This window comes from Hesperophylax consimilis, chromosome 10 (assembly GCF_061612785.1).
Source record: "Hesperophylax consimilis isolate HC1 chromosome 10, BYU_Hcon_1.0, whole genome shotgun sequence".
NCBI classification, from domain to species: domain Eukaryota; kingdom Metazoa; phylum Arthropoda; class Insecta; order Trichoptera; family Limnephilidae; genus Hesperophylax; species Hesperophylax consimilis.
Genome location: NC_142845.1, coordinates 37,391,255 through 38,544,687, shown reverse-complemented (window position 1 = coordinate 38,544,687; position 1,153,433 = coordinate 37,391,255). Strand labels below are relative to the sequence as shown.

General features: G+C 34.5%; 6 protein-coding genes and 3 non-coding genes across 15 annotated transcripts; 5 read left to right on the top strand and 4 right to left on the bottom strand.

The window, feature by feature from the left end:
* Nucleotides 1-2,847: 2,847 nt before the first annotated feature.
* On the top strand, nucleotides 2,848-7,479 carry Chchd2 (Coiled-coil-helix-coiled-coil-helix domain containing 2). Of its 2 annotated transcripts, XM_089636284.1 has the most exons (4): nucleotides 2,850-3,147; nucleotides 3,223-3,367; nucleotides 5,730-5,970; nucleotides 7,218-7,479. In XM_089636284.1, exons 1-4 carry the CDS (start codon nucleotides 3,101-3,103, stop codon nucleotides 7,223-7,225), a joined length of 441 nt encoding a protein of 146 aa, XP_089492410.1. In that variant the 5' UTR covers nucleotides 2,850-3,100; the 3' UTR covers nucleotides 7,226-7,479. The 2 variants fall into 2 exon arrangements, with proteins under 2 accessions (XP_089492409.1, XP_089492410.1); XM_089636283.1 differs by lacking the exon at nucleotides 7,218-7,479 and having other exon boundaries at nucleotides 2,848-3,147; nucleotides 5,730-7,176.
* Nucleotides 7,480-27,049: 19,570 nt separating this feature from the next.
* Nucleotides 27,050-40,922, bottom strand: xmas (RRM_XMAS2 and SAC3_GANP domain-containing protein xmas). Its single transcript, XM_089636282.1, has 9 exons — nucleotides 40,551-40,922; nucleotides 40,263-40,472; nucleotides 39,737-39,852; nucleotides 39,554-39,653; nucleotides 37,300-37,534; nucleotides 34,759-34,944; nucleotides 31,209-31,296; nucleotides 30,879-31,126; nucleotides 27,050-30,789 (listed from the first exon to the last, which is right to left on the bottom strand). The coding sequence occupies exons 1-9, from the start codon at nucleotides 40,625-40,627 to the stop codon at nucleotides 27,232-27,234; spliced, it is 4,818 nt and encodes a 1,605-aa protein (XP_089492408.1). The 5' UTR covers nucleotides 40,628-40,922; the 3' UTR covers nucleotides 27,050-27,231.
* A 1,256-nt stretch (nucleotides 40,923-42,178) lies between these two features.
* Nucleotides 42,179-61,811, top strand: LOC149420731 (uncharacterized). The gene is made up of 12 exons (XM_089636281.1): nucleotides 42,179-42,227; nucleotides 42,585-42,842; nucleotides 43,379-43,494; nucleotides 44,127-44,245; nucleotides 44,321-44,508; nucleotides 44,588-44,668; nucleotides 48,662-48,745; nucleotides 51,667-51,703; nucleotides 52,536-52,623; nucleotides 58,012-58,162; nucleotides 60,798-60,964; nucleotides 61,311-61,811. Exons 1-12 carry the CDS (start codon nucleotides 42,204-42,206, stop codon nucleotides 61,657-61,659), a joined length of 1,662 nt encoding a protein of 553 aa, XP_089492407.1. The 5' UTR covers nucleotides 42,179-42,203; the 3' UTR covers nucleotides 61,660-61,811.
* A 2,116-nt stretch (nucleotides 61,812-63,927) lies between these two features.
* On the bottom strand, nucleotides 63,928-493,940 carry LOC149420727 (rho guanine nucleotide exchange factor 10-like protein). Of its 5 annotated transcripts, none has more exons than XM_089636920.1 (12): nucleotides 493,715-493,940; nucleotides 489,710-490,334; nucleotides 135,388-135,568; nucleotides 76,301-76,560; nucleotides 75,625-75,827; nucleotides 75,379-75,538; nucleotides 72,910-73,367; nucleotides 72,601-72,811; nucleotides 72,275-72,510; nucleotides 68,852-69,118; nucleotides 68,534-68,758; nucleotides 63,928-68,423 (listed from the first exon to the last, which is right to left on the bottom strand). In XM_089636920.1, the coding sequence occupies exons 2-12, from the start codon at nucleotides 489,759-489,761 to the stop codon at nucleotides 66,561-66,563; spliced, it is 4,116 nt and encodes a 1,371-aa protein (XP_089493046.1). In that variant the 5' UTR covers nucleotides 489,762-490,334; nucleotides 493,715-493,940; the 3' UTR covers nucleotides 63,928-66,560. The 5 variants fall into 5 exon arrangements, with proteins under 5 accessions (XP_089493046.1, XP_089493047.1, XP_089493048.1 ...); XM_089636921.1 differs by lacking the exons at nucleotides 489,710-490,334; nucleotides 493,715-493,940 and adding exons at nucleotides 243,815-244,032; nucleotides 264,910-265,196; XM_089636922.1 differs by lacking the exons at nucleotides 489,710-490,334; nucleotides 493,715-493,940 and adding an exon at nucleotides 264,910-265,196.
* On the top strand, nucleotides 259,538-259,656 carry LOC149420730 (5S ribosomal RNA). The gene has a single exon (XR_016302744.1). It is a non-coding gene; the product is annotated as a 5S ribosomal RNA (ribosomal RNA).
* On the top strand, nucleotides 259,979-260,097 carry LOC149420729 (5S ribosomal RNA). Its single transcript, XR_016302752.1, has one exon. It is a non-coding gene; the product is annotated as a 5S ribosomal RNA (ribosomal RNA).
* On the top strand, nucleotides 408,999-409,126 carry LOC149420728 (U11 spliceosomal RNA). The gene has a single exon (XR_016302757.1). It is a non-coding gene; the product is annotated as a U11 spliceosomal RNA (small nuclear RNA).
* Nucleotides 493,941-503,907: 9,967 nt separating the features above from the next.
* Nucleotides 503,908-504,201, bottom strand: LOC149420726 (endocuticle structural glycoprotein SgAbd-2-like). The gene has a single exon (XM_089636926.1). The coding sequence runs from the start codon at nucleotides 504,196-504,198 to the stop codon at nucleotides 503,908-503,910; it is 291 nt and encodes a 96-aa protein (XP_089493052.1). The 5' UTR covers nucleotides 504,199-504,201.
* A 30,398-nt stretch (nucleotides 504,202-534,599) lies between these two features.
* LOC149420725 (uncharacterized) lies at nucleotides 534,600-1,033,837 on the bottom strand. Of its 2 annotated transcripts, XM_089636924.1 has the most exons (4): nucleotides 1,033,163-1,033,837; nucleotides 656,321-657,991; nucleotides 586,915-587,102; nucleotides 534,600-534,734 (listed from the first exon to the last, which is right to left on the bottom strand). In XM_089636924.1, exons 2-3 carry the CDS (start codon nucleotides 657,969-657,971, stop codon nucleotides 586,990-586,992), a joined length of 1,764 nt encoding a protein of 587 aa, XP_089493050.1. In that variant the 5' UTR covers nucleotides 657,972-657,991; nucleotides 1,033,163-1,033,837; the 3' UTR covers nucleotides 534,600-534,734; nucleotides 586,915-586,989. The 2 variants fall into 2 exon arrangements, with proteins under 2 accessions (XP_089493050.1, XP_089493051.1); XM_089636925.1 differs by lacking the exon at nucleotides 586,915-587,102 and having other exon boundaries at nucleotides 534,603-534,734.
* Between the last annotated feature and the right edge of the window lie 119,596 nt (nucleotides 1,033,838-1,153,433).

The following is a 1,153,433-nucleotide window of genomic DNA, read 5'->3' as shown; positions in this document are numbered from 1 at the left end:
GTATCGCGCGTTTACAATTTTGGGACTTAGATAATGTAAAGGTAAATACTATAATAATAAGGTAGGCGACACATTACGCTAAACGCATCATGCCTTGGTCTATTTTAGCACATCGCTCGCCACACGCCACCAATGGGAGTGAATGGCGAGGATAGATAGAATTATACGCTTAAATAGACCAAGCCACGAAAATATACCGCGCTTATACCGTGGTCTGTCACAGGGTTAATCATATTGTGTAATAATATGTGTGAACAATGTCGTCCGGGGTCGCACCATCCTTTGTCACATTGCCCACTGCCATAAATAACTTTTGTTGTTGTTTTTTTTAAATCAACTCCACGCAGGAGGCCCGGAAGAAAATAATAATAATTTCCCTCGGGGCCTATCTCATCTTTGGGGACGCTAAGTGATGGGTCTTTTAAGGAAATAGAGTAGAGTAGAGGAGGGAGGAGGTTCTGGGAGGGAAAACGTATGAGAGATGGGTAGGAATCTGGGGGTCAGTGTGTCCCTCTGCGGCTCTAGGCGATCGGTAAAGAGATTTATTTATTTCATTTAAACGCCCATAGGGAAAGGCCCATATGAAAGGGTCTCGCGCAAAGAGTATGGATACTATAGTTCCATGGTCTCGCGTCTCGCCCGACCGTCCTTACCATAGACTAATACATCAATGGTCCTTACCAATCCGGTTCACCGAGCAGCATGAACCCGGTATTGACAACACCTCATCAACAGTTATTGTCATAAAAACTAGGAATAGAGTACTATATCATTATTTTAAAGTTTATTATAGTAATGCACACTTGAAGTGAAATAACACAAACTGCTTGTTATTATGAAATTTATTTTGTTATTATTTTTATTTTTTATTTTTTTTTATTTTTTATTTATTAAAAGTATACAATACAGAATATAGTATATTATATAAAGCATTGTACTCCCAGGAGTTAATAAACTCATTGCGGGAATGATACGCATTACATGAAACATATAGTTGTATGTATTAAATGGACATATTATGGGACATACACAACATTATTATTTCAGATAGTCATTAATAAGTTGAAGTTTGAGCATTTTAGTTTGGGTCTTTTTACATTGACTTGCACATTTGATCTCGTTGGGTAGTTGATTATATTTTGTGTGAGCTATGTATTCTAGGGATCTTAGTCCATATTTTGTTGATTTGATTTTTGGTATATGAAGTTTGTTGTGATTTCTTGTGTTGTGTTGGTGTACGTCGCAATTGTAATAGAGTGTAGTGTTGGAATGTGCCGAGTGTTGAATTACTTGTAATATAGTTTTCGTTATTTCAAAAGTGGGAATGGTATTAAAAGGAAGTATTTGGGTGTTTCTGTAGATGTCTTTTATTAATTATTGCATTTCTTGGCGCACTGGCATTGGGCAGTGTGGGCACGTGTCACGTCGCTTTCGTATAACTTGGGGGCAGAGAAATACGTCGCGCGACTCGGGAGAAAGTAGTGCGGGCGTGACGCGTGGCGCGTGGTGCCAATATGATCTACAGTACAGTATCAATATGTTAACAACTCTCGGTGGAAATGAGGTAGTCTCCTATAATAACTCTTTAAATATAATGCATTTTCTACAAAATTTAAAAAAACCCAACACCCTTTTAAATATGATTTAAGATTTTCACGGCCAAAAGTATTTTTGTTATTTGTTTTTGGGGTGTTATGCCGTGTTGCGCTAACTCCTTCTTTAGCCTAGCCTAGGCTTTAGCCTTCTTTAGGCTAAAGAAGGAGTTAGCGCAACACGGCATAACACCCCAAAAACAAATAATTAACACCCTTTTATCTATTTCATACGACATACTTGACTTACCTAACCAGTGATTCCTGACGTTAGTAAAAAAATGATTTTGGTCTCGGGTGACTTTTTTTTCAAAAACAGTTTTTAAAAAAAATTCTTACACATGTCGTCAGTGGTAGTCATCTACACACAGCAGCAACATGCTTTCAGATTACTCATTTTCGCGCCCAATCCCACCTTTTTCAATTATTGCATACAATTATCCATGTATAGATTGAATAACCACGGTGACATTCTCTGGTCCATGCACCCCTTCCACTTATAAAAGCACCTTGCACATTCTATATTTTATCCTTTGTTTCCATTCTTACCCTGTCAATCAATATTCTACCATAAATTTTGCCGACTGAACTTAGCCGGCTAATAGCCCGATGATTCCCACATTCCATGCGTGACCCTTAACCTTTATATAACGGAATGATCGGCAATGTCGTATAACCCTCCTCGGTTAAAAAGTTTGCACAACCATGTGAGATTTGTACGTAATTATAGATATTAATTATTTTATCTCTTTTAATGTAATGTAAGAAACGACAATAATACCTGAAGGACTGGCTACTTACGGCCCATAAATAAACCAATTACAGTCGGCCATTGAAACTATTGCAATATTTACATAGAAAAGAATTTTCTAACAGCCACAAGATTTGCCATCTATTGAAATAAAGTCGCCCCAAAACAAAAGGAGTTTTATTTGGCTTCAGTGCAACGGTTTGAGTCTTCACTTTTAATCAATCTGATGAAATCTCTCTGTCATAATGTAACAAATAAAACACCACGTGCCTTCTAGTCATGTTATATTTTTGTGCTTTTTCGAAATAAAATTCTTAGGAAAATATTATATTATTATCACCATTTTTTGGTATAGTGCCATCTAGCGGTACGACTAGAATGTTATTTCAGTAATTAGGCGAATTTTCTCGATACCCTCGTTGTCGCTGGCGACGTGTCAAAAATTATTACGTCTAAAAGACGTTACGTCTTACGTCACTGAAAAACGTACGGAGACGCGTTTCACTGACGTTCTATCTATAAATTCTGATAAATGTATTAGATAAAAAGAGATAACTGATTTATCCAATAGGATTTTTGAATTGTGACTTTTCTAGAACGTCCGAATCGTACCACCTGAAGTCAGCGTATATTGCGCACCGATCTGTGAACGTCGTTAGATAACAAATTTCAGTGATCCGCTATTATTCCGCTCCGCCGTAAGCTGTCATAGAGCTTGTCTCATAACATTTTCTTCTCAGATCAAATATAATTCAAAATGGGTCGTCGTGGAAGGTCAGCAAGCCCGCCTCCGGCGCCTAGGAGGTAATTATTGCGGAAATAGTGAAGCTAAAATGAGGTGCTGGATTTATTTAGTTCTAAACGTGGTTGTGATTTCAGGATGGCCCCCTCGTCCAATGTGCCCGCCAGAGCAGCGCCACCCCCGGCAGCCCCCATGGTGGCTCCGCCCGCGGCCCCCCAACAGCCCAGCATGTTTGCGCAAATGGCAGCCACCGCTGGAGGAGTCGCCGTAGGATCAGCTGTCGTAAGTCTACCTTATTGATCTTGCCCTTCCTTTCTGTCTTCTGACGCCATTCTTCTTCCTGTTGTGCAATCCCAACATTCCCAACTACGATGCAACACGCGCTACGTCCGAGACGGTGGGATACTCATGATCTTTACTTTTTGAGGTTATGAAAGTGACAGCCGTTGCTTACTAATTATTATGTTTAAAACTTGCATACAGCAATGATGATTTATAAGTTGCTCCTGTTTGTTTTAAATTATGTAAACAGACTTATAGTTTTAACTAAGAGTTTATCCAATATTGCAGGTACATTTACTTAATGTCATCTAGGTTCAAAGTCCATCAATTTTGTAGAAATCGTACAATAAACAAAGCCGAGATAAACATTAAGAAATTTCAGATCCGCTGAGCAATACCTATGATTGTGTTTATAATTATTATAAGTACAGTAGAATCTTACTGGCACTACCTTGGTATAAGCATGGTTTGGCTGTGATAAAACGATCTAATTATTTTGATAAAAGAGAGAAAAGACTATTTTAAAAATCGTATGTAGGGAATACATATTACATCCAGTCTTCCATAATTTCAGTAATCCGACAGATTTATTAACCTTTTGAACGCGTTAATTTGCTCCGTTTTATCTATACCCGTACGCGGTACATATTTTCAAATACCTATGCACGCAATTAAATGTCAAATTATAGCATTCTGGCATGATTTATTGGACTATATAGACAGAACAAATTATTCTCCACAATATGATAACAAATCCTCGTGTGTCAACACTCTTGGATGTTTATAAAAACAAAATCATAAAATTTCATACAAAGACGTACCGTATCTTTTGAATGTGGTCCCGCCATTCGCTCGGCGTGTGTGTAATTAGGCCACTGCGTTGATAGACACAAGTGGAACACCATGAGCACTTATCATTTTTTGTTATGAAAACTTTTTCTAAAACTGGAGACGTAAATTTTATGTCACAAAATAATAACAAAATTGAACTAACGCCATCCGTTGACAAAATTGTAAACTATGGCACTCGAAGGCGCAAAGAGACTCACTTGATTATCGATGTTTTTAAATGAAACACAATTTTATTTTCGAGAAATTCTTGTAGATGTCAGCATCGTGATAGTTCTACAAATGTTCAAGCGAGCGGGAAATAAATTTATGTCAAAAGACCGCTGGAATATCGGCATTCAAAGTTTCCGTATCAACTGTTGATACGGCCGCGTGTGAGTATGGACTTTTTGCCGTAACAACAGTTGATACGGCCGCGTGCATAGAGTTAATCTTAAGTTAGCTCACATCGTCGTGTGTGCTAATAGTTTTAGAAACATAAAAAAAAATTACAGTTATTGGCAAACAATGGATCTATAAATTTTTAAATGTAAGTACCTACATATTATGTCACAAAAAAAAACATCAATATTTAGGAAAATACGTTTTATTTCATATAGTGCCTGGTCACTGAGATTCTACCGTATTTGAATTGTGTGTTTTATCCAGAGATGTGCTTTATTTCAAATAAATCCATTTCAAATGGAAATGCAAAATGGGTATTTTGCATTTTAAATGCTTTTCTAAAAACCATTTTGCATTTTATATGCTTTTCTCAATGCATTTTCCATTTTAAATGCTTTTTTGCAACATTCTTCCTACTATCTCCACTCATCTTTTTTTCATAAGCCCCAAATATCAGTCGATCCTCAACCTTGCTATGAGAGATAATTTACATTTGTCAAGTTACTCCCTGGTAGAAGCCCTGGCAATTGAGTGATACCATTACAAAAAATACTGATTCAAATACTGAACATGGGGCCATGACGCTGTAATATTAAATGTTAGATAGCAGTTTCTATGTTTTTACGTTGGCAACATTTGTCCCGCGCAAATTTTTTGTGGTTCATAATCCGTAGTCGTGGCATTTTTTGATTTACCATCATGTAATATGTTTGTTCTACATTGATGTACATTATTAAATGACAAAACTATTTAAAAATTCTATAATTATTTTAATTGTCTGACCTGAGAAACCATTTTGCATTTTCAATGCATTTTGAAAATAGGTATTTTGCATTTTGCATTTGAAATGCTTTTCTAAAAACCATTTTGCATTTTGCATTTTCAAATGGAAAAGTTTTGACCCATTTCCATTTTGCATTTCAAATGGTTTTGGGTACCCATTTTGCACATCTCTGGTTTTATCCTAAGTATTTTCAACTTGTACCAACTAAAGAATCTTTGGTAATTTTTTACCTACAACTACCGCAAAAGCTAATCAACGCAAGCAAATTCGGAAATGGTAGTTGGAGGTAAAAGTTTACTGAATCTTTCATAGTAATAAATTAATGATGTGTTCCTTCATTTCCAGGGTCACGTCGCTGGCCACGCTTTGACCGGCATGTTCAGTGGAGGCTCCAAGGAGGAGGGGCAGGTTCAGCAGCAGGGCGGGGCCCCGCAGCAGCAGTACCAGGCGCCCCCCGGCTCCACCGAGCCCTCGGGCCCCTGCGCTTGGGAGATCAAGCAGTTCCTGCAGTGCGCGCAGGGCCAGGCCGACCTCACCCTCTGCGAGGGATTCAACGAGGCGCTACGACAGTGCAAAACATCTAATCGTACGTTCTGAATGGATACCTAGTAAATATACTGGTCATCATTTCATTTACACATGTTCCTATCATACTTGTGTCAGTTTACATCGCAGACGCGGCGTGGCTTGCAACAGTGCGGGCTTCTACTGTTGGTTGTTTGCTATTATATATATGATAATATTCTAACCTGAAACTGGATGCATGATGTGTTTTAAATAAGGACTTCATTTACATTACATTACATTACATCAGTGCTAGGTTACTGAATTCATAGAACTAACCAGTGTTGCAAAAAATTCCTGTATTTGGTTAAAATGCTGATTCATCTGCACCCATTTTTGCAGTTAAACTCTGTTAATAAATATTTAGCAATTACTGTAATTAGCATTAAAATGCCATTTTATCAAGTATATTCAGTGTATTGTGATATTACCTACCAACTGACAAGTGTATGCATTATAAAAAGATAACTAAGGATGGATCAGACTTATTATGAATCTGCCCACTCGGTTGCATCAAAACAGCCTGCGATGTATTAATATTTCATTCTTTCAAGCTGGTACTTGTGATGTGACAGCACAGAACAAATCAAATAAGTAGTAAAAAATGCTTTTTTAAATTCTTCAAATATGTGAATTTCTAAGGACGGGTTGTTTCGGAGAATTTGAACAATTCATCAAATTTCAACGATCATTTTCAAGTTCTGTGAAAGTTTTTTTTAAGTTCTGTTTTTATTTCAGTTCTGTCAAGCAACCAGCCTATAAAGATATAATAACAGAACTTGAATAGGACTTTCACAGAACCTGAAAATGAGCGTTGAAATTTGATGAATTGTTCAAATTTTCCGAAACAACCCGTCCTAAAAGTATTCCTCATGAGATTATTTGAAATTGTTTTTCAATGATTTCACAACTACATACTTTAATCAATGTGCAAGCCAAACAGCCAAGAGTCATGTTTATTTTGAGATAAATAATAATAGTGGCATTATTTTGGGATAATAGATTATTTTGCATTGTTAATTTAATACCTTTACAATTTGTACATTATATTACATTATAATATAAATAATACCTTTTCATATCAATATTTATCTTCTGCAAGAAAATAAATATATTTTGTTTCTAAACTTATTTATTCGTAATATTGGTAACTATTTAGTTAAAATATAAAATGCCAATCTGAACAGTGGTCATTTTGTTTTCATCAATATCATCATTTCTTATTATTTTAATTTGTTTCATAAATATTATTTTCTCTTTTTGTTTCAGATATTTAAATCGGAATTATTAATTCCATTAGTTATTAAAAAAAATTAAAACATTGTAGTGCTGTGATTTAGTAACTATAATAATTTATATAGCGCAATTTAGTGATATTTCACCTCAAGTTAAATTGTATTTTTTATTTCGGAAGCTTAGCGTAGATTCTAAACAAAAAATATATTTGCAATTTCAAATTTACCATTGTCAAAATGATGAAAATTCAATCAGTGTATTGATCGTATTAGACTTAATAAAATGATTCATTGTTCGTTGTTGGTTTTATTGACTTGTTTTCTGCTCCTATTTCTGTTTCTTCCCGACATGATGAACATATTAACAGGCCCTCCCCACGATCTGACTTGCAGAACCTGACATGTCCAATGAAATGAAATTATCATTATTCCAACAACCCCAAAAAGGGAATAATACCCAACACGTCGGTTTATGCAAGTCGGCTTGTGTGGGCCGATTTTTTTCTTCAGAAATCCATTTAGTGCTGGTAATGAAAAGGTGTGTTTGTGTCCAAAACATCAAAATAATGTTTTTAAAAACCAAAACTTATGTTTAGGTTCCGGAAGAAAAGAAAGCTTGAAGTTTGTGGAAATATTCAATATTTCCAGTCTCTTTTAGTTTTAATTAGAAATAATAGAAAAGTATTATGTATAGATAAAACTATTCACAAACTTCAAGCTTTCTTCAATTTCGACCTAGTTGTGCCATCTCTTGAGTTGGCTAGTAGCCAATTTCTTTTTGTTTCGACTGAGGATTGAACCTTTCTCTCCAGGGACTAGAGTCAACCGCGTTATCGTTACCACGTTGTAGGTAAAAAATTACCAAAGATTATTTAGTTGGTACAAATTAAAAAAAAACTTAGTAGGATAAAACACGCAATTCAAATACAGTAGAATCTCAGTGACCAGGCTCTATATGAAATAAAACGTATTTTCTTCAAATATTGTTTTTTTTTTTGTGACATAATATGTACTTATATTTAAATATTTAAAGATCCACTGTTTGCCAATTAATGTAATTTTTTTTAGATGTTTCTATAAATTTAAAGCACACACGACGATGTGAACTAACTTAACACATTGTTTGCGGGAGACGCTTAAACGCGTCTTTTGCGTACTGTTGGTAGAGAGAGGGAGACGCTTAAAAGCGTTTTTCGTATTTTTACTCTATTGGTAAAGAGCGGGAGATGCGAAAATGCGTTGTACACTTAGAGTAACAATATATTACGAGACGTATGATGTTGGTTACTCTGTGAAGTAAAGATTATGCGTCAGCTATAGTGAGACGTGTACCAGGTACCTGGCAATTCGTGGAATTAGGGTCGGGTTGTAGCAGTCATTTCCTGCCCACTACAGAGCATTAGCATTATTCAGTGCCCATCTCTGATTTACAACTCCGCAACTATGGCAACTCTGGCAACTCTGGACAACGAGGAACGGGGCTCGCGATCTAGACGCGCACCTCGACAATTTAGTATTTATCTGGCCGCGGTTCCGGGACGTCGTGAACTCGGGGAAGACAAGAACCACTCCATGAGCAAACACGATTACGAACAAGGATGACGACACCGTTTTGTGGTTTTACCTTTGGTCATCCTGGTCTCTTCATTTAAATAACAGCTATGCATAACCCCATCGCTTGGCGCCCGTTATTACATTCATCAGGTTAGTTTAATTATAAATGCCACCCACTTGTCGCTTTCAATGCAATATTTAAAATTAGCAATCGTGCTTTCATCCTTCGGATGTAGCACACGCCTGAGATAAATGTCACTAAATAAAGAGTTCTCATGTTATTTAAAGGTTAATGAAGTGTTGTAGAAATAAATGTTGTGTCATGGAATTCATTTCCCTTATCTTTTATTTAATACACTGTTGTTACATACATTCCTGAGGCACTCATGCCCTACACCTATTATAATTTTGTTTCAACACCGCCCAATGTGGCAATAACCTCCGTTATAATGGCGCACCACGTGGTTTAACCCGATTGGCATTTAATTTTACTTTTTTCGGTCTCGTTGGCATTGAGAGTTGACAATAATTTTTGCAGGTGGCATTTTTTTTAACTAGCTTGATGAAGGTTATTCTTATGTCGGCTCATGGGGGTCTCTCTGTTTCGCGACGTTCCGGCCGCATTTCTTATAATATTTGCTATGCATTTCTTATAATATTTTGATATAACCATAATTATACGATAATTATTTTAAAATTAATTTTTGGCCGTGAATACTCTGCGGGACTGGTGGGTGTCCCGTATATTTTATTTTATTATTGTTGTAATGTTGTTCCAGATTCCCACATCTGAAATTATAGTATTGGTGTATGTCCATTTCTGAACTTTTGTCCTTTAGATGTGTAGGTACAAATAATTTTACACCCATTCTTCCTCTTTTGGGAATTTTACTTTTTATTATTGCCGTCTTCGGACGTGATTAATGTTGCCTTATTGTTCTTTTTTTTTCCAATTAATCTTTAGGTACATCTAGTCACAATGCCTGATACAAGGAGTCAAGTAAAAGAATCCGCCATGTCTTCCGTCAAGGACTCAGACATTATTGTTCCCACATCTCCGTTGGTTCCACTGCATTTATGGAATATCAAGTACGATGGCACTACTTGCATTAGGAAGTTTCTTGAACGTGTTGAAGAACTCGCCCTGTCTCGCTCTGTAAGTAAGCACAATCTTTTTTTAGGCGCGTTTGAACTTTTTGATGGGATTGCCCTTGATTGGCTGAGGGTCAATCGCTCCCTTTTCGAATCCTGGGATGACCTTGTGGTAGGCCTCAAGGAGGAATATGAAATTCTCGATTATGACCGTAGACTCCTTGCACAGTTGAGGTCAACTATGCAAGCACCTAATGATTCACTTGGTACCTTTATCACTAATGTTCTCATCCTAAAAATAAAAGATTAAACAAGAAATTGCCTGATGTAGAAATTTTGGAAATTCTCCAGTGCAATATGCTTCCCAGATATATTCAGAAACTTGCATTAAACTCCATTCCGGACATAACTACCCTAAAAAGATTGGGCAAACTAATTGAATTGGCAGACAGTCGTTCTGACCAGAGGAAAGGTTCAAAGTCCCCTCAAACCCCTTCAACTGCTAGCGTAAAGGCGCCACCAAATACAAATGCTCCTTCTAAACCTAATTCTTTCAGGCATTTATTTATTTATTATTGGATAATTTGTATAGCGCCGCTTTTGTGAGATATCACCTCAGGGGCGCTTTACAGTTGATGCAGGTATTACAGAAAATATAAATATTACAAAAATAGAGTGAAGTTAAGTTAAGTAAAATGAAGTAAAGGAACAGGTGACACGAAGATAGAAGATGGAGACTCTGCAGCAAGAATCCCAGGTGGTGAAGAAACTGGTCCAGCTGCTGCAGCGAAAGAGTCCACCGCGTCCACCAACAGTGCCAGCACGAGGTTCGTCATCCGTCCAGGTATGTGTCTGCTGCTAATAAAGCGCTGACACACTATCCTCTCACAGATACCAGACCTTGGCAGCACCGCTGTGACGTTCTACGAAGATAGAAGATGGAGACTCTGCAGCAAGAATCCTAAGTGGTGAAAGAACTGGACCAGCTGCTGCAGTAAGAGAGTCCACCGCGTCCAACAACAGCGTCCAGGTATGTATCTGCAGCTAATAAAGCGCTGACACCTCACATAGATAAGAGACCCTGGCAGCACCGCTGTGACGTTTGTCAAGTCCATCATTTATCTCCATGTAATCCTGTTCCTGGTAATTGTTGAAGTGGTGCATTCTGTCCGCAATAAAAAGACGGTTGGGTAATAAATTGCCCTGGGCTTAGTAAAAAACTTACCAGTGTCCAAGTTTGCCCAGTTTCCGAGAATTTTGTTGAAAACATCTGGAGTGCATTTACCGGTCGCCGTTCGTTTCGAAAGTCCGATATTTTTGAGCAAATTTCAGAATATTCACTTTAAAACACTGCACTCAAATCACATATTATAAAGTTCTAATAATTATTATTAAGTTTATTTTTATTTAAGTTCAATGCGAATTCTTCTCATAAAAACATGTCTTTCAAACGTTATAACGTGAATTCCAGGGAGGAGATTCATTGCTTCCGCTGTGGATGTCCAGGCGTTAAGACTCCTGACTGCACTTGCGTTAGGTCAAAAAACGCGAGAGCCGGACGTTAGCTGTGCCGCTGGCGGAAGACGTCTCCACCAGTATCACTGCTCTCGATCCGGCGTGGCAAGAATGGCTTTTGGTAGTCAGGAATTTTTACAGAAATTTAGGAGCATCAGGTTACGGAGGGAAGGCTGACAGGGACGGCCGTCCTTTCGTATCCTTTTCTACACTCGGAACTGTTTTTTCTGGCCTGTTGGACTCAGGCTCACATGTTTCTATTCTCGGTAACAATTTTCTTTTAAAACTTGGTGCCAGGTTGGCTAAGCTCAATAATTCATTTTCTTTAACCTCTGCGACGGGTCATTCCGTTTGCTGTAACTTGAAAATCTCGCTTCCTATAACATGTAATAATGTTGTAAAAGAGTTTATTTTTGTTGTCATGCCAGATATAAAGACGGATGTTATTCTCGGTATTGATTTTTGGAAATCTTTTAACATTTGTCCGGATATTTCTAAGTTTATGAATACGAAGGTTGTAAAATCTGCTCCTCGGGTTACTTCTGAAGTCAGAGGTATTGTGGACAAACATCTCTTATCCAAATATCAACAAAATTTACTTGATAATGTAGTTAAAGATTATATTTCAATTTCTGGGGACAAACTTGGTCGTACGCATTTAGAGGAACATGTCATAGACACTGGTAATAGTATACCTGTAAAACAGCGTTACTATCCGATTTCACCTCACCTGCTCCCGGTTGTACACAAGGAACTTGATAGAATGTTGGAGATGGGCGTCGTTGAACCAAGCAGTAGTGCTTGGAACAGTCCCATCTTACTTGTACCAAAGAAAAATGGCACTTACCGCCTTTGCTTGGATTCCAGAAGAATTAATTCGATCTCTAAGAGGGACGCTTTTCCGTTACCATACATTTCAAATATTTTAGACAGCTTGGGGGGAGCTCGCTTTCTGTCCACTATTGATCTAAAAGATGCATTTTATCAAATTCCACTAGAACGTAGTTCAAGGGAAAAAACGGCTTTTACTATTCCTAAAAGGGGTCTTTTTCAATTTACTTCTATGCCTTTCGGTCTTCATGGAGCCAGTTTGAGAATGATGCGGCTCATGAGTAAAATCTTTGGCCCAGAATTTGATGGTAAAGTTTTCTTTTATTTAGACGATATTATTGTAATTTCCAGTACTTTTGAAGAGCATTTAGCATTACTTAAACTTGTAAAACGTAAACTGTTCGAGGCGGGTCTCACGATTAACATTGAAAAGTCAGTATTCTGTAGAGAATCGCTTAAATATCTCGGTTATGTCATAGATAGTAATGGTCTGAGAACTGACCCAGACAAAGTTAAGGCTGTGGTTGATTTTCCGGTACCTACCTCACAAAAGAGTCTGAGACGTTTCATTGGTATTATATCATGGTACAAGCGTTTTATTTTGAATTTTTCTATTATTGCTGCTCCGTTACACAACTTAACTAAAAAAGAGTTCATTGGTAAAAAATTTTCTTGGAATAATCAAGCGCAGGCGGCGTTCTCTAAATTAAAGGAAACTCTAGTCGCGGCTCCGGTCTTAGCATGCCCAGATTTTAATAAACCGTTTACAATTTCTTGTGATGCATCAAACGAAGGTTTAGGCGCAGTACTCTCTCAATTAGATGAACAAAACAGGGAACACCCTATTTCCTTCATTAGTAGATCGTTATCGGCTCAGGAAAGGAACCACTCTACTACTGAGAAAGAACTTAATGCGTTAATTTTTGCTTTGGAGAAATTCAGGGGTTACATTGAAGGGTCACCCATCCCTGTAAAAGTAATTACGGATCATTATAGTCTGAAGTGGCTAGTAAACTTAAAATCACCTTCTGGAAGATTAGCTCGGTGGGCTGTCAGATTGCAGCAATTTAACTTTATTATTGAACACAGGAAAGGGAAGGAAAATGTTGTGCCAGATGCTTTATCTCGCGATCCTTTAGTTATTTCATCAATTGTTCAATCTCCCATTATTAGTACTGATCGGTGGTACAATAAAATGTGTCGTGACGTTTTAGCTAAACCTGAGTTATTTTCGAAGTGGAAACTTGTAGAGGGAGTTTTATATAAGCATGTGCAGAGTATGGAAGCCCTGCATAAGCCTAATGATTGGAAGGAAGTTGTTCCTAAGGATCAAAGACAAGAGTTGATTGCGTTACATCACGTACCTCCTACATCTGCCCATTTTGGGATTATGAAAACTCTGAATAGGATTTGTTTGAAATTTTACTGGCCTAGAATGTCCTCAGACGTAAGGAAATTTGTATCTAAATGTCACACTTGTTTAGGACAGAAAAGTTCAAATCAGGCTGCACCCGGTCTTATGGGAGATCCTAAGTTGGTCCAGCGTCCTTGGCAGGTTATCTCGACAGATTTATTGGGACCTCTTCCCAGCTCCTACAAGAAAGGTTATAAATATCTATTAGTTGTCGCTGATTTCTTCACTAAATTTACAAAAAAATTTCCGCTGAGAAGTGCGAATGGGAAAAATGTCTCTGCTATTATAGAGGATGAAATTTTCCTAAAATTTGGCGTTCCGGATTGCATCATCGCAGACAATGGTCCCCAATACATTTCGAAAGAATTGAAACATTTAGTTGACAGATATCATGTACGTCACATGTTTTTTAACTGTAGATATCATCCACAGAATAATCCTGTAGAGAGAATTAACAGAGTTTTAGTTACAGCCTTAAGTTCGTACGTGGGAACGGATCATCGAACTTGGGCAAATCATTTGCCTGAAATAGAGCTTGCTATCAACACTGCTGTACATGAGGTAACGGGTTACACCCCTTTCTTTTTAAATTTTGGCAGGGAAGCCATTATTTCAGGCAAAGATTACAAATCACCTGATTTTGCTTCGGAAGATTTAACATTCTCGAAACGTGACACATGGGCTCAAGATGTTTCTGAGCTTAATGACATTTTCTGCCAAGTTAGGACGTGTTTACGTCAATCTTACGAACGGAATAAAGTTCACTATGACCTTCGTAGAAGGAATGTGGAATTCAAAGTTGGTGACATTGTTTGGAGACGCTCTTTCGTGTTGTCCGATGCTTCTAAGCATTTCTCCGCCAAACTTGCTCCAAAATTTTTAAGAAGCAAAATTATTGATAAGGTCTCGGCCGTCGTTTACAAACTGGCAGATATGAAGGGAAAGCCTATTGGAACATTCCATATTAAAGATTTAATTAGGGCAGAAAATTAATTGTTTTTATTATTATTTACAAAAAAAAAAAAAAAGTGAACGGGTTTCTGGTACCTACACTGATCACGTGGGTATAGGAAACTTATTTCCTTTTTGTTACCTTGTTGATTGGGAGTAATGGTTCTCTTTTCCCTGAAGAATTCCATTCCTCTTTTTCAACCTGCTTTGTATGTTTCTATGTCGTCATTTCTAATGATTATTATCTATTGTTAATTGTGTTTTGTCTGGAAATTGTCATACACATCTATTTCTCTTAAGAGGATCCGCTCTCTTCGTTATGATTATTGTTTACCGCTGTTTTCTCAGTATCATTGATTAAGATGTGCTTATTTTGCGCTCTACCTTACTTATTAAGTTGTCATGTCTTGTTGAATGACCTTATCATAAGCTTATGAGCTTCGTGCTTTTGTTTTCACACATTAGCATACTAGCTCCTCTGTTGTGTTTCAGTATGTTGAAGGAAATATACCTTCTATCTAGATGCTGTCATTTCAGCACTTATTTGGGAGAGTTGTTGTGGGGTTATAATGGCTTAGGCTCTTTAGCACATGATAGCCCTCATCAGGCTTACAATTAAGATATTTTTGTTGATTTTTTTATGAAAATTTCAATATCAATAGTCGGTAAGCCATTATCACATTCACAGGTTTATGGTGGTTGGTTCTGTAATGGGTTTTATGTTTTACATATTTAATCATAGTGCATGTCCTTACATTTTTCTTCGTAATTTGATTCCTTCCCTGCTTTTCTAGAGCTCGGAAAAGTATGGAATGAATCAGGTGTTCTGTCAATTGTTCATCGGTATTCTTCAGCCACCCACTGGTTCACTTGGTGACGGAAGAATATGTGTATGAAAATGGAATTATTTAAATTAATTTTCGAAATAATTTCTACAAACTATCGGTAGACTGTTCAATAATAATTTCAAAAAGATTTATTATTTTTCATCAAATACATTACTGCCATCTGTGTCGAGATGAGCTAACTATTACCTACTGATCTTCAGTTTGGTTTAATTTCTGGATGCTTTTATCAATTTTTCACTGGAATGTTGTTCTGTCATTTTTCGTGGAGATTTAATTACAAATAAAATTACTTCATAGGGAATTTTAAAATAATTTCTAGCTGTCACGTAGACACTTTGGGTGGTTTTGACTTGTCATATAGTTAGGCATTGTTCATTTAAGCTATTCACAACTCTGTTGCAAATTTTGCTCAACCTTTTTTAAGATTGTTTTAAGCTATTACTATCAAATCTTTGTGTTTAGAACAATGATTCTTTTATATACATTATTTCTTCGATAAGGGCCTGCCATTTTACTCAATATTTCTTTTTATTTATTTCAACGGTGACCAAGGGTTGGTTAGGTGTAGACTTCTTCAATCTTTTATTTATTTATTTATTTATTAATTTACGGATAATATGTCCATTAAAACCATAATATTGACACGAATAAGAAAACATAGATGACAGTGAATGGAGAGTACATGAATGTGAAGGGCAAAGACAATGTAAAATAGAAAATGTTCATATAGAAAATAACTACAAGTCATAGCATCAATAACGATTAAGTTGTGAAAAATTACACATTACGTATCGCTTTTTGGAAGTCATTTAGACTTACACCAAAAAATTCAATGCTCTGACTTGAGTTTACAAGTCTCGACATTCTAGACAAAGAAGAATGGTACCCATAGTTAGTTGAATGGTGATTGAGGAACAACAATTCATTATTTCGGAGTCTACGGGATGGGGTGTTGAATTGAATGAGTTGTAGCAGTTCAGGTGAGTCGGTTATACTGTTGATTATTTTAAATATGCAAATTAGATCGGAGTCTTTTCTACGTTTTTCTAATGAAGATAGGTTTAAAGTCTGTTCAATTTCCTCATATGAGTAATCGCCTCTTTCAAGTCCTAACCTCCAAGCAATTCGCCGTAGGAAGCGATGTTGGACAGATTCGATGTGACTAATGTGGACAGCATAGAAAGGAGACCAAATGACACTGGCATATTCAAGGTGAGGACGAACCAACGAACAATATAGAGTTTTAAGTGTTCTTATATGTTTAAAGTCTGAGGTAATTCTATGAATGAACCCGAGTAGCTTAAGTGATTTATTTACGATGTTATTTATATGATTTCGAAAAGAGAGATTGCAATCAAGAGTGACCCCAAGGTCCTTGATGGATGTGACAGTTGATAGACAAGCACCATTTAGTTTATACTCAAACTGAATAGGTTTATTGGCTCTGTAAAAGGACAAAACTTTACATTTATCAACATTGAGTTCCAAGCAGTTTAGTTTGCACCAATCGTTAAATGAATCAATATCAAGTTGAAATAGTAAACAGTCATGAAAGGATTTAATTATCTTAAGGATCTTATTATCATCAGCAAAAAGCCAGAAGCGTGTGTGCGAAAAAACTTTAGTTAAGTCGTTAATAAAAAGGTTAAAAAGAAGCGGTGCCAAATGGGCTCCTTGGGGAACACCGGACGTTACATCAATGTTAAAGGATTCAAAGTTATTTATTTTAACTCTTTGTTTTCTGTCACTCAAGTAAGATTGAAAAAATGATAACATAGGGTTTCTAATACCTAAAGCATAAAGTTTGGCCATGAGTATTGAGTGATTTACTTTGTCAAAGGCTTTAGAGAAGTCGGTGTAAAGGACATCAGCCTGAGAGTTGTCTTCTAAAGCTTTAACAATGATGTTTGTAAAAGACAGTAAATTAGTTGTTGTAGATTTCGCTGATCTAAATCCATGCTGTTCCTCAATAAGAACATTTTTGAAAATAGGAGTGATTTTCTTTGTAATTATTGATTCAAATATTTTCGGAATATTAGATATAATTGATATTGGTCTGTAATTTCCAATATTTGATTTGTTCCCAGACTTGAAAATGGGTCGAATATACGAAATTTTCCATGAGTCTGCAAAAGTTCCAGATGATAGTGATAAGTTGTACAACATACAAATTGGGTTAGCTAAAGTATATTTACATTCTTTTAGTAAGATTTCTGGAATGCCATCAGGTCCGGAAGTTTTTTTATGAGAAAGATTATTTAAGGCTTGGTATACCTCTACAAGTGATATTTGGCAATCATTCAAGTCAATATTTTGGTCATAGTTAAGTGGAGGGATGGTGCATGACGCATCAGAATATACAGAGGAGAAATGTTTAGCAAAAAGGTTGGCGATGTCATTTCCATTAGTAGCATGAGTTTCATTAAAATACATACTTGAGGGGAGATCATTATCAGCACGCTTTTGCGCAACAAATTGCCAAAATTGTTTAGGATTTTTGAGTAGTTTTGACTCTGTATCTTCAACAAAGGATTTATAGCACTTGGCTGATTCAATTTTGGACAATTCCCTTAGCTGAGAGAATTTTTGATAAAAGTTTAAGTTTCCAGTCACTTTAAATAACTTATGGGTTTTCTTTTTTTCAATTATTAATTGTTTAAGTGTCGAGCTAAACCAATTTGGAAACTTGGGTTGACAGTATAATCCCTTAGGAATAAACAGATCAATAGCACGTGATAAACATTCATTAAATTTATATACAGCGTCATTAATATCAGAATTTAAAAATAGTGTTGACCAGTTAATCTGAGAAAGATAATTGTTAAAATTTGAATAGTCACCATCGAGAAATTTGTAGTGATATGAGACATTTGGTTTCAATGAAGCGAGTTTGAAAAAATTTGAGATGTTAATCGAGAGAGGTGGATGATATCTATCAATTGGTAATAAGGAGATATCAGCTTCACTTACTATGACATTTTGTATACTAGTGAAAATTAAATCCAGGCAAGAACCCAAACAGTTAGTGACAGCATTTACTTGAAACATATTCAAATAGGCAAAACAATTAACAATTTCAATAGCTTGTGAGGAAAGATTACTAGTTAGAGTGTTGACACCTTTATTGTCATTTAGCCACAATATTTTAGGCAAATTATAATCACCACAAATAAACAATGAACCAGCGTTTCTAGATACATGCTCAACTAAAGCAGTATGTGACTTGTAGACTTCTAACGAGGAAGACGGGGGAATGTAAACACAACCAAGTACAAGCTTTTTGGTGCCAAATAGAACACATAAGAATAATTGATCACAAACATTGTTGGATGATTCTAGAATATGGCAAGGGTATTTTTTGTTTACACATATCATCACTCCACCTCCTTTTGACTTCCCAGAAGTAGTTGAACGGTCACTGCGAAAAATATTATAATCAAACAGTCCAAGTTCAGCAGATGCGACATTATCAGAGAGCCATGTTTCGGTAAAGAATAAGAAGTCATAATGACATACATTGACGTTACAGCGAATAGTGTTTAGTTTTGTATTTAGGCCACGGACATTTTGGTAGTACGTCGAGAAAGAATTTTTCACGGAATGATTGTTTAGGTTCAACCTAAAAAATTTGTCCTAGAAAGTTCACGTCTCTCTGCAGCTTGGCGGGCGGGGCAGTCTTGAGCTCCAGTGTTGTGGGAAGCCGGTTTTCTAAAGAAAGTACAGGTGGCACATACAGGAGATTTCTCCTTTTTGGGGCAGGCATCTCGATTGTGGCCAACTTTGGCACAGTGAGGACAGGTGGGTAAGTCTGCTTGGCACTTCGACGCAATGTGACCATACAGTTGACAGTGGCCACACTTCAAACTATCTACCCAGTCTCTTACCCGGTGTAGCTGCCAGTCAATGGCAAGTTTAGTGCGAGATATCAACGAGTGGCGCACAGATGGAGGAACTCTGAAAATGTGGATGCAATTTCCTGTGCGGGGGCCAGATTTATGAGAAAAGGTCATATTCTCCTTTAAACGTTCTAAAGATAGACCTGTATCGTTGGTGGATTGATGATGGACGGCACTTATAATTTCATCAGGCGAAATATTTTGAGGAAGGTCGTGGATAGCAATGCGAGGGAGGCGGTTTGGGGCGATGGTTGCTTTTAGGCCCGCTTCAGATAGCGCTGGAGCATTTGCCAATTTTTTCGCTTCGGCTGAAGTGCTAGGGTGGATTAACACCCCACCACTTTTTAACTCACGCAACCCCGTCACTTGAATGCCCAGGGTGGCAGGATTTATGGCAGTTTTCAGTGTTTTTAGGGTAGCTTCAGAGGTGGACTGTGAATTTTCAGCTGGAAAAACTAAAACTGAAGGTCTAGCAGGGCCAGGAGGAGCATTGTTCCTTGTTATAGGTGGCAAGCGGGGAAATTGGCTACTTGACTGAGAGTGGGTAGCAGCAACCGTATTCCAGGCACCTTGTGGTCTTTGATCTACTTCCGACAATTTGTTTTCCAGGCACTTTATTTATCTTCAAGGAACTTCGCCATACTACGTCAACTGAAGACATCTGGACTACACTCTTCTCTCATCATCTCCAGAATACGTCAACCAAAGACATCCGGACCGCTCTCTTCTCTCGTCATCTCCATGCGGGGTTTCAACCGCTCCAGACCTTACCGAACTTCAGGGAATATTTGGATTCGGAACTCTTCAATGCCGAAGCTACTACAACCCGCCTAATCCGCACCATACATTTCTGCTGCTGGAGGGTGCATCAAACTTGTCAGGAGGTGTCAGGCGAACCTCAGACTTATAGCCATAAGTCCTTTGGCTGAGGGGGCATTGTAGCAGTCATTTCCTGCCCACTACAGAGCATTAGCATTATTCAGTGCCCATCTCTGATTTACAACTCCGCAACTATGGCAACTCTGGCAACTCTGGACAACGAGGAACGGGGCTCGCGATCTAGACGCGCACCTCGACAATTTAGTATTTATCTGGCCGCGGTTCCGGGACGTCGTGAACTCGGGGAAGACAAGAACCACTCCATGAGCAAACACGATTACGAACAAGGATGACGACACCGTTTTGTGGTTTTACCTTTGGTCATCCTGGTCTCTTCATTTAAATAACAGCTATGCATAACCGCATCGCTTGGCGCCCGTTATTACATTCATCAGGTTAGTTTAATTATAAATGCCACCCACTTGTCGCTTTCAATGCAATATTTAAAATTAGCAATCGTGCTTTCATCCTTCGGATGTAGCACACGCCTGAGATAAATGTCACTAAATAAAGAGTTCTCATGTTATTTAATCTTTTGCACGCGGCCGTATCAACTGTTGTTACGGCAAAAAGTCTATACTCACACGCGGCCGTATCAACAGTTGATACGGAAACTTTGACGGCCGATATTCCAGCGCTCTTTCGTCATAAATGTATTTCTTGCTCGCTTGGACATTCGTAGAACTATCACGATGCTGACATCTACAAGTATTTCTCAAAAATAAAATTGTATTTCATAAAAAAAGATCCATAATCAAGTGCGCCTCTTCGCGCCTTTGAGTGCTTTAGTTCACAATTTTGTCAACGGATGGCGTTAGTACTAGTATGTTATCTGCGCTTGCGCGCGCCGAGTTGATTTGTGGAATCTGCGCCGATAACATTCTGTGTTCTGCTGTAATATTGAATTATTACGAAAAATTCAAATTAATTTGTTCACTTCAGAAATCATTTTTTTTTTTGATTTCTTGTGTTTCGTCTAGCAAATTCAATTTTACTGTATCCACGAGTGACCATATTGTGCCGATTGCGCGTATTTTTTAACATTTTACTGTGTTACAAAACTGAGTTATTGACTTTACTATATACTTTATTAATTTAAATATGTTTTGTTTTATACATGTATTAGTTATATATTACTAAAGTGCGTGTTATTTTCGTGTTTTATATACTATTTCAAAATTTATTAGGAAACGTTCACAAGTTTTTAGTTTTTTTAATTCATTTGATTTTTCGGATAAAAAATGGCCCATAGTTTGGAAGATGATGAAATTGAAAATATATTGAACGTTTTGGATTCTGATTATGAAATGTCCGAAGATGAATTTGAACCTTCGGAACTTTCAGATACAGAAACTCAAGCGAATGAGTCTGTAAGTGAAGAAGTGCTACACTCCTGGGTGTCTGGACCTCATATTCCAATAGTACACGAATTTGATGATTTTCAATCCGGCGTTTCTGTACAATTTAACGAAAATTCAACAGAAAGTGATTTTTTTGAACATTTTTTAAATCGCTCGATTATGAATGAAATTGTTCGAGAAACAAACGACTACCATACTTTTCTTCTCATTTCAAAGGAATTTGGTGCGAAGTCACGAATTCATAGATCGTCTTTATAAAATAAGGTTAATTTTAAATCACACCCGAACACTATTTAAGGAGTCTGTGATACCTTATGAAGACCTATGTATAGATGAAAGTATCATTGTTTTCAAGGGTAGGCTAATTTTTAAGCAATATATTCCATCAAAACGACATCGCTTTGGAATCAAAATGTTTGTTTTGTGTGATGTGAAAACTGGATACATTCTAGATTTCATAATTTACTGCGGAGAAGGCACGGAAATTACAGATGAACAAAACTTGGGAATAACCGGCGCTGTTGTTACTACACTCCTAACTGATTATTTTGGCAAAGGGCACAATTTATGGTGTGACAATTGGTACTCAAGTCCAAATTTATTCAATTTTTTGCATTTGAAAAAAACAAATGCCTGTGGGACGGTAAAAAAGAACCGGAAGGAAATGCCAAAATTTATTAAACTGAAAAAAGGCGAATTTGAGTCAAAAAGCCGCGGTCCCCTTTTAGCATTAAAATGGTGTGATAAAAGGGATGTACACATGCTAACTACCTTGCACGATAACTCATTTAAGGAAACCAGTAAAATAAATCATCAAACTAAACAACCCATTCGCAAGCCCGCCTGTGTCATTGATTACAATAAATCTATGGGAGCTGTTGACAAAAGCGACATGATGCTGAGCAGTTTATCCTGTATGAGGAAGACCATAAAATGGTATAAAAAAGTATTTTTTCACATACTTGACCTATATTTATTGAATTCATTTATTTTGTACACCCAAGTGACAGGTATAAAAAAATCTCTAGCAGATTTTCAATTGGCGGTTATTATGCAACTAGTTGAGAAATATAAACCAGAGATTTCTCAAATACCAGAGCCTAATACATCAGCCCACCTCAACCCGTTTCGGGTTTTGCCTAAATATGCCGCTAAGCATATGGCCGAATTGATTCCATCAACTGGCAAAATAAAAAAACCGCGTAGACGATGTCGTGTATGCCGATTGAAAAATAAAAAAATGCAGTTAACGAGATACGTATGTAAAGAATGTGGTGTGTCTTTATGTATCGAACCCTGTTTTAAAGTTTACCATAGTTCCAAAAAAATGTGACAGACAGAGATTCCTCTAAAGTGCTTAAAAAACAATATTTATTAAGTGATATAAAATTTATGTGTTATTTTTAAGTGTTGAGTTTAGAAAAGAGTTTGAGAAAAAGTTTTCAGAACTAAAAATGATAAGTGATCATGGTGTCCCACTTATGTCTATCAACGCAGTGGCCTAAGTACACACACGGCGAGTGAATGGCGGGACCACATTCAAAAGATACGGTACGTCTTTGTATGAAATTTTATGTTTTTGTTTTTATAAACATCTAAGAGTGTTGACACACGAGGATTTGTTTTCATATTGTGGAGAATAATCTGTTCTGTCTATATAGTCCAATAAATAATGCCAGAATGCTATAATTTGACATTTAATTGCGTGCATAGGTACTTGAAAATGTGTACCGCGTACGGGTATAGATAAAACGGAGCAAATTAACGCGTTCAAAAGGTTAAAGGTTAATGAAGTGTTGTAGAAATAAATGTTGTGTCATGGAATTCATTTCCCTTATCTTTTATTTAATACACTGTTGTTACATACATTCCTGAGGCACTCATGCCCTACACCTATTATAATTTTGTTTCAACACCGCCCAATGTGGCAATAACCTCCGTTATAGGGTGGCCGGCCGACTGTGGTCATAAAACATGCACTTGAAATAAGATAAACGTTTCGTTTTTTTTTTAAATCTTTACATTTCTTCAGTGTTAAAGCGATATTGTTTCGTTCAAGACGTTCTCTATTTTATTTTCTGCCTACATTCCGTTTTAAAAATTTCGTACAAAGTATTTGTGTGCTGTGCTCGAAAAGTTATTTGTTAGATAATAAAGGGATATTTTTTCATAAAAAATACCCTATTAAAATGGACCACGGTAATGATGAGAGTGACGGAGAATCGTGTGCTGATAATTTGTTAAATTATTCTTGTGATAGTGATGTGACAGAGAAACATACAGACGATGAATTATTCTTGTGATAGTGATGTGACAGAGAAACATACAGACGATGAATTATTCTTGTGATAGTGATGTGACAGAGAAACATACAGACGATGAATTTGATTTTAGTCATGACGAAGTTACAGCGCGTTCCCGGACTTTTTTCCAAAGAACAATTTCAAGCGATTCAGATTCAGACTCAGACGAAGATGAAGAAAAATGGTCATCAGCAGATAATCCACCAGTCCTGGAAGAGTTTTTAGGTCGCCCAGGTATAAATACCGATAATGTCCCGAATAGTGTAGTGGAAGCAACAAATTTATTCATAGGAGAGGATTATTTTGGATTTCTTGTACAAGAATCTAACAGATATTATTATCAAAATATACACAAATTTAAAGTGTACAAGAAATCTCTCAAATGCAAAGACATTACAATACAAGACATGAAGAAATTTTTGGGAATTATTCTTCTTATGGGCGAAAGCACTACAGGCTACATTATGCAATTTCGAAATTTATTGTACTCAAGGACGAAAATTATTGGAAACCATAAAAACTGTTGTATCACCTTATACCGGTTTATGGCATCATCTGTACATGGATAACTACTACAACAGTGTGGAAAATAGTTGAATACTTTTACAACATAAAATTCGAATTTGTGGCAAGATTCGAAAAAATAGGGGATTACCTGATTGCCTAAAAGTAACTAAATTGAATAAGGGCCAAGCAATTTTTCGAAGGAAAAAAGACGTTCTCTTACAAGTTTGGCAATCGAAAAGAAAAGTGACTTTAATTTCTACCATACATTCGGCAGAAATGCGAGAAAGTCACAACATAGACTGGAAAACTCGACAGAACATAGTGAAACCTAATGCCATAATCGATTACAATAAATATATGAAAGGCGTTGACCGAGCAGACCAATAACTATCGTATTATTCTACTTTACGAAAAACCACTAAATGGACAAAAAGGCTAGCGATGTACATAATAAATTGTGCATTATTCAACTCTGTGTTCAACTCAACTGTGTACAACTCCGTAAAAGAAAGGAAAAACAATTTTTTAAGAAAATCGCAGAGCACTGGGTGGCTCATCAGATTTCGTCAGATAATAGTCAAGATCCGGAACCAACACCATCAACATCTGGTATCTGAAAAAAATCTTCAAAATCTGATCCTCCAGGAAGACTATCGATGGATATGCGAAAACATATATTGGAAAAGATTGAAGGCCCTGGTAAAAATAAGAATCTACGAAGGCGATGTCGTGTGTGCGCGGTACACATAAATACGTAGCGAAACCCGGTGCATGTGTAAATTCTGTGATGTACCTTTACACAAAAGGAATTGTTTCCAACGATTTCATACTTTCAAACAATATTAGTGTTTAGTGGTGTGTATTTTACAAAATATATATACTATGTTGAATGTGCATAAAATGACTAAATCGACAATAGTACAGTTTTTTCAAAATTTTTAAACTTAAATATCATAATTGTTTATCCAAAAATATAAAAATTTGTGACCAGATCATAATGAAAGATTTCAAATAAGGTAAAACACTGAAAATTTTATTTAAATTTGATCAATAGTTCAGAAGTTCTAGCTATTTTACATGAAACGTAATTTTACGCGCGAACATGATAAAAATTGCCCGCTTTACGGCGTAGATTGATTAAAAAACCCCCCGCAAACATTGTGTTAAGATTAATAAATACGCTAAATCCTGATTGGATGGTACTGAGATTTATTTCATTATAATGCTATAAATGTTTATTATGTCATCCAACTTCAGAGAAATGCGCGAGTGCCACCAAAAGCTGATAGAATGCATTGTCATCGATGAGTCTGTAAGCCGAGTTTCAGCTCGTTCGGATGTTGGGAAGTGGGTTAATTTCCACCTTAATTCATGAAAACAAAAGTGAAATCCAAATAGATGTATTTGAAAATAGAGTGCGTAGCGCACGTCTTCGTCTTTGTACCAGATCTAAAGTCATGAAAGCAAAGACTTGGGATAAAGTGGAAAAAAGGACACAAATACTATCAGAGCACGGTGGTTGAAAAACATATTATTCTCATTCTTGAGGCACGTTACGTCAGCCACTGCCGCTAACATAACCAAGGCAATTATATTATATTTTGCTTGTCAAAACATTTCACTTGAACATTTACGCAATTGGTTGTGACGGTACAAATGTTAACACAGAAACAACTAACTGGTGGTGTGATTCGAACGATGTCTAGTACAGTGGCTGATCTTTTGCATTTGATTATTAATTTGTATGAGAGTTGTACCTCTCAATGGTAGTTTGCTCTCATAACTCATAATTTTCCAGTAGAATCTTCTTCAAAAACAGATGTACTCAACCAACATCCTGTATTCTGATTTAAGCACCAATCAAAAGTGCTTACTTGATATTTTCAAAACAGCCAACTTTGTTATCCTGATGTTGCCAAAAGAAACCCAGGAGTGACGTCACACGCACGATGGTACACTACACTACACAGCGAGTGGTATCCTTTGTTATCCTGATGTTGCCAAAAGAAACCCAGGAGTGACGTCACACGCACGATGGTACACTACACTACACTACACAGCGAGTGGTATCCTTTGACTTGTGTAACGCCATATTAAGCACATTTACCATGAGGGCACATGTTACTATGAGTCGTGCAAAGATGGTGCGAGTCACATTTTGAATATGATAAACTATTTGCATTATCTTCTGCACTAATTTATATAAATAAAAATGTAAATGTTCGTTTTTTCAAAAGGTTCAAAATCTTAAATCTCCCAAAGTGTTTCACCGATTACTTTGAAATTTTGACACAACGTTGCATTAGAATACGCATGTGTTTTTATGTACCTATATTATATAAATGTCACATGTGACAGGTAAACACTGCACCATCTGGTGGACAAACAAGCTGTTTTTGTAAAACGGCGCCATCTGTTAGACGTAAAATCAACACTATTGTTTCTCTATATGCAAAGACGGACTTAGCCGCAGCACTGCGTGGCGGGGTACAGCTAGTTAAAAATAATAATTGATCCTGTGATACAGGGAATTACTATGCTCATCCTGAAAATGTACTCTTGTCAATGATTAGTTATCATTGTCGATTAGACGATTCATCGGTTATCGTTGTCGTTTGTGAACTTGTGAAATCTTCAGTCATTTAGCTCTACGGTAAACGGTAACTATCTGTTTTTCAATAAAAATAATATTCTTTAAAAATATTTATTGTTATGAAAAAGTGTAAATGCTCAGAAATTTAACAATCTTGGAAAATGATTAAGTATAATAATAATAAAATAACATTGTAAACATATTGGGCACACAATAAAAGTTAAAAACAGCAATAAATAGGTGGGTGGATGCAATGGCTCAATGGAAATTTAAATCATAAAACGCAAAGTGGTCCAATGTGGTTTCAGCCATTGTTCAAGGCCGATTGTAATAATTTTTCAAATTCAATATTTTTTTGCTTTTCAATTTCAAGCGTTTTTTCTAAGTCTGTGAACATTTTATGGCACTGACTCGTTTTTTTCATGGTTTCTTCCATATCTTGGAGAACACTGTTGATCCACGCTTCATCTGGCATGTCGCTCTCATCCGACAAGTCCAGCTTCCTTCTCTTAGGGGAGGTGCAACTAGCGTCCAACTCACTCATGTCATCAGGAAAATCTTCCACCACAGGACAGACATGTCGCGTACACTGGGATGTATACCACCACGGAGTCGTACGGTAATGGGTCAAGTCTCTCGGTCGGTAAACCACCGTCAAGTCTTTAGAATATGCATCAGGTTGGTACCACGAGCTCGGCAAATCCTCTCTTAGAGAATTCATAGTTTCCGTGATCTTTTCCGATACTAGAATATTCATGATTTCTATCCAAGAATATCTGTTTTCATCATCATTGTTAAAACTATATTCTTCATCCGAAGGATCATCTTTGATAATGCTAATTATTCTTAAAACTACTCTCTCCGGATTAGAAAACCAATTCAGTTGGCAAATAAACTTTCTGATTGAATCTTGAAAGTCACCAAAACTGGGAGGAGGCCACTCTCCTGAATATTGCGGCATTTGAAAGGAGCTGATGATCTTTTTCAAAGCTGGAATATTGGATTTCCAATTGCTAGCGATGTATTCATACTCCTTGGGGTAAACATGGGTGAACGTTAAAAACTCCTGAAACTCGTTGGGAGACACCGGGTACTTGAGTAATTCCGGGTCAGTAGCGATCTCCGCGCTTTTGCCCACAGCTTCATTGTAAAGTTCCGTTAAGGTTTTAATATTGTGGAAGACTTTTCGATAAGAGGAATTTAAGGATAATTTGAATCTATACCATAACTCACTGCCGATGCAATGATCCAAATAGTTAGATAAAAGTTGGGACTCGATGGAAGGGCTTTTAGAAAACCTTTTTGCCAACCATTTCAACGCTTCCTTGGTGGAAAGTGAAATGTGTTCACTGTCAAACTTGGAGCAAGTCAATATTATATATTCCGATATTAACTTGCTACCTTTATGTCCATTCAAGTGACAGCCAATCTCAGCCACTAGGTTCTCGGCATTGGGAATCAACACAACAGCCAAGGGTATGCATTCCAAATCACATTTGGAAAGCAATGTAGCATTGATTCTCTTCATAAAACTCTCTACAGTTTCAAGATTAGAATTATAGTAAAAAAGCAAACCATTCAAACCACTCATGGCATTTAGAACTTTAGGATCAGTCTTGTTGAGGTTTCCACCTTGAACACTACAAACCGAGATAGCAAATTTCTTGTACCAGTAATTTTCACTGAGATAGATTTGATGATTGTGAGGATCCATTTGACTGTCTGTGAAAAGATCCTTGAACCAATTGGTAAAGAATGAGGAACACTTTTTAGATTCACTATCGTGAGGTACTGAAACTACAACCTTCCAATAAACATTCAGAGATATAGACTTGAGCTGCAATTCCTGAGATCTTTTGAGGAGGGATTTCTTGACAGATTCAAAGAGGTTGATGGTGTGATGTTTGAAGGCAGTGGGCATTCTGAAAAGCGGCAGTTTCTGGCGGTGGAAGGCCTTCATGCGCTGTATGTCGGAGGCCTGTGAGGCTGCCGGGGATGGTGGGGGGCGTGTGGGAAGCCAGGTGGGGGTGCTGTGCAGCAAACAGCGGCGCCGGTGGGACCTCCTCACCTGCTTCCTCCACTGCCGCGCTATGGACCTGCAAATCATCCTCACTCGTATTTCATCTAACCGAACCGCCACTTGTATTCCATTGGTACATTCTTCCTCACAAACTTCCGTCATCAGCTCCTCCGACACTTTGTTTGCGTAATTGATTAGCCCTCGTAATCTGTCCACTTCTTCCTGCATAATCTCCACACATAGCTCCTGTACCACTTCATTACTTACTTCTGGTATTATTTCTTGCAATTGTTTTTCAATACGAATTTCCAACTCTTTGCTTTTCTTTTCTTTTTCTTTTCTTTCGTATTCTGCCTTTTGCTTCATTAATTCGATTTTTTGTTTTTCTAGTTCAGCTTTTCGTTGCATTAATTCCATTGTTTTCCTTTCTTCCTCCTTTTTTTGTTTCAGTTCCTCCTGTTTACGAATTTCTTCTCTAATTCTCTCCTGTAATCTCCTATCTTCTTCTTCTTTTTTCTTTCTAGCTGTTTCCAGGACATTTATTCTCCTTTTTTCTTCTTCAATAGCCTTACTATTATCCATCTGGCCAGTGATATTTGCAACCGCGTTGCCAAATAAGGAAGATGCTGCAGTATTAAAAATATTTGTCTGGGCAGGAACAGGAATAACATTGGGTGCTAATTTGAAAATATTAGTGGGATCATTATGGGCTTCACCTGTGATAGGTTTATTTCCAAAGATAGATCCAGCCAACTGGCTAGATGTAAAGATATCAGATCCCACTGGTGGGTGCAGTTTGCTGCTGTTTGCTACTGCGGTCTGCCCTCCAAACAGAAGCGGCTTCTCCAATGAATTGACTTCTGTAAATGCTTTACCAAACAAGTTAGCCGCTATTTGATTCTGCCACACATTCTTGGGAGGTTCTGTTTCAACAGGTTTCGAAAAAACAAACTTACTATCTCCGCTGGCAAACAAATTGTTGGTGGGTTGTTTTTTATGTAGATTATTCTCTGCATCATCAGTCGCTTTTTTGAATAAATTGCCATCCTGCACATTGGATTTCTTTGATGGATCTGAAGAATTTGTATGGAAAATGTTTTGCGAGAAAACTCCTTTAGGAATTTCAGGTTTCGCAAAGGTGAAATCTGTATTTTTGGTTCGGATTGGGTATGGTGGTGGAAGTTGACTAGAATTGTTAGCCTCCTGAGGTCTGGCCTCGGAAACGCTTCTGACGGGTGCTGTTGTATTCTTTAGTAAATTAGCTATTTGGAGAGCTCTATCTTTAGGTGGTTTATAGCCTTGGTCTTCGGCTAAGATAGCACTTTTCTTCAGGAAACCCGAAGGCTCAAAGCTAGAATGGGGTGTATAACTTTCAAAGGTGCTTGGAGGAAGAACCTCTCCGTAAACAACTTCACCTAGAGAAGTTGTAAGTTTAGATTCCACAAGACGGATAGCTCTTTCTTGGGCATACGCCGCACTGTTGTCTTGGAAAGCATTCTTGTCCAATAGGACATAGGTGTTATCCTGATCAGAGGTGGTTTGGAGGCCATAATGTTCCAGAAACAGCTCCATGCTGGCCGAGCTCTCGAAGGCCAATATGTCCATCAGCTCGCTGGCGGGGAACTGAGAGATGCCTCGTGTGGAATAAGACTTGATCATCCGGGTGAGCGCTCGGGCTCTGACATCGTTGAAGTAGCGGACTAGAATGCAGGCATTTAAATATGTTGTCTCTTTGACCAGTTTGAAAAACTTCACATAATTGCTATTATCTAAAGCAGTGAACACCTTGATAGCAAAACGTATCTCAGAAGAGGTTTGGACCGCCGGGTCAAGTTGTTGAACCTGCAAACAAGTAGGGCATCAGTATACATATAATGCAAGTCCAAAGTAACCTTCAAAGGACGGAGGTGAAATAGCATGTATAGATGTACCTCCCACATGAAGTTGGAGTCGTGCATGTTGAGCAGTACGACGTAGGCGCGGAACTCTGGCTCGCGCCGGCAGCCGTGCGGCTGGCCCCGAGCGCGCAGGTCCCCATACATGTACTTGAGGCTCTGCAGACACTTGGATAGGTTCTCCGTGTTGAGGCGCTGGTCGAAGGCGGACGGGGGCTCCTCCACAAGGCGCGCGGCGCAGTGGGCGTGGAAGCGGGCACATGCCTCCACCAGGGAAACGGAACCTACATATCATTATACATTTGAAATAATACTACATACTTTATTATTATCAACTAAAACATTATTTAAAATAAACTTCTTTACCTTCGCAACAGAGAGCTTGTTGTGTGATATCCTTTCTTATGGCTCGGAGTCTATCCCATAGAAAATGGAACCAGTCTTCTAATGAAGTCTGTAAAAATAAAATAAAAACATAGTGTACTTGAACAGTAACTATTGGCAATTGGTAGATAAACCTACAAGATACAGAGACAACAATACCCCATCTCTATTGGACTTAGTCCTGTGCAATGATGAACATCTCATTACTGATACAAAATATCTAGCACCTATAGGCAAAAGTGACCATATATGTTTGTTGTCAACTCTACAAGTAAGTACCAGCCATAACAACGGATCCTCCGGCCCGAGAGGCAAGAAGCCGACACCCAACTATCACATAGCAGATTATGTTAAAATAAATTAAACCTTAAGCACTCGTGATATAATGTGGTCTCTCGTGGAAACCACTACAACTGAAGAAAAGTGGAACTTTTTTACAAACATGTTTGAAGGGAAGATTGTATCAAAAATACCACTATTCAAAGGCATAAAAACCACAATAAGAACAAACCTTGGATCAACAAACACATACTAGCATTGATTAAAGAGAAAAAGAAAGCCTGGGATGGTTATAGATTATCCAGAAAACACATGGGGAATGTAAATGAGATTGAAAATGAGTATTACAGAGAATATAAACTGAAAAATAACTACCTTTTGTCGCAACTAAGAAATACCAGAAAAAACTTTGAGCAAAAATTGATAGACAGCGGACAGAAACCATTTTACAGTTATATAAGGAAACAGATTGCCTCGAAAGTGTCTACTCCAACCATACTATATAACTTCTCTAACGAAACAGTTACCAGCGAGATAGACATAGCGAACGAAAAAACCTATGTCAATGAACCAGACACCAGTATACCAACTATTAGTCAAGATGTGTATGTAGATAGTTCACTATGCGAAATAAAATTCACTCCATCAGCAGTTGAGAATATTTTGAAGGGGTTGCGAGAAGATAGCGCTACTGGCCCTGATAATATTCCTGCTATTGTTCTCAAAAAGTGTGCAGCAACTCTCAGTCATCCCATAGCTCTGGTTATGCAACAATCCTTTTTAGATGGGAAACTCCCTAAAGATTGGAAGAGATTATTTGATTAATTTGTGTTATTTCACAATTAATTAATTTAAAAATAATATATAGTATATTTGCGGCACGTTCCAGAGTGGAAGATACTCTCAGTATCGCCCTGGTGTAAGACCACCATTCAGAATTGAAACGTTGCTTGAAATGGCTTTAGCCGTGTTTGGTGACCAGATCTGAATAGCCAGGTACTTCCCCACCTTCCTCTTCCCCATCTCCCTCCCCTCCCCAATACCCTCAGCCTCACAACTCACAACATACCCCAATTGGGGATGCCATAGTCTCACTGGCTCCAGACGGGAGCAGTTGGGACTCTTGTGCGGTAATACTGTAAAAAAAAAAAAAAAAAAAAAAGAGAGCTATAATTACACACATCTACAAAAAAGGTGATAAACTCAAACCAGCAAATTACAGACCTATAAGGTTGACTAGTATTATCTGCAAAACCATGGAAAGAATAATAGTGGACGAGATACGCTCATTCCTGATCAAACTTGACATAATCTCAAACAAACAACATGGATTTGTGCCAAAAAGATCCACGATTACCAATCTCATTCTTAACATAGATTACTGGACAAACGAGTGGGACAAACGGATTCCCACTGACGTAATTTATCTCGACTTCGAGAAAGCCTTCGATACTGTTCCAACCAATAGACTGTTGGCTAAACTTAAATTCCTAGGCATAAGAGGAAGACTTCTCGAATGGATCAAATCCTTCCTCACTGAGAGAAAATTACATGTTCGAATTGGCAACCAACTGTCATCTGAGCCAAATGTGACCAGTGGTGTCCCTCAAGGATCAGTTCTCGGTCCAGTTCTGTTTATTTTGTACATCACGGACCTGCATACTATAATAAAATCAGACTCCAGCTGCCTTGCAGATGATACAAAATTCTTTGCCAACCCACACACTCATCATAACCAACTGATTTAAACGAAATAAAATGATTGGCTTCTAAAACTCAATGTCGAAAAATGCACTGTCCTACATGTTGGAAAAACTAACCCTACACTCGCCTACAAACTTAATGGAACACCTCTAAAAGCAGTGACATTACAACAAGACTTAGGAGTTACCATATCACAGGACTTGAAATGGGAACCACACATCGCTGGAATTGTGAAAAGAGCAAATTCACTAACATATCTAATCAGGAAAACCTTCCTTGACCTAACACCGGACATGATGTTAAAAATACATAAAACATATGTGCGACCTCTCCTGGAATATGCTTTCCAAATATGGAGTCCTTACTTTGCAAAGGATATAAATCTGTTAGAGAGAGTACAGAGACGTTTCACTAAAATACCAAGAGCTCTGAAAGATCTACGATACGAAGATAGACTCAAGGAACTAAGATTACCAACCTTACAAGAAAGAAGAGAAAGGGGTGACTTGATCGAGACTTTCAAAATTTTATCTGGACATTACAGTTGCCCTAGCATCCAAGAAATCTTCACTACTAATAAAAATATAAATCTCCGTGGACACTCAAAAAAAATTACCAAAACGCCTTTTGCATCTAATCCTAGAAAACACTTCCTTGCAAATAGAGTAGTGGATACTTGGAACAAACTCCCACAACATGTCATCGATGCAACAAATATAAATCAATTCAAAGCTCTATTGGATTCACATTTGAAGAGAAGAAAGTACTTAGTTCAAACTTAAAACAACTCAATTACTGTCAAACTTGCTGTGAAATCAGATATGAGCGCATCAGCAGAATGCTGCCTGCTCATTACATAATAATAATAATAATAGTGTAGAATCCCAGCACTGCAAAGAATGGGAGAGGGTACCTGGAATGAGACAATCCAAAGTACTCATAAAAGGACCAGACCCTAGACGAACCAAGAAACTACTCAATATGGACAGAAACTCGCTGAGGGAACTGGTAGAACTACTAACGGGACACTGCCATCTCAGGAGACACATGCAATTATTGGGAGTAGAAAACACCAATAGATGCAGGAAATGTGAAGAGGATGAAGAGACTCCAATTCACCTATGGTGCCAATGTCCTGCCCTGGTGGGAACTAGGCTCAGATACCTGGGGAGACATACAGTAGAACCAGAATACATAGCCACATACCCAATGACAACCCTGGTGAACTTTATTAAAGGGACTGGGTTGTTGTTAAAGGGTTGAGGTATATAAATGGGAGATAGCACAATGGGCCTATGGCCTAAGTGCTCACGGGAACTACGTGTAAACCGTCTCCGCTTTAAAAATAAAATAAAAATAGTGTAGAATCTCATTAAATACAGCACTTTCTGAGTTGGGGGAGAACTGTTGAACAAGGATGGACTGTACACTGCAGCAGGGGCAGGGGATAGCACAAACTAGATTATAACTGTGGTTGCGAGTCAGTTCTCAGAATTTGTAACAAGTCAGAAACAACTTTACCCTAATTAGGGTACAACAAGATACATACCTGAGGATTTTGGCACAAATCCACGATGTGGTGCAGCAGGTAGAGTAGGGTGCCCTGCAACACTGGCACGGGCCTCAGGTCATGCGCCAGCGGCTCCTCCTGGTCGGCTGAACTGCGGCTGTACTGCTTTACGGTGCGCCGCGGGTCCGGTGTGCGTCCGTCCTCTCCCATCTCGTAAACTGCCACCTGCAACACACACTCACACATATAAACAGGCAAATCATTTTTAACATGACACTTTGAATGTACACATTTGTGCACATCGATAGTATCAAATGTTTCAAACTAGTTTGGAACACGCCCGAAGTCCCTTCTTATCCCGCAAATGTCCAAAGATACTAGGTGCGTAGAGACAGTTATCAATAACATATTATATTTATTATCTCCTCCGGCCTCTGCCATATTTTGACATAAGGTGGGAGATTTTCGCTTTGCAATAAAATCCAAATCAATGGAATAGTCTGAACGTACCTTAAAACCGAAAATTGCTTTTGAAAGCTGATGATAATTTTTTGACATTTCATATAAAAATAATTAATAAAAAATCACTGTTTCATAATATTTTTTTCAGATTGCTGTCGGAACCTTTGGTTTCATAAAGGTGCACATTTTAATTCTTCTGTGATTAATTTCTAGATTTGAATGTAAAGCATGGTGTTTTTTCATTCTAACACCATTTAGATCATATTTCTTACCATGACAGTAAGGGAGATACAGCGAGCAAATTAGCCTGAAGGGTTAAATACATAATAATTAAATTAAATTTTAAATAATTATTTTCACCTGTCATCAATACTCAAGTACACAATTTATTCAATTCTTTACCAACCGACCTCCAGCAATCTAAGCTAGCTCCGTTCACCGTTAAACCCTTCACAATTCAGTCCACCGTTCCCTATATTCTAAACCAGTCTTGTTTAAGTCTTTACCAACCGGCATCGTATTTTCTAAACCAACCATGTTCACCGTGGAACCCTTTATTGAGTCGGTGTCGCCCACAGCAGGTAGTCTGTAAAACATTGAGGGGGACACGTCAAGTTTCGGCAATGTGCATATTTTCTGGGGGAGGGCCCCGAAAACAGGGGGAGTCAACAACTCGGGGATTAAAGAATAACAGGGTAAGTTTCACATTGGAATTTAGTCAGTACATTACAAAAACTCGGGGATTAAAGAACTAACAGGGTAAGTTTCAAATTGGACTTTAGTCAGTACATTACAAAAACTCGGGGATTAAAGAACTAACAGGGTAAGTTTCACATTGGAATTTAGTCAGTACATCACAAAAACTCGGGGATTAAAGAACTAACAGGGTAAGTTTCACATTGGAATTTAGTGGTACATTGTGAAGCTGCGGATTAAATGTACATCACACGAAGCTGTGTAGACAGCGGACAAGGTTGTGTAAATGAAGTGTGATTCTTTCAAATGATTTATATATATATACATCACACAAAGCTGTGCAGACAGCGGACAAGGTTGTGTAAATGAAGTGAGATTCTTTCAAATGATTTATATATACATCACACAAAGCTGTGCAGACAGCGGACAAGGTTGTGTAAATGAGGTGAGATTCTTTCAAATGATTTATATATACATCACACAAAGCTGTGCAGACAGCGGACAAGGTTGTGTAAATGAAGTGAAATTCTTTCAAATGATTTATATATACATCACACAAAGCTGTGCAGACAGCGGACAAGGTTGTGTAAATGAGGTGAGATTCTTTCAAATGATTTATATATACATCATACAAAGCTGTGCAGACAGCGGACAATGTTGTGTAAATGAGGTGAGATTCTTTCAAATGATTTATATATACATCACACAAAGCTGTGCAGACAGCGGACAAGGTTGTGTAAATAATTTGTGTAGTGAGATTCTTTTTGAGACCAAAACGAAAATCTCACCTCATCGACATCACATTTAGCAAAAACATATCCCTCGCCACTAGCACAACTATTGACACGGTTCATCTTACAGGCAGCAAGATAAATCAGACACTCTCTTTGGTAGTCACTAATGCTCTAGAAAACTAGCTACAACCACTAGCACAACTATTGACAATGTTCATCTTACAGGCAGCAAGATAAATCAGACACTCTCTTTGGTAGTCACTAATTTATTTAATATCAACGGTATAAATATACCATAAACAATGATAACATGTCACAGTTAAAATATTTAAAAAAAAGAATTACAAATATATGTGGCATTTGATTGTGAAATGACATTAGAGAGTAAGTAGGTAGGTAATGCTCTAAGAAACTAGCTACAATACAACCACTAGCACAACTATTGACATGGTTCATCTTACAGGCAGCAAGATAAATCAGACACTCTCTTTGGTAGTCACTTACGCTCTAGAAAATTGCAGAATTATCTAAATTGGATCTCAAAACTTTCCTTGGGGATAAACAGACAGAGTACCGAAAAATGGGACGATTGCAATCAAAACAGGACTTATGGTAAAGATAATACATATTAAGTAGGCGTACCAATCCCTTCTGAGCTACAAGAAAGTAGTAGTGTGTTGTTTTTTACCTGTCTCTGAAAGTCCCTGGCCAAGCGCTCCCTCTCAGGGCACATATCAGGGCAGCAGCCCTGGATGGCATGCAGGCGCTGGGGCAGGCCGGCACGTAGCAGGCGGTCGCGTAGCTCCAAGGCGCGCAGCCGCTCCTCCGTCCCACCCCACGACCGCCCCACTAGCTGCCGCAGCTCTTCGCCGCTCCTCTCTCCTCCTCCACTGGAGCGCGCCACTCCAGGCAACGGGGCACTGCTATATGGCATACAGGCATATAAAACTACTAGCAATTTGATAGAAAGTCTATGAGAGTGACCTCTAGGAGTGCTATAAGCTACTACTGTCCCTATTTCACATGACAGAAAGGATGTGTTGGCTCGGCATAGCACCACACAAGTTACGGTGGTACTCAATAGCATCTCTGGAGTTATTGATATTTTCAACATAAACTTTATCTTGCAACAGATATGTTTCTGAGGTATATTTAAACTTTGTCATGTCAATACGTTTACAATATGTTTCATACATAACAGTGGAGCGAAAAGTCACATTTTTTGTAAAAATGAGTTAGATTTGTTAAAATTCAAAATTTCGAACTGGCAACCTATGGGTAAAGTCGACAACTGCATGAAAAATCCCTTAGTCAGTGGTATTCCAAAAGTCATAACACCGCTTAGATATTTATCACACAACTATCCGCTTCGTATTCAAATTTATTATATTCCTTATTGACGGCCCTGCATTATTGCAATTGTTTTCATTTCATGTTCCTAATAGTGTCAGAGTCCCCGCAGACAGAGATTTTAGTTGCGGAGAGAGTTGCGTGGCAACGCTGCAGGCACAATTATATATAAAGTCTTTCGAGACTGTTTTGAATTAAAATTTTACACTTACTAACTACTAACCATCACGCCGTTTCTCCGCAGGAGTAGGCAGAGAGGACGTATCGCCAAACAACTCGGTCTTGGCACACACTCCATGCCTCATTCACATTCATACATCGTCAAAAGAAACACTGAATTTTCCAATGTATCTTCTCTGGGGATGCTGTGTGAAGGGCCATTATAGGGGAAGGAAGAACTGCACCTGGATTTTGAAGAGCTGTTGAGTCCAAAAACAGCCTGTTCTTACTAACTAACTAACTTTAACTAATAATAATATTTGCTAATTTATATTTAGCCGTTTTCGTGAAAAATCACCTCAAGGGCGCTAACTAATTAAAACTAACCAACCATTATGCCGTTTCTCCGCAGGGGCAGGCAGAGAGGATGGACCGCCAAACAACTCGGTGCTTCATTCTCATTCATACATCGTCTCATACATACTCTTCTATTATTCTTACTCTTGACATGGCCCTACTCGAGTATCTAATTCACTTGATCGTGCCATGTCTTCCTCGGGCGTCCCCGACTTCTGCTGCCATTTGCATTCACATCATATAGTCTCCTTACACTCCTTTCTTCGCTCATTCGCTCTACATGCCCAAACCATCTGAGCGTCCCTTTCTTAATCTTACTCATTATATCCGCCTTGCACTCACAATTCCTCTATTGCAATTTTAATGTTTGCATAATTGGGCATTTTTAAAGATTGTTTATTTTTATTATATTAATATTTGAATTAAATTATGCACTCAAGATTCATTTATAATTGTTTCATTTATTCTTTCATCTAATTTGCTCCGCTTCATTGTATGGAAAGTAAGTTTCTGGTTATGAAATGCAAAATACGTCATTCTCGGTAAGCACTAAACGCCAAGAATTAAATGCACAATTCGTTATATACGGTCGGCACTAAAGGCTAGGAATGAAATGCAGAATACGGTTGACAGTGACAGACTCAAGAACTATACATACATATTCAGATACATCCACTGTCACTGTCATCCAGGCCAATTTGGCCAAGATGCTTGTAGCGATATCTACTATTGAACTGTGTAAAACATAAAGTGGCCACAAATATCGGTCGCCAAATGTCGGGTGGTTGCCACTTTAGATGCATATTTGCCCAAATGGTCGTCAAATAGGTGGTGTGATATATATATACAAAATATATATAGCAAAAATTATTAGTTAAATATATTTAGAAACTTCACACCAATAGAGGGTGTTACTTTAAATTTTGTTAAATAAAACACTTTTTGCTTTTTAATATTGAGGTGAAAACTAAGAAATGTACAAAATGCATTTGCCAAAACTCACTCAAAATGCGTTCGTAGTCCTGGGTAGATCGTGATTGACCCGCTCATTTGATTAAAATCAATAGGAAGCTTACCTTTGAACAACTTCCACTGGTGTGACTTTTTTCTTCATGGGAAGCTTCTTGACAGGAAGTCGTTTGGACACCAGAATAGGCGACTTCTCAACTTCCATTTCTGAAAGATAATTGTATCAGCAGTTAGCAGCTTTATTAGCATGTATTTGTGGCAAAAGCAATTGAAGCCATAAGCATACATACTCTGTTGCCGCTGCAAGCGTGGTTCCAGGCGCTGCGCCCCCGACATGGCAGCCAGCTCCGCCGCCACGTCTGCGTCCGGGATCCATTCCGGGTCATCGCTCACCGCAGCTCGCTTCCTGGGATAAGCCATGTTACATTATCAAAACCCACTCACTAAGTGGATAAACTCAAATGTCCAACTGCTTACTAGTGCCTTTGCAAAGATAAATATAGATAATGTAAATGGAAAGGTTGTCTAAAATTAGGAGTTCTAAATTAATAGCACTCATATATTTGTAAAGTCCCCTTGAGGTGATTTTTCACGAAAACGGCGCTATATAATTTAGCCAAATATTAATATTATTATAATTAAGGGTGGCGGCACATTAGGCGATACGCATCAGGGCTTGGCGTATTTCAATGGGAATGTATGAACTTATGGCGGGGTCTGTTACAGGCATAAAATCAACTCTTTAATAACGGCAAAAGATGTATTTTACCCACAAGACAATATTTATTTATGTCTTTAGAATGGAAAGTTGGGTACCTTTGCTTACTCCATGTAACGTGAAACATAAAACCGTCATAGGCTCCAGCATTTAGAATGGCTCTCTCGGCACTATCCCGCCTTTCATATTCAACAATGCAAGACTTCTTCAGTGGTCGAAGCAGTATTTTACTGATAGGCCCAAACTTTCCAAAATGTTTGGCAGCTGAGCCGTTATCATCGAAAAGGGATTCTGGTACATTATTACAGCTGTAAAAAAAAATTATGTGACAACAGGTAAATGTCTGAATAAAGTTAGGTTATGTAAACGCATCTTTTGGATTTTACCTTATTGGATACCTAATTACTGGTTCTTCCTGCGAAGCATCACCATCCAATAAGCCTTCGTCTCTCGGGTCGTTCATTATTATATTTCTCAAATACACCTGTATTATTTCGATAGCAAATAGGAAATGTCACATCGGTAAACATATAATCAGTGATACGATGATTTAAATAAATATCGGTATTACAATCGACAAATTTAGCATTATTTGCGCATAAATAAACCACTCACTTGCCGCTTCGGCACTTTGCATAAATAAACCACTTATGCACTTATCATGAAATAAAAATAAGTCAAATCATAATCAAATTATGACAAATTACTGCCTAAATCAAACGAAAACAACAGTAGTTTGTCTATCGCATGTTTATTCTCTACCATAAATAAACCACTCTCTTGTCTACCGAGCATAAATAATGCCCCGTTCTGACAGAGCGATTTTAGTTGAACGACTTTTATTAACGACAAAAATTGAACAAGTTGTCGTTCAGACGTTTTAATTTAACTCAAACCGATTTTGTTAATCAAGATGGCGTAAAGTGAAGTTATCGCTGCGTGCGTCGCTATGATTTCGGACCTTTTACGGAACGAACTTTAGAATTTGAAAAAGCACAAAAAACTTCGTATGTGGGCTAAAATATGGATTATAAGAATATACTTATAAGGCGTTAGAAGATACCGAAGGCGATCACAATCACTTGCAAATTTTGGAAGAACAATTTGATATACTGTCTAAGATTCAAGAAAAAATCCAAAAACAGGACACAGTTTGGTTCGCGGCTGTCCCGGCAATAACTAAGTTACAAATCACGCTAAGATACCTGGCAAAGGGGGACTCGTTTTCAAGTCTGGCTTGTATGCACAGAGTTCCTAAAAAAATACGATATCATTGTTTATAAAATAAGTGTTTGTTGCAATAGATGATGCCTTAAAATTTGTTATGAAGATAAAAAAATATTATTTTTGAAACATTCAGAGACGTGTTATTTAATAATAATAACTACTAAGTTACAATAAACATTTCAAAGATAATATTATTAACTGCAGTATCACGGGCATTCTTATTTTTGTAAACTTCTTGCTTCTGATCCCAAAGATAAGGATGGATTTGGTATAGATCCATAAATTTAAACATCATATCCGACCACTTAATACATTTTTTCATTGAAGTAGATCTCATGATGGTAGGAACTAGGTACGCCTAAATAAATCACTCAGGAGAGATATCTAACGTCTACTTTCGACCGCAGGGAACTAAAAATCGCAAGTGACGTGAAACACGTTTATACTTTTCGATTCGGCGGGAAAATCGAACGATGACTCATACTTGAACAACAAAAGTAGACGGGCTTTCAACTTTCGTCGTTCAACTAAAAACTTGGTCAACTCTCTTGAAAGGCTGTTCACACTTATCGATTAGCTTTCAAGTGTGATTCAACTCCGACTTGATCAACTAAAATTGCTCTGTGTGAACGGGGTTTAAGAGTCTGAATGGAACATTATGTCCATAACTCACGGAGACCATAGATATAGAGAAATCATCCATACCTAGTGATCTGATGGTGGTTTATGTATGGCCACTTCTATCAATGTTGAGAAGCCACAAAAAAACGCTGTCGACAAAAGCGGCAAAACAGATTTTCTTTTAGTGAAAAATGGCGCTTTGTATGCAGACTGAGGTGAGATTATATTAATTTCATTTATATTTACAGACACATTGATGTAAATTTTCAATTGTAATACAATTGTGCGTTTAATCTAAACCCCCAGAGAAAAAAAACTATTGAAAATACATGTTATATAAATACTTAGTGTAAAAAATTGTTACTTTTAAAAAATAGTTTCCCAAGATGTGTTGATATGAAACGACAATAATGGTAAAATAAATTAATATTTTTGACTTTTCGCAATTAAAACAACTAAAATGTATTTCTTACCATTTCTGGGAACTGAAATACTTCTGTTAAAAAGTGTTTTAAAAATAAAATGTAAGTATTAAGCGTGCCTCTATTTTCTAATATTTACCTTTTTTCCAGTTGAGAAAATGGTTGGATGAGTTTCACTTAACAGCTAATAAAAGTTATACTGGATCTTTGGAGTATTTGAAAACTCTTACCAATGTTACGCTGAGTTCAGTTATATACAATAGAGGGATATTCCCGAAAAATGCATACTGTTTAGAAAAAGTGAATGGACAAATTATTCCGATGCTGAAACAAAAATCTGGTTGCCACGAAGCTAATATATTCCATTCTTGGATAACGGGTTTCCAAGATGCTATTGATAAGAAATATGTAAGTTTTGGTAAACTTGTCGAATTCTGCTGCATGCAAAGGCTCTTTAAAAAAACAACACTCGATTTGAACATAAATATCGAATCGAAGTAGGGGGTTTAAGTAAATATGCGCAATATAGGTTTTTAGGGTTTAGTTTGAGTTATTTTAATAATTTGTTCGTATTTCCTAACCTTCAAACTTAACTTTGAGAAAAAATGGAACTATGCATCTTCTACCATCTCCCATCACACAAATAGTTACTTCTTGTAGTTGTTTATTTTATTTTTTGCGTATTAACCTTGCAGCGGAATTGGACAAGATTAATTAAATATTTTGCGTTTTGCGAACTTGAAAATTAACTTTGAAATTTTAAGAATTGCTCAAATCCTCCGAAACAACCCGTCCTAAGTGTCAGTAGTTTCAGGAAACTTGAATAGAACTTTCACAGGACTTGAATATTAACTTTGAAATTTGATAAATTGTTCAAGTTCTGTGAGAATTTTCCCTATTATATTTATAAATAACATCTAGGTATATTTTTTTTTAAATTTCAGCTCAAAACTGTCGTGCTTAGCCTTTTTGATTCGAAACGGCCAGAGGTACCAATAGAAGAAACCAAATTAAGTATTAAATACAACCGTGAAAATATCACTTTTGAAATGCCAGACGAGTAAGTCAAACAAATCTTTAACCCTCCGAGAGGAGTATGAGTACTTTTACCCCTTTCGATGGGCAATGTGGCCTGGCAAGACTATATAAGAAGTGTGGGCTATCAAACTAGTTTTATATAAAGGCAGGTGTGAAAATAGTGTGTATGAACGTGTTAATATGTTTTAATACCACCAGTGCATCTTCATGATCAGCATCTGGAAGTTTTCTGGTGTGAATTTAACCTCTGCTCGGGTAGTTGGTTTCCGAATCGTAGACCTACCTTGACCTTGATACATATTCGATGGCCTGTCCAGGCAATGTGGTAAAGCCCTTGAAGTTTTTGTTTTAATTTTTTTTTCTTCTACTAACTAAACGCACACACATCGGCAATTCGACGCCGAGTTGTACAGTATATTGAAACCGCTTGCCCAAAAGTCAATGGAAATCGCTTTATAAATCAAAATGGCCTGGCCACATTGCCTATCGGAGTTGTATAGTATATTGATACCGCTTGCCAAAAAGTCAACGGAAATCGCTTTTGAAAAATCAAAATGGCCTGATTAGGCCACATTGCCTATCAGAGGGTTTAAATTTTGTTGGTACTTTGTACTCTGTTCTTCATTGAGGATGTTTTTATATAAATACTTGCAGAGCTTCCAGTATTATGGATGATACCCTGAACTTCCTTAAGGCCAGCACCGCCGTGGCCAAAGGCTTAGGCAAATTTCCTAAAAATTACCAAATGTCAATGAAATTATACTACTATGACGGTAAGTTGTGATTTAGATAAAGTTGCAATACATGTGTAGCAATATGACAGAGTTATAACCAAGTACTGTATGCAGTGACTCCGCCTGACTACGAGCCCCCTGGGTATACTGTGGTGGGTCGAGCCAATGAGCCGAATGAGCCCAGCGACTGGCAGCGCATCCTCATCGGGGACTTGACCACCCCGTGCCACGCAATACGCTTGGTCACCTCCAAGCTCGTGCCTCCGCCCTCGCCCTGTCAGAACCCTTCCCCGGCCCCAAAGGTAAGAGTGCTTGCTTCCTAACCGTTCTTTTGTTGTTCCGGACTCTTATCTCGCTAAAAGATTTTTTGATTATTTTCAGAATTCAGATGAAGAAAATGGTGAATCAACGCCCATTGAAAATGAACCAATTTTAAATCAAGAGGCCATCATTTCTCCAACAGTGAGTCGTATGAAAATATATTTATTTTATTTTATACTTATTCCCAGTCCAATCAATCTGTGTTACATTTATCTAATTCAGTTGGGGACAAGGCATCCACAATTGGGGCGTGTTGTGAAGCTGAAGGCAAAAGGGAGGGGAAGGAGATGGGGGTGAGGAAGGTTGGGAAGTTCCTGGCTCCTCAGATCTGGTCACTAAATATGGTTAAAGCCATTTCTAACAGTGTTTCGATTCTGAATGTGACCTTTCAGCAGGGCGATACTTGTGTGAACTCAATGTATTCAGTAAAAGTAACATTTTGGTGATTTTCTCAACTATGTACCACACTAGGCTCATGACAATATAATTTATGAAGAATAACAAAATAATATTTTGCAGAACAAACAATAAAACATAAGGGAAAAGGACATGTTATGGTAAAACAATAAATTAAAAAAATACATATTATAGAAACCATTTTAGAAATAAAAATGTTAAAAGTAAGATTAAAATACATCCAAAATTATTATTTTGTCTTTAACACAGGTTAATCATGGTACATACTTATCTAGAAATGTACCTGTTTACAGTCACATTGTCACTTTAACACAGATTAATCATGGTAAGTACTTATCTAGAAATGTACCTGTTTACGGTCACATTGTCACTTTAACACAGGTTAATCATGGTACGTACTTATCTAGAAATGTACTTGTTTACGGTCACATTGGCACTTTAACACAGGTTAATCATGGTACGTACTTATCTAGAAATATACCTGTTTACGGTCACATTGTCACTTTTGTATTTAGTGATATAAAAAATTTATAAAATTAATGAGATAGTGAAAACTTTTTTTTATGGTGGTATTTATTTTCCGGTACTTCAATGACATCAAAAATGTCTTCAGTCATTCTGGTTTTATTATTTATGCAGACGATATAAAAATATACAAATACATAAGCTCAGTAGTTGATTGTAAAAAATTACAAGAAGATATTAATAAAATTAATGAATATTGCATACAAAATCAATTATTTCTAAACATAAACAAATGTAATGTGATAACATTTTCACTTAAAAATCACCCAATCATCCGTACTTACAACCTGAACCACATTTCTCTTCAACGAGTTGAAAAAATCAGAGACCTTAGAGCAGTGGTTCTCAACCCGGGTTCGATCGAACCCCAGGGGTTCGGTGAGTCAGTCTCGCGGGTTCGGCGGAGCTCAAGACATACCACTGACTCATATGATTCGTGATGACACGACACGCTTGTTCATCATTGGCTGCAGGTGATGACGCTACATCGCTTGGCCTGTGGATGGATCTGTGCGGCATGGAATTTGGTGCGCCCAGTAGTCATATTGTAACTATCGTGATTGTTAGTCGTGTGATACCTTTCTTAATATTTTAATCACATCATGCTAACTATGTCGAAAAAAAAAAGAAAGTGGTCGGACGAATATGTACAGGGTGGAGCAAAAGTAATCACCCTATTGGAATACGCTATAACTTTTGCAAATGGCGCCAAATGTCAATTCGGTTTTGACATTTGTGAAGTAAACAAACGCAGAATACAAATCAACAAGACATGAATCGATTATGGATTAAATAAACAAATTTCACAAGCAGTACCAAAGTTTATCATAAAAAAAAAATTACAGCAAAAGAACATCGGGTGATTACTTTTGCCCCATCTTATATATCACCGTAATACTCACCTTCCTAACTAGTTCACTCACTCTACTCGAAATGTCAAAATTACTACCCTAACTAACCCTGGATTCACATGTAAAACATATATAATTTTTGTGGTTTTGTTCTTTGTTCTTAATGGTTTTGTTCTTTATTGGTTTTATTCATTGTGTACACATATCTCTAAATATAAACATATGTTTTGAATTAAAAAGAATTATATTCATTTTTCCAAATTCTTGATTTCTTAGGGTTCGGTGAATGCGCATATGAAACTGGTGGGGGTCAGTACCTCCAACAAGGTTAAGAACCACTGCCTTAGAGTGTTACTTAACTCTAAATTGTTATTTAAAGATCATGTTGAACACATGTTAGAAAAGCCTACAAACAAATGGGTTTCATTCTACGGATCATAAAACCATTCAATAAACCTTAAACTACTATATATGGCATAAGTAAGATCTCATCTCGAATTTGCATCTGTCATTTGAAATACTCAATACCAAACTTATATTAACCGAATTGAAAATGTCGTATCGCTTTGAAAATCATCAATGTAAGCCTATCACTCTATACCAGCGGTCGGGGAACCGGGGTAAATTACCCCAAATGGGGTAAAAATGTTTTTTTTGGGGTAATAAGGAAATTTTTCTAGGTTGCTAATTCATAAACGTGTTAGTATTTTTACAAACTTAATCAATTCAGGTGTGTGCGAGAAAAGTAAGAGACGCGGCTTTTTGGTGAATTATGTCAGGACGGTGAAACTAAATATACGAGCCTACTTTATTATACAGAAGTAAGGTGGCTCTCTCGCGAAAATGTTCTCAATCGAATATGGGCTCTCAAAAGCAAACTCGAAATTTTTATGTTTAATCAAAAGAATATTCTCGCAGATAAGTTTAAAAACCCCTTGTGGGTTGCACATCTTGCATATTTAACTCACATATTTGAGAATATAAATATATAGAACAAATAAATGCAAGGAAAAAAATATTAATATCATTTCAGCCAGCGAAATACTGTCAGCGTTTAGATTAAATCTTCAATATTGGAGACAGAAAGCAGAACAGAACAAGATAGCTTCTTTTTCAAAGTTAGCTTTGTTTTTGGAAGACTGTGAAAATATTACTTTTGATGACATCAGGGATACAGTTATAAAACATCTTACCAAACTCAGAGAGCGGTTCTCTGACTACTTTCCAGATCTTGATACACAGACTTTCAATTGGGTTGTAGATCCCTAAATGTGAAATTGCTAACACACCAGAAGAACCTCCGGGTTTGGCAGAAACAATACTTGAACTTCGATCTAATACTGAAGCACGTATTCAATTTGAGAGCAAAGCCAATCTATCGTCTTTTTTGATGTCAAAAGCTACGAAGGCTTTCAAAATTGCACATGAGGAGGCGGTAATAAAGTTGCTGCCATTTGCAACAACCTATCTTTGTGAACAAAAGTTCCAATTTTGAAGTAATTGTATCAAACATGAAGCAAAATCATTTCTCCAAAAACTGAAAAGGAAACCTGAAAATCTGAATTTTTGTTTAATCCAATTTGAGAATTTTATTTTGTTTGTCTGTTACATACTTCTATTTTCATGTAACTTTTTATTCCGTGTAAATAAATTCAATAAATAATGTTTATTTAAATAAACATTGATTGTCTTCTTTTCAAAATGGGGGGAAGGGATAATATCGACTTACGCAAAAATATTTTGGGGTAGTGGTTAAAAAAAACGAAGAAAAAGTTTTGACATACTGTTTTCTATAAAAGATTGTGAACTTGCCTTATTGACTCACCAGCTCTATTAGAAAAGATTGTATTTTGTTGACCTGAACGAAATACCAGATTTTACACACAACAATTCAAATCAAAATACGCCCAAAACTCTTTACTAATTACTTTAAATATCTATGTACTTTCTTCCTAACCTGTAACCATAAAAAAGATTGTAAATTGAAATTAACTGGTTTATTTTATACTCAACATCTTAAATGCAAAATTAATTCACATGTCTAACTGTATGTTTCCTAAATATACTCAAATAAAATAATAATTAATTCTTCTAATGATATGTAAATTAATTGTGGTATATTTGTGTCTTTTACAAACATACAAAAGTGGCGAGAGGATTGTTGTTATAATAGGGAGATAGATGTGGGCGGAGAGCTGGCCCTAACCAAACAGCGCCTGGCGCTAGTATAAACCTAAAGGGCGCACTATTAGGTATTATTAGTGCCTTGCCAAGTCGGCCAGTCGACCCTGTGTGGCCCACAACCCGAACCTACCTATAATGTTTTCTTTATTAATTTCAGTATGATATTCTTGAACCCCCAATGACATTATTCGACAAGGGCATGGAAAATCTTTTTGCTGGTGATAATCTATTCAATTTCCAAGTAAGTTTTGCTTCATACATTTATATATATATATTTTTTTTTAATTGCCGGCAACCCGGGCGTTTATTGCAATAACATCATCATAATCACAAACATGAAAGTAACCCGCCTCACTAGAAGATTTCTGTTCTGAGGCGGGTACATATATATGCATACACATACACATACATATATACAAATATATATTGTCATGTCTGATGAGCATGGACCCTTGTCAATCACCAGGGCTATGATGGGGTTAGCCTTAGGGCAAGGAGGGCAGAATGTGTGAAAGCATTGAAGAACCTTGATCATGTTGTCCTGTCTGAGGGTGTCTGGAGAGTCCGCCAGCGGTGAGCAAGGCGACAGGTCCCCGCGAAATCCGAATGAGTTAGCTCCAGGTAGAGATTCGTGGGAAGGAACCAGCATCCATTGAACGTTTGGCAGGCTGCGCGGGGACAACGAGGATTCATCTTTGTGTCACCCCGACAGCATGCTTGGTAATCCAGTGTAGTCTCCAAGGAATTATGCTTCATAAACACTCACAAATAAAACTATTTTATAATCCAAATAACTGATTGTATATTTTAATCTCACCGAACAACAACACTCGAACAAAGAACAGGTTGATCTCGCCCAGGAGTCAAAACATTTGTTTTATGTTTGGTTAGTTTACACGGAAAGTCTGTATCCTTCATTCTCCGAAGGATCGGTTGATGGTATCCGCGTGCTCTTTTACATTTTTTGATATAAATTTGTCTGGCAAAACGCAACGTACATACTCAATCGCCCCAATGGCGCGTTTGGAACTCGTCTCAACTAGTCTACTTTTTAATTAATAAAATAGTCAAGCCAATCTCAGCGCCGCGGAATCGTCCTCCAAATAAACAGCGTGTCCGTTCGTTTTTCCCCCGTATTGTCACCGGTCCTTTCTGCACGCGATATCTCGCCCGCTCCGTACAACCGATCGCAGGGCAGCCACCCGAAAAACTTTCAACAAAACAATAGTCGGGCACTACTTTGACAATTTAAATTTGCATAATTTTTTAACGTTACAATATCAATATATACATGGAACATTCCATATATAGTTACATAAAAACAGGAATTTCGTAGGAACTTTAAATTTTCAAAAATGCTAGCGTCTAAATCTCGTAATAATAATACATCAAAAAATAGTTTAAACATTAGGTATTGATAAACTAGGCATGCGTAAAACATAAGCAGTTTTAACACACTTTGATCGGGTTATTTTTTCGCCGGCTGACCGCTGAAAACGGGCGAAAATAAAGGTCCCGCGCGAATTTGTTTAATTTGTTTTAAATCGCTATATCTTCGTAAATAATGGAAATATTTCAATAAAATTTTCTACATACTAACTCAGCATACCCAAGCTATATAATTTGTAGCTGAAAACCAAGTATTATTTCTAATGCAACATAATAAATCGAAAACAAAGTCATTGTTGAGTAATTAGTATTCAATTTTTTAAGTATAAACTAGGTTTCAATTTTATAAAATTACAAATTATTATATTTTCACCAAGCCCAAATCATTATAAAAACAAAAACAATTGCCACTTCTCAAGTATCGTCAGAGTAACACATTATTACTCATTGAAATACCACGTGTGCAATTGCCTCTCGCACGATACAGCGGACCAAAACCATCGGAACGTGCTAATAATATTGGTTATTTTTTCAAATGAAATTTAAAATAATCACTTAGCGTAGAATGCTTCTCGTATTGCTCACATAATATTGTTTATTTTTTTCACCATACACTATTAGGTTTAAGTTTTTAATCACCTTTATATAATCAGTTACAGTTTACGTCTAAAAATTGTTCATCTAATATTTCCTTGTTCTTCCTCCATATCACTTTCTTCAGAATCACTGAACTGTAATGGCATCACTGACATTCTTCTCCTACAAGGAATTTCTTCACTTCCACTAGATTCTTCTCTTTCACTATGGAATTCAGGCAAATAATTACTAGAACAGGCAGATAAATTATCTGCGACGATTTCGTTATCACTTTCGTAATTTTCAGAATCCATTTTGAAAGGTTTGAAAAAGCAAATATAAATATTATCTCCTCGGAACACAACCGTAGGACAATTTGCTTTTTAAAAACTGGCACGCACTTGTAAATATTTATTATGGTCCGCCTAACTGTGTTTGCCGATACCTGCTGTTTTTAAATGCTCGACACTCTCCTCTCGCTCGCACCTAGAAGTTGAGTGGGTGCGGAACAGAGATAGAAAGATTTTTTTCGGGTTTCATGGTCATAAAAACCCTGGTTCCAGGAATTGAATTATTAGAATAACAGAATATGTTATCTAAATTACTTATTTTGTTGATCTTCAAACGCAATACCTATCAAGTGTCAGGTGTTCATTAATAATGGCCATTTTAGTTGAAATATCGATGTACACAAAAGACTCCAAGATAAATACAAAAAAAAGACTTGCATTGCAATTTGATAATTATGTACATATAGTTGGGACCTTTATAAAGAGATTGGTATATAATATTCATAAAAAAACATCAGATAATTTCTTCTTTTCTGCCATTGAAATGAGGCGGGCGCAGAAGGTAGAACTACCCTTCCCGACGTTAAGCATCAATCGACCGAACGGGTAGAACTACTCTTCCCGATTAAAGTGTGTTAATAAGAAAGAGTAAATCTCTATAAATGTAAATAACACATGTGTGTAAATAAAGAATGAGAATTAGACTAAGAAGGGATTGCTGGTAAATTGCTGATGCATGCCCTTTTTTGTGTAGTAAACATGTGTTGAAATGTTTAAATATATTTTTATTTTTTTTATATTATGATAAATCTTCATGTAATTCCCTATTCCTATTCTCGTTTGCTTTCAAATGATTTAATTTTGAGATTATTATAGTGTAGGTATTTATTATATATTATGGTTCCAGGGTGACATTGGAGAAAACACAACCAAAAGCAGCAAAGGTGAGTTCAGGGATATTCAATAACAATTTAAGGAAATATTTGAGAAACAAATTACAATATGTAATGTATCCGTTATATCAGATCTGTATGTCTATCTGTGATGCTGAATGTCAAAATCTAACAGTTATACCTACTAACTTAAAAAAACATTGTCTTAGCAATAATTCACATTTATGATATTTATGTTGCCCTAGGTAAAAAGGGCCATTAAACAAGATACCAGAAAGTTTTGGTAACTAAGTAACTAACCATCACGCCACTCTCCAGGGGTAAGCAGAGAGGGTGGACTGCCAAAAAACTCAGTCTTGGCACACACTCCTTGCCTCATTCACATTCGTCTCATACATACTCTTCTATTATTCTTACTCTTGAGATGGCCCTACTCGAGTATCTGATTCACTTGATCGTGCCATGTGTTCCTCGGGCGTCCCCGACTTGCTTGCTGCCATTTGCATTCACATCATATATTCTCCTTACACTCCTTTCTTCGCTCATTCGCTCTACATGCCCAAGCCATCTAAGCATCCCTTTCTTAATCTTACTTATCACGCTTATGTCAGCCTTGCACTCTTTGTGGATCTCCACATTTCTCACACAATCATACATGGTTTTACCACACGTACACCTCAGGGATCTCATTCCTACAGCATTCAGTCTACTTTCATCCTTTCTCTGCCAGTTCCATGCCTCACTTCCATACATCGGGGTATGTAAGAGAAACTTTTGTTAATATTTTCAATAATATCATACTAAATAATCATCTAAAGTTAATAAATGTTTAATGGTAAGATTAACAAATAGTAATTGATGTGATGTGATGCAATCATTTCAGTACCCGGGCAGACGATGCACGAGGCGGGAGACGTGGAACGGCAGTGTCCCTGCGGAAAGGGCTTCTTGGAAGATACCATTCAATGCCAGTTCGTATACATACTCATTATTACATCTAGCACTCACTCGGCAATCATTTAAGTAAGCGGGCAGACAATGCACGAGGCGGGAGACGTGAAACGGCAGTGTCCCTGGGGAAAGGGCTTCTTCGAAGATAACATTCAATGCCAGTTCGTATACCAATGCCACAAAAAACTTATTGACAAAACACTGTTATGCACTCATTTTAGCATGTTGTTATTTTATATTTATTTTGCCACATTGGAGTTGTTCAAGGAGAGGATAATTAACATCGGACATGAAAATATTGAAATGATAAAAAATCTGTTTCAATTTATGCCTTTCGCTATGTGCATTTGAATCTCTAGACTTCTTTATATTTTTAATTTTACATACCCACTCTCAAAATTCAAAAAAATGACGAAACATTTAACAAATTCATATTACAGTGGAACCTCTCAAAATGAGCATAATTCGTTCCAGAATCTTACTTGTTATGTGAAATACTCGTTAAGCGAAACAATTTTTCCCATTTAAATCAATGTAAAATACGATAATGCGTTCCATTCCAAAAAAATAAGAGATTTTTTTTTTTTTATTATTTTCAAATAAAATTACATACATAATGTAACAACCTGAAACGCGATTACAATTTGCAAAAAACAATTAAAAAATCGAAATAACTAGTTAGACAGCCATTATCATTGAATAAATTTGTAGAACGCTTAGCCACCTCCTTATTACGGTGATGTTTCTCAATGTATGATTTAACAGTTTCCCATATAATAATAATAAGTGTATTTTTTGTAACATCACATTTTTATAAATCCCAACCAGGAATTATTAGATTCCTGGTCAAATAAAATTTTACATGCAAAACACTTCAATTATGTCAACCAAACGTATGTTGACAAATTTTCGTCAAACAAATGTTGGCATTCTCACCGTATAAATTAAAAGGTGTAATATTTCTATCTGCCTTGCAAATTATTTTGTGCATTTCTGAGCTATGAGCTTTCCTATGGAAAAAAGTTCTTAGCATTTCTACCTGATTATGTTTCAAAGAAGTTATTTTGACTATACCTCTACCTCCTAAATTTCTAGGTAAATTAATTCGTTCTATAGCTGAATTTGGATGATGGCAATTAAACTTGTGTGAATGATGTAATGAGACTGAAAAATATTAATGAAAGGATTATAATGGCAGGCGATTTGAATGGGTGGGTAGGAATTAGACGTGACGGATTTGGATCGGCCTTAGGTATGTTTGGGGATAAAAGAACGAATAACAACGGTAACAGAATACTTGAAGTATGTTTAGAGTGGAACCTGTTTGTGTCCAATACTTTTTTCGATCATAAAGGTATCCACCAATATACGTGGGAAAGAGGAAATGAGAGGTCAATTATCGATTTTGTAGTAATTGACTCTAGGTTGAGAGCCGTTACCGAGGACACGAGAGTTTTCAGAGGGGCAGAGGTTGAAACTGACCACTTTCTGGTGGTGTCGAGAGTAAACCTCTTTCGCGGTTGGCGCTCTAAAGTGAAAACGGTACTAACTCCAACAAGAATCAAAATAGAAAAACTACAAAACGATAATGAGAGAAGTAAGTAAGTGAATTGTGCAGAGATGAGATTGAATGAGAAAAAAATGGACAGTCTAAGCATAGACGAAACATGGAACCACATAAAAGTGAGTCTTTGTGAATCTGCTAGAGAGGTTTGTGGAATAAGTACGCAAGGTAGGAAGAAAGGTGATGCATGGTGGGATGATGAGATTAAAGCACTGGTCTCAGAGAAGAAGAAAGCATGGTTATGTCTGATTGCGGCTGGCAGTGCTTCCAGCGAAGAGAAGGATCGAGCGAAAGAAGTATATAAGGAATGTAAGGAAAAAGTAAGAGTTGGAGTGAAAGAACGAAAGAAACGCCTGGAAGAGGAAGAAGGAATGAAAATGACAAACCATTTCCAAGAAAACATTAAGTTGTTTTGGAAGGAAGTCAAAAGGTCCCGGTGTGGCCCTGAAACCGGAAGCATGAAAGTAATAAAATAGAAAAATGGAAAAATGTTGACGAATGAGGAAAAAATAAAAGAGAGATGGATAAAGTATTTCGAGGAAGTCTTTGAAAGTGAAGTGAGTGACAGTGATTCTAGCGGCGAATCAGATATGAATGATGATGGACTGAATGTTACCAAAATTAGCATGGATGAGATAGAAAGATCAATTAAGTGTATGAAGAATGGTAAGGCTGTCGGTTTCGACAATATTGCTGCTGAATATTTTAAAGGAGGTAGCCGTATAATTCTCACATGGTTGTGCAATCTTTTTAACCAATGTTTAAAGGAAGGTTACACGCCTTTAGATTGGAGAAGGGCAGTGATCATGCCATTATACAAAGGTAAAGGGTCACGTATGGAATGTGGGAATCATAGGGCTATTAGCCTGCTAAGTTCAGTTGGCAAGCTGTATGGTAGAATTTTGATTGAAAGGGTAAGAAAGGAAACAAAGGATAAAATATGGGATGTGCAAGATGCTTTTATGAGTAGAAGGGGGTGCATGGACCAGATCTTCTCATTGCGCATGCTCACCGAGAAGTTTCTGGCAAAAAACCAGAAACTTTTCTGTGCCTTTGTAGATCTACAAAAAGCATATGACCGAGTCGACAGGAAAAAGCTATGGAAGGTGTTGTCCAAGTATGGAGTGAATGCGAATCTGACTCAGGCAATTGCATCTCTATATGAGGGAAGCGTTGCATGTGTTAGGGTAAACAGTGGTTTTACGGGGTGGTTTGATATCACAAAAGGTGTTAAACAAGGCTGCGTAATGTCACCATGGTTATTCAATCTATACATGGATAATTGTATGCAAGAATTGAAAGAGGTGGGATTGGGCGCGAATTTGAGTAATCTGAAAGTATGTTGCCTGTTGTATGCTGATGATGCGGTGCTGATTGCTAATAATATGGATGATCTGCAGTCTCTCATGTCTAGGATGAACGAATTATGCGTGAAGAATGAGTTAATGATGAATGTAAGTAAGTCTAAAGTAATGGTGTTTGAAAGAGAAAGTACGAAAACAGTGTGCAATATAGCTGTGAATGAGGAATACTTGGAGCAGGTGGATGAATTTGTGTATTTAGGAAGCATGTTTACAAGAGATGGGAAGGCTGACAGAGATATTGAAAGAAGAGTAAATGCAGGTAACTCCATTAATGGAGGACTGAACGCAGTTGGCACTAACAAAAAATTGTCCAAAGAAGCGAAGTTAGCAGTCCACAATGGAGTGCTGGTACCTACCCTGATGTATGGAAGTGAGGCATGGAACTGGCAAAGAAAGGATGAAAGTAGATTGAATGCTGTTGAAATGAGATCCCTGAGGCGTATGTGTGGTAAAACCATGAAGAGTGCAAGGCTGATGTAAGCGTAATGAGTAAGATCAAGAAAGGGACGCTTAGATGGTTTGGGCATGTAGAGCGAATGAGCGAAGAAAGGAGTGTAAGGAGAATATACGATGCAAATGTGAATGGTAGCAGAAGTCGGGGACGCCCGAGGAAGACATGGCACGACCAAGTGAATCAGTTACTTGAGTCGGGCCATGTCAAGAGTCAGAACAATAGAAGAGTATGTATGAGACGATGTATGAATGTGAATGAGGCAAGAGTGTGTGCCAAGACCGAGTTGTTTGGCGGTCCGTCCTCTCTGCCTACCCCTGCGGGGAAACGGCGTGATGGTTAGTTAGTTAGAGTAGTTCTAATTAATCTTTCTGAGTTATCTTAATCTGTATTAGACCATTTAATTATGCCAAATGAGTACGTTAACTCTTTGCACGCGGCCGTATCAACTGTTGTTACGGCAAAAAGTCTATACTCACACGCGGCTGTATCAACAGTTGATACGGCAACTTTGACGGCCGATATTCCCGCTCTCTTTCGTCATAAATGTATTTCTTGCTCACTTGGACATTTGTAGAACTATCACGATGCTGACATCTACAAGAATTTCTCAAAAATAAAATTGTATTTCATAAAAAAAGATCGATAACCAAGTGCGCCTCTTCGCGCCTTTTAGTCCTTTAGTTTACATTTTTGCCAACGGATGGCGTTAGTACTAGTTTGTCATTCACAACTTTTCATAACTAAGGATGATAAGTGATCATGGTGTCCCACTTGTGTCTATAAACACAGTGGCCTAAGTACACACACACCGAGAGTGGTTTATTTATGACGCCGAGTGAATGGCGGGACCACATTCAAAAGATACGGTACGTCTTTGTATGAAATTTTATGTTTTTGTTTTTATAAACATCTAAGAGTGTTGACACACGAGGATTTGTTTTCATATTGTGGAGAATAATCTGTTCTGTCTATATAGTCCAATAAATCATGCCAGAATGCTATAATTTGACATTTAATTGCATGGATAGGTATTTGAAAATATGTACCGCGTACGGGTATAGATAAAACGGAGCAAATTAACGCGTTTAAAAGGTTAATAGAGGTATTGCCCAAGTATTTATTGCTTTTACTAAATTTTTAGCAGATAGATTGCATTTTAAAATTTTCCTGATCCTAGTTTGAAATTTAATCCTAATATCATTTTTAATACTAGTATGGTTTAATCTATTTGATTGTGGGTATCCTAAATACTTATAAACCTCATCCCTTATTATTATTATTATTATGTTTTTGACCCTGAGATCTAGTGTTTCTAATATTTGTGTTAGTTGTTTTTGCTTGTGTTTTGTAATTATGAATCTAAAGGAGTATTGTTTTAGAATAGAGTTCTTTAAGAGATATTATGATATTAAGTTTGTTGAAGATTTCGTCAATGCTAGGTTCTTACAGGGACTTTCAGAATAATTTTCATTGTGGCTATTGCTTTCAGCATTTCTCTTTTTGCGCCAGAAGATTGTTGCTCTGCTACTTCCTCCTACTCCACCAACAAACTCTTCCATAACTTCTTGCTGTGAAACACAATGCAACTCCATAAGCTCTTCAATGGTCAGCCCTTGACTGTGCTCTTCAATAGCCTTGTTATCCATCTCCAGTCCCATGATATACAAATACAAGTACAAATAATGTCTTGACACAAATTTGGAAATATATGTGATCACATGCGACACTAACGTGCTAGCGGAACGAGTGGCTCACAATTGTGATCACATGCGACACTAACGTGCTAGCGGAACGAGTGGCTCACAATTGTGATCACATGCGACACTAACGTGCTAGCGGAACGAGTGGCTCACAATTGTGATCACATGCGACACTAACGTGCTAGCGGAACGAGTGGCTCACAATTGAGTGACGCGATGAGACTCATTATGAGAGGTTCCACTGTATATGTTTTTCTATACTGTACGTACCTACAATGTTTGAATTTATTCTTATGATTTTCATTTGTGGCATTAATGTACTTTAGATCCTGTAAAAAATTTCAACATTCCACATGCTTTGGACTCCTGGCGCCGGTGGATCCCCCGGAGCACTACTGCGACAAGTGCGCCACAGAGGACCCCCGCCTGACTTGCACTGACCCCAAGTTCATCAATGAGCTCACAGTAAATAAGAAGGTAAATTCAACATTCCACATTCTTTGGACTCCTGGCGCCGGTGGATCTTCCGGAGCACTACTGCGACAAGTGCGCCACCTGAGTTGCACTGACCCCAAGTTCATCACTGAGTTCACGAAGACTTGTACTGACCCAGAGTTTATCACTTGCTACCCTGAATATAAGTGGTTTAATTTAATTTAATATGAATGTGCAGCAGCTGTGAGACATAGTGGTCCTAACCAGGGCCTTCCCTGAGCCAAACAGTGCCAGGCAGTAGTAAAATCCACAGGGGCGCTGTGTTTGGTTATTTTTTGGTTTGGCTCCTTGGCCAATGCACTTTGACAAGTCGGCAACTTGAGCGGACTGCTCCAATTGCAGCTGCACAGGACCGGCCCTGGCCCCTACCTAAGTAACCATTTACACAACCAGTCATAATAAGAACGTGTTATGAGTGTTACGTGATACAATTAAATGTTTATTTATTAAACGCCTTCTCGATCCCGTCCGCGATTGGCGCCCTGTAAACCGTTGCTGAAACGCTTCCACGCGCCCATGATTGGCTACCTGTAAACTGATGCAAAGAAACGCTGGTTTAAACGCCTTCTTGTCAAACGCTTTGATGTTCGCTTTCGTAGATACATTTTATATAAATTTTCACGGGAATCAAGTTATAATAAGAATTAAGAAAAAAACGACCGGTCAGTGGTTGAGTGGGCATAGCGCTTGGGTCTCACCCGAGCGTCGCGTGTTCGATTCCTCGGCTGGCTAAGTCCTCCATCACAACACAAGCAACATTTTCGGCTTTCTGTGGTGGTAGTAGGAGATTTTCCAACATTGTTGGGTTATTCGTAACCCGGGAATGTTTGTCTTTCTTTTAAAAATTTAAATTTAAATTTAAAATTTAATTTTACAAGAATGTTTACTATTGTTTTTTTCAGTTCTTCAGATTTTGACCACTGAACAGATTCATTTAGATAAGCACGAATCTAGCAAAACCGATTTGTCCTACAACCAGGATTTTATGTGTATCACCCTTGTAAGGAAATTTAAAATTTGGAAATAATTATTATTCTCAAAATTTATATTCGTAATTTATTAAGATTGACGATTGAGTACCTAATCTTGAAGTTTTAACACAATTCCTCAAAAACGCAAAAATGTTGAACTAATATCATAAAACAGAAGTGAGTTGAAATAATGTTGTTTAAAGTCATTTTTACTCCTCTTTGTTTTTTATCTGGTTCATTCAATATTGTGAAATATCACCTAATTTGACTGATGATCTGCGTAGAGTTTTATTCAGAGACGCGCGAAATACACGGCATTTTTTTACTGCAAGCATAATAATATCTGCTCGAAAATGTTATAGGAAAATAAAATTTAAAATGTTGACTAGAAAAATCTAGAGCCTTTTTTTAAAAATACATTTAGGTTACGAATAACCTGACAATATTTGAAAATCTCCTACTACCACCACAGTAAGCAGAAAATGTTGCTTGTGTTGTGATAGAAGATTAGCCAGCCGAGGAATTGAACACACTACGCCTGGATGGGACCCAAACGCAATGTCAACTCAGCCACCGACCGGTCATTAGAAGAAACAAAATGAGTTTAATGGTAGGCTCACCAGCGATTACAAAAACATACTAAAGCAAACACAAGTCGAGTGCAATCCATCTCTGAAATACAACATAATGTACCTAATTTTTGGAATGCAGAGAAAAGGTTGATACAGTAAGATAATAATAATAAAATGTCACCAATAATCAATATCTCTCTGAAAAGGGTGCCATCAATTAGGTTATAAAGATTTACCACGATGCAAACAAAAAAGCTTTTTAGTTTTTTCAGCAATAATGGATACACAAGATCAATAATTCCTTTTAGAATTATTTTTAGTAAGTGGGATCATTCGGGAAGATTCATTTTTAGTATGAACCTACCTACTTGCAGTCATAATGAATATTATTGTTTGAGAGGATATAATACTTCAGTGTTTTGCGAAGATTTTTTCTTAACGCGAACATTAGCCAGTGTCCTCGTTCTTCGTTCCATATTATAATGTTGTTATCATTCTTATTAGTAAAAACCTTAAGGGCGCTGTGGTACGTATTATCAGCGCCTTACATGTCGGCGCCGGAGTAAACTGCTCCAATTGCGCTCGCACAGGAACGGCACTAAATCTACTGTATCCCATTTGAAAATGCACAAAGAAAAATACCTCGTTGCATCTTTGACTTTGTTCATTTCTAAAACTTTTTGGTCAGAAAAAGTGATTTTTTCTGCTGGCAAGTCAAACCATGCAAACTGTTGATAATAAGTTGTTTTTTTATAAATATGAAAACCGCACAAAAGTCCCTGGGGCCAATGGGGGTATGCCATCACTATTTTTAAAACATTTTCTCCACACAGAAAACCTCAGGGCTAAAGTCATTTTTGGGGATGTTGTATGGGGGGATATTTTTATCGAAAGGAAGTAGAGGAAGTTCTGGAAAGGCAAAAGGTATGAGGGGTGGGTAGGAATCTGGGGGTAATCTAATTTGTACATACTGTTGGAATCATTTCTTCATTCAATGGTTAGAATAGATCAAGTCTTTGTTCAGATTGCTTGAATGGTAGATTTCAATGCAAAATATTTTTTTTCAATTTCTAGAATATGTGCCTATTTCGAAATGCTTTGGCAGTTTGTAATAAGCACCGTTACATATCTCTGGACGTACTCCGGCAAAATCTACGGGTGTCAAGAACAACTGCTGTGCACATTATCAATGAACTGGAAGAGTACAAGGTGTTTTATTCCACAAGTATTAACCCACAAGAGTAAGTCACATTATCAATCTACTGTAGTTTTATCAATGAACTGAAAGGGTGCAATGTGTTCTATTGCACGAGTATTAACCCAGAAAAGTAGTCACATTATCAATCTACTGTAGTTTTATCAATGAACTGGAAGGGTACAAGGTGTTCTATTCCACGAGTATTAACCCAGAAGAGTAAGTCACATTATCAATCTACTGTAGTTTTATCAATGAACTGGAAGGGTACAATGTGTTCTATTCCACGAGTATTAACCCAGAAGAGTAAGTCACATTATCAATCTACTATAGTTTTATTAAAATGTATACATTTATCTATAAATAATTGACTATGTATCTATTTTTTTCAGTATAACTCACCCCCGACTAGTAAACCACACCGTTTTGCAAACAAATATCCTGCCAATGTATTTCAGCAACCTCCGCCAATCCCAAGGTAAACGTGCATATCTGGATTCCAAGTCATTGGAAGACCATAACAACATCCTGCAGGAACCGAATGACACCCCCAACATTTTGTCACAGAAAGACATTGAGGACTATAATCCAGACCTGGACGCTTCATTCTGCGAGGATGTATCGGCTCTTCAGATAAATAAGAGTGACATAACTTCTCGGCAGAGCACTCGTAAGAAGAGAGAATTGAAAAGATACACACCGGAGGGTTTATCTCGTAAACGAAAAAAGGTGGACTCTTAAAAGAAAACAGAATTTTAGAAGGTGCAATAAAAAATAAGCTTGTCCATCACTTTTTGTAGATAATATTCATTGGAGGTGTAAAAATACGTTGATGTCATTCTTTTCATTTAATTTAATTTTTAATACTAGAATTCTTTTCAACTCAATTCTTTCGCAACTTTATTAAATAATTAATTAAATTTTAATTTTATGTAAACGATATCCTCATTGGGATCTCCCGTGCTGAGGATGTCATTATTTGAAAATTATTATTTATTATTATTGTAACTAGTATAATAATTGATCCCATTACATGTTTTTTTTTCATATTTTATTTGTACCTACGTAAAAAAAATGTATGTGTTTACTTACCTGTGTAAATATAATAGAAAAAAATAGAGTTAAAAAAAAAGTTCCCGCTGTGTTGTCAAACTATGAACATGTTTTTGCCTAGCTTACTCTCTACTTATAGGTAGATTATGGGCGGCCGCTGCAAGAGACTTTAGTCACGGTAACAATTGGAAAATATTCCAAAATTCATACAAATTCAAATTATTGCCAAGTAGCTCACGTGCGCACCTCCATATACCATGGATTTTATGTCCGCAACTGTTGCAATGCGACAGTCGTCACGAATAAAGTCTCTGTCTGCGGGCGTTCTAAAACCCATATTCTTTTAACTCAATTCTTTCACAACTTTATTCAAATAATTAATTAGATATTAAATTTTATGAAAATGAAATCCTCAACATGAGAATTTGGCAGTGAGGATATCATTATTTCAAAATGTTTAAAGAAAGAAAGATAATAAAACATTTCTTATCAGTATGGCTATTATTAAAATAATAATAAATTATTTATCCTATTACATACTATTTTCTATCAACAACCCGCAGGCAGCATTTGTGGGTAATATAACCAAGATTTACCTTTAATGAATTTTTAAAATAATCTACCCATGCAAAAAAAATGTACCAACTTAAGTAAAAAAAAATATTATTACTCGCTGTGTTGCCAAGACATATAATATATTTTTTAAATGCTGAACGGTCACTGTGGTTATAGTTATTTACTCCATGGTTAGGTTCTGCCCTATCAAAAATGTATTATTTAACTAAGTATGGTAGGTACCAAGTAGGTACTTTCAACACTTCTTTGAATGATATTAAATTATAGACAAAACAAAAGAACATTTTTTTCTTTAACTTAACTCAACTTTAACTGCTATTAAACTTGCATAAACTTTTCCCCAAATTGAGCAAAAATAATATTATAACAATAATTTACAGTTTATTGAAATTTAAAATATTTATCAGGTATCAGGAGGAATATAATTTGCATGAAAGAGTGTGTCGTTAGTGTTAAAAGATCCATCCTGAACCATGATGACCACTGTGGTAGCAAAACGTGATAAGAATGGAAGTGTTTTAACTAATATTAAAGAACATTTTTCTTCTGATGCCCTTAGCTTGGTACACAAACAAACAAATCAACAAAGCGGTCTTAGTGCGTATTATAATAATGTACTCCTGAAACATTTGCCCATGAATATAATCGTTTCGAACACAGTGTATAGGGAAAAAACACCAGCATTTAAATTTACTCCCAACATAAACCTAGAAGATATTGATTTATCTGGGTGTGATCATATTTTTGACAAAGATTGTCGCCCAAAGGCGGAAATTGTAGCAGGAATACGCAATTCATTAAAAACAAATAAGAGAAAAGCAAATACCAAATCAGTTGATTCATCCCAAGAGATAAGAATCAACACGGATTTGTCCCGTGTCTCAAGAGTTAAGAGTTATAAAGCTGAAACCCTCATTCGACATTTAGGATTCAAAGAAAATGACTGTCTGGCTGAATTTGATGCAAACGTAAATGAAAATGAACCAATACCATCTTCCGCATACGAATACACTTCTTTGGAGTTAAAAGGCCAACATGGAGAGATAAGTTACAACAAGGATTATGTAGAAGAAGAAACAATGGTAGAATCAAATGGATTGGAAGTCATCAACATTTGTAGGTACAATGAAACTCTAGAATATAGCACTAAATCCATTAAATGGAAGAAGCAAAAGATAACAGCCAACTTAAATAGAAAATAAATAGTATTGGAAATATATATATGAACCTATCAGACAAGTCTTGCTTGAATCTTGATGGAATCAAAAAGCTTCCATTGTAATAAGGAATGTACACATAATATTACAATCAGTCTCAAGCAAATTACAACATGGAAAACTTGAGTAATAAGAAGGCACTTTCAAAAATAAAACAAAGTAATCGATTTATAAACAATGTTTATTTAATATAACTTAAGAATACAACTTAAAATGTACGAAATAAAATATTATACTTACAGTTAAATGCTTTGACTACAATACACTGGTTTCTATGAATAAAGTTACTATGGCCAAAGAACAGCTTCCAACAACATCCATACAAGGTAGAAGTGATAATGACAAGAGATTTCAGGTAAATTTACACTTAGCAGTAAGAATCTACATTACATAAAGCTAATCTATGAATACGAGTAGATATTATTAGTCCCTACGCAATAATCACTTAACTGGCACAACTTGCTTGTTCACACACAGATTGCTTCTAAAGGTGGAGACGATTCTTTTCAGTCAGAAACTTGGCAAGCATATTAATTTCATGAATCAGAGATTAAAATGTTAGAAATACGTACATGGTATTTGTGGCTAGGGATTTAGGTAAACAAAGATGTTCACTAATATTCATTCCGTACTTAATAAGAATGTATATTCATATACAGTACAATGCTTTGTGGGTGTATTGTGTTCAAACTAAATGCGAATTTTAAATAATAAATTAGCATTAAAATTTATTATATATAAGGAAAGGGTGAAGAAGCAAAACTGCCACTATCCACCAATTATATGACTTGCATTAAAAAATATAAATACCATTTGCATATTACCCTTAAAAAAATTTTGTGGTTTTATTTTTTTATTGCGTGCATGTATTTTTAAATTGGTGGCCATATTGGATTTGCGAAGTACTTTTTTGTTTTCTGGCCTGATTGGTGTATTACCTCACCAAATTGGAAGAGGCAATTTTGCATTTGACCACCATTTTAAAAGTCGTTTTTGAATGGCTTAGAGGCGTTTTTGCATTGGTTTGAAGATTGTATAGTGTAGGGAGAGATATAGATTACCAATCATAGAGCTACAATTAGAGGCGCTACTGCAACTTGTTATACCATTAGAATGCGATAAGCAGTGCATATAGACCGGAATTGGTAGTTTCAGTTAGAGCGTTGAGAGAATTGGTGGTCAAAAAACGGAACCTATTTTTTCGCTTCATGTCTCGTCTAATTAAATACATCAATGTTACCAATCAATCAATCATTAGGTCAAAATGAACAAAGTGTGTATAGTGGCAGTTTTGTTTTTATACCCCCTCATGTGTCAAACATAAAAGAATTGTACTGTCACAATAAGTTGTGAGGAAAGGGGTACAGTTTCAAAGTGGAATTACATAACTTGTTGACAAGTAGAAATGGTTGATAGATATTACAGAGGAAACTAAGTGTGAGTGTCTATGGAACACAACTATAAATTAATTCAATTAATTTAATAAAATATTTTGTCAATGACTTATATGATAAATCTTGCAAATAGGTACACAATTTACACTTCTAATATACATAATATTACAGACAGATATCCATTGTCTAAAGGTGCCTTTAATAGAATGGCATTACATTTTCACTGAATACCTGAACCTAGCTCTATTTTATTCATTACATAAGCACCATTAAATACAAACATTGCAAATATGTTCAGTTCATCTACTTTACATATTTTAGACACTAAATTTCTGGATTTGCTACATCTTGGACGGGTTGTTTCACAGAATTTGAACAATTCATCAAATTTCAAAGTCGATTTTCAAGTTCTTTGAAGGTTCTATTCATGTTCTGTTATAATACCATTATTGGCCAGTTGTTTCACAAAACTTAAATACAGAACTTGAATAGAACCTTCACAGAACTTGAAAATCATCCTTGAAATTTTTCAAATTCTGTGAAACAACCCTTCCTAAATAAATGTAGTAAATCACTGCAGACAAACATTGGAGGGATATCTTTGGAAAACCAAAAACTAATATGAACATATGGGAAATATGTAAAAAGCATTGTTAACTTCTTTGTTGGAAATGCCAAGAAACAAAGAAAGAAGACAGGATTTTTGAAAGTATGTAATAAATACTCTTCAAGAATATTGTCGCCTAAGGGGTACCTAAAAGTCGTCTAAGGGTACCTAAAAGTCGTCTAAGGGTACCGAAAAAACTAATATTTAAATAAAACAAGTTTTTTTATGTTTTCATATTAGCTAAGTACCATTATCATGCATATTTATTACGAAATACATAATAAATAAATGTGTATCTTCCTTCACATAAGTAAAAGTTAAACTTATACATTTGAATGTTTAGTATTTGAAAACATTGCATTGTTGATATTATTATTTACAAATGTTTGTTATTTACAACAGTAAATTTAAATATGTATGTATAAAAATACATGTGCAGGTTATGCACAATCTCTTCAACAATAAATTAAATAAAACACTAAGAGCTATGACGCAGTTGTTACAACGTGCAAAACATTGGGTTATCTGTAAAGATAGTATAATTCATAATTAGGACCAATCAATTAGCAAGGCAATCAATCTACATGTTAACATCCTAAATTCTCAGTTCAAGCAAACGGGTTGCGGTTTATACAAAGATTCTACACTCTTACTTAAGCAAGTCAACGCAAATACAGGTATTTCAAAGAAAACTGCTGCATTTCTAGGCCACTACTAAATATTTAACCGAGTAATATTCTATGAATATACAAAATTTACAAAAAATATGAATTATTCACATAAAAAATTTAGTCCTTATAACTTGGTTTCCCAGACAACGACATGGGCATCCATCTTGTTGGGATCCTTGGAAGGCTGCGGCACGGAGCCCCTCTGCTTGTCCAGAGAGCAGCTAGACTGCCTCCAGTTGACATAGCCCCTTCCTCCCATCAACGTGATCACCGTCTTCTTAGTGCTGTCGTTGTTGTTGGCGTTGTTCCCTTTGCCGTTAATGCTCTTCTTGTTCTTGTTGGCGTTGCCTTTGTCAGCCACCTCCTGGGCCACCGAGTTACTCCTCGACACCGACCTGCTGCTGGGGGTGACGTTCAATGCGTTTCCATTGTGAAGGGAGGACGTTATATTAGCAACATTCACACTAATATTCACCACATCCGCATTCCCATTACTGAGCTGGATGGTTCGACTAGCGTTGCTGTTGTTGCGGGAAACACTACGGCCAATTCCTCCTCTCAGAGCCATGCTCTCCTCGCTTCCCGAAGAAGTGTACAGGCTCGAAGAGCGCGAGTCCACAGACCAGTTGGACAGATCCAGAGAGCGAGGTCTGGACACTTTCATCCTCAACTTGCGATCGAGCGTGCTGACCTTGGCGGGAATAGCGGCGAGTTCAGGGTCGCTGCGACGCAACGTCTCGTAGTTTGGTTCGCCCAGTGTACCAGCCTCTCCCTCGCAGTCCTTGACGTACATCAGCTCCTCGTAGAGGCCGTACACATCGCAGGTGTCTCCCGAACCTTGGGAGGAGGTGGTGGAACAGAACAGGGCACCTCCGGCCCCCACGCCCAGGCCCCTCGGGAGAGTTTTAGACAAACGAGACATTTCATTATCTTTGGAACGACGCCGCCTGAGAACAACAGGGCTGCTCGTCAGCTGATGTTTCAGTTTTGCAGAAATTGTTTGCATGGTATTGTCAGAATGTTGCTTCTCCAGTTTTTGTTTCTCCGTTTCTTTTTTATCGGTCGAATCTGCAACCTTTTCTTCGATAGTAGTAGTCTTTTCCGCTGTACTTGTGGGTTCTTTAGGTTCAGAGTCTTTGGACACGAGAGCGGGAACATCTTTGTTCGGTTGAATATTATAATACGGATTGACATTGTAGGTCTTGGGTTGTAGAGCCAGGAGGAAAGTGATGGGGCCAAAGTGAGAATGGTAAGAAATGTTAACGCGGCCGCTGATGATGGGCACTCCCTCCAACCGGGGCAGCGGAATAGTTAGACTGATACCAGCGCTGGTGCCCACCCACAGAAGGCCACGGCAAGCCAGAAGTGCTGACACAGTCACGGCGCTGCGTCCTCCGCTGGTGGAACAGTCTCGCCCACTGGAGTTACCGTTGCCCATCACGCGCAAAACATTGGAGGCCAGGTTGATATCTTGCAAGTGTTTGAATGTCTCCGTATGGTACAAGCAGATGGTGCTAGAGTTCTTCAGGGAGATCCACAGTCCAACACCGGAGTGTGCCATCAGGTTAACATTGCCTACATGTTCGTGTTGCACGCTGAAACTCTTCTGGATGTCTCCCGTGAGGCCGCTAACAACCCACACCTTCTTCCCGCAAGCCGCGTACACACTCATGTTGATGGGGAGAAGACAAGACACAGGCTCCGTGCCAAGGTTGATGATGACGGGCTCCTTGAGAGACCACGCTCCGCTCATATCTCGGTGGAAGATGAGGATGTTGCCATTTCCCAGGGCGACAAAGACACAGTCGCAGTGGTATTTGATCTGCGTGATTACTCCCGGTACGGTAGTTTGTGAGATTTGATCCTGTTTCTCTGGTTCAGCAGCTGCATAAAGAAAAATCTTTCTCGTGTCGGTTCCGAGCCATACGGAATCGCAAGTTGATAAATTTTCCTCAGAAACACCTTTCACAAATTCCATGGCAGTCACCTGCAACAAATTTAAGAAATGCTCCTTATGATGGTATTTAATACATATCAATAATAAACATCAGTTACAATCCGGAGACTGTTTTAGTCAGAATGTCAGAATGTAATTACCTGAGTCTCCACCAGATCGAAGGCCCCCACATCCCTGAGCTGGGCAGCGTGCTGGTTGTGCTGGGCCAGCACGGCGATGTGACTGCTGGCTCCGTCGGTGGTGCATACCCAGAGGTATCCTCGCGGGCCCTTTCGCCTGCGTGCACGAACCGCTGCCCCAACTGCCCCCGCCCCCCCTCCCACGCACGCCGGAGGGCTCACACTGTAGTAGCAGCCACAGCGCACCTGCAAACCATACAACACACATACATTAGTCACACGATCATTATTACATCACTTAATTCATCATTAGCGAGTTGTAAAAGTAGGAAAACATACTTCAGTTTGATGCTGTGATTTGTAAACAGGTTGAGCCTTGACAAACAGCGGCATCTTGGTGGATGGCCTCTGCTCCGTCTCCAGCACCTCCCAGGCTGGGGAATTATTGGGGTCGAGAGCCAGCTGGGCCAGGCGCAGCTCCGTCACCCAGTCCTTCTTTACGCTGGGGTTCTCCGTCTGGAATGTGTACGTGTCCTCCTTGCCCGCCTTGCGCGCCACGATCTGCAGGCAGCACGAGTCCACCCACGCCATCTCCTCGTCTTTCCTCTGCAACAGAACAACACCAGTCAATAATCATTCTTTGAATTGGCTCTAACCATTAATCAACTCTCTCTAATCGTTCTCTACATATATGCTATTCTTGAGAGTAATCCATTAAAAAGATAACTACTACATTTCCAACCAATATAAACATGAAAACAATAACATTATTTCAACAAAATGTTTAACAATGCTGCCTTAATGGCAGTTATATAACGCCGTCTCCTGTGGGCGACATAAAAAATGGAGTGATTCCAAGATTATAATTAAGAGCAAACTAGATTTGAGTTCGAACTGTGGATCATAGATGTCAATTATATGTTTGAAATTATTTGTTTTTCAAATAAATGCTGACATAATGGTTTATGGTAGTTTCAAAATGGAAGGTTTAAATTGGAAAGGACTTTTCGCTGGTTCAGAAATTGGTAAGTTTGTTATATTTTTAGCTTAACTGTTAATATGTGTACTTTTTAGTATTCTAATATGTTTATTAAAATAAACTATAAATTTTATATAAATATAATAGTTTTTTTATATTCTAAAACTATAATTTTAAAACAAAGGCGTAATTGCGTTTCTCTGTAAAAACAAAAGATTTATTAACAATACGTATTTACAACTCTTAAAGATCACATTATCTGTTGACAAAAGATTCATTCACCTGTAAAAACAAAAGAAACAACATTTAAAGCCCTTATTTCAGGTTTCTTAATAATGTGAGATATTATATTCAGGTGTATTCGGTGTATTTAATGAAATAATGATGACCCTTTTACTTTTATATCTCGCTTTAATTCGCTAATGCCAAAGCTGTCAGCAGTGACATCTAGTGGGCCACCAACTAACTTGTCGGTAAGGCGGCAAATTCAAACTTAAGGAAAGCACTCCTAAGTGGTTTTCTTTACGTAAATATCACCAAATGATATATTTTTGATATTTTGTCATTCATGTATTCGAAAAATCTTGAAAAAAAGTTGTATGTTTCCCTCCAGGAGACATCGGGTTTTAGTGTCAAAAATTTCCCCACTTTAACCATGTTAATATTCAGTTTGTTCATGATTTTCTTTCATAAATATTTAATAACTTTTACAAATTAACAAATGTATGCAACTTTATTTGATAGGTTTTCTATTTCCAAATTCTGATGCATTTTTTAATTTTGTCAATATGGAGGTGAATGGAAATCTGAATGTGACCGACATCAGTCTCAGTGCTGATGAGAATCAGGCTTTTGGATATACTTCACACTAAAGCACAATGTCAAGGTAAACAGAATCCCCAAAGACAAGGTCCATTGACCAGCCTGTGAGAAATGATGGCCAATAAGCTATTACAAAATGGTTTGACAATCGCCTAGTTATATTGATTTCTAGTAGCGGTGGTCGATATATAATGGTTGATAGACCAGCACCCCGTGGGCAGTGTTGATATGTAAGATTGGATAATAAGCACCTACAGAATAATAAGTGCACGGATCAAAAAATTGACAGAATGCAGACGAGATCAGGTGACATTTCGATGGCTGCATCTCGGATAGAATACAGAAGAGATCAGGTGACATTTCGATGGCTGCATCTCGGATAGAATACAGAAGAGATCAGGTGACATTTCAATGGCTGCATCTTGGATAGAATACAGAAGAGATCAGGTGACATTTCGATGGCTGCATCTTGGATAGAATACAGAAGAGATCAAGTGACATTTCGATGGCTGCATCTTGGATAGAATACAGAAGAGATCAGGTGACATTTCGATAGCTGCATCTTGGATAGAATACGGAAGAGATCAGGTGACATTTCGATGGCTGCATCTTGGATAGAATACAGAAGAGATCAGGTGACATTTCGATGGCTGCATCTTGGATAGAATACAGAAGAGATCAGGTGACATTTCGATGGCTGCATCTTGGATAGAATACAGAAGAGATCAAGTGACATTTCGATGGCTGCATCTTGGATAGAATACAGAAGAGATCAGGTGACATTTCGATAGCTGCATCTTGGATAGAATACGGAAGAGATCAGGTGACATTTTGATGGCTGCATCTTGGATAGAATACGGAAGAGATCAGGTGACATTTCGATGGCTGCATCTCGGATAGAATACAGACAAGATCAGATAGCATTGAAAACTGCCAAGAAGGATATTTTGGATAACTTAGATTTCAAAGTTCAAATCGAAGAACTTCTAATACACAATCGTTCCCAAGTACCTGATCCAAACTCTGATTCCGAATGTGAGCCTGTACCTGCACCAAAGTTACTTCCCACACCCAGATTTTCTTTTTCTTTCGCCAGGAAGAAAAAAGGTATTTCACATGCCGATTATCTCGCATTCACAAACCAAAAATCGTTGTCGCTTCCCTGGTGTAGCTCTAACGCAGCCCGTGTGCTGTGCTCAACATGTAAAGTTTTCTTATGTTTGCGGGATAAAAGAGATCATTACCAACTATATCATGAACTTAATGTTATACTGTTTGTACCAATCAAATTTATCAAACTTTCGCATAGGTAGGTAGGTATTCATTAGAATAAATAATTATGTACAAGCTTTGTTTCATTGGATTTCATATTTGGTTTGCCTTTACGGATCCGTAATAAAACATGTAACAAACTAATACATATGTATAACAGAAATGAATAACTTTAGTCCGCCTCAGCACGGGTCACCCTAGTGAGGAGGACTAACAGTTACAATTTACTAGATATACATATATTCACTATCATATTTTGTATGTACAATGTTTAAATAGTCTCTATAGTAAAAAAATAAAAAATGTAATATGTCTCAAAACTTTAATGAAACGTTTTGCAAAAAGTCATTATCATATTATTTTAATACATTTATATCCAGTATAAATGTATTTTTGTTTTTTATATGCTAGAGACACAGTGTCTCTCTCCTAGAAGAGAAATACGATTTTCAAAAAACTATGCATACAATAACTTTTAATTTTTATTAAAATCATGTGTGATATTTTTAAAATACAAATTTACAATAAAATGTTAAATTTGAAACACTTTTTTCCCTTGGTCCCTGGGGTTAGGAGGATAATGCCCAACTTTTATAATAAATAATAACAAAAGCAAGTATAAATACATACATACATAATGAAGACGCATCAACAACTATTAGATAGAATAAAACAGGCATTGGGCTCACTTGGATACTCTTCTGGATCTGCTGCAGTATCCTGCGGGTGACGTCCTGGCCAAGTTCGCTGTACTGTCCCCGCAGGCTGCCCGCCAGGTCGGCGATGCGCGACACCACCTCGTAGTCGTGCATCAGCACCGACATTTCCCCGCACAGCGAGTCTGCTCCCACCACACCGCCCCCCCCACCCCCACCCACACCTTCTCCCGACCCAGTGGACTTGAGGCTGCCGCCGCGGTGAAGCCCTGCAAACAAACAATTAGATGTGTGAGTAAGTATCTCAACCCGACTCGAGTATTGTATATCATATAGGTGGTCAGTTGAATTGAACTCACCAGCCGTGAGTATCCTACTGAGGGTGGGTGAAGCACTGCTGTCCACTATCTCCAGGTCGGCCACGGGGTGCATCCACTTGAGGCTGAGGCGCTCGCTGGCTCCAAACTCCTCGGACTGGCGAGGCGCCACTGACACACACACTACCAGATCGTTCAGTAGTAGCAGCCGCCGAGACTTGCTCTTTGTTATCATACCGGCTTGATTGAATTCCTGAAATTCAATATAAATATTATATTATAAACACTGAATCAGTGGGAATCAGTGCTGCAATTACTAAGATAGATATCTGTATAATATGTATGGCTCACAAGCTGGGTAACGTTGTCTTCGCGCAGCAGATGGCGGTTGCCGTCAGTGAGAGGACGTGCCGAGGAGAACTTAGCACTGACATGGCGCAGCATCTCGCGGAAGGCCTGCGTCTGCTCCGCCTCGCGCTTCCTCTCGTTCAGCATCTCCGCCAGGCTCTCCAGCTGTGTCAGGGCTAGCTGCAGAGACATGCGGTCGTGGTGGCCCTGCGGAGTGTGCTTCAGGAGGTCCTGAAGGAACAGAATGAACTGGGGAAACCTCTGCACGGGCTTGACCATGAGCCCGAAGAAAGAGAGGCGGTCATGGGCGCTGATCTGCTTCACCTTGAGGAAGTCCGCCAGCGCCGACTTGCGCTTGGCCTCCATCTTGGCCAGGTCCATGGCCACTGAGAAGTTGTTGATGAAGCCCGAGTAAATGTCTAACACAATGGCTTTGGAAAACGAAGCCACGAAGACATCACCTACAAAATATTATTAAATATTAGTAAAAGCAGATACTCCATTAGTGTCAGTTTTTTTGTATTTCTTTGCCAAACAAACTTTGGAAAAATTAGTAGAATTTTTGATATTGACGAATTTGTTAGATACTTCATTTTAATAATTTGCAGAAAAGCGAATGAGCAAATTATTATAAAAACTCTTAAAACAAACTAGTTATGTAATTCTGTTAATACTCAGTAATAAAAGCGATTAAACATGGAACAATAGGAAAATCCATAAAAAAAAGTTTAAAAAAAAAATTCTAAAATAACATATCTAAAGATGAATTGGCCAGGCTGAACATTTTTAAATCCTTTTTTCAAAAAAAGTTATCTCGCCACAATTTATATTAAAGTTTAGTAAGCAGGAAACATTGATAAAAAATGTATAATTATTTATTTAAAATAAAGTTTTAAAAACATGGTATAAAATTTAATTAAAAGATATTTGTTTTTTTATAAAAACATGTTCATAAAATTATTCAATATTAAAGGAATATAAAGGTAATTTTTTAGTCAATTCAGTTTCTAAAGAGACGGTTACCGTCCATGGCGGTAGGTATGAATAATAATATTACTGAAACTGTAATTAAATTATAACATGCTGCATTATTATTTGCCTCAACGATTGCAAGTTGCGAAGATAATTGAATCAAAATGCAATTTGGTCGGGGAATACCATTATTAGTTACTATCCATCTCATCAAATTATATACAATATAATTTAGCCTGGGTACTCCTAGTCCTAGTCCTAGTAATGAGGCGATGGAGTAGTTAGAAGTACAAGTTTCATAACAATGTTAACTGTGACGTTTGGCGTATCGATAAAGTATCACAGGGCGCGAGGGAGGCGTACGAGGCAGCGTAGAGTAATTTCACCATTCTAAGATCCTTTACTAATACTTTTACGGGGGCCGTGTCTTCAACGCATGCATAAGTGTTCGAGTATTCGTTGGAGGCACATCATTGGCTGGACGATGCGTTTAGGCAGTGCACATGTCCAAACCAAACGGCAACATTTCAATCTACACTACAGGAAGTTCATAAACTTGTAGTTTTTGGCTAATTGTTTTCATTGCAAAACATGGACATGGTATTCGTTTGCAACGACAAGCCAAATAAGTTATTACTAATGTGGTGGAACATATCCCGATTAAAAAATATATTTATAAGAAGGTATCGGAGGAGACCGGCCTATCGGCGATATCAATAAAAACATTAGAAGCGGGGAAAGCACAAAAATTTTGAATTCCTCCATAAAGAAGTGGAAATGTTTATGTATGAAAACTAATGTTGACAAATTTGTAATTCGACCAGAAATTTACAATGTGATTCAAAATGTTTCTGCATAAACCTCGCCTGAAGATTAATAAAATTGTAACGTATATTACAGATTTATATGATCCTATTACAATACACATGGCATAAATTTGATGACTTTAAATATTTAACAATAATATATTTTAGAGTCTGAAATGAGAGCCTGAAATGACTCTTGAAACCTTCAAGGCCAATGATGAAAATGTCAAGAGACCTGGAGATTTCATTTAGCAGCACCATACCTCTTTTCATGCTATGCTGGACCAGAGAGTCCGTTCTGTAATGTGGATGTCGACCCTAGTGGTAGTTATTTTCGGTACAAACAACTTATAGCATTTCTATATTTCTGAGCAGTGCTTACTGCTTAGGTTGCCACCATATCTTCGGCGTAAATAAAAGGTTTTGTAGCATCACGAAACGTACATAAAGATGGATGTCTAAACATCCAAACGCCCTAAGGCGGCTATTATGCCATCCTGCATATGGACGGCTATGACTTAACTCATTGTTCGAAATTGGTACCCTTAAATATATTAATGTACTTTTGAGCAAGGTTAATACGAACCATCCTATACTCGAGGATCTTGTAATGGCGAAAGTACTCTACAACGCCTCGCGGAGAGTTGAAGGATGAAGAATGGATGAAGTTAATTGGAGGAGGGGAGGGACTGACCTAGCTTCTCGTCGCGGTCCCAGGCGCGCACGCAGTCGGCCAGCGCGATGCGAAACAGAGTATGGCACTGCAGGATGTCGGGCAGGCGGTGGAACAGAGTGCCAATCTTGGCCCCACTCAGGATGGCCGGGCTGCTCTCTTCCAGGGGCTTCTTGTAGTCCTGGTGACAAGCGAGCAAATAGTAATAAACACAGTACTAACAGATAATGTTGGCCTAAGTGTGGGTAGGTATGTATATGTACTCACATTGACCAGGCGTTGCAGCGTGGCTACGTAGGAGTTCTCGCTGTGCACAATGGCGGCCACAATGTGCCGGCGCTTCAGGTCCTGCGGGCTGAGGCCGGGCGGGGGCGCAGGCAGCGCAGGGGGCGCCTGGCGCCGCTCCCAGCGCCCCAGGGCTGTCAGCCCCGCCAGCCCGCTCAGCCCGGGCCCGCACACCGTATCCTCGTCTACCTGTAAATCAATATAACCCAATAAAGTACAGGTAAAATACTACCAAAATGCAGAGTCTGCTACAAAATCTATCAGAGGCTGCATTTTGGTAGTATTAGGCTCAAAGTGGTGGAAACCTCCTCTGTGGGGGAGGAAGGGGGGAATTTTCGAAATTTAGATTACAAATTAAGTTGAGTGAGAGCAGATTTGATCAGACTGACAAATTTACATTTACCAGACGTTTTGTCACGATTTTACCATCGGGTCGAATATTGCCGGCCACCTCACAACTGGCATTGTGACAGCCGGCCAACAATAAAAGTATCAATATGTTTTCATATAACGCTGATGAAGGTTCAGGGTGATCCGGAACCGGTTGGTTTTATATTTTAAAAATATATACAATAAAGTGGTATAAAAAAGAATGAATAATAATAGGTAGTGTGAACAGTTAGAGCCGACAACCGACCAACGGCAAAAGTGTAGGGACTTGCCTCGGGCAGCTGCGGCATCTTGGCCGGGCAGGGCTCCGCAGCCACGTCGTACTGGTGTCCGGAGCCCCGGCGCACGCTGAACCAGCGACTCAGGCGGCCCCCGGGGCTCAGGTCCCCTGGCAGCGAGGCGCAATCCGGCGCGGGCGGCGCGGCGGGCCCCAGGCCTCCGCCCCCACCCCCGCCCCCGCCCCCGGAGCGCCACCGGTCGCACAGCGTGCGTGCCTTGTTCAGCGTGTTGCGCAGGTTGCCATTGCTTCTGTAACAAGACAAGACAACACACATTATGAGCAATGAATCTCCAACATAATACTGCTTTCTATTACGAGACAAGAAGAGTCAGAGTGACCTCGACCACAATGACCTTAACTTTATATTTATTACACACGCCGATCATTTATTTTCATCAATAGTACAAGTCAAATGAGACGATAATATAAAATGCGCTTCAATTACTTAACCGGTAAACGGATCTAAGAACACTCGATGAAAAATGTAAATCGATTAAGACAGATTTACTAAAGAGAGCCTCATTATGCAACGGGGAATTAATCGATCGCGCGATGGGACCACAGGCGTATCAAGTGGTAACTTGGCATTCAACACTTTCTCAACTCTCTTTGAAATCAAATACCACCCAGGAAAGCGACGCGACCATTGTAAAGGGCCTCAGCATTGGATGTTTGTTTGGCATTGTGGCATTGTGGCATTATGGCGGCCGACAGACCAACCTTTCAAAGAGTGGATAATAATTCTCCACAATGCAGCGCTGATTAAAGATGCACCCGCTCAATCAATGCCCATTACAAAACGGGGCGGCTGTTCCAAAACAATAATGGACCCTCTCGCAAAAGCACAAAAATCACTTCTAAGGGTCATCCTTAAGAAACCCTTCAGGTATCCCAGTGATTTATTATTTGGAGAGATGCGAGTTCTTGATGTACGGCAACTATACATAAGAAAAATTATTTTACACACACAAAAACACCGACACCAATATCTATCCATTGATCATCTCCACAACACCCGCCATGCAGGGAGGAATCCAGTGGTTCCACCTACTATAAACACATCACATGCCCAAAGACAATACTCCTACTTAGGGCCTAAATTGTTCAACATCATACCCGATACATGGAAACTGAAAAGTGCAAGCACTTTACGGAAATGGGTTAGCAATTGGCTTCTAGACATGGGGAGAGTCAAGAGCGAACATATGCTAACGCAATCTCACATACCTAATATGTACTAAAAAGTCTAAGTTATGCAAAAAAAAAAAATATATATATATATGTATGTAAGTATATATATGTATGTATATGTGTGTGTGTGTGTATATGTATGTGTGTGTGTGTTACATGTGCACACACATATATGTGTGTGTGTATGTACACACACACATGTGTGTGTGTGTATATGTATATATATGTATATGTATATATATGTATATATATATATATTGACCTCTTCCCGTAGTATGTTGATCCAGTAAGAAGTTGTTAGACTATGTTGATCCACCTTTAACACCATATAACTTGGCTATTGTGGAATACATCTGAATGAATTGACAACAGTGGTACAATAATTATCAATGTTGCCAGTTTGCCAGAAAAACCATTTGATATACTGTTCATAAAATTTTCTAAATTTGTATGGAAATCGGATGCATAATTTATGTTGATCTACCTAAATTGGCATACTTATGTTGATCTCATATATATTGATCTATTCCCGTAGTATGTTGATCCAGGTAAGAAGTTATTGGACAAAGTTGATCTGTGTCCCTATATATGGTTTTACTAAATGAACCAATCAAGAGCAATCGGTGGACTGTTCATCACAAGGTTTTATCTGATTCCGTAATCTTTTGTGATATTGAACTCAAAGTATTAGTCTCTAGAGTCGGATATCGCATGAAATGACTGTGAGATGGTACCGTTTCAAATCAAAATGACGTGTTCATTCGACTGTTTGTTGCTTGAATTGTTTATAAGAAATGTATGCGTATTTAGATTGAAACGAAACTTTCGCAAAAATCAAATCCATTAAAAAAATACCTACTGCGTGGCGGGCCGGATCGAAAGAGACTGGTTGAGGGATACCTTTCGACCATCAAAATCCAAAATGGCGGCAAAAGGCATAATGTTATATGGGAAATATTGAACTTGCATCTATTACCATCTCTCCTGATTACGCTTCGTGACTTAGTAGGGGTGGCCGGGTTCTTGGTTATAATGGGTAATTAATGGATGATTGGACGAGGTTGGAGCTAAGAAAAAACTGTCCAAAGAAGCGAAGCTAGCAGTCCACAATGGAGTGCTGGTACCTACCCTAATATATGGAAGTGAGGCATGGAACTGGCAGAAGAAGGCTGAAAGTAGACTGAATACTGTAGAAATGAGATCCCTGAGGCATATGTACGGTAAAATCATGTATGACGAAATGTGCGTATGCTGTGTCTATTCTACAGATATTTTATTAGAGCCTGTTAAAAGGAGCTAGCAGCATTGATCCCCAGTGCACCGTGCACGTGCTTGATACTCGACAACTGCTTGATACTCGACAACTCGACGGACACGAGCGGATTGATGTTATCGATACATATATGAACGGGTCGTTTCTCCGACTCGTTTTATCGTAAGTCGGCTCGTATGTGGAACGAGCTATCGGCATCTGTTTTTCCTCCTCCATATAATCCGGGCCTCTTTAAGACCCGCATTAATAAATTCATTCCTACAGACCCTATCTTAATCCGCCCCATAACGCTGCCCAACTGGGTGGAGACATAGTTTCTATGTATTTAACGTATAAAGACAAGGGCACTCTTGTGAGAGGTGTCACATAAAAAAGTCATACCTCCGAATTTGAATATAGAGACATACAAAATGATCTATATTATAAGCAATGAATCCACCCATCTTTTATCGATTATCACATTATTTTAGAATTTAAAAAAACTCGTAAGCTTAATAATCGCAGAACTCAACTCAACTTCAAATATTAATATTCTGTATAAACGATTGTTACATCTTACCGGAGATGACCAGATAAATCATCAAAATGATAATTCATCACATCTTTAAAAAGTTATGTAAAGTCATGGAAAGTGATGAAACAAAAACATTATTAACTGGGTTAAGTAGGTTAGGTTCGGTTAGGTTTAAATTTTTTATTCATCGTTTCTAATGACTTTACATCACTTTTTAAAGGTGTGTTGAATTGTCACTGTGTTGAGTTATCATGGAACCCTTACCGGAAATGTTTATATTTTAAAGTTCTCTAAATAAAATGAAATGCTCTTAAAAGAAACATCTCATATTTAATATTATACAACAATATGACCGGAAGTCGGCATCTTTCTTTGAAATAAATAAATCATAAACTAAAAAACAGCTACAAGGTGGTTACAAATGCAATTATATTTAATCAATTTGTTCGATTATATTTTATATGAAGTTTTTTTTACAGTGGGCCAAATGAATTCTATATGTGGCCAATTGAACCAATTCAACCAAAGTTGTCCAATTTTAATAACTTCGACGAGGAAAAGAAGTTTTTTAATTAGTTGAATAATAATTTTTCAAAATTTCAATTATGTTTAACGTAATACACTATCTGGCATCAAAAAAATCAGTCTAGTCACGAACCGTAACTATTTAGTGTAATAAAATAAAAAAATAAAATTATGTTTATATCATAGTTTGCTTTAATCTCAATAAAAAAGAAGGAAAAAAGTTTTTTTTTTATGAATGAGATAAAACTTTCCCCCAAACAACGTGTATATTTAACAAACTAACTAATTAACGATCACGCCGTTTCCCCGCAGGGGTAGACAGAGAGGACGGACCGCCAAACAACTCGGTCTTGGCACACACTTCTTGCCTCATTCACATTCATACATCGTCTCATACATACTCTTCTATTATTCTGACTCTTGACATGACCCGACTCGAGTATCTGATTCACTTGATCGTGCCATGTCTTCCTCGGGCTTCCCCGACTTCTGCTACCATTCACATTTGCATCATATATCCTCTTTACACACTCCTATCTTCGCTCTTTCGCTCTACATGCCCAAACCATCTAAGCGTCCCTTTCTTAATCTTAACCACACATACGCCTCAGGGATCTCATCTCATCTCATTTCATAAATATGAATTAAAATTAAAATAGCAACTTCACATTAGGAACGAACAAATAAGTACATTGACTAAGTGTTACGGACGGACATGCACTTGAGCAAGACTTGGGAGCTGTATTCACAGAAACTTTAAAAAAATAACTGACGTTTAGTTGTAGTACTGGGTCAATTGTTCTGGTATCCCCCGAAAACATAAAAACATAAACAATATAAACTAATTTTTGAAAAGAAAGACAAACATTCCCGGGTTAAGAATAACCTGGCAATATTTGAAAATCTCCTACTACCACCACAGTCAGCTGAAAATGTTGCTTGTGTTGTGATGGGGGACTTAGCCAGCCCAGGAATTGAACACACTATGCCTGGGTGGGACCCAAACGCGATGTCAACTCGGCCACCGACCGGTCTAAAATATGGCAGAAATCCTCCAGTGGATAAATAATAAAATGTAGTTTATAGGCACTTTATAAAAAAAAATCGTCTAAAGAAACAGAAAATTTTTTAAAACAGTAATAAATAAAATACATTCTGGAATCGTTAATAAGTCGTTATGAAATATTTAGCCGTGTTAAGTAATCAATAGTATCGCGGTGGCAAAACGTGGAATTCCATAGCCGTTTTTAATTTATTAAAAATATTTATGATATCAAAGACAAAACAATTAAATGTATTCTAATCAGGGTGTCGTTATATCCCGGCCGGCGGCTAGAGACGGACGCTTCGAGTCCTTTGACTCGGGCGCATTTACCGACAACAATCGGAAGTCGGGCGACGCGAAGCGAAGATGCCCGAAGCGAAGCGAAGTTCGTGCCCACACTATCGTATTAGGTCAACTTCGATCAATTGTTTATAAGAAATGTATGCGTATTTCGATTGAAACGAAAATTTCGCAAAAACAAAATCCATAAAAAAATCATAACTTAGCAGGGGTACACGGGTTCATAGGGTGAGGTTTGTCTAGGTCCTGGCGGCGGATGCGTTTGCCCATCTACTGCGTGGCGGGCCGGATCGAAAGAAACTGGTTGAGGGATACCTTTCGACCATAAAAATCCGAAATGGCGGCAAAAGGAATAATGTTATGTAGGAAATTTTGAACCTGTATCTTTTACCATCTCCCCTGATTACGCTTCGTGACTTAGTAGGGGAGGCCGGGTTCTTGATTATAATGGGTAATTAATGGATGATTGGACGCGGATGGAGCTAACTAAAAACTGTCCAAAGAAGCGAAGCTAGCAGTCCACAATGTAGTGCTGGTACATACCCTAATATATGGAAATGAGGCATGGAATTGGCAGAAGAAGGCTGAAAGTAGACAGAATACTGTAGAAATGAAATCCCTGAGGCATATGTGCAGTAAAATCATGTATGACGAAATGTGCGTATGCTGTGTCTATTCTACAGATATTTTATTAGAGCCTGTTAAAAGGAGCTAGCAGCATTGATCCCCGTTGCACTGTGCACGTGCTTGATACTCGACGGTCCGAGCGGAATACACGTTCACAGTTAAGTTGATGTTATCTATACATATATGAACGGGTCGTTTCTCCGACTCGTTTTACCGTAAGTCGGCTCGCATGTGGAACGAGCTATCAGCATCTGTTTTTCCTCCTCCATATAATTCGCGCCTATTTAAGACCAGCATTAATAAATTCATTCCTACAGCCCCTACCTTAACCCGCCTCATAACGCTGCCCAACCGGTTGGCGACATAGTTTCTCTGTATTTAACGTGTAAAGATAGGGGCGCTCTATCGAGAGGTGTCACATAAAAAAATCATACCGCCGAATTTGAATATGGAATAATTTCCTTTTGCCGCCATTTTAGATTTTTATGGCCAAAAGGTATCCCTCAACCAGTCTCTTTCGATCCGGCCCGCCACGTAGTAGCTGAGCAAACGCAACAGTGTACCCCTGCTAAGTTATGATTTTTTTATGGATTTGATTTTTGCGAATGTTTCGAATAGCTCTAAAGATGATTCTTTTAAAATCATCCCATATTTAATATTATAAAACAATATGACCGGAAATCAGCTGAACTAAAAAAACAGCTACAAGGTGGTTACAAATACTATTATATTAAATCAATTTTGTCATTTAATTCCCAAACAATGTGTATATATATATTCCTTTAAATTAAAATAGCAACTTCACATTAGAAAAGAGAGGACAACGAACAAATAAGTACATTGACTAAGTGTTACGGACGGACATGCACTTGAGTTTATAAAACTTGGGAGCTGTACTCACAGAAACTGGAGTTTAGTTGTAATACGGGGTCAATTGTACCGGTATAATCATCCCCCAAAAACATTAACACAGAAACCATATAAACTACTAAATGCGGTTTAAAGCTAACGAATCCACCTAGATTTAATCAATAATCCCATATTTCTAGATTCCATAAGTACCCACTCTATTGTGTACCTAGAGGTAAAACTAAGATATTGCACAATATTGGCAAAATATGGCAGAAATCGCTCCAGTGGATAAGTAATAAAACGAAGTTTATAGGCACTTTATAAAAAAAAATGTCTAAAGAAACAGATAAATTTTGAAAACAATTATGAATAAAGTACATTCTGGAATCGTTAATAAGTCATTTTGAAATATTTCGCCGTGTTTAGTAATCAATAGTATCGGGAAACGCGGTGGCAAGACGTAGAATTCCATAGCCGTTGATTATCAAAGACAAAACAATTAAATATATGAAATTCTCTGTATGAAATTAGTTTTCATACAGAGAATATCCAAATAACCCTTTTTTGTGTATAAAAACATATCGGCTTTTTGGTTAAGATGTGGTGTGATATGATTTGTATTTTTTTATGAAACACTAATATGAGGCATGAAGGAATTACAAAATTTAAATAAAATATATTGAAGTGCTTTTAGTTGGTATTACTATAAACTGCACGTGTTAGTTCATCTTCTGCCATGTTTGTGCTAAAAATACTTTATTCAACTTCTCGAAGCAAGCTGTAGCTTTTTGTAGGAAATATGATATCTGATTATAATATTGTCAATATTTCTTTTTTCATTTTTTACAAATAAAAACTTGTGTGAATACCGCACCAGAGTCATACAGTCCTAACCGCTCCCGTCTGGAGCCAGTGAGACTATGGCATCCTCAAAGGAGACCTCAAAGGAGATGACGAGGAGGAAGGTGGGAGAGTACCTAGCTATTCAGATATAACCAAAAACTAATTGTAAAATAGTGCAAATTAATTTTAGTAAAATTTATTTGAACCCGCGACCTTCGGATTGCTAGTCGAGAGCCACCTCAAGTAGTTTGATATGTTTGGTGACTTAGCAGGAGTGCCCGGGTTTATGGGGTGAGGTTTGTTCGGTTCTTGGCGGCGGATGCGCTTGCCTACCAAATGCGTGGTGGGCCGGATCGATTAATCCTCTTTCAACGCATCGCCTTGCAACGCAGTAGGAGACTTGGATTCTTATGTTTATCACTCGAACACACTGACCCCCAGATTACTACCCACCCATCATACCTATTTCCTTCCCAGAACTCACTCTCATTCCTTTCTTTCAAAATACCCCCAACACAGCATTCACAAAGATGACATAGGCCTTGAGGGTTACGATTTTCCTTAGGGCCTCCTGTGTGGAGACGATGTAAAAAAATACAAAAAATAAACAACTTTCTCGCTAAATCGTTGGCGGTGACTAATGGTAGGGGTATTGGTTATCTAATAAATGGTTCCCGGGGCGGCGGTACACATAATTGTAATAGTTCTCGAGGGCTCTGATGTACAGACATTATGGCTCCTGTTGATTGACGAACATATACTAAAACATCGTTGGTTGGAATCGGTGCTTGAAATGACTTTAGCCATGTTTAGTAAAAAACAAATTGGAATTAATTTTTCAGCAATTTCAATTTAAAATTTGAAAGATTAAATTCTCACCAATCTAATCGCCGCAATTTTAATAGGCACATATTATGGATATTACGCTTTGTTTCAACTTAATCATTACAAGAAACTTACGTCGGGAGAGATGGTAAAAGATACATTATGATAAAATTTGATTCAATCAATGTTCAAAACTTCTCTTATAAAATGACTTACACAAATCTCACCCCATGAACCCGGGCACCCCTGCTAAGTCACGAAACGCAGTAAATGATGCATTAAAGTTACATTTTTGTTTAATCAAGTTCAAAAGGTTTTTTAAGCATGGATTTGACGTTTGCGAAAGTTCCATTTCAATATAAATACGCGTGAGGCAGTCTATCCTCTTTAAGTACAGAGTCATTTTCATAGAATATGGATGTTCTAACGGAATCTAAAAAGTACCACAACGCGCGCGAAATTGGCGGTTACAAGTTACAACACATACAAGCGGTCAAGTTTGTCTGAAATATATAGATCAACAAAATAAATCGTGTAAAATGTATATGCGACCGAAAAATGGGCGTGGCTTACAGCTAAATCTCGATGACACAAGTTGATCTGTAAGGATTTACATATGTATGCCAGCTTGGGTAATGGATCAACATATCCGGGGTGGATCAACAAATGCAAACGGATCAACATATACCTGGCGTACCGTCGCGCGAGATCAACATAGTACGAGAGGGGATAAATATATATATATATATATATATATATATATATATATATATATATATATATATATATATATATATATATATATATATATTGCTCTGTTTTTTATTATCCTTGTGATATAACGAGTGTTCTTTGATTCTTGTAAACTAACGACTAGCCATTTCAAATATAAATTTTGAAATTCCCTTTAAATGCTCTATACAAATACATTGGATATTCATATGTCATAATTTTATACTGGTTTATAAATGGGTTTTTCTCTATAACTTACTTATGGTACTTACTAAAAATTAAATAGTCATAAATACAATGTGAACTAATATGTCATATATTGATTTAAAAATGTGGAAACTCTATTATGCAATTGTTAATAATAATTGTGTAATTTCTAAAATGCAATTGTTATGTTCTACAAAAAGACCTGAAAAGAATTTCAAAATTGTGATCGTCTTCTGAATGCAATTATCGATGTAATTAAATGTAGTAATTCTTTGAAAAAAAAAAAAGGACTTAACTCCTTATCTAAAATATTAAAATCCACAGTTCCGAACCCCTGCAACTACAGGAAGGTAGCGAGAGGTACCTAATGTACATAGGTACTCGACTCGTACCACAGCGCTTCGGCAGTTTGGCACTGTATGAGTGGTTTGGTATATTTATGGGCACTGTGATTAAACGTACTCGTGTTATTGAGGTTATTATTGCAATTTTGGAAACATATGATCACCTTACTTATTTTTTATTTTCTCTTTGTTGTATATATTTTTAAATTATGTATGTATTCTTTCTCATCTTAAATATTTGATAGAACATATCTCACTGTACCTTTTTACTATTTCCTTGTTAAAAATATTATGAACTGAATATACAATTTGGCTGTCCTGAAACGGGTATCATTCCCAGTTGGACAGACAAAGGATCATTTTGAAATGTATTGTAATATATATGTACATCTATGAATAAATAAATAAAAATAAATAAATAAAAACAGTGTACGTAATAATAATAGTAATCGGCAGGTACACCCATAATGTATAAGTACATAACTACACAGCAGTGGCTTGCTAGGGTAGGCTGTGTGTAATCGGTAGGTACACCCATAATGTACAAGTACATACCTACACAGCAGTGGCTTGCTAGGGTAGGCTGTGTGTAATCGGTAGGTACACCCATAATGTACAAGTACATAACTACACAGCAGTGGCTTGCTAGAGTAGGCTGTCTGTAATCGGTAGGTACACCCATAACAAGTACATAACTACACAGCAGTGGCTTGCTAGAGTAGGCTGTGTGTAATCGGTAGGTACACCCATAACAAGTACATACCTACACAGCAGTGGCGTGCTAAGGTAGGCTGTGTGTAATCTCTAGGTACACCCATAACAAGTACATACCTACACAGCAGTGGCGTGCTAAGGTAGGCTGTGTGTAATCTCTAGGTACACCCATAATGTACAAGTACATACCTACACAGCAGTGGCTTGCTAAGGTAGGCTGTGTGTAATCGGTAGGTACACCCATAATGTACAAGTACATACCTACACAACAGTGGCTTGCTAAGGTAGGCTGTGTGTAATCGGTAGGTACGCCCCTAACAAGTACATAACTACACAGCAGTGGCTTGCTAGAGTAGGCTGTGTGTAATCGGTAGGTACACCCATAATGTACAAGTACATACGTACACAGCAGTGGCTTGCAAGGGTAATGCGCTAATTTCGTTCGACCAATCATGGAGCGTATACACATTAGAGATTTTATATCATTTTTCAAGAACGATTTATTAATTCTGACAGTAAAAATATATAAGCATATTCAGAATCGGTGTTTTTTGATCTACATGATCATATTTTTTAAAAGTCTAAATATTTTTTTACTAAAATTCCTTATTGAGGTATGTCGTGAATCAGAAGGTAGGTAGTGGGAAGGGGGAGGAGATAGGGACAAGAAAGGTGGGGGTGTACCTGGCTACACAAATTAATAAAATAAAAGACTATGCGTTATGTATTCCGTTATGAGGAAGTCAAATGATGTTATGCCAAAAGTCAGATTGTAACTAAATACAGTATTAGTGAGTAAGGGGATAGGGGATAGGGGATGTGTGACTTTACACTTTCAGTTCAGTTATTTTGTTGTTAATTTCTTTCTTCGATTCGTTTTTCTTATGACAGCCTTTATGGACTGTAACTGGGTACCGCCAACTGTTTGCGAAAAGGTGCCATCCTCAGTTAGAAACATAAATAGTATCATACGAAATGAAACTTCACTGTGAATTTGATTCAAATCCAAACTGAAAATTCTTTAAATTTTATTGCGGCCCTTCATTCTTTTCAGAATAAAAATCAAGTCATATACAATTGGCGCCTACTCAAAACAAGATCCTACTATCTACACTACTTCAAAGCTAAGCGGCTTTTAAAGTTCCAACCCATATTGACACCAAAAGTATATTACTTACTTTAACTGAGCTCCCTTGAGAGGCTGTCGACAACTCCACCCACAAAGAATGGAAGGAGAGGAAGATCTGTATAGCTTTATCACATAATATGTATAAATATACCTGTAGATTAGAACGTCTTTTGTAAAATATATCTGAAATAATGAATAAGTTACAAAGTTTGCCGAATCATGTGGCGGAGGGGAAGAGAAACGAGTTCCAGAGCCCGCCTCTTGGTTCTTGCGCCCGTGTGCGTAGCATACATTGCACTTAGAAGGATGCAGGGACCCTGACTGAACTCGACTTGTATCATCTGCATCTGTACTAGCTGTCCTGTGATGTGATATGCCGTGCCGTGCAATACTGGAACCGGAGTCATGCTGTCAATGGGCGTAATCAAGTAGAAAGTTTCAATGTCAAGGTGGAAGAATTGTCCAATGGGAGGAAATATCGTGATTCCTTAATTAGGAATATCAGATATATTATGTCAGTTTTATAAATGCCTTCATTTAAATAACTAAAGAATGTACGGATCCGTACAAGAATGCGGACGCTAATGCATCGGACGTTTACATAATCCAGCGTTGGATAGGAGCAGGAGGTACTAATACCCAATATGCATCAATATTCTTAACAAGCTTTATAACGGGACCGACCGCGGCTGGGGAGAGAGTATTTTTTTATAAATTAAAGGTATCTTAAGTAGTGTTAGCGAGAAAAGTTCCCAATTATATTATGGTTCCCAATTAGAATATAAACACGGCTAATTTAATATTATTGTAATTTAATTCTGAACTCTGAATGCAGGGACAATAATGTAGGCCTGGATTGGATAGGTATTTTATAAAAGTGCATGGTAGGTCCATCTAGGGAATGCAATCCCGCAAGAAAATGTCAATACTGGTATTTGCGGGACTGAACAATCTTAGTCCCGCTGGATCCAGGTATTTGCGGGATCCAGCAGAGTGGACTTAGATATCTAATCAATAGTATAATAAAGACCTAATACCTCGATCTACCAACCTTGTTTTTAGGCTTTTAAATTTATACCTATAATAAAACAAGTTCTTTGGGACATTTTAAATGATTTATTAATAGGTATACCTTTAGTTAGACATAGGTAAAGTTTAAGTCATAAATTGGCAAAGAATAAGATAATACATAAATTTACATAACATACCCGCCTCGGAACAGACTTTGTCTAGTGAGGTGGGTAAAAGAAATCTATGTACACAAATGAAAATAAAATAAACGCCCGGATTGCCGGCACTGAAACTGAAACTGAACTGAAACTTAAATTTAAATAATAACGTTCACACGATAAACAATATTCTTGTACAGTGAGCATCATAAGTTTAATTAAACATTATTTTGGAAATAGCTTCGTAAAAAAGTTAAAGTATTAATTGTGTCATCTGATAAACGGCTTCTGATATTGGACACAAGGTAGCCAGTGGCTGAAAAAGCTCGTTCAGCTTCCACGCTGGTTGGCATTATAGTCATTAGCGCATTGTAAGTGAATTGAAGGTAATTCTCTGTAATCCCGCCAGTCCAGCGGGATCCCGCAAAATTTTCGACCCAGATAAGTCCCGCTAAATGTCTGCGGGATCTCGGTATTTCGGGATCCCGGTATACCGGGATTGCATTCCCTAGGTCCATCCATACTCATAATATCATTACTTTCATGTTTAAATATTTCAACAAAGAGCAATCACATCTATCACAAACACGTGCCAACAATGGCAGTCGACCACAGAGCACAGAGAACTGTTATAAACATACGAGTAGAATTAAGTTATAAACAATGACGTGACATTGTTCTAAACCACGCGGGTAGTGTTTCTCGTCATTTGATAAAGATTCGACTAACTGTGATAATGATAAGCACGCTTTTTCCACTTAGGTTCTGAAAAATCGGGAACTATTCCGATATTATGCTACGTATACTTCCGCGAGCCGAACTGCCGAACTGAACCTCAACTTATGGGAAAGAAAGGAAGCAATCGCAAACACCGCGAAACGCAGCTTGCAGTTGCTTCGTTCCATTCACGCAATTCGTGGTCCATCTACAGCGCGGTGGGTGATATAATTTAACAATGGGAAGCGTCATATTAAACTACAAGGCACTCCCGGACAAAGAGCCGACATTGGCGCCCCGTTCGTAGCACATAGGCATAGTGCATACACCGCAATATGTCGTAACGGTTGCATACGCTGCATAGACTGCGAGAGTGCATATAGCGCACAACGTGCCCATGTCCAATGACGTCCATAGACGACGCGTGGATGCGGGTTATTAATCAATAATAATAATAGCGAATTAGATTAGATTTGATGATTGCCGAAGGGCGAAGACAACGCGTCACTGTCTAGCGTTATAATATCGGGAATTTGGCGAATGCTAATTACTCATTACTGTTATAAGAGTCCGATTAATGGAATGCAATCTTTTTTTTTATTGGAAGGAAGTAAACAAGTTGTCAAGCAATTCACTTCTCAGATGTTCATGTCCAGAGATATAAGAAACACCGTTAGCATACGCGTATACGTACTGTTCGTCGCACTGTTACGTAAGCGTCGTCATAATAATATATCACTAGAACTGATGACGGGATAAATACGAAATCAAAATTTAAAATATAATGCTCCAGTTCGTGGAGTTGCTTCTCGCACACACTTTATGTACAAGTCTTGTTGAAAACGGCGCACGGCGCTATATAAATCAGTCAAATATTATAAAACAAAACCTTCTCACAAAAGGCGAGAGCATTATTTGTAAGAAGGTACTCCGCTCTTCTTGTCTCCTCTGCTCTCTGCTCTCTGCTCTCCTCTCTTAACACTGAAGAACTTACACCAAATGAATTCACAAGTGGAGGAAGTAACCAACTCTTAGACCTAGACCCTCCAGCTAGACACGCATTTCAAACAAAACCATGGCCACCTGTTTGATTTCCCCATACAAAACAGATACGAAGGCTGCGGATTTAAGATCTAAAGGCACCTAGAGCCTTCATTATAAAACTATCTATCCACTCTTGGAACAATAATCGTAATTATATCAATATTTTATGCTTTTTTAACTGATTACAAAACATTTAATTTCTAACAAGTGCTAATTCACAAGCAAGGTGACAAGGTACAAATGAACAACAAGTAGCACTGAAATTCTATACACCCCAGCCAGGAGCACTTCTGTCCCGGTGTGACCGGCATGATTGGGGCACTGATTTGTTAGGACTTGGAACACGTGTTTTGAGGATGGGAAGGAGGTTGGAGTTTAAGCAAACTAATAAGCCAATATTGGAATAAAGGAATTGATTGAGCGTTATTTTTTCTTCTTTTTTTATATCTTCCTTCTTTTTGCCTCCTCTCGGCTCTTCTTGGATCTTATTGTTTCTTCTTGGCTCTTCTGGCTTCTTCTTGTCTCTTTTTGGATCTTATTGCCTCTTCTTGTCTTCTCTTGTACTTCTTACCTCTTCTCGCCCCATATTGGTTTGGCTTTTCCTTGATTATTTCAGCCTCTCCTAGTCTCTGCTTGCATCTTCTTGCTTCACTAGCCTGTTTTGCTTCTTCCTGGCTCGTCTTAGCTCTCCTAGCCGCTTTTTAAATCTTCTGGGCTCTTCTTGGTTCTTCTTGGAACTCCTAGTCGCTGCAGGCATCTTCTTCTTGACTTTTCTTGCCTTTTCGTGATTTGTCTTCTATCTTTCTTGCACCTTCTTGCTTCTTCTTACCTCTTCTAGCTTTTTCTTGGTTCTTATTACTTCTGTTTGTCAATTCTAGCTCCGTCTTGGTTTTTCTTGTTTCTTCTTGCCTCTTCTTGAATATTATAAATCAAATAACCAAATAGAGAAGACTGAAGTAACACTGAAATTCAGAAAACTCTAAGATGAATGCCAACTAGTGCTTATTTTGCAAATACGCCCATTAGAAGACTGCTTAGTGTAAGACTTGTTCAAGAGAATTAGTATTGCTCCGTAGAAGTTTAGGGAAAACAGTGTCTCACACAAAGCCATTATATTGAATGCATTCTATCAATGTCGTAAATAAACAAATACATATAATGGTTAAGTCACATTCTGGAATCGATAACAGCGAAGTTCAAAGGTCTGATGCGTAACAACACAATTCACTTCGATTCGGAAAACATTCTGGGTACATGTTCTTAGTCATAACTCTTGGCAAGCAAATGTCATTTAATATCTGTTTCAGGATTGATTACTTTGCGGCTGGACATTTTTTCAGTAAAAAATAAAACTTTTCTTTCCTACAAAAACGCAACGAGTGTTGTTAAATTGCCAGTAATACTACTCACTTACCAGAATATTATATTATAATTAGGTATTAGAATATTGATATCTTGAACTTTATTGTATTCCTATAAAGAAAGTTACGAGAACTGTTATATCGTTTCAGTTTATCACAGTAGAATTTAAGTTCATTGGTTCACGATGATAAAATAACCTCCTGGATAATATTTTAAAATTTATTGTATATTTGTTTTTCTTTTACGTAATAAAATGCAGCTGCAGATGACTAATAAATATATATTTATCTCGAGTATCTTCGCATTACTTTTTTTGAGGAATCACTTGGAATAAATGACGTTAAATTAGCTGAATTCAAACGGTTATTAAACTCAGAAACCAAAATATTTACAATAAAAATTTATTTTATTTCAACGTAAATCGGTAGTTTGTAATTTGAATTTATGCCCATCAAAATGCTTTTAAAAAATAAATGATTTTATTTTGTCGTAATTTGCAATGTACATAAAATAAATTTATTATTTTCAAATAATTACCATTAACTAACAAATAATTTCCAAAGTAGCCTCTAAAACATGAAAAATATAATTCTTTAAGGCTCTATATTTTATAATTCAAAACATAAATAAATAAAGTAGCACATATCAGTACTCGATATTTGCTACACATTTTAATTAAAAAATAATGATATACCTAGTTTGGTTAGGTTAGGTATTTGCCTCAAATCCATGTAAAAGTTTTGTATGAAAAAGGCCGCGCAGCCACAGCATTGTCACAAACCGACGCGGCCTCTAAACGATAATAAAATAAACAATACGATAACACTTGATTGACTTATGTCAATGCTTATTATACAAAGAAAGAGTGGGCACTTTCAGTCCAAGTAAAACCTTAGTATTGCAACTTCCGGTTTCGGCTATGTATTAGTACGTACAATGAGTTTAATTGACGTATCGAATTTATATTAATCGTCAGGCATTCCACCATTCAAATTGGCCGATCAACTTTTCATTTTATAACTAATAAATAATGACTTGAATATAATATACACGTTACATTAAGCCTAGTGACTAATAACTTAATAAGTTAACTAATAAGACGGATGAGAACACCGTTTTAATGATCGAATTACCATGTGTGCATTTCGAAAGCATCTGCTTGTATGTTATATTATGACCATTAGTTGAAAGTTGTACTTGTTTCTAAGTTGCTTAGGTAAGTTGATTTTTGTAGAAGACATTTTTGTATTTGGCTGAAGTGTGATGTATCAATTAAATCTCTGCGTAGTGAAGTAACAGTGTAAAGGTAATATGAATATTCTATCGCTTTACTGCCTTGCAAGTGGAGGGTGCCTCTTATGAGAGATCAGCTCAATCCAAAAGCATAATGCTTCCACTGTGGAGGAAAGTGTGAGGATAGTTGCCAACCAATCATATATTATATATGTAAGGAAATGTTAAGGCTATAATAGGAAAACAGAACCGAATACACCCGTTTTGCACTCGCTCTAGTTTGCTCGTCATAAGGTCACCGGTTATATCAGATCGCATAATCGTGAATCGGAAATAGTAAGGTTTGTACAACAATGTTTGTCAATCATTCTTTACTTCAGAATGTTTGAAAAACGGATTTCAGAATTGAAGAATGAGTGTCAAAGTGACGTTTTGTTTGTTTGGCGAATCGAAAATAAGTATTTTACCAGCCGTCAAATGTAAATTATCCGCTGGCGGATCGTCCACAGATAGTCGACTAAATGCCGGTGTCGGTAACTATGTGGGCTACCTATCGTGTTATACGTTCCCATAGTATCAGACACAGACAGTCAGTATCAGTGTATACTGATTCAGTATACACCTACTGAGGTGTGGAGTGTAGCTGTAGAGTGGTTAGTGCGATGGACTAATTGCCCGCCGACGAGTTAAAATGCCTAATTTACACATCCGTTTTACGGTTCCCGCGAAATAATATTAGACTAGAGTAGAGTTCTACCACTTTTTGGCATGTTGTAGAATATAGGTTATGGGGTATAGTTTTTAATTATAGCTCATAGGGGAGCTTCTTTCATACTTTTTCGTACTAAAACCAATCCTTTTAAAATATACACATTTATAATAAAATATACATATAATATATTTCTTTAATAAAGATAAACATTCCCGGGTTTTGAATAACCTGACAATAGTTGAAAAAATCCTACTACCCTCATTGTAAGCAGAAGATGTAACTTGGGTAATGATGTGGGACTTGGACAGCAGAGGAACAGAACACACGACGGCTGGGTGGTAACCCGACACATTTGTCATCTCAGCCACTGAATGGTCACGGTTTCATTTGGTTGTAATCAATATTGAACTGAAAAGAATGAAAAATCTATGTTTCTCTGGAGACAGGAAATTTGTTTCAAACATATTCTAGTATGTCATTTCTTGGTCGACACAACACATCCCATTTAGCTCGCAACGCCATTTTCATAAAAAATAATAATACAAGCCGCCGTAATATTGTTTGTGTGATATTTTTCAGTTGTTCAGTTAGAAAAAAGAGTGAATCGGGCGAAACCGGGTAGTAATTACTAGTAATTTACTGTAACAGGAGCAGTAGAGTGATCAAGGTGGTAGCCCTATTAAAACAATATCCGGCACAAGTACCAAGTGACAACTTCTTGGCGATTATGCATCTTTATTAAACACTGTCATTAAATTAAATCGGATTAGTATAACTGTTTATTTTTCAAGTACTTATTTACTGAGGTAATTAGTTTTTATTTTCTGGCAACACTGACAGTCGGTGAAGTAGATTCCTTGTTACCCAAATTCGCTGAGAGGATGGTCAGGAGGGGGTCATTTTTGTTGCTTGTGTCTGTGTCAGTTGGCCCTTTATATAAATGCATGTTTTTGTAATTGCGCCAAATTTAATAAAACAGCAAGGTCTGTGATAATCTGGGGGAATCTATTTAAACCGGGTAGTAAATACATTACAAATGCGCAAAGAGAATGTATTGTAACATTTATAAAATAAACCAGTGTCTTCCAACAACAAATATTCTTACTGAAGGATACCTACAAATTTAACAATAACCTCGTGTGTATTCACATGGTAATGCTCTCGATCATGATTAGTTTAGTCGCTTTTTTAAATGTTCAGCTGTTTACGGTATAAATAAAATTAATTCATAATGATAATAGAGAAAAATAAACAAAAATAATTTCTCAGTTGTAATTTCCATTTTAAATATATTTCCCTTCCCCATTTTAAATGTATTTCCCTTCCCCATTTCAAATATATTTCCCTACCCCATTTTAAATATATTTACCTTCCCTACACCTATGTTTACCCCCTCTCTATTACCTAAGTCTTCCACCCCCACCAAAGTTGATGTTCTCTCTCCCTCTTCCAGCTTAACTATAAGTACCCATACACCTCTGTAATTAATTTAATATGTTTTTAGTAACCCTGATGAAGGTTCGGGTTGAACTGAAACCGGTTGGTTAAATATATACGATAAAGTGGTATTCTAACAAAGTTATTTTATTTTAATTATTATAAAAATAATTTCACCCAAACTTGTAAGGTACAAAAAATAATAATGTTGTGCTTATTCGTTGATTAGTCGTAAATTCTAAGCCAATAGTTCAATTTGTGGATAAAACCTGTTAATCAACCAAACTAAGTTAATTAATATGGTTAGTAGTTACAATTTAAGTAATTAGTTGTAAGAGGTTGTAAAGTAGGTTTGGATCTAAGCACTTTCGTGGTTTTTAAAGTTTCTGTCGTTCTTTGGGTAATAAAGCGTTCTTGAGGTCATTATTTCACGATATACCTACATTTATCTGTATGGTTAGTATTTACAATTTAACCCGCAACGTGTTGGAGTACGCAAGTTCTGTATGGAGTCCAATCTACAAAATTCAGCGAATAGAGCGGGTTCAAAAACATTTTATTTACCACCTAGCGTATTGTGATAAGCGAGCTCGATCACATCCTCATTACACCGATAGACTAATTGTCTGCAATGTACGCACCCTTTAACAGAGAAGACTAAATATTGATCTAAATTTTCTTTTCAAAATTGTTAATGCTTTAATTAACTGCCCTTTTCTACTCCATCAAATCAGGTTCAACGTTCCTAGAATTGGTTCCCGATTTATAAATTATATTCCGTTGAATATTAAAAAAATATCGAACTAAGCTGGGGTATGACTCAGCTTTACCGATAATGTGCCGTAATTTTAACGAGATGTATAAAAGTCATTCCATTGATTTGACACCTTCAAATCATCTGACTCAAAGCTCTCTATCAAGACTTAAAGCTCTCTATCGTGTTTTTTCTAAAAACTTATTACCGTTATGTAATGTATATGTAAGTGTACGTATGAATGTAATGCATATGTGAGTGTATGTATGTACGTATGTGTGCATGTATGTGTGTATACATGTAAGTATGTAGGTGCATATATGTACATTATTCTTTACTTACAGTGTTCTTGTTGTAATATTCTGTGAAGCATATTATCAATTATGTCATCAATGTTGTGTTCGTCTGTAATTAGTGATAGTATCCACCATGTTAAATGTAATTGTATTTGCGAGAGCTTTGGTATGAATCACTGTTGACAAACCAAACAAGAGATTTAACTGTTGTAAGTAGGTTAAGCACTTGCGTGTTTTTTAAAGTTTCTGTCGCTCTTTGGGTAATAAAGCGTTCTTGAGGATACCTACATTTATATTGACCACACGCACATTATCTACACCTATTATCACATTCGTAGTACAGGGACACATTTCATAATACCAGATCACGGAGACCACACACGAGGACCATCTGGGAGATGCTGGGCAATCTACCAGCTTCAAGAGAAAATACCAGATCACAGAGACCACACACGGAGACCACATACGAGGACCATCTACGAGATGCTGGGCAATCTACCAGCTTCAAGAGAAAATACCAGATCACAGAGACCACACACGGAGACCACATACGAGGACCATCTGGGAGATGCTGGGCAATCTACCAGCTTCAAGAGAAAATACCAGATCACAGAGACCACACACGGAGACCACATACGAGGACCATCTGCGAGATGCTGGGCAATCTACCAGCTTCAGAATATCAGATCACGGAGACCACACACGAGGACCATCTGCAAGACCCTGGGCAATCTACCAGCTTCAGGAGATAATACCAGATCACGGAGACCACACAATGACCATTTGGAGATGCTGGGCAATCTACCAGCTCCAAGAGAAAATACCAGATCACAGAGACCACACACGGAGACCACATACGAGGACCATCTGGGAGATGCTGGGCAATCTACCAGCTTCAAGAGAAAATACCAGATCACAGAGACCACACACGGATACCACATACGAGGACCATCTGCGAGATGCTGGGCAATCTACCAGCTTCAGAATATCAGATCACGGAGACCACACACGAGGACCATCTGCAAGACCCTGGGCAATCTACCAGCTTCAGGAGATAATACCAGATCACGGAGACCACACAATGACCATTTGGAGATGCTGGGCAATCTACCAGCTCCAAGAGAAAATACCAGATCACAGAGACCACACACGAGGACCATCTACGAGATGCTGGGCAATCTACCAGCTCCAGGAGATAATACCAGATCACGGAGACCACATACGAGGACGATTTGCGAGATGATTGGCAATCTACCAGCTTCAGAATACCAGATTACGGAGACCACACACGAGGACCATCTGCAAGACCCTGGGCAATCTACCAGCTCCAGGAGATAATACCAGATCACGGAGACCACACACGATGATCATCTGGGAGATGCTGGGCAATCTACCAGCTTTAGAATACCAGATCACGGAGACCACACACCAGGACCATCTGCAAGACGCTGGGCAATCTACCAGCTCCAAGAGAAAATACCAGATCACAGAGACCACACACGAGGACCATCTACGAGATGCTGGGCAATCTACCAGCTCCAGGAGATAATACCAGATCACGGAGACCACATACGAGGACTATTTGCGAGATGATTGGCAATCTACCAGCTTCAGAATACCAGATTACGGAGACCACACACGAGGACCATCTGCAAGACCCTGGGCAATCTACCAGCTCCAGGAGATAATACCAGATCACGGAGACCACACACGATGATCATCTGGGAGATGCTGGGCAATCTACCAGCTTTAGAATACCAGATCACGGAGACCACACACCAGGACCATCTGCAAGACGCTGGGCAATCTACCAGCTCCAGGAGAAAATACCAGATCACGGAGACCACACACGAGGACCATCTACGAGATGCTGGGCAATCTACCAGCTCCAGGAGATAATACCAGATCACGGAGACCACACACGAGGACCATCTGCAAGACGCTGGGCAATCTAACAGCTCCAGGAGATAATACCAGATCACGGAGACCACATACGAGGACCATCTGCGAGATGCTGGGCAATCTACCAGCTTCAGAATATCAGATCACGGAGACCACACACGAGGACCATCTGCAAGACCCTGGGCAATCTACCAGCTTCAGGAGATAATACCAGATCACGGAGACCACACAATGACCATCTGGAGATGCTGGGCAATCTACCAGCTCCAAGAGAAAATACCAGATCACAGAGACCACACACGAGGACCATCTACGAGATGCTGGGCAATCTACCAGCTCCAGGAGATAATACCAGATCACGGAAACCACATACGAGGACGATCTGCGAGATGATTGGCAATCTACCAGCTTCAGAATACCAGATTACGGAGACCACACACGAGAACCATCTGCAAGACCCTGGCAATCTACCAGCTCCAGGAGATAATACCAGATCACGGAGACCACACACGAGGACCATCTGGGAGATGCTGGGCAATCTACCAGCTTCAGGAGAAAATATCAGATCACAGAGACCATACACGAGGACCATCTGCGAGATGCTGGGCAATATACTAGCTCCAGAAGATATTTGGAACTTTAAAGCTACAAACAAAACGTTTGATTACATTGGCCTGAGCAAATTGGAAGCACATGATATGCTCGAATACGACACCGCTCTAGTATTCTCGTAAAGTACATTAACCACAAATCTAATAACCAGGCAGCCAGATTGTGATAAAGCACAGATTAAGCCTGTCAGCAATTTGTGTTCCGTTGACGTTTAATAACCATATCCATAATCCATACAAATTACCTGGCACAGTATAGAGAGCTCCGGTAACACCTGTTCCGATGTAACTAACTACGAGTATGCATCGAGCGGCGAGAAACTAACGAATAAACAAGTTCGCACGGCGAGCTGAGCAAAGAGTGTGATCGGCCCTGGCTCTGGTTCTGGGCCCACAGGGATATCACCAACCTGGTTTAAGTCGATGGCACACATTTTTACCGGTTAAGCCGCCCTTTGGGGTCGAAAGTGGTATTTTTAAAACCACACATTAAAATTCATAAATAATGTAAGTGTTATGCCAAAAATGCAAATAAGTAAATGGGATTACTCAGAAATTCGTACTGAGATTTCAAGAGGTCATATTTTTGTATTAGTTTCTATTTAAGCAAAGTTTGTACTTGATTATGACTTATGTGGTAATAACACTGAGCTATATATTGCATAAAGCAGATTACTAAGGAATATGTATAAGAATAATGTCACAGTTTTCACTTTTCACAGTACTTCTCGCTAGGGTTTCCTGTTCTGAGGCGACATGTACTGGTTTTTGTATTGATTATCTAGATGTCATTACATTGTCTTCATAATGTTTGCAAGTTGATTATGTTGGACAGTGGAGTATTCAGATATGTTTTGCTTTTATTATTATTATATTATGCCTTTAAAACAATTTGAAAGGAGAAAAAACAAGGTTTAAAAAATGATTTGGATCTATAACCTACTATCGATAGCGTGTTCCATTTCACCACCGAATTATCCAAAGCCAACCTGTCAATGTTTTGTAAATCAATGTTAACGTTATTTCTACCGGCGTGTGGATGTATGAACTTATTATGATTGTACAGAAAGAGTGGTAGCTAGTAGTTAGCAGCTAGAGTAATAGGTCATTGGATACAATTCGATGGTTGTAGTAATTCGACGTGCAGGCGCAAAACCATTCATGAAGCTAATGTGACATTTTTCTCTTGTGGCTGTTTATTTTATGATCATGTTGGATACAGTAAGGTCAAATCGCAAACCGATTAAGTCGATTATATCATCAAAGTCACATTGGCTTAATATGGAAGTTTCAATAAAAAGTTGAAAGAGGCGTGGATTAAAGTTCAACCGTTAGTTATAACGAGAAGATTAAAGTTTAGGGTCGCGGTTCACAGAAATCGTTTTAAACCTTACAACTACATACACGTAAAGTGCGTTAAAAGGAATTTAAATATTCACACAAACTGGCTTGAGTTTAAACGTTTTCCTAGAAAGATAAAATAATGCCTAATGTTAAAAACTAACGAAAAGTGCCTCGTTAACTTCAAATACATTGATGGAAGTTGAAATTTTAGTATGCTAGTTATTGTCCCGTTAAGTTCCCACAAGATGTTCACGTAGAAGATTACAGTTTTAATATACATTTTAATTGCTTTCATTCGACATTCTTCCAAACCCAAGCACCGTTACTTTACCAGAGATGAACGCGAGTCGTGTGACATTACAGATAACACGGCTGCATCTTTACTGTCGCTCCTGTAGCTCAATAGCTCCATATCTCCATGGCTCCATAGCTCCATTGATGGTCCATCCCACTCACATTCAAGTGACATTGAACAGGATTCTGTGTGACAGACTATCCATAAGCTCGCCCGACGAACGGAAATGTCAAACTAGAATCAGGCGCCGGCATTTATTACACCTTACAGTCCTCACACCTAACATGTCTTCATGGGGAAGTATAAAAAAAGAACCGTTATTAATGTTTAAAACACTGACCCCTTTACTAATAAGCGTGTTTTAACTTTTACACAGTTGATAAACAACAAAAATCGTTTATTAGTAAGACCCTGAATATATAATCAATTATCCCTCAAATATCGATGCCTTCCTATGTATATTTGAATGGAAACTTCGCCATTGACAGTACATTTTTACTTTAGATAATTAGAACGGGACACTGGGAACTCAACATTGCGTATTCTTATTGTGATTAATTTTTGGGGTATTATGCCGTGTTGCACTTCCTCTTCCTTTAGCCAACATTTCTGACAGTGTTACAATGTCCATCATCTTACATCTGCCCTGTGATGAAACGTTGGCTAAAGAGCGAGGAAGCGCAAAACGGTGTAATAACCTAAAAAGTAATCACGATAATACTTTTGGACGTGAAAATCTAAAATCACAAATCTTACGTTTTTTTCATGTGACACCTCTCGCAAGAGCGCCCCCCCCCCACACTCTAGTGTTAAGGCAGCGTTGTGAAGAGGGTTAAGGCGAAGCATAATGCCAAATCACTATTTTGATTAATCTTTATAACGAATTGGGGTACATTATTATTACAAAAAAAATATGCTTTACATAAATTGAAAGTTTTTCTATCGCTTCGCTTGAGTAGAATACAAATAAAAAAATAAATTACACAAAAAATAAATGCAAACTACTAAAAACTATATTGTTTCAATAGAAATGTGTGAACGCGTAAAGGAAACAACTTTTAAAAAATACAGTATTATAGCTAAGATTATCTGTGACAGTTTCACTTGATTAACTTTTTTGCTTCCTTATAAAATTATTTACAAAATAAATAAAACCAGTTTTTTCCTTGAAATCGAACGTTTCTAAACTCCGTTTGTCAAGCGATATTAATGCCTACTCGGTTAATGCTCCGCGGGTTTTTTGTTGCTAGGCCCTGCGGGCGGAACTTGGTTGGGCTTCGCCCGGTGTAAGTGATACTAACAACAGTTACATTTAATATTTAGATGTTAGGTCATTCACAGAGAGAGGGTGAGTATATATTGTAAAAACAAGGAACAGGAAGGAGTTTATGAATAATAAAATGTTCAATTTAGGCATAATAAGAATGAAAGTTGTTCGGGTAAAACTTTACCTTTCCCGAATGCCTAAATGGGTAAAGGTAAATTAATATAGGTAAATATTCGGAATCGCTGGACACGGATAATACGAAATATTTTTAAATGAAACCTTCTGATTTACCTTAATTACTATAAAAGGAATCTAACAACATTTGGGAAATTTTTAATTTTAGCATTATAATTTTTAATTACGTGAAATGAAAATTAGTTTTTGCTGTATGGGATGACTGCCGGAATAATTTTTGTTGATGGCATTTTCTTTTGTCGGTATTCCTATTATTTTGATGGTATAAATTTGATTTTGAATTCGAATTTCGAATGTTAAATTTAAGGCTCGATCGGTCAGACTTTTGGATCACGACAGTTAAAATGATGCAATATCGGGCTTAATCAGTACTGGACTTTGTACTCATTTTCCCGGTGGTGAAATTAACAAAAAAAAATTTTCAAGGAATAAAAGCAAACTACTGTCAGATTCTAGAAAAGGATTAAGAATTTTGTGAGTTGGGCGGTTCAATAGTGGGTATGGGAACATTACATTGACACAATTCTTTCAACCAAACCCGTATATCAGAAATCGTTAATTAACATGGGCTATCTTAAACAGACTAACTAACTAACTAACCATCACGCCGTTTCCCCGCAGGGGTAGGCAGAGAGGACGGACCGCCAAACAACTCGGTCTTGGCACACACTCCTTGCCTCATTCACATTCATACATCGTCTCATACATACTCTTCTATTCTTCTGACTCTTGACATGGCCCGACTCAAGTATCTGATTCACTTGATCGTGCCATGTCTTCCTCGGGCGTCCCCGACTTCTGCTACCATTCACATTTGCATCGTATATTCTCCTTACACTCCTTTCTTCGCTCATTCGCTCTACATGCCCAAACCATCTAAGCGTCCCTTTCTTGATCTTACTCATTACGCTTACATCAGCCTTGCACTCTTTGCGGATATCCACATTCCTCACACGATCATACATGGTTTTACCACACATACGCCTCAGGGATCTCATTTCAACAGCATTCAATCTACTTTCATCCTTTCTTTGCCAGTTCCATGCCTCACTTCCATACATCAGGGTAGGTACCAGCACTCCATTGTGGACTGCTAACTTCGCTTCTTTGGACAATTTTTTGTTAGCGCCAACTGCGTTCAGTCCTCCATTAATGGAGTTACCTGCATTTACTCTTCTTTCAATATCTCTGTCAGCCTTCCCATCTCTCGTAAACATGCTTCCTAAATACACAAATTCATCCACCTGCTCCAAGTATTCCTCATTCACAACTATATTGCACACTGTTTTCGTACTTTCTCTTTCAAACACCATTACTTTAGACTTACTTACATTCATCATTAACTCATTCTTCACGCATACTTCGTTCATCCTAGACACGAGAGACTGCAGATCATCCATACTATTAGCAATCAGCACCGCATCATCAGCATACAACAGGCAACATACTTTCAGATTACTCAAATTCGCGCCCAATCCCACATCTTTCAATTTTTGCATACAATTATCCATGTATAGATTTAATAACCGCGGTGACATTACGCAGCCTTGTTTAACACCTTTTGTGATATCAAACCACCCCGTAAAACCACCGTTCACCCTAACACATGCAACGCTTCCCTCATATAGAGACGCAATTGCCTGAGTCTGATCTTAAACAGAACTGGTGCAAATTGCAATGAAGGCACCCACGCTTGTCCCATAATCACAAAACAAACAAAAAAGTAACTTGTTTTCTACTTACTGGGCACCTATTATGTAAACGGAAAATAAGCAGAAAATGAAACAATGGAATATCACTGAGCGGCCAGTAGAAGTCAGAGCTTGAGGCGGTTTCAGAAGAGAACGGAAACGATGGTAACCTACGCATTATGGACTAACTAAATATAGGTAGTTAATTGCTGGATAAACTTCTGGTTGCGCCGAGAGACAAGCTGTTTACAGTACGCCCCATATTCTCATATTCGTTTCTTTCGTATCGTCTGCCATTTCGAGGATTCTGGGAACAGACGTTAGTTTCGTCAGTTTCCGTGATTTTGGCGGGAGATAAACGGAGGTAATAGGCATTCAAATCAATTCGCAGTCTAGAAACGTTGGATTTCAAGCACACAAGTGGATTTTATTTATTTTGTAAATTTTAACAGAAAGCAAAAATGTTAATAAAGGGAAACTGTCACAGATAATCTTAGCTATAATATTGTATTTTTTAAAAGTTGTTTTTTTACGGGTTCATACATTTATATTATGGTGATTGACAAGGGTCCATGCTCACCAGACGTGACATGTCTTGAACACTTTTTGTTGTCGACTAAGTTTTGAACCTTCCTATCCAGGAACTGGAGTCCACAACTCTACCAACCAAGTTAATGTCGGATTGGATAAGACCGACATTTATTCCGTATATTAATTGCTGTAATGTCATCGAATTACATATATCTCTGCGTGTGTGCATGATTGTCACCATTGATAGAATCTATTGTCACCGACAACGAGTCTATATGCCGAGTTTCAGCTCGATCTGATATCGGAAAGTGGGTTAATTCTTGTGTCTTGTGTTAATTCTTGTGTCTTGTGTTAATTCTTGTCTTGTCTCGGGTGGGCTTCCAAGATTTGCATTCATTCATTAATTTCTTCATAAATTCAATTTATTTTTATTTTTTATAAAGTAGTCCAAGAGAGAGATCATCGTAGTAGGTAACTTCCGACTTTTCGTTTTCATACAAGACGTGTGAGAAGGAAGAAAGGAAGGCCGCCTTTATTTCTGTGTACTCCTTAAAATATTAAATACGATTTGTAGGAACTCAGAACGGTGTGACCTAATATGATTGAACCCTCTGAATTCAGTTCCCGTCCAATTATAAAATAACCTTGTGTAAGTAGCGACCAAACTGTCACGAGATGAGGCGAGGCGATACGAGTACAAATTAAATTAAATTGTAGTGAACAATCAAACTTCATTAGTCGGGACAGTATCTCTCTCTCTCCAGTGCCAGAGCGCAATGGCGCGCGATCCCCATCGCCCGGCTCAAAGGCTCTTAAAGCCCAAATGTCAACCAGATAGGAATCAATGTTAATTGAATAATTTATAAATAGACAATTAAAAATGATCGAGGTCTGTCTAGTCGGGGATGTGTCAACTTCGTGAGAAAGTGTATAATTAATTACTTTTGTGTAAATTCAAATGATTTAATTTTATTGGAATAACTTGACCGGTCGGTGGCTGGGTTGACGTCGTGTTTGGGTCCCACCTAGGCGTAGTGTGTTCAATTCCTCGGCTGGCTAAGCCCTCCATCACAACACAATCAACATTTCCCGCTTAGTGTGATGGTAGTAAGAGATTTTCAAATATTTTCTGGTTATCTATAACAAGGGAATGTTGATATTTGGTTAAAAAAAAAAAAGTAATAGAATAGCCATCAATGTAAATGATTGAGTATTTATTAAATAAATCTATAAATGTATTTTATATTATTAAAATTTATAAGAGTTCAATGCCCCAATAATACGAAAAACCAGATACATTAGAATTTATCTGTTATTATTAAGTATGTATTGACCAAGTAATAGCCTTTGCCAATTGCATTCTACTGGGTACTGCAGGGTTCGTATTAAAAGTCTACAGCTAACATCGTTTTCTTTGTAAACTTCTTTCTAGCCAGTAATAAATAGCGTGTCTACAGACAAACTATCAAAAATAAATGAAAGAGGATAAGGTCACAAAGAATGCTGCTTTCAAATAGTTCAGTAAGAAGATTAAAAATGATAAAGAATAATCATTCCATCGAAAGCACCAGTAGAAAGCATTATGCAGATGCATAACAATCCTGCGTTGGAAGGTCTTCCTCATTCTCATAAACAAGGCATGTAACAGAAAGAGAGGTTACGATTGATGTATCAGCGGCAGGATTTGAACCGTTACTAATCTGAGCTGATAAGCGGTGCGGGGTCAGTGTCAGTAATATAACAAGATAAAGTGTTATCAGTGTCGGTGGCAGCGGGATATAGCCTGGTGATAAATCAGTCAGATGAGCCTCGGAGGAGCCTGGAGCTAGGTCCTGGTGCCCACTGTGCTTACTGAAGAATACAGCCTGCAGCATCCCACACAAGTGTTTGCAGAAGGACGGAGAGGACAACTGTGGCACGCGGGCCGAAACACTGAATTGAATACCACTTTGAGGGAAGCTTACCCGATTTCTATTAGATCTTATATTATTATACCTTCCATCCATATATACCCTATGTATAATCTGTAGCGGCGTGCCTTTGCTTTTACACAGATCTACAGTTTTATTGGCAGATTGATGAAATTTTGCACACTTGACCTTCAACACAGGAGGAAGGTAACTCCTATGTGAGATTTACAAAAATCACTCCCACCCCCTTTTCCCACCCCTTAAAGCAGAATTTTGATACTTCTTGAAAACTCTACTTAAAGCTTTGGTAATAATACATATACAAGAGTTCGAACTGTCTCAGTGTGACATACCCATTTGAGGTTGTCCAAATATAGAATCTAATTGATTAAAATAACTACAACGTATAGCCCTGGTGATAAAACACAAGTCTAAATGGAAGTGCTCTCGTGCGGGATGATTCAGAAATGAATTGTACAGGTCAATCATTGCTAGAAGGCGCATTAACACTTCATCCTGTCTCTTTCGTCCATTATTTAGATGTCAGCTATTTTTAGAGCAGATATTACAGAGTTGCCATGGTTTCACTGCTACTTGGCAAGAGACTTATGCGACACCACAAAAAAGGTCGGCGATTCCTGATGCAAGAGGCGAGATATAGTGTAATAATGTCATGATCATCTCATAATGTCACATGGTAATATATTACACTACACCCAACCAAAACAGCCTCACTGTGTACTGCGTACAGTGAGAGTGAGCAATAGAGGTGGAGTTTCAGTTTATTTTTCAAATTAACTTAAATCGTTTCGGTTTCTCAAAATAAACGGTTACTCGAAGTTGTTTAAGTATAACGTAAAAAACGAAAGAGTTTTGTAGCAACGGTTAGCGACTGGTATAACAGTTTAGTAAAGTGTTGCGGGAGCTCTTTTAAAACGTTGCTGGTGTAATTCTAAAACGAATTGTATTATATTGGAAAAAAATCGCGCGGGTTAATTGTAGAAGTAGTTACACGTTTCTGTAAACGGTTTCAGTACGTAACGGTTACGAAAAAACGGTTTTACGTTATTTCTCTTACCTCTAGTGAGCCCCACTCACTACACTAGTCAGTGCAAGTCCCCGGCTTCAGTGGGCGGGCGTGAGAACACCTCCCCCATACATAACACAACACACAATGTGTTCCTGAATTACTGTTTCTGTTACCCCTACCTACATTACTCACTGTTTTCCATTATTGACATGACATCTCGGCGCAGGAACTCGTGCGCTTATAAATTATCGTCATTAAATGAAATATTCATCGTCATCGACTACAAACTTCGACGTACAACCCTTGACCTGAAAACTTTTTGGGTCATAATATTTTATTTACAAAGAAGTTGGCTAGAGTTTATTTTAAGATTGACCTAATGAACTATAGTCCTACCGCCGAGTCCGTTGTAATCTATACTACTATATGTATACATAGAGAATCCAACAAAATTCTTTATTTCGTTCTGGAATATTTTTTTAAATCCGTTTTTTTAAAGTTTGTTTTTTTTAAGTTTTTTTTCTTTAGTGTAAATCTTACCAAAAAAAATTCAACTTCGAACACAATTTACTGGAACAATAAACTGGATGATGTTAAATTGCGTTCCTACGCAGACGCTTTTAATCGCTAGGCATCTACACTTACATTAAAACTAGTGGGTAATGGAAATAATAAAGCTGATTGTAAAAACGAATCATATATCTAACGTCAGACTGTCTGATGCAACCAAACTAACAGGTAAGTTGAATTATAATTTCGTTGGAGCCGTATTTCGCTGCCTAAAAAGGAACATTCAAGCAATCTATTTAGATTAGATTTTATTAACCAAATTGAAATCTATCAAAAACATGAGAAGCTAATATATACATATTTATTTAAATCGACGGTCTCATAAAATATTATATATTTTACATAGAAATAATGATAGTTGGATAATTTATAAAGCGCCGTTTTTCTAAAAATTGAAAATTAATTATTATTCTATAAATAATTATGATTACAAATAAAATAGAATCGGCATAAAAGTTGAATCGAATCCGAAAAATACTTGAAATAACTTTTCGATTGTGATTGGTTTCCATTAAAATTTCTCAAACAAACGAAATTAACTTCAAGCCTTGACAGGGATTTTGCCTTTGCCAGGTAGATTTACGGGAAAATTATAAAGTTCCCCGAAGATGGAAATATTCGACTTTACGAAAATTTGTTTACCTCCAAATATTCAATATAAAAATTAGATAGGGATAAAATTTTGCCGGAAAATCAAAATTCCATCGGGAAATTGAAGCCGAAATATAAAATTTATTTTACAACTAGTACCTATATCATTATATAAAGGTCATTCGATAAGCAAGCCACGCGCCGGTTTCTTACAATGTTTCATGAAGATTTAAGCGCATTTGAAGTAAAATGACACTAAACTGCGCTATATATTATTATTAAGATTAAGCTAGGGTTCTTTTCCCTTGTAAATGTATGAAGGAAATTAAAGGTATTATTCAACGCCTTTTAAAACCTTCGCGTCGTTACGGGCGGAGTTGAAGATCCGGAAATTCGTATTAAATGAAAATGTGTATTTACCTAAACATTTGACAGAACTCCGCGGCTGACCGGTATGTTATTTGTCACCAGAGGTTACGGATTCTAAATGCAGCGTGGGCCAAATATGCGTTTTTCACATTGATGGTCTTATTTAGTCTATGGTTTTTCACTATAAAAAAGTTGAAATTAGTCGAAATTCACGCACGGGATATAATTATATATATTTGTTACAAAAAATATTATAAAACACTTATTATTATTATTATAAAGTTGGCTTTAGCGACCAGATCTAAGTGTACGAACACAAAGAACGCGTGTTTCGGCTTTCAGATTAGCCGGCGAGTAAGCGGCCGACTGGCGCAGGCGCGCCGACAAGAATGTTTGTATCTAAACGTGTGAGAACGCACATAGTGAAGGCAGGTTCAGATTTGTGTCCGCGCGCTGGCGCGCCGAGAAGCTTTACCGGAATGAATTCTTAATTCCTACTCGCCGGTGCGGCGGGTTAGTGAAGCTTGTTTTGGAAGCTAGTGTCAAAACATAAATAAACAAGTCCTGTCAAAATGAGCGTCTTACTAATTGCTGCTGTTTTTAACAAATCGCCGATCTGGGATAAGAGAAACAGCTTACACAGCAACAAAAATGTTGTCCACAAGTGCTGGAAAGAAATCGGTACGAACAAAAGTACGAACTAAGAAATTTTTATAATAACCTCAACTATCACGAGTGAAATAAGGTATATTTAAAAAAATCTGTCATTAAAAAATAAAATTCATAAATTCACCATGACTTTTTCTACTACTATTAATTGGATGAATACCAATTGTTTTATTTCTTAATTTCAAGAAAGAATTTTACAAAAGTAAAAAATCTTCTTCCGACGAGCTTGACATTTTGTTTAAACTGACAGCTGCAATCAGGCTACCGCGCAAATGGCGCGGATTTTACCGGCGTTCTATGTGTTCACAACTCGGCGCCTATCTTCTCCGGCGGACTCAGGCATTGAGTGCTGGTAATCTGAAAGCCGAAACATGCGTTCTTTGTGTTCGTACACTAAAGAGCCAGTTACTTCCAAATCTTCTCTTTTCACTCCCCTAATTTATTCCAAATGTATGTTGTGTACCTACCTACAATATACTGTTACAGTATCTGCGGGTTCCATAATATGCTTCTGATAAAAGAATGAAACTCGGCTAAATGGAACCCATATTCCTGAATCTCCTAGATGAGGTAATCTAAGGGTTGAGAATATCACACCAGTCAAAGACTTTGTTTGCTCCTTTGTGCCAATTCGCACTAGCATTTGAGTTGAAAATGGCAGCGAAGTAAATAATGGACCGACCCGCGATCGTCTCACTGCAGCTACCTGCACAGAAGTTCTGGCAGCGACCGGCGCAATGTTGGCTGTATAAATAGAAATGTGTGTATCGTCTTGTCTAACATTTGCATAATGCAAGTTATGGATATTATGGTTTTATTGTGCCGGTTGAAGAATGCGTGCAGAGCATTGCAGTGCCAGTAGCGAACAGCAGCCGAATTGGGAGCACGGATATACGAGTAGTAAGGAATATTGTCATTATTTCATGAGTATTAAATTGAAAGACATTAGGTATGTACTTAGTTATTTTCAACGTGGTGGAGACAAGCACTTGGCAGGTTGGATAAAAAGGCGCTTGGTTTATTAAAAAGTAGTTAAAAGAATATTTGAGTATAACTTTTGAAAAGGGAAGATTAAATCCTAAAGTAAAACAAAAAAATAAAACATCCATTAAAAGGGGGGTTTCGAAGAAGCCACCGGAGAATCCGTCTAAGCCAGGCAGTCCGCAGTGCAGCTGAATACGCCCTTACGAAGACGTTACGTGATCAGGTATAATTGGTTTTGATAGTTCATCAGAATTATTCATGTCATCAGAGGCGTGCATAAAAATATTAATAATTCTAAAATACATAAATGATAGGAAGAAATCAATCTATAGGTACTTTTACAAAAATAAGCGCGAAGTTCCAGTTACGAATCGCAGCCGAACCTCGCCGCGTGTCCCACCTAGGTGTTTCACCTTACGTACGCGTTTCGTCTTACTATAACGTATGCAAAATGACCCAATACGCATTCAAGGGAAGACTCGCATGGTACAAATCACAAATGTATCAACAGTGCCACATGTTATCTCTATTACCTCTATAGTACAAATGTATCAAACAGTGCCACCTGTTATCTCTATTACCTCTATATTACAACTTTTTGACAAAATATGTAAATGAACTATGGAATTTTAGTGAAACTTAGTCTATAGGCTGTCATAAGGAAGCATGTGGTTAATGAAAGTATTGCATAAGATGGGCACGGAGACGCATAAGTAAGTTCTTCATTAAATGCGTACCGCTGATAGCTCCGTTGTAACCCCTCCCTCTTTCCATCAACGACGCGTGTATCACTGACAGGACTTTAACTGGGTTAATTTTCATCAGTAGCAGATCGGAAAATTCTTTGCATATTGAGTCAGAGACTGCTTGCCCAAAACAAACTAAACAAAAAAGTTTAAAATAAAAAATAAAAGTTTTTTAAAATATTAAAAAGTTTGTTAAAAACGTCGGTTGATATGGCTTTAGTTCTGTTACGTGACTAGACATGAACAGCCAGGCACCTTCTTTCAAATCTCTTCTTCCCCACCTCATTTCATCTCACAACACGAGGATGCCATAATGCCATTATGCAGTTGGGACTCTTGTGCGGAGTAAAAAATAAATAAAAACACTTACATTGACTCATTTGACAAAGCATGAAGTTGGCACGGTCAGTCACGGACAGTCGATAACCCTTTGATTACGGTTACATCAATGCGGGCGGGTCTATGTAGAAATACTCACGAAGCGATTCAACTTTTAGAAGAGTTTACTGTAATATTCATTAAATTTAACCGCTCCAGCGTTTTAGGGTCATATATGACCGGGCGTCCATATTTTATAAAAAGTATTTTTATCCTTTTTTTATCATGGGGAAATGCATAATTTTTTGAAGTTAGAAAAATTAATAATATCATAATAATAAATAAATAATAATATCCAGTTTGCCTCAGATATTTTATACTGGATGTCGTTAATAAAATCCTAAAAATAAAAATAAGAGTTAAACTGATTGCGATTTAACTCTTATTTTTTTATTATATGAACGAGATAAAAGTGAAGTTACAGTTTTTTACAAATTCCCCAAGCAAAACGATTGTGTTTTCGAAATTTCGAGTTCACTCATTTTTTCTACGATTGGAGTAAAAAATTGAAAAAATGTGGTTAGCGTTTTTGACAACATTTTTCACGTGTGATATTGAAATTTTATTAGAAATAGTAATGTAATAAAATAAATACGTAAAAATAATTTTATCTAGTTTCTAAACATTATGTATTTTTACAGAAAATTAAAAATAAGAGATATATATCGCATTTGAAATACACAGAAAACATTGCAAACTGAACAAATGTGTTGAAAGTAATGAAGGGTTAAACTGTTTAAGTAACATTAAAATGTTATGTTGAATAACTAGTATCTAGGCATAATAATATTTAGTCGTTTAAACTTCCGCAGGCCTTGATTTGTAAGTTTATTAGTTTAGTTTGGCGGTTACAAATACTTGTACGAGTATTCTTAAAATAGCCTGGACATATCGAATGAAGAAGAATACAGAAAATGCGATGTGGACGAGTTTCGTGATCGAAAAGTCTGGCCAATCGGGCCTTAAATTTCCAATACAAGTGTTTATAATCATTATGAAATGGATGGCGATATACGATGTCAGGCAAGTGTAAGAGAGACAGAGCGCGTGCAAAATGGGTTAGAACCAAAATGTATTAAAGTGTATTAAGTATGTATTAAATATTTCGACATTGGTTCCCATTCAAATCTACATGGAAGAAGACGAGACGATACCGTCAGAAGAAATAGTTCATGATTTCAAAGCCCGCGAAATTTGGTCAAATGTATAGGCGCAGGTACCTACATAAATTATATTCAGTAAATACTGTGGTCATATTGGCTTAGTAGATAGTCTACTTACAACGTACGGTACGGCGGGGTTAAGACACATAATAACCTACTAGAAAATCTGAATACAAAGTAGTCATTTTAAACTAACATTGCGAGAAGATCTTTACATCGCGTCGATAAAAACATAGACTCAAAACAAATGGCATCATGAGAGTAAGTTTTAGCATTGCAAAATAGATCAACGTAACTGTTTTCTTATTTTTCTAATAATATAATGCCATATGGCGTGCACGGTTATATTGGACTTTTAGAACAAAGGGCGACGTTGTGATTTTCAACCAAAACAGGTAATAAAGGACGGCCAAATCAGGTCCATTTGTGATAACTAATAACACCGCGTAGATACTGAACATCATTCACCTCCGCGTCGCGTAACAAATGTCGTAACGTGTTAGGTTTGATAGCGAAGCCTCCTTTCGTTATTTTAGTCCCATTTAGGACAACATTATACGTTACATGTTACGGGGAGATCTGGACCCGATTCGCCGCTATTTTCCGTGTCGACAATAAAGAACAAAGCGACACTGTTTGCCAATCACGATCGGTGCAATAATGCTAATAAAGCACGGTGTGATTAATCTACGCGAGAAACCTGTGCAAACAACAAGCACCAACAACCGGCGGCGCTGGGCAGCGGTTATCGCCTTCCCTGCGTTACTATTACACCGTACCTCGTAGCGGCTTAAACGTAATTTGTATAGGTAAAGCTTTTTAAATATACCCTTGCTTGTGTAGTGTTGTAAAGGATGGATCAAAAAAATTATGAAGATTTTGTTTTTGTGAGGAAGCTCAAGAAAGAAACAAAAAAATAAAAGGAACATTGTCGAATTGAATCGCGAGTCTTAATTTGCATTTATTTTATTTCTTTATTTTTAGTACAGGATGATTAAAAAATGTTTTGACTACCCAACTAGGAGTATTAGGTATAATAGGTACGTAAATATAATTAATAATATGGGATTAAAGGTTGTTAACTGGTTTTTGTTTTGCATATTAATTAATAAATTAGTTTTTATCTTTGTTTGGTTTTGTTTTTATTTTTGTTTTTTACTTGATTTTATTTTTTGAAGAGTAAAAGTTTACTCTCCTTTCTCCCTAATTGACGAAGCCAAGTAGCAGTCAATTTACGAAGGAAACCTGTGCTATTCTTTTATAAACCTTTCCTTAAGTAACAACTTTCTTTTACCCCATAGTAAGCGTTCAAAGATGGTCGGAAAGGGCGATATATAAAAACGAATGTTAGAGGGAGAGCGCTACTATAAAAAAGGATAATTAAACGAAAATGGTGAAAATATTTTTAATAAAACACGATTCAAAGTTACAACGCCGTACAAAATATGTAGTGTTCAACTCTATGTATAGAGATACACGGTAAAATGTTTAAAATAAAGAAGTTGAAGATTTCAAGAAACTAATTAACGAATTATGAATATAAATCTGATTCACTTAATTACACTCATTACAAAATAATGTCACCCCAAACGTAGAATAGTAAGTAAAAAAGATCTCGCTGCATGTTTAAACAATGTCGAAATTACCAATTTCGACATTGCTTATTAGTAACTAATTCATTGAATCTATAAATACTGCTAATAATATATTTTTAGATTATGAAACCATACACGGATTAAACGGTGGCGTCGAAGTAAAAGTTTGCAACGTAAGCAACCAAGATGAATGAAAATCTACAATAATGCATATTAGAGCTAAACCAATTAGGAAGGAGCTGCATTCTAATTCACCGAGGAAAATGCTATTCATGATGTTAATATTCTCGACCTTTCTGTATTACAGGTATTAGATTTAAAACCCCACACATTATCAACCCATTACTGTCACAAGGATATGATTGATGATCGGAATTGTTTGTTCTGTAGTTTAGGTTATTTAATACTTCTTACGTCCTTTAGTAATTAATAGGTGTAATAAGCATTCATTGATTTAAAAACATATGTATACTGCAAAGTCCTTCCAAGTTCTTCCTCGGTGCTCGGAGTCAACGGGAAAGTGAACAAATGTACATTTTCGATAATAAAAAGCTCTATTTGGAATCCTTGGACCTAATTTCTTATAAAAATAAGAATGGAAAGTTGATCTCGAGCGAAATGAAGCAAATGTCACTTACTATTATAACTTAACTTGAGTACTTTGTACGTCTCCGTGAAATCGTTCTGAAATAGAACTCGTATGTTATGTACGGACGTGTACAGATTATTGGACTCCTAATGATTTTGTTTTAGTTTTCCAACTTTAATCACATGAATGGCTTATATCTAGTATTTAGTGAACATTCCTTTGTTCTTGAAGAAATTTAATCCTAGTCAGCATGCTGTGAACCAATTTTTACAGATTTTTCTTATTCCTTGGTTGTAATGCCATACTTGCATGACTCTCTTTTAGGACGGGTTGTTTCAGAAAATTTGAACAATTCTTCAAATTTCAAAGTTAATTTTCAAGTTCTGTGAATGTTCTTTTCAGGTTCTGTTATTATTTCAGTTCTGTCAAGTAACTGGCCTATAATGATATAATAACAGAACTTGAATAGGACTTCTACGGAACCCAAAAATAAACGTTGTAATTTGATGGATTGTTCAAATTCTCCGAAACAACCCGTCCTTAGTCTTCAATTCTTTCTTCACAATCGACCATACATTTTCGATAGAGATCATATCGGAGCTATTTCCAGGCCATGGGAGCGTTTGAATTTTGCATATTTTGAAGATATTTGTGGACAACTTTGGCATTTTATGTAAGGAAGTAAGGAGAGCATGAATGTTTTATCACCATTATAAAAAAAGAGACTCGACATGTGAATTTGTATTTGAGTCTAATAATGTCCACAATATAATACTGAGTGTTGCACACTTCACCACGCTAATGGGTCCGCTATTAGGTTAAGGAACAAGAATGCTCAGTGAATAGTTGGTTCAGTACGCGCGGTGCTCGGACAAATGTCCTACTGAAGTGTGGTCCATCACTCCGGAGTGCCAGACACTTCCCACTCGCATTACCCATTATATTACGCCGTTCACTAATAGGAATTGATCTGCGATAAGACAGGTAGCTACGTCTTGTTCACCCTTTCTCTGATTTCATTTATTTATTGTTGCTTTAATAATAATAATAATACTTGGATGACTTGTATAGCGCCGTTTTTGTGCAAAAACACCTTAAGGGCGCTGTACAAACTTATAATACATTTCTACAGTGATCTATGTTATTCTTAACTATTTGTGGAGAAAATATACAGTACAATACTTACCTGGTAGGTCACTTGAGATTAACACTTAATTAACATTATCTAATTGTTTATTGGCGAAATTTAGATACAGGATTTAGGACTTAATTGAAAAATTGAATATAACTGGACTTTCTCTTGGGATTGGTATATTTAATTTAAGGGTACGACAGCTTAAAAAGGTAAGTTTTTAGTTTAGACCTGAATTCTGTTGGACGTGTTATGGATCTTAGTTCCGGAGGGAGTTTATTCCAAGCCTTCGGCCCAGATACTCCGAAAGCGCGATCACCAAACTTAGTACGAGGCGTATCCAGAAAGTAAGTGTACTGAGGCTCTCACGACCGAATGAATTTTATTTTCGATATGTTGGCTACACTTACGTGTAGCCTGACTTATCCCCTCCGAAACGAGACCTGTTCAAGGTCAGTACATTGAGAAGTGTCGACGCGACAACACGTTTCGTGAAAAATGTCAATCCAATCTCCCGCCAAGTGCGAAATACGCGGCGTCATCCGTTATCTCGTTTGGAAGGAAAAACCTCCGTTTAAGGTTTATAATGAGGTTAAAACTGCATATGGTGATAAAGCTATGAATTGTACGAGTGTGCACAAGTGGTATCGCGAGTTTAAAAACGGTTCTCACCTCTTCACCCTCCACCTAAAAGTTCAAAACCACAATTTCAGCCAAGAAAATCGTGGCATCCGTGTTTTGGGACTGTCAAGGCATAATTTTGATTGAATATCTGCCTCAAGGGGAGACCATCAACTCTGCAAGATACTGTGAGACCCTAAAAAAATTGCGGATGGCGATTCATAACAAGAGGAGAGGCATGCTAACAAAGGGAGTCAGCCTGCTGCACGACAATGCCAGACCACACACGGCCAACGCCACGAAGGAACTGCTTGCTTCGTTTAAATGGGATATCCTGAACCACCCCGCGCATTCTCCTAACCTAGCACCTTCAGATTATTATCTCTTTACCTTCCTGAAGCTGTACATGGGTGGAAAAAGGTTTTCAACCGACGAGGAGGTAAAGGAGGAGGTGGAAAAGTGGACGAAGGGGTTGGCGGGAAACTACTTTGAGGAAGGCATCAAAAAGTTGATACCCCGCTTCACCACCTACATTGAGAGGAATGGCGACTATGTCGAAAAATAGCTTACATATGTACTACGGTAACCATGTAATTTTTTTGTTTCAATAAAAAAATTTGTAACCTACAAAAATTCAGTACACTTACTTTCTGGATACGCCTCGTATTTGGCTTGCGCATAGGTTTTAGCAGTCTGCCTACAGCTGCTGATGTTGTATACATTGTATCTTTTTTACGTTAGGATTTTTAACCTCACTAGGAAAAGCTTGTGTTGAGGATTGTATGATTTGTTTATACAGGGTGTACGGGGGTAAAGTGCGCTAACTTCGGGGGGGGGGGGGGTGATTTTACATGATGGTACAAGTAAAAAAGATCAATAACTTTTTTCGAAATTCCAACCTTCTTCCAACTATCAACATTCTTTGTATCTATTCACCATTCTTTCATATATTCACTTCTATCTTTATGTATGATCGCAAGATTCATCTCGAACTAAATGCAATCTAGACAGTGTCTTGGATAAATAAATCTTATTTTTATTTTATTGTGCGACATCTATTTACTTTTCTGCAAGTCTAGATCTTGGGCTAATTCCTAGATGTGATCTATCTTTTTCTTATTATTTTTGTTTCAAATTTTCTTTTAAGAATCGCTAATATTGTCTTCAATAATTATTAAAATTAAAGAAGTTGCTATAACATGAAGAATGTACCTACACTGAGAAAACAATAATTATTGATCTTCTTTCGTTGAAACCATAACAAGTAGTAACAACTAAGACATTACAGTTATTTCAGTTTGACAGGCTGCTGAAGCGGCCGCGACTCGGGGGGTTATTAAATGTCCACCAGAATGAAATCGCATCTTGTTTCCAGGGATGTGGATACTGTATGGTGTATGGTGTATGGTGCATGCTGCATGCAGCCCAGACCCGCCAGTCGTGAGAGGAAAAGTGGAACGTGGGACGTGCCGAGTAGGTACCTACCACACTGCCGAGTAGTGGTAGTAAGTAAGCTCACTTAACCTCTTCCAAACGAGGCGGTTGACTTCTTGCTCTTTGCAAACCCTACCCAGATGAGCGAGGACCGACATCGGAAAAGAGAAATGTTTAAAATTTTAACAAGTTTTTAACCCTACCAAGGTTCAACCGCGTGACAAACAAGAGTCAACACGAGGAATGCAAAAAAGGCTAAAAGTTCCGGCCCTTATCTTGCACTTTTCCCACTTCTTCTAATCTGGCAATGACACATCGAACTAACGAAGATAGTAGATAGTTTACCGAAGAAATGAGATCCCTGAGATATTTATGTGAATGTGGAGATCCAAAAAGTATGAAAAGTTAAGAAAATAAACAATTAGAGAATAGAAGGAGAAAGGTGTCTGGAGTGGGTGACGGGCAAGCGAACGAAAAAGAAGTCGGGATGTCACAGGATGACACGACACAATCAAATACTTGACTCGGGCCATGTTAAGATTAAGAATCCGTAAAATAAATGAGTATTTTTGAGTTGTTATATTATGTAATCATTATGGCCAGATTTGTGTGAAAATGTATACCCCTGTGGAGAAATTTAAGTGATGGTTAGCAAGATATAAATAACACGGAATGATGTCAAATCGGTGGTAAGGCTTTGAAGGGTTTATGGTTCGTCGGCCTAATGCTAACGACGTCCCATTATAGTCTAGCGAATTCATGTTTACCGAACCAACAAAACGGCCGAGGAATAAAAAGGCCGGGCTAGCGACTATTTGACTATCGGAATATTTGCTGACTTCCCGCTCTCCGCGCTGTGAACTGAGCTGCACAGGTCAAACACTGACTGGAACGACACGGCTCAGTCCATTTTATAGGTTTTGGTAATGTGCAGCATACACTTACACTGTACGACTAGAAACAAATCATTGTGATTGACGTCTCTAACAACATTATATGCAGTTTATGTTTTGAAAGGAATGGTTGAAGTAATTTGAAAATAATGATTTAGGTTCTTCGCATCTAACTGTTCAGATATGCACAGTAACAATAATAAATGCTTGTAGTTAATTTGTTAACGTGATCTTTGTGGATGCTCTGGGGGGGAGAGTCTTGATTGGAAAAATAATGGTGTCATAGGAGGGGGGGAATAGAAAAGCCGACCAATAATTCCAAAGCAGATCCGTTGAACACAGGAACGAATAAGAAAATATTAAGAGGAACATCTACGCGGCCTTCTCCATACAAAACTCTTTGATTTGAGAAATTGAAAATTTGGACTTAACCAAAGGGAATAATTATTTTTGTAATTAAAAGGTATGGCAGCTTCTGGTACGGATATGTGCCACTTTATATTTGTGTTTTAAATTATAAAATATATGCCATTGAAGAATAGAATTTTTAACGATTTTAAAGGAAAGTTTGACAATTTTTTGTGCGTTAATAGTAATTAATAAAAAAATATTCTTTAACAATATACTATGTAAATACAATGAAATAACAAATAATAAAAAAAAAATCGTAAAGAAGACGATTCTTGTGTCTGAGTTTAAAAGTTATGTACCTACAACAATTTTGTGTTCCAAAGTAAATCGGTTGTTTGAACATGAAGCCCATCAAAATCGGTTTTTAAACAATTTATATAATCACTATATTTGCATAATAGAAAAGAAAAGAAAGTTTATTTTTTAGTTATTACACTAAAAAAATTGGTCACAAATAATTGCAAAACTTGACTCTAAAATTGTGAAGAATTGATTTCTTTAATGGACCATATTTTATAATTTAAAACAAAAATAAAAAAGAAGCACATATCAGAACTGGATATTTACCTTTCAAATAAAAAACATGATTTTTCAGTTTGGTTGGGTATTTTGGCCTCAATTCCAAATTTAAGTTTTGTATGAAAAAGGCCGCGCATCCGTTCCCCTTAACCATAGGTTGTGCCCCGGTGTCCTTTGGATCAATGAATCTTTGGATCAATCCCCTTGGATCGATGACGCTTGAAGATGAATAGTTCTTCGGAGCCCATTCTATTGAAAAAATAGCAGAACAAAAACCGACATAATCATCGGAAAAGCCCAATAGCACAGTCAGAACAACCGGTTCGATTAAAACTCATCATGTTCAATTGATAATATTATGGACTCCTGCAGAGTTTCACTGTCCAATAATTAGTATTTCATTGTCGAACGAACCCAGAGGATCAACACTGATTCATCAATGAATGAATTCCCCGTAGAAATAAAGGTGGGAGTGCAAATTATGATTAAAAGTATATTAGCACTTACCACATTAGCATTTTACACATATTAAATCGCCAGATGGGAGAATTATTCACCTGTGTGAGATAATTACGGAGTGGAGCATTTTAGAGGTGAGAGCACAAACAAAAAGTTCCACGACAAGTCACACGATAAAAAGTTTTCGAAAGAGAACTAACCTATGTTTATGCAATGTACTCAAATAAGGGAAATGAATAAGAAATTAATACGATATGGATACGATGCCGTGGGGTAGTAACTAGTTACCAAAGGTAGATAAGTTCATAAGGTGTAATGGTAATGTATGCAGTAATCGAAATTATCGTTAAATTGATATTATTTCTAAATTCCGAGGCACTATTTGACTACTCGTAAGGATGCTGGTAGGAGGAACTACTAACATTTTTTAGACGTAGTCCTACCACAGTACACTATTTTATTTAACTCCACGATATCTCAAATGTAAGTTAAAAAAATGAGGGTGGCTTTCGGTTTGATAAAATTCAAAATGCCTGAAAATCAAATACTCGTATCATACCAACTAAGTTCAGCGTGAAATATTCAAATTGTTTTCGGTGTCCACATTTTTGCAGAATGAATGAAGTCTTGTTTTTAAGGCCTGCATTCCAGTGCAATAATACTCGTAAGTGTAAACCAAACTGTGAATAATAAAACAAATAGCTAGAGGTTTACATTCTTTCTTATCTCACAGCTGCAGGTAAACCAATAGTTGCCTTCTTATAAATAGATCGAATTCACAAACAAACAAAGTCTTGCTTGCTCCAAATAACGAAAATGAAGTAGTTATTGCTTTATTGCTTCACTACACAACTTGTGAAGAAGTGTGCTTTATTTGTCTATTTGGAGACTTGATTTATTGAATACCAGCAAAGAAGAAATTCACTTGCGTAAGAGAAAATACAATTAAACTCGATTATGATACAGGGACGTCTTACAGAGATTTCATCTGTTTTTCTACCACAATTCACTACTTGAAATTAGTACAAATAGGTACTCGTACATTGTAGATCATTAGACAAATTTAAGATTTTCAGCCATGAAAATGGGAAAGTTACCATATAAAAAGTAAAATGAGAATATCGTCAAAGAAAAATAGCTGTAGAGTTTATAGAGAACTGAAGTTCTCTCACATTCATGATCAAGAGTTTCAGACTTTCAGCAACATACGTACTTGGTCGCTTGCAATAATTACGACCATAAATAACGTACATTTCTATGACAATAAATTGACTTCACCATAAGCTACGAAGTATGCATACCTTCGACCCAGGAATGGTCACGGAAATACTCGTCCAGTTAGCTTTTGACAAACTGGTAAGTACCTACTAGCAAGTCGCCGTGCTGAATTATGCGCTGGACATCACTAGGTAATTTATCGCGTGAAAGCATTATATTATATGGCTGAAATGCAATACGGACTTTATATTACAACTGCCGAAATGACAGCTAATTTGTCAGGTGGTTAAATGATAAATGTACATATAAGGGAATAGGGCAGGAATTAAATGAGTGCTTTAATTCAAACCCTGGAAGGCTCGCCGAGGACAGGACGAGGACGGATAGGACGTTAAACCATCAAGAACACATCAGCCACGGGTAAGCTGTAAGTTTTGAGATGATAAATCATAATTGAATATATGAATAATCCAAAGGTCAGAGGAATAATTGAATTTGCTTCAATCGGGTTAAAGTAACAGAGGCAGGCATCTCAGGTAAGTGCCACAGATAAGGTTGAAGACACTGGAGACTCGTGTCAGCCTTGAACCCAGTGGTGGTAGCGCTATCTGGAAGCATCGGACTTTCGCGAGATTAATGTCAGCCTTCGAGGGGCGAAGGTCCCATTCCTTTGATAAGTTGGACTGGACAACAGACGCTGCTGACAGAATATACAATTGATCAGAACAGCGTCCCTTGAAATAAATCATTTTATTATTGAGTACCCGGCATTGCTAGACTTTTCACATTTATTACATTACACTTAGTTATGAAACATAATATGGTGTTTTATTTTATTTTATAATTATTGCCCTGAACAGGCTCATTTTTCACACAAATTGCGTTGAATTTAAAATTAAACATACAAAATAATGCTGATAAAAAGAGTTGTAACATGATATTGTTAATTCTGAATTTGAAAAATGAGATTGACACATATGACGTTTAATAAATAGGTCCCAATGGTCAAGTTGATTAAGGCGAAGCTTAATGCTAAATCACTATTTTGATTAATCTTTATAACTAATTGGTGTACATTATGAATAACAAAAAATATATTTTTTCGATACAAATGTATGAACGCGTAAAGGAAACAACTTAAAAAATAAATAAATTTAATAACTTGTATTTTTGGCTTGTAGCTTCCTCTTAAGACGCCTGTCCCGATAAGACGAGAGATCCTGGTGTAGGGTAAATTATAGGAGTTTACATATCCCGAAAATAATGACAACATTACTTTTACCCACATTTTTGTGAGGCTGGTGTAAACCTCTTGTAAACCTGCGCGCGATACCTCGCGCGGCAAATAATTTCATTCTGTCTCCAGCGGTCTAGCCTTCGGTTTAGCCCTAAATCTCCTCTAGCGTACGCGATCTGCTTTTGTTCATAAAATTATTGTAACGTGAGTTTTGTTAAAATAAAAACTAAATTGGAAATATCCGAATTCTCATTATTGCACACCGAGAGTAATCACGCAACCTTGGATTCTGCGGATTGGAGAACCACAGAATCACTCAGCCATCAACACATTAAAAGGTATACATGACCAATTATGATTTATAAAAAAAAATTGGCGATAATCACAATCCTCCAAACTGGGTTCGATTCCTAGTTGTGACCGTTATCTTTTTATTTTTCTGCATCTTGTTCTGTTTCATGTTTCGTTTATATTTATTAGTATTATATTCTTTTTCGATGATATATTACGTTGATGGGTATAACCTTAAAAATTATTAAAAAGAAAAGTTGTTCCTGAATAAATGATTACTTACTTACAATTCGGATTTCGAAGCCAAAGCGTGTTGAAGTCGGTTATACAGAATGTATTTTGAAAATCGCTGAAAAACGTTTTATTTCATCAAAATACTGAAGGATACTAAAATAGTTTATCTTAATGTGATAATCTTCGGGACTGAATTTAGCATATAAACTTGTTGTCCCTTTTCCGCCAGTCACGTACATAAGTAGGCGTAAACGAGACAAAGGACATCGCGTAACTATACAGAGAAATAATATATACTTTCATATCATTAGGTTAATGGATTATTGATAGGTATGTGCATTCATTATCAGCATCAGCCAATGTCTGTAACCTATATTATTTGTAGTATAGGTAGTCCAATGAAAAAATGAGATGAAAAGTAAAATAAAATAAAAATGTCGCAAAAAACCGACACAAATAAATCTATTAATAACGATGCGAACTTAAAATAATGAAAACTGAGATTATTTCATAGGCGATATCCTGCAACCGATCGAATTGGAACCGTTGTGAATAGGACACGCGGTAAGCTTCCTAATAATATTATTTTACAAGCATCGTATACACTTGCTGTCCCTCTTCCGCTAGTGACAATAAGTAGGCGTATTAAAGAAAGGGCTGTCCCTAAAGTGAAGGGCTGTGAATGCAGCCAACTCTCGCTACGACACCTATAATGTGTACCTACAATGTATTTCTTACAAAAATAACACCTACCGTGTTGGCGCTACTAACGGGAAGGAGTTTAGATTACTCTAACATGAAGATTGTTCCTGACTACGGATTAGTGATTACAGTGACAATAATTGCAAGAATATTGAAAACTTCGTGTGACAATTTATTATAATTACATAAGAATGTGTAATAATTACTGTCGTTAAGTGCACAAACTTGTCACGTAACGCGGGTAACGAAGAATAATTTTCAGATTAATCTACAGGTCCATCTATGGAAGTTGTAAAGTGTCGATAATAATAAAGTTTTTACAATTCAAATAACCGGCTTAAAGGGCAGAAACACGTCAAGGCAGCATTTTAAAATCGCGAGTAAAATGTGATGCCAAGAGCTTATCACAACTCTGGACTCTGAACGCGATACTGAACGAGGACTTTATGCAGATTATGCCGGGGTAATGTTAGTGAGTGATGATGACGTGAAGATGGGTAATGGTTTGGTTAGTTGTTTAGTACTGCATTATGTGCAAAATGCAAACTGCCGGCAGAGATATGCAGATTAGGAAACGATCTGTTTTTCTTCCAGAGGAGCATTCATTTGGACAAGATCTTGTGATGGGTCCATAAAACAACAAAGCAACTTACGAGCCAGAACGTTGTTACAAAAGATATTATCACTTTTCATTTATTAGGATAAAGGTCAAAATATTAACCTCTCATGGACATATAAGTGACAACTACTCAAAATAAGGGGTTGTAACAATTTGATAAATGCTTGAAAATCTGCCCGAGGGCAAATAATTAGTGTTTTATCATAATAATATTTTCAAAGGAAAATAAACAAGCGAAAGTCTTTAGCTTTAAGATGAAAAAATAATGAGAAGTTTTTTTTTGGAAACGTCTTTACTTTTTATAGATAAAAAAACTTTCTGCAACTGCAAGGGGAAGAAAAAGCGCTAAGAAGATAATACGTTAACATCGTTGCTGTAGGAAAAATACCTCATTGACAGAGTTTTGACACAGTATATTAGGTATTTAAGTAAATAACACATTCTTTAATCAACTGTCTTTTGGCTGAAAAGCGTCGTATCAAATTGTCGCCCATTAAACATTAAATGAAGAAAAATCCAGTTATTTTTTATTGGATAAACAAGCTCACCCACGCAGTTTTCAATTGAACACTTCGAACCGGAGACGAGTAGAAAGTGGAGAGTGCTTTGCCTATAAACTAGAGCTAGACCCACTGTAGTCAGTGATCTGATGTTTCCACAACAAACCTCCCCGAATATTAGTTTGTGAAGGATGAGATTGTTGTTAGCTTTAAAGGAATTTCACCGATTATTATATTTTTAATTAAGAAAATCATTAATTCCTAAAAACTTTTAACTTTACTCATTTTAAGTTTGTCTTAAAATAACAAAATAATTTCAATTATGAACACGATTCATTTAAACGAAACGAACTATGATTTAAATAAAGAAGAGGGAAAAGCGTTTTGAGTGCAAATTAACGCAGCGATAAAATTTTTCTAGCGGAATTAAAATATGCCAAATGCAAGTAATGTAAGAGCAGGGCTTTTGCAGGAAATTACATCAAGATGTGAATATGCTAATTCCATTGTTCATTTATTTATTTATTTATTTATTTATTTATTTATTTAATACATGTTACATTATTATGAAATTTACATAGAGTAGATATAATGAATCACCATACTAGGCGGCTGCCTGTTTCATGGTGACCAATTGAGTGTAATTAATTTGTATGAAATATGAAATAATTATAAATAAATAATCATTTATTTATTTATTTATTATTTATTAACGCCCTATTGGGCTTTTACACAATAAGTTGACAGTATATGTATATAAGTGTAACATGTACATGGATAAAATAGCTAAATATAATTTATTCATAAGGTAATTAGAAAATAATATGGTAAAGTAAATGTATGAAGGTATAAAAAAGTATGAAGGCTAGATCTTTTTTTTTAAAGCTAATAAATACTACAAGTTAATACTTAGCAAAAAGGTCTAAAATTAGTTGCCTTTTGAAACTCTCAAAGTTATTAACACCAAATATGTCGATAAGTTTACAATATTTGTTTGCAAGGTGATGAATTCTTGGAATTGGTGAGTACAAAGAGTAGTTAGTATTGAGGTTATTGTTACATTTAAAAGTGTCTATGCTTCGAGTTTGTCTGGCAGGTACATTCATATAAATTAATTCCAATAATTCAGGGCTGTCAATGAGAGATTTGATAATTTTGAATAAAAATAATATATCAGTTAGAACTCTTCTATCCGATAGTTTGAGAAGTCTGGTTTCGGTACGTAAGTTATTATAATTTATAAATTCGATGGGAATATTCATTTTAAAATTGATGTACCGAAGAAATTTATTTTGTACCTTTTCTAAGGCTTGAGAATGGACTTTGTAGAACGGTGACCATACTGTTGAATTAGAATTTAGAAGATTTCACAATACAGCGGCATATTATTATTACGTAGGAAGAAAACACTTTGTACTGTGACAATTAGTAGGTAAAATAAAATACAATAACTTCGTTAAACCGGTACAATAATTTCGATGACGGATTTCGCTTCGACCCAAAAGTCATCACGGCTGATGAAGCGAAATAGTGTTGCAAAACAAAGTAATCGTGTTTTATTTCATCTATTAATTATCGCGATATTTTAATATAACGTTGGGCTTTATTTTATCTAGAGACTTTAATAATATCAAAACACTGTACATGTCAAATTGTAAGGAGTCAACTAACACTTTCTCTCCCCACTAGATTCAGACATACCCTAATTGGGGATGCCATAGTCTCACTTGCTCCAGACGGTTAGGAGCAGTACCTACCATATATTATCGTGACAAATCAACTTAACCTTTGCAATATCATAAGCATATGAGACGGTTTCAACATTTAGAAAATCAATATTACAATGTATAAATAAGTATACCTTAATACGGTTTTTTTCGTCAAGTTGAGCTTTTTTTTATTATTATTTATTTCATATATATCCCGTTAAACTACAGTTAAGTAGTTTGTCAAACAGGATTTTTATTACAACTTTTTACAGATTACAACTTAGACCAAAGATATTAGAAGAACGAGATGTGCTATGCGCAGTTCGCACTGAGTGGAATTGTTTTGCCGAGTGTCGCCGGTTTTGTTCACCAATACTACTGCACACCTTCGCTTGCGCTAAGGTATCCGCACTAATACATAGAACAGATTTCTGTGCGTACACGTCCCGATACCGTTCAAAGTACCCTAATTAGGTAGTACTCCGGCTACGGTCCGGCGGCCAACATAGCATATCTCGTTCTTCTAATATCTTTGACTTAGACCTTAATTTATACAATAACAATAAACTTACACATTAAATCGCCTAATACAAATTATTTCTACCTAGTAGCCATGTTTTCAGCAAATATCTGACTCTATTTGGAAATTCGCATTTCTTAATATTACCAGGTAGCATATTATATATTTTAGGCACATTATACTCAAGGGTTCGCTGTCCGTATTTATTATTATGTTTAGGTACAAGCATGCCTTCATTCTTTGTGAACCTAGTATTGTGCCCATGTTCAACTTTCCTCTTATACTCAGAGTCAGATATGTGCTGAATCAATATTTTATACCACAATAAGGCTTCACCGGCAAAACTGTTAAATTTTGATACAAAAGTGAAATGTTTCGTCTCTGCGAAAAAATATTTTTTTTAACTAGTAATTTAACGATAGAATTTTGTATTGATTGTGCGTAATTTAAATTTGTTTTGCAAGAATGTCCCCAAGTGGTTATTCCATATCTAGTTAATTAATTAATTAATTTAATTTAATTTAATTAATTTAATCTAGCTAATTTATGTAATGAAACTATTCTCTTGTTTTTTTAAATGAACGTTATTTAGTTAGCTAGAAGTGTAAAAGTGTATTGATACTTTCATATTACTTATGTATCTTACCAATTCAATTTTATTTTTTTAAATACGTATATATCATACACACTGATATAAACGCATTCAAAATGCACTGTTCATTAGTTTATTCACTCGAGCGATGTATTGCCAAGTTGACAATGAAATCTAGGAAATCTGACAAACTGCAAAAGCAGTTTAGCAGGTTTAAATTGTAAAATAAATAAAAAATAAATATTCATTGGCTTTAAGCCGCAGTTAGCAATTTCAATGATTCCAAATTAATATTTTGAGGAATGGTATTAATTAAATAATTTGGTAAATGTGTATACTTATGACACAAATCGCTCGACTGGATATTATATAAATAATGTGAAAGAATATGTATTCGTAAAATAAATAATATATTAGCTATTATTATTTTAACTACTCACATAAAAAGGTTCAGGTCGTTCGGGTAGATAGCAAGAAAATTCCAGAAGAAAGGAGCTTTATAGTTTTTTGTTGTTTTCCAAATGTTTCTGGCTTTCACGCTTCAAACAGTTTTCTAGCCCATCATGTCCAATTATGGAGAGAGGGAAGGTGAATTTATTTAATAATTTTGTTTAAATTGTCAATTTTTAAAAGTATACGGAAGATTGGAGTCGAATTCAAACTTAGTAACGCTTTACAAACCACACAAATAATAAGTAAATGAAATAAAAATAATCTGCTATCTTTTTATAATGACCCCCGCCATTGTACACTTTAATGATGGGTGGCTGATGAAAGCACAGTGCTCCCACCGCTCGCTCCCACAATATAATAATAAATGTTGCAGAAAGTTGCCATAAAGTCGAGAAGAACACGAGCTTCTCAGGTCTTGTTGACTTCAAGGTTACTCTTGCAGCTTTAATGGAGGGTTATTCAAAATTATTACACCGATAAGAAAAGTAGCAGGACGTTTACCGGCCACGGTGAAAAGTTGCCTTTAATTGACCGAGATCGTTTAATGAAGGCTTTATCCAGCATTATCTAGGTATAGTTCGCAGACGCTTTAAACATATCATATCTAGGAAGTGCCTCCATCTGGCGCGGGGTCTCACCCCATCTACTTCCCTTTCCTTATTCGAATCGAAATAAATTAATACCCAATCTGTTTTTGATTGAAAGTTTGTAATGAAAACACGATGTACATTGAAATGAGCGAATTTAATTGATTTCAGGCCAACAAAGACCATGACAACAAAAGATATTAATTCGGAATCGTTATCTCGGGATTACAAAGCTCTTAAATTCATTCATTTCAAAACGTTTTCGAGTAAATCTAAATAAGCTCTCTGCCATAAAACTTGACTGTCCTGATTCCCGAAAATGGCCTTGTTATGCAGAGCATTTTAATTAAGAATCCATAACAGATGCTTTCTTTGTACGGTATGTTTATGCACGGCAGTGAGGTACAAACTGACCGAGAAAGGACAAAACTGGACTAAATGCAATAAAAATGAAACCCCGGAGGCCGTATTACGAATAGGACCAAGCGAGGACGATCTAAGCCCAATGAACATGGATAAACAGGAAGCTTTTAAAGGAGCGGAAAGGGGAATGGAAGAATAATATAGGACAGTGCAATGAAGAAGTCCCCCTGACCTATGACAAGAGTCGGTACAGTAGAAGAGCATGTATGAAGCAAGAAGATTATGCAAACACAGTGCGTTAACGCGTTCAATCCCATCCGCCTACTTCTGTGGAGAAATTTCGTATCGCCATAGATAAGCATGCCACGATGAATAATATATTTAAAATCATTGCGGTGTACACTTTAATTGAGGAATCCAGTTAGGTGTGAACAAAATGTTAAAATATATAGTAAATCACATTTCCGCTGAGGCGGGTGAATGTTTGATTCACGTCAGTTCCCAATTATTCACGTCAATCCCGCATCAATGTTAAAGCTAGCATTCATAATATTTGAAATAACGTCCGTCATTTGGCATATCGAATAAAATAAAATAGACGAGCGCCAAAACAACGTAATATGGAGTGATATCTTTAGAAAATCATTTAAAATGAAAAAAGTTCGGGAAAACTATAAATGCGTTTTGTGCTAAGGAAGTAATTGATTTCTAAACCCAAACATCACGTAACTAGATACTAGTAAACATTAAAATAATTAGACCGGCCACTTCATCCAATTGTCTTTATTTATTTATTAAATTTTGCACAACTGATAAACCACCATTTATGTATGCTAAATGGCTGCTAACAGTTGAGGAAAATTTAAAACACGTTATTAGCGAGGGGGTAAGTGTACATACTGTATGCGAGACAATAATCACATTTACACTTTATATAAAACTCGCAAATATTCAAAGCACACAACACTTATCGGTAATAGCGATTAGTTTATGTAATGGTTTCTTATTAGGTGTGTATTACACAGGTTAAAGAAGCAAACATTTCAAGTTAATGTAATGGTTTCTTATTAGGTGTGTATTACACAGGTTAAAGAAGCAAACATTTCAAGTCAATGTAATGGTTTCTTATTAGGTGTGTATTACACAGGTTAAAGAAGCAAACATTTCGAGTTAATGTAATGGTTTCTTATTAGGTGTGTATTACACAGGTTAAAGAACCAAACATTTCAAGTTAATGTAATGGTTTCTTATTAGGTGTGTATTACACAGGTTAAAGAAGCAAACATTTCGAGTTAATGTAATGGTTTCTTATTAGGTGTGTATTACACAGGTTAAAGAACCAAACATTTCAAGTTAATGTAATGGTTTCTTTTAGGTGTGTATTACACAGGTTAAAGAAGCAAACGTTTCGAGTTAATCTAATGGTTTCTTATTAGGTGTGCATTACACAGGTTAAAAAAGCAAACATTTCAAGTTAATGTAATGGTTTCTTAGTAGGTGTGTATTACACAGGTTAAAGAAGCAAACATCTCAAGTGCAAATTTAATGTACCTATAAAACATTTTTATTTATAAAAACGAATGGTGATCGGATACGTTTCTGATTAATATTACCGATAAATAAGATAATTTACAAGAAAAAAGAGTCACCAAAGAGCCGAAGCCAAAGGGTTCGTAATATGTACAAACATAAAACTGAAAAGCCATCGATCAAAAACTGATTATCATACAAAACCTCGATACAAGCAAAACGGTATGATTAAATAATAAGAATTATGTTTTAGGTTATGTTCACCAGCTCACGATTCTAGAGTTATTTAGGATCGAAACGGAAAACCATAAGTCAAGCCAGAGCCACGTAGCCCAAACACAGTTTACAATCCGCAAACGCGAGTCTGAAAACATCGCATGGAGTCTTGTATTTATGAAAAACGCCATATAAACATGTGAATTTATTTAACACGTGTGGGAAGTGACAGGAACATAAAATATCCGTATAGACCTCAGAGCTTGAGCAATGTGTTAAACGTACGTAAACCATTTCCAAGTCTTTAGAGGGAGTTCTTCGCGAGGTTCGGAGTACGGAATGCTTAAATGAGCAGCGTGGGCAAAAAGGGTCAGCGATTGAGAAGAAGCGAACCATAAATCAATTTCATCATAACTTTCAGAGTTATTCAAGAGAAATAAGACCTAAGAAGAACCGCAATTCGCTAAAATATAAGTTCACATTTCAAGTGTGTCTTGTTGTTTACGTATTGTTTTGTTCTCAACTTGTAGAATCCTTTCTTTCACTAATTACTTCTATGAGATACAATGTAAATACCACTGAACAGATTTTATAATTAAATTCACTAGTAGGGATCACTACTGATTTAACATTTCTTGGAAAACCTATGTGGTCATGTATTTAGTTAAATGTCGCTCAGTACATAGTTATCTCAGTATGTCATCGGTGTAAGCTCTTTACTCTCAGCTTAACAATAGGTCATCAATAGGTACTGTGTATCGATTGAGAAGTGGCCACATTAGTACACTAGTATCATAGTACCTGTACTCGTACAGGGGCAATGAACGCATTCGCAGTCTGACAATATCACGCGTGTTTCACTACTCCAACTGTCGTATTGTAATCCAGGGAGATGGAGATAACTATCTCTGTACGGTGATATTGGAAATCTTTAAGATATATCGGATGAGATTTAAAAAAGCGAACGCTTATCGATCAACGATTAAAGATAAACCGGTTACGGCTCGAAACAATGGAAAGTAGACATGATTCTTTAGTAGTTATTGTTGGAGACCAAAAAAAGTATTTCGATCTGTTTCCAACACAGGACGACAATCATTTTAAGACTTTACTTTTAAAATCTTTAATTATATATGGGCACCAATGATTAGAAATATATCTGATTAAAGTCAGCCTTGGTAAACAATAAGATTTATATTATTATGTACCGTCAAATAAATAACAAAATTAGAAACTAAATTTGCAAAACAAATCGTGTACTATTTTATAAAATATTTGACGAGACTGAGTTATAGAACTCACATTATAAAATATTTGATGACAATGAGTTATAGAACTCATATTTTAAAACTCTTTCTTATACATAATTAAATTACAAAAATTATTCACAATATTAATTGAAACTGCTGAGCTATTAAAGTTATACAATCAAAAATACTAACAATTAGGGATCTCGTAAAATGGAAGCTTTAAAATCGATCTAGATGTTTCTTAATACTCTATGTAAGCAATTTAGCGTTTTAAAAAACAAAGTTCATTCAATATCACAAATGATTAGTTAAGAGCTGACATTGGGGGTTGAAATTCAACATATTCTAGGTAGAAGACCACGTAGGCAATACTGTGTGAAATAGATTGATTAGTTAAATTTAAATTATGACTAAATCATATGGCCTAGTTTTCTCCCAGATTAAAACTCAATAACTAAATAAAACAAACGTCAAATATAGATCCAGGACTTGTAACAAATGAATACATTGCATATAATCTCCTTCACAACGAGTGATTTCAGCGTTTAGTGCTATGGGGAGAATAAAGCCAGTAGTCCACCTAGATATGTGCTGTTGCACCTATCCCATTAAATGTCTCTGAGTTCTGTTCCATAATTAATCCCCTGAGTTATGATTGAGTCCGGTGCACATTACGACGTGGACAACTGGCTAACTGGTCCACTAGTCATGAACCATGCTTAGGCAGGCCATCGCTTTATCTCTGTGTGCCATCGGGATCCTTACACTAAGTGGCATAGGGTTTGTCAACTAGTGGGGGGCTCAAATCTAGGCCCTGCGGTAATCCGCATTTCAAAAGATACATAAAGTTTTCGTCTGGATTTATTGATCATAAGAGGACTTGAAAAAACCGTATCCATATGGTTGATTAATGCTTCAGTTGATGCGCGAGGAGGCCAACTTGGACGCAAAATATTAACGGTTCTGCGAATATAACCAAGAACCAAAAAGGCGTCAAATATTAAAGCAGTTTATTTCATTACGAATTGTGGCTTTTCAATAATACTATTTGTTTGTTAAAAGCTCGTGAGCAGAAATTTCCTTCACGTAAGCACTTAGCAATTTGAGGTAAATGCTTTGATCCCACGTTTTTGGGTCAGTTTAAACGAATTTTGTAAAAATGTTTGTTTAGCTCTTACGCAATGCATAAATAGTGCACATAACAATGGTATGGCTCCGTGCGATGAACATAAACAAGTCTAACGGGAGTCAAATGTGGAAATGTCGCCGGGCAGGCGCAGGTGCATTTTCACCCACTGAATGAAAAACACAGATTGTTATTGGGAACTTAACGAGCCTCCGTGCGTGATGTTTCGAGAAATTACGTCGCTGCGCAATGAGGTCCACTTCTATATATAGTTCATTCAGTACAAAATGTGTGACAATTCCCCTTTCTGCTCACGGAGCTTTATTGCGTACAAAGCACTGCGTAACCGAGGTAATAATTTAGCTTTTAATTCAAAGATTGCCAAAGTGGGAGATATCTGGAGAGATGCACGGCGACAATGGTGACATGACGGGTAACGGTAGGGCAATAATGAGGCCCTAAAAATGGATGGATGTTTTATTTTACTTGACTACTGATCGGTCATGCATAGTTACTATGATCCTGAGTTGTTGTGGGAAGAAGTCTTGTTTTCCAAGGAAACCAGCAAACTAAAACTTCTTAGATTTTTTAAAACACGCTTTCAGCTTGATTTTAAAAACAATGTAATCAATCGATGATATACGAGTAGTTTTCCTGGAGGGTGGCACTCAAGAATGAATTTTATGAAAACGGGACGTTGGTAAAGTTTGGGAAACTCGAACTTACGAGTAGTTGGTCGACACAATTCTATATAGGGATACGGTGAAGTATCGCTGAAGCAGAACAAAGCCGCTTTAATGTGAAACAATTCCTGGAATACAAACATCAATCAGGTGGGTTATTGTTTTAATAAAGTTTCATTTTCAGTGATAAATCAAATTAGTATTAATACGCAAAAATACGTAGTAATTATTTTAAAAAAATAATAAAATGTGCTATGCTAAACTGTTTTGAAGTTAAGTGTAAAGTTAGGTAAAAATGGTCGTACAATTATGGCAAGAAAAATTCACAAATATGAAATGTTTAAAAAAACATAGGATACAGGATATATTCAAATTAAGCATGTATGGTGATTTTCTTATTAAAGATGGATTTCACATTATTTCACACGTGAGATTTGTTTAAAGTTTAACAATACCGCCAAACGAGTGAGCATTTAAATAAAAAAGCGAGAAAAATATTTTTTTTGTAATATAAACATCATTTTGTAGTACAACAATTCACAAACAATAAAATATTTTCTTTTAAACGTAATTCAACATTTACTTCCGTCTGTTTTCTTTACAATACAAGTAATAAAACTTGTGCGGGGACACGATATTTTTCAAAGTAATGTTTTCTTTTATGGCTGGCAAATACAAATCCAGTGCTTTTTCTATACAAAAGCTCATCAATTCCCACCTTCCCACCTTTATTTGCGCAAAATTCAGGTCAAGGAAGTTCGTTAAAAGCCAAACTTACTTGAAAATATTCGCCGTTTAGACTTTTAAGATAAACAAACTAATAATACTCATATTCTCCAACAGCTGCTGCGAGAAACTATACCGTTTGTGTATTGTGTGCGAGTGGACACGTGGACAGGTCAGCCAAGGCGAATGTATGCAGGTCATAACAAGATAACTCCCCCACCTCACGTTTGCAAAATACTTGTTGTTTATGCCAGGCAATAGATAAATACGGATGCTTGCTCTGGCACACACGAGTGATAAGCTACGTATACATACGCGTACCGAACTGCCGAGCTGAACCTCAACTTACGTAATTCGTGAATTACCATTACATTTATTAGTTGATTTTAACCTCGGCTTGTTTGGAATGTCGAGCTTAACGCGGCTTGGAACATAATCCGTACATAGTTCGTAAGACTAAATATCACCAATATTACACTATTGTCTATGATTTTAACAGAGGAATGTGTATTTTTTATTATTAAACCAAACTACTATTTATCTTGTACGCTCTTTACGATCTCTATGATCTTTCAAAATGTCAACGACGGCAGTTTATTTTTAGGCGGGTTCAATTTACGATTCGATTTTTGATAAAGTTACTCACTTCAATCACCATGGTGCTATTTGCGAAGATACTCATTTTAAATAATTGTTTTGCTGGAGGTAATACACTATTTATGAAATGAATCTGATGAACTGGTCGCATTTAAACAAATGAATGTTTTTATATTACCTGAATCCTGCAGACTTGTCGTTCTCGTCATCGCTAGAGGCATCTCGGTCGCTGGCGGAGCCCCAGGACTCCTCGCGCGCGGGGGGCTCGCGGCGGGGGGCGCGCAGGGAGCGCCGGCCCTCCGCCCCGCGCTCCGCCCCCCAGCCGCCCCCGCCGCCGCCGCTCTGCAAGCGGGGTTCATCTGCGACAACAAACGGCTTATTAGAACACACATTACAGGAACATATATACAACCACGAACTGTAGCTATTGTTTGTAGAGTAGTCTACAAGAAGATTAATAAAACTGAAACGGCAGCACTAGGCAGGACATGTAGCGAGGGTGAAAGATAATCTAACACCAAATTGTCTTTGGAATAAGTTTGCAGGACGAAGGGGTGTTGCGAGGACTAAGATTAAGTGGCAGGATGGTGTGGAAACTACCACCGCAGCAGAAGACAGGTAAAATGGAGGAGTTTTCTAGAGGCATTCAATACCGCCCAGGTTTTTCGATGATGATGCTACTACATGCACTGGATGATGATAACTTGGAAGTCGATAGAGAAATAACCCACTGGTTAAGAACATTACCCTAATTATTGATAGTTTAAACGGTCGCAGATATGTTCAAATATAAATAAGATAAGAATCCACAGAAAATTTTCTCAAAGAAACTGTCAAAATACGCCTTCGAGAGTCCTACCCTCCAATTTGTAACAGGAATTACTTAAACCTTACATATCATTATTTGTGCTTATTTAAATCATCTAAAACTCGCTTATGTTCGTGAATATTTAAATCATCTAAAACTGTCTTATATTCGTGGATATTTAAATCATCTAAAACTCTCTTATATTCGTGGATATTTAAATCATCTAAAACTCTCTTATATTCGTGGATATTTAAATCATCTAAAACTTTCTTCTATTCGTGTATATTTAAATCATCTAAAACTCTCTTATATTCGTGGATAGTTAAATAATCTAAAACTCTCTTATATAGCATAGCCGACAATCACTATCATTTTATTGTTGAATTCCTACAGGACGATTCTAGCATAAAGATGTTAAAAATCAAATGAATTAAGATGGATATTCGCCTTTCCAATAGATAAATAAATAAATCAGAATCTTGTACATTATTTGACGAGTATCATTCCGATATTTATGCAATACAAATATTGATGAATCAATTACAGAGAAAATAAGGCAATGGATAAAATTCGTACTTCACAGAGCTTACTACTAGATATTATATTAATATTTTTTTACTAAAAACTTTTACATATTTTTTCACTTGTTTAATAAACAAGGAATTCCACAATGAATTATATTTTTTTTGCAATAATAAATAACTAGCTATATTTATCGCAAGCAAAGATGTTTTTCAGACGAAATCACTGCTAGATGGTATCGGGGAATATCACTAAAAGTCCTCAAAACATTTCAATTGAAGCACAAGTTTAAAACAATCGTCAGAGTCGGTACGTTTGCTTTGCACTCTATAAGATGAGATAAATCTTTAGACATTGGTGATGCACACCTTAACATTATAAATCGTTGCGCAAACTTTAATTATTCAATTGACGAGCACGAACACAGACTATCTTTAATGGTCTAATAAATAGTGTATCCATCTAATTGTGTCAGATATCTCACGGCGGTAGATCGATAAATTTCCCACTAACAATAAATTAAATGCATTTATTTAAGAACGGGGAGCGTAAATCAGTTACTCGGAGATAATAAACATCGTTATGCAATAATAGAATAACACCATTAGGCGAACATTCCTGCGGTGTTACTACTTGTATTGGACCAAAGCCGACATTGAATGCATATTGGATATCTATGACCTATAAACTATAGCTGTACAGCGAGTGCCAATGATAAATTAAACTGAAGAAAATTCTAAGTTGCGACAAAATGGGTATTTTCCCGATACTTTTGGCTTCCACGATTCCGGCGCGAAAGGTCGTGAACTTTTTTGTGGTAATGTAGGCAAATGGCTTGTGACCTTTCACAATAATGATGTTCCATATCGACAATTTAAAAAAGGTCGAGCAGAAATGAAATGACATCTCCTCTCCCCCTGCACACAAGCAGAGCTTTTTAAATTAAAATATAGATACAAAACGTAAAGATATAATATATATAAGAACGAAACGTTACAACGGGCGCAAGTTCTTTAACCGGGTCGTTATGTAAGGTAAGAATGTGAATAAAGCAAGAAGTGTTAGCAATCCATTGCCTTTGCATATTAAACTCTTAAACTTAAATGGCGTCATTCAGATGGTTTTCCGAATTAATACTTTACGGAGATTTAAATATTTAACTGAATATGAAACTTTCCTATTTTTGTATTATTATTATTTCCATTTTCGAAACAATGTAGCATTTGTTCTATCAATATTTAGATAAAAATATCTACTATTAATATAAAAAAAGTGTCTGAGGCCGGCGGGCGTGTGGCGCATACCGGGTGGGAGGCGTGGATTTGATTTTGATCAAATCTACAGTTTTATTCCGAGATTGATGAAATTTCGCACACTTGACCTTCAAAACAATGGAAATATCACTGTCTAGGTGAGATTTCGAAACTCTGCGTAAAGCCCGAGAAACGTCGTGGACACAGCTAGTTCTCCAATAAAGTAATAAAACCCAATTTAAACACAAAAACCATAAAACAACCACTTTTTCTTAAGAAGATACTGATAAAATTGGTAACCGTAATAAGGTTTAACATTTCATTATGAAATAATGAATATATTTAAAGTTTTACGACAAAATTTAGGTACCTAATAACATTGAGAAAGTAAAATAAAACGATAAGTTAGTACCAAAATATTCCGCTCATTAGGTTTACAGCCGCACTAGTAGATACCTAGTGCCATTGAAAAAGTCTGTAAAACAAATGACAGCTTTCTGAGGTACCCAATGAACAAGGAACAATTATATTATTTATTCGATAATAGCTATCAACCCGCGGCCAAGTTTCCCCGATCAATAAAGGCGGTCAGCCGCGGCGAGCTTTTGGTTTAACGGGCGGCAACGAAGCGGTTCGATTACGATTACGAAACGAACGATGTGCTAGTAAATCTGGCTTCTAATCTGTGAATACTGCAGCGGCCTGATGAATACAGGAACAACGCCCCCTGGCCCGTGGCACTCTCCGATTGTGCGTCCGTGGAACTATAGCACGCTGCATTCATACAGACTTCCCCAAACTTATGCGATTCACCGCTCCCTCTTTTAAAGATAAAGCATTCGTTCGATTCCCAGTTTCGACCGATACTTTTATATTTTCTGTGTCTTGTTCTATTTCACGCTTAGTTTAGATTTATTAATATTATATTTTTCTTCAATGATTGAATATTACTTTGATCTGTATAACCTTCAAAGGTTATTCTAAATGCTATTTATAAGTATAATATTTGTTCAAAAAGATTTGTACCACAAGCAAAATAAGCCGCTCATCTTGGGCATTTCTGTGTCGCGATTCGAGATGCGCAGCTTTATTTAATTATAGTAAACAAAACAGCATAAACTTAATACGTTTAAAATATAACTACAAAATTATTACAAAAATAATGTGAAGCGATTCCCATAACGAAATCTGGGTAATGAAGTTATTTCTTTATTATATGCAGTTAACGATTCGCTTTTTTCGAAATGCAATCCATTAATTAATCTTTGGCTTTATTATTTCTCAATACATTAAAAACGATTGCAAAAATAAACAACACTGAAGTTATTCAAACTAAAAAAAACAGCTGGGTAGTATGTACATTTATAGTTGACAACAATAACATTGTACTGTAAACCAAATAAATACTACATCAGTATTACAAACTACCTGTGGTAGTTTGTCAGCCATAATCATAGGTTGGTCACAATGGCAAGAGGAATGCTAATAAATAATTAATTAATAATACCAATAAGTAAATATTGATGAATATCACGTTGAATTACGTATAAATGGTTCATAGGTATGATTCTTGCGACGAAACATGATAATAACATTTGGGTGATTTGTATGGCGCCGTTTTTATGAAAGATCACCTCAATGGCGCTGAACAAATTTACAATATATTTCTACAATGATCTATCCTATTACTAACCATATACACATCTACATACATGACTAAAGTGGAAAAGCTTTCTTTGGAAATCACTGAATTGCATAAATAAAGTGAAAGACATCAATATATTAAATTAATTTGCAATGGTAATAGTAGCATATAAGCTGCTCAATGGACAAATCGCAATCCTGATTTTCTGTTACCAATGCTCTTGCTTCTGGGGACATTGATCACCCTTTTAACTCTTAAACCCTACCTGGGGTACTGGAGTACCCCACTGGTGTTTAAAATATCAACAATTTTGACAATATTGCACTGTTGCAAAAATCGCTCTAGCTAATCTACTCTCGATAGTTGGCGCGTAAGTACGTCAGTAAGCCGTGACCGCCCCGCATGTGCATTCGCGTCCACAGGTGTTCCGGGGTACCTCAGTACCCCGTGGTAGGAATAGTGTTAGTTCTTCCTTCCAGTTATGCTTGAATTACTGAAGTTGTTTTTCGACATCTCTCTGGTAAGTTTACACATTATTTATGATTTACTTTACTTTGTGATAATGGTTAGAGTACAGTGTTGATAGGCAGGGCCTGCGCCCAATAACGAGATATTCATGGACTAATAATGTGTTATGAATGTAATGAGAGTGTATGCAGTGTAATGAGGTGTTGTGTTGTTTTCAGATATGGCATCCCAGACTCAAAGTCTTAGGGGGGGGGGGGTGGTGAAATCGCAGCTGCTTTGTTGGTTTTTAAACCCAGGAGAAGATTCAGAAGATGAGCCCGACGGTTTTATCGAGGATTTCCAGGACCATTTTGAAGTCGCATCTCACGAAGACGGTGATCAAGATGGTATGGAAGGAGATGAAGAGTATTTAGTGCCTGACAATGACGGGGCTGGTGTGCTAGATTCTCCAATAGTTCTGTATGGAAAAGGTCATAATAATCGACATAAGTGGACTGGTGTTAAGCCTTCTCGCTCAAGAATGCCTCGCCGCAATATTTTGTTACACCCACCTGGTAACGTCTTAACAGAAACCTGACATGTGACAAATGGTTCACGTTTATACCCACAGCCAAGAAGTTACTGTAAAAAGGTATAACATTAGTTGGAACTGTAAAGAAGAATAAACGAGAAATTCCTCCTGTTTTATTGGACACTAAAAATCGAGAGAGATGCACATCAATGTTTGCCTACGACGGACCTCTCACATTTTTGTCGTATTGTCCTCTGCAGTCAGCTAAGAAGAAAGTTTTAATCATGCTGTCCACCATGCATAACAGTCCTGACAAGGATAATGAAGTGTACTTTCCAGAAATAATACATTTCTATAATAAAACCAAATGCGGGGAGGATGTGTTCGACCAACTTTGTAAGAAGTACTCGACGTCCAGGAAGATCAAAAGGTGGCCCATGTGACTCTTACACGGGTTGCTAAATGCCGTTGGTGTCAACTCTTGGGTCTTATTTAAGCTGTCAACTAACATTGATAAAGAGAAAATAACCAAGCGGCGTAAATTTCTTAAGAGTTTGTCAATGGCACTCATAAAGCCTCATATGAGAGCAAAATTACAATAGCAAAGTTTAACCCGGGATATCAGAGAAACTATGCGTGCAGTCTTGAATATTCATAGTGAAGATCATAGGCCGGTCTCTGATAATCCCAAACCTGGTCGCTGCTGCTTTTATCCGTGCACAAAGGACAGAAAATCTCCATCTGACTGTAACACTTGTCGCCGCCATGTTTGTGATGACCATCAATACAAAATCTGTCTTTCATGTAACTACGAAAATGTCTATTAGTTTTTATTAATAAATTTTATTGTCTTTTCTTATTAATTTGCCATAATAAAAATAATTTTCAAAAAAATATCAAAGACTTTTATTTTATTCATTTTTTTTGCGCGGGGTACTTCAGTACCCTGTGGTAGGAATAATTACATTCCTAGAGTGGTAGGGTTTAAGAGTTAAACAAACTTCCTTCAGAGCTAGACACGTTTCAGTCAAACAAACCACAATGAATTCAAGATTAGAATAAGTATTTTTTAACACGATGATGCAACGCAACTGATTTAATAAATGTATATAATAGATTAATGTACTCGTAGGTATATCATTAATTGTGTATGTTGTGAAATGTTACTGGAATCGCTGTTTTTCACAAATAAATAAATAAATATTATGTATTATCACGTAATATAAATAATATAGGTGTTTTTACCTTACGTAGGTAATGTTAAACAAATGAATAAACGTTCAGAAAACTAGAGCTACGATCTACGAAGTCGTTCGAGTAATGAGATTCAGCTCTCAGGGGAGTTTCAGTAAATCGTTAAACGAATTTCGTGCGGCCAAAATATGTGTACTTTCACAGGGAGTAGATATACGAGTATAGACACATTTAGTTGGCCAAACGTAATCCGGGCACGTCTTTACTTTACGACTGAAGCAGGAAACTAGGCATTACTGGAGGCTTTTGTACACCAGTTATCGCAATAACCATCGCCACCAAGGTGAAGTACATATTTCGATATGAGATCCGAAAGGAAGAAAGTGAGAATTCCACCCAATAGGGTAATAAAAGAAACCAGTGCGGAGATAAAAGAACCTGCAAGAGAAAACGTCCGCTAAAATGGACCCATCCGGGAAAACTACATAGAATGAAACGAGGCCCGAAAATAAATCGAAAAAATCAGACAGTAATTCGGCTTACCAAGTTTATGTTCACATTATTTCACAGTGTGGTAACATAACATTGTAAAGATTTGACGAGGCCGAGTATTTCGAGTGATTAATGCTTCCACGGAGATTTAGCTGCGAATCAATCCGAGTGATTGAACAGTCAAGGAGAAACGGATTACTTGAATGCCTGAATAACACATTTCATCAATGAACCTCGTGAAAAATGATCAAAGATTGATTGTTTAAATATGACCACGTTACATCACTACCCCCGCGCAGTTTTTTTTTATAATTTACTATTTATAGAACTCGATTTTTTATTATGGTTTAAAAGAAAAATTAACTATTATAGGTATCTAGGTACCTACATATTATTATCAACGCAATTAGTTTTAAGATTGTCTGGGAAATGAAAAATTTCATTAACTTATTGTAATGTTAAGCCAGTAGTGACCTCTTCTACACGGCTTCGTCTGAGTAAACGAAGAATATTGAAAAATATATATATATCTTATTTATTGGAAGATTGGATATTTCAAAGCTCCATACCTCATGCCACTTGCATGGCGGTAATTTAACCCGGCGAGCCCCAAGCGTTGGACCCGCCTACCGGGATATTTATTGGCAGGTGAATGAATCGGTGTCGGCGTGACCGCGCCACCTCAAAGGAGGCTGGCTAAGAATTATTTGGACCCGTGAAACGAGATACACAGGTCCAAATATAATTGAATAATCAGCTCATCAGAAGGATTTTTTCACTAAAACTTAAGTCATAAATATCTAAAATAATATTTAAAAAACATGAAATATTACTTTTAAGGATGATCCACGAAGGACGGTGGAAAGTAATGTTGGAATGAAATAATGTTTATTGTAATGTTCAACAAATAAAGTCATATTTGATTAATCCCAAAAATATGACAAGATGACATTTTCTTTGTTACATTTTTTTTAAAGAGCAGTTACTAACTAAGTCTAACACTAACGCCATTTCTCCGCAGAGGTAGTCGGAGAGGACGGACCGCTAAACAAATCGGTCTTGGCACACGCCTCTAGCCTCATTCATATTCATACATCGTCTTATGCGTACTAATTATATTCTTCTGACTCTTGACATGGCACGACTCAAGTTACTTTTATTACATTAGTTCCACACGGGAGGCCTTAAGGAAAAAAATCCTTCAGGACCTATGTCGTCTTTGGGGATGCTATGTGGAGGGTACTTTTAGGGAAAGGAAAGGAAGGAAAAGGGTCGGAGGGGTGGGTCGTAATCTGTGAGTCAATGTGTCCAGGAGTGACGGACGTATGAATCTATTCCTCCCACTGTGGTGCAAGGCGATTGGTCGAGAGAGTCCGACTGGAGAAGTCTAAATGTCTCTCTCAACCTCTCTTTCGATCCGGCCTGCCACACAGTAAGTAGGTGTGGCAAATGCATCCGCCGCATGGAAAAAACATACTGTACCAAATTATTAGTTTTCCTGGGACTGCAGGCCTGTGACGAATGAATTAAGAGTTCCTAACGAAGAATCAGTCAAAAGCAAATGTTTTATTAGGACGGCGAAACACGTGTTCATACAAATACTGATATGGATATTCACATACTTATATTGTAGCATTTCGTCAAAATATCTATTACGAAAAGAAGACGTCTCAAGACACGTCGAACAAATCTCACTGCATGAACCCCGGCACCCCTGCTAGCAAACCACTTGGGGTGACCTATGGCAGGTGTGTTGATTATCAAATTGATTATTAAATTAGGTATTGAATCTGGTTCACTTGTTCGTGACATGTCGTCCTCGGTCATCCCCTACTTCTTCTACCATTCACCGTCCTCCTTACACTCCTTTCTTCGTTCATTCGCTCCACACGCCCAAACCATCTGAGCTTCCCTTTCTTAATGTTACTTAAGATAGTCGTATACAATATTTCTGAAATATTGTGTCATAGAACGTTGTTGCAATCTTCTCACACAACTAGCTGCTATGCTATGCTATAGCGACATAGTAAATACTTCCATTAATAAGGGAGGTGTGAGTTCCCGGTCCCCGCAGAGCGCAGAGCACGGAGAAGGCCGAAAGCTGACTTGCAACGGTGTATGTAATTTGTTGCAATCTTCTCACACAACTAGCTGCTATGCTATGCCATAGCGATGTAGTAAATAATTCCATTAATAAGGGAGGTGTGAGTTCCCGGTCTCCGCAGAGCGCAGAGCACGGAGAAGGCCGAAAGCTGTATGTAATTAGTGCGGGCTAATTAAAGTCTTACCGCAGCGTTTTACAAGCGATTAATGGAGATCAGATGGCGGGTGATGGAGCACACCTGAACTGGACTGAACTGAACTGGACAGGACAGGCCGCGGCGATACTTGGATACTGACAGCGACTCCAAATGGCAACAAACAACCGACCGAACAGGAGAATCCGCGTCACTCCTCAGTGCCAAGTGCAGAACAAGGAGAATACAATAAATTCTACAAATTCTAGTCAAAAATACAGTTGGCCACGGTTCACATCGTGGGACTTTTCTCTCGATTCCTTTCCCTTACCAACTCAATGGGACGACGGCGTAAAAGTTCTTAGAACTGCAAAATATGGACACCTGTGTACCCATTACATATGTTTTAAATAATCTCGTTGTGATACAGTTATCGATAGCAATTAAGTGACTAAATAGTTTTTAAATAAAACTATTTAGTTACACTATTTAGTTATTAAGGTACACACCCAATTTCTCGTTAACTCCTTAAGTTTTTAAGTTCCAAAAAAAAACTTTATTTTTGAAGATAATATCTTTACATTTGTTATGCAGAAACGTTAATTATATGAAATTTCCTCGATAGAAAAACAAATATAGAACTTGAAAATAACCTTTACAGAACTCGAAAATCGACTTTGAAATTTGATGATTTCTTCAAATTCTCCCATCATTAGGTATCATTATATTATTCACAATTCTAGGTTGAAATAACTATTTTAATGTAATTAAGCTTGCAAAAATTATGCAAAAACCAGTAAAGTCCCGTAACCACTTTCCTCTGTGGTAAAACGTAGAACTTTCATTGGCATAACACATAATCAGATTAGAGCACAGTTAGTAACAAGAGGAATTATTCAAGGCATATTATGCAAGGTCTCTAAAATAATACATTTAAGTAGCCATATTTAATGTAACTTGCATACCTTAGATTTATAAAAAATAAAATAAAATTGGTGTATTTTAATTATAAAAGGAATTGATCTCATGCACAATTAAAAAAAAACCCCTGCCTTGTATGGATATAAAAAGTACTTAGCCCATAATGTTCACTAGAATTATTTAAAAAAACAAAAGCTCCCTGCAAAAATGATACAAAACAAATGTTATAATAAATACTTGATCGTTGTAAATAAGCGGTATAATAATTCGGTATCGCCAATAAGTAATGCAGAGATATCTATTCCACTCTTCAATAAATAAGATTCCAGATTTTAATAAGACGGGATGGGGAGTATAATAATTAGCATCGCTATACAATGAATGAATTCAGGTTAACTCTTTTGAGTGTTGCGGGGCCGCTAGCCCTTTACTTAAAACCACCGTATAAATATTCATACGGTTTTTTGAGGCCTTTACAGATTTGTTCAGCGACAAGTAATTCCTATTTTTTTATTGTTTATAATAAAATTATACAAATAAAATTTAATAATGTTATTTTATAGTTCGGCAAGTATTTTTTTTTATTTATTATTATTGTGACAGCTGTTTAGGCTTTCAATGCAATTTTCAAACTGTGGGTAGGCCAATTAGGCCATTCTATTTCAGTTTTTCCTTTTATGTCTAAAATGAAATAGAATCATATAAATAAGTCGTCTTAGTGTGACCTAACCACAGATTGAAAATGGCATTGAACGCTGAAATAGCTGTCGCAATAATAAAAAAAAAACTAAAATACTTGCAAGAACTTAATAATAGCATTATTACATTTCATTCACATTATTTTTTTATAAAAATAAAATGGAGTTCTACGAATTAAACACAAAACAATCAATAAGTAATTCCTACAATTTTTTCTCGCCGCTTGACTTTTTTAAAGCCATTAAGATTACAGAACAAATTTCAACATGATGAGAGAACAGGTCTTTGAGCTAAAATAATATATTACAAGAATTTAATTATTACTTGTGATAATTTAAAAACTATTATAACTGAAGAATTGAAAATCGTATATGTGGAGGGAACCATTGACGTTAAATAGCGAACAATATCTAAATATAAAGGGTTATGTCAATTTTTGATAGTTAAATGGTATTAAAAGCTCTTTCGAGTGAAGAAAATGTTAGGTTGACCTATAATTTCTATATTTATAGACTTCACGATGACAGAGCTCACGGTTCTAGATTTTTTAGCGGGAGGACAGATATTCCGTTTTGCAATTATGAGTAAAATTAAAGATATTCGTATCAATTAATTAAATGATTTCTAGACACTAGAAATACGACTCGTAATGTAATAAATGTGAGTATTATTATAGAACCTTCTGCAGTTCTTTAATGTGTAATGAACAACGTGAAGTTGTCTCCAATAAGATGTTCAAATCAATCTCTATCTCATTCCGCTTCGTCCTCGAAATGTCACGCGATAAAATCTAAAGTGAATCAGATCTCGTTGATTTGTCGCTGTACTCAATTGCTTACTCGTGTCTCTGTCTTTATGTCCAATGTACGAGTACATGGAAACCTACTTAGGGGAGATATTGATTTCATGATTGTGTTACAAAGTAAACATATTTCCTTAAACCAGTATTCATGACTTTCATTTGATGAGTTTATTCAATTTACTCAGGCGTAAGATGTTTAGTCAAACAGTAAATAATGTTAAGACAATCGATACAATGATAACTGGAAGACGAACAGAATAAATCTAAATAGTATTAAGTATAATCAAACCTCCTATTGAAGCACAACAACCTTTCTTCTCGTTGTAGGTATATCAGTATCCACATGGAAATAAACTAATAAGGCCAAAGAGTAATTGTTGGATTGCATTTCGAAAAAACCGAATCGCTAACTGCAAATAATAATAAAATAACTTCATTTACCAGATTTACTTAAGGGCATTGCTTCGCAAATGAGGCGAAAAGCTAAAACAACTCGGATATCCAGTGGTAAATATCAAGACACGCTCCTAGTATCAAATCCATGATAGAAAAACAGGAGTTAACTTTTAAATAAGACATTTATAATGTAAACAATGATAAAATACACGACTTTCTGTAATATCCTTTCGCGAAGATAAACATACATAAATTAATTACATTATACTCTGGAGAACCACTAATTGGTGATACAAAAAACAAGTAGCTGTCTTTTAATGGTATTATGGGTGGCAAAGTGGTAGGGAATTCTAGGTACACTTGACACTGCTGTCATTACTCCGTCTTGTTTGGCATTCAATATGTCAACAGGAAAATTAATTAATCAATTCATAATCAGAACATTTCTCACAACAATCTGGGGATAAACATTCCATACAAATAAAATAAGAACCTACGAATCGAACAATACCGCAATACTGTTTACCCTCATGTACACTCATGTAATATCCACATCGTATAAATATTCACCGGGGACATAATATGGAAAATCAACAAAATTGAATTTTTTAAACAATATTCTGATGAAGACAAATAAATTCGTAAGCAACAATGGGCAAAATAAAATCCCTCGATTTTAAAATAACAAATATCAATAGTGAAACAAAACAGAATTTTGTTATTATTAATTATTTTATCTAAAATGATCAAAAATAACAGGATAACAATTTAAAAAAACATTTTTTTAAAGAGAGAACATAATTAAAACTAATAGATTCTAAATATGAGTATATAAATAATATAATCATAATGATTTAAATAGCCAAAAGACAATATCTATTTATTTCCTAAAGTGGAATTAAATTTATTCTAATTTTTTTCGTGGGAATACTTATCTGGTGGGATATCTTTTGCCATGAGAACATCTTTGATAGCAAATAAAAGTGGTGTAAATTCTTGCTTGTAATTCTTACTTATTTATGAGTATGCAAACTTGGCGAATTTCGTTGTCAATGTCAACAAAGTTGCAGTCGCTTCCGACTATTGAGGGTCGCGGAGTGCTGCGAGGGAAAAAGCTCCGACTGAAATGTCAATGGCAAAACGGAAGTCATGGAAATGAACGGACCTTTTACTGTATTCAACTAGATTTATGTAGATTGTCGTGGTTTCGTATACAGAGTAGAAAGGTTATTTTTGTGTAATGTTATAGGAATGGGTCGGGTCGCAGGAAGCGTCGCGTCGCCCGAGGAAGCTATGATGTATTTTTAATTGTTGCTAAAGTTTAATTTGCAGAACTCTATTGTAATTTAAAGTTGCTCTCTTATGTATTCAATAATATTATTATTCACTTTATAAATAAAACAGTTTATTTATAAACATACACAGCAGAACTTGTTTACATATAAACTGTTTTTATAAATAGAATAATAATATCTATACTTTATAAAAATAAATGTTTCCTTGTTTCTCCCCTAGATACTCAAAAACTGGACCGATTTCGCTGCAAATTTCAAGGTTTGTTCTTATTAGTGTCAGGAGTGTTTAGAGAGTGGTTTGAATGGGAAAAGTCGGGGACGACCGAGGAAGAATTAATTAATTATCTGTGCACTAGAATGAGATACGGAGTCGAATAAAAATCGATATAAGGTTTTTTTTAATAATAACAATAAGTGAATGGTGGAAGTCGGGGACGCAAGAAGAAGACATGACACGATCAAATGAAAGAAGTTATAAAAAATAAACTTTAGAATATTATTTCCAATTTAAAAATAGACCCAGTTTTTAACCTCAGAATTTTCATACCATACATAACCCCGAGTGACGCCGGATACACATCAGCTAATGTCAGCTAGTATATTATAAAAGAAAAACTTAAAATAACTTTGTTTTTAATTGACATAAAAATATATTACACGATAATTCTATCAACCCCAAATATTGTACAAAACTGACGTGAAAACTACAATAATAGTATAATGCTCGTTGATAGTATATATATATATAATCCCTGGTCTTATATCAAAATATTATGGTGCATTTTCAAAACTAATTTTTTTTTAATTTGAATCTTTCAATTTTCTTAGAAAATGGTTCCGACATTTTTTGTCTAATATTGTGACTAAACTAACAAAGTAGATAGGTACCTACTCAAATAGTATAGAACGTAATTACGTACAACCAAAATTCAAGAATATAAGGACGATATAAAATGTAAAAAGTAAAACGGAACCTCGCTTTAACCAGTTTAACAATGAATCATCGAAAGATCATTGACTCTGTCAGAACCTTCGGCAAAAACGGCGCCAGGAAAACATCACGTGGACGCAGATGTTTTGCAAAACACAACACTCTTTAGTTTCAATGAAAATCCTGTTCAAATATTGAAGTTGAGGTCGCGAGATTCAACTTCGTAACATGTCTCTGACATCGAGAGAGCCATCGATTAACTCGCTTATTCAAACAAACCAAACAGATAATATGTTATTATTTTTCGGAATAACTTATTGAGTAAAACCTCAAATTATAATATTTAAATATTGAAGACAATATTAGTGATTCTTAAACGCAAATCTGAAACAGAAAAATCAGAAAAGGAAACGGTCACATCTGGGACTCGAACCCAGGACCCTTGTCTTTCCGGGACAATGCTCTACCAACTGCGCTAATGGGACCCTATCCTCATCGGTAGTTCTTATTCGAAGTATGATACAGTTAAAAGTGACCGATGAGGATAGGGTCCCATTAGCGCAGTTGGTAGAGCATTGTCCCGGAAAGACAAGGGTCCTGGGTTCGAGTCCCAGATGTGACCGTTTCCTTTTCTGATTTTTCTGTTTCAGATTTGCGTTTAAGAATCACTAATATTGTCTTCAATATTTAGATAATATGTAATATCACGGAGGTACGATTGCCATCAACTTGCCAGGGCGAAGTCAATGGACTACGGATGAAATAATCCTTGGCTGGATGAAAGAGACTCGGCCGTGATATGAAACAGAGATAAGCTACTTTATTTAGGATAACAATGTTATTAATGGTGTTCCGTTTTAGGCGCTCTCCCCTTGACCAATAAATGCATATTGTTCACATGGCGCCAACTTGTATTTAGTAAAGATGCTCCTGCACCCACGATTCAATATTTTCAATGGCACGGTTTCAACAACTGTGTAAAAAAATATACATTATTTTATCAAATGTCAGCATTGAGATCGGATGTAAAGGGGAAACGTGGTGTTCGTAATATATTATCACGATGTCAATGAAATCGTCGGGTTGCGAAATAGAACTTCACTCGTTTAGTTTACAATTCATTATAATGTTCATTAAATTTGTCCATCAGAAATATGTTCATTTGTTCCAACATCCATATAAATATAATATAATATTGCCATTAAAACCATACTTTGATCAATGATAACACTGTTTATGATTAAAGAAATGTTAACCAGCACCAGCAGGAGGTGTGCAACATGTTTCCCGCCTATAGCTCCTAAGCAATTGCTTACCGTTCTTGTTGTGTATGAATAGTGCAAGAACTTTTCATACATTCTCGTTCTCAAATAATTACGAAAGTCTTCCTTCTCTTCCCGTAAATTCACATATGATAAACGCCCTCTATTCGTAAGCCAGTGCTTCATCCACACTCGCCGATTTAGTTTTCTTTTGTTGGTTTTAAAATGTAATATGGTATAATAATAATAATAATTGGATGACTTGTATAGCGCCGTTTTCGTGCAAAATCACCTCAAAGGCGCTGTACAAACTTATAATACATTTCTGCAGTGATCTAAGTTATTACTTAACTATTTATGGAGATAATATACAGTACAATACTTACCTGGTAGGTCACTTGAGATTAACACTTAATTAACATTATCTAATTGTTTATTAGCGAAATTTAGATACAGGATTTAGGACATAATTGGAAAATTGAATATAACTGGACTTTCTCTCAGGAATGGTATATTTAATTTAAGGGTACAACAGCTTAAAAAGGTAAGTTTTTAGTTTGGTCCTGAATTCTGTTGGACTTGTTATGGATCTTAGTTCCGGAGGGAGTTTATTCAAAGACTTCGGCCCAGATACTCCGAAAGCGCGATCACCAAACTTAGTATTTGGCTTGCGCATAAGTCATCAGTCTGCCTACAGCTGATGATGTTGCTGATCTAAGAGTTGACTGCCTCAGACCAGTGTTTTCCGGGACGCATAGTTCAGAGATGTAGGATGGGGCCATTTCATTGATGAATTTAAAAACCATCCAGCATAGTTTGTACTGGATTCTTTCAGGGCACTAATAACACAAAGCGCGACGTCGAGACGAGTAAGCTCGCGAACTTTAAACCCGCTTAAGATGTGTTAAAAATACTTTTATTTGTTAAATATTGCATTTCCAGCTACGAGCTAGATTGTTGCGATACCCTGCATCTTGTCATTTTTAAATTACTGTTTTGTAGCAACAACATCGATAACAACCCAAAGATTAAAATTAATTTTATGCGTATTTAAAAGTAATATAATAAGGCAATGTTAGCGTTTTTGCAAAAATAAATCTTTGAAGTCATGTTTCATAAAATTGCTGTCAAATTACCTATTTCCCAAAAAGTAGGATTTTCGCAGAACTTTTCAATCTATCGGGACAGAATTTTTTTAAATATAATAAAATAGATAGGTACCTACCTCTATATTGCATTGAAAACCACGGATCAAAAAATATTAAGTTTTGCATTATTTGGACAGTGACGGTAAGAGTAAGAGTTTTCAGCTTAAAAGCTTTTGGGAAACAGATCCATTAAACGCTTTCAGTGCAAATAGCGGAAAAGCGGAGAGCTTGCAATGGGCAGAAATAGTTGTGGAATTAAACCGGAATGCTATTCCACCAAACCAATATAATTCAATACAATACACAGTACAATATAATTGAGACAGGTTTAAAAAGATGTTAAATCAACAGTCTTAATTAAACAAGCTTGAACTTGTGTGGGGAGGTATTAGTGACTCGTGTTCAGTACTGCTAAACTGGCCGTGGCCACATTAACATGAAACAGCTTGGAATCTGTGTTGATCGGAGATAAATTATTTCATAATCAATAGGAAATTTCCGCGGAAGTATTGAACAAGCAATCTTTATTTATTTATTTTATTTATTTATTTTATTTATTTATTTATTTATCAAAAGAAAGTACATATTACATATTGGATGCTTTGCCTGTCCAACTAGGAAAGTTTCCCGTTCTAGGACAGACAAATTGACATGTTTAGTTCATATTATTACTGAAATGTACATAATTACATAACAAAAACCAAAAAAAAAAAAAAAAGTTTCATTTTTCTCTGAAACTAAGTTGTGTAATAAAGAAAATGTATATAATAAATATAAGTACACATACATTGTTTTGTGAGAAGTAGAAAAAATTAATCTTATATTATAATCGGATTTACCGAATTAACCTGGTAACATAAAATATTAAAATTTACAGAGTATGAGGTAAGCGTTGTAACTAGAATTAAAACATGAATTCAGAACAAATTATATTATACGGCAATACGAATATATACCGCGCTCATTTCTTGAACTACTGCTAAAATGTAAAAACAATAACTATATATATAGATAGAAATATAAACTATGAAACATAAACTATGAATATAAATACATAGTACCTGATTTAGTGCTACTTTGGTGAAATTGGTGCATTACTTCGTACGCCATATTGTGTTATGTATTTATTATAAATCATTACCGTAGTAGGTACCAAGTTTCACACAGAGTTAGTGTGCGACGTACAAATGTGATACGCTTTACAGTAGTGATGTACATAATGAGCAGACAGGCTTCAGGGGCGCATAACCATAAATCTTAGGTTGAAAAACATCAGAAGTTTGGTGATTTTGTTTAACAGTACTAAGCCAGTATTCCGATAAAATAATAACGTCGAATTGGTAATTGAATTGATCCAGAAAAATTAAAAAATCGTCAATATTAGAAATGCTTCTTATATTTTGGTGTATAATTTTAACGCCGTAAGCACACCATTTATAGTTATTTAGATTGTTCATATCATCAATGACATTCATGTTAAGATCTATGCCGGAATCATTTCCGGTATCATAATTTAATTGAATCATAAGTATGTGTTGGTTGTGTGTTGTATAGAAGTTGGTTCCCGAGTAATATATAATTAAATGCGATTCCAAATGTAGTTAAAATGGTAAATGTGCTCAATATAAATAATATAGTATAAATGTTGTAGTTAGATGTAGTACTATTAATGAGATAGCAAGAAGTAAAAACAAAATGGTAGCAAGAATTGCTTGATATCAAATGAATTAGAAAACGGTAGTAAATTATACAAATATGAGTAATATATAATAATATAGTATAAATAATGTAATTAGATATAGTACTATGAAAGAGATAGCAAGAAGACAAAAAAATAATAATAATAAAAATAAGGTAGCAGGAACTGCATAACATACATAACAAATGAATTCCAGAAGGGTAGGAAATGAAACAAATATGGAGAAATATAGAGCGAGACATAAATGCACGGGTCAAGACATACCTCGAAAGAATAGCCATTAATTCAAAATTATCAAAGCGCAGCCAATTTGCTTTCGTCTGAGATAACAATGGCATTAGTTCCCTCGTTTTTACGAAGATAAATTTGCCCCCGTTTAATCCAAAAAAAGCGATATTGTTTCTCCTTCGCCGCTATTCGTGTCTTGTACCACAGCTGTTTACCGCGAAATGTTAGTTGTTCTGAAATGAAGATCGGCGAGCAGGAACCAGCTATACCGATGTTTGAGGTGTTCAATTTGTCTTCTGGATTCTGTTTGTTTTTGTTGAAAGTTTTTACGTCTGTTAACAGGTTTTCTCTTGCTATGTTCGTTTTGAATTTAACAATGATTTCTCTCGGATGACTCTTGTTGTTTTTTTTTGCTGCTGCGCGATGAATGGCATCAATGTCCTTTGTATCAGTGGAGGACTTTGTTGTTTTGCAGATATTGAAAAAAACGTCTTGCAGATTTTCTCCTTTGATTTCTGGGATGCCTCTTATTTCTATGTTGTTCGCTTTGAGTTCCCTTTCCTGCATGTCCACACATTTTTCCAAGACATAAATCCTAGCTTCCAGGGTTGAGTTCTTTTTAGTGAGTTCATCATTTTTTAGTTCGATGTCACGGATTCTAGCCATGAAATCCTCATATTGAGAACTCATAAATTGAATACTTTCAAGTATTTTGTTATTCTGATCTAGAATATCATTTTGTGTTTTTTCCAGATTGGACGTCTTGTTCATGACTAGATCTTGAATATCTTTAAGATTTGTCGGTGTCTGAGCGGCGATCGCTGAACTAATATCCGTAACTTTTTTAATCTGCTCCAAAGGTTCAGTATCACTGATTGTCTGCAACGGGCTAGCAGCGCCGGGCTTGGCTGAATTGCAATGCTTGCAAACTTGTTGAGATCGCCGTTCTTGATTAAGTCGACGATATTTGTTCTCAATAATACCTCCGCAAGCCAAATGAAATGCCCCTTTGCATGCGGCACACGTGAATTTTAACTCGTCAGTACGTAGAGTTTCTGAGCACACTCGGCAATGCATCTTGAATTAATGTTTTTTTCGTACTACCCGCGTAAAAGCAAATTGTATTGTTTATAGTTTTGCTGATTTAATTCGGAAGGAACTTTAAATAACTCGGATATTATAAAAAAAATATTTAAGAACTTTGTAGTACGAACACGTAACACTCCGAGTAACTTTTAATTTGAGCGTTATAGATTTTAAAATACACTTTACTACGGAGCAAGTTAATATGAACTATTCACAGGTATAGAGTATTGTTGAATCTACGGAGTGCATTCGCTTTGGCAGATGTGATGGTGGTATATTGTTAGTTAGGGTCCGTTTTCTAGTTGGTATTTTATTGATGGAGCCAGGAGCGGCCACATCACCCGGAGACCGGCTTTGGCGTTATTATTATAATTAACAGTGAATTCGGGTTTATTCGTGATGTGCAAGCTTACAAATGTGATAGCACAAATATCCTTTAAAGAAGGTGCCTTTAGAAGATTTTTTTAAGCAAAGCGTTTCAAAAAAGCATCGTAACGTTTCAGTTCAAAGAAGTCACATTAAGAACACGTGAATCTACGCAAATGTAGGTACCTACTTACGTTAAGCCATTTTATCGTTGTAAATGGTTAATTTAATTAACAAAAAACACTTTGTTTTACGAAGTGAAGATTCTCAGAACAATTTCACGAATAAGGCATCAAATCGGCGAGAATTGCATCGCGCGTGAGGACTAATTTAAACAGTTTACAAAATGCGACAACGTCTTTAAATAGACATTTGGAAGAAATAAAGCATCAAACAAAACAATAATTAAAGGCAAGACCTAGATAATAACAAAGAAATACTTTAGAAATCCGAACAAAAAGTTTTTTGTTTAAGGAATAGTCTTTTGCATTCATGCACGTCAGGAGCCGATATAACCATGGTAACTATTCTCTAATCCAGGCTGTTCGCAATCGCCGTCGAAAGTATATACATTGGTCGACATTCTTATTCTTGAGTCTCATCGAAGGTACATACGCCAAACGTCAAAAGTCATTCCATTCGAACAACGAGTGGTTCGAACCGGTTCGAGTGGAATGACTTCGTCGAGAATCGAGGCCCAGACACGGTGCGATACAATGCCAGGAATCTGTTGGCGGCTTATTCCTTCATGCTCTACCCGATATCAGCACCCACATACCTACAATGTAAGGTAAGTACGGACACTGTCCGGCAATACCTGAGGCCGCCGATTTAATGATTGAGGAGCATTTAAAAAGATGCTATCACAGGCGTGTTTGGCTGGCGTATGTGCGTCTGTACGTGTGCACTGGGCGTTACGGATAATACTGAAGCAAGTCGTGCAATGTTTGAAGAACGCAAAGTTGATCGTGATAAAATGCCGAAGGGATAAATTACTAGCTTCAGAAAAAATTTTTTTTCAGAGACGTAACATTTCAATGTTATATCGAAACTTAAATGTCTTGCCTGTTTAGGCCTTACTATGGGACAAAATATTGATTCAGCATATATCTGACTCTGAATATAAAAATAAATTGGAACATGAACACAACACTCGGTTCACAAAGAAAGAAGGCATGCTTGTTACGAGTATAAAATATAACAATAAATACGGACAGCGAATCCTAGAATATAACGTGCCCAAAATGTTCAACATATTGCCAAGTTACAAGTAATTGTAAATTCCCAAATAGATTCAGATATGTGGTGAAAACATGGCTCATAAGCAACTATGGAACCATCACTGGTAATAATATTATGTGTAAATATTATATTGTAATTGAACATGTATATCCTGTTGAAAAACTGCTTAATCGTAGTTTCACGGGATAATTAATACTCTGAGGAACAATAAAAAAGGAACATGATTGATTTACATATGGAAACGAAACGTTGTTTTACTTTCCCCTCACCCTTTTTGGTTTCCACAAAATACAGCGGCCCTGAACCTGACACTGAAAGCCCCATTGTAAGTGATGTATAAGCGGTTTACGAGATAGAGGGACAGGTGACAACTGAGCTATCCGTGGTATACCTTTAAGCCCTAAAACCACTCTTACGTCTGAAGAGTTTCATTGCTTGGAACTAGTGAAATGTTGACACCCTTAATGGAGGAATGTTGCGAGGCTATTACTAAAGCAAATTTAGATTAAATAAAGTATTGATTTTGAACGATTATATCTCACCAGGGCAATACCAACTGACATAATTTTATATTAATATCGGAGTTTTGAATTTGAGACATCCGGGCCAATAGCCAAAGCTCTTACTGTTCTGCCACGGAGCTCGCGAAGCAATAGCCGAATTTCAGAAACAAGTAGCCCGGTTAGAGCGCAAACGCGTCCTCGGCCAAGGTCACTTATGGTATAGCGGTGCCTTATAGGGCGACCTGCGCGCTGTGAGTCGCGCACTGCTCACTCATTCATCAAAAATCAACTACTTTTGATGGGAAATAATAAGAACCCGCCTGATGGCGTTAGAAGAATAGACCGAGCTGGTGCCACGAGTAAAGACATACCGCCGATAGGCTCCATGTAACAACGGAGCTATCTGAGGCAGGACCATAATATTATATGTAGGTACAGGTGATTAATGACGATGGCGGTTATTATAAATCGGTACAGCTATGTGAAGGAACGAGTTCTATGTGTTTATGGGGACGACAACTAACAACAGCGCGATCAGGTTTTTTTCAATTTTTGATTGTGGAACTACGACACCCCCATTTAGCAATGTTTTGTTTGTGGAACTACGACACCCCCATTTAGCAATGTTTTGTTTGTGGAACTACGACACCCCCATTTAGCAATGTTTTGTTTGTGGAACTACGACACCCCCATTTAGCAATGTTTTGTTTGTGGAACTACGACACCCCCATATAGCAATGTTTTGTTTGTGGAACTACGACACCCCCATTTAGCAATATTTTGTTTGTGGAACTACGACACCCCCATTTAGCAATGTTTTGGGACTGAATAAAGTGGGGAAGGAGAAGAGTACGTTTGGGAGGTACCTGACTATTCAGATTTGGTCACTTAACATAGACAACGTCAATTAAAGTACGTTTAGATTGTAAACGGTGGTCGTTCAGCACTTCTCTCTAATAAGTACCATTAAAAAAAAACCGTTTTAGAAGCCCATAGTATATCCATAGAACAAGTGACCCAACGATCTTCCAGATCTTCAACGGAGTTCGACAAGCATTCTACTATATAAGGTTCTTCTTACTTTTCAATGTTTTGTGAAAAACATAGATTTTATCAGAAACTTGGCTAAAGGAAAGTGCAGATTAAAGATTTATCTTAAATGCATTCATGAAAGTACTTCAAAGTTATTTTGATAATATTTTCAATAATCGTTTCATAGTCTGCGATTTGCTGCAATCTTGATGCTATAAAGAAACTATTGTACTCGGTTAACTAATCCAGTCAGATCACACAGCACTAAAACTGTCAGCTGTCAGATGACAAGCACCCGATGATAATGCATTATTTACCCAGGAGAGAAGAACGCTTCGATCGCAGAAACGGCAGACCTTACCGAAAAGGAAAGGAGAAAGAAGCCGGTGGAAGTGAAACGAATTAACAGAAGCACGACGTGAAATAATGTCATGTTCTACACATGGTAAACAGGCGAACACAAACAGGGAAATTGCAGCTCCACGGATAAAACAACATCATTTCCTTACGTAATGTAATGAACCACTAATGCCATATTGAAACAAATGAAGATAGCCAAGTACATCAGAGGTTTAGTTAGGTAGAGATTCTAATTAGAAACTAATCGTAGCTCCGTTGCTGCATCTTCCTCCGGGTTATAATTATAATTAAAGTTTGCACACTCGCCGATTTCTAGTAAACATTAAAATGTCTTCCAAACACAGAAAACATTTTCACATTAACCGTGGGAGAGTGGAAATGTTTAATTATCGTTTTGATTTATCGAGATAAGACTACTTTGGGTGAAACCAATCGGTTTCGAGAGGTATCTGCGAAATTTAAAGTTGTTCAAATTTCAGATCCACCGATCGTTGGGAATGTAGAAGCAATGAAACTTTATTAGGTCCTACAGTTTCAAATTTAATTGTTAACATAAACATGGGAATGCGTTTGTTCTAGGCAAATCAGGCGCAGCATTAAACTGTATTTTATGACATAGCCTAACTAATGAACCGGGCTGGTGAAGTATTACAAGAATTTGAGATTAATGACAGAACGAGTTAAACAACTGCGAAGTCAGGAATTCGACTTAAATTTACACAATAACCTCCGCGACGTAATCGTCAATGTACACGCATTTGCAGTGCGCTCTGTTCTCTGTCCAGGGGAATTTTTGTGTTTTCTCTTTAATATATTAATAACACGAACACGACAATAACACGCGGCTTCCGAATGCCAAATCGTTAATAATGCGCCTTGCTGCACACCGGCGTTCATTTTTTATCGTTTTTGGCAAACTGAGACCAGTTAAAAGAGCAACTTGTCGATGCGCAGAGGTCATTCATTATATTCGTGTTAGACTCTTAGCCGCACCTCCACAACTTGTATCAGATATTTGGAAGGAAGAAATTTATTGAAGTAACTATCAATCAGTGTTTCAGAAAGTGCGAAAAAATAAGTTCACACTGCACATCCAATGAATAGAAGAAAATGTATTACATATTAAACAATAATTATAAAGAAGAGTATCTGTGGCGGGCGGGTGACGTCGATTTGATTTTTATTCAAATCTACAGTTTTATTCCAAGACAGATGAACTTTTGCACACTTGACCTTCAAAACAAGAGGAAGGTCATTGTATACAGAAAAAAGCCCGGGCAACGCCGGGGACTTCAGCTAGTTAAACAAAATAAAAAAAATTATGATCGTGAATTTTATCAAAAATATTTCATGTACCGATAACATATTAATTAAGACAGTTAATTTATTAGCACAGCCATGAGTAATAAAGAAAATAGTTGAACCCTTATCTGAATGTAGTAATGAACTAGATTCTGTCCAAAGGAGGGCAGTCCGTCTGATTGTCAATCCATTGTTGACAGACCGATTGATACGTTACCAACCGATTGTCTGTTCTACAGGTATTTTAATGGAGCCTGTTCTAAGGAGCTAGCAGCATTGATCCCCGGTGCACGTGCGTAAAACTCGACGTACACGAGCGGAGCACCCGTTCATAGTTGATGATGGCTTCGTGAGAACGGGCCGCTTCTTCGACTTGTTTTTGTGTATGACGGCTCGTATGTGGAACGAGTTACCGGCCTTTGTTTTTCCTCCCTACAGCCCCTACGTCAACCCGCCTCACAAGGCTGCCCAACCGGGTGGCGACATAGCTCCCCTGCCTTTACATTGTAAAGTCTAGGGCGCTCTTGTGAGGTGCTACATAAAAAAATGAGTTAATAACAAAAAGAAGATCGGAAAAGATTTCCATGAAAAATTGAAAGTGTTCAAACACAGAGAATGTTCGGATTGTTTGCGGAACAAAGCGCATACAACGTGTAGTGCTGTGGATTGCTGGTCTAGCTGTGGCTTTAGTGGTAGTGGTACAGTTTTATATGAGGCCGATTTAAATCGTGAATAGGAAAATAATTTGTATTTGTTCATTCATCAGAACAAAGAAGCACATTGTAAATAGCGAAAAAACATATCAATGCCCATTGTGAAGCGAAACGATTCAAATAACAATGCATTGTAATTAGCCGAAACTAAGGAGCTCAATATTGTGACCGTATTCCTAATCAGATCTTTGTTAATGAGATACTAAATAACATACAGCATTTATGTAGTTTGTATGTATCTACATTATATTGTACTTTATAATCGTTCTTCATAGGTAGGTGTGGATACATTATAAGACTATTCATTTTATTTTATGTGATCCATCATGAAGTACGAGGGTCATCCAGAAAGAAAGGTTACAAGGGCTCCGAGGGAAAGTGGCATGTAGGGGGGATCCTAACGGTCAGTTCGTTTGGTCCGGCATGTTTGTCGGAGACAAGACCAAAGGACTTTTTGGCTGGGAAACGTTTTTCCAACGATCAGGAGGAGGTCGAGGAAGCTGTAAGAAGTGGCTGAAAGAGCTGGCGGCGGAAGTCTATTACACTGGTCTATTACATCCCGTATATTACATACAAAAGCTAGTGCCCAGACTACAGAAATTTCTCGATCTGAACGGCGATTACGTTGAAAAATAGTTTAATATATCTGTCAAGTATCCTGTATTTCAATGAAATACAAGCATTTTAAATGTTAACCTTACTTTATAGATGACCCTCGTACAATTGTCTGAAGGCAGTGAAATTTGCAAGCCTTTGTACTTCCTCCCTCCTACAAGTTCACTTCATCATAAGACTTTATTCAATAAGATGACACCGTCTCAGGACCTCCTGTGTGGAGATATTATAAACATGCTCGAATAGGGTAAACAGAAAAATAAAATTGTATCACACATTCTTAAGGCATCCATAGTTTGTGAAAATACCCCACTAAAGTGATTAATCAACAATTGTGTATTTGAGTATCTTCGTTATTTGTTTTGATGGACCCGTTAACTGTTGGACTACAGACATAATGCTAGGCAACACGAAAACAATCAAATGCAAAACGAAATGTTCATATCTGGCCAACGCGTAGAAAATTTCATTACGACAATTATTTTGGTTGTTATGTCTATACATAATAAACTTCACAAGTTAATCAAAACAATGACCAGTAGTATAATTATTGATTCAAAAACACCAAAACGCAGCAGTTAGGCTTTGGGGGTTATTGTTTTAGAAATTTTAATAAGATACTTAACAGAAGGCGCGAATGCACCCGTGTATAAATATACATAAAAATAAACTTGTCGAATTGTGCTGCACGCTTCTTAATACACAATAAAATTATAAATAGCCTTTGCTTTCAACTTAATTACTTCGAGAAATAACTATTTACGCGGTGGGAGATGGTAAAAGACGAATTGCATTTTTTTCAAAGTTCCTTTTTTTCTCAATCAAAGTTAAGTTTGAAAGTTAGGAAATAAGCACAAATTATTAAAATAACCCAAACGAAACCGTAACAACCTATTTTGTGCATGAACATAATAAACCACATAAACCACCATAGAACACATAAACCACCAACTTAAATAGTTGTCTCCATTCGATATTTAAGTTCAAATCAAGTGTTGTTTTTATAAAGAGCCTTTGCATGCAGCGGAATTCGACAAGCTTACCTTTTCAAATTTGAAAATTTTCCAAAATATGGAAAACAATCGATAGCAATAATCGAAAAAGTGTCGAGAGCATGGAGGTTTAATGGGACACCACTAACATGGAAGTCAATACTGTATGAATATCGTTATAAATTATATTTAATTAAATGGAAGGGGGTAACAATCACAATTTGATATGATATGATATCATTTCAATCACACTCACCGATTTGTTGTCCAAGAACAGATTACAGTGATGATAATAATGTGAGTACCTGCATTGTATGTCCGCTGATGTAATACTAGTTGTTACTGAATGGTTTATTTGACAAATCGTGATAACATGCCTAATATATTTGAAAGCGTTTGGTGTCGAAGCCAGATGAATATCGTACCAGTTTCATTTGGTGGGAATTTCAGTAGTGCCTGAATTTTTAAAACGGCTTTCCTCATATTTTGCTGGGAACCACCATGTTTCTGACGTCCACTGATGTCTTTACTAGATCCGCCATTCTGTGGCAAGGCGACATCTAAATGGCGATCTGGAGAAGTGTTCCTTATGAAACTCTGAGAAATCCTAGACAAAAAGAAAAACAAACATAAACAAGTGACTAAACATGGTATTGTCACATAAATTCCGGTGGCGTTATAATAAGTCAACATTATAAACATTGTTTCTATTTCCTCCTCCCCCTAAATTAAAAATTGGACACACGTTTGTCGGATGATACAAACAATTCCTAATAATGGCTGCGGTTGTCAATATTGGGCACGGTTCAATGAATCGACTAAGGCCCAGTTACTTCCTGCACGGCCTGACATTTCTCACTTGTGTTTCAGCTTTTGGTGGTGGTAATTCCAATTCGATTTGGTAACTTAACTAAATTACCAATTTGAACCACCACTTTCACCATATCACGGATGAAACAATCGGCTCTAAGCCACTTTAAAACCTTTATATGAGTAATTATCGAATAATCTTGGACAGCACACGATAATTATTAAAGCCCCTCGGTGGTCAAGTCGTAGGCGGAGGAACCGTGTGGTTACTTTATTTGCTTTCATAATGATGTCTATTTGTGTGTATTTTAAGTGCGACACGCTTAGAACAAAGACAGAGACACGGACAATGGACATCGACATGGAGAATACTATAATTGTACATTAGCCGTTTCGTAAGGCTCGGCGCGGAAATAATCCGCCTCCGAATGGTTATGATTACTCCTTTCAATAGACAACTTCCGAGAGTCGTGTAAAGTGCATTGAATTTAGTAAGTGCATTAGCATTGTGGATTTATGTCTGTCTCCGGGAGTCCCTTAATTTGGCGGCGCACACCGCCATCGCCATGTAAATCACACGGAGAAAGGAAAAACTTTCATTATATTCTGGCTACTTTCTCGGACGGGAACTAACTGACGGCTGATGGCGGTGGCCGGTGGCTGACTACTAACTACTGACTACCTGACTACACACTTTTGGAACTGTTTTTCGTCTGTGACATAACTGTTTGTTTTATACTTCTGCCTCTTGTCCAATGGTTATATTAGTGGGAAAGGGTGAACTATTGCCGAACAGATTCGCTTGATACATCGATACATTTAAAGTAAATGAGAACAGTAACAAAATGGAAATACTTTTGCTTCTTGAAAGAATCTCTCTTCACTGAAAGAACTTCATAGTTTAACAGACAGTAATATTTTAATTTTAAACAGCTATTCAAAAATATAATGCTGTTTACATGATGTCAGGTTCTGTTTCCCTGCAATACAATTTGTATAAACTCAATATCAGGAAAATATAAAAAGAAACCGCCCAAGAAGGCAAACTACTTGAGCAACCGTGAAATACTAAAGTCAAGTTATTTTCAGAAGGTATAAAGTATTGGGCAAGTGGAACGATACAAGGAGAATGAAATTGAACAATAATCGTAACCGTTAACTTGAAGTGTAATTAATTTTAGAGATTACGTTTCTAAAGATCTCATATTATAATGACATCATTGAACGCAGATCTGCGCGTTACAGAACTGTAAACCCATAGGTTAAGTGCCAAGGCAACTACTATAGACGATATTATTTACGATCGTATCTGATAGTTTCAGCGTTTTATGATTTTGCACAAATAACTTATACCTGTATAGTTTCAACTAAATTCCTCAGCATAAAAGGAATGGACAACTGTCAACTGGATTTTTTTTTCTCTACATTTTCCAAATTTAACGCGCTTTTTTCTTTTGGACGATATTTTGTCTGTACATTGAATTAGTAAAGCATTTTCTATTAATAACAACAATTACGTTTCAACAATGTCCGACACTTCAATAAAACAAAGAAATCCTAGGAGTACCTGTTCACATAGATAATAAATAGTTTATTAGTAACTAACATATTTTATTATCACAAGCAAGTACAAACAAACCATCTGGACAACTGGTGAAGATGACGGATGATGTTTTAACTAAATTATTTGAACACACAAAACAAATAGGAAGGTACTTAGTGCCTACATTACATAGGTTGTTTGTCAGCAGTGTTTAAATCAATATTCCTGAAATAATATTGTTAATCGATGACAAAGGAAATGGTAAATTGAGTTTACATTAGTCACAAAAATGAATAAATCATTCAAATCAACAATAATATTTGGTTCAGCATCAACTATAATCGGAATTCTACAAAATAATTTCACAAATTGAATTGAATAAATAAATAAATAAAAACTTATTTTAAGTTGAAAAATATGACATTTTTTGTCAATCAATTGCAATTATTTCTAAATATAGTGGCTTAAAATTTTAATTACATTGCGAGCAGAATATAAATTATTGGTAGAAAAGGCTATACAAATTTCATGACGCTAAAGCTCACAATTTTAGTGTTCTTACTGCTTCATGCAACCAGATTTCTAGATGGATTTATTTCCCCAGACAGCAATCATCATAACTAGACTTCAACTTTATAGTTATATAGATTATTATAATAAAAATGTTCGAAGACACTATTATTTTTAGATAAGTAATGTATTTTGAAGTGCTGAAATTTAAAATACGCCTAAACGTGGGATGACACCATGTCGCAATATTAATAGAATATTATTTCGACACCTCCATCATCAGGTTATTCAGTGAAATAAATAAGAGGTGTGAAAAAGTAAAGACACGTGACTGTCTAACTGTAAGATACACTCGTATGAACATTATAAAGGTAGGGACAAGACGGGATTGGTTGTAAAGAAAGTCGACAGGTGTAATCCGATATCGGAGCACAGATGCGACCTGCGAGCGGGACTCGAATGGGACTGAAATGTGGGAAACGCGTTTAATGTTCTTCTAAGATTCTAAAGTTTAATGGAATTTGTAACTGCCTTTGCAGCGCCTTGAAAATGTTAGGTTAGAGGAAACCGGTGACAGGCGATATTTTATACTCTCAGGAAATCTAATCAGCCAGTAGAATTCAAAGAGGCGTTGTTTATCCAATAAATGGTTGCCAGGACGGCGGTATCCAACGCCGCCTCCCAAATTGAAAATAATAATGATCCCAATAATGCGTAAAACGCGTATTTTACCTTATTTGACATGTTCAAGACCAAATTTTTTAATGTTTCAGATCAGTAATCGAAATACATTTATTAGATGAGAAAGTAGTTGCAGCTCTGTATCCTGCATACAACGTAAAATGCCTATTCGTGTAGTTGAGATTTGTAGCTGCTGATCTGCTACATCTCAGGAAGGTACTAAAGAACTTATGTTTGGCACTAACATACTAACATAAGGAGTTTGCCGCTTTGCAAAATCAATCTAAAAGTATAACCAAATGTACACAATAAACACGAAACCTCAGCGTATTTACAAAAACAAAATAAAACTCTTTTTAGCTCATTCGGTACTTCGTGTTATTTAAAAATGTCGTTTGTGACTTCTGATAAGCTTCACTTTTCGGAAGAAATTTTGGACAGAAAGATAATTCCCACAAAATGAAAATTGAAGTAAGTCGCTTTGGTGAAAAAATAAATGGTAATTCAAGGCCTGCGATGAAAAATTCCGGTAACATGAATACGTAATTTGGACTTCTTGTTACACACGTGTTTCTTTTCATTTTAACTTGTAATCATATCTTTCAAAGAAATTTTTTTGCGTCTTATTATCTCATCTAGAAAATATAAGTTTTTCGACTTAAGATGTAATAAAAAGCCTTCGTATTGACTTTTAAAACAACAATTTAATAAGGACAGAGTTAACAATATCAGTGGTAAGTAGTTAACAACATTTAATTAGGAGGCATACGCAAAAAATCAATTAAAATAATGAAAGCAATTGCTCCCAAAAGCGAGTAATACTAGATTATCATAGTGTTTATATTTGGAGCTCGCAAGACTAATCGGAGAATCAAATTACTTAGAAAACTTAATACGAAATGTACATTACTTTAAAAATGCTTTAACATTGTTAAAACAAATTGTAGAAGTTTTTGTAAAACAGCTAACCGATGACTATGACTGTGACTATCATTACTGTTTTATTGATTTGATACAAAAGCTCAAGGATGGAAGAAAAAACTATGAATGAACCTTAATGAGAATTGATCAAAAGAAACGGCAATACCGGGAAAGCATGACTAGCGAGAGTTGTAAAAGAAACTTCTGAATGTAATCCGCGTAGTCAGCAGTCAAGTCAGAAGTCAGTAAACCAACAACTTAATGAAATGCGGTCGGCTGCAATGGATACTGACCACAGAAGCGCACCGTGACGTCACGAAACTAAATCCATTAATCTCTTTCATCTCATTGATCCACCCGAAGCCTTGAGATGTTAACCAACCAACCAAGGGTAAACACATTTACAGTCAAATCTTATTTCTTGTTTAACACGGCTTCCGAAATAGCTTTTCCAAATGATCCTGCCAGGAATGTTAACACGGCAGTTAACTTTACACGTTTTGTTCACAGTTCTGCTGTTGGCGGGATGGTTAACGTATGCCAATGGGCTTATTCACGTGCTAATTATAATTATACTAACATCTCAGCACAAAACCAAAGCAGCTTTGTGATACAAACCATAAACATTGCTTGTACGCGTTCGAAGTTTGATGCGGTAGTACTTATAACGTATCTAATACATTCATGATTCAGTGCGAACTGTCAGCTGTGTCACGTATTCTCAATAACTCGAGGTGTTGCTTGGATTATTATGATTGGTTGTGCAGTGGCTGCCCTCGTTCATATTATGATACTGTTCTCCTCAACGTTGACGGTTCGTCTTGTATCCTTTAAAGCGGACACAAAATACCGACACGGGACATACACTCTCGCTCTCGGGTACACTTTGGTAGAGTGAGGAGCAGGCATACTTCCAAATTATCAAAGCAATTTAATTGCGTATAAACGAACGTATGTAATTATTTTATGAGAAATTCGAAACTGGTTGAGAGCCACCTCAGAATTTTATTGATTCAAACAATTACAAAATTTTAAGCGCTTTTATTGCTATTTCTAGAAAAAATCTTCGAGATAAGTGAATACTCAAATATAAAAGTAGGTAGTGTATATGAACAGGTGCCATAACATCCTAAGAGATCATTCAGATTTGACCGCGAGATTTCATCAGAAATGTTGATGCACTAAAAGTTTTGTTGATCTGTTCCTATTTCTACTGGATTTAATTATGCAGTTTGCCTTTTATTGCGTAAGGAAATATCAAATACGAATGCAGTTTCTCGAGGTGTTTAAAATATTTGAAATCACACACAATAATGCAGCACTTCCAACCTAACCTTAGACCTAACTCTGTACTGTGTAATATTTTTTTTATTAAATTGTTTATAGTGATTCCGTCTTACGCATAATAGATAACACGAGAATACGAACGGGTTAGTAGAAAAGGTTACTCATAATCACGCGAATGCGTACTGCGTATACCGGCCGTAATACGCAGTATTAGTGGCTTTTTTAAACTGATTTTAAAACCGCCCAACCCCCAGGATTAGGGACGTATTACTTTCGTATTAAGACGGAGATCGCGGACTTTGTTAACAATCTGGTTGATTTGACAAATATCGATCGGTCGCGCAATGAAAATGTGAAAAAGTAGTAATACCCATTTGCAGCACTATCAGAGGAATATAATAAATCGAGTTATCGATTCACCAAAGCAAATACCAAAGTTAGCAACTAAACGTCAAATGAGAAAATGACCGTGTTTTTGAGGACTGGAACAAAGTGGTGCCAGACTAAAAAAATCTTGCGTGAATATTATTATGAGTAAAGATTTGATGATGATTATGAGCATTCATCAAAAATCATCAAAGTTGATCAAGCTTTTAATTAGAAATCCAGTCGTTCAATAAAAGTTGATTTACTAAAATTGAAACGTCTGAACCGCTACTACATAATTGATTTTCTAAGTAAATCATTTTTTATATGCATAAATTACTTTACACAAATAAAAACAGGTAGAGGTAAATAAAATCATATAAATAAGTCAACTCGTGAAACGTGCAATAACCAAAGTTCGATAATAATCTTGAACGCCGAAACAACTGCCAGAAAAATAAAATACTCGCAGAACTTAATAATACTCAACATCATTAAATTTGATTTATATTATGAACTATGTGCAGGTAGGTAGAAAAATTGTATCACAAACAATCTACAATATTAATCAATTGCACAATAACTGAGATCAAGCGAATTTTGGGTATGTCACCCTCCTCCCCCCATACTTTATTTAGAAAGATAACACGTGACAGATACTAAAGACAAAGTCATGAGATACGTACAAAATGGAAACACCAGTTTTTAAAACTCCTGAAACAATGGAAACTAAATCACCTTTGACTTACCTTTCTGGGTAAATGATATTTAAATAAGAATCTAAGAAGGTAAGATTTGTCATTAAACCGGTGTATTATTTAACTGACTTTGATACACAGATCGTAGTCAGTAAACTAAATACAACTACAGAGCTGCCTTTGTCCCTGTATTGCCGTATAAGTATGTTGTTCGTATTTCTTGAAAACGTGTTTTTTGTACAAGGATCATAATTTTATTTGAGTGAAAATGTATAGAAACGTGGGAAATATAAAACAATGTAAGTGATGAGGTAATACACGCACCTGCGACCCGATGAATGGTTTTCCCGCAGAATATCTTTAAGTCTCGCATACAATTACTAACTACTACGTTCCTCTCAGCGAATGGTTATGTCCAAAGTAGAGAATATTGTAATATATTATGGAAAACGTATCGCTGATTGAAAGGATTGAAGTAATCGCTTGGAATTACGAACAGAATTGAGTACCAAACGTTTACCACTTCACTTAATTAATATAATGATCGATCTGCAGGTTTTTTTGTCAATTTATTGGATTATAACGGTAATGGGGTCAAGAAATTATTTAATGAGAAAGATACAGATAATTCCGCGTAAGAAAAAATATTATTAATCAACTTTAGTTTCTCTGCAACTTTGAGGTTTTAAGTGTGCAAGAAAAAACGTGATGGAAAAAGAAGTCTAGGAGGTCCCAGAAAAACATGGATCGGTCGGTTGCGTTAGGTTAGCTTAGCCACACTCCTTAAACCATTGTGTTGCACGGTCACAAATAAGCTTTATTTCTGGAGATATTTAGGTTAAAAGCTGATAATTTAATTATTTTTAAACCAGATGACACAATTAAAAGGTTAAACACTAACATTAACTCAAAATTTTGAAAAGGGTATTTAGGCAACAGTCATCATCAGGTCTTGCTAAAACCCTGGGAATGATTCAAACAGAGAATTCATATAGCATGTATTATGTTTCTAGTTCTACTGAATAGATTATTGTTGTATTATTATTTGGTAGTTTTTTAAATAGCCTGCATTTTAATAGTTATTTATTTTTTCACTGTCATCTACTTCTGTTTTGTTTTATACTATTTCGTCGTAACTGTATCTTTAAGTATAATTCATGTAGTTGCCCTTTCTTTTCACGAAACTATGTCTATGTAATATGTAACATTAACAACTATTCACATATTATGTATACACTAGCTGACGTGTACCTGGCGTTGTTAGGGTTATCCTAGAATATCCTTACGGTTATCCATAGAAGATAGACATACACCACCTCGGACTTTTTTGTAGGCCTTTTTAAGATATACAATTCCGTAGTACATTATGTTGATGTATCTCATAAGGTTTAATGTAGTGCTCGAAAAAAATATTTTTACGACTTGATTATAAAACATAGACTTTTCTCTACTTTCTATAAATACAATATGTATGCATTATATTTGTAAACCTTACGGAAGAAATTCCTATAACTGATAGTGAAAACCGTATCAAATCCGTTGCGTAGTTTAGAAGAACTAAGCGCAGACAGACGCGGATAGCGACTTTATTTTATACTATTACTGCCGCCATGGATGAAACCACATTATCCTCCTTGATTACCTCAAGGACGATGATGTATTTTACTTATGACGGCATAATAACACTTTCCCAATAAATGCGAATACATTAGCACAAGTTCTCCTAGTGAGATGTTTACAAAACTTATGTAAACTGTATATAAAAAAGAAGATAAATAAATATATTGTTTTCCAAGAACGAGTGCGACGATGAACGCGGATAAATAATTATGTTTTGTGTTAGATACGTACACAACAAAAGTGGTATAAATACGTGTGTTTTGTTTATTATTCTTACAAAAATACAATTACAAATGGAAATTAAAATCAAGGAAGCCCGGGAAAGATAGTATAGATAAGAATCAGATACTCGAGTCTGACCGTATCAATAGTCACTATTATAGAATTTTACCTATGTACACAGATATAGTGGTGTGGCGTTCGATCCTCTTGCAGCATATACTATTAAGCATAATATGATAGATAGTCCATTCCTCCTGTAACCAACCACTACTGCCAGTGGCGGCACCACGATCGGCTACGCATACCACATATTGGCAGAACAGACATATATTGGCTCGGCACAGCGTGGCACGGGGTATAATGCTGTTAAACAAGACGACTCTTAATATCTTCAACATAAACCTTGAATGTTTCGAGAGAAATAAAAAAAACTTCTTACTTTTTTATGTATTAGGCTTAAGAACTTACCACTTATGTTAACTTCTACATCAAAATAACGGATTATTGTATTTTTGTTACTAGTCATTTTATTTTGTAAATGGACGCAGTTCGTAGTACATCAAAAAATACAGTGTTGAAATGTATCAATCCGAAATATAGCGTATGAGAGGACGTAAACACATGGAATAGATTGTTTACGCATTGGAATAATTACGTAAATATAAGATGTGTCTGCATGTAAGTTGCAAACACTTCCCTGGCCGGATATTGACTGAATAGGAAGGAATGCACAGCGAGGGGTGCTTATACTACTTATGACGCATTTCTCTCGATTCTCTACTCTGTGATTACAATCCTCTCAACTCTCAAGGCTAAAATACTGGCTGCCAAATTCGCACCAGCTACAGCTCCTACAAAGTCATCAAATCCACATCAAAGCTTTAGCAGAGCAGTAAGAGTTCGTAAACGCTTCAAACCATTATAATTATTGACGTGAAACGTTATTTTTGTTTTGTTAGTCCATAGATGCACCACGTACTCGTGTTTATGAAAATACTATGTGAGGTTAATTAGAACATAATTTTATCGTCCATTAAACTATCAAACTCTGAGAAAAATTGTGTACCATCTTAAGCATTTTTATAATTTACCCAGGTGAGTCATAAAATTGTCAACTGGTGCCCATCATAAAGCGAAACCGGTCCGGTCATCCAACTGAAGAATCCACATTACATTTCGGAGTTTTAGGATCACAGGGGCCTATCTACAAAACATAGTTTTGAGATAAACGCAAATAAAGATTGGAATGCTCATATGCCCAACTGTATCTCTGAAACGGCTTTACCGAAACCAAGCTTAACTCAAAAGACCAGTTTTTGTAGTTAGGCCCCTGTGTTCCTAAGCCGCCGATTTGTAATCGATTTTGTGCTTTTTTATAAATATGCGATTTCGTTTTCTAGTAAATTGCGTCCAAAGTTGAATTTTTTATGTAAATTGTAGCTACGGGGTTATTATCAGCCATTCGCTGTTTGTTTAATACTTCGCAGCGTATATCCGGCTCCAATAGTTTAATTAACCTTTTAATCAAATTTTTGGTTTTTGGATTCATGTGATGAGATAGGATTACATCATTGCTTATTTTTTATATTATAAAATATGCCCTTGTGATCGTGCTCTTACGAAAGGTATTCACTTTTTACAATTGAGGCGAGGCGAAATTCTTTACCTAGATATAGGTAGGTATCAGTGTAATATGCATGTGTATTTTTTTTCATTTGTGCTTTGCTGCAGTCTAAAATGTAATACCGGAAATTAATGAAATTAATTTACGTTTATAGGTACTCGCAGTGTTTGTATGTAGTTTTAAGCCGTGCGGGGTGTTCTCTGACGTGATGCGATATCCACATTTAATTGTGTCAAAGCTTGGCAGTTTTTGAGGTCAACGGTTGTTTTTCCCATTAAATCACATTATTTCCTCATGCGAGACATTTTCACAGGGCATCAGAAAGGTCAGAAGGTTAAAGGTGCTCTTCACGTTTGACGTTTCGCTAGACATCGCTTATATTCAAGCCCCATATATACTGTACACTAAACCCATCACACGGTATTACTGAAAAAGTAGGCAGATGTGTGGTCAGATTGCATTAAATTAAAATAATAGTTATTTAGTATAATACGCATTTCATCTTTCCGTGCACATTTTGATAGGCGACATCGCATTTCGGGGGATAAGACTGAATCGGTGTGGGGTACCTCAGTAAATACATTGCGGTTAGGTGAATCACAAATATAGACGAGTGACGTCAATCTGAAACTGAATGTTTACAATGTATGAATGTAGACGTGTTTGTCGTTTATGTACTGGGAAAGTACTATCTTTCAGTGTTGGTTTTATGCACAGAGAAAAATAAGTATTGCTAATTTATTACGAATCTCTTCAAATTATCGGTAATCCGATTAGAAACGGAATTGCAGGGCATAATCTGATAAACTAGTAAATTCCTAATATATCGGAACACGTGCGAACACAATGCGAAAATATTTGGGTTTTTATGAACACGTGTTGCGACATCGTGATAATATATTCGAATTTTACTAAAAGTTTATCAGGAAACCCATTAATTAATTCGTTGAGGGCCGGCAATCCCGTTTTTAACCATATTACCAATAATATGAAGAAATTTATAATAAATTAGCACACACGTAATTTCACATAGGAAAATGGATTGAATTTAAAATGCATTCACACTCTGGGAGTAAAGGGCAAAGTATTGCATTGTAAAGTCTCTGGAATTGAATGTTCTCGTTTCCTTCAAAGAGCATGTCTAAAGTCCAGTCATAACTGAAACAACGCTAGGCCATCCCCGTATTTCTGGATAGCCTAGTGAAGAGTTGAATATTCTCGTTTCCTTCAAAAAGCATGTCTAAAGTCCAGTCATAACTGAAACAACGCTAGGCCATCCCCGTATTTCTGGATAGCCTAGTAAAGAGTTGAATATTCTCGCTTCCTTCAAAGTCCAGTCATTACTGAAACAACGTTATATGACAACATTATTTGTAGAAACTCGGGGAATCAAGCGTAACGAAGCGCGGATCTTTAATGCGTGCATAATAAGTAAATGTCATCTCGTCTATCCTCAGTTTCAAGATCTTTGGTTTCGATTAAACAACAAAGCGAGGAAACGCATGAGCATTGTCGCTTTCTGTTTGTAACGTAAAAGAACGACACGGCGTCTCTTGTTAGATGTCATTTGGCGGGAAAACGTAAGGAGAGTTGACATTAATGAGAAACAACGGACGCTTTAGGAAAATCAGGGTCAGTGGAAAATGTGTGAGAACATTACTCATTACATTCCATTCCGCCAGAGGTCAGCGCTGAGCATTGTTGTCTATGGTAAGTAAGCCTACTTCTAGTGCTGTAGGATGGACTCTGGCGCTATTTGGCATCAATAGGTAAATCAGGGTAAAGGAACATGCAGGCGATTCGTACGAACTTGGGAATATTTGAAGCAAGCTCACGTGTGATGCCCATTGCACAGACAAGGATGAAGTTAATGGTTCTCATAAAGAGGTACCAAGTCTATTAAATGATAAATCATGTATAACTTACACGTCTACAGAGAAACGTCGATTAGTTAACTTATTTTACTTTAAATATTGTTACCAAAAATATATTTTCTTCATGTAGAAAACTCTTCTCGCAATCTTAAACATAACCATTTTATTCTTGGAAATGTGTAATAATATTACTTACCCATAATAGAGGGAACAACGATATTTATTTCTTAGAAAAATATGTGATCATATATTTATCCGTTTCATTTTTTACGTGAACAGAAGCAAACGGATAGATTAATGGTTAGAGAACAAGGTTTAGGCAGGAAAATTAGTTCGAAAAAATATAGTTAGAGGAAGGGTTGAGGATATCATATATTGAAAAAAATAACGGATCAAACATAATTTGAAAACAATACAGGCAAAGAGAGAAAACCTTGGTAACTAATACTGTTTTATTAAAACCTTTGTATTTAAAGGAAACACAAACATTCGCGGGTTACGAATAACGTGACGATAATATTTAAAAATCTCATACCACCAACACAGTAAGCAGAAAAATCTTATACCACCAACACAGTAAGCAGAAAATGTCGCTTGTCGTGATGGAGGACTTCCGCCGAGGAATTAAACACACGACGCCTGTATGGGACCTACACGCGATTCCAACTCAGCCACGGAGCGATCGTATTCAGGCAACACGAAATCTCAAGGAGAAATAAATAAAATATTTTAAAATAAGAAAATTATGATGTGATAGGAAATGGTTTGCAGTGAAAACCTTGTCTTATAAACATTAGTTTATCTAAATATTTCACCAACAAATGTAGTTCGGGTTCAGTGCTAAGATCTGAAATTTCCGCGTCCCTTATAAACTAGCCGAAAAATTAATAGGAGTTGTTTAAAGCCACAATAAATAGATTTAAATTAAAGTTTAAACCTTCTACGTTTTGTGGGATCAAAAGTTTTAGTTAAGATTTCAAAGTGTGAGTGATTTTTGCGCAAAAACTAATTAAAGTAAAAAAATATTAAATGTCAAGTTGAGTGACTTTGTCTATGCAATAAAACAAATATTAAATAGTGATTGCCACCATCAATTTTTCATCAAGCATAATTAAAGAGGGGCATTTGTGAACTTACTAAAATAGTGATGTCTAGCACACGTAGCAAAACCCCAATAATTTCGGAAGATAAATTGAACATGGATAAGATTATTGAATACATTGATAAAAAATTTGAAACCCTGAAAAAAGATATATTTACAAAAATTGATTTACAAACTACAGAAACTACAAAAAGTATTGATTTTATCAGTGCTCAATACGATGAGATGTTAAAAAAAATTGAGGTCTCAAATAATTTAAATCGAGCGATTCAAACAGATTTTGAAAATATAAAAAAAGACCAAATGGAAAAAAATATGATTATTAAAAAACTTGAAATCCGACTTTCTGATTTGGAAACGTTATCAAAATCTAATAGTTTGGAAATAGCAGGAATTCCACAACAAAACCGCGAACAACCTGTGGAAATTGTTAAAAAAGTTGCTGCCGCAGCAGGAATCCACCTCTTACACACTGATATAACTGACGTCACGAGAGTCTCAGACAGACGAAATGAAGCCCCTCCTAAACTTCTTGTGACCTTTTCCGATAAAAGAAAAAGAGATTCCCTCCTTGATAAGAAAAAGGAAATAAATTATAATGAAATCAAGGATCTGGCGACATCTCGAATCTTCATCGGGGAAGAATTAAGCCCGTATCATAAAGAAATCCTATGGAAAACAAAACAATTATCAAAAGAAAAAAATTACCAATATGTATGGTACAAACAGGGTAAAGTTATGATACGCAAAAAACAAGATGATAAAATTATCTACATTAAGCACCTTGATGATATGGTGAAAATAATTTAGTGAATAATATGAACAACATTACTTAATCCACTTAATAATTTAAATTGAGAAAATGAATAACGCACTAACAACAAACATACCAAACATATCATCCATAAACAATAATTTTAACATAATGCACCAGAATATTAGAAGTATCAATAAAAACTTTGATGAACTACAAATATTGATGAAAAGCTTAAATTTAAAATGGGATATTATTATTCTTACTGAATGTTGGCTAACTGATAAATACTACCCCCTACAAATTGGGAATTATGTCCCTTACTCTACAATAATGAACAACACAAAAAATGATGGTGTCATCGTATATATTAAAGAAGATATAGAAGCTGATGTCAGAGAGATCTGTATCAATAATGCAAACTGTCTAAGTATATCAATCGGTAATAACACAACAATACTCGCAATTTATAGATCTCCTTCTACACAAAATCTAGAACCATTCCTCAACTCCTTATCTAATCAACTAAGTCTACTAAAAAGAACTAAAGATGTATTTATCATCGGTGATATAAATATTGATATTCTTGAAAATGGCCATCCAAAAAAATTTGATTATATGCAAACACTAGCATACCATGGATATAAAAGCCTAATTGATGAACCAACACGTGTATATAATGAAAGCAAAACTTGCATTGATCATATCTTTTGTAAAACTAATAGAAAAACTCAAGCCATTATTTGTACTACCACACTGACAGACCATTATACAATAATTCTATCTATTACAAAAAAAATACATATGTAAACCAAAAAAAGAAATCACTCCTAACGAAATCTGAAACAAATTGGGAAAACGTCAAATGCGAGTTAACAGTGAATGACTGGACAAGCCTTCTGGAAAAAGATGATACTGATACTGCTTGGAGTTATTTTATAGAAGTTTTACAGAACATTATCCTATCAAACACCAAAACCATAGAAAAAAAGTTATCTCATAAAAATTTACACATTAAACCTTGGATTAGTCAGAATATTATAAACTCAATCAGAAAAAGAGATGAACTGCACAAAAAAGTCAAAAACAACCCTTATGATATCCTAACACTTCGATTCTACAAAAGATATCGTAATACATGTAAAAATGTAATACGTTATGCTAAAGAAACATTCTATAAAAACAAGATTGATGAATGTAATAATGATTCACGTAAACTCTGGCAGATCATAAATGAAATAACTAATGCTAAAGCCTCACATAATGACAATAGCATTAAGGAATTAAACATTGATGAGATTCCCACATCTTTTACAGAACACCCGGACAAACTTCTTGACTTTATAAACAACTATTTTTGCAATATAGGCTCAAACTTAGCAAATAAAATTAAACAAAATTCAATTAGTACTATCGAAAATACAGTGAGGATTGACGATGTAAATCAAGAAAACAGCCTCAATATTGTCAAGATAACAAGTGATGAAATAAGAAATATTATAGCCTCCCTAAATATAAATACTTCATCGGGAAATGAACTGATATCAAGCAAATCAATTAAATATCTACAAAATGAGTTAATCCACCCACTGACGTATCTTATAAATCTGTCAATATCAAATGGTATTTTTCCTGCTTGTCTTAAAATTGCTACGATCATTCCAATATATAAAAACGGTCCCAAAAATGATGTATCAAACTATCGACCAATTAGTATTTTAACTACACTATCAAAAATATTAGAAAAAGTTATAAAAAAACAAATGCTTACATTTTTGGATTCTAATAAAATATTATCATCTACGCAGTATGGTTTTAGGGAAAACCTGGGTACTGGTGACGCTATAGCTAATGTAACAAATACAATTATTAGAAAATTGGATGAAGGCAAAAAATGCCTAGCAGTTTTCATTGATCTTCAAAAAGCTTTCGATACCATTGACCACGAAATACTGTATTTAAAACTAAAAAAAAATGGAATAACCGAAACAACCCTAAACCTACTTAGAAGTTACTTAACGGGAAGAGAACAATTTGTACAAATTGGTAGAAGAAGGAGCAAAACTCTACCAATTAAGTACGGTGTCCCCCAGGGAAGCGTATTAGGACCTATACTATTTCTAATTTACATAAATGACCTTATGAATCTTCCCATCAAAGGAAACATAATGAGCTTTGCAGATGACACTGTAATTTTATTCCATGAACAAGATTGGACAAGCACATATAAGGAGGCTGAACATGGCCTAACTGTTCTTCAAAACTGGCTTAAAGCAAACTCCCTTACATTAAATGTGAATAAAACCAAATATTTAATTTTCTCCAAAAACAAAAGAGGACAACCAATGAATGAGCATATACTCAAACTACATGAATGTCAAAAAAAATTTCCTCAATGTTCCTGCTCGATTATAACTCAAACCAAAAGCATAAAATATCTTGGTATTGAAATTGACGATAAACTACACTGGGATTCACACATTGATCGAACTTCAAAAAAGTTAACTAAACTCATCTACTTCTTCAAAAAATTACGGAACATTTTGTCAGCTAGGGATTTAAAGAGAGTTTACTATGCTTTATGCCACTCCAAATTGGAATATGGAATAATAGGATGGGGCTCAGCAGTATCAAAACATATAAAACAGCTGAAGGTAACTCAGAATTGCATCATAAAGACCATACTAAAGGTTCCCATAAGGACATCAACAACAGAAATTTTTAAACAATTTGACGTTCCAAGCATACAGAAAATCTATGCCAAAAACATTTTGGTACAACACCTCAAAAATAATTCTCAGGAAAACACCTCACATACTCATAATACCAGAGCCAAACAAACAGAGATACTAACTATACCAAAGTGTAACTCTACCTTTGGACAAAGAAGCTCTGAATTTTTAGCAGTAAAGGTATATAACAAACTCCCACTTAGTATCAAACAAATCAAAACAAAAAACAACTGCATTAAGAACATTAAATCTTGGCTTAAGGAATTACCGGAAAAAGAACTTACTAGCATATTTAAAACATCGTCGTAGAAGTTTCTGGAAACCCTTACCCAAAACATGAAGTCGAACCATAGAAGTCGCTGAAAAATTATTCAAAACCTAGTCCCCCTCAGCACAGGATCTCCTAGTGAGGAGGACTATAAAAATCTATATCAATTAATCATATAAATATATATAATTCTTATAAAAATGTTTAAAAAAATGTAATATAGTAACTAAATAAAAAAAAAAAAAAAAAAAAAAAAAAAAGTTATAATATGTCTCGACGACATCTAGTGGGAAATTTAGCACTAACAAAGCCTTCCTACAAAAATAAAGTTGGGTGTTGATGTAAATAAAACAAACACTTTGTACTTAACCTAATATAGTTTTTATATATAACAATATAATTTCAGGATATCCTGAAGGAGCTTGGTTTAAGCTTGGTTGTTTAAGCTCGGTCGATATGTAAAATAATAAAAGTTCGTGGTTAAATACCAAGTGATATGTAACAATATGATGCCCAAATACGAAGTAATTGCTTCGTACGAAAAAAAAACTTGCGTACACGAAGCTTTTTACTAAATACAAAATTATTTACCGAAAAAGTTTCTCCAACGAATACACAATTAGCTATAGAAATTTGATGCTTTGAGTTCTTCATATATTTATGACGCGTTGGAGATTCTCACCCTTGTGGATTTGAATTTTACATTTCCAACGCAAGCGGTTTAAAATGCTGATATATCAAATGACGAACGTGTGTCAAATCTTGGAAAACATTATATTCTATCAATTCCATTATTTTCATTATAATTATGTCACTATCCAAACAGGAATGTACTACGTTGGTGTTCAATCCTATGTATCGATTAAAAGACGACAAGAAATTTTGTTAGTTGTCAAAAACGTAACTAGAGAACATAAACTTTTTTTTAATACATTTTTTGCATCTCAAGTTGCGTCAGTAGTGACGCCCCGACAACACAGATAAGTGTGTAGATCTGCATAAATGTTATGTTTTTATGTATAATATAATGACTTGTTGATAAAGGGGTCACAAGTCTCAACTGCGAAGGTATAGACTGTATAGAGATAATGAGAAGGTGACGGAAGCTTTATTTATATCGGCATTACCAGCATTAGGTCAATGACAAGAAAAAAGCATCATTTCATGTCAGCTTTGTGCAATAAAAGTCGCAACCATTGTTGATTCGATACACCTTCGATGCAATGCCACCTAATAATAATAGAAAAAATTACACAGTTTAGTAACTTTAAAAAAACTTGCTACCTTCTTGGGTCATTCCTTTAGAGCACTTATAAATAAATTTAAAACAAAATAATACTTTACAAACACAAAACTTAAATTGACTCACATTTTTCACTAAACATAAAAGATCTCAAAAAGCATTTTGTTGGTCACTTTTGATATTACTGAGTTTGAGCGAACTTTAAAAATGAAACCACAAACTTGTTTAAACTTTCTGATATTTTAAAACAAAAAACTGTGCTTTTATAAAAACACAATCAGATTTTCCAATAAATGATAATCAGTGAACACTTTTCACGTCACAAACATGAGATGTCTACGAATGACAGTGTCTCTCAACACATCTTTAATCCGCGAAAATCACGGAACAAATGATCGAATAAAACGCAAACACGGACTACTATTAACACTTGCATCACTATATTCATTCGTCGCACTCGCATTCTAATCTAGTAGGCAAGTACGAGAGAGACAGAACAATGTAAAATGCAACTATCAACTGTACAATTATTTACAATAATTAAATGAAACGACTTCAATTTAATAACATAAAAAATACAATTTATTTCACAGAGCAAAAAAAATTCTCATTCTCATAAAAATATTTTTTTACGTAGTTGTTTGGTTTTGTCGGCATTTCAACCTAAAGTGTCTGTCCAATACAGCGAATGATTTAATAAGGATTGAATGCATTTGTCTCCATTTGGAGTGCCTTAATGCGGCAAGCAGGAGCGAGATGATGAGTGTGTCCAGAATGTGCAGTTGATTAGAGATAATGCTAATGTTTTGTGTGCAATATTCCACGCTTGCCAACCATCAAGGAAGTCTTGTTTTGAGCTCAATTAACTAGTCGGTGTCCTATTAACATCAACCCTTTCGATCATAAAAAAATATCACCTTTTTAAGGTACACTTATAGATATTAATTTATTTTATATTTATTTATTCATTAGTTTACAGCTTACAAAAAGGAAAGAAAAGAAACTAAGGTCACTTTGTACATGGTGTTGTTACAATGTAAGCATCAATTTAGTTAGTACAATTTATTAATATTTAAACATGTTTTATAGTATAAGGTAAGTAGATGTATTGATTTATGTAGATAATAATATTAATTTCGTAAGAATCACGTACACTTATAAGTGATACAAAAACGATTGAAAATAACATTAAATATACTAACTAAATATACTAAGAGATACAGTAATAATAATAATAATAATTGGATGATTTGTATAGCGCCGTTTTTGTGCAAAATCACCTCAAGGGCGCTGTACAAATTTATAATATATTTCTACAATGATCAATGTTATTACTAACTATATAGATGTTGAATAGAAAGGAATATCATTAATTGTTTTTAGCATCGCTTCCATGTTACTTCTTCCTGTCTCAATTATCCATAACTTCGCTAAATTGGCAAGAGTTTTTAGTTTGAGAGGGGAGAACGTTATTTATTTATTTTAGCCCTTTTTAGGCCTTTTAACTGTGATTAGTAAGAACTATTCATAACTAAACAGCCTCAGTAACAATGTTTTGTATCTGTAAAGTGAATGAATATGTCAACTGACGCACTGACTCAGTATAATTATTTTGGGCAATGAGGAATAAATACAATAATTAGTCACACAATTTGTCCACTGAGATAAATCCCGACTTGGTGGGATCCGAAAGCTTATCAATGCAAGCAATTCTGGAATATCAAATGTATCATTCAGAATATTATATAGAAATACCAATTCACTTAAAATCCTTCTGTCTAACAATTCATTTAATTGAAAGCTGTAGTTCAACAAAATTGCTGGCATACCAATTTTAAAACTTAGAAAACGAAAATGTAAAAGTTGTGTATAATTTGATGGAAAAATTAATAAAATTTTTATTACATATTTGTAATAAGCATTTACTTTGGGGCTCATCATAATTTACAATAAAAGATATCAATTTGTTTTAGACCACTTTAATTTTAATTGCACTCTACCAGTTTCGGAAGCACCCTTCCTTCGTCAGGAGAATATTAAAACTAACATATGATAATAAGGACACAGTGGTTAAAATTCTTCAGTATATTTCAAGGAAACCGCTCTAATATTGCCGAAATTCCCGCAATTATCCGTCCCCCTTTGTTAACCTCCCACTCAAACACCTAAATTATATTTTCTGTGTATATATATATCTGTCAATATTTTGTATCATAGGTTAGTTTTAATATTTTCCTGGCGAAGGAAGGGTGCTTTCTTTTATTGTAAAAAAAATTATTTGTGCTGAGGTCCTTTTAGGTGTGGGTTGATTATTTTTAGTTGAAATGGGGACCTTTTATGTAAGTGCCCTTGAGGTGATTTTTCGCGAAAATTGTGCTATATAAATCAGCAAAATATTATTATTACATTATAATATTCATGTTTAACTTATTTATAAATGCGTGAATTAAAATCTTCTTTGAGTACGTAAAAGTAGAGGAAGAAAGGAAGGGCGTGAGAGGTCTTTTGAGGAAAGAAAGAGCCAATCAGGGTCTTTAAAATGCCGATGTTGTAAGAAGGAGTACACATACAAGATGGCATATCATTCCACAACCGAGTAGTCAAACGCAAGAATGACTCATAGAAACCACCCGTTCTCGAGCGGTAAATGTCAACGAGTCCCGACTGCTCCCAACCGCCTGGAGCTAGAGAGACTATGGCATCCCCAATTGGGGTAAGTTGTGAGGCTGAAGGTAGTGGGGAGGGGATGGAGTTGGGGCAGAGAAAGATGGGTAGAGTATCAGGCTATTCAGATCTGGCCACCAAATACGGCTAAAGCCATTTCAAACAGCGTTTCAATTCTGAATGGTGGACTTACACACCAGGGCGATACTGAGAGTCTCTACCACTCTGGAACGTGCCGCAAGTATAAATGAATAAACTGAGAAATAACATAAGTTCATGAAATAAAATTTGCTTGCGCACCCCGGGATTTGAACCCGCGACCTTCGGATTGCTAGTCGAGAGCCGTACCCCTCGACCACGGAGACCATCAAAATATTGGACACGTGTTTGTTGTGTCTCCCGACTGTAGACAGTGTAGACTATTGCCGAGGGAATAAATCAATAATTTTCTTTGGAGTGTCTTTTATAAAAATATCGGTAGAACAAAGAATTATAATTTTCACTCGTTTATATTTATAGTAAAGATAGTATAACCTATTTTTAACCCTTAAATGCATGATTTATTAATTTTTCTGGAAAAAAATATATTTTGTAGATATTTACATGCATATGCAAGGAAATATAAAGAATTTATTTTTTTGTAATTTTTTAATGATTTTTGATTAAAAAAAATTGTTGCAGATTTACAACACCATGTTTTTTATAAAAAATAATATGAACAATTTACGGATGAAAAAAAAAATAAAAAACCTAAAAAAATTTCTCAAAACTAATAAGTGTACCGGAAAAATACGAGTTATTACATATACGTATTGTATTATTGTATCTACTTACCTAAGAAAATCAAAATAATAACAGCAAAACCAAACTGTAATTCTAACCTCCAACCAATTTTCGAGAATCTTCACTTTGTTAAAGAAAAAGTGACATTTGACATTCGCGAAAGAAAAAAAAGGTGATGCCACTCGATAAAATATATTACCGTGAACTTAATAATTCTAAAACGGCATGCATTAAGTATACACCAAAGAGTTAAAGGTGGTTTGAACGGTATGTTGCAGTTTTGCAACAGTATGCATTTAAGGGTTAACAGATTTTCCTTCATAAACCTTTCACATACGTTAATAAAAACAGAAATGTATAAATTCATCAATCACCAATTATAGACTGAGAGGTCACAGTCTTTTTCATAACGATCACAGGAATGGGTAGTTTTAGTACATATTCAAAGTATGGCGTCTCCGCATATGAAACAAGTTGGTCTGCCTGCTCTAAGTGGTTGCAACTATGAGTTATAGAGCTCACAAGAGGCTTCATTGTTTCGAAAAAAAAACGATCAGAGGAATGGGTAGTTTTAGTGCATATTCAAAAAATGGCGTCTCCGCATATGAAAAAAGTTGGTCTGCCTGCTCTAAGTGGTTGCAACTATGAGTTATAGAGCTTACAAGAGGCTTCATTGTTTCGAAAAAAAAACGATCAGAGGAATGGGTAGTTTTAGTACATATTCAAAGTATGGCGTCTCCGCATATGAAAAAAGTTGGTCTGCCTGCTCTAAGTGGTTGCAACTATGAGTTATAGAGCTTACAAGATTAGGCTACATTGTTGCGGAAAAAAAAAACGATCACAGAAATGGGTAGTATTAGTGCATATTCAAAGTATGGCGTCTCCGCATATGAAAAAAGTTGGTCTGCCTGCTCTAAGTGGTTGCAACTATGAGTTATAGAGCTTACAAGAGGCTTAATTGTTTCGAAAAAAACGATCAGAGGAATGGGTAGTTTTAGTACATATTCAAAGTATGGCGTCTCCGCATATGAAAAAAGTTGGTCTGTCTGCTCTAAGTGGTTGCAACTATGAGTTATAGAGCTTACAAGAGGCTTCATTGTTTCGAAAAAAAAACGATCGCAGGAATGGGTAGTTTTAGTACATATTCAAAGTATGGCGTCTCCGCATATGAAACAAGTTGGTCTGCCTGCTCTAAGTGGTTGCAACTATGAGTTATAGAGCTTACAAGATTAGGCTACATTGTTGCGAAAAAAAAAACGATCACAGAAATGGGTAGTTTTAGTACATATTCAAAGTATGGCGTCTCCGCATATGAAAAAAGTTGGTCTGCCTGCTCTAAGTGGTTGCAACTTCGAGTTATAAAGCTTACAAAATTAGGCTACATTGTTGCGAAAAAAAAACGATCAGAGAAATGGTCAGTTTTAAGTAAATCTGAAAAATTCCCCGCAGTTTGGGGAATTCCCGCAAATCGGGAACCCTGCTTGACACACACATTGCCCCCTCCTCCGCCCGCGTCCGGCCCGGCAAATCCCGACCGTTTCGAGAAACCAATAAAACGCAATGAAATCAGGAATTTCTGTTCAGATAAATCAAAAAAGCCATGTAAAGCAGCACAAAAACTGCAAGTTATAAAAGCAGAACGAAACGTCTTCGGTCGTCTTTTAGGAATTTCCCTTAATCAGAAACTAGATTTGCCAAAAGTTTTGAAATATCCATTATCTTCATCGTCACCTTCAATGAGTCATTTAGATGGTTCCTTGATGAAGACTAACAAGGCTGCACTCATGAAAATATTGGAAAAAACAGCCAATGCCAATACGCCACAAAAAATTGATGTTGTGATTGTAGATGGATTCTATATTCTCCATTTAATACCAGTGCATGTGAAAACATTTGGTGAAATGTCGCTATACATTTTGAAAAAATGTATGAGCTACAAAGCAAACCGTATCGATGTTTGGGAATTGGTAGTGAGACAATGTAAGATATGGATGTTGTTGTTGCAGTGTTTATTAAGAGTCAGGATAATACATTTATTGAGTCAGTTGCCGTGACGAGGAGATGATGTAGGACAGATGTTGAATACTCCGGTTGCTGCGATGATGTGGTGGTCAAGCGCGGGTCAGTGAGTCGACGCCGGGCGCTGGTGACCGGGACTCGATGAAGGTCAGGTACTGGCGAAGAACGTAGGTCTTCAGGCACTCCAGTGCTGACGAGACTGCCAAAGGTGCGGTGGACCTTGTAGGCAGTTGAACGGGCGCGGTGTGACCAGTGAGGATGCTGCGTGTCCTCGTGGTGGTCATGATGCGTGGAAGAAGCGCTGGTCAGAGACGCTGGGACCAGAGCGCTTGTAATCCGAGTAACGCTTGCCAGGGACGACGATCCGGACAAGGCGCTAGGTTGATGTCCCGGTAGAGTCCATGATGGTAAGGGCGAAGCCGGGTATGTATCCTTTGCGGAGGGGCGCAGGGCCCCCCAGTTGTCACTGGAACGATGTGGAATGAATGACTGACTGACTTGAGGTGAAGAAGGATCGAAGCGTGACGTGGGGGGAACCGGCCATCGTGGCCGATTCCTCCATTACGCTGAGTCGGAGAGCTCGAGTAGGATGATGTCGCGTGGAACTTGTTGACTGGAACGATGTGGAAGAATGACTGACTGACTTGAGGTGAAGAAGGATCGAAGCGTGACGTGGGGGGAACCGGCCATGGTGGCCGATTCCTCCATTACGCCGAGTTGAAGATCTCGAGTAGGATGATGTCGCGTGGAACTTGTTGACTGGAGTGATGTGGTATGAAGACCGATGATGACTGACTGTTGACTGACTGATGTACTCAAGTCCTCCACCGCTTATATAGCTGCTGATTCCTTTGTTCTCGTCTGCCACGGGTTGGAGTAGCGTCTGGACTTCGAACTCGCAGGACCGCTGACTCGGTTTATTGTCTGGGCGTTTGCATCACCCTATATGCAAGTCAGCAGTCTACGTATGATGGTATGGATATTATTATTGAAGTCTCGAAAGAATAATTGCTGTCTCGGCTGTTTTAACACATGCCGTCTGGTTATGATTTTGATGACTCTAGGAGCGGTGACATAACCGCTACAGATGTAATATTTGATTCTTATTTATCACCCTCAATCAAAGATTTTGAACGTGAAATGAGAGCTGGGCACAAAGCTACCCCCAAAACACAGTATAAAATAACATCGCCAAAACAAATCAGACCAAGAAATTTCGTCAAAGAATTAAGAATTACACAATTCAAAGAAGAACTCGTGCATTTTTTCATAAAACATTGGAGTTCCGAGGAGGCTAGTCTAGTCATTTCTGGAAGCACGGTTAATCTCAATTTTGAAAATAATTGTTATTCGTATGAATATCAAAGCGACGGCAAAAAGGTTGTGCAAAACGATAACCCTAATTTGATGTGTGGGCACCACGAAGAAACCGATACAAAAATAATATACCACATATACAGTATTCAAGAACCATCTAATATTTTGATTAAAACTTCTGACACTGATGTAATCGTCATTTTACTGGGAAATTTGGACAAATTCGAAAAGCATGAAATATTTATTGAATCCGGCACTCTTGCCAAACGACGTATTGTAAATGTTAACAAAATTTATCTCAGTATTGGTGCTACATTGGCAAAGAGTTTGCCAGCGTTTCATGCTTTGACAGGGTGTGATTATACCCCTGCATTTTATAGAAAGGGCAAACAAAAACCTTACAATATCCTGAGTAAAAACACAGTTTATCAAGAGGCTCTAATAGAGCTAAGTTCTAATGCTCCATTGACAAATGAAATCAAATGCAAAATTGAACAATTCATATGTGAGTTATATGGTGTGAAGAGTAAATCTGTAAACGAGGCCCGCCATAAGATTTTCCTCAAAAAATTTAAGCCCAATAAAGAGAATGAAAAATTTAACAAAACTCTTATGAATTTTGATGCTGCTTTTTTGCCACCGTCTGAAATCGAACTAGTTCAACAGATACTTAGAGCTAAATACGTATCAAATATCTGGATAAATTCAACCAAAAATCCTCCAAGCTATCTATTGCCAATTGAACATGGGTGGAAAGAAGAACACGGCAAATATGTCCCTATCTGGTATGCAGGGAACCGACTACCAGATAAAGTATCTGATGTTACTGTAACGGAGTCAGAAAATGACAATATTTCTGGTGATGTCAGTGGTAAGTTTTATACGATTGCGGATGTATAGGTAAAAATCGTTAGGAAACGAAAAGTTTGCATGTATTTGTTTCTTATTAATGGCATATTACATATCTAAACCATAAATCTCATTAAGCTATACATACAAGAGTTCGTTTCCTTCTGTTTTTTATATATACATATGTATAATAATTTTCATATCATCAAAATCGTCATTTTTTCTATCAAACTTTACAGTTATTTTATCACATTACAGACTCCTCGTCTACGTGCCTAAGCAGCGAAGAAGAAGATTCCGAAGATGACGAAATCTAAGTTAAATCTATCCAAGTTAAAAAAGAAATCTTGAATATTGAAATTGAATATTTTAAGTTTTTTATGAATGTTTCTACCTTAATATCAAAATCTAATTCCATTATTCCATTCCAATTTTGTGCTCTGAGTTGTAATCTTAGTTCTTCTTCGTCATATTTTGCATAGTTCCGATAAGCTTTGGTGTTTATAAAATGTTTTTTCGTATTTCGATTTTGCTCTATAATTTGAATTATGGAGTGATCTGTGATTCTGGGTGCATCTAATAGATTTACCTGTAGTTCAAATACATTTGTTATCACCAGATCAATTAATGTACTTGATGTTAGAGTTACTCTAGTGGGATCTTTTACCAGTTGTTTCATCCCATTGAATTCAATGATTAAGTTTTTAAGTTTTTTGTATAGATGTCTGCATTTTTATTCATGTTTATATTGAAATCTCCTACTATAATATTAGGTTGTCTTTTTTTATGTTTTCTGAACACCATTTTTCGAAGTACGTTAAGAAATCCCTCAAACTCGAATTAGGTAAACGGTATACGATACCGTAGACCCCTTTTTTAAGCTATTTTTTACTTTTATCGCCAAAATCCATGATGTTTTGATGTGACTAATGAAAAAGCTCATAAAAATATTAAAAGAATATTAGAAGTAAGTAAATATTTAACTCTTTAAGCCTTAGTAATATTCTACAAAATGATTAATCTGTGATTTTACCCAAATATGTTTAGATTATGGAAGTTGAATTAATAAAAATTGGATTTGTTCGATTTAATTTTTTTATTTTATTGATTACTGTTATTTTTTTTCTTTGAAATACAACCACTGAGAGCAGGCAGACCAACTCGTTTCACCTGTGGAGACACCATACTTCGAATAGGTACTAAAACTGACCATTTCTGTTATCGTTTTTTTCGCAACAATGCAATGACTTGCGCGCATCATAACTCTGAAATGCAACCACTGAGAGCCGCCAGACCAACTTGTTTCATCTGCGGAGAGGCCATACTTTGAATATATACTAAAACTGACAATTTCTCTGATCGTTTTTTTTTTCGAAACAATGTAGCCTAATCTTGTAAGCTTTATAACTCGAAGTTGCAACCACTTAGAGCAGGCAGACCAACTTGTTTCATATGCGGAGACGCCATACTTTGAATATGTACTAAAATTACCCATTCCTCTAATCGTTTTTTTTTCGAAACAATGAAGCCTCTTGTAAGCTCTATAACTCATAGTTGCAACCACTTAGAGCAGGCAGACCAACTTTTTTCATATGCGGAGACACCGTACTTTGAATATGTACTAAAACTACCCATTTCTGTGATCTTTTTTTTTTTTAGCAACAATGTAGCCTAATCTTGTAAGCTCTATAACTCATAGTTGCAACCACTTAGAGCAGGCAGACCAACTTTTTTCATATGCGGAGACGCCATACTTTGAATATGTACTAAAACTACCCATTCCTCTGATCGTTTTTTTTTCGAAACAATGAAGCCTTTTGTAAGCTCTATAACTCATAGTTGCAACCACTTAGAGCAGGCAGACCAACTTTTTTCATATGCGGAGACGCCATACTTTGAATATGTACTAAAACTACCCATTTCTGTGATCGTTTTTTTTTTCGCAACAATGTAGCCTAATCTTGTAAGCTCTATAACTCATAGTTGCAACCACTTAGAGCAGGCAGACCAACTTTTTTCATATGCGGAGACGCCATACTTTGAATATGTACTAAAACTACCCATTCCTCTGATCGTTTTTTTTTCGAAACAATGAAGCCTCTTGTAAGCTCTATAACTCATAGTTGCAACCACTTAGAGCATGCAGACCAACTTTTTTCATATGCGGAGACGCCATACTTTGAATATGTACTAAAACTACCCATTCCTCTGATCGTTTTTTTTTCGAAACAATAAAGCCTCTTGTAAGCTCTATAACTCATAGTTGCAACCACTTAGAGCAGGCAGACCAACGTTTTTCATATGCGGAGATGCCATACTTTGAATATGTACTAAAACTACCCATTCCTCTGATCGTTTTTTTTTCGAAACAATAAAGCCTCTTGTAAGCTCTATAACTCATAGTTGCAACCACTTAGAGCAGGCAGACCAACGTTTTTCATATGCGGAGATGCCATACTTTGAATATGTACTAAAACTACCCATTCCTCTGATCGTTTTTTTTTCGAAACAATAAAGCCTCTTGTAAGCTCTATAACTCATAGTTGCAACCACTTAGAGCAGGCAGACCAACGTTTTTCATATGCGGAGATGCCATACTTTGAATATGTACTAAAACTACCCATTCCTCTGATCGTTATGAAAAAGACCGTGACCTCTTAGACTATTAGATATAATCACATTATTCCTACGTGTATACACGACAACAGGAAAAAAGATATTCAAACAGTTCATAAAGTCATCATAAAGACGACTAAATTGACGTAGACACTTCAATATAAAAAGCTCTTCCAACCAGAAAGTAGCAAGTTGTTACCGAGAAATTGATCGCACCCGTAAGATTTCATCGCGGTAAAGTAACACGCAAAAGATGAATTAGGCCATCGCTTTGATCAAAAACTCCGTGTTCTAATCTGGGTGAAAATTGAATTTCACTCCAGGCGTAGCTTTCGAAGTTCGAGCGCAACTGACTACATTAATTTTGATGAGCAGGAGGAAACACGACAGATTCAAATTCGCCGTAGACTAAAAGCGAACATTCGAAGCGTAAAGTACAAGCAAATTGTCAACAACCAAGTGCGAATGTTTTCACAACGGCTGATTTATTAATCCAATAAGGATAGTTAAATTGTGCAACTCTGAAGGATAAATTATTTGTATGTCAATAGGAGAATTTACTTAGATATTTCAGAATACCCAGGCTCGTGATTTCAAGCTCAATCTTTAATAAGTATAGTTTCTCAATAAAACAATTTGAGGGTTATTTGATGAGAGGAACGGTTGCAAGGTAGGTAGGTACTAAAATAATTATAGGGTAAATCCTTTTAAAAAAGTCAGATGTGTCCAATCACCTCGAAAACACGCCACTTACGTATCAAAAATTGCAAAAATAAAAACATAATTCATCAGCACCTGGTCACCACTCTTTACGCAGATTTGTTTCTCAAAACATTATTTTATTTCTCATTCTGTTATCATTTCCGTGATATCGCATTAAAAGCTTATTACTCGAAGCTTATGGAATAAAGCATCCCCATTTGTGAGGCTGAAGGAAATGAGAAAGAGGAAGGATAAATGGAAGTTTCTGACTACTCAGATATAGTCACAAAACATAGCTAAAGCAATTTCTAACAACGGTTCGACTCCGAATGGTGGTTTCTCAACAGAGTAATTAGTTTAACGCTCTGCCACAGAGGTCGTCAGAAGTTACTTTGGGTTTTGTAACTAGGTACGAATTGTAAATAGTCATTTAAATGCATGTTAATTATCGGTTGGCTAATACTTCGGTACTAACTACAAAGGGACTTCACGTCAGTAGTGATTCACGGTTGGCATTGAAGCTGGAGAATAGATACAATAATTCCGCGTAGGATGCGATGAAAAATAATGAACGTATTTCACTCTAAATAATGAATTGTGGGAGTTCGTGGTAACTCTCAATGTAATAATTGTAATTTTGTACATGAATCAGTAAAAAAACACTTTTGTAAAAAAATAGACTTGACAAATGATCCGAATTACTCAACCAAGAAAGTTGTTTGAAATACCCATTTTTTGCTTACCGTAATGTTGGGACTTCTATATGTTGATCATTGCTCGAATCGCGCGATAATCTCTATTCTGGGAAAGCAACATTATTTAAAATATAAGAAATGTTCCCGAAAACGTTCAATCATTAAAAAACGTTTCATTATGGTTATTCAGTTATAGGATAGCGTAGCAGCTTTTTCGCCTTCCGAAAGCATTGTCACATTTATTTAAGACAGTTAGAAAAAGCTAAAAATTGGGAAAATATCAATCCTCTAATGAAAATATGTACAGTCTACAAGCCTATTGTATGTCTGGGGAACAGCTATCTATATTTGTTGTTGTAGTACCTATTCACACATCATTTGGCCCGAAAGAGCTCATTTAGATTCACGTTTCGATAAACAATTTTAAATTCTAAGAAATGCTTTTACTTTGGACCATAAAAATTTTCTCCACATCCGTTTACCTCAAATCTGCGGGGAGTTTTTAAAGCTCGGTCGTCGGCCGCGAGATTTAAAGCGTTTGATTGCAGCTCAATAACATTTCTAGGAAAAAGTAAATCTGGGAACTGGCCATCGGTAAACGGTTTCCATTTGGTAATAGCTTACCTAATAGTCTTTTCAGCTCGACTCATTTTATAGTAAAGCTTGAAAAGATTTCAAGAATAATTAAAAAAGGCTATATAAAATAATTTGTACTGTTTCGTAATCAGACATTTAAAGTCTATTTTTTAATTGGATAAATAAAATTGGTCCGCGAACTACACGAGAGAATCCGAATTCGTGTCGGTTTTTATGCACAGTAAAGAGGGCTCCGTCGCCTCGGTTCAGTTTCTCAATCTCTAGTTCAGTCATACAAACAAACATTGTGTGGGACAAAAAACTACAAACATTTTACACAGCATGTTGCGATTACCTTTGTTAGCATACATAAACGTATGGAAAACGATTGTTTTAATACAATGTTGTACAATATTCGCATTCTTATTAAAAAACGGGACTGCAGGCTTTTAACGAATGAATTACCAGAGTTAGTAATAAACCATCAGTAAAACACGAATGTGTTATGGCGATGTGGGAATACGCGTTCACTAAATTCTAATATTTTCGCATTTCGTCATCATATAATAACATGATAAACGCAGCTGCATGAACACGTGTTCCGATATATTATGAAAGTACTAACAGTATGTTAGGAAATGGAATGCTATCACGTTTTTAAGAGGATTTTAATAATTCAGCAAAACACATATTTCTCCGTGCAGACGGAGATATTTGGAAAAGCCATCAACGAGAACCACTCTCTCCGCATAAAATAATGTTAATTAAATAATAGAGCCATCGGGAAACTATTTGTGAGGCCAGAGAGTATACAAATAAATCTCCCGGGGCGTCTCGATGGTTTATCTATACTCGGGTATCGTTTTAATGGGAATATTCAATTAGAAATATGCCAAGAGTTGCCACTTGAGTAGTGGCTGAGTTGCGCCGTGCGCCACTTCCACCTGGGCACACATCTTCACAGCTGGTCAGTCAGTTCATACGCACTTCAACAACTCCCAAAGACGTACTGCTGATAGCTCCGTTGTAACCAACCTCTCGCTCCTTGTTATAAATGACAAAATGACCGTTTCAGCTAAAGGCCCGCAGTGAAAGAACCTGGGAGAACTTTTTGCAAACTTCAAAGTTCTTATTCAATATTGTGACTATATTTTCACCGACTATTTTCAACAAGGTGAACTAATGCAAATCTACGCATTATTTATTTACATCAGAAAAGGCGGTCGTTAATAAATTCGTAGTGTGTAGCGTAAATCATTGAAATTATGACGGGCAACAAACACTACGTGATGATGACAAATTTATGACGAATGTAAAATTTAATAGAATATAAAACTGGTATGTTAATTATTTCATTAAAATCGCTGATTGAGTTATGCACACATTACAAACTGCCAAACACTCGGCAACTGAGATTTTTATTCCTGATATGTAATTCTACTCGATTGCAAGAAACAAACATAACTGCCTCACTTTTGAATAAATTAATATCTATCAAATACGAAAAAAATGTGGTCGATTTCGCCCACTCCAAAATCTAAATATATTGATTTATGTTTTGGTCTAACTTGTTGTAGCGCAGAAAAGTTAGTGCCACGCGGGACGAGATTTAACGCGTGTGTACTTTCCGCTTTAGATAAATTATTATTTAAAACAAATGTGTGCGAAATTTAGGCATCATTTGTGCATAAATTCTACAAACGAGATTTTGATTTTTTTTAAAGCGACAAAAAAATGCAGCATGTATTTTGCATGTCGTGATGCGTAGCGCTCTGAATATTTTAAATTCGCTGATAAGTAAGCTAGTTAATTTACATCCTCTTCTTGAAACCCAAACTACCTATACATCATTTTTCTTATTTCTCTATTTTATATTATAGTAATGTATAGATTCTATGTCCGCAAACTGTAAAATTCACCCGCCATAACACAGGGACATCCCTATCATGGAGGGTGAAATATCACAAAAAACCACATGTACTGTACACATGTATTTAAATCCACTAAATAACGTTCATTATTTACGACTTGTAAAGCTTTCACTACATTAAGTTAGTTAACGGTCCAAAAACGCCGTAATTTATTTGCTAAAATATCACGTTAAAGCAAATTTTACTAAATCAGAAATTTTTTCTGATTCCATCCAAAATCGTACCTTTTTTCAGTCCCATCGTTAGTCATAAAAAATAAAACATAAAAAATGTTTTTTTTTAAAGAAAGACAAACATTCCCGGGTTACGAATAACCTGACAATATTTGAAATATCTCCTACTACCACCACAGTAAGCGGAAAATTTTGCTTGTGTTGTGATGGAGAACTTAGCCAGCCGAGGAATTGAACACAAGACGCTTGGGTGAGACCCAAACGCGGTGTCAATTCAGCCACCGACCGGTCAAAAACCGGTCACCGCGTTGTTATTAGTAACCAACTTACGACTCCACCCCGTATCTTTGATGTTTTATCTCCTTATCCTTTGAACTTTGAACGAAACGACATGCTATTCAAAATTCTTAGAATCGCGATACTCTCTCATGCGTAGCTTTGAACCAAACGCCCGCATAGAAAGGGCTTCAGATTCTAATTTAGAATAATAAAACAAAGAAACTCCGAAAGCTTCTGAGTAAGTAGGTACGTACCGGAGCCGCGTAAACATTGTGGCGCCCCTGTCGCCGGATGGGAAAAAAATCAGCGAACCGTCGAAACATAAAAACCAGCAGATGGCGCCTGCTCACACACTACTTGCGGGTGGTTACATTTTATTCCTTTTCTAAACTCTCGGGTACACTACTCTAAAGAGCCCATCAATCCCAGCACAAGTGTAGATTACGCACATTTCATGTCATGTAAAAAGTCGGATAACAGAAGAGTACGCGTATGCCAAGACAGAGTTGTGTATCGGCCCGTCCATCCTTTCTGCCTACACGTCTGAGGAAACAGTATAACAGTATACGGATGTAACGGTTAATTATTTGTTTTTGATGTTAAAATTTTAAAGTAGAGATTAGTATCCAAATAAATCTTCTCAGTTCAGTTAGTTTTCCATACAAAACATATAAAGAATAAAATACCAACTTTTTGACTTGGCACGCCCCTTTTTGCAATTCTAAGGGCTCTTTTTTACCTCCACATTGAACAGACATTTGTGTAGTAATAATGTTTACTTAATGATATTGTACAGTGTCGTGCTGAACTGTGCGAGCGAAGTGCTCGGGAGACGTCCTATAAATAGGCGGCGTGACTCCCGTGTAATGTGGTGCACGCCACGCAACAATCAGCCTCCTGCCTCCTCCGCGGTGATAGCCTATTTCAGGAGGACCAGCGCAGTACATGGTACATGTCTCTCAGAGACCACACTCACAACACTGGCGACACATCTGCTCTGAGATCACACGAAAGAAACCTACTAATAACAGCATACTAAGAGTGTAGCAATCAGGAAGATACGGAACAGACAGCCGATTAGTAACTGCGCACATAGCCAACTAAAGCAGTAGCCGACAATACTGTCACAACCTAACGACTTACGTGACATGTTCATTGGCTCTGGGACCCATTCAAAATACAAGAGAGAGTCTCGCATCGAGGAACCTTTAAAATATGATCACGCCTTTAAGCCTAAATCTATGAGAAAACAACAATTAATTGCAACAGCATAATTAAAGCGGTTTCATATACAAAACTTTAAAATAAACCAAGGCTACGTGCGATATTATTAATCAGCAATATAGATCTTTTCCTAATCCTATACAAATTAAACTGCTGCTAGTCAAATATCTATCGGGTTATAATTGCTGTAATTACGTACTCACTATAATATTATTATTTATCCTAAAGCGTCAGCTACACTACTCGCTTCGACGCTTCGACGAAGTCCTCGACGAAGTTAGCCGAAGTTCGAAGTGCGTGCCCACACTCGTGCAACTTCGCGAGTAACTCAGTCCAGTCCTTTGACTCGGGCGCATTTACCGACAACAATCGGAAGTCGGGCGAAGCGAAGCGAAGTTGCCCGAAGCGAAGTGAAGTTCGTGCCCACACTATCGTATTCGGTCAACTTCATAGACATATGAATATTAGTAGACCTGCCCTAAGTGATTAAAAGCGTATTATCCCCACTCCCCATACCGGTTCCATTGGAGCCGGCTGTGCTCGCGTATGGCCTCAAGTGAAATTTGAAAACGTGACGTCATCATTCTTGTGCGAACTATGGTCGAGGCATCATCGGTTCATTTTACGAAATAACACGGCAAAATGTTGACTTGTACTATGAAAACTTGTAAAAATAGATGTGAAAAAGAGAATAAACCCAATTGTCGTATTACATTCTATATATAAGCATTATTTTACTTTATTTTAAGCATATTCACATCGTATAATATGAATCAGTTGTTACTATCACATCGAGAAACGTCTGGACGCGAAACACAAAGCTGGTTGGTTGCTGGGAAGTAAATTATGAACATTTATAAAAGTGTCTTAACTAAATACTTAAACGAAATATTCGACTCTGAAAATAGAACCGAATTTTTTTGCCGAATTTGGACTTCGCAAATTTGTTCATAACGTGGCGAGTAATTTGCGCTCCCATGTAAAAATGTCTATTCATTCAAAAGCAGATTTTACTTTTAAGAAGTAAATGGTGATATTATAATGCGAGATGCCTATTTACTGCCAGATTGATTTATTGACGAATCACAGTCAGCTTCACTCCCTTCGTTCTTCAACAGTTGATTTTACCCCTCGCCATTATCTTCTCGTCTATTAATTCCTATGTCTGTGGTCAACTTCGATCAACTTCGCGAGTAGTGTAGCTGGGCTTTGAGAATCGTGATGGGTGGTTCCACCCTTTTTATAGATACTCCCAATTCCGTTTCTCGAACAATGGATCGGTATTATTTTTTATAATTAAAATAATAATATTATTGTATGTTGCATTTTAACCCTCACGTCACGATTCTAAACCGTAGTAATGACCGTATCTAGTCTACCGTGGATGGAAACCAAAATGTAAACAATAGCCACACGGTTAACACGGCTTTTGGTCCTGCCGGCCGCTGAGATCTCCGCCGCGACCTCTATTTCTGATGCACGCACCGAATAAAGAAGAAAACTAGAAGTGCCTTCAATACAACATTTAAATGCAAACAAAAGTGCCACTGACTTTTACCTTTTGGTTCTAAACCATTTAGCATGTGGTCTGTGTCTCTTAAAGCCCAGCTACACTACTCGCAAAGTTGATCGAAGTTGACCGAATACGATAGTGTGGGCACGAACTTCACTTCGCTTCGGGCAACTTCGCTTCGCTTCGCCCGACTTCCGATTGTTGTCGGTAAATGCGTCCTAGTCAAAGGACTCGAAGCTGAGAGACTGAGTTGGACTGAGTTACTCGCGAAGTTGCACGAGTGTGTGGGCACGCACTTCGAACTTCGGCTAACTTCGTCGAGGACTTCGTCGAAGCTAGTAGCGTAGCTGACACTTCACACTTGCCTGAGTTTGAATATCGCCATCCCATTTTAATTTCGTAATCATGATGAAACACGGTTTTGTATGGAAATATAGGTCCAAATTGAACTTATATTTGGATCACGAAACACGCCCATAAGACATTCCTTTTGTTATTCTTTATTCTATGGATAGAAGCGTCGTGAATGCCTTTATACGCTATTTTCATCGCTTGCTTTGTTAGCCTGAAGAGGCAACAAATCACGTCATCTTGTGATGAGAAGCCTTGAATAAGATTTACAGGCAAAGGGCTGCTTCTCGGAGTACACTGAGATACGAAATACTCGTGGCACATAATTTAATCATATTTTTCCACCAAAATTATAACCTAACCCGAAAGATGGGCAAACTTACTGTTTACCGATCGCCCAAAAACGAAATCGGTATTTTGAATATAGCTTGGTCTTAAATCTTATAGTATATATTATCAAACAAGGAATAAAATCAATCTAACCCAATCGATTAACATACGTAGGTAATGCTAACGATCGTATTTTGGAATAAAACGAATAGTTTCCGGCCTACAAGATTGATGACCATTAAATATATTTCAAATAATAACTCTAGGGTGCCATTTTAATATTTTTGTAAACCATCAAATATTATTTAGGTGATTTATTATTATTAAATTATCGTAAAAAATTCGTTGCCCAAGCATACTTGGTGCTGTCTTTTTAACAGAATTAGTTCCTACCTACCGAATTATAGTAATTAATAATTTGAATACACGGCTAAATCTGTGAATAAAATAATAGTGGAAATTCGGAACTTGGAAATAACGAAAGTATAGTCGCAGTAATAGATTTGATAATAATATAATACTTATATACGTATGTAGATACTTTCAACTTAGGCGTAAATTATCACTTTATTTATTACGACAAGATGAATGTGTTTCAACATGATACATTAATATTAATAAAGACAGATCGAATAGAAAGAGGTAAGTCCGGAAATGAATAACATTTCGCCTTCAAATAAAACATAGCTTGCAGTCTTGAAGAATACGTTAGGAGTAATTCGCCAGACTAAATTCACAGTTACAAAGTAACTACACATAAATATTTAGCTAACATCTTATTGGATGATCAGAATGGTTAATACTCTCAGTGTCGCCTTGGTGAAATATCACCATTCACAATTGGCACGTCGTTTGAAATGGCATGAGCCGCGGTTAGTGACTAAATCTGAATAGCCAGGTGTTCCCTATCTGCTTCTTTCCCATATCTATCTACTCTCCACTTTCTTCAGCATTACAACACACATATACCCAACAACATACCCACACCGAGAAAACTTTCTGATATAAAATATTGCTAATTTATTAAAAATCTGGTCTAACTATTCGTATTCCTATTAAAAACGGGACAGAAGGCCTTTAACGAATAAATTGCCAGATTTTCTAACAAACTATCAGTAAAATACGAGTGTGTTATAATGTAAGGATGTCGGGCCACAAATTGCAATATTTTTGCATTTCGTCATTATATTAATCATTTAGTATGATTGCAAAGTTCTACCCGAATATATTTGCAACCTAGATAATATCTCGGATTAGATTTTTTATTTCTTCAATGAGGTTTATGAGCTTCAATAAGTTATTCCAATAAATTGAATACTATTAATTTATTGGTCTCACAAATCAAAACCAATTATTATTATAGCTGAAGTGTCTAAACCTAAATAGCTTTTAAACCTAAATATATATATAGGTACATAATCTCCCGCAGCCAACAATAAGCGTGTTTTGAAACATTCTGTACACAAGCCAGCTTTAGGAATATGCATGTGGGTGGTTTTACTATAATTAACTAAAAAGTGAAGTGTTGCCGACCTCAGTTTCCAAATAATTAATATTTTAAACGAAATGTCAAGACGAAAAAAATACGGAACACATTATAAATCACGAAATTAAAAAATGAAGTCAAAAATGAAGGGCATGGAAAGGATAAACCCCAATTAATAATAAATACCTACAATCTTCAAAATATAAAAGCTGTAAAACTGTATTCTTATGCGAATACCGCAAGAATGTACTATATGTCCGGAGATAGTGGAAATTTGGCATTACCAATCAGGGTATGTCGTGAAACAAGGAGATGGGGAGTAGGAACATATTATTCAGATATTGTCACCGAACATGGCTAAAGCTATTTCAAGCAACGTTTCAGTCCAGAGTGGGGTCTTCCAGGGCGAGACTGAGATTGTAGAAATCTACCACTGAATGAATTTCTAATTCAACGCAATAAGCAATGGAGTTTCTAAGTATAGATTTAACTATTAAACATAATATTGAGATACTATATCGCAAAATCTCGGGCGAAGTCGGGTAGCAAACTAGTTAACTATAAAACAAGGCAATTAGTTATTACACATCCAATTAACTCGATCATTGCATTCGCGCTTCTTCGTAGCTTTTCTCATTGCACACATATTGCCATCTCAGGTGATTGCGTGCGGTGAGAAACGCAATTGCGTCATCTAGTGTGACGTCACCAATAATTAGATTACTGACTTACGTGAGACTTGATCGTACCTACCTCAACGCAGGACGTACGAAGCGTTTATATTATGTTTCCATAAAGAAACATAACAGGCTTAGTTTGAGAAATGAATAAAAGCACAGCTGGTAATATAACCATGAGCTGTGAACGTTATATTACATCATTTGAACGTAGATGCAATGCTAATCCTGTTTCTTGTAATCTACAAGTACGTAAAGCTATACTTAAGAGAGGTACTTTCTTTATTTATCGCCTTGGTGAAAGACCACCATTCAGAATCGACATGTGGCTTGAAATGCCTTTAGGCGTGTTGGGTGACCTGATCTGAATTGCCAGGAACTTCCCAACCTTCACCTCCCCTGTCTCCTGTCTCCTCTCCCTCTCTCTCTCTCTCTCTCTCTCTCTCTCTCTCTCTCTTCACTCCCTTCAGCCTTGATTAAACAGGTTGCAGGATACGGGATTCAAATATTGGTATACTATTATTTAGAAACAAACAAAAACCATTTACATGAAAAACATGAGGACCAAAAGTTTATTATTTGAACTCAAACAAGACAGAGTCCTCATTGACCCTTGTCTTTGGAAAGACATCTCAATATAGCTGCAAGGGGCGAGGTCGGGAATGGAGGGCGGGGGGGGCGGGGAGGGCGGGTCCCACTGGCAGCTGCATCCGCCCGCAATTGAAGCTAATTCCCCGCCGTTCGCAGTTCAACAATCGGCACAACACAGTTCTATACCATACTCAGTCCTAGTCCAATAACCTAGCGCCAACTTGCTAATGCTCATCAACCATCGTTCATAATTCATACTGGCCATTCATTTTCCCAATGATTTACTAAATGAATCGTTACAAAAATATATATTTGGACGGTGGGCAAATTGCTTAACTTGCGGTCATTTATCTTCACTTTTATCTGCCCTTAGGCCTTGGACTCCAGCACAACGAGATATTGAAAAGGAGGCGAAAAGATTATTTTAACCATAATAGTCATTAAGAAATAATGTCAGCAGTAAATAAAGCTCTTCTTTAGACAAAAGAAAACAATAAACAAACATGTCAAGGGCTTGGCTTGGGCATATTATTGAAATATTACGTATTTATGAAATATTACATCAAGTGCTGTTGAAAGTTGATATTACCTCTTTATGGTATTTTTCATAGAAACATGAGCGCGTAACAGTTATTAACAATGGTAAACAGAAGTCGAATGTAAACGAAAGAAGTAATCGTCCATTAGGCCATGATTTTCGCATTGAGAGCGATCATGTTTGAAGTCCGTAAACACTAAATCCATAATACATTACTTTTAATAAGTAGTGAACCTCTACCTACATCTATATTGTTATGGATGCTGGCTCATATGACAACACACAGTACACAGTATAAAATGAAATAAATATATTTGTACAGCGCCCTTTAGGTGACTTTTCACGAAAACGGCGCTATATAAATTAGCCTAATATTATTATAGAACACGCTAATCGCTAGGAAAACAAAGCCATCACTCGGAATTAACCAACCCTTTGGAAACCAATCACGTAATAATCACGAAATATTATGTTTAAATCTAGTTACTTAGTATATAACGCTTTCTCGAAGTGGAAAAAGCGCAGACCGGTGAAAAATCACGAAATCTGACCTTACATGGTCAAGAAAACCCTAAGAAATAAACATTTCAAATTTAGGATTAAAATATTTTTCATATAAAAAATTACACTACAGGTATGTACTTTATCGCGTGTGTGAATTCTTAATTTTGATTATGTATTTAATAAAAATAAAAATTATTAAATAAGTTAATTTTTTATTTATAATGTTATAGGTAGGCACTTTATCGCTTGTCTGAATTATTGACACAACCAGTTACAATTTTGAAAATGATACATAAATTCAGAAAGTACAAATGAGAAGAGTATTCAGTAAGAAGAAATGGGAGGATTTTAGTGTGGACTCCTTTTCGATGTTTCCTAAAATAACATAAAAGTAAACAGACTCAAATAAGGTTTTCTTTATCAGAAATAACGAATACCCAACAATAGTACTTATTAATTTTTGTAATTTGATTTTTGGGAGCCGCAGGTATAGGTATCAGAAAACAAATAAATCATTTTCGTCCTACATCTGTCAACTACTAAATAATAATAGTTATAGTAGTTATTACATAATCTTTATTTCTTATTCCTAGAATGAAGAAAACCTTGAATAAGCATGGAGTGCATTATTTCATCGTTATCTAAAACATTATTTGTAGCTTAACAGTCTTACACTAATGTAGCACACTTCCTTCCTGGTATTAAACGATTTAACAGAACATAACATTGCATGACGAGAGCATTGTAATATTGAGTTGCGCATTTGAAAATGCTTACATAACTTACCCATTCATCATTTAACCATTTTTAAATGCTGAATGGGAGAAACCGTGAACTATTGAACCAAGAGAAGAACATTGTATCGGGAGCAGCTAATGATTTCTAAACCATAATAATAATTAATAACTCAGTTATTTGGCCTTCGATGAACCAGTAGTCGTTGAACTACTATTCGTATATATTGACTATTGACTACGGCTCGATAGCGCCAGTCGACTAATTTAAAAACGATAAATGACTTTGAATGACAGCTCCGGCAATTCATTATACTGAATCATCACCGGATATTGAGTGAACCGTATCGATCTTGGGTGAATTATTGATATATCGGTGGCGTTGTACGCAATTCGTAGAGAAACCAATAAACGGAGATAGTTCATGATCAGAAATTGTGTTTCACGTCATTAAGGATTCTTACGACAAACCGCTAATAGGTGGTCTTGAAGCGTAGGGAACTTTATTACAAAACATTTAACAGTAAAGCATAAAATCTGTTTTTACGAAGAAGCAAAAACGGTATCCACCGATGAGAGTCATGATGACAATTGCAAAAGTTTCTGCATGCAAATGTTGGTTTCGGTTTTCTCAATTACCGTATTTTTTATATTATATTGTCCTTCAAAGGGTTGCTATTAAAATAATATGATATTGATAATTATATTTATAACTCCCTATTGTTTTCTTGTTGTTTGTATCCTTGCCTTTGCTTTTTTTTAATTCAATAAGAATAACAAATAAATAGGATCATAATTACTTCAATGGTGAATTAAGCTGTTTTCAATGATTTAACAAGAAGATTCACCGATAGTCATTTAGCAAGTCATCAAATTACTCTAAATCTACATCAGCAACTTGTTTGTTAGTTCTTAGCAGTAATCGGGAGTTGGTTTGTGTGACAGAACGGGGCGGACCAATTATTCACGCTTATAATTAAAACAAGCTTCCTGCTGCTAGACTTTACTCTGCTACTGGGGAATTTTTCAACACAACAAAATATGGCATATTTAGAAGATGAGCCATATCGTGGCAAGTTGTAATAACATCCGAAATGAAAGGACCATAAACTATACCTAAACCTTTAGGTAATTAGAATCTTCCGGTAACAACGCTGATCTGAGTCAATGGTTTCACCCCGTAACGGGCATCTTCAGGCTGGTTGACTAAGGCCATCTTCAATCCCAAAAAATCAGGGTGAAACCAGTCTACTCAAAAACAAATGAGCGGAAAAAATTATGTTTTTATTCTTTTAACTGTACGTTTTTTTACTATGGTATTCCAACACGAATTAATTACAATTATTACAATTCCAATATTCATTATATTGACATAAAATAAATAAAATAATTCATTTCGTAAGCATTACTTCTCGCATATGCAAGAAAGTAATAAGCCTTAAAAGTGTTTTGAGCGAATGTAAAACAGTTTAATAAATCGTGTTTGAGCAATAAAAGCAGATAATCGTTTGAAGAAATTTAATATTTATTTGGAGTATACCATTGATTACCGTCGTATTTAGTCTATGGAGTATACATAAAAGAGTTAAATCGTTTGATATGCAAATTTCTTATTCAACAATGAAAAGCTTAACTTCATTTTTTTGAAGTGAGAGTTTTGGAAGAACGGAGAAGGGTTTTAGAATCCATTTAATTATATTTGTATATTCTCTCCTAAACTCTGCGTTAGTTAACATCCCGACTCCCGAGTATTGCGGGAATACGAAATATAACAAATGTCACACATTTAAATAAATCCAAGAGAGCGTAGTGACTAACTACAACTAAGTCTTTCACATGATCCCCATAGATTCCGCATCAGAGTTCAGAAAAGAAAACTCCGTGGGCTGATCCTTATTAAGTTGGGAAACATGTGGGAAATGGAAGAAAATGTCTATGAAGGTGGCACTATATAATTTATCCAATCAATAAATTATCCGAAAAACGACAAGTTTGTACACATATATTTTTAAACATTCAAGTAGTTAAGTAAAACATAAAAAATAGAATTAACTACGTACAATTTGCACCAGCTGTGGAATGTGGATGATATTGAAATCACAAAGGCTTCAACTTACCTGAAAGGAAAAACAAATATCTGTTAGTATTCAATCAATCAACACAAAACAATAAAACGTAATTTGGTGATTTTGCACAAAAACAGCGCTATAGCAATCATTCAAATATTATTTTTATTTATTATTATTAATCATAAAACATAACAACGATTTTTATCTTTTTATTTAGTTACTGTTTTCAAGGTATCTCAAAATACTCTCGAAATATATCAATACACCAAATGAATAAATTATGTTCATAAAATATCGCTCAGGTACAAGTTCTGCTAAGTAAATATGTTTACGTGTTAGTGACGTTACGCCCTTCGACCTAAAAATGCTTTGTGTATATTTTTCAATGTCCGATTAACGAAATGGGAATGTCAGTTCGTAGAATTAATTTATCCAGTTAATCCATAAACAAAGAAATGAAGTGTAGGTAATCGAAATCAATTAAGAGTTGAAATGTTTATAATTAAATAATATTCTAAACACGAGGAACGCTACAGCTTAATTAAAGTTCGTAAAATAGGATCTGGAATGAGTCCGATAGACTCCACCGAGTTAGGTAAAACTTCTCAATTCACTATGATATTGGCAAACAGATTTCATTCCAAAACTGTATAAATGTTCTTAAAAGGAAAATAATTATTTTCTATACAAGGTGGTTGTGATCCTGAGAAATGTGTAATTACACAACGGTCACACTATTGGAAAGCCATTTTTACTAGACATATCTTTCTAATTGAAAAATATAATGGATTTTACTGAAGGCTAAAGCGTTTTTATAAATGACGACTTTTTCATACGTAAACAAAATTTTGACAACTTATTATATTGCCATTTTCCAATCCATAGCAACATATTGTATTGTGAATCTATTATCAATCCAGTTATTACAGTACAAAAACTAATTTTGTGAATTATATTTAAATGCCAACCTACCCACCCTTCAAACGAACTATTTGCTAAAATTAGGGTCTTGTATATTCGCCAGTTATTTATTAAGACAAGCTTGTGCTACATATGGAAAAATAACCTGCTGGAGTCTCCACAACATCGAGCACACACACCCGCTTTTCATCAAACCTGGGATGCGTGCTCCACAACCACATTCGCTCAACGATAATTCTGGTTCATCGCTCCTAAAATATACAAAGTCAATTAATCCTATATCCCTTTTGACTATCCGCGTTCAACATTAGATATTTGAAAGTGGACGAGCCTTCTTTAAAGAATACATGAGTTACTAACACTGTTTTAAAAAAAAAAGTTTTGTCTCTAAATCACTAAATTCAAATGTGACAATGTGACCATAAATAGGTATATTTCTAGATATGTACGTACCATGATTAACGTGTGTTAAAGAAGATAAAAATTATATAAAATAATTGGTATAATTTTGCATGTATTTTAATCTTGCTTTTAATATTTTTATTTTTATTTAAAATATATTTTCATCAATCAGTTTAACGTGGTTTCTATAATAATACATATTTTTTAATTATTTGTTTTACTATTTAACATGTCCCTTTCTCTTATGTTTTATTATTTGTTCTACAAAACATTATTTTGTTATTCTTGTATAAATCATGTACGATTACCATAATACGGGGATGAGCCTAGTATGGTAGTTGAGAAAATCACCAAAGGTGTAATTTTTTCAAATTTGTAAAATAAAAAAATGCACTTTTGAGTATTAAACTGTAGTTAGTAAAACATGTCTGCAATATATCAATCTAGTCATTGATTTATGACGGAAGTCGGCGCTATCTAGTCACAAATATTATAAAATAAATAACAAGATAAAATGTTGTAAAATAATTGTTAATAATACTTTCAGAATGATAGCATCGATAACTCGATAAAAATACGAATGATTCGTCGATTTCGATTCATCGTGCGTATTAATATTATGTACGAAATAGTAAAAATATCTTATCAATAATTTGGGTTTGAATGCAATTAGTTTGGTAGCTTCTCGTTCCATACGCCTTCAACGATATTATTGCATTTCACTTAATAAATTATAGATAAATAATCTGTTTATTATTTTCATAAAAAAATGATAAAAAGGGAAAGAATAAAACGGTTATTGATAAATTTTATTTTGTAGTTGAAACACAAATAACGTGGATTATTATTGTTTTCTGTTTATTTAATTTCGATTGTGGGTCTGTCTGTGAGTGTTAACCCTGGTACTGATTGGGTCATTAATTCAGACAAACGATAAAGTACCTTCCTTCGGTGTAATATTTTTTCAACAGAAAATGATTTGAATTCTATAGTTGAAATTTGTATTTTTTTCGTTTGAATTTCTTAGTGTTAATGACGACAAGTAAAGTCAGATTTCACGATCTTTCAAGGGTCTGCGCATTATTCATTTTCAAGAGTTTTATTTACTAACTAAGGTTTATTTACATAATATCCCGTGATTTTTCACGGGATAGTGGTTAGCGTCAACGTTACCAAAATAACAAAATAATTTGATTCAAAGTTAGGAATTAGGTAGTAATATAATAATGATTGGCTAGTTTATCATTATCCTTGTTAATGTATAGGAAATCGATAGAATGTGTTGAAAATGTAACAGGAACAAGCGCTAGATAATCTAATTCCGGTGCCATTTAGGCGTAAAGCAAAACAGTATAACAATATTAGGGGACGGAAGTTTGCATAGGCGAGGGTGAGATATAGTTTACGAGCTACTCTGTAGTCGGTTGTACACAAAACCGACACAAATAGATGTAAATAATTTGATTAAATTACAACTAGCTACTAAAAGTACTCTAAGTTAATACATTTTTTTCCTACATTTCACAATATCCCTTTTATAATTTTATTTACCCATTCTCATCCACCGGTTGGATTTCTACGCTCTAACGACGTGCTTAACTTAAGGATAGCTGTAACTTTGAGAATAAACTAGAACGGTTGTTAAGTGTTGAGATTAAGTAAATTTGGATAAGCGCTATAAAATGCGAGATAAACTGGGAAAATACAAGTAGGAGTAATAGGAGTAAAAGTCTAAACACAACACAACGTAGAATATAGCCCAACTACAGGGAACACAATTCCAATGTTTAGACGATTACGCAAAAGCAGTTGTGAAAATTATTTATTTACGCCCTAGTAGGGTGAGCTTTACGACTTGAATGTAAAATACAGTTGTGTTGTATTTGTTGTACAGAGTAACAATGGTATACAATGTACACGTTATTGTATATAATAATAATAAGTTAAGTTGCAAAGTATAACACATAATATACAAAATACACTTCATTGAAAGATTGGCAAACTAATTTAAATAAGCAATCTGCGTAAAATACGAAATAAATTATAAAATAAAAATGAGAAACACAGAAAAAATGTATTTTTACTACGGAATGGTGAACTCGTACATTTCAGAGAAGTATTTATGAAGAATGCGTTTAACCTCTAATACGGAATCTCAAAATGTCGACAACATTCCCAAATATATTGCCAACATTATGTAGTCGATTTAGAAGTGTGCGAGTCTGATAGTTTGCTTTGAAATTGTCACAGAAAAGGGTAGCATTTTGTGTAGTATTTCTGGTAGGTACATATAATTTTATTTTGGCGAAAATAAAATTGTATGCACCGACCAGAAATAAAACAAAATACTACCCTTTTCTGTGACAATTTCAAGCCAAACTATCAGAGTCGTTCTAGTTATTTTGGCGAAAATAAATATGTATACATATGTTACATATAATAAATATGTTACAGCGTCCTTGAGGTGATTTTGCACAAAAACGGCGCTATACAAGTCATCCAATTATTATAATTTATTATTATATTATATTTGGCGAAAATACCATCATTAATACTTTTAACAAGGTCAGAGACAGAATAATAATTCAAATAAATAAATGAAAACAACGGGATTCAAAGGGAGTTGATAAAAATGACTATAAAAATATTTTTTGGTCACAAAATTGCTAACGATGATGAAAAAATGTCATCTAAATAATAGATTTTTGCATACCTATCAAAAAATCATAGTTACTTACTAATTTGGTTACCGGTGGGTGATGCATAAAAATAACGAATTTTGTTTAAAATTAAAATGATTTCTGGCCAACTTTCGGTGTACAAATTTTATTTTATCAGTACAGAATGGTTATTGATAAAGTTAGCGCAAAATGAGAACTTTTGAAATACATCAATCGATGCGGAAACAGGACTTTCGCTCGCTGCACGCTTTTCCTAGGCGATAATAAGGTCAGACTAATTGGAAGCTGCGGTGCGAGTTGTTCCGACGCCCATACGCTGAGCGCCGCGACGCCACACGACGCTATTACTACCGACACCGGTTTATCATACTCCCTGGAGTCACTGCCAGTAGCCACACACAACCAGCTAAACTAGCGAAATGACTGCATTACTCAGCTTGGGAACTATTCAAGAAGATAGAGATAATATGTAACGTGCGTCATCATGACACATGTATCATCATACACGGTACATGAGTAAAGAACCTTTTTAGAGAGTGGGGATGGGAAGGAGATGTGGAAGATGAAGATAAATTATCTGGCTATTCTGATCTTATGACCAAACACGACTAAAGCCATTTCAAGCAACGTTTCGGTTTTGAATGGTGGTCTTTCAGCAGGGGGATATATTATTTCATATGATAAAATTTAAACAAAATTAATCAAATAAAATTTCCTTGCGCACGCCGGGTACACTTGTGTACACAAGAATTCACTAAGTAAAGTGCAAACTTGGATTAAAACAGGATTTTAAAAATAAACATTTAATTTTCAAAAAATTTTGTGAAAACAGAGTAGAAATTGAAAAATGTGCTCCGGAAATCAGGAGTAGGAATTACACTACTTTAAATTATAGGGACTGATTATATTAAGTTTTTCTTTGGGACATTTGTAGTGCATCTTGTATGAGGTACCCAACGCTACTAAAATATTATAGTAAATGACATTTGAGCACGGATTGAGAAATAGCGCAATTGAGCATTGTCTTCAGATCCCACTGGCGATAAGTAGCTTTATTCTCTAATTTATTGCAAATAAAGAAAGCCTTGCCAAACAAACGCCTGAAGCCCATATACATTGTAAATTAATAAAATAATATTGGTTGACATTTAAACCGATCAAGAGATAAAATACGAATAGTTGCGACACTTTAGTTAGAGCTGTATGACTGTATGACCCAGTTGTAGGCCGGTGCGAGCAAATCACATGTGACATAAAACACAGACATCGGCGCTGAGAATGTAGGACACGATTTGGTTCCGATTTGTTACATGAATATTTGTAACTGATTATTTGGTAAGTTCACCTGATTATAATGGATGGATTAGGAACGAAAAAGAAGAAAAGCACCGCCTTTCTATTATTTACCCTCTGTTAACCTACAGGTTTACAAGTTTAATTACAAATAGCGAGATTAAGGGTTATTATTCTAAGAAAATAATTATTACAAAAATGCATCATGATTCTTGAAATATAAGGGAGTTTAATTAGAACAGTTCACATTAATTGTAAACTAATGGTCATTGCAGATACCTTTTTTAGATCTCCACAATTTTACAAAAACATTGCGTAGCTGGTCATAATATTGCATGGATTTCAATTTCACAAAATGTGTTTTCCATCAAATAATCTAATCACTGAACACTGAACATCTGAACCGATGAACCAAAAGAATATTAAATCCTTTAAATTACAGAAAATTCGCCGGTAAACGAAATGCCGAACCTTTTCGCGCTGTCAACGCATAGCCACTGAGGCAAAAAGTAAACAAAAAATAGATTCATTGTAAACAAGCACAAGCATCTCCCACGTATTCTAGAGTCCGTGGGCGCGGATATAAAGAAGGAGATTGGCGCAGATCCTGGCTATTTTGGGTGCGCAGCATCCGACGGACCGACGGCTCAGGCGGGAGGTGACTCTTGATCCAAACTCTACTATTTATTGCGCTGACACATCGACACGTCTCAGCACTCGGCACTATGCGGCACTCGGTACTATCTTTAGTTGTGACTGGGAGCACGTGTTCTTCGTGTGTCTTCTGGAAGAAAGAGTAAAGAAAGCACGAGTACAAGTAAGGTAGGTACGGTGTTTCACGCGGGGGGATTATTATTAATGAAGTCAAAAGATTACTTGCCATTTTTGTAGGTCAAAAGACAACATAAATTAGGGAGGTATTCGACAGTGTATGTTTACGATTGCGTGGAAATTGTTCACTTTCGCTAAAGCATCTGATAAAAAAATCTATGTTACCTGTTTGTACCTATACCTAAAGAGTATTGTTTTATATTTATTATTTTTGTTACTATCACTAACAACACGGGCAAAACCTAAAACATATATTTTAAATGTAAATGTGTTAGTTGTAAGTCTCTAACTTTAAGCCACAGAAAGCTGTAGCAAAATAGAAAAAAATGTATTTCCTGAATGTTTTTAGCGCATATTTTTAGTATTTTTGGTAAAATATATGTTTAACCTTCATTTGCAAGTATTTCCATGTGAAAGATTATAAATAATTAATTTTAATATTAAATTAATAAAGAAGGAAACTCTAAGTACGGGTCGAACACAAACACAACAAATGCAGATTGCGATTAACATCAATAGGCGTAATTTATTTCGCACAAATTGTGTAATGTCAAAAAGCAATTTTAGCCTACAGTACAAAAATATTAAATATTTACACATAAAATAGTATCAAAATTATAAAAAATCGTAATGTAAATATCGATTTTTAGAAATTCTCACATATTATTTTAATACCCGGTATTTTCGGGAAATTCGCGCCTATTTCGCTAAATAGAATAATTTAGCTGAAATACGGCCAAAATCACGTTTTTCGCGTTAATTCGCGAAATAGAAATCACTGGAAACACTTTCAAATGCCTTGAAACGCAAAGAAAATTTATAAATGCCCTATTTTCGAAACATAAATATTTTTTCGCGTTTTTAGTTAAAAACGAAATTTTGCCATCTCTAGTTATAAGCCTTAGAGGTAATTCACTAGAAATAAGTCTTAGATGTAAGTCTTAGGTTAAGCAGTAGTTATAAGCCTTAGGATGGGTTGTTCCAGAGAAATTGAACAATTGATCAAATTTCAAAGTTGATATTCTTTTTTTTGTGAAGGTTCTATTCAGGTTCTGTTATTATTTCAGTTTTGTGAAACAATTGGCCAATAATGATATAATAACAGAACTTGAATAGAACCTTCGCAGAACTTCAAAATTTGATGAATTGTTCACATTCTACGGAACAAACCATCCTAACTCGTAAGTCACTATTTATAAGTGTTAGATGTAAGTCACTAGTTATTATGAATCCTAGTTGTAAGCCAGTTGTATTACTATTATTACACAAAACCCTTAAGATGGACACTGCAAAGTTGTCCAAAATGAAGGATAAGAAGGGTAGGGTTGAAAAACAAACCTTGAACAACCCAGAAGAAAATATCCGAGGGATTCAGGCGGATCACCAATACCAACAACCAGCAAGTCGCCCTTCCAGACCAGTTAATAATGGATAAGTATCCCGTATTCTACTTCTCCGTAATTTTGAGACTTGGCTAGGAGGAATTATTCAAAGGCAAAGTGAACGTTCATAGTTTATTATACAGGAGCGAAGGAATTACCGTGGAGTGATTAAACAATGCGACGCACTTTCGTGTGCCATATTTGATTTGTAATTAAGATATCGTTGAGAATCTATTAAAACGCTACAAAATAAAAAAAAATATATTATTGTTATTGTTCATATTATTGTTTTCCACCACATCATTTCTTCGCTCCTGCATATCACATAAGGTTATTTTCGTTGAGTAAATCGGGTTATTTTTCAAGCGGTTATACTTGACTTGTAGGGCATCCCTCAATGAGATGGATTCAATAACCCAGAAATAAGATGAATATCAGACCCTAAATCTTGGAATAAAGAAAGTTACCCACCAAAATGAAGATTTTGAGTACCTAATTATATGAAGAACGGTTGAAATGCTTTTAATCAATACATGAATAGAATCGAACGCATAAGTTCCATTTCCTTTCAACACAGTAAGTGGATTATTATTATGATATTAATTATTTGTTAATATATTCCTAGTAAAAATCTTAATTAAAAACTCAACATCGGTAACACCCAGCACCTGTACATTTAATTAAAGATGAATTAATATATTTTTGTGCGCGCTCAAATCGAAAAGCAAACTTCCGACCCACTGTCCCTGTCACACAAATGTCACCACATCGTTGGCAGCACAACTACTGCGGGTAGGGAATTATATAGTAAAGACGTTTTCACACGCAATCAAATTTGCACGATCGAAAAGGAAAGTCACAGAAATGTATTGGTCAATATGGCGGCTGTTCTAAAGAACAAAAAACAGGTTTTACACAAAAAAATCGGTAATTCGGCCCGCGTGGCGAACGGGTTTCGGGAAAAATTAAGCACCCGAGTAGAAATGATAGATGTAAATCGATACGCGGTCATAAGTGTCGGGTCTTTTAGGTGTGATTTTTTAAATTATTTAAAAACATGTTTGACTTAATTAAACGCCCGTTGGGATAATTTTAATGACGTAAGAAATGGAATGAAATGTTGATGAAACGAATACATTTTGTAATTCTGATACATCGAGCATAAATCATGGCTTCCGTGTCATTTTAATTCATCGAAAACTAACCTAACCGAAACAAGTTTTCTTAACTTTGGTTGGAATGTTCAAATGTTTAAGTGTCATTTCTGAGGAGAATCTTGCGAAAACTTATCTACCCAGCACCGTTATCGAAAGAAAAAAAACATTTGCAAATCCGGTAGGAGATGATTTGCCGTGAAAAGCGACTTACGAGAAAATGTCTAATTTCATTCTAAATTACTTAACTTTACAGCATTTCAATAAAATTCCGGTACAAAAACTTAAAAAAAAATGTAATCATATTCAAATAAATTCAACCTCTCAATTTCTTCGCCTTTGATCTTTGATCAGAACATCTGCAGTCTTTATTTATGGTAGCTGCGCAATCTACGTAGTGTTTTGTACGTGTGAACATTCGCTTTATTTTTAACGATCCGACGTGCATATTTGTACGTCAGTTGAGTTATAAGATTATTCACCTAGTATTTGCAAAAGAATGGTTTGGTAGGTATATTTTAAATTGCATAATTTATACCTAACATCTACTGGTAACAATTTATGGCGGGGTTATCTGTTATTATTGTGACCGGTTTTAAAAAGTATTTAAAGTAGATGAAATCGATATTCGGTATTATATCACAACTCACAGTTAAAGTGAAAGCTATAAAGTAGTTCATTGTTGAATTTATATCATAAATTATAGTAAAGAAACTAGTTTATTTTACAGATCTTTCCCATAACTACGACTTAAACCACACAAAGTTGTAACTAGAATAAACGTAAATTACTTTGCTAGCTTTAAATTAATTCGTGCGAAACGCTCATTAGGGTGGTTTACCTGCTTAATAAGGTAACATACACATTTACTAGGGAATGAGAATAAAGAGTTGAATAATAAAACAAAGTGTACACAGTGAACACGAATGCTTAAAAATAATAAAAAATACATAGCTTACAAGACCTGGAATTTGCGAAACACGTAATGGTAATATCAGAGCGATTACGTAAATGTTATAATGGATGAGTATGTAATATTATGACTTATGTGACATAATATATCGATCGCTATAAGTAGAACGGTATCCTAGACGATTCTAATAAAAAGAGCCACTTACCCTTAAGGATGTTTTAAACGAAAATGAGTAGCTTATAAAGTATTGAATACGTTCGTCATAGCAAAAGTGCGTAGTAAAAAATAAGATAAATATCTTACCTACATCTAAAGTAAATCAAATTTCAGAAATTATGACCTAATTATTTTTATATTTTCAGTCGAAAAGATATTTGCACTAAAATAAAGTTACATTAGTCGTTTCGCACCTCACGTTCGCTCCAAGTAGCGGTGTCTATTGAAGAATGGTCTAATTTGTATAGCGCTAATTTAAAGGAACCACACTTCAGGGACACTTGGCAAATTAGAAGAAAACATTAATTTAACAAACTTATTAGGTATTGCAGCGGAACAAAGTTTAATGTTTAAAACAAATCCGAGTATAAATATGATGAATTTCCGAATAAATAGAAGTCAAAGGAAAAAGTAACCGTTACTCCGCAGTGGGAGGAAACAAACTACTTAGCTTGCAAACGCTAGCAAAAATTCTTTCAAGATCTTAATTCGGAATAAACATTTATTGGCATAGAATCCATTAGCTAACTTAACTTTTAAGGAAAACATTCATAATAAACAAGGAATCGTCCATTCAAACTTTCAAACTACGCTTCACCTTGAAAATAAATAACATCGTACTCATGTATGTTCGGCAGGTATTTACGAAATAAACATCGATCGTCGGTTTCCACTTGGTATTTATTATGCTTTTCATTAGTTCAAACAAACAGACTAAAGGTTTTCAAGGAAAATCACTCGGCCAAGGCCGAATAATTGCATGAAATATACTAAAGACTAAATAAAAGATATAGGTATCAAGCGGGAAGCGCGCCGTAGTTCCGTAAGGCACAATAACACGGGACAGGAATAGAGCGAGGTAGGTCTGCTAATATCTGTAGACATCAAGAGTAGGATAATGTTTTATATACAAGTCAGGATTTGTGTAAGGGAAATGGAAAACAGTCGAGTGAGTTAGGGCAGCGTGGGTTGCTGGAATTTAAATCGGCAATGTCTGGAAAAAACAATAACAAGATCAAACAAACAACCGCTAGAATCTCCATCCACACGGAATCCCCGGTGATAACACAGGCCTAGAAGCTTCCCTCTGGGCCTCTTGTGGGGAGTTAACATTTCAAATAATGTACTGCCCTGAAGAAGGCACAATATTGTGTCCTTTGTGCATATTTCAAATTTCTCAACAAACTGATCTCTTTCGCATACTGTTTAATAACGTTAATATAATCACAGTCAAAAATAGACAAATTCAATTTAATTGCGTCGAATTAATTTATTTACGTACTAAATACTGTTCCATGAGTCATGCGATTGATATTTAACCTTAAAATCTAAATCTATTTTTAACAGTCAGAAACAATTCTACACTAAAATAAGTAAGGATAACACACTCAAACTACAATACATATTCATATCGATCGGAACAACTTCACAAGAAGGTAAAAACATTACAACTAACTGAGTTTAAGAGCTAAGCGAAGGTGGATATTTTTATAAGAAATGTTACAGGTTTGTCGGGGTCACTCCAATGACTGAGTGAGAGATTGCGGCAGTTGAAGTTATGGCAATGTCAATGAAATAATGTTCGATTAAAACATAAGATGAGTCACGGACAGTTCCAGTGTCGGTGGACAGTGCCTCTTCCGGAAGGATGTCCTTATAGGAAGCAAGAGCCGATTTTAGGAAGTGCGAATAGCTGTGTAATCGTTTGTAGGGATTTTTATATTTTTGTTATGTTTCCGTATTAAGAATTCATTGGAAATTTGAGATGAAATAACAATCTTCAGCCGGTAAACCAATTAATATATAGAAAAAACATAAACAACTAAACTAGCTGAAAGGGCACTGAGATTTTTATGAGCGGAATGGCTTTGAAGCCAAACTTTGTGCCTTGAGAAATAAGACACAGATCTCAAAGCAACGTGTATATCTAACTAGGTAAGGAAAGAAACTGACATCCCAAACAAGAAACAAATAGTTTTTTGTGTTAGATACTCACAAGATCTTTCAATTCATTGTTAAGCTAAGGCAAAACATGATTTTTTCCGACCATTTTCATCGATTATGTCCTTCGCCATTTGGCCTCATGAAACAGAGAAACTGATCGAACTCCTGGACCATATTTATTCACTTCACAGCAAAATTAGTTCGAATGGATCTGGAAAATCAAGATAGAACCCTGCCTTTTCTAGACGTGTAAGTGATGCGAAAAGAAAATGTAGACTAAGGCACACCGTGTATAGATAACTAACTCATACGAATCGGTAGATATACGCTGAATCGTATCACCCACCCAGAGCAGAATAGAGGTTGGCGACTCGAGCAACCTGAATATGTGAGGAACCAAAAATCGTGTCGGAACTTATAAAGCTAACCGATGCAGTAGAGCGGAACGGGTACCCCTCAAAACATATAAGGCAAATTATAAGAGCTAAATCTACCCCAAACGAAGACAGAATTGAACAAGAGCTAAAAGGCTGCGCTTCCTTGCCTTATGATCAAAATATGACGGCCAGAATTGCTAAGATACTGAGAAAATAAAGCATCAAGACTGTTTTCGGTACCACCACAAAAATACAAGACTTACTGAGACCTGCAGAAGCCCAGTTTCCTCTTGAAACAGATGGAGTTTATAAACTCCAAAATAATATCAGAACACTTCCGAGCATGTAAGCTCGGCCACCCTGATAAATCTGCAATTGCAGAGCATTTAATTTTTATCCGGCCATTACTTTGAATTTGTACCTGAAATTCTGGGAAGACCCAAAACACATAGAGCACGCCTTATTACAGTGGCAATTGAAATTCATAAAAATCCCACAAATATCAATTAAGACGACGAAGCTAAGCTCAATAGTTCTTGTTATACGATAATTGACGGCTACACCAAGACTAAACGCAAAAAAACCATCTTAAATTATAATGTATTACAACTGTTTTGGAATTGGCGACACGGTATCACAACCATAAACATAATATCACTCTTAACCGTTTTTAATTCTGTTAAGAATTTTTCCAAACATGTATCGTAATGTAGCGTAAAAATAAATACAACCATCAGATGCTAATAGTAATAAGGCCAAATGAGCCGCAGTACTAATTAGTCAGACACGTGAAAGGGTATTGTTATAAGCCCTAGCTAGTTAGAGGATTACGAAAGAATCCATAAAATAAAATAAAAACAATCTTTACCATAGACATATGAATCATATGTCTGTGATCTTTACACATTAAGTAAGGTTTTTAGGTAATCATTTTTTCCCTACCGAGAAAATACGAGTACAAGGCCTCTAAGTCTATAATAGCCAGGTAAAATTTTAAACACTCATAAGTGGTAAAATTTTTGAGGCGCATTGACCACACAGTTCTATTTGTATAAAGAACATACATTTTTAATAAACTTTAAATTCAATAAATTTAAATGATTCATGACGATGAACACTATAATGCTGTCCAAAATGTTAGCTAAAGAAGGAGGTAGTGCAACACGGCATAATACCCCAAAAATAAATCACTATGATGAATTTTGTTGTTTATTTCAACTCACGAATGTCTCACTCTTAGTTCAGATGAGCATTTCCGCCATTAGGATAGGTCGCTGCGGCCAACGGTGTTTATCTCAGCTAATGCTAAAGGAAGACACTGTTCACCGGTAATTACTAACTACAATTACTTATTCATTACTTGCGGAGGAGCTAATCAATTATGTCGAATGAATATTCAGAGGTCTTAGCGACACATCAGAGCGCTACTAACGCGGAATGTTTACCGACAGTTGACACCTTTATCCAGTGTTGGTAAACGCAAAGGTAACATTTTATAAATACTCATAATGAGTTTTACAAAATTATCTTAATCTTTATGTTACCTACACCATAGATATAACATAGCTATGAAACTTTGCAAGCATTGCTTGCATATATCGATCTTTCCCATCATGGGACTTCTTTCACATAAGTGATGAGAGAACCCTTGAAACTCCAATCCAACTCTCAAAATCATTCACATTTTCTTTCATAATGCAAAAATAACATCAATGTAACTGAGCATTGTTTTAACCATTATTAAAAAAAAAAAAAAAAATAGAGTAGTCGCCATGCCGTTTGATGAATTTTTTTCGATGTCTGTAAAGAAGAGTGTCCCGGTGTGGTATGTGGGTTTGTTTTATTTAAATATAAATTGTACCTCTATAGTTTTATTCCAAGTTATTAAAAAACTACCATCATCCCTTTATCCCACCATTTAAAACAAGATTTTTGATACGTCGTAAAATTTTGTACACTTGACGTTCAAAATAAGAGGAAAATTACTGTCAACACGTTAAGTTAGTTATTATATTTAATTATTCTCTTATTTAATCATATTCAAATGTCGTGCGAAGCCTGGTAGAAAAACTAGTAGTTGTCAAGTAATAAATAAATACACGTTTAAAACATGTTATTAAAGATAATTATATATATTTAAGTTATACAGTTTCCTATCGCTGTGCACGCATCATTAACCGATGAATCAGCCTCTGTAAAAGGAAATTGCAAAAAAACGAGCCATTTACTATCCATATAGCTTAGTTCATCTCGCTAATATCGCCATTTAATCGTGATCATAGATTATTAAAGGTCATGGCAGGAGGAGGTTGGGAGGGGGTGTTAATTAGAGTATTTATAGCTTCTGACTCCCAGTAAGGCTAGGAGTCCAGCCACCTACAAGTGTAAATCGAGGAAATGAACTGAGGAATTTACAATACCCATTTGTAAGTCAATGGCGTTAATAATTCCACCACTTTGCTTAATGCTGTTATTAATTAAAAAAAACAATAATTCACTTCGGCTCCGCGCAAGACGGTTTCTCGATAAAACTAGTTACAAAGCTGGTAACAAGGGATGGGGACAAGAGGTAGGAGGTTTTTGGTTACGTTTTGTGACTCAGCAGGGGTTCAGGTTTTTACATATTAAGAGATTTTGATACTATTCTCAAAAAAATACGTGTGATAATAATCGTCATGAACGGGGCACAAACCTATGATTATCCCCTTTTGACGAATGTATCAAAAATAAAATGGAAATGTTTTGGTCATAAAACACGTTAAACTGCACAAGTCGAGGGGAAAAAGACGAGTTCATTTTATTTCATAACTTTTTACAAACAGATTTTAGTTTCGGATACAGTGTACTTAATGTAATGAACAGTTATTGTTTATCTAAAATTACCCAAGAAAATTTTTCTTTACTAATGCAGACCTCAACCCAGTGGGGAAAAGGAGTAGGAGGTTTTTAATTTTCGATGTTTTATAATTATTAAAATGTAATCAAAGAAATAGAAAGTTTTAAAAGTCAAGCAGAAAGAGACACTTCAGGTAAATGACTAGTCTGAAGATGCCCGTATCAGGATGACACCGGTCAAATAAAAAATTAAAAGTTATAATATACGCAGTTTTGTTAACTAACCATCAAGGCATGTTTTTTCGCAGGGATAAGTAGACTATCAAACCCATCAAACCCATACCTCTGACATTGGACCCACGTCTTCCTTAATTCATGTTCACAAATAATATTATGTTACTCCGATTATTACAGGACAGGGTTCAAATATTTTATTCACGTTTCCGGAAATGTACAGAGTTCTTTCTCCATTCACTTGCTGGTCGTACATTCTATTAACTCTCCCATTTCTGTATAAATAATAATGAATTAAAATCAAATACTGAAAGTAAATAAATAATTAGATGCAAAATATTTATTGAGTGGAAATGTTGATTCATAATTTATTCATAAATTTATCAGAATAATAAATGGTTCAGTTCTGATTTCTTAGGTGTTTTCTAAGTGATGGGAACTCGTGTACCAGAGTGATATTTTCATTTCTTACGTGTTTCTTTAAGTTTTAGGAACTCGTGTACTAGAGTGATATTCTCATTTCTTGCGTGTTTCTTTAAGTTTTAGGAACTCGTGTACTAGAGTGATATTCTCATTTCTTGCGTGTTTCTTTAAGTTTTACACTAACATTATTCCTGCAAAATGCTGCTTAAAATGATGCAACGTCGTAATAATTAGCTCTCAACTAGTTAATCATATGTGTAAAAACTTCATGTGTAAAAACCCCATGTCAAGAGTCAGAATAATAGAAGAGTATGTATGAATGTGAATGAGGCAAGGAGTGTGTGCCAAGACCGAGTTGTTTGGCGGTCCGTCCTCTCTGCCTACCCCTGCGGGGAAACGGCGTGATGGTTAGTTAGTTAGTTAGTAAAAACCTCAACTAAGGATTTATTGTAATATGAAAAATAATTGTTTCTAATTATAATGTCCTATTTTAATTGTACATAAAAAAACCTCTGGCGTTTATTTCAAGCCAAAAGCCTAATGCTACATATACATATGTGAGCCGAACTGCCGAGCTGAACATCAACTTATGGGAAAGGAAGGAAGCAACCGCAAATAGCGCGAAACGTAGCTTGCAGTTGCTTCGTTCTTTTCCCTTAATTCGTGGATCGGCTCGTGTTTTAGTTCGCTAATTTAAACGTACAACACATAACTACTTAACCATTTTCTTTTGACAGTTAAATGGTTATTTCGAGCTCCATAGCTCATAATAGAAATCAAGATATGCGCTGAAAATAGTTGTGTTGACCAATAAATTCCGGATTGAAAAATTAATGCTAATTAATTATACGACGCCCGAACAGAAAGCACACCGTTTGAGAGTTTTGTGTGGGAATTACAAACCAATAAAATTGTGTGATTTTAGTACTGCAACATCGGGAACAACGGGACATTAGTATGATTCATTAGTGGATGACCAAGAAGAAAGTGGTGCTTTATGGACAATGCTCCAAAGAAACTAAGCGCGACTATTAGAATAATGCATACATAATAATAACACGAAGGTACAGACAGTAACGTAGCATCAGGAGCCGATTTCACATCCCAACTCTAAATTGGATAAAGCTGATACTTTCCACTATCCACATTAGGACTGCCGATTCGCATTCAAATCTTTCATCAGCATAAAACATTAAACATTGTGCAACGATTGACAAAAACTAAAACCGGCGTTGTGCAACTGAATGAATTTACATACAAAGTTAACGTAAAACACGATAAGTGATCCTATTACGACTGAATCTCGCAATAATTGGGAGATTGCTCCACGAGATTTTGAGATCATACCGGGTCCATGTCATAACATTATGTGCCGAAGGTTCAACCCGCCTGATGTCTGATGTCTGATGCGGTTACTAGAGAAGTTCATTTCGCGAATGATGTCATCAAATCCAGTGACACAATCGACATTTATTTTATTACGCTAATCTTTTATTCAAAGCACGCTTGAATTTTTTGCCCGATTATATCCAGCTAGTAAATGTGCAATGAAATAATGATTTGACTGAAGACACTCTGAGAATGACACTAAAACCTATTTACGTATAAATAATACAGTGTGATTCAGGAAAATTAAAACAGGGACATATTGGTTGTGTGGTGAATCACAGGACTATTGTGATAATCCTGAATTGAAATTACATTTTTTTTTTTTTTGGTTTTCAAGCTACAATCCCGTTAAACTGCAATAAAGCAGTTTGTCAACAGGATGTTAATGATCAATTACATACATACACACATAATATTATTACTATAACTATACAATTAACACACCTACATTAATATAAACTATCTCTATTTAGTAACCATTGTTTCAGCATATATCTCAATCTATTTGTAGAATCGCAATTTTTTATATTAATGGGTAACATGTTAAGCATTTTTGGCACGTTAAATTCTAGGGTTCGCCGTCCGTATTTATTATTATATTTTGGAACAAGCATTCCTTGATTCTTTGTAAACCTTGTATTATATTCATGTTCCACTTTCCTTTTATAATCAGACTCAGATAAATGTTGAATCAATATTTTGTACCATAATAAGGCCTGCACCGGTAATATTGTTAAATTCCGATACAACAAATGTTTCGTCTCTGTGAAAAAATATGTTTTTGAGCTAATAACTTAACCATAGAATTTTGTACTGATTGCAGGTGGTTTAAATTAGTTTTACAAGAGTGACCCCAAGTAGTTAAACCATACCGTAAAGTTGATTCTGCGAGTGATAGGTAAATAATTTTTAAAATATTCACCGGAACGAAACATTTCAGTTTGTATATCCTACCCACTATCGCTCTCAGCCGCTTGCAAGTTTTGTTTATTTGTGTATCCCATTTGAAATGACAATCAACAGTCACCCCCAAATAAACGTATTCATTTCACTGTAAAGATTAAAACAAAGGAGTTGACAGTTCAACTATCTGACCTTAAACCAACGTTTAATTAAATTAATCGTTGTGTGACAATGTCACGAATTCTACAAAACCAAATAGCGGCGGACATTGAATTCTAGAGATAAAAATAATAACAACTGATTTTATTCAGCGCTATTTTTTGAGGAAACGGCTTCAAAGGCGCTCTAAAATATAAGTTACATAATTTTAACATCTTGGAAAAAAATTAAATATTATCGTATGTATGTTTGTAAAATTATTAGCACAAACTGTATTGAAATACAGAAATAAATAAAAACATGTTAAAGGCCTGTGATAAAAATGCGAAAATACGTGATATTTCTTACTGACGAAAATATTATTTTAAATTTGAAAGCGACACGAGAGGAAGGGAATGGCTTTAAAATGAAAGAAATTAAATTAAATTAAAAAAAGTTAAGTGAGCTACCAAAAGTATTAACTGCGATATTAATATGAAAATCAGAGGCACTTACTGAGAGCCCCTTCCAACTACCAACGTGACGGAAGTGGAGAGGAATGTAAGTGGTCGGCCACTCCAGAAGCCAGTGGATAATAGAACCCGTCATGTATGCGGTATGGAGCCTGTGTGTATGGTCCCAGATAGGTCTGACCTTTGGGGATAAGGAGATGCCATCCCTACCCTCGTGTACTCCACGGAGCCAGCCCAGGGTTAGGTACATACCTAGTGCTCAGTACGCAGCGCACTGCACTGGATATGTTTATTTACATTACACAGATTAGGCCGGTTGATAAATTAAACATGCATAGAAGATAATACACTTGATACATTGCAGCCACAATATTCCATACAATAATCTGTTGAATCACATCTTAGAATAAACAATAATCCGCTTCAAACGGTAGCTAACGATTCTATAAGTTATCCTATGACCGGTCGATGGTTGAGATGAAAAACGCGTCGGTTGCGTACATCATTGCACAAGTAATTTCTTCCGTTCATACTGATGGTAGTAGGAGATTGTAAAATATTGGCAGGTTATTCGTAACCTGGGAATATTTGTCAATCTTTAATATACATAAATAAAATAAAATATATTGTCCTCAATACAGGCGAGTCCTAATAAGGTTAAAATTTGTAATTTAAATAGTGATAAGTACCACGTGAAGACAAAAATTATAAAAAATATATAAATTAAAAAATAAAATATGTGTTTCCATATTGACTAAAAAAATTTGGTGCAGAACGAGTTTCGCTTTTAGCGGGTTCAGACGTTACAATTTTAGTTGATCAGCTTGTATTGAACGACAAGTTTCTAACTAAAAACCTGATCAACTTTGATGAAAGAAGGTTCGCAATTGTCAATTTGTTTTCAAGTGAAAAGTCTGAACTCGCCATAAGTGTAATAAAATAACAAGGCGAATAAAGGTTCACACTCTTCGATACTGTGATGCGTTAACATTTGATTAAATTAAACATAAAATATATATTTTTAATTTGCGTTCTAGGATAGCAGAAAAAATAATAAAACAAGTTATGTGACATTAAATTTAACTCCACAAATCCTAAGTAGGCAGAACATCATAATACACCCAGTCGACGATAAAGACTTATTGAGTGATAAAAACTTCAAGGACTCGGAAGCCGAAAAAATATAACGACAAAAATAATCGTGTTACTGTCCCACAGGAAGGATCCAAAGTTATCTCGATATAAAATAATATGCTTTTATATTCGGACCTTTTAATTGACCTTTCATCCGCCTTGAGTGCTCACTGCTCACCCCACTTAACTGTATTAAAGATGAGATATTTTGTTGGTTTTAATATTTCAGTACTTCGTATTAGATCTAAATAAGTCAAGTCCAAAGAAGGAAACCAACGTAACCGAATAAAACGAGAAAAACTTACTTTTATTTTTAACAAGTTAATCTTAGGGATATCTCAAGGTTTTTGTGACATTGCAATTTTAGCGTAGTGTGAAAATGTTTGAATGGGAGTTTTCACGACCAAAAGTATTACAGTGATTTATTTTTGGGGTATTATACCGTGTTGCACTACCTCCTTCTTTTGCCTACGTTTTGGACAGCATTAAGTGTCCATCGTCAGGGCAGATGTGCAATCGAAGGTTTTCCTGGACTTCGGGAACAAATCCAATTGCTCGGCAATTGCCGATTCGTCCGGTTGGCCAAGTTTACATGCTCGAAAGTGTTCTGATATTCTTTTGGAGATCCGACAGTTACTTAAGAAGGAATCGCAAAACGGCTTAATACCCCAAAAGTAAATCACTGTAAAAAGATTGTTTGCTATTTACTACTTTAAATAAGTAATAATTAATAATAGGTGTGTGGTTTATAACAAAGCCCGCTATTTAAGGCGTGTAATGTTGCATACAATGTATATTTCAGCATCTAATCCTGCTTATGAATCAGCAACGCGTGTGACACCGCTGCAATTGAACTGTTGCAGCAAATGTCAGGAAAAATCTCAGTGAATCATCCGAGTCTGTTAATGTGCACATTTCTTAGTCCGGCGCGGGCATGTAGAGAATAATCAATGGAAACAAATATCTGTGTTACTGTCAATGTTATTAGTGTTATTACCATTTTGTGGTATTTATTGTGTCCAATAAAATCAACCCATACGTACTTAAAACATTATCGAGATAAACCCGTAAACACCAAAGAGAATTACACAAGTCAGAGCATCAAAACTAAAAACATATAGACGAAAGAGAATAGAAGTTCTTAGTTTAATCTGCGGATTTCAAAAACATAAAGAACAATCGCACAAACAAATTGAGGAACGAATTGTACCTCTGAGATTGTAGAGTGGGTTGGTTCGTTGGTTGACGTTATCGGGTTCAGCTAAACATTGTCTTTGTACACAAACTGTTCTTATCCCAAGCTTTCTGTGAACATATTTAATTCTACGAATATCATTTCAAACATGTTTGTAGACTTTCGTTGACCTAGAAACACGTGATTTTTTTTCTAACATCCTCTTTTTCATGAAAACCGAAGCTTGCGAAACTTCGGCCACAGGTAATATTCGAAAATACGAGTCTCACGCGCCACTTTAACATAATGGAACATAAAGCTTTTATGTAGCAGGTACAATGAGCTTCAAAAACTGAAATGAGAAAATATATCGTAAAGTACATGCTAACTTAACATGCTCTTCTTAGCGGATAAATTGTGTGCTTTCAGGACCGTAAATAGTGTCGTAGTTATCTGTAACTTCATCAGAGATAATAAATAATCACGCAATTGGTATTTAATACTTATTTTAGTAAGGCAAAAACGCAATTAAATCCATTTACGAAATCAAAGAGAAAAAATGAAGGCGGAAAGCTTCAATGTAATTCGTTTTATAGAGTTATTTACAACCATACAGCGCCAGCTACCAGTAGGTACCGTTTAATATTTGTGATGTTACAAAATCATAAAACTGACTAAACGATAACGCTTTAATATCGACAATAAGGATGAGAATCGTAAACAGAGCTCGGGGTCGATAAAGATGTGTTACTTTTCTTGATTTCTTATTACAGTCATTAAGTAATATTTCACCACAATCCCAAAAATATTCTACAACGACATGGTTGATCAATTTTTGAATTTGATAAAAGTTTGTGTTCGAAATAACATAAATTACTCGCATTGAATGAATTTTGTAAAACACGTAACGTATTATAGTAATATGCTCGTGGCAAATGGCAATTATGAGTCTGAAGATTGATGATAAATTAATAAAATAAACCTTGAAAACAGTTCGGGACGAAAGTTTGAGAATTTAGGCCCAGAAGCAGCTGCCGAGGAAGTGGAAGAAAAAAAGACGGGACAAAAAATGCGGCAGAAAAAGGGCACCCGCCATTACCACAAGTCACTCCTTCCCTTCACCTTAATTTGTTGTTGCAACTATTTATAATTTTGTCATAAACTTTTGTCGGTCTGGTTTAATTTGAAAACATTGGGAGAAATTATTATTTAAGACTGCGTTTATTAAGTAGCGGAAGTTCTTATGAAAATAAGTTTGCAATGAAAGGTTTCTCTTTATGTCGCGATAAGGGCGCTTTTGGGTTTTATTTGCGCAAATGATCATTGCTCTGTTAATCTGTGATAAATGAGAGGGATTTTTATTAGATATTAAAAGTACCCACTGAATAGATACTACACACTAGAAATGCCTTCTATGTAGATTTTAATGTACCTTTGGATTCTAGCCCATTTAGCACCCGCTCTACACTTCTAAACTTGCCGGACATTGTATATCGTCATACGATTCGACCAACATGAAAAAGTCATAATGATGATGAAACACAGTTAGTTCTCTATTCGATATTTAAGTAAAGAATGGTCAGACTTTTGGATCACAAAACACGCCCACAATTAATGTACCTTTTTGCGTAATTATAAATATATCACTACAAATGCTCTGAATTTACAAAGATAGAAAGCAAATAATGAATTATCTTCGAACACCACTTTAACCGTGGTCAATATCTCAATAATCAGCTTTAAGACATGTGTTTCAGTTGACACTTTTTCAATCGATAGCTGAAAAAGGACGGGCCAGGTTTAGTGAGACGCAATATGGGATTACTTAAGCTACGGGGATGTCGCATTGACGTAATCTGAAGTTTAACCAACTGTTTGTTCCAATAGTTATTTCACTAAGCTAGTTTATAAATAAACATCCTCACCCTAGAACAGTTGTTCGATTCTGTCGGAGAAAAGTAAAAAGCTTTAAAGCTTTGCAAAGTTGTTGGGATATGTTCAAACAATGGAGGGAAACTTGTCGAGGAATTGGTGCAACTGGGCAGGATTTTGTCTATAAGAGTATGAGAATGAGAACATTGTGGGTGTTGGTGAGTGATAGTTATGGCTTCAACCACGAGCTTCGTCTCTATTTATGTGGCAGATGTTAGAGCAAGACCAGGAATAGAGAAGAAGAAACATTAAGATTAGTATAAGCAGTTCATTAATGTACAACATGGGTGCGTTGAGAGACTGATGGCGGGAAAGGAAGGGGAAATCTGAATACGCGTAGGTACAATTAATTACTATTGTACAATAAGGAAACACTCTCGAGATGGAGTACCTCAAGGATTTACGCTGATCTCCCTTGCACGCCCGAAGCCGGGCAATAAAGTAGCGGGAGTTACTTTACTTTAAGGCTTAATTTGATCAAATTCTGCAAACTCGGAAATAGCAATAGAGCCGAGTCTGGACTCGTAAATGAACTCTCTTTATATGTATGAAATTGGCTATATCTGAATGTGTACATCCCACAGCACTCCACGGAGACTAGTCAATTTGTTAATATGGAGGCATTGATGTTATCTGTTATTTTGAAAAGGTTGTCGTTCGAGGAGCTCCGCAGTACGATAAATAGTCCCCGTGTTAATGATCTGGTCACGCCGCGCTTTCCTCCGAAGTCTGCCTGTTTAATAGCATAGGTAAATAAGTAGGTTGGTTTTCTACGAACCTCCTGCTTATTTAGGCGGAGAGCTTCGTGTTTATGAAAGGGAGACGTGCAGGCAATTAAACGGGTGAATGAATGAATGAACATTAAATAAAAAGTGGGAGAATGGGTGTTCGGAGTGTAGGAGATAAAATTTGTTCAGCGAAACATGACTAATGCGGTTCTGGTCGCGTATGCGGGCAGAGCAGAGACAGAGTGTACTGAACAGTGAACACTGTAACTACAGTGTATAGAGGAAAGGTCAATGCGCAGATGTCTACCGGAAATATTTGAAAAAAATCTCCTGCACGACTCGAGGTAAGGATAGAACCGGAAACAACCTATATGGACAATTTCATTGTTTTGTATATTTACTAGGCGAAACATTTCTTATGATACTTTCAGATTAACTACTTTAGTTCAAAGTAAATCAAGATCAATAACTCGCCCGGATGACATGTTTTTCAAATGATATGCAATTTAAGGAAGAAGAGCACCTGTGAATTAGTTTTCTAAATACATATTATGCATTATTGTTCCATATAGGTATAAACGTCACTTTAATGTGTAATGAATATAAACAGTATTATTATTATAACTATGAACAAATCGCAAAAATAATACATCATAACCTTCTAATAATTATTTTTTTTCCAGCACGTAATATTTTTCGGGTGTACTTCTTACCTACACCAACAGTATGAGGTTCTACCTTGAAATTGAATCTTTATGGATTATACTCTGTATATTACCGTAGGTAAAACATTATGGGAATCGCTACAAAATGATTTGACTTAGGGGGTAGATTTTCAGTATAAAGAAAAGCGAACTATCAATTTTCATAACATTTTAAAACCGTAATACCTTCTGTCGTGTTAGCTTGACATGTTTACACTGGGTGAAGCATTTTCCAAAGAAAGCGGAGGGGAAAGCAGGCCTGTTAATAGAGCTTTGAGAGGTGGAAAAATTCAATATTCAATGAAAACGACCAACAAGAGTTTGAATATTTTTTGAAACGGGCCATAGAGCACAATTTAAAAACCACACGATTAACATGTATGTCTTCACAGCGTATCATTATACGGAGAAAAACGAGTATTGCTGATTTATTAAAATCCTGTTCAAAACGGGATAGCATGCCGTTTCCTAATAAACTTTTAGTACATTCATAATTCATCGGAACACGTATTCATGCACATGCGTTTGTCATGATAACACACAATCACGAAATGCGAAAATATTTAATAATAGAAAAACGTGTTCCGAGATCGCCATAACTCATTTGTGTTTTACTGATAGTTTGTTAGGAAATTGGCCAATTCATTGGTTATATTTTTTAAACTTTTACGGAATATGAATAATTTTATAAAATTCTTAATAAATAAGCAATATTTTATATCAAAGTTTCTCCGTGTATTTTTGTATCCGTTTTGAGTGTTAACTGAGTTAACACAACGAACGACTGTAATGAGAATGTGGAAATTATTTTACGTTAGGTAGAAATGCAACCTTCCGACTTAACGTCATAACTCACATTATAAGTAGCATGTTTAAAAACAGTCAACACAATACATGACACGGAAGCAAATGGAAGAAGAAGCCGGGGACGTCTTTACGTCTTTTACGACACAGGTATGAATTTGTATGAAGCAATGTGTGTTTGCCAATCCAGAGATGTATATTCTCTTCTTATCTCTGCGGCGAAATTCCGCAATTTTTAGTTAGTTATGTAATTAGAACCGGTCAAATGATATGTTCAGAATAAACAGTGTTGGTAAAAAATAACTCAACAAACCATCATTAACAGAGCGTTGTTTGATGCTAATAATCATAATAATGTTAGAGCACGTAGCCTGTGACCACACAGCATTAACAATAGTAATCATTGATTAAGTTTATTCAATTATGTCTATTAAACAATGTAACGCCATCTTGCGCCTGTAAACGAAACACAATATCACACAACGAGCAGTCTCTTCTGCCTAATCATTTCTTAAAAAATGTTCACATATTGAACCTGTCAGATTCATATTGCCTGAGGTGAAGGGTGATTGGTTGAACAAACCGACCAGAACGCAACGGGAACACGTGCCGGCTGCATCATACAACGCAGTGTGACGTCACAGAGTAGTTCCTGTACAAGACGCAACGTGACCAGCTCCATTCTATCATTTTAAAATGTCCATTCTGACAGCAGCAGACATTTCATATCATATTGAATGCACATAATAATGCTCGCTGCAGATCCTGTCACGCGGCACACCTTTACTTCTGGATCCAATAAAACAGAACACAATGCACTTGGGAATATTATAAACCGTTATTTACTAGATTAGATATCACACTACTCTGGGACTCTCGAATGGGATGGGAATTTCGTCAATCCATTTCCACAGAAACAATATGTTGTAAACGTTTTTGATTATATTGACAGCTGACCTTTGAAGAAGGGTGGGTGCCGTGGGTGGGTTATTGTTTTTCTCGGGTGAATAGTTGCATACCTTTTACAGCGTACGTGGGAGGAAAGGGTAGCTGGTACCAAACTAAAAATATTATTATGGAAAGAATAAAGAAGCATAACATTTTACGTGAAATGTTGTGCGAAACTTAATGAATTTAAGAAACATATTTCATAAATAGATGATAGAATTGGAAACCGTATTATTTCATATTTACATTCACATATATCTATATCTACATTCACATATATCTATATTAAAATTATTTATATATATATATTTTTTTTTTTATATGTTTGTTATTTTTCTTATTATACTTCTCTCCTATTAATTGATTTTAATTCGATTAAATTAATGTTATTATTTGTATACATATTAAGAATTTACACTCTATGGGATGTGTGGGATAGAACTATCCTCCCCATATTTATAAATAGAGAAATTATTATTATTTAAGATGACTTCTAGCTAGTTACATGCCCGTCAGGTGAAATTAAAAAGGAAGTAATCAAAATCATAATCGTTATTGTATTTCGTTGATATTTCATTGCATACGGGTGTCTTACTTTTGTATCGCACCATCAAATGTTTAAACCCTCAATCTTGTTTTCACGTGAAAAGCTGACTTTAATCCGACGACATGTCACTGGTGCGTGACATGTGGTGTGCAGTGTGTGCACGGATAGGATAGGTAGACGGATTTGGATAAGGGCAGTCAACGGGGCGTACTTTATGTGGATCTATTCGCCCGTTCAGGTAGATACGAATACTCGCTCGTGTGGGGTCACGTTAACACTCCCTTCGATACGGTAAATAATAAATCCACGTTTATTTATTTCATAATTAATGTCATTTTGGACCTTTTATTCAGTGAAAAGAATATTTATTTATTTAATTTTAAATACATAAACGGCTATACTGCCTTTTATAAATAAACATATTATAGAGTACAAAAGTAATAAAAATAATATCATTACATAATAGTGGTTTTAAACTTAAAAATAACATACAATTATTTTGTGTATCACAACCAAAAATAACAAAAAAAGAACAATGAGAAATATCATCATTTCATTTATGAATGTACGTAATACATTTATTTTATTTTGTTGTTTCTTTTTTTCGAGTTAGAATTGTGTAAATAGGGTTTCAATTTTATTGCACTACGAAACGACCTCCAGTTGATTTTTCAATAGAAAAGAAGGCAAGAAAGCAAAAATAATCCAATAACGATTTAATTTTGTATTCTCGCGACCAAATGTATTAAGCTGTTTGAGTTTGGGGTACATACTAAATACTAAGTCGGGTCGCGCTTCCGTTTTCTTCCTCCGCCAACCGAGGCTGTCCGTAGTATTGGCACAATGCACAATGAGGAGGCAATATACACATGTCGTAATTAATTATTATTCATCGTTTATAAAATTACAACGTGGTCCTATTTGCTCCAATTCCAAATTCACAATATCAAGTTCAGTAAAGGTTGACCGACCTTTGGTACTAGCGTGTAGCGTGTAGCATGTAGCGAGTATCGAGAAGCCGTATTGCTTCACATGGAGGTTGGCTGCAGTACTTTTAGCTTAGCAGATATATCTGGATACAGTGGATATAGTAGCAGTCGATGACGGGGACGATAATAGTGGTGTTAATATCAATGACCGCTTTCGACCAACACAACACTACAGGTGATTTGCTTAGCAGGCATTGTTATACACGGATATATATACACGGATATATATATAGTCGCCTTCTGCCTCCTGCCCTTGCGTTACAGCAGTTATGCTAATGTCAATTGAGTACAACAGGTTGAGGAAATTCTTGTATCGAGCATCATAATATATACATTTGACGTACACAAGTGTTCAGAGTGAGAAGATGATGGGACAGTGGTAATTCAACAAACCCTATTTAACTTTTCATGACTTTATATTACTTTTCAAGAGTTCGTTGAATTGTGTTGAATCGCCACTGTCTTGAGTTGCCCGGTTACGAGTATCAATTTCATTTTTAAATTATTTTGTTACTATTACTGTTCTGAATTTCTATATAATCAATAGCAAACTTTTATTTCTTCATTACTGTTGCACTAAACTATTTTGTATTTCAAATGTTTGTAAAAGCCCATATGGCCGTAGAATATATAAATAAATATATATATTTTTGGCTGTATTGTACTGCCATGAAGCTATGGTTTTGGCGATACCCGGTTGGCATGAAGTATAAAAATAAACGTGGTTTTTACTGTTATTATTTTATTATAAATTATAATGTCACATCACCAAGTATCTGCTTCATATGAAAACAAAATTCAACAGTACTCAGTTGAGAAATCTATTCTCGTATTTGAGATAGGTAGCTGTATAAGAAGTGCCATACAGTTATAATTACATTAATATAACTCTTTTTCAGTCCCGACAGATTTCTCGCTTTAATAAAATTCGTGTAGTTAGGTACAATACCAAACATCTAGCACAGAATATCGTTGTGACAGTGACAAAGTAACTTTTTTCGCTCTCTTCTCTATCTTTAAGAGCCCAAATATACATTCGCATTACATGATTACAAATTATAATTATAAATTACGCAACTCATACAATTCGTCCATCTGAATGAACATTCAGTGATATTCTTGAGATAAAATCTAAGAGATGCATTCATGGTGCTAAAAGGCTCGATTGCAAAATCAGGATATGCTAATTTGCTACTGATGTGAAATTGACCAATAGCGTGTCACATGATCAATCAAAATCTTAATCATTGATGGAATAAATATTAGCACAGGCAACAGGCGAGATCAAACCATTCAATTGGTCTGAAGGTTAAGCAAAGTGCGCGCTGGTCGTCCGATATTTAGTCCCGGGAAACGTTAAACGTAACGCGATATTCTAAAAAAGATTCTTGCGATGTTGACCGTGTTTATCCATACCAAACAATTTATTTCTATATACGAGTAGGTACCTCCATGGCATCAACAGCAAATATAAACTAAATATAGATGTATTTAACAGTGCTTACATACTACAACAGCTAGAATTATAATTGGTAAAGAGCAATAATTTAGAAAACAATACCAGAATTTGGTCGCCATACTTATAAGCGAGTTCAACACAAATTTTAAAGGTTCATAATTTTCAAACTATCCAAACCCATTGAACAAATGAATTATGTTAATTTAAGTACTTTATTTGTTTTAACTGACTTTTCTTGCAGAAGAACCATGAGCGACTTAGCACTTTTACACAAATTGGCATCGAAGATAATAACGTTCCGTGTACCAACTTGTAACGCGGGTCTTCCAGAGTTGTTCTTTGTTAATTAACCGAAAACAAACAATTCCGTTCATTCCCCAGTCCAAAAGATGCTTAGAAATAAATTCAATTTCTTTGATGTTTTCATTAATTCCGTATTCAAATATAAATTTGTAAAATACAAGTTTCACTAATAATAATCTGTGCCTCATCTTTTATATTGATGTGAATGAGGCATGTAGTGTGTGCCAGGATCGACTTGGTTGGCGGTCCGTCCTCTCTGCCTATCCCTTCAGTGATACGGCGTGATGGTTAGTTAGTTAGCGCTACAAATCTTACAAATATTATTATTATTACAATTTGAGGTTTTACTCATTGAGTTATTCCAAAAATAAAATATTTAGCCGAGACTTGCAAAAAAGTAAATAGATGTCGCATATAAAAAAATTGATAAATTTATCCAAGACACTATCTATATTGCATTTAATTTGGGAAGAATATTGCGATCATACACAAAGGTAGCAGCCAATGCGTTAATAAAATGAAGATAATGTTGGTAGTTCTTAGTCGAATGATACAGTTAAATATGACCGAAGGAAACAGCGTCGAATTAGCTCATTCGTCGGATTAGGTAGAGCAGAGCCCCGGCAAGGCTAAGGTCCTGGGTTCATTTCCTAGGTGCGACCGTATATTTTTCTGTTTCAAATATTGTCTTCAATGATTAAATAAATAAATAATCGTGTGCATTTTTGTGGAGAGTGGGGGGAACGTGTAAATTACTGCAAATGTTTATTCATTTTGTTATCTGTTGAACAAATGAACAGGGGAAGGGGAACCTGTACCGAAGTGTTCATGTGTTTATGTTAAAACTATGCTAGTGTTTTTGTTATACACAACTACACAAGAAAAGGCTTATGTGATATCAGGCGTGTTTTCTGTCTATTCAACGACAAACATCTCTCGATCTTCTCCATTTTAGACAGGACTAGAAGGTTATAGATTATGCATTCGGATACATGGATCAGGACAAATAGTTATTTCCAATGTTGCATTACCACCGGATTGTGGATTTATATTTATGCCGTAGCTTAGAACACACCGTGTCCTTCGCAGCGATATTTTCATAGTTCAATAATACATAAAACACGATTCTGCTATCTACATAAATAATGTGGACCGCTCTGCAAATAATACGCCAGATCAATATTATTTTATGTGTTTTAAACAAATGTTGTTTATATTGGCAGCTGACATTTAAAAACGAGTGGACAATGTAGACATTAAATTAATTTACGGGCACAGGTAAATAATTTAGATAAAATCTATTTATGTCTTCCTATAACAAGAATACATAAAACACGCAAAAATTCCGTGAATTATACTTTTAATCAAATGGGAAAATGTGTTTTAAAACAAAAGAGGGAAAAATGAATTAAATTATATCGATTTTGGTTTTAATGAATGTTAGATTATTGTCTGTGGCGGCGTAGTTAGTTTTTTGGACAAATCTACAGTTTTATTCAGAGATTGAAGAAATTTTACATACTTGACCTTCAAAACAGGAGGAAGGTGACTGTCTACAAAAGATTTCAACCCCCCCCCCCCTTTTCCCACCCCTTAAAGAAGACTTTTATATTTCGTGATTAAAATCTGCGCACTTGAAGTTTAAGATACGAGGAAAATTTTGTCTGATCTTTAAAAACTTCCTGGGCAACGCCGGGGAATTCCTCCAGTTAATTATAAAACAGGGTTGGCAAAAATATTACACGGTGTTTAAATAAATGGTTGCTGGATTTTTGGTATCAATTTTGAATAGTAATGCTATTTTGTTCTGCTGAAATTGAATGGCACCATTTATTTTCAGCAGAAGCAGTATGATTGTGGTGGGTAAACGTTTGCCAGCAAATGGCTTGATATTGATCGTGCCGGAGCACAGTTACACAATGAGCGAACACACTGCAAACATATTATTCAGCGGATTTCGGATATCGACACAAGTGTGTATTGTGTGTTATTTCATTCGGCAGTCGCGAGGTGAGACGCCGCTTGTCAAACTCAACATACTGCTAACCATACCATGCTGGTCTCTCAGTTACAACAGTGTCGCTAGGCAGAACCGACTATTATTACGTAACGACCACTCTACTCGTAATGCTTTCAGATAAATACAAATTACATGTGATAAGTTAGATAGCTCTGAATCAGAATTTATCAAACTTACTGGGATCACCGCCCCCTTTTCAAAGATAGTATCCTCCACAAACCCCCACCGGGAAAACTCTCTCGCTTTTTTGACAATCTATTTGTAAAAAATAATTGTAAAATGCAGTTTTTGCCGTCTTGAAAATCGATAAAAAATTGCAATTTTGACGTTTTTACTGTAACAATTAAAACATGTCAAAACGTAAATGAATGGATTAAATGTTTGGTTCTTGCCACAGCAACATCATAATGTATATGACTGTTTCACAGTATGTACGCTTGTAAACTTTAGATTTAGCGGAGGGGAATTTTTTTAGCCGATCAGTCTTTTCAGCGCCTTCTTATTTCCCTTGCCACCCCTTTAGTTTCCTTCCATGTCTCCTGTTGCCCAGAAGGCCCTTATATCTCACTACTTTTTGCTACCAAAATCGGCCATTTTCAAAATCACTTCTCTACGTGATGCAATATTAGGAATGGAAGGAAGTACACAGTGTCTGGGGCAAAATAAGGCCGATAAAAAGTTCGAAGTAACAAAATCAAATATAAATCTGCGTTACAGGAAGTTACACAAAAGGGCCAACAAGAATCATAGTTCAGGCAACACTGAAGAAAACACCAAATTCATTCAAATCGGAATTTAAATCTATTGGCGTCTTGCTCAATCTGAAGAACGAACGGTATTTACTCGAGGGATATTTGATTACCGACTAGCAAATATGGGTCAAAGCGCCCAGCTTAATCATGAACGGCCATTAAATTCTAATTCTGTTTGCATTATTTCTTAAAGGTTTCTAATGGAATTCAGAAAATGGCCCCAATCGAGTATATTTAGAGGTCAAGAGGTTAACACACATTCGGGCGTGCTGCATGGATCCATCTAAAGGCCTGCATCAAGTATCAAATACCACTGGCTTACTTCCATCTGCCATCTAATACCATCTACAAGCATACCCTGCACCTCCGATGGTGGCATTTAGTTCTTAATTGAAAACATCTCCCATTACAAGGTAAGTGACGCTAATACCCACTGCGGCCGAGTTTCTAGTGTGCCCATCTTGCAATTAGCGGGGTTCATGCAGTATGCACTTGCACTCCTCCATTTCCTGCGCTGTTTACTTTCTGCTGTAGAAACATTAAATTATATTCGAGTAATGAGATATGCGAAATGCCCAATGGTAAATACATTTTAACTTAAAACAAAACCAATTTACATATTGACGAACCATATTTTATGAAGTTGAAACAATGAGTGTATTGTGCAACATAAATCACAAAATACAAACAAACAACATGTAGCATCTACTACTGTTTGAAAAATCAGAAAAAGATAATTTTACGTTCACCAAAAGATAATTTATTACTCATAAAAAAACATTTCGTGGAAACATTTCCATAAGATACTGAAAAAATAAACACGGCCAATAAGGTGGGGAAAGGGATTGGTGGATTAAAATAACTTTGATTTGGGCGTATGATAAGACACATGACCTAGCGTTAGGACATTACTTGCTTGTGTAGAGCACTAACATTACAGCTTGAAGACGGCCTAGTCGTAGCGTAATGGTCTACGCGCTGTACCCGGGGTCATGATTAAACTTATTAAACGGTTTTATACAAGAAATTAGCAACATTTTTATACAAGAAATTGACCATTCAAGTACCATTGCGTTGAAGGTAATGAATATAATTGACATTTAGCTTTTCCAGTGGATGAAAGAATAGAATTGGGATCACCTTTAGATATTACAAAGAAATGAGCAATTCTGCAAGTTGCTAATTGTGGCGGGTGGAGATATAGAAATAGATGACCTGGCAGTCACTCATCTTTACAACATTATGAACTGAGTAAACAGCAGCAAGATGTGCTACGGTCTAATAACCGCTAAACTAGGACGTGCATAATGCTTATTGAGGAAGTGAGCGCTAAATACAAGAAAACTAAATCTGTTCTCTAATCCTTGGTCCACCCGGATTGGCTTCATGGCAAAGGAGGAATTCAGGAAACAGAGGTCACGAGTTCGAAACCCGGCGAAGCAAACTAAATTTGATTCAATTTATGTAGGTTTAAAAATATATAGGAGGTATATCAGGGAGATATTACCGGAACTGCATAATATTTCAAAAAAGAGAATCTATATATAGATGATTGGTGTCCGTAATTAAGAGTCTTTGTAAATTACCGTTTTATGGTACTTCAATGGTGTTTGCAAATGACACTGTTTTGGTGTTTGCTGGAGATACATGGGATGAAACTTGCGCTAAATGCGAGACAGGGTTAAAGGCAGTCAATAATATTACTGTATTAACAAAAAAAAATAATCTTCAAGACTCTAAGAAATATATTGGACAAAGTTACACTAAAATTACAAAGTATGTATTACTATTTAGTTTTAATTATTTCATTTACTTATGTTTATTTATTTATTATAATTTACTTATTTATTTCTCAACTCTTAGAACTTACAATCCCTCTTTACATTATCAGCATGAACACCTATGGTTGTGGCTGATCAGCGATCACAGGTACTTTGTAATACTTATTTAGTTTACAGCAGAATGTTATTGTTACCAACTATAAACGTACTGCCCAGCTGTAATTTTAGTTTGAATAACTGTATTTAGAGTATATTTTTTAAATTATTTTGTTTTGTAATAGGTATATTATATTAAGATTACTTTGTTTCTATGATGCTGCAGTCTACAAAAGTATTTGCTCTGGGCAGTCAGGATAAAAAGTCAGGATTCTTCTCGGATGAGGAAGCAAGAAAGTGGAAGTTGTTAAGTGTCGGTGACATTACACGATACTGCAGATAGTGAGTGCAGAGGGAAGTGGCGGATAGGTCAGCCGCCCGGGGCGACGATTTCCGATGTCTTGCGCGAACGCCTCCTACCATAGAAATTACCGATTCCAGGCTTTTGCAATTACAATCCATTCCGTCCGTAGTCGCAAGCACTTTACAGGTAGATACACTACATTCTCGTGATCTTGACAAAACCCGGCCTTGAATTAAGTGTTTGCACCGAGCCGTTATTCTGTTGGTTCAGTGAATTCATCACATGGCCATACATGGTAGTAGGTATATTTGATTATATTGAGAAAAAATCACATAAATAATATTATGAGCACAATAGATAATAATAAATTATCATCGTGATGACACAAAGATGCAGGAAGTAGAGTTTATAAAAGTTGACATTATGTCTATAGAATTGAAATTATTTGATAAATCTGCTTCGATCAATATATTTTTTCTATTTTTATGTGATAGTCGTGTGACTAAATATATTAATTAATACATTCACGGATCCTCTCACTACGATAAGATGACATTTCTGTATTGACTCCACACCAGATGCCCTGAGATGCCGCGAGGAGGGTCTTTCCAAAGACATGAAGTTTCTCACAGAAAGCTGCGGAGGAAACGCAAAAGCCGGCTAATCATTCCACAGCCGGGCGGTTCAAAGTAACAAACAGCCACAAAACGAACACAACATTCCCACCTCAGGTATTTATTCTTAATAATCAGCATGTTAAAACAAGTTAATCTAAAAATGCACCTCACATTATCAACGTATTTCAGGTATCTAGGTGCTCCAGACCAGAGACGATTGCCAACACAACATTCATTTGAACTTTTCTGCGAATTTAATCCATTTTGCAAACTAGCCATTGTTGTGTTGTTTCGCGTTGTGTTGTTGGGATCCCGCCACGTCCGCGGTAGATGAGGGCACGGATAATCGAGAGCCTCCAGAGTTGGAGTTCGGAACGAGGAAGGACCGCATCGCTCGGGGCGGAAATTCCACTCAATGCCAGAGATCGTGTGCCAGCAATTATGTCGGATAATAAATCCTAAGATTCGCTTACATACAGATGGAACTGAAAGATTTCTAATGACGTTTATTTAATCAGACGAGTTATTTTACCTACAAACCGATCCTAAAAAGGCAAGAACAAAAGACTACCGATTTGTCAATATGTTTAACCCAAATGGAACAAGAAAGTGGTCAGGCAGACCGAGTTTCCTCCATTCAGGCATTTAAAAGGTAACGATTCGATTTTCATCGCTATCTAATATTTTGCAGGTGTTTAGATTAGGATTAATGACTAAAAATTCGTCACATGAAAACACAAAGTCACGCAGTATCTCTATTTAATAAAATTTCCATTCTGAATAAAACGAATTCAACCATCGCATGTTTTACGCAAGCGTCGCATGTTTGCGCGAAAGTAAAATAATAAATAAACAGAAAGTGCATCAAAAGCAAAAAATACTGAATGTGTAAACAAAAAACATTTAGAGGCGCAAGTTGCGCAACAAATAAGGTCATTTTACACATGCTGACCTCTTTCTAAGGCGAAACAGAGAAATTACGATTGCGTGCACACGGCCATTTTGCAACTTAACGATTTAACACCAACTAAGGAAATAATACGTACGAAGCGTTTGCAATAAACCTACATCTAAATATGTCAACAAAGTTGGATTTAATACATTTTTTAGACATAAAATTCAGGAGCAACACTAACAAGAACTTTTTTTCAATTTTTACGGGACCTTTACGAATTTATGAAATACCTATATTACTATAGGTAATATATACACATTTATGCAAGGATACAAACACAAAACAAATGACTAACAATGGCGTAAGTTTTAAATTAAGAACACTGAATCAACCGAACCAATCGAACCAACCAAGCCCCCTACCTGCCTACCTGCCTACCTGGCCAAAACATAAACAAAAAACAACAACAAACAAAACATAGTAATAATTGTCTGTGTGAATCTAAGCTTCAACACAACAAGTAAAGATGCACAGAGCTGATTGACAATTGTTTTGTTTTATTGTGTTGTGGTTTCTGTTCTCCGTAACGATCTTTTGTTAGGGTTTTTTGTTGGTTTAGTTAGAGGCAAGGTACAGATAGTTGCAGCACGAGAAGTACAACCAGGTTAATTGAAGATTACTTTATGATCAAGCTAAAGTAATGTTATAAAACAAGATTTTCAAAATGAAGGTTGCAGACAATATGTTAATGTGAGCTTCGACGTAATTTTCAGTTACTAATGGGTAGTTCACAAACAGCCAGTAACCAAGGACAGTAATAAGTAGTAACTAAATACTGTCGTGAGAAAAGGGATTCGGGCCCTCCACATGTCGTGCAATTAAGTAACGGATTTTTTTTATTTATAGTAAAACTTAATTGCCTGCGTGTCCAAACAAACACCTAAGGATGCGGTGGTAAAATAAAAATAGAAAAGATTATATTTAACGGTAACCTACTACTTGCCACATACTTTTTTAAAATTTTTTTATTGTACGACTAGTAAAGACATTGTACGTACAAACATTGTACATACAAAATATGATAGTGAATGAATATACGTATAGTAAAATGTATTTTATAGTCCTCCTCACTAGGGTGAACTGTGCTGAGGCGGAGTGAAGTTCATCTCAGTTTTATTCGTTTTTAATGTTTTTTTTCATAGTTTAAAAAAAAAAAAATAATAATAAATATTTACACGATGATGCAGTACATTTTCTTTTGACTACCACACTAGGCTAATGCCCGTGTTATGGTAGTCATTAATCTCTTTCATCCTATAATTCCATATTCAATACGAGAATGAATGACATAAAGGGTAATAAGTTTTCAAGTCCTTTTTATTTACCACATTTCTTAGATTTAGTTTTTCCGTGATACCTTTGATATGTAGGGCCTATCTAAGATTTTCATCAATTACTACCCCGAGATATTTTATACTTTGTGATTTTTCCATAATTGGGCATTGACATTGAATATTTTTTTTGTGGCATTCGTGTAATTTTAGTTCAAGTGATTTGACTGGTTGGCCCCTTGAGTTCATTATTATTTAGTTTTGCTTATATTAAGGGTAAGCGAGTTAATTTTCAGCTAATTTTGTAAAGAGCTAAGCCCATGTTCAGCTACATAAAATGTTTCCGTCCGGTTTTATTCTTGAAATAATATAACGTTATCATCAGCAAAACTGATTGTTTCCTATAATTTTAAGGTTAATGATATAATTTATTTGAATAATAAATAGAATCGGTCTCAGTACGCTTCCTTGGGGGGCACCATAGTTAAATATACTGTCCACACACGGATAGTGACTTCAAATTAAGTATTAAGGACATAATATCCGTAAGGTTACGCGCATCAAACGTATTAGAAAAATATCTGGAATGCAAGATACCTTTATACGAACGTTGCCAAACGGTGGATTTTATCATATTATTTAATTTTTTGCTTTGGGCCTTTTTTTGTTACATATTTTTAATAAACCTCCCCTGAAGGTGTGGGCGTGAAACACGGTGAATACTATTAATTAAAGACACTTGATATTTTGTGTACAAGTCAGAATCTGAAGTAGAAGTCAAACAAATAGACTTTAGAGAATAATCTAATTTGCGAGACACACATAGAAACAACAGCATTCAATATTACAGCAAAGAGAGCGATCCGCCAGCTTACAGCTTACTTATAACAACTAATACATAACTTATAATATTCCACATTCGATTAAGTGTCAGTACTAAAAACAATTGTGAAAGAACATGATCATTGATGTGGGCGGCGGCGGTCATTTGCAGTCTGCGAAGGCTTGTTTCGTATTATCATTTGATGTCGCATAATATAATAATTGGATAGTGTGTAGTGTCTGTGTAGCCAATGTACCACGGATCGTGATATAATGAACACATTCACGTGTTGATGGAATCAATCAATTATCAAAGGGAAGTGGGCGAGGAGTTAAGAGATATGAATAGATGTCGAGGGTGGCCGAACATGGCTACTAACTTATTTAAATTAGAGATAACTAAGTAATTGTCCCATAACAGTCAACATTAGCTAAATATATATGTATACACGGTGTCCGGAAACTTAAGGTACAAGCGGGAAACTGGCGAATCTACAATCTACATCACAAAAAGCACCAAAAAACCTGATAATTAAACCTAGATCTGAGCATTTTGTTTTGTTTAAAAGCTTTTCCCCTTTTCTACAACAAAAGGTTAAAAATAACTTTTGCAACTGGCTTTACGCTTCGACGCATTTTAAAAAACAATGAGAGAATATATGATGCGAATGGTAGCAGAAGTCGGGGACGCCCGAGGAAGACATGGCACGATCAAGTGAATCGGATACTCGAGTCGGGCCATGTCAAGAGTAAGAATAATAGAAGAGTATGATGTATGCGACGATGTATGAATGTGAATGAGGCAAGAAATGTGTGCCAAGGCCGAGTTGTTTGGTGGTCCTTCCTTTCTCCGTACCCCTGCGAGGAAACGGCGTGATGGTTAGTTAGTTAGTTATGAAAAGCTGACAGTAATCGTAGCGAAGATTTGTTTTCAATTTCTACTTCGGACTCGACTAACGTGAAAACGAAAGCTCTTGTCAAAATAAGTTACACAACAAAATTCCGCTGCTTTTAACACTAGTTTCCGGACACTATGTATTGGTGAAATTTGGAGGAGTTTGATAGAAATTATCAAATGAAAAACACAGAAACAAGGAAAAAAACGTCGAATAAGGAAAGGAAAAAGGAAGATAAAATAAATAAATAAATATAACTTACCAAAGCGAAGGTTGCTGGCTATTTTGTCAACGAGATACATTTTGACAAAATACGAATTTTCGTCCAACTTATTAATCACGATAAACAGTACGGTATTTTGTACAAAGCGTCATCATTTTAATCCAATAAATAATACGTATTCAACAATAACCAAAGTAAACTAAACTTTCACAATAGTCTAATGATAATGTTAATGTTTGTGGGAATATTCTTGAAACCTGAAAAGGAAAAGAAAAAAATCAATCCAAGGACGGTAAATATAATTTTATTGTATTTTTTCACCATGATTGAGAGATTTGAGAGTTAATTTATTCTAAAATATTTATACTTGCAAATTATTATTGTTAAGGTAATACGATACCCGGGGCAGAATATTGTGTATACTGTGGGTGTGAATCCGACTTTTGGTATCTATCTTCTGTCTATCGATGATCGATACAAACTTAATTTATTCATGATACTAGTATAAATATTACTAAAAATACTGCGTCATCCTCGCTGTCCACCAACTTGCTGCTTGTATACCAATATGGAACCAAATCCATCTTTTTCTATTTTGGTATCAGGATACGAACAAGCACTTGCGATAAGGATTAAATTATTTTTAGAATATTTCCTATAAAAAACACAGATAATATGGCACAATCACGACGACACACGAGCTTTATAATAAAGACGATTTGAAAATTCAGAAATAGTACTGCAGACAGTCAGGGATAACTGGGTCAAAGCATTTTGTATTTAATGACAATTAATATATACTACATAGTAATAATCAATTAATGACACGGAGATCGGAGAAAAAAAAACATCATAACTAAAGTAAATAGGAATTAACAACGAAGATCCCGTCACGTTTTTGTCTACTTAAAGCGGTAATTTATGTAATGACTCGACCCCACAAAATATGACACTGCCGCTGAAGGCCAAACGAAAATGGTATCAGCGTGTATGCAAATGTTGTAACAGAATGCAATCATAATTAAAACTGGTTATCTAAACTAAGCAGACAACATGACGCTTTTGAACTATTAATTATCTGGTAACATTAGCTGAGTGATGGGAGGCATCAGAATCAAACTAAAAAAGTTGATTTAATCAAGGAATGACAAATAATAATTAAAAACTGTTTAATTAAAACCATGAAGCTATGAATGATTCATCGTTCAGACGTAAACTAATGATAATTGGCAGAACTGATGACTTCTTGGATGACAGAGCGCCTTCTGAGAGACAATATTCTTTTAAAAAAAATTTAATGGTTTTTTGGTTGAAACCTCGGACGAAAATGCATCTCTATAGCAGATGGTAGAAATAAAAAGACAGAAATATAACTTGTACATAGCAGCTAATTTTCAATCGGATCGAGAAGAATCAAAAACTTTCAAATTCAATTCTAATTCTTATTCTAAACACTGGTAAGACTAGCCTTGGGAAAAGTCTTTCTAAGCGGCTGGCGTTTTTACTGAATTCTATTTCATGGTGGTACTGAAATACCAGAAGTATCTCCCAGGGTGTAGGGCAGGCATAAAACAATTTGAATATACAATAAGAAAGAAGCGTATATATAATACTTAATTAAATGGGAGATTACGTAGATTCTTTCAGTAATTATGAATGTTTTGAAGTGCAAAGTGGTGGTAAGCATTGATGCATTGGTTCCAATTAATTGGGAGGTAAGTACCCCTCTCCCTCTAACGGCAAAGGCCCGGCAAACAACGGAAACTGCCGAACCCGGTCCCCCTCTCCGCTCCTAGCGCGCTCATAGTTGAACCCGATTCGAGGAGATAATTATATTATACGCAATAGCGCCTTTAATTGTATAACTCTTTAGCGATTCCCTGCTTACATCAGACGGGGTGCTTGGAATAATGATTGATTGGGAGTGTTTAGTTGGTAATTTGTAACTGGCTGCAACGGAAGCGCGTGAGTGAAGTGAAGCCAAGCTCTGCTGGCTGCTGGTGGTGTGGTGTGGTGCGGTGGGGCCATTGGCCAAAATGTCGCCAGTCAATCGGGTTCTGACTTCTCGGTTGTATTATTCTTATGCTGTCGAATCAATGTGGATTACGGAGGCAATTTAATGATCTATGTAGTGTGGAAATACTGTGCCTCTTGACCTCATTTCTAAATATGTTTTATAATAACTGGGCTGGAAAATATAATGGCCAGATTTGCAGGGAATAGCGCAACAGAATGCGTAGGACATGGTTAAGCACTCAATTATATTGAGATAACGAAATCAATTATTTGTATGAAATAAATGTATACAGGGCGTATTATCGTATACCCGAAAGATTTCAACAAGCTCAAGAATTTCTGGTTAAACTATTTCGGGTACGCGCCGATACAACCTGCATACAGTTGATTGGGGTCGCGAGGAGGAGATAGATATGTCTCATCGATGATGACATTGTCGAGGATGGCAAGGTTTATAGAAATACGAGAATTATACTTCAAAAAAATATTGTTTATAACGGTGGAAATTTTTTAAAGGCTGAAGGAAGTATGCATCTGGCAACTGCATATAGCTGAAGCCATTTTAAGCATGTTTTAATTGCAAATGATAGTCTCTAATTAGGGCGAGAGTTGGTTATAGTACGATTTATCTTCCACTTTGCAAATTAAAAACTAACAATTAAGGTACTGATAAACCACAAGTTTATTAGTACGTCCATTGTTAGTTTAAGCACGAACTAATAAACCACGCCAGCCAAATAATATCAGGAAGTATTATCTATCCGATATCTATCGGTATCATCCGATCAATGAACCAAATTGCTACTGCGTTACTTTTGGAAAAGCAAACATAAATACTAATTACAAAAATAAACAAACATTAAACGAGTACGTACAATCTACGAATAATCGCAAATTATTATTAATTTGAAATACCGGTTGTAATGAGAACATCATCATCTCGCAGCGCAAAGGCAGATAACAATATATGTGTTATCAGATGTTGTTGCACTCAACTAAATAAAATATGTAACGTCTTATTTGCATTTCACACAAATGTTTACACCTGTTGTTTTCTCTTACATACATGAACTCAAATACACGGAGATACTGAGAACAAGCGTAAAGTTCAGACAACTAAAGATGTTTCTTTTGGGATATCTGTTCCAGCAAGTGACAAGAGAAGACCAAAAATAATATCATTCATTAATGTTTTATTAATTCTGACTTCAGAGTACCAGATAGAATAAATATGATATATTAACAGTTACTAGACCAAAACCATATAGATATGGAAGGGGCCCAGAGCGGCCATCTTGGACGCTTCCCCAACTTTCATTTATGAATACCGATGGCTCTCTGGAGAGTTGGCAAAAAAATAATAATTGTGCATTAAAAACAACAAAAGTCCCTTTGAAGTCATGCCGCGTTTTGTGTTATTGCGATTCGGAAGCGTTATCAGAAACATTCACAAAGAACCATTAGCGACTGGAACATGGCCAGAACATCCCACTACGTAAAAAGATATTAGATAAACCATAAATACTGCGTAATATGAAATACAATGACCCATATAACATAATAATAAAATAATACATGATAATTACATCAGGCTGTTTAGTAGAACCATGATGCTCACACCGCCATATTAATATTATAATATTTCACCGTACATTTTAAAATATTATAACTGTTGGTTTTCCAAATAAAAGAAAAAAAATAATTAGAGGATTTGTACATCAACAGTACCTACATAAAGCAAGAACGTAAATCTCTGATAAGGAATTACTTTTTATCTATCTACTACCCACAGTACCAACAGTACCCACAGTGGCCAGTCCAATCTCCATATCTACAAACCAGACACCGATAAGAGCGATACTACGCCGCGTCACTACTTCCATCTTCCATCTCATCTAGTCGAGTAACGAAGCACGCAGTAATGTGGAATTAGTAGTGTTTATCAGTGTTGGCCGATGGGTATTCCAATGCGTTGTCATCGATAACATCAATGCGTCAACGCCAATAGATTATTGACGATATTCATTGGGCTGATAATAACGGCGTAAATTTCATAGTAGATACGCCCAAATAAACGATAACTGCTAATAATTTCGTAATCTTTGTCAAATTTATGTAATACGGGCCGTACTCGGAATAAAACGATTAAATTTGAAATGTCGACTTTTGGATATGATGACCAACCGAGTAGAAAACTAAACTACTCCAATAATAACTAATCAGTTATAAAAACGAAAACATCCACCTTTGTAGGTACTAAACCAAAGGTCATATTATGAAGAGAGCAAAAATATTATCTATAGTATGCTATAATAGCATAGACTAGTATAATAGTATAGAATACAGTTTGAAGTTAACGATTATCTACGGTTGTTTTGTTCCCACTCTTACATAAAACAGTTCGGCAATTGAATAGCGGGATCTTTTGTTAATTACCAAAGTCTGTAATAAGCTTGATTAACGACATGTGATGGTCGCTGGTCGCTATAAATGCAATTATGCAATGGACTGAACTATGCACTCACAGAAACGAGAATTATTTCATTGCAAGCAATTAAAACATCGTCAACATTCTTCTACGAAAGCATTATTAGAGTGACTGGCCTTGATCACAGTAAATTACATTTTGTTACCGATTCTGGAAATAAAGTTCACTGATCGGAATTTAAAAACTTAACCATAATACATTTTATAGGTTTTTGACATTAGATCCTACAAGAATGCTGGCAGCAGATATCCGCAGGCAGCAGGAAACAAGTCAACATAACGAATAAGCCAGGCAAAATAAGAGTTTCCGGAAAAATTTAATATTTTTATGTTGATTTGAAACATTTCCGGATTGCCCAACGGGATATTCTGCCCTACATCCATCCGTTTGTCACTCGGGGAACATAATAATATTAATTGGGACAAACCGGCGAGGGTCCATTACAAAAGGAACCAAATCAATATCAATAAATAGAGATTATAAAAACAGGCTAACGCGGACACTAAACGAGTTCAAACGAAATATTTAATTAATTACAAGGTACAAAATAGTAAATGTTATTTCGATCGAAAAGCTGGCATGACAAGATGGACCGAGCCATATAAAGGAACAGCGCTAGGCCTCCCAGCTCGATTTAATTATTAATGACGTTATTGACGATTACTTCTGAAGATTGCTCGATTCAAAATGAGGCCTGAACATTTAAACTAACAAAATCGAATAGCGTTCGGCTTTATATAATATAAGATTTTCACGGTCAATAAAGATTAACTTTTGAGCCATCTGCAAGATGACCACAGTAAAGCTGTTCGAAACGTTGATTCAAGAGGAGAAAAGTTAATACAGCTCAATTTTCCAAAAGTTGTGTTAGTACGTGTTTTGTTAATAAAAAAAATTAGTTACACCTTATAAAATATAATGAAACTACCTTCTAATGAATGTAGCTCGTCAACCCGGCTAAACATAACCAGTTTTTTTTTAAATTTAAATTAACCCACCCGGTTACGTCGACATAGTTAAATGCCTCGTTTTTTCGTTATATAAGGAATACGTTTCGTTGAAAGCCGGTCAATACGATTAGTTCGTACTTTTAACCAAGGAAACGGTCACAAGCAAGCATAGTAACCAATTGACTAAATGAATGTAAATATATATTATAAACGGGAACAACTTCACAAATATAACAAAAACATGACTTCACTATTTACATTTCGCGTTATGGACCCATTTCGGTTATCGGTGATGAAATGATATACTCGTTGAATTAATTTAACAATGAAAACTGACGACATGGTTTAAAATCACTTGTAATTAACTCGGTCAGTGATATTATTATTGATATGACCAATTAAGGAAAAGCACGAGAGAAATATTTGATGTGCCCTTCACGACCAAATGATTCCAAAAAATCTTTAAATTAGTGGTTGGAAAATCTCAAATAAACACTAGCAGAAGGGTTCGACAAGATACACAATCCGACATGGAATGCTGGAAGCATAATAATTAACAGAAATAATTCACGGTCAAACAAAACTTTTTCTAAGACCCCAGGGCGACACGCCTGAGCAACATAAATTGTAATTATTGCAATTAATTATCGTAATAGATTTTCTTTAAGAATAAAAGATTAAAAAAAACACTTTGTTGTTAGGTTGTTAATTTCAAATCACATTCATAATTGTTATCCTGCTTTGGATTTACAAATAACTTGTTGGTATTACCTTAACAATCTTAAAACTACCATTAGATTACCATGCACTTAGGATGGGTATGAACGAAGCTTTTCTTACTATTTGGAATCCAATCCAATCCCAGCCAAGCCAAGCTACATTTGAATGAATCAATCCCACAATAGTGTTGTGGGAATTTAATTGTAAAATAATGTGTGTCATATTTCATATTGTATGATGAAATCAGGGGATCGATAGTTGGATGTTTCCAAGAACTGATTTTAGATTCGGCTTTGGATACAATGCGCATTCATAATTTGTGTGGCGGATGTCGGTGAATATTCAGTTGTCATTCATTCACTACGCCGAACGAAATGCATTAGATTCGTCTTGAACAATAAAATACTGATCGGCATTTATTGATGTAATTATTTAGCTGAGGCAAGAATCTAATTGAAGAATAATGCAATAATGAGACGGGGAAACGTTGGGGGTCAGTCGTCAGTAACAAAACGCGTCCTCAATAACTTTATCGTTGAGATAAGTGAGAACTCCAATCACTAACTGCTGGTGCTAATTTAAACTCCGTATAAAGTATGTTTAGCCCGAGTTAAGTATGGCAAGGTTTAATAATTGGCGCCACATGATTGCAGCCTTTCAAATCACAGTCAGCTATTACCGCGAAACCTATTTCGTTGTCATTATTCGTCAAGTCTCCCACGCACCATATTCTAGATATCATTTAGGGGGGCTCTACGTAAAGAAGTTCTGATTGATATTATTTAAAACGGAAACAATATGGTCTTAAACCTCACGAGGAGCGACAAATACAAGATTAAACTAATGATACATGTTGCCGTAGGTACCTCATGGCGTCGAGGTCTGTTTTACCAGGCTGCAGCCTGTAGGTGATGTTGCCGATTAGACTCGACATCCTATTTACACCCATATTTTCAGAAAGATTAATGAAATAACTACGAAAAAACAGATTTGTAAATATACCAACGTTATTTTTGAGGTAGGGACTGTCGATTAAACAATTCGAAGATCATATCAGATGTTGATAACATTATGAACTGCCTGCCAGATTTTTTATTACAAAAGCATGTCAAACATAACTACACAATGCATTAACAAAGGGATGCCTGACATAACAAAAAAACAACACGTCACAATTATAAAATATGGAAAAAAATATGATGAGAACGAAAAAAGCATCTAACATGTAATGAAAATGGAACATGTGACATTTATAATAAGAGTTACAAAAAATCAAACAATATGTTACTGTGGTACCCATAAGATATTAAAGCCTTACCAATTCAGCCCCGTCTTGTTAACTATAATTTATGAATGACCATGAAAATATACATAAAATTATTGATATTTCCATGTGGGGGGTCCGCCTATTACGGGTACGGTTCTATTATTTCACACTCCAACATCTGGGCAGACCGCACAGACTTAAGGGTCAATTAAAGTCAGACTTTGTGTCCTGTGGAACTTATGGTTTATGAGCCTCGAAATGTGCACATATTTTATAAATATACCTACAGAGTAATTCAATATATAGAAAATAATAATGATAATTAGTTATAATTGTTATAAGAGATGTGGTAGGTAGACAAATAAATTACAAAAAGTAGTGCTATGTTAAGGGCCAGTGAGTTTTAGAAAAATCTCTATTATAAAGTAGAAAACTTACTAAAACCACCATTATTAATTTTATTTAAAAAATAACTTTTGGGTCTGTCTGTGAATAAAGGTAACTCTGGTTCAATGAAATGGAATTTAAATGTCATTTTCAAAATTGGAATTGATTGAAATTCAAGTATTCAGACAAGCGATAAATTACCTACACATAATATGATATTTTCACAGAAAATTATTATAATTGTCTAGTCTATAGTTGAAACTACTAGTAATACCGTTAACATCGTGCAATTTTCTAATATAAATATTATGATCAATTTCGTGTGATTGAAAATAAAATAAAAATATTATTTTTCTTGACCTCTCATCACTGGATCAATATTGAATCATCGCTACTTACGCCTTTCATGGCGGTGATTCAAAACAAATAAATAAAATACGAAAACAAGATAAATCTGACAGAATGATGTCGGCATTCGAGATGTAAACATTGATCTGAACTCAAACAAAAAACACACCATCAAAAATAAGCAGGACCTCCGCAACGCATGATGGAATTATGATGACCACTCCTCATTTTCCTGACAAAAATAAACTTCACTTCGTGTTTAGTGGTCTCCGAATCGCTGCCATCATAATTTATGAAATCGTTTTACTTTAAAAATAAACACCAAGGACCACGATGGAAGAAATTATTACGAGAGCGGTCCTCGGATAGATAAAAAAGGTAAAAATGTCTGAAAGGCATTAGGTTCGTACGGGTGGTCCGCAGTCATCAGTACTACACTACCAGGTCTGTAGGAGGTTGTACTTTGTACCCCAAAAGAGATCCTGCCAGAGATTAGGGCATACTAGCTCGGGAGGGTTAAACACGTTATAGTTACTTAACAAATAATGGAAGATTTATCGACAGAATTGGATCGAATGGGTAATAGAGCAATTTAAACATGTTCTCCAAACTTTTGAATGCAACATTTAGAAACACGTTTATCAATTTTTTTCAAAACATGTTTGACGACCCCCGTGATAGAACAGGTAGAGCAGTAAGCTCCTTGTCTCTTAACCTAAGGATTGGTTATATTATTATGGGATTGTCAAAGAGCAAATTCAATGACATATTTAATCAGGAAAGCTTTCCTTGACCTAACACCGGACTTGATGTTAAACATACACAAAACATATGTGCGACCTCTCCTGGAATATGCTTTTTAAATATGTAGACCTAATAGAGAGAGTACAAAGAATATTTACAAAAATACCAAGAGCTTTGAAAGACCGGCAATATGAAGATAGACTCAAGGAACTAAGGGGTGACTTGATTGATTGAATTTTATCTGGACATCATAGTTGCTCTGGCATCCAAGAAATCTTCACCATCAATAAAAATATAAATATATCAGTGAAGAAGAACATTATACTAATGAATCTAAACGAAACATGAAATAGAACAAGACTATTTCACGTTTCGTTTACATTTATTCCTATTATCTTCTTATTCAATGATATATTACATTGATGGGTATAACCTAAGAAAATAAGTTTAGAGAAAAAGTTTTTCCTGAAAAATATAAATCTCCGCGGACACAAAATTAATAAAACACCATTTGCATCCAATCCTAGGAAACATTTCATTGCAAGTAGGAAAGTGGAGGCATGGGAAAATCTTACACAACATGTTATCGATTCTACTAATATAAACTAATTTAGAACAGTGGCTCAGTGGTCCAGAGCACCTGACCAGACATCAGAAGGTGCGGGTTCAATTCCCGTCGGCGGCATTTATTTTTACTCAGGAGATATTTTCAATGTGTATGGATATTTCAGGGGACTAATTATTGCTTATAATAACTCAATTACTGTTAAAGGCCTGCCTGCTCATTTAATATATAATTTTGTTTTATTTTATTTAAAAAAAAAATTAATGAAACAATTATCATTTATAAATGGTTATGAAAAGCTTCTTTAGACCTACCCATGCAATCTAAATGGCTTCATATGTTTTCCAAACACATAACAAAAATCGTATCGTTAAAAGAGAAATTTAAAAATCCCACTTCCAAAATAAATTTTTATGTAGGTCACCTTTTCGGATCCCATTTGAGGGGTAGTTAAAAATACGTGATTTAAAAAACTGACGAGACAGGAATAAGTGCCTCGGTGCGTTCCATTTTCCCGTCAAACTGGATTTAGTATAAACACGTGTCAGAGCAGGGAGTTAGAGTAGTAACTGGACTATTAAGTTTTTACCACATAGAAATTTAAATGTTTAGTAAAAATGCTAAAGTAGTTACTTACTATACAGCAAGAGCAACAACAAGGCGTAACCTACATAATCGATTAAATAATGATTAGTCAAAACTAATTAACACATCATTTTTGAAAGCCGGAAACAATAGGCATATAAATAAACTTGAATTTCAACCTATGGCAAAGAACGATATTGATACAAGATAAATAAGTCAAGGCTAATGTTGCAATGTACCGATTTAGTTTCGAAGTATTCGTATCTCGAGGAAGTACACGAAAATACAAAAAATAACAAGTCAATAGTTCAACAGGAAAATAAAGCAATCTAATAAAGTGACTAAGGTCGAAATAGGATAAATATTTATATCGAATATCTACGGCAATGAGTGAACGAGTTCAGATTATAATAGATTTAAAAATTAAATATTTATTTACGACTGCTTACAGTAGTATCTGGGTCTAAAGGCTAAAGTTATATTATATTACTATGGCCCGGTATCAATCCGCATGCTCGGTATGTTGGTATGTACGACATTCCTCGCTCAAATTTAAGCGGGCTAAATCTGCCGCTCAAAGCTGCGATAAGCCACAGAAGAGTTCCTTTTTTAATCGCCAAGGCATTTGACATGTCAAATCTGACATTTTCATTCATAAATAGCCTAGTTTTATATGTATGAACTGTAGCGATATGGGATGACGATGTTATTAATTGATAATCAATCTAAAATGATCGGGTAAGAGATTTCAAAAGTTACAGCGTGAGAACAGATTGCGGTTAATTTCATTAAGGCGATGCAATACATCGCGTAATATTTTAAATTGACCCGCTATCAATAACAACCCTTACGTAGATGGCGATAAGGTTTAAATTCCCGCTTAACACCATCCGCCTGTTTTGATTTATGTTAACAAAAAAACATGGCCAAAAAGTGCCTATTATTTTATTTTGTGGATGTTCAGGCACAAATATTTAAATGTTTTCCGATCATTTTATAAATAACTTAATTTGCCACATTAAAAATAAAACTATAACCGAAAATGGGTTCGTAAGTAGAAAAATTTTGAACATTAAAGCAGTTTTCATAGGCCTTATAAATTATTTTTTGCTGGGCTTATAAAAAGACTTATGTAAAAAATACTCGATTATTTCAAAGGCCAAGATGTATTCTACTCGCAGTATTTAATTAAAACATCTGAAACATTTCTAGGCGAACAAATTTTCAAACCAAAAATACACGCCAAACGCGCGCCCAACATTTGTACACGGTTGACATTTGTCACATGAGAACGGGTCGCTTCTACGATTCGTTCTTAAGTTCAACAGCTCGGCTGTGGAACGAACTGCCGGCCTCTGTGTTTCCTCCCTCCTACAACATGGGACTCTTCACGACCTATGTTCACTACTTCCTCTCCACAAAAAGACCCTCCACACAGCATCCCCAAAGATGACATAGGCCCTGAGGGAAATTATTTTCTTCAGGGCCTCCTCTGTGGAGTTAATATAAAAAAAAAACATGATTTTGCATTACTACGTATAGTGTACGACTCCAGCAAAACAAATACTATACTAAAATTAGTATCCTCTCATACAGCACCACGCTGGTTGAAGTGGGGAACTAATAGTGGTATATGTAATGTAGGTAGCTTCTTTATATTACTTTTTATTTTTAAATATAATAATATTTGCATGACTTGTATAGCGCCGTTTTTGTGCAAAATCACCTCAAGGGCGCTGTACAAACATAAAATACATTTCTACAATGATCTATGTTATTACTAACTATATATGGAGATAATATACAGTACATTACTTACATGGTAGGTCACTTGAGATTAACACTTAATTAACATTCACTAATTGTTTATTAGCGAAATATATCGATATTTTTGTCGAAACATACCGTGAGATTACTGCAAAAAGTTAGTAAATGCATAAAAAATACGGTTAAACTTTTGCATGTCTGTTGATTGTAAATACGATTGTGACGGCCTCCTTGGTCGAAGGGTAAGGCTCGACGGTAAGACGGGATGCCGTAGTCTCATTGGCTTCAGACGGTTGGGACAATAGTTTCATCACAAACTCCATTTATCCTAAATGTTAACTATTTGCATTTGTCACATTAGGCGATTCAATGCCATTGTACGAGTATATCAATATAAATACCTGTCGGCCAGAATTGTCTGTGAGTGTGTATTGTTTTCACTTTCGTACTTCAACAACCTAAAAAGCCGGCGAAGGCAATAACCGTTTACGATTTAAGTTCGTGCAAACATTTTAATAATGTTTAAATATTTTATTGAGATTGTTTTAATTGTTTACCTGCAGAGGTTTGTTCACACGTCATTTCATCAAGGCGAGTGTGTTTCTTATTTCTTTAATCGCCGTCGGATGCAGCCGTGAACTTCAAACAAAACACGAACAAAACAATGGCCGCAAATAAAATAAACAACTCATTTCCTCGGGGCATGGAATTCAATTTAAACAGTTCATGCTGAGTTTAAAGTGGCATTATTGCTGCGAATTTTATTTGCGTTTATCTTGAAACATACTGATTTGTATTAACCCTCACTAACACAATAATATCTGCATAACCGAGAGTGGTAGATAGATATATAGCCCTGGTGAAACATACTGATTTGTATTAACCCTCACTAACACAATAATATCTGCATAACCGAGAGTGGTAGATAGATATATAGCCCTGGTGAAACATACTGATTTGTATTAACCCTCACTAACACAATAATATCTGCATAACCGAGAGTGGTAGATAGATATATAGCCCTGGTGAAACATACTGATTAGTATTAACCCTCACTAACACAATAATATCTACATAACCGAGAGTGGTAGATAGATATATAGCCCTGGTGAAACATACTGATTTGTATTAACCCTCACTAACACAATAATATCTGCATAACCGAGAGTGGTAGATAGATATATAGCCCTGGTGAAACATACTGATTTGTATTAACCCTCACTAACACAATAATATCTGCATAACCGAGAGTGGTAGATAGATATATAGCCCTGGTGAAACATACTGATTTGTATTAACCCTCACTAACACAATAATATCTACATAACCGAGAGTGGTAATATATTTTTAGTAAATATATTTTTTTATGTACTCATATTATATCCTATACCCACTTTATATATATTAAATAATAAAAAAAAAATTAAAAATTATATATAGCCATGGCGAAAGACTACCATTCAGAATTAGTGTTTGGTAATTAGATGTGAATATTCAAGTACTTCCACCTTTCTCTGTTGTGGTTGCCATAGTTTCACTGGCTCTGGTTAACAGGGAGCAGTTGAGACTCCAGATTACGTACATCATTTTTTTTAGCAAAAAGCAGTAACATGCTAGTTTCAATACCTACAAGAAAATGTATACACGACACGTGTCGAGGCAACGGCCTGAAGATAGAAGCTGCTCACATCTCAAATTTAACGGATCGCATGAAATATGGCAGAGATGTGTTGATTTAAATGGTTTAAAAGGTTTGCGAGGGAATCCGCTCCAGAACGGAGACGTGAATGTAAATATAAACATACATGTCTTCGGCAGCGAAACTTGAGGCTTTTTAAAGGACTTTTGACATAAGGATGAACCTTCTAAGATGGAAGCCTTATTGAATGTTACTTTGAAATGAATATAAACGAATGCAATAAGAAATCTGTCTCATCCATTATTGAATTAAACATATCTATAATGCGAAACTACAATATAATATATGTATGTATGAAATTTATGTATAATCAAGGAAAATATTTTCAGTTCGTAATGTCGATCGCTCGAATGCTCGAATGTTCCATATCTTTCAATTTATTTTCAATAAGGAAAATAGTATTGAAACTCAAGTCGGTTGAACAAACTGGAAAATATTTATTGTAAAAAATACAAATACCTATTAAATATCAAACATTAAAAAAATAAATTATAAGAATAAAAAAGTGAAGATGGCTTTAACGAGCTGAAACCGGTTACGGTCAATAAAATTAAAGTGGAAAAAAGTTTCATTTTTGTTTTATACAAAAAGTGTTTGTAAATATCGCTAAAATCAGGCTTTTTCCACGAGTTCATGTCAAACGCGTTATTCCTTCAGAAGTTTGACAGGCAGCCGCGTCCTAAGTCCGCCCACAGCCCTCGCCGCTGGACTGGCTGGCCTGGCTGGCCTGGCTGGACGAGGGACTGATGGATTGATTATGGACGTATCGTGGCGGGGGATTGTTTCGGATCAAAAATCCCATAAAATACCCCAACAAAGACAAAGGAACTCTGAAAGACGGACAGAATATGATAGGAGGTCTGCATGATTAACTGAACAATAGTATTTTTGTTTTGGCAAGTTTTAGAACTTTCTAATAAGATAACCCAACTTATATGAAAAGAGAAGATTGATGAGAATAGAAGAATATGAAAAGAGAAGATAGAGAAAAACGTCTCATTTAGAAACCGTGAAAATCGTTTTATTAGCTAACAGCACTTTATTAAAATTAAAATAGTGGTATTACTTACAAGTCATTCCCACACACAAGCAAATATTTAAATAGTGTGATGAAGCTATTCGTTTCAAAGGGGAAAATGTTAATTATAATTTAGTTTATCCGTGGTGCATAGCGTAACCGTTCCAGGAATCTACCACCAAATCTTTTTTTAAAACAATAATTCCAAGAATTATTATTTCTGCTCAAATGTGGAAGAAGCATTACTCAAAATAAAAGTGGCGGAAAAAAACCGGAAATATCATGGAGACGTGACACTCCCCAGCTGTCTACTTTGTCAACAACTTCATGTCTACATTTCAGATATTCGGCGGACCTACAACCTGTGCACAAAGACAAATTACTATTGCTTTGAACTTTCTTCAAGTTCGCTAGGCATTTTCAAAGTAAAAAAATTATGATAATGTTCAGTTAATATTGTAAGAATTATAAATATACACGGCTTTGATTGACACAATGAGAAGGCGTGGAGAAGACATATCACGATCGAGTGAATCAATAACAAGTTTAATAGAAGAGTAATGCGACTGTGTTGAATGAGAATGAAGCGCGGGTGCCAAAGTAGGGCTAGTTCTATCACCTTTGGTTAGAAAATGTGTAATGGTTGACTGAGCGTAGGGAAGTCCTGTTTTAACTTGACCGTTTTGCATTTTGTCTGTCTATAAATTTGTTTGTATTTTCCGTTTCCGGTTCAAGATAGTGACAAATATTTTTTCAAATGTGTAATTGTCGTGTTTATTTGGACTTTCTTGTTGGCATTTTTTCAATATGGTAACAGCTGCCTGAAGAAAGTTTGAAAAAAAATGGGTGTGTCAAGCCTACGCAAGACAGAAGTGAAACTTCTAGTATTCTTCTCTCTCTCTCTTTTCATTTCATTCTCTCTTTTTTTCTGTCTATTGACATATTTATAAGTAGCATGTGATAAAAAAAATTAAAAGTTATAAAAAAAGAAAAAAAAAATTAGTTAAAGCGGGGATCGAACCTCGGTTCTTCACGACCACAGTCGTGCGCTCTGCCTGTAGACAGCGAAGATGAGTTAGGAGAGTGAGTTAAACTAGGTATATAATATTTACACCTTGCTAATGTTTTCAGTATTATTAGGGCTTTTTTATACTAATTTTCATATATTTATTGGCAGGTAGAGTAGAAATTAATATTGTTTAGCGTTTGCCAACGACCATACCATGTTGAACACACCGGTTCTCGTCCGATCACCGAAGTTAAGCAACATTGGGCGCGGTCAGTACTTGGATGGGTGACCGCTTGGGAACACCGCGTGCCGTTGGCCTATTTTTTATTTTAATTTCATGTTTTTTTTATTTTTTTATCATTACTATAATTAATAATATCATAAAATTCTTTAACTTTTCAAGTATGCTACAGGCCTAAAATATTACTTAGTGGATTGATATTATGGTCAACCATTGAAAAAAAAAATTCCTACAAACTTATTAATATAATTACGATCTTTTTCAAGCGCGTATGTAATGATTATTTTTATCAACCTCGCACACACCTTGCTAATTTTTTCAATATTATTAGGGCTTTTTTATACTAATTTTCATATATTTATTGGCAGGTAGAATAGAAATTAATATTGTTTAACTTTTGCCAACGACCATACCATTTTGAACACACCGGTTCTCGTCCGATCACCGAAGTTAAGCAACATTGGGCGCGGTCAGTACTTGGATGGGTGACCGCTTGGGAACACCGCGTGCCGTTGGCCCATTTTTTATTTTAATTTTATGTTTTTTTTCATTTTTTTATCGTTAACATCATAAAAAATTTTATATCATTCTTTAACTTTTCAATTATGCTACAGGCCTAAAATATTACTTAGTGGATTGATATTATGGTCAACCATTAAAAAAAAAAAATTCCTTAAAAACAAAAAAATAATATTCCATGGCCGAGAATCGAACTCGGATCAACTGCTTCGAATGCAACTATGCTGACCATTACACCACCAACGCCAGTTGTCGAGATGAGCTAAGAAGCATTTATATTTTACTTCAAAACTTTTACTACATCAAATGAACTTTAATCGGTCCCGCATTTTCGTTTCGGTCATGAGTTGGTTTTACTCCTCGAAATTGCATGACGCGCGTAAAGAAGTTTCACTTCAAAAAGAATTGTCATCGAGATAGTGACGTTTGTTTGGACAAATAGTATACTTCCTTATTTGAAATAAAATATATGGATTATTATTAAGTAGGTAGGTATTTAAATATCTACTTACAAAGGACTCGGGGAGGAATTTTGGTTTTGTTTTATTAAATGCGAGAAAATAAGAAACATACTCTCTTGAACGAGAGTTTTACCGTTCACAGAACTACCAGGATGCAAATCTCTATTCGATTGCATGTTTAACACTGTCTCCAGTTACGTAGGAGAGGCTCTTCCTCCGAATCTCTCAATTTATACGTAATTAATGGAACAAATCTCGTAGGGCCCTTGTCCATAGTCCCTTGCTTCTCCGCATTCTTTTCTCGGAGGACTGAGAAATTTGGATGAAGGTTTAATATGAAATGTCGGAGCTTCGGCCCCGAGCGACGGGGAATTTAACAGCGAGCGTGGGCAGCGGGTAGCGCGTTTAATTACAAATAAATGGATTCTGATAACAAATTCTGAACGAGAATAATCTGGAGCAAGTTTATAAAGTATTAAAGTAGTAGGTTAATAGCAAACAATTGAAACTTAGCGTAATTGCAGCGAGATTAACGCTGTACTTGTTTATTTTATGTGAAGACGTAAAGACGCGGCATTTTTCAACACGTTTACACAACAAGGTTTAGTAATTACTCAGAAGGTGGGATTCTCAATGCGTTTAGAATAAATAAAGCGCATACAAGTTATTGACGTGGTGTGCGGCGTGCATTGTCACATGCGATACTAACGTATGGATTTGATGCGGGTTTCTTGACAAACAGTTATTAGTTATTACATCGGCGTGACCGATCCAATATGGAAATGCCAATGCAATGTCTATTAGTTATACTGAAGTTAATTAGTTTTATGTCCATTCACGTCTCAAACCACTGAAAATGAAAACCACTTATTACGGTGCAGGCGAACGTGCTACAAACATGGTAATAATACCAAACTGGAATACCGAATAATTTATTTGTATTAAAATATCTAATTAATCTCTTTTATCTCCGCGATCGCAACTCTCTTTTGAGGGGTACCGCGTGGCGCAAGAGATATACACCGAACAAAGCTATGTGATTCATATCTAACAACTGATAGATTCTTATTCATTTGTAAACAGAACTATGATAATATCTCCGGAATGTTATCTTTTGTGTATATACAATTATCTACATTCAATAATCTGACTTGAAGCTATAATAATATGTACAATGAAACCATCTAATTAATTCCTTTCAGTGGACGAATTTGGGTCAATTTCACCAGGAACATAATATAATGATAATTAGATAGTACACAATAAGGACACGAAAGCGCAAATCATGCGCCCATAATGAAGATGCTTTTTGCAGTAGCTTATATAATTATCTGAGAAAGGAAGTTGTACAATGTACAGATCCACAGAAGTACTTAAATTCATATATATATACTTATTTAATTAACAAACCAATCATATTTAATAGGTCGCATTTCGAGTTGTGTTTGGGTTTTACTGAGCTTCGTTTGGTCATATCATTTTGTCCCCACTGTACCGGGATCTTTTGAAAGTGAACTCGATACAGATTGGCACCGCACTCGCAGTATGGGAATTGAGGTCTAAACGAAACCAAGAGTTAAAGAGTTTGGTCGCAAACCGCAAGCGATCAAACTCACTGGGTATAATAGTGATAATTGGAAAAGTGGATAAGTTCTACAGAAAACAGCCATCACCAGACTTAGTAAAGCTGATTTATTAGTGAAAAGTGAATAAGCTATCCCTGATGATAGACAAACTAAAAATAAGATATGTCGGGTACGCAACAGGAAGACGTGGCTCGTTTTTTTTTTTTTTTTTTATCCTCAAATGAAATGTACACATTAATTTTATGTTTTAATCTTATACCATAGAAATTTTATAATACCCACGCACAGACTTTGCCTTTGTGGGATTTTTTGCTAAATACTAAACTGTATTTTTATTTGTATAACTGTCACAATGTATAAAAACATATAAAAACTTTCAATAAATTAAAAAAAAAAGTAATTGAATAAGTCATTGAATTTGTATGAAGCTAGGAGTTGTGGGCTAGTACGCAATATTATGAATGGTGTAGTACTAAAGAAATACTAAAAGCATCTTTGATTCTAATACTTTTTGGTAGTACTGTGCTCATACTGTCTTTGTTAGAGTTTGGTATGGCATGGCGGCTTTGTGCAGAACCGTTTGGGCCCGGCCAGTGCCTATGTTGTGTGGTCTGGTCGCCTCTGGCCAAACGGAGAAACTCTGTTGGAGAATTTCATTTGGCTTGGTGATTTTTCCCACACTCTAAAGATCATCAAAGACATTGTAAAATTTTAAAAAAGTATTGTGCGCACACCAAAGTGAAAACACGAGCTGGTAGCTAACTCCCGCCTAACTAGTTACCTGGTACCTGCCTACAAGCCTACCAGCCTACCGGCTGATGTTCATAGGCTCTTTGGAAGGCTGATCTATTCGGTTGAGGATAAACAGAAAGCTTCGGAGTTAACTCCATAAAATACGAAAATTGTATAACTCTTTTCTAAGATTCCTTCGAATTGGAAGGGAACAACACAAAGTACAATGACTGGAAGATTGATTCAGTGTAGCACAATAAGTCAAACTCTCGAAATGGCAATGTTGACAGCGCTTAGGGTAGGTACAGCTAAGTTCGCCCTAGGGAGCGAAATCTGCTATAAAAATATGCATCGCAATTTCGCCAGAGATAACGAACAGAGATTTTCAAAAACAAATAGATATCTACTATTAAATGTTTATAATACAGATGTCAAAACACCATCGCACGGGGCCTGGAGTTTTTTGTGTGCAGGGTGGACCGATACGCTTCCCGAAGTTTATTATTCATAATAAAAATTATACAAAATAAAATATTGCGATCTGCACCAGAACCACGATCAGAAGTGAAATCGTGAAGATGACCGTCATGCCAAACACTAAACCCAACTCCTCATGGATAATACTCGTGAAAAGGAGGGGAATCACATTTTATCATCATAATCTAACGCAATATGTAATAATTGAGATGCCATTTTCACGAACATTTTGCTGTTATTACATGTTGTCCTTGTAGTCAAGTTACGTCTTAAAATGCAATAATTTTTACTCGTGAGGGCAACAGATATAAATGATAATAATTTTACGACTTTTCAAGAGTGTGTAGTTATGCACTAGCGGTTCGTGCAATACGGCAGGGGGGGCACTGCTTCCTTAAAAAAATATAGTAGAAAATGTGAGAAAGATACACGTATCTATCAGTGGCGGTCGGTGACTTTTTGTAGAAGGGATGCTGGACATCAAATGTTTATACTCGTACTTAATACGTACTTGATATCAAATATGCACATCTAGACGCTAGCCCACGAACAAGATACAATTAGGTAGATACAAAAATGTTCTTGCCTCCCCAGTTATTAACCCCGGAAACCGCCACTGGTAATTAGTAATTTTGAACTATTTCCACTCAGAAAATTCAATTTGTTGCTAAAACATCTGGTAGGTAGTTAACAGTTAAAAGCTACATATTATAATTTATATTTATATGTGTTATTATTGTTCGGGAAATTATACATGTAGCTACATAAAATGCATTCGCAGTAAATAATTAGTAGAAATAAATATATCTGTAATACAACTTTTATACTGACAGATTAATATTATTGTTGTTTGTTTTTGGGGTGTTATGCCGTGTTGCGCTAACTCCTTCTTTAGCCGACGTTTCGGACAGCGTAGCAGTGTCCATCATCAGGGCAGATCCAGATCTGCCCTGATGATAGCGCAACACGGCATAACACCCCAAAAACAAACAAAAAAAATTCTTTTGGCCGTGAAAATCTAAAAACTTACCAGATTAATATTAACTTAAAATTGCATTGTCTGTCAAATGTCGATCGTGATAGACAGCTAGTTCCATTTTAATAACAGAAATAAATGTATGGAATGCATTTATATTTATGCTACTTCATTTTTTCTGTACAATTTTAATTATTTATAATAAATTGAAATGAATTTTAGATATAAAGGGAAAGTTGTATGGTTACGCCCACCTATAAATTTAATTGAGTTTGCATAAATTTGCAATAAGTGCGTATCTGCCAAATATAATTAATACCAGATTTTTTTTACTTTTTGCCATTACATGAGTTGTTCATTTTTTTACAGAATCACTCACAACATTATTTACTACCAACATGTTATTATATGGCAATTTATTTTTTACGTCTACGTTCCTACTACTAACTGTCTACTCTAACTAAAAACATGCATCGATCATGGTGAAAAAATACAATTTAATAGTTTAAGTTAACATAAACGTGCTCTTCAACTACACAAATAATATTCAGAATATCTCCAAGTGTAGGTTTTACATACATATAGCTGTTTCCATTGAAATATGAATCCTTTATGCACCGAGAATTCCCCAAATTCTTAGCACAGTCATTCACGAACACATGTCACTTGCAATATTTGTCAGGGCCTTTTTCTGCCACTTTTTCCCAAACTCTAACACCAATTATTACGGTAAAATTAAATAAACAACATAAAGTATTTGACAATACGATGACACATGCGGTGGCAATTACACTGCAACCTTTTATTGCACACAGATAAAAACAAAACAAGCGGGCGCCGAACGCACAAAACGACCGTACCGCACAACTGGCGGCGAAAGACTAAACTAAATGAATTTGTTCGCCACGGTTGGGACCGGAAATTCCACAGAGAAGTCGTGTACAAGGCACGTAACCGAGAGATCATTTTAAAAATAGGTATGCAATATGGCGGGGTGTATAAATGGTTAATTCCCTTCGTTCGTCTTGGACCCGACTGATGCGATGGTAGAAGAGGTGTGGACCGGACGCATGGAGTGTCTGTCTATGAAATGTCTGGGCCAGGTGGGTCCAAATGAAATACGCGACAATCGCGTAATGCCGTAATTAATTTTTAAGGCAATTCTTTTTCGCTCACCTACTGAAGAGCGTTGTGTATTTTAATCAACAAATTAAAATACGCAAACGTGTTCGAATTGAAGTAGGGGTAATGGAGGAAATGTGCCTAAATGGTAAGCGAATGAACTTTTAATTATTAGCACCACATGTGGGCTTCAAAAACGTAGGATTTTGTGTGATAACACTGATAACATTAATGTGCCGGATAAACTTTATTATTGTCATTATGGTATCGGTATTTTTTCGTTAACGTTTCGAGGCTGGCGGAAGAATGTTAGGAACTTCCTTGCAATACTTATTAAATATATTAATTAATAAAGATTGCGCTTATTTAAAAAAAAAAATATTGTGAAATACCTACATAGTATTCATATAAAGTGAAAAAATATTTTTATTTGAAGACATCATTTCGAAAAAGGGACATAAAGAAACAGAAAATTTAATCACCATCCATTAATTTTATTTATATAGATACGTATAAGACACAACAAATTAATTATAAACATTAGATCAGAAGATTAGCTAGCACTGGGTGGGCGGGAGATAGCTTGCAAGGAATAAGATATCTGTGGAAATGACAAGGCCGTTTACAAAACAGATCCTAAAAATACAACATCGTGTGTATTTACATAAACTGAGACGATGATTCATATTTTTATTGCGATCTTATGCAAATTTTTACGAGTTTTTCAGCAAAATATACAAGATCTCATTTAAGGCGATGCACTACGTAGTAATGCAAAATCACGTGTTTTTGGTTTGAAAATTTGGTCGCCTTGAAATGTTTCAGATGCTTTAATTAAATACTGCGAGTAGAATACATCTTGGCCTTTGAAATAATCGAGGATTTTTTAGAAAAGTCTTTTTATTAGCCCAGAAAAAATAATGTATAAGGCCTATGAAAACTGCTTTAAAGTTCAAAATCTCCTACTTATGATTTTATTGTATAATGTGGAAAATTAAGTTATTTATAAAATGATCGGAAAAGAATTAAATATTTATGCCTGAACATCCACAAAATAAAATAAAGGCACTTTTTGGCCATGTTTTTTTCTTGCATAAATCAAAACAGGCGGATGGTGTTAAGCGGGAATTTAAACCTTATCGCCATTTAAAATATTACACGACGTAGTGCATCGCCTTAATATCTTCTAATATACAGGGTGTCCGAGGGTAAAATTCACAAACTTCGAAAGGTGATTCTAAAAGATGGTAGATGTAAAAAAAAGTAAATAACTGTTTCGAAATTTTGTTGTTTTTTCCCATAATTTTTTTTTCTATAAAAGAATATTATTTTTCCATACAAACAATTCAACTTGTGTACCTGAAAACTACCTTAAAAAGTCTTTTACTTGTACTATCAATATACGTTTGTTTTTTTAGTATGACAGATCAGCATCGGAGATAATATAAGTTTGACTTTATTGTGCAATGGTGTTAGATTATATTGTTCGTTTCATGTAACGTTTTTCAGTAAAAATGTAATGTGAATGTGAAAAAGAAAGCAGAAACAGATAAGTTAAGAGCTTAAATTTGAATAAAATGTTTACATTTTTATTCAGAAACTTCATATTGTATATTTATTACTGTTTCTTTACATGCATTATCACTGTTTACATCTGAATTATGAACCTCACTAGGACTAGCCTGTGTCGAGGTTTATAATTTTACAAAATAACACAAAGTAATATTTATATTGGAAGAAAAATATTCTTGCAAGAATAATGGGTATCTACGAAGCTGAAGGAAATTATTTTAATAAAGTAGTAAACATGTAGGGTTACCATGTGAAATAACATATTTTGCTAATAATTTAAAAGAACAAACAAATGTAGAAGAAAAAAATGCTGTAAATTATGCGATTAATTTAGGACAAGGGTAGGGAAAAAACATATACAATATATTTTAACGTAACATCTTTCCACACTCATTTTTAAAACATTTTTTAAGCAATTAAAATTTTGTGACTTCCATGATTCCTCCTTTAATTTGACCTTAATTGTTACGGTGACGGTTTTTAATTTTTCACTATCCTTGGCTTTTTTCTTTAATCTATAGCTCATAAATCTCAGCAATGTTTTACCATGATCTGTTATATTAGTAGTGAGGAACACTGTGGTTCAAATTTAGATTTTCATAATATGATCGATACAGCTTGAAATGGTAGTAGAAACTCTTGTAGGTAAAATTATATATACCAAAAGTGAGATGTATTATTAATTTTTCATATCACTTAAATCGAAAAATTATCATTTTAGAGTGCTGTTCTAGTGGTAGAACGCAATTTAAGTGATAGGAATAAATTAAATGCCTAAAATTAAGTTGTTAAGCGCCCATAAGGTGATTTTCCCACTAAAACGGTGTTATACAAATAATCCATTCATTATTATTATTACAACAAATCCACCCAAATAAACTTAATCATATATCCAGAGTTATATTACTTTACTTGGTGGTGTTTGTTTAGTTACATTTATAATAGTGCATCAAGGAAGCCAGCTATCGGGCCAGACAATAGGATCGATACAAGACGCAACAATGGAACATTTCCGTCCGCGGCCCTCGGATCACTCCCCCTGCCGCGGCGGGCCGGAATGAGATAGCGGGATGGTCCACACAAATAGCCGTGTTGGTGTTAGTGTTCCCATATCCTATATTATTCTCCCGAGTTCCTTCGGGAGACAGAAGGTACCTGGATAATATAGTACAACACTACACACAAGAAGGGACAACCCAGAGGCGGGTATCTAAATTTTAAGCTCCCCCAAAAAATAGCCCCCACTTTAAAAAAACGAGATATGGTTGGTTTTATCGTTTTATTACTTAAACAAAGTTAAGTAACTATCACAAGCACTAGAAAACCTCTACAATTTAATACACAAACCAAATTGATTAAGGGCACTGTAGTCATGGTACCTACATAAAAAATTATACAGTCGAAAGACTTAATAAAGATTCCTGAGCGTATTTGGAGTCGATGACATCTTTTTCAATTAACACAAAAATATATATTCTTCCATCACACGTCGCCACTGGGTGTAACCTAGCGCGTCACGTGATACGCACTCAGTCACGTTCCAGTAGGCCGTACAAACCGTACAGACGAGACAGAGCACATATTACAAAATTATAAAACAGCGCCATCTGTTGGACAAACACGTATTTTTTTAAAACAGCGCAGTCTGTTGGACGTAAAAGTAAGACGCGCTTTTGTTTCTCTACCTGCCCAAACAGACTGAGCCACAGCAACATAAAAATAAAACATAACTACATTGAAATCACAATGATTTCAACAAACAGATACTCCAAGTTAACTTAAGTTAAGTTAAGAATTAACCTATAATTTATAAGTCTGAAAATGTACCCGTGCCCCGGGTCTTGTTACGCCACTGGGATAGCCCCACCTTGGTCCTTAGCCCTACAGAACCCCAAACGCTGACCAAACACTTGCCCATATCCGACCGGATAGGGCCAAACACAACACCGCATCTCTTCTTCGTTAAACCATCCCACACCCTTCAGAAAGGGCAAAATTCAACAAGAACACCAAGTTTGGGCACGATAATATGATTTTGAAATTATTCTTGTGTCAGATAAAGAATCTCTAAAATAAAGGCAATAGAATTGGGGGAAATTGATTACTCTGCATAAGGCTTTGCATTCGATGGCTTCTGCTGCGTTCATACTCGGCATGAGTTTCGCTTTTATTCGGAGGTTTACGGGTTTTTATATTGAAGCGCCTTATGGGCCGTTTTACACGATTGTTTTTTTTTCATACCGATCCCCACGTGGAAAAAACAACGGGGACCATGTAAAAATCTTTTGCTTTACACGATAATTTTATTGTTACATTAGCAGTATTTTTTTAAAATTATATGGCACAGCGCCCTTGAGGTGATTTTTCACAAAAACGGCGCTATACAAATTATCCAATTATTATTAACGTGTGCCTCACCGGGTGCTTACCCGTGCTGAGCCCCATTTTACAATTTTATAAGATGCAATATAATATATTTTATTTACATTTTATTATGTATGTAAATAATATAAAAATATATTTTAGTGTGCATTTACTATAAAAATTAAATGAAGTTAAATGAAATTAAAAATATTATATGACTTCTATATTTAGACTTCATATAGAGAGTTGCCATTAGAGAAGATATAATATATCTAAATCTTCGAAAAATGCCAAAACCTTGAACCAAAACTTAAAGCAAACTGAAAAAATCTTCCGAGAAAAATACATGACCGAAACCTTTTGGTAAAGAAGATTGCGGGTTCAATTCCCGTCAGCGGCGTGTATTTTTTCTCGTAAGGTTTTTTTCAATTTATTTAATTTATGTATTTATTTATTAACGCCCTTTTTAGGGGCTTTTACACATGAATAGTAAAAAATATACATTAACACAATACATATTTACTATACATAACTAAACTATCTCAGTAACAATCTTTTGTATTTGTTAAGTGATAAATTAAAGATGTCCACTGACTCGGTATAATATTTCCCTCAATAGTATTCTGGGTAATGGGGAATAAATATGGTAGTTAGTACCAAAATTTCTGCACTTTAATAAATCCCGACTTTTAGTAATTACGTAGTGAAATCCGAAAGCTTATCAACGCAAGCAATTCTTGACTATCATTTAGAATTTTATACCCGTTTTAAAAGTTAGAAAAAGTAAGAATTTATTTTGTATTCTTTCAATAGCCTATACGTCAATATTGTAATGTGGGTTCCAGACGGGAGGATTGTACTTAAATTGACTTCTAACAAAGGCAAAATATAACAGTTTAATACACTTAATATTGTTGAATTTCTAGTTAACCTAGATATAAATCATAATATTTGTAAGCCCTTGTTATAGATTTCCGTTGTGGTTAACAAAAGAAAGATTTGATTGAAAAGTGCTGCTCAAGACTTTAATCTGTGTAATGTCTCAAGAGTATTGTTATCAATGTTGTAACTAAATATCACTGGATTTTTTATTCGAAAAAATCTGACACTTTAAGATATTTAAGTAAGTGTTTTCATGGCATCAAATTAACAATTTGTTGATATTATCTTGAAGAGTTTTACAATGATCAATATTTTGAACAATTCTAAAAATTAAGAGATCATCACATAAAGTAAGATGAATACATCATGAAATATATAGGTGTTTAAGGCTAATAATTATTGCTTAAAATAATAAGTTATCCTTTGTGCTATACACACATAACCTTGTCTCTTATACATTAGGTTATCATTAAAAAAATAACATATTATTTCATTTTAAATAATAAAAAAACGAGAAATCCTGAAACATTTCCATATAATTATACCCATCAAACTGTACGAAAATCGGTACTTAAAAGAACAAGTTAAAATCGCCTATTAAATAAAACAACGTTTTTAAAATCTCTTCAGTCATCGCATTGCCTACAAAAAGACGCCGGGAGCTTTTGAGCGTATTGATGCAAGATGAGGGTATTAGTATAGAGTACTGACGACGAAATTCAGGAAATCGAGCCCGTATAATAACGTGGTGATTATTTCCAATTGGGTTGACTTACAGTGGCCTAATGCCCTTAATTAAATGACAATAGCTGAACCAGATTTCAACCTATTGCGTGTCTTTGAAATAACTTATTATTACAATTCTGGGGAAGACTTAAATAAGTAATCATTGGAGAAGAACATATTAATAAATCTAAACATGAAACAGAACAAGACATAGAAAATAAAAAGGTACATAACGGTCGCAACTGGGGTTCGAACTCGGGACCCCAGTCTTACCCGGCCAACAATTAATTAATAGAGACCTGATTATTTTTGTCGATTTCACTTTCAATTTGAAAATTATGAATATTATCCTCAATTAATCCTCTTTTTTGTTACTTTACTTGAATAACTATAGAAATTGAAAAGCAGCCAAAAAAAAGACTAATTAATTGTGGATGATATTGCTAATTATTATATTGAAATATGAGGTCGATAAAATGACGGAAAATAAATAGGTCTCAATTAATGGCGCATTGGTTAGAGCAGGGCTTCCCTAACTGTGAGTCGCGACGCCCCGGGGCGCCGCGGGATCATCCCAGGGGCGTCGTGAGGCAATCTTTATAGCGAGAATATCGTTCCATCAGCACTGCAGCGTTAAGGGTTATTACCGTTTGCGACATCATACTTGTGTGAGACAGGTTTCTCTGCAGTTGCAGTAATTAAGAATAAGTACAGATCAAAAATAAATTTAGAGGCAGAGACGAGAGTGGCGATTTCGAAACTTCAACCTCGTTTTGAGAAACTATGCTCAGAAAAGCAAGCACATCCTTCTCATGAATACCAAAGAAAAAAATTGCTTTTTTATCTTTTTTGTTTGCTTTCATTTTTGTTTTTATGTTGTGTTCTTTATTTTCTAATAAAAAATTTAGATACTATTTGGAGTTTTTCTGACAAATTGTTATTAGGTAACGTACCCATACTACGTGACCCGTTCAGGGGGGGGGGTTCAATACTACGCTTGGTACAAATGAGCGGCGGGGGGCTTAGATTTTTAGTCACTGGGGGGGGGGGGGGGGCGTCGCAAAAATATGGCAACTTCCCAAGGGCGTCACAGTTGAAAAAAGTTTGGGAAGCCCTGGGTTAGAGTATTATTCAGGTAAGACAGAGGTCCTGGTTTCTATCTCCAGTTGAGACCGTTATCTTTTTTTTATTTTCTGTGTCAAGTCTGTGAAAAGTTCTGTTTTTTTGTTTATGTTTTACATTGATGCGTATAACCTTAAAAAGTTATCTAAATGAATTGAATAAAATAGGAAATATCAACTTGTCTAAAAAAGCACTGCACTCTCCATTTCTTGGAAAAAAAGAATTGCTATTTTATGTTTTCTTTCTACTTACCTGCACTATATCATAACTGCATTATTCAATCGACTCACTCATGCTGTTTATTGAAAATTTACAAAGGGAAGTGTGATTTGTTTCGATAGTTAATGCTCATAATGTCATCGTATATGGCTATAGGAACATCATTATGAAAACGGAGGTGTTATACAATCCAATGCGTTAACATCGTCTAATTAACCCCCCGAATATCCAATTTCTACCGCAACTTTCTCTCTAACTCTTTAAGTTTTTATGTTCCAAAAAAAAAGTTATTTATGAAGATAATATCTATACATTTGTTATTAGATAAATTCCACCGATAGAAAGAAAATCGCAAAGCTCCGAAAATTATTAAAAACACGTTTTGTTAATAATAATAATAATATTTGGATGATTTGTATAGCGCCGTTTTTGTGCAAAATCACCTCAAGCGCGCTGTACAAATATAAAATACATTTCTACAATTTTTATTTTTTTTTTTATTTTTTATTGTTTAACTTATAACATTGTTACATTGTACATAAAATTAGGTAATAATAGGTAATAGTGAAAACATTTTTTTTTTAATTTCTACTCCAATGAAGAGTGCTAGCTCTAGCGTAGGAGTTATTTTACAATTATTTCATGTTTATATCGGTAATTAACATAAATACAGTACAATAAATATAAACTTAAAAGAGGATTGTGACGTTAATTTTGGTTGTAACATGAATTGAAGTTATAACATTTGAAAGGTGATATTAATTTTTTTTAAATATAAATTTGACTTTTTTTTTGAATAAAATAAAATCTGGTATTTTTTTCACACAATGATCTATGTTATTACTTATTACTAATATACAGTACACTAGGAGATAATATAAAGTACAATACTTATCTGGTAGGTCACTTGAGATTAACACTAAATTAACATTAACTAATTGTTTATTAGTGAAATGTAGATACAGGATTTAGGACATAATTGGAAAATTAGATATAATTGGGCTTTCTCTCAGGAATGGTATATTTAATTTAAGGTAAGTTTTAAGTTTTTAGACATGAAATCTGTTGGAATTGTTCTTAGTTCCTGAGGAAGTTTATTCCAAGCCTTAGGCCCAGATGCTCCGAAAGCGCGATCACCAAACAAACTTAGTATTTGGCTTGCGCTTAGGTTCCATCAGTCTGCCTACAGCTGATGATGTTGCTGATCTATGGATTTAAACACCATCCAGCACAATTAGTTCTGGATTCTTTCAGTGCACTTGAGCCAGTGAAGGTTACGAAGGTGTTCCGAAATGTGCGAATATTTAGAAACCCCGGTTATGAGCCGTGCTGCTGCATTAAACACTGATTGAAGTTTGTCAATTTGATATTTTGGAAGGCTGGCAAAAATGCCGTTGCAGTAATCGAGACGTGAGACTGTAAGAGTTGATAAGCAGTTTTGTTGCTTCTGTAGAAGAGCTTTTTGCTCTATTTCAAACGAGTCGTGTTTTATTAAATATTTTCACCATTTTCGGTTAATTATTAACGTTTTTTTAATATTAGCGCGCTCCCTCTAACATTCGTATTTACATATCTCCCTTTCAAAGCATCTTTGATCTTTCACTACGGGGCCTTAAGTTTTTTATGACTTACCACTGCAAAATGTCAACTGTCGATAGCCGATGTGATGCCCCTAAGTAGGCAGACTGGTGACTGGTGACTTGTGAATTGTGACGAGGGAGGTACTCACCTGAAAAGAAAAATAATGTTATTGAGTATTAATTACGTAAGATTGCAATCACCGATCACGAATTGCATTGGATGTATATAATTACATGGACGTAAGAACGCAATAATGACATGGTCTTTTTAACCCTTTTCATTACGGCATTGTTTTGGTCAAAATTATTAAATAAATAAATTTAAAAAATCTAATTATGCATTATGAACCTACTAATATATGAATCAATTGAAGTAACTGTTCATTTATACTTGTTTGTTATATAATACTTAAATCGTTATTTATATTTATACTACACTGTTAAATTAACAAATTGATCGTAATTGTTGAATATATTACTGATCGAAATATTAATTTACCATGGTCATCATAATACACACAAAACAGTGTGTTTTATAAAGGACAAAACTTTATAATAAACTACCGAAAACCGTAAAGCAAGTCAGAAGTCTTGACACTTTTCGTAGGATATGTGCTACATATTTTTATCAGTTTAATGTTATATCATGCTTTAAAAAAATTGTGTATAATTTTCGATAGCTCACTATGTATATTCCGTTTTTAAAATCCATGTAAAAGTCCGACCAGGCATAATATCAATTTTTTTTTTTTAAATAAATAAATAAAAAAAGATTTGTAGAACCTTTAACCGATGTAGCTGTATTTTTAAACCAATATAACTGGGTATTTTTAATTTAATATTTTTTTTTTGTATTTTATACATTTTTCCTGTTAGATATATGAAAAAAATTGCATACGTCTAAACATATATTCAAAAACAAATACATACATGTACACTTGAACACCATTTGAAATTATTTTAAATGTACCATGCTATATATAAAATGTTGTTAATATGTATCTGCTAACAAACTTCAAAAGTTGCCAGAATCGGACCCGGAGCATTCCGACTCAAAATCAAATCCACAGACCACTAAGTTACGAAGGAGATTAAATCACAGAGCTAGTCATAAAATACGCACATAAACCAAGTATACATTAAATTCGCAATTTGCTTAGCTGTCAGCTAAAATAATTCATTCGGTACCAAAAGAAAAGAACAATCAAACTAATTTGCCTCCGGGAGGGTTATTAAGAGGGTCAATCAATATTGATGTTAATATCAACAATATGATTGTGTGTTTGATTGACTTTCACGTAGTCCTATAAACTACATACCTACCCACCGGCAGATACTGTTGATTACTTATAATTATTTAGTAACCACCTGACCAAGGCATATAATTACATTCCTGTGATTTTTCAAGTGAGGTCGTTTTATCATACGTATGCAATTATTAATAAAAGCCTTCTTATCAAGCGTGATAACGGAATAAAAAATAATAAAGCTCGAAAGCAATACTTATTATTTCAAGAGAAAGCCTTCCTCGTGCTTAACCATCCGAGTGTGATGAGTTCGAGCTTCGTGATAGAGCTTTGGATGTTGGTCCAGAGTCAGAAAACCCGGCGAAATGTAAATAAAAAATCATAAACGTGTTTCTGCATATCTGTACCTTCCTTCTACGAGTAGTTACTAACATCTGCTTAACAACCAATGGTGTCATAATTATACATGCTTCGGCAGAGGGCTCTTGTGCGGTGTTATATTAAAAATATACATATTGTCCAGAAACTAGTGGCACAAGCGAAAACTAGGAATATTTGGAGTCGATTTTGTGGTAAGCTTTTTTTGATTTGAGCGAGTAAATCAAGTCCGAAGTTGAAACTGCATTAGCTACGGGGTTGGTTAGCTACTATTAGCTGTTTATTGCCTTTTAAAATGCTTCGAAGAGAAGACAACGAAAAAAATTCTTTGTTGGGAGATGAAGATTCACCGGTTTCCCGATTAAACCACTGGTTTCTGGACATCTTGTAAATTAACGTATCTGCTTATATGCCCTTGTCTCAACTTGAGTTATTTATTAATAAACAGAGAAGTACATTTTATTGCATAGAAAACTTAACCCAAATTTTTGAAGATAAAAGTATCCGTGTGTAAGTTTTCTGTAAAATAAAATAAAATACCTCGAGTAGAGACAAGGCCATCGAATGAATAAAAGATAAATAAAATGAACATGTCACGAAGAGTGAAGAATTCTTAGCAGGAAATACAAAAATAAAATACATTAAACATGAAAATGTGATCACAATCCAAGGGGTTTTCACGAGAGGTTGTATTTTGAAGAGTTATTTTATGAGTCATATTAGATACCTATACGTTTTACTAGCAAGCTTCGCCCCATGTTCCCATCTATTTTTTTCTAATTTGAAGAATACAGAAAAAATGTATTATTGTGTCTTGAATATTTTTTCTACAGTCAATTTATTTGTTTTAATACTAACATCACACAAGAGGCCCTAAGGAAAATAATTTCCCTCAAGGCTTGTCATCTTTGGGGATGCTGTGTGGAGGATCTTTTTAAGGAAATGTAGGCGAGGAAGTTCTGGGAAGGAAAAAAGGAATGAGAGATAGGTAGGAATCTACGGATCAGTGTGTCCAGGAGAAACGGATGAATGATCTATTCCTCGCAGAAGGTGATGGGTCGAGAGACCAGTTGGAGAATTCAAAGGGTCGCCCCAAACCAGCCTCTCCCGATCTGGCATGCTACGCAGCTATTGGGCAGGCGCACGCTGAACACACCTCACTCGATGAACCCGGGCACCCCTGCTAAATCACCAAACGTAGCGAACCACTTGGGGTGACCTAAGGCAGAGGTGTTGGTTATCCAATAAATGACTCCCCGGGCGGCGGTACCGCCTCCCAAATTGTTAAACTATAAATTTCACAAAAAAACTGTATAAATTATATGAGACAGATTTTCGGCTTACGATAAGAATATTTTTATATTAATAAAAAATGAAGGTCTCGAAAGAAAATCGTTTTATATTAAATAACTCATGTATCGATAATATTGTTTTACCGGCTGGAAGCTAGTTCTGTGTTGTGTTCTGGCTTGTGTGACATCTATATTTGACATCCCAATCGAGTCTAACTAGTCGAATAACAACAGTCTATCTATTAGCGATCGAGGTAAAAACTAGATAAATACTTCTAAGGCAAGACCGTTACACACTGAAACCTGGAACGTGTGCGTTTTCTTACAGCGCCTTCACTCCATCACTACACGCAACTACACTGTACAGTGTACACGTACACCCACGCACTGCATACCGCATACCGCACAACCTATCACTATTACTAGTACTTACTGATTATAGTTAGGTATTCTGCCCTTACAAGGGCCTGTCCCGTTAATACTCTTGTGTTGTTTCTCAAAGAGAAGCGAAGACGCCATCACGTGTCCCTTTTTCAGAGGATTTGCCTTTGCAAAGTGAACGGTCATTAAAAAACACTCCATTTATTTGATTCTACTCCTTGATAACGTTATTTTTTTTTGGCTCCGATAAATCTGTTCCAGCTTCTTTGAGTCGAGAAGCACGTTCCCATAAAGCGCTATATACATAAGAACAAACACAGCATTACAATAATAAAAAATTATTAGAATACAAAAAAAAAATTCTACGTTTTATAAATTTTAAATTAAATATCCCTGTCGAAGTCTTAAAATACAATTTCTTATTAAATACTCTAAAAGTACATACATTAGAAGATAAAATAAACGATTTAACGTTCTTATTCAAAATACTTAACTCTAAATTCGACTGTTGTGAACTCCTGCAACTTATAAACATACATACACCCACAGTAACAACACGACAAAATACAATATTCTACAGCAGCACACATAAGCGTAACTACATTGCCCACTCTCCGATACAACGACTTCACACCATGGGAAATCATTACTTGGGTGATGTTAACATAATATTCAATACCAACTTGGCAAGTTTTGTGGATCACTTAAAACATTTATTTCAACAATACTCTTAAACACATCATGTAAACCTACAAATAGCTGTAATTTTCTGTTTTTGTTTCTTGTGTTTGTATGACTTGTTGCATAGCTTTTATCAAATGTAATTTTATTCTTATTTTTTATCTTTCAAAGTATCTGTCAAATTAAAATTATACTACCAACCATGTAAAAGCCTCTGGGCGTTAAATAAATAAATAAAATATGTAGGTACTGGAAACTAATAAGTCTGACACGGCAAATCACCCTCTTGACTCTTGAGATGTCTGTAATCAGTATACACGGGTAAGATTTAGAAAGATAACACGATAGTTCATAAACATACCTCTGTGTACTACAGGTTATGTGAACGTTAATATCGCTCGGACAAAATGTCTGTCAAGTTACGAACGTGTCTCTTCCAACCTTGGGTCATTTCAGTACCAGTATAGAGTAATAATTGAAAATTTAAAATGATCATCTAGATTCAAGATCGGGTGCGCCAACTTTTTTTCTTAAATATCTATCGTTAGGTTTGATCAATTTTCAACGCCTGCTTTAAAAAAATCTCCATGGGCAATTAGAAATAATTGGCGATTCGTTTAGTTTAGGGGCCACGGGCTGATACAATACATGTCCATATTCCATATAAGAAATGACATCAAACACATCCCGATGATTTATTATGATTAGCATCATCAGCATCTCTCTAGCTTTGTTTTTAAGGACCCAACATTTAAAGTTCCAATTGAATTTCCGGCAGAAAATGTTCGCGACGCTTGTAATTACATATATTTAGTGTTTTGGTAGCTCTGGCTGTTTTCTGCAGAAGGCATATTTCACATAGCAAGGCCAGACAGTTTATTGCAGAGCTTGCATTCACTAATATGTATTCTAGAGAAAACAGCCAGACATCTAGGTCGTGTGTAGATTTGATTATTCAATCCTTAGACAAAAATGCATTCATCTCAGTTTGAGTTTTTGTGGCTGGCTGCTTTCTGCATAACTACGTTCAATTACGACAAGAGAATAAAAAACAAATAACATGTTTTATTTGATTAAATAAGCCATAAAAGCATTTTTTGGTAGTTTTGATTGCTTTCTTTTGCAAAATTGGTAATGAAAACATAGAGATTACATCAAAGGTTGAAATAAGAGTAACTCAGGTACACGATATGATGTTTGTAGGCGATCTGTTCGAATACCGAAAGAGTAACGCACTCATTAGAGGGAAATTATTCAGCATTTCACAGGTAAATTAGGTAAGTTGCTTTTACAAGAAGAGGTTTTATTTAATCCATTTTGGTTTGTGCTTTTCAGTACGGTTTTAATTGAAATATATTTTTTACATTTATAAAAAAAGAGAACAGTATTAGTAGTTCCCATAATCAATTTACCATATATTTTAATTGTATCCTTTATATTACTAAAAATATTTATATTATTAGTAAAAATATTTATAATATTGAATATTAATATTTAACATTTCCTAAATCTGTCAATAAGATGGCGATTAAATATTTAATAGTAAAAATATTCAATCGCCATGTTATTGACAGATTTAGGAAATGTTAAATTTAGATAAGTATTGATGGAGAATAATTAATAAAGTATGTATTGTGTAAAAGAAGAATAAAATCAGTTAATTTTAAGACATTAGGTTAGTAAGAAGATGACTGGGTAATATAAAAGGAAATTAAATAATCGAGAGCTAAAATGCTAGACAGTACCATATTCTATATTATTGATTCTACACATAGACTAATATTATACATCAATGGTTCAACATGATGTAAACACAGCCACTCTTGTATAAATAAATTAAATTAAGACAGTAATAAATACTATATTATTGGCTCTACATGATGAAAACACAGCCACTCTTGTATAGATAAATTAAATGCAAGACAATACCATATTCTATATTATTGGTTCTACACGATGTAAACACAGCCACTCTTGGATAGATAAAGTAAATGCAAGACAGTACTATATTTTATATTATTATAAACACAGCCATTCTTGCATAGTATTGGTTCTACATGATGTAAACACAGCCACTCTTGGATAGATTAATTAAATGCAAGACAGTACTATATTTTATAACAGCCACTCTTGTATAGTACTGGTTCTACATGATGTAAACACAGACACTCTTGTATAGATAAATTAAATTAATCGTTATTTTTACATCAAAGTTTTCTGGAGTATTTAAACAAATATTTTATGTCGAAAGCAATTAAAACAAAAGAAAAATAATTATTTATTTACCACTTAGGTACATTAATTAACAGTCTTGTCGTTTAAGAATGGCCTATTCATCAAAATAATTGACTTGTTTATAGGAAGAATGAGGGGAATTAAAACGGGACGTAAAAAAGAGTCGTCCAGTTTTTTTGCCATTTTCATAAATTAGTGAACAGACAGTCAGACAGACGACAGCCGGGATCAAAGCTGAACACGAAGACAACTTCTAAATCAAAGTATTCTATGCTATTATTTATTGTTCCGAAATTAATTTTAGTGACTGAAAACAGAGAAAGATAAATGATAATAATTATTCACGTAATTCCAAATCACAACAAATTGGAACAATTTGTGTTTTCCATTTTTGCAATACAATATGGGCGAAAGAATTCAGCAAAAGTTTTAACAATTTAACTTGAATATTCCCTAGGAACGAATAAAGTCAAATACCTTAAAAATACATACACTTAAGAATCGACGAAGGGTGCCTATGCTTTTTTATTGTAAAGTAGGAGGTCGACTGTTGTAAACTTCTAAGTCTAGTTACTTTAAGAGTACCTACTCGACACGTTGTCGTTATTCATAAACAAATGTAGCAAATTCACCAATTAAAATTCCAAATTCAAACACACCAATGATAACGACATAGTTAGAAAAATTATTTTGTAAAGATTATTATTTTTTAGAATTTATCCAATTGTAAACCATGAGAAACCATTTTTATTTATTTTATTACTAACTCTTGTGTAAAAATGTAACCATATATGTACCCAACAAAGATATTAGAAGAACGAGATATGCTATGTTGTCCGCCGGACCGTAGGCGGAGTACTACCTAATTAGGGTACTTTGAACGGTATCGGGACGTGTACGCACAGAAATCTGTTCTATGTATTAGTGCGGCTACCTTAGCGTAAGCGAAGGTGTGCAGTAGTATTGGTGAACAAAACCGGCGACACTCGGCAAAACAATTCCACACAGTACGAACTGCTCATAGCACATCTCGTTCTTCTAATATCTTTGGTACCCAATGTAAAAGCCCCAAGGGCTATATTATTGGCCACGTCAAGTCCTAGCCTCACCCCTCCTCTCCTTTAAAATACACACGGGAGTTGCGCGGGAGGTGATTCTACATGATGGTAGAAGTAAAAAAGATTAACTTTTTTCGAAATTCCAATGTTTATTTTCCCATACAAAAATATTTTCCATAGAAGAATATTTATTTTCCAATAAAAATAATTCAACTTTTATTGCCTACTACTTTAAAACTACTTTAAAACGTTAGATTTGACGGCCGGCATAGTCCAGTGGTAACGCATTGGACTGCCATTCCGAAGGTCGCGGGTTCGAACCCGGCGTGCGCAAATAAATTTTATTTGATTAATTTGTGTTATTTCACAATTAATTAATTAAAATAATATATAGTATATTTGCGGCACGTTCCAGAGTGGAAGATACTACCAGTATCGCCCTGGTGTAAGACCACCATTCAGAATTGAAACGTTGCTCCAAATGGCTTTAGCCGTGTTTAGTGACTAGATCTGAATAGCCAGGTACTTCCCCACCTTCCTCTTTCCCTTCCCCACTTACCTTCAGCCTCACAACATCCCCCAATTGGGGATGCCATAGTCTCACTGGCTCCAGACGGGAGCAGTTGGGACTCTTGTGAGGTATTCACTATAAAAAAAAAAAATTTAATATAAGTTATTTATCTTTTTCATTTGAACTATCATGTATAATCACCCCCCCCCCCCCCCGAAGTTAGCGCATTTTACTCCGGGACACCCTGTATAGTCCACAGAGAATTCCGAAAGAAAACATAGGCCTTGAGACATTTACGCCGAGTTCACACGAGGAAAATTCAGAAGCAAATACAATATTGTCGTGTTCCAGCTCCGTGAAAAGCCTCGATCGCGTAGGACAGGACAATGGGACATTACAACAATTCGACCGTAGCTGTAGTTCAAACGCGGAACGCTGCGAAAATGGAAACACAATAACACGCGTTATGAGCGAGTTTAAGAAAAATACAATTTTCAGTCGTGTTCACTATAAATGGTTATCAATTTAGTAATCTCTTTCGGGTACCATTTATGCGACATTCTCGGCAGGAAAATGCGCTGGAGCGACCGACTATTGTCCTTATGTCCTGCCCGTGCGTGCCCACACGCGGACAATGCGGCTGCTTGCAATGGTAGGGGTAAGACACTGTCCATCTATCTCTTTTATAATGTCTCTGCACGTTGTCCTGTCTTCCAAACTTCTGTAAACATAAGGACAATAGGTCCGGAGCTAAGACAATGGGCCTTGCTGGAAACCTCAGGGTCTCCCATGTAAAATTAATAATCATATAAAAAATATTAACAGAGATAGTAAAAGTGTCGTTATAATATTGTTATACCTACACTTATGACGGATTTTACTTATAAACTTAATTAAAACTGAGGGGGCGGTCGAATAAGAAGAAGAGGCAGTAATATGTAAAGGATTTCATGAACATTTCATTTTCTGGCTCAAAATGAAAAGTATGTCAAAATAAAACTTATATCAGCGAGGGAAAATACTGCTATATTTATTGTGAATATTGTAGATTCTAGCTCTGTTTGGTGGCTTGGGACTTGGGATTGAAGATTCAATCTGGTTCGAGGAAGGACGAACTTACATAATGTTCGGTTCCTTGAGACTTGAAGGCTGCGGTCGTAAATCACATCCTTGTTGATTTGACTTCTCAAGGATCTCGCGGACATGGGATAAGAAATCAGGACGACGGGGTTATGTATATAAAACTCAACAAACACCCAAACATGAAATTGAGTATTGATTATATTATTATTATTATATTCGATTTAAAAAATGTAAACGCCAAACTAAACCGTTTATATCTTCAAATCTATAAGAAGTTCAATTTTGTTGATGAAATGGGTGTTAACATCAATTCATGATGTTATGTTCCGCGAACACCTAATCAATAGAACGTGTACAGATGTTTTTAGTATTCAAGTTGCTTAGTGCATGAGTATGTTATTGTTTTTTTACATTAAAACATGAGGCCATTAGGAAAATAATTTCCCTAATTCATCTTTGGGGATGCTGTGCGGAGGGTCTTTTAAAGGAAAGGAGAGAAAAGAGGAAGTTCTGGGAAGGTAAAAGTTTGAGGGTTGGGTAGGAATCTGGTTCCCGGGGCGGCGGTACACAAACCCGCTTCCCAAATATAATTGTATTTGTGTTATAATGTAAAATGTTTATGATAGGAAAATTGTAAATTTTGAGCCCAGTTTTCGTTACGATAATTTAACTGTTTTCCAGAAATTTCCACGGTGTATGTATTACGCATTTTGGCATTAGTATGAACAAATGACGTTGGTGTGAATCGCTTCAGATTCTTGGTGCGCTCGGCAACTAGGTTGCCAATGAAAAATGCATCCACGAGCGGCAAAATGCATTAGCGGGCACTTACCGCGAGTCTGGGTCTGGAGTTATTCCTGGTCGGGCCTGAGAGTGGGAGGGAGGGTGTTTGGCATCAAGCAGGTATTGAACAGAAAACGGACATTTTTATTAAGAAGGCTGATTCTTTTTTAAAAGAACATGTAGAAGCCTTCATGACAATTGCAGTAGGTGACATTGCAGTATATTGTTTGTACGCACCTTATATTTTCCAGAGTGAAAGATTCTATGTATCGCTGAGAGTTCAGCATTCACAATCGAAAGGCAAAATAAATAAATATTTTTTTAAAATTAAATAAAACTAATAAAGAGTTTCGGCAGGGATTTCGATTTATTATTTTGAAAGAAGCTGTTATATAAAGCTGTTATTTTAGTTTAGACTGATTTGTTCACCATAGTTAGTAGTTCTAAGAAGATTCGTATATTTGTAATTCATAAAGTTAAAGTACCTACCCATAGCGTTCACTGAAGAACTGTTACACGACAACGAACCAAAAAGCGTTCAAGAAAACCAATTTCCTCGTTAAATTGATGTCTTTTCGTCGAGTATTTTATTTAACACTAACATTAATGAACAATAGATTTCCCAAATTATAAATAAAGAATGTTTTTAAAAACTTAATAAAATAAAAATTTTGGCCGAAATTCAGTTTCGGCTGAAAATCTAGTTTAGGTCGGTCACTGATAATTTTTTTTATGTGTTAACACTTTTTTCACATAAATTTTATTGCACAATTGCTAAAAGGTGGGCTTGTTGCCAGGCAGCAATTCCAACAAGTCATATAGAGAGATTTAATAATATATTATCTATTTGATTTGGTATTGGTACTGATAACTGATATAATGAACACAGAAGTGGATTGCTTTGAGCCCTTTTCCTGGAAGGCAACATGGAGTGAAATCCAAATCCAAATGATTTTACGCCTCTCGGATGTTTGCTTTGTCGGAGAAATCCATGAAATCTTCGTCATACATGTGAGCTTCTAAAACGATTCCCCTCAAATACCGAAGCTTCAAATCGTTACCGTTCAATTTTAACAGCTTTTAACGGGTAACATGTAAAAGTTAACAGTAAGTAAAGAAAAGTACCGGATGTCCGGTGGAAGGTAATTGCATCAGCTAATAAAATTGCTTTAAAAAGAAGTTGAAAATGTGCGCATCACCAACACATTGAAGCAACACCGCCTGTACACATATACAGACCTAGACACTAAGGGAGGCTTTTAACTCTAGTTCGGAGTGAAATTACGAATTTCACTATAAGTGAAGGTTTTCACTTTTTTTTACAAATTTGGCTTTCACCCAGAAAAGAATAATTTAGGGTATTTATATAGGAGCTAGAGTAAAACAACACATTTAATCATGATGATATTTGAACATCTGAATAGCCAAAATCTTCCCTATCTCCTTCACCTTCCACTATCTTCAGCCTCACATTCCACATAGTCCCACGGAATTCGGGCAGTTAGAACTCTTGTGCAGTAGTAACATCATACAAATACTAAATAAGGCGCTGAAATTATTATAAAATATCTTAAATTGATATAACTTCATCACATACACACGTTTAGGTGCCGTCCTGATACGAGTCGTTCTCGACAATATTCGAATTAGTTGAGACGATTCGAAGAAGCCGTATTTTTCCAAACTCGGAATAAACAAAAATTAATGAATGTCCCCAAAACCCGATCGTTTGTTATTTAAGGACACAAAGCATCTGAATGAGTTTATTTTTGTCCCGATAGTCGGGAACAATGGACCGTTTAACATTTAAGTCGCAGACCGGTAGACGTATTTATAGAATCGGGTCTGGACCGATCTGGCCATCGAAACAAACAGGCCATTGGAAAAGTCCCGCTATAAAACCAGTAATTAAATCACAGATATAAATACTCCAACGGTCAGATTTAATCTTTTTTTTATTAAATGAAATATCGTATATAATTTGAAAAAAAACCCAGGGTAATAATGGTGATTGGATAGAAATTCTCTGTTAGAAATAGGGGATATCAAATAAATGTCATGAATCTAATTCTCCTTACTACTCGGAGAAAAATACACAGTCTTAATACAATACACAGCAGAACTTGTTTATAAATGAATTGTGTTTTTGTTAATTTATTAATAATATCGTCAATATATAAAAGAAAAACATATATTTAAACATCTCTTCTAATTATTGGTAATCCGGTTAAAACGGGATTGCAGGCCGTTTCATGATAAACTTTTAGTAAATTCATAACATATCGGAACACGTGTTCATACACCTGTATTTATCTTGATAATATAAAATGACGAAATGCGGAAATATTAGGATTTTTATGAACACGCGTTCCGACATCGTGATAATACGTTCATAAGTTTATCAGGAAACCTATCAATTCATTCGTTAGGGCCTGCAATCCCGTTTCTAACGAGTAAGTTTTCGCCGTGCATCATCATAATTACATAATCAAAAATACTAGTTTCGGTTGCAGGTCTGTCTGTTGTCTGTATGGGTAACTATAGTTCAATGAATTCGTATTAGGTTTGAATTTAAGTGTCAATTAAAAATTGAAACTGATTGTGAAATAATTCAGGCAAGCGATAAAGTTCCTACCTATTATATAATATTTTTTACCTCAAAATTATTTTAAATTTGTATTTATTTTGTTTAAAGTTATTTCAAGTATCAGCGCTTTTTAGCTAACATGCAATAATTATTATCAATCGTACAATTATAATAACCCGCGATTTTCCACGTGTTTTCGCTAATAATATTATATTCCTTAATTATCTTCTTGTTTCCTAGTTGCAGTCCTTCAAATAAAATTTGCTTTCACGTATCATTTATTGCTTCTTTGATCGCATCAATCCAATACAGATATTATTGAGCTCATTTCCTGAGCTGGGCATTATGTCAAAGATAACAAATCTATGATTTTTCCTGTGAGGTGTAATAGAACATTTTCGTATAAAATGTATTTTTCTACAACAACTGTCTCCAAATTCAATATTCGTCACACCCATTGAACTGCGACGATTTTAAAAACAAAGGGGTTCCATCCTATCCATCCTAGTATTGTTCGTAATAGGTACATTTATACGAATCGCAAAGAAGGGTCAAAAGTAGTCCATAATAATAATGTATAATGTGAAGTGATCTATATAAACATCCGAGAATCGAACCTACATTTCCCCACCCTAAATAACAACTCATCTGGCAACAACAGCTAACATCTGTCATATAACTCTGTCGGTTCGTGGGATTACTAGTATTGAAGTATATAATAGTATAAATATTTGTATATATATATACAAATAATATTGTATATTAAATTTAATATAAATCAACTTTAAAAACATTATTATTAAATTCTGCAAGTATTTTGGTTTTTATCAAAAACATCAGAAATATATTGTGTTTGAGTGAAATTAAAAATATATACTAAGGAATATTAAAATGGGGAGGTACCATAGACATATGAATATTAGGGAGGTACTGTAAGGTATGCTATAAAAAATTTGAAATTACTCTAAAAGTAATAATCAAAACCATTAAAAAAAACTACAATCTGGTACCAACTACACAATTGCGAAATTTGACGTACTAGGCGTGAAACAACTATATGCATATGCACTAATAAATCACACACATAACAACTCAACATAAACAATTAGAACAACCAGAACAATGTACACTCACCCGCAATGAATATTACATCTGGACAAAGGACACAGTACTACTACTGACTGCAAATATAAAATATTATTCGGGTCGAAATTAAAACACAAAATAAGCAATCTAGCTTTAAAAAACAAATAAAAACTGGACAGAGTCAAAAGGAAAAGACAGGAAATACCACCTGGAAAAGAAATAATTTATAGAAAATTTTATATTAGAGGTTTAAATCACCATAGAAGAATTATGTAAAACAAAAATTGTAATATGTAGACCACAGAACAGGTATAATAAATACCTATTGAGGTCTTTAAAATATAAATAATTTGAAATTATTATTAATGCAACACACATTTAAATATATTAACCAATGAAGCTTATTTGGTCACGTCACATTTTGGCCAATTTGAAAAAACAAACGAGTTTAAGATGGCCAAAATGTAGCCAAGTTGAAGAGATATTTCAAAAGTTCCCGCGTCTTAGCAACTGCGGTTATTCACCCAGATAACCGTTTTTCACAGAAAATGGTTCCCCACTTTTCAAAGATGTCTTTTATCTCTACTTAGTGCTCTAATAAAAATAAGATTGTTGGTGAATGTTTAATTTACACAAATTCTGTTATTTATTGCGTATCAATGCATTCATTATTGAATTCTTTGCTAATTTAAAGTTATTTCAAAGTCCTAAAATGAAAAATAAGATCTTAAAGTGAAGTTTAATTTTCACCTGACATTTTTTTTTCTTTTTCGTTGCCGTACCTAAATTATCTTTAAATGAGGTTGTAATATCGTGACATGTGTATGATTTATTATTAGTTCTATTGAACTTTAAATACATGTTCGCTAAATTTCCTGTAATAAATACCATTCTAAACCCGTTTGTTAACAATCAAACGAATTTAACGTGTTTGTGAATTTAATTGAATGAGGCAAGAAGTGTGTGCCAAGACCGAGTTGTTTGGCGGTCCGTGTTCTCTTCCTACCCCTGCGGAGAAACGCCGTGATGGTTAGTTAGTTAGTTAATATTAGCGCGCTCCCTCTAACCTTCGTATTTACATATCTCCCTTTCAAACCATCTTTGAACGCTTACTTTTTTTTTTGTTATATTAACTCCACACAGGAGGCCCTGAAGAAAATAATTTCCCTCAGGGCCTATGACATCTTTGGGGATGCTGTGTGGAGGGTCTTTTTGTGGAGAGGAAGGAGTGAACATGGGTCTTGAAGAGTCCCATGTTGTAGGAGGGAGGAAACACAGAGGCCGGCAGTTCGTTCCACAGCCGAGCTGTTGAACTTAAGAACGAATCGTAGAAGCGACCCTTACGGGGTCTTAATAATTATTATGTATCTAATAATTAATTCTAAGTAAAAATTTGCAATGTTAATTGTAAGTCAATATTTGCAAAAGTAGGACATTTTATTTTTTTAATTATTAGAATATAATGTTCTTGACTGCTGAACTGCAAAACTGTACATATAAACAAACCTAACCTAACCTAACCTAACCTAACCACCCACCTTCTAAGAACATCATAAAATTAATCTCAACTTCTTATACTTACGAGTATAGTTTTAATTTTCACACGTTGGTACCTAAGTTTATTAAAATAACCCAACCTAACCTAACCTAATCTACCTCCATCATATAAAAGTAATCTCGCTTATGCTAAAGTTTATATAACGTATACAGTAGCCCATATCACCATATATGTTTATACTTATAATATTAATCATCTTTGGATTTCCACGGCGTATTTCAGTACAGTCATAAATTGATAGCAAAACATGTTTTAAGTTATTTTTATCTCTCCTTAAAAGACACGTGTATCTTAATCCCCTAGCTGGATAAAACCTAAAAACTTAAGATAAATTACGATGTTTTTAAACGACAGTTAACAGTTTCTATGTTTTCGTATCAATATTAAGAGGTAAGATTTTTTTAATGAGTGCGGGCGAATTCAAAATTAAACGTACGAAAATCTCAAGCGCTCAACGCATTTTAAAAGCAAACAAAACTATGTTTTAAAAAGGACCACACTACATGGCCATTAAAATATATAACAACCTTCCACGTAGCATCAAACAAATAACCGACAAACTTAAATTCAAATCAACACTAAAAACATTTCTTAACAAATGTCACTACACCTTGAATGAATACCTTACATGAATTAAATACCTACCTCTGTTTTTTTTATTTTTTATTTACTGTTATTTATTGTTATTTATTTGTTAACATTTAATTGTTGGGTTATGTGATATAATGTGTATTTGTTGGGTTAGCTGGAAGAAATAGGATGTAACCTATAAGTTATACCCTTTGTACTATTTTTGTGCATTAAATATTTTTTTGAATTTGAATTTTAATTTATCACAAATATCATGGCGCTCTAGTGCGAGTTTTGTGCAAATTGATTAAAACATTGAAAAATAATTAAACATTCGAAGGGGATATAGCGAACATGACAAAATAACAATACGTTAAAAGTAATAATACTTTGATGCATTATGAATAATGAATGATGTGGAACTAGTCCAAAGCTAACAGGGCTAGTGTGGTGTGACGCCTGCCACGCTGTGACATGCAACACGGACGGTAGAGCTGGCGTGCAGTTAGTGGAACTCCGGGGGCAGCCGATACACCGTGAAACATCAAAAAGGTGGACGTATTTTTACTTTTCACTCTAAGCTTTTTTTATGTATTAAACTTACAGATGGCTGGTTCCATAAGCAGTTCAATAAACATATTTACAAATTATTCAGTGAATGTCTGGATATAGAACAAATTAATGTCACATTAAAAAAACAGTTTTCTGGAAAAATCATAAAAACCAACTTTTCCGTGCTCTTTAGAGATTTTTTTTGCACTTTTCATGCAAAAAAAATGGAATCTGAAAAAAATACCCACAGTGAAAATTTGTTCTAGATAATTTCGCAAAAAAACTTCATTTATTTCTAATAAGTTGATATAATCTAAAGATATCGTGGTCAGGAGTAAAGTGAACCTGTGGACGAAATATAAACAGGACAAAATTTCCGCGAGACGAGCGGAGAATTATGGGGAAGAACCGGCCAATGAAAACAATGCGAAACGCCGCTTGCGGTTGCTTTGTTCCTTTCCCGCAATTCGTGGCTCGGCTCGCGGTAATTTTATCCTGTATGTAGGAACCATGACGGTTCATTATGGTACTTCTTTGATTTTATATCGTGTTAATGAGTTCTGAATGAATTGTGCACATTGTCATATAAATTAGTTTCGAGAGTTGGATAAAAATGGTAAATATCACAATTGAAGTAATCAAATTTAAAAATTCAAGGGAATTCATTCGTGGGGTGGGGTGATTCCTATACATCCTAACATCTTTAACCAATCAGAGACAAGAGACTGGCATGAAACGGCTATAGAATAAAGGGAAATAACAATCGTCGGAACAACACCCTTTTCCAAGTATTGCGAAGCAGACGGAATATTAAATTAAATATAATATATGCAGACAGCGAGATTGGGTCTTAATTAATTCCTCGCATTAAATTATTTAAATCACACGATAATTATATGGTTTTTCAACAATTTTGATTATAATTAAAGCCCTTTCTGTCCCCTTTGTGATCTATAGATGATTAAAGACTTACAAGTAGATAACTACCAACTATTATACCATATTGTACGGGTTACTATTATACACGTAAAAGTCGATAGTTCTCCGGAATTGAGAAATTCACAAAGAATATTCACTTATACAGGATCAGCCGTCATACTGCAAGCTTTATTTCGATAAGTTTCATGAAAAAATTAGATTAATTAGATGATAATAAAATAATTAATTATACGAAAACAATTCTTAAGTCCTTTTCCCACCGTTTATTGTTATATATTCGTCTATGCTTTTAATATAATATATGTTATTCTAATTTCAGTATAATTTGTACCCTGATGAAGGTACTATCGGTTTCGAAACATGTTGATATTTATTATTAAATAGTTGTTCAAACAGAATTATTTAGCGTTTTCCTTTATTGTTAAAATGTAGAATATTTTTTATTAAGAAAACTTAAATCTTCTTTGATTCTAATTTCGAAATCGCGACTTACTTTGTTGACTTGTTTTAGGGTTTTATTAAAATTGTAATAAAATGGTGCCAAAAATGGTAATGTTTAAATCTTTGAAGAAGCAATTTGTTTAATTTCAAAATAAAGCTGCTTGATCCGGTGAGAAAATATCAATCAACATCGAAATATTACTTGAAATGGCTTTAACTATGTTTATTAGATTTGAAACTGTTACTTTCAAACCTTTCTCTTTTCCGTTCGTACCCCCTTTACTCATTTCCTCCAGTGCCTACAGTGTCCTGGTCAGAATGGTTTTGGAGAGTGAGTCTATTGCGTGACACGTTACAAAAAAATCATTTGCAAAACAATGCAGAGGTGTGCAAATAATAACTTTTTTCTAATAATTCTAGTGTATTGTCACGATTTAACCATTAAAAATGGAAAGTAACCCTGTTTCTTAACTAACAAATCGCAAATGAAAGTAATATTATCCATATTTCATTTGCAACCATTCATTCGTGTGACAACGCAAAGATCATTTCAATAGAAAGTAAAGATGTGATGGCTTCTCGTCACTCGTCACTCCTCCCTCCTCACTCCTCACTCCACACTGCCAATATTCAAAATGACCAGCCTCCAGAAATCCGTTAAGTACCATCAGCTGTGAGTTATTGGCTGTGAATATTGCAATTCAATACGCATTTTTATTTGCAATCAAAGATTTATTGAACTCCTCGCATTGGGAAGAATGGGAGATAGCATCACGTGTGAAAAAAAACTTCAGAGCGGCTCTTGATCAATGGATTCTTTCTATTTGTATAAATATTTATTTTTTAAAAGCAGAGTTCATCATCTCTATTAATACTTATTTAGCGAGAGAAGATATTAAGATTGAAACAAGTTTTTGTAAAGCTGTTTAACTAAATGAAAGTTAAATAGCCACCACTTACCTATATAGGAAACAACGTGCACTCTATTGTTCTCGAAGTCCTTTTACTGAAGAAATGTATTCTTAGCTTTTAGTGACGAATATATAAGCTCATTCGTAGGGAATGCGTAAACTTCTTGCTTTAAAAAATCAACGCGAAATGGGTGAAAATTTCATTTGCCAATCCTACCTCAAATAATGTGTAGAACACTTCGAACTGTGAACTTTTGTTCTTCTGAATATAAGAAGAACAAAAAATGGCAAAAGGGTGTTAATAATACGTTTAATAATTTGGCGTCATACCTGTTGCCAACACCAAGATACCGGCTTAAACCGGTTCCATATTCATCAAGGTATTACAAATACATAATCCCTTTTTAACGCAAATCACAGAGAAGAACCAAACATATTTCCTTGAAAGCCAAAAAGGAAAAATGTTGATGAGTTCTCCAGAAATGGTTATTCGATAAATTTGGCTAGAAAGAACAACGTATCTACATATAATCTATTTATTTGTTTGTTCGATGGTTAGTGTTCGGTTGATCCGATGATTGATCAGGTGATTAGTCAGTTCGGTAATTAAGCGGATTGATTGATTGTCCGTTCATTGTGATGCTAATGCAGGGGATCAATAGAGCTACACGAGTGGAACAGTAATGAGATGAAATACAACTAGTGCCTTTAGCAAGCATACTTTCTGCTAGGATTAAAAAATACTACTTAAAAATATTGCCAATTTATTAAGAATGTCTTCAAATTATTCGTAATCCGGTTAAAAGCGTGATTGCTGGCCGTTAACGAATGAATTGATATTTTTTAGTAAAATACCGATGTTTTATCACGATGTTGGAATACGTATTCATAAAAATCCTAAAATCCTCGCATTTCATAATTATATTTACAAAGACAAACGCAAGTGCATGAACATGTGTTTCGATATTATTACGAATTTACTAAAAGTTTATCAGGAAGTGGCCTGCAGTTTTTCACCGGATTACCAATAATTTGAAGAGATTAATAAATCAGCCATACTAATTTTTCTTCGTGTAGAGAGTTAATAGAAATATTTTATTAAAACAACAACTAATTTAATCAAGTTTTCCGAAGGTAAGTTCTTCTAACCGGTTTTATTATTACCACAACTAATTTAATAAAGTTTTCCGAAGATAAGTTTTTCTAACCGGTTTTCAGATTGTGATGGCTTTTTTTAAAAGACATTATTTTGTTTACGTCATTTTATTTTCATAAATCTTCATTTTACACGATGTCCACTTCTTCAGGAATAAACGTATATTCAAGTACACCCTCTTTTAAATATTTTCCCACTCGAATTGGCCTTTCCCTTCTAATGACAATGTAATTTCTACTTTTAATAAACTTCACTCATTCTTACAGTCACTCTACCACCCCTCTCCTAAGTTGGTCTATATTTTAATTTTTAACTTTAGTGCATATTTATTCCTGAAGAAGTAGAGATCGTTCATGAAACATATATTTTGTGTATATATATGTAAGTAATGTAACGTCAAGCAACGTCATTTTCACCGTGAGTTAAGGGAACTTTGAAAGATGACATCATGTTTATTTAATATTTTTCAATTTTATTAAAAAAGTGTTCATAATCTGACGAGACGCCATATTTATTGTTTGTTCCATTTTTTTCAAATATGAATAAGTTTCGAATAAGGGGAGTTGAAATGTCGTGAGAAGTCGAGTCGTAAAGCTGGTAAAATAATATAAATTCGTAATCAGCAAAACATTTACAACACAGTCTAAAATAAATTACGTCATAGTGATTCACCGAAATCACCGGCAGTAATAATAATGTTTAAATCGAAAGTAAAGAGATTTGTGCGGCCATTGAGGCGATGTTGGCGAGGCGCACACATCACTCTACTGCTCCCTCACCGGACTCACCTTGACTGGAAGCGACAATGAAATAATCGTGTCTGGAATCGAAAGTGGCGATGAACATTTCGGAACTACTGCCGGCTACTGACCACTGCTATCTATGTACTATTTGCTGGTGAGGCGCACACATCACTATACTACTCGCCACCGGACTAACTCACCGGGCTCATCTGGATTGGAAGTGACAGTGAAATAATCGTGTCTGGAATCGAAAGTGGCGATGAATATTTCGGAACTACTGCCGGCTACTGACCACTGCTATCTACGTACTATTTGCTGGTGAGGCGCACACATCACTATACTACTCGCCACCGGACTAACTCACTGGGCTCATCTGGATTGGAAGTGACAGTGAAATAATCGTTTCTGGAATCGAAAGTGGCGATGAATATTTCGGAACTACTGCCAACTACTAACTACTGCTATCTACGTACTATCTGCTGTCGAGTCGCACAGATCGCAATACTGCAGGTAAACTCTGATCCTGGGTGAAGACCATATCGTCGGACGGCTTTCCTTGTGATATTTACTATTTATTTTCTTGAATTAAATATGAATCCCTTTTAAGGCGAAGCTTAGTGCCAAATCACCATTTTGATTAAAATTTATAACGAATTGATGTACATTATAAAAACCAAGAAATATGCTTTAGTTAAATTGAAGGTTTTCCTATCGCTGCGCTTGAGTAGAATACAAAAAAAAAAAATTCTCAATAAAAAATATAAATGCAAACTACTACATTTTTTTTAATAGAAATGTATGAACGCATAAAGGAAACAACTTTTAAAAAATACAGTTTTATAGCTAAGATTATCTGCTTTCTTATAAAATTATTTACAAAATAAGTAAAAACCAATTTTTTGCTTGAAATCGAACGTTTCTAGACGCCGTTTATCAAGCGATTTTAATGCCTATTACCTACGATATAAGGTATACCAAGAATATACACATTTTTGGCTTGTAGCTTCCTCTTAAAAACGATTTGAAAATATCCATTTCGAGACTGAGTTTAGTTTTTTTGGGAGGAATGCAGATCACGCCAAACTCTGGGAATTGAATAAAAATGCACTTTCTAGATGAAAAAAGTGTGTAGAAATTCATTAAAAAAAGAATTAAGGCGCGGAAGAATAAATTGAGGGAGATACAGCCGATCAAAGTTTAATAAATTGCACTTCGCGATCTGAGGGTAATATTCGGTTTATGGGAGTATAACCGAAATTGAACTTGATTTAGACTAATTTAGGGCTGGGGAATCCGAATCTGAAAGAATTAGGTGGGGGTCGGCACTATTAACTGAGTTATTATTCTCATTGCTTTATTTTGGAAAATTTGCAAAATTTTTTTTCTGTCACCATACAAAAAAAATAATCGTTTTTTTAATTTTATTTAGAAGAAATTTGGAGAAAACACAGATGCAGACAGTAATTAAAAGATAATTTTGTAAAACAATAACCTGAGAATTCGCCTGCATCCCAACTATTTCTCACAGATTGACTGGTAGATAACAATTTTAAATAATTTTTTACATGTAAATAAGGAAAAAGTATAAAAGATAATTATTTTGCAAATAGATAACGCTCAGTTTAAAATATTTTTTATATAAGTTTAGAGATAAATCATAAAAAGTACTTAAAGAGTATAGTGAAAGAAGTAAGTACAATTTTTTAATATTTTTTATAGGAAAACTGACTTCAATTTCCTACCAAGAGTACCATATGTATCAATAAATGTGTCGGAATCCTTCAGGTTTCGGTTTTTATTATACAATTCGCACATTCCTCTGATTGGATCCCTGACATCAGCATTTGTGCGTGTCCGGCTAATATGGAATAAGTCGTTAAACCTCGTCGTTCTGGGTGGTATTTTAAAGTTTATTAGATCGAGTAAGCCAGGACAGTCGATGAAGTTGTTACATATTTTGTACAAGGTCAAGATAAGTTCGCCGGTTAGTAAGAGTGGAGATGTTATATTTCGAGAGCATATTTGTGTATCCCCGTTTAGGTGCGCTCATTCTTTGGTTGAGGTAACGCAGAAATTTCTTCTGGATACTTTCAATATTTTCTTTATAGATATCGTAAAGTGGAGTCCATATGGAGGTGCAGTATTCAAGTTGAGAACGGAAGTAGCAGTAGTTAAATATTGGAGCAGTAATGGAGTCGTACATTGTTATAGTAGTTTTTATATTATTTTTCTTAACCATCATCATTTTCTTCCTAATTTTCTTTTGCATAAGGACTCATTCGTCTCTCTTTTCAATGAATGTTATTTGTTCTGATCACACTGGGAATAAAAAATCTCAAGTGGCTAATTTTACACGATAATGCAGACCATTCACAGTACTTTTGCCGATACCGTTGGCTAGAAAATGATACCGAGCGCATTTTGACTATGTACATGAGTTGGACAAAAGCAACAAAAAGACGCGGGAATCTTTTAGACTTCCTTGAGTACATATATATGTAAAGGTTTATCCCAATACGCCTCTGTCGTTGTACCGCTTCTGGCATTCCGTCAGCCCGCAGTCAAGTTAACGTGGCTCCGTGACCCGCGCATTAAAGCTTCGGGCGAAACTGTGATTGAATTTCGAATGCGATTCACTTACTACTTATCAGTTTGATTGATATCGGGATCTTGCCAGCCGCTGGTCGGGTCTAGCGGCTCTAGTGAGGCAAGGGGGCTAGCGGGTCACGTTGAAGAAAGCAGAAGTGCGATGAAAATCAAAAATTAAATAAAACCCCGGACCGAAACACGGAAGATATTAGTATTTTCTTTAATCAATATCAGAATCTCACTGTGCATTATTAAATAGTACCGAGATTGAGTACTATTTTTGTCAATTTTAAAGAACATTAAATAAAACAAATAATAATTAGATACCTAGAAATCACTAATTGCATCCAGACGCGGCCCGTGACTGTAATTACCAGCAGTGCATTTCACTTTTAAAATGTACCTAGTCTGTAATTTAGGTGGAGCAAATTAATGAATGGGAACACCTACTGCAATTCATTCTATTTTCTAAGTTATATTTGTAAAATAACTGATTAAATAATACAAAATTATCTTGAAAATAAAGGACACTCAATTCATCGTTGAAAATATAGCGAAACCGTTTGATTTCACCGCGAACGAGTTCCAATGTGTTAATGTTGTTGCGTTAACATTGAACATTAGTATTTCTAAGCGAATCCATTCCAAGCGCATTGGATTACGCATGATCAAAGTGATGCAAAATTCACTCGCCGTCAAAGCACTTCGATAATGCACGGATGGGTTATGTATCTGCACTGCTCTAACACGTAATTTGACGTTAAGAGTGTAATCTGTCTCGCTCATGTCACCGTTTCGGCTACTTCGGGCTGTCTCGATACCGCCCGACGCTGTTTTAGTAGTATGGTAAAAGTTGGTTCTGTGCATATCGGAGTATGCACGACCGCTTGCTCTAGCGCGGGATTTTTTTACTAGAAGATAGCTCAAATAATGACCTGACGGGAATTGCGAATTTCTTACATCGATCACTGGGGCACAGTCGTTGTAATTTGTTATGTGGAGATTGAAGACAAGCAGTGCAATGCACAAATGCACGTACCAAGGAACCGCCTCTGATTGCATCTGAAGGTCACGCGATAAATTATCAAAACGAATAGACTATATACTGAGATTCTCTTTTCAATATTCAATGTACCCACAATAGACAATATATATAAAAAATATTCAATTCTACAAATTTATAAAGAAATACAGTTAAATAACTTACAATTCAATTCATCAGTAAGATATCAAAAAACTATCAAAATCCCAAAATTTAATACAAAGCACACACAAAATACCTATCTCTATCTAGGTATAACATATTTTAACATCCTTCCATTATATCTAAAAAATATTGAAGATATTCAGGAATTTAAAATAAAATTAAAAAATTACCTAAAACTACTATAAAAGTCCATATCTTACTCTTATTATTATTTCCTTCAAATCTTGAAACTGTATTATTGATAAATCTTTCCTATTTCTTACTTATCCCTTTGGTTTTGCAAATATATTATTTACTTACTTACATGATTCCATATAATTGAGCTAGGATTCACTCACCAAACACAAGAGCCTCGTCTCTTTATGGTGAGGAAAAGCTATTATTATTTACCTTGATAACACTGTATAATATGTATAATTGTATATTTATTGTAAAAAACATACGAATATTAAATAAATTAAAAAAAAATATATAGGTATATAATCTGGTGCTAAAAATTGTACCCAAAATCAAAAATTTAATTAAACTAGTAAGAATTTTAAAGAAATCTAACGAAATACTAGACACTACAACCTTACTAATAAAATTTTTGCACAACAGTTTACCAAATGTTTATGGTAAATATTTATGGCAAACATGGTAATCACACCATGTTGTCCTATCAGTTGTGTCAAATGTTTTTCAATTCTACCTGTATTTGTTTGGGTTTAAAATTTTGTTCCGACGACTAAACGGTTCTTCAGAAATCATTCGAAAGCTTAAATAGCTGTTGTGGTTAAAAGTGTATCTACGTGTTTTGCATCTATGCAAATATACATATATTTTATTTAGACATTACAATGTCAAATTTTGACTAGGTACCTATTACATTTGCATTGCATTTGCTTTGGTATCACCGGGAGCATCGTGTCCGGAAACTTGTTATTGAATACATTAGGGACTGAAATACATACAGCCAGGTGAATAAATTATATATAATCTGCAACATTTTGAAGGCTTGCTTGACACTCTCAAGTAATATACCAACACAATGTCGATTTTTTATCAATATCGAATTTGCAGAAAGAACACAGACAGACGATTGTCTTAATTTTTATATCCGTGTCCTTTCTTAAATAATAAGATTTTATACAAGTCCCATTTGCTAAAAACTGAATGTCACCCTAGCTGTCTTTATCATCTTTTTTCTTCTTCTTGAGGATAATTATTAATGATTAGTTATGGTTCAAATATTGTTACAATATACTTTAAATTACCCATTTAGTAAATCATCAATTTTTTTTCATTTTGAAATAATGTATGTCTGTATGTAGTATTACTTTATGTTTGTGATTACTCTTATGTTTGCTTCACTCAAATGTAAATTGTTAACCTTGATACAGACTTAGTCCTAGTGAGGTTGATTTTTATGTGAAAAAACATGATTTATGTAAAGTGAGTGGCAATAAATAAAAGCTAAAAATGCACACAATTCCCTTTTACCATACAAGCAGTCATAATATGCTACTTTCATCAACAGAACAAGGATCTAAGGTTGAAATTTACCATAAATTCAACTGATCTGTCGGTGAGCAAAGAGATGATAGTACACAGAGCTTTAATGTTTGCACTGGAAGCGAAACAAACAATAAAATACATAATAACAAAGGTTTTCATACAAATAATTTCGAATGTGTTTTATGATCAAAATTAATTTATCTATTAAAGTTAAATATTTCACCAAGAGTCAGGATTCTTTTTCCATAAAATTTCCATCAAATATCCTGAGAGTAGAAAGATTTATTGCAGTATGGCGAAACGGATCTAAATGATCATACCGATTGATTTAACATTGAAATATTATAGCATATGTATAATTCTTAGTTTCTGTAGATGTGAAAAAGTTTTTCGTTAAAGCCTTATCTTCTATTAAAGTGTCAGTAATTTAATTTTTTTCATTTATCAATATAAAGTTTTTTTACATGTGTTTTTCGACATCTGTCTCACTAGGGTACACCTGTGTCGAGACAGGCGTATTCTGATACTTAAAGAATATTTACATGCATAACTAAACCAAAACACAAATTACAAAGTTGTATACACTTTAAACCATGGAAACGAAAGAAAGATAAAAGAAAGTGTAGGTACAGGGACGATAATATTATAAATGTATATGGAAAATAAATGCATCTAGTTAGAGGACATACTTACAAAGAGGCTTTTATAAAATTATTGATTCTATTATTTTATTTTCAATGTGAATTGTTGTTATTGTTTACGTGTTATTTGGTTTACAGATTAATTAATAATGATTGATCGTGAACACTGCAAAGAAACAAGTTACATACATATATGTAAAGTATATTATTATTCAGGCCCTTTAGTTACGTTGTTAGTTAATGTTAAAAAAAACCCGACAAAATCGCACAGCTTTTTCATTATGTAACGTTTAGGTATAGGTTAACTTTAACTATTTTCAGGTCGCATAATGAGCTAGGAAAAAAAGCAAAAATAAGACAAGAAGCCGTATTTTCATTTATCGATAAGAAATAGGTGCTTTGAAACTCAGCCGAATCAGGGTAGAATTACTAACTACTAGTATTAGTATAAAACTCCAAGTGGTCCAAAATCACGTGTATTAAGAATTAAATTACAAACATAACTTAATGACTAGAAGCACTTCAGCCTCACCAATTATTAGTTATGTATTCAACGATGGACACGTTTGAAAATTTTCAGGCAGTCTAAAATACCATTGAATATCCACGTTTGTAGGTCAATGTTGAAGCCACAGACATAGGAATTAATAGACGAGAAGATAATGGCGAGGGGTAAAATCAACTGTTGAAGAACGAAGGGGGTGAAGCTGACTGTGATTCGTCAATAAATCAATCTGACAGTAAATAGGCATCTCGCATTATAATATCACCATTTACTTCTTAAAAGTAAAATCTGCTTTTGAATGAATAGACATTTTTACATGGGAGCGCAAATTACTCGCCACGTTATGAACAAATTTGCGAAGTCCAAATTCGGCAAAAAAATTCGGTTCTATTTTCAGAGTCGAATATTACGTTTAAGTATTTAGTTAAGACACTTTTATAAATGTTCATAATTTACTTCCCAGCAACCAACCAGCTTTGTGTTTCGCGTCCAGACGTTTCTCGATGTGATAGTATATTATGTTTCTACAACTGATCCATATTATACGATGTGAATATGCTTAAAATAAAGTAAAATAATGCTTATATATGGAATGTAATACGACAATTGGGTTTATTCTCTTTTTCACATCTATTTTTACAAGTTTTCATAGCACAAGTCAACATTTTGCCGTGTTATTTCGTAAAATGAACCGATGATGCCTCGACCATAGTTCGCACAAGAATGATGACGTCACGTTTTCAAATTTCACTTGAGGCCATACGCGAGCACAGCCGGCTCCAATGGAACCGGTATAGGGAGTGGGGATAATACGCTTTTAATCACTTAGGACAGGTCTACTAATATTCATATGTCTATGGTTGAAGCCTTCGATTGACTCATTGAATACCCATCCAGTTCCAGTCTTCACGTGTTTAGGTGCCGAAGGGACGCGACTACGCATCAAAGCCTACAAAAGAATTTCCGAGAGGACGGTATAATAAATAACTTTATAAACATTTCAATCACGTCTCCCGTCTCCCGTCTCGCGTTTCGCGTCGTGCCAAACGCCGTCCATCAGAACTCTACCGTAAAATTCACTAAGAAATTTGCATACAAAAGCCGGAATATTTTCGCGTGGGCGTGTTTATTTCTAACATATTGGCATCCACACAATATCTAGGCGGATTCTGAAAATCACTAAGCTCGTATGGACACTAAATTAATTAAATTTAATGGAATTTTACGGTGAAAAAATTACGGGTGATTTTGGAATTTTTTTAATAACAATAAAAGCGTGCCCTACAAATATGTATACATTTTATAATAACAATAACAGCGTGACCAAAAAATACATACATACATTTTCTAATAACAATAACAGCGTGACCTACAAATATGTATACATTTTATAATACCAATAACAGCGTGACCAACAAATATATATAAGAAAATGTGTATATATATATATATATATATATATATATATATATATACATTTTCTAATAACAATAACAGCGTGACCTACAAATATGTATACATTTTATAATAACAATAACAGCGTGACCAACAAATATATATATATACATTTTCTAATAACAATAGCAGCGTGACCTACAAATATGTATACATTTTCTAATAACAATAGCAGCGTGCCCTACAAATATGTATACATTTTTTAATAACAATAACAGCCTAACCTACAAAAATGTATACATTTTCTTAGTTTTACGCAGGGTGTCTAAATCAAATTTTCTCCAATGCTGTAATTTCAAAGGATTGAATGCCCAATCCTCGGGTCTCTTGAATAGCAAAAAAATGGCTTCGTATGAGCAACCTAACTAACTACACAATGTAATGATATTGACATCATTGGTATCATTGAAGAGGTATTCCTGAATGAATTGTTTCTAGTTAGTTAGATATTACAAACGTTAAGAGTCCAGATAAAATAAAGATTTTACAAATACAAAATAAATTACAAATCCAAAAGAATGTAAAAAATAAGTTGAAGTTCTGCAAGTAATATATTATAAAAATGGTATATACATAAAACAGTTCAGGGAGTTGGTTGACTTTTGTAAAGCTTCTTTTTTATTTGTCGTCAGTTGTCGTCAACTAATCTACCATCCCTACCAATACGAAGTCATAAAAAACGAAAGCTTTAATAGCATGATGTTATTTGATAATACATAATATTATATGAAATCTGTTTGGAATTTAGAAATAAGAAAGCACTGTGAATACAATGAAAAATAACTTCAGTTTATGAATAAATGTTCTAATCTAAATCAATTTTATTTTTTATACGTGTAACTAGCAAACATAAATATATGAAACTAAATACACATAAATTAAAATTAATAAAACAATCATTTGTTTTGTGTTACTTTTTTCATCGCAGGGCAGTGGTTTCTTATTCGGTGCCCCGCCAAGCGAAGGACCTGGGTTCAAGACCCAGATGTAAAGGTATATTTTTGTTTAAAATCGCTAATATTATCCTCGATATATAAATAAAATAAATCAACAAAACTAAATTTATTTTGAGTCAGCTGCTGTAAGTGCAAGATTATTTTATGAAAAAAAATATAAATGAATATAGTATATTGTACTAAAAAGCACGAATGTGAAGTGGATATACAAGAAGGTACCGTAAATGTTTGCGCAATGTGTGAAAGTTAATTAGTATTCCCTTCGTCATTTGATATCCATTGATTGCAATTGCTTGTAGGGCTCGGGTTGCTTTTACTTTGGTGATTACAACGCCTATTATTTAAGTTGGACCACGTGTGATTCAATTAATACCCGCAGAATGACTCCGGATCGTGATGATTACTATCTGGTAATCATGAATGGATTAATGGGCTGGCACGTGTGTGTGGACCTGATGTGATTAACCAGCGAAAGTTACTAATTTAGCGGATTGATTTAAGAGTAACATTTCTCTAATTTACAGAATTAAATGGCAGATTAAGTAGTTATTTAAACGAACATATTACCGCGGCATTCTATTGGCATCAAAATAGTTCACCGGTTGTGGGAAAATACTAAATGGAAAAAAATTATCTTGATATGCACGTCATGTGTCAATTGCTCAACTTATAAGTAAAATAATATAATAATTCGTTAATAAAAATGTAGGTAAAAAAAAAACTGCTTTCATATAAAATCTCCCCGACGCGATGCTCATTCCTTGTTAATTTTGTGCCAATCTTTGCATCTTATGACGTAATCCATTGTTACATAGCGGTTTAAATCGAAGTAAATAATAAAAAAGTGGGTGTGTCAAGCCTACGCAAGACAGAAGTGAAACTTCTAGTATTCCTCTCTCTCTATTTTCATTTCATCAAAAATTAAATTAATTAATTAAATGAACTACAACTATAAATGTAAATGTAAACGCAACACAAAACGCGAACACAACTTATCACAGCGGGAGCACGCTGCTAACTGATTCACTGGCCGTGGTGGGCGTGGCCGCGCAAGTGCGCTACCGGCCGACCTGCTAAACCGAACTCGTATCTCGCTCGTAACTCAAAGCAAAACGTTCGTGAGCGGCTCCCCCACCTCAACAAGCGCATATGGTGAGAGAGGGACAGTGAACGGTGAGCGGTGGTGGGGGTACCCGCATTTTCGTGTCGATCCTGACTCGGTTTTACTCCGTCCCCGAATTACGCGCCTAAAGAAGTTTCACTTCAATAATAGTCGAATTCGCCACACGCTAGTTTTTGCGATCGCCGCAAGTGGCAGCACCTTCGGTCACTAAATTCTCGCCATCAGCGTCCGCGCGGAAAAAAAGGAACTAATGACTTACGCCGTTCCCGACGCGCCCGCCTCGCCGGCCTCCTCAGCGCGTATTCTCCTGACCGCAGGGCGTCAACACGTCACTCCTGGGTCGCGTTCCGCGCTCCGGAAACCGAATCCGGATACAAAAGAATATTCAGACTAACATCTGGATAATCACACTAAAATCCTTGCCTAATGACAAGGCGACACAGTGTATAATAGTACGCACATGTTTCAACTCGCGCGCACGTGGACAATGGCCGCCTACCCTTTCGCTTACCGATTGAAGAACCATGTAAGCTTGACCATTCTATCCCCTTTCCATATGCTTTCATAAACTCAGTGCCTTAAAATCTACTCCTCTCTCCTGGCTCCCCGTACTTGCGAACATAACCCCGCCAAACATCAAGCGAGAAATTGCAACACTGAGGGAATACAAGGCGCTGCAAAAAAGCGCAATACTTTTGCACGAAGATGTCGTCTCCCACCCGGCATGACGCTTGAAGTCCCGAAAGCCCTTCTGGGCGGAAGGATAGAGGCTCCTCCGATTACCTCTCACCCCAGAAGATAGGCGGAAACTTGAGTGGCAAACGGCCAACGTGGGAAATGCCCACCTCATACAGGACCCCACCAAGAGACAGCCTGGGTTCTCATTGCCTCGCAAAACCTGGTCCGTCATCAATAGGTTAAGGTGCTCCCATAGCCGCGGTGCCCACATGATGCACAGATAGGGCCTTAAAGAGTAGGCGATGTGTAAATTTGGTGCGGTGCAGATCACCGAACATGTGGTCAACGAATGCCCGCTCCATTCATTCCCCAGCGGGATTGATGAGGTTCACATAGCGACGCCTGAGGCCCTAGAATGGCTTGCAGACCTAGATGTCCCCCTCTGACCCCCCCATCATACGAAAGAAGAAGAACTCAGTGCCGATTTTGTACCTTAAATTAAGGGAAGCAGAGAGAGAGAACTCTTAGTTAGGATTATATTTTGTACCCTTAATGTTATCCATGCCCCATGGGTATAAAATGTGTTCTAGGTGATAATCTTTTGTATGTTGTAACGTTGCCCTTTGTTATAATATAACGTTGAAACCTGACTCCCCTGTCTTTACTGAACACCTTGTCCCGTTCTGAATTATGGTAGCAGGAACTGATGGCTGACTCCACAACCCGAGAGAGAATCGACACCATGCCAGTCTGAGGTACTGCTCAGGGATAGAACCCCTGATGTAATCTATGTCGATCGACTTATATTCAAAGCATGGTAATCCTTACACCGGGGCCCAAACGTTGGATAGTTTACACTGGCTCCCAACTTATATTACACTGTCGCCCTACCACTTATATTACACTGACGCCGCAACGTGATTGAATGTTGGGATTTAACTTGGTCACCGGCCGCATATTCTAAATTCTACCGAACATGTGGTATATTACAACATACTGGTTCCGGCTTCCAAAAATCTAACGTCAGCATTTTTTATTAATTGAAACCAGCTATATATTGTGTATATAATATGTAAAAAAAACAGCAAATAAGTTATAGATACTTTAAATATTTAACATACATTGCGACACGAGGCATTCGCAAATAAAGGTATGGGAGTAAAACAACAGATAACATAAAATTACTCAAATAACAAAAAAGATGTATGAAACGATGTGACCGGGACCTCTTGCTCACACACCAACATTTAAGCGAAAGTATTTGAATTAAATTGTAAACACAGAAAATTAAAAAAACCTACATAATAATGTATGCACGTTTTAATAGAATGTTTTTTCGGCAATAAACAAGTAGAGAAATTTCCGGAACTTCAGAAAAAAAAAATGTAACCTTAGTGGCAGGAAACTTCACAGTTCACTTCGATTTTCCGTTCCGATAGCAATAAAACTGGATATAAATTTACAAGTATGCTTAGTCGTTACTATTAAATTGCCATTTACTTCACTAAATTATTAAAAACAATTAATTGAACCAATGTAGGTTGTATAGTAAATTAATGATGGTTGTAGTAAGGATTTAAAAATAAGGAAATGGAAGCTTTTTCGACGTTCAAAGCCATTGTCAAATTGTGGTTAGGCCACATTGAGATTTTATTTACGTCTACAACAAAGTGGTGGTTTTTTCAAGAAACCTACACAATACAATTCCTTGCCTTAAAATTAAATTGAGTGCTACGAATTAATAAACAATAACAATAAATAAATTAATTATAGAGGTACTTTCGGCGATTTAAATTATGGAACATTATTACACGACTCATGCCAATGATCACTAACTACACGATTGACATTTACATTGAAAACGGGACATTTTAACGACTCGGTGTGTATGTTTCTTAAATGAATATGTCCCGTCAGTATCAGGTTCACTCCTTTATCTTCTCCACACAGCACCCTCAAAGATGTATTTTCTCAATACGGAAGTTGTAATTTCAAAGGATGGAATGCTCAGTCCTCGGGTACCTTGAATAGGTAAGATTATCTTTGTAGGTATAATAGTGTAATACTATGTACTTTTAAGATATGTAGAAGGTGTCGTTACGTAAGTCCACAGTAATAAATATAAGATCGGAAGATAAAATTAAATTAAGGCTTTGACGTTTGGTTGATTTATCGGCCGCTATCCAAAAGTCGTGCAAATATTTATCTTATGTAGGATATCCTTTCCATTGGGCTGTCCTTGCAGCTCTATGTGAATGTGGGTGGTGGGATTTGGCACATGACACATTTGGCACGAGCACTTAGCTTCGGTGTTGTTAATAATTAAATATACACTAACACTGACAGGACAATAGACTTTTCAGAACCATTCAAAACGAATCAATAGTAATATCGCACAAATAAAGGGAACTTGTCAATATTTGATTGGAGTATCCTATCTCTTTCACCCAAAAACATATCACAATCTTCTTAACAAAAACATGTAATTTCTTAATAAATAAATAAATTTCATGTTATTGTTCTGAAGATTATGAAATCTGAAAATACAATTCATTAGCTTTTTTTATTATTAATTAGTAATTTTCAATATTAATAATTTTTCACCACAGAATTAATTTATATTAAGATTTTTAAAAACTATGTAAAATCGTCTTGCCAGCAATCAGACTATATTTTGTAGACTCGATACAAAAAAGAGGGAAACAGAAAAAAAATTCTTATACACAATTAAGATTTGGGTTAAAGAACAAAAAGGCGATATTACACAAATTTCATTTCTTAAAGGACTTTTACTCCATTTCATAACTAACTTAAAAACATATGCATTAAACACAATGTGTATTTTTTCCATCTAATTTTTATGTTATTTTATTAATTTCATGGAAAAAAATTGTACAGTAGATACATTTATTATAATTATTTCACCCGCTATGCTAGGAATGTCCCTGTAACGCCAAGTGTGCAGAATTTCATTAAGAAATATCAAAATTCTGTGTTGATGGGTTGGATGTATAAATATCAAAACCACGCCACCCGCCACAAATACAATCTTCTTTTTATAAATAAATAGATTTATGTATTGTATTTTATAAAATTGTAAAATCGAGGCACTAGCACGGGTAAAGCCACCAGTGGGGCTCACGTTATTAAATAAAGTTATTGTATATGTTGAGAATAGTTTGGGGCTTTTTTGTTGTTTGTTTTTGGGGTGATATGCCGTGTTGCGCTAACTCCTTCTTTAGCCGACGTTTCGGACAGCGTTGCAGTGTCCATCATCAGGGCAGATCCGGTGGATCCGAAGATGTGTAAATTTTGGTTGTCGAGTTTGTGCTTATTTATTTGTGGCCTGGGCCCGTCCAAGTGCGAAATGCCAACGGAAGTGGCGACATCTTGTGGCGAATTCTGAAAGCACAGTATTTATGATAGCCTGGGGCCCATCCAAGTGCGAAATGCCAACGGAAGTGGCGCCATCTTGTGGTGAATTCTAGAATTAGAAAACCGATTGACAGCGGTTAGAGTAGATGTACCCAGTATCAAGGTATAAATGCAATGGTTTTATATTGTATTATTATATGGTATTGGAGTATACTTAGACATGTTATTTGCGTTTAGCTTTGGTGTAGCCGTCAATTACCGGATACCAAGAGCTGTTGAGCTTAGCTCCGTCGTCTCTATTGATATTAAATGGATTTTTGTAGATTTCAATTGCCTCCATAATCAGGCGTGATCTATAAGTTTTGGGTCTTCCCAGGACCTCGGGAGCAAATCCAAAGTAATGGCCGGTTTCAATTAAGTGTTCGGCGATTGCCGATTTATCAGGGTGGCCAAGTTTACAAGCACGAAAATGTTCTGCTATCCTTTTGGAAATCGTCCGCTCTGTCTGGCCTATATAAACTTTGTCACAACCAGAGCAGCTGAGTTTGTACACTCCATCTGCTTCCAGAGGAAACTTAGTCTTTGCAGACCTCAGTAGGTCTTGGATTTTGGTGGTGGTTCCGAAGACAGTTTTGATGTTTTCTTTTCTCAACAGCCTGGCAATTCTGTCTGTCACATTGTGAACGAAAGGCAGGAAAGCACAGCCTTTTGAGTCTTGTTCAACTCTGTCTTCGTTTGTTGTAGATTTGGCTCTTAAAATTTGCCTAGTCTGACTTGCCGGGTAACCGTTGCGCTCCAGTGCATCGGTCAGTTTTATAAGTTCTGCTCCAAGTTTTGTTTCTTCACATATTCTGGTCGCTCGGGTCACCAACGTACGGATAAGTCCTCTCTTCTGCGCTGGGTGGTGGTGCGAATCAGCGTGTAAGTATCGATTCGTATGAGTTGGTTTCCTATATACGGTATGTCCTAGGCTACCATCGTGTTTTCGCATCACCTCCACATCTAGAAAAGGCAGGATTTTATCTTGGTTTTCCAGCTCCATTGTGAACTTAATTTTGCTGTGGAGAGAATTAAGATGGTCCAGGAATTCGTTAAGTTTCTCCGTTCCATGAGGCCAAATGGCGAAGACATCGTCGACGTAGCGCCACCATACTTTAGGGACAGCTGAAGCTGATCTTCGGATCTACCGGATCTGCCCTGATGATGGACACTGCAACGCTGTCCGAAACGTCGGCTAAAGAAGGAGTTAGCGCAACACGGCATAACACCCCAAAAACAAACAACAAAAATGCTTTTGGCCGTGAGAATCTAAAAACTTACCAGTTTGGGGCTTGATGAAGTCTTCAAAATAACAGACGCATGGTTTTCGTTTTTACTGCACAAACTGCATTTTTTTATTTATTTAATGTTACGAGTTTAAAAATTATTCCCGACCCGGACAAAACACTTTTACTAACGGTCAGTTGACCGTAATGACTGACTGTTACTATTTTTTGGAGAGAAGAAGTGAAAAATCCACTCGGCGAGGCTTTTTATAACCTAATCAAATAACACACACTGACAAGCTAATTATCAAAAACAAAACACTGTCAAAGAAAAACCAATTGGTAATTAAAACACCTGTTTTATCTATAGGCCCTAGTTTTACTACTGACCGCTAGGTGCTAGGCAGGAGCCTGTAAAATAAATGGTTGTGCACTTAGCTAATAGCTCGTACATTTTAAACAGTATAAAATAAATAAATAAAATACCATCCGAATCCTTCCGTCGATTACCAAACTATGAATACCAAATATTATACATATTATAAATATTATACATACACAGATGTAAATCAATTTCATTACGAATAGGAAACGAACTTTTTGATGAGAATAATAATGAACAGGTACGCCGAGTTGGTAAACTGTAGTCGACACGACGCGATTATAGCTGAGAATTCCATATACCTTCATAATACTAAATAACAAGTGGTATGCCTACATACGTGAGCCTAAAAGCCTATTGTCTGTTGAGTTTTTCGTGAATATTTTCCATTACAATTTTTTCACGTAACTCAATTTGCATACATTATTATTATTCTGTAGGTTTCTATTTTTACGAGGCCTTCAACATCGAGTAAAACTGACTATTATAGTCACCGATAGCTTATCTGACTAAATACTTATTACAAATTACGTCCATACGACCTTGACTTTCAAGACAAATTTTAATTTAACAAAGGAACAAAGTGATCAGAAAAGATCTCAGTAATATTATACATAAAAAAATTGACAAATCAAACCAGTTTTATGTTTATTTCGTAATATCCGGTGTAAGAATAATGAATCGCAGTCTGCACCCAGAATGTGAGATCCAATGAAACAGTATCAAGGTTGTCGGACGTGGACACGGGGAGCGTGGGATGGTTTGCTAAAACATGTTCAAGTAATTAATGTTTTTCTGAAGTTAATCGGCGCGAGTCCAAGAGGAGGAACGATTCTACTTGAAACTTTGTAGAAATGAGATTCTAGGGGCGAATGAGTGCTAAAATCATGAACGAACGTCACAATGTGAAAATTCCAAAACTAAATAATTTTACCCATGAAATATATTTAAAAGGAAACTGGCCTGTAAATTTTATGCATCTCGTCTTTAAGCTCATTAATTTAAGTGCTTTAAATTTATAAAACTGCTATTGATTAGAAAGTTGGCACGTATAAGGGATGTTCAATGGTGACCGGATAAATCATCAAAATGATAATTCATCACATATTTAAAAAGTTATATAAAGTCATGGAAAGTGATGAAACAAAAAAATTATTAACTGGGTTATGTAGGTTAGGTTTTAAATTTTTTTTTCATCGTTTCTAATGACTTTATATCACTTTTTAAAGGTGCGTTGAATTGTCACTGTGTTGAGTTATCATGGAACCATGTTCAATATACATATGTAGGTATGTGGTAGCGATGGCAATCGTCATTAAATTGAATTCAGTTAATGCTGAAGTTTGAAGTAATTCAATGAGAAGGAATACGCTAAGGGTTTGCGGATGAAGGAGATCGAATATCATAAACAATGCTACTAAACTAAACGTTGGATTTTATCGGTTATTGATTATTATTATTGATGAATTTCCTGATTTCTTTCAATTAAAAAAATCTTCAGAACTAAATAAATATCTACTGACAGACAGATGCAAATAATATGTTCTATGTTCATTTATTATGTTCTGATAATCTTAGGGGTAATAAAACCACAGCCTCCGAGGTATTAACTAACTTATGATGTAAGTCATAAAATTAATGTAACGATTCTAAGAAAGAGTCCGATGATAACGTTTCGCAAGCATTCCAAATGACCCACGGATCAAACCTTAGCGGATTATTGACCCTATGAGCTAACGAATAATAACATCCGAGGCGCATTATTAATCCATATGAACCGAAGACCGCGCTGAACCTCTTCCCAGATAACTGATCCGATTCTTGATAAGAATCCGTCCTATCGAAACAATAGTTCGCGAAAGGAACGCGGCTTTCGGCTTCGGAGCGTGGAGTGCCGCGGAGCTTGAAACTTGAAGCCGACGAGTTACTTCGGGTTCAAGTGATAATAATAATGTGTCAATTGAAGTGAAAAGTAACGATTATGAGATCGAATCGTTCACACGGTCATTCTTGGTACTTGGACCGAGTAGTACTTTCGCCGGGCAATGGAGGCAGGAAGCGATCATACAAAGAAACGGTCAAAGTAATGGGATTCAACGTGATTATGTGATAAATATACAAAAGGAATAGCGCTTTCTAATCTTACTAGACTTTTGCAAAATGATAAATTATTGCTATTGTTGTAGTTTGCCATTTAAAAAAACTTGAGAACGCGTTCATAAAATTAAGAAAAATTATAAACTATTCACAAGAGAAAGACAAAACATATTATTGGTGAGCACCGAAAGTCATAAAAAGAGATTGCAATTACATATTCCAATTTGTCACCTATTAAACTAAAGTTTATGGTCTATCCTGAAATCAGAGTGTGTTAATAAATTAACAGTTTAAATCTGCATAACACAGTTCTGCATTTATCTAGCGAAGTTTTCATAACAAAATTGTTACATGGATTTTTAGTTCTAATTAAAAATAATTTATTAAAAGTGATATTTTTCATGCACTCCTAGAGAATTTTCGAAACGAATAAATTCAAATATATATGATACTATAAAAATGCAGTTGCAGATACGACCATATTCTGAATTATATTAAAATACTTTTAATGCAAGTTGAATCAAATACATCATGTCTAGGTGCAGACAAGATATTTGAACTGATGTTTGATTTAAAATGACAATAGATCAACTGTCTAAGGATTCGTTTGATTCCGTAGAATTAGTTGTCCCGGGGCTAAGCGGAAAGTTGAACGATTCACGATTAACCGCTCCGTTCCGGAATACATTTCATTGCTGATTCATGATGAACGTTGTTCGTACTTCTCTCTAAGGAAATGTGTGTTTAGCGTTTGCCATTCTCGGAGGAGAATTGCCATCTGATAAATGGATCTGCCGAGATTGTACAATAATTATTGTACCTGCGATGTTGTAGGTGTAAGGAATCCACGCTATTGTTAGGTGCAGGTTCATTTTTTAACATACTTTTCAACTCAAACATTTTAATAAGACTCAATAATAATAATATTTGGTCAACTTCGTGTAACGTCGTTGAGTGATCCAAACCCGTAAAGGGGGCTTTGATATTGCATAAAGTGTCTTGAATTTCTGGCCACCGAATAAAAGGTGGACCCAGCGCCTTGACTGCTCTGTCACCAAATATCGCCAAATTCAAATGAGATTGTTTTATTTATTGGACAATTTGTATAGCGCCGCTTTTGTGAGATATCACCTCGGGGGCGCTTTACAGTTGATGCAGGTATTACAAAAATATAAATATTACAAAAATAAAGTGAAGTTAAGTTAAGTACAATGAAGTACAGGAACAGGTGACACGAAGATAGAAGATGGAGACTATGCAGTAAAAATCCTAGGTGGTGTGGAAACTGGTCCAGCTGCTGCAGCGAAAGAGTCCACCGCGTCCACTAAATGTGCCAGCACGAGGTTCGTCATCCGTCCAGGTTGTGTCTGCTACTAATAAAGCGCTGACACCTCACATAGATAAGAGACCCTGGCAGCACTGCTGTGACTTTCGGCAAGTCCATCATTCATCTCCATGTAATCCTGTTCCTGGTGATTGTTGAAGTGGTGCATTCTGCCCGCAATACAAATCGACGGTCGGGATAAGAAATTACCCTGGGCTAAGCAAAACACTTGCCTTCAGAGTTTCCGAGAATTCCGTTGAAAACATCTGGGGTGCATTTACCGATTGACGTTCGTTTCGAATATCGAATATTTTTGAGCAAAATTTCCGAATATTCGCTTTTAAAACACTGCACTCAAATCACATATTTTAAATTCTAATAACTGGTTGTTAAGTTTATTTTTATTTAAGTTAAAATGTTGTTTGATTTATTTTACAAATAATTTCAAAAGGGATTTTGCCTCATTTCCCTTGAAATTACTAAAAAAACACAAAGCGGTTGGAGGACGCGTTAGGACGCGTCCAGCTGCCACGAAGGGCGCTATACGATTGTTCAACAAGTCTTTTTGACATTTCAAATACTAAAAGAACGGTAATATCCCACGAATGGCCAAAGTATACGAATGAGGAGATTAGAAAGTAATGCATGGATGATGTGTGGCTTTAACTGTATAAAAGGGATCTTTGACAGCCTCCGCTACGAATTAAAATATCGCGGGTTCAAACCTGGCGTGCGCGAGTAGGTATTAGTTTGTGTTATTTCAGAATGTATATACTATATTTGCGGCACGTTCCAGAGTACTGGATACTTTCAGTATCGCCCTGGTGAAAGCCACTATTCAGAATCGAAACGTTGCTTGAAAGGGCTTTAACAATGTTTGGTGACCAGATTTGAATAGCCTGGTAATTCCCCACCTTCCTCTTCCCCATCTCCTTCCCCTTCTCACAACCTTCAGCCTCACAACATACCCCGATAATTGAGGATGCCAACTCAGTCTTACTAGCTTCAGACGGTTCGGAACAGTTGCAAAAAAATAATGATAGATGGTTTTAATAGACCTAGAGAGGAATGTCAAGGCACGATTAAGTGAGTTATTGAGCTAGGAAAGCAGATTTGTTTGTATTAAAGTATATATTAACGTACACGAAGCGAGGAGTACATTGTGTAGTTTTCCATCGTCTCTGCCTACCCATTTGACAAAATATACTTATACAATGAAAATCAGATCTGTTAGTCAACATACAGAAGTTTTTCGACGACAAAGCCGACAACAATAAACCATCCGGCTGTAACGTAAACCAACCGATCGTAACAATTTTAATCACTACTAAGTGGACACTCAAATTTACGAACTAATAAAACTGACATAATTAAAGTCTGAATCTCACTCGAAGAGCATTATTGGGACTGCGATGCATTTCAAGTTCCGATTCCTTCGCTTGATGATTATTAGCCAGAATAAAATAAACATCGTGAATGGTATTGAAAATAGCAAAGTGTCAGCAGCCAAGTCAATAGCGTTAGGATAATTTATAATAAAAAACATGTGAAGTTGAATGAATCGTGCCGGAACTGGTAATGAGTTTATTAACTTTAGATTAACCACCGGTATGACCGATCTCAGTTGCCTAGAGTCGTGAGTCGTGAGTCCGCTCTTAATTTAATTTTTTTTCACATAATTTATTTATTTTATTTTGCCATTTGCGAATTTATCTTGCGCATTACGAGTATGTAGTTATGTCTCGCTGTGCATAAATCACTAAAGATATGAACATATAGAACTGTGCTGTGGGCGAGTCTGATGTGCAATAAGTACATTTAAACAAAATTGATCAAACTTTGAAATTCTGTCTAGAACGGATAGTCAATACTCCTTGATTGTGTTGTATTCATTGATCAAAGTATTTGATGTATAAATAAATGTGTCAGTTAATAAAAGTTTATGTTATTTACATACATGCAATAATTAACAATTTTGTGAAATTTTTATTTATTACGCATAATTGTTTTTGTAAAAATTAATTAATCACCGCTCATTGTAATTGTGTTGTTTATAGGTACTCATTTGTCTGTACTTGTTTGTTCATTCTTAAATTTGTTAATTTTCACCATACATTTGTCCTGACGAAGAAACCATTGTTTTTGAAGCATGTAGTTTCTTTTGATTAAATAGTGGTGGTACAAAGTGATTTTTTTGAATTAAATTAAAATGACGCCACAAATTGAATTCGCAATCATTGAAGAAAATATAATCAATAATTTCACTGGTCAGACTACTAGAGACTAGAGACTAGAAACTGGGCGACGAAAAGTTTATGTAAATCACTTTTCTTTCCAATCGGTATCGATCACACAGTCACACGTCTAGATATTGTTTTTTCAGTGGTAGGTATCTACAAAATACAAACCAGAGGAAGCAAAATATACATTGACAAAAACGTGATCACGTGGAAAGTACCGTTATCTCCACCCATTTACAAAAAAATAATCGATTGAAATAGATTTTTTTACCGACTGACCAATTTTAACATTCAACCATCATTCTACCACCGAGAGTTCCGTTGGAAAGAAGACGTCGTTTAAGGGGTAGAGGGAGATGTTACAACGTATCTATCAGTGGTACAGGTACCCTAATGAAAGTGACTCATCGTATTAATGAGGCCCAATTAGCATTCCTTGACCCTGACCATAAATTACTTTCTAATCGAATGGCAAAAAATGATCCCTAAATATTAATTCTATTAGCTTAACTAATCAATTAATGAAATCGTGGTTAAAAAAACGACACAAAAAATATAATTACTATTTACGTAGCTTTGGGAATAATAATTTATTGATATGAATTAAACCACTCTCACTGAAAGACCGAGACTCAGGTCAAGCTTTTGATCTCCTTTGAAGATTTCAATTATGTTTTATTCTTTCTAAAAATTCACAATTAGGACGGGTTGTTTCGGAGAATTTAAACAATTCTTCAAAATTCAATGTTAATTTTCAAGTTCTGTGAAAGATTTTTCAAGTTCTTTTATTATTTCCTTTCTGTCAAACAACTAGCCTTTAATATATAATGATAGAACTTGAATAGGACTTTTACAGAACCCGAAAATGAGTGTTTAAATTTGAGTAACTTTTCAAATTCTGTGAAGCAACCCACAAAATATCAAAAATAGGATATGAAGTTCAAAAATCACTACTATACAACAGCAACTAAAAAGTATATTTATATATATAGAAAATATAGATAAATTGACTAGCAAAACGTTTTACAAGAGGTATTCACCATGCTCTTGAAAGCCTATCCGTAGGATAATGTATATTAATAAACAAACAAATAAATGCTCGCAATATAGGGTGCACTGTACAGGGACGCAGATACTTTAAGGCCAAATTTAATGCTAAATCACTATTTTGATTAATATTTATAACGAATTGGTGAACATTATGAATACCAAAAAATATGCTTTAGATAAATTGTAGGTTTTCCTATCGCTTCGCTTGAGTAGAATACAAATAAAATAATAAATTACTTAATAAAAAATATAAATGTAAACTACAAAAAAAAATATATTATTTCAATAGAAATGTATGAACGCGTAAAGAAAATAACTTTAAAAAAATACAGTATTATAGCTAAGATTTTATCTGTGACAGATTTCGCTTGATTAACTTTTTTGCTTTCTTATAAAATTATTTACAAAATAAATAAAAACAAGTTTTGTGCTTGATATTGACGATTCTAGACTCCGTTTGTCAAGCGATTTTAATGCCTATTACCTACAATATAAGGTATACCAAGAATAAACACATTTTTGGCTTTTAGCTTCCTCTTAATAGTACACAACTACAACTGTTGACCCTGTACAAATCGCAAAGTGCGCCCCACTGTTTTTTAATTAAACTTTTTTTTGGCGGCCACCTCTGGTCTGAAGCCCCACATTACCAGAAAAAAACTTTTATTGCACCGGAAGTTGGCCCCGTCATGCCTCTAAATAGTATAAAACAAAGTCACTTTCCGCATCTGTATGTTTGTGTGCTCAGTTCTTCTAAACTACGTAACTGATTTTGATAGGGTTTTAACCATAAATTAGAGACTTTCTGCAAAACCACGGTAACCGTTTTTGTATTGAACTCTTATGACATTCCATTGTGCTTGGGTATATACAACGTTTAGTAAATGTTTATTTCTTTGATATTATAGAAACAGAGTTACAGTGATACAATTTACAGGAATTAAATATTTCATGTTGGGTACCTATGATATGTTTCCTTGTAATGTCTTGTAAGTGGTTTGTATTAATAGTTTGTATTATAGTATTAATTACCAGATGACCAGTGTAGTGTATAGGTGTGAGTATGTGTGTGTATATATGTATGCGCATATATGTACTATGTTTAGTAAAAACATGTAATTAATAATCTCTGAGTAAAAAATATAGTAATTACTACCGGGCATCGCCCACAACATAGAAAATGGCATTTTTACAAGGTTTGCCTTTGCCTGCCTCAGCGGAATGTCTAAACACACAGCGCCTTTTACAATATTTTTTGTCTTCGGATCGAACCTGCAACCTCTACTGATTTGAACGATTAAATATGTAAAAAACAATTCTGAAGGAAAATAAGAAAATTCTAAAAGATTACAATAAAATAGGAGCTTTTTAAAAACTTAAATAGGCCAAAATGTAAGTTACACCAAGCATCATTATGGTTGACTGAAGTACCGAGAATGTTATTAGTAATAAGGTCTTTCGATTTCATTGTTCATGAATATTAAACCCTTCAATTGAAACTTCTCGACGGAGTAAAGTAACCATTCCGATTGAAGTAAGGTAAGGTAGAGCAGTGTTCCGCAAAGTGTGCTCCGCGGCACACTGGTGTGCCGTGGCCATTTGTAAGTGTGCCGCGAGTCCCGCGTCACTTCTCACAAGTGCTCTGTAAATCGGTCTAAACTTTTCTGTGCGGCGCGACGGCCGGAGTTGGCGTGGGTGGGACTCGATCGCTGCGAAGTGGCCGTGTGCTACGCCGCTACGCTACATTATCACGTGTGCTACACTACATAAGTGGGGTGCTATTGCTACATTATCACGTGATGTGCATATTATCTTCGCACGAGCTATTGGGGTGCATGCGCGTGACAATATAACATTACGAATTCATGGAGCTTAAAACTGATCGGACACTAAAATTAAAATTTTCTGAAACAGAGTTAGCACATTTTTGGCTCCACGTAAAAAATGAGTATCCACTGCTGTCAAAGCGAGCTATTGCAATTCTATTACCATTTGCCACGACCTATTTATGCGAATTGGGGTTTTCAACTCTCACAATGATAAAGTCAAAAAAAGAGAACGCCTGAGGACGATCGACGAAGAGATGCAAGCAGCGTTATCAACGATTGTTCCAAATTTTGATCGTCTGTGTTCAGTTAAACAGGCTCACATTTCGCATTAAACATATTTTCATGTTATATTGATTTTAACAATAAATATTAATAAAATATTGTTTTTGGTAAATTTTGGTTCGGAGTGGCCACGCTTATTACGAATAATTTTTAGAAAAAAACTTTAGATATGCCGTAATTACTATAAAAGGAAACTTTTTGGCTTGATGGCGGCGGAAAAAGATGCATTTTAATAATCAATTGCGTAAAATTAAAATTCACTTCTCGAACCGATTCGGTGACAGTTCGCGGTCATTCCGTCACTGTTATGTGATAAATATCAATCATAATTACACAAACCCGGCTAGACAAACCCTGCTTTGCCAAACAAACCATTCAAAACCTGGGATGTTTTTTTAAATTATGATGACATGCAGCTTTCGTAGTTTAACCTCAAAGTTCGCCGTTATTCGTAATAAGCCTAGCCAATCCTATCCAAAATTTACCTTGTTTTTTTTTTCTTTGGTGTACCGTTAAAATTTCTTGATTAGTTAGGTGTACCGTGAACATAAAAAGTTTGCGGAACACTGAGGTAGAGGTCTCGCTGAGAGTGGTAGGTACTGCACTCCGTACCGTACCAAGAGTGAGACTAGGAGTTGAGACTAAGGTGTTCCACATAACTTCCAGCGAGCGTGACTAATAGTGCGTCCACTTCCACTATGCATTGTTTACTGGCTCCACTGAAAATTACAAACAGTGCCGGGAAAGTTAACCATCGAACTCAGTCCCGACTAATTCGATTTTTTTAAATACAGCTGTTTGAATTTCACTTTTGTTTTCGATAATGATTCTTGATAAAATTCTTGGAAGCCGATATTAACCAACTTCCCGACATGCGATCGAGCTGAAACTCGGCAGATAGAATCGTTGTCAATGACAATGCATTCTATCAATGGTGTCTATCACGTAGTGACCAGGTATATCATCAAAATGACAATTCAACACACCTACAAAAAATGGTGTAAAGTCATAAAAAGTGATGAAACAAAAACTAGGTTAAATAGGGTTACATAGGTATTGCAGAGGTGTGCTGCGGAAATAGTTCCAGTTTTGACAAAGCTCTTCAAAATGTCCCTGAAGTGTGGCACTGTGCCCTCTGGTTGGAAAAAAGCGGTCATTAACCCTATTCCCAAGAAAGGTGACCGCTCCAACCCGGCCAACTACCGCCCCATAGCGATCACATCAGTTCTGTCCAAAGTGATGGAACGTGTGATCAACGACAAACTGTTCACATACCTCGAGAGAAACAAAATTATCAACGACCGTCAATACGGATTCTGGCGGAACCGCTCGTGCGGTGATCTTCTCGCGTATGTGCCGCATGTTTGGGGTGGTGCCTGGAATGTCACGGTGAGACCCAAACGGTCGCACTAGACATATTAAAGGCCTTTGACCGGGTCTGACACCGAGGACTTGTCAACAAATTGCCTTCTTACGGACTTCCCGCATCCCTGTGTACGTGGATTGCTGACTTTTTAAGGGATAGGTCGATTCAGGCGGCTGCTGACGGTTTCACCTCTTCCTCACACTCTATAAATGCTGGCGTCCCACAGGGATCGGTTCTGTCTCCGACTTTGTTTTTGTTGCACATCAATGACCTTTTGACATGTGCACCGATTCATTGCTACGCGGATGACAGTACAGTTCATGATAGCTTTTTGTTTGACAAGCCCCCAAAGGCCACACAAACTCCAACGGCTCGGAGGGCTTTGAAGCAGAAAATGGACGGTTATCTCGAGAGTATTTCCTCCTAGGGTAAAAATAATCGTGTCGAATTTAATGTTTCAAAGACCCAATCCTGTCTGATTACGTCTAAAAGGGATCCAAATGATAATCTAGTCTCCTTCAAAGGAAGCAATCTTCCGAACAGGCCTTCCATTGATATGCTTGGTGTGACATCCACACACACACATACACACGTGAAATCGGGAGATATTACAGCAGTTAATATTAGAAATAAATGTCGGTCCTACACGATCGGCAACTGGAAAGGTTGGTAGCGCGGGTGACTCCGGTCGGTTTGTTTAGTTGTAAAATAATTTTGAAAAAAGAAGAATTGTAATAAAATAAATTTGTTTTTTACGGGTTGTTTTTAAAATCTGAATACCGCACAGGAGCCCCACGGCTCCCAGTCGACTTGAGCCAATGAGACATCCCCGATCGAGGTATGTTGTAAGACTGAAGATAGTGGGGAGGGGAAGGAGATGGGTAAGAGGAAAATGGGGAAGTACCTGGCTATTTAAACCTGGTCACATGGGTATGAATGGGTACATATTTTTAGAAGATAGAGGTATTATGCAAAGGCAACGTTTTATAACATTTACAATAAGCAATCCTTTAAGAAAAGTTCCATATAATGTAGCTCCAGCCTAGTGTCGCTATTTTATCTACTAATACGAAAAACAGCTTACAAAAGATTATTATTCATAGAGAGAAACTACAACAATGTAGAATAAATCACCAAACATAAGAGGCTTGTCTATTTATGGTGAGGAAAGGTTATTTTTTATCTTTATAACATGTAAAATTTCGTATATCTATTGTAAAAAATACAAATAATAAAAAAGGTTCACGACCCCTAGCCCAATGCACAGAACCAACAATAAGTAAAACGCCATAAAACGGTGAACAATAAATACGAGGTTATCGACCCGATACGGATCAAAGCTCCTGATTACTATTGGCGATATAAACTTTTATTATCTTCCAACTGTTTTTCTTAGGAAACTATTATTATTGTTAGAGCTTATTTTCTGAATCAATAGTCCCCGCTCAGGACCTAACAATGACTTATTTAATTCAAGTCATTTCAAGTCTTAAACAATCGTGAAATACGAAACCGCACCAACTAATAGGTATTGGAATAATCAACATTACATATTGCAGAACCTGAGAATAATTATTATGCTCAACAATATTATTTCACTATATGTGAATAGAACTGATTACTTTCAATCGGTTCTATTAACTCCCACTATTTCCCGCAATGATGACAATGGTATTTATTAAGAAAAACGGTTATTTGATTTTTTTGTAACCATTCCAATAAAATGGTCAACTTTTATACTTATACTTGCCATTTACTGAAGCAATCACCCCCCAAGGGCGCTTAGAATATACATTATACATTTTGTATTCCCTTATACATATTACCTCTTTTTATCACCTTTATAGATTACCTATGTACATCTTTTTTTTAAATATCTTATTATGCAAAAACAATATGGTTTGCTGTAGTATGTATAACATTTCAAAGCTCTATGGTAGAAATGATATGACGGATGAGTAAAAAGCCAAATCAAAAACTGAAAGCATTTTATGACACCAGAACTCACAGTTCCAGAGTTTTGCTGTTTGAGCAATTTTTATTTATATAAATATTGTTATTGTGTTTAATTAGAAAAAGTATAAATTTAAAAAAAATCTGTTTAAGCACTGCTAAACCAAAATTGGTTTGCTAAGGACGGGTTGTTTCACAGAATTAGAAGAATTCATCAAATTTCATAGTTTTATTTTCAAGTTCTGTGAAAGTTCTATTCAAGTTCTGTTATTATTTAAGTTTTGTGAAGCAACTGGACCATCATTATATAATAACAGAACTTGAATAGGACTTAAACAGAACTTGAAAATTGTCGTTAAAATTTGATGATTGTTCAAATTCTGTGAAACAACTCGTCCCAAGTAAACATAGTTTTAACATCATACAAATTAAAATAGGGTAGCGGTAAATAAAACGATATAAATACGTCGCCTCGATGTGGCGTGATCACAGTTTGATAACGGCCTTAAACTTCGAAATAGTTATCACAATAATAAATACTAAAATACTTGCAGAACTTAACAATTAAATTAACAACATTTTTAATTACATTTAATTAAAATGTTTAACATATAGATTTTCTAGGTAGTAGGTGTGCTATTGTGTATGTAAAGTGGGTGGTGGGTGGTTAGTGATGACTGATGACTATTTGCCTGTCAAAACATATCATATACAAGCATATATAAAAAAGTTGTTTTGCAGCCCAGTCAAATCCACTTTCTACGTAAGAAAAAGGTGTACTGTTACACCACTGCCGAAATAATGATGAATAATCGGTTAGTTAGTTTCAATTAGTTACGCATATATAAATTTTAGTCAATTAGTTGCAAGTCAGTTTAGCTGTAGGATGCAAAATTGGTTTTAAGTTTCTTTGGGTCAATTGACTAATTCTTGTAGCACCCCTGAGGTGATTATTTACAAAAAATGCAAAAAGTGAAATCCACGGTCTGCCTCGGTTATTTCCCCGAGAATTTACAGGCAGGTAGTATCGCGAAAAATGTGCAATCAGGCACCAAATTAATTAAATAATAACGTTAATATATTATGTCGGTGTTTGCGAAACCAATTAGTTATTATATCGGTGGTTATTTATTTATTTATTTTATTTATAAACATCTTAACTCCATTTTATGGTGGAAGAAGATATATTTTGTCTTCTAGTACATAATTGAAGTTATCATCATTTGTCAAAAAATCACCGCCTTGACACATCATGAGAATTAATAATTGCTTGTTATTGACATGTAATTGCGGTTATGGAAACCCATTCCAGTTGCTAGGGCGGGTTGATTTGTCAATTGGCGATGGACTCAAAAAATCATCAATATCACTTAATCCGTTGACAGGCGGTTATATAATTCACGGATCCCCACATTGTCATTGAGTGCATTAATATGTTAATCATACGACAATCATTAATTTGTTTTTGGGCTCCTGCTGGTTGCCTTCAACAGTTCAAAAGGATATTTAAAATGTTATTATTAGTAAGGAACGACTGCTCCTACTACTGTTATATATTGTCCTGCATCTCCTGTGCCCCTAGTCACAAAGCACGATCAATCTTTTGACAAACATTACCGTGACCATTATCCACATATTTTGGCAGTTCTAACATTTATTTTCTTTATTTGTGTATTCATGTAAATTTAAAATGTTAATAATCAGTAACTGAAAGGGTTAGTAGTAGTGTTTTGTGAACACCTTAAACTACTAGGAGAACATGTGCTGATGTGTTCGCATGTTTTAGGTAAAGTGTTATTATGCCGTCATAAGTAAAACACATGATGGTCCTTGAGATTCTCAAGGAGTACTGTGGTTCTACATATAGCGGCAGTATTGTATACATATTAGGTTAGGCTAGTATCACGCCAAGGTCTTCAATCTCATTTTTGCGTGCTAATATATATTTATTAATGTGGTAGGGGAACGAGAATGTATCTTTGTATGTTGTTAATGTGACAACACTGATTTCAGAATGTTGAAGGGTAAGTTGTTCAGTTCCGACCATTAGCAGTAGCAAGAACATCATATTACATTAGAAATGTAGTTATGTTTAACTGTCAATACGTCTTTGGTTCCTGTCAATTTTATGATACAAGAATATTTTTACATAAGTTGTCTTGTTATGAAATTCTATTTCAGTCCTTTTCTTAGGCAGCGCAAGTCATTTTAATAAGATAAGATAAGGAACGAAATGCTTAACGAGCTTACCATAACATGGTAAATAAATTAATAAGGCACTAAATAAGGTATTAAATTCATATTATTTATTGACTGCGTGGCATTTAAAATTTTAGTTATTTGATTAAATCAGTGTTGATTCAGAAGTCACTTTGAATACTATAGAAGCAATACTACAATAATTATTTCCTAGTATGCACTGATGTACTTGTATTGATTGGCCACTCTTGCAAAAAGCAGGATTCCTGCTCCTAATGTCGTGAGGCGTTTTGTTGATCAGCTTTCGTGTTTTAGACCAAACTAATTTGAATTTACGTAACACGCGGGATTATCCAAGAATTGAAAACTGCTGAAGCTGATACACAGAACACAGTTGCAAAGTGAAAGGAGGTACGAAGAAGGCAGCTAGTATAGGGAAGATAATGTGAATGAATTGTTTAAATTATTGAATGGGTCATGTTGCTCTCTATAGAAGCAGCCTCAATCTATGTCCATAACGAGAGTGAAATACTAGTTAAGTTATTATAATAAGTAGAAGGAGGTTCTCACAGATTAATTTTAAACGTTATTTAATTTAATACTGTTAAAATGTAGAAATGCGGAAGGCTTCATTTTACATACACTTCTCGTCAAGCTTTTTGCACGATGCATCTCACGGAATTGGCAGTTTGTGGTCAGGCTCTATAATTTTCTCATCAACTATTTGTTTAGGAGAAGAACTATAATACTTCTTGATTACTTATTATTCTGTTTTTGTTATTATACCTGTGCCGCAGTTTCTATCTACACAGAGAAAACTGATAAAAATGTTCCTAATTTATTAGGAATCTCTTCAAATTATTTGTATTTCAGATAAAACAGGTATTTTAGGCCATTAACGAATGAATTGATAGGTTTCCTAAAAAAAATTAATAAAATTCCAATGTTTTGTCGAAGAAGTCCGTTTTCGTATTATTAATACCTACGCAGGTGGATGAACACGAGTTCCGATATTGAATTTCATTCATACTTCACTGCGAGGAAGCAGCTTACAGTCCCGTTTTTAACAGGATGACTAATAATTTGAAGAGATTCCTAATAAATCAGCATTACTCATTTTTTCTTAGTGATAGCTTGCTTCTTCTGTCTTAAATCTATAAACTTCTAATAATTTTACTTTAACATACAATTGGACAAATTTATTATATTTACAGTCAAACATATTTACCAGAATTTTTATCATGATATCACAAAAATATTTTATCACGTAGAAATAATGAAATACTAAAACTACGTTTGTTTGTAATTTTTTTGACTTATACCCCTAACTCGATAAATTATTTATAACTTTTATAAAGGTACCTATTTTATGGTATTTCTAAGTCTTAACTAAATTGGGAACGTCAGAAAATTTACATAACTTTTATAAATATTTTTAACATTTTCCGGAACAAAGGCTGCCCACGCCGCGCCGAAAGTAAAAGCCTGCAAACTTTTAAATCGTGGTTTCATAAGTTCCCTTGAAAAAGGTTTAGAATACATTTCTCGGAAAAAAGACTTTTAAATTTCCTTTCTCCACTAAAAGGATTATTATTCAAAAATGAAAAGAACACTGTGCTATTAAATAATGCTTTTGTTTGCGAACTCAAGGAAAGTACTTAACTAAATCACCTGCTAATGTTTGACGTCACAATTTTTAAGGTTTTGTTGTGTTCCCATAAATAGTTCTCCAACTTGTCGTGGAAGGAGATTTTAAATAATAGGTTCTTGTGTTTAAATCAGGGATTTATTAATACTTCGCGTATTGCAATGGTGGCTCGATAGTCTACCTAAATAGAAGTTGGCTAAATGAGATCTGAAAATACCAAGTTTGTCTGGGAGCATTCTAACTGGTCCTGGCGACTACTGGTTACTAGCTGCCATCTTGCGGACTTCCACGCAAGCTCTATGCACTGCCCTCTATGAGTGTATCTGTGAAGCTTTTAATTCCTAACAGGTTTGTTTGTATTTACGGAGTAAAATATTTCAGAATTTAATCAACATCTTAATCTAATCACATTCATATTGATCTGATTAATTCTACGCGGAGAAAAATGAGTATTGCGGGTAGCAAAACGGGACAGCTGGCCATTTCCTAATAAAATGTTAGTACTTTCCAAACATTTCGGAATATGTGTTCATGCACCTGCGTTTGCCCTGGCCTGGTAATATATAATGACGATATGCGAAAATATAACGATTTTTATGAACACGTATTCCGACGTCGCGTTAATAAAATTCTTTTTTACAAAAAAATTTGCATGAAACCTATCAATTCATTCGTTAAGGGCCTGCAGTCCCGTTTTTAACAAGATTACGAATAATCTGGAGAGATTTTTAATAAATAGGCAATATTTTATATTAGTAAGTTTTCTCCGTGTAAATGAGTTATTTTGCAGATAATGTGATGAAAATAGGCATCAGTAAGAAAATAATTATCACTTTTATTTAAGTTATCGTTTCACTGCAAATGTGTATTTTCTTCTGCCTTTATTGGTGGAATTATTATAAACAAGGTTGCGTGTTACAGGCAAATACATAATAGCAAACAATAAGCACCAGCCACTAAGTATGGGGCAGGATTATATACAATACAGATTAACTTCTTAACATCACGCAATCTGATTGCGATACCAAACGGTCCTTTCTAACCAACTTACTTTTAATAGGAAAATTACCTGTAAAATCTACAAACATTGAATACCAATATGCAGGTAGGAGGTATTACTTGCATAACAACTGCACCAAACTTCATGTTCCGAATTAAAACATCGTGATGCATTCAATCGGATACATAAATGTTGATTATACAAGATTTCATAACGAGTGCTTATGTAATGTATATTATTATTATTTATGAAGAGAGCAGTATAATTTTAGAGATATTTCGTGTCGTGATGTTTTCCCTAATTATTGAAGGCGACTTTACATCGGATGGGATTACACAGAATTGGTCATAAGATCGAAGTAAGTTTATTTATTGTTCGTTAATTTAGTTGTAAAGTCGTCAAACAGCTGTTCGAACAATAACTATTTGACAGACCACTGGGATTTATTATTCGTTAATGTAGTTGTAAAGCCGTAAAACAGCTGTTGGAAGAATAACTATTTGACAGACCACTGGGATTTATTGTTCGTTAATGTAGTTGTAAAGCCGTCAAATAGCTGTTGGAACAATAACTATTTGACAGACCACTGGGATTTATTGTTCGTTAATGTAGTTGTAAAGCCGTCAAATAGCTGTTGAAACAATAACTATTTGACAGACCACTGGGATTTATTGTTCGTTAATGAAGTTTTAAAGCCGTCAAACAGCTGTTGGAAGAATAACTATTTGACAGACCACTGGGATTTATTGTTCGTAATGAAGTTGTAAAGCCGTCAAACAGCTGTTGGAAGAATAACTACTTGACAGACCAGTGGGATTTGAATTTTCGCAATGCGTGTCGGTCACTAGCAATAATTATAATATGATAAATACCATGTAACTACACCAAGGATTCATGGGGTGCGCAGAAAACCCGCCATATAAAGTAAATAAAATAGTAGGTATCTACACAAATTAGGTATCCACTCGAGTGATTGGTGTCATATATATACCAATATACAGTTACCATATTATTTCATTGATACCATTCATCAATATGGAAACATATGAAACAGCTTATTGCCGTTTAAAGCAAATTAATCCACCTCGACTCCACCGTAACACGATGTATAATAAATTCAGTGCTATTCCGGTTGAAGATTGCAGAATCGATCAAGATTCCGCGGCCCCCAGGTAGAAGTTTGCCAACCTCAAATAGGAGAAGGTACAAGAAGATTGAACAAATAAAAGTGGTAGGTATATGAAATAAAAGTTTAGGCCGAACGACTCACGATATTTTGTCGCCCTGCAGGGTTATTCTTATTATATAAAACAAGCATTTTCCATCCCTGCTACGCCGTTCCTTCGTCGGAACAACAAGGTTCCAATTGATATTTTGGCCAACATTGACTTTTTGGATCAAAATTTTTACTCTTTAGAACAACAAGGTTTGATTTGTAAATTACGGGCAACTTTGTTCTATCTGCTCTGCCATAGATAAAATATTGTTGGAAGAACATGGTGTCATTTGCGTTGTACTTTTTTATGAATGTCAAGTTGTAGTATTTTAACCGGGATCAAATTTTGAATTTCAATCTTCAAATTAATATCTCAGTTTAATACAAATGGCCGATGGAACCTTGTTGCTCCAAGGGAATAACGTGTCATTTTTAAATATTTTGTGTAAATCTAGTTATTGACTGCACTTCAAAGAATTTTTATAATCATTTGTCAACTTTCCAACTTTGTGAATCGCCTCAGGATTAAAATGGTAAAAATAACACTAAAAACATCACCCGAGAAAAAAAAACAAATTAGACGAGTAAATGTTTGTTTCGGGCCCAACAGCTGTTTGATTTTGAAATTTGAGAAGTTTTTACTTCAGGTAGGTATGCACCACCCCTCGGTAGGTGAAATGAAAAGGATGGTATAACCATATACCGACTATTAGCTACCCGCCTAAGTAGGCAGTGAATGGTGGCAGGAACCCGCGGATAGTTGGATGTGTCAGCCATCTGTCGCTCAATTTGGTACAGTTTCAACCTAAACTGAGAGAAGCAATCACAAACATTTTATAACGAAGTATTCCAGATTATTTTTAGTTTAAATGTTATCTATATTTATAAAAAAAAATAATTTATCGTGTTTTGCGGCGGAAGGCTTTATTTTTTTTAATACAAATCAACAGTTTTACTCAGAGATTGATGAAATTTTGAACACTTGACTTTCAAAACGACAGGAACCAACACGATATTTCAAAAAAATCACCCATCCCCTTTTCCCACTCCTTAAAGCAGAATTAGACTTGATGAAATTTTGCACACTTGACGTTCAAAATAGGAGGAAAATTACTGTCTATATCTGAGAATTTGAAAAACTCTGCATAAAGTCGGGACGACACCGGGACTTCTACAAATTTGAAAAATTAAAAAAAACTGTTTTTTTATCGTTATTCATCACCACTAACGTGGAAGGGTCAACAAATGAAAATTAGAATCTTTCATTTAGTTTTTTTTTTATATTTTGTAGATTTATCGGAACAACCATTTCTTCAAATGAATGTGCATGCAAACAACAATAATTATGAATTGTTTTCTGGATGCACAGTGTGAAAAAAGGTTTTAAAAATATAAAATATTGTGCATTATTATCTTAAATCTTTAATATGTATATGTAAGTTGCTCTGATATATTTTACTATTCATAAACATAGCCTTGGGTTAGATTTGATGAATTTATGCAAACACTACTGTGGTAGTAGGTAATTTTGTGTCGGAGCACATTAAATTATTGGTAAGGTAAAGGATATCTATTATGGAGTCGTGAACCACCGGTACCCAACGCCTACATCTAATTTGGACCACATGGCGGATCCCAATTTTGGTTGTATTATTATCTGTTGTCTATTTGTCTGAAAACGGAATATTCCGCCATGTGACAACACTAACTGCCGTATCGATTGCAATGGCGGTGGTTCGATGACGGCAATCTTTACTAAATGTCAATTTGTCTAACATAACCAATAAATTCACACGTTCCATATAATTTCATGGTCTTAGTTGATGACCCACAACAATAATTTCACCATTCCAGGGCTGGTAAGTTTTTTATAAGTTAATCACAGGAGTGTTAACATATGCATCCAACTTATGGTAATGAATGCTCACGGAAGTTGTTCGGAAGTTTAACTCGCGTAAGTGCTCACAGCAGCCGTAATGATGGATGTCCTGTAAAGTGCTCACAGCAGCCGTAATGATGGATTCCTGTAAACAACGATTTGCTGATGTCAAATTTACGCGATTTTCTCCATAAATACGAAAAGGTCCAAATAAAGTATTGAAATAGAAGTTGGAATGGGAGAAACAATTTTCCATGCGCTTTTAATTTTTTTTTAAAGAAAGACAAACATTCCCGGGCTACGAATAACCTGACAATATTTGAAAATCTCCTACTACCACCACAGTAAGCTAAAAATGTTGCTTGAGTTGTGATGGAGGACATAGCCAGCCGAGGAATTGAACACACTACGCCTGAGTGGGACCCAAGCGCGATGTTAACTCGGCCACCGACCGGTCTTTTGTTCCTTTAACGGCGGAATTGAATGGACTTCTTTATTTTATCCGAATCTGCCAGATTACAACCGACCCTACACCGACTTCGAATTCAAATAAGTCATGTTATCAACAGAAACATTAAGATTAGAAAGGATTGTACCGATAACCGATTGTAATTATACCGCGGTCGGCGCGTTTAGGCACCATTTATTAGGGTAAGCGTCTCAACTTATCAAACTGATTCCACAAGCTGTGAGAAAGCTGTAGGTTCACGCGGACGCGATTAAACTTGTCAAAAACTTACGCCTCTTACGATTCTGTAACTTGCTATAAATTACGTTAAGAGACTTACAGTATCGTTTACATTGGTGATTTTGCCAAAAGTCACTAAGTAAGCGATTTACGAGAAAAACACTTACATGTATAGAGGCAGCCTAGTAACGAAGTAGGAGAAAATAAAAACGCACGCACGATAATATTAATATCATAGAGTTATAAAAGTGATTAGAGGAGCCATGTGCCATTAGTATATAAAATAGAATAGTCTTACAGGTTCCACTATGACCATTCGAGGAGTGGTGTGCGGGACCGGGTTCGGCAGTTTCCGTTTTTTTTCATTTCGTGTATCATCTATGTTTAATAATACATATTACGTGTATTACTGATTGAAATGTCAACATGTTGGAAGAATTACTCAAAGTAAAAGGACAAATTAGTAATTTAAATGAGAAGATTACCCTATTTATTAGATTCAATAACGTACCTGCTAAAAAAAATATCTCACACAAAGGTAGAATAAATATATATTTATAGCCTGTTCTAACATATTGTATTTTTAATGTAATTGTTTACCTTTACTTGCCCTGGTTAAATCGGGAGTTACGTGAGACATTTTTTCTTTATTTCATAAGGTTTTAATTGTAAGGCTCTTGAATAGCAATCTGCAGGTGGCGGGTCAAACCCCAGAGTGCGCAAATTAATTGCAAAATTGCTTGAAATAGCTTAAAGGAGGAAACACATTATTAAAACGCGACGCGACGCCACGTCTCGACACCCGATATGCACCGTGCACATTACCAACACGCGACGCCACGACATACTAGCAATTTTTGAAAACAGTTAGCTAACAGCAGTGGAAGTGAATGGTTTTGTACTATGGATTTAATAAATAACGAGTCAGATGAAGACTTTGAAGAAGATTTGATGCAAATTATGGTTACATATATGATACTTAAACGACTCAAGAAAAAGAGAATAACTAGGCGTTACTGGGTTCATGAAATTAATCAAAAGAGAAGTATGTGTGGTGAATATCATACTCTATATTCAGACTTACTTCAAGATAGTGAAAGATTTCATATGTACTTCCCGTGCATTATTTCTCACAGTATGATCCCTGTATATAGCTAAACTCATGTCATATAGAACAGGATATCGTTTTACCAACTCAATTAATTGTTCGTCGGTCATTTCGCTAAATAAATGCAAAAATAATATTAAATTGGCATAAATTCCGTATACGCTCTGTGACAGTTCTCGAACGACTGACGCGTGGCGTCGGGTGTTGTCTAGAAACATACTGCGCAGGCCGCGTCGGGTGGCGTGTTTACCCACACCATGGGCAACACACCGACCTGGCACGTCTGGATCGGGTGGCGTGTGCGCGCATGGCGTCGCGTCGGATGTTCATAGTGTGATTCTGGTCTATAGAAAACAATACATTTGATTCGACTCAACACGCATCGCGTTTCATCGGGTCGCGTCGGGTTTTAATAATGTGTTCCCACCTTTAGCCGTGGTTGGTCCAAAACTGTTTCAATACTAAACATTCCGCCGTCTCCATCATTTCTATCCAAGTGAATATTAATGCTTCTTCCACAAAATATTCACAAGAGATCCTGGAGAAGACACCAACAGGTGACCAGAATAGCAACTTCTTCCTCCACATCTCCTCCCCCTCTACACTACCTTCAATTTCAGAACATACCCCAATTGGGGATGCATAGTCCGGGATCCAACGGTTGGGAGCAGTTGGAACTCTTGTGCGGTATCACATTAAAGGGCGACATAACATGCGACCTTTAAAAAGTGTTGCAAATCGGAACACCTTTGAATGTGACATGAAGTCATTAAAAGTGATGAAAAAAAGAATAGTCTAAAAGCCTCACATAACTTTTTTTACATTTGTTTATTTATTTTTGTATCACTTCATGACTTTATACAACTTTTGAAATGTGTTTTTGTATTTGTCCTTATAAAAGATACAGGGTAGGTGCATACAACAAATCGGCAAAAGAATGCAAGAGAATCATTAATAGGTCAAAATTCGAACACGACCTGCAGATCAGCAAAAAGCTGGCTGCCTGCCCGCATGGCAGCAGAGCATTCTGGTCCCTTGCGGGCTCAATAGGTCGGAATTTTTGCAAACCCAGTTTGCCACCTCTTACCAGACCTGACGGCTCACTAGCAAACACCGCCACCGAAAAGGCTAACTTATTAGGGAAAATGTTTGCGGAAAACTCGACCCTCGATGACGGAGGTGCTGTTCCGCCGTCGGTTCCTCACTGCGGCTTCTATATGAAAAAGCTGAGAATCCGGCATCGGGATGTACTCCACGTTATACGGGGGCTCGATGTTAACAAAGCTAGTGGACCTGATGGAATACCTGCCCTGGTATTGCAGAGGTCTGCTGCGGAAATAGTTCCAGTTTTGACAAAGCTCTTCAAAATGTCCCTGAAGTGTGGCACTGTGCCCTCTGGTTGGAAAAAAGCGGTCATTCACCCTATTCCCAAGAAAGGTGACCGCTCCAACCCGGCCAACTACCGCCCCATAGCGATCACATCAGATCTGTCCAAAGTGATGGAACGTGTGATCAACGACAAACTGCTCACATACCTCGAGAAGAACAAAATTATCAACGACCGTCAATACGGATTCCGGCGAAACCGCTCGTGCGGTGATCTTCTCGCGTATGTGACGCATGTTTGGGGGCGGTGCCTGGAACGTCACGGTGAGACCCAAACGGTCGCACTAGACATATCCAAGGCCTTTGACCGGGTCTGGCACCGAGGACTTGTCAACAAATTGCCTTCTTACGGACTTCCCGCATCCCTGTGTACGTGGATTGCTGACTTTTTAAGGGATAGGTCGATTCAGGCAGTTGCTGACGGTTTCACCTCATCCTCACACTCTATAAATGCTGGCGTCCTACAGGGATCGGTTCTGTCTCCGACTTTGTTTTTGTTGCACATCAATGATCTTTTGACATGTGCACCGATTCATTGTTACGCGGATGACAGTACAGTTCATGATAGCTTTTTGTTTGACAAGCCCCCAAAGGGCACACAAACTCCAACGGCTCGGAGGGCTTTGAAGCAGAGAATGGACGGTTATCTCGAGAGTATTTCCTCCTGGGGTAAAAATAATCTCGTCGAATTTAATGTTTCAAAGACCCAATCCTGTCTGATTACGTCTAAAAGGGATCTAAATGATAATCTAATCTCCTTCAACGGAAGCAATCTTCCGAACAGGCCTTCCATTGATATGCTTGGTGTGACTATAAGTGACCAGCTCAGGTATGGGGGTTCCATCGAAGCCAGAGTAAAGCTGGCCTCTCAGAAGCTGGGCGTACTGTACAGGGCCCGCAGATACTTTAATAGTACACAACTGCTGACCCTGTACAAATCGCAAGTGCGCCCTACTGTCGAATTTGGCAGCCATCTCTGGTCCGGAGCCCCTAAATACCTGAAAAAAACCCTTGAATCTGTGCAAAAACGGGCGGTCCGTTTGATAGATTCCCCAATCTTAACAAACGAACTGCAATTTTTAGAGCACAGGCGTCAGGTAGGTATGCTGTCCTTGTTCTATCGGTATTACAATGGAAGATGCTCTGAGGAACTAGCGTCATTGATCCCTTCCGCACCGGTGCGTAGTCGGGATACACGCCAAACGCGCGCCCAACATTTGTACACGGTTGAAATTTGTCACATGAGAACGGGTCGCTTCTACGATTCGTTCTTGAGTTCGACAGCTCGGCTGTGGAACGAACTGCCGGCCTCTGTGTTTCCTCCCTCCTACAACATGGGACTCTTCAAGACCCATGTTCACTCCTTCCTCTCCACAAAAAGACCCTCCACACAGCATCCCCAAAGATGACATAGGCCCTGAGGGAAATTATTTTCTTCAGGGCCTCCTGTGTGGAGTTAATATAAAAAAAAAAATTTAAAAAAATAGCCAACCCGATGTGAGTTATTGTAGATGTTACGTATAAACAGGAAAACATTTCCGCGAGCCTAAGACACAAGTCATAACTTATATTTTACAACTCACGTACGATTATTTACGGATAAGTTATAAGGCAGTAACTAGTATGGCTTTGATTATTCTTAGATTAAATTATGTGTAATCGCGTGGGCCCCTGCTACCAAATAGAACGCATAATTCTTAATAGCTGCATATTTGAAACACTCCATGGGCAATGACTCAGATTTACTACTTTAAACGGTCTAATCAATCTAATAACAGCAGCATACAATTACCATCTATTACTTTATAAATAATATACTGCAAATCTCAAAGCAACAATGCATTCATGCTTACGTCAATCAACTGCCGGAGTCAGCAGACCTGCCTTCTGCTTCTGGTATGCGAGGGTTTGATTGATATAAACGGTATTGTTTCTCGGGAACTGCGCTAATCTGCCAGAATGCATCATATAGGTACAGGCAGACTACAGACAGATTCCTGTAGTGAATTGGAAATCATCGCAAATATTTTTAATTCTTCGGTTATTTGGTCGGTACTATTCACACTCATAAATACTCTTCTATTATTCTGACTCTTGACATGGCCCGACTCGATTATAGAATTCATTTGATCGTGCCATGACTTCTGCTACCATTATAGCCCAGTCAATGAAGGTTTTGTGTCGGAACTAATTCCCCGGAAGCTGAATTTTTCACAGATGCTAGAAGACCTTTAGATATGTATTTTTACAAAAGTCCCCGACTTTCCCCCTTGTGCTTCCTTCCCCACCCCCTCTTAAATATATATTTCAAAGCCTTTCGGAATACGCTAATATCTCCTTAATGGTTAGATAAAATCAGATTATTTATTTTTTGTTTAGTTTTTAATTAGTTATTCTAAAAAATTGTATTCTTTCATTTTTGCGAGAAAAGCTATACAATCTCTACAATTTATTAGTAAAGGAAAAATAACAGTTTGTAAAATAGTATTTCAAAATATATTTGCACATAACTTTTTTCTGAGCCTGTTAACGAAAAAAAATAAATCAACAAAACTTGTAGACAATATTTTTAGCTATAAAATAATGTATATAATGATGGGTTTTAATTTATAATAAGGCAGATAGGCTGTTAATAAGGAGCACGGCGCGCGGCGGCTCGAACGGGCAGCGGTTCGCGGCGAAGCGAGAAATTACAAAAACCTAAGGAAAGTAATGATTAATTCATTTTTTTTTTTTTTATATAACAAATTCGTCTAACGTTGAAGATTTTTATTGTTATTTACCAGTTTTAGTTCGGAGGGGAGGGGGGTAATATAAATATTTTCCCCTGCCCAATGAAGCGCTTTCATTATCCACCAACCGCCGTGCCCCGGTCTGGCTAAACAGTCATATTATGTTGTATGATTGTTTGTAACATATTATTTAAATAAAGTTATGTGAAATAAGCCAAAAATACCTACAACAGCGTGGGACTACCTTTTCAAAACATTAAAATATTGCAGACCTTATGTTATGGCGAAGTTCTGTAAAATCTTTTATGGAAATTCTCACTTGTTTTATCATGTGTACCTATCAACAATAAAATACCGAAACAACAAATAATCACTTAAAATAGTGCATAGATCTAAAATGGTTTACTTTCAAATAAGCTTATTAAAATATACGTCAAAAAATATTATAATGACAAAACGGTTTGTAAATTATATTATATACTTATCAATATTATCTATGACAAAATTAGGCAAAAATTCAAATAATTTTCTAGTCAACAGAGTCTTCCATTTATTTGTAATACTGGGGTGTGTTCAGACATGATAATCCGTTACGGTTGTAGCACATGGCAGATCAGGTAAATCCAGATTTTCTGCAGCCACAGTAATTTTCACATCCAGACTTGCAGGAACAGGACACCAGAGAAAGAAGGTCATCAGGAGCAAATGGTTTCAAAAATTTCTTCTTTCCACCATTTTCATTTACATTTTCATACCTCCATCCCCAGTTTATAGGGTTTAGTTTGTTTCCTAACCAAAACTGTACTGGCAAATAAACTCTCAACAAATGTTGATGAGACGATTCTGAAGTCGGTGGTAGTTTTGCCAAGTCAAATTTAGATTTAAAAGCTGATTTTGTCGTTAGTCTGGTAAACTTATAGTATCGAGCTTCGTTTCAATTAGAGTAGCTACCAAGACCATACATGGCGAGAGCGAATTTTTCTCCATTTTGCAACAAGTTCTCTTCAGTTGCATCTTTTTCCAGAAATGCCTCATGTTTTTCATCATGTCAACAGCTTTTATCTTTCCTAACCCATATAAAGATGGGGTCGTATCACAGCCCGTAATGGCATGGGTAAATAGCATGTGTTTTTGAATATCTTTATGTAACATTATAGGTTTCTCTATGATGTAGAAAGTTCTTGAAGTTATTTCCACCAACATCTTTACAGAAAAAATAGATTTTCCTTCAGGAGCAAGACTTACAAGTAATACCAAAAGATCACTATCCGTGCCAACAACAATCACTTTTGAGAAGATGTTGAGTTGTTCGATGCCGATTAGTATAATGTCAATATCGGCATCACCTGCGGCCGTGACTGTTTTCAAACCAGATTCACTAAATTCATGACACAGTGCTTCAATCATTAATTTTAATTTTTTTAATTTTATTTTAAAAAGAAAGACAAACATTCCCGGGTTACGAATAACCTGACAATATTTGAAAATCTCCTACTACCACCACAGAAAGCTGAAAATGTTGTTTGTGTTGTGATGGAGGACTTAGCCGGCCGAGGAATTGAACACACTACGCCTGAGTGGGACCCAAGCGCGATGTCAACTCGGCCACCGAGCGGTCTTTATTTTTGTTGTTTTTCTTATTAGATAAGAAAGCTACCTTCTTAGTCAAACAACGTGTAGTGAAGTTTAATTCAATATCGCACGATGAGTTGTTAGCCGACCTTCGTCTTTGCTCTTCATATTTTACAGTTGGTTCTTCAGGGTATCCATCGAAAACGACAAGAGAATGTTTGCCAAATTTAGTATGGACGAAACGTGAGTATGATTTAATGATGTCTCCGTAAGTAGTTTAAGTTTGCCAAACAACAGAGTGTAGGAGGTATCCCCCATCGATGACTATTGCAGCATTTTCCAAATCAACTTCGTCATGAATACTTTCGCTAAATACTTTCGCCATACATGATTTTGTTCCTTTACGAAGGGAGACTTCATCTAAAATAGAAGTGGTCTTGAAGCCAATTCATATCCTAAGTAGGTCTAAAGCTTGCTAGGACTATCACTAATGCACAGTTATCTGTTAAATAGCTGCTGGGGGTTTACTGCAACTTGTCTCGTCTTAACAGTTGCGGATTTGAATCTTGCTGGGTAGTCACCATGTCTTTCCTTTTTAGTCGTATATCTCCAAAATTAAATCCTTTCATTTTTTTACATAGCTCCCAGGCCCACCTCATAAGCGTTATCACAATTGACACTATTATCTGAAATAAACCCTGAAGATAAAGACACCAGCTCCCCCGAGAGCTTGGTGAACGGGCTGTGCTGTCTTAGCCATGATGTATATTTTCCTATATATAGCTCATCCCCTTTCTTCCGTGATTCGCGCAGCTCAACATGCTGTTCAGTAAAATTAAATTCTATACCGATGAATTCTTCAATGCTCTCTTGCACTTTCACGTAGTAAGTGGTTCCAAGTTTCCACTTTGACAAAGCGCTGTCAGTGATTCCGCGCCCAAGAGTCAAACCTGCTACTGACTTCATTGGTCGCATGAGACACTGCTTTATGATCATGTCCGTCCACGTACCGGACCAATATCTGTCACTTCTTCTTATTGTAAAGTACCCATTTTCACTGAATAGTTTTTATTCTTCTTTAGTTATTTTTGATTCGAGTTGCAGCATACTTTGAACGTACATATGTGCTGATTTTGCGTATGGTAAATGTCCTGTCGGGTGGAAAAATGGAAGCATATCAACAATAGTATTTAGGTGCATTTTTCGATTCCCGGACTTCTCTGCAATTATAAATCTAAGCATGAGGTCGATGCAATGTAGAAGGTAAAGCCACAACTTGGCAGTCCTACTCGATGATTCCTTAATCCTGTCTTCACTACTTTAGTATATGGAATCGTCTCTTTTAGATTGTCATCATTATTAACCTCCTCCATATCTTTTTTCCACGTAACTAAATCTTGATACATATTTTCTATTCGTCTTAATTTTCCATCAATATCTCGGTATTCTTCTCTCATTACGTGGACAAGAGACGCTGCTGTTAAAGTGTAGGCTCTGTTTGCCCGAGAATATTCATGTCCATGGAGCACGTGGGTTACTGTTGAGGACGCGTAAACTGGTTCCCATAAATTTCCCACATACCTTTATTTAAATAATAAGTAACAAACAATCATACAACATAATATGACTGTTTAGCCAGACCGAGGCACGGCGGTTGGTGGATAATGAAAGCGCTTCATTGGGCAGGGGAAAATATTTATATTACCCTCCTCCCCTCCGAACTAAAACTGGTAAATAACAATAAAAATCTTCAACGTTAGACGAATTTGTTATATAAAAAAAAAACATGAATTAATCATTACTTTCCTTAGGTTTTTGTAATTTCTCGCTGCGCCGCGAACCGCTGCGCGTTCGAGCCGCCGCGCGCCGTGCTCCTTATTAACAGCCTACGTGCCTTATTGTAAATTAAAACCCATTATTATATAGTTAAAAATATTGTCTACAAGTTTTGTTGATTTATTTTTTTTCGTTAACAGGCTCAGAAAAAAGTTATGTGCAAATATATTCGGAAATACTGTTTTACAAACTGATATTTTTCCTTTACTAATAAATTGTAGAGATTGTATAGCCTTTCTCGCAAAAATGAAAGAATACAATTTTTTAGAATAACTAATTAGAAACTAAACAAAAAAAAAAATAATCTGATTTTATAAAACCATTAAGGAGATATTAGCGTATTCCAAAAGGCTTTGAAAAATATATTCAAGAGGGGGTGGGGAAGGAAGCACAAGGGGGAAAGTCGGGGACTTTTGTAAAAATACATGTCAAAAAGTCTTCTAACATCTGTGAAAAATTCAGCTTCCGGGGAATTAGTTCCGACATTGGGTCTTTTTTTCCCTTCATTGACTGGGCTATTAGCATTCGCATCATATTCTCTTACACTCCTTTCTTCTCTCATTCGCTCTACATGCCCAAACTATCTAAGTGTGCATTTCTTAATCTTACTCATTGGAGGATAGACATTGGTGGTCAGGATAGACATCTCTGGTAAGTTTTGTATAGACTTTGCTCTGCAGGTGAGTGATAATGAAATACAGTCATCTATGCATCAAGCAGCTGGATTCATCCGAATTATATTGTTTGACAAGAGAGGGCACCACTTTTCCTGATTGTCATCTTCTGATTTTTAAATATTTTTGTCGCAAGTAAGTGACAGTACTTTTTAAATTACAATGGATTAATTCAATTTTATTCTAAATTCTACTCTCTTGAGAGCTAGTCGTGACATATCACTATTTCATGGTGCGAATGCTAGTGTTATTGTGCTGACTGCCGTCCGCTGTCGAATTTGAAGATTAAGGAATCGCTGCAATCTCAATGCAAGTGATATATTCGGTGAGTTCTCTGTTTTTTTTTGTATTTGGTGGCTGGATGATTTGTTACGTCTCCTGCAGAGTGAATTTTGTAATCAACCCATTTTTTCATAGGGAATTAATTATTCCCTGATGGTCTGTGTGGCTTACAAGCCAGATCATCACCACTCATTTTAAAGAACTCGGAAAACAATTTTCAATTTAGGAGGCGATTTTGGGTACCGCCGCCCCGGGAACAATTTATTGGATAATCAACACGTCCACCATAGATCACACCAAGTGGTTCGCTACGTTTTGTGATTTAGCAGGGGTTCCCGGTTTCATCGGGTGAGGTGTGTTCTGGATGCGCCTGCCCACCAGCTGCGTGGCGTACTAGATCGAGAGAGGATGGTTTGGGGAGACCCTTTGACCTCTCCAACTGGTATCTCTACCCATCGTCTTGCGCCGCAGTGGGAGGGAAATATTCATATTTCCGTCACTCCACTTCCCCCACACCTTTTACCTTCCCAGAACTTTCTCCTTCCTTTCCTTAAAAAAGACCCTCCACACAGCATACCAAAAGATGACACAGCCCCTGAGGGAAATTATTTTTCTCACGGGCTCTTGTGTGGGGTTAATGTAAAAAAAAAGCAGAAGTAGAGTCACATAAAAAAGATTGCAAACCTAACGCTAAACATACATAGATAGGTAGATAACGTCCAAGATTAAAAAAAGAATCAACAGAATCAGTGTTAAGTCACTAGTTAAAAGTTTTAGTTGTAAGTCACTAGCTATTATAAGTCTTAGATGTAAGTTTTATAATATCATTGGATGAGAGCCACTAGTTAATTGCAAATATTCTAAACTATGAGTTATAAGTTATAAGTCGAAGTGATTAGTTATAGGTTAAATAAATAAACTTGTAAAGCGGCCTTGCGGTGATTTTCACACGAAAGCGGCGCCATAGAAATAATCCAATCATTATTATAAAATTATGAATGTCAACATCGGCATTGTCATCGTTCATGCACCGGTTTAAATAATTTGGGGAGTCAGATGAATCAACGTAAAAACGAGCTATATCCTCAATCGCAAACAAGGGGCGCACTGTAGATTGATTGAACACAACATTGTTGCAATGCAATCCGGTGACAGAACAATGCTCCTGTTTACCAATAAGGAATACAGGAACTACATCCATCTAGTCCTCCCTGTTTGTCATCTTCCTGCTAGTTCATTACTCGGTCTGCAGCTCGGGATAAACGCCGATGGGGACAAAGGGCTGATCAGAGAATGCCGACATATTAGAATCAATCAATATACACCCAAGTACCTTTCTTTGTATTGCGATGTTGGTGTATTTCACGATTTACAGCAACGTCGATTCGAGTTGGTAAGCAAACAAAACATACTATGCATACTGTCGTAATCTTTATTTAATGTTATTTTCTGTAAGAACTACGTTACTGCTTCAAACTGTTAATATCGACTTCTCCTAACAGTACGTCTATTCCCTACCATACGAAATGTTTTATAATTTTTTGACCCATTATGAATACTTTACATGTAGTTAGTTAGACGTGGTGAAATCAGCGGCCTTTAGATGATAAAGAAACTTTTTTTTAATTTGGGTGGCGCGGCGACCTGATTTTAAAAGTCAATTTTCCAAGCCATTGATTCTATTTGAAATTAATTTTTTGTACCGGAAAACGTGGAAAATATATAGTGTACCTGGCTACTATTTTCACTACCCGGCTTCGCCTTTGCTTTTAATGTCATACCGTCAGCATATTAAATTGATGCATTCAAGAAATAAATTGAATAGTAAAATGCATCCCACATTCGATTTAATCTGATAGAGACATCACACAATTTCATCGCGGGGTATGAAGATGAAGAGGACGTTACGCAACGCAACCAGTGTTGCCAAGTTAGCATATTATATGCTAAATTTGGCATAATTACTCCATGTTTAGCATAACTATTATGCTTTCAGCATATAGCATATTTATTTGGCTTAGTTTTACAGAAACATGAAAATAATAAAAACCAATTTTTTAACTAACAAAAATGATATCGATAACTTTGTCGGTCTCCCCACCTCACTTGCACCATGGACAACACTTTTTCGGGCGATAAAGATAAAGATTCTTTAAAAGTAGTAAAAACCATCCATTGTAAAAATAGCCCAAGAGTTCCGACTAAATGAACCTATGATTGAAAAATTGGTGTCTCAATGGAGAAACATAGTTCACATTAAATGGGAATCCTTGACTTCCACTGTAGAGTTTTGGAATGAAGTCATGCAATATAAAGATGCAGCTAATAATAACCCCTTCGGTGATTTATGTCAGTTTGCAATGTCTATTTTAACATTGCCGCATTCAAATGAGGACATTGAACGTGTATTTAGCCAAATGAGTCTGGTCAAAACAAAACTCCGAAATCGTTTGGCGGTGAGAACCTTGAATGCGTACGTGACCATTTTGTACGTGAGATTTATCCTAAAGAGAGCAGGAAAGTGCTGTTATTCTTACACTGTTCCTGACGAAGTACTACGCTGCATTGGGACCAAAGAAAGTTACGACTCCGTCTCTCAGCCTTCCACATCAGCTGCTGTTAATGAAGAAGAAGAAGATGAAGATGAAGAAATTGATATTTTATTTCACTGATTTTATTTCTAAGTTAAATTTATGTTAGCTTTTCTTTTGGCATTTTTTTAAGTAAATTTAGCATTTTTCTGGCATATTTTTCCATCACTCTAGCATATTTTAAAGTTGTTGAGTTGGCAACACTGAACGCAACTCTAATTTGACACAATTCATCCTTCATTCATATATCGTCTCTACAAACTCTGCTATTATAACGACTGTTTTGGTACTTGTTTGACTTATATGCGTACAAGTCTCATCAAACTCTTATGCTATTCCGAGTCTTTATTTGGTAATAAACACAACACAAATAGTACGCTGGATAACACCACGTCTTCCTGGGGCTTATTCGACTTCTTCTGCCATTCACTTACGCGTCATATACTCTCCGAAGGATAAATATCACCTGGAAGAAAATTACGATATTTCGTACTACAACTAATATATTTTTTTAAAACAAGGGTAAAAACCATTTTTTTTATTTATTCTTTTCTAATCTCTTACATACAGTTATACCAAAATTTTGAATAATCATTACTGTGTGGGCTAGTAGTAGTGTTTTTTGAACACCTCACAAAGAAAACCTGTGCTAAGTTGATCGCATGATTTAGGTAAAGTGTTATCATGCAGTCATAAGTAAAAACACAGCATCGTTCTTGAGATTATTAAGAAGGATACTTTGGTTCCACCCATAATAAGCATTATATATTAGGTTAGTAGTAGTTAAAGTACTTACATCATAATATAACACAATACATAGAAATGTAGTAACAATACCTAGTATATCTATTATTGTACTGGTAGCTGCAATAGCTCCAGTAGCAGTATCTGAGCATTTGGCACCCCAAATGCTCATATGCCTCGCATCACAGAAAGTGTGACGTGTCGGTTCGTATATTTTAAATTAGAGAAACACTTCCAATCAGTCTGTAATACTGGTATAATGGAAATACAGCCGACAATCAGTGAATCATTGCCCTCAATAAACAGCCAATTCAAATCCATTGGACCGAGGATTCGCAAAAAGTGTGTAATCAATTAGGTGCCTACTGGACTTTATTAGCCTCAAGGACTCTCCATAGACGCTATGTGTAATTGCTGTTACATCGCATTGATAGAAGTCGGTTTAATTTAATTGTACTATTTATTTACATCATTTGATTAAGTTTGATTGCTTTTTCAATCAGGTATCTTCATTACCTATACAAGTTTCACAGGCGTGCCTCTGTAGAGAGAGAGGAGGTTAAAATTGCAGAAATTTGTAATGGAATTTTAAAAAAGAAGTTGGCTTCATGTGCTGTATGCTCAGTTACAATAATTCTCAATCGGTGAGCTCTAGCGTCATTAAATTGATGATGAAGGTCTATGTGACCATTTCATTCTCGTTGTTGTTTCCATCATAAGCTTAAAGAGATTTAAAAATTAAATTAACGTAAAAAAAACCCAAGTGTTTAATCTTGGTTATAGCGTTCAAAATTGAGATATTAAACATGTTTAATGTACGTCTGGTGAAATAATATATTGTGTTCGTATTCCGAATCTTCTTACAATGGCAACCTCTTATCAAACAGCTGTGGAGGTCAGCGTGGATCCCCTTTGTTCCATTATAAAAGTAAATAAAATGTAATTTGAAACAAATCCGTGTATCCTCGCCGAATGCTAACTGTAGATTGACCCGAGCAATGCCGGGCAGTGGCGGGCGAGTTCGGGCCCAAAAGGTCAATCGAGTTACACACCATCCGCACAATGCATCACCGCCCTTCACTGGAGCCGATAACACTAACACTGGCACACTGTGCCATGTGGGAACCCAAAGCTCGTGGTTATAGCACGAAAGTGAAATAAGTCTCTTTAACACCAAAATAAATGACAAAATAACGTTTTTTAAATTTTTTATGTGAATACTGCCCAAGAGTTCCAACTACCAGGAGCCAGTTGGACTACAGCGTCCCCAGAGTCGGAAGGGAAAGGAGTTGGGAAATAATGTGTATCATGTATGTGTAAGGTCACTTTAAAAAAAGGTTATTAATAGTAATTAGATTTCAAGATTTTATGGGAGAATTAGGAGAAAATGGTATATGGAATATGGGAAACGAGAAAAAATATTAGGGATATTATTAGGTTTACCCGCCCATTCAATTAATGTTTCAACCGTTTTGATGTAAACAGGTAAGCAGATCTTAGGGCCAGTTGTTTCACATAATTTGAACAATTCATCAAATTTCAATGATAATTTTCAAGTTCTGTACGGCTTATTTTCAAATTCTTTTATCGTGTCATTATTGTCCCGTCATTTCACATAACTGAAATAACAATAGAGCTCGAATAGAACTTTTACAGAGTTGAAAATTAACTTTGAAATTTGATGAATTCTTCACATTCTTTGGAAAAACTATTGGCCCTTAGAGAGAAACTTGAATACTTAATAGGATAATGTTAGAGTGAATGATAACATATTTCATTTAACTTTTTCCTCTACATTCATGAGCCCCCAGTGCGAGTACTCCAGTGCTTCATTAGTCTCCACAGTCCGCTGGCTGCCGACAAAGGCGGCGTTGAACCCAGCAAATCAAATTATAAACTTTCAACCGACACAGTTCACCCTCAGCACGAGCACCGGCACGCCACTGGCCTCGGAGGTAGAGTTAGCGATACCCAAACCTTTGTAGGGTAAATAGGGTTAAACTATTCATAATTGCTATTTGCTCTTTATTTTATTATTATTAATACATTTGATATGGAAATATTATAAGTTACAGTATTAGGCCAAATAATGTTTACATTTATATTGGATATACCTATGCACAATATATATGTAATAATAATATGACAATGACAAGTACAATGTACGTAGAGGATGAGCTGCTATACAGGCATGAATACATCACGTTACCGCCCAGTCAACATTAGTATCTAACTGGGCAGTGGCAGTGCCTGTTACGAGAAAAGGATTGTAAAACCAAAACAATAAATCTGCACAACGCGGTTGGTTCCATTGTAATATCTACTTCCTTTCTCATACACAAAGAATGCACCTATCACAGAAAGAGAGGTTACGAGGGAACTCTTAGCGGCAGGACAATATTATTGTTGGCAGGAGGAACTGGAGGAAGACTTGAGTCGGTGCATGCGTCAGGACTATTCAATAGTTGTATCCAAGGTTGTAGCGCGCGATACGGATGATGATAGTGTATTTTTTTTGGGAGTAGCAAGAAGTTTTGAAAACGTGAAAAAGACTCCCTTATTATTATTGTGAGAAATTTGAGATCTTAGTTTTATCATTATGCATAGCTCTGGTGACGGAGTAAGTAATTAGTCGGTAATTAGATTGCTAGTTCTTCAGTTGAAATGGGCATGTGAGGTTTTCTCAAGGTCAGAGAGATTTTAACATCACTAGAGAGCAGTAGAGGACATTTATCTTCCCGGCTGCGTCAGTTTGTTGTGATGTTTCTGATTTAAACGGATCTCATTCTTTTGTAACATGTCTTTTAAATCAGATATTTTAATATCAAACGAGAAAATAAAATTATGGTTATTTTCATTTGAAAGGTCCCCATTAAACGCCAATTCTAGCGTTTCAGCTTTCTATCAAATTGTAAAAGGCTGACAATATTAACAACATAATAGTGAGGCATGGAACTGGCAAAGAAAGGATGAAAGTCGATTGAATGCTGTTGAAATGAGATCCCTGAGGCGTATGTGTGGTAAAACCATGTATGATCGTGTGAGGAATGTGGATATCCGCAAAGAGTGCAAGGCTGATGTAAGCGTAATGAGTAAGATCAAGAAAGGGACGCTTAGATGGTTTGGGCATGTAGAGCGAATGAGCGAAGAAAGGAGTGTAAGGAGAATATACGATGCAAATGTGAATGGTAGCAGAAGTCGGGGACGCCCGAGGAAGACATGGCACGACCAAGTTAATCAGATACTTGAGTCGGGCCATGTCAAGAGTCAGAACAATAGAAGAGTATGTATGAATGTGAATGAGGCAAGGAGTGTGTGCCAAGACCGAGTTGTTTGGCGGTCCGTCCTCTCTGCCTACCCCTGCGGGGAAACGGCGTGATGGTTAGTTAGTTAGTTGTCCTCTTCTGCTGAACATAATTTGTTCAAAGGCTGAAACCAACTTAGAATCGGCATTTAACAGTAACCTTATTACATTAAAGAAAACAATGGTGCTGAATGGCCATTTTAAGATTTTGTTTCACATGAATTTCTGGGAAACAACTGGGCTTTAAACTCAGAATATATGAATACCTAAAGCTAAAAAAATAATCTCTAAATAGTATAAAGTAAAATCGCTATACGCGTCTGTCTGTTTGTGCGCTTAGTTCTTCTAAACTGCGCACCGAATTCTGATGGGGTTTTCATTACCATTTAGAAAATTTCTTCCGGAAGGTTTACATATATAATACATGCATATTCTATTAATAAAAAAATATTTCCGTGCGTTTACACTGCTAACGCTGGAACCTCATGAGATACATCAAAATAATGTAGTACGGAATTGTATGTATTAAAAAGGCCTACAGAAGTCCGCGATGGTATATGTCTTTCTTATAACAATAACCCCTAACAACGCCGGGTACACGTCAGCTAGTGTAAAATAAAAACTATAAGCGGATGCAATGAAAGGCTAAGTAGGAAGAACTTCAACAAGCTTCAACATCCAAATAACAACCAAAATCAGACTATTGGCGTTTTAAACCTGTTCTAATTATCAACGCTGGCAATAATTGGGTGTAGAATAAAATGCAATAATAATAATTAATAAGAGTTATCTTTAAAAATGAAAGTAAAGTTTAGATTTTAAATTGGCTTCCAGCTCTGTATGACGGGCGCATTTAATTTTCACTCCCGAAGTGATGCACGAGTAGCAAATAAGATGAACTACCACCGATAGTCCCGCTGCAACCTCTCTTTCCGATACATGCCAAGTTTATGAAAAAGAGAGAGAGAGAGGCAATAAAGGAGATAATATCCTCGTCTACTTCAGTTTGCCCGAGGCAGCGGTATAAATTGTAGAGATTCATTTCATTGATGAGTGATGGATTCAAAACGAATGCGAAAAAAGGTTACTATATGAAAGAAATTGATATACGTTTAAGAAATTGAACACCTGTTTATAAAATGAATGAATCGATGTACTGAGCAAATAATAATTATTTTCATGGTATGATGTTAGCACGATTTAATGCACCAGTTCTTCAAAAAAAATCTCTGCAAACATGTAGTTGATAGTGAACGGGAATATGTATGTTGGGAAAAACCTAACAATTCGAATATAATAAAAAGAAACTAAACATCGTTCAACCGATCAAAACAATGACCGTCTCTCATGTGGTTACATAGTCCGTACTCATAATAGGTACATTATTTCTTCTTCTCATGCCCATGAGGCATAGACTAAATTTGATTTTTCGCAAAAACGGCGCTTACGAAATTTGCAATTATTATTATGATATATATATTATATGTACATTAACGCCCTTACTAATAAATGTGTTTTAAATTTTACACACGACATGTATGACATTTTATATATAACACGTTTATTAGTAATGCCCTAGGTATAATGAACAAGACATATAATGAAAAAGACCCAAATAAGTAACTATTTTATTATGAACAAGTTGCCGGTAATGGAATAGAAGCTAATAGAAAATTTAGGAATAATATCAAAGGAAGAGTTGTCCAAAGTCACAGAATTTAAAGAATCACAAGTGCCTTGTGGGCGAGCCTTAGTGAGTAAAATATTTGCCTAATCGAGGCTTAAATTTCTAATACAAATTGTGTTTACGAAATTCAAGTGGGTCGAAGATCTACAAAGGCTAGTGTAAGTGAGTCGGAGCGCTGACCTATTGGGCTATCCGGAACATTTTTTTACCATTGAAATTTGTATGGAAAGCACCAAACTTGTAGTTTAATTCTTTATTTTATGTCCACAGTAGAGCTTTGATATGATTTAATGTTGAAGAAATGAGATTGGAAAGGAATTAATTCATAATAGTGTTTATGATACAATGTAGGAATGTAAATGTAGCAAATGTACTCTCTGCTTACCTACGGTTTGGTTAAACGGATTAAAGGTCGAAGATATTAGCTCTACAACGTTCATCATCAAATTTTCCCTCAAAATAAATCAATAAATATGTAGTATCACCTATTTGATGGAATATAGTGAAATTGAAGTAAATAAATATTGTAAATTTTTAGCAATAATTTCTCCCCTTGTTCGTTTTTTATATTTTGGCAAAGTACTGGGAGAAACGAGTCCAATCATTTAAAGTTCGATGAACTTACTACTTACTTCTGTACACACGGTAAATACCTACCTACGAAATTATTGTTTTGTTGAAAGATTTATACATAACTCATTTAACAGACTTCGATGATTCTCTTTTTTGTGTTCTCCAATATTTCTAGGGTGCACGACCTTCATTTATTTTATACGCCATATCATTCAATCAAATAAAAAAGGAAGAGAAAAATAGACCATAAAGATGATTGAGAGTTTTGAAAGCGGAGAGAGCAAGGATAAGAGCATTATTCAATCAGATAGATTATTAATTATAAAACATAAAATGAAACCATAGCCTTGCTGTGGTTTCATGGTTGAACTAAATTCATTTGTAATAATTAGTGCAGTGTTATAACTGCACATTAAAAATAAAACCATGATAACTCAACATACCTTTAAAAAGTAATATTACCCTACGTAACCCATTTAACTTAGTTTTTGTTTCATCACTTCCATGGCTTTATATCACTTTTCAAAATTGTTTTGATTTGTCACTGTATTGAGTTGTCCAGTTACCAACCATTTACAATTCGTCTCGCGGGTTTGGCTAATTTTTGCTCTTAATTTGATAATAAATATAGATTAAGTATTTTTTATAATGCCTTGAATTTATTAAAACATAAAGTATCAATTATTTCAAATAGGTCACTATATGTTCCACTGACTGTTTCGATTCACTCGTGTTATTTACGTACGAGAAAATCACTAAGTGTTTCAACCACAGATTGTTAACTGGTCAGATTTGACAGGAAGTAACTTGATTTGCGAAAGCGTCTAATTTAGTGGTAGTCTTCTAGTACCATCTTCTAGTACTTCTACTTCCATTAGTTAAAACCGGACAGAACTTCCGGTTAGGATCGATGAACCAATTGGGTTAACCCAGTTTCCGTTTCCGTTGAACAGACTTACTTCTGCTGCGAAATTCTTTTAATTAACTCTATCAACGTGGGGTCATGTGACATAGGTAAAATTGATTCTAATAACATCATAAGTGCAGATGAATGAATCATATTTCTTTTGATGTGTTCTACAAGCACCTAAGCAAGCATAGTATTGTCATTCACGAACGCTTTCACCCATCAAACTGAGCGGCTGCTCAGCTAAAATTTGATGTAAAGGCACAAATTCGATGTCATCAAATTGGCAAGGCGTAATTTTATCCCTGCGATTTTCAATGGACTAGTTGCCTTTTATTAGATTCAATGACTAATTGAACTTAAGTTCGTGTTATTTGTGTTATAAGTTATAATAAAAGAATCGAAATGTTCTTGGCATCGAACGATAGAACATATATACTACATATACTCAAAATACCAGAAGAGCGACTTCACCACAAAATAACTTAATAAATTATAGTAAATAATTCCAGAGAAAAGAAATTCAGTCGGCCGCCGTACTAGGATCCTTTACTGGGCTGAGGTCCGTTTCCAATCCCATTTTTAGCCGGATTACTAATAATTTGAAGAGATTCTTAATAAGTTAGCAATACTCAATTTTCTCCGTGCGGAGACGCCTTGTCGAAGCGATAGATTTCCGACCCGACTAAGACAAGGGGAAGATGATTAATAAAAGAACAATAAGATAATAAGATTCCAGAAAAATGGCCTGTAATTATAAAATTTTGGTTCGAACCCTCCGCCTTGTAGACAGAGCCAAGTTAGCATACCAACACGCGACCAAGTTGATTTTAGTCAAATCACCTATACATGTATAAATCCACAGGTACAAACAACAAACATAATGCATACATCGAGTAAACATTGACACACTATCAAATAGTAGTTATTGAATTAACTCCCAGGAGCAATAGGCACCGGCCAAGGTGATTCAGAGTGATTAAGAGAGTGGCGGGTATTGCAGTTTGGGCCAGTGAGTGTTCCCGGTCAATTGCATTAGGATCATCGAGGGTCGAGGGTAGCGACTCGAGATACAAGTACTTAAATAGACATTGCGGGTTCATAAGGGTGGCCACAAGCCGTAGGGTGGATTCATCACATTAATGGGACATGACACATGACCCAGTTCTTGAATTGGGAATTGAATTGCTTTGATTGATATACAAATATATATTCTTTAAATCTGATATGAATAGGAATTACGCATTACGCGTTTTACTTGATTGTCACTTTATTTTCATTTGTTAATAATGATTGGATTTTTTGTATAGCGCCGTTTTTGTGAGAAAATCACCTCAAGGGCGCTTAACATTTAAAATGTCATGTCACAATGTGTTTGCTTCTTTTGAAAAATTAATTACGCATTTGATAATATTGTTTACCATTTACGACGTTTTAACTATTAAAGGGTTTTTCAAGAGAATTACATTTTTTTATTTATTTAAAAATTTTATTTTTTTTAAAAGAAAGACAAACATTCCCGGGTTACGAATAACCTAACAATATTTGAAAATCTCCTACTACCATCACAGTAGGCGGAAAATTTTGCTTGTGTTGTGATGGAGGACTTAGCCAGCCGAGGAATTGAACACACTACGCCTGGTTGGAATCCAAACGCTATGTCAACTCGGCCACCAACCGGTCAAGTCACAATGTGTTTGCTTCTTTTGAAAAATTAATTACGCATTTTTTAATATTGTTTTCATTTACGACGTTAAAATTACATTTTTTTTATTTATTTATAAAAGAATGGTATTTAATGGATATTTACAAGACATATTATAATTATGTGTCATGGAATTAAATTTTGTCATCGTGACTAAAGTAGGGGCCAAAATTATTTTATTTGTATAATAAATCCATTTGTGAAATATGTATTTCTTTTGTTTAAATTTTTGATACATCGCACATAAATCTGAAACACTAATGAGTTTACTAACGGTGTTCATCCAAGAGGTTAATTTCTGATCGTCTCTTTTTTTGTTAGTAATGATCCTGAGGCAAATATTTAATAAACACTTTCGACTCCACATATTCTGCAACTATAATATCTCACGATTTTTGACGGGTCTGCTTTAGTATTATATGGTTTTGAACAATAACGATACATTTATAAAACGCAGTGTAGGTAAACTATGTTACTCTTTCCTAATTCATGGTCAATAGGCGAAGTAAGCCTGTTGTGGATTGATTAATCTAGGGCTTCATCAACTATGTTCATTCTAATACTAATAACAATACGAAGATAACTGCTTTGCTTTGTGATTTTGCACAAAAACGGCGCTATACAAATCATCAGTTTTGCACAATTTGGTGACATTTACACCTGCTATATCTATCTCTACTTGGTGTTTCAAATTTTCATAACAATCACATTAATCCACTGTTTGACATCAACTAAGAGAAATTAGACTTATAGTTAGCTGAAATATAATGAAACATAATGCGGTTTACAATAATTATTATTACAATAAGAATAATATAAAATCGATCTCTAAAATAAAGTGAACAAATCAACAGTCGGAATCCATCCAACAGACAATGGTCGAAAATCGACAATAAAGCCAGAGTAGTCGAAATGCAAGGAGATTGAATTAGTTCTTCCTTTATAACACGAACGTAGACAGAATCCCAGGACACGTGGCAAATAATACGATTAAATAAATCCACCTCCAAATGTATTTTCTGGCCGGTTGTTTTGGAATAAAGTTAAGACAGGAAGACACGCCATTCAGGACATTAAGTTTAATGAGTCGGGACATGCGAAGAGTAGATTTGTCCAAATATATTTATTCTTATTAGTAAAACCAGAACACCCAAGATGTCCACGATGCCCAAGATTCAGGAAATCATTAATATTAATTTGTAAAACTTCAGTTAATTGTGAATTAATAAATACTACCTAGACATCAAAGTATAAGTTAATCATAGTATTTAACCATTTTTTTTTTAAATGTATACTATACAACAGTAGTATAGTGTGAATTGAAAAACAAAAAAACTGCGTTATTTCTTCAAAACCAGCAGGAATATCTTCGTAAAAAATACTTAGTAAATATCCACATGGATCTTTGCCAATCACTCTTAGAATACGGTATTATCGGATGGGGCAGTGCAAATGACAATATCCTAAAATCACGCATTAAAACCCAAAAAGCCACAATGAAAATAATTCTCAAAGTCCCTGTAATTAGCACTGGCGAAATCTTCAACAAACTTAACATCATTATTATTTATTGGATAATTTGTATAGCGCCGTTTTGTATATAGGGGCGTTTTGTTATTGTTATGTTTATTAGTTATGTTTTGTTATAGGGGCGCTTGTCACCTAAACAACTCTATTCTAAAACAATACTCCTTGAAATTCATAAATACAAAACACAAGAAATTACAACTAACACACATATTAGAAACACTAGATCTCAGGGTCAAAAACGTATCCAATAACCAACTACAAATACAACATTTGGACTTAAAAGTATCCTATATTATGGTACTAAACTCTATAGTAAAATCAAACTGTCATTTAAAACTTACAGCAATATTTTAACATTTAAATCACAAATGAAAAGCTGAATACAAAACACAGGGAACTAATAAATAGTTAATATACTGACACCATATACAAACTGAAACTACAACCACCCAACTGAACAAAAACCACCCAATAATATATGTGTTTATAATTATTTCAGAAAAACACTATTTAATATATGTATTTATGATTACTTTATATTATCCATACTACAAAATTTTAGTCATATGTAAATGAAATCCTCAGCACAGGAGACCCCAAAGAGGATATCATTCATTAACTAATTATATCAATGATATCATTATATCCATTTGGTACAAAAAAAGAAAATTGTATTGTTTTGTATTTATTATAAAAATTAATAAATAATATTAAGTATTTATTTTTTACTATACTATTATAATTATTAATGGAGTTCGAATGGCAATTTAAAATGATAACATTATATTGTTATTTCAATAATAATTATATTATATTGTTGTCACATAATCTCTAAACAACAAGTACACCGAAGAAATCTTAATTTATAAAAATATATTGTTATCATAATGTAAAATTGAGCACACAAAGGTTGCCCTCTAAATTAAAAGCTATTGACTCCGCTAGCCAACTCGGCTTTAGCCAACAGCTTTTTAGAGTCTCAAACGAGTTTTAAAACTAGTATCTACCTCCCCCCACCCCCACCCCCACCAGCCCCAGCGACAGATAGACTAGTAACGACCCCCTCCCCTCTCCCAGGCGAAAGAGAGACTAGTCATTAAGCTTCATCTCTTGAAACAATAATCGAGAACTGGCCCCGACATTCCAATTAACTTTTTAATAAAGGGTTGTTCCAACCCCACTCAACAATAAGGACTCGCTCCAAGCATTGTGTGTACTGATCACTTTTTCTGACACCCCTGATAACAACGACAATAGATAGGCGTTGTAATTTCTCCCCGGAAGCGACGGAGCGGAGAAACAACGAAGCCTTTCACAATTAAATGTATTTTCGAACACCTTCGACATTGTTCACATATCATCAGTAGAACACCCCTCATTTGCCTTGCTTTCTGAATTTCTGTAACTTCACACAAACATGTTATATTCACTGGCTTTCAACATCTGGTCTGCAGAAATATTCATTTCATAATAGCTGACAATCTATCGTTTGCCGACAGTGGCTTTCAACTTCTGGTCTGCAGAAATATTCACTTCATAATAGCTGACGATCTATCGTTTTCCGAGAGTGGCTTTCAACTTATGGTCTGCAGAAATATTAATTTCATAATAGCTGACGATCTATCGTTTGCTGACAGTGGCTTTCAACTTCTGGTATGCAGAAATTTTCTACGCGAAAAGTTTTCACTTCCCCAACAAATAACACACATGATCATTCTTAATATTGTCGAGGTGAATCGAAACAATGCTTTGAAATGCATTAACTGTGTTACATGAACAGATCTAAATAGCATTTTAATAAGTATTTTCCAACCGTTCTAATTTCACTTCCCCCGCATTTTCATCATTTGTCACCCCAAAGAAATCACAAAAGGAAATGAAACAATTTCTTAGGATTCTTGATCGGCATCACATATAAAATAGATGATAATATCACGACATGTATAAAAATGATGTGTTATCCAACGTAAGGCTACAAAGACACCCCATAAAATTCAAGACATCCTCAATAGATTAGTCGCCTGGGCTATTCCAATTAATTCATAATTTTTACTAGGAACTCGCATCAAGTCATAAAGACATTCATCATCGGATGCAGTCATCAACTTATTCCCTGTAATTTGAATGTTTTATGACCGACAATTATACATGCACTCGTGACGTCACACCCTAAAGACGATGACGTCTAAGTGGGTCGAAACGGAGAAGATGGCTTGCTGCAACACGCACACTGGGTTATTAAGTCTACCAGAAACTACTGGTAAACGGTGCAACGGGGATGCACCTACATAGGTACTAGCTATGCATTCGATGTGATTTATGTATATCATGTCAATTAATAATAATTAGTGCTTGTTAATACCTAGATTAGATCCCTGATTATATTGTATTACCTTAAAAGTAGTGGGGTTGCATAATTTATACAAGACTCCTCTGCTCTTGTCACTTACCTGCAAAGAAGAAAAATCATTAATTACTATTGTGGTTAATGCAATATATTATTCGGTTATGAACATATTTCGGTTACGCCATCTCACATATTATTTACAGAGATAATAATATACAGGGTGTATCGGCACGTACCCGACAAACTTTAACCAGCTATTCCTTAGCACATTTGGAGTAAAAAATGTTATGGGCACTTTGCTGTCCGGTAACATTTTTTTTAATAAAAAAATTATTATTCATATTTTCACCACATGTCACCAATGTTTTATCCTTTGTCAAAGTTTGAAAACCCATCTGGCAATATTTTGTTCGAGTTTCGTTGAATAATGTACGTACGTACCTACGTTGGCGCGCTTTTACAATCACAACGAAATGGCACGGCACCATTCGTCTCATTTTTAACTATTATTATTTAGTGTGTACGAAAGAACGAGGACACTTTTTGACACACTTGCTAATAACAGCTGTTGAACACGAGACACAATGCAAATGACAGTGACGGAGTGTGGATTTTTTATTTATTTTTTGTTTTTAATGGAAAAAAAATGTTACCGGACAGCAAAGCGCCCATAACATTTTTTACTCCAAATGTGCTGAGGAATAGCTGGTTAAAGTTTGTCGGGTACTTGCCGATACACCCCGTATATGTGATATTATGAACAAATCTAAAAATAAATAAAAGCCTATTTAATAGGTTTAGTTATTATCAATAATTGAGAAAGAAAGGGTGAAGTTTTGGTGTGATAGGGAGAGGAAGTGGGAAGGTAATGGATCGACATTGTATTCGAATAAGTGTACTCGTATTTATTTACAGGTAATAAATAACGTCTTGAATAATATAGGCTGAAGTGCTTGCCCAATTATTGCAGATATCTATAAAAAAACCTAAGAATGGCAAGATATAAAAAAAAACTTTTGGAACTTTATTTTTGCGTTGAGGTTCGTGACAAGAATTCGTCCAGCGATCTCTTTATGAGTTTCCAGAGTTAAAGTATGAAATTAATGATCCCAAAATGTTTCTGAAAAGTTTTCGTGCAATGCTGAAAACTTTCCGCCCGGCCGAGACTAAAATTATTTAACAGGCCAAGCGGGAAGAGAGGCTCCTAGGCTCCTCAATTTCTCACAATTATTCAGGAGCCTAAAATATTATGATAAAAAATTATACCATTCCTTCTACCCTACCTTTCACTCTGGCTTATACCAGATATATATACATAGATCAGTGTTCCGCAAAGTGTGTGCCATGACACAGTGGTGTACCGTGGTCATTAGTTGGTGTGGAATCTATGGCGTAGACAATGGTCCCTTATTAAATATATAAAATGATAGGAGAAACCTTCAAACTCAGAAATTAAGATTAGCGTCATTTATTTCATACCTCATTTAATTAAATTAATGATTTAACGTAGATAATTTTTATTCTTATTGATGATTTCCGTGAGAGAGGTGACTTAGAAGTCAAGGGTTCAAATTCAGGTCTCTATTTTTTTTTTCGAAATAGGATTTTAAAAAGGACAGGTTATAAAAAGAAAATTGAGTAATATATCTCTATGTAATGAGGTGCTCTTAGTACCGCTCTAGTGAGAGACCACCTTAAAGAGGGAGCCATGACCCAAAAATGTGCATATTATTAGTGTGCCTTACATCGCCACAAATGTAGGTAATAGGTATAAAAATCGCATGGCAAACGGAGTCTAGAAACGGTCGATTTCATGCGAAAAAGCAGTTAAAAAAAATATTTTTAAATAATTTCATAAGAAGGAAAACAGTTAACCGAGGAAAACTTTCACAGATAATCTTAGCCTTAATATTGTATTGTTTTTAAGTTGTTTGTTTACTTGCGTTGATACGTTTCTGATCTTTACACGAAGCTAATTTTTTACATAAAGTAAGTAGTGGATCCCCGTAATGCTTCGCTATTGCTAATGTCTTTCTAAGGCGCCTCCGACTTCTTCCACCATTGACTACTGCATACCACAATGTTACTGTTCACAAATTACATTACTTTGTCTTTAATTCGACTCCGTATCTCATTACGGTGCAGATATATTGCGTTAAGTATTCCTCGAGCGTCCCTGGCTTCTTTTACCATTTAAACATCTCTAAGCACTCCTGGCAATAATAACAGCAAACTTTCAAATTTTAAGCGATATCGGTTGACTACTTTTCGAGTTTTGCGAGCGCAAACATACGCAGGCTGAATTTTTATATATTAAGATTAGAAATCAGTTAGACTCAACCATTTGGATTGCATTTTATAATATCAGATGTTGTCCTGCCACAGACCGCCTTCTATGTAGGGAAGATAAAATTTATGGTTGTATATTTTTTTCTATTTTTTTAAACTTTCTACAACAGAGCCACCTATCGTTTCATTGAAATCAGTTGGGCGGTTTCGGAGATTAGCGTGTACGAACACAGTGACACATGAATTTTATATTTTAAGATTAACAGTTTTAATTTTATTCTACTAAATTTATCCAATGCATATTTTTAGGTGACCATAATGTAAAGCGACGGTAAAGATTTATTGAAAATATGTAGTGATTTAGCATTAGGCTTCGCCTTAATAATTGATCAAATCTATTTACCATAACTGACAAGAATTAGGAGCTACCCAATTATTTTCTTCTTCTTACTATTTTAACTTTCATTCCTCTTCTTCCCCTCATCCCCCCAAAACTCAACAATACTTCTGCCATATTACGCTTGCAGTACGCTCCTAACCGTTGGCACTTTAGCGTGGCATCACATAATCTAAAAAACAATATTTTGTGACATGTTCGAGTCGATACATATAATTACAGATATATTGAAAGCTTGACTTGATATTTTACATAAATGGATGGTATTTTACCTTATCCACACGAAATGAATAATAGTCCCTAATATGAATGAGGACACTGTTCCACTGTCGCCCTGCCCTGACCGCCCACGCGAGTAACTTACTTTTATCACTGAAAACACGTGACCCTGGAGAACCATGAATGGACTTTACGATCACCACTTGGAAGCTGTTTGTGTAAGTTACGTCGCGGTCGCTGGGCTATTCTGCGCTGACTAAACTGGAGCCAATGTGAATAAAAATACACAAGTTATTGAAACATGGATAAATCTGTCAGAATCTATGAATACCTTTACATACTTTGTAAGCACAGAAGCAACTTGGTAAACCTCACTAACTGACTAGCTCTACTACTGAGGAGGAGGTTTGACGTTTATGTTGTTATACAAATATGTTAGTAATGCCGTGTTAACAAACATTTTATTAAATCCACTTTGAAAACCAACAAATGAAATGCTAAAATAATTTAATCGTTATTTTGAAGAACATTATTTAACCAGTACGAATCCGACGATTTTCCCAGTGCCGTGTATTCGATAAACACAAAATTGATAGTTTAAAGTAAAACTTAATTCCACAAGTTTTAATATTGTGTGGAATTAGAATACACCAGATTAAAATAGTGCTGACCCGCATCTTCCACAAGTTCACCTATGTCCCTTGGAGACAATATACAGCCCCATAAATTAGGCTCTGATGTGAATAGATTCTAATGGAAATTGATATGTTTAAAAGGGAGGGATGAACAATGGGTCGTATTTGACAAGACACTCTTTAGAAACAGCCAGTGTCTAAGAGGGTCTGCTAGTTCTAAATAATTTACAATAAAAAAATAACGAATATTTTTACACGCATGGTATACGAAAATGCCGTTTCTCTTAAACTTAAGCACTCTCGTGTGAAACAAAATATATTGCGCTACATTAACTTTATATGAATTTATGTGAAATACGTTCTGGGATCCCACAATCTTTATCTAAGAAAGGATTCGCACATTCTACGGTACGCGACCTACTTTCGAGAATAACCAACATTTGGAAACCATTTGGTTAAAATCATTACATTTTGAGAATAACCAACATTTGGAAACCATTTGGTTAAAATCATTACTTATGAAACAAATAATAACGTTTATTATTATTTTCGACACTTAAATTGCTCCGCACTTAACGATAGAAAATACAGAAAAAGGCGTGTAAATTTTACGTCGCCAAAGCTGGGGATTACTAAGATTTTCGTAGACATTTTCAAGATGTTCTTACAGGCGTAACCTAAAAATAATACATCGTCTTTGGACATACTATTATATAACATCCGTTACGATAGTATTAATTGGCTCTGCATTACGAATGCATCATCCAGGACGTCTTGCATATAAATATTGACCAACAGGCGCAGGCGTGTCGACTCGAGACTATGCTCCCGTCGTCACCAGTACCTACAAGTACATAAACATTGGCAGTTCATTAGACAAAACAAATTAAAGACTACGATGCAATAAAGAATAACTAAAGATAGGTAAAAAAACAACTCAAAATGTTCTGGATAAAGATTTTTTTATCCGAAATCGTCTTGTTTATTTGGAAATTATTATTCGCATATTGTCATATCATGATACCTACTTACCCGCCTAAATAAAGTTTTAAAATGTTTTTGATGTATCTTTGAAAAATTGTATAATTCCTTATTTGAAATTTTAAAAAACGTTACGTAAATTGGTAAAATATATGGTTAGTAAATAAGTAGGTAGGTATTTAAGAACCTACAGTTTCAGAGGAAACTTTGGTTTTGATTTATTAAATAAACTACTAGTAAAGTTACTCGAACCAATAAAAGGAAGAAAATCTAATATGGTTTATCGCATTGTGAAACTGACTAATTTACATCAATACATTCTTATGACCGATAAATGCACGAAAACCCAATCGATTATGCAGGGAACGATTTGTGGAAGACGCAGTAGAAGAAGCGGAACTCAATGGCTTCGAAACAGGTGACCGTACGATTTCTGTGATGGTCATGATGATAGCCAACCTCCGAAGAGATTGATAGGTTTCAGGATAAAAACGTAGTTGCAGCAATGAAGTAGCGAGTCGAGAAGTTGCATTCATAAATTAAAGCTGATCATCACGCCACGATAATTGAATTAGTTCATAAATGATGGTTAAATGGACAGCAGATGTTGGAGTCAGTTGATGTAAAGCAGTTGGTAGTTAGTAGTGGAATATTAATTGAATTGGCCGGTTGAAGGAACAAGGTTAATATCAGCCGACTTGTGGTTGTGCAATGAGTGGGGGTCCTAGGCACCTACTCTCTCTGCCCAGTTCGCAGTACGTCAGTAGGGCACGGGGCCTAGCAATAAGCCAAGTGTATCGGAAGCTCTGATATAGGGTGTCAACAATCGATTTTGAATATATAACTTGGAGTAACGAATTAACTTGAATAACTTTGTGATTATATAAATAATAAATTACTTTATTTACACCATTTTAATAGAAACAAAATCTAAGTTTTGTTTCGAGAACAATGTTCTCTCCATCATAATGAGTTGTATACTAAAGTAAAATATAGATTAACATTAGGAGCGGGAAGGGGCAAACCCGAATTGAAAAATTGATGAAGGAATGGGAAGGGTAGGTAGGTGTATATGTAGATTTTGTAACGAATAAAGTTATGCAAGGTAATTTTACTTTAATTCTAACCAAATTATGTTTACTAACCCTTTCGCGGAGTGATAAGCTCAAGACTAGAAGTCGAGGGTTCGAAGTAAGGCTTGAGTAATAAAAATGAGCATAATTTATATCTGCTTCTTTTTCCCATACTTTAAAGATATAACATGCACATAATTATGTATTTTAATTGATATCTCGTTTCTGAGGGTTCGATCCTATCCCCGACGAGAGACCATCGTACAGAAATGTTTCAGAGGGTTCGATCCTATCCCAGACGAGAGACCATCGTACAAAAACGTTTCAGAGGGTTCGTTCCTATCCCCGTCGAGAGACCATCATACAGAAATATTGCAGAGAATTCGATCCTATCCCCGACGAGAAACCATCTTACAGAAATGAAACGTCGAGACGTGACCGGAAATTAATAGCAAAGAAAAATCCAACATTACTCTTAACCGTATCCTTCCTTTTCTCCTACCCCAGTTCATTTTGCATTATAACGCAGGTACCTTAAAATCAGAACGTGATAATTGTGTAAAAACGTATCATGTTTATTATTTTTAATAATAACCAGAAATTAAAAATCCTACGTGAAATGCATTTCGCACCAACCAATTTTCTGGCACATCTACATCACACACTATAAACAAGTACACCAGTTATAACTCGATTTACATTTTCGTTGATTTATAACCGAGCGTAAAAATTCTTATTTTCTTAAAATTCGTTGCATTATGCAGACCATATTTCAATACAAAGCTCGCTCGTGTGATGTAGGTGATACTGTGATACTATGCACCGGACGGAATTGCATAATTCCCCAAGCAATTTACACATTATAATGTTATAACCGGAATGCACGCAATAACCGAGGAGTAGTGGGCAGCTTTAACCCGCTATATCTGTGCAGGAATTTAGTACACTACCTCCCACTTCTACCTGTAACCTGCTGTAACCTGCAACCTGCGGAGGCTGGGAAATGCTATTCATTGCTTTTTGATTGCTACGAATTGATCGGACCAATCATGATTGTATGCATAATTTGTCTCAGTTATTGATGCGTGAGGTCTCGTGCGAGTTTCTCATATTGTAACAGAGGCTGTAACTGTATTAGGTTCCGAAACGTTATCACAATTTTGTTTTTGATTGCTATTGTTTTTCTCCATATTAGCTTCACACAGGAGGCCCTGTGGGCAACCTTAGTGCCTTCATTTAGGCGTGCTGTAATGAGAGTCGTTTTTAGGAAAATAAAGGGTGAACTAGGGTATTGAAGAGACCCATGTTAAATGCAGGAGGGAGGAAACACACAAGTTGACAAATTTGTGTTTGATCTTTTGGAAAACTAGAATATCTATATTGCGTAATAGTGAAAGAACAGCGATAGATCGGCTTTTCTACATTTTATGATATTTGAATACTACTCTTCCCTGGAAGCCTTAGCTTTAACCTTGTGTTATATTTTTTATGATAAACTAATGTCTATAATACAAGGTTTTTATGCATAGCACAAAGGATTATAAATTATTATAAGCAATAATTAGTCGCTTTTAATATCAATACAAATTGAAAATATCTCCCCGAGATATATAATGAAATACAATACATATATATAATAACACAAATATATATATATATATATAAAAATAAATATATAATTAAATAAACTAATATACAATATATTAGTTTAAATAGTTAAATAACACAAATTAATCAAATAAAATTTAGCACGCCGGGATTTGAACCCGCTACCTCCAGCTTATTAGTCGAGAGCCTTACCCCTCGACCACGGTGTAGTTAGTAATAAAACATCTATATACTCGTATTTGGAGAAAAGAAAAAAGTTTTATTTTTAATATCAAAATGTTTTTTCGCAGTGTTCAATGTTGGATGCTTTTAATTTCAATAGATTAGGGGCAGATTTACAATATTTTACCGTTACTCGCTATATTTTATATACGGTACTTAAACCATCCATTTGGACAATATTGTGTTAATATGGATAAAAATGATCACAATATTTCTATTTGCAAATTTTTGTCGATTAATTTTTCCATTTTTATTTCAACCACATTATACCGCATTCGTCGATGAAAATGTATAAATCGTAAATGTCGTTTTCCTAAAATTCAAGCACAACTTACATGCAAATGAACTCCCGATAAAAGCAAACTAGTTTCGGAAGATTTATCTTCCAGTTTTTTTTTTAATTTCCGACTTTATGTCCGGGTTAAATCTTCCCCATAGGAAAAACTAAACCCTTCCACACACTTTTCCACAAATGATCATCTAGTCAATCAATATTATGCAAGTGCATTATATAAGCAAAATAAATACAAAACAATACAAGAACAACACGTTAACTCACCAAAGATCAAATGGGAAAAAAATTCACCGACTCCAGATATTTTCATATTAGAGGGTTCGGCTCGGTAGAACTCCTAACAGGGCCTATAAATCCTACTGATCCCTCAACATAAAAATTTAAAAAATCTTTCGTTATCCTACATGTATTTAAAATTATTGATTTTTGCATTTTTTTATCTAAATTTTTTGATAGATCTAATATACGCCTAAATTTTTAATGAGAGAGCTAGGTATATAATGCCAGTAGCCGAAATAACAAATGGTAATATTTTTATAGTCTGAGAATGCCAAATTCTTTGTATTTTCTTATTTTTGCATTAACAGATTTTTGAATATTACAGGAATTTGGAATAGCGACATCAATGATATAAGTTATTATTTTAATTTTGTCATGTAGAACTATATCGGGTCTATTATGACTAATCGTTCGGTCTGTTAGTATAGTTTTATCATAATATAATTTATAAAATTCGTTTTCTAAAAATGAATTTGGTTCGTATTCATAATATGGTATTATATCTCGACACAGGTTTATCCTAGTGAGACAGACATCGAAAAAAAAAACCTGTAAAAAAACTTTATATTGATAATAAAAAAAATATATATTACGGCAGTCAATCAAGTTATGTTTAATTACCAAACTTCGGTGAATTATTTTTAAAACTTGATTGTGCCTAAATGTATACTCGGACGGTGCTAATATAGAACATCCCGATATAATATGTTCTATAGTTTCCGGAAAAGCCAAACATTTTCAACATAAATCATCAATTTGTTTTGTATCTTTGATTATATGCTTCCTATAATTTTTAGTATTAATGACTCTATCCTTCTATTTCTGCGCTCAACTCTCCAATACTCAACCATTTGTTTGACGAAAATTTGTCAACATACGTTTGGTTGAGATAATTGAAGTGTTTTGCGTGTAAAATTTAAAATTAAATTTAAAATTTATCATTATTAATAACTGCCAGTTTGAAAATAAAATAGTCCATCTATCTATTTACGTGTTCAGATGACATGGTAAATAAAATGCAACCTTGCAAGGCAGGACTACTTGATTTACTTTTGTATTTCATTCTTGATTTGTTATTTTAATGTACTGTATATATAATCAACCACCACAACACGGACATGTGCATAGTTTAGTGTTCTTAACATCCCCAAAAATTGTAATAATTTAAAAACACTGAATAAAGAAAAAAATCTACGCTTCTTATTTGTAAAAACGTCTCTAGGAACGACATGCGGATAAGTTCATCCGTCTTCTTGGTTGGGGACTGTCACCTACTTATTAACAAGCTAGTGATTTAGAGCAGCACTATCTATTGCTATGTACGTTGCACGAGATGTACATTAGATGTAGATTGTACGGTCCATGAGTTATATCGCAGGACGCATAAACCACTGTATGTGATGTGATTACTTTCTAAATTCATTGGATTATAAATGTCATCAATGATGAAGTTGTTTTCTATTGGTTCAACGAGTTAAATGTATATTAAATTTAAATTATGACGCGTGGGATTTAAAAGCTCTATAAAAGTGAGAATTTAATTGAAAGTTTTAAACTTTAATATGACGATGTTTTAAACACTGCATCTTTCATGCGGGTCATTTAACTTCACAAAGAAATTAACTTGAAGGTAGAAAATATAAGAGAGTACGAGAGGGAAAAAATTACAACGAATAACCTCACAATGTTTGAGAATCTTATACCACAGATAAGTAAATAACTACTTCAGACGGGACGTTTCAAGAAATAACAGCACAGTGTGTACGAATATGGGTGAAGGAAGGAGCAATACAAGCAGTAATTAAATTGTTAATACACATAATACCTACCACATTCCGAATATCCAATATCGCTTACAATAGGAATCAAAATCCCAATACAGGATCAGTCATTGCATGTGTCGTGTTCGCTTTGAAGTGGGAATTATTGGCATGGATCACAGACGTTTGTTTGAAACTATCCGAGGTCCAACTTATCTCCAGGGATTAGTGTTAACAGGAATCCCGGAAAGATATTATAGACTCCACAGTTTATAGGACTCGAGGGGGCGGTACGTGAAATGAGATTACAAAGCAATTTGACGACAGATTATATTATAGCTTGGAGCTACGTTTCACAATAATAAGTACGTACCGGAGGCAATCTATTTTCTTTTCAAAGAGACGGTGTAAAGGTAAACAATCATTATTTAAAATATAACTTTCTTGGAAAAACCGAAGTGTTTCACAAAGATCATACGTAAGTATAAGTAATCTCGGGAATAATAACAATAATTAGGTGCCCACGTAGAAGTATATGTTGTACCTAATTTACCATATTGGGTCAAGAAAAATCTCTTTTTAACTCGATACGAGTATAATAAAACAATAATCATTATCTGACCTAGAAAAAAAGCGTCTGCAATAACTTCCTTGGTTTAAATTAGCAACTCCAGCGAACCGGAATATATGTGATAAACGTAAACAGTGCAGTAAATAACAACAATGTTGACAAGTTGTCAGGGAAAATATCTTTGAATGCACTTCTACCATGTACATTGTACAAGGTGCGACGATAACAATTTCTATTTTAATATGTGTGTGGTTATAAAAACGATCTTGGACTCGTGTTCATTTATATATACTCTTATTTATGGGACACAAAACATGCATTCGTCCAGGTTGAAGAATTTTGTGAGGCCTGACTCACATATTATAGGGGAGGGGAAGGATAATTAAACCTAGTTGAAACAAGTTTTACTCAATAAAATCCTTCTTATCAATTTAAAAATTTACAATACTGACTTCCTAACATACATAAAGGATGTCGATTTTAAATGTAATACTGGCTGCCTAATATACATAAAGGATATCGATCTTAAATACAAAACTGACTTCCTAACATACATAACGGATGTCGATCTTAAATATAATACTTACTTCCTAACATACATAAGGATATCGATCGGGTAATAAAAAATCAACATATAAGTGCATTTTGCATCGGCGAAAAAATTAGCAAAATTCCCCAAACAATATTCTTTCCCATCGAGAAAACAATAAATACTAGTTTATGGTTACGTCGACATCATGAATTAAACAAACATTAGTATCATACTGAGCCCACTGAACATCTCGCGATGGACAGTAATTGTAACTTGCTCACACTTATAATAGCGTATAGATTATAGATGACCAACTAGTTTTCTTGAATAACCAGTAGATACTGACCACTACCACTGACTGAATCCACAATGAAAACACGTGTGATCGACGAGAGGAAGTCATGAAAACAATTTAATGGGTTTATCGATTGTAATAGATCTGGTTTTTGTGGTTGCTGGAATTCTTCGCGACATCATGTTTTATGACTTGAGACATTTGATGGACAATCTCTCTGAACTTGTATCGTTCTCACTATAAATTATAAATACCTCCCATCTAGCCGTCTCCACGTGAACAGTGAAAACAGAAAGCTAAGCTAATTTCAATGATAAAGCGCAGTTAAACACATTCATTATTATGTATAGCCTTCAGACTAGCATTCTAGATATTATTATGTACAGCCTTTAGACTAGCATTCGAGATATTATTATGTATAGCCTTTAGACTAGCATTCGAGATATTATTATGTATAGCCTTTAGACTAGCATTCGAGATATTTTTATGTATAGCCTTCAGACTAGAATTCTAGATATTTTTATGTATAGCCTTTAGACTAGCATTCGAGATATTATTATGTATAGCCTTTAGACTAGCATTCGAGATATTATTATGTATAGCCTTTAGACTAGCATTCGAGATATTATTATGTATAGCCTTTAGACTAGCATTTGAGATATTATTATGTATAGCCTTTAGACTAGCATTCGAGATATTTTTATTTATAGCCTTCAGACTAGAACTCTAGATAATATTATGTATAGCCTTCAGACGAGCATTCTCGATATTATTATGTATATATATAGCCTTCAGACTGGAATTCTAGATATTATTATTTATATATAGCGTTCAGACAAGCATTCTAGATATTATTATGTATATATAGCTTTTAGACAAGCATTCTAGATATTATTATGTATATATAGCTTTTAGACTAGCATTCTAGATATTATTATGTATATATAGCTTTTAGACAAGCATTCTAGATATTATTATGTATATATAGCTTTTAGACTAGCATTCTAGATATTATTATGTATATATAGCTTTTAGACAAGCATTCTAGATATTATTATGTATATATAGCTTTTAGACTAGCATTCTAGATATTATTATGTATATATAGCTTTTAGACAAGCATTCTAGATATTATTATGTATATATAGCTTTTAGAATAGCATTCTAGATAGTATTTTAAAATGTCTTCCGGTTCAGTCTCGTAGAGCAAGAGAAAATAAAAAAACCTATCCCAGCCTCATTACAAAAATATAATTATACAAAAAGGCCTCGATCATTTATTTATTTACGCCTATTAAGGCTTTTACATATAAATAACATTATTTACGAAATTATACTCGTAAATAGTGCAGGAAACGACTGTTTACAACACTTGCATAAAATAAACACAAAGTAAAAATATTATAGAATTTGATCCACACAGTATGTAGGTACAAAATATAAAAAATCCAAAATAATTTTTTCCTTTCTCAAATCTTCAGACCTTCCACAAAGAGATAAATGGGAAATTAAGTTTGCACTCAATTGAATAAAGTGTGTCAAGTTTAAGGAACAAGCTTTCTTTTTTAATAATATGTGATAAGGAAACATAGTATAGTTAATGAAGATTCCGTAGCGGCCGCGGAATCTAGATTACTCTCCTCACAGCACAGATGGCGGAGTAAAGAGATAACACATCCGAGGAGCGTAATTACTTTGGAGATTAAAAAAATCAAGAGGAGAATCCCCCATGAGACGGAAGGCTTTTATTTTTACGCATTTAAGTTCAGGTGACCAGGCTTCGAGGGTGGTTCTGTCTTGTGCTATAAATTTAATTGAGAAACATATTTAAAAAAAAATAATAATGTGGAGAGGTTCAAAATATAGTACCTAGTCGATTAAACCAAGAAAAACTATATCAGTCATCAGATATATTTATTTATTTTACTTTGTTTAGTAAACAAATAGTTTCATATATTTATTTTAATTAATAATACACACCCAGTGAAAATTCCACATAAACACATTTGTACAAAAAAAAAATTATGTATAAAAGAAAAATGCAAGTTCCATAGTGGAGAAACGGATCTTTAAAAAACAGATTTAAATATATACATACTTAATAAACAGATAAGGTAAAATTAAATTATATAAAATAATACATACATCATAAAATGTAATGATAAAAGATAAGCAAAATTAAAAACAAAATAGGAAAACAACTTACGAGAAGAAGCTCGATTGACAAGAAAATTCGGTCCATGAAATCATCGCAGTTGGGACGAATGACTTTTAAGATTAATAACATGGAATTGACCGGAATTAACAGAAAGGTACAAGCCAAAATGTGTATATTCTTGGAATACCTTATATCGTAGGTAATAGGCATTAAAATCGCTTGACAAACGGAGTCTAGAAACGTTCGATTTCAAGCACAAAACTGGTTTTTATTTATTTTGTAAAGAATTTTATAAGAAAGCAAAAAAGTTAATCGAGTGAAACTGTCACTGATAAACTTAGCAATAATACTGTATTTTTTTAAAGTTGTTTCCTTTATGCGTCCATACATTTCTATTGAAAAAATATTTTTTTTAGTACTTAACATTTATATTTTTTATTGAGTAATTAATTTTTTTATTTGTATTCTACTCAAGTGAAACGTTAGGAAAACCTTCAATTTATCTAAAGCATATATTTTGGTATTCATAATGTACACCAATTCGTTACAAAGATTAATCAAAATAGTGATTTGGCATTAAGCTTCGCCTTAATATGGAATCGACTGGTCAGTGGCTAAGTTGACATCGTGTTTGGGTCCCATCCAGGCGCAGTGTGTTCAATTCCTCGGCTGGCTAAGTCCTCCATCACAACACAAGCAACAATTTTTGCTTACTGTGGTGGTAGTAGGATATTTTCAAATATTGTCAGGTTATCCGTAACCCGGGAATGTTTGTCTTTCTTTTTTTAAAATATATAAAATTATCCGAAAAATAGCTACCAACAATTATTACAATGTTTTAATTAAATATTTTTACTGGTGAAATCTGTTGTATTGTCGATTTATGAACAGTTTTTCTATATTAATATGTTTTATGGAATAATAAACTATATCTTGGTCACCCTGAGTTATACTTACTTTGTTTGTTACATCCTCTGGGCGAGAGATCCGCCTCTCATTTTCTCGGCTTTTTCTCAAAGGATCGCGCTAACTACCTCCAGAGATAAAGGCACTTGTATATCAAACTGGACATCGAGTACCGAAACCGGGCACCGAACACCAGGTCCACCGGTCCAGGTACTGGCAGGTACCGGGCACCCACCCCACCTGTAGGCAGGGTACTCGCGGAATTCATTTCGGGGCCGGGCGGAACGCCCCACGTCTTATTCATTCGGAGATATGGAAATAAAAAGGTTAACCTCTGAAATTACGTCTGTGTCATTTATCCTCTTACTTAACACGTCATATGGGCGATAATAATATAAGAGGTTAATTTGATTATACGCGAAGCATTCGGATTAACCGTGGCATTTTTTAATCGGTACAGAGATAACAATATTTATAGCAATCGAATTTTTTACTAAATTATTATCTCTGGATATTAAACTGATTAAACAATGGCCTTTGGATAGCTTGCTAAAAATGTTTTTTTAAGCTAAATCGTTAGAACTAAGCATTTTTATTGTAATTAATTAGCTTGAGATTTAAGCTTACGTTTGTAAAGAACACCCAGTTTGTCTTTCTTTTTTAAAAATATATAAAATTATCCGAAAAATAGCTACCAACAATTATTACAATTTTTTAATTAAATATTTTTATACTGGTGAAATCTGTTGGATTGTCGATTTATGAACAGTGTTTCTATATTAATATGTTTTATGGAGTAATAAACTATGTCTTGGTCACCCTGAGTTATACTTACTTTGTTTGTTACATCCTCTGGGCGAGAGATCCGCCTCTCATTTTTTTGATATTTCACACAATCAGCGATAGCATTATCAAAATTCTTATTAATTCCCTATAAGGCGTTTGATAAGTATGTACGTATAATTAAGTACTCCGATATAAGTTTCTACAGCACAAACGGCTTACTCCTCCCATTCCTCAAAAATACCCTACTCTCAGCATCCCCAAAACATTACGGGGTTAAAATTAAAACAAAATAAACAGTTAAACACTGGTTCAATCACAAACTCAAGAAATTTTCATCAAACTGAAATCAACATTATATAAGGTGGTAATTGCCAAATCAACTTTTATATTACACATCATTAAAAATATATGGCCAGCTGTTGTCGGTAAACCCACGGTGAATCCTGAAAAGTATGAATATAATCTTGACATCGCTTGCAACAAACTTATGTGCATAAGCAATGGACATGTAAGACGTTGAATGATTTATAAGAAGTACTTAAAAATTAAATTCTTTTATTCTCACATCAGAGTTGTCAACGACCACGTAATAACGCAATAAACGTTATGAAATTATTTATTGTACTTAAGGAAATTTATGTTAACCAAGCCCAATCAGTATTTAGGTTAAGATATTGCAGAAACGAATTGCATAATAACGAAATATATTTTCCTGAAAAGCTGTAGCCTGTCTGTAGCCTGACAAGAATCCCTCATAACATAATAATTTATTTTTCAATCATAATTATATTTGGATTTCAAGGTTCTAAAGCAGGTTATTCAACTAACTAACTTACTTAGTAGATAGTAGGTAGTATTGTGCAAATGTAATTATTTTATGATATTTAAAATATCTTGTGGGGAAGTCCCTAACATCTATTTGCATCCACTTTCGTACTAAGTATTCTTCTGATACATTTTTCTCCACCCTCCGATAATCGACTGACTTTTGATTTAAAACATGAAAGAAATGGAAATGTACTTTAAGGACAACTTTAAGGAGGTCAACTGTTCACAGAACTACTAGGATGTTGTGTTATTTTTGCAATACAAAGTTGTCTTCGTTTCGTTGTCATCAATCGAATGATTTTTTTAAGTTCTATTTTTTTAAGGGAATAATCTGCCTATTGCAGATAGAATCGAATATTAAATTAATAAAGTATCTAGCATAGACTATTCAGTAGATTAAAAATACATGTTGGAATTTGTGTAAAATTCCCAGTCCGTGCGAGGCCTGATTCGTGATGTTTTTGTCTATTAAAATAAATCGTTTAGCTAAGCGCGTAATCCTTCCATTGGCAGATGCGAGACATTCTGGGAACTATTAACGTAAAGGCTGACGAGAGGAGCGCTATTCGACACTCTAGCTGTAGTGATATTCTGTAAAAATGTGCTTTAATTGATCATTTATCTACATGTACGGAATGTAGTTATTCAAATGCATTAAACTTTGGGGCTTGACGTTTTCAACTTTTTAAAATGCTGAGAGAAGATGTTATTTTTAGGTGTTTATTTTCCATCTTAACGGGACATTCGATGAAATCAAGCAAAGTAGGGTCTCTTTCTATATTAAACAGAAGTTAACTTTTAGTTAAAGTTAGAGAACTATCGCAAAGTACGGTATCTTTCTATATTAGACTTCTCTATCGCAAAGTACGGTATCTTTCTATATTAAACTTCTGTATCGCAAAGTACGGTATCTTTCTATATTAAACTTCTCTATCGCAAAGTAGTCATCCTAATTTGACTGTCCTAAAACGGGAATCCTCCTAGTTGGGCAGTCAAAACATTTCTTAAATAATGTTTATAAATGTATAATCTTTTACTAAATAAAAAAGAAAAATAAAAATTTAAAAAAATTATAGAAAGTTTTTCGGGATCAATAAATCTAATACTATGGATTTCAATAATCGATATTCTCAAAAGCTCGATTCTCTCCACGCTCATAATATGAGCAGTTGGTATATTATCCCAACTCCCCACAGGGCCTACAGCGCGCCGGGTGTAGAATTAACATGCGCACCGGGCAACACCAGGTAAGTAAGGACCTACCTCTAGACACGTACACAGCACATACCCCAACCAAGTCCATACCTTTACACCGCACATTGAGCATCGCGTACAGCATACCCACTCAATACCGAAACCATTGTCAGTAGTTATACTGTGGGGATCAGCTGTGCGTTACCATAACAACGGCCCAGTACTTACCTGTACCTAGAAGTACAGGGGGTTCACTGTGCAGTCAGCCCGGTAGCGGTGGTCAACGAACGGATATACCCAACTGTAACTAAATTAAACGGCACGTGGGAGGATTGGGAGATGCATTGTGCAACAGTACTGCGTGTACCTGCGTAGGTACCAATAGTACACGATATATATATTAAGTAGTTTGCTAATAATAAAACGATTTTCCGTGTTTTATTCCATTTCCATAACACACCTTCAATTTTAATAGGTAGATAACGAATAAATATTTATAATTTCTATGATTTGCGTGGTAATGTAAAATATCACCTACTCCCTTCATCGACCTCATTGTAATTGAAAATGAAAATCTTATAAGAAACCCACTGCCTTGAGGAAGTATAGAATATAATTAGCTGTAAGGAAATGGGGAAGGGAGGGAAAATGATAAGCTGGGGAGTAAATAGATATCTGACTCATAACATAAGATCACAAAACTTGGTCCGCCATCAATAGGTTAAGGTGCTCCCATAGCCGATGTGCTCACATGATGCACAGATGGGGCCTTAAAGAATCGGCGATGTGTGAATGTGGCGCGGTGCAGACCATCGAACATGAGGCCCTAGACTGGCTCGCAGACCTAGATGTCCCCCTCTGACCCCCCCACCATACGAAAGAAGAAGACAAAACAAAGCAAAAGCCATTTCAAGCAAATACATTGTATGTGAATTTCTTTCACCAGGGCAATTCTGATCTGCTCTTTCTCTTTCTACTCTGGAAAGAAGCTCAGAAACATAGGTATTTAAAAATATATATAATGAAAAAACCCGTAACAATTTAAATTACTCGACTTTATCATAGTAAGGTTTTGAACTCGTGTCCTCTATCCCTAGAGCCAAGGTAGATACCACTCTAACGCGTCTATTGACGAAACTAGAATAAAATGATATTAGTACCTACCCAAAAACTGGCAAAGTTATTTGGTTTATGTTTCCAGCGTTAAATAAATAAACAACCTGATAATTTCAGAAAATGTCAAAAATATTTGGCAACAAAATAACGTATTTTGCTACTTTAAAACTTTGCTGGCAAATTGCCATATGAGTTCTAAAGGCAAAACTAGTCAAGTTCTACAAGTTAAGTACGATAGTATAAGTACGAACTATGAGCGCAGTTTTTGCTTGGTCAATATCCTCATGGAGAAAATTGCTGCATTGCTTATTTAAAGAAGTGTTCTAGATTAAATTTAATGCTCATTTAATTAAACTAGGCGATAAATGTATCATGTATTGTTTATGAGTCAGCACAAGATAAATTCATCGTTAAAGCGAATATGCAACTAAGCAGAATAGGATCGAGTCAGATATAATTAATATTTATTAATGTTTCAGATCTTTTATGTACCAATATTTAGTGCGTGGGCGCTATGACTGAATCAAACTTGCTTCCTGCTGTTACTTGTCACATTGTATATTAGTCGTAGGAATGTCAATGTTTTCAAATAGTATTCAGAATTAATGCTGATTAATGGACACAAATATTCCATAATTAAAATAACCGTTGTCTTCATTGGAACCTCTCTGTCTTCAGTTACGAAGCTCTTTTAATTGATTTTTGCATTTGTATATCTAAAAGTGAGTACTGCTGATTTTTTACGAATCTCTTCAAATTATTCGTAATCCGGTTAAAAACCGGATTGCATGCCCTTAACGAATGAATTGATAGGTTTCCTGTTAATTTAGTAAAAGAGGAATGTATTATCACGATGTTGGAACAGGTATTTATAAAAATCATAATAATTAGAATTTCGTCATTATATATTATTATTAAGGCAAAAGCAGGTAAATGAACTTTACTAAAAGATTATCCGGAAACGGTATGCAATCCCGCTTTTAACCGGATTTCGAATAATTTGAAGAGATTTTTAATAAATCAGCAGTAATCATTTTTCTCCGTGTAGAGGCTTTTACATTTTAAGATTAGCCATCGATTCAAAGGGTGTTAAAAGGGATGCGAATCTATATTTTAACTGAATACAACTTAAATTTATTATTTAAAAAAATAATATGAAACGATTAGCAACATTGAAAAGTTTGGTAGAGATTATCCATTTTACATCGAAATGTCTCATTTACATGGGAATAAGGGCGAAAAAAAAATTCTCGTGTGAGTTGACCGAACGTGATATCATTATTTGGATCTATTATTTCGCATTCTTAGTCTAAGCAGAAACTTTGATGATCGGAAAAATATTGTTTGTGGGGAATTTTTATGACAGTATCTAATAATCGCATTGGACGCGTCTATTTTGCCAGGGAGTTTGCCGCATAAAAATGAATATTTATTTTTAAAATATTGATATCATAAAACCCATCATTCAGACTGAAATCATTTCTGTTATAAATGCGCGATGGCCAAAGCATCTAAACTAGCGGATGACTCAAATTTCCGTTAAGTCGATGAAGGTGTTAGTTTCATTCAGAGAATATAAATGTCACGACTACCTACTTATCACACATATTTGCATATAGCGCAGCGGCTACGGCTGCATGCGGAAATGTGAAGGCGTCAATTGACATAATATTGAATTGGTTTTTGAATATTTGATGAGGTTAATATTAACGAGTTTGCGAGTCTGGCTTACGATCATCTAGGATTCATTCAATGAAATTACAAAGACACGTAATACGACGGAGGCCGTCGAACTTATATACATGTACCTCAACTGCTTATAATATATGAAACCCCCCACTAACGTGTTCCAAATCTTATTTAACCGATAAACAACCATTTACCACAAATTAAGAGGAAGCTAAAATCCAAAAATGTGCATATTCTTGGTATACCTTATATTGTAGGTAATAGGCATTAAAATCGCTTGACAAACGGAGTCTAGAAACGTTCGATTTCAAGCAAAAAACTGTTTTTTATTTATTTTCTAAATAATTTTATAAGAAAGCAAAAAAGTTAATCAAAACTAGTGAAACTGTCACAGATAATCTTAGCTATAATAATGAATTTCTTAAAAGTTGTTTCCTTTATGCCTTCATACATTTCTATTGGAAAAATATTTTTTTAGTAGTTCACATTTATATTTTTTATTTAGTATTATTTTTTTTATTTGTATTCTACTCAAGCGAAGCGATAGGAAAACCTTCAATTTATCTAAAGCATATTTTTTGGCATTCATAATGTTCACCAATTCGTTATAAAGATTAATCAAAATAGTGATTTGGCATTAAGCTTCGCCTTAATGGTTGTTTAAGAGTTGTGCAAAATTTAAAGCACATTTATTAGTAATGCCCATCATGTCTTATATAGGTACCTTTTCACATGCCAAATTTTTCCCCCTTAGGAAAAAACAATTTTTAATAAATTAACCCTATGCAGTCATTGTGTAATAATGTGGAAAAAAGTTACATTTATGGACGAAATAAAATGGAGTGAGATTTCGAAGTACGCGTTTTTGAATCAATACGAAAAACCCACCGAAAAATGAAATATTATTAAAAGAGTAGTGAATATAAGTCATCTTGAGTAGACTTCATTCAGAAAAGAGGCTTTTGCAATTTATCTCAAAGTAATTACCAGAGTCATGAGATATGTAATGCTCTCCTTTTTGGGAAAATGTTTATCTCTCCTCAAGAAACAAATACTTAAACATTCATTCTTGAAATGGACAAGGTTAACACGACCAATTTGTCATCATTCATCTTACTGCTTACTTGCAATGAAATAGTTCTGCACTGAACGTCTTAGTTGTTGTGGGAACTCCTTTGGCATTTCCGTAGCCCCGAGCCTGAGTGCACTCAACTTTAAATGATATTCACCGCAGTTCTGGATCGCACTTGAACGGTAATCAAAGAAACAAATCAAATACCCCGGAGCCAAAGGTGCCATAGAAAGTCTGATTGATAAATACAGGTCATGAAAACTGCCAGCTTTAGTTCAAGATAGCGCAGATTCGTTTAGCATTAAATTGTATCTAGTGTGACCAAAAGCAATTTGTATAATTTTAAAGTAGATTATTTAAAGTAATTATTTAAAATTCCGTATAATTTATGCGTTTTATTTTAACTGCACTTTATGTGAACAATCAACTTTATAATCGGAATGGGTGACCAGAATCTGTAAAACGTCTGATTAGATGTTAGTTGAAAACTTGTTATCTTGTAAGAAAAATATGGAAGAGACTATATAAACTCAACGTCGAAAGGGGATAATTTTTGTTGTCAATTCTGATTGGTTGGCTACAATATAATCACCGAACAGATATCAACTACTTGACATCTTTTGGCTAGAAAAACCATAAATTCCATTAAACGAAATTATATAATGCACTCTCAAATGAACTATAAATACCACGGAGATAACAAGTGTAAAAAAACCTCATCAAAATATGGCTAAGTAAACACCAAACATGAAAATGAGGAAATCAACAAACATCAAAGTGGGGAAATCAACAAAACAATAAATAAACATGAAGTTGTAATGATTAAACACTAACACAACCTACAGTCCGCTTCGGAACAGGAATCCCTGGTGAGGAGAACTGTGACTATTACTATGAATCAATTATTTTACAAGCAATAATTATTCCCCTGAAACACTCATCCACATTGAAAAATCTCCCGATGAAAGATACATGACGCCAACGGGACTTTTATCAGGAGATTTTTCAATGTGGATGGTTTCAGGCGAATAATTATTGCTTGTAGAATAATTGTTACCCTTTGTCCTATGCATAAAAAATCTTGTCTTAAACATTAGTTTACCAAAAAAATAATAATTACTATGAATATTTAATAATTATAGTATTCTTATTATTAAAAAATATATCAATAAAGAAATGTAATCTCTCAAAGTGTGATCTATGCATATTTGAAATAAAAAGAATTATCGAACTTAATTCTCCATAAACTACTATCAAGATGAACGCATTTTCAATCCTGGCTGGCTACAGCTGTGAGAGTGTACCTCCCGACCGAGGAGAGATGCGAGTGTAGCAGAGAGAGGGGCGCGATGTGTAACGTCAGCGTTCAGAGGCCGGTCTGCCCGGTGTTGATGACCAGCGCCAGCGCTCCGGAGGTGTGGCCCTGCTCGCCCCGCGGTCTGCGGCCGCTGGGAGGCTTCAGAGAATACTGGTTACTGGGTGGCTAAACACTATTTAGATTTTATATTTTTTTATTGTTATTTTGTTTAATTATTACAACTTATTTTTAAATTCATAATCGGATAACAGCGAATGGCTATTTCCTTAAATAGTATTTACATAGTATAAAACATTGAAGAGAAACCTGCTACCATTGAGGGGGATAAACCAAAACTTTAACGGTAAGTTCCTCACACAATTGATTTCCTAATAATCTTATATTCCCTAATTATCAAAAATGTTAATAAAACGCTTTTAAACCTCATATAAATATAAATGGGGTAAAGGTAAATAAAATGGTATAAAAATTCTTCTCTGTGTGGAATAACCACAGTTGCTAATGGCATTGAACGCCGAAAAAGCTGTCACAATATTAAAGCTGTCACAAATTATAGAACTTAATAATACTTATTTTCTTTTATAAAGTAATGTAAGAATTTTGATTTAAAAAATTATGATTCAAAAGTAAGAGATCTTAAAATCGACAACTGGCACCAATTTTCCCCAGTCAATTCAGTTAATAAGAAGATATCAAACTAAAAAAGTTAACAAAAATCTATTTAAATAAGCGTGCATACGAGTACACTGCAATCGGCCAATGTTTCTAATGGCCTGCATACACAAGGCGAGTGTTTAGTTGAGTGATTGGGTAAAACAGTAACTTACTACTTAAAACTAAAACTTCCACACGCGGACAATGCTTTAAAATTAAATGAGCTGACAGATTACGCTATACGCAACATGTCTTGGAATTTTTCGGCATATCGCTCGCCAATTACAATTCAATTGTGAAATGTACTGGGAGCGACATGCTGAAACAGGCCAAGCCACGAGAATATCGCGCTTATAGCGTGGTCTGTCACAGGCTTAACGGTTTACTTGCCACCAATGGGGGTGACAGATTACGCTATAAGCGTTTTATATCCCATAAACAATCTTATAACACATCATCTGTCACACCCGACAGATAATGTGTTATAAGTGTGGGCATGGCGACGATGATACGCCGTGATCTGCTAGCCAGGCGATATTTGAAAATGATGCAACCCCCTCTCCTACCTGTGATAGAAGTCAGATCAATTTGCGGAACGCCGTGATCATGCGACCGTCATCTGTCAAGGAGACAGATCCCACCAAAGAAATGATATTCCACAGCAGTTCCCCAATTGATCTGATTGCTTCTCAATAGTGAGAATTATAACATAGTGTGACACCTCAATACATAATTTGCATAGGTCACTCCCAAATAAGGGTAGATGCGTATAGCGTAATCTGTTTTAGGCTGAAGGTAGGAGAAACATTACGCTTTACGCGTCATGGCTTAGCCTATTTTAGCATATCGCTCGCCATACACTACCAACGGGAATGTATGCCGAGCGATATGCTAAAAAGAAGCCAAGTTCCGAAAATATAGCGTGGTCTGTCACAGGCTTAAACCAAACCAAAAAAATAAGAAATTTTTTAAAAATTCAGCAATAAAATGTTGATTCGGAGTTTTGTGGGAATAAATCATTGGATAAAATAGCATAAACCCAGCATATTACAGTGATCCAGAATGGGTGTGAGCAGTGGCCGCGGGGTCTACAGGGGGTCATTTAATAGGCGGTAAGAGGGCGGCGAGGGCAATAAGGACGCGTCGAAAATATTTGTTCATATTTTTCCAGTAAACTATAAAAATATACCAAGAGCTACAACTATATAAACAACGTGAGAAATAAAATGTTTTGTTTCCTTCCTTCATATTGATTCATAGGGTATTCGATCCATGATTTCAGAATTAGGGCCCTTATGCACAGATATTTAAAATTAAAAAAAATAAAGAATTCGTTCATAGCACACCCGCTACCGCAAGGATTCCCCGTAATGAGTGTTCCAGCAGATGAATCACTTCGCTCCGCTGCGGCTAAATCAGACCATCAGAGTATAAATATAACACAGTATCAAAAGATAGGTACACATAATACCTACATTATGTTGAAACTTTAAAAAAAGTAAATTAACAAATAACATCACGGTTTAACCGGCTATGTGCCGAGAAAGGCGGCTAAACTCGGGACGTTCAGATAAAACTCGACGATTATAAATAAAATTACATTGTTCTGTAAAACTAATCAATTTTTCGATATGATTTTAATTAAATTCTAGTTCTAATCTGAAATAAGGAGTTTTGGCGAACAGAGCAACAGTTATTATTGTAGGAATCGAGAAAAAACTTGTATCGTTTGTCGAAAACGTATCGCTAAATTGATTTAATTTTGTGAACACATATTATGACAATTAAATTAAAAACCTTGGTACTCTTGTAAAAATACTCGTTTTAATTTAATTTTGTAACGAAATGGTTACGAAGCAACCATTATTGCTTTATCTCGACAAGCAAAGAAAAAACATCATGCGCACATTACATACGAAGTAGTTGGACGAAATATTTTTTATTTTATAAAAAAAGTTGTTAAGGTAATAAATAATGTTCAAATAACTACTTTCGTTTGCTCGTTCACTGTGTATACGCCCATAGAGCGTTTGCGTAGAGATAAATATATATTTTGATTGTAGACCTTTTGGGTTTTTGTGAAAAACCGTGATAAGATTATATACAATACATATTTTAATTAATTGAGTCAGTTTTTAATTTATTGTTATAAAGTTTAACTCCAAATTAGTTTTAAGCTTTTTTATGTGTTTAGTAATATTGTTATTCAATAAAAAAGTTTATGAATAAATTCTGCTGTGTAATTATTACTACGCATGACAGATATTTCGCCTTCTGAAGGCATGATCGAACATCAATGAAGCCACATAAAGACGTTATATTTATATTATTTCCACATAGGTACATATAATGAAAAACGTGCCAATGATTGGTCTTAAGAACTTACACAGCTACCTCACGGGTCGGCCGGCCACTTGCATTGAGAATGCGGACGATTTTGTGCAAAGTTGTGCTGCGCATGGTTCACCATCGCGGTATACAAATTATTTAAAAACAATTGACGTATTTAGAAATCTTGCTAAATATTCAATGTGGGATTTGTTGATTTCATACCGATCCAAATGGAATTGATCTTACTGTTACATGACGTCACGCGTACCCACCCGCCAGATTCCGATAGTTTTGGCGGTCTTTGAAAAATGCATACTTTAAAAATTATGAAATTAATTATTTGTTAAAAAACAAACCCTGGTATGTAAGTTAGTAGGTGAACATTCATATTTCTTCAAATATGACAGATATTCGTTATCATATTGATTGATATTAGAAATTTGAGCGTTGAAGAAACGTTTATTTTGATACTAGTTCTTTTGACTGAGTAAAAAATCCTGTCATCGAGCGTGGTATATGAGTCATGTGATAAACGTCACAACGTTTACGATGAATTTTAAATAATGAATTAATAATCCTAATAATTGATTTACGAGTATATAATACCGCGTGGAAGACCCTTAACTCATCCAGGCCTGGTTATAAAAACCAGTTTGGTGGCGGTGAAACAGGACTCCTCCGGCTGGAAGGCTGCGGACCGCATGATTATTAACAGAGAATCTAACCATTAGTCTATACAGGGTGTCCGGGGGTAAAGTGGGATAGTATAAGTAAAAAAGATCTTCGAAATACAAACGTTTTATGATAGTTTTTAGGTTAGGTTAGGTTGTAGTTTTTAGGTAAAAAGTTGAATTTTTTGCATGGGAAAATAAATATTCTTTTATGGAAAAATATTTTTATACAAAATCGAAATTGGAATTTAGAAAAAGTTATTTATCTTTTTTTATTTCTACCATCGTGTAAAGTTACCTCCCGAAGTTAGCGCAATTTACCCCCGGACACCCTGTAAAGTCTGTTTTCCGTATTAAATCCAAAATAAATCAGAGTGAGACATAAATCATTGAGATATCCGCCTTGATTGATACGCCGTTAACATCAAAGATGAATGCTCGGGTAATGGATAATAGACCGTATAAAAAGTACGGAGCTAAACTTTAATCCAAGGTTAAGTTTTTTTAACGAAACAGCGGTAAATGCTGTTGAAAATGATTGATTAAAAGTGCTGGCGGGTAATTGAAAAAAAAACACTAGGTAGATCTCTTATTGAAGTTTTGGGCTTTTTTAAGTACTCACCTAAGTAAACGAACAGCTTTTTAAAAATAGATTCATATTAGGTAAGCGGACAAACGGCCTAAACTGAGCCACTCCGTAAAATTATACTAAAATGTTCAATGTTTGCACAATTTTAATAAACATTAAGATCTAAAACATCTAGATATAGTTTGTTATTGATCAGCCCAATGACAGTGGAGACAAAAACCCAACAGTCAAATATTGTTTTTTTTGTTATTTGTTTTTGGGGTGTTATGCCGTGTTGCGCTAACTCCTTCTTTAGCCAACGTTTCGGACAGCATTGCAGTGTCCATCATCAGGGCAGATGTGTTATTGATGCATAACACCCCAAAAACAAATAACAAAAATACTTTTGGCCGTGAAAATCTCAAATCATATTAGTCAAATATTGGATTATTTATTTAATTTTTATATTGTTTATCGTTCTTCCATATGTCTCCCGAATCACATCCAACCGGAAGAGTTCCTCCGCACCTTGAACACCTGTCCACTGACGAATATTCATTCAAATTCAACCATGAAAATATTCTTCGGCCGCCCACTTGAAGTGGTTGTAATTTGGTAATAATTTTTTTTTTTATTTACACGTATGTGCAGTGAGGTGATTTTTCACACAAACGGCGCTATACCAATTATCCAATTTCTTTGTAAATTTTCTCATTCACTATTGAACATTTGCATACCTTTGGAGCATTATGTTACAAAATTTAAATATAATAACAACTAAGCAACATAAATCTTATTTATTATTTAGACCAGTCAGTGGCTGAGTTGGCATCACGTCTGGGTCTCGCCCAGGCGTCGTGATTTCAATTCCTCGGCTGGTCAGTCCTTCATCAAGACAAAAACAATATTTTCCGCTTATTCCGGTTATTCGTAACCCGGGAATGTTTGTATTTTTTAAGAAACGGTAACGGTATTTTTAAAACACTGTATTAACTGTATTATGTATTAAATATTTTTATTTTATGTATTTTTCCTACCATGAAAAAATTACATATATCTAAATATAAATTCAAAAAGATAAAAACCCTCTACTGATTCAAACAAAATATAGAATTACAAGTACGTGCGCTAGTATGCTTCTTCGCACGTATTGAAGGTGCTGAAAATAGAAATGCATACATACTAAATAATGTATAATCATAATTGAATAACTTGTAAAATATATTGCGAGTTCCCAGGCTCTATCTAATTGTACTATTTATATGTCCTCGGCGTGCAAAACTTAGAATATTCTCAAATAAATACTAAAGTGACCTGCTAGGTAAGTACGAGTGTGTCCTGTATAATAATATTATCTACCTGCCTACTTCTTACTGCCTACATAACATAAATAATACGAGCCTAAATTTTTACGACACACTACGCTTATTGGTGATACGTTCTTATATAATATATGTTATTGACCGATGAGCTGGTGGTTAAGGCCCCGTAGTAAGCGTTCAAAGATGGTTTGAAAGGGAGATATATAAATAAATATGTATGTTAGAGGGGTAACGCTAATATTAAAAAAAAAAACAAAAAATGAAAAAGTGAAAATATTTCATAAACCACGACTAGTTTGAAATAGAGCAAAAGTCTCTTGAGAAATAAATGTTTTAGTTGGATTTAAAGATACATTGTAATTTTTTTAATTCCTATTACATATTAAATAACGGTTCCATGATAACTCAACACAATGACAATTGAACACACCTTTAAAAAGTGATATAAAGTCATTAGAAACGATGAAAAAAAAAATTTAAACCTATCCTAACCTAACATACTTAACCCAGTTAATAAAGTTTTTGTTTCATCACTTTCCATGACTTTATATAACTTTTTAAAGATGTGATGAATTATCATTTTGATGATTAATCTGGTCACCTTAAATAACAGAACAAATGAAGCTTACTTTGCGATATTTTTCTACCGAGCGAATTTCATATAATTAATGTTTCGGCCTAACTTAACTAGATATTATCTTCAAAAATAACATATATTTTTTTGGAACTTAAAAACTTAAAGAGCTAACGAGAAACTTGTTATAAATCGGTAGAAATTGGGTTTGCGGGGGCTTAATAGATTGTCTGTATGAAGTGGGTTGAAGCCTTGGGAAAAAAATATTTGTAGAGCGCCTTTGAGGTGATTTTTCACCCAAACGGCGATATACAAATCATTCAAGTATACTTAACACAAAAAATAAAAATAAGGATAAAACAGGCATATTTATAGAACAGTTTCAAAGCGAGCTTAATGTAATTTTAAGCATTCGCCCAACACTTTGGCAAAAGCTGTGAAAGATTCAAGTTCACGGTCTTTGATACCTTTTAGTGAATCCTGCCACGAACATCTTCAGCTTGTGTGTGTAGGGAATTTCAATGAACTGATAGTTTACCGGTTGAAGAGTGAATGACACACCTGTCCTCTTCGGACCCAAAGGACACTTCACTGCGCGAGTTTGTGAGCAGTACATGATCGTGCAGGTGCTTGTCTGAGTCCTGCCTGAAGTGGTATTTCAAAGCAAGAAAAGGGGTCCATTGACATTTTTTTCGCTGGTATGAATCAGCGAAATCCATATGGACGGCAAAAACACTAGAGATGGGCATCACCGAGAAATTCAATTCGAAGTGATGTACAATTTTAATACGAATGAATTAGTTAGCGAAAATTATTCATTTCCTAGAACATAGAACAAAAAATGGTACGCAAAATAATAAAACAGAAAAGTAAACCGACTAAATTAAGCAGCAACTGTTTCATCCTTGATTTATTACATCAAATATTAGGATGTCATGAAAGCTTCTAATTACTTCTGAATACTTCTGAATGCTTCTGATTACTTCTGAATGCTCTCTGATTACTTCTGAATGCTTCTGAATACTTTTGAATATTTCTGATTACTTTTGAATGCTTCTCTATTACCGAAATTTAAATTTAAATGTCTCCTTCCATTTTCCTTTCAGTAATATAGCGAATACAGAATCTTAACTTATTCTAGAATCTCGATAATGTTTGAGGGATTAATTTGTTTATTTGATATTTGTACGCCCAGCTGGACTTTTACATGTTAATTTGAAACCATTCGAGGTTTAATATGTTTCGATTGTGAACATCACTACTAAATATACATATACATGCGCAAACTGTTCGGCAGATGTTCAACTAATCGGTTCTCTGTGGTTTTATTCAGGGTCATTTTTAAAAGCTCTGGAACATTATGACGTGTTTGTAATTCCAAATAAAAACGCTTCTCTAAGAATACACATTACATTGCGAATTCATAGGCTAAATGTATTCCTAGTATTTCTCACGCCGCGCCCGCGCCGCCAGTGGGTAGAATATGTATTTTAGTATGTTTTATTCTCGTTAACCGTTATAAACTGAGATTAAAATCTGAAATTTTGGTTATATCGACTTTTTTCGCAATTTTATTACCTCTCAAAATAGTTTTCTCGTAAAGAGATGAATAGAAACACGCAGAGTGTAATTAGAAGCATGACGAAAATAGTCAGCTTTACATAACAAACTGTGAAGTTTGTTGTGTAAAATGGGACTAGTGGGACTATGCTGGGCATATAATGCCATACAGTTTAGTGTTTAGATGTCCATGCCATACAGTTTAATGTTTAGATGTTCATGCCATACAGTTCAGGGTTTAGATGTTCATGCCATACAGTTTGAAGAGAAATAATAAACAACACTGGATACTTTTGGGGAGGCCTGCATCCAAAGCCCAATCGCCGGAAGGCTGGTGAAGTAAAGGTTGTTGTCTATCAATATAACGCACCCACAGGAACTTTGAAGGCACATACTCTGCCATCATTACAGGAGGTTGAAGGTATGCGGCGTGTACCAAGTTAGTAAAGGGTGGATGAAATCTGATACCACAAAAAGAAGATGGAAGGTGTCCGTTGTGTTATGCGGTTATTAAGGTACCATCCTTGAAACGAACATGAACCAGTCGCCTGGGAAGTTCATTCACACCAGTCTGCTTGTAATACAAATACTAAAGGTCGGTTTTGATAGAGAACGGGTAGATAAAATTGAAGAGGAGCACTATGATAAAGACTCTCCTCGACTTCTTGATGAAATCGAAACCTAGGAATTTTGTAACAAGAAATTCATTTTGGAAAAAAGTAACTTTCGATGAAACAATAAAATTTTACGCCAATAATACACACTTTATTACAATGACGTTGTAGCCAGTTGGAACCGTTTCGTAATATGCGGTTTTTCAATTCGATAATTATGAATGAAAATATTAAAATTACACATTTTTATATTAATGATCAGAATAAGAAAAAAAAATTTAAGTCTTCCAACAAACACTTTTAACGGTATTCATAGTTAAATACTCTATTAGAACGCCAACACTGGTTGGTGAGTTATGATTTAGTGATTTCGGTACACTAGGCACGTAGTTACAGGGATCTAGTATCACATAGAGATGATTGCATTTTTATAAAGAATTTAAAAAAATAAACAAATAAATCTCTCATATATCAAAATATTTCTCAGCATCACCCTGGTGAAATACCACCATTCAGAATCTAAAACACGCTAAAATGTTCGGTGACCAGATTTGAATAGCTAGGTGCTTCCAAACCTTCCTCCTCTCATCTCCGCCTCTTCCCCGCGCGCTTCTGCCTCATCACATAATACCTCAATGGTGATGCCATAGATAGTCCCACTAGGTGCAGATAGTTGGGAGAAGTAGACTAGTAGCAGTAGACTAGAGGAAGACTAACTAACAATTATTCGACACAATTTGTCGCGTGTTTCCAGCGGCATCAGCGACGTTAACACAGGTTTACAAAAAAATGTTTGAGCGTCACCGGGAACCTGTTTTTATGTCTTCAATCATCTCTCTCGTCAGAGCTAGAACTGGTCGGAGCACAACCATCTATTTACTTTGTGGACATGAATGGGAGAGGAAACATGAATGGGCTTCTCGGAACATGCGTGGGACCAAGTCAAATGTTTGGGACACTATGTAAGATGTCACACGTCGTGAGTTGACAGTTGACATCCCCTTTGTACAGCGCCCTTGAAGTGATTTTGTAGAAAAATGGCGCTATACAAATCATCCAAATATTATTTATTATGATCCAGGTTGTACGTTAAGTAGTGGGTAACCTTTAAACTGTGGATGGGGGACCTTAATTAACGTGTTTCGTAAAAGTCCCAAGGTTTTCAAGTTAAGTGTTTTTTTTTTTAATTTCTAAAATTGACTTCCTTGACGAGATTACTCTCAGTGTAAAATCAATGGACAGGAACTTTTGTGAAGTAAGCGGATATATGTAATACAGGGATTAAAACACAAAAAGTTAGTAAATTTATCGAACCACATATAGTACTTAATAGAAAATAATAACTTACTGATAAATCAGCTGTAGGTTGTATTGTTTTAAAAGCTTCAACTTACCTGAAAAGAAAAATGAACGTTAGTACCTATTCAAAATAAATGAATATAATATTTTCATATAAAGCAGACATGTTGTGATGTGACAATTTTTGGAGACCTGAAATCTTCGCGTTTGCGATGATGCAAATTTTTACGTAAAATTCACAATTTTTAAGCGAAATTGCAATTTTCGGTCAAATAACGCGAATTAAAATAAGAAATAAAAAATAAATAAAAAGCTGGCTAAGTCCTCCATCACAACACAAGCAACATTTTCGGCTTTCTGTGATGGTAGTAGGAGATTTTCAAACATTGTTGGGTTATTCGTAACCCGGGAATGTTTGTCTTTCTTTTTTAAAAAAAAAAAAATAAATTATCTACTAAACATTTCTTTGTCTATGGTTTTGGAAAAGTTGAATAGCCATAAAATGGAACGAAATTACATTCACGTCCATAACACCGCGATCTGTCACTCATTTTTCTGTTTGTAAAAAAAAAACAAAACAATGGGTTTTTTAGTGTAAAATGACAAAAAATTAACTTAACAACATATTTCTTCCAAAATACTAACGCTTTTCCCAAAAATTAAAAAACTAACAAGAATGCCGTCAAAAATAACGGGAGATTCTCAGGTCCCTCTAGAACTGTAGTTGCCTTATATAATGTAAAATAATTTTCATCGTCATCTGCAAAGAATTGTATAGTACGCATTTCACTGTCAAAAATATCTTATTGTATTTATGTACATAGTTACCTCCGGTATAAGCATGATATATGTAACTAGTAGTTCCATAAACAAACTAGGTATCTAATTATTGTCACAAATGAACTACTAGCCATTATAGTTGCTCACCGCAGAAACCTATTTATATTGCAAGTAGCTACTTTATTTGCTTGCGTTCCCGTTTCGCTTTTCGAGGCGGTGCATTCACCATTCAACAGGCATAATGAATACGGCATGGTTATCGCTTTACATAATGCGATATGATTTTGACCAAGTAAGTGGTTGATAAATGTGACACCGCAAACTATAGAGCCGACAGTTTAAATGTCAACATTCCAAGAATCATTACATCGTGGCCCAGCACGCCTTGAACACGGCTCCATTCGCACCAACCACCAACCACCAACTAGCCTCACAAAATGGAGCAATTAAGGACAGTCCAACTTACAAACCATAAACACAAACTGTAGACAAATAATATATAAGGTAACGCGGGAAACATCACAGATGTTTGTAGAGTCAAGGGCCAAGTGACCATATAAATATATATTCTCACCACCTTTGTCTAATGAGGCAATCGAGCCGCGCGGAGTACTAAATACCCATTGCACTGATCGTTACTTAACTATACAACAAGTTAACAATATTGATTCACACGCAGTGAACTTGAGAGCTAGATGTTTTATGAGCATCTTGGGGTTGGTAACCGCATTAAAAAGATTTGGAAACCAACCGTCAAATAATAAATAAATAAAACACCGAAATATCGCTGCTTTGTAATATTATTTTTACTGAATGAGATTAACGTTCATGAGAAAAAACTAAACTTTAAAACTAAAAATTGTATTAAAGTGTACATGTTTATGTGATTGAGATCTTCAGTGGGAAGTGAGTTCATCACATTATAATGAGCGTAGATATAATGTTTAAGATGATATTTAACAGAAGGTTAAAACATTTATTGAATATGGATCAAAAATATTTGGTTGTAAATAACTGTAAAGGTTCAACTATTATTGTCTGTCTTTGATTGGGTTACCCGGAATATGCATGTCTAAAATTGGGTAAATTAACATTTACCCATAGTAATTGCACTTATTTGCTATTAGCTATCTATAGATCACCTTCCTTAAATGAATCTCTATTCAACAATGAACTTAATTCACTTATAAAAATGACAAACAGAAATAACTTTAACTTTTCAATATTAACTGGTGATATTAATATAAACATTAATGAAAACAACAAAAGAACAAAATGTACAAATGAATACTTAGATTGTTTGTCTTATGCAGGATATCAATCATACATAAACTCACCAACAAGAGAAAATCTAAATAATTCCACGACTCTGGATCACATATTTATCAAAACACACAAACACATTATAACTAAATCTTCAACTCTAAAAACAAACATTACTGACCACTACCCAACATTCTACGGACACAACATCTTAACCACAAATTCAAAAGAATACTCTAACACTGTTGAAATAAATGAAATTAATTACAACACATTAAACAATTTACTTCATTCAGAAAAATGGGACAACATACTATCAATAGCTAACCCAAATTCAGCATTAGAATTATTTTATAAAACTCTAGAAGCTTATATTTCCAAGAGTACAAATAAAATTGTCATCGCTAAGAGAAATTATAAAAAAATAAAGCCTTGGATCACTGTAGGACTAATAGTCTCTATCAAACAAAGAGATAAATTATACAAAGAGATGTTAAATTATCAAAAAGCCTGTCAAAAAAATAACACAAGTATTATGCCTTTCATGAAAACGAAATATTTAATGTACAGAAATTTACTAAATAGGTTAATAAGAAATTGCAAAAAGAAGTATTATTGTGAAAAAATTGATAGTGCAAAAAATGATACCAAAAAAACATGGAATATTATTAATGAAATCACGAACAAAAAAAAAAAGTATCAACCGATGTCAATGAGATTATAATAAATGAAAATATTATAACTGACAAATCGACTATTGCAGAAAACTTTAACAACTTTTTTACAAATGTAGTAGATCAAATACTTGAATCTTCTAGCAAAATTGATAATACAATACCCGTAGACTCATCTTTACACTTAGACTCAACTAACGATTCAATTAACTCCTTAGAATATTTTTCACCCATCACAACAGATGAAATTGATAAACACATTGATGGTCTAAAATCAACAAATTCTACAGGAATTGATGGTTTATCAGGCAACACACTAAAAAAAATAAAAAATTACATTTTAACTCCATTGCTACATATTTTTAATATATCCTTAAAAGAGGGACATTTTCCCGAACAATTAAAAACCTCTATCATAATACCAATTCACAAATCAGGAGAAACGCACATATTAGACAACTACAGACCTATTTCCTTGGTCTCAAACCTCTCAAAAATATTTGAAAAATGTATCAAAAATAGAATAATGAATTACCTAGAACAAAACAAAATTCTGTCCCAAAATCAATATGGCTTCAGAACAAAACTAAGCACTGAAGATGCAATATTCGATCTGACTAAAAAATTATACACATCTGTTGATCAAAATAAAAAGAGTTTAGCTATATTCCTAGACTTAAGAAAAGCTTTTGATACGGTAAATCACAATCTACTTATTAAAAAAATGAATCAAATAGGTTTAAAAAATGATACACTAAAAATTCTTACTAGCTATCTCAAAGACAGAAAACAAAAAACAAAAATAGGGGATTTTTATAGTACTGAAACAGGAATAAAAAATGGAGTACCACAGGGAACTGTGCTTGGCCCAATTCTCTTTCTAATATACATAAATGATTTATGTGATGTTATAATCCCTGGTAAAATTGTATCTTACGCAGATGATACAGTAATAATAGTGAACGGAAAATCCTGGCCTGAAACTTTTTTGAAGGCAACAAAATGTATTACATATGTCTCATCATGGCTAGAAAGTAATAGACTCTTCTTAAACTATAATAAAACATTTTACCTAACCTTTTCTAAAAATAGTAAAAATAAACCCCCTAATAACCTTAAAATTCGAATACATAACGTTAACTGTAATCAAGAAATATGCTCATCTTGCTTTGAACTCGGAAAAGTTGAAAAGATTAAATATTTAGGTATTGTTATTGATACAAAATTAAATTGGCAGTCACAAATTAATAATACCGTCTGTAAATTAAGATATCTTACATACACATTTTACAGACTAAAAGAAGTGCTCAATGTTGAAAAACTGAAAATGATTTATTTTTCTTTGGTGCAATCTTCACTCATATACGGAATAATAGGATGGGGCGGTGCGCTTAATGCACATATCAAACCTTTACAAATAATTCAAAATTATATCATCAAAGTTATGTATAGTCGGAAAAGAACATTTTCAACGGATGAGTTATACAAAGAATCTAAACTATTCTGTCTCCGTAAACTATTTATTTTGCAAACTATGAAATACATCTTTAAAAACAAAAATAAATTCGAAATAAATGAAAACAGAACCAACATTAGAAATAATAATGTATTTTATACTCCCCAAACGAACACAAAACAAATGCAAACACATTGCAGTTTCATTGGACCTCGTACTTTCAATCTTTTACCGAAAAATATTCAAGTGATAACTAAACTTCCTCAATATTTAAAAGAATTAAAATTATGGCTTTTCGACACAGCAGTTGAAACTTTTTTTATTTAATTTGTATCAATTTATGTTTCTCATAAAATATTCACCATATATTACATATATTACAATAAACACTTATAACTTCACTATACACTATTATAAACACTTTTTATACAAAACGCTTTTACAAAATGTATTCTTGTTTTTATTTTATATGCCCACAATTTGTTTATTTCTAGGTACAATAAAATAATAACTTAAATATATTACCCACGCACAGGCTGCGCCTTAGTGGGTTCCCATTATCCTTATTGATTAATATAATATTGTATGTAATTAATGTAAAAATTGGGAAAAATAAAGGAATTAAAAAAAAAAAAAAAAAAAAAAAAAGTAACTGCCCATTCAAAAGCTGTACACCTAGACTTGGTATGTAATGATTAATGATATCATTATATATCTGACTTGATACTGTGGTCGTGGTGTAATACTGTGTCCAAACTTTAATACAATTCATTTTCCATTTAGAACATTATTGTTCACATTACTGAATTTGTTTCCTTGGTACATTTTATGTCATATTTTGCACCTTTAAAATATTTTTTTCTCATTTTTATCTTCTTATAATATTAATAAGTACTTTGTGTATTATTTGTTGATACTATTTAAAGTTCAAAATAGAATTTTGAAAAAAGTTACAGGTGTGGGATATAAGGCATTTTATTAGAAACTCTTAATACTGGCAGCTCTAGTTTTAGAGAGGTCCAAGCTACGCATTATGGTGATTTGGGCTCCTTCTCTCCATGCTTATCTTTCCCTATTTGGTTGTCATGTTTATGTATTCATTCAGCCTACATTCAGTTTAGGGTATATTGTTTATGATTATTGAAAGTGAGCACATGACTTTCGCTTTATCTAGGTTTCCCTCCAGATAGAGTTCGTATACCATAGAGCAGTCATACTCCATCTATTTCCATTATCAGCCGAGATAACTATCTATGGGTATTTATGACAGAAACGTTTCACTGCGTCAGCGCGTGTCCTCATCCCCAGCCAACGAGACAGCAAAACAAACCCCCAGCTTAATACGGCATCGGAGGCTGTATTCAAAACAGCGCGGTAAAATAAAATCTTGCAATCAACACGCATTTATTAACTGCATTGTTTGGATAAATTGATACACGGTTACATGGTTTCTTACCGTATCCTCTAATATTATAATCGCGTGGTTAGAATAAATCCCCCTTTTGCTTCTGTTGGGCATGCGATAATAACTCCTTCTGCAGACTTGAGCCAAGAGCTTATTGAAATATTGCCCTGTGGTCCGCTGTTCATTGTACATTGTGTGCGGATGCTTACACGCCTCGGCATATACTTGAAAATGTAAACAAATATTCGAGAAAGCTTCTAGGAAACGTATTTTGGTATGTATAAATCGGCCAATAGAGTCATAAATATATGGTTTTCAGATGATTTCAAAAAACGTTTATTACGACATTAGTATTGCCAAAATTGAACAGGACAAGGCCGCCAAAACTCGCGACACTTTAAGTTGGCCGCATTCAAAGATAGAAGCCAGAAGGCCTTCGAAAACAAAGACATGTCAAGATGTTATTACTTTAAAATTTTAAGGAAGTAAGAAAAAAATAAATATAGAACACCCTATATAAAGATTTAAAAGCAAAGGATTATCTTATAGGTACATATTATAAGGCATAGTTATTCATAAAATATGTAAAATCTAAAGTTTATTTTTCCAAAATGGACTTCTCCTTATATTGTATCTCTATCGTATATTGATCATCATCTACACGGCGAGTACGAAAATATCTCCCATGTAAATCGTGCAACAAGGGCCTATCTTCACAATGCTTTTAGTTTCGCATAAAATTACAACGGCTTATCCTATTTCCGCCCAATAAGGCTTTATAATTCTCCACGCTTCGGCCGTAGCTAGTTCCGGTAGGCTCTCGCGCATGCGCGGCGGCTCCATTTAGGTTTCGCGAACAGGGTCGTTAAATTTTCCATAAAGATAAATCCCAACTCAGAATTTGTACGGAGAGTAAATAATTGCGCGTGTTAAATACAAAGGTGTACTCAAGACACGCCGTGTTATCAGTACCACGAATGCCCGTACATGACTCTGTCCGTGATCTACGCGTTTATCTAGTAATTTGCATGCATTTTCCTTTACTTAGCGCTTGTCCTAGAAAGAACAGCAAGTAGCGTGGAAAATGACACTTTATCTTCGGTGACGACTATTATTTAATGTTTTGTAGGTGCTGAATTATACTGACAATTATGCATCCAGAATAGCACAAGGATTTCGAAAACACTGCAACAATAACATGTACAACTAAGGACGGTTTTTTTCACAGAACTTGATTACAACTTTCACAAAACTTGACATTTAACTATTAAAATTTGAGAAAAAATCCTACCTAAGAGTTTTGAAGCTGCAAATTTTGTCAAAGGGCCTAAGCAATTGCCGTTCTACCATTGAACTCATCACTCTCGTGGTTAAAGGTTAGTTAGCAAGGAAGAAAATAACACTGGCAGATATAACAACGACAGGAAAAAACTAAATATATCTTCGTTAAAATAATATATTAATGCTAAATAATAAGAAGAATACACAGAGGCTAGAAATATCATCGGAAAAAGAAGGATTAAAACGTGCATTGGTCCTTTAATGCTTACAGAAGGTATTGATCAGATAAGGGACACGAAGACCGTTAAAACCTGAAAGACAGAACTCTTTTATGGGCTGTGTTAGTTAATGTTGAAAGTTTCGTGATCTATCACTACTGTCTCGCAGAAAGACAAACACTGTGCAGAATATAATAAATAATAAGGATAATAAATTATAAGTATAATAAATGATCATTATAATAAATGATACATATAATAACTGATAAGTATAATAAAGGATAAGTATAATAAATATTAAGTATAATAGACCTTAGGTATAATAAAATCAGTGTAGGTAATACATAATAAGTATCAAGTAGATACTACTTTTCATATTATATTAGTACAATAATGTAATGCCCCCGTGGTGATGTTACATTTTATTAAATGGCACTAAACTAAAAAAAAATACTGGTAAGTTTTATGCATCGCCGTTTAGTAATAAAAGATTCTCAAGAGCTTTTATATAGATTGAGTGATTGTTAGTAATATAACTAATAGCAACAATAGTTTACAAACTGAAAACAAGGGAAATATCAAGGAAAATCTATAATGTTTAAAGGCGTTGTCGTATTACGTTGTCGTAAACTTAATTTTCGATTATTTCAGGATAAAAAACTTTTTTTTTAAATCGAAAGGTATAGCAAATACATAAGTGAGCTATTTAATTTATTTGTATTTTAAATTATAAAATACAGACCATTAGAGAAAATTATTTTTCGTCATTTTAGAAGCAACTTTGGCAATTTTTAATTTAATAATTTAAAAAATAAATATTTTGCCCAACCTCCTGTTAATTAATAACCAAATATAAAATAAAACATAGTAAAAAGGCATTTGTTCGGTCGTCTATAATTTAAGCCCATCAAAGTGTCTTTTTTAATCTTCGTTATTTTTCATTTAATATTAGTAGGAAAATATCTATATTTTTTTTAATAATCATCATACTAACGCACAATAATTACAAACTTACCTCTAAAATTATGAAAAATTTCTATAGAAATCTTTATAGCCCCATATCTTATAATTTAAAACAGCTAAAAAATAGCTCACACCACTAGATATTTGCTATACCTCTTTATTAAAAAAAAATATACAGCTTGGTTGGGAATTCTGACCACAAATCTAAAATTAAATTTTGCATGAAAAGAGCCGCGTAGGCTATCCTATTAAGACTTGTGCATGTCGTTATTACTATACGTTTGTGACCACGGATACCCGCCAATCCCACACAACTACACATATTTCACTAGCGATATAATATATTACAAATCAATTTAGGTCATAAATAAGAGGAATGATTTCCCCGAGCTTTTACCTGCTCCTCCATTAACTAATTGGACATAATATATTGACCGAGAAGTAATCCTACATCGCTTTAGTTTCATATAACGTAAATATAAATAGTAATGAATGCAAGGGAATGCAATACGTGTAATAATATTGTCAGACCATTATAGTGACTTATTGAGTATTTTCAATCTGAGAAAAGTTTCAATACTGAGAACTGAGAACCAATACAGACCACGTGCCCTGGGAGAAAAGTATTCGTGTTTATGCTCAGATCGCGTGTTGGATAGAAGTAAAGCAGACTGACAAAAGATAAAATGTTCACAACTCTGTCTTTGTAATTGCGAACAAATAAAATATGTTTATAGAACTTTATTATTTTATTTTATTTTAAGGACGGTCTTGGAGGTACGGAGTGCACGAGGCTTTACACAATATTTGACTCCTCAGATTTTATTTATTTAACGCCCAGAGGGCTTTTACGTGTAGGTGGTACAATTTTGATGACAGACAATTTTGAAACAAGAGAAAGAAATAATAAAAATAATATTACTTACTTTAAAAATAATATATGCAAGAAACAAAATTAAAAAGAACAAAAACATAAATTAAAAAATACAGCGATTTAACCGGTTTACAAAAATACAACTTCCATTTAGAAATAGTGTTGAAATAAGTCTTTTACTTAATCCACAAAATTCGCAAAGTTAATATTAAATATATCGACATCACATAAGTATTGGTTTTCCATGGTGTGAAACCGTTGTATTGGGGAGTTCGCAATGTAATTGCGTTTATGTGTGTTGCAGTGGAATAGTGTATTTTGTCGTGTTGTTATTGTAGGTATTCGTAAGTTTATGAGCTAGAAAAGTGAAATTCAAATAAATGTATTTAATAAATAAAACAAGATACTACCTCTTAATGTGGACAAAATAGTAATTAGAACTATTTTTGCTACAAACTTATAACATTTAAATGTCACCCAGCCCAAAATATTTATTCCTAGCAAAAATACTAACAGAGAAAATGTTACTAAACGTGAATCCAACCAAAAATCATCTCAGATTTGAATTTTCTTTGGAATATAACAGTTTTTCGGGCAAGGGGGCAAGGATTCGAGCATGTTATACGCTTCGTAGTGAATATGTTTCTTGTAAGTTACCGTGGTAAAAGTAAATTATCCAAGCTAAGATAAACACATCCGAAATGCAATTATTCATAAACAGTAAACTAAGCGGTTAATTGAAGCTATCGATTATAAATGCATAAACAATAGGTACTTTAGTATGATATTATTGCAAGACGAGAGCAAAACGCGATAAAGAAACCACTTGTTTGAGCATTTTCCTCGAACAAAACAACTCGCAACGTAACAACATATTTCCTGGGTGTAGCATCACGAATCTACAGAAATTTCTAAAGTTCTCGGGTGAAAACACAATCATTCAACACAGTGTTAACTGTTTACATTTACTCTCAAACGGGCGGTAGGTATGTAAACACAGTATCTAAGTACTGCACAGTGTACAGAGAACCATTGCGGCAAAGGAAGATTAAAGTACAAGACTTAGCAGATATATACAGCTACACGCGTAGTCATGTCATGTCCGCTGTGGAACCCGCAAGCTTCTGCAGGCCTTCCGTTATTTATGCCTGAGATAGGAATGAATTAACGTCTTGTTCTAATGTCAAACCTCTCGCAAGAGACAACAACGCCTGGCGCGCACAACACACGTTCGCAACCCGCCGCGACTAACTTCTAATGGATTTACTATCAACTCATTGACGTGACCGTTTTAATTGACTTTTAATGAGTATCATAAATTATTGCAAACGTGTGCTCGCAACACGGTGGTTTCAATATAATGACATAAGTACAATAAAATTTTGCACTCATTCATCAGATATTTAAAAAGAAATTAGTAAAGCGACAATGACGAGTCATCAAGGATAATTGTTTGCATATTAAATAGAGAAAATCTCTAAAATTATTTCCTTCAGGGCTTCCTGTGTGCAGTTAATATACAACAAAAAATGATCCAGAGCGTTTGTATGGGAAAACCATGTAAGATCGTGGGAGAAATTCTGAGAGTCGCAAATAATGAAAGGCTGTTGTGGGCGCAACGAGTTTGATTATATTAGCGTGCTAGTATTAAAAAACGATAGAAATTAACCGAAAATGGTGAAAATATTTAATAAAACACGACTCGTTTGAATAAGAGCAAAAATCTCTGTGTATGAGACGATGTATGAATGTGAATAAGGCAAGGAGTGTGTGTCAAGACCGAGTAGTTTGGCAGTCAGTCCTCTCTGCCTAACAAACGTGAAACGTCGAAACGGCGTGATGGTTAGTTAGTTAATAGATAATTTCGCACGGCTATTCATTGTACAATGTAAAATTAACCACTGGAGTTACGTATGCTTAATAATATGTATGAAATATTTACTTATGATGTACTTATTCAGAATTAGTTCCCCTCATCCTCTCACATTCCCTACCCCCATTCATTTGATGCCCAAAATTTCTCCAATGTTTTGGTCCCATTAGCTCCGGTAAGTTGAGATTTAGCGTAATGGTGGGTATCATGTATCACAAAAAATACACATAAAATCACATTCATAAAATAGTTAATTCAACAGAAAATCTGTTTATACTCGTTAAGTTAATTTATTACCGACGTGGATTTTCTACGCGCGTTCAATAAATACCAGACGTATCGATACTTAGGTATATAAAATAAACAATCTTAGACTCAATGGAGAGTGATTTAAATTCCACTTGTCATCCGGGGAAGTTATTGATCCGTCAGAGAAAATCTCCGGTTTTGTACCTGGCTATAACTTCTCAATAAATCACACAAGATGGATATTCAACAAGCAGAAGATAGTAAAAATATGTTTCATATTTTTTATTAGTTTTATGTGCGTAGGTGTTCGACGATTCCAACGTTATTTCATAAAATAATCAAAAGTAGTAAATAAAATTATTGTAAATTACTATTGAGAATCTTTCCCAAAATGTCCAAAATCACCGAAGCTATGTCACTATGCCACACTGTCACACCCACAGCCTACACGGAGAAACATGAGTATTACTAATTTGGTTAAGAATCATTCAATTCAAATTATTCTTAATCCGGTTAAAAACTAGATTGCGGGCTCTTAATGAATGAATTGATAGGTTTCCCGATAAACTTTTGCTACAATACGAATGTATGAAAATCGTAATATTTTCGCACTTCGTCATTACATATAATTAAAGCAAATGCAGGTTCATGAACACGTGTCTCGATATATTAGGAATTTACTAAAAGATTATCAGGAAACAGCCTGCAATCCAGTTAGCCGGATTACCAACGATTTGAAGAGATTCTTAATAAATTAGCAATACTCATTTTTCTCCCCGCATTTGATATTATTGATTGTAAATATTGTGACGCTGAAGGATAAGGTAAAGGGGAAGACAGAGGTTGTTAGATATTCAAATCTGGTCACCAAACATAACTAAAGTAATTTCAAGCAGCTTTTAGAATTCTGAACGATATCATACAAAATAAAATAAACTCATTCAAATATTGAAGGTAAAGAAACGATCCTTCGTATGTGCCAGTTAAGTTTGTATCATTTTTTTCTTCTAAAAATGGCGGCATATAAAAGAGATATGATAAACCAAATCATAATTGGGAGAGACTATTTTCTCGGAAAAACTATTCAATTATTGATGACTGTTGAAAAAAATATCCCAAACTGTGACCAGTCGTAAATAAGATTTTTCATTGAGTAGGTTTTACCTATTATTTTTTACGTCTTTCGTTTATTTTTCTCGGGGTCAATAATTATTGATCAACGTATAAAGTGACATAAATTTTCTTCTTGAAATATGTTTCTCACTTTAAAAATAGACTTTTGTTAAAAGTGTACTTTGTAAGGCCAGACGCACACGGGCGGTTTTTGATATAAATGGTTTCATTTTGTCACTATTTCAAAATGCAATACAGTATAAATACAGGGTGTTAGCGTCTTTAGGTCTCCGGTGACTTAGTGTTTTTGTTTTTTCAACTAAAATCAACAGGTATTTGACAGCTAGGGTCGATGTGCGGTATTGGGCGGTTACTCGGCTAAGTGACCAGTGACGACATGTGGATGAAGATTTTTTAAAATAAACATAAAAAACATATAAAAAGTCACCGGAGATCAAAAATTCATTAAATTTGTTTGCTGCAAATAATGTCAGGAACTACTGGTTAAAGTAAGCCAAGTACATCCCCAACATCCTGTATAGAGGTAAGCGAATTTAGGTGACTAGGAAGACTAGAGCCAATTTTGGAACTAGAGTGACTTTATGAATTTACCTACGTGGATTTTGAAACAGTGACAAAGTCACACGTGCGCCCGGCATAAATTTTAAGATTCCAATAGGGTGGCAAAAAACTTTTCCAATAATCGTTCTATATTTGAATCGATACCGTGAGTTGATTCAGATCAGAATGCGTGCGCCTCTCCTCGCGCTTATAAACCAACACAAGTGAAGATGTTATCTGCAAATTGCAGTTTGCAGCCCGTCGCTGCCCGGGGCGGTACAGCGTGCCACCCACTGAGTGCATTATCCCCATCCTGCGCGGGAAAGGATGATCGTGAAATACCTCCAGTGAACGCTTTCTTACATAATGGAATGCATGGGGATGATTCAACGGGATTCCCGCAGCAGTGTAAATACATTCAAATATATAACATTAATATCGGCTGTTACTTATAGCACTACTCGATGTTTTATAGTCGTTTCGGTGTTGAAAGCATTATCAAACTGTGTTTTCAACTTGATTTAATTACAGTGTATAAGTGTTAAATCAAGTTTATATTATAAATTATGGTAAAAAAACTATCCTAAAACTTCCAGCAACGAACAAAAAAACATTGGCAAGAGCTCTTAAAAACTATTTCCTCAGCAGTTTTATTAATTAGTGGCACATTTTTTATTTGGAACTCCAAAGAATTTTGTGTTTATTTCTTTTAATGCATTTATGAAATTTTTTCCAGTTAACTGTGTTAAGTCTGTCTAGCCTGTTAAATCTATGTACACTGTTCATTGAACTCCCCTTTAAATTCGTTTTCTTATGTAAAATAAGTTTCTTTTATTTTATTAATGTTGTCTTTCCCGAAATAAGTTTTTTTCAAACTATCTGGGAATAATATATTATAAATATTATTTTGTAATATAGTATGACTAAATAAAAAAATAATCTCTAATTAACATTTATGAACGTATTATTAAACTATTCTTTTTTATTGTTTTATCAATTGATTACGTTTTCTACGTATTTTTTTACTGCTACTTCCTGCTATCTACGCGGTTTATTAATGTTGTCTTTCCCGAAATGAGTTTTTTTTTAAACTATCTGGGAATAATATATTATAAATATTATTTTGTAACGTATTATCACTAAATAAATAAATAATCTCTAATTAACATTTATGAACGAATTAATAAACTATTATTTTTCTATCAACTGATTACGTTTTCTACGTATTTTTACAGCTACTTCCTACTATCTACGCCGAGAAAACTTACTGATATAAAATATTGCAATTTTTTTGTAATCTAGTCAAATTATTTGTGTTCCTGTTATTAAAGGGACTGCAGGCCTTTAACGAATGAATTGTATTCCTGTTGATAAAGGGACTGCAGGCCTTTAACGAATGAATTGTGTTCCTGTTGTTAAAGGGACTGCAGGCCTTTAACGAATGAATTGTGTTCCTGTTGTTAAAGGGACTGCAGGCCTTTAACGAATGAATTGTATTCCTGTTGATAAAGGGACTGCAGGCCTTTAACGAATGAATTGAATTCCTGTTGATAAAGGGACTGCAGGCCTTTAACGAATGAATTGTGTTCCTGTTGTTAAAGGGACTGCAGGCCTTTAACGAATGAATTGTGTTCTTGTTGTTAAAGGGACTGCAGGCCTTTAACGAATGAATTGTATTCCTGTTGATAAAGGGACTGCAGGCCTTTAACGAATAAATTGTGTTCCTGTTGTTAAAGGGACTGCAGGCCTTTAACGAATGAATTGTATTCCTGTTGATAAAGGGACTGCAGGCCTTTAACGAATGAATTGTGTTCCTGTTGTTAAAGGGACTGCAGGCCTTTAACGAATGAATTGTGTTCCTGTTGTTAAAGGGACTGCAGGCCTTTAACGAATGAATTGACAGATTTCCTAAGGGCCGGTTTTATAACCATCCGTTCGTTACGCTTAATACCATTTTTAACTAATATTTGGTCTACCACCTGATTTTGCCGTTTTATAAACGTTCGCCAGGTCAACGATTGGTTAAATTTCGATTTATGCATAACCCACTGATTCTGGTGAGTTAAATGGGCAACGACCCGTTTTATTGGCGCTCAAATGCTTTTTGACAGCTGTCAGTAGGTAGTTGTTGTATTGTTGGTTGTCTTTTGCCCGGCGTTCGCTCATTTGAAACCGTGCACTATTTTAATTAAAAGATAGTAGGTATAACGTAATTTGAATTTGTGAAATGGATTCCTCATCAAGCAGTGGAAGTGATGACGGGCGTTTGGCATTTCTTGGAGACACGTCATCTATTAGCCGTGAAGAAGAAGCTGCAGGAAGACGCAGGCGTCCGCGTGTTTTCATGGATAGACTGGACTATTTCTATTATTTTGCCGACATCGATTTCAAAGTGAGATTTCGTTTGTCAAAAAGTACCGTAGGTCAAATTTTGAATCGAAATAACGACCGCTTTTGACAGCTAAAGTAATAACCATAGATGAAAACAATATCAGAGACATTTATTTACCAAAAACATTGCCAGTAAAAAAACTTTCGGACCAAATGTAACCGTTGACCGCTGATAATGCAAATTTGTTTATAGTACCCAAAAGAAGATAACGAACGGATAGCGGTCCGCTAACGAAAAACGGTTCGTTACGTAACAGAAATTTGGTACTTCGTTTATAAAACCGGCCCTAAAAGAACTATGAGTGAAACACGAATGTTATATGAGGATGTCGGAACACGTGTTGATAAAAATTATAATATTTTCGCTTTTCGTCATTATATTTATAAGGATAAGCGCAACTGTAAGAACACGTGTTAATAATAATAATAAATAATAATAATACTTGGATGACTTGTATAGCGCCGTTTTTATTCAAAAACACCTCAAGGGCGCTGTACAAACTTATAATACATTTCTACAGTGATCTATGTTATTACTTAACTATTTATGGAGAAAATATACAGTACAATACTTACCTGGTAGGTCACTTGAGATTAACACTTAATTAACATTATCTAATTGTTTATTGGCGAAATTTAGATACAGGATTTAGGACTTAATTGAAAAATCGAATATAACTGGACTTTTTCTTAGGATTGGTATATTTAATTTAAGGGTACGACAGCTTAAAAAGGTAAGTTTTTAGTGTTCCGATATATTCTGAATTTACTGATATTTGGTTGGGGAATAGCGTGCCATTACGTTTTAAACAGAATTTTAATAAATCAGCAATACTCATATTTATCGGTAAAATACGCCGTGTGATGTCAATTAACTGCTTATAATATATTGTCATTTAATAGAAACATTTAAAAAAAGTCTAAAAACTACACAAGCACTTTGGTCATAGAACAATGCACGCCACTTGTATGTATTTTTGGTATAATTTTGAATTTCAGATTGCAAGCCCCGAACTCGACTGTAACCTGTATACTGTTACGTACATCGTTTATAAGAAAAGGGATAAACATACAACGGAACTGTTCATAAATCAGCGGTTTGTCTTTAGGATAAATTGTTTTCCGAGCGTCTCTATTTCATATACCCAACTAAAACTTATGAGTTAGTTCTAAACAAATTTAGAAATTTCAAGCTTTTAATACTGTAATAAACATATTATGTATTATACTCTCAAGATGTTATCAACAGAAGAGTTTTGTTCAATTAAATCACAACATTTATATCCGGCTGTCGCTATGATTTTACATCTGTAGGTATACTTCTACCAAGTACCCGTGTCAAATTTATCCGAGATGTAAATAATCTCTAATGACTCCACACTATAGAAGTAAGAGAATATTCCAACAATCTGTAATGACGCGATACCTGATAGTGTCAGCATTAGCTACTTATAAACTGACGTTTACTTATAATCCCGCATTGAGGGAAATGTGTATAATCATCGATCATAATCGGTTAATTTGACATTTCCTGAGCGAGAATTAAATTAATAGGCAAGTTCTGGAACATATTTCTATGCATTCTTAGAATAATTGATAACTTTCTTGTATTATCTGGTAGGTAATTAATACCCGTGTACAAATTTTGACATTTATTTCCTCCATACAATGTTTGTTAGTAATATCTAACCAACAAAGCTATTCTACATAGCTTAGTAGGTAGAAATTTGAATGAAAGTATAGATAAATAAAACAATTTAATCAGTTATTAGTCTAATTCCTCATAGTTTAGAAAGTAAATACAGGGTTTAAGTTATCATTTGCGTACGTACCGTGATTTTAAAAGTGAATCCCGTTTACCTAGTAAAACTTTGTGAATAACGAACGAAGAATAGGTAATCAAAATTTAATATTAGGTAACTCCCAATGACGTTTTTTCTGGTTCAAATTGTTCGGTTTGAACCAGAAGGATGTGTCTTAATATCTTAGGTTACTAACTAACTAACTAACCATCACGCCGTTTCCTCGCAGGGGTAGGCAGAGAGGACGGACCGCCAAACAACAACTCCTTGCCTCATTGACATTCATGCATCGACTCATTCATACTATTCTTTTATTCTGACTCTTAACATGGCCCAAGAAAAATCTGAGTGGTCCTAAGTTCTACAAGATATAATGCAAAACACTTCCACATACTTCGTATGGAAAGACAGAGAAGATCAAAGTTCGGACGAGTATCTGTATAGTCTTCTGTGTGTCATGTCTGTCAGCATTATGGTCATTGCATATTTTGTCATGCAAATTCTTATTTTCTCTTTTGTGCTGCGGTAAACTTATACACGAGTCTGACTATACTAACTTTGCTGACTATTTCTTGGTGGGTTAAAGCGTTCGGTTTCACGAAGATGTTTGCCCTGCCGATAACCATCAGATTCGTTTTTTCTTTATCGTTCAATGAGCCTAGATTGCGGCTTACTTCATCTATTTTGATTAAAACGTATCATTTTTTCTTCATATGTGAGTAATGCATCGTTATTTTTCGACATCAATATTAAGATCACCTTCATTACCCTTGCATTAATTTATAATACATTCAAATACCTAAATCCTCTATTCTAGAATGTGGGTAGGGCAATACGATCTCTTGTACAAAATAACAATGGCGTGATAATGCATCCTTGGCGAACCCCTTATGATTAACTTGGGGTTTCATGTAGATACTTTAACCAGATAAATTGAACTCTCGATTTGCTAATAACTTGCCGAATATAGAAACTACTTGCTTTCGAATCCCCTCGCCCTCGACAAACCCAGCTTGTTTGTGTGGCATTTGTTAGTTTAGGTGCTAAAAGAAATGTGCGTTTTTATTCATTTTGATTCATAAAACAATTGCAACGTGGGATAAATACATGTTCTTATTATGCATATTATAATGTGTATGTTGAAGGTTGAAAATATGTAGTACGTATAAGGGAGAAGCATTATATTACAACGTTGAAAAAAAGTAAGAAGAAAACTGCACTTCATTCGTAAATTAGACATGGTATCCTGTGAGAGATGGGAATGTATGTAATGTAAATGTCACTCTCATAAGAAATAACCATTACCCAAAAAGCGGCAAGAAAGAAGTATTTCAGCGTTTAATGTATCAGTGAATCTGTAATCGAGTCGGACCGGTCAGTTATTCCGGCCAAAATGATTACCCGAATGGTGCCAAGTTCACACCGCTAATGAATTATCCAATGCACTGCAAATTTACAATATAATACACTACAACACTGTTGCACTTTGTTTATTATTAATTAGCAATTAAGAGTTAGTTGGCATTAATTTAGCAAAAATACATGACGCTTGTGTTATGAACTGCGAATGAGGGATTAATAACAAATATCTATTATATATATACGTTCAGCTTCCATGTATAGTGGAAAGGGAGTCCATTGCAGATACAGTGAAACAACTGAAATTTAAACGGGGATCTTCATAATTCATTGAGTTAGTTATGGTATAGTAAAGGATCCCAAGTTTGTCTCGAAACATAACTTGTTACACCAGAAACAAAATGGTTTCAACGGATGTTTTGAATGAAAGGACCAACTTAAAATCACAGATTATTCAACCTTGCTGTTTTCTATATTTCGCACAGTACGAATACTGGCCTGAGAGTACCGAACAGTTAGGTAGGTACAGAGCAATCTGAGCTGGACCATAATGAAAGGGTGGTCCCGGCGCCGCGGGCCTACACTTCGAGTGGCATTGCGGCTTACAGCGAAATCCGATGATGTGGCGAGACCACCTGATGAAGTAAGATCCACTGATGAAGCGAGACCACCTGATGAAACGGGACCACCTGATGAAGCGTGAACACCTGATGATAGACACGACACCATGTGGAATGAAGCCATTCTAGGTGATCTGGTTTCCTTTGTGCGCTACATCATTTCAGGGTTATCAGTTCATATAAGTATGTTTGTGTATTTATTGCATATTTGCATACATCATATTTGTTATGTCGTTCAACTACTTCAATGAATAAATAGCAAGTAAATTAGGAGAAATATTTTGAAAGACGGGGGAATTTCTCAATACAAGGCGATTGATTTTTTAATGGTGATGTTGATGAAAATTACACCTGAAAAATAGCTGTTGCAGATTGAAATCGAACTGAAACATAATAAAATAAGTGACCAATTTTACTTCAAATATAGTTTATTTATAAAAAATAAAATAAATATATATTTAAATATAATAAACTAATATAGTTTATTTATAACTTATAAAATAAATTTAAGCTTTTATATATGGTCTAATTTTGGGTTGGCATATCGAACACATTATGAGGAGAAATGCCATACTGAACAAATATTGTTTGTATTGTCCTAAACGAGTATTTTTGTTATTATTTTAGGCTGCCGAGGAAATACATCAGAGGAGTTAACGTTATCCACGAAACGTGCACCGCTTACCTTCAGCACTGCAGGAACTCTGAGTAGGAAAAAAATGTTAAGGCGATGCCATACGTAGTAATGCAAAATCATGTGTTTTTGGTTTGAAAATTTGGTCGCCTAGAAATGTTTCAGATGCTTTAATTAAATACTGCGAGTAGAATACATCTTGGCCTTTGAAATAATCGAGTATTTTTTAAATAAGTCTTTTTATAAGCCCAGAAAAAAATAATGTATAGGCCTATGAAAACTGCTTTAAAGTTCAAAATCTCCTACTTACGAACTCATTTTTGATTATAATTTTATTGTATAATGTGGCAAATTAAGTTATTTATAAAATGAACGGAAAAATATTAAATATTTATGCCTGAACATCCACAAAATAAAATAAAAGGCACTTTTTGGCCACGTCTTTTTCCTGCATAAATCAAAACAGGCGGATGGTGTTAAGTGGGAATTTAAACCTTATCGCTATCTACGTAAGGGTTGTCATTGGTAGCGGCTCAATTTAAAATATTACACAACGTAGTGCATCGCCTTAATAGGGGAAAGGCCTCTGACATTTCACATCCAAGGCGTGGCGTCTCACTCACACGTTGAGAAGAAGAAGAGACGCTAATTTACCATATTTTTTAATATTTTTGTTTGTTTACATTACACATTTTTTTACAGATAGACAGACAAGTATAAATAGCTGTTACGTGTTTAACCAAAACCTTTTACATCACAGTCTAACATAGTATACAGTATACACACAGGAAACATATGTAACTGTTCTTCACCGAAAAGAAACAAGGTTCTTGTATTTCGTGAGAAATAATAGAAACAATGTAATAAATTATTTTTTACAATAAAACATAGAAAAATACGAAGCAGTTATAGTACTAAATGTAAGTAAACATTTACTAAATGTTAGTACATTTTAATATTTGTTATTAGTAATACCCTAGGAAAGAGAATTTTTTTATTTTTGTTGAATCCTGAAAATCTTCATAACTAACTAACTAACTACCTAACCATCACGCCGTTTCCCCGCAGGTAGGCAGAGAGGACGGACCGCCAAACAACTCGGTCCTGGCACACACTCCTTGCCTCATTCACATTCATACATCGTCTCATACATACTCTTCTATTGTTCTGACTCTTGACATGGCCCGACTCAAGTATCTGATTCACTTGGTCGTGCCATGTCTTCCTCGGGCGTCCCCGACTTCTGCTACCATTCACATTTGCATCGTATATTCTCCTTACACTCCTTTCTTCGCTCATTCGCTCTACATGCCCAAACCATCTAAGCGTCCCTTTCTAAAATCTTCATAGGTTAACAGAAATCATTTTCTGCAGCAGTACCTTCAACCTTTGACTTTTGGGTGTACTAGAGTGCTAATATTACAAACAATGGCATTAATGATGTTGTTGTATCCGAAGTAGATTTTTGTTTTTTGAAAATTCGGTTTTTGTATGAAGATTTTCAAGAAATTTCAGTTTTACCGTGCGCCGCACGGATTTCCTAAAAATCTTCATACAGAAAACTGAATTTTCAAAAACAAAAAATCATTTTCGGATACAACAACACCAATAAGGACAAACCTAGAACCCTATCACACTCAAAAGTCACGAGCCGCCACTGCCATGAACCGCCACTGGATTAGTGTATTTTTAAAATAAAATAAAAATTATCGAAAAAAATAATTATTGTCATTTTACAAAAATGGGTGCTGTATCTCCCGATTTGCCCTACTATTCACGACCCAAAATGGGTGCTGTTTCTCGATTTGCCGTACTTTTTATGACCCAAAATGGGTGTTGTTTCTCGATTTGCCCTACTTTGTATGACCCTAGAAAATGCTTTGGGCGGTTGTTTCTATTTTTCGAATTCTAGATATTCCTGGCTGCAGATAAATAATGCCCTGATGATGAGCGAGGGCACCGGGGGCAGAAGAATAGACATTCAAATGTCTATAGGCAGAAGTTATTTTTAAATTGTTCACGTAGAACTATTCTGCGTTGTTTAGTGTCGAATAGAGATGGCGCCACTTCTGTCCGCGGGTCACATATGGTACTCTCTAGTTACCACGTATAGCCGTAGATTTACTTAAATATGACAAAAGGGTGCTCGTCGCTTTGATGACGCGTTAACTGAAAGGTTAGCGGGGTATGAATATCAAGACATATCCAGCACACAATTTTTTTGCAAAAGGGCTGTTGGCTACCCAAAAGTACCGGCGCCCTTACTCAATTTCTAAATTCTTCTTTCTATCAGTCTTTTGAGTTTTTATGTTTTGTTTCCGGGCTAAAGAAAAGTCATTCTAGCTGGAGGTGGGTCCTGTGAGTACTCTTCGTTACTGGGTACAAAAAAATACTAGTATTTAATACCGACTTGATTGATTAAGAATAAATAATTTCTAAAAACTGGACTCTCATAAATTCTACCTTTTCTGTGAAACGTAATTCCCCACGAATTTCAAATGTGTAAGTCCCCCCCAAAATAAATCCATGGGGGAGGGGTTGTTAGAGAACTTCTGTAGGGCGGGGGTGTGGCTACGAAATTCCATGTCGAAAGATTCCCTACATTTTTCCTATCAATAATAAATGCCTATCAAAATGCCTGCTAAAAGTACCTATCTGTAGTAGTGCAAAGATTTTCTGAAAACCTCCATACATAACTCAGTGCTGAATTCCCCACAATGTTTTCGAATCCATGGGAGGGAGGGGTTTGCTAGAGAATTTCTGAGGAGAATAATTCCCCATATGATTAGATTTACGAAGTATATTTCCATGAAGAGAGATATACCGCAACACTTAATAACAAATACTAAGTACGAAAGTATCTTTAAGACTCCGCATAGCAAATTTCCACCGATTTATAGTAAGTTTCTCGTTAACTTAAAAACAAAAGAATATCCGTGCATTTGATATGCCTGAACGTTAATTATATCAAATTCCCTCAAAAGAAAAAAAATCGCAAAGTAAGCTCCGAAAATTATTAAAAACACATTTTTTCCGTTCTTTAAATGTTATAGGCGGTTCCATGATAACTCAACACAGTGACAATTCAACACACTTTTAAAAAGTCATATACAGGGTGTATCGGCACGTACCCGACAAACTTTAACCAGCTTTTCCTTAGCACATTTGGAGTAAAAAATGTTAGGGGCACTTTGCTGTCCGGTAACATTTTTTTTCAATTAAAAACAAAAAATTATAAAAAAATCCACACTCCGTCACTGTCATTGGCATTGTTTCTCGTGTTCAACAGCTGTTATTAGCAATTGTGTCAAAAGCATCTTCGCTCTTTCATACACACTAAATAATAATAGTTAAAAACGAGACGAATGGTGCCATACCATTTCGTTGTTATTGTAAAAGCGCGCCAATGTAGGTACGTACGTACATTATTCAACGAAACTCGAATAAAATATTGCCGGATGGGTTTTCAAACTTTGACGAAGGATAAAACAGTGGTGACATGTGGTGAAAATGCAGCAAATACAGCAAAGTGCCGAAAACATTTTTTACTCCAAATGTGCTAAGGAATAGAAGTGAGTCGTTCGCGAACGAGTCGGCTCAGTGAACCGGATCTTTACACCGATCCGTAAGATCCGGTTCCCAAATCAGCCGCTCACTCGTTCGCGGATCGGTAGTGACTCACCCGTTCGGGAACGGTGAGCCGGTGACCCGGTGACCCGGTGACCCGCTTCACTCGTTCGCGAACGAAGAGCCGGTGAGCCGGTGAGCCGGTGATCCGGTGACCCGCTTCACTCGTTCGCGAACGGTGAGCCGGTGAGCAGGTGACCCGCCAGACCCGAAGAGCCGACTCACCCGTTCGCGAACGAAGATCCGCATACATCGTTCAACGGATCTCACGGCTCGCGGGTCACTACTGACGTACTGACCGGATTGATCATATATACGACATAATAATACTGGTATTCCCGCTTGCATAACATTTTTGTTGTTGTGTCGGCACTTATTTAGTTTATTATAACAGGAACAAGGAAGAGTTATATTATGTTCATGGTTTATTTTCAGTTAATCATTGATATAGAAATAATCGTAAAAAAGTAATGTTGGCATTGAGTACTTACATGAACGACGTTTAGCTATTATTCTCACACCGAAGTATTTTGTTTCACAACACAATTTTTATATTATTATTATTACACTTATTTGGGACAGAATTAATTTAAAATAGATTTAAGTTTATTTTCATTGTTCTATATTTTGATTCCATTCACCAATTGATTTTTTAAAACTTAATTTAAAGAAATTTTTTCAATAGTATTGATATAGATTATAGATTTTAATTTAAAAATAACACATCTGACAATTTTTGTGGCCGCGGAAAAATGATTCCAAATTTCACTCTTTTTTCTTGTGGAAATCATGGTAAATTTAAATTAAAGCTATTATAAAGTTCGTAATTATGTTTTCCGGGTAAAAAAAAACTAAAAAGCGATAAGAAACGTGATTCAACGATTACCGTACGATTGAAGTTTGACGTTTTGTACCAAAAACCTAACAAAACAAAAGATTTCTCGATTTCATTTTTTCATTCTAATAAAAGGGTATTCCAATAAAATTGGGAATCCCCTTTGAATATAATCATAAATATACGATATATTGATCGATTTTTCTGGGCAAAAATTTTGTCTTCGAAATATATAATATTCCCAAAGAAGCAAAAATGTCGGAATGTTTCCTCACGATAGCAAGGTCCCATCTGACGAAGCGCAGTCCTGAGAAATGACCTTTAAAGCATTTATCTTTTCAGCTCATTCTTCCGGAGGGAGCTTTGTCAGACGCAACCTGTTATGAAACATCATAAAACCCTAAAAATATTTTAAATGCAACTTTTATAAAAGAAAAATGAAATCTCATGGTTTCATGTTTAAATACTTTTATTTTATAAGCAATAATTATTAGCCTAAAACACTCATCCACATTGAAAAATCTCCTGATAAAAGATACATGACGCCAACGGGACTTGAACCCGTGTCCTTTCGATTTCCGGTCGACAGCTCTGACCACTGAGCTATGGCGGCTTATCTCTTATCCGCGAAATAATTCAATATATACTAGTGTTTCAGGCTAATAATTATTGCTTATAAAATAATTGTTACCCTTTGTGCTATGCATAAAAAATCTTGTCTTAAACATTAGTTTACCAAAAAAAAAATAATAAATACTTTTAATTTCACCAAAACATAAAAATAGCAAATTGTATAATAAACGATCCAATTTGATTTCGGTCACAATGTACAATTAAAATAAATTTCACTAGCGAATCTTAAACATCTTAGGACACTGTAGAGTGTAGAACACATGTCGATTTCAATATCTGTAACATTGTATAAGATCGACGACTACACGTATGTATTCTTTTATCGCGAAGAACTTTGTTTTTATTTTATTTATGGAGGGGGGGAGGGGGGGGGGGGGTTCAATCGAGCCGGTTCACTGAAGCGGATCTTTCAGGTGAACGGGACCCAGTGAACCGGCTCCCTCAACTGAGCCGCTTCGCCCATCTCTACTAAGGAATAGCTAGTTAAAGTTTGTCGGGTACGTGCCGATACACCCTGTATAGTAATTAAACTTTATTAACTGGGTTATGTAGGTAAGGTTAGGTTAGGTAAAAAAAAGATGACTAATTATTGCTTATAATTATTTGTTATCCTTTGTACCAGGCATAAAAAACCTTGTCTTATAACATTAGTTTATCATCAAAAAAATAAATATTCAATATTTTCGAAGGAAGCAAATACTTTGGGGTGTGACATATTGAATGAAAAAAACATACACTTAGTAAGACACCACTTTATTTTTGAATTAATAACAATAGCCAACCGGGTTTCGCTTGTCCCAAGCTTCATCAGGACTAAATATCAACTAAAGCAAATTAGATACAGGCCCCCACCCTCCTCATCATCCTTAATAATTTGTCACCACATTTTCTATTTGCATCTCTTTCTATCTGTTTTGTATCTCTTTCACTCATTGTTTTCATTTACCTATATTTATATGTGCCTGTATCTAATTTGCTTTAGTTGATATTTAGTCCTGATGAAGCTTGGGACAAGCGAAACCCGGTTGGCTATTGTTATTAATTCAAAAATAAAGTGGTGTCTTACTAAGTGTATGTTTTTTTCATAAATATTCAACTTTGTCCAGAAAATGATTCCAAGCGATGCAACAATACGAAATGGAGCAATTTTTTAAAACTAATATTTAAATGAAATCTTAACAAACTATATTATTAAGCACTAAAAACACAAATTTACGATAAACTTAGTCGGTGCGATATTTGAACACTGAGAATCACATTAAAGAATCCCGGTACTTGTGTCGGGTATCGTCCGACTTCTGAATATGCGTAATTAAAAAGTATAATGCTTCTTATTCTTCTTTATTAGTTAGTATTAAAGTACTTTGAACGTCGAAAACATTACGGGTGTTCCAAGTATTTTGATTAGGGAAACACTCTTCTAATGTGGGCGAGTAAGCGAGAAAGAGTACCAAGACTTTTGGTTCTAAATTCAGTATCATATCCTTTCTCTCTTACTCACCTACATAAGAAGTGTTTCCCTAGTATTCAAATACTAGGAAAACACTCCTCTTATATAGGCGAGTACGCGAGATGCCTGTAGATATTCCCCGCCCACGGTATGTGTACGCAAGACGCGCAATACTAACAAATACTATGTACGAAAGTGTTTGACTTTGACATCTGTTCCAAAAATTTGTAGTATATACGCTTCACCTTTATTTCAGACCCAGACCTGGAAACTGCTATTGTTTAGTTTAGTAGTATTTAGATTAGACTTTATGGTTATAGTGATCAACTACCGTATCGATGTACGAAATGTCTGTAATGCCAAATCACTATTTTGATTAATCTTTATAACGAATTGGTGTACATTATGAATACCAAAAATATGCTTTAGATAAATTGAAGGTTTTCCTATCGCTTCGCTTCAGTAGAATACAAATAAAAAAAATAATTACTCCATAAATAATAATGCAAACTACAAAATTTTTTTTTTCAGTAGAAATGTATGAACGCATGAAGGAAACAACTTAAAAAAATACAGTATTATAGCTAAGATTATTTGTGACAGTTTCACTTGATTAACTTTTTTGCTTTCTTATAAAATTATTTAAACCAGTGTGTTTTATGTTTTAACTTACTTTAAAAAGTGGAAAATGGGAAATTTCACAATCACGAAGTCACTATTCAAATGAACACTTGAAAAGGAATAATAAATACCGACATGCAAAGCGGAAAAAGCATAAAGATTAAAGGTAGCTAATTTAAAAGGTGGAAAAGGTCGCAATCATTGTGTCACTATTCGCCGGAAACACTTGAAAAGGAACAATAAAATCGAAATGGAAAACAAAGAAATGTCGTTATAGATAGGTAAGATAACTCACAAAGCTTTTCACAGATCCGGCATTTCGTGAAAATAGTCTTAGAATGAGCTGAAACACTGAATAAAATATTGCCTTTACCGGGAAACTTTACAGATATTTCAATCCCCATTCGCATACACTGTCTAGAATTATATTACGTATTGCAACGACACTCCAACACAGGTAAGAAGCGAAAGGCTGTTTTACAAAATTTCAGAGCGGCTCTTCCTGAAAAAACGTTAACAGTACTACGACTACTACGACTTCGGGCTGACGACTGAAAAACAACTACTTCGGATGAGTGAAAATCCCGAATCTTATTTGTTATCTAACTCTGACACAAAATTTATAAATATGTCCTACAGTATAACTTTAAAGAAAAAAATTACCGTTTTGGAAGATGAACGTGATTATTTGAAACGGTCTGATAAAATAAATGAGTGGAATAAAGTTTTAAATTAGTTTCACTTTAATAATTACTATGGAATTCCGCCAAGTAAATGTATTTATATTTTTATTTTATTTTATTTTATAGAAACAAACATATATGCTTGATTTACAGCGATGAAGCAATATACAGGAATTAAATACTTCATATTGAGTACCTATGATTTGTTTCCTTGTAATGTAATGTAAAGTGGTATGTTGATTCCTTAATTACAAGGTGACGTGTGTAGTATAAAGGTGTGTGTGTGTATGAATGTGTGTGTATGTGTGTGAGGGTGTGTGTGTGTGTGTGAGAGAGGGTGAGTTTGTATGCACCTTTATTCGAGGACCTTCACAGGCCTTTAGACCCAGAATCCGAGGACTCACACGAATCCGAGGACGTCCTCGGATTCAAAATGCGAAAAACTGAATATGTACCTATAATCTATGCGTTCTGATTGGTCAACTGTCGAAATTTTGGGCCGATCGGAGAGAGTCCTCATTTTCGTGGCGAAAAATATCGTGTTTAATTTGGCTAGTGTTTCATTAGTACGGATGTGTGACCACCAGGGCGGCGCAGCTAATGCTGGAAATCACACACAGACCCTAAACCGAGGACTCTCTCAAAGTCCTCGGTTTCGTGTTAAAAGGTGCCGATTGCCGGAATGTGAACACCAGGAGGCGCTGCAAGCTCGAGTGTCAAGAAATCTCACCTACGCCCTAAACCGAGGACCCGTCGTTCGAAATTCCTACGTGCATGTGTATATAATAAGTATTGCACTATTAAGATTGTGCCGACAAGGAATTCAGTTTTTGACTGTTGAAACAAAATTCAATATTGCGTTTAGTTCGTATTGTGAACTATGTTCTGTAATACTGTTTAATTCGATGTACGGTATTGTAATATTTAATAAGTAATTAGGACACCTGATCAAGTATTTGATTAATCCGCGTCATATATTCTTCTTTCACTCCATTCTTCGTTAATCCGCTCTATGACCCTATTACCTACACCTCTCGAGTTCTCGAGGGCTCGAGTCCTAGAGGTGCCAATATCTTTTTCTGATTTTTCTGTTTCCAGATTTTCGATTGAGTTTCGCTTACATTGCCTTCATTTAATTAAATATTACAATTTGAGGTTTTACTCATAAAGTTAAAATAAAAATTTAAAAAAATTATAATTCTTTCCTTCCAGGCATGATTCTTTATATTTTATTTCTTGGCGTTCTTTTGTATGATGTTGTGCACATAAAATTTAATGTTTTTCCATGTTCTCTGTCTTAAATCTGGTTCATTGGTCAAACATTCTTCGCACTCTTTTTTGTTTTCAATTTTTTTTCTTATCCAGAAGACAGCCATTTGCCTTGATACGGCATCCTTCTCAGCAGAAGTCCACATTTTCCTTGCTGTTATTTTCTTTTTCCTTGTGACATGTGCATTTATTGTTGCATCTCATCCGTACCTACTCCGTGGTCATCTGAATCCCAATCTTCATTTTCCACGTTTGTACCAATAGGAATCGGAGGAATGGATACCGAAGACGGTAATATTGTCGCGGACACGGATTTTTCTTGAAGGTCAATAGTATCTAGATTTCTGCCTTTATTTTCGGCCAACTTTCCGCCATCCATGGCCAGCAAGAGTTTACTCACCTTGCTCAATTGTATGGTACTTTCAGGAAGACGGTAAAACTCTCTATGAACCCGAATGTCATGGCCCATGTATGTTGCCAGTTGGTACATTTTGTTATTTTTGAGGTTCAATAGCTGAGATGCAGTTGCCACTTGCTTCCGTAATTTTGTGGATGTCAGAGCTTTGGGATCTTTAGCACCACATTCCAAAGCGAATTGTCGTAATGATGTGTCTGATCTCAAGAAAATAAGCGAATTTATTTTAGCAAAGAGGTATACGTTTCTGTCTAAAATTCCCACAGACGACCTCTTTTCGCAAAGCAAATCAATTTGTAGTTTAAGATCGTTGGTGAGTAAAATAGGAACCTTTCTTCCTCTTTTCCCTCTTGTTTCAAATCGAGTCAAGTTGCTAGCGATTTTTTTTTCAAGTTCACTAAGAGTGTTGAGTACTTCTTCATTCATCGCGGTTTGATCACGTAACTCATATGTTTTTAAATATATCCTGTTGACCTCTCCTGGCCGGCGGCGATTAAAAAGCAATGTTTGAGTCAACGTGATATCACTCAACTTGATCCATAGAGAAGGGTCACAAGCGACCTTTATTCCGCTGACAACTTGTAGTGCTTTTAGTTTTAAATACTCCGTTAACGTCTTAATGTCTTCAGCCAAGGGGCAATATGACCGGCTTATTCCATTTCTGGGTATAGGACGTGTTCAGGGCATGAGTAGACACTTCGTTCGTGAGATTCATGCCTATCAATTCGACAAAATCGTCAACTGTCTTACGACGAGCTATTTCTCCTGTCATTATGTACTGGGATTTGAGTATGTCCGCACAGAATTTAACGGACGTCCGAAGTTTTAAGGCAAGACTTTGTATGCCATACTTGTTAGTGTCCTTGTTAAATAAGGCTACAGTCTTTACGGCTAGTATGAAGGTGTTATAAAATTTGGGCTGGATCATGTCTTCTAAGTAGATAATTTCCTTATTAATATCCCGGAGATTTAAAACCAGACGTCCAAGTTGGCGCATTCTTTGCGTAATGTAAGATATTAAATGGGGGTGTGCACTGTGGCGACTGTACAGACTAGAACCAAATTTCAATATTAACTGATCATTTCGAATCACATGGTATATTTTGTCTTGGTTCATGGTCAGCAGGACGTTGTCTTGCAATCCTTGGGAAGCCGCGTCCCCTGCCGGGAATGGTGCTGCACACTTGCGCGAAGGCCCGCTGTGCACACCAGTATTACATTTCCTGTAATGCAAGTACAGATCTTTCTTCAGGTACAACCCCATGCAAGACCCGCATGGAGAAAACAATTCTAATTTCCTCTGCTTCAATGATCGTTTTTTTGGAATTATTGAACCAGTGCCAGTTTTTATTACCTTGGAATTATGCGAATAATTGCCTAGTTGTCTTAGAGTTTCTATGAGTCTTTTTCTCTCCACGGAATTTTTAGGTGTATTAAGAAACTCTATTACTTCTCTCTCTTCTTGATGTTTTGCTTCCAAATGTCGTGGTAATTTGGAAACCAATGTATTGCAAAATATACAGCAATGTTTCTTGTCCCATTTCCGTTGACCCAAAACATTTCTTGCCATCAAAATGTCACACGAGTCTGTTTTTTTTTCCGTGCCATTAGTATAATGAATTAATTTCTGAGGCAAGTCTTCTGGTATTGTGGCAGGAGACATTTCAATGTGTTCGTCACCTTTTTCATTCAATGCAGTATTGCCTACTTTTCTAATTTTTTGGATCGGTTCTTCACCAGAGTTGCTCGGTTCATAGTCAGAGCCACTATCTGAAAATGGTGGTGAAGTATAGCTTTCATAATTCATATCCAAACATGTTTTCTCATCTACTGTAATCGGCTTCATTATTTTGATTACTTCAGATCCATTAGAACTGCTCTCAGTATCGGGAATAATGTCGTCTTCCATTCCGATTAGTTTTAAATCGTAAAAGTCTGTAAAATGGCTTGAATATTTCAGGCTAATAGCAGTATTATATATCAAATCATCATATTAATATTTTAATAATTTACACAAAATTTATTGCATTCATTTGTCTTGTTTTCTTACAATTACAAAAGCCCACTAGGGCGTTAATAAATAATAAATACCTAATAAAAAAGGTTCCTAGATTATGCGTTTTATTGCCCATCCTTAATACATAACAATTTACACATACAAAAAATGTCTCGAAACAAACATGGATCCGTAGTGCTCAATTAATGCGCATGGTAATTATAAACGATTGGACAACGCATGCCTCGTATTGAACACGGATTTGGAAAAAGAAATGGCGTTACAAACCCGTATTCAGTAGGAGGACGCGTGCCTCGTATTGAACACGGGTTTGGAAGGAGAATGGCGTTACAAACCCGTGCGGGTTTCAAGGCAGTACTGCCTCCTATTGAACACGGAAAAGGAAAACGCCACCGGCGCGCGGGTGGAGGGGTGAAATTGCCTGTCGGGTGTCAGCCATAATGATCCCCTACCAAATTCATATATTTAGATAGGCAATTCAATTTTATTTTGAACCTTTTTTTAAGTTTTGTGCAAATTTATATTTTAAATAAAATATTTAGCAATACGATGAGGCGTATACTTTTGTTGCCTGTTCACCGAACGAGCGAACGTTAGGACGAGCCGCGACGCTTCCAAGATACGTGTAAGAAATTCGTTCCACACTATTTCGAGGACCCAAGACCTCCAAAAACTATAGACCACTAAATCGAGGACCTTCCGAGATCCGTGTATTTTACGTATGTGTAATCCTGAATACGTGGACAGGCCTCGGATATGGGAAGTCCTCAGTTACCGGCTGTGTATTCCGGTTTTTTGAGGACCGTTTTCTAGGTGCTTACCGGGAGTATGATGAAACCGAATAGACAGCAACGATCACGATTAACTTGAGTATACGTATAAGTGTAGAATACATGTCTACTTTATATAATATAACAGGACCTCGAATTCGGGTAGCCAGTTGAAGTCCTCGAAATCGGGATTGGACAAACAAGGGTGTGTGTGGGTGTGTGAGGGTGTGTGTGTCAGGGTGTGTTAGGGTGAGTGTGTGTGTCTGTATGTATACGCATTGAACAGTTATATTATTGACACGATGCCACGTTTGAATTTGGGCAGTGAATCCGAAAAAATTTCAATGTTTGAGTTAATCTCAAGTGACCTACCAGGTAAGTATTGTACTGTATATTATCTGCATAAATAGTTACTACTAACATAGATCACTGTAAAAATGTATTATAAATTTGTACAGCGCCCTTGAGGTGATTTTGCACATAAACGGCGCTATACAAGTCATCCAAATATTATTATTATTTAGACAAATATTATTCCGAGAATGAAGAGCTTGGTTAATTGGCGAATTAAATGCTGAATTTGTTTTGGAATTAAGCGTCTGTAATAGCACTGTATGTCGTGTACGTCTCAAAGGTATGTTAACTGAAATTTAAAATACAATTAACCAAATTTTAAAATACAAATTTTAAGATTCGGATAAACTGAAGACAGTCGAGTCAACGCTGGATAACAGGAGACTGATAGTAATAATGATATTTAGCTGATTTGTATAGCGCCGTTTTTGCGAAGAATCACCTCAAGGCCGCTATACAAATAAATATATAATAAGATGTCGGTTCACTTCCACAACTAATCACGTTTTTCCCGTTTTTCCCATTACTAGAACTTTTGTAAAACATTCGAGTCAAGACGAGTTAGAATTTTAAGACCTAAAAAAATAAATTATTCAAGGTAGGTAGGTAGGCACGCGGAGAAAATTTATTCGTGTCAAACTTTTAGTACATTCACAATAACACGTGTTCGGACGCCGCGATAATACATTCCTCTTTTACTAAAAGTTTAACAGAAAACCTATCAATTCATTCGTTAAGGGCATGCAGTCTCGTTTTTAACCGGATTACGGATAATTTGAAGAGATTCTTAGTAAATTAGTAATATTTTATATCAGTAAGTTTTATCCGTGTACTGTTTTATATAAGGGTTGATCCAATGACAGCATCAGCAGAAGCAAAAATACTCAAATCTTTTATTTACCGACTTCACACTTAATCGGTGTAGCAATAAATTCATCATACTAAAAGACCCCCGCTATGAACAGAGTTAAATAATTACAATCTTTTAAAAACCGACCAAAAATGATTTTCGAAGAAGATAAGACGCGGGCGCTGTGCGTCTCATCTTCTGCAGATATCCTCACTCCAATAATAGTTGATAGCAGAATGAACGCAAGCAAAGGTCGATGTCCAACAGCCAGTCAGACCGTCAGACCGTCAGACCGTCAGACTGTGTTCTGCAACCGCTCGCTGATCCGCCGTTGTGTAATGTCGTCACGCTCCGTGAAGGCCTAACTTCCTCTAGCTTTGCTCGCTGTGAAATATGATGTCATTAACACCAAACTCTTTTCAAATGGAAATGGAGCTGTGACCTTCACTTTTTGCAGACACAAATAAGCGTATAAAACTTTAAGCAGTTTAAACAAGATGTTTAACTATTATTACACAAATACCCGCATACTAAATACTACAGAAATAAAATAATAAAACGAGATTTACCTCATATAAAGTTTTTGGTGGCTGGATAGGCATTGCATTGGGAGAATTATTTATGTCATAAAGTTATTAAAAATAATAATTAAATAAGCATCCTTTAATACACAATTTCACTTCAGTTACGCATCTATCATTTCTTTTCAGAACACAAATATCATGTTCAAAATATTATTGGAATTAATTTGGTTTCGTTGTAAAATTATTTTTTACCGTTCTTTAAAGTATTATCCCGTTAAACTACAATTTTTCGACAGGATGCACATGTTTATTTAGTTCATGTTAGTTCGTTAACAGGACGTACATGTTCAATTACAATATAAATATGTATACATAATTATAAATAAACATAATATTTTTATTTCTTATAAGATATTCAGATTATTAATATTGGCATACATAATTTAAAATAACACTAAATCTACGTGCTAATAAATAAGAACTATTGATTGATACTCCGGAACTAAGATCCATAACAAGTCTAACAGAATTCAGGTCTAAACTAAAAACTTACATTTTGAGCTGTCATACCCTTAAATTAAATATACCATTCCTGAGAGAAAGTCCAGTTATATCCAATTTTCCAATTATGTCCTAAATCCTGTATCTAAATTTCGCTAATAAAAAAATAGTTAATGTTAATTAAGTTTTAATCTTAAGTGACTTACCAGGTAATTATGGTACTCTATATTATCTCCATATATATACTAAGTAATAACATAGATCATTGAACAAATGTATTATATATTTGTACAGCGCCCTTGAGGGGATTTTGCACAAAAACGGCGCTATATAAATCATTTGATTATTATTATGACTAGTATAAAGTATTTCTACGTATGAGCCATGTTTTCAGCATATATCTGAATTTATTTGGAAATTTACAATTCTTTATGTTAATTGTCAATATAATAAATAATTAATTCTATCATCTTAGTTTATTTTATTGTTTTTAGTATAATCATGCGAAAACTGTATTACTACTAACTGTCTTTACATGTTTTATAACATTTACATTAACATTCCTTATAATCGTAATGTTTTTTAAAATATTTCTTTGTCATTTATAAATGTATTGTGTAGGTGTAAATATTGAATTAACGACTAGACTTGATGGAAAATTATTGGTCTAGAACATGTAAATAATTGCTGTTTATATAATTGCCGAATATATAAATGACTGTTTGTTTCCTAAATAAAAAATAAAAAATATCACAATTTAATCACACACGCTTTATCTTCATAAAGTGAATATCGACGATGTAAATGTGATAAAGAAGATGAAAGTAAAGTCTAGGGATATGGCTGCAACGCTAGTAGTAAGTAGTGCATAGAAAACAAATGTTTTCCTTGAGACAGTTCACCAAATAATAAAAGGATATTAATGAATCACCTGTCCGTGATTTCTCCGTGACAAACGTGAAATTGGTGTCAAAGTCTTCGGTGTGATATTTTTCAAATGAATATATTAACATTATGTGGGCTTGTTTTATATTAAAAGTGAATCATAATGCGTCACCTCCAGACATCCTAACGGCACAAAGAAGCAATCCTTCTCAAAACGAATTAAGAGATTTTCAGATTAACTCACATTCACACAGTATTAAAAACTCATTGGATAACTGTGGAACATTAGCGATCCTAAACTGTTCTTTTTACCGATCAAGGATAAATCATGAAACAGTTATAGGTAGTCGCACTACGGCAAAATGTTAAGGACAAGTAATAAAGTTCCTGTTCCTACTAGGCATCTTATTTGTCCTTTCAAAGATAAATCGTTACAATTTAACACTTTGATACAATTACTTATTAAATGAGTTTGACAGCATCTTTTGTACAGATATGTTCTGGAACGATTTTTAACCTCGCGCATTATTCAAACCGGGCATAAACATTAATGGACTCTTGACGAGATGTCACAATGGCGCTTAGATTGTCTTTATTGCATCGGAGGGCCAAATTTCAAGAACGGGCCCAATTTTACGGTCATGGGTCTAATAAACTACTTCGAACACTTCTCAGTAAATACAGAGGCCTTTGAAACAAACAAGTGTTCGATGAATCGGAAAAATCGTAAGTCCGCATTTATGAATATTTAATGTATTTGGAATAGTAATTAGATTGATTAGTGTTGCAAGTCGCTGCAGGCATTCGACTGCAACGCAACGGTGAAAATCTGGTGTAATTGCAAGCTGTATAGTAGGTTCTTGAAACTAGCAATGGCATATCAGCTTACCTAGCTTATTAAAAATTTATTCGAATGGTGAATTTTAATAGATTCGACAAAATTTATGTCGTCAGAGTATACAACATCTACCTATAAACAGCTTAGAAATGCAAAATATAATAGCACCAGAATTTTAGAGTTAAGTTATTTCAAAAGCTGTGAGAAATAACTTTGTGAGCGTATCTAACATTCTGACTTCGTTAGGAAGAAACGATGAATTATAATGTTAAAGTTAAGTTAATTCAAAAGTTGTGAGAAATAACCAGTAGCATATTTACCATTATGACTTCGTTAGGAAGAAACGATAAAATATAATTTTAAAATGCTAAAAAACCGAATACCGAACTAAACAGTGATTGCAAGTAAATGAATGCTAGTGTGCACTATAAAACAGGAAGCAGTGCGCCCAATATTATTCAGTGTTAAAGATAAACAAGTTGTTTTCCCATATAGTAAAATCACATTTTATGACGTATGCATGTCACATAAGTTACAATACACAATAGATATATGACGTTATTTGGAATTGTTCAACAAAAAAATCTGTTATAGATATTTTATATTATTTATGCATATTGGAAAAAGCGTTAAAGGCGTACAATATTTTGGATATAATTAGCTACTGCAAAAAAATGTTTTCGCTCATTGAAGACTACATAAACGGTATCTACCCATTTTTGCTAAAATAAGCTTCTCCACATAGGTTCAAGATATCACAAAACTTACGTCAGAAGCCGCTTATGATAAACGTAAAAAAAGAAAATTATTTATTTAAGCTCCTATCTCTCCATTTCACCTGGCCTTTCCCAGGACCTACTCAATCTACTGATGGACTTAAATAAACAATCGTAGAATTTGTACAAAGGAGTTCAACAAGTTTATAATTTAATTTATTTATCTTTTTATTCCCGTTAAATATTACTTTTAAATTTGTATATTTTGTTATATTTATACAGTATATTCACAAACATAAAAGAGATAAAAAGCTTTAAAAAAATTGAATTGAATTACTAATGTGTATTAGTTGTTTGTCTATGTTTCCCCTGTCCTTCGAATCTATTACTTTTGAGGCGTGTCTCCTCCGACAAAAACACGTTAACATTTTGTGGATGCTAGGTCGAGGCCACGACGTTTTTTTTTGTTTTCCCTGGCCTATGGAAAACAAAAATATGTTTCGGTCGGATGTAATGTATAACTTTTGTTATTTAAGGGTATTGCATTTCACTACCCATGAAAAACAGCATGAATGTGTTATTAAGTATTAAAAAGCATAAGATACAAAAAAGAGTAGTGCGGATTTATCAAGCCAGCTCCCCGCCTTGAAAACTTTCAGAAATGCTGGCGATACAAAGCAATCCGAAATGTATTTTGCCGGCTCCTAAATTATTAGCCTTGTACTAAATATATTTATATAAATACATGCGTTTTCCTGCAGCGCCAGAATATTGACTAGCCAATCCCTTAAATGACGCATAACCATAACCAATACACCTGGAAATACTATGAAATCACCAGATAAGGAAATATTTACTCAAGTAGTATTTATATTACTTACAATTTTACGATATATTGCTCCCAGCTCACACGGGTCATTGGTGGCAATTAATACATGTGTAAGTATATTCTATCTTATGCAACTGATTTATAATTTTATTCTCATTTCAAGAACAAAATTAGCATAAATGACTCACAAATGAATGGTATCTTGAATTAAATGTTTTTTTTTCTGGAACTGGTTTTACTGTTTTATTGCAAATGAATGGAATATGTAGTTAGTAACTTTGTGGTGGAACATTATTTTTAAACAAAAAAACCTTTTACAATTATTAATTTACGTAGTGTGTTTAAAAGTTTATATTCGAGCTGGTACTAATAAAAAAAACATCTTTAACTGGGCTCTGAAAGAACTGGCAGCGTTGGATTTTCCGCAGTCGGAAAAATTAAGTTTCGGTCTTGAAAAAGTTGGGTTATTTCGGACACATTATTCTTTAATTGACTGTTACCGCCTGAATTCAATAAGAATTCTATAAAAATGATGTTTTAAGTATGTGTAGGTAAATATAAATTACAGAAATCAACCTTTATATTGTGTTAACAATGAATTCAAAATCTCAATTTTGTTGTTCTCTGAGATTTATTATAATTTTTTATTGTATTAACGCGATTAAAAGTGAGATGACAGTTGTCTTGTAGATTCCCTCAATAAAATGATCGTGTTTCAAAATTTCACATTCTCTCAATTTTTCGACATTTGGATTAAAAATATGTTTGTTTTGTTTTCAACTTTTTCCATGTTATAAATTAAAATATTCCTATTTATAAATCAAAGTCTATTTCAAATACAAAAATCTAAAAGGTTATTTTATGTAGTTTCTCAAAATGGTATCTCTTTTTACCCCACGTTTAAAAAGGAGAAATATATAAAAAAAATCAAATACCTAGGAAATAATTCGAAATTCGAGGAGAAAATTCAAGTATATACAACCCCCTTTGGCTGTGTAAATAATGAATATATCTTTCCATGAACTCTTTCTATATTAGTAATGTTTTCACATACACGGTCGTTTATCAATTAAATAAACTTTTGACCACGTTTTTTAGTAAGACCGTAAGCATATTGAGTTGACGTTCCATTGTTTTTATCAAAGAATATCTTATCTAGCCCAATATAGTCCTCATGCCCCTGTTCTGAATTATTTCCTTTCTTTCAACTTGTGTTTAACTTACAAACAATCACGCCGTTTCCACGCAGGGGTACACAGAGAGGACGGACCGCCAAATAACTGGTCTTGACACACACTCCTCGCCTCATTCACATTCATACACACTCTTCTATTATTCTGACTCTTGACATGACCCGGCTCAAGATCTGATTCATTTTACCGTGCCACGTCTTCCTAGGGCGTCCCCGACTTCTGCTATCATTCACATTTGCGTCATATATTCTCCTTACACTCCTTTCTTCGATCATTCGCTGTACATGCCCAAATCATCTAAGCGTCCATTTGTTAATCTTACTCATTTGTGTTTAAAGTTTCTGGTTTGTTTTGAAGTCTAATTTTCCCTTTATCCTACTTAAGTAGTTCACCTTTTTGCATATTTTTAAAGTGAAGAATTCAAAAGTAAGTTTTGTTATCGATTAAAATTCTTCAATATTTTTATTGTCTATATTAAGGGTAATTATTTCGTTTAGTTTATTTCTAAAACCGTGAATTTACTATCTTTTAGATAAATTTAATTTTCGTTTATTTATATTTAATCATTTAGATATTTCATGAAGTTCACTTGATGTGTCATTGCATCTTCAATATGATTTGCTATAATGAATAAAAGTGTGTCAAATGCAAAAAGGTTGATGGAACAGCACTTCCTGAGAATCATTTCTTTTCTTCTGAAATGAAGCTAAGATTATGGTCTTCCCCCCATGGGTCGGTAAGGAAACGACTTAAACCGAGTACTGTTAAGTAAGTCCTAAAGACACTGTGACGTTGTCCAAAACGAAAAGAAGGAGGAAGGGCAACACGGCATAAATTCCCCAAAAATAATACACGATAATACTTTTGGCCTTGAAAATATGAAATCATACCTTCTCATCAGAAATTTGATTTACCTCGCCTACCGACGAGTTCCAACAAAATCACTATGATCCTTCAAGCCGGGATATCGGAAATAATCAACTACGAGTATCAAAAGCACTTCGCGTCTGAAAAAGGTTTGTTTTAAATGATTTACAATGCATTCTTACAGTAAGTGCCATGTTTTACGACTGCAGTTTATTTCTCCATTGGAATTTGATGGATCTGGAATCTTAAAGTCGTACGTTACGTAATTGCCTTCAAAATGAATTGGATATTTTATTGCCTCTCAAAACAATCTGAAAGCAAAACGTGGTTTCGTTGCGTGTTTTGCTGACTTGAATCTTTTTGCACATAACTTTTAAATGGTATAACTGCTCGATTGAAATTCAGGCGGCAAACTTTGGTACCCTACTGCCACTGAGAGCTCCGTTGTATCCTCTCTGTATGTTACATGCGTGGTTTGTGAGAAAGAGGGAAGTTTTTTTGTCCTTTTGAAGATGCTATTTTTAGAAATCCTGTTATTATTTGCTCTGGACCGCGATGAATCTCATGTAATTGAATGTAAGGCACATGTCGAAGACCGTTTCCGTCAATAAATAAGACTGGTCAAAAACTGCCGAGAGGTCTTTGAACGAGAATAATATATAATATTCTAGTTCAAAGACATTTCGGTCTAATAATATATAATATTCTCGTTAGTAATATTATTATATAAAATTCTTAGAGACGCCACTTACAATTTGGACAACAAATTCATTTGGGAAATTGAAATATTCTTTGCACACGAGTTTGGATTTCTTCTTTCTTTGTGATATTTGTCTTTAAGTGGGAAATGTAATCTTGCGAGCGGATGAGAATGCTGAGCTTCTTTTACCGGTAATCCAATATAAGTTGCTCGGAAGAACTAGAGTTATTGACCTTTTGGTACCAAAGCGTAGCCGAGAGACGCGTGCCCAATATTCATGAACGATTGATATTTTATTTACCCCTAGAATAAATAAGGTTTCTTCCTTATTTTATGTATTTAACGGATGTGAACAGAAAATAATATTTTTTTTACGACTTATTTTTATGAAATTCACTTCACCTGCGTCTGTATCGGTAGTTGGCAATATGTAGGTATTGATGGAAAAAATGAGTATTGCCGATTTATTTAAATTTCCCAAATTATTGGTAATCCTGTTAACAACGGGACTGAAAGTCGCTTCACCTGTCTCTGTCTTAATAACATATGATGACGAAATGCATCAATTGCAAGGATTTTTATGAACATGTATTCCGACATCATGAATAAAACATTGGTAAAATGAGTATTAAAAGTTTATCAGGATACCTGTTAATTGATTTGTTTATGACCTGAAATCCTGTTTATAACCGTATTACGAATAATTACAAGTTTTTCAGGATACCTATCAATTCATTCGTTAATGACCTGCAATCCCTTTTATAACCGTATTACGAATAATTTGAAGAAATTCTTAATAAATTGTCAATATTTTATATTATCAGTAAGTTTTCTCCGTGTGACATCGACTGTAAAGTAGGTAACTTATTAGTAAGTGTTGTATGCAGTGGCGGCCAGCTAATATGTGCTCCCGAGCGCCGAACAACCAACAAGATTTCCGACATGACTAATCACAATACGAAACTCGGTTCGGTTATAATATCGCATTCAAAAGGTACCTACTTATTAAGCGCGCTTAACTTGCAGACCGACTTTAACTTGTGCCTATGTTCGTAGCAGTTCGTTTTCGATTGCGATCCAAAATTTAACTGCTTTGTCGCATATTCTGTGGAACAGTCGAAAGCGTGGGTACATACCAGTTCATACTATTCTTTGCAAATAATACCCTATCATGGACGGCGTTCGGGGTTTTACCACCACATCAGAAGGAACGGTTTATTCAGTAGAAAGTTAAACTAAAACGCGTATGTTTGATATTATTGTCGATATCGTGGTTTCAATTTACCATCTGCTATTTTTCAGCGAATGTTCCGCTTCTTCGATACAAGCATACAGGATAAAACATGTCATTAAGAGATGAGTGATGGTCAGATTACTTATTATCAGTTTAGTCAGTACTCGCCGTTGCTGGGCATGGTATTGTCTGTTGAATTTAAAACTTTTCTTACTCTGCGAAAGTTTTGAAGTTTAATTGCAGGTTATATCGATCTTGTATATCAATTATTAATAAGGCATATCAATTGCTGGTTATACTAATTTATGATTACTTTTGTGTTTGTTCAAAGTATAAATTAAGAATGAGTTTGAATGTGGAATACATTAAGAACAATAGGTCGAGTTTTGAAAACAAAGTGATAATAAAAAATGCCGGTCCACCTAAAACCTGAACTGATAATAAAACAAGCGTGAAAATCTGGATCGAAGAAGTTTAGTTTACTCGATCATTTAACAAAACAATGTATAACAAAGCTTCGTAGCTCTGTGCATGTGATAGTTTATTTTGTTTTACGTGTTTAATTTACGATGTTGATTCAGTTTGGACAATCAGCGGTGTTACTGATGTAACTCACCTTTCTGAAAAAATCAAAAAACATAATTCTTGTCATTTACATTTACAAAAAGTTTTGAGCTTAAAGGTTTTAGGAAAAGTTGACATCAGAATGCAATTGGATTCAGGCTACCGTGCCTAAGTTAAACACCATAATGAGCTATTTGATAAAAATCGATACAGTTCAAATTTCCCAGAACATGATTTCAATGTGACGCTTAAAACGTATGACTTCCTAAATAAAGTTCAGTAAAAGGTGAACTCTGTGCAATTTACGCCCGCAACGATTTTTCAAAAGCTAACAAATTAATTTAATTTTACAACTTTTTTATAGTACTTTATTATTAGAAGACTTTCCCGAGACTGTGAAATTACTAAAACTTTTGTGCACCATTCATGACCTTTGGAATGACCTCAGTTGAAAGCTAAAGATGTTTCTCAACGTTAAAATGAATAAAATCTTATTAAACACGTTGAGCCAGGACAGACTGAACGCACTATCAGTGTTAAGCATTGATAGAGGTCTTCGTTAAACAAAAGGAGCAGAGAATAGAACTTCTTTATAAATAGGTATGTACCTTTATTTAATTTATTTTATGACTTAATGTTGTAATCCGGTGAACCCCCACATATTTTGACCACCGGCCGCCACTGGTTGTATGTATCATGATCAAAAATACCCATTTTAGTTGTGGTCTGTCTGTGATTGCAACTACGGTTCAATTAACTCTGATTTGTTTTGAAGTGTCATCAAGTATCTAACAATGATTTAATATTTTAACAGAAAATGATTATTTCATTGTGATATACAAAAATGGAACTGATAATATGACAAGAAGTACTTACTTATATGTAAAAAAAATTCCAGATATTTATTTTAATTCTATACTTGAAATGTTAATTCTTTTGTTTAAATGTATTGACAAGTGAAGTCAGATTTAACGGTTTTTAAGGGTCTGCTCTTTTAGCTAATACGAAAATTATCGATCCTACAGTATATTATATTATTATCCCGTGATTTTCATGAGTTTACGGTATTTCTGTTTTAATAATGTTATAATGTTATGTTATCCCATCCGTAAAATGTATTTAGACACTCTATTTGATAACAATTCTTCTCTCCATAATTCCGTAGTGGTTTATTTAATTGTTTACTGTTGCTAAGCAAATGATACACAATGAGTGTAAAAATGAGGCTGGGAACAATCAGTATTATCTGTTAGTTTCAATGTCGTGGGAAAGATCTCAGCAGCACACAAAAATAACACACAATAAAGCAAATAACACCAACAGAACAGCCAGTCAGTTTATCCATGGCATTGTCCAGTTTCATTACCGAGCACGCTCCTACTGCGGAAATAATTCTGATGGACCTCGGATAAAAGCAGTAGATTGAAAGATCACGGAAAAAACTCTACAATAATTTAAACACCGATTATGGACACAGTAGTACAGGCTACACGATCAGTCAAATTGAAATCTTTATTATCCGCAGTGAAGAAAAACTGTACTTAACTGTGGCCTGCATTTCTCTATGGCCAAGGCCAAGCCGTAGCTTTTCATGTACTTACTTGATATGAGTTAGGAATTACACTACAACATAACATTTTGGTGGCCATGATAGAGGAAACTTTTACTCGTTTCTTTTGTTTAGAGGGAACATTATATACTGACCAATTAATAAACATAAAAAAAATAATAAGGCGATTCAAGAATGCATGGAAGTTCAAATGCGCATTCATTGTGCCAACAGGTGTTTTATTTGGTCATTGGTGCTTACACTACAAGCCATAAAAAGTAAAAAACTAAATTTGGCGGGACGAGTGCATGTACGCATATTTATAAATAAACATTAAATATTGCCTTACTGACAGTTTAGCAAAGCCTTCGAAGGAAGGAATGACTGTTCAAAAAATGATAAAAGTAAATTTAACATTTTGTTCCATACTTCCATGACATTTTCCATGCTTTATTTAGACTTGGCGATGATAACAAATACGTGGCACAGTAGGTAGGTACTAGGTACACAATTAATTGTGAAAAGAAGAGTTATCAAACTGATGATAAAATCGGCGCCAACGATTTCTTTGGAAAGCGCAAAGTAATGCGCAAGGCAATGCGTAGCGCGGTGTGCGGCGGGCATTAGTGCAGCAGCAGTTAGCAGGTCAGAACACCCGGAGAGATGATCCACGATTGCCATCGGCTTTGCAATCGTCATTCAGATCGGCATTCCCGGCTTTTATAAGGAATTTTCCATATCGCCGCAGTAAAAACCCGATTGCTATGGAGTATGGAGTTGAAAGCCGATTTCGCTAAGCCGTAGGCGATAGCTTGTCCATTAGAGAGAATGTTCTGTTCGTGTTCAATGTTGATTTGCAAACTTCACCGATATTGGATATACAGTGTACAGAATACAGAACAGACTATACAGCATACAGAGACCCTCTGACTAATAGAAAATTTGACGACTGCCAATATCTGCCAATCTATTAAAGATCGCCGTTTCTATACACAGCGGGAAATGCGTCATAGAATCACGGATGGAATATCATATTAAAAACACTGACAGCTTCACATTTACAAAACTTTTCTATGGAGGTGGTCAAAAGAGGCACAAACGTACAAGCTTTTTTCTACAGTATTCACAATATCTTTAGAAGCAAAGCTTCCGATAACACAGTTATGTTTGGACATCTCCATTATAATTTTCACATCACAAAGCATATTTGACATTCTAGCTAAATCTCTTTTGCTTTGTGAGATCACTGTTGTTCTACTACCCGGCTTCAGCCGAATTTCAATACTCTTTCGACAAAATCTTTTCTCGTTGAACAATTGAAAAATGATGAAACAAACAGATCATTTTCACAAATCAATTCATGATTCAAAGGTCCATAACTCGTGATAGAAATGACATTGAAACTATTATACTATTTGCGTTGACTTTTAAATTACACAGAAACCGTTCGAGACTTTTTAGTGAGACAGTGATTGTCTATTTAAGAATTGGACGATTATAATATAAAATGAATACGAGGAGTCTCAACACCCTGTACCTATAATAAAACACGCGATTAATTTCACCATTAATAATACTTACCTATCCCATCGGTTCTGATTATGTCAGCAGGTATTGACCATAAGTGTCGGGTGTGTCACAATAATGTCACCACTCATTTTATATTGAGACAATAATCACATATTATGTCTTATTGTAGTTAAAGAGACAACGACATAAGACATAACTGCTCTTGTACTAGTAGGTGCAACCTGCTCGATATAGATAAATGTACTAATAAAATACAATTAAACACGATATTCCGCTTGTGAAGATGCATCGATAGAAGTATCGTTAAAAAATTGTACCATAATAACCATTTTAATGATTCAATAAATACGAAGATTATTTTTACTATGTTTGGATAAAATAATTGACGACAACTAGAAAATAATCTGTGCTCATGTATTATAACAACATTTACGACAGTAATTGAAGACAGATTATTAGAAAAACTTAACTTAAACTTAAGACGAGAAAATGGGTGATTGTCGCGACCGGGATTTGAGCATAGGGCCTCCTGATATCCGGGTGTTTTATTTTAAATGTAACACCTGTAGTATTTGGTTATTAAAAGGTTCGGGTAAGTTCGGGTTTTACCGAACTTAACCGAACGCGACCTACCGTCACCTGTTATATTGTCGTGTTCGCCAAGAGAGTTCGATTCAACATCTTACTTGCATTGTTATAGTATTATATTCCAAATAAACCAGCTTCCGTGTACTAAGTACTTACGTGTATTCAGTGTTTATACCAGATCCTTTCCTCATAGAATACTGGAGATAAAGGGCCCAGTATTCTACTCGTAAGAAGATATCGTACAATAACGCTACGTTACAGTACCGCACAAGAGTTCCAACTACTCCCAAATGTCTGGAGCCAGTGAGATTATGGTATCCCCAATAGGGGTATGTTATGAGGCTAAGGATAGTAGGAAGCGGAAGGAAATGGCGAAGAGGAAGGTGGGTAAGAATCTGGCTATGCTTATCTGATCCATTTTAAACAACGTTTCGATTTTGAATGGTGGTTCATCAGGGCAATACCGAAAGTATCTACCACACTATAACGCAAATATACATTAGTACTACATATTATTTTAACTGAATAAATTGTGATTTAACACAAATTGATCAAACAAAATTTAAACCCGAACACAGCGCAACCCGAGATTTGAACCCGCGACCTTCGAATTCATAGCAAAAGATGATGCCCACTCAATCACGAGCTGTCACTACAATCTTTAGACCTTTCCTGTTTTCTTCGTTGCATGTTTCACAGCAGAATATTCAATTATTAATATATTTATGTATTATAATTATTTCATTTCATCATGGAGTACAAAGCATTTTATTTATTTCCCTTAATTTAAAAAACAAAAGTTCTACGTATCAGTTTGATACTAAATACGTCATAAACAGCTCTAAGACCTCTTGGTCTTAAAACGTACGCAACTCACTTAATTTCGTATGTAAAACGTTTAACTTTTGTACTTGGATACAATAACATCTGAATAAAGCTTTTATGCATATGACCTTTGAACACCTGGTGGACATGACAAAGGGAACGAGCAAAAAGCATCAAATGACAACCGCGACATAATTCCCCGTCATACGTTTGGGCGGAACATTTCACTGAATTGCCGAAAGCTTTAGTTTTTTTATTTTTATTTATTTATTAAGTTAAAAGAAATTTACATTTCACTTTCTTAACTTAAATATATAACATTAAATAAATAGTATTCTAATATTGTTCTAATAACTTAAGATTAAAAAGTTTTTTTTTAAATACATTTATACTCTCCGTTTTAAGTTTATCTGGAAGGAGATTGTATATTTGTACACCCTCGTGGCCAATGCCTCTTTTGCCACTTTCAGTCCTTACAGCATGTGTGCACAATTTGTTATGTTGCCTAGTATAATGTTCGTGTACTTGTGACGTTTGTTTAAATGTTGTGTTTGTGTGTATAAGTCCATTTTGGATTTTGTAGATTAGGAGGCATATGTTGTATTCGTACAATTTTCTTATTTTCAAAAGTTTCATTTCCTGATACAGTTTTTTTGTGGGAGTGTCCGGGTTATAATTGACTAAGTATATAGTATAACAATTATAAGTAGGTTATAATTGTTATACTATGTGTATTTTGCACCCGATAAGACACCCAGGGCCGGCACTGAGCGAAACGACGCTTGGCGCGAGTAAAATTTTGACGCCCCTTATCAAAACCAGTAGACGCCTAGGTAGATAGATGATCACTGAAATCAATAATATTCGGATGATTTGTATATTTATGTAGCGCCGTTTCTGTGAAAAATAATCTCAAGGACGATGTGTTAGGTATTATCAGCGACCTGGCGCCGTTAAAAGCGGACTGCTCCAATTGCGCCCGCCTAAAGCCGGCCCTGAACATGTAGATAATTTCAATGAACATAAAATATTCAGAGGGGTTCCCAAAACGGAAATGCACGGGGCGCAGTGGTAGCATACACGGCACTACTTCCTGTAGGACCTACTCAAAAATATAAAAGGCCGCCATACATTCACAATATGCTCTATAGTCCTGCCGTTGAGAGCTAGGTAGCCTCCTCTCTTTCTGATATGTGCGTAGTTTATGAGAAAGATGGAGAGGTTACAACGGAGCCTTCAGCGGAATGTCTATATAAGTGTATACATAATTATAAAATGACATTATAATTATGTACATACATATGAAGAGAAAGATTCGGGGTTGCTAGTGATAGACAAATTTAAATGAACCATAACATTTTGAAGACAATTTCATTACAAATAATGTTGAATAGAATGAAATAGAGTTAACATATGTAACGTATGTTAACTCTACATACTCAATAATAACAATGCTTGTATTATAATATTTATTTGTAAGAAGACTATCACGGTTCTGGACTGAGAGGCTCATTCCCGCTCATACGATCTCTTATATACGTCTCGTACTCGCTGTCTCGCTCTCATGCTGTCCCCCTTACACACATACACCACACCCCCACACTTAAATCATAATTACATCTTTTTATTTTTACAAATTTATATAAGCCAAATATATTTAATTATTTCCATTATGTATTTAATTTCCAATTTATATGTAATTATGTATGTTCTTGACTCTTCATTCGGTGTAGCATGGGCGTTGTCCTCGAGGGCGTAACCTCCCCTCCCATGGTGTAGGTGACCTGCAAAAATCAGAGGAATTAGGAAACTTGGTCATGTCCACGTCCGAGAGTGGACCCAGGTCCAGCAAATCATCAGACCCGTCACTCTCCCCCCACCTAACCTTCCTCTCTGAAATTTGATCATGGTGGCGTTTCCACACTTGTCCTGTAGACATAATTTTTACTAAATAAACCCTATTCCCCAATCTTTTATAAATTTCTCCTAATATCCATTTGTTTTTATCACTTCTCAAATCCCTGGTTAAAACTTTAGATCCAACATCAAAGTACTTTTTAATTTTTTTTCCTCTATAATACTTTTTTTGTTTTTGCTGACTCAATAACATCTTATCTTTAATCGTGTTATCAATCCCTTTAAAACCTTGACCTTCAACATTATCTAATATTGGAATGATTGTATTAAAAATTGATCTAATTTTCCTTCCCAAAATTAATTTACTAGGTTCAATCCCCGTAGACATAGAAGGCGTATTCCTAATATCAACCAAAAATGTTAAAAGTTTATCCTCAAAATCAGCAGGCAATTTATTATTTATCATAATTTTTTTTTAAAAATTCTTTACCGTTCTAACCCCATTTTCGGCAAGTCCGTTAGAAGCTGGATGGTTGACAGGAGATGTCAACGATTTAATATTAAAATTATGACAAAATTCCTTAAAAACTGTTGAAGTGAACGCTGTACCATTGTCACTTACTATCTGCTCCGGAATTCCGAAATTAGAAAATAATCTTTTCAAAACTTTTATTGTACAAAACGAATCTACTTTATTTACGATGTGACAGTCTATCCATTTTGTAGTTGCATCAACGATTATCAAAAAATTGTAACCACCAAAAGGTCCCATGAAATCAATATGCAATCTATTCCATATTAATCCACTGATTGGCCACGGCTGTAACTCAACTTTACATGGAGTGGGTAAACACTCCAAGCATCGAACGCACTGCTTCACAGTTGCTTCTACCTCTGAGTTCATCCCTAACCAAAAAAAATAATTTCGAGCAAGATTTTTAGATTTAACAATACCTAAATGCGATTGATGTATGAAATTCAATATGATTTCCCTTAATTCCCTCGGAACCACAAATTTATTATTATAAAATAAACACGAGTCATAAGTCGATAATTTATTTCTAAAATACCAGAATTTTAACAAGTCATCCTTTAAAAACTTTTTATCCGGCCAACCATTGATTACGAACCCAATAATGGTTGCTATGTTTACATCTTTAATCGAAAACTGCTTCATCGTTTCTTTTGAAATTGTCGTTTCCGCCTCAATTATATTTAAAAAATCCGATTCAATCTTATCAACGTTCAGACTACCAATATAATTTAAGAAATATTCGCTACCGTCGACCTCGTCGATACAATCACTTAAATTATTATTACTATTGACCGGCAACCTAGATAAGAAATCCGCTTTGTTCTCACCCGACTTGACATATTCTATATTATAGTCAAATGTTTGTAAAATCAGCGCATAGCGCTGTAGCCTATTTGCCGCTAGTATTGGCACTTGTTTTTCAGTGTTCAAAATATGTACCAAAGCTTTATTATCACAAGTTAGAACGAATTTATTACCATATAAATATTGAAAGAATTTTTTTAATCCAAATATTATTGCACACGCTTCCTTATCTAGAATGGAATACCTCAATTCCGTTTTTGACAATAAACGGCTAGCGAATGCAATCGGTCTTTCCATGCCATTCTCATATACGTGACATATAATAGCAGATATACCTATATCACTCGCGTCTGTAATTAGCTTGATAGGTAATTGTGGGTCAAAATGCACCAAAATATTGTCTGACGTCAGCAGTTTCTTAACTTGCTCAAACGCAATATTGCATTCCTGAGACCATACAAATTTTATCCCTTTTTTCAACAATTGGTATAAAGGAGACAAAATACCTGACACATTCTGTATAAAAGACCTATAGTAGGAAATAACTCCCAGCAAACTTCTAAGTTCCGAAACATTTTTCGGTACACTCATTTGGGTAATAGCATATATTTTATTTTCTAAAGGCATAACTCCTTTCTGCGAAATTCTATAACCTAAATATTCTATCTCTGTTTCTAGAAAAGAACACTTATTTTCATTAATAGTTAATCCGCAATCACTTAGCTTGCTAAGTACTGCTTCACAAATAGAAAATAATTCCTCTTTAGAATTCCCAAATAAAAGTAGATCATCTAAAAATACACGAACGTTCCTAAGTCCACCAACTATCGCCGTAATGACTTGCATAAAGATGGCCGGACTCGTGCTTAAGCCAAAAGGCAATACTTTATAAGCAAATAAACCTATATGCGTACTAATCACACATAATTTTCTAGACTTTTCGTTCAATGAAATTTGTCCAAATGCATTTCGTAAGTCTATCTTAGCAAAATATTTTGCACCATTCAGAGATGAAATTAAATCGTCAATACGAGGTAGTGGGTATTTCAACTTCGCTAACATAGGATTCAATGTTGTTTTGAAATCAGTACAAATCCTAATTGAAGCGTCTTTCTTTTTTACAACAACAATCGGGCTTGCAATATCGCTTATTTCTACCTTTTCAATAATGTCTTCATGCAACATTCTCTGTAACTCTATCTCTACTTTCTCACGTAAACTAAAAGGTAATGGCCTCGGATTTACAAACTTTGGCCTAAAGTCCGAATTAACTTCAATGTTTGCCTCATAATTTTTAAGCCTACCCGATTTTTCTGAAAAAACATGAGCATATTTCTTCTTTAAACTTTCACGAAAAACAAGATGATTATCACAATTAATCTCACTGAATTTTACAGAATTTATTCCACTTAATCCGATACCGAAAACTTGTAAAAAATCTCTACCAACTATTGTAGAATTACCATTTTTAATTATTACGAACTGTATTTTCGCACTTTTACCTAAAAATGACACCTCTAAATTCACTTTACCTAAAACATTTAACTGCGTTCCGTCATACCCTGACAAATGAACATTATACTTTTCTAAATCGTAAGAAACAAAATATCTTAAATACACTTCATATGGTATCGCGTTAATCGCAGCCCCCGTATCTACCAACGCCGGCAATATTATGTTACCAATTAACAAATCTATATATGTGGGTTCCGGCCCCACATTATTATTAACCACGAACACCGAATTCAACCGTTTATTTTTAGTACCTACATAATTTTTATTGTATTTACACAAATTACTAGGATGACCCGATTTGTTACAATGATTACACAAAATTTTTTTCCAGCAATCTCTTTGCAAATGATTTTTTTTTCCACACAAAAAACAAGTTTTTAACGTACCATTAACCGGTGATTTACTCCGCATTGAATTTTTATTCCTGGAAGGACTATCTTTCCTGGATTTATGGAAATACTCGCTTTCCTTATGAACAACATTTAAATTCGGATTTACTTTTTTAAAAGCCACAACATGTTCCCACGTCGCCGCTAGATTAATGCAATCCGTAAAAGAAGTATCGATTGCCTCTACGAATAGCTTGTGTTTCAATTTTTCATTAAAAATCCCAATAACGAATATGTCCTTTAAACATGGTTCCAATCTCAGCTCAAAATTACAAGATAAACTTAACCCTCTCAATCTAGCCGCGTAATCTTTAACGGATTCGCTAGGAAACTGTTTACATTTATAAAATAATTCACGAGACTCAAAAATATTTTTAACTGGTTTGCAATGTGAATCAAATAATTTACATAAATCTTCAAAAGAACAAACAGAAACCTTTTTTGGAAAACATAAATCACATAATAGAGAGAAAGTTTCTTCCGTGAGGCAACTCAGCAAAAATGCTCTTTTGCGTTCTGGTGACAACAACTTATCATCATTTAATATGAGGGCCTGATCCAATCGTTCCCTGAACAATGACCAGTCTCCCGTTCTGTAACAGAACGTCCCCAAATTCTTACAAATCGCCTCCATTGGGAGAAGAACTGAAACAAGTTGAATAAAATATACGTATCTCAGCCCTTCCAGAGGTTATGCTCCGAGCCCCTGCCCTGAGCCTGTGAATCACCAACGTCTCAGCACCCTTTTCTGGCTCCGTCTCCCTTCAGCTGCGGACACGATCACCTTCCAAGGTCTTCCTTCCCGCTGTAGCGACAGAACCCCGGTCCCGGATTCCGGCCAATTCACCCTTGATGCCGATCTTGATCCTGGATCTTCTGCGTACCCCGTGTAACGGTGTACTCTCGACAAAATGTTGCAATGTCGGCTCCCACACACGTGTAAAATTGCGTTTTTACCGCGCAATTTGCCCGGCCCGATCTGCGTGCTCGCCTCGGCTGCGTGTGAATTCTCCAATTTGATAGCCTTTTATTATTCTTCTTCTTCCTTCAAAATTTAGCGATCCAACGCCCAAAAGCGCCAGACTATACTGTGATCACCAAAAATTCGAATAATCTTCTTGAATCATCTGATTCTCCGTAAACTTTTAATAATTTACGAACTACCGTGCTGCGCCACTGTAACGTATGTTAACTCTACATACTCAATAATAACAATGCTTGTATTATAATATTTATTTGTAAGAAGACTATCACGGTTCTGGACTGAGAGGCTCATTCCCGCTCATACGATCTCTTATATACGTCTCGTACTCGCTGTCTCGCTCTCATGCTGTCCCCCTTACACACATACACCACAATTTTAGAACGATATAAAGCTTTCAATATGTTCCTACCTCTGAACCTTTCATTTTAGTGCTTACCACACATTTACAGAACATCGAGTATTTCTTAAAAATAAAAGAATTTTTGGTGAAATTATAGCGCCCAGCTTATATTCATGATTTGTGATCGCTTTCAACAAAGATAAATTGATCGAAAGCTACGTTAAGTTAAATTTACCCTCGGCGAAGGAATACGCACTTAAATTTCTATACATTTAAAAAATAAAACAAACAAATATTTATCATTAAAAAAAAATCACGTACCTAATCTTTGTACCTATGTTATATTTTACGGTAACCGGATAAATCGTCACAATGATAATTCATCACATCTTTAAAAAGTTATATAAAGTCATGGAAAGTGATGAAACAAAAACTTTATTAACTGGGTTATGTAGGCTAGGTTAGGTTAGGTTAAAAAAAATTTCATCGTTTCTAATGACTTTATATCACTTTTTAAAAGTGTGTTGAGTTATCATGGAACCTATTTTTTTCATCCTGGAAGCGCAAAGCAATATTGTATTTTAATTAAATCTCACAAAGTATCTATATAAATAAAACATTTTGACCACAAAAAAACATCCGAACGTCACTCTGTTATTACAATGCTTTGTAGGGATGTTGATTGCGTTGCAGTCAAAAAGTTCACTCAATTTGATTCGTGAAAACACTTTTATGTTAATATTTGAGGAGTTCACTTAGCAATAATAATTATTAGTATTCACCGTGAAAAACCCTATAAAATAATGATTGAGTATTTCTTGTCAAATTGCCGCATTTTTTTTTTTAAATATTGACGCTTAAAAATCAATGAAATACAATCACCCGATTTCCACTGACAAATTGAACCATTACGATTCACGGCAATATGGTCCCTGTTGCTCGGGGATTATGTCGAGCCACACCCTTATACAACTATTTACCATAAAACGCAAATTGGAGTGAACACCATCACAAATTAATGCAGGCAATTTTCTGGAACACGGTTATAATAATACATAATACTAATAATTGAACCATGAATATGGGGAACTGACGGTACGACGTATATTGCTTTTAATTTAAACATTAAAAAGGTAAGTGCTAGGGGGAACGGCTGCGGAACTTTCACCACTCCATTTGATGATGGTTTTGATATTGTATCGATTTAACGATTCTGCTAGTATTTTAGGTACTCCTCAAAATTAAAATGCAAATTTTTGTGGGTAATATAAACACGTTTTGATGATATTTTTGGGCTTCTGCACTCCCGTAGCGGAAGTTATCAGTTTTTTTTTAATACGTAGGTAATTGAATGGTTAGCAATTTATGTACGAGATTTTTTTTGCTTTCTTTTATTTAGCGTGCTTTTGTTTAACATATGAAAAAAAAATGATGTCGTTAACCCCAATTACACTAATCAAACTGACGTCAAAATATTTTCGGAAATAAAACATTTACTTTGTTTATAACAACGAAATTTTATTTATTTAATTTGCTATGACCGACCGCTTTCGCTTAGCGATAGCACCAAGGTAAAAAATTAAACTTTAATTTTGTACCCTGAAGATTCTTGTGCTGATCTTAACCGATCGGTCATAACAAATTAAATGAATAAAATTTCGTGGTTATAAACAAATTAATTGTTTTATTTTCATGGATATGTCAAACCACATAGCGACTGTTTTCTACCAAAATACAACTATTTTCACCACTAAAAGTTATTTCCATCATATGCTATGGAGCTTAGAAATCTTAATCAAAGTGTCAATATTAAGTCAAAATTCAACCACGAATGTATGAATTATAATAGTACGGTGTGTTTCAGAAATATAATAAACATATGTAGGTTATTCAACTGTATATTATTATTTGTACAAAGCGTATTACTATATAGCCATAATGCACCTTTACGAAAACTGCATATAAATGCACTGCATTCAAGTGCATTTATATGCAGCACGCGATGCTATGCACCTTGCACGCTAATCAAACGATGCACGTGACCAAACTATCTATCAAATCGGATGGATAAAACAAAACCAATTAGCAAAAAGGTACAGTAATATTATCATGAAAGTATCGAGAGAAAGGTACAGTTTTTACTCGGTGGCCGATTTCGCTAGCATTAATATCTCAAAGCTAAAGATTACGTTCCTAGAAAATAAATGATTTCCTGGAGTATTTGCCTCCGCATTTAAATATAGGTCAGGATTTAAATTGTTCATGGATTTATTACTGATAAAGGTAACATGTAATGCGCAAACCGTGCTTACTGATAAAACAAAAGGTTATATAATAAAGTATTAATGTATGAATAATTTACCTATATAATAATAATAATGTTTATTTATTTCAGTTGAACAGAGCGGTGAGTAAATAGATTACATGATATTAAGTTGAAAATAAAACGTATTTAGAATATGTACTACAGTGGCTTGAGCGAAATTCTCCGGCTATGCTAAGGTCTAGCATTTTTTCTAAAGATCAAACTTCTCAATAGACATCAAAACATTGAGAATGTTACCAAACATTTTTTATGTGAAGTACAAAATCGTCACCGTTTGTCTAATTCGATTATTAAAATAATCGAATCAGACAAATGATTATTAAAATAATAGAATACTTCGACAAAATCAAAATGTTTCTGTTATGCTACAAATCTAATCCGTAATCTCTCGACAAAAAGTCAAATAAACGTAGACCACTTCACTGAGGATGCAGTTATTTTCAAGGCAGCAAATATGAATTTATAATTGAATGTATACCTTTGAAGGAATAAATCATATTATTTAGGAAGTATGTTTACGAGAGATGGGAAGGCTGACAGAGATATTGAAAGAAGTGTAAATGCAGGTAACTCCATTAATGGAGTACTGAACGCAGTTGGCGCTAACCAAAAATTGTCCAAAGAAGCGAAGCTAGCAGTCCACAAAGCAGTACCTACCCTGATGTATGGAGGCGAGGCATGGAACTGGCAAAGAAAGGATGAAAATAGACCGAATGCCGTAGAAATGAGATCCCTGAGGCGCATGTGTGGTAAAACCATGTGAGAAATGTGGAGATCTGCAAAGAGTGCAAGGCTGATTTAAGCGTAACGAGTAAGATCAAGAAAGGGACCCCTAGATGGTTTGGGCATGTAGAGCGAATGAGCGAAGAAAGGCGTGTAAGGAGAATATATGATGCACACGTGAATGGTAGCAGAAGTAGGGGACGCCCGAGGAAGACATGGCACGACCAAGTGAATCAGATACTTGAGTCCGGCCATGTCAAAAGTTTAGTTGAGTAGGAGACGATGTATGAATGTGAATGAAGCAAGAAGTGTGTGCCAAGACCGAGTTGTTTGGCAGCCCGTCGTCTCTACCTACACCTGTGGGGAAACGGCGTGATGGTTATTTAGTTAGTTAGTTTACATTAAATAAACAGAGGGTGATTGGAATCGAGTAGGTACTTTAAACGCTGGGCTGAATTAAACTTCCATCAATTATCGACATCTTTTTTCTCTTGAGGTGCATTCATTTATTATATTTACGAGCTGACTTCTGATGTTTTAAAACTGAGACAAGAGATTTGTGATCCGGTACTGTATAATTTAGTCTATGATATACACTGATCAGATAAGCTCTAGTAGTATAGTCTGTAGCGATTTAGAGAAGACTAATGTATTTTTATTTCACCCGATTTCGAATGTTACAAGCCGAGGTGCATCGCATAGCCTTGGAAAAAATTTTGGAAATTCAAAATGTCAAAATCAATTTCACAGAAAGTAAGGAACGATTATTGAATTATTATAAACAATAATTATTATCGTGAAACTCCTATATAAATTGAAAAAAACTTCCAGGAATCGAACCCGCAGCCGTCCGATTGCCGGTCGGGTGCACTAAGCCACTATGACACGTCGGCTTATCTTAAACCGCCAAATAATTCAACCACAAATACTAGTATTTTATTCAACAATCATTGCTTAATAGATGTTTTTACCTAGAAACAACCAACTTTATTTTAGTAGGAAAAGCTTTGTTGAAAACTAAATTTCCAAATGGTGACTGAGATATATATATCTTAATTCAATAGTGAAATATTTTGAATTGTTAAATATTATTTTTTTTTTAGATAAGTAAAAAAAAAATAGAATAAAACACAGAATCTGCGGGTTCGATTCCCGTCGTGGGCATTTATTTTAGTCTCGGAAGATTTTTCAATTTATGTTTGTGTTTCAAGCTAATAATTGTTGTTTATAAAAATTTGTTAACTTGTGCGCTTTCCATAAAAACCTTGTCTCGTAAACATAAGTTTATCTTTAAAAAATAACCATAATTGAGTTTACTTCGGATGCACGGACAGTCGGACAAGCCCACAAGACATTTATATTATTATTTTTTAATGATATACTAATGTTTTCTTTCCTACAAAAACAAGGTTTTTTTTATGTGAAACCGCGCAAGATTCCCAACTGCTCCCAAACGCCTATAGACGCCAAAACCATAACAAGCAACGTTTCAAGTTTGAATAGTGGTCTTAAACCAGTGCGATACTGAGAGTTTTTTCCACTCTGGAACGTGCCTCAAATATACTATATATTATTTTCAAATTAATCAAATACATTTTACTTGCGCACGCCGGGATTTGAACCCGAGACCTCCAGCTTGCTAGTCGAGTTGGATGTTTTCAGGTAAATAAATGAATGAAAAATACTAGTACATTTTGAATTATTTGGCGGGTTTGGAACAATACGACGTAGCTTAATGGTTAGAGCAACTGACCGGCAGTCAGAAGGCTGCGGGTTCAATTCCCGTCAGCGGCATTTATTCTTTCTTTTACTTAGAAATTTTTATAATTTGTATGGGTATTTCAGGGGAATAATTATTGTTGATAATAATTTGTTACATTTATATTCCTTTACTTTTCAGTGATTGATTATCAAAACAAAGCACACAAAGGTGCTTTGTGATGAAATTGTACAGTATACATCATTACAGGAGAAAGTTCTCTACAAAGCAGAAAGCACAAAGCTTGAAGCAGTCCGCACATCCCCATCAGCGATTCCCTGAACTGATCAAGCGATCAGTTGGTCCCTGTGAAAAATGCCGCGTTCTCATTCGCCGCTGGTAAGCTATAATCAAGCAATCAGCGTGTCCTAAAGCTCCGGGGTGACTTGTGCTAACTGGTACACACCACACACTACATACATTATTATTATATTATACACACCGCACAAACTACACACGTCTCAACGTGAATTACAATCGCTAAGCAATCTGCAATGAAACAAGGAACCTACTTATCAGCGGCGCGCCATGACTTTTAATTATCGACGATCCACTTTTTTAATATACGAATAGAAACTGCGTTGGGGCACAGTTCTCCTGGCGCAAAGTGAATAGTTGTAACCCTTCTTTCTGTTACAAGCTTTGTTCGTTATAAATATAGAGGTACGTCTGGTCTTAAGCTTTAGGCCATGTGCTGCGCAATCTAACCTGTTTCACATTATCCTTTCGTAGTAAGGAGCCCAAAGTACGTCGGGGTTATAATTAGGGTTTTCAGGCACCATTGTATCTGATCCTTCTTCCCATCGAGGTGGGAAATTGGTTGGACAGACACATTGGTGAATCATCAACCTCTTACCGTTTCCAACAATTAGTGCATTCCACTCCCAGCAACTTCAAACTTCAAGCGTTTCCTGAGTTGAACTTGGTAGAGTCTTTCATAGTTCTACTGGAACACAATTAATTTCTTTAAAAATCTGAATATTCTTGACGACACGCCACTGTTGATCATTCTCACTACGCACCCTGCATTGCCGATAGCTTTGTTTTTAGGTTAAAAACGGCACCACTTTTCAACCATTCGGGTCAGTGCCGTCAGTGGGTAAGTTTTGCGGATATGTTTGTAACACTATGTGCCAACAATAATATAATGTAAAACAATGCATAACATCAAATATTTATTAGATTATCGTACTTTCAAAGGCGCGGCCAAAATAGTAGATAGGTAAGTACTTTGTTTTTGCAAAACCAAGCCAAGTTTATAAAAAAACCATTATTATCATTGTTTATTATTATATACTCGTATCAATGATCTAGGCCTAGGCAGCAGGCACGTCTCCAATGTGTTATTTCGATTTCACCGACAACGCAAAAATAGATCACACGTCATCGACGTTTAAGTCTAGCACAGTGATTCCCAAACTAGGTGATATCGCAGATCCAGGGGGCGATAAAGGCCTATATGGGGGCATTTTAAGGCAGTGTAAAAAGTCACCGAATAAATGTGATCGGATAAATCATTTTCTCACTATGCCACACGACTATATAGATAAAGTTGAGAATTATCTAAAGAATTATTGGTAACGAGCGTACCGCTAGTTAGTAACCCAGTTAACCTCTTTGTCATAAACGAAGAATGTAACAGAAATATAGTTTACAACGGAGCATTCAGTAGAAGGACCCTAATATGGTCAAACGTGCGTAAAGCACATGTATTATCATTAATCAATATAGGGATTCAATTTTCTAAACGGGCGCTGCGCCGCGGCAAGTCTTGCTTAGCAAAAATACCTTTCGAATCTTTTATTATTTTCGTTTTATTTTTATCGTCTGTTAATTCGAAAAAGTGAGTATTCCCGAAGGGGGGAAAGCTGAACCAAAATAAATTTGCAAGGGGGCGGTTAGCTGAGTTTGGGAAACTCTGATCCAGCATTAATCTTCCATCAAGCAAGCCGTCTCCTGATCCTGGTTTTATTGAACTGTGAAATGGCAGCTTCTGGGACGGTGAACTTCTAGTATCTAAGCTCTGAACTCTGGCTCCGGTGCATTTCGCGTCATTTCACGCTGAGCAGATTCGCACAAAAATGCTCTGTGTGATCGGCATTCAACTTTGACTCGGAGCGAAGACGTGGCGCCGATAAATTAGTATGACGAAGCGTAAAGATACGTCTCGTGAAGCCGACCATTTAGTCTGTGTCAATCCGCCAATCCGCCAGTCAAGCGGAGATGAACTCAATGATCGCGGTGTCCTGGCAGCTGTAAGGACAGCTCCAATGGACCGAAACCACCTCGGACTAGTATTCATTCTAAACCGATTGTTTGCGTAAAATTCGAAATGATTTTCTAACTCGATTACTTAATAAAATGAGTCGTAACAGCTGCTCCGTGTAAAAAAATAAATAAACATAAATCACATGGACACTTTCAATTCGTTATTACTTCAAAATATCATATCATATTGGAAATTTCGCTTTCTGCGTAAATGTGGGTAGCATTGTAGACTTCGGTTAAAAATAAGTATGATTTATTGATTTCGTAATTATTCTTTAGGGTCAGTAACACAGTGTTCAAAAAGTGTTTCTTTTTGGGTCACCTACAAAACCCTAAGGACAAGAATTGATTGTGTTGGTCTAACAGTAAACCATAATTATATGCAGATGGATCTGAAGTTTTGAAGCCTCGTTTTCGACGATTAATTTTACTCACAATGAACTGTCAGACATTGTAATTCTTATTTTGAAATCTTGCACAAGTACCAGGGACACATGGGGGCCCTGGAGATTCATACGTCAAGCCTTCGGTATTGCATCTGATAACCTTTAGGATTGTTGAAATTGTAGGGTCACGCGAGTCGTCGTTCGCCGCGATGTGAAAGCTCTGACGTTGGGTCAGCTGAGAGGGTTTCAGAACCTATCTTTGCAAAATGTTATATGTGACTATTTACATTTTTTGTACTTTCAATTGATTTACCATCAACATCGTGCACTCCTGATACATTTCACTTACCACGTTGATTTCGGAAAATATATATCGTCTGCTTAAACAATATAACTTGGACCGTCAACAACTGAGTAAATGCAACCAATGTGACTGAAAGAGTATGAAGAACTAAGTCGAGACTTTTTAGTAAATCGGTAATGTCTAAAAATACTGTTACCGGAATTCGCTAACTTGGAATTCGGAAACTTTATGCATTCAATAAGGGAAATCGTTCTAAAAGGTTCTCAGAATGAAAATGGCATTAGAACGAGTAGACCGGTGGCGTAGATTCACAATTTGCAGGAGCGCGTAGTCCAGAGATAATGTAAAGCTGGGCATGTCCCAAGAAGAAAGAGAGGAAAATAAATAAAATTATCCCATAAAAGTGATTTGAGATTTTCATGTATATTATCGTGATTAAATTTTGGGTTATTATACCGTGTTGCGCTTCTCCCTTCTTTAGCCATCGTTACAGTGTGCATGGGAAAATGTGGAGGATGTGGTGAAGTGATGATATCTCGTAGAAGTGTTACCATGTTGGGCGCTTTAATCGTGTTAGAGTGGGTACTTCAGTATAATAATTAGTTAAAGGTTAAATTTATTCGGTTTTCGGCGTTAATCATACACATACAAAGAGAAATTACATAATGTATATGTATATCTGTGACATTCGGTCATCACTACCATGTACGTCCCAGCGAGCACTGCGTAGTTAATGTAACATTTTATTACACCATTCCAGAAAACCTGGATTAAACGTAGGGTTTATAAAACAGTAACAAAATCAAACACTTTTCCAGAAGTGAACAGGACTTTTTTCCCCATAAAATGTGACCCTCCATTTAATGGCCCTCGCAGTCTCAAGTCTCAAGCCTCTCAGCTCCACATGTCATCGATTGCAGCCTCCTGACCTCAGGAGCGGATAGAGGGCGGGAGATGGCAGGACGGGGGGTGGGAGGGGGGTGCCGGGGGTTGCTTCGTGAATATCTGATGCAATTTACAGCAAAACTTCAGACGAATCTTCAATGAGGCTAGGCCACGTTTCTTTGAGAAGACAAAATAAAAGAAAACGCATTTTATGTTGAGAGAGTTTATAATATGTGAAACCTAACAAAGGAATCATACTGAAAAAGATCAACTAAGTTGTGCGTTATTTATTTACCTTAACAGCCAAATAAACTATTTATTTTGAATCTAGAAAACTTGCCTCTATACCTGACAATATTGATTTTGAAGAAGTTATTGGTTCCGAGAGATTTAAGAATGGTGATTATTATTTACACGCAAGGCTTAAAATATTTTTTTAATTTGAAGGTCTTTCCGTTATCGCAAGGAAACAACACCGAAGTGTTGCGTTTTGAGTTACATTTTGAGTGCACAAACAATTAACACGCTCGTGTTCACAGTCACAGTGTTTTTATGAATAAAAAATGACCAGATTGTCAAGGCATCACTATCGCAAGGTCCCGTCGAAGTAGTTAGATAGTGGGCGCTAGATTTCGCACTTTAGCAATAGAAAAATAGACAGCCTTGTTTTATTTTTAACCAAGGATAAAATAATAAAACAGCGAAATCTAAAATTATCTCAATAAGGGAACTGTATGTATTTTCTTCCGGGAATAATGAAATGACTAATATTTACCAGTTTTTTTTTAAAAATAATTATATAAATGAAACACGTTTGATATGCGCTTTGCACTATATACGCAGCTTCACCCGAGATTTAAATTTTAATCAAGCTTGAAATGACTTTATGAGCTGAAAATAGTTGCATTGTCCTAGAATTACAAAACAAAAAAGCGTACTTTTCACAATTCAAGAAGGAATCCCTTTCAACTGAACAAGAAAAAAGTTTTTTTATGTGAATACCGCACAAGATTCCTAACCACAGTCCGGTGCCAGTGAGACTAGGAGGCTGATGGTGGTGGGGTGGGGAAGGAGATGGCGAAGAGGAAGGTGGTGAGAATACTTTTATTTTGCCTGCTAGATATTTTTAAAGCGCCCTTCAGGTGATTTATATAACACACAACCCTAAAGCAAGATGACCATTTTATATAAATAAGGTTCTTCTTGTTAAGTCATTACAAGTATTGTTAAAAATGGCCTATTAACCTAATCTCACGTAGTCTGCGTAGCCTAGTTTTTGTCATCACTTTTCGTGATTTTCTCTATATACATTTATGGGACTGTCAATAGTTAGGAGGTACTATTATAGCGTTTTAAAACAAATATTCACAAATAAAAAAAGGGAAATCCGGTTGCAATTCTAGAAAATTCAATGAATAAACCAAATACGCACATTTAAAAAATACGAAGCAACACATCAACCACAGTTTACAGGCAGGATATTTTTAATTGTTTACACACGCACCAAATGTTTTGATAAGGAAAACAGTTTTTAAAACAAGTTTATGGAAATAAAAAAGGAAAATAAATGCGTTATTTCACATTAGAATGAATTTGTTTGTGAATATAAAGTGTCAGTTGCCGGACATTTGGCGAAGTGGTGATGTGATTACTGCGAGGTGGCTATTATATATGTCGTTAAAAATATAATAGCTTTGTGGTTTCCGTTCACGAGTATTTTATTACAGGATTAAGGAAAATATTCTACGTGAGTCAGGATTAATATATAAAACAGTAATATAATATATAATGTTTAAACATTATTTACAAAACATTTTCGATAATTATGAATAGTAAAGTTATAGATTTCTAGAATGGTAGATACTCCCAGTATCGCCTTGGTGAAAGACAACCATTCAGAATCAAAATGGTTTTTTTAATGAGAAACCGAAGAGTATCATAAGAGTTATAGCTGCTCCAAACGGGCTGGAGCCAGTGAGACTCTGACATCCCCGATTAGGGTAGGTTGTGAGGCTAAAGGTAATGGGGAGAGGAAGGATATGGGAAAAAGCAAGATGGAGAAGTACCTGGCTATTCAGATCTGGTCGCCAAACACGGCCAAAGCCATTTCAAGCAACGTTTCAATTCTGAATGGTGGTCTTACACCAGGGCGATACTGAGAGTATCTTCCACTCTGGAACGTGCCGCAAATATCCTTATATTATTTGAAATGGGTAAATTATGAAGTGCTCAATGTTGAAAAACTGAAAATTATTTATTTTTCTTTGGTGCAATCTTCACTCATATAAGGAATAATAGGATGCCTTTTATTAGAAAAACCTTTAGAAATAACTCCAAATTATATCATCAAAGTTATGTTTAATCGGAAAAGAACGTTTTCAACAGATGAGTTATACAAAGAATCTAAACTATTCTGTCTCCGTAAACTATTTATTTTGCAAACTATGAAATACATCTTTAAAAACAAAAATATATTCGAAATAAATGAAAACAGAATCAACATAACAAATAATAATCTATTTTTTACTCCCCAAACTAACACAAAACAAATGCAAACACACTGTAGCTTCATTGGACCTCGTACTTTTAATCTTTTACCGAAAAATATTAAAGTGATTACTAAACTTCCTCAATATTTAAAAGAGTTAAAATTATGGCTTTTCGATACAGCAGTTGAAACTTTTTTTATTTAATTTGTATCGATTTATGTTTCTCATAAAATATTCACCATATATTACACTAAATACTTATAAATTCACTATAAACTATTGTAAACACTTTTTATACAAACCGCTTAGACAAAATGTAATCTTGTTTTTGTTTTGTATGCCCGTAGTTTGTTTATTTCTGGGTACAATAATATAATAACTAGAGATGTTCCGAATAGTCGGCGACTAGTCGGTAAAGCCGACTATCCGGCCACTATTGTAGTCGTCGATTAGTCGGCGACTAATCGGCAAAGAGCGCCGACTATCCGGCTTCTTACGTTGTATGTATTTCTCAATAATATGAATGCGGGGGAACTACATGAAATAAAAACCTTGATTATATATATAAATATTTTTTTATAATCAGTCTTATACATTAAAAAATGTAAAGCAATCATTCCTTTGGTAATCAGTTTTTAAAATTACTTGCTTGTAAAGAAAACATAATTATGACATTTATTTAACAAAATTAGTACCTATCCTAATTAACATAAAAAACAACATAATATCTTCTTATCTTCAATGAACATTTATAAGTATTTCTTATTATTAAAATAAAAAGTAGATTTTTTAAATTAACAAACTCAGTTATATGTATTAAAGCAAGATTGTATGTTCAAGATGCACAGTAATATAAGTATAAATTATATATATATATATATATATATCCAAAAATTCTAAACATGAACTGTTTGATAAAAACAAAAAAAATGAAAAAAATATATTTCTTATAACCATACCTACATAATCTAATCAAATCAAAGTCACAATTGTGACAACCAAAAATATCATAATCTCCTTATATTTTTTATAACTTACTTATATTTTTAAATTAAGGGTAAATTATGATGTAAGAAGACTAAAGCTTCTGCTCTTTCTGGTAGCAATCGATTTATTTTTGTTTCATATATGTTTCCGGCCTCTGAGAACAGCTTCTCACTGTAAACAGAACTTGCGGGACAGCAGAGGTACACTTTGGCCATGCGCGACATTTCAGGGTACCTAGAACTATCCCCGAAACCGTAATCGGCTTAGCCGACTAGTCGGCCGACTAGTCGGTCTTATTACAACCGACTAATCGGCTAGTCGGCTAGTCGGCGAAAGTCATAATCGGCACATCTCTAATAATAACTTATATATATTACCCACGCACAGGCTGCGCCTTAGTGGGTTCCCATTATTCGTATTGATTTATATAATATTGTATGTGATGAATGTAAAAATTGGAAAAAAATATAGAAAAAAAAAACCAAATTAAATATAGTTTACTTGCGCGAGATTTGAACCCGCGACCTTATAGTCCAAGCGATGACCGTAAAAATCCCACCCCATAGGCCACATGAACCAAATTAGTACTGGGCTTTAACCCCAAATAAGATTAGTTAAAAAAACGCATTCATCCAGAAGCGACGACTTCCGGTGTCATTTTTGGGATGAAAATATCCGACGTGCCACATTACCAAAACTAACGGCAAAAGTTGATTGCAAATTTATTATGAAAAAAAAATCGTTCGGCCAACTTTTGTGTGGGGAGAAGTACCTAACAAATGACATTGTAGGTATCCTCCAGATGCGGCAAAATATCTCATCGACGACACGAATGAAATCGATGTCAGAATTTAGATAAAAATTCCCTGTTTACGAATATGTCGTTCGGCCGAAATTCGGCCGAGGAGAACCTTATGGTCTACGCGATTATTCGAGCGAAAAATACCTTTAAAAATGTCGCTAGAAGAAAGGTATTTTTCGCTCGAATAATCGCGTAGACCATAAGGTTCTCCTCGGCCGAATTTCGGCCGAACGACATATTCGTAAACAGGGAATTTTTATCTAAATTCTGACATCGATTTCATTCGTGTCGTCGATGAGATATTTTGCCGCATCTGGAGGATACCTACAATGTCATTTGTTAGGTACTTCTCCCCACACAAAAGTTAGCCGAACGATTTTTTTTTCATAATAAATTTGCAATCAACTTTTGCCGTTAGTTTTGGTAATGTGGCACGTCGGATATTTTCATCCCAAAAATGACACCGGAAGTCGTCGCTTCTGGATGAATGCGTTTTTTAATCTTATATCTTATTTGGGGTTAAAGTCCAGTACTAATTTGGTTCATGTGGACTAGGGTGTATCGATTTTTAACTTTTTTTTTGTTTTCAAATTCCAAGTTGAAATAAAGTTGCTACTAGGTACCACAACTTACCACAATTTTTTTTGGATTTTTAAAAAAATGTGTAGGTCTCCCGCACAAGGCCTAAAGTTTTAATTTTTTTCAAAAAATATCAATTTTTTTTAAAATTTAAAAAAATAAATTCATAACTTTTGTGTTTATTCCAAGTTAAAAAACAGTAATATTAGGGCATAAAAATAAGTAAGAAACGGTTTTTTTTTATAAAATATGGTATTTTGGTCTCCCGCACAAGCCCTAAAGTTTGTTAATTTTGATGAAATTTTGTAATTTTGTGTACATATATGAACCATGTTTTTTTAAAGTTTAAGCCACCGGACTTAATTGTACTTTTCTTACAGAAGGCATAAAATGAGACAATATATATATACATAATTCTTATATACATACACTAAAAATATATAGCACATATATACTATATATATATAATATGTTTTATACCTGAAAAAAGATAGTTGGACGGTGTAAATTGTATGAGAAAGGTGTTGAAAGAAACTGATGTTATTTGCTATTACTGTTGTTTATTACAAAAGTATAAAAGGTTATAACATGTCATAAAATGTAGTATAAAAACTAAGTACAAAATGTTGCTGATTACTTTCCATACGACATAAGTGGCAGTTTTCTTGTTCTACTGCAAATTTACTGACTTGTTTAAGTATTCGTCCTTTCATCTTGGCTTCAAAACCTTAAATCAAAATTATGTATAGTATTTACATAGGCCTAGTGAAAATTTTATAAATGTTATTACAGTTCCCAAATAAAATTTCAATTTAATATGGAAGACAGTATGATAAAGACGTTATTTAGAAACATTATAACTACAAAATAGTCGAAAAAAACTTACTTAAATTCTAATCCTTTGCAGAGGTTTTGTACTGGCTCTTGGTCTCGAACGTAGGTAACTCTTTACGGTCTTCCAGTCTGGCACGGATAAAACTATCTCTTTCGATTAGCCCACATACTCGCTTCAAAGCTTCTGTGACTTCCTTGACAATTCGTTCCACCGCTTGAGTGTGAGAAGGAATTCTAAATTCAACCCTTCCACTTCTGCCAGTTTCCGCAATTGACTCCAACTTTTCAAGGCTCATATCAGTAACAAGAGGGGGTTCGGTTACTGAAGTGGATTTCCAATCAATCATATCTATATAGTCTTCGGCATCAAAATTGATCTGAGGGGGTTTAAATACCCTTACCCCTTTCCTTACGGTTGAGCGAGCTTTCTGGATTCTCTTATAAGCCAAGGCTCTGATATGTTTTCGTTCATCGAACAGCATAGCTATCAAAACATGCTCTGGGTGAGCCATGAAAGCATTTATCTGTAACGTTGCATGGACGACTTTTCTTAGCTCATCTACCAAGTAATTGCTGAAAAGAATCATTTTAAAAAAATGAATGGAAGGTTGCGGGATTTGGGGATTGCACTTCATTGAGAACCATGATGGTATGTAGACCTTCATCATGAACTCTGCAAGCTTTCTTAGCTGAGGGGTCGGATCATCGGTGGCTACATACAAACGAAGGACTCGATTTGCCAGAGTAAGCCACCTGGCGTGCGAGATGTTGCCGGGGTTTCGTTTGGCCAACTCTTCTGCAATAGAATTGTCTTCCATATTAAATTGAAATTTCATTTGGGAACTGTAATAAAATTTATAAAATTTTCACTAGGCCTATGTAAATACTATACATAACTTTGATTTAAGGTTTTGAAGCCAAGATGAAAGGACGAATACTTTAACAAGTCAGTAAATTTGCAGTAGAACAAGAAAACTGCCACTTATGTCGTATGGAAAGTAATCAGCAACATTTTGTACTTAGTTTTTATACTACATTTTATGACATGTTATAACCTTTTATACTTTTGTAATAAACAACAGTAATAGCAAATAACATCAGTTTCTTTCAACACCTTTCTCATACAATTTACACCGTCCAACTATCTTTTTTCAGGTATAAAACATATTATATATATATAGTATATATGTGCTATATATTTTTAGTGTATGTATATAAGAATTATATATATATATTGTCTCATTTTATGCCTTCTGTAAGAAAAGTACAATTAATTCCGGTGGCTTAAACTTTAAAAAAACATGGTTCATATATGTACACAAAATTACAAAATTTCATCAAAATTAACAAACTTTAGGGCTTGTGCGGGAGACCAAAATACCATATTTTATAAAAAAAACCGTTTCTTACTTATTTTTATGCCCTAATATTACTGTTTTTTAACTTGGAATAAACACAAATGTTATGAATTTATTTTTTTAAATTTAAAAAAAAATTGATATTTTTTGAAAAAAATTAAAACTTTAGGCCTTGTGCGGGAGACCTACACATTTTTTTAAAAATCCAAAAAAAATTGTGGTAAGTTGTGGTACCTAGTAGCAACTTTATTTCAACATGGAATTTGAAAACAAAAAAAAAGTTAAAAATCGATACACCCTAATGTGGACTATGGGATGGGATTTTTACGGTCGTCGCTTGGACTATTAGACTTGCTGGTCGAGAGCTCATCCCTCGACCACAGGGGACGCCGCTTGAGATGACTTTTGGCGTGTTTAGTGCCCAGGTCTGCCAATAGCCAGATACTTCCCAACCCTCACATTCCCACCTCCTTTTCCTCCCACTTTCTTTAGCCTTGCAACAAATCCCAAATGCAAATCCGACACGATGCGGATCTCCAAATAGTCTGGTGATGTTTAAATCTGGCAGTGTTTAAATATTATTGTATTAAATGTAATTACCTATATACAAATGTATAAAATGTTAAAATTTGGTTCTATTTTTACTTTTTATACAATCCAATCACATAAATAGTCCTTATTTTTAAATAATCATATTTGTGGATATTGACTTTCGGTTCGCACATAAGGCTGCGCCACAATATGCTACTTGGTTATAAACGCAAACCCCCTTGACTAACAGACCTAACCAAGGGTATTTACATCGACCAGGCGCACTCGAGTACGTAGCGAGTAGGTATGTAGACCTGTCAGGGCAGGTGCCTACCTAGCCAGAGCACGTCAGCAGTACCTACTTACTACTTATACCTAGTACTTACTTCACCAAAGCACCCCCTTAGCCAATTGGGTCAGATTTACACAGGGCAGCTGTTTACTCGCTGAAATAAAAGAAACTAACGATTCGAAGGGGTAAAATAAATAATAGTCAGCGTTCCTAGCGTTTCAATAGCTCACCGTTTCAAAGTTTTTAGCGGGACACACAAACAAATGTGCTGATTAACTACTGTTGATATGTTGATATTGTATAAAAAATAATATTTCTATTTAAATTATATGAATGCAGGTAACAAAGTAATGTGAGCAATCATTGTTATGAGTCACGGCCTTTTTTACCTTGTGTATTAAATCAGCTAATACGTATTAATGATGATTCATTCTTTGTTATTTATCATAAAATTATATTAAATTATGAACTATTGCGACGTTCCTCATTATTTTTATATTTTATTTCTTCTATGTAGATTTGAATGGAAACCAATGGAGCCATTGATTTAATATCTTTCAGTTCTAGCCTATTTAGCGTGCGCTCTGTCTCTCCAAAACTTGCTTGATATCGTATATACAGCCACCCCATTTGATAGAAAAATAATTTTAAAAAATGGTGAGACACAGATCTAATATAAATTTAGGCAAAGAATGGTCAGACTTTTGGACTACGAAACTCACCACATTGCATTCAGTGTGCCCAATTCAATGATTGACAATACCTAATAATAACGAAATATTTTGTTGTTAAACTTTTAGTGATAATTTAAAATTATTCATTAAATTTATTTTTTTAACCTTGTACTTTAATTTAAAAAAAATTATGTACCATTTAAAAATCCGCATTACCTATTATGTAGGTCAAAACAGTAGATACCCGCTGACTTGTGAGATTTACATTTCAGTGTTGAAATGTCGGGTAAGAAAACCACCACCACTAACGTTACCTATGAATTAAATATTCAGGTAGGTACCCGTTTTTAAGTAGTTAAACGACATGCAACATTTTCAATTTCCACGTGTCAGGCGATCACGAGGGTTAAGGCAGCATTCTAAGAAATGAGTACCTTGCATGTGTGATCGGAAATTAACTAAGCCGTTAATTTTCGCTGCGTAAAACGATTTAACACAACGAAGAAATATGAATATTGCTAATTTATTAAGAATCTCTTCAAATTATTAAAACGGGATAGCAGGCCTTTAACGAATGAATTAACAGGTTTTCTGATAACCTTTTAGTAAATTTCGAATATACTATCCCGACATGTTCCACATGAACACGTGTTCCAACATCATGATAATATATTCGAAATTTTTAACCCGATTACGAATAATTTTTAACCGGATTAAGAGATTTTTTAATAAATCAGCAATACTCATTTTTCTCCGTGAAATCAAAATCTAATCAGGATCTCTAACCTTAAAATTTCCTCTTTTTATTTCGTACCTCCAAAACTTTGCACCTCATTTACGATATTATTGATTCAAACAAGTGGATAGTTCTCGTAACCCAGGTACCGAGACCAGCGGTACGCAAGCCCAGGGCCACGAATCCAAATAATGGGGTCGACAAAAAAATCAACAAGATTTTGTCCTAATCAAAAGTTATTTGCACTGGCAAGTAGTTAAAAGACTATTCGGAAACCAAAAAAAATAAGCAGCCAATAGACTTAAAGTCAGAAAGCCTTCGAGGTATTTACAAAAGCACAGTTCTTTCCAAAATCTGGATCGAATCCCAGCTGTTACTTTGACATCTTCCTGAACCAATCTTTGTTTACCGGAACTAAGATCAATAACAAGTCCAACAGAATTCAGGTCTAAACTAAAAACTTACCTTTTTAAGCTGTCAACACTTAAATTTAATATTCCATTCTTGAGAGAAATCCAATTATATCCAATTTTCCAATTATGTCCTGAATCCTGTATCTAAATTTCGCTAATTAACAATTAGTTAATGTTAATTAAGTGTTAATCTCAAGTGACCTACCAGGTAAGTATGGTACTGCATATTATCTTCATATTTAGTTGGTAAATCATTGTAAAAGTGTATTAATATTTGTACAGCGCCCTTGAGGTGATTTTGCAGAAAAACGGCGCAATATAAATCATCCAAATATTATTATTATTATTACACAGTTTTTTTTTTCTGGGGTGCTTTTTTTTCATTTTTCAACATTCAACCCTTCTTTCGTTGTATATAAATAAGCTCACTCATATATGGCACTAGAATAGTATATTAGATTAACGGTAGATGGCGTTAGCTGTCGGGAAAAATAGGAGAATAAAAATGGTGGTAACCTCAAGGTCGAGGTCCAGATTATTTATTAATTAACGCCCTTTTTCGGGGCTTTTTATTCCAACCGACTGCTAGTTACGATATCAGAACCCATTGTTAATCAATTACAGTAAAAGTCCAAAGTGTTTCGTTGAAGCCAGTGTTTCATTGACTATAATAATTCATCAACTTTCAAAGTTGATTTTCAAGTTCTGTGAAGGTTCTATTGAGGTTCTGTTATTATTTCAGTTTTTTAAATAACTGGCCAATAACAGTGGCGGTTTTCTCTAAAGTGCGTTTGTGCGGCGAACCCCCATTAAAAAGATGAGAAAATAAAACAAACTTGTTTTATAATAATATAAGCACATTATAGATAGCACGCTATTAAAATTTCGCCTTCAAAACCCGCGCCACCGAAAAATACGATACATATTCCAAATTTTGTGCGAGTTGAAATCCGCGCCAAACTCTTCATACAAAAGAATTTTAGCCGGTACAGATCCCTATGACGGTGACATATACAAAATTTGGTCTTTCTTTGCAAAAGTAAGACAAATTGTGTGCGCCGAACACGCGTTATGTTATCACGTGACCTCCGAACATTGACGAATGTAACCGAAGAAACCCGAGAACTTCGCGGTCGACGTTTGACCTTTAGGGAAGCAAGTGTTATTTTTTATGTTATATTATGGTATTTAACTTTGTAGTCATTTTTGTACATATTTTTGTTTTCTTGTTTCTGCATTTCTCCAACCGTTTGCTTATGGCATTTGCAAATCTACTACCTATTGAAGTAGACTTAGTAAATTTATTTCGTGCCACCTTTATTTGTTTTTTTTTAATGTTTTAAATATCTATTATATGTATATTCTACGAAATTATTCTTCTCGAAAAAACAATAATAATTAGCAACATACATTGAGTGCTATAAAAACATTAAACAATTTAATTCCTATAAAACTTTTCTCATTATCTAATATTTGTGTCTAGTGAAGAGATTTAAAAACAATAATATGTAGGTACCCCTCCCACTAACTTTATTTAAGTTGTGTGACTGCTGCCGTATTCGACTATTTGACGAAGGACAACAGTAAGTAAATTTTAATTAGATATGTTTTTCTTCTCTTGAATTTCTGAACCCCCTGTTAAAAAGACCACGAACCGCCACTGGCCAATAATGATATAATAACAGAACTTAAATAGAACCTTCACAGAACTTGAAAATCAGCTTTGAAATTTGATGAATTATTCAAATTCTGCAAACAATCCATCCTAAGAGAGTTTGTGAGAAAACCCTGAAATACAACATTTATGAATAATTATTATATGCATAATTCATACAATTGACACGTTTCTGTAAAAAATTAAACAGTCGACAGCAAAACTTTTACCAAAATTGCCATAGCCAAATAGTATTATGTCGCTTGATTTTCAGGGTGTTTTCATTTCTGTAGTGACTATTATAAGAATATATATATGTGTTTATTTTAAGGTTGGAAATTGCGGGTACTTCTAATGTAAAGAAGCAAGACTTCAGAATTCGGGAGCGGAAAATTCCACTTTTCAAGATAATACAAAACCGTTAAGAAGTCTAGATTAATTGTTCGTTGTGAGAAACCCGACTTCAAAAAATGCTCGATCAGAATTTCACGAATTAGCGACGAGCAATCGCAGTATTTTATAAAGAAATGAAGAATAATTCCAGCCGTGTTTAGGATAATTAAAAATAATTACATTCGTGATTTATAAGTTAAAATGATTTATTATGATGCGATAAAAGTAATCGTTCACAACTTTCATTGGTCGCAATAACAATTACAAAACGACCGGTAATTAATACACCAATAAAGCGATCCGGAGCTTTTCCCTTTATTGCAACATGTCTTTATTATCACATTAATAAAGCTGGCATTTCCGCCGCGGCGCATTAACTCTCAATTGATGTTTCTAACGTTGTATTAAGAATGAAGTTAGTATTAACGAGCAACGAAACGCCGCGGATAAGTTAATAACAAGTCGTTGGTTCGAATTCCGCCAGAGGGATGAATTCAGCGACTAGTAATTATTATGAAGCTGGCGAGCAAATAATACCATCGGCCGCCATCTTTGTGGCTGTAATTCCGCACAGGAAAATGGTTGTCAACCGTCAAGTCATATTAATTAGTTACTCTTGCATTGCTCCTTATCTAAACTAATCTCTTACCTAACCTAACTTACCAATATGGCGGCGAGTCACGTGGAATTATAATAGGAGGCTGTTACAGATTAGTTACCTACCACCTAAACTACCAATATGGCGGCGAGTCACGTGGACTTATAACAGGAGGCTGTTGCAGATTAGTTATGATTCCAAATTAAAAAATCCGTTCAGTACTTCTAAATAATTAGGTCAATGTCTCTTTTACAAAAAACGAAATGTATTAAAAGTGTACAAAGGGTTCCAATGGTGCGTAATTTGCAAAATATTCTACACACCTAGAAGTGAATAAAATACCTAATCTTTACTATAAAGTAGACAATTCCCAAAACAACGACTTCTACAATAATTAATTTTCTTCAATAATTGAATGTTTTTTTCTGATATTTCAGTTTCACATTTTTCGTTTGAGAGTAGTAGTTAGTGATTCAATGATTAAAAATGATTCTGCAAAGCTTAAAACATTGAAGCTTTGCTCTCATAAGATTAACCAATCGTTGGATCAATATTATTATTTATGGGCTATGTATTCAAGCTTCTTTAGGGTTCCGATTAACAATTTTACTCTTTTTTTTAACTAACTAACTAACTAACCATCACGCCGTTTCCCCGCAGGGGTAGGAAGAGAGAACGGACCGCCAAACAAATCGGTCTTGGCACACACTCTTTTTTTATATTAACCTATATTATATTACCTATATTATTTTTTTATATTACCTATAATTGCATTTCTTTAGCTTTTATTAGCGCTTTCCGGCAAATGTAAAAGTAAATGGTCACTTTATACCGGTCAAATTAGTTGGCTCCATGAATTATACTAAAATTTCAAAATTATGCTTATTTTAATGACAAAAAACTTCATCCTTAAAATTAAAAATCTAATTTCATCCGACTCTGTAGCTGAAGAATATCCCAGCAAATTGTTGGGAAATTAATCTGACAAAAGTGACGATAATATCGAGGGACATTAAGTAGCAGGAACAATCTTCTGGCGATTCTATTGAAAATGCGACATTCTAGATTCTGTTAGAAGTCGATTTCACCAATCAACTGGAACAGGTAGGTACATTTTACGGGTAGCACACAGCGACTTACATGCGAATGGGCACTGGTATTTGAATTCCACGTTTACAGGATGGGTTACATTGATACACTTGGGTAATTAAGAACACGACAGGTGTGGTAAACAGTGTCCACTGAACATATTAAAATAGGTAAACATAGATTGTAAATAGACCTACTGCAACCTGCTTTCATGTTTGATAAGTGGGTACTAAAATTATAGACAGTACGGAGAGCTCATCACCGAACAACTTCTTTCTTGTGGAAAATGACCCAATGCTATAAAGAGATAGTGCCCATTTTTATGTAAATAATTACGTTTGAAAGACTTGGACACTGAAATCAAATTGAGTGAGCGAGATCTGAGCTATTGTGATAACTAATAAGTATGTAATTAGGTTGAACAGGAGATTGCTGAAGACACCACGGAGAATAAGGATCATAAACGAGGAGGTGCTAATGGAACGCAGCAATGAGAGTGAGCAGTTGAAAAATGTAAATAAAAATGGAGAAAAAAGTGTTAGCACATTGGGCATAAACTGAGTCTATTTTTTGAAAAAGAAAAAAAACGTGGCAGAAATGGTTTCATCGCTGGACAGGTGTTTAGTGTGTGGATAAGATCTCCCGGTTGGCGAATGATTGGAGGAGATTGGGAGGAGTTTGGCAGTAGGATGGTCCTAATTATTACTATCCGCGTTGAACACATTGAACATTAATAAACTTTATTTGTTAACTTCAATATAATATTTATCAAATGTAATTTATATTTGTCGCGAGTTCGCCGTTTGAAATATAGACCTACGAAATTTAGTCTGTCATTTTGGATAACCCTGTAGCGTAAGAATAGTAATGTATTAGCTGATGTCGACGTATTTATCAATTTTACCTAGAAGTATGTTAATCCACCAGTAACTGGGCGAGGAAGTGTGAAGGATTGATACTTGCTCGAAAGCGCTCGCTAGGAATATGCGAGACTTCCGCGTTGTCCCGCGCACTGAGCGCTGCGCAGGTAACAATGCAACATAATAGTCAATCTATCAACGATCACAATATTTTACTAACCATTAAATCTAACGTCGCATGACGAAGATTAGGCATAGATAACTAACTGGTGGATTTTCATAGAAAGTTCTCCGCAGGAAACAAGTCGCACAATGGGCTACCTTGTATTATAATCGTATAAGTTTATGTAAAACTTACACAAGACTAACTATAACTTATTATCATAACCATAGTACCCTAATTATGGTCTTTAGTGAGCTGAATAGTAATGGATAGGTAACGGAGAAGGGAAAGAGGTTGTGGTGTTCCCCGATATTTATCGAATCCCCTTGGTCGGGAGACCTATCGGTCTTCGGCCCCTTAAATAGCGGCATAGTTTGTAGTTGGAGGCCCTTGGTGATTTGGTATCCGCTTCACTCACTGCACTACCTACACTATACACAATAACGTGCCGGTGACACAACCGTTACAAGTGGCACACTACTTTGATTAGTAAGATCTGTTACTAAACATAGCTTAATTTATTTCAAGCAACTTACATTCTGTATGGTACCTTAAAAAAATTAACCATCCTCCATCCTGCAAAATAATCTGTCTTTTGGATAAGGCACAAGCCATTTTGTTTCATTACAAAAAATGAAAACAAAAAACAAATAAATAAATCATATTATAAGTACCTTTTATCTAAGTTATTGAATGCGAGGAAACAAACATACCATTCGCTTGAGACGATGTGCTTGTAACTCTTTATATAATAATTTTCTACATAGTTAGTGTTGTTGTGAACGATAAAATACATACGTAGAGAACCTTATTAGGTAACTTCTCGATACTCCATTCTTCAAATGCGGGTAAAAAGCTCGTACTCCTACTGAAGGGTTTTAAAATAAACATTGCGATGAATGCTTGTTTTGTGTCGCCATCTTTACTACGACGACCTCCGTGGCAGAGTGGGGAGCGCTTCGGCTATGGACACAGAGGTCGTGTTATGAGATATCTACACTCCGGTGAGAGACCACCATCAGATGTGAAATATGGCTTTGCAAATGTCTTCCATTTCCTCTACCCAAATTAAAACAAACAACAATTGTTGAGAATGTCAAAATAAGAAATCTTGTACTGTAACTAAATAAATAATATGTAGTACAGTAAGTAATAAAATTAAAAATAAACTTACTTTAACTTCGCGGTTTTACTACTCTGGGCAGTTGCCACACTTATGCGGATTTATTTGTTTTTAAATTGAAACAATTATTTCAAAAAACTGAACTTATTTTAGTCCGGATTTCACTGCATTATAGAGATATATATGTAGGTAGTAGGTGGGTATATTTGAACACATTAATTCTACGACGTGCAACACATTGGGTAACATTTAATTTAGAAAAAAGTGTGGGCGTGCGATGAGCTTTTTCAAGGATTTCTCAATTGCTTCTGTCATAACAAGAAAACTTTTATCTATACGTGTGATGATGTTCATACAACTTCCAAAAGTCTTGGAAACATACTGTACAGAAAATTAAGAGGAATCAATTTCAATAAGCCGTAATAATTTGATGCTTTATTTGTATAATTTTGAATATAGAAGTTATATTCGAGTACATTAAATGATATGGTAGAAGCTCTTATTTAATGGCTGGTTCATGTTCAAGTTTAGGAAAGCCCTATTATTAGAAGCACTTGAACTAAACACACTTTCTTCAAAATTGTTGACTGGCTTATTTCAGAGATTAGAAACGTTTTAGTTACGTGTTCATATTTATCTATTTAGTTTCTCATAATCATCTCATAGTCATCGGATTATAATTTTTATTTGGCTATAAATGGAGAATATACTTACCAAATAACTGTGTTATTTGTATATTGTTCCCATGTCAAAGCTAAGTTCTATGCTATGCACTGGATGAAAGAATACCTCGAAGGAACAAAAATGGCTATTTTACCATGAACTAAGAAAACTAAGTTCTATGCTACACACTGGGTTATAGATGACCTCGAAGTAACAAAAGGGTAGTAATCATTTTTATTTCTTATTTAACTAACTAACCATCATGCCGTTTCCCGGCAGGGGTAGGCAGAGAAGACGGACCGCCAAACAACTAGGTCTTGGCACACACTTCTTGCCTCCTTCGCATTCATACATCGTCACATACTTACTCTTCTGTTATTCCGACTCTTGACATGGCCCGACTCAAGTATCCAGTTCACTCGATAGTTCCATGCTTCCTCAGGCGTCCCCGACTTACACCACTTTCTTCATTCATTCGTTCTACACGCCCAAAGCATCCAAGCGTCCCTATCTTAATCTTACTGATTATGCTTACATCAGCCTTGATTTATTTGCGAATCTCCACATTTCTCACACGAATCATACATGGTTTTACCACTCATCCGCCCCAGGGATTTCATTTCTATAGCATTCATTCTTCTATTTCTTACTAAGGCTTTTCAAATTAAATTAGCATATTGTTTAACTGCAATTTTTTTACTGCATATTTTTATTGCATTAAATAGTATGCATATTTTGTGCATTTTTATTGCATTTAATCTGACATTTGCTCATCAACAACGTTGAACTAATTTTAATTTAAAGACGCAATTGATGGATCACATATGTTAAATTGATGCCTATCGCAGAGAAATTACGGATACTTGGTACTTGGTACCAATGCTACCAATGGACGCTGGATGGAGCAAGTCACATCGCAGATTGGCGCTTCCGGTCTGAATAATTGCAAATTAATGGCAAGTCCGTTGCGTCTCCGGACCGTTCTGAATCTGGCCTCTGACGTGCAATGTGCTGTGTGTTCTCTCACGCTGATGGAAACAATCAATTCTCCTCCTTTGTTGGATGGATGCGGCCTACAGTATTTACTCATTCTCATTACTTACTCGCAATTTGCTGAATCAGTATTCAGCGGACAGAGTGACGACGATCGAATAAGTCAACATATACGATTCGAATAAATTGTCCGACAGTAACAATTATAAATTAAGAAGATTAGCTATAAAGATTAGGAGAATCCATTATAACCTCTGTTACTGAAAATTGAACAATAAAAGTATAAATATTTAGAGTAAATATCAACTAAACTGTACAATGTGCAGAGTTTTCGATATTTTGTTCTCTGCATGCAAAATCATGCCTTCTCCTTCTCCCTTCTTCAACATTCTAACAAAACGGCGGTATACAAATTATCCCATTATTATGTATATCGATAAAGAGGTAGAGATTACAACGATTAGAACCTTTAGCGGTATGACTTTAACAGTTTAAAAGTCTTACTTTTTACACAAGATAAGATTAAATAAGTCATTAAAATGTATGTAAGAAAGACAGAAAAAACTAGTGATGCAAGTTATTTTATGATACTGACCACAGCCAGTTAGCATGAAGGCAATTTAATGGAACATGGCAAAACCTTCGCCATTAATGATTTCTAAGAAACGTTTGGTCCATCATGGTGATGGTGCTGTTCGATTAAACCGTGAAGAGCACTTTAACATCTTAATTCCAATAGAATTATTAGCCACAAAACAAAAGATACACGAAGCCAGGAGCAACGTTCCATCTAACTTTTTCCTTGTCTGTGCAGTACATTCACTTATCTGTGCCAAGTACTAACAAGTAAGGATAACAAATTGTTAAAAGCAATACTTATTCTTTTTCATTGTCTGTGCAGTACATTTACTTATCTGTGCCAAGTACTGCAAAGGATAACAAATTGTTATAAGCAATAATTATTCGCCTGAAATGGCTCTACAAATTGAAAAAAATCTTCTAAGAAAGAATAAATGCCGCGGACGGGGATTGAACCAGCTGCCAGTCAGCTGCTCTAACCATTAAGCTATGTCGGTTTATTCCAAACCCGCCAAATAATTGAATATGTAGGTACTACTTATAAATATTATAAAAATTTGGTGACACTTTATTTTCTCGTGCGGAAGTTTGTTAATTAGAGGGAAAATTGGCTTGGTAGTACTTTAGGTAGCAATTTAGGAGGAGGGTATGGGTAACCAACACCTCTACCATAGGTCGCACCAAGTGGTTCGCTACGTTTGGTGACTCAGCAGGGGTACTCGGTTTCATAGGGTGAGGTTTGTCCAGGTCTTGACGGCAGATGCATCTGACCACCAACTGCCCGACAGGTGGGATCGGGTGAGACCGGTTGACATCTTTAGTCGGACTGTCTCGACCCATCGCCTTGCATCGCAATATGAGGGATGGATTCATACGTCACCCCTGGACATACTGACCCCCATTACTTCTTTTCCTTAAAAATACCCTCCACACAGCATCCCCAAAGATGACATAAGCCCTGAGGGAAATTATTTTCACCAGGTCTTCCTGTGTGGGGTCAATATAAAAAAACGAAAGTAATCCAATAATTGTATGTACATACATACTTCGAGAACTTATTATGTAAGGTAGTGCGAGGAGGTGTCTTTAAGCTAATGACTTCCTTACTTGTTCCATCGGGCACAATAATCTAAAGGTATGTTTAAATAAAAAGTACGGTTAAGGACCGAGGCTCCAAACCAAACACAATACAACTGTGTGTATTATAATATTCTTTAGACGAAGGACGGGGTATGATAAAACGTAATGCGTAACACGTGCGACGGTGAAAGCTGTTATTATTTTGAAGGGAGAGTTAGAACACGCGTAAAATAAACGCTATAATGATGAACACAATAAATTAGTCGCTGGTCGATTGAATGCATAACCCTTCATTAATTCATCCACCGGTTGCGTCTGCTAATGACAGTTTGTTATTGAGGCAATTAACCACGGTACTTTTCATTCTGTATTCCGTTGAAGAATGGAGAAACAACAACTGCGCATGTTGAATGCTAAGGTAATTCTATTGAATAAACAAGTTATGATTATGTATTAAAGTTATTATTTGTTATCACTGTTAATATTTGCGCAGACTGTTTTGTTAGTACCGCACAAGACTCCTTCCAAGACAGCTTCCGTCTGGAGCAAGTGAGACACTCTATGTCTTCCCCAATTGAGGTATGTTGTGAAGCTGAAGGTAGTGAACAGAGAAAGGATTTGAGGAAGAGGAAGGAAGGGAAGTACCAGGATATTCGGATCTGGTCACCAAACAGGGGCTTAAGTCATTTCATGCCACGTTTCGAATTAATAAATTGTAAAATAACACAAATAAATAAAAAAACATATATTTTTTATTTCAATAATATGTAAATGCAATTCTCTGCACGGGAGATCCCAGTGAAGATATCATTATATCTATTCGTTACAAAAAATGAAGATAATAACATTTATTATTATATTATTATATCATATAGTTTTCTTGCGCACGTCCGATTTTGAACTCGGGACCCCCGGAAACCACTTATTTTTTAGTTAATAATAGGTATTAATTTGTTATTTTCCATCTATAAGCACCATCCTTTCCAAAACAATATTGTATACCAAAAAACATATGCAAAAAATAAATCTCTTCAAATTATTGGTAATCCGGTTAAAAACGGGATTGTAGGCCTTTAACAAATGAATTAACGGGTTTCCTGATAAACTTTCAGTAAAGTTCGAATATATTATCACGATATCGGAACACGTGTCTGAACACGATTTGAATAGATTCTTAATAAATTAACAATACTCATTTTAGTCCATGTACCATCCCCACTTTGGGGAATGTAGTGAGGCTGGAGGGAATTATGGTAGGTTGGGAGAAGAGGAAGGATTTCTGGCTATTCACATCCGGCCACTGAAAATCTTCTGTAGGAGAACAAGGGGCAAATATTCTTCAAAATAAAAAAAAACCTAAATTAATAATTAGATTAAAAAAATATTTATCTTGGCCTAGATTTGAACCTGCGATCTCCGGTTCCACAAATCAAGGAGCTGTAAGTTGTACATATTTACGAGAATCGTCGAAAAGTGCCATTGAAATAAATAATACAAAGACGCGTTATATTTACACTAATCGAATAAAAAATATGACACGTTCCTGTTTCAAGATTGAAATCGAATAACGAAACGCACGAGAAAAAAATAGCCACTATGAATTTGTGTGAATGAATGAAATGGCTACAAATAACATCACACATAGCTAAATGAACGGAACGCATTAGAAAGACATAGCCATTCAAAGAACATGTGTACGGGTGAAACAACTATATTATTATTAACGCCCCTCATTTCTATTGCCTCCTCGCGACACCAGTTGCGAGCATTTTTGTATCGACGTCATGCTCAGACAGCTCACCTCCCCCGTCAATGAGTCGCTTTTACCCTCAATCTTGATGAACAAACGAGCGAGCAGAGCAGTAGAATACGACGTACTGTCACTAGAATGTCCTTCATACTCTTATGTGCTTCTGAGTTCGCTGTCTCACTTTATTTTATTCGAAAAGCATTGTGAATAATTGTATTTATTGAAATAAAAAGTGCTTTTTGAGTGCATGCGAATGGAAAGACGTGATTTGTCCACATCTCAAAAGCACAGGAAGGCATTCTTACATTGGTGGCTTATGCCCAATACTAAGCTTAGTAATCCTGTTTGTCCACTGGAGCCAGTTCTGTGCAACCAAGCGCGTTGCCTCACAGTAACCTATCTTCCCTTTTAATTCATCTCAGAAAAGGGAATGTGTTTTCTAACGGCATCATACAAATTTTCCACAATCCAGAAATGAGTCAATCTATAAAACCTGCATATTATGAAATCATTGCTACAAAATGATTTAAGCAAAAGGTCCCTTGTTTTGATTTCATTATGAGAGAAGAATGTGAAACACAAAACAAAGAGAATAATAATTACAAGCAATAGTATCTATCTCCATTCAATTCGTGTGTGGGCTGTGTGATTAAATAATTCATCAGTAGTTGTTTTCTACGCATTTACTTGTAACAAAGGGAAGGAGCAAGTGGAATTAATACAGGAATGTCGCATTTGTTTAGATTATAGAGAACAATAGGTGATAATTAAAGAAAAAAGGCAGATCAGTGATAGTAATTAGTTTCGTTTCCAATTTGACGTGTTAATATTATAGGGGTAAGACTGGATAAATTATTGAACTACCGTTGTAAAATGTAATAACTAAAACAACCATCGTCTCTAGCTTCTTCAGAAAGCATTTTGTGAACATTGTAAAATATGTCCATTGAGTTCGTTTTAAAAAAGTAATCCAGTTTTTTTTAACTCTGCTGGTCTATTTATTTAATACGACCATGTTTTCTTTTCGACCATTTCGTCTTCAAAATTTAAATAAGATAAAATATAGAGAAGTAATAATAATTGAAAAGTGGGTGTGTCAAGCCTACGCAAGACAGAAGTGAAACTTCTAGTATTCCTCTCTCTCTATTTTCATTTCATCAAAAATTAAATGAATTAATTAAATGAACTACAACTATAAATGTAAATGTAAACGCAACACAAAACGCGAACACAACTTATCACAGCGGGAGCACGCTGCTAACTGATTCACTGGCAGTGGTGGGCGTGGCCGCGCAAGTGCGCTACCGGCCGACCTGCTAAACCGAACTCGTATCTCGCTCGTAACTCAAAGCAAAACGTTCGTGAGCGGCTCCCCCACCTCAACAAGCGCATATGGTGAGAGAGGGACAGTGAACGGTGAGCGGTGGTGGGGGTACCCGCATTTTCGTGTCGATCCTGACTCGGTTTTACTCCGTCCCCGAAAATCCATTACGCGCCTAAAGAAGTTTCACTTCAAAAATTGTACAAACAAAATACTACATGATTTATTTTTCTGAATGTTTTTCCATATTATCTGTAAATACATCTGCTGTCCACTCTTTCTGATTAAAAGTGTCAATACCCATGGTCTAGAAATAATATTATGATATAATATCAGTTCATTATGAAATCTTACTATTGGTCTCGGATGAAAGGCTATTTCATAATCATAAGCAATAATTATTACGAAAATGAGAGTATTATCTTATAATGTATTTGAACAATGATTGCAATGAGAAGGAGTTATGTTACTACGCTTATAGATTCTATGTAGGTTGTGGAAGTATGGATGCGGGGAAATGTATCGAAAGGTTACTTCCTTCAGTTTGCCGGGACGTCATCTCGAACTGGTAAATGTCATGTTGTGATCAGAAATCAGAATGTTTATGTCAAAACTTAAATGGGAACCTATCGATCCTCCGCTCGACGGTTGAGCTTTCTAGTGCAATGTAGAATAATGAATTGAACGAGTAAAAGTCGTAGAAATTATAGAGGCGCTCAATGGGTTCAACACATTCCTGGTAAGACTAGTAAGGGGTCCCACATTGTCTTTCTGTCAATTCCATTAAAACCATTAAATTATAGAGGCGCTCAAGGGGTTCAACACATTCCTGGTAAGACTAGTAAGGGGTCCCACATTGTCTTTCTGTCAATTCCATTAAAACCATTAAATTATAGAGGCGCTCAAGGGGTTCAACACATTCCTGGTAAGACTAGTAAGGGGTCCCACAATGTCTTTCTGTCAATTCCATTAAAACCATTAAAAAATAAATCTTAACAGAATATCCCGTGTGGAACAGCAGAGCAGATAAACACTCGGTTTCTTTCTAATATCAAACTCACGAGAAATTCGTCATCTTGGATTCGCGCAAGCTTTAGCTTGGCAGCACAGACATATGAATATTAATTCATGTCTATGTTTGGCAGTCTTGTCACTTGTCACCGGTCTCCGTTCTCGTTGCTCACAACACAAAATGTCACTGATATCTTGAATCGTTTACGAGTAAAGTTCAGCGGTATGCTTATTGTTATTAGCACTAAGATCTGCAACTCCGTGAAACTATTTTTTGACAATTATGGAAGAAAAAACATAACAAGAATTGTATAAAAAAAAGGTTAAATACACCCCTCTACACCGATACCACCAAGCGCCTTACTAATAAACGTGTTTTAAATTTAACGTATCTGATAAACAACCATTAATTTCCTTACATTTTAAATGTTTTTTTATAAGTTGATTAAAATTTAAAACAAGTTTATTATAAGGGGATTAGCGTTAAATAATCGCGTAAAGTTCTGCCACCCCTGCTCCAGAATGAGTTGTATAACAAAGATGAGAAAAACCTTATGGTATGTATATGTTTGCGAACCGAAACGCGAGCCGAGCCGCGAATTACGGGAAAGGAACGAATCAACTGCAAGCGGCGTTTCGCGCCATTTGCGGTTGATTCGTTCCTTTCCCATAAGTTGAAGTTCAGCTCGACAGTTCGACATATGTATACGTACCATAAGACTACTCGCGTAGATTATCTGAGCAGTGGATATGATATTTGCATACAAAGAACAAGAAGGAATCCTTTGGACTTAGATGGAACGTTGATAGACGCCGAGTACGTGAACTCCGAAAGGGCTCATCGATCACTACGAAGGAATATCTTTTCAGAATAAGCCGAGGGTATTAATATGGCTCTGGTTTACATGGAAGAGATTGTTATAGTACATATTGTTTCTCACTTTTATTCTTTGGAAATAATATACGATGGTATCTTCTTAGAGGCGCTGAGGTCAGAGGTTAAAAGAATGGAGTGAGGTTTTAGCGCAAGATAAATAGTATGTAAATTATGCAGTGAAATGTGTGGGTTTTTATTTCTGCACTGTTTAGGCTATGTTACGAATCTTTTTCAAAAGTAACCAGACATAAAATGGCAAAACAACTCATACATTTTTCTTTAACCATTGGGTGTGTGTGTTAGTAATTACTTTCAAAGAAAGGAAGATTCATGGTAATCCTGCGATTCAGCCGGCATATAATACGTTTGTTTAACATAAATATTTGTAAATTATTACATGGCGACAATAAATAGTTAAAGAAAAGCACATTAAACCAATTAATCTTATTAAACTTGTAAAAGTACAATTCGATATAAATAAAGAATAACGGTACGTCAATGGAACAATTTCTCACCGGTCACATGAAATTGGAATGTGTTGAAACTTAAAGGGCTTTGTGAGAATTCCTTTAATAATCCAGCCGAACACTCCACAACTTGTACCTTCAGTTTATACCGCAGTCCGTAAAGTAAGATCAGCTACAACAATAATTATTATTACTCATTGTTTAGACTAAATGTATAATAGTGTATACGTTGCATGGCGAAAGAATAACAAAATTAAATAAACACACCTAAAGGACAAACCATAAAACGAGTAAATATTTAAAGTTGCTAAAGGAATTACAATTTAATGAGTGCGTTGGATGCAGAGAAATGCCTGACTAAACAAGAGAATTCCTCGATGAGTGTTCTTGTACATGTGAAGAAAATCGAAATGGATAAAATTCAATTCAGTTATCAAGAAATACAATCCGAAGCATCCATAGACTTAGAAAAATATGAGCAAAGGTTCGTGATGTTTATAATTGCAATTGAGTCTGACATTTGTTCAGTACTACGTGCCGACTGCCGACACCATAGGCCTATGAACGTTTCTTAAATATTTACTCTTTCATTGAATCTATAATACTAAGAAATACATATTGCTATATTGATTATTTACGTAGATTCTATTATCTTTGGTTTACACATTCTTAAATGGACTTATTCTGACAGGTATTCTAAAAAGAAACATCTCTTTCTACATTTTAAAGTTTTTGTTTAATTAACGGCGTACAAGGTTTGATGCCATTATTTTATACTTACTTATAATATAAGTTATTGGAATAGTTATGTAATAGATAACAATTAGGTTTTCTATAAAACTGTCAACAAATTACACGAATATCGGTTTCTTTTATAAATTCTACGCTCGTTTTTTTTAAATTTTATTTGGGTGTTTATCGAACGGCAAACATCAATCAATAAGCAGCAGTCTCAAATGAATTAAATTCGTTACAATACCAAACGGCCAATCAAAAGTACGAATTAAAAAACATTGGACAAGTTGACCCTGAACTTGAACTGTAAAAGCTGAATGATCATGCTATTCGAATTCATTATCTTAGAATATTTTAGAACTAGACATTAAACGAGTAACTAACTGTTTGCCAAGGTTCGTGTAAGATGATAATTCCGCTCGGGCTTTATAAGGAAACCATTCGACTTGATCCAAACTGACTGATAGATACATTCCTTATTATTCTTTTTGAACGGACCAGCTTAGCAGACATCATAAAATAAAAATAAGAAAGGAATTTTTGGAACGGATTCAGACAAAATCTAACATAAAGTTTATGCAGATTCACATGTAAAAGTCTGTTTAGCGTTTTAATTATGTGAAAATGAACTGTAGTTTACTAAAATGCAATAAAATAGATATAAATTGCACGAAGATTGCCCAACATTTGAACACGGTTGGCTATTCAAAGTATAAGAACGGGTGGTTGTCACAACTGGTTCTAGTGCTCAACAATCTCAACCAGCTTGAAGAAGTAGAAGAAAGTAAATACTTGGAAAATATAATCGAAAATAACTTAACACTAACATTGAAATGCTAATAAAGGGAAAATTAAACCCTAAAACAAGGAAGGTGGTCTACAACACCGCTACAGTGGTGTTGTAGACACCACTTATCCCACCAGAATTACTGTACAAAGGTATTTTTTTAGCAATAAAACACAAGTTAAAAGAATGGAAATAATTCAGAATAGAGGAATGAGGTCTATGTTGTACTGTAGAAGATATAATAGGATAAAAACGCTAACTTATTATTCTAAGTGAATGGCAACATTTAGTCTATAATACCCTAGTATTTATACATAAGTTATATTTTACCCTATTACTATTAACAGTATTAATAGTACAGTCCATGGCTACCCTACAAGAAGCTTCAACAATTTTAGGCTTCCTAAGACAAATTTATCGCCAGCACAAAACAATACTTCAAAGGTTTCAAAATGTTCAATGAACTCCCTTAAATGTTGAGGAAGCCAAAAATCTTGCAGTTTTTCGTGTGAAATGTCTCATGTTGTGAAGTCCAAATAATAGTACTTAGGTCATAAAATATTATTTTAGTTTTTCAATAGGCATTCGCTAGATATAAAATGTTAAATTTTATAACTAAGTAAAATAATCTTAATAAAAATCTACTTAATAAAAAAACTTCCTCTTGTCGTTCCTCTTACAACACGAGTCTTTTCAACAAAATCTCCATCCAAGGTATCCACAATGACCACAATACGACAACATAATATCCCAAAAAGCCCCAAAGGAAACCTTTGGGCCAACTGTGTGGAGTATAACATAAAAAATACAACATTGTGCTCATTCACTTAAATCAACACTCCATTTGAATGATGATTATTATTTGTAGTACAACAAACTATACGTGTACTTCATGGAGTTTACCTAACGTCAAATTGTAGCGTCTTAGTTGAAGTAGTTGAGTACTAGAGTGAAAAGTGACATCAGCTCGACTTCGGACTTCACGATCATAACTCATAACTCATAACTCACACGCAAGAAACAACACACTACAAAGCTGAAGATAACAGAGTACAGACGTATCTTTTAATGCGACCACCCTGAATAAGACACATACATATAAAATGAATTTTTTAAGGTTTATTTTCAAAGTGTTACGATTTTTTTATAAATTTAAAATTTTGTTTAATTTTGTATGTGAATACGGCAGTCCCAACTAATTCCAATCTAATCTCGTGAAAAGCATCAGCTGTCTTCTTTGATGAAAAAATACTTTTTTTCACCATTCTAATTTTTTTATATAATAATAAACCGTTTAGTACTGTTATCTTCATGCGTCGTATTTTATAGTCGCGTATTTATCGTGAGAGATCACCGTTCATTCTCGGGCCATTGTCCAAGAAAAAAGCGCCACCGACCAGCGATGGGCACGGGTAATGGCTGCGCAACGTCACCGGGGCAGGGCTGGCAAAGTAAGATAATATTTCAAAAATATATATTAAAAAATTAAACCTATAATCAGGCCCTGATTCGATAGGAAAAACAGCGTTCATTGGAGTTTATTAACTTATTGGGAGAATTCTTCTTCATTTCAGGTTTTTTAATAATTTTTCCTAATATTTTTTTACACATTTTTAGAATAAAAAAATACCGGAACCCACAAAGGTACCGTACGTGGGTAAAATAAAATAATTACTAGTAAAATAATAACAAAATAAAATACCATACAAAATCAAGCAAGTTGTAATGCAAATTTAAATGTTACGAAGTAAATATACGAAGTGAAACATAAAGTTTTATATGAGTATTTTTCGTCCTATTGCTGTGCTTTTTTATAAAACGATTGATAAAGTAAAACGTGTATGATTTATCACAATTAATTCCAACAGAATGTATAACTCCTGTAATACAGAATCAATAATTTAAACATTTCTCAAATAATTTAGTCATTTCTTTATTGATTTCGTCATTTCATCTATCTATATTGCACCAGAGATAAATTACAAGTCTTTCAGAAATCCATTGTTGTAAAGAAAATTGATTGTTTGATGGTTTGATTTATTTTCCCGACTAGAATTTCTCGAGGTGGGAAAACATCTAACACTATATATATGTTTTTATATTTATATATAACCGATGTCAAGTGAGCAAATTAAGTGCGTTGCGAAAATTTATTTTTTGCTTTTAGCATGATGTAAGGAGCTAGTTTGTGGTCAGAATTTAAAGGGTCTCTCTCACCAATAGCACCATTCCTTTGAAAGCCGATAGCACTGGATAACATAGAAGATCATCCGCCAACAAACTACGAGTGTTCCGAGACCCATACGTAATGTACATAGTGGATAGTAAAGATGGATATCCCTGGCAGTGGAGGGAGACTGTCCGGACAGTCCTGTGTCTGGCACAGGAAACGTGTTTCCCGGTGATTTCATTAATAAATTAAACGGCCATAACCACGTAACAATGCGTACAAATGTCATGATTCACTAGACACGGCCGCCATTCTGAGCTCTGGGGCCGGATTGCGCAACAAACAATGCCGAATTAGGCTTTTAGCTTTTTACATAGCTCACGTTTTCACTAAAACACCCATCGGTTTAAATTACAATAGTCTCATTATATACTCTGCGGTGTAATCCCTCGGTCGGCTTTCTGTGACTGTTATACAATCTCTCGTAGTTTCTTTGGGATTCTTGCTTTGCTGGGATTCTATCCCGTGTTGATTTAAAGTATTCGATTTGAAGGACAAGAGGATCATCGTGAAGGTAGATTTTGTGTGGAGTGGGGGTACTGACAATGGACAAATTCAACCACTGCGCTACCAATAAAAATAAAAGCATCAACTTCGGGATACGAAAGTGAAGAGGTATCACCCGGGTTCCCTCGCCTCCAATTGTCTCCCTATAAGAAATATATATATATATATATATTTTTGATGGATTTCGAAAATAGATTAGAATATTGATAATAAATTCCATAAATAAAGAGAGGGCGCTCTCCGGAATGCTTTTACTCGAGCGAGCAGATATACGTTAGCCTAGCTGCTCTGCCCCTTCTTAAGACTTTCGACTTTATACACACAAATAGCCAGAACGAGCCGAAGGGTTTTTAGGAACTTTTAAAATCAAAATATCACTCAAAATATCCTCACTTTTGGAGATTTAAGCAGCCGCCATTTTGTTATTTTTACCATGAAAATTATAGTTTGAACAATAGCCACAACCATACTGCACTAAAATCTTTTTGGTTTTTGTGTTTCAGATAAATCTACCCAGAAATAACAACAACGAAGCTGACATAATTTTTTTCGATAAGCTATGCGGATGGTGCAACCAGGGATAAATAAATTATGTAAAATAAAAATAACAAAATTTCAAGAAATATTTTGTGAGGCCCAAAAAGATTTACTATACAAAAAATTCCCAAAAAAGCAATATTTTTTCACCGTCTAAGGTGGGATGAAAGTCTAGAGACAAGATGCCGAGTGAAAACTATAAAAGAAGCTGATAAACTGATCAAAGCTCTTGACAGTTTTTTGTTCCACAGACCAAATAAAGTAATACCCAGTAAACAGCTAATTTGTGATATACAAAGAAATTTGCAAGTAGTTAGAGTTTAATTAAGCAATCGCCCTGAATTCTGTCATTAATTGAGTAGACAATTTGACTATGCAGACTTTGGCTGTAAACACCTACTTTGTTTTCTCCGTCTTCTTCTCAAGTCTTCTCCGCCAACAGTATGAACTGCGAACATAATGACAACACATGTTAAAGCGACAATATGCAAAAAGATGATGGTTCATAGTCATAGCCCGCATGAACCCGATACGAAGGGAATTGCTTTGGTGGAATCCGAGAAACTGATATTAACAGACTATACGAGAGGGCGATGACAATGATGTAAGTTGAAAAATCTTCAAGAGGACGTTGGCAAATAAAACTATCTACCATAAAGGGCGTCATCATATTACCGTCGTTGTTAGTAATTGACCCTGAAAAATAAGGAATGAAAATAATGAACAGTGAATACAAATATACATATAATAATAAAATATTCATTTACAAAAAAAAATTGATTATAATTTGAAGGAATGCTTTATGATTGTGATGAACAAGGTTTTTTGTTCTAGGATTAAATATTTACATTAGTCACCATTGTCGATTATTGTTGGTTAGCAGTAAGGCATTGTTATACAATGTGCTATTTCATCGTTGAGTACCTACATGTATTTGTTTGTAAAACAAACATGTAATCAATGTAAAAAATCGGACGTAAAAAAGTCAGACATAAATAACAATCGAAATTGCAGTCTATCGGCTTAGTATATCTACCTTAAAATAAACATTTATCAATTTAGGAAGCGGATACCGCCGCCGCGGAAACCATTAATTGGAAACTTCATTCAAACAGCTGGTTCAACCCAAGTGGTTTGGTGACTTAGTAGAGGTGCCTGGGTTCATGGGGTGAGGTTTTTCCGGGTCTTGTAAATTAATATCAAAAACAAAATACCTGTAAATAGTTAGATACATAATTGTTATTATTTTTTTTAATTTAGTGAAAACCCACTGCTAGTCCCCACTGCTACCGAGCCAGTGGTCTTATAACATCGTGTTATTCGAATTTACATTTAATCATCTCTTACAATTATTGTTCACATGTGTTAACACTTTCATTTGCCAATTTAACTAACAATAATAACATTATTAAATTATTATACTCTGCAACTGCAAAGTTTCACCGCTTCATCCTTTAAAAAGTGCGCAATAATAAGAACCTAATTGAAAGCTGGAGAAATCAAATGTTGAAATGCACTAATCAGATTTCTATTCCTGATACTACAAATTATAATTAACGGAGTTACGACCAAACTGTTCTAACTATGGAGGTAAAAAACACCCATCGTTCAAATAAATCAGTACAAACATTGCGTACAATGCCTGATCGATGAGTATAAATAATTCCATGATGGAATTCCGACGTTAAAGCTAAATTAAGAATAGCAAAAACGTCGGATCTTATTGGAAAAATATATACTTCGACAACATCCCGACGTAAATTCAATTCAACTTTCAACAACACGTGTTTATTATGTATATTTATGTTTATATAAATTTACTATTCATCGACATATTTATATGCAAATAGAATCCAATTGATTCATTAAACACAACGATGAAATATTTATAGATGCCTACCTGTCTTATACGTAAGGAAAGAAAAAAAGAAACAGGAATGTGTCTTGGCTTGTTTTTAATTTGTATGAAGTCCGCTGATTTGTGGGAACTGAAAGGTTTTGCCGCTGAGAGCACCGTTGTAGCTTACATGCGTCGTTTATGAGAAAGAGTGAGAAGTTTCAACGGAGTTATAAGCGGTTTGCCTGACATCCATGACTAATTTGAATGAAACGGAATGATTGGACTTCACTATTTCAATTTAAATGTTAATCCCACATGTCGTGTCCGATGAGTAATTTAAACACAATTTATCTGGTTATAAAACCGCAAGTGAATAAAACGAGGAGATCTGCAACATTTATCTATGTATGTAATTTTAATTATTATGACGTCTTTCTCGGGAACCGTGTTTTGGAAATAAATCAAAGTTGACATATACAGGAATGTATTCTTAATGATTATTTATTGGACGCAGTAAAACGAGGCGTTAAAAAGTAAATTTAAAATAAAGTTTAGATTTGTTAGTATTACCTTCTTCTTCAATTAAAAGTGTTTCTTCCTACCCTAAAATACCCGTGGTGTATTACATCACAGCTAAATGCTTTCCCAACTTTTGATTAAGATATAACTAACTGGGTAAACACCTACGCATGATTCACTCGATCTTTCAATATGGTCCAACTCATCAAAATGACAATTCAACACATCTACAGAAAGTGTTATAAAGTTATGAAAAGTGATGAAACAAAAACTAGGTTAAATAGGTTACATATGCAACTATTTAACCTAGTTTTTGTTTCATCACTTTTAATTACTTTATATCACCTTTTAAAGATGTGTTGAATTGTCATTTTGAGGAGTTATCACGGAACCGGTCCAGGGATGTCTCCGACATTGCATAGGTATAGTGTAATATAAAAAAGTGAATTGATCATCGTTGGTTGGCTCATATGTTGGAGGGTACAGTACAACAAAACGCCGTATTGATGGATATTCAAATTTGAAGGATTGTATTCATATCGCCAGACACAGCAGAACCTACGCAGCATTCCTTAGTCTTATAACCGCGAGTAGTCGGTCATATTATATTAATAACTGTGTCGATAAGACCACCTGTGTTTAATATAATATTCATATCACTATTGTAAAGCAGTGCCAGTAATACTTCTCATTATTCATTCATTCAAGGTCCTCTCTACGTGTCCTTGCGTAGCCAGTCAAGGTCCAAGGCTCGCAGACGAGTCCATTACTAAAGGATTACTGCTGATAGCTCCATGAAAACCTCTCCCTCTTTCTCATAAATCACGCATGTAACAGAAAGAGAAGCTACATCTGAGTTCTCAGGACCATAGCATACTATCACGACTATTTCGTATATTACTCATATGAGAATGTACTTGAAGCTCGGAGCATTGAACCTCCGGCCTTATTAGCAAACCATTTTAAAAAGCCATTACAGGGATCAAAGACGTATTGGATCTTGCAAATGATTGTATCAATTTTTTCATCCGGGTGATGGGGTAATCAATAAAAATGGGCCAGATTGTTGTGCGTGTAATAATCTAACATCAATTCAATATACAAAGTGATTCGGCAAATTTAATGTTAGCTTTGACGGAAATTAAAATATTGAATCATGTAAGTAATCACACTATATACCGATCTCCGCCACAAACGTACGTACAACATATAAATAAATACATAATAAAATATCACAGAATTTCAATAAACGTTTGAAAGCTTCCTGTTATTACTCCATACTATATAGTAATATCTTCTTCATATAAGAAGTCAATGCAAGCAGAAATAGTGTCTACCAGTAGGAGAGTGGACAATATAGTCAGTTGTCATCACAATATAATACGATTGTACCACCCGAGCTGACCCCAGCCCAGAGTACTCCTGTCCCGGTGCGACCGGTAAAACAGCGGATATTGTATATTCGGGAGGGTGGGAAGAGCTTGGAGTTAATTCAGCCAGCAAACAGAGCAATCTAAGGCCAATATAGATATAATATTACTGTTTGTAGTAAACATTGGCAAGACGCCAATAGTTTTATCACTCCCAACATGAAACAGAACAAAATTTATGTAGGCATTTCCGCCAAAGTTTTTACATTGCGTTTTTGTCATGTCCCACGTTTTTTTTTTCATAGTTACATATTGAAAATTTATATAGTTTTAACATGCAAATTTACTTTAATTCACTTGTGTATCATATTTTAATTAATTATTTAGATCAAACGGGAGTGTGTTTTGACATGTCCCTTATCTGCATGGAATTAAACAAAGTCGGATTTTGTATTTAATTTTAGGTATGTAAGATTCATTTTGTGGCGTCTTAAATAGCTTGTACAACATATTTTTAGAAAATATATAGTTTTTATTATATATTTATATTTAGATTTTTCCAACATTGGACCAATGTTGGAAAAATCTACTTAAACATTTCTGGTAAAGAATCTGTTGCTTACATTATGTAACCATGCGCAGGATCTTACAGCACTTGGTTTATGTCGAATGATTACCGACCCGTGGGACGACGGGATAAATCTCACGAGTTTCCGAAACCTTTGTGATAAAATCGCCTTGTTAATTTGAGGGTGCTGAACAAAGTTAATCTTCTGAATAAAATTAAAACGAATACTAATATCATCTCCGCATCCTTAGTAATAAGCTTTTAACATTCCCCCCTGCGAAAGTTCCCATAATAATCTATCACGAGGCACAACACCAGCGGTATTTCTTGTGAGAAGAACATCAGCAAATAAGATCAAGTGATAAGTAAACAAGGTTTAGTAAGCTATCAGCCATCAGCCACGTGACACGAGATATAACGGAATAAACGCGAGAATTTTACATAATATCAAAATTGAGTCAGTTCACAGTATACTACTGCAGTAGGTAATGACAATGACTAGAAATGTAATATGTTGCTGCATGTCACTATGCGACAATGATGTCATTATATATTTTCATCGTGGCCTATATTGATTCAATTCATTTAAGAACTTATAGTTTCTTTTTGAAATTGCACGAGTGAAATGAATGAGGCCATTTGGTAAGTAGTATTTATTATTGGTCTATTTTTGTTGGAACTATGTGATTGTTTTTGTACGACACGGCCGCGGCGTATTGTTTCTCGAAAAAACATTTAAAAAATAATAGAATAAACGTTGAGAGTAAAAGTATGATCCAGAAGTGAAAAATCGGTACAACCATATGAACCAAAATATATTTTCAGTAGCTAAGTGTACCCGGCGTTGCTGAGGATTATCCTTAGGTGATAGACTTATACACTCGTGGACTTTTATGTAGGCCTTTTTAAGATATACAATTCTGTAATACATTATGTTGATGTATCTCATAAGGTTTAGCCAGCGTTACTTTAGCACTGTAAGCGCCCGAAAATGTTTTTTTTACTACTTGATTACAAAACATCGACTTTTCTCTATTTTCTATTAATATAATATGCATGTATTATATTTATAAGCCTTCCGGGAATTAAAAACAAGCCACAACTAATAGGTTGTATTTCAAACGATACCATGTGTGATGACTGATGATGAATTATACCAAATGGAATATACTCTTAGTATCGCGCTAGTAAGATCACTGCTCAGAATCGCATCGTTGCTTGAAATGCGTTTTGTTAAACAGATCTGAATAGCAATACAATTCCCTACTACCTTCAGCCTCACAACACACCTCAATTGGGGATACAGTAACTTAGATTTATTCCGGGATTGACGAAATTTTGCACACTTGACAATCAAAACAAGAGGAAAGTCTATGCCTACATGAGATTTTGAAAAACCACCCCATCCACCCCTGCAGAATTTGATATTTGATGATCAAAATAAGAGGAAAATTTCAGTCTTTATGTGATTTCGAAAAACTCCGCGTAAAGCCCGGGCAGCGCCGGTGACTGCTGTGTGTGATTGTGAATCCATGCAGCATTCCGGCAAATCCATAAAACCACTTTGTGTTTGACCATGGCCTATAATTTAATGATAGGATTGTTTCCACGAAACCGCAGTTTACGAATGCGGCATACAAATTAGTCCGAGTCTATATTTATTGATACCAGGAGTACAAGAGAACAGAAGAGCAGTAGCAGAGCATGGAGGTGTGGAACATAGAACAGAGAACAGAGGAACGCCACGGCCATACAACATACAGCTGTACCGGTACAAACCCCATCTGTCTTCAGCCTCCCACGCGAATAACGAACTTTACGACTTTGCATCTCCATTCCCTGCCAAGAACTATACCGGCATACGTTTTCAGGAATTTTCCAATTAATATCTTGTGGCGCCCGTATGCATTTCCACACTAAATTGTTAGAATATCCACACACATTGGTCTACTGAGAAACGTGCAATAATAGTCCGATTCAGTTTAACATAATCTCATATTGTTTACATACAACCTGCTAATTGAAAGGGACCAGAAAAATTCGCGTTATTTTTGTCGAAAAGCGGTTTTGTTTTTCAGATAAAACGGTAAAATTTAGTAACCAAAAGGGTGGGATGTTAATTTTCGCCGGTTTCCATGATGTTATTTTTTAACATCATGGAAACATCACATCTGAGCTCTATTTAATGACTAAAAGAAATAGTATAAATCTTAAGGCGATGCCCTACCTAATAATGAAATATCATGTGTTTTTGGCATTGATGTATTATACTAGATTGGCCCTGTCTATATTAAATCCATTTTAAAAATGACCCCACATAGCGCGTACGTCACAAATATGGAGATGAACTTAACAACCCAACTCTGTTTAAACTCTTTGTACAACCGTTCAAACTCGTAAGCGAAAGCACGGAGTATTTGTTGTCAGAGGTGTTGTAATATTGACATAAAACCAAAAAGAAACTAACACTTACAGCAAATTTTATGTGCTGAATAAGGGCTGAATCAGGAAAAGAATTGATAAAAAACACAAAATGATTTTAATTTATTTTATTTGTGTTTTTGAATTTTATACAGGTCATATAGAACCAAAAACGTTTATATTTTTATTACTGTGCATAGGTTTTTTTTTAATTTACCATAGTATTTATATAGAATGTATAAATATTGAAGAAAGCAATCACTTTGTGACTTGACATCATTTTATTTTCTTTGGTTTTATTCCCAGTCAGGCTTTTGCATGCATTTTAATACAGAATATATCTAGTAAGCTATCGAAAATTATACAAAATAATTAAAGCTGATGAATATAAAATAATATTAGTAAAACGTTTAACAGTAACATAAAAATTATAGATACTAGAACAACACTATGTAGCATTAAATAATCATACTACTATCATTCAATTAAAAGTTATTTTGTCTTCAACCACTTTGTTAGAATTGAGACATTGTGTCAACTAGTTTATCAACCTTCTTCAAGATAGCATTATTGAAAACTAACCTAAGTACTAAACGACTTTTCATTAAACATAATGTAAGATTAACATAAAGAGAGAGTAATGTTGCGTGTTCACAAGCGAGCTGAACCACGACTTATTAAGAAATATAAGATTGCTTCGTTCCTTTCCCATAATTCGTAGTTCGGCTCGCGTTCCGGTTCGCAAATGAATAAGCAGCAATGATGAGGACAGAGCTTTAGGGATCGTATGGGAGAGTGGTAAGGGGGGAGGGGGTGGAGGTTACATGATTACAATACATACTTATTTATTTATTTACGCCCGTTAAATAGAATTTTACGTGTTATTTACGGCATTCACGCACATCGGTTGTTGCAATTCTGGTAGAGGAACAACCGGCTTGTCGATTACAGAAGAAGTTTCAGCAGGATCCAGAACCAGTCCTGTTCGAGAAGAAACAATGACGGTATCTCTTTTCGCAGGACCTGTGGCCATGGTGGACAGCAACTGTCCAATAAACAACGACATTATCAATTAAAACCTGTTTTAAAAAAAAACTTAAAAATTAAAACCAATCAATACATAATAAACTTGCTTAAGTTTTCACACGAAAATCAAACCAAATAATTACCGGAATAACAGGCAAAGCTTTTCAGTCTACACGTCGGAAGCCGCTTGCAGTTGAATAAATATGTTTGGCGTGAAAATTATTAGAGCAAACGCGGTTTCCTGCTGATGGTACCCAGTTATTGTCACATAATTGAATGCGGATTGCTTCTAACCATTTCTCCATTTTTTTCCGGTTTATGTGGAAACCTAAGCGAAAATACACAAAAAATAAATGAAGTTATTAAATGACGCAATTTTATTTCTATCAATTCTTCTGCAAAAAATCGAAAAGGCGAAGCCCGAAAGGCAATGACGACTTAATACAACCCTGATTAGCAAAATGCACGGACCAAATAAATCACACATACACATGAGTTGTCGCGCCTCTCAATGCGTGTCAACGCTAGACGACTAATACATCCATAAGTATCACGCGTTGGTTGCGTGATTTTCGTATGCTCACCACTTGGAGGTGTGTTATGCATGTGACGTCACAAATTTGCCGGAAATAAATCTAATCTCGTTGAATTTTTCACATTTGTTAATACGCTGCCCTCAATCGATCTGTAAGGTACTGATATATTTTTGTATTCAGATAGCTGATTACATTTTCTAAAATAAAGTCCGTGATAGGTACAATCTAAAATATTTGGAACTGGGTTATTTTTGTGATTGAAAAAATGAACTTGCCCAGCATAGCTGACAAGCAAAATAGCTTGACTCTAGACCAACAAAAGGTAAAACGCAATGCACAGTGCCCATTTCGCATTGCGACACAATGCGTGCGCCTTTTCATAAATGTGCACGTGAACCAAAAAAAAATTGAGTTGGTGTTATTTTTCACTGGTTACACCTAGTCTAGTTGTATTTAGTCTATGGTTTTTGGTTTTAAATTTGATCGCTAGAACTGTTTTAGATGCTTTAATTAAATACTGCGAGTAGAGCACATCTTGGTCTTTGAAATAATCGAGTGTTTTTTTAAGCCCAGAAAAGAAAAATGTATCAGCCCTATAAAAACTGCTTTAAATGTTAATAATGATATTTGGATGATTTTTATAGCGCCTTTTTTGTGCAAAATCACCTCAAGGGCGATGAACAAATATATAATACAATTTTACAATGTTCTACTAATTAAATATGGAGATAATATATAGTACCATACTAACCTGGTAGGTAAATTGATATTAACACGCGAAATTTAGATACAGGATTTAGGACATAATTGGAAAATTGGATATGTATAGCGCCCTTTGTGGCAGCCGGACGCCTCCTAACGCGTCCTCCAACCGCTTTGTGTTTTTTTTTTAGTATTTTCAAGAGAAATGAGGCAACATCCCTTTGAAATTATTTTTAAAATCAATCAATCAACATTTTAACTTAAATAAAAATAAACTTAATAACCAGTTATTAGAACTTTATAATATGTGATTTGAGTGCAGTGTTTTAAATGTGAATATTCGGAAATTTTGCTTAAAAATATTGGACATTCGAAACGAAAGTCGATCGGTAAATGCACCCCAGATGTTTTCAACGGAATTCTCGGAAACTCTGAAGGCCCCAGCTAGTGTTTTGCTAAGCCCAGGGTAATTTGTTATCCCGACCGTCAATTTTTATAGCGGGCAGAATGCACCATTTCAACAATCACCAGGAACAGGATTACATGGAGATGAATGATGGACTTGTCGTACGTCACAGCAGTGCTGCCAGGGTCTCTTATCTATGTGAGGTGTCAGCGCTTTATTAGCAGCAGACACATACCTGGACGCTGTTGGTGGACTCTCTCGCTGCAGCAGCTGGTCCAGTTTCTTCACCACCTAGGATTCTTGCTGCAGAGTCTCCATCTTCTATCTTCGTGTCACCTGTTCCTATACTTAATTTTACTTAACATAACTTCACTTTATTTTTGTAATATTTATATTTTTTGTAGTATATGAGCGCTAAACCAAACACCTGTTATTAAGAGTCTTATTCGCCTTAAAATGTGGCTTATTAACCGCTATTTCTGAATCCAATAACTGCCAAAATCGATATTTTATCAAAGAATAATTATTGTTTTTGTCACATAACCATAACATACAACGAATAAGAGAGTTATCATAGTGAAAAGTGTCATTTTGGGTAGTCTTGACGAAGAACCTGCATTCAGAAATGAAAAACGGTGTTAATAATAGTAATAATAATTTTTTTCGAAGAAAGACAGACATTCCCGGGTTACGAATAACCTGACAATATTTGAAAATCTTCTACTACCACCACAGTAAGCACAAAATATTGCTTGTGTTGTGATGGAGGACTTAGCCAGTCCAGGAATTGTACACTACGCCTGGGTGGGATCCAAACGCGATGTCAACTCGGCCACCGACCGGTCGAATATATGGAAATATATATAAATTGCCAGGAACTTTGCAACTTCTTGTCCCAGCTACTTTCACCCCCGAGTGTCATAGTTCCTCTGGCCACTCTGACCACTGCGCACTGGTGCGGTGACATCTAAGAAAGGAAATTAATATGAAAGTGTTCAAGGAACTTTTACGCTGGGTCCAGGCAAATCATTTTAAAAAGGACACGTTTGAAAGTTTTTGTGCACACTGCACACCAATACACGGAGAAAAATGACTGTCTATTACTAATTTATTAAGAATCTCTTAAAATTATTGATAATTATTGATTCCGGTTAAAAATGGGATTCCAGGCCTTACGAATTAATCAATAGGTTTCCTGATAAACTTTTAGTAAATTACGAATATATTATCGTGACGTCGCAGCATGCATTTTTTGCATTTCAATTAAAATTCTTTGTATTGTCATGATAAACTATCAAGGCGAAACGATAAAACATTCTTAAATTGATGTTTTATTTATTAATAACGCCTGTGAATTTATCGAGAAGGCAAAAATCGATTTTTCTTCGTGTAGCATCAAAAGTTTTTGTAACTAGTTTGAATTACCCGTCCGCAGTCCCCTCTTATCCCGAAAATGCTCAAAGAGACTGGGTGCGTAGCGACGTTTATCAATTGTAGCCTATTATCTATCTTATTTATAAATCATACTTTAAAATGTTCGTTTGTCCAAAATCTCAAGTATCTGTTGGTTGTAAAAGCAACACGCGATATTGTTTCTCTATCTGCACAGAGCGACCGAGCCACAGCAACGCGTGGCGGGGTACAGCTAGTTATTAAATAAAATATTTTTGATCCATCCAGTACAACAATACACATGTTTAATATTTACTTATGCATATTATTCTCGGTGGCATTTTTAAAAATAGGAACGTGTTTTATTTACTCTGTTAAAAAAATCCTTTTTGCGCGTTTCACATACTGCTAGGCAAAACTTCGTCAGTAGATACAAATGTAACCTAGTACCAGTACGTTGGGCGGCATCCTTTGTCATAGTTTTTTTGCCAACCGCTGCTAAAACCCCAAAAACATTATTTATTATTATTAGTTTTTACACATAAAAACTTTTATTATAATCGCTATCTGTTAATCCCTGCAATTTGCATTCAATATAAAACATTTTTATTCATGAATCAGATAATTTTTTTTACTAAACTGTTTTTTTCTCTCAATGTATTTTAAATAGACCATTAACCTGGGGCAACAGGTCCAGATTATCAAAACCGTTTATCTACACAACTAAACGTTTCAATATCATCTTCCAACACCTCTCAACTCTCGAGTAGTAATTACTTACAGAAGATTCAAATCGCACTTTCATAAAACTTCACCACGGGCCAGTTGATGATTAGTTTGAATTATTATTGAATATCATCACAGTTTAATTTATTTCAGAAGAAAAAATGTGGTGTTGCCCGTTGACCTTATTTCGTGTTGTGGCAAGATCAGCAGATCACATTAAGATCTTCAATCCCTTGATATATTTATCATAATAAAGAGAAAGTCTTAGTTTTTTTTATAACTTACATTTAATTAAGACGACTCCGTTTTGAACGTCCTGCATTGTGTTCATTTTCATGACTGCGGTGTGGGAGAAATCGGCGTGTGCATCATATCCTTGGCAGGGGACCCAATCCTTCGGTCGAGAAACTTACACTTTTTTAGTTCAAGAACTCACAAGATCCTATGGTGAGGAATTCACAACTTAAATCCTTTATTTGAGGGATTCACAATAACCCAAATCCTTCATTCGAGGAACTCACAATAATCCAAATCGTTTGGTTGGAACCCAATTCCTTTTTTTGAGAAACTCGTAAGAACTTAAATCATTTAGTAGAGGAACTTACAAACACAGTAATTAACACAAGTTTATTAAATGTGTCAACTTTGCACTTGTGTGTTTTGATGCGGGTGGGACAGTCGACACACGTCACGTCACGTCACGCTTGCACGGCGAGGTGACCGCGGACAAAAAGCTGTCACACGACCACAGCGCGCTGTTAGTCCGCCGTTGTCTTCCACAAAACAATGTAAACACACGTCAATGGAATCTATTGAATTTGCTCTGAAAATTATGTGTCCTGTCTATTGTGGCTATTTTTATCTCAGATGTTATGTCATAATATAACACGTTTACACCACGAATTTGTCACTGGAATGGAAATTTGGTCAGGTTAATATTATTTACATCTTGAATTAAACAATCGCCATTTTAAAATTGAAAAGTTCATTCATTCAAATGTTTTTGAAATGTGGATCTAACTGAGGAGCATTTTTTATACTACACCTTCTTATATTCATACTATAACATACGAAGCCCTCACTTGCTTAATGAAAAGGTTTACCAATAAACTGTTGGCACCTAAATTAGTAGGTCCCAGGCAGTTCCAGACGGAGGCAACACACTCCTCATCACTGGCGGCTCGGGACTTTTGTGTGTACTAGAGTGCTAATATTTCACAAAATGGCATTCAAAAATTTTCAGGAAATCAGTGCAACAAACATCAATACAATTTTTATCACACTTAAGTCACGAGCCGCCACTGCTCCTTATGCAGGCCAAGGCATATCACTTGAATTAAAGGTAATTTAATGTGAACTTTGTCCTTCATTGATTCGATAATTATTTATTAATGTCTGAAATCAATTATATTTTTGAAATAGAGTATAATTTACCAATAAAAAACAAGAAAGCCATCGTCAAGGTTCGATAAATGGTTTAAAAAGAACATTATTTTTAAAACGGAAAATCTGTCAAACAGGCATCGTGAAATTTGCAGTTATTTCTGTATGGAGTTTATAAGTCAGCGCATATATTTTTGGCTGGCAACGCCATTTCCATCGTAAGCTATAAAGCTTTAAACATCCATTTAGCTGTTAAAGATATCACAAGGCGCAATATTACTGTCCATGTATTCAAATTGCTAAGATATTCGAAATTCCAGAGGTTTCAAGAATATTTCAACACTAAAAATTTTGTATAAATCCCTGGTTCGTAGTCAAGTCGAATATAACTCCTCGATCTGGTCCCCCCACTACAAATTACATTCAGATTCAATCGAAAAAATTCAACATAAATTCCTAAGACACATTAATTTTAAACTCGGTATTCCCATTGAAAATATAAATTATAATTACTTGATGAAAAATCTAAATTTATTAAAACTCTCAGATCGAAGAATTATATCCGACTTAATATTTATGTTCAAAATTGTAAATGGTAGTATAGACAGTCCTGATTTAATTAACCTCATTGAATTTCATATACCCACGAGAGCTACTCGTTCTAAAATTTTGTTTAAATGCAACAATATCAGGACTGAGTATTCCAAACACTCGCTTGTACCTAGGTTGCATCAAGTTAGTAATAGATACGCAGATGTGGCAGATCTATTTAACTGCACGCAAGGTAGGTACAAGAGGGCTATGCTATCAAATCTTTTCAATCAATATTAATTTAATCTAATTCTACCTTATTTGCACTATAGAAACTTATGTACTTGTATCTCTTGTTTACTTACTTACTTACTCTCTAATGTCATTTCACAATCAAATGCCACATATATTTGTAATTCTTTTTGAAAATATTTCTACGATTTTAACTGTGACATGTTATCATTGTTTATGGTATATTTATACCGTTGATATTAAATAAATAAATAAATAAAATATTCAACATTCGGGCGAACCCGGTCAGTAACTATTAGCACATTATAAAAGAGTCAGCTTTTACGTTGTTCAATAAAAAACGATATTTTTCGACAAAAAAACATTAAAAAACGGTCGAGCCATCAATAAAAAGAAACGATTAAAATTCAGAAAAAACTGTAAATATGCCTCATCCAATACGCCCAAATTATTTTAAAAATATAAATACATTATTTAAATTTTAAAAATCCCACATTATTTAGAGATAGGATGAGGTGCACCTCTGCATATTTACAAAAAAAACTTATTCAAAAACATCCGAGATGTGTATTCAAAAAGAAACAAATGAATGACACAAACATTCCAATTAAGATTTTAAAACATAAACCCAAAAGCACCAAATGTACCTAACTCACGTAATCATGAGTGAAGTCACTGAACAAAAGCTCAGGTGCACGGCGCACGTTTTACAGTCACGTAGCTACTTATACATATATATCCTATACATCCTCATCCTACATATTATTATAATAAATATTATATATGTGCACCTACAGAAAAGGCCCCTTTATCTTTTATTGTTATGAGCCTCGAAGGATTTGAATGTGGAAGCTTTGGAAGGCGCGTTCGAATTTTAAACTCAGTCTCGTATTTCCGCCAACCCAAGTGGCGTAAGGTAAGCATTAGAAACCCTGAGGGGTGTGCTGATAGTTTGTGACAATTATTTATATAAAAAGACTTTACATGAGAGATTTTTTTTAATTACAAGAAAATACTATTTTCGGCTGTCTGTGCGTTAGTCCCGCGTGAAATCTGGTTCAATGAATTCAAATTTGCTTGGAATGTAAGTGTCACATCATTGGGAAAAATTTAGACAAGCGATGAGTACCTAGAAGTTTCACAGATTTTTGTTAATTTTTTTTGTTTTCGTCAAGTTGTCATTTTGAAAATTGGAACTGATTTTGGAAGAATTTAGACAGTGATTTTTCATGGCTTTGCGCTAGTTACATTATAACTGCAATATAACCTAAGAAATATGTTTAAGTACTGGTGTTCAAACGAAAGATCGGAGCAATTTTCTAAAACAACCGGAACGTCGTTCCGGTTGGCGAAAAACAATCTCCAACACAGACATTTCGAAAAATCAGATGGCTTAATTTAAATCGATAATATTGCAAATACATAGTCCGCGGCGCATTCCTTGTTATGCAATGCAAGTAGGTATTATCAGAAACACGATATTTTATGACGGAGGAAAACAGAATTTAGCCGATTTCATATATACATAAAAAAAATGTTCCGGTTGTTCAGAATTCGACATTACTTTATACGTACCTACATAATGACGTGAATTACAATAAATTACAAATACAGAAAGTGTCGTGTTTTTCCCTCAAAGAAAGTAAACAGGAAGCTGATTGGCACTAAATGAATTAAATTACCCGTTCCATTATATGTAGCGTAATAAATTATTGTTTGTACTCCGTTTGAGAGTTTTTCTGCGTGTACTTGGGAAAAGGTTATCTGTATTTCTTCTACTGCGGTCACTGCTCGATGTATAATAGTCATGTCGTATAACCGATAACCGACTAACTATGTGTAAACTTCTCATGAACCATGTTTAAATTGTAATTTACTTTCATTTATTGTTTTGGAATAAGACCAAAAGGAAATAATTTACGAGTAAACATAGTGCCCACCAAATGAGAATCAGACATATTCATTCACATAACACAATATCAGGCGATTGTTTATAAACTAAGGTGTAAATAATATATGGATGGCTATTATCATTTATCATTATTTCTAGAAAAGTAACCCTTTCACATGTTTAAGTACCTTTTGTCAATATTATGAAATTCATAAAGTTATAGAAGTATTTACCTCGACACTTGATTAGTGAATATAATCCCTTTAGAAAGAAGCAATAAAGTTGAACATCACTAAAATAATCGCATTTCGATTACCAATGTGCCTACTTCACGTAATATTTAGTTTAATAAATCATCCATTTAACAAGAACTATTTAAAGCGAACTGTTTTTTTAATTATTCATTCACTATTCACTACTATAATACAAGTTATTATCCAATAAACAGTCATTACAACAGATTATTACTGTTAGTGATTCATACTTTTTATTTACATTTAGTTCTCAAAACAAACGCGGGTTGGAATAAGAACAAGAACAATAATAAAAGCAACACAATCTTGAGAAATGTTGAACAGACGCGGAGTATTCCAAAAACCGATTCAAGTGATGACGGAGATGGAAAACTAAGGATTTTTACAACTTTTTAGTTTGCCCGAATGCAAAATGACCGGAACGTCAAAAGTTCGCGGTAAACGGCACCACGAGACATGTCATACTCACTCGAACGCGACTCGATATGAACTGGCCGGCTGATGTTGTGCGGCGGCCATCTTGGTTTGTCCCGAACATTCTAATCTTTCGTTCAGTTATGCAACATTTAGCAAAAAAGTCATTGTGAAGTAATTTCATATTCAAAATTCTGTCTGTCTTTTTGCGAAGTGTTTTTGTTTTAGATTAGCGTGTTATTTGTTGTATCCATATATACCATACCCCACAGAGATCGTAGAAAAAATAGCTTCTACTCATAGTGATATAATACTTGGTACAGAACACGAAGTCGGTTTGTTAAAATAATTACATTATTATGTATACATTTCTTATTATTTGATCCAGTTCACAGAATAGAAGGAACATAGTTGTTTTATTCACTAAATATATATATTTACACATTTGACACAATAACTTTATATACCTATTTTAAAACATTATTTGATATTATGATCCTCACTGGGTGCTTCACCAGTGCTGAGGCCCCATTTTACAATTTAATTATATTCAATAAAAAGATAATATGAAGTAATAAGTTGAAATAAAATAAAATACAATAATAAAGGCGGTATTGGAAAAAAAGGCAAACATCATCAGGTACGGTTGTAAATAATGATGTGTATGTTGTGTATTACTTATATAATTTTTATTCTTTTACGTTATAAAATTTTAGTAATTTTGCCTTTTTGTTCTATAGTGCATCTTTTAATTTTGGATCTCAAATGTTCTTGTTGAAAGATTGTTGAATTCTTTTCTAGTCTGGTATTTTTTGGGTCTTTGTTCAAAGCTTGTTTTTATCGTCGGAGTTTTTATGTTTGGTTTTAAAAAGCCTCAATACAAAAATGGCGTGTAAGTTAATACATTGAACAAATGAAAATTTACGTTTTTATTTATATATAATATTTTTATCGATATAGTAAATTACATATTTAAGTACAGAATATATAAATACAGAAGATTATAATTATATTATCATTACCTTCGTTTGTAAATGCTTTAGTATAGTGACGTATATTATAATTAGAGTCGTGCTAGACGTTTTAAAGGAGATGCACTACGTAGTAATGCAAAATCATGAGTTTTTAGTTTGAAAATTTGGTCGCCTAGAAATGTTTCAGATGCTTTAATTAAATAGTGCGAGTAGAATACATCCTGGCCTTTGAAATAATCGAGTAATTTTTAGATAAGTATTTTATAAGCCCAGAAAAAATAATGTATAAGGCCTATGAAAAGTGCTTTAAAGTTCAAAATCTCATACTTACGAACCCATTTTCGGTTATATTTTTATTGTATAATGTGGCAAATTAAGTTATTTATAAAATGATCGAAAAACATTTAAATATTTGTGCCTGAACATCCACAAAATAAAATAAAAGGCACTTTTTGGCCATGCTTTTTTCTTGCATAAATCAAAACAGGTGGATGGTGTTAAGCGGGAATTTAAGCCTTATCGACATCTACCTAATATGTGTTATTGATAGCAGCTCGATTCAAAATATTACACGACGTAGTGCATCGCCTTAAGGATCAATGATGTATTGCATCTCTATGATAAGGATAGGGTGGTGATTTGTGGACTCCATTTACATCTGTTAGTTGGCCCCATCGACAATTAGTTCAACGGAACTTATTTTTAAATTACGTTTTTTCTTAATTTAAACTCAGATTTTTAATTGAAAACAAAACAAGCAAAGTACGTTTTGATTATTACTTAACACCGAGCCCATTGCTTGATAGGGTACTAATAGCGTCTCCCCCATGAATTTTACATCTTACAAACAAGTCAAAACTCAAAAAACTATACATAGGTACACAGAAGAGGCCAATATGGACCTTCTGGAAGCTTCCATATGTGAACTGCGAACGGAAGTAGCGCTCCCCTAACGAATGAATTTTTAGAAAATTACGAACGTCTCAACACTCTATCAACTGTCGTGCAATGCTACAATATAATCTGATAATAAGGTATTCTTATTGACATTTCTATCAACATTAATTTATATATTTCATGCTCTAAGCTTCATGATGTGTAAATATTAATTAAACAATCTTGAAATCAAACCTTCAATAATATAATATTTGCTCGCCTCAGAATTGTAATTAATTTAGTTCATATGACACGGCAAGAATTAATTTGACTCAAAATATGTATTAACGCATTATAATATTGTAAAATAAATCGAGGTTATTAACTCTATTCTGCGTAGGTTCAGCTGGAAATGCAAAATGTAATAAAATCGAGGTCTTATCCCTACAAATCTATGAGTATGGATATTATAGTCATCATATTTCCATGGTTCAAACCATTTGGTAGGATATAACTATAACCTACGTAAAGTTACATTTTAATTATATGGAAAACTGACTACAAATAAATACTTATTTATTGTTATTAAGTTTAATTTGTAGAACTCCATTTTATTTTTTTATTTTTTATATATACAATAATATTATTATTGGGTTTATAAAAACAGTTTATTTTTAAACAAGTTCTGCTGTGTAATTATTATTACGCGTGACAGCTGTTTCGCCCTCTGAAGGCATTATCAAACTGTCTTTCGCCCTCTGAAGGCATTATCAAACAGTTTGATAATGCCTTCAGAGGGCGAAACAGCTGTCACGCGTAATAATAATTACACAGCAGAACTTGTTTAAAAATAAACTGTTTTTATAAACCCAATAATAATATTATTGTATATATAAAAAATAAAAAAATAAATACTTCTTATGATGGAAGACATTCAGAATCGAACAGAACTGTGTGGGAAACTATTAGTTATTTGTTTGATTTTGTTTTGTATTATAGACTGTGCGTCCATTTACAATACACATGTAACATAAACTACTTACTTTTAGATATGTACATTCTTCATGAAAGAAGAAAAAAAATAAAGAAACATAACGTAATATTATAGGGGGTAATGTGTGACATGCCCCTTGGATCCTTCAAGGCTACTGCTAAAAATAGTATTGGAAACGTTATTTCAACGTCGTATCATGTTATGCCGATCCAGTACGTCCGTTCTTACATAGCAGATCATGGTGCCGTCCCTGGCTGTAGTTGTTCGGTAAGAACAACTTATAGCATTCCAGGGGGATGGACTATATATTAAATTATTATTAATGATTTTATGCGAACTAATCTTCGTGATGGATGAATCGCGGGAACTCATGCGTTCTCGTATATTTGTAACTAAGGAACTTTCTTGAATCTGTTTTAATTTCCCAATGTAATTTTGCTGGTTTGAGGCCCAAGCGTATTCAATTTTAGACCTTATAATGCAATTATACATAAATCTTGTCTTTTCGGTTACAGTTCTATCAATGTACAGTGAGAAAATAGAAAGTCTATTCAAGCAGAAAGCCAACAATGCAATTATTTATTATCGGACAAGTACTTAAATTTAATTTAAAAATATGAATAAAAATACGGTTAGAATTTTTCGAATTTATTATGTTCTTACTCTTTCTTACTTAACAAATAGACCCCGAAACGGTGGTACACAAAATATTAGTTTGTTATTTAAATATTCCTAAGAAAATAAGCCATATCGATGAACTGCTTTATTGGATTCAAAATGTGTTGTAATAACTTGGCTCACGCTTTTTGCTGCACGAAAATTTAACAGGAATCAGAATATATTGGGGGGTTTGAATTAATGTACTAAAATATTCTTTGTTCACTTTTTGGCTAAAATTTCTGTTGAATAATATTTCAAGCGATCATTGAAAATATATTACCTTGTCAATGACTTACGATAACCGTGATGAAAATGGACACAAATAATATAGGTTAAAAATCTCAAAGTGTGATCGAGTCACTGAACCACTTTTGAATGGTAATAATCTGACATTTATTATGGCGAAACAAGTGAAACTCTGAAAAAAAAAATACAAGAAAAGGTCAAACCGGGAAAATTAGGTGTTCGTATCAACGCTATAAAACAGATTTCATCAAACAGACTCGTCATAAAGTGTCCCGAAAAAAAAGATGTAGACAAACTATCAAGTATGATAAATAACGAAGTCAGGGAAGCAAATGCAGAAGAAATAAAGAAAAAACAACCTACAATGATCTTCAAGGGAATTTCCAATGACTACAATAAAGAGGACTTCGTTGAGGACATAATCAACCAGAATGAAGGCATAAAAATAATAACTCAAGGTCTAAACAAAAGTACCCTATTTGAAATTAAAAAAATAATAAAAAATAAATTTAATGACAATGTTAGCTACATTGTCGAAACCAACAACAAAGTCAGAAAAGAAATAATAAAAGAAGGAAAAATCAACCTGGGGTATCAGCGAATATACGTGGAAGACACAAATCCTGTCGTACAATGCTATTTTTGCCTTAAATTTGGGCACACATCAAGCAGATGCCTACAAAAGGTAACAAATAAAATGTCGTGTATGCACTGTGCAGGAGACCACTCCTACAAGGACTGTGAAAATAAGGAAACTTCTCCAAAATGTAAAAATTGTGCCACAACAAATGAAAGATTCAATCTAAAAATACCAACAAATCACCTAGCAAATAATAAAGCTTGCCCATATTATCAAAGAATGCTTAAAATAGCTTTGGAAAAAATAGAATTCTGACTATATCATAAAACTAATTTACTAGTTAGATTGTATTATAAAAACTATAATATACCTTCAGTACTTTATATGAAATTCTATATATTAATTCCCAATAATTTACATATCAATTTATTTCCATTTACGAAAAACTCTCATTGTATACTACAAATTATAATATCGTTTAAATTCTTCAAAACTTTAAATGTGTTTAAAGAAAACATTTCACAACCGTTTAAAAACTATATACAATACGATTACCAATATCATAATATTTTTAAAATATATTCCTTCGCTTCACTGAACAAAAATGCATCAAACGCTTATATATTATTTAATCCTTTTGCTAAAACTAGAAATGGATGACTACATTATTCAACATCTGGAAAAAAAAATTTACGTAAAAAATGTAATTTGTGACAACTCTAATGACTATAACACAATACTTCAAACGACTCCAGATTCATTTACCGTAATGCATCTAAACATACGATCTATAAAGAAAAATTTTGATCATTTTCTAGTAAACCTAAATTTATTAAACAAATATCCTGACATAATCATACTGACTGAAGCACATTTAAACACCAACTCAATCATCCCAACTCTCCCCAATTACAACTACTTTCAGAGCTCACATTATATTAACAAAAATAGTGGTATTGTTATACACGAAGACGATATTTAAAGACGTACTCTTTACTGAAACGAATATGACTAATGCAAACTGTATTATTATAAGACTGAGCATTAATAATAAACTACCTATACAAATAATATCAATATACAGGACACACTCTGCTGTTATATCCACTTTTATTGGAGAATTGAATAATATTATTTTAAATAATAAATGTACAAATAATTTTCTAATAGGCGATATTAATATTAACATTGCTGAAAATAATCACACTATTGAAAAGGACAATTATATTAACATGATGACCGCTTTAAATTTTAAACCCTGTATTAATAAATATACTAGAGAATTTAATAATCAAATACCATCATGTATTGATCACATATGGTGTAATTCCAACTACATTGATAATCTTCAAACAATAATATGGAGAAACAACATAACGGACCATCATACATGTATTCTTAACCTTAACATAGAAAAACAAAACATTAATAATAGTAATAAATCTAACATGCCTAAAATATCGATAAATCAACAAATACTTCATGAAAAACTGTCTCACGAAACATGGGAATCTATACTCTGCACAGAAGATGTAAATAATAGTGCTTTAAAATTTCATGACACCTTACAAAAGCATATAAAAGATTCAAGCTGTGAAATACACAAAAAAATATATAAAAAAAATTCAAAAAAATTAAACCATGGATTACCCATGGTCTAGTGGTTTCCATTAGAGAAAAAGAAAAATTATTTAAACTTACAAAAAAAATCCCACTAAATAATTCGATTATTTTACACTTTAAAAAATACAGAAATAAACTAACGGCACTAATTAAAATGACCAAAGAAGAATTCTACAAACAAAAGATGTTAAATTCAGGTAACAGTGGTAAAAAAATTTGGAAAACAATAAATGAAATAATTGATAAAAAAAGAAAGACAAGTGACATTTTAAAGCTGCACATTAACAATAATATGATGCAAGTTTCTGATAACCCAAAACTATGTGCGAATGCTTTCAATAATTTTTTTTCAAATGTCGGAAAAAATCTCGCAAACGAAATAACTAACAACATAGATAATACCACCACATCAGGAATTCCAGTAGCTTCATTAAATAAAACAGTAAAAACATTCGAAACGATAACCGAACAAGAAACTGTTGTTATAATACAAAACCTAAAAACTGAGTCCGCACCAGGTTTTGATGGGATAACCGTTGAAATTCTGAAAAAAAATCTTAACTTTTTGAAAAAACCTATTACACATATCATAAATAATAGTCTTAAAAAAGGAATCTTTCCATCTATTTACAAAAAAACTATTATTTCACCGATTTTTAAATCAGGTGATACTAAAGAAATTAATAACTACCGACCTATATCAGTATTATCAAATATCTCAAAAATTTTTGAAAAGGTAGCAAAAAAACAACTGCTAAAATTTATTGAAACTAATAATATATTGAGTGACCAACAATTTGGATTTCGCGAAAAAATAAGCACACAGGACGCAATCATAGATTTAACAACAAAAATACATCAAGCACTAGACAAAGGCAAAAAATCTCTTGCAATATTCATAGACCTAAAGAAAGCCTTCGACAGCATAAGTCACAAAAAATTACTCTACAAGCTTAACAAAATAGGAATTATAGATAATGCCAAAATGTGGATAGAAAGTTTCCTGAACTCTAGAAGTCAATATGTAAAAATAAATAACACTCTCAGTGAACCGAACACAAGTGACTTTGGAATACCACAAGGCACCATATTGGGCCCTCTTCTATTCATATTATATGTTAATAATATCTTTAAATTACCATTAACAGGAAAACTCATTTCATATGCAGATGATACTGCAATTATATTTCAAGCGAATTCATTGAATGAACTTGAAATAATTGCTAACAATGATATCAATATGTTAAAAGAATGGTTTGATAAAAACTTATTAACATTAAATATTGAAAAAACATATTATATAATTTTTAGTATAAACAAAATAAACCCTTTTATTATATTAAATATTAAAATACATTAAAAAAAATGCATATCAAAAAAATCTACTTGCCAAAATAATGACTGTTTATCCATAGGAAATAAAAATGAAATTAAATATTTAGGTGTAATAATAGATAGTCAACTTAAGTGGAAAACTCACATAAACAATATCATAAATAGATTAAGAAAACTCATTTACATATTTATTAGTCTAAGAAATATACTTAACTTAAAAATTCTTAAAAATATTTACTACGCTCTAGCGCATTCAATAATACAGTATGGTATCGTTGCGTGGGGGGGAGCTTACAAATCATCACTTTTACCGCTGGAAATCACTCAAAGGCTGTTAATAAAAATTTTAATAAAAAAACCATCAGACTACCCATCCTTACAACTTTTCCAAGATTTTCAAGTCCCATCACTAAAAAATACATATACGAAAAATACGCTACTTCAAATCCATAAAGATCTGTATAAGAAGTCACACCATGCCATGGTTCGTGTCGTGAGCAATAGGCAAAATACAATGGGTCGCTTATGGACTCCATTAATGCATACCAGTTTTGCACAACACTATTACACGTACACTGGAGTGGTATGGTTTAATAAATTAACGACTGAGATGAGATTAGAACCGGATTTTAATAAATTTAAAAATAAAATTAACTTCACTACAATAAATAATTTAACGAATTAGAATGACGATGATATCTCACTATATTATTTTATAAATTATTGTATAAAAAAACTAAAATCTCTTCACTTTATATGTTTTTATGATTCTTTTTTTCTTCTATTTACATATGTATGTTAAGTTTTTATTATTTTCCCTTTACACACGAGTTTTAGACTCTTGTAAAGGTAAACATGTTAATTTTTATTGAAATATGCTCTTACTATGTAAATTTAAACATTATACTGTATTTTATAAAATAAATAAAAATATTAAAAAAAAAAAATAAAAAAAAAAATGATGCTTCGAGTGCTCAACGCAAACTATGTTGACTGGTAATAATGTACGACGTTAGCAGTAGCACATGACATGGCACACGCACGCACATACAGCTGAAGACATCAAGCTGCTTTGTCAGGTTCGCGTGTCGTAGGACGACTAAGGGCCAGTTGTTAACATAATTCGATCAATTCATCAAATTTAAAAATTAATTTTCAAGTTATATGAAAGTTCTATTCGAGTTCTGTTATCATTTCAGTTCTGTGAAGCTACTGGCGAATAATGATATAATAACATAACTTGAATTTAATCTGTACAAAACTTGAACATTAACTTAGAAATTTGATAACTATTCAAATTCTGTAAAACAACTGGCCCTAACTAAATTACTGTAACAATTTACAGCATTTCTCCGCAGGGAGGATGGATTGCCACCTAATCCTACCCTGGCACACATCCTTTGTTCATCAAAACTTGCATGTAATAATCTGTTTTCCTACACTACTCAATTTTTATTCAAACCACTTGGGGTGTGAACCTCGGAACCATTTATTTTCCAATAAATGGTTTCGAGGGCGACGGTACCCAAATCCGTATCCTAGTCACATGACATTCGTTGATCCCTCCGCCCGCTCTATGTGTACAAACCATCTGAAAGTTTTTGGATCACATGTGTAATATGGTGCATGATTTTACTCCATTCGTTCTTTGAGAGAGGAATTTATCGAATTCATTCGCCATTGTCATGTTTTTGTTTGGCATTAGATCTGAGAACTCCATCGTGGACTGCTTCCCTCGATTCCATTGTATTATTTTTACTGCCGACTATATACCGGAATCATTTGCTTCTTAATCGCGCCAGACGGATATGTGGCAGTTTGTATGCAAAGCCGACTAGCCAGTTGCTCACCGCCCTTAATATTTGCACTTGTATGAAGGTCATCTTCGTCAACATGCCGACAGAAATTTAAAAACAAAATTAAAATTCAGACGTTAGGTCAAAGTTTTCTATTTGAAAATCAAGCCAAAGTATAATACAATACAGAGTTGCTCCTTGCAAGCTTCTTATGAAAATGATTATGTATTTTTATCATGACGTTCGATTTGAATTCGAGAGAGCATTGAGAGAGCATAACGTAACGAACCTACCATAACAATGGAAATGTTCTTTTATTACAATAAAATATTAATGTATTATGTACTCTACGGTATGTTAAGGAATAACAAGCAAATCTTAATGTAACCACAGAATTGATAAGAATTGTACACGACCCCAGGATTTCTTATGAATGTTTTCATAAAACACAAGAAGAGAATATATCTAGCACGTTACCATATTGTACCAAATTTATTGAAGAAATATTTAGGTTTTCCACAAATTGGGAATGCCATAGTCCCACTGGCTCGGGATAATCAGGGCTCAGAACTCTTCAAGAAAATTAAAAAGAGGTCGGTTGTTTGTATCGTGTTATGTTGTATTATGTTGATTCTATAATGTATTATATTACAGGCAGGTCAGGGTTGGTTGAATTAGGCGACGACAGAGACGGGCAGATGCTCCCCCTCGGCCCTGTATCCCTTCTCATCAGCCACGTACTTGGTCCTGTAGACCTTGCCGTCGTCAGCGATGAAGGAGTACTCGCCCTCCTTGACCAGCACGTAGTCCTTGCCGTCGGCGGTGGGCTTGAGGGCGCCGCTCTCGGAGACCACGGTCCCGTCGGCGCTGCGGTATCGGAGCGCGAACTGGCCGCGCTCGTCGGTCACCTCGGTGCGCTCCAGCACGGGGATGAACTTGCGAAGGGGGGCCTCGGGAGCGGCCATGGCTGCCACGATCATCAGGCTTACGATCACGAGCTGCAAAACAAATGTAACACAATAAGTTACGTCATTTTCTTGTACAACATATGAATATTTATTGTGCGCCATACCGATGTCCTTGATGTAATGGAGAAGCACCACAGTTTTGAAGGAACAGATAGATTGCTCAAATTGCAAATAACCCTATTTCTCATGTGTTTTCCTTCAATGCGTAATATGATTTCACGATGATTAACATTTTTTTATAAGCATTTATGTACAACACATTGCTCTATTAGTTTCAGAAGTGCCCTTCCTTCACCAGGAGAATATAAAGGAAAGGTTGTTTCGCAGAATTTTTACGAATTGTTCAAATTATGTGAAACAACCTGTCCCAAGACATTAAAACTTTCTTCATCAGAAGAACATTAAAATATTAAAGAAGTTCAAACATAAATATTAAAAATTATCCCGATGAAGGATGGGCAACTGAAGCTGGCGGAGCAATATGTTATAACAGAGTGGCCTTAAAACAAATCTTTTATACGTATGCAAGCCACAAAATAAATGTTTTTTGGAAAACAAAAAAATCAGTTTATAAAATGGGTACAAAAAATAAAGGATATACTTACAAATTTCATTTTGATTTGTTTGGTTGGTCGATTCACACACAAGTGACTGATGCCAAAATATCGATGACACTTGTTATTTATAGTTTGTAGAAAGAAAAGCAATTAGCAAATTGTTCCGACTTGATTTATTTAGTCACCTGTGAGTACCTGCTAATGGCCGCCCCGAGCGGGACGAGAATTACCTGCGTATGGGAGGAAAGTAATTGCAGTAATGCAATCAACTTGTTATTACATTTACACAATACATTATCATCCAAGGTCACTGTTTAGCTACAGATAATAAAAACTAGAATGCCATCCACGTAGATTTAAATGGAAACCAATGTCGCCACTAACTTGGATACCTTTTGATTTTAGCCATAGAGAAAAGAAGAACGTACACAAGAACAATTTGTTGACGTGTTTCGTGATCCAAATATTTGCCTAATCGAGACGTAAATTTCCGATACTAAACTATGTGTACGAAATTCTTAGTTAGTGACCAGAAAACCATCGTATTTTTCATCTCTTTCCCTTAACTTCCTTAAGCCTAAGATTGACTGCCTTCATTGTCGAGGAGTACGGATCTCGACTACTAATCCGGAGGTACCGGGTTCAAATCCCAGCATGTGCTAGTTAATTATATTACTTTAATTTTTGTAGTTTCACAATTAATTCATTAAAAATAATATATTTAAATATTTATTCACGCCTCGAAGGCTTTTACATTGTAATAAGTAAGTTGTTAAAAAATACAATAATAATTGTATGGTAAATAACATAATAAAGTGTACGAACGATGTAAGCAGGTACAATACAATTGTAATAAAGAGTTCTGCTGTAAAAAGGAGACAAGATCCATAATTGTATATAATAACAAGAGTACAAAACAAGTACGGTTCATTGAAAGCATTTACAGAGCGATGTGTAGTAACGTTGTTGATTATTATAAAAATAAACAAAAATAGTTTGTTTTAAAGTATGTTATAGTATATTTGCTGCACGTTCCAGAGTGGAAGATATTCTCAGTATCGCCCTGTTGAAAGACCATCATTCACAATTGAAACGTTGCTTGAAATGGTTTTAGCCTTGTTTGGTGATCAGATCTGAATAGCCAGTTGTTTCCTCACTTTTCTCTTTCCCATCTCCTTCCCCTCCCTACTACCTGCAATCTCACAACACGCACTAAATTGGGGATGCCTTATTCTCACTGTGTTTAGACCATTGGGAGAAGTTAGGACTCTTGTGCGGTATTCATATAAAACCATTCTAAAATTCTTCATTATTATATCTGTATTCTGTATAATTCAACTTGCATTAGGTCTGTAAAAGCCCTACGGGCATTCAATAATTATAAATAAATGGGTATGCCACAGTTCCATTGATTTTAAATAGTTGGAACCTTGCATCACATTAACAAAATTCTCTTTAGCGATGCTGAGTCTCACTTCAACTGAAAACATAGTGAACTGGAAAGTTCCGTGAAGCGGAACAAAATGTTCAAATGCAGTATAATATGTTCATATTCATCACGTATTTCTATCCTGTTCAACGCTGTTCAACTTACACTACTACGAATTTTGTAGTGTGTGTACTGTGAACTAGAGATATGAATTTTAATTACATCTCATCCTCGCGGGTCTCAAGACAGTAATACCCACGGTAAGGTAGAATCATTCATTCATTCCATTACGACACTTGAACAAGATGAATGTACAAAGCAAACACCACTTTTCCTTGCATTTAGCAAATGCCACACCTTACCGCACCCTTTGTACCTATTAACAACCGCAAGGGTAGGCAGATAGGTTGCACAGCCGAACTCGGTCTTGGAGCATATTCCTTTGCTTCATTAGTCATCTTCATCTTTGCTAGTCCAAATAAGCAGGACCATTTTAAAATCGACAAAAATAATCTTATACAATAACCGAAAGGGAACGTACAAACAAATTTACAGACAAAACGAAGGACTGTGGGTTATTCATATAAATAAGGACTTCGCTCCTTGACTTCTCAGTCATTCAGGGTAGGTTACATTTTTACAGGGTACAATTTAATACAACGTAGGTAATATTATGCCGGGGAAAGTTGATGGAAGACAATGTGTAGAGTAATTCAGAAGAAGACTATTTATGAATGCTTGTATTTAAAAAAAATATGTATTAAAATATATTTTTGGTTCAACTGAGGATAAAACCTTTCTCCACAGGGACTGGTTCTTGTGAACTTTTAAAAATTTTTGTTTTGTTAGACTGAGGATTGAACCATTCTCCCCAGGGACAGAAGTCAACCGCGCTAACAACTGAGCCAAATACGTAAGTGGTACTTATAATTTATATCATAGTTTAGATTTAATCCGGACGTCAAGTTGAATATTATGCGGAATGCCGTTGTTATGATTCTTTGTTATAGTCGCATCTAATAATTTGAATTGGGTATTCAAAAGATTTTTAAACTGGTTGAATGTCAAAGAAAGAAGAGAGATAAGTAATATTCTTAATATCTAAAATTATATATTTTCTTTTTTCTACTCTGTTTTTAAATTCTGATTTTCCTCTTATTTTATTATTATTATTTTTACTATAATATATATATTTCCTTTTTTTTTACCACTTATTTGTTTTTATGTAATTAGAAATTGTTAGTTACCAGCCTCAGAACAGACTTTGTCTAGTGAGGAGGGTAAGGAGAAAAATCATGTATGTACATAACTAATAATAAATAAACGCCCGGGTTGCCGGCACTGAAATTGAGTATATTATGTTAGAGTATATTTGAACAATGCAACAACCGACATCGTTATAACTTTATCTAAATTTCTTTGAAATTTATCTCCGTGAGTATTAAAACAAAACGCACGTTGGCTGTCAAATAACTCTGCCGAGGAATAAAGTTACAAAGGTTGTAGTTGTCTCTTTACTCTTTTTAATCTCTATTCATAAAAATAAATCGTCCCCTTTGACGGGACGTGACTAAATTAGTAAATGAACGGTTGAGTTTAACCTACACCGAGACAGATACTATCTGAGAATCTAAATAGTTCCTATTGGAGTTTACCCACATCACTGGACCTGTTGGTACCTGTATTGTGTTGTGTTGTGTGTGTTGTATTCACGGCGCATGAAGACATAACCCAGAGGAGAGGATTACACGGATAGTTTTATAAGCTAGATTTTGTTTGATGCTCGAAACTTTGGGCTTCTGTCGAAAACGGTCCGATTTTCTCTGAATAAGATGTAATAATGCTCAATGCTGACAAACATAATCAGAACTTTTAAACGAGCTTGTATCGTAGCTCAATTTTGTAATTTTTCACACCTAGGTGAGCAGCGGTCGTAAGGTCTTAAAAATAAATGTATCAAATAAAGGAAAAAGTATGTCAGACAAAAAATCTAGGAACATAATGTCGACCTACATAGTGTAATTATAAATCTACAAACATAATGTCGACCTACATAGTGTAATTATAAATCTAAAAACATAATGTCGATCTACATAGTGTAATTATAAATCTACAAACATAATGTCGACCTACATAGTGTAATTATAAATCTAAAAACAAAATGTCGACCTACATAGTGTAATTATAAATCTACAAACATAATGTCGACCACCATAACGTACTTATAAAGCTACGAACACAATATATATAATATCAAACACTATAAAATCCGATTAAATCCAATCATTTTATCCATTTTTATTTATAGTCATAAACCTAAGAACGCAATGTCGACCACCATAAAATAGTTATAAACCTACGAACATAATGTCGACCACATAGTTATAAACCATAAATATGAAATTGGACTAGTTGTCAAATGTAAATATCATCCAATCAAATTATTAAAATGAAGTTTCAAAAAATTGTTTACTTCAGATTTTCGAAAGAAAATTCAATTTATGGTATATTAAGTAACATTATGAAATCTTATCAAATAAAACTGGCCTAGTGATACTGCCTTACTTCGTGACATCGGCCATACGAACTTCGAAATGAATATCATTAGTAATCGTTCCCAGTTCCCAGACGGATTCTTTCCTCTGTAATCCTGGAGAGGAGGCCCTGCCCGGCCAGATTATACCTAGTGGCTGGTCTCAGCTCGCAGGACTTCACGACAGTCTCCTGGCGACCAACGAACCAATAACCAATGGCAGGATACTGCGCTCGTGTACCCCGGAGGCAGCGATCCGAGATCTTTGGCAAATTGCAAAGTCAAACCTCGGACGCGGATCCGTGTAATTTAATTCCAGCCTCGCAATGTGCCCGTCTGAACGTCTAATTCAGCGAAGACTACGGCAGGAAGCTACACCGCTGTACAAACAAAAGTTTGCATGTTAAATTCTATATTATCTTGGTTTAGTCTCATGGAATGGAGTTTAAGCTTCTTAAAGTGAAATTGTCTTGTTGGTACTGAAAATCGAATCAACTTACGTAGGTCAGTTAGACATATTTAGGTTAGAATAATAAGATATAATGCGAATAAAAAGAAGCGTACACAGTCTATACCTACATCATTTTGGTTTTTATTTTATTAAATTAGAAATATATTTTTCGGGACGTGAGGTCTACTGTTCACAAAACTACTATTTATTAATAGTAACCTAGCGGTAGATGTAACAATATCCGCAATGATTAGGATCGGAATTTTAAACAATACTTTAAATTCTTTCAAAATACTGAATTCTCTACAGTACAGCGCATTCGTCACACTAGATCAAATTACAATGACTTAAAAAATATTCCTTGTCATAAAACCACTTTCGGACAAAGAAACTACATTTATTTTGTGACAAACTCCACAACATCCTTCCCCCAGATATAAGCGAATAGAAAAGTTTAATGATTACAAATCAAGAATAAAAATCTGGCTGAAAGAGGTCAATGAAAAAACACAACAATTTAAAAACCACATAGAAAACAAATAAAATAGAACTGAATAACTTTAGTGCACCTCAGCATAGGTCACCCTCATAGACATATGAATATTTCATGTCTATGGTCACCCTAGTGAGGAGGACTAAGAGATACAATTTATTGTACATATATTTACTATCGTATTTTGCTAGTGGCTATAATAAAAATAATACACAAACGCATTACGTGGAAAACTAAACAACAAAATAATCAGTTCGTAAAAACTTTTGCTCCGTTCAAATTGATAAGTTGGTTTTTATAATCAAACAGAAAAGTTCACAGAAAAAGCGTTTATATAAGTAAACTTTAGCTATGGATGGCCTACGCATGTTCAAAGCCAGATTACAATATTGTATTGCTTGGATTGTTGACAGATCATTTCACACTAAATAATTTCCGGCAGTCCTGTGCTGATGGTGACAGAATTCAACGGAGTCACTTCTTGGGAATCCAAGTAAGGATGGAATTATAGGAATTGATTTACACTTATTAATGAAAATAAAAATTTATAAAAGCTTGGTGATCAGAAAATAATACAAATAAAAGTACCGTAAACGAAAAAGGTAAAAACGATAATGTGCCTCAACTTCCGCATAAAAATGATTGATTGACCGGTAGCTACCGTCATTAAACTCACCAAAAAGTAGAAATTGGATAAGCCGCCCCGAACACGTTGAGTTTATTTAAACAGTACAAATAATGTCTAGTCTGAATTGAAATTAACTAGATTAATGAAATTAAAATTGATAAACGTCGAAATGTGCAAACAATTGAAAATGCACAGCACGCAATAATTAATTCATTTAATTATTGCATAAATAAATTATTTTTCTGCCGCAAACGACTGCACAAATCGGATACGACTGGACAGAAAATAAACATGGACACATGTTTGTGTTGGCAAACAGTATTTGGTACACATGTTCCTGTGATAAAAAAGTTCGAAGCATTAAGATTTCTCTTTACTATTTCGTCAGCAGTTCGGAATTTTGCAATAGAATATGAAAAAAGAGACAGTAGGAATGAAATATTAATTTATGGAATATAAAATCCATGGAGCTAGGATTCCATATCCATACTTTTTGATAAAAATCACACGACATAGACATAGACTCTAATAACGGGGGTTTGGTCGGCGCTCAAATTTTTATTATTTCAGATGAACGTATTACATACTAGATTCTCAAATGTTTATAGAGGGATTCCCAAGGATCTAAGTGATATATTTAAAATTAATAAAAACACGACCGTACTATTAAAATATTTTATGTAAAACGGTTTGATAATTTAATAAAACTATCCAATTAGCGGTAAGCAACAGATTCTATTTTTCTAGAAGATGAATTAGTAAATTCCAAAGAAAAACTTTTGAGGTTTTAGTAATATGTTATCCCTAAAATATCAAAAAATAATTAAAATAGACCGCACAGAAAAATCAATTTTCTAGGCCTACTAGGGCAATGTCGACCGTAGGTCCGTCCATCACACCGGGCTTCGCGCCAAATATTGTTTTTATATGACTTCATCACTTATGTAGTTACGAAGATTCCCAATTTATTTTAGAGATTTGATTTCTGAGCCACGCGTCGCATATTTTTGTGCTTCACTTACGTCGTTAAGATTCAGGCTTTATTTTAGGGCATTTTCTCCTCTTAATAAATAAGCCTAATAAACCATGAAGGAGAGAATTCAACAATTAATAATAAATCACGCAATGAAGCCCATTCCTTGGATCCATATCATCGGCATGTTAAACTAATCTACCAACCTATCTTCCGTAATTTCCTTACTTTAAGAGTTCCTATATATTTCCGTAATCCAGGATGTCCACCGTTCTCTGTTCATCGTTCTTAAGCGGTTCAGTTGAGAGTCGCAGTTCTATGAAAGGTTGATAGTACTCGTGTATTAATTGATTTTTTTATTATTTTTGCCGGTAACCCGGTCGTTTATTGACATCAATGGTTATTTACAAATTATGTGCGCTACCCGACTCACTAGACAATATCTGTTCTGAGCCGGATAGCAGTATCATTACATATATTTTGTAAACAAATCAGGGCTTAATAAAAATACAAAAGAATACATAAAATGATCTAGACATAAAATATTACATGCATATATAAAAATATGGTCAATACGCTCAATTGCTTAACAAAAATGATGTACCAATAATAAATACAATGCAAGAAGGAAAGAAAAAAAATGCATCAAAGAAAAAAGAGAGAGAGAAAAAGAGTATTCAATATATATGGGAGACACATTAGAAACCATTTTCGGTGTAAAAATTACATTTAATCAAAAATTATGTTTATTTACACGGACGGTTTGCAAGTAACTTGTTAATGCAATTTCTATTTTTGTTCATTAACCATGTATTAAAGTTTTTACATGTATATTTTCTGTTGGTTTGAGTTATATGTTGTTTCTTTTAAGGAAATGTTGAATACGGAAGGAGCGAGGTAAAATTCATGTTTTTTTAGCAAGAGTGGATTTAATTTTTGGCACTTGTGGATGATTGTTAGATTTAGCTGTAGTGTTATGGGAGTGAGATATGTGGGAAGGTGACTATTTTTTGCAATTTATATGGATAATTTTTTTAATGAATAGCTTCCTGATGTCAAGTATTTTATTTTTAATTAAAAGTTTTTCAGTGGGATGAAGATATGGTTTTTGAACATAGTTCTAGTAAGTGATTTATGAGCTGTGTTGTGATTTATGTACTCCACCCCGTGCTGACATACCATAAATTAAAATGCTTTGACAAAGGGAAAAGTATACATTTTTCAGTAGTTTAAGTGACTTAATGTTTCTAATCGTTTTAAAAATGTATATTTGTTTCCGGATTCTCATTACAAGCGAATTTATGTGAAGTTCCCATTTTAGTTTGCAATCCACTATTAAACCACGATACTTTATACTATCCGAATGCTCAACTTTTTCACAGTCGCAGTTATTGGTTTGTGATGTAGTACATGGATACAGATGTAAGAGCGGAACGGTTTTTGGTTGCCCAGTATTGGTTTTACTGAATGTTAAAAATTTGGTTTTCGAGGTGTTTAGGGTAAGAAGATTTTTGTCGAGCCATTTTTCTAAGCCTTTTCCTAAGATTGCTCCCTTAGAAAGAAGTACAGTATCATCTGCTAATTAAATTAGAATGAGGTCTCTGTTGGAACCGGAGATCTATCGGAGAAAATTTAGATTTCCTATAATCTCGCCTAGATTTTCTTTTTCGACTGCTTTTGAAAGCAACATTATGTACATAATTATAAAAAAATAAAAGCACGATTCTATAACAGGTATAATTGTTTGTTATGCACACATTTATCTTCCGTTCGAAAAGCAAAAGTAATGAACTAGTGTAGACTCTGAAAGTGCGAGTACCCATTAGAAACGTTATTGTTGAATAACTAGCTAACGATGTAGGTTTTTTCTAACTTATACATATTATAATTGTAAGCGCAATACAACATCTGGTTGAGTGGAGCGATGTGAGGATTTACGGATATAATGGCTCAACGCTGACTAAACGGTATTGGACGGAGGCAAGTTGGACAAGTCACAAGTCTCGAGAAGTCACAATGTAATTGAATGGATTACACTGACGGCGACAGGCAATTGGGAGATAACCACTACTTACTTTGTCGCCCTAAGACACAAGACCTACTACTGCAGAATATATGAAAAAATCGTATTGATATACGAGTATGGAATTACTAAGTTTCTTCGTTTTCACATGAAGCCTTCTTATCATTACGACGATTTTCACACTACAGGTTCCAGCCAGGAAGCTCCGATAGGAATTGCACTCATGCCCGAAGGAACTCTTACGTTACAAGTACGTTTTTCATCAGTCTTCTTATTTGTAGTATATGCGAGTTTGAAAGAATGAGATAGGAGATGTAAGAATGAGAACGCGAATGTGGGTGCGCAAGTTTTTAATAAAAGGCGCCATTGCTAATTTGGGGTTACGAATGACCAGTCGGGTGTGTCCAAAGTGTTCAGTTACAAATACAAGTGATGAATCGGAGATGGAATTTCTAATTACTTCCCCTGATATATCATGGATTCCATATTGGCCAAGTTTGGTATAATGGTTTAATTAATATGTTAAGGCCTAAAATAACGGGCTAACTAAATTTTGCAATTTTCGGTGATGATAAAGGACATCCATTTGGGCGGTCCGTTTGATAGATTCCCCAATCTTAACAAACGGACTCCAATCTTTAGAGCACAGGCGTCAGGTAGGTATGCTGTCCTTGTTCTATCGGTATTACAATGGAAGATGCTCTGAGGAAATAGCGTCATTGATCCCTTCGGCACCGGTGCGTAGTCGGGATACACGCCAAACGCGCGCCTAACATTTGTACACGGTTGACATTTGTCACATGAGAACGGGTCGCTTCTACGATTCGTTCTTAGGTTCAACAGCTCTGCTGTGGAACGAACTGCCGGCCTCTGTGTTTCCTCCCTCCTACAACTTGGGACTCTTCAAGACCCATGTTCACTCCTTCCTCTCCACAAAAAGACCCTCCACACAGCATCCCCAAAGATGACATAGGCCCTGAGGGAAATTATTTTCTTCAGGGCCTCCTGTTTGGAGTTAATATAAAAAAAAATCCAAATTAGTTGAATGCTAAATTATTGGTCACCAAAATTTTGAGAATGTTCCTCTTCTTGAGGGTGTACCCTTATTTGTGTACCTTTATTATCGAGAGTGGATCTCAGGTATGGGGGCCAGAGGACACTGTCTATGTACTAATGGTCGAGAAAATTCAAAAGAAATTTTTACGATACCTCTATATGAGAGAGTTTGGTTTTTACCCATGGCTGTTTCCAACAGCATTTATCTCGGGAATGCTGAATATCTGCAGCCTTAGTTCCAGACGGGACGTCGCATTATTGATGATGGCTTACAAGCTTCTGAATGGTTTAGTATCAATTCCAGACATTCTGTCAAAAATAGGACTTTATGTCCCGGATAATTTCACGAGAGGCCGCCAACACAGGCTTTTAATTCTTCCCAGGTCCAGAACTAACTTACCAATGGTGATGCCCCTGGGAAGACTCACTAGGTTAATTAACTCCCTTCCAGCTAACTTGGATATTTTCCATATGTCCTACAACGACTTTAAGCGCGAAATATTGTATTTGTTTTAACTGTATACTTATGTATAATTTTTTTTCCATATTTTGTTTACCGCTTTTGCATATGTTTTAACTGTATACTTATGTATAAAATTTTCTTCAATAATTTGTTTACCGCTTTTGCAATGTATTGGTTTTTGTACTGTTTTTGCAAATAAATAAAATAAATAAATAAATAAATAAATAAATAAATAAATAAATTTCTAAAACTAGTGCACGTGTCGATGCTTGGATTAGTATCAAGGCTTTAAAGACTATAGTAAAGGAAAAGGAATAGTATGAATAAGCCCAGAGTACCTAAAAATTACACATAGGAGTAATGACAAAAGACACCATCTCTGTATTTCAACTCTTGATACCCATTAGCGACCTGAATTCCCGCATTATTACTGGGTTATTCTAGTAATATCGCGTGATTCGTTAATAAAATACATGCATATTGAACATTTTTAAACGTTTAGCCATCCATGTTTTTGCTGGCAGCCTTCACTATTACAAAACTATGCGCCAGATGTTTATATTTAATATTAATATTTAGACTTCCGTGTGGAAGATGGCATTTAATATTATGCAACGTATTTATAAACAATGGGCAATTCTCTTCATAATTATAAATAATTGACGTTAGGCATATTATTATTTTAACTGCCGAACTATAAAAACGTTTTATCTTACATGACTTCTTTATGACCCTCCTGATATAGAACTGTTAGATTATATAGATCTCCCTCAAAAAGTGTTCAACGTTTGTCTGCCCATCTCATCGGATGGTGATTCCTAATTCCCTTTACTGTGATTCCTAAATGCCATTTGTTCAAAAATTGCAATCGGAACAAGATCATGGTTTCTCTATAGAGTGCGTAAGCATGCGGCCCTTTAAAGATACTTTTGAGAAAACAAAACATGTGTCAGATTGGACAGTATTTAATCGTGCTCATTTGTATCCATTTGTACCGTGAAATCCCATAAAGGTCCTCATCAAAGTACATATACTTATATTACTTTGTTAAGTTGTCAATTAAGTTATTCTCTCAAGAGACAATAAATCTATAAGAATAATAAAATGAAGGTAATTGACAGGTACGTGCCCCCCGACCCGCGAGTCATATTTATTGAATTATCACTTGTGCACATCTTTCCACTGTTTTCCAACAAACAAACGAACAAATCTCCTCTAAGGTAGTTAGGGATCCGCTTACAGCCAAGGAAGTCTTCTAAAATAGTGGGCCGCTTTTGGTGATTAGATAAAAAAATATTTTATAAAGAAAAGTGCATCATTGAAAGAAATAGTTAAAAAATGTTGCTGTTCCGGAAGTAAGGCGATGTTTCAAATGCTTAGGAAGATTATATACAGGTACACAGACTCCACAGCGTAACGCTTTAAGTCTACGCCATCGACCAAATATTATTCAGCATTGCATTTAATATTAATTCATGAGCTGAAATCGAAGGTTCGATTTCTGAAAAGTGCGAAAATCTAGTTAAATTGAAGTTTCAATTAAAGATTGCGTATAGGATAACTTGAATATTGCGCAGAGACAAGAAACATTTTGAAAGCATTGTGAGCGCCCCAGGGGCCCCAGGCCTACGGCCGATCACCCGAGATCGCCCCCCAAAAAGTTTGCGTCCTAGTGAGCCAAAGGGTACGAGTCCTACCAATTGCGAATGCCAGTCTCACTCACTAGCTTCAGACTAAAAATTCAAATTATTTTAGAAAAAAACTATCATAAAATTTCCTTTCCTTCTTTCCTCTTTATATCTCTTTAATCTTATATAAAACATATAAAACCAATCTTAAAACGATATTTAGCCTTTCCTTCAACCCTTGTGCAACGAGAACACTTTCTAAGAATGTCCCAGAAGAGTGACAGCCACACACAAAAGAAAATTGAATAAGTAGTGGAATGCAAACAATCATCTAATAATTCGTCATACAGTTTGAGGAGTCCTATGTCGTGTTTAGAATAATAATGATTTCACTTTCTTCTACATCTTTCTCTCGAGCGCTGTCATGTTCAAAAGCTTTTATAATTCGCCGCTCGCGGTCACCATTAAAGTATTATTGTTGTTATTACATTTATTATAATGATTAGATATAGCAAGCAGCGTCGTCTTCACCACACGCTACACTAGGACAGCACAGCACAGCACAGCACAGCACAGCACAGCACAGCACAGCACAGCACAGCACAGCACAGCACAGCACAGCACAGCACAGCAACAGTCAAGTCCAATAGTCATATAGTTGGAGATAGAGACGAAGACAGACACAGACAGGAAGTCCATCTGATTAGGCCGGGGCAAGGTTCATCTGCTCGGGTCTGGATCTGGATGGATAGAGTGGATAGTGCCGCCCCTCGCCACAATGGATAAAGAAAACTAGGAGAAAGACGGGAATTGAACCCGCGCCTTCTGATATCCGGTCAGACGCTCTGGACCACTGAGCCACGTCGGCTCATTTCCAACACGCCAAATAATTCAATATGTACTAGTACTTCAATCAACAATTACTGCTTATTATATTGTAAACATCCAACTTATTTTTTTTAGGAAAGGCTTTGTTAGTGCTAAATTTCCCACTAGATGGCGTCGATATTATATCTGCGTTTGTTGGTGAAATATTTTGACTTATCAAATATTATTAGTTTTTAATGATAAACTAATGTTTATAAGACAAGGTTTTTATGCATAGCACAAAGGATTATAAATTATTATAAGCAATAATTAGTCGCCTGTAATATTAATATAAATTGAGAATATCTCCTGAGTAAAAATAAAACATTCAAATATTATTATTTTTTAATGATTAAGTAATGTTTATAAGACGAGGTTTTATTTTTACTCGGGAGATATTTTCAATTTGTATTAATATTAAAGGCGACTAATTATTGCTTATAATAATTTAGTATCCTTTGTGCTATGCATAAAAACCTTGTTTTATAAACATTAGTTTATCATTAAAAAATAATGACTAAATCTTCCAACTTTCATCAATAAAGATTCATAGATTAACACCAAAAGTGAAAACCTTATCGACAAATCAAAATAACGTCTTTATGAGAATACCGACTAAAGATACAAGAGTACTAATCGCTAGAAAAGATCTGTAGGCTAACTGCAAGACAAAAATCAAATAAAAGCCGTCACTACGTGGTTTACCGTTTCGTTGGATTAGATCAAACCGTCTTCACACCAGACACCGGGTACTTGTAACCAACTTATAGGTGCACCAGCACCAAACGTGAATATAATATCAGGTCCGTGGATCTGTGCCTGCGCAGTGTTGCCTGTTTTAAGTTAATGCTACTTACCCGTTAGTTAAGTGAACAATATTAAAAGTTAGATTAGACCAGTATGCTTTCTGCATAGTAAAACATGAGCAGAAGCCCGAAGGCAGCACTACTTCATTTGTTGTTTTAAGCTCAGTATTCTAGGAAAGTTACAAGTTAATTGTAAAGTTATCAAGACGCCGATTCTTTCAAGAAAATACTTTTTAAAATATGTTAGAAACGTAGCTTCTGAAAGGCAAAAGAATAACGAGATATCGCATTTCCATTGAGATGTGTGTAATATGGTGACCCGATTCTTAATCCCGACTGATGATCCTCCGACAGTTGACCCCCCTACACTTACCCGGGCAGTGGATCCCTCGGACATTTCTTTCCCCCAAATAATTATTTCTGTTGTACATCCACCTTCATAACGCAAGTGCGTAGAACGTAAGGTTAAGGAACGTATGATGAGGTAATATAGAGGTGGATAAGTACGTCTTATTTTTTTATTCGACGGTATGTCAGCTCTGCATACTACTTCGGAGACACGGCATTATTGCAAGCAAAAATATTTTTAAAACGGATTTTTACCCAAGACGACTGTATATATTAATATGTCGAATTTTGTTTACTTCTCTGCATATTTACTTTACGAGGGAGGAAGTATAATAGAAATATTCCTTTGGGGATCCGGTGTCCGAGAGATTAACTGGCAAAGGGATTAACTGTCCAGTGGATCAACTATCGGGGTATCAACTGTCGGGGTCAACTGTCGGGGGATCTGCTTTCGGGGGATCAACTGCCGAGGGATCCACTGTCAGGGGTTCAACTGTCGGGGGGTCAACTGTCGGGGATTAAGCCTCACGCAATTGTGTAGTATTATGCAAAGAACCACAGAGAAGATAATGAACATCAGTAACTGAGTATTATGTACGTCACATAATGGAATGATAGTTTACGTGCGAAGAATGCGAGTTAAACCTATTCACGAGTTGCATATATAACATATTGATAATGGAAGTGCATTGTTATATTCGCATTACTGTTTTCCCGTCTTATTGAATACAAGGAATGGAAACAATTTTCCTGTAATAATAATACTTATTAACTGATTGATGTACTGAATAGAGGAATTTGCACGCACTATCATCTAAAAACAATTTATTAAAAGTATTCAAAGATTGCAAATTATTGCACTTAGCACACAGTTTACATTATTAGTTGCCATGGGACGAACACTGTACCGATGCTGCTGTATTATTCACACCCATTATAAGCTCTAGATACCGTTAACCGTCTTTTATCTATTCCTTAACACGAAAATTACCGATACAATGTTTTGAGAAAGTTGTATACTTAATAAATTGTTGCGCAGTACAAAAGAATCTCCGATCAACTAACTGAACCTCAATTATGTTTGAACTCGGTTTACACAAAGTTCAAAGAAAACGCAAGTGAGATAGATGAACAACTATAACTTTCCCCGGTAATTTAGTTTCCATCGCTAGTTTAAATTAGTTCGAAAGAAATTATTAATATCTGCACAGAAGGTGGGCTGAAATAGAATATAATTCCCGAAAATTGTTTAAATCATGTTCTTTGAGAAGTTACTACCGAAATATTCAAAATATCTGTCTGAGATCTATCCGTATACTTTATTACCCTTTCCCTTGAGGTTAAACGCAACGCTCGTTGTATTCTACGTGTTCACAGATGGCGTTAATTAATTAATTTTGTTTAAATACGCTTTTGAAAGGTATTGCTTTACAATATTAAGACAAATCATTTGTTTACGCCCGTATATACGCAATATGAATATGAATCAATAGTTTTGTTCGTTTAAAGACTTAATTCTTTCGAGAAAGGCACACAAATACAATATTTTACCGATGATTCAATCCAATATTGTATTTGTATTCCTTTCTCGATAGAATTGAGTTTTTATATGGACAAAACTATTTATTCATATTCATATTGCGTATATGAGGGCGCAAACAAATAATTTGTCTTAATACTGTAAAGCAATACCTTGCAAAAGCGTATTTAAACAAAATTAATTAATTAACGCCATCTGTGAACACGTAGAATACAACGAGCGTTGCGTTTAACCTTAAGTACCCACTGACTTTGCATCATCACATAACTTACGTCAAATGTTTTGATCGCAATTAATGTAATTTTTACATGTCAGCAGAAGCTAACCAGCAACATATCAAAATAATTATAATCAGTAAAGAAAGTTTGATAGATGATCCAAAGAAGTGATTCGGAAGAACCGAATGTCAAGTTATTATTTAGTTCCATACAATGTAGGCAGGAGAGTATTATTGAGTACCTACATAAACACTCTCCAGAACTTTTTTCGGAGAGAAACGAATGATGGGCTCGAGATTTAGCGGTAGAACCTTTTTGAATGTGGCGCCGAACCAAATTGGTGTTAATTGAATTTACCCTTGTGTAAAAAAACTTCTCCGTGAACCAAAAATAGAACCACTTTCAAAAGTTTTTTTGTGAAATCCGTGTTTTGGTTTTTTTGCTCGAAGTTTGAGTTGTAAGCCAACTTTGGAGATAAAAAGAGGGTTGTGATTTTTTACGTTTTGAATAAAAAGCTTTTGAGCTTTCGACTTGTTGGAAAGTGGTTGTTTGTCAATCTCGTTTATTGCAAAACAGGGTTTTAGTGAAGTATTAACAATTTTAACAAGTATTGCTTTTTTAAAAACGTAATAATTCTGATCTAATAATCTAGTTTCTTACTGAAATTAAAAAAAAATGTGGTGACAAACAAATCGACAACAAATTATTAACAAGTTATACGTAGGTTTACCTATAAGATATTTTTTTAAATATTAAACCTTGATTGCCTCAGTTATGCCCCGGTTCAGCTGTACCTATTTGATATTTTGAGATTCACATCTAAGGAAAAGAGACATAATCAGTATTGAAAGGGCATTTAATATTACATAATCTCACATTCAGAAGTTCACAGGTAGATTTTACGATTTCAGTTACGAATTGAATGGAATATTAAACTATAACGTGCATCGGTGAACAATCAGAAATACTCTTTGATCTCTCATCAATCAGATTAATACCAACCGATCTTCTAACTAGATCTGCTCAGATCACTTGACCTCCGTGACTCCGAGACGTAAAAGGAAATGTCGAAGTGAAATTATCATGCTTACCGACGTTATGCAAAAACGAAATTTGCAATACAGGCAAATAATATGAATTTAGCTTTGTTATCCGTGAGAAAATATTTTATTCAAAGTAATAATCTCCATTTATCATTAAAAATATTGTAACTTCGTTTTAAATTATATATATATATATATATAATATGCAATGTGGGCGTTTTTCGTGATCCAAAAGTGTGACCATTCTATGCTTAAATATAAAATAGAAAACTATGTTACATCGTTACAAAATTTTCATTTCGATCAAACGGGATGGTGGTATCCGATGTCAGGCAAGTGGATGGACTAGAACCAAAAGGTGCTAAGTCAGTGGCGACATTCGTTTGCATTCAACTCTACACGGAAGACATTTCTAGAGTGTGTGATCTATTCAGTGCTTTAAACTCTTGTTCAGTATTGTATATTGGACCTTTATAATCACTATAAAATTGGAGTTGCGGAATATTAGTCAATATGTATTAATTAACAAGGTGATAATTAAGAGAGACCGGATAACCATTCTTCAATACCTTTGTGAACCTAAAGTTGTCTCGATGCCATGCGGTCTTTCTCGAATAGTACTTCAGTGGCGTATTGGATCAATTGACAATTTTAGTAGTCTTTATTGGTTGACTGATTTATAAATATTTTTACAGTTTATGACATTAAAAGTTCGTCTATTAAAATTGATTTATCCCCGGAATTGAACACTATTTAACCCGTTCAACGAGTTTATGTACTTAAAAAAACATAAAGACGCTTCGGTGAGGCGGGTAACGCCTTCCTGCGTAAAGTAGAAGTAGATTATAAAAAATGCATTTCGTAGGAAGAATAGTATTTGTTGCAGATTAGTCCACTACCTGAACACAACAAAGGGTGTTTCAAGCCCCGAGTGTGCCCACTGGTCTCTTCCCCGCCGGAATAATTTGTTAGAGGTATTCCTAGAAAAAACTCTCGCTTGGCACAGAGCTTTCAAAACTTAAATAAAACATGACTACATTAATGTTATGCGTCGTAATAAATGATTGAGGTAAGGTGTCAATTAATTTATTGAATATCATGGAATGAGTAGCACATTTTACATTTGCAAATTGGCTACTTTGAGTAGCCAATTTGCATTAAATACAAATATTAATCCGCTTATAAATATCTAAAAATCATACATTTGATCTAGGATAGAAGTTGATTAGATAGAAACACAATATTGCACAAATTAATTAATTAACTAACCATTAAACAATTTCGCTGCAGAGGTAGGCAGTGAATTGTGAGTATTGAGGCACTTACTCCTCTTTCAGATGTTACTGAAGCGTTCACTCCTTCCAAATGTTTAATTCGGGTGGCAGGACCAGCGCCACTGCCATCGGTCACCCTAAGTGGTTCTCTCAAACTTTTATTGATTTAGCAGGGATGTCCGGGAACATGGGGTGAGGTTTGTCTAGGTCTTGTCTAGACACCAAGCTGCAAGGCGGGCCGGATCGTGAGAGGCCGGCTTAGGGAGAACCTTTTATCTCTCCAGCTGGACACTCTAGACCCTACGTCTTGCACCACAGTGGGAGGGATGGGTTCATGCGTCACTCCTGGATACACTGAGCTCCAGATCCAATCATAAAAAATGAACAATAATGATATCAAACGCGAGATTCACAGGGCAATTAAATAATCGACTTTATTTCTTACGATTCACAAAAAAGGCGTTACACAAATTAAAGAATTATTATTTTTATCAACTCTCAGGCATTAATTAGTTGGGCGTAATGCGCAGGGCTCGTGCTGACCCTGTACAAATCGCAAGTGCACCACACTGTTGAATTTGGCAGCCACTTTTGGTCTGGATTCCTAAAATACTTTCATAAAACCCTTAACTTTGTGCAGAAGCCGGAAGTCCGTTTGATCGATTACCAACAGACTGATTGCAATCTTTAGATCACACAAGATCGTTACGTGGAAATACTGTCCTTGTTTTACCGGTATTTCAGTGGAAGATACTAGGATGAACTTACTTCATTGATTCTTTAGGCACCGGTTCGGCTTAGCATTTATCAAAAGATAATGGATCGTTTCTACTACGACTGGTTCTTGAGGCTCGGCTGTGGAACGGTTTGCCGTCTTCTGTGTTTCCTTTATCCTATATTATATGTTATAGGACCTATAACATAGGTCTCTTAAAGACCCTTGTTCACTCCTTTCCCTTATCAAAAAATCTCCACACAGTATTCCCAAAGGTGAAAAGGGAGGGAATGTATTTTCCTCAGGCCCTCTTGTTTATGTAAAAAATTGAAGACGAATCATTTCACCGTAGGTACACATAAAACTTTGACCTGCTTCACGACAGGTGAGATAAATCGCAAGTTCGTACACTTCCATACGTATTTCTGTAATCAGGTAAAGAAAGAGTTTAAAAGTAAAATGGAAGTAAAAATGTTGGGGAACAGGGTTACATAACATGCTGGGAGTTAACCAACCGTTTACCATGGAAATCACTGTAACCTGCCAAACACCTGCAGGACTGCATATAATCGAGAGATCAACGGTCTAGACTAGATATATACGCTACAACAGTGTGGAACCCTCATTGTTCTACTCGTACATATAAATCAAGAAAGTTTTGAAATACCTACGTTTCTTATCGCATGCGAAATGATGGAAACTATGTCTATGTCCAGAAATTTACTAGGTCTCTAATATCTCGGCGTTGATCAATCTTTTTCTAAATACAATTTTGTTGACATTTTTTTTCTTCACATTTCATTATTTTTTTTCTGTTTTGCTTTGATTTGAATTGATTGAATAAAATATGTTTGAAGAATTGAATAACAGAGGAAAATCATTTCCCTAAAGGCCAAGGTCATCTTTTGTATTGCTTGCGGGGTATGGCGGGTCTTTTGAAGGAGTGATGAAGTTTTGGAAAGGTAAAAGGTGTAAGGGTGGGTATGAATCTAGGGATCAGTGTCTCCAGGAGTGACGGGGGTATGAATCAATCCCATGAGACCAATAAGAGACGTCAAAGGGTCTCCCCAAACCAGCATTTCTGTTCTTTTTAACGAACAAAATAAGGCAATATCGTTAAAATATTTGGGTTTTGGTGACGTGTTACTCTTCCTCCCTTTAGCCAACGTTTCGAACAACGTATCCATCATCAGGGCAGATTCAGAAGATGATGATGGACACTGTAACGCTGTCCGAAACGTTCACTATAACCCAAAAATTAACCTTGAAAATACTTTGGACCGTGAAATCTCAAATAATATCAAAATTAAATAGACTTGTTTATTTGTAGGCAGATAACTGCTGGCTACATATGGATGATAGCGTTTAAATAGTTTTTCTCGATGGAACCAATATAAGATGATTTTATATTAATATGTATTATTAATTGAATTCCGTAAGTCTAAACATAAACTATAGGGCGCATAGTTTCTGAGTTCATGATTTTAATGCCAATAATTATTATAGTTAAATTATTCATAAAACTCAAGCAGTCTTCCTTATAAAGATTCCCTAATACGCTGCCTCAGTGCTGGTATAGCTATACGGTGAGGAGGGCCGTATACTGCTCAGATTAAAGTATTTCTAATAATATTTTTTTTTAGAATGGCACCACTTTGTTCCAATTCTCAAAAACACGGTCGTTTTTTGCATTTCGCGTTTAGTTGCTAACTTCACGTTTCTTCACATGACCTTGCGATATTATTGACACTGTCTGTTTTGAGTTTCTACGAAATTTGGCCAATTTGATTATGCGTTCCGTATTTGCTTTGGTAAATCGACATTTCGATTTAAAATATATCTCTATGATAGTGCTGCCAATGGGTATTACTACTTGTTATATTTTCATTGCGCGACCGATCGATATTTGTGAAATCAAACAGATTTTTAACAATACCGCAATCTCCGTCTTAATACCATAGTAATACATCCCTAATCTTAGGGGTCGGACGGTTTAAAAATCTGTCAGCCACTAATACCGTAGACCCCATATGTGGTTGAAGGTGCAAAAAGTTTATTTTATTACGTTTTTATTAACAACCCTACTTTGTTATAGAAGCCTTTAATCGAGTCGCTAAGGGGTGTCAGAACAGCCTTTCTCAAAACATACAGTTTTTCATAGACAATATTAGATTTTTCTATTTTAAAATGTTGTTGAATCGCTAATATTGTCTTTAATAATTATATATTACAATTTGAGGTTTTAATCATTATTCCAAAAATAAATATTTGTCCTAGACTTGCAGAAAAGGGCAATAGATGTCGCACATTAAAATAAAAATCGGATAAATTTATCCACGACACTGTTTAGATTGCATTTAGTTCGATCATACATAAAGACAGCAGGTAATAAAAATGTGTGGTGAGAAAATGATGATAATGTTGGTAGTTCTTACTAGTACGATACATTTAAATATGACCGAAAGAGATAGGGTCCCATTAGCTCAGTTGGTAGAGCGGCGCACCGGAAAGGCGAGGTTCCTGGGTTCAAGTCCTAGATGCAGCAGTATCTTTTTCTGATTTTTCTGTTTCAGATTATCGAAAGATTACAGATTAACGAATCGCTAATATTGTCTTCATAATTAATAACTATTTTATTGTCAAATTAATATGTTTGTAATGTGTGTGTACACATATTCGGAAGAACTAAAAACTGCTCAACATATTATAAAGAGCCTTCTATTGGGCAGCCTGGCAGCTTTTCCACAAGAGATGCAAGGAGGAATCGATCGTAGCAGCACACAAAAGAATCAAAAGACACACCACATCCTGGAAAGCCGACAGGGTATTTCAAAGAGCAGAAGCAGCGCTACTAACTACTAAGGGAAAGAATTCGCAACTTGATGGAATATCTGGACACCTCTCGGTCTACACTCTGCACCTGTACCTGTGTGCAACCCTATTCGAAGAAGATTGGAAGAAAGTTGGCAACATCCAACGGATGCAAAGAATCGAAAGAAAGATTGAGCAGATTCAGTCGTACGTGTTTTATTCGTTTAAAGAAGATTTATAAATTCTACAATAATATTGATTAAACCTTAATATTATGAATCTGCGTTTAATGCGAATATATTTTTTTAAGCCATAATATTTTTCACTGGAATTCCTTATTATGTAATTCAACTCAGATTACTATTTTTAAAACGTTACAAAATTGTTCAGTCTAACGTATTTTTAAATTAAATAAATTTGTTAAAGGAGAATTACGTAAATATAAACAGTGGGTATCAATTATATTAGTAGTAACAGAGCCTGCCTTTTAAATGCAGCTTCATTGATGGTAAAAATGTCAGACTGAGAGATAGGTGACGGAGATGGTTCAATCCGAGCATACCTAAAAGAACGTCGATAGAACAGAGCCACGGGAGTTGCAATACTGCCTCACGTGGAGAAATCTTCCACTCTCCGGCGAATATCAAGAAGAATACTTACGTCTGTTAAACATATTTTTGAAGTAATTGCGTGTTTACTTTTATTAAAAAAAGTTAAGCATAGTGATTTTATCAGTTCCATCGACAATGGTTGGTTGAGATTTGAGAATCTTTGTATACGCCCACCTATTTATTAGGAACACGAGAATTATATATTAGAATCGTAATATCAAATGACGTTGAATATTGTCATATTAACTCGAAAAGTTATCCTTTATTTCCTTCTATAAAAAAATATTTATCCAACCTCCCCCGATTATTCGACTTTTCGAGTCCCGGAAACGAATTAATTTTTTTATCTTTTACCTTTATTCAATGACCAAACAAACAACATGAACCTTTTCTATTCACCTTAATAAAATGGAGAATGAATGATACAAGTATAATAACATAACCCTCTTTATATTTTGAAAGTCAAATAATTAATATCTCCTTTTATTTCCAAAGAATGTATTTTTGTTTTGTGAGTTCTGTGTTTGTGAGAATCAATTCCTCGTAAAAAAACGCGTCTTCGATATTTCGATCTTCGAATATTTGATCACAGTTGACAGCCAACGACACGGCGCTTGTGAATATGCTATGCCTCACTGCAAAACCAGGTTGGCCCAAAGGCATATTAGTTTTATTGCTCCAAAAATGTATAATTCTTTATGTACAACCTTTAAAAGGGACACGTGTGTAAACCTTCAATCTTTTAAAAAGTACCTACATCAAATCTTGGCTAAAAAACATTGAACTAGATATTTTTTTCTTATAAGTTTTAGCAAAGCTATCTGTAACATTTATATCCATGTATACATTATTTTTTATTATTTCACATTCATACAAAACAGCGGATATATTTTATTGTTTGTAATGCTTTGTCTGCTAATTCACTTTTTAAGATGTCTTCAAAAACTAGTATTTACCTTATTTTTTGTGTTATTTTAAAACTTTTACATATTACATGATTTAGTTTCTTGTATTGTATATCTTTACAGTAACTCTTTTAAAATAACTTAAATTTATATTTAATATTGTATCTCCACTTAAACCATAGAAATAATATAAAAATACTTATAATACCCACACTCAGGCTTCGCCTTCGTGGGATTTTTTTTTAATTATGTACATTTATTTCAATATTTTTATACATTTTTCAATATTTTATGTAACCATGTATATAAAAAAAAAAAATTCAATAAAAAAAAATAAAAATAAAAAAGTTGGCTCCTCATCAAAACAATATATAGGATATATACTTTTAGCTTGATGCTGTTTATTTGATATATGTTTATACTCATCCGAAGATAATTTATTTCTCTCTCTTTACGAATACCGGCTATACTAGCCACACATATATGGAAAGAGCCACCCTATGATGCACCGGGTACTTCCAAACGGTTCCATGATAAATCAACACAGTGACAATTCAACACACCTTGAAAAAGTGATATAAAGTCATTAGAAACGATAAAAAAAATAATCCTAACCTAACCTAACCTAACCTAACCTAACCCACTTAACCCAGTTAATAAAGTTTTTGTTTCATCACTTTCCATGACTTTATATAACTTTTTAAAGATGTGATGAATTTTCATTGTGATGATTTATCCGGTCACCCTTCCAAACACCACATTCTGTCAAAACCTAAATTCAATAGTTAATATCTAGTTCCACCAAGCATTCCTTTCCGTTTCCCGTGCAAATCATTTAAGTGTTTTTTTATTATTTTGTAATAATTTAGCTTTTAAAATAGTTTTTCTTTCATACATTCAAGAAAACTATTATTAATTTTTTAGTTTTTCTTTCATACATTCAAGAAAACTATTGTAATTTTTTTAGTTTTTCTTTCATGTATTCAAGAATACTATTATTAAATTTATAAAAAGCGGTTTATTTAAAAACAAGTTCTGTGTAATTATTATTACGCGTGGTAATAATTGAATAGTAATTTGATTGAATATACATATAAAAGAAAAACTTTATATTAAAATGGAGTTCTACAAATTAAACTTGAAAACAATAAATCACGTGGGTAGGTACGTAATTTTACTCTCGCTCATAATCTGGGTTGGTTGGAAGAAATTTCTCTTTGGCCTACCTTAACCTTTACGAAATTACCTACATATATAATCAAATATATAATTTACGTAGCAAAAATGAATTGAAAATCCTTTTACGAGCCTTACGCAGCGAATGAATTCTTTAAATGCTGAACCAAAAATAGATTTAACATTACATTTGACAATTCAGGTCTCCTAGTTCAGGGGGCGCCACAACAGTTTAGTATAATATAATATGTAGTACATTTGCCACCCTTCAATCAAGTAGCATCCCTAACGAAATCCACCCCAGCGCTATTAGACAAGGAAGCCAGCGGACACAATGCTTTATGCATTATTTGTGATAATTTTATTGCGTTAGTGTAAACACGACGACCCATCATGTCTTTCCCCGGTACTTAATTCCACCCATTAATCTTCATAGCGAAATAAATGGTTTCAACTAAAGTCCTTTGCTAAATAAATTATATTTTTACAGCTATGAATAAATAAGCAGGGTTCAATTATTTAAAACTGTCTATGGGAATTAAAATAAGTTCCAAGAGCTTCTGGCACAAACGACAAATACATTTATACATTTAAAAAATATACAATAGAATATGTTTGTATTTTATGCATCCGAGGCTGAAAAAATAACATTGTTGATCCAAATCGATAAACACAGGTCTTTCATGAGTTTACTAAAATCGTTGTCATAAATATATGTATTTGGAAAGAAAGCATTTTTTATAAAAACATCGAAAGTATCACTTTTACTAGCTTCTCTTCGTCTACTCGTATCATTTAGAAATATTCTGTTAAGCGAGTAAGATTCTGATCTCTAAAGACCTATCCGTGGCCGGGATATGTGGTGGCATTTATTTATTCTCAAAAGTATACAATAGAAGCAAAACATAGGCCACTCATATCACTAGGACAGTCCTATGTCGAGATGAGCAGCTTATTGTTACTTGTGCACTTGCCACCATAGGTAGTAGGTACATACTTACAGTGACGAACACTAAAATGATTCGTATTTTGAAAGAACTATTTAGGCTTTTTTAAAGTATATTTTATTCAGCTGTAAAATTATACATTTTGTGTTTAGTGTATACTCCAATTTTAAATAATGCACTGGTTTCAACATAAAATACATACGACAACACAAAATCGTTAAAATGAAAAAAATACACATATTTAGCGATAATAATAATAATATTTTGATGATTTGTATAGCGCCGTTTTGCAAATATGTAATAAATTTCTACAATTATCTAAAGGCGAGTTCTGTTCTCGCGGCTAGATAGCCGAGAGAACTTTTCTAAATTTGTTGAATCTCTTGTTTTCACTTTAGCCAAACTTTATTTTCTCTTTTTTTGTTGTTAGTTTTAAACACTTACTGTCGTATTTTATATAATTCTGTATACCGTTTTTGGTCGGTTGACACAACACTTTTTGTATTTTTTTTAATGCTGTTTAAATAATATATAGAAATTCTAAAAACCCTCACGGTCAGTGTTTATTGTTACCATCACTGTGACGAGAAAATCTAATTGGGTAGTTTATTTTATTTTTGAAATCGACCATTACACCTTGGCGGAGACGACAAAACGCGTCATACCCACCCCTAGTATGTGTTAATTTCTATTAGAATCATTCTTCCATCTATTTTGTAGTAATACATATTCTTGGTATTCGTTTCTTCGTCCCCACCCACTCTTATCAAAGCATACACATTTTATCAAAGCCTCCATTTCTTATTAATTTAATTCATGACAGTCCTACATTCCCTTTTGATTTGAAATTCTGTCAAACATGGTTTTACCAAACATACGCCTCTGGGTCCAGGACGTTTATAATGTTGGGGCTTCTAATATTTTATTGAGGGAAAAATAGACGCATTTTATGACACCCGCTATTCATCATAATAAAGAAGGCGCTTGTGTTTGCTTTACTCCTAACTCTTACTAACCCTTACTCCGGGTCAAAAGAGTGGGATTGGTTATCATTTTTTAACATTAACTTTATACGAGGGGCACCGAGGGTTCTAAGGGTCATCTGTGGGAAGGCGTAGAGGGTTTACAAAAGACTAATCCTAAATTGTGGAATTCATCAAATAGAGTCAAGTGATTTTGCAGGGTTTAAGGGCCTCGGATCACACAATAAGAGATTTAGATTGTTTTTTAATGTGTAGTTCCTACCTTTAGAATCACGAGGCCGATGGAATTAAGATTTGAAGTAGGTAGGTATTTTAAGAGGCTAAAGGGATTGCTATGTAAATCTAGTAAATAAACGTTTAGATTCTGATAGTTCATGAGGGCGATATTAACAGCAGGTTTCTACACCCTGGTTACATACGAATACACCCCTGCTACTTGTACGAGTAGAACACTAATAGTTGTGGGAAACGTTCATCCATCGCGCACAATTAAACATCATAGAAAACTAACCAACAATAGATAGGCAATAAATAAGAATCACAATAATAGCACCCAAAATAAGGAGGGTCGGAGGCAAGGGTAGTAGCAAACAAATAATGCAGACATTTGATACAGATTTAATGCATTAAGTGGCAAAATCGCTTGAACTTTATGGCTTGAATTCTTTATTTTATTTAGAGGGGCTAAATATCTTAAAATAATATAAACAAATAAATTATACACGTTTCCATTAATTCACCGCAGGCTTCCTCGTGTAGATTAGTTTTAAAATGAATGATTTATTTATTTTGAACTCGGTGGTCAGTTCACAAGGAACGAGTTATTTTTTTCAGTGGGATACTTAAGATTGATTTATGTCGTATATTGCAGATTTCACCAAAACTTGCCATAAAATACCATGTTTTCCAATTGACACTTGAATGCGACCAGTTTTCACAAACCTTGGTATCATATACATTAAAAACCTTTATAAACACAATTTTATTATCAGTCAATCAAAATGAATAAATGATACTGAATGCTGGCCTTTAATTAGGTCGGTAAGGAGTGTAGTTATCAATCACTCCAATAACAAATTATCAATATTAAAAGTGCATTTAATAATGAAAATATGTAATTTTCTTGTCGTGTTTAGTTTTGTCTTGTTCCTTTTTTCTCTCCTTTTCTATTCCCTATATTTGTTATCTTCCATAATATATTTTAACTTATTTTTTTTGTTTTTGGATATTCGGATAAGCAATTTTCTGCAAATACCTTCTTTTGGTTTACGTAGGCGACACATCACGCTATAAGCATAATGGCTTAGCCTATTTCAGTATTTAAGATATGCTGAAATAAGCCAAGCTACGAAAATATACGCTTATAGCGTGGTCTGTCACAGATATGATGCTTATACGTATATCCTTGTTTTTTTTTTTGTGTTCTCTTGATGTTTGTTCTGCTTAACGTCTCTTTTTATTTTAGTTTTGAAAATTATAATTTTTAATTAAAAAAACCTAAGTACAGCTGTACCTATTACCTACCGCTGATGTATTGTAAGTTCCTCACATCCTAAAATGAATTTCGTAACTCATCAGGATGGCTGTAGCAAAAAATGAAAAATAATATAAAAAACTTTGAATATAGAGGAAATGCGGTAAAGGAATAAATTTAGAGTTATATATTTTATTTCAACAGTTTTTATTCAATCAAAACAATCTATCATCTACATTACACGTTTTGACCATTCTCTTCTCTATACTTCTACGTACATATGTTACAATCCTCTTAACTTCATTCGTCTCCATCAATTCACAGATCGTCAGTTAACGTAGTTACATTGAGAGTACAAAAGGCAAATGATAACAAAATTATAAAGCAATATGAATAAATAAATAATTATTATTTTGATACGAGCTTATAGCCAGGAAACAATAATAATCGCGAAAACTCAAATTTTTAGAAATGACTATTATCGAAAGAAAATATTTTAACATCTTTCAAAGCACATAAAATAATTGTTGGACAGAAAATAAAATTATAAAAAAAAAAAATTGCGAAAAATTTCAAAAATGTAGAATCGTCTTGTCAAGTTTTCTTTTATGGTTATGACAATAGTAAAAGTAATCTATTTTTGTGCTTGGCTTGAAGACAGTTAAATTGTGTTAAAGAATATATCAGAAATAAATCCATTTATTTATTCGTAGTCACTGTTCAATATTTGCATAATCAGTGATGTAAAAATAATACATATTATATCAAATGGAATAAGTATAGGACTACAAAAATTGTATTATCAAAGTCATAATATGCTTACATCATTATTGCTATAAAAATATAAACAGAAATGTGGTTCATACAATGTGCAGCTTAAACTAAATATTTTATGACTGATTCACTTATTCTAAAATAATATTTATAAACTTGAATCCAAAAAGGTAAAAAAAAGAGAATACTTGCTAGGTAGATACTAGAAAATAAATACCTGTATAACACGACAAATGTATTTAGAGTCAAACACTTACTTTAATATTATCTGAATAATAAAAGTGAGAAAGTAATTGTTCAAAAACTTAATAGTTTAGTTGACGACACTGATTTTCAAATGCTTGTTAAATATAATTGAATAATATTAAATAATGCAATACGTGGTAACATTTACCTAAAAAAATAATTATATGTACACAAAGATGCGGTTTAATGATTTCTACTATTGTGAAGTACGAATAATGGTACACCAATTACTTTTTAATAAGTTTTTCATAAATCACAATCAGCGATGTTTAAAACAATTGTTATGGGTTAATTGGAATCACTTTTCAATTTGTGCAGAGACTTACGATGTATTTTTACAGATTTCATGTGAGGACATTATATTAAAAGGAAGGGTTAATTTTAAAATGTACAGTGAACAATGGATAACAATAATTAGTGCTTTTATTTATAATGTAAGTTTTTTGTAATGGTCGGTGAATAATCGGTTAGATTATTTACATTATATAAAGATGGTATATATTAAGCTATTACCTATTTGAGAAATGCACAATAATTTAAAAAACGAAAAAACCGATAAGCTAGCTCCAAAGAATACAATTAAGTAGCAAAATTTTTTTTCATAACTTTGAAAAACACGCATTTTAATTATTTTTGAGAGCAATAATTTTAAGAGGCTGCATAATTTATAATTTATTACAATTAAAAACATTCAGACACAAGGCAAAAATATTTTTGTTGTTCATCTTCGTCCATAATGTGTTATTCTAATGGAACAAACGATTTATGTAACATTTTAGATATAATATTATACGTATTAATAAGTATAGTTTATGTACCAAGTACATAATAAAACATAAGAACTAGTTTATCACACATTTGCATAACATGTTTATACACACGTCTATTCATATTTTACACTATTGAATGTACAATTTAAAAAGTAACCGAATTAAAGATTTTAAACACCACCTACTCAAATTGCTCTGAGTTTTCTCCTAAAGATAGCACAAACATTTTTTCAACACTATTTTAAAAAGCTCCTTCGGTTCAGTGGCTAAAAAATAAAAATACCAATGAATGCTTAATTTTTCTCACGACATCTGAAGGGCAATTTTAAACACGAAGCTTTTGAATCTTCATTAAGTTGTGCGTCACGTGTATCAGTTTGATTGCAATTACTTGACGTACATAGAAGTGACAGGATCGCTCGTGGTGCTGGACTCAGTGGTCCCGAGGCCATCAGAAGAGCTGGAGGCTGTGAGAGCAACGGACGCCGTACTGGAAAGAGACACTTGGTTCAAAGACTGGGCATCTAACGTCTCCTGTGGAAATGGTGTAGATTTCAGCTGGTTGTGGAATCCGAGGGAGTTTTTTGGCAGCTGAGTGCCGTTGTCCAGATAGGATGGGGAGTTTTTTGAAGACTGGTTGTTCAGCAGGATCATCTCTTGGAACCCCGAGGCCTTGTGCGGATGCGGGGGCGGCAGCAGGTTGTTGAGGGGGCGGGCGGGGGCGGGATCGGGGCCGCCCTCGGCCCGGTGCTATGGCATCCAGCGCCACCACCAATTCTCCGTGGGTGTCACTGGAAACAAGCACAAGCAAATTAGACTGGTACAAATTTTTCAGCAACGTTAGCAAAAGCAAATCGCAAGGGCGGAGGGGGTGGTGGGTGGGGGTGAAATTCAAAGATTTAAGGTTAGGGATCTTTTTTGAATAAAATTAGATAGAACCTAATAAATGAAGAATGAGACGAATTATTGTGATTTTAACCAGTAAATAAAATTCTTTTAATTTAAATCATAAAGGAACTATTCTCTTAGCGTCCAATTACAAAATACACGAGCAGTTTTTTACAAGATTAAAGGAAGTTTCATTCAATTCGTTGAAAAATAAATTACAGGTTCCAGGAACAATAATTGGGTAGTAAATACGACTTTCAATGTTCATTGAATTCGTAATCTAATCATAAAAAAGAATTCAATTCAATATTATGTGCAAAACGGTACAAGTGGTTAGAATAGGTTGTACAAAATAATCTATCATTAAAAAATATGTCGATAATGACTTTGTGCTAAAAGCAAGCAGAAATTACCAAAAAGCCTTTAAATTAAATATGTAACAATACAAAAGCAAAAAGCAAATAATAATTAATTTGAACCTACTATGAAAATAAAGTTTATCAGCATGCAAGTGTCGTTCGTAAGCAACCGAAGGTTTAAAGTTGATTGTTAAAGCACATACTCGTAATTCGAAGACACTTTCAGAAATTTGGTCTGATGGCTGGTTTCTTGAATGAATTTTTAGGCAAACTTTAAAAGATATACGAAGGTACATGGGTATATATTATTATGTACACCTTCACTCATCGTTACAATAGATAATGGACAAAGCATAGCGGATTGTTCCTGAATATAATGACACGAATGTCGTCGGTGTTTTTAAAGGCATAAAACCCATTCACGTATCTCGGAAAACAAAAGTCCATCCTCGCTGCAAAGCCCATGGAGGGTGTTCGGGTTCACGTTCGAATAGTCGTCAAGTCCCCATTACAGATTGTGGGACGTGGAAGCTTTCAGAAGAATGCAGGACTTTTATTATTATTTATTATTGGGTCGAAGTTGGAGATAGCTTGAAAGGAGAAAAAATAGTCTCATCGACTATTTTGTAATATGTTGAACATTCTTGTGCTTTATTTTGAAGACCCACCATTAGGTTATGTAAATCTTACCAATATTTCTTTTAAATCTCATCTCTACAAGTTAAGTCGAAGTTCATAGATAGCACAATTCCCAAGTTAAAAGAAAAGGTCCGTCGATGGTTCTGTTGTTATCTCCCTCTTTTTCACGAGAGAAGAATTTCACAAAAGTGATGTTACAAAGTAGCCCCTAGCCGCAACTTGTACTGTAGGTAATTTGGACTGTAGATAAGTACCAAGAACCGGTGCCAGAGCTCAAAATCAAAGCATAGATAATCACAAGTATCAGGTTAGGAAACCATGGTTTAGATTAGGTTAGGGTATAAGTTTTGGTGAGGCGCAACTATTTAGATATTGAACTTGGTTGGGTTAGCGCGGATATGACCCCTTTGTATAAGATTTATCATCAATTCACTGTCCACTAACGTTAATTCCTCTATTGATTTTTAGGTACTTAAGTCAAAAAGACCATTGTCGTTTTCATTGAGTTTTTTGTACAACTTATTTATTTTACCACTTAAATATATGAGAGGGGTAATCGGTTCATGTAAGAATTTGATCATATTATGACTGGAGTATTGTTACACCAGGATGTTGCCGTCACAATACCACTTGCCCACACAAAGAGACCGATATTACGCAGGGCTTGTACCTAACACAAGGAGTTGTAACGAATAACATTCTACTGCTAGTTATTATTTATTGTAAGCGTGGTAATTGGCAGATGGTTGACATGGCGGCGTCGATTCAAATTATTTCAAAAGTGTGTAACGAATTTTAATACAGAGCCGCGGAGAATTAAACTACCTAGCATTTACATTTTTACGAATTAGGAACTATAAAATTATTTAAATAAATACTATTTAACAGCCTTACTAAAGAAAAATCACTTCATGAACGCTAAACGGTGTTTTCGTTAAAAATCTTGTAATTATCGTACAGTTTCTTTTTCGAATTATTACCAGTAAAAACGACTCGCTACGTTCCAATTTTCTGACTAACGCGTTTGAAATGTGATTAAAATCATGTTTTTAATAACAATTTCTATTCTAATGACCAATGCATTATATAAGTATAATTGAACGTATTATATACAAAGTTAAAAAATATTATTGATGAAAAAATGGAACCAAAATGTTTTTTTAAAAATGATTTTTTGGTTATTCTTTGGGAATTGTTATTATAATTTATAATAATTTTTCATTGCATGAACGAGGTAAAAAATGAAATAACAGTTACCTTGCTAAATCTTTAAAAAAAGGACTGTGTTCATTAAAATTTTTCGATATTTAGATAAAAAATGTATGTGTTAAGGTTTTTTCATCTTTTTTCATGTTTAAAATTAAAATTTTGCAATTTTTAAAGATTATCCTACATTGCAAATAGAAAAAGGTAAAATGAAATTTTCACTACGTTCCAAAATAGCATTTGTTTTTACAACATCTTTAGAAGATTGAGTTTTTTTTGACCTTAGATGACATTGGCCCTGAGGGAAATTATTTTCTTCAGGGCCTCCTGTGTGGGGTTAATATAAAAAATAAAAAAAATTGAAAAATATACCTTCATCATTAAATTTAATGTACCTTTAAAAATATTATTATTTGAAGTTTACTCAACAGATAAACTACCCTCTTTGACTGAATGAGCAATGTGTATGTCTTATGTATCTTTCCATGAACTATTTTATGTCAGTTTCTATTTTGCGTTTCAATAAGAAAAGTTTTCACATACACGGTCGTTTATCAATTGAATAAAATTTTCACCACGTTTTAGACCGTAGTGTCTAGCCATTCTACTCGAATATGGATTTTGGCAGAGGTCCAAATATAAATGGACGACCTTGCAAATAGGCAAATACATTCTGATAAGATATTTAATTTTCTTTATGGGATTTATGCTTAACCTCTAAAATACGGGCGGCGGAGGAGTTGTACTGAAATCCGGCGATGTAGAAGTTTCCTCTACATTATTTTTTTAACCCGTAAATTTTTATCTAACGACACCTCTGACAGCACTAATAAGTTTTAGATCTTTGCCGAGGTGATTTTTCACGGCATTTTAGAAATAATCTAAATATTAGTAGAGTATAAGTAGGTACTATCCAATGTCAAGCAGACAATTTAAATATTAGTAGATTATAAGTAGGTACTATCCAATGTCAAGCAGACAATCTAAATATTAGTAGAATATAAGTAGGTACTATCCAATGTCAAGCAGACAATCTACAGATTCGTACTGAAGCTCGCCACATCATTTCCTTCAAGGGCTGCGATTTAAAAAAATTAATTAAGGCATGACGTCATGCGAGTAGGATGTTTATCACAATTTAAAATGTTAATTCCCAGTTGGCAGTTGATCCCTCGGACGCTTGACACTTGATAACTCGATTTTAATATAATTAAAATTAATTGAAATTAATAATATCATAATTTTAAATTAAATCTATAACTGAACCTATACCGATAGCGTATTTTCCCTAAACAGATTAGCACGTCGTCTTTTGTTATTCGGAGGTGTATCCTCGCTGCACAATCCTTTGGGGATACAGCATTATTGTTAGCAAAAATATTTGTCTGGCGGATGTTTTTCGTAGAAATCCATCATACAAAAATAAGCCAGCAGATATAAGTATGTCGATTTATATTATACGGCCGTTAACTATCGGGGGATCAAGTGTATCCGTGGCATCGAGTTTCATTAAAATAGGTAAGGTGTAAGAATTTCCAAGAATTAATTTAATTTGATTATATAAAAATTTTGTTCATATTTACCAGTTGGAATCATAATTTTTTTTATTTAATTTGATTTTATAAAACTTTAGTTCATAAAACTACCAGTTGGAATCATAATTTTTTTTATTTATTTTATCCTCTAAAAATTATAAAAAATAATATCAGTGATATGATGGGCAATGAAAGAGTTTCGATGCATTTCCTGATGAGTCCTGATTTCCGTAAAAAGGACAGCATCCCACCGGAAGCGATCGACGTGGTTCCGGCTTTATGTCAAACGCTTCCGTTTCCTCCTAGTTGCCGTGGGAATCAGAGCTTATTGACTCCATCGATAGATGTAGCGCGATACGCTCATCGGAGGTCGAGACCTAATTCGGTTGAGTCGGGGGGGCACAGCACTCGAGGGTCGTACGGGGTATAGAATAAGGCAAAATTTATATACTCGTTCGATTGATTGATCCGTTACCCAATTTGCTTTTGCCTTGATAATATGTCATGACGAAATGCGAAAATATTCTATTTTCATGAACACGTGTTCCTACATCGTGATAATGTATTCGTAATTTACTTAAGTTTATCAGGAAACCTGTTAACTCATTCGTTAAGACCTGCAATCCCGTTACTAACCGGATTTTGATTTTTCTCCGTGTATATCCAATTCATCAAAAATGGATATAATAAGAAATTCATCACATGCAGTAACATACGGACCAAAGGTTCATGGCGATCGGGCCATAAGCAGAGTAATGACAATAGATACCTACGAGTACTATATCATTATGTGTTTGCTCGCAATTCACCTAACGTATTCAAGGATCAGAGATTCGTCATAGTGCGTACAAACGGTGTCCAAAAACTAGCGGGAAACTGCGGAATGTCTACGTCACATCACACAGAGAAGCCAAATAACATATTATTTAACTTTTGTACCTGTGTCTACGCTTTGTCAGATTTTAAAATGTATTGAACAGCTGATATTAATCTCCTTGCGACCGATGTTTTTCAAATTTGACCTGAAAAATTACCATTTCGGACTCGATTTACTCGAAAACGAAATGACAACTCAACAAAGTTATACCACAATATCGACTCCAAATGTGGTGCAGATTCGTCAGTTTTATCATCATCAGTTTTAGGACACCTTGTAGGTATGTATAAATATTAGAAGATGGCTAACGACGAAATTTGAATTCTACTACATCGCCGCGTTATATGGTATAAAGCGCTTATCTGCTTAAACCGCAGTAACCTGTAAACATCTTGATCTCTCGTAAATATATGCAAAACAAACACCACAAATCATTAAATCGAGACAATAAATTTTAAAAGAAAGATGATTGAAGCATGAATTTACGAGCGGCTTTGTTGACGTTTCGCCTTCGGTCAACTAAAGTAAAAACAACGTTAGTGCATAATTGAAAACAAAAAATATATGAAAGTAGAACGCCGTAGAAAGTGAATCGTCCGTTTATTGCGGGGAACAATATTTAACGTTTATTATAATAATAGTGAACCTTCATTTTGTGCAATGTGACGTTAACCTCGATAGCGGTTCCCATAAATCCAACATGTGTGGAAAAGTGGCACGCGCCGCGGGCGAAACACATTCGGTTACTTGAGAACTTGGCCCTTTCGTTACATATCGATACCCGATAATATGTATCATGCATGCTGGGAAGATGTGAAAATTTACCGTATGATGTCGGCAGTATTAAGTTCCGGAACGAATCGAGCGATAGAAAGTGAATATCGTAGGAGTGACGTACGGAAAGGTTCGATGCATAATAACCTAAAAGTGAATGAAGGGTTTTATGAAAGTGCCGATTAGAAATCCGAAGTCTGAACTTCGGGTATTTGAAGGTTGACATTTCAGATGTAAATAAACGAAGAAATATTTTATGTTTTTTTAATAGAGAACAATAATTATCATTACCTGCACACAAAAAAAATACTTCGACCTGAGCATTGAATTATGATGTTTCACTTGAAAAATAATTATATTTGAGTGTGGATTTTATGCTAGAAATAATGTTTTAATATTTACCTAACTACAGTGTCAGGAGGATGCAGTTCCTAAAGGCTGTAAAGATTTTGCGTTTCTAAAAAAAACGATAGAAAATTATTTTCAATAAATTTAAGTTATTTAGAAATAGGTATGTACCTACATTTTGTTTAGTAATTGCATGGTTAATATTATTTTTATGGTTATGTACTTCTAGAAAAAATATTTTTTTAGAACGGGACCAATAAATGATAACATTTTAATTAATTACGTAAAACAGTTGGTTTTAGCTACGTTATAATTAATTTTACATTTAAAATGTATTATGGTTGATGACCATGTATCGAACAATGTATTTTATTATTCAATATTTTATTATAAATTAGTTTGTACACCATGTACCAAAGCTCAACCTTTTATGGAGAATAAATGATGACTTTGCGTGCAGCATTATTTTCAAGATAGCTCTAGACGCGATATCTATCGGATCTTTTTCAAAACTTTCTAAAACGCTGAAGCTAAATTTATATTCGAAGTACGGACGCAAACCCCGCCATCTATGTATATTCAAACGAACTAAATAAATGTGCTATTTTAGCGAAGAAATACACCCCTTTAGTCACAGCATTTTTTGTTGTAGAAGCTTTGGACGACTGCCGAAAGATGGCTGTCAATAATTTTTGCATAATTTGGTAATTTCGTAAAAGTAAAGTGGGTTAAATTTTTTTACATAAAATGAAATGTTAAATGCAAAAGCCAAATTCAGCATTAAATTGATTTCTTCTTATTTGATGTAAATTTGTGCCCGATGAACATAATTATTTATTGGGCTTGAAATACATGGATAAAATTATTTTCTTTCGGTGATGAATATTATCCGTATTACATCCATGAGATTAACAATGTCTTCGAGGAGGTAGTTCAGGCTTATAAATCAGTTCAGTTTATTAATTTCAACAAACTGCAAAACCTTGAGCTTGTTTTCCAACCACTTTCCCAAACACCTTTCGTACATTCTACCGCCTCTCCTCGAGTCTCGGATTATTCCTCGTAACGGGCCGCAGGACGGGAAATTAAGTACCTACTTTATATTAATATTTTATTACTATTTATTATACGCAATATGTAGGCAAAATATTGCTTTTACGTGTCCACCCATTATGTTAGGGGTATGTTCGACAACACTGAACACAACATTCTAAAAAGTGTTATACAATATAAGAGAAAAACTATTAAAAGAAAACGGCTGTCGCCAATTTACAAAAGACGTTTCGACTCCTAGTTCTCAGACAGGCCAATAAAATTGACGAATTTTTTTCAAAGTTCATCTATTTCCATAACCAAATTAATTATATTAATTTAATAAAATTACTTGATTTAACAGACTTATCTTAAGAAGACCCATGAGCGATTTGATATCTTTATTCAAATTAGTTTATGGCTTAATGCACGGGTGGGGAACCTGCAGCCCATGGGCCACCGTGCGGTGCGCGAGGCTTTTTAAGAAAGAATATTTATTAATATAAAAAAGGGTACAAAAAAAATTTTAGAATTCGAGAAAGGTTTTCTTTCAAGGTGTTTCAGATACATTTTTAAGACATTATTACAAAACCCAGAGAAAGGTATAATATAGCTGAAGGGTACTTATGTATGCATCTACGTTACTAGAAAGCAGTTTAGACATAAATAGGGGATACAATATACACTCTGAATTTAATTTTAATTTATCCTTATTTTACTGATAATAAATTAAATGTGTAATAAAACATTCTGAGTGTATTGCTGATTCAACTGGTGATTCGCTTACAGATAAAATTAAAGTAATTGATTCATCTGCAAACGCATTTAGGAAGGAAATCATTTACGGGCGTCGGCAGGGGGGGGGGGGGCAGGAGCGCCTCCCTAGGCAAATTAAAAGGGGCCCCATTAGATAAATTGTCAAAAAAAAGTTAAAGAAAAAAATGCGTTTTTAACTGGCACCAAAACTAGAAATCTGTTATTTTTTATAAAAAATGTTTAGTGCCAGATACAGACGTAACGCGACGTCTCGGCCGCGGCCGGACTTGCAGTTAGGCCCGAGAGGTCCCGGCCTAGAGCCCCAGTCTTGGGGTGGGGGTGGCCACAGCAAGGAACCGATTTTTATTTGGTGTTTTCAAGTCAAATCCTCACAGGAGGCTTAGTGTGTCGTGTAGAACACAGGACTCTGAAAATAATGTATCAAAATTTCCATACGGCCCCAACGTCAGAGGCTTCCAAAAGTTCCAAAATGATACACGTTGAAAATTTCACATTTTTGTGTAATTAGAAAATGTTGCAATGATGGAGGGTGGTTTGAAGTCATGACGCCTAGATGGGAATCAGACGAATTTGTTCACTAGGCTAAAGGTTTTTGTTTTAAACAATACTTAAATATTTCCGTTTAAGAAAATACAATTTTTTTTTCGTGTAAATATTGTTGGGATACCGACCGAAAAATAAAAAGCGAGAGCATTTATTAGTTTTAGCTTCGACCTAGAAATTTTTTCCCGTGGGTTTGTGAATATAACAATTCATTTTCCGTTCCCTTTACCCACCACACCCCAAGGAGAAACCATGAAAACTCATTTTTAAGGAAAACATCGTATTCGAAGTAAAGTTATAAAATCCAAGATGCATACTGTGTGCTCCAAAAACCGGAGGAAACCATTTTCATGTGCTGGGTTTAGTTTTAATCAAAGCTCGGACTCGCACAAAGTTTCAATATTTAGTTGACAAGCAGTTTTGTATTCAGAATGATGTGTTAAAATTCCAGTTGCGGATTAACGTCTATATACTATAAAGAGAAGTCCGACACTCCACCCCTGCCCCGCCAGCAAAATCTTGGTGCGGCCCGCGTGTGATACTACAAACATCCAAATGGCCCCCTACGGCAAAACGGTTACCTACCCCTGGCTTGATGGATACAATGGAGCCTCAAATCGTAACACGAGACTTCCCGAGTTGTTCTTTGTTCATTCATATAAATCCAACTATTTTATTAATTCCCCTGTTCAAAGGCTACATAGGTTTGGAAATAAATTCAGTTCGTTGATATTTTCAATTATTCCAAACTAAAATTCAAATCAGAAATTTGTAACATTTTGTTACGCTAAAATTATTATATTATATAATCTGTAACTTAAATAAATCTGAGTTTGTTTTATGTAAGCACGACGGGCGTAAATAAATAAATAAATAAAACCAATTAAATACGTACACCTAAAACATCGACGACAAAGAGCAAAAAATATATGAAGTGAAAATTGAACAACGGGGATACTATGGTGAATGTAAGGATTAACGTTGTATACATTAAGTCGATATGATGAAATATTCTTATTTCATATTAAATAAACATCTTTACATATATGTCCATTTATTTACATACAATTTAAATAAGCAGATTTGCGCACTATGCCATCGATACAATACATACACCATATAAAATATAGAATTTAGATACCTCCCCAACATATTTTTAAAGTCATATCAATAAAAATGCAATAACTAGATTGTGATAACAGAGGAGGCTGTAATTCAAGGGTCTTTGAAAGGAGGAACCGCTCAGCCACCAGTTATATGGAGAATTAATTCACGAGGTTGTCCGTTCAGGGTTGTGTGCCTCTTTAAGGATGTGCGCCCCATGCTGAATGCGATAACCATCGCATTTTTTAGAATTACCACGCCATGTGCCGAGAGAATGACAGCCTGGTTATTTATTCAACCTTCAAAATTTGAATAATTTTCATACGGTTCAAAGGTTTTGCTTCTCACGCGAAAATGCCAAAGTGCGCCGACGAAAAATAAGAAATAGGCGTATGGTTTTTGAGCGTTTACGAGATAAAATTTGATCGACTTGACGGCATCCAATCGAGAAGTTTATAACACGCCGTGTTCGCAGTTTGCTCCCAAGATAGACATTGAATTTTCCTCAATGTTCGGAATAAAACATCTCAAACTCTCGGAGGATCCTACGAGAGTCCTTAAATAAATAAGGCGATAGAGACAAGTTCCTAGAAACTGGGAACAACAGAGACGTGATCAAATTCTGGCGAATATAAAAATAGCGTTTAAGAGGTATCAAAGGAAAAACATATGAATAAAGGTTTTGTGAAAACGTAAGACCGGCGGAAATATCACAATTAGTTAATAGTTAGTAGTGCATATCTCTACAAGTTACTTATTTAGGTAAGTACAAAATATATTAACGTACTTACCTAACTAATCGATATTATTGGAAGTGTGTTTTATGATGGAAATAAACTCATCAACGTGGTGAAGTAGTCGACTTTGTTAAACAATCAGTATGAACACTAGTCAATTTAATTTGTATATACTCGTACACTGCTTTTCAAAAGATATTAGTTAGTTTGATGTTAGCGTTGACGCTCGAGTTCTATTTAATTTCATCGAAACTTCAATTTGAATGAGTTTTTAACACTTCCATAGAAGGAGTATCATTGAGAACCATGATTATGTGCGATTTTGGAATCATTGCAAAATGAAAATTTCGCATTCGAAAGCGAATGAAATAATAAATAACATATATTATTTTCAATTCTTAAAGTGTGCTAATCTACTATTTACGTAACAAGGAGTATCAACAACGATTACCGTTATTTGCAAACTGTCGCACCATGACACTGACTTGATCCATCGCGCGCTCAGGCCTACTTAAATATTAATACGAAGCTTAATGCCAAATCACTATTTTGATTAATATTTATAACGAATTGGTGTACATTATAAATACCAAAAATATTGTTTAGAGAAATTGAAGGTTTTCCAATGGTTTCGCTTGAGTAAAATACATAAAAAAATGAATTATTCAATAGAAAATATAAATGTAAACTAGTATTTTTTTTCAATAGTAATGTAAGGACGCGTAAAGGTAACAACTTTAAAAAAATACAGTATTATAGCTAAGATTATCTGTGACAATTTTACTTGATTAACTTTTTTGGTTTCTTATAAAATTATTTACAAAATTAATAAAAACCAGTTTTGTGCTTGAAATCGAATGTTTCTAGCACACTTTGGTATACCTTAGTATACCAAAAATATACACATTTTTGGCTTGTAGCTTCCTCTTAAGCTTTGGAAAATTCAAATTCATTCTCGAAATAAGAGAAAATCCACTCCATAAATTAGAATTGTTAAATAAGAAAAAAGATTTATGAAGAGTGAGTAACTGCTAGTAATATTGTATCGTTTCATTTTGGCAAAGTAAGCAAAGAAAGGAGGGAACGGAGTTCAAACTTCAAAGGTATGTAATATCTAACCCAGTGGTTCTTAACCTGGGTTCGATCGAACCCCAGGGGTTCGGTGAGTCAGTCTCGGGGGTTCGGTGGAGGCCAAGACCCCCGACTTATATGATTCGTGGTGACATGCCCCGCTTGTCCATCATTGGCTAAAGGTGATCACGCAGCGGTAGAGCTTGCGATTACCGGTCAAGATGGCCGCCCGAAAATGACCATAGTCATTATATACGGACCATAGACATTTACTCCTAATTTTTAAAATTAGGAGGGGTTCGGTGAATGTGCATATGTAACTGGTGGGGTTCGGTACCCCCAAAAAGGTTAAGAACCACTGATCTAACCGGAGCACAGAGGTGCCAGGAGTAAGTGCGTACAGTTCCTGGAGAGTATTGAGTGCACAGTACAGTGCAGAGTATAGGCAACACCGTACGAGCGGCGCGGCGCCCTGCTTTGATGTGCGACATTCTTCCCGCGACTACCTCCTACCACTACTTCTTCACCCTCGGCTGCCTTGAGGAAAAACGGCTGAAAGTGATTCCGTCAAAAGAAAATGACGAAAGTCTTGAAGAAGGTTCATATATCCCCTTTTGAAAGCTGTGAAAATTGTTACACTTTTGAGAGAACGTGAACTGTTTTTCTTTCGCCGAAGTTGGAAACGTTGGCCTAATTTTAAAGAGAAAAATCTTTGTATTATTTCATACAATATTTTTTCTCAGAAACAGAAAATAAACAATGAATGCAACATTGCAAAATTTATAAAGATAATATTCTAAATATAACTGCACAATTTTTACATAGAGGAGACAGTTTATGTATAGCTTCTGTAAGTACCAGGCCATTGCGCTATTAAATTGCACCATTTAAAACAAACATCAATTCTTCCGACTCCAAAATGTAAAAGATTTTAAATTTCACGTTAAAAACCACACTGAAAACGTAAACTGAATACCTAATCTTAGTATATAAATACACAAATAACGATAGTATAATAACGCACTTCCTATACTGTAATTAAATAACACTCACCTTAATTATGGGGGTAAATCTAATATTTTATATTTTATTTTTGGAATAACTTGATGAGTAAAACCTCAAATTGTAATATTTAATTATTGAAGACAATATTAGCGATATTTATTAAGTTTTTTCAAAAAGAAAATATTCAACCTAGACTTGCAGAAAAAGTCAATAGATGTCGCACATTAAAATAAAAATAAGATATATTTATCTAAGACACTGTGTACACTGCATTTAGTTCGGGTTGAATATTGCGACCATACATAAAGATATAATAATGTGCGGTGAGAAAACTAAGACAATGCTGGTATTTCTAATTCGAAGTATGATACAGTTAAAATATGACCAATGGAGATAGGGTTCCATTGGCTCAGTTGGAAAAGCGGTGCCCCGGCAAGGCAAGGATCTTGGGTTTAAGTCCTGGATGTGACCGTATATTTTTATGATTTTTCTGTTTCAGATTTTTGTTTAGGAATCGCTAATAGTGTCTTCAATAATTAAATAATAAATTATATTATATAAAATTATAATTACATTGTAACATTTTTCAAATACGTAACAACATTATTGAAATAAATATACTAAAAAAAATAAGAAGAAAGAATTTGTACAAAATGGTATAATTCAACAGAGCTGTAACGTATATATTTTATTTGCATTCATGTTCATTATTCACGTGTGATGGATACTGTCTGTATCAGCCCGGAAAAAGACAATCGTTTAGTCATGTTTGGTGACCAGATCTCAATAGCCAGGTAATTCTAAACCCTTTTCTTCCCCAACTACTCCCCCTCCAACTGTTTTTTGGCATATCCAATTGCATACCGCAATTGAATATGCCATAATGCCACTAGCTCCGGGCAGTTGGGAGTCTCGTGTGTTCTTGTAAAAATATTTATTTTAATATCATTCATGGTTTTGCCACACACGCCTAAAGGATCTGATTTCTACTGTTTGCACTCAACTTTTAACTTAAAATTTGATACACTGTGATTCTTTAAGGTCACCAGCACGAACTACACAAATTAAATTACCAAGGAAACCAAACAAATAATTTTAATAAAAAAATACGAAGGGAAGACGTAAATTCCCAAATAATTTTAATATATTTCTGTAAAGCATTTAATTTTCAGGGCTTTATTCTGAAGACGATATTAAAATTAGGTTCCAAATGACGCCTGAATGGCTCCGAATTAATACACAAAACACTCCAAATTTATCGCGGCGCACAATAATTTTATTTTCGTAAAAAAATCTAATTTATTCAACTGAAAAATTGGGACTGTTTTATGAATACTGATGAAGAGAAGAGCGGAATTCATACAGTTTATTACCGTTACATTCTTTTAAGCTAATTGCCATTTTCGATCTTGTATTTTCTCTCTCTCTCTCTCTTTCTCTCTATCTCTCTCTATCTCTCTCTCTCTATCTCTCCTACTTCCCCTATACACCTTTATCAACCTCACACACGACGTGCTTCATATTGGAGATGCCGTAGTTCCATTGTCATTATCACAAAATACAGTAATACTAATACGCCATACTTGAAGTGAAGGCAGAGAGCACGGAACGCCATTCACGTCAGTCTTGGTATCTTTGCTTGTAAATTCCTAATATTATCTTTTCTTGGATTATTCTAACTAAAATATTGTATTAATCGTGTTTTGGCAACTACCATTTCTTCTCATCCACTACAAATCTTTATATTATCTAAACGTCCCGTTTATCATTATACTTTTACATTGTCGTCCTTGCATTATCTCCTCATCAGTGTGTACCTAATTCGTTCGTACATGCTGTTACACGTATACCTATGCTACAGGGATCTTATTTCTACTGCATTCTTCTTTTGTCTTTTCTTGTTCTTCCTCTTTTCCATGCCTCACTGCTATTTGTTATATAAAAGCCCAGCTACACTACTCGCGAAGTTGATCAAAGTTGACCGAATACGATAGTGTGGGCACGAACTTCACTTCGCTTCGGGCAACTTCGCTTCGCTTCGCCCGACTTCCGATTGTTGTCGGTAAATGCGCCCGAGTCAAAGGACTCGAAGCGTTACTCGCGAAGTTGCACGAGTGTGTGGGCACGCACTTCGAACTTCGGCTAACTTCGTCGAGGACTTCGTCGAAGCGAGTAGTGTAGCTGACACTTTACAATTTTAACAAAATATTTGAACTTAGGTTGGCGAATAAAAATAGAAGTCTTATTCTGAAATAACAAAGTACGTGACATAAAGCACATTTCCTGAAACGTATCGCATGATTGTAATTTTATTTTTGGTCTAAGCTGAAAGACAAAGCTTTCGTTGCGGAAAAAGTTTTCCATATTAAATGGTTCTCGCACGAAAACAATGCGATCATTTTTTAGCTTTCTGTTGTGCTTATGTATAAAAAGATATTTACAAACCAAGCCCATAAATGTATAGAGAACATAAAAACCCAAATAATTTTTTATTCATAATTGTAACCAGGTCTAGAAGAATGTTTCATAAAATTATTTTATTTTAGACATTGTATTATTCCATATTTTGATTACACATCATCTCACTATCAAATATTATTCTCGCGAAAAGTTCAAAGTTATATTCGCAATACAACTTTACCTCAACTATAAAACTGAAAATCTGACTAATGGTTCGGCAAACCCAACGGTGAATCCAACTATTTTTAGGTCGGCAATTGAAATTAAAAAGAGACAAGACTGTTCTATGAAAAAAGATTGATGAAAAGAAAGAAAGTGCCTTGAAATATATCTACGTCCACTCTTTAGTCGTAAAAAAATTAATAACACTTATTTTATTGGATTTGGATTTATATTTTATTCAAAAAGCTGTTCGGATTGTCGCTAACGTTACAAAAAATCATAAAGATACATCAGTTGAAATACTGATACATTGGACTGAAAATAATAATGATTGAATTATTTGTATAGCGCCGTTTTGGTGAGAAAATCACCTCTTGGGCGCTTAACAATTTAATTTATGCAATTTATGATATCATTAGCTGTGTCAACTGGAACTCTGCAGTCAGCAGAATGTGATTGTTTGTATTTCAGATTCTATTTCGGGCTGGGTGGTTTTACGTAGTTACAAGAAAGCCAGCAGCAGGTAAGTACGGCGCGGCGAGATGAATAAGTAAAACCCCGCGCTAAAAGGGTCAACACACATACAATCCATCGCGTATGTATCAGAATTAGGTATTGTATGCAGAATAGGATATAATTATATAATATGTACGTGGAGCTTTATGCTTAAACGAGCGCCAGAGGTAAACGCTCAGCAATCATAAATGAGCTAGACCATGATAAACGCTTACAAAGCTTTGATAAAGCTTTGAATTTTCCATGAAATAAGTGTTGAATTTCTTGAGAATTGTTCAGCGAATCAACGCAAGTGCGTGAGTTTAAAGGTAATTTATATTTATTTTTGTAACAAACAAGTTAGAAAGTGTTTGGTTTTCATTTTTAGGGAACGTAAAATAAAGACCTTTTATTTTTATCATGTTGAGCCAGAGGACTATCATGTTGAACAAGAGGACGATCATGTTGAGCAAGAGGACGACCATGTTGAACAAGAGGACGATCATGTTGAGCAAGAGGACGATCGAACAAAAATGCAATAAAAAATAGTTTAAGCAAAAATAATCAAAAAAAATATCAGAAAAAAGATTTGGTCGCGTCTAGGAATTGAACCCAGGGTTTCAGCCTTGGCGGGGCTTAGCTCTACCACTGAGCTAATTCGACCACATTTTTTGTTTGAGCGATGTTAATTTTATCTTCATTTATTAAATATTACAATTTGAAGTTTTATTCAATAAGTTATACTATAAAAACTACTATAAAAAATCATTTTTGTATTGACAGAATAGTAAAATAATAAAATTAAAGAATTCTCCTCACTTACTAAACAGTTTTGATACGTTGACTTGTACCTTATACTACTAGGATTTATCAAATTATATTTATTACCAAAACAAGTTTTATTGTGTTGTATAAAACGAAATAAATAATTCACTCACAAGCGATGAAAAAACAGTAATACGAGTGCGTATTTTATCTTTATTTGTGTCTTGCTTAAAAAATCGTACAGCCCACGTACAAGACACTATTCATCTTCGTTCAGACAAATAAAACACCAATTCTTTTGCAAAACACCTCAACCTAACAGCAACAGAAAAACTAAAAGCTAGTGGCCGGTAGGAATGAATATGTATTCTGTTTTACAAAAATATCAGCATTTCATTCTATGAGCTTAATACGTTTCAAGGACATGGGAGGTTGTAAAGTGAGCTTTTATACAGCAAAACCTACCTACGAGATTTTTATTATTTACTAAAAATATGCCAGTACGTAAATTCAAAAGAAAATAATATAATAAATATTCTATGTTTAACGATTGGAAGGAAATATAATTCTGATTTATTGTATTTTATTATATACACGAGTACTAAAACGAATTGTCTTAACTTGTTATTTACTTGGAAGGAATATTATTTGCCAGATTTTTTTACGAATAAATTCTTCCAGACGAAAAACATCTTATTACGCAGGTACCGTTTCTCAACATTTTTGGAAGTTTATTTAAATATTTCGAATATCAGATATAAAAACAGTCGAGAGCTTGCAGCGAAATAGCAACCCGGGAGATTGTTTGTACTGGTAACATTGAAACTTCAATTTGTAAGCCAGGCCGGATTTACCTTTTATCTTATAATATTATTCGTGGAATCGTTGAGAATTTCCACAGTTTGCGAACTTTTGCTATCAAGGCAAATAACGCCCAGTTGAATGCTGAAATAATTCTTATCACCGCCTTGCTCGCGCGCCTGCCCTACCGACTGCCGCCCTACCGACGGCCGCCCTATCGACTGCCGCCCTGCCGCACACCGACCTACTGCGTGCCAACCGTCACGAATACACAGCCAAAAGATGATATCCATAATATATTTATTATTATGTTTTCAGTTTCCTCCACAAAGTCACGCGGATGTCAAAATTAGGGAACACTTTGTTAGGGGATATCATGTATTCAATTTGGGTTAACGTCGAGCGTGGCGTCCGTTTGAAACGAACGAGAGAAGATTACGAAGGGGCACGTCACGTTTAGTTTAAAAGTTAAGACGAGCGTCGCGTCCGTTTGAAACGAACGAGAGAAGATTACGAAGGGGCACGTCACGTTTAGCTTAAAAGTTAAGACGAGCGTCCCGTCCGTCCGTTTGAAACGAACGAGAGAAGATTACGAAGGGGTATGTTACGTAAAGTTTAAAAATCACGTCGAGCGTCGCGTCCGTTTGAAACGAATGAGAGAATATTACAAAAGTAAGTTTAGTTTTGTTACGTAAAGTTTAAAAAAACTATGATGAATAATACTTCGTTAAAAAGGTATTTAAAAAACGTCTCAGGAAAGCGAATTCACGGAAACGAACGAAAAAGATTTATTTTCGCATTTTTTTAATCGCCTGTTATCATTTTTTTAAATATAGAACGAATTCAAAATTTCCAACCCAAAAGAGTAAAAGTTATCAAACGCATAAATGATTTATCGTTTTTCACATTAAATCATTTCTAACACGGAAAGAAATAAATGTTGAAATGATTATGAACATTACGCGGAATATATTTCAGTTTGAATAGAAGTAGGTAGGGAAATGCTTTCTGAATGTTTCTTATTAGAACCATTTAAGGAGGCGATTAAGATTAAAAAGGCTAAGAAATTTTCCCCACTTCCGGTTTTATTGAATTTATAAATCTTGATTGAATCAATGACTGAGTTTTCGGAGAATCACGAATGTTGGAGAAATATACTGCGGTTTCATTCAACTTTTATGGAGAGATCTCAATATTTTCCTGTTGGGAAATCACACGTTGTGCGCGAAATTTTATGACGGGGAATATTTTGGTGAGTGATCGAAAATTCGATAAATAATACCAAAATCCAGAGAAATTTTCAATGTTACTACAATATTCACCCATTGACTTACGTAACATGTGCGGGATTTGTCAATAACATAACGTAGTCAGAATACGTAATAATTTATGAATTTCTAGTTGATTCTCGGAATTATGGCATGTGATTTGTTAAATTATAAATCAGATCATTGTCATTTTGTCTATTCTTCCGAATCTCTTGGAAACCTGTATACCAAGAATCTACACGGAAGATAGAAGCTCTGAAATGATCAGCTAACAGGGAGGTGGCTAATATTCTTCGTAAACAATTCACAGATCATCGCCCACAATAGATAAAATAAAATGGTTTTAAGAACTGTTTGTCTTACATTCATAATAACTAGATAATTTTTAAAATAAATAAATCTAACCTAACCTAACCGTTATTTAATTAATTTCCGTTTTTGCTTATTATTTGTACAAAATTATTACAATATAGTACACACACTTCCAAATAATAGCAAATAATTTTATTCTACAGTGTATTGTGGACGGTGGACTTTGCCGCGGAGAATAGTGGTTGGTGAATCCACCGGACTCTCTCGACCCATCGTCTTGAACGGCAGCGGGAGGCAAAGATTAATACGTTCGTCACTCTAGTACACACAGACCCCAGATGCTTATCCACCCCTTATACCCTTTTCCTTCCCAAAACTTCCTCTTCTTCTTTTCATTAAAAATACCCCCCTCACTGCATCTACTACGAAGGCATAGGCCCTGGGGGATATTATTTTCCTTAGGGCCTCCTGTGTGGAGTTAATGTAGAAAAACAAAAAAACCGCTAGTAAAGTGGAGAATCAGATTTTTGTGAGTTTGAAACGGACAAAAAAATAATAAAATTTCAATATCTTGCCTAAATTATGAGAGGAAAAACGAAAGCAATTATTGAACCGATAAGCGAGGGAAGACGTGCTACAGGAAGAGGCCACATATGACATGTGACAGGTACGAGTGTAGTTAGAACATTCGAGATTGTCCCGATAATAGGCAACCTCCGATAGATGTCAGAAATAATAAATGTGTCAAATTTTGGGAAAGATACCTAACTTACGTAAAGCAAATATTTATTATTGTTTTAAATTTCTAAGATATTCCCGTACCTACACTAGCTATACTTAATTTGATACTGTTAATACTTTGAAGCAGTTCAGAAGGCTGTAAGTATCTTAACCCTTACTGCTAAGTGCAATAAACAACAAATAAACCTCCTATTTAATACCTCATTGGCAGTATCCAGTTGGCTGTTTATCTAAATATGCTTATTGAATATTAAGTGCTCCAATTTTACTCAATTGTTGAGAACCGATTGAACTCGAGGTTGATTATGGACGTTGTATTCAATTATTCTCGTTTAGCTTTCAATACAACATTAATTATAAAGTTATAATGGGATGGTTTGTGGGTAAAACGCGAGCGTGATAAGATATTGGATATAATTGAGATGAAACCTTCAAACCTTATTCAATTAGGTACGTATTTAATACAATGCAAATTAGAAATTTGGAATAGCTCGGTATTGTACATGTGGTTTGACAGTTATTTACGTAACAGGTAACGGGCAGCTATTTAAGGCAGGCTGTTAAAATTTATGGTTTTAATTCATATAAATTCATCGCTATCGGCGGTGTTCCCCAAGGGTCACATTTGGGACCAATTTTATTTTTGCTATTTGTGAATGATGTTCTTACTATTTTCAACGATACAGAAGATTTAATCTTTGCGGACGATTTGAAAAGATACAAAGCTATAAGAAAAAATAATGTGAAACATTATCAAATCACAGAATAACAGACAGCTCTGATTGATTTCTTTCCAAATACCTCGCAAACCAACATTGAGACATTATCTACCGTATTGAGACAACTTCAACACGGAATCACAATTGCATACTATGGATATTATTAACGTTTTAATCACAAAATATAAACAGATTGTTTCGTAACGACATCGGTTCACGCTAGCTTCGTGCTGTTTCCCGCCAATTAGAGAGCCAGGACTCAAACCTTTAGCTTAGATGTGCGCATTGTTGTACGCATAGTCACCTGCGGCAATAAGTCTCCAAACGGCTTCAGCCTTATACGTGATAATTCGATGGGTATAGATCACTGTTTAAATGTTCAATATTATTATTATTGAATGTTCTATTTCACTGATATAATTCGCTGTAGAAAACACAATCATTGCAAGTGCTGATACCGCCGATAGCGATGAATTTATATGAATTAAAACCATAAATTTTAACAGCCTGCCTTAAATAGCTGCCCGTTACCTGTTACGTAAATAACTGTCAAACCACATGTACAATACCGAGCTATTCCAAATTTCTAATTTGCATTGTATTAAATACGTACCTAATTGAATAAGGTTTGAAGGTTTCATCTCAATTATATCCAATATCTTATCACGCTCGCGTTTTACCCACAAACCATCCCATTATAACTTTATAATTAATGTTGTATTGAAAGCTAAACGAGAATAATTGAATACAACGTCCATAATCAACCTCGAGTTCAATCGGTTCTCAACAATTGAGTAAAATTGGAGCACTTAATATTCAATAAGCATATTTAGATAAACAGCCAACTGGATACTGCCAATGAGGTATTAAATAGGAGGTTTATTTGTTGTTTATTGCACTTAGCAGTAAGGGTTAAGATACTTACAGCCTGCTGAACTGCTTCAAAGTATTAACAGTATCAAATTAAGTATAGCTAGTGTAGGTACGGGAATATCTTAGAAATTTAAAACAATAATAAATATTTGCTTTACGTAAGTTAGGTATCTTTCCCAAAATTTGACACATTTATTATTTCTGACATCTATCGGAGGTTGCCTATTATCGGGACAATCTCAAATGTTCTAACTACACTCGTGCTTACAAACCGGTGATAAGCATGACGTGCAAAACAACCGTCCAATTTCCCAACTTCCTATTTTAAGTAAAGTTCTAGAAAAAATTGTCTTTGATCAATTATACTCGGCTATTTCCACAATAATTACACCGAATCAGCACGGATTCATGAGAGGTCGGTCTACGACATCCAACCTGGTCCTTTTCATTAACTTCTTGCATAGCAAGATGGATGACAAAGAGCAGGTTGATACTATGTACACAGATTTCTCTAAGGCTTTCGATCGCGTAATACACTCAATTCTTTTGAAAAAGCTTGTCTTATTTGGTATACACGGTGACCTACTTAGATGGATCAAATCTTACATTAGTAACCGTAATCAAGTAATCTTAATCAACGGTGTCTTCTCAAAATCTATCGAGGTAAAATCTGGTGTCCCTCAAGGGTCCCACCTAGGTCCGCTAATGTTCAACATTTATATAAATGACATTGGATCATGTTTTCAAAATTCCAAATATGAACTTTATGCCGACGACATGAAAATATTCAAAGTTATTCGTTCTCTTTCTGACTGCGAAGCGTTACAGAGTGACCTAGATAGGCTTTGCAAGTATTGTAAAGTTAACTGTCTAGATATAAACGTTTCTAAATGTCACACTATGACATTCACCAGAAACAAACTCGTAATTAAGTACTCATATTCACTCAACAATGAACCTGTCATCTCTAAAACGGAATGTAAAGACCTCGGCGTTTACCTTGATAGCAAACTTATATTTAATAAGCACATTGACTCTATCGTTAATAGGTCATATAAAATGCTTGGTTTCGTGCTACGTGTAAGTAAAATATTCAATAATCCGCGTACAATTGTAATGTTATATTTCGCATTAGTCAGAAGTACACTGGAATATGCATCGCCTATTTGGAATCCGCAATATAAACTTTACATAGATAGTATAGAACGAATCCAAAACAAATTTATAAAATATATTACCCACAGATTCAACAATAATTTTGAGTGTACATTTGAAACTTTGCAGCGAAGACGAGCAGTAGCTGACTCAATATTTATACACAGAATTTTAAACAATGAGATTGACTGTACTGAACTTCTGTCCCTTATTAATTTTAACATACCTTTGAGACGTACACGACATACAGTGCTATTCCACACGCTAAATTATAAAACAAATGCAGCATCTAATTCGACAATTAACCGAGCTCTTCATACTCTAAATAATATTTGTCTTAACTCTAACATTGACATTTTTTCGGATTCACTGCCCAAATTCAAACGTGGCATCATGTCATTAATTTAAAGAATTCAATGCGCATACATTCAGACACACACACACACAAACACTCACACATACATTACACACGTCACACACACACACCTATAAACTACACAAGTCACCTGGTAATTAAGGAATAAACATACCACTTAGCAGACATTCCAAGGAAACATATCATAGGTACACAACATGAAGTATCTTATTCCTGTATATTGTTTCATCTCTGTAAATCATGTACTGTTTGTTTCTATAATATAAAATAAATAAATAAAAAAGTGCTGATTGCCGTGTGCTTGTGCAGTGATTAGTGTTTTAACTGTGATTAGTGACTTGTGATCCAATTTATCTTAACATCATCAGAGTGCGGGCCCGACTTCTATCCCCATAATTAAGATTACCAAAGCTAGTGAGTACAACAGTGCGATCCAGCAGGGATCACAGGCTTTCATTTCTGCAGAGAGACGATCTAATCCTTCCTCTGACCGGTGTTTGGCGCGAGCTAGTAGAATTCATTTCGGCAAGCAATACAAAAGAATCTAGTTGAAAAAACTGCCTAGCTCTTCTTCGATTTATTTATTTAAGCATCGACACACTCCAAACAGAAAAAAACAACTGTGAATTTCATCATGCCACTATTAGTGAGTTTTTGAGAGGCTGTTAGATATTAAGATGTTAAAAATGTTAGGAACATATGTTTAATTATTAAATAATAATATACCTATTATGTAGAAATATAAGCTCCACGAAAGTGACGAAATCATACAAAACTATCTCTCCCGAATTCTAGCACAACGCAGCAAGTGTTTTTAAATGGTTCACTTAAAAAGCGTGTTTTGAAGCGCCTTGCATCTCGCGAGACAAATGAATGTCTGTTTATAATTCCGTGGTGCTTCATGCTTCATGCTCCATGCCTCATGCCTCATGCCTGCCTTCCTCGCATTCCTTAAAATATGCAGTCGGTTAGTAACTGTTGTGAATGCAATAACGCCGCTGTCTGCAGCGCAAACACTTGCCGATGCATCTCCATTCACGCCGGGATGCATAATTTCATTCTAACGACCTAACACCAGCTAAATCAACCAACCAACATACCCACTGCTTTATTATTTTATGTGGCATATAAAGTTTGCTTATTCATGTGTGATATGAGGTATTAATCCTAAAGGCATCGAATATAATGTAACTTATATTTCAATTAAATTTGTTTTTTTTTTTAGATTGCGACGGGATACTTTTCTAGTCAACTTCACCATAGTGAACAGAGTGCAGTTTTTTGGAAGGTTGAATTAATTTCAATACATTTAATTTCAATACGTATTTAAATATAATTTAAACTAACATATTCATATACCTCTTCTTTATCACGGTCAGCGTCTATGCAGCCATACACCTCAATAATATAAGAAAAAGTCATTGTTTGTACCCAGTTGTCCTAGGTCTAAAACTTGCTTTACCAATTCACAATCAGACCTGAATAGCAAGAGACTTACCGGGCTTCCATTCTCCCATTTCCTCCTGCGACAGTACTGACTATTATAATTTCCCGAAGAATCTTCCAAAATCTTCACAATACCCCATTAGGTAAAATAATGAAATGTTTTTGCAGGCGCTGAAACTGACAGCGAGACGTGCTTCACTAGCTAAATAAAATGAACTACAAACTCAAACAGGCCGCAGTAGATATTATTTTTCTCAACAGCTTTGAAAGCTGTAACGTGTAACGCCCAACGTCTATACTCCATGATGTAAACATTAAAGCACCTCCTCCTGCCTTTGCAGTTAGCACCGGCACCGGAAGAATTTATGGGCCGGGATTAACATGGCAGAACGTTTGGGAAACAGTTGTTTAGAGTCTGGCTCGCGTTATAGTGAATTCATTATAAGACTCCGTGTGTGGATTGCGGGGAATGGCGCGGCTGCACGGAAAGAAGCCGTTAATTCACAAAAGGCATATAAATATGATATAATGTTGACATTCGCCTGCAGCGCTGATAAAAATGTCAATTAGAATTTTCGTAATTTTCATACAAGCCGGTCAGCAAATCGCAGCTGATAACATTATAATATGCAAGAAGAGCGCGTTTAGTCGTTCGTAGCCATAAGTATAATTTATTAAAGTATCCTAGACCCTCAATAAAGTTATGTGTTAAAACCAGTCAACTTAACTTTTCCCACTAAGATGTAAAAACCTATCCTCATTAACGGAGTCAGGATTTGTGAGCTAAGGCGATCTACCTCGGCGAATAACATTTGGAAATCGGGCAAAATCATGGACTCCTTCAGCATATGGCAACAGGTTGAAATGTCGCATGTGTTGATTTATGCAAAAAAAAAACATCGCAAAAAAGCATTTTTTATTTTTATTTTGTGAAGCTCAGACACACAATCTAAAGAACTTAATTTGCCTCCCTACAAAATGAAACCATTTTAGAAAAGAGGTTCGGAGGTAGAAAACTTAACATTTCAAAGCATTTTTATGAGCCTCGCACTATATTTTTTTCTAAAAAATACTAAAAAAGTGCTCAATTACGATATTTCCAAAATTCGGAAGGACTAAGTGAGGCCTCTCTGGTGTTGAGATGTATGCACACCAAAATTAATGATAATAATTACTTAATACTATTAATTCCGGTCCTTACAATTCGAATGGTGTGTTGACTGTTGATATTAGCTGTATTCTCTTTGCGTTTATAATTTTATTATTTACACTCTAGTCTTGACAATTTACAGAGACGACAAATTATTTTTCAACACCAATTAATATAGAAATGGATTGAGTGAAGCGAAGGCGTGTTTGAGTTTCGTCTCTTCATCAACCGAATTATTAATCTGTTGAAATTAACTAGACGAGGGTTATATAAATATATTAGATTGAGCTGAAACAATTTAGGTTCCAATAATTGGTGAGGCGACAATTTCCGAAAAGTCCCGAAGAATTCCGAAGCTTTCCGATTCGTCGCTTGTCACGAGATGATTGATGACTTGTTGTTGCGCCTCGGGAAGCTGGACGATTGGACCAATAATCTCTTCAGATAATTGGTGAAGCGCACTCCAAACGTATCTATTTTAATAGAATATACCTACCACAGAGGATGGATGTCAGATTTAATCATCGAAGCTTACGGAGAATTAAAGTAAATTGAAAAAAAAAAATTATTAAACTAATAAATAGAGGTACGTTTACGAGTTTCGACAAACAATGGAGTGTTTTATATTTACTCAGTACGTTTAAACAATATTTGTGCTTTTATCCACTTTATCGAAAGCTACCGAAACGAAGTAACACTAGCACATTTAAATGATCAATTTCTAACTATTATAAGCATTAATTACTCGCGCGAAATATCCACACAAATTGAAAATATCTCCCGAGTAAAAATAGAATGCCGCCGACGGGAATTGAACCCGCACCTTCTGATGTCCGGTCAGTTGCTCTGGACCACTGAGCTACGTCTACAAATATTTCACCAACAAATGTAATTAATGCTTATAATAGTTTGTTATCCTTTGTTCTATGCATAAAAACCATGCCTTATAAATATAAGTTTATCATTAAAAATGATGATTTATTTCTATTTAGCTAAATACAAGCATGCCAAATGCACTCTTGTTTGTTCACCTAAAATAATTATAAATTAGCCACATTTTTGTTAAACTTCGTATTTCGTATATATATATTCAATGTGCTTTATAATATTATTAAAACCAAAGAAGGCGTAGCTTTTTATTAAACGTTATATTATTGACTTTCTACAAGTGGTTCAATTGATAGAGCTGCGTGCATGCCACTAACAAATGAACATAAGTGTTATATGCCTATATTATATGGTATATTGCCACCGCAACGCATCCCAAAAATATGTATTAAACTAAAGGCAGTGAATGCGGCTGCGTTTAACTTTGTTTGTAGTAATTTCACGATCCGTCACTAATAACACAAGATATGAATAATTGCTTGTTGTAGCTTGGAGATTTACATAATTGTAAGCTGGGGTGATTAATCACCAGTGGTGGTGACACCTCCTCACCATCTCACCAGCCAACTCACCCCACTGTCCCACGATCACCACATTTGTTAGATTTAGAATATAGACTATGGACTATCTTGTCACGGGCAAAGTACGCTAGAAATACCCTAGTTCTGGTAGAATGTGATTATTAGAAAATCAGTGATTTATCTTCTATCACCGGCTGTCTATTGTTCGAGAAATCAAAGAATTCACTAAAACGGAAACCGTATGATTTTTTTTTGTAATAATGAAGTCCTATTAAATAGTATCGAACATGAAAATGGGACAATAAATTAAAAGCAGCATTGATATGGAAAATACGAAGGCATTGAAATTACTTATTAAGATGTTCTTTATTCAATGGCTAATAATTGTGGAATTTAATTGGATATAAAAAGAAGAAATCTACAATATCTTGATCATATCATGCGGAGCGATAAATACAAAACAACCGAGAGAAAATTCAGAAGATGGGATCAATAGCAAAACATCACTTCTACTTCGAATAGTTCCGGGCTGCAGTCTACAGGGCGATGAGTGCCCTGATATTAGCCCACCTCCGATAGGAGAGAACATTAGAAGAAGTAAAAATATACTAAAAATCCGTAATTAGCTTAGGATAAAGAAGAACACAAGTATGTGATGTGGGCGTGTTTCGTGATTCAAATGTTTCATCAGACCGACTGGAGTACAGGTAAAATAATGGTCTGAAACCAAAAGGTACTAAGTCAGTTTGAATGGAAGACATTTCTGGTGTGTGTCATCTATTCAGTGATAACAAATTTTTGTGTACCGGTAAGTTTAAGTTTGGAGTAACTATTCATATTCCAGCTAACTACGTCAAAACAGACAACCTAAATTCAGATATCTAGAATTTCTGAATAACGATTTTCATGTAAAGCAAAAATAAACGAAACAGGGGATTCCTTCCGAGTCTAATAATAAAGTCGTAGAAAAGAAGCTTGGAAACTCTGAAGGTCTGAAGGCCTGTTAGGAAGCGCATTACCTTGTTAGGAGATCTGCCGACAGAATACAGTCATTAACTTGAATGTTCCAAAGCCTCACTTCAAGAGCCTTCAGTATGTCAGCCTTATCCACAAAGGAATGGCTATCAACCCCTCCCCTCCTCCCCCCACAGTGAATTTGAACCAATTCAGAACGATTTGGCTGCGCTTTATAAGGATTTGGCGCGTAAAGAAAATAAAATATTAAATACATCGGTTTGATATGACGGTGACAATGACTTCGTAATATTCGTGTCTGGTACGAGTGCAGTTCCGAAGAGTTGTTACGTTGCTGGGTGAATGTTTCTCTGACAGTCAACTTCCAATCGGAGAGGCCACTAGAAGGGGAATACGAAGGTACCGTAAAATGTGCTGACTTTGATATATTGTCATATTTACTGCACATGCTTAAACTTTCGAAATATATTAAAAATATATAAACGTGTTTTAGGGAGACAAACAAGCATTGTGATCAAAGTCACTTTTCGGAGAAGGAATTTTTTATAAGCTTATTACAATATACTAAGCTAATTCACAAAAAGTTGTAAAAAAAACGCGAGTTCAAATATACAGTAAACATTGATAATCTTTACATGACACGAAAAGATGTATTTACATTTCTCTCTGTCTGAAAATATCTAAAAAAACAGCTTCACAAAATTACCCGACAGAATACGCTGGAATATAACAAGAAACACTTATTCTCGAAGAGTCATTATGCGAGTATATATCCACATTCCCGGATTACAAAATCATTAAAAATAAGCGAGTAATTTGAAAGGTAGCGAGATATGAAGAAATCCGTTATGATCAAAGTCGCTCCATATTACGTTAATTACAACTTGTATTACTAAAACTATCCAAATAGCGACGTACAGATTGCATACAACACCCTTATTACACAACTCTGTTCTCACACACAAATACGGCTTCATCCACAAAAACTTTCGTTTGACTTCTTCCATTCACTTTGGCATCATACGAGTATGTTATCCTGTACTCCTTTCATTGTTCATTCTTTCCATGACTTCCAAATTTTAAAGCGCTTAATTTATCATCCTTCATTACGCGTACGCCGTTGACCTTGAATTGATTTATGATCTTGCGATCTGTTAAAAAACAATGAATAATACTAAGAATAGATCAAAGTAGACTCTAGATATTTCCAAAATTCGCATTAAGCATCACTTGAGTAGGTATTAAAGTACTGTAATAAAATCTGTCAAACGAGGCAAATTTATCTGACTTTTTACCACTGCCGAGTCTTGAATGTTTATTGGTAAAATGCTGTTTATTTAATTATTTAGTACGATTGTAAATGACGAACAGACACGACACCTCGGCACGCTCCGGTCATTCCCGCGGGGCGTTACCCGGAACTTATAATATTCCCGTGTGAATAAGAATTATGAAATGGATATATCAGTTTACATTAAATGGCAAATAGTAGCCATTTAAATTCACTAAACAAATACTACTTAAACAGGTCAGACAGAAAGGCAGTAAAAAATAATGTTTTGGATCCAACATAGGTACTACAGTGTAAATAATATATACAGAAAATACATAAAATAACAATTTGATTTGAAACTAAGTAAAACATTTTGCTATTTACTCGTGGTCCGCTAAAACTAGCTTAGTTTTGAATTAAAGAAAGGTTGAACTAATAAAAAATACTTATGTATGTCAAGAGATATTCTTTTAGACTTTGTGTTATGACACTATAAGTAATAGTTTTGACCTAGTAGAGAGATTTATTTTTTGGTAGTTTCGTTAGTTATGTTAGGTTAGGTTGGCTTAGTTTGGTTTAGGTTACAATGATAACAATACGAGATAATCAATAACGAGTAAATAATAATGACCAAGCAGTAAAATAGATGCATTCATCTAATTAAGATCCATCAATACCAATAACAGCTGTAATTCCGTACAGTGTATCCGATACATCAGCGAACAAGATACACATTACATGCCTCGCAAAATCGTACATTTCAATTACTTTGTAAATGTGATATAAAAGCTTTTCCGTCCGGCGACGGTCGGAGCAATTTTTCGAATCGGACAGAATCGATGGCAATAAATTCTAACTGACCGCTCCCAGTTACAGAGTACAGAGTACAGTTGCCAATATCTATGCTTGTCATTCGCGATACAATAGACAAAGATTGATCGTGGCGGGACCGGGGACTGCGCTATTCAATAAGCGATGGCCTCACTCCTCACTCCTCACTCCTCACTCCTCCCAGAGCTAGAGCTAGAGGCACAACCAGTTAAAACCATTTTAAATAACTTATTAATGGATCCAGTTGGGCTTATCTCTTGTATTATTTAACTAGAGTTACAGCGCACGCGGAGATGGTAATTTATTCATTGTTGAGAATATTACAGTCCTAGATTTGAATGTTTTAATGAGAGGGGTGAAGTCACCAATACAAAACAACCCGGGACTAGATCTTCATAAATATAATGCAGGAATTTTTTTCACTTGGAAATCGAGAATGATGTGTATTGTAGTCAAGATTTTTTTTTGCTTATAATTTTTGGATGAATTCAAATAGTTTTAACTCTGAAAGTTATTTCCATAATGAGGTAGATGTAAGGATTGATAAAAATCACCAGCAAAAGGCTAGGTTTAAGAAAAAACAAGGGGCTTGTTTGTTGCATTTTTTTTTATTTTAGTGTTAAACAGGAAAAATATATAGAAAAAGAATCCTTAAATAATTGAAATGTAGAGTTGATTGAAATAAAACCTAAGGTTGTAGTTTACCGAAGAACAATACGATTTCTTGAAATGTATTTATTTGTCTTAAAAAGGACTTTCTAAATATTTACTCTTCACAAAACAGGCAGCACTTTATTTTATCCCATTGAATTGTTAACGTTGCGTTACACGGAAAACGAAGATTAAAAAAGTTTTATTTCGGAACAGAAGCACCTGTTGCTACAGCTTTTTTAGAACGTAAATCACGTTTAACTTACTTAAAGGTTTTTTTTATTTAAAAGTAAATTAAGTGCCAAATGAATGTACGAACTAAAGCCTAGACTAGTTAGCTAAAAACCGTTCTAATTATATTCATGTTTTAAAGCAGTTTACGCGACTTGTTTAGGAAGATTATAAAATTCACAACAGGTTTGAAGTCGAGATTCCCCTTGAGATTTTTGATAAAATACTTTTACTTTGTTTGAAGTTTGAAAATCTCGAACAATTCAAAATCCGTATCAAGGTTCATCATTTTAATGCTAATAAATCTTGGGTATCAGAAACAAAAGTTCGGTAAGTTTGATGTGTTTGAAACAAAAATCCATCTATTCACAAGGAGGCAATTTTTCTTATTAAAAATTGTGGATTATTCTTTGCGGAATTTCCTCTCGAAAGTTTCAGTCGGTTTCCCCGAAGATCCAGAATGGTAAGTGGGGGTGATACGGCGCACATATAAATTTATATTCCTACTTTTCACATTAATCAAACCTAATTTGACATTGTTGAAAGTTTTATTAAGCCGAGGCAATGAAGCCAGCAGCCCCCCATTTCCCAGTTCCCAGTTCTACAGACTAGACTGCTCTGGCTACCCGGAGTACCCGGAGCACATGAGAGCGCCGGATAAAGTATTCAAGTATTGAGTTATTCGCCGGTAAATAGTCTCTTAAAAACTTCCAGCCACCCCCTCCTCCCCACCCCCCACCGCAGGTCTCACGCTCCAACATGTTTTTATGGATTATAAATTCAATGGAATTCTGTTTGCCAACAAATATTTTTCTTATTTCAGGAAGATAATGAAGTTTATTTGACATCAATATTAATGGACTTCTGAGAACTTCTGAGAATCGTAAGCTATTTAACCCTTCAGATTCAATAGATCATTATTGAAATTTCTCCATTTCCCAACATTCATTCATTTATTGGAAGTAGTTTAGTAGTCATTTAAACACGTTTATAAGGTATAACACAACAATAACAATTCACAGATTGTTTAATAGGAGGAAGCAAAACATTACTTTCAAAACTTTCGATGAACTCTAAAACTTTTGCTTTTAAATGTCATTTTCAAAATTTCAAATGTTTATTTGGAGAATTCAGACAAGCGGTAAAGTATCTACCTATAATATTTAATTTGACAGAAAATTATTTTAATTGCCATTTTTAATTTTTTTTAATATAATTTAATTTTTTATTTATCTATTATAAAATATTACAAGATTTAAAATTATAACAGTGTGAAAAATAAATATTTTTTTCATAACTATCCTACTACTCCCAGTAGCTCGTGTTTATGGGAGAACTAAGTATATACAAAAAGAAAATAATGCTTAATAGGCTATGTGTAAAAAATATATTTAAAGTCTTATGAAATAACTACAAACGTAACTCAACATACAAATCAAAATAATTCATATTAACTACAAACATAATTCAATATACACAATTTTAGAGAATTAGTATTATAACATTAGCCAAAGTTTTTTTTTACATACTAGATTGTGTACATTAAGTAAACGTTTTTTAAGGGTACAATATATCATTAACCAATTTCAAGGATTTAATTTGCTTTTTGAACTGTTCATATTTCAAAGTTATAGTTACCTTAATTTTGTTTTTGCACAATAATACCACGTTAAATTTGGAACTGATTTTTCGATAATTCAGATTATTTATTTATATAAAAGGTGTTTTACGGGTCTACGCTCGTATTATATAAAAGAAACGAGTAAAATATAGACAACGATTATAATAATTATGGATCTGAACCTATGCGATACGCGATGGCGTGAATGTAGAATTATTTACTTGTGGTATTGATTGAATATTTCAGAAACATACATAAATACTACTTATTAGCACCTAAATAAAATGATAATTTTTTCCGGCCATGTTTTTCCACGTAGATTATAATAATACCTTACAAAGCAATAGGATAGTAAAATATCAAACAATTATATTATTGAAGGGGAAAACACTTTATAAGTAAGTTATATCTCTCAAGGGGTTTTAAAATTAAATTTTATGACTGCATTCAGCTTCGAGTAAAATCGTAACGGTGCTATTCGTATTTCGTAAAATGTAGAAAAGTACAAAAATTCACGGAAAACTGTTTAATTTTCAGATTGAGTGCAAAATGCGGTCATTGAAATCCACTTAAAAGTTTCCGTTTCAATTTAAACATTTATATACACATTTGCGGAGGAGCCTGGCGGGGGGCGGGGGCATGGGGCGGGGGCGGGGGCGGGGGGCTAGTGGCCGAAACACAAATTGAATCTATAGCGAAGACTTATTGGATGAATGAGAAAGTGACTTGCATTTTAGATGTTTTCCCAGTAGGGGCTGTTTTTAAGAAAATTTATTGAATTTCCCCCGCAACCGGGATTGAGAGAGCTTTCCGATGCGTCGATGTAATCTGTAATAGTCCGATAAAGAATGTAGATATATGGAATAGAGAGGTTCAATAATGACGCAGATATATTGGTGCCCATAAAGCTTGCCGAGTTAAAGATCCTTTCTCAAGACCGACTTGAGTACAGGTCAGAGATTACCAAGTCAGTTTTGTCGCTAAGTAAACTTCACTTTTAAAATAGTCTAATCACTCTGTTTATTTAATATGCTTGCAGTAAAACAATACGCACATAAATAGTAACAAATAGCATTAACAGGAATCGTCGCCATCTGTAAACTGTCGTTGCTCGATGGCACTGACTTAACCACGTGATACTTCAAAAACTGTCGCGTGCCAAAGCCTTTCTCGTAGTCGGCTTTGTTCTTTCTCATATTAACCTACGGTTTGTAATAGGCTTCACAGATTAAATAAATACACTCCACTATAAATTATGTTCTTTCCGTTACCAATATTCATTATTTCCAACACTAAAGTCAAAATTTCTTACGAAGAAATATTATGTAAGTCAAGTTTTTTGTCAAAATCAAGACATTTGTACAAGCATCCCAATAAAGTGTGAAACTGTACATTTAATTAAACATTTATCTATTTTAGGCATCTTGTTATTAAAGATTGAAACATTCCACCCTTAAAACCCATGTAATTTAACCTGAAAAAGGCTTTTAAATCAAAAACTTCAGACTTTATCGAAAAAATATTTCCCATTGTTGAAATATTTAAATACAAAAAATCATGAACGCCCAAACAAAAATTGAGACTTTCTGTCTTTGTTATTTTACCACTGTAAAGTGCAACTCACGTCACTCACTTATACTTGTTTTGAAAACGAAGTAAAACGTTGGTAAAAAATATATTCGTATGAAGAGTTACATTTCATGAAGTTATAGCTACTGTATTTTCACGGTTGATGGCTGGTGCTGATGTGTATCCGATAACATAACAACAATCAGCACGTCTTCATCATTCTAGCCCGGTGTAGGAAACCAGATTGTTTGTAAGCCTTCAAATGAGGTGCACAGGTACACGAGTGACAAAGCCGTTAATTACTCCATTCACGTTCTGCCGTTATCAAATCTGAAGGCATCTCGCAAAGAAAGTGCCGCGGCGATGATTGCCGGACAAGGAGAGGAGCGGCGGTAAGTCACAGGGATTCTGCAAGGATTAGAGCATCCGCAGAATGTCGAGATTCATCGATAAGGATTTATCGTCCCAGGCTGCCCAGAGTGGGGGGAGCCCGAAGGTACCGCCTGGCGATCATCTATGGTCAGCATTCGACATCCGGCGGAAACAAGATGGCAGATAACACTACTAGAGGATACAGTCTTTACGCCATTTCCGCTTTCCACGAATCGGCGACTTTCCAATTGTGCAAACTGTGAGCGTGTGAGAAATTACACGAGATTAGATAGGAGAGCTGAAGTTTCCCACTGGCGCATGGCGTTTACTCTACCTAGCTTTACTAGCATTGAGTTTGTATTATTTTAAATGCAAACTCTTTAATTCTTTGTCCGCTATTAGATTATAAAACAAACTTATCTGTTAATACTTCAAATAATACTATTCTTCGGTTAATACTTTTACCTGCCTTAACTTTATCTGCCAGTAGCCAGTGGAATTATATTTGCATCTCCAGTTCGGGGGACAATTTTGAGGTTGAATGGAGTAAAGAATTTATTGAGTGGGCATGGTGATGAGTAACTACTCGTACCTTGGACTACACAATATTAAAGTGTAAATTTAATAGATTTCTGTTTGCCTTCGCTAAGCAGTTTACAGTTCTGCCACACAGTCGTTAATGGTATATTAGGTGAAGTATTTTGAAACAACGATTCGTGTATACAAGGTTTATCCCCACTTAAAGTTTCTCGAGGAATACATATCACTGCGACAATTGTGTCCAAAAACACTAAGCGCGGTTACAAATAAATGGATATAGAGATATGTTTTCGTCACAAGAAGGTCGCAAAATACAATGCTAGAAACACACTTAGTAATTATGTAACTGCGGGAAGTGACGAAGTATTCTACGTTGTACGAGATGTAGTTCTATGAACTTGTTAAACGTAACAAAGTAGGTTACAAACTTTCACATACACTATATCAGATTGAACCTATTACGTAAACTGTAACCATTGATATGGCACGCGTAGTTGCCTGCTTTACCGACGGTTTATTAGTATTTCAAAGTTTGTATAAATTGTGCCTTTCCTTTACTACGGTTATTCCCGAACTAATTTAATAACACACCTACGCCCTTAACCAAACATTGTAACTGTTTGAAATTGCTGACTCACTTCATGTCATATTGTAGCCCTTTAAAATTATCCGAGCTTTTGTAAACTTTTTCGACAGGTTTAACAAAGCTGTCAAAATTATAATGTGCGGGATAATCATTATGAATATTACATAATAGCGGCCCACGCTACTTCCAATTATCAGAAAAGAGAGTAGCTGGTGCTCGTGGGGGTGATTGGTAGATCCACGCTGAAATTGCAAAATAATACGATAAAATGGGTATTATTCCAAAACGTTTAAGTAAACAGTAGCTGCACGTGTGTCCAAATATAAGTAGGGCACTTGATACCTAGGTACGTAACAAATAATTAAATAAAAACATAAAATAAGAAAGAGATAAAAATACAGTGTTTGGCATCGTTAAATCAAAAACGAACGAAAATTCTCTGAGGATCCGTTTGAACCATTCTATAGTGGATATTTTTTAATGCGGCTAGAAATAAACACATTAAAAAGTTTAAAATTGTCCTGCGTGGAAAACAGATTTCCTGATCTGTAACAAAGACTGGCAAACGTGTGATGAAATGAAGAAAAAAAATAATTTTAATTTGAATGGACTCAAATTTGCTTTGAATTTGAGTGTCATTTTCATAATTGATTTGTGAAGAATTCACACAAGCGATAAATTAGCTAAATATAATATAATATTTTTAACGGAAAATAATTTTCAAAACTGTAGTTGATTTGTGAAGAATTCCAACAATCCCGTGATTTTTCACGGGTCTGCCGTAGTACATCAATAACTTCCGTGAGAATGTTAATACAATTAGCAATATTGTTTGTGTAATAAACATAAAAAGATGATACATCTATAAAATTGTAATGTACATATACCCGATTGCCTCTGTTATACTTTTAAACGCGTCTGCAAATACATAATAATTACGCGTGATCATAAAATTGGCGACGCCGAAGTGCGAATATCGCAATAAAAAGCGGTGATAAACAAGCATTCCATCGTAATGAAGGCAATTTAATTGACTAAACGCGTATGAAAAAGGATACTAAAAGGTTCGATCACGGATCCGTTTGATTTATCGCAGATATAATTCCGTTTCGTATACTATTGCTCGGAACAAGAAACACTTGTTTCACAGGATCACATGCACACAGGGGCGGAATAGCTATTAAAATGGGTTAGACCTAAATAAAACAGACTTTTAAGGATCTAGTATTTAGGAAGCAGTTTTACTATCCATACCCAGTTTTACGCACGTCTTTCACAGCTTGTTTTGCGGTGTCTTAAAACAAACAATATTACTTGTCTTATATATTAATATTATCTGCCGATTGGGTAGACATTTATTTCATATATTAACTGCTCCAATACCATCCGACTTCAGAGAAATGCGTATATGTCCGCGTGTGTACGTGATTACCACCAATAGTTGGTAGAATGCATTGTTATCAACAACGAGTCAATCTGCCGAGTTTCAGTTCGACCAGATAACAGGAAGTATTCATTCACTATCGAAAACGAAAGTGAAATTCAAATAGATCTATTTAAAAATTGGCAAAATAATTTCTTTTCCTTAACTAAAAGCTGGATAAAAATCTGTCCAACTTTTCACTTGGATTATTATTTTTTGGTGGCAAAATGCAAATATTTGGTAATCAATTTAGTTTAAAATTGGTGTTCGGTTTAATACTTTATATAAAAATTGGTGTTTAGTTTCTAAAATATTTTTTTGTCATTATTTTACCTTCGACAGATTCATCATCCATTTATGGTACAACATTCTTAACATTTAGGAAGATAGGTAAAGAGTAATTAAATACACATGAAAGCTTTATCAATAGAATTATGCACTATATTAAAACTAAGAATGGATAGTTTCTAGGCTAAAGCTATTTGTTGTCTCAAGAAAGTCCATAAGTTGGCCATCAAGAAATATAGTATGTAACAGCAGCATCTCCAGTTCACACCTGCCCAGACTAGTTCCCGGGCCGCGAGGCGCTCTGGCCGCAGCCGTTTGTGTGTGATTTATTAAAATGATATCGCAAGATCTGTGCTCCAGGAGAATATTGGCAATTATTTATCCCGCGAGGCAGCCTCATTGTTAAGCCATCCTCCTCCGAGGATCAGACAATCAGAACCGATAAATATACAAAGTAATGCACTGCGCTGGGATTTCATAACTGAACTGACCCGACTTGTTGTGGTATGATTCACAACCTACTCACACAATATAGAGTATTTAAAAACAGTATCAACCACTGTTTCTAACAAAGAAGCTAGGTAACGTTAGTTGACATCTTAGATACGGAAAGGTTAATACTAATTGGCTATCATTTAAATAAACGGCATAATATTGAGGTTTTGGTGACGCCAAAATGTTTTCTGCCTGCAAATATAGTCAGTTGAGCAGCCACTTGTGGTGAGCGAGAAGAACCAGATTGATCAGCAAATGTCAATCCCTAACCTAACCTAATCCAAGCTAAAATATAGTCAGTTGAGCAACCACTTGTGGTGAGCAAGAAGTACCAGATTGATCAGCAAATGTCAATCCCTAACCTAACCTAACCCGAAATGCCGATAAAAAAAATATGATGTCAAAATGATTTATTATAAGTTTTTTCTTGACTAACTATTAAAAAGGCGAACTGCTTCCGACTAAATTTCACATATATATAAGCTTTATCCCGTTGAACAATGAACACTTAAAAAAGTGTTTTATAAAAACATATTTTTTGATTTTTAGCAATTATCCCGTCTAAATTTAATGATGGTAACTGTTTGTTGCAAGATAAAATTTGAAGTCTAATCCGAGCAAACTGTTTGGCTAATATTGATCTGCATGCTCGATGCAAATATATGCCAATTGAAAAGATGTGAATTGCAAAAAAAATAAAGAATACGATGGTACCTATATTCAAAGCAAAAAAATCAAAACATTGGCCAAATAGTTTGAGTGGAAAAAATAGGGGTAAAATGGTACTAAGCACAATTACCTTACTTCAAGAATAAACCATCAGTACACGTTTGGCCGCGAGAAACGTAAATCATGTCATTATAAATAATGCATTGACAGACGATTGTCTTAATATTTTTTCATCCTTGTCCTTTCTTAAATAATAAGATTTTATACCCATTTGCTAAAAACTGAATATCACCCTAGCTGTCTTTATTATTTACTTGTTTCTTCTTGGGAATAATGATTAATAAGTATTTATGGCTCAAATATTGTTCCAATATACTGTCAAATTACCCATTTGGTAACTCATCAGATAATTTTTTTCTCTTTCTATTTGAAATATTTTGTGTTTGTATGTAGTATTACTTTATGTTTGTGATTACTCTATGTATGCTTCACTCAAATGTAATTTTTTCTCTTGTGATTGGACATACTTTTTTTAGTAACCCGTGGTTATTAAACAAACTATTTTATTTAAATATCAAATGTAAATTGTTAACCTCGATACAGGCTTAGTCCTGGTGAGGTTGATTTTATGAGGAATAAAGCATTTTTTTTGTATAGTGAGATGCAATAAATAAACAAATAAAGATTGAACAATTCAGAAGCATTATTTAATTCATGTTGATTTCGTGCAAATGAATGAACAAATCATTTTTAAACTTCCGCTTAGCTGTAATATAATGTATATTTACACAATTGATTGCACAGTGTTAACCGGTATAAAATAAAGCTGTTTTCACGCTGGGACCAGAAGAGGGATGGCTGGTGAGAGTGGTGAAGCTCCTTTGCGGCCAGACAATAGCTTTTCCTCGCAGCGCCGGAGACTAAATCGTATAAAAAAGTCAATTTTTCATACCGCAGCAAACCCCTATTCATCGCCCAACATTTTTCAAACACTTCAGATGCAATTTATCACACGAAATGTATGCAAAGTCGGAGAGGATCACATCAGGCAAGTTTGTAAATGCATGCTTTTGAAAATAAAAGTGAAAAAAACAAATTCTACTGTTAACAAATTATTATAAGCATTTAATTACTCGCCTGAAATATCCATCCAAATTGAAAATATCTCCCGTATAAAAATAAATGCCGAAGACGGGAATTGAACCCCCGCCTTCGGGTGTCCGGTCAGGTGCTCTGGACCACAGAGCTACTTCGGCTTATACCCAACCCGCCAAATAATTCAATATGTACAAGTACTTTAATCGACAATTACTGCTTATAATATATTTTCACCAATACAAAACCATTTTTTTTAGAAAGTCTTTGTTAGTGGTGAATTTCCCACTAGATGGCGCGGAGATATATCATATCTACATTTGTTGGTAAAATATTTTGAATTGTCAAATATTATTCTTTTTTTAAATATAACACGTTATTATAAGCAATAATTAGCCGCTTGAAATATCCATACAGATTGAAAATAACTCACGAGTAAAAATAAATGCCGCCGACGGGAATTGAACCCGCACCTTCTGATGTCCTGTTCTGATGTTATTTTTACTCCGGAGTTATTTTCAATTTGTATGGATATTTCAAGCGAATAATTATTACTTTTATTAAATTGTTATGATTGATGTAGGTACAGAAAGTTACAAATAAATACAACAGGTTTTCAAGTACAAAAAATTGAAGGTCTAAATTTTATTTTACAGGAATAAATAATTTTAAATAACAAAAATCAAATTATCAGATTTTCCGAGAAAAGACCCGGATTTGAACCGGAAATCACTAATTATGTCACTTGGTTGGGATTTTCCGAGAAAAGATCCGGATATGAACCGGGAATCACTTATTATGTCGCTGAGTAGATTAGTTATTATGCCAGATTATAGAGAAAAAACCGGGATTTGAACCGGGAGTCACTTATTATGTCACTTGGTAGAGCTATGTCAGAACTATGAACTATCTCAGAACTATGTCAGATTTTCAGAGAAAATACCAGTATTTGAACCGGGAATCACTTATTATGTTACTTGATAGAGCTATGTCAGAACTATGAACTATCTCAGAACAATGTCAGATTTTCAGAGAAAATACCGGGATTGGAAACGGAAATCACTTATTATGTCACTTGGTAGAGCTATGTCAGAACTATGAACTATCTCAGAACAATGTCAGATTTTCAGAGAAAATACCGGGATTGGAAACGGAAATCACTTATTATGTCACTTGGTAGAGCTATGTCAGAACTATGAACTATCTCAGAACAATGTCAGATTTTCAGAGAAAATACCGGGATTGGAAACGGAAATCACTTATTATGTCACTTGGTAGAGCTATGTCAGAACTATGAACTATCTCAGAACAATGTCAGATTTTCAGAGAAAATACCGGGATTGGAAACGGAAATCACTTATTATGTCACTTGGTAGAGCTATGTCAGAACTATGAACTATCTCAGAACAATGTCAGATTTTCAGAGAAAATACCGGGATTGGAAACGGAAATCACTTATTATGTCACTTGGTAGAGCTATGTCAGAACTATGAACTATCTCAGAACAATGTCAGATTTTCAGAGAAAATACCGGGATTGGAAACGGAAATCACTTATTATGTCACTTGGTAGAGCTATGTCAGAACTATGAACCATCTCAGAACAATGTCAGATTTTCAGAGAAAATACCGGGATTGGAAACGGAAATCACTTATTATGTCACTTGGTAGAGCTATGTCAGAACTATGAACTATCTCAGAACTATGGCAGATTTTCCGACAAAATCAATTACCGTGTTAACCAAATTACTACCGTGAAAATGCATCGAATAATATCGATGAATACTGTACATTGCAACACATTTTAAAATTGGTAGAATTTTGTTTATTATGCAGTAAAAATACATCCAAATTACCCATTAAACAATAACTTCAATGTTTACCAGATTTCCTACCTACACTCAAAGCTGAACCAAGAGACTCCATATCGATTGTATGTGTGTGTACATTCTGCCTTCATGAACGTTATCTAAGCTCAGTCTCAAAGCCGTATGGATATAACTGAGAATAAGCTGGACTGCGTTTGTGAAAGCGGCCCCAGTTCACAACGTTAAACCATTATTATTATTGTCGGCGTATGGGCTACTGGCTGTGGGCTAGGGGCAGCAGAAAAAACTTCCCGTAATTCGTGCCCGAAGGGATATTTATGAGGAAAAATTTCTGCATGGGAATTATTTATATCTTCAAGAGGGTCCGCGGAGGGAAAAGAGGATGCTTCCGGTATGCGAGTGAGGGCTTTCAAAATAGAATTATTGTTAGAAATTAAGGGTTAGATGAAAATTCGTCGGGTGGGGAAAAATAAAGGGAAAAGAAAAAATAGTTACATTTTTCATTAGAAGAAGATTGAGGACGGGTTATTTCACAGAATTTTAACAATTCATCAAATTTCGAGGTTAAAATTCAATTTCTGCGAAAGTTTTCTTCAAGTTCTGTGTTATTATTGGATAGTAACAGCACTTGAATAGAACTTTCACAAATCTTGAATGTTTATGAATTGTTCAAATTCTGTAGAACAACCCGTGCTAAATTTTTATTGTCTTCTTAGTGTTCAAAGATGCAATATTAATTGTAAAAGGTTGGGAAGTTTTACAATACGTTAGTAAAGTTCTGCTAGGTATTGTTGTAATATAAATATTTTTTAAGGGACTGAAAATGGAAAAAGGAACATCTTTTTCAAGATGTTTCTATCATCAATTGATCGGCTATTAGTTGATTTAAAAGTTCTAGTGTAGGTGTAGTGTAGGTGAAATAGCTATTACAGTTGTAATAATGGAGCATAGGAGTTGTCATATGAGCAATGAAGATATTTGGCAAATTACAAGAATATATGAAATTAGAAGAAAACAAAAATAAATCAAAACTTAAAATATGAAAATACGTGATTAATTTGTTAAAAAAAAAGGTTTTTCACAGGATTAGTAACTAGGTGCGTATATAAAAAAAGAATCTTATTATATCTCACCATTATATAGATCCACGAAGTATCCAATGATTTGTTTCTGATTTAAAATTTTAAAAACATTTTAAAATACTGCGCTCAAAAGTCAAACGACCAACATCAACTGTTAAAATTAAGGAAATCTAATAACGGCGAACATTTTTGTAACGCTTATTCAATCGACCGCAAATAAAACTCCAAATTCACAATCCTCCAAAAAGCTAACGCAAGTATTGCTTTATTGAGGCGGCAGCGCAAATTACAAGCGGTGCGCCGATTGTACGGGGTAATTTGCGGCGGCCTCCGAATGTGGCTACAGTAGGTACTGTTGGCCATACGGTGCCATTGTTTATCTGCTGGCCGATAGGGGTGGTCGCTAGTCCCTAGCCACTATCCCCAGCTTATCTGGGGGTGGGTCATCACACTTGTTGTGCGAAGATACAGCCTGATTGATGGTGGCTCTCCCTTACAGACAACTCTTTATAGATCTGCTCGAAGCCTGCAGCCAAAATTTGATTGATGAACTTAAAAAAAGGATTTAAATATTGAAAATTAAACGTGTACAAACCCGATTGTTTGTGAAAAATTAGAAGTTGTTTTTAAAGATTTATGCCAGGAAGTTAGAAGTGGAGTAGGGTAGAAAAAAATCGTTCAATAATTTTTAAACAATCCCGATCTTAAAACACCGTGATTTTTTTTGTATTATCAAAGTACCTTAAACACCTGTACTTTAAAAACTGTTATTTGTTTATTTATTAAACCCCATTTTAGGGCCTTTTACATACGAATAGGAAAAATTATATCGTATTTATTATACACAACTGTCTCAGTCTTTTGTATTTGTTAAGTAATATACATCGGTAATACGCTCTTTACCCCACTGTCACATTAAACCCGTTTCGCGTTTATCAATTTATATTGATTACGATGTTTTCAATAATGGAACTGATTTTGAGATCGTTTTCCTTTTCTGCTTGTCTTTAAAGGACACGGAAATCTAGTGAGACGCCAATAAAAATGTACGAAATTCGAATGGAAAGGAAATTTGAAATTCGCGCCACTTTTTGGCTTTTATCGCATCTTTCAGTTAAATACATTCCCATTACGGCGACGCGGGTACCAAATAAAAAAAGGATTTATCAGGAAAATATATTTACAAAACGTCGACGATTTGAGGATTGAATAAATCTGATGGCAGGAAAAATAAATCATCCTCGGGCGAAATTGGAATATCTGTGATCCAATAGAGACGCTTATTGGGACCGGCGGCGGCGGGTCGAGACGCTCGCGACGCCCGCGACGCCCGCGACACGGATCGGGGATCGTCCGGGCCAAACTTACCAGTGTACGAAGTTCACTGTCAAATAAACAAACATGAATACACACAAAAAATGACGGTAATCATATATTCAACATTGAAATAAATTTGCCACGAAATCTTTCAGAAAAAAAAGTTTGATATTTTTACCCTTCCACTGTTATTATGTAAACATATAAAAGCACAACACAAAAACAATAAATATATAAAAGCACTACAAATCTACTGATACACTTTCTACAAAGACAATAAAATCCTTCACCTTTATTAGAGACCTGCATTAAGACAATTTTATAGCGTAATGTTTTCATAGTTAAAGTGAAAGCACAAATGTTTTTATTGATAAAAAAAAACTATATATTGCACGAAACCGATGCAAAAAACTGTTTATGTCATAATTTTCTTAAGTTGTGGAAAAGTGCACCACATAATTTCTGGAAATAATTTTTCAAATTACTAAAATCTACAAACAACAACGACGCTCTTGCACTGACGGATTTTACCGTATTCAAATATAAGTATTAGTGAAGATATTTTTAATTATTGATATATCATGAAGCTTGTCTGATACGTTAAGTTTAAGATTACAGACAGAATCATAGTACTTACGGTTAAGCACAGAATTGTGTGTAGGTTCAATAAAAATTTAACACATGATTTCCTGACTTCTTAGTTGGCACTTTCCTCCTGAGCAACCCCTTGAAACCACCCCCAACCCCACCCCCGCCCCGCCCAGAGAAGTCCCGCCATTCGTTTCCTATATTGTCATGTTAATGCGACAGCGGTGTAGGAATACGATCATATGAGATCAATCGGAAAACTGAATGCGAACGAGGAATTTGATTCGATGAAAGGATCAGGGATTGTAATGAGGGATAGAAGCCGAGACGGTGTGAAAGGGCGTTATTATTGGAGTGAGATAGAAGTGTATTTTACAGACGTGCTGGCTTTTGAAAAATATTTTTCTTTGATCCGTTTATTGAAGCACTGTCCCACTAAAATCAAAGCGATGCAAGAAGCTAAAAAGAAATCCCACTAGAATAAAGTTTTTAGAACGACTAATAGTCCTTTATGTGATGTTCAGAAGGCTTTTTATCCTCAGTTCTTATTTATCTTGTGATATTTGTCAAAGTTTAAAAGCTTGACCCGAAAACTACCATTGTGTAATGTGCATACATAGAAAAATATTGTTAACGGAACCGAGGTAAATAGTCGGTGGTCTGTATTCGTCTCGAAACATTAAACATTTTTGCAATTATATCTAAATGTTGAAACGAAGCGTTGTCTGTTGTCACTAACACACGACTTTCTCATTGAAGTTATTTCATACATACTTTTCCGACTAAGACCTGGGAATTACACTTCCAATTTCTAGTCACGCGATAGTTCAGTCGCAAAAATAAAACTCATTGTTTCAAATACAAGTGCATACACTTGCGACTAAATAATCGAAGCTATTAAAAAAATCCAACCGGTTATAAATATGTTGTCATTTTACCGCAATGAATAACACCTCCCTTATACCCTCACTTGCGTCAGTTTAGTCGCAGTTCTGAAGCAGTCTTGACATACTTATTAAAACGCAACAAAAACTTGTATAAAATATCTCACAACGAATCTACATACTTATGAAAGAAATTGAAAAGAGACCAGCTCTTTATAATAAACAATTAAAGGAATAAAGTGACCGTAAAGTTAAAGAAAAACTGTGGTCTAAAGTGTGAAGTTTGTTTATTTTGTTGGGACCAACTATTCCCTATTCGTCAAAACTACTTATTGTCATTCGGTAAAGCTGGGAAAAAAATTGCACGGTGCTCACATAAATCTTCAAATAACTTATAAAACTGTCCTTTAAGGTTAAACGCAAAAATCTTATGTTATAATATAATTTAATTTCATTTTGATCATACTAAAAATGAAGTAGTAGACTACTTGCTACAACACGGCGCAAGTTAGTGTAGCAAGAAGGGAAATATATTTAAAAAATGTAACAAAATATATAGCAGTATTTATAAAAAACAAAACTTTCGGGTACGTAGATGGCGTTAATTTTTTTATTTTATTAAAATACTCTTTTTGTAATTTATGTAAAATGAAAATGAATAAACAGTTTTGTACGCAAACAGACTTAATTTTTATCGAGAAAGGCATACGAATACAATATTGTATCGGTAATTCAATCCAGTATTGCATGCTTTTCCAAGAAAGAATTGAGTTTTTATACGGAGAAAACTATTTATTCATATTCTTGTTGCGTATGTACGTAAAAAAACGCAAAAGAATAATTCGTCTTAATATTTTAAAGCGTAACAAGCAAAAAATTACATGCTTCCTCCATTTACTTCTCGTCTGTGGCAAAAGAGCAAACATTGGTAAACTTTTCAAATTCAGAGATTTATTTATCACAGTTTTTTGGTCGCCGAGACTAGAAATCGCTAGAGGAGGCCAAGCCTAAAACATGTTATTTCCTTGGTCTTCTCAACTCTTCTTTCGGCATCTCTCATTCTTCCATCAGAATCAACTTAATATTTATTATTTTTACACGAAAAAATAATCGTTTAAAGTTCAGAGTTTTGAGATAATATTTGAAAAACATATTACCGGAAAGTTGTTTGAAGGCTGAAGTTTTTCCAGTTAAGTCTTTCAAAAGATAAATTTACATAATATTTACTTCAAAATGAATTCAGTTTTTACTCGCTTCTTTTCTGTAATAAGCTCGAGCAGGAGTTAAACTAATACTTAAGTATTTTAAACGTGGGTACATAAATGATAGAGTAGTATCCCTTGGATTAACTTATCCTTTATTCAGTATCTCATTTCCTTCTCCGGCTATAATTTATCGAATTAGTCGAGTTAACAAACTAAAACTACTATTGTGGACAGAATCCGATACACTCCGATAAAATGAGATTAAATAAGTTTCGGCTGCTTAACTTAGAGAAAAAAAGGTTTTTGTCGACATTTGGGGCGGAGAAGAACAAAGTTTGTAAGTGCCGGTGTGATGGGACCAATCATTGCGGCGAGAAGTCCACATTTCTACTGAATATTAATAGACTTAAGGTAAAACTTCTTAAGGTGAGGATGAACGATTAATATTTCAGGGATAGAATCTGTGACAAATCAGAGAGGGCTAAATTACACCTACACTTTTTTAAGAATTTCAATTATGAACTGCGCGATGAAAAAGTTGTAGGCGGTAATTGATTTTATAAATGAAAATAGCTTCTACAAGTTTATGAATTATCGATACAAGGGTTTCGCACCATGCAAAATCAATACTAAGGTGATACTGACTTGTTTAATGTTAACTTAGTGAATTTTGTGGATCATATTAAAAAGGCTTGGGCATGTTGAGCGAATGAGCGAAGATAGGAGTGTAAGGAGGATATATGATGCAAATGTGAATGGTAGCAGAAGTCGGGGACGCCCGAGGAAGACATGGCACGATCAAGTGAATCAGATACTCGAGTCGGGCCATGTCAAGAGTCAGAATAATAGAAGAGTATGTATGAGACGATGTATGAATGTGAATGAGGCAAGGAGTGTGTGCCAAGACCGAGTAGTTTGGCGGTCCGTCCTCTCTGCCTACCCCTGCGGGGAAACGGCGTGATGGTTAGCTAGTTATATTAAAAAGTTCTTTTTGAATCTTTGTAACACTGTATTTTATAAATTTTTGTTTCTTATATTTTAATTCACTATATATTCATGTTTGTTAGATTAAATTGCTACACCGATAAAGTTTAAGTAATGTGAAACTAATTGGTAAATTTAAATAAATCTGTGGTTTAACAAGGTTTTTGTTTTCATTCAATAAATATGTATTTAAGCAGAGAATCTTTTAGCTAAACCAACAAAAAATATAGAAGTATAATAAATTTTTTGCAGTATTTTACGTCTGAAATTTCTACTAATAATTTTCCGCTCTCAATACCATAACCATAATGGGCTATGTGGAATTGAAAAAATCATGAAAATGGAAAAAAATAAGGAAAACGTCATATTGTTTGTTGGGTGTTGTTCAATCTAAATATCAGTGCTCAGTGTAGAATAAAACAATGATTTGGTCGCCGCGTAATCACGAAAATAACAAAACAAACAACATTATGTAACTTTGATTATAAGAACAAGCATTGACCGCTACGCTCAATCACGATCTACGCTTATGTAGTTCTTATCCTCGTCTTGAAATTGGATGAACAAAATGACATAGGTTTTTGCAGCTTTTCCCGAGACAATGTGGCCAAACAAGAACACAACTCCGGGGGTAAAAATAAAGCCACCGCCTCAAAGGAACAGGTTGACCTTTCCATGTTGCTCGTGGAAAATAACATTTTAATATAAAGGATTGCATCATTTACATTTTTCAAACAATATTCTCGAGTCGCCGGAACAAACAACACTTTCTTCATTTTTGCGGCAATATTACAATGGAATTTATTGAAATTTGAAACATGAAAAGGCTATAAAAACCTACTCATTTTTGTGAAACCCTTTCTCTCGAAAGTTGGCTACAATCAAGGCAAATCATTATTCAGGTACCACCACTCCAGGAAGCGTTCATTGGATAACCAACACCTCTGCCATAGATCAGCCCAAGAGGTTCGTTACGTTTGGTGCTTTAGCAGAGGTGCCCGGGTGAGAGACTGGATTGGGGTGACCCTTTGACCTCTCCAACCGATCTCTCTTGACCGATCAGCGCCATGATGAAGGAAAGATCATACGTCCATCACTCCTGGACACACTGATTCCTAGATTCCTACCCATCCCTCATACCCTTTCTTTCCCAGAAATTCCTCTCGTTCCTTTCCTTGATAAGACCCTCCACACAGCATCCCCTAAAATTAAAAAAGCCCTTATGGAAATTATTTTCCTTCGGGCCTCCTGTATGGGGTTAATATAATTTTTTTATGTCGGATAACCGTGTTATTAAGATACTTATTTATTTTTTAATTACGTAGGTATTTGGAATATTTACAGTTAATAAACAAAGTGTAGATTAGATTAAATAAATAATATAAACTTTACGAATTAAATAGATTAATTTAGATCGTACTATGTTGGGTAATTAAAATATTGCGCTCCCAATGGCACTCATTGCTTTACTCATTAATCAATTATTTAAAATAACACACAAGATCGTTAATATAAATAGAATCTACATTAATGTGACAAGCTACGTTGAGAATGGGGAAGATGAACACATCTACGCTTCTGCAAGACGGGCAGCGGGCGGCGGGCGTCGCGGCGCGCGTAAGCGTCAGCGCCTCCGCTAGAACGACGCCACGTGTATAGTGTACACCTACTGATACACGTATAGCCGTGGAGTAAATCTCTGGGAAGTTCCGTGAAGTGCCCGCCCGGGAACTATATCTCACGATGTGTGTGGTACAGAAGCACAATGCCGAGGTGATACAGAAACAATGGTTCTCTTGTAGCGCTGATTTATCGCGCTGAATTATAAGGGGCATCTCGGATTTGCATGTTCAAAATTAGGTTCTGTTACAGCTCACCGAAACAAAGGTAAACAAGACATACAATTCTATTTCCAGTTTAGGGTGATTGACATTTCGAGAACTTTTAAATCATGAATATAATAATGTTCATTGAATTGATGGCTATGAAGGAGCCACACTTTTATGTAACTTTTCATGAGCTTGATTCATTAATAAAATACTGTCAGTAGAACACAACTTAACTTTAATTTTGACAAAGCAGGGTAATGACTTAATGGCAATCCTTTCAGGGGCTTAGAAAAAATAAGTTATCGTTCCCATAAAAATGCTCTGAATATTCGGATTTATAATGTTGTGGCAATTCTAATTATTCAAATACATAAAATACAAAGCATGAACTTTCCGAAATTCGGAACGAAATTCGCTCAACGTTGGTGTCTTACATTAGCACGAGCAGAGGTACCTTACCTTAACACGAGCGGCGGTACCTTACCTTAGCCCGAGCGGAGGTACCTTACCTTAACACGAGCGGCGGTACCTTACCTTAGCACGAGCGGAGGTACCTTACCTTAGCACGAGCAGAGGTACCTTACCTTAGCACGAGCAGAGGTATCTTACCTCAGCACGAGCGGCGGTACCTTACCTTAGCACGGGCAGAGAAAAAGTGTGCGGCTACAATCAAGTTTTAAGCTCATTTGAGAATAAACATAGCTTTGAGAATATGTTTTATTTATGAATTCACCAAATAGCTACTGAATTTGATCACAAAGTTATTATGAACACATTAAAATACCAAAGTAATAGAAGAAAGATTACAGAGGAATATGTTTGTATTTTTGACAACAGGTTTTTGCTTTAATTGTTGAATATTTATAAGCAAGTTGCCTGAGCTTCAAAATGGCACAGCGTCTCGAATAATCTTAATATAAATGGCGCCCCTTGTTGCTTCTTGCACGATGAGCTGATAGCTTTGTGATTGCGCGAGGTTTTATGAAATGCAAATGGGGCTTTAATTTATTTTCTTTGCCCTGCAACGGTGTTTAATGGAGTATTCATTAAGTAATTAAGACCTGAAGCCGGAATCCGTCAGCCAGAAGATTCATTAGTATATGCTTCAAAGCAAAATATTAATAAATATTCCTAATGCAAAGATGATATTATAATTTTTGCATTTTATATTTGAAAATTCGCATGTATAAATAGACTGGCTTTTCTATCCGGCGTCGCCAAAGATTTTTAACTTAAAGATGAAATTGTCATACTTTTGTTTTACCCCTGTTCACGATGAGAGAGAACTAGGAAATCCAAACGGAAAATGATGTGCCAATTTCACAACACCCGAGCACCGTTATTCCACAGTTTTTGCTGCTTTAATCCTGTTCGGTTGTATGCCATTCATTTTATAAATATTTTTTCAATTTATTTGTAGGTATATATTAGTGATTAATGCTGTCGTTAGTGTAGTGAGCATATTTAATTTGTATGTATCGTTATTTATTTGTGTTCTTGTATCTTATTGGATTATTTATTTATTAAATTTTGAATTTTTGTAATTTTTTAGCCCGCTTTTTAGTTATTTGTTATAATTTGATGTTAATGTGAAAATCTGTCATTAGATTTTATTTTGTTTGTTTATTATTTATAAATGCAAGAAAATCTGTTCGTTTTCCCAAATAAACAAACCAAGAAACTTCAATTTTGTAAGCCTTATTAAAGAAATATAAATGATCTAGTTCATATAGCAAGAGACCATTTGCGAAAGTAAATGAGTGGATAAATAAAATACAATTGAGTTGGAAAATTTAGAGAAACTGTATTTTGAATATAAAATGATGGAAAGTTATGACTCTGAGCGCTTCTCGCGAAAAGCAAAACATGGCTCGTGTTTTTCTTTTAAAATTTTCCGTAAATAATAATATATCCAGTGTTCCTCTTTTATGATACACACTTATTTAAGATGCTTTTAGCAGAATAGCGAACGGCATTGAAAACTTCGTGGATTCAGATTACGTTTTTCTCATGATAAAATCAAGAAGTTTACAACCTATGAGATGATGAACACTCGAAGGCAGAATAAAAATGAATATAATTCTTGGAAATCTGTGAATACCCAACTAAATATTTACTAATTCTCTTGCTGGAGTATTCTGTGGTTGTCGCTTTAGACTAATTATTTAGTAAGGTTATTTTATAACAATTGTCACCTTAGCCCATCGTCCCGACCACCTTGTCCTTCAAACACTGAAAGACAGAATGAACCTGAATATAATTCATGAAAATCAGTAAATACGCAACTTAATATTTCTCTTGCTGTAGTTGTCGCTTTAAACTAATTATCTTGAAAGATTATATTATAATAATGGTCGCCTTAGCCCGTCGTCCCACGGGTCGTAAGCAATCGACATAAACCAAATGCTGTAAGACCCTGCGCAGAAAAGTTCCACACTGAACTGGGCTGCAGACCGTTACCTTACTATAATGAACTTAATTTTCGGCGCAGGGTCTTACGACACTCGATTGATGTTGATTGCTTACCCACCCGTCGGACAACGGACATATTATTTATTTACTAATTGATTATCTAGCTGGAGTAATCTATGATTGTCGCTTTAGACTAATTATCTAGCTGGAGTATTCTATGATTGTCACTTTCGACTAATTATGTGGCTGGGGTATTACTTTGATTGTCGCTTTAGACTAATTATCTAGCTGAAGTATTCTAAGATTGTCGCTTTGGACTAATTATGTAGCTGGAGTATTACTATGATTGTCACTTTGGACTAATTATGTGGCTGGGGTATTACTTTGATTGTCGCTTTAGACTAATTATCTAGCTGAAGTATTCTAAGATTTTCGCTTTGGACTAATTATGTAGCTGGAGTATTACTATGATTGTCACTTTGGACTAATTATGTGGCTGGGTATTACTTTGATTGTCGCTTTAGACTAATTATCTAGCTGAAGTATTCTAAGATTGTCGCTTTGGACTAATTATGTAGCTGGAGTATTACTATGATTGTCGCTTTAGACTAATTAGATGCTTATACAGAACCACCGACTGCCTCCGTAGTAGACGGGTAAGCTGCTTTACTCTGAACCCATTAATGGCGGGTTCCTAAATAAAAACATAGACTTGTGCACCTCATTGCAGAATGGAAAGTACTCTCAATGTCTTGGTGAGGGAGAACATTCAGAATCGATAAGGTGCAGTTAATTGCCGTAGGTAGCTTGGTTTCATGATTTAATAATAATAATAATAACATGGAATTTATATAGCACAGTTTAGTGTCATTTCACTTCAAGTGCGGTACGGTAATCTTTGAAGTATTGTCCTTTCTTCTTCCTCTTCGCTCTCTTATCCCTAAGTTTCCTTTTCTCACCTTATATCAGTCTCGCGACAGTACCCAATGGTGATTCCATAGACTCCGAATAGATAGAAATCATCTTCGACACCCATCACATATTTTAGATAGTACAGAGATAACAAACGCGTGTCACACACCCACCACAAAAAGAGAATCGTAGAATATTTATTAGCAACGTGCAATGTTAGGCTTTCAATGTTAAAGGTTTGTTAGTTGAAGCAGAAACCGCATCAGGTTGGTAGGGGTGCTTACCTGGTGGACTGTGGAGTAACTATGGAGTGTGATTGTGTTAGCACCAGGTGCTGTGATAGACTGGATAGTGTAAGGTTAGCACCGCTGATTTAGGCACGCCCTGCATGTCTCCCGACCCCTCCTCGGCGCGTGTGCGTCCTTCGCTTCCGGGCTATTCTTTCTCCGAAACGTATACCTAACAAGCAGACCTGGAAGGAAAAGGACGCCCGTTCTTCAAAACCGAATTTACAGCTTTTCGGCAACCCTGGCGGGTGATATTCGCATTCTCAATAGCTTCGTCCAGACGATACGAGGCGGGCATAAGAGGCAGCCTCGTGTCGTCCGGGCAAAATTAAGTTAGTATAAGGACACAGATATTTAAATTATACAACAAAAATAATTTCTAAAATGAAAAGTTTTCTTCAAGTTATAATATGCAGTTTTACTTTTGTGACTTGTTGATACTAAGAGAAAATCATGGTTTTTCAATATGATTTATATTAAAATGTTAAAATAATCCAATAATATCTAAAATATACATTTTCAATTAGGCGCATTTCAATAACGTCATTTACTTAATTTTTTACGTAAAATATGACGAGTTTACTAATTAATGACAGCGGCTCAATTTTAGCGTTAATACTTCATGAGCACGAAATGACCAGTCCATATGAGTTAAAATATCTTTATTTCGAAAATATAAGCAGTTCCCTAATAACGACCAGGAGCTCAGAATAAGGTTGGTGAGAGTTCGCAAAAGCGACAATTACATTATCTGGTATATTCGCGGGAGTATCCGCTCCCCCGGGGGCTCCCAGGAAAACAGTTCACTGCTTGCGGAGGTAGAAAGATAAGGTGGAACTGGAACTGGAACTGGAACTGCTCCTGATTCGTACACTTCAGCGCACTGGATGCAACTGAAAACTGCTACTCTTCGCGTCACCAGAGATTTGCTGATAGAATTTTGTGGAAATTTTTAATTAAAAGATGGTAAAAATTAAAAATAACGTTTATGATAAGCTTATTTTTTTGATATGCTGTTAAAAATTCAAACAGAGATCGTCGCCTGAGAACTGTTGAACAAAAAAAACGTTGTTTTGGGCAATCTGCTTAAAAAATTCGCTATTTTTAAAAGTGCTGTCCTGAGATATTTGGTCATAAAAGTAAAATTTCTTTATGTGAGAAATATACTACTATATCATTGAATAAGAATAAGGTACCATGTAAAGATACTTGTCTTAATAAAACACTAAAACTATTCATTACATATTTTATTGATGCCAGTATAAAAGTGTAAATACGTCAGTGTGCACTCACTATTAAGTTGTATAAATTTTTTATCTATTATTTGTCTCAATTAATATCTTATCTATGGATATTTAAAAAAATGCCTAATGTCTTCAATTTTCCCTAAATACTACCTTTATAAATATTGTACAAGATATTTAACATGTTTTAATTTTACAGTGAGTAAGTCTCAATCTATGTTTTGTTGAGATGTCCATTACAGTTCTCAGACGATGATGTAGAGATGATAAACTGAGAGGGCGAAAAATCGTAATCGGTTACGTAAAGTTGTAGTAATAACTTCAGGACCAATATAATAAGGGATTATCATTAATCCAGCCTGGGTAAAAAGGCATAAACAAACACGCAATTGGCTGATAAGAAAAAGTCGAACTGTTCAAAGATAAAAATAGACAAACATTCACAGGTTACGTGTTAAAATATAAGGATTCCTCCGCAAACATCATTATAAACAGAAAGTATCACTTAGGCAATAATGCGACACTTGGCTAAGAGAGGATTGAGCCAGTGGACCCGACATTTTGGAACAAGATTAGAATGTAGATTGTGCGCGGTAAAAAGGGATGTATTTAGGGGAAGGTAAAGACGTGGTACATCAATCTCAATTAAATTGATTGCTACAAAACGAGAATGTAACAGAAATCGTTATGCCTAATAATTTCAAGGTCCAATCAATAATTATGAAAATTATTTGATGTGCCATGAATTTTTGAACGGGAAATCCGTTCGCTCAGGCACTCGGAATACAAGCCATTGTAATTCCCAATGAAATAAAGGGACAAAACGATTCTGCCAACCAATTTATTGAAATACGCCTGATTCTTTAGGAAATGAAAGTCAATTTAAAGTAATCGATTAAATAATTCTCAAGAAGGTACTTAAGAATAATTGTTATAGAACTGGAAATATTACTTGAATATTCATTGAGTTGGAGTTGTCCCTCGTTCTTTGGAGACTAATAATTTATTTCAACGCTAAATTGGTTCACTGAAAATTTAGTTGATTCCATTCGGTAGACCGATTAAAGTCAATAGCCTGAGATGATTTATGTATTCATCAACGAGAATGGATATATCCTCGCCAGACCTTTATAACTTGCTTTTGGCTAAGTTTTAATTTGTTTTCCCCTTTGTCTTAAAACACATTAAAAACCGATATTGATTTCAAAAAGGAAGGAATAAGGAAATTCATTTTGTTATGTAAATAATGCTAGGAAATGATAACACAAAAATAATACGAATATTCCAAGAAATACGAAGTCACGAAGTAAACTTTTTTGATTAGCTTTCACTGGTTTTTGTTTCTTTCTTAAAACACACAAGTAGATTTGAAGCAGTGTTGAAACAATCATTAAACATTTTTTTCAGTGCCATTTTTGGTTGTAGTTCAGATTTTTGATGTCGTTCTTTAAAATATTTGGTATCGAGAACGCGGGAAACAAAAGAGAATGTTTCACTTATTAAGTGCGGAAAACATTCCATATTTCAATTTCAAAACGGGGAAACATCCCCAACATAAACAATGCCTTACTTTATAAATGGAGCACTACATTCCTTATAAATAGAAACTGTAAATATTTGAATGTAAAGCCGAACGAACCAAACTATAGTAAAAGTTTGCTGGATACAAACCACTATACCAACTGAGCTGATGAGACCTTGGTCTCTCCTTCGGTCATATTTAACTGTATTAGTAGTATTAGTTCGAATTGAATCTTGCTATCATACATAAAGATAGCAGCCAATAAAATTGTACGGAGAGAAAATGAGGATTAGTCGTTCGTATTTTTTTTTTCTTTATTCATAAAAATATATTTGGATACAGGTTTTTTACATGCTTTTCGACTACCACACTAGACACATGTCCGTATTATGGTAGTCGAAATTTGTGTATAATTATATAAATGTAATACATGATTCATTCAGTTGTAAAATCGGTATAGGTTAAATAGGTTTAACTGAAAATAAGAAAGCGATGAAAATAAAGATAAATTAAATTATTATTCGTATGATACAGTTAAATATGGCCAAAAGGGATAGGGTCCCATTAGCTAAGTTGGTAGAGCGGTGCCCCGGCAAGGCGAGGGTTCTGGGTTCAAGTCCTAAATGCGACCGTATCTTTTTTTCCGATTTTCCTGTTTCAAATTTTCAAAGAAACGCTAAGTTTGTCTTCAATAATTAAAAATTAAAAATTTTAACGTAATTATATTATAATTCCTTAAGTGTAATTCCTGCCCCTCAATCATTTTCATCTTGCACCATGCTTGCAAAATATCATCAACGACGAAGTAAAAGTTTAGATAAGTATAAAAAAAACTCACCAACAGACACTCTTCTTTATATATAGAAGATTTTTAAGAGGAAACGCAGGCGACTTTTTGTCCATACAAACGTATTTCCTCCCTGTATTTTGACAATAGTGAAAATATTTAGGTTAGTAGTTAATAAATATAAAAAGACAGATGAGTAGGTAGGTAGTTAATAAATATTAAAAAAACTAAGTTTTTTTTACAATCAAACGTAGGTACATGTATTTATGTGTATTGCGAAGTAATAAGTAATAAGCACTCAACAATGGTAGACGTTTAATCAACAAAACACGTTCCAAGTAAAATAACAGCGTAATATACCTACATTCGCCCGTAAAAGCGCACTAACAGAATTTGTTTTCCCTTTCATTAAAGCTCCATACATCTAAACGAGTACTTAATTTGCGTGAAGCGAGTACTTTATTTGATAAACACGTCCAAACTTCATCAGCACGGAGGTTGGAGGAAGGAGGCCCGTTAAATGAAAACTTATAAAATACGCAATCTTCCGGTTAAATGAGCGGAAGGTCTAACAGGAACAGTATAACAGCTGTTGTTTGGTTTAGTTTAAAACCTAAAACCCACCCGCAGGAATCAAAGCGGCTTCCATTTCGGTAAAACAGTTTTTGAAACACAAAGCGGTTGCTCCCAGCAAACTGACGGCTAAATCATAAATAAGATGTAAGTCAAAACATTAAGGGCATAGTGAGGAAACGACTTAATAATGGAGGTGTTTGTACATTCTAACAGGGCAAGGAAATACCTAACTAGGCGGTCGGGTCGGTAAACAAGCACTAACCTAATTTTATGCCTTGAATGTACCGGGTGGAAGCGCGTTAATTGTCTCCATTTATTTTTAAACATTTCCCCTTTATGTCTTCGCCCTTCGTCTTTTTGAACCCTACCTTTATGGTAACATTTTATAGGCACTTGTATGCTCATAAACAGTATGTTTGTGTTTTAAATTACACTATTTATTTATTTATCGTAATGGGAAGCAATGATAATAACAATAATTTTCAAAATTGTTTCGGATTAATCTCAAGAGTGAGAATAACCTGCATTGGATAGATGTTAAAAGTGAGAATAACTTGCTTCGGATTAATGTCAAAAGTGAGAATAACTTGCTTCGGATTAATGTCAAGAGTGAGAATAATTTTCATCGGATTAATATCAATAGTGAGTATAACTTCACTCGGATTAATGTCAAGAGTGAGAATAACTTGCATCACATTAATGTCAGAGCGAGAATAACTTACCTTGGATTAATGTCAAGAGTGAGAACAACAGAACCAGAAAAAATAATTATATTTTTAGAGTTACATTTTTTACTTTATCACTGTCCGACCCTTGTTTGTTGTTTTTGTGTTTAATTCGTAGAAAACCATTTAATTTGTTTTTAATCTAATTATAATCAAATTTAATAATATAATTATTAAGTTCTGCAGTTGCAGCTGTTTCGACTTTCAAGGCCTAAGGACCAAGGACAAGGACAGTTTGAAAATGGCCTTGAAAGCCATCATTAAATTAAAAAAATTTAACAAATATTCCCATTTTGAATTTATTTCATTAACCTCCGCTGTAACTGTTTACCTACCCTTCCTATAAGATTTTGTCTCCATCTATTCCATCCTCTTTCTATTCTATCTCTTTCTCTCACCAATAAGGTTCCTTCTTTCCTATTTGTATCTCGTATATATATATGTGTCTCTGTATGTAATTATCTTTAGTTAATATAATAAGCCCTGACGAATATTGAGATAAGCGAAACCCGGTTGGCTGTCATTATTAATTCAAATAAAAAGTGGTGTATTACAAAATGTGTTTTTTCAATTAATATATAATGTCACACCCCAAAGTGTTTGCTTCTTCGAAAATACTATTATTCTTTCCTAATCATTGATCATTCTTGCAAAAAAGTGCTAATAATTTTATGCAAATTTGCAAAAAAAGTGCTGTACCTAGCACGTAAAACAATCCATTTTCTATAATACCCACTGATTGGATATTTATCTATTAGTGTTTGATAAAAGAATCAGTAAAGTTAACTCGTTATTAAAGCTCGCAGAAATCTTTCAATGGCAGAGTTAATAAATACTATTTGTGCTGAGAAGTGTATTAGAAGTGTACCTCGGTAGGAATGGTGTTAGCTAGGTAAGATTTTCGTCGATTTGAAATGCCTCAGCGTTATGATTAATCACTCCTTCGTCACGTTGGGAAAACTTTGCCGTTGCCTTCACCGGTGTTAAAATGATTGACTAGCTTTTGTTTAAAAGTCAACACAAAACTGAACCAGTAACAACTAATAACTTACGAAATTATATTCGGCATGATTGACGTTATACAAGTTCAAAGGAACGTATATTAAGGAGAAATACACTGATTTCCTTTTAATTAATTTTATAAATTGAAACGCTATAACTTTGATTAAAAATAAGACGAGCCGAACGCAAATACATAATACAACATATTTTGTAACGACACGTGGCTGTGCTGAAACCGGTTGGTAAAATTAGGTACATAAAGCGCCAGCGTTACATTTACTGATGTTCCAGTACAAAGTTAATGATAACAATTTTGGTAAGCCGGTGATTTTGAACATTTCTACGCAGTCGTTCCGAAACATATTGTAGCGTTATTTGTTGCCTAAGGAATGAAAATCTGAGGTAAGATCAAATTGTTCTGTAAAATTATTATAAAACAGATTATTTAATGTTGAATGGGATATCAAAGGAAAACGCGGTTCGCGAGTTCCCGTGGGTAAAATTCTATCTAAAGCCCACTGAATATGCATGTTATACCGAAATAAGGTATTGTAAACGTGGTTCTATGCATTGTTAAGTTCGGGCATGATTCGCGGTGAAGACTTGTTTGCATCTACTTACTGTAGGTTTTAGAATACATTGAGAGAGCTTTAAGCTTTAACATAAATGTTACGGAATCTTGAAGACATTTTGATTGATTAAACTTATGATTTTGTAGAAGTAATTTGTTCAGCGCAACGCATTGAAAGTTGAAAGTCGATCTCAATCTTAACAAAGTCTTCCTTTTTATTTTAAACATAACTTAATCTTAAAAAAAATAAATTAGTGACTGTCTCGCTGAAATCCTGTGAAATCTCAGCAGGCACAGTTTACAACAAAAAAAATAAATTATACGACGAACCGCTGGATGCAATCTGTTTGCCATAAGTTGATAATAATATGTATAGTCTGTAGTTAGTAATAGGATATTGATCACTGTAGATTTATATATTTTAAACACGCCTATAGCGCCCTTGAGTTATTTTTTTACACAAACTACGCATCATCCAAATGTTTTCTTCTAATTTTATTATTCTTGTAATTCGCCAAATATCTTCATTGCTCGTAAATCAACGACTTTGGCTGTTGGTTTTTTTCTAAAGAGGAGTCTTCTTTAATTGATTTCCTCGTCTTATGTGTGTGTTTGTGATGCAGGTTTTATTTTTTTTAAATGAGGAATTCATTTAGGGTCGTTAATTATGTAAATAAGTTTTCTTTGATATTAATTTACAGTGTGTCCGGGGATAAAGTGCGCTGGCTTCGGGAGGTGATTCCACACACGATGGTAGAAGGAAAAAAGATAAATAACTTTTTTAGAAATTCTAAAGCTTATTATCCCATACAAAAATATTTTTCCATTATAGAATATTTATTTTCTCATACAAATAATTCTTTTTTTTTACCTAAAAACGATGGAATTGCAGATTCTCGTAAAGATTTTGTCTGGACTGCTGGTGGTTGCAAAATCTAGAGTAATCTTTATAATTAGTGTCTGAGCTTCAGATATGAGATCAATGACACAAATGATGACACAAATATATCTCTAAATAACTTTTATGATATAATTCAAAACCATATTGAAAAATGTTATGAACCATTAGCAGCACCAAAAAGTAAACACAGACACATAAAACCATGGATTACACGTGGATTAATAATCTCAATTCAGCATAGAAATAAACTGTTCAAATCTTATAAAACTCATGAAAAGCATTGCCTATCCACAAATGAAGCACAAAATTACAACAAACGTAACCATTATATTATATATAGAAATTATCTAAATACTCTTATAAAAAAATGCAAACACCAGTATTACTCTGAACAACTACAAAAAGCACATAACGACTCACGAAAAACATGGAACATCATAAATGAGATCTCAAACAGGAATCAAAAAGAACACAAAATTCCTCAAAAAATTATAACTGAAAATAATATAATCCTTGATAATCCTAAAGATATTGCAACCAATTTCAACCACTTTTTTACAAACATCGCCTCTACCCTAATTGACAATAATCCTTCTCTTAGCTTGCACTCTGAGCATGTACCCCCAGACTTTCTGAAGACTAAAAATTCTACCTTCGAACTTTCCGAATTTCCCGAAATAACTGAACTTGAAATCACAAACCACATTGACAATCTAAACGCTAGGTCTGCAAATGGCCCAGACAACTTAAGTAACACTACAATTAAATCTATAAAAAAACATATAATCAAACCATTACACCATATATTTAACACATGCATCAGAGATAGTATTTTTCCGAATAAATTCAAACTAGCTAACATCATCCCAATACACAAATCAGGACCTAGATGTAAAACAGACAACTACAGACCAATCACATTAACTTCTCAATTGTCTAAGATATTAGAAAAATGCATTAAAAAACGTATCGTCGATTTTCTGGAATCAAACTCACTCCTTTCACCTAACCAATATGGCTTTAGAACTAAACTAGGTACTGATGATGCTTTATTTAATTTAACCAAAAACATTTATTCTAACCTGGACTCAAACATCAAAACTTTAACCATTTTTTTAGATTTAAAGAAAGCCTTTGACACAGTCAACCATAGAACTCTCTTAAAGAAAATATCCAACATTGGAATTCAACACAAATGTCTCATGCTGTTACAAAATTATATATTGAATCGCCAACAATGCACAAAAATTGGAACATATTTGAGCAATTTTGATTTAGTAAAACATGGTGTACCACAAGGAACTGTATTGGGGCCGTTACTCTTTCTAATATATATAAATGACTTATGTAATATTAAAATACCTGGTAAAATTTTCTCATTTGCTGACGATACTGCAATAACAGTCCAAGGAAAATCATGGGAAGATACTACTAATAAAGCTAACAAATGTATTACTATTGTCAAAGAGTGGCTAGATAGAAACCTACTTACCCTAAATTATGATAAAACTATTTGTATTCCTTTCTATAACACACAGAAGTCGGCTCCTAAAACCAATCTTAATTTGAAGTTTCATAACGTAAATTGTAACCCAAACACATTCTGTAACTGTGAGGAGATGAAATCTGGAAAACTTATTAAGTATTTAGGTGTAACTATAGATTGTCAACTTAAATGGACCAGCCATATTGAAAAAAACTGTTAACAAATTGAGATACCTAAAATATATTTTTAAAAGAATGAGTAATGTAGTAAATATAAAAACCATGAAACTAGTTTATGACTCACTAGTTCATTCATCTCTTTCCTATGGAATAATTGGCTGGGGCGGAACTTTCAACAATCATGTAAAACCACTAGAAATTGCACAAAAATCAATTATTAAGATAATGTACCAAAAGACTAAATCCTATCCCTCTAAACAATTGTTCCAAGAAACTGAAATTTTGGACCTTAAGCAGACTTATAGTGCTCAATGTCTTAAATTTATTTATACGCGACCAAAGAACTTTATTAAAAATTCAAATCGTGCCAGCCAACGACATGGCGCTTGTGAATATGCTGTGCCTCACTGCAAAACCAGGCTGGCCCAAAGGCATATTAGTTTTATTGCTCCAAAAATGTATAATTCTTTATGTACAACCTTTAAAAGTGACACATGTGTAAACCTTCAATCTTTTAAAAAGTACATCAAATCTTGGCTAAAAAACACTGAACTAGATATTTTTTTCTTATAAGTTTTAGCAAAGCTATCTGTAACATTTATATCAATGTATACATTATTTTTTATTATTTCACATACATACAAAACAGCGGATATATTTTATTGTTTGTAATGCTTTGTCTGCTAATTCACTTTTTAAGATGTCTTCAAAAACTAGTATTTACCTTATTTTTTGTGTTATTTTAAAACTTTTACATGTTACATGATTTAGTTTCTTGTATTGTATCTCTACAGTAACTCTTTTAAAATAACTTAAATTTATATTTAATATTGTATCTTCACTTAAACCATAGAAATAAGATAAAAATACTTATAATACCCACACTCAGGCTTCGCCTTCGTGGGATTTTTTTTTAATTATGTACATTTATTTCAATATTTTTTATACATTTTTCAATATTTTATGTAACCATGTATGTATAAAAAAAAATTCAATAAAAAAAAAAAAAAAAAAAAAAAAAATGGCTGCAACGGTAGCTCCTCCCCCAGGTTGTGATACCATATTCTATTAAATATTGACTTAGTGCAGAGTGCAGTGTATAACATGAAATGGCTGAAAATATCAGCTACCGATTTACGCCCGATCACTGTAGATGTGATATGAAGCAGATTAATTGCAACTTCAAGCATTTATAGAATTAACCAGAACTCAAAACTGGAAATGCAGCGGAATATAACTCTGATCTTCAAGATAGATTCAATTACTTTAAACATGAAGACTGGAGCTCTACAAGAAATGATAAGATTCACAATGGTATAAAATTGAGCTATAGGAAAAATTAAAATATCAAATATAATACTTATTTTTATAAAGTTTATAAGGAAAGCTAAAAGCTCAGAAATGCACAAAATAATTTGCAAGGCAGATATAAACATTACACCTTTAAATTTATACGACGAGAATGCCAACATTTTTATAAATCCCAACCAGGAATTATTAGATTCCTGGTTAAATAAAATTATTCACGCAAAAAACTTCAATTATATCAACCAAACGTATGTTGAAAATTTTTCGTCCAACAAATGGTTGAGTATTGAAAAGTTGAGCGCAGAAAAAGAAGGATTTATTCTTTCTATTCAGGATACAGTCATTAAAAATATAGGAAGCACATAATCAAAGATACAAATCAAATTGATGATTTATATAGAAAATATTTGGCTTTTCCGGAAACTACAGAACATATTAAATCGGGATGTTCTCTATTGGCGCCGTCCGAGTATACATTTAGGCACAATCAAGTTTTAAAAATAATTCACCCAAGTTTGGTAATTAAACAACACTTTATTGACTGCCGTAATATAGTACCATATTATGAATACGAACCAAATTCATTTTTATAAAATGAATTTTATAAAATATATTATCATAAAACTGTACTAACAGACCGAACGATTAGTCATAATAGACAGGATGTAGTTTTATATGACAAAATTTAAAAAATAACTTATATCATTGATGTCGCTGTTCCAAATTCCTGTAATACTAAAAAAACTGTTTCTGAAAAAATAAGAAAATACACAGATTTAGGAAATGAGATTAAAAGAATTTGGCATTCTCAGACTGTAAAAATATTACCATTTGTTATTTCGGCTACTAGCATTATATTTAGCTCTCTCATTCAAAATTAAGGCATATTAGATCTGTCAAAAAATTTATATATAAAAATGCAAAAATCAGTCATTAATTAAGATGAAGCATATTAAGTGTTTGTAATTATGATTTATGGAAATATGAATATTAAAAAATAAATGTAAATCAACAAAAAATAAAATTTATAATTAATTAAGAAGAGAGTTTCATCATTTTGGTATTTTTACATTGAACTTCTCTTTAATAACTTTTATTGTGTATGTATCGGTGATGTGCAACAGTCCGAAGATAAATAACTACACAGTGAAATAAGAGTTAGCATTTACGTATTAAAGATGAGATATTCATCTGGGAGTCGACAGATTCAGGAAAAAAGAAACTAAAACCTTTCTTGTAAAAGCCACTGGGAAATAAGCTACAGCATCCTCATCCCTTATTCTAATGTATCTTCTCAGCGTCTTCTCAACACCTAATCTCATCTCGTCTCCCATCTACTTCATCTTCCTCTCCTCTTGTGATGCAGCTCATGAAGTTCGTTTCAGTGGATGAATAGTGTATCATTGGGGAATACAAGAAAATAATAAAAAGTTGTACGGAAGGGTATGGGTAATTGGAATTCTGCATACGGGTAAAGTAATGTATATTTCTTTGAAAAAAACGACGGAACATAAGTTATTTAAGATTTATTTTATTTTAAACTTGATTCACACATCAGTGCTGGATATTTTTCAGCTTTTTGGGGTTGATTTATTTGAAAGCACTTGCATTTGCATGGGTTAAATACACAGATTTAACGAGAACTTTTTCAATTATTTATAGTCAATTATTTACGTTGAAACGCAATTAATGGATTGGATTTGATGCTATTTTTTATAAATTTGTGAGTTGAAGTGCTTTTTGAAGAGATATTTCACGTAATTATGAAAAAAAATCGTTATTTAGACGCAAAATTTATTCGTGAAATGGTATACCTGAAGAATAATTAGATACATACGTGATTTATAATTTCGGCACCTTATTAAGTTCACGGAAAAGTTCACCGAATGTATGAAGAGCTTACAATATGAGTCGATTCATCTTGTTTCTTTTTACGGAATCTCCTCAGTTTTCATTTTAGTATGTCAAACAAATGCGTGAAAAAGACACGCTGTTATGATAAAGCACCTCCCTCCGCTCTCGTTGCACTTAAAACCCAGAATAAACCATACCGACAGTTGACAAATTCCCCGGCATCGTCCCATCTACCCGTCCACCCATCCACCCATACACCCTACCACACCATCTCGGGTTGCTCCGGGTTACGTTTTTCAGGAAAGCTCGCATCATTAGCTTAATATGAAAAAAGCTCGAGTTTATGTAACGATGCGCCACACACCCAGACACCCGAGGTTTACTTCGCCCATTGAAGGAGATTGCACGAGATGGCTATCGCAGTATAAACAACACAAACATATATTCAGCACCGAACCATTGGGCACATCGTGTATAGTTCATGCTAGCATCAAATACAATTCTATCTACTCGTATCTCTTTTTAATACTTAGTGGCATTTATACAGTAGACATTTATAGAGTAGGGCGCATGCTAGTTGTATTTGGTCGATAAGTTCTTTTGTTTTTGAGATACATACTAACTACTCGTCATTTTGTCGAATGGATGGTTCATTTTTTTGTGGTTTTGTTAAACTCTCAACGCAAAAAATATAATTAATTTGAGTGTCATAGTTAATTTATACAGGTTTTCCGATAAGAGGTGTTATTTTGATATTCAATCGTAAAAGATCAATGGTTTCGTTGCTTGTGTAGCACGTAGCGCCGTCTTGTTGAAAGTAATCGTTGTCGAGATCAATACCATCCAATTCCAGTCATAAATAATCATTAATCATCTCTCGATAGCGATCCATTCACCGCACCAATCAGTCACACGTTGAGGATAGAGAGGTTTTTCAACAATAACTCGTGGGTTTTCCGAGCACCAGATGCGATAATTTTGCTTGTTGACGAAGCCACCGAGGTGGAAATGGGCCTCATCACTCAATATGATTTGCATTTGATTCACTCAAGTGAATTTTAATAATTTCAATGCGTTGTTGAAGCGTGTATCGTTCCATTATTATTAATGGCGTAGTTTCTACTTGTCAAATGTCAAAAAATGACAGCTTCAAAATTATTATAGGGCTATTCAAAATGACACCTCTTATTGGAAAACCCTGTATATTTTCTCTTCACGACGTCAAAGTAAAAAAGCAATTTATCATAGTTCTATATTGAGTGTTGAAAGGTGAAATTTATCTAAAAAAGTATTGCTATTTTAGTTATGATTTCGTACTTAAAACTTGAATAAACGTAGGTTTTTCCAATTACGTTTTCTAATTTATAATCTCATCACTATATTCGAAAATTATGTTTCTCTTACCACATTCATGTTATTTTGTTCGGAAAATATCTACACACAAGCGAACGACACATTTTAGTGAACGATTAGGTGAATTCTTCCTTATAGAATTTATTTTATGATTTTTCTTTTGATACACCCTACCCTTTTTGATATACCCTTTTGGAGACCAGCAGCGTGAGGCTGTTTTGCATTGGACTACAAGATTATTTTTTGGATAAATTATAAACTGAGTGTGGCTGAGAAGAACCGGAATCTATTATATCTATAATTACGTGTTTTTCATTTTCTTTCGGATCAAGTATTTGTGAGGTCACATGTCAAATGTCTGATTGAATGGCCCATCTAGTCTACGTTATGTGTCTCCTGTACTTACTCTCAAGAGGCATCTTCATCATCATGGGGAAATAAAGACGCCACTCGGTTAGATATGCGAAGAATCTTCATCATATTATTTGTACGGGAACTCGGGGGTGTTTACATCTCACGTGTACATTGTAGGTATATCAAATACAGTGACACCATGAGAATGAAACTAATTTAATATAATTTACATACTATCAACTTACTTGCTGAGTACTATTTCAGAAATGTAATCATTAACACTAATGAGGAACATAAAATTATTTTCTAAATTTGTTGAGGGATTTTATTAACATTCCTTCCCGGCATAAATATATGTATACCTATTTAATATCATCATTAAAATTTGATTCGTTTTTATGATTGCTGTTAAATTTACACAAAATCATTTTTTTAAATTTAACACCTAGCGCAAACATACTTTTTTAAGTCATTATAAAAATTTGGGTATTTTCATAAATTAATAAATAATTTTAATGAATATGTAATTTGTTAGTAAAATCTTTGTTAAATTTGAAACGGAATGATTTGCCTGATAAGAAAAAAAAACAGCTCAAATTACTTCAAAAGTCTTGTGAGAAAAAGTGATACACATTTACTCTGCTCACGTGGTCGCCTTAACCACAAAAGATGGTCAAAGTTTGAATTAACTCCAATTCACCAATCTATACCACTTATTCATACCATAACCAAACGAGAAAAGAAATCACAAAATACATATAATACAAAAGAAATTATTTCTATAGTGGACCCAGCAATACTTCGCTATTGCTAACGACTTTATTGGGTGTCTCCGACTTCTTATATCATTCACTACTGTATACCATAATGTTACTTTTAATAAAACTACATTAAATCGACTTTCATTCGACTCCGTATCTCATTCAGGTGCAGATATATTGCGTTAAGTATTCCTCAATTAAAACTAAACTTAAAATTCACTCTCTAAAGACTCCTGGCACTAATAAGAACAAATTTGAAATTTTTAGCAATATCGGTCGACTGCTTTTCGTGGTTTTGCGAGCGCAAACATATGCTGGTTGAATTTTTATGTATTCAGATTATGATCAATGAATGTTACGTTTGTTCAAAACAAATAGCAAGACAATAATGGTAGTAATATGAGTACATATCCTGTATTAAATACATTCATCAAAATAGTTTCTACGCCACGTAAGAAAATTAGCTACCTTTGTTGGTGTAATCAGCCGTCAGATAATTTAGTTAGTTAAGAATGTAGGCAAATGAGGAGGTTGTTTAATAAGAAACATCATACGACGTTGGTTTGTCAATTTCATTCCCAGAGGCGGTTCATTTCTCTATTCTACTACAACACAACCAGGGGTACGTAATTTTTTCGTAGTGTCCATACTAAAATGGATAAAATATTTCTTATTACATTAGATAAAAGGTCTGATGATATTTTTTCTTCAAAGTGTACCAGAAACACTAGTTGCCGAGGAAATGTAGTTTAGGACGGTCTCGTGGTTAAGTTCGGTTGGTAAGTGGAAGATGCCTTTTACATTTTGTTATATAAATTGTGTCCTGAATTTTTCGTTTTGTATGATGATTATAATTTATCTGGGTTCTCTCTGACACCAGCATTTCAGATTTCCTGCAAAACAAACATAACTTGAAAATCTTCCGCTCAACATTCTGTTCCAGGAATGGACATGACGTGCTAGGTATATTTTGGTATAGTTACTGCTCACTCTCGTATTAACGCAATTATAATATGTTTTATTTGTAGCTATTTGAACAATTATTATTATCTAATATTATATTATTCACTATTAAACAACATATTCAAGACATTAAAGATAAAATCAATCCCTTAATTAGCGTATTTAGCCGGTTATCATATCTTTTACCAAATAAAATTTAAAAAAGGTCAATATTATATCCTAGTACATTCAAATTTAAACCACTTGATTGAAATTTAGATAAACGCATTTGAAACATATATAAATGAACTACAGATAACTCAAAACAAAGTAATCACAAAGCCATTTCACTTCAAATCTAGAACAACTACAAAAAATTATGTTTGGAACTGGAACTGTTAACATTAAGAAAATTATATGAATATGATACATGTCTCCTTATATACAAAACAAATATAAACTCATACTTATAAATACAGAACTCATTAAAACGTCCCAAGTACACACACACACACACACTTTACACAGCAACATGATAAAATACATTTAAACACCATACATACTCACTATGGCAAGCAATCCATTGGTTACGAGGGGGGGCAACATACATAATTACCTTTCAGACAAAATTAAAAATGTAAAAAGTATAGGAAAATTTAAAAAATATATACTGTTCACTTTTATGCTCAATCAATCAAATACTGATTTGAATTTCGAAGTGGAAGGTAAACTTATTTCGCCTTTGTGAAAAACCATTTTTCAGAAAGAAATGAAACGGACTTTTTATTTGCATACCTCACAAAACTTCCAACTTCAATGAACTATCTTGGACTATGGCAACCCTAACCGGAGTATGTTGAGAGGAATGGGGAAGGAGAGAATGTGGGGAAGATCGAAGTACCCGGCTATTCAGATCTGGTCACCAAACAGGATATGGTCACCATTCAGAATCGAAAAGTTTACTTGGGCGATACAGAGAATTTCTACCACTTATGCCGTGTTTATTCAACGTATCCAAATTTCAGGCCATTTTCCAAGCATTCATACAACCTCACAACAATCCTTGAAATGGCAATGCGCTTCAACTAGAACTTGTGTGATTTCTCAGTAAACAAGTTAATTTGAGCTTTCATAAACTCGCGTGTCGATGGTTGCTTACCCCCTGTCATATTCCGGCATTCCCATTCCATTGCATATATCACATTTCACAGAATGCGCGGCGCTATTTTGGCGACAAGTCACTTTAATTTGTAACACCGCATAGTAAGCCAACAAGCAGCACTAGGTAATAGCAGCTACTAGTAGCAGCTACCAGCAGCAGCCAGCTAGCAGTCAAATGAGCAGGGAATATACGTCACACTATACGCCGTTCCGAAACTCCATTGCCGTAGTAATTACCATATTTGTATGAAATATTATTATTGTCTAACGATGGTGATAAATTCATTAGCAGTGCACTGTTTCATTAAAGATTATGACGTCATTTGAACGGTTACATTACCTAAGTATTTTGATGCAGACTTGGAAGTTATAATCACTAATGTATTTAAATGGGTAACAAATTAAAAAAAACTTATATTTTATAAATCGAAGTGACTACCCCGCCTGAATTTCGACCATCAACAAATGAAAAATTTGTGGGACGCACAGATCTTCTGCTCATACAAAGCGTACTTTTTAAACTTCCACAGTTGGTGGATAATAGTTAATAATATAAAATAGCATTAGGCTATTTTTATGTAGGAATTGTTTTTTCGTACTATCAAATAGAATCCCGCCTAAACGACTAAACACATTAAATAGCTAGCATTTTATTCGAATCGGTATATCCAGTAGTTTCCTCCGAAAGCTCTGGAACATTCATAAATTCGTCTTACAATAGCAAAAAGGCCCGAACAACGTAAATCCCGCGCAAGTTTTACGGGAAACTATAAAAAAACTGGGGCGGCGTTATTTGGCCAAAGCTCTTCTCATAAAAGCTCAGTTCGCATTCCATTTTTGCCTAATCAACAAACTAACGAGCCACTCAATCTTCCAGCTTTCATACATGCCCTTTGTATACTTTTAAGCTCGTCAGAACACTGGGAATTCATGTCTGTCTGGAGGCTTTGACCTTTTTGACGCAAATGAACCAAAAGCTAAAATCTCATTACGTTTGAGAGCTTAAAGCTTTAGAATAAAAATGCATTATTCGTCAATAAATAAATATATGTATTTATTTTGTACACTCTGCCTGACCTGAGGCGTTTTCAGAACAAAAATAGAAATTTTAAAGGAAATTTACTATAATATTATTACTTTTCAACGTGAAATTACACAAATCTTTGGTTATTTATTTTATTGCTCCCAACCGTCTGGAGCCAGTGAAACTATGATATCCCCAATTTGGGGATGTTGCTGAAGGTAGCAGGGAGGGGAAAGAGACGGGAAAAAAGGATGGAGGGGAAGTAACTGGCTATTAAGACCTGGTCACCAAACACGGTTAAAGTCATTTCAAACAGGGCGAAACTGAAAGTATCTTCCACTATATATTATTTTAAACGAATAAATTGTGAAATAGCAGAAATTAATCAAATACAAGTTACTTGTGCACGCCGGCATTTGAACCCGTCAATTTCGGATTCGAAGCTAAGGGTCGTTACCACTCAACTACGGAGGCCGTCACATAATCACGAAGTAAGATCAGTTCTATCCTTTCGGGAACCAAACAATGGATGCGTATCTTGTAGACTGTAATCAATATTTGAAACTATTGGGGTAGCTGTGATTAACTGGAAAGGGTTTCTGACTTACCCTTGGTCCTTGGCCTTTAGGAACGCTGCAGGTGATCACCGCACAAGACTCGAATTAAACCAAAACCTCTTAGATTACAAGGCCCGGACACTCATTCAAATCAGCCTTCAAACTTGTATGGAATTTTACAAAAATTAACGTTTTAATTTGTTTTATTTATTAAAACATCTTAAAATATTGTAGGTAACTTAAAAAAAAAAAAATACCATTTTCGGAGGTTCTCATGCAAGTTAGGAGAATGATTTTTAAAAAATTTTTTTTTTTTTTATACTAACTCCACACAGGAGGCCCTGAAGAAAATAATTTCCCTCAGGGCCTATGTCATCTTTGGGGATGCTGTGTTGAGGGTCTTTTTGTGGAGAGGAAGGAATGAACATAGGTCTTGAAGAGTCCCATGTTGTAGGAGGGAGGAAACACAGAGGCCGGCAGTTCGTTCCACAACCGAGCTGTTGAACTTAAGAACGAATCGTAGAAGCAACCCGTTCTCATGTGACAAATGTCAACCGTGTACAAATGTTGGGCGCGCTTTTGGCGTGTATCCCGACTACGCACCGGTTCCGAAGGGATCAATGACGCTAGTTCCTCAGAGCATCTTCCATTGTAATACCGATAGAACAAGGACAGGATACCTACCTGACGCCTGAGCTCTAAAGATTGCAGTCCGTCTGTTAAGATTGGGGAATCTATCAAACGGACCGCCCGTTTTTGCACAGATTCAAGGGTTTTTTCAGGTATTTAGGGGCTCCGGACCAGAGATGGCTGCCAAATTCGACAGTAGGGCGCACTTGCGATTTGTACAGGGTCAGCAGTTGTGTACTATTAAAGTATCTGCGGGCCCTGTACAGTACGCCCAGCTTCTGAGAGGCCAACTTTATTTGATTCAGTATTTTGATTAAACGCACCCAGGTAACAAGTTCACTACACAAGTCATCTTAAAAGATATAAAAATGATGAAAAATTTTCATATTTCGAAATTCTTGCTTGATCAGGTAGAATTTTATTGGTGTGTCTGATGTCTAGGAGTCGAAAGTTCAGATCAGTTGTCCCTCAAATCGATATAGATCACATTTTTAAGATTATTATTTATTTATGGTTCATATGAATAATTAATAAAATACTAAGGAGAAGCGTGTTTAGTTCAGTACTGATTTTACTTGGTAATTTCGAAAAATAGCTCGGGTAAGAAAATACATTCAAATCCAACTCGCAAAAAAAGATTTTGGTACAATACCTATTTGTGCGTGATTTTAATGGGACACAAATATAACGTTGAGTTTGGTAAATAACAGCAGATGAATAACAATATTTTAAAAGTCTTTAGCAAATATTGTATTTCACAATGATACCTCACCCAGTTAGGGGATTAAACAAATAAGGGCTGTAATGAGGGGAAGACTTTCCAAGCGGGAATGCGAAAACATCGGTGATGTAAAACTGAAGGGGGAAACATAAATAATTATTGTGTGTTTTCCATTTCCTCCACGCGCGATGTGTTTCCCGTGCAAGGTGTTTACACACTCAGTGTCGCCCGGAGTGGGAAGGTAAATAATTTCCACGGGCCCGGCCGACTATAAGAAAGATAGGAGATTTGTAAAGCATTTGTTGTGTAGTGTAATAAAATATTTACGGAACGAAGGGGGCTATTGAACGGGAAGGTGACACGCGGACTACTTATTGTCTCTTATGACAGTTATGTGGAAGGCGGTGAACGAACTCGCTGAATCGACTGAACCGATCTTATTATACAGAAAACCTCCTTGTTTTTATCAGGACTATGTTATTTTAAATCGAAAGAAGGATATTGATTTTGTACTGGGTTTTGAGAATTAGAAAATGAAGCTTTGCTAGTACTTCACAATGGATAACAATGGGTTTTAAGGCATGGCATGGCAGAAGAAACTGAAAAGGACTGAAAGTGAGATCCTCGAGGTGTATGTGTAGATACTAAAACCATTTACGATTGTATTAAGAACATGGAGTTATGAAAAGGAAGCACGGCCAGTGTAAGTATATTGTGTATTGAATAAGATTTATATTTATAACTAGGTAGGTACAAGTAATACTAAAGGGTATTTAGGATATCCTATGTCCAGACAGGCTAATTAAAAATATTTTATTTTTACAATATCTACATAAATTTTTCGATAAGTTCATTAGGTACATTTTTCGATAAGTTGGAAACAAAAATATTTCACAGAATTCAATCAGACAACAGTAATGGGATTAGAGAACTTTTATTTAAGATTTGGATAAGTTGACTAATTATTGCAGGACCTTTGTTGGCGATTCATTGTTTAGTTGAAATTTAAAATAAATATAAAATTTTTGATTGTCTTGTTTTGTCAGATTTTATTAGCGATATATTTAAAGTTTTTTTGTTCAAATATTGGATGTTTCTAAGAATCCGTTTGTTTTATGTCGGGCGTTTCACTTGTTTTTTGTATTTGTCTAAAATATACTTGTTTTGTTTTTAAAGATATAAGTTGAAATTGTTTTTGTGTAAAGTTGTTGAATATATCTAGAGTGCTTATATTTATTTGAGTGATTAAAGAAGTAACGCTTAGAGCGTTTGGACAAGTAAATCGGGTGGACGGATATGACTGTCAGAAGAATATATGACTCGCAAGTTAATGGAAAAGTCGGAGACGTCCCAGGAAAGCATGCCACTGTGCATGAAAAGATTTATGGATGGGAATGAAGTAAGGGGTGTGTGGTGTTCCATCCTCTCTTTCAACCCCTGCAGAAAATGGTGCGATGTTTATTTGTATTTGAACAATATAATGCTGTAAGAGGAGACGTAATACGAATGAATTAGAAGTCAAACAAGGTCCCTGGTCTACTGCGAATTCCTTTGTTCACATTCAGCATACATCGGGCATGGGACACGGACATACCGTCCCTGCAAGGAATGCGTCCACTTAGTAGCCAATCACATCAATTAATTACACACGATGTTCAAATACCAGCATATTCGTATTCTGTCCAGGGAATGCCTTTTGATGGGAGGATGGATATTTATGAAGACATTTCATAAATATTTTAAGCTCGCTTCCAGATAAATGTTTCAATGATAAATTAGAAGTAATATATTATATTATATCGAGTTTTCTCACATTCCCGAGAGCGAACAAAAAACCTGATAACATGACGCAAAAACGCAATTTGTTATGAAGGAAGTTCCATTTTTAAATTCCGAACGATTTGTCAAACCCTCTAACCGCGTGCCATCTAGCGACAAATAAAAATAACACAAATATCTTCATAGAGGCTTAGCCACGTAGATTATTTAAAATTCTACACTAATATTAATAACTCCAAGGTAAAAAGGTGCAAGGTAAATCCACGAAACTAAATTGATTCATTGGTAAAAACATGGCACCTTTTGACTGATGTGTGTGTTTTGCCCTCAAATTAGCCTCTCCAAGTTCATATATTCAGAAGCTTATTATATATGTATATGAGGGCTGTCACATTTTGCGTTCTTCAGTATTATGTATGAAGGTACATTAATAACATTGGTTTTGTATGATAAAATCGCGACACTAGAGAATGCCCGGAAGAAATTTATTGCCCAGTCGATTTTAATGCGAATTTATACCGGTTGACGCCGTTCTATAGGGAGAGTGGCAGTAGTGCCTAGTAATGGCTGTGCCAAAATATCGTTCCATTTCAAAACAAAATATATCATAAAATAAATATAAACATGAGGTACAATTATTATTTTTTTGATAAATTAATGTTTTAAAGACAAGATTTTATTTATGCATAGCACAAAGGATAACAATTATTTTTATAAGCAATAATTGTTCGCCTGAAACACTCATCCACATTGAAAAAATCTCCTGATAAAAAATACATGACGCCAACGGGACTCTGTATTTTTTATCAGGAGATTTTTTCAATGTGGATGAGTGTTTCAGGCGAACAATTATTGCTTATAAAAATAATGAGGTACAATATTTTATTTTATGAGATATTTACCTTCATAATACAATACATAGAGCGGAAATAATCGAGATGGCAATAATTCCGATATTAACTATAGGATAGTCCATGTTTAAATCAAATCTCCGTTTATTCTACCCCAAAAATAGACAGATAAATTCTTGGTAACTTGTCTCATAATTAACGTATGTAAAATAAAGAGTTGTATAATATAATTGTAATAATGGACAGGATATTTTAATCCTTTCTTCCCAACAACTTCTGACGGCCTCAGTGGCCGAAGGTCGAGGGTTCAAATCTAGGGGTGCGCAAGTAAATTGTATTTGATTAATTTGTGTTATTTCAAAATTATATTAATTAAAAATAATATCTAGTATACTTGCGGAACGTTCCACAGTGGAAGATACTCTCAGTATCGCCCTGGGGTAATACCACCATTCAGAATTGAAACGTTGCTTGAAATGGCATTACTTAATTTACATTCATTTGGTGACCAGATCTGAATAGCCAGGTACTGCCTCACTTTCCTCCTCCCCATCTCCTTTCCCTCCCCACAACCTTCAGCCTCACAACATATCCCGATCGGGATTCTACTTATTAGTAGAATCGTTTTTGGCAAAATCACCCATAGGGCGTTGTACATTAATAAGATTTCTTCAGCAGCTTTCAGATAATTTAATAAAAAATGGCCGCCATGTTAAGTTTTGTTTTAACATTTTTGTAAGAAATTTTTTTTATTAAAGTTAAATCACTGTAAGTGAAAAAAGACACGATAATTCAATGCAAATCAAATATAAATAATTTTTTAAATGCATTACCATTACCAAATCTCACTCAGCCATCTTGCTTCTACCTAATAGAATGTGTGTTTTTTGAAAGGAAACTTTTTGGTGAACGGATTTCAATCTGTATTCCTCCGCCAAATTCCAATTGATTAGTTAAAACAACCAGGTTACAACTTTTGCTGCCTTTTGGGTGGGAATGGTCTTTTTAAAGTTCGACGCAGCCTTTTTAGAAGGCCTTTGAATTTAATGCGCCAGTGACGGAGTTGTTTAGGATTAGCAGTATATTTTACGAAAGTTATTTATGAATAATAGAAAACTTCTTGTTCCCTATTCTTGTGTATTTTGTTTTTATTTTCAGATGTATCTTCACACAATTAGAAAACGTGATAGTTCAAACCAATTTCATAGATCTATTGTTTCATTTTTGTTCATGCTTAAGACAAAAAATATATATTTTTTAATGCTTTATCTGAATTTTGGTCAAAATATGCCTCATGCTAATCTTACACGAGCGCCATACTTCAATCATATATATGGGGTTGGCCTATTTCATTACATATTATGAGAGTATAGCGCTCGTGTGAGACTAACTTAACTAGGAGGAAATTCTTCATTAATATATTTCGCATAGTAAAAAATGGAGCGATTTTTTATTTTCCAAAAAATTCAAATACCTTAAATAATCTGTCTATGCCAAAATAAGTAAACACGAAGACACAGACATCACTCAATCGGTTAGATTTAAATTTTTCTTTTATTTATCGAATAATCTATTTATATTTTGTTAATTTATAAACAAGTTCTGATGCGTAGTTATTATTACGCATGACATCTGTTTCACCTTCTGAAGGTATTAACTCTGCTTATGCCACTTACAGGCGATATGTGTATATTATTGCAATATTAAATGTACTAATAATTAAAAAAACAACAACAACGGATTGCATTTATATTTGTCACTTATTTTTTTCTTATTTTTTTTTTTTTTTTTTTTTTTTTGTTATTTGTTTTTGGGGTATTATGCCGTGTTGCGCTAACTCCTTCTTTAGCCAACGTTTCGGACAGCATTGCAGTGTCCATCATCAGGGCAGATGTCTTATTATAATAAGACATATAATAAGACATAATTTATTATAATAAGACATCTGCCCTGATGATGGACACTGCAATGCTGTCCGAAACGTTGGCTAAAGAAGGAGTTAGCGCAACACGGCATAATACCCCAAAAACAAATAACAAAAATACTTTTGGCCGTGAAAATCTTAAATTATTTTTTTCTTGGTAAAATATCAATAAAATTTAACAATGTCCAATAATATTATTGAATAAATAATATAAAAACTTAAACAATAAACAGTTCTACTATGATACTTGATAACAATAAATAAATTTTGTTTTTGAGTTTTTCAATGCAAGAATAAGTCTTACTCCCTTCAAATACGGATAGATATAATATTAAACTATCAGCAGTTAGTGCAGATTCACCATCAGTTCATTCCCACCATCAGTTTAGAATTCCCGGAACAATGCTAAGCCTTTGAAGAACTAATAATAATTGCATTAGAATATTATCCAACCGCAGCGCGCCGCCCATGGGCCCCGCGGTCGCCATTTTTCCCTTCGCTTTACGCTGCTCGTTTGATATAAATAAATGCCTGGAATTATTATGAAAAGGCGGGAATTCGTCTTCTTCTCCTTGGGTGGTATGATGGGCTGGAGGGGGTGGCGGGTGAAGGAAGGGCGGGGGGTTGGCCGAGCTTTATGTCCGAGCTTTGGTCCGAACTGAATCGGCGCAGGTCTAACCCTTGGCGAACTTATAAGTGGTCCGAACGCGAATTAAATTCAGTAACATCGAAAATGCATTTTGCTTATATTATGAACACATTATAGAATATTGATTTACCTTTATTTTACATTTAATTTTTATTATTTAGGTGAATTTAGTGGTTCGATGTCAGTTGTGATTTTGAAGATTCCATGCTAAATAAAACATTATTAGCTTCACAGAATAAAAATTCCATGATAAAAAAATATTATTTGCTTGGCAGGATAAAAATTACATTAAAAACAAAATATTATTTAGTATGAAAAATTGTTTAGAGGCTCAATTTAATATGTTACATTTTATCAGGAAAATTAGAAGGGATTCAATTGAAAAACGATGAAAATAATGCCAGATGACATTACACCAAAAATAGCACAAAAACATATGAAGACGAGGAAATCGTAAAAAAATATTTTGTATCATCAACATAATTTACAGTAAAAAAACACGAAGATGAGAAAATCAACAAATATAGTCAATAAACATGAAGATGAGGAAATTAACAAACATGAATATGATAAAGTCATGAAATAACACAAACACAGATGTCTACCTACAGTCCGCCTCGGAACAGGAATCTAGTGAGGAGGTGCGAATAAACTGCTATACTATGAGTACGAAGTTTAGTAAACATTCATAAAATATGTAAACATATTATTTAAATGACAGGCCGAGGGGTAGGTGAATAATTGATTGCGTGGAAGAAGATATTCGGTCTGATGGTCTGATAACGGCCTGATGACTAGAGGCGCATAACAAGGGGACCGTGGCCGGTGAAGGTTAAACCCCAATAACAATGTGAATTTGAATTAATTTGTTGAAAAAGTTGACGTGCGTGAAAAGGTTAAAATATTAAAACAATGTCAAAACCGTTTCAACATCGTCTGTTCTTATTAAGGTTAAGTGACATTATCTCTGCGAGCATTCACTAAGATTTCACGGTAATTTCCGAAGTTAGCGACAATCGCGAGAAGAAGGGAGAGATGACGTCACAGACGCCGGGGGTCCAGAGACGGTCGCGAGTAATTAAAGCTCCTCTTTGAGCTTTCAACGAGCTTTGAAATTCGCGATTCGTACGCTTGTCCACCGGCCAGTTAGCCAACCCGCCGTTAGCCGTTACAGGCCGCCGCAATTAGACTCGCTTACGTGGAAGAGGACATTTTTACAAGTGTATAATCACTAGGTGACTCGAACTAATTGGTTCGATTCTTGGAGAAGATTCCGTACTTTCGGCTTGTTTATGGAAGGACACAAACTGACGTCTATACATTGGAAGCCGAAATTCCCGGAAATAAGTGAATTTATTTATTTATGTCCATAGCTAAACCTGGTTATATCTTCCTCAATTATGTTTATTTGTGGGACATATTTTCAATCTGCGAACTTATAACGAGGTTTCGTAGAATCGTGTCCAAGAGTTACAGTAGTTTTTTTTCTTATATGTTAATTAATTGAAGTAATTAACCACGTATATATTTAAAAATATTGAATTTCTGATAATTTTGTGGTGATAACCGTGGAATGATAGATAACAATAGCTCTATAATACCTAATATTGTTGTATAGCGCCCTTCGTGGCAGCAGGACGCGTCCTAATGCGTCCTCCAACCTCTTTGTGTTCCTTTTAGTATTTTCAAGGGAAATGAGGCAAAATCCCTTTGAAATTATTTTTAAATTCAATCAATCAATATTTTAACTTATATAAAAATAAACTTAATAACCAGTTACTAGAACTTAATAATATGTGATTGGAGTGCAGTGTTTTAAAAGTGAATATTCTAAAATGCTCCAAAATATTGGACATTCGAAACGAACGTCGATCGGTAAATGCACCCCAGATGTTTTCAACGGAATTCTTGGAAACTCTGAAGGCCCCAGGTAGTGTTTTGATAAGCCCAGGGTAATTTATTATCCCGACCGTCACTTTTTATTGCGCTATAACACTTCAACAATCACCAGGAACAGGATTACATTGAGATGAATGATGGACTTGCCCAACGTCACAGCAGTGACAACACCCTGGCAGCAGGGTATCTTATCTATGTGAGGTGTCAGCTCTTTATTAGCAGTAGACACATACCTGGACGCTGTTGGTGGACGCGGTGGACTCTCTCGCTGCAGCAGCTGGTCCAGTTTCTTCACCACCTAGGATTCTTGCTGCAGAGTCTCCATCTTCTATCTTCGTGTCACCTGTTCCTATACTTCATTTTACTTAACTTAACTTCACGTTATTTTTGTAATATTTATATTTTTTGTAAAACCTGCATCAACTGTAAAGCGCCCCTGAGGTGATATCTCACAAAAGCAGCGCTATACAAATTATCCAAAAAATAATAATAAAATGATGGTAATCCGATTACGTAGTTTCATAAATGTCAACTATGTGATGGTGGAATTAGGAGAACATTATATTAAGCCCCAAAAAGGTCAATAGAACCATCGCAGTGGAATAAGTTAACGCCCTTTAGTTATTTTCACTGAAAAGATACGAATTTATTTCGATAAAATTCTATTTTCTAACTTGAATTTTCTTGGGAATATGTGAATAAAGTAAGAAAAGTTTGAACATTAATTTAATCGTGAAGAAAAGTAAAATAGCGCAAAACAGAAAAGTAAATCAAATGTTTCAACGTGGGAAGAAATTAAGAACGAGGTAAATAATTTGGCAAAGCCAAGTGATGTAGAAGCTGGCAAGACCTTTAAAATAAATAACAAGAATTCAGTGGCCATACAAAGGCATTTTGAAACATTCAATTGTGGAGAAAGATTGTTTCATGTAAAACAACCTAAAGCTCTTTTACTACAATGCATCTATTTTTTTACAATACAACTTTTTTTTGACTGAGGACTGTACCTTCCTTCTCAGGGACTGAAGTCAACTACGCTAACAACATCGCCAAATGCCGACCGGGTAAAATCGACATTTATTTCGTATATTAACTGCGGCAATGTCACCCGATTTCAGAGAAATGCGTATACAGGGTGTCCGGGGATAAAGTGTGTTAACTTCGGGGGTGATTCCACACGATTTTAGAAGTAAAAAAGATAAATAACTTTCAAAAATTTCAATGTTTTAGGTCGTTTTTAGGTAAAAAAAAGTGAATTTGCATGGGAAAATAATATATTCTTCTCTGAAAATGTATTTTTGTAAAGGAAAATAAACATTGGAATTTCTAAAAAAGTTATTTTATTTTTTTACTTCTGTCATCATGCAGAATCACCTCACGAAGTTAGCGCACTTTACCCCCGGACGCCCTGCATATCCGCGTGTGTTTTGTGATTCTCATTAAGATTTTTACTACCAAAAGAATGCATTGTCATCGACAACGAGTCTATCTGCCGAGTTTAAGCTCGATCGAGGTTAATTTCCACTTACATTCATTCATTCCCGAAAACTAAAGTGAAATTCAAATAGATGTATTTATAAACAAATCACGTAGAAAGGCTGCTTTTAATTATGTTCAAAATAAAGTAGGATGGGTGGGTAAGGTATGGTTTTAAAATAAATGCACAATTTTGAATTTACGGTTTCTTGGCATTTTTCAACAAAAAATGATTACTCTTCCTGAACATTGCACGAATCAGTTGTAATAATCGTAACGCTGCACTAAGTGACGTGCGGCATTAATCAACTGTCTACTAGAAGTCGAGTTTTGATGAAGCGAGAACAGTGAAGAACTAAGAACGAAGGATTACCTATTATTATTATCATCTTGAGATCGAGGCAGCATCCATCTGTCTCGAATCCTTCAAGTCAAATGGACCGAGACACGATGTATTGGCTGGCTGTTGAAGTTTTATCGGAATAAGCACTCGTTCTATTCATTTTTTTCGCATTGATTTACTTTCTGCTGTAAAAGCTTTATCAGTCAGACCACTTGCTCAATTAATTATGCGTTCTTATCTTGGGGTTTGCGTCTCGACTTGATTTATTGTTTTAGTTTTTATACATGAATTCGCAAACTGTTAAAAGTAGGCACACAAGGTTTTTTATACTTCTTTCTGGAACTTTTAACATCTCAAATTAAGAGTTCAAAAGCGTTCTTTTAAATAAATTGAAACACTCGTTCTAATTTTCATTATTAACTCGGCAATCTTATTCGTTCAAACGAAAATTTCACTCGTCAAGATCATTTGACTCAAGAAATAATCAAGCTTCGGTTTGTATAAGTTTGACTGAATACACAAAGGTACTTTATAAGATAAATTGTAGATGTTGAAAACTGCTGAGACGTGTCATCGCTCTGTGTTAAAACTATATGTAAGAGTACCTACTCACAATACAGAATAACATGTAAAGTTGATGGAAATCTGTCGCAGAGATAACATTCCTTGTGCGTAAGAGTGATGGGGTGACTGATTGCGCGGATTCCGTGCGTGAAACGTGAAAGCTGACGCAATGCTAAAACGTTGGAACAAATTCTAATCAGGAGGGGTAGTAGAGAGTGGCGATGCTGAAACAAGTATTGAGTCTTCTCGCATTCTTACTGTGTACTTGGGACGGGAATAATTTTTTACCTTTCACGTTATTTTAAGTGACTATAATTCATCTTGATTTAACGAGACATCTTTCTATTCACACTTCACGCAAGGCTTGAGAACTAAATTAAACCATAATATATCGTTTCATTAATTTATAAATATAGGTATGTGATTTGTACGAGTTAAACCGAAAGACACTTTACAAAAGATGCACAGATTTGATTTAACTGCTACTAGGGGCAAACAAAGAACAGCAAATACGAAATAATTAAGCTTATCAGAACTTGAAATAAACTTTTGAAATTAAGCTTTGATATAAACTTAAGGCCCAGTTGTTTCGCAGAAATTGTGTCACGAAGGAATCAAGTGCCTATTCAACGCCATTAATTTTTTTTACTTTTGAAAGATCCCTGTTTAATTCCGTTCCAGGTCCTTTCAGCTTTCCAGGACTGAATGGCTATTTGAAGACAATGTAACATTTGGATTTCTGTGAAACAATCCGTCCTAAGTGTCTCTATTTCACAATCTGCGTTTTTTTTAAATATGCTAAAGATGATAATTTTTAAAGTAATGTAATTATTTACAAATAAAAAAGTGGGAAGGTACTGTGCCGCTTACAATTTTTTTTAATGTTTAAAAAATCACGTTTGAAAAACCAGCGATAAAATTTCCCACAAAAATATCACAAAATAAAGCAACAAATATATTGAAGACAGATACATTATCGGCTTTAATGAGACAATCGTATCATGTCAGCCGGGCCGGCGGAGGACGAAAACGAAACAAACGGAATAAATCTCAGTACATCACTTCCCTCTTTGAAGTCAGACAACATTGCAGATGTCATGAAATTATAACTACGACCAGGAAGAAGAGCTCATCACTTGTTATATCCAGTTTCACAGGATTCGGGACTGAATGGGTTGGCGTAATAAAGGGGTTCGAAGTTTTAACGAAGCGGCTAAAGCTCTTCAGACTCGGATCAAAGAATGCACATTTTACACTTTTTTACAAATATTCGTTGCAGATCGTTATGGATAGGAATCAATTGAAAAATTCGAGGTGTTATTAATTTTAACAAGTCTCAAAATGTGTCAAATAAAACAAGAGCACAATCCTTTTAAATTTAGTTTCATTTTGAAATAAAAATAACCTAGGACTCTTAAAAATCTTATTTACAAACCAGCATGAAGTTTTGCTTCCAAAATATATCTAAAAGGTTGTGTTTAGTTATATGTAACCAAGTACTGTTTTTCATTTTTTCCATTTAAAGCATTCATTTAAACTAGAGTTCATTATAGTTTTAATATTTATGAAAACGAATTGTTTTTGTATTTACTTTGTCAAATACCATACCATTTGAAAATTATTTTGCCATCGTTTAATTGTGCTGAAGCAAAACCATCAGTACCCGGTGGTACTTATTTATTTATTTATTTATTTATTAATCTTAAGTTAGCTCACATCTTCGTGTGTGCTAATAGTTTTATAAACATATAAACATGTACATTGTTTGGCAAACATAATCTTTCTTTAAATATTTCAATAAAGTCACAAAAAAAGAAACATTAATAATTGAGATAGACATATTTTCTTAATTCATTTTTGAACTTATTAATATTTTCTATCACAGCAATTTCCTTCGGGATTTTGTTATAGAGTTGAACGGCCTGGTACATCAGAGATTTTTGGGTGCTTGTTTTTTTCTTGTTGAACTGAGATAAGAAATATTAATATAAAGTCTATGGAAACCGTTGTTGCGCCTAAGCTATATTAGTTTTAAATATAAAATGCTAAACCATTTGCGGAATTTATTATCCGAAAATATTTTAGAGTTTAACATTTACAAAGTTCCTGGTTTCATCCAAGTATTTAGGGAATAAAACAATCTTGGAATATTACATTTATTCTCACTTATTATTTACAGCACATTTGATTCCAGAATGTTGCACACAATTCTATTCAATTATATTAATGCAGTCGTAACAGCAGAAAACTTTCGTAATATTATCAAAGTGGATCCTTGTTAGTGCAGCTTACCCAACATAGTTGAAACACTGCAAATCAAAGTACAGGCAAGTTTCAGGAATGATGATGCCGCAAACGAAAATTCTTTCGAATCTTGTACAATATACACACACGAGTTCCCCAGATTCCCTTCCAATTTGTACCTTTAACATTTGAAAGTTGTAATAATGTGTGCGTTGCTTTGCCGGTTGCTGGCATACTGAACTCTGGGGAACATCATGTTAAATCAAGCAGAGTAATTGAAAGGACACTGGGAGAATGCCGAAGCCAACTGCTGAAATGCAATTTTAGAATTCTTTCCGTTCAATCTTCTTCTTCACGAAGCTATTTTCTTTCGAGGTATCTACTTACGTAAGTATTTGATTTCGTCGAAGAGTTGGAGCTTTTATAATTATTTTTTTGTTCACCAGTGGATTTTAACATTATGATGATTCTTTTTTAAAAGCCCGTCAATGATAAAGGATTGAAATAAGAATTTTGACCGCGATAAATCATTGAAGAAAAACATTACATCTAAATAAAACATGAAACAAAGCAAGTCACAGAAAATAAAAAAGGTAACGATCGTAACTGGGGACTGAAGCAAGGACCTCCGTATTACTGAGACAACCCTCTGACTATTAAACTATTGAAACCAGATTACTGTTTACTGTTAATTTTGTCGATCTCAATTTAAGAATTACCAATACTCGTATTATCCTTAAAATCCAATCTTTCCGTTTTTATTTTTATTAAGACCTTCTTCTTCAATGATTGATATGTGAAAATGTGTGAAAACTGATTTTTCAGTCCTCAGCCGCAAATCCTTCAGTTCTTAGATACATTTTTTTTAGGAAGGGGCGTTCACGTTCGATTTGTAATTAGAGCACTTTACTTATTAATCATTTTTTTAAATCCCCTCTAAAAGGGTGAATTTGATCATGCTAGCTTTCCGGAGCATTACAACGATCTCAAAAGTACATTTAGAGTTTGAGTAATAAAAGAAGATAAACATTAAAAGATAATGTTGAAGGATAGCATTAAAAAGTGACAAAATTTTTCTTCAAAAATTATTTTAATAGATGGCAAAAATTTTCTCAAGTTCAGAGAATTTTTCTAAAGCCCGATCGTCCGTTTCCGTCTGAAAAACTCCCAACGAAATACTAATGAGATTTAATCCAAAGGAAGCAAAGTTTAAAAAAGTCCTATTTACTTAAAATACGGAAGAGCTTCACTCAGAACACCTCAAAGTCAAAAAATAAATCTCTCTCCTTACACCTCCTAAAAGCACGGTAAAATGTAAAGCTACTTACTGTGTCCGTTTAAAAAAGCTTATGAGATAAAGCCTATCATTAACGAGGATGAAATGAGGGTGGTGGAGATAGAATGAGCTGGAAGTTGGATGTCGGGAACTAATGTCACTGGAGTTAAGCCTTTTTGATCGTCGCCACAAAGATTGTGTGAATAAATCCCATTCTCAATTGTGCTTGTTTCCGAAAAAAATAATATCGAATATCATCATTGGTTTGATAAATACGTGTTCGGGCATATAGCCGATTGTTATCTCCAATAATTTACTCCCTATCTTCCCGTCCTATAACCTTGACATCAGGAGACGGCATGTACCATACAGTACCATTTCTGCAGCGCCACTGATAACAGGTTGCTAGGTTGCGATTCCGGGTTAAGCGCAATTCGCCGTGGAGATTTTCTTGCTGGCAGATAGAGAGAACATTGAGGATACCAAGACCAAAGGTAGGACTTTAATTATTCTGGTAGCAGTTCCATTCCGTTGCCTTTTCTATATTTCGTACACAAGAAAGTCCCGGCCGGAAATATTCAGGTATATTCAAAGAGCTATCGAAATATACGTGTTTGATGACCAGATCTGAATAGTCTAGTTCCAATTCCAATCCCATCCTTCCCGTACCCACTACCTACAGCCTCACAACATACCCGAATTGGGGATGTCGTAGTCTCACTGGCTCCAGACGGTTGGGAGCAGTTGGGACTCTTGTGCCTCTAAGGGGGTTGAAAATAACTTATTCTTAAAAAAATTCTCAGTCTACTAAGATTAAGCAAAGCAATTACAGATTTACACATTTATAGTTCAAATTTACAGATAAACTGACAAATGAATAATTTTTTTAGTTAATAGTTAATTTAGGTAATTCGGGCAACCTACCAAAATAACAATTACTATAACTAAAATTCTTAGAGTTGTTTATTAGATATAAATCCAACATTTCTATTCAAATTTTATGACTGAAATACATTGGATGATGAAGCATGTTAATTTTTAAGGCGTTATATGAAAGATTAATTTTTAAATAAAAAAAAGTAATATTGCATAAATTTAATTTGGTGTGTATGTCAAAATACGGAAGAGATACCTTATTCAAATTGTCATGTTTATTCATTGCGGCACGAATTTGAAAATTCTTAAAAGTATTGCGTCCACTTTGAATAATGATAATTTATGGGACGTTATGTAGATTTTGTCAAGAGAGTAGGTAAATGATGCTACCTTTACGAAAATGTGTACCGTGATATGCATACATATTATATTGGGTCGTAAAAAGTGTAATAAAAATAGGTTACATAATTTTTTAGTTTTTAAATATGCAATCTGTGGCAATAGCCTACTTCATTTTTATAATCCATAAACAATATTCTAAGATAAACGTCAACGGAACAAAATGTATGGAGGACTCAATATTAAACTGTTTACCAATATTTCCATATAACGCCCATAAAATATCTAACTGGAACCTGTCGAGTTACTTCCTTAGATTCATCGCTGGAATTATAAATAGAGTGATTGAAGGTTAATAAAAACGTCCGTAAACTATAAGCATATAGATATCCGGAGACCACAGCATTCATTTAAACAAGAAGCAATTATATTTATTAAAAATAGTTCTGAATGGTGGTCTTACAACCAGGGCGACACTGAGAGAATCTTCCACTCTGGAACGTACCGCAAGGATACCACATATTATTTTTAATGAATAAGTTGTGAAATAACACAAATTAATCAAATAAAATTTACTTACGCATGACTGGATTTGAACCCGCGACCTTCGGCTTGCTAGTCGAATGCTTTACCCCTCGACCTCGGAGGGCGTTTTAAAACTACCGACATGTTTCGTAAGCAATGCTCACTTCTTCAGGGTCGACGTAAAACTGAGAATGAGTTTTAATAAACGGCCATTGCTAATTTGGGGTGTTTGTCATTTATAGAGAACAACATGGTGTTAAGTTTTCAGTTACAGATATACGTATGTTATAAATCGGAGCTGAACTTTTTAAATAACTACCCCTTATATATCAAGGATATCCTAAATTACAAATGTAGACTTAAAGATAAAGCGGAAAAAAGGAGAGCAAGAGGAGGAAGGTACGGAATTATTATTTGTTAAAAGATTTTAAGAAGAATACTGAAAACTTGTATTATCACCATGGAACGCGGCGTATGTATGGTTAAAACGGTCTTAAACCGGGCTTAAGGCCGGCTTATCTACATAATATCCACGCAGAACGGACAAGTGGGAATCTAATAAGAAAGACGGCATAAACAGCATGAACATGTCTGGTTTGCGTAGGTCAGTGGTTGGAGTGGTCGCACAATAAGTAATGAATGATGTGATTCATAACAAGGGTCTCAACAAGAGCCAGAAGCCATTGGCTTAGAAAGTTAGATTTGGGAGAGGCGAAGAAAAATACGAAGTTTGGTCACAAAACATTGCTAAATCCATTTCAAACAACGTTTATCTTCTGAATTGTAATCTTTTACCCGAGCGAAAAATACCTTTTACTCTGGAACGAGATGCAAATATATTATTCGAAGAGAGGAGATTCCGGCGCTCAAATCCCTGTTGCGGAACAAACATTTATCTCGGATGTTTTAAAAATGTTTTAATTTTTAATATGGCTTAAGTATTTAATGTGATTGCTACTGTAGAAGTGCCACTGATTTCAACGAAATGCCACCCACAATTTATTCAATTTAAATATTTCCCATGAATTATAAGTAACGTCATGTTAATTGTTCTTTAATTGGAAGCTTAATTCAAGTCAGCTTATAATTCACCAATTAAAACAACTCGGAAACTTGAGTTAATCGGATTATTATTAAAATTCCAAACATGTTGGAAACACTGCCATAAAAATTATTGAAGAATGAATAAATATTCTAATTCAATTGGGTAGTCAACTCCAAGTCAGTCAAGGAATGTGTTCACAGGTAATATTAATTATTTTGTTTTCATATGCAGCCGTTTAAAATAAAAAAGCTTATTATTATACGTCGATGACAGTTACATTATAAAATGAGTTGGTATCTGGGAATGTCATACTCACGATATAACGGATTAAAATATAATAAGCAGATAGCAATTTTTAAATACAAAAAGGAAGATCACTTTTAATCAGTACCCGCATGCAGAAAAATGTCGAGATCTGCTTTCAAAGCTTTGATTGAAAATTGTACATTTAGAAAAATAATTGCAATGAAAAATACGAAACAACGAAGGTACCAACATTGTTTTATAATCCAGCAAGTAGCCAAGTAGACAAATGCGCCGGGTTCCAACCCAGGCGAAATAATCATTTTTTAAACAAATTTAGTTTGATCAATTAGAGTCCCAACCGTCTGGAGCCAGTGGAACCATATGGTATCTCCAACAATTGGGATATGTTGTGAAGCAGAAGGCAGCAAGAGGAAGGAGGTGGGAAAGATTAAGGTGAGCTATTCAGATCTGGTCACCAAACATATCCCAATTGTTGGAGATAACCGTCTGGAGCCAGTGGAACCATATGGTATCTCCAACAATTGGGATATGTTGTGAAGCAGAAGGCAGCAAGAGGAAGGAGGTGGGAAAGATTAGAGTGAGCTATTCAGATCTGGTCACCAAACATATCCCAATTGTTGGAGATAACCGTCTGGAGCCAGTGGAACCATATGGTATCTCCAACAATTGGGATATGTTGTGAAGCAGAAGGCAGCAAGAGGAAGGAGGTGGGAAAGATTAAGGTGAGCTATTCAGATCTTGTCACCAAACACGGCTAACGTCATTTCAAACAATGTTTCAATTCTTGGTGTAAACCGGGGCGACACTGAGAGAATCTTCCACTTGCAGCACGTATATAATTATGTATTATTTTTAATTAATAAATTATGAAATAACACAATTTCATTAAATAAAATGTACGTGCGCACGCCGGGATTTGAACCCGCGACCTTCGGATGGTTAGTCGAGAGCCTAAATCCTCGATCACGGAGGCCGTCATTTCTCCTACCATACATACTTATTCTCCAGCATTGTTTACTAACTACCCCTAAAGTTGTTGGCTTGGTTTGTAGGTTCAAGACAATTTTATTTTTCCTGACAAACGGCACATGAATACGTTCACGACATTCTATTTTCATTGGCTAATGATTATTTATTATATTTTAGGTAAATCGATAATCAGTCTACAGTATGGTTGGTTTACATATGTGCAATTTACTTAGCTACGAAACCGTAATACACAAACCGTCTTACTATTTAGATTCTTACACGCCTGGTTTAAGACGGTTTTACCCAAACAAACGCCATGATAATAAGTCAAATTTTTCAAGAGATAAATAAAATTTGCTAGTTAATTAAGAATCTCTTTAATAATCCGGAAAAAAATAGGATTTCAGGCCGTTTCCGGATAAACTTTTTGTAAATTCATAATATACCGAAAAAAGTTTTTGCACCTGCGTTTGTCTTGATAATATATGACGAAGAAATGCGAAAACGTTACGATTTTTATGAACACGTGTTTCGAAATTATGATAATAGATTGGTATTTTACTAAAAGTTTATCAGGAAACCTGTCAATCCATTCGTTAAGGGCCTGCAATTATTTTTAATAGGATTACAAATAATTTGAGGAGATTCTTAATAAATTAGCAATGCTCATTTTCTCCGTTTGTAGTTTGGTATAAACACAAACAAAAAAATAACAACATATTATGTATTATACAACATCTAGTATGTATTCAATAAAGCTAAAATGAATTATTTAAAAAAAAATCCCAAAGCACTTTGGCCTTATTTAAAACTTATTCAACCAACCATTACCTAGAAACATAAAGCCACTCTGCTGACAAAACAAATAAACAATCAAATAGCAGTAACAGATTTAACCATCACGTATAAGGCATAAGGCTCAGCCGGTGAGCTAGAGAACTTGAGAGCTGGAGAGCTGGTGAGCCGGTACACCGTTGCTTTGTAAGTGATATTAAAAACGTAATAAAGCTAGCATCGAACCGGCTAACTGCCAAGTCCCCACATAAACCTGTTTCCTGACCGTTTATTAATACGACCATTCAGACATTTATTACGCCGTCTCATTAAAGCCATATTAATAATAAGAGTAATGAACGACAGAGCAGGGAGGTAACTTTAACTTACCTCTGCATCCTTCCTCTTACCCCGTAGCCATCGGGCATCGCAAACAAATAAATTACAACGTCTAATTGATACTTTATGGTGGTCGCAATAAATAGACGGACGCGTTTATATTCAGAATAATATTATCACTTCAAATGCTTCAATTAAAGTTCGTAAAATTTTATGTTTCCCCGACAAGTAGAGTTATTAATACAATTATTATGTATCTAGAAAGTGCTGTGTAAAATACTGTTGCACAATATTATTGCGTTTGGAAATTGTACAAACATTGTTAGCACCGTTAACTAGAGTAAACGAGGGACTTAAAAAAGATAAGATAGACGGAATAAATAACATATTACATGAAGAATACAAAAAAATTGGAACCTACTTTCTATTAAAAAATCCCGTTTAACCCTTTCAGCACCGCACTTTTGGTTAAATATAAAGACCATTTTTTATGCTTAATAACACCTTAAATAATTATCTGTAATTTTTTGCTTGATAATTAATTTTTTTTTTATTTTTAGGCCTCAAAGGGTTATATTTTCATCAGGAAGGAAAAAAAACTAATCAAACAAAATATTCCATTATTTTTTAATATTAATTTACAGTGTAACTTGCGAAAATATAAAGATAACTTAACAATAATAATGGATCCCACCCAGTCCAAGCAAAACAGCCGAAACGGGATCTATCATTAATTGATAGGATTGCAAATTGCAACCTACCAGAAAAAATAGACGCCATGAGAAATATCCCTACGAGCGAAATACGGAGATATTTGTTTCACAAAATCAAGAGACATTATTTTTTTCTTCATGTTCTTGAGGAAAAACTCTGGTATTGAAATGGTTAACTTTGATTTTTAAAATTTCTTAGCTGACGGGAAAATAACCAAAAAGCTTTTACGAGAAAAGCATTAGGCCACACGTAGCTACTTGTAAATAATCAAGCGACTCAAAGACCAACAGCATTAGTCATGTTTGCGATTTAGGTATAAATTATCAAAAGAAGACAAATTGAATGGAAAAACACACGATTTACTAGATTTATGGCTTCGATTATTCAACTAGAAATCGTTTAACCTCACCGTGTCACTTGCAAAGAATCAAAGTATTCAATGTATAGTTAAAGGACGGATTAAATCAAGAAGAGGTGTGTTTATTATACCTGGTCGTGGCACAGACAACCAATACTGGAAAGTGGCGGCTCGCAAGGTGGCCTGTGTGGGTTATTAGGGAACAGTTTCCCCAACAGGCTGTCCGATAACTGTCCGGATTAATAAAGGCAATGTCACACCAAATTTGTTAAGCTGGATGAATGCACACGATAACTCGTGGCACTCCTACGAGGTGGCTGCATATTCAATGATGATGAACGACAAAAAAAAAGTTTAAAAAATGTGTATATTTCATCTACCTGTGCTCCCTGGCTTTTGACCACAATGTTATTGAATCAAAGAAGCCAGCAAAAAACATTCCTCTAATTAGGAATGATTTCCTACTGGCTCCCTATTTTTTTCTAACCCTATTTATCTATTTGGGAGGTGGGTATGGGTACCGCCGCCCCGAGATCCATTACATAACAAACACGTCTGCCGTAAGTCACGCTAAGTGGTTCGAGATGTTTGGTGATTTAGCAGAGTTGCCCGAGTTCATGGGAGAGGTTTGTCCGGGTCTTGGCGGCGGCTGCGCATGCCCACCTAGTAGAGACCTTGATGTCTCCAGCAGGACTTTCTCGGAACATCGCCTTGCACCGCAGTGGGAGGGGTGGAGTCATTCGTCCGTCACTCCTGACCCCCAGATTCTTATACACCCCATCATACCTTTTTCCTTCCCAGATCTTCCTCTCCTTCCTTTCCTAAAAAGACTCACCACACACCATCCCCAAAGATGACATAGGCTCTGAGGGGAATTATTTTCCTCAGGGCCTCCTGTGTAGAGGTAATGTAAAAAATAATATATATCCACTGAATAGATAATATGTACACGCTACAAATGCCTTCCATTTAGATTCAAATTGGAAACCGAAGGCTGACATGGCACTTTTTGGTTCCAGCACATTTATTACACGCTCTTTCTCTCTTACACTGCCTGACAACATTTACCGCCACTTCATTTTGACGAACTGAAATTAAACGAATTTGTGCATTTGAAATTTAAGACCTGATTGTTCCGACTTTCGGATCACAAAACACGCCCACATAGCATTACTTGTGTTATTGTATATATATTTCTATGTTTGGTTGTTTGTGAACTTATTAGCGCTGAGCGGTGAAAAATCTCGGGAAAATTTAAAAAAATATATTAAGGCAACTATTCTGACCACTACACTACACACTCTTTTAAGAACTGCAGCATAAATTCATAATTTGTAATGAAAATAGAAAAAGAGTAAGAATACAAGAAGAGTATTTTTGAATTTTAGAATGTTACGTACATACAAGCGAAATTATAATGCTTTATCTCGTTTAGCGGGGCAGGATTTCCTCAGAAGCATCTGTACATTTTTTGCAACAATCTCACGTTGTTCACAGTTTGTTGTTTTATAGAAACACCACACAAGTACTAATACACTAAGGCCACACACATTGTATTCTATATTAATATGGCTGTATGGCAAATGACTCCCTTTATGCATCGTTTGCAGGCGGGAATCCCGTACACTGTACGGTGAAATTTACAATGCAACACGAAGTCATCCGCTTGCAATGCAGTCTCAGACGTTCTGGCTGAGGGCGAACCAAGCAACGAACTGTCATCAGCCGAGAGGAGATAGATGTGTTTTTATTTAACGAATGGGTTTCGCTCGTTCCATTAATTTCTGCGCTTCCGGGAGGTCCACGCGTTGTGTTCCTGAGATTGTGAACGACGGGGCATTTGTCGGGGCCCAGGGCGTGAAAAAGCTGCCCCAGTCGCTCATAAAAGCAGACATTGTTGTTTCAGACAACGGTGCTTTCTGGTGTGTTTGATGGAAAGGAAAATAAAGGCGATGGATGATCCTGAAACTCGGTAGTGGCCACACCCTCACATTGGTGGAGTGAGATAAGATTTAAATTCCCGAAACCTATTGACTGCCTGCCTTTGATAAGTACCTATTTTAAAGTATTAATGCAAAGCATTTTTACTGATTTCATTATTCTATTATTATGTATATTTTCTCGCTGTAATATCGGATGAATCAGTAGTCAGTCATGCTTATTACTTGCATGAGATGAAAATGACAAAATAAAATTATGTCTGACACGTTGTATTAAAAGTGTTTTTTATAATCGTATGGTTAGGTCAATTCGATGTCAGTGAGCGATGTAAGTCAAAGTAATCTGAAGAAGGTCTTAAAGGCTCTCAAGATTGGTCCAAACAGCGATCTTTATTTGTCTGGCACCCTCGGCACTTTCCTTCTACGCCATTATCTTGACCCAGCTCTGGGTAGTTTGAGCACCGTAAACTTGAACCCACGAGAACAGACCGAAACAAACACACATTTATTCATAATTCGGTTCGCGTGAGCGTCCTAGTTTCCTGAAATAAGGTGTTACTTAAGATAAATTGTCCGGCAGGATTATCGTCATAGGTTGGTGGCATTTTGAGACATGGCCCGTGTTCCTTTGCGCGCTTTTTGATAGGATTACGCCAAAACGCCGTTTGCGTCATTTACGTCCTTTGCACCATTTACGCCTTTCGTGCCGTTTTGGTGTTTTGTGGCGCAAACAAACAATCGTTAGCTTAAGCTTCCATTTGTGTGTTTCAATTACGGAGAAAAAGAAGAAGTACGCTTCCAGGGGGATTAAATGGCGGCGAATATACACGGAGAAAGAAAGGCGTAATGCGAGCAGATTACGGGGCCTCTTTATGAGATTTGTGAATAAATCGCTTCGTTATTTCGCGGAGAAAGATGATAAAATAAAATTCTGCAAATTCTGCGTCTAAGGTTTCCAAAAAAAGATAAAAAATGTGTGGGCATTTAAGATTTTACAAATGAATGCAATAAAAAAAACACGATATACTATGGTAAAATCAGCAGTAAACGACATTGTTAAAATATCTAATAAACTACCATACACTTTTGAGGAATGGGTAAACGACTGAGCTTGTTAAAAAATCCTTAATTTTTAGTTTTTTTTATTGTGTTGCTTATTATTTCACGATTGAATCGTTTTGAATTTTAAGCGATGATAATGTGCCATTAACACGAACCAATAAATGAAAATTAATACATCTGGTTTCCCTTCAATAGTTAACATGCTGATGATCAACAATTGTAAAAATTAATTTAAATAAAGAAACTTTCAACCGGGTACATTTTAATTAGGTGCATTCAGATTTTGGTTTTCAATTTATATTTATTTATTTGTTTGTATACGCCCAACGAGGGCTGATGATAAAATTAAAAATAAATTTTATATAATCAAAGAGTAAAAGAGATATAACAATTAAAATAAGTACCAAGTATAAAAATATTAACTTAAAAACAACAAACAGAGTAAACTATAGGATGCACATTCCCATAAATTTCGTTACATTTATAAAAATTACAAAGCTATAAAGATAGACATACAGATTTAATAACAATGTCTTTATAGGCTGATAGAAGCCGTTGGTGTTCATGTAATATTTATTCCATGCACTCTGCATTATATGACGTAAAATTTCTCTAATGGTGTCAATTGAAAATCGGTGAATATATTTAACGACGCAATATTTACGACCAACCAGACTGTGAATAATTTTCATTAATTTAACTAATACTGCCAAAATGACGTAAAAAGTAAACACAAATACGGGTTGAGAGAGCACAACTGATGGTTTTCTATTCTCGCATGGCATAATGGTAATTAGAATTTGCATAGTTAATTAGAAAATCTCCACAAAACATTAATCTAGCGTTAGCACAGGGTGACCAGAGAACTACTCAAAGAAAGTGGCATACCCTTCTTCTCATGAAAGGTTCACGTCTAGTAAAAAGAAGGCACAAATCCATCCCGAGGCCAAACAAAGGACAATAATAGAGGCTAATCAATTTTCCTTAACGTGGATTCTTGTTGAGTTGTCCTGGCCACACTATACACAAGTGCCTATGTATAGATGGCCTAAATTCCATTTTTGTTCTCTTGAGCGGATTGGAGGAAAATCACTTTTTATTTGGGATTTAAATAAAATTGAAATGTTCGCAATAATACACCAAGCTAAATAATTGAATTCGGAGTAGTTGGAATCCACTTTCAAACTTTTTCAATGAACATACTCGTACCTACCCTAGTGACAAAAATATAGGTTTCATAAAACTAATTATTCTTCACACTTACGCTTTCTTATCATCAAACATACTAACTGTGGGAATTTTCCAAATTGGAACTGATAAGCATTAACTATCTTTAAAATAATTTTTTAACAGACATAAACTAATATTTTGACACTGAATAAAGACATAACTCACATGACTGATCATAATCATAAATAATCATAAATAATCACCAAAATTTTGATATTAAAGAGTTGCCGCTGTTCATGTTTTTACTTTTGTAATTCTGCGGCAATTTTCCTTGTTCTGACGTCTATTTTACTCTTTAGCTTTTTAAATCCTACAATTTTAATAAAGAGTGATTTTTCATAGGTCCGCGCTGGTTTAATAATACAACTCAATTCGTAAGATCAAACTGCAAATCAGCACAAGCGCTCGCTTTATTTTGGGATAAAGTAAAATATCTTTAAAAAGGGTGAAAACTTGCTTGCCCTGAATATATTTCTTCAATGACTAAGCTTTGCAAGCTTACGGGAAAGTCCGCTGGGCGCCACCCCTAACAGTCCTCGGTCTCTCAGACAGACATAGACAATAGCGGGTGCGCCGCCCGCCAGTCGCGACCTGCCCCACTCCCCGTGAAATTGATTGTCTCGGAACGTCGGTGAGACTGCGGCCCAAGTCCTGTAGCCATATCGATAACTTAGCACAATCGAATTGATAAACTAACTTTAGACGTGACCTAGTTCATCATTATCGTTAGTATGCCCGCCTTCGTTAAATTTAACAATGTCGGGAGAAATTCACAAATACGATGACAACACTGAAACAACGTATGACTTATACAATTGTTATATTTGAAACTTCAAAGTAAAAGGTGTTCGTTTTAGAAAGCCGATTTTGAATTCGGAGCTAAATTTGTGAAAACGATGTCAACAATAGACAACTTTTCCGTAGTGTTCGGATGGTCTGCTAAGCAGCCTTTAGTCGTAGTCAACTGTCAAACCTCTGTAATCGCCGATTGTAGGCATGGTCTTGCAAGTAGACTAATCTTTGATATTGATAAAAAAAAAATAAAGTGTAGCGATGTAGACAAACTCTAGTGCCATAGTGCTATAACCGGGGGGACTAGAAGGGTGGTTTCGCTCAATCGAGGGAACCACATTTCCTTTCACCAAACGAAACAAGCAACCCGCGTAATGCGAAAAAATATCCATAAAACGGCAATCTGCATGCATAATATATTAATCTACGTTTTATTACGCCTCCGAAATGAAAAATGTGTGCAAATGACAATTTTTACGTCGGAATTTATGAATGTTTTATAATAAATTTAATTAACATGAATGCAGACGGTGCACTAGTACAATTTTATTCCATTATGAGACGCTATATCTGTTTGTAGCGATGGGATTTTGGTATTTTAATAATAATATTGTATAAGGAAATGAGCATTTTACGCGGGGTTATTCATGAAGAAAAACCGTTAGCAAAAATAAATGTTGTAAAGGGTAGATTTTCAAATGAAATAAGGTTTAAATGCACTTTCGGGTGAATTACTAACTGAGATTTTCATGTTTGTATGATTACGTAGCTGAAAATTACAAATTTAATTTTAAAGCCAAGTGTATTTATATCAATAAGAAAAGATAAATATATAATTAACTTGGACTGATATGTTAACTTTTTATTATTCATTACAACACACTGAGTGGTTTTTTTCACAGCTGTTACTTTGTGAGTAATGCCTTCCTGACAAAGACCAAATAGTACGTTTTACGAATATTTAAATTTTTACGAATTTACAAATGAAATATTAAGTAAAGTAATTTTCTGGGTAAAATTCTAATTACCAGCCACTGACCAAAATAATATGACGACTTAGTTAAATTACTACGCTGAGTTTTTCTTCGTTCGCGATACGGAATGATACAAATGCGGGCATTTCTATGAGAAATGGTTTTATCGCGTCGCGTGGCGTGCGTCACCACCGCCACCATTGTTTGCTTGGCTCCACTTTTCACAGTTCGCCTCCTGAATTAAAACCAAAGTTCATTTCAAAATGAAGAATTGCACACGCGAACACGTCGGATTTGTAATTTCCACTATCACAATGAACAGCAATCAATAATAATTATAAATGGAGAGACGAAAAAAACTGTACATTTCATCAAAAGTTGCAGAATGTGTGAGAAATGTTTTTTTGAAACTAATATTACGTTCTTCTCAACACAATCACCCACATGGCGCAAAATTCTGGGGTAGAATTCGACCTCTTCATACATTTTCTACCAAAACAATTTTTTTTTACCAAATCTAAAAAAAAAATTTAAAACAAAATCTTATGATTGTTTCATGCTCAATTAGATTCTCTAGTTCTAGGTTCAATGATAATTCGATAGGTTCTTTGCAGTAAATTTTACAACCGAAGATTACTAATATAGTTTCTTCAATTTAGCGTTTTTTAATCAGTATTTTCGACACGAGCAACACAATAAGCAATATGCAACATTTAAATAATCAAAAATAAAAAAAAGAGTTATAAACTCTCACTACAGTATATTTTGAAAGCGAGAAAAGGAGGTGAATACTACCATAAAAAGGTGAACCGTCTTTGCATTCTTCCTAATCCATAAAATTCTTACAACACAACGCCACAGACTCAATTATAACTTTCTACATTCTGCCCATAATCCTTTCCGATCAGCAAACAACTTGTCCGTCCAATTGACAGACTAGACCCGCGGCCGCTAGGAAGCAGCGCACAGTGACTGCAGGCAGGTTGTACCGGCGGAGTTGCCAACACAAGGATGACAAATGGTAATTTATCAATGTCAGAACCAATTCAATTACGATTCCATTCTAAACAACAAAGTGCCCGCCGAGAGACGATCCCTATTGGGGGAGGAATAATAGAATACCTACCGACCAATGTACCAATATCCAACGCGTTAGGTACCTAACGACGCGGTCATATATCATTATTTTCTCGCCCTGAATGCAGTCTTGTCCCAGACGCTTTGTACCTTGTAACTTGTAACCCCTCGCCAATTTAATTTTAGAATTCGCTACCCGGTATGTATCTGGCAATATCTGGTATCGACGTGTATCGATTGCAGAAAGCATTCCGTTACGCGTGCAGCTGGAACTAATGTTATTGTTTTGACGCCGCTGGCTTAGCGATAATAGCTATTGTGTAAAATAAGAGAATATTTAAGACAGAATTAACAAAGGAATAGTCGGTATATGGATGTTGTATTGCATTCGGGCTATGACTGCTCTATTTTATAATCTCCTATGTGTTTTTAAACGATAATAATGATAATTTAACATTTTTAGTGACTAAAACACCTTAATAAATTTCTTACGCTTTTTAATAAATTATTAATGAACGAACCGGGCATCTATCTTCAGACCAGTCTAAAGACGCTCGACATAAGCTGAAACAGGTTACTCTACTAAGCAATTATAGAAGTACCTATATTACTTTTAAGAATTGGTAAATAGAGCTCCAAGTATGACCCGTGTATATTTATCTACTAACTGGGTAAGTAAATTAGTTGATTAAGAATGTTATGGTACGTATACATTTACGAAGCGAAGGGCGAACCGAGCCACGAATTACGGGAAAGGAACGAAGCAACTGCAAGCGGCGTTTCGCGCCATTTGCGTTTGTTTGTTCCTTTCCCATAAGTTGAGGTTCAGTTAATCAGGTCGGCTCGCGTATGTATACGTAGCATTACGTAACATATTATTAACTTGGATCTTTGCATTGTAATTTTATTAAAATGTGGAATAAAGTTAAATAATAAATAAAGCTGTTTAAACTTTAAAGAAGATATATTAAAATAGAGTTCTACCATGAATTAACGCTAATAATATGTATCTATTTGAAAATGCAAAAACCTCAAGTGCGATTTAATAAGAATATTGAATTTCCTTCTGCCACAAAGCTGGTTTGAAACTTGAACCCATTTGATTTTCAATGATTGAATCGATAGCTCTTGGAAATAAGCGGATATATTTCCGGCCGCGAATTTCTTCCTTGAATATTGTGTAGCGAAAAGGGAACGAACGGGATCTATAAGAGGATGCCACCAGAATAATAAAGGTCCTACCTTGGTTATGGTGTCCTCAAGGTTCCTCTTGGCCAGCACGTAAAGAAACTCACGGCATAATTGCACTTAAAACTTTTAATGCAACCTTACAGCGGCGGTGTAGAAATTGTACTGGCCATGTACTGACGAAACTTTCATCTCCTGGTGACAGCGTTATAAGGACGAGTAGGTACGATATAATAGTTGAAAATATCTATCGGTATATATGCCCGAACAATGATTGAGGCAATTATTCGGTTAGGCAACAAAATATTCTTGCAGGTAAAATGATCTAGTATAATTACTGCCAGGATAATTTGCATAGCTTCGTTTTAGTGAAACATCATCGCCTCAAGGGAGAAATTATCTTGAAAATAATATTTAGCTCTTCAAATATACACGGATTAAACAAGGCGTTATAATGCTAAAGAAAACTTGAATTTACATATTATATTAACAGATGTCGCGGGCTGCGAATGGGTTCAGGTGTGTGGTAGATAAACTGGGAAGAAATACACATATTGTTTATTTGCTGCCAGCTTTTAATAATATTAAACATAAGAAGTTCCACGGACTACTTACTATTTCCATACTGAAATCACATACACTATGTTGTGTGAACACTGCACAAGAGTTCAAACTGCTCCTAACCGTCTGTAGCCAGTGAGACCATAGCATCCTCAATTGGGGACGTTGTGAGGCTGAATGTATTGGGGAGGGGAAGGAGATGGGGAAGAGGAAGGTAAGGGAGTACCTGGATATTCCGATCTGGTCACCAAACATGACTAAAGCCATTTAGAGCAACTTTTCAATTGTGAATGGTGGTCTTACACAGGGCGATACTAAGAATATCTTCTATTCTGGAACGTGCCGCAAGGATACCATATATTATTTCTAAATGAATGAATTTGAAATAACAAAAAAAAATAGTCAAATAAAACTTACTTACACTGAGATTTGAACCCGCGACCTTCAGATTGCTAGTCGAAAGCCTTAACCCTCGGCCACGAACCGTAAAAAATATAATATATTAAGTAGGTAAATTTAATTTTAAATTTATTTAATAGTATATGAATCACACCGGATACAGAAGAATGGACTTGCTAAACGATTTTCAAAAGCCGAGTAAATAATCTAGTGCCAAAAACAAGTGAAAACTTTAATATCAGAGGACCATGCTTAGGTACTTCCAGAGTGCATCCAACCAGAGTGCATCCAACCAGAGTGCATCCAACCAGAGTGCATCCAACCAGAGTTCAGAGATTTATGTGTGGTGAAATATTCATCTATAAATCTTTCAAGCCGAATTATAATATTTGGCAATCATAAAAGTTGCGGGGAGCTATAAATTTAAGATTTTTAGCATAAAGCTATGAAAACAAACCTCAGAATCTTTGTAAAACAAGATTTATATTCCAGAAACCTCCATGAAAATAACCAAATATTAAAATAATTTCTATTATTATAATTGTTGACTTAGCGCAGCGATCGCGATGTCCTGTTTTAACTCGACCATTACATCTGTCTGCAAATTTGTTTGTTACGTTCGGTTATAGTTCAATAAAAAATATTTTTTGAAATATTAAATCGTCGTGTTTATTATGTATGTGGGTATTTAAATATCTACCTTTATTACAAATCGTATGATTTAATAGGAAATTTTGGGTTTGACTTAAAATGAGAAAAAATGGAAACATACATTTTTGGACGCGAGGTCTACTGTTCACAGAACTACTGGTATAAATTATTCGTAAAACAAAAAGTGAGAAAAAACATACTTCATTCAATACAGTTTACAATGGAAATCTTTAACAGTCCTGATTTAACTGTCCAACTTTTAACAAGCTGTTGCTACGGAGTATATTGGTCCAAGTTAAAACAATAGAAAGAATTATATATATATAACTAACTAACTAACTAACCATCACGCCGTTTCCCCGCAGGGGTAGGCAGAGAGGACGGACCGCCAAACAACTCGGTCTTGGCACACACTCCTTGCCTCATTCACATTCATACATCGTCTCATACATACTCTTCTATTATTCTGACTCTTGACATGGCCCGACTCGAGTATCTGATTCACTTGATCGTGCCATGTCTTCCTCGGGCGTCCCCGACTTCTGCTACCATTCACATTTGCATCATATATCCTCCTTACACTCCTATCTTCGCTCATTCGCTCTACATGCCCAAACCATCTAAGCGTCCCTTTCTTAATCTTACTCATTACGCTTACATCAGCCTTGCACTCTTTGCGGATCTCCACATTCCTCACACGATCAAACATGGTTTTACCACACATACGCCTCAGGGATCTCATTTCAACAGCATTTAATCTACTTTCATCCTTTCTTTGCCAGTTCCATGCCTCACTTCCATACATCAAGGTAGGTACCAGCACTCCGTTGTGGACTGCTAACTTCGCTTTTTTGGACAATTTTTTGTTAGCGCCTACGGCGTTTAGTCCTCCATTAACGGAATTACCTGCATTTACCCTTCTTTCGATATCTCTGTCAGCCTTCCCATCTCTCGTAAACATACTTCCTAAATACACAAACTCATCCACCTGCTCCAAGTATTCCCCATTCACAATTATATTGCACACTGTTTTCGTACTCTCTCTTTCAAACACCATTACTTTAGACTTACTTACATTCATCATTAACTCATTCTTCATGCATACTTCGTTCATCCTAGACACGAGAGACTGTAGATCATCTATACTATTAGCAATCAGCACCGCATCATCAGCATACAACAGGCAACATACTTTCAAATTATTCAAATTCGCGCCCAATCCCACCTCTTTCAATTCTTGCATACAATTATCCATGTATAGATTGAATAACCACGGCGACATTACGCAGCCTTGTTTAACACCTTTTGTGATATCAAACCACCCCGTAAAACCACCGTTTACCCTAACACATGCAACGCTTCCCTCATACAGAGACGCAATTGCCTGAGTCAGATTCGTATTCACTCCATACTTGGACAACACCTTCCATAGCTTTTTCCTGTCGACTCGGTCGTATGCTTTTTGTAAATCTACAAAGGCACAGAAAAGTTTCTGGTTTTTTGCCAGAAACTTCTCAGTGAGCATACGCAATGAGAAGATCTGGTCCATGCACCCCCTTCCACTCATAAAAGCACCTTGCACATCCCATATTTTATGCTTTGTTTCCTTTCTTACTCTTTCAATCAAAATTCTACCATACAGCTTGCCAACTGAACTAAGCAGGCTAATAGCCCTATGATTCCCACATTCCATACGTGACCCTTTACCTTTGTATAATGGCATGATCACAGCCCTTCTCCAATCTAAAGGCGTGTAACCTTCCTTTAAACATTGGTTAAAAAGATTGCACAACCATGTGAGAATTACACGGCTACCTCCTTTAAAATATTCAGCAGCAATATTGTCAAACCCAACAGCCTTACCATTCTTCATACATTTAATCGAGCTTTCTATCTCATCCATGCTAATTTCGGTAACATTCACTCCATCGTCATTCATATCTGATTCGCCGCTGGAATCACTGTCACTCACTTCGCTTTCGAAGACTTCCTCGAAATAATTCATCCATCTCTCTTTTATTTTTTCCTCATTCGTCAACATTTTTCCATCTTTTGATTTTATCACTTTCATGCTTCCGTTTTCTGGGCCACTCCGGGACCTTTTGACTTCTTTCCAAAACAATTTAATGTTTTCTTGGAAATGGTTTGTCATTTTCATTCCTTCTTCCTCTTCCAGGCGTTTCTTTCGTTCTTTCACTCCAACTCTTACTTTTTTCTTACATTCCTTATATACTTCTTTCGCTCGATACTTCGATTCGCTGGAAGCACTGCCAGCCGCAATCAGACACAACCATGCTTTCTTCTTTTCTGAGACCAGTGCTTTAATCTCATCATCCCACCATGCATCACCTTTCTTCCTACCTTGCGTACTTATTCCACAAACCTCCCTAGCAGATTCACAAAGACACACTTTTATGTGGTTCCATGTTTCGTCTATGCTTAGACCATCCATTTCCTTCGCATTCAATCTTATCTCTGCACAATTCACATACTTACTTCTCACATTATCGTTTTGCAGTTTTTCTATTTTGACTCTTGTCGGAGTTGGTACCGTTTTCACTTTAGAGCGCCAACCGCGAAAGAGGTTTACTCTCGACACTACAAGAAAGTGGTCAGTTTCGACCTCAGCCCCTCTGAAGACTCTTGTGTCCTCGGTAACAGCTCTCAACCTAGAGTCAATTACTACAAAATCAATAATTGACCTCTCATTTCCTCTTTCCCACGTATATTGGTGGATACCTTTATGATCGAAGAAAGTATTCGACACAAACAGGTTCCACTCTAAACATACTTCAAGCATTCTGTTCCCGTTGTCATTCGTTCTTTTATCCCCAAACATACCTAAGACCGAATCAAATCCGTCACGTCTAATTCCCACCCATATATATATATAATATATATATATATATATATATTATATATATATATATATATATATATATATATATATATATATATATATATATATTATTTAAAAACGTATTGAATGGCCTTGGGAAATAGTTTGAACCGCAATTTGATTTAGAGTAGGTAGGTATTATTTGATAATTCGATGTGTTGACTCAGATGGCTTGGCAAAGCTTAAAGCTGCGTTCAAACAATAGGATACAGTAATTGTTATAGGCTTAAAGGTCAACAAATACTATTAATATAAATACGTAATCGGATGAAAATGGCGTTTGATTGACGATATTAAACGGGAAATGATGGTCGGTAATGCGATTTATACCGGCCTAATGGAATACGAGTATTTGCCGGGATAATGAAATCTATTACTAGTTAAGTAGCTACTAAAATATGGATTTATTCAACAGCCATGAAGCTAAATGCATTAAATTATTTACGACGTTATCCGGGCCAGATTCATTTTGAAATAACATCAAACTATATGAATAGGGGACCTCTTTATATTTTATTCGCAATATTATTTTAGTTGTCAGGTGAAATCATAATTTTGGGGAGTAAATTTGAACACGCTTCAGAAAGAAAATAAGAAAGAGAACGTGATAATATCTCTTTATGAATGTAATAATCAAAATGTGCGTACAGGTATGTTAGACATTAACAAGGCACGATTCGAGATTCGATACGTAAACTTATAAAAAATCATTTGATCGTGCCATGTCGTCCTGATTTACCCTTTCATACGGACATCCGTACTAGATTTCCAAGCCATCAAATCATCTCTTTGATGACCTTGTTAGTGATGGTCATGTTACCCTTCTTTTTTTCATTTCCTTATTTGTAATTTGGTCTTACACGGATCAACCATACATTACAACCTTCAGTTATCTCATTTCTGCTGAAACGATTAATATTCTATAGATTTGTAATACAAAATAGCAATTGCGTATGTATATCATATGACCAAAACATTACAAACCGTCGACAAAGCAACTCGTCCGATTCGGAAGCAAGCCACCTTTAAAAAAACTACCATTTAGCTTTCAGGTTTTGCTTCCAATCGGAAGCATTCCGTCCAAAGAGTCCGTCCAAGAGTCTAAATCGACGGAGCAACTTTTTATAGCGATTTTTTAAACACGGAACGTCCGGCAGAAAAATCGCAAACGTCAGGATCAATTTGTTCCTCGTTTTTTTCTTTTGTCAATTGTTTTTATTCGTGAAACCATTGCCATCGGGTCTAGACGTCCGTCGAACCGGACCTTGCAAAAATAATTCACTTTTCAAGTGAGTATTTTTTACCCCTCCGATCCAACATCAACTTCTTATGGATAATGTTTTATATACGCTTTATTAAATCTACGACCATGCTCTATTACTACCACGTTGTTACATCAACAAGCCTTTGTTTGCAGGACTGAAACAAAAAAAAATGAATTTAATAAACCTCTTTATGTATTTCCACTTAACATTACTTGAAGTAGGGAAGAACGGGGCAAGTTGAAACTGGGGCATGCTATTACAAGTTCAATAAAGCCTAAGGTTTGTTTTTAAACCTCTAGCCGTGTAATCTTTATTGATTGAATTAACACTTTATTTAAATAAAAAAATAATAATGATCGCCAAGTGAATTAAATTCAGCAATCTTTAAAAATTAGTTCGTTAGCTTTACATTTTTAACACTTCCGATATTTTCATGTTGAATTCGTAACACATCATAAAGTCAGTGTTTTATATATTTAATCCATTATGTTTGACAGTAAAAGAGATAATTGCGTCATTTTGATGCATGTTTTATATGAGCTGTTAAGGGTTCACCGGGGCTAAGTGGCTAGGTACAAAAAGGTTTCGATAGCATGTCAAACGTATTTTATTTCCATATAAAATAGATGCTGGAATTTAATAAGCGAGTAGTTATTTGTCAGCAAAGGCTAGAAAGTTTGTGATTTTGCGTGCCGCAAATGAAATATTTTGAATACGTTATTGAAATGTGTAATGCGGTATAACGTGGCAGAATTTAAATTTTTAACTATTTTAACAAGGGTTCTCGTTATTTATCGCTTGGGTGATTAGATGACGGGTATTATGTTTAAGAAAGCCAAGTAAAAACATTCACTAATTATAGTGATTTATTTTTAGGATATTATGCCGTGTTTCGCTACTTTCTTTTTTAGCCTACGTTACAGAGGAAGCGCAACGTTAAGGAGGTAAGGTAACACGTCGTAATACCCCCAAAATAAATCACTTTAATATGTTTGGCCGTGAAAATTCAAAATAGGAGTAATACTCACAATTTTTTATTTTATTTATTATTTTTTGAATTCTTTCATTTTTCCCAATTTTTACATTTATTACATACAATATTATATAATTCAATACGAATAGTGGGAACCCACTAAGGCGCAGCCTGTGCGTGGGTAATACATTTAAGTTATTATATTATTGTACCTAGAAATAAACAAACAGTGGGCATATAAAACAAACAAAATTACATTTTGTCTAAGCGGTTTGTATAAAAAGTGTTTACAATTCTGTATATGTTACAGTGAAGTTATAAGTGTTTAGTATAATATATGGTGAATATTTTATGAGAAACATAAATTGATACAAATTAAATAAAAAAAGTTTCAACTACTGTATCGAAAAACTATAATTTTAACTCTTTTAATTATTGAGGAAGTTTAGTAATCACTTGAATATTTTTCGGTAAAAGATTGAAAGTACGAGGTCCAGTGAAACTGCAGTGTGTTTGCAGTTGTTTTGTGTTCGTTTGGGGAGTATAAAATATAATATTATTTCTAATGTTGATACTGTTTTCATTTATGTCGAATTGATTTTTGTTTTTAATTATATATTTCATAGTTTGCAAAACGAATAGTTTTCGGAGACAGAATAGCTTAGATTCTTTGTATAACTCATCTGTTGAAAATATTCTTTTCCGATTGTACTTTGATGATATAATTTTGAATTATTTGTTAAAGTTTTATGTGTTGTATTAATTTGTTATTTCTCCTATTTCTATAATTTTTTTTTATTTTTATAAAAATCTTTTTTTTTTTTTTAGTTCACACTAAAAGGAATAGGTTTTTAAAATTACCCTAATAAGAAAATCATGATTTGAAAATGAAAATGAAGAAAATTTGACTTTCTCAGAATAATGGGATTAGGGTGGACGAGTAGTTCTCATATGAATTTGTGCAAAATGTACTTTTTTAAAGGCGTGTTTATTGCAGAAAACATTTACTTTACGAACCTCCATTCTGAGAAAAATTTTGTTGAAAAATATTACGAAATCTATAATTCAATCTAAGAAGATCTAAGCAATAATGCCAACAGATCTTAATTCAGTTAGCTTTCTGAGATATTCGGGAATCGTTAAGGTGTTTATTATAAAACATTAAAAGCGACAGCACTTTTGCACTCTAAGGATATTTTTTTCACACAAAATCAAATGTAACATCGTCATCAAATTGCCATTCAGCGCCATTTTATTCGACATTTGAAAGGAACCCGGTAAATGCCGATTCGAAGTCCGTTTTAGCTTTTGAATAAATCACAATTTGTCATAATTTTGATCTACAGAAAAGGACAACCATCACGTCGTCAAGCTTGTACAAGCATATCACAATTAGATAGAAAGCTGAAACTAACCTAGAACAAGCGTTTAACGGAGATCTTTTTGATGACTTTGATGACTTTGTCACACGTGAATTTCTGCGAAACAACTGGGCCTTAGCATAGCTTAGATCTTTGATTAAATCTAAGAATTGATAAAATGTACTTCCATAAAAAAAACCTTTCCCATAAATAAATTAAAAGTGTATTTGAGTAACTAGATATTAATTACTTGAACTATAAAAGAAACAAACGTGATTCAAGAACTGAAAAAAGCCAAAAATTTTATAACTTTTAACGTAGAAATTGTGGGTTTACAGCGACCAGTAAATAATATTTTTTTACATCTAATATATAACAGTGTTTGGTGTCTACGATAATATAGAGAATTCCAATACTAATGTAGTATTATTTACATTTACAGTTGATAGTAAAATAAATGATAAATATAACGCCCACTAAAAACATGTATTATTAGATTTTTACACTTTGACATGATGTGGATTGTTGAAACAAAGGCAAAAACAGTTTTATAAAAAAACATATGAATTGAACTTAGAGCATATAAACCAAAAATAATGGTTAGATTTGTATGCTGAACGAAAGATAACATGTCTAAAAAAGGTCGATTCATTAATATTTTTCTTTCAAATACCGCAGTATATAATACTGGAATTCTATTGTACGAAGATCATGTCTGAAACGTCGTGTTTCATCCCACACAACATCATTAGATAATAATATTTCTTAAAATTAATTATATTTTGTATTTTCTAGTTTGTACACGAGATTATTGATAAAATGTTGAAAGTGTTTACGAATTTAAACATTTTGTTGTTTTAGCTATAGAGAAGTCTGACCACGTAAATATTGAAATATGAATTGCATAAGGACAGCGATACGGATGTGTTTTCAAGTTGCACATTTCACAGAAGGCTTTATTCAATTTATATTCTTCCCGCACTCGGATGCCATCTGTTGGCGCGGAGGAGAAGCTCACAACAGTAGGGAGTAGTTTGTGGGAAGTGGTACTAGTAGCCAGTACGCCAGTCGCCAGTTCCCAGCAGTTTTAAGTTCCATCATTGCCCACCACGCCACGATAGCTGTGGCTGCACCACGGGGCGCTCCTCTTGCGATGGGTGATTTATGCGAGGAGGTTCCATATTCAAAATGAAATTTCTCGAATTTTAATAGAATACGTTGTTCGTAATGTAAATTGTCAAGCGATCTACGTTTGTATATAGCAGTTATTAAACTACTCACAAGAGCATTACGTCTCTTATAGAAATTTGCTTGAATATTTCATGTTTCCTTCATATTAGTAATAAATGCTCATCTCAAATATAGGTAGGTACTCCATACAACATAACGTAGATATTAATAATGCCTAGAATGCTTTGTAAAATTATTCAGTCATAAATATAATGTACAAAGTCTATGAGTGCAATATGAAACAAAATTAGCAGAAGTATAATAGATTAGTAAGATTGAAGGGTTAAAGAAGAAGCTACACATGGAAAGTGCGCAAATATAAATCTAAAACATGTGACATTTATATGAAACTTTTATTTGAAATACCTTAGTCCGTCCCTGCAGCCCAAGGCAGACCTGCATGTAACAAATAATCACAAGATTTCATTAAATATTCAAGAAAATGTAAACTTGCACATTATTAAACCGTTAGGAAACAGAAAAGCAAATAAAAGTGTACCCACATTCGCTTATAAGCACGCCATGTTCGGCAGAGTACCTACATTTTATTTCAGTCTTTAAAATTAAGTATAGAAAACTATGAAACTCGTAGCTTGTATCTGTAGAATTAGGTATCCTGGCTAAGAAGATGCTTGCATATGAATTACAAGTAGTCCGTACCTCCTGGAATGCTATAAGTTGTTTGTAACAAACAACTGCTGCCAGGGGCGGCACCGCGATCTGCTATGCGTACTACATGGCAGAACAGACGTACTTGCTTATAATAGCATGACACGGACACAACAATATTGATATCTTTCTCTTGATATCTTCAACATAAACCGTTCAAGTGAAATTCAAATAATGTCTCTTAATTCATTTGAGAACCATTTATGTTAGCCTTTATACTGAAATAATTGCGTTTTTATACTTTTGTTTCTCACTATTTTCGTAGTGTTCACGTATATGGTAAATGGACGTAGTCCTTTTTACACGCCTTGGAAAAAAACCGAAAATATGAAGAGTACATCGCCTTTCCGTGCAAGATTTTTCGGTTAATGGAAAACTATGCAAAGGCATTTAATGTCTCACCTCGGTCCATCATTCGGAGATCTACAGAGATGGATACAGCATCACAAAGGACTCAAGATGGATGTAGCGTTCAGTGTGTCGGAGAGATGAAGTGTGAGAGTAATCTTTCCACGTCATATGCGTCAGGAGTTAGGAGACAAAAGGACGAAAGAATGGCATTGATTTCGAAACGCATTCCCTTTGTGCCCTGCATTATTCCATTATTCGGGAAGATAAAAGAACACGTGATATATGGCAATTTCAATTTATGGTGAAGTGATGGAACTTCACGAAAAGAGAGCGAGAGAGAGATAACTAGGCATTTTGTTACCATTGCACCAGAAATCATATGAACATATTTTATAACCCTCTTTAGCAAAATAAGATTTTATTGAATTTTCGTTAATTTTAAACAGATATTGGATAAAAGCTTTCTTGTATGGCGTCATCAATAATTCGCTATTATTAAGTACAGCTTTTCAAACAGGGGTTTTATTTATAAATAAGGCAAGAATTACCAACAAGAAATTTTTCCATGACGAGACTTTTTTAAGACGGTTTATTTCTGAACATCTCTTTCAAAATCTGATTAATAATTTTGACTGAAAAATGAAATAATGAGCGCATTAAAGTGCTTGCTGGATTTAAATCCAAACACCGTCGAACAAAGTGTAAAAAGAAAACGTAGAAAAGGCTCCGTTGTAATATTTTTATGAAGGGTGGCGAGGAAATCAAGATAAAGAAAATTGATTATCAGAATGCATGTTTTTAGTTCGTTGGGGTTAGCACCCTATTTGTGAAGATTGCAGCAGGGTGTTATTTCGGTTGTGATTGGGGGATTTTAACAGCCTTGTCACGAGCTACGTGAATAATGTATGCTAATGTATTTATGTCGAACAGAAACCCGAAGGTGTTACGTAGTGCCAGACTTGCCCCCACACAGTCGCAGTTAGCAGAGTGCGCATTTATTACGAGACTACGCTCAATGCTCAAATCTAAATTCGACAAGTATTTCCTACGAGTAGCACTTAACTTTATACAATTTCGAGTACCAACGCGTCGCATAAAAAACGCAATCTTTCTATACTGCAGACGATAAATATTTAATCAAACTTTTAAAAGAAACAGACTTGTCATCATTTCGTATCACGAGAGAGATCGAGAAGTTTGATTCGGCGTGTTTGCAGAGTTCGCACGCTCGCTCCGCGCAATAAATGCATAATGGCCTCTCGAATGTACAGAGAATGAAATGAAAAGTTAGAATCGGCTCTTATATTCGGTCTGCTAGAACTAAGAAGGCAGTTAGATTTTTGATAATGGACGCCCATAACCATTTGCATACAGAAATTTAAATGAAAACTTAATCTCGTTCACTTCAGGCCGGTCCGCAACCCAGCTCCATTAATTTGTCCCGTGTTGATCTGAGTTTTCCCATAAAGTGTTACTCAATTACACTCGGCGGTCTTGGCACATTCCGTCGGGGCCCTCTCTGGGTCCCTGTCACTATTACGTTATGAATATTAACAATTTACTACACTCTGCCTGAGCAGGGTAATTCGAGGAGGACATTAGGAAACTTCGCGATTAGACTTAAAGAAATAACGCTTCAAGAAGATGTTCCATTTCGCAAGTTGTAAATGCTGAAAAGGGTTTCGTGAAATGAACAACATATAAAAAGAAACATTTGTTCGAAATATTTTAAATTCTCTAAAAGTACTTGCTTTAATTTTAGTACATTAAAGATTGCGGTGAAAGTTAAGCACAACGCAATAAAATACATTTTGCTAAATGATCCTACGCAAAGCATTCCCAAAGATGTCATTAATTGTCTTGATGAAAACCTCTCGAGATTAAATAAAATATTGAGATTCAGTGAATAATCCTTTACAAAAAAAATAATTAGGTAGTACACAAGGAAAACAATGGTGTACTGCTTGATTGCACATCGTGTTCAGCATCCATTCTTGTCACTTATCGACGGCTTTAACGTACGTATACGTAATAGTAATTAATTATCCGTGTCCTGGGAGCGTTAAATTCATAAAAAAAGAATATGAAAAGGGCGATCAAGTAATCATCTGTGTTTATGGAACGAGCCGAAATGGCCTCAAATGCAGGAGTTCATTTTAAGAGCATCGTAAAATGTAATACTATCTCGTCGCGAGAGAGAATGTTGATGGTAGGTATTGCTGGTTGTTGGTGTGATGCATGTTTCCGGAGGTCGGGGTCAGTAGTTTACAGATAAAACTACAACAACAGGGGTCAGAACAGCATCTCGAGCCGTCAGGAATTGACTTTAAAAGGAGGTTCCCAAGGCATACAGTTCCAGCCAGGTAAGGAGGGGAAGGTGCTGAAGCGGGACAGAACAGGAATAGTGCCATAAAACTAAGTGCCAGAATGTGTTCGGTTCGATCGTCAAATTGTACGACCTACGTCTCGAATCATAAAACCACTCCGAGGGAACAGCGCGATGCTCCGGCCTGTGTCGACTTGCACTTTTGTATCAAGGGCAACGAATTCAACTGTCAGTTAGGACGTGTAATTTGAGCCCATAAATCAAAACGCGACTTAAAAGTGTTGAATGGATGGTAATTTTGTTGAATATTTCACTCACACACACCCACACACCCACACACATACATACATGCATAGACATCCGCATATCTCCACATTCACAAATAGCATGAACATAATGTTAACCCCTCGGACCTAGACAAAATCAAATTATGTAACAAAAAAATATTTCAGCTTGACAATTTCGAGTAGATTCGATGTTTTAAAACGTATCCCAAAACGAAATACTGTTTTTCAAAGCAGATGAAAGACTGTGGACAAATGCAATTAAAAATTTTAAACACAAATCTAGCAAAAATTTTAATCGCTTTCCGATTGTTTTTTTTTGTATTGGTACTGTATTTATCATTTCGAACGAAGGTAACACATTTAATCAGACAATAAAGCTTATTTTCACTTCTCTTTTTTCGTTTATCATAAAAAAAAATAGTTGGAAAAATTGGCAAGCCAAAAGCGGCTCTGCTGTTTAGCGGATTATATGGAAACATATAGAGAACTTTTAAATGAAAAGAGAAAGCTTGATGTTCTCTGTTTATAATATAATATAATTGAGCATAATAGAAAAGGAGATAAAACGAGTTTTACGAGGACGATGCATTTGGTGACAGGTGCCAGATATAGCACTAAGTGGCTTTGACTTAAATAAAAAGCATTTGCAATGAAAGTAGAAAACTTTTACCAAGTATTTATTAATATGTATTGTTATCAGGTAGAGGCACGGTAAGGTTTGATGAAGGCTAATTGAATATTGAAGTGATGCTAATTGGCTTGTAAATATACACACCTGAAACATCATAACGTGTTCGGTATATTATTGTATGTAAAAGCTTTATGACGAGATATTCACGAATAATGTTCATAAAGTATCTACTTGTAGCTAAGAAGGCTATAAATTTCGTTAAAAGTTGGGTAAATTTACTTTACTACGTGTCATTGCCAACATTTTTTATTGTCCCGTTGAAACAAAAGTTTAATTCAAAGTTATATCAAAGCAAGTGGAACCCCTCGACATAAATCCATCTGGTAGACACAATGAATACATAAATCCCATCTTAAAAGATCCATTAGCAGAGATGGTTGCATCTTAATGGAACAGTTACCAAGTTACAAATAACGTTCTGATATGTCGTGCCGTAAAATGAAGAAAACTGTCGCGACCCGCTCAACGGCTATACTGAGACCATTAGTCAACTTTGTTCACTGCTCAGTTGCTCAGTGGACGAAGACTTAGTAGGTACTTACGCTTTCCTACTCGATCCGTTCTGACACTAATTTGTCTGTTTTTAAATTTGGGAAAATTAGCTTTAATTCTAACTTGAAATAGATGTATAATTAATAGTTTTCAACTCAACTCAACTAGGACTATGTGCAAAAGTTATTAGATTGTAAATCATGAGTTATAAGATTAGAGAACCACTCATACATTTAACAAATAATTTAATTAATACCATTCTGCTTACTGCGGTTTTAAGCCAATGAATCCACCTGGATTTCACCGTTTATCACATATTTTTAGGTTCTATAAATTTGGTACATTATGGTAAGCGATTACTCGAAACGTTTTTGCGAACTTGGTATAATATGCCAAAAATCGCTCTAATCACGGAAGGTAACTTGACTTGCCAAGGTGAAAAAAAAGAGTTTTTTTTCCACATAGTTACAAAACTATATATATAGAATAAAACTGATCGTATTATAAAATTGTAAAATATATTATAGGTAGGAACTTTATTATCTGGATTAAAAAAGATTATTTTCATAAATCGAATATATTTCTAAATACATCCAAACACACATGGAAATAATATTGTTTTATTTTTAAACTTTGTGAAAACATACTTATTATTCACTCTGAAAACTCAAATGTATTGGCAATACATTAACGCAACAACAGTTAAAAATATAACATTAGATTTTGTATTCTTCTCCGATGGTAATGTTACAAATTTTAACAAAAGATAAAAAATACGTAGGTATTTAAAAGTTCATTGGAAATAACTGATTCCAGTGGTGTAGGTATCCATATACTTCCAGAGAAATCAATAAACTGTTCTAGAGACAACAAACCATTCTAAATTATTGGTTATCCACATTTCTTAGTACTCGGCCCGAATCTCTGATATTTTATATTTTCAGAACGCGCTTGTAAAATTGAAAACACTAAATTATTTTTTATTCGAAGGGCATCGGATTGTTTGTTCAGGAAGGCGTCGTAAAAAGAAAATGAAAAAAAACAATGATAGAAAACAATCTTTTGAATGACAAGGAAAAATACACCAAAACGAATGTTACCAACCACAGAAGTTATTTTGCGAATAAATGCTGTTTTACTTAGCCTACCTAAGCGCACATATTTGCACATTTATATTTGTTGGCTACGAAAAAGGTTCGGATTTGCGGGATCAAAAATAAAAATATTAAAACAAACAACCTTTTTTATGTTTAAAATATACAATCTACAATCCCGTTTTTAACCGGAATTACCAAATTTTTTAAGAGATAATAAATAAATTAATAATAGCCATTTTCTTCGTGCGTAAGACTTAAATTTTCACTGCCAAAATCCAGTGGGATTATTGCATCTCCAATTCTTGGAGTATGTTGTGAGGTCAGTAGGAGTGAGGAAGGGAAGGAGTTGGGAAAAACAAAGGTTGGGAAGTACTTGGATATTCAGAAAAAACGAAAACAAAACCGCCAATGACATTTTAAACAGGATTTATAAATGCGGTTTCACGATGTTTTTTCTTTTAGTGTATTCATTTCTAAAGAGATGACTTTAATATTGAAACTCTTAAATTCTTCAAGGCCCAAGTGTGGATTATCTTTTCAAACACGGGAATTATTTTTAATTAATCCTGTCAAGTTTACCCACCTGTTTTAAATCTTTGAAAAACATTAAAAATATTCAACGTTTATTTTTGCTATCGGAGAAAGAAATATTAAATATTTAAGTGATATTATTATCAAAGAATTTTCAGTAAAGGGAAATTAGAAGTTAACTCATTACCATCTGTTACGAGAATTCGACAGCTGTGACATAAATTTGTATTAGAAAAAGTGAATTGCGAGTGAATTTTATCAAGAATTATGAATTTCTTTTCAAGTTTTTATGGCAAACTGACTTTACGTCAAGTATTGAGAGATGCATAACGCTAATTGAAGTCTTTTACGAGAAAGGAAAATTCTCACAGTTATATGAATGATTATTTGAATAATGTACCTAACCAAAGTGTGTTGATTTTGAGGAATCACAAGCATTTTTTTATTTATTAGACCGACGTTCAGTAAATTTCTTAGATGAAACTAAAAAACTGAAAAATTGTGTTGGTTGAAATAATCATTTACGATATAGTAGACAAGCCCACAACACACTTCTATCTGTTAAGATATTTTCAGTGTTCCTAAATTGTTCGTAAACTATTATATTGCATACTTTTTTTTACCTATAAACATTCTCTGAATTTTTTTTAATTGTGCCAGGGTTGTATTGGTATACACTAAAGTTGGATGGGTAAGTGGAGCTTACAGGATTCGATGTGACATAATTATTATAAGCAGTTATACGGGTTCATTTACCATTTAGAGATAGAATAAACGGGATTAGGACAAATGTGTCCTTCGTTATTCATACGGTGTTGTTCGTGTGTTGTTTTCACTGCATCCAATAAATCTTATTTAGGAACCTTAACAAGGGATCGTGAGATTATTTGGGAAGCGTCAAGTTCGAGTGTGACAAAAGCTCTCATTATAATCGTATTTGACAACCAGATAAAAAATATATAATACAGTAATGAAGCATTTACTATCGTACAACAAATCAAAATGCTGATAAATTTTAACTGCGAAGTTTGAGAGATCAAAAAAGCATTTATTACACTTAATTAAATAAACTGTAACACACGAACACAGAGGAGATATGAACCGTGCAAGTAGGTACCTAAATGAATGAGGCTTCAGAATGAATTTTTAGTTCAGAGGAAAATAATTAAATTAAAAACCTAACCTAACCTAACTACCTAACCATGACAGCCGTTTTCCCCGAAAGGTAGGCAGAGAGGATGGAACGCCCACAATACTGTCTTTGCATCATTCGTATTCAAACATACTATTGTGTTTTTCTGACTCTTGTAATTGATTATGTCATGTTTTTTAAGGCGTTCTCTACTTCTACTTTCTTCGTTTCTTCGTTCATCCGCGTCCAAACCATCTAAAGAAATATAAAGTTCTATTACGCTTACGTTGCTTTCTTTCCGCATCTCCAATGTTAAAGAGTATAGGAGAAAAACAAGAAATGTCAATACAAGAAAAAAATGAACTGTTAATGCTTTTTCCCCAACCATCGTATGTATTTTTGTCTATTTACGCGCGGACGCTCATTGTTCTTGCCTGCCTAAAATTACCAAGTAAACCAATAAGATGATTGTTGCTGACAATATTGCAGTGCGAAAGATACAGTTATGCCACTAGATGACATTGATACTTCAACTTGGGATTTTACATGACATTCCTTGTTTTTCACTGAGGTGTTAATTTGTACATCGGTTATTTATATTTTTCCACACGTCTAAAGGATCCCACTTCTAGAGGATTCAGGCTTTAATTCGTATTATCTGACAGTAATAATTTCAATAATTTCAATTGAACACATAAAAAAGTAAAAGTGATTTAAAGAAGAACGGTTTTAATTGGTATAAAAACATCGGATATTTTTTATGATTTGATATTAAGACCATTTGTCTGTCGAGGGGTGCGCGCTTAAAAGGTTTTTTTCCCTTTAAAGCTCAAAACACAGAACTGACGGAATTGTTTACCCTTGAAGTAAAGGTTAGGGAAAGGGCTTTTTAAAATGATACAAGCCTAAGCCGGTGGCTGGTTGCCTATGATAAACTGAATCTTCCGAGGGTTGCCAATTTTTTTGAAGAAATCTTTAATTTAATCAAATATTATTGTAGGATTGAAGTTTTTACACATTTAAAAGCTTAAAAAAATCACATTTGTAAGACCCTTCATATAGTTATAAGAGCTCAACCATAGATGGCACTCATAGTAGTCTTGTAGGTTACCCATAGATGGCGTTAGCTTTCGAGAATAATAAATAAGGTGGCAACCTCAAGGTCGGGGTCCAGATTATTCCAACCGCCTACTAGTTAAGATTCCATAGCCCGTTAACACTTTACCTGTTTTTGATTATTACACATTATCTAAAATCTGATATATTAGAAAAAGGCCTTTCATATGTAAGGAAAATAGTAGGAGTTAAAAATATTTTTGGCGCCAAGAACTCGTAATTACAAAACGTCAATTCACGTCATATTGTAACAGAACATCAAAATCAAAGACGGCTTTTAATTGAAATTTTAAAAAATGTCCATCGAATCATGAAATGGGGGAAGGGATCTTCACTTTATAATTACGTATTTTTTTCAAGTCGTTAATGTCATATAAATATTTAAAAATGTTCAATAGTTCAATAAGAAAGGATATTTCGCAGCCGGGTAATAACTATTTACATCCAGAATGAAAATAAATATGAATAATGTTGTGCGAGCCCTAAAATCGGATCACGCGGCTAAATGGTTACGGTCATAATATAATAGCGGCTAATGGAAGGATAGGTTATCTACCGGCTTGCCCTTTGCCGCACAGAGCACAGTCATATTGTATAGACACTATAGACCATAGACTATAGACTATAGACTGTAGTACAGCGTAGGCTTCATAGGCCCTGGCAGCCCGCCTTATCTAGGCAGGGAAGGCGTACTAGCCATTCTCTCTCTATGGGCTCCTGAGGGATAAAGGGCCGCCGACTCTAAAACGAGGCTGCTATTAGCCACTATGAAAAGGGCCATTTCAAATCCTGACCAATTAATGACTCCAAATAAAAAGTACGAAGGGTTGGAACCATTATAGTAAAACGCACACCAAAGTGATTTAAATTGGTAATTTAAACATATAACTTTTTTCTTCAATATTTGAGTCATTTTTGACAGGCCTACACCAAAATCGTAAGTTATACTAGTTTCTTTATCTGTTGCGGTGGAAGTCGTCAAAGTCGAACAAAATCACGCACTCCTTACGCAGATGACAAGGTTGAAATTCCTGCTTTTGTTTTATGCTAAAAAAACATCGCCGTTTTGAAAAACATGCGTTTTTATTTTATTTTGTGAAATTCCGGCACAAATATTTAGCGATATTCATACTAACATGCTCTAACGAACTTAGTTTGCTACATTATACATAAAAACTATGTACTTAAAGCATCTGTAATATTTATAGGCGATCAAATTTTCAAACCAAAAACAAGTGATTTTGCATTACTGATGAATGAATGAATGGTGAATTGCATTACCATAAATTTGATAAAATTTCTCCCCACATGCACAATGCATATAATACACAATATCATAGTTTGTTTAATCTCTATAATCGATGGTTCAACCACTGTGTAACTCGCATGACGCATGAAGCACATTTTCAAATTTAAATATTGTGATGGTACGAGTAGGTACGCTTTGTAAATGTAATCTGCAAAATTATAAATTATATTTAAATGTAATTTATGCTTAATAAATAACGGGTTATTGATACAATCGCTTTTAACCGTAGGTGGTGGTGCGTTCTCCCCTTTGCATGCGACTTCAGTATATCAGTACCTAACCTAACCTACACGCTTCTCTGAAACTCAAAGAGTGGAAAAATGATGAGTAAAGTAATAAGGTATTAACAAATAACATTAATTATACAAAATACCCTATACTATTAATAATACCTCCGATTTCTGACATTTCCCACAAATTCTGATTCAACATGCTACACTAGTGCCTCCTAGCGACGTGAGTTGTGCGCCTTGGTTTTCTTACTTACATTTGAATGGATTTTATGTGAAATATATTATTTATTTACCTTATTATTATTATAAAATTATACAAAAAAATACAATTAATTAATACGTTTGACCTTACTGCTTTTTTGTTTGCTATGATTTACATCTTCAACATGAACAGAATGGAACGATCACACCTTTTCTGAATTAACCGTAAAATTTTTGTAATTATATTTTTCGTAGTATAATCCACTTTTTACGTAAAAAGTACATTTTATTTGGTAGGATTTAACGAGCTCATGTTATATTATTCCAACCATAAACTGCACACACAGAATATTTTTTTGCACAATTTTTATTAATATTGATCATAATACTAATTGGAAATGGAAAAACACAGTCACCAAGTTCTAAATAAATTCAATTTGCCGCCATTGAAACGAATGTCTTCGTCAAAATGCTACACTAGTGCCTCTAGCGGCCAGCCTTTTTCACATTGCCAATATTTACTGGAGTTTGACGTATTATTAATACTATAGGGTTTTTGTTAATACCAAGTTAATTTAAATTTGGAATATTAATTTCTATATATTTCTATTATTTCTCTTTCAGAAATATAAAATTGCATAAAAAAACCGTGAAAATACTTCGTCATATATTTTCATATTTCCAGATAGTGGGTTGTTAAAGTAAAGATTTTTCTTTCATTATGAAATTTAATTTTAGACTTTCTGAGAAGATAAAAGGTTATAGGTACCCACCCAAATAATTCCAACCATGTTTAACGAAATAATTTAAATAGATTTTGGCAAAAAATTAAGAAATACCTACCTATGGTAATTTTAAGATGTTGTAAATAAATTGCTGACTTAAAAGCCGGCTTACACATATCAAATAATTACACTAATTAGCTTCCGCTGAATTTAAATAAAGTTAAATTCAGTATTCCGATCATCGACTAACTGAAGTCATTTCAATCCAACTTATGAAAACGCACAAATTCCATTCTTTGAGTTTGTTGATCTGTGGCCTGAACACAGTCTGATGGATGATTGCGTATTGCGCGCATAGTGGACATTGCATAAATATACTTAATGTAATGGAAATCGTACGAGAAAGAATTACGGCTCCGCCTTATGGGAAGATTTACATTTGACGGGGATTTATGCGGGCCTAAAGACCACTCGCGCGGACAAACGCGCCGACGCCGGACCGAAAGGGTTAAATCTACTAATATTGCTGTTTACTACAGATAAACTAGTATTATGTATTCAAAAGGTGTCACTATTGGCCTGAATTTATTAAGAACTTTTGTGCAGGTCTGCAAGTTTAGTTTTGTGAAAGAAAGAAGTACTTTAGAATAGACACAACGCCCCGACTTCACAGAAAATTTTGCATATTGGTAACCGTATATTACTACTTTAATTATTATCGTTGTTGGTGCTGATAGAAGTCCATCTAGGGCGATAGTGGAAAACGAAATAATTTGCAGACCTAGTTTCAGCTGTAAAGTTTCATAACAATAAATAATTAGATTAAGTCCACCAAATCTTGCCTTAAGGAAGTATCAGAAATAGAACTGACTAGTATTTAAAAAAAAATAGAAGTTACTGCAAATACCCTTTAAAAACTTTCTAAGAAATAAACTACGAAAAATACCGTAGTACATTCAATAACATTATTGTTTTAAATTCTCAATGGATCTTAATCAGAGATACCTGTATATTATATCCTTTGAAAGTGAGTAGGTATAGGGTACCGGGGACTTTGTAAAACTTGAATGTTCCAGAGGCTGGAGTCTGCTACAGCGATCACGATTCCAGTTCAATTCTAGAGGCAATTTTCTAGATTGATACCTCGTTAAATGACTAACAACAGCATAATGCTGCCTATTCTACTTTATTATTCAGACCTGATCCTTGATTTCGGAGAAGGTGAGCTACAACTAACCCACGGCATGCAAATACATTGCAAATTACTTAGAAATCCATGAATAATCCGATAAACATGACAGAATCTCAGACAGGGAGATAGCTAATCATAGGTTAGATTGCATTTCTGCAAAACCATTCATCATTATTCTCTTGTTTTCCACATAAAAGGTTAAATCAAAGAATGCGGTTTAAATAAAAGGGAAATTGAGTATAATGCATCCACGAATGTTAGTATAATTTAATGTCTAGCTATAAAAATATTTCCTACATCACGCTTTGTTGAGTAAAAATACTATTAACCCGAAGTACAACAAAGGTATTTCGGATACGGTATCTATTATACAAAGCCATAAAAAGTGCTCGTCATGCGACATTTACGAAAACGTATTGAAGTGTGACAATATTTTATAGCATGTGATGCTATGGAGTCATTTTAAACATGCAGCATTAAATCATTAAAGGGTGGAAAAAAACCTAAAAAAAAGTTTTTAGAAAAGAAAATCATAAAAGCAAGATTTACCAAATCTAGAGTGATTGAATGTTCAACTCACCAGAAAGACCCGCCTTGTTGATGCTGTTGGAGCTGGAGAAACCTGGGATCTTCTTCCACGCCTTTTTGCTCCAGAATCCTCCAGTCTTCTGCGACGAGTTTGAATCGTGATTAGCACCGTTTGCCATTTTGCTCGACAAAATATTATCGTCCGATTTCCTGGAGCACGTGTTGTTACAATCACTGGGACGCAACTCTTTGTGGTCTCTGGGATCCACAATCTTCACTCCTCGGCCAGAGCCATAGATGACGGCGGGGGGAGACGCTCTCGGCAAACTGAGAGACCCTCGAGGTTTATACCTAAGGCTTCCCACGTAACTAGCACCACTACTGCTTCCGCTGAACCCACTGTCCAGGTCCGGGGGGTGGCAGCTCGCTGGGGAGAGCAGTTCGTCTGTCGGGCCCACCCGCAGCAGTTCCTCTAGGTTATCTCCTCCTTCCGCTTTCTCGGAATCTGGGGACTCAGACTCCGGCATCAACATTGCTTCTACAGACAAATTCAATTCTCCTAATATTCTCTTATGCCTATTTTCTACCCTCCTCACTTCTTCCTCTACGATACTTTGACTTAATGATATCATTGACTGCTGGTGTGCCGTTCTATGTTTCTGGCACGAATTTCTCGACCCGTCCGTGATTTCTTCATATATGTTTTCTTCAGTTCCATACCTAGTTAAGTAGGTATGCCGCACAGTTCTTTCTTTTGGTAATAAACTTTTTGGTATATTTATCTTTGCTTTCTGACAACAATTATTAGTACGGGAAGATCCCGGTGCTGAAGAACTGAGTCTGCGGGCGTTGGCGCCAGGCTCGTAGTAGGCGTAAGAATAGTCTCCAGGCTCGAACCTTTCCATCGTGGCGGCAATGTTGTCTCTATTCCATTGGACGGAAGGATCTTTCTTTCCTGCTGACAGGGCCGCGAATCTCGCTGGTAAGATTTCGTCTAAATCTCTCGCGCACCTTTCGTCTAAAGATAAAATACTATCTTCGTCTTCATTGTGTTTTTGCAAATTTTTACCTAGGTACTTCTTAGAGTTATTATACCTGTGGTTGCATTCGGTAGGCGAGCCCTCGTCTTTGGGAGGATAATTGTGAACTTCAACCGTCGTAAGAACATGCTCGTCCGCGAGATACGATTGACACATTCTTCCATCTTGTACGGGCTCCGAGGCGGAGTGCGCGTGGTGGTGCCTGTGATGGCCGAAAGTCTTGGACTTCTGCACATCATCGGAGTAGCACTTGGAATGGCTCGCTGGCCCGTGGCGCGAGCTAGTGGCGAAATGGTTTCTTTCAAAGATTCTTCTGTCACAAGTGAGGTCTAGGTAATTTCTGCGGTTGAAGCCTTGACAGGATTCTTCTTCTCGGTCGTGGCATGAGTTTTGATGGTGTTGATTGTAGTGGGCTTCTTCTCGAAGGCATTCTTGGAGGTCGTACTCCCTGGCATCCATGCGGTCATCCTGAGGAATATTGTTATTGTGGTTGAGGTGCGGCGGCGGGTGGTGAGGTGGGGGCGGGAAGTGTAGCAGGGGCCGGCAGGGGGCCTGCTGGGTGGGATGAGGGTGAGAGGCGGGGGGAGGGGGGTAACGCGCGCAATACAGCGCCTCAGCCTCATCCACTGGTGACATGACGCGGCGTCCGCACCGCTGCTCCATCGCGCATCTTACACCGCCAACTGAAACAACAGACAAACAAACATTAACATCAGGGCTGGAAAAAAAGTAACCTTAAAGTAATCTTTGAAAGAGACCAATGTTTACTTTCTCCAGATAAGACTAAATCAATGAACGCACTTGATGGATCGAGTAAATATTAGTTTAATGCCTTCGAGCAGTAATCAAATGAAAGTGTTGCACGACTAACTTAAGCGAAGAAAACAATCGATTTTAACAATAATAGTAGTGAAGATAATAATAACTGTCACATTCCATTTAGAGAAGTCGGCCTCCGGTAGTACTGGGGACTCGACTGGTGAGTACAAATCATTAGCGTCCGTCCCTTTTCTAACAAGCCGAAACAATATTTCATTTTTTTATTTCAATACTCCATTACCGGCGCTTCTCCGTGCATTAAAATATCTAATTTTTCATGACTAATGATTCGTTTCGAAATGCTGACTGACAAATGACGAGTGGTCTGCGTCACGTAAAAAAATGACGGATTAACTGTTACCAAATTAAACGAAACGAAACTCATAATGAATAACGAGTTACGAAGGTTTTTGTTATATTATGAAATGGAACCTTAACGGTAGTTAGTCACGTGTCTTTAAATAGAAACCCTAGCGTTTGTTATTAAGAATTCATTTCAACATTTTAGGAAAGGCTTTATTACAATTATACTCAATTTGGTTGGCACAGTTTTATTCGGTTTTAAAAACGATGATTGCCTCAATAAAACAAAATGAATTGAAAACAATAAAAAAATTCGTTTAGCCTTGATAACGGCCGCTACGTAAAGACCTGAGAAAACCTATAAATTCTCTGCGCATAAAAGCCAGACAAAGATAACGAAACTCGTCACATTTGCACATAATTGTTGGTTGGGTCCCTTTGAATTTAAAATACTTTTAGCTGGTGCCTTCACGTTCCTACATCTGATAACGACAATTAGATGACAAGGCAAAACGAATCACAGAAAACCTCAAAAACAATTAGAAAAAGCAATTAAATTACCATTATTAAAGGAAACCATTTGGAAGAGCAAATTAAAAGCAGTATAATTAAGACACGGGTTGTAGTTTTTATTGTAAGCCCAAAAAGGTATAATTATCCATATTTGTAGGAAAAAATACGAAAATACTATATCTTTAATATAAACCTAACCGCAACTTGCAGTGTAGACTTTAATCCAAATTACAAGTCTAGACTAAGTGTTGGTTAAAGTTAAACGGAACCAACCATGGCCCAAATGGTTGAGAATGCAGCGCGGCAGAGGATTCCCACTTATTCATTAATTAAACTTCACGCATTGTGCATCGTTATCCTAATATTACTTTGATTGGACAAGGGCGTTGCGTCAATATAACAACAATACAGATTCACTGGACAGACTGTCGAAAATATAGACAATATGAGAACAGAAAATATAGACAATATGAGAACAGAAAATATAGACAATATGAGATTCTAAAATTTGTTCAAGCAAAGACAGGTAATCAAATGAAAGTCAATTTTAAATTAGTATTTTGTCATAAAAACAGGGCTATTTTAATAATTTCTTTATGTCTAATGTCTTTCTCGGGGCTCTCTGACTTCTTCTACCATTCATTAATTAAGTTAATTTAAAAGTTTTCATAGAAAACAATCACTATAATATGCTCTGACAAATTATTTGTTTAATAAAAATTAATATTGAGTTCCACAGACGGACTAACAACAAACAACCTGGCAATATATAGAACACGGCGCTCTACAAAATATGGTTATATTACTTATGGACTGCTATCTACTAGAATGAATCAACATGCCAAGTTTTGGTTGTTTTCAGGTGTAATATTTTTAGGACACTCTTTTGTATACTAAACACAAAAAATCGAAAAAAACGTTAAAAAAGGTTTAGCTTTCGTGCTTGTGAATCGTTGAACAACAATTTGAAATAAACGTGTGAATTGTTTTTGATTTATGTATTTACCCGCCACTGGCTTCGAAACAAAAAGACGTGCGTGCCTCGTTCAGTAAGAAAAGGCCATTTCAAAATAATTACGTTCCATACAAAACTGCCATTAGTGTATTTTAGTTAAAGCACGGCGCTAAACATGCGTGCTTTATGACTTTGAAAATGGTTTAAAATGAAATTATCCATATTTTTTTCTTCCGTATTAAAACTATTTGATCAAATTGTGATAGTAAAAATGTTTTATTGGCCCAGATTGTATGCTCAATGAGGAAAAAAACTGAGGTTTGCTGGGAGTTGAAGCTAGAATATTAATAAAACATACAGCAGGTATGGAGTTTGCTATTTCCGTTGGACCACGTACTTACATTTTAATAAAAATGTTTTGTAGCATTGGCAGTATTAGAAATCACGTCAATCGAATTAAAATCAAACACAAGGCCTCCAACTTTGATTTGAAGTTCAGATAATTATGAAACCAATCGAATACTAAACGCAACCCAAAACCATATTGTTTGTTCGAAAGTAACATTAAAACACGTGAATGAATGAAACTGTACATCCTCTAAAGTGCGCAATTGATTTGATTTTTTTTCTCAAGAAGAAAATATTTTATCTTCAAAAAGGAAGAAGACATTACGAAATTAGAAGCAAAAAATTGGGAACATTTTAAATTTGAAATAAAAAACGTTGCGTAGAAGGAATCTACAACTTCAAAGCATTTTTGAAGATGTGATTATTTAAGATTTATAAAAACAATTTCTCGACGATAATTTAGACCAAGATAATTAACTTTTACTAGTAGTATTTAATAAAAAACAATATGTATATTATTCGGCAAGAATCCTGATGATTCCAGGTAATATTCTTGATTTCGAAGTTCCCCAAAAAACTATCGCCTATTATTAGGCAATATCAATTTAATTTTGATACTTAAAGCAACATATTCCCTCCGTAATATAAAATCATTCTTAAGGCGATGCACTACGTCGTGTAATATTTTAAATCGAGTCGCTATCAATAACAACCCTTACGTAGATGGCGATAAGGTTTAAATTCCGGCTTAACACCATCCGCCTGCTTTGATTTATGCAAGAAAAAAACATGACCAAAAAGTGCCTTTTATTTTAATTCTTGGATGTTCAGGCATAAATATTTATTTTTTACCGATCATTTTATAAATAACTTAGTTTACCACATTATACAATAAAATCATAACCGAAAATAGGTTCGTAAGTTGGAGATTTTGAACTTCAAAGCAGTTTTCATAGGCCTTATACAATATTTTTTTCTGGGCTTATAAAAAGACTTATCTAAAAAATACTCGATTATTTCAAAGGCCAAGACGTATTCTGCTCTCAGTATTTAATTAAAGCATCTGAAACATTTCTAGGCGACCGAATTTTCAAACCAAAAACACATGATTTTGCATTACTACGTAGTGCATCGCCTCAATACAAATAATCTCAACTCAAGATGGTTATATAAAAGAAAATACAACAACGCATCTTTACCATGGTACTCGTAACTTTGCTGTATGCACAAGATAGCATACACACATTTCTGGAGAAGTGGTCACCAGCACATGCTTTTCCACCGTTATGAGTTATGAATGAGGAACTATTGTTAAAGTTATTACAAATAATTGATCAACTGAACTCAATATAAGATATAACGACTGCCCAACTGTTATATCCGCAAACAGGGGGCACGAACTCAAAGGTTTAAATATGTTTAACTTAACCATCGATTGATTGATTATAGAGCTTTTTAAAAGTGTTTAATTATTTTTATTTAATTAATTTTCTTTTGACCTTTAGACAAAACTTTATGGCATTTGTCAGAACCAGGGATACTGTGCGGAGGAGCCAAATAAAGGAAGGAGAAAGCATATTGTAGGGACACACGGTCTGTTGAGCACAAGATTATATGGGTATATTCACCAGGTACGCATTTCAGGCGGTTCATCGGTCGGATGGAACAGTTCAAATGAAAATATTCTAAAATTACTAATTGGAACCCAAAAAGCCATTATAAAAATTATGCTGAAGGTCCCTGTAAGAACTAGCAATGACGAAATCTTCCACAATCTTAACGTCGTGTCAATTAAACACCTTTATTATCATAAATACAAAACACAAGAAATACAACTAACACCTATACACTAGATCATAGGGTTGAAAATATATCCAAAGAGGATGTAAAAATATAATATTTGGGAAAAAAAGGTTTCTAAACTATGGTAAATAACTCTTCGACAAAAACTTGCCTCTCTCATTCAAAAATCACAATAATATTATATCTTTTAAATCTCAAATAAAAAGCTGGATACTAAAACACCAAATACAGACTGATAATTCAACTGCACTAAAATACCGTGTATTTATAATTATTCCAGAAAAAAAATCTACACAATACAAATAATTACTTCAGATTATCAATACTACTAAATTTTAGACGATAACAGCAAGGATATCATTAACTCTATTTATTATAAAAAATAAAGACAGTAAAATATCTAATAGTATTATTGTCCCAGCGTCTGGACGATGTAGGCCCTGTGATTGGTCAAATTCAAATTGCATTTAAATTAGACTTTAAAGATTAAGACACGATTTCATACTGAAATAGAATCGCCACATGTAATACGATATTTCTTCAAAAATATCGTTTCTGCTCATACAATTTTTGGATAATATCGAAGAAAATATGTTTTAGAAAGTTCACGATCCATTGGATTAATTACATTACAGTGAAAATTATCCACAATTACGTGATTACGTTTGACGTTTGACGAAAAAAGCACGCGTTCATTCAACATGGCCGATACGCACCGCGTCAATAGATAGCCGACAGAGCGCTCCTCTGGCGGTGAAAGAACGAACCAAGGGGCTGGCGCGAATATTTAAATATGCAAAATAAAAAGATTTCTTCTGGAAGCTTATTTAAACTTTGCAATGGCATCTATAATATTATTATGCGATCGTCTGGACGGTCTGGGCCCTCTGATTGGTCGAATTCAAATAATTTGTTTTGGTTAAATTCCGCTAACTTGAAAATTAAGACCCAATTTCATACTAAAATAGGATCACCAGATTTCTTCAAAAACATCGTTTCTGCTCATATAATTTTTGGATAATATCGAAGAAAATATGTTTTAGAAAGTTCACAATCCATTGGATTAATTACGTCACAGTAAAAATTATCCACATTTACATTTTATATATTTGAAGAATCAAACATTCCAAGGTTCCTTAAAAGTGTCAATCCCTCCTTTACCGGCCGCTGGGGTAGTTTCTCTATTGGCCGACAGAGCGCATAAGAGCGATATACAAATACGTACAACTTCATTTATTGAAACAACGGTAATTATTTACGTGAAACTACCGTTTTAATTTAAAGGTTTTTACTATCCAAAGTATTTTAATTATTTTACCAACAAATTTATACCTTTAAAGGTTTTTATTATCCAATGTATTTTAAATTATTTTACCATCAAATTTTATGGTTTAAAAGGATTTTATTATCCAAAGTACTCTAATTATTTTAGCATGAAATTTTATGTTTCAAAAGGTTCTTATTATCCAATGTATTGTTATTATTATACCATCAAATGCTATTGTTTTAAATGTTCTAATTATCCAAAGTATTTGAATTATTTTAACATCAATTTTTATTGCTCTAAAAGTTTTTATTACCCAAATTATTCAACTTATTTTTCCATCAAATTATATTGTACCAAAGGTTTTTATTATCCAAAATATTTGAATAATTCTACTGTCAAACTTTATTGTTTTAAAGGTTTTTATTATTCAAAGTACTTAAATTATTTTCCTTTAAAATTTTATGCTTTTCAAGGTTTTTATTATCCAAAGTATTTTCATTATTTTACCATCAAATTTTATGTTTTTAAAGGTTTCTATTATCCAAAGTACTATTATTATTTTACCATCAAATTTTACTGTTATAAATATTTTTTATTATCCAAAGTTTTTGAATTATTCTACCATCAAACTTTAAGGTTTAAAGGGATTCTATTTTACTATCCACAGTATTCTAATTATTTTACCATGAAATTTTATGTTTTTAAAGGTTTTCATTATCCAATGTTTTTTTATTATTATACCATCAAATGCTATTGCTTAAAATGTTTTAATTATTCTAAGTATTTGAATTATTTTACCATCATTATTACCATATTACTTTATTGTTCTAAAAGTTTCTATTATCCAAATTATTCAACTTATTTTTCCATCAAATTATATTGTACCAAAGGTTTTTATTATCCAAAGTATTTGAATAATTTTACTGTCAAATTTCGTTGTTTTAAAGGTTTTTATTATTCAAAGTACTTAAATTATTTCCCTTTAAAATTTTATGCTTTTCAAGGTTTTTATTATCCAAAGTATTTTCATTATTTTACCATCCAATTTTATGTTTTTAAAGGTTTCTATTATCCAAAATTCTGCTATTATTTTACCATCAAATGTAACTGTTTTAAATATTTTATATTATCCAAACTCTTTGAATTATTTTACCATCAAATTTTATGGTTTAAAAGGATTTTATTTTATTATCCAAAGTATTCTAATTATTCCACCATGAAATTTTATGTTTCTAAAAGTTTTTATTATCCAAAGTATTTGAATAATTTTACTCTCAATTTTTACTCCTATATTACTCATTATTTACCACCACTAGCAAAATGTGTGAACTTTGTATGGATCAACTTATGTATTTTCGCAACCGCAACATGATCACTCAACTTAATATTGATACAGAAACATTTAACAACTCAGAACACACTTTTGACAAAGCGACAGAATGTAATTCTCTGTTCACAGAAAAACACAACTTAAACATAATTTCCCAAAACATTAGAAGTATTCGAAAGAACTTCGATAATTTCTCGATCCTCTTAAACGAAATAAACATAAGCTTCGACATTATTATCTTGACTGAATGCTGGTTAGATGATTCGTACACAAACCTAAACTTAAAAGTCTATACAACTCTCCATACCACTAAACATCTAAATCAAAACGACGGTATAGTAATCTTTGCCAAAGATTCACTAAACCCATCAATAACAGAAATCAACCTAACCGAAGCAAACTGTATCCAAATCTCCCTCGGAACAGACATCTCCATATTTGCCGTCTACAGACCCCCATGCTATAACAATCTCTCACCTTTTTTCAACTCCTTAAATAAACTTCTCGAAAAAAATAAAAAAACACAACAATTAATTATTGCAGGGGAAATGAATATTAACTTACTAAACGGGCAACCAATAACCACAGAATACTTAAGTCTACTTACTCACTATGGATTAAATTCGACAATCAACTCACCAACAAGAATTACGTCAAACTCTGAATCCTGTATTGACCATATATTTGTTAAAACTAGGAAAAAAACATCTTCATCCATTATTCGATCAACGGTCACAGATCATTTCACTACTACACTAAGCATACATCATAACAAGAAACAAAAAGATGAAAAAAACAACTCCGTACAAGACAAAATTAATTTTAAGTGCCTAATAGAGGACATACATAAGGAATCTTGGTCAAATGTAATAAATGAACCCGACCCAAACAACGCGCTTAACACATTTATGAACACAGTTGGAACCTACATTGCTAAACATACAACAAAAAATACCCCGAAAAACTACTCACATAAAGAAAAAAAAATAACACCCTGGATCACGAAAGGATTAGTAAACAGCATTCATAAAAGAGACACAATGCACATGCAAGTGCGCAAAAACCCATATGATGACAAACTAAAAAATAATTACCTGCTATATAGAAACCTTTGTAATAAATTAATCAAACAAGCCAAATACAAGTACTACAAAAAAGAAATAAAATCCGCCAAAAATGATCCCAAAAAAATCTGGAAAATCGTCAAAGATATTACTTTCTCCAATCCGAAAAAAGACTCGAAGATCAAAGTACTGTTAATAAATGGAAACAAAACCCTTACAAAAAATGAACCTGGTAAAATAGCTAATTTTATTAACTCCCAATTTGCAAAAGTCGGATCTAACTTGGCTGAAAAAATTCTTCTAAAAAACGGCACAACAGAAGACTCTTTAACCAAACTATCCTCTACCACAGTACTCCGCAACCGGTGTGCCGTGGCACACTGGTGTGCCGCGAGCCGGACACAGGTGTGCCGCGGTCAAATTCAATGTATTTGACACTTTACAATATATCATTACGTATTTAATACACAATGACAAAATATTTTTCATAATATTGTCTATTTTTGATTGTCTGTCGATACTGTTAAAAGACGTATTCACAATATATTAGGAACACTGATTAGAAAACTGTTATTGGCTGAAAGATTTGCGCTTCAGATCGACGAAACAACCGATATTAAAAATAAAGCACAGTTGATAGCTATTGTACGTTTCGTTGACGAAGACTTTATTAATGAACATTATTTATTTTGTAAGGAGGTTCAAAACGAACTACCGGTGAAGAAATTAGTAACCGATGATTTCTTCAAAATATATAATATTAAATGGAGCAATTGCATTGCTGTTTGCACGGATGGCGCTGCGGCAATGACGGGTAGTAAAAAGGGTTTTGCCTCTTGTGTAAAACAAAAAAATCCAAAGTTTCAATTTACACACTGCTGCATTCATCGCGAAGCATTGATGGTCAAAAATTTACCAGAGGAACTTTTGAACACGATGAATGAATGCATTAAAATCGTAAACATAATTAAATCAAGAGCCCTAAACTCGCGAATCTTTGGAATACTCTGTGCAGAAATGGGAGCCGAATATGAATCTTTATTGTTTTATACTGAAATTCATTGGCTATCCCGAGGCAAAGTTTTGGCTAGATTGTTTGAGCTTCGTCACGAGGTGCGTGAGTTTCTTTTAAATCAAAATATGCCCAAACTATATCAGCACCTCGATGATAATTACTGGATAGCCAAAATTGCATACATGGCTGATATATTCGAGCATTTGAATGAACTTAATAACAAACTATGGCAGAAAGAGTTGCAAAAAGGATGTTTGGAAATGTACCAAAGGACCAACCATGGTACAATTTAAAACAAACAATTAACTGTGGATCTGGCCCAACAAAATTTAAGTATGCTTCAGCAGAAATTTGGTCAATATTTTTATTCCGTTAATACGAAACAATACGATTGGATTCGAAATCCTTTTGCAACCAATGCAATAAATTCTACAGAAGCACTGCCTCGAGATTCGAGCAAATTTCTCGCAAATTCGAGAGGAATTTACAGATTTAAATAATGACATGACATTAAAACTTCACTTCTCCGAAGATCCATTACATGTTTTCTGGATTTGCGTTAAAAAAGAATATCCTCGCATTTCCGTCAAAGCATTCCATTTTTAACGACATATTTATGTGAGCAAATTTTTTCAACGCTTGTATTAATTAAAAATGATAAGCGGTCATGCTTAAAAGGTCTTGACCAAAAACTTCGGGTTGCGCTGTTAAAAATCAAGCCGAATATAAAACTTTTGTGTTCATTGAAACAAGCGCAGGTTAATTTAACAATTAATCGCTCATTAATTTATTGTTATTTTATAATAATTATTAAGATTGCGTAAAAATAAATATGTTATATATATATATATATGTATGTATGTACACTTTTCAAATAAAAAAAACAAGAAATTATTGTAAAATTTGTGTATTAATTTAATACCTATATATTTTAGCTTTCGGTGTGCCGCGGAATTCTAGGAAGAAATTTGGTGTGTCGTAGGTGAGAAAAGGTTGCGGAGCACTGCTCTACCATACAACCAAATCATTCGTTTTATGCTCACAAAATAAGTACAAAGGAAATCTCGGATTTAATTATTTCTCTCAAACCAAATTGCGCTGTGGGCCCAGATAACCTATCCAATCATATACTGATTAGTCTCCGAGAACATATACTTATACCACTTCAACATATTTTCAACCAAAGTTTCAGCCTCGGCATTGTCCCCGATCACCTAAAAATAGGTTGTATTACTCCAATACATAAATCGGGAGACAAAACGCTGATCTTAAATTACAGACCAATCACTCTGCTAAATTCGCTATCGAAACTACTAGAAAAAACTATGAAAAAAAGACTGCTCGCATACCTTGATAAACACAAACTGATCTCCACCCGTCAATTCGGGTTTCGAGCGAAAATGGGAACAGAAGACGCCTTATCGGAACTAACCACCTACATAGTGAAAAACCTAGATGGCGGTTCAAAGGTGTTAGGAGTGTTCTTAGATCTAGCAAAAGCTTTCGACACCATCTCACACAAATTACTCCAACAAAAACTCAAAAACATTGGCATAACAGGTCCACCACTAAAATGGTTCATTAGCTACATTGAAAATAGACAACAAATTGTAAAAATAAATAATCAAGAAAGTGACAAAGTAGGCAACAGGTATGGAGTACCCCAAGGCAGCGTCTTGGGTCCCATACTGTTTCTCATCTACATTAACAGTCTAACTGAGATAAGCCTAGGGAACATAGAGTACAAAGTAATCAGTTATGCAGATGACACTGTGATTTTATTCAAAGCCCAATCATGGGAAAACGTCTTCAAACACACGGAAACAGGGATGACTGAAGTAAATAGATGGCTTATAAATAATCTACTGACACTAAATATTTCTAAAACTAAATACTTAACTTTCAGTAAAACATTAGCTGGTCAGCCAGATAGTCGCCCACAACTTCATCTTCACCCCTGCACAGTTACCTCATTAACTAACTCACGCTGTGTTTGTGACAAAATTGATTATGCGCAAAATATTAAATATCTCGGTTTAACTGTTGACAATAACTTAAAATGGGATCTCCAAATCAACCTAATTACAAAAAAAAATACGGAAACTCTCTTACATCTTCAAAAAAATTCGAAACATTATGTCACTACCTCAGCTAAAAAATATATATTTTGCACTCTGTCAAAGTATTCTTATGTATGGTATTTCAGTATGGGGAGCAGCAGCAGAGACTCATCTCAAATCACTTAAAATTAATCATAAAACAATAATCAGAATTATGTTTAGAAAGCCTTATCTACATCCGACAGAACAGCTAATGATCAACAATAACCTATTAGACATAAATAAACTATTCATAAAGAAGATCATCTACAAAAACTGCATAAAAATATCACCACACTTCATAACTCACTCGCAAAACACAAGAGCAAACACACACAATCAACTACAAGTACCATATATCAAATCAAATTTTGCAAAAAAACATGAATCTTACTTGGCACCACATATATTCAATAAGTTTGTAGCCCAAACAAAGACCTACGTCGCATCTAATAATTTGAATTGGGTATTCAAAAGATTTTTAAACTGGTTGAATGTCAAAGAAAGAAGAGAGATAAGTAATATTCTTAATATCTAAAATTATATATTTTCTTTTTTGTACTCTGTTTTTAAATTCTGATTTTCCTCTTATTTTATTATTATTATTTTTACTATAATATAGATATTTCTTTTTTTTTTTCTTTACCACTTATTTGTTTTTATGTAATTAGAAATTGTTAGTTACCAGCCTCAGAACAGACTTTGTCTAGTGAGGAGGGTAAGGAGAAAAATCATGTATGTACATAACTAATAATAAATAAACGCCCGGGTTGCCGGCACTGAAATTGAATTGAAATTGAATTGAATACGCATTTACAAATAAAACAAACATTTGATTCAACTTAATGACAATAAACAACAACTCTTTGCATGTACGATTTTGAAAAATATTGATATTTAATATTATTTACGTAAATAATAATTTCGCATTATTTTGACAGAACACCGATATGATATACGCGAAAGTATAGGCACTGCCAACCCAATAAAATAACATGAAAGACAATCGGAAGATAGAAACGCTTCGTTGATTGTAAAATTAGCCAACAAATCTCTAATCTGACATGTAATTATATGTATAATAAAACAATCATTTTGCCAGGTAAAAATATTTATATAATATATATTAAGGTATTATTCGGAAACGCTGGACAAGGATAGTACGAAATATTTTTAAGTAAAACCTTCGGATTTACCTTAATTAATATAGAAGGAATCTGAATGCATTCGGGAATTTTTGAATTTTAGCATTTTAATTTTTAATTACGTAAAATTAAAATTTGCTTTCGTTGTATTGGATGACAGCAGGAATAATTTCTATTGATGACATTTTCTTTTTTTGGTATTCCTGATATGAGTGTCTAGAATTTTTATCATAATTTACTCTATGCAAATATTATTTTGGTATTTTGGTTTCTTTTACAAGTAAGGAAATATTTAAAAAAAGGTTATTATAGGTTAGGATAGGTTAGGTTGGGTTATGCTAGGTTAGGTTAGATTAGGTTGGATTAGTATAGTTCAAGTTAGTTTATAGGTAAGGTTAGATTAAGTTGGATTATTATAGGTTAGGATAAGTCAGGTTATGTTAGGTTAGGTAACGTTAGTTTGGGTTATTATGGGTTAGGTTAGGTTGGGTTATTATAGGTTAGGTTGGATTTGTATAGGTTAGGTTAGGTTAGGATAGGTAAGGTTAGGATTGGTTCGGTTAGGTTAGGTTAGGTTAGGCTAGATTGGATTATTATAGGTTAGGTTAGGATATAGGTTAGGTTAGGTTGGATTATTATAGGTGAGGTAAGCTTAGGTCAGGTTAGATTATTATAGGTTAGGATAGGATATAGGTTAGGTTGGATTATTTTAGGTTAGGTTAGGACATAGGTTAGGTTGGATTATTATAGGTTAGACTGGATTATTATAGGTTAGGTTAGGTTATTATAGGTGAGGTTAAATAAAATAATAGTCAAATAAATCATTTGTGCTAAGTAGGCACTATTTTGCCGGAATATTGTATTACATTATATTTTTTTAATTTACGTTTTTCAATTGTCTCTAGCCGCTCATTTCAGGAATACCGACAAAAGAAAATGTTATCAACAGAAATTATTCAGGCTGTCATCCCATACAGCGAAAGCGAATTTTCATTTTACGTAATTAAAAATTAAAAAGCTAAAATTAAAATTTTCCCAAATGCTGTTCGATTCCTTTTATAGTAATTAAGGTAAATCAGAAGGTATTATTTAAAAATATTTCCTATTTTCCGTGTCCAGCGATTCCGAATATTTACCTATACTAATTTACCTTTAGCCATTTAGGCAATTATTCGGGAAAGATAAAGTTTACCCGAACAACTGTCATTCTTATTATGCCTAAACGCCTTCCTGTTCCGTGTTTTAACAATATATACTCACCCTCTCTCTGTGAATGACCTAATATCTACCTATTAATTGTAACTGTTGTTAGTATCACTCAAACTGGGCGAAGCCCAAATAAGTGCCGCCCGCAGGGCCTAGCAGAAAAAAACCCGCGGAGCGGGTTTTTAACTGCTAGTTGTTATTATTGGTGTAGAAGGACACATGTGCTAGTTCTTCGAAGCCTCTTTCTTGAGTACAAAAAAAGATTCCCTCAAATTTGATATATGTAATTTTTTTCTGTAAATCAAATTATTAATTGGGTAGATTAATTATTTAAAAAGTGATTATCATACCCATTTAATTTCCCCAAAAGAATATTCCGGTATTTTTTTGAAAATCGACCACCGTGCGCCTGTAGAATAGACTCTGTTTTTTTTTTACGAGACGCCTAAGCTTCAACTATTAAAGAAGTGAGACAGCAGTATAATAGCAACAGTCCTGTGTGAAAGTTTGATAAAGTGTCCGGTTGGCGACCCCTGGCCACAATGCTTCGAGTTTAAAGTTCCACGGAATGAACACAAAGTGTGTTCACCATCGGTCGAGGTTCAGACCACAAGCCACCATTAATCATAGCGGGCCATAAAGGAGAATTAGCATATGATCGCTGATCACTGATCACTGATCGCTGATCGCACGGTGGGATGGTAATCGAATATGACCCCCAACAAATTGCCGTCTCGTTTATGATACACAGTTATAATTGCGCGTGGTGTTTGACTTTTGATATTAAATTTATCGCAACTTGTTTGCGGATGGCGGTTATTATTTGCGGAAAACTTTCAGTACTACCTTTTGAAATATTGGTTACCCGAATTTGTATATTTTCGGTACATTTATATAAATAAGGTTCACAAATAAGTTTTTTACCATGCCTGTCTCACAGACATGTTAGCTCAAAAAATATGTTATTTTAACAATAGGTACATTTTTCGATAAGTTAATTGGATGGATAAGAGTACAAAGTTTGTTGAATTCGTGTTCTAGGTAAGCAGAAGACGAAACATAATAGGTTTAGTGGTGTTCTGGTCTTTTCTTTTACGATTATTCTTTATCATAATATTTGGAAGATTTGTGTGCAAATATATTTTTACTAACTATCGACTAGACAATATATTATAAAAAATAACTTACAGATTACATCCACAGGTTCATCGATCAATAATACTAAACTGTGATTCAATAAGACAACGGAGCAGAGATTAATAAAATTCTCTCTCAAAAACGTTTTTTGTTACCTTCATAACCGATGTCTGTTTAGCGAAAAATCTCCCTAGGAGCTCTAAAGAAATCTTAAAAATACTGAATTAACACGACTAAATACATAGGTATATATTATACCCATATTAATAGCCTAACTCTCGCCTTGAAACCCAAGAGTTAATTTATTTGGTGGGACTCGCTTTACCATTATTTATTCCTCCCCAATCCAACGAAATTATCTCCTTTCCGCCATGACAATAAACAATGAAAAAACCTCCCCAAAGTAATTTTAAATTGGTGTAAATAAATAATGTGCTTGTAAATAAAAAACGGCTGTTAAATGCAATAAAATAACACGGGTAGAACAGGGTTAAACCAATTATCCCATATCAGGTGTGGTACGGGAGGAGTTGGACGGCGATATATTGAACAACGAATAATCACAATTTAAAATACACAACGAGCAATGACGGGTTAATTTATCAGCAATTATAATCTGGGGTCCAGAGCGCCCCTGCAAGCACTCCTTCTGTTTTATTTCGCTTGGTCACTGAAGCGTTAAATTAAATACACGATGTATCATTTTATACATTTATTTGGGAACATTAGGTGTCCACTATTTGCTAGCGAGTTGATGTAGTGTGCCGGGATGCTAATTCTAGAAACTATGCGCGTATAATAATTTAAACAATGGGTTTTGTTGGTTCGTAAACACTAAATTGTGCTGCTAATTAGAATAAATATGAGAGCCTGAGTAATTTGATGAAGGTATTTCATTATGTTAATAGGAATTTATATTATTTTAGTAGGAACATAATTATGATCTGTTATGTTATCTACTTATCTATTTATATGTATAAGCAAATATTTCTCATTCGGAGGTAGGATATTTGGGTAGGTACCAACTTGTTATTGTTTGCTAATCAACCTTTGTTATTTCGCAAGTTAAATACAAATTTGATGGAATTAATTCGGATACAGCACGGTGGTAAGACGGCTAATAGTCGTATCGATCGAGTGCGACTTTCAGCGAAGATCTGGTTTGTAATATAAATCTTTGGATTCATAACTATACCGATCAAATTATAGCAAAGGATGAACAGTGAACAACCAGTATCATTGTTCATATTAATTCTGATTGCGTCGCTGTTTCTTTCATCACCACAAAGGTAACATAATTTATTTGTTCTTTTTGTTTAAACACAAGTATTCAAGTGACCATAGTATTATAGGGATTATGAGAAAAAATGGCGATTTGTGACAGTAGTCAGACTTCTACCATTATTGGCATTATAAGCGAAACAGGCAATTTGTGACAGTAGTCAGACTTCTATCGCCGCTTGAAAAAACAGCAGATAAAAGGTGTAATTTTTTGAGACAAGCCTCTATGAAGGTAGGTAATAGCGTGTTTTGGTCTTTTGATTTTTAGATGACGGGAAGCAGAGTTAAGGTATAATTATAAAACCATCATCCTATAGTTAAGTTAGTAACTGAGCTGTGCAAGTTAGAAGTCGCAATCTTAAACAAATTAATTATAAGAAAGTATAAAAATATTGTGTTTATCAGAAGTGACTGCAGTTAAGCATATTTTTTTTGTAAATAATAAAATAAGATAGTGCCTAGGAACTCAAAATACATAATGTTTATCAGAAGTGACAGCAGGTAAGCTTGTTTTCTGTTTCTGTTTGTAAATAATAAAATGGAACTCACAATAAATTGTACGGCGCCCTTGAAGTGATTTTACACAAAAATACGCTTTATAAAAAAGTCCAGTATTTTTTAATATTTTTACTATACATTCTTTTGTACATTTTTTTTCAAGTAGTATGGCAGACTGGGATTGCACCTTAATTTAAAAAAATAATACAAACAAGTATGTTTAAAAGATCTTATGCATTATTAATATTAAACATATGTAATTTTAGTACTTCACTAATATTGGACCTCTTATGTGCTAAGAAACTCACCAATGTTTTTTTAGTAATTCATCGCACTTGCCTCGACTTTATAGTATTTCGAACCATAAAAAATGCTCCTAGAATAGAACTTAAGCTGTGTGTTACTATTATTCTAGCTTCTCGTTTCGTCATTCGCAAACATTGTTTTTTTAATCTGTGAAAGACCGCTTCGCGAATTTCATGTCAAATGTCATGGGATATACGGTAAAGTCTCAAATGACATAATTATATTGTGAAAAATTAAAACATTAGAAAAAACCAATAGCTATACTGGGGAAACTACAGCGGGTAATGTTTTAACAAACTTCCTAAAGAAATTCAACAACAAAAAATTAAGGACGATTTTAAGAATAAACTCAAAATGCACTTAACCTAAAACTAATTTGGTTGTGAGGTATATTATTGTGTAATAAATCAGTGTTCAAAATATATGTATTTGTACACACAGGAATATTCTTTTAAATTAATTTTCTGTTCTTTATTTCTCATTTTTGCAATATTTAGCGTATAGACATCTGTTATTCTGTACATATATTTTAAAGTTTATATGGATGGTAGTATTCTTAAAATTACAATTTTAAAAACTTAAGATTAAACTCCCTCCCTAAAAACAAGTTATTCTAAATTAGGGAAGTACTAATTTTAAAAAAAGCTATATTTTTTTTACTAAAATAGTGTCAGCCATAGTCAAGCATATGGCAAGCCGCTCGACATTTTAGTTTGCCCACTAAGGGTTAAGATACATTTTATAGGAATATCGCCTCAATAGCTTAGACAAAAGGAAATCTGTTCTACAACACCTTATGCATAATGAATCCAATTGACTACGATGACAAATCCAAGCGAAAAGATATTCGAAAAGAGCGGAAGTCTGTAAAAGCATAAAATTACCAAAATTATGATAGGGACCAGTAGATGGTACCGACTTGTATACACTGTGTTCGGAAACTCGTAGTAGAAGCAGGAAACTGGTGAATGTAAAACACAGAGAATGGAAAGAAAAATCGTTTCGAGTTTTTTTATTAATTTAAAAAAAAAACATTTATCCAGGTTTACGCTTTGACGCATTGAAGATTGAAGATATTAAACAGTTCAGTTTCACTCCTTTTTCTTACCTAGAAAAGAGAGAGGATCGAACTCCTTTCTTTGACTCAGATAATGGTGTCGTAATCTAGAGCATCATCGTATACTGAGTTACAGTAAAATCCTCAGTTACACTGAGTTTCAGTTACATCCTCAGTTACACTACAATACTAAGTTAGGTTGCCAACAGTTTTGGTACTCAATGCTCAAATTGTGTAGAGCGAAAATTATGTTTGGTCCATTTTTCGTTTAAACCATTAAAAGCCGATTTGGTTTTAGTGACGGACCGGTTTGATTGGCACCGCGCGATTGAAGTTCGTCCGGTTTCTATTGTTTAGGGCACGTTTGTTTTATTGAACTGCTTTCTTTCCGCCACTCGGGCTGGGGTACAGGGGCAGGGGCCCGGGGGCCCAGGGCTCGTGTCTGAAAGGGACGGAGGCTTTATGAAGCTCCACCGCGGGTTTATTCGTCCAACCTATATTTGAAAGAGAAGCCTTAAAAATACCGGTGATATTTAGGATTGTGAACTAATTGAGTAAAAATCGTTTCCTCTCGAAAAAAGACGGTTTTGTTAACGGTGCTATACAAAAATGGACTCTAGTTGCAAACAAGCGACAATCTGCCGAATCCTTCGGAAGTCTTGCAAACCAGAACGTACCAACTTTAATTTTCAAGTGAAATATCACATCGAAAGCGCATCACGATGCTAATAAACGGACTACTTCCATATGTAATAACAGATTAGTAGAAGGAATAAACCAAGAAAAGAGTGCAAGGAGAACATATCAGGTGAGAAAACAAAACTTACCAACCGTCACATAGAGCGCACGCAAAAATATTGCTCCACAAAAATTATCCGAATTTTAGCGTATAATTCAAAAAAACCAAACAAGATATCAGTAAACGTTTACATGAAGATAAATTACAGTTAAATTCTACGGACTGTGAACTCTCAGTGATTTCATTAAGTGATTTCAAGTGATTTCAAGTGAACAATCTCTACAAAGTGACAGTGACTATTGTCGAAAAAATCCATCAGCTTATTTCATAAAATTTCTCTACCAAGAAATTTCATATTGCACCTATTTCACGATACGTCATAAGCGGCCAATAGTGCAGTGGCGTGAACAGTCACGAAAGCGGCAGTCTAGACAGGGGAGATATCTGAACCAAGTGAGTTCGAATCCTACTTACTGTTTCAATAAGTTTTTTTTTTCTGTTACTTTAATAATAAATTAGCTAAATAACCTAAACTACTTGAAAATAGATTACAGTGACTACTTAAATAATTGGAACTGAAGGCAATAGAACTAAATTTAACTTAATTAAAGTGACATCTATCGACCAAATCATAAGCACAAATTTAAAAATGTCGAAATCACGTAAAAACACCAGTGCATCTCCTACTCCTCATTCAGCCGAATTACTCGAAGACCTAACACATCGACTAATGTCGCACATAGACACAAAAATAGATGAACTAAAAAACGAACTTTTCAAAAAAATGAACCTTGAAGCAGCAGAAAGACAAAAAACCATAGACTTTCTTTGTAATAAATATGATGAATTAATAGAAAAAATAAACCAATCCATTCTCTCGGAAAAAACAATGATGACAGATATCGAAACATTAAAAAAAACATTAAACGAAAAATGTATTCTACTAAAGAATCTGGAAATACGGGCTGCCGAAAGCGACCATAGAATGCTGGCAGACTCGTTAGAAATATCCGGAGTACCTCTTAAAGCGGATGAATCTATATTGGAAATAGTAAGGTCAATAGCCGAAACAGCGGACATTCAGATCCTTCCGGAAGACATTCTACAGGCCGTCAGACTACATCCAACTACTGCCAAGGCTCAACCAGGGGGAACGTCTGCAGCATCAACGTCAACAAAACAAAGGGACCATCCGAAAATCAAAATTAGATTCAATAATCCTAAATTACGTGAGCTTTTGCTCTCTAAGAAAAGAGAAGTCAAATACAAAACATCCCCAGGGCTACACTCAAAAATCTACATCAGTGAAATCCTGTCACCATATCTAAAGGAACTACTATGGAAAACAAAACAACAAGCCATCACAAAGGGTTATGCATTTGTATGGACCAAAGATGGAAAGGTTATGGCGCGGAAAGCCGAGAAAGATAAAATAATTTATATTAAACACTCCGATGATATAATAAAGATGATCTGAATTTACTATCCCAAAATCGTACACATCCATCCGATAATTTTAATCTTACCATGGCTAAACAATTAAAAATATTACACCAAAACATACGCAGTATCTCAAAAAATTTTGACAATTTCACTGTCGTACTTCAACAATTGGAGACAGAATTTGACGTGATAATTCTCACAGAATGTTGGCTAGATAAAATCTTCACACCAATACAATTACCTAATTATACAGTCACTCACTCCAAAAATATTAAAAATCAAAATGACGGTATTGTAATTTACTGCAAAAAACATCTACATTCAACTTTAACGGAGGTAGATATCACAGACGCAAACGGCTTTGAAATAATCATAAATAATGACATATGTATTTTAGCTATGTATCGATCACCTTCTATAAAAAACATATTTCCCTTTCTGAGGTCCCTAGACAGTCAACTTATCAAAATGAAAAAACAAAAAAATATCTGCTTAATAGGAGATATGAATATAAACATTTTAGAAAATAAAAAACATCCACAAAGTGACGATTACTTAAACCTTTTGTTATTCCATGGACTCTTTAGCACCATAAATGAACCCACAAGAGTCAACTTTAAACAAAATAACCTATTACCCACGCAAACTTGTATTGACCACATTATGTTAAAAACAAAAAGATCATACAAATCCACAATCCATCACTCGACAATTACAGACCACTATACACTTATCCTGGAAATAAACACTACAAACAATTCACAAGAAATACACTCCAAAACCACAAAAACCCACAATACAACTGATATTTTAAAATTAAATGACATACTACTTAATAAAAAATGGGAAGAACTCGTAGAAAATAATAAAATTAATGAAGCATGGTCACTTTTTATAGAATGTATTCAAGACGAATTTAAAAAAAATACCATCACGTCCGAAAAAAGTTCTCCAACTAAACATAAACTTCTAAAACCGTGGATATCAAAAGGACTCATAACAAGTTTCAGTAAAAGAGACAAACTCCACAAACAATGCAAATCTAACCCATATGACATCTATCTCATAAATTTCTATAAACGATATCGAAACTTATGCACACGACTTGCACGTATATCGAAAGAAATATATTATAAAAATAAATTAGATAAATGCAACAAGGACCCCAAAAAAATTTGGCAAATCCTAAAAGAAATATCCCACACATCTTCAAAGAAAAGCGATTCCATAACCGAGATTAAAATAGATAACGAGATTATTAAGACATCAGAACAACCACTAAAAGTATGTAATTTTGTGAATAACTATTTCGCTAACGTCGGCAAGGTATTAGCAAACAGAATCACTACAAATGACGATATCCCAGAATTCTCAAACCACTATACACACACTAGTGTTTCTTCCTTTAAAATTCCATACATTACCCAAATACAAACACTAAAACTTATAAACGAACTAAAAAACACAAACTCTCAGGGTAGCGACAAAATATCACCGATGACACTAAAAATAATAAAGTCAGCACTTCTTATCCCACTTACTATACTTATAAATCGGTCCATTAAAGAAGGAGTGTTCCCAACTATTTTGAAAACGGGCAAAGTAATTCCAATCCACAAAAAAGGAAACAAGGAAGAAATTAATAATTACAGACCAATTACAATTCTAAACACGCTCTCAAAAATTCTCGAGAAACATATCAAAAACCACCTTTTAATTTTTCTTAACAAAAACAATATACTATCACCAAATCAATTTGGATTCAGGGAAAATATGAGTACCTCACATGCCATAGCCTCAGTAACAGACTTCCTCAAAACAAATATAGATCAGGGTAAAAAATGCCTTGGAATATTCCTAGACCTGGCAAAAGCGTTTGACACAATTCACCACCAAAACCTGTTCAATAAACTTAAATATTTCGGAATCACGGGAACAGAACTCAAATTAATTGAAAGCTACATGGAAAATCGCACCCAATATACCTCAATAGAAAACACATGTAGTGACAAGGAACAAGTATCCTACGGAGTACCACAAGGCAGCGTACTTGGCCCAATCCTATTTCTTATTTATATTAACGATCTTTGTCACCTCGAAATAGACGGGGAAATTATAAGCTTTGCTGATGACACTGTGTTACTTTTTAAGGCCACTGACTGGAACACACTAATCACAAAAGCTGAAGTTGGCCTAAATATTACAAAAAAATGGCTTGACTCTAACTTATTAACTTTAAATATAGATAAGACTAAATTCATAACCTTTAGCATAAACTCGAGAGGCCAACCCGCCAAAAACATCTACCTTAAAATACATTCCTGTCACTCAGCGAGCATCCCATGCAATTGTCCTCCAATCACACAAACCGAAAATATAAAATATCTTGGTATATACTTCGACCGATATTTAAAATGGGACAGACATATTGAATCGGTTAAAGGAAAGATAAATAAGTTGATTTACTTTTTCAAAAACGTGAGAAATATACTGAACATATTTGATATTAAGAATATATACCTCGCAATAGCACAATCTATAATGGAATACGGCATTATTGCCTGGGGCTATGCCAGTAAAAAATACATAGACTCACTATTTAAAGCTCAGAAAACCTTAATAAAAGTAATACTTAAAGTACCAATACTAACACCCACTTCAACCATATTTAAACAATTCCCAGTGTTGAAGATTCAAAAACTATATTCAAAACAAATACTTACTTTCCTTTACAAGAACCTAAACACATTTAAAACTTCACAAACTTCTCGCAATACCAGAACAAGACATGCACACCAACTACTAATACCAAAAACCAACACATCCTTTGGACAAAAACACTACAGATTCCAGGCTATAAAACTATTCAATTCACTTCCAACACAATATAAAACATCTAATCTTACAGAATACAAAAAACACATATGGAACTGGCTACAATCCTGTTAATATTTAATTTTTTATATTTCACTTTTTTGGAATAACTATGGAAAAACTACTGTTATAACTATGGAAAAATCGATTTTATATTTTAATTTTTAATGTTTCTCTGTGTAACCAACTCCACTGTATTGTTTTAGAATTATATAACTTTACAATTGAAAAAGTCCTCCACAACACAGGTGAACTCCTAGCGTGGAGGACAATATACTATACCATTGTTTAACAAATATATTAAAGCATAAATAAAAAAAAAAAAAAAAAAAAAAAGAATGTGAATGGTAGAAGTCGGGGATGCCCGAAGAAGACATGACACGGTCAAATGAACAAAATAAAAACTCCAGCCGGGTAATGCCAAGAGACAGAATAACAAAAGGGTATGATGATGTATGCATGTGAATGGAGCAAGCAGTGTATGGCAAGATCGAGTTATGGTGGTCCAACATCTATGCCTACGCCTGTGGTATACGCCATGATGGTTAGTTAGTTAATTTCTCCACAGACTCCACAAAAGCATTCAGCTGCATCATATCATTGTCAAAATACACGAATAAATGAAAATTACTTTGAAATATTAACAGTATTTTTAGTGAAACAAATTAATGGTATCAGTAGGTTACACAGGCCGACATTACATTAAGTCAAATCATGTATTTTCAATCTGTCAACGTGCTAGTTTGGATAAAATTTAATATTCTAGATTGTAGATTCTACCTAGCTCGTAAAACGCTTTACAGGCAATACTCATTTAAACTCAAGCTTACAAGTCCATCATGTTATAATGTTTGCTTCGTACATGACCTGTGAAACATGTAGTTATTTTAACATGAAATCAGTCATGGAATTTTGTATTCCGCAAAATTCGTCATAGATGTAATCAACTCTTGTGCTAGTTATTTCCTTTTCCTACAAACACAATACCTCACCCTCTTCCTTACATACCCACAAACACAACTGTAGAGATCACAGCTACTACTTGAAGTTAACACGACACAATACCCTAAAATAAAGTCGGAACCTAACGACGTAAGTGAAGAAGGCTTGTATAAAAATATGTGACGCACGCCCCCAGCGTATTAGACGAATCGAAGTTCGAATTCGCCCTGGCAAATAATCTAAAACAAAATGGGGATCTTCACGACCAAGTGAAGAACCCGTGTCCAAAAATAATCTACGGTGGAATTTGCACTAGCAGGTCTAGAAAATTGATCGTTTTGAGGGGTTTATTTTAACTAATTCTGATAAACGTACTAAATTCTCAGATGTTTCTAACTGAAACCTCGGGAAGTAAACAATTCATCGGTATTATAGTTAGTAATTCATATGTATTATAGTTACAAATTCGTCGGCATTAATTAAAATGTGAGCCTCGAGCAGACCCTGTTAACCGAGTGTTGTGTCAGGTGGTCCTGTTGTGTTTGGTGATCAGATCTGAATAGTCATCATTATTTGGGATGGATGTGGCTCGAGAACCATTTATTTTATCATCAACACCTCTGCCACAGGTTACCCCAAGTGATTCGATACGTTTGTTGACTTAACAGAGCCCAGAATCATGGGGTGAGGTTTGTAGAGGTCTTGGTGGTGGATGCGTCAACCTGCCAGCCGATCTTATGATCCATTGCCTTGCACCGCGGTGGGAGGGATGGAATTCAAAAGTCACTCTTGGACACAGTGACCCCCCAGATTCAAACCCACCCCTCATATTTTTTTCCTTTTCAGAACTTTCTCAACTTTAAAATACCCTCCACACATCATCCCTAAAGATAACGTAGGCCTTGAGGAATATTATTATCCTGTGTAAAGTTAATCTTTAAAAAAAGTCAGGTACTTCCCAACCTTCCTCTCTCTCTCTCTCTCTCTCTCTCTCTCTCTCATCTCCTTCTCCTCAACACTCCCTTCATAAACACAACGTATTGTATAAAGTTTCACTGGTTTCGGGTAGTTGGGGCGCTTGTGCAGTGTTAAGACACATTTCTACGCCGTAGGACAAGATGTTACGAAGGTCATGATCGGAATCCGTCACTGTGAAAAAAACACCCAAAATTCATAATTACAGAAGCATAGAATTAACTTGTAGGCAGTATGTACGGCTTCGGTAAATATAAATATATACTCCTTGGCTCGAGGTGAACACTGACCAGTTACAGCTGTCCGCGCTTTACCTTTATCGCATTAGCGCTCGCTGTCACGTGGACCCCACGTGATCACTGACACCGGACTCTAACACCAGAAACCTGCCACTCGACACCTGACACGTTGCCGACTCTTGACACTATTTATTTACAGGTTTTATTATTCGGTTTCGCCGGTGATTTGGATTTAAAAAAAATGTGGATATAATAGTTATATATAAAAAAAGATATTTACTAAACATACTGATAAATTTGGAACAAGCAATATCACGTCTAGAATATTATTAAAAAATACAATTCTTTCAGAAAATAGCTTTCACCCATCTTCCCAGATGGAAATGACACTGTGGGCTAGAAAAGTTGCCTATGAATTTCAAACGGAAAACGAGGAGAAATTTCCATGATGCCAGAGCGTTTCCATTGTTCGATAATTTTCTGTTTTTGGTAAATATTTACCTTGTCGTCACACTTTTAATCGGCACAAATTGCGGAAATAACACTTCGTTTCAACTTAATTAGGTACAACAAGAAAACTATTTATGTAGGGAGAGATGGTAAAAGATGCATTCAAATCAATTTTTATTTTTTTTTAAGTTTAAAATTTCCCTTATAAACATATCCCTATGCATTTATTGTTTTTAATTCGTAGAGTTCCATTTAATTAACCAAAACTAAAAAATACTCGCAGAACTTAATAATTGTATCATTAAATTTGATTTTAATTTAATTAAAATAAATATATATCCCTATGCCGCCATTTTGTTTTTTTTTTAAATGGATTAAGCTTAAGGTTTTTTTATTTAAGGTTTGAGAAAGTTTCATTTTAATCTGATTATGCATAAATTACTTAATTAACCCAAACAGAAAAACAAATTTTTAACATGTGAATAGTTGTTTCTTGTAGTGTTTATTTAAACGGAGTGTAATTTCCATTATATGTGCCTAAAAGTGCGGCGGTTAGGTAAATAATTACCCTGTTATTATTTAGAATTAATTACAACAAGTTACCTAGGTACACAAACTTCTGGAATCAGCCCACAGTGCTTTGAAATAGTAACTACTAGTATAATATAGAGCCATTTTTGCAGAATGTCATCTCAAGGTGCTTTATGATTGATGTCCACTTGGATGTTTAAAAAAATCATAATGATACGTTATAATCATCTATGGACGTCTGTTGCTTGGTAAAATAACCTTTAGAGTCTATCGAATGTTCCAAACTGACATAAATTAAGTGTAGAACCTGTACATTGCTTTAATTGTCCAAAATACATTTAGGGAATTAAATACCCTAGTCGATTAATAATCCCCAGTCAATTATGGCAGGACAGCAAGAATATAATAGTAGGACACGTGCAGAAGTCAGCTAACTATGGTCCAGGGGGAAAAATTGGCCTGCGGTGCACTGAAGATGAAGGGGTACAATTTTTATTGCCTTGTTCTAGTTTTGAAAAATCTATTCGCTTGTAAAATAAACAACTCCTGTCATGATAGCGCGTTTAATTAATGGCCGAAAAACGCAAGATGGCGGCCGCCAGTTTTGGCGGGAAGTCACGTTCGGCGGCAGCTGTCAGCCGCCAGGTAACTATTAGTACTTTTATCTGATTGGTGGAAATGCGCGGGAAACGGCCACGCTGAATCGCCATTTTTCCGTTCCAAATAGAATTCGAATCTGATGAATTTTGTACTTGGCGATATCGCTAATTAGGAAATATTGCTTTCCGTGAAAAGGGAATTTAGCGGACTTGTTGCGCAGTGTAACTGTGGGTAAATAGAAAATACGCAGAACGCAGATCGAATATGCCGTAGTATCTTATCAGAGAAAACTTCCTACAAAGAATCGGAATCTTTCCGTTAAATGAAGAGTTATGGCCGGTTACTGCCTATGGCTTAGTACTTTTATGGCAAATTGTATGAGAAATTGTTGCTCAATTTGAAAATAGACTATATATAATAGGTACCTACCTAACAAATTACAAAAAAAAATTCAAAACACAAAAATAGTACGAGTACCTAACGAGCGCAGAGACGCGAAAAATCGCGGGATATAAAAGTTATATTAATTTTTTTTCCACATCTCATTCAACACCACAACCACATCCCTTTCAAACTCATAATAATCCTCAATTGGGGAATGTAATAAAAAAAATCACTGGCAACACTATTTGCAAAGTTAAAGGTGTCGAACTGTAGCAATATATTGTGCGCCTTCGTGGTTGAAGGGTTCTGGACTTGCAATCCGCACTCCCACTAAATTCAACCTCACAACATACTCTGTTTGGAGATGCAATAGTCTGACTGGCTCCCGACGTTTGGGAGCAGTTGGGACACGCTTGTGATATTATTTATAAAGCAATAAAAATAATTGGTTCCTAAGCTGTTCACACAAAAATGCCCAAAAATAATATTTTTATAACAAAGAAAATAAATGTATCGATTTTAGCGTAGCTCGCTTACTGAATGTCAAACAGAAAATTAAATAAAAATTTCATCTAATGGTATTTACGTGAATTTTCAACTATCAAGTGAGATTAATTTAATTGACAGGGTAATTTGTCTTTTGAGTAGAAATTGAAGGCTTTAAAGGAAAAGGTGAAAGCCTGCTTAATGATCAGACTAGTAAAACCTGTGAAAAATGGACACAAATACAAAGTAGATAAAGACCAATTATTGCGGAGAGATATTTATTTAATCTCATGGTGCGAATAACATAACCGATTTTAGCACTGAAATCAAATGGAAAAACGTCATTTATACTTTTTTTCAAGAACAATTTGTAAAGCAAAACTCAAACTCAACTCCTATTTCTCTATACCGTTGAATAGAGACAGGGTATTTTTATTTACTCTTTGGTATGGAACCCTTGAGGTTATTTTGTACAATAACGGTGCTATACACGGTGTCCGAAAACTCGTAGTACAAGCGGGAAACTGGAGAATCTACACCACATGGGGAACCCAAAAAAACATAATTTTTTTGATTTGAGTATTTTCAAAAAAAAAAAAAAAACAAAAAAAAATATTTTTCGGCTATTTTAGGGTTAAAGTTTTTTTCTGGTGTTTAGGGTTGAATAACAGATGTTTTAACCCTGCAGAGCAGAAATATTTTATGATTACACCGGGTTAAATGAAGGGTGATTTCAAAATAATGCTTCAAATCCGAGTTTCTTCATTTGTTTTACTTTCAAATAGTTTTAATTAGTTGGGTACTTTGATCTTCAGTAATAATTTATAAGAATTTGATTAAAAAAAAAAAAAAAAATTAAAAAAAAATCAACTTCGAACTCGATTTACTCGATAACGAAAGCTCAAATAAAAAAAATATATACTACAAAATCGACTCCAAATGTGATGTAGATTCACCAGTTTCCCGCTTGTACTACGAGTTTCCGGACACCCTGTATAAATTAATTAGTTATGATAATTATTATTATCTACTAGCGCAGATCCTTGATAAATCACGGGACAGTCTGAATTCTTGACAAATCATTTCCTATTTTGAAAATGTCAATAAAAATTATTTTCTGTTAAAAAATTCCGTAGGTATGTACTTTAACGCTTGTCAGAATTTTTCCAGAAAAAAACAATTTCAATTTTGAAAATTACACTTAAATTCAAAGCAGGAAGTACGCAAAACACAACCGAAAATCGTTTTTTGATTTATCCATATTCTTTATATTGTGATGTGTGTGACTGCGCTAAACGCCTACTTTAACCAAATCGTGTTCGTGAGAAAAGAAGTAAATCACGAAATATATAATGTTTCAAGACAAAGTTAATTTATTTACAATTAAAAGGGTATTTTGTAGTAACGTTTATACCTGAAACCCGAAACGAGACGATATTAATTTAAACGCACGAAAGTACAATAATATACTATATACATTTTAAATGATTGCGCCGACAGTTCATATTAAACATAAATGTTTGAATGTTATTTTGAATGCCTACATAAAAACTTGAATTTTGAACAAGCGAATGTTTCTAAGGTGTTTCGTTATTAAATTTATGTTTTAATTTTAAAGTAAACTAGTAGCATTTTGTGATACTTGTTTATCCGGAAATTTTTATGTATTATCCTGAAATACCATAAAAAGGATAGAAGTTAGATTAGGTAAGGTTAACTTGATTTTGTACCTTTAAAGATACACTTTCTAAAACTGCTCGTTAATCCTTCTTTCTTATTTCCTTCGTATTTTTTCTCTCACGCATTTATTTATCGGGAAACAATATTCACCAATATAAAGAAAACAAAATGAATTCTGGAAAATCTACTTACAATGAATTTATCTTATTTTCTAAAATAAATTTCAAATAAATGCCAAATATAGAAAACCTAGGATAGCAAATATATTTTTTATTTGAATATTTCTGTCCTTGCCAAGTTTAGGGTTTTCAGGGAGGATTAGATTAGTGAGGTTAGGTAGGACTACGTTAGGTTATATAAGAAAAATTATTACATAAATAACATGTGACAATGTAGGCCGATAATACGTTAACACAGGTTTAAAAACGATTCTGGATTAAACTTAATAAGGTACCCTCTTTGCATTATTTAAGTTCACATGGAAATTCAATTCCCATTGAAGGCTTCCGCGAAACTAAAAGCTTGCTCATTTCCATATGCACGTTGTTCACTGCGCCGGAATCCTGTCAACTGCCTGCCAATGGTCTGCAGCTAAGTCGATGACTGTCAGACTGCCAGGAGTCGGCGCATCTGCCGAAACATGATGTGGAACAGTAGCCAGTAGCGAGGTATTTACCTGTTTAACTTTATGTAATGTGTCCAGGAGTGGATGAAGGGTTTACAGGAAACCCTTAAACCTTAAAACAAATTATGAAGAATCTGCCAAGAGTTATTCCTAGTCGAGTCACATATTGTTACAATAACATGAACATTAAAAGCTTTGCCAATCAACAGCCTTTAGCAGCTCAGTCACAGCTCTTTTCCACCCCTAATTGAGTTGTGAGAGTGATGTTACCGTGTCAGAAGTTACACTTAAAAAATACTAAACCACTCTTGATGTTGAACAAAATATTATAGTACCGTACTGTTAGTATAAGTTATGAATAGATCTGAAAAACCAGTTAATTCCCCACCTTTCGGTTTCCCACATAATTCCGTTCCTCCACTTCCTGCAGCCTCTTTTCATTCCCTACCCCGGAATGAATTCCACGACTATTGGATTCCGTAAAATGTAATAAACAGAAATCAATGGATAAAAAATAGGTATATAAATAGTGAATAAAAAAGATAAACCGGTGGTGAAATAGGACATAATTTACAGTGATTTTTGTAAATGTAATTTGCCTCTGCTTCCTCCAGACATCCTACGTCCTGAGTAGCCAGTATTCAGCAACCTCGTTCCTGGTCCCGCTGTTGGACCACGAAGATTCATGTAAATTCCCGAAGAGAGAATCGACGCAATTGACTGACAGCTCAATGCATTAAGCCGCACTGAGATATGTGTTGGTCGCGGAGTTGGTAAATGGTAAATGCATGGATTGATGCTATCGGTCAATTTATTGCCCAGCGTTAAGAGTGATTTTTTTCTGCATGCGAAATGACTATTACGGCGGAAATGTGGTGCATATTTATGGCTATTTGCGGCAATTGTACATTTTTCACTGGAAAGGTGGATAAGTGGTATTTCAGGTGTATTTATATGACAGCTGTCACTCCACGCTCATGTACATGTGTCTAATGATCACACACCCCTACACACTCAATCGATTACAGCATTAGGCAAAATGATTGTAACGTAAAATGATTTCGCTATTTTGAAATAAAGCTATCTAACCTCTCCGGCTAATTTGTTCGCTTTAGGGAACAGTTCGTATGGTCTCATTGAAATTGTTGTGTCTACCTTACGGCGTTAGAAAGAGAAAATACCATGCTTTATATTCAAATCCAGAAGTTAAATACAGATGAATTAAGAGTACACTTCTATGAAACCAAAGGTTCCGCCAGCAATTTGAGATTTTTTTTATATAAAAGCAGAAAAAAGTGTGGTGACCAGGCGCGGCCGGTGCCTTAAATGTTTAGTGGTTCACCGAGCAATTCATCAAAAACGTTATATGTATATTATTTATATAAGTGTGGGTATCTTACCTATTTATAGAGAAGATCAATTCTTTGACCCTTTTATTATATACTCTTCATTGATTATCACGTCAAGTTTAAAAAGATTTTCATTCAATTATATGAAAAGATTTTTATAATCACATATGAACAGAGATACCAGAGTAATTATATAGCTAATGAGCTTTGGTATGAAGTTTGAAATAAGTGAAAAAAAAACGCACATAAAAAGGTTACTTTTTAACTGTAAAACAAACCAAAAACTAATAACGTCAATGTCAATATAATAATATTTCACTTAAATTAGACGCAAAGCTGGCCCGTTGCCTCATGATTGCATTTTAAAAGAGAAATATTATTACTATTTTGTTCAAGCAGGTCTAGAATATTTAATTCGCTGCAGCCATTTAATCGGAAATCTTCAGATATTTTCGATTCTCTTCGTGTCATCTTCACGTCGCATGCCGTCCATGCATGTCCAATTGTTTCGCTACATTTTGTATGACGGTTTAGCGATTATGCGAGAAGCTTCATACAAAATGACCATTCCCATATCGCCCGGAATGGAATGTACCTCGGTTCTTATCCGTCATCACTGTATACACTGTATACCCGTAATACAAGTATAGATTTGAGTGCAGTATTATACTGCCCTGCGATAGTAGCAAGACCTATTTGTGTAAAAAACCTGGTCGGCAAAGGGTATAACAAATAAAAGTAATGATAGAAAAGTTATTATCTAATTTTAAATTAAATGGAGTTTATTCAAACTGGTATTCCTACAAATAAATCAATGATACGAATTCACGAAGTATACTATAGAACGGGCAATCTGCCTAGCTAGGAACCAATATCGACCTACAATTCAAAATAACACTTACTTATTTTTAATATACTTATACAGTTCTTGCAATTATTATCTTGTCATTTTTGCTATATACGTGTATCTAATGTATTGTAATAAATAAAATAAATACTCAATTTTAAGAAAGGGATAGGACAGGACAATTTTAAGAGAGAATATAATATGATGTAGATGTGAATGGTGGCAGAAGTCGGGGACTCCCGAGCAAGACATGGCACGATCAAGTGAAGCAGATACTTGAGTCGGGCCATGTCAAGAGTCAGAATAATAGAAGAGTATGTATGAATGTGAATAAGGCAAGGATTGTGTGTCAAGACCGAGTTGTTGGGCGGTCCGTCCTCTCTGTCTACCCCTGCGGAGAAACGGCGTAATGGTGGGTTAGTTAGTTAGTTTAGTTTTTTTCAATTTATTGAAATTATCTGAAACGCTAAAAATATTTTATAGATCTTTTATTGTATAAAATTTATACAATAAAAGAAGCTCTATAAAATTTACGATTGAATTTCCTGATTCTATTAATTTGTTGTCATCTAGACGATCTAGGCCCTTTGATTGGTCGAATTCAAATCGTATGTTTCAAGTAAATCCCGAATAGGGGGTCTGCAGGCAAAATTCAACCACTCTGCCCCTCTGGCAGTATTAGAACGAACCAAATGACTGTAATACTTCCTAAGCATACTAGATGTAACATACGGTATCACAACAATAACTTTGTGTTAAATTCTGTCATGGAGAGGATTCATAGACTTGGCAATGAATTAATAAATGTCGCTGAAATTTTCGTTTTACATTTTGATACATTTAGAACCAAATTAATTTATGACTTTTTAGTAAATGTCTATAACGAGTTATCTATGCATATGCTAAAGTATTCATAATATTTATTAATTTTTATGTTTTTTTAATTTTATTTCGAGGGTTTTTCAGTTAACATGTTATTAATATAACAAGTATATTGTATTTCATGCTTTATTTTTAATTGTTTTTATTTATGTTATACTGTTGTTATTTTTAATTTATTGAAGTTAACTTAAATTTCTGTTCTTTTTAGTTTAATTCATCAATCTTACTGTAAATCCCCAACAGGGAGTTAATAAATAAATATTAGTTTATCGATCGCGTACCAAGAGAGATTATCATCAACATCCACGCGTACCAGACGATAATCCCAAACGGCATGTAAAAGTGGTTGTATGTTTTTAAAGCTCTATATTAGCAACACCGCGATGTCTCAACTTAAACGCCAAATGAACGAGCAAAAAGCTCGCCACACGCAATTAAATAAATCCCCTTGCAAACAGAATTAGAAATAAGCTGCATTCGTCATAAATAATTCATATCGTCCTCAAGGATTAAGGGATTAGCATAATTGTCGCTCAAGAAAATGGTAGCGCAGCAACAATCCAACATGTCAGGCCAAGAAATATGTTTCCACAGAAGTTGCATTAAAGTCGCTAACCTTCGCGGGACGGGAAATAAGTATTCACATTGCGCATGATATCTTGTAATAAGTACACGTTTCATAACATATGCGCATTAGAGTATTAGTGTATGTGTGCTCTCAGGAGAGATCTAAAGCATTATTCAGAATGTACAAGGGTAGGTATGTAATAGTGTAATAGCAATAGCACGCTTGCATGAACACTGTAACAGGAGTGAACGTAATAAAAGCTGCAGGCTAAAATGCCGAAATTATTACGCTCCGAGAAGGATATCTGCAAAAGATATCATGACTTCTGTTGTTTGGGATGTAAACACACATTTTCATTTAAATATTCCTTTATTTTGGAAATTTTATTTCGAGTAAATGTAGTAACCAAAAAAGAATTATACTTGAGTTTTATATAAAAAACGCAAATTTAATAGAGTATCGTAGGTAGTTATATTTAATAGAGTATCGTAGGTAGTTATATTTTGTTGGCATAAATAAAAATATACACTCATTTTGTGTGTTACTTTTTTGTGTAATTTCCCTCAGGACCTATGTCATTTTTGGGGATGCTATGTGTGGAGTTTTTTTTAATGAAAGGAAGGAGTTAAATATCTGGGAAGGAAAAAAAGTATGAGGGGAGGGTGAGAACCTTGAATTCAGTGTGTCCAGGAGTCATGGACGTTTGAATTCATCCCTCCCTGTACGGTGCAAGGCTGGAGAGGTAAAAATATTTTCCTCACCCCACGAACCCGGGCATCCCTGCTGAGTCACAAAACGTAGCGAACCAGTCAGGGTGATTATGGCAGAGGTTTGGTTATCCAATGAATAGTTTCCGGGGCGCCGGTTACGTAGCTACCTAGTACCTTCCTAGATTTGTCTGTGAAATCTGTGATCATTGATAAAAAATAAAATAAATATTCTAAAAACTGTACAATTTTAATACAATCTGCTTCACATATGTAAATTATTTTTTTATTTTTTATTAATTAAATTTTTGTAAATAATATAATTCAGATTTTACATTGCTACTGTTGACTATTTATACTGTTCTTACTAACTAACTAACTAACCATCACGCCGTTTCTCTGCAGGGGTAGGCAGAGAGGACGGACCGCCAAACAGCTCGGTCTTGGCACACACTTCTTCCCTCATTTACATTCATACATCGTCTCATACATACTCTTCTATTATTCTGACTCTTGACATGGCCCGATTCAAGTATCTGATTCACTTGATCGTGCCATGTCTTCCTCGGGCGTCCCCGACTTCTGCTACCATTCGCATTAGCATCATATATCATCCTTTCTTCGCTCATTCGCTCTACATGCCCAAACCATTTAAGCATCCCTTTCTTAATCTTACTCATTACGCTTACACCAGCCTTGAACTCTTTGCAGATCTCCGCATTCCTCACACGATCATACATGGTATTACTATCTCATTTCTACAGCATTAAATCTACTTTCCTCCTTTCTCTGCCATTTATATTTTATACCATACAGAAATGTCGAGAAAAACTTGAAATAAAACGATCGCCGTACTTTGTGACTATGTGAAGAACAATCAGGAAGCGGATAGTCCTGCCACGATCCGGTCTTCCTTGACAAGACATTCAGGACGGGCCAGGACAGGGCAGGCAGACCAGGGCAGACGGCATACTGACACCTGAATAGGCAGACGGATAAGGAGGCTCTATTGACTGCACTGACTACTGACAACTGCACACTGTAGCCAGTACCTGCTACAGGCCCACAACTTCACCGGTACTGTCTGATCAGTGAGGGTTACAGTAGTTTATGCTCACCGCAGCAGGTGGCACTGAGCCCTATTACAATGTGTTTTTAAAATGGGTCCGGCAGCGTGTGCTCTAAATCAATTTTAAATAAATTTTACAGTTGTCTTCTTAACGTAGATTGATTTATGAAAGATCTGGTGTTCTATCCTCTCTGCCCAGACCAGCAGCAATATGGTGTGATGGAAGTCAGTTTTTTTCTGTAACAGTTTTACAGTATCGATAAATACGAGACAGACCTTTTCGATTTTTTTATTCATTCTGTGGAGAGTATTATATAAGCAAGTAAGGTTTTTAGGTAACAACATTTGCCCTACCGCGAAATACAAGGGATCTAAGTCTATAATTTTAAACAACCATATGAGGTAAAAATTGTGAGACGTAATGACGACGTTCTATTGGTGTAAAGAACATCGACTTTAAATTCAGTAAATTTAAATGATTCACCACTTCATGGAAAAGAAATTAGAAAATCAACGAGAAAGACCTTTTTCAATTTTTTTCTTCATTCTGTGGCGAATATTATACATGTAAGTATATGCGTTATATAAGTACCTGATAAAGTTAAATTTTTTCGTCGAATAAAATTTGCAATGAAAATAATTCATTGGCCATCCTCGCGTGAAATTAATTTTACAATATTCATGAAGCACAAAAGCGGGAATAATTTATACAAAACAAAACAACTTTTTGTGGAAGGATTAATTTTACGTTGAAAATGAACTAATAACCCAACTATGTTGCAAAGAATTATAATGAAATTATTTCAGTCATTAATATTCATATTGTTTCCCGAACTTATAATGTAGAATGTAGTCAACTTAGCAAACTTAATTTAAGAAAAAAATAAAGCATTATTCTTCATCAGCGCATAGTTTTTTCAAAGGAACTCAAGTACCATAGGAACTTTTACTTACTAAGTCTGCTCAGAAGACCGCTGCGCCGCTGTACGTTGATCCTTTATTAAATACACTCACGGCGACACTGCTCGACAATATTCTGGACAGAAGTCTGATGGCTGGGGATTTAAAAGAGCTAAATTTAATTTATAAAAGCTAATTTACAATTTTCGTACTGACAGTTCGTGGTGAAATTCATTATAATAATATATCGAAACAATTAAAAAAAATCTACTTACTTTATAAAAATAGACGTAAACAGTTTAAAATTATTTTCAAAATATCGAGCTAATTTCGGAATATATTATAATACTTCGTGAAAATTATAATTTGTAAATGAAGTTCTTTAAAGAAAGGATAACTTAATTTTGAAATCATGATGAGTTTAACTTTTAACTAGTTTGCAATCATTTTTCGTTCACTTAAAATAATTGTTGTAAATCTTAAATCGTTTCACTTGAGACTAGTTAGGAAATGTAGATTTTATCACAAGAAATTGAATGAAATGTGGTTGCTTATCAGTTCAGAGTGTATTATATATGTTGGCAGACGAGTATAATTTTAAAAAAAATGGTTGAAATGATGCAGTAGGTACGCCATTGAAGTAGAAAAGTATGGGTATGAAATATCTGCGAATGAAAACTCAATACATAAAACTACAAACAAAAAGACATATTATACTGATCCTTCAACCTATGAAAACATATCCTACCGGCTGCGCCAGTTTTTGTTTAGAATGGTTCATGATAATAATAACACCTTCTTCACAAAAAAACAGTGTCTTTATTTAGTTTAAACATTCTTATAATCATGAACAAGCGTGTAGAACGACCGGGAGGAAAACTCCCAGCTCCATAATATCTCTGTTGTCAAACTCCCATAATATCTGTTGCCAGAAATCTAACTGCTAGACCACCTCGGTCTTGAACACGGAGGAGCAAGCCTATACATTACCGACATCAGTCAACCTTCAATATCTATCTACACTAGAGCAATTTGCGAGGCGGGTATTAAAATTTTAGAAGCGGGTACGGGTACCGCCGCCCCGGGAATCATTTATTGGATAATCAACACCCCTGCCATAGGTCTACCTACAAAGTGGTGGGCCGGACCAGGAGAGACTGGTTGATGGAGACCCTTTGACTACTCAAGCCGGACTCTCTCTCAACCTATCGCCTTTTACCGCAGTGGGAGGGATGAATTTATACGTTCGTCACTCTTGGCCGTACTAATCCTTAGATTCCTACCCACCCCTCATAATTTTCCTTCCCAGCTATCTCTCCTTCCTTTCCCTAAAAATACCCTCCACACGGCATCCCCAAAGATGACTTAAGCCCTAAGGGGAATTTTTTTCCTCAGGGATTCATGTGTGGAGCTAGTGTAAAAAAAAATGTCTTGCTCGAACTATCCTATTTATATGTATTCTTAACCTTGTAATAATTTGGTCCACGATTTGGGGAAACACCTCCAGCTTCGAGCCTCCGGGTTACAGTCTGCTCGGCACCTGCCTGCACCTGTTAATTGCATTTTAGGGCAATTACACAAAGCCTGTACCGGTCAGGGTACTGTGTATAGTGTGTACTCGGTACGCTATGCATTTCAATGCTTCTCGCCCGATGGGCTTCAGAGCATTTGGTATTAGAATTCAATAAATCTTTACCCCTACATTGGACATAATATTTCGTTTGTGCACAAATGCATGTTATTATCTTAATAATATTCTAAGAATCCCGCTTATTAAAACAGATTTTATGTCAACTAAACAACCTTTCTATAAGCTTCTTACAATTTATGCACATGTTATAAGTGTTATTAGTGTCAAGATCATTGTTATAGTGTAATATAACTATAAATTGTGTTTTTGACCCAACATTTTGTCGTGAAGTTCTTTTGAGTTAGAAGAGATTCTAAATGCATCATAATAATATCATATATTCGACGGCAGAAACTTGCGCGGAAATATTGTACAGGACCTTATTTAATAATTCATTAACAAATTTCAAACCAAGAGGACTTATTATACATTATAAAGTTCCTGTACCAATAATTGTATTGAAAGTTGTAGCTTGGCTAATATATTTGACCTCTCCAGCAGGACTCTCTAGGCCACCGCAGTGGGAGGGATGAATTCAAACCTCTGTCACTCCTGGACACACTGATCCTTAGCCACTCCTCATACCTGTTTTCCTTCCCAGAACTTTATATCTTTTATATATTTAAAAAGAAAAAATGAGATAGGCAATGAAGGAAATAATAATTTTCTTCAGGGCCTCTTGTGTGGAACTATAAAAAATAAAAGTACGTGTCAAATTGCAGTTTTTTGTAGAAAAAAATAAAAGTTTGTGCCAAATTGGTTTAAAAGACAATAATTTTTTTTATTTTTTATTCTTTATTGTTGGCCTTTCAAATAGGTACTGATTATTCCTGCTCGCACTTCCTGTAAAATTTTATTAAGGAATTTTATCAAATCTCCATGTAAATTAATTTATTTATTGGATGATTTGTATAGCGCCGCTTTTGTGAGATATCACCTCAGGAGCGCTTTACAGTTAATGCAGATATTACAAAAAAATATAAATATTACAAATTGAAATTGAAATTAAGTTAAATAAAATGAAGTACAGAAACAGGTGACACGAAGATGGAGAATCTGCTGCAAGAATCCTAGGTCTTGAGGAAACTGGACCAGCTGCTACAGCGAGAGAGTGCACCGCGTCCACCAACAGTGCCAGCACGAGGATCGTCATCCGTCCAGGTATGTGTCTGCTGCTAATAGAGCGCTGACACAATGTCCTCTCATGGATTCCAGACCTTGGCAGCACCGCTGTGACATTCGACGAAGGTAGAGGATGGAGACTCTGCAGCAAGAATCCTAGGTGGTGAGGAAACTGGACCAGCTGCTGCAGCGAAAGAGTTCACCGCGCCCACCAACAGTGCCAGCACGAGGTTCGTCATCCGTCCAGGTATTAAGCGCACTTGAAGTGAAACAACACAAAACTGCGCTATATAAATGTTATGTTATTATTATTATATTAATGTATAAGTTTTTATTAATTATGTACTATTTTTTCAATGCCAGGTTAAACCACAAGTAAAAATAAAGGTTTGTCCATTTTTGTCACACTCTGGGACATTTTTTTATTGGATGTTCAGGGGAAAACGAAGAAAATATTTTTCAAAATGACTGAATGTTTGTTATTAGGAGTTAGTAGAAATCTAGGTGATCAGAAGTTTTCACTTGTACTCTTTATATTTAACATGACGGAATTCATCCCTCCGGATTGTTTTTTAGTTCTTTCTATCAAAAACCTCATCTAACCTTCTGACTCCATAAAATTCTCAATTTCGTCCTCTTCAGCCTCCGAAATTGGTTTTTTTGGACAATATCTTTGGAATCAAGCCGAAGTCACGTTCGCTGAATGGCCCCGACCTCTGCAATGAGATGAAGCTTGAAATTGGCAATGCAATTAGGCCCCTGATCAGTGTTCGGGCCACGCAGCGACCGTTATGTACGAGTGGCAGTAGAACCAACTACCAACAAACTGCCGAACATAGACAAGAAAGGAAATGAAAACTTCAAAGTTACCCGGTTCGGAGAAGAACGAAATAACACAACTTTCAGCATATTTTATTATTATTTAAACTCACTATCGGAAATTTAGTACGGGATGTTTCATAGAATTTTAACAATTCATCAAATTTCAAAGGTGATTTTCAAGTTCTGTGAAGGTTCTATTCAAGTTTTGTGAAGCCACTGTCCAATAACGATATAATCATACAATTTGAACAGAACCTCCACAGAACTTAATGTGAATCAAATTTCAAAGATAATTTTCAATTTCTGTGTTCAAAAGTATTCCTGATCTGTTCTGTTCTGTGAAGAAACTGTCCATAATGAAATATGAACAGAACTTGAATTACCTGAAATTTTATGAATTCTGTAAAACAACTGGATCATAGACATCAGTCGAATTATAAGGAGAGTACTGGTAATTTAATAAAACATTCTTCAAATCATTAATAATCCGGTCGAAAACGGGATTGCAGGCCGTTTCCTTAAATAATTTTAGTAAATTCCTCAAATATTGGAACACGTGTTCATGCACCTACATTTGCCTTGATAATATACAATGAGGAATCCGGAAATATTAGGATTATTATGAACACGTGTTCCGACATCATAATAATACATTAGTATTTTGCTAAAAGTTTATTAAAAACCCATCAATTCATTTGTTATGGGCCTGCAATCACGGTATTAACCGAATAACGAATAATTTGAAGAGATCCTTAATAAATTAGCAATATTCAATATTAGTATTTTCCTATTGTAATTATCGAGTACCCAATAAACACAACACCAGATTTCATACTCCATTTCATGTAGTTGTTTCTCGCACTAATTTTATGCACAATTCTTTTTCACAGGCCCTGTGGAGATAATTAATTTTAATCATAACTTCTTTTAAAAAGAAAATGTACATGCAGATGTGCAATAATCTTTAGTTTTTTATTATGGTTATAAGATTATTATTACTTAATGTACTAATATTCATAAGATTATTACTTATTGTGTGCTAATATTACAAATATTAATAATTATTACTTATTGTGGTTATAAGCACACTTGTAGTGAAATGGCACTAAACTGCGCTAAATAAATGCCATGTTATTTTATGTTATAAGATTATTATTATTTTTTTTTTTTTTTTTTTTACTTCCGATTTAGTTGTCCGGGTTAAGTCTTCCCCAAAGGAAAAACTTAACCCTTCCACTCACTTTTCCACAAATGATCAGCTAGTCAATCAACACTATGTAAGTGCATTATATAAGTAAAATAAATACAAAACAATACAAGAACAACAACACGTCAAATCACCAGATATCAAATGGGAAAAAAAATTCACCGTCTCCAGATATTTTCATATCAGAGGGTTCGGCTCGGTAGAACTTCTAACAGGGCCTATAAATCCTACTGATCCCTCAACATAAATATTTAAAAAATCTTTTGTTATCCTACATGTATTCAAAATGACCGACTTTTGCATCTTTATATATAAATTTTTTGATAGATCTAATACGCCTAAATTTTTAATTAGAGAGCTAGGTATAATGCCAGTAGCCGAAATAACGAATGGTAATATTTTTATAGTCTGAGAATGCCAAATTCTTTTTATTTCATTTCATAAATCTGTGTATTTTCTTATTTTTTCACTAACAGATTTTTGAATATTACAGGAATTTGGAATAGCAACATCAATGATATAAGTTATTTTTTTAATTTTGTCATGTAAAACTATATCGGGTCTATTATGACTAATCGCTCGGTCTGTTAGTATAGTTTTATCATAATATATTTTATAAAATTCGTTTTCTAAAAATGAATTTGGTTCGTATTCATAATATGGTACTACATTACGGCAGTCAATCAAGTTATGTTTAATTACCAAATTTTGGTGAATTATTTTTAAAACTTGATTGTGCCTAAATGTATACTCGGACGGTGCTAATATAGAACATCCCGATATAATATGTTCTATAGTTTCCGGAAAAGCCAAACATTTTCTACACAAATCATCAATTTGATTTGTATCTTTGATTATATGCTTTCTATAATTTTTAGTATTAATGACTCTATCCTGAATTGCAAGCATAAATCCTTCTATTTCTGCGCTCAACTCTCCAATACTCAACCATTTGTTTGACTTAATTTTGTCAACATACGTTTGGTTGAGATAATTGAAGTGTTTTGCGTGTAAAATTTTATTTGACCAGGAATCTAATAATTCCTGGTTGGGATTTATAAAAATGTTGGCATTCTCATCGTATAAATTTAAAGGTGTAATATTTCTATCTGCCTTGCAAATTATTTTGTGCATTTCTGAGCTATGAGCTTTCCTATGGAAAAAAGTTCTTAGCATTTCTACCTGATTATGTTTCAAAGAAGTTATTTTGACTATACCTCTACCTCCTAAATTTCTAGGTAAATTACTCGTTCTATAGCTGAATTTGGATGGTGGCAATTAAACTTTGTTAGCGTAGTTCTAATTAATCTTTCTAAGTTATCTAAATCTGTATTAGACCATTTAATTATGCCAAATGAGTACGTTAATAGAGGTATTGCCCAAGTATTTATTGCTTTTACTAAATTTTTAGCAGATAGATTGCATTTTAAAATTTTCCTTATCCTAGTTTGAAATTTAATCCTAATATCATTTTTAATACTACTATGGTCTAATCTATTTGATTGTGGGTATCCTAAATACTTATAAACCTCATCCCTTTTCATAGATAGAAATAGATATTATAGATAGACTTATATAGACTTATCAGATAGACTTATTATTATTACAGATAAACACAGTTAAATGGAAACTATTTCATAAATACATCAAAAAATATAAATAATAACATTTTACGAAAGATTTTAAAAATATTTATGTGAGGGATCAGTAAGATTTATAGGCCCTGTTAGGAGTTCTACCGAGTCGAACCCTGTGATATGAAAATATCTTGAGTCGGTGAATTATTTTCTCATTTGATCTCTTGTGAGTTAACGTGTTGTTCTTGTATTGTTTTGTATTTATTATGCTCATATAATGCACTTGCATAATGTGGATTGACTAGATGATCATTTGTGGAAAAGTGTGAGGAAGGGTTTATTTTTTCCTGTGGAGAAGATTTAACCCGGTCATAAAATCGGTAAAAAATTAAAAAGCTGTGGCTCAATGAATTCGATTAATAATATGCACTTATTTTATTTTCGGTTCTGACTTTATTGTACTGAGCATATTGACATATATTTTTATTTTTTACTGATATGTAAATTTCGTTGAGGTATTGCAACATTTGATAAAATTAGTTTTTCATTAGAACCAATAATTCAAAGATTATTTAATAATATTGTAACTTCATCTGACCTATTGTAAGTTAAAAAAATAAGATTCTGTTGTTACTGTTAGTAACTATTGTAGGTAGGCAATAAAGAATATTCAGTGAAGAGACGGTATTTTTAGAATAAAATATTGTTTAGCGAAGTGTTATAGATGAATGAATTTAAAATGATTGCCACGTGTCTGGTATTTTGAGCGTGACCTCACAATGTGTCAAGACATAAACTCAAGGTAGTATTACTGAAGACTTCAGCCCTCCCCGTTGCCGAGTCGATGAACGTCTGCGAGGAATATAAAAAAGGGATGACTCACGAAGACCCGCTCTTGATGAAATCAAATTCGTGCCAAGTACCTGGCATAGGAGTTTAAACAAAAAATAAGTAATGAACAAAGGATCGCCAGCACCAAAGCTGGGCTCCAGCAAAGGAAGTACAAATTGACAAGTACCAGATAAGGTAGATAGCTCAGGGCACAGTAGCTACTTGTCAGAGAAACGTGATGCAGTTGAAAATATTGATTTATTTATTTTTATTGGATGGACCTGATTTAACCATGAAATTAAACATATAAATGTGTGATGTTCTGATGATGTCGCTTGTTTAGGTCTTGTGGTGTGGAGTTGGAACAATGCACCGAAAAATAAAACCATTTTTTTGAAAAATGTCAAACCATCGCTCGAAGTTAATTTATTTTAATTTTATGTGACAACACACAAGAGCGCCACTGCCTGTACAGTGTGAAGGCAGGGGAATTGCAGCATTGTGAGGCGTGTTTATGTGGTATGTATACATTTGCGAACCGAAACGCGAGCCGAGCCACGAATTACGAGAAATGACCGAAGCACCTGCAAGCGGCATTTCGCGCAATTTGCGCTTGCTTCGTTCCTTTCCCATAAGTTGAGGTTCAGCTCGGCGATTCGCGTATGTATACATTTTATAAGGGCTGTAGGAATGGATTTATTAGTGAGTCTGGAAGATGCCCGGAATAATCCGAATAATGATGGAGGAACAACTGATGCCGGTAGCTCGTTTAACGTATGTAATGTCAAAAATTCAAAATGGTGCTATTCATCGAAATTATTTTTATCAAATAATGCAATAGTGTGAAACACACTTAGTTTATAGGTCTTCTCATAAAATTATCAATAATTGCTAGACGGCGGGTCTGGTAGGGTGGTAAGTAGGAATGACGAAAGGTGTGAGGATGGTGGTGGATACAGAGCAGCGCTATGAATGCATTGAGAATTTGTGGCACAGGTCTGAGCCAATTAGCGCCGTCCTGAGATCGGAATCTGCCGATACTGAGCGCTCCGAGTTGTAAGGCAAGTACATAGCTGCACCAACACAGTACCACCAGCCACCCAGTATCCAGGTAGGTAGGCTGAACACTGCCAACACCGATTTTAACCAACCGACCTAAGGATTCTGAAATTCATGTTCAGTTGAATGGTTATTTACCTACCCTTAAGCAATGTATCAGCTTTACAATTTGTTTATTTACGTGGTATAGAAGTACAGACAGTGTTAGGTGTTGGGTATATTCGTACATTATGAATGAATGACAATAAAAAAGGTTTTCTAGCCATGAGGCGCTGAAGAAATATGTAGTTCAAAAGTGGGCAGGGAGAAAAAAGTTAGATAGTCGAGCTGTCCGAAGCGTCTGATATCCACTCTGGTTTCACGGGTTTAATCCTCTGAGTAACTAAATCCTCCGTTATTATTCAAGCAACATTTTCCACTTATTATGACGTTAGTAAAAAAATTTTAAATAATCTGAGGTCATTTGTTCCTGGAAATTAAAAAAAAAGAAAGAAAGACCATAAGTATAAAACATTAAATTTTAAATCTCTGAACTTTTTCCAAGCCAGCATGTTATGCACGACACAGTAGAACTATGTAGGTATGCAACTAACTAACTAACCATCACGCATTTTCCGAGAAAGGGTAGGCAGAGAGGACGGACCGCCAAATAACTCAGTCTTGGTACACACTTCTTACCTCATTCACATTCTTACATCGTCTCATACACACTCTTCTGTTATTTCGACTCTTTACATGGCCTGACTCGAGTAAGTATTTGGTTTACTTAATCGTGCCATGTCTTCCTTGGGTGTCCCCCACTTCTTCTTTCATTCACATTCGCGTTATAATATTCTCCTTACACTCTTTTCTTCGTTCATTCGCTCTGCGTGCGTTGCATTCTTTGCGATAGTATATGGTTTCACTACACATACGCCTCAGGGATCTCATTTCCACGTCATAGTGTACTTTAATCCTTCCTCTGCCGATTCCAGTGTTTGTTAGCGCCAACCGCGTTCAGTCCTCCATTACTGGAGTTAACTGCATTTATCCTTCTTTCAATATCTCCATTGGCATTTCCATCTCTCGTAAACATACTTCCCAAATGTACGTAATGTAGGTATCTAATAATATATATGTAGTACGCGAGATTGCAACACGGTAGTTGAAATTAATTATAGCCGAGTGCCAAAGGCGTACTGCCATTCCTTCTACCGAATAGTGTAGGTACCAATTAATGCGACCTGCTTAGCAGTGTCTGCTCGCTACCTGCGTGCCGGCAACCTGCTTACAGGTTGTCCTCGTGGGGAACTGACTTTAGGGGTTCAAATATTAATATCAGTAATCAATTGCTTACGTCTAGTACCTACCCGTATTATCGCGAACAAGTATCTTCAAGTACATTGATTAAATTAGTTGAGCAATATCGCTACAACATGGAGCGTAGTTATTTATGGTAGCGTGAGATTGGTATTTACCATTCTGAGTAACAAAATCATAATCCACGGTGATTAACGAACCGAATTAATACATTTTTAAAAATAAGGAGAACACTTAACGTTTTTAATTGGTAGTACTGGAAACTTTCTGGAAACTCCAGAAAAAATAATGTATCAGGTCTATAAAGACTGCATTAAAGTTCAAAATATTCTATTTACGAATCCATTTTCGGGTATGGCTTTATTGTATAATGTGGCAAATTAAGTCATTCAAAAAAATTTTAATATTTGTGACTAAACTAAGCAAGAAAAATTTGATGTTTTTTTCTTACCTAATTAAAAATCAGGCATTTGGTTAGCGGGAATTTAAACCTTTTGGCGAAGCTTAATACTAAATCACTATTTTGATTAATCTTTATAACGAATTGGTTTACATTATGAATAACAAAAAAACATATATATATATATTTTTTTTTATTATATTTATTTATTATATAAGTACATTTTTGTTTATTTGTTACAATATATGATCAAATATTTAAAGACTCCTCTTCCGTAGAAGCATTAGCTTGTGGCTGGAAGAGGATATGCTTTAGATAAATTGAAGGTTTTCCTATCGTTTCGCTTGAGTAGAATACAAGTAATAAAAAAAATATTCAATAAAAAATATAAATGTAAACTACTAAAAAAATTTTTTTTTTAATAGAAATGTATGAATGCATAAAGGAAACAACTTTTAAAAAATACAGTATTATAGCTAAGATTATCTGTGACAGTTTCACTCGATTAACTTTTTTACTTTCTTATAAAATTATTTACAAAATAAATAAAAAACAGTTGTGCTTGAAATCGAACGTTTCTAGACTCCGTTTGTCAAGCGATTGTAATGCCTATTACCTACGATATAAGGTATACCAAGAATATACACATATTTGGATAGCGTCTTCTTATCGCTACCTACATAAGGAGTGTTATTGTTAGCGGTCCGATTTCAGATGCTATACGACGTGTTGCATCGCCTTAAACTAAGTAAGGTGTTATTATAAGTTAGTAATCAGTAAATATAGTGAATATATTTAAGAAAAAAACGGTTTGCTCTTAAGATCAGCGAGCTAAATTAAAATGTACTTATGTAAATTGTGTAGTAAACAATAATATTTTGATATTTATTTTCAATGTGTTAAGAAAGTGAAATATGTATATTTCATTTAACTTAAAATTTAAAAAAAATAAATAAAAACGCAAACATGCTAATTTCGGTAATGGGTTTGTGTGTGAGTGACAACTCCGGTTCAACGAACATGGATTTATATTCAATTGAGTAATTCATTACGAAATGATTGTGTCAATAATACTGACAGGCGATACCTTCCTTGTATATTAATATAATAGTTTATGTTCAAAATTGGAACTGATGTGTCAATAATTCAGAAAGCGATAAAACTATGCCTATACTATAATAAATTATGTCAATTTCGAAATTTGTATTTCTTTTGTTTTTTTATGAAGATACTTTCAGCTTCACAAATTTCGCAAAAGTTATAATATCCCGTAACGCTAGTGTAAAATAAGTATGGTGTTATTTTCAAAAAGAATACCAAATAACGATCTATGTTCCAAATTATGGTTCTACAAATAATGTTGATACTTGGGTTGGTAGTTAAAAGCAAATTCAAATAACATTGTTTTGTGTATTTTCTGGAAGAACTTTGAAATCATTCCAAAAAAGATGGCAGCCAGAAAATTTGACATTTAATTAAGGATAATGTTAGTAGATCTTAAAGGGAGATATGAAATCGAAAAAAATGAAAGGTCTCAATAGCTCAATTGGTAGAGACGCCAATCCCGATAAGACCAGAGGATCTGGGTTCGAGTCCCATTTGCGACTGTCATCTTTATATTTTCTTCGTCTTTATCTGTTTAATATTTTCATTGAGAGTTGTTGACATTATTTACTTATTTATTAACACACTGTCAGGCTTTAAATAATGACTATACATTAAATTGGAAACAACAGTGTAATTAAATATAAAGATTTAAAAAATACAATGTATGGGTAAAGTTAAAATCACACTAACTTTAAATAATCCGTGAAATTTTTATGCGAGTAATAATAATTAAAAAAAGGTTTTGTTAAAACTAAAACATATGTATACATTATTGTTACTCATAATTTAGATTAACTAAAATGTGCTGAAGTAATTTGGCTTTGAATGTGTCAAAATTTAAATCGAAAACATCAGCTTATCAAAACATCAAATGATAAAAGAATATGAGTTATTTACCGAAAGATGAAATATTATGATGTAATAATTAAACACAACCACTGTTTAGCAGGAATTCAGCATTAACGGACAGTAGACAAAGGATGTGTTGACAATAACAAACAGAGGGGAATTAGCCTGGTTCCTTGCTAAATATACACCATCCCGCCGTCACAGGCAGGACTGGAATATTGAAAAGCAAGACAAGGAAAACAAAAAATGAATGATTGTTGACTGGGATGCATTGAGAGCTTTCCGCGAAATTATGTGGCAAATGCTTGGTTGGTAACATTGGTACTCGTAACACCCTTATTTGCAATTCTGCCTGTGGTGGGCTGATGCTCCCATACAAAGCGGACCATTACTGACTATTGAATGAACTGTGCTTAGTTGAATCTCGAATGTACGAGAAAATCATCAGAACTACCTAAATAAATGCGGGAAGAGGATTATGAATTGAACAATAAATAGAATGCACACATGACACATGGCAAAATTGAACAATAAAACAATAAAAGCACATAGATCCTTGAAAAATCTCGAAATCTGATTTTATTTTTCAAGTTTAACCAATGTTTAACCCTAAGAAATTTAAACAAATAAACATTTAACATATAGAATTATAATAATTTTATGGATAAATAATATTATATTATAGGTAGGTAGGTACTTTATCGCTTGTCAGAATTCTTAACGCATAATTTCCAATTTTTCTATTAAAATATTATATAGATTAGAAGTAGGTACTTTATCGCTTGTCTAAATTTTTGACTCCAATTTTGAAAATGAAGCTTAAATTTACAACAAATCCGAGTTCATTCAACCAGATTTATAATCACTAACAAACAAATCCATAACTGAAATAGTACCCATAACTTAGAATGTTTGATGACTTGAAATTTGAATTAAACGGTGCAGGAATGGACCTTTGAAAACATCGATGTAGGTATAGCTAATATCTAAGGTAGAGCGATCATTATCTATAAAGCGAGGAAAAATAAGTGTCAGAAGAAAATTTGGATGGAAGATTCGAATTTTCGAACGCCCGAGGAAGACATGGCACGATGAAGTGAATTAAACAGTCGAGTTGGAATATGTCAAGAGTTGGAAAAACAGAAGAGTTGTATGAGAAAATAGTGTGTTTCAAGACAGAGATGAGATATAGCTTTCTATATACTCTGCCTAAACCTTGAGCAAACGTCATGGTGGTTACTTACTAACCTATGTATATAGTTTTTGAGTGAGGTTTGCACACTTTAATCGTGTGAATACTCACCGCTTTAGTTGAAATCAGTCCATTCAGGATGTTATTTACGAAATTTAATTTGCAAAACATGCATGTAATTTGAATAGGATATGCCAATACATTTAATAATAACACCAACTTTGCTGCAAAACAATTTGCTCCACCCACTCACAAGACCAAATACTTAATTACATTAATTAACTCATTAACTCGAACAATAATTAATTACATTATTAAATACATTATTATTCATGCCGTTCGCTTGTCGTGCAGATTTTGGCATTAGTTCGATCAGACCGATAGCGATGTCAAAAGACCTATAGCAATGTTGGAAATAAATTGTCCAACTTCGCAACACTTTCCGAATAACTGAATGTCTAGAAGCAATATCTCGTTGGATGTCTTCAAACAAGCTGAAGCTCAATCCATCTAAGACTGAATTTCTCTGGGCGGCCACAAACAAACGTCAACATTTCATAGATGATTCAACTTTTACTATTTCCTGCAGCGATATCATCCCAAAAACAACAGTCAAATTTCTCGGTGTCAATTTAGATTAAGACTTTTCGTTTAAAAGTCAAATAAATAGGACTGTAAGAACCGGTTTTTTTCACCTAAGACAACTCAAGTCTGTCCGAAGAAACCTTCCTACAGAAGCAACAAAACTACCTATCAACACTTAGTCTCACGTCTTGATTACAGCAACGGCATTTATGCCAGCCTTCCAAAATATCAAATTGACAAATTTCAATCGGTGTTTAATGCAGCAGCGCGGCTCATAACCAGGGTTTCAAAATATTCACACATTTCAAAACACCTTCGTAACCTTTACTGGCTCAAGTGCCTTGAAAGAATCCAGTACAAACTGCGCTGGATGGTGTTTAAATCTATCAATGAAATGGCCCCACCCTACATCTCTGAACTATGCGTCCCGGAAAACACTGGTCTGAGGCAGTCAACTCTAAGATCAGCAACATCATCAGCTGTAGGCAGACTGATAGAACCTAAGCGCAAGCCAAATACTAAGTTTGGTGATCGCGCTTTCGGAGTATCTGGGCCGAAGGCTTGGAATAAACTCCCTCCGGAACTACGATCCATAAAAAGTCCAGCAGAATTCGGGTCTAAACTAAAAACTTACCTTTTTAAGCTGTCATACCCTTAAATTAAATATACCATTCCCGTGAGAAAGTCCAGTTATATTCAATTTTCCAACTATGTCCCAAATCCTGTATCTAAATTTCGCTAATAAACAATTAGATAATGTTAATTAAGTGTTAATCTCAAGTGACCTACCAGTTAAGTATTGTACTGTATATTATCTCCATAAATAGTTAGTAACAACAAAGATCACTGTAGAAATGTATTATAAATTTGTACAGCGCCCTTAAGGTGATTTTGCACAAAAACGGCGCTATACAAGTCATCCAATTATTATTATTATTATTTATTATAAGAGCCATTAAGAATGAGCAACCCGACTTAACTGCCATTTGGTGCAGAGGAAAATTATTCTCAATTTGATAAAGTGCCTGCTTGTTTTTGGATAGGTAACTCGAAACTCTAAGTAGTAATAACAAATAATCAGCATTTCTAGAGAATAATTGGATTTTTTTTTGGTAAGCCTGAGACGATCTTTTTTATTTATTTATATATATATATAAAAATTACAAATAATACAAAACAAAATGAACCCGTCCAACTGGGAAGGATTCCCGTTTCAGGACAAATTGCGTACTTAGTACATAATATTCTTACAATGGAATGGCGATGCTGTCAAAATAAATTTTGAGAACATTGTTGATTGCATTCGAGTTGACAGGAAGGTTTCTTTATCCTTGAAAGAATCGCAAAGATGTAATTTATTACCAGGGTCAATTTGGATAACATTAGTAATTGCATTCAGAACAGATGAGTGGTTTCTTTCGGGACATCACAAGTTAGTCTGAGATATTTTCCAGGGCATTTTGGAGAACATTTACAATTGTATAGTTAGAATTTCCACATTTATAAATCAGTATAAGATATATGAATCCCATAGTACTATATTTTTAGAATTTATTAGGTGATAGAAATTACACATTTCTAGACCAGAATATATGCCTTATGACATATGAATTTCCAATTTTAAAATTTCAAATCTTTATTTATTAAATGGCTAGACATTATTATACAGTAATCGAAATAAAACCGCGCAAAAGATTCGCAAATTTAAATTTAAATAATAATAACAATGAAGATCAAGTATTAGGAACAAAAATAACCATTTTAAAAATTGAAATAAAAACTGACTTTAGATCCTTATCTCTCTTAAGTATAAAATAGCCTTTTGGAAGATAAAAAATAAAATTTAACATAATATTATCAACGCTATTTTATTTTTTTTTTCTATTTTTGTACTAAAATTTTTTTTTTTTTAATTAACATTTTTTTTAATGAAACACTTAATTAATTAATATTAGATATGTGAGTTCGTGTTAGCATGCGTTCGCTCTAGATTCTCCCCATGTCCAGAAGCCAATTGCTAACCCATTTTCGCAACGCGCTAGCACTTTTCAATTTCCATGCTTTGATCGGGTACTTGGACGTAGGTAATAATAATATTTGGCTAATTTATAAAGCGCCGTTTTCGTGAAAAGTCACCCCGAGGGCGAGTAGATTAATAATCGCCAAGCTACTTTTAATTTGTCTATAGATTCAAGAGATTCGAGATGCCCGGTCTTCAAAACGCATACTTCTATAATAATATTTGGATGAGTTGATGACGATCACAACATCGGAACGCATCACGGGATACAGTGGTTAACGATCGAAACCTTTTTTTAAAGTAACCATTCTATTTTCTTAACCTAGTTTCATTCGATGGTTTTCATAAAATATTCCATAAATCTATATTGTGATTCTTATGCTAAATCGGCTGTTTTCCGAAATCCCCGCTAACTACAGGTAGTGCAGCAAGGTCCTAAATCCTATCCTAATCTTCCCATTATTCCTTTTTCTCTTCTTTTAGCCTCAAAATATTTACAAATAGAACATTTAATTTACAGTTAGTTGAACTCTTGCGGTATCACATAAAAAATACCGTGTGATCAATTTAAAAGTTGAATGCAAGCTGTGAACGTTTAAAAAAATAAACTTTCAAAAGTTGTAGAGTGTTTATTATTCTAGTAATCTTCTCACAAAGTGGTGTTTATGTTGGGAAATATCGGAACGTGCGTCTCAATTAAGATCAACCGGTGGTGAGTGGTGATATCGGCCGATGAGCCAAACTAAACATTCTTCACCCACACTCTTGCTTCTTGGCTCCAGGCACATGTATCGATTTCTTTGCTTGGAGAAAGAAGACATCAGCGAGTAAAATACACAAGAAATTCACGAGTAATATGCGAGATTATAACTAGTCCAAGTTGTGAAACGCTTCCAGTAATACGGTCCATCTGTTGAATTCAATTTATTTGAAGAAAATGGCTTATATTTTGCATGAACCTGGTAGAAAATATCGAAACTTACGATATCTGCGCGGAATTGATAACATTTCAGAGTCAGCGTTTTATTTCTTAGAAACCAATAGATGAAGCTGTCACCATCGCCATGAAGAGAATCATCGCATGAAATGACTATTTAGCCTCACAAACTTCCCTAAATGGAGTACCGTAGTACCACCGACAAGCAGCGGTTGTAATTCGTCTACTAACTCTAAGTCACTGTCACTATCGACACGACGAAAAACGTCGCATGCAGTGACTAGCCTCAAAAGCTTCCCTAAATGGAGTGCAATAGCAGCAATATAGTGTAATGAACAAGCAGCAGTTGTAATTCTTCTGCTAATTCTAAGTCACTGTCACTATCGACATGATGAGAAACGTCGCATGAAAGGACTATTTAGCCTCACAAACTTCCCTAAATGGAGTACCGTAGTACCACCGACAAGCAGCGGTTGTAATTCGTCTACTAACTCTAAGTCACTGTCACTATCGACACGACGAAAAACGTCGCATGCAGTGACTAGCCTCACAAGCTTCCCTAAATGGAGTGCAATAGCAGCAATATAGTGTAATGGACAAGCAGCAGTTGTAATTCTTCCACTTTGAAGTGATTGAATTCTTCTTTCAATTGAAAAAAATCGGTCGGTACGTCATCGGTACCAGAACATTCATTCTATGCAAATAATTCCTGGTATAGTCTGTAGAATTCAAATAGGAACTTTCAATATTATATCGTATAATATTTTCCATTTAACTGTGTTTAGTCTGTCTGGTCTGTTTTATTAAACTCCCCTTTAAATTCGTTTTCTTACCTAAAAATAAGTTTCTTTTATTTCATTAATGTTGTCTTTCCCGAAATGAGTTTTAAACCCACTAGGAATAAATATTATTGTTATTATTTTGTAGCGTATTATCACTAAATAAATAAAAAATATTGTTTCATTTCGCAAAGTTCAAATTCAATTTTAAATGTATAATAAATACAACGTTATTAATATCATTGAAAAAATCACAGCAGATGAAGTGCGAACGAAGATACTCTGCAAAATAAAGTCGAGATGACGCACGTGAATGTCTCGAATAGAGTTGAAAGCGGCCGGAATACAAATGGTGGCAGGATTTTTCGTGTCAAATGAGATGTCAACACCTCGCATCGCTTCTGTCCTCCTGGTATTCCCACGGCGATCTTTATAGAAGAAACCGAGAGGGTAAACAAAATATACAAAACGCGATGGCAGATATATTATTTAATCAGGAGACATATGGAAGCTGTCACAGGACGTGAAACATGCGGCGTTTAGGGGGATTTGTTTGAAACTTTAAGTGTGTCCAAGGTAAATTATTATTAAAGAACTTCAGATTACAAAGCTTCGCTCTGCTGATTTATTGTGAATTGTTAGTTGAAATTGTTGACAGACGACACGCAAACTAGGACTTGTATGTAGGTAGCTAATTTGTTTTGAATTATGTATGATCTTCCTATTATCTTTTCAGATATGGACAAAGGAATTCTGTTTCTCATTATAAACACAATTGTTGTCCAATTATTATTGCTATCGTCCAGAAACAACGATACATTTACATGTTTTTAAGGTTTGGCCTACATCTATCAAGTATCAGGTGTATACAGAACGAAAAATAGATTTAATAAATCCACAGCAATTATAAAACAAATTTTTCAAATGTCGATCAACTTTCATTTGACAGTTTGATGATGGCTCGAAGGCCGAAGTGGCTGTCACGCAACAGCGATGCCATAAGAATACCATGTATACCTATAATAAGATCACCACTTAACATTATTATGGAAATGTACATAACTACAAAATAAGATTCATAAAAAAATCATGTTGTTAAAGAACTGTCTCTACTTATTGTCATTATCAACAAAGCGTGAAAAAATCATTTGCGTTACCAGTTTAATATGTGACACGGTGATAAAAAGCATTTCTTCTCTCAAGTCCCGATATGCACCATTAACCTCACTGGTCGTAAACATAAAATTCAAACAAAGGAAAAATCAATACCGAGACATAATCTGTAAACGACTAAAACGTGCAACAAGTTTGGAAAATACCACACGGATTAATGAAGCGTGAATCGCATTTCGTTTAGCTTTTTTCTCTCATATTTTAATAACTCTGCGAGTCCCAGCAGCGGTAAAATTTACGATCCATTAAAAATGCGTCATATGTTTGGTATAACAGTTTTTTTTATAAAACATCTAGCAGTTGAGGTGTCACTGAGAATTGCGCAGTTTTAAAATGTCAACAGCCAACTAATTTTATCTTACTTTGAAAGTTTTACATTTTATTGAAACTGTTTTACGCTTCATGGAATTGCGGAGTGAAAAATTTACGGTAGACTAGTCGTGGGAAATCCTGCATGTGGTCATCGTGTGGTAGGTGAATTGAAAAGAGGGACAGGGAGTTGTAAGGAAGAATGCAATAGGAGAGGAAAATGAGAAGATGAAATTTAAGAAGAAACAAACCACGTATCATTAAATACTATTTCAGACACCCTTTTGATCTTAATAATTGTAGACAAGAAGATTGAGAGATTATTTTAGGTCTACTCCAAAATGGTCTCCAAACATATTGTGTTTGTAACACCCATTGTATACAATAACATATATATTTATACAATAACTTATATATATATAACTTAAAATAATTTATACAATAATAACAATAACATATATATTTATACAATAACTAAATTCGAAGAAAATCTAAAACCCTAAGCAAATTAAGCCCTCGTATAAAGTTTTCATAAATGATGCAGTTGTCTTCATAATTTAAAAAAATACTATGTTCTACGAATTGATATATCGGTACAATGTTTTGTTGTCAATCATAAAGAAGTTACCCAATTATGTGACTATAATCTTAACAAACCTTATTTATGCATTCATTGATAATTTGATAGAGTTATGAGTTCGTTAACCCAATAAACCCTCGTTATCAATGTTATTGCTCATGTTCCAGTTCACGTTGTGTCAACCAGCAATAACTTCTTTTTAATGCATTAACGGAACGTTCTCGAAATATGGGGTCAGTGATTTATGGGATTGTTTTGGTTACATCGTTGAAATTTGACTAAGAACAGGGCCGGGGTCTGGCGCTAGTAAAAACTTAAAGGACGCTGTATTAGGTGTCAGATATTATCAGCGCCTTGGCAAGTCGTCCCCTGTATCGGACTGCTAAATGATTTTTTTTAACACAGCGGTGTTACTGTTTGAAGTCATTATAAATACATTTTTAAAAACAGTTGTGTGATTGCTATTTAGGCAAAATCCACGAAATTATTAAATTTTATAGGAGTTACATAATTTTTATTTTAAACATATAGATGGATTAGAGGGGTGAGTCCTTGAAAACGGGGAAAATAGATATTTACCGAAATATTGTTTGATAAGTAGGTACGATTTTATCAAAAACAAAAATTTAGTTTGATTTTTGAAGATTAGATAAGATTTCATTATTTAATAAACATTTAATGGTTCCCCGTTCATAGCCACCCGGCGGTTTTAACTTTACTAAACTTTTAATCAACTACCTATTTTATTTTTGTTCTGTTGTGTAGTTTTTAGGATTTGCATATTATTCTTTATAAACTTAATGTGAAAATCTCAAATCATAATCAAACATATGAATATTATTATATTTAAGTATGCACCTCCACACGTGTTGCGTACATTTACCGCTTGTGTGAAAAGTGTAAATGTTTAAGACAACATGCCCCGACACTTAAAACAAAGTCATATTTCAATCCGACACTCCGGCGCAATAAACGCACTGCCCCGAGTGGTACCGAATGGGTATGTATTGGGTAGTTGGATACTGGTACTGGATGCTGGGACAGACATCTCAGCCAGGGATCACTACCTCTTAAATCGCTACCCAAAGTCACGTTTCGGGATTTTCTAAATTTACGAGCTCCGCAAGCAGGGACGGACATAAAATTACCCCTCTCTTCCCGGGTATTTGTGAAGGGGGCAATAAAGACGGCGATGTTTTCGATCACCGAAATGCCGGACAGAAGAATTCAATTTTATTGTTATGGATTCACTTATACACCTCTTTGGCTTAATGGAATTGCAGGACGTGCACATCCTTGCCCAATCGTTTGTCTCTACCCCTCTCGTGAGTCATGTGAGTAATATAATCATAAATAACAGTCAGTGCAACATTACTTGCAAAACAAAATAAAATTTTAAATAACACATCTATAAAGAAGAAAATTAATACATGAATGGTACAAATTGGATCAGCTTTCGGATTCGATTTGAAATACTCCTTTACCTATCGTTTATCAATTTATTATGATTCTACAATGATTTGCCATTATTTGATAATGTAAGGTTAGATTGTAGATTAAGATTTTTTAATGATTAACTATTGCGGCAGTGAATTGTGTGAACTGAACCGATAAATGTTCCCCGCAGTTATCGTTTCGCGGTGAATTGTGGGTGTAAACGTTCCTATACTGAACCGTAAAATAATGTATGCATCGAATCTTTTTATCATCTTGTAATTTATTTGGTTAAGACCAATTATTTTTTACAAATAATATCAAAAGCGAGAATAGTACCTTGCAAAAAACATAAAATGAATGTTTGAAGATTGTAAACATAATAATCATTCAAATAAGCGCAAATATAAGTTTTAAAGCCCTGAAGATCAAAAACTCTAAGATAGAGTAATATTCCACCATTTTTGTGTGAGAACATAAAAGCATGAATCATTTCTCCAGTAAAAGTTCAGAGTTTTGTCGTCTTGCAGTGTCCATCTACAGGGCTCATCTACATTTAACACTATCATGGTCGCTACCTATAATATGCCGACAAGTTGAGTGAACTAATTAGTTACAAAGACAAGTAGTTGACTTTTGTAATTGAAAATGCTGTAATCGATAGCCCCCAATTGACAGGTTTAACATTTCAAAAATAACATCTAACCCCTGTGAAAGCTTAAAGCGCACTGACGGTGTATGTTTCATTTATGTTATATTAGACTTCAATGTTACAGTATACGACAATGTAAAAGTAGTTCGAAGCTTAGCAGTTGGATATATTATTGAAGTCACTTATAGGGATGCATTGGTAATCATAAAAGCCCCAGTTTTCTGCATGCTCAGCCAATGCATGAAAGTGTGGGTAAATGTATATTTATGATAACAACGTTCAGATATTCGATAGCAGCGCCCGCCATAACGCCTACAATATTTTGTCACATTTGAAACCATACAAAGCGGTTGATCCGATAAACAAATTAATTCATCAATTCTATTACTTAGGGGTCGGTTAAAACTAACGTAAATTCCACGAATAACTTATTGTTCATTTTACTATATTTGAAGCTTTACAATTGGATATATTTCTCGGAGCTATTGGAACTATGGAAATCCCATTTGAGGAATGTCGTGAAGCCCCAGAAAACGGGGGAGTGGTAGTAGTGGAAAAGAAAGCCTTGGCTATTCAGATCTGATCACTTAACATAGCTAAAGCCATTTCGCCAAGACGATACAGAGCTAATTTTCCACTATAGAAATAACTAAGGAATAACCCATATAGAAGATTTATATTTTTACTGTCTGCCGGGTTTTGAACGCACAACTTCGGGATTGTAGTCGAGGAACTAACCACCTTCCCAAGGACGTGGTTAAGTTTTATTTAGGTAGGTTGTAGGTTTTTGTTTTTTTTTTAGATAATTCAATTTTTCAATAATAATATTGTTGTATTATTTATATAGCGCCGTTTCTGCAAAAAAAATCACATCTAGGGTACGTACTTAAAACCAACAAACATAAAAATATTGATCTTATTGGACAATATACATTTTCGGTATTACAAAGTACTTATCTAAAATTAACAAAGAACAGCCCCTAAATTTAAAGGTGTCAAAAACGTTTAATGGGTCCTCCAGGTTTGAAAAGGATGCAAGATGAATTTCATTATAAAGAATACAGTTCCTAGAAAAAGCCATCAAAACAAAACCACGTATCCCCTTTATATCTTCATCTGAAGGGATAACAGATAAACTATAAATCTAAAAGTTATTTACTGACCTCACCACATTGTGATATACTTGTTGAGTTATTATAGAGTTATTTGGACAGCGATTAAGCATTTGAATTGTCAAGTATATTTAAGTCTTGTTGATTCAGAATACGTAAAATAAAATAATATACCTAATCGCAAAATAAATGCTTGCTTATAAAAGCAACACAATTTTATTTTGTCTTTCCCCTTCTCTTAGAATGCTATATTATTTAATAAGACTAAAAGCTTACTAGTAGCAGCGATTTCCAGGAAATATATATTTTTTAATTTAGCCATTTTTAGTAATGTACCTAGCTACTCGTTTTCATGACCTTTACGATCAAATAACTTCCTTCTTAGCTTTAGTACTATTATTCTATTATTAAATCAATTAATTCAATATATATCATTGAAGAAGAAGAAAATACTGATAAATCTGAGCTAAACATGAAACAGAACAAGACACGGAAAAATAAAAAAAAGGAACGAACTCAACTGGGAATCGAACCTAGGATCTTGGTGTCCTAGGATCCCTAGGATCCCAGGAACAAAATTCAACTAACCTAATTGATAAATAAGCATTTTTCTAATGGCTAGTTTGATGGCATCACAATATTTATTTCGTAGTAATGCAGGTTTTAAACATCGGTAAATTGTTTATCAGGTGCGGTCATGGATGTATTTTGACAAATAATCATCTAATAAAATAAAATAACATTAGTGACGAGATGATAACATTTTATTTAATGTTCTTTAATGTGAAAAGCGGGTAATCTTAAGAATAAAAAACGTCTCGACTTTCATTCAAAATACAGCGCCGGTTGAAAGAAAAACGTCGAATTTTTGAGACGGTCACGTCGATAGATTTACTGTGATTTTGGGACTCGAAAAATTAAAACTTTGTAAATTATTTTAAGTATTAAAACTTCCTATAAAAACATACTGGTATTTAACTAAGAAGGTCATTATTGATAAACATTAAAAAAGGGACTGGAATTCCTTATTTTCAATTGACACATTTATACTATAGGCAGAACAATCAAATTTAACCCGCCCGGCCGGCACCAAGGTACAGATTTTACCCTCCGCGATACGTTTTGTTTATTTGTATTTGTTTTTGTACATTCCCCGAACCGTATTCACGTCAAATTTTAACTACGTGCTATAATGTGACGCGAGATCATTGGCATCGGGTCTCCGTCAACACGCGTGATCAACCTGACAGGTGATTTAAATAAAATCATTTTCGTTGAAATCGAAGAGTTAACCGGTAAAAGTGGGACGGGTATTTTAAAATGCTCATTTCTGTTTTTATTTTTATAAAACCAAATCGAGTAGGTAGAAAAAAATACATAAAAATGGTTCTTCGCATCTGGGTGACAATAAGTTAAAAGTAGAAAGCAGAGGCGGCTCTAGGGATTCAGTCGTGGTAGGTCATTTGAAAAAAATGTGTGACTAATCTTTATTTGATATTGTGAAAAATGCCCATATATTATTAACTATATCAATTTGTTATAGAGTTTTAGAGTCGCGGACTCTAAATAAATATTATGTTAATATAATAAATTGGAAATAAATACACAATCCATGTACTTACGGCAAATTATTTTTAAAATATTAAGTTTTAATGTAGTTGTCCACAACATTAAAATAAATAAAATCAGTGTTTGATTCTATTTGACAATGATTTTTGACGTTTTTTGTTTTGTTTCATTCTAAATCGATAACAACATAAATAATTATTCTAATCCTTTCCCGAACTATGCAATTGAAAAACAACCATTGTTCCACACACTACAAGCGTGTAAAATGAAAAAACGACATTTGTTTATGTCACCATCTCTGTAAAACATATAATATTCACCGTGTTGTCTCCCCCACGGTCATGACCTAAGCGTCCCTAAACTTTCTTCGGAAGCTAATTTTTACTTCGACGAAAAATATAGTGCCATCTCGTTTATTCTATGGCGCGCGTAGGGACAGAAGATGCCAAATTGGACATTCTTTAAATTGACCCAGCGAATCGTGTGGACTTGTGAATGAAAGCTTCTATTAGAGACAACAGATGTCACTGCTAGTCACTCGCCGCCGCCGCTGTTTCGCGTTACATTTGAAATGTTTTGATGCACATAATTGATTATTATATTTATTATTGTTGTCTTATAATTTTGGGGGGTCAAACACCAATTGACCTAAGGGAAGAACCGCCACTGGTAGAAAGGATTAATTCATCCAATAAGTTCTTAATATATTCTGCATATTTAATGAGGCATTGGCTCAAAACAACATTAAAACATTGTAAATTTCTTCTGTATATATATATTATGTAGAACAATTTAGTGCCAAAAGGAAAGTGTTGAAGCAAAGTGTATCATTTGAACTCGAACACGCGACATTCCAGCGGATTAACTTCCTACGAATCGCTGTGAAGTGACAACTGTCAGGGAGGTGTCAACAAAACGCTTTGTGCTATTTTAAAGACTGTCCACTGCGATCGTCTGTTGTCCGCTGTCCGCTGCAACTGAACTGAAGAAACTATTGATTTCAAGATAGATTCAGTATGTTATTGGATACAGCGCTTTCTAATTAACCTATTCTGAGACTTGCCCAAAATTCGGAACATTATGCTTGTAAGAACAAATTCATAACCTAAAAAAATAAAACATAATATATGTACGTAATACACAATACAATTACAATACATTATAAACAACCGTACACGGAGAAGAATGAGTATTGCTAATTTTAATAAGAATCTCTTCAAATTATTCTTAATCCGGTTAAAAACAGGATTGCTGGCCCTTAACGAATGAATTGATAGGTTTCCTTAAAAAGTTCAAGTAAAATACGAATGTATTATCATGATGTCAGAATACGTGTTCATGAGCATCCTCACATTGTCGCATTTCCTCATTATTTATCATTAAGGTAAATGCAGAGGCTTGATCACGTGTTCCGATATATTAGGAATTTATTAGAAGTTTATCAGAAAACGATTCCGATATTTTCTTTACCGCTTTGTTGTATTTTATTTTATTTCATGTCAGTTTTATTTTAATAATAATAATAAATAATAATAATAATTGGATAATTTTTAGAGCGCCGTTTTTGTGAAAAAAAAACGGCGCTCTAAAATTTTATTTCGGTTTATTGATTTTTATAATTATTTATTAACGGTAATATTAATTTAAAATTTAATAATTTATTATTTGAATTTAAATTGTAAAACTTGGGCCTCGCACGAGCTAAGTACCCAGTGGGGCTCCCATTATAATAAAATGTTAAAAAACAATAATATTATTGTATCAATAAAAAAAGACGGTGCACCAACTAGAGAAAATTTAGATGCTGATGAAACAGATAAAATGTTTACTGAAATGAATTATACAAATACGTTAGTAAAAAACATTATTTCGAAATTTAAAATTCTGTGTTTTTGTATTAACTACCAAATAGTATTTTATTTGCTTTCTCGTTTCTCGGAATCCTCGAAAGGCAGTATCAGACAAGTAGTAGAAGTTAATAAAAGCTAAATAAGTTTTTTTAAAAAACAAATAAATTAATAAGGATAATAGGAATTTTTACAAATAAATACACAAACCACATATAGGTAGTAATAAGTAATATATGGATGTACAAAAAGTGGGGTTGAAGGAGTATTTTAACTTTTTTGAATAACAATTTTAACTATATCGAAGATATCGAATAATAAAAGCATCTTCTTATTGCATCACAGAAATTTTAAAAAATGTATAGGAAATGTGATGGCATCCACCAACTTTCACAGCAGGAAAACTCGTATATGGAACACCCTGCAGGTGCAATGCAATTCTTGATATTTCCGAATAGCATACCTATCTCTTGTTAAGTGGACCGGGAGACATTAGTTACCCACAGTGAGTTAATGCACTCCAGTCTCCCAGTCCTCGTGTCTCGTGTCTCGTGTCGGGTAACTATATACCTACTGCTGCGCATTCTAAATATTTACGTTGCATTTTTAGTGCTGCGATTCTGGTTATGCGAGCGCATCTTATACCTGCATGCGCTGTGCAGTCACCATTCGCAACGACTGGGCAGACGTTAGCAGTAGTTAGTGTCGCGCTTTGAGCTACAGGAGGTGCTATCTTGGGAATACCTACAGCTGAGGAGACAAGATAGAACGCAAATATTATGGATGTGGAGCGTTCAACTTTATTCAGACTAGGATGAAGGAAAATCCAAAGCAGCCTGTTGATCCGAGCTAAATTAAAGATCTTCTTAAATTAAAACACTATACATAGGTATATAACTTTTTATATATGTCTGAACTGGTCTGACCGGTCTGAACAGTCTACCATTCTGAAGATGCCCGTCATAAGGTGAAACTGGTCCAGTCATACATAAAAAAGTGGAAGATAGTTAAAAGGCATTTAATCCATAAAAACGTCACATTAAAATAGAATTCCAACATGAATTATAAAGGTATCGAAACTAGATATAAAAAACTATCTTTTTTCTTTATATTTTAACACTACGCCAACCGTTTTCGGCACAACTGATAGACAGATGTAAACTTCATATTATACACGGAGAAAAATAAGTATGTATTGCGAAATTTTTAATAATTTCTTCAAATTATTGGTAATCCGGTAAAAACGGGATTGCGAGTCTTTATCGAATGAATTAACAGGTTTCCAGATAAACTTTTAGTAAACAACGAATATATTATCACGATATCGGAACTGTGTTCAAACGCGTGATATTATATTAGAAATTCACAAAAAGTTTATCGGGAAGCCTGTTAATTCTCTCGTTAAATTCTGCGTTAAAGGGCTACAATCTCGTTTAAACAGATTACCAATAATTTGAAGAGATTCTTAATAAATACTGATTTTCTTCGTGCATACCACGCATAATATTATGACTACAAAACAGATAGAAGCATAATTGAGATGAGGTAGGCAGGGCCAAAGGCCAACAAATATTCTCCAAAGTTGTTAACATATATTTTTTATATGGAAATCAGAAAAGTATTAGATTAGTACAGTGTAATTTTATACAAAAAACAGTAATTAGAAGAAAAAAATTGCTTCAAAATATTTGCATCCTGCCATAAAACAATATAGCTCCTTTGGGGTGCTGTAAATGAAGTGAACAATATTTATTTTCGAAGTGTCCATTCGACTAATTAGATTGTTTTTAACCGCACTAAACTATCGACAATAATGTCTTATTGAACCGCCGATTTCCAGTATTTTTATGCCCCCCCTGCCAAATTGTGAAGGAACATTTGGAAAGCCTCGTAAAGCAGCAAATTCACTGCCAGATGGGTCTCGTAGGTCCAATTTAGCATTATTTAGCGGCCTTGTTAATCACACAATCCGGGGCGTCCCATCTTCCATCCAACAACCACCGGCATCTGGATGAAATACGAGCCGTATCGAAGAATGAGCGGGCGAACTTTCCGACTGTAAATAAAAGAAAGAAAGCTCGCCTTGTAATTGTGCACGATCAAAGCTCGAATTTTGCGCGAACCAAATTAGCAAAGTAGATTTATCGCCAGATTCTTAATACGGTTGACGCCCATCGCTTTGCAGCGGGGAACTGCAACAGTACGAATACAGCGGAATAGTTCAGCGCGTGCAAACAACCTACGGAGAACACGATACTGCATCCAAGGAGAACACCGTAACGTTGTATTTGTCGAGTTTAGAAGCTGAACTCTACTATAGATAGAGGCTCTGTATAGATTGTCAACACGACCAACATTTCCATATGTTGTTTTGTGGAAAGAACATGAATTATGAACTAAATCAGCTCTTCAAATGGTGATATCCAAAAACTAGTTCTAAATCTTTATTCGATAGTAATTTACAAGGTTTTTTATAGTTAACTATTACTAAGTACCTAAACTAAACAAAACAATTATTCCATTTTGCACAAAATTTATACAGAATTGTAAAGCACGGATGGGATAACAAAGTGGCGTTATTTTGTGCACATTGGCCACGTTTATAAGATATTGAAAATATTAGAGAAATTGAGCCCACACCTTGTTTCAAACTCGCGACCTCTGCGTCCCGAGTTAAGAAGTTCACCGTTCTGCTACGGTCGTAAAATATTAAATTATTATTATAATCAAAGAAGGGGGCCTTAAAACTTACTAGAAATAATATTTATGAAGATTCTTTATGACAGCAACGAACGAGCAATATATCCGTGGGTGGATAAAACAAACCGAAAAAAGAAAGCTGCCCCAAGACCCGAAGTATCGTAAAATATATCTGACCCAATAAATATGACTGGGTTCCACATAAGTTATTAACTCTAAATTAATATCCGACAGCAGAGAAATTAATAAAACATAGTTTTACTCGTGTTTTTCAGAATTTTGAGAGCTTATCCGATTAAACAGTTAATTAGTTTGTTAAATGCGTAATTAGCGTGGTTATAAAATTTGTGATTTTATTGATAATAAACAGGCTGCTTTGTAATTAATACGTTGTAAAAGTTGGTTCAATGTCGGCCACTTTTGATGGCTGCGGCACCCATAATTGATTATACAAAATGTGGGAGTCCGTTTATAGTTTTAAAATAAGTTTCATTAAAATAATTGTATATAATTTGTGTGGAAACTGTCAGTGATTTATTCCCAGATGTATAAAACACAAGCCTACGTGAAACAACAACATGTAAACCAATTCACATCCCGTCGATTGGTATTTAAAACTATCGCGGCATTGATTGGTGTTATTTATTCATTTAAAGGCAATTACTCAATTCGTGTAATCATCTCATTTCAGCGATATTCAATTTCATATCTCCTTTCAAATGGACGCTTTGCAATTCGGAATTCACAATTCCAAAAAGGATTAAAAGAAATGGCACTTTGAAAAGAAATCCTTTATTCTATTTGTGTTTCAAAATTGCTTAACACGTTGGCGGAGGATGCATTCAGTTCGGTGCAACGTTCTCGTTTTGGTTCGAAGGTTTTTTTCGTGTTCTTTTCCCGTTGTTTTTTGCTTTGCACCGGGTAAGGATTTTGTTTCGGAGTTCAGGAGCAGACGGCGCGGTCTTTTGTTTTTGAGAAATGCTGAATTAAATTATTTATGCCCTTGTTAAGAGATTTGCGCTGTTGCTTTAGCGCTTTCTCGTTTCTAAATGTTTTCTTTTGAAATACGCATTTAATGAAATTCTTAGTAATGTGCAATAAGAATTTGAAGATATATGCAGTTTACATTGGTAGCCCTTACAGCAATAAAATACTGTATCATTATCAATCAGACATGTATAATTTAATTTCTTGCATTATATCCAGACTGAAATTAAAGATAAGATAAAGATTGGAAAATTATGATGAATTATATCTCGCGATGAAAAGTAATACGTAAATGTACATAGAATTGACAGAGGCGGAAAATCTGTGCTTTTTTCCATTTTCAAAAAAGCGTCATTTACTAACAAACTACAGCCCAGAAAGTTATTTGTTCAGCGCCCTACAGGTGGTTTTTCATAAATACAGCGCTATACAAATTATTCAATTATTATTAGCTTTCACGAGTCTGCGTCAGTATAGGTATTTACAAAACTTTACAAATGTTAACATTTGGTAAATTGAAATAAATCTTTGCGAATTGGCGTCAGTCGCTAATGTTGGCAGTGTTGAATGGGGAAGTGAAGGAGCCGGGCAAGTGGTCACAATGTATGCTGAAAGTTGATAGCCCCATAAAGCCGGCAACAACTCACACGCAGAACTACAAGGGGAGCAGAACTGTGGCAGTTAATACGGGCGGCTGTTAATTCCTACCCAGTGTATTATATACCTACCTACATAACAGGCCAGACCACCAGGATGAGATAATGTTTACCACGAGTTGCCTAATTAAATATTTGCGAAGCCTTCAAAACCGGTGGGGCCTACTCGAGTCTCACGTTGAACATTCTGTGGCGTTGATAAAATCCCGTCGAGCCTTCTATAAGCTTTGTCGTAAGTGAAATGTCTACATTTTTTGTATACGGGTTATAAACAATGGTTCCAAAAAAATAATTTCTTAATCTACAGAAGTTTATAGTTGGATAAAATAATAAACTGAAATACTATCTTGAAATTAAAAAAAGTTTAAGTGTGTTTAAAACATCGAATTTCTTGTATTAAATAAGGCGATTTCATTGGTAAATTTATTTGCTGAGCTACATCTGGAAACATGGAAACAAAAATAAGGAACATGAAAAGTTTGGGGCGGTAAATGATGTTGATTTTGATTTATTCGGCCCAGAGGGAGGATTTTACCTATATGTTTATCTATTATATCGATAGCATCTGCCATAACTTATATTATGTTGTGCTGGTTTCTTAAGTACAATAGAATTTTGATGACTTTGGGGTGTAGAGACGTACGAAGTTATGAATCATGTTCCTTCTTAAGTCGACGCTTTGGACAGTCGTCAAACCAGGGAGTATCGTATAATTTAAAGAAATTTTAGTTGAATGTTGTAACAGTGAAATTAAGCTACAGGCAATACTTACATAATGACGCTCCTTAGAATAACCTTTTATAGCCGGGTACCAAGAAGTTCGAGTATTAAATAATCACCTTTGCGGTTATTAATTTCTTTTCGCCTATAAATGTCATGAGAACTTATTGTAATTGTCCTGTATACAAAACACGGCCGACATCAGACTTATGTACATACGCATAAGTAAACGAAATGGCGCCGTCGCCTTTGACTGGTTATAAAGAGTTATATGTAATAACCATCCACTATGAAATTTATGGATCAATTCATAATTGCGTAACAATTCCAGGGGACATTTTTGGAACTGACCAATTACGTCCCTCGCGGTGTGGAAGCTAAATAAACAACACATTATCATCGATATTTGATGAAAACAAGTCAACGATATTAAATGTTTTTAAACTAACAAGTAATATCCATATAAAGTTTGCATAAAGTAACTGCCTGGAAATATTGAATTATTAAATTCAGTTCCTAAATTGAACATGAGTTCATGTCGTAAAGAAATAAAGAAACAAATAACTACTTTGTTCTTAAGTGTGTTTGAATTTCACTAACACCTCGCTACGACTACTTTTCTGCGTTAAATTTTTTACGCAATGTCAATTCCATTGTGAGTGATGGAGCTTTGAAATATTCACTATTTATCAAAAGAAAATCAGTGTAATACTCGGGTGTAGCCGAGTATTGAGCCAGGGCATACTTAGGTACTAATATTACATAAAGAAAGTTCGAAAATTGTTCAATTCTTCGTGATATTTCTCCTTAAAGGAAAAGTTCCTTCTTTACTTTCATTTTTTATTTTTTGTTATTTTTCATTTCCTTTTTTTATATATTAATATTTCTTTAGTTTAATATATCAGCTAAACAATAGTAAAAAAAAAAATGAATATACATTTGTATTACTTTACCAACAGAATTTCTTCAATTCAGTTTCATTTTCAAATTCATTTTCTTGTTTTTATCTATTAATTCAGCTTATGTTATGTTAATTCAGTTATTATGTCAGCTAAATAATAGTAAAATATGTCGTGATATAACTGGAAGTATTCTAGAATATGAATATACATATGTATTTTTTTTAACAACAGAATAGTCAACACTATAATGTACCATAATTTACATGTAAAAACATTATCATATTGGAATGTCCTAAAACGGGCAATCGCCTAGTTGGACATTTTAAGTTCATTAATTGTATTATGTAATATTTACAAACAAACAATAAATAAATAAATAAATAAATAAATAAATAAATAAATAAATAAATAAATAAATAAATAAATAAATAAATATTAATGTAAAATCTTTTGATTTGATCCACTTCAAATATTTTTCTTTCATGCCGCTACATTTAATAATTCAAATATGCATGTATTTTTTCAGAACACGAGCAAGTAAATAATATTTATTTCTCCAAGCCCTTTAAAAAAATATTTTTTTAAGTAGGTTATATTACAGAATTTTCCGCCGAAGTAATCTAAAATACTTTTAATGTATTTCCAGCATTGTAAGGTTAATGCAAGGCGAGCATTCTCAGCGAAAGATTACTGAAGCTCTATATATTTTTGTAAAGAAAGCTTATAGAACAACTGGGATTTTTAGATAAATATCTTGTTATACGGGGAATATTTTAATAATGGCTTTGGAGTCTTAAAAACGAATTGATATATTCAGGGTTGGGGAAATAAAATCCTTATTATCGGACGCTTACATTATTAATTAAATACGTTTTATTAATGTACGATTTATTTAAGAAAACGAAATAAATAGCACAAGTGAGAATTTAATAGTTTTGGTGATAAAATTCTATCGCAAAACACAAAGAACGTTGGAATTACTCAGGATGAGAAATCTATTTCAAATAAAATGTTTACAAAATTAAAATTTTGTTGAAAGTATTTCAAATTCTTCAAATAGAAAAGAATCCGGGGACGCCCACATAAAGCACAAATAATTCATAAAGTGAATCGACTGACCAAATAAAATACACGTTATTCTACATTTAATAAGTTTATCCTACAAGAACATGCAGTCAAAAATATGCTTTTGGACCGCTGTGCTTTGTTACAACATGTACCTACAATGAACACCCCGGGCAGTCGGAATTTCGGCACGCTTAAAACACTACACTACGGTTAATCGTACAGTGAGTAGGTATTACAATAGTCCCTCTAGCACAGCACACATCTCGTATAGAAAAAAAATGTCATCTCCATCTAGTTTCTTCCATTCACCCTATGGCAGTCTAATCACACTTCATTATTTCATTTGAATAAAGCAGCTTTTGTTTGGGCCGCTCGCTCGGCGACGCCGCATTGTGCTAATCCCAGTGCGCTTTATTCCAAGGATTCCGCAAACTAATGATGCCACTCCATTCCGCCGTTTACCATATTCCGTATTGTTTGTCCACTGTGCGTTTTCTCCGTGCTTATTAAATAAAAACCTTTTTATTTCGACTTTTTTTCTATTTCAATTTGTCCTCATGTCATTGGCGTTTGTTTCGGGTAAGCATAAGATTATAGGAAACACAGAATAAGGGTAGGGGATAAAACGTAATGTTTTTCAAATCAAGTACTATTTTTAACCCGCCAACGAATTTAGCACAAAAATGTTCTACCTTTTTTTACGCTTAAATTGGATGATACATTATGTTGTAAAAATAAGATTATCTTTAAATTTTTGGTTTTTATGGGATGTTGCGCAATTGCGTGGGATTTTAAGCAGAACTGAACAACTGGGAATAACTAAGGGAAGTCAAAACCCTTCAAGACCCTTTGGCATTAGTTTTTAATTATCAGACAATTTTCAAATATACTTCAGTGGTTTTGTATACACTAAAAATAATTATATTGTATCATACTAACCGGAGTTATTTTCTTTTCAATTCCATTGTTGTATGCGTAAAACCATTACAAAACAAATTCTTTTACCCTTAACTTGTATGTGTTGTATTTGTAACTGCGAATATTTTAATCCCTCAAGTCTATACAAAAATATCATGTCATCAAATATTCCCATTAACATTCAATTTCAAATAGAATCGCTGTCTTTGAGCATATATAAAATGAACAGTCTAGAAGTTTTAAAAGAACAAAAATTATTGTCTGCCAATTTCCAATTTTTTGTTAAATTTCATTCTGAAATTGTCTGAACAAGGAGTTCCTAAACTCCCAACCCTTTGGTCGCTAAGCCCAGAGAAATTGGATTTCCAGAATACCAATATCAATAACAAAATGAGAAAAAATTAATTTGTTGGTTTTGGTGTTCAGAAGATTCGTTCTGAAATTATTTCCTCATGCCCAGTCAAACAACCGTTCTTTTTTATTTTCGTTTTACGAAATCGGTTTCATAGAGATATTTTAACAAGCTCTTAAAGTGATTTAAATTTGTTTCTCTAAAAGTACAATATTTTATTTAAGGAAATAACTTTTTATTTTTGGCAATTTGCGATCTTCTAAGTTCTAAAAGTTGATACTTTTAATGAGAAAAATTAAATATGACAATGGTTTAAGATTTCGCTTATCGAAAACCATCTGGTGATCTGACTTTATTATACAGATCTATGTCAAAGTGAAGTACACCAGTATTCACAATGTCAAGGTGAAGTACACCAGTATTCACCATCCAGATCTTGTCAAGGTGAAGTACCCTAGTATTCACCATCCAGATCTATGTCAAGGTGAAGTACACTAGTATTCTCCATCCAGATCTATGTCAAGGTGAAGTACCCTAGTATTCACCATTCAGATCTTGTCAAGGTGAAGTACACTAGTATTCACCATCCAGATCTATGTCAAGGTGAACTACACTAGTATTCACCATCCAGATCTATGTCAAGGTGAAGTACACTAGTATTCACCATCCAGATCTATGTCAAGGTGAAGTACCCTAGTATTCACCATCCAGATCTTGTCAAGGTGAAGTACCCTAGTATTCACCATCCAGATCTATGTCAAGGTGAAGTACCCTAGTATTCACCATCCATATCTATGTCAAGGTGAAGTACACTAGTATTCTCCATCCAGATCTATGTCAAGGTGAAGTACCCTAGTATTCACCATTCAGATCTTGTCAAGGTGAAGTACACTAGTATTCACCATCCAGATCTATGTCAAGGTGAAGTACACTAGTATTCACCATCCAGATCTATGTCAAGGTGAAGTACCCTAGTATTCACCATCCAGATCTTGTCAAGGTGAAGTACCCTAGTATTCACCATCCAGATCTATTTTAAGGTGAAGTACACTAGTATTCACCATACTGATCTATGTCAAGGTGAAGTTCACTAGTATTCACCATCCAGATCTATGTCAAGGTGAAGTACCCTAGAATTGACCATCCAGATCTATGTCAAGGTGAAGTTCACTAGTATTCACCATCCAGATCTATGTCATGGTGAAGTACACTAGTATTCACCATCCAGATCTATGTGAAGGTGAAGTACACTAGTATTCACCATCCAGATCTATGTCAAGGTGAAGTACCCTAGTATTCACCATCCAGGTCTACTACTACAGAGTAAGAGAGTATTCAATCAACTTATGCTTTCTAGAATTCCATTAAGTTAAGTTATTACACAAGAACAGCCTAAGTTCTATCCTGGTCTTATGCCAGGGTTAGATTGAAATAACGCTTAGTTTATTATAAGTTATGTATCTAGATGTTTGAAAAACACTTTTTACAAAGAGTATTAATAATTATTGAAGTGAACAAAGAAATTCACAAATCCCATCATCCCAGTAAAAATGATATCATAATTACCTTCCAGGAATTTTGCCCTGATTAATTGTTTGCTGAAAGGTTATAGTTGGGTTATCTTATAATTATAAGCTAAGGTCAAAATCCACTTAGGGGCTAGATTTACATATTCATCCCTTTTAATAGCCCAGCCTTACACCCACTTTGATTTTGGGTCACTAAAAGCCTATATTAAAATATTTTAAGACATACAGTGTGCGGCGATATATACAATGCAGTATTATGGAGCTATTAAAAAAACGGAGCAACTCACAGAAATGGAGTTTCTTTAAATTATTCGCTACATCATGCCGTTTTATAACTGAAGAAACATCCGACATTAGAAATATGACGGCCCTCAGCAGCGATACATTGATGAAGGCGATTTCTGAAGTTTTCGGTCGCATTTTGGCACATCTCGACAGCCCTACACGAAGAAGTCGCAAATACTCAAATCAGGTGAGCACGCAAGATTTAAGTGCAGCCGGAAGGCCCGCTGAGTGACGACTATAGAACGGTCATTTTCAAGAAACGTGTGAACGGCGAAGCCCCGGTGTTGTCCGGACCAAATCATGTTAACGACTGAAAACGGCACGACCCTACTGACACGATGAGACATCAGGTTCCTACCCCCACCACACGGGATGTACCAGCCCTCCAAAATTGAACTGTCTGTTTTGCCGCACCCTTTATTACCTACCGATATTACATGAGAAAATATATAATATTTAGGAATGATAATCCACTACTATATAGACACAAAACAGAAATATACCAGGTTGGTAGATGCAAATAATATATTTTTTTTAAATATTTATTTAGATGTATGCAAATTTTTTCATACATCTAGTAGGAAAATAAATAAAATACAAGTAAAAAACATAAAAAATAAAATACGGTTGGTCACTATTTTCAATACATTTTCATTATTGACAAAATACCATGGGTTTAAAGGGGATCGATTCGAATCGAGGAAGTACTAAGGATGTTAAGATAATTACGCCCGTAATGCAGCGTGTATACAGATGTAAATTTCCGCTAGCCGAGCGGAAATTTTCTCCTATTTATAAGCAGCCTTAGGTGTTCAATTTGAATAAATAAATAAGTCGTCAAATTGGAAATCACTCTGAACTCAATACCATGTTGTTGTTGTCAACGATTAAAAACCAAACCGAAATACGGAGAATTTTGATAGATAAGTAGTAGATAGTAGTTTAAATAAATCCATATTTCAGTAATGCCTAGGCTATTCCCTAGACTATGTATTATTTATATTTTTATACTAGCTTATTCCATATATTTTAAAATCTCATTTTGCTGATCGACTAATTATTATTGTCGAATTTATAAAATATCTACTTTTTAACAGTATTGATAATTTATTGATGATTCACGTGGATCTTTTATAAGATAAGACAATTTAAGATAAAAAAATATTAAAAAACTTTTTCCGTACTATTGCTTAGCTTAGACAAGAAACATTTGCTCCAAATCAGTAGGAAAATAGTAAAAAAATATAAAGTAATAAAGTTTAAATTTTACACAAGAGTAACAAATAATTTTATTTTAATTTCTATAAAATCTGAGTTGCATTAAAAACGTTTTCCGTGTGTAGTATTTTAATTAATTTAAATTATTCATGCTACTAGTATGTTCATTCCAAACGAAAAGCACTTCATTTTCAAATACTCAGAAACAATGTACTTTTTCTTTTTCAAATATTTATTGCAGGACCATGTTAAAGGAAGCAAAAATTCCCCGATGCAAGCCATCTATCAAAAATAACAGAAGCGGTACGTTGTATTGTAAAAGCAAACGTTAAAACTAAAACACGAACCGTCGAACTGCGGGGGAGCGCAAACACCCCCGCGCCCCTGGAAACTAATTAAACTTCGCTATTCCAGCGGTGCTGCTAAAAATACACAGCCCGTGAGCCCGCCCGCCATTCGAGGCACTGCATCCAGGTGGAGACGGACTTGCATGTCAAAAGTTTTACCCGAACACGGATCGAGCAAGATATCACAATGTAGCCACTGCAGCCAGTACTGCCAGTAGTAGCTAAACGATAATACTGATAATACGGAGCTTGGTTAAAGGAATTGCTTATACGAGTGCTCTATTGACACCTAGTCTTACTTATAAAGATACCCTAATATGCCGCTGCCGCGTTGGTATAGCTATTCGGTGAAGAGCGCCGTATACTTTGCATGTCGAAATCTTTACTCATATTAATATTCATGCAAGATCGAATAAATTTGGCCAATTTGATTATGCATTCCGTATTTGCTCTGGTAAATCGATATGTCGGCTTAAAATATTCCTCTGATAGTGTTGCAAATGGGTATTACTGCTTTTCGATATTCGATAGTCCGCGATCTCCATCTTAATACGATAGTTATACGTTTCTATACCGGGGGATCGGGCGGTTCTTATCCACCTGCATTATCTATTTTGAGTAAGATGGACAGAGTTTTGTGAAATAAAAACGCCGTAGTTCAAAATACACTCTTTATGTGAAAGTAGCAAGTAGGAATCATCATAAAACATTATAATTTCGGTTATGTGCCTGCGATTATAGCTCTCGTTCAATAAACTCGGATTTGTTTTGAATTTAAATTGGGAGCAATTTTGTGACGAATTCAGACAGGCGATTAAGTACCTAGGTATCTATAATATAATATTTTTTACAAGAAAATTATTTCTTTAAAATTATTATTTGAAATTTAAAATTATTTTGTTGAAATTTCTTAGAAACAGATTTCGTAATTTTTAAAGGGCCTGCTCTTTTTAGCTAACATGCAATAATTGTATCAATCAACAAACTGCACAAAATTTCAGGTTCGAGTGCTTTTTGGGCATCAAATTTTAATAATTAAGAATAACCACCCTCATCCCAACTCAGATATTGCGGATTTTTTGATACATTTTTTATTAACATTTGATTAATTTAAACCAAATTAATAGATTTTCTTTGTATTTGAAGAAAAAGATAAAATTGAAAAAACATAATTTACCCACGAAATGGCTTACCTACACACAGAAAGAAAAGGTGCTTTCCGATATTTTGTTTGTAAGGAAGAAAAGATAAGAAAAATAACATTGAAAATTCAAAGAAGTCGAAGGAGTGCAAAAAGTGGATTTATTTTGTGCGCCAATGCGTTAAGGTTAAGCAATTACTTTAGCTCTCGCGTCGGTGGACAGACAGATCTATTGGATAGTAGACGGATAATCAAGGTTATTTGATTGACAAGCGATTTGTTTACGCTCCTATGTGCCAATTGATTTTTTATATTCTTCTGAAACCACGATAATTATTAGTACCTACATCACTTCAAATTTTTTTTTTTTTATGACTTGTGTTTTTTTATATCTATTATTTTAAATTTCTATTTTGCTTAACTATTTAGTATTTTTTTATATCCAAGTATTATTACCTTATTATATGTATCAATAAAAAGCGTATAAGAACTGATATATGAATATAATTTGAAATACCAAACAGTATTCTCCATATAAAATGAAAATATTAATCCGATAATTCCAATTTCAAATTCAGTTAAATGTCCCTTTGGCGTAAAAAGCGGACGTGAGAGCACAAAATGTAAAAAAAAAAACACAAAATGCTGAGAAATTATTTGAACTCGACTTTGTGTTAACAGAATTATTTGATTTTAGTATGAACTAGATAAATGATTTGCTATTTTTTGACAACATATAGGTTTTTTTCAACACACACTATTATAGAGCTCATTATAAATTCACGAAAGGGTCGCCAGTTGTTTTTTTGCAGATTATTCCGCTGCGAACTTGAGATCAGAGCAAATATTTTAAGCTGAAAATTTCGCTTAAGGCGAAACTTAAAGTGAAATCACTACTATCGATTAATTTATACTAATAATCGGATTACATTATGAAAACCAAAAATATGCTTTGGATAAATTGAAGCTTTTCCTGTCGTATCTTTTGAGTAGATTTAAAATGAAATAATTAATTATTTCACAAAAACATATCAGCGTAAACTACTAAAATGTAATTGTTAAAATTTTATGGCTTAGATTATCTCTGACAGTTTTCCTTATTTTTTTATTTTTTTAAATTAACTTCACACAATAAATATGAAAGACTTAGCGCTAAAATCGATCATTACAAGATTGCGTTTGCCGAGTGATTTTTACGAGCCACACGGAGAAAAATAATCCTGTTAAAAAATAAATAGCATGCTACTCTCCTAATTAAATATAAATCAGTCAGAAAATATCGAGAACACGTGTTATTTTCCTAATAAATATCATGACGGAATGCGACAATATCAGTATCTATGTCAAAATCAATAACACGTATTCCACTATCGTAATAAAACATTCGATTTCGACTGATAATTTGTTAGAAACTCTGTCAATTCATTCATTGAAGGCCTGCAGTCCCGTTTTTACAGGAAAACGACGAATTTGAACAGAATTTTAATTTTAATTTAATTAACACTATTTGATATCAGTAAGTTTTCTTCGTGCACGAACTTCACCTGTTTCCTTCCAGAGCAACAAATAGGTACAACCATTTGGTACGTACAACCAACGCCAATATATTAAAAGGAAACAGTGTATTGTGGGTAACAAAGCTATATAAATTATAGAAACTATAGAAATTGCTGTGATAGAAAATATTAATAAGTTCAAAAATGAATTAAGAAAATATGTCTATCTAAATTATGAATGTTTCTTTTTTTGTGACTTTATTGAAATATTTAAAGAAAGATTATGTTTGCCAAACAATGTACATGTTTATATGTTTATAAAACTATTAGCACACACGAAGATGTGAGCTAACTTAAGATTAATAAATAAAATAAATAAATAAACAATATTAAGTAAACGGTTTGTTTCTTCGCTAGAATGATCGCTGGTAGTTTAAATAAGAAACGCATTCGCCGCCAATTCGCATCGCAAGCGCAGATTTGATCCATTTCTCAAACATCAACTGCACTCGCACAAGTACACAACAACTTCCACATTATAAATCGTCGGTATTGTTGCATGTTCCTTGTTTGTACTTTTAACTTCAGACGGTTGAGGGGTTAACTCGGAGGCAAGAATCAAAGAGACTCTGTTCTTTTGGTCGGGTTGTTTTATTTAGAAATCACCGGGAAGCCGAGTTTATGCAACAAAAGATTGGCAGAATATGTTAAAAGGACTGATAATAAGTTAGCCAAAGTATGTAAATATGTATTTTGTCAGCAAAAATATATCAAATATTTACTTCTAAAAAAACTGAGGTAAAATAACATATAAATCATGTGGTTGCACGAAAAGAGCAACTTGCTTGCGAATTGCTATATTGAAGGAAAACGTGCAATTTTGTAGGGTTTTATTTAAAGAAACAAAATTTTACCTACCTTAAAAAAGAATACTTTTAAGTCTATAATAGCCCGATAATATCTGTATTACCCACGTGAGATAACATTGATAGGCGCAAAGAACTCCGTTCTATTTACATAAAGAACAAGTCGAGTTAAATTCAGTAAATTTAAAAGTTTCCCCACCTAATGGTGAATAAGAATATAGAAAACAAAAAAATAAATTGATATTTTAATAATCATTACAGAGTGTGCGGACTTAGTGATGCAGCGAATAGATTTAGCCTAGAAACCAGATGTTGCAATACTAGTTTGAATTTAATGCACAACTTTATCGATAGCCCATTCCTCTTGAAATGCTATTGCTTAAACTGCCAAAAAACTTCAGCTGTAGTCGTCGCCACAACTTATTCAATATACCACATGGTAGAAAAAATATTCTAGCAAATCATCCCAAGAGGAATGGTGCTTTAAAAGAACTTAAAAAAATAGATATAAGTATGTAAAAAAAATTACACAAGTGTCTTCCCAAATGTTAAGAATATCAAACTATGAAATTTTGTACTTTAACTGGAAGAACATCTATATTGAAAAAGAATGAAAGTTACATTCAATAGATCAGACGGCTAGTTTCGTGAAATTAGATTTGAACATAAGGTAACATTGAACATGACAAGGGAAACATTCAGGTGAAACTTTTTTTTACTTTTTTAGCTTAGTAATTCAACGAACACAATTAGATATATTCAATGTATAACCTAACAGGGGCTGAATAAATTGCGGTGCCGCCATCTTGGTGAAATCATCGTACCTACGTATGTTCTTTCATAATACTGCCACGTCCCCTCTTGTATAATCCTAAGTAGCTCACGCGGCCCAAGGAGGAAAGAAAGGAAAATAATGTCAGTAATAAATAACAATCCGTGGCACATGTGTATAGTGTAAAATGTAGTACGGTGTATGTTGGGACGGAGGTGGTAGGTGGTGGGCACATGGACTTTCCACCTCAAGAACAAAAGGGTAAAAACTACTTCGCAAAGGTAAGCGAAATGATCAATCGTCAATTCGAGGCCAATCAATTGCAAGATGGGTGGATGTTTTTGACTAGGCAAAAAAGGAAATTTGACAAGATTTATTACTTTATTATTAAAAAAAAGGGAGAAGACCTTGTTTCTTGATACTTGAGATGTGTGCTTTCTAAAGGCACATTCGAATAAGGCAACTGATGTACATTAAATTGGAGTGAACTTCAGTTTTCCTTTAAATATATGTAGGTACATTAATGGTGTAACAGTAACTCCTCAAATCATATTTTGTCCATTTTAGAACATTTTGCAGACTGACGAACAAATTGGTGTTTCACAATATATTTGCAATATAACCTATACGTTTGCAAAATAATTATAAGAGGTAAGTAAATTCTAAAGGTAAGTAAAGCAAGACAACTAGCTGAGAGATAAAACGGGATTCAATCAGAACTAACACCTTAATTTTGAATCAGGTTAACTGCAGACGGGAAGCTGATGAAATTGTAGAACATAACAGTTTCGTAAAGTGGTGACCAAAATGAGATACTAAAACTGATTTTAGAAAGGAAGATCCCTGTAAGAAAAGGTGTACCACGAGAAAGGTATCGAAGATAATACTTACACTGTATTAGCCACAAAGAAAATGATGCGATCGGGATCAAATTTCGAATACGTTACCACGGTCGTACCAATTCTAAGCACGCGTGTGCAGAAGTTAGTATGACAATGGTGTGTTAAAATGAAAGTGGGAAGCAACTTCGAATTACTGTTACCTAACTTCAGCACGAAGACGATACCTGATAACTATCATTGATACAATTTTGAATACACCATTTCATTCTAGACGATTGAAGAATTCAATACAAAGTTGTGTCAGATAAAGAAGATACGTGAGTAATTATTATCAGATGTCAGATATATACGCATAGACTGAACAGTCTAGAAATCAATGTTTTGATAGGACAGGAGAAGAAGATGGATCGGACACAATTATCCGCCAGGCCCCGTCACGGAGGTGAGGGATTGAAATCAATCATTATTAGGATTATTGCGACGAACCACCAACATGTTGTAACATGGTTGGAATCTGCTAGTGTTTTATTAGCGTCGTTTTCTCATTCGCAGCAGGTATTTAGATATTTCAGCTAGCAGTATGGACGTCATAATTTTATTATAATAATATTAATAGGATAATTTTTATGGCGCGTTTTTGTGAAAAATCACCTCAAGGCCGCTGACAAATAAAATTTAAGTTTCTAGGCTTTATCTAATGTTATTATTAACAAAATCACTTCGCATAAACACACTTTTATTAGAAAATTTAAGCTTGGAGAGATACCAATAATTAGTAATAAATAATAATCAATAATTAGTCGGTTGAAATATCCATACAAATCGAAAATATCTCCCGAGTAAAAATAAATGCCGCCGACGGAAATTGAACCCACGTCTTTTGATGTCCGGTCAGGTGCTCTGAGACCACTGAGCTACGTCGGCTTATTTCCAACACGCCAAATATTTTAATATGTACTAATACTTCAATCAACAATAACTGCTTATTTTTTTTTTTTTTTAATAAAGAAAGACAAACATTACCGGGTTACGAATAACCCAACAATGTTTGAAAATTTCCTACTACCACCACAGAAAGAAATATATATATTATTTTTAATTTTTGCTTATAATAATTTGTTATCCTTTGTGCTATGTATAAATAACCTTGTCTTATAAACATTAGTTTAACATTGAAAAATAACTGGAGAGATACGATATTGAACGCAGAGGGCACCAAATTAAAAAACACTGGATACTACATGATTTTATATTTGCTATTTTACAAGATTTATGATTTATGCAAGAAAAACATTGTTAAAAGTGTGTTTAGTTGTATTTTCGAAAATAAATCATATTTTAAACAACTTAATTTTCAATATAATTTCATAAACCCATAACCGAAAGGAAGTTCGTCGTAATATACTGCAGCTCTCCAAACATGAATAGGAAAATTGTCGATTCCGAGAAAAAGAAAACGAGAAATACGTCAATTGTCTTCATCTATTTTGTACTGAAGTCCTACTGTATATAAAAAAGACTTCTTTCGAAAAACTGATCGCAAATTTCCAATCATTTCCCTGCCAATGTTCGAGCCGGCTACAAGAGTGCAAATGCGATTTGCCCGCTGAACTCGTGTCAAACAGCAAACATCATACGGGATGTGACAGCCTCCATGACTAACCTGCACTGCACAGCACTGCACAGCATTGCACAGCACCGCTACTGCACTTGTCACAGAAACGGGAAATACGGAAAAACTGCATTTCCAATATGTCAAAAACGGAAAATGCTAAATAAATGCGTTCCGGGCGGTTGTATGGACAAATGACTAGTAAAGTTTTATGCAATGGACGGACCTAGAGTAACATTGAAAGAAGGTCACATTTAGTGTTTCAATCACGGGCGCTTTACAGTGGTTATTATAGGTAGGTAGCCATTTCTATAAAATACTATTTTAAATTGACTGATTTTTTAAAATCCTGTTACAAAGGTGATAGCAGGCCATTTCCTAAAAAAATATTAGTAATTTCATAATATATCGGAACACGTGTTCATGCAACTGCGTTTATCCTGTTATTAACACATGTTCCAACATTGCCATAACACATTCGTGTTTTACAGAAAGTTTATTACATTCGTTAAAGGACTGGAGTCTCGTTTTTAACAAGAATACAAAAAATCTGAAGAGATTTTCAAAAAATTAGCATAATAATATTTTATATCAGTAAGTTTTCTCCGTGTAAAGGTATCTTAGCCAGTTTCTGACTCAGACCAAGAATGTGGACCTAGAGCGTTGAAAAAATTGCAAATGCATTTTTTAAAAAAGATTTTGGCAAGTTCGATATTTAAATGTGTCACTATAACAAGCCATCAAGCTCTATATGTTATGGTTTTCATAAATTCTAATATTTTCATCATTATAAGTCTCTTTTCTACTTTTTAAAACTACTCGACGAAGTCGTCACTAGATTTCGTTTAACACGATACTAAATCGAGTGGATTTAATAGTTGTGTTGATAATAAAGAAAAAAAGCTGTTTTTCCAAGGAATACCCAGAGTCTCAATGATCGAAGCAAGTGGATCTATAGCATCACAAATAAAATAAATATGTAAAAAAAAATGTATGTAAATTGCATTCGCCGAGTTTTAAACACGTTCCCTTGGGTTCTTAGTAGCATGCTGTGCCACGGAGATCGTAAATCATCGACGAATTAGTAAAAATGATGTTCTTTGTTGGTAAATTGTATAGAATAACTGGGGTTCTTAGCTACGGTACCCATAACATTCTTCTCTCATATTTTTAAATAAAACTTTTGTGGTATATACGAGTAGTACGCCGTCTATCGGCGCAGTGCTCAAATAACGTGAATGAACTTTTACAGTGATTCACTGTGAAATAATGTTTTAACTTGATTTAGTCACTTCAAACTAGCCTTATTCCGTGATCTAGCCATCTGAGCGCAATGGACGCCGGACTGCAACGTGTTCAAGTTCAAACACTAGGCAAAAAGTCCGCTAAACTAGCAGTGCTGGTTTAAGCTTAACTCCGCGCCGGAACGTGCCAACTGATTTTTCAAATGAGATTCGTGCGGATTTTGAAATCATTGTTATTTTCAGCGAGTTTTGGTGGAAATTATTTGGGTGAGAGCACAAATCCGCATGCAAATTTGTTTGGGTTTTAAAATTGCAGTTATTTTTTTTTAAGTTTTGGATTAGCAGTATTTTACAGCTCAATGTAGCGGATCGAATCGCGCCGTAGTCCGTCGTCGACACAACAATGAAAATATTGCTAATTTTACTAAAAACAAACCAATTTTACAAATGCATTTTGCTGTTGAATATGAGTTGAGCGAATGTTGGTTACAGTTATTACATTTGAAGTATTTCGAAACACAATTTGCAATTTTTTTTTGCTTACCTTTAGAATGAAATATCATCGTCGACAAAGGATTGGGTGTTGTATTTACCCGTTTCGCGAATGCAGAAAATCAATTACCTGTAACAAAATAAATTAAATTAGTATTTGTATTAGAAGCCTATACTTTTCATGTAACACGTGGCTTATTTGTTAGGTGTCCAAATAATATTTAGTGTAATTTGTGTTCTATTTAATGGCCAATGGAGGTGCATTGTTTAGCTTTGTTGCAAAGTATCTAAAATATCTTTGTCCAACTGTATAATCGATAAGTAAGATATTAAGTCTTTTGGATCTAGAGTCACGAGCAGTTTGGACACTGTCAAATAGATTTCTGTTTTGAGTGTGACGAGGTATGCAATTAGGTATATGGCAGAACTTGCCTAGTATCCTAAACACATATAAAGTTGTTGTGTATAATGTTTCCGTCTGTAAATTCCGTTGTGTGGAAGGAAATAGATAAATCACAAAAGTCTGGAATACAGCAAGCGCGATAAACCAATTGAAATAATTTCCCGCGCAATCCGAGCAGTAATAGGAACAGGTTTGCCGCCATTTTCTTGCAGTTCCGGCGGCCATTACCATTACTATTATTATTAGTATAGTTATTGGACGGTAGACTTGGTCACGGAGCACGCAGACTGAATGGCGGAGTTATTTAGCGAGCAGATAGTTAGTGATGGAGACTGTAGGAGTTTATGCACATTGATCATTAGGGAGAGCTGATTTAAGTTGGAGAATCGTTAAATTATTAGAATTTGCGACAAAGTTGTAAAAATCATGAATAACCGTATAAGAAGTAGGTATACACTATGTAAGCTTGTGCACTTGGAGCAGTCAAAATTATGTCTCATTGAAAAAACATTTATGCAGATGCATAATCATCGTAGGAGTAGGATGGTGAGTAAAAATGAATTCTCTACGAAAATAAATTTGTGGTGCGCTTTTCAAGCATTAATTCGCCTCGAGCGAATCCTGCACGAACGGATGAATTATTTTGTTAATTGGTAGCTGGAACTATCCGGTTTAGTCCGAGTTTCAACATTATTTTTTCAAAAGCTCCACAGTTTAAAGCTTCATTGCCGATTTAGGAAATAATATACCTAGAATTTCAAGATAGAAAAGGCCATGCCATATTTATGACGCAAGATCTCACTATTGGTGAACTTTTATTCGGCAAACAATAAGAATTTCTGATATGATTTGAGATTTTCACGGCCAAAAGTTTTATGGTGATTTATTTTTGGATTATTATGCCGTGTTGCACTACCTCCTTCTTAAGCATAATTTTGGACAGCATTACAATGTCCATCACACATCTGCCCTGATGATGGACACTGTTATGCTGTCCGAAATGTTTCTAAAAATGAATCACTTTAGAAAGAATTTCTGTTTAAAAGCTAAAAATGAGCATTTACTATTCTGCTTGGATACTTTGTGCTATATATCCTATCGATCTTTTCTAGTTGTACCAACATATTTAATATTGTTGTTTTAAATCCATAATATTCGCATGTTAAGTACTTACTTACTATTTATTATTACTACCATCTTCTTGTTTATATTTTTTTTTTAACTTCCGATTTAGTTGTCCGGGTTAAATCTTCCCCAAAGGAAAAACTTAACCCTTCCACTCACTTTTCCACAAATGATCATCTAGTCAATCAACATTATGTAAGTGCATTATATAAGCAAAATAAATACAAAACAATACAAGAACAACACGTCAATTCACCAGAGATCAAATGGGAAAATAATTCACCGACTCCAGATATTTTCATATCAGAGGGTTCGGCTCGGTAGAACTTCTAACAGGGCCTATAAATCCTACTGATCCCTCAACATAAATATTTAAAAAATCTTTTGTTATCCTACATGTATTCAAAATGACCGACTTTTGCATCTTTATATATAATTTTTTTGATAGATCTAATACGCCTAAATTTTTAATTAGAGAGCTAGGTATAATGCCAGTAGCCGAAATAACGAATGGTAATATTTTTATAGTCTGAGAATGCCAAATTCTTTTTATTTCATTTCCTAAATCTGTGTATTTTCTTATTTTTTCACTAACAGATTTTTGAATATTACAAGAATTTGGAATAGCGACATCAATGATATAAGTTATTTATTTATTATTTATTATGGAGTTATATTTGTACACACTATTAGTATTACGTAGCACGCACCTACTTGTGAAGATTCAAACGACCAGTGGTCGTTATCCGCTGGCCGGAAGTATAATCGCTACCCTCCTACATCCCTTCATCCCTTCCTGCCAGCACCCAGCAGTACCCAGCAGCTTGCACTTAACCAAATTGGAAATTCCTCGTCCGCCCCGAGGGGCCCCGGCCGCGGAGAGGTACGGCGAAAAGCCTCCCGGCCCCCAGCCAACAAGTCTCCCAGCACTCGGCCTTCTCCCAGACCCACTACTATTTTTCTCTCAGATAAACTGCATTCAAATTTGAATGAATTTAGTTACTCTTTCCGTGGTTCCGGACTTAGTGTTGCGATCTTCGAGGCAACTAAGGTTTAAGATTTGCGACATTCGTAGGACAGTTACAGCCGTGGTTTGGATAAATTTATACACAGCTAAAACATAATATTTGTGTAAATATAAATTTATCTTTACCAGTGGCGGCTCGTGACTTTTGGGTGTAATAGGGTGCTAAGATTGACAAATTCGACATTATTGGTGTTGTTGTATTTAAAAACATTTTTTTAAAATTCGGTTTTTTGTGTGAAGATTTTATAGAAATCCGTGCGGCGCATGGTCGAAGTGAAATTTCCTGAAATTCTTCATACAAAAAACAGAGTTAAAAAAACAATTTTGGATACAATATCATTAACGCCATTATTAGTAGTATTAGCACTCTAGTACACCCAAAAGTCACAAGCCGCCATGATCTTAACTATGGCAAAGAAAATAACGACATAAAATTGCGGTTATTTCATAATAAAATACTTCGCATTGAATATTGTAAATTTATTTTAAATCTCATGCGTTTAATGAAGGAATTGATAGGTTTTCTAATAAACTTTTGTCACTATGTCAACATCCAAAACATCCAAAATTTTTGCAATTCCTCATTTCGTCAGTGTATATTATCAATGCAAATGCAGGTGCCAGAAAACGTGTTCCGATATGCTAAGAATTTACTAATTATAGTTTATCAGGAAATGGCGTGCAATCCCATTTTTAACCGGATTACCAATAATTTGAAGAGATTTTTAATGATTTACCAATACTTATTTTTCTCCGTGTACCTGTAATATAACGCATTTCGATAAACGTACATTTACTTAAGATCTCATAATATTGCATAGAAAAGCACCTAAAGAACTTTAAATTGGTTTAAAGGGTTGCTGCGGTTATGTGTGACAAATGAAAACTGCCTTAAAGCTAAACCGCAATCAATCTACTTCTGATGAAGTTTGAAAGTACTTTTTTTACAAAATGTCAACACGAGGGAATAAGGAAGGAATGGAATTTGCGTTACAGTGACAAGAAAAACTTCAAACAAAGTTTTCCAATATTGTGATGTTTTCGGGGAAATGTCTTGAGTTACTTCCACCCATAGCGAACACAGTCAGGAATTTTAAACATCCACTTCAGAGGAGACTATATTATTGCAAAGATGGAACTCAATAATAAAGGATTTCTTTGATTACGTAAGTACCTACTCGCATTATTTCAATAATGTACAAACGACACAACGCGTAGTTAAACGAATAAAACAAAAACGTCATTATTGTTGAAAATAATATTTATTTTATTTGATCTTTATTTGTAATTTGGAAATCTACAGTTTATATTTAATCAGCAAAAAAAATCATACCCTAACCTACTTTAATAATAACCTAGACGATTTTAATATTGATGTGAAATAAAAGATAAGGGCTTATTTCATTATCTGAGAGCTTAATGGTTAGTGAAGTTCCATAAGATCATGGTGGAAATAGCGTTGCAAACTTATATAGGCCTGGGAGCACGACCATCAAATTAGGAAGTCAATGATAACGCTTCGAAAACATAATTTTTTAAAATAATGGTCTAATCATGTCGTTAATAATAATGGTTAAATATCCGCCTCTATACCGGTCTTAGACTAGTAAAGTAGACTTTGATTTTGAATATTGACTAAAATGAAAATTAATGGTCTAAAAAACAGTGCAAATTTTACACCAATGCTCACTGACCGAGAGCTTTTGATGTTTTAATACAAACAAATAGAACAGACTTCTGCATTATAGTAAAGATTAAAATTATTAATTCTACACATTTGGAACGTGCATTGTACAGTTTCGCTGACATTATTGAATAAACTTAATCATTTAAAAAAAATCATTGTAACAAGTTGGCACATCTCCCGTTTTTTTCTTTGAGAATCCCTGTTTAAAACAAATCCACTCTTGCTACTACAAATACGTTTAAGGTCGGGTAAGAAAATAGTTTCAAAAGACCACTGAAAGAACGGAATACATTTCAAACGCGGTAAATTGAAATGTTCAAGTATTTGTTTATTTGGTTAATGCACTGAGCAGTGAGGAACCACAGGGTTTACTTTTTAGTAAACTAGTTCTGTCCTTTATTCTGTTTGTTTTCCATTCACTGTGCTATTCCAATCTAAGAAGAAACGACAATCTATACTGGAGACTCACTTTAATTTATACCATTCTACGGAATAAGCGAAATCATTCGTATGTGGGTCGGATACCAAATAGAAATCTAACTGAAAGTTTAAATACATTTAATAAAATGGGGAACATCATTGGCTGAGCGGTAGAATCGAAAGCAACGAATATATTATTGTTTTCTAATCAAAGCAGATATGCAAAATAAATCAAAAACAGAATGCGACAACGATTTGCATCACTTCATGAATATTCCGAGAACTAGAGTCAAGATAGTTAACCCTTCAGGCTAATTTGTTAACAACTCATGAAAATCGTTATGTTTCCTTTACATAACGAAATATTATCTAAAAGTTTTTAGAAAGAAAAAGCACCATGCTTTTTAATAAAAAAAATAGAAATGAATCACGGAAGTGTTAAAATATGTACCTTTATGAAACCAAAGTTCCCGAACGCAATTTGAAAAAAAATAATAATCATTAATTTTTTGTGAATTATTTTTTATATGAAACGCCAAAAAAATAAGCGACAAAAACTTTTGTAATACATTTGTCTATTAAATTGCGTGGCTTTTTATATATTTTTTCGTTATCAGTAATTTTAGTTACAATAAACGTAAGGTGAGCCATTTTAATATTGTTTTCATGCTGGCATTTACATTTGCGGTCAGGAGTAAGGCAAGGAGGGTGTATGTCCCCCATTCTATTTAATGTATACATGGACGAGTTGTCAAGTCGCCTGGACATCAGAGCGAGCTGTCGTGTTAACAATATATGTATGAATCATATAAGCTACGCGGACGACATGATCCTCCTAGCTCCGTCGATCAATGGATTAAGATTACTGCTAAACACTTGTGAAGAATATGGAAAACAGCATAATATGATGTACAACCCGAAGAAGACGAAATTGATTGCGTTCCACCACGGAAAAAGTCAAGATACAAGTAAGATGCTCCCCGTATACCTTAACGAGGCAAAAATAAATACATGTTCGAACGTGAAATACTTGGGGCACATTATTAATCAAAACCTATCGGACGATGGCAATATCGAACGACAAAGGAGAAGCTTAAGCATAGTGTCTAATATGATTTTGAAAATGCAGCAATACTGTTAAAAAAATACTGTTCAACGCATTATGTACTGGCCTGTATACGTGTGAGACATGGTGTCACTACCGAACTTGATCGATGGAACGACTCCGAATTCAATATAATGACGCCTGTAGAATCATATTTGGATACCGAAGTTACAGCAGCGCATCGACAATGTTCACGGAACTAGGACTGAATGGATTTGCTGGCCTGATGAGACACCGGGTTACTGGAGCCAGGATGCGGCTAATGGCCTCCGCCAACACGTTGGTGACCGCAGCCTACCAGCACCAAGCGCCACTCCTGAGTGAGCGCTGGGCCCAAACGCACTCAATACCACACACTGTATAGTTGTCCTTATTTGTTAATTTATTATATCTATTATACAAAAAATGGGTATCTAAATGGGACGTGTGGGATCGCACTAACCTCCCCACATTATGGAAAAAAATTATTATTATTTAAAATTTTAGTATTTCAAAAATTATATTTTTATTTATAATAATAAAATTCGGAAGCCTATTTTATCATCTTTCAAAAATAGGTTTTAGTTTTCGGATATGTTCAGAAATATTCCATTTATTTGGATTTTATTGGAAAGCGGAAATATTCCGACCTCGTGTCAAAATATGGCAGAGGCCTGAGGAGTTAAAATACGCTTAATATAATACAAAATACCCGGAACTTCAACTAAGCAATCATAACAACGCTTTATATATATTTCATTATAGGAATTAAATAGTTATCGAAGGAAGCAAACACTTTGTGGCTTGACATTATTACACAAATGAAAGAATATCTTTGTTTTAAACCACTTTATTACATTTATATACATCGACCGGTTTCGGTTGAACTCAACCTTCATAGGTATATCTAGGTAGTGGGGTCGGGGAGGGGTGGGAATTACCCAGGGAGAAAGTAAACATCTTTAAAATAGGGCTTTTAGTTAATTCTATCTGTTTGTTTAAAATTGGGCAATTATTTTTATTTGCTTTTGAGATTTCCAATGATTCTAAATTATTGAGACGTATTCCTATTTTATTTTTATGTAGTATTTGAACTCCTGTCGTTCTATTAAATGTATGATTAGTATTAATTAGGTGTTCGGCAAATTCTGAAAAACCGGTATTTGTTAAACACCTGACATGTTCTTTGACTCGAATATTTACATTACGCGCGGTTTTACCAATAGATATATATTGCCGGGCAATCGTTGCAATAAAGTTTGTAGATCCCAGAGTGGCTAGACGTATCTTCTTTATCTTTACAATTATTTAAAAATTTGGCTAAGTTATTATTAGTATAGAAGGCCGGCCTAATTTCTGATGGAAGTTTAGATGTGCAAAGGGAAGAGAATTTACTTATGACTCAAATTATGACATAAAAATAAAATAGGAATACGTCTCAATAATTTAGAATCATTGGAAATCTCAAAAGCAAATAAAAATAATTGCCCAATTTTAAACAAACAGATAGAATTAACTAAAAGCCCTTTTTTAAAGATGTTTCCTTTCTCCCTGGGTAATTCCCACCCCTCCCCGACCCCACTACCTACTCCGCTGCCCTGATGCTCTTTCCCTCACATTTATATACTTTCTCTTTCTTTATTGTTTACTTAATAATCTTCCTCTGTATTATATTTTAGTTTATATTTGTACTGTCCTGATGAAGGTTGAGTTCAACCGAAACCGGTCGATGTATATAAATGTAATAAAGTGGTTTAAAACAAAGATATTCTTTCATTTGTGTAATTAAATAGTTACTAATACTTACAAATCTAGGATACGAATTAGAATGTTTTGACTATTTCACTAAAAGAATAAGAACGTTTTAAGTGAGCTTAAGAGAACTTTCCCATACATAGTTGTACGGCATGTTTCACTTTAAGAATAATGATTGTTTTACTAGACTAGACCCTATTTGCTATTCACAGCGCACACCTTAAACCTGGTTTTAGAGATTTAAAAAGAAACATTTCCAGGATGGCTTAATATTCCACCTTGGTATTCATCCTTCCTTCCGGTACTCATATCCGGATATTACCAGAACTGGAACTTCCGTCCGAGATTTTCTTGGTCGGGAAAGTTTTGTGATTTTGAAACGAAATAAGAATAATACGGGACGTGTTACCCTGGTATTTACACAAATTAAAACTGCAACGATCCCGTTAACGTTTGACTCTCTGACTTGGATTGTTTGATCAGCCATCAATTTAGACGTCAAGCGTAAAAGTCACCAAAAATTAGCCAAACTTTGACGGCCAAAAATCGGTTAAAATAAAAAAATAAAAAGGTAAACGGAAATTCCTCAAATGTTACGGTCGGTTAAAAAACTGGTCCTTAATAATAATGACAGATGGATGATTTGTATTAAGCCGTTTTTGTGAACGGTGCTGTACAAATATTACATTGTTATGAAGGTAGTGTACATTTTATTTTACATTGTTTGAAGACAGTGCATCGTGTTTTACAATTTGTGAAGCGGGTATATGGGCACCGCCGCCCGGCAACCATTCATTGGTTAACACATCTGCCATAGGTCACCCCGAGTGGTTGCGTGTTAGAGTTTCTGGGGTGAGGTTTATCAAGGTATTTATTTATATATATAACTAAAGCCGGACCATCTTAACTCGGTGGGACGAATCGATTCATACATCTGTCAATTCTGGACGCACTGACCCCCAGATTCTTAACCACCCCTCATATCTTTTTCCGTTCCAGGACTATCTCTTCTCCCCATCTTTGGCGCGGACCAACAGTGCGAAAGAAGAGGAAAACTGCAAAAGTGAAAGCCTAGCTGCTTTCCCAGAATAAGTGAGTTCTATAATCCCGGTGATTTCCCTATTTACACACGTAGCACAGCCGATCTAGGAAAGGGGTCGTGTCATTTTATAACCGCCATCCCGGCACCAATATCGGAGGGTAGTGGGTAGTGGTTCGGTTGGGGTGGGTCGCGGCGTAATATCAAGCGGGCCATGTATTATGCAGTTTGCCTGCATTAAATATGGAATGCAATTTACTGCGATGCTGGGAGGAGTTATTGAAAATCCACGAAGTAAGGGTTTTTATTAAATAAATTCCGATTTACTTCTGATGGTTCGAAGGTTCCTTACTTATGTTCAAGTAACAAAAGACAAAAAATAGGGATGGTAGAGACAGATTTTTGTTGTTGTTCATTTGTATTATAGAAACTTTTGAACCACGTAATGTTGAAATTTTTGCCTCATCTATTTTTAAATTGTTTAATATTCTTCAAAAAATACGTTCTTAAATCTTCTAAGTAAGAATGTGCTCATCTTCTACTATGAAATTTCACGTTTCTTACAAATGTACCATATAATTGAGAGAAAGTTGAGAACATGACTTTTTAATTATAAAATTTTATTTTGAATTTAATATTAGCGGCCTGCCAAAAAGCTTGTGACATTATACGCATGCGCGGCAGTATTGCAGCACTACGAATTATGAATTGTAGTAAATCACGGCTCGTGTGATGACATGAGATAAGTTGCATACTTTGTTCTAAAGTTCACTTTGAAAGCTAAAAGTAAGTCATTTTTGGAGATATCTAAAAACTATTTTTACTGACATTATTAATTCTTCAAATATAATACATTTTCATCAAAACAAATTCATTACACATTTTATAATTATTTATAGAGCTGAGTGAATCTGATCTTTAGAACGAGGTATAAATGTGTTTTGAGCTCGCGATCTCCAGATCCAGAGTCAAGGAGTTTACTGTTCAGTTACGGGGTCGTCTTTTATTTTTACCACATTTTAAAAGCAAATTGATAAAAAGCAGACTCAGCCTCGACTAACTTTAAATATTGCCAAATTAGCGTCCCTCTAATCTGATCAAACTTATTTTATCAGTGTAAATTAGAATAGACATTACGCGTATATAATCCAATGCTTGTTCTAATCTTATCAGGTGCATGTATACTAACAGGAGAATATATACACTGATTGATTGTATGGCTAATTGGGCTAGATTGAAGCCCCATTGAATTATCGGTAAATCAAGTACCTATACGTTACAACAGTGGCAGCACTGATATATATATATATATTATAACGTATTATCAACATATTGATATGTATACATACAAGAAACGTATTTAAAACCCAGATTCCTTTAGGCCCGTTTGTACGAAATAAAACGAGGGACACTTTTTCCAATACCGCCTGCTGTATATTTATTGTTTCAATATATTCGATACGTACCATTTGAATCGCTCTTAGATATTCCGTATTTCATATCGGGTGATTGATAACTCAATATGTAGAAATGCGAAATTGTATTGAAATGATAAATCAACCTTCGCCTGAAAAGAGCTTTCTTTCATGCGAGTAGGTTCTGCTAAAATTCCCTACATTTATCTCGACACCTTTTCAAGGAATAAATCGATACATTTTATAGTAAAATCAAAGGCTGATTTGAGAGTTTTCATAATATTTCTTTTACCCCTTATAAAACACGTTTCAGAATTTATAATATCCAATTATTTGCATATATATGTATGTATAAAACATGTTATTGGATAGTTAAAATTTAAAAAATATTCTTATTTTTGATGACAGAAATATTTTTTCTCGCCAAACTTAAATTCATTTCCACACTCATGTAACCTGCGTGTGTGTAATTCTGTGTTGATTACAGGGTTTAGTTTTCTCCGATGAGAGTAAAATTCCGAAAGGAAAGGACACCGAAATAAATAGAAAGAAAGTATAACATAATTTTTTAATTAATTTTAATTCTTTTCATTGAAAATGGCTTTTGACTAAAATAGTGGTCACGTCATTTTATAACAATAGAAAAACAGTAAAAAAAAAACGAATTTAATAATTTTCCCCTCTGACCACCCCCCATTCGAAAGAAGAGAAAGACGAAAAGTAATTACAATTAAGTACACAAATGATGTTCAAGTAAATTGGTTTTTATCGAAAATATTAACAGGTACTTTAATCACTTTAAACGTCATATAAATAAAAAATATGAGAAGGGTAAATAAAATCACTGGGGTAGTAATGACATCAAGAACGACTGTAGTTTCTGACTATAAGATATACTATTCAAGATTCCAGTTGAAATGAGCTACTAATCAAATTAATTAAAAATATAAATCTAAAGGGTTGCATGTGGCCTGGAATAACCATCGGCAAAATTCATTAAGACCCAAAAAGACTGCACCACATTTTCGATAAAAATCTCAGTTATAAAAATTGTTGCCTGGGCGTAGCGAAATCTTGAAGTCCTCAACTAGTTTGCATTTCGTCCACTTGTAAATTTGTTCATGCGTACCGTATAATCAATCCTGCCAATGTGGTAGCTGTGATTGGTAGTTCATTTTTATTCCGCCAGAATGTGTGTGCGTTGCTACTGTTGTGAGCTTATAAGTCGGAGTAATCAACATAACGCGAAATCTACTGCTCACATAACTAGCAGTTAATGGTATGGGTCAATACACCTATTTATATACCTTATATTGCTTCTAATGCTGCGTATACATTTGTGAATCGAAACGCGAGCCGAGCCTCGAATTATGGGAAAGGAACGAAGCAACCGCAAGAGGCGTTTCGCGCCATTTGCGTTTGCTTCGTTTCTTACACACTCTATCGAAGTTAAACGCCAATGCTACTAAATTATTGAACTGTTTACTTGTTGTAATGACAAAGCCCATTCGCATTCGTGTGGTCGAGTATGTCGTTTGCGTTGGTTTAACTCGAGAGCTTAGTGATAAATTGCAAAAAGGCTTCTCTTTCGGGTTTAAAACTTTTTATACTAATCACTTAAGCAATTATTATGTAACCACCTATTCAACGTTCATTTGTACAGAGGCGCAAGGTTTGTTTTTAAATACATTAAATAATTTTGGTCAGCCCTAAAAACAGAAATACAAAAATCGCGAAATAATTCATTTTTCTGCAATGAAATAATTAATTTTTTTCGAATGAATCAATTTATTTTTGTGCAATTAAATGATTTATTTTTCGCACAATTTATTTTTGTTAAACTATACAATTTATTTTTGTGCAGTGAAAAAAATATTTTTTATCAATGAATAAATGTAATAACGCCATTAAGTTTAAATTTATCCATGTTCAGCTTGGGGTGCTTCAACCCCCTACACATTATTTGATGACCGTGAAATCTAAGAAATTTGAATATCTTACATATGAATTGTTCTCTTTAACGCCCAAGTTTCAGCTTATCAAATTGTGACCACCTGGAAACACATTAGCGTGATAGTTATGTTTGTCAGCTGATTACAATTTGATCAATAGCTGAAACGGGCTGTGAGTGGACGTTTTTTCAGATTTCAGCAAATAAAAATGGCTATAAATGGCTTATAAATGGCTATATAAATGGCTACACTGTTTGAAGTAGTAAAGTGTGTTTATTCAAAATGCCCGTGGTAGAACAATACACACATCAGCAGTACCAAAGACAATTAACCGTTAATCGATGGCACTGACTTCATCACGTGACTCAAAAACAGCGCACCCAAGCCCAGGAATATGAAGATAGTATTTTAAGAAATACACATACACAAGCCTTACAACATCAGGGTGCAAGTTGATTTGGTACTTCCCTTTAACCCCTGAGGCGGCTCTGTTAGGGTGGGTCGCCCGGTGACAGCAAACAAATGGTCCTCGTGACCACGGGCCACGCCACGAGATTTCCATCCGATAGTTTCTAATGGCCTATAGGTCTGCAGGACCCAAGTACCAGCGCTTCCCTACCGGTATGTCTAGGTCTGACCAATCCACGAAAACAAAATGTCCATCTCGGAAGTTTTTCAAAACAGGGCAAATCGACGACCCGAGATGGATAATAGGACAATATAGATTTTTGGCGAACGTACCCAAATTAATTAAAAATATGTCTATTGTGCTCAAAATCATGTAGGAAGACGTATTTTGTGAAATTGATAATAGTGGAAAGAGTTAAACCATATAAATAAAAAGATTTCACGAAGGACTATTTAACATTTTTTATTTTCAAATTTAATTCTATTTACTTATATATATTCAACAATATTATTATTTAACTTTTATTAGAAAGTTCTGCTGTTCTGCAGTTCTGAAGGCATAATTAAACTGTGATGAAGCCACTTGTAGATGGTATGTTTGTATTACTTACAATGTAAATCAATTTAATTCTATTTTTATGTACATCGCCCTCATTGCTTTCCGAATAAATTATTGGAAATTATTAATAAAAAGTTTCATCAGTGCGATATCGAAGAAATGCTAGAGAATTTGTGCGTTGTATTTATTAAATCGATTGATCAAAAGAAAGGGTGGGACAGTCAAGTAATAAAGAATTTAATTAAAGTTACCTGTCGAATCCAAATGATTTATTTAAAAAAATGTTTCAGTATTTCCAGGGGGCTTTTTCGAATTCAATTATATAATAAAATCAAACTGACATTAAAATATTTTCAAACCTGTTGAACAGGACTGAATTTAAATTCGTCCTGTCTATTTTTATAAACAATGAAATGTCAATAAAGACCTGCTCCTTCCTAGAACGAACAAAGTTATAAGCCATCTGAGGAGAATCCAATACCATCTTCTAGTATACAAAAGGCTGATGGAATTTATAGAATTTGAATAAGAAAAATAATATTTAGCCTATTTCCATATGTGATGAATTACGGACACGCTTTAAAGCAGGCTTGAAAAAGTGGTTTCTTTTGGAAAAAAATTTCCACACTATTTAACGTTTGTCAAATTAAAGTTTTCTCGCGAGTGGTTGACAGAAATGCATAGGTATATCTCTTGTTTTGTAGTTATGTTGCCTTGAAACTAATGTGTTGCTAAAATCAATTTGCATTAAAGCATAGTTTTGTTGAATGATAAACTTACATCAGAAAGAACTTAAAATTCAACTCGTGCTTAAATTCTGAAGAACAATGTGAATAACTTACGATGGAAATCTTTGACACTCTGAAAATAACGAGATAAAGGTATTTTTTATGTTATAATCAAAGCGGTATTTTAAAAACACAAAATTTATGAATTATATTCGATTTAAATCTATACGTTCGTTAAATTCTCTTGGCAGCTAAACAACTATTTTAAATGTATTCATAAAGTTAGTTTGGGTAAGAAAGCTCCTCGCTCTGCCTAACGAGTGTCGCCTCTTAGTTGGAAAGCGTCGCGCTTGTACTGCGAATAGCGAATAGCGAACAGCGAACAGCGACTCTAGACTCTACCCGTCATTCATATGCAAATCGCCTTTTTTTCATTTCAGTGACATGGTGGACATATTGAAAGGCATTACGGAGCAACAAAGGGGCTTAATCAGAAATAACGCAGAGGAGTCGGGCGATATTAGACAACAAAATCTTATTAAAAAGTCGCCTACACAAAGAGAACTTTAAAGCTGCGTAAAGGGATTCATGAAAGGAAAGCACTCAGCGACTTACAGACTTCTTGTAGTTGTTTTTTGTATTTTTTACAAGATATTATTTTTATGGCCGTCATTCGTGATTAATTGACTCATAATACAAAAATAAATGGTGGTTTTTACATTTTGGCAACTATTCGTGAAGCGAATCGAGTTAAAATGACAAATTCACTTGTGCTGAACTCGAGCAATATTCATATTTGATGAAACGAAGATTTCCGTTGGAGTTTTATACTACAGGTGTGGCTACTGGCTACCTATATTAAGAATTGCGTAGCGGCTCTGAAATATCTTCAATTTACTTTTGAACTGAATTTGATTTATTATCTTTCAAAACCTTGTTATCCGTGACTTCCTCCTTTCTTGCTGAAAACGTTTAGATTATTTAACAACGGCTGCAGACGAACAGAATTCAAACATTACGAAGGGTATTATCGATTACATAAAGCATTAATGGCCACCTTACCGGAAAATTCAATTAATATCAAAACCCTGCCTCTTTCAGTATCAATCACACGCAATAAGGAAGTTAGGAAAAGCTCCGAATATTCAAGTGACTGAAAGCTTTACCCTTAAGACAAATAAACACTCGCTGAGCTAACGCGGTTAAACTACATGGGAATATTCATAAAAATACTTTTTGCTAATTTGTCTTGTGTGTTTTATACACTTTAAAATCAAGGCTTTCTGAAAATTTTAAATTTCCGTGTTTCTGTTTCCTATAATTTTATTTTATTTATTTTATTGATACACGATTTAGAGAGTACTTACATATGGTTTTTTGTGATATTTCACCCTCCATGCTAGGGATGACCCTGTGTTATAGCGGGTGAATTTTACAGTTTGCGGACATAGAATCTATACATTACTATAGTATAAAAAAGAAAAATGATATATAGCTAGTTTGGGTTGCATGATTATGTATAAATATATAACTTGTCAAACACACAACAGTTTGAAAATACTTGGTTATTTTTATTATAATTTAAATTGTACTGTTAAGTTAAATGTAGGAAATTAAATAACATTTTGATGGATCGTTAGAGCTAATGACAGTAATGACTTGCTTGGCAATATGCGAGTAAGACCCATGTTTAATGATTGCATTCGTACGCGAGATATATATTCTTATTACATGTTAGGTGTCGATCATAAAGCATAACTGAAGGTAAATTTCCTCGGTTAAGCTTTATGTGAGTTTAATTGTGAGAAATACTTATCTACTTGTGTTTTATCTCAATATTAAACACCCACTTATTTTAACTATGTTTATACGTATTAATTTAGAAGTGTAATTTTAAATGGGACGATTATTTGCGTGGATGTGCAAAGTTGAAAAACTCTGAGCATATTATATTCAGGAGAAATAAAGCAATGTTCACAAAAACCTTTTTACAATAGACAGCATTTGTTGGTATATTTAAGAATCTCACAGTAGGTACTTTACGTTTAAAAAAGTGCAACTTAATAATGTATTATTTTAGAAAAGAAATCCAACACAAAAACCAATAAGTAAGCGACAGAAAAGTTATATTCAGTGTTTCGACAGTGTACAAGAGTCCTTTGCTGCTCACAACCGTCTGGGGGCAGTGGGTCTATGGCGTTCTGTGTGAGACTGGGGTAGTGGGGGGGGAGAAGTACCAAAATACTAAGATGTTGTCACCAAACACAGCTAAAGCCATTTAAAACGAATCAATTATGATACTTTTTTATACGAATGCTATTGAGGGTCAATGTAGTATATAATAAATTCCGGTAAATATTTATAAATAATAGTAGAGTATGTATGAGACGATGTATTAATGTGAATGAGGCAAGAAGTGTGCGTCAAGACCGAGTTGTTTGGCGGTCCGAAGGGGAAACGGTGTGATGGTTAGTTGGTTAGTTTTTGAAGTGAAACTTCTTTACGCGCGTTATGCAATTTCGAGGACCGGAGTAAAACCAACTCATGACCGTCATCAAAAATCGTGATCATTCGCTATAGGAGTCTAGCCAATATTATATACCTACTTTCGGTCGCTCTCCAGCTTCGCGGTCTAGAGGCAAAGCGCCCGATTGTCGTCGTGAAGAACCGAGGTTCGATCCCCGCTTTAACTATTTTTTTTTTCTTTTTGTGATTTTTTAAATAATAATTTTTTTTTAAAGTGATAAAATGCTCTCGTGCTGCGACTTTTAGATATTTTGACTATATGATATTTTGGTCGAATACGTAATAACCGCGGTCTAGAGGCAGAGCGTTCGACACTCGTTATGCAGGACCCGGGTTCGAATCCCATATTTGTATAACTTTTATTTTTTTTTTATCAACCATTTGTAATAATGTAGTAAAAAATTAGAAAAATTTGTTAATTTAAATTTAATTTACTTTACGGTACCTATATGATATTTTGGTCGAAATATAGCTTACAAATCGTGCCGGTAGAGTCGCTCGGTATTTTGATTAATTATTTTTATTTTGAATCATTAAAATTACTAATCAAGGCCGATAACGCCACGTCGCACGAAATATCTCTCCTCGCGGTCTAGAGGCAGAGCGTTCGACACTCGTTATGCAGGACCCGGGTTCGAATCCCATATTTTTATAACTTAAAATTTTTTTTTAACAACGATAAAAAAAAAATGTTTTTTTACTTATAAATATGTCAATAGACAGAAAAAAGAGAGAATGAAATGAAGAGAGAGAGAGAGAAGAATACTAAAAGTTTCACTTCCGTCGTGCGTAGGCTTGCCACACACTGTATTTTTTTTTTAAATATCACTTTCAGGTTTTCTTTTGACATCTCAGAGATCGCCTTTGTGTTACATATTTGAACTTTAACCATACCGTCATATTAAAGATTTCGATAGAAAAAGTCGACGGGCTTTTAATTACGTTTTCAAAGGACTTCAATGGACCCAGATATCAATGGTTTCATTGGTTTTATTACGGATGTTTCTTAGACAGGACAAGAATCGCACTAAAACTAGTTCAACATGTGGAATTGAATGCAGAAACTGCATTTTGATTGCGTACCCTATTGGGTACCAAATTACCAAATTAAAATGTCTCATTCACACGAATGAAATCGCCATCTTAGATCCAAAAACGAAAACAACTAAGTATTATTTATAAATTATCCCTTCAAGATTTAAACATACTTTAACAAAAACCGTTTTTACAATTGAAGTCTTTTTACAGCAAAAAATATTTTAAAAAACTTACCACGACTTAATTCATCCCACGGCAGGTGCGGTCGCAAACCTTATTTTCCACAGTTATGTACGTGGACATTTATAAACTTATGGTACAAATGACTATTCGAGATAAAATATGTTGCATTGACCTCGAAATTGCAGACCTAAAAATATCTTAGCCAATTTCATGCAACGAAAGCTCACTATTTGATAGATTTTGTGAGATACGAGTGCATAAACAGATAATACGTTTTTGTTTGAGGTTTCGATTAAAGGAGGTGAGGTATATATTATAAAAGCTTATAACGAGACATTTTGTAAATACTAGATTCATTTTTTAAATCTGTCTCAGGCTGCGTGGTAACAAACGGTTTCCTTTTTCGTATTCACTAGTTCATAATAATTAATGGCGAATACAATATATGGCGTGCATGCATAGAATAATAGAGGCTACTTGATAAAAAGAGTTTTTGATTGCTCAGTATCGAATCGCATGTCTGCTTTCAGAAAAGCTCGGCCAACCAAAGATATGAGTTACAATCGCGTGCTTTTGTATTTATAAAAAGGGGCCTTTCTTTTATAAATATTGCTTTTGCCTAAATCTCAAAGGCTTTACGCACTTTGCAAGGAGGAATTCGAGTGCCTGAAGGTCTCTGAGCGGAAGTAATAAACTGCGCGGAATTAACTAATTTCATTACTAGGCTTTATAATAAATCAATTCAATCAACTTATAAGCATACATTAGTAAAATTATCTTCATTAATTCTTAGTAACATATCTCCTTTACATAATGCAGAAAACTTCTCAGGTTGGGATTGTTGTCTTTTCCGTCATTGAAAAAATCAGGATTTGATATATTAATTTAACTGAAAAAAAGATGGGATGCAATAAACAAAGAGTCAAAGTACAATTAAGGTAGTTAATCAAATAGAGACTGTACGCTTCCGACTCTATTTCCAACCAAGTTCAAATTCTGAATCTCCTCTGATCTCTCACAGGGCGACAAAGAGTATTTTTTACTCGAACATGACACACATGAAGAATATTGTGACTACATATTTGAATGTGTCCTTCAATGAATTTTTTGGTTAGCAATAGTAATACAAAACATAATTCAATCAATTTCATAGTACAATTATTACATACAATATAATGCATTCATTAAAAATGTTTCATAATACAATATCTACGCATATTTATTACGACAGTTTCAATAAACTCTTCGTGAAATATTTGGATGTAATAAATTCTTTATCTGGTGCAATATTTTTTCATGTAATTTTAACGTTATTTCATCATTGAAAAGTTATCTTAGGCAAATAATGATTTTTTTCATAATCGATAATAAAATTTCGTAGTAGTTACCATACTATACTGGAATGTTGTCGATTCACTTTAAGATCGGGAGTTTTCAATAAATACATACGAGTTACTTTATTATCAAGAGATAATTACAATGAATATCTTGTAGAACATAAGTCTGTTCTATAGGAGACTTGAGAATATCCTTCAAATGAAAATTAACAATCAATTCTCAAATCGCGAAACTAAACAATATATAGAAATAGTGAATGCTAATCAATTAATGGAATTTGTAGTTGAAATTTCAATCAACACGATGTTATTTTTTTTACTTCTACTTAGGCGCACATATTTGATGAAAAGTGGCCTCGCTAGAACCATTTGCATATTTACATAAGGAACTTACTAAATATATTCCGATGTTTAGCAGCCGGCTTTCAAATCACGAGTTGATTGAAATTGAACGGATTACCGAACATGGGTTTCCAAGTAAACCCCAGAACAAGACACTTAGGTAATATACCAACATCTTTGCACTCAAAGCTGAAGAGGATAAGGTGATTACATTATGAAAAATGTCCATTGTATCAACAAATCTCAATCCATTTTTGTGTAAAAACAGATTAGTAAGTACAGTTACATATAATACCAAATTAAAACGTTGCTTCAGCCATGTCAAAAGACGAAATCTGAAGAGCTCTGTTTCCAACATTCCTCTACCTCATCTCTTCCCCCTATTCCTCCTCACAACTTACCCTAATCAGAGGATTTCATAGTCTTACTGGCTGCAGGTAGTTGTGACTCTTGTACACTGTTATCACCTCACCAGGACTTTTTTTCCTTGAAGCACGATAAATAATTATAATATGAAGTGCTACAAAGATTTTGTGAACGAATAACACTTTACGAACCAGGTGATGTTGACAAAACGCTTTGGTTTAATTTTCTACGGTGATTATCACGTTTTAGCAACACTTATTTTTAATGAAATGTTTTATCTCCGTACTAACCGTAAAGTCAACGAGCACAATTTGCATCGCAATTAAAAAAATCCATAAAAATAATAAATTAATTTTAGGTATGTATATGTGTAATCGTAAAAAAATATCATCATAATAAAAGTAATAATTTTCATTTAGGCCGTTATTCCCCGCCGGTCTCCGCAGTCGGAGGCCGTAAAAAGTCAGTCATTGAAATGAGTAACGTAAAAAACCTCGGCGATTTATTCAAAGCGAATTTTCAGAGTTGCCAAAAATGTTTAATGCCTTATCGAATGCGATAACCACTTTAATCTGCCGCCGCGTTCAGTTTAATTCCTCAGGCTAATTTGTTCGATTTTTGGAACATACAGCTATTAACCGTAGAGTCGATGTGTTAGTTTTTCTGAACGGCTCATATGGTATCATAGAAATATCCCGTGTTGTGTCTTCCTTACCGTAATAGTTAGAAATATGAACTAAAGTACGTTAAAACGAAAAAACACAAGCAAGCTTTGTATTCAAATACAGAAGTTAAGCACATGCTGATTAAGATGTCACCTCTATGCAACAACAGATTCTGACCGCGATTTGAGAAAATGTTTTGAAACTTGGTGATTTTTTTAAAACTTATCAATTTTAATAATAAAATTAGAAAGCGTATTTCATCACCTTTCAAAAACAGTTTTTAGTTTTCGGATATGTTCTGTAATATGCCAATTATTTAAATTTTATTGAGAATTCCGCTTCCTTTTTTCTTTTTAAAAAAAAAAGAAAGACAAACATTCCCAGGTTACGAATAACCTGACAATATTTGAAAATCTCCTTCTACCACCACGGTAAGCTGAAAATGTTGCTTGGGTTGTGATGGAGGACTTAGCCAGCCGAGGAATTGAACACACTACGCCTGGGTGGGACCCAAACGCGATGTCAACTCGGCCACCGACCGGTGGCCGACTTAATACACACAAATTCTCCGATTTTCTGACAGCATGTTATAGAAATATAACGGTCAATATGCCAGAGGCTTGAAGCGTTAGCAAACATAACTATGATTATTTTAGTTTCGGTTCTCATTATTGGTCACTATGCAAAATTGATAAGGATCCTTTGAGATTTTCGTATACACTGGTATATTCTAATAGATAATTGATTTCTGAGAACAATGGTAATGATTGAATCGAGAAAAAAACGAGGGTTATAATTTATGATATACATTTTTAATTTAGCTTGTTGTATCCTGCTTAATAGACTGACCGCAAATTACACGATACCACATTATGACACGTTTCAATTTATGATTTCAATAAACCAAAAATAATTTGGTAATGAATCAGGGTGAATTGGCCACTTTTGTTGATTGCGAAATTTAAAATATATTATATACTATCATACCTTTTTAAATTTAAGGTCCGATTGGCCAAACTTTTGGATCACGAAACACGCCCACATCGCAATTTTTATGTTCTTCTTTATTCTGTGGTAAAACATATTCTATATCGTTTCTTTCTATACAGTCTTTGAAATACATAATAATGCTGATATAAAAAAAAATACTCTTCATAAATTTTATATAAAAAAACGTAAAACATAAATGAACACAAAAAAACTAATATTATTTTGCCGTGTTTTTTCACTTATCATTTATTGTATAATATTTTATATACTGGATTTTTTTAACTATACCTCCTTTCCTTAAGTAATTATATTGTACCCTTTTTATTATTAAGTATTAGTATATAGACTAGCTCCCCAGATAGACCCGAGAATATTTGTTTACTAACTGCGTAATTAAATGAGTAAATTAATTTAAATACCTATACCGGTCAGTGGTTGAGTGGGCATAGCGCTTGGGTCTCACCCGAGCGTCGCGTGTTCGATTCCTCGGCTGGCTAAGTCCTCCATCACAACACAAGCAACATTTTCGGCTTTCTGTGGTGGTAGTAGGAGATTTTCAAACATTGTTGGGTTATTCGTAACCCGGGAATGTTTGTCTTTCTTTTAAAAAACTAAAAAAAACTAAAAAAAAACTATATATATACAGTCTTGAAAGATATTCCTTGAAAAGTATTTTGAAACAAAATGAAAGAGAACGAATCATTCGGTAAAAGTTTATTGTCATGACTAGTTCGCGTGATATCCGATTGTTTTATTAGTTCCTGAATTTCACGTAAGCTCACTGATAAATCACATTAGGTCATACACACGCAAACAAATATTTAATGGCTTTGCATACGTTTTTAAAATGATTTAAAATAGCACACCACACCTTTAGATATTTAAGGCCGAGTTCTCGCCATTTTATTGATTATTAACGTATAAATAATGGCAGGTGAATACAATTTTTGTAAGATTCGAGAACTGACGACTTACCGAGTCGCCTTCGCCAGGTATAGGAAATCTAGTAGGCATTTTTTATTTTATTTTTAATCTGTTTTAATAATTGGAGTTGCATAGAGGTAGGATCCATGTGTACTACTGTGTACGTTGTACTACAGCTGTTACATATTCACTTCTTATTACTTTGAGAAAACGATGCAAATAGTACCTAGGTAATTGTACAATTTTCGGGAAATACTAACATAAGTGCGCTTTATAATCGAAGAAAGGTTAAGGACACGAGCCTTTATGTAATAACGAAATTTAGCAATTATAAAGTCCTGTAAGTTAATGGTGGAGCAAAGCCTTAGAACGGTGAGTTCAATACTATCAAATAATGTTTAAAATGTAGTGTTATTGTACCAATTAAAAAAAATTATGAGATTACTTTAAAAATTATAAAGAAGAATGGAATATGAACAGTAGTGTCAAAAATAAAACTTATTACATAATTTAGACAACCCAAGGGCTCAACTGATGATGTTATCTTGATTTTTCGAAAACACGAAATATTAATTTGTGTTGTTTGTCTGTAACTCCGTAAGATTATACGTATCGATTAAGTACTTACCTGTGATATCATATTTTAAACAGAAAATAATTTTAACAGCCATTTTCAAAATTGGAACTGATTAGTCGAGAATTCAGACTATCCGAAATTTTTCACGGGTCTGTGCTAGTTTATTAAAATTATCGTGACTCTCAAATCATAATGACTTTTTCTTCATGCGATGTAGTGATTTTACGACAATAATTTTTTGATAAGCGATGTGTTATTATCGAACCAAGAGAACCAATTTTTTCACCAAGTTCAGCGTGAAAGGAATTCAATATAATATAATATATTAAGTATAATATCTTAAATATTGTTATATATGTATGTAAATCCTTAATAAGCGTAAAATAAATAAATAATGTTTTTTTATCTGAGTATTCGCAATGGAAAATAAATTTAAAAATGTTCTTATCTAAGTATCCGCAATGGAAAAGTGGTTGAAATATAACCTTATTGAAACTTAGTTGGAAGAAATAGTTAGTTACCAACATTAGATAATCCAAAGGTGCATAACTTCTGCCGCAAACAGGTGAATACACCTCGCGGATATGGAGCCATCAATTATAATAAATATCCCATATATTATATTTATTATAACGGCCGGCTCATGTTTTGATAATTCAGGCACCATTTAACATCGGGCCCTGCAGCGCCAGGCGGGCCGAGTCACACCAGGCACGATCAGGCACGATCAGGCACGGTCAGGTACAGTCAAGATCAGGCACAGTCCGACTTAAGCACATTATACCAAACGATATTCCGATACGAACTTCTTTTATTGGCTGTTCGGCATAGTAATAACAATCTGGCAACTCAGCCAAGTGATAAAAATGACCATAATTTGAATTAAATTAAAGCTTGGAAATATCATGATTCATTTATCAAGATAATTTTTGTAATAAATTTACCAACGTGCCAATTTTTTTCGGCACTTCAATTCATCATACTTAATGTAAAGTGAATAAATATTAAATAACAACACCATTACTAGTAGGTGGGTACCTTGGTTGCCTAGTGGAATCTTTGTAATTTGTAGGCACCGCTTTGGAACGTACATCCGCAGTAAAACACGAGTCACGACGACGTTAGCTAAAAAAAGGCATTGAAAGAATGTAGAAACTGTTTCACTGTTACGTTTTAAAAAGCGTTTTCGAGTTCCTGCATGGACAAAAGCAACTGTATATAGTCGGCTTAGGAGAATGATACGTAAGTCGTCCCCTTCTTTCTTTTATTGTCTTCTTAACCTATTTTATGTAAAACCGCACGCAAGTCCCAATTGCTCCCAACCGTCTGGAGCCGGGTCTGTTGTGAGGCTGAATTAATGGGGAAAGTAAGCAGATGGGGGGCCACCTGGCTATTCTCATCTGGTCACCAAACACGGCCAAAGCCAATCCAAGCAACATTTCAATTCTGAATTGTGGTCTTACACGAGTAGTATTTTCCACTCTACAATTGTTTTGTTCAAACTTTTTCATTGTATTAATATCTTTCTTGTAAAAATAAATTTGCTTTTAATATGACTAAAATCGTCGGTACACATTTTTAACTTGTTGTCTGTGACATTCTACCCGAATGAATTAACATTGTACGTTTATATTTTAATTATGACAAGCTACAAATTAAATGTTGTCTTCAAATACTTAATTAACTTTTAGATTATTCCCTGCCAAGGTGAATATAATAATATATAATTTTAACCTTTTTTTGATAAAATTGGCCTGCGGTGCAGCATTCAAACCATGCGAGGGTATAAGAAATCACAATCGATATGAAGGGGAGGGTTAAAAGGTTTGTCTCGGGGTTGGTTGCTACGCCACTGACAAAGAAAAGTATATCAGCCCAAACGTAAAACATAAAACTTATTGCATTAGTTCACAACATAGGTGTCAAAAAAGCATTAAAACTACAAGATTCATACAAAATTACAATAGTTGAATAGTTGAAATTCAGAGAGCAGATAAGAATTCATGCTAGAAGAAAGCGCAGAAGAGTAGAATAGCAAAAGAGTAAAATAGTAAAGTAGCAGAAAGTTAGCGGCCTTATCGTCTGCTAGGGCTGCACCCAGTTCCCACTTACAGTATGATAACAAGGGCTGCCCCCTACGACATCAATCATCTTCTCGCTCCCTCTCATACTACTTTCTTGAGGTAGGGCTGCTACATAGTGTGGATCTACATATTATGCATACGAGACATTAATTTACTGTAATTAGTTATCTTTACTGAAACTGTGTGTTTTAAAGATAGGTACTACTTATAATTATAATTAATTTTCGGAAGTTTTTGATGAAAAACCGATTTATTTTTATTTTTTATTCAAACATATTTAAATCAAAAAATGTATTACTGTGTAATTTTTTTTTCCATTAGTAGAATTTCTAACTCCAAATAGCTTGTTAGCAGGAGCATAGTCAAACAATATTATATAACTAGCGCTGACCCATGTAAAATCACGAAATAATCAGAATTCTTGAGACATCAGTTCCAATTTTGAAAATAATACATAAACTCAAAACAAATACGAGTTCTATTAACTAGAGTTAAAATCTCAGACAGGCCACGGACATTAGTATTTTTGATTATACAACACGTACATTTTGTGAAAAACAGGTCAAAAATTTTACTTTTAATTTTTTTAATTTTCTGAAATTCTGAATTGTGGTCTTCAACCAGGGCGATACTGAGAGTATTTTCCACTCTGGAACGTGCCGAAGATATGCTATATATTATTTTAAATGACGGCCTCGGTAGTTGAGGGCTTACCTCTCGACCACCGAGGGATACTTATTCAATTAAAGGAAGTTTACGTTGGACATTCAAAATAAAAATATATATTGTTGATTTTTTATAGCGGTTGATTTCTCAATTCTATACTAATCATCACGTCGTTTTCCTGCAGAGGATGGACTGCCACACAATTCTGTCATGGTGTACGCACATCGCTTTAATAATATTAATACATCGTCTCATTCATTCTCTTGCGATTAAATTTCATGGTATATTTAAAATATATATATATATGATGTTTGCAACCCTGCTTTCCCGACCCCTCCAGGAACACATCCTCTTCACGGTTCTGCGCCTCTAATTCAATTTCTTCCAGGGGGTTATGTTAGTTCAGTCACGATAGTGTATAGAGAATAATTCATTTTATCGGAAAAAATAATCGCTTTTTCTATGGAATACAAAAACAATAGTTCCCTTTTACAAGATAAAATTTATAAAATAGATTGCGTTAGAAATTTTTGTGGTGCTTTCTTTGCTCTGATGGGAATTCACAATACACAAGGCCGCTTGATCTTCTCTACATTGTTATAGTAAATAAAATAGATCGAAACGAGTTAGATATATATACTCAGTTTTAGCTATAGTTTTTTCATCCTCCATCCTACTACTTAACGCAGGTCTCCCGATACAACTTCCACCACAATTTTTCATTAAAATTACAATACCCGAACCGATATTATTCCTATTTATGTAGACATATCAACTTTGGAACGAGATTATCAGCGCAAAAGAGGAAGGGATTTTAAACGTTGTATCGCCCTATAAAAATGTATCGAATAATTGATCAGCTTTCTTTTAAAGTGTGTTTGACTAAATAGTGTTTACCTTTGACAAGTAATATTAAGGCGAAACAATGCAGAATCATTTGTTTTTAATTTGAAAAATTTATCTTCTAGAAATATTATACATGCATTAATTAAATACTTGGTGTAGAAAACAACTTAGCCTTTTTTTAAATCGTGAATCTTTTTTGTTAAGCCTTCTTAGAAGCCTATTTTTTATTAATAGATGTATTTGATATATGTATGTATGCCAACGAACATTCGCTTGTCTTATACCTTTTATATGTAATAAGATGCCAATGGATGTACAAAGCGAAGTAACCTGCAACACTGAACTAGACAAAAAAACAAAAAAAATGGTTAATAGATCAAGATTTTTCATATTGATATTGTTTATATATACATTAGTATCCATTGATTGCATGTAATTGAATAAATATGCCTATGCGTGTGTTTAAGTATGTTTTGTGCCATTGAGTGTGTGTATGTCTATGAATAAGTTGACTGTATTATATCTATCTGCCGAGGTATTTAATCCCTTTGTATTGTAGTCACTTGAAATGTTATTCTTCTTTATATATTTTTATATTGTGGCTTCTCGTTATATGTGTACTTTAGTGTTATAATTTAGATTGTGAAATTTACCTGCTGAAAAAGTGCTTTACAGTTAGCGGGTGCGATATATTTTTATTAATATTTTGTGTTTTGATTTGACTGAGAATTGAACTTTCCTCCCCATGGACTGACTAAAACGAGTGATTCGCGCTATCACTTAAGAAAATCCAAATTGGATGGCACCGAGATTTATTTTGTATATTAACTACAGTAATTTTTTTGTCATCGACAATGAGTCTACCTGCGGAGTTTAAAAATAGATATGTTTAAAAATGTTTTGAAGCGCAAAACCTCCTTCTTACGAATACCTTTTTAGATCTGATTTTATTTTACAATGTGACAAATTAAGGAATCTAGATTAAATAGTAAATATTTTAATATGTGTAGCTGAACTACACAAAATAAAATAAAACATGCATCTGGGAGATGTTTTCTGCACAAATCAAAACAGGCGTCTAATTTTCAGTGGGAATTTCAACCCGTCTAAACAATGCGTGATTTCAGACGATTCCGAATATTACTAAGATTTTAATATATTTAGATCGGAAATTGAGATAAGGATTAAAGTTTTCTAACCCACAGCATACAGCAGTCAGTGAGAAAATCATACACTCATTAATTATCACATTAAGTACAGTTTGCGAGAATGTTCGATGCACTTTTTTTTTATTTTTATAGTGAATACCTCACAAGAGTCCCAACTGCTTCCGTCTGGAGCCAGTGAGACTATGGCATCCCCAATTGGGGGATGTTGTGAGGCTGAAGGTAAGTGGGGAAGGGAAAGAGGAAGGTGGGGAAGTACCTGGCTATTCAGATCTAGTCACTAAACACGGCTAAAGCCATTTGGAGCAACGTTTCAATTCTGAATGGTGGTCTTACACCAGGGCGATACTGGTAGTATCTTCCACTCTGGAACGTGCCGCAAATATACTATATATTATTTTAATTAATTAATTGTGAAATAACACAAATTAATCAAATAAAATTTATTTGCGCACGCCGGGTTCGAACCCGCGACCTTCGGAATGGCAGTCCAATGCGTTAGCACTGGACTATGCCGGCCGTCAAATAAAATTAACCGGCACTATTGTAATTAAATTGATAGCCAATCTACCAAAGCTTTCGAACGTTCTAAATAGTACCTATTTAATTGAATTACATAAAGCCTGATCCATAGATTATTAATTAGCCTATATCGGGTTCCATACAAATTACAAAATACATCGAATGTCGGAAGTCGACGAACTTTAATCTTCAATGACCATTTCGGGAGCGAATTGAGATTTATGGGCTTAGGAACATTGATTTCAATTCAATGGCCTATTGAATAGGTCTGGGTAATGAAGTCACATCTCACTGGAGATGCGGTACATAATTATGAGGGTTGTTATTTTGGTAAATGGGAATATATGTACGCCCTGTGAACCGTTAACACTTGTATTAATCGAATGATTTCGAGTCGGTAACAGTATGTTTGGTAAAGATATCAATAAAATTCATCAGGCATTTTTTTATTTCAAAAAATTATTTCAAAACAATCACATATGAATATAATTATACCGGAAGTATCAGCAAGTACCCGAAGGATTTTAACCATATTTGAAGTTTAAAGCGTAGATGTCATTTTGCTGTCCGATGATTTTTTGTTTCAATCATTATTATTGCCACACGTGGTACGAACTCGGTTTCGTATATACAGTGCTGCTGGGACAAGACGGAATGGGTATCACGTGACCTGCTGACTGTACACAGTGGAGACGTGGAGGTTTTTTTTTAATTGAAAAAAAATATAAACAAAATATGAACAGCAAAATCACATCTCCTTCGTTTTACTCCAAATATGCTCAGGAAATTGCTGGTTAAAATCCTTCGAGTACGTGCGGATAACGCAAAATTTTTTAACTCTCTGGCAATTTTAACTATGGAATTTTTATATTTTTTCAGATTTTCTGGTATTATTAGAAAGTAATACCTAAAACAGTTTGATAATAATGGCCTTGAATAGCACGAATCTATTTTTTACAAAGCAGTTTAGTTTGTTTGAAGGACGTAGAAACATTGGCGTTGTGAAGCATTATTTGAAGGTGAACAAAATCGTGTTTATTATAAATAGGGTATGTGCTAGGCAGATAACAGACGGATACACACATAAAACGTTTGATTTGCCCACGCGCGGTTGTGGCAACCGCGTGTTTTCAACTTTGCTTAATTAATTTTAACAATAAATCCTTAACAATTATGAACACAAACATTCAAGAGGCCAAAGTAAAATCTGTGGGTGGAATTTACCAAGTGAATTTATATCGGTACTTATTGTATTATTTCTTTAGTTAGTCCTGTATGTAATTTTTTACAGTTAAAATTTAAGTATTATGTAATTTAAAATGATCAGACCTGACAATTAACAATTATAAAAAATTAGACTAGTAGTTCCGTGAACAGTAGACATCGCGTCCAAAAAATATTTTTCTTGTTTAATAAATCAACAAAAATTTCTTTCAAAATCAAAGGATTTGTAAGTACTTAAATACCTACCTAATTAACAGTTTTTAAATTTAAAATACGGAAGTAATTTTTTTTAAATCTTTAATAATTAATTAATTTATTACAATTCGCTCTTGTCATGGTTATTAATTAATTCAGTCATGGTTAGCCATCTAGTCAAAGTAAGGCTTGCTTGAATAACAAAGTGGATGCTGTAGATTTTCGAAACCAGAAACAGAATGTACAAAAAAATTACAGACAGATGCAATGCCAAACGGTCTACTTAAAACAGGACTTTGCTACGCTCAGTCAATGACGGCATTACCGCTCATTTCACAAAGAAACTTTAACACATGACCCACTACAAACTAACATAAAAAATATAATTAAAGATGCGCTTGAATAAACTTTGTCTTGCTTCGCAATTAAGGCTTCGTGCAAATAATTGTCTTTATGAAGAGGAAGGTCCTTCGTTACTCAGTAAGTAGGCCAGTAGTTCAAGACAAATATAAGTTTTATAGATAATATCGTGATAAATGTTTGGGTTATTATATCGTGTTGCGCTTCTTCCTTCTTAAAAGCCAACGTTTAGGTATGCCAACGTTACAGCGACTATCATCAAGCAGATGTGTAGATTGTCTAGTTTTATATATTTAGAATAATACCATTTTTTCGTTTTTTTTTTAATTATTAGATTTTTATAATACCCCGTTTTTTTATATATTTTCAAGTTTAATATCGGGTTTCGCTGGTTGATTATGTAAGGGACAGTATTTCAGTATAATAATCAATTTCATAAATGTGGTTTTCGTATAAAGTAGACCAAAAACACTTTTTCGTAGCGCGATAAATACTATCACAGTTTTCCCGTAAAGTAAGGCAAAAATGAAATATATTATTACTAACTATACATGGAGATAATATACAGTGCCATATTTACCTGGTAGGTTTAAAACGTAAGTTCTAAATATTCTCCAAGTATAAAGCAAATGGGGTCGATATTAAAGTTTTTTGCTACACGAGAAGTTTTAAAAATAAACACAGTGCCCAATTTTCAGAAAATTGCTCTCGTTGAATTTTCAAGAGGCAGGGAGAAAAAGACTAAGACCTTCAGTATTATGGAGATGAAAGGAATTGCACGCTTTCAGTGAAAATTTGAGCTGTAAACATACTCTATGCAATGTAAATAAAATTTTCTTTTCACTTGACTTTTTTAGAATTATTTGCTAAAACCCCTTCAAGACGGGAAGAGTCTAAAAATCAGAAGATAATTAAAAATAATTTTCGCTCACGGAAAGTCAGTTGAAAAGTAATGCGGTATTCACAACAATAAATATATATAGAGAGTGTATAATAAATATTAAAATCCTATATATATATGTACTCTCTCTCTACATATATATACATAGAGAGAGAGAGAGAGTATAATAATATTAAAATCGTAACAAACTTACAATAACATGCCGATAAAGCTCTTTTAATTCAAACAACATCAAACCATATAAAACAAAGTAATAAAAATATAAAACATCAATTTTTTGTCTGGTGATTGAACCTTCCTCCTAGTGGCTCTTAGCTGCTGAGAAACTTTTCAAATTAAAAAAAAATAGTAATATTTGGTTTGACTGAGGATCCAACCGTCCACCCCAGGGACTGAAGTCTACGCCGCTTACACCTAAGCCAAATCCTAATTGGATGGTACCGACATTTATTTCGTGTAATAACTTTATTAAGATAATAAACTCGAGTTTTAGAAAAATTCGTGTGTTTGGATTACTGCTACCAATGATAGCATGCACCGTCATCCATAACGAGTGGGTTAATTTCCACTTCCAAGATTCCATTTCATTCATTCATTGATTTATTAATTCAATCAAGAAAACAAAACCCCAATTCAAATAGATGCAGGTAAAATAAACTTTAGGGCTTACCGATCCAAACTTGCAAGTCAAAATGCAGCAATTATTTACCTGTAAAATAAAAACAAGCATGATTAATTAAACATACTTATTTCAGTTTATCTGTCTGTGATGTGAAATATTCCCGCGCAATGAACTAAAATTAGCTTGAGTTTTTTTTTTAAATTGAAAATGATTGTGAATTCAGACAAGCGATAAAGTAGGATTGCCTTAGTTAAGTTAGAAAATTAATTTAATTATATTAATTGTGTTTTTTAAATGTGAATTTCTTTTCTATAATTTTTTGTCAGATGATTTTTCAAGTTTATTAACGGTGTTTATTCGTAATATCGAACGTCTTTCTAATTTTAATATTCTCATTTGGAAGAAAAATATATCATAAAGAAAAATGGCAATATTTTTTTTATAGGCAACATTACAAACACAACATTAAAAGATAGATTAAAGAACGAAAAAGGCAATATTAAAAAAAAATTAAAACTTAAAATAACAAAACATATATAAGCAATGCACGATACCATTGCATTACACACATCGTAGAAAAAAAAATGATAAAGAAAATGGCAATATTTTTTTTATATGCAACATTACAGACACAATATTAAAAGATGGATTAAAGAAAAAAGGTAATTATTATTATATTTTATTGTCCTGATGAAGATTGAGTCCAATCGAAACCGGTCGACGAATATAACTCGAAATAAAGTGGTTTAAAACTAAGTGTTTGTTTCATTTTGTATAATGTCAAGCCACAAAGTGTTTGCTTTCTTCGATAAAAAAAGTAAGATTACAAAAAATTAAAACTTTAAATTACAAAACATATATAAGTAATGCACAATACCATTGCATTATAGAAAAGGTATCAGAAATACAGTTTTTTGCATTTACGCCTTTATCATTGTATTGCAGCTCAGTTTTATTTTATTTCGTTTCAATTTATCCATTTACTAAATTGTAAAATTGGGGTCTTAGCACGGGTAAAGAAAACCAGTGGGGATAAAATTATCAAATAATGCGTTCAAATATGTCAAGTATGGTATCTATTAGATAAAGAAAATGTGATAATGAGGCAAATCAGCTTCACCCAAAATCCCAAAATTATAACATACCGTCTTTCTTAACACGATGCATTATTTATATATTAATCATTTACATACATATATGGAAGTTATTGACTGATATTTATTATTATTATTTATTTTTGACACAATTAAATTATATTTAGATTTGGCGTGGCGTAAACGTGTTTAAGTGCAGTGCAGCCCGCACATTAGGTATCCGCAAGTTTGTTGTAAATTCTACACTCGAATTTCTCTTGCATATTAATACTACTCCTAGAGCTTTGCACTGGGAACTGCAAACTCAGCTTTTATGTCGCCAACCCATACTCCCGTACCTCCCCCACCCATACTTCAAACATCCCATACTACCACTGCACACCGCCTGAATGCTCTCTTCCTCGCTCGGTCCTCTGGCAGAAGAAGCAAGCTTTGCATATTACTAAACAGATGTCATATAATTTATTCAATTTCACGTCTATATATTTACACGAACACAATGTGTGATGAACATCAAATTTGCAGAAAGAACACAACAAATCCGTGCCACTCGAATCGGCTCTACATTGAACTTTGTGGCGGTACATATTAAAACATCTTTTTGTCAAAGTAACTATTTATATCAGACTCCACTTATGTATAATATCTTCCAGATTATATAAAGTCTTCCAATTCCTTGATCAAATTTTAAGAGATTGTTGACAGAGGATTGCCATAATATTGTTTCGCCCTTGTTATTCCTTAAATAATAAGATTTCATAACATTTCTATTTGCTAAAAACAGAGTGTCACTCTAGATTATTTTGTATTGTACATTTATTTTGTTTCCTCCTGGAACTAATGATTTATGATTTATTTATGGTTTAAATATTGTTATAATCTTATAATTCACTCTCCAAGTAACCGTCAGGGCAATCATGTAACACTTTTTTGCTTCTTTTTCTTATATTCTTTTTGATTATGTATGTATGAATTACTTTATGTTTGTTCAAGAAAATTAGTCCTTGAGGTTGATGTTTATGTGAAACAATATGATGTATCTACAGTGAGAAGCAATAAATAAATATGTATATATGTCCGAGGGTAAAGTGAAGTAAAAAAAAACATATGAATTTTTTCGAAAGTATAAGATTTCAATGAATTTTTTTGGAAAAAAGATTAATTGTTTGCATGGGAAAATAAACATTGGAATTTCGAAAAAAGTTTTTATTTTTATTTCTACCATTATGTAGAATCACTTCCCGAAGTTAGACCACTTTAATAAAAATTGAAAAAATTTTCAAAGAAAAAAAAATGTTTGGGTGTCTCAGCCTAATAAATATTACTTGTAAATATTTGTTTTCGTTTGTGCTACGAATTAAAACCTGTTTGGAATTTAAGATCAGGTCACTAAATATACAAAGGGTTATAGCCAATACAGTCATTAAAATCTTATATTTATTTTCAGAAAAATGCTGTTTTGTGCGAACGCTATTTTAAGGAGAAGACCCATAATATAGTTTGAGGACCACAAGTGAACTGTTGAGGACATTAATGAACGAGTTGCTTAAAAGGCCAATTCTCAAATGGAAACCGTTGGTAACGATAATGACGTAAACTTGCAATCTAAAAATCCCTCCCGCGTTTACACAATAATAAAAGTTTAAATATTGCTGACTTCATTAATCGACAAATTTCAATAGTGGTAAATTACCTCTCCCAATTTCAAGCAAATCTATATAAATAAAAAGGTAAATTTTCGCTTGCGAAAGTTCATCACAGAATATTTTGAAACTTTTGACATAACGTTGTATACGAATACGCGTGCGTTTTTATATACCTATATTATATAGATGTCATCTGTGAAAGGTATTTATATGTTTTTAATAACAGGATAATCTGTTGGACAAACATCCTTTTTTAACAGCGCCATCTGTTGGATGTAAAAGTATCACGCGTTATTGTTTTTCTATCTGCACAGGCAGACCGAGCTTCAGCAACACGTGATGGGTTTAGACGAGTTTCAAATAAATCAATCACGCTTCTGTATAGTCCTCAAACACAAGAAACTATTTATGATGTCATTGTAAAGCAAAACATTTGCGTTTTACAGTCAGGTGACCATACAAATTGAATACCAATGATTTCGCAGTGGTACCATTTGCGCATTATTATTAACATTGAAAAGAGTTACAAACAATAATTTTCAAGGCAACCCAATTAAGATATTCAAGAAAACAAATATCTCTTTGACTACGATCGTAAATGAAATGCTTTTGCAGCGCGAGCTTTTACCCTTTGTACTTTAGTTTATCTACGAAAAGTCGTCTATTCCTGGGACTCCTCATATAATCTAAGAAGAAAATCAATTAACGTCTGTCACTAAAGCTTAACGGGAATGTTACTGACATATCGTCATCGTAATGAACCATTCAGTTAACTAATTAATTATTATTATCGTTCTTTATAACAAACTGGAAGGTTTTTGAAGGCGTGTTTGAGAATGGAAATGATTTAAAATTAATAACAAAAGTGAAATAGAACAAAGCTGTCGGGAAAGTTTTGTTTGTGGAGTTATTGAATGTTATTTAATAATACGTTTACAAAGGTCATAGGTAGTTATTACTAAACGGCGCGGCGTCGCTACATAAAAATATCCAATGACAACAGCAAAAATATCCAATGACAACACGTACCGCCGTACACAAATTACGTAAGCATTAAATAGTAAACTAAAAAATAGTATTTTTTAGTTCTTCTAAGTTATTTTTATTATTACTTCATTATGATTTATACTTACATACTTATGTTACTATAAGTATTTTTTAGTTCTTTTATGTCATTGTTATTATTATTTCATGTATAACTACCACAACACGGGCATTAGCCTAGTATGGTAGTTAAAAAAAAATGTCTAAAAATGTAACTTGTAAACATTTATTAAATAATAAAAAATAAAAAATAAATAAAAAATTTAGTGGTAGGCTAAGTACCTATTTCTGAAATATTTGACAATTTGTCACGTATTTGTTTATGCCGTGGTAAATATTTTAAACATTAACTTAATTCAATTATTTGTTATTTAGGGAAATCATTAATCAAATAATGAAACTATCTCACTTCAAGTTCAGAGAGAAAAATTAATTACTATTCACAGTGCAAATGGATTTATTGTATTATAATATAATATTATAATAATATTATATTATTATAATATATTATATATATTATATATATTATATTATATAATATTATAATATAATATTTTTGACATATTATGTCAAAAAAGTCTATTTTAGGTTCAAGGAATCAATGAATTCGAATCAAATAACGACTTTTGTCCAGTGCTTATAATGACGATTTACACAATGCGGGTAGAACATTTTTCGTTGAATGTAGAAATGAGTCGAATCATCGATGAACTTCACACCACTACCAAGTTAAATACTTGAAGGTATATACCCCGCCGAAGAAGTACACACCTTCACTACGCGAAATACTTGAAGGTATCTACCCTACCGATGAACTTCACACCACCACCACGCGAAATACTTAAAGGTATCCACCCAACCGATGCATTTTTCATACCCCCTTTGAATCGCTAAAAAATAAACCGCCAAAGAATTGCATCCATTCATTACTGACACGGACACGTGTCATAATAAAAGGAACCGAAAGACTGAATAGTGAATAGAAACAAACATCGCGCGGAATTATCCCACTAGAAAAAAGATTGATTGAGAAATATTACACCGCGGCACATGTGGTCAATTAGGACACACACAAAAGGGATACAAATGAAGCACTATTTTAAAACATCTTATTCATTCTTGATTAAAGTTTATGATAGGGGTGGCTTTCACGTGAGAAGATTAAATTGTCAACAAGATAAATTGATTAAAAATGATTCATTTTCAATATGAGACATTGAAATTGACACAATGTTTTAGAATAGAAAGCCTTTCTCTCATTGAACGATTGAAAAGTATAGATGAAAAAATACGGCTACAGTTAGTTACGATTCAAAGCTCAATAGCTTATGATGAAAATTACGTTACTGAGTAAGAACAGAAAGTGTAGATTTAAATACACAGATTTTCTGCTTTACGGAAACAATAAACAATACGTGGTAAAATAATAAGACCTATCTGCTTGAAGTTAGGTTATTGTGGCCAATATTCACTAGAAAGTGTACGAATGCGCGGCCGCACTTAAGATGAGACAATACCCTAATATAAAGCCAGAATCTTAATGACGTAAGTGAAGCAGCCGTGCACAAAAATATGCGACGCGCGGCCCTGGTGTATTGGACAGACCCAAGGTTGAATTTTCCCTATCAAATCTCTAAAATAAATGGGAATCTTAATGACATGAGTGATGTAGTCGTGTAAAAACAATATTAGGCGCGCGGCCCGGCGTAATGGACGGACCTACGGCCGACTTTGCCCTGGTAGGCCTAGAAAATCGATCTTTCTGTGGGGTTTATTATTTTTTTTCTGATGAACCTATGACTAAAATCTCAAATGTTTCTTTAGGGAATAATTAAGAACAAATAATTAGAATAATTAAAATGTAAGCGTCGAGCAAACCCCGGTTATTAAATTATTAGATCGCCTTAAGAATTATCCGCACACATGTTTTCATCTTTCGCACACATCTCAAAGGAACGTGTCACCAGATTTTTGTTTTGCGAAAATATACACAAAATAATAATATTTTTAATAAACATGGTAGTTTTTCAGGGTTTTCACAAATGTTACGTATTTCGAACAAACACTTTATATATTTATATACGCAATATCGAGAAAAAATGTTCGTGTTTCATTTTATAGCCTTACCCCGCTCCCATAAGGGCCGGTAAAGAAACGAAATAAAACGGAATAAATACATATTTATTATATAGTAGCTACACAAATAATAACCATTGTCAACTAGTAACAATGTATCACCTACTGGATATCGATTTGAAGGAACATTAAAGGGTGTTTTTAAAACCTACATTTTTAAATATTTACTGTAAAAATGTTCATACTTCGGGGCACATTAACTTTATTACGTAACTTAATCTATATGTATATAAAATCTTGCACAAATAAGTTGATGGTCCGCATACACAATGACAATCTTGGAAGAAACGTTGATTGTGGCACTCCTGAAGGAGAGAGGCAGGAAAAAATAGTAATTAATTGGACGGACAGAAACATGATTTGACGGCCCTGAATTCGAACTTCGGCTTCCGTTCTAATCCGAAAACGAAACATATTTAAATCCGAAATCACGAATTGCATTGTTAATGTTCGAAAAATTTATTAGTAAGTGAAATAAAATGCACAAGATTAATGAGTAAATTGGTTTACTTTCAGCGCTTTTTAGGTCGTTTTTATATAACAGTTCCTGAATGTAGATTACAGGTACTATAATTTTGCAGGAATTACAAAATAATAACAATACAATGGATCTTCGAAGTACTTAATAGATAGTAAGTAATCAGCTTAGACTTCCATAATCTTTAATAGTGTTAAATCAATAACTAATTATTATTTAAACGATAAATTTACTGAATTATATAATACTTGAAATAAAAACTCTTTAAAGTTTCAAATTTAAGACAACTATCTATCAGCTTATATTTTTTTTAATTACTCTTGAGGCATACAGGCGCATGTCTGAGTAAAGCCGATGGTGATTTGACCGAAACCGCGGCTGTAACTCGTTATTGTCAACAAAATACTGCTATAATACAGTCGTTCTAAGCAACAATTCGATTTTGAATGGTGTTCTCTCAACAGGACTATACTGAGAGTAGTTTTCACTCTGGCACGTGGAGCAAATGTACTTTTTTTTAATTCCCACGAAAAAACCGAAACAAATTGAATACGTGTTTATTTGTCGTCGCCCGAAACCGAACCAGCATTTTTGCTAAACAATCAAATATATTTTTTCATCATCGGTTGGCAAAAAAATAATTGAAAGATACATAAATAAAAATAACGGCGCCGGCGCTGAATTTCCCAATATGTTGGGATTGCGTGCAATATGTTTCATTGATCACAAATTCGAAATTGGAATGAAAAAATTACATCGGTGCTCCTTTGTTTAGTCGCGTGGCGCTTCCAATTATTGGCTGGCAACATCCTTTGTCGAGCGATCGGCATAGCGATCAAATGCGACGTGGGATCGCGGAATTAGTGTCGGGGCGTTCTTGATCAATGGTGTCAGGGGCAACTTCAGAGGCGGGCTGCTTCTTCAATATGAGGTTGTACGTCGGCGACTCGATGGTCGTCTTAGTGATACATTTGTCAATGTTAATTTATAGGTTAATATATAAGAAAGTGAATGCAAAATCATACACCATAATATTTTTTCAATTAATGGATTGTAAGACTCCAAGGATCCAAAAAACGTCGAATTCAAGTTTAATGAAAATTGTTAAGCTGGGAACTCTGAGAAGAAGTGGTTAAGGTAGACCGGGTATTTGCACCAATTTAACTTTTTCCTTTCTCTGCGTCTTTAGTATAAGTTTTATGAACAAAATTCTCATACTCAATGGCAGATAATTTAGTTGTCTAATTCTAAAATTATTAATTAGAATTTTTATAGAAATTAAACTATGCAAAAAACACAGAATTTACGTTTAAAAGTTGTCCAATTTTAATAAAGGCTTGGAAAAACAGTTATTTTATTAGTTCCTAAAATTAATCGACAAAAATTCAATAATTAATATAAACCAATTTAGACATCCTGCATGACTTTTGACGGCTGCTATTCAAGGATTTATAATATGATTCCAGGAACTTACATGGATCAAAAGGTTTTTACGGAGGTTTTTTGTTAACGAATATGGGCGGCGATATCCCTCGTGACGGCCCTGGGAGACATCACTAGTCACTGTTAGCTACTGACTCAGTGACTGGTAACTACCCCAACATGATCGGAGGCCATCAATTATCATTAAGGCTTAACGAGATGTCGTGTGGCGGCGAGCACGTCGCGACGTCTTCCTGGAACCGCCGTCAATCTGTCAAACGTGCGTGTGATTGTGATGGGTACCTTCAGACTTCAGACCACGATGTATCTAGATACTAAAGTGTTGGCAGTGATGAGAGAAGGCCGCGCACCTTTCAGTAGGCCTACATTTCCATCCAAACATTGTTATAATATATGCATTTCATAAAGGACGACCTGTGGTATATTCAAGGTCACATAGACTACTAACCATTGAAGTGATTGATCAAATGATTATAAAATATCGAGATTCTTTCTTGAATAGAAATCTATATAAAACTTTTTTTTGTCCCGTACGAGTTCCTATACCGTTCATCTGATTGCAGTGAAAAGTTTGTTTTTATTAGTGTCAGGAGTGTTTAAAATGTGGGTTGAATGGAAGAAGAAGTCAGGACGTCCGAGGAAGACTTAACGCATTATATCTGCATTGGAATGAGATACGGAGTCGCGTTTAAGCCGAAATACTGTAGTTTTTGTAACAGCAACAATGTCGATTTCATAATATTACATGAAGTGTATAAAAAGTATCGGACGCCCGCGGAAAACAAAAATGACAATTTATTTGCGGTAAAATGAGTGACTAACGAAGAAAGAGGTGTAAGGAAAATTAATAACTGTGATGTGTTGAAGATATAGAAGACTAACTAAGAAGACATGGCACGATCAAGTGAAAAAAAAATACAATAAAATAATATTATTTCCACTTTAAAATTGCCCCCAGTTGTCAGGTACTTTGAATTCACAACCTCAAAACTTTAACCCAAACCATTTATAAGTAGGTACCTGAGCAACGCCCGGTACACGTCAGCGAGTAGAATATAACATTCATTTGTCTTTTCGGGCTTTAGAGGTCGGAAGGTGTCAAGTCAACTTGCAACATCAGTTTTCTTTCAATTTGGTGGATCACACTTTTTGGGCTAATCCGTTAAAGGATCTAGCGGCCAAATGGGGTATTTTCACACACCACAGATACAGTTTAAAACGTTTGGAAAGATTTACAATTTTACGAATCCTGTTATAACTATTCATTGTTCTAAAAATTGTAATTTTGATATTTTCATTTACAATTATTATCGATCTTAAAAATTATATTTAAAAAAAAAAATCGCACATTCCTAAACGGTTCAAACTGATAACAACGTCATGACGTAGAAAAAGCAACTGGCTGATAAGACGGCTGTCACCAACGTTGGTCGGCGTGACGTCAACAACGTCATATTCAAGAACCAAAATGAACGTGTCGTTTTGGCGGAAATTCGAAATGGCCTATTTTAAATCCTTCTTAGGGAAAATATATTCAACTTCATAAAAAATAAAATTAAAACGTCATCATTATCATACTATTTCAAAAATTATTTTAGACCGTAAAAACAAAACAAAAACAGTGAAATCACCCTATTATTGCTCCTTAAGGAAGCCATCAGATTTCCTTAAAATTCATCTTAAGGAATGCTATGTGTAAAGTATTCTCAAGAAAAACAAGGATAACTTTGGTCTTGAAGACACCAATATTGTAGAATGGGAAAAACACAAAAACTGGCAAATCATTTCGAAGCAGAGCAGTTCAGTAAATTTGACAAATTTTCCCTGTTCCACGCATTTCAAAGATTGCCATATGTTAATGCAAGAACAGTTAAACCACGTGTGCCTACGGGTACTCTTTCAAATGCTACTATCAAAATTAAAGTAAAACCGACCATTCCTATTCCCAACAGCATCATGCTTCATTCCAACCACCACACTTCTCCCTCCACCAACACCTTAATTTATTACTTGTATCATCAAATTTAAGTTTTATATTTCAGTTTTCACTTACATTATATTGTTGTCTTAGGTCGAAATATGATTTGCAAAAAAAGACTTTCCCAGGATAACAGTTTCAAGCGTTCAATATTGTCCCTGAAAATCGAAAAATAATATATTTCACTGCGGATCATTGTATTGTCAGAATTATATCCTTGTGCCGTTGTACCGCCCAACATAAGATTAGCTTTTCTCCTTCAAAAAGTGCTCATTAAAGAACATACATATATATATTATTGAGATAAATACCAGAATTAATAACGGCATTTCCAATTACATTTGTGTTCCCAATTATGTCCTTTGCGTGCGAACTATATCTAAGTTTCTGTAATAAACAATTGACAGTGTTAATCTTAAGTGACCTTCCAGGTAAGTATGGTTCTATATATTATCTGCTTATACAAAATATTCATAAATAACCATTTATGTACATCTTAACGCAGCATCACAATCTTTGATGAGTTGGATTGTAAATATGGTTTTGTATTAGGGAACGACGAACCGGTAGATGCAATCTGTTGATGATAGTTTGTCTAGTCTATAGTTAGTTCTAAGGGTGATCTCATCAAAATGACAGTTCAACACACTTACACAATATGGAAACGATTAAAAATATATATTTTCACTAATATAAGTAATTGATTGATTGTGAAAACATATTGTTATTGTATTTTAATACATTTATTTTTGAAGATGTAACATAATCATTAATCATGTAAAAGCCCATCAGGTTAATTAAATGAATAAATAATGAATATCCTCATTTTAATGTAATCACACATGATGATGAATGAAAGAACATGGTTTGGTGCTATTTCTCCTTTATTCGCTAATGCGAATCTGGTCCCAGTAGGATTCTCGGAAAACTGTGACAAACAAGTTTAGTGTGGTTTCATTTCACACCTGCTTTAGCATCGCATCCTTTGTAATTCTTTCCACGTGCTAAAATTACCACGCCGCGTTTTCAGTAATGGACCGCAAAAATATAAGCCAGACAAAAGCAAAGCTTCCAATTATTAGTCTTCCATAGAATTTTACACGCAGATCTCCGGTTGTAAACATTCACATGTAGTGTGTTATTAATACTCTGGCGACATTCTCTATGCGCGAGGGCGGCAAATCTTTAAAGACCACACATAAAGCCGCGACACGCCCATTTTAAATTTGGAACCGCGATATTTTAAATTCAGAACGAGTGGCGAGCGGAATCTCGTTGGGAGAGTAAAACAATTATGGCGCTCGTATAAGAAAGTCTCGGCGGCAAGCAACCGAAAAAAGTGTGAGACCAACGAGGAAAAAAATAATTTCAAAATACGGATCAAATTTATGTTCCTATATAATTGACAATTCCCTTTTACTCCGGTTGGTCGTTTAACTTGTCGTAAATACGTGGTTTGGCTGTCGCCGTGAGCCTATAAGCGCTGGAGCCTACCGCAATCTGGGCAAGTTTATTGGGTGCAATAAAAATGGCGGGTGTTCCATTCCTGGGATTATGGTCCTGCCGCTCAGAGCTCCATTGTATTCCCTCTTTTTGTTTAATGCGAGGTTCGCAAGTATGAGGGAGAGATTGCGACGAAGCTATCATCAGCATTATAGTGTGTTTTAATGAAGCGAATACGTGGATTGCTTTGGATAGTTTGCTGCAACTGCCCGACTGTTTGGGAACCACCACGATGATTTTTCTTGGAAACATACAATCAATCAACAGGCAAGGTTTATGACGTGATGATCATTTTGAGACAAATCGTAAAAGATTATTTTAATCTATTTTTATTGTACTTTTTATTTGAGTTCTGTCGGCCACCATGCTTGGCTGACGCCAGTATCATGGTAGTCGTAAATAAATATAGAAAGACAAAAAAAGTGTGCAGGAAACGGGAAAATTGATAGAAAAGTGTACGTACAAAAAAAATTTTTTTTATAAAAAATGACAAAATTTGGCATATTATTTCGACTAATCATAAAAATTGTGTTCGGGATTAAAGAGATAAATAAATAGCTGTTAATATGCCTTCAAATATTTGCTGTAAGCGAACTTATCCAAGAATAACGTTGACGGTCAAACTAAATCTAAACTACCGTATAGAAAAAATACGGATCCGACTCGAAAGACCAATTTTCGCAGAGCGTCAACTAGTTAATTTATTTGACCCATTTCACAGCCCTGTATATTATTGACTGGGTAACGAGAAGCACAATAATTTATGAATCTTTTTATATTCAGTGACGCCAGCATTCGTGGAAATGTCGCCCGCTGCGGTTAGTACTGCCGGTAGCCAAGTGGCGAATTAACAGCCAATGGCAGCTGGATTATATTAATATTGGCGAATTGGAAGCACTTAAAATAATATGTGTTAGAATAGAAGGAGAGTGGCGGGAACACAGATTTTGTTATTTATACAATATAATGTCACATAGTTTTTTTTAATCTAAATTTGATTTTCAATCAAATGTGAGTGAGGTTTAAACAACCTTCCCTAAGTTGATTAGTACCATTGAGTCATACATAAATAGAGTGTACATTTCTTGAAATATCAGTGTGAAATATTATTCCCATACGGGAAGTTAGAAGGGGAGTGTGGCGGCTGTCGATGTTGCCGAATCCTTCCGACCACGAACGAACTCAACGAACGGAGGAGGAGCGCGCCACCGCGCAAATACTCCTTGAGTTTTTAACATTAATAAGTCCATTTACACGACTGCTAATTATGGTAAAACCCTACAAAAAAGGTTATATTGTTGCTTTCCCTGTATTTTCCAGTAAGACTTGTACAATATTTCAGTTTGCATGTAGGCATTTTGAAATTATCATCGGAGAGCTGCGCCCGGCGAGCGCTTGTAACCGAATGATGCCCGTTATATCTCAAAGTGAACAATGAACCGATATGCGCGGCCCATTCTTAGAACGCCAAAGCTGGCTCTATCTATATACCTCAATGTAAGGAAGTAGTAAATTAATGTTTAAAGTTTAATGTTATAAATGGTAGCTTGTAAGACAGTAAAAACCAGGATTCGAATTCTTGGTTTTAAGTTTATTTTATTTATAATGCCCTTAAGGAGTATTTAATTCACAAAAAAATGCATTCTGAATTATCCATTTATCATTATCAAAATAATTGATTGAGACGATAAATATCTGTCATTATGATTAAGCATCAAAGAAAATCCAATAAGTGAATCCGCACGCTATTATGGCTAACTGCTCCGCGTAACAATCGGTAACTTGGCCTCCCTGTGCAGTAATGTACAATCTCTGCATGTAGCGGGATTAAATAAGGGATGGACAATTTGGACAGGGGAAAACGATAATGGCGTAGATAGCCATCATTTCCGTCAGGCTAGGCGGAACAAAAAAAAATAACCTTTTCCAGAATTCCTGCTTGTCCCAACAAATATGGGTGGAATATAACGCTTGTGTTTGACAGACAAGCTGGGAGGAAATGATCCTAAAAATGTCCTTATATAAAAATCTAACGTTTTGAAAAAAAAATAACAAACCTAATAGCTATACTTTCAGAAGTATTCCTATTTATAGCAGATCATTTGTTTCAGATAATGGAAATCTAATTGCACAAGTTTTTCTTAAATTTGTCTTTCTAAGCGAATTTTTATAGGCATTGGAAAACCTTTAAAAATAATATATTAATTTTATTTATTTACGAAATTTTAATTGTATGGGGTTGAAATTCACAGAATACATCGAGTGTCACATAACACCATTCAAATATTACTGTTGCTATGATCTGTGTAAAATCACGTCACACAAAATGTTAAAACAAAAGTAAAAATATAAATTAAAAATATAATATGTTGTTTTTTTTTAAACCACAGCAAGAATCGAACCCCAATCAACTGCTTTAAAGGCAACTATGCTCACTACGCTGATTATTACACCACAAACTATTGTAAGAACGGCGGCATAAATTCACTACTTTTGAATTTTAGAATTACGTATCTATACCCACATCGGAACTAACATTGTTTAACAATGGCTACTGAAGTGATAAGCCGATAACATATGTTTTTGTAGGTGCTTTTAGTAAGGTAATATTGTACCTAAGATCGTATCAGGTGAAATTGATCAAATTTTTAAATACACAAATTCTTTCTTGAACAAATTCTTTAAATTCGTCAATCGGATAGATCACGATTTTCTATTCAGTGGTCACAACTATTAACCGCCACTTTTCCGAAAAAGAAACTATAGAAAAATGTCTCTCTTATAACTGACTAATTGAGAATTTAAATAGTAAAGTTAGGATTACAAAAAATAAACAATGTTGTGAACGAATGCTCAACATTTGAAGCAATTGGGGAAAAGCAAAGCACACAAAAGATGCAACGTAATACAACTGAGGGTGAATTAAGTTGATTGTTTCTCCCCCTCAGTTTTGTAAGGGAAATACTTCGATAAACACCGCAGTCTGATTGATACAATTATGTAAGTACGTAGTCCAAATCGATTGATAAACAAAAAAAAAATTGAAATTGTACGTCTCAAAAAAAAACTACTTGCATTTAACGCCGCACCCTTGAGGTGATTTGTCATGAATCAGCCAAATATTAATATTATTTATTTTTAATTTTTAATAACGTATGTATTAACGTAACTTACGTTATTAATAACAATACATCAAAGACCAGAAATGTATTATGGTAAGAAAAAACAACTAATAGATTAAAAATTTGATGGACGAATCTCACCCTATAATTATCTGGGAGCTGTACCTATCGATTTGATCGTTATAAAAATGTGACTAGCTTCGATCGTAAGACAAATAAAGAATCGCCACCGTAACATTTGTCATCATTATATTGTATCCACAGAACATAGCAGGGTTCCCGGTTCATTTCTCTGCTTTTCGTGCTCATTTCTCTGCTTTTCTTGCTCATTTCTCCAATAAAGATGTCCGCATTCCCACGAACCTTTGATCGAACGCCCACAAGTTTCGAATTATGGCAACATTTGTTATTGTTGCCACGATTTATGCCCAGCGGAAGCACATATGACGCCATTACGGGGAAGCGTTCGCTTTGCCGGAAGTGCCGCCATCTTATTGCAATAAAAATGGCGGGGTATTTTGACGTCACATCCCTCCGCGGCGACAAGAAGCGAAAAACGCGAAGGGGATGATTGATGGACCCGACAACAGCAACTCTTGGAAACTAAGCAAAGATAAGATAAAAAAATGAAAATTAAAAAATAATAAAACGATTATGTGAACAACAATGCTCTTATAAAACCTTTCCAAAATATTTATTTTTAAACAACACATCTTCATGGAATCAAATAACCTAAAAAGTAATTAGGTACTAAAGTTGAAACACTTGTTCGAGAGAGAGTGGGACCTACCTTAACAGCACAAAAACATAACAGGACTTTTATTTAAATTTGAAAATCCTATCGAAATCCTTACATTTGATTCTACGAATAACACTTTCACAGCCCAAGATATCCGAGAATAACAGTACAGTAGTATTTCGAAGTAATTGGATTATAACTTTTAGCTAATTTAAGCGCGTTATTTGAAGTATATTTGATCAAAATTAGCCATAAAATTAAGTATTATTGTAATGTCCCTGTATAGATTTGAAATCAAATTTATACATTTTTGAGGCAAATCAAACAAAATTTTACCACACGACTTAATTAATTAGCAGGTACTAATATTAGCACACCCCCGTCAAAAATAGTACGGTATAATTATTAATAAATGTTAGAAATCAGCACCCCATCATCAGCATACAGCAGGCAACATACTTTCAGATCATACAATGTAGCGCCCAATCCCACGTCTTTCAATTCTTGCATACAATTATCGATGTGTAGATTGAATAGCGATAGTGACATTACGCAGCCTTGAATAACACCTTTGGCGATGTCTAACCACCCCGTAAAACCACCGTTCACCCTAATACATACAACGCTTCACTCACACAGAGACGTAATCGCACTTAGGAGATTTGTATTCATTTTATATAAATAAACATAGAATATCGTTACGCTGTTTGTATTTACTTTACTTCGGTCCAAATACTCGCATTTATAATAATTGAGGTTTACCTACTCGTAAAAACAAATAAAGAGAGGTACTTCAGAAAATTACATTTTTGCAATATTTTATTTATCTTTCCTTCACGAATGTTGACCAAATTCTGGATCATTGAATAGAATACATAGTTCGATTTTCACACATAAAATTCTCAGTTTCTTTAAATGTACAATATAAAATCAGTAATTTGAAATGAGATTCCAAGATCTCACTATCTGACAGGTGTAAAGTGTAAAGCGTAAAGTGAAAAAAAATAATAGATGAACACTTGTGAGAAAGATGAGAGGGGTTACAGCTTAAACATGATCCCTTTAAACAGAACAAACAGTTTGAGGGAACTAAAGAAATTTATACTATTATTACAGGAAGATCTGTCTTAAGATCAAGTTTCTTAAGAAACGTATTACTTATTTCATCCTGAAATACATTGGAAATGTTTGAATTCAACTTAAAGCATTAAAGATAATCAAAGCACAAAGTTGAATTGATAAGGAAGACGCATTAAGGAAAACCGAGTAACTTGGCTAAGTAATTAACTTTATTTTAATCCAGTTCTAAAATACTATCGAAAACATAATCTAGGCTCACGAATACAAAGTCCAACGAATCGTTAACATAAAATTCAACGTCCAGCAAAACGATAGCCTTTCGCAGTAGACTGGGGTTACGTTGTTCGAATTCATTAATTTTATATCAATTTTATGTATCGGTTTTTCTAATAATTTTTTTTTTTTTGAGATGAGTTGTATCATTCGCAGAGTTTTTAAAAAATTGCGTTTTAACTCGGTTATAGTAGAGAAAAATATTACATATTTTCGGATGCCTATATATCTGGTATTCCTATATACAATTTAGTAAAATATCATTTACATTAACATTTTTCGTGGAAGAAAAATAAGAGGAAAACTTGTAAAGCGTAAAATTATAATGAACAAGTCGGGTAGGTAGTATGTGGGTTCTTACAAAACATCTTTCAAGTGCTAATTTTTTGTCGAGGTTATTATAGCATTCGATTCAATATTAAATCGACCTAGCATTCCGAATTTCTACACCAATAATATAATATACTTCCTTTGAACACTTTTAGTTTTTACGCGCTTAAAAAAATATAGAGTTGAAAAAGTAATTTATGAAATTCCCTCGATTGAAAAAGATCGCAAAGCATGCTCCGAAAATTATAAAAACATATCTGGTTCTGTTTTTTAATATGTTATGGGTATGAAAAAATTCACGGGATTTTAAGGACCGTACTTCAATTACTTTAACCAGTGATTCATGGCATTATTGGAAGTAAAACATGTAAACGTAATTTTGGCCTAATCCTCAATGTTTTTAAATAATTTTTTTCACCAAAAACATTGAAATCAGTAGGAATTGGACGATTTTTGAACGCTTACTATGGAGTCTTAAGTTCATCCCACAGATCGCAATGCGATGCGAACTCAACTAAAGAGTAAGAAAAAGTTACTAATGTTAAAAGTCACCCCTGTTAACTTTTCACGCGAAAAATCTCTGCACTTGCCCACAGAAATAAGATCAGAAAAGAAGGATGGCGAGCAAGATCCGCAGCCGGCAGATAAAGCTACCTAGTACAAGCTCGCTGGACCAGAACTTGGATGCTGGGATCTTATCTTGCGATTGCTCTCGCGTTATACTGTCGTAGCTATACACTATACATATAAATATTAGCTCGTACTCGCTAAAGACGCGACAAATAAACACAATGTAGAGCTTGCTTTAATTGGGGATGGACAGATATGATCGGGGACATGCGTGAACATGCCGCCAAATGGTTTGTATTATGTATTATTGACTATCGTCAGGAAAATCTTCAGCATGCATGTCAACAGTCACGTAAGTTTCGAAGCTGAGGAGTGTGTTGGTTTCCTCTACATTCAGTTTTCTTGTTACGATATCAGATTTCGCGTTTGATTCTTCTTATTTTTGTGCGCTCTCTTATCGGAAGTTGGCTATTATCACAGCAATCTTAACCCTACTTATGTAAGTTTTATAGCTATGAGATGTCGATGTCCTTTACTACGTATTTCATGAATCAACCCTCTGAATTCTTAGGTATTGATAGGGTAAATTTAGGTATCTAAGTTTTCTTGTGTGTTTTATGTGGCAAAATATTACTTATCGATGAATTTGATTAATCTTGTTTTATCCTCTCTTATCAATGGTTGGATATCATTAGGAAATCTTCACCTGCACACCACCAGTCGCAAGAGTTTCCAAGCTACGAGGAGTGTCGTTCGCCCCCGAAATGTTTTCAATCAATTAATCATTTAAATTAAAACTTAAAACCTGCAACACAAACATGAGACGAGGAAAACAAATAAAATAAGACTAACCTAAATCGTCGATGCAGGGAGCAATTATTATATATTTTCGAATTACCAGAGTAAATTAGAAAAATATAAGCAAGAAGAAATAAAAATTACGTAAATAAGTGATTTTGAACAAGCACGAATTTATACAAAAAAAAATGTTTTTAATTATTAATACCCGAATAAGGATTGTATTTAGAAATATCAAGTAATTATGTTTACATGAAAACATTACCAGGTTGCGAATAAAATGACCATATTCGAAAAACTTCTACTACCATCACAGAAAGCGGAAAATGTTGATTGTTGATTTATAACAAAATGACATTTTATTATTAGAAATAAAATAATGTTTCGGGTCGGTGGCCGAGTTGACATCACTCGGGCGTAGTGTGTTCAATTCCTCGGCTGGCTAAGTCCTCCATCACAACACAAGCAACATTTTCAGCTTACTGTGGTGGTAGTAGGAGATTTTCAAATGTTGCCAGGTTATTCGTAACCCGGGAATGATTGTCTTTCTTTTTAAAAAAAAAAAAAATTAACAAGCAGTAAATTTTTTAATAAAAAAATTGAAATTCACGTAAATAGTAATGTCAGAAATAGGCTGTTTTACCTGACCTATATAACTTTCTTGTTTAGGAACCTCTTAAACGAAGTTAGTTCGGCTACACAATAATGATATTGTCAATTAATAATTCACGCTAACCGCGATAGATTTCAACGAAACTCCTCATAAATTGTATCATTAAATATGTACTACAAATGCCGCACGCGACGCGGGACATAAATAATTTAACATCGTAACGAGCGTGATTATTGCCCGATCAATTAAAAAATAAGCTTTATTTTAAACAAGTTAATGTAAAAACTCACCCTACATTATTTCCAACAGTTTTAAAAAAATTGCTAAAAACTAACTAAGCAGACAAAATAAGATAAATAAAAACTTAGGCCAGGTGTGGCGAACCTTTTTGGGCCCGCGTGCCAAAAATCCTCAAATATTATTTCTAGATTGTGTGGCGTGCCCAAGCTGTAAAAAAAATTAACCAAATAGATAAAATAAAAAAGTTTTTTTTTTAATTTTATTCATAGGCTTAAAAAATGACTTAAAAATTGAAAATAATGACTCACAAGCATATGTAGAAGAGAAAATTGATAATATTGCTCTCGCTAGTTTTTTTAAATCGCTAAAGATTTCTGGAATGGCTTTCCAAGTTCTCATTATTTCTTCTTCTGCATTTTTATTATTTATGTTCGTTAATCGATCGCTTTCATTTATTTCCAAATCATTTCTCAAATCAACAAATTTTTGTTTCCATAGCGAACTCGATTGGAATTCGATAAATTGCATTTCAAAATCTTCTACATTCAGCCACTCAAAAATCTCCAAATTGAGGTCATCTGCTGATAGTGTATCTGGATATAAAATAAATTTTGATATCTTTTCAAATCTCCTGAATTGTTTGAATCTTGAAGAAAACTCGTTAATTATCGATTGAATAACTACAGAAAATTCTTGTGTTAATTTGATTTGATCTGGCTTTTCTTCTGCAAAAAGTTTTTTTGTATTTGGGAAATATTTGATGGTGTTAGATACAACGTCACAATCAAAAAAATGTAATTTAGCTTGAAATGCTTTGATTAATTCAAACATAACAATAATTGTTTTGTTAACGCCTTGAAATTTAATATTTAATTCATTTAAATGTAAGCACAAATCAGTAAAAAACATTAATTTTGAAAGCCATTCGAGGTCTAGTAACTCATTATATTTTTCAATGAGATTCTCATTTATTAAAAAAAGCTTAAGTTCTTCCAAACACTCAACAAATCTTTGAAGAACTTTTCCACGACTTAACCATCGCACATTGTTGTACATAAGTAAGCCCTTATATACTGAGTTTACCTCATTTAACAATTCTAAAATTTTCGTTTGTTTAATCCGCGTGCAGATATCAAATTGATCAATGTTGTTACAAGAATCGTAACATCTTCCAGTGACTTAAATCCGTGCTTTGCGCATAAAACTTGCTGGTGTATAATGCAATGAAAACCCAGAACGGAATGTCCAACACTTTCAGTAAATAAATTGAGAAAACCATTTTCCTCTCCAGTCATACTGCGTGCGCCATCCGTCGTTACTGATACAATTTTGGAAAGATCTATTTCTCTTTCAGTGAGTGCAATAAAAAAAAATATTTTTTAAACTTAAAAATTAAAAAAAAAAAAATTGAACTTGGAAATCGTTAGTGTGCCATCCAAATGATCAAACGTGCCACCTCGGGCACGCGTGCCCTAGGTTCGCCACACCTGACTTAGGCGAAACCAAGAACGTTTACGTGCAGCAGAATGGTGGCTTACCTACTACCCACAAAATTGAATCATTGCGTAATTGTGATACATACTTTTTTTAATGACAACTGATAAGTCATAATAATATTTAGATGCTTTGTACGTCACCGTTTTTTTTTTGTGAAAAATCACCTTAAGGGCGCTGTACAAATATATACTATAATAGATTTCTACAATGATCTAATCACTAACTAAACTCTAGTCAAACTATTACAAAATGATGGCTAACAGATTGATCCACCGGTTCGTCGATCTCTAATACAAAACTATATGCACAATGCATTTGATCAATGAAAGTAAGGCTGCTTTTGAATGTAAATATATTATTATTTATTTATATTTTGTACAGGCAGATAATATACAGGACCATGCTTACCTGCGAGGTCACTTGAGATTAACACGGTTTATTGTTTATTACATAAATTAAGATAGAGTTCGCATGCAGAGGACATAATTGGAACACATGTAATTGGAGATGCCATTATTTATTCCGGTATTTATCTGAATAATATATGTATTTATATTCTTAGGTAAATTAAATATTATATTGGGCGGTATAACAGTACAAGGATTTAATTCGAAATTATCTTCCTAAATGTGAATATTTTTAACCGGATTACCAATAATTTGAAGAGATTCGCAACACTTATTTTTCTCCGTGCATTTATATGATTTTTTTAACGATGATGCTAATAATTTTACACAATTTACAAATTACACAAGTAATTAAGAAAAGGGTTTAAATCTAATTTCAAACTTTTCTTAAAAATCTCGAAAATCTGCTTCATCGTCTAATTTTTTTTCCCGAATTGATCGGATGAACCAAACTTCTCGGAGGCTTTGTGTCGTGCCGGGGAAATTTATCGACCGCGGGGGAGGATTGAAAAATAAAACATCCCCTGGTCCCTTTAGTAGTGGAGATGAGGATAATTCCCTTAATACACCGTCAAGGAGGGGACAAACAAATCCTCGATAGGTACTACTTTAAATAAATGGCTCTTTACGATGGATAAAAATTCAAGAGATATTATCAATTAGGATATGGATAAAGCCAATAATTTTTGGTTAGAAGATTTATTGAACGTGAATAATAATACGTATTAATTGTACAATTCAGATATTTAAATGGGATATAGGTATCAAAAAGGAGCGCTGCATACAGTTTTTTCAATATTTTTTTTACAATTTACGACAGTGAGAATATGTAATCATTGACTTAATTTATCTGTTTGATTGTATCCGTCAAAATAAGGAAAAGTGCGTTCTAAACGAATGATATGTAAACCACTTATTTGTAGGGAATTTTTAAAATTAAACCCGGCAAAAAACGTGTAGCAAATTCGATTCCACCATTCCATTAAATTATTTGTACATATTTTAAAATTAGTTAGTTAAGACAAAAATAAAATTGTTGAAACTCGTGCGAAGTTGAGTAGCGATTTATGATTGACCGAGCACGCTTAGCACAAACTATACCGTTTAGAATTTCATCTGAAAGTAAATTTGTTTGTACGTTCCGTTTCCGTTTCAAAATGGTGACCGTTTTAATCGTTCACTAAATATACTATTTTCAAATGGGAAATCGACTTGTTTATTTAGATTTTCTTCACATTTTTTTCTGTAATATGGTTCCTTCATGTGTAAAGAGAGTTTGAAAAACGATTGTCATTGAGATAGTGAAGTTTTTTTATATGGAGCTACTAATTATAAATAAGAAGGAAGATACTTAATTTAAATTAGATTTATTGAATCGATTGGATCTCTTTTCTGCCATTCTAAGCTGCATGAAGTCATTCGCATAAATAAAGAAAAGCGTTTCAAAAGGCTGTTTTCGTTAGAATTCATTTTTGTAAGTTGGAACATGGAAAGCCAATGAATACCGCCATTGGGTAGGGGTAAGTCGATCCGATTTATTGCCTCAACAATGTGTCTAATTAGTTGCGAAGGGAGTTCACTAAAAAGGGTTTATTGGAGAACCAAAATCATCCGGATAAAGCGAAAAGGGATCGGTAACCTTGGCTTTAGAACGTTAATTAATCTTTTGATTAAGTATTTACTACCAAAACCCCTGCCATAGGTCGCACCAAGTGGTTTGCTACGTTTGAAGAATTAGCAGGGGTGCCCGTGTTCGTGGGGTGAGGTAGGTCTTGGCGGCGGATGCGTTTGCTTTCACCTCACCAGCCGGACTCTCTCGACCCATCGCCTTGCACCGCAGAGAGTTTATAAACGAATTAGTATTGATTATAGTGATTTGTTTTTGGGGTATTATGCCGTGCCGCGTCCATTATTGTCATTGTCAGTGTCCATCATCAGCAATGCTGTCCGAAACGTTGGCTCAGCGCAACACGGCATAATACCCCAAAAACCAATCACTATAATACTTTTGGCCGTGAAAATCTCGTTAGTATTATTAATTAGTATTTAAATTATTGTTACAGTAAAATATATTGTTGGAAAACATAATTGAGTTATTTATCGTTTTTTTTTTAAATACACAAAGGTAATAAACTTTACGTTTAAAAACATGTGCTGGAAAAGATTGAGGGAAAGCAAGGTGTTAAAATAATTCTGCAAGAGTTAGTACCTGGTAGATATCCTACTACCATCAATACAAGTTGCCTTCCTCAAGACGTTTCGATCTTCTTTCAAGGTGTTCAAACATTCCGTGGGTTAATTATTTATTCGGAATGTTCCTCAGGTACCGAATTAATTGGAACAGCCCGGGTAGGTACTCGCCACTGTTGAGCCTCAGGCGGATTATACGAATTCGGGAACAAAAAGCGACGAATCGACTGATAGCAAAAGGATTCGAAAACATTAACTGTAGATTTGAATTACAAACTGCTGCCTTGTGTTTGGGATCGAAATGCAAGATGAGATTTTATTTTGAAAAGAATTCAACATGAAATATTGAAAACATAATTGATATTGAAATGAAGAATATAGATTCCTACTTATGATGCATTGAAAAGGGATAAAAATACAGCATTTCGATAACACTTTCGGCCATTTTCACAAAAACGCCGATATGTACACCATCCAATTATTATTACAATATGACTATGATTTTTTTAACTGTGTTGGAAATAACAAATACAAGTGTTCTGCTGGCGTGTTTTTGTGTCCCAAGGAAGGTCTAGTACGTTTTGTATCATTTTCGATAGCTTACTTAGCACGTCCTTAAAAAAAATGATTTGTTTTAGTTTTACTAAAATTCAAAATTCTTTCTTTTGCCTGTATGTGGCTTAGTCGAAAGCACTTGTGTGAACGCTAATTTTTATATAGGTTTACGTCACGTCTGCGCTAATAAGGCCGACTAGAGTACTTAGGTTAAAATATCTAAACAAATATCTAAAACACGCTTAAGTATGGTTGTAGCCGCTGAAAATACGCCGAACAACATATTAAGACGCGTAAAAACGTCAGCCAGTGAGCATTCTGAGCTGCCTCTGCGAGGTTGTGTGAAGTGAATATGAATCTGATTTAGCATAAAAACGGCGCTTTACAAATCATCCAAAAATTAAAATATTATTTTCCGCTAGAAGTCATAGCTATATTTGAAGTAAGATCCGCGCGAGACTTGTAGACCCTATTACGGTCGGCGTAACGTGAGGTATAATGCGCATGGTGATGTAAAATGACCTGCGCAAGATACGCTCAGTGTCAGTGTGTTTCGGCTACACCTACAGATTTTTAAGTGTCACGTGATCAAGTTAGTTCCATCTAGCAACGACCATAAATTGAAATGATTATTGTTAATACTCGTTGCTATTGCTGAGTTGTTAGTTTCTACCGCAAGCGTATTACAGCGCTTTTTGCGCTGACCGCCAAATAATCAATAAAAAAGCGGTATCGTCAAAAGAAGCCAAGAAATTTAGGTAACAATCCCCCTACTAAATCTTCGCAACCTGACGAAGAAACCTTCAAGTGTCCTTCAACCTTCAGAAGGAAAGTCCGAACAATCAACAGGAAACCGGGGTACCCACCTCCCTGGCTCTGAATCCTTACTCATAACCCGGGGGAACAATTTTTCAGAATTCTGAAAAGTTTTTTTTTTATAAGTGAAATTCGTAAATTAGGCTTAGATTTACCTTACAACAGAATCAAAGTCACAGACAGACCCACAACCGAAATTAGTATATTTGACAAACAGAGAGTCGGCAAAAAAATTACAAGGAAATGACAAAGAGAATATAACAGCCGTCCAATAACGTGTATAAACAATATGTAAGAATTAAACAACAACTACAAAAACAAGAGATAGTAAAGTTTGTATTAGAAGTGAACTTAAGTGACAACAACAGATTTGAGAAATTTAGGCATTGGAAATATACGTAATATATTCTGATCAATGTCACCAGAAATAATGATTTTATTGGCTTACTTACACACAGACACACCCATAACACAAATCTATGGGTTTATCTCTCCAATGCATAATTTAATATCTAAAACCTGTCAATTCATACAGCAATTTCTAGCTCTTAATTGCTGTTGTTGTTAGCAGAAAGTTGTCTTCTCCCAACTTCCAGGCCATAACTCGAGCAATTACTCACGAGCGTTTGCACAACTGTTGCAGCTCGAGCTCTGTCCCCTCCCCCGCTCTGCATGCCCCCATGGAGCCAGGGTGAGCGGGTGGGACTAAAGAAACACTCATTTACATTGCGGCTGCTCATCGGACCCCGATATTGGATGCTGGGAGGGAAACACATGCCGTGGAAACTATTTCCTAGACAAATGTTCCGACGCCCTCCTCTCTAGCGGAAAGGTTGTAATGATTCAATTAAATTACATAAGAGGAAGTCTACAACTCTACAACCATATGCTACCATTAACTTATTTTATCATATGCTTTTCTGTTTCTGCATTAAAAAAACTAAACGTCGACGTTCAGAAATATCACAAATTATATGCATCAAAATAATTATATAATGCCCTTATAAAGGAAATACCGATGAGATAAACGAGTTTCAACTAAATATCAAATTATGGATAAGTAAAGACGAAGATGAGAAAATTATTAAAAATATGGACAGCGCGATACAACGCCAACACAACAATTTATACAATCCGCTCCGGAGTAAGAATCACTAGTGAGAATATGAAGAACTTCTATTATGTTATAATACAAACTGTACTGATAATAAATAACGTGAACATGCCATAAATGTATCATAAATTGTCATTTTTAAATTTTAAAACATTGGGGTTTTTATCAGCTCTAAAAGGTTTTTTGCCGCAAATATAGTCAGCTGAGCAGCCACTTATGGTGTGTAAAAAGATTGATCAGCAAATTATGTCAACCTGTAACCTTACCTAACCACGTTTTGCGCCTGATAATTTTTCACTGCGACAAAAACGTAGTATGATAAGATATCCAAATGATTTGACTGAATTTTTTTCTTGCTAACCAAATGATTAATTGGCGAATTTAAATAATCTCCTCTTGAAAATGTCACATTTGATAGCCATCAAATTACCTACAGCTGCTCATATTTTACAATATCGAAAAATACAAGTTCATTCAATTGATAATTTAGCTACGATTAGAAAAGACGACCACCTGCAGTTCCAGGCTGCAGCCCGCAGGGTAAAGAATGTCACGATGCAAGCCAACTTCCGATAGCAGAGATCATCAAAATATGAAGAAACTAGAAAGTCAATAATAGATTGGCACCAATCGAAGGTGAACGAAGCTACACAGTTCAGTGTTGATACACGAACTTTTACGTGCCTAACAACTTCAGTCGTAGTCGTCACCACGACTTTTTGAATATACCACATGGCAGAACAGATGTTCTAGCACAGCATATAATGTCAAGAGGAACATTTCTATTGAATAAAATTTCTAAAACAGTGGACATATATAAGGTGTTCGATCGTAAAGTGCGCTAACGTCGGGGGTGATTCTACACGATAGTACAAGTAATAAATAAAAGTAACTTTTTTAAAATTTAAACGTTTTAATGTAGTTTTTAGGTTAATAGAAGTTGAATTTTTTGAGTGTGAAAATAAATATTCTTCCATGGAAAAATATTTTTGTATGGGAAAATAAACATGGGAAATTCAAAAAAAGGTATTTGTATTTTTTACTCCTACCATCAGGTAGTTATTCTTTAGCCTTACAATTTTTTTGTATACTCGCCTATCTTCCAAATGTTAAGAATGTTAAAACAAGAAATCTTATACAATAATCAAATATACTAATCATTCATTTATAATAGTGTAAATAAATGACTAGTATATTTCCTGTAAGATAAAAGTTATAAAAAAACAATGAATAGTACTTTTAGTATCTACTGGCCAGGATTAAAGCTAAGTGGTTCAAAGCAAATAAACAAAGTCCTCACTTAGTAAGATAGTAAGCCATAAGCCCTTTTATTTTATTAACTTCGTTGGATTAAGTTACTACCGTGCAGCGGCCATTCCAAATTTGAAAAAAATATCACTTCCTAAAAGCTTTAAGATGGCGGAAGGTCACCGGAAACTTCAAAGCCTTTCCGGTTGTACCTTTCGGGGCTTTTTGTAAGAGGCTTTCGCGGACATTTCCGTTATTTATGGCGGGGCCAGTCACAGGTTTAATGTGACTTAGGGTCCCGAAGAAAACACGTGATCCGGAGACGGAAATAGAGAAATGAGCCCGGGACCCGATGTACGGTACCGTTCCCTTTCCCATTCCCGGGAAGAAAAGCTACCCCCTTTGCGAACTACAAGACAAATGAATATTGCTTCATCTCCTTTTTATTATTTTATATGTCAGTTACAAATTGCCTAATTTGGCTGACAACTGTTTGATGTTGCCTTTCTGCGTCATATAATGTCGAAATATACTCAACATTAAAGATTGGTTTGCAGAGATTCATTTCTTTCTTTCTGTCTTTCTTGAAAACACACAAAATCTAAATTTAATTGAAACACTAGTTGCATACCCTACGCATTGGTCAAATATGCTTAATGCTAACATGATAAGTAGATATTTTTGGAAAGGCTGGTAGAGATAATGAAAGAAGGGTGAATGCAGGTAACTCCATGAAGGGAGGAATGAACGCGGGTGGTTATAAAAAAATGTCGAAAGAAGCGAAGATAGTAGTCCGAAATGGAGTGCTGTTACCTACCCTGATGTATGGAAGTGAGGCATGGAACTTGAAGATGAAATAAAAGTAGAATGAATGCTGTAGAAATGAGATCCAAGAGACGTATGTGATGTAAAATCATATATGCTCTTGTGAGAGATGTGGAAATCCGAAAAAAATGCAAGGCTGATGTAAGCCTAATTAGTAAGATTAAGAAAGAGACGCTCAATGGTTTGGGATTGTAGAGCAAATTAACTAAGAAAGGAAAGGAAGGAGAATATATGACGCAAATGTGAATGCAAATATTTACAAATATTCCACCACATCAAATAGATTAGTGAAACCCAATCATCAAAAATACTAACTTCAATTGTGAGTTTGTGAGTGATTTTAACTCAGGTTCAATGATCTCGGAGAAATGGAACCGATCGTCTCAAGATTTCAGACCTACAATATAATACTTTTTGCAAGAAAATTATTTTAACTCTGTATTTGTAATAAATATTTTTTTATTTAAATTTCTTAGGATATCTTGACTGTGTATCTGCGCTAGTGCGAGGTTTTTATTTTATTTATTAAACAAAGTATTGAAATGAATCAATAAGTTACAAAAACTTTATAACTTTTTTCAAGTGATGTATTATTGACCGGACAGGTTGCGCTGGAAGCATTTACTAGCTATTTATATTTCTGGTGATTTTACAAAACAATTTTCAGTAAATTTTTACCACCTTTTCAAACACCAATTCCATGAAATAACAATGTAAAACACATGTTTGACTGATGTGGAATTTTATTTGGAATGCATCAATCAAAACCAAACAATCATTAGTGAAATAAATATTCATGTTGAATAAGCTCTCTACATTCCTTGTAGTTTAAACCTCACCAACTAAATGTTTGAAAGCGAATCGCAATGAATTCCAATTAATCCTGGTAGTGAATAATATATTATATCTACCCCTTTGATTTCATATAAATTTAAACCAGAACAATATTAATTTCAAAGGGATGCGATGAAAAGTGTGGGAGTCTCTATTCCCCTGTAAAAAGGTTCAGGCTTTATATAATGTACGAGGGTTGTATTCCGTGAAACCTTTGCTAGTTTTGCGGTCATTGGTAACTATTTTCAATTTGAAGTGGGTTGTCAGTATTGTCATAGTGTCATCTGCACGTGTAGTCGGACACAATGGTTTTAAACTTTCCATAAGCACTACATAGTAAACAGTTAAATTAGATTAATAAAATAAAATTTGAATGGATGAACATCGTGTAATAGATACATATTTATAGTCGTATAAAATGTGTATCAGAACTACCACACGAATGAGAGACACTGTTTATCTATAATAATGACGTATGCAACAACGACAAAAACGAGATCTAGTACAGATCTTATTTTTAGTCTTGTCTTTTGAATCCAGGGCTAGCGACCAATAACATAATATGCATCTTGATACTCATATACAAGGCTTACGGGGATAAAGTAACGTAACTTTAAGAGGTAAATCTATATGATTGTGAAAGTAAAAAAAGATTTAAAAAAAACTTTTATCTTAATTGTGATGTTTTCCCGTACAAAAATATAATTTAACAGAAATTTATCTAAAATAACATTAAAACGTTGTAATTTCTAAAATAGTCATATTTCGTTTTTTATTTTGATACCATGTAGAATAAATCAGACAACTATTTAAGGAATATTCATTTAAGGAATTATCATCGATTATCGAACACGATTAGACTATTAGGTAAGATATACTCTTAGAGTAGGAATTAATTTTAATTTTTTAATGTATGCAATATCTTTTGTAATGTAATGTATCTAAATATTTTTTTCAGGCCTCTACGTAATCTTTCCGTAAAGAACAATTAAAAATACTGCTGTTTCCGAGGGATTTTTTACACCTTATTCCTAATTATAATAAAGTATTGTAATTTATTTAATTTAGTCGATTTATATAATAATATCTACCACTTGAAAAACAACAACAAAATTTTGTAAATAACCCAGCTGAACAAAAAAACGAGTGTAAAACCAATTTCAAATATCGCGCGCTTTTGCGTACCGAAGCGACGCACAGTGGAAAAAATTTAACGAAATTTGGGACGTATTTGGTCTTAAAAGGTTTCAAGGGTTAAGTTTTTAATTGTTTTATATGTTTATTACTATGATTGTTATAAAGTGGTCAGTTATTGTCAGTTCACGCATTACAGATTGCTTGTGTTTATGTTTTATTCTAAATGGTCAATGCAGGTTTTAAAATTGATCATTTTTCGAGTGAGTTCATTAATAAGGCTTAAAAAAGACCATGAGAGTCCTTAGATATTTTTTTAGGGATGACTATTATCCAGAATAATGATGAATACTTCACCTCGGCTTTTATTTCATTTTTATGTTTCTAATTTGTCTTTGCATAGCATTTGATTTATTTTAAATTAAATTTGAGTAAATATTTCATCCAATTAATTTTCAGGCGTGGAGATTTTTAGTTTATTATGTTTAAACACGGCTTCGCTACATTCCATCCATTATTTAACTGTTAACAAAATGTTTGCATTAATGAACACTTCTCTTCCACCCAAAGCGAATGATTCTAATTCTGTACTGTAAAACATTACTGTGATGTTATTGGAATTTTATTCCTATTATGTCGGTATAGATAACCTACCTTATGTATTTGGAATCAACTAAAAATTTACTTAATAAAAAATAATTTAAAAAATTAAAAATTTTGCATAATTTTATTACAGATTATGTCGGTATAGATAACCTACCTTATGTATTCGGACCCAACTTAAAATTTACATAATGAAAAATGATTTAAAAAATCAAAATTGTTGCATGATTTTACTACGCAAACTGTACAAATTTAAAGTACATTTCTCCTTCATATATTCCGGACCTCTTCAAGACCCGCATTAATAAAACCCTCCTTCAACCCTGCCCAACCGGTGGAGACAGCTCTTGTGAGATGTGCCTCCTGTAAAATTTGACAAATGGAAGAGTTATGCATTATACCGATTTTATATTATACCGGATTTTTGACAAATTTTACCAGTGTGCGTTTATGGGCGTAATTGGGGAAATATAGATCTGGCGTTCGGCTTTCTGATTGGTTCTCAAGTCTTGCCAAGTATTCTATAACCCATACCAATAGGCCGCGCCCCTTCCAAATTCGAAGTTCACCTGGACTATGAGATCGCCTTAACATTGAATTTACTACGCTGCGTCGCGTTTGGTTAACTTCAATACAATTTTTGATAAGATTTAAGAGATCAATGGATATTTCAAATAGAAGCACCTTTGTTGACACATGGAGTATTACTAAATTTTATAATGAGTAAGTAAACTTTCGTGAAATATTATCACATTTACCGCCTAGACATATTGTAAATATATTCGGGTAGAACTTTACAATCCCGCTTAAAAATGGCAGCAAAAAATATAGGAAATAATGAAATTTGGTAAATTAGGTTAATTATTTTTAGTTCAAAAATAGGAGCAGGAATTGATAGAAATGACGGAAATAAATTAGGTAGGAGTAGCAAAATTGGAAGAGACGCCAATCCTGGTGAGACTAGATGATCTGGGTTCGAGTCTTAGTTGCCACCGTTACCTTATTATACATCATATTTATTTATTTATTTGTTAAGACATACACAGTACAATAAGATACAGTTAGAAATTTTTAGTTATTACATAGTTGTAGTACCTATTACGTATGTCCATAAAATATCATTACATAATTTCGCCTGAGATTGTTATAAAAGGAAGGAAGTGTGTGGATAGATAATAATAAATGAATTGAAAATAAGAATTATAATAAGCTGACGAATTGTAATTGACTGTTAATACATAGGAGTTTTGAAAAATGATGTGAAAATATTTTTGAAATATGTCATGCTAAGAAATTTAATAAGTTAGTTTTGTTTTGATAAGTTAGTTTTGATATTAAGTTCTCCGATGATTAAATTATCAGTTTTCTTATTTTTATCTGGTTTCAAATAATTTGGTAATATTGAAATTCTTTCAACTCGTATAGTTATTAAAGCTGGAAATGTTACTTGTACATTATTGTATAATGATGTTGGACTTGGCTACCGGAGAATTGAGCCTCGGATCGTGATATATGGTGGAAACCCGACGCTTTGGACCACTCAGTAAATAACTGGTAAATTGAGTATTTCCTACATTTGAGAGACACTGGCTAATGCCTAATCATACCACGTGACCACCGACAATGACAGACATAGACAAAATTGCACCCATGTCTTTTGCATTGACATAACCGGCTGCATATCAACATTACCATAAACAACTGACAGTTCGTGCTCATGTGAGGCGGATCCATTATGTATGCCGTCAACCACGAATAGACAATAATGCCGCATTGGCAGCTCAATTAAACCGTCAACCGATTAAACTACTTATATAAATATTGTATTTTCCAGTACGAATTTTTCCTTTCAAGTCCTTGGGCTTTCCCGACGGTTATAACGCCATTGGTGCAGATCCAACATACTCGCATATAGTTAAGTTTTGCATTATCTTGTTTGGTAAGTAGATGAGACCTATTTGTTTTAAAAAATCTCATTAAAAGTAATTATAGTTATAAAAATTACACATCCTCGTTTTCGAGAATCATTAAAATTACACATAACACTTTCTGAAAATGTTTATAGAATTTCTTGTTTTGTTGTTTTGAAAAGAGGAAAACTTGAAAGAATGATGAGGGCTATTGCGTCCTGAAAATTGCATAATACCCCTTATTGTAATTTTAGTAAATTTAATTTGTTCAATATGTAAAAATATTGTTGAAACTCAAACGAAAAGCTTTGCCACAAATTGTATTTACTATTTCACGAGCAGAAAACGTTTTAACGTGAAATATAATCCACGGTTTTGACAAACTAAACAGATAGGATAGAATGTAAAAACGTGTGTATAAAAAGGGTGGTGTTTTTAAAAGGTGCTTAAAAAACTATCCGTTCAGCGTCACTGAACAATGTCACATAAATAAATTTACTGGCAGACGTTCTAGTTAAAAACAAAGGGGTGTTTTTGTGAAAAGGGTTGCGACATCGGCCGGCGGCTGGCGGGAGCTGATTACATTGGAGACGCGGGGCATAGGGACATGGCGAAACCAATGAACTGGAAATGGCCAATGGCCATGCACTGCGTTCTGTAACGCGGTGTTTGAATGTGTCATCGCGGAGAAACATTAAATGGCAGATCTACTTGGCCGGTTTGTCGAACTTTCTACGGTAATCATTGGGTTAGTAAAAAGTGGACGAGAAAAACAGAAAACAAATTATGTGATTAAAGTAAAAGATTTTTTTGAAAATATTTGGCGTGAAATTATAAAACATTGTTTGCTTAGATAGTTTAGATATTCATATACCTAGACAAATTAATGTTTGTAAACATCTAGAAAATACAGCCAAAACGGTTAATTCATAATATAAATTATTTTCATAATAATAGAGAAAGATTGACAAATATAAAATTTCAAAATAACTTACGAGATCAAAATCGTTGTGATTATCAAATTGAGCAATGACAGCAAGAAGAAGGAAGTCTTATTACCTGAAACAAAAGAAAACAATATTAATATTATAAACCTAATGAACAATAAGTACATTATTAAATTAAGTACGTATCACATATAAAATGTATCAACCTACAAAGAGTAAGCACAAATGATTGGTAGATTGGAACCCACATAATGAACTAGCCAACTTAATGGGCAAAAACAATTTAAACGGCTACTTCAAGGGTTTAGAAACAAAATGGTCAATAAAAGTTTCGATTAAAATACTAACAGCGCCTTGTTATTAAATTATTAAAGCGATAAGACCAGTTTAAGTTACACGATATCACCCTTAGTGAACACAGTTCAACCAACTACCACTCCGCTTTATTCGTCATCGATTTAAATTCATTAACGTTTTATATTAACAGCGGTTCTTTAACTGACCGTTCGCTCACAGGTCCCGAAAACATTTGAAAGGGTTTGACAACAAAATATTACATATATCAGAATAGTTATCTTTCAAGTGTTCAAACGAGTATACTAATATACCAGAATAGAATTGAATAGAGATAAAAACATGCCTAAAATAGCAACCAGTTCCATGGACTATGATAACGTTAGTTTGCATGTTAAATATTTTACGAAAGCACGAATTATTACGGAAGCTTATCTTAGTATTTTTAAATATGCAATTTTTAAAATACACATATACACGGTATCCGGAAACTTGTAGTACCAGCGGGAAACCAGTGAATCTAAATCACAAAAATAAGGGCAAAAACTGATATTAAAGCTCTTAACGACCTTTTTCAAAAATTTTGGCGAAAAAATCTAATTTCGGACTCAATTTACAATACGGCGAAAGCGAAAATCAAAAACTTTTATCATAAAATCGACTACAAATTAATGATAGATTAACCAGTTTTCCGCGATGAAAGACCTCGTTACGACGTTAGTCATCCGCAACAAAACAATTATTTGTGTTTATGTAGTTTTAAATATGTTTATTTTTTAATCTTTACACTTATTCCTTGAAGTATTACGCTACTCGTAATGTCCGAATAGTGAAAAACTTGACTTATTACCACGGTGTAGGTATGGTTAAAAACACCTTAAACCTAGCTTAAGGACGATTTTAATATACCAACCACTAAGCAGCAACGAATCTAAAAAGTCAGACAGCTTAAGTTCTGTAATGATTATTAGATAAATGACCCCGTGTTATCGTGCATTTTCTCAGTTGAAAGGCACCTTTTTGAATACTTAAACATTTCACAACACATATTAGTAACAATAGTAACCATGTAAACATTGAATATTTATTTATAGCGGGAGTTTTGGATAGGCAAACTGGAAAAATAAATACTTTCGTTATCAATAACTAACAAAAAACTATTGATAAGGAAGAAATTATTGCAAAATAAATTTTTATCAGAAACACCTTTAATTCAACGATGGTGCTGCGTTTGCATAGTATGATATTATTTTATCGCTTTCTAAGGATAAAAACCACATGTGTAGAGGTTCCACTGTTTCAATATTATTTATTACAATATTAAATATTAATTTATAGTTTACTGAAAGCACTCTACTATAAACTCCACAGGTTATTTTTTCATTACAGTTTTATCGCCTTGTTGTCTGTTCATTAAAAATAGCTTAATTATTATTTTAGATAGACTTTAACGATCCGTTATTAAAACCTAACATGTGCAGAACTTAGTTACGGTACTAAAAACATCCTATTAATATCGGAATTAATTGCACGTAGTGGCAAAAACTCTTGAACAGTAAACTCTGAACTCTCTTTCACGGGTTTCTGCCTGGAATTTATAGAACAACGTAACCATTTTTAACCAGGGGTGGGTAGAGAGGACGAACCGACAAACAACCAGGTCTTGGCAAACACTCCTTGCCTTATTCACATTTATACTTCGTCTCATATATACTTTTTATTTCTATTATTCTGACTCTTGAATGGCCCGAATCAAGAATTGGTTTCTTCTTCAGGCGTTCCCAACTTATTCTATTCAAATTCGCTTTATTCTCCTTAAACTCTTTTTTTTAGTTAATTCGCTCTACATACCAAAACCATCTAAGCGTCCCTTTCTTAATCTTACTCAGTATGCTTACATCAGCCTTACATTATGGTTTTACACACAAGCGCCTCAGAAACCTCATTTCTACAGCATTAAGTCTACTTTCATCCTTCATCTGCCAGTTCCATGCTTTACTGCCATAACTAGGGTAGTTATTTAAAACATTAGAAATGGTGCTTTGAACTATCCGTAGTACCTTTTAAAACGCTTTTCATTTGTTCAAAAAGAAAAACGAGTAATAAGTTCATACAACGTGTCACAGCATTTTACCTTGAGTGCGTAATTCCTGCTTTTTATGTGACCTCCGCACAAAAACCTCAACTGACTGAAGCCAGTACGACTATGGCATCCTCAGTTGGAGAATATTGTACGGCGGAAGGGAGAGGAAAAGGAAGGAGACGGTTAAAGGGAAGTTCGCAAGTACCTACCTATTCAGGTATAGTCACAACGCGTTATTCGTGCCATTTCGAACAATGTTTCGATTATGAATGTTGATCATTGAGCAAATTTGAATATTAAAAAATCGAAAAAATTCGGACCAATCAAAAAAATCGACTCTATCAGTTAATATCCGACGTCGTAAAGACAAAAGGACGTAAGCAACAATTTAGTAAAAAAATCAGCATAAACATGCAGTTTTTATTAGACAAAAATTATAACTCATTTTTTGACAAAATTATCGCATACGTCCTTTTGCCTTTCCGGCGTCGAATATTACATTATTCTGATATTAGATGAATTGCGGTATTCCTACTCTGTTGTTTTTATTAGGCGGTTACATCAGTTAGTTACCATAATAAAACACACCCAATTATCATAAATTTGTTCGGCCATAGTCGATGTCGATACTGCCCTGGTTTGCCACTTTATTTAAAATGGAATGTAACCAGCATAAATAAAATAATGGAAACGGCTCCAATTATGGGAACATATGTTGTTCACGTATAGTGGAATACTCCCACAACTCACAAGGGAAGTTGTTGGTTGTTATATTATACGTTACAAGTCGTTTGTTTGGATACACGTATATCATATATGTATTATTATATTAAAGTTGCTACTTATTTGGTTGTTTGCAGTTATTTTTAAGTAGCGAGGAAAAATCACAGTATATTATAATGTAGGACTTGTAGAGCTGAAATTATTATGCGCACAATCAGTTCCATTTGAAAATTACACTTAAATTCAAAGCGAATTTGAACTAATTGAACTAGATTCCATATTTTACGCGGGAATAACTAACACACATCACAGACAACCGAAATAAGTATGCTCGATGAACTTAAAACTAGGTTGTTTGGGGCTAATTGGTGAACATAGTATTCTTATATTTATTCATTAAATGCAGTTGTTTATTTTTTTTAAATGTTCGTATTTTCAGGTTGGTACATCTATTCCGGCTGACCGTTAGGGGAAACTGTTCGGGGAAATTATCGCTAGTGTCACAATTGTGCAAAAGAGATTTTGGGTAAAACGTTGCAAAGAAATCATAACTTTAAAAAATATTTTTTTCAACTTAATTCTTTATAGATTTTTAAATAAATTAATATATCTCAGTAGCATATTATGCTTCTCGTACACACCACTCACTCCACTGCTATCCGCTCAAACTTCACACGCGTTGGGCACGTTTATGCAGTTTTGCGCATTCCTAGGGTAAGTATTAAACATAATATAAGGGTCATGTTTCATAGTGTCTCTCATGAAATATGAGTGCATATGTTCGCGTTTTTCAATATTGCCATATATAAGGATAAGCATTGATTAAGTTTATTTTCTTGTTCGTCTCATTGTGGTAAAAATATTTCAACAAATAAGTCAAGATAATGACAGTAAATAAAACAATAGACTTAAATGTAAAATTGTTATCAGCGGCGGTTATCACGTTTTTACGAAACCATAGAATCGTTTCCCTTGTTTGTATATCGATAATCTGTTCGTGGAATCGACTGAAGTATTTTTAAACAACGAGTGTGTGACTTTAAACGATGTACAGACTACGTGACGATGAAAATACTTAAGCAACTCACTTTGTTGACAAAACACACCTCAGTCATTATCAAACAATAAGACCCAGCTCGGAAATATAACAACCAAGTCAGTAATGGAAAATTAATAAACGCATTGAATTATTTACAAGAGAAGAATGAAATAATGTTTTATGTGGGTGCGGATTACTTAGAGCCAATTTATTATTAAATTAACATGTCAAATTTTAATAAATCAGCGTTAAGAAGTTTAATTTGTAATCCCCACGTCTGTTTTTTAAGCTCTACACGTTGGATGAAACACGCACACCAATGCAAATTAGTAAGAAATAAATTATTTCATTTGAATTTTTTATAAAAGAGTTCACATTCCAACTTAAATATTAGTATTATTTGTTTTACGAAAACCATTGAAATCTGACGGGGTACGCGTGACGTCATTCGGTTTCCAAAACGCATGAATTCTTTTGAAAATAATTGTATATCGTAGTGGTGACCTATGTGCGAGCAAATTTAGGTAAAATGTGGACAGAGCGGGCACACAATCTGAAAAAATATTTTTATCTTTGTTGACCTTACTGAGTTTCAGTCTTTCCAAGAATTTTGCGAGCCAATTTGCAAATAAATAAGTTCACGGATAAGCATATCCCCTCAACACGAGGCAAGATAAAAAAGCATGTACTAACGTCAAACTTGTTAGAGGGTATACTTACTATCGAAGATAAACAAAAAAATATAAGTAACTTAACAGATCCCTCGGGGAGATTTATCATGCAAACGGTTCTATAGAAATTATCCATTTAAAAACAATTTGTTTTATAATTGAGCTGTAGATTTTTTTGTGTAATCGTATCAAATTGAAAATAATGCATTAAAAGAGAAAGAATAACTTAAGTTTCCATTGTTGAGAAATGAATTTTTTATTATCATTAGTTATAAAAATAAAATTTACTTGAAAACTAATATTTAACACCGTGCTAATATTAAATATTCAGCTAAAAGAATATATTTAACATTCAGTTAATAGAAAACCCATTAGAACAAAGTATGCCTACATGCTCCATTAAACATTAAACGTAAATTTACAGCATTGATTATAAAGCCGGGAACAGGGGGATTATAAATCTAAAAATATATGCGTAAAAGTTTAAAATATCGCACGCGACAAGATAGACGTAGAGATACGTGAGATGTGACGAGGATATGAAGAGAAGGGGCGCTAGCTGATGGACCAATCTAAATATTGATTAAGTCCTAACCATTAATATGTGGTGCGGTGCAGACGATTTTAATTGGTCCTGACTATAATATCTTCAGACTCCTCAGTCAATCAATACGAGTAATCTCACTTCCACCAGTATTATAGCGCACATACGCTGATTTCAAATCTCAGTATATTTTGACGTGGAATGTAGGAAAAGTCGTCGGGATGTGATTTCATCAATGATTAGATTTACGTAGAGTATTTCTGCAGAACTATTTGAAGCGATGGATATGAACGTCTGTAGTTGGTAAGTAAGTGCTCGGAAATGATACTAAACTCAGATTGAGGATTTAATTTGATACGAAATATTTTACACAAGGCGAAGCTTTATGCCTATTTTTAATAACTATTTTAATTCATCTTTATAACGAATTGGTGTACATTATGAATTCCAAAAAATATGCTTTAGATAAATTGAAGGTTTTACAATCGTTGAGTAGAATACAAATAAAAAATAAATTACACAGTAAAAAATATAAATGTAAACTACTAAAAATATTTTTTTTCAAAGAAATGTATGAACGCATAACGAAAACAACTTTAAAAAATACAGTATTATAGATAAGATTATCTGTGACAGTTTCAAAATAAATAAAAACCAGTTTTGTGCTTGAAATCGAATGTTTCTAGGCTCCGTTTGTCAAGCGATTCTAATGCCTATTACCTACATTACAAGGTATATCCATTTTTGGCTTGTAGCTTCCTCTTTGGCAATTGCTAGTTTTCAGATAGTGAATAGGCTGAATTTGTCTTATCGTCGTTAAGAAATAAAATCACGTATCTCACATTTACAGTGTTTAAATTAATTTCTAAGCCACAATCTTTTATTTTTATGTGAATCCGCGCAAGAGACCCAACTGCTCCCAACCATATGAAGCCAGTAGGATAATAGCTTTCCCAATTGGGGTATGTTGTGATTTTGAAGGTGGTTGGGAGGGGAAGGAAATGGGGGAGATGAAGATGAGGAAGTACCTGGCTATCAGATATGGTCACCAAGCACGGACAAAGCCATTTCAACCAACGTTTTTCAACATTTTTTAGCAAATATTTCAACAAATTCTGAATGGGAGTCTTACACCAGGGAGATAGTGAGAGTATTTTCCACTCTGGAACGTGTTGCAAATGTACTACTCGTATATATTATTTCAAATTAGTTAATTGTGAAATAACATAAACTAACTAATTTGACTTTCTGATGTCATTGTACATGATTTATTGTTTACGGTATATTTATACCGTTAATATTAAATAAATAATCAAATAAATTTTAATTGCGCACGCGGATTTGAACCCGCCAGGCGGGAACCTTACCACTCGACCACGGAGGCCGTTAACTATTTAAATTTTAAAGCATAACACAAAATGCTTCATCTTCTAAAACAACTTTTACTTACTCTTCAAAGATTTTTTTTAGTAAAATTGCTTTTCATCAACATCGAGATTCTCGAGAAACTATAATCTAGCAAATATAACTACAAAGAAAGCTTTAAAAGAGAAATGATAAAAAATATTTTTTTTTATGTCTTCAGATATTATCTGCTTCGACTTCTACCCACGGAGATTTTTAATTAAATAATGTTGAGTACATATATATAATAACATTTTATTTTTGGCATCAAGACTGATATTTAATTTTAAAATATTTTGCAGTGGAAAAAGTGGTCATCAAAAAAGAGCCAACAAATAATAATTTTTCATGAGACATGAAGTCCTGGAAAAACCAATATTTTTTTATCAGGCATGGTTTATTTTAGTGAGAATTGAAATTTTAACAGTTTCTTACTTTTAAATACTATTATTTTTATAAATAATTGCAAAATCACTTTGCGGAGTCATTTTAATTATATGAAAATAAATTACACACTATTTATTTAATTATATGTTTCAAAAATCAATGGTCTTTGTCAGGATAAGCGTATAATGACCAATTTTAAAAATAGACAAACAAGCATATAATTAACACAGATAAAAATATAACAATGAACGGTTATTATGTATAAAAAACATTACATATAAATATGTATGTACAAAATAAATTAAATAATCATAAAGTAAAATAGTTAATTATTACATTTATCTACGTAGAAATAACTTTTAAAATGTCATCATCAGGGCAGGTGTGTAAAATGTTTTTACACATCTGCGCTGATGATGGACTCTGGAATCCTTTACAAAAAGTTTATTTATGAAGTAGGTACCGCAATACGGCATAATACCTCAAAAATAAATTACTATAATTGAATGAATATGAATTAAAATTGAATAACTAAACACAAATGAAACGCAATCCGTAGGATCAATAGATAATGTTATTAGCTTAACTTGATTGTAGGAAACCGTTATAGTACTGCAAATATTCCAACGCCATTCTTAATTATATGCAGGAAACACGACTACTTTTATATCCACAGCTAAAAGCTTCTGATTTACGATTCCCTTCATTGAATTATCCACAGCTTTTACAACTGTGAAACTATATTGTTAATGTAGGTACCTACACTCGTTAGCTACTAGATAATACTAAATAACGTTTAGACTAACGAATAAAAAAAAACTGAGCGAATGCTGAAATTTTAATCAAATCTTGAAAAGTTAAATTTTAACCTTAGCGGAAGAAGCTTTCATACAATTACAAGACATAAAATTTGTTAACAAAAACAATGTAGTTACTAATTGTGAATAGATACGTGTTTTATTTTGATTTCGAATTTAACAATAAAAACAAAACTAAGACAAAGTTAAGCAGATATCAGAATTGCCAGCCCAATAGGAAATGAAATGATGACTTTACATGATGATGAATTTACACATTACACATGGTAACACACATAAAAAACGAACGCACATCTGAATAGATATTTTTAAATAACAGCTACTATCCACCAATTTGCGAATTTTAAGCAAAAAGTGAAAACAAGCCACGATAGTAATTCGTTTATTGAGAAAAAATACAAAGAAGTTATAAAAGAGGTACTATATAAACCACTTTGCCAAAGTACAAAGTTTTTTTGGGTCTCGACCAAAAAAGTTTGTCAAGCGCAGGTCCTGATACAACAAAGCCGGTCACGCGATCTGTTTAGCCGCTAATGGCGATATACCGCTTCAATCACACTCTGTAGGCTCACTGGTAATTAATGGACTTCTGTACACCGTCACGTGATACCATTATCAACTGCGGCGGAAGGATTTACTTCTACAGGGTAAAACATGACGTACCTGACTAGCGATTCTTAAGAATATTCAGAGTACCTACGTACTCGTATTACAGATTCCCGGCTTGGCGGGCGAAAAATACACCACTTTATTTCATTAAAAGCGGTAGATGACTTTTTTAATGCACCCTCTCAGTCCAGTAACCACCTCCCGCATCGTCCCCTACTGTCCAATGCTCATATATTCTCTTTACATTCCTTTCTTCGTTCATTGGCCCTACATGCTCAAACTATCTAAACGTTTGTTCTTATACCTACTTACTCATTAGTCCCAAGATTTCTTACACGATCGTTCATGGTTTTAGCACACATGCGCTTCAGGAATCTCATTTCAGTCAGTGCTGCCACAAAGTAAAGTTTCTCACACGATCGTACATGGTTTTAGCACACATGCGCTTTAGGGATCTCATTTCAGTCAGTGCTGCCGCTAAGTAAAGTTCATGGTTTAAAGTAGTCCAATCACTTTATTTATTTACTACGATTGCGGTAAAACAATAAACGCCGCCATTTGCAAACTGTCATTGCTCGCTAGTACTGACTTGATCATTGACACAACAAAATACGTCGCGCACTCAGACCTGCAGTTTAGTTGGCTTTGTTATAATAGAAATGACGTTGCGACCTGAAAGTAATTGTGATGACATAGAATTAAACGCAAAAATTTGTTCAAATCTCAAAGTCAGAATACACCGCTCGAGAGCTACTAAAATGACTTGTACGTTAGACTCTACTTACCTTCAGGTTTCATAGTTGTAAAAAGCAAGGAAAAAAATTAACCCTCTCTGATATTTCATCTATTTGTACAGAACGGGAAATTGCCACATAATTTTTCTCGGCAAGGACGCCCAGTAAATTCCTCTTAGTAATTTCACAAAGTCAGAGGTATCTGTGAATATAAAAATACTGCCGGGGAATGGGGAGGGGAAAGAGATGAGGGAGCCTTTGGCCCTCTGCGAATGGCTCCCTGGCGATAAGGGCTTCATGACTGAATTAATACCCGGCGAGCAGAAATGGCCCTAGATGCTAGACTCTTATAGACATCTCTACTAGCAAGTGCCTAATTCTAGTACTAAAACTTGCAGCGTAATATATTCTAGTTCTAGAATAATATTTTGGAAGATGTATTTACGGAGGATATTTGCATATCTATACTCCGTTTGCCCTGAAATATAATATTAACGTGCCATTTTGTCACGTCATGTCTGCAAAAGAATACCTAATAACTAGACATTCTAGGCAAATATACTACGACAAACCACATCAATGTCGAACACGCGACCATTTTTTATTATTTATGAAGTGGCGAGGGTTTTCATAATGTAAAGCTTACTTATTTAATCAATGTTCTTTGCGAGAGTTTTTGGGTATTTTTCCCAAATCTCATCACACTTATAATATTATAGTGTCGATATTATTTACACTAAACAAACCAATACCCACACCGACAAAGTTCATATTATAAGATATAAGTTGGCGGGAGTCGATTTCGCAACTTTTTCCTATCGAAGGTTGAGCGCCATCAAGGTTATCTTTGTAATGAAGTTGCGACTGAATGAATTATCCATGGTTGTCCGGTCTCTCTTCATTATCACCCGATATCAGAAATTGTGTTATTTACAGTCCGTCGACTATTATTCCGCCATCCCAATATAATTTTAATGTAAAGGGCGTCGTACAACAAGAAAACACGCAATATATTTTTATTAGAGACAGTAGCTCCATGTATGTCCCTAATACGAATAGATAGATATTAGACTATTATATTATATAATAAACTTGGTGATATTTCACAATTTATTAATTAAAAATAATATATGGTATACTTGCGGCACGTACAGTGAAATATACTCTCAGTATCGCTCTGGTGTAAGACAACCATTCAGAATTGAAATGGCTTTCGCCATGTTTGGTGACCAGATCTGAATAGCCAGGTACTCTCCCACCTTCTTCTTCCCCATTTCCTTCCCCTCCCACTACCTTTAGCTTCACAACATACCCCATTGGGGATGCCATAGTCTCACTGGCTCCCAACGGTTGGGAGCAGTCGGGACTCTTGTGCGGTAATGCTCTGCTGATTGCTCAATGATTCAACCATTTTCAACACTTTTGAAAACTCAAACAGTTTTCCTTTATTTGGTAATTCACAATTTGGTAATTCAGTTATAATATTTGGCTAATTTATAAAGCACCGTTTTCGTGAAAAATCACCTCAAGGACTTCGAGTAATGTAATTGAATAGGCTCTGCTGTCAGTACAAGTTCATCCAAATCCTTTTAGAAACGTCTCCGTTTCCGAGGCCGGATGGATGTGGGGTATTATGCAGATGGCGGAGGTTTACGATAGTTTTAACTTTACGGCCGAACGTTGAGGATTCAGCGAGATTTTTTTATTTTGCATAATGTAAATCTTCCCTGGAACATAAACCGCGGGGAATATGAAATGCGCAACAAAAAACGACTTAAATTTGAATCATGCGTGTTGGAACTTATTGTACGCAGGAAAAATAATGTACTTGCCATCTTTGTATATAAGAAATGAATCTCCTTTTATTAAAACAGATTGAGCAAATCACGCCTTGTTCCTGGAGGCACAGTAGAAAAATTTCCTCCATTATTCTCGGAAAAATGTAGAATTACCAAAGGCAGCAAGCAGTAGAACATATTTGATATTAGGAAGATGTGTTTACTTTCTGCGCTTAAATTATTTTATTTAGAATTCTTAAATCCTAAGGAATAGTTAAAAATAATAACCAAAAACTATAAATGAAAATGTGAGTCTTAAAGATCTTCATAATTCCAATTAGGGAGAAACTCGGAAATTCAATTCTGCTAACCTCTACAACGTAAACATACTTTTCTATAGGTTTCCATGCTTTAAAAAAATATATTTATTTATATTCAATTAAATTTAATAATCGGATAAAAATGAGTATCGCTAATTTATTATCAATCTTTTAAAATTATTGGTATTCCGGTTAAAACGGGATTACAGGCCTTTTACGAATGTATTAATGGGTTTCCTGATAAAATTTTAGTAATATACGAATATACAGCACGATATCGGAATATGTAATGATAAAATATTAAATATTTTTCTCACTTTATAATTATATATTATCAAGGCAAACGCAGGAGCACGAACATGTGTTCCGATGTATTAGGAATTTACTAAACGTTTATCAGTAAATGGCTTGCACCCGGATTTTACCGGATTACCAATATTAATATGATGAGATTCTTAATAAATTAGCAATACTTATTTTTCTCTGTATGTATGGAAGGGTGTCTACTATCTAATAATATTTGGCTAATTTATATAGCGCCGTTTTCGTGAAAAATCACCTCAAGGGCGCTGTAAAGTAGTTATGACGGGTTGTTTTACAGAATTTGAATAATTTATTTATTTATATATAATTCAAATAATTTATTTATTTATATATCATTAACGCATGTCGGCTTGTACATATGATACTTATAGCATAAGAAACACGAGTAAATAACAAAGCAAATTGAGATCCTATTTTAAGTAATAGAGTATTGGAAAGAAAAAAATATGTTGTAACTTACATATAACAAAAAAAATATTACCTTGTCTATAGCTAAGTATGAGTTAAGATAGATGAGATACACAGTAAATGATAATAACAGAACTTGAATAGAAGTTACACACAACTTGAAAATTAACTATGAAATTTTATCATTTATTCAAAATCTGTGAAACAACCCAAACTTAGCGTGTAGAATGTATAGGTATTATGATTGAAATGTATTGCAGATTTAAGAATCCACAACGTTATTCGAATATTGCAGATGTAAGAATCCACAGCGTTATTCGAATATTGCAGATGTAAGAATCCACAGCGTTATTCGAATATTGCAGATGTAAGAATCCACAGTGTTATTCGAATATTGCAGATGTAAGAATCCACAGCGTTATTCGAATATTACAGAGGTAAGAATCCGAAGCGTTATTCGAATATTGCAGATGTAAGAATCCACAGCGTTATTCGAATATTGCAGATGTAAGAATCCACAGCGTTATTCAAATATTTCAGATGTAAGAATCCACAGCGTTATTCGAATATTGCAGGTGTAAGAATTCAGAGCGTTATTCGAACTTTGAAAGATGTTTTCCGGTTTTTAAGTTTTAAGGAAAAAAGTTGAAGATTTTAGAAGCTGGGTAGATGAATTATCTTACATCCTAATAGGCAGTAGCAAAGCAAAGCGTCCTGCACTTTATTCAAGGTTAGGTAGGGTCTTGCCATAATCCATTAAGCTCACTTTGAATTGTCCCTAATGTTAATACATTATTCAAACGGATAGACTGCCATCAATCTTAGAGTTGACACGTCTCGACTTCACCGACACAATGCGATTAAGTACCGATATTATTGGCTTATCGTTAAACCTTGATTGTATTATTGATTTAATTTTATAAAGTAATACTTCCCAATTCGATGAAACTTACATTATATTATATAATGTATAACACAGCAGTAGTATTTGCAATAAAGCTTTTAAAAGATCTTTAATGCTGAACGGACCGCCACCCAATTCTGCTTTAGCAAACACATCTTGCTTCATTCACATTCATTCATCTTTAAAACGTATTCTTATATTATTCTGATGCTTGAAATGACCCGACTAAAGCATTTGATCATATTGCTTACAATAACTTTACTTGCAATCATTTGAGAGTTTTATTTTTTTAATTCCTTTATTTTTCACAATTTTTACATTAATTACATACAATATTATATAAATCAATACGAATAATGGGAACCCACTAAGGCGCAGCCTATGCGTGGGTAATATATTTAAGTTATTATATTATTGTACCTAGAAATAAACAAACTGTGGGCATATAAAACAAAAACAAGATTACATTTTGTCTAAGCAGTTTGTATAAAAAGTGTTTACAATAGTTTATAGTGAAGTTGAAACTGTTTAGTGTAATATATTGTGAATATTTTATGAGAAACATAAATTGATACAGTTTCAATAAAAAAAAGGTTTCAACTGCTGTATTGAAAAGCCATAATTTTAACTCTTTTAAATATTGAATCACTTGAATATTTTTCGGTAAAAGATTGAAAGTACGAGGTCCAATGAAACTGCAGTGTGTTTGCATTTGTTTTGTGTTCGTTTGGGGAGTATAAAATACATTATTATTTCTAATGTTGATTCTGTTTTCATTTATTTCGAATTTATTTTTGTTTTTAAAGATGTATTTCATAGTTCGCAAAATAAATAGTTTACGGAGACAGAATAGTATAGATTCTTTGTATAACTCATCTGTTGAAAATATTCTTTTCCGATTATACATAACTTTGATGATATAATTTGGAGTTATTTGTAAAGGTTTTATATGTGCATGAATCGCACCGCCCCATCCTATTATTCCGTATATGAGTGAAGATTGCACCAAAGAAAATAAATAATTATCAGTTTTTCAACATTGAGCACTTCTTTTAGTCTGTAAAATGTATATGTAAGATATCTTAATTTGCAGACGGTATTATTAATTTGTGACTGCCAATTTAATTTTGTATCAATAATAACACCTACATATTTCATCTTTTCAACTTTTCCGAGTTCAAAGCAAGATGAGCATATTTCTTGATTACAGTTAACATTATGTATTCTAACTTTAAGGTTATTTATTGGGGGGTTTATTTTTACTATTTTATAAAAGGTTAGGAAAAATATTTTACTATAGTTTAAGAAAATTCTATTACTTTTTAGCCGTGATGAGACATATGTAATACATTTTGTTGCCTTCAAAAAAGTTTCAGGTAAGTATTTTCCATTCACTATTATTGCTGTATCATCAGCGTAAGATAGAATTTTACCAGGGATCATAACATCACGTAAACCGTTTCTGTATATTAGAAAGAGAATTGGGACAAGCACAGTTCCCTGTGGTACTCCATTTTTTATTCCTGTTTCAATACTATAAAAATTCCCTACTTTTGTTTTTTGTTTTCTGTCTTTGAGATAGCTAGTAAGAATTTTTAGTGCATCATTTATGAAACCAATTTTATTCATTTTTGTAGATTGTGATTTACCGCATCAAAAGCTTTTCTTAAGTCTAGAAATATAGCTAAACTCTTCTTATTTTGATCAACAGATATGTATATTTTTTTAGTCAGATCGAATATTGCATCTTCAGTGCTTAATTTTATTCTGAAGCCATATTGATTTTGGCACAGAATTTTGTTTTGTTCTAGCTAATTCATTATTCTATTTTTGATACATTTTTCAAATATTTTTGAGAGGTTTCACGATTATTTCAGTACGATTATTTGATTACGATCATTATGTTTACAAACATTTCGTTTACGAACATTTCGTACCTGATCATTTTACTTATAACCGATTTTTCTCTTTCTCACCGTTAATCCGTTTCAACTGTCTAAAAAATTTCAAATAACCTCAAAGCTCCGACTACTGACACAAATAAAATGGTCATGAGATTGTAAATACACGGGCATAAAAACTAACTGAAACGATATGTTTTTAAATTAAATCTAACTCGCGCAAGGCAGAATTTATTTACTTGTTCTAGAAAAAAAACGTTAATTCAAATGTTTTGATTTTGAAGTGTGTAAGGAAAATTTGAGCTTACTTCGGGCACACGCTATAAACACACTTCTAATGGTTCATCTCTCAAGTGAGTGTGGTACAGTGTATACGTGCAGTGGCTGTGCTGCCGTAACAACAAGATGGATTCATCCCCAGCGATAGATGACTTCGTTTTGTCCGCAGTTTAAAGCGTTTTATTAATTTATCTTGCGGCCAAAGCGAACAGTCTCCATCAAGCTAAATGAAATACTCTGACGACCGCCATTAATATTGGCCGGTTCCGGTTACAGGGGCGGATGGTTGTACACCGGGTTTACTTTGTTTTCGTACTCACAACATTTCTTGGAGTGTTTCGTAATGTTGTATTATGATATCATCATCTTTTTAAATACATATATTTTAATAAATTATTGTACGACAGATTAATCATCCATTTATAGAACAAGATTTTTAGTTTTACCATTTGGGAAGACAGTTAATTAAAAAGTTATTTAAAGAGTAACAGAATACATCTACTGTTTTAGAAAATTTATTCATTAGTACAATTCTTCTTGTATAGCATGACAAGAAGAAAGAAGTGTGTTGTGCTAGAACATTTGTTCTGTTGTGTAGTATCTTGATCAAGTCGTGGTGACGACTACAGCAGAAGTTTTTTTAAGGTTTTGCTTAACTCAAGATGTGCAATTTAAAAGATAATATTTAAAAAAAGTTCAACAAAAACACAATTCGAATACGGAAAGTGGTATTTCATCAACCTTTTCCACCAGGAAACTTTCTAAAACATGAATTAAGATTTAAATAATATATTAGAACTGATAATATTTATAATAAGATTATTACTGTGGTAGGTAGAGAAGTTCCCTACAATAACTATTCACGGACGAACACAAGGCGGAGAGTATTTCCTCCGGGCCTGCCTCGCGCCTGCCTCGGGCCTGCCGATACCCTCGACTCTATTGTGAACAAAATGTCATCCGAAAAAACTCCAAATGAGACATTCTCGGCGAAAAATTGCGCGAAAAACGTTTGCCCGCTCTGAATACGCGCGCTTTTTATTTATGACAGTTGGCAACCAGGGTGAGCCTCCAGATTTCGGACTTTGGAGGCTGGGAGTCGGAGGGGGTCCATTCGCGGAATTAAAACCCAAAAAGGGTTGTGAATAATCATCTCCAGATTGTTTTTTAATGGGAAAATATGTTTTATACATCCTAAATAAATCTGCCCACATTTCATTTTTTACTCCAACAAAATTCATTATATTTTCTGAGTTAAATTATAAACAAAAATATTTTTTTTTTTTATTTATTTATTTAATACATGTTACATTGTTTCGAAATTTACATAAAGTAGATATAATGAATCACCATACTAGGCGGCTGCCTGTTTCATGGTGACCAATTGAGTGTAATTACTTTGTATGAAATATGAAATCTAGTGTAAACATATGAAATAAGTAACTATAGATGAAGCTAAAATTTTGGAAAAATTGTAATAAAAAGTAGAAGATAGAAATTAGAAAGGAGAAATAAGTAAATTAGCATTAGATTGTAAAAATGTACATAATTATATATATAATTTTTAATATGTGTGCATGCAAGCACACATGTGTATATAGCAGCAGACATACCTATATACATATAACAACACATGTATACATACACCCATATGACGCATCCTCACGCATATAAACAATATATACACCTCTATCTGAGTACTTGGAATAGGCTACTAACACTATAACAATCGCACATCAAAAAATTCCCGAGCGCTTTCCTGAAACTGTCGTATTTGGCTATTGATTTTATTTCTAACGTTAAATTATTGAATATTTTTGGAGCAAGAAAGTTAAATTGTCTTTGTGCCATTGAGGTTTTTATTGGGGGAATAGTATAATTGGATTTGTTGGAATATCTTGTATTATGGGTCGATTCAAAAATATTTTTTTTCGTATGTTTGAATTTATAGTAGGAGGATATGTTTTTGACGTATAAGGATTTTATGTTGAGTACTTTGAAGTCGTTAAATAAGTCCTTCGTGGGGTGAATATAGTGTACTTTGTAAATAGTCCGCATTATCAATTTTTGAGCTTTAATTAATGGATCTAATATCGTGTTAGAGCATCCTCCCCAAACTACTATACCGTAAGATATAATTGATTGGCATAAAGAAAAGTATACCGTTTTTAGTGTATTTTTATTTAGAATATTTCGTAATGACCTGAAGATATATGCCAGTTTCCGTATACAGTTTGTAACATTTATTACGTGATCTTCCCATCGTAGTTTATTGTCAATTATTACACCCAAATATTTAATGGAATCTACTCGTTCTAGTGGATTGCACAGACAACTAGAGTTATCTCTACAAGAATGTATTTTTAGTGTACGATTGATTGAAGGCTGACTCGGAATATTAAGACTAAACGTTATATATTTCGTTTTAGTTATGTTTAGGGTGAGTAGATTATCATCCAACCACTGTTTAATAATTTGCAATGTTAGATCCGCTCTATGAAATGTTTCTTCCCATGTCTTACTTTTTAGTACTAGGGCAGTGTCATCGGCGAAAGTGATTATATTACCATCAATAATAGATAGTTTACATAAGTCATTGATATAAATGAGAAAAAGTGTGGGACCGAGTACACTGCCCTGTGGCACACCAAAGTTAATGCTAGTTGAGTGGGATGGTTTATGCGATGGTAGCTTAACACATTGCTTTCTGTCTGTGAGGTACGATTTGAACCAATCAAATGCCTTATTCTTTATTCCGATTTTTTTGAGCTTGGCTAGAAGGATTGGATGAGATACTGTATCAAATGCCTTAGCTAAATCCAGAAATACTGCCAAACATTTATCACCTTTGTCTAAGGCTTGTGTTATATGTGATGTTAGTTCTAAAATAGCTGAATCTGTATTTAGTCCTTCTCTAAAGCCATACTGGTTTGACGAGAGTATGTTATATTTTGTAAGATGGTCGATAAGTCTTTTTTTTACTATTTTTTCAATAATTTTTGATAGTGATGATAATATAGAAATTGGTCTATAGTTTGTTATGTCAGTAGGATTTCCGGACTTAAAAATTGGTTGAACTAGGGCAAGTTTGAGTTTGTTTGGGAATTCACCTTTAGTGAGACTGAGGTTAATGATATGTACTAATGGATGGATTATAAAGGGTTCAACTGTTTTTAGTATAGTTGAGGAAATTTTGTCATGATTGCACGAATGAGAGGGCTTTAACTGTCTAATAGTTTGAGAAATTTCATCGTAGTTGGTCGGGTTTAAGGTGAGTATATTATCTGTATATTATTATTGCGTTGGAGATTTGTTTATATTAAGTACGTTTATATCGAATAACGCATTCCGTAAGCAAAACTTTCCAGTATTAATTGTAAAGTAGAACAGAAATATATTTTGCAAATCCAAATACTTCATCATATATTGAATCATACGTCCTATTAGTACACACAAGTAGTGAATAAGTCTATACGGTTGTTGATTTGGATACGTGCCTTTTCAAATAACGTACCAAGCACGATACAAAAAGTTTCAATTAGTAATTTCTTCAAGGTCGGCAAGAATAATATTGTATCTGGCTACTAAATAAGTACACTATGAATGATGTTAGATAATTTGATGCCAACAATTCAAAGGAGTTTAATTCAAATTTACAGGTAATTCTACATTGTAGTAATCTCGGTACATCGTACGCCTTCCTCACTCACCTGTCTGTAAAATAATACGAAGCCATGTTGTTGTAGTTCCGGTATAGTAAAGACGATGGCCGCCAAACTTCCTGTTCCCGTGGCGCACATGAAACTTTTAAACCGACTACTGTTTTTGGCGCCAGTTTTTTAACCACTCTTCTGGCAAGTAATACAATTATTTTTAAGTGCGTAGTTAAAAAAGCTATAAGAATTAATTGTAGTTTGATTTTTACTGTTGAATTCTTGAAAAAAAAACTTGAAAAATCAATAGCATCTAAGATTTAGCGTAACATAAAAACATACTTTCTTGGAATTTTGCAAATCACTTCGCGACTTCTTCTCAAAATGCTGAATGGAAAAAATATTTTAATCCTTTTCATATAATTAGTTTTCGGCATACTCCCGGGTTCGCATAAACAAAAATAATATTTTTTACGGTGCATTAAATAATAGAATTTAACACGCAGTTAAAAACTAGGTTCCATTGAATTAGTAACATTGGTAGCAATCGACCGGAACTCACAATATCCCTACATCATATCCGCTGGGAAGTGAGAAGAATGTAATGTAATGTGCACGAAACACCGAAAGGAGAACAATGATGTACCGGCTACAAAATTTATTAACTTGTAAGCCGAATTTTCAACAAACTTGGTACTCATTAGCTTCGACAACGAAATTCTACATTAATGTGTTCAAAATTATTGGTTTTTAAGATAACTAAAGTCATGTATGGTTACGGTGTAGGAATTTGACCTTCAGGCCTGTCAATTTCGTTCCAATCTTATTTCACGCAGTCAGTCCACCTCTTCATCAATCTGCCATTGCGTCACTTCCATTGGGGCACCCGCTTGGTCATGTTTTTTGTGATTAATAATTCTTTTCACATGATAACCCATCACAAAATTAAGGAACTGCAGACTCTTATGATGCTTTCATTTTAATAAGATTCATAAGCTTAAGGGTTGATTTTTTTGTATAATACATTCTAGACGAGGTTCAAAAGATATTTCTTTCGACAGGTGAATCGGTTAGTTTTTGAAACTTATAAGAACTACTTTATTTTGTCGATAAAAGTATTAATTATCATGGTTAATAAATGAAAACATAGCCGACAATTTGATTACAATCAACGACAACGGTTCAAAATATATAACGCCCTAAGCACAATTGATCGCTGATTGCTGCATGGTGGCCTGCGGCTGAGTAAACCTGCACACAAGTACTATCAGTACTCGGTAAAGATTAGCTGGCCGGCACTCGAACTTTCCCAGAAATGCCGGAGAGTTCAAAAATAAAACACTAAATGTTTGTTCTATTATATATGTGGTTGATTCACCAAATATTAAAAATAATTTTATTAAATTTGATTACGAAAACCACGTCTTCAATGGTTCGGGAAAAGTATAATGAAGGGAAGACGAAAGATATAATCTGAAAGCTAGATACAATAAATCCAGAGGAAGAAACTACAGGGTACCTGGTAAGGTTTCGTCAAGGATTAACTGTGTACAGTTCCAAAACTGATGAAAATAGAAGAAAACCATCAAAAACTTTATCTATCCACAAAGGAGGACAAGTAAAGCCAAGGAAGAAGTGATGACAATAGTTTTAACTAACTGGACGTAAAAGGATACATTGTGTATACAATTGAGGAACTTTGAAGGAACCTGGCTAGTAAATTTCATTATTTCTCGGGAATTTTCTTCGGGAATGCAATGCTCTGCGAAGGAACTTTGTAAGGGGGAAAAGGAGCCAACCAAGGTCTCGAAAAAATTCGTGTTGTAGTAGGGAGGAAACAAAAAATCCTGAAAATCATTAGCACCAATATCTACCAACACTCAGAGGCATTCAAATCAGCCACCAATATCTGGACAACTGCCCAAATAATATAACGGAGACGTTAAATAGTATCTTTTTTTATTATTTCCGATTTTATGTCCGGGTTAAATCTTCCCCAAAGGAAAAACTAAACCCTTCTACACACTTTTCCACAAATGATCATCTAGTCAATCAACATTTATATTATTAATCTAATTATTTATATTATTTATTTTTCGGAATAACTTTATTGAGTAAAACCTCAAATTGTAATATTTAAATATTGAAGACAATATTAGTGATTTCTAAACGAAAATCTGAAACAGAAAAATCAGAAAAGGAAACGGTCACATCTGGGACTCGTATTTATATTATTATTAATACATTATTTTGGCGTTATAATTATTATTGCTTATTTTGCTATTCGATTATTTTATTTCTATTTTTATTATTTTACCATCATACTACGAGCCTAGTTTGGTGGGTCTATTCAAAAACAACAACTTAATACACTTACGCATTATTATACTACCCTAAACCAATGTAACTTTCTGTCAATTTTTAAATAAATTTATAATTTAGGTAGCATTATTAACATTTAAAGATAATTATATGAGGTAAAACGTCTTTTGATTGTTTTAAGTGTACTGAGTAATTCTGTAAATTAGTTTTTTTATGATTTAAAGTAACTTATATGTGACTTTGCATCAGTTTTTTCGGTATTTTTTTATTATTTGAAAGTTGCCGTATATTGATGCAAAGTAATGTGATAAAAAAATATTTTAACCCTACGAGCCATAGTTAGTACTTATTTATTCAAAGTTTTCCCGTAAGATGCAAAGTATCCCCGGTTAACGGTACATAAATATTGTGAAGTAATATCATCGCTTGTATGGAACAAGTACTCGTGTATTGAATAGGAGAACATGAATTGGAATGGTAACGTAAAGAATGCGAGGAGTTGGTGGAAGTAATATCGGAAGTCTTGACAGGTGACTTAAATGACGTCTGCTTTATTGTAACTCGTTACTTCACAAGTGAATGTTTCATTAAGGACATACTAATAAATTCTTTGTAGCTAAGGCAGGAATCCTTGTTATTCTGCCAATTCGACCCTCTCATCTTAAATTCTCAGCGAATTGTTAATTAAATGATTCAGATGGCACTTTCCGATCTCAATTATTCACGAATGACATCTGTGTATAAGGGAAAATACTGCGAAAGACATAAATTTCAGTTACCAAGATAGGAAATTTGTTTACTTTATTAAGATCGACCGGTTTCGCTTAACATATACATTGTTGCGCTTATACAGGGTGTCCGGGGGTTAAGTGCACTGATTATAAGTGATAATACAGGTAAAAAAAAAATTCGAACGTTTAAAGGTAGTTTTCAGGTAAATAATTGAATTCTTTGCATTGAAAAACAAATATTCATCTAAGGAAAAATATTTTTGAACGGGAAAAAATGGAATTTTGAAATTTTTTTTTAAAGTTTTTTACTTTTACCCTCATGTAGAATCACCTTCCAAAGTTTGTGCACTTTACCCTTGGATACCCTATATATATATATACGTAAAGAATGAGATAAAGTATAAAATAGAATAAAGGAACACTAGGATAGTATGATATTAAAATATAACATAGTAACAGTAATACCTACTGTTCCTTTATTCTATTTTATATTGTGTCTCGCTCTAAAGACATGTATGTATATACAAGCACACACAATGTGAGTTTAATTTTTAACTTGAAGATGCGGGTTTTATGCAAAATCAGTAAGCTCTTAACAAATTAATAATGCGAAACCGCACAAAAGTCCCAAATCTGCAGCCAGTGAAATTATGGAATCCCCAACTGGGGTATGATGTGAGGCTAAGTTAAGCTAAGTTAAGCGAATGTTAAGCGAATGTTAAAGAAGTGGAGATGGGAAAGAGGTGGGAATCGGGAGGTGGGGAAGTACCTGGATATTCAGATCTGGTCACCAAACGCAGCCTAAGCAATGAATGGTAGTTTTACACCAGGGCGATACTGAAAGTATCTACCACTATGGAACGTGACGTAATCATCGTATAATTTTAAATGATAAATTTAAACAATTGTTAAATAACACAAACTAATCAATACAATTTAACTGCTCACTTCAAACCCACGACCAACGGATTCGTAGTCAAGGATCGTAACCTTTCAACCATGGAAGCCGTAAAAATAATTAAACTTAAACACGACAAAAAATACAGAAATGAATTTCATAATCAATTCCAAATATCGTAGCAACAATATTATGTCGTCCGCAATGTTTATCCCGGTAAAGTAGCATTACGTTACGGTTGTCAAAGGCCCTTTGTAATTTTACGACTCCCTCAAATACAATTGATGGGTTTTCCAAGAAGCGGATTCAATATTTGTCCAGATCCCTGAAAATAAGGCTCAAGCATTTTGATTTAAGCGGAAACAAGGAAATATGAACAATTGAATTAGATGAGAGATGTTCTCGGATATATTATAATAATACAATATTCAGTAAATGTTCATAAGCAGCATCCGTTCATAGTTCATGTTGGCTTCGTGAGAACGGGCGTTTTTGTGTAAGATGGTTCGTATGTAGAACGAGTTACCGGCGTCTATTTTCCTTCCTATTAATAAATCTCTTCCTACAGCCCCTACAATAACCCGCCTTACAACGCTGACCAACCGGGTGGCTACATAACTCTCCTGCCTGTCGAAAGCACTAAATAATTTTTAATAATTTCTGTCAAAGACTATATTAATGTTTTAACACATAACTGTGTCTCAACTGATTTTTTTAAATCTTGTGAAATGTAACTTGATGAACTGTTTTTCACAATAAATAATATTATAGTATGTGTCATGATACATTTAAATTAGCACCAGTAAAAAGAGCCCTTTTTTCAAACACAGGTCGAGAACGCTATAATAATTTACAGAAAAAAGAGGTTACGTATGATTGATAGGCAAGTCACATTTAATGTGTGATAGTGTTTTATAAAATACCACAACACCCGCTGGCTGCGGAATGCGGGAAATATTAGGACCGCCGCAGACATAAAAATGCCATTACGTATTTAATATCTCTCAAGTATTTAGTCTGATAATAATTCACTCGTGAGACAGATAACAAGCACTAAAATGGCTCAAACTTAATGGACTTTAGATTTAGGACGCTCTAATAAAAAGTAAGAGCAACCGATGACCATTATTCAGGGGCGGCGTATTCGTATGCGCAATGTTTGCTGTGCACGCGGGTGGGCAAACCAAGCGGCGACCTCTTGAATTTGCGAAACGATTGATTTAAAACTGATTCATTCATATCTAAGCAATGAATGAGAGTTAATGAGTTGATCCGAAAAATGTGCAAGGTAGATTTAAGAGTTTATACCTAGATAAAGGCTTAGTTCTAGTGAGGTTAATTTTTAGGAGAAAAAACATGGTTTATATTGACCGGTCGGTAGCCGAGTTAACATCGCGTTTGGGTCCCACCCAGGCGTAGTGTGTTCAATTCCTCGGCTGGCTAAGTCCTCCATCACAACACAAGCAACATTTTCAGCTTACTGTGGTGGTAGTAGGAGATTTTCAAATATTGTCAGGTTATTCGTAACCCAGGAATGTTTGTCTTTCTTTTTTTTTTAAATGTATATTGAGATGCAATAAATTAATTAAATGTATTAAGAAACGCACACCAAAATGAAGGATAAGTAATGGTATATTCACTATCGAAAGCTTGTGAGCATGTGAGTAATACTCAAGGATGTATATAATACTATGTCCATTTAAAAAAAATAGTATTGGTATTATGGGTGTTGGTTTACGTCGTCTAGCGGCGGCCCTGTCATTATTCGTAAGACAATTTCAGAGTAAGAGATAAGGGTTTATTTGATGTTTCAGTGAGCTTAACCGTGAGTTCCAGATTACGGTACGGTAAGACTAATGATTTAACTGCCCGTTGAAGTTAATCTTACATCGAGTTGACGACCCTTAGCGTGATAGGTAGCGGGTCAGATAAGACGATTAAAAAGGCTTTTAAAAAGGGTATTCAAGTTAAGCGGATGGCCTTAGTAGGAAAGCAATTAAACTTTTGTTTCACATCAATAAGCTCATTGACCGATTCAAAAATTTCAATCAAATTTCAAAGTAGGAAGTATTTTTTAAAAATAAAAATTTAAACTTTCGCATATATGTATATTGTTTTCGCTCAGATGGATTCTCTGGTAATTGTAAACATATACAAATAATTTTTACCCGTCTTTTTGTGAGAATGTCTTGTTTTCACTATGGAAAATACAATTCTGAAGGAAAATGATATTTTCGTAATTGAAAATAACCAAATTTGTTTACACAAGCATTTAAAAAAAAATCAATATCAAATGTGTCACCCATTTGGTCGATGGTTTCGTCAGAATATAAAGCAAATACACTAATTAGCATACTTTATATCCTGATGAAAAAAAATGGTTTTTAAACATGTCGATATTTTTTTATTAAATAGTGGTACAAACACAAAGTTGGTTATTTTCATTTAATTTAAAATGAAGCCATTGTAGGATTAATATTTTTTGCTTAAAAATAAGTTACGTAATCAGCACCGCGTTTTATAAACTACGGATGGTTCGTGTAGAGGTTTCAAATTACTTCTACACATAATTCCACAAGGCTTTCTTTAGGGATGCTGTGAGGAGAGTTTTCTTAATTAAGGTAATGATTAAACTTGGGGCTTGAAGAGATTTTAGCCGAAGGGGCGAAGAAAGACAAAAGGCCAGGAAATATTCCACAGCCGAGCTTTTGAGCACGAGAATAAACCGGAAAAATGATTCGTTCTAACACGAAAAATGTCAACTCTGTAGGTAGAAATGTTAAGAACGCGTTTGGGTTGTAGGTATCTCGAACTCCGAGGGGTTCATTGATTTCTCGTGGGAGCACCATGTAATGAAATACCGGTAGAACAAGCACAGCATTCCCAACTGTTGAGAGTTTTAAAGATATCGATCAGTAATTTGAGAAATTAATACATTACAGCTACATACAGGTACAGGTTCTATTCTTGTAAATGGTTTGAAAATGTGTAAATTATACGAGTATATGTATTTTTTTTTTCATTTAAAACTACAAAAATTATCAAATTTATTAATTAGACTTTGATAATAACACAATAACAATTTAAAATATAAAATCGTTCAAACAATTTTAAAACAAGAAATTTATCTTATAGGTAATAAAACAAATGTTTTTGGTACTGTTATTTCAGCCTATTTTCGTCATAGCAATTTTATTTAAATTAGAACAAAGGGAAAGTAGAGTGTGTATGATTTAACGTCAAATGTTATCAAACCGAATTATGGCACTGCGAGGTTCATTAGTCTCATTACCAACCTGTCACGTGCTCACGTCCAATTTAGCTTTGGTATTTAGAATTTAAAGAAAGAATAAAACTATTATTATTTCGCTGCGCACGAGCCAACTACATGGAATTCCTATTAACTCTCATTTATTCAAAGCACAAACAAAACGGGAAAAAATATATACCCCATTCGTGTGCAATAAATATTAAGTCCTTTGTTCTTGGGATAAATGCAGAATTGATATTCATCTGACTTTATTAATGGGATTGATCTAGTGCCTACATACACATAGGGGGAAAAGGAAAATAAATAATAATTCACAATGCAAAAGCAATGAAAAAATATGATTGATGAAAAAATATTCATTTTTTATTGGTTTACTCAAATTGATGTCAGCAAATTAATATTTCAGACACGCGTATTCGGTTTTATGATAACTAGGCTTTAATTTTTGAAGTCGTCAATTCAACTTTTTATGGCTACATTATTAGAGAGAGATCGTCTCAGACTAAAACTAAAATAAAATATTTAGTATTCTCGTGGCGCTATGCAAATTACCCAATTTGTAAGACTGAAAATTAGTGCTAACAAAATAAATTTTGAATCAACGGGAATAGCTCAGAAATTAAGTTTAAACGAATTATCCGAACTACTTGAGTTATTTGTTTGAGCCCAAGAACCCTCTAGCCTTACGCATATTTTCTCGACTATTTCACGTCAATAAAAATTAGAGAAAAATGATATACACATACATCACACGATAATAGGGAATAAATTAACAATTAAAATGATAATTACACGTTAAAAATGTGAAAAAACTGCCGTTGCGTGAACATTTCTAACGCCTTTTTCGTTTGCTTATTTTATAATCATTATATATTCCCTGTCCGAGCAAACTACATACAGATATATGCGATGGGCTTGCGTCATATCTTTATAATAATATAACAGTCATTAAGATAGGAATTATTTAACCGGTCGCATTAAAGCGATATTTAAAAGTTCCCCCAAACGTTGCAATGCAATTTAAGACCAAGTGCCCCGGGTGCTCAGGGTGAGGGACAGCTGACCCGTTTCGTAAAAAACTAATACATAAAAGCAGATGTTAATATTTTTACAATTTGTTTTCTTAGCCACAAAATAATCATAAGCGTACGTCAATCATCGTTGCAAATGAACCTTCTGTCGATATGAACACGTATTATTATTTCGTGATGAGAACTTGCCTTTTATCCTCGGGTAAACGAGAACAGTGTATTATTTTCATATAACATTTACATTGCTTATTGCCATTAAGTATGATTGATTGACAGCCTTCGTAAATAAAACGAACACCACCAATTGATTATTTTGTAAATCAAATATTAATTTATTTTAATATTGGTGTGGTTTCTGTGTTAAGTACGTATTTATTTTATGATGTAACAATAATAATGATTCACGAGGGATTGATTAGCGGTCAAAATATTGGTTTCCCTAAGCCGATTTCATGAAAATTTTTATTTATTTTTGTAAAATAGTAAATACATAGCTACTAATATAATCGTTATATATATATTTTGCATAAATTAATAATATATTTTTTTAAAATTTATGTTAATTTTTGTTAATGTTGTGTTCTAATTGAATTTCCTATAGTAATTCGTCATCGTCATTGGTACGAACATCTACAATTGACTTTTTTGTTTTTTTCTAAAGTGAAGTCTAATTCTTGTTATTTGTTTTTGGGGTGTTTAGCCTTCTAGCCGTCCGAAACGTTGGCTAAAGAAGGAGTTAGCGCAACACGGCATAACACCCCAAAAACAAGTAACAAAAATACTTTTGGCCGTGAAAATCTTAAATCATATTTGAAGTCTCTAATTCGATTACTTTTCCTCGTCCCATGCCATATTTTTTTGCCGATTAAAAATTCGATATATTAAATCTTTTAACATTTTTCTAACTTTCATGCCTCTTTTTTATTCACTATAATTCGCATAGCTCTATTTTGTAGTAGGTATTATCATTTGTTTCGTGTATCCATGGTTGGTTACATGAAAACGCTGTTACAGTTTTACTTGACACTGTGTTTAATAAACAAGTAAAATATAAATTCCGAGTGGGAACTGCCTCGTCGATGTGCCACTCTGTATAATAGATTATCTCGATGTGCCACTCTGTATAATAGATTACCTCGATGTGCCACTCTGTACAATAGATTACCTCTATGTGCCACTCTGTACAATAGATTACCTCGATGTGCCACTCTGTATAATAGATTACCTCGATGTGCCACTCTGTACAATAGATTACCTCGATGTGCCACTCTGTACAATAGATTACCTCGATGTGCCACTCTGTATAATAGATTACCTCGATGTGCCACTCTGTACAATAGATTACCTCGATGTGCCACTCTTTACAGTAGATTACGTCGATTTGCCACTTTGTACAATAGATTATCTCGATGTGCCACTCTTTACAGTAGATTACGTCGATGTGCCAATCTGTACAATAGATTACTTCGATGTGCCAATCTTTACAGTAGATTACGTCCATGTGCCACTCTGTACAATAGATTACGGAATTATGCTTAGGCGTGCTTAGAAGTTGTCAACAGAAAAACTAGATGATAGATAAGCGCCCCTGAGGTAAAAACGGCGCTATGCAATTGTCCAATAAATTCATTTCAATTAGTTACTTCATATAAAGCTGTTAGAAAGGTGTAGAGACTGCGAGAAGACACTGAATTTGCAATGAACTGATACTATTGTCGGGGAGATACGGATGTTTGAATATGCTTATGGAAGCCAAGGGTGAATTTGAGCAGGAAAAGGGAAGAATAATATTACGTTGAAATTATTACTGTTATAACAAGTTCAATTAAAATTATCAATTGCATGGGTTTGATCAGGAAACCCTAATAAGGTTAACACAAACTCCCCACGCGATTGAAATAAGCACCCATCAATTTGATCCGTTTCCAAAACAAATATATCACATTAAAACATAATCGCATGTGCTATTTGCAAATTACCAGTTAAACAATATTGCGAATGAATAATGGATATCATTGAAACATTAACAAATAAATCATGACGATGTCCAATCCAAACATTGGTTGAAGTTTGGGTAGCCAAAGGAAATATGAGTATTTCGAGTGCATACAAATAGCCTTTGAAAATAAATAATATGGGTACATCGTAACCCTCAATATTGGCCAGCTTTTGGTGGGATTTATTTGCGGCACTAGGAACCCCATATTACTTAATGGGGTACACGAGGAGAAATGTTCATATTTGTCAAGAGGGCAGACCATTATTTGGCAAGGCTCTCCGCGGGAAGGCATTGACGGAGACGGGTCTGGGGGTGTAGGGCATGGATTTACAACTGCGGCCCGCGGGCTTCTTGCTTCCCAGCCTCGTATAATGTAGTGCCAATGTAGCCATTGAAAATTCATTGTTGGGTTATATAATAATGATTGGATTATTTGTATAGCGCCGTTTTTATGAAAAAATCCCCTCAAGGGCGCTTATCAACATAATTTATGCATTTAATCTATTCCTATCACTTTGAATTATTTGTTTTTTAGGTTTTAAAGTGAATAATTATTTTATAATGTTTAATCGTGTACCCACAAATGTTGCGCACCGGTGCCGAGAGGATTAATGAACCTTGATCTTTTCAAGAACACATGTTTGTATAAATCATCCAAATACATTTATATTATAATGTTTCCTTTTTTTACTTGGTGATGTTCATAATTATGATGGTTTCTATGCCTTTCTCGCTGAGAGGAATCACTTTTATTTGATATTTTTTACATTAATTTCCATAACTATAAAACAACACAGCCTTCTCATCTGACTTTTACGTAATTAAGATTGCAATCCATCCCTTGAGATCCAGAATGTGTGAATGTGCATTTATGACATCATATCCCGAAAAAGAATCCCGATTAAAACACAAAACCCAACAATTAATTTTCAATGGCTACATTGGCGCAACAGTAAACAAGTCTGGGCATCTGGGTACCCCTGGCCTAGGGGTTGCTCCGAACAAGATATTTCCTTCATAATGTATGAGGAATGTGTCTCGTTATATTCGCAGAGTTACGTTTCATTTGACCAATAAACCAGAACAAATTGAAATTATTAATACAAGATACCTAACCTATTTGGGTTGTTTGTATTGTGTTCGGTTCAAATAAATTGTCACCGTGTTCAGGATATATAATGTAACACATTAGAAGTGCCATTACTTGAGAATCGATATATTATTTAATGCTGGCGAATCACTTCAATCACTTCCAAATATAACGCTTGCGAAATGTCTCGAGTTTAACTTTGATGGGAACACCTCCCTATAGTACCATTCGAGCAAGTGCGACTATATATAGCATCCCCAATATTAGGGTTGCATTGTGAGGCTGGAGGTAAAGGGGAAGGTTAGGAAGTCTATAATTAAGATAATTCCGAAGGTTATTTTACGTATAGATGAATAATTAAGTCATCGACAATTTTTTTGCATTTTGCGTCATTTGCGGTTGCTTAGTTCCTTTCCCATAAGTCGTAGTTCGGCTCGGCAGTTTGGCTCGCGTTTTAAAATTAAATAGCAAAAACTGCGTAATTAATTATGTAGGTAATCCGAAAGAAAATAACATAGATTATCTATTGTTCCGATAAATAAACACTTGTAATGCATCTCAGGACAATAAAAGGTCTGCAGGAAATGGGAATGTAAATTTAAATTTAAATAATTAGGGTAAATTTAAATAATTAAAAGAACCCAATATTCAGATTCTAAGTAACGCTTAATTCAGAAACAAATCGCAAATTTTAAATTATCAAAAAAAAAAATATTTAAATTATCATGGCGGGAAACATAAAATATTAACGCTTAGATAAATTAAAATTATCGTCAATCAACAGGAGAATTCTATGAAAAATAGAAAGAGTTAGTAATGAATAGTCCAACAAATGAATCAGCGTCCCCTTTTGAAAAAAAAATATCACATCAATCAAAACAATCATCTCACTGATCGGCTGACTAATTTGATCTTTATTAAACTCTAGTAAGAAATACTAACAAGCAATCATACGATATGACAGACTTAACCCATCTAATATATTTCATCCGACATTCTTACTCCCTTGAGCAGTTGTTAATTAGACCTACAGACATCTTTTTTTTTTTTTTTTTTTTTTTGTAATTATTTTTTATTTTTAATAATATGTTTACATGGTGCTATGTTTCATTTTACATCTTGTATTTTTTTACTACTCTTCCATTGAAAGCATTTGCTTGTGTATGGAAGGGGAGTGTACAAAAATGTTGTTGTTAGTTGGTACTTAAATAATTCTTTTTACATAAATGTAGGTATGTTTGCTGTAGTATTTTTTTGATAGTAGTGAAGGATAATATATTAATTTATTAAATTTAAAAAAGACAGGAAGTTATGGAAAACTAAGGATATTTGTGAGATTAATTAAGTGACAGTAGTTTTTTTTTTCAGAATATTTTTAAAATGTCTCTTGACAGAGAGCAGTATTCGGGTTTTATCATTAATGCTTCTGATTTCTTCTGGTAGACGATTGAAAAAAGTTCTTCCCTGGTAAGTATAATGATGTTGTGCAAAAGACGTATTTAGTTTTGGGCATAGAAAAACATGTCTAAGTCGCGTTCTGTTTTCATTTAAAAATTGATATTTATCTTTTTCTTTTATAATTTGGATTAATGAGTTTTTAATATATAGGTCTTTAAATGTAGGTACTTGAAATTCTTCAAACAGGCGTTCTGTTGGGTAGTCAAAGGATTTTTTTAATATAATTTTAATAATTGTTCTTTGTATAATTTCAATTGGAAGAAGGTTACATTTATACGCGGATCCCCAACTAATAATAGCGTATTGTAAAGTGGATTGAACTAAGGCATAGTAAATTAAATATAGATTTTTTATCGACAGAAAGTTTCTAATTCTTAAAAATATATATATTAATTTTCTAATTTTGTTTACTACTTGACATATTTGTTCCTTCCATTTCAGATTTTTATCAATAATTACTCCTAGATATTTAATTTTATTTGTTGTTTTTAGTACTGTACAGTTTGATTTGCAATAGTTTTGGCTGTGAATTTTAGTATTATTATGTATGACAATGTTAAAATTTTTAGGAGTATCATTTGTATGGATTGCAAATGGAATTACAAATGTCTTTTCTTTATTAAGTGACAGTAAATTAGTGTCGAAAAAATTCTTGAGCGTGTTGATGTCTTCTGTGGCCTTTAATTCTACATTTTCCCAATTCGTATCACTTATTATTAATACTGTATCATCGGCGTATGACGTAATTTGACCATGTAAGGGTTGAAAAAAAATATCGTTTACATATATAGTAAATAGAATTGGTCCAAGCACTGTACCTTGGGGGATTCCAAAGCTTGTAATCTCTTGATCACTATTAACACGATTGATTTTTACTACTTGAGGACGGTTTTTTAAGTAGTCGGTGATCCATTTAATTGCGTTGCCTTTTATGCCAATATTATTCAATTTTTTTTAATAACATCTCATGGGATATGCTATCGAATGCCTTTCTAAGGTCAATAAATATACCCGCACATTTTTTACCTTTATCTAATGATTCGTAAATGTATGAAGTTACGTTAGCAATAGCATCTTGTGTGCTGAGTGATTTTATAAAGCCAAACTGGTTTTTGTGTAATATTTTATTATTATCTAGAAAATTTACCAATTGTTTTTTTACTATTTTTTCAAAGATCTTTCCTATATTAGAAATTAGACATATTGGGCGATAATTCGTTGCTTGATGTGGATCTCCAGATTTGTAAATAGGTGAGATTATTGTGGTTTTGTAGTTCATTGGAAAAATTCCATTTGTTAAACTTAAGTTTATTAAATGAGTGATAGGTTTTATTAAGTGAGGTTTCATAGTTTTTAACATGTGTGTCGTAATAGAATCAAAACCGGGGGACGAACCTCCTTTCATATTTTCTATTATTTTCGAGATTTCACATTCTGTTGTTGTTTCAAACATTGAAAGTATATTACGTTTCTGTATATTTTTATTTTTATGGTTTTCTTGGTTTGAAGGCTTATGAATATTTTTCGCAAGATTTTTCCCAACATTTGCAAAGAAGGAATTAAATATGTTTGCACATTGTTTAGGCTGTATATTGGCATCTATAATTTTTTTATCGTGTTCAATGTACTTAATGTTTTCTGTTTTTTTTGTATTTTCTATGGCGAAATTAACAGTTTTCCACATTTGTTTATGGTTATTTTCTGAAGATAATATTTTATTTTTAAAATACTCTTCTTTACTTTTTTTAATATAAGATGTTAATTTATTTTTATATTTTTTATAGAAAATATATGCTTTTTCATCTCGGGGATTTTTTAAAGTTATTTTGTAAAGTTTTTCTTTATTTCTGATAGATATAATAAGTCCTTTGGTAATCCAAGGTTTTAAACATCTTAATTTTGATTTTATGTATGTTGTTATCTCAGTTGTCGAATTTTTAATGTGTTGTGACATAATATTTTCGAAGTTAGTCGAACAAATTTCAGTATCATCACTGTTTAAAACATTATTCCAATCTTCCTTTTTTAATTTTTCAGAGAGAATAGTCATATCTATTGTTGATTTTTTGGTTATTAAATTATGTTTTTTATGTTTAATATTATTATTATACAGAAGTAAGCATGAGTGATGATCAGTTATGTTAGTTTTCCAAACAATTGATTTTATTTTGTGAAGATCTTTAATGTTTACATTTGTCCAAATGTGGTCTAAACAAGATGGAGTATGTTCTTTTATTTCCCTAGTATTTTTATTTATGCAAGATATAAAATTTTGTTCAGTCATACAATTGATGTATTCATTTTTGTTATTATTTTCTATTTTTTCATTAATATTAACGTTAAAATCTCCTACGACAAAACAAAGTTTATTTTTTAATTTTAATAATATGTATTTGAGGTCATTAATAAATGTAATAATACTCGAGCCATGCGTTCTATAGATAGCTATTAAATGGTATATGGATTTGCCGAGTTTGAAATGTACTTCGATGCAGTTTACTAAGTGTATTGGATGTTCTATTATGTTAACAATACTAAATTTATTGCTTGCAAATATTATTATTCCCGAATTTTTATTGATGTCTACTTTGGTAGAAATATAGTTGTACTCAGGTAAGTGATAAGGCGGTGACTCAGCGTTCGTAAATGTTTCGGATAACACTATAAAGTCCGGTTTTTTAATTAAATTATTTATTTTTAGAATTAATTCATCTAAATTTTTTTGAATTGAACGGATGTTTATGTGCATAATAATTATATCATTGATGTTTTTAGAAATAATTTTGTTACACGAATCGGTACATATACATTCATATTCTTGAATTTTAATATTTAAATCTAATTCGTTACTTAAGAAATCATCCATTTAATGCATTTTCGGTTGTATTTTACAAAATTATTTAAAAGATTTTTATTCAATGTCGTAGTTAATTCTTTCTTTGGCTAATTTAAGCATGTAAGATCGGAACTTACATGTTTCGCTGTTTGTTCGGTGGTCTACTTCATTCATTTTACTGTTCAAGGAGTTTATTTCTTTCTTCTTGTTAGCTGAGTTGCAGTTAGCGCATTTGGGTGGCAGTTCCAGGGATTTACACTCGGAGATGGGATGATCTTCTGAACAGTGCTTGCATGTTGGTTTATTCATTCTATTGTAGCATTTAGCATTTAGCATCGTAGCATTGTAGCATTTAGCATCTAAAAGCGACATTTTTATATCCTCTCCAATCTTCAAAGCTTCCTCTAAGTGCCATCCACAATAATTTCTGTGTAAAATGATTCAACAATCGTCCATAAATAAAACAATGAATTATTTTTTCCGTCGCTGTTTAAAGCAACTTTACAAGTGGAAAATGTTGACATCGGATAGAAGTTGACATTAATATTTATGTCAGTTTCATTGCGCTTAAATTTTAACGGTTGGCCTATTTTGAACACCCTATTTCCATTAAATCCCAGACTGTTATAAAATACGGTACAAAGCGTTAGCCCTGAAAGTTTATCTCATAGATGGCGCCCTATTGTAATTAAAAAAGAAAACATTAAATACTTTATGCACGATATCACTTTTATTATCATTTAGATAAATAAAAGAGAGTTATTTGACGCCAATGTTCTACGTTATTTCTTTAACGAGGAATGCATTGTTTTAGTCCCAAAAATGATAACAAACACTAAATTAATTCACAGAAGAACTCCAAATTATTTTCATTAATAACGTTATTCAGATAAGAATATAAATCTTCGGTGAATTATTCTTCGCACGGATTGAGAACGGCGTGTCTGCACGAAATTCGATGGAAGATTAAAAATGGCGTAATTATTTCGATATGAAACTACCCATTTAAAATTAAGTTAACGAGTTTTAAATCTGTGATGACTTCATCCATCATAAAAAGCAACCCTGACATTTCAGGGGGTTGTTCGAGCGGAGGGCGGGGGTGGGTAACGGGTGGGGGAGAATGAGGGCAATAAAAACAACACGCGACCCCCGGAAGGAAGACTGGCGATAAGGGTTGATAGTTTATTATATAAATGTGTGTGGCGCAACATGGCTCTATAGACGTGACCAGATTTCAGTTTCGGCAAACTAACTTCAACATTTTGGCTGAAGATTAAATTGAAAGTTTTCAATGTGCTTGTCCATCTATTAATTTGATAAAAGGAATCTGATTTTGTGCAACTTCTAACTCAAACTTTAAACAATAAAAGACCTGTCCGGAGGTCTCTATTCAATTCTTTTTTCTCTCACAGTATTTATTTTTATGTTTATGACAGCAGCTCCAACTTAGAAAATCTCAATAAACGGACATAATTTTTTTTTTTTTTTGAGTACGGAAATAAAAAAAAAACAAATACATTGTACACTTTTTCACATTTAACTATTTATTTATTGTTATTAAGTTTAATTTGTAGAACTCCATTTTATTTTTTTATTTTTTTATATATACAATAATATTATTATTGGGTTTATAAAAACAGTTTATTTTTAAACAAGTTCTGCTGTGTAATTATTATTACGCGTGACAGCTGTTTCGCCCTCTAAAGGCATTATCAAACTGTGGGTAGCCCACTTACAGACGATACATTTATATTATTTCTAGGTAGGTATTTTAATTTCAATTACTGATTTCTTAATTGATTTCTGTGTAAAAATGTTAGAAATTATTGATGGTTATTACCCTAGTAAAGTTTCCCCAATTAGTGTAATGTTTAAATTTGACTGAATGTCTTAATGTTAGTTATTCCCAAACGATGACTCATAGGGTTATTTTAATAGTATAATTAAGTACTTCAATGTGCACTAGGTTTGAAGATATCTAGTAGGGGTGAACGAATTATATTGGTTTGTTCATTAATTAGAATAGCTTTCGGATTATTAGAATTTTTGTTAAAATTATTATTAGATTATTAGAAATTAACAAAAATTCTAATAATCCGAAAGCTATTCTAATTAATGAACAAACCAATATAATTCGTTCACCCCTACTAGATATCTTCAAACCTAGTGCACATTGAAGTACTTAATTATACTATTAAAATAACCCTATGAGTCATCGTTTGGGAATAACTAACATTAAGACATTCAGTCAAATTTAAACATTACACTAATTGGGGAAACTTTACTAGGGTAATAACCATCAATAATTTCTAACATTTTTACACAGAAATCAATTAAGAAATCAGTAATTGAAATTAAAATACCTACCTAGAAATAATATAAATGTATCGTCTGTAAGTGGGCTACCCACAGTTTGATAATGCCTTTAGAGGGCGAAACAGCTGTCACGCGTAATAATAATTACACAGCAGAACTTGTTTAAAAATAAACTGTTTTTATAAACCCAATAATAATATTATTGTATATATAAAAAAAAAAAAAAAAAAAAAAAAAAAAAAAAAAAAAAAAAAAAAAAACATTTAACTATATTACAAAACATACATATTATGTGTATAAGCCCTTTGTAAACTTGGCCTGGAAGTTATCACAGAAGATCAAATAATTTCTTTTAATATCGACGCATAAGAAATCAGATTCAATGATAGTCTTGAAATGCGATTTATTTTAAAGTTGTAAAAAACCATGGACGTGCCCACCTTGCGACTGTATTTGCCTCACGCCATTCCCTCCTGAGATACGCCACTGGGGCCAATTGCGAAACTTTTATATTTAACTACCCCATCCGTTCTTTTATCGGTCGTTTTTTTATCGTCTAAAATCGGGGAAATAGGAGCAAAGTGATGTAGTTTCCTAACAGTTTCACGGGAGAGAACAATTACATAGAATATTAATGAATGTGTTCATTAAAAACTGTTATTTATAAAATGAACAGCTGAAATCTCGGTGAATGAATGAAAAGAAGACACAAATAAATAATGTAGGTATTCGATAATGATGTAAGCAACACGGTTCTCACAAAGTGAAAACACTTTTAGTGGGTGCGGAAGGGAATTCAGGTCTGGTAACTAAACACGGTTTAAGCCATTTCAAACATAATTTCGATTCCGAATGGTGTTTTTTTACCAAGTTTTTTTAGGGCGGTTCTGACAGGTGAAAAAAGGGTGGAAGGCGAACAAGATGGTAAAGAGAAAGTGAAGTGTCTGATTATTCATAACATTTTTCCCAACTGCTCCTGAGTGGAGCCAGTGAGACTTGGCATCCATACGGGGTATTTTCACAAACTATGTAAGGTTAAAAATGTAATTTAAACGGTTCCAACCAACTAAAACGTAATTAAGACATATAAACGCCAATTGCACTTGCTTCAATGCAACCCGCATGACGTCAAAGCCGCCTTACTGACCAATAAAAACGAAAATATCTTTTTGGCGGCAAATCAAAATTGGCACATTTTAAATCGTTATCATCAAAATAAAATAAAATCACTTTCATTTTCACAACTTCTAACTTAAATTATTTTCTTTTGAAAATATCCTATATTTGTGAGGCTGAAGGTAATGGAGACGAGAAAAAGATAAGGAAGGGAAAGATGGAGTACCTGGCAATTCAGATGTGGTAACCAAACACGGTTAACTGCGCACGCCGGGATTTGAACCAGTGACCTCCAGATTAGGATATCTGGTTACTAAACATAATGTTCGATCATATCTTACATGATAGAAAGAGAGAATATCTCTTTTACAGTGAAACGATACAAATTCAAATTACAAATCATTAGTTAATGAGCAGGCATTCTGCTGATTTAAATAAAAATTAATATTATCCATAATTCAAAATAATAATATATTTTTATTTTAATGATAAACTAATGTTTAATAGACAAGTTTTTAATACAAAGCCAAGAGACAAAAGAATATTACAAGCAATAATTATAAGCCAGAAATTAGTGGGAAATTTAGCACTAACAAAGCCTTTCCTACAAACAAAAAAATAACCGGTTGTTTTCAAGTGAACAATCTAATAAGAAATAATCGTTGAATGAAAAATACCAGTACATGTTGAATTATTTGACGGGTTTAGAATAAGCCGACGTGGCGCGATGGCAGAGCAGCTGACCGGCAATCAATAGGCAGCGAGTTCAATTCCCGTCGGCGGCATTTATTGTTTCTGGGAAGAATATTCAATTTTATAATTGCTAGTGATAATATTTTTTAATTACATTTACCTGCCTGACAACGCTCCACTTCTGGGTTCAGTGACAAAGCTCCTTTCACTCTGCCACTGAACCCGTCAATGCGGTTATCCTTCAAACAACCGGCACATTTCTAGGGATTGTTTCCACCTCAGAACTTTGAGCTCCTCATCTCATCTATTTGTAATGTTTGTAAGAACAAGAACAAGGTACAACAACCAACTACTCAAACGAACACAGGGAGAGGCGAGATTTCCTCTAATTTATTTATAGCGAAGTAGTTCCTACGAACAATTCGAGGAAGTTTCTCCTTTACGTGCAATTTCATTCAAGAGCAATAAAGCGAACAAATAGTCAATATCCTTTATCTTGACAAGTTAGTTTTAAAAGCTGCGATGTAAGCTCAGGGGAGCTTTTTTCAAATTTATGGTTTTTCAAATCACACCGTGGCAATCTGCCAAAACCAAATTCTTTATTTTTTTAGATTATTCCGAAGGGTATTAGTCGTTTCTCCGGCGGCTCTTTGAATGGTGCGTGACATTTCCTAAAATATAACATATGACATTCCTAAAGAATGTGGTGTTTTTCTAACAGGGGAATAACACGGAGATCCCGCCATCATTAACTCCTTCCCAGGTGGATTTTACCATTTGTCAAACTGAATTATGGCGGCAATAATTGGACGCATCTTCGGCTTGTTACTTTTCGAATATATCATATGGATAAGGGATTAACATGGAAATATAAAGAATGAAGGAAAAAAGAAAGAAAGACAGTGTGACAATTCCTTCAGAATGCCTTGACGAAACAGCAGTCACGTGTAATAATACCAGAATAATAGCAGAACTTAAGTTATCTGTTTTTCATAAATTAAATAGTAATATTATTAGCGCCCTTCAGGTGATTTTGCACAAAAACGGCGACATACAAATCATACAAATATTATTATTGAATATATAAAAGAAAAAAAAATGGAGTTCTACAAATTAAACTAAATAATAATAAAAAATATGATTGTTTCAAAGCTTTTGCGCAAGCAGTAGATTGTCTCGGAGCAAAAATGTAAATAATTTAATTTTAATAAAAATAACTAATTCGTCACGTCTCATAATACATTTTTTTCTGTATTCACTTATTTGTCTAAGCTTGTCTATTTTTAAATTCCTTATCTTGACGTAGAATTATCATTATCTTGACGTAGAAATCGTTGGTTTGAAACATATAGATTATTATTAATTAAAAGTGGTGAATACATAGTGTTTCATTTCTAAATAAAAAATATTATTTTAAACGTAACCTGGGATATATTTTTACTTTCCGTAGTATTTTTGTACATTAACTAAATGTACTTACATATAATTTACTTAAATGCGTAATATTTATTCATCTAATAGAACTTCCGTCTTCTTCTGGCGCTACTAAAATTCGATTGTTAATGTTAATGTTAGTTGTAAGTTTCTAAATATGTAAATATATATGTCGTTAAATAGTAGTTATAAGCCTTAGTCGTAAGTCACCAGATATAAGTCTTAGAGGTAAGTCATCACTTTTAAGTCAGTAGTTCTAGTATTAACTATTTAAGAAATATATTTGTAAAGCGCCCTTGAGGTGATTTTGCACGAAAACGGCGATATATAAATGAGCCAAATATTATTATTATTATCTATTTGAGTAAAACCCACTAGGGGTGAGTTCTATAAATAAAGATTTATAGATCCTAAGTAAAATTTCTATAATTGCGACAGTGCAATATTGATTACATGATATTTTTTTGTATTTTTTATTATTGTGACCTCTTTCGTTTTGTATAGCAATGATCACTCCTTGGTCGATCTCACACAAAATGGTCCTCAAATCGAAACAAACTAGATAAACTAAAATAATGTTAAGGACATGTTAAAATAAGATTACGATATTGCAAAATATGGTTCAAACCATGGAACTAGGATTCGCATACTCTTTGGTTCAAACGGACGAAAATGTTCCATTGTCTTTTGGTGTAGCAATGATCACGCTACAATCGATTTTAGAAACAGATGGTTGACAAAACGGTAAAATAATAATGAAAAATGCACTTTAAATGAGGGTACGGAAACAAAAGGTAAAATATTATATAATATGGTTCAAATGGACGAAATGTTCGAAACACATAAGTGAAAATAGTCATTTATAAAATATAGCGATATCGTGTCCATTTCGACATTCATTATATCTCTATTGAAAAATTATTCATGCGTTTATATCTATCAATTATTTTTACTACACCAAGTAGAATAATCTAGATACAATTTTCACAAATAATGTAAATCTCAGTCAGTGAAATGAAAATCCATCATTCATTATTATTTAATTGAATATCGCACGAAAAACGGCATGCGAGCTTTAAAAGCTTAACGCATCCATAATCCATAGACCTTACACAAAGTAGCACTAAAGCCATCTCTGCCGTATGGCCCTGTTCTGTGTGTTATATGTTCCGGGCTCCGACGCGTGTCAGTCACGCGTGGATCGTATCCATATCCATGTCATCGGCCGCTACTAACAAGTACCTATATTATACCCACTGCATTAGTCTAGTACAGTCTGCGGGAGCGTAGGGGGGGAATGCAAAAACTATACACAGAAGTTATACACACAGCTTCCATTTCAGATCAATAGCGCTCAAACGGAGCGACGTTCGGTTCAAGTGCAGCGAACAAAAAAGTACCCCAAATGTTGTTTGGGGATGCTCAATAATGCTCTCAAACTGTTGGGGAAGGAACCAGATCATTTTCGTTGTTAAATCTCAATAAATAAACAATCAGCCTGCTTATATTTGTGCACGCAAAACTCTGAAAGTAGTCGACCGATATCGCTAAAAATTACAAAATTTGTTCTTATTGGTGCCAAGAGTATTTAGAGAGTGATTTGAATGGAAGCAAAAATCGGGGACGCCTGAGGAATACTTAACGCAATATCTGTGCACCAAAATGAGATACGGAGTCGAATCAAGTCGATGTAATGTAATTTTTCAACAGTAACATTGTGGTATACAGTAGTGAATGGTGGAAGAAGTCAGAGACGCCCGAGAAACATATTAGCAATAGCGAATCATTGCGGGCTCCACTAGTACGATAAGAATTATACTGTTTGCCGAAAAAAAGGTAAATTGAATTTACTTTACTTTACTTTAGCTTTCTTTTTTTGCGGAAATGCTGCAAAAAAATTAAATAAAGCGCATTTGAGACGAAATATGGTGGTATTCCAAAATAGAGAAATTAGTTGTATTTTTGTCAAAATGTACGGCTTAACTTGTTTGAATTTAATTTTTGTTTTCGGTAATGAGTTAACAAATGTTGAAAGCTAAAATGAACCCACTTCCCGACATCCGAGCCATTCCGAGCAGAAACTCGATGATAATTCATTCTATCTCCTTTGATTGCAATCATATCGAACACATAAGCATTTCTGTAGTTATCACTCTGTTGATGAAATTATCCGAAATCGTACAAAATTATAGTAGTTAAATACGAAATAAATGTCGATCCTACCCGATTGGAATTTGGCCAAGTTGGTAGAGTTGTAAGCCTCCAGTTCCTGGGAAAAGTTTTAAAGATTTTTTTTATATAGATGTATATATATGTGTATTTATTGATGTGTACTTAGTTCTTGAGGGTTGATTTTTCATGTGAATGCAGCACAAAAGTCCCATCTGCTCCCAACCGTCTGTAGCCAGTGATATTATGGAACCCCTAATTCGGTTATGTCGTGAAGCTGAAGGTAGAGGGAAAATACATGGCCATTGAAATATGAGACCGACAAAAAGACAGAATTTAATTAAGAAAATTTTTTAATTTTTGGTTTTTTACTCTATTTGCAATGAAATTTGTTGCTATTATTTTCATTTATTAGGTTTATTACGTGTTGTACGTTATACACATAGTGGTTGTTTGAGTTTAGCATTATATTAAATCCCAATTGTTATTGTTACTACTACTGATACCTCCAACGGTGCCAATTTTATTGTTTCTAATAGTGATACCTTCAATGGTGCCAATGTTATTATTACTACTACTGATACCTTCAATGGTGCCAATATTAATGCTACTACTACTACTGATACCTCCAATGGTGCCGATGTTATTATTACTACTACTGATACCTCCAATGGTGCCAATGACGATGATAATATTATAAACGTTCGATATTAAAAAAATTAAATGAATTTGTCTAATTTTGGGAAACAGTTGAAAACATGTTCCCGAATATGCATGGGTATTTTTTCGTCTGGTGTTTATTTAACGACCACGTGGTCGTGTTTGTTTTGTGAACCCAGCCGGCTTGTCTGAATATCTTCGTACTTTTACCACTGTATACTGTGCTAATACGATTTTAAGTATTTCGGTTTACGATGACGGCCGGCTCGCTTCAACTGTAAATATGAACATATCCCAAATATTCATGGAATTACTGGCGACTCCGGGAATCTGTTTACGATTTACGACACAAAATAAAACTAACAAATATTTGTGAATTATTATGTCAATCCTAAAACTTATAAGTTTTCCGTAGAAAAGCTTTTATATTATTTGATTAACAAAAAAGGGATTCAAACTTCAAAGGGTGATTATTGATCGTTGGTTTATTTAATATCTGGACCAGAAAATTCCTTTACACATAGATAAATCTATTATTTTATTATATAATGTGTGTTTCAATTTAATGTAAAAACTTACAGTCATCATTTTTACAGAACATGTCCTGATTTAAATAAAAAGAAAATATATGAATAATAATAGGATAACATGTACAGCGTGGTTTCTTTTAAATGTCTTCCTGGACGCCGTACAACCATTACTTCCCAGGCGCCATCTGGTTATTTACAAACTGATACAGAAAACACTTACCTGACAGATCACTTCAGGTAAACACAGAAAGTGTGAGTTTGGAAAAAATACGACTTAGCAAGTAGAAGACATATTAAAAACACTGCAATTACAAATCATATTAGATTTATTTGAAGAATGGCAAAAGTAGAGTTGATATTTAATGATACTTCATTTTAATAATCGTGTTATCCGCAACAAGTCACAAATATTGATTTATGTATATTATCATATTATCATCAGCAACATGATGAGCAGGTACATAAATAAGAAGATGAGTATAATATGTAGTAAGCATACAACATACATACTTACTAAAACATTCCAGATATATTGTAGCAGGCAAATAGGTGGAACCTTCGTTAATTTATCTAATTAAAAGCTCCGTCTGGTGGTCGTCAAAATGTAACGACGCTCATTATGTTCTATGGCGTTCATCAACTTTAATCTTTTCATTAAAAAAATTGTCTTTTTCAAGCAAAATTTTATTTAACTAGCACAATATTATATTATGTACCAAACCAGTAGCGCTCCGTGGCCTGACTCATTAAGAGTTTAATATTATATTACATATGTACTAAACCAGTGGATTTTCGCGGCCTGTCTCATTGAGAGTTCAATCGGAGAATAAAAGAGGGAGAAAAAATAAATGGAAATATTGTATTTTGGTCTTTTCAATGTTGTATAAATTTTTATGGGGAATCTCATCACATCAATTCACCAGATATTACAATCAAAGCAATTAAATACAATTCGGATTTTTAACATCTGTGGCTAAAGAATACATATGATGTATGTAAGGTAGCAAAAGTTGTTTGGCAGAAATAATAATATAATCACAATTTATACAAGAAGCCGTTATTTTTTTAAATAAAAAAGATTCACATCGTTAGTCATTAACTGATTTTAATAAATACATAAAACAAGACAGTCACAAAAAAAATCTTTCCGATTGTTACAAAAAAATATAGATTACAAATTTGGTGTGAAATAATCCTAATCGCGGCGTACACGGTCGGCAAGTAAAAAGACCAAGGTTTGCACGTTTACCGCTCCGGTGCCACTAGGGTTTTGATTGAATTATCTTTTTCAAAATACATAAAGTTGTTTGTGTATTTTTGGAGGGCGGGCAGGCGGGGTGGATTTGATTTGCATGCAATTCGCATGTAATGAAGATTTGTACTTTTTCAAATTTACACTTGACCTTAATTACATATAATAGAATGCTGACGTGCAACCAGCATTGCTCGACTTTACTTTCTATAAATACAATATGCATGTTTTATATATTTAAAATTTCCGGAAAAAATCTCTAAATGATAGATAGAGAAAACCCTATAAAAATCCGTTTCGTAGTTAAAGATCTAAGCCAAACAGGCAACTTTATTTTATAGATACTATTTAGAGAAGTCTCATAGTCGCTGACATTCATAACGCACAAAAATGGGATTCATTTCGGAATCGTTGTGGGCAGTATAATACGAACGGGTGGATTTTTTTACACGGAATTGGAATGACGCGCTGTTGTGTGATTAAATTATAATCCATGTAAATTTTATTTTATTTCTATTTTATGGGAGTACATTGCAAAAAGCACATAAGAGAAAACAGCCATCTCACTGGTTAAACGCGTTGTACCTACATATAGTATTGTATTATTGATCTTCGAACCGGTGGGTGGAAGCAATCTGTTATAATGCCAAAATTTTTTATAATTCTTTGTCTATAGTTAATTTTAAGAGTATTTTAAAAATATATTACATATTTATACATCGCCCTTGAGGTGATTTTGCACAAAAACGGCGCGATATGAAATAACAAAATATTATTATTACACAGAGTTACCACCCCATAACTGGATGCGCGGAAGTGAGCGATTTGGCTGAGGAATGACTGAATGATATATAAATAAGTCATTTCTTTGATCGTCTTTTTTTTTCATCTGAACATTTAGATTTTTTTTTCTTTTTTCGGAAACTAAAGGGTTGAACAAAACTTTTGGGACCCCGGTCTACGCTTCGACGCATTTTAAAAGGCTTATTAAGAGCTGGTAGTAACCCAGTAGCGACCGATTAAAAAAAAATGACCTTCACAATTCCAAACTCGGTCCCAATTAACTCCAAAACAAAAGCTCAAATCAATCATGTACCAAATAATCAACTCCAATTGTGATGTAGATTCACAATATTTCCGCTTGTTGCTCTAGTTTCCGGACAACATGTATATGTGACCCAACTTTTCGAGGCAACCCAATTAATTAAGCTTCATGTTAAATTGCACAGCCTTTTTATACACAAAAACTGACAAGCGCGAAAAGTCAAGCCAAAAAATCAAATTTTTTAAATGACATTTTTGACGAATTTTACTAATTCCACCGAATTCTGCATCCAACAGGCCCATCAAGTCAAAAGCTTTTGCCGACGGATGATTCCCAACTAAAGCATATAGGTAGAAAGCATCAACACAAAAAGGTTGAGCCGCTCTGCAAACATTTGAACGAGAGCTTTAGGCATAAAAACTGTCACGCGGCAGTTTGTCGATGAAAATATTTAATGGAGTGCAATTTTATTTTTTTTATAGTCATCACAACCTTCGAAAATAATAATGACGTTAGTTTGTCAGATTGTATATTCTCATACAAATACACAGAGAAAATTGAATATTGCTGATTTACTAAAATCCTTTTAAAAACGGGAAAGCAAGCATAATAAAATAATAGTACTTTCCAAAAATACTGGAACACGTGTTCATGTACCCTGTAAATATCTAATGACAAAATGCGAATACATAGTGATTTTTATGTACACAAGTTCCAAGGTCGCGTTAATACGTTCCTTTTTTTACTAAAAGTTTAATATGAAACCTGTCATTTCATTCGTTTAGGGCCTGCAGTCTCGTTTTTAACAGGATTACGAATAATTTGAAGAGATTTTTAATAAATTAGTAATATGTTGTGTCAGTAAGTTTTCATCGAGTAGGTATTGCCTTATTATTCAATTTAATTTAAGTGGAAAAATCACCGCACGAGTGCTTTATTATATGGATCAGTCAAACATTATTATAGAATGTTTACAAAATTCTAAATCTAACACGAAAGTAATGATACTTCATTTTAGTAAAACTGTAAAGCTCACAATTTATTACCAATTCAACGATTAATAATCACCATTAGAAAAAATATACAAGCAATGCACTATGAGTTAGGTTAGTGAAGATGATATTGACAACCTCTTCTACAGCAGAGGTCTTCAAATTAATTCAACAAAGAGTTGACTTCTAAAACCTATTATCTACACACTATTCTACAGCCGAGTTCTTCAGATTAATTCAACGAAGAGTAGACTTCTAAAACATATTATTTACAGACTCTTCTACAGCTGTGGTCATCAAATTACATCAACTGAGAGTAGACTTTTAAAACCTATTATTTACACACTCTTCAACAGCTGATATGTTCAGATTAATTCAATGAAGAGTATATTTCTAAAACCTATTTAGTAACAAACTTTATTTAGCGCGTTGACTCCTACAATAAAACCGGTCGTACTGGTAGCTACACGAGCTGGGAATTTTAATTATTTCCTGCGAAATAAACATCGGGACGTATTACAGAGCGGAACTATGCACTCACAAATGTTAATGAGAAAGGTCACCCAACAATGCTTTGAGCTTTTGCGAGCTTTTTACGCAGCGTCGGCTGCCTTTATTTCAAAGTGATATATTGACAAATCCGTTTCCGCTTTGAAATGTTAATACTATTGGGGAAGATGCATTTACCATGGTAGAGTGTAAGTGAGTTTTATTAAGTGTAAACTCGATCCTAGACTGGTCTTGTTGGACGCCTAAAACTACAAACTGTTATGACTATTTCATGGTTTATGTCATCCGTTAAATTTGAAACGCTTCCGCTATCAAATTATTAATGGAAACGAAAGCGGTATTACGCAGAGATTTTTAAGACAATAATGATTCGGTGCATAATTTTTAATATGTGTGAAATATAGACAACATAACTTAGGTTTTTTTGTAAAAAGCAGTATATTTGAACGGCTTTACTTCCAGTGACAATATTTTTACAGTGTTACAGTACAAAAAAGTTAGTAAATATATATAAAGAACACAATTTTAAACTTTTTTCCACTTATTTTTATTTGACCGTGACCGGTTTCAGCCTGTTAAGGCCCTCTTCAGACTGGTACAATTTTTGTCTTAAACTAGGGTTTATATACATAGGCAAATTGCATTGAGGGGAGGGGTTAACATAATAGGTTGGTTTGAATTATGAGGGGTTTTTCGTGAAATATGATATTTCCCAAATAAGTATTGTTATTAAAATCAAATGAATTTATCTATAGAACTATGATAATTATGCCTATTAGGACTATCAATTTAAGGATTTACCCAACATAAAGTTATCGGTAATCTATTGTGTGGTTAGGAAAAAATATTTTAATGGATTTTATATAATTCAAATACATATTTAGGATAGGTGACAAACTGATTATAATGGATATAGCAGCGGAGATTTAGCAACTGATTCTAATTTTGTGTTCATAACATTGTTGGAGTTTACTTTTTTAGTTAGGCGGGTTATCTCTAATGACTCTAGCCTATCTAATTTATGCCTTTGTCGCAGGTATGTAAAAAATTTACATATCTATCCTTGTCAAACGAGTGTTTATTCTCAAGTAAGTGTGCCGCGACTTTCGCACACTTTTTTATAATGGAATTCCACCACGAAATAACAGTTTCAAATATTAAAATATTAAAAAAGTTAGTGTTTTAATAAAAACCCAAAAAAACTTAGAAAAAAGTAAGAGGAATTTAAATAAAGTTACCATAATCCTATTGAAACCATTTTTCACTTTTTTAAATTTTTAACCTTTAGCGGTTTCAGCTTATTGTATCCATCTGAATCAGTCTGACAGTAACATTAATAAAATAAATTAGTAAAAAAAACCAGATTACCCGAAGACATTAATTGTATTGCCCCTAAATTTTCAATTCTCTACTTGCTACTTTCAATTCTCTACCATGTTGCTTTAAAACATTAACTCATATAAAAATTAAACCAAATCATGGCTAAAATTCTATATATATATTTTTTCTTGTAACTTAATAGTCACCATGTATCTATCTATATTAGTAAAAATGTTCGTTGGTTAAAAATGTTAAATCTCCGAAAGTTCTTCTCAGATTACTTTGAAATTTTTACACAACGTTACATTTAAATATGCGTGTGTTTAAATATACCTATAATTTATAGACGTCACCAGTGACAGGTCATAAGATTTTTTTTTAAAACAGCATAATCTGTTGGACAAACATGCTTTTTTTTTAAGAGCTATATTTGATGGGCGTAAAAGCTACAAGCACTATCACAGACATACTGTGCAGGTATATAAATAGTACAGTGCGGGGTACAGTTAGTCTAAACGTGTTGTCGCGTTGACACTTCTCAACGTACTGACCTTGAACAGGTCTCGTTGCGGAGGGGAAGAGTCAGGCTACACGTAAGTGTAGCCAACATATCGAAAATAAAATTCATTCGGTCGTGAGAGCCTCAGTACACTTACTTTCTGGATACGCCTCGTATGATTAAAAATGTCAACAACAAAAAAAGAAAAAAAAAAGCTAGAGAGTATTCGTCTGCAACTCCTGATCTGTTTCCGGATTTTTTCAATTATTAATTCACAAAAGCTCAAGAAATTGGCGAAATGAAAAAGAGGAATATTTGTCCGAAGGAAATAAAGCTTTGTGTAACGAATCAGATGAATCGAGTATTATTCTCATTACTTCTAGTCTATGTATTTTGCATTGTAGGTATAAAGCATTGGATTTGATCCGGTCACGAGTCGGATGGGATGTTTTTAATTGGCATCACTTGTCAAGCTTTTTAATGGTTTAAAGCAGCGATAGTAATTTTATTTTAGAGCAAAAAATTAAACATTGACACCATATTCGTGTTGATATCATTTAATAACATCTGTAGGCGTAGCTAATGATTACCTTCAACAAATTGTTTATAATTAAGATTATAAAAACCAGCGTGAGAGTCAGCCGAGTAGCCTATATTGGTCATCTTCATTATGAGCGGGGGAGGATAGAATCATTAAGGTAATGTTAAAATTCAAGTACTCTAACACGAGACGACCAAGACAGAGATTCTTGAACTATATGCTGACCGGCAGGAGAGCCTTAGCGAAGTATTATCGTAAGTGAATTTTTTTTTCATTTTCGATAACATTTTCGTCCTTTAAAGATCTTATCAAAATGCACAAAGAAAAATAAATATTGCTAAATTATTAAAAATTTCTTCAAATTATTCGTAATCCGGTTAAAAACGGGATTGAAGGTCCTTAACGAATGAATTGATAGGTTTCCTAGTAAACTTTTGGTAAAATACGAATGTGTTATTATGGTGTCGAAACACGTGTACAAAAGAAATTGTAATTTTTTCGCATTTGCTCACTATATATTCTCAAGGCAAATGCAGGTGCATGAACACGTGTTCCGATAAAATAGGAATTTACTCAAAGTTTATCAGTAAATGGCCTGCAATCCCGTTTTTGTAACACGAGCGTGGCCCCTTCTACAGGCAGTTCTCTTATTTTATTGTATGTTCAGTATATATAATTAGATTTTTTTTTAAATTTTCCTAAAAGCAATTAATTGTGAAAGTTGTTTTTCAAATCATTTTTTTACCTATGTTTTAAACCATTAAAATTCAATTCAGACATTGTTTGCCCTTTACTTAGCTGGTTTATTTAAATTTTCCCATAATTTGGTACTTCAGTAAAGTACCCCTGATTATTCTACGTAAGCTTTCAATCAACAATTTATAAGTACCTCTATTGATTATAAATACCTGATATTTTCATGTCACACATTTGGTGTGCTTTTATTTGAAAGTTACTTGCGCGAGGTTAGAGAAATATATCAGGATATAACAAATATTTTTTGTCGATTATTCCTAAAGGGAAATTTTAAAATTTTTAATACCTAATCAATCAACACTCAACTTGTACCTTTAGTAACATGTTTCGGTTTACAGGATAAGATAATAAATATAAACCTCATGCATCGATCGACATCATCATTATTTTATTTTGAAAGTTATACTTTTAACCATACACTCCCAAACTTTGGAGAACCATTACAAACTAATTAAATTATGTAAAATACATTAAAAAAATTCAGGAATGTAGGAATGGGGGGAGGAGGTATTTAAGACTTACTAAACTTTTTTAACCACGTTTATTTGTATTTTTGAAAGTTACTTACTTAGGACGGATTGTTTCACAGAATTTGAACAATTCATAAGTTAAAACTCTATTCAAGTTATGTAATGATTTAACTACGGCCCGGATGTTTCACAGTGCTTGGATGCTCACAGATTTTTAAAGGTATTTCACAGATCTTGAATATTAACTTTGTGAAATTCTAAGAAACAACCCTTAGTGATAAAAGGTTAATATTGAAATCTGCATCACTTCGATATTTGATAAAAAGGAAATATTGCTTACATACGCCATCTAGTTTTGGCATCGTGTCATCCATCATCAGGGCAGATACATACATACTTTTAAAATAATTATTTTTTATCTAAATTACATTGATAAACAACAACTTTGTAAAAAATTTAAAGACCACATTGTGCTCCATCTACATATTTGTGTAAAAAAGAGTGTCTTGATTGAATTTCATTTTTATAAAAAAATATAGTTTTATTCCGAGATTGATGAAATTTTGCACACTTTACCTTCAAAACAAGAGAAAGGTAACGTTTACATAAGATTTCGAATAATCACCCATATTCCTTTTCCCACCCCTTCAAATAGAATTTTGATACTTCTTACTGAAAATTTGCGCACTTGACGTTCAAAATAAGAGGTAAATTACTGTCTACATCTGTCTATGTATAGGGTAAGGGAGGGCAAAGTGGAAGGGGCGGGCAAAGTGGAAAGTTCATATAAAACAAAAAATAGCGACTTCCCCCCCCGCTACGCTCACTTACCGCAAGTCACGTGTTGCCCTTATGCCCCTTCAGAAATTTAGTATAGCTACGGCGACCCAGCGCGGTGCACGTCTATGTTGAGTGATTTGTGCAGATTCCTTACGAAAACATTCAAACTTCAACGGTTGATTTTTCATTGAAAGGTAAGGATTTAGTTACATGCTATTTATTATTATATTGCATATAAGTATAATTCAACGTTATTTTAATACGTCTGTAATATTTTGATACGATTTTTCGAAATATTAATTTTTTTGTTCCTTTCACACCATTTGGGCAAAGTGGAAAGTTGTATGTGAGGGCAAAATGGAAACCTTTCCACTTTGCCCGCGCTCGTGATTTCTTAGAGACATCCAGTTTTACTCTAACGTAACCATTCAATTTTTTTTTTTTTTTCAGATGGTTAATAAATATATCAAGCGAAGCAATCAGGGTTCATGGAGCGAAGAAAACATGAGAAGAGCCATGGAAGCATCGAAGACTACTCCCCTATCTGCTGCATCTAAAAAATATGGCATACCTCTTGGGACGCTGCATCGGCATTTGAAAAGTGGAATATGTACTAAAAAATTAGGAAGATTTCGTACTGTATTTTCCGAAGCTCTAGAAAAGCTAATTTGTGAACATGCCAAAGAACTGGATAATTGTTTCTATGGGCTAACAAAGGAATCCTTGCAAACTTTAGCCTACCAACTAGCTGTTAAAAATGACGTGGAACATCCATTTCAAAATGAGAAAGCTGGTCGAGCATGGGTTACAGGGTTCATGAAGAGGCATCCTGAACTAGCATACAGAACCCCGGAACCAACATCTATTGCACGTTGTGCAGCTTTTAACCAGTTCCAAGTGAATCATTTTTACGATAATCTGTGGACAATGTTGGCACAATATGATTTCATCAACCGCCCTGACGATATTTACAATATGGACGAAACTGGCGTCAAGACAACTTCTGAAAGACTTCCTCGAATAATATCAATAAAGGGTAAAAAACAGGTAGGAGTCATATCTTCCGCTGAAAAAGGCCAGTTGACTACACTTGTGTGTTGTTGCAGTGCTACAGGAAGATTCATCCCACCATGTTTTATTTTTGGAAAAAGAAAAAGGATGAACGAGCGGTTATTGGATAATGCTCCTAATGGTGCACAGGCATGGTGTTCGGATTCCGGCTGGATCGTCAATGATATATTCAATAAGTGGCTGCAAGTTTTTATTGAAAAGTCAAAACCTTCAAAAGAAAAACCCGTTTTACTTATCATGGATAATCATTCCACCCACCAAAATCTGGAAGGATTAAATATGGCTCGCGAAAAGGGCGTTATAATTGTAACCATCCCTCCACACACTAGCCATAAACTCCAACCTCTAGATGTTTCAGTCTACAAACCATTCAAAGTTGCCTTTGAAAGAGCTGTGGACACTTTCCAAAAAAACCACCCTGGAAGACGTATAAACCAATTCGACGTCGCAAAACTTGTTCGATTTGCCTTCGAAAAAAGTGCAACAATAGAAAATGCAGCAGCTGGTTTTAAAAAGTGTGGCATTTTCCCATATGACAGGAATCTTTTCACTGATTTAGATTTCGCTCCTTCTACGGTTCACTACATAGCGGAAAACACTGAGCTGACCACGAACAATGCCACATTGGTTGAAACCGTGACAACATCTACAGTTCCAACGTCTGTAGAACTGGAAAATCAACAGCCCACCGAAACAACTTTGCTGAATTTAGAAACCAACGATGGAATAAGTTTTCAAAATTTATCTTTGGACTTAAACATCACTAGCCCTACGAGTCCAAGCAGAAAAACGTGCGATATACCCCTAGATGAAATAATTGCTGTTTCTCCGAGAGACTTAATTCCAATACCAAAATTTTCTAGACCAGTTAATGAAAAACGTGTCAAACGGCCATGTCAAAAGTCAGAAATTCTAACCAGTTCGCCCTACAAAAATCAATTGGAAGAAAAAATAGCCAACAGGACGAAAATTATCAAGGAAAGAGAGCAGAAATTAGAAATATCAAAGAAAATAAAAATTGAGAAAATGGAAAAGAAAAAGAAAATTTTTAAAAACAAAAAAATTAACAAGAAAGACGAAGAAAAGATTTCTCGAAGAGAACCAGTCAAAGTGAAAATTAATTTTCAACCTCAGCCCGGCACATCGAAACAACAAAATTTGACACTTTGCATGTTTTGCCAAGAAATTTACATTGATCCTCCAACTGAAGAATTGATTCAATGTAATGTCTGTCAAGAATGGGCACATGAACTGTGTGTCGATATTGACAATGATGGAAAATTTACCTGCTTTAATTGCCAATCCCATTAGAGGAATCATTCTATCGCATTCTACATTTTATTGTTCTATATTATAAGTTTCCACTTTGCCCTGCTATGCGGGCAAAGTGGAAAAAAGTGAGGTTTTCAAAACTGGGTCTCCATTACTAAAACTGTTCGTTTTTATTATTATTTTGTTTCAATTACCAAAAATATGTAAGTTCCTTATTTTAATAAAATTTTAAAAACTTTAAAAAACTTACATTTTCTTAATTAATCTGTAAGCTAAAGTTAAGTTTTCCACTTTGCCCCCCCTTCCCCTACGTAAAACCCACACAGCGCCGGGGACTTCAGTTAGTTTTCTATAATTTTGAAACTTTGAAAATTGTCTGTTCTTAATAATTAATTACAATGAAATCTGATTCGTGTGTTCCAAAGTTTGTACCAAATTTGTTTTCATTTGGTATGAATTTTTTTCACATCACTCAATTTGTACAAACATATTCAAATAAAATAATTATCTCGCAACCAACAATTTTGGGAATCTCCGATCCACACTATAATGCATCTTCTATATTCCGTGGGTCCACAGCCTATAACTTCACAAAGGTGGTTTATGTCGTAAACTTGGTTTTACTACCAGTAATTACAGTAGGTACTGTAATGGAGCATAAACCTTTGGAAAATATCGTCGCTGGTAATCGCCATAAGCTCTGGGCTCCTTCGCTTCCAGCCCGTCTCACTCTCAACACGTTTACCAGACAAGTCCACAGCCAGTTATTAGTTATTACACACTTGACTTCAATACTAATTGTTTGTGTGGAAGATGTATGTGGCCTTTATGTTATTTTTACAACCAAATATTTCTTGACGAGCTCTGTCCATGGGGGGTTTGAGCTATGATTCTGGGCTCGTAATTTACGAGTTCAAAACCCGGCGAAGGCGAATGATGTTTATTAAAGTATAAAATAAACACATCGGAAAATTGAATAAGTTAAAATTTCTTTAAGTGTCAGAGTGAAAGATGCTGTTCTCTATCGCTTTGGTGAACATCATATTATTTATAACATATTGTGTGTTTATAATGCACACACACACCGATTACGATTTCCTTTAATTGTTTTTATTTAATTTTACTAGAAAATATTATTTATTACAAGATAATGTAAAATATTATTTTACATTGTCTTCCAGTAATTTGAGAACTCTTTTCCTCTTCTCTTTTTTTCACATTTCCTTTGTTTTACAATATTTCCCAAGTGGAGATACTACATTATAATGACATTTCAATACTTTTTTTTTTCAAGTTGCTGGAATCGTCAAATTTTCAATTAGATTAAAATATCTTCAATTTAAAATGTTTGTGAATACGTAAATTCAAATCCCCCCAACTTATCCGATCTTGTTAAAATTAGATAAATAGCAGATAAGCAGGATAAACTATTTTGATTTTTTTTTAAAGTCCCAAAATTTGTGGAATTACTTAAGACGTTTATCAATTTTAAATATTTTACGTGTAAGCAATTGATTTTATTATTCTTCACAGTAATAATTATAGTCTTTATTTTAAACCAATATACAATACGTTAAATTAAATTCAAATAATTAGTTTCACTACAAACCAGTTACAATATAAACGCATAAAAATATTTAACTCCAAAGAAAGACACAATGGCTACACAGAAGTAAGAATAGCATAAAACGGAGTTCCATACAATTTATAGTCAAATCAGCACTTAAAGATGAATGTCGCGCAACACTCGTATGAAACAAAGATTGAATTTTACTCCCGGGAAGTTTATTTGTATTATAGATATTTATTTACTTCAGTACAATGGCGGTCATAACATTTTATAGAGTTCCTGGCTCCTATTTAACAGCCATAGTCACGAAGGGATATACGAGAAAACAGGGAAATAATACAAATAAAAATAAAATTGGTACAAAATAACATGTTTCTTTTCGGGCGTCTGTCAGTCGTAAACCAACTTACGCGGTTTTGAACACTATACAAATAAAGGCAGAGAGGACGGAATGCCACACAAAAACATCCTGGCACCTTACTTCATACATCTTCTAACTATTCTGATAGAACATTATGTTTAGGAAGACACTTTGACTTCTCCAGCCGGACTCCCTCGATCCAACACCTTGCACCGCAGTGGGATGGATGGATTCATACGTCTCTCTAGGACACACTGACCCCCAGATTTCTTACGCACCCCAGTTATTTATTTTATTTATTATATTTGTTATATTATTTCTTTCCAGAACTTCCTCTCCTTCCTTAAAAATACCCTTCACATAGCATCCCCAAAGATGATATAGGCCCTGAGGGAATTTTTTTCCTCAGGACCTCCTAGGTGGAGTTAATATAAATAAAATACGACTCAATAATTTGGTTTACCTTCTCCCTTCATCAAGTTACACTTTATATAGTAGTTATTCTCCTGATACTCTTCTTCACCAAATTGGAGCCTTTTTCTAAAACTTATTCATTAAAATTACATAGGCTTTACATATTCAATTCAGTCATACAAGTGTTAAGTATACATAATCCTGAGGGGTCTAATTTACACTGCAACTCGCGAATGAGAAAACTATTTGCTGCTCACAAGTGACTACAACATAGTCACACTGGCTTCGGGCAGTTGGGATTCTTGTGAGGTGGTCAGATATAAGTCTTCTATAAGATATGGGTTATAAATCAAGTCCCCAAAAGTTGTAAAACCTGTTATTTAAAAATGGTTACTGACGGGTGTGTCCTTAAAATTTGATATTTTTTACAAACCCATCTTTATTTAAATGGATAAATATTTATATTTCAGCAAAGTTTGACGGCTTCCGTAGTCGAGGGGTAAGGCGGGTTCGAATCCAGGTGTGCGCAAGTAAATTTTATTTGATGAATTTGTGTTTTTTCACAAATTATTAATTTAAAATATCGTGTAATAGGTATATTTGCGGCATGGTACAGAAGAGAAGATACTCTCATTATCGTCCTGGTGTAAGACCACCATTCAGAATTGAAACGTTGCTTGAAATGGCTTTGGCCGTGTTTGGTGACCGGATCCGGAAAGGTAGGTACTTCCCCACCTTACTCCTTCCCATCTCCTTCCCGTCCCCACTATCTTCAGCCTCACAACATACCCCAATTGTGGATGCCATAGTCTCACTATGGAGCAGTTGGGAGTAAAAAACAACGATATTTAAAATTTTAATCATATCAATAAAACACGCAAAATCTTCCAAACTTATTATTAGTTCAATCAAAATCAATGTAAAATTCACCCCAAACGTCCATATTCCCAACGCGAACTCACCCAACTGCTACAAGCTGCAATAATGATCAAGAAGCCATACGATGATCAGTTAGAATTTGTTTTTACGATTTGTTGAAAGCCACCCAGTAGATCGGTAGATTCTATTTTGAGCAATGAGATAATCCAATCTTAGAAATTTCACCCGCATGTTTTAATTTCCGGGATAGACTTTACTTCCCAGATATTCCGGATCCAACCATATACTCCTTACTAACTACTCAATTAGACGGAAATCACATTCGGCTTTGGATGTGAACTTATGATGATGTATTTACATCTAGTTAGTGTCTGAGCACTTTCACTTTGCACTGAATTATACTTGGGAGGAAGACGCCAACAATATCACCAAGGAAATTCTACAAACCTACAAAAATATAAGAAGTAAAATGTGAAATAAAAAAAAAAGATTTTCGTACTAAACGATAGATTGTTAAAATTCCCTCAAGGTCTATGTCATCTTTGGGGATGCTGTGTGGCGGGACTTTTTTTTAACGAAATGTAGGAGAGGAAGTTCTGGGAACTTTGTAACGTATCTGTCAAAACATCTTATATTAACTCACCGTATACCGGATATATGCTCCACCATAGCTTGCAGCAGTAAGGGGAATTGAAATGATGACAACAGCAATATCAATTGTGATATAATAACATGAAAGTATATTTAATTTAAACTTTGATTACAAAAGCAAGACTTAAATTTAGAAAATCAGGGGTGGTTGGCTATTTGATAGCACAACGCAATTTGAACTCGGCCACGCTGTTTACCCGTAAAATTATATAAACTATAAAGCTTAAAATAAGACATCACCACTGAGCGCCAGTCTAGAAAACTCTTCTAAACGAATTTATAAACATGGTGATATCTAAGAGATTATGTGTCTAATTCATGTGGATTAATAAAATTGTCTCACGTGCGTATATTAAATCTCCGACATCCAAACAGCCCGTCCTGCGATGTGATTCCCTCCTGCCTCGAAAACCAACTGCCGGCTTCTCTGGAATTCAACGCTCAGCTTCTTGAATTCAACGAGTGGCGGCTGAAATTTGATGCCAACGCGTGTCTAGAAGTCTTGCTATGTAAGCGGACAGTTCCTACCGCTACAACTTAAAAGGTATGGGATCAGTGTGTCCAGGAATGACGGACACATGAATGTATCCCTCTTACTGCGGCGCACGGCGATGGGTCGAGAGACCAGTTGGAGAGGTTAAAGGGTCTCCCCAAACAAACCTCTCCCGACCTGGCATGCCCACAGCTAGTGGGCAGGCGCATCCTGAACACACCTCGCCCGATGAACCCGGGCACCCCTGCTAAATCAACAAACGTAGCGAACGTCTTGGGTTGACCTATGACAGAGGTGTTGGTTGTCCAATTAATGGTTCCCAGGGTGGCGGTACCAGAAACAACCTTCCAAAAGAAATAGCTAGCCAATTTAAAATTCATTATCAAATTAAGCTCATGATAAAAATATTATTACCGCCACAAGGAAGTTGTACCGGACACCAGATGGGCGTACCTAATAATTAATTAATAATTAAGAAAATGAATATTCTGATATCACACATTTTACGATGAAGAATCCTTTGAGGCTTATCTCGCACGATGAGTCATCTTGCTAAGAATTTAAAGCACCGTACACGTGTCATATCGCCAGTTCAAGGATGAATTACCCGCACGACAAACCGTGGGACCTCAGTATATGTTTAGATTTAAGAATAATTACTCCACATTAACACGTGTAGAAATTGTTGAATTCGAACCCAATAAATACGCAAACAACTGACTCAACCAGTCAGTTGTCCGACGACTTTCGCAAGTTGTGTTTCTTTTCAAATCCTTACCCCCAGAGGAAACCGGCATTTACAGTCAATGTCACTGGCGTAGGTGTCCAGTACAGAAGTTAATGCTTGGATCTTCGGACCTATTTTAGCGATTACTCAGAGCTACTAGCTATTGTGACAACCTTCAGCCCAGCGCAAGTTTCCAGTAAAAGTTTTAGAAATTTTATTTTTCAATTCTAGTTGTCAGTGCTTCCACGGTACAATATCGTTTCAATATATGCGTTACAAAATCTGACCCAATAAATATTTTTTACTAATTAATAAATATTAAAATGTTAGGATTATCTTATTGAAGCTAATTAACCTCATTACATTAGTTAACTATTGAATGAAACAAATCAACAACAATTCAATTTAATTAAGTGGCAATAGATCAATTGGTAGAGACGCCAGAACCGGTAAGAGTGGAGGATCGGGATTGGAGTCCAAGTTGCGACTGTTACTTTTTTTTATTTTCTATGTCTTTGTTTCTTTCATATTTTCGTGGAGAGGTTTTGATATTACCCTCTTCGATGATCAAATACATCTTGATTTATTAGTATCGCCCTTGAGGTGATTGAATCACAAAACGGCGCTATAAAAAGAATATTGGAGTTGAGAAGAAAACAATTTACATAATGTAATTATTATAAATCAGCTAACCTTAAATCATCAGCCTTCCTCGTATAATACGTGTTGTAGTTACCTGAAAACAACCAAAAAAAACAGTTAGAAACAATAAATGAACGTGAATAAAGTGATTTCTAGGTAGGTACTTAAATAAGTACCTATAAAAATTTGAAGGAATGTTTGCGATGAAAAATCGAATATTTAATTCAAACAACCGCATAAATGTATCGAGGATACATACTTTGCAATATGGTGCATTACAATTTAATATTTCTCGCCCGTACGGTGATAAACAAATGCCATAATAATTATCATTCCAGGTCCATTTAAAATTTGATTTTACTCGAAATAACGTTAACACTCGGCCACACTTCAATAATTTCGATTATCCGTCCGATTTACCGCGATTCGTAATTTCACCGACCGATTTTATTGCGTTTATAATCGGTTAATCTCCCATCAAAATGGCGTCCCGCGCACGTGGGTCAATATAGTAAAATTTAATAGCGCCGAAGAGATAAGCCGACGGAAGTGCAATGTGTACGCTAAAAGTAAGGTCAGTTTTACCTCACTTCGGTGAATTTGAACAAAATCTCAGCCTCTTCCGTCGTCGGGTCGGCAATCAATCTCTTCAATTAGGCGCCATCTGGTGTCCCTGCACTATTCCTAGTACTTCAGTGACTACCTTAGAGACTTGTCCATAATGAGTGGCCAGTATCAGAAGAAAATTTCAATGAGCCTAGGAGTCTAAAGGTCTTAAATATATTGGCAAAATGGGATTTCTTTCTTTTATCTATATGATACTTGTTTTAACATTCAGTTCAGTGGGTCAATAAGCTTTTAAAGCGTGTCACACGCGAGTATTAACTGGGAGGACTGCGCTTAATTGTAGCTATAAGCACCCCTTCAGAGGGTTGATCCTGAAAATGAAAAAGAATAATATGTTTGCACCTTGCAAGTAATGCTTCAGCAGCAAATATTTACTTCTTTATGTAAACGCCAATTATTTACATTAATTTATGCATAAGTCCTATTTAAATGTTGGTAGGTATAGCTCGAACAGTTGTTAAGGATTTTAAATGTAGTTTTGGTTAGAGTTTAAAGTTGTTTTGCAAATTATCCAAGAATTTATTTTTATAAACGTTAATAATAGGCAGTAAAATCTTCAGGTCGGTATTAAAACACATTGTAGTGGGGCGCTTCAAACAATAGACTCTAGCCGATAGCGGGTGTTTTTCGCGATTAGCGCAAAAATATATCGCTTTCTTAAAATTGACACAATTTCTAAACCAAATAATATTTTCGATTGAAATTTTCAAAGAAATCATATATGACATTTGATCATCAAAAATAAATTATAATTGCTTTGATTACATCATAATTTCACCACATTTCAAAGCTGAATATAAAAACCTGATATTAATTCAGTAAATAGCATTCAATATTCAATATGCAATATGAAAATTCCATGTAAAAGATATTATGTTTATTCATATCATATAGTTATATAGTAAATAATAATATATAATTGCCATGCCCGTAATTTTACAATCGCTGGATGTGTGAAATCTGATAGTGTAAATATTGAACAGTGTCGCCTAAGAACACTCAATAACTCATAAGTTTAATTGCTTTTTGTCAAAAAAGAGTCTTTTGCGGTTGCCTTGCCTAATTGAAGAGCCCATTCCACTTATGAATCATAGTATTTATTCTTTCAAGGAATCAGTACACTTCATATGTTGATAATCCATCACACACTATAAGTGCACACTATAAGTACACTTCATCGTCACTATCATTGGCTTGTAAAGACATTTTTGTAAGGATAAAGTCCTATACAATGCTAACATATTCAAATAATAAAATACCAAACAGTAAACAAAAAAGTGCGAGCGGTATGAAAAATAGTCCAATACGTGAAATGACTCAAACTAAACAGGAGATTGAGATCGCATAAAAGCTCTAAATTTCTGGCGACGCCTTTACAAGCGGCACACTAGCCAATCCGGACAAGGCATCTCAAATAACGTGGACAGACTGTCGCCTAGCACCCAGGTAGCAAATTACCCTTCAAGGCGTTTTATTTCACGCTGATAACAAACCCGTATAATGCCGTTTCTCGCCAAAAACCGACAGTCGACAAAAACGGCATTTGCCGTGTCCCGCAGTTGACCGACAGTCCGCGAAAAACGGCAAATGCCGTGTTTCGACGACAATGTGTTAACCATACTTTTATGTAGGTGTCTGATGTCTAAAGCAGCAAAAAATTTAGAACGTGTAAAGTCTGGCGTAATGAAAATTAAGCAGTTTTTCATTCTGGAATTTCTAGGTACTACATAAAAAATATATGTTTTATTTAAAAATAAAACCAGACGCCACATATATAGGCAGTTCGTTCCTAACTTTTTGGTGAAAAAAATAGTATTTTTAAGCTGGGTAGTAACTAGTGGTATGAGCTGAGTGACAGATGACAAGTGAAATTGATTGCCCAATATTAAACTTCCAGGAAACAACTCACCGGTTATAAATTCAAACGATTCTAATTTCAAACAGGAGAATTCGAAACAGGAGTTTGAATGAGTTTTTTAACTCTCAGTGACTCAAAAATAGGTATTTTTTATTTTTTCAGTATAAAACTGGCAAGGACTCATTATGATTATAATAAAAAATTTGGGATTTGCTGTCGTATAATATTAGGAAACAGATTTAGAAAACTTACACAAAATAGAATTTAGAAGACGTGAGGGATCAATGAGATTAATTTAGAATTAGCTCCACATTAAACGTTTAAAACATATTTATATACAGAATTAAAGGAAGTATATTGATTCCAAATCCCTCCATAATTAATTACTTAATCTCATTTCTAAAACACCCGGTGAGCTTTCAGAATCCACCCAATGAAAACAGGATTTAAACTTTATTTATGATGTTCATCCACCCTTTGATCACCTTTCAATCGTCTGACGTATCGTCGTGAATTTCAGAAGGCTTCCCGGGATTATGCACAATACGCTTCGGAGCTTTTATTCCAGAATGCTTTAAGGCTCAACCTAAGGAACTTGTAACCCTCTCTATAAAATATAAAGAAAGACGGACGATCTGTCTTACCGACCGTCTTATATGATCCTGGTATAATCCATAACCCTGGGAAAAATTACATTACAAATAAATTCCTCGGAGTAAAACCCGGAGGTGAATTTCAATGTAATTAATCAGCATCTCACCCTAAGCAAAACAAATTGCTACAAAATAAAAAAGTTTATAGTTCAATTACTTTAAAATGGACCAGTTAAAAAATATTACCAAACGTTAAGATAACCCAGATGAGCTTTCTAGTAGAAACCAAAAAAATACTGATAAATAATTTTAAATTTTGCGTTTTGTCGAAATCTGCTTAAATAATTTTCCTCCTAATTTTCAGAACGATATGTTTATCTATGATCAAATAGGGGATTATTCAATTTTATAGAGCTGTTTCAAAAGCTAGAAATTGGAAACTGATGTTAATTTACCTTAAAACGTCTCCCGTGATTACCGTATTATATTTAAGGCGATGCACTACGTCGTGTTATATTTTAAATCGAGCCGTTATTAATAACACCCCTTACGTAGATGGCGATAAGGTTTAAATTCTCGCTTAACACCATCCGCCTGTTTTGATTTATGCAAGAAAAAAACATGGCCAAAAAGTGCCTTTTATTTTATTTTGTGGATGTTCAGACACGAATATTTAATTTTTTCCGATCATTTTATAAATAACTTAATTTGCCACATTATACAATAAAATCATAACCGAAAATGGGTTCGTAAGTAGGAGATTTCGAACTTTAAAGCAGTTTTCATAGGCGTATACATTATTTTTTCTGGGCTTATAAAAAGACTTATCTAAAAAATACTCGATTATTTCAAAGGCCAGGATGTATTCTACTCGCAGTATTTAATTAAAACATCTGAAACATTTCTAGGCGATCAAATTTTCAATCCAAAAACACGTGATTTTGCATTAGTACGTGCTGCATCGCCTTAATGAAAATCGGTTAAAAATTGTAAACATATTTTTTGTAGTTAGAGGTCTGTGTACTTTTTCAGAATGATATAATTCGCTTCACGCTCAAAAGTATAAATGATGGGCACTGTAACGCTGTTCAACGTTCGCTAAAGAAGGAAAAAAAAGCGCAACACGGCGTAACAACCCAAAAAATGATCACTCAAAATTTTTTCAAAAATGGTTTCAATGGTGGAGGTTAAGTAATAGAAGTAATTTTTTATATCCGAGTATATATTTTATTTTATTCTATAACTTTTTACTAAAGTCGAAAAGAACGTGACCTAACTGGGGTGCCCCATTCTAAGGTCACATTGTACATGGTTTTTTGTGTAAATTATAATTAATGTCGAGCATGTTCACTTTTTTAATGATGTATGTTTTTGTAAGTATGCTAAAATATTACAAGAGGAAAATTATAAAGCAGTATCTAGAAGAAAAACATAAAATAAGAGAAAATCTTTGTTAGGCTACAACATTGTGGTTGTTTTTGTTGCAAGAGAGGGAGGGAGATATTCAAGGATTTTATAGAGAAATATTGCATATTTATTTGTCTAATAGTCGTTTTTGATAGGTTGGTTGAATATATGTTGTATTTAAATCCTTTCAAACTTTCTCAATAGAATTTTTAGGTCGATAGGTAAATGGAACTAACTGCAGATAGATTTCCAAGGTCGATAGGTAAATGGAACTAACTGCAGATAGATTTCCAAGGTCGATAGGTAAATGGAACTAACTGCAGATAGATTTCTAAGGTCGATAAGTAAATGGAACTAACTGCAGATAGATTTCCAAGGTTGATAGGTAAATGGAACTAACTGCAGATAGATTTCCAAGTTCAATGAGTAAATAGAACTACATAACTGCAGACAGATTTCCAAGTGAGCCATGGTAACAACAAAATTAGTATTAGAGTGGAAGTAGAGCTTCAAACGGGCACTTAGTACTTAAGTGAAAGATGCATCCTCCAGCTTGCCAAGTTATTAACTATCCGCCCTAATGTTATTAAAGTCCTCCCTTCCTCGGCAACGGGTTGCTTATAGCTTATATCATCCCTTATCCACTATCTCATATGAAATATGAAGTAATTCAGTAAATGTTTATTATATTGTATATCCTAAGCCGCGTATAATGAGAAAAGTTTTCTTTTGTAAGCCTCTCCATACAGTAGCACTGTAGTGTACGGTGTACGTTGTGCGGTGTACGGCCGGCTTTAGTCTCGAATCGTAATTGTATCAGAAGTTTCTGTTTGTTTGATGTACTCGTACTAACGTCTCGCGACGAATACTTAACGACATGAAAAATCCATTAAATTTGCACAAAAGACCTAAAAATAAGGTCAGTTTGTTTTATATCATTAATTTAAATTTAACAATGAAGATGAAAAGTTTATCAGAGAGAGAGAGAAGAACAAACATTAAGATGTTACTTTTTTCCTATGGCTATATATAAAATGTGTGCAAAGAGAAGAAAAAACTCAAGGACGGTGACTTCTGTGTCTTAAAATGTGTGCATTATTTTTTATCTAGAATTTTCGGATCATAACAAAAATTTTATGCCTGCAGTACAAGTTCCATCACGGTCTAGGGAGTTTTAGATTATTTATTTATGTATTTGCGTAAAGAACGAAAATCCGTCTAGAACTTCAACAATGGCGTCATAAAAAAATGAGTATTTTCTATCTGGAATGTTTAGGTCAACGCAACCATTTTGTGCATAACTCCAGAATTATTTTATTATTATTGTGAACAGCACAACTATTGTGTAAATAAACGGATTGTAATCTTTAGAGCATGAGCATCAGGCAGGTATGATGTCCCTATTCTACTGGTATTACAAATGAACCGTTTATTTCATTACCCATTGGGGCACCCCATTAAGGTCACATTCTTTTAAACAGTTTTAAAAAAATATAAAACAAATAAATAAATAAAAAATAGTTTTAATCGAACAATAAGAAAAAAAAAATTAAAAAAAGAGTGTCGATACTATTGCTACCTATCATAAAAAAGTATATATATATATATATGGAGAAATAATCTTCTCGCTGCAATCAAGTGAGTGCACGCCCCCAGCTGCATGCGCCTCGCGTGTTTGGTAACTCGCGGCGGTTGTTGCAAAAAGTGAAAAGTTTCGGCGACAAACTTTAGAAACTCCAATTTAGACGATCGAATCCCCACACTTTTAAACATTTTGAAACAACTACACTTTTTATTTAATTTTGTATTACAAGAGCTTAGTTCTACGTGTCGGGAAATTACTCAATTTAATTAATGTCTTCACAAGCCACACGTTCTGGTGATGACCGAATAACGAAATACCTATCCAATCATGGAAAGAGTTACAAGGTTCAGTTTCTTTCTAGTTCCTTCTTCAGTTCTAGACTATGGGCTCTGTGATGGAGTTTAGAGATATTCTGCATATTGTACCGAACTGTGTCACCGCATCATAAAATTAATAAAACCGTAGTATTCATTTCGTAGTATGATTTTTTGTATTTTTACGATCATTAGCTGTTCATTGTATATTGAACTTTTAAATATTATCAATACATTTGAAAATAAGAGCACATTAACACAACAACGTGGGTACATATTGTTGTATGAACAGAACAACAGGATAAAAAACCATGTATATGAAGAAATACATCGATGAAATCGATAAGCGCAAAAAATGGATATCGATCTATTGAGGACGAAGCTACTAACTAATAACTAAGAGAGTGTTCCTCCCAACTCACTTCCACGGTCATGCCCCAAGGGGCATAATATTTCCCCAACCTGTGTTGAAAAGCATCACATGTTTTCGATGAAGCTCAAGTACCGTATTTGTCAATTTTGTATATTCACCATAAAAAACGGAACGTACTTGACTTACCTTAATCAGTGGTTCCAGACATTATTTGAAGTAAAAAGTAAATGAATTCTGTTCTCCAGTGACATTGTTGATATTTTTAACTGTAGATATTGATTGGACAACTTGGTTGATTGTGAGGGGTGAGTGACGAAATGTGGAATAATTAAAAAAAAAATTTTTTTTTGAAAAAAACGTCAAAAAGTCAACGGAGATTTCGTATACATTTTTTACTACACTAATGTCAGGATTTAACCAGTGATTTCTGAAATTATTTGTAGCAAAAAATGTGTACAAAATCTCCGGTTTTTTGAAAGTCAAATACGTCCCTTTAGAACTTATATATTATATTAATCCGATGCAAAAATATTATATGTAGAGTCCTTAATAAATATGTATGTATAATTGCATGCAAACATTTTATATATTTTATTTTTTCTTCGTAACATAATATTAGCGATATTTAAACAAAAATTAAAACAGAGAAATCAGAAAAAATATACTATCTCGGTCTCGAACGCAGGACCTTTGCCTTGCTGAGGCGACTACCAACCGCGCTAATAGAACCCTTAGCACCCCATTATCCCTTAGGATAATGGGGTCCTTTCAGCGCAGTTGGTAGAGCAGCGCCACGGCAAGGCGAAGTTCCTGTGTTCAAGTCCCAGATGTGACCGTATCTTTTTAATGATTTCTCTGTTTTAAATTTTCGCTTAAAAATCGCTAATATTATCTTCAATAATTAAATATTACAATTCGTGGTTTTACTCATTTAGTTATTCTAAAAATGTAGCATTTTCATTTAATGTTTTTGATTTTTTTTTAAATTAATATAATACGGACATTTTAAATGTAATGTAAGCGGAAAAAAAATTTCATAATGTTGTTTTTAAACACATAAATAGAAATATTCACATAAAAATGTAGCACGATTTAGTATTCAGAAACATTCACCGTGATTTGTCTGAAACCTTTGTACTTGGTCATTTCTTTGTAGTGGATTTTCCCGACTCTTTGATTATGCAATCGTACGACGGAATCCTAAACAAACACAGCAATTTGTTGAACCCGAAACTACTTTTTTGGACCTTGGTTAGGAATGAATAAAATAGACAACTTCTCGGCAAACTGGTTTTTCATGTTGAGTCATAAAACTGAGCTATTCCTTGACGTTCTTCGTGGCCGAGGAGTAAGGATCTCGACTAGCAATACGAAGGTCGTGGGTTCAAATCCCAGTGTGCGCAAGTAAATTTTATTCTATGAATTTGTTTCCAATTAAATTAAATTTCACAATTTCTTAATTAAAAATAATATGTACACGTTCTAGAGTGGAAGACATTCTAAATATCGCCCTGGTGTAATACAACGTTTTAAGCTGTGTTTGGCGACCAGATCTGAACAGCCAATACCTTCCTCTTCTCCACCTCGATAAAAATATTTTCTCCACTTTATAAGACGTACAACAAAAACGCAACTTATTTAAAAAAAAATAAAGTGATTTATTGACCTTACCCTTATTTTGTATGATTTTACGAAAAGTAAGGCGATCGTAAGAAAGGTAAAAAATACATAACTACCAGACTAAGGCGTAGATACGAGGAAGGTTATGAACGGTAAAGGGATAACTAGGACTAGGAGTAGAGAATCGGAAAGGATAGAATAGAGACACAATGGTACTATTGAGATGATAGGGGTATCAAAGACCACTCGAGATAATAATGACTACGCTTGAAAAAACCAGCCCTTAAGTTACAACATAATATGTTTACCATTTGTTAAATAAATGTTATGTGTTTTGTTGGTTTTTTTAAATGATTTATATTACTGCTTCTACATCTTGTTCAAAATCAAAGTTGTGATTTAAAACCATGTTCAATAACATATATTATTATGCAATTTAAGAGTATATACAATTCTCTTATATGTTTTGTTCAAAATGAGTGCTGAAAAGAGGAAACACTGGAAAATACTGTTTTGATATAATATGCATGAGTATTTGTAGATTAGATGCATGAATTGTGATTTAAAACTTTAAAATAACAAAGAGAGAAAAGTGTCTGGTCATAAAGTATTGGTTTTTTTTTTTTTTTTTTTTTATTTTTTTTATTTTTTTTTTTTATTTATTGTTTTTGTGTTTAATTCGTAGAACTCCATTTAATTTTTTTTATAAATTTAATTTAGATTAAATTTGATAATATTATTATTAAGTTCTGCAAGTCTCGAACAAACAATAATTTAGGAACAAGCCTTAAAAACTCTAAAAGTAAAATCCCTATACTCAACAACAGTGGCATATATGAATTAAAATGTGACCACGCCAATTGTAACGCCACTTACATCGGACAAACGGGGAGGGCATTCTCAACTAGATTCCAAGAACATATACGATGTTATAATAATAAAAACACATCCTCAAAATTCGCAGAACATCTCTTGGTGAATAATCATACCCCACTTAACAACAAGGGTCCTAAACCATTGCATATAGAAAAAAAGGGCATTAGATTAAATTTACTTGAACAATTAGAAATCAATAAACGAACGAATGACCCAAATTTAACACTAATTAATAAAGTACGGAAAATAATTTACTCACCACTTCTTAGTATTTTCACAAAACCCAAGCAGTATAATGCACCCAAATAATTCATAGCAATAAAGTCATTAGTAAATAATTAAGAACCCATTACCATTTACTGAGGGGAAAACATAGATTGGTTTAACCAACAATAGATCATGTCATCGGTGTAACCAGTAATAAATCAATGTATGCACCTTCAAAATTTAAATTTGAAATAGTATAAAAACGTCGTCTCAATGTGGACTAACCACAGTTTGAAAATGGCCTTGTAAGCCGAAACAGCTGTCACAATAATAAAAAACTAAAACACTTGCAGAACTTAATAATAATATTATCAAATTTAATCTAAATTAAATTTATAAAAAAAAATAAAGTATTGGAGTAGAAATTAGTAAAAGGAGAAAGGAAAGTTGCATGAATGAAAAAAATCTTCCAAGATATTTTTAATTTTATTTACCGCTTAAAGTTCTCCCAATAACCTAAAATAATATTATTGTTTATTTGCGCGCGAACATAAAATCAAATTCAACGTCAAAATTGACTGGACCCGGAAGTTTTAACTGTATTCGTATTTTCTTTGGGAAATTTGGGCCGAGACAAGAAATACCCTGAGGCGTACAACAAAGCGAAGAACATTACAACGAATTCAAATAATAATACATAGGCAAGAGGAAACTGGGGGCACCAAATCAGAAAGGACCATCATGAATATTTATTCCTTTGTATCCTGAATATTGTTGTAAGATCCCCAGCAGGAAGCTGGCAGATTTAAGCTTTGTTTTGTGGTCATAAGAATGCAGGTGAAAATTTAAGCCATTTGCAAATTGAGCATACATAATAATTTCATTCCGCGGCTTGAAGTTGGCGCGAACACAAAAGCTCTTGGGAATGGATAAATATAATGCTTGAATTATATTCTTTTCTGTTTGCAGTGCATTCAAAAATCCGTAAATTGTTGCAGTGTAACTTTAAATAATAAAAACTCGCTTTTACTTAGGTACTTACAATTATTTTAATAACATGCTTAAAAATATAAATTTAAAAAATTATCTAAGTTCAAAGCACTTGAAAAGTGAGCTGAGAACAATGTGGACATGAACATTGTGCAGATTTTTATTTCCATATATTTAAAACTTCCGTCGCTAAACCCACCCCAGAATCGAGCTAATTAATCCGAAATCTAATACGCAAAAAAATTAGAAAAGATGTCGTATTGTTTCTGCAATACTTTTGATTTTGAAATATTTAATTCAAGGTAAACCTGTCCAGTAATTAATAAAAATGCGATATAAAGTTTTATGGGTGTTTTAATCCATAAGAAGGCGTAAGAAAAAAAAAGATTAAACTCGGGCAAGTTGGTTAGTAAATTGTAGGTATTTTTTCGAGCTGAAGCCATATTTACGAGCCGAACTTAAAAAAGCGTGTTTGATATTACAAAACAAAAACAAAAAATACAGAAAAACAAAAAAAATAAAAGTATCTCAAAATGTCGGTTTTATCTTTCTACCTCAAATCCCCAACACATCTTTTCTTGTCTCGCCCAAAATTGCTGAAAATTTTAGTCTTCTGGGAAAAACTCAGGCCTAAAAGGCGAAATCCAAACATCCGAAACAAGGACGAAGTTCGTAAAGAAAGATTTGAAGTTTTGCCAATCTACTCGGGAACCGATCACCCTTTCTAAGCCCTCAAATCCCTGGGAACTACTTCTGCTTGAAGCAGGACGATCAAATATTTTACGGTATAGAACAGATAATGATTGTCATCTAACAAGGTATACGAGAAATTCGCTTCTGTAGCTTCTATATTTTTAAAAGGTATTCTTAACGGTGTATTGTCTCAGAGGAATAGACTAAAATTCCAGTCAAAATATAGTATGTATCGACAATATTAACAGAATATTTAGATAGGGAGGGAATTAGATCAATATCGTATTGCCGTTAATATTAACACATTATCGATAGAATTGTGCAAAATTTGATGACCCATGTACTCCAGTATTTTAAAAAAAGTTCAGGATTTAACAGATGCATAGGAATAAAGGGATAAACAAATTAGTTGTCCAGCATATATCTAAGAAGAGAGGTTAGAGAGCTACCTTTCCAAACCCTAGGCATTAGTCCCTTAGCTCCTCGAGGCTTTGTGGCAATTTTTACGATTTTAAATCGTTTCTAAAGACAGTTTTCATTCAATCCACAATAAATATATTGAGTTTATCACATATGATGTTTGTAATAATCCTATCAGAAGGACCAGGTGGTCATAAATGCCAATTTATTATTTACAAATGTTAAAATCACTCTAAATGATCTGGCGAACTTGGGTCGTATGGTAAATTTCCTCAAAATGGGCCTTTGTCATCTTTGGTTATGCTATGTTTTTTTTAAGGAAAGGACGAAGAGGACGGAGAAGAATGATCTGGGATGGAAAAATGTATTAGATTTGTGTAAGAATCTGGGGGTCAGTGTGTACAGGACTGATGGACGTTTGAATTCATCACTCTTACTGCGAGATTCTTGCTGGAGAGGTAAAAAAGATCTCCTTCAATCAGTCTCTCCAAATCCGTCCCGCCACAAAGTAGGTGGGTAGACGCATCCGCCGCCATGGACAATTCTCACCCCATGAACCCGGCACTCCTGATAAGTCACCAAACGTAGCAAACCACTTAGGATGACCTATGGTGGAGGTGTAAATTATCCAATCAATGGTTCCCGGAGCGGCGGTTCACATACCCGCCTCTCAAATTATGGGTATGAAAGAAACGTCCATTAATGCAGCTATTTTAAATACGGCGATAGTGTAAAGTAGTACCTTCGACATTTTACTATCTTTTAACCATAAATTAATATTTTAACTATTACATAGTTCGTAATAAGATAGATCTTGTTGAAATATATTATATATTTGTACAGCGCCCTTGAGGTGATTTTGCCCTAAAAAGGCACTAGTCAAATCATAAAAATATGATTATTAACTAAACAACGTACTAACTACTAATACACCAAGTAACGTTGTCATTTCTTGAGAATTAGGTAGGTACACTGAGCGATAACTATTCACTCGTATAATCAAATCTGGAACAACTTCTAGCCTAGTTCGGCAAAACGACCCTCTTCCCTTCGGGGGTTTCTTTCAGCATTTGTAAGCACGCCAGACGCGACACATTGCGCGATGTGAGTGCGTGATTCGGATTTCCGTTGGGGAAAGACCCTTCTGTTGGTCAAAGCTCCGATCGTCGCGACTTTGCCCTCCAGATGTTCTCGTGGGCTCCCATTCACCATCACCAATCCCTTAAGCCTTAGGGTGATGCAGCGATCTCCGTGATTGGTGGCATCTGGTGCCCTTACACTAACTGCTGGGAAGTATTATTGACATAAACAATAATAATTGGCAAATTTTTATAACAGCTCTTCATACGAAATTGTATTTACCGAGGCGTAGACAGTACAATAAATGTATTTAATGGATTCGTCAGGTTCCCCTACTTGTCTTCTTGTCCGACGACAAAACCAAATTCGTCTAGTCTGTAATGCAATAATAAAACAAATTATAATGTTTTAAAAATTACGATTTTATGATACCTCAAAAGGCGAAACAACTGTCACGCGTACTAAAAATTACTCGACAAAATATGTTGATAACTTTTTGGCAAATTGAACAATAATATTATTGAATATTTAAAGAACAGCTTAAACATTAAATACAGTTTAACAAATTAAACTTGAAAACAATAAAAAAAAAAAAAATCAATTAGATTTGTCAAAAAGCCCAATACTGGGAATATTCCCTGTAAACTGTAAAATTCCCAGTATCCCTTAATCACCTTACAATTATTAATGCCTATTCTCTATTATTATAATATTTATATACACTAATTGTTTTCTTTTAATATATTGTTGTTTCATTTTGGTTTTACTTTCTATCTCCCTCTGTATGTATATATAATGACACATTTTGTATTATTGATTAGTTTAATTTTGTACCCTGACGATGCTCGAGTGTAGCGAAACCGGTCTGTCTTAAAATTAATAAAAAATCGTGGTTTTAAACAAAAAATATTGTTTTTATTTCATAAATAAAATACGTGGAACCTATTTACAAATATTTGCATAATGTGTGGCGTAGTTACTGTGTGTGGAATAAGTTTAAAAAAAGTTAAAAAGAACTAAAAGATCAAAACTTTGATTTATGAAGATTTATTCAGAATAGGAGGATATATTTACTATATATATTAACGTTAAAAATGTCTTAATGGATTCACTGTAGAGATTTGTGAAATTTCTGATGAATTCAAATACAACACATTTCCAGAATTACCCATTCCTCAAAGTGCTCCCGTTTAGTGATAATTTGTGTTATTGAGTAGTTGGGCGTCAAAGTGCACAAAAGCTTTTATCAAAATTGAAATCGATAGTGCAAAAGGCAAATACAATACAATTTATTACATGTAATCCATTTGTTACAGAAGCAATTTAATTAAAAAAATTACGACAATTGCTCGCAAATACTGGAATTTAATTTCCGATTTATTTTACGTCGAATGTAACATTATTGTGTTATGCACGTTATGCAGTTACAACAAGCATTTTATCTTTATTTTAAAGGGGTGGCATTTTTCACGTTAATAAAATTAAGAACGTAGATTTTAACGTAAGTTTATATCCTTTCTGTTCTAAACGCATGCGCATACAATCGGTTTTTCTAGAAAATTAAGTGATAGTTATACAATGAAATCATGCAGGAAATGCAGAATATTTTTAGACACCGCGCTTAGTGATAACATAATCAGCAACAAATTACTTATTCTTACGTCTACAAACAAAATTAAATACTAATATAATGAACAATAATATCAGAATCGCCCTGGAGGTACGTTCTGAAGAAATATTGCTTGAAAAGGGTTTAACTATGTCTGTAACTATATCTGAATATGGTGGTACTTCTCAAATATCCTAAATCTCTTTCTGCCCCAAATATTTCACAATAATGGGGAGAGGCTACATGCGATACAAATGTAGGTAGACTTTCTGATTTATATTAGATAATGTTATTAAGAACTGTATAATATAAAAAAAATAATATTCGCCAAAATTGAAAGCCGCCTTTTTCCACACAAAGGATAAAGTTTTCTTTTAAAAACAAGTGCTAATCAAGTTGGCGGGTGGTATTAAAATATCCCAGGAATAATAATACAGAACGGAAGGCTTTGTTAGTGAAAGCTCTTCGGATATCAACACAAAAAGCTCCTTATAGTCTGTAAGAAAAGTTCTTCCAATTCCTCCCAAGTATAAGTCGTGACTCAGAACGTGGTTCGAGGCAAAATTGATGGAGCCAGAGTAGGTTTGTTCGCTTTTTATTACTTTTATTTTGTATGATTGAGTGCTACCTTCGATTTTCTTTAAATTATAAAAGCTTCCGTATGTAAATGCGGAGCTGACTGTTCACCAGCTATGAAATTTAATTTATTCAATAACGTTTTCAAACTTCGCTACAAACAGTACGGTAGCCACATTTAAAACAGGTATTCATTTTAATTTACAAATATAAACCTCAAATAACCATAAGTTGACTTTAACAGTATACCCATGCGCTGGCATTGCTTATGTGGGATTTTTAATTGACTTAAACTTATTTTTTTCAATTTATTTCTTTCAGTCGCATGTTTGCTTTATTTATATCTCTTGACACTTAAAGAGAAGGATTCTCTAATTATTTTTATATTCCATACATAAATTTACCTACTTATGTAACAAAAATCTATTAGTGAATTTATTTTTAAAGAAAGATAGCATAAAAACGAAAACAGTCAACATTTTACACGTTTAAAACAATAGTCCATTTGCGAAAAAACATATTGTTTTAAAACACCACTAATACAAACGGCTAACAAAGCGAAAATATAATTTAAGAATGTGCAGTCATGTTAAGGCCGTACAATTGGCCGGTTAAAAACTTTAATTGTGGTTTGAAAAAAAAATACGGTTCTATTGTTTAGACTTTAGAGGTAATACAATTTCTACCCAAGCTTTTCAAAATGTGCCTCTCCCTCCCCCGGGCGATGGTGCAAATGTTTCCATTTTATTTCCGGCATTAAACAACGTTGATAAATAAGAAATTTTCATATTAATGTAATACGAATATTTAATGCAGCAATCGAAATGTTTCTCTTGCATTTTACGTAGATGTAAAAGAATCTTAATTCGAGAATTCGTTCACAGATATTATGAAAGACGTTTTCATTGAAGAACATTTGCTAAACGGTAAATTAATTCATGGATTTTGCAGAAAATATTATTATGTAATATACTAGATATAATATATTCCATGATAATATTTTATAAACGGTATAGTTATTATGTAATATACTGGATACAATATTTTATCAACGGTATGGTTATTATGTAATATACTAGATATAATATAGTCCACGATAATATTTTACTACCGGTATAATTATTATGTAATATACTAGATTTAATACAGTCCATGATAATATTTTACTAACGCTATAGTTATTATGTAATATACTGGATACAATATTTTATTAACGGTATGGTTATTATGTAATATACTAGATATAATATAGTCCACGATGGTATACTTTGTATAAACGTAAACGAAAGAATTAAGAATAACCAAAAAACAACATTTCTCTTTTGTAACATAAACTAAAACTATACCCTTTTAAAATTGTTTCCTTAATCGTAGTATTGAATTAGGGAGCCACTTCTAGGCTGGAGAGCTACAATACATGATAAAACTACTTGATTCTGGTTAAGTTATTTCTTGATGCTAACTGTCTATCTGATTGACAATCTATTGTTAATCGCTAACAATGTTAACAGACTGTTAACATTGTTAGCGATCTCTAATGAACAGACGGAATGTGGGTAGGCTGAGCCTGTTCTACGGATATTTTAATGAAGCCTGCTCTAAGAAGCTAGCAGCATTAATCACAGGTGCACCGGTGCACTACGTACGTGCACGTAGCGGAACACCCGTTCACAATTGATGTTGGCTCGTTTATGTGTTACAGATTGTTCGTATGTGGAACGAGTGGCCGAAATCTGATCTTTCTCCTTTATAAAATCCAGGCCTTTTAAGACCCGCATAGTAATTTATAAATCCATTTCAACAGCCCATACGTTAACCCGCCTCACATCGCTGCCCAACCGGGTGGCGAAATAACTCGCCTGACTTTACACTGTATATACAGAGGCGCTCTTTTGAGGTGTCGCATAAGAAACAAATAACACCAGAAATAATTATTAATTAGAATTTCTTATTATTTTAACAAGGAGCGCGTACCCATATCAAAAGATTGTAACTTTTCGTTGAGAATTTTCTCGCGATAAAAAAAATGTTGAAATGTTTTTTTTATTACCTCAACATATATGTCATTTTTCAGGGAGGATTTTCTGAGGAGAGGAAGGAGTGAACATGGGCCTTGATGAGACCTATGGAGGGAGGAAACACAGAAGCCGGCAAATTATTTTACAGCCGAGCTGTTGAGCTCAAAACCGAGTGTTCGACTTGCAACGAACCGTTCTCATGCGACAATTTTCAACCGTGTATAGATGGAGTATTCAAAAGATAAAGAAAAAAATATCGTGCAATGCGCCCTAATAAATATTTAAACTTTATATTCGTTGACTAAAAAGAGGCTTTTCTTAACAAAACTAGATGTTCAATGAAAGGGAACTAATATAGTAATCAGTGAAGATTAGAATGGTTGACTTGAAAAAATTAATGAATTTACAGTTTTTTGTGACAGTGGCAATTTGGGAAACAACTTTATTATTAACATGTCTGAGAAATATGAGGGTGCGAGTACTACTAAATATGTCAATATATTTTTCGCAAACGTTGAGAAATGTATCAGCTAGATTTCCCTTAAGTGAAGAATCGCGCGACTATAAATCGCAGTGGAGTTCAGTTATTAACTTTTATTATATATTTACTGTCACAAATATTTCTATTTTTGGATTCAACTTCAGCGGCATACAGCGATTTCAGTGAGTGTTGAAAAAGAAAGAAAGTTTTATTTTTATCTGTGAGAAAGTTTAGTAGCAGAATCTGGCATGGCTCCCCGGGGGAGTGGCGGGGAGGGAGGAGGGGGAAGGGTCTGCCAAACCTGCGGTCAAATTCTGATTTACATCCACATTGTAGGTTTCTTTTATCTGTTTCTAAAACCCACTTCCTTGCTACTTAATTTTTTTTTAAATAACCTTGAGCGAGAGTGATTTGTAAATATCAGTATGTTAGAATAATCATAAGATACGAAGATTCATATTCGTAAAGGTGGATGGTAATAATAAAATAAAGGTATAATATATAATATATAATATAGGATATTCAAGTATACTCGGGAGATCTCACGTACTTTTGTTATGCTCCGAAAGTATTATATATAGATCTACTGTATCAGAACGCGCCAATCACTAAAGCGAGTTTTGATGATGCCGATGCTGCAATGATTATTGACACTTTCAACGTCACTTATATATAGTTAAGCAACTATCTTTTGATGCATTCCACAAAATAATAAAACTGCCTCCATGAACTTTTCATAATTCAACTTTGCTATATTTCCTTCCAACCTTTTTTAGTTTTACCAGAGTGACATCAAAAATAAAATCACCCCTTACAATAAATATCAAGTTTATTTGATATTGTTGTTTTTAGTGTTGTTTTAAAACTTGTAATGTACACAAACATGTAATTTACATATAGTATTTTTCATACTTACTAATTTATTTTACATACTTCATACTACTTGTCCGTAAATATATTTTTTACAATTTTTTATCATTTACTATGTTTTGAATTTGTAATATTCTCTGTAATATATTTGTGAACAACTGTGGAGAATATGAAAAGTAAATGAGTAATTTGTTTCCGATGCCCTATTACGGTTGTTGGCGAAAACATCTAAAATTTACTAATACAAGAAACTACGTTTTTTAAATCAACTTAAATTGACAGTATTGATCAGTGTATAGGGTCATTGTAAATGCAATGTCCTAGCTACAGAGCGTTTCTTCATCCTCTTTCCGAAGACGTCCTCCGTCAGTACTATCTTCTGCTGTGGTATTTTGCGAGAGTGTCGTGATAATTTTTGGGAATAATCAACTGCGGTATATATATTTATAAAGTATCTTTAAAGCAGAATAGCGCGTTCTACTAAAGTGAGAATTCGGAGTTTTGAAAGAACGATTACAAAGAGTATCTTCTGCCATGAAACCAATAATGAATTAAGAATTTTCCTAAAATACTAGCTCTCCCAAAAGCTCTTAAGAAATATTATCAAAAGCTGAAAAAAACTTTGATATCTTGCAGTGAGATTTTTTCACAGCCGTGGAACTCGTTCAAAGATATTTATTGCCACCTTTACAAGTAGTTTTTTTGGAATTTAGGCGTTGGCTTAATTACCTTAGGCAAAGCAATATAAATGACAAATCGCAAGTTCGCATTAAAATGAAACACGAGTAAGTTAGGGCCGATCAAAATATAGGTAAGCACGTTAGAAACACGAGTTAGCATTTTTACGAGACGTAATAAAAAACCTTATTTATTTCGTTCAAACAGGACCCTCGGGAAATAGCCATTCTTCAAACTTGCTACACGAGTTTCGTTCTGATATAATTTTTTGCTGCATATATAAACGTACTTTATTACATAATTAATTTATTAGTAAATATTTAAGTTTAATTGAGTCCAAAATTCAGACCAATTTTATATTCTAATACCTACATATTTCCTAATATATCAATATGGTAACGAGAAGAAAAATTGTCAGAAGAAAAAGATTAGGTAATTAATGTTAGATTTCACATGTGGCCACGTACACAATTAATTATACTTTGCTATCTTGAATTTTTATATTGTACTGTTTTTTTTTTTTAATTTTTGCGACCCCTCACAAGAGCTCCCCTATCTATAAAGGAAGAAGAACTATGACGTCACCCGGCTGGGCAGCGTTATGGGCGGGTTAAGGTAGGGGCTGTAGAAAGGAGGGTTATTAATGCCGGTATTGAAGAGGGCTGCACCATATAAAGGAGAAAAAATAGATGCAGTAGCTCGTTCTACATACGAGCCGTCTTACACCAAAACGAGTCGAAAAAGCGGCCCGTTCTCAGGAAGCCAACATCAATTGCGAACGGGTGTTCCGCTCGTGTACTTCGAATTTCACGCACGTTAACCGGTGATCAAGCTAGCTCCTTAGAGCAGGCTCCATTAAAATACCCGTAGAACAGACCCACAGAGAATTATAAATGGCAAACAGTATGTTAACAATGGATTGTCATTCAAACGAACCGACCTCCTTCGCACAATCAAGTAGGTTTATCAAGTATTGTGGAGCTCCAGCCCAGAGGTGGCTCCCGAATTCAAATTCTGATTGAATTTTCTCACTGATGTCTAGTTTCTAACTAATAAGATAGCAGAATAATGATATACGAAGGTAATATATTTTAATAAATGTTTGCAAATCAGTGTGTCACAAAAAATCATCAGGTACATTAATTGCCTACTAAAAGTAATGAAAACTCTTATGACCAAAAAGCTCGGAAAGATAGCCAAATACACGATCTGTTTTATGGTTAAATTTATCAAATGCAAAAGTTTTCAAAACAATGTATGTATAATTTGCCTCTATTATGCAAATAAATTAAGGATTATGTATTCATGTCTTGTTCTCAGTCCAACTGATTCCTGCCTTGGGCGCTTCTCAGACTGACGCGATGGTTCAGGCAGAAAAGGTTTGATTCGAATATATCATAATATTAGTCTATACGAAATCGTATACAGAGTGTATCAGCACGTACCCGAAACAATTTTTATTTAATTTTATATTGGAGTAAAGTGTAGATTTCTGATGACTTTATTTTTCAATTAAAAACCAAACACATATTTTACTATTACGCGTTATCACTGATCACACTGCTACGAATCACGCGATAGGCGCTCAGTCTCGTCTGAACGGTGTTTCTAGAACGAGGCGGAGTGGGTATCATGTGATGCGCTAGGTTGTACTAATGACGACATGTGATGATGAAATTACTTTCGATTAGATTTTAATTGAAAAAAATGTCATTTGGCAAAATGAAATTTTTTACATTAACGCCACGAAAAATAATTTCCCTCAGGGCCTATGACATCTTTTGGGATGCTGTGTGATGGGTATTTTTAAGGAAATGAAGGAGGGAAAGTTCTGGGAATCATCAATTCAGGTATCCAGGAGTGACAGACGTATAAATATATATCCTAGATGGGTCGCGAGACCAGTTGGAGAAGTAAAAGGGTCTCACCAAACCGGCCTCTCTCGATCTGGCACGCCACACAGCTAATGGACAGGCGTATCCTGAATACACCCCTGCTAAATCACCAAACGTAACGAACCACTGGGGGTGACCTATGACAGATGTGTTCGCTTTCCAATAAATGGCTACGGCAGTACCCAAACACGTCTTCCGCTCAGGAATCGCCGGTTAAAGTCTGATGATGTTTCGGGTACGTGCTGCTACAACCTGTATAATGTAGATATACCTCGCATCATTAATGAACTGACATGTTCCACATTATAGATACTCCAGGCTGCGGGGATGTAGCCGAGTGCTTTGCTCTCGTTTTGTTATAGACCGGAGAAAATAAAAATGAAAAATATGATACGTAACGGTCTCAAGAATCACATTAGAAGATGTAATCTCCCCAAACGACTGGCTTTCACGTGTAATGGCGGCGAGATCACGATGTTCATAAAAATATTACTGGCCATTCTTTCCCTGGGCTTAATGAAAAAATAACTACAATGGAATAGGCATTTATTGTACATACTTACATATAAATTATGTTATATTATACTCCAAAATTATAATACAAATGCAAAAAGACAGGGTTAGGTTGGGCATTTTATAATTTATGTTGTTATGTGGTAATCTTTAAGCAAATAATTAATATTATCACCCAAAAATATATAAATAGGAAGAAAACAAATGGTTTTTCTTTACACCATACATTTCAGTAACATCACATTTTCTACAATTATATGAAACCTTATAAACATCTGTCTAAACATTTATATTTAAAAAGTGTGTGACGGGCGGCCAAGATTTGTTTTTTTGTACATATTTACAGTTTTATTTCGAAGCTGATGAAATTTCGCACAATTGACAATCAAAACAAGAGAGAGGTTACTGTCTTCATCCCATTTAAAAAACAATCTGTATAAAGCAACGCCGGGGATTTCACCTGGTCAATAATAATAATAATAATTGGATGACTTGTATAGCGCCGTTTTTGTGCAAAATCACCTCAAGGACGCTGTACAAACCTATAATACATATATCTCCACAGTGATCCATGTTATTACTCAACTATTTATGGAGAAAATATACAGTACAATACTTACCTGGTTGGTCACTTGAGATTAACACTTAATTAACATTATCTAATTGTTTATTGGCGAAATTTAGATACAGGATTTAGGACTTTCAACTATCTATATATCATAATAAATAAAAAAATAAGAGTGTCTGTGACAGGAGGGCGGCGTGGATTTGATTACTACACAAATCTACAGTTTAATTCTGGGATTGATGAAATTTTGCACACTTTACCTTTAAAACAAGAAAAAGATAACTGCCTACATAATAATAATGAGCTAATTTGTATAACTTCAAAATTACTACGGTGTACTAGGCTTTATCTTATTATGTACAAACAGAAAATGAAATATTCTACTCACATGAAGTTACTTAACCTGAAATAATCAATAACATTATTAAATATAATTTGCGTACGTAGTTATTTAAAATGTTTATTGTCTCGGACTGACAAATTGCAGGCTTTCTGTATAGCTGTAGATTTGCGCACACGGAGAAAAATGAGAAATGCTGATTTATTCAAATTCTGTAAAAAACGGGTTTGCTAGCCGTTTCCTGGTAAAATTTTAGTACCTTCCTAAAATATCGGAACACGTGTTCAAGCACCTGCATTTGCCCTGACCTTCAGACATACTTCCGACAATACATCCTTTTTTTACTAAAAGTTTAACAGGGAACAAGTTGAAATGAGTTTTATGCTTCGCTTTGAATTCTGTAGAAGTTTGTTCGAAGTCTACCATTAAATGATATAGTTATTAATTCACAAATAGAGAAGCATAAAGTATTTATTTTATATTATTTGTAATCATAATATTCATGAACATATTTTTTAATTAAAGAACTGCAAACAAATAGGAATTGTAATATTTTTAAATCAACGGAAATCTCAAATAATTTTTTAGATAAAATTAAATAACATTTATCGAAAAAAACTCAAATTTATATATTTTCATTATTTTGTAAAATTATTAACCTCAACACAGGCTTGTCCTAGTGAGGTTAAAAATTCTAACTTTAAAAAAAGATAAAATGTAAAGAAACGATAAATAAATAAATAACCCACTGTATTTGAAAACAATTTTTTTAAACCGAAAAATATTATTTATTTGAAATTTTAAAAGCAGTAAAATTAATCAATTTATTTGTGCACTGCACTTTCAAAAAACGTGTGATGTTTCTGGCAGTATGGTGGACACGATACAAAAACAACACATACTTGTCAAGATAGTTTAGAAAATATGACGAAACTTACTTCTCCCTACTTCTACTAGAAGTTGTGGCAAAAACATAAAAATAAAATCAAGTCGAGTTAGTCAGCAATTCACATTACAAAGGGTCGAATAAACCGCCTCTTAATGGCTCGTAGTAAAAATGTTAAAAGTTTAACGGACAGAAAAGCATTATAAATAATATTACTACGCCGGGCCTCCTTTACTTTACGGTTTCCGTAGTGGAGCCTTGTAATAGAGTTAATATTATTTCGGCGCACTTTTTTATTGCAGACTAATAAAAAGAATATTAAAAATTCTTTCAACAGCCATAACAAGATTCTCAAATATTTTTATTTCTGTTTTTGTTCTGTCATTAAACGTTTTATGAAATACCAGATTATGATAAGTCGTTTTATCGGTAGTGAAATTTGTTGTGTTCTATGTATCCTTTATAGCACGGCAAGTGTTCATTCACGGAGAAAATTGACTGATATAAAATATCGCTAATATATTGAAAAGCTTTTAAAATTATACGTATTTCTGTTAAAAACGTGACTGCAGGCTTTTAACAAATGAATTAAAAGATTTCCTAACAAACTATCACTGAATTACGGATGTGTTCTGAAGATGTTGGAACACGTATTCATAAATATTCTAATATTGTCGCATTTCGTCATTATATTTATCAGGATAAGCGCAGCATAAAACGTGTTCCGATATATTCAGAATATACTAATATTTTATTTGGAAATGACTTGCCATCAAATTTTTAACAGGATTTTAATAAATCAGTCAAATCCAGTTTTCTTAGTAGTCGGTCAACATGTACGAAGAGGTAATAATTTCTTCTATCTTAAACAATACGCGAAAAAGCATAAAACACTCTCGTTACTGGAGTTCTGGCTACACGAAATATGTAAATAAAAGCAGTTTTTAGGATGGTTACAACAAGCTTTCCATCATGATCCATGGAGTTTTACAATATCTATACCTCAACGTCATAAAATAAGAAAAGACTACATAGTCGAGTAATTCAAAAAATGTTTTTACTAATATTAATGCAAGTCTTTTTTATATATTTAATAAAAACTTGACTCAACCGCGAGAGAAAAAATATTTTCCAACTATCCGAATGAAAATTGACTTAGGAAAGTCAAATCGATTATGCGCGCCTCCGATTGAACGAGTCAACATTTACAGATATCGATTTCCAGGCCTATAGACGAAATATGTCACCTCCGTAATAGCGACAAAAGCGATCAGATTCCGACACGGAATATCGATTTGTCGTCTTTTTATTGCCGCGTCACAACAATTTTCCCCGGGGGGAGTTATTCTACAGAGGGTTGGTGAGTAAGGAGAGTCTCTCAGCCAACCAACCCTTGTCCCCTACAACCCTAACCCCCCCCCCTCATAGGGGGGATTAATCAGTCAGACTCCGATGACGGAAAACTCAAATAAATGCTTAATGATTGAAAGCAATTTGGCAGAGTCATATTTCTCTGCGCGTCGGCAAAGGTTATCCAAGTTTTACTGAATAAATCAATATTTTGTAAATACATAGTTGGTTTGCCTTCGGTTTCAAAGGACGAGAGATATTGGATTCAGAGAGGAATTGCATTAATTATTCAAGTTTATTTCAGGGAATATCAAAAACAGAGTAAATTAATATCCAATCTCGACCAAAGCCAGAAAAACATCCAGGGATCGCATTCAACTGGAGATATGATAATGATTTTGCAAAAGAATGTTGATAGTTCCAAGATCACATGTTTACAAATATATAAAATGTGAGCAGTGTTAGATATTATAACGGTATCTTTATCCAAATTCATCAATCTTTATACTATATAATATTATAAAAAACAACATACAAAAGGTATCTAGCGTACTTTTACGAGAACGATATCGAAATAACTTTTAACGAAACGTGAAGTATGCAAATGAGAGAACTAAACGTCCGTGACAAGATGAAGAAAATATTGAAGAAGGCAAATAATTGGATTATTCGGAATTCCAGGGAATAGAAATAATGTTGACAAAGATTGGAGACATTTGGGGAGTGTTCTTAAGTCATGAACCTAAACCGATTTAAGGGCAGAGGAGGGGTTGATGAAAACAATCGAATTTAAAAAAATCGGATTACATTGTTTGATTGGGCGGTAAAATCGCAAAATGGCGGAAATAAATGAGGGGAAGAGAAGGTCTTAAGAGAGCAGATTCAGTAGGGAACTTGATTAAAAACGAAAAATAAATGGTTAATCGGTTGTTGAAAATATCTTCGGAATTCTGATTATCGAATTTGTTATAAAAGTTAAAAGATAGGTAGCTTCCTACTGTTGACGTTTGGACAATCATAAAGAGTGGGCTTTAGAAAAAAAGAGAGTTATTTTATCTTCTTTAATGTAAATTTTTCGAATCACGTAGGCAGCTACTTCGATAATACTTTCAGTAATCACAATTCCTTGGTTGGTCAAAAAAGAAGTGTGAATTTTGTTTTGTTCATGTTTACTTTTTCCATCAGGGCAAGTCTGAAAGCGAGCAAATGAATGCCATAACAATATAGATAGATGTTTTGTTCGTGTTGACTTATTTTATCTGGGAAAATCTGTAAGCGAGCAAACGAATACGTCCACAATACAGATAGGGTACAAAATAACGCAGTTCACATTTTTTAAGTTTACTCCTTTTTTGGCGAGTGCTGCAATTGAAACAACTCCCCTGATCCATTATCTTTTCAGGAAATGTGACCATTGCTCTCCAAGGATGCTTCAGATATTGTGTTTTACAAAGCTTTCTACTCTGGTCACCAATTCGAAGCCTTCGACAAATACGATGAAATATCACAGCAAGTGCGAAAAGAACTTTAAACCTTCTAATAAAAATTACGTTTAAAAATACTTTATTTATCTCAGAGAAACAGTTATCACGCGTTAAATCTAAATAAACATTTATAAATGAATTTATAGTATGAAACCCACCCACAATCGCATCCAAAACCCACAAATATGTGAGCCTCGAGCGCAGTGAATAGTATATTCTATTTTGGGCAATGTTCTTTTGCGTTACTTTTTATAAATTTATCAAATGACAAATAAACGTAAGTTCTTTGCAGTACAGTAATATTACCACAATTAAAAAATAAAAATAGATCTCTATTCTGTTTAAAAACATACAAAGTAGTTTTTGTTAAAGGCTCAAATTGTTAATAGCAAAATGTATATCAACATTATTTCCGAAATTGTCTGTAAGAATAGAGTTAGAATTGTTTTATCACGACTCGATTGTAAGCTCACCACAATAAAACAATGATATTCCAGGTCTCGTGCATTATTGATGGTGATTACATTGGTATCTAATGATAATGATAATGCTCTCTACGAAAAATACATATTCAAATTATTACACCTCTGAAAGAAAAATGGTCGACGCAGGTGATAAAAAAATTCGGGCTGGTTTTGAATTTTAATCAATGTCCATACCAAATGAGTGCCGTTCGCTTTCAATCTCATTTATTTTAATGTTGGAAAGAACTGGGGTCAGCCAACAAATAGCTGGAATGCCGAAGTGAACAAACTTAGAAATGGGAGATTCGAGAATCTTCTTGTAGTTCAATTATTCGAGAGAGGTTATTTAAGGGATTTGTTTTCTAAACAAAAATATTAACAATTTTTATGGGAACAACTTTTCTTTATCTTTTAAAGTTTATACCCATCAATTTAATAAATCATTAAAGAAGAAAATAATACTAACAAATCTAAATGAAACATGAAACAGAACAAAATACTTTTTCAATTTGGGAGGCGGGTTTGGGTACCACGGCCCCGGGTACCATTTATTGGATAACCAACACCTCTGCTTGAGGTCACCCCAAGTCTTTCGCTGCAAGATGCGCCGGCCCACTAGCTGCGTGGTGTACCAGATCAAGAGATGCTGGTTTGGGGAGACCCTTTGACCTCTCCAACTGGTCTCTCGACCAATCGCCTTAAGCCGCAGTGGGAGGGATATATTCATATGTCCGTCACTCATGGGCAAACTGATCCCTAGATTCCTACCGAACCCTCATACCCTTTACCTTCCCAGAACTTCCTCTCATTCGTTTCTTTAAATAAAAACAAAAGATGACATGACTCTGTGGGGTTAATATAAAAAAAGACAGGGAAAATACATAACTAAAATAAAAATAAGATAACTGTCACAATTGAATATTCATTTAGACTTTTAGAAAAAAATCAATCCGTCAAATCAAGTTTATCCAAGACACTATCTAGGTTACAAACCAATTCGTTAGAAATTTGTGATCGTTCAAAAAGAAAAAAAATAATCAAAGGGAAAAAATAGTAGTAATATAATATTGTTAATCAATGATAGTAAATATGACGTTTAATAACTAGGTCTCAATGGTCGAGCGGTTAAGACGCTGTTCCGGTAAGATAAGATATTCTGGGTTCGATTCCTAGTTGTGATCGTTATATTTTTATATCTGTGTCTTGTTTATGTTTTGTTTAGATATGATAGTATTATCTTAATTTTCAACGACAAAAAATTATTAACATTCAGATAAAAAAGATTTATTTTACTCGTAAACGGTAAACGATTGATATACAGTTCAATGGAAGTCTCAGTGCAGAACTCATTGGCAAAGTGGTAATTATCTTATCTCTAAACACGTAGGTCAGGATTTAGAAACCTTTTCGATTGAGGGTAAAACATATTTTATCCGCGTGAATCATTGACGATTACATCAGTGGTGTTAATGAAACAAAGAGTGTGTGCCATGACAGAGTTGTGCGGTTTTTCAATTGCATCTTGTTCAGAATTATAAATACTCTCAGTATCGCCCCACAACAATAATCAAAACGAAAGTAAATCCATTAAATGGCTTCCACGTGTTGTGACCAGATACGTATTTCCCAACTCTTTGTCCTCTCACTTACTTATTTCAGTCATACAATTTACTATTTTTTTTTAATTTTATCTAACTTGTTTACCCTCAAATTGCAATACCACAAACTGCCATTACGATGAAGAAGCAACTGTCAAATATAAAACTTGATACACTGGCCCTTATCGAAAGAAGATCATCAAATTTCGCCTCAGTTTGTTGTTTTGACAGCGCGAAAGGACGTGCGTTCGTAATTTAAATTAGGCGCGAAACCGTCTACAGTTCCGGCGGCCATCTTGGATACGCGCGAAATGTGAAAATTGAATTCGAATTTGGAGAGAAAATTGTATTCCGATTTTGCAGGCGGCGCGTATTACGACACGCGTTGGTACCCCCTTAATAGGAATCAAGGAAATTGGGAACCATTTCTTAAATGTGTTTTTAGTTATCTCGATCATTTCTGAGAAATAAATTAATTTATATATATAAAATAGGTACCTTTATCAATTAGAAATAAATTAATGACTTTATTCGAAGTGGGTACTTATATCACTTGCAAATAAATATATAACTTTATTTGAAGAAGTGCCTATATCACTTAGCAATAAATTAATGACTGTATTTGAAGTAGGTACCTAAATCATTTAGCAAAAAAATAATGACTGTATTTTATGTAGGTACCTATATCATAGAAATAAATTGATTACTGTATTTGAATCGGTTACCTATATCACTTAGAAATAAATTAACTACTGTATTTGAAGTTACACAAATCACTAAGAAATATTTTATTATGACCTCTTTGAAAGTTGTTGAGATGTTTTAAGAGTTAGTTAACTTTAATCAAATATTATTGGAAGTCAAAGCTCTGAAACAGATTTGATAGCAAATTGCCGGCGTCATGAAAATTGGGCCGGTTTTCGGTCAAAAGCTTTCAGAGGTCAAGCACAGAGATCTTTACATCTGGTCATTTAACATGTTAAATTTATTAAAAAAGCATGTTAGGCACTTAAACCGTGAAAGTTCTTGTAAAATATAGTTTGTACAGTTTTTTTCTGTCTGAAATTTCTATACTATGCTATATTTAAGAGTTAACGATGTTTGAAATATTAGTGAAAAAGAAAAAAAATTACAATTGATTTTTTTTTTCCTTTTTAAGAACGCTTTCCAAGGAACTAAACACTGCAACATTTTAAATAATACTAGCTGATGTTCCTGGCGTTGCTGGGGCTTAATACAGACTCTTTAAAAATCAGATGAAGACAAAAAATTCCACTTATTTTGAACGTCAAGCACGCAAAAGTACATTTAGAATCAACATTTTGCTTTAAGTGGTTGGAAAAGGTGAGGGGGTTAGTTTCTCAAAATCTCTTGTAGACAGTGGCCTACTTTTTGTCTGAGGTCAAGTGTGTAAAATTTCATCAATCTCGGTATAAAACTGTAGATTTGCATGAAAAACAAACCCATGTCGGGACAATTTTCTTTATATGTATTTTAAATACGTAAAGATAGACATTACTATATTAAATAACTTTAAAAAATAATGCACTAAAATAAATATTATATCTAAAGTTATTTATTTCACATATACGGCACAACATGTGCCATTAACAAAACTAATTTACAGAGAATAGTACAGCAACATAAAGAATGCAACAATATAAATGTAAGTATAATGGTATAATCAGTAAATAGTAAGTAAGGTTAAAAGTATGAAAAAACAAAGAGATATAATTGTAATATAAGTAGCAATCTGTAGTATAGTAATAAGTCAAAGTAAGAAATTATATGTAATACTATACAATAAAGTAGTATAAGGAAGAATGAAGTGCTTATAAAATGTCTAAAAGGTATTAAGAGTTTGTAAAAAATAAAATAAAAGATATCAGAAAGGTATAAACTATAAGAAAATGAAAGGAATAAAATATATACTATTATAATATGAAAAGGAAACAAAAGAAATAAATTACGTAAATCCAACGGGAGAATCGCGTGCATAATAATAATGTGCGACACTGCTTGACAGTCCGATAAAGTTTTACATAGTACCTATGATGACTATGATATACAGGGTGTCCGGAAACTCGTAGTACAAGCGGGAAACTGGTGAATCTACATCACATTTGGAGTCGATTTTGTAGTATATTTTTTTTTTATTTGAGCTTTCGTTATCGAGTAAATCGAGTTTGAAGTTGTTTTTTTTTTTTTTTTTTTTTTTAATCAAATTCTTATAAATTATTACCGAAGATCAAAGTACCCAACTAATTAAAACTATTTGAAAGTAAAACAAATGAAGAAACTCGGATTTGAAGCATTATTTTGAAATCACCCTTCATTTAACCCGGTGTAATCATAAAATATTTCTGCTCTGCAGGGTTAAAACATCTGTTATTCAACCCTAAACACCAGAAAAAATTTTAACCCTAAAATAGCCGAAAAATATTTTTTTTTGGTTTTTTTTTTTTTTTTTTGAAAATGCTCAAATCAAAAAACTTTATGTTTTTTTGGGTTCCCCATGTGGTGTAGATTCTCCAGTTTCCCGCTTGTACTACGAGTTTCCGGACACCGTGTATAATGCACTGATATCAGCTTCTACCTATCGAGTACTAGTAGTTTTTAATCTGAAGTACATAATCATTATGATGGTATGGTATTAATCGAAAATTTTTGTTTTATGCATCTTTTATATGATAATAGACAATCAGCGTGATCGATGTTGGAATATTCATTGCCTTATCTGTGCAAGCGATGGATTATTGAATTTTGTTCTGCGTTAGGTCCAGTATTGTTGCAATAATAAGGTGACTTGAGTCTAGTTGGTCTACAGGGAACATGGTAATTTATTAACGAAGTTAATTCAGGGGAGTCAAACCAGTGATTGTTTCTGTTAAATAAAAAAATTAGATCATTAAGTATTCTTCTATGTTTTAACGATAAGAGATGCATTAATTGCAATAATGAATCGTAATCAATGTTGTCAGAGGGAATTCCTAATTTGAAGTTAATTGTTCTGAGAAATTTGTGTTGGATTATTTCAATGGAGTTTGCATGATTTTTGAAGGAAGGGTTCCATATAGATGAATTATATTCTAATTGACTTCTTACTAGAGTTGTATAAAGTAATTTTAATGTATGGATATTTTTGAAATCTTTAGATATTCTAGTAATGAAGCCCGAAATTTCCATTGCTTTACTAGTAATGACATTAATGTGATTAGTAAATGATAATTTACTATCAAAGATTATACCGAGGTCCCTAATTTCAGGTACAGATAATAAAATGTGGTTGTTCAGTGTGTAACTATATTTGATGGGGTTTTTAATGTAGAAAAGATAATAATGTGGACAAGATATAATCGTTTAGCAAAAATGCTATAAATATTCAAATTTAAAAATTGACACCCTTTCACGTTTTTTGTAATAATTAGCGAACACGTAATTGCGGAGAATTTTTGGACCGGAGCAAAGTGGCGAGTGCCAGAGGCGTAATGGTCCCGGTAATGAACCCAGTTATCACCTGCTAACGACGTTTTTTTAGCATTAAGCCACGCCGCATTTATCGTACAGATATTCTCGCGAAAGCAGATAAGTGCGCGGATCTCCTTAATGCGCAGATAAAAGAGATTATTAACAATAACAATTTAAAAATAAAGGATTTCATAGGAAACTTTTACCGAAAATTGGTTAAACTTTCCTTTTAATTTACACGGAAGTTTTTATTGAGAGCCGTATTTAAGTAAATTACATAAATTTATAAAAAAAATTGTTATTTCATTGTCAATACATCGTTTACAGTTTGCTTGTGATATATGTGTAAAAGTGTCTTGAAGTAAGCATCCATAAGTAAACTTATGTAGGTACACTTTTCCCCACCGAATGTAATATGTATAAACTAAAAAAAGGAGAAAAGTTTTGCTATTTCTATTTATATATTATTTTTAATTTTGTTTTATTTTATGTAGTTATTTAAAATATTTATCAGTGCCATAAAAGTGTAAAATATGATAATAAAATAAAATGAAAAATACCCAAGATATTAATACTTACTAGACTTGTTATCTTTTGATTACATTAGTTTAGCGAACCAGATATTTAATTTTTGGATACTCAAAATAATTCGAGGTGGAATTCCACTAAAATGATTTAGTAAAACTTTTATCAAAAATTTATTTTTGACCATCAAAGAAAATCTTTTTTTTTTATCAGTCAAAATTTTTTTTAAAGTGAAACTGCACAAGAGTCCCAACTGCTCCAGAACGTCTAGAGCCAGTGAGACTATAGAATTCCCAATTGGGGTATGTTGTGAGGCTGGAGGTAGTGGGGAGGGGCAGGAGATGGGAAAAAGGAAAGAAAGTACCTGGCTATTCAGATCTGGTCACTAAACACGGCCAAAGCCAACGTTTCAATCCTGAATGGCGGTCTTACACCAAGGCGATACTGAGAGTATCTTCCGCTCTTGAACGTGCCCCAAATATACTATATATTATTTTTAATGACTAATAAACAATCAAATAAAATTTACTTGCGTGTGTGATATGAACCCGCAACCTCTAACTTGCTAGTCGAGAGCCTTACCCCAGGACCACAGAACCGGTCTAATTTTTGTACAACTTCCACAATGCATGCAGCTTATGAAATTGGAAATTCCCTAAAAAAAAGAATGAATTCAACAAACCATAATGATTCTCCGCTAGTTGTTCGGCGGCGGTAATTATAGTAAAGCTGAGGTTATGTCAGTGAAGTAGAATAATGTGCCAGGAACATACCTGAAACAAAAAGTAAGTAAAATCATTAAAATTATATACCTAACTCTTCTACCAAGTCCGTACAAATAGATACAACAGTATTCGGTAAAAGCTTATACAACTAATTGAAGTAATAGGTTTTATAGGTTTGCTTGTCGTCAAGCGTTACGAGGGGTTTATATAATTTTGCTTTGAAAAGTACGTTTTGTAAGTATCAAATGAGATTACAATTGAACATGAAAGGAGAATGCGACCGTTTGTAAAACCGGAGATGAAAAGTAAATAAGCTAAATATTGCCATGCGCAAAATGATATGAAAACCAAATGTATATATTGTGCAGCTTTTAGGTTTCCTTTACATTTTTCTTTCGCTTCCCGCCGAGGCTATAAAAGCACAGCTAAAATCTCACTGATGTATTTTATGGGTGAAAATGATATGGTAAATTATCGCAATATTAAGTTCTGCATCTTTAGAAGTGATTTTAATGCATTTTAATGTCGCCAGTATGGTGAATTCAAGAATATGGTTATAAAAGAAAGAGGTAAATTTCAGAAGGTTTTAATTTTGTTTAACTTGCTCATTGCTCAGTTTTCGCAAAATGCATCCATCGATGATTACAACTAACTAATCATCACGCTGTTGTCCGCAGAGGTAAGCAGAGAGGACGGACCGTCTTGGCATACATTCCTTCCCTCATTCAAATTTATACATCCTCTCATTCATACTTTTCCTTTCCCCGACTTCTCCTAAAATCCACATTTGCGTGATATATCAACCACATGAGCGTCCTTTTCTTAATCTTATTCATTACGTTTACATCAGCTGTTATTCTGACTCTTGAAATATGTCCCGACATTGATTGAATATATTGAAAAATCCATCGTGGCTTGACTCAGTTATTTGGTTCAATGATCGTACCATGTCTTTTTCGGGCGTTCCCGACTTCTTCTTCCATTCACAAACGCGTCGTATATTCTCATTACGCTACATTCTACTTTCATTCTCTCTACATGCCCAAAAAATCTAAGTGTCCCTTTCTTTATCTTACTCATTACGCTTAGATCAAACTTGCTTTGTGAATCTCCACATTTCTCACACGATCGTGTGAGATTTTACCACGCGAACGCCTCAGGGATCTCTGTACCTATCAGCACAGCTTTCAGTTTACTTTCATCCTTCCTCTGTCAGTTCCATGCCTCACTTCCATACGTCAGGGTAGGTTACAGCATTCCATTGTGGACTACGTTTACATTGTGGTAAGGAGATGGGAGGATGAAGGTTAGAAAGTACCTGGCTATTCAGATCTTGTTAAACGGCTAATACCATTTCGAGCAACTTTTTGATTCTGAATTATGGTTTTTCCACCAGAACGATACTGAGAGTATATACCTAAAAGCCACTCTGTTTTCTGTTATTTCTGTTACAATTGTGGGAATAAAACCTTTTTGAGAACACTTTTGCGTATTTAAAATTAAAAATAAAATGAAAAACTTTAGGGGAAACTCTAAAATTAGATTGCGACCGAGCGACAAGCAGCGGGTCGGAACTTTGTATTGAGTTTATATTGAAAGCTTTGATTGAGTTGTTGCTAGGAAGCTAATGGCGTGCGATAAGTTTATAAGTGAGGGATCAATTTAAAGCACTTACTCGTATCTTAAGGAAAAATACCAACGTGCCTTCACTCAGCCCGTGAAATATAGCACGTATGGACTTCCATACATTACTTACTTCTATATTTCCTTACATTCGTTACCGGACTAAATTAACATCATTTGGATGTCGTGAAGAAAGATATTGCTATGTAAAAATGTATCATGTTGTATTTTAATGAGTACATGTTCGAAATAAAGAGAGAAAATACCTTTTTTGTACTTGAATATAATAGGTAATAATTAAATGAAAACAACAAACTTCGTGAACGTGCTAAAACAGAAAAAAAACACCCGAAGAATGAATTATTTTTTGTCAATTGAAGAATTCTAGCATTCTAGAATTCTAGAATTACAGTTTACGGATATTTCAGAAGAACTGCCCTGATGGTGGACATTTCAGGGCTCTCTGAAAAGTTGGCTCAAGAAGGATGAAGAAAGTTCAGCACCACAAAGTCCGTCGTTTAAAGAACTATTTTTAATAAAAAAATATCAACATATTTCAAACTAAAGGTTTCTTCAGCAGGATACTGAAAATAAAGACATGCTTATTGACTTATATATCGTCCTCGATCCTCGATTATACTAAAATTATTATTTTATTTATTAATTTATTTTATTTAGTAGAGTTTATTATCTACATTTGAAAAATGTTTTGTCTGTCCAACTAAATTTCCGTTTTAGGACAGACAAAATTTAAACAAATTGACAAATATATTTTGTATAACTAAAGATAAAAAAAGAGGAGAAAAGAAAGAAAAGAAAAAGAGAGGAAGAGTAAAACTTATTAAAATATGAATAAAATATGACACACATGTACTTTAAAATAAAGTTTTTTTTAAATGTTTGAATAAAGTTACATAATTTACAGAAAATGTAATAGTTATTTTACCTACTTTCATACATAAGATGTACAACCATAAAACATAAAGATTGGAAACTGTTTGTTGCATTGCATATTATACACATATTTGGAACAAAAAATAAAATTGGTCCTGCATCCATAAATTGTAAGAGGAAGAATATAGAGTACATCAAAATTTGAAGTTCCGTTTTTTATTTATTTATTATATGGTGCTTTATAAAATATTTTTATTATAAAAGAACAAAAAAGGGGAGAGAAGAGAATTAATTAAATTAAATAATTAATTAGATATGACAAGCAGACCACCTATTTTATTTATTAAATCACAAACCACGAAGGACGTATTAAGGATATATCTACTGCATAATTGAAAGCCTTATTTTGCCCAGAATACAATAATATACCTAACACCTTTACAAAGGAACAAAACAGACTATGTATGTAACATTCGTACTATTTCGTATAATGAAATCAACACGGGCGTGAAAATCAGAGGTTATTATTAAAAGCTGTTGTTTATTAACTTACCGGACGCTCCTTTATTAATGTAATCCTATTATTGAGGCTATGTAAGCAAATGATATAAAGCGACACTAGCTTTTCCTTGGCGCATATTTTATACGAAACATCCCTGGAAAAGTTACATAAAATACGATATCGATTATCTAAAATAAAATATTAAAAATTATGCACACAATGTGACAAGACATACTTTGTGGGGGTTCATCCTCTTTGCTTACCCCTGTGGAGAAACTGGGTTGCTTGGATATTTAGTTTACTGAGCAACTATAATTGGCAACCACCTCTGGTCTGGAGCCCCAAAAATTTGGAAAATCCCTTGACCCTGTGCAAAAACGGGCGGTCCGTTTATATTGAGATTCACCTTTCTTAACGAACGAATTAAATTCGTTGGAGCACAAGCATCAGATGGATATATTGTCCTGGTTCTACCTGTATTTCAAATTAAGATGCTTCGAGGAACTAGCGTCATTTATACTTTTGGCATCGGTGTATAGTCGGTAAAGCGCCCTAGAAGTGATTTTTTAAAGATTTTTCGTGGTTTTAGTTTTTTTTTATAGTAAAACCAATAAATTTAAAAAAATACACCGACTATTATTTCATTCCGACAGGACCGGTTCCAGAAAATCACGTTCATCTTCGACTGGTAAATTTTTACTTAAAACTATGATATTTGTGCTTCATTTTTGATGATTAGTAGCATTATTATATTTTAAAAATACAATAGAGAATGATAAAACCAGTCCAGTTGAAATAAATAAAAATGAAAAATTAATTTTCAAACAAAGATTGAAAACAATTGAAAAAATAGACTTTCTATTAGGTACGGTTATAATACAAAATAAAAATCTTCATAATATGACGATATGTTTGAAAGAAATAGACTTTCCATAAATAAGTTACCTTTGAGGCAGAAACCTGAGTAGAAATAGAACGTGTTCAAAAGGTAACGGATCTCAAGTTGACGAAGGTCAGGATCAACTTGTATTTTCTGTGGTAAGACTTTTAAACCAATAAAGAAAACAGGCTTCAGGTTGTCCGTCAATTTCTGTGCTAAGCATGGATGTGCGACAAAACTAACCGAAAGGTTCTGCCGTAAAATAGGAAAACACGTGTCAGAAAAAGTCGGTGATTCCCGGAGTTGAGCGAGGGTTTCCCAGGATCACAAAAAGAAAAGGGTAATGGGATGAAAGAGTTAATTACGACGAGTTTTAAAGGAAATTAAAAAGTTATATTCATCGAAAGGAATATGATTCGTAGGTTAGCGGAGAACTAACTGATATTAAGTGACTTATTTTAAGATTTCACAACAAACGCTGCTGGATTTTGTTAAGGGTGGTGATTAATATTTTAAATGTGGTCAGAAATTAAAACAATTTTCCCCGAATTATTTATTTGGGCTCGACCGATACTAAAACACTTTCAGGTTAGCCACTGGACCTAAAAATCTAAACATAAAAGAGACAAGATTCGTAATACCTTATTCACTATTAGTTTTGATTCAATAAATACAATACGTGAGAAATAAATTCTGTTTTGAAAGAGAGACTAAACAAACACAAATAAATTAAAACAGTGTATAATTCTACGTATCAATTATTACGCATAAAGCTTCTTTGAACACTATTGAAATGGATAGAAATATCGGTTAGAACATGGAGATTCTAAATAGAATCATTCACATCCTGTAATTTCGATATCAGCGGATATGAACACTGGTTATGGTACATAGTTTGTGTGCAAGGAACTCGACTGTCCTTTCTAAGAAAAGTTATTAGTTTTCCTACCCTAATTTACTCAATGGCTAGCAATATTTCAGGTCTAGACAATTTTCGTGCTCTTTAAATATTTAAGTGCGGGCTTACTGCCAACCAGTTATACGAGGAGACAGAATTTGAAATTACAAATTGGTCTGGTGTGTTATACGCACAATAACATGACGATTGTAATCGACTGTCAGGATTTTGTAATGCTTTTATCAATGATTTTATGCGAAAAGAAAACCAATATTTAAAGAAATCAATATGCGAATAGACAATTATAAATACATTAATATCTTAATATGGTTTGATAAATGAATAAAGTTAATCTTTGTTTAATCAATTTAATTAGGATAGAACTCGATTAAGCACTAACAGCTTCAAAAATAGAAACATTAAAAACTACCATAAATTTAACCAACTCTCACCTTTGAGACTAAACATTATTTGTTTGTTTGCTTGATGAAATTTTGCACACTTGACGATCAAAATAAGAGGGAAAAAAAGCCCGGGCAACACCAGAAACTTCAACCAATTTATGTTTAATCCATAATTATGTTGATAATAAAAAAATAATAAAAAAAGGATTTAAGCTTAATTGAAAAATAAGTATTTGAGTTTAATCAAAGGAAGGTAATAGAACTATAATAAAACATATGTCAGCTTTACAAACAGTACAAATAATGTTTTAACATTCTTTCCAACAAAATAGGTAATGTACTGGTGAAACGTGTGATAAACCGCTATGTATTGAATCATCGAGTGACAAAGCGTGAAGGACTTTCCAGGGAGGATTGAAGGCAGGCACAAACATATTTTGTTATTGTGGCTCTGTTAGCCCGTTTATACTTTATGCACATAGTGGGTTCTGTTCATATTATACATACTAAACGACGCACACATAGTCAGTTGTGTTCGAGGATAATTGGATTGCTGTTGGATGACACGTCGGCTTCAAGGGAATAAAGAAGAAAATTGTTTGTTTTCTTTCACCCAGTGAATAATATTAACTTGGGTTATTCTTGTTTCAACGCTTTTGATACTGTGTGCCGTCGGTGGTGCATGTATTGTGAAGGTGGGTCTGTTGGTTTTAGAAATACTCGCTAATCTAGTTTGGCAAAGAAATACTCATTTTGTGTTCCAATGTTACCTCATTTTATTTATGAAATATTTTTTGTAAAATTTTACCATTTTGTTGAAATTCAAAAGTTATATCCAAATATTGTGTTAATATTTATGTTTTTTAATCTTCTTTATTAAAAAGGTGATAAACATCTCTAGTAGTTGGTTATTGAGTACACAATATAATATATAATAATATAAGATTTATATTTACATCGGTAGTACAACAATAACAAAGTAGATCGGTATTGGATATACATTTAGTTAGCAAAAAAACAGATGTAAAATGTATTTGTCTACTAAACAACAACATCGACAGTACCGAACTTCTGTCCCTAATTCGTTCTAATATACCATTGAGAAATACCCGCCATATAGCATTTATCTACACTCTTAAATACAAAATAAATTCAGTAGCAAATTCTCCAATCAACTCTTCTCTAAAATAATATTTGCCTAAACTCTCCCGAAAATTTTTAGGACTCACCGACCACATTTAAAAAGAGCATCGTGGCAATGATATAACTGTTCCACTTCTAAATACCACCTTAGTTACACCTACAAATACACTCACACATGAACACACTCTTTATACTACACATGTAACCCGGTAATTACTTAATGTACCTACCATAAATAAGAAATTACAAGGAAACATGTTATCGGTACCCACTATCAAATATATTGTAATTTAGAAGGGTTTTTTAAGAGTGACGATCACATTTACACCACTAAGTAAGTGTCCGGTATTTACGGTTCCATAATAATTCAATACAATGACAATTCTAAACACATTCAAAAAGTAATATAAAGTCAAAGCGACGTAACCTAACATAACACATAAACCTAACCTAACCTACTTAACCTATTTAATAAAGTTTTTGTTTCATTACTTTTCACGACTTTATATAACTTTTAAAGGTGTGTTGAATTGTCATTTTTAAGAGTTATCCCGTCACCGTTATTTAATATCTTGACTTTTAATTCTATTTACGATCTCCGATTAAAAGTAATATTTTATTAAAAAAGGGACAACTTAAAGAACGAAGATTTATTACGATAGTCACGCTGGACTCGAATATTCAATAGAAAAGTTATTTGCATACAAAATACAGGCCATCAATTATTTCCTCTGTACATTCGCTTTTCCAAGAAGAAAAAGGGACAAACTCTCTAATAAATCACTTATGGATTGAATTTTTGCATGTCGGCAAGTTTTTTTGCTGACCGCTTGTATTTTTTGTGCATAACTTTGGAAGCCGTATATTCCACATGACGGCAGTAAATTATATTCACGTTCTCAGCGAAATCTAAGCTCCCATGTTAATACATAAATATCCCCCCTTTAGAATATAGCTGCTTTCTGTATGCTCCCTTCCGATTCAAAACATAATGACTGGCTTATTCGAATCTGAAGCTATTAATTGTTGTACATATACTTTTTTAAATAAACTGATTCCATTTTTTTAAATGAAACGATTCCTTTTTTTAAATGTACCGATTCCTTTTTTTAAATATACCGATTCCTTTTTTTAAATATACCTTTTTTTTAAATTTAATAATATTATTATTGAGTTTTGCTAGAATTTTGGTTTTTATTGTTGTTACAGTTGTTTCGGCTTTCAAGGTCATTTTCAAACTCCTCCATCGATGATAGGATTTGGATGAGAAAAGCTATTTGGAGATCATTTTTGAAGAGGTTTTGAACCCGATTTCTTTATAGACCCATGTTGTAGGAGAGAGGAAACATAGTATACGTTTATAGAAAAAAATATTTCTACTACTTAAGAAATTTCATGCAGTAGCTCCATTGCTCTTCTCATGCTATGTTGTGCTAGAATATCTGTTCAGCCGTGTGGTATTTTGAATAAGTCATGGTGACGACTACGGCCGATGTCTTCAGTCACGTAGAGACCAGAGATCATAGGATTCCACGAGGAATGGGCTAACAATATGTTATGCACAGTATTAGTAAAGTAAGTCTTGTTTCCAAATCCATTCATTTAGTCGACGCATCCGTATATATATATATATATATATACGTGAGGATTTTTCTATATTTGTTCAAGCATACACGGAGAAAAATGAAAAAGGGATTTTTTTTATCAATATACTGTCAAAAATGTGACTGCATGATCATTTCCCAATAATATATTAGTTATCCAGAATACATCTGAACAGGTGTTCACGCAGGTGCTCTTTTCCGAATAAATATAATAGACGAGATGCGAAACTATTATTATTTTGAAGAACACGTGTTCCGACTTCCTCATAACATATTCGTGCTTTACTGATAAATTGTTATGTAATTTGTCGAATCATTCGTTATAAACCTCCAGTCCTATTTTTAACAGGAAAACGAATAATTTGAACAGATTTTAGGTAAGTTTTCTCTGCGTATTAATGTATTTAGTTTTGTACAGAGTCCATACACCACTATCACACTCTGGTTTGCTTCTTATAATGCCGTCTTAACTTTATATCATAATAATATATCGCAGCACTAAACTCGGTAAACTAACGTATGGCCGTACCAGAGCTTAAAGTAAACAAATTTACAAATAATCATGATTATGAACAAAAAACATTAATATTAGCTTTCCAGATTTCGATTGTGCGTTAATAAAAGATAAAATAAGTAATCATAACAAAAACGTAATTACAATTTTCTTTTACGAAAAACCATTTTCACGAAGGCTTCCATAAGTCACCCCTTAAGAAAACGTAACCAATCCAATTTTGGTAAATATCGACAACACCATTTCTTGTCCCGAGCAAACATCTCATGTTGGTTCAGTAAAATGTTTCGGTTCAGAATAATATGAGATTCTCCAATGCGGTGACTGTGACAACTCTGACGCTGCAGTTAGATTCTACATTCTACCATATATTATCTTTTCAATATTTCTAAAAATTGTATCTTATAAGAAGAGTGGATGTAAAACTAGTCCAGATTCAATTATTCCTTTATATATTTTGTATGAAATATCTCAGCGTATCTCAGTATTGTTGTGTCTGCCGAGACAATAAGTGGAAACAACGTAACAAGAGAAAAATGGTTTTCTTTCAACCAATTAGTTATCTAATTAGAAACAACATTCAGTATCAATGTCAAATGTATTACTTGTGAATGGCACAATTGTACCCACGCCGCTTGTTAAAAGTTTAAAAACAACTCAACCCCTGTCTCGGGAATGGATAAAGCATTTGAAATTTGGCTTCCAATTTAACTAAAAATGTATAGATGTAATGAAATGTCACTACGACTTATACAAAAAGAGTTACGACAATCTAAAATCACAAAAGATACAATTGTGCCTATTCCGCTGGACACGTGTTAAACATGACAATTGAGAACATCCTCCACTTTACTGTAGTATAAGTTTAAGAATTGCAGCCATGATCATGTTAGAAATTAGAATTTGAGGTATAATTCACTAAATTGCTATAAAGACGAATAACCCGTTCTAAGTCCCTTTCGAAATAGTTAACAGTCCGCCCACCAAAGCGCGGCTCGAAGCTGCAAGGCAGGTAATATTATTTTATGCCCGAAAGCTGCGAAGGCTATTGCGAAAGCCTCCGTATATTTAATTCTTATTTCATTTATTCCGGCCGTAATTGTGGATCCGCCGTGGCGTGGTGTGTTCGCCTTCCCGGCCCGTGCGAGCGGTGCGAGCGTCTGCGAATAATTCGATGAAATGACGTGAAGAATAAATTGATTTTTTCCCGATTTACCCCCCGGCTCTATGGCAATATTATTCCTACAGAGATTTTTGGATACTTTGTACGCGCTAAGAGAATAATAATTCTGGAACCAGTAGAGACGCATTACACCATGTGCCTCGAGACTCGAGATAATCCTAGATTGCGAATATATAATGTATTTAATAAATAAACTAGTGATTTAGTAATTGTGCACACCGAAAGTGGTTTAAAGTTGTGTCTACGCAATTATTAGAAAACACAACAGAAAATCTGATTCTTTGTGAACTTTGAGAATCTGCTCTAACCTATCTGACGTTACTACCTTTAAATTTAATTCAAGCGAGCAGGTTATTTGCGTGCTTTTTAATTAAACATTTTATATAGTGATGAAGCTACGCGTTATAAAACAATGTTTAACAAAAGATATATGAACCTATGAAATTTTAATTAAAAGGGTAAAAGCATTCCGCTATCAGAGCGTTTAAATAATTTAATAAAAAATATGCAAAGGAAAAGTTATTTGGGCAAAAACTTGTTTGCTTCGCTTCCGTTGCCCGGAAACACGTGATTTAAGCTTTTCAACAAAGTTATTTTTTTCCGCACGTGTCCCGACAATGCGAGAGTAATGCTTCACGTTTTAACCTTTGAATTACGAACTGGATCGTATTATTTGTCATACACTTGTTCCGATCGTCCACCGTTCCTTGAGGGTCGCAGGGGAGGAGGTCGGTGTGTGCCCCCACTACGCCCCCTGGAAGAACTATTTGCTCGGCAATACTTTCTAGAGAAGTAGTCCGGGTTGGGGGCGGAACTGCCGCCCTGAGTCGAATCTCAGCGCCCGCCGTACTTGCATTGTTTGCTTTGGGCGTCAATACGCCCTGCTTCATGGTTTAAGGGAACAATACCAAAAATGCCTGTTTAACGGCACGCATACGCCGACTCCTTTATTATTTGTTACTTTTACTTTTCTTAACTCTCGATTTAACGGGTCAAGCGTTTTAACAGGGGTGTTCCGAAGACCGAAAGCATTTTTTAGAAGCAAAAGACACAAGTCAGTGGAATTCACTATAATGCAAACAATGATTATCCCTTTTCTGGCGCACTCTTCTATCAGAGATTGGCTATCATTAGACTAGTCTTACCCCTGCGGAGTGCGCCGATACAACAATCCACACTCATGTAATAACAAAGATTCAGTAGTAACTTTTATTCAAAACTAACTTTTAGGTCTGAAAACATTTTTGAGCGAATGGACTATCGAATCAACCGAACGCGAACGGTTCAAAACGTCTTAGATTTTAGACAAAATAAAATTGGGTTTGGCGTGATAAGTTTTCGCTTATAGATATTTTGTGTAAGCTATTGTAGATAGAACTGTTTTGGAGGGTTTTGAAAATTATATTTTAGACTTAGTCTTCGATTGTGGCATACTTAGTGAGTGATCACTTTGGCCACACAGTGCCTTCCTTAGAAGAGTGTGACCACAAAGGGAAAATATGAATTCATATTTATTTTTTACTAGCTGTACGCGTTGCTGTGGCTCAGGCTGTCTGTGCAGATGGAAAAAAACGTATTGCTTTTAAGATGGTCCTGGTTTTTTTAAACGTTTTGGCCAACAGATTTTAAAAAAAACATGTTTTTACCTGTCACAGACGACATCTATATAATATAGGAATATAAAATCACACGTGTATTTGAATGCGACGCTGTGTCAAAATTTTAAAAGCAATCGGAGGAGAACTTTCGGAGATTTAAGATTTTGAACAAACGAACATTAACGTTTTTATTTACATGGAAGATTAAATACCATGGCATTGTGTACCTATATGTATGTTGAGTCGGGTCTAGTTATAAGTCGAAATAATGGATGTTTATGCAAGTGTATGAATGTGAAGGAAGCAATCATTCTCTCTGCCCACTCCTGTGAAAAATGGCGTGATGTTAAATAAGTTCGTGAACAAATATACGTTTTTTTACCGCGGGAAAAGTTTCAAAGACACTTATGAGGATATTATAAAACTCAATCTCTCTCACATTGCCTTCATTGAATTTTGATTTTGATGCTAAACAAAGCAACGCCTCCGGGTTAATAGACTAAAAACAAAAACTTCATTTTTAAATGGCCATTTTTACGATCAACGTCTTGAAGAGATTCTACGCTAATATAAAACACAAAAACGAACTCGCATGATATGTATTATGTACCTACTATTTTTAAATTAATTCATAACTACAATCTGTAATCTACATTCAACATCGAATTTTAAATTTATTTCGTAGCTAGTTATATTAATTATTTTCTCTCTTTAAGGATTATATTGCAGTGGAGCCATGGCTGACTCACTCATTTCAATTGTAACCTTAAAGTTCAGCTTCTCTCATTTCCATGTTTTTTGTGGCGGAGCAAAGGCCTTTATAAAACTTATGCTCGCTGTAGATATTTATGTTTTTCATTTGTAGGTAAGGATTTTTAAAATGAAAAACCTTATTTTTATTATTATAGACGAAATTTAAAAAATTGTTTTATACGAATTTTGAAGGTTATACGCATTAAAGAAGATAATATTAATAAATCTCAATGAAACATGAAACAGAAGAAAGCATAGAAAATGAGGTCTCAATAGCTCATTGGTCAGAGTATTGTTCCGGTAAGAAAAAACGACCTGGGTTCGATCCCTAGTTGTGAACGTTACCTTGTAACTTTCTGTGTATTTCTGTTCCATTTATTTATTTATTAAAAAAAACAGTTTTTAACTTAAAAAACATACTTATACATCTCACTAGGGCATTCCTGTATCAAGATGTGCAGCTTTACAATTATATAATTTGAAAAAAATACAAATATGTAAACTTAATAAAATAATAAAATTAAATTTAAACCCAAAAAAGAAAAGTTTACGACACGGTCGTTTCGAGACCGGTAGACAAAAATAAACAAAATTTTAGTAACAAAAGTACGAAAAATAAAAACAAAAATGTCAACAAAATGTGTCCATGTTTCATAAATATTTATTATTCTATAATAATATGTACGTTTTTAGAGCTCAGTGTTAATTATACTTAAGTTGTTAATAATTAATAGATAGATGATAAATAAGTATCGTTTAACCTAAATAATTCAATTCATACCGCAAGGAGATGCATCTCAAAGCGGGGTTGATAATAAAATACCATATATCTCAGTCCGGCCACAATGTAAGAAAATAAGACGCAATTTAAAAATGGTAATGGCACCATACGAATCTCTGTCAGAATATTTGGAGAAATGCGGCCTGGTCGGATCCTTCCTTGCGTGCCGTTCAAATATTTACAGCGTCACATCAATTTGTCTTCCGGGCCGAAAGATTGGAATGAAAACGATAAAATAAACAAAAAAAAGGACCGCCATCCTTCATGCTGTTGCGGCAACATATTACAGACAGACAGCCTGCACGGGTATTGCGTTCATTACGGTTATTTAAAATGCAATAAAATAACCGGTCGGCAGTTATTTTATTTGACCACTTTAAGTGGTTTTCCTGCAACTCTTCTCATTGCGTGCCCGGAGAGATGAACGAATAAATCCAACAATGTTTTTGGTTTATTGACTTTGTAACTGAACGGCGTATTACGTCGGGATACTTTTGGAAGTTTTAAGTCTTCCGCATTGATCTTGTGCCGTCGGTATGATCGGTGCTTTGAATTACGATTCTGGTGTTAAATTACACTGTAATTATTCTTCTCTCATGTAAATAAATCTCAATTTCTTTCTGGTGATTAAGACTGTGGAAAACGAATCAAAACAATATTTTATTAATATTACATGTACCGTTATCGATTCATGCACAGTTCACCCGTATTCATATTGAACATTAAAAACAGTGTGGGTATATTGAAATGAACTACCGATTGTAACTTCATTATTGTTGATTTGTAAATTCATATAAACAGTTTTGGCACATTCGTGCTTCCATCATGGCAGATGTAAAGCGAAATATAATTAACATTTTATCGGTAAATATTGACGTTGACAGTGTGATTTCTCTTTAAACAACTATCAATAAAAATAGATGAACACTTAACACAAAAAAAAAACTTTTACTAATGTCACACATATTTACTGGATCCTGTCGACATGTTTCTAAACAAGTTGGTCAAACCAAAATAAACTAGCACCATCTGAAACATTCTTCCAAACTTGCAAGTTTTGAAATGTCACCAGATATGAAATGTGCCCGGGCCGCAGGGGCGGCGAGGAGGTGTACATAATATTTCCCCGTATGTGTATGTACAGCACTTTTCGATCCATCCACGCAGCCCCGCTCTTGTACTGGTACTTACGCCAAATTGGCTTCCGCGGAGAGCCCGACGCCACTTACGTACAACTTCCATCTCGTATGGATACACATTACACAAACACATACCCCGTACAACTTCTGTGTTCCGGGTATCCGAAGACCGGAAAAAAAGAAGATGGAAACGTCTGTCACCCACCAATATAATATGAGAAGTTGGTCAATGTGTATAATTTTACTTTAGCTAGAACTTTAGCACCTGAATAATTTTATTTTAGCTAGAATAAAAATGGAAGTAAATCAAAATGTTTGGGAACTGAAATTGCAGACAGATATAACTTAACATATATGTAATCATTTAGTTATGCTATCAATTAGACTAATAAGTTATCAAGAACTAAATCATCGTTGAGATTATTTGTGTAAATCGCACCCATGGTAGTTAACTATGGGTGCGATTTACAATAGCAAATTCATTGTAATTATTATTTACAGCTTGAGAGTTTGTAGGTGGATACGCAAATAAATTGTCTGATTTAGAGTACAGAATTGTATCCAAACTATCAACCAGCCGAAAGACAAGTGATAATGTTTTATGAAACACGCTTTGAAAGAAAGTTTTAAGTGGCAGAAACTATGAGTAACGACGGAAATCAATTGATTCATGGCAGAAAACTTCATGAATGAATCACCGAGTGTGTTTTTAACAGCACGATATTATTTTTAAAAGCTTATAAAATATTCTAAGCGGCGCTCAAAAACTTTATCCCTTAGTAAAGAAAGAATGAAGATTTACATACAAACTTGGTCGACATTTTACCTTTGGGTAAAAGTATATACCTGCATCCTAAGGAATAGTAGAGTCTTCTTTTGTCCCCAAAGAGAGAAAAACTTACATGGAATAAGGCGGCATTTTGTCTCGTCGTTCCAATATATTATTAAGCAATACAGTTGAGATTTATTGAAAACCGGTAAGTTATGAATTATAAATAGCATACCTACACTATTATGAAGACGTATATAAAAAATTAACGCCAAAAATGATACAAAAAAATAACTTACTCAATTACCAAAAATGTTTTCTACATCAGTGTACGCGCACAACACACCAAAATTGAAGGATATGTACCTAACCCCAATAATGTCATTTATTATGTATGTCATATTTAGTGGAAGCTAGGCCGGCTACGGCACAGGCTTGGCACACGACGGATTTTGAAATGTCACGTGATCAAGTCAGTGCCATCGAACAACGACGATTTACAAATGGTCGCGATTTTTTTTGATACTCGTTAGTGTTGAGCTGTACGTTGTTCTACCGAAAGCATATTAAATAAGTTTTTTTAGCGACAGGACTGACTTCGTAATTTGGCGGTCACGCGCCTAGGCCTATACTACCCAAGCTTTAACTGTTGTTAGAGATAGAGACAGTTAAGTAAACATAACAAAGACCATAAAAATATGATGTAGGTAATACCAATACAACAACTTATATTCAACAAACATGAAGACGAGGTCTACAAACAGGAAGATGAGGTCTACAAACACGAAGATGAGGACTACAAACATGATGCTGAGGTCTACAAACACGAAGATGAGGACTACAAACATGATGCTGAGGTCTACAAACAAGAAGATGAGGTCTACAAACATGAATATGAGGTCTACAAACATGAATATGAGGTCTACAAACAGGAATATGAGGTCTCCAAATATGAAGTTGAGGTCTACAGGAAGATGAGGAAATCATACAAATTATGATATAACACCAACGTAACAACCTACAATCTGTCAGTCCTACACGCAAGTTATCTGCGTACTCCCAGAAGAGTAGTGCTTACCGTTATACAAGAGTGAACGCAAAACTACATGTCGACAGGGAGCGCGAGCACTAGTCTCACTTGAAAGGCAATCTGGTACACATTCTGTATGCAGGCATAAGGGTTCGGGGTACTTTTCTCGGTAAGGGGAGGGTGGATGGGGGTAGTCAAAGAAAAGCCTTAGATGCGAGAGATAAGAGCTGAATGGCGTTTTATACGCGGTGATAACGTTGATATCTCTATTCTCTGTTGAAGAATGTTTTTGCAAGTTTGTTGAGGTGGTAGGGAACATAATAATATCCTAACTACACAATAACAGAACTGGTAGGGAGACATGGGTACAACTTTTCGGGAAAATTCGCAAATTTGTGTGGTTTATTTTATATATTCTGCAATGAACATATTATTTTACAACTTAACGCATTTTTTTTGTTGAATTAAATTGCACAAGTTATAACTTTTGTTAAAAGTTGGGGACAAAAAATAAAATTTAATTCAAACACACAAAGAAATGCAATTGGAGCATAGTTAATAATTTTATTGAAAATAATACATAAAATTTCTTTTGAAGTTACAATAATCCTTCTTACGTTTTTTAAAGTTCGTTTTTACGGTTAAATTAATTATCCAAGTTTGAATATTTTTAGCCCGCCAAAACGATCGCAATCCGAGCGATAAGAAGCGGTAGGATACGTGACGTCAGCCGTGCGCTGAACGCGCTGTGGTTAGTGCATTTTGTATTAGATACTAATTGTTAACGTTAGAATTTTGTAATTTTCGCCCCAAACATCGCCAGACAAATTCCGTACACTAAAGTCTACACGGTATCATTCATGCACATACGTAGTTCACGCCGCGGCAGTACGGCGGCCTCTTCCAGCATTGTTTTTACTTACATACTGTCATTGGTTTTAAGTAAATTTGGAATGCGTTCTTACTTACTCATTTTTACAAAAAAGTTAAATTGTCATGTATGTGATGCAACTGCAACTCAAACTACTTCGCGGAATAGCTTCAATTTTTCAGTTTTCAATTTAACAAAACTTTCTAAAAATTCAGGAGATACTACCATGTATGTTAAAACAATCGATAAAACTAAAAAGACAAACACAAATCATGTGAAAAAAAAATTATATCAACATACCTAACTACTCAATTCAAAACTGTATAGTGACCTCTCCCACTTATTACAAAGTATGCGTGTAACAGAAAGAGATGTGTAATTATTACGTTGTACAAACTTAACATGGAGTAGATTTGACATCAGATTGTTTGACCAATCATGGAGCGCATATACAATAAACCTTTTAAAACATTTTACAAGAACGAACGTTTAGTTGTATGTAATTATGTTTATACCATATCAGATTGTTGTGAATTGTAAAACTAAAAAGAATACGCAGAAAGTCATGTAAAGATCTTATACGCGCACCCTCAATACCGCACTTCATCCCTTCAATTGTTTTGAACGTAATCAAGCGGGGTGGTTATGGTATATTGCAGGCTTCAGGGCTCATGCTGCAGGCTGTAGGCTGCGGGCCGCGTGCAGAAACTTAGGGGCGCGAGTGGCAACTTTACCCCGAGCTTTTGTGCTCAATGGTGAAACTAGCGCACTTGAAGGTAACGAGACATGGCAAGTGTTTTCATAATGATCTTTCCATTTCGCAATCCGAATTTCTGGGGAGCGTAGGGAATTAATAGCAGTGATTTTATGCAACCATAATCACAAAAACTTAGGGACTAAATTTTTTGTAAGAAAAGGGAGTTTTTTGTTTATTTTTTCTGTCTATATTATTAAACTATGAATTATTATTTATTTTTTGTAATAAATTAAAAGTAAAACCTCAAATTGTAATATTTAATTACTGAAGACAATATTATAATTTTTTTTGTTTCAAATATTCGTTTAGGAATTAACGAACAAAAATATTGTCTTCAATAATTAAATAGTAATTTTGCTTCTCTCGGCCGAATGAATTGAGTGAGACGTGGGATAAGAGGAAAGGTGTGAAGGCGTGGGCTGTTAAGTACTTTGCTAATAGCAAATGATTGCTTTTGAATAAACGTTTATGTCCTCGCCTGAAAATTAAAGTATTTTTTACTCTGGAAAGTATCGCTAAGCGCAAAATCGAAACCCCGACCTTCAAGCTTAAAGCCCAGAGATCATACTGCTCAACCGCGAAGCTTGCAAAAAATTGATAAGAGAATATAAATGTATCACGCGGAGAAACCCTTGAGCTTAACTACATACCTCCGAACTTTCAGCAATATGGTGCGTGTTGTTTTTTGCTTGCGAGTTGTATCAGAAAAAGGTATAACACCTGTTTAAAAAAAATCCTACATTGTTTGTGAATTTTCCAATCTTGTATTCCGAGATAACAACAGATGCTTTCCTTCGAGGTTGCGAGGAGCAAGGAATGGGAGGTACTAAGTTCGCCGGTTTAGTTCCTTATCTGGTGCGAAATCTCATTTCCGTGAGACTGAGCAGACATCATCCGCTTCAGCCTGATCAAATATTTGGGTATTTATTTGACATGACGCGGCTCTTTTGGCGGCGAGCAAATACTGGCTGGTGTTTTTCTTCAAATTACTCTAAAGCTGTTTCGTTAAAGCGGGAGTCTTGCTTTCTTATGATTTTATGACTTTCGGATTATTTTCACGTTTATCGATATTTATTCTAGAATAGCGTGTACCAATTTGTTGAGTCAATTAATTCACCAACCATCGTCTAAATATTTATTGAACACAACACAACCTCTAAGAAATGTCAGAGCAAATGTTAAAAAATCATTGAGTCATTAGTTTTACCCGAAATAACAACGACATTTCTTTAATTATGCCCATAACTTCACAATACTGATAAAAATGATGGAGGCCAAGATATTGACCGCCTTATCGATTGCATAGTCGCAAAAGCTTCCAAGGTACTCGTCTTTGTACTTTCTTAAATTTAAAAAAAATTCTGGAATATCAGGTACAAATCACGCATAGAAAGGATTGAGAAAGAGCTAAATCGTTTTCTACGATGCCTCGATACGAGCTACGGGCCATCGTACTTATGTGAGTCATCAGGAATCAGCTGCATTTATAAGGACTAGCAGTTAAAAACCCACTCCGCGGGTTTTTGCTGCTAAACCCTGCGGGCGGCACTTGGTTAGGCTGCGCCCACTTTATGTGATACTAACAACAGTTACATTTAATAGATAGATATTAGGTCATTCACAGAGAGAGGGTGAGTATATATTGTTAAAACACGGAACAGAAAGGAGTTAATGAATAATAACATGCTAAATTTAGGCATAATAAGAATGACAGTTGTTTGAATAAATTTAATTTTACGTATTTCGATTATTTCAAATGAAACACTATTATTGACTACATATCTACAACTGATATTAACTGTTAAGGTACCTAATATAATTTGCTCATATGAGACTTGCAGTGCTTAAATATGTGTTACAACCGTCAATGTCTATAAGTTGAATCAATATCGTTTAGTTTGTCACAACAATTAAAGATAGTTATAACAAACTTGACTGAAATAATAGATTATTACATATTGATTCATTGTACCCGTGTTTATGGATAAAAGGAGGGTAATTGTGCGATGAGATTAGCAGTCGGTTTAATTAAAAGGTGTGAATTTTACTCCAACTGGTGGTAATTCTTTACCTAAAACTGTTATTGTTTCAAATAAAGTTTAAAGTTTGGTTATATATACACCTTCATCAGGAGAGTAAAAATCTATATATAAAGGTAGATTATTACAATATAGCGCCCCTGAGGTGATATCTCACAAAAGCGGCGCTATGCAAATTGTCCAATTAATAAATAAATATAATGTTTACATTTTACTATGTACGTATGCATTGATATACAACGGAAATAAATAAAATAATGTTATCCGATTAAACTTTATTTTATTAAAAAACAAATAACTTTTTAACATCACTTTATTATATACAACCAATACATGTTTCATGAACGAAGTATACACCGAAGTCAAAAATTAAATATAGATTACAATTGGAAAAAAAGAAGTATAAGGAGGGGGGGGGGGTAAGAGTAGGCTGGGTTTATAAGAATTAGGAATTACAATATGAAATACCAGTTAAGTGGGAAAATGTTTAAAAGAGAGTTTATAAAAAAAAATCTTGCTAATTATATCTGCTTTTATAAACATGTTCTCTTATTTCTAAAATTTATAAATTATTTATTTGCAATGCTTTATATCCTGTGTAAAATATTTTAAGACCTGAAAAATATAGCATATAACCATAAAACAATATATATTTATAAGACAAATAACATTTAATAACGGTTATTCTAATAAATTGATGGTTGAAATACTAAATAAAAAAATAAAACATTTTCTCTTCAAACGGTATTTTTACCCTATTTTTTAAGATATAAATAAACAATGGCGTAGAATTCTGTTTGTGGATAACGATACTTCTAAAATTATATATAAAAACATTCCTGGTACTATTCAACCGGCGTTTTACACTAATAACAAAATGAAGAAATATATTCTTAGTAATAAAGATGGCGAAAATCAAACAAAAAAATCAGGAGTTTTTAAACTCAATTGGGATGATTGTAATTTCTTTTACAAAGGTAGAACCAATAGAAAATTTGAAGTCAGAACTAAAAAACATCTCAGGGCACTAAATGGCAATAGTGAATCTGAGTTTGCAAATCATCTTTTGAATCACACTTTCGATAAAAATTCAGGTCTTAAAATACTTCACTCAGGATTAAAGCATCGCAAAAAAATAATTTTGAAATTTTAGAAATTAGAAAACATGTCAATATAAAATCAGATATAATTAATAAGCAAAAAAAATACAAATAATAATGAAAAATGCCATTGCAAAGTTTAAATAACTTCCAGAAGAAATCTTCTTATTAAACGCTTGATGGTCAAGTAATTTTGCATATTTAAATATTCGCGCCAGTCATTTGGTTCGTTCTTACACCGCCAGAGGTGCGCTCTGTCGGCCATCTATTGCCACGGTGCGTTTCGGCCATATTGAAGGAACGCGTGCTTTTTTCGTCAAACGTAATCACGTAATTGTGGATAATTTTCACTGTAATGTAATTAATCCAATGGTTTATGAACTTTCTAAAACATATTTTCTTCGATATTATCCAAAAATTGTATGAGCAGAAACGATATTTTTGAAGAAATATCGTATTACATGTGGCGATTCTATTTCAGTATGAAATCATGTCTTAATTTTTAATGTCTTTTTTTTTTTGTATCTGGTCGCCTGCAAACCGAAATGAACCTTACGGTTGCTTAAAATAGAGGGGCAGAGTGGTATTTTTGCCTGCAGACCCCCTATGCAGAATTTATCCGAATCACATAATTTTAATTTGACCAATCAGAGGGCCTACATCGTCCAGACGTTAGGACAATAATACTATTAGATTTCGGAAATGGAAAGTCGTAGAAAATACTACTTTACAAAACATAGCCAAAATCACATCAGACAAACCATACAAAACCACTTATTAAACATCCCTCAATGTAACGCTAACTTAAAACACATTCATTCACCGTGCTTATACATTTTTAACATTTCATACAGTGAATTCGACTTCATTAACTCAGCACCTCAAATCTTCAAACCTAAAATTAATGAATAACATTCATACAAAATGTATTACTCTATACAGACTAGATCCATCCTCTTCCCCTCCCCCCCCCACCATCCCACCCCAACAGGCTATTGTAACTCTTTTCTCTTTTATATTCACTAATAATTATTAAGAAATACCGGTGAAAACCTATTATTGATTCAATTATTATATACATCTTACCTCACCTTATAAAATAAGGACTGGTTTTCCCAATAGAATAACTTAAAATCGTTCGCATAGAGAATGCTATACGTACAAATTTCTGAATAAATTACTAAGGCCTATTTATCGAAAATAATACTTTATACTCAAAATATTACATATTTTTCAAATGTACGCGATTGTGATATCATCATTAAATAATTTTGATAAAATTATAAAAAAAATGATGCCTTCGTTTCCACAAAACAAATTAAAAGAAATTCTCGGTTTCCTTAATAAATTGGTGTAGGAACAAATCCACTTATTTTTTTAATTCCCGGTAACTTATTAAGAATTTAATCAGGACGTTTTCAACTTGAGCTTTTCATCTGACTTTGCGAAAATTTAAATATTGTGTTTCATGTTACATTAGTCACAATTATTTTTCTTTCTCCCTCTATTGCGACTCTGGACTTCTTATACCTTCAGATATAATGGATAGAATTAAACTTTTAACTCGGTAAGCTTTGTACTTTAGAAGTTGCAAAGTAAAAACAAGACATTTCGTTTCGGTGAGATACGGTGAGAAAATAAAAGACGTTATTTAAAATATTAAAGTGATATCTGAGAAAGTTCAGGAAAAGCTACGGAGAGTAATGGCGACAGTAAAAAGTAAAACTTTTTTATATTTTTCCTAATTTTGTATACTTTTTACAGACCATTTTACTGACAGTGAAATACTCACCTTTTAAATGGTCACTTAAATAAAATTAAGATCCTGTACCTGCTTCACGCGACTGAGAGAGTTGTAGAAGTTATTTACAATAAAATACAAGTTAAATATTCAGTCGTTTTTCGGAAGTGGTGAGCAAAGGAAAATTAAGTACAAAGAAAAGAAAATATGTAAAAACAAATATAAATTTAAATGTCCCACGTTGCCTTCTACTAGGAAGTGTTCTAAGTAACTCCTGATTTATTTTAGGTATCATATTTTTGATTAATATTTAATTCATACTTAATAATTTTGATTAGTGCTTAATATTTGATTATATTGAGTTACGAAACAGAAAACACTTTGGCAAATCATTTACACACCTACTAGTTAAGAGTTATAGTTATAAACGTGAAGATCTGTTTGTAAGAGGTATTAAAACATTCGAACAGTGCACTTTGGCGTTAAAAAAATTAAGCGGATTTTTTCTTGGATTTATTGGTTTAAGGCAACTATTTTTGCTAGGAATTTCTATAAAATGGTAAGATATCAATTTAACTGTATAGGAATAACGAAATCCAAAAGTCATTTTTAAATAAAAGATTCTTAACAATTTATAAAGATTACTAGATATTTTTGTTCTGGAAAATCATTAATACTAGATGGCAGCACTTATTTTTATAGCTGCACGTGGAGCGAGTACGTACGACAGACGTTAGCGTAATAATATTGTAGGTTTGAAAAGGTTGCAGAACTGTAGCGCATTTTTTTAACTGTATTCTACATTTTCATTCTTGGCAAGGAAATTATATTCACGTTTCCATCATTTTCTTAGGTATTTTGTATTTGATAGTAATTATTATTTATCTTTTCCCAAGATATGATTAACTAGATCATGGCTCTTTAAAGAACATTAAGAGCTACCCTGTCTTCCGCTCTCAATACAAGCTCCTTTGTTTATTTTACAACCCTTACAGACTACAGAATGCGCGATAAACAGAAAAATACATTCCGGACCCTCGGCCCAAGCCACAACTGGACGGCCGTGAAATCCTAAGGACTCCAGTTAACAAGATGCTATCCAGATGTAGGGATGTAGCATTAGCACAAAGGCGTGAAATTCTAAACATCTCTCGTTGACCTGTTTAGATCACCGTGCACATTACCACCCCGTTTAACGAGCTTTTGAGAAACAAGCCCTGTTTTGTAAACAAGGATGTAAAAACTTGCTAAATTCTAATTTTTATCCCGCACTTCTAGTCAAAAATGTATAGGTTTCAAGAACACTGTGGATTTTGTAGAACGATAAAAACTACCATTAGGGTTCGGGAGATGGCCTAAATGAAATTGACTGGAAAAAATCTCCATTACAAACATGTCATGAGAAAAGGTGAGTATTATTATAAAGAGTCAATTTATGTAATAATATGTCTTATATTATGTACATTAGAAAAATGTAATTATTATTTCGCAGTATATATTTCAATTTTGTATTATATACACATTTATGTCACAGAATGATATAAACATTTATATTTAACCATGACCGCGGTGTTTTGTTCTTATGTTTACAAATTATTCTTCGAAACAAAACCAATTCGTTCGAAGGTTTACTGTACAAAGAAATAGCTTTGCAATGTGACAATGAACGTGATGTAATACCACACCGTACTATACCACCATACTACGTCCGTAGTTTGCGGGCATGATTATAATCAGGTGACGTTTATAGTACGTTCCTTTATTCGTTTCATGTATGGGATTCCCGAATACCCCATGGCCGCTAGTCGTATGGTTCCTACCTCCCTTACCCGGCTTTAGTTAGTTCTGCGGAACCAGAGATGGCATCAGCTTGCCGCGTTCATTTCGTAAAGCTGAAATACAAGTCCGGATAGTAAAACATTTGGTACCCACGTCATATTCTTGCAAAATAGGCTACATTTCCTACCATTTTTACAGAACAGAATAAAAAAAATTTACACACCCTAGGACACGCCAAAATAGCTCACCTGGAGGCTCCTTCTATAAGTGATAGGACAAGGAGAGATCATTAAATAATATTGGTAAAAAGCGAATAATATTATACCATATAAAAAGCGGCTTTTGGGTAAAACATATATTTCAGACTGTTAAATTGGTTTTATTTGTGGGAAAAATGCCAAAAAGTTAAGTTGTACTCTGTCTGAACAGTTTTTTGTAATTTTATGTAACTATTTGAATATTAACCGAGTTTTTATAACTGGATTATTCTCATGTAAATAAGCAACTGTTAAAACCAGTATAAATAAATAAAGACAGAACTATCTATATGATAAATATATAAATAAATATATAAATAAATATATAAATAAATAAAGACAGAACTATCTATATGAAGAAGCCCGACCTAGTAGGGACCTACCATCAAACAATATCTCACACGTGAATCACGGGGGTGTCGCGATAATAGCCCGACCAGGATTACGGCTAAACAAAGTAGCTCTCGGTACATTTAACACGTTTGAGTATATTGGATGCAGGGTTTCTTCTTCAGGAACGTCGTTCATGTTGTGCACCCTTTATAGGCCCGGATCGAAACCAATCTCTGTCGAATTTTATAATGAGTTTTCACAGTTTTTGGAAGTTTCAGTCGGACTCTCCGACACACTCATTATTACAGGCGACATTAATATTCGTCTCGAGCGCGTGACATCACCAAACACTGTTAAATTCTTAGATCTATTAGCCAGCTTTGGATGCCACCAATGGGTCGACGTCCCAACTCATGATGCTGGTGGTACATTAGATGTACTAATTTCAAAGAACAGTGATCCACCGCTTTCAGCAGATATTCGTGATATAGGACTGTCAGACCATCGGCTCGTTTGCACTGATATTGATTTTAACCCGCCTAAAGTACCATATAAAACAATTGTATCAAGGGAATGGCGTAAATTTTGCTTTGGCGATTTTCTGGAAGAGTTACAGACCTCTATCTTATGTACACCCAATGTTTGGGAAACAAAGACCCCTACCGAACTTGTCAAGACATATAATAAAACACTTTCATATCTGTTAGATAAATATGCCCCGACATCATCAAAAACACGCAAAGTTCGAAAGTCTGACGGCTGGTTTGACGATGAATGTCGAAACCAGAAGAGACTTATGCGGAAATTAGAGAGGACCTATAGGAAAAACTCTTCTGTAACTACAAGAGACGAGTGGATCCTTTCTCAAAAACAGTATACGTGTAAAATTAATTCCAAAAGATCAGACTATTGGAAAGAAAAGATTAACTCTGAGCGAACCAACCCGCGACGTCTTTGGAACTCAATAAAGACAGTAATTTCCGAAGTCACTGTTCCAACGAAAATAGATATTACCCCGGAAGCTTTCTCAATTTTTTTTCGGGAAAAAATTGAATCCATTCGTGCTTCCGCATCTCACGCCCCTCCACCAATATTCACTTTAAATTCTAAAGGAATTTTGTCTTCCTTCAAACCCACAACGCTGGAAGAAGTAATAAAAATTATTTCAAGCTCGCCTAATAAACAGTGCAGTCTTGATCCCATACCGACATGGTTATTAAAACAATGTTCTACTGTTTTAGCTCCATTCCTAGTTCACGTTTTTAATAAATCACTTAGCACGGGTGACTTTCCTGAACCACTCAAGTCAGCTGTAGTTACACCAATCCTGAAAAATTCAAAACTAGACACCGATAACTTAGGTAATTATCGGCCCGTTTCAAACTTACCATTTATTTCAAAAATCCTGGAGAAAATTGCTGCCGCACAAATAACCAGTCACTTGAATTCAAATAAATTATTCGCAAAACGTCAATCTGCGTACAGAAAGTTCCACTCAACTGAAACCGGACTACTTCGTATGCTATCAGACATAACTCTGGCCGTAGAGTCAGGTAAGTTATCACTTATCTCACTCCTAGACATGAGTGCAGCGTTTGACACGATTGATCATGAATTCCTCATTAGGAGATTAGAGGAAACATTTGGTTTGAATTCCGACATAAAAAATTGGCTGGTATCCTATTTATCCAATCGCTTACAAGCCGTGAGGGTTGGAAATAAATTGTCCAACTTCGCAACACTATCTTCAGGGGTACCCCAGGGATCCGTTTTGGGTCCACTTCTCTTCATCCTTTTTACAAATGATGTCGCCAAAATAATCGAGTCATTTGATCTCTTGTCTCACTGCTACGCTGACGATCAGCAAGTTTATTTTTACTGCGCTCCAAATGATATCAATAGTCTCAAAATCCGTATAACTGAATGTCTAGAAGCAATAACTCGTTGGATGTCTTCAAACAAGCTGAAGCTCAATCCATCTAAGACTGAGTTTCTCTGGGTAGCCACAAACAAACGTCAACATTTCATAGACAATTCACCTATTACTATTTCCGGCAGCGATATCATCCCAAAAACAACAGTCAAACTTCTCGGTGTCAATTTAGATTCAGACTTTTCGTTTAAAAGTCAAATAAATAGGACTGTAAGCACCGGTTTTTTTCACCTAAGACAACTCAAGTCTGTCCGAAGAAATCTTCCTTCAGAAGCAACAAAATTACTTATCAACTCTTACGTAGTCTCACGTCTCGATTACTGCAACGGCATTTATGCCAGCCTTCCAAAATATCAAATTGACAAACTTCAATCAGTGTTTAATGCAGCAGCACGGCTCATAACCGGGGTTTCAAAATATTCGCACATTTCAGAACACCTTCGTAACCTTCACTGGCTCAAGTGCCCTGAAAGAATCCAGTACAAACTGTGCTGGATGGTGTTTAAATCCATCAATGAAATGGCCCCACCCTACATCTCTGAACTATGCTTCCCAGAAAACACTGGTCTGAGGCAGTCAACGCTTAGATCAGCAACATCAGCAGCTGTAGGCAGACTGATAGAACCTAAGCGCAAGCCAAATACTAAGTTTGGTGATCGCGCTTTCGGAGTATCTGGGCCGAAGGCTTGGAATAAACTCCCTCCGGAACTAAGATCCATAACAAGTCCAACAGAATTCAGGTCTAAATTAAAAACTTACCTTTTTAAGCTGTCGTATCCTTAAATTAAATATACCAATCCTAAGAGAAAGTCCAGTTATATTCAATTTTTCAATTAAGTCCTAAATCCTGTATCTAAATTTCGCCAATAAACAATTAGATAATGTTAATTAAGTGTTAATCTCAAGTGACCTATCAGGTAAGTATTGAACTGTATATTTTCTCCATAAATAGTTAAGTAATAACATAGACCACTTTACAAATGTATTATAAGTTTGTACAGCGCCCTTGAGGTGTTTTTGCACAAAAACGGCGCTATACAAGTCATCCAAGTATTATTATTTTATTATTATTATTATTCATTTATTGCTACGATTTATATTTGCAGATGGGAAAAAATAACCTTTTCTAGTTTACCTTCATCCTATAAGTCTCAATATTGTTACTGTATTTCAATTTACATAAGCCAATTGGTTTAGTTAAAATCAGACATACTTTTGTAAATACTGAGATCTGTAAATAAAATCGTCATACGCATGTAACAAATTGTTTATTCAATCATTTTATTTCTCTTGAACGAACGAATATAGGTATAATCATGGATAAGTTTCGTACATTCCTCGACAATATTATAACAAGATAAATGAAAGCCCAGCTTTATGTGTAACGCTTCCTTTGTAGTGAAAGCATAAAAAGATGAAATAAACGTGATGAATTTCAGCAAAGTGTTCTATTACGAATACGAAACACTATTTAAATTGATTTGTAATCTTTTGATTCTGACAACTTCTTAGGGAGGATTTATCCCTCGTAAATAGAGTAAAAGGAAGCCACAGGTAGATTTGTGATCCTCAATAGATTACGTTAACCATAAAGACACGGTAAATGTGTGCTTTATATTTTATTGTTTCTAGAAGAGATATAGAAATGCAATATTCCATATATATTAAATGGAAAATTTAGAATTTTCAGTCGATTGCAAACAAATCCGGTCTAAAAGTCAACGTTTTTGGAAGTTCATAAAACAGATTACTAATTCACATAGTATAGTGTAAGACTTGGCTACAACGGGCGGATTAAAACATAAGCACGCCGAAATGATGTGGGAATGCTGTGTTTGTCCTACCAGTATCGCAACCGAACATTATTTATTGTAACGCAGCCTGGAGGGGGAGGTTTTAAAGTCAAGGTCTGTGAAAGTTCTATTCAAATTCTGTTATTGTTCCACTATGGGCCAGTTGTTTCACAGTACGTGTAATAGAACTTTCGCAGAACGTGAAAATTAGCTTGGAAATAAATATGATGAATAAAATTTAATGTTATTTGTATGTTATATATATTTGGATGGTAAATAAATGCTATTTTATATGTTATATAGATATGGGGTTGTCCGATTCTGCAGGGAACCCACTTGCACAGCGCGGGTGTAAACTATGCACACTAAAGTTTAAGTTTAAGTTTTTTAAGTTGACTTACAGAATTTAATACTTCGTTTGGGTGAAAACACAATGAAACAATACCGATGATATTATGTTGTTATATGGTGGTAGGTTACTCGTGATACGGGGAAGTTTTGTCTTTTAAAAAGGAGGAAAGTATCTAGTAGGTATATAATTAAAGCAAAATCAATAAAATGTGTTTAGATAAGCACCGTGAAAAGTAAGTGCTTACCATGAATTTTTATTTGACTTATTTTAATTAAATAACCCACAAGTTTAACAAAATCAATTATAAATAGCTGATTACATACTTCAAAGCGATTGAAATGTTCAATCGCACATAGGATTGCAGAATTCTCAGAAAATTTTGAATTATTCCGGCTTCAAGACTAAGCATTCAATGGTCGATCTATTGTTCTATAATTGGCCTAATTCCGATGCTTGTGTTTCAGTGCGAGTCGTTATCGCCTACCTAAATAGGAAATATGTGCCCAAGTAGCTGGGCAATGTGTAATGGGCAGCCGCCTAATCCCAGCGTGTCACGATTGACAAAGGTTTCCACAAAGTGACTGGACCAGTTCCGCCGGTTTTCTGTCCGTAATCCTCTCAAAGGGATAACTCAGAGTGCCGAGAACGTGAATCAGACTTTGCATAGATGTAGATCATACGATGTCAAAACACTATACTCGTAGATACACACATATAATTTGGAAAGATTAAATGCTTAAAGCTCAAATAACGAGGCATTATTTATATTTTTTAACTCCCACCCTCGATGCTCTTTGGTTTCCCACAGCATGTCAGATCTTGGAAATGCTCTGCTTAGGGTCTTTTTGAGAAAAAAGGAAGTATCGAATCGGGGTCTTAAAGAGATTTTTTGAAGAACGGAGGAAACACAGAAACCGGTAACCATTCCACAGCCGACGTCTTGAGAAAGATTTTTTATATGAAAGTTCGGCAATCTTAATGAAAATGACACCAGCATTAGGTATACATTTTGATTGAAAATTAATTTATTTATTCACAAATACGGCTAAACACAATTAAAAAGAATTTTGGTCGTAAAGACTACCCGAAGGACATTGAGGATACGGAGAGAAAAAGAAGAGCGATATGCGTTAGAGCAGGTATGCTGTCAAGGCGTTTTCACTTTGGCAGCAAAAACGTCAAAGAATACTGTATACGTTAGAACTATGGGTAGATTAGATACACACACAGAATCCCAGAGAAAATGCTAAAAGTCACATACTGCAGTGCTACGGAAATGTTCCTGCAGGGACGAGTGCACTCTTTCAGAGCACTTCTCCGCCACCGCATGGAAGGATTATGGGGCAGACTACGCAAATCCAACAATACCATTTTCACTGACAGGAGACTGGAGACAGTCAAACATCCTCCATGAACGATTATTTGCATATTTCTAATTAATATGTTTTCACTTCTTTTCTGTTTTTATGTTATATATTCGTTGATGTGTCGTATTTAGTCAATGTACGAGTATGTATTGTTATTTTTTACCCTGAATACTGGAATGTATTACATTGTCGTACCCCTGAATTCCTTCTGGAATAAATAAAAAATACTAAATGTTCATGTATCTTATATGATTGATCAGATTCTATCGTGTTGAAATTCAAATGTTCGAGAGACAGGCATGTAATAAGAATATAAAAATACAAATGACTGCGAAACGAAGATAAGATATAACACAATGACTCAAAGGTAGAATAGATCCAGAAGGATATACATAATAAAATATTCATTATACCAAAAAGTTGAATATATTATTCAAGCAATATATTCGTTTTATCCCGATGAAGGATACGTGATTGAAAAGTGTAAAGAGATAGAACAATGCGAAGTTTCTAAGTTGGTTTCCATAATATTTAAATACGAATCGTACCTCTGTAATTCCCAATATTTTCCTATGAATAATACAGCTTGGCGCAGCACAAACTGATACGAATTTCGGAGCGTATTATATTAAAGGGGGATGAATATTACTCTTTCGGAGAATAATATTATATTGGGTTGATAAAGAAGTTGGTAACGTTTTTGGTTTACAAGACAACATTGCTTTGGGCAGACTTTTTAACAATTAGGCCATACAAACGTTTTATTAGTGTGTTGAATTTCTGAGAATATGTTTACATTGCTGGCTTAAGAAAAATAACGAACCAAATGACGAACATTTCAATCAACAAAACATTACATTATAATAATATACGTACAACAACTTTACATATTGTGTGAACACCATTATCCGCACCACACCCATAAAATAATATACGTACAACAACAACTTAACATACTTTATGAACACCATTATTCGCACCACACCCATACAATAATATACGTGCAACAACAACTTTACATATTGTATGAACACCACTATCCGCACCACACCTATAAAATAATATACGTACAACAACAACTTTACATATTGTATGAACATCATTATCCGTACCACACCTACAACAACAACTTTACATATTGTATGAAAACCATTATCCGCACCACACTATGCAACAAATAGTACATTAACTGTATAAATTTGACTTCAAATGAGAGCTTTAGTCTTAAATATAGCATTTTCCGTGGTTTTCTGCCTGCGAATTAATAAAGTTGCTTTCTTAGAAAGGAAACACTTTTTGGTTTGGCACATTAACCCAGGTACGCCTATAGACCTTTTAAAAGCACACCGATTTTTCAACGCCCGTAAGACAAGGAATTTTATTTTCTATACCTAATAAATATTAAATTTATTTTACCTAATTTGAAATCAATTAAATAAAAAGCAGTGTTTTCAACCATAAAACTAAATTTGATTGTCCTGGTTTTCTGTCTACGAATAAATAAAATCGCTTTCTTAGGAAGCATTCATTTTTTGGTTTGACACATTAATGAAGAAAGAAAACCTTTGGTTTTCTAACATTAATATATTTCAATTTATTCATAATTTAATTCAGTAAAAATTGTTACCCTGATTAACATAAACCAAGCAAAACCGGTTGGTGAATAAATTTGAATAGATTTGTGGTTAAAAACAAAGTGTTTGTTTCATTAAAAAAAATTGTATTTTGTGTATTTGACTTCAATAAGTCGATAATGATGATGGTTTTTAGATACGTCAATTCTATTTCTACCAGGAGAACATATTCGCAACGGGGTGGATGATTCGCGGTCATATTATTTTCATCGCGTGGGTTGTGAAAAATCCGGGAGCAATTTTAATAAGGACGGGGATGAAAAAGGCAGGTAAGCACGGGATTAAGAGGGATTCATAAGCCGGGGTGATTGATGCCGCGAAGGCACGAGATCACGAAGTACCCACCTTCACAAACCTGGAGCTGGAGGAAGGGGTGGGAGGGATCAGATTGACAGGGACGGGATGCTGTAATTACTTTGGATACTCCAAGTAATTAAAATACATTTTTTGTTAAAATATATTTAATGTATGTATTCTTCTTTTAAGCGAATGGATGATTTGGAAACAAAATAGATTATTTAAAAAAAAAAAGAATTTCAATTTTTCTCGATCATAATACAATTCATAATAAGCCATTCAATTCAAAGATATCGAAGGTTGGCCACAAAATAAATAACGGACAACGAAATAAATAACAGATTTCAAATCGTTTTAGAGCGGATTCGTTTAAACGAATTTGTGCACATCTATAGTACCAAAAGTTTTTTAAACTAGTTTGGAACACCCGCCAGCAGTTTGAGGTCCCCTCTTACCTTACCTTATTTTTTGATTATTGTTGTTGTATTATTTTTTGATCCATTCACTACATCACTACATGAGCAAGGGTCTCTTTCAAAAATGTTTGAAAATTATTTCTTAAATTCTTTTGAAAATGAAGACCAGGGACAAAAATGTACCTACTTGTTGTCAATTTACTTATTTATTGCTCGATTGTGGGATAATAAGAAGTGAGGTTGACTCTGGCAGTACAGAGTGAGTCAAATAGGTGACACAGTATAAAAAGTAATGAAGGAGGTAGTTCGACCTGTCGTACATCCCAACTGCTATCGCGTCAAGACTTATCCGTATTATTGTACTCGGTCCAATTAATGTATTAACTATATCTAGGTTTATTATTAAATTCTATCTGATCATCTACACAACAGTAGGATATGTAAAAACAGTGCCATAGATTAGTAGGTACGCCTTGTTTAAACACATTTAAATTATTATACAAGAAATAAAGAAAATAGGTATATAGAAAGAACTAATCAGAAGTATCAATACAGTTTGATATCAAACCAACATCAGCCATCGAACCAACGCTCTTTCGCACATCCAGAGTTAAACAATTCTTTAAATCACATCATGCAAAATTTATTGCTTAAACTAACGTTTACACCGATGCAAAACAAACATAGACGCAAGACAAGGAGCCCGTGCTAGAATCCTGTAACTAATAAATTCATCCAATTACAATTCACAGCTATTATTATTGTTAACAGCTCACAGCTTTTATAACAAGCATCCAAGGTGACAACATTACGATAGATCGTATATAATTGCATGTCGTAATAATAAACCGTGTCTATCAAACGTCATTTCACATGAGGCATGTACATTTCATAAAGGCAGAGCTCAGAGCGCGATGGGTGACGGCATAAGGGTGAACGGGATCGGACTTTATAATAATTGCTCAGTGGAAAATATGTCACTTTATTGAAGGATAATTAAGTAAACTCTGTTTTTTTTTTTATTTACAGCCGATGCTATATTTATTATTATTTAATGCAAGAGGTCTGGCTATTTTTGTTTTTTCCGGAAAAAAATATTTAATACCAGTATTAATAATAATAATAATATTTGGATGATTTAAAAAGCACCGATTTTGTGAAAAATCACCTCAAGGGCGCTGCAGAAATATATAATAAATTTCTAGAATGATATATCTTATTACTAACTATAGACTAGACAAACTATTATATAGAATGCATTTGATCAATGAACGTGATGCTGCGTTAGAATGTAGGTACATATATGTGTTATTTATTTATACTTTGTACAGGCAGATGATATACAGGACCATACTTACCTGCGAGGTCACTTGAGATTAACACCGTTTATTGTTTATTAGAGAAATTTATATATAATTCGCAGGCAGGGGTCGACGCCACGACTTGCTCTGTATTCCACATGGGAGAACGGACGTTATGGCCCAGCATAGCATGACAAGAGGTATGGTGCTGTTAAATGATACCTCTAGGTCTCTTGACATTTTCAACACTGGCCTTAAAGATTTCAAAAGTCATTTTAGGCAAGAACTCTAAAATATTGGTTATTGTAAAATGTTTCATTTAAAGCTTTGTATATTTCATGTGTATTGTAATAGGATTTAATCAATCTGTAATGCACAAAAAAATAAATAAAAAATAATAATAATAATTGGATGTGCCATTATTTATTCCTGTATTTATTTTAATAATATATATCTATGTTCTTGAATAAGCGTGTTTATGAGAGGAACAGAAAATTTTGTGTTACGCGGTACAAGGATGTAAGGTAAGGATTTGGTTAGAATTTATCTTACTAAGTCACAATTCGTCCCGCGGTGTGAGACAGATAGAGGAGCAAGGTTTCGAATAATGTAAATCCTGTAAATAATGTGATTAAGATGTATGGATGTATGAGGAAATACAAGAATGCTACTCTCTGTCACGTTTATTTAATTTAAGGGTATGAGAACCTAAACAGGTAAGTTTTTAATTTACACCAGAATTCTGTTGGGCTTGTTATGCATCTTAGTTCACGAGGGAGATTATTCCAAGCCTTTGGCTCAGATACTCCGAACTCCGAAAGCGCGATTTCCAAACTTAGTTTTTGGCTTGCGCTTAGGTTCCATCAGTTTGCTTATAGCTGATGATGTTGCTGATTTAAGAGGTGACTACCTTAGAACAGTGTTTTCCGGGACGCATAAATCAGTAAAAAGACCATCACATTTAAGACGATGAAGATAAAATATTAAAAAACTTGATTTTTAGGTACAATCAATAAATTTCATTACGAAGTTATTAGTAGTTACTATCCGGCTATACGATGGATTGTTTTTCTTATTAAAAATTAAACAAAAGTAATATTTATGAAAGTACTAGTCTTTTTAATAAAAAGATGCATTAAGTGTCAATAATGAGAGGAGGGAAGAAAATAATAAAGTTGATAATATTTGCTTGTACGTCGAAAAATCTGTATAAATGGTCACCGGATAACTAATAAAATGACAATTCAACACACCTTTAAAAAGTGATAAAAAATGTTTATATGTTAGTTTTTTCATCGCTTTTAATGACTTTATATCACTTTTTAAAGTTGAATTGAATTGTCACTGTGTTGAGTTATCATGAAACCGTAAACTTTTGATTGAAAGTGTGTCATCTGAAGTGACCAGCTAGGTAAGTATGTTTTCTGTATCTTTTAATAAATAGTAAAATTAGATAGAGCCTAGGAACTAAAAAAAATTGTACAGCGCACTTCAGCTGATTATTCACAAAAACGGCGTTTTAAAAATCATCTAATTATTGTGATTATTACTATATAGCTATTCAGATCTGGTCACTAAGTAACTAACTAACCATCACGCCGTTTTCCCGCAGGGATAGGCAGAGAGGACGGACCGTCAAACAACTCGGTCTTGGCACACATGAGGCAAGCTCATTCACATTCATACATCGTCTCATACATACTCTTCTATTATTCTGTCTCGTAAAATGGTCCAACTCAAGTATCTGATGCACTTGATCGTGCCATGTCTTCCTCGGGCGTCCCCGACTTCTGCTACCATTCGCATCTGGTCACCAAGCACGGCTAAACTAATTGTAAGCGAGTTTAGTTTCTGAATGGTGGTCTTTCACTAGAGACTGAAAGTATGATCAAATATGAAGTGAAAAAGAAACGTTTTTCTTTTATTTTTAAGGTGTCGACGTGTCAATAATACATCCTTTCATGTTTTATTGGTACTCTAAAGGGATCGATCGGTCTTGGTATGGTCCATTAAAAGCCGCAGTAATTGATATGGACAATGCAGAACCATGTTAGTTTGGTCTTTAGCACACTTGGAAAATGCTTTACCGAGAATAACTACTTCCATTGGATCGTGTGCGGTGCTTGCTACTAGCTACTTGCTGCTAGCTGCTAGCTACTTGTTACTTGTTAGTCATTAATTATATAAAGTTCTTTGTTAGGACTGAGAATGGATTAGCGCCGAGGGGAGTTTCCGCGGCATTATGCAGTTCTGCCACCTTGGATTAATGCTTCAATTATTTGTTACCTTAATCATGAATCATGAACTCGACTTGTGCAATTTAAAATAACGTTGTGTCTACCGTTAATATTATTCATTCATTTTAGAATGCATATAATATACATGGTGTCCCGAAACTAGTGATACAAGAGGGAAACTGGTGAATCTACGTCACTTTTGGAGTCGCTTTTGATCTATAACTTTTTTTGGGTAAATCGAGTCAAAAGATCGAATTTTTTAGTTAAGATGTGAAAAAAAAAATGGTTGCTGCGAGGTCAATCTCAGCTATTTTTCTCTTTAAAATACGTGGAAGTTTAGATCCTGTACTATAAGTTTTTTAAATCTTTAGTCTCTGAACAATTTTTAAAAAGAAATAATCGTAAAAATTTTGTTTCTTGGGTTTTCTGTGTGTTTTAGATTCAGCAGTTTCCCGCTTGTACCACTAATTTCCGGACACCATGTTCCTGCACAGAGTCAATAGTATTTTAGGGCGGCCGACCGGAAATGGCTACCAAATTCAACTGTGGGGCCCACTTGCGATTGGTATAGGGTTTGTGGATGAAGAATATCCCCAATATATATCTATATATTTACTTTTTGTATGTAAATACGGCACAAAAGACTTAACTTCTCCCAACCATCTGGAGCCAGTGGAACTATGACATCCCCAATTGATGTACGTTATTAGCCTGAAGGTAGTGGGGAGGGGAAGGAGACGGGGAAGAGCAAATACCTGGTTATGCAGATTTGGTCACCATACATGGCTAAAGCCATTTCAAGCAACGTTTCTATTCTGAATGGTGGTCTTACACCAGGGCGATACTGAAAATATCGTCCACTGTTTATGCTTCGTGTTTATGAATTACGAACTAATAATACATGGTTTCAGTGCTTTTTCGTACGTGTATCTAATAATGACTATTTAAATAGTTTAAATAAAGTCCCGAGAGAACATTCTAATAAAATTACCTTCTCATACTACACACACTTTGTACACCTTATTATACTACACACCTTCGTACACCTTCTAATCTACACACCTTCGTACACTTTATAATACTACATACCTTCATAATAAAAATAAATTATTTGCTTAGGTTTTCAAATTTATATTTATTTGACAAGTGGAATGAAGAAATTGCCACCAAGAAGCCCACCTTTATGGACATAGTGAAATGTGTAGAACCTTTGTAGTTAAATATAAATCCTATTAAAAAGCTGCGCAAATACTTTTATCGGCCACGCTCCGACTTCGGTCTGGCGCTGTCAAAGTTACTGAAGGTGACGAACATGCTGCCACTGAGAGCTCCGATATAACCTCTCCTTCTGTCGCATACGTCGTCATTGGAAGAACACGAGAGGTTACAATGGATCTATCAACGGTACGCATATATCTTCGCGATACTATAAATACACAAATAATGTTAACAATGCACAGAATTCTACATTTTTTTACTGCAAAAACCATAATATTCGCATAACCTTGAAAACAGTGAGAAACACTCCGCATAAAATAACATTAATAGATTATTGTGCTGTTGTCTATTTATGTCTTTTTTATCTCTGAATATGTACATTATTTTGTAGTTTTTGACTGCTCTATTGAAATGTCGCGAATACCTGGATATTGTTTTTTTTTCAAGATATACCGTCAATAAGTGTACTTAATTTCTTCCACATCTTTACATCTATTATAAGACAAGCAACGCTTTCAACCGATTGAGAGGTTAGGACGGAGCTATCAGTGGCAGGACTAGTCCCGTAAGAAATAACTTGTGTAACATTAGTTCTAAACTAGCTCAGACCAGTGAAAAATCACGGGATATTATAACTGTAGTAAAAAGCACAGACCCTTGAAATATCACGAAATATGATTTTACTTGTCAATTTTAAGAAATTTAAACATATTAAGATAATTTCCTGGTAAAAATATATTACGTCGTCGCACTTTATCGCTTGTCTGAATTCTCGACACATCAGTTCCATTTTAAAAATAACAATTAAAATAGTTTTCTGTTAAAGGTAGGTACCTACCTATTAAGTTGGATACTTTATCGCTTGTCTGAATTCATGACACGATCGGTTCAAATTTTGAAAGTGACGCTTAAATTCAAAACAAATACGACTTCATTGAACCAGAGTTAAACTACAGACAGAACCACAACCGAAATGATTATGTTTAACAATCATATGTTTTCATTAAAGAGTTATAATTGGTTTTAATTTTTTTTTCGCACTTGATAATATAATAAAATAAGAATGTTTTTTTTACAAATTTATACATTACGATTTCTTATCGGAAATATATTAGAAGAAATGTTCTATTTTTTTGTTATTTTGAGTATCTGACCTCATTTAATGGTGAAAAAGGTGATGTTTCAATGGGATTTACGGTCACCATTGCCCTTGTTGGAGATAAGGTACGCTAGCAAACCATCGTCCCTTCCTCAATTTGTTCAACTCTTATCCTTAACACGGCGAGGTTATCTGATGAAATAAGTCCAGTCCGGTATCGAGCACTCTTCTTGGATGGTGAAACATATTTGTTTTAATGCTGCTAGGCGATAGGGAAGAAGCATTATACCCTGAAAAATTCTCTTCAAAACTGTTCCTACAGTCGGTTGATTACCGAATTACGTTGTCTTAATTTCTAGATAGTATACGTGATTGTAACCAGATTCTCGATCGTTATGCTCTTGACAAAAAATAAATATGTCCGAAATAAATCGCCAAACGAGTGGATCCCCACATATTAGTAAACGGAGAAAACTTACTCATATAAAATATTCTTATTTGTTTTCTTGTTAAAAACGGGACTGCAGGCCTAACAAATGAATTGACAGATTTCTCAACAAATTACAGTTAAAAGCGAATGTTTTATGAGGACGTCGCACCACGTGTTCACACAAATATGGATATTGATATTGACGTAGGTACCTACTGATATTGTCGCATTCCGTCATGATATATATTAGTAAAATAACACGTGTTCTCAATATATTCTGCATGACTACAATTTTATCAGAAAATTGGCATGCTGTCACTTTTTTAACATGACCATTTTTCTCCTTGTAGGTATCTATAATCAATCAGAGAACTTTCTAAATACTCACCGAAATAACATACTTGCTGTTACATTACTCAAATTTAAAGGTTTTGTTATTTGCTAATATAGGTACATAGTAATTTTAAGTCAGTTTTTAATCATGAATCAAATTTTAAACAGTTGTTTACACTTTATTCAAATCTTATTACTTAACACTTTATACGAATAAACACGCAAGTTTTCTTTGAATATTGGTACATTTCTAAAATTCTCATTTGCCCAACGAAGGTGCATCCGAGGCTCAAGTGACACGAAAGAACGATAATTATGGCAATTACGATAAAGACGACTAGAAACAGTTAGATTAGATATGAAGGAACGACTGGCTTTGAAAGTAAGGGGATCCAAATTGTAGGATTCTAAGGAAATCACACACTCTTTGCACAGATGGCGATTAGATTGATATTCCCGCTTAACACTGGTTTTGTGTTCAAAATTCATCGTCAAGATGATATTTTGAAAAGTTCAGGCGTCTGTCTTTTTTATTTTCTATATACATATAATGTTTTCCAATCACGCCGCCAACAATAACACTCATTATGTAGATGACGATAAGGTTTATTTATAGGTTTAAGGACGTCCATACATTATGAAAGTATTTTTATCTTTTTTTTATAATGCGTATATAGATGTGATTTGTTCGTCATTGAAAGATAAATAATTATTCTTTTCAGTTTGTCACAAATATTTATTTATTATTAGATACTAAAAAATACAATTACAGAATAATGATTCTTTAACTGTCCAACTGGGAAGGTTTCCCGTTTCAGAATAATCATATTGATAGGTTTAATTCATATGAAGTAGGTAATGTAACACAAATACATAATAATAAAATCATATAATTAAAGAAATTACTTTTTACATAACATTAAATTCATAAAATTGTGGAAATTACTTTCATGCTTACAATATAAGAGATAATTTAGGAAAGAATCTTAATTTTCTTCGTTGTTTCTATGGTGTGTAATAATATCGCACCTCCGGTGCTAAACTGTCACTTATGCAAGTTTTGTCAAAATTGATCTGAGTATGAGAAAAAATAACTAATGTACCTCTTTACTTGGTGTGTCATCGTCGCTTGTATAGTGCGTATAATTCCCGCGTGAGGGGAGTTATGTCGTTATGGTTTTGGTGCAAATCTAACCTCCACTGGGAGAAACAACGTTTGATTGGTTAGTTGCGCGCGGCACCCCGCACGAGTAGCAGTCTCCTGGAGCTACAACACCACAAAGGTAATTGTGACAATTCATTTTTATGATTTTGGAGCAATAACAACACTAAAGTTTGTTGTGACATTTTTTTCTTGAAATAATAAAGATACTTGTGTACGTAGTGACATTGTTTCCCCAATCCTTATGTTTTATGGTATAAAGTTTTCGTTCGATTAACAATTGTGACAATGTTACATGACAGGTTCAAGTTACATCAGGAAGAAAAAAAATTAAGTAGACTTGAAAAAGACAGGGATATGAAAAAGTGTCATGAACCTGACACCAACACAATTGTTTTCATCTATGACTTACAAGCAGTGTTACCCTGTCCTGTTGGCAAATCAAGCTCTTTTTACTACAAATCGAGACTAAATTGTTATAATTTAACAATGTCCAATGCAAAAAAGAAAGAAACAACCTGTTATTTTTGGCACGAAGGCTTGGGCAATAGAGGAGCCATAGAAATAGGATCGTGTGTGTATACCCGGAGCAGATTGCACTTGAAAGTCATGGCTGCGATATAATTATTTACTCGGACAATTGCTGTGGCCAACAAAAGAACAGGGTTGTGTTTGCGATGTACTATTATGCAGTCAGTAAGTTTGACATTAACTCCATTCAACATAACTTTTTGATTCGAGGTCATACGCAAAACGAAGGCGACGTAGCGCATTCGGTTATTGAAAAAGCTGTAACAAGAGCAGAAAATGCTGGATCTATTAATGTACCCGACCAATACATGTCACTGATTCGTGGGGCGAAGAAGACTGGTAAACCATTTGTGGTAAAAGAAATGAATTACGATGATTTCTTTGATTTGAAGTCACTTGAGGAAAACATGAAGTTCAATATAGCAAAAAATTTAAACGGAGATGTAATCAAAACTGGTGATATTAAATGCATTAAATTCACAAAGAATTGTGAAAATTACCAATATCGAACAACTTACAAAACTGAAAATTGGGAGGAAGCAAAAGCTATAATTCAACCAAGAGGAAAAATTTACGCGGAAGTAGAGGCAACGCCCAAAGAATAGATGAAATTCCCTTCAAGCAAGCATATACTTCAAAAATACCAATTAGAGAACGCAAAAAGCATGATTTATTTCAATTAGTGGAGGCAAATATCATACCAAGATACTATGAAAGTTTCTACAATGATCTCATTTCATTTTTTGTACTTCTAACATTCTATAAAGTCACATTTCCACTTGCAAGGAAAACAAGTTTATTGAAACCGCAGTGTTAAAGACTCCCTGATTTTCTTGGGAATGTAACAATAAATTAAAGGTTTTTGATTTTTTAAGAGTACCCAATTAGTACAAAATTAGTGCTAATTAAAATAATAATAATAAGTAAAAGAAATTATTCCGTAATTATAGTATTTAAATAGGTACAATACGTGACCAATGACTGATAACGTCGCTGAAAACCGTTCGTAAAATGGTAAGAAGACTGAGATTAAAAAGTCTGATTAATAGTAAAGTTCTATATGTAGAATTAAGAAAGTTTGTTAAACTGCTTTGATTTTTTAATTAATAAAACTTTATAAAAGTATGATATCGTGTTTTGATTGTTATGACACAATTGCCTGATAAATTGTTTTCTAGTGCCATAACGTCACTTCTGGGAGGGTTGTAAATTTAAAATGTTTATATTTTTTTATTACAAAGTTGTGAGACGTTTGCTTTTACTTTGATATGAAGTTTAAAGTTGTAGTTTAAATAATTACTAGTTCATTTTTTAGACAAGAAGAACTATCCATCATAATAGAATGTCGAATTTTCAAACGCTTCTCCTGAAAAATTACATTATTTGCATAAGTGACAGTTTAGCACCGGAGGTGCGATATGTGTGAAAGAATTATGATTTTAACTGATTTAAGACGTATTTATTGTACATATTATTTGAGTTTGTGAAGTGTGGTGGGAATTTTAGGAGTAGAGGCCAAAAATATTAAATAATTATATGAACGTAGGTACTAAACACTTGTTATATATGTGTAAGTTAGCATATGTTCGCTCTCAACTCTCCCTTGGTCCAGAAGCCAATTGTTGACCGATTTACCAATGATTACATGCGATTGCGAGCTGGCGGGATTTTTTCATTGACAGATAAAAGTTAAAAAATTAATTATATATTTTTTTTATTGTATCAACGGTATAAAAAGTGACAGTTTTCTTAATAATTACCTACGCAAAAGGAATATATCGAATTCTTTCAAAATTATGGACGTTTCGAGTCAAAATGTCCTGGTAAGTTTTTTTTGTTGTTTTTGCTTGTTTGTTATTTAGTTTTTGGAAATATCAATGTTTACTTCAAATACCAACATTTCAATGATAATTTTATCTCGTTTCTAAAATGGTAAAGATCTTTTTTATACAACTTAAAAAATAAGCAATATATAGCACATTTTAGATACTTTACCCGAAATTCCATGAAATTTCAACATTTTATAAATAAATATCTTAAGACTATTTTCTAAAGAACGTAATTATATACATTATACACTATACAGTAAAACAATTTCAAGAAGAAAAATTTACACTTCAAAGCATTTTTGTAACCCTGATAAATAGATACCTTTTGTTCTAGACTGATAATATAAAATAATGCTAAATGATTATGGCATAGACCAAGATGTGTTCTACTCGAAGAATATACTTGAAGCACGTATAATATTTCAAAATGATTTTAATATTAAAAACACATGATTTTAGCTTAAAATATAATTATTTATCAGTTAAGTCAGGTCATTACTAGAAACATCAATTGTGTTCCGTCACTATTCTAAATTAAATTCTGTAGGTATTGTATCAACTTATTATAGGTATTTCAATTAGTTAATGTTAATTAGGTGTTAATATCAAGTGACCTACCAGGTAAGGTACTATATATTTTCTCCATATATAGTTAGTAGATCATTGAAAAATGTATTATATATTTGTACAGCGCCCTTGGGGTGATTTTGCATAAAAACGGCGCTATATAAATCATCCAAATATTATTATTATTATACCTATTTGTATATCTACCTTAACCTACTACGGTGAATTCACAGTTACTTCGTAAGTCTATTCGTACTATGAACCTGGAAGCCACTTGATCTGAAAGAAACAACATTCCTCAGGTAATTATTATCGACAGTACTCCCTTTGTGCTGTGGTAGCCATACAAAGAACCGAATCGCAGACATCCGGTTACATAACCGAAACAAATCGGCCAAAAAAGCAAATGAAGAACATCACTTAGTGCAAGATTTCAATGGTCAGTCCGTGTGAGGGGGATTGTTTAGTGTTCGTCTGATGATTGAAGTTATATTGGTTTGACACGGGAACATTGGATTCGTTATGACTTGTGATGAGATAAATAGTTCACACTTGGTTTCGCTTAATGTGTGAAGGATTATTGCATATTTCTTTACACAAAAACATTTTTTTTAGCATCATTGGTATATACTTGAAGATTATATAAACAATTGCTTTGATGTCGGTAGAAAAAATAACTAAATACTGGTCAGGATTACCTCGTCTTGTTCTAACAAAATTTTTAGGTAACTTACTGGAAAGTTAGTAGAAGGGCCCCCCCACATATGTCTCATACCAATCCAAACCTCTTCACAAGATCAAATGTGTATGCCACAACTCAACTCTAAGGGTTCATCATTTTTAGACTAAAATACATTTCTTAAGCGAAGGTAACTTACTACACGGAGAAAACTTACTGACAGTAAAATATTGCTAAATTATAAAAAATCTCTTCAAATTATTCGTAATATGGTTAAAAACTTGATTACAGGCCTTTAACAAATAAAATGACAGGTTTCATAATAAACTTTCAGTGCGAAGTCGGAAGGAACGTGTTCATAAAAAATGCAATATTTTCGCATTTCGTCATGGTGCACGAACATGTGTTCCGATTTATTATGAATATACTAAAAGATTATTAGCAAACGGCCTGCATTTCCCTTATTTTCTACGTGTATATGTTGAAAAACGAGTATATTATCAATTATCACATAAGTATACATATTTTCAAGGAACCTACACAATACCTACTTAAAAATCAACATTTGAATTGAATCTCTAACATTTTGATCATAAAAACGTTTAATCCCGTGGCCAAACATTGTCCAACTAAGATAATGCTAAATATCTATCGGCGTCCAAGAAAATAGAATGAGAATGACAAAGATTCTCTTTTGATGGAAACAATGGCTTCTCAGAGAATAAATTACTATCTGATCGGCATTCGCGAGCGACATTGTATCCCTAGCTTGATCCCGATCCTGCCTGCTATCTCAGAATCCGTCATCAATGGCATGACTAAACAGATAATCATTGAATGTCTCTTGCTTTACGCAGAGGCCGTAATGGACCGTGACAGGGGATCTCACACAGCTTCTCAAATCTCGTTTATTACTCGAGAGGAAATGGAGAATGCTATTAACTGAAGTGACGGTTTAACAAATTGAAGTTTATGTGTGATTAGGTGGTGTAAGATTATTTTTAGTATTTTTTTATTGATTGAACGTAGTGAAGTTCTGTTTCAACGTGAAGTGTGTTCCAGGTGGTGTAACACAGTGAAATCGATAACTTTATAATATCGGATCGATAGGTGTAACTACTGGTGGTTTTATGTCGACTACCCGAGCACGGTCGCGCTGTCGATACCCAGACAAATATTGATAGTGAAAATTGACATACGCTGGCAACACTGGCACATCTGTCTATGAATTGACATTCTAAACGTCAGACGTCTACGAAAAAATTAAAAATACAAATAAATTGATACTGTCCAATTGAAATAATAACTTTCGTATACATTGGCATTCCATATGTACTTTTTAGCACTAAAAAGGGAGTTAATTATAAAATGTGGTTTTTAGTTTTGACTAACAACTTTTGATTCTCCAAGTTGAAAAGGAATCAATTGATCGCATTTTCGATTAATTAATAAGTCTATAGATAGTGTACCTACACGATTTATTTCAATTCTAAGAGTTTAGATTATTTTAGCTGTAGTTAACATCCATTCATTAATAATCGAGTTATTTTTCATAGTGAACGATATTTTTAAAAGCAGCGGCTTTTGTCTACTGTCGGAAACATATTCTGACCGTCCTAATATCGCTAACTGAACAAAGATGTTAATAATATGATTTTGTCAATATCGTGTTGATATAGAGCTTTACTAGACTTCTAGGTCTGGTCAAACCTGTCAAAACGGTAGCTGTGTTTGATAGTTCATTTTATTCCGACAGAGCACGCTGTCAAATCGTAATAATCATGAATGCGATTTTGTTAAATCACAGAATCGTGGAAATTGAACCCAGAAAACACTAAATACATTTGCATAAATATCACACGATAGAACGAATCTGCACAAAAGATTTAAAGTTCAGATCGAGCGAAAACAGGTTATCCAATTAATAATAATGCCGATAAAATCGCATTATTAATTAATTTATAAAAAAAGGACGCAGTTAACTACAACAATTAATTATTATTTTGCGAGGCGTGAAGAAACACCAGGTTTTAATCGTCTATCCGTGTAATTAAAATGATGAGAAAATGCAAACGAGGAAAATAACAAACCTTCATATAGCTAGGCACCTACATACCATTCAAATTTATTATTTCAACTTGTATTTTGAATTAATAATACTAATAATAATAATTGGATGACTTGTATAGCGCCGTTTTTGTGCAAAATCACCTTAAGGGCGCTGTACAAACTTATAATACACATCCACAGTGATCTATGTTATTAGGTTATTACTTAACTATTTATGGAGAAAACATACAGTACAATACTTACCTGGTAGGTCACTTGAGATTATCACTTAATTAACATTATCTAATTGTTTATTGGTGAAATTTAGATACAGGATTTAGGACTTAATTGAAAAATTGAACATAACTGGACTTTTTTGTTGTTTGTTTTTGGGGTGTTATGCCGTGTTGCGCTAACTCCTTCTTTAGCCGACGTTTCAATAAAGAAAAAAAAAGTTAAATAAGCACAAACTCGACAACCAAAATTTACACATCTTCGGATCTACCGGATCTGCCCTGATGATGGACACTGCAACGCTGTCCGAAACGTCGGCTAAAGAAGGAGTTAGCGCAACACGGCATAACACCCCAAAAACAAACAACAAAAATGCTTTTGGCCGTGAGAATCTAAAAACTTACATAACTGGACTTTCTCTTAGGAATGGTATATTTAATTTAAGGGTACGACAGCTTAAAAGGGTAAGTTTTTAGTTTAGACCTGAATTCTGTTGGACTTGTTATGGATCTTAGTTCCGGAGGGAGTTTATTCCAAGCCTTCGGCCCAGATACTCCGAAAGCGCGATCACCAAACTTAGGACGAGTTGTTTCGGAGAATTTGAACAATTATTCAAATTTCAACGTTGATTTGCGAGTTCTGTGAAAGATATTTTCCAGTTCTGTTATTATTTCAGTTCTGTCAAGCAACTAGCCTATAATGATATAATATCAGAACTTGAATAGGATTTTCACAGAACTCGCAAATTAACGTTGAAATTTGATGAATTTTTCAAGTTCTCCGAAACAACCGGTCCTTAGTATTTGATGGATTTAAACACCATCCAGCACAGTTTGTACTGGATTCTTTCAGGGCACTTGAGCCAGTGAAGGTGTTGTGAAATGTGCGAATATTTTGAAACCCCGGTTATGAGCCGTGCTGCTGCATTAAACACTGATTGAAGTTTGTCAATTTGATATTTTGGAAAGCTGGCATAAATGCCGTTGCAGTAAATTACATGTATATCATCGAACATACCAATTTCAGTTGTCCGCGGTTGAGTGAAAATTTTAACCTTCAATGAACTCTAAATTTACTTAATTTAAGTGTCATTTTCAAAACTAGAACTGTGAAGTATTATTAGATTAGCAATACATAAATGGACAGATTTTGTGATTTTTCAAGTTTATTAACGGTGTTCATTCGAAAGGTTTTGACGCTGATCGTCCTTTTGTTCACCCTAGATGCTTACCACATTATATAATAATGGCGTAGCGGTGTTGGGCATGTAGAGCAAATGAGCGAAGAAAGGAGTGTAAGGAGGATATATGATGCAAATGGGAATGGTAGCAGAAGTCGGGGATGCCCGAGGAAGTGAGTCAGAAAATGGCATGATCAAGTGAATCAGATACTCGAGTCGGGCCATGTCAGGAGTCAGAATAATAGATATAATAGTATGTATGAGACGATATATGAATGTAAATAAGGCAATAAGTATAGGCCAAGGCCGAGTTGTTTGGCGGTTCGTCCTCTCTGCCTACCCCTGCGGACAAACGGCGTGATGGTTAGTTAGTTAGTTAGTTAGCTAGGTAGCTGAAATAAGCTTAGTAGGTACTTAATTATTAGAAACAATATTTTTCTCTCAATACATAATTTTAGTGTTATTTTTATTATTTTGTAAAATTATTAACCTCAGCCTTGTCCTAGTGAGGTTGAAAATTCGAATGATACAATTTAAAGAAACAATAAAACAATGATCCCTAGGCAAATATTTTGTAGATTGTTTTTGTGTTTAATTCGTAGAATACTTTCAGCTTCACAAATCATACAATTATAATATCCCGTGAATTTTCCATCTGCGCTGGAATTTAATAACATTTTAGAGGAATCGCCTACAGTCTATAAGTAAATATTTTTTTAGAAAGCATTTTTCATCTCTGTTCGTTAGTACATACCAAGGATTTTTTTTTTGATAAATTGTACTAGTAATCATCATTTTTATCAACCTCTTCTCTAATTAAGAATATCCTTTATAACTATTTGTTGGTAGTGTGTTAAACTAGACCAAAAAATTTCAACTTCAGTCAGGATTTACTCGAAAACAACTCATAATGTGATATAGATTCACCAGTTTCCCGCTTGTACTGTGAGTTTCCGGACACCATGTATAAAAAATAAATATAGCTTACATACTCGCAGGTCTAAAAATCTGACGAACTGATTTATTGACTAGTTAAAGATTATTCAATAAAATAGAAAATAAGAAACATTAATAGGTCTTAATGCGATAAAATAGTTTGAGAATGAGCTTTTTTCTGCGGTCACCGCACAATGAGTCTCACAAAACCTGGCTGTAGAGAATTGAGATGATTTTATCAGGATGACGCAGCATCCCAATAGTATTCCTTATGACTTACATCTCATATTGCGGGAAAAGCTATACAAAGATTAGGGCGAACGATTCAATACCTTTATAGTTTATAGTGGCTGTTGGCAGAGCCGAATTGCCGCCCACGTCCCCCTAACAAATGTAGGCAAGATCTAGGGCGGGAATTTTAAAACGCTATTTAATTTACACCATTTTAAAAATTCGAAAGGGATTCACGTTTATTCATCTTCTTCGTTGCTTTTAGTCATTCGGTTTGAGCAAAGGTCTCTTTAGGTTGGGAACGAACTGCTACAATCAGTCGATATCGGGAGCGTCAAAGAGTGCCTTCAATGTTCTCATAGAAAACAAAAATTAAAAAAAGATTTATGTTATTATAAAGATTTTATTATTGTGACAGCTCTTTCGGCGTTTAAGGCTATTAATCAACAATTTTTCTGCAATATCTTAATGTTTCAACTATTATTATTGATAATGAAACAAAATAAATAAGTGTGTACCATCTTCAGATTATTAACACTAAAGTGGGCAATCACCGTCATTGTTGTGGGCTATCACTATAAATAAGTGGGCAATCACCGTCATTGTTGTGGGCTATCACTATAAATAAGTGGGCAACCACCGTCATTGTTGTGGGCTATCACTTTAAATAAGTGGGCAATCACCGTCATTGTTGTGGGCTATCACTATAAATAAGTGTCCAATCACCGTCATTGTTGTGGGCTATCACTATAAATTAGAAGGCATCACTTTAGCTGCATTATATGCTCATTCGAAAAAATACAATTTAAATACTGTTAAATCTAATTCATAGAAGGATTTGATAGATAATGAATTAAATATTATGTCTAATTATTACAAGAAATAATAAGTCCGAGTAAAAATAAATGCCATAGGAATTGAACCCGCAAATTCTGTTATCCAGTCAGGTGCTCTAAAACCACTGAGCTACGTCGGCTTATTTTCAACACGCCAAGTAATTCAATATGTTCTAGTAGGTACTTCAATCAACAATTACTGCTTATTAATTTTTTTTATCCTTTGTGCTATCCATAAAAAACCTTGTCTTATAAAAATTAGTTTATCATTAAAAAATAAATATTATGTAATTATTTTTCATAGTAAAATTGTAGGTAGGACTAAACAACACCCATTCAAAGTCAAAATTTCCTTAAGCGGGCAATCACGACCTATTTATCTATGTTTTATATTTAAAATGTTTTATAGTAAAGATGTTAGGATCGCTAAATCCTTGTGCCGCCCCTGACCTCGGCCGCAGTCTCAATATCAGGCCCGATATATATATAAGGGGATCTAATAAATACAATTCCGAAAACCATTTGGCCGTTATGGGAAAATAAAATGGTTTGATTTGATATCCGGTCGGGTAATGTGTTTGTGATGGTGGGAAAATGTTTCCGTTTAGTGGCTCAAATCCTCGCCAGATCGCCCGGAGATAATGCTTCTGTACCTTCTCCTACCTTTATTGAGTGGCGGGTTCAGTTCCTACCATATTATATTACGCCACATATTAGCGAATTCATTTTATAAAAATAACAAGTTTTTAAATAAATAACATTAGAACCTAGTTAAGGTCACCCGCCATTGTAGGCGTAGTGTGTTCAATTCTTCGGCTAGTTCCCCATCACAACACAAGCAACGTTTTCCCCTTACTGTGGTGGTGGTGGAAGATTTTCAAATATTGTCAGGTTATTCATAACCCATAGTAAATCTTTCGTTTATTTTATTTACACAATCCTGCTTAAGGCGATGCCATACGTAGTAATGCAAAATCATATGTTTTTGTTTTGAAAATTTGATCGCCTAGAAATGTTTCAGATGCTTTAATTAAATACTGCGAGTAGAATACATCTTGGCCTTTGAAATAGTGGAGTATTTTTTAGATAAGTCTTTTTATAAGCCCAGAAAAAAAATGTATAAGGCCTATGAAAACTGCTGTAAAGTTCAAAATCTCCTACTAACGAACCCATTTTCGGTTATGATTTTATTGTATAAAGTGGCAAATTAAATTATTTATAAAATGATCGAAAAAAAATTAAATATTTATGCCTGAACATCCACAAAATAAAATAAAAGGCACTTTTTGGCCATGTTTTTTTCTTGCATAAATCAAAACAGGCGGATGGTGTTAAGCGGGAATTTAAACCTTATCGCCATCTACGTAAGGGTTGTTATTGATAGCGGCTCAATTTAAAATATTACACGACGTAGTGCATCGCCTTAAATGAATCAATCGATGCAGATTTAATTTATATCTTTGTGTATGAAACTATTTTGTGTATTGGCTTTGTCCTTTATTAGTAGCCTAATTTTGTGCATTTTGGTAAAAGAATGTTTATTATTTTGTGTTTAAATAATATCGATTACTGTAGAAAGCAATCACTTTGTGGTTTGACATATTTAATAAAAATAAAACAGTTATTTTGTTTAAAACCACGATATTTTATTAATATATTGATCGACCGTTTCGTTTTTGAGCTAAACGAAACCGGAGTTCAGGGAAAAAAAGGTTAAACAGAAAAAAATGCCGACCAGGTTTTGCTGCAAACCATGAGTTCTTCAGGGCAACTTTCCTACCCTGAAGAAGCTTATTGTATTATTTTTAATTATATCCGATCAAAAAGTGCTTTATATGAATAAAATAACTTATTTGAGATATTTAATTTTAAGTGAATATTTGGTCTGTGTTTCTAAATGAATAAAGAAATATTGTTTAAATAAAATATTTGGTACATGTACCACAATTTTCTCATTCACGATACTGTTTGAGTACTGTTAAAACCGTTTTTTGAACAAAAAATTGTATGGATAATTTATTGATTAGATACCCAAATATTTATAGTTATAAGTCGTAATTTTTTGATGATTTCATTAAGCGTGTTTTATCAGATTCTGAAGATTTTATACTCGGTCATTAGGAATGTACCGAATTAATTAGACACAACTTACGACAAGCGGTTCCTCCTTTCAATTTATTACTAGTCCAATAAAATAACACTCATCAAACGCGAATATTTTATCGGTCGTTCACTTTAATTTATGGCCTCCATTATGGTCCCAGGTACCCGGTAAATATTCTAATAAAACCTGCTCCTGAATAAGGTCATAAAATTTATTTAATAATAAAATAAGATCTCCCGAAGCACTGGCCTGGGAACCTCCCGAGAAGAAACGAGACCAGAATGCTTGCAGTGGCTAGCTACCTTAATGGCCCTCAATGCTAGAGAGACCAAATGCTTATAAGTGTTGGGTAATTTAAGATTCAATCGAAGAGTTAAGCTGTAAATCTATACACAGAGTAGAAATCAGACTTAGACAGTGATAATCCACTTGTGTCAATGGTCAAATGTGCAAAATTTCATCAACCTCGCAATAAAACTGTAGATTTGTATTAAAGTCCTTTTATATTATATATTTATATACTAGCTGAATTCCCCGGTATTGCCCGGGTATCGCAGTGTTTTTCTTAATTTCTTCAAGACAGTAACCTTTATTTTTAAAAGTCAAGATTTACAAATTTATCAATCTCGAAAATAGCTGTAGATTTGTATAAAAATTAAGCCCAGCCGCCCGCCCGCCACTGACACTCTCCTTTATATAAATAGATATACATATATTGTACTCGAAACAATTTCTTTTACCCGGAAAACTTTTATGAAGACTGTAGATAGTCTCCAAATTATAATTATTTTACCCAACAAAAGGATAGAATAACAGCAATTTTTCATTCAATTTGGGCGCAAGCATCCTTGTTTGTTGTTTTTCATAATAATGAGGGCAAACATGTCCATAATTAAAATGTTTAAAGAAATTACGGCTGAATTTAACATGCGTGTGGTTGTCATGTTTAAATCAACGAGAATGCGTTGTCATAATTTGTTTATAAATATTTCAAATACTCCCTCTTAATTCATGTACGGGCGGCGTCAGGTGCCCGTAACTACAATGTACGCTATGAAGATGTTATTGAAAAAGGGGATGATTTCAGTGAATATCATTTTTAAAAGGGGGTAAACAAAAACATGCTTGCCAATATTTTTATTTATTTGGAAAATAATATTTGTAGGTAAACAAACTCCAAACAAATATTATGAAACGAGTAAATTAAATTACTGAACTTTTCAAGACTATATTTCCATTTATATTTAAAATAGGTTGTAAATAAAAATTTTGAGGAACAAATAAAGATATTACAAAGTTTCATAACTCAACATGGAAATGATGCGAAAATAATGGATTTTATTTACTATAGTTAAAGAAATATTTTTATTTCGCTTTTTAACAACATAATTTAATTTAATGCTATTATCATAAATATATATTCATACTATTATTGTTTATATCACAGTTATGTGTACTTATGTAAAACATATTTAAAAGCCAAGCTGGGCGTAAAACCAAATAAATAAAAATAAATACTAAAAAATACTAAATTATTATGGCCTGTCTTTATTTTACCAATTTCTTCATTCATTTTCTGCATTCACTGCATTAGTAAAAACTGAAAGTGGTATAATTTATTATATTGTCTTGTGTAGTATTTGCGTACTTGCTACGTTTTTATAAATGTCGTGTTTGTGCATAAAACTCCGATTTTGTATTTTTAGATTAAAAGGCTTAGGTATGTTACATTCATACAATTTTATAATTTTTAATAAGTTCATTTCTTAATATCGTTTGTTCGTGGGTGTTTTTGGAATTGAATTGGTGTACGAAAATTCATTAGTAGAAAGAGATCTTTTGTAGAATCTATTGTTATACGTTTTGTTCAATCAAATAAAATATTTTAAACTAGTTTATTTTAGTTGGTATTCTTTTTACATGCTGTTTGAATTTGCATTGAAAAAATATGAGTGTAATTAAAATATAGGTTTTAAGTTTGAATACTTCGATAATGAAACAGAAGTCTGTGGTTATATTCGAAACTGGGTTCCAAAATTTATCACCACCTTTATCAAAAAAACCCTGTAATTACCAGCACAAACTATATCCCTTTTTTCAATTATCCCGGGACGACCGCCACTGCAATTATCATTTACCTCCGCATTGACTATCATCAGTGTCATGACATGGCGTGATGACGCGTGTTCCTGTCAAATTACAAAAACTGCCAGAGCGAGAAGGGACCAGGTCCGAAAAGAATCCAAAAGTGCCAGTTTCCTGTTTTTTACCGCAACCATGTAATTAGTGGACAATGAATAGAAAAAAGAACTATGGCGATAAGAAAAAGTTTCAATTAAACTTGTCAAGAACCGCCACTTTGGGTTCGTCACACATTTTTTTTAATACGATATAAATTATGCTGGGAAACAACAAGCGATAAAAGGAATTCACGTTTTTTGTGCAAGGATGCTTTTTGTATTCGTTCTAACGACCATACTAATTCTACTTTGCGTATTGTCTTCGTGTTTTATTTTATTCTTCTTAGTGTAACTTGTTTATAATTTTTGCGAGTTTGTTGTTGTACATTGACACCGTTCTGAAATTAGTATTCAATGTGAATTACACGTTGCGTATTTAATGAAGTACTGTTTTACATTCATGACTTGTCTTATTCCGAAACTTGACAGTCACCCATTCCAAGTGTGAGATTTACTTGATCTATCATCACTTCCTAGAGCATCTCCGACTTCTTCAGTTCACTTACGAATTATGATCCATTATCTTATATTCTCCGGGCGCTCCTTTCTCCGACTATCCAAACCATCGAAGTGTCCCTTTTATAGTCTTGTTCATTACAGTCACATGTGTATAAAATGAGTTTGATCAATACCACGCCTTGTACATCTGCATAGTTTTAACAAACTATACATGATAATGAATTTGAAAACAAGTAGTAAATTTTTTTTTAATTTTGCTTTATCGTATTTTCAGCATTCGAATTCAACCTGAGCCAACTGGAACGCTGCTCCGATTCGTGAAATCTATCGGCTTAACCCTACCTTAACCCTTTGTGATCGTCCTTATAAAATACAAATAAAGCAGTGTAAAAACTATAAAAGTAAAAACTACCGCTCTGCGGCGCTTTCTGTCCAATGGCAATAAGAAGATAAGCTCGGTGTAGAACGACAGAATAAGCGAAAGAACGTAAATATTATTTTTCTTTATCATTTTAACTGTTTTGCAGTTTCGTTTCACCGTAATAACAACCGGGCGTTCCAGTTGGTGAAATGGTTTAATCTGAGCACTGCTCATTGTAGTAGAAAGGAAGGTCTTATAACATAGGTAGATACGTACTAGAATGAGTGGGATGAAATCTCTGGAGAAGCTGTAATAAAACGATTTCAAAATCACTGCTCCCTAAATATGCAAAGCGCGACGTAATATACATGTGGGGTTATCTAAATTGTACTTTTTGAAAACCTTTTTTATGTAAATGAAAAGTTTGACTGCGGTTCTATTATCAACCGAGCGACATCTGGGCAGGAAGCTGCGAAGCTTATGGCAAATCTTATTCCAAAGATCTCATTGTCATTTTAAATCTCGTGTCGGAGAACAGAATCTTTATAAAGTTGGACACAAAGATAAAAAAATAAGGAGAACGGAACCAGGATTAAATTACTGAGGCGGCCTTTGAACACAAAATGAAACAATTTTAAATATTAAGTTTAGAAGTAGGTAATTAAGGAACCTGTCATTATTTTTAATACTAAGACATGTTAATTTACCTCTGAATATGATAACGTCATTTGATCAATCTAAACGATGGTACAGAAAAATAGGAATTATAATTTTTTTAAAGCTACAAAACCATCCTCATAAGAAGTCTAACCCTACACCTAATAATATTAAACTAATTCATCTAAAATATATATTACCCTTTTAGCAGAAAGATAATTCTTGCTTGTCCTGTCCATCGATCATTTTACATGACCCACTGGCGAAGTGATCGGATACTTTCAAATAAAGAAATAAATGGAAAATTTAATAGATAATTTTTTTTAAATGAAATTTAACTCTCGGTAAGAAGGATTTTTAGTAACTTGGTATTTCAAAATAAAATAAGATTAGTAAAGATGGTCCAGAATTGCCCGCATTGATAAGCTTTCGTATTTCACGACGTAATACTTGAAATCGAGATTTATTTAACTGTAGAAATACTAATTCTAGTTCTAGGACTAACTACCACATGTATTCCATTGCCCAAAATACTAATGGGGGTAAATAATTATGCCGAGTCAGTGGACATATTCAATTAAAAAATAAACAAGATTGTTACCGAAGAGGTCTGGTTATGTATAAATTTTAGTATTTATATGCAAATGCTCCTAAATAAATACATAAATTCACAGATAGATCGATGCGCTGCCGCTATGTTGACGTGACCATAGATGTATAAACTGTGTAGACCGGGCGAAGGCGTACTGATTCTCGTTCTCGTGACACAGAAATAGATGTGGTCAATCTGAAATGTTATTGTTCCAGATAATTTTATTTCAGATTTCAGGTATCTACGCGATCGAAGTAAAATAATCGGGTCGATCACGATCGACCCAGTCATTTTCTGAATCACTATTTAGTGCGATTCAGAATCAAAACATTCCTTGACAAAAACTGGGATTCCATTTGTCCATTGGCTCCCGGCAGAGAAACTCTTGTGTGGTATTACCAAAAAATAAAACCCTGTTACGAAAGGTAACTATTAAGTTATATTGAAAGGCCCGCGATATGCAGATAAACACACTTTAAACTATACCTACGAACAAGTAAATAATAACTGCCGGTTCGGTGCAAATTCACTTTAAAGACGCTTTAGGCGATAACTTGGAAATCAATCTAATTCTATTCATAGCGAAGATATTGACCAAAGGATAACAATGGACGTTCGAATTCAATATTAATATTTAAGGGTGCAAGTTCGAAAGCCACAAAGCTATAATATTATATCTCAAACTCAGCCGAGGCCATATCGATCGGGAATAAATTGCCCGGGTTCGACTTCAAATCACAAAGGTGGTCTCGACTGTCTTGTAAAGAACTGAGAACTGTTTTTACAGCTTTAAGTTATTCAAAAAAGCTGTAACCTTTGACAATGCCATAGCAGCTCATGATAGCGGCCCATTGTTTACCGAGAGAGTAGGAAGATCAAATTGAATATTGAATTGGGTGTAGGAATTGCTTCTTTTTAGGGTGCAGGCAGGTTTCAAGTGGGTAGACAGCTTACAGGTAACTGGTGCCGATAATCGGCACATTGTGAAAATGTGTCATAAAACTAGGATCGTTGTTGTTTCACACATATTCTTGACGTTTTTGATTGATGATAAACTGTGCCAATATCACTTTGACAGCTAAACGTTTAACAGAGGTTAATGCAACATCAAATCGTCCAAAATCCATGTCCAATATGCAAATACACCACGTTTGACTTCACTGAACGACACACCAAAGCGAAAAATATGCTAATCCACGTTGGTGACACCAAAAATGCGCGTTTGGGATAAAATTTTAAACTCAGCGATATCTCCGTTTGATTGGTTAAAACGGATTTAAATTAATATCCAATTTGCTTTTTACCGAAGCTTTAATAGTTCCATAGTTCCGTCATCGTACAGAATACATTATACAGTATCGTGTTCATGTGAGCATTCCGACTGATTTAGTGTGTCGGCGCCAACAGTCGGGAAGCAGATAACCCGCTTCTTATGCGTGCGTACTCCATACACTGCTGCTTGATCCTTGCACTTACCCTGAGCTGGTTCCTGCGTGGATTCATTTACATTCACGTCTTCATATAATCGAAAACGCTTTGTTTTGGTTGAATGCGCCGTGACTCACCTGGAAAAAGAAATGCATTCAATTAGCACTTGGAGCTTTTAAATAATAAGTGCTTGAAAGGTTTTACTTCCATTTAAATACCTCAGGTAGGTTAATATGGGGTTTAAAAGCTTTATGGATGTATGATTCACAGAAAATATAAAAGCTGTATTTATCATTATACCAAATTAACATATGTATCGTCAAATTAAAGCTATAATTTCGAGTGTGCGTCCCAAGTCAATATTGATATCAGGTGTGTTGTGTGAGAATACGTGGGGGTACTCGGTATAACTTAATACAATGACAATTCAACACACCTTTAAAAAGTTATATGAAGTTATGAAAGCAATAAAAAACTAACATATAAACCTAACCCACGTAAACTATTTAAGCAAATTTTAATTTCATCACTTTTCATGACTTCATACCATTTTTTAAGGGTTTGTTAAATTATCATTTTGATAGGTTATCCGGTCACCATTTCGGAGATACGTTTATTGTAAAGTTCGTATCATTGCCATACATTCCAAACTAATTCATATTTGTCTTTTTTATATACGTCGCTTTATAAAGCTTTACCGAGATATATTTTTTAAAATGATTAATTTTGGCTTTTACCCGTTAAAATACACATTTTCTCTTCAAATTAGTAAAAAAAATTCTCAGCTTTAGTTACATTTAAGAAATACGATATTATTAAAACATATTTATATAAAGAAGTCGAGTAATGAATAGGTAGGTAACTAATAAAACAGAAATGAATAACTTTATTCCGCCTCAGCACAGGGCGCCCTAGTGATGAGGACTAAGAAATAAAATTTACTATGCATATATTTAATATCATATTTTTGTATGTACAATGTTGAAATAATCGCTATAATAAAAGAAATAAAAAATAAAAAGGTACCTAACTTTACTCGACTGATGTAAGTCAGTTTCAGCAGGCATATGCTAACTTCATTAGAAACAAATTGTCGCAAAACGCGACTATTTTTTAAAGTATAACTAAGATATGATTCTTAGTTATATTTTTTTAAATGAGATTTTTAGATTTTTCGATGTTCTTTACGAAAACAAGATGACCGTTTTTTTATTAAAAACCACTTAGAACATCAACACACAGCTTAGCAGTTCGACGAATCTATAAATTTTTCGATAAAACAGTTCCCATTCAATGCCAAAATTCATTTGTCATCAGTCGCACAACAATACAGTATATTTATATATCATTAATTACTTTCGCACCATAGCTCTGTTCGTACAGCGTGGACACGCCTCTAATCCCCTGGGGTAGAATTACTCCCTGCAGTGTGTAGTTTATACCATCTACCCTCTTCCCTATACAGATATAACCCCTTTCATATTCAACTGCGAAGATTAGTCAACCACTAAAATACGAACAAACTATAATGATTTATAAAGTAATGCATAAAAGATCATTAGGTTTTTTCAATTATGCTAATGTTAATGTGTTAGACGATGCGATATGATAATTTTAGAATAATGAATATTGAATTTCGCGGGGTTCGGATCAATATTTCGAATACCAACATACACAAAAACCCACAAAAAAAAACTCGGTGAAAAAAGTGAATAGGTAGCTACATTATTCGTGTATTATCAAACCACCTTTCAATGGAATTTTAGGGAGCTGTCAGGAATGATAATAATTGTGTCGGGAGTATACGTTTTAAGGCGATGCTATCCGTAGTAATGCAAAATCATGAGTTTTTGGTTTGAAAATTTGGTCGCCTAGAAATGTTTCAGATGATTTAATTAAATACTGCGAGTAGAATACATATTGGCCTTTGAAATAATTATGCCTGAACATTCACAAAATAAAATAAAAGGCACTTTTTGGCCATGTTTTTTCTTGTATAAATCAAAACAGACGGATGGTGTTAAGCGGGAATTTAAACCTTATCGCCATCTACGTAAAGGTTGTTAATGATAGCGGCTCAATTTAAAATATTTTACGACGGAGTCCATCGCCTTAATATAACGTCGTTTAAATAGACCTAAGAAGTTGGGCCCAAGAAAGATCCGTACTAAACGATCAACCGAATCAAATAGAGGAGTCGGGTCGTGTCAAACATCGAAATAACACAAATGAAAAATGCTTTGACGACACTATAGACATTAGAAAGCTATGTCTATGGAAGACACCCACGATCACTATGTATTAAAATATTCGAAAAATAATTGACATAACCATTAACTTATAGAAACTAAATATATTGTAGACAGAAATCATTATGACGTTAATTTATTAACCAATATTTTTAGTTCCCCTGAGACGGAATACAATAGAAATGAGATCACTGAGGGGTATGTGTGGCAAAAAAATATAATATGATCGTGTGAGAAATTTGCACGGAGAAAAATTACTGATTTAAAATATTGTTAATTTATTACAAATCTGGCGAAATTATTCGTTTTCCTGTTAGAAACGGGACTGCAGGCCTATTACGAATGAACTGACAAATTTCATAACAAACTATCAATAAGTACGAATATGTTAAGCCGGAGTCGTAACACGTGTTGTCAAAAAAATATATTTTATGTTATATTTATCAGGACAAGGCCACCTGCGTGAACACGTTTTCACATATATTCTGAATGACTAATATTTTATTAAAACATGGGAATGCAGTCACATTTTTTACAGTGTTTTGAAAAAAAATCCGTACACATTTTTCTGCGTGTAGATATTCGCAAAGACTGCAAGGCACGTTAAGAAAGGGACGCTCAGATGGTTTAGGCATGCAGATCGAATATACGAAGAAAGGAGTATGGAGGTATAAAATAGTCAGCATAGTTGACTTCCAAGCAGTCAATAGGGGTTCGATTTTCGGAGGTGGGAATTTTATTTTTGAAAAAATTGTGATTTTACTGGGGTCCCGTAATTTTTTACGGGTCTGATCAAATAAAAAGATGACCACTTACAACAAAGTAAGTAATTTCATAAAAATATTCAATAACTATTTCGTTTTTGATGTTTTTTTAATTTTTCATGAGCTTTCCTCAATAAAAGTCAGTAGATTTTTGTAATAAATGCTCTTAACACAGGATGTAAGACCCCCCTCTTTAGAGCCACAATCCTATAATGCTGTAATAAAATGCATGATACCTTTGTTATAAGGCGTTTTATTTTTGCAAATAGATGGTCGCGGAGGGTGCATACTAAACAGGCTGTTACCGAACTTCCTGACTGCCAAATTATTCAAAACCGTTGATGTGAAAAAATTGCTCACCAACCTCCTCCTTGACTCGCCTCGGAATGTAATCGGAGTTAAGCTAAAACGTGCTATAGAAACAAGGTAGGTAACATTTAACTAAGAAATATGCACGCATTATATTGAATCTCGTATACATTTATATTTATAGGGATGAAACGATCTTGTGCACTCGATTCTTTATCTGTAGAACTAATTAATGTTTGACTAACTAACCATCAAGCCATTTCCCCACAACGGTAAGCAAACAATTCGGTCTTCGCATACACTCCTTACGTCATTCACATTCATACATCGCCTCATGGCCCAACTCAAGTAACTGGTTCACTTGATCGTGCCATGTCTATCTCGGGCGTTACGACTTCTTCTACAATTAACATTCGCATCATTTTTACACTCCTTTCTTCGTTCATTCGCTCTACGTGCCGCAACTATCTAAGCGTTCTTTCTTATTATAACTCATTACGCTTACATCAGCCTTGCATTTAATTTTCGAATTTACATGGTTTTACTACACACACGCCTCAAGGATCTCATATCCACAGCATTCAGTCTACTTTCATCTTACCCCTGCAAATTAGATGCATCACTGCCATACATCAGAGTTGGTATCAGCACTTAATTGTGGACTGGTGGAATTAATAATAATTTTTTTTTCTAATGCAACACGTAGACCTACGATATATTAAACAAAAACACAAATCAGGCTTTTTTCACAGGCAATCTCGTTTCTTCCATAAAACCTTGTCTAATCGCAATAAACTTATTTTTCACAAAATTTAATTTTAGTATTAGTTCATGTACAGCCTCGTATCACCCACAGAGTAATACAACAGCCAAAAATGTGTATATTCTTGGTGTGCCTTATATCACCACAAACGTAGGCAATAGGCGCAAAAGTGAAGAAATCATCGATGTGGTTTGTATTTTTATTTTGTGAATATTTATAAAAGAAAGAAAAGAGATAATTAAGCGAAACTGTTACAGATAATCTTACTATAATGCTGTATTTTTAAAAAGTTGTTTTCAATATCCGTGCATATATGTCTGGTGATTTTGTTTAGTAGTGGACGCTTTTATATATTATAAAAAGTAATTAACCATTTCTTGTAATTCTACTCAAAGGAAACGATAGGAAAAGCTTCAATTTACTCTAAGCTTATTTTTTTATTTTTCATTATGTAAACCGATTCGTAGTAAAGATTAATCGAAAATGGTGATTTCACATTGAGCTTCGCCGTTAATTTCAGAAAAAATAGGGATATAAAATTAGTCACATTTATATCATTATTATTTCCATACAACTCTAAATACTATGAAGTATGTCGATAGTTAGGTGGTAGATAATTATTTCAGCACTGTTTGTTCTGAATATCCCACTGGGACCACGGCGTAAAACAAATTATTTCCATTAGATCAATCTACCCCTTTACATCACACAAAACAAATTGATCGTTATAAGTTGTTCCATTGTTTGGCTAATTTTTAAATGCATACTGGCCTATTATTCTCCTCTCATCAAAAACATGGCCGCTTTGAACAAAAACAAGCAATCTCTTTTACAAAAACCAAAATCATATCACAGAACGTAGGCCCGCCTCGCTTTGTTTATATGCCACCAATAGGGTGCCAGCACAAAAATATGAAACTCAAAACCATGGCCCATCAAAGAGAAATATTTTTTAAATTAAAAAAAAATCTGAGTACCTTCTCGTACATTGTTAAAGAGGGGGGCAAATACACGCATTGGAACAACATACCCCGGATCGTAAACGGTATTAAAAATTAATACGAATTAAACAATGGACACAAGACAAAAGGTGTGCCGCGGGAATTGGAATAATAACTCGTGTATGTGCCACCGTGTTTTCCTTTTCAATTCAGCCCATATTATTTTATGTCCAGCTTTGAACGCGGAGCTTTTACACCAATTATCTTGTTCGAATGAAGCTTTTTTCAATTTCGACACGAAACATGGAAACCGGTTTAAAATCACAGAAGAATAATATTTTTTAAAGTTTTGTGCAAATAAATGAAAATTCAACAGAGTTAAAAATTGTAAATTTTCTGAAACAGACCATGATTTATGAACTAATGTGAAAAGTAAATAATCCTTGCTTTCATGTACGAGTCTTGTGGGCAGCATTGTAAAACAATTTGTAAAGTAAATTCTTGCTTGTGTTTTAATTAAAATATCAAGCTTTCTGGTGTGGAAATCTTCAATTGCCATCTGAAATTTATTCGAGTGTAAGAACTACGTCGAGAACAAAAAAAGGGATTTTCTTATAATTAATTAATTGTTATGTTGTGTTTACTTTAAAAGTAAGATTAAAGTTTCAATGATTCCTAACGCTAGTCTTTTCTGTCTAGTAAGTAATCTTTTTGTTAATTCTTAAAAAGGCATGATTATAACTATAAAATAATCAATGTCTGATCATGATTTTGCCTTTTAGTCAAATTGATGGTTTCAATTGTTCCGAGATAAATAAATTGTATTACCTGTCCGGGGTCAATGAGATAGCATTTAAAACATCGACGAGTTGCTTTTAATTGATTTTCAGAATTTCAACGAATGAATGAACTCAATAATAAAAACTTCAGCTTTAACTCCGGCAACTGTCTGTGAGGTTCTATTCTAACAATGATCTATGAGGTTCTGTGGCGTCTGTGTGGTAGCTTATTATTTTAATATCCGGCCATCGAGACCTCAAAACGACTCAAGAACAACACTCCGAAATCTACGGATAAGAAAACAATGATCTTGTGAAACGTTTAGTGAATAAATAAATACACTTAATGAACTCACGTTGTTAACTCGAGGATACACGAATCAGATACCTTCCGTAACATTGAGATTGGTGTTGGTACAAGTTACGTTTTCCTTCTGTCGCTATGTGTTGGACATATTTCATTGTGTCGAATAGTATTTCTGAAGGTTGAATGAGTCAAAATTGTGCATTTATAACCATTGGTCAATATCAATTTGAAATCATACAATTTATTCATCAGACATCCTTCTGGCAAGGCAATAAGTGGTTATAAAAAATAGTGTCTACGTTTATGCATGTATACGTCAATTTATTAATTAAAGCCATTTCTAGTAAATCATGAGTAAAATATTTTGTTATTATTTTAGACTAGAGAATCGAGAAAAGATACTAGAATAAGAATGAGATTGGACTACGTAAAACCGTATCTTATTGATGATGACGATGAGATTCGCATAGAATTTGACACCGATATCAGCTTTATGAACAAGATTAAGAAAGAGATGCCTAGATGGTTTAAATATATTTTTGACAGACGATCATATAGGTTAGAAGGTTAGTCATATATCTTTAAATTCGGTTATTTGTGATTTCGTCTCGATAGATAACAAAACTTTTAAACTAGCGTCTGCGTCACTTTACCAGCAGATGTGAAGTGAATATGAGCTAGTGTTCAAATTTAAAGAAAAATTGGCATCATAAATTATAAGCACACGAGTCAAGAAACCGACAGTGGTTTTTACTTTTTTGGCGTCCTATGAACTTCATTTTCACCGTGGGGTTGTTTCTTACATTCGTGTTTCCCACCCTCTTCAACAAATGCCACCCCCCCCGTAATCCGCCCATACCTAACAGGCACGTGCATGTATTATTTCTAACTAACACATTGAAACGTGCGACATGTCACCCTAGTATATTCATATAGCACTGCTTTTGTGTTATTCGTTTCAAACTATAGTGTTATCCTCAAAAGTCTTGAGGTACTGAATTTTTTAAGTCAATTTAAAAATATATAGCTTTTAAGAATAATTTGGGAATACATCGGTTACATCTTCGGCAACTATACAGAAAATAAGGACACTCTAACTACGCACTCAATAAAAACACTTTGATGTAGTTAGATAATAATGAGAAGTGGTTCAGTTTCCGGAAATGTAAAATAATTTTAATGGCTATTTCGTTGAGATTAAAATCGATTGTTCAATCGCAGTACTTTTAAAGTTAGTCTGATTTCTTCTCTTATTTAACCCAAATATCAACCTATATGTTCTTAGATTCATAGTTTGGGTTTAATTGAATATAAATTTCAATAAAACTAGCATAAAAAACTATTTTAAATTAAATATTATATTTACCATCTTTTCTTGGAATGTAGTGATAACTGTCTAAATTCCACGTGCTAATAAAATTTATTTTTTCATCTTTTATGTTCATTTGAATCTCAATTAGCTTTCACTTATTAAACTTATTTTAAACCAATACAATTTACGACAGTTTAAAGTCTGTAACATCTAGTCTTGTAAAGCGTTATTTTGGTGACATTTCACGAAAAGGGGAGCTACAAAACTATATAAGTTTTAATCTTTTGACGTATGAACCCTTTGCTATAGACTCAAAATCATTTTTTTTAGTGTAATCGCTTAAAAAATTGAATTCTAAGCAAGTTGTCATCAAACTCAATATATCTAAAATCAATGCATTTTTCCAATACAGAATTAAACGGTAAACAAAAAGCAACAGAACATCTTTTTTTCTCCTATGAATGCAATAGAATTTTACATCTTCTTGAAGAACCATTCTAATGAAATCAGTCTCATTTCTTGCAGCACTGTACACAGACACAGCTCTCTGCAAACTGTACGAGTGTACGTGACAGTACTGTTACTACCCAAGTATTATGTGTGGAACAATCTCCTCCCCCTATGGACCGATTCCCCCCAGTTTTATTGCCGGGTGACTTACGAGGGGAATAACCCCGAATGTTTTACAAACCGATTTAACGCACATTATAATTAATTGACATTCATCGAATCACTTCTTGTTTGTACTTGTCTCCTGGCACCATTTAATATTATTTAGTGCGAAACGATAGCAAAATTCATATTTGTCTTAAAAATTTGGTGATGACGATTTTTTTGCGATTTTCTTTGCGGTGACTTGCTTTTGATTGAAGTAAAACGGGAAGATCATTTCTTAATTTAAAAAAAATATACTTTCACAAACAAAAAATAATTATTTTGTGTAGTAATTCAATAATTAAAAACAAAGCAAGTTTCATTATTACATTGTTACATTATTGTGAATTCTGTAGTCCTACAACTTGAAATTTCCAACCAATTGAAAAATATGGATCATAAAAATGGATCATCGACTAAATATAAGAAAAATATCGATAAAGTTTTAGATGTTATTTAAATGGACTTTTAAAAGTATTTTTGAATTGGTACATACATATTATGTGGCTAACGTCTGCAGAATAATTTTGATAAAAATCCCAGTACGATTTAGATTTTAGTATCTTGAAGCGTTCCTAATCTATAGCCAAAACTAGCTACAAAACCCATTGTAATTTATAAACTTTGTTAATTCCAATTATTCTGTACTGCGCGGTTACCTAGGAAATACACAATAATTGGCCAAAAGCTATTAATTTAAACAGTACAGTAAGGTTCGTGAGTTGGGGGCGTTTTGTTGCTAGGACAGGCGGCTCATTAAAACCCAAATATTGAAAATACAACAATACTTAGAATATTAGCCGCAATTTACCTTCGTCATGCTTTTTAAAAACCCGCTACAAACAACAAACGATTCATTAGAAACCGATTTGAAAAAATCTCTTCTCGCAACTCGTAACAAAAAGCCAGGTAGGAAGACGGAGTTAATGAAAGACTGTTTTTGGCTTACAATTGCCAGCGTTGATTTTAAGGCTTATTTCATTTCTGAGGGCATTTTAAGTCCGCATTATACGGCGTTCCTATCTTTCATCTTTCCCCTATTAGTTTCCCGGTCCTCCCTCGAAATCCCGTTTCATCCCCTGCAGCCCTCGCCCCATGTTCTTTAATCAACTAATAACTAGAGTAAAACTCATGTTAATTACTTATTACCTCGATGAAATCTCAAGGGTCGGTTTTTCATTCCGTCAAGTGGTTTTTTTAACAAGCTAGAAAAGCTTACTCCCCAATAAAAAACGTTTCAAATAAAGTTCATCTTGAAATTTTGCGCAATGTCATGGTTTTCACGTGTCAATGACACTATACGGAGTTCAGAATTCTCACAGTTTGAGTGTCATTGCATGAGAGTTATTTATTTGATGGCAGTCATCAACAATATGATATAACAATAAGTTTCTTGCCACTAGTGTAGCGCAACACCGCTCTTTGTAAAAATAAAATTATTTTAGTTACATCAATGAGTTTATAATTTCAGTGTGGTTTTACGGGGATAACTAACACGCCACTTTGAATATAGAATTGTATTAGGTAAAAGATTTTTTTTAGTATAATGCGAGATAATCACAAGAAGATCACCAAATGACCAAGTATCACTGGCGTTAAGAACGTCGGTATTCTTGTCTCACCACGCAGAGCAAAACCGCGAGGAGTGGAAGAGTCCCCAAGGTGCCCACCATGGAAATTAAAGTGGGGTCACGATCTCAGCAATGAAGAACAGTCTTATGAAATAGATTTATTTTTAACAATAGCAATAAAGTACGAAAGTACGAATTGGTTACCATCGTGTGTAGCTATCGTGCCAATTGCGCAATAAGACGAACACAATGGTGTTGTTTCATGTCGTCTTTCCACTACCTCCCCTACCTAAGATCCGGTAGGTATGTACATGAGGGAAATGAAGCTATGGGTGCAGCCTTCAGCAAACATTGTGATTTCAAATAGCATTCGATATGCGTTATTGCACTCGTACTCTTAAAACATGTTTTTCAAGATGTTCCTCAAGATTCAAATGTGGGTCCACCCCAAATACCAACTGCAAAAATGTAGTATAAAACGCCACAAAGGTGGAGATAAAGTAACATGCAACCTAATTATTAACGGCAACTGAAAGCACACTGCAGCGTGAACCTGAATTCGTTATCGCTAATCGCGAAGTTATCCTTTAATTCTGCGAGACAAAACAACATCTCAGCGTTCTTTATTACGGAGAACAAAGGTTCTCCCCTAAAGTTTATCTTCCTCCAGGTAATGTAGTACAGAGGCTAATTAATGCCACATCCGAGGATACGGGCATTATCATGTTTAAGAATTATAATAAGAACACCCGGTGCTTTCGCTCTGAAGCAGTTGTATAAGTATTAATTATTATTTTTTTGGTAAACTAATGTTTAAGGCAAGATTTTTTATGCATAGCACAAAGGGTAACAATTATTTTTATAAGCAATAATTAGTAGCCTGAAACACTCATCCACATTGAAAAATCTCCTGATAAAAGATACATGACGCCAACGGGACTTGAACCCGTGTCCTTTTGATTTCCGATCGACAGCTCTGAGCTAAACAGAACAACACTGAGCTATGGCGGCTTATCTCTTATCCGCGAAATAATTCAATATATACTAGTGTTTAAATCAACAATTACTTCTTATTACATTTTTTCACCTAAAAACAACCAACTTTATTTTATATGAGAAAGGCATTGTAAGTGCTAACTCTCTCACTAGATGGCGTCGAGACAAATTGTCTACATTTTTTGGTGAAGATACTTGAACTTGTCAAATATTAATTATTATTTTTTTGGTAAACTAATGTTTAAGACAAGATTTTTTATGCATAGCACAAAGGGTAGCAATTATTTTTATAAGCAATAATTACTAGCCTGAGTCCCGTTGGCGTTATGTACCTTTTATCAGGAGATTTTTCAATGTGGATGAGTGTTTCAGGCTAATAATTATTGCTTATAAAAATAGTTGTATAAGTCCATTTTTATCTGGCTTCTCCTTATGATATTCTCATGCAGCCCTTTTTTGACCTCTTAATTACCCCTTTTTAGATTTTGTTTTTGAGATTTATTTTGAATCATGCAGTTAATAATATTAGTACCGTCCAGAATTTAAAAAAAAATATTGCTATTCTTCATTGTTGAAAATGTGAATTCATGATGGAGTTGTCTTGTAATATTCATATGGCAGTAAGTAACTATGTAAATAATAAATTATTTTATTTAACCACTTCACTACCAGATACCACTATCGAAATGCTTTCTAAGAGCATCATTTATAATTTCAATCGATAATTAATTATCAAATTACAATAGAGAATATTCTACGAAGACAATGGGTACCAAAAACTTTTCAAATTGGTACAACCGTACAACGTACGTCTGGTGAACTTCCCATCTTCCCGTCTGATGTAGCGACTCTGCCGATAACTTAAACATTCAACGAGTGAACATAGAACCGTAAAACCTCTCGGACAAATAACTTCAGAGCAAGTTGGGTTATTGTTTGATAATTGAAATAACAAGTTCACCGTTGCAGAACTCCCCTATAGTAATAATTCCGCCTGCGGCATCTGCAACGATTCAAAGAAATGAAACAGTTCGAAAGCCACTCATAAAAAAGACAATAATAATGAAAGAAAATAAAACTCTGCCCTTTCAGGAGTGTGGCCGTTTTTACAGTGTGAGTAGGACGAATATCGTGTTTCATTCGCAGACTTTGCCACCAGAAAAGGGATACGTTAGAAAGTGTTTAAAAGGGATATGTAAATTAAAATGTATTCGAATTTTCAACATTGTATCCATTTGATTTAGATAATAAATAGGTATCTATCTTCCTGCCTGTTCTTTCCCAATTAACATTAAGAATGTTTTCATTAGAATATACTTGCATAACGTATTTACAAATTAATCGCGAGGGATTAATAGTACTTAAAAAAAACTAATGTTCGTTTGTTTAAAAAATAAATCCCCGAAATTTCTTCACCGAATGCTTCGAAGCTTTGACACAGCGTTGTATTCGAATACGCGTGTATTTATTTATACCTATATTATGTATATGTTACCTGTAACAGGTAAACAAACACATGCTTTTTTTTTAAACAGCGCCATCTGTTGGACGTTAAAGCAACAGGCGCTATTGTTTCTGCACAGACAGACACAAACGGGGTACAGCTAGTAGTATATAAAAAGATCGATATCACTTTATGAGTAAATATAATAATACATTCGGTTTTAAGATTACCCCTTTTACTAGAAATTTTGTTTTCGGAGTGAGTTCAATCAAATCCAAAGAGACGGAGAAAAAGTCATGCGTGGTTATACGTAATTCAATGAGTAAGCAAAAAAGCTCTATTTCCCACAGTGTCGACTTTGAAACTTAGTTGAGTTCTAAAAAGGGTGGCGAGATAATGTTACCGGGTATTACTACTTCTTGCAGGATCGGGAGAAATAACACGGTTTATGAATTTCACTTACAGGAGAAATTACGAACTTGTTACAAGTTATAACTGTTCGTAACGAACAAGATTTGGAGAAACTATTAGATTTGGAACAATTACTTCGGGAAAATTGAAATGCTTCAAACTGTCTTTTTTCGAGAGTTTTTAAAGTTTAATGGAACGGAGGAATTTTAAATGGTATCTTTTAAATTGATGTAAAACTGTAGATTTACTGAAAAGGAGTCAATTTCATCGTCAGATGAATTTCGAAGATTGATACATTAAAGTAATATTAAATATGTTTTTTTTTAAATGTGAATACCCCATAAGATATAGAAGCCACAGTTGTCCGAAGACAGTGGGATTATGGCATCCCCTTTTATAGTGGGAAAGGGAAGAGATTTTCATGTAACGTTAACGTCTAAGTGCACAAGTGGTATTTTAAATTGAAGTATTTATTATTATTATTTTGTATATTTTAAATAAATAAGCTGATTGACGTTCATTAAAAATAATAATCAATAGCAAAAAAAAAGACTGAGCTCTCTGCAAATATATTTTTATCAAGCACAGATTTCAAAACAAATCCAACAAACGCCATCATTCAAGAACTGGATAATAATTAGTCAGTTATCTGTTTCAATTATACTTGTGAAATATTTGATTAATTCCTCCTTGTGGGACGACTAATTTCCCTACGCACGTCGGACGCTAAGTCATGCGTTACGCCGATGATTTACGATAACTTACGGAGACGTTAATAACGCTTTTGATTTATCGTGCGCGCATGCGCAGGCGTAATTGTAGCTACCGGTTTGAAAATTGATTAAAAAACGAATTAACATTCTATCGATTCGAAATAAGAACGCGCCACAGCCTTAAAATTTGAATTTAATTTGACTCACCTGTGTTCGAATGTTTCAAATTGAATTTAATGCCGACTTAGATTTATTCGTTAATTCCTTGTTAGATACTCAAATATACGAGTTAGCATTGCACTTTGTTATTATTTAACAACTAGTGAAGATCCGTGAAAAATCACGGGATATTATAAATTCATTTATGAAAAACACAAACAAAATAATTTTCCGTAAAAATATTACATTAAAGGTAGGTACCAATATTATCGCTACTCTGAAATATTCTTCAAACAAGCAATTTCAATTTTGGAAAAGACATAAGAGTAAATTTGTGTCCATTCAACGCAAATAATTTGTTAGAAATTAGTATGTTTGATTGAAGACAGGTAGTTACGCAGGACAGACACAACCGAGGTTAGTTTTGATGTATTTTTTCAGTCAGATTCGTTAGGTACATTCTAAAAAGTAGATCATAGAAGGCATAGAAGAAGAAAACGCAGGTCTTGAGAATAACAGAGTTGTAGATAGTTTCAGTAACACCGGTGAAAGACCACCATTCAGAATCTAAATGCTGCATGACAAGTTGCATGACATGTTGCATCACATGTTGCATGACATGTTGCATGACATGTATTTGGCCGTGTTGGGTGATTAGATCTGAATAGCCAGTTACTTTTCCACCTTCCTCTTCTCCATCTCCTTTCCCTTCATTACCTTCAGCCTAAAAACCATTTGGGATTTCTTGTCTCACTGGCTCGAGACGGTTGGGAGCAGTTAACAGTTTTTCAGTTAAAATCCATTTTTATTTTTGACTTTTGTAGAATTTTGCGCACCATTAAAATATAGATATTATTTCATAAATATTTTCTTCTGAAATCAAATAAAAAAACCTCTGAGAAAAAAAAGGTTTATTTACTTTTTTATTAGGCATACGAATATGCCTCTCTACATTGTCTCCATCAGACATCATTACGACGGCCTCTAAGGCTTTAGTCAATCGGTTTAATTGTTGGCAGATGAATCATCTATATGCGTTTAAGATTGACGATTGATTTTATTCATTAATTTCATTCATTTAACATATATATCCAGCTAACAATAAAAATACCCTAATATAATAGAACTTCCTTCTTCTTCTGGCGTTAGTAAGATTAGATTGTTAATATTAATTTTAGTTGTAAGTTGCTAAATATGTAAATACTCGTATATATGTCGTTAAGATAGTAGTTATAGGCCTTAGTCGTTAGTCACTAGATATAAGTCTTAGAGATAAGTCAGTAATTGTTTTAGTAATAACTATTTAAGAAATATATTTGTACAGCGCCCTTGAGGCGATTTCTCACGAAAACGGCGCTATATAAATTAGCCAAATATTATTATTATTATTAGATTAGCAAACTGGAGGTCGCGGGCACTAATTTTTATTTGATTAATTAGTGTTATTTCACAAATAATTGCGACATGTTCCAGAGTGGAAGACACTCTCAGTATGGTCCTGGTGTAAGACCACAATTCAGAATTTAAACGTTGCTTGAAATGGCTTTGGCCGTGTTTGGTGACCGGATCTGAATAGCCAGGTACTTCCCCACTGCCTCCAGCCTCACACCACACCCGATTGGGGATGCCATAGTCTGACTGGCTCCACATGGTTGGGATTTAAATAATTACGATTTTACACATTAAAAAACACATAAAAAATAGATCTAAAAAGGTCATGTGTTTTTTATAATCAGATTCGTAACTAAACTATAAAGAACTAAACATAATAATATAACTTAATTTCATTCTTCTACATTTAAGTAATCTAATCGTTTGATCTAGGCTGTTCTAGGTATTTAGATATAAGGATTAAAATATAAATTATTATAATCGCTTATAAACGAGAAGATATTATACTGTCCCAAATCTTGGATTGTCTCCCCATGCAAGGATTTTGTCTGTACTATAAGTAATTCGGGGATACCCTTTGATATAGAAATAATCTGTTTTAATTGCCTACGGCAGCCAACGTCAAGTGGGATTCTGATAATCAGATGAATTATTTAATTAATACTTTCAAAGTTGGTAGATACGAACCAACCTGCCCACGAAGGACAGATCTGGAATGGAAAATCCCGACCCTTTTCACTTAGAGTATCCTCATTTTCATGCATGTATTTTTGGTTATGATGCTCAGAGATCATTCATCTGTCAAGGGCTGCAAATTATAGCCTACGATGGGAAAGAAGCTCAAACAAAAACGAAGGCTCGATTATTTTATTTTTGCGTGATTTAGAAATAAGAAAGAAGTTATAGGTGTGCTGGTCAGTAAGGTTTCTCATTTTTTTTACTTTATTCTTTTTTCTATACCACTTCGTAACATCGTAATTTACGTGACTGATAAGAGTTCAGTTCATTATTTCGGGTTGCAGCCTGCAGGGCAAAGTTTGAACTATGATAGTTAACTGCCGATTGGAGGGAACACCAGAAGAGGAAGAAGTATGCTACCGGTCATTAACTGTCTGGAACCTTCTGACTTTTACTACAGTTGCTTTTAGTCAACCAGCTTTGTCCTCCCTCAAGTTTCCAATTAGATTCACCTATCCCCGTCCAAGCCGACACTTCTCACTAGAGACATCTCCTGTGCGTGACTACCGTTTCTCTTTCTCAACCAAAGAAAGCAATTTGATGATCGTGGACGACACAATACTGAACTATAAAACTGACAATGATAAGGCATGAGTAATGAATGATAAAAGATATAACGGAAATTACATAGATTTGTGATTAAATAAAAGTTTCAAATTAATAAGTATATCGCGTTCCACACCTTCTGTAGTTACATAGGGCCAATCATCTAAGTTTACTATGTGGCTTTGTATTTAAAATATTGATGAGCTTGATAATGGCTATTCAACAAAAGCGTTCCTTCGTGGAAATAATTTAATTGAGTGGTTGGTTAGTGCAGTTTATTCAATTGAATTGTCACAAGATATCACTCCGCTCACGGACAGAATTTTAAATTAGTCTTATTGGTGGTAAACAAAATAAATCTCTTACTAGGCAAAAGTTAGTAAAGTTAATTAGAAAACTATCTGAAATAAAAGTTTGTCATATTAGCTAGACTCAAGGACTTAACTAGCAGGAGACTAAAACTACCACGCATGAGATGTTTTTTACCTCTCCGCAATTTATTATTAATATCTTTAAAAAGCTTTTCGAAGACAATCACTGGTTATAATTATCAATCTGAATCATCTAAATAAAAGCTACATTTCAAAATAGACGATCCTTTTTAAATGCGTTCGACAATCATAAGATCCATTAGTAGTTACTCATACAATCAAGTTTCAGAGCTAAACTTTTATTAAAATCACTCATGGGAAGCGAAGCAAGCGCAATTTTATTTGGTTCGCAAATTTTTATACTTCAATTGAATGAAAACGCGATATGATTTCCAAATCAGCTTTATGGAGCAATTCGAAACTTTGCGAAGCATTCACAAAACGATTTGCTTTGAAACGGAAAGATATTTTTTATACATCTGCTACCAAATAAAAATACCTCGTGGTACCTACATCGATAAAGTAGTTAATCAAATTTTAATAAACTTTTTTATTTTCTTAGAAATCGAGAGTCAAAGACACATCTTCCAATATTAAGAGATATTTTATTTTATATACCTCTTTTATTATAAGCGTAGTAAAATTCTGAATTGTTACGCTTTATTGTAATATGTGGAAGCAAATAGCTTTTCAATTGCTGATGCGAACAAGATAGTAGATTTTCTTGGAAAATTCCACAACTCGACAATTTCGTCAAAAAGTTTGGCCTATTAAAAGTTCGGGGGTTGCACGAGAAATAGATTTTACGATGAATTCTCTTACTTTATTAGCTTCCTGTTTGTCTGTCGGGGTTTGAGTTCGGCGCGTCGCGGCTCGGCACTCTCAGCCATTCTCATCACGTAATAGAAAGTTATAATGTAAGAAGTTTTGATGACCGCGAAAGGACAAGAAAACACATCGGCCAATAAATAAGAAGATTGCTGAGAACGTACGGCTTCATTTAATTTGTTTAAATAGCCGTAAAGTTGCAAGGCACACATGAGAATATTACGTTTGATTGGCTTCAAGCGTGCTTTGCTGTTTTCAAAGATTGAAGGGAAGGAAGGAATGTTTGCTTTTGAATGTTACGATAAGTTATACAAATCTCCCCAAAATAAAATACATTTGAAACCGTTAACACTGAAAACACTTTCAGTTTCAAAACGTGAAAATTTATTGTAATTTACTGTAACAGTATATTAATCTTATATAGCCTCAATATTACTTATATCCTTTATAAATATCATAAGCTGCATTTTGATGCATGTTTTTTTTTTAAATGGCTACACACAGCAGGCCCTGAGGAAAATAATTTCCCTCGTGTCATCTTTGGGCACCTGTGTGGAGTGTTTGTGTGAAAAAAGGTTTGATTAAATAACATAACTGCCAGCTTCGTTGCATAATATGCAAAGCAAATAATTATATCATGGCGGAGTTGGTATCACGGCTGGGTCCCACCCAGGCGTAGTGAGTTCAATTAATCGGCTGGCTAGGTTCTTCATCACGACACGAGCAACATTTCACGCTTAGTGTGGTAATAGTAGAAGATTTTAAAATATTGTCAGGTTATTCGTAATCCGTAAATGTTTGTCTTTCTGAGCTAATTGAAAAGAAGTTAATTGACTGTGAAGGTATATTTGGTAAATAAAAAACTTACCCCTGCATAAATTATTACAATTCAATGAAAAGTAAATATATGTAGTATCATAAATACCTTAAATAAACGCTCCGGTTTTATTAGGTACGAGCCATTGACTAAATATATTATAACTCATCAAAGTTTTTCCGACTGTTAATCTGTAGATTATGTTTAGAGCATCTATCTATGGGCTTAGATTTTTTAGGCCAGTTTTAGAAAAACGCAATGTAGATATTTCAATAAAGAATAAACTGTTAAAACATCGATTTTTTGTATTTGACCAAATTTGATAATAATCGTGACAGATAGTATGTTCTATTCAAGCACAGCAACTTCTCTTCAAGTTACTTATTTACTACAAGGAACTTATTTCTAACATCAATAATAATTATTAAAATTAAACAGTAACTTTGTAAACATCACTTATGGGTAAATACTTAATGCCGACCGGGTTTCGCTACAACCGTAGCCTCGTCAGGGCAGTATAATACTAAAAATCTAAAAATTAAATTAACATGTGTAGATATCACGGTAGGTGGACAGTCTGAGCTACAGTGGAAGAGGTAGGGATAGTTGGGAGATTGGGAGGCGAGTGTTCTTTGTCAATAGGGAACAATCTGAGTATAGGGCTTTTATTTAGGTTTATTTGGTTGTTGATGACTTTGCTATTGACGTTTATGGCTTTCCTTAACTCTAACGCTTCTAAGTTATCCAACCTAAGACCTATTCCGTTTTTATGTAATAGGCTGACGCCAGTATTTTTGTCGAACGTATGGTTTGTTGCTATGAGGTGATTTGCAAATTCGGAGAATCCATTACTGTTTAAGCATCTTAGGTGTTCTTTGACTCGCGTTTTGATATTACGCGCTGTTTTGCCTATGTAAAACGCGGGACAGTCACTACATTGCAGTGAGTAAATACCTGAGTGATTTAACCGATGTTCTTTGTCTTTAACGTTCATCAAAAATTTACCTATACTATTGTTAGTGTAAAACGCTGGTTTGATATCTGGTGGGAGGTTTTTTATGCTTTTTTGAGAGAAATTATCGATGTACAAAATTCTACGCCATTGTTGAGGTTGATTATTATTAGTTGATATATTATTATTATGAGGGGAGCTGTTAAATAGAAATTTGCTTGTCGATAATCTTTTTAATTTCTTGTTTAGGATGTTATTGACCATATTTGCATTATAGCCATTATTAATCGCGATTTGTTTAATCGTCGCTAATTCTAATAAGAAGTTGGAATTTGATAACGGGACGGTAACTAATCTATGGATCATGGAATGGAAAGCAGAATGTTTGTGGGAGATGGGATGGTTAGATGAATTATTAATAGTTGTATCAGTGTAAGTGGGTTTACGATAGATTTTAAATTCTATTTTATTGTTAATGATTGATAGGGTGAGATCTAAAAAGTTTAAGCTAGAATTAGTTCCTATTTCTATTGTGAATTTAATTTTTGTATGAAAAGAGTTTATTAGTTTTAGGAAGGAATCAAGTTGGCGCTCAGTACCTGTCCAGATACAGAAAACATCATCGACATATCTCTTCCACAATAACACATTCTTTAATAATGGCGATTTACAGTTAAAAATGTTATTCTCTAGATTGTCCATAAATATGTCGGCGATGAGGGGAGAAGTCGGAGCTCCCATTGCCAGGCCATCTGTTTGTTGATAAAAAAGTTCATTGTATTGGAAATAATTTTGACTTAGACAAACATTAAATAGGTGAGAAAGTTCCTTAGAGAAATTATTTGGTAGTTTTGAATTTTGTAATAATTTGAACAATATGCTTTTACTTTCATCTACGGGAATATTTGGAAATAAGTTAACAACATCAAATGAGACTAATTTTGAATTATTCGGAATATGTAGATTTTTCAGTTCATCAATCAAAGTGAATGAGTTCTTAATGGTGAATTTCGGAGCAAACACTTTAGAATTATTAAATACTTCAGTTATAAATGAAGCTGTTTTGAAATTCGGAGAATTACAACTTGAAACGACCGGCCTAATAGGTTTGTCGTTTTTATGGATTTTTAAGAAACCATATAATTTAGGGGCCAATGGATTTTTTGTTAGAAATTTTACTTGTTGGTATGAATTGTCTTGAAAGATAGGGGATTTGCATGAATTCAAAGCACTTTTAATGTTATCTAGGTATTTGGTAGTGGGGTCTTTAGGTAGAATGTCAAATTTGTCCGTCTTAATAAAGTCTTGCACTTTGGAATTATAGTCACTTTTATTCATTATAATTATCGTGTTGCCTTTATCAGCCTTTGTTAAAATTAATTGTTCATCCTTTAATTTCTTCCTGATGTTCAGCATAATGGATGTTTCACGATTATAGTTGACTTTAAGTGTAGGAATGAGCTTTTTTATTGTTTCTGCACTTTTGTATAGAGGTGGTCCAGGTTTATTATATAACGCGGTCTCGATGTCCACTGCAACGTTTTCCACTGCACTAATGTAATTCTTTTTATTATAATCTAAGTTGTATTTTAAACCTTTAGATAACAGAGTCAGCTCGTTTGGTTGGAACTGAACTGATGAGAGATTCTGTAACCGGTCGAAGAACTGATGGGTATATTTTACTGGTTCATTGTTATTATTTTTATGTTGTGACAGATTAAGGTTAATTAGTTTTTTGTTTATGATTTCACGTTTTTTGTAGGCCTTTATAGAGGCGAAGTTTCTAACTTTGTCGTCAAACAGATCCCATTCAACCGGGTGTAATTCGTTCACCAATTCTATGTGTAAAACTTTTAACGTTAATTTAATATTATTTCTCATTTTATATGCACTTTTTAGGTCTTCTTTTAACCATGCAATTTTAGCTTTAAATACAGATGTTTTTGAAATGTCCGGTTTATTGTTCATATTTTTAAACTTAGCGTTCAGATATTTAGGGAAAACTTTCATTTTAAGACACTGTTTGTAAAAGAATATATCCACACACGAAATTCTATATTTTACGGTAAATTTTTTATACATTTTTGCTTTAATAGCTGTACTTGCTAATATTATTTCTTCATATGAAGCGGTTACTTTGTGATGTGACATTATAATTTAAAATTAAACAGTAACTTTGTAAACATCACTTATGGGTAAATACTTAATGCCGACCGGGTTTCGCTACAACCGTAGCCTCATCAGGGCAGTATAATACTAAAAATCTAAAAATTAAATTAACATGTGTAGATATCACGGTAGGTGGACAGTCTGAGCTACAGTGGAAGAGGTAGGGATAGTTGGGAGATTGGGAGGCGAGTGTTCTTTGTCAATAGGGAACAATCTGAGTATAGGGCTATAATGTTTGTCTAAGTCAAAATTATTTCCAATACAATGAACTTTTTTATCAACAAACAGATGGCCTGGCAATGGGAGCTCCGACTTCTCCCCTCATCGCCGACATATTTATGGACAATCTAGAGAATAACATTTTTAACTGTAAATCGCCATTATTAAAGAATGTGTTATTGTGGAAGAGATATGTCGATGATGTTTTCTGTATCTGGACAGGTACTGAGCGCCAACTTGATTCCTTCCTAAAACTAATAAACTCTTTTCATACAAAAATTAAATTCACAATAGAAATAGGAACTAATTCTAGCTTAAACTTTTTAGATCTCACCCTATCAATCATTAACAATAAAATAGAATTTAAAATCTATCGTAAACCCACTTACACTGATACAACTATTAATAATTCATCTAACCATCCCATCTCCCACAAACATTCTGCTTTCCATTCCATGATCCATAGATTAGTTACCGTCCCGTTATCAAATTCCAACTTCTTATTAGAATTAGCGACGATTAAACAAATCGCGATTAATAATGGCTATAATGCAAATATGGTCAATAACATCCTAAACAAGAAATTAAAAAGATTATCGACAAGCAAATTTCTATTTAACAGCTCCCCTCATAATAATAATATATCAACTAATAATAATCAACCTCAACAATGGCGTAGAATTTTGTACATCGATAATTTCTCTCAAAAAAGCATAAAAAACCTCCCACCAGATATCAAACCAGCGTTTTACACTAACAATAGTATAGGTAAATTTTTGATGAACGTTAAAGACAAAGAACATCGGTTAAATCACTCAGGTATTTACTCACTGCAATGTAGTGACTGTCCCGCGTTTTACATAGGCAAAACAGCGCGTAATATCAAAACGCGAGTCAAAGAACACCTAAGATGCTTAAACAGTAATGGATTCTCCGAATTTGCAAATCACCTCATAGCAACAAACCATACGTTCGACAAAAATACTGGCGTCAGCCTATTACATAAAAACGGAATAGGTCTTAGGTTGGATAACTTAGAAGCGTTAGAGTTAAGGAAAGCCATAAACGTCAATAGCAAAGTCATCAACAACCAAATAAACCTAAATAAAAGCCCTATACTCAGATTGTTCCCTATTGACAAAGAACACTCGCCTCCCAATCTCCCAACTATCCCTACCTCTTCCACTGTAGCTCAGACTGTCCACCTACCGTGATATCTACACATGTTAATTTAATTTTTAGATTTTTAGTATTATACTGCCCTGATGAGGCTACGGTTGTAGCGAAACCCGGTCGGCATTAAGTATTTACCCATAAGTGATGTTTACAAAGTTACTGTTTAATTTTAAATTATAATGTCACATCACAAAGTAACCGCTTCATATGAAGAAATAATTATTAAATTAATAATGCTAAACTCTACAAATATTTTTGATTAGATTTTAGAGAGCTTTTGAAATAATGGTTTAATGACTTACCTATTATTTATACCTTCAATGTAATACAATGTATTTAAGTGTATACATATTATTATTATTACAATTGAAGATAAATATATTCAAACCAGTTGAAATCCAAAAGTTATTTTCTACACGCACTAATGATTCCGGTTAATAAATCAAGCCAGTAGCAGAATTCAAAACCCAAATAACACCATAAAATACTTAGAAAATAAACCTACGCAAACACTTCCAAACCAAGAGCAGTTAATCATCACAAGAATGCTCAAATCCAGCCATAAACTTCACGGCAGAAGAATAGTTTTACAATCCCGGAGAATAGTGTGTTGGGAATGGTTTTAAAATCCCCTTTGCACGCCCAACGGGTCCAGGTAAACAGTAAACAAACACGGTGACGAAATGATGCCAGATGATTCGAGATGACAGCATCCATTATGGAACTAAATACCGGGACCTCTCTCAAAGGGGCCGTTCAAAGAGATCTTTGTTCGCAATCCCTTTGTTGCAGTGCAGAGTCTTTCATTTTCAAAAACACATTTCGTTCAGGTGTGGCTACAACTCGCTGGGACTGAAATTATAATTATAGGAAATACTCATTGATAAGACTTAATTTTTGTTAAATATCACCTTAGATCAATATCACTATCCTTATCACTCTCACGCCTTAGCAAGGCTTAATGTATATATATATATAGCACGTAGTTTTTTTGAACCACTTAAAAACTGATTGATGTTTTAATATTGTTCCGGAGATGGAAGGTTTAATTCATATTTGAAAACAAAGCGAAATAAAATACATAAACCTGTTGCACAAATATTCTAATTATGGCAAGCCACAAAGTATGTTTAGTGTTTAATTTCTTTAGGTAAGTACGTATCCACATTTTATAAAAATTTAGGCATGACTTCTGTGTGTCAATTTTTGGCAAACATTATTCTGCAGTGTTACAACGATAAATTATTGTGTTTTACGCGTGATGGTTTAAAGGGGTTAAACAGAAAGTAGTAATCATAAAATATTTATCTAGCTCTGGTGTGCTCAGTAAAATCGTGTTGGTCATTACTGACTAATATATAATAATACTTTTTTTTATACGCGTGACAAATACATGTCACTTCTTTCTCTTTATCTGTACGTAACATTCATTGCGATGAACTAATAATATTAATTAATTGTTGCAAAACAGAAAAAAACTGGTATTCGATCGGATCTTAGGTTAAGTTAATAAAAAAATGTAATATGTGCAGTGTTTCCAATAAGAAATCTAGCGACGTAATAAAAATATTTAATTTTGAAACATGACATTACCCACTCCAAAAATGCACCGAAAAATTCATATTTAAACAAATTCTTATAACTCAAGGATCATCCCATGAAGGTGCCTTACGGTTAAGGATCCAAGTTTCTAAATAATAACTGTAGCAAAATTGGTGAAGATGAAATTTCGCAGGTATTGTGCAAAAATAGTCGTGTCTTTTTGTGCTGCCATTTAAGTGGCCGCTCCTTTGTTATTCCTCATATTCTTTTGCAAGAAAGGATGAAACTTGATAGTAAGTTAATATTTGATAAGCAATTATGCCGGAGTTCTAGGCTATTGTGAGGCTGTACAAGCTCGCACCAGAAGGTTAATTCAATGTTTCCACATTGTGCCTTTGGTTATGGAAGGTTAACAAATTGAATACAGACTACAGATATTGAAGATGAATACGATATTATTTTTGCTTTATCGATAACATCATCTTTTGTGTGACGATGTAGACATTATGATAATATCATTTCTTATTTCAAGTTTGGGAAATCACACAGCTTTGTACCAGAATATACTCCCCAATTTCTGTGGGTATAATGTTTTTCTAAAATAAGAGTTTATTAAAATTTATGAAACAAAAATCTCAATTATCAGCTCAAAACAAGCTTTTACCGATATCCCATCTAAATTTAAAAAAAGATTTTTCACTTTAAAACGTATTTCCGAACATAATCTAATCCAAACCAACCCTACCCCTTACCCAGCCTTCACTTACAAAGCCTTTCGTGGAGTTTAATGATAAGCTTGACGCCAAACCGTCGATGTATGAGATAGCATTTTACGTAGGTACCTTACGCAGGTACCTTTATAAGGGTTGGAATGTGTGACACTGTCTCTCAATGAGATTTTACTGTCGTTTAGTATCATAAGGTTCACAAAATTATATTCCTTTCGCATAGTGATAAGCATTTAAGAAAGTCTAGTCAAGAGAAAATCAAAAAGACATTATGTATAGTTTTTAAATAATTTTATTTCAGGTTCGTGTATCATTATTATTTAACTTCTTGCTTATTTACATTGAAATCACAAACACATGTTGTACAAGGTTGCACTTTAACAAATTGTTCGAGCTTCAACTACGATCGTCTAAATAATGTTAAATTCTATCTACCTACTGACAAATAAAAATAATATACATTTTTAATTAATCCCTTACAAGGCTTTGATTTGTGGCGTAGTCATTACAATCGTAGAACCTGTTATCATATTTTTATTAAAAACTTGATTTAATGTGTATTGCTTGTAGGCATCAGAATTACATATATTTCAGATCATCAAGTAAAGTTATTTGAGTTTGTAAAGCTCCCTCGAGGCGATATTTAATAAAAATGCACTGTAGAAATTAGCCGAGAATTTTGTATTATATTCTCTGTTGATCGCTCTAAAGTATAAATCTTTGGAATCCAATGTGGAAAGAGCATTCCGAAGGGCATTCCCCTGCATTTAAGAGGGGATCTCCATCCGACCTAAACTCGAGTATTGTCCTCTGTCAATGGGACCTCATTGATAGAAGTTGGAAAAAAACCATGAAACTGTAGAAAGGGAGTTTACCATCAAGAAGTCTAGAGTGGTGTGGCATAATGCGATAGAATCGGTACCTACCTACCTAATCTGAATTCATTTAAATTTTATTCATACTTTTTCACTCAGTCGATGGTGCATTATGAATTTGCGGTATTAAAGTCGAAGATTAAGAATTCAAAAGATTCAAGAAAAGTATTGTGATTAAGGCTAAGCACTACAAAGTAAAACAAAATCGTGTGTTTTTGGTTAGAATGTTTGATCGCGTAGAATTAGTTAAGATGCTTTAATTAAACACTGCGAGTAGAATACATCTTTGTCTTTAAAACAAACGAGTCATTTTATAAGCCCAAAAAAATAAAGTGTCACACCTATAAAACTATTGTTCAAAATCTTCTACTTCGAACCCCTTTTCGGATATAGTTTTATTCTATAATGTGGCAAATTATGTTCTTTAGAATTTAAACCTTATCATCATCTGCATAAGGAGTGTTATTGTTAGCTGCCTGATTCCCATTGTTACAATACGTGGTGCGTCTCCTTAAGAAAATTTAACATAATAAAATATCAAGAATGTCTGGATTCGCTCTATATAATAAGTGTGTCCACACTGTCCACTAGTCATGAGAAGGTAGTAATTTATATATTATTTTAAATAAATTGTCGTGTTAACTATATACTCAAATAGAATCATTTTATAATCTTGTAAATTGTGCGAAAAGCAAGATTATTTTATTATATGTGAGTACATATATTAGTATAAATATATTAATATTGTTAAACTGACCTGTTGACAAACTGCTTTGGCAGTTTAGCGGGTATAAATAATAAAAATAAAATAAATATTTTTTTTTTTAAAAACTGCACAAGAGTTCCAACTGCTCCCAACCGTCTTGAGCCAGTGAGACTATAGCATACCCAATTGGGGTGCGTTGTGAGGCTGAAGGTTGTGGGGAGGGGAAAGATATGGGGAAGAGGAATGTAGCTTTGCTATCTTCAGCTTTACCTTTCGACCACGGAGACATAATTCCAATTATATTGACAAAATTTTGTTTTAATTAATTTAACATTATAGGTAAGATTACATGACGTGAGTATTAAGGTTAACCAACACACAATACTTAACGCTTTGTTAGCTATGACACGGAATGGTATGGAATTGGATAATATTCAATAATCTTTTGAGAATAGCTAGGTTACAAGGAACTAAACCTAGCAATTCTCAAAAGATCATTGAGAATTGATATGTTTAGTTCCTTGTAAGCTAGCAATTCTCAACAGATTATTGAATATTATTCAATTCCACATGACAAGGAATGGTATGGGTTTGGATAATATTCTTTTGAGAATTCTAGGTTACAACCTGCAATCAATAAAACTACCACTATTATTTGTAAGATGTGACTCTCAATGAATTAAGCTTATTATGAAAAAACCCAGCTGGGCGTAAAAGCAAATAAAATAAAACTAATTAGTCACTGTATCAACAACTCTGTTTAGTAATTAGATAAGAAGTATGTATTATGAAGTTCATCAAATTATTAAGTCGGTAGACGTGTTTGATAGTACCTATTTATTCCTCTAGACTCTAGACAGCATGAGGGTATCAACTTTTGCGAGCTGTTAAATCGGAGTAATCAACATTAGACGTTCAGCGAACTACAAGTAAACAATGCCAGCACTAAAGAGTTAATTAAAAATATTTCTTTTGATCTAAATTCTGATTTTATACTTTTTCAGACTCGGCGTCATCAGTGGATTCCTTTTCTCATAGAAATCGCTCCACTCGCGAGGAATCCTAGAAATCTTCACATCTGAAGTACCAGGCAAACAGAACTTGAAGATGGTATCGCTGGCAACTGTAAAACGATCTTATTCCTCTGTTTGTGGAGTGTCTGAGGCGCATCAACTTTCCACTTGAGGGATGAAAGAAGAAGATTGACGTGTAGTGGAAGAGGCGGAAAAGAAACACGACCCGATCTAAGTAATAATAATTGGTTATTTTAAAAAGAGAGAAGTGATAAAAGATGAAAGGGATTATTTATTTGAGAAATAAATGGCCACTTTATACTTTGGGTGGTTACATTGTGTTCGGCTCCGGTGAACACTTTATTTATTTAAAGATTATTTTTTGAAATTTTGTCATTAAATTTTTGTCATAAAAGTGTTCTTATACATCGATTCACAGTTTAGAAATTGAACGAAATGTCAATTTACCATAGGCAGCACTTTTTTTTAATGTTAAATCGCACAAGAGTCCCAACTGCTCCCACCGTCTGGGGATAGTGAGAAAACGACATCCCCAATCGGGGTACGTTGTGAGGCTAAAGGAAGTGGGGGGGAGGAGATGGGAAAGAGGAAGGTGGTAGAGTACCTGGCTATTCAGATCTGGTCACCAAACACGGCTAAAGCCATTTCAAGTAACGCTTATAAATTATAATTATTATTATTTATATTCTCAATACATCAGCAATACTCATTTTTCTGCGTGTACCATCATTATATGATGAAGAAGTTAGCTAGGAATAGAATTGAACTCGCAACTTTACTCAACAAATTTAACAGACAACAGATTAAACAAACTTCTTCCTGATCACTTTCTTGGAAGAGTGATGACACTGATGACTCAGATGAATATCGTAATAAAATCGTCATAAATTAATAAAGTAAACTAAAGCATCAAACGGGTCTTTGACTGATTTATTCACAGAAAATTTAGTCTTTCTTAAATTATCATCTCTCTATTATATACAGTGATTATTTTAGTAAATCATTTAAACCTAACCCTGTGTATGGTAAATCATTAATTTATTTAATAAAGTGTACGTGTTTATACATGTGTCCTGGTCAGGTCTGTAATAAATAGTACCGCGTCCAGTCGCGTTGTTTATTGTACTACAAGGCCCCATTACTGGAATCAATTTGCATAATCAGCCGCGGATTCCACGGGTTACACCGGGTCCGGCGGGGGACCGGACCGCTCTAATAAATATTATGGAGATGTGCGCAACATAAACAAGTCACCTTCAGGTCGGGATACCATCGTGACGGGTCTCCCCAGGGGTAGGCAGTAACGGCGATTCACCACATTTGCCAACCCTAACTTCTTCTCAATGTAACACACTGTAATGATGGTTTCTATGAATCGGGCAATGATGTTTTAGAATAAATTTGCCAAGCGCCCTTGAGAGGAAGCTACAAGCCAAATATGTGTATATTCTTGGTATACCTTATATTGTAGGTAACAGGTATTAAATCGCTTAACAAACGGAGTCTAGAAGCCTTCGATTTCAAGCACAAAACCGGTTTTGATTTATTTTGTTAATAATTTTACAAGAAAGCAAAAAACGTTAATCAAGTGAAACTGTCACAGATAATCTTAGCTACAATATTGTATTTTTTAAAAGTTGTTTCCTTTTTGTGTTCATACATTTCTTATGAAAAAATATTTTTTTTAGCAGTTTACAATTATATTTTTTATCTAGTAATTTATTTTATATTTTTATTCTACTTAAGCGAAACGATATGAAAACCTTCAATTTATCTAAAGCATATTTTTTTGGTATTCATAATGTACACCGATTAGTTGTAAAGACTAATCAAAATAGTGATTTGGCAATAAGCTTCGCCTTAAGAGATTGGATATTATTATTATAACTACTAGTACTTCTGCGAAGCATGTTCTTAATTTTCTCTTATTTAATAAATAATTCTTAATAATAAAAAATAAAAAAAATTGAAATCACATGCTCAGTCGATAACAAATTAATCCACACACTCGACCATTTGGAATTTCATCTGTCTGTAAATTTGTTTATTGCATTTCGGTTCAAGATGGTGGCCATCTTGGATACTACCTTTTTTATCCCGCCATAGTTCGAATATTCGTGATTCTTACTACGAGATGTCAAATCGGAATAATCAATATTATGGTACCTAACCTAACCTAACCTAAACTAACGGCCTGAAGAAAGTTAAAGTTAAGTTAAGATAAAATAGTCGTTGAGATGGTGACATATTGTTGGATAAAAAAAATTAAGCAGTTATGTACTTAGGTACCCGATGAAAAATATTACGATTTAAGAGGAAATTTGGTTTTCAATTTATTAAATAAGATAAAATTTTAAAAAAAAATTTTGACGTGGGGTTTACCTACTGTTTACAGAACTGATTAACATTATGAGCGATATTTCCCACAGTGGTAGGCAGAGATAATGGAATACATATTCTTCTGGCAGACTAAATAGATAAATAAAATAATCATAAAATATATTTCCGGGACTCCAGGAACTTTCTCCATCAGCTTGCACATCATAATATTATTTATTATTCATATTATTAGTCTCGTATTATTATTTACTTTAATTATTATCTAGATAATTTATTTACTTACCTATCGGTTATTATTTACCAATTTTTATTTACTTATTTTTTTATTTTTATAATTTATTATTCATACTATCCATCTTGTAATTGTTAGTATGGTTCCTATGCTTGTGTCTGATAAGCCAGCACAGGTACCTTGTACTTTAGTTAACGGAAGAATATTATTGTTGCCAACTTACTATAAACGTACTGCCCAGTGCTTCTTTTGTTGACATTTTTGTTTTATTATTCGTACATTTGTTACTAAAATTTAGTTTATTTTTGTCTACCGTGTCATTAAATTTTCTTTTCTGGGTTTAAATTTAATGTTATTATTATATTAAGTTTACATATATGTATTTTTTAAATGATGTAATTGTAAAGCTGCACATCTTGATACAGGAATGCCCTAGTGAGATGTGCAGAGTATGTTTTTTATGTTAAAAACTGTTTTTTGAATAAATAAATAATAATACATTTTCTGACGCTTATTACCATCACTCGTTATGTTTATTGTTAGATTAGCCTTCATTCTTTCGTTCATTACATGTTTTTGTGAAAACATGTAATGAACATGAAAAACATTTGGGACATCATTACTTTCGTATATCTTGAAGTTCCATAGCATGTTAATATATTAAACCTTTGCTACCTACCGATGCACCGCTTTCTTTGATAACTTGTAATTTGAATACTTAAATTCCTATCTATAAAAGTTCTCCCATCGCAGAGATCTTAAACATAAATTGTTCAAATTCGGCAGAAATCTATGTTACAGTGCAATAACCAACTATATAAACATACAATATAGTCTTTGTTCCCCGAAAAATCTAGTTTAAAGATAACTGCATAGGTAACTAACTATCACGCCTATTACATTTTCTCATGCACACTCTTCTGTTATTCTGATTCTTAACAAGGCCCGACTATTTGGTAAACTTGATTGTGCGATGTCTTTCTCGGGCGTCCCTGGCTTCTTCTACCATTCACAAACTATTTCACTCACTAGTCACTAGGCTCACATCGCTATATTATTTTTAATCTTGCACAACATCTGTGACCTCACACTACGTGATCCAAATCCAAACATTTCGTCACTACAATGCAATATTCCCATGAATGATATATACAATTTCTTTGACGTGTGACTGTTATACATCAAAAAATGATACATTCACTGTGGTACCTCCCAATCATACCCGCATATTTAAATAATATCTACCTGCGCCGTATTTTGATTGGAAACGTGCTAAACACATCCTTTTCCCAACAGATCAAACAAGCGGGTTCTTTAATTCAATCTCCACGAATTACTGTTTTGCCTTCAGAACGTAATAAATCATCTTAAATAACACCCGCACGACGGGCCCGGGCAGCGCCGGGTAAGTAGGAACGCCGGAGAAGAAAAAAATCAATAACTCTGACTGAATACTGTGATTATAATTTTACCTGGGCCCGGGCACCGGTCCCGGCCCCGAGCGCTGTTTATCAAAGCTGTTTTAATAACACTAAAAAAACATACACACAATAATAATAATAATTGCATGATATTATTTTAGCATGAATTTAAATGTGAATGTTTTTGCCAAGTTATTTATATGGTTAAATATCAATATGAATAATACAAATTATTGCAGTATGATGAAAGAGTTAATGAATGAGCGTCGGAGTTTTAATTTCGTTTTGTGGCGACCTTGGTTGGGAAAAATAATCAGAGGTCACCTACAAATTAGTTGGACATAAGAAGAACAGAAGAGTCGGGTCAAATTAAAGTGAAATAAAAATAAAGTAATGAGGCAATGTAATATTTAGTCCAAGAAAATGGAATTTTACTAATTATTTGAAGTACCTGCATACATTTCAGGTGAGCGGTAAAGGCACTTTCAATTTTTAATTGAACGAAGAAGGTAGAAAACATATAATAGTTTTTACAGCATTATAACAAAGTACCCATATTGATAATATGTCCAATAACGTGATCATATTTATTTTTATAATTATGTTAAAAAAAAAAATTAACTACTTTATTATACCACTATAATACAATTATCAAACTCCATTGTACAACTTTTGTTGTGTCATTATATCTGTCATACTTCTTCATAAGTATTTTTATCGCTGTATTATTTTAGCAATGTTCTGTAAAACATCCAATCCGGCGTAATAAAGGCTTGCTAATACAAACATTCTTTACATCAAACCGTTCGTGTTTATTTTTATAAATGTCAACAAAGTTACTACACATTGTTCTAAAACTAATTTCATATTACCATAAGTACTTATTTTGTACTTTCGTTATTATATATTACTATTGAACTCCTTTTTACGACAGAACTCTCCATGACAACTGGTATTGTAACTGCTTAAATCGTTCATAATCAGTTTATTGTGTTATGTACTATAAACGTATTATTGTCCTCCTGAACAACTTACATACATACTCGTATAACATTATAATGATTTATTTTTGGGATATTATGCTTTGTTGCGCTACCTCCTTCTTTAGCCAACGTTTTGGACAGCATTGCAGTGTTCATCATCAGGGCAGATGTGTAATCTGTATTGATAGAAGCATGGTTACACATCTGCCCTGATGATGGACACTACAATGCTGTCCGAAATGTTGGCTAAAGAAGGAAGTAGCGCAACACGGCATAATACCCCAAAACAAATCAATTTAATACTTTTAGCCGTGAAAATCTCAAATCATACCCTACTTATAAATATGACATTATATACAGATAAAAACCTTCCAAGGCGTGAATAAATAAATAAATATATAAAAAAGGAAACATACTCGGTACTTATCACTTACAGCGTCCTTGAGGTGATTTTTCACGAAAACGGCGCTATATAAATTAGCCAAATATCATTATTACAAAATTTCTTACAGCTTTTAAAATAGTAGATTCAGTGTACAGTCAATTAAAAAAAAAACAAAACGAATAATATTCTTAATTCTGCAGCAAAACAATAATTCTCATGAACCAAGTCTCACTTTTTTGATATTGTAAAATAAACAGTAATTTCTAAGCGTTGATTGAAAAACGGTTAACAGAATCACCTGGCCTCACCCAAAACACATGGGCCTGTAAACTCCGCCAGCTTTTTAGTGTTATCTAAATGGAATCTATATTTAAATTAATTTCCTCAAATTCGGCTTTTTTATATTCACTTAACCGCGCTGCGGTCGGGCTCTAAACAAGTATACCCAATTTTTAATACTTACCCGAAAATTTTTATTGGGATACCTACCTAACCTAACCTAACCAAATGTGTTTTTAATAGATTCTCTGACCGTTTGTTATCATGCTTCGTTGCCCATTGTGACTTGTAGCGGTGACTGGTGACGGATAGTAGAGTATTTTCTAACGCCAATGCGTTATATATATTTCGTTTTAAATTACCTGTTTATGCCTAGATACACTTAAATGTTGTGTTTAGTGTTATTTACTCCTGCTACGATATACATATTTGAGTAAAATGTAACCAATTTAAGGTTTCAAACGATTCGTTCAACTTCAGATCGGTACATTTTACGTAAAGCCATAGCATTTTTACATTTTGTGGCTATTAATAACGTTATTATGTTTCTTTATTATATGTAGAAATATAGTAAATATTTCACCTAATTTTATAAATAATATGTACCACCATAATAAAGGTAGGGGTGTCTGTATGGTGGATGTGTCATTTTGTTAGTTATTTTGTATGTAATATGCCAAAGTATTCATTTCATATAACTGTTTGAAACCGTTCGGTACTGATACACAAATAATTACATTATAGGTACTCATTATGATGGAATTTCCCCACTAGGTATTAACGGTTGGGAAACAGGTTTTTTAAAAGTATACGGTTTTTTTTAAATTTTAAATGCTTACATTATATCTTGGGATTGATGCTAAAAGTGCTTAAAGCCAGTTTTTGATAATTTGATTTAAGTACCAGAAAGTACGCTAAATGTAACGTATTTGAATTTTATGAATGCCTTTGCAAGGTGCTTTGATTGATGAAATTATTTCGTATCTAATGTAGAAGTGTAAGACCACCATTCAGAATTGAAACGTTGCTCCAAATGGCTTTAGCCGTGTTTAGTGACTAGATCTGAATAGCAAGGTACTTCCCCACCTTCCTCTTTCCCTTCCCCACTTACCTTCAGCCTCACAACATCCCCCAATTGGGGATGCCATAGTCTCACTGGCTCCAGACGGGAGCAGTTGGGACTCTTGTGAGGTATTCACTATAAAAATTTTTTAAAAAAGAAGTAAAAATATGGTTTTGGCGTTTTAACGCAAAGAAATCGAAAAATATACTTCTTTCTAAAGCGATTTACTAGTAAATCTGTATCAAAACTATAAATAAAAATGATCAAAAATAGTTTTGGATGGAGGGTTTGATAATTGTTAAAAAATTAAAGTTAGTTAATAGTTCGATAATATTATTGGTAATCGATGATGATTAAATGATTTATATTTATATCGTTCTTGACTTTAACAAATAATCATTTCAAAACATGTCATTACTATTTATTCCTTCCGTGGTTGGCGCATCAGATCAAAAAGAAATTCTATACAGAAGGAATCTTTGAATAATTCCAACATAAAATTATTCAAGAACCGCGTTGTTTCCTTTATCATTAAAGTCACCACTAATTAATTGCAAATCTGATAAAATACTAATGATAAAAAGAAGTTACGGATCAGCCTGCAAAATAAATATTCGTGGCTTTATTACGTAATGGAGTACCGATTGTCCACGTCGTAATATAAAAAAGGAAGATAAATAGCCATGAAAACAAAACATATATTTTCCATTTACATATTAAAACACTCTATTCCTGTCAATGAAAGAAGTTTTTCTACTGAAATTCGCTAGTAAAATTTGTCGCCGAATAAAGCTGGTCATAAATTTCCCAAAAAAGGCATGAGACGTATAAAATATCGAGGAAAAAGTGGTTTTGTGGGGATATTTCGATAATATATTCAATAGATGCGTGAGGCGAACAAATAAATATTTGGTACCGGTTAATCATCAAAATAGGCACAATTATTTATGCCTTTCCCAAAGAGTTTTCCTTTTAGTAATGATATTGGGAGACTATTTTCGTGTTTAAAATGTATTTGCATTAAAACAGCGTATTTATTTAATGGAATTAACGTACGTCATATTGCTATGTACACACTTTTTATGTAGATAAATATTTATTTCTAGTATAAATAGCTTTGACTCGACGAAGACCGGAAATAGAAGATACTATAAATACATATATGAATAAGTAATGTATATTTGGTTTAACACGATACGCTACGATTGTACACCACCCAAGCCAGGAGTACTTCTTTCCCGGTGCGACGTTACCTTTTTGTTAGGATGAGAGCCAAGTTAGGAATGAGGGGTGGACAGGAATAAGAGATCCATTATGCGTTTTTTCTTGTTCTTTTCAAACTTTAAGTATATTTGTTTAGGAGTAAATAATTAATAATATTTCCATCTCAGATTTATAGTTAAATTACACTAATGTCTAATCCAGCGCCTATAAACACGTCACGGCTCCAAAGAGATTGCAACCTGATTTGCAATATGCAATTTGCAACGGCCTGTCGAATCCTCCAATAAGAGTGTTATTTATAATAATAATTGTCAATCATTGAAATTATGCAAAGTAGGTACTTCCTGTAACCGACGGTAACACTTTAAGCTAACCGCATTCATCACGTTTTAAAATATGTTGAGTCATACGATATCCGTTTACTGCATGTTTCGTTCCCTTATATTTACACAATGCCAACAAATAATTGTAAAAAATCTACCGTAAAAAACCAAGTAGGTACATACAATACATCTACTTTGCAATGTCTTTAAAAACTAAAAAAAATGGTTTGACTGAGGATTGTACCTTTCTTCCCAGGGAATGGAGTCTACCGCTGTAATGTCGTCCGATTTCAGTGAAATGTGTGTACGTGATTGACACCAAAAGTTAATAGATTACATTGTCATCAATAACGAGTCTACCTGCCGAGTTTCAGCTCGATCGAATGTCGGAAAGTGGGTTGATTGATTAATTATTTATCAAAGATAAAAATGAAATTAAGGTAGATGTATTTACAAAAATGTACTTGATATAAATGTGCTGGATGCGTACATACGCTCATGCGCTCCTGTAGTTAATACCAATAACATTGTAGTTTCAAATAATCTTCCAGGTAGGTTCGATCAATTCAAGAATCCCAGAAGTCTTTAAAAACGGGAAAGAATTTGAAGTGCTTTCAAAATAAAAATAACTTTGGATTAGTTCAACATTAGTAGAGCCATGGCTCCGAGAGTGGTACATAGAACAGTAGCGAAGAGGGTGATGGTGACACATCCTTTATCTCCCATAATCTACGGTATTTTTATTTACGTTACGTTAATGTAATGTATCAGATCAAAATAATTAAAGATTGAAATATTTTAGTTAACGTTTCAAGGAACCAATTTTGGTCCTCTGTTATTTTTTCTGTTTACTTCATATAAATCAGCAAAGACAAAACATCTCGAAAGCTGGTAAAAAAGGCTTCAAAGCACTCAATTTATATTAAAACTACCAGTTCAACAGTTTTTTTGTTGCTAAATAACATCTTTCGTCAATTTTACATTGTTCCAATTAAGAATCAATTTACATCAAATCGATCAACACATATTTTAAAACTGTCCATAAACAAAACCTGTTCCCTTAAAAAAACGATACGCCATATTGGCAGAATTGTAAACCTGCGCCTAATTTGCAGGTACATATTTCCCGTCCCACTCTCACTCTAGCTAATTGAATAATAGTGCGTTTCTTTTTATACCGAAAAAGGTAAGTAAGATAAGCAATGTTGTCGTCTCGCTCTGTCACACATGATAAATTAATTATCAAAGATATCTATCTCGCTTTAGGCAGGTGCCAATAATGAGAATAAGAAAAAAACGCCTATTTTGCTGAATATCTAAGATTCATCCCTAAATTGATTGAAGTTTTATAATGCTACAAGCAAAATAAAGGCTTCTCGTAAAACATATTGTTCTACGTGATTGCTAGGTGAGAATTTTTGTAAATCATTGAAGCTTTTTGATGAAGGTTTAAAATATTCAATTTTCAAATGGGGTCCGGAACGGATATTTTTTACTCAAAATAAGGAGCACGTTCACTGTTAAATTAGTGGTGGTCCGGCAATAAATCTTCACATTCCGGCCGCAACAGCGTACCGGCAAGTCACACGTGTGGCGATTACAATTTTAAGATTTAGCCTGTTCCGACCATATCTGACAAACATTAAGCAATACACGTAATTAACTGCGGACAAATTTGCCACGGGGATAATTCCCGGTTGTGAATAATTCCCTGGAGGAGTTCACATTATTATTCGCCGCCCACTCGGGAAATTAAATCGAATTATGCAGTATAATGAACACAATAAACATTTTATTAATTCTTACGGATATATTTAAATTTTGTTAAAATCTCCTTCAGGGTAACTAAGAAAGCTTTAAAATAACAAAACTAAAAGATTGCTTGGCCTTCGATACCTTAATTGTTGGGCAGTTGAGTTGATCTTGATTTTAAAGTGTCACGTGATCAAGTCAGTGCCATCGAGCAACAAAAGTTTAGTAATTCGACTATTTTAAAGAGTTAAGTTTGCTTGGCGACAGCACTGACTTGGTAATTGAGGCCTGTACTCCAGTCGGCCTTTTTACAAACTATCGTCTGATGACCATTATATCGTTGGTCATGTAGTTATGGTTGTCAGCTGACACCTGCTTGGAACCAGTGGGACTATGGAATACCCTATTTTGGGATTATAGGCTGAAGGGAGTGTGGAGGGAATGAAAGAATGGTTGGGAATTACCCGGAAATACAGATTTAGTGTCTAAACACAGCTAAAGCCATTTTAAGATCTTTTAGATATGGATGGCAGTTTTTAACCAAAAAAATCCATAACAAAATCCGTAAAAAAAAAACCTTAAATTCAAAATACAATACAATTTTTCGGATATCCTCTACCGTAATTGTAATATATTCGTATATGATATTAATCAAAAACAGAAAATCTTTGTGGGATCAATTAATACATAATTCAGAAGTTGAATCGTACAAATTAATTTTCCCATCTGTTCTGAATCTGAAGGCTAAAAGCTGCAGCCGCTCTGTTCCGACAGCCCCAACATCTTTCAACATGCTCACTCGATTCGTTCCGTTAGTCTGTCGGCATGTTTGCACACAATGGTCATAGCTAAAGTCTAAATAACGACAACATTATATTATGGTATGAGGCTTTTTACACTGCGCATCCAGCACTGAGATATAGGTTCCGAAGAATAGTTATTATTGGGATATTATGCCGTGTCGTGCTACCTCCTTCTTTAGCTAAAGTTTAGGACAGTATTACAGTTACATTACGAAAATTGGCTAAAGAAGGAGGTAGCGCAACATAATAATTGGCTAAAGAAGGAGTTAGCGCAACATAATAATTGGCTAAAGAAGGAGTTAGCGCAACATAATAATTGGCTAAAGAAGGAAGTAGCGCAACATAATAATTGGTTAAAGATGGAGTTAGCGCAACATAATAATTGGCTAAAGAAGGAGTTAGCGCAACATAATAATTGGCTAAAGAAGGAGTTAGCGCAACATAATAATTGGCTAAAGAAGGAGTTAGCGCAACATAATAATTGGCTAAAGAAGGAAGTAGCGCAACATAATAATTGGTTAAAGATGGAGTTAGCGCAACATAATAATTGGCTAAAGAAGGAGTTAGCGCAACATAATAATTGGCTAAAGAAGGAAGTAGCGCAACATAATAATTGGTTAAAGAAGGAGTTAGCGCAACATAATAATTGGCTCAAGAAGGAGGTAGGGCAACATAATAATTGGCTAAAAAAGGAGGTAGCGCAACATAATAATTGGCTCAAGAAGGAGTTAGCGCAACATAATAATTGGCTCAAGAAGGAGTTAGCGCAACATAATAATTTGTTAAATAAGGAGGTAGCGCAACATAATAATACTCAAAAAATAAATCACCCTAAAACCTACCTATTTATTTATAAACCATATATATTATGTGAATTTTTTATTTTGAATTAAGGAATTAATTTATTTATTAACGCCCTTTTTCGCGGCTTTTACATGAGAATATTAAGAAATATACATTATTTATTGTACATAACTGAATTGCTTCATTACCAACATTTAGTATTTGTTTAAATATAAATTGAAGATGTCCACTGACTTGGTATAATTGTTTCCCTCCATTAGTATTCTGGGCAAAGAGGAATATACATATGGTGAAATAAATCCTGACTACTTCTAGTATTACGTTGTAGAATCCGAAAGCTTACCAATTCTAGCAATACCGGACTATCAACTAAATCATTTAGAATTTTATATAGAAATACCAAGTCAGTGAAAATTCTCCTGTCTGACAATTTGAGCAAATTCATATAATTTAACAGAGTGTTGTAGTTCAACAAAATTGCTGGAATACCCATTACACAATATAATTATAATTATACAATATCACAAAAAAAATATATATAATGCATAGTTTAGAAGAACTAAGCGAACAAACTTTGCGAGTTTATTTTAGTATAATAGAGATAAGACGAGCCTCTAATGACCATTATCAGAGGAAAATGCGCGACTTTTCAAACAGATGGTAAAAAATGTAATATTTGGTAACAAAAACACTTGTAAGTTCTCAAGGAGAACTTAGAGTGCAAAAAGATAATACAATATTACCTAAAATGGAATTCCACGACGAATCAACCAATTTAAAAAAAATAAAAACGCTATATAAATGATATACAATGTTGTTACTCACACTGATGAATGACAAGTTGTTACTTTCGATATAAGCTAGGTATAAGCTAAAAACCGTTGAAAAAAAGAGGACACCTCACGAAAAACCTTTTTCACCTGTTGGTGAATTCGTGGATTTATGGTTGGTTTGATTTCTGATGACGAACCGGCTGCTATTTATGGGGTTTTGATTTGTACGGACGCAATCAAGTCACGACTTTTAATGGTACGAGTATTTACCGCGGAGCTGTTGTGACGGGGCGGTGGCCTAAATAATTCGTGTTTTAAAATTAAAGCTGCCATTGCAGATATACTCAAATAGTCTGCATTTGGAGGAAGGTTCTGTGAAAAAGCTTCGTCGGAAACGTGGCCGTCATTTAAATGAAAAATTATTTTGTTACAGCCATTTCAATCATCGCTTCGTTTATGAATGTTAGTTTCTTAGAATATCAAATAGGATATATATTTTAAAGCATCTTTCCAGAGTGATAAATACCGGAGAGTATGGATATGGTGAGAGACCCTACCGTCGCGTCGATTGAACTGACTGTGTTTAGTGAATATTGACCAGAATCGAATAATCAGGTACTTCGCAACCATCCTCTTCCAACTACATGGTCTTCCAAATTCCCACTAGGCTCACAATGCCATGTCATTGCTGTAAGAAATAGAATTAGAATCCGCGAAAGAGTCCAGAATCAAGGAGTATACTTCAAACTTCTAAGAAATATTATTGCACTTGGTTCTTCCAAGTAAAATCCAAATGTAATGTCAGTATTTAGGTACAATAACAGAATTTATGTCATTTCCACCATACAACAGATAGCCGAGTAATAATCATTTATACTGGTGTATAATTCGTAATACGGATGTCATCATTGTTGTGGTCTTCGTTTGATTATAAAATTTCATACAAAATATTAATTTAAATAGGTGACGTAATAATTGACAAGATAATTATTCCAGACTTACTATTACCGCCCACCCATAAAGAAATAAAAAACGAAAAAATAGTGTTATGTGCAATCAGAATTGTAGTGATACTCTCAGTATCCCCCTGGTGAAAGACCACTATTTGGAATCGAAACTTTGCTTGAAATACTTTTTGTAGTTTCAAAGCTTCCTCTTTCCGATATCATTCATTTTTGCCTCACAGCTATGGTTTAAACGTGATTCAGCCGTAGTCGCAACTACTTGTTCAAGATACCACACTGCAGAACAGACGTTCTTGCACAGAATGTCACGACAAGAGGAATTGTGCTATTGAATGAGATATAATTAATTACTTTTTAAATAAGCTCAAAACTTTTTTATATCATAAGTTGTTAAATTCGTAATAATATCGGAACACGTATTCATACACTTGCTTTGGTCTTAACGGACGAAATGCAAACATAGAAGGTTTTTTACGAATACGTGTTGGAACATCGTGAAAAAACATTGGTATTTTACTTAAAGTTTTTATGATACATATCAATTAATTCGTTAATGGCCTAAAATCCCGTTTTTAACAGGAATATGTATAATTTGAAGAGATTTTTAACAAAACGGTAATATTCTCAATATACGGCAACATAAGAAAGTTTTTCCTTGCATAGTTTCACTCGGTCAGAATAATTGAGAGCAGTTGAGAATCATGTGCCGTATTCACGTAATAAGCATAATTTAAATTTTAATAATATTGAAGTCTAAGGAGCAAAGAATTTATTCCGTGCGTTCAACTCAATATCAATATTTTGTCGATGTAATGAAGACTTGTTTTCTGACATGTCTGTCTGAATATGATCGATGAGACGTGCCAGTGAGATGGTGACAACAAAACGTGGAGATTCCTTTTAGAGATAGAGCGTCTTCTATTCGTGTAACTCAGTCATCCTACAGCATCCCAATCCATCTGCACAGCATCTTTACTGTTCTATCACTCTCATAAGTATCCGGGAGACGAAATCAAGAAGCTATTGACCGAGACGAAGTAAACTAAGAGATACTTTACCATGGAATAATAAATTTATAAAAGTATTTATATTTTGAGATTTTCAATAAATCACCATTACTCATTTATCTCCGTGTATTATGTTTTATAAATAATTTAATGTACCTGTTGGCGGTAAGATTTCATATTTTATAAACAATTAGCAGACATGTATTCGGCGTTGCTTGTTTTGAGGTTGCTATGTCTAGTGCACCTGAAAACTGGGTGCATTTTTAAAATGGAAATAATATTATTGTAAAGTTTAAAGAAACCAGATGAATAGTTTTGAGTAAAATTTTTGTTGCTGATCACGATCATTGACGAACATTGCATTGCCTTTCTCATTAATTGATGAAATTAGCGAATTAATAAATTCTAAAAATCATTTCAATTGTAGAAGCATGTTTTTGAAAGAAATTCTTAGAAGAGGCCTATTTATTAAACATTTGGCGGAAGTATGATTTGATAGCAAGTTCAAACAACGGGTCAACCTTTATCTTGCAACTACTTTCTTGTTGAAATTAAATATTATTTTTTACTGAAAAAAAATTATGAAAAATGTATTCCAGATCAAATTTCATCGATTGGACTGAAATATTGTTGTGGTAATTGTAGTGCATAGAGAAGCACGTAAGGAACAGATTAAATGAAAGATACAGCGAAGAAACTATAAGCAACGTCATTTCTTCACACCACGAACTGTGCCGGATCAGATGCTATCGGAGAGCTCCATGGGAGGAACAGAGATGGGAGGAAAGAATAGGTGTTATAATTGGATGGAATAATGGGATTCAGTGGAGGATGATGTATTCGTTGAAAACTTCTATCTGATCATTTTAAAGCTACTCTGTAAAAAAGAGGCTCGTTCCTATTCTGCTTTAGTATTAGAAGATAATAGAAATCTTCCTCGTTTTTACATAATAATTCCTCCTCAGTTTTAGTAGATATTAGTTAACAACTCCCCCCACTCCTCTCCCTTCCACTCGTTCATAGATTATTCTTCTGCCGATTTGGGTTTGCTCCCCTCCCCGCTCTCTTACAATGTCAATCCATATTTAACTTTAGTACACGACTCAACCTGATGAAGAGAACATTGTTCTCAACACACGAAGGTTTTGTACCTAATGAAGTATTGTAAATAAAGTAATTTGTCTTTAATTCAATAATTATTATTTGCTAATTTCGATAACAAGCTTATAACTTCGGCAAAGGAAAAACACCTACCGTTTCAGCTTCAACAATACTTACGCACTGCAATTAAATGCAGCGATACTAAAATAGAATTAAGTGAAAACGCGAACCGCAGTGCGTGTTTGTACGCGGTTTGTACGCGGTTTGTACGCGGTTTGGCGTTTTCAGCTATTCCAAAATCGCTGCGTTTGATTGCAGTGTGTGCGCACACTTACGGCATAATTTCTTCGGTGCATTAAGATTTTGTTATGAAGGTGAATTTGAATTATTTTCTTCGAAGTTTGTTTACTTAATTTTCTCTGTCACAGCGTTTTGTTAGGAAACGGCCTGTTATCCCGTTTTTAGCAATACCCATTTTCACAGACACACTAGTACAGTGGTTCTTAACCTTTTTGGGGGTACCGAACCCCACCAGTTACATATGCACATTCACCGAACCCCTCCTAATTTGAAAAATTAGGAGTAAATGTCTATGGTCCGTATATAATGACTATGGTCATTTTCGGGCGGCCATCTTGACCGGTAATCGCAAGCTCTACCGCTGCGTGATCATCTTTAGCCAATGATGGACAAGCGGGGCATGTCACCACGAATCATATAAGTCGGGGGTCTTGACCTCCACCGAACCCCCGAGACTGACTCACCGAACCCCTGGGGTTCGATCGAACCCAGGTTAAGAACCACTGCACTAGTATCAATAATTAAATTTAGCAGTGAATTATTATTGTGCTCGTATTTTATCACATTAAATAATAGCACAATAAAAGTAGAGGTCCATCAACTATATCTCTTACCCTTCGACATTTGACCGGCAAGCATGTGGTCGGTTGTGTGGATAGCAAAAAGACATAACTCCCTTGTTCAGACAAAACCCAGCCGTGCGAACAGGTAGGATCCGAAGCAAGTACTAACTAAGGCCGGGTCGGGCTTCCTGACCTCTGTCGGGAGATTCACGTAGTTCAACTACGTCGGATGAATAGACAAAGGAGTAAAAAGTGACCTCGCAAAGTACCGTGTTTACCTGCCGGACCAAATGGATTGGAAAGGTGGAAAGTTTATTATTATTAGCCTTCTCTGGTACAGCAGACAGTTAAAGCATTATTGCCTTATGGGCATGGGCGCTTATTGAAATAGTTATTAATTATTGTGTTTATATCTCTGCTTGTGGTTGTACGAAATTGGAATTTGAAATCGATCCCAATACATTTATTTTATATTTCATGATGCCTCATACACTTTTGATTTTAGTATGGAACAATATAAATTGATTCAAACGTGTTATTATTGAATCATAGTAATGTCGAAAGTTCAGATATAATGATCACTTTCCATGGAATCTTTATGGTGTTTCAACACAAATGAAATAGTGAATTCTGAAGGGACTACTTACTGACAACAAATACTTTGTGCCCAAAGTAATACATTTTAATGACCCCTTTCATAGTTTTCCTATTTGAAAGAAAGGATTGCAATCGTATATATTAGAGGGGAGTGCTGTTTTTGTTGTACCAGCATCTAAATAGAATATGCTCAAAAGGTACACAATAATCAAGGTTTATATAAGAAACAACTTTTGGAGCGAATTTAAAAATTCTGGAGGAACCCTCATTAGGTAGGTAATATTTTGTTTATTTATAATGTACGTCATAAACCCCGCGACGCGTCACGCCGTTGTGAAATGTGACCCCCAATTATAATTATTAAAATTGAGTTTTTCCTCTACCATCCCTCGGGATTCTCTGGTTTCAAAATAATAAGGTTATGGGTCCGGCCGCGGGCGTCGGTCAAAGAGACGATTATTTTGAAAAACGACCCCGGTACCTATAAATGCAAAAACATATATTTTACCAGTGGCTTCGAGTTTTACTTGATAACACCAGGAGATGAGTTCTCGAATCTAATTACAAGTGGCAGTGGTTAACACGGAGTATATAAGTACCAATAATATTTTTTTATAGAATTCGTAAGAATAATCGTTGAAGATACTCGTATGGGAGGAAGATGCCGCATATCTTGGTATCGAATCCGAATTGACGTGATAAAAAACAACTTCCGATAGGATAGGACAGAAGAAAAGAACTAAAAGTTTATAATTTTTAACCCAATAACTCAGCTCAATATCCCCAGATAACATCTTTAAAATAACTTTAAAATTTAACAATACCATTAAATTCTCGAAAAATCATTTTTAAGAAACAAGAAGTTTTAATTAATTAAGGTCAGACATGTTCTTTTCTTTTAATTTGTTTACACACGAGATAAAATAATGATTGCGTAAGAAGTCATTGCTCCTCCAGTAACAAGACAAAGTTTAATGAAGATACATAGATAACTAATTAACAATGCTAATAATAATCAGAAGAAGCTAATGTGGGAGTTCACTGTAGAAGTATATTAAATTAATAGGAAGTACGTTTAACGCAGCGTAAATATTTAATTTACGAAGCTTTTTATCTCTGTACAATATCAATTCTAGCAATCTGCTAATTGGTTAAGGTCAGACACTGATGAACTGATTGTTTTGTTTTTTAACAGGACCAGAGAAGTGAAGTTCAAATGAATCTAATTGATGGTTGATAAGCGAAGAAAGACAGTATAAAAAATGATTTACTTTTCGCAAGCTAAAATATTATTCAGAAAATCCGTTTTGTAGGTATATCGCACTAAATACTTGTGATCGGTGAGATTTGGTGCTGTGAAATTTATGTCTTTTCAATCTGAAATTTTGAGAAGGTATTTTCAATCTGAAACTCTGAGAGAGAGAGAAATATAGAAGTTAGGAGAGAGTGAGAGAGAAGAGGAGGAGGTAAAAATGGATTTTAGAAATGGTGAACGCATTTTTGCCTCCCTAGGTTAGAACCATACTTCAGAAACAAATAAACGCAGTTAAATCGCAGCAAACACAAGAAAGTACCAACAAGATGCAAAATACAAAAATATTATCGTGATTAATTTTTGAGTTACTACGCCATGTTGCGCTTCCTCATTTAGCCGATGCGCGACGTTTCTGAAAGCATTACAGTGCGTTACTTGGAGTCATGTAGGTACTTGACGCTTACACTAAAACTAATCGCCGAAAACCTCATTAATTTTACTAAAACACAGGACTAACAGGATTAACGTACGCAATACGGTATCACATCTACAAACATAAACACACACACCAAACATATTTACCACAATGTACACATCCTGTCCATGTCCTGATGACGGTCACTGTACCACCGTACGAAACGTTTGATAAAGGAGGAAGCGTAACACGGCATACTAACCCAAAATTTAATCACGAGAATACTTAAAGTCTCAAATGATATAAAACACAACATTATGCTTACGTTTTTTTTTTTGGTGGTCGAAATTAAAACTACACAAAGCAATTTAAACATCTGTTGGAAGCATCAATTATGTTTTTTAAATAACTGTTTTGCCCTACTTCTGCATACAATTATCATTTGGCAACCTGGATCATTTTTCATCCTGTATTTTATCTTTAATAATTCATTTACGATGTTTAATGCATTCAATCATCTGACATATTGATAAATCTCCGATGGCAAAGTATGAAATTTATATTGATGACCCGTCAACTTAAATACCGAATCAAAAAGTGGCCCGACCTTTTAAGAATATACTTCGTAAAAGTGATTTTCAATTCTCGACCTTAAGTTTATTGATCATCCGTATGGGTCAGAACTGGAACTTGATTATATGACGGATTTTGCTTTTGCCAAACCGCAAGTTGTTTATAGATTTCTTTGAACATTATCAATGGACAAAGCGCAGCACACCTAGTTACTGCGGTAAGCAACGTGACTTGAATTAATTTTTTTATTCAATTTATCTTTGCAAGTGTGAAATAATAGAAGATAATAACACAAAAAATATTACTTACAATAAGTGTTGAAAAAGTGTTGCTATTGAAGATTTTAAGATATTAAAAAATATATATATACAGGTTGTATGGCATGTACACTGTACAGCATGTACACGGAGGAAAATGAGTAGGTAATGCTAATTTATGAAGAATTTTATGTTTTTTTTTTGTCCTTTATTTTTTCCCAATTTATACATTTGACATAACAGTTTTATAATAATAAGAAAGGGAACCCACTAAGGCGCAGCCTGTGCGTGGGTAATATAAGTGTATACATTATATTTTTGTACCTAAAAATAACAGTAAGCATATAAAGAAAAACGGTAGGATTATAGTTAAAGTTAGTCTAAAAGATTGTGCAAGAGGTGCATATTAAAAATAAATCAAAGTAAAAATAAAGATTGTAAGATAATATATATGAAGTAAAAGAACACAACATAAAATAATAATAAATATACAGAAACAAATAGAAAAAGAGAAAAAGTAAAATTAAATTAATAATGCTTCAACATTTGCATTGTAGTCACAACTTTAATTCTTTTTGGTATTGCGCTAGTTTAGTTGTTACTTGATTTTTTTTGGTAATAGATTAAAAGTGCGAGTTTCAATAAAGCTACTGTGAGTTTGCATTAGTTTGGTATTGGTTGGTGGGGTATCAAATACATGATTTCTTCTAAAGTTGATTTTGGGTTCATATTTTTGAAATTTGTCTTGGTTTTTGAATTTCTTCAAATTATTGGCAATCCATCATACGTCGCTACTTGGTCCGTCTCGTTCCGGCGCTTTCGTGCTGACGAGACAGAGCGCCTATCACGTGATCCGTTACAACGTGTGACACTGTTTTTTTGTAAACTCCAAATATGACGGGTCATGCTTATACACCCGTTATATATAGTTATAAATAGTTTTTTCTCCAAATATCCTCAAGAATTGATGAACTCCAAACATGACGGGTCATGCTGATACACCCGTTATAATATATATATATATATATATATATATATATATATATATATATATATATATGTGGGAAGCATAGAATGAGGACAGTTTTTCGAGCGCGCCCATACTTCGGGGACATTTGTATAGTTTGGGGACAGGCCCAAAGTATCTGTCCCCAAACTAACACTTTGCATTATATACGCAACGCATAGATTGAAGCCAATTTTAAAATTATGCAGAAGGCATGCTTTGAGCCATACATTACTAAAATATCCATAGATGCCACTATCGTATCGTTCTCAGATTTTTGAAATTTTCTATTGTGAATTTTCGAATTAGCAAAGGCTCGGTACCTATTTACCTAATTTATGTTTGTATTCTTTTTCGCTTGCTTTTGTCAGAGAATGTCGTATTTTTAAACCCGGTGTCCGCAAATATTTTTTTTATTTAATTGTTAGTATTATTTTTTCTTATTAGATAGTAATAAAATTAACATGCTTAAAATATATGCTCGTACATAATATGATGGTGTATTAAAAACTGATTTAAAAATAATCTAATAAAATAATTACACGTATAACGTTTGTGTAAACATTACAAAAAAATACTTTCATAATTTTTAATCATATTACAGATACATGTATTTTCAAAATAAATTTATTTTCATACTTTGACAATGTGGGCTTCACTACCCATACTGAGTTTTATACTTTTTATTTTTATGGTTTTTTTTCTTGTTACCTATTCAAAAGTATAAATGTATGTAAAATAATAATGAGAAGTACATACTTCCTACTCTCATGTAACGTGAATAATGCAATAATAATATAACTATAAAAAAAGAATTCAGAAATCGCGGGTTCAAATTACGGCGTGCAATTTGCATAATTTCACAATATTTATTTGTTTAAATAATACGTTAGTGCCTATATGGTATATTTGCGGCAAGTTCAAGAATGGTAGATAGGTACTTTCAGTATCGCCATGTTACGTGAATAATGCAATATTTTAAAAAACAAAAAATAATTGTTCATTGTTTCGCCGTTGAGATTGAGATTACGATCCTTGGCTACGAATTCGGAGGTCGCGGGTTCAAATTAGGGCGTGCGCAAGTAAATTTTATTTAATAAATTTCTATAATTTCACAATATTTATTAGTTTTAAATAATTCGTTAGTACCTATATGGTATATTTGCGGCAAGTTCAAGAATGGTAGATAGGTACTTTCAGTATCGCCATGTTACGTGAATAATGCAATATTTTAAATAACTACAAAATAGCTGTTCATTGTTTCGCCGTTGAGATTGAGATTACGATCCTTGGCTACGAATTCGGAGGTCGCGGGTTCAAATTAGGGCGTGCGCAAGTAAATTTTATTTAATAAATTTCTATAATTTCACAATATTTATTAGTTTTAAATAATTCGTTAGTACCTATATGGTATATTTGCGGCAAGTTCAAGAATGGTAGATAGGTACTTTCAGTATCGCCATGTTACGTGAAAAATGCAATATTTTAAATAACTTTTTTCGCCGCTGAGATTGAGATTACGATCCTTGACTACGAATTAGGAGGTCGCGGGTTCAAATTAGGGCGTGCGCAAGTAAATTTTATTTGATAAATTTCTATAATTTCACAATATTTATTAGTTTTAAATAATTCGTTAGTACCTACCTATATGGTATATTTGCGGCAAGTTCAAGAATGGTAGATAGGTACTTTCAGTATCGCCATGTTACGTGAAAAATGTAATATTTTAAATAACTTTTTTCGCCGCTGAGATTGAGATTACGATCCTTGACTACGAATTAGGAGGTCGCGGGTTCAAATTAGGGCGTGCGCAAGTAAATTTTATTAGATAAATTTCTATAATTTCACAATATTTATTAGTTTTAAATAATTCGTTAGTACCTATATGGTATATTTGCGGCACGTTCATGAATGGTAGATAGGTACTTTCAGTATCATAATGTTACGTGAATAATGCAATATTTTAAATAACTACAAAATAGTTGTTAATTTTTTCGCCGTTGAGATTGAGATTACGATCCTTGGCTACGAATTCGGAGGTCGCGGGTTCAAATTACTGCGTGCGCAAGTAAATTTTATTTGATAAATTTGTACAATTTCACAATACTTATTAGTTTTAAATAATTCCTTCGTACCTATATGGTATATTTGTGGCAAGTTCAAGAATGGTAGATAGGTACTTTCAGTATCGCCATGTTACGTGAATAATGCAATATTTTAAAAAACTACAAAATAATTGTTCATTGTTTCGCCGTTGAGATTGAGATTACGATCCTTGGCTACGAATTCGGAGGTCGCGGGTTCAAATTACGGCGTGCGCAAGAAAAAAATATTTGGTAAATAGGTGTAATTAACAGTTTATTAAGTTGACTTAATACGTTGGTACATATACTATAGTATATTTCCGGCACTTTCACTTTGCACAGGCTCTTTCGGAACATTTGTAAATGTGTACTTTCAGTGTCACCAGGCGGTTAGGAGCAGACTCTTGAGTGATTTTTTTGAATACCGCCTATCTTTCACAAAAACAGCGCAATATAAATAAAATGATCCATATTTTATTACTATGATGCGCTCCGCTCAGACTTGCTTTTAACATTAATATGACATAGGAGGCCCCGAGGAAAATATTTTCTCTCATGGTTTATGACATCTTTGGGGATACTGTATGAAGGGTCTTTTGGATGAGAGGAAGGATTGAACAAGGCACTGGAAGAGACCCATGTTGTAGGAGGGAGGAAACACAGAGGCCGGCAAATCGTCCCACAGCCGAGCTGTTGAACTCAAGAACCAGTCGTAGGTACCGAAGAGATCAATGATGCTGGTTCTTCAGAGCATCTTTCATTGTAATACCGGTAGATCAATAAGAGCACACATACTTCACGGCTGTTCTCTAAAGATAGTTTTCTGCACAGGGAAAAAGGTCTTTTCAATTATTTTAAGGCTCTTGGCTATTTGGCTAGCGATTTGTACAACAGTGGGGCCCACGTAATATTTTTTTAAACAGAGACAAACATACCCAGGTGACCAATAACCTGACAATCTTTAAATATATCCCACTACTATCACAGTAAGCGGAAAATGTTGCTTGTGTCATGATGGAGGACTTAGCCAGCCGAGGAATTGAATTCACTAAGCCTGGGTGGGACTCAGACCTAAAGGGTAATTATTACATATATAGATAGATCTATTTTAATAAGAAGCAGATACTTTGTGTTTTGACATTATAATTAAAAATATAATAGTGCTAGATCTGAATAGTCAGGTACTTCTTTACCTTCCTCTTTCTCATCCCCTTCCCCTCCCCGTACCAGGTACTAGTAAACGTTTGTAACATAACTACATTACTACAAATTGTCGTAAAATATATAATCTAAATCATGAAACCATCGGACCATGAGATAATATGCACCTATCAATAGGTACCTACTTATGGTAATATAATATTATCATTTCTATAATTTGGTAAAAATGTCCGTTCCCGAATTTGTTTAGCATGAACTTGTAACTACATGTCTCAACCAAATATGTAGGTACATGTAGATAGGTACTTACAGCCAGCCGTAGCGATCACGAACCGAAGACGTGATAATTTTTTTGTGAAACCAACTGACACGCAAAATACGCGTGATTATTTTTTGCTACAGAATGCGCTCACGGGCGCACAGTGATTTTATTTTGAAAATTACTGGCCTATACTTTCATGTCTTCATTTTTATGGTTAGTATTATTATTGTTAACACGCAAATAAAATAAAATAAAAATGATCTGACAAACAAGAAAATAATTTTTATCTCATTTTAAATAAATAAAAAATATCAAATTTTGTATAAGTAGGTTTACAAAGAGTAATTAATGAAAATATTTAAATAGGAAGCAGATACTTTGTGATGTGACATCATAATTCAAAATATAACACTACAAACTCATTATTTAGTGGTAATTATTACAATTCGCCAATGAATACAGAGCCGCTCTGTGATTCAATCACCTCAATGGCACTTACAGTATTATTTATTGGTAGCCTCTTCTAGTACTTTTATTATCTTTTTCAAACCAGATGGCTTCTGAACTTTCCAGAGTGGAAAATACTCTCAGTATCACCCTTGTGTAAGACCACCAGTCTTGAAACGTGGCTTGAAATGGCTTTAACTGTGTTTGGTTACCCTCCCCACTATTATCAGCTTCGCAACATACCCCAATTGGGGATTTCATAGTCTCACTGGCTACAGATGGTTTGGAGCAGTTGGGGCTCTTATGCGGGTTAATATTAACATAAATAAAAAATAGATTAAATGGCAGGTCATTTCAAGAATTTGAAAAACGTTAAAAATTAATGAAAAAATTATTTAAATTACACCAATAAAAAATGTTTCGATCTGCAGTTTACAGAAGTAAGTGGTAATTACTGCAAAAGATAAATTTAAAAAAATGCTTGGAAGCTAATGCTGCTGCAACAGAAATCAGTTTGTGTGGTAAAACCATGAATACTCGTGTGAGAAATGTGGAGATCCGCAAATAGTGTAATGGTGCTGCCAGACGCAAAGCTCACATCAAAAGTTAATGTACAGCGCATCATCTTTTCTACCGACACACGACGCTATCAAATATTTCTTCCTATGGTAGGAGAGGGGGTCAGTTGAATTCGAGAGCGGCCGAGGAACATAATTTCATCTGTCAAAGTGACAACTTTACTTACTGACAGCTTGAGCACGTTTTGGAAATGGATGATACTTGTCGCCTATTGCTGGATCTGTTGGACAGCTCATCCTCAGATGATGATGCCGCCAACTATATAATTATAAATGCTATTTATAAACTTTTTAGATTTTAAACAATCTGCGCGTAAATAGCGCATTTTCACATAACCTCTCCGTCGAATCAGGAAATTCGCAGTTCGCACGCCGATCGACGAAAGCGACATATAATAAATTATTGTAAAATAAGCTCAAGTCAAAGACAAAGGGCGAAAATTTGTTTACTTCAAATTCAAATATTGATTATATTTATATTTTAAATATATGTTAAGTATGTTTGCCAAATAAAGTTTTTTTTTATGTTTCTAAATTTACTAGCACACATGACGATATGAGCTAACATAATAAATAAGAAATGCATTATTAGGCTGCTTATGTCATGGCTGTCAAAGGGAACACGGAACTTAGTCGGTAGCTCCGCAATTAAAATGACCCCCTCTCCTTTTTACGGCGGAGAGGGGGACGCATAACTTTTCAAATATCGCGTCGGGAGCGGTTACGTAAAATAAATTCGGTTAGCGAAGTTCAGAACCACACTTATAGCGCGTTATCTTTTTACGTGTGTCGGGTCTGTATGGGATTGTATGGCGAGCGCTATTGTGCTTTATATTATCTGTTGATGTGAGCTTTGCGTGTGGCAGCACCATAAAGCTGATGTAAGTGTAATGAGTAAAATCAAGAAATGGACGCTTAGATGGTTTGGGCATTAGAGCGAATGAGCGAAGATAGGAGTGTAAGGAGAATATATGATACAAATGTGAATGGTAGCAGAAGTCGGGGACGCCGGAGGAAGATGTGGCACGATCGAGTGAATCAGATACTAGAGTCGGGCCATGTAAAGATTCAGAATAATAGAAGAGTATGAGTGAATGTGAATGAGGCAAGAAGTGTGTGCCAAGACCGAGTTGTTTTGCGGTCCGTCCTCTCTGCCTACCCCTGCGGTGAAACGGCGAGATGGTTGGTAAGTTAGTTTAGCAATAGAAAAGCAAAACATCAAAATATAAATACTAAACATTTTATACATTGCTTATATGTTTCCAAGCAAGGTGCTTTTCGGTTCTGGAAAGTATAGTTGATTCTTCAAAAAATTGCCTGGAATGGACGCTAAAAATATTTTCGTTCTTACCTCTTCCGTATTTTTTTGATATAGTGACATACGAGCTTCTGTTTCCATGCGTATGGTTTGTCTAGTCTGCGCGGGGCAAGTCATTTTAAAATAATGGAGTACTCATCTGCAATAAGTAAAAAGCGCCAGGCGGGATCTCCCGTCGAACACTAACTGAAACTAACTCTTTTTAATAGGTGGACTTTTTAACTACCGGTGGTTTTTGACAACTCGCGGTCGAGAACGCGTCTACTTTTAACTGCCGATAATTCTCCAACTTTAAGGATTACTGATTAATATTTTTTTTTTTATAAAATTAAATTTTTGTAATTTATTTTAATACGGAAAACCAACATTTATTATATTTTACAATGTATAGTAAAAGGGTGCGTATAAACAGGCAAAGTTTTATCGAGTCGAACCACGAATTAGGGAAAGGAACGAAAATACCGCAATTGGCATCAATCTTATAATAGCTCTTTTTATCTTATCTTCGGATATATATTATGTTTTCTAAATTTTTGAAATAATCTCTTATCTTTTTGAACTATACAACGGTTACAATTTTATTTATTTATGTTTAATTTAAAAGAAAGACGAACACCAAATACGAATAACCTGACAATGTTTTATATTCTCCCACTACCCCCGTAGTAAGCAACAATAATTCAAAATCAACCCGTAAAAAGTTCGTCTACTAAATATATGAAACATCTGTATTTATCAAAAGATGTATTTGAAAATATATTTTTTGGTTTGATTAAGGATTGAATCTTCCTCTCCAAGGAATACACGCGGACAAATATGTCCGCGTGTATTCACGTGATTGCCGCCAGTTCATTGTAATCAACAACGAGTCTATCTGCCAAATTTCAGCTTTATTGGATGTTGGAAAATGGGTGAATATCCACTTCATTCATACATTCATTTAAGAAAACGCACGTGAAATTCAAGAAGGTGTATTTAAAAGTATAAAAAAATAATATTTAAAAAAAACACACGAACATATCTTCACAGTTTGAGAACTAATAATAATTGTATACAAAAAATGTCAACAACGAAAAAAACAGTAAAAAAAACATCTGCACATCCGGTCGTCGCGCATCGGCCCATGTAGTGCCCAGCCAGCCTCATATACCTACTATCATATTATTATTCAAAAAGTAATATTTACAATAATTATCTAATTTGGGTTTCTTTTGCGGCAATTTTTTGAAACAAATGTCTATTATTAAAGCCCGAACGAAACAGAAAATACAAAAATGACTGTTACCAGTTTCTCCTTTGAGATTGAGATAACAATCCTTGGCTATGAATTCGGAGGTCGCGGGTTCAAATTACGGCGTGCGAATGTGAATTTTAATTGATAAATTTGTATAATTTCACAATATTTATTAGTTTAAAATAATACGTTAATAACTATATCGTATATTTGCGGCATGTTGAAGAATGAAAATAGGTACTTTCAGTATCGCCATGTTAAATTAATAATGCAATATTTTAAAAACTAAAAAATAGTTGTTAATAGTATGAGGTTGAGATTACGATCCTTGGCTACGCATTTTGAGGTCGCGGATTCGAATTCCGGCGTGCGCAAGTAAATTTGATTTGATAAAATCGTTCCACAGCCGAGCTGTTGAACTCAAGAACCAGTGTTAAAAACGAAACGACAAGGTGCCGAAGGGATCAATGATGCTGGTTCCTCAGCGCATCTTTATAAGAAAGACAAAAAGTTAATTTTTGTCACAGATAATCTTAGCCATAATTCTGTGTGTTTTTAAGTACCTAGTTACTCATGTGCGTTCTTATGATAAAATACAGTTTTTAGTATTTTACAATTATATTTTAAAATTATACAATGATACAAAGTAATTGAACAAATATATGTTAATTCCACTCAAGCAAAAGGATGGGAAAAACTTTATCAAAAGCATATTTATTGGTGTTCACCTTGTAAACCGAGTCGAATAATAGAGATACTTACATTAATGATTCGTAGTAAAGATACATTTACAGATGGTCGCTATGGTAGAACGATGGTATAATAGTAATTTATGTGAATACATCACAAGAGTCCCGAGTGCTCCCAACCGCCTGGAGCCAGTGAGATTGCAGTGAGGGCATCCCAAATAATTGGGGTATGTTTTTATATACATATATGTAACACCTCACAAGAGCGTCCCTGCCTGTGCAGTGTACAGACAGGGGAACTATGTCACCACCCGGTTGGGCGGCGTTGTGAGGCGGAATAAGGTAGGGGCTGCAGGAAGGGATTTGTTATTGCGGGCCTTGAAGAGGCTCGGATTATAGGATGGAGGTAAAACAGATGCCGGTAGCTCGAAATTGCTTGTTGATAAGCTAAAAGTATTGGAGAGAGGAAGGAGATGTGGAAGAGAAAGGTGGGGAAGTACCTGGTCACCAAACACGGCTAAAGCCATTTCAATCAAATTTTCAATTCTGAATGATGGTATTACACCAGGGCAATACTGAGAGTACCCTCCAATCTGGAACGTATCGCAAATATACCTTATATTATTTTTAAAGATAAATTGTGAAAAAATACAATGCCATATCTGCTTTGTTACTTTTATCTATGGGTAAAACCATCTAGGTGCCTACCTAACACAAAAGTTAAAATGTGTAACGGAACAAGGAAGATAGGCCATTAATCGTTGTTAGTTTGTGTGTAGTGTCGCCAACATCATATAACCTAACAATGCCCTGCATCTACACTCCTACATAGTCACCAAACGTACAACCCGTGCAGTATGGTCTAAGCTCGATGACAGTTGGCAAACTTCCATGCCATATCCGCTTTGTTTCTATTATCTATGGATAAAACCATCTAGGTGCCTACCTAACACAAAAGTTAAAATGTGTAACGGAACAAGGAAGATAGGCCATTGATTGTTGTTAGTTTGTGTGTAGTGTCGCCAACATCATATAACCTAACAATTCCCTGCATCTACACTCCTACATATTCACCAAACGTACAACCCGTGCAGTATGGTCTAAGCTCGATGACAGTTGGCAAACTTCCATGCCATACCCGCTTTGTTTCTATTATCTATGGATAAAACCATCTAGGTGCCTACCTAACACAAAAGTTAAAATGTGTAACGGAACAAGGAAGATAGGCCATTAATCGTTGTTAGTTTGTGTGTAGTGTCGCCAACATCATATAACCTAACAATGCCCTGCATCTACATTCCTACATAGTCACCAAACGTACAACCCGTGCAGTATGGTCTAAGCTCGATGAAAGTTGGCAAGCTTCCACGCCATATCTGCTTTGTTTCTATTATCTATGGATAAAACCATCTAGGTGCCTACCTAACACAAAAGTTAAAATGTGTAACGGAACAAGGAAGATAGGCCATTAATCGTTGTTAGTTTGTGTGTAGTGTCGCCAACATCATATAACCTAACAATGCCCTGCATCTACACTCCTACATAGTCACCAAACGTACAACCCGTGCAGTATGGTCTAAGCTCGATGAAAGTTGGCAAGCTTCCATGCCATATCCGCTTTGTTTCTATTATCTATGGATAAAACCATCTAGGTGCCTACCTAACACAAAAGTTAAAATGTGTAACGGAACAAGGAAGATAGGCCATTAATCGTTGTTAGTTTGTGTGTAGTGTCGCCAACATCATATAACTTAACAATACCCTGCATCTACACTCCTACATAGTCACCAAACGTACAACCCGTGCAGTATGGTCTAAGCTCGATGACAGTTGGCAAGCTTCCATGCCATATCTGCTTTGTTTCTATTATCTATGGGTAAAGCCATTTAGGTACCTACCTAACAGATAAGTCAAAATTTGTAACGGAACAGGGAAGATAGGCCATTAATCGTTGATAGTTTGTGTGTAGTGTCGCCAACATCATATAACTTAACAATACCCTGCATCTACACTCCTACATAGTCACCAAACGTACAACCCGTGCAGTATGGTCTAAGCTCGATGACAGTTGGCACGCTTCCATGCCATATCCGCTTTGTTTCTATTATCTATGGGTAAAAGTTTGTTGGTACCCATAAAAAAGCTAAAATTAACAATAAGTATTGAAAATTATTTTTTTCGAGATGGATGAAATTTTTCACTCTTTTATCTTTCGAAAAACTCAGCGAATAAGTTTCATAAAGGATTTGACTTGAAGACGAAACATTACTTTATCATAATGTACCAAATTCACAGCGCGTAAATATCTACATATTTGATATTATTTTTTGTGCCATCTGGCGTCAAGAATATTAATAATTACACATTATTCCAATGGAAGCTTCCTACTTACCATAGGTCGAAAGTATGCTATATGTACACGAAACACCTCTCTGTGAAAAGCATTGTTTGAGACCACGACGGGAAATTATATATAACGCATACATTGAGGACTGTCTTCAAACTATCGTCTGTACAGAATAAAAATATGTCTTCAAAGTATGCTCTAGATGTATGTATCGATATATATTTTAAACGGTACATCAAAGACGTATATAGCTGTGAGGGAGTAGTTTTTAAGGGTTGATTAAACAAAATGGCATTAAAAAAAAAGTGTATATAATGTGGCTCAAAGTATGCTTTATACAAATATATATATATATATATATATAAAGTTTTTTAATTCTTTTGAGATCCTCTTCTGCAGAGACAAGTATGTCAACTTCTTCAAGTGTACACTTTAAAAGGACGGAACATAGACGGAGTTTTCCAAGAAATGCACTATTATGTTCTTATTTTACACCCAAACTGTTACGAACAAATCCGAAATCAAAAAAACAAAGAAAATATATTGGCCCGTCCACTGACGCAGCGTGAGTTCGATTAATTCCCTCGATGAGTAACGGTCGGGGTAAAACGGGCTATCGATCATCTAGTCTAAGAAGGCGATGAAAACTGTATGCGATTATTCATCAGGAATTTAATGGAATTTTGGTACTTCCTCCATTCAACACGGGGTGAGAAAGCTTCGTCGCTATGAAAGAATAGAGCTTAAATAAAAGCATGGGCACTATTACAACATTTTTAACTATCAATCAGGTAGGTACTTCACAACCTTCCTCCTCCCTATCTCATTCTCTCAACTACCCTTCAGCCCCACAACTCACAACATTCCAGAATAAGAAAATCTAGTCAATGTTATATATATTGTGAATAACCTTCTTTCTTAAATATGTATTTATTTATATATTATTTTTATTTTTTACAGATTTGTCGCTTTCATATAGAAGCCCGCCAAAACGATCGAAATCTGGCGTGGTTCGCGTGAAATCATAAATTTTATTTAAAAGTTGAACTACTGTTCAACTTTTCATTGATCGAAGAGGATCGTCATCACAAACAACAAATTTGATAATGTTCAGAGTTTTTCGCATTTTATAAAATTGCACTGATATTTAAAAAATGTATTCATTAATTTTTATTATTTAATATACATGCACATATTTAAACAAACAGAATAAACATTTTTAATGTAATATACATGTATATAGAAAATATCAAGTCGGAGGCTAATAACAGATCGTTTTTTTTTTTTTACAAAACTGCCCAAATCAGTTAAGAAATGATTTCACGTTTTTTAATGAATCATTTAGCTTTGACCGTAAAATTGCAGTTTTTTCCGGTTTTATTTTATATATTCAATAATGAAGTAGGCAGTTTGAAAATGCCTTCAGAGGGCGAAACAGCTGTCACGCGTACTAATAACTACACAACAGAACTGGTTTAGGACAAAAATATTTAATAATAACTTTATTGAATATATAAAAGAAAAACCGTGAAATCAAATAGAGACATACAAATTAAAATTGAAACCAATAAATAAAAACAGGAAAATTGCAGGTATAATTTTCAATCTAATTATTTATCGAAATGGGCCAGTGTGTGTAATGAATAATAATTATTCGATTACACTATACATCGCCCGGAGACGGCGTACGGATGCTGGGGTTGTGTTTGTGAGTGATAAAGTTGTGAAAGAGGAAACGATCGAGTTTATTGTTGCAGAACATAAATAGTCATAGATAAACAAAAGTGAGTCAACATTTTCAAATTTTGACAGCCGGATGATTCGATAAGACGAAACCAATATTTAATTGTTATGAACAAACATACATTTTCGTAATACGTATCGCTTGTTGAAATCAAGCATGGAAACGAACTATAAACTACTAATCGTTTGTATAACGAGTGGGTCAACAAATTCTGAACAAAAAATACCTTAATCGATTTAAATATTTAATGGATGTGGACAATAACGATGGTATAGTGTACACACGACTTGAAAGCGAAGAGAAAAATCAATTTTAAATGTTAAAAACAAAAAAACGTAACAATTGACTTTTCCATTTTGAACAATTGTTTTTTTTATTGATAAAGGCTATTAATGTCCCCTTTAAACATTTAGAATTATAATAATGAAATTAACATAATAAAACAAATAGCCCTAAACAACAGATTTAAACCCGAAATAATTAACCGCTTAGTCTAAACGAGCCAAATTTTTAACTATAAAGTAAATTTATAGTGGAAATAATAACATCCAATCTAATAACAACCTCATACGAGTATATAAAAAACTTCTTTATACAGGCGACTTATCCTTAAAAATATACCGCATGTTACCAAATCATGTTTCTCCAGCTTTCTACACGAATTCAAAAATAATTAATAACAAGGATTTTTCCAATAAATTCGAAAAAATGGGATATACACTTTAGAATGTAATTAATGTGACGTACAGTATGTAGGTATGACTACTAGAAATTTTAAAACTGGAATCAGAGAGCCTGAACTCTGTTTACGAAATAATAACTATTCCGAGTTTGCTAACTAATAGACAGACCATAGCTTCAACAAAGAAAAAAAATATTAATACATATTTCAATTTGTGCACTTTAGAAATCTTAGAAATTAACAAATAAATGAATTAAGAAATGTTTAGTTGAAAAAATAATAACGCCCTGTAAGTCGCCTTTATTGACAATACCCACTTCCCCCACCTAATAAAATCTAATCATTCATTTTGTATAATTTTTGCGAAGTTAGCAGTCCACAATGGAGTGCTGGTACCTACCCTGATGTATGGAAGTGAGGCATGGAACTGGCAAAGAAAGGATGAAAGTAGATTGAATGCTGTTAAAATGAGATCCCTGAGGCGTATGTGTGGTAAAACCATGTATGATCGTGTGAGGAATGTGGATATCCGCAAAGAGTGCAAGGCTGATGTAAGCGTAATGAGTAAGATCAAGAAAGGGACGCTTAGATGGTTTGGGAATGTAGAGCGAATGAGCGAAGAAAGGAGTGTAAGGAGAATATACGATGCAAATGTGAATGGTAGCAGAAGTCGGGGACGCCCGAGGAAGACATGGCACGACCAAGTGAATCAGATACTTGAGTCGGGCCATGTCAAGAGTCAGAACAATAGAAGAGTATGTATGAGACGATGTATGAATGTGAATGAGGCAAGGAGTGTGTGCCAAGACCGAGTTGTTTGGCGGTCCGTCCTCTCTGCCTACCCCTGCGGAGAAACGGCGTGATGGTTAGTTAGTTAGTTAGTTTTAAGATTGCTAGTTAATGACACGGTTGTGTCAAAACCGGTAGCAAAGTTAACAAAATTTAAGTAACAAATGTACTTAAAAAAATTAAACAAAAAATCTCTGTCAATCACCGTATACTAAGAAACCCCGAAAGTTTCCATATTCCTTTCCAAAGAACCAACTTAACCTTCTCCCAACCTCGTGTGCGAATGTGCTGACTGTACAACACCGGAGGGGGCAAGATTCCATACATATTTAGTGATAGCCACCAGAAGTTTAAAAATTTCTTGAATCTATTGTTTTAACTTGAATTCCCTTGGCTCAAAACAGTAAAATCTTGTTTATTACATATTCACTTTTTGTTTTATGTTTATTATATTATTTTACACTTTATTAGTATTTATTTTTTGTTTTTTTTTTTATGTCCTGTTGTGTAATAGAATAAAATAAAATAAAATTAAAACCACGTCGAAACCCGATTCATAGAGATACATATCATTGTACAGAGAGTTGAGGGACGTACTTGACTTACTTTAACCAGTGATTCCTCCGGTGGCTTTTTAAAGGTTTTTATTAAATTAAAAATTTTCAAAACTAAGTAAAAATAAAAAAATTTCCACATTATTTCACTGGTCACTCAGCCTAGCAACCGACCAACCCCTCACCCCGATCCTAACTGTCAGAATTAACCTGAAGAATTTTCAAGTTTTTGGTTGAAAAAATATAATTATGTGAAGCCCTAAACAATGTCATATTCTGAATTATTAACTTTCACTCATAAAAGTACTTAACTTAGTAAGAAAGACTTATTATTTATAAATTTTAAAATGCAACGAAAAAGATAATTAATATTCATTCAATTAATAAAAATGGTATTTTCCCATGGGTCGCAGTCAGAAATAGAACCACCTACCGTTTCAAAAGACTCAACCATAAATAATAATTGGATATTAGTGTTTGACTGGCCATGCCCTCCTAAGTAGGATAATTTCATATACTTGAATTGTGTCCGCCTTTGTTAACATGTCATAACGAAATCATAAAAACGTAATAACGAATTTAGACGACATGGCGGCAGGTATTTATAAGAACATTAGAATGTAAAAACGTTTCTTTTACGATCGCAGATAAAGCATAAAAAGGTATATTTTGGGCGAAACACGAGACGCGATATCTTTTTTTTGCTTCTGAATATCCATCAGATATGCCATTAAAGTAGACTTGATTTATTAAAAAGAGTATTTCCTGTCGGATCTCGTTACTTGGAAGGTTCAAAAAAGTACTTATGGAGTAGAGAAATATGTTAATGTTTTAAAAACGTTAAAGTTACTCGAAACTGTGCAATGAAGCCTCCAAAGGCGTAATATCAAAGTTACATGACTCATAAATTAATAATGCTTGATAGGTTTAAAAACAAACATATAAAACTGGCTTATTTCCTATCTGAAAGATTATTTAAGTAATTTTTTAGAGCTTTCAATCGGCTGGAGCCAGTGAGAGTATGTCGTCTACAATTTGGGTATACTGTGAGGCTAAACGTAGTGGAGAGGGGAAGGAGACGGGGAACAGGAAGGTGAGGAAGTACCTGGCTATTCAAATATGGTCACCAAACACGGCTATAGCCATTTCAAGCAAAGTTTCAATTCTGAATGGTGGTCTTACACCAGGGCGATACTGAGAGTATCTTCGACTCTGGAACGTGCCGCAAATATACTATGTAAATATTATTTTTAATTTCTAATTTGTAAAATAACACAAATTAATCAAATAAAATTTAAATATGAATGAACACTTTGTTAACACCATTTTTAATTAATTATAATCTACATGTTTCAAAGCCAATGGCTTCTTCGTTAATTAATCAGGTAATTTTAATAAACCTGATATTTAATTAAAAGTGGTGTAAACATTAAGTATTTCATTTATATATAATCAAAATGACGCCACAAATTAATTTCACAACTATCGAAGAATAAATCTTATTTAGTTGTTCACCCCGGAATTTGAACCCACGACCTCCAGATTGCTAGTCGAGAGCTTTACATCGCAACCACGGAGGCCTGTGATTTAATTATAAAAATTAACATTGTAAAACGCCCCCGCGATTATAAACAAAGACAGAAATTGGCTGCATTTTTTAAAAATTTTCTATACAACTTGTGGATTACTTACGCAAGTCATGTGCAGGAAAAGTAATCAGTTCAATGGAAAGTATTTAGCCCGCTGTCGTGGATGATAAAATTTAAGCTTTATATCCAGATAACGTCAGATAAGTCTAATGTTCTAAACAGACGCGGCGGCGTCATGTCGAGTTTGAAATAAAAAACCTGCGAGGGTTTTTTCGAATTCCGTCAAAAATTATTAGGAAAGCGTTGTTCATACATAATTTACGTCTATTTTTACGGTTCCAGACCGGTACGCTGGCCTTTAATACTAAAGTAACGTAAAGCTAATAAAATACGAAACAAATTTCAGAACAAACTAATTTCTGTCACATCAGGGGAGATAACATCTATGATGTAAATATATCGACATATAAAGGGTCACCGCCAGTGGCTTACCAATATTTATTGTCGGGGTTACGTATCCACGAATTAAAACCACGCATTTGCTGATCTAAATAAATAAATCGATCGCTTTTGTGTGGCTTTGGTAACAGTATTTCACATTTTACAGACAAAAAGTTTTTTCATAGGTTTTTCATGAAAAAAAGAAATTCATAATAAACCCTCGAAATGGTAAAATTCGTAAACTGTACAAGGGCATCGTGGAGACTGATAAATGCAAGAATGGATCTAATTTTCCTTAGAGAAAACCAAAGCAATGATAATAAGAGCTTATTCCACTTACGCTAAATATTTGACTAGTGCAGCTTACCACTAACCACAGCAAAATTGAAATCAAGTTACTCTTAGTAAAAAAGGTTCATCGCCCCATTGACATAAGAAAGACCATACAAGGAGAAAAATTAATATTGCTAAGGAATAAATAAATAATTTGGAATCGGATTAAAACCTTAACGAATGAATCAATAGGTTTCCTAATACACTTTTAGTTAAATACGAATGTATTATCATGATGTCGGAACACGTGTTCAAAAAATCTTACATATTACATATTGCAGGTGCATGAACACCAATATGTTAGGAATTTACTAAAAGCTTATCTTGCAATCCTGTTTTTAACAGAATTACCAAAATTTCAATGAGATTTTTAAGAGGCTCCGCGGCCTTCTTTATACAAAAATTAAATTTAGATTTGAGGTCAAAATACTTGACCACACTGAATAATAATTTTTTTAATCAAAAGATATAGCAAATGTCTCTAGTACGGATATGTGCTGTTATATTTGTTTGTGTTTCAAATTAGAAAATAAAGGCCACTAAACAATTTATTTTTTACAATTTTACTAGCAACTTATTGTGATTTAACGATAATTAAAAAAAAATCTATACAATACAATGAACTATAAATAAAAAAATAAACATCGTTAAATCGTCTTTTTTGTGTCGGAAAACAAAAAAAAATATTTACGACAATTTTGTGTTCCAGCCTAAATCAGTCGTTTGAAAGTTAAAATTTAAACCCATCAAAACAGTTTTCTTAAAAATTCATGTATATTATTTTATATTTCATTGTGTTTGAATAGTAAAAAATGGAAGATTTTTTTTGGTAATTACTATTAAATCCACAAATAATTGCCAAACTTGCCCCTAAAATCTTGAAAAATCGATTTCTTTAATTGCCTATATATTTTATAAGTTGATACACAAATAAATAAAAAAAAAGCACATATTCTTACTGGATTTCGGCTTAGCTATTTGATTAAAAAATAATGATTTAGTTTGGTTGGGTATTTTGGCCGCGCAACCGTTACCCTTTTAGCAACACTCATTTTCTCCATGTATAAGTAAAATAGTTGTATCTTGATACGAAGAAATGATTCAAATTATCGTGTTAAAATTTTTGAGGTATTGTAACCGTGTTGCGCTTCCTCCTCCTAAAGTTGACGTTTCGAACCGAGCTACAGTGTTCATCGTCATGAAAGTCGCGTAGATTGTGGTGATGTGTGTATTTACGTATGTAGAAATGATCCCGTGTTGCGATGCAAATGATCCAGAGACCATTAATACGGCAACTATAAGTAAACCAAAAAATATTTGTTGCACGGTGTCCAATATTTTAAAATTATTTACAAGGCCCACTCTCAAAAAATTATAAATCATAGCATATTCTTTTGTTACGTAATTTCTGCAATACCGAATTTGCAAAATTATCTCTCGGTAATAATAACAGTCTGTTCTAGTTGGGATTATACGCATGGAATTGGTGGGCTTAATTAAATTAAAAAGGTGGGGTTATCTTGTCTAATTAACTTCATTCGCCCAGAATAATGCCCCATATAATCAACATAATACAGAAATACGCGTGAGCTGAGTTTAGCCGGCAAAAAATCTAACTTATTCGCTTTTTTTAATAAACCATAACACGTAATCATTTTTTGTAATTGTACTAAATTCAAACGTTTATAAAGATTACAATTTGGTAAGAATCTAAATCGTGATTTCGTAAAAAAAAATGTATTTTAGTTTTTTAAAAAACACACGTAAACGTTACGCCACGTATTCAACTGAAGGTATATTTATCTTCCAGAATATTAATTGTAATTAATAATAGCATGCGATAGTTATTTTGCCACCAGTAATAATGTTAAAAAATTCAAGAATTATTCAAATATTACGAACATGCCACAACGTAATTCCTTCCACACAGCATCCTCAAAGATGCACAAACCCGTGTGAGGAGTTAGTGTAAAAAAAACTTATTACAAAAATTATGCTCAGTTTATTTTTTTAAAGTACGTAGGTCCCTACTAAGATCTTTTGAAGCCATAGAATTTTTTTAACAGAAAAATACTTACGAATATTATCTGCGGTATATTTTGTTGCCATTAAAATATGTAGATTTTTTGGTACCTGCGCGATGAACAATTTTTAAAATTTTCGAAGCCAGCGCTATTAGAAGTACGTAGCCAAATAAAATGGTTGAACTCCTCACTTTGGCATGATAAAAGTCCGATTTGAACAGATTACCTCGATAAAAAAGATAAACATTAAAAGAGCTTTTGAAGTAGTAGTCCCTCCCCGACGGACGCCACTGTTCACGCGGGTAATTTAAAAGCTGGCGACGCTTGGAGGAAGCTACATTATATTACTCCTCCAAGCTCCATTACTAAGATGGTCTTGTTTTATCTTACTTTATTAATTGGCCTTTTATAGGAACCTGAAAAACGCGTTTTGAGAACCTTGATATCGGGACCCATCTGTGTGTGACAATTAAAAGCTATTGGGTAATATTACAATGTCCGATGCAAGATATGATGAGATTTTTAGTAGATTCTTCGAATTAAATAGGCTTCTTATGTGAGGAAATCAATTAAAATGCCTTGTAAGATTTAGTTAGCAACGATAAGAAAGATTAAAATTAAATTAAGAAAATCGATAGGGAACATGATGTTTGTCACATTTTTAATTGATGCAACAGATATTTTATGGTTAAACCTGTGTTGACGAATTATATTTATGGTGATTAAAATAGACTGAATAAATTTGAACCGGTGCCAATATTTTAAATTTAAATATATGACGAGACATTTTTATAGTTAAAATTGGACATTACGATGGTAATATAGAAGATGAAGAGCCGACAAACAGAAATTCTACAGACGAAATAAAATATAAATTAAATGTAAATAAAATAAGGGAACGTTCAGTTCAGGCGAGACTAAATAATGTGGAAAAGAGAAAATAATTTTTAAGAGAAAGGTTTTCGAATAACTTGCAAACAGACCTTGTCACTAAACACAGATGAAGGCATTTCAAGCAACTCTTCGAATCTGACTTACGGTCTCTCAACAGGGCGACAGTAAATATATCCTCCTAAAATGCGTAATTTTATGAATAAAAAAATGTATAATAATATTTACATCAACTCTTTTCATATTAATTAATAACACAATTAATTATTATTAATAATATCCAAATAATATAAATCACATTAACGCACAAAAGTTTTCTATCCCATTTTCAGCTTTTACCAGCTATTTTATAGAAATATCGTTACCTAAGAAAACGTTCATTAGCTTACACGCCAAGAAGTTAATTTATTATCAAGCCTTTTGTGTTTGTAGAACTTAAAGCTAAAAACTTTAAGGCTTGACGTAGTCCGCATCATGAACTTTCCATGTGATTTTTGTACTGACTTCCAGCGAATCGAATAAATAACTTAACCAGTTTAAATGAATGTAATTTGATAGCCATAATGGCATGCCATTTGGCATGAAATATTAATATTCTTCAGAGTTGGTATAACTTCACTCGAAAGAAATTAAAACAAATTATAATTCGTAGACGGAGCATGCCAGTTTTATCAACGAATAATAATAAATTTGAGATTTAATTGTTTAAATTCTGAAAACAAACCTCTAATCACATGTACATTTTTGACCTGCTATCATGAAATTTTATTGCTTTAGGCAGGTTAACTTTCCGTCGGACGTAATTAAAAAAATTGTATTACAAAATTTCACCATCATCATCATCAGAGTATTTCGCAATCTAACACTGAATCCAATATCTAAACCTACGCTATAAATTGCAAGACATCGAAAATGCAGCTGTAATGTTACACCAAAAATACATTTATACCGATTTCCAAATAAATAAAAAATCTAACTGAAATTGGTGAACATATATACCTACTATTTTTTATTTTTCTATTAAATATATATAAGTGGGTACAGTATGTTATACATATAAGTACATATATTATGGTTACAAAATATATTTATGTTCGCAATCTCACCAATGAAGAAACTGTTCTTGTGCTTGGTGAGTGAGTTACACTAATTATAAGAAAAATAGAATACCATTATGCTATTGGTATACATATATATATAATAGGAACAATTGAAACATCTGGATTATCTATATGTGTAGTTGTACAATATTGTACATATATAGTATCCTGTTACATACTAATTATTGAGTAATTAGGAACATCTAAATACAGTGGAGATGAGTATAGACTGATAATAAATATCAATAAAGGAAAAACAGGCAATTATTTAGTTAATTATTTCTTTAAGTGTAACTTCAGTTTTAGTTTAAATATGTTAATATCATTTAATTTCTTTATTTCAATCGGAAGGTTGTTGAAATACTTTATTCCTAAATAGGTATAGTTATTTTGCATTTGTTTGGTATTACATTTTGGAATTTTGATATTGTATTGAAATCTTTTTGATAGGTGAGTTTCAAATTTTTTGATTATAATATCTTTATAAATTTGGATAATTGCATTTTTTTTGAAAATATCCTAAATAAAATTTAAAAAAATTAAATCATAAAACACATAAAAATACAGTTACGTAAAATCGTAATATGAAAATGGTAAGATTTTTTGCAACTGTGGATTTAGTAAATATATTATATTATATTAGAAATTTAAGCACGTAGATCGATAGATTTTTTGTTGTTGACGTTAGGTCAGCTTGGCTGCATTTACGATTTCTTGCAATTTATTTATAAGTATTTACCGTTAATTGTCTAATCACATAAAATATTTATTTTTTCAAATTTTTGGTGTTCTAATCACACTATATATTTAAAGAGACTTTATACATAATTTAAATCCACATATTGAATGAATTGACACAATACATTTTGTATATACCTATATTATTCTTGGACGGGTGGCGGCGCAAAAAGGTGTTGGGTCACAATAATTCGTGACCCGAAAATCAATCAGAATTTTTTATTCAATCGGCTCAAGAAACGGTTCGATGATCGATGTATTTTACGCCCCGTTAATTCCTTATTTAGACGCCTCAAATAGGCGTGAAGGACACGGCCACTCACTCGAAAGGGACTAACTTCATCTTGAATTAACAAATCATTCTATACTACCTCATTTCTATAGATTCAATTAACATTTAGAACTGATATTTTAATAGCAATAAAATACGGCAATGCACCGGACACTGCCGTTCAAGGTATAACGGCACTATACAAATTATCCGAGAATTATTATTTACCCGGCTATTCAGAGCTGGATGTTAAATATAGAATCTATATTTATAATCTATATTTAATCTATAGAATCTATCTGATATAGGATATTCACACAACTTTTTTGTTTCAAAATTACAATATTATTGCATTAAAAAGGGGGCAATTTAATTTTTATACTAATTTCATTTTGGGGAAAACTGTTATTATAGATACCTACCGTAAAAAATTCTAACTGTTTTTTTTAAGATAGATAAACATTTACGGGTTACGAATAACCTGACAAAGTTTGTAAATTTTTTCCTACTATCAATATATTGATTGTGTCGTGTTGGGGAACTTAGCCAGCCGAGGAGTTGAACTCACGACGCCCGGATGGGAACCGGACGCGATGCCAACTCAGCCACTGTCTGGTCATATAATGACTAGATGTGCATTTTGTTGACCACGTAGGACCATTATGCAAGCATCCGGATTTGTCGTTTTATTAATACAGATATATAAAAAAATAAGTTCATGAACCATCAAAAACTCTTCGGGACAACATTTAACATTTAATTGTTGAAGACTTTAATTTACCATTTTTAAATAAGAAATAACCTAAACTAATTCTAAAAAAAGCTCAGGTTCAATAAACAATAAAAGCTATTGGAATGATTAAGTGAACGCAAATATCATTGTCACTACTACGCTGAGGATCTACGGAACTACGGAGCTTCGAAGTATCGGTGATCGAAAACTAAGAAAAAAAGAGTACTGAAACTCAGGCAAATTCGAGAATTAACTAAAAGCAATAACTATAAAGCTGAATTTATGTTGGAATTCAGCTTTATTAATTCAAAATTCCGAGATAAACGAAATTCTAAAACATAATTCGCTTTATAATCGTTCTCAAGCCATCAATTCATTCTCTCATCTTCAGCAATTTCTCAGAGAAATAATTCAGACGGTTATGTAAGTCGATCCTTCGCCGGTACGAATTTATGAAATGCTCATACGATACCAGAAAAGTTAGCTTCCCGCTGGTGGAGGTGGTCCAGTGTGGTCGGCCCGATATTTATGGCCGAATTAATATAATGAATGCTCATTGAACGAGGCGGCTAATTAATTTGAAGCGAGACAGACATCGAACCGGTAAATGGCCGCGGCCGGCCTAACGCTCTGTAAGCGGGGAAATCACGATCTGACTTATATTATTATTGCACCAATAGTTAATCCTAATTGCAGATATTAAGGCGATGCCATACGTAGTAATGCAAAATCATGTGTTTTTGGTTTGAAAATTTTGTCGCCTAGAAATGTTTTTAATTAAATACTGCGAGTAGAATACATCTTGGCCTTTGAAATAATCGAGTATTTTTTAAAGAAGTCTTTTTATAAGCCCAGAAAAAAATAATGTATAAGGCCTATGAAAACTGCTTTACAGTTCAAAATCTCCTACTTACGAACCCATTTTAAGTTATGATTTTTTGTATAATGTGGAGAATTAAGTTATTTATAAAATGATCGCAAAATATATACATATATATATATGCCTGAATATCCACAAAATAAAATAAAAGGCACTTTTTGGCAATGTTTTTTTCTTGCATAAATCAAAGCAGGCGGATGGTGTTAAGCGGGAATTTAAACCTTATCGCCATCTACGTAAGGGTTGTTTTTGATAGCGGCTCAATTTAAAATATTACACGACGTAGTGCATCGCCTTAACTGAAACATTGAAGAGACAAAAATACAGAAGTTTCAGTACCTACCGATAACTGCTCAATACATAATCTTAACAGTTCTACTTATAATACACAGCTGCAGCGCTGGTATAGCTGAACGGTTTACTGCTCATGTCAAAATATTTACTTAAATAATATTCATGCAAGATTTTTTTAGACTGGCACCACTTTGTTACAATCCTCAAAAACACGGTCATTTTTGCATTTCGCGTTTAGTTGTTAACTTCACGTTTCCTCAGATGACATTTGGGATGTCATTGACCCGGTCTGTTTTGAGTTACTTCGAAATTTAGCCAATTTGATTATGCGTTCCGTATTTGCTTTGGTAAATCGATTTAAAATATTCCTCTAATAGTGCTGCCAATGGGTATTACTGCTTTTTTACGTTTTAATTGCGATATTTGTCAAATCAAACAAAAGTCCGCGATCTTTGTCTTAATACCATAATAATGCGTCCCTAATCCAGGGGGTCAGGCGGTTTAAAAATCTGAATATTTTGAATAGATACACTCGTCCCTGGTCATAAGATTTTTTAGACTAAATAAAGGCAAAGTATTTTGTTGTGAAGGTATATTTATTTATTATCACGAGCCATTCACAACAAACTGGCGCAGTCGGTAAAACGTACGAATAAGAGCCAAATATATTTGCAGAACGCCCTTGAGGTTATTTTGACTAAAATCATCAAATATATACTATTATATTATTATATCAAATTATCATTGTTCAAGTTACATATCATTATTATAGAAGTCGATCGCGTCGTGGAGACTTTCGTATTTTAATTTTTTTTTTAATTAGGCGCTAGCTACGTTTATGTTACTATATTACCATGGTTTCAGTAGATACTTGTAGATGGCGTTCCTCAAGTTTCAAAGTGTTTTCATTATTTAGTCTTTAAAACGTTAATGTAAAATGTATATACAATAAGACTACGTAGCTTATTTAAAAAAAATACATTGGCATATTGTCATTAAAGTCTCTATAGTTCTTGCAGGAAAACACACCGCGAGACCAAAAAACTGCTCAAGTTTCGAGATGCCACAGCTCACTGTTCCCGTGTTATATAACTAAACATACAAACAGACTTTCGGCACAAAATTCAGGTTCATCATTGAATGAAACGACAATGCTTTTGAGGAAAACTGGGGGACATATTTTTACTTTTTTTAGCCTGTCCGTTTTCCTATATTGTAGTACCTACATATTAAATTGTTACATTGATAGAGAAGTAATATTTTCCTTAATTACTATGTGCAATCAGCTAAAACCATAGTAAAACAACCTAATTATTAATCGACCAGAGGTGTAGACTTTTGCGCTTTAAAATGATTTTTCATAGAAAACTTCGAAAAATGTTGAATATACGGATCTATCGATAGGTATAGGATAAAAAGGCATAACTTAAAAATAATTGGACGGTGTATTCACAGTTCAATGCTTAAAAATAACAATACAAATATAAACAAAGAAACGTGGAAAACGTACCTCCTAATTAACAGGTTAATCTAATATATAATTTATAGACCAGAAATAATACGAAAAGCTAATCATGTGACTCACACAAACAAGCTAGCATTATTATCCACTTAAAATAAATATCTCTAAATCCACACGAATAGGTCATATATTACATGATTTTTTACCCTCTACAAATAAGACATTTTATTTAAACTGTTAAATAAATAGTGTATATTGTCATAAATCTCCCATCCCAAAAGAGCTAATAAATCCAGTTGGTATAGAGGCAGCGATATTTTACACGCAAACGTACTACGAACAAATGTTTTAATGCTGTGTGTACAATTTATTGTTTCTGTTGAAAATGTTGATATTTTATTCAAATTTATGTGTAGGAGTAAAAAAAATGAACGTAAATTATCTAACTAATGATATTTTAAAAAGATACTGATGTTGTAATGTTTGTTAACTGGTGTTCTCCCTTGGAGTAGGTATTATCTCAATATGAGGGTGTTTTACATTGTTGATATTTTTTGCTAAGATTATTTCTTATGCGTGATTGTCGTAACGACTAAAAATGGACGATCATGATGGTCAAAGATAAATAAAGTAGATTGTATCCATACATGTATAATTTTTCAGCGTCTGATAATTAAAAAAAATCAGGAGGAAAGAATGGAATAAAGTTTCTTATTATGTAACTGTTTGTTTTTCTGGAAACTTCAAAGGATAAAACGATATATTTCGGGTAAATAAAATATATTAGTAGCGGCAAAAAATGGCGGCATTTTCAGAGATATCCATTATCACTCTCCATATTTCTGGTAAATTACTGGCTTAACTAAGAACCGAAAGGTTGCTTGATATGGTTGCAACTGTGTATGATGATCAGATCTGAATAGTCAGGTAATCACCGACCATCCTCTTCCCCCCCACACTCTTTTGCGTCTCATAATGCACCCCAATTAGAATTGGGGATAATAGTTGGGACTATGCCATCCCCAACTTCTGCGATATTCAAAATTATAAAAAGGTTAACTGGTTATTTCTAGCGATGTTCAGATTCAAGGAGTTTAATGCTCCGCTACACAGTCAATTTTAATTGTGCATTCTAATAATGTACATAATATTACATATTATTCTACATGGGTTTCATTAGGATTGTGAAACAATAACGATATATATATTATGAAACATTACCAATTGACGTCGCATACCAACAACACTAATGCAGCATAAAAGTTGCTAAACCTGACCATTTTTCATGATTCTTTTCTAATGTATAAAACTAATTTATTAAAATTTTAGGAGCTATAAATCATTTAAACTATTTGCACTTAACTTTCAAAAACATTTATTCGATGTCAATTATAAAATGTGACCTTTGCTTATTTATAGATTTAAAAAAAAAAAAAAAACTATTATTCTAAAACTAGTATTCTTTGTTATTCATTATTCACACATACGCAATTAACAAGACATTTAAAGGACATACGTAGTAGGTATATTAACTATGTATAATTTAATTTAGAACTATATAACTTGCAGCAAAACATGCTGTGAATGTCTAAATAAATAAATAAATTATTAAATATATGGTTGTGCATACAAAAGGCTTGAGTAAAAATTAAATACGTGCTCACGTCGAGTGTACATTAACATTTTACGTATGTGGGTAAAATTTGGGTTGCGTAATGAAAAGGTTACTTAAAGTCTTTAATAACCATAAAACCTCGCATGCTGCCATGTTTAGATAAACATACACATGCAGAATAGTAGAATCCTCTAATGTTTTCTAGCAAAATAATACTAAAAGTTCTAGCTTGTTTGTGTAACGGACAAGACACTTATTCCGTAACTTGTTTGTTTAAATTATAAGTTATACGCACTTAAATCCTGAGAGTACTGTCACAATGATATTATTTGTCGTCTACCTACACATTTTATGGTTCTAACCGCCGAGCAGATAATGTCTATGTTCTTCTTTATTCTTTGCGCCTAACATTAGGGTTGCGGAGCCCCCACCGAAATATCAATTCTACATCTTTCTCATCCGAAATAAATTTCAATATAATAAAATATTTTTTGTTTGTTTACCTTTTTTAGGGACTTATTTTTCAAATGATATTTTATGTGATTATCATTCCATGAAAACAGCAAAGACTTCGAGCGGAAACAATTATTTTTATATATAATAGGTAGATATATCTTTGGTGTTTTCATTGAAAACTTTTCAACATAACTTTCTGGTTTAATAATGTAAAAAGAACATGAATGTTTTTAAAATACATATGTATCAACAATAATAATCAGGTCGGTATCGGTCTGAAGTTTGCTCACGTGCCGACACAACCATAAAAACGTTGTTGTCAAGGAGTAATGATAAAACCCTGATGTTTTTTCTACCTAATACCAGCCATAAAAGTCCTCAAACTCAATAACTCGTCTTGATGATGTGTGATCTGCCGCTTTCCCTCTCTCCTAAAATCTAGTTTCTTAAAAACCCATGTCTATTCCTTCCTCTCTTATAGACTTTTGAGAGGCAAACAGTTACAGAGCAAAATAATTCATAGTACCTAGTGAAAATCAGTATTAGATTCCATCATAATAAAATGGAATTCTATAAAACGTGTAACACAAAAGCAAAATTTGTTTGGCCTCACAAAATTGACAGTACAAATGCTGTAAGCATTGATGTACAATAAATCATTGGTTTAAAAGCTCAGAGACTGGTTTTATAATACAACTGGGAAATAATGATGTCTGGATAGAAAAAATACTGGACGTAGGCATGTTTGAAACGAGGATTTAACACATTATTTATAGATAACTATCCTAAAATATCCATTGTTCGAATTACAGTTACTTATGTAAGAAGATCTCTGGGTTCGATACAATATCGTACCGTTCTTATTAGAGCTCTCCATAACCCATAAGTAGAGTACTGATTATATCAATAAAAAGCACGTTTCATATTAAAATTACTGTAAAATAATAACCAAGCCTAGTTTGCCATATACTTGGGATCTTGCCGGTGAATTAAGTATTTTTTTAATAAATAATTAGTAAATAATATAGTAAATTTAATTAAAGCACCCTGGAGGAAAAAGTTACAATTTTATAACACGTTTCTTTCAAGTTTATACACAATAAAATATATTAAACTTTTTACTCGATTAATTTTAGCCGGTGGTTTCCCACAAGTTACAAGTTAGTAGACAAAGGTTTAACGTCTTAAATTTAATTAACCCTTGTTAAATGGCACAATTTTTTACATTAGACGAATATAGTAATGGCGCACAGACAGAGAAAAAACACATTTATCTTTTTCATATTTTCGATCGTTTAGAAAAATAAACATGAAATTTGGCTCGGCTTACTCATATTAGAAATTGAAATTTCACTTGATATTTTTATACTCCGTCAATAAAACGTCAAATACACTTATTTATGATTGACACACAAATTGGTAATTGCAATACGGCTTATACAAAGCTAAATACAATTTCTACGTGACTTGTTATGTTCTATTATGGACGCCAAAATATAATAAACATTTGAAAGGGATAGACACGGAAAATAAAAAAGCTAACAGTCGCATTGGGACTCGAACCCAGAACCTGTAGTTTTTCCGGGACTGGCAACTCTGCCATTTGAGCTATTGCCACCTAATTACATTCCGTCATTTTTATGATACTCATTCTACCATTTTTTAAATTACTAATATTATCTTAAATTATTTCCCATATTTTTGGATGCCATCTTTTCAGTGTAATTCTACCCGAATATTTTTCAACCTAGAGACTGATGTCTGGATAAATCAATCTAGTTGTATTTATTAAAAAATAGTATATTATAATCAAATCATATCATTTCAGTTGGGAATTCTTTACAAAATTAGAGTAAATAATTTTTTTTTAAATATGTGAACTTAAAATAATATTTAAAATACAAACTTACAAAATTATTTAAAAAATAAACTAAAATTACAGGCTGCCAGTACGTTTAAAATTGGCAACAATAACATTCTACTGACTAAAAAAATTATTACAAAGTACTAGTGTTGGCTAATCAGCTACACATCTGGAACATTGGTTGACTTCTAGTCTAATATAAATATTCGATTTATTATAATTAACTTATTAAAGGTAATAAACATCAATTATTAAAAATTACAATTAGGTTTACAAGTCAATCCTAACTTATTAAATATAAATACCTAATTAGAAGGAAGATAAAAACGACAAATAGGTATTTGTTCGTAAGGCCAAACTCTGCGATTTCTAGCTTGTTTAATCGCATGTGTGTGTGGGTGTGTGTGTGTGTATGTGTGTGTGCACTTGTATTTGAAACAATGAGTTTAATTTTTAGCGACTGAACAATCGAGCGACTAGAAATTGCAGTGTAGTCCAGGTTTAAAGAAACACGCTTTTGTCTGTTTTACCTCCATCGTTGAGTAAGTAGGTAGCAGTGTCGGTCCGTGACTGTGCCGTGACGTGAGCTAGAGTGGTAAGATTGATCAATACGACATTATTGATGTTGTACGTAGCTGAAAATACATTGTTTTGTTCAGCTACAGCATCAATAATGTCGTATTTTCAATCTTATCACTCTACTGACGAAAAGTCTAGCACCGTCCATTATAGATTTGAGCTCTTTTTACTTCAAACTTTAGGTAGGTACTTTATAGTGATTTATTTTAGGGGTATGAGGGCGTGTTGCGCAACATTACAGTGTCCATCGTCAGTCTGATGATGGACGCTGTAACGCTATCCGAAAAGTTTGCTAAAGAAGGAGGCAGAGCAACAAGATATAATACCCCAAAAACAAATCACTACAATAATACTTTTGGCCGTGAAATTATTATTATCGTTGGAATTTTTGTCGAGATGTACATAATAATTAAGTACCTTTTTATAATTTGAACTAAAAAATTATTTTTATTTTATGTAAAAATAATACAATAGGGACACTTTTAGTACGTACATTTTAGTTTAAAAATACTTTGGTAGTTAGACAATGATGAGAAGTAAGTATTCCAGTTCCTGGAAATGGATAATAATGTGTTTTAATTGTTAAAATTTAAAAAAAATACTTTTCATCAATTGTTATAAATGTCGTTTTAAGGGTAGTTTTTTCTTCTCTTATTTGAACCAAAATATAAAACTATGACTGTAAAATAGGTGAGTTTAATTAAAACATAAATAAATAAAAACTAGCCAAATTTGTTTTTTAAATTATTGTCAAAACATGGGGTGAAGAAAAAACAAAGGTAAAATTTCGATCGCGCTGGCCTCGCTTATTATGAATATTTTTTAGATAAAACCTTTAGATTCACCTTAATTACTGTACGACAAAACTTTTAACCTTCGGGGAGGTGGAAAATATTGCAATAAAAATTTCAATTACGTAAAACTAAAATTAGCTTTCGTTTTGTGAAACGAGACCGTCCATTTTCAAACTTTTATTTGTTTATTGTCAAATGTCATTTTGTTTTGTTGGTATTTCTGTTACTATAGGACAAAACGAACGGCTAGAAGTAGCTAGAGACAATCGCGCGGGCGTTTTTTTTAATGTTAAAAAATTCCGTCAAATTAGTATTTACCTAATATGCATGCATTATGTGCGTTGTGATTGAAATTTATTAGCTGGATTTTATTTTTTTACGTTCAAATTTTATTTAAGTAAACTATATCTGCGATGTTGAGCGGCTACGCTAAGTTTGTAATACAAAAAAAGTGCCCCTTTTATAGCGCCTGCTCGCGTCAAGGCAAGAAAAACATCCCAGTTTTCAATTAGTTTAGCGGCTACGCTAGGTTTGTGTAACATGGTTTGTGATTCAAAAGAAAGTGTCCCTTTTATACCGCCTGCTCGCGTCAAGGCAAGAAAAACATCCCAGTTTTAAAATAGTTTAGCGGCTACGCTAGGTTTGTTGTAGTTTTATATATATATATATAATATATATCTCAAAAACCATGTTACACAAACCTAGCGTAGCCGCTAAACTAATTGAAAACTGGGATGTTTTTCTTGCCTTGACGCGAGCAGGCGGTATAAAAGGGACACTTTCTTTTGAATCACAAACCATGTTACACAAACCTAGCGTAGCCGCTAAACTAATTGAAAACTGGGATGTTTTTCTTGCATTGACGCGAGCAGGCGGTATAAAGGGGCATTTTCTTTTTCATCATAAACCATGTTACAAAAACTTAGCGTAGCCGCTCAACATCGCAGAAATAGTTTACTTAAATAAAATTTGAACGTAAAAAAATAAAATCCAGCTAATAAAATTCAATCACAACGCACACAATGCATGCATATTAGGTAAATACTAATTTGACGGAATTTTTTAATATTAAAAAAAAACGCCCGCGCGATTATGTTTCTAGCCACTTCTAGCCGTTCGTTTCGTCCCATAGTAACAGAAATACCAACAAAACAAAATGACGTTTGACAGTAAAGTTTGAAAATGGACGGTCTCGTTTCACAAAACGAAAGCTAATTTTAATTTTACGTAATTGAAATTTTTATTGCAATATTTTCCACCTCCCCGAAGGTTAAAAGTTGTGTCGTACAGTAATTAAGGTGAATCTAAAGGTTTTATCTAAAAAATATTCATAATAAGCGAGGCCAGCGCGATCGAAATTTTACCAAAACAAATTATTCGTATTTTTTACGGAATAGCTACTAAAATCCATTATTTTCAATTTTCGAAAACTGAAATACTTGCTTCTCATTATTACCTAACTGATACACATAGATTTCTATTTTAAAATTAACCGTGTCCCTATTTTCTGTATATTTACCCAAATTTGTACATATTTAGAATTATTTCTTAAAATACATATTTGAATAGATTTGTTTGCATTCCTAATTCTTACCTTGTAAATAACGAAGTGGCCTGTTGGAACGAGACGAGGCCCGATGCAATCCTATCGAAGAACCAACTGCACTAGCTCCACAGACGCGTTGCACAAAGATAAACAATAATCTTTGTCGCTTGTTTCAACCGAAAACAGTCGAAAGCGACCACCAACACTCGACGTATGTAGCTCACTTCACTATATATTTATTATTTTCTTTCGAATTCAAAAACTTTCATTCAAACGAGGTAGGCTTTTGAAAAATGAATCATTCCGCGATCAAGATACAATATAAAATTGATTATTGCTACGAGCCGCAAGAAAAAATTTCTTACTTAATTTAATTATAAAACACGTGTAGAATGTAGACTAAGTAAGAACTATTGTTTTATGTTATCAATGTTAGCACTTTGTGCAAGTTTGTTATTATAAATTAATTCTAATTAACTAAAGAACACTTTTATTTTACAGTGAAATTTACGTAAATGCCTTGAAAAAGTTGTTTATAAATAAATTGTTGGGTCACAAAATATTTTTCGATTGTTGTTATACGTCTCACAAAAATCTGTATTATTTTATGTTCTGAAAGGTATAGAGTACACTTTGTTTTTTTAAGTAGTTCTTTACAAAAATAGATCGCGGCACGTTTTTGGAGATCGTTAGAAAATTCGAGCGAGAGCTCCGCACGCGGCAAAGGCCTAAACCGATCTGTCAGATTGGAGCGGCGTGGTATGACATCTATCTCAGTCTCGCACAAACAGGTTCCGGCCGTGGTACGCATGCGCGGACACTTGCATTCTGTCACCAAGCAATGTGCATGTGTGTTGTGTGCATCTGGATCGGTTTTGAATTTGGAGCGAATTTTGAATTTGGAACTTGGAACAAACATATTAGACTAAGGACGTAAGCAATCAATGAAACCAATTAAAAGAACATTGGTAATATTTCTTAATTGAGTTTTTGTTTTAAATGGTTTTGCTTAAATGATCGCAAAATTAACCCACTTCCCGAAATCCGATCGAGCTTTTGCTTTGAACTTTGAGCTTTTACTTTGAACTTTAAGCTTTTCTTTGAACTTTGAGCTTTTGCTTTGAAATTTGAGCTTTTACTTTGAACTTTAAGCTTTTCTTTGAACTTTGAGCTTTTGCTTTGAACTTTGAGCTTTTGCTTTGAACATTGAGCTTTTGCTTTGTACTTTTGCTTCGAGCTTTGAGCTTTTCTTTGAACTTTGATCTTTTGCTTTGAAATTTGAGCTTATAGCTTTGAATTTTGAGTTTGGAGCTTTGAATTTTGAGCGTTTAGCTTTGAACTTTGAGCATTTGATTTGAACGTACAGCTTTAAGATTTTGCTTTGAGCTTTGAGCTGTTTGAGCTTAGAGCTTTTAGTCTTTAAATTTGTTAAGAATGTAGAAGAAAGTTTTTTATCCCCGGCGTATCCCGGTCTTCATGAAGTCAGATTTGGACAGTGACGTAACGATTCTCAAATGTGTGAAATTTCATCACGATCTATCCAAATTCTGCTTTAAGGGGTGGAAAAGTAACCTTCCACTCGTTTTGAAGAGATGAATTTATTCGTTGTCCATGATAATACATGTTCAACTTTTGGTAGCAAGCACGTACACACAAGAGAACATACGAGTATAAAAACACTTCTCTAAAATCGGCGGACATTACAGCAATTAATATGAACGAAATAAATGTTGGTCCTACCCAATCGGCATTTGGCGAGGTTAGTAAAGTTGTCGACTCCAGCTCATGGGTAGGAAGGTTCAATCCACAGTCAAACCATTTTTTTTTAGTTTTAAAAGTCATTTAAAAATGGATGTATCTAGATACTGGCTGAGTTACAAAATAGGATAATTCGATTCGATTTAATTACTACAGAATACTATTTACGTCGGGGGAGATGGTAAAAGATGTGTTTATATTTTTTGTCAATCAATGTTTCAAAAACGTATGTGTTTTGACAGTTTTTGTCGTGCTGGACTTATGATGTCCAAATTCTACCAGAGCGATATAAAGAACAAGCACAAACCAGTGAAACATCACGAGATTTAAAATAATATACCGATATTTTTAAAAATAAAATGATTTATTTTTAAATTATATACTTACGTAGGAATACACAACCAAAATTATGTTGTTTAATTATTTCAGGTGAGTAAGTAATTTTTAAAATGGTTTCTTTATTACTTAGTACGGATACCTACAGAGTACAGACAAGTACCTACCTACTTACATATTATTACAAGTTTCGATCACCAGGGCACATACCCGTAATACGGTGAGCGCCCTTGAGGTGATTTTTCACAAAAACGGCGCTCTACAAATTATCCAATTATTATTATTATTATTATCTACATATGTCAGAATATAATATATCATGCACTTACTTTATTCTTAGCTTCTATCGCGCCGTTAGTGTGATACATAAATAAAATAATAAATTTAAATACCTATCTACACACGTAGGTAATATTCTAACACATCCATATAGGGAGAAAATCGCTGATTTATAGAAAACCCGTTAAAAAGTGATTGCAATATATTTTACAATTATTTAATTCATCCATTTTCCAATTTCCTGATAAAATATAGGTCTATTCAGAGTATGTTGAAACACGTGTTCGTGTGGGCGTCGTTTTCCTGGTAAATATGATAAGACAGTTTGTTAGTAAACCTTTAAATCCATTCGTTGAAGGTCTGCAGTCCCGTTTTTTTTGGCAATATTTTATATCACTAAGTTTTCTCCGTGAATATTATTTGCAAATCCTTTTTTACGTGATTACTGCGCTGGGCGGAGCCAGTGGGACTATGGCATCCTCAATTGCATCGTTATCCCCATTGCCAATTTGGGGTATGACTTGAGGTTGAAAGAAAAGGGGAGGGGAAAGAGAAGAAAAAGAATATGGTTTATGTAGGAAGGCAAATGGATATTCAGATAAAGTGATCACTAAAACAATCTAGAACATTTTAACATAACAAAATATTAATTAAAACTTTGGTTTTACCAATACTTGTAACCAAAACGTTGGGTATTTCCAATTTCGTATTCAAAACGATGGAACATTACCATAAAATATGCATGCAATGTAACAACATTATTAATGAATGGAAGGTTAAGTAGGTTATATTATTATTGTGGATTTTTGAGGATAACTCCTGGCTTTAGTCAGTCTACGCGTACCTAAACGAACGACTTTAAAAATTATACGTAGTATATCTCATTCCAACTGTGGTTTGCATTCCACCCAATTTTAACTTGGCAATAATTTAAAGGCTGTAAGTGCTTTATAACTAGTTTATAAATTATTGTTAACAATACTTTTATAGATTCATTGATATTTTGTGGATATTAATAGATTACCTAAATTTGTCACACATTTATATTTCCTGGATTTTGCTCTTGAACTCTTTTTTTTATTATTATTTTCATAAATTTCTCAAAAAAAGATCTACCTACTACATGGTACGTAAAAGAGTTAAAAATATATTAAAATAAAATATTTAAAAGTAATAACATGACATAAAAATGATAGTGGAACAAGTAAATTCAATATTATTATTTGATTTATCCCTCTGACAAACTAATCCACCTCGGGTCGCTTTACAGACTTTAGAATTATTGACTTAAAACATAGTTAAATAACAATTAAATACTTTGCTTTCACGGAGATTTAACGAGGTTTTATAAATAAACGGAAAGTGGTATTTACATAATTACAGATGTCGCGGACTCTGAGTGGTTCAGATTTGTTGGACAAACTGCCAACAATGAATAAATTAAAAAGACAAAGAAGATCTCAATTTGCACAGTAAAGGAAATCATTTTATAGTGGATAAGTTTAGATATATTTTGTTTGCACCAATTGTGGCGAATATTTACTATGTTTTAACTAAATTTTATCATATTTGCACTATTAACACACTGGGATATGAAAATACCGATTTGATTTGTAACGTGTTGTATCATGAAACTAGACAATTTTATTGTATTAGTTTATAACCTTTCGCTTGGTACCTCTTGTTTTAATCCTTATTGTCATTATGTTTCAAAACAAAATGGCGCCCTTTAAAATTATTCTTATATAGAGATTTATTGATTTACCTACCAACGCTTTTATCGTAGTAATCACGCAAGTGAATTAAAAGCTATTTACTCGGGTTAAAGTTTCTTTAGCAGTGCTCTATTTTAGTAATTTAAGTTTTGAATTTAGAATCTCCGATGATCAGTGCTGGGTGCTAACGACTGATTGGAGTTGATTAGTTTGGCGAATATTGCTTTAGTAATCAAGTTACTTCTGTTAGAATGACTCTCACGTTGATTTTCCTTGACTCAACCTTCAGCTAAGAATCCTATTTATGTGATCTCTAAAGTGAAAGGTCAGGAGTACAGATTGAACTCCCTAATTTTACATCACGGTCAGAAATTACAATAATAATTGTTTCCAATTATATTCGTTAGCGTCTTGCTACAAAGCAGGGTTGCCAATTCGTGGGGAATTTCCCAAAGTTTATTTATTTCTAATATTTTTTATGAATTAAGTATTTTGGGGGAGAACCTTTTGTGGAGAAAATGCTAGGATTCTGGGTATTTCATGATTGTCCAACCATATTTACAAATAATATTTAAAATAATCGTGAGAATTTTCGTTTTCTTTCGTACAAATTTTAAAAATAAATCGTTTTTTAAAGCCTAAAAGACAGAGAAAATCAAAAAATTACTATATAATTAAAAATAAATGCTTATTTCAATTGAATTTTGTTTATTTTTGGGGGTAAAGGAACTTGTTGGGAAATTGTGGGAAATTTGAACATCTTTTGTGGGTATTTTAGAACATATGCATTGGCAACCCTTATATTTTTTACCTTACAAGTCCTTATATTTTTAATAATAAAACCATTATTTTTTTATTATTAAAATACATATACACAAAGAAATATATTATAAAGTTTAGTGAGAATATAAGCAAATCGCACAGAGTTTTGGCGACCGGGCGGAAAGAGCCGACGAGTCACAAGGCTGGATGACCGAATGACGCGTAGTCCGAGCAAGAGCGTCGTTCCGTTTTGCCACGCTGGCGCTGGCTATGCAGGAGTCGGTCGGTAATACTCCCCTAGGCGCGCAATAAGAAGTTTCACATCAAGAATAAATAGTTTTAGTGCTGCCGCTGAGAGTTCTTTTTGACCGGCTTTCTACAACTGATAATAAATAATAATATAATAACCAAATGCTGTACATTTTATGACGTGTCGTAAAAACAAAATAACAACAACGTCAGTTCCTCCTACGACAGCAGAACTGGGCCAAATTTAGATGACAGTTGTAACAACTTTTAGCTAACTTTCATAACATTTTATTCCCAGGATAGCAAATCTGGCGATACAATGTCAAAGTGGGGTAGTCAGCGCTTAATGTGTCAACACGAATATGTTATGTACAGCCACTGAATTGATAAACATACAGAAATGTATTATGGGCGAGTCAGTGTGCCCGAAATACTCACATGTTTCATCACTTCTTGTGAATTTGGTTAACTAACTAACCATCATGCCATTTTGCCGCCGGGGTTGGCAGAGATGACGAACCGCCAAACAACCCGGTCTTTGGGAACATTCGTTGCCTCATTCATAGTACATATCTGATTCACTTGATCCTGCCACATCTTCCTCGTCCCCGAATTCTTCTACCATTCACATTTCCATATATTATTCTTATACTCCTTTCTTCGTTCATTCGATTTACATGCCCAAACCATCTGATCGTCCCTATCTTAATCTTACTCTTAGAGTAGGTACCAGCACTCCATTCTCGACTATCTTCGCTTCTTTGTTTTTTTTTTTGCTAGCGCCAACCGCTTTTAGTCCTCCATTAATGCAGTTACCTGCATTTGACTATCTTTCAATACCTCTATCAGCCTTCCTAGGTCTCGTTATTTGAAGAAACCTTCCAAAATATTGTTTTTTTTTTTAGAACAGACAATTAACTTCAGTAGCCTATCTGGAGCCTAAGAGTCTAGAGGTCTTAAAAATTAGCGACATCTGTTTTCTTTAAGATCCGTTCTTAGACCACACTTCTAGGAGTTATATATTCAGTGGTTTCAACGGTGGCTGAAACGATCAGTTGGTAGCTAAACGCGCCGTTGATAGTTCTTCAGTGTCCCTTTCTGCTACAGGAGCAGATTGTAAGAAAGAGGAAGAAGTTGCAAAGTAGCTCTCGGTGGCAGAATCACTGCGGTACTAGTGAAGATGTCATAAATGTTGAGCAATGCTTCTGGGAAAATAAACATTTTAAGTTTTTGTTTATTTATGTATTAAACCGTCAATTATTTGTTTTCTCCAGAAAGTACAATGTGAAAGTAATAATATCTCTCTGTGTGAATGCAATGTTAACAAGACTGAAAGATAAGAATATCTCTCCGTGTGAATGCAATGTTAACAAGATAAGATAATAATATCTCTCTGTATGAATGCAATGTTAACAAGACAAGGTAATAATATCTCTCTGTGTGAATGCAATGTCAACAAGACTGAAAGATTATAATATCTTTAATTATTATAAGTCAATAATTTTTTTAAAATGATTTCATATTCAATCTCTGGGAAAAAATCTTCACGTGGTATATAAAATAGATTTCAGTCAAAAATAGGCATTTGTTATATCACCCAATAAACATAAAGTTTATACATTTGAAATTGCTCTCCAGAAAAGTTGTTGTTTTTGATAGGTACTCTTTATGCTTAGCGTGATAGACATGATATGTACGTTATTTAGTAAAATGAAAAAAAAGTTTGAGAGCCCCTATTATACTTTTATTTTTTTAAATTGTTTTATGTTTTATGTAAATGTTCCGAAATTATTACGGAATAATTTCAGAAATTAAAATATTCAAAGGATTGAAATATACATTTCTTAAATACTTCTATTTGAATTTCATTTTTGTGTTCCGTAGTGATTAAGTAACAAATGCCAAGCGGGGATGAACCCACGTAACGACATCCGATTGAGATGAAACTAGAGCAGACAGACTCGTTGTCGATGACAATGCATTCTATCAATTGCTGATGGTAATCGCGTAGACGCACGCGGAAATATACACCTTTCTCAGAAATCGAATGACATTACAGCGTCTGTCAGTGCAGATAGATTAACAATAGCGCATGTTGCTTTTCCGTCCAACAGATGGTACTGTTTTTTTTTTAAAACATGTTTTTATTTGTAACAGGAGACATCTATATAAAAACACACGTGTATTCGAATGCAAAATTGTGTTTAAATTAAATAAAAAAATCTGTGAAGAACTTTCGGAGATTTAAGGTTTTGAAGAAACGAACATTTACATAGATTTTCATTAATGAATGTATCACTTTTAAGTAACTTACATCTTTATTGTAAGCGTGTCCGCAAAGAGAAGAAAGATTTTTTTTTAAAGAATTCTTTAAAAAATGCCGCTATTCAAATTAACCGATTAATTTCTTAAATTACCCCTTTTCACTTTTCTTTGCTCAATAGTTTCGTTACATTGTCATAATTTCTTCACAGCAAAACCCTTTTTTCTATTTATGTAAATATTAACAAGCTTCTTTACAAATATTAACAATGATACAATTTTAATGGTCAACATTATAATTATTACCAGCTGACGTGCACCTGCCGTAGCTGGGGGTTATAGATATAGGATATAGATATATTACTTAGTATTTTATTTTGTTGAATCTCATAAGATTTAGCCAGTGTTAGCAATGTAAGCGCCCTGAAAAATATTTGCGACTTGATTACAAAACATTGACTTTTCTCTATTTTCCATAATTATTATATTCATGTACATATTATATACATATAAACCTCTCGGAAGAAATTCTCTAATTTATATTGAAAACCCTATAAATATCCGTTGCGCAGTTTACAAGAACCAAGCGCACAAACAGACAGACGCGGATACAGACTTTATTTTATACTATTTATAGATAATAGAGCCGCGTCGCGTCATATTCAATCACTTTTAGGGCGCTTAAAATTGGCTATTCTGTACGTTTTGAATACATTTTTTTTTGCAGTAAGCCATGTTCCAGCCACATCCTTAGGATGTCATTTGTCCTTCATCGGCATTCGAATCTCAAAGGCGAGAAATGTGTCGTCGCCCGTCGGTCCTCGCCGCCCGGTGCACCAATAAATATGTCATTTGTCTCCGTGCTACAAGAGAGACGGCTAGAGCCTGCTAGTGCAGAGCGCGCCAATATTTGCCCCAGTATCATCTGTCTATCCACAACTCACTTTGGTTACTGATATTTTAAAAGGCACGTCAACTTTGTTTTGTTTTGCGAGACTGAAAATGGATAAACGTGACGAATTTGTGTTACGTGTTATTATAATATTATTATTACAGCAATAGCGCAGATCCGCGAAAATTGTCGGGAAATTATAATTGTAGGATTTGTGAAGCTGAAAGTTTATGCAGAGAACACCATCAGAACAAGGACAATATTACTGCAGAAGGGTCAAGAAAAAATAGTCACGAAAATTTTCTAACAATATTGTACACGGAGAACACTTAGTATTTCTAATTTATTAAGAATGTCACAAAATTATTGGTAAACCGGTTAAAAACGAGATTGCAGCAAATGAATGTTAATTAATTAACAGGTGTTCCGACATCGTGCTAATATTATTCGTAATTTACTAAAAGTTTATCAGGAAACCTGGTAATTCATTTTTTAAAGGCCTGGAATCTCGTTTTTAACCAGGTAACCAATAATTTGAAGAAATTCTTAATAAATTAGAAATACTCATTTTTCTCCGTGTAGGTTCAGTTTTGTGCTATTTTAGTTCAAGTAGGCATGATTCTGAATTCTTCACGCCATCAGTTACAACATTGAAAAAGCCATTTAAATTCAAAGCAAATCCGAGTTCCAGAGTTATACAGGACAGACTATTTGGAATCTATTTTAGAAAAATTATGGCAATTTAACGGATCTCCTTTTCCTATCTGTTTTAGTGGATTTGGTATTGAATTTGAATTCGAGCAGTTAAAAAAAGTTGGCCAATCTCACAACGTGCAATCCCAGTCTGTACCGTATTTCAAGTAATTTCATGCTTCTAGATTAAACGGCATGTCACACACTGTAAATTTTAGACGCCAATTAAGTTTTCACGAAAAAGACATTTAACGGGCATTAAAGTTCGGAACGCGTTGTAATTTCGATTGAAAGACTTCCTCAAGTTTCTGTAAAGTTAGACAGAATCAACCCACCTTCTCCCATTATGTAAGTTCTCTCTCAACTGCTCTAAAGTTGCCAGGGTAGCAGCTTACTCAAATGTTAGCAGTATAGCAGCTTACGAACAATTACTCAAATGCCCGCAGAACCACCGAGCCATAGAATATAAGGTTATATGCGACTTAACCAACGCGCGATACTGAACTCAGAGCGTAATTCTAATTACTACGTAAGATGGAAGCCTTCGAAATGGGGATATGAGCAAGTCCTTAAAACACCATGGACAAAAAGGATTATGAACAAAGTTTTATGTGATGATGTGATCCAGCAAATCTGTGAAATCCCCAAACAGGGGAATGATATGAAGGAATTGTGGAAGGGAGGGAGATGGGAATGAAGAAGGTTGGAAAGTACCATTCTATTCAAGACCGTGCTAAAACGTGGTTGCCAAATAGTGCTACTATTTTTTATTTAACGATTAGACATTTAACAGAAGAAACTATTAATGTTCAAAATATAAAACTAATACATAATCAAAGAAAAAATATCTGTTCTCCGGTCGTTAATATTTTCAAGAAACCGAAACGATATAATGTTTCTATTATTAAGGTAAAAAACTAAATAATATTCACATTAATATAATAATAATATTCATGTAGTTAATTATCTATGGATATATAAAAAAGACGAATAAAATTGCGAATACGGCAAATTAAAAAAAATAAATAATATTATTTGTAGAAGCACAAAAGAGGAAGAAGATGGGGAGAGGAAGGCGGGGAAGTACATGGCTATTCAGATCAGGTCACAAAACACTGCCAAATCCATAACAAGTCCAACAGAATTCAGGTCTAAACTAAAAACTTACCTTTTTAAGTTGTCGTACCCTTAAATTAAATATACCAATCCTAAGAGAAAGTCCAGTTATATTCAATTTTTCAATTAAGTCCTAAACCCTGTATCTAAATTTCGCCAATAAACAATTAGATAATGTTAATTAAGTGTTAAACTCAAGTGACCTACCAGGTAAGTATTGTACTGTATATTTTCTCCATAAATAGTTAAGTAATAACACTGTAGAAATGTATTATAAGTTTGTACAGCGCCCTTGAGGTGTTTTTGCACAAAAACGGCGCTATAAAAGTCATCCAGGTATTATTATTTATTATTATTAAAGACATTTCAAGCAATGTTTCAATTCTGAATGGTGGTTTTACATCAGGAAAATACTGATAGTAACTCCACTCTGCAACGGGCCAATATACATTATTTCAAAAGAGTAAATTGTACAATAACAAAATTAATTGAAAAAAAAATTCTCCGGCTTGCTTGTCAAGAGCCTTACCCCTCGACCACGGAAGCTAAATGCATCTGATTCCCACCCAGGCATCGTGAGTTCAATCTAATGCTAACTAATTCCTTCATCTTTGCACAAGCAAAATTTAAGTTTAATTAAAAAGTGAATTATTTTTGTAAAATACCTGTGTTGGCCTCTAGAATTTGGAAAATTTTATATATTAATTTCCTAGTCCCGTGTCCTCAATGTATACTAGGTTAACAACATCCATAAAGCTAATGTACTCGTATTATAATTTATGGAACTTATTTCCTACCGGGGCCTCCTGAGTGGAGTTAATGTAAAACAAAAATTAGCAGACTCTGGCCGCCCCCCTCAAGGTTTGTGCAACAGGCCGGGGACTCTCAGGCCTCGGCAGAAGTCCGGCCCTGACAGAGACGATGCGCTACGGCAGTATCAGGGCTAATCTCGTCAAATTTATTTCATACATAGAGTACAGTCGTGCATGACAACCATATTTTGTGGTGTTATGTTTGAAAAACTTTTTATATCTATGGTAGGCAGTGGCGGCCGGTGGTCAAAATATGTGGGGGTTCACCGGATTACAACATTAAGTCATAAAATAAATTAAATAAAGGTACATACCTATTTATAAAGAAGTTCTATTCTCTGTTCATTTTGTTTAGCAAAGACCTCTATCAATGCTTAACACTGATAGTGCGTTCAGTCTGTCCTGGCTCAACGTGTTAAAAGATTTTATTCTTTTTAACGTTGAGAAACATCTTTAGCTTTCAACTGAGGTCATTCCAAAGGTCACGAATGGTGCACAAAAGTTTTAGTAATTTCACAGGCTCGGGAAAGTCTTCTAATAAACAAGTACTATAAAAAAGTTGTAAAATTGATAAAGCGCCGTTAGCTTTTGAAAAATCGTCGCGGGCGTAAATTGCACAGAGTTTACCTTTTAGGTACTGAACTTTATTTAGGAAGTCATACGTTTTAAGCGTCACATTGAAATCATGTTCTGGGAAATTTGACCTGTATCGATTTTTATTAAATAGCTCATTATGGTGTTTACCTTAGGCACGGTAGCCTGAATCCAATTGCATTCTGATGTCAACTTTTCGTAAAACCTTTAAGCTCAAAACTTTTTGTAAATGTAAATGATAAGAATTATGTTTTTTGATTTTTTCAGAAAGGTGAGTTACATCAGTAACACCGCTGATTGTCCAAACTGAATCAACATCGTAAATTAAACACGTAAAACAAAATAAACTATTCAATTGATCACATGCACAGAGCTACAAGCTTTGTTATACATTGCTTTGTTATACATTGTTTTGTTAAATGATCGAGTAAACTTCTTCGATCCAGATTTGCACTCTTATTTTATTATCAGTTCAGGTTTTAGGTGGACCGGCATTTTTTATTATCACTTTGTTTTCAAAACTCGACCTATTATTCTTAATGTATTCCACATTCAAACTCATTCTTAATTTATACGTTGAACAAACACAAAAGTAATCATAAATTAGTATAACATGCAATTGATATGCCTTATTAATAATTGATATACAAGATCGATAAAACCTGCAATTAAACTTCAAAACTTTCTCAGAGTAAGAAAAGTTTTAAATTCAAGAGACAATGCCTGGCAACGGCGAGTACTGACTGAACTGATAATAAGTAATCTGACCATCACTCATCTCTTAATGACAAGTTTTATCCTGTATGCTTGTATCGAAGAAGCGTAACATTCGCTGAAAAATAGTAGATGGTAAATTGAAACAACGATATCGACAATAATATCAAACATACGCGTTTTAGTTTAACTTTCTACTGAATAAACCGTTCCTTCTGATGTGGTGGTAAAACTCCGAACGCCGTTCTTGATATGGTATTATTTGCAAAGAATAGTATGTAATGGTATGGACCCACGCTTTCGACTGTTCCACAGAATATGCGACAAAGCAGTTAAATTTTGGATCGCAATCGAAAACGAACTGCTACGAACATAGTCACAAGTCAAAGTCGGTCTGCAAGTTAAGCGCGCTTAATAAGTAGGTACCTTTTGAATGAGATATTATAACCGAACCGAGTTTCGTATTGTGATTAGCCATGTCGGAAATCTTGTTGGTTGTTCGGCGCTCGGGAGCACATATTAGCTGGCCGCCACTGATGGTAGGTATGTGCGCAAATAATAAGTTCGATTTGTGCATGGCGCCGTTTTCGTGATAAAATCATCAACCGAATGGCGCTTAAGATATTAGGTGAGTTATGCGATTGCTTGGGCCCCGGGCTCCGGGCCCCAGGCCCTGAACCCTGCTGCCGGCGGCCTTTCAATGGGCATGAAGCCGTGAGCACTGCGTCCGTGCCACGTGCCCTAAACCTCCCTCCCGGCGGCCTATCTATGGGCGTGAGGCCGGGGGTCTGGGCTCGGGCCCCGGCCCCTGAAGCCCCTACCCGGCGGCCCGTCTATGGGTATGAAGCCGGGGACTCTGGGTCCGTGCCCCGTGCCATGAACCCCCCTCCCGACGGCCTATCTATGGGCATGAGGCCGGGGGTCTGGGCTCGGTCCCCAGGCCCTGAACCCCCTTCTCGGTGGCCTGTCTATGGTCATGAGGACGGGGGCTCTGGGCCAAGGCCTCGGGCCCTGAACTCCCCTCCCGGCGGCACTTCCATGGGGGCTATGGGTCCGTGCCTCGTGCCCTGAACCCCTCTCCCGACGGCCTGTCTATGGGCATGAGGCAGGGGGCGATGGGCTCGGGCCCCGGGTCCTGAACCACCCTCCCGGCGGCCTATCTATTAATGTATGATGTATTAATCTAATTCCAATAACGGGGTTTGAAGAGCTTACTTCTCTGCAATGAAAATCGTCAATAAGTTCTTTATAGAATCTCTAAAAGACTGCCAATAGATTATTTAATCCAAGGTATTCCACCTAATGGAGAAAAATGTCCCACATCGGTATCGAAATCTAAGTAACTATAGTTAGAATGTTGTTTGGGTAGCAGCCAGCATGGTAAAGAATGTCCTGATGATAACCAACCTCCGATAAGAGAGTACTAGAAGCCGATGAACAAGGCTGAGTTAGATTATAGTACGCTTAGTTTATTTTCAAGAAAAGTTGATTGTGATTTAATACCTTTTTTATGTTAACGCTCGACGGTTTGAAATCTACGAATCACGAGTTCGTCTATTGTCAAGCGGTAATGATGGTCCGTTCTGCTCGTTGAAATTGTAAGAGAGGAATCGTCATGATTTCATTGTTAACAATACGATATTTTATGTACCCCAGAGTTTTTTCTATCTTCGTGTCGATGTGCCAGTTCTCTTGGTTTATTTTTCTATGGAGAACCGCAGGTCGTTCGAACAAAGAACAGGTTTCTAAGTCAGTCCAAGTTGCAGTAGAAGTTTATTTCACGTCTTCGACAAGAATTTGTAAACTATAAGTATTATTTGATGTGCCAACAAAATTTATGAAGTTTATTTTCTATATCTGAATATTATTATTAAATAGTTACATTGAACTAATAGTATAACTAGTAATTTTGTGAACAGTAAACCTCGAGTCCAAAAAAAGGATGTTTCTAATTTTTTATACTTAACAATTAAAAACCAAATGTTTATAAGTAAGTACTTAAATCCCTAATTTCTAATAATTGTAAATCATGCAGGAATTTTATGTAACATTTAAAAAAATCTCAAATAAGGAATTCTACAATTTATCCGAAGAAACTATAAAAATAAGCGTTGAATTCAAATGCGTCTGCTCACCTGCTGCATGGCGAGCCGGATTGGGAGAGAATGATTGACGAAGACATTTTAACCTTTCCAGCAGGACTTTCTCGACCCATCGCTTTGCATCGCAGTAGAAGGGATGGATTCATACATCACTCCTGGACTTATCCCAGATTCCCACTCACCCCAACCTAATACCTTTCCCCTACCCTCCGCACAGCATTCCCAAAAGATGACATAGGTCCTGAGAAATAATTTGTTTCCTGTGTGGAGTTTTTTTTAAATACATCATGTAAACAAAAATTGTCATTGTTATTAAGAAGAGACAATCCGTAAGGTGCTTAAATGGAACCTCTGCTACCTCTGACATGGACCTGTAGATCCTCGGTACGCCAGAAGACCGACTTCTGCGTACAGTAGTATCAACACTTCCAGAGGAAGACGATCCAGATAATGTTGTGGAAAACAACTTGAACAACTTGGTCCAGAATACCATACCGGTATATCTACCTGCAATGGACGGAGGCCGCTTATGTAGTCCAGGACTGGAAAACTGATGGAAGTGATTGGTCCCCAACCCGAGTACGATAAGGTGATGAAAATGGTGAAGAATAGCATTCGAAATTATGAAAATTACTTATTTCAGTTGTCTGTCTTTATGTCTGTCGGTAACTCTGGTTCACTAAACTCTAGAATTAGGATTTGCTTTGAATTTAAAAGTCATTTTAAAAATTGGAACGATTGTTCGGATAAGCGCAAAAGTAGGTACCTACCTATTTACAGTCAGATAATTATTTTATTTTATTAATTTTAATATTTATACTAAAAATGTAAATATACCTATAAAAATAAATAATATTTGTTAGAAATGTGTGTTTCTTTTATTTAAATTATTTACAGATGTCGCGATATTTTACTTATGCAGTAGATCTAGTTTCCTTCAGTGGACTTGTAAAGGCTTCAGTCCAAGATTGGCTAATGCACCTCGCTTCAGAGTTGACTTCTTTTCTGTTTCTTCCATTCGATTAATTGTTTTCGCTAACCGATTTTTAAGGGTCGATCCGGTATTGTGCTTTTAGGTACAGAATATTTTTCACTTACTGGAAATTTCGTACCTCAGACACCACCTTATTATGAAATTTTTAAAAATACTTTCAGTCTCACAAATACGTGATTTTTCACGGGTCTGCGCTAGAATACGAGAAAAACGAGCAAAATATAAAAAAATTCTAATTAATATTTATTGCGTTTTTACGACACTTTTTGCAGTTTATTTGGGCTGTGATCAACAGATGTAAATAACAGTTTAAAATAAACGAGCAGTATCTCCGCTGTGCTCTATGCAAACGCGACGAGAGAAAGCCTGTAATTTTGCATAATATTCAATTACTTTAATTTTTTTTTATTTTTATTATTTTAATATAGATCATAGTTACATTAAATCATACATATTTTGCAATATATCATATTTAGGTACATAGTTGGTCATGTATACCTTATCAGAAAAGAGGAGCTCTTGTGCCTGATAAGGGAGCCACGATTCTTACTTAGATTCAATGTTATGTGTAAAATATAAATATTATATATATATATACATATATATACATATTTTTTTTAATATAAGTTTTTTTGGAAAAAAAGTTTGATTTTATTTATTTGTTCTTGTTGGTTCGTAATACAGCGCAATTCGGAAGGGAGATTATTGTAGTTTTTTATGGCTTGGTAAATATAATGGTTTTGCATTTGAGTTGTTTTAAAGATTGGCGTAATAAATTGATTTCCATTTCTCATCAGTTTGTAAAATTCTTGATATTCTGTGTTATTTTTTTCTTTACACATTTTTATAATTGAAGTTTGCTTAAATATATCATCAATATTTGGTACTGGAAACAATTTAAAAAGCAATTTTGTTGGGAAAGTAGAGTTTTTTTTAAGTATTACCTTTATAATAATTTTTTGTGAGACTTTTACTGAGTGTAGGTTGTTTTTATAAGATCCTCCCCAACCTATGATTCCGTAAATAAGCAGGGAGTGGACAAGAGCATAATATACATTTTTTAGTATTTTCACATTTAAAATATTTCTTAACCTAACAAATATATATATACATTTCCTTATTCTCTTTACTAACTCCGTAATATGGCTTTTCCATTTCAAATTTTCATCGATGATCACACCAAGATATTTAATTTCAGAAGAAGAGTTGATTACAGTACAAATAGGATTAAGTAGTTTACAGTTGACATTGTCACAATTTTCATTATGGATTATGATATTTACTTTGTGTTTAGGTATTTTTTGTAGTGAAAATAATACATATGTTGTTTTTTTGGCATTAAGTGTGAGTAGGTTATTATCAAACCATGATTTTAAGATATTAATACATTCATTTGCAAGTTTGTTAACTAGTTCCCATGTTTGACCTTTTATTAATAAGACAGTATCATCAGCATAAGAGATTAATTCACCTTTGATTTTCTGTTGGAAAATGTCATTTACATACATTAGAAATAGTAATGGTCCGAGGACCGTGCCTTGAGGAATGCCAAATGTACTTGTTAGTGGTGTACTAAAGGTTTGGTTTAATTTTACAATTTGAGGTCTCTCTGTTAAGTAGCTTTCTATCCATTTAAGAGCTAAGTGGTCAATGCCATTTTCTTTTAATTTTAATATAAGTCTTTCATGGGAAATGCTGTCAAATGCTTTCTTTAAATCAATAAAAATTCCTATACATTTATTTTATTTGTCCAGGGCACTCTGAATACTAGATGAAATTTTTGCAATGGCATCTTGGGTACTTTTTCCCTCTGTGAAACCGAATTGATTTTCATTTATAATCGAGTTTTTTTTAAGAATGCAGTTAGTCTTTTTTTAACAATTTTTTCAAAAATTTTCGATATATTAGATAAGAGTGAAATGGGTCTATAATTAGAAATGTCCTCCGGGCTACCGGACTTAAATATTGGAGAGATTATGGTTTTCTTATACGTGCTCGGGAAAACTCCTGTCTTAAAGCTATTGTTTATAATATGAGAGATTGGTGTAGAAATATAATTTTTAATGATTTTTAGTGTTTTTACAGTTTAATTAAGTTAATAGTTTAAGTTAAGTTAATAGTTTGCGTGTTCTTCAACAAGCAATATCGCTCGATAGTATCAACCCGTCAAGTTTAATGCCTTTTTAATTTGAGCGGACAATGCTTGGTATCCTTAATCGGCGGGTTTTGAATATGTTCTGATTTCCTTATACAAAAATGTTTTCTTTGGTATTTTAAAGACAAGGGGAGTTTATTTCTTTTTCAAAAGTATGAATTTTGTAAAAAAAAAACTTTCTATATAAAATGATGGAAAATGAAAAAAAACGACGGTGGAAATATCAACCAAACATTTTTGTTGGCATAAAACTTCTGACGGCTGCATGGTACCTATAACCATATTCCTAAAACGTAATGTTATGCAGGTAGGCTTTTGGGTATTAAGTCGTGTTGCCTTAAGCCAAATCTTAAAAAGTCTTAACCCTTTGTTTATACATTGTTAATATTTACATAAGCCAAAATTTCATGCAATATTCGCATTATTTTATATTTTTAACAAATTCAAGATGTCCAAGCATTTTTTAATGCTAGACCCAGCAAGGCTGTCAGAAGCATTGACCCTCATACAGGAGGGGAAGGGTAACACAGATCAACACACCAATGGCATCCCAACACAAACAACGTTTTCAGGAATTCACGCAAAGCGGAAAAAAGCCATCGAACGCAAGCAGGCAGTAGTTTGGTATATCAAATGAATTTTAAACTTTTCCTTAAATAGCGTAATCTAGCAAATTTAATGTTATTCTCCATCACATACTCGTAGTTGGAGGTTAAGGTAGTTTAGGTTGCAAGAGGGCACAAGGCACAAGTGATCTGGCCGAGAGAGAGTCGATAAGGTCCCATTGTTTTATTTCACTAATAAGGACCGCGGAGATGGCAGGATAAGATAAACCCAAACACAAAAACAATACGATTAAAACAAACCGGCCATCGCGCAGACAGCCAATCGGAATGCTGGGGGACTTATAACTCGCGGGCCGAATTTTAGTCAAATTGATTTTAATTTTATATATAACACTATCAAAATACAGATTATGCAGTTGGCAATGTTTTCTCAGAAGTAGTTCAATTGTTCAATTGCACGGAATGTAGTTACAAGAAGGTTATTATAACATACCTCAAAAATAAATATTACTGTAAGCTTTTGTTATATTAGTGCTAAATTATTATAATTATATCACATGTTTGTAAAAGCCACTATGGGCGTGTAATATAAATAAATAAAAATAAAAAATAAAATAAAAAATCGATTCGATTTCGTTTGACTTCGATCGACTGCATATCCGAATTTAACACTTTGAAAGAAAATAACTTTTTTTTCTAAATTCATTTGTTTTTGAAGATTATATTGCACATCTCTAAACCATCGAGATATAGATGTACACAATTTGTTGGGGGGAAAAAATAGTGGTCAAAGTCACCTTTCGGAGAGGGGTGACTTTTACAAAACATTTATAAACTTATTACAATGATACGCCAATCAAAAAAAAAAACGAATCACGCTTATATATATATGAAATACGTGATAATGCACAACTGTAATATGTAGTGTACAACTGATGACCCTGTACCAATCGCAAGTTACTTGAATTAATAGTCACCTATGATCTGTTGCCCCAAAATAAATTGAAAATCCTGACTCAATGCTGTGCAGAAATGGGTGGCCCTTTGGAAGACTACATTTTAGATTACAGGCATCATGTGGAAATTCCATATTTGTTCTACTGGTAAGGAATTTGCATCATTAATCCCTTCGGCACCAGTGCATAGTCGGGAAACAAAACAATAATAATAAAACAATTTAAAAAAAAAAGTAATAGTAACCTTAACCAAAAGTATCATAAAATTGTTGACAGCCCTTTTTTTAATATCAACTCCACACAGGAGGCCCTGAAGAAAATAATTTCCCTCAGGGCCTATGTCATCTTTGGGGATGCTGTGTGGAGGGTCTTTTTGTGGAGAGGAAGGAGTGAACATGGGTCTTGAAGAGTCCCATGTTGTAGGAGGGAGGAAACACAGAGGCCGGCAGTTCGTTCCACAGCTGAGCTGTTGAACTTAAGAACGAATCGTAGAAGCGACCCGTTCTCATGTGACAGATGTCAACCGTGTACAAATGTTGGGCGCGCGTTTGGCGTGTATCCCGACTACGCACCGGTGCCGAAGGGATCAATGACGCTAGTTCCTCAGAGCATCTTCCATTGTAATACCGATAGAACAAGGACAGCATACCTACCTGACGCCTGTGCTCTAAAGATGCCTGTTTTAAAGCCATGTTTTACTAAAGACAAATTGCGATACTTGCCCAGCTATTCCAAGTAGAATTAATTTTGAAGGCAACAACAAACTCACTACTAATTACTCTATTATTATTATTATTTTATTTTATTTTTATATTTACTCCACACAGGAGGCCCTGAAGGAAATAATTTCCCTCGGGGCCTATGTCATCTTTGGGGATGCTGTGTGGAGGGGCTAGGGGCTTTCACATGTATAATCTATATTGCTAGATTATACATGTGAAAAAGTCACTTTTTTATACATATTAATATTCTGTTCAAATAAAATATTCTCTGTTATTATAAAATTCTATGCCTTAATTGAATTTATTTTATATTAATTACTATTCATTATAATAAACACCTCATACCTCGATTTATGTCAGGTCTTATACAAACCTAGTATTCATTCAACTATTACTACAGTAGTAGATATTTCTTTTAATTATGGATTGTTTAACTGCACTTCTATTAACAACTGTATCACTTGAAATAATATGTTTGTGTACACATTACTTGTTCTGTAATCACTCTATTGTAAAAGCCATTTCATGGAGTTTAAATAAATAAATAAATACAGAAAAGAAGAATTTTTAGAATGAAAAATCCTTTGAATTTGAATAACTAACCGTCTCGCCGTTTCTCCACAGGGGTAGATGATAGATCATCATACAACTCTGTCTTAGCACATAATCCTTGCATCATCTCATGTATCTTAACGGGGTGGCATGTATAGTATAGCATTCACACATTGCGGAATCATTAAGGCCCTACATATGTATCATGTATGCTGTGGGAGCAACTTATCTTATTGATAGAGGATTAGGGTTTTCGAGCCAGTGAGAACCCAGGATGTCTCTTTGTGGGGTCGTTTAAGAGATGGGAATTTTTCACGGTTGCATTACACAGTTATTTAGAGTTCTAAATAATATATTCATAACAACAGAAGTACATTCATTCATGCTTACAAAGATGCCGGTAAAGCAATACCCTTTGACCTGTCCAGACGGAATCTCTCGACCCAACGCCTTGCACCGGAGTAGGAGAGATGGATTCGTACGTCACTCCTGGACACACAAACCCTCCAGATTCTTACTTACCCCTCATACCTTTTTTTCTTCCCAGTCCTCTTCTTCCCCTACTTAAAAAAACCCTCCACAAAGATGGAGTTCATTCAAAAAAGGCATTTCCAGTATCGTTTAGATTCCACCATAACCTAACAAAGGTACAGTTGTACTGTAGTTGTACTAATCAGTTGGCATTTTCCTATATAAATTTTTTTTAGCAAAAAGTTCAAAGAAGCAAAAGATAAAAATTTAATATAAGTTCCCCCCTGATCTTCCCTCTTATCTGTTCTGATTATGGCTGGATGCACTTATGCGCTGACCATTGCCATGAGAGTGGGTACACCGTACGGGAATAAGCTTCCCAAATGTTCCCTTGACAATATGGCCACTTGACCACTTGGCACTCTGGACAGTGAAATATCTTCTATCCAAGGGGATTCCCTTTTTTCAACTTAATTGGAGATGTGCCGCCCCGAGTGGGTGTTCGAAAGACTTTACTACAACACGTTTCTAAACTTTCACTGGAGGAATTTAAAAAAAATATTTTTTTTTTCAGGGTTTTTATTTTACAACATAACGTCTGAAAATTTGGGAAGTTTCAATTATAAATTTTACGTAAATTATGTCACATTCTTCAAAATAAATTTAATTTATCATTGAAGAAGAAGATAATACTAATACATAAGTCTAAACGAAACATGAAATAGAACAAAAATAAATAAAAAATGAAGGTAACAACTGGGAATCGAACCCAGGATGTCTATCTTACCGGGACAACATCCTTGACCACTCGACCATTGAGACATAATTATTATACAAAATCAGATTAATCTCCGAAACCGCCTAACCGATTTCAATGAAATTTTGTCAATATGTATGGTTGGTTCTAGCTTGAAATATAGGATAGTTTTGGACCGATAGGCGGGGCTATTGTCGAGATAAAAAAATATATAATCAACGGTTTTTTTTTCAATCAGACTTCTCATCCAAAAATACATGCAACAACAAATTTTAACTTCCCTACATGGGAGGCGATCCGAGGCAGAACAACGTCTTATATTATAAAATGCATTCCAAATGATTGAGTTTAATTGTTGTTTACTGGTTTCTAATCTTAATATGTAAATACGAATTCACCTTGCGTATGTTTATGCTCGCAAAACTCGAAAATCAGTACACCGATATCGCTGAAAATTTCAAAGTTTATTGTTATTAGTGTCAGGAGTGTTTAGACATGTTTAAATGGTGGATGAAGTCGGGGACGCCCGAGGAATACTTAACGCAATGTCTCTGCACCTTAATGAGATACGGAGTCGAATTAAAGCCTAAATAATGTAGTTTTTTAACAGTAACATTGAGGTATATAGTGGTGAATGTAGTATATTATAAAAAGAAACCATTGTTTCTTTACCCGCCTTATTTTATTCATAACCACCGACGGGCCACTATTCACTGCCACCCATAGGTGGTTATGGTGGTAGATAACCCTTGGTGTCATATCGAAAGTAAGAGTTTTTGGGGGGGGGGAGATAAGAAGATTGCACTAAAAGAAATTGCTTAAAACCACTGTAGCTATGTTCATAAACTATACGTGTACATTTATATGCTGCATCACGCTCACTGGTGACACATAGGAAGTACATAGATTTTTATGTTATTGATTTACTAAATGGTAAATGATCTGTTTGCCACAAGCTTTAAGTGTTTACAAAAGATTATCTGTAGTTTGTATAAGGATAAAGCCTTGGAAAAAATAGTGTACATCACTCATGTGGGCGATTTTTCACAAAAACGCTGCTTGTACTATTATCACATGAATGCCACCTTCTTTGATGATTTTCTTAATCTACTGCACCTATTTTCTCGATTTAACCGTGTTTCAACTAGGGTATATAGTAAAGATATGATTTCATGAGCAAATTCCCGAATGGTGAGTTATGGCTTCACAAAATTTGCAGACTTTTTACAACAGTAAAACAAATTACACTAGACGCTGTAATAACGAACCTCAAAACTCAAAAAAAATCGGGCAGTAGAATTACAAACAACATAAACATTAAAACAATACTCTTGAAATGCACGCTTTGGAGATTTTAAAGATTTTTACCAACTAATGAGTAATTTCATCCAAAAATATTAATAACTAGCGCAAACTCGTGAAAAATCACGGTATTGACTGAATTCTTGAAAAATCATTTTTGAAAATGACACATACATTCAAAGCCTATTTCAGTTAATTGGACGTTAATGATAAATAATTTCGTGTTTGAAAATCTTTTAAAAATAATATTATGAGCAGAAATTTCACACATGTAAATAATATTATGGTTCCGTGCTTAAATAACCCGATTTTTCCACGTGTCAAGTCCCGACCGTATTATCACGTTTCGTAATCCAATTTCGCACCGCGTTAATATCAACGTTTGCTTCGCCCAAATAAATAAACAAGAGAGACGATTTGAGCAAACAGAAAAAAGTTAAAGGATCTCATGAGTGTGGCGTTTCGGCAATAATAAGCACGGGTCAAATATATTATGCGACCGGTTGGTTCATGCATACGCTTAGGTAGGGCTTGCAAAAATACCGAGAGATTACTTTACCGGTAACACGTTAAAAAAAAACATGGATCGACCGCCGGTATTAAAACATGATTATTACCCTACAAAAATTGGTCAGCAATGGAAGGAGGCAGGTGGAGTAGTACAGGACAGGGACGTCTGATACTCTAGCATCTAGAAGGTCCCTGTCGGTCCGATGGGTCACCGATCCGACAAACAAAGGGAGAAAAAAATTAAATGGAAAGTAATATAAAATTATTAACTAAGTAACTTACCATCGCGCCTCCTGCAGGTGTAGGCAGAGAGGAAACACTGCCACACATTTTTCCTCTTTCACATTCATACATCGTCTCGTAAATACGCTTCTGTTTTTCTGACTCTTGGCATGAACCTTGATTTTTCTATTAACAAAAAAATCGTTTTGGACTGAACAACATCAAATGTAGAATTTTGCACTCTAAACTCACGAGCCGCTACTGGTTTGATGTACATTATTACACACGTATATTATTATATTGACACGTATAGAATGTAAAAATATGACAGCATATATATTAAAGGACGAAGTAAAATATTTTCCTACAGAAAGTTTTCTCGGGTAATTTTTTTTGTGATTAAAACCATCTGAATCTAGTGGTTCTAAAATTTAGAAGTCGAGGATGCGGGGAGATGTGGAAGAGGTTCTTTGGGTACCTAGCTATTCATACTTGGTCACTAAACACAGCTAGAGTCAGTTTAAGCATAATTTTGATACTGAACGGAGGTATTCGACCAGTGCTATAGCGACAATGTCTACCACTCTACAATTAAAACATAAAATTGGTATGCACTTTTCGTACACTTTTACTCCCTCTTTTGTTTCATTTCAAAATAAGTTTCATAATTATTTATTCTCCTAAATATTCTACGTAATATGCCGAAATATGTCATGTATAAACAATTGAACAATATAAAATTTTCAGATGAACAAAACATTTCACGAAAACACTAAGTAGGTACCTATCCACTAACGACGGCGACAAATATCGTTTATGCGTCGTAATACCTTCGTTACAGTAAACTTTGCTATTCTAATTTATCAACTATTATCGAAATATCATTACCGGCATTGGAATCGAGCCACACATATCGGTTAGCCGGTTAACCGCAAAAACCGGTGATGCATACCCTGTTTAGGTACTCTGGCGCTATTCTCTCGCAGGACTATTGTGTCCCTGAAATTATTCATTCGGTACGCGTCAATTTATGTACAACTTGGAGCACGAACGGTGCAAAAACAATTTGCTAACGGGAGCGACCGGCGTGGGCTGGCTTTATGTCGTACCCACAGGCTGGAGTGGCTGGTAGTCGGACCTGACCAAGACCATTGTAATTTTATGGATGTGGATTTTGCGATAGAGTTAGTGGGGAGGTCTGCAGTTGCCTGCTGGGTGTTAATGAAAATTATGCCTTTTATCAACGAGGGTGGGCTGATAACAACGAGAAAAATGAATAGCGTTAGAAGTGTGATCATTACCATTTTGAAAGTAAAATATTACATTACAAAATATATTTATGTTCGAATATATTATTAAGTAATTAATAATTAATAAGTTAACAACTGAATTACTTAAAAAGTATTTAAGTAATTAAATTGTTAAGCGCCCTTGAGGTGATTTTCTCAAGAAAACGGCGCTATAGATATAATCCAATCATTATTATTGTTATTAAAGATTTTTCAGATACATGAGAAGAAATTCTCCCACAACTCCTAATTAATAATTTATTTTTTAAAAATCTTACCTAACAGTAGTTACCTACTGTATAATAGATTAATTTCATTTTATGAATGTATTTATATTTCATATTGACAAAGATAATATTAGGTAAAAAGCTACTTCATATGTTCAAGATCCAAAATTCTGAGTTAGAGATTTACCCCACGCGACCAATGCTAAAAAATTGTATCTCACTCGAAGTACATATTTTTGGTGACCAGTAAAAAAATTCACGTTGAGGATGTACTAATATTATATAGTGACCGATAATAATTAGATAAAGAGACATTGAGAACTCGTGCTGAAGTTCAAGAACTACATTAAACAAAACTACTTTGATAACCTAATAAAATAAAAAAAAAAAAAAAAAAAAAAAAAAAAAAAAAAAAAAAAAAACTACATGAGTTACGAATTTCCCCTACACGAACGTAGCTAAAAAATCGTTTCTCACTATAATTACATATTTTTGGTGCCTGATAAAAACGGTGTTTGTTTTTCAAAAAAACATGGAGGTATAAATGACTGAAAAAACCATTAAAAAGGGTAAAATCAATGCAACTGGCAACGCTGCATGGCAGTAAAGCTTGGAGTTCGTACATAATGGATGTTCATATAATGATGATAGCACAAAACTACGCTATACAAATGTTGTGTTATTAATATTATTATGATATTGTAGAAACGAGATCCCTGAGATCAAAATACTATCTCATATTCTTATATTGACTCACAGCAATACATCAGACCCCTGCCATTTAATTTGCAAGTCCCACAATTAACTTCCATTGCTTTCGCCCTAATCAGGACTTAAATGTATATAAGTAATATCTTAAATTTTATTTCCTCCTCGCCAGAAGAAACATTAGAACGAAATCCAATTTCGCATCGGTAAGATTTAAAAGGAGGCGATCAAATAGATTATGTTTATATCCTATAAACGTCTGAACTCTTGAATTACCGACTTGTGACTAATCCTTAATACGGTTTACGGGCTAAATTACTCGAGGCAGACAAAGTTTTAAAATTAGTTTCATCAGAACACAAGCACAGTTCATTGACAAAAATGTGGATAAGTAATTAAATAATATTTATATGTTACTCTATTATGTTTGTTGTCTTGTCATAATATTTTTTAAAATTAATATACCATAGCTTTACTGTATTTTTAACTTAATTTTTATTCTCACCAATTTTATGACAAAAAATTAAGTTATGTGTATAATATATGCCTTATATCTACGGATATCTCTAGAAGATTTCACAAAATGTTCTCTTTACTGTTCAAATATAAAGTAAACAACTTCGTCACATACACGACGATCAACATACTCTAAATATTTAGCGAGGCTTTCAGAATTTTTTGTAATCTATTGAAAACATGTTCCTATTATGTTCTGGAAGAATTTACAATCGCATGAATTGGATGAGTACCTACAAACTCTGCGATAGATCGGTAAAATGATTGACTTTATACCCAGATGCCACAGGTTCGCATCCCGAAGAGTAACGTCCGCAAGCATAACGAAATTAAACTCTTTTGGTCGCTTACATTTTCTTTACCAAAATAAATAAATAAAAATTGATTCATCTGTGTAGGTGTTAGTGTGTTAGGTAAAATGCGTACATACAATTACGTGATTTAATTAAACTTTTGCTTTGGGAATATTTTTATTAATTTTAATTTACGGACAGCCAGGTAATGTATGCGTATTTACCTACTATCACATGAAGAAGTCTCGTATTCATTTGTAGAGTTATTTTTTGTTTCTTCATCGGAAGTTGGAAATCATCAGGGCGGACATTGTTGAACTGCACGCGTATCAGTCACATATGTATCTATGCAACCTACAAATTTGTGGACAAATCACAACTTTTTCCGATGATACTGTTTTGCTATTTTACGCTAAATCTTGGGATGAAGTCTGTAAAATTGCAGAAAATGGCCTTCGTACTGTTAAAAATTGGCTTGATGCGTACATATTAACACTGAATACTGACAAAACAACATTTTTAACATTTCGAATATCAAATAAGCTCTTTTCGTCTCAACAAAGCCTCAAACTGCACAGCTGTAACCCCGTAATAACCCCATGTACTTGTCCTTCTATAAGTAGAGTTGATACTATTAAATATCTTGGTATTTAAATAGACGATCTTCTTAAATGGAATGTACATGTTGCAAACCTAATGACAAAACTGAGGAAACTCATCTATTTCTTTAAAAATGTTAGGGATATTTTAAATATAAAACAACTGAAACAAGTTTACTGTGCTCTTGTTCAATCGTCTCTTGAATATGGTATTATCAGTTGGGGTAGTGCCACACATACTTGCCTGGAGCCATTAGCAAAGATTCAAAAAATAATTCTGAAGGTTATTCCAAAGGTCTCATTAAGAAAGAATAGTGATTTTATTTTTAAGACACTAAATGTTAAAAACCTGAAAAAATTATATACAAAAAATATCCTGCTTCATCAATTGAAAAATACCCATATGTATGAAAAATGAATAAGCACTAGAGCCTTGAGACATTCACATGTAAAATCTTTTAAAATCCCAGTTTTTCAAACCTCTAATAGACAAAAAAAAGCTTTAAATACAATGCTATTAGATTCTCTACCTATTGACATTAGAAACACACAAACCAAAACTTTCTTTAAAATTAAAATCATTGATTACCTTCAATAAAAATATACATTAGAAGTATTTTATAAAATATAAAAAATGTGCCTACTGTGTATATAATAATAATAATAATAATAATAATATCTTTATTTAGGAAAGTTTACACATTACAACTATACATACATATTATGGTGTACATAAATTTGTAACTTTTATATTTAAGTTTATAAATTTAACCAAAATGAAGAACTATTAATACAAACATAATATTTTGAAGGTAAATAGAAAATAAAATCACAGTTGTGGTTTCTCAAATACCGCCTCACTAGGCTAGCCTGTGTTGAGGCAGAATTATTTGTGTTAGTTCCTAATACCATTGAACATACCTATACTTGTATTAAGAAGTATTCGCTCAATAATGTGGTGGTAATGTGGTGACTTCAATAACTGCAAATTTGGGTGAATGCACCGGTAAAGGCCCTATTTTTATTTTTAATCCAAATTTTTACATTATATTTGAAATTTTTTTGTGAATCACATTGTTTTATGCTGTCTGGAAGAATGTTGTAGAGTCTTGTCGCAAAGTATTTAAAATTTCGTTGACCAAACGTAGTATGTGTTTTCGGAATTTGTAATAAGATTTTGTTATTGCTTCGAGTACATCGTGTATTTGAACTTTTTATGTAGTAATTATTTATATTTGAGTATAGATGAGTTAGGATAGTTTTTGCATATAGCTGCCGAACATCGAATACATTCATAATATTAAAAATTAGATTCGAGTCTGTAATTATAGGTAGCCTTAGAATTATTTTTAAAATTGTTTTCTGAGCCTTTATGATTGGGTCTAGTGCAGATGAAGTGCCGCCTCCCCATGCTATGATACCATACTCAATAATAGATTGGCAGACTGCAAAATAAATCATTTTCAGGTCTTGAAAGCCGAGAAAGTTTCGTATGATTCTAAAAAAGTGCATGGTTTTTCTAATTTTGTTTGCAATTATTTGGGTATGAAGGTTCCATTTGAGATATGGATCAATGGTGAGGCCGAGGTACTTCATCTGAGTAGAGCGCTCAATGTAGGGGCACTGACAACATTCATCGGAATTCAAACACGAGTGTATTCTGATGGAGGCATCATCAGGAGGTTGACCAGTAATATTAATACTAGGTGTGACATATTTAGTTTTCTCTGTGTTCAGTGTGAGCGTGTTAATATCCAACCATTTTTTTACCATGCTTATGTCCGTTTCAGCTTTTTTGTAGACAGCTAGCCAAGTGTCAGCTTCAAACAGTAAGACGGTGTCATCGGCAAAACTAACGATTTTCCCCTGAATATTAATGTTGCATAAGTCGTTAATATACAACAGGAACAAAGACGGACCTAATATACTACCTTGTGGTATACCGTAGTTAGATGAACAAGTGTTGCTAAGTATGTTATTTATTTTAACTTGTTGCTTGCGCTCATTAAGGTAACTTTTAAAAAAGTTAAGTTCGTTTCCCGTAATACCGATTTGTTCAAGTTTGTTTATTAATTTACTGTGTGATATTGTATCAAAGGCTTTGGAAAGATCTAAGAAGATTGAAATACATTTTTTCCTTTTATCAAGGTGTTTTACAATGAAATCTGTGACAGCGGCAATAGCGTCCGAGGTGCTCTTGTTTTCTTGAAACCCGTATTGATTTTCTGAGATCAGTTTATGGCTCACGAGGAATCTTAGCAGCTGTGAGTTGATGACTTTTTCAAATACTTTTGATAGGCTTGTTAGTAGGGTTATTGGTCGGTAATTATATCAGTCTTGTTTCCTGTTTTATGTATAGGAATAACGATACCTTGTTTAAGATTTGAGGGGAAGTGGCCCTGAGTGATACTAAGGTTTATTAAATGTTCTAGGGGCAATGCAATTTCCGTAGACAGCGTTTTCAAGATCTTGGTTGTTATGCCATCAACCCCGGCTGAAGAAGTGATTTTTAGGGAATTGATAATTTTTAGAATCTCTTCTTCTGACACCGTTTGGAAATTGAGTCTTCTGTTGGAGTATTGACGTCTTGTTTCAGTAGGTTGAACATTCCCATAATTTGGTAGACGAGAAGCAAGATTTGAACCAATATTAATAAAGAAATTATTGATGTAATCCGCAACGACCTTAGGATTTTTTGATGTGTCAATAATTTTTCCATCAATGCAGAGTTTTTGTATGTCCTGTTTGTCTTTGGCATTTTGAGTATTTGTGGCTTCTCTTAGAATTTGCCATATTTTTTTGGGATCGTTATTGCTTCCTTTGATTTTGTCTCCATAGTAGATTTCTTTTGCCTTTCTAATGACTTCCCCGCACGTATTTCTGTATCTTTTATAGATGTTTAATGAGATTACGTCGTAAGGATTGTCTTTCACTTTTTGAAGTGAAACTTCTTTACGCGCGTCATGCAATTTCGAGGACCGGAGTAAAACCGACTCAAGACCGAAACGAAAATGCGGGTACCCCCACCACCGATTAAAGTTCATTTGATCTAGTCAAAGTTTTGAAGTAACATATAAATGCTTCTTAGCTCATCCCGACAACTGGCGTTGGTGGTGTAATGGTCAGCATAGTTGCCTTCCAAGCAGTTGATCCGAGTTCGATTCTCGGCCATCGCACATTATTTTTTTGTTTTTAACGCCTTTTTCATTCAATATCTTATTTTTTAGTAGGTCAGAACATTTTTTAAAAGAAAATAATATTGCAAAATAATAAAAACACTTATCTCACTGTGATAAAACATTACTCCGCTAGAGCGCGCTTTGCGTTATTGTGTTGGATTAAAATTATTATCTAATCCGTATATTATGATAATTGTATTACATTTATTTAATTAATTTATTTATTTTGATAATATGTAATAATTTACAGAAAAAAAAAATTAAAACTATCTCCCTCTGATAAAATATCCGTTCGCTAGAGCGCACTACGCGATCTTGTGTGGGATTCTATTTCTGTACATTGTACATTATTTTTAAAAATATATTATATTTTGGGTGTGATGTAGGTAACATTATAAAACATAACAAGCTCTCATATTTTCAGAACCTACATAATATAATCAATTTATGCGGCTTTGCTTACAGTTGGTGCTCAGCGTGGTTGGCTTTCAATCAGTTAAGCGAGGTTCGATTCTCGGCTGTGGCATTTTTGAAGTGAAACCTTGTTGAGGTGGGGGAGCCGCTCACGAACGTTCTCTCTCTTCTCTTCTTTCCTCTCTCTCAGACACCAGCGAACTGCGCCACGCCAAGCATCAGCTGAAACTAGAAGTTTCACTTCTGTCTTGCGTAGGCTTGACACACCCACTTTTTTGTGTAGTGCATTTCTTCTGCGAATGCAGTTGATGATTGAATGACTTATCCATGATTTCAAGGGTTTAATTTTGTTTGGAATTTTTTTTGACAAAGTTGTGGTATTATTACTTAATTCATTTTTCAAAAAGTCAACAAAATATCTCCATGCATCATCTGAGTTTTTTATTTGGAAAAGCTCTTGCCAAGATTTATTTTTAATAGAGGTTTTTAAATTTTCAAAGTTAATATTATTGTATATAAGAGACTGATCTCGTCTATTTTGTGTGGTGTCGGATTGCAAAGTGAATATTGTTGTGTAATGATCTGTAATTGTTGATTTGTAAACGATGCTTTTGTTTTGTTTATTAGTTTTGACCATTATGTGATCAATACATGAACTTGATTCATTGACTATTCTTGTTGGTGTATTGATGGTACTAATTAATCCATGGAATTCTAACATGTTCAGGTAGTCGTGACATTGGTGATGTGGATTATTTGGGAGTATGTTGATATTTAAATCTCCCATAATTATCAAATTTTTAGTATGGGAAAGATTGGATAATATGCTATTAAGACTGTTTAGAAATGGTGTGATATTACGATTCGAAGGAGAGCGGTAAATTGCTAGAATGCAAGTGTCATTATTGTATGTTATTTGCAAACAGTTCGCGCCAATAATGTCTATTTCCGTTACAATGGGGTTAAGATCATTTTTTGTGTATACGACGACTCCATCGTTCTGGCTATCATGTTTTGTCGAATTGAAGGAAGAGTAGTGATTTATTAATTTTGGAGTATAAATGTTTGACAACCAACATTCCGTGAGAATAATTATATCGAAGTCTATATTAAGGTGGTTAAGCTGTATCTGGAGTTCATTAAAGTTTTTATTAATTGACCTAATATTTTGGTGCATAATTGTAGTGTTTTTTACCTCTGCTATGAGGTATTTGCAAATTTTGGCATCTGAAGTAGTAAAAGGGTTGATTTGATCACCATGTTCTGCATGTACGCGATTAAAGTTAATAGCCATTATAAAATTTATAATAAACAAAAAAAAGAATTGTTTAGTTCCCTTGAATGAGAGCTCCACTAATCCCTGGCCATCACTGGGGGTTTCAACCTTTTATTGCTAGTGCAGGAGTTCATTATTGTTACAGTGCGAAAATAAGCATAAAAGATATGACTCACCAATATTGGGGGAAACGACCCAGTGAATGACCGGTAAAAGTTGGACTCTCAATCAAAGAAACTAATCAATTTTTTTAAGATCATCCGAATGTTTGATGTAGTGTATTTGCCTGTCGCCGTCATTTTTCCTAATCATTATTTTACAGTCTTTGTACCAGACATATTTGAAGCCCATTTCTTTTGCCTTTGATTTAGACCTCCACAGAAGATCTTTGAAATAGGGACCAAGGATTTCACCAACAAAAATCTTCTGGAATCCGTTTCCTTGTGTTGTAATTGTATTAAGTTGCCTTTTGTTCAGTAGAATTTGTCGTCTTTTTTGGGGGTTAGTAAATCTGACGTGGAGTTTTGGGGGGACTCCAGGTCGTCGGTCCGGAATTTTCTTGATGTCGAGGATGTCATCGCTTTTTAATTCGATTCCTGAGACTGCGGCCACCCGTTTAATCATTTCTGCAGGCTGCTCACCCTCTTTTACTTCGATCCCAGTAAATTCAAGGGTGTCTTCATGAGTTACTTGCTCCACTACTGCCAGTCTGACTTCCAGGCTCTTTATTATTCTGTCTTTTTCCGTTAGCTCCTTTCTCATTAATTCAACTTCCGAAACCAGTTTGATAATGGTCTCCATCTTAAGATGAATGTCATCGTACTGACGGCTGATGAAGTCCCTTGTATAATATGCCTTTTGGTCAAACTAAAATTTTATTAATAAATTAATTAAATTTATTATCGCTCTGCCTTCATCTTCTACATTCATTCTTGAATTGTATAATTTAAAAAATAGTGATTTTATTTTATCTGGCATTTTCGAAATATTGTGTAAATTAAAACCTAGTTAACAACCACTCTGTTAATTGCCATCTCAAAACACCTAGTGAGATGGGCAATACGTAACTATTGTAACTAAATGTAATATTAAAAAAATATAGATTTTATAGCCATTAGTAAAGTTATTCCTCTAGTAAGGGTTCCATCATGCTTACCGCAAATGATCAATAGGTTAATTATGTTGCTCCTCATGATGTTACAAAATTAAAAAATATAATTAATATTTCGGCATACTTATAACGGGAACACCATTGTTAACACTTCAGTCCACTTCAATATTCTAACTGTTGGTACAAAACAGGGTAGTTTCGTAAAACTATGCCATCGTTAAAAATGTGCGGAAGATTGAAAGTTAATTTTTCTGATTCCGAAGGTCAAACAAAAAGGTCTAATTTTTATTTTTTCTTTCATAATTATCAATTTAAAATCGCTCTTTTGTAGTTCAAAGAGGAACTTAATAATTATACAAGCACCCGGCGAAGTTATTTTGACGATCGAAACAAATTTTGATCCACATTTCAAATTGCTTCCACCTTTAGCTTAAATTTCCTGTTCCTTCAGTATTGAGGGAGAAAAGAAATTGTCTTAGAAATATTCTAAGATTTAAAGTAAATCGTGTTCCGAAAAATAAGGAAAAAGTCTGAACGAAACTAATAAAAGATATTTACTCATCCTATTCCTTTTTTGTATACATTGGGCACCGTTCTGTATTTTTAAAACTACAGTAAATTGTTTTATGATGTATAAATTTATTTCACCGGTAAATTTTTTGTGCGCGTGCTACATAGTCTTACTTTAATGTGTTTTCCCCGTCGGTCTTAAATATTTGATCGTCGTTCTATTGAAACAAGGATAAAGTAGGAAGGTATTTGTTTAAAAGGATCTTTAATACAAGTAAGTAAATGGGAAATGCTTTCAAATCGGAGGGAAAATAATTCATACCATAGTCCTGGCTCAAGGACTGAAATCGAAACAATTAATTGAAATACAGGCATCGTCCTCGCCTCGGTGTCAAATACATATTTTATTTTTACAAGGTACATGCTTTAAACGAAAATGGTAGTGAAACCAAAATAATTTTTTGTCTAAGGTAGCAAATGTACTCTACCATAATGGCAATAAAATTATTTGATTGCTCGAAAATGTAGGTATTATATCTTAAAATATAATGATGTAAAATACATATTTGTTTTGGTATTAAATTAAAGTTTCCTTCTTGTAATAGCTCCACGTAGAATATTAATCGATATCCGCCCTAAATCCACAAAGATTATCGCCTGAAGGGTATCTTGGTAGGTAACAGGATAATAATGCTTTTAAAATTTCATAATTGAAATTCGAAGAGTATCTACCTAATAATCAACGGAAGTAAAAATAGGATATAATTATGTTTTAGGAAGATTGGTACCTACCTGTGAATCTGTAGGTCAAAATGAGAAAATAATAATTGTATCAAAGGATCTTCAACGTTTTGGACAAATTTCGAAAAGAGATATAAACTAAGATATTTAATTTAAATACCAACTTTTTCTTTCTTCTTTTATCAGTAATAATATATATATAATATTTACAATTGAATAGTACCGACTGTTATTCTAATATCGACTGCTGTTAATTTATAAATATAATATCATCCAATTTCATAAAAATTCGTATGTGCGCGCGTGTGTGTGAATGAGTGCCAGCAAAAGTTGATTGAACGCATTGTCATCGACAACACGTCTCTTTTCAGAGTTTCAGCTAGATCAGAAGTCGGGAAGTGGGTTTATTTCAACTTTTAAATTTTAATTTAATAAATTTATTCATTCATTCAAGAGAAAAAAACCGAAATTTAAAAAAAATTAGATGCTTAAAAAAAACATTATTATATATAAACTAGTTAGGTATGGTTAGATGCATTAAAGCCGGGACACTCTTCTATATATACTAGGTAAGTATTGTTAAGTCCAAAAAGGAATCTTTAAAACAATTTGTAATTATGTGGTACTACGTACTCACAAATGACTACCGTGTAATAATAATAATAATCTTTGGATGATTTTTATAGCGCCGTTTTTGTGAAAAATCACCTCAAGGGCGTTGTACAAATATATAATACATGTCTACAATGATCTATGTTATTATTAACTATATATGGAGATACTATACAGTACAATACTGTTACATAATGCTAGTCAGGCCTTTGGCGTGGCAAATAAATTTAAATCCTTAGATTTTATTATTTATTTTTATTTCAGCAATCTGATCATCTTTCTTCAGTGTTCTCTCTATAGATTCCAACGGCAGATGCCTGTGTGATCATTGCGGGCAAATAAATATTTTTCTAGTGACATTTGAATGCCCCCGACGTGCCCCTTGGCCCGTCCAGCTGCCTCCTGCCGCGCGCCACTGCGTCGTGACTAAGGCTGGACTGCTTGTCTGCTCTGTCCGTCTATACCGCGCAATCATCGTCGGCCAGTGACGTACCTACGCTAAAGAGTAAACAGACAACTTTTGTTGAATTTTTAAAAAGATTTTGTAGGTAACAGACCAACACCTCAAGCAATTTGTCGGTACATTTCCATTCGAACTTGTCTTACCTCATGTTTCAGGGTCATATCCCGAACTTCGGATGAAGATTAGTCATGAGTTTTTTGCAAAAAGCAAATTGATCTTTTCAACACCTAATCAAAGGTTTTTCTATTTATCGAAATTATTTATTTATTTATTTATTACACGCCCTAGTGGGCTTTTCTTAAAAAAAAATACAAGCATTTTGTATCAGAGTAAACACTTAAAAATTAATACAATAAAGAAGAATGTAAAAATAATGGCAAAAATGAATCCTCACGCATATAATTGAATTTAAAAGATTCAACAAAACAAAATAGTAGAAGCGGAGAAGTTATATGGGTACATAGGTCTATTTGTGTCTAGAAGAATAAAAGTGATAGAATATACAAAATTTATACTGATTAGTTTTCAAATGAAATATATCACCCAGATCAGAATATTTGTTTCCGAGATTGTGAAGTCTCGGAATCGGAGAATTTTGGTAAGCTAGTGTCCTGGTGTTATTGAAGTAAAAAGGTAAGAAATGTCGGCATAATTTGGGAACATGGATATTGATACATTGAAGTAATTCGGGACAGTCAATTTTAAAATGTAGTATTCTTTGTAACAGTATTAAATCTGTGCTTATTCTTCTTTATGAAAGTTTCAATAGAGACATTTTATTCAAGAGGTAATTGTAATTTATGTTTTGTATAGGAATATGCAATAAAAATTAGGTAGTGCTATAAACATTAATTTGAAAGACTTAATTACACATGAAAGAAATTACGTATGGAGGGAATTACACCCAATTGAATTACACACCTAAAACAAGCTTAACCTTAAGTTTGGATATTTCGAAAAATGAAATTTATTCAATATACACATAGTTTTAAAGTTTTCAAATACTTTTGATTTTAAATATTGAAGACAATATTAGTGATTTCTAAACGAAAATCTGAAACAGAAAAATCAGAAAAGGAAACGGTCACATCTGGGACTCGAACCCAGGACCCTTCATTTTTTCATAAAGATAGTTGCCAATAAAAATGTGCGGTGAAAAATGAAGACAATGTTGGTGGTTCATAATCGAAGTATGATACAGTTAAAAGTGACCGAGGGGAATAGGGTCCCATTAGCTCAGTTGGTAGAGCACTGTCACGGAAAGACAAGGGTCCTGGGTTCGAGTCCCAGATGTGACCGTTTCCTTTTCTGATTTGTCTGTTTCAGATTTTCGTTTAGAAATCACTAATATTGTCTTTAATATTTAAATATTACAATTTGAGGTTTTACTCAATAAAGTTATTCCGAAAAATAAAAAAAACTTTTAATTTTAATAAAGTGGGTGAAATTCCGTCCTTGTATACCTAATTGGTATTATAGTATTTTGACTTTTTATTTTATTTTTATGTTGACGAATAAATTCTAGTATGTAGAGGTTCATCTTATCATAGAACATTATCTTAACGCTAAGGATGTAATATATCATTATCACAATTCATCCTTTCACTATAGATTCCATCTAATTGTAAATAACCACCAGCCCTAATTAGCGCTACAGTTCTAAAAATATAACCATTGTGAACTTTTCAAGGTCTGGAACGTTTTTAAACAATTCAACCTCCAAAACAATGTCGTAAACCTAAAATTATTATTAATACCATTATTCGTCATAATGAGGATCAAACGTGCTGGTTTGATTGTTTGGAAATCCTGTGCATTATTGGAACCATCATATTCCAAATATACTCCAATACAATTCCATTGTTCTGTGCAGTTTCCATTGGAGCGGAAACAATCTGACCTCGTTGCGCCGGTAATACAATAATCATTACCGATGACCAGTGACCAATCATTGCACAACGCAGAGATATCCAGTATCAATAGAGCAACATGCAACCACATGTGATAATGATGCCGACAGACGAAACCTATGAAATCCGGCGTTTTATTGACACCATCAATTATATTTTTAGTTTATTTTGAAGGCGTTGAAATTATAATGTCTGAATTAAATTGATATCCTTTGATAAGTCGCAATACATTATTAAGTTATTTGAGGCATATAACTTATATCCATTTAATACCCAGCGTTACCTGGGCGTTAGGCAGACATTTTTTAAACAAGATGTAAATAGTAATTTTCCTCTTATTTTGAACGTCAAGTGTGGAAAATTAGTTATGCAAAGTATCAAAAGGTGGGAAAAGGGGATGAGGGTAAATTTCATAATCTCATGCAGACAGTGACCTTTTTGTTTGAAGTTCAAGTTAATTTCGTCCATCTCGGAATAAAACTGTAGATTTGTATAAAAATGAAATATTCAATTAATATTAATAAGTTATTTATAGTTGGGAAATCACAAAGAAGGTTTTCTTTGTGCTTCGCACCAAACTTAAGGCCAAAAAATAAAGAACGAATTTTTTTGCCCAAACTACGTTCCAATAATGAAATCCACAAAATTTTATCAAATTAAAAATCTTTTCTTTGCCAGTATTAAGAAAATTCCATTTTAAATTTGTAGTTGTTGTAGCCAAAATGATTTTTTATGTCCGGGTTAAATCTTCCCCATAGGAAAAACTAAACCCTTCCACACACTTTTCTACAAATGTTCATCTAGTCAATCAACATTATGCAAGTGCATCATATAAGCTAAATAAATACAAAAAAAACAAGAACAACACGTCAACCCACAAGAGATCAAATGGGAAAATAATTCACCGACTCCAGATATTTTCATATCATAGGGTTCGGCTCGGTAGAACTTCTAACAGGGCCTATAAATCCTACTGATCCCTCAACATAAATATTTAAAAAATCTTTCGTTTTCCTACATGTATTCAAAATGACCGACTTTTGCATCTTTATATATAATTTTTTTTAAATTTAATTAATTTAATTTAATCACGTGATATTATAATTGAAGGATTCGTGAAGTTGAAAGTTTGTTTAAGGAACACGATAGAGAAGCGATGATTGCAGCAGAATTATCAAGAAAAATATTTACACCAACAATGTTTTTAACAACATGTCCATGTATATTTAATCTTGGTCAGTTATGTACCTAAATTATCAAATTAGGTCTGAATTCTTGGCACAATCATTTCCGATTTTGAAAATGATGCTTTAATTCAAAACCATCCAAGTATGTTTAACTGTTTCCGAAAGATTTTTGGAAGACATGGCAAAATATTGTGTTACGAAGGTTGCCGTAATAAGATGTTTTGGAAAACCTATCCTTTGTGAATAATAATAAGAACATAACAGTTGTGTTGCGCAGTTTTATGCTTTTTTCACTTCAAGTGCGCTGAAGTGAATTCGGAAGTTTGTATTCTGTGACTAGAAGAGAGTAGAAAACTAAATTGATTATTTATGTGACAGTTTCTAAAGAATGTTGACCCTTTGACCAGAAATATAACTGTCCTACACCTACGTTTAAAGCCTTTTAAGTCCCAGCAATTTATTCATTATGTACTTATTAATAACACTGGAAAGCTTTCAGGTTCAAGAAGAATCCCCCAACATCGACAATAAAAAGCTTTCAAGTAAAATGGACACCCCTTGTAAAAAGATACTTTTAAACTTTGTTACTTTAAACGACAAAGAGCTAGTGACATGCTTTTTTGTTGAAGTGTGACAAATCCTCACCTCCTTTGAGTAGGATCAAGATTGAACTAACGGGCGAAGGGTTCAGGGGAAGAAGGGCAGATCGTGCTGCACGACTGGATGATGGAGGGATACTAAAGATACAGGAACGAAATTTGTTGTTAATTGATAATAAAATTATTAAAACACATTTTTAACATGCATTTAAACATTATTAATTTGTTATTCAATTAATAAATGTGGAATATTTAAGAACCTCCTTACTATTGGAAAATGTAGATAATTCAATGAAAAATAAGTAATGAGTGAAAGTTGTAAATCTGTGTCAATAAATTGTATAGATGTTTCTCTTCAAAAATTTTTCAATCTGTCATTATCATGATATGCTTTAGAGCTTTGAAATATCCTTTATATCGGCGAAAAAAAAATAATAAAACAAGAACGAAAAAAAATAAAGGGAAGATATTTTTGTTTGTTTTTTTCTTTATTTTTAAATGAGAAAAGTGCGTTAACACTTTTTTTGTTATTTGTTTTTGAGGTGTTATGCCGTGTTGCGCTAACTCCTTCTTTAGCCAACGTTTCGGACAACATTGCAGTGTCCATCATCAGGGCAGATGTATAAATAACAAATAACAAAAATACTTTTGGCCGTGAAAATCTTAAATCATATTTGCGTTAACACTAGTTATTTATAAAAGAGGCTAATATTTAAAAACGTCCAACATCCTTTAAAAATCTATACCTCTTAGGTAACGTCAATTTCAAGCTGATGTAGGTATATGCAATTAAATTGGATTAAAAATACACGTAAGATGCGGTACTATGTAAATAAATAGCGTGGGTTTCACAAGTTTAGTTGTAGGAATCAAACACTGGATGAAGTTAGATTATTATTTACCGAATTAAAAAATTCTCTACTCGAACTACTTCGTATTTTAATATTGTGTATATTTAACTTATTCTAGCTGAGGTTGTAATCAACATTTTTTGGGTATGATAGACTTCATCAGTACGATGGAGAGAACCCATCCTGGCCAAATTGTTTCAAGTTCCTCGAGTTTACTAGCAGTTATCACTTGAGCTATTAAATGAAACAAAAGACCAACCCAAAATTCAGTCGAAATCGGCTAACACACATATTTGATATCAACTCTTACAGCAATTGCAATAATTGCCCAACACTGAGTTAAAATTACATCAAAAAATGATTTCCCAACGTAAAGTTCGTTGTTGCATATAAGCATTTTCATGTCGGTAACATTGCAACATTAGTTAATTGACGACTGGGCTGTTGTTGCTCCAAAACAACAAAAACCAGCTTACTTTTTTTCAATTATACAATTTTAATTGTTACCTCAGTAAAAAAATGTTTTAATTTTCAATCCTTCATAATTGGAAGTTCGAAGTTCCAAGTTTTTGAGGTTAGATTTTTGCTGCACTAAGTAGCCCACTTATTATAGGTATCACAATAAGTAAGTGAGAGTGCATCTTTAAATTTTGAAATTTTTTTCTAAAACGCCGTTCAATTTTTTTTTCCTAATGCATACAAAGTAGGTAATATACTTCTTCTAACTTGTCTGCATCATTTCATTATTGTATCGTTACATTGTTTGAATGTTTCTGCAAAGTTAGTACTCTTTCCCCACCACGACCGTGCTTTGGCCGCGGTGAAATTTTCCAAATCATTACGCGTATAAAAATAATAATGCAATAAATATTTCACTCGAACAGGCGATTCGCTTTGCATTCGCATCATCGCTCATGAATACAATCGAGCTAAACTTCATAGGATCAGAATACACAACAAAATACTTGGTACTCACACACCCAAAAAGACAAATGACCTCTCCGTAATAGTGTGAACTTATTTATCAACGCTCTAGTGTTTGCAGAGGTAGGGCCAATCAGGTCAAGTTCATTGGTCGTGATAATCGTATCTGAGCTCAACGAAAATGATATTCACTGTCGCTAATCTCCACCGAGCTATCGTTAAGCTAAATACAATATTCAATAAAATTATAATTATTCGTTGTAGACCTGTTGAAAAGTTCAATTAATGGGCAAACCGTATATATTTTTTTAAATCGTAAAGTATATCCGAGACACTATCTACGTTACAAACACATTCCGGTAGAACTTTGCAATCATACAATAAAAAAATTTGCAGAAATTTCCCAAAAAAGGGAACTAATAGTTTTATTTTTTTATTGGCGACAACATAGCTACACACACTAATAAACATGACAGTAAAAAAATATTAATTGGAGAATTCGCCTCCATCCTAACTATTTCTCACAGATTAAACGTCAGCCTTTAAAAATAATAATGATTAGCCTTTATAAATATAATTTTACAAAGTAAAATATATTAACCATTGTTAATTAGAAATAGGAGAAAGTGCAGAGTGACAAAAAAGTTTACAAATTAATTAAGTCAATTAATTCGAAAATTTCATTAAACAGAAAAGTGAAAAAGTACATAATTTATACGGAAGCATATCAAGGTTGATGTTTTCATTGGAAAACAGCTTTCAATTTTCTATTAAAGGTACTAATTTTATATTATTCCGACATAATTTTCATTTATCAAAAAATATCTCGGAATCCTTCAGGGTTTGATTTTCATTAAACAATTCACACATTTTTCGGATTGGATCCCTGACACCAACATTTGTGAGCGACCGGCTAATGTGGAATAAGTCGTTAAACCTAGTTGTTCCGAGTGGTATTTTAAACATTATTAGTTTGAGTAAGTCAGAAGAGTGGAGAAGTTATATTTATGTATCATCTTTTAGCTGCGCTCATTCTAAATTTAGACACTGCCGAATTTCTTTTGGATGCTTTCAATATTGTCTTTATAAATACCGTAAAGTGGAGTACATGGAGGATCAATATGCAAGCTAAGAACGGAACAACGTTAGTAAAGGAGAAGGTAGGTTTTAAGGATTTCGAAATAGATTGAGTATAATGGTGGTAATTCTTAAAGGTAGATATGAAATATTAAAATCATTTCGCGCGGGTTTATTGGAAGTTTAAACATTTATTTTATTCCCAAATCCATAAAACCTGTTGCAACCGTTTTTGAACTTAAACGCTTACGAAAAAACTGTTTCACGTTATTTTACTCGCCTCTAGTCTCAGCAGCTTAGTGGTAGAGCGTTAATAATAATAAAAAAATATTTGGATGATTTGTATAACGCCGTTTTTGTGCAAAATCACCTCAAGGGGGCTGTAATAATATATAATATATTTCTACAATGATCTATATTATTACTACTGGTCAAACTATCATCAATTTATTAAACAGTTTGCATCAACCGATTCGTCGATCACTAATGCAAAACTATATGTACAATGCATTTGTTTAATACACCTTATGTTGGAATGTACTAGACAACTAGACCATACTCACCTGGGAGGTCACTTGAGATTAACGCTGTTTATTATTTGTTACTAGAAATTTACATACAGTTCGCACGCAGAGGACGTAATTGGAACACGTGTATTTGGATATGACCTTCCGGCATTTATTTTAATAATATGTATTCTCGTTTTTGAATGCTTGTTTAAGAGAGAAAAGGCAAATTTTATGTTGGGCGGTACAACAGTGCAAGGTTTTGATCATTATTTATCTTCCTAAATGTGATTTGTCTTTCGGTAATTCGAATAATGTAAATACAATAAGAAAAGTGTGATTAGAATGTTTTTGTAATTCAAGCAGGCAAATTTAATTTGAGAGTATGAGAGCCTAAAAATGTAAGTTTTTAGTTAAACCCGAATTTTTTGGGCTTATCATGCATCTTAGTTGGGATAAGGGAAAGAAGGAGAGGAAGTTCTGTGAAGGTATGAAGAGTAGGAATCTAGGGATCTGTGTGTCCAGGAGTGATGAACATATGAATATATCTCTCCCACTGCGGCGCAAGGTGATAGTTCGAGAGAGATCAGTTAGAGAGGTCAAAGGGTCTCCACAAACTAGCTTATCTCGATCTGAAACTAAATCACGAAACGTAGCGGACCACTTGGGGTGACCTATGGCAGAGGTTTTATAGAGAGGTTAACCAATAAAAGATTCCCGGTACCCAAATCCGCCTCCAAAATTGTAAAAATCGGCTTCCTCAGACCAGTGTTTTCTGAAACCTATATTTCAGAGCTATAATGTGGTTCCATTTCATTGATGGAATTAAACTCAATGCTTACTGGATTCTTTCAGTGCACTTGAGCCAGTGAAGGATACGAAGGTGTTCTGAAATAAGCGAATATTTGGAGACCCGGGTTATGAGCCGTGCTGCTGCAACATTGATTGAAGTTTGTCAGTGCGATCTTTTGGAAGGCTGGTATAAATGCCGTTGCAGTAATCGAGACGTGAGACTACGTAGGAGTTGATTAGTAGTTTGGTTGCCTCTGTAGGAAGGCGTTGTCCTGGAAATACAGAGTTCCTGGGTTCGATCCCCAGTTGAGACCGTACCTTTTTATTTTCTGTGTCATTAAGATTTATTAATCTTATCTTCTTCTTCAATAATAAAATCAAATCATTTCTATTTCACAGCCATTTTTGTGTACTATCCATTCAACTATCTACAGATACGAATCTAGCCGGAGTCAAAAGTGATGAAAAGTGATGAAAGAAATAGTTTAAATGCTTTACGTTTTTTTATCATCATTTTGAATAACTATTCCACATTTCATACGTTTGTTGAATTGCCAGTTGGATGGCAAATCAGGACGATGTAAATTCAACACACTCTTGAAAAGTAATATAAAACGATGAAAAAGGCTTATAAACTTATCATATTTAACCTTGTTTTTTATTTACACTTATTTTTTTATTACACCTTTATATCACTTTTCAAAAGTGTGCTGAAGTGTGTTGCCACTGTCCTGAGTTTCCCGGTTACCATGTAGCCACTATCCTGAGTCGTCATGGAACCGTTATTTGCAATGAATCTAGCTATTTATGGCGTCGTACAAATGACGAGCAGTTCGGTATTCAAAAATAGCGAGGTATTTTCGAAGCTGCTCCTCCTTTCCTAGCTCTTCTCCTCAAAATCACTCACATGGACTAAATACTACCTGGCTAACCAAATCCTTTCGCCAAAAATATTGGAATATATTTGGACAGGTGTCAATTAAACATACTTCAACAAACATCTGAAAAGTGATATATGATAGTCATTAAAAGTATTAAAAAATAGGTTATGTCAGGTTAGATTTATAGGCGTTTTTACATCCCTTTTACTTACTATTTTTTTATAAGTGTGTTGAATTGCCACTGTCATGAGTTGCCGTGAAAACATCTAAATTATTGTAAGTTGCATGTATATTTGAGGAATTTTCCTAAAATCACGATATTTTTGGCATTTTTTATTCTAATTAAAAAATGGCTAAATGGCCCATTAAAAACTTGTAAAAAAAGTCTGGAGAGGTATGAGAGTGTGACTATGACAACCCAAATCGGGGCATGTTGTGTGGCTAAAGGTAGTGGGAAGGGGAAGGAGATGGGTAAGAGGAAGTTGGAAAAGTACCTGGCTATTCAGATCTGATCACCAAACACGGCTAAAGCCATTTCAAGCAACGTTTCAATTCTGAATGGTGGTCTTACACCAGGGCGATACTGAGAGTATGTATATATATATAACAGCCTCCACGGTCGAGGGGTAAGGCTCTCGACTATTGAAGGTCGCGGGTTCATAGCCCGATGTGCGCAAGTAAATTTTCTTAGATGAATTTGTGTTATTTCACAGTTTAATAATTAAAAATTTACACAGTTTAAAAATTTGGCAAAAAATCGTAATTCAGTATATATTTACCCCGCAGCATAAAGAAAAATTAGAACATAAATACAGTACTAGATTCACGCGCAATGACGGGTTAATAGTTCCGAAATTTAATAATAAATACGGACAGAGAACGTTTGAATACAACATACCGAAGATATTTAATTTATTACCTGACACTATAAAGCAATGTAAATCTATGAATAAGGTTAAATATATGGTGAAAAATTGGCTATCGGAAAAAAATATTTATATGTATGAAAAATTGTATGAAAAAATTGTTGATTCTGTAGATATAAGATGTAAATTATAACTTTAAAAAATGTATATGTAGCTAAACTTTAAGCACCTGTTGACTAGCCAATTCAATTGCCTTAGCAGGACTTGTTTGATATGTATTAACTATTTATTCAATTAAAAAAAAAAATAATAAAAATAATAATAATACATATATATCTGTCAAAAGCCTTTGCGAAAGCCTAACATTTGAAATCTATATTTTGTCTGAAATGGCTTTAGAAGTATTTGATGACCAGATGTGAATGGCCAGGTATTTCCAAGCCTTCCTTTTTCTCATCTACTTCCCTTCCTCACTCTCTTCAGCTTCACAACATACCTCAATTGGGAACGCCTTAGACCCACTGCCCCCGGACAGTCGGTAAAAGTTGGGACTTTTGTGCGGTAATAATTAAAATTTAGTATATCAAAATCATTTTTTTTTGTAGATCTTAATGCTAATTTTCTTAGTAACTCATCTAAAATATTTAAAAAAAACTCGTCCCTTTTCTTTTCCAAACAGATTTTATATATGCAATAGATCTCATCTGCAGAAGATTGAATAATATACATTTAATGTATGTAAAATATTCATATTTCGGACTCTTTATCAGTGGACTGGGAATAATTCGCATTATCGCCTTATCATTTGATCATCCGAGATGTCAAGTCTGTTTTCAGCCTCGCATAAATCTGTTTGAATATACGTGCTTGGCTTAATCAAACATGCCCAAGGTTCACAATCCAATCAAGGATAAGTAATATCATTTCAGAACGAATTATCAACATTGACACGATAAAGGTTTTTATCAACAGAATCGGTAAACAGACGAGACTTATTTGACAGTTGACATTGACTAAATATTGTTAGTTTGCCAAGTCCGTTGATCCTTGCGTACTCCTTAGCTCATTGTCTACGAGTTGATTAACATTGTTATCAGTTTTTCGAGTTCCTTTTCAAGGTATTTTTAATCAATACTTTCGATAATTAACCGATACTTACTAGCACTACTGCAAACCGCTGAATTGTCAGTTGACATCGAATAAAGTACCTACATATTATCAACACTATCGGTAATTAGCCAACGCTTAAAATATATACGCAAATTTAACAGTTGACATCGACTAAAGTATCTAAATAATGGTCACTATCGGTAATTAACCGACACTTTCTAGCACGACCGCAAATCACCAATTGTCTATTATCCATTAAAGTACCTATATGTTGTCAACACTATCCGTAATTAGCTGACACTTTTTTTAGGACGAAAAAATTACCAATTTGACAGTTGACAACAACTAAAGTACCCACATGTTGTCAACACTAATTATTAATTAGAGGTAATTAGAGGATTCTTTCTAGCACAACAACAAAACGCCAATTTGACAGCGACTTAAGCACCTAGATATTGTCAGTCTAGATAATATTTTATCACCTTTGAAGCAGCAAAAATTTCTAAAAATAAAATATAAGTAAATAATAATTTTCAATGTGTTCGTTTCCAGCAACAAAAATAAATTAAAAATCAAATTACGAACAACAGATATATAATGGAAACAGAAGGTTATTTTTTAAATGTTGGAAATAAGATCTCACTGTGGAAATCGAATCTCTGAGAATTTGTTTTGATTTCTACATACATTTCCTTCTTTATTTTTCATTTCCCTTAGATAGATACCTAGCTATATTCCTTTTATGTCAGTGGCACACACGCCTTATCAAACATAATTTATTTTGCTTACCTTTTATTCCTCTTCTTGCTCTAAATCTCATTGATGTGCATATTTCTCATTTTTTTTCTTTTGTACCGTATTGTTATTATGTATAATTTAATCATAACGTAAAAAAGTAATCAGCCAAAACAGAAGCGAATCATAATTTACTATTTTCGGGAAATCTACAGTTTATATTTTAATCAGTTTGTACATGTGTAGTATTGCCAAAATGAAACGAATTATGGATTTCTTCCTTGTGACTGTACTTGTAATAGAAAAACATAAAATGAATTAAAAATATTGAAATTTGTGAGAAAATTATATAAAAAATATATTATTCGTAGAAGTAAGAAAAACATTTTATTATTATATATCATTATCAAAGCAGATTAGAATAAGATTCCTTTGAGTGATGACATTAAGATCTAATAAGATTTATTGGGACTAGAAATGCTGTGTTATCGGTATTTCAATGGAAGTTGACGCTTGTCCGTGAGACTGTGTCGTTTTCACGACAAGATACACGATCGAAACTATGAAACAATAAACTCGGGAATCTAAAATTGTACAAAACCTTTTTGGATCTATAATTTCGAAATTAACACAACTTCTTTCATTTTATTACCTTTACCCGCATAAAAATAAGAAACCTATAATTATTTATAATATGTATAAACACATATATTTGTTTAAAACCACTTAAAAAAAATAAAGCGGTTTAAAAATGCACCTGTTCATATTGTGATTATGGCAAGCCACAAAGTAAATGCTTTTTACGATTACGTAAAAATAATTGTTCATTTTTTTTAAATTTTCAGCACCTATCTAAGAAAACAGCGTATTGTATTGGACGAAAAATTGGTAAAAGTGGTAAAAAATATGTTCTTAGTATATTGCAAGTATGGTAAGCTGCAAAGACAATATTTTTACGGATAGGTACGTTAAAATATTTGTTCAGTAAGAAAAAACGTATTGTAAATTGAAAAAATGGGGTAGTATAGATATACACAAATTTTTCTGTCCTTGCTACTGTAATTTTCGCGAATTCAATGCAATAAGTATTTTGGTACTCTTCGCCAATACGAAAAAAGTTTGAAAACAAGCAGCGACCAGTAATAAATTTAAAAAGATACAAAAAAGCTGTTGCAAGATAAATCTGATATCAGGGTGAAAAGTCGGATAGTCGTAGGTTGAGCTATCACCAGCGTAATATATGATATGGTGTATATTGAGCATTCCCAGGCGTAGACTGCGCGAAGAGAAAAGTAAAGACAAATGTAATGTGGCCGCTGTGGGGCGGAGATAGAGAGAAGTATAATATAATCTGCGAGGCGATCTGCCGCCTGAGTAATGGCGTGTTGATTCATTTGCAAGAATGCGAATATCCGATGGTCTCATCATAATATTTGTCAAAGAGGAAAGCGCGAGGATTAGTGCCCATGAAACGGGTTTTATCTTTGCAAGACTATGTGCAGAATTCATGAGACCACTCACGACCATATTAACAACCGAACTGAGCCAATTTGCTATTCAATTTATGTGTATTTTTACAGTAACTTAACGAAGAAGGTCTCACAGAGGGAAATGTTTTCCCTCAGCGATGATGTGATCTTTGCAAATGATGTGTGTAGGGAGGTTTTATTTATTTAAAATTCACGGTATAAATATACCATAAACAATAATTGTAGGTAACGCTATAAAAACATAAGCAAATACTGGAATTAAAAACAAAAACAATAGCAATTAACTGTGGCATTTGATCATAAAATGACGACAGAAGGTATAAAATGAAGGGATGTAAAAGTTGGAGATACAAGTACATAAACAATATAATATGTAAGACACATACGCAGAGTTAGGTTAAATAAATATTCACTCTTTGTGGTCTTCGTGGAAACCTTTTCTGAAGAAAACCTTTTCCAAGATCTTAACGAATTCTAAATCTTCTACAAGATTTTCGGGACATTCACAAACGCCGTTACGAAGTCATTAAACATTTGCAATGATCATGTAATTACGTTTATTCGTGAGCGACTACCAGCTCACGTAGGTACCTGACATTCTAAAGCTGGAATTTCATGTGATCAAACTAAATGATTTAATTCTTGCGGGAATATGACTAAGTCGTGCAATCAATAAACGTTCACATCCTTCCGTAAGCTATGCGCTCTCAGGACTTCAGTACTCTGTTACAGGACGCAGTACTGTAAACTTGTTATCTTGTACAGACCTGTGGCCACACTTTGTAAGTTTATGCGGGTCAGTTTAACCTTTCGCAAGTTTTGCAAGACAACATTAAAATGTCATGTTGTAGTTATAATATAGTTTGAATATTTTTAATTTTGTTAAACTGGTTTATATTTTTGGAATAACGTAATGAGTCAGACCTCTTTCGTTTGAGGGTCGCTAATATTGTCTTCAACGATTATTTTGATAAATTTATTTATTTCCGGCTCAGAAATTTACCTTTCGAATGTTAGTTAACTTTAGTTAGTTAAATTTTTTTAAATTAATTATTAATTAATTTATAAAAATGGTGGATACTTTATCACTTCTCTAAATCGTTCCCACAATCAATTCCAAGTTAATGATTCAGTTTATTGGTTTCAGCTTATTATAGCCATATTCAGACTGGTACAATAATTCCTTAAACAAGTCGTGGGGACGAGCATTAGCATTACTAACTAAACAGTCAATTTTCGTTACATTTCACACTTTGTTGTGATACACAATCTTCGTCTTATTCATATTTATAAATGATTTCTGTTATGACGATTCTTGACTGAACGTCAACAGTTGAATTGAATTCTCATCTTCTATGGGCGACACCGACTTCTTCTTCCGTTCGCTTGCTTGTTACATGCTTGCCACTCCTGCATTCATACATAAGTTCTACATAACCAAAACATTTAAACATACCGTTCTTTATCTTATTAATTGATGTCTCCTCGTTTGTAAAACAATCGTACGTGATCTTGCCACACACGCGCCCGAAAGAGCTAATTTATACTGTTTATTATCGTAGCATTTATTTAAAATTTGTGAGGTAAGTATAGGTCACCCCAAGTGGTTTGATACGTTTGCTGACTTAACAGGGGTGCCCGGTTCCGTCAGGTAAGGTTTGTCTAGGTCTTGGCAGCGGATGCGTTTGCCCATATACTGCGTGGTGGGCCGGATCGGGAGAGACTGGTTGAGAGAAACCTTTCGACGTCTCCAGCCGGACTCTCTCGGCCCATTGCGTTGCAATGCTGTGGGAGGAATGGATTCATATGTTCGTCACTCCTGGACACATTGACCTATCCACCCTCCATACCTTTTCCTTCTCAGAACTTCCTATTCTTCCTTTCCCTAAAAAGACCCCCCACACAGCATCCCCAAAGATGATATACGACCTAAGGGAAAATTTTCACTCAGAACCTCCTGCGCGTACAAAAATGAATGTTGCCAATTTATAAAGAGTCTCTTCAAATAATTGGTAAACCGCTTAAAAAAGGGATTTCCTGATTAACTTTTAGAAAATTCGCAATAATATCGGAACACGTGTTCATGCACCTGCATTTGTTTTGATAATATATAATGATGAAATGCGAAAATGTAAGGATTTTTGTGAACACGTTTTCCGGTATCGCGACAGAACATTGGTATGTATTTTACTATCTTACTTATCAGTAAACCAATCAATTTATTCGTTAAGAACCTGCAATCCCGTTTTTAACCGGATTACTAATAATTTGTGCGTGAAAAGACAAAGTCGTGGGGCGTTTAGTATTATCTGCGGAGAAATATCAAAATAGTCATTTTATGATAAGTTTGGTTGTTAATAATGCATAATTTGCATTCCATGCACAGTTTTAAAGTGTCGATTAAATTGCACATATCTGTAGTTAATGTCACCGTTTGAGAGGTTGAAAACTGGCAGAGCTCTCTACCACGGAAAATTAAACTTCCAGACGTACCTTTCTAAATACATTTAACTGAAAATAGCTTTAAAACTACGTTAATAGCATCCCCCAAAACTAAAAAATCTTGTAAATAGTTTCAAACACGAAAATACCAGCAACAATCTTCGATCCAACTGAGATGTTAAAGATGGCCACAGCCAGCGTAGCAAATGCAGAACCCAGAAAAGCTTTTACATTAATCGCCGCAGCTAGCTGTGCAGAGCGTTGGGCAGGTAGAAGTATAGAGTAGAACAGCACTAGGAGAAGGAGAAGATGAAGAAGAAGGGCAGGTAGTAATGTAGGTGGTCGAGAGCAGCGCTGTTTCTGTAGGTGTTACGTATGTCGGTGCGGCCGCGCTAATTGATGCAATTACCTCGACCTGCAGTTCTGTGCACTTTTGTACACTACCTACTAGTAGATCTGTACCTTTATAGTATTTATTTGTCTATGTATTAAATACAAGCTCTCTCCTTGATTAACGTGGGCGTATTTTAATTTCACAGCTATTTAGTAAAAGCGTTGAAATCTCTAACTTATGAAGATAAAACATATTTATTGAAAGTTATTTTGGGAGTATTTGGTATCTCTTTGAAAAGATAAAATACAATGGAGTTTATCTAAAATTTTAATAACTTACTTAAGGAACATTAAAATAATTGATTAATGGTTTACTAACATGAATACGCTCAACTGGGCTTTTAGAGTTAAAAGCTGGTTATGGAATCATTGTAATATGTAATATATTATGCAAGATTTACAGAGATAATAATTTATAACATTTTAGTTGTACAATGATGAATATTTGACTTGATTATAACTATTAAAATAGATCCAATAAATCTTCAGTATATCAAGCTGAAACTTGGTAAATGGTTATTTATTGCTGATAATCCATTTTTTCCAATGCTGTTTTGAAATCTGTCATTTCCATACTATAGATATAGATGATGGCATCAAGTAATAAAATTCAACCCGTAATTATTACATAGGAAATAAAGAAGCAATATCAGAAAATTTTTAAGTTGTATCCCTGTATCCCTAGATTCCTACCCGATCCTTATATCCTTTGCCTTCCCAGAACTTCCTCTTCTTTCTTTCCGTAAAAAGACCATGCACATGGCATGCCAAAAGATGACATAGGCCATGATGGAAATTATTTTTCTCAAGACCTGCTGTGTGGAGCTAATGTAAAAAAAAATCATAACTCTGGGGTTAGAAAGACCCTTGTTTGACGAAGTTGTTTTATGTAGTGTAGAGTGAGACGACAGTGGATGAGTATTCATATAGATTAGCGCGATCTCACTCAGCCTCTGTCTATACCAAATTAGAGTGACCGGATAAATCATCAAAATGATAATTCATCAAATCTTTAAAAAGTTATATAAAGTCATGGAAAGTGATGAAACAAAAACTTTATTAACTGGGTTAAGTAGGTTAGGTTAGGTTAAAAAAATAATTTTTCATCGTTTTTAATGACTTTATATCACTTTTTAAAAGTGTGTTAAATGGTCACTAGGTTGAGTTAGCATGGAACCAAATAATAAAGTACCAATGAATAATAAAGTACCAATCAAACAAAATACCAAATAATATTGGCGCAGTCCATAGTATAGTCTATTTTCAGTACAATTACCTGACCTTATACCACTGCACTCTGCTTACTTTAATCTTCCTTGTGATAATTTGAAGCTTTGCGTATCGGGTATGGTATCAGAACCTTGTTGTGGGTTATAAGCCTGGATTCCTTTCACAACTTCTTATTAGTGACTACTGTGTTTGGTCCTATGCGAATTGATTTTCTTGCATTCGATCTTTTAGAAATGTCCTCATTAGCTCCACAGTTCCTTGCGAACATATAATTAAGAATACAAATATATCCATTTGCTCAAAGGTTCACTGCCAATACCTGTGACAAAAATAACAACTAGTTTACAAAAAATGAGAAAAGATAGAATAATGTCATCTTTTATTTATTTTACAGGTTTTTACAAATTAAAATGTGATTGAGAATAATACAGATAAGTAGGTATTACAAAAAAACAGTTCAAAAATACATAACATATAGTAGATACTTAACCGGTGAATAAAAAGAAAAAAAGATAATATCAGAGTTTAAAATATGTAAAAAAATACAACAAATGCTCTTTATATGGATTGTACCAAGACATATCCCAGTTAAACGAGCGATTCTTGTGATTATTTGAAATAAAAAAATGTTATTGTCATTTTGTTGTTGGGAGACATTACAAACAAAAATATGTCACACATTGCCACCTGATTTAGTAGTCTCTGAGAGATGTCATAGGTACGTATGAAAACGAAAAAAATAGAAGATTCTAGAACGATGACGCCATGTACGACCTCTCTCTGGGAATACCATACAACCCGATCCTAACCTATCGGATCACATAGTATGCGCTCCGTTTCGTCTGTTCAGTGCTGCTGGAACAAAGTGGAATGTGTCCAGTGGGAACGTGCGAAAAAAAAATTGTATTTAATTAAAAAAGGTCATTGTTGAGCTAATTGATGTCTATATTATTTACTCCAAATAAGATCAGAAATCTGGTTAAAGTCTGTTGGATAGTACCAAATAATAAAGAAGAACACTAGAAATAATGTTACGTGGGCGTGAATGATTATGAAAAAGTCGAACAGATCGGACGTAAAAGGTAAAGGTTGCATTTAGAAATTTGGTCCATCAAACTTTTCAATAAAAGTGTGTTTATATGAAGTGTAAATAAGTAAAGTAAGTAGTGTTTATCTGAAGTATAAGTAGCCCGGTAAGTATGTTTTCTGAATCTGTTTGTAAATAATAAAATAACAAGAGACTAGAAATTCTGAATAAATTCTACCTTGCCATTGAGTTGATTTTTCTCAAAAACGGTGCAATACAAACTATCCAATTATTAATATTAAATTCAAAATCAATTTGAATGGCGATATACGATGTCAGGAAGTGTAAGAGATTCTGACAAGATTATGTTGATTGGCTGTCTCGATCTAATTTACAAAATCAGTGGCGACATTGGTTTCCATTCAAATTTGCATCATGTCTTTTCTATTTGAAGGTATGTGTGTGTATTATCTTTACAGTGGATACTATTACCAATGCGAGATGCTCTCTCTCAAATGAAGGCTTTATTTTTTATGAGCCCACTTCTGTCAATTTTATAATTTAGCATATTAAACTTTTTCCTTGTTGCACATCCAGACATCAGCTCAAGCTTTATCAAACAACTCTCAAGTCTGGCTCTTTCTTCGCCTTGAGCCGTTCATTCAAAATAAATTGAATTAATCAAGTTGATTATTGTGATCATCTGACCACAGCCTTACAATCGATTTCCATCAGTTTTGATAGTAGCTGTCAGTTTATTGATATTCCACGCGCAGTGAGCTCTTGTAAAGCGGCGTGCAGACAATGTAGACTGTTGTACATAGGGCATGTAAAATCTCCAAGAATTGGCACAACCGGTAAAATACAAATAACCGGTTCAATACATTTACCATATTATTGAATTAATAATAAAGGTAGGTATTATAGAATAATTTCTATGACACTGAGGTAAAAAAATATTATATTTATGGAGTAATTTGGTAAAATCTCCTTCAGAGAAGAATTTAAATGTGTCCTTTTATATATTCCTGAATATTTAAGACTGGAGATAATTTTGTTATTTTAGCAGATTTCAGATTATACACTGTTTTTGGTAAAAATTAATTTCAATTGTATCTATCTAAATTACACATATTTTCTGAAAAAGGTTAAAAATTTACTTTTTTAAGAATTTTCGGTAATTTTAACATAAAATATGATTGAAGAATAATAAAATACTAGTAAATCTAAACTAAACATGAAATATAACAAGACACAATAAAAAAAACGGTCACAACTATAAATCTTACCCAGGATCTCTTGTTTTACCGGGACAGGCTTAAACCACTCATTGACTTCGATTCCTAGTTGTGACCTTTATCTTTTTAGTTTTTCTGTGTCTTGTTCTGTTTCATGTTTCGTTTAGATTTATTAGTATTATCTTCTTTTTCAATGATAAATTAAATAGATTGGTATAACCTTCAAAATGAGTTAAGAAAAAGTAATTCGTTGAACATTATATTTGAGGTTTTTAATGATAATTTTAAAGTAACGATTTTTTTTAAATTTTTTATTTTTATTTATTTATTTCTATGCATACATTACAGTGTCTACCAAATATTTACATTTGTATATAATACATAAATTTATAACTGTTGTTGATATGGTGTTTTTTTTATGCTGGGTGTGAGGTAGGTTTGAGTAGGTGACACTGTGGTGGGTAATGTTATATGTTTCGTGAACACCTCACTGGGAGAACCTGTGCTGAGGTGTTTACGTGGTTATGATTAAATGGTACATGTATTTATGTGTATTGGTTAAATTTTCTTATATAAGTGTAAGTTGGGAATTTAATTTTTTTTTATTGATGGTTATTGTACATTGTTATTTAAAGAAAAAAGAAAAAAATATTTATTTATATGCACATATATACATACACCCATGTATACACATACATATATAATTACACATATATGCATGCATACACACATATAAGTAAACACATGTATACATACATACATACACATTCATCCATGATTATGTTTGGTTTGGTGTTATAATGTTTTGTATAAAATGGATATCTTGTTTTTTGATCCAGGCTGTGATCAGTTTTTTGTGAATGTATGTGTATGTATTTCCCATTAGTAGTAGTTTAAGAGAGGTGGGCATGCAATTAAAAGTTTTGTAGCGTAATACTGAAAGTGTCTTTGTGCGTGTGTGGTGTATGTTATCGTCGTTTATGTCGGATACGATTTGAGATTTTCACCCCCAAAAGAATTATGGTAATTTATTTTTGGGGTATTATGCCGTGTTGCACTACCTCCTTCTTGAGCCAACGTTTCGGACAGCATTACAGTATCCATAATAAAGCTGATGTGTAATAATGCTGTCTGAGACGTTGGCAAAATAAGGAAGTATCGCAACATGGCATAATGCCCCAAAAGTAAACCACCATAACAACGTTTTATGTAAATAACAGATTTACCGGTAAACCGTTTCTCCGAAAACCGGTAATACACTGGACCCTAGATGGCCAGATACAATGTATAAAAAACACAATGAAAGCATGAAGGTCAGATTGAATTTGTTTTTGTATGTTGTCCTTCGTGACGTGAGATCATAATGCGAGCCTTGAATATTCATAGGATTTCCATGCAAAGAAACTGAAGAATTATCTATCATTGTATTTTAATGTATGCGTTATTATTGTCTGGCCACTTTTTACATATTTGACGACGTTTCGTTTATCGGCCCTATATATCGCCTTGTTGATGCACTACAGCTACAAGTAATATACAGAGTTAAAAAAATAATTTAGTTTATTTCTCGAGAACAGTATGTTTTTAATGGTTTCAAATGGTTTTAGTAAAATTAGAACGTTTCGTGTAGAATGTTATCACTAAAACTAATAACCATTGTCACAACTGATTGACGAACTTCGACTATTTATCAAATCGTGCCAATCAGCCGTCAAGCATAGTAACATTGTGTTATTTAGAGATTAGAGTTCAGTATACAGGAAACATAGAAGAGGGAGAGAGATCATCAACAAGGAACAGGGGGTAAAAGTGGGTGTAGGGAAGTGAAACATATTTATTATGGGTATATTTGATAAATCTATTTATTTATTTATTTATTTATTTTAGGAACATTAACAGTCTTAGTAATATAATATACATAAGAGAATAACAAAAAACAGACCAATTATTAATGTTCACAGATATATATAGAAACATAAAACTAACCTGCAAACGATAAACCTATAATATGCCTACCATAAACAGCAATAAATAAAAGTGATTTTAACTATACTTAAATAGACTTGGGTTGGAACGGGAAAGGGGAGGAGAGGGATGAGGAAAAGTTGCCACGCAGGTAATATTAAAATATTAGGTACAATCATTTTAACAGTGGTTAATATGAGTTAGAATGTGATACAATGAAATTCTGTAGTGATAGTAACTAGCAGTGAATATGTCAGCACGAGTGTCTATATTTGCAAATTTATTATTATAGTAGTTACATGTCCTTTGCATAAATTCATTTTGGTTGGAATTGGTATTGCATCTATCAATGTAGAAAAGGGTATTTTGTCTGCTGTATCGAATTGGCGCATGGAAATTTATTTTGTTCAGCAACTCCGGGCAGTCAACTTTAGAGTTAATAATTTTATACAAGAGCATCTGATCAGCGACAATCCTCCTGTTGAGTAGTTTCGTGATTCGAAAATGTTTCTCGATTTCGTCGTAAGAGTTGTATATGTTAAATGATTTAAAATTGAGGAATTTGAGAAATCGTTCCTGAACTCTTTCTAACCTGTTAACATAAACAATATAGCGCGGGTTCCAAACCGGTGAACAGTACTCCAGGTGAGGACGAACATGTGAATTGTAGAGAGTCAGATATGTCTTAGTATTTTTGAAAAATTTGCATGTTCTCAGTACAAAACCTAGACTTTTTGATGCTTTGGTGACAATGTTATCAACGTGTTTATCAAAGGTAAGTTTAGAGTCCAAGAAAACCCCGAGATCACGCACATAGTCTTTATTTGTTAAAATCGATCCAGAAATGGTGTAATCATGCAGTATTTTCACACGGTTACGTGTGAATGTGACTTTGCAACATTTAGAAATATTGATAAAAAGCTTATTTCTGAGACAGTAATCCGTCAGTCGATCAAGATCTGCTTGTAAACGCGCAGAACAGTCCGGGGAGCTTATAGGAAGGTATATCTTCATATCGTCAGCAAATAGTAAAATTTGAGCGTTGTGAAAACATGTCGTAATATCATTAATATAGATAGAGAAAAGCAAAGGACCCAAAATGGACCCCTGAGGCACACCGGAAGTAATGATTTTCCAGACCGAGGAAAATCCACCCACTGTCACAGCCTGGGATCTGTTTGTTACGTATGAGGATAACCAACGAAGGAGATCTCCATGAATACCATGATTAGCAAGTTTTCTAAGCAGAATGTTGTGGTTGATCTTGTCAAAAGCCTTGCTATAGTCGGTATAGATTGTATCAACTTGCACACGTTTATCCATGGAGGCAGACAAGAAGTTTGTAAAAGTTATAAGATTAGTAGCAACAGAGCGACCTGCAAAGAATCCATGCTGAAATTCGTTGATCGAATTCTTTACCACAGGGAATAACTGGTCATAGACTATGTTTTCGAACACCTTTGAAAAAATGCAAAGCTTGGAAATGGGTCTATAATTATCTGCTTCACACTTAGTTCCCGATTTATGAATTGGTGTGATGTAGGCTCTTTTCCATATATCTGGAAATGTACCAGTCTTGATCGATATATTAAACAGTATTGATAGCGGGAGTGACAAATGATTTGCGCACTCGGTAATGAACAGTGGTGGGATACCATCCGGCCCAGCTCCCTTGCTAGAATCGAGCCGTTTTAAATATTTGGACACGAGGTCAGCATCGATAAAAACTGATCCCATCGCACAAACCTGCTTAACTACAGAGTCATCGCAGGAAATCCCCAGAGGGTCAGCCGGTTCGTAGACAGAATGAAAGTAATCAGCAAATAAATCACAGACTGCCTGTCCACCCTCGGCTGTTACATCCTTAAGATTTAATACTAAATTTATTTCTATTGTTTATTTAATATTAAATTTTACTGGAATAACTCTTTTTGTAGCTTTGGAAGATTACACACAATACATCATTGAATAGGAATATAATACTAATAAATCTAAACGAAAAATGAAACAGAACAAGACACTGAACAGAAAAAGACACTCAACGTACCAACTGGGAATCTGGAAACTAAGAATGTCCTTCAAATCTTGCCTGGTTTGTCGAGAATGTAGCCAAGACATTAATGTTTTCTTTTTCTTGTATTTTACATATTTTTATAATATTACGATGAAGCATTTAGAAATTGGTCAAACAGTCAATTTAAAACACTTCGCATTTTTATTATAATTATTTAAGATTGGTTCGATGATATAAATCTATGATAATACTGAAGTGATTTCAACATTTTACTTAAATTATTTTTTTTAAACTTATGTTGGTAATGAAATCACGCAGCGATCTGATATTACTAATAATTTATGAAAAACCTTAACGACTAAATAATATGGACTTGCGAATGAATGTGTTTGGCACTAATAATCAAATTCATGTCAGTGGAGAGTAAGATCTCTAACGTTACCATAAAAATATTCATTTTAATAACCCTGGCAAGAAATTCCACCGCCCTAAATTTAAATTAGCGAAATAAATAAAACACAAAGCGAAGAAAGTTAGATTGAAGGCAGTTGATCCAAATTAAATCGTTCCCCAATGACCAATTTGCGAATTAACATTTCATATTTCGACTTTCATTTCTCTTTTTAACACTCCCTGCTTCCAACTCCCAAACACGTCTCCATTCTGTTTCCTTTCATAGGGTCATTATATTATATTGAGAGTGCTTTAACAGGAACGTTATCAACTTATCTTTGTTCACCGTTTCACTTTATTCCTTAAATGCTTCGCACATTATTTTTCCTTCTTTCTTAATTTCCCTGACTTTGGTTAACTTTCATTTAAAGTTTGTAGTCCAGGGGCTCGGGGCTGAGGGCTCGAGGCTTGGAGGGAGTGGACCGGATTCTAAGTCTTGAAGTTTTTTAATCTATAGTTTATAACAGGGATCGGCTGGTGTTGCTCAGTGCGGGAAGCTCGCTTACTCTGGAGACGAAACTGTAGGCGAGCTTTAAACAGTGAAGGGACACGCTGAATTAAAAACTAATAGCTTAGAGAAATAGGCACTGATGCATTTTGATTGGTGTCACACTTTTGATACATTATATAAAGGAACTTTTTGAACATATAAACTTAAAATGATTAATTCATTTATTTGTGAAAATACGTTGTTAAAGGTAGGGTGTTAATAGAGTACAATAAAAAGGCTATGGTAGATAACATAGAACACTGAGTATGATCGATAGTATTTAAAATACAAGTTATCATATCGACGAGAGGCTGGTTGATGGAGATCTGTTGACCTCTCCATCAGGTCTTTCTCGGAAAGTCGCCTCGCTCCGCAGTGGAAGTGACGAATTCATTCATCTATCACATTTGGACACATTGACCTCCAGATTATTACCCACTCATCACACTTTTTCCTTCCCACAAATTCCTCTCCTTTCTTTCCTAAAAAAATCCTCCGCAAAGCATCCCCAAATAAGACAAAGGCTCTGAGGAGAATTATTTTCCTCAGAGCGTCCTGTGTAGTGCTAGTGTACAAAAATAGTGTTCGGTTGTACAAAGGAGTTCAATAACTGCAAATAATAAGAAGAGTACAAAATAAGTTACTTAATGTACTAAAAAAGTATTTACAAAACAGTGTGTAGTAACTTTGAAGATAATAAAAATATACAAGAAAAGTTTGTTGCAAAGCGTGTTTCTATAAGTAAATTAAAACTCATACAGGAAAAAAAACTTATTGGAGAGAAACAATACTTACAAACTATTGCTACTTTATATAAAGTCCGTGTTCGATGAGGATTGGGTTTCACTTTTATTCAAACTTCATCATTCATTCAATTTGACAAAACAAAAGAATATCGCACTAATTTCTTAATTTGTTTTTTATTTTTTTAACGCTTACATTTTGTGACTTGAAATTGCGTCATCATTTATATATATGTGAATTTGTTATTCGTTTTAGTTACTGTCGTAATTTAAAAAAAAAAAATGAGTCTGTAACAACTAAAGTGCGATCCGGTTCTGGTCTGGGCTTTAACTAACTGAAAACTAAAAAACAAACTGTGTAAAAATAATATATTCTATAGTAAACTTTAAGGCGCCGCTTAGTGATAAAATCTCCCCAAATGCGGTTTAAATTTTGTTAAAGTTGATTTTTGATGTTTTAATACATTTTATAAGTTTTCCAAATTGTTTTCTGACTATAAGTGGTATTCAAACAAAGTTATTTCATTATAATTATTAATATTATAATGTTTTTAAATAATTTACTGAACTGATGTACGGTTTCCGCATCGTGAAGAAGCGTGATCAATTCTTAGAAGAAGAAAAAAAAATCATGTTATGTAGTGTCCTTGTTAATATATATATATATATATATATATACTAATTAGTACAGCTCAATGTGAACATATCAAAATATGCTCTACTAAATTGTCTAAGTAGTACAGCTTTATACTTCAATGCGGGCATATTTAAATATGCTCTGCTAAATTGTCTAATTAGTACAGCTTTATACTTCAATACAGGTATATTTAAATATGCTCTGCTTAGTTGTTCAATGAGTACAACAGCTTTATACTTCAATATAAGCATATTAAAAGTGGTGGGCTGTAATGTCCAATGCAGTGGATAAAAAATATCATTATAAACATTATGAACTTTATCCTTTTAATGTATTCCATTTCTTCCGTTTCCATTTGCTGGCTCTTTGCAAATACGCCTTAGCGATAATAACGAAATAAAAAAGACTTTAATTAATTAGCACTGTTAATAAGGCGGAGTTAAGTAGGGTGGTTTAGCTAACAACCTACCCCACGGAAGCGGTGACAATAAGGGACTAATTAAGGCCCCGGACTAGGACTTGCGGTTTGTTATTTCGCGATCAGCGCACCCTGGCGTGAGAAAGCTTAAACAAAATGGTAGGACGGTAAAAAACATTTCTTTTAAGCATCATTTTGAGTCGTTCTGACTACAGTTGAAGTGTGTTTGGAAGTATGCTTAACCCTAACAATACAATTTAACCAATAGCATTAATGACAACGCTCAGATGAAAACTTTAAATGTTTTTCCCAAAACAATGGAACTTTTGGTAAAACCATATATAAGGAAATCCCATGAAAATGTTGTACTTTGCTTATGTACACAATTCTTTAGAATATGCCTCTCAATTCTAGAATCCCAGGTACATATCATAGAAATGCTTGAGAAAGTTAAAATCGTTTTTTATGTACGGTACCCGGTACGGGCTACGGGCCATCGTCCTTATCTCAAGTCATCAGGACGTACTAGTTTTCAAAGAAATAAACACCTCTACGATAGATTGCCCGGATTTACTTGAAATAATTTCATTAAGAGTTCCCATTAGACAAACCAGACAAAACCACACAGTATAGGTTCTTCAATACAATACTAACTCAAAACAAAACACTTTCATTTATCGCGCTTCTATAATTTTTAACACTTCATACAGTGAATTGGATTTGATACACCACCTCACATTTTCAAACCTTAGATCTATCCCTTTCCCCTCCCTCCTACCATCCCACCCCCTTATGCTAACGTACGCCTATCTATTTTATATTCACTAAATTAAGGTAGATCAGTGAAATCCTTATATCGGTTGAATAACTATACATACTCAACCATACTTTTTAAATATTAGGTGTTGGTTTTCCAAATAATTCAAAAAAATATGACGAAAGTATAGGGAATTAACTTTTACCTAAGGTATTCGCTACTCAGTGATGTTTTTTATTAATTTTACCATGTTTAATGGTACTACCGCTCAAAACAAGAACTCACATTTGATTTTTATTTTTCATAGATATGGTATGTGTATAGCGTTTTAAATTTTCCATACATATGGTATGTGTATAGCGTTTAAAATTTTCCATACAAATAGTATGTTTATAGCGTTTTAAATTTTCCATACATATGGTATGTGTATAGCGTTTTAAATTTTCCATACATATGGTATGTGTATAGCGTTTTAAATTTTCCATACATATAGTATGTGTATAGCGTTTTAAAGTTTCTATAGATATGGTATGTATACAGCAGTGCCTATATATATGATAAGTATATGGCGTTTTAAAGTTTCTATAGATATGGTATACATATAAGTTTCTTACTTAAAAATAATATATTCCAGGCCACCATTCAATATTATGAAGAGATGGAAGGCAAAATCATAGGTCAATTGCATGAAGATTAAAATGGGTTTTAAGAAAAAAATCATTTAGGATAATTTGAAGATTTTCTGTCAAATAGAATTAGCTCTTTGTCCACTGACTGAAGAAAGCGGAATAGTTATTAAACCTTTAAGTTTATTAAAAGATTTACTTAATTTAACGATTTGATTTCGAAAAACCGACTTTGGCTGCGAAGATACAATAGCTTCGTTGTAGAAAATACTATTTTCGAGAGTCAGATTTTCTGAGAAAGTCAAGAATGAAAATCATCAATTATTATTCATGAATACATCATACTAAAATGTACATGTTTCACGGAGAAGAATTTAAATCCAAGAAAGATAATTTAAATATAAAAAATAACTAAGAAAGATAAATTATTATTTTAACGTTTTAAGAATACACATAATCAAAATTCTAAAATATATGAAATTATAAGTTAAGGTAGATAAATATTAAAATTAATAATTAATAATATCAAGAAGTTTTTATATTTATAATGCACATTTAATATTACGAAAGGTTCTAATAATTCACCGTCAAAATGTAAAGTGAATTAGCCTGATAATTAATTTTAAAACCCGTTTTTAATTATGCCAGCCAAAAGTTACGAGTATTCATTTCGTGAAAAAAAACAAACAATTGTTTTAAGAAGCCCTTTTTGCCGGTAGTTTTCTGTACTCAGGGCTCGGGCAGATGACTTTGTGTGAAGAAATAATTAAAGGGTTTAGGCTGAACCAATTTTTCAAAGACCTCCCTGGTGGCCTTTGCTCCCTCGGAGGGTACTTTGCCGCGGAGAGTTTTCGCGCGCCGCCATTGCGACACCTCCTCACTCAAAAGTTCATTAGAGCCTTTTCTCTAATTTAGGGTTTGTCTTATTATTAAATTTAACCTGCGGGAAGGTTAAGTATTTCAGATGTTGTGTTGTTAAGGACGATTCCCACTGATCCTAATGTCTTGACTTCAGTGGCGGTTCGTGGCCTCATCGGGAGTTCAATCGGAGATTAAAAGAGAAAGAAACCCTTCAGATATATGAAAAATCCTTTGTTGGTCTCTTTAATGAGAATTTTTTTTTTATTACATCTAAATGAATCTCAACAAAATACAATTCGGCAATTCAATACAATAACTTGGCTTAATAACGTAATGTAGTAGTTTATACAAGAAACTGTTTGTAAATAACTATAATAAGTGTTTTTCAATGAATTTTTCTGTAATCAAGTTATTTTAATAATTACATAAACACGATAAACACAGAGAATAAATCTGTGAAGTATAAAATTTGGTATTAAAAAATCTCATAAACGCTGCGCACACCATCACCTAAAAAAGAACCCAAGTATTGCAATGTTTATCACTCTGGCGCCACTAGTTTGAACCATTTCTTATAACAGAAAGTCTTTGACATTCAAATGAGATTCATTTAGGACTTTGAATGGCACGCTGTCTAAAGTGAATTTTATTTTCCATTTTACTGGAGTTCACTGCACAAACACACCTTAGACAAGACAGCCAGTGGTTTGCTTATAGGTCATATCAAGGGTAACATTTAAGTATCAAATATGTTTAGAAGTCTACAAAACAATTGGTAAACTTTATTACCTTAAATTAACAAGGCTTTGTAGAACACTTCAAGAACAATATAGTAGACAAAACAGCATGATCTTCGAAGTAATGAAAGCATGATTTTCAATCTAAGGTGATAAGAGCGTTAATTGTGTTAACCCGTTCAATACCAGCGTTCTTTTTCAGGAATATAACGATTTTTTTACAGAATCTCTTGATTTTGTGAAACAAATAACCCCAAATTTCGCGCACCGCTTACGGCGTCCATTTTTTCTATTAGGTTGCAATCCTTATTTTCCGGAAAAATACCGTACATATTATGTCCCGTTTCAGAAATCTCACATGGTCTGGGATCCATTATTATTTTACGTTGTTTTATTTAGCAAAAAACAATATTCTGTTAGGTTTTTTTTTTTTACTTAAGTACTAAAATAAATTTACACCAAAAAATTAAAATAATTAGGCTTCTATGGTGTTATTGAAAAAAATTAAGTGTAGGTATTAATAGAGTTAACATCTTCAGATTCCAAAAAGTATCACGATAAGTATCATGATAAGACACATTATCTTATATAAAAAAATAGTTAAATAAAAAAAAAAAAAAAAAAAAAAAAGTGTTTTTTTTTCACGTTGCATAGCAAATTAAGTACCCCATATATAAGTGTAAACCAGTTCACGAAAATGCTTTCTCTGAATCAGCCTTTAAGTTTTCTGGGCTTAGTTAAATTATAACTTTCATGTAATTACATTAATTTCCCACGAACAATTTTGTTCAACCTATAATTAGTGCTTATTTTGGTAAGTACCTAACTCTCTTTAAGACCAATTTAGCCAAAATACACGTGTATTTCGTGTAATAACTAGGTTAATTATAAACAACGGTCAAAATACTTTCGGATATCTATGCAAGATGATGATTCCAGTACCCTTGTATTAAGATATATTAATATAATCATTAAAATAATTTTATATTCAGGATAAATACCCCGCAAAGCTTTTACATACGTTACACAGATACGCAATTCCGTACAACTTCGAAATTACAAGTATATTAAGGCGATGCACTACGTCGTGTAATATTTTAAATTGAGCCGCTATCAATAACAACCCTTACGTAGATGGCGATAAGGTTTTAATTCCCGCTTAACACCATCCGCCTGTTTTGATTTATGCAAGAAAAAAACATGGCCAAAAAGTACCTTTTATTTTATTTTGTGGATGTTGTGTGGATCATTTTATAAATTACTTAATTTGTCACACTGTACAATAAAATCATAACCGAAAATGGGTTCGTAAGTAGGAGATTTTGAACTTTAAAGCAGTTTTCATAGGCCTATATAGTATTTTTTTCTGGGCTTATAAAAAGACTTATATAAAAAATACTCGATTATTTCAAAGGCCAAGATGTATTCTACAAGCAGTATTTAATTAAAGCATCTGAAACATTTCTTGGCGACCAAATTTTCAAACCAAAAACACATGATTTTGCATTACTACGTATGGCAATGCCTTAATTTCTGCACTATTTATCTCAATGAGTAAAATAATAGACCTACCCGAATAATTTATTATTTATTATTACACGCCTTAATGGGCTTTTACACACTACAAAGTTTAATAGTAGAGTATCACAGTTATTATAAATTCTACCAAATTAAAACAATAAAGGAAACATAATACAACGAAAAAAGAAAAAATATAAAATGTTACAACAAAAGCATATAATAAAATAAGAAACATTGTAAAAATGATAAGAAGTCTCACATAAATAGATATTCAAAATAAAAATAAATATATATATTGCGGAAATTATAGATGTCTATTTATAATGCCAAGTATAAATAGACATATAACATATAACCCAGATAGAATTTTGATTTTTGTGCAATTTTTATTGCACAAATTGATCAATTTTGCCAGAAGGACTAATTTGAGATTTCTTCTGGCACACGGACACTCCCAAAGCGCACTTTTGTCGGTTTATATCATCAGTGGTCCAACATCCACATTGTACCTATATCCAACAATTTTATCCTGTTGACGCAACCATATTCACCTCCCTTTAATATGTGTTCCTGCATTCCTTCACCCAATTACCTGTCCCAGTCTGACACTGTGTAGTACCTACACTCTGTGATATTGCAACAATTTAGCTATTCAAGCGTCTGTTAAGAAAACTGGTAGAGTGAAAAAATCCCTTCAGTGCGTTTAATTCTATTTAAGTCTATTACGGAAGCTTGTGCAGTGATGACCACGCAGTGTCGCCCAAGTTCTTAATATCGATTGAAAAAACCAAGGATAAGTCATAGTACTTTCTAATTCTAACTGTTAACCACAGATACCCCTATCGTGTCAAATATTGAATACAGTCCACAATAAAACTACCAACTGATTCGCATACAATATTGCGGCTATCCTTTGACGGTACATTTGACTCCTGATCTCTGGGATCACACACCTTTTATTAGCATTCAGATGACAGGGCAGGGTAAATGCAACAGGACAGTTTGCTTGATGCGAGCCATGACCGTATAGCTATAGCGTACAGCAGCTCGCCACGTCACTGGCCGTTCCATACCGGCCAAAGGCAGTAAAACAAATTGAACATTTACGCCCGTGTTAAACATAAACGACGTTCTGTCCAGATACAGTACAGATACAAGGGGCAGAGTTTGCTCTCTGATTGACTCTTATTTCATCGAGGTAATAAAAGCTCGTTTGCTCCTGGCATGATCCATGACTGCAGTTATCTCGGCTGTTTGTGGTGCTGTGATGGAAATCAATGACCGAATAATCATTTATCAGTCAAAAGGGCAAAATTAAGTGTAACAAATCAATTATTGAGACTATAATAGTGTACTTGGTCTTCCCATCAAAGGATTAGCCCTTTTGACAGCATCACTCGGTTTCTTATACCTAATGATTTTTTTTCTGTTTTAACGATTCAGTTACGTTAGCTGGGGTATTTAGCGGTAATAAAAATTATTCCATGCGCTAAACATTAAATTTCCAAATATAACAAAGAGTAGTGAAAAAAAATTTAATTACAGAAATAGTAAAAAATGATCAGAAGCAAACAAATACATTTGTTTATTTACTAATGCCCTTTTTAGAGGAATTTATATATGAATAGTAATTATAGATTATAATCAGTTATTATACACAGTTAATACTTGTATATAGTAAATTAGAATATATATATGGTTCCATGATAACTCAACACAGTGACAATTCAACACACTTTTAAAAAGTGATATAAAGAAACGATGATTTTTTTTCCCTAACCTAACCTAACCCAACCTAACCTACATAACCCAGTTACTAAAGTTTTTGTTTCATCACTTTCCATGACTTTATATAACTTTTTAAAGATGTGATGAATTATCATTGTGATGATTTATCCGGTTACCGTTGTAGTTCAACAAATTTGCTGGAATAGCCATTTTAGAAACATAGCCAATTTAGAAAACGTAAGAATTTTGTTTTGTATTATTTCAATAGCTTGTACATGAATATTGTAATGTGGGTTCCATGCGTATTGTTTAATGGTAATATTTGAATGATAAATTTAACTATCATCATTAAATCTACAGCGTATTTCTTGCAATGCCTCGGTAGCCACTCTGAGTTGGGATACAATAATAATCTAATAATTAACATAAAAAAATAAAATCAGTTCGAAGTCGAGCGAGGTTATTTAGGTATTCAGTAAGATATTATAATATATTCAACACCATTGCCCTGTCTGAGTTCTAGGACTTGAAGAGTCTTTCGTAAATTCAAAAGCGACAGCTGTTTTCTTTCAAATCTCTACAGATCACACAACTAGTGATCACCTGTTAAGTAATTTTAAAATTACTGGCTAATAAAGATTTTTTAATGTTCTTTCTATACAAGAGTCCCAAAGGCCCGGAGTCAGTGCAACGTGGCATCTGGAATCCCCAATTTCAGGTATATCTTTACGCTGAAGTAAGTGAGGAATACAATAATAGGTCTACCCAACCAAAAACCCTGTGTTTTAAAGCAACGTTTCGACTCTAAATGGTGATCTTCTACACTCCACCAAGGCGATACTGCGAGTATCTACCAGTATTTGCGCACGTCGCGTCGGGTTTCGAACCCGTTATCTCTTACCTTTTAATTACCGCTTACTGTTTACCGCTCTGCCACGGTGGTCGCAATAGTTCAAAGCGTCAAATCATCAAAGTTCCAAGTAAGCTTTGTTTAGTTAAAAACATTTAAAAAGTTAATACATATTATACAGCGCCCTTGAAGTGTTTTTGCACAAAAACGGCGCTATACAAGTCATCCAAGTATTATTATTATTATTATGTACTTATATCACGTCAAAGGTAATTCCAAATTTCCACCTGGTTGGATAATGTTCAAGGTTTTCTTACTAAAGTAATTAATAAATTATCAAACAATATAATTTTGATTGTGAGGTTCGTAAAAATATTTTCAGTATCATACTAGCGCAAACCTGTGAAAAATCATGGAATCTTATAATTGTAGGATCTGGGAAGCTCAAAGAATTTATACAATATTTGCTCTTAGGATTATTATGATGGAGGATGATGTATGCACGAATAAACTATGTAAACTTTAAAATTCATTATTGATTCAGATTTAGATTAGTCAAATGTTTAACCAAAAGCAAATTAAATTTTTTATTTTTTTTATTTTTTTATTTTAATATAGATCATAGTTACATTAATACATACATATTTTGCAATATATCATATTTAGGTACATAGTTGGTCATGTATACCTTATCAGAAAAGAGGAGCTCTTGTGCCTGATAAGGGAGCCACGATTCTTACTTAGATTCAATGTTATGTGTAAAATATAAATATAATATATATATACATATTTTTTTTAATATAAGTTTTTTTGGAAAAAAAGTTTGATTTTATTTATTTGTTCTTGTTGGTTCGTAATACAGTGCAATTCGGAAGGGAGATTATTGTAGTTTTTTATGGCTTGGTAAATATAATGGTTTTGCATTTGAGTTGTTTTAAAGATTGGCGTAATAAATTGATTTCCATTTCTCATCAGTTTGTAAAATTCTTGATATTCTGTGTTATTTTTTTCTTTACACATTTTTATAATTGAAGTTTGCTTAAATATATCATCAATATTTGGTACTGGAAACAATTTAAAAAGCAATTTTGTTGGGAAAGTAGAGTTTTTTTTAAGTATTACCTTTATAATAATTTTTTGTGAGACTTTTGCTGAGTGTAGGTTGTTTTTATAAGATCCTCCCCAACCTATGATTCCGTAAATAAGCAGGGAGTGGACAAGAGCATAATATACATTTTTTAGTATTTTCACATTTAAAATATTTCTTAACCTAACAAATATATATATACATTTCCTTATTCTCTTTACTAACTCCGTAATATGGCTTTTCCATTTCAAATTTTCATCGATGATCACACCAAGATATTTAATTTCAGAAGAAGAGTTGATTACAGTACAAATAGGATTGAGTAGTTTACAGTTGACATTGTCACAATTTTCATTATGGATTATGATATTTACTTTGTGTTTAGGTATTTTTTGTAGTGAAAATAATACATATGTTGTTTTTTTGGCATTAAGTGATTTAGCATTAATTTGGCATTAATATAGAATTATTAATTCATATAATAATTTTTGTAACTACTTTATGCTTGTGTGATATGATTTTGGGTTTTTCTTTAATGTATCAGCCGGTGAATAGCAGAACATCCTTTAGACAAAGGAGTTTTTCTTATAAAGCTCCGTTGCTTTATAATATGCTCGGCGAAAATATAATTTCGTTTGTTAAATTGTTCGTTTAATCTATTGAAGAAAATGGTAAAAAATTCCATACTGGCTGAGAGTAATGATTTTGGATTGCCCATGTCGTAGTTTCTGTCACGAGTCACCTTAGGAGCCACATATTTGATGTGATCAATGTATGTGTTATGTGATGTACTTATTTAATTGAATATAATTGTAAAGCTGCTCATCTCGACACAGAAATTATCTGGTGGGATGAACAGAGGAGGAAAAAAAATATAATTACCAGTTCCCAAATTTTGAAAATAAAAAGTTCATTGAACTAAAATATTTTGTTTCCCAATATAATTTCAAATCACGCATGTACCCATAATAATGAATTTACATAGGATGTCGTTCTTGTTGGTTGTGTAATAGTTAGCATAGTTGCCTTACAAGCAAGAAGTGGTCGGAGTTCGATTACGGGTCGTGGTAATTTTGGTTCAATTAAATTTATTTATTTTTAAACTTTCAGTTAAAAAAAATTATTTTAATTTTACATCCCGTGATTTTTCACGGCTAGTACTAAAATAACACTCCAATTTCAAAACATAAAAATGTGTGCGAGTAAAATTATTTAGTATGGGAAGTGTCTGCCGCTGAAGTTAAATGGGCATGAGGTAAAATTCACGTTTTTCATTTTCAATTATTTATTACATTTTCTACGGCTCCCCCAGGCACCATCAGAACAAAAATCTTTTAAAACAATTTATTCAGCCTTAATTTCAAATTAGTACGAAACATGAAGAAAACATAACATACATTCAATAAAAATACTTTTGCTCTTAGAATAAAGAATAACACAAAAAGTGTCTTGTGAGCATGTTTAGTGATACAAATATTTGCCTAATAAGACTTAATTTTTTACAAATGTACAAAAGAATGTGACATTATGTACCCCGTTTTTGACGTTGTACCTGGTTTTGAGTGTGGATTAAAAATTAGGTCAATTTTTTTAGTATCTATATTCTTCCTTCCCGTGTCCATAATCCATATCTTAAATCTTCTTTTGAAGTTATTTTTTTAATCGGTTTTTATTGCAAGAGGGACAATATTAAATAATTTTATAGAGAAATGTTACAACTTTCTTTCTCCAAATGTCGTTTTACTTGTAGGTGTTGTAATGAGGATTTCCAATACAAATCTGTGTTTGCAAATGTATGGAGTTCTACGATGTCAAGCGAGTGCAAGTGTGTGAGAGAGATAGGCTATTGGGCTAAATGGAACATTTGTTTTGAAGGCACTCCTAGGTTTATTATTTATTCTATACCATTGCCCGACGAAAGGCTGCAAACCTAAATATATATGTAAAGTATTTTTCTTTAACAAAATCATGTTTACATTTCGATAGGAATAATTTACAAATTATGAGGTAAAGACTGTGTGAACATGTTATGAGAAACGACGTACTTGGTCTTTAATTGTACTTAATCTCATCGTTTCTCCCCCGAAGTCAATTGCTAATCATTTGACTTCTAAAAATATAGTTTAGAAAAGACTTAGCCTTTTCGAAGGCTTCGATCGGTGATGAATACAAATATAGTTTAGGTGATGAATACTAGAACTTCAACACGCTTTTTGATTTGGCTTTTAGTTGATTTTTATAATTTATTTATTTATTTGAATACCGCACAAGAGTTTCTAACTGCTCCAAACTGTTTGGAGCTAGTGAAGATTATGGGGAGGGGAAGGAAATGGGAAAAAGGAAGGAGGGGAAGCACCTGGCTTTTCAGATCTGATCACCAAATAGGGTTAGCGCCATTTCAATTCTGAATGATAATCTTTGTTACTGAGTTACTGAGTTACGGTGTTACTGAGTTACGGTGTTACTGAGTTACGGTGTTACTGAGTTACGGTGTTACTGAGTTACGGTGTTACTGAGTTACGGTGTTACTGAGTTACGGTGTTACTGAGTTACGGTGTTACTGAGTTACGGTGTTACTGAGTTACGGCGTTACTGAGTTACGGTGTTACTGAGAGTATCTTCCACTCGGTAATGGGCCGCAAATATGTTAGGTACATTAATTGAATTAATTTTGAAACAATTCAAACCAATCGAATAATATAGACTTGTGAATATTTATACGTGACCTCCAGATTCGTAGTCAAGAGCCTTACCCGTCATAAACACCGATTCATGACAAAAAAATTCCCACTCTAATTAATACATATTACGTATTCATTAGAACTTCTATTTAAAGAATTTAATTATTGAAGACAATATTAGCGATTTCTAAACGAAAATCAAACAGAAAAATCAGAAAAGGATACGGTCACATCTGGGACTCGAACCCAGGACCCTTGTCTTTCCGGGACACCGCTCTACCAACTGAGCTAATGGGACCCTATCCCCCTCGGTCACTTTTAACTGTATTATACTTCGAATAAGAACTACCAACATTTTCTTCATTTTTTCACCGCACATTTTTATTGGCAACTATCTTTATGTATGATCGCAAGATTCAACCCGAACTAAATGCAATCTAGACAGCGTCTTTTTAGATAAACTGATCTTATTTTTTTAAATATTTTTAATGTGCGACATCTATTGACTTTTCTGCAAGTCTAGAACGAATATTTATTTTTCGGAATAACTTTATTGAGTAAAACCTCAAATTGTAATATTTAATTATTGAAGACAATATTAGCGATTTCTAAACAAAAATCTGAAACAGAAAAATCAGAAAAGGATACGGTCACATCTAGGACTCGAACCCAGGACTCTTGTCTTTCCGGGACACCGCTCTACCAGGAAACCTCTTCCGAAAAATAAATAAAGAATTTAAAGTTAGAAAACTAAATACATTATCAAACGTCAATACTTCCAACTCTGAAATGTAAAAAAACCTGGAGTAATTTTTTAAAATTCATTACTAGAAAGTATCCGAAATATAAATACTAAGAAAGATTTTAAACTTAAATTTAACAAACACACACTTACATGTAAACCGAATTTTATTTTATTTTTTATTTATTTTTTATTTATTAAATTTAATATAATTACATTTAATACAATATAAGATATGGGTAGTCCCACAAAGCTGTGATAATCAGCTTGTCTGTAGGTTCTAACATTTAATGTTATAACATAATACACATTAGCTTAAGTTTTTTTTTTATTTTTTTTTATTATAAATTTTTAAAGATACAGGTATATGCAGTCCCACAAAGCTGTCACACATGACGGCTTGTCTGTAGGTTCTACAAATAATATATATAAAACATTTTTAATTTTTAATACATGTATGACACAAAATTATACAATAAACAATATCACAAAATAATATATATCAAAGTACCTACCTATATACAAATTATTTAGGCAGGTACGTTGAGATGTTCAGGAATACATCAATAATAATGTTCAGAGATACATTGATTCGTCGCTTATTAGCCAACGCTTAGTGTTTTTGGGGCAGGGTCTCTCATTATTCTGAGGTTTAAAATAATTATTAAATTTATTGAAAATCTCTGGTATTAAATATTTAAGCGTTCGGCTTCCGTACTTATTTGTTACTCTTGGAATAATGAGGCCCTTATTTTCAGTGAATCTTGTTGTGTGATTATGCACCGGTTGCTTTTTATATTTGCTATCTCCCTCATTATCCATTATAATAATGTACCAAAGAAGACCCTTTATTGGAAGTAGGCCCTCAGAACCATACAGTAGTTTTAGATTACTTCTTTGTCTGTAGATATTCGGTGGTACAATTTTTTTTATTATAGCAATTTGTAAGTTTTGTATATATTTAATATAAATATTGCTTGAGTGCCCCCAAGTTCGTATGCCATATCTGAGTATGGATTCGACCATAGAAAAATAAATTATTTTAAGAGTACAATGAGGCAAAACAAATTTCAGTTTATAAAAATTACTTGCAAAAGATCGGAGCTGGTTACAGATTTTAGCCACTTGTTTATCCCATTTAAATTTATTGTCTACTATTAGTCCCAGATAAGTATATTCGTTAGTAAAGTCAATTGTTTCACAGTGGCAAATATTTTCAATTTTTCTATGAATACATTCAGAATTATGAGCAATTATTTTGGGTATATTCCATATTCCCAGGCTTGGTGATTTTACATACATACATTTTGTTTTTTTAACATTAATAATTAAACCAACATCATGAGCCCATTTAAGTAGCTCGTTAAAGTCACTTTGCAATTGTTGAATAGCTATGATAGGATTTTCATTGGATACTACAAGTGCAGTATCGTCAGCAAAAATGAATCTAAAGGCCTTTTTAAAGAGTTTTGACATAACAATAACATATATAATGTACAATTTTGGACCTAAAATTGATCCTTGCGGTACTCCTGATTTAATATGTCTTCCTTTACTCATATCATTTAAAATCTTTACGTTCATTTTTCTATTAGTTAAGTAGTTTTTAAAGAATGAGAGGAGTTTACCCCGGATTCCAATGTTTTCAAGAACCTTAATTAATTGTATATGGCTGAGAGTGTCAAAAGCTTTTGAGTAGTCAATAAAAAGCACCAGTACATGTTTTTTAGAATTAAGTTGAGAATTTATAAAATCAGAAAATTTTTCCAGCAATTTATCACAACTTTTTTTTTTCTGGAACCCGTACTGGCATTCATCTATAATATTCAAATTATTCAAATATTTATCTAAATTTATCGAAATATATTTTTCTAAAATTTTTTCTAGTGCCGGGAGAATAGAAATTGGCCTGTAATTGTTAATTTCGGAGTGATCTCCATTTTTGAAAATAGGTCTTACAATGCTATTTTTTAATTCATCGGGGATGAGGCTGGTATCGATTATTCTGTTGATAAAGTGAGCAATAACAGGGCTAAGTAATTTGACATGTTTTTTTAAATCAAACATACGAATTAGATCTATGCCCGGTGACTTTGAATTTTTCATACCTCCGATAATATATTCAATTTGCTTAGCATTAGCTCTAGGTAAGTACATTGAATGCGGTAGGGATTCTTGCAAGTGATAAGACGCTTGGAAATCACATTCATGTAACAACTTATTAACTCCTTCATCAAAAAAGTTAGCAAAATTTTCTGCCACTGCATCAGAAGATTGTGACTTTAGGAAATATTTAGATAAGACTTCATCGCAACCAGATTTATTTTTCCTACCCAAAATTGTATTAATTTCATTCCATGTTTTTTTAATGTTCTTGAAACAGTGATTAAATTTGTTATTATAGTATGCCTTTTTTGTGTTTAATATTTGTTTATTAAGTTTATTTCTATATTTTTTGAAAGAGATTTCATATTTTTTATTATTAGGCGTGTTTTTCCACTTTTTCCACATGGCATCTCGTATTAGAATACTTTCAGCGAGACTGTCATTCATCCAAGTTTTTTGGTTATTTCGAAATTTTTTTGTTTTTAATTTTGTAAAGGTACTTTTTTCATAAATATTTTTAAAAATCGATTTTAATTCTGCATAAATAATGTTTGGTTCAGACAATTTTAACATTGCATTCCAATCGGTGATTTCGATCAATAAATCAATCCTTTTGTCCGATAGTGCAGTGTAATACTCTTGGTGCGATTTGTCGACGGTACATTTATCATAGTAACAGAAGTTAATACTAGCTGCAGTTAGGTAGTGGTCAGCTATTATTGAATCGCATACGCATGAACTGATTTCGGTCGTCTCCTTCACTCTTACATAGATATGGTCTAAACATGAAGCCGTTACATAGTTAGTCAATATCGCTTCTCTAGTCACATCATTTATACATCTGGTCATTCCAAAATGAGACATGAGGTTTTCATATTGCATAGTTATGGGTTCGTGTACATTTAATAAGTTAATATTCGTATCACCTAGAACCAATACGGATTCTTTTATATCAATATTTCCCAATATTGTCTCCAGCTCATCAAGAAATAATTTTTTTTTTGTATTAGGCGGTCTATATATTGCTAACATATGGTTAAACCGGGAATCGAACCTGGTTATTAAATTGGCTAAGCTCAGATAAAATGGTAGAGCAGGCGACTCGTGTACTATCAGGGGCGGGCAGCTTCTTTGGTCATCAGGCTCGTCCATCGGTTAGGAGGTCAAAGGGTAGGTTTATCACATAATAATAACACATGGGTAGTAAGGCACAAGGTATATTAAATGTCTCGAGAAATACAGGTTGACATAGATCTCCCTACTAACTCTCTCTACTAATTTATGACGACCGGATCAAGCGTGGATTCTACATGAATTTACGAGAATTGAACACAAGAAAAGGGGATAGGTTGAAAGCTTACGATTCGTCTTGAGGAGTGGTATGGGGCATCATGTTGAGCCAGACGTTCCCGCGCACACAGGCGGCGGGACAGTTGAGGCAGAGATATGCACTCGGGATTTTACACGGGAACGGGACTCCATTGAGTTAGCTCGAGCCGTAATAGTAAACATGATTGTAAGTCGATTAGCGAAATGCCTCTAGTTTGGAAACTGTTACGAGATCGCGTTCGTTATTGCGTAATTTATGCAAGTCATTGGCGGGTAGATCGTTTCCGCGAGCGACCATGCGGTCAAGGCCGAGGTCGGAGCTAGACTGTCGGAGCGCGGCGAGGCGATTAGCTTGTGGCCGCGGCGCTGCGTGTGGTCTGTGTCGGTCACGTATTTTGACCATCTGGCGGCGTGTTCGACACACGCGGTGAGGGGAAGTTGGGGCAACCATGCCCTATTTAACAATAGGGAGACTGTATTACGTAACACATTCCCCCTCCGCCAGTAAAAGGCGACGTGGTAATGAAGCTTTAGGCGCTAAAAATCCTCTTCATCTTGTCGTGAGGTGAGTAGAGAGAGAAAAAAAGTTGATTTACAAAAAAAACAAAGAAGAAAGAGTACATGGTTATGCAATGATGAAAAGACAACATACAAGGTTATGCAGTGATGAAAAGACAAACATACAAGGTTATGCAGTGATGAAAAGACAAACATACAAGGTTATGCAGTGATGAAAAGACAAACATACAAGGTTATGCAGTGATGAAAAGACAAACATACAAGGTTATGCAGTGATGAAAAGACAAACATACAAGGTTATGCAGTGATGAAAAGACAACAACCTGACTCTAAAATTTCATTGGTCTGTAAGCTAAGTTTGAAGAGCGTAGTGTTCGTTGAGTACCAAGTAGACGTAATTTCACTGAAGTTATTTAAGTTACACTTTCACTGTAACTTGACCCATTTGAGATTGCACTCAAGTATCACTAGGGCCATAGAAATTGAACTGTGCTTCTTGGTTGTGGTTGAGAGATGGTGATGCTGAGGGCCGGAAGTGTCCGGGTTCTGATGTTGTACCAGCGTGAATTCCATTATGCTGATGTGGTGGGGCAGTGGTTGTCAAGGTGAAATGAAGTTGGTAAAGACATGGAGTAATACCAGTAAGTTGATTGATGATTGATGCGTGTGATGGCTATTATGTTGAGTTTGCGCATCGGCAAGTGGTTGATTTGTACAATGGCCCGTAGTTGATTGTACGACGGCAAGTAGTTGATCTGTACAAATGGCAAGTAGTTGATTTGTACAAACGGTAGGTAGTTGATTGCACAATGGCAAGTGGTTGATTTGTACAACCGGCAGGTAGTTGATTGCACAATGGCAAGTGGTTGATTGCACAACGGCAAATGGTTGATTTGTACAAACGGCAGGTAGTTGATTGCAGGAACATAACTAACCTTGAGCTGGCATGCTCTGAGGTTGGTTCTTTTGAATGTGGTTTGAATGATGAGACAACTTGATTTGCTACTGCACGCACGACTCACACCTAATTTGGGTGCGGTCGGGTGTTTTTTGGTACGCAGAGATTGGAGAGAAGTGAGTGATGGAAGTGAAGGCGGCAAAGAAGTGAAGCTCAGCTTGCAGGTGATGAGGAGGGCTGCTGGTCTTCTTTTTAATCCGGGGACAAGTTATTATTATAGTCAAAATTCTTGAAGTTTACCTGCCTGGTAGACCAATGATGAAAAAACGTTTGGAGAGAAACAAATTGTGTTCAAGAGAAAAGACAAAAAGACAAAAAACGTTGTTGGTTAGAGAGGAGAGAGTAGAGAGAGATCTATTATGCTGACTATACCATGAGTATCCCGAGATTGGGGAGACAAAAAGACTATCACGACTGGCGTGAGGTTACCTATTTGATTTACAAGGTAGGTAGGTGGTTGTGCCGTAGTAACACCGAGTTTCTGAAAGAAGTTGGCCTTCCATGGTCGGTGTTAGCGCTTGAGCGATAACAACTTACGACTTTCAAAATTACAAGAAATGTGTTGATTACCTAGGAATGGGGTGAAGAGGAAGTTTTTGAAGCAGATTTCATGGATAAAGATTGTCTTAAAGACAGACGATACGCTATGTGCGTAGGGTACACCTTCCAGGTTCATGAAATCAACCTCAAAGATAATGAGGGATGAGAAAAAATGGCGTTGAGCGAGAAGGTCTGCTGGTGATGGAGCTGATTCTCCGTTCGATCTTTTTCAGAGAACGAAATGTGGTCAACCAGCAGATTTCTTAGCTCTTTACAAATGTACAAGAGTTTGATGGAAGGGTGAAGGATGGAGGGTTTGAGCAGCGAAAATTGATAGTGACTGAGCTAATTCTCAATTCGATCTCCATGTGAGGACGAAATATATCAACCAGCAAATTTCCTAACTCTTTACACATATACATGAATTTGATGAAAAGGTGAAGGAGAATACACAGTAATAACAATCTAATCTTTCACGTGTATTTGGTGAAAGATTAGAGGTCGTTTTTAATCTTCTACAGTTTGTGAGAACATGACAGACCCTTGCTCAAGCTTCACAAACCTGGGAGTTTTTCTTATTCGTCTCCCAGACAACGAGTTAGGTGGTTTTGTGTCACTGTCTCAATTAACTCCCACGACACGATACCTCATAACCAACAGTGAAGCTGATGGCTAGTCCATGGTCAATGGATAGTGGATGGTTCTTGGGTCCGCTTGACAAAAAGTCCACAGGTATCAGTTAGCGTAAAAAAATTGCTGAATGCACAGCTTCATGTTTGTTTGAAGAGAACAAAAAAATTCTCACTACAGTGAAGGACATTTCCCTCAGTGTCATGAGTAATACAAAAGGGTCCCAATTAAGGGCGACAAGTCAGGGTAAAATGATCTACGTCTGGTAGAACAAGTACATAGTGTCAACTTATTTAAAGAAAACAACAACAAGATATTGTATCGTTCGCACGAATCATGGTAAATATTATAACGTTTCCACGTCTCATGTAGAAATTGAACGAATTACGAAAGAACCCTAGTATTGAAAGGACGGTACAACATAGATATTTATAACCATTTATGGGACAAATTATCTCTTTAGCCACAGTGTATGTGAGCCAGTAAAAAAGTAATTATAACGAACTTCTCGTATCACGGTAGATATTATAACATTCTCATGTATAGTGTTAGATTTTATAACGATCCCTCGTCTCATGGTGGATATTATAACATTCTCATGTATCATGACAATAACTTATCAACGTTCAATAATAAAAAAAGTACCATTTCAATACCGGAAAAAAGATACATACACAATGTCAAAAACAATCAAGTAGTGGCTATTGGTATTATCAAAAAGGCGATGGCATAACCTTTGGTTGGGTTTATGCGTTTAGTTGGCAATTATACAAGACATATGCCTAAAGATGTCTTACGCGAGACACACAGTATAGCAGAAGAGACCTATTTGGTTTTACTAACTCTTTGCTTACAATATGTTGAGATGGCATAACCCTTGGTTGGGTTTATGCTTTAAGTTGGCAATAATACAAAACATATGCCTATAAGGATGTCTTAAACAAGACACACATATAGCAAAAGAGACCTAATTGGTTTTACTTACTTAAAATGACCAAACACAAAACGGAGAACACACTTGGTGTTGCCAAAATTGCCACAAACACGAATGTTGTGAACTTTATGATACAAATTGATACAAGTGGCACCTAGAGACACAGGATGACTTAATATAAGTGACCTGGCTCGGTGTATTTGACAAGGCAAATTAATGTCATTTAAGTCAAAATATAGTACATAATATAACAAATTGGGGTCAGAAAGTTGAGATCTTAAGACTTTACATACTCAATGTGACCGAAAGGTGTTATTGTTATTGATGAGGAGGACAAAACGGCGTTTGTTCTCCTTTACAACAACCTTTTTCAGAATTGACGTGTCAATATCAAATTCTGAAAAAACAACAAATTAGAGCAAATGGGAATATTGAGCGCCATTCAATTTTTTAGACAAAACTGAAAAAACTTTAAAAAAGGTAATTGTAACTTTTATTTGTTACACCTTTGTAAACATGAATCAAATGACGATACCAAACTGGAATTTACACACGCATTATGATTACAAGTTACAGGGGTAGAAAATTCACCTCAATTGGGTGTATGTTGCAAAGGGTCATTGTTATAAGTACGATGGAACCCATTGGAACAAATGTGACGAACAAATGTGAAAGAACAATGTGAAAAACAATGTGAATAACAGAGAACATGAGAGAGTTAAAAAACATTTACATACAATGTTGTACGTGACTTTTTGTGGTAGTTATGACAAAAAATAGTTATGTATTTAGTGTCGTAAGTGTCAGAATGGTGACGACTGACAACTGATGTCCAGGGTCATGACTCCGGGAGCATCAATCGTTTTGGAGGTGGAAAAAGTCTCTTGACTGGAATGATCAGTTCCAGAGAAGAATATGTACAAAATATGAGTACAATTTATATACATTACACGGTGAGGTGTGACAAAGAAACAAAAATAACAAAAGGTTTATACAAAAGAGCATAGTAGTGCATGTATGGGTGAGAAATGATTAAAAGCCACAGTTGACACTTCTGTGTTTTTAGAAAAAATGAGAAGGTTACCTTGCAGAGGTCGAAATGCGAGTTTTTATATGAAACTAACGCGATAAGACATGCTGTTTGTCTGCACGAGGGCCAAATCTCGTGGGACAAAGGTAGAGCCAAAAGTTTGTTAGCTATGTGTGTGTGACCTAGTGAAGGTGATGTCCAATGTGTCCACGCTTCCTAGTTTGACAATATCTTTCACGTGGTAGTTACCGATGTGTTTACCAGAGGCGTCCGATAGGGTATACACTACATCTGAGATTTTTCTCAGCACTTTTGCTTTAACAAAGCGAGGAGCCAGTTTTGCAGAGAAGTACAAAGCACCTTGTGAGAGTGTGTTGTTGCGTCTCCAAACTGTGTCGTTTTCCTTAAAGGTGACATGTTTCCTGCGTAGATTGTTTCTGTTTGTGTCAGAGATTATACTGCCGGGTTGAAATTGCAGTCCTTTTATGTATTTCCTGTTATGAAATGCTGCGTACTTAATCAGGACGTTTTTGGTTTTGTTGAAAGGAGAAATATTCCTGTCTTTTAATTCCTTTTCTAAACTTTGAGTACTTTGAGAGCAGATGTTGGCTATTATGCCTAAGGTGTTGTTTCGAGGATTCATTTTGTGGAAGTTGATTTAGACTTTGTGAGAAGAAAAAGAATTGTCTGAGTGTGTGGCTGGTTGTTTTTCAAAAAAATACCAGGGGTTTGCTTGTGATGGTTGGTGAAGAATTTTGTGAAATTTTTCAAAGTCCCAGTATGGAAAAAAAAATGGCCAGCGGTTTCCTTGTGTTTTTGACGGAAAAGTCCCCGAGATAGTGCGCTTTTGAAAAATTTCTAAAGTCCTAGATGAGTGAAGAAAATTTTTGAAAAAAAAAAAATTTCCAAGTCTTTGATTTGTGAAAAAAAAACGGCCAGGGGTTTCCTTGCAATTTTAGTGAAAAAGTCCCTGAGATTGTGCGTTTTGAAAAAAATTTCCGAAAAAATTCAAAGTCCTAGATGAGTGAAGAAAATTTTTGAAAAAAATTTCCAAGTCTTTGATTTGTGAAAACAAAACGGCCAGGGGTTTCCTTGCAATTTTAGTGGAAAAGTCCCTGAGATTGTGCGTTTTTGAAAAATTTCCGAAAAATTTTCAAAGTCCTAGATGAGTGAAGAAAATTTTTGAAAAGAATTTCCAAGTCTTTGATTTGTGAAAACAAAACGGCCAGGGGTTTCCTTGCAATTTTAGTGGAAAAGTCCCTGAGATTGTGCGTTTTGAAAAAAAATTCCGAAAAAAATTCAAAGTCCTTGATGAGTGAAGAAAATTTTTGAAAAAAAAATTTCCAAGTCTTTGATTTGTGAAAACAAAACGGCCAGGGGTTTCCTTGCAATTTTAGTGGAAAAGTCCCTGAGATTGTGCGTTTTGAAAAAAATTTCCGAAAAATTTCAAAGTCCTTGATGAGTGAAGAAAATTTTTGAAAAAAAAATTTCCAAGTCTTTGATTTGTGAAAACAAAACCTTCCAGGGGTTTCCTTGCAATTTTAGTGGAAAAGTCCCTGAGATTGTGCGTTTTGAAAAAAATTTCCGAAAAAAATTCAAAGTCCTAGTGAAGAAAATTTTTGAAAAAAAAAAAAAAAATTTCTTCCGAAAAAAACAAAAATTTAAAGTGCAGATTTCGAGAGAGTATTGTTTGTTTTTTCAACAATTATTGGAGGGTTTGTTTGTGATTCGTGACAAATTGTCTGAATTTAAGCAGAACCAGTGTTTGGTTATTTACTCGTAAAATTCCCTTTCCCTTGGACAATCGACAGGCCATTGCGGAGAAGCGCCGAGAGTCCGGGTTTACGTCAATCGCGAATCTCAATTATATGTAAAGGGTAAGTCGGCTTTCAAGACTTTTCTTTCCAAAAGGATACTCTACCCACCTTTATTACATATAAAGCGGAATTATCAAATGACAGAAGGGCGTTAGTTTTCCTTGTCTATGTATTTTGCAGAACGATGCTGGCTTATGGCTCCACTAACAAGGAATTTATTTTGTATCATGAACAAGATTTGAAACTGTTGAATTGTATTTTTATTGTGGCTCATTCTCTCTAATAGTTGCACTTGGAAAGTAAACCATTGTGGTTTTGGATCACTATGTGATGTTTGAGATGTCCGAAAAGAAGTAAACGTTGATTGCGCACTTTGTGATAGAATACCGGTACTTAAAATTCGTCGAGTGACGGTTCGTAAAACTTGTAATTTAACACCGAATGGCTTTAATGTGACACAGTTGTTTTAGATTTGACGCGATGGTTTGTAGAACAGCTATGATTTATTGGAAGAAAACATTGTTATTCAAAGGTTAATACAACACAAGGCATGAAAACACAGTGAAAGAGTACAAGATTATTTCCAATTTGACCTCCCGATGGACGATTAATTACCAAAAAAAACCCACGTTGCGCCAGTGCTAACATATGGTTAAACCGGGAATCGAACCTGGTTATTAAATTGGCTAAGCTCAGATAAAATGGTAGAGCTGGCGACTCGTGTACTATCAGGGGCGGGCAGCTTCATTGGTCATCAGGCTCGTCCATCGGTTAGGAGGTCAAAGGGTAGGTTTATCACATAATAATAACACATGGGTAGTAAGGCACAAGGTATATTAAATGTCTCGAGAAATACAGGTTGACATAGATCTCCCTACTAACTCTCTCTACTAATTTATGACGACCGGATCAAGCGTGGATTCTACATGAATTTACGAGAATTGAACACAAGAAAAGGGGATAGGTTGAAAGCTTACGATTCGTCTTGAGGAGTGGTATGGGGCATCATGTTGAGCCAGACGTTCCCGCGCACACAGGCGGCGGGACAGTTGAGGCAGAGATATGCACTCGGGATTTTACACGGGAACGGGACTCCATTGAGTTAGCTCGAGCCGTAATAGTAAACATGATTGTAAGTCGATTAGCGAAATGCCTCTAGTTTGGAAACTGTTACGAGATCGCGTTCGTTATTGCGTAATTTATGCAAGTCATTGGCGGGTAGATCGTTTCCGCGAGCGACCATGCGGTCAAGGCCGAGGTCGGAGCTAGACTGTCGGAGCGCGGCGAGGCGATTAGCTTGTGGCCGCGGCGCTGCGTGTGGTCTGTGTCGGTCACGTATTTTGACCATCTGGCGGCGTGTTCGACACACGCGGTGAGGGGAAGTTGGGGCAACCATGCCCTATTTAACAATAGGGAGACTGTATTACGTAACAATATTGCTAAAAGATGTAAGCGAATATGTTTGTTTACTGAAATGGTTCCGTAAACGCATTCAAAATTATTAGTCATAATATTTATTTTTTCAAATATAAGGTGATCTTTCACGTACACAATAATACCGCCACCCGATCTTTTTGTTCGACAAAAATGGTACGAATTAAATCCCGGTAATTTATAAAGATTTATATTATTTTCAATAATAGACGTTTCGCATAGCGAAATTAAGTCGATGTTTCTCAAAGAGCTAGAAACAATTAATAGTAAAGTGTCCCAATATTTAGATAAAGATCGTATATTTAAGTTGAGGGCAGTTATTTTATTATTTCCTAACACATGTTTTTTTGTAGCCCAGTTTTCAAAAATTGACGTGCGTTCATAATCTATTTCTGCTGAATCAAAATCACAGTTCAAGTCACCCATATAGAATAATATTTTAATTGGCAGCAATAATATATAAACATGTATTGGGATTTATAAATATAAATACGATAGATACATAACAATATAGCAGTTAGTATTTCCGATATGTTCCAGGTTAGATTATAGTTTTGTACAGAACAAGGTAGGTTTACTAATTGGCAACAATAATTACATATTGAACTTTTTCTACACATACGAATACACGAAGAGTGCGCGAACATCAATATAATCATAGATTTCAGTATACTAGCGTTTAACACTGTGGCAATGGGATAATGCATTGTAACATAAATGGCAAAAATTTTCGGCAAGGATATGAAATATTTATGTCTCAATAAATTATATACATTACGATGCATAAATGAAAGTGATAATATGAAGTTAAAAAATGAAAAAATTGTGATTAGCATTGTAATTGTTTTTTAGAATTATAATACATACCTAATCATAGTCTATACGACTTTGAGCGATATGCATCATCTTTTTGTAGTAAGAACAATTAGTATTATTAGCTTTGTGATTGGTATTTAGGGTCATCTTGAATAAGGTGTTCTGATGTGCACAGTTACTACATTTTTCTTCAGTGTTTTTGTTAGGGCATTCCTTCCATTCGTGATCTTTTGCGCAATGTAAACACGTCGCACGTTTGTCCTTATTAAAACATTTTAATGCAGTGTGACCAAATTTGAGACAGTGGTAGCATTGCGTCAAGGGGCTGGCATCTTCCACTCGTACTCTGCTAAAACCAATGTTAATTTTTTCCTTTTCCATGAGGTATGACCTTACTGCTCCGCTGGTTTCAAATATATAATTAGTGAGTCCATTTTGGTTTTTTGGTTTAAACATTTTTATTAGTTTAATCGTGTTTTTAGTATCGCTATTCATGATATCTTTTATTCCATCGTTTTGTGTTTTTATTGCCTCAATTATGTCCTCTTCAGTTAAATCTACTTGAAGATTTCTTATGAATATTTTTGGATTTTTCTTTCTTAATTCCTCTGCAACCATGTTTTTTTTAAGGGTTTTATTGATTTCATCTGTCAATTTCTCTGCATGTTCTTTTGAAGGACAAGATATAATTAATTTATTTTGCGAGGCTTTTCGTATTCCGTTCACTGCGATACCCAAGTTTGCTATTTTAATTTTCTTTACGATTTGTTCTTTAAAAGCATCCGATGTCATGTTCGAATCTTCACCTTTGATGATCAATGAGAATTTGGATTCCGGGATTACTTTGAGACAACTTGCGTATGTTTTTTTTTCATAATTGCTCGTATTCTCGATTTTTTTTTTCTAATTTGTCAATTAGTTTTGACTGGAGACAAACAATCTCGTTTTGAAAAGATATTTTTTCCTGAGTCCATTTTTCTTCTAATAGTTTTATATTTAATTCCAGATTATTTTTAGCTTTCGAGTCCTTTACCGTAGAAATATTTGAAATTTCTAATTTTATGTTTTCTATTATCGACAGCACGTCCATAATGGGTTAAGCTTGTGACCGCCTCGCGGAACACCTCGCTCCCGGCAAAACTTAGATAAATGTGACAATTCTCTAATAATGTATTGTCTTTCTATAAACACGTCTACACACTACCACGGTAGAATGACGAATGATTTTAAATATTAATACCAAATATAATGTTTAGGATAGATAAACGTTTTGTTAATTTATTAACCACTTTTTTGTCAGTTTAGGGCAGGGTTCCTCATTATTTTTCAAGTTAAAGTTTTCGTTAAATTTGTTATAAATCACAGGTATCAAATAGTCAAGTGTTCTGCTACCATACTTATTTGATATTAGTGGAATTTTTAGGCCTTTTTTTACTTTGGAATATTACATAATAAAATATGACACATCCCCCATATACAAAAGCCTAGCTTTATTATGGTGGTTCATCTTATTTATAAAATTAGGTAAAATAATTACTTTATTTTCTGTAAATTATGTAACATTATTTTTTGTGAATAAATATTGAAAAAAAAATTATTTCCTCTTTTAAAACTAACTATTATTTGCCACGGATACCTACCAATATGATTTTCATATTTAAATTATCTAAACTAAGTAAAAATTGCGACATCGTATAATGTACAAAGAAGGAATGGTCAGACGCTGTATTTTCTTCCCGAAGAAGATACAACTTCTGACCGGAGAAAATACAACTTCTGACCGGAGAAGATACAACAGCTGACCTAAGAAGAAGCGATGTTGCTGAAGAAAAATAACAGAGAAAAAATCCTTTAAATTGTGGGAATATAATGCGACGGTGAGATTTCCCAGGACAGTCCAAGAAACTAAGGAAAATGTTGCAAGAAGATTTCTTCTAAGAGTTAATTTTAAATAATATCAAGAAGCACAATGTGTTTTACTTAATTTTTATTTTTAAGATCTTTTGAGATGCATTTGTAAAACTTCAGCTCAAACAAGGAACGATATTCGACAAATTACTACTAACAACCTACTAATTTATTGGAATAATGATTTTTTTGAGAGACCATATGATTTTTACACTTTGTTAAAAAATATTATAGGTTTACGACACTTTTTCCATTTTTTAAAGTTCAGAAAGTAAAGAAATCTACTACAGTTTAATCACAACGCATCAATATGTTTTTTAAATTTTCACGGCCAAAATAGTATCGTGAATAATTTTTGGGTTTTATGACATTTTAATATCATTAATATTTATAGCTTTATAGTTCTTAGTATTCATTCTTGATGATTACATAAAAACTAAATGCCAAAAATCATAAAAAATAACACCAGTGTTAAGATGATTAATGCGCCGCAATACAACTTTGTCATACAACACAATCTACACATTTGTCCTGATGATGGACTTAGTATTTAGATAACTAACAAAATAAAATTTATCTTTACCTATTAAAAACAAGACTCCAAACATTTTAAATATCCACATAAGGTAAAAAAAATGAGACGTATATGACACCGTTCTATATGCATAAAGAACATTAACTTTAAATGATTCACCACTTCAAAAATCAAAAAAATTTGATGTTGGACCAAAGAAGAAAGAAATGCAATAAGGCAAAATTACCCAATAATTGATTACGATAATACAACGCATCATTTCTATTCCGGTGGAAGTTTTTTAGGTGAGGGTGTAATTGACTCTATCCCACATTCAATGATCGGAAAATGAGACCCGTTTATTTTCATTCAATGTCTTCTGCTAGTAGGTTACGTACACTTCACAGCGGTCATTCTGCAAGTCTGGCTTCTTATACCGATTAGTTCATCACAGTATCTCACTCAGTGCTCTCATTGTAGGTACTTTAGCCGGGCTCGCATGCACCAGTAAAAGTACAAAGAGTGTATTATTGTGGTGCGGATGTCATAAAACTCACTTAGGTTGACAGATCTCACGGTGAGTTGGTCCGCTCTAATCTAATTATTTAATTCAAACGAGTCCCCGCGGTCAACGCGATGTTATCGTTGAAAATCTCACATGTATTTGTTCCGATCTGAAGGTCATTATGTCATTGTTACAATTGAAAGGTTACGGTGCTACATTATTGGTTACTTGTAATGCATCGAAAAAAATAAAACAAGTACCAAAGTGGCAAGTACATTTTTAAAAATATCTGGAAAAACTGAATCTTCCGTTTGGACTTGTAATACTGCGCGTCTTCATCCAATTTAAAGGTTTTAACTATTACTAAAAAAAGTGTTTTTAATTTTACACAACTGATAAACTCACTACCCCAATTAGGGATGCCATTGTCTCACTGATTTTTGACGGCCTCCGTGGTCGAGAGGTAAGGCTCTCGACTAGCAAGCCAGTGGTCGCGGATTCAAATCACGGCGAGCGCAAGTAAATTTTGTTTGATTAATTTGTGTTACATAAAATAATATATGTAATAATTGCGGCACATTCCAGGGTGGAAGATACTCTCAGTATTGCCCTGGTGTAAGACCACCATTCAGAATTGAAACGTTGCTGGAAATGGCTTTGGCGACCAGATCTGAATAGCCAGGTACTTTCCAACCTTCCTACTTACCCCTATTGGGGATGGCATACCGTCACTGGATCCAGACGGTTGGGAGCAGTTTGGACTCTTGTTCGGTTTTACATAAAAAGGCGAACAAGAGATACTGAGAGTATCTTTAATTCTGGAACGTGCCGCTAATATACTATACTACATTAAATAAATTAATTGTGAAATTACACAAATTCATAAAATAAAATTTGATTGTGCACGCCGGGATTTGAACCCACAACCTTCGGATTACTAGTTGAGACCCTTACCCCTCGACCACGGAGGCCGTCGGCGTAGAAAGGAGTGAGGTGTTTGGTTTATGTACGGAAGTGTGGGACTCTTTCTCCAGGAATACTGAAAAAGTATCATATATATGTAAAGTATTATGAGGGTATCTAAATTTCCCTTGGTCTAGACATATAAATCCGAAGTAACCGCAGAGTGGGTATAAATCTCGAATTTATATGTGGAATTCTATTACTTACAACTTTTTGTATCTAATAAAACGACCCAAAAATGGTTCACAAATAGGAAAGTAGATTTACATGTCTCGTATGGAAGAGAGGTTTTATATCGTCTTTTTGCATAGCCTTGGACTTTTAATATTGCAAACGAAAAGCGCTATTTTCTTAAAAAAATATATAACTGTAACATTATTAAAGTGAGTTTTTTCTTCGTGTACCTCATTTTTTTATTTTGTACGAAGTGAGTCCGACTTAGGCATCCTATTTGGGGTATTTTTCGATTCTGAAGGAAGTGGTTAGGGGAAGTAGTTTGGAATATAGACAGTAGACAGAATTTTGATAGTTATTCTGAAACTTTAAGCAATTTTGAAAATTCATCCTCATAAATTGATATATTCAATAATGGCCATATTTCATCTTCCAATGTCCTATAAGAAAGTGAGTGGCGGGTGGAGTTCACAATACCATGGAGGTAACACCGAATCGCACACAAAATGAGAATAATTCACAGAAAACCTCATAATACCTAACTCGCTAATTCAAAAAGGACTGAAACGACAATCAATTAGTTTAATAACTAAACGTGAAATATAAAATACCATTAGGTTATGAATGCTAAACAATAAAAAAAGAAACTCTTCTCATCACAAACTCTACATTGTTGATCATGTTATTTAATACGTCCGTTAGCTTTCGAGGTTCTCCTTATTGATCATCACATCGCTGGATTAGTGGGGTAGAAAGGATGGTCTGCCAAAAAATCAGTCTCGGAACACATTCAGATGTCTCGTACATAACCTTCTTTTATTCTGACTCTTCTAAGTTTTCCGGGGCGTCCCCGACTTTTTCTACCATGCACGCGTTCGCTTCATTTATTCTCTTTACACTTTCCTCGTTCACTAAACCGATATACTCACCAAATAATTTAAGTATTTTATTCTCCAGGTTAGTTATGAAAATAGACCAGTTTTATAAGCTAAATCTGTCAGCAACCCTTTTGTAGGTGTAAAAATAACAGTAAAAAGGTTTTAAAATTAGATTCTTCGAAGACTACCCATTTTTAACCTGGGTCAACGAAGTATGCAATATAAGAAAATAGTGTACAGTTTTTGTTATGTATAGTTTTTGCGAGCATCTAAAAGTGGAACCAACTAACAGGCGAAGTATTTTTTGAACCCAACGATTTTAGATTTGTAGGTAACAACTATTTCCACTAAAACATAGCACACAAAAGGCCCAGTATGCAAAAAGTGATTTGAAGAAATATGTGAGTATCCGTAATTTCCTTGGTCCAAGAAATGAAGTAAGAATGGCCAATCATCCAATGGTCCAGGACCAGGCGGTAGAACATGGCGCATGGCGTCCCGTCTACGATAACAGCGCGATGGGCTTTTCCCGCCCAGAGCCCCATCAATCACCCCAACGGACCAGCCCACCTACCCACTCCCACCCCCCACTGCAAGGGATGGTCCGTTAGCCACAGCGGCTGTGACTACAAAATTTTGGAATATCTTCTACGATCTGTCCAGCGCTTGCGTTGGAAATCTTGCCCGACCAATAAGTTTCAATACGTTGAGTGAATCAATAAAATTATTGGAACAATGTTCTCGTACCTTACGTGTCATCGTGTACGTAGCCAGAAAAAAACTTTGGAATGTTGTATTGTGAATGTTAATATATTTTAGTGTGCTCATTTTCATCGAGACAAAATTACAACTCATAATAGGTACTATTTTTACTTCCTATCTATCAAATGGGCGACCATGTCTCCAATAAACAAAAAAAGCATTTTTTTTGTTTACTGAATTAATTCTATTCTGAGAATACTTACGCATGTATCCAATGTTACAACAACTCATCGTAATTTCTATTAAGAGTCAGCTTTTCATGAGAATTTTTTTTACGAAGTCGGCATTTCGTTTGCTCTCTTATTTAACTAAGCACCCCTTACACTCTTCTCAAAACCAGGGTTACGACCCTCCAAAATCCTTGTTGCACCCCCCTCTCTCCTGGCCTCCCTTAACTTCCCTAACTGCCTCTACCCTCATCCCTGCAATATTAACCCCCTAATCCCATTTTATCCTACTGGACCCTAAGGCTGTCTAGACATTCAAAATTACTGCCTATTCATTCTAATACATCTGGAAAGTGCATGTGGTATGTTATGCTATTGTACTTATCTTGAAAATGTTAATGTCTATTGCGGAATTATCAAGAATGCTAGTAAAATTATTTTAATTTGCATTCATAACTCACAGAGGCTATAAAATTGCATGTAAGATGGATGGAGTTTATCTGCAAACAAGGTTTTATGGCGTTTTAAGTCAAGTGTTGACCATTATGGGATTGTGGAATCATCCTCTGAATATGCGTAATGTCTACAGGAAATCTGAATGAGAGCCTGTAGTAGGGAAATTGTGCATTTTGATAGAAAGTAGGAAATATATAGAAATTAATTCAGAGCTGTTTTAAATTACTTTTTAAACCACGTAATATTTAGATTTTATACAAAATCGAAATATTTCGAGAACAATGTTCTCTTTAGCATGATTAGTTGTACAACGAAGTAAATAAGGATTGGCATAGCCAATAGGGGTAAGAGTTTTCATTCGGAAATTACACGGTCGTTGGAAGGGAAATATTAAATAGTAGATAATTTGCAAAATAAAACATTCGAATATGCTGACAATATTTGAAAATCTCCTATTACCACCACAGTAAGCGGAAAATATTGCTTGTGTTGTGATGGACGACTTAGCTAGCCGAGGAATTTTCCACACGCGTGACCCAACACCTGGTGACCCAAACGCGATCTCAACTCAGTCACCAACCGATTATTACACAAAATAAATAAAATATAGATTTTTTCAGCTAATTAAATTATAAATCCCTCCTATATTTCCATCTTGTATCATTTGAAGCGAAACTAAATTATCAATGAACCGTATTTGCAAGGAAAAAAAAACATTTTAATTTCAATTCTAAGTTTCATCCGCCTTCTCCAATCTTCCATTTTTAGCTATTAGTCTCCCACTATTTCTAGATAAATGGCCATTATTATTCATCGCTTGGAACTTCTCTCAATTTCTACCCCGTCTCTTTATTCTGTATTGTTCCCCTTCATCCACTTGATCAGTTCCATCCCTCATTTTCTAATTCCGTCCACGTGATCGCACTTCTCCGTCACGTACCCACCTACCTACCCAGTACCCACCCACACAGTCCGCACAGGGCTGCAACCAAAACATCGATATTCAACAGAGTCGGAACTCTCGACTTATCGTTTCATTTGTATCGATATAATTCGATACCAACAGGTAATGTCTCAGTTGGTTAAATGATAACTCAATACACATTTATGTAAAAAGAGGTATTAAGACATTAAAAGCGATGAAAATAAAAATAAAAACCAACGTAACCTATTTCACCTAAATTTTGTTTCATCACTTTATTCAATATCACTTTTTAAATAAAAATAAAAAGAAAGACAAATGTTCCCGAATTACGAAAAATCTGAAAATATTTGATAATCTCCTACTATCACTTCTGTAAGCGGAAAATGTTGCTTGTTTTGTGATGGAAGACTTAGCGGCCCGAGGAATTGAACACACTACGCCTGGGTGGGACCCAAACGCGATGTCAAATTAGCCCCCGACCGGTCAAATGTCTGTTGAATTGTAATTTTGACGAGTCTGGGTTACGCTGTTTAATAAAAATCTTAGTCACGTACCCAGGGCTACGACCATAGAATAAAGAAAAAAGAAATTGCCTTACATTAAAATTTGAAAAATTTCGTGGGGGGGGGGGGGTGTGGCTAGAGAATTTCAAAAAAATACGGCCAGTCGCCTTTTAGATTTTTTCGGCGCCGATTCTCGCTCTGAGTAGCCTAAATGGCGATATATCGCCATTGTTGGCAACACTGGTACTGACGTTTATAATGAAGAAAAACGAACGTGTGCGCTAGTCTCACGGAATTCCGAATACGGAATGACATTCCGAATGAAGAAAAACGAACGTGTGCGCTAGTCTCACGGAATTCCGAATACGGAAAACGAATTCGGAAATCGAATACGGAAAACGTATGTATGCGGCCAGCCTTAAATGTGAAAAATCTCCTCAAATTCACTACCTACCCAAAATATGTGCTAATTACTGATACATTTTTATGCACTAAAGCAAGTTCTTAATAATTGTCTTGACAAATGCGCTGTTTTCAAGATATACGGACATCTATATCAATGTATCAACATCGGTTAAATTCACCCCTTACACCAACGTCACGTTGCTTTTATCTTCCCTGCCTTCTTCGCTTAAATCTTGTTTAGATAGATTGCTTAAATGTGCAATTTGAATAAAGCAAATGGACGTTTGTTGAATAAAACAATAATCCCGCGCTATTGTATTTAACAAATTGTAGCAAAGACAAGCAGTTTCATGTAATCTCACTGCTATTGAACTCGTCGCCAACTGCTAGCTCCCTTCACTGCCGTTTCATATCGCTGAATTTACTTTCAAATTATGTAAAGTTTAGACATTTTCTAGGAGAAAGATATACTTTTAAATTTATGTACAGCAAAAAATCTGTAAGCATTCTATTCGAAAAAAAAACTAGTTATAACATGCTAAACTGGTAATTTAAAAGTACTTCGTTGTCTAAAGTTATTTGAACAACTAACTAACCATCTCGCCATTTAGGTAGGGGTAGGCAGATAGAATGTCCCGCTAAACATCTCGGTCTCAGCACACACACTCCTTGCTTCATTCACATTCATGTATCGTATCATGCACACCCTTCTGTTAATCTGACTTTTGACGTGGCTATATATTTTTTACTGCTGAGGCTAACTAGGTTTTTGGATAGAAGGTTTTCAGTCACCTCTGTGATTCAACTTCATACTTTGGGTATAATATTTTCAATAGCTTCAATGACGATGTTTTTATAAGTTCATTTTCTGATATTCTTTAAGCCTAGAGTTGACGGACTCAATATAGTTAATTCTTCATTTAATATGTTCGATACTAGTTCGGCTGGGAGCAGTTGCGACTCGTGTGCGGTTTCACATAAAAATAAAAATATTTGTTTACATAACTGTACAAGGGTAGTATTTCACTTCATGTTAGCTTATTTGGGTATATTTAGCTACTCGTTTTATGATGATGCGAGGTTTTCCTTTTTATCTATTTTGAGATGATAAACCAGAATTTTCTGGCATATATTTTTTGTATACTTAGAACGTCGAACTATTAAAAGATTATTATATGATTGATGTTAGAAGCGTGTATCATTCCGAAATCATGCAATCCTTATGTAGATGGCCATAAGGTTGAAATAGTAACCTGTTTTGATCTATTTAAAAAAAGACAGCCAAATAGCGTGTTTTATTCTCACTTTTATTGCACTTTTAATTTTGTATTTTGTTCAGCCATAAATATTTTTTAAAAAAATCTATAATTTTCTAAAGAACTTCATTTGCCATTTAAAACAATAAAACCATTAACCATGTGATTTTGCATAATTTCGGAGTGCATCGTCTTTATTTTTGAGTTTTATTTGGATATTTTATGTGATTTTGTGATGCTGAGCGCGAACCTACTGCCGATTGAATCTTTGGGTCTTTTGATCGTGAGGTACTTTCGTTGGGCGTCCACGATTTTGTCTACCATTCACAATTGCGTATATTTCTTTCCCGTGTTTAATTTAGGTCCGCGACCCCATAAGCTTCGACGAGGCGCCTCAGTCTAGGTTACTCCAGCGGCCTCCGTCCATTGCATTATAATTAAATGACTTTAATAAAAGAAAAAAAAAACATACTTAATAATTTGATGGTTGTAGAAAAATTATAATAAACGATCAAAGTTTCATGTTTTATAAGTTTCAGGATTTTATAAGAGCATAGTTATCATAATTGTTCTTTAAGAATTGAAAGTTAAGCAGATATTAAGTATTTACCATAACAGTGTTTTTATAAATACCTAATATATCTATTTATTTCTTTAGGAAATTCTCGTGCTAAGTCTGATATTTTGGTCTCGTGTTTAAGTGTGATTCGTAGAAAATTGAATGTCGCTGTTTCGTACAAGAAAGTTAGAGCTCTTTGTTCGAAGGTATTTATTCGTACATGCAGTAATCACTTTTTCTTTGTTATAAAATAAATCTTGAGTTAAAGACGTAATAAACTATTCCCTTTCATAAGGAATAAGGCAATATAATATATATATTGACATATAATTTAAAACTAAAAGCCAATAAATTATTGGAGTTATATTAAAATTTAATATTTTGTCTTTGTGGAGGAGTTTGTTTATGGACGCATCACTTGCATTGTTTGAGCGCTGGATGCTGGTTTTCTTTGTTGATTTGTGCACCTTGAAAATGCTTGGAGTAAAAACTATTTTGAAACTGGAAATTCATCCTGGAATGTACTTGGACGTTATTTCACTCTTTTATTAAAGTTTTAACCCGTATACACTTAATAGGCTACTTTATTTTATTTTATTGAACCCAGGAGGCATGTGGGAATATTTTGTTTGTTCTATTGATATACACTGTATCCGGAAACTTTTAGTACTAGCGGAGAACTAGTCAATATTTTTGTAATTGATTTCGAACAATAACCTTTTTAGATTTTAGCTTTCGTTTTAGAGAAAAACAAGTTCATAGTTGGTATTTTTTAGGTTATACATATATAACTGCCAGGAACCAGTGGTACTATAGATACTCAATTAGAAAACATTTTGAGGCTGAAAAGAGTGGGAAGGAGAATGTTTTGGGAAAGAACAAGCTTGGAAAACTCTTTGCTAATTAAATCTGGTCACCAAACACTGCATTTCAAAATGCTTTAAACATGATACCATCATTAATAATTGACTCAGCTATGGCAATTTCACATTTTTTGTACAAAATTCAAATGTTCCTAATTAATAATAATAATGTAATATGTAATTCAAGTGTTTGTCAATTGATTTAACATACTCTTTTATTTAAGTTTTTTAGGAACAATTTTTTAACTTTATTGCACTTTTATTTCTATCTTCATATTTATTTAAACTATTTATAGTGTGAAACCTATTGATACTTCATCTGTTAATTACCGGCATCATAATGTATCAATATCTTATCCAAATTTAACTTCGGAAAACACATTACATCATATTTTTTTATTGCGGTCTCCATATAATAGCATTTTCCTTATTATTAAGACATGGTCCGATAGAAGAGAAATAAAATAGGAGTAAAGCTTAAAAAAATTTATTATACTTAATGACTTATTCAAGCTTGTTGTGCATTTATGTAAATTACAAGTAAAATCATTTAAATCAATAACAAACACCGCCCCTTATCAACGAACAAATTCTGATCATCTCATATCTCATAATAATACGGACGAGCTTATTTCGCATTCCGCTGCAGAAACTAGCCCGGAGCCGACACGGTTAAGTTAATTAGTCGGTTAGTAACAAGGCAACTGCTTATATACTAATGTAATATTATAATTAGCCTGCATTTTCCTTATTAGTGTCACTCGTATAGTTTCAATGGCAACTTGCAAACTCACGGTTAATGTTGATGCTAACGTGCATTAGAATTTGAATAAATAATGAGCAATTAAGGAGCTTTGGGTGAAAAAACTGTTATGTAGACAAACTACATAATTCTATGTAAACGTAACCCTGGAAGAACACCGAACTTGTCAGCTTACAAGGGCATTTAAATGCACTTAGTTATTGCTGAAGAAATTAATAGTTTTTGAAAGAATTAGTGGATTTATTATTTATATTTTAAGTTGGAAGAAATATACATATTTCACTTTCTTAACTTAAAAATACACATATTATTAAAAATAATATAAATCGAAATATTATAATAAAAGCCAATAGTTTTTTTCTTAAATATATTCATTCTATTTACTGTTGTAAAGCTATCGGGAAAGATATTGGGGTATGTGTGCATAGCGCACACCCTCCTGGCCTATATTTCTTTTACATATGCGTATTACAAATTACATATGCCAAAAAGTGTTAAACGATTTAGCATATATAATAAAGTGAAAAAACAACTCTAAATAAATAATAACTTTTGTTAAATTTTTATCAAAAAACCAATTGGTCTTTTACAGTTGATTTTTCTAAATATATTCTGCTGCTACTTTCTATGCATTTTTACTTATTCATTATTTGTCCATTAATTATAACATTTTATTATACACTGAAAATATTTTTGTAAATATATGTTTTTTTTACTTACCTACATTTATTGGTAAATAGACTAGCTCCCAAGTTACTCCCGAGAATATTTCTCTACTTACTGGTTAAGAATGTTATATAAAATATTATTAATTTTCTTTCATAAATGTAATAAGTAAATAATATGTATAATGGTATCTGTGGCGGAGGCGTAGCTTTGTTTTTTAATAAAAACCCATAGTTTTATTCTGAGATTGTTGAAATTTCCCAAACTTGACCTTCAAAACAAGACATGGACTGTCTACACGAGGTTTCGAAAAATCACCCCCATTCCTCTTTCTCACCCTTAGAAGCGGAATTTTGATACTTCTTGATGAAATTTTGCACACTTAACGTTCAAAATAAGAGAAAATATACTGCCTACAACTGATTAAAAAAACTCTACGTAACGCCCGGACAACCCGGGGACTTAAACTCTGCGTAACGCCCGGACAACACGGGGACTTAAACTCTGCGTAACGCCCGGACAACCCGGGGACTTAAACTCTGCGTAATGCCCGGACAACCCGGGGACTTAAACTCTGCGTAACGCCCGGACAACCCGGGGACTTATATGGCGGGGATTTATATCATATTTCTGTTGAACACATTAAGTTTTTAAGTTCCAAAAATAAATATACGTTTTTTTCAAAGATATATCTATACATTTGTAATGCTGAAACCGTAATTATATGAAATTCCCTAGATGGAAAAAAACGCATTTAATTTTTTTTCTGTTATTTAATAGAAGAAAGACAGTGTATCTTTAAATGCAACTCAAGCATTTGTCGAGAGATTTTCCAATTTCGCTTAATTATTATCGTATTTTAATATAAGCTCGCTCTTTCTAACATTCGTATTTACATATATCCCTTACTAACCGTCTTTGAACGCTTACTACGGGGCCTTAAGAAGTAAGTCTAATGAAGTCGGACGCACGAAGTAACTACTGGGTAAGATTATATTAAGGTTTTTTAATACTCAAGATATAAAAATGTTGACTTCTTTTCGGCGGCCTGACATGTTTTTTTGCACTTAGTTTACTTGAAATTATATTAAGTCCATGACCCAGCTTAAGCCTATTCGGTTCGTTGTCTCGGGTGATTGACGATTTGTGCTCTTTGCAGAATTTTAAATCTTGGCTTATATTGAGGAAGTGATGACGTTGTCTTTTCACACACCAAAAGGGTAGAAAAGCGTCGATAAAAACCAACAACCATTTTTCACAAAATAAAAATAATGTTATAATAAAAATATTCTTCAGCAAAATTTGGTGATATATTATATTCTGAAGACGATAGATTATTACCAGCAAGTTCAGCGTTGATATAGTTAAGCCCCCTTAAGCCCGGTTTAAGGTTGTTTAAAATATATCTATGTCGTGACAATAAGTCAAATTTTTCATAATTCCGGCTTAAGGGAGTTTAGTAAAGTGTGAGTATATCATATGTAAGTTGAAATTATTACCAAATAGTAATATAATTTGGCGCCTCCTGCTAATTTTATAGTTAAACCTAAATATTATTTCAATTCTACATTTCAAGAAGAAAAAACAAATTAAAAATACAGTGTCTGTAGTTTTAGCAAGAGACTACAAGGATGATATCGTTTAAAATTTTGATTATTATTTCAGTTTTAATGAGTTAGAACAAGGTTGTTTTGAATGTTAAGAGGAAGACTCGAGCAAAACAATGTGTACATTCTTAGTGTGCCTTATATTGCCACAATTACAGGTAATAAGCACAAAAATCGCTTAACAAACGGAGTCTAGAAATGTGTGGTTTTCGCAAAAGTGGTTTTTATTTATTTTGTGAATAATCTCATTGGAAAGAAAAAAAAGGTCATCAAGGGGAACTGTCATAAATAATCTTAGCAATAAATTCTGTATATTTTAAAAGCTATTTATTATATTCACTATTTATTACATTTCTAATGAAAAATATATTTTTTAGTAGTTAATATTTTTTAATTTTTTTTTTATCAAGTGAAAACGCTTAAATTTATTAAAACCATATTTTTTGGTATTTATCATACAAACCTATTCATGTAAGTTTTTAGATTCTCACGGCCAAAAGCATTTTTTTTGTTTGTTTTTGGGGTGTTATGCCGTGTTGCGCTAACTCCTTCTTTAGCCGACGTTTCGGACAGCGTTGCAGTGTCCATCATCTTCGGATCTACCGGATCTGCCCTGATGATGGACACTGCAACGCTGTCCGAAACGTCGGCTAAAGAAGGAGTTAGCGCAACACGGCATAACACCCCAAAAACAAACAACAAAAAAAAACCTATTCATATTAAAGATTAATCCAAATGGTGATTTCACGTTAAGTTTCGCCTTCAAGAGACTGAGAACTTAGGCATATTAATTGTAAAAAAATTCTGTATTTGAGATTTGCTTTTAAATTGAAAATTATGAATGCTTTCATAAAAGCAGCAAAATTTTAAATATGTTATTGTATAATTATTATTGAAATTTTAATTTTAAGCCAACAGTGATATTAAAAAAAAACGGATATGTATCTATGTTTGAGATTTAAAACAAAAAAAAGATTTCATTTGCAATTAAATAATCATTACTAATATAAATCCAACTGTACACTTAAGTACTGGACGGGAGTCCGCACAAGACTGTAGATTTGGGCGCCGGTTCCAAACCGTGTCTTCAACCGATGAGAATGCTCTTTTACGGCCGATGATGATGATAGTAGTGTAAATTTATGATAAAATCTGCCTCCCGCACCCAGGCTTGGTGAATGTTGGGCACTGGGTGTGCTTTCGTCTCTGCTCGCTCCTGGCGTTGGCGGTTTTCCTGAGCAGGGCCGGCTGGTCTTGAGGAGGTAACACCAGAAGGTTTGGAGCAGAAGACTTGGCGAGGTGAGGCAGATGGTGGGCAGGAGTCACTTGTAGATAATAAAACGCTTGGTTTCGGTGGTAAAGATGAACTAATTTTTATTTTTTTATGTGGCTGCTTATATGCAATAAGCAATATACTATACCATTGTTTAACAAATATATTAAAGAATAAATAAAAAAAAAAAAAAAAAAATATGCCCCGGCAAATATATATTCATATTCATTTTGCCGGTAGCATAGCGGAAGGTAGACGCATTAATTTGCGAGTTTGAAAAGATTTTGAAGGCTTAAATGAATAACAATTACATAGTTTAAATGCATAGTAGTTATAAGAATGTTTATCTCGACAACTAGATTTTTTGTTTGTCAAGATACGACAAAAAAAAGTTTGTAAATAAAAGTGTAAAAATGATTTTGAAGCGATCAAATTTGTAAAATATCGTTAAGTTAGTATTTTTCTCAGGTTCCCCGTAACATAGCGCTCAGAAAGAGATAAGATTCACTATGCTACGAGGTTCCCGGATTTTTGTACACGCAAAAAAGGTAAAAAATATTGTAAAAAAATGGTTATACATATGTGTGAAAAACAGCATTTTTAATATCTCCTCAGTGGTAGCACATAGCAAATAGTATTTATTTAACTACCGCGGAGGAGATGCACAAGTAAAATATAGACATTTGCAACATTTAAAAATTGATTTTTCCTAGTAAATTTTACATAGTAAAATGTTGAACATCGATCCGATCGGCCGAGATAGACGCGCGGTGTGGTATCGACGCCGTTCGGAGACAAAGTTTTCAAGCCGCCCTGGCCGAAAGATAGATAGATTGAGGATAGATAGATCAGGGAGATAGGATATTGGAGAAGAGTTTTTGTGGTTTGTGACACAACCACAGAAGCGTTTTTGTCTGGCTTGTGTACTCAGCCAGGCCCCGCTACTTTTGCCGGCCGGAGGAATCCCGCCGGCCCACCGAGCAGGCGCCCGCGCCCACCCAACTGCCTTTATCAAGGCAATCTTTCACGCAAAGTATTACTCAACACAAAAAATCCACGCTGGCCCCTACAAACCGCCCGCAAGTTCCCGAGACGTGCTCTCTTTTTAAGAGGAGTCACCGCTCACAACTAGTGAAGATGTTCCCGACGAGGATGCTCCCCGCTGACCACGAGGACTCCCCGGTCGTGGTACCGCCCGGCGCTCACCAAATTACGCATCGCACTAAGACCGAGACCGTGCGCCTTACGATCCCCGCACCACAGCCCCGCCCCGAGGACCCAAGGACCCGGAGACCATCCACCACCACGGCTTCGACGACGCCCGATGCCACCGAGATGACGGAGCCCGCAGCAGGCCCCTCTTGGGCAACAGGACCCAGTCCTGCCCCCACGCGCCCACCGATAGGCCCAGCGTCGGCCTACGTGGCGCCCCCGAGACCGCAGCAGCCAATGGAGACGGCTGCCCACCAGGATGGAGGCTGGACGAGGCCGTCCAACCCCGTGAAGAGGCCCATGTTCCCACGGGGACCACAACCGCTCCAATGTGACAACCGTTTTGAAGAGTTGCCCGAGGTAAGCGAAGGCGCCGGCGCGCCGGGTATCAAGCGTGCCAACACTAATTCATCTTTCTCCCCCGCAGGTACCGGCAGGAGAGACCGCGTTCCCCCGGTTGTGATGACCCTGGGGAACATGACACACGCGCAGATCACAGCTGCGGTCCAAGGACACCTGGGGGCTGGTAAGCTCTTCACTTTCAGGTACAACAGGGGCGGCACGGCTAACATCTTCGTGCGCGCGATGGAGAACCACCGCGCCCTTACCAACGGGCTGCGAGCGGAGGCTCGCGGCTTCCACACGTTCACGGCCGAAGCGGAAAAAATGAAAAAAGCCGTCATCAAGGGCCTGCCGCTCGTTGAAGTGGAAGAAATCAAGGCAGATCTGGAATCACAAGGATTCCCAGCAGTGAAGGTGGTCGAGATGACCGCCTCAATTGAGTATCCCCTATACTTAGCACACTTCAATAAGGAAGTCAACATGGGACAGCTGCGTGCGGCCGTCAAATATCTGTGCCACTGCCGCATTCGCCTCCAGAAGCACAGGAGCAACCACTTACAGCACGGCACCCAGTGCTACAGGTGCCAAGACTTCGGGCATGGGTCCCGAAACTGCTCGCACACAGCAAGGTGCGTAAAATGCTTACTGGAGCATGCTTCGGCAGAATGCCCCAAGAAGACAAGAGATGAGTCCGCCGCATGCTGCAACTGCTCAGGCCCGCATCCCGCCAACTACAGAGGCTGCCCCAAGCGGGTAGCGTACGTTGCCTCCATACAGCAGCGACCTGCCAGAAGGGCCCAACGCCCACCGGCAGAACAGAACCAGAGCAGGCCACCTCCTCAGCCGAGGACGGATGGACGCACATGGGCCAACGTAGCCGGAGGTACCGCCACCGCCCAACAGCAGCGCGAGCCCGTGCCGCCCCCACAGCCCCGCCCCCAGCCCCGCCGACAGCAGGAGCACGTGCGCGCGCCCGACTCCTCAGAGGACAACCTGGATTTGATGGCCCTGCTCCAAGGACTCCTGAGGATGCGATCACAGCTCGCCCGCTGCACAACAAGAGCAGACAAGCTCGTCATCCTGATAGAGCTCCTAGACACCCTCGATGCCTAATACCGAGACGGTGAAAGTCCTCGTATGGACCGCATTTAGCGTGCGCAACAAGACAGACGAACTGCTCGCTTTGGCAAACGAATTACACACCGACATTATTCTCCTATCAGAATCTCACTTGAATCCAAGCGTACCGCTGAGAGTGCAAGGTTTCGAGATTTATCGTGACGACCGACAAGGAAGATCAGGCGGAGGAACCGCAATATTCGTTCGGCAATCTATGACGTCCACAAGAATCCCCACTCCGAAGTTGAAGTACGCCGAAGCCACGATTATCAAAGTCACCATAGAGGGTAGAGCGCACACCATCATCTCCGTATACTGCACCCAACGTAACCTTGTGAGAGAAGATCTCAATAAATTGCTCAATCTGGGACCGATTGTTGTGATGGGAGGCGATTTGAACGCCAAACACAACTATTGGAATAACTACAGAGGAAATGCGAACGGAAATACGCTCTTTACACACATGCAGACAAATACCTATTCGATAATGGCGCCCGACAGACCTACGTACTACTCGCAACTATCTAGATATCCGAGTACACTGGATATAGTACTCGAGAAAAATGTCAAGACAATATCTCCACTGCGCACACTAGACGAACTGTCATCGGACCACCTGCCCGTGAGCTTTACTATAGGCGGCACAACTTCAAGGACCCCCAGAAAACAGCGCAATTACAAGGATGCGAACTGGGAAGGATTCAAAAAAGAAGTCAACGAACGAATTCATCTCACTTCGGGAACTCTGCGCTCGCCACAAGAAATCGACGCAGCTACAAGCACTCTCACAGAGATTCTTCAAACAGCACAAGATACACACATTCCTCTAAAAGAAATACACCCATACACGATCAAGCTTCCCGAGTACGTTCTATTGCTCATCAAGGAGAAAAATCGCCTGCGACGCATGTTTCACCGCACACGCGACGAATATTTCAAGACAGCGTACAACTGCATGCAGAGGGAAATCAAGACCGAAATCGCAGAACTCAAGCGCGAACTTTGGGACAAAAAAGTCGCATCACTCACGCCGAAGGATAATTCCCTATGGAAAATGGCAAGCGCGCTGCGACATAAAGACTTCACAATCCCCCCGCTACAGAAACTGAACGGCCCCGGGACGGCGCTTTCGCTACAAGAAAAAGCTGAAACACTCGCCGACGGGTTCGAGAGAGCCTACGCCGCTACAGACGGCCTTTCCGACCCGGCTACGGACCGGATCGTAGCTGACTCTCTACGAGACTTGAGGGAAGCAGAGCAGACAAACGCTGAAGATATTCACTTTGCTACGCCAAGCGAGATTGCTGTCACAATCAGGCGATTGAGAACAAACAAGGCGCCGGGAAGCGATCAAATTCACAACATTTTACTCAAACATCTCCCTCAAAAAGCCATCATCTACACAACAAAATTGTTCAATGCCTGCCTCATGACCGGGCATTTCCCCCAGATTTGGAAATCGGCGACCGTGCTGCCTTTCGCAAAGCCGAATAAAGATAGAACGCAGCCGACAAGTTACCGGCCGATTAGCCTATTATCTACGCTGAGCAAGGATTTGAACAAATTATAACATCAACACATAACACAGTGTATAATAGTGAAATACGTTCCGTATTAAATTTACATAAACGAGGTCGGTTTGCAAGCAAATACAACAGAAAGTGTCACTCAGTATAAATCATCTCGTGTTTAACATTTTAAGTCAGTTAGATTTCTGCATAATAGTGAGTGCTGTACGGTATTGTGAATTTAAAATCACAATTATTTATTAAAAATTTACCTGAAATCAATAACAATCAATAACGCGCAGACGCAAACATTTGAACTATCATTGGCTGAAAGTGTCATCACCTAGTGCTACCATTGGTGGAAAGTGTCATCATTGCCCGTTTGTGCTCAACGGGTTGCGGCAATCAGGCGCTGGTGCGAATTAACCTAATAAATTTAAACAATAAATATTACTAATTGATCATGAATAACTGCGGAGTTTGCAAATCTACAATCTCACATGGTCCTCAATGCTCATCATGTAAAGAATACTTCCACTACAAATGTGGAGGTATTTCGGAAGAAAACTTTAAAAAACTGAAATTAGAACTGAGATCTGCCTGGCGATGCAGTTCCTGCAAATCCTCAAACATTGTTGTCGGTCACCAGGATATAAGTACTATTATGGCAGATATCAGAAGAATCCAGAGCGACTTATCATCCTTCAAGACTCTACACGAAGAGATAAAAGTCCTACGCGAAGAAGTACAAGGAGTTCAAAATTCAGTAGAGAGCTGTCACATGGACGTAGCAGCATTCGGGAAGAGAATAAACACACTCGAAAAACGTTTAGAAAAAGTTGAGAATCTGGAAACGGAGGTCACACATCTACGAAAGGAAGTGCGCGCTTTTGCAGACGAATTAAATAAACGCGACCAATGGGCAAGGTTACAAAACCTGGAAATCAAGGGAATACCTCACCGAAATGATGAAAACCTGATGAATATAGTTAAGAAAATATCAAACGTAAACAACATTAACATTGGCGAAAGTGATGTGGAATTCGTGACTCGTGTAGCTACAAAAGGAAACCGCCCTGATATGATAAAGCCTATTATTTTAAAACTCTCTAATCGAAGCCTGAAGAACCAGTTTCTTCAGGCGGTTAAAGCGAGGAAAGGCTTAACCACGGCTGACATCGGGTTCGCTGGAGCACCAAAAAATATCTACGTCAGCGACCACCTCACTAAGGTAAATAAAAATCTTTTCTTTCGGGCGACAGTTCTGGCTAAGGAACGGGGGTTCCAATATGTTTGGCTAAAAAACTGTCAAATCTTTGCACGACGCAACTCAACTTCCCTACCAATCATCATATCGAAGGAGGAAGATCTGAACAAGATGGAGGTCCAGCGGAATTTCTCTCCTCACTCTGGATCCAACGCTGGAGACCCTCGTCCCAGCCAACCATACAATTAGCGAGACCTAAGCGAAAACTATTCTCTATTTTTTTCTTTACTTTCATATATTTTTTATTTAAATATTTTTCATTCAAATATCTATCTCTTAAAATTCTATTTCTTAAAGATTACTGTTATAAATTTTCCTCCTTTGAATATTTTTCATTCAAATATTTTCCTTTTGAATGTTTAACCTTTGTATATTTTTCATTTAAATTTTTTCCTTTTAAATATTTTTCTTTTGGATATTATGGTTCTCTTAAAGTTTTTATCTTTAAAGATTACTGTTTAAAATGTTTTTTCTTTAAATATTTTCTTTTTAGATGTTTTATTTCTGTATATTTTTCGCTTAAATGTTTTGATTTTAAATATTTTTCTTTGAAATATTGTTTTATGAAATGTTTTTCTTTGAAATATTTTATTTTTATATATTTTTCTTTTAATTATTTTTCTTTTGGATATGTTTCTTTTGAATATTCTACTTCAAATTATTTTTCTCCCGTATATCCTCCGCACCTACTATGCACCTCTTCCTCAACCTTTCCTCACCTCCTACTCCCCCCTATCATTACATGTTATGTACACACTTCTACCTTACTGCACTACACTTTAAAAAAAAAGAGTATGAGTATTACAAATTACTTTAAAATCAATTTGACCTCCCATATGAAATCAGGCATACAACTAGCTAACTATCTTACACCTAAATACAGATTAACACCACCCATAAAATGACATTAAATATATATTATCAAAACGTAAGAGGCTTACGCACAAAGACTGATACACTGATAAATGCTGTCAGATCCAACGAATACGATATTATCGCCTTAACTGAATCGTGGCTAACTGATGGCATCCGTAACGAAGAACTGTTCGACGATCGTTATGACGTGTTCCGCCGAGATCGAAATTACTGTGCAACTGGTCAACGCTTGGGCGGAGGTGTCTTGCTCGCTGTTCGACGCGAACTGGTAGCCCGCGGGCGTCCAGAGTGGCACTCAAAAGCGGAAGACTTATGGTTATCCTTACAAATTAAGAGTTCGTTGTGCAATACTTTAAACATATGTTGTGTTTACCTTCCCAAAGGTCCAGCGTATAATGAAAACATGGAAAGCTTTCTCAGCGAAATTTCAAGATTAACTTTACAATGTCCTTGTGAAAAATTTCTTATTTTAGGCGATTTCAACCTCACTGACATTCTGTGGAACAAAAGTCCAAACAACACTTCATACACACCTACCAATCGTTTATCTCCTCTCAGCTCTGCATTTGTTGATTGCCTGCATTTTTCGGGTCTCTGTCAATATAATGGGATTTCAAACTCCAACGGCCATTTTCTAGACCTCGTCCTCTGTAACGATTGCGTTAAGGTATCAGCCTGTAATGACTCACTAATCGTCGAAGATATTCACCATGCATCCATAACGATAGATGTAGCATTCTCAGAACCCGTTGCATTAAGGGAGGAAATACGAAAGGTTCGCGTCTTTAAACGTGGTAATTACGAACTTATAAATTTTCTTCTTAATCAAGTAAACTGGCACGAGCTTCTCTCAGTTGGTGATATAAATTCAGCTTTACTAAATTTTTACTCACAAATAAACCAACTTATAGATGCTCACATTCCGCAAAAATCGAGTAAAAACTCAAAATATCCTCCATGGTATAACTCAGCTCTTATAAAGTTAACGAAGGAAAAATACAACTATTTCAAAAAGTTCAAAATTTACAAAAATCAATCTGACTACTCCATTTTCTCTCTTTTAAGATCACGCCATAAAAAACTACAACGAGAATGTCACAATCAATACCTAATTAATGTTGAACACAAAATATCCTCTGATCCAAAAAATCTTTGGAATTATGTTAAATTAAACTCCAAATCACAGGGTGTGCCAAACACTGTATTCCTAAGGGATGAAAAAGCTGAGAACGGATCTGAGATTGTTAACTTATTCTCCAAATATTTCAGTTCTGTCTACACCAACGACATTCAAACTTCTCAAAATATGCCAGACAACTACAACATTCATAATTCTTCCACTATTCATTGTATTGAAGTTGACGAACGTCTGGTGCAGACATATCTGGAAAATTTAAAACTAAATAAAGGCGCAGGCCCAGATCAAATTCCCCCCTTCTTCATCCTGAAATGCGCAAGCAGTCTCTCTAAGCCGTTATCCATTATATTCAATCATTCCTTAAAAGAGGGTGTGGTACCTAATACTTGGAAAACTGCCTTCATAACACCCATTTTCAAAACTGGGCAAAAATCTGACATTGAAAACTATCGTCCTATTTCAAAATTGTGTGTCTTCAGCAAGGTGTTTGAAAAAATAATATACGATCAGATGTTTCCCGCTTTGAAATCCTCACTCAATGTTAACCAACATGGGTTTATGAGTGGAAAATCAACAACAACCAATCTAATAGCATTCACGGAATTCTTGCAAGATTATATGGATCAACGTGTACAAGTAGACGCAATATACACGGATTATAGCAAAGCTTTTGACCTAGTGAATCACGACATATTATTACGCAAGCTTATGCAAATCGGAGTCCACGGTGATCTTCTCAGATGGCTCTCATCTTATGTATCAAACCGTAGTCAAGTCGTAGTTGTGGGTGGCTTTAAATCGGACTGGGTAACCGTCCCATCAGGTGTGCCTCAAGGATCTCTATTGGGACCGTTACTATTTAACATTTACATCAATGATATAGGCCAATGCTTCAAATACTCCAAAACATTACTTTACGCAGATGATATGAAGGTTTTTTATCCTATCAGATGTACTGCTGACTGTCAAAAAATGCAAGAGGACCTAAACCGTCTTAATATTTACTGTACACAGCATAACCTTAAAATTAATGTTAAAAAGTGTTTCGTTGTGAATTTCACACGAAATAAAAATATCATTATCAATGAATATAATCTGAACGGCTCAATATTAATTAACAAAAAAGAAATCAAAGATTTGGGAGTGACATTGGACTCTAAGCTAATTTTTGATATTCAAATAGACTTAGTGACATCAAAAGCCTCTAAAATGTTAGGATTCATTCTTAGGACATGTAAAAAATTCTATAACCTTAGAACAATGAAAATCCTATATTTTGCTTATGTCCGCAGCTTACTAGAATATGCGTCACAAGTTTGGAACCCGCAATACATATCGTATGTGGAAATTCTAGAACGTATTCAAAATCGTTTTCTACGATACTTGGATTTCCGCAGCTACCGCCCACATCTAAGTCACCAAGATTCAGCAGCGTACTTCAATATACCATCATTAGAAGTTCGAAGAAGCTCGGCCGATGTACTTTTTCTTCAAAAAATAGCCAGGTCCGTTGTTGATTGCCCTGAACTCCTAGAACGAATTCAGATACGAGTTCCTAACAGACGAACCAGATCAAACATGATTTTTAGCCTCCCCCAATGCAACACTAATTCTAAGCAGAATTCTTTCATATATCGTGCGTCCAACACTTTTAACACACACTATTCACAATTTGATATATTTAACTCTGCACCACACTCCTTAAAATCCCACAGACACTCTCTCGATACATTACAATAACAATAACTACAGATACCATCTAATACAACCACCACTTTATTAACTTCCTTTATACATACCTCAACCTAACCGATCCCTCCTCATCCTACCCCCTCCCTATTCCCCCCTAAATAACTTGTTTCTTGAAATGTAATTTTCATTAGTAAATATCTCGGAATCACACTCAGATACACTTGTATATAATACCTATGTGGAAACCTGTAAATGGTTTATTTACTGAAACTAAATTATTATTATGCTGTTATTGATGTAAACTGTTGGTATCCCAAATAAAATAAAATAAAATAAAATAAAAATTATACTCAACAGGCTTGTACCACACCACGACGACAACAAAACGTTGCCAGACGAGCAGTTCGGCTTCAGAAAGAGGCACTCCACGACCCATCAGCTCACCAGAGTAGCGGAATACATCGCAAGAAAATTTAACGAACATCGCTTCACCGCCGCTGCGCTCATCGACCTAGAGAAGGCATTCGACACCGTATGGATAGACGGGCTCGTGCATAAGCTGCACCGCACTAACACGCCCATATACCTAACGAGACTGATACAGGAATACCTAAAGAATAGATCGTTCAGAGTGTTCATAAGGATATTCAATGCGTGAGATTCCAAAAGGCGTGCCGCAAGGAAGTTTACTTGGACCATTTCTCTTCATTCTGTTCACCTACGACATCCCCCGAGACGAGAGATGCAATCTGTCTATCTACGCAGATGACGTCAAACTATACGTTTCCTCGCTAAAAGCGAATATGGCCGCTATTTACCTACAGAGGGCGCTCGACGCGCTCGTAGAATACTACAAAAAATGGCGCCTGAAACTGAACGAGGCGAAAACTGAAGCCATCATGTTCACGAGAAAACGTGTAAACAGAACACCTGACTTTAACATCGAAATGGGAGGACACAGCATAGAATGGAAAGATGAAGTGACATATCTGGGCCTGACCATGGACTCCCGCCTCAACTGGAAATCTCACCAAGCGAAGATGCACACGCGCACGCGACAAGCGATCGGCATGATGAAGCCAATTTTCAATAGACGGAGTCCGCTACTTCCCAAAACCAAACTCCTCGTCTACTACTCGCTCATTCGTCCAGTACTCTCTTATGCGATTCCCGTATGGAGCAGCATCTCACACACAGACCACAAAAATCTACAGACACTTCAAAATCTCTGCATTAAAATCACATACAACACGAGACTCAGAACAAACTTGAAGAGATTACACGAACGAGAACAAATTCCAACTCTATACGAATTCACACACAGACTGACTGAACGCTTTTACAAATCACTCACACTTAGTAAAAATCAACTAATACGAGACATAGGACAATACAATGCTCCGAGCGACCTGACATTCAGATACACACATAGACTACCTAAACACATCCTCATGGACCATGACCACATATGGCACATACCAGAACTAGACGCGGACGAATAGCGAGCAGTAGGTATTTCCTAAACTCCCGACCTTCTTCCCAAATATATAATGTTTATATATCTATTTATATAATATTTTATAATTTGTATGTATATGTATGTTTATTTTCTATCTTCCCATAAGTATATATTAACATAAAAACAGACACACACACACACATCTCAAAAATGCAGGACATCATATACCGATGTTACTGAAGGCCGCAAACGTTTCAAGTTGACGTTCGGCCGCTCCTTCCTGGGTAAGGTTTTCTGCGATTTTCCTTACTCCCAACGGCAAATGCGGAAGGACTCCAACAAAAGGGCGCAGCCGAAAATTCCTCCCCCCATTCCCAACACAACACAAACAGACACGTATGTAGTATATGGCCGCTGTAGGTCGCCGCTGGTGCTGATGCTGGATGATGATACATGCAATTTTAGTAGGGTTTTTAGGTAACAAATTTTTTCCCTACCGAGAAAATACAAGGCCTTTAAGTCTATAAAAGCCAGGTAATATTTGAATAAACCCATATGAGGTAAAAATTGTGAGGCGCATATGACGCCGTTCTATTTGTATAAAGAACATTAACTTTAAATTCAGTAAATTTAAATGATTCACCACTTCATGGAATATAAGAATCTAGAAAATGAAAAAAAAAAAAAAAAAATGCCCTGGCCGAAAATGAGAACAAAATGACCATTGGCGGGGATTGATGATTTCGCCGGTGGCGTGGGGTAGGCACATTTTATAAATGTAAAACATATTTTTATGAAGTTAAGTAATGTGGCCAACTACGTCCGTTACAACACTGTTGGCTAAAATGAGTTAAAATGTTACTCAGCATCATCAAATCACATAAATTGAATCAATGTATCTAGGAAATACACATTAAAGATCATTAATTTTAATTGTAGAAGGATATAAACAACAGAAATTTTAAACAGTTCCAAGAATATAAAATATATTAAAATATTGTTTATTGTTTATTGTTGTTGTTTATTGTTGTTGTTATACGCCCATAGGGGCTTTTACATAGATTATAAATAAGTTTTACATAAGTTATCGAGTTAGAATTTATACTAAGAGTTATAAAAGTGAAGAATTTAAAAAAAATATACAAGTAGTTTTTGAAGAATATGGCGTAAAGAAACATTTTAAACAACATAATATTTAACAATAACAAAGAACAAAATATAATATAAAACATTACAATAACATATCTAATCGTTAAATCTATTACAATAATTTGTATGATTCCACAAAGTGTTGGTTTAATTTGAATTTAAGATTATAAAGGGAATCATGGAATATATCTATAATACCACCAAACTTGTTGCCCAAATCATGCATCCTATTGGTAAGTGAGTTTGACTGATAGTTGGTTTTATATGTGTCGCAAAAGAATGTTGTATTTTGTCTAGTATTTCTTGTCGGTACATAGAGTTTAATAGCAGCAACGATGGCAGGGCTGTCAATAAGGTTGTTCATGACTCTGTATAATAAAATTAGGTCTGAAATGGTTCTTCTGTCAGACAGCGTAATTAAATTAAGTCCATTCATCAAATTTACATAATTAATGTTTTCTATTGGAATTTTAAATTTTTATTGTGCTTAAAATGTTCTGGTTCATTAAAAAAGGATCATTCAAAAGAGACAAAAATCTAAAATAATCATAATATTAGAGCAAAATAAACAAGCTGAATTTCAGTGTAAATTTCACAAGTGTAATACTACCTTTGAACAAACGAGCCATGAATTTTTGGTTATAAAGTATACAACACCCTCCAACGTGGTATCAGACAATTAAATCGATTATTTACAATAAATCTTGCCTTAAGGAATGATCAGAAAAAGGACTGACTGGTGTTTTAAAGAACATCGCAATCACCCAAACCTTAACGATGAACTATATAAGTCACTGAAAACCCTCTAGTAAAATTAAAATGACCGACGAAAACCTTTGTAAGCTAGAAATATTTTAAACGGCTTTAAATATGTCAATTTCTTGACATAAAATAATTTAAATCATTTATTCAAATTTTATAATAAATTTATTAAATTTCAACAGACCATACAAACGAATGTACACACATTTCGGAACAGTCGAAATTAAAAAAAAAGCCTTTTGTTAACTTTTAACGGTATCAAAGTATTTTTTGTTCACCTTCCAAGACGTTAAAAGCTATGGGGAGAGAAACCGAAATATGTTTTCTGAAACATTAAACTTTATTTAAGAAACTAACATTTAATAACAAAAAAGTTCAGTTCCTAAAAGGAATCATTATTCCTTCTCACCCCCAGCGGGCAGTAAAGAGTAATTCTCCCTTTTAAGGAGGCACGTTATATTTTTATGCTCTGGGCCCATAAAGACGAGTTTTTATTCCACTACGCACAATTTAGCGAGGAGTTTGGTTGGATAAAGATGGAGGATTTGCGGAGATACTGGGAGTGGGGTGTGTGGAGGTTTATTGGTAACTCGCGGCTGTGTCATTGGGGCTGTAATAGACACTAATGCTACATAGCAGCTACGCTTTATCACTAAAGGCCAAATAATTCAAGGAATCCTTGTGAATGCATTACTTGATTTATCTGTAAGTAATTCACATTTGATTATTTATTTTTATACCGGGTGTATCAGCAATCTGCGCGAACCATAAGGATTTTAATCATTGATTCGTGAGCATATTTGGAGTAATAAATGTATTTTGCTGTCGTTGATATTTTTTTTCATCACACGTCGCTACTGGGTACAGCCTATCGGGTAACGGGATACGCACTCCGTCTCGTTCCAGTAGCAACCTACAAATCAGACAGAGCGCGGGTCACGTGATCCGCTGCGACGTGTACATACAGTATACCTGTTATTCTCATCGTGCTTATAAAATGATTTATTAAATATATTTCTTAAGACGGCTATATAGATATTTTCGTAAAGTAGATAGGTACTACAAATGTAATAAAAACATGAACTTCTCCCTGCCCATGAAATTAGAGAGGTTTAGGGAAGATTGAAATGAGACAGTGAAATTTGTCACATAATAAAGCTTGAATCATTTTTAAAGCTTTTTTTGCTGATATTTATAAACTTTAAACGATTTCCACATTGGCCGGACCAGCACTAATGCCGTTGTTAAAAAACAAAATCAAAACCTGACAGATTCAGACATATTATTTGATACATGCAATACCTACTTTGTAGAAAATTAAAAAATTATTTCAATATTTTTAAAAAATAAAACAACTTCATTCATTCTTTTTCATACTTGTGTAATTGTAATTATTTCTCTGCGCATTATTAACTATTTTTTTCCTTTAAACCTTTAAAAAAAATATTTCTAAACGTTTATTTAAACAATTGTGCACAAGTTAAATTTTAACATGTTGAATTTACGCAAAAATGTGAGTGACAGTTTATTTATCTGCTGTTAGTGTTAATCGGTGAGAAATTATTAGGATGCAGATCCAGTTAATGTTATATTGTCACGTTAATTATTGTGTGTACCTGTGTTTTATCCTTTAATAAAAAAAACAATGTCAGAAAAAAACAAAATACTGAAGCTAAAGAGACAGACTAAATCCTAAAAAACATTGAAAAAATGTCAATCGAGAACTGCAGATATTTTTACAGCTATTAAGCGCTTTCCTTGTCAACACAAAGTATCATTTTTGTGACGCAGTTGGACCTATTTCCATTTGTATATTGCGATGAAGCGATCAGCCCCCTCTGAAGTGATTGTGAGGGGAGGTGGGTCGGCAGATATGGGAGAATGGATTGTATTGCCTCCCCCACACCCCGTAACTACCGCATCACCTCATTACCACCGCTTCGGGGATTATGTCACCCTAATACATTTGATATTGGGTGCTTCCTCCTACCACCTGACACCCTCATATAAATATCAATATATCCGTCATTGGGCACGTTATTGTGTTCTCTCTTTTTCTTATCCATTTTATTTTGAGAATTCATATAATATGTTCCATGTTTAAGTTACCCATGTTATTTACGGTAGATTTGTTAAACTAATCTCACTTAATATGATCGGCTTTTTATTATCGCAAACAGCTTATTTTCGATGAAATTCCAATAAATCCATCATAATATTTTGAGACGTGGCTTGCGCTAAAATAATAAAGATTTATATTTTTGTTAAATTTGAATATTTATTGTAACGGGTGTTTAGTAGTAGGAGTAGTTACACAGAGAAAAAATAGTATCGCTAATTTATTTATTTATTTATTATTATTACACGCCCTAATGGGCTTTTACACACTACAAAGTTTAATAGTAGAGTATCACAGTTATTATAGATTCTACAAAATTAAAACAATAAAGGAAACATTAAAATAACGAAAAAAGAAAAAATATTAAATGTTACAACACAAGCATTTTTTTAAAATTTTTATTTTTTATTTTTATGTGACACCTCACAAGAGTGTCCCTGCCTGTGCAGTGTACAGACAGGGGAACTATGTCACCACCCGGTTGGGCGGCGTTGTGAGGCGGAATAAGGTAGGGGCTGTAAGAAGGGATTTGTTAATGCGGGCCTTGAAGAGGCTCGGATTATAGGAGGGAGGAAAAATAAATGCCGGTAGCTCGTTCCACATACGAGCCGACTTACACAAAAACGAGTCGTATTCGTAGTCGTAAGCATATAATAAAATAAGATACATTAGTAAAAATGATAAGAAGTCTCACATAAATAGATATTCAAAATAAAAATAAAAATAAAAATATATATATTGCGGAAATTATAGATGTCTATTTGTGTCTCGATCTATAAAAGAATTGAAATAAACAATATTTATATTGACTATTTTTAAGATGAAATATATCTCCCAGATCAGAGTATTTATTTCCGAGACTGAAGTCTTGGAATTGGGGAATTTTGATAAGACAGTGTTCTGGTGTTGTAAAAATAAAAGGGTAGTAAATTTCGGCAAGATCTTTTGGGTATGTGGATGCTGATTAATTGGAGTAACTCAGGACAGTGAATTTTGTAATGAAGTATTTTATGTAGTACTATTAAATCTGTGTTTATTCTTCTTTCAGAAAGTTTTAATAGGGACAATTTATCTAGTAAGTAGTTATAATCAATTTTTTCTACAGGAATATGCAATTTATAGTTTATATACTTCAAGAACTTATGTTGAATCTTTTCAATATTATCGGAATGAATATTGTAAAAGGGAGACCATAATGTAGAGTTATACTCTAGTTGGCATCTAACAAGGGTTTTGTACAACATGATAAATGTGCCTAAATTATTGAAGTCTTTTGAAATTCTCAAAACAAATCCAACAGTCTTAAGAGCCCTATTGATAATGTTATTAATATGATACACAAAAGTTAGTTTGCTATCGAACAATATACCTACATAGGTCAGTAATTTCACTGACGCAATTTAAGTTTTTATCACTTAATGTATATTGAAAAAATATTGGATTATTTATTCTGTAAAAATTAATGAACTGATATTTCTTTATGTTCAATGCAAGTTTGTTGATAGAGCACCATTCAAAAAGATTTCTCAAATTAGTTTGTAATATAATGCAATCATTTATGTTATTAATCTCTTTATAATGTTTCAAATCATCAGCAAAAAGTAATACTTTTATATTATTAAATATATCAACAATGTCATTTATGAATATAATAAACAAAATGGGCCCTAAATGAGAGCTTTGTGGCACTCCACTTGTGGCTATAAATGTGTAAGAATTTGTGCCATTTATTTTCACACTAAGACTTCTTTTGGACAAATAACTAATAAACCAATTTAATAAACTACCATAAACTCCAAGTGTGGCTAGTTTATTAATTAATATTTTGTGACACACCTTATCAAAGGCCTTGCTAAAGTCAGTATATATTGAGTCAACCTGGCATCTGTTTGCTAAAGAATTGGATATGAAGTTTTCGTATATTAGTAAATTAGTCAAAGTAGATTTATTTGAACAAAAGCCATGTTGGTAGGAAGTTATAATTTTTTGTATGTTGGAAGTTATCTTAGAGAGTACAATTTTTTCAAAAAGTTTGGGTATCGCTGATTGGATACATTTCGGTCTATAATTTGTAATGTCCGTTTTGTCCCCTTTTTTAAAAATAGGTGTAAGAAACCTGTGTTTCCATGTATCAGGGAAACAACCTGTTTCTAGAGACTGATTAAAAATTAGGAAAAGAGGAACAGTTAGGCCGTTTAAACATTCCTTAACTAACACCGGTGGAATATTATCAGGTCCAGCATTTTTTCTAAAATATAACAAATTTACATGCTTTTTGATATCATTAATTTCTATGCGTATTTCAGATATATCCAGACTAAGATTGGATGAGAATTGGGGAATTTCGTCGCTAGATATATCCTCTTCATATACAGACTTAAAATAATCGGCGAATAAGTTTACAATGTTTTCATCATTACAACCAATTTTCCCATTGAAGTTCATACAAGGAGGAATACCCAAGTTATTATTTTTTTGAGAATTAAGGTAATTCCAAAAATGTTTTATGTTTACACGAATATCATTTTCAATTTTATCAATATAATTTTTATAGCACAATTTTGAGATTTTACAACACTCCTTTCTTAACAATTGAAATTTATTGTAATCACTTGACATTCTGGATCGCTTGTAATTTATATGAGCAATTTTCTTTTTATATGTTAATGTGATCAATTCGGGGCTTAACCAGTTTGGAAAATGAGAAATTTTATTATGTCGAATGGGCACAAAATTTGCAATGGCATCATTAAGAAAAGAATAAAATATATTGACATTATTGTTAATATCTGTGTTTTCCAGAAAAGACCAGTCTGTTGAATTTAAGAAATCAGAAATTTTAGGAAAATTTGCTTTATAAAAATTATAAGGCGACTTGACATTTTTAAGATAAGTGTTGTTAATAAATGGAATAGTTATATCAAGAGGAGGATGGTAGAGGTCTACAGGCAATAGTTCATCCAAGGATTTACATACAGTAGCAGTGGGCTCACTGCAAAACACTAGATCAAGAAGACGACTATTTATATTAGTGATAGTGTTTAATTGTGGGTTTTTTATTTTTTTAAATTTTTTTATTTATTGTTATTAAGTTTAATTTGTAGAACTCCATTTTATTTTTTTTATTTTTTATATATTCAATAATATTGTTATTGGGTTTATAAAAACAGTTTATTTTTAAACAAGTTCTGCTGTGTAATTATTATTACGCGTGACAGCTGTTTCGCCCTCTGAAGGCATTATCAAACTGTCAACACAGTTTGATAATGCCTTCAGAGGGCGAAACAGCTGTCACGCGTAATAATAATTACACAGCAGAACTTGTTTAAAAATAAACTGTTTTTATAAACCCAATAACAATATTATTGAATATATAAAAAAAAAAAAAATTGTGGGATTGATAAGTAATTCGACATACCCAGAATCTCTCTCTCGCTGAGATTTGTAGTTGACAAATTAACACCAGATAATTTGGGGTCGTCATGGTTCCAACATATATTTGGCAAGTTATAATCACCTAATTTTATAAGTTTAGCACTAGGATATTTAAACCTTAAAATTTCTATATCTTCCACGTGATTCTTATAAAGCTGTGAATTGGAAGATGGCGGGAAATATACATATCCTAATATTAACTTGCCAGCATTTTTATTTTCGTGCAACACGAATATTTGTTCAACATCACAATTTTTAATTTTAAGCACTTTCGAAGTAACCCTTTTGTGAACAGCTATCAGGACTCCCCCGCCTCTTGTATTGGAGCTGGTTTTTAGACTCCGTTCTACTCGATAGATGTTGTGATTTTGAAATCCTAGTTCAGCCGAGAAGATTGATGGGATTAACCAAGTTTCCGTTAACATGATGACGTCATGTGAGAAAGTCGGAACATTTATTCTGAAATCATTTAATTTAGTTCTGATGCCTCTGATATTTTGATAGTACAGGTTACATTTATTTAGTTGGAGTTTTTTGGCAAAACATTGATAATTTTGGGGAGGTTATTAATATATTTTATAGTTAAATTTGGTTCGCCATTTTTCTTTCTAGTTTCTAGTTCGTCCCGAAGTATCATAAGTTGTTTTCTTTGTTGATTATTAATTTATTGGTATTCCTGTTAAAAAAGAGATTGCCTTTAATGAATGAATTAACAGGTTTCCAGATAAACTTATTCGAACACGTGTTCCGACATCGTGATAAGTTATTCGAAATGTACTAAAAGGAAACTTGTTAATTTAATTGTTAGTCGAATTGCCAATCATTTGAAGAGATTCTTAATAAATTAGCAATACTCATTTTTCTCCGTGTACTTACAAGTGGTAGCTGAACGGTTAAAATCGTCTTGTTTACACCAAGGTGTCCCTGGTTCAATCCAATTTTACCTGCTACACCATCATTTTTTTGCCCATAATGACGGAAGTAGCAGGAATTCAAATATTGTAAAGGTAATCGTAACCCGAGAAAGTTAATTATTCTTTCATTTTTTTTCGGAGATAATATATATGTGGATATAATAAATTAAAATGTGTTAATAATTTTCGAAAAACGGTGTGTTATTAAATGGTTCCAAGAATTAATTTCTTTTGATTTCGAATATACAAAACCCGAAAACTAATAATGATTTCCGTGAAAAGCTTTCAGTACGACCAACTTACTCACTCTTCAGCAAATGATAGTGGCAGTGGAAACAGTATTTTACCTCGAGCTTTTGTTATTCGCTTGTCTAACTAGATGGTAATTGTACCTAATTGGTTTTAACCCAGTGTTTAAAATTTTGCCATTATTAATAATATAATGTTAATACAATTTTAAATGGCCTAAGTTGTACAGATATTACAAAAATAAACCAGAGAAGAGTTCCATGATATTAATAAATAATCATGTACATTGTGTATAACTTTTTTTAAATTTAACGTAAGGAATAAGGTACACCAGTCCCTTTTTATTTATTTTTGTATTTGTATATGTCACAAGGGTCCCAACTGCTCTTTAATTCTGAATTGTGGTCTTACACCAGGGCGATACTGAGAGTAAATTTACTAAAGTTTATTTTAAATTGTGAAATAATATGTGATCCGTACAAAATAAAAACAACATAATAAATATTAAATGAGAATAATATAATATCCATTCAAAACCTCCGTGAAATGCGATGTCAGCATCAACAGTTTATATGTATAAACCAAACAGTGCGTTTTAATAGTTTTTAAATGAAGATTTATGAAAAAATCTTCCTATGCTAATTTTATAATATAACTTACATTTTCAGAATCGTTTTTTATTGATCTACACAGGATGTCCATTTTACGTGATAGTACAAGTACAAAAGAAATTTTTTTTTTTCAAAATTTCAATGTTTTAAGGTAGTTTTCAGTTTCAATTATTTTTATGGAAAAAATCAACGGATTTTACATTTTATTTT

Excerpts from the sequence above, each read along its gene's own strand:
- LOC149420726 (XM_089636926.1), bottom strand. The coding sequence starts at position 504,198 with ATGGCCGCTCCCGAGGCCCCCCTTCGCAAGTTCATCCCCGTGCTGGAG.
- LOC149420725 (XM_089636924.1), bottom strand. The coding sequence starts at position 657,971 with ATGGAGCAGCGGTGCGGACGCCGCGTCATGTCACCAGTGGATGAGGCT. Across the intron at positions 587,103-656,320 it reads CAACAAGGCGGGTCTTTCTG|GTCTGCTTGTTAGGTATACG; the intron begins GTGAGTTGAACA and ends TTTTCCTTCCAG.
- xmas (XM_089636282.1), bottom strand. The coding sequence starts at position 40,627 with ATGAACGACCCGAGAGACGAAGGCTTATTGGATGGTGATGCTTCGCAG. Across the intron at positions 31,297-34,758 it reads ATTTGTGCCAAAATCCTCAG|ACTTCATTAGAAGACTGGTT; the intron begins GTATGTATCTTG and ends TTATTTTTACAG. Across the intron at positions 30,790-30,878 it reads ACTCCAACTTCATGTGGGAG|GTTCAACAACTTGACCCGGC; the intron begins GTACATCTATAC and ends ACTTGTTTGCAG.
- LOC149420727 (XM_089636919.1), bottom strand. The coding sequence starts at position 210,441 with ATGCAATATTATGACCAGCTACGCAATGTTTTTGTAAAATTGTGGAGA. Across the intron at positions 68,759-68,851 it reads AATCACAGCATCAAACTGAA|GTGCGCTGTGGCTGCTACTA; the intron begins GTATGTTTTCCT and ends TATGGTTTGCAG. Across the intron at positions 68,424-68,533 it reads TCGATCTGGTGGAGACTCAG|GTGACTGCCATGGAATTTGT; the intron begins GTAATTACATTC and ends AATTTGTTGCAG.
- LOC149420731 (XM_089636281.1), top strand. The coding sequence starts at position 42,204 with ATGGCGCTTTGTATGCAGACTGAG. Across the intron at positions 48,746-51,666 it reads ATAATCTATTCAATTTCCAA|GGTGACATTGGAGAAAACAC; the intron begins GTAAGTTTTGCT and ends TTATGGTTCCAG. Across the intron at positions 60,965-61,310 it reads ACAAGTATTAACCCACAAGA|TATAACTCACCCCCGACTAG; the intron begins GTAAGTCACATT and ends TATTTTTTTCAG.
- Chchd2 (XM_089636283.1), top strand. The coding sequence starts at position 3,101 with ATGGGTCGTCGTGGAAGGTCAGCAAGCCCGCCTCCGGCGCCTAGGAG. Across the intron at positions 3,148-3,222 it reads CCGCCTCCGGCGCCTAGGAG|GATGGCCCCCTCGTCCAATG; the intron begins GTAATTATTGCG and ends TTGTGATTTCAG. Across the intron at positions 3,368-5,729 it reads TCGCCGTAGGATCAGCTGTC|GGTCACGTCGCTGGCCACGC; the intron begins GTAAGTCTACCT and ends CTTCATTTCCAG.